Genomic DNA, 1,153,433 nt, shown 5'->3' with positions numbered 1-1,153,433 from the left:
CTTTAGAGCAGCGGCAAGGAAGGCAAGCAAAAACCAAGATGGCGTCGGAAGGTGGCAGTTTAATATGGGGCCCTGAACAACACGAGTTTTTGAAACGCTGCGTGGAAGAACTCAAAAAGGAAATGAAGAAGGAGCTGTTGGCCCCGATATTACAGGCGATCGAAGGGCTAAAGGAGGAGCAAAAGACCCAGGAACGGGAGCTTCGGGTCGTGAAGGCAAAGGCTGCCGAGAATGAGGACGACATACAGGGCCTGGTGGTGAAGACGGAGATGCACGAGGCACACCATAAACGATGTGTGGAAAGGCTGGAGGCGCTGGAGAACAACGCGAGGAGGAACAACCTAAGGATTCTTGGCCTTCCTGAAGGTGCGGAGGGAGCGGACGTCGGGGCATATGTGAGCACGATGCTGCACTCGTTAATGGGAGCGGAGGCCCCGGCGGGTCCGCTGGAGGTGGAGGGAGCATACCGAGTGATGGCGCGAGGACCGAGAGCAGGAGAAATTCCTAGAGCCATAGTGGTGAGATTCCTCCGTTTTAAGGACAGAGAGATGGTCCTTAGATGGGCAAAGAAAACTCGGAGCAGTAAGTGGGAGAACGCGGTGATCCGCGTATACCAAGACTGGAGTGCGGAGGTGGCGAGAAGGAGGGCGAGCTTTAATCGGGCCAAGGCGGTGCTTCACAAAAAGAAGATAAAATTAGGAATGCTGCAACCGGCAAGACTGTGGGTCACATATCAAGGGAGGCACCACTACTTTGAGACGGCGGATGAGGCGTGGACTTTTATCGTGGAAGAAAAATTGGAATGAGCGGGTTATTAAAAAAAGAACGTTTGAAACAAAGTGGTGGGGCGAGTATGGGGGACGAAGAAGGGGGGAAAGAGGAGTTTTATGTTATTAATCCTGCGATGTGGTAACTTTTCTCTCTTCCACAGGAGGTGGTGGGGGGAGGAAAGGAGGTGGAAGAGATGGGGCGTTGGCCATTGGGGGCGGGGCCAAGGGGGAAGCGCGGGCTCGGTTCCCGCGCTATGATAATCATGGCGGGAATAGGGAAGCAGGAAGGAGGGGGCGTCGCACGGTGCGAGCCGAGGTCACGGGGGGAAGCCGAGGTCGGCCAGAGTTTGCTGACTTCTGGGAGCAACATGGGGGGTGTAACTACGCTAGTGGGGGATCTAGCGGGGGGGGGTGGGAGGGGGGAATTATTGGGCTGCTGCTGCTGGGGAGAGGGGGGAGCTGGTATGGGGTGGGATGGGCGGGGGGGCACCGCCTGGGGGACACACAGCTGCGTGGGAACTGGGTGAGGAGCTGGAAAAAGGGGATGGCTAATCGACAAGGGGGGGGGGGGGTAAAAAGCCCCCCAACCCGGCTGATCACGTGGAACGTGAGAGGGCTGAACGGGCCGATAAAGAGGGCACGGGTACTCGCACACCTTAAGAAACTTAAGGCAGACGTGGTTATGTTACAGGAAACGCACTTGAAACTGATAGACCAGGTGAGACTACGCAAAGGTTGGGTGGGGCAGGTGTTCCATTCGGGGCTAGATGCGAAAAACAGGGTGGTGGCTATATTAGTGGGGAAGCGGGTAATGTTTGAGGCAAAGACTATAGTGGCGGATAGCGGGGGCAGATACGTGATGGTGAGTGGCAAACTACAGGGGGAGACGGTGGTTTCGGTAAACGTATATGCCCCGAACTGGGATGATGCCAATTTTATGAGGCGTATGCTAGGACGCATCCCGGACCTAGAGGTGGGAAAGTTGGTAATGGGGAGAGATTTCAATACGGTGTTGGAACCAGGGCTGGACAGGTCGAGGTCCAGGACTGGAAGGAGGCCGGCAGCAGCCATGGTGCTTAAAGATTTTATGGAGCAGATGGGAGGAGTAGACCCGTGGAGATTTAGCAGAGTAAGGAGTAAGGAGTTTTCGTTTTTCTCCTATGTCCACAAAGTCTATTCGCGAATAGACTTTTTTGTTTTGGGAAGGGCGTTGATCCCGAAGGTGAGGGGAACGGAGTATACGGCTGTAGCCATTTCGGATCACGCTCCACATTGGGTGGACTTGGAGATAGGGGAGGAAACAGAAGGGCGCCCACCCTGGAGAATTGACATGGGACTAATGGCAGATGAGGGGGGGTGTCTAAGGGTGAGGGGGTGCATTGAAAAGTACTTGGAACTCAATGACAATGGGGAGGTCCAGGTGGGAGTGGTCTGGGAGGCGCTGAAGGTAGAAGTTAGAGGGGAGCTGATATCAATAAGGGCACATAAAGGAAAGCAGGAGAGTAGGGAACGGGAGCGGTTGCTGCAAGAACTTCTGAGGGTGGACAGGCAATATGTGGAGGCACCGGAGGAGGGACTGTACAGGGAAAGGCAAAGGCTACACGTAGAATTTGACTTGCTGACAACGGGTACTGCAGAGGCACAGTGGAGGAAGGCACAGGGTGTACAGTACGAATATGGGGAGAAGGCGAGCAGGTTGCTGGCCCACCAATTGAGGAAAAGGGGAGCAGCGAGGGAAATAGGGGGAGTGAGGGATGAGGAAGGAGAGATGGAGCGGGGAGTGGAGAGAGTGAATGGAGTGTTCAAGGCATTTTATAAAAAATTATACGAAGCTCAACCCCCGGATGGGAGGGAGAGAATGATGGGCTTTCTGGACCGGCTGGAATTTCCCAAGGTGGAGGAGCAGGAAAGGGTGGGACTGGGAGCACAGATTGAAATAGAGGAAGTAGTGAAAGGAATTAGGAGCATGCAGGCGGGGAAGGCTCCGGGACCGGATGGATTCCCAGTTGAATTTTACAGGAAATATGTGGACTTGCTCGCCCCGCTACTGATGAGGACCTTTAATGAGGCAAAGGAAAGGGGACAGCTGCCCCCGACTATGTCTGAGGCAACGATATCGCTTCTCCTAAAGAAGGAAAAGGACCCGCTGCAATGCGGGTCCTATAGACCTATTTCCCTCCTAAATGTAGACGCTAAGATTCTGGCCAAGGTAATGGCAATGAGGATAGAGGATTGTGTCCCGAGGGTGGTCCATGAGTACCAAACTGGGTTTGTGAAGGGGAGACAGCTGAATACGAATATATGGAGGCTGCTAGGGGTAATGATGATGCCCCCACCAGAGGGGGAAGCGGAGATAGTGGTGGCGATGGATGCTGAGAAAGCATTTGATAGAGTGGAGTGGGATTATTTGTGGGAGGTGCTGAGGAGATTTGGTTTTGGAGGTGAGTATGTTGGATGGGTGCAGCTGTTGTATAGGGCCCCAGTGGCGAGTGTGGTCACGAATGGACGGGGATCTGCATACTTTCGGCTCCATAGAGGGACAAGGCAGGGATGCCCTCTGTCCCCATTACTGTTTGCACTGGCGATTGAGCCCCTGGTAATAGCATTGAGGGGTTCCAAGAAGTGGAGGGGAGTACTTAGAGGAGGAGAAGAACACCGGGTATCTCTGTATGCGGATGATTTGTTGTTATATGTAGCGGACCCGGCGGAGGGGATGCCAGAGATAATGCGGACACTTCGGGAGTTTGGAGAATTCTCAGGATATAAACTGAACATGGGGAAAAGTGAGTTGTTTGTGGTGCATCCAGGGGAGCAGAGCAGAGAAATAGAGGACTTTCCGCTGAGGAAGGTAACAAGGGACTTTCGTTACTTGGGGATCCAGATAGCCAAGAATTGGGGTACATTGCATAGGTTAAATTTAACGCGATTGGTGGAACAAATGGAGGAGGACTTCAAGAGATGGGACATGGTATCCCTGTCACTGGCAGGGAGGGTGCAGGCGGTTAAAATGGTAGTCCTCCCGAGATTCCTCTTTGTGTTTCAGTGCCTCTCGGTGGTGATCACGAAGGCTTTTTTCAAAAGGATCGAAAAGAGTATCATGAGTTTTGTGTGGGCCGGGAAGACCCCGAGAGTGAGGAAGGGATTCTTACAGCGTAGTAGGGATAGGGGGGGGCTGGCACTACCGAGCCTAAGTGAGTACTACTGGGCCGCCAATATCTCAATGGTGAGTAAGTGGATGGGGGAAGAGGAGGGAGCGGCGTGGAAGAGATTGGAGAGGGCGTCCTGTAGGGGGACTAGCCTACAAGCTATGGTGATGGCCCCATTGCCATTCTCACCGAAGAAATACACCACAAGCCCGGTGGTGGTGGCGACTTTGAAAATTTGGGGACAGTGGAGACGGCATAGGGGAAAGACGGGAGCCTTGGTGGGGTCCCCGATAAGAAACAACCATAGGTTTGCCCCGGGGAGAATGGATGGGGGATTTGGAATATGGCAAAGAGCAGGAGTAACGCAACTGAAAGATCTGTTTGTGGATGGGAAGTTCGCAAGTCTGGGAGCGCTGACCGAGAAATATGGGTTGCCCCAAGGGATTGCATTCCGGTATATGCAACTGAGGGCTTTTGCGAGGCAGCAGGTGAGGGAATTCCCGCAGCTCCCGACGCATGAGGTGCAGGACAGAGCAATCTCAAAGACATGGGTGGGGGACGGTAAGGTGTCAGATATATATAGGGAAATGAGGGACGAGGGGGAGATTATGGTAGATGAGCTGAAAGGGAAATGGGAAGAAGAGCTGGGGGAGGAGATTGAGGAGGGGCTGTGGGCGGATGCCCTAAGTAGGGTAAACTCATCGTCCTCGTGTGCCAGGCTAAGCCTGATTCAATTTAAGGTGTTACACAGGGCATATGACTGGAGCACGGCTCAGTAAATTTTTTGGGGTAGAGGATAGGTGTGCGAGATGCTCGAGAAGCCCAGCGAATCACACCCACCTGTTCTGGTCATGTCCGGCACTACAGGGGTCCTGGGTGGGGGTGACAAAGGTGCTTTCGAAAGTAGTGGGGGTCCAGGTCGAACCAAGCTGGGGGTTGGCTATATTTGGGGTTGCACAAGAGCCGGGAGTGCAGGAGGCGAGAGAGGCCGATGTTTTGGCCTTTGCGTCCCTAGTAGCCCGGCGCAGGGTACTGTTGATGTGGAAGGAAGCCAAGCCCCCGGGGGTGGAGACCTGGATAAATGACATGACAGGGTTTATAAAGCTGGAACGGATTAAGTTCGTCCTAAGGGGATCGGCTCAAGGGTTCACCAGGCGGTGGCAACCGTTCGTCGAATACCTCACAGAAAGATAGAGGGAATGGAAAAGAAGAAGGCAGCAGCAGCAGCCCGGGGGGGGGGGGGGGGGGGGGGGGGGTGGTAGTGGGGGGGGGGAGGAACCAGAAGGAGTCTCAGGGTTATTAATATATATGTATAATATGTATAGGTCGTTGCTATAAATAATTGTATATTGGATTGTTAAACCATATTTTTGGAGAGTGTTTATCTGAGACAAGGCAGTTGCCATTTAGTTTTAGTTTTCGTTTTTGTTATATATTATTTATTCTTTGTTTATAAAACAGGTCATTGTTATTTATACTGTTATATTATTGTGTAAAGGATACACAATGTACTGTGATGGTTGACCAAAAACTTTCAATAAAATATATTTTTTTAAAAATAATGAATCTGGCGCAGCACCAAGCTCTGGAGACTGAGCAGAATGACAATCCTGTCCAGCTTGAGGAGGATGCCATCGATCACTGTCAGGTCGTCCTTAACATTGTAAAATTGTGGGCATTGCCCTTTCTGCCAGCCATTGGTGAGGTTGTGGATGACCCGCTGCAACAGGAGGTCTTTGGCTGTCTCATCTCGGATGAGAACGATCTTCTCATCTGACGCCAGGAGAGTGCTTGCACACAGTTGCACCTGCGATTTGATGTGCTGGATGATCTCCAGCGGCTCACTGGGCGAGGTGACGGAGCGGGACAATGCATCAGCGATGATGAGCTCCTTGCCAGGTGTGTACACCAAGTTGAAGTCATACCTCCTAAGGTTAAGCAGGATTCTCTGCAACCGAGGCGTCATGTCGTTCAGGTCCTTATGGATGATGTGGACCCGAGGCCTATGATCCGCCTCGACAGTGAATATCGGCAGGCTGTAGACATAATCATGAAATTTGAGGATGCCGGTGAGAAGACCTAAGCACTCCTTCTCAATCTGTGCGTATCTGGTTTCAGTGGGTGTCATTGCCCGTGACGCGTAAACTACTGGTGCCCAGGATGATGTGTCATCTCGTTGAAGTAACACCGCACCAATGCCATCCTGACTCGCATCTGCGGATATCTTTGTCTCCTGGTCTGGATCGAAGAATGCTAGGACAGGTGCAGTGGTGAGCTTGGCTTTCAGCTCCAGCCACTCTGTCTGGTGTTCCGTTTTCCACTCAAAGGCAGTTGATTTTTTTACCAGGTTGCGTAGGGCCGTGGTGTGTGTGGCTAAGTTCGGGATGAACTTGCCAAGGAAATTGACCATACCCAGGAAGCGCAATACCGCCTTTTTGTCCTCAGGGACTTTCATTGTCCTCGATGGCTTTGATTTTGTCTGTGTCCGGGCGCACACCATGTTGCGAGATCTGGTCGTCTAGGAACTTGAGAGTGGATGTTCCAAAACAACCCTTGGGCCTGTTTAACTTTAGGCCGTAGTCATGTACACAGCGGAATACCTTCTGGAGACGGGACACATGTTCTTCAGGGATAGTGGACCAGATAATGATATCGTCCACGTACACACAAACCCCTTCAATGCCCTCCATCATCTGTTCCATGATGCGATGAAATTTCTCCGATGCCGAGATGATGCCAAATGGCATGCGATTGTAGAAGCATCTGCCAAAAAGCGTGTTGAAGATGCAGAGCCTTCTGCTGGACCCTTCCAGTTGGATTTGCCAAAATCCCTGGGATGCGTCCAATTTTGTGAAGAAGCGCGCATGTGCCATCTCACTTGTGAGTTCCTCCCGCTTCGGGATGGGGTAATGTTCCCGCATGATGTCCTTATTGAGATCCTTGGGATCAATGCAGATGCGCAGGTCCCCCGGAGGCTTCTTTATACACACCATTGAGCTGACCCAGTCAGTCGGTGACCTTGGATATGATATCTTTTTGCTGAAGATTCTTGAGCTCACCTTCAGGCGCTCCCTCAATGGAGCAGTAACTCGTGGTGGTGCGTGGACCACTGGCTTGGAATCAGGTCGTAGCAGAATCTTGTATCGATACGGCAGCGTGCCCATCCCGTTGAACACATCTGGATACTGGGCGAGGATGTCGTCGATGCTGGCCTGAAGATCCATATGGAAGGATGTCGTGGTGTAAACCCTTTGAATGAGGTTCAGCAGCTTGCAGGCGTGCACACCTAGTCGAGATGCCCTGTCTGGCCCAACAATTTCGAAGCGTAACCGTGCTTGTGTGTGTCGGTTGGATACTTTCAGATGGCAGGACCCCAGTGCCGTGATGGCATTCCTATTGTAATCCAGGATCTTACAGGCAGCTGGAAGGACCGTGGGGGGCTTCTTGATTATTTTAAAGTCCGCCTTTGAGAGTAGGTTGGCAGTGGCACCTGTGTCCAACTTGAACTGGATGGGGCAGTGGTTGCCCTTCATCACTGCATGCCAATCGTCTTCGGAATCCACAGCTAGGATTGATTGGACTTGCGATGTGTCTGGTGTGGCATATTCACACTTTGTAATAATGCCCACATTGTAAGTGTTGTCCAGGCATTCATCATCTGGATCCGTTGCACTGCCGGGATCAGAATCCTGTAGGCGGTGTTGCACACTCCGGATGCACCGTTGTCGGAATTGGGAGCGCTGGTTCCTGACGGATGGTGCAGATCTGCACAAGGCTGCATAATGGTTTGGTTTCTCGCCGTTTAAACAGCGTCTGCCTCTTGCAGGGCAGTGTTTCTTTAAATGGGCGGTAACACAGTTCGCACATGTCATGACGTCCGCTCCGTGCATCGTTGCGCATGCGCAGTGCGGGTTTTGGCCGCTTTGTTATCCCGATCGCATCGTGCATGCGTCAGGCCCCGGGAAGAGCGTGCGAAATGGCCGCTTTCGTCAATGTTGAGGCGCTGCATCCGGGAGATGGCCTGCACGCTCTCCGCCTAGTGGGAGGCTAGTTTTTCACTTTCTGCCGTTTTGTACTGGGAATATCGATTATTAGCATGCTCATGCACAGTGCATGTTTCAATCACGACTGGCAGGGTCATATGCGCTTCTTCACAAAATTGGACGCATCCCGGGGATTTTGGCAAATCCAACTGGAAGAGTCCAGCAGAAGGCTCTGCATCTTCAACACGCTTGATCTTCAGTAACTGCTCCCGCAGAGGATCAGAGTGAACTCCAAAAACGATTTGGTCTCTGATCATGGAGTCAGCGATATCACCGAAGTTGCAGGATTGCGCTCGCAGTCTAACGTTAGTTATATAGGAGTTGAAGGATTCATCTTTACCTTGCAATCGCTGCTTGAATATGTAGCGCTCGAAGATTTTGTTGGTGTCCACTCACAGTGGCTGTTAAATTTGTCCAGGGTGGCCTGGTACTTTGTCTTGTCCTGGTCTTCGGCGAAGTGAAAGGAGTTGAATAATTCTACGGCATGATCACCCGCTGTGGTGAGAAGAAGAGCTATCTTCCGTGCATCAGACGCACCATTGAGGTCTGATGCTTCGACGTAAAGCTGAAATTTCTCCAGTTGGCACTGAGATTGCCGGTGGTCCTGAGTTGGTGAGGAGCCTAAATCTTTTCCATTGTGCCGGTATGCAGTCACTGGTCGTCACGGATCTTGCTGAGTTGAACTAACTAGATTGAATCGACTCCTGGTATCATGTTGTGATATGTAGTTTGGAATAACACAGGCTGCCACTTGGTGCAGTTTTAAGTAAAAGATGCTCCAGACTTTGAAATGAGTTTAATTTGTTTATTGAACTATGAGCACAGTTCTCACTGAGTTCGACTCTCTGCTAATCTAATTGTAGTAACTCAGTCTAACTGAACCAGCCTGCTCTAAGCCACGTGCTGGGGTGCGATGCTGAAGATACACACTGTAGATGTTGGTCTGTGGAAAGAGGTGGGGTGTGAGTGCCTCATCTCTTTTATAGTGAGATACCACCCCTGAGTGTCCTGACTGCTCATTGGTCATGTCCTATTCTAAGTGTTCATTAGCTGCACGTTTGCATATCATGGACAGTCAATGGATATTTTCTGGGCTGAAGGAAGACTTGTAGTTCCCTGGGGGCTGGTATTAAGACCCCTGCTTTTCCTGATATATTTTAATGATCTAGATTTTGGTGTGCAGGGGACGATTTCAAAGTTTGTGGATAAAACAAAATTTGGAAGCATTGTAAACTGTGAAGAGGACATTGTCGAACTTCAAAAGGACATAGGCAAGTTTGTGGAGTGCACAGATAGGTTCAATGTGGAGAAGTGCGAGATGGTGCATTTTGGTAGGAAGAACATGCAGAGACAATGGGCTGGATTCTCCACTGCCTGCTGCCGGAGTTCCCGATGTGGTGGAGAGTCCAGCGTTGGCCAAAGAATGGTGATGATCTGTTCCAATGCTCCTATCCCCCATGGCGACGGCATCTAGGTTTGCGCCCCATGCCAGATTGACAGGTTTGCAACCTATTAACGGGCTGGGCACTGGATTCTCCAAGCCTGCGTGAATGTCCAGTCCTCTGGTCTGGGATTCACGTGGGTGAGAATTGGTGCAGGTATTTCCCAATGTCTGGTGCAGTGGACCACACGGTGGGTCAAGGGGGTATGCCATTAGGGGGTTGCTCCCAAAGTCCATTGGAGGGCCACCCTCCCGCCCACAATACAAATCCTGTCCACCTCACCCCCAGCAGAGATCCCCCATAGGAGATATGCTCCATGTGAGAGACCCCCACCAGAAACCACTCCATAAGAGACACCCTCACCAGAGACCATCCCATAAGAGAGGCCCCTGCCTGGAACCTCCCCATGAGAGAGACGCCTGCCTGGAAGCCCCCATTATAGAGACCCCTGTCTGAAAGCCCCTCATTACAGAGATCCCTGCCTGGAAGCAGGCAGATACAGCAACACCTGTGAATTCTTAGAAAGCGAAAACCACACCAGCTGGGTTTAAATACCCTCATATTTTTGATCTGCAAGGCTTTCATGCATATCAATGTAAAATTTATTTTACTAGGCTGTAATTGACAGTTTGCACACACAGCCAGCTGTCTGGTTTGTTTAATCTCATTTCACATCTCACTTGAGTGAGTTTGAAGTAGCCTGCTACGAAACTAGACACAGCTAACATCAAAAACAGTTAAGTGCTTTCTGGAGCACTCAAATTAGTATTGTAATCTTGCTTTGTTTGTTCTTTAAACTTTTTGTGATCTTGTTGTTTCTCCCAGTCCCATTTTTAATGTGTTGTTTTCAATTCAGTTTGAGCCATGTCAATTATTTCCTCTCTCTGAAGTTTCATCGTTTTTCCATAATTTCTGAACTATCTCAGTCCAGTTCACTTGCCAACTATTCGATCTTGTAGTATCACCGACAAGCATTTTTAAATCAGAGTCTTTGGTCATTAACTCAGAAAGATCACGTTGCAATATCAGCAAATCTGGTTAACAATTCATGGACGGGATTCTCCGTTTCTGAGACTAAAGGCTGGATTCTCTGATTTTGAGGCTATGTCCGGAGCATTTGTCTAGTATTCCGACCAAAATGTCGGCGCCGCCCCCACACCGATGCTCCACCCGGTGGGGGGCTAGCAGCCAGCAACATAAAACCCCTGGCTTTGCCTGCACATACAGAAGGAGAATTGCCCGGTCTGTGGCCGCACATGTGCATGGCGGCGACCTGGAACGGCCGCGCCGTACAACATGGCACCAGCCGTGCGCGGACCTGGCATGTCAGATAGTGCCCCCCTATAAACCCCCTCGCCACCCCGGACCAGACCCCACCAGTTCCCCCAGCCCCCGCTGAAGCCCAACACTGAAGCCCCCCCAGGCCAGCGGAACAGTTCCCCCCGTGACTGTGGTGGCGCTGGACACAGTCCGCAGACGCCACGCGAGGTTGCCAAAACCTCAGACCACAGGTGATCCATGCCATCGGGAAGTCAGCCCATCAGGGGCGGAGCATTGCGGGAGGGCCTTCAGATGATGTCCTGAGGCCGTCCCAATGGTGTGCGGCACATTCACCGATGACGCCATTTTGGAGGGGGCGGAACATCCAAAAAATGGCGCCGTCCCCGATTTTGGTGTCAAAAGGGATTCTCCGGCCAATCGCCGAATGCAATTTTGGCGTCGCATTCAGAGAATCCAGCCCTAAGTGTTGATGCCAATGCAGAATTTATGGACTTTCACAACAGCAAAACTGGTGCCGCACCTGGACTGAATCTGCTACTGTTAAGGGGCTAACACCGGTACATGTGGAGCACAATCTATTTTAATGAGAAACGGTGGCAGATTTGTCGGTTTCGTGATTGACACTCAGGAGGCTGGCAAGCTGCAGCCGCATATTCACACTTCACTCCCCACACACCATCCTAGCCAACAAGATAGCAGCGATGAGAGCGGCACCAAGTTGTACGGACAGCGAGCTGGACACTCTCTTGGATGCTGTGGAGGAGAGGAGGATGACCCTGTACCCTGGCTCAGGATGGAGGCTGCCAGTTGCCGCCGTTCACCGTGCCTGGGCGCAGGTGGCAGAGGTGGTCAGCGCCACGGGCAACGTGGTAAGGATGGCCAAGAGTGTCGCAAAAAACTGCACAACCTACTCAGGACGGCCAGGGTGAGTAGGCAACGCTGTGACCCTGGCACTAACCCCCGTCCCACACACCCATAACCCTACCCTCTTCACCCCCACCACTCCCACCCGGAGGGCGGGCGAACCCCCACCCTGCACCACATGCCGGCCACCATGGCTGGATGCCCTGGCCACTGAGGCCACCATCTACCAACCCTCTGGGCTGCATGCTTCAGACTGTCGAACACTATCATTTTCTACCTCCCCCCCCCACCCACCCCTCCAGGAGAAGGCCACACACAAACGCCGGGAGCGGGAGAAGACACAAGGGGAGCTGCAGGACCTGGTTCTCCTCACTGTGGCTGAGCAGAGGGCATTGGATGCGGTCGGCAGCACAGAGGGAAGGGTGCTCACCCAGGTGGAGGTTCGGCCACGGGCGGAGGAATTGAGACCCCACTTTGTTGTGGTTCCCTGTGACATGTGTGTCAACCCCCCCAACACCACCTCCCCACCACCCTTACCCCCACACAACTCTCACTGCACTCCAGCCTCATCCTACACCACACCCACCCCACCGAAACCCAACCCCACGCTCTACCCCACACACCCCCGGCCCGCGGTCTAATCATGCATCTAGTCTCGTGTCTTACAGGACCTGCTGGTAATGGGGCAGATCCATCTGGTGTCCACTGCCTCCAGCCAGTGCCTCAGGCGGTGCCCCCGTGAGCTGAGCAGTGATGAGAGCAGCTCGGACACCAGCCCTCCGCCCGAGACTCAGGAGACCCCAGAGCCTGAGTAGGAGGATGACATTGATTGTCCCTCACAGCTGTTTCCAACTCCTTCCACCATCCCAGAGACACTCACCTCGGTTGTGCACTTTAGTGAGGAGGCTCCTGGGACACTATCTATTGTTCACCACACAGCTGATCTGGTACAGTAGGTGGAGGTAGGAACTCCAGGGGGAATGGATGTTCAGAGGGCGGACCAACATCAGGGACTAGCTGCCGTCCAGACGGGTTTTGGGTTTCTGGAACGGATAGTCCCATCAATCGTGGAGCTGCAATCACAGAGCCAGGGACTATTTGAGGGGTTGTCGGCAAGCATCCAGACCCTGCAGGTTCAGTTGGAGGAGTCCAACCATGTGCAGCAGCAGGAGTTGGTGCCGACAATGCGTGCCACCCAGGCCAACACTGCACGGGTGGCGTCCTTGGTGGAGGCATTGGGGGTGACAGTTTTGGCTATGGATCAGCATGTCCAAGGTCTGGGGCATTGTGTGCAGGAGCTGGCCGTTGCCCAGGGCAGGGTTACCGACTCACAGGCAACCATGTGCCAGAGCCACCTCTGGACATCACAGTGGCCCTCCTGAGCTTGACCCAATCACAGCAGGCCATGGCTTGGAACATTGGCGGCATTACCCAGGAGCTGGTCGATGTAGCGCTGACACAGAGAGAGGTGGCCCAGTCCCAGAGGGAGATGGCGCAGTCACTGGCTGGTGTGACACAGGCCCAGAAGGTGGTGGCACAGTCAGTGGGTGATGTAGCGCAGTCCCAGATAGTCCACTCCCTGTGCTCCTTGGCCGCGAGCGTGTTGTCTCTGGTCGAGATGGCAGCGGGTCTCCAGGACTGGCAGCGCCAGATGGCAGGGCAGCCTCAGGGATAGCTCCGCTCGCACCCCCGTGTCATGTGAATGTCCCTTTAAGAAAAGTGTGCTTTATCAAATGGCTGCAGTGACGTCACTGTGTGGGTGGAGCTGAAAGCTCTTTTTGGCTCTTTGTTTAGTTTCGCTTTCAGTTGGAGAGCTGCATTCAAACCAAGCAGATGTGTATTGATCTTTCTCTCTGCAATCTAAAGAATGTCTCCAGATTGCTTGATGTGTTCAAAGTAATACCTGTTTCTGTAAGGAATGCAAAACTACTGGATGGGATTCTCCGAGCCCGGGCCGGCTCAGAGAATTACCGGGGGGCGCACGAATCCCGCCGCGCTACTCTGATGCCGGGACCACGATGTTCCGGAGCGGGAAAAAGCTCGGCGACGGGGATCGCGCCGCCCAGCCCGCAGAATCGACAGACCTGGCGCGACGAGCTGGTCCCTCGGCCTGCTGCGAGTCTCCGGCCCGGATGGGCCAAAGTCCCGCCGACGTGGCCGCAGCTCACACCGGTGTAAATCAAACATGGTATTTAACGGCGTCAACCAGTCGTGCTGGCTGATGCCGGTGAAGAAGGAGGTAGTGGCTGGCATGGGGGGGCTGCCAAATGTCGAGACGGCTGGGCTGTGGCTGGGGGAGGCGGGTTTGGCAGGGGCGGAGGCCGGCCAGGGCCGGGGGTGCCGGGCGGTGTTGGGGCTGGTGTCCAGGGAGGGTGGGGGTGGGGGGAAGGGTCGGGTCGGAGGCCGACCAGGGCCGGTGGTGCCGGGCGGTGTTGGGGCTGGTGTCCAGGGAGGGTGGGGGTGGGGGGAAGGGTCGGGTCGGAGGCCGGCCAGGGCCGGTGGTGCCGGGCGGTGTCGGGGCTGGTGTCCGGTGAGGGGGGCGGGGGAATCGGGGCTTGTGTCCGGGGAGTTTGGCGGTGGGAGGGGGGGCGGGGTTTGCGTGGCGAGGTGCCACCTGTCAACAGTGGCGACCATGCAGCCCATGGCACCAGATTGCAGGGTTGAGTATGTGCAATGATGATATGTCGTCTATCCCCACCCCCTGCAGACCGTTATGTTTGACAATCACCCAGCGATGTTGGCCACCGTGGTGGGGGCCGCTGTCATGCATGTAGCCCTATGGCAGCTGGAGCAGGGGCGTTGGCAGGGAGGCGGCGGAGGCTGCTGCAGAGGAGCGTGCCGCAGAGGGCCAGGTGGCAGCCGTGCAGGTGGTGGTGCCACGGCGACGGAGGCACCCAATGAGGCCCCGTGTGTACCGGCGTTGCACGTCGTACCAGGTCCTGACGGACTGGGCATGCAGGAGGAGACTCCGGATGAGGCTGGAAACCGTCGCTCATGTCTGCCACCTGATAGCACACCTGACACCGCGTGGGACAAAGGGAGGCCACCCTCTCCCGGTGGCCGTCAAGGTGACGGTGGCCCTGAACTTTTATGACACGGGGTCGTTCCAGTCGCCAAGTGGGGACCTCTCCGGCATCTCCCAGACATCGGTGCACCGGTGCATCCGTGCAGTGACGGATGCCCTGTATGACATCTCCGACCTCTACATCCAGTTTCCTGTGGACTGGGCCCACCAGGATGCCTGGGCAGCGGGCTTCGCTCCCGTGGCCAGGATACCCATGGTCCAGGGGGTGATCGATGGGGTGCACCATGCGGCCACCAGCGGAGAACAGGGCCGTGTTCACGAACTGGAAGGGGTCCTACTCCATGAATGTGCAGGTGGTCTGTTGCTAATTGGCTCTGAAGATGGCGGCCAATATGGTCGCCCTCCTTAATTCTAATTACATTTACTCTAGAGTCGCCAGGTATCTCTCGATACCGCCACAAGGTTCAAAACCGAATAATGATCAAAGACTCGATACACCAGTTAGTAAGTTCAAACTCAATGCTCATTTATTTACACACACAGTCAGATATACTCATGCATAAAACTCTACAAACTAAACTATCGCTACTGCTAAAAGCCTATACTTAGCTTCGGGCGCCCACTCAGCCAGAGGAACAAAGGCCGTTGTTCGATTCTGAGGCTGCTGGTGTCAAATTGGTACGGAATAACAGCTAGGAGCGTCTGTCTCGTAGCGTGCGTTGACCTTGGACTTACTTGTTCTGATGTTGCTGTTGGGCAGGTCTCTCCTTGGTGAGAGCCGGAGCCAAGAGAACGATTCTCTCTTGGGGGATTCTTCTTATACCCAAAAGGGGCTTCACGCGCTTTTGGGCGGGCCTTGAACTTGGGCCGTTTCCCAATCGTTCTTATCAATTTCCTCCAATAGAGGGGTGGGTGCCCTGATTGCTGGGCGTATCCTAGGTGGCCGTTGGCCTGCTTTGTTCTGGTCTCCTCTGGCGCCGGGGTGTCTGTCGTGGTATTGTTTACTTAAATGTCACCTTTTTGTTACCGGGGATGGCTCATTAGTATGGAAATAGTTTGCAGTATCGGTCTTGTCTGGGAACTATGGCTGCAATCAACAGACAAACCTTGCATCTGCTTGTTTTCTTAGTATTGCCCATTTTCCCTGCAATCTTTGCAAAGTGTCCATTTTGTAATCGGGATGTGGCCATCCCAGATGGCTACACTCCGTCCTTGTGATCCTCAACGGGAAGCGTGAAGGATCACATTACTGTGTCGTCTTCATTCTCTGACCAAGCGGGACACCCATAAGCAGTTCATGGGCTCTACACTGCCCTATCCTATGAAACGCAATTCTTTACCTAAAATCATTTTACTTACATAACTCAGTATAAAACTCTATGGGGTGCTCTGACATTCAAGCATGCATTACAAAATTAAAAAAACTGGAACCTCTAACTATCCTCAATAAACTATCCTCACCCAAACAATCAAAAATAATTTTAAATGTACAAAATAGCAGCAACACAAGTTTTTCTGGCCTGGCAGTCTGACACTGAGGTTTACATTTCTTTATTGAACAAAACACACATAAAGAGGAATGGATGCACTTTAATTCATGTCAAGGGGTTCGGGGGTTTGGTGAAGTCTGAAAATAGGGACCTAAACGTGTATACCGGGGCTCGAGAGCCATAGGTTCTCCTTCGCAATTTTCTGATTCTAAGTGTCTGCACGACACTGCAAAGTATCGCCAGTACTAAGAGGGCTTCTACTATGTAGGATAGTGAATACCAGGTGATAAACTTATCACACCAGGTCGGTGTATCGTTAACTGTCTTAGGACTAACTATCTCGGGGTTCTGTGTATGGCATGGGTGGGAATCATTCATGGCTTGTGTGGTAGGGATCAGGGTGGTAGCATCCGTGCGCAACTGAAGGGATCCCGCTAAGATCCAGGTGAAAAAGATGGAAGTCGTCTTAATCTTTCCGTCTTTCTGTCTTCTTTTTCTTCCTCTGGGGTTCCTGAGGTTCCGGAGTTCCATGAACACAAGCATAATATCTGTTATTATCTTGCTTAAGGTCTCGTATGCCTGTCTGTCTGTCCTTTGTTGCCAATTTCCCATTATGATTGGTCACCATCTGTGACTCCCTCATTTAAAAAAAATGTTTTAACCAAATATTTGGGTCAAGACATCCGAGAAAAATACTGACAGCTGTCTCGCAGCCTGTGCGATCTACCATCCTAGTGTTTGAGGATGTAAATAGCATACGGAAGCAACGTAAGGGTTGCCAAAAACAAACAAAAGAATTTTGAACTGAAAGTGCCAAAATGGGGTGCGTATGGGCCGCGGCGGGTAAGAAATGGGTGGAATCCCCGGGTAGGACGGTGACCAGTGCCGTATGTGCTCTACCCGAGCGTAGCTGACAAGAGGGGGGTCCTCAGGCAGGGCAGGGACCAGTGCCGTTTCTCCACTGCCTGACCGACCGGCAAGGGTATGAATGTGGTCGTCTTGGGGGGCTGCCTCTCGTGTCGAATCAGGAGAGTAGCTATGAGTGTTGTCTGTCAACAAGCTAGTTCCTCTGAACGGTTGTCTGTCGACAAACTTGTTCCATTAACAGGCATTGTGAGTCAAAAGGGTGGTGGCGTAGGGCCATAAGAAACTTTCAAATTTACACACAACAAACATGTACATTAAATGAACAAACATACAACAAACATGGTGCAGGTTCCATCAGAAAGGACATCGTGTCTCTCCGTCGGTTCCTTTTTTCCATCATCTGGACACCTCATTGCTCAATAGCGAACAGGGTCGCAAAGGGATTCGTTTGGTGGGAGTCAGACTCTATGTCATCATCTTCTCCTGGCTGCCATACTCTTGACTGGAGTAGTTTGGCCAAAGCTACTTGGGGTGAATTGGGGTCCATCTCATCATTCCGGATGAGCCTGAACGAATTGTCTCGGTGCCAGAATCATGTGTCGAGGTTGGAGCTGCTAGGTTGTAATCCGTAATCGTCGGTGGTGGGTCTGGGTCAGGGGCTTTAATGTATGTGATTTCGAAGGGGTCATTGGAATCAAGCTCGGATTCGCTGGGAGTGGGGCTTGGTGCAAGTGTATAATCATAACGTGGTGTGCTGTGGCTGTCGTCATTGCTGTCGCTATCATTGTCGCTGTCGCTGCTGGTTGAAGGAAGGGAGAGGCGGAGTCGTGCCTCTGGGGGTGGAATTGAAGATGTGTCTGAGGACGGGCTGGACTGGCTGGGGGAGGGTAGGAATACGTCATCTGTGGGCGGGGCGTGCGTGTCTGCTGCTGTGAACAAGGTGTGGTGTGAATGGTTGTTCTGCGAGCCAAAGGCTTAAGCTGGTTTATGTGGAACCACGCAGACTTGCCATTGGGATATGTGATTTTGTATACCGAGGGGCTTACTTTGTCCGACATGGAGTACGGTCTGGAAAATTTGGGGGAAAGGAATGAACTGGGGTTGTATAGGGAAAGCATCACTTGCTGCCCTACAACAAACTCGGTGCGTGTACCTTTTTGTCGAAACAAGCCTTGCTTTGTTTCCTCCTGGTCCCAAGTCTCACAGCTGCTGAAAGTTGGGCTGCCTTTATGTTCTCAAGTAACTGTTGTGCAGCATTTTCATGCGTGAGGGCGGTGACTGCGGGGCTGGCTAAATCCAGTCCTAATAAATACTCTGTCCCTTTCATGGGGCGTCCGGTCATGAGAGTGTGGGGGGTTTATCCTGTGGACGTGGATACCATGTTTCTTAGGAACATTAAAGCAAATGGGAGAACTGAATCCCAGGTGCTGTTGTTCTGTTGTACCATTTTCCTGAGAGTGGCTTTTAGAGTTCTGTTCATCCTTTCTGCAATGCCGCTTGACTGGGGGTGGTATGCTATGTGGAATTTTTGCCTGATTCCGAAAATTGTGAGGACGTTTTTCATTATACGTCCTGTAAAATGGGAGCCTTGATCGGATTCTATACTGCGTGGGAGGCCCCATCTTGTAAAGATGTGCTGTGTTAGTATTTTAGCTGTTATCTTAGCTGTATTCGTTCTCGATGGAAAAGCTTCCACCCATTTTGTGAAGGTGTCGATGACCACCAACACATACTTATAACCATTTCTGCAGGGGGCTAGGGGTCCTATGTAGTCTATCTGCTAATTTGTCCAGGAGCCATTAACGGGGCGGGTGTGACTAAGCTGAGCCTTTCTTGCATATCTGTCCGGATTGTTCTGGGCACAGATCAAGCAGTTTGCAATGTAGTGAGTAAAATCGGCTTTTAAATCAGGCCACCAGCAGAGCAGTCTGAGGTGGGTTAGGGTGGGTTCAATGCCTTGGTGTCTATGATTGTCATGTAACTGACAAATAATCTGGTTCCTGTCCTGGTTGGGAACTACATAAATGCCTTCTTTTAAAATCACACCGTCGTATGTGGTGATTGCATTTTTAAACTTGTTGTACGGGGCTGGGAAGGTTCCTTTGAAAACTTCCCTGAGTTTTTCATCTTCCTTCTGTGCCTTTGCTAGATCCTGAATGTTGTGAGACCTGAACCGTGTGTACTGGGGTGCTCTCGGGGGGGTCGCAAAAGTAACCATGCTTGGAACCTGCCTTCGCTAGTGCATCTGCTTTAATGTTACCAGTGGGGGAAGAACGGTGATGACTGTGAACTTTAATTATGCCATATTTCCTATTTTTGGCTGTCTCTGGGATATGTTGGAGTAATGGGGCTGAGGGTAGGGGCTTTCCGTCTGCGGAAATGAATCCTCTAGTTTCCCACAGGGGTAGGAATTCCATCAAATTATTACAGACATACAAGTGTCCGAATAGATGTCTGCTGGGGTCGGGAACGAGTCGGGGTGGTCTACAATATAAGCGATTGCTGCCAGTTCTGCTGCCTGCAAGCTGAAGTGTCCTGGCAACTTAAGTGAAATCTCTTCTAGGACGCGTCCCTGCGCGTCCTCTATGTAAATACCGCAACCGGTAATTCTATTTCTGTTCAAAACTGTAGAGGAGCCATCCACATACATTTTCAGGGGTGCGCACGTGTCTGTGGGCTGGGGTCTCTGGGGTGTACTACCTGTTTTCCTGGGAGGTATTTTAGGTATAAATGTGCCTGTGTTGTATTTTGTGGTGATGATCTCACACTCATGAAGGGTTCCTGCATATTGCAGATTATCGGCTAGGAAGGTGTGGGTCTTGGTTCTTTTGACTGTAATATCCCGTCCTTGTAAAAGAAGGGTCCAATGGGCTGCGCGGATTTGGCTGACTGTGCCATCTTTAAGTCGGCCGTCTAACAGTAGCTGTGTTGGGGTGTGTTCAGTGCGAATGGTGATGGGGTTGAGTCCTGTAATGTAGGCGAAGTACTGTACTGCCCAAAAAACTGCGAGCAGGTGCCTTTCGCAGGCAGAAAATCCTTGCTCGACAGGATCTAACATGCGTGAGGCGTATGTTCCATGGCGTAATTGGTCATGGCGTTCCTGGAGGAGTACGGCCGAAAGGGTTCGGTCGGTGCTTGCAAATTCAATTGCGTACGGGGAAAGTGGATCTGGGACCTGGCAATGCGGGGGCTGTGCTGAGGGCTCTTTTTAAAGCATCCACGGCATCCGTGTGCTGTTGAAGCCATTCCCAAGGTGCCTTTTTCTTGAGAAGGTCGCATAGGGGTGCTGCCTTTGTGGCGAAACCATCGATATGGTTTCGGCAGTAGCCAACCAGTCCTAAAAATGACCGGAGGGCTGTGACATTGTGGGGAAGGGGCAATTTGACGATCGAGTCAATTCTCTTTTGCTCGATCTCGCATTTACCATGAGTGATTACTGTACCCAAGTAAATCACTTTTTCTTGCAAAATCTGGGCCTTCTTGGGGTTAACTTTACATCCAGTTTCTTTTAGGAGTGCTAGGAGTTTGGCGAGAAGTGAAATGTGCTCTCCCTTTGTGTCTGTCTGTAGTAGCAAGTCATCTACATACTGGACCAGACAATCGGGGCAGGAAAATTTTGCTAGTCCATTTGCCAGCTGTCGGTGGAAAATGGAGGGGGAGTTGTGGAAGCCTTGTGGAAGGCACGTCCACGTATATTGTTGTCCCTGGAATGTAAAGGCGAGTTTGTACTGGCACGCTTTATCCAATGGAATGGACTAAAAGCCGTTACTAATGTCCAAAACTGAAAATATTTTTGACTGGAGTCCTTGTTTGAGCATGGTATCGGGACTCGTGGCTACGGTGGGGGCTGCTACTGGGGTTACTTTGTTCAGTTCCTGGTAATCAATGGTCAGTCACCATGATCCATCCGGTTTCCTGACGGGCCAAATTGGTGCGTTGTTTGTGGAGGCTACTGATCTGAGTGCACCTTGATCCAACAAACTCTCTATTACCTTTGAGATTTCTCCCTCCGCACCTTGGGGAAAACCATACTGCTTTTGAGGTCTGGGGTCGGGACCTGTAATATTTACCAAGCCAGCTATTTTGCCACAGTTGTGCTTGTGCTGTGCAAATGCTGCTTTGTGTTGCTGTAGGACTTCCCTAGCCTGTTTGTCCTGACTAATGGCTCAAGGGTCGAACCAGAAGTCTCCTACTGAGCTAATCCTGTTTTCATAGTCTCCAACTGTGAGCGTGGCGGGGGCTCGTGCTGCCTTTGCAATTCTCCAAACACATTTATTAACTGTATCAAAAGAGAGGTTGTGGGAGCTCATAAAATTGATTCCTAGGATGTGTTCAGCTGTCTGGGGTAGATCGACCAAAACTACGGGGTGTTTAGTTGTAATGTTCCCTAGTTGTATCGCTACAGGGGCTGTGATGTGTCCCAGTTATAAGTAACCTGTAAAGCCGCTGAGTGTGATAGTGTTTGTTGTGGGCCACGTGTGTCGCTGGAACATCATGGAGGAATTGAGTGTGGTGCGGGACCCTCCTGTGTCCCAAGGAAATTCTATGGGGTGTCCCCGGACTTTGCCTGCTACGACCCGTCTACCGGACTTGTCCCAAAGGGTGTCGCAGACCCAAGTTGGGGAGCCCGAACACCGTTAGTCGGTGCTGTTCATGTCTGCATTCTCTGAATGGGCGCGAACGCTATGGATTGGCTTTGCCCTATTCCTGTTTAGGGTGCCTGTCTGTTGGTTTCTCTGCTGCTTTTGGGGCACGTTGCACACTTGTGCAAAGTGTCCTAATTGTCCACAGTTGTAACATTCCTGGGGTTTTGGCTGTGGTGGGCTGTTCCTGCCCTCATTTACCCATGCGGTGTTCTGGTGTGCTTTAACTGAATTCATATCTGCCTGTTCTTCCTCTGGTTTTGCAAATGCGGTTTTGCCTTGGACTGATTGCCCCCAAGCGTGGGACAATCTTTTCAAAACCCATTTCTCATTGTGGGCCTCGTCTGAGGGGTCGTAATTTGCGCAAGCTCCCTGTCCTGCGTCTGTCGCGTGAGAGACTAGGATTCAAGTCCATTTGGCCATGTTATCTGCGGACAAATGGGCACGGGCTAACTCTCCGAAAACTCCGAAATGTATCCACAAGCGTCCAGCAAATGCTGTGGGGTGCTCTGCCTTCTTTTGCCTACACTTGTTTAGGCCTTCTACTGGGTCTCCTCTGTTATAGCCGATCGCATCTCGGATCGCTGTGTGCATCTCTTGGAGTGTGCCTCCTCCTACATTCTGTGGTTCGGGAAGGGCTGCCAGGACTGAAGGGTCGAGGCTTAAAACTGTGAGCTTCACTTGCTCCTTTTTGTCCAGGCCGTACATGGTAGCCTGCTGTTTGACTTACGCGAAAAATTGGTGGGGGTCTGAAGTGGGAAGGAACGGTGTAATTTTTCCACACGTCCCGTAATTGGGTCACAGTTAACGGGATTGTATGCAGGAAATCTGCGTTTCCTTCTGCTGCGGCCCTGCGGTGTGTGGTTACAGGGTTCATGGGGGGGTGTTCTGCCTGTTCAGTCGGGGGTTGGGGTGCTTTCCTTTTTGGGGGGTTTTCTTGCATACATGTCCCATGTACATATCTGTGGGCAGTCTCATTTAACTCCTGCCAATCGGGGCCGTTTTCCTGATCTAATTGGGGTCCAAACGTATTTTGAAACCCATTCTGGACAGAAAGCAGAGATTGCAATTCTGCAATTTGCTTTCGGCACTTTGCGAGATCTACTGAGCTCTGCCTTTGTTCCGTCGTGGAAGTGTGGAGCGCTCATAGGGCTGCTTTCAAATCATTGCACTGTTTCTGCAATTTCTCTACCTGTTGCTCAGTTTCTTGTCTTACCAAGACCGCACGTTGCGTGTCCTGGTAAGCCTTATCATATTGCGTCTGAAAACTACTCAATTGGGCGAGACAAGACTGGTGTGCCATCTTGGCATCATCCACCTCTCTGTCCCTCGCTGCTAACTGTTCTCTCAAATCTTTATTCTCTTTCTCAAACTCGCTCACATCTCCCTTACTATTCTGTCTCTCTCCTCAATCTCTCTACGGAGCGTCCAAACGACCTCCTCTGTGCCTCGCAATTGTGCAAAGCAGGACACGATTGCCATCGGCTTGCGCGCTTTCCCTAAGCTCTTCTTGTGGATCCCTGACAGGTTCTCCCACCAAGTATGTCCTATACTCCCGGGACCTGTTTCGCCATTCGCTCCAAAGGGGCCATCCTTTCTCTTTGAGGTACTTTCTGATTTCCTCTTCCCATACGGGACACTGTCCTACTCTACTGGTCGCTGCGACCTCGAATTCCTGGGAGTTCATAAGGCGTTCCATTGCCTTCATTGCCATTTTCTCTATCTGGGTTCTCTACTGAATTTGGAACAGGGGGTGGTAAAGTGATGAAACACGGGTACAGCTTACGCTAATTTCCGGACTACAAAACGTCCAACAGTTTTACGCACCAAAATCTCTCAGGTTTACCTTATATCCCTGTTAGTGCGCATGCATTAACACACTTCCGAATCTCGGAGGTTTGATCAGTATTGATCTTACACTTGTGGTTTTTCTGTTTCCAATTGGATTCCAATTCAAATTTGGGTTCTCTCGGAGTGGTTAGGCCACTTCTAAGTCGAGTCCCGTCAGATGTCGCCAGTAAATGTTGCTAATTGTGTTTCTCTTAATTTGGCTCTGAAGATGGCGGCCAATATGGTTGCCCTCCTTAATTCTAAATACGTTTACTCTAGAGTCGCCAGGTATCTTTCGATACCGCCACACGGTTCAAAACCGAATACTGACCAAAGACTCGATACACCAGTTAGTAAGTTCAAACTCAATGGTCATTAATTTACACACACAGTCAACTATACTCATGCATAAAACTCTACAAACTAAACTATCACTACTGCTAAAAGCCTATACTTAGCTTCGGGTGCCCACTCAGTCAGAGGAACAATGGTCGTTGTTCGGTTCTGAGGCTGCTGGTGTCGAATTGGTACGGAATAACAGCTAGGAGCGTCTGTCTTGTAGCATGCGTTGACCTTGGACTTACTTGTTCTGATGTTGCTGTTGGGCAGGTCTCTCCTTGGTGAGAGCCGGGGCCACAAGAGGGCGATTCTCTCTTGGGGGATTCTTCTTATACCCAAAAGGGGCTTTGCGCGCTTTGCACGGGCCTTGAATTTGGCCCCAATTAATTGGGCCGTTTCCCAATCGTTCTTATCGATTTCCTCGAGGGGTGAGTGCCCTGATTGCTGGACGTGTCCTAGGTGGCCGTTGGCCTGCTTTGTTCTGGTCTCCTCTGGCGCCGGGGAGTCTGTCTTGGTATTGTTTACTTAAATGTTTCCTTTTTGTTCCTGGGGATGGCTCATTAGTATGGAAATGATTTGCAGTATCGGTCCTGTAACAGCCTCCCTGAACAGGCGCTGGAATGTGGCGACTAGGGGCTTTTCACAGTAACTTCATTTGAAGCCCACTTGTGACAATAAGCGATTTTCACTTTCACTTCACTTGTCTGGGGGCTATGGGGCGTCATTCTCCGACCCCCCGCCGGGTCGGAGAATGGCCGTTGGCCGCCGTGAATCCCGCCCCCGCCCCCGCCGAAGTCTCCGCTCCCGGAGATTGGGCGGGGGCGGGAATCCAGCCGCGCCGGTTGGCGGGACCCCCCGCTGGATTCTCCGGCCCGGATGGGCCGAAGTCCCGCCCAGAAATTGCCTGTCCCGCCGGCGTAAATCAAACCTGGTATTTACCGGCGGGACCAGGCGGCGTGGGCGGGCTCCGGGGTCCTGGGGGGGGCGCGGGGCGATCTGACCCCGGGGGGTGCCCCCACGGTGGTCTGGCCCGCGATCGGGGCCCACCGATCCGCGGGCGGGCCTGTGCCGTGGGGGCACTCTTTCCCTTCCGCCTCCGCCACGGCCTCCACCATGGCGGAGGCGGAAGAGACTCTCCCCACTGCGCATGCGCGGGAAACTGACAGCGGCCGCTGACGCTCCCGCGCATGCGCCGGGAAACTGACAGCGGCCGCTGACGCTCCTGCGCATGCGCCGCATTTCCGCGCCAGCTGGCGGGGAAACAAACGCCATTTCTGCCAGCTGGCGGGGTGGAAATCCCTCCGGCGTCGGCCTAGCCCCTCAATGTTGGGGCTAGGCCGCCAAAGATGCGGAGCATTCCGCACCTTTGGGCCGGCACGATGCCCATCTGATTGGCGCCGGCTTTGGCGCCAGTTGGCGGACATCCCGCCGTTGGGGGAGAATTTCGCCCATGGTTCCAATCAACAGACAAACCTTGCACCTGTTTGTTTTCTCAACATTGTCCATTTTCTCTGCAATCTTTGCAAAGTGTCCATTTTGTAATCGGGAAGTGGCCATCCCGGATGGCTACAGGTCTGCGGCCACCGGATCAAGATCCTGCATGTCTGCACCCGTTACCCTGGCAGTGTGCATGACTCGTTCATATTGGCACAATCGTTCATCCCCGCCATGTTCGAGGGACACCCCCCCCCCGGCTGCGGGGCTGGTTGCTGGGCGACAAGGGTTACCCGTTGCGGTCATGGCTGATGATGCCTAAACGGAGGCCACAGACTGACGTGGAGAACCGCTACAATGATGCCCATGCAGCGACCAGGGGTATGTTGAGAGGTGCTTTGGGCTGCTGAAGATGCGCTTCAGGGGACTGGACCGCTCTGGAGGGGCCCTCCAGTACCCGTCAGATAGGGTCGGCCGCATCGTTGTGGTCTGCTTCGTCCTGCACAATATAGCCCAGCAGAGGGGTGATGTACTGGAGTAGGAGGAGGCGGAGGGGGAAGACGATGATGGGCACGCCTCCCCAGATGAGGAGGATGTGGAGGGGGGTGGAAATGCATGGGACATACGGGCTGGGGAGGGACGGGAGGCTGCCCACCGATACCGGATGGGGATAAGTTGATAGCCGCACGGTTCACAGAATGGGGGGGGGGAATCGAAGAGCATGTGCACGGACAGCACAGTACCGCATCACCCGACCACCCTCACCCCACCCATCACCCACCATCCTCACCCCACCCATCATCCACCACCCTTACCACGCCCAGCAACAACCAGCACACCAGCCCTCCATTACACATCCACCTGCGGCACAACGGGCAGGGCTCACATGCTCTCCAGTGAAAGCGGGTCTATTGCGGGCATGGAGGATGATGACAACCCGCTCTGCGATGAGCTCCGAGCTCTACATCATTAGACAGTGTCTGACTCATGGCCACAGTAACACCCTCCACCTGGGAGGTCCCTGCATGCGGCCTGGACACTGCAGCGCACGGACCCGTTGTCTGTCTGGGGGCGGGGTGGCGAGTGCAACCCGGGGGGGGGGGGGGGGGGGGCACACGCCACACTCACCAGAGCTCGACCTCCTATCACCCCTCACACAACACTGCCGCAAACTTCCCCCCCACCCCCGCATGCATCGGTCAGAGCACAGAGGCACGTGTGAAAGTGATTTTATCTACAAACGGATCAGACACGTGCCGTAGCCCCTATAACTAGTCTGTGCCCTGCACCCATGCCAACTTACTCTGTGTCTAATTTTCTGCCTTATGGGCCCTATGACTATGTTTCGGTGCTACCCCAGACGGTACAACAGAACTGGAGGCGGACTCCTGCGATTCCTGCCCTGTGACTAGGGTCCCCTATGGCGGCCATTTCCTGGGGTGGCACGGCCTGGATTTGCCAGGCTGTGCCTCGGGCGACTGGGATGGCATAGTGCCAGCCTGTTCTGCCCGTTGCCCACCAGGTGCACCTGGGATGGAAGGTGTTGCGGTCCGAGGTGTTGCGGTCTTCCAGGACCTCCCGTGTAGGGGGACCTGGAACGGGCCCCAGCACCTCCTCCTCCCTCGAGGTGCCCGATGGCCCCCGGGGCTCTCCATGGGATGGGGATGCGAACGGATCCAGCAGCCGAGGCACCCCCGGCACCTGGCGCTGCCAGTCCTGGAGGCCCGCCCTGGTATTGGCAACGGTCTGCAGGTTTGCAACAATGGAGCTCAAGGAGTTGCCCATCTCTGTCTGTGTCCGTGCAACGCCGGCCAGCACCTGGGCAATGACGCCGAAGCCCTCAGTGATGGCCTGCCGAGACTGGGCCATGGCTTGCTGAGACCGTGTCACGTCGTTGAACGCCTCTGCGATCTGCAATTGGCTCTGGCTCATGGCTGCCTGTGAGAGGGCAGCCATGTCGTGGGCCACGGACGCCGCCTGCATGGAAAGCCCCAGGCCTTGCATACTGCTGCCCATGTCCGACACCGTCGCCCCCACCGCGGATGCCATCGTGAGGTGTCAGCTCGGGTGTCAGCAATGACCGGCACCACTCGCTGCTCCTGCAGGCGGGGTGGACTCCTCCACCTGCCAGCTGCTGCAAGCCGGCCGTCATCCCCTCCACTTGTCCCAGAGTCCCTGACTGCATCGGGTCTATGGGTGGGTGTGGGAACTCCAGGAACCCGGGACCCGTCTGGGCGGCAGCTGGTTGCTGGGGCCGGGCTGCCCTCCGACGTCCGGCCCCTCGCCTGCTCCTACCTCCACCTGCTCTACTGGGACGGCTGTGTGGTGTGCACCAGTTAGTGTACCATAAGCCTCATCACTAAGGTGACCAACCGAGGTGAGAGTCTCTGCGATGGTGGAGGGTGTAGGAGATAGCAGGGGAGTTCCGTGGATGTCCTCATTGGAGCGAAGTCCGGGGTCCCCTGGGGTGGTGTGTCCTGTGTCCGTGTGTCCTGGGTGTGTGTGTCCTGGGTGTGTGTGTCCTGTGTGTCCTGTGTCCGTGTGTCCTGGGTGTGTGTGTCCTGGGTGTGTGTGTCCTGGGTGTCGGTGTTATCAGTGTGGGTGCCCTGTGTCGTCGTATCTTGGGTCGACTGGGACGGGCGGCTGTTGGTGTGGCTGCACTCTCCGTCGCTGGATGAGTCCCTACGTCGTGCTGGCCCCGGCACTGGATGGGGGCCTACGCCTGATGGCCCGGGTCGATCCCTGGCGTGTGGTCGCCCTGGCACGGCCTGGGGGCGGTCTGCATCCGCAGAGATGGGTGCATCACCGTGTGGTCCTGCAATACACCAGACGGCATGCATGGTTAGATATGCAGACGAGGCTGAGGGGGAGGTGGGGGCAGGGGGGAAGGGGGGATGAGGGCAGGGGGCATAAGGGCAGGGGGACAGGGGGATGAGGGCAGGGGGGAAGGGGGGGATGAGGGCTGGGGGGAAGGGGGGATGAGGGCAGGGGGGGATTGTCATGATATCCATATGAACATATCATGGTGCAATCACACACACACACTGATGGACAGGTAGACGGACCAATCAACACACACGCAGCATCACAGCCAATCACCAGTGAGAGCACACGCACTATAGAACAGGGAACACCACAGTTCCCGCTCATTCCACCAGGAGATAACTCATAGCACAGAGCTCACAGCGTGCCACTCAGACATACACCATGTGCTGAGTGCCTCTCTAAGATAGTGCTAGTGCTGGGTCCACAGGTTAACTGGTGAAGTACGAACCACAGCCAGAAGTTAACAGTTGTTATTGTACAGAATAATAAAACAGAGTTGTACCATCTACAACCGTGATGGTTCGTTTGTATAGCGGAACACCCAACACGACATGATACCAGGATTGGAAACTCGCCAGCAACTGTGAGACCTACCTGCACCTCTTCAGAGATCCGCCATCCTGCGCCATGGACACCATCAGCCCACCGCAGCCGCTCCAAATCGCTGGAAATCATGGCGTCAATTGGAAGCTGTTTAAACAGCGCTTCCAGCTCTTCTTAGAAGCCACAGACAGGGAGAATGCATCGGACACCAGGAAGATCGCCCTCCTCCTCTCCACGGCGGGGCAACACGCCATCCACATCTACAACCCCCTGGCATTCGCAGAAGGCGAGGACAAGACGAAGTACAAGACGCTCCTTCTAAAATTTGAGCAACACTTCAGCATCAAAGTAAATGAGAGCTTCAAGAGGTACCTCTTCCAGCAGCGCCTGCAGGGTGAGGATGAGCCTTTTCAACCTTTTTTGACACACCTCCGTATCCTCGCGCAGTCCTGCGGCTATGAGGCCACCTCCGTTTCCATGATTCGGGACCAGATAGTTTTTGGGGTCACCTCGGACACCCTACGATGGCAGCTCCTCAAAATAAAGCGCCTCACCCTAGCCACCGCCATCGAAACCTGCGTCCTCCACGAAAACGCGACCAGCCGGTACTCCCAATTCCAGGCGGCTGAATCGGCACGGCAGGGGTCCTACGAGGCCGAGCGGGTCCAGTCGATCGAGTTCCTCACGGCCCGCGGCCCGGACAAGGGCGGCCATTTTGCGCGCTTTCCGAGGCCTCCCGCGCTTGTACGCGCCAAAAGAGGGGACGTTGACGCAGAGGGACGTGACGCGTAGGCACGCTCTACGCAGGACCGAACCGCGCATGCGCGGTGGCGCAATGTACGCCATGACGTCACGACGTGCGGCAACTGTGGATCCGCACACTTAAAGCGGCAATGTCCAGCCAAAACTCGACAATGCCTCCGCTGTGGCAAGATGGGCCACTACGCTGCCTGCTGTCGAGCAGCTCAACCTGCCAACGCTCTGCAATTCCGCCAGCCTCGCAGGGACGTGCGGGCCATTCAGCCTCCATACACCGAGTCATACCCTGACGACATACAGACCGGTGATACCGACGTCCGGGAACCCTTCCGCGTTGCGGTAACAGACAGAAATCGGATGTCCCCAAGTAGGACCCACTAGCCGATGCCAGTGCACAGCGTTAATCCGGGCGATGAATGGTGTGCCACCCTGATGGTCAACCGATCACCAATCACATTCCGCTTAGACACTGGTGCCTCCGCCAATCTCATTGCATGGTCAGCATTCTACACATTGAAGGTCAAACCACCAATTCGGCCTTCCCACTGTCAGTTGGTCGACTACAACGGTAATGTTATCCCGGCCATGGAGTCTTGCCAGCTCGAGGTTGCACACAATTCATACACAGCCACACTGTCTTTTGAGATAGTTGGATCCTTGAAGGACTCTCTGCTAGGCGCACAGGCGTGCAAGGTCTTCCACCTCGTTCAGCGGGTACACACTCTGTCTCCAGAAGGCACGTCCGATTTCCCGGATTCAGACTTTAGGGCACAGTTCCACTCGCTCCTCGCCCACAACCAGGAGGTTTTCGAGGGCATGGGCACACTGCCCTACACTTACAGAATACGGCTCAAACCGGACGCCACCCCGGTCATTCACGCACCTCGTAGAGTCCCAGCACCACTCAAGGACCGCCTCAAGCAGCAGTTGCAGGATCTGCAGGACCAAGGAGTGCTTTCCCGGGTCACGGAGCCTACGCCATGGGTCAGCTCCATGGTGTGCGTAAAAAAGCCCTCTGGCGAGCTCCGGATCTGCATCGACACGAAAGACCTGAACAATAACAGCATGAGGGAACACTACCCCATACCCAAACGGGAAGAAATCACGAGCTAAATGGCCCGGGCTAAAATTTTTACCAAGCTTGATGCCTCAAAGGGTCCAGGGCCCTCTCTTCATGAACAGTGAGGGGCCGGAATTCAGGTGGACCCCCTGCGGTCCTGGCACGTTCCCGGATGTTATAGGCACGCTCCTCCTGGGGGGGGGGGGGGGGGGGGGGGGGGGGGTTGAGGTGAGAGGGTCATTGTTAGGTGGACATATACCCAGCGATTGGGTATATGTTGGCATAGGCTCAGAGGCCATCCTGCCAATGCAGCTTGCATGGGTGGGTGCATCCCTGTGGATCCCTGTGCCACCCATCATGCGGGGGGGGGGGCAGTGCCACAGGTGGGGGGGGTTGAGGGCTTGGTGCCATGGGCACAGTGGGGGGTTACTCACCCTGGCTGCCCTGACTAGGTCATTGACCTTCTTGTGGCACTGGCTGCCAGTCCTGGGGGTTACCCCCACGGCGCTGACGGCCCACCTCCCTCCACAGGCGCCGGCTGGTGTTGGCAGCGACCCTGTGGCAATGTCCGGGGTACAGGGTTTCCCTCCTCTGCTCCACGGCGTCCAGGGGCACTTCGATGTCCCTGTCCTGGAACCTTGGCGCTGCGCGGCTGGCGGCCATCTTCCCTCGTAGCCGTTTCTCCACTGATGGCATCAATTTAACAGCGATGCCGCGCAGCGTCGATGGTGCTGTTCCAGGTCGCACTGTCGCTCTTCCCGTGACGCCCGTGCTGGCCCCTACCGTAGCGCAGAATTCACACATGTTTGCTGGGTCCGACGCCAGAGTCGTCAGCGCCGATTTTGATGCCGGCGTTGGAACTCGGACGCGGTAAGGGAGAATCCAGGCCCAGATGCCCACCAACAGAGACCCAGGTCGCAGGGCAGGAATCACAGCAGGCTGCCTCCACTCCTGCTGTACTGTCTGGGGAACCGCCTAGACATAGCATTAGGGCCCGTAAGGCCAGAAAGTTAGACATCAGTTCAGTTGGCATGGGTGCAGGGCACAGTTTAGCTATATGGGCTAGGGCACAAATCTGTAAATATTTGTTCACATTAAACACCTGTTACCACTGTTACAACCTGCCTTGGTGCTCTGTCAGATGGGTGTGAGGGGTGGGTTGGTCTGGGCTGGCCACAGTGTGGGGGAGGAATGGGGGATTTTGTGGATGGCTTGGGCTCCCACCCCCGACCGTCCCCACCTCGATTACCTCAGGGATTCGATGGAATGGCCAGCTCGCATGCAGGGATCACCCAGGTGGACGGTGGAAAGTGCTGCCGTGGTCAGGTGTCAGACGTTGTCATATGTAGTGGAGCACCAGAGTTCATCGTAGAGCGGATTGTCAACATCTTTCATCCCATGGACCAGACCTGCTGTTACTGCCAAACCAGCCCCCCCCCCCCCCCGGTAGGGCGGCAGGTATGTATTGAGGTGGCACAATGGCACAGTGGTTAGCACTGCTGCCTATGGTGCTGAGGACCCGGGTTCAATCCCAGTCCTGGATCACTGCCCGTGTGGAGTTTGCACATTCTCCACGTGTCTACGTGGGTTTCATCCATGGCCATGCTAAATTGCCCCTTAATTGGAAAAAAATAATTGGGTACTCTAAATTTATTTTAAAAAGGAGTATGTATCATGGAGGGATTTGTGGAGGGGTTAGCCGGGGAGGGGGGGGAATGCGGTGTCCCTGCCACCGGCCAGTCCCCCCCCAGTTGGCGAACATGGAGGCAATAAGAGCGTTCCGTGCCTGTTGACCCGAAAGACGTGCTGTTAGGTAATTTGGACATTCTGAATTCTCCCTCTGTGTACCCAAACAGGCGCCAGAATGTGACGTTAGACATTTTGTTAGACATTTAGCTGCTGTTGTATAAAGAGTAAAAAGTTCTTCTCTTTTTCACAAACACCTTTATTTCACTTTAACAGACTCCGCACAAAACTCTATCTTCACATCACTTCACCCAAAGGCCACCTGAAGCCTCTTTACATATAAGTGTCAATTATTGGATACTTAACATAAATGAGACAACTAATTGGAATGTCTCTTAACCCATTACTTAACAGTCTCCCCTTCCTTGGAGAAAAAAAAAATTAGTTGAAGCCAAAATTACAAGAAACTCAAAAACACACAGGCAATTTCCCCCCTTCTCTTTTTTTTGGAAGAAAAAGAAACAATCACAGAAACAGGCTTCAAAAACAATATCCAAAAGTTTCTGTGAACTAGCCCCTCTTTTTGTAAAACAGTCTGACAATTGATAGCTACTGTTGACCCATTTAATGTTTGCTATTTCCCCTCTGTCCAACATCTGCTTCAAACTTGCGATGTCTATCCTTAACCTTTTTTCATTGACACCTTTTGTAGAGTGCACATTTTCCCACAGGGATTTATTGTCAATGTGACATTCAATAGGGAAATTACCCAAATGCCCTAATCCCAAAATTTCAGTCAGTATCTGAGATATATAAAAGGCCATATCCACCGCCTCTACAAGGCTTAACGTCTCAGCAGCCAAGGTACTTTTTACCACTCTCCTTATTTTCTTTGTTTCCCACACACGAGGGCAACATTTACCATTGTTCCCCAAAAGGAAAATTATAAAATCTCCTGCGCTTGAAACCCCATCACATAAATTTGCATAGGACGCATCACTATAAACTATGAGTTTCAAGTGCCTACGGTCACCTAAACCGGGAACCTCAAAACACACTCCTGATTTTTAGTTTGACCAACGCTTTATTTGCTCTTATTATGTCTTTGGGATCATTCATTTTTGTACTCAACTCCAAGACATCAAAATTCACGTCTGGTCTAGTCTGTCTACCTAACCAATTCAGATGCCCAATTAAACTTCGCAATTGCTCCTTTTCCATCTTTGAAACCATTGCATCTTTTTGTGCAACGCGGCCACGACTAATTGCTACTAATGTGGAGAGATGCAAAGCCCCCGAGCGTGGAAGCTTGGATCAATGACATGGCAGGGTTCATTAAGTTGGAGAGGATAAAGTTTGCCTTGCAAGGGTCTGTGCAGGGGTTCTCCAGGCGGTGGCAACCGTTTCTAGACTTTCTCGCGGAACGCTAGGTGGAGGTCGAAACAGCAGCAGCCGGGGGGGGGGGGGCGCTAAAGGGGGCATTCTCCCCACTTTTGTAGTTATTGGTTAAATGGGGTTAATGTATTCCATTTTGATTTCTTATGTACAACTTTGTTTTCCTTTCTTTCTTTCTGGAGTGTTTGGTTGAAAATTGTTGAAAATTTTGAATAAACATTTTTTTTAAAAAGATGGCTTTCTTGTCGTGTGGTTTTGGCTTGTTGAGAATTGCTTGGATATTGTCCTTGTCAGGTTCAATACCGTGAAATGAGAGCTTGTCACCTCAGAATGTGACCTCAGTTACTCCAAATTGGCACTTTTGCTTGTCGCGTTTCAGCCCATTTCTCCTGACGCTTGTTGGAACTTTAAGCAATCTCGTATTGTGCTCTTCTATGGTTGAGCCCCAAACTATGATATCACCCACGAACACCTTCGATGCCTTCGATTATGTGCTCCATTTCACGGTGAAAAATTTCTGATGCTGAAATTATGCCAAACGGCATTCTCAGAAATCAGTACCGCCCAAATGGTATTAAAAGTGCAGTACTTTGTTCCTCTCGCTTTAGTTGCCAGAAACCTTGAGATGCATCAGGTTTCGTAAAGAATTGTGCACCAGCCATCTCAGATGTGGGGTGCGATTCTCCGACCCGGTCGCCGGGGGCTGGCGTGAATCCCGCTCCCGCCGTGTCCCGAATTCTCCGCCACCAGAGATTCGGCGGGGGCGAGAATCGCGCCGCGCTGGTCGGCGGGGGCGGGAATCATGCCACGCCGGTCGGCGGGCCCACCCCCGGCGATTCACCGGCCTGCGATGGGCCAAAGACCTGCGCTGTCAACCCTCTCCCTCCGGCGTGGATTAAATCACCTTTTGAACGGAGGGACAAGGCGGCGAGGGCGGGCTCCAGGGTCCTGGGGGGGGGGGGCGCGGGGCGATCTGACCCCCGCCTGGCCTGCGATCGGGGCCCACCGATCCACGGGCGGGCCTGTGCTATGATGGCACTCTTTTTCTTCCGCCTTCACCATGGTCTTCACTATGGCGGAGGCGGAAGAGACCCCCTCCCCTGCGCATGCGCGGGGATGACATCAGCAGCCGCTGACGCTCCCGCGCATGCGTTGCCCGGCGAAGACCTTTCGGCCCCGGCTGGCATGGTGCCAAAGGCCTTTCCCGCCAGCCGGCGGAGCGGAAACCACTCCGGTGCGGGCCTAGCTCAAGGGCGGCCCAACGCCGGAGTGGTTCCCGGCACCCCATTACGCTGGAATCCCCCGCCCCGCTGGGTAGGGGAGAATCCCGCCCGTGATGCCTCACGCTTTGGTATTTGGTAACGTTCTCTTTTGATATTCTCGTTAAGATCATTAGGAACCATGCATATGTGAATATCGCCATTCTTTTTCTTTACACAATGGAGTTTATCCAATGGGTAGGTTCTTCTATCTTTCTGATGACTTTTAATTTTGTCTTTCTGTCTAGCTCCTTTTTGAGGCGATCCCGAAGAGGTGCCTGTACCATAGGTTTTGTATCCTTTTTGGAAATAGGGCGAAAAACGGAGTGCTTTCCTCCAAGAAGATGCTGCCATTACTGAGAAACATTTTAGAATGCTGTGCTGTGTGGTAAACCACTGTTGCACCTCTATTAGGTGATGTATGGTAGGACCTGTACTACAGGTACGTTGGTGGTCCCTGCCTGCTGGTTCCGCCCAGTAGGCGGAGTATAAATATGTGTGTCCTCCATGCTGCAGCCATTTTGCCAGCTGCTGTGGGAGGCCACACATCTTAGAGCAATAAAGCCTCAGTTGTACCCAACTCAAGTTTTTGTGCAATTTATCGTGCATCAATTTATTGCTCTAAGATTTCCAAAAGATGGACCTCCGTATCAAACCAGATCGCCTGCAGCTGGATCCGCATTCAAGCGACTCCAAAAAGGACTTTCAACACTGGCTAGCTTGCTTCGAGGCGTACATCAACTCGGCGTCCACCCCTGTCTCGGAGGCTCAGAAGAGACAGATCCTGTACTCACGGTTGAGCTCTAGCGTCTTTCCGCTAATCCAGGACCCGCCTAACTACGCCAAAGCCATGACGCTTCTCAAGGAGAATTATGCTCAGAAGATGAACACGCTCTTCGCCAGGCACGTACTCACCACTCGCTCTCAACTCCCTGGTGAGTCCATAGAAGACATCTGGCAGCCCTAGTCCCACTCATCCAGGACTGTGACTGTCAGGCCGTTATGGCCACTGAACATTCAAACCTCCTTATGCGGGACGCGTTTGTTACGGGGATTGGGTCGGACCTCATACGCCAGCGACTGTTAGAGGGGGCCATGCTCGACCTAGCAGAGACAAAAAAACTAGCGCTCTCCATGACGGTCGCCTCGCGCAACGTTCAGGCCTACACCCCAGCCGCGTGGCCCACCCCTCCTACGCATCATGGATCCCACAGACGGCCGCCCCAGCGGGGGCCTTACCCAGCCAATACGCCTGTGCCACGCGCCAGACAGCAAACCCTGGAAGTCCCCGATGTTATTTCTGCGGCCAGCAGAAACACCCCCTCCACGCTGCCCGGCCCGCTCTGCCCTTTTTAAGGCTTGCGGCAAGAACGGGCACTTCGCCGCGGTGTGCCAGGCCCGGGCAGTCGTCGCTATCGCCCCCACCCCCCTCGTTTACGGACAATGGGCGCCGCCATCTTCACCTCCCTGGACCACAGCCAGTGGGCGCCGCCATCTTGTTCAACCCCCGCCACGTGTGGCCCATGGTCGCCGCCATTTTTTACTCCTCTAGATCTTCAGCCGCCGCCATCTTGTCTCCCCCACGGCACATGGGCACCACCAGCGTTCCAGGACCAGGGCCCCCCGGGTTCCCCGCCATCCTACACCAGCGATGACCGACCACGACTCGCCTTAGTGACCATCGACCAGTCTTGTCCGCAGAACCTGGCCACCGCATCTGTGGAAGTCAACGGACACATAACCTCTTGCCTGATGGACTCTGGGAGCACAGAGAGCTTCATCCACCTGGATACGGTAAGGCGCTGCCCCCTCACGGTACACCCCGCCAATCAAAGAATCTCACTGGCCTCTGGATCCCATTCCGTGGCCATCCGGTGGTACTGTACGGTCACACTCACGGTCCAGGGCGCAGAATTCAGCGGCTTCCGCCTCTACGTTCTCCCTAACCTCTGCGCTGCCCTACTGCTAGGCCAGTGCAACCTCCAGAGCCTAACCCTGAAATTTGGCGGGCCCCTACCACTCCTCACTGTGTGCGGCCTCGCGACCCTAAAGGTCGATCCGCCTTCCCTCTTTGCAAATCTAACCTCGGATTGTAAACCCGTCGCCCCCAGGAGCAGACGGTACAGCACCCAGGACAGGACCTTCATCAGGTTCGAGGTCCAGCGGCTGCTTCGGGAAGGCATCATTGAGGCCAGCAACAGCCCCTGGAGAGCCCAAGTGGTATTAGTTAAAACTGGGGAGAAACACAGAATGGTCGTGGACTACAGCAAGACCATCAATTGGTACACGCAGCTCGCCGCGTACTCCCATGCATATCTGATATGGTCAATCAGATTGCACAGTACTGGGTCTTCTCAACTGTAGACCTCAAATCCGTCTACCACCAGCTCCCCATTCGTAAATCGGACTGTCCATACACTGCCTTCGAGGCAGACGGCCGCCTCAGGGTTCCCTTCAGCGTCACCAATGGGGTCTCGGTCTTCCAAAGGGAGATGGACCGAATGGTCGACCGGTACGGTTTACAGGCTACCTTTCCGGACCTAGTCAACGTCACCATCTGCGGCCATGATCAGCAGGACCACGACGCCAACCTTGCCAAATTTCTCCACACTGCCACTCTCCTACAACAAGGGGAAGTGCGTGTTTAGCACGACCCGCTTAGCCATACTTGGCTATGTGGTCCAGAATGGAGTTCTGGGGCCCGATGCCGAATGCTTGCGCCCCTCATGGAGCTCCCCCTCCTCCACTGCCCCAAGGCCCTCAAACGCTGCCTGGGGTTCTTTTCGTACTACGCTCAGTGGGTCCCAAACTATGCGGACAAGGCCCGCCCACTCATAGAGTCCACCCATTTTCCCCTGACGGCCGAGGCACAACAGGCCTTCGCCCGTATCAGAGCCGATATCGCCAAGGCCGGCATGCACGCAGTAAATGAGACACTGCCCTTTCAAGTAGAGAGCGACGCATCAGACGTCACCCTAGCCGCCACCCTCAATCAGGCAGGCAGACCCGTGCACCCTTCATGCCTCAGACATTCGGCACTCATCCGTCGAAAAAGAGGCCCAAGCTATCGTTGAAGCTGTGCGGCATTGGAGGCATTACCTGGTCGGCAGGAGAGTCACTCTCCTCACTGACCAACGGTCAGTAGCCCTCATGTACAATAACACACAGCGGGGCAAGATCAAGAATGATAAGATCTTGAGGTGGAGGATCGAGCTCTCCACCTACAATTGCAAGATTTTGTATCACCCCGGTATGCTCAACGAGGCCCCAGGCGCCCTATCCCGAGGTACATGTGCCAGCGCACAGGTAGACCGACTCCGGACCCTGCACGACAGTCTTTGTCACCCGGGAGTCACACGGTTGTACCATTTCATAAAGGCCCGCAATCTGCCTTACTCCGTCGAGGAAGTAAGGACAGTCACCAGGGACTGCCAGGTCTGTGCGGAGTGCAAGCCGCACTTCTACCGGCCAGATCGTGCGTGCCAGGTGAAGGCTTCCCGTCCCTATGAACGCCTCAGTGTGGATTTCAAAGGGCCCCTACCCTCCACCGACCGTAACACGTATTTTCTCAGTGTGGTCGATGAGTACTCCAGATTCCCCTTCGCCATCCTATGCCCCGACATGGCGTCGGCCTGTTGCTGATTTTGCCTTAGTTCAATTGCTCTGTTTTATTACCTTTGCTCTTGAGTCGCCAGGTATCTTTATGATACCGCCACGAGGTTCAAGTCCGAGTAATGATCAATAATCCAATACACCGATTAGTAAGATTTAAATCAAAGCACATTTATTATACACAGTAATCGCTACTCATGCACAAATTCTACGTTTAAGCTACTTCTATAACTAATAGGCCTATACTTAACTTGGAACTGGCCCACCAGGTCAGGGAAACAAATGGCCTTTCGTTCGGGTCCTGAGCCTGCGGGATTCGAAGTTGGTACCGATTGGGAGCTAGTAGCGCCTATCTCGTAGCGAGCGTTGAATTAAGACTTACGAGTTCGATGATCACTGGAGTCACTGCACCGGTCACGGTCAATGTTGGTTCGTTGTTGCTGGGTGACCCGGGCAGGACGAAGAGCGCGAAGAGGTGGAGAAGAAGAGAGCGATTTGAACTTGGGGCTCAATTCTTACAGTCCCCTTTCGGGGCAGACCCTGTACCTGGTCCCAAGTGATTGAACTTTGTCCCAATCGCTTGGTTCGATTTTCTCCAATGCTGGAGCGGTTCCCTGATCGATGGGCGGTCTTGAGGTGCTCGTTCACCTCCTTTTGTGTAGGCTCCTGCTAGCGCCGAAGAGTCTGGTTTTGCTTTGTGTGTCTAAATGTTGCTTATTGTTCCTGGCAATTGCTCATTAGTATGCAGATGGCTGTTGTTTTGTTGTGCTGATGGTTGCTGGTATCGATATTGTCTGGCCTTTCCAGAGGTAAATACACAGCCAACCTGCAGCTGCTGGTTTTTGTCTTGTTGGCTGACTTTCCCATCAGCCTTTGCCGTTCGCCATTTTGAATCGGGAGTTGGCCATTTTAAGTGGCTACACACCCTCCTTGTGATCCTAACGCGAAGCGTGAAGGATCACATAACTATGTTGCTTTCCATTCGCTGACCTGGGGGGTGCACTTTCTTTATGGCCTCTGCACTGACCATAACTAGGCAAACATTTTAACTGACAATTCTAAGGGCGCAATGTCAAACAGGGACATGCATTACAAAACAATAAACTGGGAACCTCTAACTATTCTGAATACACTACACTCACTTAAACATTTCATTATCCTGACTTCCTCAACCATACAACAAAATCATAGCAGTTTATACACCGTTTTCCTGGCTTGGCAGTCAAGCTCAGGATTGTACAATTTGCTCATGAACAGTTCTTTACATTTCTTTATTTACAATAAAACGCAAGTGAATGCTCTTTATTATAGGTCGCGGGGGTTGGGGGTCTGGTCATATCCGAAAATAGGGGATCTGATCCTATATACCGGGGTTTGAGCACGGTAGGCTCTCCTTTTCCATTTTCTTAGACGCATAGTCTGCACAATGCAGCAGAGTATCGCTAATACTAGTAAGGTTTCTATTACATATGATAGAGAGTACCTGGCACACCAAGATGATGTGGTGTCGCTGGTGACTGGGCTCTGGGTACTGTGGGGAAGTGAAACATTAACGGCTGGGGGGCTTGAAGTCATGGGGTTCGCGTTCACTCGCAACCAAATGTCCATTATCATGAGGGTGATCCATGTTGAGGAAGTCCTCATGGCTGTTTTCTTTTCTTTCCTTTTCTTCTCCGGTCCTGGAGCTTCTGGAGTTCTGTGGAAACAAGCATAGTGTCTGTAACTATCTTGGTTTAACATCTCGTACGATAGCCTGTCTGTCCTTTAGTGCCAATTACTCCCTTTATAATTGGTCACTATGTGTGACTCCCTCATTTTCTTTTTAAAAAAACGAATTTTAGGACAAGACACACTTCCCAATAATGAACCAGTGCGAGGCATCTCGCAGACTGCGCAATTTACCATCCAAATGTTTCAGGATGTAAATAGCATGTGGTTGGCAACCTAAGGGTTACCTGAAACAAAACAAAACTTTTTGAACTTAAAGTGCCAAAATGTGGTGCGTATGGGCCGCGACGGGGAAGAGTGGGATGGAATCCCCGGGCAGGACGGCTACCAATGCCGTGTCTCTCCTACCCAAGCGTAGTTGACCAGTGGGGGGTTCCCAGGCAGGGCGGGTCCCAAGCCGTTGCTCCACTGCCTGAGCAACCGACAAGAACGGGCAAGAAATGTAGTCATCGTGGTGGGGCTGCCGTAGTGGTTCTACCTTTGAACCAGAAGAGCAGTTACGAACGGGCATCTGGTACCTGAACAAGTCTCTATAGACAAGCTAGTTCCGCTGAACTAGTGTCTGGCAATAGTGAGTCTCTGTGGGCAAGACCTCAGAGGTTTCGGCCGAAAAGGCGTGGGGCCGTGAAAATGTTTTTCCTGTCGGACATACAACATTTAATAAACTTACAAACAACATAAAACATGCTGCAGGTTCCATCAGAAAGGACACCACTTCTCCCAAGCAGTTCCTTTTAAAACATCATCTGGACACCTCAGTTCTCGGTTGCGAACAGGGTCGCAAAGGGGTTCTCGGTTTGGGAGTCAGACCCAAGGTCGTCATCTTCTCCCGGGTGCCAAACTCTTGAGTGTATCAGGGCTGAAAGGGCTGCATGGTGTGAGGTGGGGTCGCTCTCGTTGTTGCGGACGAGTCGGAACGAGTTAAATCGGTGCCAATGGTTGGTGTCTAGCTGTGTGGGGACAAAATTGGGGTCGTCAGTGTAGTTCGGTGGTCGGTGGTGGTGTTTATTTAGGAAAGTGATCATGAAGGGATCATTCGGATCGTAATCGGAATCGCTGGGTGTGGGTCCTGTTGCATGGGGATAGTAGGGAGGCGTGCTGTGGCTGTCATCCGAGTCACAGTCGCTGTCTCTGCTGCTGCAGTCTGTGGGCGTTCCGGGGTGGAGTGTACATCTCTGGGGTGGAGTTGAGGTCGAGTCCGTGGCTGGGCTGGACGTGTTGGGGATGGTAGGGTTACGTTGGCTGTGGGCGGGGCGTGGTGTGCTGCTTCGAGCGTGACGTGGTGTGCGTGGTTCGACTGTGTTCCATATGCCTTCAGCTGGTTGATATGGAACCACGCAGTCTTACCGTTGGGGTACTTTATTTTATACACGGAAGGGCTTACTTTGTCTGCAATGGAGTACGGACCCGAGTATTTTGGGGACAGGAATGTGCTGGGGTTATATACAGAGAGCATAACTTGCTGTCCTATACTGTACTCAGTCGCATGCACTGTCGTGTCGAAACAAGCCTTGCTCTGATTCTTTCTGATGCCCAATTTTACTGCGGCTGCTAGCTGAGCCGTTTTAACATTTTCAACTAATTGCTCTACTGCTTTCTCGTGTGTGAGGGCCGTCCATTCGGGGCTGGTCAAGTCGAAACCTAATAAATATTCTGTGCCTTTCATGGGGCGTCCGGTCATGAGAGTGTGTGGGGTGTAACCTGCGGAAGTAGAAATTGTGTTACGCAAAAACATCAGCGCAAAAGGGAGGACTGAGTCCCAAGTGGTGTTGTTCTGCTGGACCATTTTTCTGAGGGTGGATTTTAGGGTCCGATTCATGCGCTCCACGATACCACTCGACTGTGGGTGGTATGCGATGTGGAATTTTTGGGTGATGCCAAATACCGTGAGGACGTTCTGCATGACGCGTCGCGTAAAATGGGAGCCTTGGTCGGATTCAATGCTGCGGGGGAGTCCCCATCTTGTAAAGATGTGGTGGGTCAAAATCTTGGCTGTGGTTTTTGCAGTGTTTGTGCGGGCTGGGAATGCTTCCACCCATTTTGTAAATGTGTCAATTACCACAAGTACATATTTATAGCCATTCCTGCAAGGGGGTAATGGTCCTATAAAATCAATCTGGAGGTTAGTCCAGGGGCCATTAACGGGTCGGGTGTGGCTGTGTTGAGCCTTTTTGGCATATCTGTCCGGATTATTCTGCTGCACAGATAAGACAATTCTTGATGTAGTGCTTTACATCTTCCTTTAAATTCGGCCACCAACAAAGCTGCTTGAGATGGGCTGTAGTGGGATCGATTCCCTGATGTTCATGACCGTCATGGAACAAACAAATCAGTTGATTCTTGTCCTGTTCAGGAACCACATAAAGGGTCTCTTTTAACACCACACTGTCATGTGTGGTCAGTGCATTTTTGAACCTCTCATAGGATGTTCGATATTTTCCTTTTACAATCTCCTTGAGATTGCTGTCCTGCTTCTGGGCCTCCACTAGATCCTCGATCTTTGTCTGTGAGACCTGAACTGCACTTACTGGTGCGCTTTCGGGGGGTGTCCATCAATATCCATGCCTGGAACCTGCTTTAGCCAGTGCGTCGGCTTTTACATTTCCAGGGGGAGAGGAACGATGGTGACTGTGAACTTTGATTATCCCAAAAGTCCGGTTCTGGGCTTTCTGTAAAATATGACGGAGCAATGGGGCTGAGGGGAGGGGTTTCCCGTCTGCGGAAACAAATCCTCTTGTTTTCCACAGGGGCAGGAATTCCGTGAGGCTGTTGCAGACATAGAGGCTGTCCGAGTATATGTCTGCTGGGCTGGGGAAGGAATCTGGGTGTTCCACTATATATGCGATGGCCGCGAGCTCTGCTGCCTGTGCGCCTAAGTGGCCTGGTAGTTTGAACGATAGTCCCTCAAGGGCGCGTCCCTGCGCGTCCTCAACATAGATACCGCAACCTGTTATGCGCTTCCCATCCAAGACTTGGAAGATCCATCCACATAGATCTTTATGGGCTCACACGTGTCCGTGTGCTGAGGGCTCTGGGTTGAACTACCTATCTTTCTGGGGGGTGTTTTAGCGATAAAGGGGCCTGTGTTGTGGTGTGGAGAGATAATTTCGCATTCATGGGGGGTTCCGGGGTACTGTAAGTTGTCGGCTAAATAGGTGTGCGTCTTTGTCCTTTTAACAGTGATGTCCCGTCCCTGCAAGAGAAGGGTCCATCTCGCTGCTCTAATCTGGCTTACTGTACCGTCCTTGAGTCAACCGTCCAGTAAATGTTGGGTAGGGGTGTGTTCGGTGAGAATTGGAATGGGGTTCAGTCTGGTAATATATGAAAAATACTGCACTGCCCAAAATACTGCGAGCAGGTGCCTCTCACAGGCTGAAAATCCCTGCTCCACAGTATCTAAAATTCTGGAGGCGTAAGCTACGGGCCTTAACTGGTCGTGCCGTTCCTGGAGGAGCACAGCCGAAAGGGTGCGGTCTGTGGTCGCTACCTCTATGGCGTCAGGGGAAAGCGGGTCTGGAACTTGTAGTGCGGGGGCTGCTATGAGTGCCTGTTTTAAAGAGTCCACAGCATCCGTATGCTGCGGAAGCCATTCCCAGGGGGCTCCTTTCTTTAGGAGGTCTGAGAGGGGTGCTGCCTTGTTGGCGAAACCGTCAATGTGGTTTCGGCAGTATCCAACCAGTCCTAAAAACGACCGGAGGGCTGAAACGTTCTGGGGAAGGGGCAATTTAGCAATCGAGTCAATCCTTTTATGCTCGATCTCGCGTTTACCATGTGTGATAATTGTTCCCAAATATATCACCTTTTCTTTCAAAATCTGGGCCTTTTTGGGGTTGACTTTACAATCGATTGAGTGTAAGAGTTTCTGGAGTTTGGACAGAAGCTCAATGTGCTCTTCCTTGGTGTCTGTCTGCAGTAGTAGGTCGTCTAAATACTGAACCAGACATTCGGGGCGAGAGAATTTGGCTGAACCATTTGCCAGCTGTCGGTGGAAAATGGAGGGGGAGTTGTGGAAGCCTTGTGGCAGGCATGTCCACGTGTACTGCTGTGCTTTAAAGATGAAGGCAAATTTGTACTGGCACGCCTTTGCCAATGGAATGGACCAGAATCCATTACTGACATCCAAAACCGTAAAGAATTGGGAATTGAGTCCCTGCTTGAGCATGGTCTCGGGACTTGTTGCTACTGTGGGGGCTGCTGCGGGGGTGAATTTGTTGAGTTCCCGGTAATCGATGGTCAGTCGACATGATCCATCGGGCTTTCTCACTGGCCAAATCGGGGCATTATTAGTGCAGGCTACTGATCTAAGTACGCCCTGCTCTAATAAGCTTTCTATTACCTTGGAGATTTCCCCCTCTGCCTCTTGGGGAAATCCAATCTGTTTTTGGGGTCTAGGGTCAGGTCCTGTTATTTGTACTGAGCCAGTCATCCGTCCACAGTCGTGCTTGTGGGTCGCGAATGCTGCCCTGTTCTTTTGCAGAACTGCCCTAACCTGCTTGTCCGTACTAAGCGTGGTCGGGTTGAACCAAAATTCGCCTACGGCGCTAATTTTGTTTGTGTACTCTCCTATGTTGAGTGTTGCGGGGGCTCTTGCAGATTTTGCCATCTTCCAGACACACTGGTTGACTGGATCGAATGAAAGATTATGGGAAATCATGAAATCGATTTCCAGAATGTGTTCTGTTGTGTGGGGCAGGTCAACTAAAACTACGGGGTGCTTGGTGGTGATGTTACCGATTTGAATTGGTACAGGGGCTGTGATGTGTCCCTGCTGTGAGTGGCCTGTAAAGCCGCTGAGGGTGATAGTGGCTGTAGTGGGCCACGTGTCCTTTTGGAACGTGGTGGAGGATTTTATTGTGGTGCGGGACCCTCCTGTGTCCCAGAGAAATTCGATGGGCTGTCCCCGAATTTTTGCTGCAACTACCGGTCGTCCGGACCTATCCCAAAGGGTGTCGCAGACCCAACTTGGGGAGCCCGTACACCGTCAGTCCTTTCCGGTCAAGTCCGTCTGATCTGAACGGGCGCTAACGCTATGAATGGGCTCTGTCCTTTTCTTACTCAGAGTGCCCGTCTGCTGGGCTCTCAGTGGCTTTTTAGGGGCATTGCACTCTCTTGCGAAGTGTCCCAACTGTCCACAGTTGTAACACTCCTGTGACTTGGGTGGGGGGGCTGTTCTTTCCTTCATTCACCCATGCGGGGTTCTGGTGTGTTTTTACTGCCTGCATATCTGCTCCGGCCTGCTTTTCCTCGGGATTCTTGACTGCGGGCTTACTTTGTATAGATTGCTCTCAAGCGCGGGACAATCTTTTCACTACCCACTTCTCGTTATGGGCCTCCTCTGAGGGATCATAACTCGCGCAGGCTTTCTGTCCCGCTTCTGTGGCATGGGAGATAAGGGTGCGGGTCCATTTGGCCATGTTGTCTGGGGACAAATGGGCACGGTCTAAGTCTCCAAAGACTGCTGCAAAGTGGATCCACAGGCATCCAGCAAACGCTGTGGGGTGCACGGATTTCTTTTGCCTACATTTGTTGAGGCCATCTACGGGGTCACCCCGGTTATACCCGATCGCATCCAGGATCGCGCTATGCATTTCTGCAAGGGTGCCTCCTCCTACATTCTGTGTGTCGGGAAGGGCTGCTGCTACTGAAGGGTCTAAACTTAAAACTGTGAGCTTTACATGCTCTCGCTCATCCAGGCCGTACATGGTCGCCTGATGCTTAACTGTGGCAAAGAAATGGTGGGGGTCTGAGGTGGGGAGGAACGGTGTGATCTTATCGCACGCGTCCCGTAATTGGGTCACTGTTAAGGGGGTGGAGTATAGAAATTCCGCATCGTCCGATGTGGCTGTGCGGTGGGTGGTTACTAGGTTCATTGGAGCTTGAACGATCTGCTGTGTGGGGGGTTGGGGCGCTTTCCTCTTTTGTGGCTTTCCCTGCACACATGTTCCCTGAACATATCTCTGCGCTGTTTTGTTCAATTCTTCCCAATCAGGGCCGTCTTCCTGATCTAATTTTTCTCCAAAGGTTTCCTGGAAACCTTTCTGAACTGAAAGCAGCGATTGCAGCTCTGCAATCTGCTTCTGGCACTTTGCGTGATCTAGCGTGCTTTGTCTTTGTTCTGTGGTGGCAGCATGGAGTGCTCTTAATGCTGCCTTGAGATCACTACACTGTTTCTGTAACGCTTCTACCTGCTTTTCCATTTCTTCACGTGCCAGGACTGAACGTTGTGTGTCCTGATAGGCCTTTTCGTATTGAGACTGGAAGCTGCTTAAGTGCGCCAGACAAGACTGGTGTGCCCTTTTGGCATCCTCCACCTCTCCATCTTTTGCTGCCAACTTCCTTCTCAATTCCAAATTTTCTACCTCGCTTACATCGACCTTACTCATTCGATGTATGCCCTCAAACTTCTTTCCGGAGTGTCCTAATGACCTCCTCTGTGCCTCGCAATTGTGCCAAGCAGGACACGATTGCCATCGGCTTGCGAGCTTTCCCTCAGCTCTTTTTGTGGATCTCGCTCAGGTTCTCCCACCAAGTATGTCCTATACTCCCGGGGCCTGATTCGTCGTTGTCACAGAATTCATTCCAAAGGGGCCATCCTTTCCCTTTGAGATATTTCCTGATCTCTTCCTCCCAAATGGGACATTGTCCCACTCTGTTGCTGCTGGTCGCTGCGACCGCAAATTCCTCTGGGTTCATTAGGCGCTGCATTGCCATCTTTCCTATCCGAATGCTGCTCTTCAAATTTGGGACAGGGGTTTTAATCCGAATGCTGCTCTTCAAATTTGGGACAGGGGTATTAAGGCGGTGCTGTAAATACGGGTACGGCTTTCGCTACTTTCCGATATACAAATTTCCGACAGTTTTGTCGCAACAAAAAAATCTATCAGTTTTACCTTATAACCCTGTTAGTTACGCATGCATACACACACTTCCGAATTATGAGTATTGATCAGAACTGCTTGAACACTTGTGGTTTTCTGTTTCCAATTGGATCTCTAATTCAAATTCTGGGTTCTCCCGGAGTGGTTTCTCACTTCTAGATCGGGTCCCGTCAGGATGTCGCCAAATAATGCTGCTGATTTTGCCTTAGTTCAATTGCTCTGTTTTATTACCTTTGCTATTGAGTCGCCAGGTATCTTTATGATACCGCCACGTGGTTCAAGTCCGAGTAATGATCAATACACCGATTAGTAAGATTTAAATCAAAGCACATTTATTATACACAGTAATCACTACTCATGCACAAATTCTACGTTTAAGCTACTTCTACAACTAACAGGCCTATACTTAACTTGGAACTGGCCCACCAGGTCAGGGAAACAAATGGCCTTTCGTTCGGGTTCTGAGCCTGCGGGATTCAAAGTTGGTACCGATTGGTAGCTAGGAGCGCCTATCTCGTAGCGAGCGTTGAATTAAGACTTATGAGTTCGATGATCACTGGAGTCACTGCACCGGTCACGGTCAATGTTGGTTCATTGTTGCTGGGTGACCCGGGCAGGACGAAGAGCGCGAAGAGGTGGAGAAGAAGAGAGCGATTTGAACTTGGGGCTCAATTCTTATAGTCCCCAGGGGCTTCCCGTCTTTCGGGGCGGACCCTGTACCTGGTCCCAAGTGATTGGACTTTGTCCCAATCGCTTGGTTCGATTTTCTCCAATGCTGGAGCAGTTCCCTGATCGATGGGTGGTCTTGAGGTGCTCGTTTACCTCCTTTTGTGTAGGATCCTGCTGGCGCCGAAGAGTCTGGTTTTGCTTTGTGTGTCTAAATGTTGCTTATTGTTCCCGGGGATTGCTCATTAGTATGCAGATGGCTGTTGTTTTGTTATGCTGATGGTTGCTGGTATCGATATTGTCTGGCCTTTCCAGAGGTAAATACACAGCCAACCTGCAGCAGCTGGTTTTTGCCTTGTTGGCTGACTTTCCCATCAGCCTTTGCCGTTCGCCATTTTGAATCGGGAGTTGGCCATTTTAAGTGGCTACATACCACCGTCATCAAAGCCCTTAATACAATCTTCGCTCTGTTCTGTTTCCCCGCCTACACCCACAGTGACAGGGGATCTCTCCTTCATGAGAGATGAGCTGCGTCAGTTCCTGCTCAGCAGGGGTATCGCCTCCAGCAGAACGACAAGCTACAACGCCCGGGGAAACAGACAGGTAGAGAGGGAGAATGGGACGGTATGGAGGGCCGTCCAACTGGCCCTACGGTCCAGGAACCTCCTGGCCTCCCGCTGGCTGGAGGTCCTCCCTGATGCACTACACTCCATTCGGTCACTACTGTGCACCGCCACTAACAACACACCCCATGAAGTCCACATCCGGGGTGTCGCTCCCGACTTGGCTTGTAGCTCCAGGACCCGTGCTGCTCCGTAGGCATGTCCAACTCCACAAGGCGGACCCGTTGGTGGAAAGGGTGCAATTGCTCCATGCAAACTCCCAGTATGCCTACGTGGCGTTCCCCGATGGCCACCAGGATACTGTCTCCCTCAGGGACCTGGCACCAGCAGGTCACACACACACACAGCCCTCCGGCCCGGCACCACCCTCCCCTTCCCCGGCGCTCCCAGCAGCAACTCCCCCGGGACCATCCGTCCTTCCCCTGCCCACGCTCGAGGATGAAGAGGATTTCAGCATGCTCCCGGAGGCTCCGGACATCAGACCAGCATCGGCATCTCCGCCACCACTACGTCTCTCCCAGCGGCACATCAAGGCCCCGGACCGGTTAAACCTCTAACTGGTCCACTGGACTTCAAAAGACATTTTTGTTTTCCTCTCTATCAAAAATTGTAATTGTAAATATAAAAAAGAAAACCATTTGTTGTGTATAGTTCTCCACCACCCCCGCCGGACTCAATTTTAACAGGGGTGAATGTGGTAAACCACAGTTGTACCTCTATTAGGTGATGTATGGTAGGACCTGTACTACAGGTACGTTGGTAGTCCCTGCCTGCTGGCTCCGCCCAGTAGGCGGAGTATAAATATGTGTGTCCTCCATGCTGCAGCCATTTCGCCAGCTGCTGTGGGAGACCACACATCTTAGAGCAATAAAGCCTCAGTTGTACCCAACTCAAGTCTTTGTGCAATTGATCGTGCATCATGCTGCTAGCTCGTGAGACTGACAAATCTTAACTGTTTGTTCCAAAGACAGCTCCAATTTCCTCAGCAACTGATCCTTCAGCTTATTTTCAACTACACCAAACACAATCTGGTCCAAATCATAGAAGATTCCACCGCAGAAAAATTACAGGTTTTAGCTTTTAACTTTAAAACAGTGATGAAATGATCTATGGACTCTTCTGTCTTCTGTAAATCTGATTTGAACACAAAACACTCATAAATGTCATTCATTTTGGTGGTGTAATGTGCATCTATTCTTTGAATTACTTTGTTAAAATCTTTACTATTTTCATTGTTTGCAAATTTAAACATATTAAACACAGCAATTGGTTCGGGCCCTTCTGCTGTTAGGAACATCGCCACCTTACTCAAATCTGATTGATCTAAATTTACTGCAGAAAGTGAAAGATTAAATTGTTGTTTAAACACACGCCAGTTCCTGTCCACATTACCATGAAATCTGAGACTCATTGATGGCTTCAACAATTCCATGTTGTTAATTCCAGCAGTCTGCAAAATCTTCAAATCCCTGTGGACCTTGTGGCAGGTTTTTTCAGTGTTTAATGCCATCCAGCCCTGGTACTACGTAATGTTCTTGTTGGGTGGCTTGATTTATATTACAAGAACACTGGCAGCTAGATTTATTAACATTAACTATGGGTCAACTATATACAAAACAACAAACGAATAACAGTATGATCATGCACAAGCAACCTCTCTCTTCCACTCTCCAGGCAGTCTGAGGTCACCTGACTCTAACATTCACATAAATACTAATGAGACTCCCAGTGGTCAGTCGGTGAATTACAACACAATCATGATATCATTTCAGTAGTGGTGCCGATGGACACAGAGAAGGTGCGTAGAGTGGGAGTATCTGCTGGAGGTGTTGGGGCAGTTCTGGTTCAGACAGGGGTTTGTGGACTGGGTCCAGTTGTTGTACAAGGCACCAGTTGCAAATGTGCAGACAAACCAAGTGAATTTGGGTATTTTGGGCTGCATCGGGGGATGAGGCAGGGGTGCCCAGTCTCCCCGTTGCTTTTCGCCTTGGCTATAGAGCCGCTGGCAATGGCGCTTAGGGTGTCGACGGACTGGAGAGGGATTAAGCGGGGCGGGTGTCTAGCACAGGGTATCATTGTATGAGAACGACCTATTATTACACATTTCAGACCCGTTGGGCAGTATCGGGATTTTGGAGGAATTTGGCAGGTTGTCGGGATACAAGTTGAATATGGGAAAGAAGGAGGTATTCCTGATTGAGACTAGAGAGCCGGAGAGGAGGTTAAGGGAACTGCTGTTCAGGGTGATGGAGGTGAGATTTAGATGCTTGGGTATCCAGGTGACTCGGGATTGGGCGCAGCTGCGCAAGTTGAACCTGACTCGGCTGGTGGAGGCAGATGGAAGGGGATTTCAAGAGGTGGGATGCGTTACCGCTGGCAGGACGGGTGCAGACGGTAAAAAGGATGGTGCTGCCAAGGTTCCTGTTCGTGTTTCAGAGCCTTCCAATTTTCATCCTGAAGTAGTTTTTTAGGAAGGTTAATGCGTTGATCTCTGGGTCTGTCTGGGGTAGGAAAGACCCCGCGGGATAGGAGGGTCTTTCTGGATCAGGGAAAAGGGGGGGGGGGTGTGGCTGGCTCTGCCAAACATGCCGAACTACTACTGGGCGGCGAATATTGCCATGGTTAGGAAATGGGTCGTGGGGAGGGGTCAGCGTGGGGTCGGATGGAGGCGGTATCGTGTCGGGGAACACATTTGAAGGCTATGTTGGCAGTGCCTCTGCCGTTCTCATCGGCCATGTACTCCATGAGCCCAGTGGTAGTGTCGGCCCTGAGAGGCAGTGGAGGCAGCATCTGGGACTGGAGGGTGCCTCCGTGTGGGCGCTGATCTGCGACCACCACAGGGGGTTGGATGTGAGGTTTCGGGGGTGGCGGCAAGCAGGGATTGAGCGATTTGGAGATCTGTTTAAAGGGGTCAAATGTGTGAGGTTGGAGGACCTGGAAGAAGAGTATGAGCTGTCCAAGGGGAACGGTTTTAAGTACCTGCAGGTCCGGGATTTCGTAAGGAGCGATGTGCTGTCCCTTGCTGGACTGCCGCCCCTGGGGTTGCAAGACAAAGTGCTGTTGAGGGACAAGGTTGGGGGAGGAATGTGTCCGATATCTACTAGGTGTTGATGGACTGGGAGGGGGCCCTGGTGGGGGACTTAGAATGCAAGTGGGAGAAGGAGTTGGAAGGGGAGGTGGGGGCTGTTATGTTATGCTGTTTGATTAACATAAGTTGCTACTGACCATAGACGACATTGAAAGACACTCCAGTCCTTGAAGTAAGTTGAAAGGATTTATTCAATAACAACAACTAGATAAATGAGTTTGACACTCTGCTGATCTAACTCTAGTAACTCAGTGATAATGACTAACTGTACAACTGGGATCTAGGCCACATGGGGTGACCCAGCCTGAGATCTAAACTATTCTGGTGCTAATCCTACAGTCCCTGCCAGGAGTGAGAGGGAGGGTCTAGTGTGTGTCTGGTTTTATAATGAGTTGTGTAGTGCCCTCTAGTGGTCGTGCCATAGCCGGGTATTCTGATTAATCCCTTAGTTTCATGACGGTCTACATATCATTACAGGGGCCAAGATGTGGGCAGAGACCCTGCGGAGGATGAATACGTCCTCATCGTGTGCAAGGTTAAGCTTCATCCAGTTTAAGGTAATGCATAGGGAGCATATGATGGTAGCAAGGATGAGTAGGTTCTTTGAGGGGGTAGAGGATAGGTGTGGACGGTGCACAGGGTGGGGCCCGTGACCCATGTCCACATGTTCTGGGCATATCCAAGGGTGAAAGAGGCCAATGTTCTGGCCTTTGCCTCTCTGATAGCCCGGGGACAGATTTTGCTTGGATGACGGGACTCGGAGCCAGCAAAATGCGGGGATGTGAGTAAGCGATTTGCGGAATTCCTGAGGCTGGAGAAGGTCAAGTCCGTCTCGAGGAGGTTGGTGGATGGGTTCACTTACTGGTGGACATTGACACACTCCACCCACTCCACTCCCCCCTGAGCCCATCACCTGCGAAGCACCGTGCTTAATGTGATCCTGTACCCACCCCATTTGGAGGCTGTGTGCATCATCACTAACAGCAATGCCCCCCCCCCCCCCCAACCCACCCCACCCCACAAGGAACCCCCACATCTCACATCCCCCCCTCCTTATTATGTGTTCCCTAAATACAAGCTGCAAATGCCCGCTGTGATCATCATCATCTCTGCAGCCCAATACTGACCCTGCCACAACCAGGTACAATAACCGTCGGGCAGCCCTGCACCCCAGGCTGTACATATTTGCTATGAAGCACACAGACCTTGCCTCCCCCTGTAACTGGGGTACACTATACTTCCAATGATTGATCCTGCTACATGGCTGCTGTTCTTTTATACTGTCTCCTTTCTCTGACTTCAGACTGAGGTCCACATGGCCCCTAGACTGTCTATCATCTGTGACTTCTTTCCATTTCATAGTAAAAATATCTGCACTCTGTCTCCTGTCTGCCATCTCTGAACCTAATGGGAACCTTGATATAGTTCTCATTTCCAAAGAGGACTACGGCCAACACACAATTTCACAAAGCACTGCAGCCCCGACCTGTTCAGTGTTTGTGCAAACCACCTCTAATATTTCATAATAACAAGTCACCACCCCTTAACCTGTCCTCTGCGTTCATCTCCTTCTGGTAATACATGTGTTCGTCCTTAGACACCCTTGTTTGTCTGCATGCCATGCAGTCTGACGACCCTGACCTACATAAGAAATCCAGGTACGACATACGGAAAGCCATCAGGGGCGCCAAAAGACAATACCGGATCAAACTAGAGTCCCAGGCCAATGACACAAACCCAAGACGTCTATGGCAGGGATCACAGGCTACAAAGCAAGGCCAGGCGGAATCTCTGGGGCTGGAGCATCCCTCCCCGATGAACTGAACAAGTTCGATGCCCGCTTTGAACAGTCAGCCTATAGATCAGTGCCACCCGCCGCAACAGCCTTGGACACACCCATATCCACTATTACAGCCTCGGAGGTAAGAGCTGCCTTCTTGAAAGTAAACGTGCGGAAAGTGACGGGCCCCGATGGAGTCCCTGGGCGAGCACTCAGAACCTGCGCTGACCAGCTGGCGAGTGTATTCGCAGATATCTTCAACACCTCACTTCTCCGCTCCGAGGTCCCTACCTGCTTCAAGAAAACCACCATAATACCAATACCAAAGAAGAACAAGGTAGCGTGCCTCAATGACTACCAACCGGTGGCCCTGACATCTGTTACCATGAAATGCTTTGAGCAGCTAGTCATGAGACGGATCAACGTTAGCCTCGCAGATGGTCTCGATCCATTGCAGTTCACCTACTACAGCAACCGATCCACAGCAGATGCTATCTCACTAGCCCTACAATCAACTCTCGAATAAGGACATCTACGTCAGACTGCTGTTCATAGATCACAGTTCTGCCTTCAACACCATTATCCCAACAAAACTAATAACCAAACTCTGCAACCTTGGACTTGACCCCTCCCTGTGCAACTGTATCCTTGACTTCCTCACCAACAGACCTCAATCTGTCAGGATAGATAACTACACCTCCTCCACAATAGTCCTCAACACCAGCGCCCCGCAAGGATGTGTGCTCAGTCCTCTATTGTACTCCCTGTACACACATGACTGTGTGGCGAGATTCAACTCCAATTCAATCTATAAGTTTGCAGATGATACGACTATGGTGGGTCGTATCTCAAACAACGATGAATCAGACTACAGAAGGGAGATAGATCAGTTGGTTGCATGGTGTACTGAAAACAACCTCTCTCTAAATGTTGGAAAGACCAAGGAACTGATCATCAACTTCAGGAAGCGTACTCACGACACACACGCCCGTCTACATCAATGGCTCCGAAGTAGAGATGGTCGATAGCTTTAAGTTCCTGGGGGTCACCATCACAGACAGTCTGGCCTGGTCCACTCACGTTGATGCAACAGTCAAGAAAGCCCAACAACGTCTCTCCTTCCTACTAAAGAAGCTAAAGAAATTCAGCAGGTCTGCATAACCTCTCACAAACTTCTACAGATGTGCCATAGAGAGCATCCTATCCGGCTGTATTACAGCTTGGCATGGCAACTGCTCGGCCCCAGATCGCAAGAAATTGCAGAGTGTGGTGAATTCAGCCCAACGCATCACACAAGCTTGCCATCCTCACATTGATTCTGTCTACATCTCCCGCTGCCTCAGGAAGGCAGACACCATTGTCAAAGACCCCTCACACCCAGGCTTTGCCCTCTTCCAGACCCTTTCATCAGGCAGAAGATACAGAACTCTGAAGACCCGCACATCCAGACATAGGATGGCTTCTTCCCCACAGTTACTAGACTCCTCAATGACTCTCCCTGGGACTGATCTGTTCCCTGTAAGAACACTGTTCACGATGCCCTATGCTGCTCTTGTTTGGCCTTGTTCCGCACTGTAACCAATCACTATTTGTTGATGCACCACTGTCAATGTACCCTGTCAATTATTCTTTTGTCTACTATGTACGTACTGTGTACGTTCCCTTGGCCGCAGAAAAACACTTTTCACTGTACTTCATTTTATGTGACAATAAATATCATCAATCAATCGGGCGGCATGTGGCACAGTGTATAGCACTGGGACTGCTGACTCAGAGGACACGGGTTCAAATCCCGGCCCTGGGTCACTGTCCGTGTGGAGTTTGCACATTCTCCCCATGCCTGTGGGGGTTTCACCCCCACAGCCCAAAGATGTGCAGGTTAGGTGGATTGGCCACACTAAATTGCCCCTTAATTGGAAAAAAAAAATAATTGGGTACTCTAAATTCTTTTTAAAAAATCAATTAATCTTATTGGGATCCACCTTCCCCCTTGGTTTTTCCTCTGCTTTCCATTGTTCATTCTCTTCATCTGCCTCCTAGCCCTTCTGCCTGCCCTTGTGAGCCCTTGCCCTTCCCCTTCCCCCACCCCACTGCTTGCACAGCCCTCCTTCAACATTGTCCCCCTTGACTTCAATCTGCCCACCCCCAACCCATGCTCTCGCAACCCACCCGCCTGTCGAACTTCGGACCTTTGTTGCGGTGGCTGCATGAGTGCCGCAGCACAGTGCTGTCCAGATAAACACTGGTGTGTGTAATCGGGGAGAAGGATACCCCTGTACTCCCCAACCCCAGGTACAGCATTGATCCGAGTTGGTGACATAGGAGAATCCGTGGATCCAGCAGCCCAGCGCTGTCAATGAAGACCAGCTTGGCATAGAGGTGGAGGGCAGGAACTAGCCTGCCCGGACAGACTGATCTCCAGCGCATCAGGAGCAGAGCAGCACTATGGCAGGAAGGCTTTGCATGTTGCACTTACGTCAAAGCCTCTGGTGTCTAGGAACCACCTTGTGCATGCCAGCCTTTATCTCTGGCATGATGCAAGTTTGCAAGACCTCATGGGATTCCGGCTAGCAGCTGTTTTAATGAGCATTCATAGAACCATAGAATCCCTACAAAGTAGAAAGAGGCCATTTGGCCCATTGAGTCTGCAAGGCCCTCTGAAAGAGCCTCCTACCTAGGCCCACTCCCCTGCACTATCCCTGTAACCCCACCTAACTTCCACATCCCTGGACATTAAGGGACAGTTTTAGCATGGCTAATCCACCTAACCTTCACATCTTTGGGCTATGGGAGGAAATCCACGCAGACATGATGAGAATGTGCAAACAGCACATTAAGTGCATGAATTGGACCCGGGTACCTGGCACTGAGGCAGTAGTGCTAACCACTGTGTCACCGTGCCACATTCATTAGATGGAAATTAATACAAATAGTTTTTGCACCACTTGCCAGCAGGAAGAGTAACCCACCATTAACCTGCAATTGGGAGAATTGCAATGGGATTTTATGCTGGCTTGGTTTCTGCATTTTTGACTCCTGCCAAATTCCCCGCGTCCGACTGCCATTAAACACGTCACAGGCAGGTTGGGAGAATTCCGCCCATTAACATGAACTCGATATTTGTCACAGGTGGCAGGCATCAAAAGGAATATGGCCTCGGGCAATGGAAAGATAACACACACAGGAATGTTTGAATGCCTTTGATAGTTCACGTATTTCTATAACTTACTTCATTCTAACGATTTAATTGATAGACTAATCAGGATGTGTAAAATTTAAATGATTGACAGGGGACATGAAAGGAACATTAGGTAATAATAAAACATAACAGGATTTGGAAAAATTATGTAAAAGACTAGTTATTGGGGAAAGGCCTCAGAATTTGATGAGGGCTGATCAGCCAACAATTTCACCATTCAAATGTTTGGTTTTTCTGATTTAAAATTTGCAAGGTTTTTCTATAAGCACTGCTGTTAAGTGTATATTTATTTATTGTCAGTAATAGTTATCACCATATGCTTAATCTGTGAATATCTGTCTTTCTAGGTGGTAGTGGTCGTGGGTTTGGACAGCACCTTCCACTAATATCTAGAAGGGCAAGAACCGCAGATACTGCAACTGGAGGTTCCCCTCTAAGTCACTCACCATCCTGACTTGGAAATATATCGCCGTTCCTTCACTGTCACTGGGACAAAATCCTGGAACTCCCTCCCCAACAGCACAGTGGGTGTACCTACACCTCAAGGACTGCAGCGATTCAAGAAGGCAACGCACCACCACCTTCTGAAGGGCAACTAGAGATGAGCAATAAATGGTGGCCTAACCAGTGACATCCACATCCTGTAAATGAATGAAATAAAAAACTCTGCCTGTAATGCTTGTGAACCTTTATTATTTTGAGGAGTAGCTTGCAAGCAAGAACATCCAATCTTTAATTGTAAATCTTAGATTTGACAATGCAATGATTTTTAAAAAGTTATTCTACATTTTGCACAGTTACTGTAAACTGGTATTCCCCATGTTAGAATAACGTGCAGGACCTTTCCCGATGCATGAGAATTAATTGAAATAACAAAATTATTTGTCCCTGATGACAAGGGCAAGAAGCGAAAAAGGAGCAAAATGTTAAGAGCTACAAAGATATATGTGTTGGAGTAAACATTAAAACGTATAACTGAAATTTCCAACGGTAGGGTTCCAGTATCATCTGTTTGATCTATTCTATGGTGAAATAATTCAAGTAAAAGTGCAATCACATGAAGGAAGTGATGTAACTAGCTGGTGGTTTGTATTCAGCTCTGTGGAACTGGATCGGCCCAGACCGATCAGATATGTACGAGAGTAAGTTTCTCGTTGGCAGCATGTCAGAATCCATGAGGAAAGACAACAGCACCCTCACCTACCGGCAGAAGGGGAAAAGGGAGGAAATTAGAAATTGTTGATCCATTTCACTGTTGAATGTGGACTGTAAATTTCTTTCCAATGTCATTGTCAGTTGGTGATTCATCCTAACCAGACCTGCACTGTACCAGGGAGGAAGAACTCTGGCAGCCTTACACTGCTCAGGAACACAATTGCATATGTAGAAGACAGGGGTGTCCACAGCTGCCTGGACCAGGAGAAGACTTTGACAGAGTATTGCACACCTACATGGTGGATGTGCTCTTCAAAATAGAGTTGGGAGAGAATCTGCAGTTGGATAAAACTGCTCTATAGAAGCACAGCACAGCGTCAATCAATGGGTAGGAATTAGAAAGCTTTCCAATTAAATCTGGAATCAGGCAGGGTTGTCCTCTTTCCCCAGTCCTGTTGTGCGTTGCATAAAATTTTGCTTAGTCCATCAGCAGGGATTCAGGAATAAGAGGAATGAGGACCTCAGGCAGTGCAGACACTCAGGTCTATGCCTTGCTATATACAGATGATGTTACCATTGCTCAGGTCTGCTGTTGCGGCACAGGCTGAACAACATCTGCGACCAGTTTCAACTGGGTTTGGGAGCCGGCTGCATCAAGCTGTGCGTTGACCTTTAGAACGCAAACATCAAGTGTCGCTAATGTGTTGAGGTTCTATCTGCCCCCAGTGTTCCAAAGGATTGTCATGGAAAACTCCAGGTAGTTGGACTGTGCTGCACCACCTATCCCTAATGGAAATATTTATGTGGAGAAGCACCCTTGACCACAAGTTCATCAAGCAGTGGTTTGCATAGAGGCCTTGTGGGAAAAGGAGATGGTGGACCATGTCAGATGCTTCCCTGAGCAGTCTGTCAAAGTCATTTTGCAGAATGCCTCATTGCCAGAACTTTCAAACATGCACCATGACATGGTTTGGCTGGTTGAGAGAAAGGCCATCACTGTCAGATCCTTCCTACATGCCTGAACTGTCATCCGGTCCACACATTGCCCTTGAGGCAGCTGTGGTGGGAAGAGACTATTTTTAAAATTCATTTACGGGATGTGGGTGTCACTGGTTAGGCCAGCATTTATTGCCCATCCCTAGTTGCCCTTCAAAAGGTGGTGGTGAGCTGCCTTCTTGAATTGCTGCAGTCCATGTCCATGCCTTTGTATAATGTGCTGCAAAGGTGTGGAGAGAAATGCAGTAGTTTTTGTTAAGGTTCAGCCTAAGCAGTTCTGTGACGCAGGACACTGCTTCACAGCCTGTTCCCAGGGAACCACACCAAAACAAATATCAACTTCAGCTGGAGAAATATCAACTCAGTAAAAGATGCTCTTTGGTCTGCCGATACTTGCTGGCCTTCACGTGCAGAGTTGTTCCAGACCGAGCGTTACAAAGTGGCACATTCCAAAGTCCAGGACCACGTGCTGAGTGATGCACTAAAGCTGGGGGCAGCTGCCGCGGATGCGCAATGGGGAACGGTTGCTGTCTAAGACCTTCCAGCCATAGCGCACCAAGGGGCTGGGAATTGTACAGACCCCCCTCAGGGCTGTATGACTCACATTGAATGTATGTAGTGAATATTACATGTATCACAACTGTATTAAAGCACCTAAGAGTGTAACATGATCTATGTATACAACTTGAATATCATTGGACTTTCTTTCAAGGTCATTTTGAAAAGTCTGTGCAACATGATCCATGTGGAAAACTGTTACTGCACTTTCTGTGATGGCCATTTAGAAATATTTGGCAATGTTCTTTCAGATATTTTAAGAATAAAGTATATTCTATGCAAAGAAAACCTATCAAGTGGCTTGTTACAAGATGTAAATGTTTAGTCCTTGTAATGAAATCCAAGAAAACTATAACATTTTAAAGAAAAATGCAGCCAAAGAATAAAGACTGATTATAAAAAAAATTCTAGTTAACATTTTTGAATATTCTAAAATAAAATGGTTCAATTTCTACTTCACCAAATGTGATATTTATGAAAACGGTTACGGATACATATTCTTTGTAATCTTGCTGATGGTGAGGAGTACTTTGCATTCAGCAATGTCATGTAGTGCTGTTCACTAATTAGCACAAGACTAAATGTTCCACTGAGTTTTATTCAGATCCCATAGGGATAACTTCAGTTGTTTACACGAACCAGGCTGGGGCATATGTTACCATATCTGATGAGCTGTTTTTCATTTTTACTGCATGTGATTAAGTCATCTGCTTTTTTAATCACATGGTTAACTCGGCTAACTCAACAATTTCAAACACCTGTTCAAGTATTAAATGAAGGGAGATGTTTTGTAATGAAATTGAAGAAGAGTGGGTTTAACAGCTCAATCATTTTAGTTTGAAAGGTGAAAGGTTCCCTCCATGTTAAAAAATCATTAGCATTGTTTATCCCATATGGTGTGCAGTGTTGAAAATTGTTCTGGATTGAGGAAAATGTTTCATATTCACAATGTCATCTATCGGTGCATTAGTTCCAGTATTTTCTAGGAGTAACTGGCAAGTGCACATGTTGTTATCTTGTAAATTTCAATAACCTCAAAAGGACACTGTCTTCACCATATAGTGCAAAGCTCTTTTTTGGTTGAGAGATAAATTCTGGCTCGGACAATGAGGAGAATACCCCTGCTCTTCAAATAAGAGTCAGGGGACAGAATTGTCCATTCCCCTGCTGGCAGGTTGGGGGGTGGGCGGGGTTGGCTGTAAAATTCTTCAGATGGCCTTCCCACTGGGCTCTCACCCGCCCCGACCTCCATCAACGGCCTCATTTTACCATTGAGCATCCCCCAAAAAGTATGGCCCACTGAGGGTGCTTCTGAGGGTAGCACAAGTGGCTAGCACTGTGGCTTCACAGCACCAGGGTCCCAGGTTCAATTCCCCGCTGGGTCACTGTCTGTGCGGAGTCTGCACGTTCTCCCCGTGTCTGCGTGGGTTTCCTCCGGGTGCTCCGGTTTCCTCCCACAGTCCAAAGACGTGCAGGTTAGGTGGATTGGGCATGCTAAAAAACTTCCCTTAGTGTCCAAAAAAGGGTAGGAGGGGTTTTTGGGTTACGGGGATAGGGCGGAAGTGAGGGCTTAAGTGGGTTGGTGCAGACTCAATGGGTCGAATGGCCTTCTTCCGCACTGTATGTTCTATATGTTCCCCACCTTGGCCTCTTCACTAACACCTCACTCCACTCTGCCTCAGCCCCAAAGTTTCGCTTCACCCCTCAACCTTGCAAGCCCAAAACCGACCTGGTCCTGGATTCCCAGCATTTAGACCAGAGGACTTATAGATCCAGTCCTGTCCACTGCACCTTCTGGTTCCTCAGATTGGCCGCCGGTTCCCTGAGGTGGAACTTCCTCCTGAGTGAGAGGCTGAAGTCCCAACTCCAGTCAATCAAGTGGTTGTGGGGCAGCGAGTGTCAGCGGCGATGTGTTGGCCACCAACTCCTTGGATGACAAGAAGGGAAACTTCTTGGCCATGGGATCTTTTACACCTGCCTGAGAGACCCTGGCCATGGGATCTTTTATACCTGCCTGAGAGACCTGATGGGACACTGTTTAACAACTCATTTGAAAGACATCATCTCCAACAGTGCAGCGCACCCTCAGTAATCTTCCTTCCTCGGGATTGAGGATGACTTGTTTCTGCTCCAGTTTGATGGTTTATGAGCTGCATGATCCATAGACTCTACCACATACAGAGAAGGTGGTGCTTGAAGGGTCGGGCAGAAATGTTGTTTGGAGGTTTATGCGCTCTCTCTGCTGCCTCAACTTCACTTTGGTGTATTTCTGATGAAGTCCCTCAATGTGTTCAGTGACTTTCTGAATAGCACTTCTTCATTTCCTTCAGTCATAAGCCCAGGACCCTAGGAGTTAACAGATCTCTTCAGGGATGCTTTGAGAACATCCCTAAGACATGTCCATTGTCCTCCTGGGATTCTCCAGCCATGACCAAGTTCCGAGATGAACAATTGCTTAGGTAGTCTGGTGTCAGGCATACAGACACATCTCTTTCTCAGCGGATCTGATTTTGAGTGATTAGTGTCTTGATGCTAGGCATGTTGTTCTGGGAGAGAATGCTGCTGTTGGAACGTTTTTCTTATCACCATATTTAGATGATCTTGCGAAGACACCACTGATGGTACTTCTCCAGTGGTTTGAGTTGCCTGCTATAGGTTGTCAAAATCTCCAAAGCACGTAGGAGTTCAAGGGTCACTGTTGTTTGATAAACCGTGATCCTCGTCTAGGGTTTGAGATCTTGGTCCTCAGATACTCTTTCCGTCAGTCGGCTGAAGGCTGAGCTGGCATAGTGCAGGCAATGATGAATTTTGTTCTATATCTGTGGATTTCACCATTGACCTTAATTGAAGGGGTTGCTGTTGTGCTGTGGCAGCTGGTTGCAAGAGGACCTTTGTTTTCCAGGTGGCTAATGAAAGGGCCTTTTTATATATCCCTCAGTACTGCACTGGGAATGTTAGCCTGGATTATGTACTCAAATCTCCAGAGTGTGACTTAATTGCGCCCTAAATCTTCTGACGGAGAGATGAGATTGCTGCCCTCTGAGAGATGGTTGACAATTAATGAGCCACTTTTCCATTATTTATGAGGAGGAGTTATTGTTGTTAGAGGTAAAGCCACATAAAAGCATCTACTTAATATTTTATACAGTTAATAACCATTAGAAGAGTTTCACAGCAAGGGAATGTGTCAGTTCACATTTACACGTGATGATACAACATCGAAGAAAGAGAGAACACAAAATCCTCTCGCTCAACAGATGGCAGTTTTAATGATAATTAGCTCAGTACATTAACATGGGTAACAGTACGCATTTATTACCTATTTCTTCCTTCAATGCAAGTTTCCTTGTGAACTCTAGTAAAGATCAGGAAAGGGCCTGGTTGGGATTTTCCGCTCCCACTTTTGGTGGGTGAGTTCGACGGCAAGAGCATAAAATCTCGTGAGAAGGTTAAAGTTGTATTTTATATTGGCGGGAAAGCTTGCCACGATTGTCCCCTTAATCCTTCAGTGGCAGGCCATGTTTCCCGCCATGCAATGTTGGGAACCTCATTTCCATTCATTTCAATCTCATTATTAGGTCTCTACGCAGGAAACACTCCCCCCCCCATCAGAAAATCCACTCATGCGGTATTATGTCACAACGACATAAAGGGAGTGCAGAGGGGAGCGCAGAGGTGAGCACTGTGCTTTCAGAATAGCTCCGCATATTCAGAGGAGAGAGGGGGCACTGGGAAAAGACTCGGGTGAGGAGGCATGATTCAGGGTACTGGGGTCAGGATCGGGGATATCGGGGTCTGAGTCAGGGGTAGCAGGGTCTGAATCGGGGGTACTGAAGTATGAGTTCCAGGTACCAGTGTAAAAGGGTGAGCAGCGTTGAACTCAAAGGAGGTTGGAATAAACCTGGAAGGCTGGGCAGGGGGGAGACTTCAGGTGAGTGGGGGAAGACTCCAGGCTAGTGGGGGGAAGACTCCAGGCTAGCGGTGGGCAGACTACCAAGTGTGAAAATCCTGAGTCTTCTTGAAAGGGAAGCTTGGGCCAGTGCATGGATTGCCAGTCATCACAGACTGACCAATCTACCCAAATCTGGAGGGGCATTATTGACAAGGGCGAGCCTAAGGGAAAGATGTGTCAGTAATAGTCATCCCACTTCCGGTGGTGGCCATGGAGTGAGTGGTCACACATTTGGCAGCTCCCACTCGAAGCAGGTTTTTCGGTCCTTTTGCCCGGTTGCCTCGTGATGTTTTGAAGGAAAAGGGTGCTGGGGTGGCGGAGGAAGTCTTTACTCCACTGGTGAATGGATTCGTGGACCAGAAGTGGGTTTAGAAGAAAGGAGTTGCAAGAGCCAGAAACTCTTTGTGTGACACAAGAAAAGTTAGGGGAGAGCATGGGGTCGACCCTACCAGCCCAATAGTCGCTAGAGCAGTTAGTTCAGTCAGCAGAGGAGCGAGGCTCTGGAAGACCTGGCGAAGATGGTGGACCCAATGAGAGCAGGGATCGACCATGTGGAGCTGAGGCTGGAGACCCAGAGCCAGGCGATCCAGAAGACGGAGAAGGTGGTGGGAGAGTACGAGGAGCAGTTTATCCCGTTGGTGGCCGAGATCGGGATGATGCAAGAAATTCAAACACGGCTTAAGGAGAAGGTGGAGGAAAAAAGCAAATTACTGCAGATGCTGGAATCTGAAACGAAAGAGAAAATGCTGGAAAATCTCAGCAAGTCTGGCAGCATCTGTAGGGAGAGAAAAGAGCTAACGTTTCGAGTCCGATGACTCTTCGTCAAAGCTAACAGACAGAGAAAGTGGGAAATATTTATACTGTGGAGTGAGAATGAAAGATGAGTCATAGCCACAGAAACCCAGGGAAACTGGGTGCTAATGGCCACAGAAACCAAGGGGAAAGAGTGCTAATGGCAGTCCCCAGAGAGGACAAAAGATGTGAAAGGTCAAACAGCAGGGAAACTAACATCAGAGGATGAACTGTAGATGTGGGGCGAGGGGAAGGGGGAAGCAAAGAGGAAAAAGGTGAAGGAAAGGTGGATAAGATGGGGAGGGGGGGGGGGAATAAATGTATATTAAGAAAGGAAGAAATGGTAAAAGACAGTTAAAATGAAATGAAAACAAATAGGTCGAGGTGGGGTAGAGCTGATCATCTGAAGTGGTTGAATTCGATGTTGAGGCCTGAAGGCTGTAGCGTGCCTAACCAGAAGATGAGATGCTGTTCCTCAAGTTTGCGTTGAGCTTCACTGGAACATTGCAGCAGGCCAAGAACAGACATGTGGGCATGGGAGCAGGGTCTTTAGTTAAAATGGCAAGCAACAGGAAGGTCAGGGTCCTGAATGCAGAGGATTTGGAGAACTGCTCCCAAAGGCAAAATTTGAGAATTGTGGGGATTCCAGAGGGCATTGAGGGAGCGGACGCAGGCTCTTATGTAGCCTAAATGCTGGAGACGCTGATGGGGGAGGGGGCCTTTGACCAGCCCCTGGAGGTTGATCGGGTGCACAGGGCACTGATGACGAGCCACCGAGGGCGATAGTGGTGAGGTTACATAGATTCCTGGATAAGGAGAAGATCTTGAGGGTGGCCAGGCAGATGAGGAGATGTACCTGGAAGATAATGAGCTCCGGGTATACCAGGACCTAGGTGCGGAACTGACCAAGAAGAGAGCGGGATTCAATCGAGTCAAGGCTACCCTCTAAAACAAGGGAGTGAAGTTCCGGATGCTGTAACCAGCCCGCCTCTGGGTGATCCACAATGGTCATGAGGATTATTTTATGGGCACCAGAGGAGGCGATAGAGTTTGTGAGAGACAATGGACTGGCAGGAGAGGAAAGACATTGAACTTTGGAGGAGGTGTGAGGGGATGTTGGTTCTCTCTGCCCCTTTTTGGTTTCTTGTTTTTTTAATGCATTATTTGTTTGGGGTGTTGGGCAGGGAAGAACCTCGTTTCCCTCAGGGATCGTTTCTCTTTCTTGTGGGGTTCTTTGGTGGGAGGCTGAAGGATCATGTTGTGTTAGTGCACCTTTTTTTTTCTTATTGTTATTGTTGTTTGCACCATGGAAGTGTGCAAGTGGGGGAGAGGGGGATCAGTGGGGGTAGTTTAGCTGGTGCCATGGGTGGGAGCTGCCAGGCTAGCTGGGCGAGCTAATTCACAGAAGCGCAGTGGGGGGTGAGCAGGTGGTTGGAGTGCTAGGATGGGTTGGGATTGTTGTGTTGTTCAGGGTGTGGGGGGATAACTGCTGATGGGGACGGGGCTGTTGAAGTGTGATAAGGAGGGGGTGGACATTAGAGAGCGGGCCTGGAGGTTGCGTGATGCAGGCCAGGTGCTGGCCCAAGAGGGACCATGGCTGATCGGCAGCGGTGTGGGGGCTGAATGGGCCGATCAAACAGTCGTGTGTCTTCATGCACTTGAGGAGCGTAAAGGAGGATGCGGCATTTTTATAGGAAACGCATTTGAAGATCGGGGACCAGACAAGGTTATGGGTCAGGTCTTTCACTCAGGGTTAGATATGAAGACGTGTGGTGTGGTGGTGCTGATAAATAAGCGGGCAGCGTTTGAGATGGGGAATATAGTAGCAGCCTCGGCGGGGGGGGGTGATGATGAGTGGGAAATGCCAGTAGTCTTGGTGAACGTTTATGTTCCAAATTGGGATGATGTCGAATTCATGATGCGGGTACTGGGAAGATCCCGGACCTGGACTCGCACTGGTTTATCATGGTGGGGGGGGGGGGATTTTAATACGGTTATCGAGCCGAGATTGGACTGGTCGAGTCCGCGGTTGGTGAGGGTGTTGGTGATGGCGAAGAAGCTGAAGGGATACATGGAGTGATGGGGGTGGTGGATCTGTGGAGGTTTGGGAGGCCGAGGGTGTAGGAATTTTCGTACTTCTTCCATGTGCACAGGGTGTACTCGCGGATCGATTACTTCGTGATGGATAAGACTATGCTGGCAGGAGTGATCGACTTGGAATATTCGGTGATTGTGGCCTCAGACCATGCGCCACATTGGGTGGACTTGTAAGTGGATCGGGGGGGGCCCCAGCGCCCACAGTGGAGATTATATGTGGGGTTGCTAACGGATGAGGTGTGTGAGCGGGTGAGGGCTGCCATTTGGGGATTTGTGCAGCTGAATGATACGGGTGAGGTTTCGGCAACCACTCTATGGGAGACACATAAGGCAGTGGTCAGGGGGGAATTTATGGAGATGGTCATTGCCGGGGCGCCAGGTCCAAAAGAGGACGAACACATGGTGGACTCTCTTCTTCTGCTTGGGGGTTTTCCCGCTCTTTTGGGCGGTCCTTCAGTTTGGACCCCACTAATTGGGTGATCCCTGATCACTATGTTCGATTCGAACCAATAAATGGGTGGGTGCCTGGGTGGCTGGGTGTGTCCCAAGTGGTCACTGACCCTGTGTTTACGCTTCCCTAGTACAGGGAGTGACGCCGAAATGTCTGGGACTGTACCGGTCGCTCAAGTACCAGTCCTTTGTCTTGGTGGAGATGGGCCATCAAATGCTAATCGGTCCATCAAATGCTAATCGGTCGGGGTTTCGATACCGTCTGGATTCCACACTCGCAAATATACATTTTCAGGCTCTGAGCCTGCCTGAATCTCGCATTGTCCATTTTACCCGCTATGCTTTGTGAGCTTCTCTGTTACAAGTAGCCATCCCTATGGCTACAGTCCGTCCTTTTGATCCTCAACACGAAGGGTGAAGGATCACCCTACTGGGTCTTCTCCTGTTTTCTGACATGCCGGGTGCTTTCAATCAAGGACAGGTTCTACCCTACTTTGTCCTATGGGTCAAAATATTTACCTAAGTTTCCCTAATACAACACATCTCTAAAAATTCCTAAGGGGGCATTTCACATTCATACCTGCATTTCAGTCTCTTTGCAGAAAAAAGGGGGGGACCCTCTAACTGTCTCTAACTAGACTACACTCATGCTGCTATCTAATAATCAAATAACTTATCTTACAATACAAAAAATATAACCAATAGCAGCATCACATTCCTACTTATCACTAATATCCATGAACAAAGAAAGTAACTTTATTAACAAAAAACAATGACCGCGGAATATATTAGGGAGGAAGGGTTCAGAAAGAGTGTCGGGTTTGCTGGAGTCAGAGGAAAGGGGCTCTAAGTGTGTATACTGGAGGGCGGGAGGCTCTCCTTTTCCATTTCCGCAGTCTGATTGTCTGGATGACATTGCAAAGTATAGCTATCACCAGTAGAGCTTCTACTGTGCATGACAGAGAGTACCATTTTATGAGATTCTCATACCATGTGGGGGTATCAGTGGCTGTGTCTATGTGTGGTGTAGTGTCCGGGCTAGGGGTGTTGTGTTGGGTAGTAATGTTTAGGGTCTGGGTGGTGAGGGGTGTAGGGGTGGGCAACGCTCGCAACTGTATTGATCCAACGATGATCATGATGCAGATCATCAGGTTCGTCTTCATCTCGTCTGTCTGTATCCAGATATCTCCGCATCTTCCTGGGGGTACAAGTATAATATCTGTTATTATCTTGCTGCTTAATATCTCGTCTGTCTGTCTGTTTTTCCTTAACGTCAATTTCCCATTTAGAATCGTTACCATATGTGACGCCCTCATTTTTTTTTTTTAAACAACCATTTGGGAGACACGACATCCGAAATAAAATTCTGTCACTGTACAGTGCAAGCACTCTCGCAGCCTGTGTTTGATGGACTGAGTGGGAGGACAATTTCTCCGTCCTCTGCAAACTCGTTTCAACCAGGTGATTTGAACATGTAAATAGCAGGTGGGGGATAGCAACCGAAGTGCGCCAGAAAGGGGGCATAAGTTGTGGCAAAGGTGTATTGTTTAAAGCACAGATGTAAAAAGAACAGCAAAAGAGTTTCAAAAACAATTCTCCGAATGGGGTGCGTATGATCCGTGGCAGGGCGAGAATGGGTGGAATCGCCGGGTAGGGCGGTGACCAGTGCCGTTGCTCCACTACCCGAGCTTGGCTGAAATGTATAGGGGGTTCTCAGGCAGGGCGGAGATAAGTGCCGGTACTCCACTGTCTGAGTGACCTTCCAAGAGCGGTAAGAATTTGAGGATATAAGGTCTCCAACAAACTTGTTGCTTTAACTGCCATGTGGCGTCAGAAGAGTAGTCATTACTGTATCAAGAAATTATTCTTGGGGCCGACACACAAAATCATACAAGAGAGAACGTACAACATTAAAACTAAAGAAGAGCGGACAGATTCCATCAGAGAATAGGACACTGTAAATCTCAATCGGTTCCTGACTCTCATCATCTGGACATCTCAAGGTTCCATTCCAAAAAGGGTCTCAAAGGGGTTACCATGGTGGGAGTCAGACTCAGAGTCATCATCATCTCCCGGGTGCCAAACTCGTGCCTGGAGTTTGAGTGCCAATGCGGTGTGTGCCGATGTGTGGTCTATCTCGTCATTCCATGTCAGATGACAGGAATTATCGCGGTGCCAATGTTTCATGTTCCGTAGGTCGGTCAGGGCAAGGGGGGTGTCGCTATCATCAGGTGGTGGGTCAGGTTCCAGTAACGGCAAATAAATTGTCTCTAAGGGGCTGAACATATCGTGGTCGGTGTCACTGGGGCTATAGTGACTGGGGCCTGGTCTGTGTTTCCATTGTTCGGGTCGCTCAAGGGTGTCAGTTGTGCTGTCGCTGTCGCTGTCGCTAGCAGCCGAATCAAGCGTTAGGGTGAAATTTGATCCTGGGGGCGGGGTCAAGGTCGTGTCTGTGGACGTGCTGTTTCTGCTGGGGGAGGGGGGGATTGGGTTGTCAGTGGGCGGGTCCTCATTGTCTGCCATCGCCAATGAGAGATGATGCGAGTGGCTGCACTGCGTTCCATAAACCTTAAGCTGATTTACATGGACCCATCCTGACTTTCCATTCAGATATGTGATTTTATAAACTCAGGGGCTTACTTTGTCTGAGATTGAATAGGGTCCTGCAAATTTAGGGGAGAGGAATGAGCTGGGGTTGTAGAGGGAGATCATGACTTGCTGTCCGACTGTATACTCTGTCGGGTGTACTGTCTTATCAAAGCAGGCCTTACTCTGCTTTCGTTTAGCACCTAGTCGAACAGCTGCAGCGAGCTGTGCTGCTTGAATATTCTCTAACATGTTTTGGACCACTTTCTCATGGGTGACTGCGGGGCTGGCCAAATCAAGTCCGAATAAATACTCGGTACCCTTCATGGGTCGTCCGGTCATGAGGGTATGTGGGGTGTAACCTGTCGAACTCGACACCGTGTTTCTAATAAACATCAGTGCGAATGGGAGCACTGTCATATTGTTCTGCTGCACCATTTTTCTAAGTGTGGCCTTTAGTGTCCGATTCATGCGTTCCATAATGCCGCTGGACTGCGGGTGATAGGCAATGTGGAACTTCTGTTTTATGCCCAAAATCGTCATCACATTTTTCATGATCCTGCCTGTGAAGTGCGAACCTTGGTCCGACTCAATACTATGGGGGAGTCCCCATCTGGTGAAAATCTGCTCAGTTAGAATTTTTGCCATGGCTTTGGCCGTATTTGGTCGTGAAGGGAAAGCTTCTACCCATTTCGTGAATGTGTCGATGACAACCAACACATATTTGTATCTATTTCTGCAGTGGGGGGGAGGGAATCAATATAATCTAACTGCAAGTTTGTCGATGGGCCATTTACAGGGCGGGTGTGACTTAGCTGGGCTTTCTTTGCATATCTGTCCGGGTTGTTCTCTGCGCAAATCAAACAATTCTCAATGTGATGGGTTACGTTGGTTTTTAAATCAGGCCACCAGCAGAGAGGTCTGAGGTGGGCAAGGGTGGATTCTATCCCTTGGTGTCCATGTCCGTCATGGAATTTACAAATGATCTTGTTCCTATCCTGGGTGGGTACTACATTAATACCGTCTTTTAAAACGATTCCCTCATGGATCGCTAAAGAATTAAAAAACTTTTCGTAGGGAGCTGGGAAGTTTCCTTTTAAAATTTCCTTTAATGTCTCGTCTTCTTTTTGTGCGTGGACTAAGTCTTGAATGTTGGTCTGTGAGACCTGAACTGCGTGTACTGGGGCACTCTCGGGGGGTTGCCAAAAGTGGCCATGTCGTGAGCCTGCCTTCGCTAGGGTGTCAGCTTTCACGTTACTGGGTGGGGAGGAACGGTGGTGACCTCTTACTTTGACTATTCCGTATTTTCTACCTTTCGCTGTCTGGAGGATGAGTTTGAGTAATGGCGCTGAGGGTCGAGGTTTTCCATCGGCGGATATAAATCCTCTAGATTCCCACAGGGGTAGGAATTCTGTCAAGCTGTTGCAGACGTACAAACTGTCTGAATATATGTCTGCTGAGGTCGGGAACAAATCTGGGTGCTGGACAATGTAAGCAATGGCTGCTAACTCGGCTGCCTGCGAACCTAAATGTCCAGGCAATTTTAATGCGATCTCTTCCAAAGCGCGTCCCTGCGCGTCCTCTACATAAATCTCACGTCCTGTGATTCTTTTTCCATCAAGAACTGTGGAGGAGCCATCTACATAACTTTTCAAAGCTTCGTCTGTGGGCTGGGTCGTCTGTGGTCAGATGCCTGTCTTTTTCGGTACCGACTTGGGAACAAAGGGGCCTGTGCTGTGCTTGGGTGCAATGATCTCTCACTCATGTGGGGTTCCTGCATAGTGTAAATTGTCGGCCAGAAACGTGTGCATTTTTGTCCGTTTTATGGTAATGTCGCGTCCCTGTAGGAGTAGGGTCCATCGCGCTGCTCGAATTTGGCTTACTGTGCCGTCCAGTTATGTACGAGAAGTACTGTACCACCCAGAAAACTGCTAACAGGTGCCTCCTTTTGCAGGCTGAAAATCCCTGCTCTACTGGATCGAAAACTCGTGAGGCATAGGCTACGGGTCCTAAACGATTGTGCCTTTCCTGCAGGAGTACGGCCGAAAGGGTTCTGTCGGTGGTCGCTACCTCTATCACATATGGGGAGTGTGGATCTGGGGCTTGCAAAGCGGGGGCTGTGCTTAGGGCGCGTTTCAATGCATCCATGGCATCCGTGTGCTGTGGAAGCCATTTCCATGGGGCCTGTTTCTTAAGGAGCTCGGAAAGTGGGGCTGCTTTTGTGGCAAAACTGTCTATGTGGTTCCTGCAATAACCAACCAGTCCTAAAAATGACCGGAGCACTGTAGAACTTTGGGGCAAGGGCAATTTTATAATCGGGTCTAACTGTTTGTGTTCTATTTCACGCTTACCATGCGTGGTGACCGTACCTAAATAAGTGACTTTTTCCTGGTGAATTTGGGCCTTCTTGGGGTTAATTTTGCATCCAATTTCTGTGAGTAGTCCTAATAATTCCGAAAGAAGCGAAATGTGCTCTTCCTTGGTGTCAGTCTGTCGGAGCAAGTCGTCCACATACTGAACAAGGCATTCAGGGCGGGAAATTTTTGATAAGCCGTTCGCCAATTGTCTGTGAAAAATGGAGGGGGAGTTGTGGAAGCCTTGTGGAAGGCACGTCCATGTGTACTGCTGTCCCTGGAAAGTGAATGCAAACTTGTGCTGGCACATTTTGTCCAGTGGAATGGACCAAAAGCCATTGCTAATATCCAATACCGTGAAAGTTTTTGACTGGAGTCCCTGTTTTAACATAGTCTCGGGGCTTGTGGCAATGGTGGGGGCTGCTAACGGAGTCTCTTTGTTTAATTCCCTACAATCGATGGTCAGTCGCCATGAACCATTTGATTTCCGTACGGGCCACATCGGGGCATTGTTCGTTGATGCTGCGGGTCAAATCACTCCTTGGTTTAATAAATTCTGGATTACTTTGGCTATCTCTCCCTCAGCTTGCTGGGGGAAGCCGTATTGTTTCTGGGGCTTAGGATTGGGACTTGTAATGTTAACCACTCCTGGGATTTTGCCGCAGTCGTGCTTGTGCTGGGCAAACGATGCTTTATGTCTTTTCAAGACTTCTCTAACCATTTTGTCTGTGGTAATGGTTTGTGGATCAAAGCAGTACTCTCCTACTGAGCTAATCCTGTGTGCGTAGTCTCCTACTGTGAGCGTGCAGGAGGCTGGTGCTGCTCTGGCCATTTTTCACCCACATTTATTTACGGGGTAGAACAAAGTGTTGTGTGCATTCATGAAATCTATTCCCAAGATGTGTTCTGCTGCCTGGGGTAAATCTACCAAAATGACCGAGTGTTTCGTTTTAATGTTGCCAATCTGTACATCCACAGGGGCTGTAATGTGTCCCTGCTGGAGGTGACCTGTAAAGCTTAACACCTTTGGCTCCTTCTCTTGGTACGAATTGAACTTAGGCAAAGTGAAAGATTCCTGGTTAACCCCCCTGGGAGGGGAGCCCAACTGGGGATGTTACCTTTTTGCCTTGCTAAGATAAGTTTTTGCTATCTGGGGGTCCAGGTGGCCCACAAATGCGCCTCACTTCAGAAGTTAATTTACACCAGTCTGACTAACAGTATCAAAGCAGATTTGCAGAGGGAATAACTTCCCCCTAGCCTTGGCAGGCATGGTTCAAACTATTAAAATGAATGTGCTCCCGAGGATTTAATTTTCCTTTCAGTGATCTTATGGTCGTATGGCTACTAGGGATGAGGTATTTAACTGATGAGGAAACAGAGATGGTTAAGTGGTGACTTTGGAGATTTTTAGGATTATGGCAGATTTTGATACAGAGCAGATCGAGACAATGTATTATTTTTGATGGGTGAATCAAAACCAGATATTATAGATTTATAACTAATGATAAAAAAATCTATTCTTCTGGTGAGTAGGTCAATAACTGGAGATTATTGATTTTAAATTATTGGTAACAGATCTAGAGTGGAAATTAGTTTTTGTTTTCACTCAGCATTTGAAATGCTCAAAAAGAATAAAGGGAGACTTCCGGGTGCGGCTATGCAGAGCTAGGTCACATATTCGGTAGCTCCCGCTTGGAACGGACTTTTGGGCTCTTTACAGGGCCCCCACGGCATTTGTTTGACATTTCCTGGTGTGGGAAGACGACTGCAACATTCCCCTGACAGTGTCCCCCAGGAATGGTATGTCTTTTGGTTACCAGACCCGGCAGAAAGAGTAAAAGATTTGGCTGTAACTGCAGGGGAGAGAGGGGCCTCTTCCAGCATGCAGCCGGGGGAAGGGCAAGCTTAAAGCTGCAAGCTGACTTGAGGGCCTCTATTAAAGGTGAATTCTAGCAGCAGAGGGAACAACTGTGAAAAGATCTACCAGCCATTGAAGAAGCGGGGACGAGGCTTCCGGTGGCGGCATGGAGGAGTAGGTCGCGCATTCGGCAGCTCCCATCTGGAACGGACTCTCAGACCTTTTTCAGGAGTTTCCACAGACTTTTTGGGGCAGATTGGTGAAGCGAACACTGCCAAAAGGATTCCCTCTTGAGACTTCCGGTTGCGGCTATGCGGAGCTAAGTCGCACATTTGGCGGCTCCCGCAAAAACGGACTTTTGGGCTCTTTTCAGGGCCCCCAAGGGCACTTTTTCGACGTTTCCCGGTGTGGGAAGGAGTTAATAATAGCTCCCCGTCTGTAAAAAAGGTGGTGGTGGACCAGAAGAAGGGAGGGAAGAAGGACAAAATGGCGGCGGGCGGAGACCAGGCAGTGTGGATGCAGTGAGCGGAGGAGCAACAGGAGGGTATCCAGCGCTGCCTCAGAGAGATTAAAACGGACCTGCTAGAGCCGATGAAGGCTTCTATTGATAAGCTGCTGGAGACACAGACGGCCCAGGGGGTGGCGATCCGAGAGGCTCGACAAAAGATCTCTGACAATGAGGACGAGATCTTAGGCCTGGCGGTAAAGGTGGAGGTGCACGAGGCGCTCCATAAGAAATGGCAGGAGCGGTTCGAGGAGATGGAGAATCGGTCGAGGCGGAAGAATCTGCGGATTCTGGGCCTCCCGGAGGGGCTGGAGGGGCAGGACGTGGGGGCCTATGTGGTCACCATGTTGAACTCGCTGATGGGAGCAGGGTCCTTCCAGGAGCCCCTGGAGCTTGAAGGGGCCCATAGAGTGTTGGCGTAGGAGGCCCAAGGCTAACGAGCCTCCGCGGGCGGTGCTGGTGCGGTTCCATCGGTTCGTCGATCGGGAGTGTGTGCTCAGGTGGGCCAAGAAGGAGAGGAGCAGCAGGTGGGAGAACGTGGAGGTTCGGATATATCAGGACTGGAGTGCGGAGGTGGCGAAGAGGAGGGCCGGGTACAATCGAGCGAAGGCGGTGCCGCACAGGAAGGGGGTGAAGTTTGGCATGTTGCAGCCGGCGTGACTGTGGGTTACCTACAAGGACCGGCACCATTATTTTGAGTCTCCGGAGGAGGCGTGGGCCTTTGTTCAGGCCGATAAGCTGGACACAGACTGAGGGTCGGGATGGTCGATTGGGGACTGTGGTGGATATGTTTTGCCTATCTTTGGTTTGGGGTGGGGGGGGGGGGGCTTTGCATTGTTTTGGAATTCTTTTTCTCTGTGTTTTTCTCTTTTGGGTTGGGGAGGGTGGATGGGGCGGGTTGGGCACGGTTTTGGTTGGTGGCGGGGCCTGGTAGGTGGAGAGCGTGGGCTTTTTTCCCGTGCCGAAGACTGGGGGGGCGGGACCGGGGCGGGGAAGCGAGGATTGTTTCCCGCGCTTAGAACGGAGGGTGGAGGGGGAGAGCCTGTGGATGGGGAGCGGGAGAGGAGGGTATGCCACACAATGGGAGGAGTCGAAGGGGAGGCGGGAATGGCCAGAGTCAGCAGACTTGCGGAAGTGCAATGGGGGGAGTAAACCAGCTAGGATGGGTCTTAGCCAGGGGTGGAGGGCGGGAATCGAGTTGCTGCTGCTAAGATCAAGGAGGAGCTGGAGCGAGTGAGGGTGGGCCAAGACGGGGGTATGCCGCTGTGGGGAACGGGCCGGGTATGGGGTGCGGGCGCGTGGCTGGCCGAGGAGGGGTCATGGCTAGTCGGCGGGGGAGGGGGGGCGGGTAGCCCCCTGATCCAGCTGATAACCTGGAATGTAAGGGGACTGAATGGGCCGGTTAAGCGGGCCCACGTGTTCGCGCACCTGAAGGGGCTCAAGGCGGATGTGGTTATGCTCCAGGAGACACACCTGAACGTGGCAGACCAGGTAAGACTGAGGAAAGGGTGGGTAGGTCAGGTGTTTCACTCGGGGCTAGATGCCAAAAATCGAGGGGTGGCGATCTTGGTGGGAAAGAAGGTGTCAGTCGAGGCGTCGAGCATTGTGGCAGATAATGGCGGTAGGTACATAATGGTAAGTAGTAAGTTGCAGGGAGAGAGGGTGGCACTGGTCAATGTGTATACTCCGAACTGGGACGATGCGGGTTTTATGCGGCGTATGTTGGGTCGGATCCCAGACTTGGAAGTGGGGGGCCTGATAATGGGGGGAGACTTCAACACGGTGTTGGATCCGGCACTGGATCGCTCCAGGTCTAGGACGGGTAGGAAGCCGGCGGCGGCGAGAGTGTTGAGGGGGATTTATGGACCAAATGGGAGGGGTGGACCCTTGGAGATTTGCAAGGCCGGGGGCTAGGGAATTTTCATTCTTCTCACATGTCCATAAGGCTTATTCTCGAATCGACTTTTTCATTTTGAGTAGGGCACTGATAGCGAGAGTAGAGGATACCAAGTATTCGGCAATAGCCATTTCGGACCACGCCCCGCATTGGGTGGACTTGGAGATGGGGGAGAAGAGGGACCAGCGCCCGCTGTGGCGCTTGGAGGTGGGGCTGTTGGCGGACGAGGAGGTGAGCTAGCAGGTCCGAGGAAGTATAGAGAGGTACTTGGAGACCATCGACAACAGGGAGGTCCGAGTGGGGATGGTATGGGAGGCACTGAAGGCGGTGGTGAGGGGAGAGCTGATCTCCATTAGGGCCCACATAGAGCGGAGGGAGCGGGGGGAGAGGGCGAGGCTGGTGGGGGAGATGGTGAGGGTAGACAGGAGGTATGCGGAAGAGCCTGAGGAAGGATTGTTGAGGAAGAGGCGCAGCCTCCAGGCCGAATTCAACCTGGTGACCACCAGGAAGGCGGAGGTGCAGTGGAGGAAGGCCCAGGGGGCGGTCTACGAGTATGGGGAAAAGGCAAGCTGGATGCTGGCGCATCAGCTTCGGAAGCGGGATGCAGCTAGGGAGATCGGGGGAGTTAAGGACAGGGGAGGGGGCGTGGTGCGGAGTGGGGTTGGCATCAATGGGGTCTTTAGGGACTTCTACGAGGAATTGTACCGATCCGAGCCCCCACGGGAGGAGGGAGGGATGGGCCGTTTCCTGGACCAATTGAGGTTTCCAAAGGTGGAAGAGGGACTGGTCGCGGGACTGGGGGCCCCGATTGAGCTGGAGGAGCTGATCAAAGGGATAGGAAGCATGCAGGCGGGGAAGGCACCGGGGCCGGTCGGTTTCCCGGTCGAATTCTATAACAAAAATTTATGGACCTGTTGGGCCCGCTGTTAGTTAGAACCTTTAATGAGGCAAAGGAGGGGGGGGGGGCTTTACCCCCGACGATGTCCCGGGCACTGATCTCCTTGATCCTGAAGCGGGACAAGGATCCCCTGCAATGTGGGTTTTTACAGACCGATTTCCTTGCTAAATGTAGATGCCAAGGTGCTGGCGAAGGTCTTAGCCACGAGGATTGAGGATTGTGTGCCACAGATCATTCATGAAGACCAGACGGGGTTTGTGAAGGGGAGACAGTTGAACGCGAATGTGCGGAGGCTTTTGAACGTTATCCTGATGCCGGCGAGGGAGGGGGAGGCGGAGGTAGTGGTGGCGATGGACGCTGAGAAGGCCTTCGATAGGGTAGAGTGGGGGTACCTGTGGGAGGTGCTGAAGGGGTTTGGGTTTGGGGAGGGGTTTGTCAGGTGGGTTAGGCTGTTGTATGAGGTCCCGATGGCGAGTGTGGCCGCAAATAGGAGGAGGTCCGAGTACTTTCGGTTGCACCGAGGGACGAGACAGGGGTGTCCCCTGTCCCCCCTGCTCTTCGCACTGGCGATTGAACCCCTGGCTATGGCACTGAGAGAGTCGAGGAGCTGGATGGGGTTGGTGCGGGGTGGGGAGGAGCATAGGGTGTCACTTTATGCGGACGACCTGCTGCTGTATGTGGCGGACCCGGTGGGAGGAATGCCAGAGGTAATGAGGATCCTTAGGGAATTCGGGGACTTTTCGGGGTACAAGCTCAATATGGGGAAGAGCGAGCTGTTCGTAGTTCAGCTAGGGGACCAGGAGAGGGGGATTGGCGAGCTCCCACTAAAAAGGGCGGAGAGGAGCTTCAGATATTTGGGTGTCCAGGTGGCCAGGAGCTGGGGGGCCCTGCATAGGCTTAACTTTACGGGGCTGGTGGAGCAAATGGAGGAGGAGTTCAAGAGGTGGGACGCATTGCCGCTGTCCTTGGCGGGTAGGGTGCAGTCAGTCAAAATGACGGTGCTCCCAAGGTTTTTGTTCCTGTTCCAGTGCCTCCCCGTGTTTATCCCGAAGGCTTTTTTCAGGCGTGTTAACAGGAGTAAAATGGGGTTTGTGTGGGCGTGAGGGACTCCGAGGGTGAGAAGGGTGTTCCTGGAGCGGAGTAGAGATGGTGGAGGGCTGGCGCTGGCCAACCTCTGTGGGTACTACTGGGCCGCCAATGCGACGATGGTGCGCAAGTGGGTGATGGAGGGGGAGGGGGCTGCATGGAAGAGGCTGGAGACGGCGTCCTGTGTGGGTACGTATCTGGGGGCATGGCAACGGCGCCGCTGCCGCTCCCTCCAAGGAGGTACACCACGAGCCCAGTGGTGGTGGCGGCCCTCAAAATCTGGGGGCAGTGGAGGCGGCATAGGGTGGAAGTTGGGGCCTCGGCGTGGACCCCATTACGGGGGAACCACTGGTTCGCCCCAGGAAGAACAGGTGGAGGGTTTTTGGGGTGGCACAGGGCAGGGATACGAAAGTTGGGGGACCTGTTTGTGGACGGGAAGTTCGCGAGCTTGGGTGAGCTGGAGGAGAAGTACGAGCTCCCCCCGGGGAACACCTTCAGGTAGTTACAGGTAAGGGCGTTTGCCAGACGGCAGGTGGTAGCATTCCCGTGGCTACTGCCACACACAGTACAGGACAGGGTGCTCTCGGGGGGGGGGTGGGTGGGAGTGGGGAAGATCTCGGAAACTTACCAGGTGATGCAGGAGGAGGAGGAGGCCTTGGTGGTGGAGTTGAAAGGTAAGTGGGAGGAGGAGTTGGAAGAGGAGATCGAAGAGGGGACGTGGGCAGATGCCCTCCGGAGGGTGAATTCTTCCTCTTCGTGCGCGAGGCTCAGCCTCATACAGTTTAAGGTGCTGCACAGGGCACACATGACCGGGACAATGATGAGCCGGTTCTTTGGGGGTGAGGACAGGTGTGTTAGGTGCTCAGGGAGCCTAGCAAATCACACCCATAAATTCTGGGCATGCCCAGCGCTGGAGGCATTTTGGAAGGGCGTAGCGAGGACTGTGTCGAGGGTGATAGGATCCAGGGTCAGACCGGGCTGGGGGCTCGCAATATTTGGGGTGGCAGACGAGCCGGGAGTGCAGGAGGCGAAAGAGGCCGGAATTCTGGCCTTTGCGTCCCTGGTAGCCCGGCGAAGGATTCTCCTTCAGTGGAAAGATACAAGGCTCCCAAGCGTGGAATCCTGGATCAGCGATATTGCAGGGTTCATTAAATTGGAGAGGGTGAAATTCGCCTTGAGAGGGTCGGTACAAGGGTTCTTTAGGCGGCGGCAACCGTTCTTAGACTTCCTGGCAGAACGATAGACATTGGTCAATGGCAGCAGCAGCTCGGCGGGTGGGGGGGGGGGGTTACTTTATTTTTGTTTATGTTGTTTACACTGGAGGGTCTGAGGGGGTGTATACACCTGTTGTGTTAAGTCGGGGTGTTAATGTTAATTTATTATTTAGGTACGGGGGGGGGGGGCGGTTTGGGGGGTTGCTTTTTTAGATTGTGTTTTGTACTTAACCCTGTTGGGTTCTTTTTTCTTTCTCATTTTGTTATTGATGTTTTATGAAAACCTTTAATAAAAATTATTTTTTAAAAAAAGAATAAAGGAGGCTAATTCCATAAATAATTTTAAAATGGTGCTGGACAGGTACATGACAATGAGAGACTTACATGTCTACAGATAACAAGTAAGGATACAGGACTAAACACAATTGCTCTTCCAAAGAGCCAACACAGGCTCTTGTCAAGTCAAATGAACTCCTTCTGTACTGGAATTCGGTAAACTAGTAATCCAGAGGCCCAGACTAATGCTGTGGAGACATGGGCTCAAATCCTAACATAGCAGAAGATGGAATTTAAATCTAATTAATAAAATGTGGAATGGAATGTTAGTCTATGTGATAGTGACTATGGGTCAGCATCAATTGTAGTAAAATCCCAACTGGTTCACTAATGCCCTTCAGGGAAGAAAATCTGCGATAGTTACCTGACTCCAGACACGCAGTAATGTGGTTGTCTCTTAACTGCTCTCTGAAATGGCCTATCAAGCCACAAATGGGGACCAGATGGAATGGCACTGATGGGGGTCTCCCAAGGGATCGGAGGCCCCCCCAGTTGCATGCCCTTCGGTCCCAGGCAATGCTGGTGCCACCTGAGCACCCTGGTAGTGCTACCTGGGTGCCAGCCTGGCACTGCCAAAGTGTCCATGTGGCATTGCCAGCTGGCATGGGCACTACCAGGGTGCCACTGCCAAGCTGGCAGTTTTTGTGCATGTGTGATCAGTCTAACTTAAAAAAATTTTTTACAGTACCCAATTTTTTTTCCAATTAAGGGGCACTTTAGTGTGGTCAGTCCACCTATCCATCTTTGGGTTGTGGGCGTGAGACCCATGCAGCCACGGGGAGAATGTGCAAACTCCACACGGACAGTGACCCGGGGCCGGGATTGAACCCAGGTCCTTGGCACCGTGAGGCAGCAGTGCTAACCACTGCACCACCCCTAGGTGCCTTACTAACTTAAGTCAAATTTTTTGAGGGAGCAACAAGGAGGATTGATGAGGGTAATGCAGTGCATGTTGTCAATATAGATTTCAGTAAGGCATTGACATGGTCTCACATGGCATCTGGGCAGAAAAGTGAGACCTCGTGGGATACAGTGGAAGGTGGCAGGTTGGATCCAATATTGTCACAGTGACAGGAAACAAAGGGTAATGATCGTTGGATGTCTTTCTGTATGGAAAACTGTTTCCTGTGTGTTCCACAGAGCACATCTCGGAGGTTTGATCAGTATCGTTCTCACACTTGTGGGTTTTTTTTTCTGTTTCCAATTGGATTCCAATTCAAGTTTGGGTTCTCTCGGAGTGACTAGGCCACTTCTAGGTCGAGTCCCGTCAGAGGTCGCGAGTAAATGTTGCTAATTCTGTTGGCTCTGAATATGGCGGTCAATATGGTCGCCTTCCTTAATTCTAATTACGTTTTGCTCAAGAGTCGCCAGGTATCTTTCTATACCGCCACAAGGTTCAAAACCGAATACTGATCAAAGACTCGATACACCAGTTAGTAAGTTCAAAGTCGATGCTTATTTATTTACACACACAGTTAAATATACTCATGCACGAAACTCTACAGACTAAACTATCACTACTGCTAAAGCCTATACTTAGCTTCGGGCGCCCACTCAGTCAGAGGAACAATGGCCGTTGTTCGGTTCTGAGGCTGCTGGGGTGGAACGGGTACGGGATAACAGCTAAGGACATCTGTCTGGTAGCATGCGTGACCTTGGACTGACTTGCTTCTGGTGCAGCTGGTGGACAGGTCTCTCCTCGGTGAGAGCCGGGTCCAAGAGAGCGATTCTCTCTTGGGAAATCCCTCTTATACCAAAAGGGGCTTTGCGTGCTTTTGGGCGGGCCTTGAATTTGGCCCTAATCAATTGGGCCGTTTCTCAATCGTTCCTATTGATTTCCTCCAATAAAGGGGTGGGTGCCCTGATGGCTGGGCGTGTCCTAGGTGGCCATTGGCCTGCTTTGTTCTAGTCTCATCTGGTGCCGGGGTGTCTGCCTTAGTATCGTTTACTCAAATGCTACTCTTTTGTCCCCAAAAATGGCTCATTAGTATGTTAATGGGTTTGCAGTTTTGGTCTTGTCTGGGAGCTGCAGCTCCAATATACAGACAAGCTCTGAACCTGCTTGTTTTCTCAGCATTGTCCATTTTCCCTGCATTCTTTGCAAAGTGACCATTTTGTAATCGGGAAGTGGCCATCCCAGATGGCTACAGATGGGGGTCAGTGCCTGGGCACTCCCCCAGTCCCATGGGGGGAGGAGGGGCACCCCGGCTGCTCGGCCTGTCCCCCCTCCCCCTCCCTTCCCCCAGCCCTGGCTGGGGCCCCCCGCCGCAGCCAGCAAGGCTCGTGCCCAGGCCAGCAGCCTGCAGTGACTCCACGCCATTTGCTTCTGCCGCTGTCTCGCTCAGCAGCCAGGACGCCAGGTTCACGATTTGTGAGAGCAGAAGTGAACCACGGCATCAGGAACTCTGCCCATCGGAGGCGGTGACTCGCGGAGGCCCCGGAGAATTGGGTGTAAGGCCCGATAATGATATGCCTACTGTACTTTCAGCTCGCTCGCCGAGCGCCGCATTTATGCCGCTTTCGGAGTGCCAGAGCATCCCGATTTGGGGTCAAACTGGCATCTACTGCGATTTCAGCATCGGAAGCTATTCTCCGCCCAATCACTTTTCACGATTTTGGCATCAGCCAATGGGGAATCCAGCCCAGTGACTCATTCAGTACCATTCTGCCTCCCTTCGTGTCTAAACCCCCTTTCAGATCCATTATCCACTCCAGCCTCCTTTTACCACCCTGTCACTTTTCATAAACCAATTGAAGTGTTTTGTATTCATTGATCTGCTAACTGGCAGTCTCCACCCACAGTATTTTGCTTCTCTTATTTCTTTTCTTGCTTCTGCTCCGAACCTCCAATATTCAGGCTAAATCTTAATTGTGTGGTCCACCTGATCTCTGTCCTACACACTGATGTACCATCAATGACCACGAGACGATATGGTAAACTATTGAGGCTTTATTGAGCAAGATGTTAAGCCTCCTGCAGCTGGAACCAGAATGGAGGCAGCGCAGGTGAGTGTATATATACTTTTATACAGAGCAAGCTGGGTGGGGCCAGCAGGCCTGGATTTACTGTATTGACTGTAGGACAGTGGCTGTACCGAAATAAACGTAGTGTATGACCATTGGTGTTTACCACATTCACCCCCTGTTTAAAAAAAGAGTCCAGTGGGGATCAAGCAACATTACAGGTCGAGTGTGTTGGGGGCTTTGACCCTCGGCAGCAATCGCCTCAGTCCCGGTTGTGGTGTGGGCGCCGATGTGGGCACCTGCGACTCCCGGAGCGTGCTGTCTTCTCTTTCTTCACGCAGTATTGGATCCGGTGGGGGGACGGGTGCTGCTGGGGTGGGGGTTTCGGTGAGGGTCGCTGTTGGGGGTGAATGGTGCAGGTGCGGGGGTGGCAATTGGAGGGAAAGGCACCAGGTTGGGGTGGTGGTGATTGTGGATGGGGAACCAGTGTGACAGTTGAGGAGTATTCTATCCAAGACCTTCCCGATTAGTCGAGGTTGTAAGCTACCAGACAAGGCCTTGTGAATATCTAAAGTAAGACTCGCTATTTGGGAGGTATAATTATAGTATCCACAATGTGCCTTGCGTTCACTACCTTTAGTGTACAGGATAGACTATGACTTAGATGCTATCTTTTCCTTAACGTCGACTAAATATTTCTAATTCTTGAGAGCCAGGCAAGGGCAAGTAACCCTTCAGATAGCCTCAAATGGTGAGAATATGATGAGTCTTAGTTAAATGTCCCTCTTATTTATTGAAATAGACATGGATCCATATGGTAAAATATATATGTAAATTACTTAAAGAAAAAAAGGTAATACAAGTGTTTTGATAAATGATACAGTTTGACAAATACAGGATATGTGATGAGTTAGTCTGTGAACTCCCAAACTACATAATTGCTTAAGCTATGAATATTTCATACTTACAACGACTAGTAGTCTCGGAGTTCGATACTCAATCAAGAGCAGAACTCTACGGGTCAGGATAGCAGCTTACTCAAATAAACACCCTTATAATCTCCTAAACAGCTCTCCAAGCGAAACTCTAACTTTTGCAGCTTTTGCTTAATCATTTATATCCTTTTCTTACTTAGAGAGCTTGACTCCCCAGTTATTTTGAGACAAAGAACAGTCTCTCTCTTGGTCGGCATGACCTTGGTTTCTAGCGAGATCCAGCAAGACACTTGTCCCTAAAGATACGAGGTTGATACCTCCGGCAGCTATCTCCAGAAAAACACCAGCCTCCCTTCTTGGCAGGGTCTCTTGCCAAGCAGTAGCCCCCCATAGTGGCAAGGCCACTATACAAGTGATATCCTCCCTTAGTTGGCAGAGCTTATTTCCAGACAAGGCCACAAGACTTAATGAGTTCACTGCATCTGGACTCTTACAAAGATAATGTCTGTAATACATATTAAAAAACATTATTCTGATAAGTAATGGTTTACCTTGACTTCATCAGTCATCAGTTTTTAATATCGGGTTAAATATATGATTTAATATGACATCAGCTCTGATCAGCTTTTAATATAGAGTGAATATATGATTTAATATAAAATCAGTTCTGGTCAGCCTTTAATATAGGTGGATACCGCCACACCAGCGGGTGCCAGGTCCTGGAGGGAGACTGTGTCCTGCCGCCCATCATGGTGTGCCACGTAGGCGTATGTGGGTTCGCATGGAGGAGGAGGACTTTTTCGACGAGCGGATCCGATTTCTGGCTCCTCGCATGCTGCCGGAGGGGGACAGGCCCAGGAACTGTCAGCCAGGTTGGGAGCAAGACCCCGGAGGTGGACTTCCTAGGGAAGGCAAACACACGTTCGTGAGGTGTCTCATTGGTAGCAGTGCACAGGAGTGACTGGATGGAGTGGAGCGCATCGGGGAGGACCTCCTGCCAGCGGGAGACCGGGAGACTCCTAAACCGAAGGGCCAGCAGGACGGCCTTCCAGACCGTTGCGTTCTCCCTCTCCACCTGTCTGTCTCCCAGGGAGTTGGAGCTAGTCGTCCTGCTCGAGGCGATGCCTTTGCTGAGCAGGAACTGACGCAGCTCATCGCTCATGAAGGAGGATCCCCGGTTGCTGTGGATGTAGGTGGGGAAACCAAACAAGGTGAAGATACCGTGTAGGACCTTGATGACCTTGGCAGAAGTCATGTCAGGGCATGGGATGGCGAAAGGGAAATGTGAGTACTCATCAATGGTATTGAGAAAGTACACATTGCGGTCAGTGGAGGGGAGGGGCCCTTTGAAGTCCATGCTGAGGCGCTCAAAGGGGAAGGGGGCCTTCACCAGATGCGCTCTGTCTGGCCGGTAGAAGTGCGGTTTGCACTCCGCGCTGACTTGGCAGTCCCTGGTCACAGTCCTGTCCTCCACGATGGAGTAAGGCAGGTTGCGGGCCTTGACAAAATGAAAAAAACGAGTGACCCCCGGGTGACAGAGGTCATTGTGGAGAGCCCGAAGTCGGTCTACTTGTGCGCTGGCACATGTACCGCAGGATAGGGCATCTGGCGGCACATTGAGCTTCCCTGGGCGATACAAGATCTCGTAGTTATAGGTGGAGAGTTTGATCCTCCACCTCAAGATCTTGTCGTTCTTAATCTTGCCCCACTGTGTATTACTAAACATGAAGGCAACCGACAGTTGGTCAGTGAGGAGAGTGAATCTCCTGCCGGCCAGGTAATGCCGCCAGTGTCGCACAGCTGCCACAATGGCTTGTGCCTCCTTTTCGACAGAGGAGTGCCGAATTTCAGAGGCATGGAGGGTGCGGGAGAAGAAGGCCACGGGTCTGCCCGCATGGTTGAGGGTGGCGGCCAGAGCCACGTCCGATGCGTCACTCTCCACCTGAAAGGGGAGGGACTCGTCGACTGCATGCGTCGTGGCCTTGGTGATGTCTGCCTTGATGTGGTTGATGGCCCGGCGGGCCTCAGCCATCAGGGGGAAAACAGTGGACTTGATGAGTGGGCAGGCCTTGTCCGCATAATTAGGGACTCACTGGGTGCAATATGAGAAGAACCTCAGGCATCGTTTCAGGGCCTTGGGGCAGTGGGGGAGAGGGAGTTTCAGGAGGGGGCACATGCGGTCGGGGTCGGGTGCTCGGACTCCATTTTCCACAACGTAGCCAAGAATGGCTAAGCGGGAAGTGCGGAAAACGCATTTCTCCTCATTATAGGTAAGGTTAAGCAGCTTAGCGGTGTGGAGGAATTTCTGGAGGTTCGCGTCGTAGTCCTGCTGGTCGTGGCCACAGATGGTGACGTTATCCAGATACGGGAACCTGGCCCGCAATCCGTACTGGTCAACCATTCGGTCCATCTCTCGCTGGAAGACCGAGACCCCATTGGTGACGCCGAAGCTAACCCAAAGAAAATGGTAGAGGCGGCCGTCTGCTTCGAATGCAGGGTATTGACCGTCCTCCGGGCGGATTGGGAGCTGGTGGTATGAAGACTTCAAGTCAACTGTGGAGAAGACTTGATACTGCGCAATCTGGTTGACCATGTCAGATATGCGTGGGAGGGGGTACGTGTTGTCCTGCATATACTGGTTGATCGTCTGACTGTAGTCGATGACCATACAATGTTTCTCCCCAGTCTTAACTACCACCACTTGAGCTCTCCAGGGGCTGTTACTGGCCTCAATGACCCCCTCCTGCAGAAGCCGTTGGACTTCCGACCTGATAAAGGTCCTGTCCTGTGCACTATACCGTCTGCTCCTCGTGGCGACGGGCTTACAGTCCGGGGTGAGGTTCGCTAAGAGTTAGGGCAGGTCGACCTTAAGGGTCGTGAGGCCACAAACGGTGAGGGGGGGCAAGGGTCCGCCGAACTTCAGGGTAAGGCTCTGGAGGTGGCACTGAAAATCGAGACCTAGTATCAGGGCAGCGCAGAGATGGAGGAGGACGTAGAGTCTGAAGTTACTGTACTCTACGTCCTGTACGGAGAGGGTCACGACGCAGTACCCCCGGATCTGTATGGAATGGGATCCGGAGGCCAGGGAGATTTTTAGGGTGACGGGGAGGACCGGGAGGGAGCAGCGCCTTACCGTAGCAGGGTGGATGGAACTCTCCGTGCTCCCGGAGTCAAAGAGGCAGATCGTCTCGTGCCCTTTGATCCGTACAGTCATTGTAGCGGTGGCGAGGTTGGGGGGTCGAGACTGATCGAGGGTGATGGAGGTGAGCTGCGGAAGTTGGTGGAAGGGCTGATCGGCGGTGGTGGAGGTATCGGTGGCCCGCGAATGGCCAGGCAAGCAGAGGTCCTGGGGTGCGTTCCAAGATGACGGTGCTGAAGATGGCGGGCGCACATGGCGGACGACATCCAAGATGGTGGCACCCACGGGCCGTACGTGGTGGGCGGCGGTGAAGATGGCGGCGCCTCTGAATCGCACATAGGGGGTGCAGTGATGTTGGGCCTGGAAATGGCAGCGACAGAACGGGCCTGGGAAACGTATACAAAGTGGCCCTTCTTGCCACACCCGTTGCAGGTCGCGCTCCGTGCTGGGCAGCGTTGTCCGGGGTGCTTGTTCCGGCCACAAAAATAGCATTTGGGGCCTCCGGAATTTGCTGGCTGCCGCGCAGCGCAGGCTTGCGGTGTATCTTGGTCGGACGATGGTGGGGCCCATGATGCCCACGAGGGTGCCGCGCGGTCGGAGGTGTAGGAATCTAGATTGAGGGAGGCCACTTCCAGGGAGTTAGCGAGCGGTACAGTCTCACTAAGGTCGAGTGTACACCTTTCCAGTAATCACTGGCGGACGTAATTGGATTTAATGCCCGTGACATAGGCACGGTTTCTGATCAGCAGTTCCGTACGTTGGACTGCCGACACTGCCTGGCAATTACAGTTTCTGCCAAGTATCCGCAAGGCACGCAGGAAATCGTCCTGGGACTCCCCCGGGAGCTGCCATCTCGTGGCCAGGAGGTGCCTGGCAAACAACTGATTAACAGTCTTGATGTACTGTCCTTTTAGTAGTGCCAGCGCTTCTGTGTAAGTGGGAGCATCCCGAATGAGGAGGAAAACATGTGGGCTCACCCATGCGTAGTGGACCTGGAGCTTCTGCGGGTCTGAGAGGGCTTCTGTGGATGCTCCGAGATATCCTTCAAAGCTGGCTAGCCAGTGCTCGAAAGTGGCTGTGGCATCGGCTTCATGAGGGTTCAGCTCCAGGTGATCCAAGCCTCTTGCAGCTGGAACCAGAATGGAGGCAGCGCAGGAGAGTGTACACTTTTATACAGAGCCTGTTGGGTGGAGCCAGCAGGCAGGGATTTACTGTAATGACTGTCGTACAGTGGCAGTACCATAATGCACATAGTGTATGACCATTGGTGTTTACCACACACACCCTATATTGTGTTCCTCTATATTCAACCCATTTGGCCTCAGAGAAGGCAGTGCTGAGAGCAGAATGTTCTCTGAGACCAAGGCTGAGAGTGATACAGTCACAGAGGCTAAGGCCCCAAACAGTGGAGTGACAGAGGCCGAGGCTGGGAGTGGCTCTGTAATGGGATGGGGGAATGGGAGCAGTGGAGCCACAGAGGCCGTGGCCCTGAGCCGAGTGGTGACAGAGACTGAGGCAGTGAGCGGAGCATTCACAAAGTCTGAGTCTGTGAACGGAGTAGTGACAGTGGGTGAGACTTTGAGCAGAGCGGCACTGAAACAGAGGCCATAAGGGAGCGGACACTGTGATTCAGGCTGTGAGCAGAGTGTTCTGTTCACAGGGCCTGAGGCCTTGAGTCTTGCTCCCTTGCTCTCACTCTCTCCCTCTCTTACTCACTCTCTCATTTTTCTTTCTCTGTGAGTCTGTGATTGGAGCTGGAAGAAACATTCACATCAATCATCACAACACAACGAGGCGTGTCAGGTTAAATCTGTAAACGTTAAATTTAATATTAAACACCTCGAATACAAGCTAGATCAATTAATTAATCAAAAACTAACAAGTAAACCTAATTAAAAAGTAAACTTAATTAAGTATAACATTAAGATTTCTTATTTTACACTGCATATTCATCGATGAACAGAGAGGCATATTATGTCAGTAAACATTTAAAATTAGTCTATATACAACTACATCTCGATGAAGAAATTCGATTAAACACTGCAGTTGAATTTGAGTTTCCAATAGTGAGGGAGAGTGTAGACACACAGCAAACAGTCCGTTTAGCTGGAGCATCGTCACTCGGTGATTGTGGTGGGTGGGCTCTGAAGCATCGCACCGGGGCGGGATTCTTCGGAAACCGGCGGGGCGGGCAACTCCAGCGGGAAGGAGTGGCGAGAACCACTCCGGCGTCGGGCCGCCCCGAAGGTGAGGAATCCTCCGCACCTTCAGGGGCTAGGCCGACACCGGAGTGGTTTGCACCGCACTGGCCGGCGCGGAAGGGGCTTGGCGCCACGCCAACCGGCGCCGAAGGGCCTCCGCCGGCTGCCGCGAGTTGGCGCATGCACGGGAGCGCAGCGTGTGCTGGTGTCATCCCAGTACATGCGCAGGGGAGGTTCATCTCCACGCCGGCCATCACGGACCGGTACACCTGCCGGCACGGAGGAATAGAGTGCTTCCACGGCACAGGCCCGCCCGCGGATCGGTGGGCTCCGATCGCGGGCCAGTCCACCATGGGGGCACCCCCCAGGGCCAGATGCCCCCACGCCCGCCCGAGGACCCCAGAGGCCGCCCGCGGAGCCAGATCCCGCCGGTAAGTACCTGTCGTAACATGCGGCGGCAGAACCCGCCGGAAACGGGCTGCCACTCGGCCCATCACGGGCAGGAGAATCGCCAGTGGGCGCCGCTATCAGCGGCCGCCGACCGGAGATGAACCCCCCTTGCGCATGTGCTAGGGTGAATCCAGCACACGCTGGCGCTCCCGCGCATGCGCCAACTCGCGGCAGCCGGCAGAGGCCCTTCGGCGCCGGTTGGCGTGGCACCAAGCCCCTTCCGCGCCGGCCAGCTCGGTGCAAACCACTCCGGTGTCGGCCTAGCCCCTGAAGGTGCGGAGGATTCTTTACCTTCGGGGCGGTCCGACGCCAGAGTGGTTCTCGCCACTCCTTCCCGCCGGAGATGCCCGCCCCGCCCGTTTCCGAGGAATCCCGCCCCTGGTGCGATGCTTCAGAGCCCACCCACCACAATCCCCGGTGCCGGAGAATTCGGCAGCCGGAGGGGGCGGGATACACGCCGCCCCCCCCCCCGGTGATTCTCCGGCACGGCGGGGGATTGGTGAATCCCGCCCCAGGTCTCTGATGATCTTAGTATCCATCTCGCTGCCGTCACCACCCGTTTATCCGAGCTGCTGGTCTCACGCTCGCTGCTACCGCTCCGTTATCCATCCCCGCTGATCCAGCGATCGCTGCTCTCGCCGCTCTTTATGCTTCCTGCTGGTCTCCGCAACATTCAGGGAACAATAAAAACAAGAACATATAAGAATTAGATAAACTCTGGAAAAGAGCAAGAACAATCTTTAATAAAAAAGAATAAATTCACCTGAGGAAGGAGCAGTGCTCCGAAAGCTAGTGTTTGAAACAAACCTGTTGGACTTTAACCTGGAGTTGTTGGGCTTCTTACTAGAATAAAAACACTTGGGGTCAATTTCAGGGGATTGAGAATAAATCTATGCCGCATGAATTTGAAACAATTATTGGCAGCAAAGCTGTAACAGCACAGTGGTCCCCTTCTAGAGATTGAATACTTCAGGTACCGACAGTGATTATTTGTACAAGAAGGAAAAGCAGGACAACTCGTTGGGCTCCCAGGATGATAAAGGAACTGAAGTGTAAGATGAAGCAGAAATAGGGTGACTAACGTCAGCTAAATAATCAGCTGAGAAACAAGCTGAATGAAGAAAATTCAGAGAGGAATTGACAAAAGAAATAAGAAGGGTAAAGCGAACCTCTGAGAAGAAACTGGCAGCCAAATTCCCATTGAATTGAAAGACCGTCTATGGGCATGTGAATAGGAAGAGGTAGAGTGGAGCTGATTTGTATCAAATAGGGGATTAATGCACGAGAAAGGACATGGCTGAGGTACTAAATGGGTGCTTTGCATCGGTCTTGAACAAGGAAGAAGATGCTGTCGAAGCCACAGTAGAAGAGGAGGCTCTTAAGACACTAGATGAGCTTAAAATTGTTAGAGTAAATATTAGACAGGCTGGTTGTACAAAAGTTGATAAATTACCAGGATGCACAAGCTATGATTTTCCAAATTTCCTTGGATTTGGGAACCGTCCTATCAGGTTGGAAGTTTGCAAATGGTAGACTGTTATTCAGGGTGAGTAAACAGTGCTCCAGGAGGCCAGGCAGCCTCACATCATCCAGACATATGGACACATGAATTAGGAGCAGCAGGAGGGCATTCAGCTTGTTCCGCCATTCAACAAGATCATGGCGGATCCGTTTGAAACCTTAACCCCACATTCCCAGTTACACCAAATAACCATTCATGTTTCTATTTGTCAAGAGTCTATCTAGTTAGCCGTAAGTATATTCAACGACTCATCTTTCACTACCTTTTGAGGAAGAGTGTTCCAATGACACATCACGCTCTGAGAGAAAATACTAATCATCAAATCTGCCTTAAATGGGCAACCCCTAATGCTACTTATATCCCTTCTAATGAACAATGATACAAAACTTCTGTTCAATTCATCAGCCAGCTCCTTATTTTCCATTTTTAATTCTTCAGACTCATTTTCTGGAGGAATAAAGCTCACTTTGTTCACACTTTTCTTCTTTAAATATCTGCAAAAGCTGACGTTTGAAGTGAAAATATTCACACGAAGGCCTGAGTATAAATAAAGAGAGCAGTTTATTATGTCAGAATTCTGGGAGAGAAGGCCTGAGACTCCGCAGCCTATCCCGATCCCCCCCAAATGGCAAATCAGCCCCGATCCCCCCCAAATGGCAAATCAGCCCCGATCCCCGAAATACGGCAAATCAGCCCCGATCCCCGAAATACAGAAAATCAGCCCCGACCACCCCCCCCCCCCCCCCCCCCCCCCCGCCTCCGGCAAATCAGCCTCAGAACCTCCCGCACCGCAAATCGGCCCACCTTCCCCACCCTACGGCAACGCCTCGCCCCCAGATTACGTGGGTACAACCCCACCTCCAAGGAAGGGGGTGACCAACCGGCCCTCCCACAGGACCCATGTGGTAGTGGGCAATGCCATACGGATCTCTGTAATAGTCGTCTCCCTATCACAGGGGTCCCTAGGTGGTCTTCCTATCACAGGGGGCCCTGGGTGGTCTCCCTATCACAGGGGGCCCTGGGTGGTCTCCCTATCACAGGGGGCCCTGGGTGGTCTCCCTATCACAGGAGTCCCTAGGTGGTCTCCCTTTCACAGGGGGCCCTAGGTGGTCTCCCTTTCACAGGGGTCCCTGAAGGGGTCTCCCTATTACAGGGATCCCTGGAGACGGTCTCTCTATCACAGGGGTCCCCGTGGGTGGGTCTCTCTATCACAGGGATCCCTGTGGGGGAGGGGTTCTCTCTATCACAGGGGTCCCCGTGGGTGGGTCTCTCTATCACAGGGATCCCTGTGGGGGAGGGGTTCTCTGTATCACAGGGGTCCCCGTGGGTGGGTCTCCCTCTCACATGGGTCCCTGGAAGTGGTCACTCTCTCAGGGGTCCCTGGAGGGGTCTTCCTATCACAGGGATCCCTGTGGGTGGGTCTCCCTATCACATGGGTCCATAGAAGTGGTCTCTCTCTCAGGTGTCCCTGGAGGGGTCTCTCTCTCAGGTGTCCCTGGAGGGGTCTCCCTATCACAGGGGTCTCTGGGGGGGGGTCTCCCTATCACAAGGGTCCCTGGGTGGGTCTACCTATCACATGGGTCCATAGAAGTGGTCTCTCTCTCAGGGGTCCCAGGGGGGGTCTCCCTATCACAGGGGACCCTGGGGGGGGGTCTCCCTATCACAGGGGACCCTGGGGGGGGGGGGTCTCCCTATCACAGGGCTCCCTGGAGGTGGTCTCCCTATCATCGGGGTCTGTGGGGGCCACCGTGAGGCCACGATTGTGGGGATCACAAGTAAACCGTGCCAACATGATTCTCAGCCTGGGGGACTGGAGAATCCCGGGAGGGAGGAACATAGAGCGCCGTGTATGCTAATGAGATGCAAATTAGTCATTTCAAAACATATGCATTTATTTACATGCTTCCGCTGACATGCGGCTTGGAACTCATCCCTGTCGCCAGCGGGTGGTTGGAGCAACACGTTCTGGTTGGCAGCTGACCAATCGACCCAGCGGGCGCCCCCAAGAACCAACAGCCACCCAGATGGGTCCCGGGCTCCTGGAACATCCAGTCCCACCCACGGTGCAGATGCAGGCAGGGACCCAGGCACTAGAGGAGGAGATTACAGCCGGCGTCCAGCACCTGTGGACGCAGGTGGAGGAGTCCAGCCGCGTGCAGGAGCAAAGGGTGGTGCCGGTCATGCGTGCCACCCAGGCCGAAACCGCACAGGTGGCATCCACGGTGGAGGCAATGGGTGCGACAGTGTCGGTTGTGGGTCAGAGTGTGCAAGATCTGGGGCATTCTGTGCAGGCGATGGCTGAGGCTCAGGACAGGGCTGCCTTCTCACAGGCAGCTATGTGCCAGCCCACTCACTGGCTGATGTGGCACAGACCCTGAGGGACGTGGCCACTCACCGGCTGATGTGGCACAGACCCTCAGGGTGGTGGTACAGTCGCAGCGTGATGTGGTGCGGTCCCAGACGGAGATGGGCCACTCCCTGTGCTCCATGGACGCGAGCATGTAGACCCTTGTCGAGACCAGAGCGGGCCTCCAGGACTGGCAGTGCCAGGTGGCGGGCGGGGCTCAGGGGCTGGTTCCACTCACACACCTGTCCCATGGAGTAGCCCGAGGGCCACCGGGCACACTGAGGGAGGAGGAGGTGCTGGGGCCCGTACCAGTGACCCCCACAGAGGAGGTGTCATAACACTGCAGCAACTCGCCCCCCCCCCCCCCCCCCCGATGCCCCTGCCTGTCTCTGGTGCATTTGGTGGGCAGCGGGCAGAACAGGTTGGCACCACGCTACACGGGATGCCCAAGCAGCAGTCGGGCCCCTGAAGGCCGTGCTGCCCCAGAAGACGTGTGCCAACGGGACCCTTGTCGCAGGGCAGGAGTTACAGCAGTCTGCCTCCACTCCTGCTGTACCATCTGGGGAACCACCGAGGCGTAGTGTTAGGGCCCGTAAGGGCAGAAAGTTAGAAATCAGTTAAGTTGGCACAGGTGCAGGGCACAGTTTAGTTATCGGGACTAGGGCACAGACTGCATATATTTGTTCACAATAAACACATGTTCACACCGTTCACACTTGTCTCTGTGCTCTGTCTGATGGGTGTGGGGGTGGGGAGGTCAGTGCTGGCCAGTGGGAGTGGGGGGTGGAATGGGGGTTGGGGGATGAATGAAGGTCCTGTGGGTGGACTGTGCTTCCCCTGCACCCCCCCCCCCCCCCCCCGCTCCCCCGGGGCATGCAGGGCGTCAGTGATGGCACGGATGCACCTGTGCGCCGATGCCTGTGAAATCCCGGATAGGTCCCCACTCGACGACTGGAACGACCCAGAGTAGACGTTGAGGGCGACCATCACCTTGACGGTCCCCGGTGCTGGTGTCCTCCCCCATACCCCTTCGGTGCCAGGTGTGCCATCATCTGGCAGACATGTCGCACTATCTCTGCTCATCCGCAGTCTCTGTCTGCAGGCCCGATCCGGAAGGTCCTCAAATGACATGTGGAAGCGGTACACACGGGGCCTCATCCGGCGCCTCATTGGCACCTGTCCCTCGTCCTTGGCCTGTTGGGCGGCCAGCCCTCCAGACTGAGCGGTTGCCAACTGCCCCTCTGCAGCCCGTTCCCCTGCTGCAGCTTCCGCCTCCTCTCTGAGCAGCGGCGCTCATGCTGCCACAGAACTTCATGCAGGGCTGCGGCCATCGCCATGGCGGCCAGCATCACAGGTTGATGTCCAAAAGCCATTATTGTCTGCAGGGGGTGAAAGGCACACATGTTAGCATGGCACATGCTTCCATACCCATCCAGGTGTCATGGGCTACACGGTGGCCCCCGGTTGGCACTGCAGGCCCCAGCCACGCATGCCCCCCCACCCCACCCCCTCACCCGTCCCTGTCAGTGCCCCAGCTCCTGCCGGCTGTCCCTGCTGCCAGTGGCACCGTCGGCTGCCACTGCCCTCACTGGGGACTGCCGTTGGTGTAACCCTGTGTGGTCCCCCGGTGGGTGGCTGCCGGTTGGGTGGTTTGTTCGGGGGCTGGCGGGGGGCGGGGGGGGGGGGGGGGGGGGGGGGGGGGGGGGGGGGATATCCAAACGGCCGTTGTGACTGTGTAGAACCAGGGGCTGGGGTGGGTGGTTGTGGTAGTAGAGGTATTACGGTACCTGGTATGCTGGAGCACCATTGGTGGAAACTGTATGCTTTCTATTGGTTAGGATATATGGTAGCTCCACGCTGCTAGGCGGGGTGTAAGAGCCCGTGCCACCCTAGCAGCCCTCATTCTGTACCTGAGCTGCTGGGGGAAACATCTAGCTTATTAAAGCCTTCAGTTGGACTACAACCTCGCTTTAGTGGTCATTGATCGTGCATCAATTTAATAAGCTAGTTTTTTTTAAAAAAGGATGGAGCTCCAAATCCAGCCGGAGTGTCTGCAACTCAGCCCCCACACGGCGAACTCAGCGACAATCTTCAAGCACTGGCTGGCGTGCTTTAAAGGGTATCTCGGGACGGCCGAAAACGCACCCACGGGAGAGCAGAAACTGCAAGTCCTGCACTCAAGGGTGAGCCCGGAGATTTACACCCTCATCGAGGAAGCGGAAGACTTCGATGCAGCAATAGAGCTGCTAAAAGGACATAATATTCGCCCGTTAAAGCAGGTCTATGCCCGGCACCTGCTAGCAACGAGGCGACAAACCCCTGGGGAATCGCTGGAAGAATTCTACCGTACACTCCTGGTGTTGGGGAGAAACTGCAGCTGCTCGCAAGTTTCGGCGAGCGACCACACGGAACTCTTAGTCCGGGACGCTTTCATGACAGGTATGCTATCCTCACAAATCCGCCAGCGACTGCCAGAAAAAGACACTCAAGGTCTCAGGGAGGCACGGGCCCTTGCAGGCTCCCTGGATGTGGCTTCCAGAAACGCCCGCGTTTACGTTCCCGACCACGCGGCAGCCCCCTGGGCAGCGTGGAACCCCTACGCAGCCGACCCCGAGACATCCCCCATCCCGCCACAAGCCTGTGCTGCAAGGCGGCCTGGCAACCCCGGGGGGCCCCGCTGCTACTTTTGCGGGCAGGCCAAGCACCCCCGCCAGCGCTGCCCGGCCCGCGCATCCACCTGCAAGAGATGCGGTAAAAAGGGCCATTTCGTGGGTGTATGCCAGGCCCTTGCGGTTGCCGCGGTCTCCGGCGGCGAATGCGGACCGCCAACACAAACCTCTCCACGGTCCCCGTGCGGCCAGCGGTCGCCGCCATCTTCCTACTCCAGGGCCACGTGCAGCACCCAGGCGCCGCCATCTTGTCCCGTGGACGCGGGATGGGTGCCGCCATTTTGTGCACCCCCAGCCATGTGCGACCAATGGGAGCCGCCATCTTGGATGAACCCCAGGACCCCAGCTCCGCTGACCACACACTGCCCGAAGAGAACACACAACTGCTGCAATTAGCCTCGGTGACTCTGGATCAGTCCCGGCCTCGAACACTCTCAACCGCTACAACGACTGTATTTATCAACGGGCACGAGACATCCTGCCTAATCGACTCTGGGAGCACGGAGAGCTTCATACACCCCGACACGGTAAGGCGCTGTTCTCTCCTCGTCCACCCCGTTAATCAAACAATCTCCCTGGCCTCCGGTTCCCACTCAGTGGCGATAAAGGGGTTTTGTGTAGCAAACCTCACAGTCCAGGGAAGGGAGTTCAAAAATCTCTACGTCTTTCCCCACCTCTGCGCAGCCACACTCCTGGGTTTAGACTTCCAGTGTAACCTCCAAAGTCTAACCTTCAAATTCGGTGGCCCTATACCCCCCCTCACTGTCTGCGGCCTCGCGACCCTTATGGTCGACCCGCTTTCCCTGTTTGCGAACCTCACCCCGGATTGCAAACCTGTCGCCACCAGGAGCAGACGCTACAGTGCCCATGACAGGATCTTTATTAGGTCAGAGGTCCAAAGGCTACTGAGGGAAGGAGTCATTGAAGCCAGCAATAGTTCCTGGAGAGCTCAGGTAGTGGTGGTAAAGACCGGGGAGAAGCATAGGATGGTCATCGACTACAGTCAGACCATCAACAGGTTTACGCAGCTGGACGCGTACCCTCTCCCCCATATATCCGACCTGGTAACAGGGTCGCGCATTACAAGGTCTTCTCCACGGTGGATCTTAAGTCTGCCTACCACCAGCTCCCCATCTGCACTAGTGACCGCAAATACACTGCCTTCGAGACAGATGGGCGGCTCTACCACTTCTTAAGGGTTCCCTCCGGTGTCACCAACGGGGTCTCGGTCTTTCAGCACGAGATGGACCGAATGGTTGACCGGTACGGTTTACGGGCAACATTCCCGTATCTCGATAATGTCACCATCTGCGGCCACGACCAGCAGGACCACAACACCAACCTCCGAAAATTCCTCCAGACCGCAAAAGTCCTTAACCTTACATACAACAAGGATAAATGCGTGTTTAGCACCGACCGTCTAGCCATTCTCGGCTATGTAGTGCGAAATGGAGTTATAGGCCCCGACCCTGAACGCATGCGCCCCCTTATGGAGTTCCCCCTCCCTCACTGCTCCAAGGCCCTGAAGCGCTGCCTAGGGTTTTTTAGTTACTACGCCCAGTGGGTCGCCAACTATGCGGACAAGATCCAATCCACAGCTTTTTCCCTGTTGATAGAGGCCCGCCAGGCCTTCAGCCGCAACAAAGCAGACATTGCAAAGGCCACGATGCACGCCATCGACGAGTCCCTCCTCTTCCAGGTCGAGAGCGACGCATCTGACGTAGCTCTGGCGGCCACCCTCAACCAAGCAGGCAGACCCGTGGCCTTCTCCTCACGTACCCTCCACGCTTCCGAAATCCGCCACTCCTCAGTCGAAAAGGAGGCCCAGGCCATAGTAGAAGCTGTGTGACACTGGAGGCATTACCTGGCCGGCAGGAGATTCACTCTCCTCACTGACCAACGGTCAGTTGCTTTCATGTGCAATAATGCACAGCGGGGCAAAATAAAAAACGACACGATCTTGCGGTGGAGGATCGAACTCTCCACCTGCAACTACGAGATCTTGTATCGTCCCGGGAAGCTAAACGAGCCTCCTGACGCCCTGTCCGGCGGCACATGTGCCACCGCACACGTGGACTGTGTCCGAGCCCTCCACGAGGACCTCTGCCACCCGGGGGTCACTTGCTTTTTCCATTTTATCAAGACCCGCAACCTGCCCTACTCCATCGAGGAGGTCAGGACAGCCACCAGGGACTGCCAAATCTGCACGGAGTGCAAACCGCACTTCTACCGGCCAGAGAAAGCGCATCTGATAAAGGCTTCCCGTCCCTTTGAACGCCTCAGCATGGACTTCAAAGGCCCCCTCCCCTCCACCGACCGCAACACGTACTTCCTGAACGTGATTGACGAGTACTCCCGGTTCCCATTCACCATCCCCTGCCCCGACATGACCACAACTACCGTCATCAAGGCCCTCCATAGCATGTTTGCATTGTTCGGGTTCCCCACTTACATACATAGTGATAGGGGGTCCTCCTTTATGAGCAACGAACTGCGTCAATTCCTGCTCAGCAAGGGCATCGCCTTGAGCAGGACGACCAGTTACAACCCCCGGGGTAACGGACAAGTAGGGAGGGAGAATGGAACGGTCTGGAAGACCGTCCTACTGGCCCTATGGTCCAGGAATCTCCCAGTCTCCCGCTGGCAGGAAGTCCTCCCGGATGCCCTCCACTCCATCCGGTCACTGCTTTGTACCACCACCAACCAGACACCTCACGAATGTCTCCTTGTCTTCCCCATGAAGTCCTCCTCTGGGACCTCGCTCGCGACCTGGCTGGCAGCACCCGGACCCATCCTGCTCCGAAAACACGTGCGGGCGCACAAGTCAGACCCGTTGGTCGAGGGGGTCCATCTTCTCCACGCTAACCTCCAGTACGCATACGTGGCAAACCCCGACGGCCGACAAGATACGGTCTCCCCACGACACCTGGCACCCGCCAGAGCCCCACGCACACCCCAGCCACCAGTCCCACCCTCCCTCCACCAGGGCACCTTACAGGAGGATCAGTCCTTCCGCCGGCCCCGTCTAGGCCCCCCCACCCACCGCGCACCCCGCAGGCACTCCCTTCCCAGGTCAACCGGTTTCCCCACCAGTGCCGTCTAGGGGTGTCGAAGCCGCCATAGAGATCGAAGTCACGCTCCCGGAGTCACAGATGCCCGAGCCTCCACCGGAGTCACCACCGAAGCTCCGACGATCACAGAGGATGGCCAGGGCCCCCGATCGACTGATTGCTTCATTTTAAATTGTAAACTGTAAGTTTAAATCATAATAGTAGATTATAATAGTAAATAGTTATTAGAATTGTAAATAGTTACAAAACGCTGTACGGAGGTATTACGGTACCTCCATAACTAATTCTACCACGTTGCCATGTTTGTAGTATCAGGCCACCACCCACGCCGGACACTTTTTTAACAGGGGGTGAATGTGGTAGTAGAGGTATTATGGAATCTGGTATGCTGGAGCACCATTGGTGGGGTATAAGAGCCCGTGCCGCCCCAGCAGCCTTCATTCTGTACCTGAGCTGCTGGGGGAAACATCTAGCTTATTAAAGCCTTCAGTTGGACTACAACCTCGCTTTAGTACGAAGTCTTACAACACCAGGTTAAAGTCCAACAGGTTTGTTTCGATGTCACTAGCTTTCGGAGCGCTGCTCCTTCCTCAGGTGAATGAAGAGGTATGTTCCAGAAACACATATATAGACAAATTCAAAGATGCCAAACAATGCTTGGAATGCGACCATTAGCAGGTGATTAAATCTTTACAGATCCAGAGATGGGGTAACCCCAGGTTAAGGAGGTGTGAATTACATCAAGCCAGGACAGTTGGTAGGATTTCGCAGGCCAGATGGTGGGGGATGAATGTAATGCGACATGAATCCCAGGTCCCGGTTGAGGCCGCACTCATGTGTGCGGAACTTGGTTATAAGTTTCTGCTCGGCGATTCTGCGTTGTCGCGCGTCCTGAAGGCCGCCTTGGAGAAGGCTTACCCGGAGATCAGAGGCTGAATGCCCTTGACTGCTGAAGTGTTCTCCGACTGGAAGGGAACATTCCTGCCTGGTGATTGTTGCGCGATGTCCGTTCATTCGTTGTCGCAGCGTCTGCATGGTCTCGCCAATGTACCACGCTTCGGGACATCCTTTCCTGCAGCGTATGAGGTAGACAACGTTGGCCGAGTCGCACGAGTACGTACCGCGTGCCTGGTGGGTGGTGTTCTCACGTGTAATGGTGGTATCCATGTCGATGATCTGGCACGTCTTGCAGAGATTGCCATGGCAGGGTTGTGTGGTGTCGTGGTCACTGTTCTGAAGACTGGGTAGTTTGCTGCAAACAATGGTTCGTTTGAGGTTGCGCGGTTGTTTGAAGGCAAGTAGTGGGGGTGTGGGGATGACCTTGGCAAGATGTTCATCGTCATCAATGACGTGTTGAAGGCTGTGAAGAAGATGTCGTAGTTTCTCCGCTCCGGGGAAGTACTGGACGACGAAGGGTATTCTGTCGGTTGTGTCCAATGTTTGTCTTCTGAGGAGGTCGGTGCGGTTTTTCGCTGTGGCGCGTTGGAACTGTCGATCGATGAGTCGAGTGCCATATCCCGTTCGTACGAGGGCATCTTTCAACGTCTGTAGATGTCTGTTACGCTCCTCCTCGGCTGAGCAGATCCTCGCTTTAGTGGTCATTGATCGTGCATCAGTGGTCAGCAAAATGGCCGCTGTTGTTGTGGTCGGTGCCTAGGCACCGCCCCAGATCCATGGGGTAGGCTCCCTGGCTGCTCGGCCCGCGTGGCGAGGGCCAGAGAATCCCGATTTTGCTTCAAACCGGCATCTACCGTGATTTCGGTGTCGGAAGCTATTCTCCGCCCGATCGCGTTTCCCGATTTCGGTATCAGCTGACGGAGAATCCAGCCAAGTGGTATTTTACGACAGGAAAAATGGAGCATCAGCTGCACAGATTCAGCAACTCGAAATGGGCTCGCACCATCGCCACGTGGAACACAACTGGTTCCATGCGAAACAGCGCCGGATTTGCCGGGTCTCTGGTTGACGCAGAGAGGCTTACACGCCGCAGCCGCACTTAAACGATCCAATCCCCACACACACCGTCCCAGTTACCAAGATGGCTGCAACGAGAGCAGCGCCACGGTTCAGGGACGCTGAGCTGGACACCCTCCTGGACGTCGTGGAGGAGAGGTGGGTGACCCTTTACCCTGGGCAGGGAGGACGGCCGCCAGGCGTGCCGTTAGCCCGTGCCTGGGCGCAGATGGGAGAGGCGGTCAGCGCCGTGGGCCATGTCGCTCAGACTGTCATCCAGTGCAGGAAGAACTCCACAACCTCCTCAGGGCGGCCAGGGTGAGTCAGCAGCGCTGTTGTAACCCCGCCCCCTCCATATACCTGTAGTCCGACTCCTCCACCCCCCCAAGCAGACGGCCAAACCCCCACCTGCCCCAGATACCAGTACCCATGCCAGCCGCAACGGCCAGGTTTCCTGGCCACTGATGACATCATCTACCCAATCGCTGGGCTGCATGCGTCGGAACGTTTAACCGTGTCGTTGCTTGTGTGTCCCCCCCCGGAGAGAGGGATAGGTGCGTGCAACAGAGCAAGGTTTACAATTGGGTGAAGGGTAAATACGATGTTGTCAGACAAGAATTGAAGTGCATAAGTTGGGAACATAGGCTGTCATAAGAACATAAGAACTAGGAGCAGGAGTAGGCCATCTGGCCCCTCGAGCCTGCTCCACCATTCAATGAGATCATGGCTGATCTTTTGTGGACTCAGCTCCACTTTCCGGCCCGAACACCATAACCCTTAATCCCTTTATTCTTCAAAAAACTATCTATCTTTATCTTAAAAACATTTAATGAAGGAGTCTCTACTGCTTCACTGGGCAAGGAATTCCATAGATTCACAACCCTTTGGGTGAAGAAGTTCCTCCTAAACTCAGTCCTAAATCTACTTCCCCTTATTTTGAGGCTATGCCCCCTAGTTCTGCTTTCACCCGCCAGTGGAAACAACCTGCCCGCATCTATCCTATCTATTCCCTTCATAATCTTATATGTTTCTATAAGATCCCCCCCTCATCCTTCTAAATTCCAACGAGTACAGTCCCAGTCTACTCAACCTCTCCTCGTAATCCAACCCCTTCAGCTCTGGGATTAACCTAGTGAATCTCCTCTGCACACCCTCCAGTGCCAGTATGTCCTTTCTCAAGTAAGGAGACCAAAACTGAACACAATACTCCAGGTGTGGCCTCACTAACACCTTATACAATTGCAGCATAACCTCCCTAGTCTTAAACTCCATCCCTCTAGCAATGAAGGACAAAATTCCATTTGCCTTCTTAATCACCTGTTGCACCTGAAAACCAACTTTCTGCGACTCATGCACTAGCACACCCAGGTCTCTCTGCACAGCAGCATGTTTTAATATTTTATCATTTAAATAATAATCCCTTTTGTTGTTATTCCTACCAAAATGGATAACCTCACATTTGTCAACATTGTATTCCATCTGCCAGACCCTAGCCCATTCACTTAGCCTATCCAAATCCCTCTGCAGACTTCCAGTATCCTCTGCACTTTTTGCTTTACCACTTATCTTAGTGTCGTCTGCAAACTTGGACACATTGCCCTTGGTCCCCAACTCCAAATCATCTATGTAAATTGTGAACAGTTGTGGGCCCAACACTGATCCCTGAGGGACACCACTAGCTACTGATTGCCAACCAGAGAAACACCCATTAATCCCCACTCTTTGCTTTCTATTAATTAACCAATCCTCTATCCATGCTACTACTTTCCCCTTAATGCCATGCATCTTTATCTTATGCAACAACCTTTTGTGTGGCACCTTGTCAAAGGCTTTCTGGAAATCCAGATATACCACATCCATTGGCTCCCCGTTATCTACCGCACTGTTAATGTCCTCAAAAAATTCCACTAAATTAGTTAGGCACGACCTGCCCTTTATGAACCCATGCTGCGTTTGTCCAATGGGACAATTTCCATCCAGATGCCTCGCTATTTCTTCCTTCATGATAGATTCCGGCATCTTCCCTACTACCGAAGTTAAGCTCACTGGCCTATAATTACCCGCTTTCTGCCTACCTCCTTTTTTAAACAGTGGTGTCACGTTTGCTAATTTCCAATCCGTCGGGACCACCCCAGAGTCTAGTGAATTTTGGTAAATTATCACTAGTGCATTTGCAATTTCCCTAGCCATCTCTTTTAGCACTCTGGGATGCATTCCATCCGGTCCAGGAGACTTGTCTACCTTTAGCCCCATTAGCTTGCCCATCACTACCTCCTTGGTGATATCAATCCTCTCAAGGTCCTCACCTGTCATAGCCTCATTTCCATCAGTCAATGGCATGTTATTTGTGTCTTCCACTGTGAAGACCGACCCAAAAAACCTGTTCAGTTCCTCAGCCATTTCCTCATCTCCCATTATTAAATCTCCCTTCTCATCCTCTAAAGGACCAATATTTACCTTAGCCACTCTTTTGTGTTTTATGTATTTGTAGAAACTTTTACGATCTGTTTTTATATTCTGTGCAAGTTTACTCTCATAATCTATCTTAGTCTTCTTTATAGCTTTTTTAGTAGCTTTCTGTTGCCCCCTAAAGATTTCCCAGTCCTCTAGTCTTCCACTGATCTTTGCTACTTTGTATGTTTTTTCCTTCAATTTGATACTCTCCCTTATTTCCTTAGATATCCACGGTCGATTTTTCCTCTTTTTACCGTCCTTCCTTTTTGTTGGTATAAACCTTTGCTGGGCACTGTGAAAAATCACTTGGAAGGTTCTCCACTGTTCCTCAACTGTTTCACCATAAAGTCTTTGCTCCCAGTCTACCTTAGCTAGTTCTTCTCTCATCCCATTGTAATCTCCTTTGTTTAAGCACAAAATACTAGTGCTTGATTTTACCTTCTCACCCTCCATCTGTATTTTAAATTCCACCACATGGAAGGATATATGGATGGACACAAGTGAAATGTTGAACTTGTTCAAGGAACAGGTACTACGTGTCCTTGATATGTATGTCCCTGTCAGGCAGGGAAGAGATGGCCGAGTGAGGGAACCATGGTTGATAAGAGAGGTTGAATGTCTTGTTAAGAGGAAAAAGGAGACTTATGTAAGGCTGAGGAAACAAGGTTCAGACAGGGCGTTGGAGGGATACAAGATAGCCAGGAGAGAACTGAAGAAAGGGATTAGGAGAGCTAAGAGTGGGCATGAACAATCTTTGGCGGGTAGGATCAAGGAAAACCCCAAGGCCTTTTACACATATGTGAGAAATATGAGAATGACTAGAGCGAGGGTAGGTCCGATCAAGGACAGTAGCGGGAGATTGTGTATTGAGTCTGAAGAGATAGGAGAGGTCTTGAAAGAGAATTTTATTCTTATGTATTTACAAATGAGAGGGATGCCATATTGTTGGAGAGGACAGTGTGAAACAGACTGGTAAGCTCGAGGAAATACTTGTTAGGAAGGAAGATGTGTTGGGCATTTTGAAAAACGTGAGGATAGACAAGTTCCCCGGGCCTGACGGGATATATCCAAGGATTCTATGGGAAGCAAGAGATGAAATTGCGGAGCCGTTGGCAATGATCTTTTCATCCTCACTGTCAACAGGGGTGGTACCAGGGGATTGGAGAGTGGCGAACGTCGTGCCCCTGTTCAAAAAAGGGACAAGGGATAACCCTGGGAATTACAGGCCAGTTAGTCTTACTTCAGTGGTAGGCAAAGTCATGGAAAGGGTACTGAAGGATAGGATTTCTGAGCATCTGGAAAGACTCTGCTTGATTAGGGATAATCAGCACGGATTTGTGAGGGGTAGGTCTTGCCTTACAAGTCTTATTGAATTCTTTGAGGAGGTGACCAAGCATGTGGATGAAGGTAAAGCAGTGGATGTAGTGTACATGGATTTTAGTAAAGCATTTGATAAGGTTCCCCATGGTAGGCTTCTGCAGAAAGTAAGGAGGCATGGGATAGTGGGAAATTTGGCCAGCTGGATAACAAACTGGCTAACCGATAGAAGTCAGAGAGTGGTGGTGGATGGCAAATATTCAGCCTGGATCCCAGTTACCAGTGGCATACCGCAGGGATCAGTTCTGGGTCCTCTGCTGTTTGTGATTTTCATTAATGATTTGGATGAGGGAATTGAAGGGTGGGTCAGTAAATTTGCAGACGATACGAAGATTGGTGGAGTTGTGGATAGTGAGGCGGGCTGTTGTCGGCTGCAAAGAGACATAGATAGGATGCAGAGCTGGGCTGAGAAGTGGCAGATGGAGTTTAACCCTGAAAAGTGTGAGGTTGTCCATTTTGGAAGGACAAATATGAATGCGGAATACAGAGTTAACGGTAGAGTTCTTGGCAATGTGGAGGAGCAGAGAGATCTTGGGGTCTATGTTCATACATCTTTGAAAGTTGCCACTCAAGTGGATAGAGCTGTGAAGAAGGCCTATGGTGTGCTAGCGTTCATTAACAGAGGGATTGAATTTAAGAGCCGGGAGGTGATGATGCAGCTGTACAAAACTTTGGTAAGGCCACATTTGGAGTACTGTGTACAGTTCTGGTCGCCTCATTTTAGGAAGGATGTGGAAGCTTTGGAAAAGGTGCAAAGGAGATTTACCAGGATGTTGCCTGGAATGGAGAGTAGGTCTTACGAGGAAAGGTTAAGGGTGCTAGGCCTTTTCTCATTAGAACGGAGAAGGATGAGGGGGGACTTGATAGCGGTTTATAAGATGATCAGGGGAATAGATAGAGTAGGCAGTCAGAGACTTTTTCCCCGGGTGGAACAAACCATTACAAGGGGACATAAATTTAAGGTGAAAGGTGGAAGATATAGGGGGGATGTCAGAGGTAGGTTCTTTACCCAGAGAGTAGTGGGGGCATGGAATGCACTGCCTGTGGAAGTAGTTGAGTCGGAAACATTAGGGACCTTCAAGCAGCTATTGGATAGGTACATGGATTACGGTAAAATGATATAGTTTAGATTTATTTGTTCTTAAGGGCAGCACGGTAGCATTGTGGATAGCACAATTGCTTCACAGCTCCAGGGTGCCAGGTTCGATTCCGGCTTGGGTCACTGTCTGTGCGGAGTCTGCACATCCTCCCCGTGTCATCGTGGGGTTCCTACGAGTGCTCCAGTTTCCTCCCACAGTCCAAAGATGTGCAGGTTAGGTGGATTGGCCATGATAAATTGCCCTTAGTGTCCAAAATTGCCCTTAGTGTTGGGTGGCGGTGTTGACTTTGGGTAGGGTGCTCTTTCCAAGAGCCGGTGCAGACTCAATGGGCCGAATGACCTCCTTCTGCACTGTAAATTCAATGATAATCTATGATTAATCTAGGACAAAGGTTCGGCACAACATCGTGGCCCGAAGGGCCTGTTCTGTGCTGTATTTTTCTATGTTCTATGTTCTATGTTCAATAGGTCAGTAAGATAGGACACGACCAATGGGCATTCAAGACACTCCCAGAGGTGACACTACCACAAGGGGGCTCCCCATATAAAAGGCCAGGGCACACATGCTCTTTCTCATTCCATAGGCGACACTCAGAGATACAGGGGCAGATCAGGGAAGCATCACACCCACCGTATGGATTAGAGCAGACTGGTTCGTTAGATCGAGTTAGTAGGAGATTAGTAGGAGAGTCAAACCCAAGTAGGAGAATTGTTAACTGTTCAATAAATGTGTTAAACCTATCTCCAAGTCTGAACCTTCCTTTGTCAGAGTATACATCAAGGAAGCAGCTTATGCTACGTGAAGAAGCATAACACAACACACACCACACATCGCATCCTGTACAGCAGGTGGAGGTCGGAGCAGCTGAGGGGCCGGGCGGTCGGAGGGCAGGGCGGCCCAAGGAACCAGCTCTATCCAGATGGGTCCCGGGCTTCTGGAACATCCAGTCCCAACCACAGTGCAGGTGCAGGCAGGGCCCCAGGGACCACAAGAGGGGATGACGGCCGGCTTCCAGCATCTACAGGCACAGGTGGAGAAGTCCAGCCGCGTGCAGGAGCAGGGGGTGGTGCCGGGCATGTGTGCCACCCAGGCTGACACCGCACGGGTGGCGTCTGCGGTGGAGGCAATGGGGGCGACGGTGTCGGATAGTGTGCTCGGCCTGTCCCCCCCGCCCCCCCCCCCCTCCCCCCCCCCCCCCGCCACCGCGGCCAGCACAGTGTCCAGGCCGGCAGCCCGCAGTCACTCCACGCCATTTCCTACGTTCTTTCTCTCACTCAGCAGCCAGGACGCCACGTTCACAATTTTTATAACCACAAGTGAACGATGCCAGCGGGAACTCGGCCCATCAGAGGCGGTGAATCACGGAGATTCCGGAGCATCGGGTATCAGGCCCGCTAATGATATCCCTACTGTACTTTCAGCCTGCCCGGCAAGCACTACATTTACGCCATTTTCGGCGTCGGAAGCTATCAGGTTTCACAATTTTTGCGTCCAGAAACGGAGAATCCAGCCCATAGCCCCTTTAAGGGGGAAGTCTTCATGGGTCACATGACCAGCCTGGCGCTTACAGGGACGGATAACGTGAACGTCAGCCAATCAGGGGTTTAGGCGTGGTTGGGGTTTATTCAAAGTAAACTTTGGAGTCAAGTGGACTGGAGCTGTGGAGTAATTTTACTGTTCATAGAATTTACAGTGCAGAATGTAGAGGGTGCCATCTCTGCTACTCCACTACTGGGCCGATATCTGGGGTTTGAGTATCTGTGTGTGTCTCTCTCCAGCTGGCACTGAAACTTCAGAGGCCAGGGGATGCCGCACTGGGACACCTCCACGGGAGAGAGCACTGAATCAAGCCTGCCGTTTATCCCTAACCGGAAGCCTGAGGCTTATATCACACAGATATCCAGACCCCCACCAATGCCCAGGTGATTCTCTCTCTTGCCGGTGGGGCAACACCCACCCGGTTCCTACTTCGCTGGAGTAGCTTTCCCAAGAGAGAGAATAGGACACTGCTGTTTATTACCTAACCAGCAGCCTGTCCTGAGTGAATCGTTCAAGATGACCCTAGATTCTCGAACCCGGAATTAAAGTGAGGAATATCTTAACAATGACTTGGTCAGAGATCGCTGGTGAGAGATTGAAGAATTTAAACGACTCCAATTATCAGCAAATCAAGGTTTATTGCAAAACCCAGGTCAAAATCATCAAACAGAAGAAATTATAATAAAATCTTAAACTCTAACACAAACTAAGTCTATTCAGAAAGTACTATAACGGACACAACGTAAAATCTTATTGTTACACAGTTTTAGCAATGACACAGAACACAAATCAAGTCCCCTTCCCCAAAGCCTCAACCACTATCAAGGTCAAGGGAGTTTCGCAAGCTGCTGCAGGGTACTTACAGTCACAGGCTGCAGGAGGTCAAGTCAAAGGTGGAGAGGTCAAGCCAAGAGACCCTCAATCGAAACACAGCCCCTTTTATATCCGTTTTACCTGGCTTTTTCCTGTGTTCGGCCAGCCCCTTTTGCATTGAATTGGTAAGGTTTAAAGTTCCCGCTGGTCCCGCCCCCTTTGAGCCAGTCAGAGCTGTCGACTTCCGGGTTTTCCTCCCCCTTTGCGTTGTATCGGTCCAAGTTTAAAGTTCCCGCTGGTCCCGCCCCCTTTGAGCCGGTCAGAGCTGTCGACTTCCGGGTTTTCCTCCCCCTTTGCGTTGTATCGGTCCAAGTTTAAAGTTCCCGCTGGTCCCGCCCCCTTTGAGCCGGTCAGAGCTGTCGACTTCCGGGTTTTCCTCCCCCTTTGCGTTGTATCGGTCCAAGTTTAAAGTTCCCGCTGGTCCCGCCCCCTTTGAGCCGGTCAGAGCTGTTCGCTTCCGGGTTCTCCTCGCAGGTCCGCTCCTTCCAGCCAGGCAGACCTGCCGCGATTTGAATTTGGCGCCGACTCCGCCCCCTCCACCCAGTGAGTTCCTGCCGGTGGCTTCTGTCAGGATTGGAGTACCTCCCCCAGGTCCGCCTCCAACTTGGTTTTTTTCTACCGTTTATCTTCAAGGGGCTTTTCCAGTGCAATATACTGAGCCCAGACAGTCTGCTTTTTGGGATAACAAGGTTAAGCTCTCTTGTGAAGATTTTCAAAGTCTTCCAGCTGCTCCGGAGATGGCTGCTATTCTCACCTTGCTATGTTGATGGGGTGTTAATTGGATTCTGCTCTGGTGGAGGCCAAGTCATTTACATCTGCATGGGGCTATGACCATCCCATTGTCCTGCTTGCAGGCAGGCCCCTTACAGCATTACCATGCCCCTTTGTCTGTGTTTTAATCTTATCTAGTTGTCTGGCTCCTTCTTCCTTGTAGCTCCTGGGGGGGTTTGTAAATACCTATGCCCCTACTCAGCTCAGCGGACCAAGCCTGCTGGGAAATTTGGTTACGTTCCCTTGGCTGAAAAGTGTCCAGTTTACAGTCTCTGGGTTTTATCCTTGGGCAGTCCAAAAAGGCCGAATTGCCCGAAAACCTTACAAGAAGGAGGCCATTCGGCCCATCGACTCTGCACCGGCTCTTGGAAAGAGGAGCCTACCCAAGCCCACACCTTCATCCTGTCCCCGCAACCCCACCTTTTTTTGGACTCTAAGGGCAATTTAGCAAGGCCAATCCACCTAACCTGCACATCTTTGGACTTGGGAGGAAACCGGAGCACCCGGCGAAACTGCAGACACTTGGAGAACATGCAGACTCTGCACAGATAGTGACCCAAGCCGGGAATCGAACCTTGGACCCTGGAGCTGTGAAGCAACAGTGCTTTCCACTGTGCTACCATGCTGAGCTGTTCTATGTATCAAGTTCTTCTTGGTCAAATAAATCACTGTTGCGATTTAACACTGCCTCTTCGCTTGCCCCACAATGCAACAGTTTGTACTGTGATTTTTCAAATGCACACACATGTGACACCTCGCCCCCCCCACCCGCCCCCCCCTCCCCCACCCGTCCCCGTGTGAAGTGTTGGGTGCTCTGAGATACAGACGAACCAACACGGTTGCAATTGGTGCAACTCAGATTTATTCTGTTAAACTATTTATACAACAAACTTGGTACTCAGCACATGGTGACTGTGTGAGTGTCTTGCTTTGAGGTCCTGGCCCTGTGCCGTCTCCTGATGGACTGCCCAGGAAGTGTCGTGTTTCTTGTTTTGTACTGTGTCTGTTCTTGTCTGTGATTGGCTGTCGTGTTATGTGTGCTAATTGGTCCATTGCTCTGTCTATCATTATGTATGTGTTGTGATGTTCACTTGAATATCATGACATCCCCCCTTTTTTACAAGATTATGTGCCTACGTGGTTATAAATAGAAATGTGTCCTGAGTGCAGCTAAATGTGTGTGTGTGCGTAATATTTCCAGCATGTACATGGGGCATAACTATATACAAGGGGCGATGTCGGGTGTGACATGCTAACGAGGTTGTACCATAACAAAAAGAAAAACAACGTGGAAATTTGGAACAATAAAACGAATGCCTGTAACGAGAAAAACATAGACATGTTAAAACAGTGGTTGCAAGAGTTCAACGTGGAAACAGTCTCATAAGTCCAGTCTAGTAGGTGGGCGACGAATTTGGGTTGACCGCCTCAAGGGTGGGTCGGGAACCACCGGCTGAGGTGCGGGCCTGGCCACGGGCGGCGACGGAAGGGGCATGGTAGAAGGCAGCTCCACGAAGTCGCTATCAGGAGCCAGTGGAGGACACGGCATCAGTGTACGGTCCCGTTGCGAGCGTGGAAGTAGGTGAAGAGCCCGGCGATTGCGCCTACGCACGATCCATCAGGCATGCGTACCAGGAACGAGCGGGGAGCCACGAGTCGGAGAACTTCGGCAGGTGCTGACCAGCCACCTTCTGGTAGGTGGATGCGGACGTCGTCTCCAGGGGCCAGGGCGGGAAGATCAGTTGCCCGTGTGTCATGCGATCTCTTCTGGCGACCGCGCTGCAGTTGCATCCTATGCAGTACCGGAGCATGGTCTATTGTTGGTGCCAGGATGGAAGGCACAGTGGTTCAGAGGGCGTGACCCATCAACAGCTGTGCTGGTGAGAGACCAGTGGCTAGTGGGGCCGAGCGATAGGCCAGCAGGGCGAGGCAGAAGTCCGACCCGGCAGCAGCAGCCTTGCAGAGGAGCCGCTTTGCAATGTGAACGCCCTTCTCCGCCTTTCCATTTGACTGGGGGTGCAGAGGGCTGGACGTCACGTGTGTGAAGCCATACGAGGCAGCAAACCATGACCATTCCTGGCTGGCGAAACAGGGCCCATTGTCCGACATGACAGTCATCGGAATGCCGTGGCGAACAAAGGTGTCTTTGCAGGCCCTGATGACAGCAGACGACGTCAAATCGTGCAGGCGTATGACTTCAGGGTAGTTTGAGAAGTAGTCAACTATGATGACATAGTCCCTGCCGAGCGTGTGAAACAGGTCTACACCCACCTTCGCCCAGGGGGACGTCACCAGCTCATGGGGCAGAAGCGTTTCAGGAGGTTGCGCCGTCCTGAAACCTTTGGCAGGTTGTACTGTTGAGCACCATGTTGGCAATATCGTCACTGATGCCCGGCCAGTATATCGCCCCTCGAGCCCTCCGTCTGCACTTCTCGACCCTCAGTTGGCCTTTGTGTAGTTGGTCGAGAACCAGCTGGCGCATGCTGTGCGGAATCACAATCCGGTCCAGATTCAGAAGGACACTATCAATGACGGCCAGGTCGTCTCGGACATTGTAGAACTGCGGGCACTGCCCTTTGAGCCACCCTTCCGTCATGTGGCACATCACACGCTGCAGAAGGGGGTCGGCCGCAGTCTCTCGGCGAATACGGTCTAGACTGGAGTCGTCAGCCGGCAGATTTGCCGATGTGAAAGCCACCTGTGCCGCGACCTGACATACGAACCCCTCCGCATCTGGCGGCGCGCTCACTGCTCTGGATAGGGCATCCACCACGATGAGGTCCTTCCCTGGAGTGTAGACCAGTTGGAAGTCGTATCTCCTGAGTTTAAGTAGGATGAGCTGGAGGCGAGGGGTCACCTCGTTCAGGTCCTTGTTTATTATGCTGACCAGGGGGCGGTGGTCAGTTTCGACAGTGAACCGGGGAAGACCATATACATAATCATGGAACTTGTCTAAACTCGTTAGCAAGCCCAGGCACTCCTTTTTGATCTGCGCGTAGCGCTGCTCTGTGGGGGTCATGGCTCGCGATGCATAGGCAACTGGGGCCCATGACGACGTGTCATCCCTCTGCAGGAGCACTGCTCCAATGCCGGATTGGCTGGCATCAGTTGAGATTTTGGTGGCACGAGACGTGTCAAAAAACGGCAACACCGGTGTAGTGGTGAGTTTGCGTTTGAGCTCCTCCCATTCCAGCTTGTGTGTGTGTTGCCACTGGAACTCTGTGCACTTTTTGACGAGGTGGCGGAGAGCCGTTGTGTGGGAGGCAAGGTTGGGAATGAACTTCCCCAGGAAGTTGACCATGCCAAGGAAGCGTAGCACTGCTTTCTTGTCGGCCGGCTGCGGCATGGCTGTGATGGCGCTCACCTTGTCTGCATCCGGACGGACCCCTGACTGGGAGATATGGTCCCCCCAGGGACTTCAACTCGGTCTGGCCAAAGGTGCACTTGGCTCGGTTGAGGCACAGGCCGTTTTCCCGTATGCGGGCAAAAACGCATTGGAGACGATATATGTGCTCCTGCGGTGTGGTGGACCAGATGATGACATCGTCCACATATACGCGCACCCCTTCGATGCCTTCCATCATCTGCTCCATGATCCTATGAAAGACCTCGGATGCCGAGATGATGCCAAATGGCATCCGGTTGTAGCAGAACCTGCCGAAAGGGGTGTTGAAGGTGCATAGCTTTCGGCTGGAGGGATCGAGTTGGATCTGCCAAAAGCCCTTAGAAGCATCCAGTTTCGTGAATATCTTCGCCTGGGCCATTTCACTGGTGATCTCCTCCCTTTTGGGTATGGGATAATGTTCCCTCATGATATTATTATTGAGGTCTTTGGGGTCAATACAGATACGGAGCTCGCCGGAGCGCTTCTTGACACACACCATGGAGCTGACCCACGGCGTGGGCTCCGTGACCCTGGATAGGACCCCTTGGTCCTGGAGATCCTGCAGCTGCTGCTTGAGGCGGTCTTTAAGTGGCGCAGGAACCCTGCGATGTGTGTGAACGACCGGGATGGCGTCCGGTTTGAGGCGAATTCGGTAGGTGTATGGCAGTGTTCCCATGCCCTCGAATGCCTCCTGGTTGTGGGCGAGGAGCGATTGGAGCTGTGCGTGGAACTCTGCATCCGGGAAGTCAGATGTGCCGTCTGGAGAGAGAGAGTGGACTCGTTGCACGAGGTGGAGAGCCTTGCATGCCTGTGCGCCCAGCAGGGAGTCCTTCGATGAGCCGACTATCTCGAACGAGAGTGTGGCCATGTGTGTTTTGTGTGTCACCTGGAGCTGGCAGGATCCCATAGCCGGGATAACGTTCCCGTTGTAGTCGACCATCCTGCACCGGGACGGCCGGATTGGTGGTCTGACCTTCATGGCGTAGAAGGCTGACCATGCTATGAGGTTGGCAGAGGCGCCAGTGTCCAGGCGGAAAGTGATCGGCGATCGGTTGACCGTCAGGGTGGCACACCATTCATCGCCCGGATTGATGGTGTTGACCCGGTTCCCATCAATGCCCGCAACCCGGAAGGCGTCTTGGTCATCTGTGTCATCGGTTTGGATGTCGTGATGTGGAGGCTGAATGGTCCGCACATTCCTGCGAGGTTGTCAGAGATGCGGAAGATCAACAGGTTGAGCCGCTCGACAGTAAGCAGCGTAGTGGCCCACCTTGCCACAGCGTAGGCATTGTCGGGTTTATGCAGGACATTGCCCTTTTAAATGTGCAGCTCCACAGTTGCCGCACGTCGTGGCGTCATGGCGTTCGTTACGCCACTGCGCATGCGCAGTTCGGCCTTGCGTTGGGCGCGCCTGTGCATCATGTCCCTCAGTGTTGCCGTAGGTTTTGGCGCGCACAGGCGCGGGAGGCCTCGAAAAGCGCGCGAAATGGCCGCCCTCGTCCGGGCCGCGGGTCGGGAGAAACTCGATCGCCTGGATCCGTTCGGCCTCGTGGGTCGCCTGGCTCGCCGACCCGGTCGCGTAGGACCCCCTCCGCGCCGATTCGGTCGCCTGAAATTGGGCATAGCGGCTAGTCGCGTTCTCATGCAGGGCACAGGCTTCAACTGCAGATGCTAAGGTCAGGCCTTTTATTTTTAGATGCTGCTGGCGTAGGCTGCTGGAGGCAACCCCACAAACGATTTGGTCCCGGATCATGGACTCTGAGGTGGTGTCGTAACCGCAGGACTGCGCGACTGTGGGAGGAAATCGGAGCACCCGGAGGAAACCCACGCAGACATGGGGAGAACATGCAGACTCCACACAGACAGTGACCCAAGCCAGGAATCGAACCTGCGACCCTGGAGCTGTGAAGCAACTGTGCTACCCACTGTGCTACCGTGCCGCCCCCGTATAGGGCCCCCGTGACGCCGTGGATGCACCTGTGCACCCGGATAGGTCCCCACTTGGCGCCTGGAAGGGCCCCGTGGTGTAAACGTTCAGGGCAACCATCACCTTAATGTTCACCGGGAGCGGGTGCCCTCCCCAATTCCCCCGCTGTGTCCGGCGCACCATGATCTGGAAGATGTGTCACAAGGTTCCCTGCTCAGCTTGAGTCTTAGACGGCACGCCCGGTCCGGTAGGTACTTGAATGACAGGCGCTGCTGGTACACACGAGGCCTCATGCGGTGCCTCCTTCCCACCTCCTCCATGGCCTTTTGGGAAGCCGCTCTCCATCCTCACCAGCTGCCTCCTGTTCCTCAGGTGCAGGTTCCGCTGTTGCATGGTCCTCCTCCTCAAACAGCTCCAGCTCGTACAGCCTCAGTGCATCCCCCAGGGCTGCAGCTGCAGGGTGGAGGGAGGATGGGGCACCCATACGGCCGGTATCACCTTGCAGGGGACACATACGACCGGTATCACCCTGCAGAACCATGGGCCACGCTGGGTGTTCAGTGGGGTGTGCAGCAAGATGGCTGTCTTGCAGGGTGTGGCTATGATGGTCCATGCCTGCACATCGCCTCGATCCCGTGGGATGTCCCTCCAGCCCCACGGCCTGGCCCCTGCTCACCCCCCATGGCACCCCCAACCCCTCAGACCTGGCAGAACCCCCCCCCCCCCAGCCAGCCTGGCGAATGTCAGGACCGGTAGTCCACGATCGCGCCTGTCCATCTCCTAACTCCTCTCTCTCCCAATCATCACCATGGCGCCTGTTTCCCAATTTGCGGTTCTGGTAACGAACCAATTTCAAGTAAAGTCAGCCTATCAAATACATCACTGCCAATTTTTAACCCATCGGTGTCTCAACTAGCTCCTATTTCACTGTGACCTGGATGTTCTGTGGTAAAGACAGATACTCATTCAGTACCATTCTGCCTCCCTTCTTGTCTAAACCCACTTTCAGTTCCATAATCAGCCCCATCCTCCTTTTACCATCTTGTCACTTTTTATATTCCAATTGAAGTGTTTTGTATTCATTTATCTGCTAACTGGCAGTCTCCACCCACAGTATTTTTATCTTCTCTTATTTCTGTTCCCGCTTCTGCTCTGAACCTCCCATATTCAGGCTAAATCGCAATTGTGTGGTCCATCTGATATATGCCATACACACACGTTTCTGTTCCTCTATATTCAACCCATATGGCCTCAGAGAAGGCAGTGCTGAAAGAAGAATGTTCTCTGAGACCAAGGCTGAGAGTGGTGAAGTCCCAGAGGTAAAGGCCCCTAACAGTGTACTGACAGAGGCCGACGCCGTGAGTTAGACCATAAGACCATAAGATCAGAAAACATAGGAGTGGAAGTAAGGCCATTCGGCCCATCGAGTCCACTCCACCATTCAATCATGGCTGATTTCAACTGCATTTCCCCGCTCTCGCTCCATAGCCCTTAATTCCTCGGGAAATCAAGAATTTATCAACTTCTGTCTTAAAGACACTCAACGTCCCGGCCTCCACCGCCCTCTGTGGCAATGAATTCCACAGACCCACCACTCTCTGGCTGAAGAAATTTCTCCTCATCTCTGTTCTAAAGTGACTCCCTTTTATTCTAAGGCTGTGCCCCCAGGTCCTAGTCTCCCCTGCTAATGGAAACAACTTCCCTACGTCCACCCTATCTAAGCCATTCATTATCTTGTAAGTTTCTATTAGATCTCCCCTCAACCTCCTAAACTCCAATGAATATAATCCCAGGATCCTCAGACGTTCATCGTATGTTAGGCCTACCATTCCTGGGATCATCCGTGTGAATCTCCGCTGGCCCTTATTTTACTCAGCAGTCTCCCGTGAGGCACCTTATCAAAGGCCTTTTGGATGTCAAGGTAGATAACATCCATTGGCTCTCCTTGGTCTAACCTATTTGTTATCTCTTCAAAGAACTCTAACAGGTTTGTCAGGCATGACCTCCCCTTACTAAATCCATGCTGACTTGTCCTAATCCGACCCTGCACTTCCAAGAATTTAGAAATCACATCCTTAACGATGGATTCTAGAATCTTGCCAACAACCGAGGTTAGGCTAGTTGGCCTATAATTTTCCATCTTTTTTCTTGTTCCCTTCTTGAACAGGGGGGTTACAACAGCGGTTCTCCGGTCCTCTGGGACTTTCCCTGACTCCAGTGACTTTTGAAAGATCATAACTAACGCCTCCACTATTTCTTCAGCTATCTCCTTTAGAACTCTAGGATGTAGCCCATCTGGGCCCTGAGATTTATCAATTTTTAGACCTCTTAGTTTCTCGAGCACTTTCTCCTTTGTGATGGCTACCATATTCAACTCTGCCCCCTGACTCTCCGGAATTGGTGGGATATTACTCATGTCTTCCACTGTGAAGACTGACGCAAAGTACTTATTTAGTTCCTCAGCTATTTCCTTGTCTCCCATCATTACGAGGAGAGGTTGAGTAGACTGGGACTGTACTCTTTGGAATTTAGAAGGATGAGGGGGGATCTTATAGAAACATATAAAATTATGAAGGGAATAGATAGGATAGATGCGGGCAGGTTGTTTCCACTGGCGGGTGAAAGCAGAACTAGGGGGCATAGCCTCAAAATAAGGGGAAGTAGATTTAGGACTGAGTTTAGGAGCAACTTCTTCACCCAAAGGGTTGTGAATCTATGGAATTCCTTGCCCAGTGATGCAGTAGAGGCTCCTTCATTAAATGTTTTTCAGATAAAGGTAGATCGTTTTTTGAAGAATAAAGGGATTAAGGGTTATGGTGTTCGGGCCGGAAAGTGGAGCTGAGTCCACAAAAGATCAGCCATGATCTCATTGAATGGTGGAGCAGGCTCGAGGGACCAGATGGCCTACTCCTGCTCCTAGTTCTTATGTTCTTATCACTAGATTACCAGCGTCATTTTGGAGTGGCCCAATGTCTACTTTTGCCTCCCGTTTGTTTTTAATGTATTTAAAGAAACTTTTACTCTCATTCCTAATGTTATTGGCTAGCCTACCTTCATATTTGATCCTCTCCTTCCTTATTTCTCTCTTTGTTATCCTCTGTTTGTTTTTGTAGCCTTCCCAATCTTCTGACTTCCCACTACTCTTTGCCACATGATAGGCTTTCTCTTTTGCTTTGATGCATTCCCTGACTTCCTTTGTCAGCCATGGCTGCCTTATCCCCCCTCTGATAACCTTTCTTTTCTTTGGGATGAACCTCTGTACTGTGTCCTCAATTACTCCCAGAAACTCCTGCCATTGCTGTTCTACTGTCTTTCCCACTAGGCTCTGCTCCCAGTCGATTTTCCCCCCTCATGCCCCTGTAGTTACCTTTATTTAACTGTAACACCTTTACATCTGATTCTACCTTCTTTCTTTCAAATTGCAGACTGATTTCTACCACATTATGATCACTGCCTCCTAAGTGTTCCCTTACTTTAAGATCTTTTATCAAGTCTGGCACATTACATAACACTAAGTCCAGAATGGCCTGTTCCCTTGTGGGCTCGATCACAAGCTGTTCCAAAAAGCCCTCCTGTAAACATTCAATGAATTCCCTTTCTTTGGGTCCACTGGCAGCATTATTTACCCAGTCCACCTGCATATTGAAGTCCCCCATGATCACTGTGACCTTGCCTTTCTGACATGCCCTTTCTATTTCGTGGTGCATTTTGTGCCCCTGGTCCTGACCACTGTTAGGAGGCCTGTACATAACTCCCATTATGGTTTTGTTGCCTTTGTGGTTCCTCACCTCTACCCACACAGACTCCACACCATCTGACCCTATGTCGTTTAGTGCTATTGATTTAATTTCATTCCTAATTAACAAGGCAACCCCGCTCCCTCTGCCCACCTCACTGTCTTTTCGATAGGTTGTGAATCCCTGGATGTTTAAATGCCAGTCCTGAACCCCCTGCAACCACATCTGTGTGATGGCTACCACATCATACCTGCCAGTCACAATCTGGGCCACAAGCTCATCTACCTTACCGAACACTGCGCGCATTTAAATACAGCACCTTTAATTCTCTATTGACCGTCCCTTTTTGTTTTCTTAGTGTGGTGGACCTTGGTTTACTGAGCCTTTCCATACACTGTGTCATATTTTGTGATATGGGGACTATCGTAACCTCTCCTGAGTTCTGGCTTTTCGTGCTTTTTTGTATTCCTAAGCAGCTACGCTTCCCACTGATTACTTCACCTCTTGGTTCCCTGACTTTCCCTTCCCCCCCAATCTCTAGTTTAAAGTCCTGTTGACCACCCTATTTACTCTTTTCGCCAGAACACTTGTCCCAGCTCGGTTCAGGTGGAGACCATCCCAACGGTATAGGTCCCCCCTGTCCCAAAACTGATGCCAGTGTCCCATGAAAAGGAACCCCTCTTTCCCACACCACTCTTTCAGCCACGTGTTAACTTCCCTTATTCTTGCCTCCCTATGCCAATTTGCACGTGGCTCGGGCAGTAATCCGGAGATTATGACCCTTGAGGACCTGTTTTTTAATTTGAATCCTAGCTCTTTTAATTTCTAAACAGGTCCTCTTCCCTAGACTTGCCTACGTTGTTGGTACCGACATGGACCACAACAACTGGATCCTCACCCTCCCTCTCCAGTATCCTTTCAAGCCGGTTAGGGATGTCCTGCTCCCTAGCACCGGGCAGGCAACATACCATGCGGGACTCTTTATCCTGCTCACAAAGGATACTATCTAGCCCTCTGATAATAGAATCCCCTACAACTACAACTTGCCTATTTACTCCCACCCCTTGAATGGCCTGCTGAACCATGGTGCCTTGGTCAGCTGACTCATCTTTCCTGCAGCCCTGTTCGCCATCCACACAGGGAGCAAGTGCCTCGCACCTGTTGGACAGGGTCAAGGGCTGAGGCTCCTGAGTTCCTGACTGTTGGTTCCCTTTACCTGCCTGACTTGCAGTCACACCCTGCTGTCCCTGGCCACTGGCAGGATTTAAACTACTTACTCTGACAGGTGTGACTGCCTCCTGAAACACAGTGTCCAGGTAAGTCTCTCCCTCCCGGATGTGCCTCAGTGTTTGAAGCTCAGACTCCAGCTCATCAACTCTGAGCCGGAGCTCTTCGAGCAGCCAACACTGACTGCAGATGTGGTCGCTGCAGCTCGCAATGGGATCTGCCAGCTCCCACATCAAGCAGCTCAAGCACATCACCTGACCAGCCATCTCTAATTAATTAATTTGTTTAATTTAAGTTCACGAGTTTAGTTGTGTTTTTTATAATTTGGGGCAGATTTGCTATCAACCAATCAGATCACAACATCCCTCTGACGTCACTTTTGAAAAAAAAAGTGGAAAACAGGAAGTTACCGTTAGGTTTTTATACGCACACAGAGACTGGTCCTCCTCCTCCGAACGGCTCCCGAAACTAGGCCGCGATCTTTTTAAATCTCTGCTCCGACTCGCAGCTCCTGCGCTTTTTAAATCTCTGCTCCGACTCGCAGCTCCTGCGCTTTTCAAATCTCTGCCCTGACTCGCAGCTCCTGCGCTTTTTAAATCTCAGCTCCGACTCGCAGCTCCCGCGCATTTCAAATCTCAGCTCCGACTCGCAGCTCCCGCGCTTTCCAAAGTTGCTCTGTAATGGGATGGAGGGATGGGAGCAGTGCAGCCACAGAGGCCGTGGCCCTGAACCGAGTGGTGACAGAGGCTGAGGCAGTGAGCGGAGCATTCACAAAGTCTGTGAGCGGAGTAGTGACATTGGGCCAGACTTTGAGCAGAGCGGCACTGAAACAGAGGCCATGAGGGAGCGGACACTGTGATTCAGGCTGTGAGCAGAGTGTTCTGTTCACAAGGCCTGAGACCTTGAGTCTTGCTCCCTCGCTCTCACACTCTCTCTCCCTCTCTTTCTCACTCTCTCATTTTTCTCTCTCTGTGAGTCTGTGATTGGAGCTGGAAGAAACATTCACATCAATCATCACAACACAACGAGGCGTGTCGGGTTAAATCTGTGAACATTAAATTTAATATCAACACGGCGAATAAAAGTTCGATCAATTAAATAATTAATTAAAAACAAAAAATGTAAACCTAATTACAAAGTAAACTTAATTAAATACATAAAATTAAGATTTCTATTTTACACATTGAAATCTATGAACAAAGGCATATTATATCATTAAACATTTTAAATTAGTCTATATACAACTATATCGAGACTAATAAATTGGATGGAACACAAGTTGAATTTGAGTAAACAGTCAGTTTAGGTGGGGCGTCTTCATTCGGTGATTGTGGTGGGTGGGCTCTGAAGCATCGGACCAGGTCTCTGATGATCTTAGTATCCATCTCGCTGCCGTCACCACCCATTTATCCGCGCTGCTGGTCTCACGCTCGCTGCTACCGCTCCGTCATCCATCCCTGCTGATCCAGCGATCGCTGCTCTCGCCGCTCTTTATGCTTCCAGCTGGTCTCCGCAACATTCAGGGAACAATAAAAACAAGAACATATAAGAATTAGATAAACTCTGAAAAAGAATAATAAACAACCTAGAATAGAAAAACGCTTGCGGCCAATTTCAGCGGATTGAGAATAAATATATGCCGGATTAATTTGAACCTATTATTGGCAACAAAACTGTAACAGAACTGCAGTCCTAATTGGAAATGAAATATTCAGGTACAGACAGTGATTATTTGTACAAGAAAGAAAAGCAGGACAACTCGTTGGGCTCCCGGGATGATAAAGGAACTGAAGTGTAAGATGAAGCAGAAATAGGGTGACTAACGTCAGCTAAATAATCAGGTGAGAAACAAGCTGAATGAAGAAAATTCAGAGAGGAATTGACAAAAGAAATAAGAAGGGTAAAGCGAACCCCTGAGAAGAAACTGGCAGCCAAATTCCCATTGGATTAAAATACCGCCTATAGCATGTGAATAGGAAGAGGTAGAGTGGAGCTGATTTGTATCAAATAGGGGATTAATGCACGAGAAAGGACATGGCTGAGGTACTAAATGGGTGCTTTGCATTGGTCTTGAACAAGGAAGAAGATGCTGTCGAAGCCACAGTGGAAGAGGAGGCTCTTAAGTCACTAGATGAGCTCAGAATTGTTGGAGGAGATATTTGACAGACTGGTTGCACAAAAGTTGATGAATTACCAGGATGCACAAGCTATGATTTTCCAAAGTTCCTTGGATTTGGGAACCGTCCTATCAGATTGGAAGTTTGCAAATGGTAGACTGCTATTCAGGGTGAGTAAACAGTGCTCTAGGAGGCCAGGCAGCCTCACATCATCCAGACATATGGACACATGAATTAGGAGCAGCAGGAGGGCATTGAGCCCCTCCAGCTTGTTCCATCATTCAATAAGATCCTGGCTGATCGGATTGTAACCATTTTCTGGAGGACAAAAGCTCACTTTGTTCATGTTCTACTTTTCAAATATCTGTAGAAGCTGATTCTAAAGTTTTTTAGATTTCTAGCTAACTTTCTCTTTCTTCTAATCTTTTCCTCCTTATTTGCACCTTTGAAGTGAGCGACCTAATGGAATTCGATCTAAATGTGGGAGTTAGCTGGAATTGGCGGGTGTTTCATGATGGACGACCCAGTGGGACCCTCAACGGTATCTAACATTAATTAGGCCAATTAATGATGCCCCACGGGCTTCACGTTGCAACTGACTATCCACCAGCTGATTTTGCCAGAAATATTGGCACCCAGTGCCGCAAGATGCTCAATAAACTCCATGGTCGCAGGGGTGATTTGGCATCTGCCCCTGGCACTCCTCCCCGGCTGACCCCCTACCCCCACAGCCCTGCGGTTGGCACCGCAAACCCCCCAGCACAAAACCACACCTGTGCCCCAACACACCCTAGCATCAACCTGTGCACCCTACCCATCATCAGCAGTGGTGCCGATGCCTGTCCGCACCCAGGCCCCGCATACACCGCGGCCGGTGATGCATGAAGGGTGCAGCTCACTATGCCCTCTCTCTGTGCCCACAGGAAAAGTTGGCCTATAACAGGTGGGAAAAGGCCCAGATGTACAATGATCTTGATTTGAGGGCAGCATGGTAGCACAGTGGATAGCACAGTTGCTTCACAGCTCCAAGGTCCCAGGTTCGATTCCCGGCTTGGGTCGCTGTCTGTGCTGAGTCTGCACATTCCCCCTGTGTCTGCGTGGGTTTCCTCCGGGTGCTCCGGTTTCCACTCACTGTCCAAAGATGTGCAGGTTAGGTGGATTGGCTAGGCCAAATTGCCCTTAGTGTCCAAAATGGTCCGGTAGTGTGACTGGGTTAAGGGGATAGGGTGTGGGCTTAAGTAGGGTGCTTTTTCCTAGGCCCGGCGCAGACTCGATGGGCCGAATGGCCCCCTTCTGCCCTGTATATTCTATGATCTATCATGTTGTGATTCAGTAAAGAAACATTATGATTCTAAGTTGTCCATAATCCTCATAACAAATAGTCCAGCATTACTGATTCAACACAGCTGGGAGGAAACCTGGGAAATCCAGGACAGAATTCCTGCCTAGATGAAGGAAACTGGCCAAATATTGCAAGTTTGCCCCACCCCTGACCAAGATGCTACATGATTCATGTGGGATCTATAATGTCACCATACAAAAAACATTGTTGGAAGATCCCACCCTAAACCTCAAAACGGCGAGAGAATTAGCACTATCCCTGGAGAACTACAAGAAAGAGGCCAAGAACAGCAAGGCATGATGGACACTAACATTCTCAGCTCGTGGGGGTAACAACCATCATAGAGAAAAGCCAGAATTCCCAGTGAAAGGTCTCATGTGCCTCACCCACCATCAACTCAACATTCAGCAAGGACATTCTGGCATCTCAAAAGACAGACGCAAATCCCTAGGGACTGGATTCTCCGAGTTTGAGACTAAGTGCAGACGCCAGCGTGGAAACAGTGATGTTTCACAACAGGAAATACGGCACAACAGCTGCACCGATTCAGCAACTCAAAATGGGCTGGCACCATCGGCACGTGGAACTCAACCAGTTCCATGCAAAACGGCGCCATATTTGCCGGGTCCGTGATTGGTGCTCATGAGGCTCACACTCCACAGCCGCAGTAAAACGATCCATTCGCCACGCACACCGTCCCAGCCAACAAGAATGCTGTAAGGAGAGCAGCGTCACAGTTCACGGACGCTTAGCTGGACATCCTCCTGGACGCCGTGGAGGAGAGGCGGATGACCCTGTACCCTGGCCCGGGAGGATGGCAGCCAGGCACCGCCGTTCATCATGCCTGGGCGCAGGTGGCAGAGGCTGTCAGAACCATGGGCTGGGACTGGGCAGCAGTGCCAGAAGAAACTCCACGACCTCCTCAGGGTGCCCAGGGTGGGTAAACAGCATTGTGCCCCTGTGGGGGAGGGGGGGGGGGGTGCGATGTTAGTGCCAGGGGCACAACACTGCCTACTCACCCTGGGCACCTAAGGAGGTCGTGGAGTTTCTTCTGGCACTGCTGCCCAGTCTGGGCACCGTTGCCCATGGCGCTGACAGCCTCTGCCACCGGCGCCTAGGCACGGTGAACGGCGGCGCCTGGCTTCCTTCCTCCCGGGCCGGGGTACAGGGTCATCTGCCTCTCCTGCACGGCGTCCAGGAGGATGTCCAACTCAGCGTCCCTGAACCGTGACGCTGCTCTCCTTACAGCATTCCTGTTGGCTGGAACGGTGTGTGTCGGGGAAGAATCGCTTAAGTGTAGCTGCGGCGAGTGAGCCTCATGGGCGCCAATCATGGACCCGCCCAATACGGCGCCGTTTTACATGGAACCGGTTGAGTTCCACGTGGCGATGGTGCCAGCCCATTTAGAATTGCTGAATTTGTGCAGTTGTTGTGCCGTTTTTCCTGTTGTAAAACACCACTGATTCCACGCTGGCGTCTGCATTTAGTCTCAAAATCGGAGAATCCAGTCCCTTGGGATTTGAGTCTGTCTTTTGAGATGCCAGAATGACCTTGCTGAATGTTGAGTTGATGGTGGGTGAGGCACATGAGACCTTTCACTGGGACTGCCGGCTTTTCTCGATGAGAGTCGTTACCTCTCCCCCCCCCCCGCCACCCCCCCCCCCCCCCTCCCAGCTGAGAATATTAGTGTCCATCATGCCTTGCTGTTCTTGGACTTTTTCCTATGGTTCTCCAGGGATAGCATTAATTCTCTCACCATTTTGTGGTCTAGGGTGGGATCTGTCAGCAATTTGTTTTGTATGGTGAAATTATAGATCCCACATGAATCATCTTGGTCAGGGGTGGGGCACAATTGCAATATTTGGCCAGTTTCCTTCATCTAGACAGGAATTCTGTCCTGGATTTCCCAGGGTTCCTCCCAGCTGTGTTGAATCAGTAATGCTGCAGGACTATGGACAGCCTAGGGTCGTAATGGTTCTTTACTAAATCCACAAGACTATTGAACATCTGGGCCCTTTCCCGCCTGTTATGGACCAACGTTTCCTATGGGGACAGAGAGAGGGCATTGTGAGCTGCACGCCTCATGCATCGCCGGCTGCAGGGTATGCGGGGTCTGGGGCGCGGACAGGTACGGGCACCACTGCTGATGATGGGCAGGGTGCACAGGTGGGTACGAGGGTGTGTTGGGGCACAGGTACGGTAATGCTTTGGGGGATGTACGGGGAAAACCGCAGGGCTGTGGGAGGGAAGGGGGGTCAGCCGGGGTGGCAGGTGGGACCAGTGCCAGGGGGCGAATGCGAAATCACCCCTGTGACCATGGAGTTTATTGAGCATCTTGTGGCACTGGGTGCCACTCTTTCTGGCGAATCAGCTGGCGGACAGCCAGTTGCTACGTGAAGCCCGTCGGGTATCATTAATTGGCCTAATTAATGTTAGGTACCGTTGAGGGTCCCGCTGGGTTGTCCGTCACGAAACACCTGCCAATTCCCGCTCACTCACACATTTAGAACAAATTCCATTAGATCGCGCCCTTCAAGGGTGAAAATAAGGAGGAAAAGATTAGAAGAAAAGAGAAAGTTAGCCAGAAATCTAAAAACCTTTAGTATCAGCTTCGACAGATATTTGAAAACTAAAAGCATGAACAAAGTGAGCTTTTGACCTCCAGAAAATGTTTACAATCAGATGAGCCAGGATCTTATTGAATGGTGGAGCAAACTGGAGTCAATGGCCTCCTGCTGCTCCTAATTCATGTGTCCATATGTCTGGATGATGTTAGGCTGCCTGGCCTCCTGGAGCACGGTTTACTCATCCTGAATAGCAGTCTACCATTTGCAAACTTCCAATCTGATAGGACGGTGCCCAAATCCAAGGCTCTTTGGAAAATCATAGCTTGTGCATCCTGGTAATTTATCAACTTTTGTGCAACCAGTCTGTCAGATATCTCCTCCAACAAATTTAATCTCATCTAGTGACTTAAGAGCCTCCTCTTCCACTGTGGCTACGACAGCATCTTCTTCTTTGTTCAAAACCAATGCAAAGCACCCATTTAGTACCTCAGCCATGTCCTTTCTCGTGCATTAATCCCCTATTTGATACAAATCAGCTCCACTCTACTTCTTCCTATTCACATGCCAATTGACGGTGTTTGGATTCCATGGGAATTTGGAGGCCAGTTTCTTCTTTACCCTTCTTATTTCTTTTATCAATTCCTCTGAATTTTCTTCATTCACCTGATTATTTAGCTGGCGTTAGTCACCCTATTTCTGCTTCATCTTACACTTCAGTTCCTTTATCATCCTGCGAGCTCAACATCGTTTTTTGTGCTCACCCCTCCCCCTGCCGCCCCACGCAGGAGAAGGCACCTGGACAGATTCCGCTACAGTTGAGGGGCTAGCACCGTCGCGACATGGTGCACAATCGATTCTAATGAGAAACGGTGCCGGACTCGCCGGATTCACAATTGACACTTAGGAGGCTGACAAGTTGCAGCTGCACATACACACTTCACTCCTCACACACACCACCTTGACGCCGCACTCCAGGGAGAAACTCGCTAAGGCCCCAAAAAAATGATTAAGTCTGGGTGAATACCAATCTGGGTCTCACACAAAAAGCCAACGGGAAAAACCCCACCAAACTTGCCAAGATTCCATACTCAGGCAACATTCCGCAAATAGAATAAATTTACAATAGTTATACAAGTACTTTAAAAGAAGAGAGATAAATTCACGATAACTTCCCTGTTTGTCTTTTCGCCGTCCCAGTCTGAGCTTCTGATGAGTCTAATTCGACGGTCCTCTTCCCAGCCGCCTGCGGATCTTCTCTTGAACTTCTGCCTTCCAGCTTCTCATGCGCACTGCCGAGCGTTCAACAATGTTCCTGGTGTCTGAAGCGACTTGACGTTTTTCGAGGCCCTTCTTCACTTGAGCTGTCTTGTCAGCCAGCCACGACTGCATTCTCTCAACAGATTGTTTCAGAGATGGTTTTCTAGCTGAGAGGACTGGCTTGTACTCAGTATGTCCCATGGTCAGGTACGGCAGCCATGAAGCTCTGAATGAGTCAATGCTCCCGGAGTCCGATGAGGATTCTACGTCGATGTTTTCCATTTCTTCATCAGCTGTTAAATTTGCAAATGCTCCAGCTGGGGTATTGTCCACAGCGGCTCCCTCAGTGTTGCTGAGCAGTGAGGTTTGGTCCTCTGGGTGATGTTCGATGGCAGCAGAGGAGACCTCACCGGCAGATTCGTCTTCCGCGTCACTATTGCCATTGACGCTATTTTCCTGTTCAATTTGGCATTCAATGTCATCAAGACTAACAGCTGGAGTAAGAGATTGATTCATTGGTTCAGGTGAGCTGCTTGTCCACTCAATCATGTTACAGTCTCTCACACCTTCACTGATCTCCAGGGAAACTGCCAGCTCCTGCTGGTCATTCTGTACGCTGGTTACCAGGATCGCCCTCCTCCACAGCAGCTGACCTTCGATCTCTGACACGAGGGCCTGGAGGTTCAGCTCCTCTTCATCCTCAGCATCTGACTGTTCGGTTCCAACTTCAGGCTCCAGGACAGACACAACGGCAACTGAAGTATTTTGACAGTTGACACGTTGTGCCTGATCTCCACCGGGGGTAATTTCTTCACTTCCGACAGTTTTCACTTCGTCAATCTTTTCGATGGAAACGGAACAACCTGCTCCGTGTATTTTTCCAGTCGCCCAGCAATATACAATCCACGTAGTCACGATCATTGTTCAGAGTGCCTGGATATAATGTTCACTCTTAGCAATCGTTTTCCGTCTGAGCAGTTGGCAGGTAGAACACCAAATCAATGGTAAACATTCTGTCAACAGCGAGTTAAACGGAACTCTGTCAAAACAGCATCATACCCGACAGTGTGATGTCACAGGGACCCACAATTCCTCAATTTAGAGAATCAAGTCAGGAAGCAAGAACAAGGGGCAGAATTCTCTGTTTGAGAGGCTAAGTGTAGACACCAGGACTGAATGGGGGATATTCCACGGTGTTGATGGGGCCGTGACTGCCGGAGTCACTCAGGACATGCTAATGTGGCAGCACTCACACTACGTGGTGTTAGTGCAATTCCAATGCATGTTGCTGTGTGACTCACTGGAGTCGGAACTGCATTCGAGAGCCTTGCTAGCTGCTGCTGCTTATAATTGCTCTGCTCCCCACACACTGTCATTGCTGCCAAGGTGATGGCCCATGGATAGAGGCCCCGAGCTCCACAGACACAGAGTTCGAGCTATTGCTGCATGCCATGGAAGAGAGGTGGGACACCCACGTCCATCCAGACCTGGTTGACTTCAATGGGTGGGAAGGAGGCTGCCACCCACTGAAGTCAACCAGGTCTGGATGGACGTGGCAGATGCCGTGGGCCCTATTGGGAAGACAGGACAGCAGTGCCGTTATAAGCTGCATGAACTCCTCAGAGCAGCCCAGATGAATAACTAGTTCTGGCACCACCCTTGTCCCACACACCCCATCCCACACTCAGCACCGCCTCACTCAACCCCCACCCCCATTTGCAGACCCCACCAGGCGGACAAGTAGGCAGTGCTGGGTGAGGGTAGGCAAATCCCCATGCCAGCCAGGGTGAGTCACCAGCTCCGTGCCCCAGGCACAGCCCTCGCTCCACCCTCCCGAGCCCCACCTGTCAGCAGGCCGTGCGTACGCCACCCTGCACGACATGGCAACATTGTCCAAACTGCCCGCCGTGGCTGGGTACACACAGGCCACTAGCTGCGGAACTCTTGTGCTGCCAAAACCGGCAGAAGGAGGGGAAGGCCGGAGGGGGCCTGCCGGGGCTCAGGCCATCACTGTTGCTGAGCAGAGGACGATATATCTGGTCGGCGGGGTGGGAAGGCGGGCAGTCGCAGAAGCAGAGGTCAGCATGGGACAACAAAGTAAGCCCCCAATGCGTTGCCGCAATGATTGGGCGCCCCGGACATACTCTCTTCCACTTTCTTCCGTCAGGAAAAAGATACTAAAGTTTGAGGTCACAAACCATCCGACTCAAGAACAACATCTTCCCGCTGCCATTAGACTTTTGAATGGACCTACCTCGTATTAAAAGTTGATCTTTTCTCTCCACCCTCGCTATGACTGTAACATTACATTCTGCAATCTCTCCTTTCTTCCCTCTGTACTGTATGTGTTGTCTGTATAGCAAGAAACAATACTTTTCACTGTATACTAATACATGGGACAATAATAAATCAACTCGAATCAAATCAAATCACTTTATTGAAGAGGCCGCTGGAGCATTATCTGGTGTGCATTACACACATGCTGCGGTATATCAGGTGGTGATGGGCACCCCCGAGCGGGAGCGGAAGGCTGCAGGACGGCCCGACCCCAGGGACTAGCTGCCATCCACACAGGTCTCGCGCTTCTGGAAGGAGTGTTCCCATCAATGTTGGAGATGCAGGGAGATAGTCAGAGAGTAAATGAGGGGGTGTCAGCAGCCATCCAGCACCTGCAGGAGCAGGTGGCAGTGCCGACAATGCGTGCCACCCATGTCAACACTGAACGGGTGGCGCCCGCAGTGGAGGCCTTGGGAGCGAGAATCTTGGCCATGGGTCAGAATGTCCAATGCCTGGTGCACGGTGGTGGCTGAGGTGCAGGACAGAGCAGCCATATAACAGGCTGCCATATACCAGAGCCACATGGACATTGCTGCAGTGCTCCAGAGCTTGGCCCAGTCACAAATGTCAGGGTTGCAGGCGTCAAGAACATTGGCCTGGCACTGGCTGACCTGAGCCAGTCACAGCAGGACCTGGCACGGTCATCGAGTGATGTGGCACAGCCCTAGAGGGACATGGCGCAGTCCAAAGGAACGTGGCACAGTCCAAAGGGACGTGGCACAGTCCTTGTGCTCCATGGCCGTGAGAATCGAGACCTGGTCAAGAGGAGAGCGGGTCTCCAGGACTGGCAGCGAAAGATGATGGCGAATCCCCCGGAGCTCATTACATCCATGTCTCCATCACAACGAGTAACCCGTGGGTGGAGGAGGTGATGGGGCCGTTGCCCCCACGGTGGGTAGGCAGGACTGTGCCCTTGGCACCAACTCCCGTCCCACACACACACGGTCCCCCCCCCCCCGCCCCCCCTCCACTCCCACCACCAGGAAGGTGACCGAACCTCCACCCTGCACCATATGCCGACACCCATATACCGGCCGCCTTGGGTGGGTGCCTTGGTCACTGAAGCCACGAGCTACCCTCCCCTGGGTTGCCTGCGTCGGACTGTCTGATATTGTATATTTTCTGTTACCACCACACCCCCCCCAGGAGAAGGTCCTTGGACGGGGACCACCGGGCCTGCAGCCCCGCACCGCGACAGAGCAGCAGGCCCTGGACGTGGTTGGTGGGCCTGAGGAAAGCGAAGGCACCAGGCTGGAGATTGGCCACGTGTGAGGAAGTGAGACCCCGCTGAGTTGTGGTTGTCGTGTCACGTGTGTCAATCCACTCCCAACGTCACCCCGAACACCCCAACCACACCCACCATCCTCACCCCCCCACCCTCACCCCCCACCCTCACCCCTACACCACCCTCACCCCCCCACCCTCACCCCTACACCACCCTCACCCCCCACCCTCACCCCTACACCACCCTCACCACCCACCCTCACCCCTACACCACCCTCACTCCCCACCCTCACCCCTACACCACCCTCACCCCCCCACCCTCACCCCTACATCACCCTCACTCCCCAGCCTCACCCCTACACCACCCTCAACCCCCACCGTCACCCCTACACCACCCTCACCCCTACACCACACTCACCCCCCACCCTCACCCCTACACCACCCTCACCACCCACCCTCACTCCTACACCACCCTCACCCCCCACCCTCACCCCTACACCACCCTCACCCCCCCACCCTCACCCCTACACCACCCTCACCCCCCACCGTCACCCCTACACCACCCTCATGCCCATCACACCCACTCCAATCCGGCCCACGGTCTAATCACGTGTTTTGTCTTGTGTCTTGCAGGGTCTACCGTTGATGGAGCGGTCCATCTGGTGTGCCCCGCCCCCGCCCGTGCCAGTGCCACAATCAGAAACCCCCATGTGCCGAGCATCGACGGCGACACTGAAATTGAGTTCACGCATTGGCCTGAAATCCAGGATGCCCCGGAGTTCGATTCCGATGTGACACTGGATTCTCGTCACAGCTGTTTCCAAACACCCTCCGCCATCCCAGAGACACTCATCTCGGTCGGGCACTTTAGTGGAGAGCCTCCTGAGACACTCTCCGCTGCGCACCACACAGCTGCTCAGGTACATCAGGGGGAGGTAGGAACTCCTGAGGGGGCGGATGGTGGGCGGGCAGGCCGGCCCCAGAGATGAGCTGCTGTCCTGACGGGTTTCGAGCTTCGGGAATGAACCTCCCATTATTAGAGGAGATGTAGTCATAGAACCAGGGCCTACATGAGGGGTTGTCAGCGAGCATCCAGCACTTGCAGGCGTAGTTGGAGGAGTCCAACCGCGTGCAGGAGCAGAAGGTGGTGCTGGCCATGCGTGCCACCCAGGCTAACACCGGACTGGTGGCATCCGCGGGGAGGCCTTGGGAGTGAGGGTTTTGGCTATGGATCAGCATGTCCAAGGCCTGGGGCATTCTGTGCAGATTGTGGCCGAAACCCAGGACAGAGCTGCCCTCTCAAAGGCAACCATGTCCCACAGCCACTGGACATTGCAGAGGCATTCCTGAGCGTGGAACAGTCACAGCGGGTCATCAGCTTCCTGTAATTTATGGCCGCGATAATGCAGACCCTGGCCAAGACAACAGCTGGCCTCCAGGATTGGCGAAGCCAGGTGGCGGGGTTGCCTCAGTGAATAGTTACTCTCTCACCCCTATCGATAGAGTAGTAGGGAACCATCGGACCCCCCGAGGGAGGAGGGGGTGATGGGGCCCGTGCCGGTGACTCCCGCAGGGGTGGTGTACAGCACCTTTGACCCCCTCCCTTCTGTTCCTGGTGGGTCTGGTATGCAGAGGACGGAACAGGGCGGCAGAACGCCATCTGGGACATCCGAACAGCAGCCGGGCCCATACAGGTCCCGTCTACAGGGGACCCAGGTCACGGGGCGGGAATTGCAAAAGGCCTCCTCCACTCCTGTTTTACCATCTGTGAATTCACCGAGACGTAGTGTCAGGGCCCATAAGGCCCAAAAGTTCGACACCAGTTACGTTGGCACAAGCGCAGGGCACAGTTTAGTTCGGGCACATATCTCTACACATCTTTTCACAAAAACAGCTGTTCACACTGTTACAACCTGCCTCAGTGCTCTGTCAGGTGGGTGAGAGGGGTTGCTTGCTTTGGGCTGGCCAGCAAGGGGGTGTGGGGGCGAGGAGGGAATGGGTGGCCGTTGTGTGTAGGCTGGGCTCCCCACCCTCCCCCCGGACCGTCTCCACCTCTGCCACCCCAGGGATTAGATGGGAACGACGAGCTCCAATGCAGGGATAACCCAGGTGGACGGTGGAAAGTGCTCCCATGGGCAGGACTCAGTGGTTGACAAACGATGGAAAGCACCAGAGTTCATCGCAGGGCGGGTCATCATCATCCTCCATCCCCTGGACCAGGCCCGCCAACCCAGGGCCCAGACTACCGTAACGCCGCAGGTATGTCTTACATATCATGGAGGGGTTTGCAGGAGGGGTGGAGGGGAGGGGGGCTGGTAGCCAGGAGATCACCCCTTTGACCGGGGTCATATCAGCGAAGGCAACGAACCCCGCTGCTCGGGCAGCCTGGTGAGCTCAGTCCACATTGCAATGGATGCTGACCGTACCTATAGGACATCCATGATGGTACGGATGCACCTTTGCACCGGGCTCTCTGAGATCCTGGACAGGTCCCCACTCGGTGCCTGGAAGGACCAGGTGGTGTAAAAATTCAGGGAGACCGACACCTTGACGGCCTCCGGGAATGGCTGTCCTCCCCCAATCCCCCCGGTGCCACGTGCGCCATAATCTGGCAGATAGGTCGCATGGTCCCCCTGCTCAGCCAGAGTCTTCGACGGCACGCCCGGTCCGGCAGGTCCTCGAATGACAGGTGCAGCCAGTACACATGAGGCCTCATGCGGCACCTCCTTTACATCTCCTCCTCCTCGGCCTGCTGGACAGAAAGCTCTCCATCCTAGGCGGCTGCCTCCTGTTCCGCTGCTGCAGCTTCCTCCTCCTCCTCGAGCAGCTCCAGCTCATACAGCTGCTGGGCATCCCCAGGGCTGCAGCGACTGGGAGCAAGGCCACCATTGCTGTTTGTATCCCAATACACATTGGGAAGGATTCATCGGCTGCATCCACCCGGACACCGGAGAATCCCGCCCGAGGTGAATGGAGTTCTCCATTGTACGCGGCTTGCCCATGGCGTTCTTGCGGCGGGTGGGAGAATCCAGCCCATTGTCTGCAGGGGATGAAAGGCCGACATGTTAGCATGGTGAATACCCCCGTGCCTAACCAGGTCCAAAGGGCTACATGGTGCCCCCGGTTGGCATTGCGCACTTTGCTCCCGCAAGTCGCTCCTCCCATCCCCGCACCCTGGCCCTATCGGTAACGGACACCAAGGGGGCTTCTGTCCATGGTGCCCGTCCCTGCTGCCAGGAGTACCATTGGCTGGCACTGCCCTTGCTAGTCATACACTCCGCAGCATCCATCCAGTGTCCCTCTAGGGACTACAGTGGGCGTTGCCCTGGGTGAGTCGCATGTGGTGCCCGGTATGGCTGGGGGTGGGGTTGATGCGAGGGTGATGGGGCCCAGGGTGCAGTACAACAGGTGGAGGTAGGAATGTCCGAGGGGGCAGACAGTCAGAGGACGGGCCAACCCAGGGGCTAGCTGCTGTCAGGGTTTCAGGCTTCTGGAACGGATGGCCCCATCGTTACTCAAGATGCAGACACAGAGTTGGGGACTCTTCTGTGGCAGCGAAAGAGACTCACGGATGGTATGTTGCCTCTCGGGTGCCAGGGTCCGTGACGTCTCGGACCATGTTTTCAGAATCCTTAAGGGGGAGGGGAAACAGTCACAAGTCGTGGTACACATCGGTACCAACGACATAGGTAAGAGGAGGGACGGGGATTTAAAACAGGAATTTAGGGAGCTAGGGTGGAAGCTGAGAGCCAGGACAAACCATGTTGTTATCTCTGGTTTGTTGCCGGTGCCACGTACTAGTGTGGTGAGGAACAGGGAGAGAGTGATAAACACGTGGCTGCAGGGATGGTGTAGGAGGTAAGGGTTCAGATACATGGATAATTGGAGCACATTCTGGGGAAGGTGGGACCTGTACAGACAGGACGGTTTGCACCTGAACCAGAGGGGCACCAATATCCTGGGAGGGAAATTTGCTCTGGCTCTTCGGGGGGGGTTTAAACTAATTTGTCAGGGGGCTGGGGAAACGAGCTGCAGTCCAGAAGCCAGTGTTGAGAGTAGTGAGGTACTGAGGAGGGTATCAAGGTCGCAGGAGTGTACCGGCAGACAGAAAGGTGGGTTGAAGTGTGTCTACTTCAATGTAAGGAGCATCCGGAATAAGGTAGGTGAACTTGGAGCGAGGATTGGTACTTGGGGCTACGGTGTTGTGGCCATTACAGAGACATGGTTAGAACAGAGACAGGAATGGTTGTTGGAGGTTCCGGGGTACAGATGTTTCAGTAAGAGTAGGGAAGGTGGTAATAGAGGTGGAGGAGTAGCATTGTTAATCAAGGATAGGTTAACGGCTGCAGAAAGGCAGTTCAAAGGGGATCTGCCTACTGAGGTTATATGGGCCGAAGTTAGAAATAGGAAAGCAGTCACATTATTAGGACTTTTCTATAGGCCCTCAAATAGTAATAGAGATGTGGAGGAAGAAATTACAAAACAGATTATGGATAGGTGTGGAGGTCTCAGGGTAGTTGTCATGGGTGACTTTAACTTTCCAAATATTGATTGGAACCTCTATAGGTTGAACAGTTCGGATGGGGCAGTTTTTGTAGTGTGTGCAGGAGGGTTTCCTGATACAATATGTGGATAGGCCGACAAGAGGGGATTTGGTACTGGGTAATGAACCGGGCCAAGTGTTAGATTTGTTTGTGAGAGAGCACTTTGGTGATAGTGACCACAATTCGGTGTCTTTCACTATTGCAATGGAGAGGGATAGGGCCATATAGCAGGGCAAGGTTTATAATTGGGGGAGGAGTTATTATGATGCGATTAGGCAAGAATTAGGGAGCATAAGATGAGAACAGAAACTGTCAGGGAAAGGTACAAATGAAAAGTGGAGCTTGTTCAAGGAACAAATACTGTGTGTCCTTGATAGGTATGTCCCTGTCAGGCAGGGAGGAAATGGCCATGTGAGGGAACCATGGTTCACAAAAGAGGTTGAATGTCTTGTCAAGAGGAAAAAGGAAGAGCATGTAAGGGTGAGAAAACAAGGTTCAGTTGGGTCGCTTGAGGGTTACAAGGTAGCAAGGAATGAGCTGAAAAAAAGGGCTTAAGAGAGCTAGGCGGGGGCATGAGAAGTCGTTGGCGGGTCGGATCAAGGAAAACCCCAAGGCTTTTTACTCTGATCTGAGAAATAAAAGAATGACCAGGGTGAGGGTAGGGCCGGTCAAGGACAATAGTGGGAACTTGTGCATGGAGTCAGAAGAAATAGGAGAGGCGTTGAATGAATACTTTTCTTCAGTGTTCACCAAGGAGAGGGGCCATGTTTTTGAGGATGAGAGTGTGATACAGGTGGGTAGGCTGGAGGGGGTAGATATTCTGAGGAATTAGCAATTTTGAAAAACCTGAGGGTCGACAAGTCCCCTGGGCCAGATGGGATATATCTAAGCATTCTTTGGGAGGCAAGGGATGAGAATGCAGAGCCTTTGGCTTTGATCTTTGGGTCCTCACTGTCCACGGGGATAGTGCCAGAGGACTGGAGAGTGGTGAATGTTGTTCCTCTGTTCAAGAAAGGGAATAGGAATGACCCTGGTCATTATAGGCCAGTTAGTCTTACTTTGGTGGTCGGTAAGTTAATGGAAAAGGTCATAAAGGGTAGGATTTATGAGCATTTGGAAAGATGCAGCTTAATCGGAGATAGTCAACACGGATTTGTGAAGGGTAAGTCTTGCCCCACAAATTTGATTGAATTCTTTGAGGAGGTAACTAAGTGTGTCGATGAAGGTAGAGCAGTTGATGTCATATACATAGATTTTAGTAAGGCATTTGATAAGGATCCCCATGGTTGGTTCATGAAGAAAGTAAGGAGGTGTGGGATAGAGGGAAATTTGGCCAATTGGATAAGTAACTGCTTATCACATAGAGGGTGGTGGTGGATGGAAAATTTTCAGACTGGAGACCAGTTATTTGAATGCGGATTACAGGGTCAACGGCAGGGTTCTGAGGAATGTGGAGGAACAGAGAGATCTTGGGGTTCATGTCCACAGATCTCTGAAGGTTGCCATTCAAGTGGATAGAGCCGTGAAGAAGGCTTATAGTGTGTTCGCATTTATTAACAGGGGGCTTGAGATTAAGAGCCGCAGGGTTATGCTGCAACTATACATGACCCTGGTGCGACCACATTTGGAGTATTGTGTGCATTTCTGGTCACCTCACTATAGGAGGGATGTGGAAGCATTGGAAAGGGTGCAAAGGAGATTTACCAGGATGTTGCCTGGTTTGCAGGATAGGTCTTATGAGGAAAGGTTGAGGGAGCTAGTGCTTTTCTCTTTGGAGATGAGGATGAGAGGCGACTTAATAGAGGTTTATAAGATGATGAGGGGGATAGATAGAGTGGACGTTCAGAGACTATTTCCTCGGGTGGATGTCGCTGTTACAAGGGGGCATAATATAAGATTCAGGGTGGGAGATATAAGAGGGATATCCGAGGTAGGTTCTTTACTCAGAGAGTGGTTAGGGTGTGGCATGGACTGCCTGCTGTGATAGTGGAGTTGGACACTTTCGGAGCTTTCAAGTGGTTATTGGATAGGCACATGGAGCACATCAGAATGACAGGGAGTGGGATAGCTTGATCTTGGTTTCGGACAATGCTCGGCACAACATCGAGGGCCGAAGGGCCTATTCTGTGCTGAACTGTTCTATGTTCTATGTTCTACTACTTGAGGGGTTATCAGCAACTATCCAGCGCCTACAGGTGCAGTTGGAGGAGTCCGACCATCTGCTGGGGCAGGGGGTGGTGACGGCCATATATGCTACCCAAGCCAACACGGCACAGGTGGTGTCTGCAGTTGAGGCCTTGGGGTCGAAGTTTTCGGCCATGGATCAAGATGTCCAATGCCTGGGGCAACCTATGCAGGTAGTGGCCGAGGCCCAGGACACGACTGCCCTGTCACAGGCAACCAGGCCCCAGAGCCGCCTGGACATTGCAGCGGCACTGCAGAGCCTAGTTGCAGCAGACCAAGGCTGAGGGTGACGGGGGCAATGCCCGGGGGCTGGCCGATGTGGCACTGACACAGCGGGAGTTGGCCCAGTCCCAGAGGGAGATGGTGCAGTCACTGGCTGATGTGGCACAGATCCAGAAGGTGTTGGCACAGTCACAGTGTGATGTGGTGCAGTCCCAGAGGAACGTGGTCCACTCCCTCTGCACCATAGCTGCGAGCATCGAGATCCAAGTCACGACCAGTGCGGGCCTCCAGGACTGGCAGTGTCAGGTGGCGAGAGAGCCTCAGGTGATAGCTCTGCTCGCATCCCCGTCCCATGGAGTAGCCCGGAGGCCATCGGGCACTCCGAGGGAGGAGGAGGTGATGGGGCCTGAGCCGGTGACTCCCTCAGGGGAGATGCCGGAACACCTGGGACAATGAAGCAGCAGCCAGGCCCATCCAGGTTCCGTTGCCCCAGAAGACAACCGCCATAGGAGACCCAGGTCACAGGATGGGAATCAAATCAGGCTGCCTCCATTCCTGCTGTACTGCCTGGGGAGCCACCTAGACATAGCGTTGGAGCCCGTAAGGCCAGAAAGGCAGACACCAGTTAGGTTGGCACAGGTGCAGCACATAAGATAGCGATAGAGGCTCTGGCACTAACTTGTATATATATATGTTGACAATGAACACATATTCACTACGTTACAACCTGCCTCGGTACTGTTATGGGCGAGGCTTTTCAGAACCCCAAAATGTATTATGGAGTTCAACCAACCTCTCCCTTTAATGGATTTGTTGCTTTTCCGAGCACATGGCTTTTTCCCCAGGTGTGGGATTACAATTATGGACACGTGGGTTTTTAAACACAAAACACTGTTTATTCCATGAACTCAACTTAACATCAAAAATAAACATTGGGTCTCTTAACACCCCTTACTTCAAAGATAACTCAGAAAATATTGCAACAGTAAATAATTCCATAAACTGTTCCTTCAAACTTCCAAGAGACTTAACACCTTTAAACAGTATCACATCAGGTTAAAGGATACATATATTTTCTGCAGAATGGCAGAGACTGTCGCAAACTGGCTTTCTACTTTTAAACTGCTCTCAGCAAAACCAGCCAGGCACTTTATAGCTGCTCTCAGCAAAACCAAACTGCAAAACCTGCAGCTCTCTGGAAACACACAGACACTGCTTTTTAGACTGAAACTAAAAACCTGCAAAATGGCTGACCTGAGCTGAGGTCCACACACTCTATGACATCACTGTTTTCTTAAAGGTACATTGCTTAAACATCCAGTTCTTAAAGGCACTCTCGCATGACCCCTCCCCCCAAGAAAAAACAATAAACCATCAACTTCAAGATGGTTTCATTTTTCACTTTTGCACTGTCCACTAAGAAAGGTACACAGTAAATATACTTTTTCAATGTTTAAAAAAAAACACATGCAAACAGGTATAATAATATAGTCCATTTTTCTTTGTTCTTCTTCCTCCAACCGAAATCCTTCTCGATTGATAGTCTCTTTGAACAAAGTCTCTGCACGATCCATCCATTCCTCTACTCCTCGGCATTTCTCTTCAGAATCAGATACTTTAGTTCAATCTGACCACAGAGCCCCTTGCAATTCTCCAATACAGGAACATTGGTGATCACAGCTTTCAGGCAGTCAAATGCATGTTAAAAGTCCGCTGTCCATTGAAATTTTTTAGGTTTCTTTAGCAAGTCCATCAGTGGAGTAATAACGCAACAAAACGTTTGCACAAATGTTCGATCAAATACATTCATGCTAAGAAATTGCATTATTTCCCTTCATCTTGAAGGTATCGAAAACTCCTCAAGGAAAGTGATTCAGGCTTCTCCAAATTCACATTCGGCTGGGTTCATCACCAAACCCGCCACCTGAAGTCGATCGAAGAACTGCTTATGATGGTTTAAAGGTTCATTCCATGTCGGGAAGTTGGAAATGAAAGCAGATTGTCCCACTTTCTCAATGCAATACTTCAATGGTGGGACAGGATAAGAGTACGGTCTTGTCACTGCATTCACCTTTCTATAGTCCACACACAACCGTTGGGTACCATCTGGTCTAGGTACCATTACTATGAGTGAGCTCCATTGGCTGCAACACACTTCAATTATGCCATTTTTAAGCATACTCTCAATCTCTCTGTTAACCTGTGCCAATTTTAAAGGATTAAGTCTATATGGATGTTGTTTGATAGGAACAGCATTTCCCACATCTACATCATGTATAGCCATTTTAGTACTTCCCAATTTATCTCTACAAACTTGCCCATGTGATATCAATAACTCTTTCAGGTCAGTTCGTTTTTCCTCTGGAAGGTAATTTAACAATTCATCCCAATTTTTAAGAACATCCTCATTTTCCAATTTAATTTGAGGCATGTCATCTGAATTTGGTTTGTTACTTTGTGTTAGAATCATTAAAACCTCCTTTTTCTCTCCTTCCCTTTCAAAGTTTTAAGCATATTCACATGACACACTCAGTGAGTCTTCCTTCTATCTGGTGTTTTTACCACATAGTTAACCTCACTTAATTTCCTTTCAATCTGATACGGTCCACAAAACCTAGCTTTTAAAGGCCCCCTACCACTGGTAACAACACTAAACCTTTATCCCCACTGGCAAAAATACGAACTTTGGATTTCTTGTCCACTACCCGTTTCATCTCATTTTGTGCAACTTTCAAATGTTGTCTAGCCAATTCACCTGCTTTATTTAATCGTTCCCTAAAATTTGACACGTAAACCAATAGTGTAATTTCCGATTTCTCAGCCACCAATTTCTCCTTAATCAATTTAAGTGGTCCTTTTGAATGATCCGATTGAATTTCTGTGGGTAGTCCATATCTAGTAAAGAATTTAAGTAACCCTCCACAATCCTTTTAGCAGTAATATTACGTACTGGAATGGCCTGTGGAACTCTAGTAGCCACATCCATTACAGTCAGAAGATATTGATTCCCACTTTTTGTTTTAGGAAGCGGTCCTACACAATCGATTAGGACCCTTGTAAAAGGTTCCTCAAATGCTGGAATGGGTATTAAGGGCGCTGGTTTTATCACTGCTTGAGGTTTCCCTATCACTTGACATGTGTGACATGATTGACAACATTAACTACATCTTTATGTAGTCCAGGCCAATAAAAATATTTCTGGATTTTAGCTTGAGTTTTCCTTATTCCCAAATGACCTCCCACTGGTACCTCATGTGCAACTCCCAACACCTCCTTTCTATGCCCGACCGGCAATACTACTTGATGAACTTCTGCCCACTTTTCATCCGTCTGCATGTGTACAGGTCTCCATTTTCTCATCAAGACATCATTTTTACGGTAATAACACTTTGGGATACTCTCAGATTCCTCCTCCGTATATGCTTTCTGATATATCCATTTTATTTCTCCATCTTTCTGTTGTAACTCCGCCAATTTTCCTGAACTAAAAATATCCACCTCATCCTCCACCTGTTCTTGTTCTTTTTCAACCATCTGATCAAAAATCGTTTCTGATAATTGCACTTTAACTTCATCTTCACTCTTTGATTTCTCCTCTTGGCTTAACCTGTGACTTTGCGATCTTGTTACTACATAATCTGGAAAAATCCCAGGATATTTGTCCTTCAACACTTCAGTTGGCTGATTTTCCACTGGCTTATCAACCACAGTAGGCATCACTCCCACCTGCGATCCAGCTATATCATTACCCAAGATAAACTGTATTCCTGGACAAGATAGTTTATCTATTACTCCTACTACCACTTCACCACTCTTCACTCGACTTTCCAACCTTACCTTATATAATGGAACGCTACTCCTCTCACCCTGAATTCCACATATCACCACCTTTTCTGGCAACATTCTTCCCAAACTACATAATACCTCATCTCGTACCATTAAAGATTGACTAGCCCTTGTATCTCTTAAAATTGTGACTTCTTTACCTGCTCCTCCTGATACACATGAGTAAACTTTCCCCACACAAGTAAATTCTTTAAAGACATCTGGCACCTTCTTAACAATTACTTCTTGAACAGGCTGTACAATCGTTTGCACGTCCTTCGCTTCCCTTGGGCTTTCCTTTACCACTCTAACAAACCCCACTGTCTTATCCTGTTTTACCACATCAGCCTTCCCAGTGCTTTTTTTCAACCACCAACACTGTGACTTCACATGGTCTAGTTTATTAGAGTGAAAACATCTGAAACTTTTCATTTCTTTTCCACCCGCCTGGATTTCTTTTTTAATCTGAGGTACACTCTCTTTATTGTCTCCCATCAGATCACCATTACCTTTACCACTTGAGTATTTCTCATGTCCCCAGTTTCTGTCCCTCACCGGCTGAAACTGATGTTGGAAACCAATCTTTGATTCATGAACTAATTCATAATCATCTGCAATTTCCGCTGCTAATCTCGCAGTTTTAACCCTCTGTTCTTCCACATGAGTTCTCACTACATCCGGAATTGAATTTTTAAACTCCTCCAAAAGTATAATTTCTCTGAGAGCTTCATACGTTTGTCTATTTTCAAAGCCCTTATCCACCTATCAAAATTACTCTGTTTGAGCCTTTCAAACTCCATGTATGTTTGACCAAATTCTTTCCTTAAATTTCTAAACCTTTGTCTGTAAGCTTCAGGCACTAGCTCATATGCTCTTAAGATGGATTTCTTCACCTCCTCATACGTTACAGATACCTCCTCCGGTAGTGATGCAAACACTTCACTAGCTCTACCTACCAGCTTTGTTTGAATCAGTCACACCCACATGTCCTGTGGCCATTTCATTTGTATAGCTACCTTCTAAAATGAAATGAAAAAGGCTTCCACTTCCTTCTCGTCAAACCTTGGCAATGCTTGGACATATTTAAATAGATTCCCACCAAGCCTTTGACTATGACGCTCTTTCTCACTATCCTCATCACTATCATCCAACTGTACGTTTCCCTTTACGTCTGCCAATTTTAACTGATTGTCATGTATCATGGCCATTTTCTGAAGTTCAAACTCCCTCTCTTTATCTTTTAGTTCTGCTGGGGCTATTCTTTCTTTTCTCCTTTCTTCTCTCTTTTTTTCTTTTTCCTCTCTCTCTCTTTCTCTTTCTCTTTTTTTTCCCTCTCTCTCTCTTTCTTTTTCCTCTCTCTCACTCTCGTAATCCAGCCGCTTTAATTCTTTCTGATGTTCCATTTGTTCAATTTGCAACTGAATTTTTGCCATTTCCAATTAGTCAAACTCTATCTCAGACAACTTTAAATGCTTAAACACCGCCATAATTCCCTCAACGTTTCACATTTTATCAGGTAAGGTTAACTGCAATGTTTTTGCCAAATCTAACAGTCTGTGTTTCGTTTCTGCCCGTGAAGTACTACGTGTGACATTCTCCACCCCAAAAACTTCGGAGCCTCTGAAAGAGCCGTTGTTCACAACACTCTCCCCACTTAAACTAAACTACCACACCGGAAAAGCAACAATCCTTCACTGTCTTTAAGTTCACAAAAGCTAATCCAATAGATAGACTTTTATCCCCCTGGAGCCCCCAATTGTTATGGGCGAGGCTTTCCAGAACCCCAAAATGTATCATAGAGTTCAACCAACCTCTCCCTTTAATGGATGTGTTGCTTTTCCGAGCACACGGCTTTTCCCCGAGGTGTGGGATTACAATAATGGACACGTGGGTTTTTAAACACAAAACACTGTTTATTCCATGAACTCAACTTAACAATTTAAATAAACATTGGATCTCTTAACAGCCCTTACTTCAAAGATAACTCAGAAAATATTGCAACAGTAAATAATTCCTTAAAATGTTCCTTCAAACTTCCAAGAGACTTAACACCTTTAAACAGTATCGCATCAGGTTAAAGGATATATATTTTTTCTGTAGACTGGCAGAGACTGTCGCAAACTGGCTTTCTACTTTTAAACTGCTCTCAGCAAAACCAGCCAGGCACTTTTTAGCTGCTCTCAGCAAAAGCAAACTGCAAAACTTGCAGCTCTCTGGAAACACACAGACACTGCTTTTTAAACTGAAACTAAAAACCTGCAAAATGGCTGACCTGAGCTGAGCTCCACCCACTCGATGACATCACTGTTTTCTTAAAGGTACATTGCTTAAACATCCAGTTCTTAAAGCACTCTCGCATGACAGTACTCTGTCAGAAATTTGTGAGTGATGGGCTGGTCTGGCTGCAGAAGGGGTGCTGGGGGTGAGGGGGGTGCGGGGCAGAGTGTGTGGGGGGGGGGGGTTGAGCCATGGTCCCCAGTACATCCAGCAGTCACCGGTCCTGTGCACCAACCCCATCTCGACCCACTACACCCCTGTGGTAGTAGGTATTAGGGGTATTACGGTACCCAGGTTGATGCTGTAAGACCATTGGTGTGGGAGGTACCTGAGACAGCAAGATCATTGGTGAAGCCTGCCTGCTGGTTCCGCCCAGTAAGGCGGAGTATAAGAGTCTGTGTCTCCCCAGTTGCTGTATTTTCAACCTGCACTGCTGGGGGAAACATCTAGTCCAATAAAGCCTTCAATTGTCCTCCAATCTTGCTTCTGGAGTCATTGATCGAGCATCAATTTATTGGACTACATTTTAAAGAATGGAGCTCCGAATCAAGCCGGAGTGTCTGCAACTCAGCCCCCACGCGGCAAACCCAGCGGCAACCTTCAAACACTGGCTGGCGTGCTTCAACGGGTACCTGAAGACAGCCACGATCGCACCCACGGAGGACCAGAAGATGCAAGTTCTCCACTCGAGGGTGAGCCCAGAGATCTACACCCTCATCGAGGATGCAGACGGATTCCGGGTGCGGCGATGACCAGCTAAGTCGCACGTTCCGGCAGCTCCCATTGGAACGGACTTTTGGGCTCTTAATAGGAGCCCCAACGGCAATTTAAACGGCCAAAAACACTGTGCGGTAAACCAGAAGGGAATCCCCCCCGGACACGCATGGATAAGGGAGAGGATAGCGGCCGGATTGCGGAGGATCCTCTGGAACAGCGGCAAGGAAGGCAAGCTCAAAGCAAGATGGCGTCGGAAGGTGGCCGTTTGTTCTGGGGCCCGGACCAACAAGAGTTCCTGCGGCGCTGTGTGGAAGAGCTGAAAAAGGAGTTGAAGAAGGAGCTGTTGGCCCCGATATTACAGGCAATTGAAGGGCTAAAGGAGGAGCAGAAGACCCAGGAGCTGGAGCTTCGGGTCGTGAAGGCAAAGGCTGCTGAAAATGAAGACGAAATACAGGGCCTGGTGGTGAAGACAGAGACGCACGAGGCACAGCACAAAAGGTGTGTGGAAAGGCTGGAAGTACTGGAGAATAATTCGAGGAGGAAGAATTTAAGAGTTCTGGGTCTTCCCGAAGGCTCAGAAGGGGCGGACGTCGGGGCATATGTGAGCACGATGCTTCATTCACTAATGGGATCGGAGGCCCCGACGGTCCCTTTGGAGGTGGAGGGAGCTTATCGAGTTTTGGCGCGAAGACCGAGGGCTGGAGAAATACCTCGAGCTATAGTGGTGAGGTTTCTCTGCTATAATGACAGAGAGACGGTCCTCAGATGGGCGAAGAAAACTCGGAGCTGTAGGTGGGAGAACGCGGTGATCCGCGTATACAAGGATTGGAGTGCGGAGGTGGCAAGCAGGAGGGCAAGTTTTAATCGGGCTAAGGCGGTGCTTCACAAAAAGAAGATCCAGTTTGGAATGTTGCAACCGGCGAGATTGTGGGTCACACACCAAGGGAAGCACCACTACTTTGAGACGGCAGAAGAGGCGCGGACATTCATTGTGGACGCGAAGCTGGAATAGTCTGGCGAGAGAAAGAACATTTGGGACAAAGTGGTGGGGTGATTATGTGGGGCGAGAGAAAAAGTGGGGGGGGGGGGATGATTTTCCAATTTGTTAATCTTGCGATCCTGTAACTTTTCTCTCTCCCCCATGTTGGAGGGGGGGGGGAGTATGAGGAAATGTGGGCACCGGCCATTAGGGGCGGGGCTGAGTGGGAAACGCGGGCTTTGTTCCCGCGCTATGGTAATTATGGCGGGAACAGGGACGCAGGAAGGAGGGGGCCTCGCACAGTGGGGGCCGAGGATATGGGGGGAAGCCGAGGTCAGCCAGAGTTCGCTGACTTCTGGGAGCAACATGGGGGGTGCAACTACGCTAGAGGGGGATCTAGCGGAGTGGGGGGGGGAGGGGGGGTTAACTGGGTTGCTGCTGCTAAGGAGAAGGGGGAGCTGTTATGGGACGGGGTGGTCGAGGCGGGAGGGTGCCGTCGGGGGGATACACGGGTACGTGGGAACCGGGTGAGGAGCTGGGTTAAAAAAGGGGATGGCTAGTCGACAAGGGGGGGGTTAAAGAGCCCCCCAACCCGGCTGATCACGTGGAATGTGAGAGGGCTGAACGGGCCGATTAAAAGGGCACGGGTACTCGCACACCTAAAGAAATTAAAGGCAGATGTGGTTATGTTACAGGAGACGCATCTGAAACTGATAGACCAGGTCAGACTCCGTAAAGGATGAGTGGGGCAGGTGTTTCATTCGGGTTTAGATGCGAAGAACAGGGGGGTGGCTATCTTAGTGGGGAAACGGGTACTGTTTGAGGCAAAGACCATAGTGGCAGATAGTGGGGGTAGATATGTGATGGTGAGTGGCAGATTGCAAGGGGAGGCGGTGGTTCTGGTGAACGTATACGCCCCGAACTGGGATGATGCAAATTTTATGAGGCGTATGTTGGGACGTATCCCGGACCTGGAGGCGGGAAAGTTGGTAATGGGGGGAGACTTCAATATGGTGCTTGATCCAGGGCTGGACCGGTCGAGGTCCAGGACCGGGAGGAGGCCGGCAGCGGCCAGGATGCTCAAGGACTTCATGGAGTAGATGGGAGGGGTAGATCCCTGGAGATTTTGTAGGCCTAGAAGTAAGGAGTTCTCATTTTTCTCCCACGTTCACAAAGTATACTCACGGATAGACTTTTTTGTCTTGGGAAGGGCACTGATTCCGAAGGTGACAGGGACGGAATATACGGCCATAGCCATTTCGGACCACGCTCCACATTGGGTAGACCTGGAGGTCGGAGAGGAAAAAGAACAGCACCCACTCTGGAGAATGGATATGGGCTTATTGGCGGATGAGGGGGTATGTTTAAGGGTGAGGGGGTGCATCAAAAGGTACTTGGAGCTTAATGACAATGGAGAGGTTCAGGTGTGAGTGGTCTGGGAGGCGTTGAAGGTGGTGGTTAGAGGGGAACTGATATCCATAAGGGCACATAAAGGGAAGCAAGAGGGTAAAGAAAGGGAGCGATTGTTGAAAGAACTTTTGAGGGTGGACAGACAATATGCGGAGGCACCGGAGGAGGGACTGTACAGGGAAAGACAAAGGCTACATGTGGAATTTGACCTGCTGACCACGGGTAAGGCAGAGGCACAGTGGAGGAGGGCACAGGGTGTGCAGTATGAGTATGGAGAGAAGGCGAGTCGGCTACTGGCCCACCAATTGAGGAAGAGGGGAGCAGCGAGGGAGATAGGTGGGGTGAGAGGTGAGGAGGGAGAGATGAAACGGGGAGCGGAGAGAGTGAACGGGGTGTTTAAGGCATTTTATGAGAGGTTATATAAGGCTCAGCCCCCAGAAGGGAAGGAGGGAATGATGTGTTTCTTGGATCAGCTGGAATTCCCAAAGGTGGAGGAGCAGGAGAGAGCGGGACTGGGACCACAGATTGAGATGGAGGAGGTGGTAAAAGGGATTGGGAGCATGCAGACGGGGAAGGCCCCGGGACTGGACGGATTCCCGGTGGAATTTTATAGGAAGTATATGGACTTACTGGCCTCGCTTTTGACGAGAACCTTTAATGAGGCCAGGGAAAGGGGGCAGCTGCCCCCGACTATGTCGGAGGCAACGATATCACTCCTTTTGAAGAAGGAAAAAGACCCGCAGCAGTGTGGGTCCTACAGGCCCATTATCCTTTTAAATGTAGATGCTAAGCTCCTGGCCAAGGTGATGGCGACGAGGATAGAGGACTGTGTCCCGGGGGTGGTCCACGAGGATCAAACTGGGTTCGTTAAGGGGAGACAGCTGAACACGAACATACAGAGGTTGCTAGGGGTAATGATGATGCCCCCACCAGAGGGGGAGGCGGAGATAGTGGTGGCGATGGACGCCGAGAAAGCATTCGACAGAGTGGAGTGGGATTATCTGTGGGAGGTGCTGAGGAGATTTGGTTTTGGAGAAGGGTATATTGGATGGGTACAGCTGCTGTATAGGGCCCCGGTGGCGAGCGTGGTCACGAACAGTCAGAGGTCTGATTACTTCCGTCTTCATAGAGGGACGAGGCAGGGGTGTCCCCTGTCTCCGTTACTGTTTGCATTGGCGATTGAGCCCCTAGCCATAGCACTGAGGGGCTCCAGGAAGTGGAGGGGAGTACTCAGGGGAGGAGAAGAACACCGGGTATCCTTATATGCAGATGATTTATTGCTGTATGTTGCGGACCCAGTGGAGGGGATGCCTGAGATAATGCAGACACTCAGGGAGTTTGGGGAATTTTCGGGGTACAAATTGAATATGGGTAAGAGTGAGTTGTTTGTGGTGCATCCGGAGGAGCAGAGCAGGGGAATAGATGACTTACCGCTGAGGAAGGTAACAAGAGATTTCCGGTACTTAGGGATTCAGATAGCCAGGAGTTGGGGAACCTTACATAGGCTTAATTTAACAAGATTGGTGGAACAGATGGTGGAGGATTTTAAGAGATGGGACATGGTGCCCCTGTCACTGGTGGGTAGGGTGCAGGCGGTCAAAATGGTAGTCTTCCCGAGATTCCTCTTTGTGTTTCAGTGCCTTCCGGTGATGGTCACAAAGTCTTTTTTCAAGAGAATTGAGAAAAGTGTCATGAGTTTTGTGTGGGCCGGGAAGACCCCGAGAGTGAGGAGGGTGTTCTTGCAGCGTAGCAGGGATAGGGGGGGGCTGGCACTACCGAGCCTAAGTGAATACTACTGGGCCGCCAATATCTCAATGGTGTGTAAGTGGATGGGAGAAGGGGAGGGAGCGGCATGGAAGAGATTGGAGATGGCGTCCTGCAAGGGAACCAGCCTACAAGCAATGGTGACGGCGCCGTTGCCGTTCTCCCCGAAGAAATACACCACAAGTCCAGTGGTGGTGGCAACACTAAAAATTTTGGGGCAGTGGAGACGACATAGGGGAAGGACGGGAGCCTCGGTGCGGTCCCCGATAAGAAATAACCATAGGTTTGTCCCGGGGAGAACGGATGGGGGATTTGGAGCATGGCAGAGAGCTGGGGTTGTGCAACTGAGAGATCAGTTCGTAGACGGGGCGTTTGCGAGTCTGGGAGCGCTGACGGAACAATATGGGTTGCCCCAAGGGAATGAATTTCGATACATGCAACTGAGGGCTTTTGCGAGGCAGCAGGTGAGGGAATTCCCACAGCTCCCGATGCAGAAGATTCAAGATAGAGTGATCTCAGGGACATGGGTGGGGGATGGTAGGGTGTCGGATATATACAGGGAAATGAGGGGCGAGGGGGAGATCATGGTGGATGAGCTGAAGGGGAAATGGGAAGAAGAGCTGGGGGAAGAGATTGAGGAGGGGCTGTGGGCTGATGTCCTACGTAGGGTAAATTTGTCGTCCTCGTGCGCCAGGCTAAGCCTGATACAATTCAAGGTTTTACACAGGGTGCATATGACCGGAGCAAGGCTCAGTAAATTTTTCGGGGTAGAGGATAGGTGTGGGAGATGCTCGAGAAGCCCAGCAAACCACACCCACATGTTTTGGTCATGCCCGGCACTGCAGGGGTTCTGGGTGGGGGTGGCAAAGGTGCTTTCGAAGGTGGTGGGGGTCCGGGTCGAGCCAGGCTGGGGGTTGGCTATATTTGGGGTTGCAGAAGAGCCGGGAGTGCAGGAAGCGAAAGAGGCTGATGTCTTGGCCTTTGCGTCACTAGTAGCCCGGCGAAGGATATTGCTTATGTGGAAGGAAGCCAAACCCCCGGGCGTGGAGACCTGGATAAATGACATGGCAGGGTTTATAAAACTAGAACGGATAAAGTTCGCACTAAGGGGTTCGGCTCAAGGGTTCACCAGGCGGTGGTAACCGTTCATTGACTACCTCGCAGAACGATAAAGGAAATAGGAAGGTGGCAGCAGCAACCCAGGGGGGGGGGCGGTTGGAGGGGGGGAGGGCCCGAGCGGGTCCTCAGGGATGTTTGTGTATAGATATTTGCACCAGGTTATGTATATTGGATTGCTTGATTTTATTTTTGGAGAGTTATTATTTTTGATATGGCAGTTGCCATTTAGTTTATATATTATTTATTTATTTGTTAAAACGGCCACTGTTATTTATACTGTTTTATTGTTGTAAAAAGGAAAACCTTTGTATTGCTTTGTTTGGCCAAAAAATTTTGAATAAAATATATTTTTTTAAAAAGAGGATGCGGACAATTTTGGGGCCGTGACGACCCTGTTGAAAGGACACTACATTTTCCCAGGAAACCAGGTCTACGCCCGACATCTGCTAGCGAAACGGCGACAAATCCCGGCGAAATCACTGGATGAATTCTACCGTGCGCTCCTGGTATTAGATAGGAACTGTGACTGCCCGCAAGTTTCAGCCAGCGACCACACAGAACTTTTAATCCGGGACGCATTCGTTGCAGGTATGCTGTCCTCCCAAATCTGTCAGCGGCTGCAAGAGAAAGAGACACTCAGCCTCAAGGAGGATCCGGCCCTTGCTAGCTCCCTGGGTGTGGCTTCCCGAAACGCCCGTCCGCGCGGCAGCCCCTTGGTCAGCGTGGAAACCGCCCGCGGCCGACCCCGAAGCATCCCCCATCCCCCCACAAGCCTGTGCTGCGTGGCTACCAGGCAACCCCTGGGGGTCCCGCTGTTATTTTTGCGTCCAAGCCAAGCACCCCCGGCAGTGCTGCCCGGCCCGCTCCTCCACCTGCAAAGGTTGCGGCAAAAAGGGCCGTTTCGTGGAGGTATGCCAGGCCCGGGCGGCTGTCTCCGGGGGCGAACGAGGACTGCCACCACAACTCTCTCCTCGAGCCACGTGCGGGCAGCGGGCGCCGCCATCTTCTTTTTCCCGTGCCACGTGCGGGGACCGGGCAGTGCCACCTTGTTCCCCAGGGACCACGTGCGACGTGTGAGCACCGTCATCTTGCCCACCTCCAGCCATGTGCGACCCGTGGCTGCCGCCATCTTGGCTGGAGTCTCAGGACCCCTATTCGGATGACCACACACCCGAGGAAAATCTTCAACTTTTACCACGACTCGCCTCGGTGACCCTGGACCAGTCTCGGCCCTGAACTCTCTCGACCGCGACAACGAATGTGCTCATCAACGGGCGCAAAACATCCTGCCTCATCGACTCCGGGAGCACAGAGAGATTCATACCCCCCAACACGGTAAGGCGCTGTTCTCTTCCCATACACCCAGTTAACCAAAGAATATCCCTGGCCTCCGGGTCTCACTCTGTAGAGATCAATGGTTTCTGCATAGCTAACCTCACGATCCAGGGAAGGATTGAATTGCCCACGTTGAATCTCATCAGCCATTTCTTGGACCACTCTCCTAAACTGTCTAGATCTTTCTGCAGCCTCCCCACCTCCTCAATACTACCTGCCCCTCCACATATCTTTGTATCATCGGCAAACTTAGCCAGAATGCCCCCAGTCCCGTCATCTAGATCGTTAATATATAAAGAGAACACCTGTGGCCCCAACACTGAACCCTGCGGACACCACTCGTCACCAGTTGCCATTCCGAAAAAGAACCTTTTATCCCAACTCTCTGCCTTCTGCCTGACAACCAATCGTCAATCCATGTTAGTACCTTGCCTTGAATACCATGGGCCCTTACTTTACTCAGCAGTCTCCCGTGAGGCACCTTATCAAAGGCCTTTTGGAAGTCAAGATAGATAACATCCATTGGCTCTCCTTGGTATAACCTATTTGTTATCTCTTCAAAGAACTCTAACAGGTTTGTCAGGCATGACCTTCCCTTACTAAATCCATGCTGACTTGTCCTAATCCGACCCTGCACTTCCAAGAATTTAGAAAGCTCATCCTTAACAATGGATTCTAGAATCTTGCCAACAACCGAGGTTAGGCTAGTTGGCCTATAATTTTCCATCTTTTTTCTTGTTCCCTTCTTGAACACGGGGGTTGCAACAGCGATTTTCCAGTCCTCTGGGACTTTCCCTGACTCCAGTGACTTTTGAAAGATCATAACTAATGCCTCCACTATTTCTTCAGTGATCTCCTTTAGACCTCTAGGATGTAGCCCATCTGGGCCCTGAGATTTATCAATTTTTAGACCTCTTAGTTTCTCTAGCACTTTCTCCTTTGTGATGGCTACCATATTCAACTCTGCCCCCTGACTCTCCTGAATTGTTGGGATATTACTCATGTCTTCCACTGTGAAGACTGACGCAAAGTACTTATTTAGTTCCTCAGCTATTTCCTTGTCTCCCATCATTATGAGGAGAGGTTGAGTAGACTGGGACTGTACTCGTTGGAATTTAGAAGGATGAGGGGGGATTTTATAGAAACATATAAAATTATGAAGGGAATACACAGGATAGATGCGGGCAGGTTGTTTCCACTGGCGGGTGAAAGCAGAACTAGGGGGCATAGCCTCAAAATAAGGGGAAGTAGATTTCGGACTGAGTTTAGGAGGAACTTCTTCACCCAAAGGGTTGTGAATCTATGGAATTCCTTGCCCAGTGAAGCAGTAGAGGCTCCTTCATGAAATGTTTTTCAGATAAAGATAGATCGTTTTTTGAAGAATAAAGGGATTAAGGGTTATGATTTTCGGGCCGGAAAGTGGAGCTGAGTCCACAAAAGATCAGCCATGATCTCATTGAATGGTGGAGCAGGCTCGAGGGACCAGAAGGCCTACTCCTGCTCCTAGTTCTCGTGTTCTTATCACTAGATTACCAGCGTCGTTTTGGAGTGGCCCAATGTCTACTTTTGCCTCCCGTTTGTTTTTAATGTATTTAAAGAAACTTTTACTATCATTCCTAATGTTACTGGCTAGCCTACCTTCATATTTGATCCTCTCCTTCCTTATTTCTCTCTTTGTTATCCTCTGTTTGTTTTTGTAGCCTGCCCAATCTTCTGACTTCCCACTACTCTTTGCCACATTATAGACTTTCTCTTTTGTTTTGATGCATTCCCTGACTTCCTTTGTCAGCCATGGCTGCCTAATCCCCCCTCTGATAACCTTTCTTTTCTTTGGGATGAACCTCTGTACTGTGTCCTCAATTACTCCCAGAAACTCCTGCCATCGCTGTTCTACTGTCTTTCCCACTAGGCTCTGCTCCCAGTCGATTTTCGTCAGTTCCTCCCTCATGCCCCTGTAGTTACCTTTATTTAACTGTAACACCTTTACATCTGATTCTACCTTCTTTCTTTCAAATTGCCGACTGAATTCTACCATATTATGATCACTGCCTCCTAAGTGTTCCCTTACTTTAAGATCTTTTATCAAGTCTGGCACATTACATAACACTAAGTCCAGAATGGCCTGTTCCCTTGTGGGTTAGATCACAAGCTGTTCCAAAAAGCCCTCCTGTAAACATTCAATGAATTCCCTTTCTTTGGGTCCACTGACAACATTATTTACCCAGTCCACCTGCATATTGAAGTCCCCCATGATCACTGTGACCTTGCCTTTCTGACATGCCCTTTCTATTTCGTGGTGCATTTTGTGCCCCTGGTCCTGACCACTGTTAGGAGGCCTGTACATAACTCCCATTATGGTTTTTTTGCCTTTGTGGTTCCTCAACTCTACCCACACAGACTCCACACTATCTGACCCTATGTCGTTTAGTGCTATTGATTTAATTTCATTCCTAATTAACAAGGCAACCCACTCCCTCTGCCCACCTCTCTGTCTTTTCGATAGGTTGTGAATCCCTGGATGTTTAAATGCCAGTCCTGAACCCCCTGCAACCACATCTCTGTGATGGCTACCACATCATACCTGCCAGTCACAATCTGGGCCACAAGATCATCTACCTTGTTCCGTACACTGCGCGCATTTAAATATAGCACCTTTACTTCTCTATTGACCGTCCCTTTTTGTTTTCTTAGTGTGGTGGACCTTGGTTTACTGAGCCTTTCCATACTCTGTGTCATATTTTGTGAGATGGGGACTATCGTAACCTCTCCTGAGTTCTGTCTTCTCGTGCTTTTTTGTATTCCTAAGCAGCTACGCTTCCCACTGATTACTTCACCTCTTGGTTCTCTGACTTTCCCTTCCCCCCCAATCTCTAGTTTAAAGTCCTATTGACCACCCTATTTACTCTTTTCACCAGAACACTGGTCCCAGCTCAGTTCAGGTGGAGACCATCCCAACGGTATAGGTCCCCCCTGTCCCAAAACTGATGCCAGTGTCCCATGAAAAGGAACCCCTCTTTCCCACACCACTCTTTCAGCCACGTGTTAACTTCCCTTATGCTTGCCTCCCTATGCCAATTTGCACGTGGCTCGGGCAGTAATCCGGAGATTATGACCCTTGAGGACCTGTTTTTTAATTTGAATCCTAGCTCTTTATAATCTCTAAACGGGTCCTCTTTCCTAGACTTGCCTGTGTTGTTGGTACCAACATGGACCACAACAACTGGATCCTCCCCCTCCCTCTCCAGTATCCTTTCAAGCCGGTTAGAGATGTCCCGCACCCTAGCACCGGGCAGGCAACATACCATGCGGGACTCTTTATCCTGCTCACAAAGGATACTATCTATCCCTCTGATAATAGAATCCCCTACAACTACACTTGCCTATTTACTCCCACCCCTTGAATGGCCTGCTGAACCATGGTGCCTTGGTCAGCTGACTCATCTTTCCTGCAGCCCTGTTCACCATCCACACAGGGAGCAAGTGCCTCGTACCTGTTGGACAGGGTCAAGTGCTGAGGCTCCTGAGTTCCTGACTGCTGGTTCCCTTTACCTGCCTGACTTGCAGTGACACCCTGCTGTCCCTGGCCACTGGCAGGATTTAAACTACTTACTCTGACAGGTGTGACTGCCTCCTGAAACACAGTGTCCAGGTAAGTCTCCCCCTCCCGGATGTGCCTCAGTGTTTGAAGCTCAGACTCCAGCTCACCAACCCTGAGCTCTTCGAGCAGCCAACACTGACTGCAGATGTGGTCGCTGCAGCTCGCAATGGGATCTGCCAGCTCCCACATCAAGCAGCTCAAGCACATCACCTGACCAGCCATCTCTAATTAATTAATTTGTTTAATTTAAGTTCACGAGTTTAGTTGTGTTTTTTTAAATTTGGGGCAGATTTGCTATCAACCAATCAGATCACAGCTTCCCTCTGATGTCACTTTTGAAGAAAAAAAGTGGAAAACAGGAAGTTACCGTTAGGTTTTTATACGCACACAGAGACTGGTCCTCCTCCTCCGAACGGCTCCCGAAACTAGGCCGCGATCTTTTTAAATCTCTGCTCCGACTCGCAGCTCCTGCGCTTTTTAAATCTCTGCTCCGACTCGCAGCTCCCGCGCTTTTCAAATCTCTGCCCTGACTCGCAGCTCCTGCGCTTTTTAAATCTCAGCTCCGACTCGCAGCTCCCGTGTTTTTCAAATCTCTGCCCTGACTCACAGCTCCCACGCTTTTTAAATCTCAGCTCCGACTCGCAGCTCCCGCGCTTTTCAAATCTCAGCTCCGACGCGCAGCTCCCGTGCTTTTCAAAGTTGCTCTGTAATGGGATGCGGGGATGGGAGCAACGCAGCCACAGAGGCAGTGGCCCTGAACCGAGTGGTGACAGAGACTGAGGCAGTGAGCGGAGCATTCACAAAGTCTGTGAGCGGAGTAGTGACATTGGGCCAGACTTTGTGCAGAGCGGCACTGAAACAGAGGCCATGAGGGAGCGCACACTGTGATTCAGGCTGTGAGCAGAGTGTTCTGTTCACAGGGCCTGAGACCTTGAGTCTTGCTCCCTCGCTCTCATTCTCTCACTCCCTCTCTTTCTCACTCTCTCATTTTTCTCTCTCTGTGAGTCTGTGGTTGGAGCTGGAAGAAACATTCACATCAATCATCACAACACAACGAGGCGTGTCGGGTTAAATTTGTAAACATTAAATTTAATATCAACACGGCGAATAAAAGTTCGATCAATTAAATAATTAATTAAAAACAAAAAAATGTAAACCTAATTACAAAGTAAACTTAATTAAATACATACAATTAAGATTTCTATTTTACACATTGTAATCTATGAACAAAGGCATATTATATCATTAAACATTTTAAATTAGTCTATATACAACTATATCTAGACTAAGAAATTGGATGAAACACAAGTTGAATTTGAGTAAACAGTCCGTTTAGGTGGGGCGTCTTCATTCGGAGATTGTGTTGGGTGGGCTCTGAAGCATCGGACCAGGTCTCCGATGATCTTAGTATCCATCTCGCTGCTGTCACCACCCATTTATCCGCGCTGCTGGTCTCACGCTCGCTGCTACCGCTCCGTCATCCATCCCTGCCGATCTAGCGATCGCTGCTCTCGCCGCTCTTTATGCTTCCAGCTGGTCTCCGCAACATTCAGGGAACAATAAAAACAAGAACAGATAAGAATTAGATAAACTCTGAAAAGGAATAATAAACAACCTAGAATAAAAAAACACTTGGGGCCAATTTCAGCGGATTGAGAATAAATCTATGCCGGATTAATTTGAACCAATTATTGGCAACAAAACTGTATCAGAACTGCAATCCCAATTGGAAATTAAATATTCAGGTATCGACAGAGATTATTTGTACAAGAAAGAAAAGCAGGACAACTCGTTGGGCTCCCAGGATGATAAAGGAACTGAAGTGTAAGATGAAGCAGAAATAGGGTGACTAACGTCAGCTAAATAATCAGGTGAGAAACAAGATGAATGAAGAAAATTCAGAGAGCAATTGACAAAAGAAATAAGAAGGGTAAAGCGAACGTCTGAGAAGAAACTGGCAGCCAAATTCCCATTGAATTCAAAGGCTGTCAATGGGCATGTGAATAGGAAGAGGTAGAGTGGAGCTGATTTGTATCAAATAGGGGTTTAATGCACGAGAAAGGACATGGCTGAGGTACTAAATGGGTGCTTTGCATCGGTCTTGAACAAGGAAGAAGATGCTGTCGAAGCCACAGTGGAAGAGGAGGCTCTTAAGTCACTAGATGAGATTAAAATTGTTGGAGGAGATATTTGACGGACTGGTTGTACAAAAGTTGATGAATTACCAGGATGCACAAGCTATGATTTTCCAAAGTTCCTTGGATTTGGGAACCGTCCTATCAGGTTGGAAGTTTGCAAATGGTAGACTGCTATTCAGGATGAGTAAACAGTGCTCTAGGAGGCCAGGCAGCCTCACATCATCCAGACATATGGACACATGAATTAGGAGCAGCAGGAGGGCATTGAGCCCCTCCAGCTTGTTCCATCATTCAATAAGATCCTGGCTGATCGGATTGTAACCATTTTCAGGAGGACAAAAGCTCACTTTGTTCATGTTCTACTTTTCAAATATCTGGAGAAGCTGATTCTAAAGTTTTTTAGATTTCTAGCTAACTTTCTCTTTTCTTCTAATCTTTTCCTCCTTATTTGCACCTTTGAAGTGAGCGATCTAATGGAATTCGATCTAAATGTGGGAGTGAGCGGGAATTGGCGGGTGTTTCATGATGGACGACCCAGTGGGACCCTCAACGGTATCTAACATTAATTAGGCCAATTACTGATGCCCCACGGGTTTCCCGTCGCAACTGACTGACCACCAGCTGATTTTGCCAGAAATATTGGCACCCAGTGCCGCAAGATGCTCAATAAACTCCATGGTCGCAGGGGTGATTTAGCATCTGCCCCTGGCACTCCTCCCCGGCTGACCCCCTACCCCCCACAGCCCTGCGGTTGGCATCGCAAACCCCCCAGCACAAAACCACACCAGTGCCCCAACACACCCTAGCATCCACCTGTGCACCCTACCCATCATCAGCAGTGGTGCCGATGCCTGTCCGTGCCCAGCCCCCGCATAACCCGCAGCCGGCGATGCATGAAGGGTGCAGCTCACTATGCCCTCTCTCTGTGCCCACAGGAAAAGTTGGCCTATAACAGGTGGGAAAAGGCCCAGATATACAATGATCTTGATTTGAGGGCAGCATGGTAGCACAGTGGATAGCACAGTTGCTTCACAGCTCCAAGGTCCCAGGTTCGATTCCCGGCTTGGGTCGCTGTCTGTGCTGAGTCTGCACATTCCCCCTGTGTCTGCGTGGGTTTCCTCCGGGTGCTCCGGTTTCCACTCACTGTCCAAAGATGTGCAGGTTAGGTAGATTGGCCATGCTAAATTGCCCTTAGTGTCCAAAAAGGTCCGGTGGCATGACTGGGTTATGGGGATAGGGTGTGGGCTTAAGTAGGGTGCCTTTTCCAAGGCCTGGCGCAGACTCGATGGGCCGAATGGCCCCCTTCTGCACTGTAAATTCTATGATCTATCACGTTGTGATTCAGTAAAGAAACATTACGATTCTAAGTTGTCCATAATCTCCAGAATAAATAGTCCAGCATTACTGATTCAACACAGCTGGGAGGAACCCTGGGAAATCCAGGACAGAATTCCTGCCTAGATGAAGGAAACTGGCCAAATATTGGAAGTTTGCCCCACCCCTGACCAAGATGCTACATGATTCATGTGGGATCTATAATGTCACCATACAAAACAAATTGTTGGAAGATCCCACCCTAAACTTCAAAACGGTGAGAGAATTAGCACTATCCCTGGAGAACTACAAGAAAGAGGCCAAGAACTCCAAGGCATGATGGACACTAACATTCTCAGCTCGTGGGGGTAACAACCCTCATAGAGAAAAGCCAGAATTCCCAGTGAAAGGTCTCATGTGCCTCACCCACCATCAACTCAACATTCAGCAAGGACATTCTGGCATCTCAAAAGACAGACACAAAACCCTAGGGGCTGGATTCTCCGAGTTTGAGACTAAGTGCAGACGCCAGCGTGGAAACAGTGATGTTTCACAACAGGAAATACGGCACAACAGCTGCACCGATTCAGCAACTCGAAATGGGCTGGCACCATCGCCACGTGGAACTCAACCAGTTCCATGCAAAACGGCGCCAGATTCGCCGGGTCCGTATTTGGTGCACATGAGGCTCGCACGCCACAGCCGCACTTAAACGATCCATTCGCCACGCACACCGTCCCAGCCAACAAGAATGCTGTAAGGAGAGCAGCGTCACAGTTCACGGACGCTGAGCTGGACATCCTCCTGGACACCGTGGAGGAGAGGCGGATGACCCTGTACCCTGGCCCGGGAGGATGGCAGCCAGGCACCGCCGTTCACCATGCCTGGGCGCAGGTGGCAGAGGCTGTTAGAACCATGGGCTGGGGCTGGGCAGCAGAGCCAGAAGAAACTCCACGACCTCCTCAGGGTGCCCAGGGTGAGTAGAGAGCACTGTGCCCCTGTGGGGGGTGGGGGGGGGTGCGATGTTAGTGCCAGGGGCACAACACTGCCTACTCACCCTGGGCACCTGAGGAGGTCGTGGAGTTTCTTCTGGCACTGCTGCCCAGTCCGGGCGCCGTTGCCCATGGCGCTGACAGCCTCTGGCACCTGTGCCTAGGCACGGTGAACAGTGGCGCATGGCTTCCTTCCTCCCGGGCCGGGGTACAGGGTCATCTGCCTCTCCTGCACGGCGTCCAGGAGGGTGTCCAGCTCAGCGTCCCTGAACCGTGACGCTGCTCTCCTTACAGCATTCCTGTTGGCTGGGACGGTGTGTGTCGGGGAAGAATCGCTTAAGTGTAGCTGCGGCGAGTGAGCCTCAAGTGCGCCAATCATGGACCCGCCCAATACGGCGCCGTTTTATATGGAACCGGTTGAGTTCCACGTGGCGATGGTGCCAGCCCATTTAGAGTTGCTGAATTTGTGCAGATGTTGCACCGTTTCTCCTGTTGTAAAACACCACTGATTCCACGCTGGCGTCTGCATTTAGTCTCAAACTCGGAGAATCCAATTCCTAGGAATTTGACTCCGTCTTTTGAGATGCCAGAATGACCTTGCTGAATGTTTAGTTGATGGTGGGTGAGGCACATGAGACCTTTCACTGGGACTGCCGGCTTTTCTCTATGAGGGTGGTTACCTCCCCCACCCCCCCCTCCCAGCTGAGAATGTTAGTGTCCATCATGCCTTGCTGTTCTTGGCCTTTTTCCTATGGTTCTCCAGGGATAGCGTTAATTCTCTCACCATTTTGTGGTCTAGGGTGGGATCTGTCAGCAATTTGTTTTGTATGGTGACATTATAGATCCCACATGAATCATCTTGGTCAGGGGTGGGGCATACTTGCAATATTTGGCCAGTTTCCTTCATCTAGACAGGAATTCTGTCCTGGATTTCCCAGGGTTCCTCCCAGCTGTGTTGAATCAGTAATGCTGCAGGACTATGGACAGCCTAGGGTCGTAATGGTTCTTTACTAAATCCACAAGATCATTGAACATCTGGGCCCTTTCCCGCCTGTTATGGACCAACGTTTCCTGCAGAGACAGAGAGAGGGCATTGTGAGCTGCACACTTCATGCATCGCCGGCTGCAGGGTATGCGGGGTCTGGGGCGCGGACAGGTACGGGCACCGCTGCTGATGATGGGCAGGGTGCACAGGTGGGTACGAGGGTGTGTTGGGGCACAGGTACGGTAATGCTTTGGGGGATGTACAGTGCGAACCGCAGGGCTGTGGGAGGAAAGGGGGTCAGCCGGGGTGGCAGGTGGGACCAGTGCCAGGGGGCGGATGCGAAATCACCCCTGTGACCATGGAGTTTATTGAGCATCTTGCGGCACTGGGTGCCACTCTTTCTGGCGAATCAGCTGGCGGACAGCCAGTTGCGACGTGAAGCCCGTGGGGTATCATTGATTGGCCTAATTAATGTTAGGTACCGTTGAGGGTCCCGCTGGGTTGTCCGTCACGAAACACCTGCCAATTCCCGCTCACTCACACATTTAGAACAAATTCCATTAGATCACGCCCTTCAAGGGATAAGGAGGAAAAGATTAGAAGAAAAGAGAAAGTTAGCCAGAAATCTAAAAACCTTTAGAATCAGCTTCGACAGATATTTGAAAACTAAAAGCATGAACAAAGTGAGCTTTTGACCTCCAGAAAATGTTTACAATCAGATGAGCCGGGATCTTATTGAATGATGGAGCAAACTGGAGGCAATGGCCTCCTGCTGCTCCTAATTCATGTGTCCATATGTCTGGATGATGTTAGGCTGCCTGGCCTCCTAGAACACTGCTTACTCATCCTGAATAGCAGTCTACCATTTGCAAACTTCCAATCTGATAGGGCGGTTCCCAAATCCAAGGCACTTTGGAAAATCATAGCTTGTGCATCCTGGTAATTTATCAACTTTTGTACAACCAGTCTGTCAAATATCTCCTCCAACAAATTTAAGCTTATCTAGTGACTTAAGAGCCTCCTCTTCCACTGTGGCTTCGACAGCATCTTCTTCCTTGTTCAAGACCGATGCAAAGCACCTATTTAGTACCTCAGCCATGTCCTTTCTCGTGCATTAATCCCCTATTTGATACAAATCAGCTCCACTCTACCTTTTCCTAGTCACATGCCCATTGACGGTGTTTGGATTCCATGGGAATTTGGAGGCCAGTTTCTTCTTTACCCTTCTTATTTCTTTTATCAATTCCTCTGAATTTTCTTCATTCACCTGATTATTTAGCTGACGTTAGTCACCCTATTTCTGCTTCATCTTACACTTCAGTTCCTTTATCATCCTGGGAGCTTGTTTTTATGCTCACCCCTCCCCCTGCCGCCCCACGCAGGAGAAGGCACCTGGACAGATTCCGCTACAGTTGAGGGTCTAGCACCGTCGCGACATGGTGCACAATCGATTCTAATGAGAAACGGTGCCGGACTCGCCGGATTCACAATTGACACTTAGGAGGCTGACAAGTTGCAGCTGCACATACACACTTCACTCCTCACACACACCACCTTGACGCCGCACTCCAGGGAGAAACTCGCTAAGGCCCAAAAAAAATGATTAAGTCTGGGTGAATACCAATCTGGGTCTCACACAAAAAGCCAACGGGAAAAACCCCACCAAACTTGCCAAGATTCCATACTCAGGTAACATTCCGCAAATAGAATAAATTTACAATAGTTATACAAGTACTTTAAAAGAAGAGAGAAAAATTCACGATAACTTCCCTGTTTGTCTTTTCGCCGTCCCAGTCTGAGCCTCTGATGAGTCTAATTCGACGGTCCTCTTCCCAGCCGCCTGCGGATCTTCTCTTGAACTTCTGCCTTCCAGCTTCTTATGCGCACTGCCGAGCGTTCAACGATGTTCCTGGTGTCTGAAGCGACTTGACGTTTTTCCAGCCCCTTCTTCACTTGAGCTGACTTGTCAGCCAGCCACGACTGCATTCTCTCAACAGATTGTTTCAGAGATGGTTTTCTAGCTGAGAGAACTGGCTTGTACTCAGTATGTCCCATGGTCAGGTACGGCAGCCATGAAGCTCTGAATGAGTCAATGCTCCCGGAGTCCGATGAGGATTCTTCGTCGATGTTTTCCATTTCTTCATCAGCTGTTAAATTTGCAAATGCTCCAGCTGGGGTATTGTCCACAGCGGCTCCCTCAGTGTTGCTGAGCAGTGAGGTTTGGTCCTCTGGGTGATGACCGATGGCAACAGAGGAGACCTCACCGGCAGATTTGTCTTCCGCGTCACTATTGCCATTGACGCTATTTTCCTGTTCAATTTGGCATTCAATGTCATCAAGACTAACAGCTGGAGTAAGAGGTTGATTCATTGGTTCAGGTGAGCTGCTTGTCCACTCAATCATGTTACAGTCTCTCACACCTTCACTGATCTCCAGGGAAACTGCCAGCTCCTGCTGGTCATTCTGTACGCTGGTTACCAGGATCGCCCTCCTCCACAGCAGCTGACCTTCGATCTCTGACACGAGGGCCTGGAGGTTCAGCTCCTCTTCATCCTCAGCATCTGACTGTTCGGTTCCAACTTCAGGCTCCAGGACAGACACAACGGCAACTGAAGTATTTTGACAGTTGACACGTTGTGCCTGATCTCCACCGGGGGTAATTTCTTCACTTCCGACAGTTTTCACTTCGTCAATCTTTTCGATGGAAACGGAACAACCTGCTCCGTGTATTTTTCCACTTGCCCAGCAATATACAATCCACGTAGTCACGATCATTGTTCAGAGTGCCTGGATATAATGTTCACTCTTTGCAATCGTTTTCCGTCTGAGCAGTTGGCAGGTAGAACACCAAATCAATGGTAAACATTCTGTCAACAGCGAGTTAAACGGAACTCTGTCAAAACAGCATCATACCCGACAGTGTGATGTCACAGGGACCCACAATTCCTCAATTTAGAGAATCAAGTCAGGAAGCAAGAACAAGGGGCAGAATTCTCTGTTTGAGAGGCTAAGTGTAGACACCAGGACTGAATGGGGGATGTTCCACGGTGCTGATGGGGCCGTGACTGCCGGAGTCACTCAGGACATGCTAATGTGGCAGCACTCACACTACGTGGTGTGAGTGCAATTCCAATGCATGTTGCTGTGTGACTCACTGGAGTCGGAACTGCATTCGAGAGCCTCGCAAGCTGCTGCTGCATATAATTGCTCTGCTCCCCACACACTGTCATTGCTGCCAAGGTGATGACCCATGGATAGAGGCCCCGAGCTCCACAGACACAGAGTTCGAGCTATTGCTGGATGCCATGGAAGAGAGGTGGGACACCCACGTCCATCCAAACCTGGTTGACTTCAATGGGTGGGAAGGAGGCTGCCACCCACTGACGTCAACCAGGTCTGGGTGGACGTGGCAGATGCCGTGGGCCCTATTGGGAAGACAGGACAGCAGTGCCGTTATAAGCTGCATGACCTCCTCAGAGCAGCCCAGATGAATAACTAATTCTGGCAACACCTTTGTCCCACACACACCACCCCACACTCAGCACCGCCTCACTCAACCCCCACCCCCATTTGCAGACCCCACCAGGCGGACAAGTAGGCAGTGCTGGGTGAGGATGGGCAACTCCCCAGGCCAGCCAGGGTGAGTCACCAGCTCCGTGCCCCAGGCACAGCCCTCGCTCCACCCTCCCGAGCCCCACCTGTCAGCAGGCCGTGCGTACCCCACCCTGCACCACATGGCAACACTGTCCAAACTGCCCGCCGTGGCTGCGTACACACAGGCCACTCGCTGCGGAACTCTTGTGCTGCCACAACCGGCAGAGGGAGGGGAAGGCCGGAGGGGGCCTGCCGGGGCTCAGGCCATCACTGTTGCTGAGCAGAGGACGATATATCTGGTCGGCGGGGTGGGAAGGCGGGCAGTCGCAGAAGCAGAGGTCAGCATGGGACAACAAAGTAAGCCCCCAATGCGTTGCCGCAATGATTGGGCTCCTCGGACATACTCTCTTCCACTTTCTTCCGTCAGGAAAAAGACACTAAAGTTTGAGGTCACAAACCATCCGACTCAAGAACAACTTCTTCCCGGCTGCCATCAGACTTTTGAATGGACCTACCTCGTATTAAAAATTGATCTTTTCTCTCCACCCTCGCTATGACTGTAACATTACATTCTGCAATCTCTCCTTTCTTCCCTCTGTACTGTATGTGTTGTCTGTATAGCAAGAAACAATACTTTTCACTGTATACTAATACATGGGACAATAATCAATCAACTCGAATCAAATCAAATCACTTTATTGAAGAGGCCGCTGGAGCATTATCTGGTGTGCATTACACACATGCTGCGGTATATCAGGTGGTGATGGGCACCCCCGAGCGGGAGCGGAAGGCTGCAGGACGGCCCGACCCCAGGGACTAGCTGCCATCCACACAGGTCTCGCGCTTCTGGAAGGAGTGTTCCCATCAAATTTGGAGATGCAGGGAGAGAGTCAGAGAGTAAATGAGGGGGTGTCAGCAGCCATCCAGCGCCTGCAGGAGCAGGTGGCAGTGCCGACAATGTGTGCCACCCATGTCAACACTGAACGGGTGGCGCCCGCAGTGGAGGCCTTGGGAGCGAGAATCTTGGCCAGGGTCAGAATGTCCAATGCCTGGTGCACGGTGGTGGCTGAGGTGCAGGACAGAGCAGCCATATAACAGGCTGCCATATACCAGAACCACATGGACATTGCTGCAGTGCTCCAGAGCTTGGCCCAGTCACAAATGCCAGGGTTGCAGGCGTCAAGAACATTGGCCTGGCACTGGCTGACCTGAGCCAATCACAGCAGGACCTAGCACGGTCATCGAGTGACGTGACACACCCCTAGAGGGACATGGCGCTGTCCAAAGGAACGTGGCACAGTCCAAAGGGGCGTGGCACAGTCCTTGTGCTCCATGGCCGTGAGAATCGAGACCTGGTCAAGAGGAGAGCGGGTCTCCAGGACTGGCAGCGAAAGATGATGGCGAATCCCCCGGAGCTCATTACATCCATGTCTCCATCACAACGAGTAACCCGTGGGTGGAGGAGGTGATGGGGCCGTTGCCCCCACGGTGGGTAGGCAGGACTGTGCCCTTGGCACCAACTCCCGTCCCACACACACACGTTCCCCCCCCCCCCCCACCCCACCACCACCACCACCACCAGGAAGGTGGCCGAATCTCCACCCTGCACCATATGCCGACACCCATATACCGGCCGCCATGGGTGGGTGCCTTGGTCACTGAAGCCACTAACTACCCACCCCTGGGTTGCATGCGTCGGACTGTCTGATATTGTACATTTTCTGTTACCACCACACACACCCCCAGGAGAAGGTCCTTGGAGGGGGCAGCAGGCCCTGAACGTGGTTGGTGGGCCTGAGGAAAGCGAAGGCACCAGGCTGGAGATTGGCCACGTGTGAGGAAGTGAGACCCCGCTGAGTTGTGGTTGTTGTGTCACGTGTGTCAATCCACTCCCAACGTCACCCCGAACACCCCAACCACACCCACCATCCTCACCCCCCACCCTCACCCCCACACCACCCTCACCCCCCACCCTCACCCCTACACCACCCTCACCCCCCACCCTCACCCCTACACCACCCTCACCCCCCACCCTCACCCCTACACCACCCTCACCCCCCACCCTCACCCCTACACCACCCTCACCGCCCCCACCCTCACCCCTACACCACCCTCACTCCCCACCCTCACCCCTACACCACCCTCACCCCCCACCCTCACCCCTACACCACCCTCACTCCCCAGCCTCACCCCTACACCACCCTCACCCCCCACCCTCACCCCTACACCACCCTCATCCCCATCACACCCACTCCAATCCGGCCCACGGTCTAATCACGTGTTTCGTCTTGTGTCTTGCAGGGCCTCCCGTTGATGGAGCGGTCCATCTGGTGTGCCCCGCCCCCGCCCGTGCCAGTGCCACAATCAGAAACCCCCATGTGCCGAGCATCGACGGCGACACTGAAATTGAGTTCACGCATTGGCCTGAAATCCAGGATGCCCCGGAGTTCGATTCCGATGTGACACTGGATTCTCGTCACAGCTGTTTCCAAACACCCTCCGCCATCGCAGAGACACTCATCTCGGTCGGGCACTTTAGTGGAGAGCCTCCTGAGACACTCTCCGCTGCGCACCACACAGCTGCTCAGGTACATCAGGGGGAGGTAGGAACTCCTGAGGGGGCGGATGGTGGGCGGACAGGCCGGCCCCAGAGACGAGCTGCTGTCCTGACGGGTTTTGAGCTTCGGGAATGAACCTCCCATTATTAGAGGAGATGTAGTCATAGAACCAGGGCCTACATGAGGGGTTGTCAGCGAGCATCCAGCACTTGCAGGCGTAGTTGGAGGAGTCCAACCGCGTGCAGGAGCAGAAGGTGGTGCTGGCCATGCGTGCCACCCAGGCTAACACCGGACTGGTGGCGTCCGCGGGGAGGCCTTGGGAGTGAGGGTATTGGCGATGGATCAGCGTGTCCAAGGCCTGGGGCATTCTGTGCATGTTGTGGCCGAAACCCAGGACAGAGCTGCCCTCTCAAAGGCAACCATGTCCCACAGCCACTGGACATTGCAGAGGCATTCCTGAGCGTGGAACAGTCACAGCGGGTCATCAGCTTCCTGTAATTTATGGCCGCGATAATGCAGACCCTGGCCAAGACAACAGCTGGCCTCCAGGACTGGCGAATCCAGGTGGCGGGGTTGCCTCAGTGGATAGCTACTCTCTCACCCCTGTCGATAGGGTAGTAGGGAACCATCGGACCCCCCGAGGGAGGAGGGGGTGATGGGGCCCGTGCTGGTGACTCCCGCATGGGGTGGTGTACAGCACCTTTGGCCCCCTCCCTTCTGTTCCTGGTGGATCTGGTATGCAGCGGACAGAACAGGGCGGCAGAACGCCATCTGGGACATCCGAACAGCAGCCGGGCCCATGCAGGTCCCGTCTACAAGGGACCCAGGTCACGGGGCGGGAATTGCAAAAGGCCTCCTCCACTCCTGCTTTACCATCTGTGAATTCACCGAGACGTAGTGTCAGGGCCCATAAGGCCCAAAAGTTCGACACCAGTTATGTTGGCACAAGCGCAGGGCACAGTTTAGTTCGGGCACATATCTCTACACATCTTTTCACATTAAACAGCTGTTCACACTGTTACAACCTGCCTCAGTGCTCTGTCAGGTGGGTGAGAGGGGTTGGTTGCTTTGGGCTGGCCAGCAAGGGGGTGTGGGGGCGAGGAGGGAATGGGCGGCCGTTGTGTGTAGGCTGGGCTCCCCCCCTCCCCCCGGAGCGTCTCCACCTCTGCCACCCCAGGGATTAGATGGGAATGGCGAGCTCCAATGCAGGGATAACCCAGGTGGACGGTGGAAAGTGCTCCCATGGGCAGGACTCAGTGGTTGACAAACGATGGAAAGCACCAGAGTTCATCGCAGGGCGGGTCGTCATCATCCTCCATCCCATGGACCAGGCCCGCCAGCCCAGGGCCCAGACTACCGTAACGCCGCAGGTATGTATTACATATCATGGAGGGGTGTGCAGAAGGGCGGGGTGGAGGGGCGGGGGGGGGAGTGGGGGGGGGGGCTGGGGAGGGGGGGGGTGTAGCCAGGAGAGAGGAGGGTTGGTGAATGCGGTGTTCGTGCTCCTAGTGAATCCCCACCCCGCCCCTGGTCGGTGAACGTGGAAGTGATCAGAGCGTCATGTGCACGTTGGCCCTGGCGCACATGTTGTACGGCCTCCTGTGATTGCCTGGACCCCATGTCCTGCCCACCCACGCCCTCCCCCGCATCTTCCTCGAACGAGGACTGCCGATCGTCCTCCTTTAGCACGTCACCCCTCTGCCGCGCTTGTGGAGGCTGCAGCAGGCCGCAATGATGTGGGCGAACCTCTCAGCCCCTCCAGAGTGGTCCAGGCACCTGAACTGCATCTTCAGGAGGCCGAAGCACCGCCCGATCACTCTCTGGTTTGCAGTCAGGACCCACTTGTAGTGGGTCTCCGCGTTGGTCTGTGGCCTTCGGAGAGGCGTCATCAGCCATGACCGCAGAGGATAACCCCTATCGCCCAGAAGCCGACCCCCCACCAGCCAATGGGGCATCACCTCGACGCTGTAAATTGTCGAGTGTGCCAGGATGAAGGCGTCGTACACACTGCCCGGGTATCAGGCGCAGACACACAGCTGATGGTCACATATCAGCTGCACGTTCATGAAGTTTGTGTAGAGCGGCCTGTCATCGCAGGTGCTCATCGGGTGACATGCGTCGCGTAGAGCACCCCCTTGACCGGGTTCATGTCGGCGATGGCAACGAACCCCGCTGCTCGGGCAGCCTGGTGAGCTCAGTCCACATTGCAATGGATGCTGACCGGGCATATAGGACATCCATGATGGTACGGATGCACCTTTGCACCGGGCTCTCTGAGATCCTGGACAGGTCCCCACTCGGTGCCTGGAAGGACCAGGTGGTATAAAAATTCAGGGAGACCGACACCTTGACGGCCTCCGGGAATGGGTGTCCTCACCCAATCCCCCCGGTGCCACGCACGCCATAATCTGGCAGATAGGTCGCATGGTCCCCCTGCTCAGCCAGAGTCTTCGACGGCACGCCCGGCCCGGCAGGTCCTCGAATGACAGGTGCAGCCAGTACACATGAGGCCTCATGCGGCACCTCCTTTACATCTCCTCCTCCTCGGCCTGCTGGACAGAAAGCTCTCTATCCTAGGCGGCTGCCTCCTGTTCCGCTGCTGCAGCTTCCTCCTCCTCCTCAAGCAGCTCCAGCTCGTACAGCTGCTGGGCATCCCCAGGGCTGCAGCGACTGGGAGCAAGGCCACCATTGCTGTTTGTATCCCAATACACATTGGGAAGGATTCATCGGCTGCATCCACCCGGTGACCGGAGAATCCCGCCCGAGGTGAATGGAGTTCTCCATTGTACGCGGCTTGCCCATGGCGTTCTTGCGGCGGGCGGGAGAACCCAGCCTATTGTCTGCAGGGGATGAAAGGCCGACATGTTAGCATGGTGAATACCCCCGTGCCTAACCAGGTCCAAAGGGCTACATGGTGCCCCCGGTTGGCACTGCGCACTCTGCTCCCGCAAGTCCCTCCTCCCATCCCCGCACCCTGGCCCTATCGGTACCCGACACCAACGGGCCTCTGTCCATGGTGCCCATCCCTGCTGCCAGGAGTACCATCGGCTGGCATTGCCCTTGCTAGCCATACACTCTGCAGTACCCATGCCGTGTCCCTATAGGGGCTACAGTGGGTGTTGCCCTGGGTGAGTCGCATGTGGTGCCCGGTATGGCTGGGGGTGGGGTTGATGCGAGGGTGATGGGGCCCAGGGTGCAGTACAACAGGTGGAGGTAGGAATGTCCGAGGGGGCAGACAGTCGGAGGACGGGCCAACCCAGGGGCTAGCTGCTGTCCAAATGGGTTTCAAGCTTTGGGAACGGATGGCCCCATCGTTACTCGAGATGCAGACACAGAGTTGGGGACTCTTCTGTGGCAGCGAAAGAGACTCACGGATGGTATGTTGCCTCTCGGGTGCCAGGGTCTTGGACCGTGTTTTCAGAATCCTTAAGTGGGAGGGGGAACAGTCACAAGTCGTGGTGCACATCGGTACCAACAACATAGGTAAGAGAAGGGACGGGGATTTAAAACAGGAATTTAGTGAGTTAGGGTGGAAGCTGAGAGCCAGGACAAACCATGTTGTTATCTCTGGTTTGTTGCCGGTGCCACGTGCTAGTGTGGTGAGGAACAGGGAGAGAGTGCAGATAAACACGTGGCTGCAGGGATGGTGTAGGAGGGAGGGTTTCAGTTACGTGGATAATTGGAGCACATTCTGGGGAAGGTGGGACCTGTACAGACAGGGCGGTTTGCACCTGAACCAGAGGGGCACCAATATCCTGGGAGGGAAATTTGCTCTGGCTCTTCGGGGGGGGTTTAAACTAATTTGTCAGGGGGCTGGGGGAACGAGCTGTAGTCCAGAAGCCAGTGTCGAGAGTAGTGAGGTACTGAGGAGGGTATCAAGGTCGCAGGAGTGTACCGGCAGACAGAAAGGTGGGTTGAAGTGTGTCTACTTCAATGCAAGGAGCATCTGGAATAAGGTAGGTGAACTTGGAGCGAGGATTGGTACTTGGGACTACGATGTTGTGGCCATTACGGAGACATGGTTAGAACAGAGACAGGAATGGTTGTTGGAAGTTCCAGGGTATAGATGTTTCAGTAAGAGTAGGGAAGGTGGTTATAGAGGTGGAGGAGTAGCATTGTTAATCAAGGATAGGTTAACAGCTGCAGAAAGGCAGTTCGAAGGGGATCTGCCTACTGAGGTAATATGGGCCGAAGTTAGAAATAGGAAAGGAGCAGTCACATTATTAGGACTTTTCTATAGGCCCTCAAATAGTAATAGAGATGTGGAGGAAGAAATTGCAAAACAGATTATGGATAGGTGTAGAGGTCTCAGGGTAGTTGTCATGGGTGACTTTAACTTTCCAAATATTGATTGGAACCTCTATAGGTTGAACAGTTTGGATGGGGCAGTTTTTGTACAGTGTGTGCAGGAGGGTTTCCTGATACAATATGTGAATAGGCCGACAAGAGGGGATTTGGTACTGGGTAATGGATTTGGTACTGGGTAATGAACCGGGCCAAGTGTTAGATTTGTTTGTGAGAGAGCACTTTGGTGATAGTGACCACAATTCGGTGTCTTTCACTATTGCAATGGAGAGGGATAGGGCCATATGGCAGGGCAAGGTTTATAATTGGGGGAGGAGTTATTATGATGCGATTAGGCAAGAATTAGGGAGCATAAGATGGGAACAGAAACTGTCAGGGAAAGGTACAAATGAAAAGTGGAGCTTGTTCAAGGAACAAGTACTGTGTGTCCTTGATAGGTATGTCCCTGTCAGGCAGGGAGGAAATGGCCGTGTGAGGGAACCATGGTTCACAAAAGAGGTTGAATGTCTTGTCAAGAGGAAAAAGGAAGAGTATGTAAGGATGAGAAAACAAGGTTCAGTTGGGTCGCTTGAGGGTTACAAGGTAGCAAGGAATGAGCTGAAAAAAAGGGCTTAGGAGAGCTAGGAGGGGGCATGAAAAGTCATTGGCGGGTCGGATCAAGGAAAACCCCAAGGCTTTTTACTCTTATCTGAGAAATAAAAGAATGACCAAGGTGAGGGTAGGCCCGGTCAAGGACAATAGTGGGAGATTGTGCATGGAGTCAGAAGAAATAGGAGAGGCGTTGAATGAATACTTTTCTTCGGTGTTCACCAAGGAGAGGGGCCATGTTTTTGAGGATGAGAGTGTGATACAGGTGGGTAGGCAGGAGGGGGTAGATATTCTGAGGAATTAGCAATTTTGAAAAACCTGAGGGTCGACAAGTGACCTGGGCCAGATGGGATATATCTAAGCATTCTTTGGGAGGCAAGGGATGAGAATGCAGAGCCTTTGGCTTTGATCTTTGGGTCCTCACTGTCCACGGGGATAGTGCCAGAGGACTGGAGAGTGGTGAATGTTGTTCCTCTGTTCAAGAAAGGGAATAGGAATGACCCTGGTAATTATAGGCCAGTTAGCCTTACTTCGGTGGTCGGTAAGTTAATGGAGAAGGTCATAAAGGGTAGGATTTATGAGCATTTGGAAAGATGCAGCTTAATCGGAGATAGTCAACACAGATTTGTGAAGGGTAAGTCTTGTCCCACAAATTTGATTGAATACTTTGAGGAGGTAACTAAGTGTGTCGATGAAGGTAGAGCAGTTGATGTCATATACATGGATTTTAGTAAGGCGTTTGATAAGGATCCCCATGGTCGGCTCATGAAGAAAGTAAGGAGGTGTGGGATAGAGGGAAATTTGGCCAATTGGATAAGTAACTGGCTATCACATAGAAGACAGAGGGTGGTGGTGGATGGAAAATTTTCAGACTGGAGACCAGTTACCAGGGGTGTACCACAGAGATCAGTGCTGGGTCCTCTGCTATTTGTGACTTTTACCAATGACTTGGAGGAGGGGGCTGAAGGGTGGGTCACCAAGATTGGTGGAGTAGTGGATGAGATGGAGGGCTGTTGTAGGCTGCAAAGAGACATTGATAGGATGCAGAGCTGGGCCAAAAAATGGCAGATGGAGTTTAACCCTGATAAGTGCAAGATGATTCATTTTGGTAGAAAAAATGTGAATGCGGATGACAGGGTCAACGACAGGGTTCTGAGGAATGTGGAGGAACAGAGAGATCTTGGGGTTCATGTCCACAGATCTCTGAAGGTTGCCATTCAAGTGGATAGAGCCGTGAAGAAGGCTTAGAATGTTTTAGCATTTATTAACAGGGGGCTTGAGTTTAAAAGCCGCAGGGTTATGCTGCAACTATACATGACCCTGGTGAGACCACATTTGGAGTATTGTGTGCAGTTCTGGTCACCTCATTAGAGGAGGGATGTGGAAGCATTGGAAAGGGTGCAAAGGAGATTTACCAGGATGTTGCCTGGTTTGCAGGATAGGTCTTATGAGGAACGGTTGAGGGAGCTAGTGCTTTTCTCTTTGGGGATGAGGATGAGAGGCGACTTAATAGAGGTTTATAAGATGATGAGGGGGATAGATAGAGTGGGCGTTCAGAGACTATTTCCTCGGGTGGATGTCGCTGTTACAAGGGGGCATAATATAAGATTCAGGGTGGGAGATATAGGAGGGATATCCGAGGTAGGTTCTTTACTCAGAGAGTGGTTAGGGTGTGGAATGGACTGCCTGCTGTGATAGTTGAGTTGGACACTTTCGGAACTTTCAAGTGGTTATTGGATAGGCACATGGAGCACACCAGAATGACAGGGAGTGGGATAGCTTGATCTTGGTTTCGGACAATGCTCGGCACAACATCGAGGGCCGAAGGGCCTGTTCTGTGCTAAACTGTTCTATGTTCTATGTTCTACTACTTGAGGGGTTATCAGCAACTATCCAGCGCCTACAGGTGCAGTTGGAGGAGTCCGACCGTCTGCAGGGGCAGGGGGTGGTGACGGCCATATATGCTACCCAGGCCAACACGGCACAGGTGGTGTCTGCAGTTCAGGTCTTGGGTCGAAGGTTTCGGTCATGGATCAAGATGTCCAATGCCTGGGGCAATCTATGCAGGTAGTGGCCGAGGCCCAGGACACGACTGCCCTGTCACAGGCAACCAGGCCCCAGAGCCGCCTGGACATTGCAGCGGCACTGCAGAGCCTAGTTGCAGCAGACCAAGGCTGAGGGTGACGGTGGAAATGCCCGGGAGCTGGCCAATGTGGCACTGACACAGAGGGAGTTGGCCCAGTCCCAGAGGGAGATGGTGCAGTCACTGGCTGATGTGGCACAGATCCAGAAGGTGTTGGCACAGTCACAGTGTGATGTGGTGCAGTCCCAGAGGAACGTGGTCCACTCCCTATGCACCATAGCCACGAGCATCGAGATCCAAGTCAAGACCAGTGCGGGCCTCCAGGACTGGCAGTGTCAGGTGGCGGGGGAGCCTCAGGGGATAGCTCTGCTTGCATCCCCATCCCATGGAGTAGCCCGGAGGCCATCGGGCACTCCGAGGGAGGAGGAGGTGATGGGGCCTGAGCCGGTGACTCCCTCAGGGGAGATGCCGGAACACCTGGGACAATGAAGCAGCAGCCAGGCCCATCCAGGTTCCGTTGCCCCAGAAGACAACCGCCATAGGAGACCCAGGTCACAGGGTGGGAATCAAATCAGGCTGCCTCCATTCCTGCTGTACTGCCTGGGGAGCCACCTAGACATAGCGTTAGAGCCCGTAAGGCCAGAAAGGCAGACACCAGTTAGGTTGGCACAGGTGCAGCACATAAGATAGCGAAAGAGGCTCTGGCATTAACTTGTGTATATATATGTTCACAATAAACACATATTCACTACATTACAACCTGCCTCGGTACTATTATGGGCGAGGCTTTTCAGAACCCCAAAATGTATCATGGAGTTCAACCAACCTCTCCCTTTAATGGATTTGTTGCTTTTCCGAGCACACGGCTTTTCCCTTGGTGTGGGATTACAATTATGGACACGTGGGTTTTTAAACACAAAACACTGTATATTCCATGAACTCAACTTAACATCAAAAATAAACATTGGGTCTCTTAACACCCCTTACTTCAAAGATAACTCAGAAAATATTGCAACAGTAAATAATTCCATAAACTGTTCCTTCAAACTTCCAAGAGACTTAACACCTTTAAACAGTATCGCATCAGGTTAAAGGATATATATATTTTCTGTAGACTGGCAGAGACTCTCGCAAACTGGCTTTCTACTTTTAAACTGCTCTCAGCAAAACCAGCCAGGCACTTTTTAGCTGCTCTCAGCAAAACCAAACTGCAAAACCTGCAGCTCTCTGGAAACACACAGACACTGCTTTTTAAACTGAAACAAAAAACCTGCAAAATGGCTGACCTGAGCTGAGGTCCACACACTCTATGACATCACTGTTTTCTTAAAGGTACATTGCTTAAACATCCAGTTCTTAAAGGCACTCTCGCATGACACCTCCCCCAAGAAAAAAAAAACCATCAACTTCAAGATGGTTTCATTTTTCACTTTTGCACTATCCACTAAGAAAGGTACACAGTAAATATACTTTTTCGATGTTTAAAAAAAAAATCACATGCAAACAGGTATAATAATATAGTCCATTTTTCTTTGTTCTTCCTCCTCCAACCGAAATCCTTCTCGATTGATAGTCTCTTTGAACAAAGTCTCTGCACGATCCATCCATTCCTCTACTCCTCGGCATTTCTCTTCAGAATCAGATGCTTTAGTTCAATCTGACCACAGAGTCCCTTGCAATTCTCCAATACAGGAACATTGGTGATCACAGCTTTCAGGCAGTCAAATGCATGTTAAAAGTCCGCTGTCCATTGAAATTTTTTAGGTTTCTTTAGCAAGTCCATCAGTGGAGTAATCACGCCACAAAACGTTTGCACAAATGTTCGATCAAATTCATTCATGCTAAGAAATTGCATTATTTCCCTTCATCTTGAAGGTATCGAAAATTCCTCAAGGAAAGTGATTCAGGCTTCTCCAAATTCACTTTCGGTTAGGTTCATCACCAAACCCGCCACCTGAAGTCGATCGAAGAACTGCTTATGATGTTTTAAAGGTTCTTTCCATGTCTGGAAGTTGGAAATGAAAGCAGATTGTCCCACTTTCTCAATGCAATCCTTCAATGGTGGGACAGGATAAGAGTCCACTCTTGTAACTGCATTCACCTTTCAATAGTCCACACACAACCGTTGGGTACCATCTGGTCTAGGTACCATTGCTATGAGTGAGCTCCATTGGCTGCAACCCACTTCAATTATGCCATTTTTAAGCATACTCTCAATCTCTCTGTTAACCTGTGCCAATTTTAAAGGATCAAGTCTATATGGATGTTGTTTGATAGGAACAGCATTTCCCACATCTACATCATGTATAGCCATTTTAGTACTTCCCAATTTATCTCTACAAACTTGCCCATGTGATATCAATAACTCTTTCAGGTCAGTTCGTTTTTCCTCTGGAAGGTAATTTAACAATTCATCCCAATTTTTAAGAACATCCTCATTTTCCAATTTAATTTGAGGTATGTCATCTGGATTTGGTTCGTTACTTTGAGTTAGAATCATTAAAACCTCCTTTTTCTCTCCTTCCCTTTCAAAGTTTTAAGCATATTCACATGACACACTCGGTGAGTCTTCCTTCTATCTGGTGTTTTTACCACATAGTTAACCTCACTTAATTTCCTTTCAATCTGATACGGTCCACAAAACCTAGCTTTTAAAGGCCCCCTACCACTGGTAACAACACGAAAACTTTATCACCACTGGCAAAAATACGAAATTTGGATTTCTTGTCCGCTACCCGTTTCATCACATTTTGTGCAACTTTCAAATGTCGTCTAGCCAATTCACCTGCTCTATTTAATCGTTCCCTAAAATTTGACACGTAATCCAATAGTGTAATTTCTGATTTCTCAGCCACCAATTTCTCCTTAATCAATTTAAGTAGTCCTCTTACCTCATGACCAAAACTTAGTTCAAAATGACTAAATTTGGGAGACTCATTAGGTGCATCCCTAATTGCAAACAATACGAATGGAATTCCTTTATCACAATCCTCTGGATAATCTTGACAATACGCCCTCAAAATTGTCTTTAATGTCTGATGCCACCTTTCTAATGCTCCCTGCGATTCTGGATGGTACGCAGTTGATTTAAATTGTTTTATTCCTAACCTATCCATAGCTTCTTTGAATAACTTTGAAGTAAAATTTGATCCTTGATCCGATTGAATTTCTGTGGGTAGTCCATATCTAGTAAAGAATTTAAGTAACCCTCCACAATCCTTTTAGCAGTAATATTACGTACTGGAATGGCCTGTGGAACCCTAGTAGCCACATCCTTAACAGTCATCTAATTCCCACTTTTTGTTTTAGGAAGCGGTACTACACAATCGATTAGGATCCTTGTAAAAGATTCCTCAAATGCTGGAATGGGTATTAAGGGCACTGGTTTTATCACTGCTTGAGGTTTCCCTATCACTTGACATGTGTGACATGATTGACAAAATTTAACTACATCTTTATGTAGTCCAGGCCAATAAAAATGTTTCTAGATTTTAGCTTGAGTTTTCCTTATTCCCAAATGAACTCCCACTGGTACCTCATGTGCAACTCCCAACACCTCCTTTCTATACCCGACCGGCAATACTACTTGATGAACTTCTGCCCACTTTTCATCCGTCTGCATGTGTACAGGTCTCCATTTTCTCATCAAGACATCATTTTTACGGTAATAACACTTTGGTATACTCTCAGATTCCTCCTCCGTATGCTTTCTGATATATCTGTTTTATTTCTCCATCTTTCTGTTGTAACTCCGCCAATTTTCCTGAACTAAAAATATCCGCCTCATCCTCCACCTGTTCTTGTTCTTTTTCAACCATCTGATCAAAAATCGTTTCTGATAATTGCACTTCAACTTCATCTTCACTCTTTGATTTCTCCTCTTGTCTTAACCTGTGACTTTGCGACCTTGTTACTACATAATCTGGAAAAATCCCAGGATATTTGTCCTTCAACACTTCAGTTGTCTGATTTTCCACTGGCTTATCAACCACAGTAGGCATCACTCCCACCTGCGATCCAGCTATATCATTACCCAAGATAAACTGTATTCCTGGACAAGATAGTTTATCTATTACTCCTACTACCACTTCACCACTCTTCACTGGACTTTCCAACCTTACCTTATATAATGGAACGCTATTCCTCTCACCCTGAATTCCACATATCACCACCTTTTCTGGCAACATTCTTCCCAAACTACATAATTCCTCATCTCGTACCATTAAAGATTGACTAGCCCTTGGATCTCTTAAAATTGTGACTTCTTTACCTGCTCCTCCTGATACACATGAGTAAACTTTCCCCACACAAGTAAATTCTTTACAGACATCTGGCACCTTCTTAACAATTTCTTCTTGAACAGGCTGTACAATCGTTTGCACCTCCTTCGCTTCCCTTGGGCTTTCCTTTACCACTCTAACAAACCCCACTGTCTTATCCTGTTTTACCACATCAGCCTTCCCAGTGCTTTTTTTCAACCACCAACACTGTGACTTCACATGGCCTAGTTTATTACAGTGAAAACATCTGAAACTTTTCATTTCTTTTCCACCCTCCTGGATTTCTTTTTTAATCTGAGGTACACTCTCTTTATTGTCTTCCATCAGATCACCTTTACCTTTATCACTTGAGTATTTCTCATGTCCCCAGTTTCTGTCCCTCACCGGCTGAAACTGATGTTGGAAACCAATCTTTGATTTATGAACTAATTCATTTCTTAAAAAACATATATTTATTAAAGTTTTTTAACACAATTTTTCTCCCTTACAAACAGTATCCCCCCCCCCCCCTCGTAACAAAAGAAAACGAGAAATCGCGCAGAGCAAGATATATACATGGCAAAATGATATATTTACACAGCTTTGTACACTGGCCCTCACCCGTACGTGCCAATTTCCCCAACCCTTCATGTTATCTCTTGCTCATCCACCTTCCCAGGCAGTCCCTCCTTTCCCCGCCCCCTACCCCCCCTCTCAAGACGTCCTCCGCCGCCCCCCCAAGGTTGCTGCTGCTGCTGACCGACCTTCCTCTAATGCTCCGCGAGATAGTCTAGGAACGGTTGCCACCGCCTGTAGAACCCCTGCGCAGACCCTCTCAAGGCGATCTTAATCCTCTCCAACTTTATGAACTCAGCCATATCATTTATCCAGGCCTCCAGGCTGGAGGGCTTCGCCTCCTTCCACATTAGCAAGATACTTCGCCGGGCTACTAGGGACGCAAAGGCCAGAATGCCGGCCTCTTTCGCTTCCTGCACTCCCGGTTCGTCCACTACTCCGAATATTGCTAGCCCCCAGCTTGGCTTGACCCGGACTTTCACCACCTGAGATATTGCTCCCGCCACTCCTCTCCAGAACCCCTCCAGTGCCGGGCATGACCAAAACATATGGACATGGTTTGCCGGGCTCCCTGAGCACCTTCCACATCTGTCCTCTACCCCAAAGAACCTACTCAACCTCGCCCCCGTCAAGTGCGCTCTGTGGACCACCTTAAATTGTATCAGGCTGAGCCTGGCACACGAGGAGGAGGAATTAACCCTACCTAGGGCATCAGCCCACAGACCTTCCTCGATCTCCTCCCCCAGCTCCCCCTCCCATTTACCCTTCAACTCTTCTACCAGCGCTTCCCCCTCTTCTTTCAACTCCTGGTGTATTTCCGACACCTTGCCCTCCCCGACCCATACACACGAGATCACCCTATCTTGAACTTCTTGTGCCAGGAGCAATGGGAATTCCCTCACCTGTCGCCTCACAAAAGCTCTCACCTGCATATATCTAAAGGCATTTCCCGGGGGTAACTTGAACTTCTCCTGCAGTGTCCCTAGGCTCGCAAACGTCCCGTCGATGAACAGGTCCCCCATTCTTCCAATCCCCGCCCGATGCCAGCTCTGGAACCCCCCGTCCATCTTCCCCGGGACAAACCGGTGGTTACCCCTGATCGGGGACCACACCGATGCTCCCATTGCACCCCAGTGCCGTCTCCACTGGCCCCAGATCCTTAGCGTTGCCGCCACCACCGGGCTCGTGGTATACTTTGTCGGCGAGAGCGGCAGCGGTGCCGTCACCAACGCCCCCAGGCTCGTTCCTTTACAGGACGCCATCTCCATCCTCTTCCATGCTGCCCCCTCTCCCTCCATAACCCACTTGCGGATCATCGCCACATTTGCTGCCCAGTAGTAGCTCCCCAGGTTTGGCAGCGCCAACCCTCCTCGGTCCCTGCTGCGTTCCAGGAACCCTCTCCTTACTCTCGGGGTCTTATTCGCCCACACAAACCCCATAATACTCCTGCCTACTCTCTTAAAAAAGGCCTTCGCGATCACGATGGGAATGCACTGAAACACAAACAGAAACCTCGGAAGGACCACCATTTTGACCGACTGCACTCTACCCGCCAGCGAGAGCGGTAACATGTCCCATCTTTTGAAATCCTCCTCCATTTGCTTCACCAACCTCGTCAGATTCAGTTTATGTAGGGTCCCCCAACTCCTGGCTATCTGGATCCCCAGATACCGAAAGCTCCCCTCCGCCCTCCTCAGCGGTAGGTCCCCTATCCCTCTTTCTTGGTCCCCTGCCTGTAATACAAAGAGTTCACTCTTCCCTACATTGAGCTTATAGCCCGAAAACTCCCCAAACTCCCTTAGAGTCTGCATGACCTCCACCATCCCCTCCATTGGATCCGCCACGTACAGCAACAGGTCATCTGCATATAGCGACAGCCGATGCTCTTCTCCCCCTCGGATCACCCCCCTCCATTTATTAGGCTCCCTCAATGACATGGCCAATGGTTCGATCGCCAATGCGAACAACAGGGGGGACAGGGGGCACCCCTGCCTCGTCCCTCGGTACAGTCGAAAGTACTCCGACCTCCGCCGGTTCGTCACTACACTCGCTATCGGGGCTCTGTAAAGGAGCTTAACCTAATTGATAAACCCTACCCCGAACCCGAACCTACCCAGCACCTCCCAGAGGTACTCCCACTCTATTCGGTCAAAGGCCTTCTCCGCGTCCATAGCTGCCACGATCTCTGCCTCTCCCTCCTCCGATGGCATCATTATCACGTTTAAGAGCTGCCGCACATTGGTGTTTAGTTGCCTGCCCTTTACAAATCCCGTCTGGTCCTCGTGGATTACCCCCGGGACACAGTTCTCGATCCTTGTGGACAGCACTTTTGCCAGCAACTTTGCATCCACATTGAGGAGCGAGATCGGCCTGTACGATCCACATTGCAGTGAGTCCTTGTCCCGCTTTAGGATCAAAGAAATTGTCGCTTCCGACATTGTCGGGGGCAGGGTCCCCTCCTCTCTTGCCTCATTAAGGGTCCTCACCAGTAGCGGGGCCAACAGGTCTACGTACTTCCTGTAGAACTCCACCGGGAATCCGTCCGGTCCCGGGGCCTTCCCTGCCTGCATGGTCCCCAAACCCTTGCTCAGCTCCTCCAACCCAATTGGTGCCCCCAAACCAGCCACCTCTTGCTCCTCCACCCTCGGGAATCTCAGCTGATCTAGGAATCGTCTCATCCCCTCTTCCCCCGCTGGGGGCTGGGATCTGTACAGCTCTTCATAAAAGGCCTTGAATACCTCGTTTATTTTCGTCGCACTCCGAACCTTGGCTCCCCTTCTATCTTTGACTCCCCCTATTTCCCTCGCTGCCATCCTCTTATGGAGCTGGTGTGCCAGCATCCGACTAGCCTTTTCCCCATACTCGTAGGTCGCCCCCTGCGCTTTCCTCCACTGTGCCTCCGCCTTCCCTGTGGTCAACAGGTCAAACTCCGTCTGGAGCCATTGTCTTTCCCCAAGTAATCTTTCCTCCGGGGCCTCTGCGTATCTCCTGTCCACTCTCAAAATCTCCCCCACTAACTTTTCCATACCCTCTGTCTTCTCCCTATGAGCCCTAATGGAAATTAGCTCTCCGCTGATCACTGCCTTCAACGCCTCCCATACCACCCCCACCAGCACCTCCCCGTTGTCGTTGGCCTCCAAGTACCTTTCGATACACCCCTACCTTCCCACACACCACGTCGTCCGCCAGCAGTCCCACATCCAGCCGCCACAACGGGCATTGGTCTCTCTCCTCTCCCAGCTCCAGTTCCACCCAGTGCGGGGCATGGTCCGAAATGGCTATAGCCGAATACTCCATCCCTTCCACCGTCGGGATGAGCGCCCTACCCAGAACAAAGAAATCTATCCGGGAGTAGGCTTTGTGTACATGGGAGACGAAAGAAAATTCCCTGGCCTGCGACCTTGCAAACCGCCATGGGTCCACTCCCCCCATCTGATCCATAAACCCCCTAAGTACCTTGGCCGCCGCCGGCCTCTTTCCAGTCCTTGATTTGGAGCGGTACAGTGCTGGATCCAACACTGTATTGAATTCCCCTCCCATTATCAGGCCTCCTATCTCCAGGTCCGGAATGCACCCCAACATGCGCTTCATGAATTCTGCATCATCCCAGTTCGGGGCGTATACGTTTACCAACACCACCCACGTCCCTTGCAGCCTACCGCTCACCATTACATATCGCCCTCCATTGTCCGCTACAATAGTCTTGGCCTCAAATGACACCCGCTTGCCCACCAATATTGCCACCCCTCTATTCTTCGCGTCCAGTCCCGAGTGGAATACCTGTCCTACCCATCCCTTTCTTAGTCTGACCTGCTCCAACACCTTCAGGTGTGTCTCTTGGAGCATGGCCACGTCCGCCTTCAGTCACTTTAAGTGCGCGAACACTCGAGCCCTCTTCACCGGCCCATTCAGGCCCCTCACATTCCACGTTATCAGCCGGATTGGAGGGGCTCTCACCCCCCCCACACCCCGCCGACTAGCCATCTCCTTTTCTGGGCCAGTCCCGTGTCCACGCCTCCATCACCCTCCAGTCCCCCAGAGGAGGGTCCCCCGTCCCGGCTACCTCTTCTGTGTCCCATTCCCTTTCGGCCAGTGCAGCAGCAACCCTTTCCCCCCCCCCCCCTTCCTCCCATGCCCTCCCCCCCGCTAGACCGCTGTCTAGCTTTTTTGCTCTCCCCATGTCACTCCCGTAAGTCAGCTGACGCCTGCTGACCCCGGCTTCCCCCGCCGTCCCATTGACGTCCCCGTGTGGGAGTCTCCCAATCCATATGCATTCCTTCGTTCCCCTTCCCGCCTTTCTTCCCGTGCGCGGGAAAACACCCGCGCTTTCCAAAGCCCGCTCCGCCCCCTCTGGCGCTGCTCCTGTCGCGTATGAACTAATTCATAATCATCTGCCATTTCCGCTGCTAATCTCGCAGTTTTAACCCTCTGTTCTTCCACATGAGTTCTCACTACATCCGGAATTGAATTTTTAAACTCCTCCAAAAGTATAATTTCGCTGGAAGCTTCATACGTTTGGTCTATTTTCAAAGCCCTTATCCACCTATCAAAATTACTCTGTTTGAGCCTTTCAAACTCCATGTATGTTTGACCAAATTCTTTCCTTAAATTTCTAAACCTTTATCTGTAAGCTTCAGGCACTAGCTCATATGCTCTTAAGATGGATTTCTTCACCTCCTCGTACGTTCCAGAGACCTCCGCCGATAGTGATGCAAACACTTCACTAGCTCTACCTACCAGCTTTGTTTGAATCAGTCACACCCACATGTCCTGTGGCCATTTCATTTGTATAGCTACCTTCTAAAATGAAATGAAAAAGGCTTCCACTTCCTTCTCGTCGAACCTTGGCAAATGCTTGGACATATTTTAATAGATTCCCACCAAGCCTTTGACTATGACGCTCTTTCTCACTATCCTCATCACTATCATCCAACTGTATGTTTCCCTTTACGTCTGCCAATTTTAACTGATTGTCATGTATCATGGCCATTTTCTGAAGTTCAAACTCCCTCTCTTTATCTTTTAGTTCTGCTGGGGCTATTCTTTCTTTTCTCCTTTCTTCTCTCTTTTTTTCTTTTTCCTCTCTCTCTCTTTCTCTTTTTTTTCCCTCTCTCTCTCTTTCTTTTTCCTCTCTCTCTCTTTCTCTTTTTTTTCCTCTCTCTCTCTTTCTTTTTCCTCTCTCTCACTCTCGTATTCCAGCCGCTTTAATTCTTTCTGATGTCCCATTTATTCAATTTGCAACTGAATTTTTGCCATTTCCAATTAGTCAAACTCTATCTCAGACAACTTTAAATGCTTAACCACCGCCATAATTCCCTCAACGTTTCGCATTTTATCAGGTAAGGTTAACTGCAATGTTTTTGCCAAATCTAACAGTCTGTGTTTCGTTTCTGCCCGTGAAGTACTACGTGTGACATTCTCCACCCCAAAAACTTCGGAGCCTCTGAAAGAGCCGTTGTTCACAACACTCTCCCCACTTAAACTAAACTACCACACCGGAAAAGCAACAATCCTTCACTGTCTTTAAGTTCACAAAAGCTAATCCAATAGATAGACTTTTATCCCCCTCAAGCCCCCAATTGTTATGGGCGAGGCTTTTCAGAATCCCAAAATGTATCATGGAGTTCAACCAACCTCTCCCTTTAATGGATTTGTTGCTTTTCCCCGAGGTGTGGGGTAACAATTATGGACACGTGGGTTTTTAAACACAAAACACTGTTTATTCCATGAACTCAACTAAACAATTTAAATAAACATTGGATCTCTTAACAGCCCTTACTTCAAAGATAACTCAGAAAATATTGCAACAGTAAATAATTCCTTAAAATGTTCCTTCAAACTTCCAAGAGACTTAACACCTTTAAACAGTATCGCATCAGGTTAAAGGATATACATATTTTCTGTAGACTGGCAGAGACTGTCGCAAACTGGCTTTCTACTTTTAAACTGCTCTCAGCAAAACCAGCCAGGCACTTTTTAGCTGCTCTCAGCAAAACCAAACTGCAAAACTTGCAGCTCTCTGGAAACACACAGACGCTGCTTTTTAAACTGAAACTAAAAACCTGCTAAATGGCTGACCTGAGCTGAGCTCCACCCACTCTATGACATCACTGTTTTCTTAAAGGTACATTGCTTAAACATCCAGTTCTTAAAGCACTCTCGCATGACAGTACTCTGTCAGAAGTTTGTGAGTGATGGGCTGAACTGGCTGCAGAAGGGGTGCTGGGGGTGAGGGGGGTGCGGGGCAGAGTGTTGGGGGGGAGTTGAGCCATGGTCCCCAGTACATCCAGCAGTCACCGTTCCTGTGCACCAACCCCATCTCGACCCGCCACACCCCTGTGGTAGTAGGTATTAGGCGTATTACGGTACCCAGGTTGATGCTGTAAGACCATTGGTGTGGGAGGTACCCGAGACAGCAAGATCATTGGTGAAGCCTGCCTGCTGGTTCCGCCCAGTAAGGCGGAGGAGTATAAGAGTCTGTGTCTCCCCAGTTGCTGTATTTTGAACCTGCACTGCTGGGGGAAACATCTAGTCCAATAAAGCCTTCAATTGTCCTCCAATCTCGCTTCTGGAGTCATTGATCGAGCATCAATTTATTGGACTACATTTTAAAGAATGGAGCTCCGAATCAAGCCAGAGTGTCTGCAACTCAGCCCCCACGCGGCAAACCCAGCGGCAACCTTCAAACACTGGCTGGCGTGCTTCAACGGGTACCTGAGGACAGCCACGATTGCACCCACGGAGGTCCAGAAGATGCAAGTTCTCCACTCGAGGGTGAGCCCAGAGATCTACACCCTCATCGAGGACGCGGACGATTTTGGGGCCGTGACGACCCTGTTGAAAGGACACTACATTTTCCCAGTAAACCAGGTCTACGCCCAACATCTGCTAGCGAAAAGGCGACAAGTCCCGGGGAAATCACTGGATGAATTCTACCGTGTGCTCCTGGTATTAGATAGGAACTGTGACTGCCCGCAAGTTTCAGCCAGCGACCACACAGAACTTTTAATCTGGGACGCATTCGTTGCAGGTATGCTGTCCTCCCAAATCCGTCAGCGGCTGCAAGAGAAAGAGACACTCAGCCTCAAGGAGGATCCGGCCCTTGCTAGCTCCCTGGGTGTGGCCTCCCGAAACGCCCGTCCGCGCGGCAGCCCCTTGGTCAGCGTGGAAACCGCCTGCGGCCGACCCCGATGCATCCCCCATCCCCCCACAAGCTTGGGCTGCGTAGCTACCAGGCAACCCCTGGGGGCCCGGGCAGTGACCTTGTTCCCCAGGGACCATGTGCGATGTGTGAGCACCATCATCTTGCCCACCTCCAGCCATGTGCGACCCGTGGCTGCCACCATCTTGGCTGGAGTCTCAGGACCCCTATTCGGATGACCACACACTCGAGGAAAATCTTCAACTTTTACCACGACTCGCCTCGGTGACCCTGGACCAGTCTCGGCCCTGAACTCTCTCGACCGCGACAACGAATGTGCTCATCAACGGGCGCAAAACATCCTGCCTGATCGACTCCGGGAGCACAGAGAGCTTCATACACCCCAACACGGTAAGGCGCTGTTCTCTTCCCATGCACCCAGTTAACCAAAGAATATCCCTGGCCTCCGGGTCTCACTCTGTAGAGATCAACGGTTTCTGCATAGCTAACCTCACGGTCCAGGGAAGGGAATTAAAAAATTTCCGACTCTACATCCTTCCGCACCTCTGCGCTGCCAACCTCCTAGGGTTAGACTTCCAATGCAACATCCAGAGTTTAACCTTTAAATTCGGCGGCCCTATACCCCCCTCACTGTCTGCAGCCTCGCGACCCTCAAGGTCGACCCGCCTTCCCTTTTTGCGAACCATACCCCGGATTGTTTCACCGTCGCCACCAGGAGCAGACGGTACAATGCCCAGGCGACCTTCATTAGGTCGGAAGTCCACCCAATCGCTTTTCCCAATTTTGGCACGAACTGTCTGAGATTCCCGTCCTGGATCCTTAAATCCGTTTCATCCGGTTCCGGTAACTTACCAATTTTCATTGAAGTCAGTCTATCAACCACCTCACTGCCAATTTTCAACCCATAGGTGTCTTGACTACCTCCTTTTTCACTGTGACTTGGACACCAATTTCTGTGGTAAGGCAGTGGGCTGGATAACGTCGGCGTGGAAACAGTGGTGTTTTATGACAGCAAAAACGCACAACAGCTGCACCGATTCAGCAACTCGAAATGGGCTCGCACCATCGCCACGTGGAACACAACTGGTTCCATGCGAAACAGCGCCGGATTTGCCGGGTCTGTGGTTGACGCAGAGAGGCTCACACGCCGCAGCCGCACTTAAACGATCCAATCCCCACACACACCGTCCCAGTTACCAAGATGGCTGCAAGGAGAGCAGCGCCACGGTTCAGGGACGCTGAGCTGGACACCCTCCTGGACGTCGTGGAGGAGAGGTGGGTGACCCTTTACCCTGGGCAGGGAGGACGGCCGCCAGGCGTGCCGTTAGCCCGTGCCTGGGCGCAGATGGGAGAGGCGGTCAGCGCCGTGGGCAATGTCGTCCAGACTGTCATCCAGTGCAGGAAGAACTCCACAACCTCCTCAGGGCGGCCAGGGTGAGTCAGCAGCGCTGTTGTAACCCCGCCCCCTCCATATACCTGTAGCCCGGCTTCTCCACCCCCCCAAGCAGACGGCCAAACCCCCACCTGCCCCAGATGCCAGTACCCATGCCAGCCGCAACGGCCAGGTGCCCTGGCCACTGATGACATCATCTACCCAATCGCTGGGCTGCATGCGTCGGAACGTCTAACCGTGTCGTTGCTTGTGTGTCCCCCCCCACCCCCCCCCACCCCCCCCCCCACCCCACCCCCCACAGGAGAAGGCCGTGCATAACCGCCGGGAGCAGGAGAAGACTGGAGGGGAACCACCAGACCTGCCACCCCTCACCGTGCCAGAGCAGAGGACACTGGTCGTGGTCACGGAGGTCGGCGGCAGGCGAGCAAGTGAGACCCTGCTAGGTTGTTGGTCCCCATGACACATGTGTGGGCAACTTCCTCCCCACACCCCACCTCCCCCTCACCTGCCTTAACCTCCACCCCCTTCACCACCACCCTCCCACCCCCACCTGCCACGCCCACCCGTCCCTGTCTCTAACCATGCATGTTGTGTTGTGTCTTTCAAGACCTGCCGGAGATGGGGCCGGTCCTTCCGGAGCCCCTCGCGCCCCCAGCCAGTGCCAGAGCCGGTGACCCCGAGGCGGCCGAGCACTGGCGGGGAGAGCAGCCTGAACACCAGCCCTCTGCCCGAGACTCAGGACACCCCGGAGTTCGGGTCGGAGGAGGACACGGACTTTCCATCACTGCTGTCTCCTACACCCTCCACCATCTCAGAGACTGTCACCTCGGTTGGGCAGATTAATGAAGAAGCTCCTGGGACATTATCTGGTGCGCACTGTGGTGATATGCATCACTGAAAATACACAAGGGGTTAATGTAAATACACTAGAACTAAATAAACACTAGAGGGAGCACCAGAGACATCATGACACACCGACATTCAACCAAGTGATAGATTTGTTAGTGGGGGAGCACTTTGGAGATAGTGACCACAATTCTGTGACTTTCACTTTAGTAACGGAGAGGGATAGGTGCGTGCAACAGGGCAAGGTTTACAATTGGGTGAAGGGTAAATACGATGTTGTCAGACAAGAATTGAAGTGCATAAGTTGGGAACAAAGGCTGTCAGGAAAGGACACAAGTGAAATGTGGAACTTGCTCATGGAACAGGTACTACGTGTCCTTGATATGTATGTCCCTGTCAGGCAGGGAAGAGATGGTCGAGTGAGGGAACCATGGTTGATAAGAGAGGCTGAATGTCTTGTTAAGAGGAAAAAGGAGACTTATGTAAGGCTGAGGAAACAAGGTTCAGACAGGGCGTTGGAGGGATACAAGATAGCCAGGAGGGAACTGAAGAAAGGGATTAGGAGAGCGAAGAGTGGGCATGAACAATCTTTGGCAGGCAGGATCAAGGAAAACCCCAAGGCCTTTTACACATATGTGAGAAATATGAGAATGACTAGAGCGAGGGTAGGTCCGATCAAGGACAGTAGCGGGAGATTGTGTATTGAGTCTGAAGAGATAGGAGAGGTCTTGAACGAGTACTTTTCTTCTGTATTTACAAATGAGAGGGGCCATATTGTTGGAGAGGACAGTGTGAAACAGACTGGTAAGCTCGAGGAAATACTTGTTAGGAAGGAAGATGTGTTGGGCATTTTGAAAAACGTGAGGATAGCCAAGTCCCCCGGGCCTGACGGGATATATCCAAGGATTCTATGGGAAGCAAGAGATAAAATTGCAGAGCCGTTGGCAATGATCTTTTCATCCTCACTGTCAACAGGGGTGGTACCAGGGGATTGGAGAGTGGCGAATGTCATGCCCCTGTTCAAAAAAGGGACAAGGGATAACCCTGGGAATTACAGGCCAGTTAGTCTTACTTCAGTGGTAGGCAAAGTCATGGAAAGGGTACTGAAGGATAGGATTTCTGAGCATCTGGAAAGACACTGCTTGATTAGGGATAGTGAGCACGGATTTGTGAGGGGTAGGTCTTGCCTTACAAGTCTTATTGAATTCTTTGAGGAGGTGACCAAGCATGTGGATGAAGGTAAAGCAGTGGATGTAGTGTACATGGATTTTAGTAAGGCATTTGATAACGTTCCCCATGGTAGGCTTCTGCAGAAAGTAAGGAGGCATGGGATAGTGGGAAATTTGGCCAGCTTAATAACGAACTGGCTAACCGATAGAAGTCAGAGAGTGGTGGTGGATGGCAAATATTCAGCCTGGATCCCAGTTACCAGTGGCATACCGCAGGGATCAGTTCTGGGTCCTCTGCTGTTTGTGATTTTCATTAATGACTTGGATGAGGGAGTTGAAGGGTGGGTCAGTAAATTTGCAGACGATACGAAGATTGGTGGAGTTGTGGGTAGTGAGGCGGGCTGTTGTCGGCTGCAACGAGACATAGATAGGATGCAGAGCTGGGCTGAGAAGTGGCAGATGGAGTTTAACCCTGAAAAGTGTGAGGTTGTCCATTTTGGAAGGACAAATATGAATGCAGAATACAGGGTTAACGGTAGACTTCTTGACAATGTGGATGAGCAGAGAGATCTTGGGGTCTATGTTCATACATCTTTGAAAGTTGCCACTCAAGTGGATAGAACTGTGAAGAAGGCCTAAGGTGTGCTAGAGTTCATTAACAGAGGGATTGAATTTAAGGTGATGGTGATGATGCAGCTGTACAAAACTTTGGTAATGCCACATTTGGAGTACTGTGTACAGTTCTGGTCACCTCATTTTAGGAAGGATGTGGAAGCTTTGGAAAAGGTGCAAAGGAGATTTACCAGGATGTTGCCTGGAATGGAGAGTAGGTCTTACGAGGAAAGGTTGAGGGTGCTAGGCCTTTTCTCATTAGAACGGAGAAGGATGAGGGGTGACTTGATAGAGGTTTCTCAGATGATCAGGGGAATAGATAGAGTAGACAGTCAGAGACTTTTTCCCCGGGTGGAACAAACCATTACAAGGGGACATAAATTTAAGGTGAATAGTGGAAGATATAGGGGGGATGTCAGAGGTAGGTTCTTTACCAGAGAGTAGTGGGGGCATGGAATGCACTGCCTGTGGAAGTAGTTGAGTCGGAAACATTAGGGACCTTCAAGCAGCTATTGGATAGGTACATGGATTACAGTAAAATGATATAGTGTAGATTTATTTGTTCTTAAGGGCAGCACGGTAGCATTGTGGATAGCACAATTGCTTCACAGCTCCAGGGTCCCAGGTTCGATTCCGGCTTGGGTCACTGTCTGTGCGGAGTCTGCACATCCTCCCCGTGTCTGCGTGGGTTTCCTCCGGGTGCTCCGGTTTCCTCCCACAGTCCAAAGATGTGCAGGTTAGGTGGATTGGCCATGCTAAATTGCCCTTAGTGTCCAAAATTGCCCTTAGTGTTGGGTGGAGGTGTTGACTTTGGGTAGGGTGCTCTTTTCAAGAGCCGGTGCAGACTCAATGGGCCGAATGACCTCCTTCTGCACTGTAAATTCAATGATAATCTATGATTAATCTAGGACAAAGGTTCGGCACAACATCGTGGCCCGAAGGGCCTGTTCTGTGCTGTATTTTTCTATGTTCTATGTTCTATGTTCAATAGGTCAGTAAGATAGGACACGACCAATGGGCATTCAAGACACTCCCAGAGGTGACACTACAACAAGGGGGCTCCCCATATAAAAGGCCAGGGCACACATGCTCTTTCTCATTCCATAGGCGACACTCAGAGATACAGGGGCAGATCAGGGAAGCATCACACCCACCGCATGGATTAGAGCAGACTGGTTCGTTAGATCGAGTTACTATCGTAATATTAGTAGGAGAGTCGAACCCAAGTAGGAGAATCGTTAACAGTTAAATAAATGTGTTAAACCTATCTCCAAGTCTGAACCTTCCTTTGTCAGAGTATACATCAAGGAAGCAGCTTATGCTACGTGAAGAAGCATAACACAACACACACCACACATCGCATCCTGTACAGCAGGTGGAGGTCGGAGCAGCTGAGGGGCCGGGCGGTCGGAGGGCAGGGCGGCCCAAGGAACCAGCTCGATCCAGATGGGTCCCGGGCTTCTGGAACATCCAGTCCCAACCACAGTGCAGGTGCAGGCAGGGCCCCAGGGACCACAAGAGGGGATGACGGCCGGCTTCCAGCACCTGCAGGCACAGGTGTAGGAGTCCATCCGCGTGCAGGAACAGGGGGTGGTGCCGGGCATGTGTGCCACCCAGGCTGACACCGCACGGGTGGCGTCTGCGGTGGAGGCAATGGGGGCGACGGTGTCGGATAGTGTGCTCGGCCTGTTCCGTCGGAGGCGGTGAATCACGGAGATTCCGGAGCATCGGGTATCAGGCCCGCTAATGATATCCCTACTGTACTTTCAGCCTGCCCGGCAAGCACTACATTTACGCCATTTTCGGCGTCGGAAGCTATCACGTTTCACGATTTTTGCGTCCAGAAACGGAGAATCCAGCCCATAGCCCCTTTAAGGGGGAAGTCTTCATGGGTCACATGACCAGCCTGGCGCTTACAGGGACGGATAACGTGAACGTCAGCCAATCAGGGGTTTAGGCGTGGTTGGGGTTTATTCAAAGTAAACTTTGGAGTCAAGTGGACTGGAGCTGTGGAGTAATTTTACTGTTCATAGAATTTACAGTGCAGAAGGAGGCCATTCGGCCCACCGACTCTGCACCGGCTCTTGGTAAGAGTAGCCTACCCAAGCCCACACCTTCATCCTGTCCCCGCAACCCCACCTTTTTTTGGACTCTAAGGGCAATTTAGCAAGGCCAATCCACCTAACCTGCACATCTTTGGACTTGGGAGGAAACCGGAGCACCCGGCGAAACCGCAGACACTTGGAGAACATGCAGACTCTGCACAGATAGTGACCCGAGCTGGGAATCGAACCTTGGACCCTGGAGCTGTGAAGCAACAGTGCTTTCCACTGTGCTACCGTGCTGAGCTGTTCTGTGTATCAAGTTCTTCTTGGTCAAATAAATCACTGTTGCGATTTAACACTGCCTCTTCGCTTGCCCCACAATGCAACAGTTTGTACTGTGATTTTTCAAATGCACACACATGTGACACCTCGCCCCCCCCCCCCACCCCCGCCACCCGTTCCCGTGTGAAGTGTTGGGTGCTCTGAGATACAGACAAACCAACACGGTTGCGATTGGTACAACTCAGTTTTATTCTGTTAAACTATTTATACAACAAACTTGGTACTCAGCACATGGTGACTGTGTGAGTGTCTTGCTTTGAGATCCTGGCCCTGTGCCGTCTCCTGATGGACTGCCCAGGAAGTGTTGTGTTTCTTGTTTTGTACTGTGTCTGCTCTTGTCTGTGATTGGCTGTCGTGTTATGTGTGCTAATTGGTCCACTGCTCTGTCTATCATTATGTATGTGTTGTGATGTTCACTTGAATATCATGACATCCCCCCTTTTTTTACAAGATTATGTGCCTACGTCGTTATAAATAGAAATGTGTCCTGAGTGCAGCTAAATGTGTGTGTGTGTGCGTAATATTTACAGTATGCTAACGAGGTTGTACCATAACAAAAAGAAAAACAACGTGGAAATTTGGAACAATAAAACGAATGCCTGTAACGAGAAAAACATAGACATGTTAAAACAGTGGTTGCAAGAGTTCAACGTGTAAACAGTCTCATAAGTCCAGTCTAGTAGGTGGGCGACGAATTCGGGTTGACCGCCTCAAGGGTGGGTCGGGAACCACCGGCTGAGGTGCGGGCCTGGCCACGGGCGGCGACGGAAGGGGCATGGTAGAAGGCAGCTCCACGAAGTCGTTATCAGGAGCCAGTGGAGGACACAACGTCAGTGTAAGGTCCCGGTGTGAGCGTGGAAGTAGGCGAAGAGCCCGGCGATTGCGCCTACGCATGGATCCATGAGGCATGCGTACCAGGAACGAGCGGGGAGCCACGAGTCGGAGAACTTCGGCAGGTGCTGACCAGCCACCTTCTGGTAGGTGGATGTGGACGTCGTCTCCAGGGGCCAAGGCGGGAAGATCAGTTGCCCGTGTGTCATGCGATCTCTTCTGGCGACCGCGCTGCAGTTGCATCCTATGCAGTACCGGAGCATGGTCTATTGTTGGTGCCAGGATGGAAGGCACAGTGGTTCAGAGGGCGTGACCCATCAACAGCTGTGCTGGTGAGAGACCAGTGGCTAGTGGGGCCGAGCGATAGGCCAGCAGGGCGAGGCAGAAGTCCGACCCGGCAGCAGCAGCCTTGCAGAGGAGCCGCTTTGCAATGTGAACGCCCTTCTCCGCCTTTCCATTTGACTGGGGGTGCAGAGGGCTGGACGTCACGTGTGTGAAGCCATACGAGGCAGCAAACCATGACCATTCCTGGCTGGCGAAACAGAGCCCATTGTCCGACAAGACAGTCATCGGAATGCCGTGGCGAGCAAAGGTGTCTTTGCAGGCCCTGATGACAGCAGACGACATCAAATCGTGCAGGCGTATGACTTCAGGGTAGTTTGAGAAGTAGTCAACTATGATGACATAGTCCCTGCCGAGCGTGTGAAACAGGTCTACACCCACCTTCGCCCAGGGGGACGTCACCAGCTCATGGGGCAGAAGCGTTTCAGGAGGTTGCGCCGGCTGAAACCTTTGGCAGGTTGTACTGTTGAGCACCATGTTGGCAATATCGTCACTGATGCCCGGCCAGTATATCGCCCCTCGAGCCCTCCATCTGCACTTCTCGACCCTCAGTTGGCCTTTGTGTAGTTGGTCGAGAACCAGCTGGCGCATGCTGTGCGGAATCACAATCCGGTCCAGCTTTAGAAGGACACCATCAATGACGGCCAGGTCGTCTCGGACATTGTAGAACTGCGGGCACTGCCCTTTGAGCCACCCTTCCGTCATGTGGCACATCACACGCTGCAGAAGGGGGTCGGCCGCAGTCTCTCGGCGAATACGGGTTAGACTGGAGTCGTCAGCCGGCAGATTTGCCGATGTGAAAGCCACCTGTGCCGCGAACTGACATACGAACCCCCCGCATCTGGCGGCGCGCTCACTGCTCTGGATAGGGCATCCGCAACGATGAGGTCCTTCCCTGGAGTGTAGACCAGTTGGAAGTCGTATCTCCTGAGTTTAAGTAGGATGCGCTGGAGGCGAGGGGTCACCTCGTTCAGGTCCTTGTTTATTATGCTGACCAGGGGGCGGTGGTCAGTTTCGACAGTGAACCGGGGAAGACCATATACATAATCATGGAACTTGTCTAAACTCGTTAGCAAGCCCAGGCACTCCTTTTTGATCTGCACATAGCGCTGCTCTGTGGGGGTCATGGCCCGCGATGCATAGGCAACTGGGGCCCATGACGACGTGTCATCCCTCTGCAGGAGCACTGCTCCAATGCCGGATTGGCTGGCATCAGTTGAGATTTTGCTGGCACGAGACGTGCCAAAAAACGGCAACACTGGTGCAGTGGTGAGTTTACGTTTGAGCTCCTCCCATTCCAGCTTGTGTGTGTGTTGCCACTGGAACTCTGTGCACTTTTTGACGAGGTGGCGTAGAGCCGTTGTGTGGGAGGCAAGGTTGGGAATGAACTTCCCCAGGAAGTTGACCATGCCAAGGAAGCGTAGCACTGCTTTCTTGTCGGCCGGCTGCGGCATGGCTGTGATGGCGCTCACCTTATCTGCATCCGGACGGACCCCTGACTGGGAGATATGGTCCCCCAGGAACTTCAACTCGGTCTGGCCAAAGGAACATTTGGCTCGGTTGAGGCACAGGCCGTTTTCCCATATGCGGGCAAAAACGCGTTGCAGACGATATATGTGCTCCTGTGGTGTGGTGGACCAGATGATGACGTCGTCCACGTAGACGCGCACCCCTTCAATGCCTTCCATCATCTGCTCCATGATCCTATGAAAGACCTCGGATGCCGGGATGATGCCAAATGGCATCCGGTTGTAGCAGAACCTGCCGAAAGGGGTGTTGAAGGTTCATAGCTTTCGGCTGGAGGGATCGAGTTGGATCTGCCAAAAGCCCTTAGAAGCATCCAGTTTCGTGAATATCTTCGCCTGGGCCATTTCACTGGTGATCTCCTCCCGTTTGGGTATGGGATAATGTTCCCTCATGATATTATTATTGAGGTCTTTGGGGTCAATACAGATACGGAGCTCGCCGGAGCGCTTCTTGACACACACCATGGAGCTGACCCATGGCGTGGGCTCCGTGACCCTGGATAGGACCCCTTGGTCCTGGAGATCCTGCAGCTGCTGCTTGAGGCGGTCTTTAAGTGGCGCAGGAACCCTGCGATGTGTGTGAACGACCGGGATGGCGTCCGGTTTGAGGCGAATTCGGTAGGTGTATGGCAGTGTTCCCATGACCTCGAATGCCTCCTGGTTGTGGGCGAGGAGCGATTGGAGCTGTGCGTGGAACTCTGCATCCGGGAAGTCAGATGTGCCGTCTGGAGAGAGAGAGTGGACTCGTTGCACGAGGTGGAGAGCCTTGCATGCCTGTGCGCCCAGCAGGGAGTCCTTCGATGAGCCGACTATCTCGAACGAGAGTGTGGCCATGTGTGTTTTGTGTGTCACCTGGAGCTGGCAGGATCCCATAGCCGGGATAACGTTCCCGTTGTAGTCGACCATCCTGCACCGGGACGGCCGGATTGGTGGTCTGACCTTCATGGCGTAGAAGGCTGACCATGCTATGAGGTTGGCAGAGGCGCCAGTGTCCAGGCGGAAAGTGATCGGCGATCGGTTGACCGTCAGGGTGGCACACCATTCATCGCCCGGATTGATGGCGTTGACCCGGTTCCCATCAATGCCCGCAACCCGGAAGGCGTCTTGGTCATCTGTGTCATCGGTTTGGATGTCGTGATGTGGAGGCTGAATGGTCCGCACATTCCTGCGAGGTTGTCAGAGATGCGGAAGATCAACAGGTTGAGCCGCTCGACAGTAAGCAGCGTAGTGGCCCACCTTGCCACAGCGTAGGCATTGTCGGGTTTATGCAGGACATTGCCCTTTTAAATGTGCAGCTCCACAGTTGCCGCACGTCGTGGCGTCATGGCGTTCGTTACGCCACTGCGCATGCGCAGTTCGGCCTTGCGTTGGGCGCGCCTGTGCATCATGTCCCTCAGTGTTGCCGTAGGTTTTGGCGCGCACAGGCGCGGGAGGCCTCGAAAAGCGCGCGAAATGGCCGCCCTCGTCCGGGCCGCGGGTCGGGAGAAACTCGATCGCCTGGATCCGTTCGGCCTCGTGGGTCGCCTAGCTCGCCGACCCGGTCGCGTAGGACCCCCTCCGCGCCGATTCGGTCGCCTGAAATTGGGCATAGCGGCTAGTCGCGTTCTCATGCAGGGCACAGGCTTCAACTGCAGATGCTAAGGTCAGGCCTTTTATTTTTAGATGCTGCTGGCGTAGGCTGCTGGAGGCAACCCCACAAACGATTTGGTCCCGGATCATGGACTCTGAGGTGGTGTCGTAACCGCAGGACTGCGCGACTGTGGGAGGAAACCGGAGCACCCGGAGGAAACCCACGCAGACATGGGGAGAACATGCAGACTCCACACAGACAGTGACCCAAGCCAGGAATCGAACCTGCGACCCTGGAGCTGTGAAGCAACTGTGCTACCCACTGTGCTACCGTGCTGCCCCCGTATAGGGCCTCTGTGACGCCATAGATGCACCTGTGCACCTGGATAGGTCCCCACTTGGCGCCTGGAAGGGCCCCGTGGTGTAAACGTTCAGGGCAACCATCGCCTTAATGTTCACCGGGAGCGGGTGCCCTCCCCAATTCCCCCACGGTGTCCGGCGCACCATGATCTGGAAGATGTGTCACAAGGTTCCCTGCTCAGCTTGAGTCTTAGACGGCACGCCCGGTCCGGTAGGTACTTGAATGACAGGCGCTGCTGGTACACACGGGGCCTCATGCGGTGCCTCCTTCCCACATCCTCCATGGCCTTTTGGGAAGCCACTCTCCATCCTCACCAGCTGCCTCCTGTTCCTCAGGTGCAGGCTCCGCTGTTGCATGGTCCTCCTCCTCAAACAGCTCCAGCTCATACAGCCTCAGTGCATCCCCCAGGGCTGCAGCTGCAGGGTGGAGGGAGGATGGGGAGACCCATACGGCCGGTATCACCCTGCAGAACCATGGGCCACGCTGGGTGTTCAGTGGAGTGTGCAGCAAGATGGCTGTCTTGCAGGCTGTGGCTATGATGGTCCATGCCTGCACATCGCCTCGATCCCGTGGGATGTCCCTCCAGCCCCACGGCCTGGCCCCTGCTCACCCCCCATGGCACCCCCAACCCCTCAGACCTGGCAGAACCCCCCCCCCCCCAGCCAGCCTGGCGAATGTCAGGACCGGTAGTCCACGATCGCGCCTGTCCATCTCCTAACTCCTCTCTCTCCCAATCATCACCATGGCGCCTGTTTCCCAATTTGCGGTTCTGGTAACGAACCAATTTCAAGTAAAGTCAGCCTATCAAATACATCACTGCCAATTTTTAACCCATCGGTGTCTCAACGAGCTCCTATTTCACTGTGACCTGGATGTTCTGTGGTAAAGACAGATACTCATTCAGTACCATTCTGCCTCCCTTCATGTCTAAACCCACTTTCAGTTCCATAATCAGCCCCATCCTCCTTTTACCATCTTGTCACTTTTTATATTCCAATTGAAGTGTTTTGTATTCATTTATCTGCTAACTGGCAGTCTCCACCCACAGTATTTTTATCTTCTCTTATTTCTGTTCCCGCTTCTGCTCTGAACCTCCCATATTCAGGCTAAATCGCAATTGTGTGGTCCATCTGATATATGCCATACACACACGTTTCTGTTCCTCTATATTCAACCCATATGGCCTCAGAGAAGGCAGTGCTGAAAGAAGAATGTTCTCTGAGACCAAGGCTGAGAGTGGTGAAGTCCCAGAGGTGAAGGCCCCTAACAGTGTACTGACAGAGGCCGACGCCGTGAGTTAGACCATAAGACCATAAGATCAGAAAATATAGGAGTGGAAGTAAGGCCATTCGGCCCATCGAGTCCACTCCACCATTCAATCATGGCTGATTTCAACTGCATTTCCCCGCTCTCGCTCCATAGCCCTTAATTCCTCGGGAAATCAAGAATTTATCAACTTCTGTCTTAAAGACACTCAACGTCCCGGCCTCCACCGCCCTCTGTGGCAATGAATTCCACAGACCCACCACTCTCTGGCTGAAGAAATTTCTCCTCATCTCTGTTCTAAAGTGACTCCCTTTTATTCTAAGGCTGTGCCCCCAGGTCCTAGTCTCCCCTGCTAATGGAAACAACTTCCCTACGTCCACCCTATCTAAGCCATTCATTATCTTGTAAGTTTCTATTAGATCTCCCCTAAACCTCCTAAACTCCAATGAATATAATCCCAGGATCCACAGACGTTCATCGTATGTTAGGCCTACCATTCCTGGGATCATCCGTGTGAATCTCCGCTGGCCCTTATTTTACTCAGCAGTCTCCCGTGAGGCACCTTATCAAAGGCCTTTTGGATGTCAAGGTAGATAACATCCATTGGCTCTCCTTGGTCTAACCTATTTGTTATCTCTTCAAAGAACTCTAACAGGTTTGTCAGGCATGACCTCCCCTTACTAAATCCATGCTGACTTGTCCTAATCCGACCCTGCACTTCCAAGAATTTAGAAATCACATCCTTAACGATGGATTCTAGAATCTTGCCAACAACCGAGGTTAGGCTAGTTGGCCTATAATTTTCCATCTTTTTTCTTGTTCCCTTCTTGAACAGGGGGGTTACAACAGCGGTTCTCCGGTCCTCTGGGACTTTCCCTGACTCCAGTGACTTTTGAAAGATCATAACTAACGCCTCCACTATTTCTTCAGCTATCTCCTTTAGAACTCTAGGATGTAGCCCATCTGGGCCCTGAGATTTATCAATTTTTAGACCTCTTAGTTTCTCGAGCACTTTCTCCTTTGTGATGGCTACCATATTCAACTCTGCCCCCTGACTCTCCGGAATTGGTGGGATATTACTCATGTCTTCCACTGTGAAGACTGACGCAAAGTACTTATTTAGTTCCTCAGCTATGTCCTTGTCTCCCATCATTACGAGGAGAGGTTGAGTAGACTGGGACTGTACTCTTTGGAATTTAGAAGGATGAGGGGGGATCTTATAGAAACATATAAAATTATGAAGGGAATAGATAGGATAGATGCGGGCAGGTTGTTTCCACTGGCGGGTGAAAGCAGAACTAGGGGGCATAGCCTCAAAATAATGGGAAGTAGATTTAGGACTGAGTTTAGGAGGAACTTCTTCACCCAAAGGGTTGTGAATCTATGGAATTCCTTGCCCAGTGATGCAGTAGAGGCTCCTTCATTAAATGTTTTTCAGATAAAGGTAGATCGTTTTTTGAAGAATAAAGGGATTAAGGGTTATGGTGTTCGGGCCGGAAAGTGGAGCTGAGTCCACAAAAGATCAGCCATGATCTCATTGAATGGTGGAGCAGGCTCGAGGGACCAGATGGCCTACTCCTGCTCCTAGTTCTTATGTTCTTATCACTAGATTACCAGCGTCATTTTGGAGTGGCCCAATGTCTACTTTTGCCTCCCGTTTGTTTTTAATGTATTTAAAGAAACTTTTACTATCATTCCTAATGTTATTGGCTAGCCTACCTTCATATTTGATCCTCTCCTTCCTTATTTCTCTCTTTGTTATCCTCTGTTTGTTTTTGTAGCCTTCCCAATCTTCTGACTTCCCACTACTCTTTGCCACATGATAGGCTTTCTCTTTTGCTTTGATGCATTCCCTGACTTCCTTTGTCAGCCATGGCTGCCTTATCCCCCCTCTGATAACCTTTCTTTTCTTTGGGATGAACCTCTGTACTGTGTCCTCAATTACTCCCAGAAACTCCTGCCATTGCTGTTCTACTGTCTTTCCCACTAGGCTCTGCTCCCAGTCGATTTTCCCCCCTCATGCCCCTGTAGTTACCTTTATTTAACTGTAACACCTTTACATCTGATTCTACCTTCTTTCTTTCAAATTGCAGACTGATTTCTACCACATTATGATCACTGCCTCCTAAGTGTTCCCTTACTTTAAGATCTTTTATCAAGTCTGGCACATTACATAACACTAAGTCCAGAATGGCCTGTTCCCTTGTGGGCTCGATCACAAGCTGTTCCAAAAAGCCCTCCTGTAAACATTCAATGAATTCCCTTTCTTTGGGTCCACTGGCAACATTGTTTACCCAGTCCACCTGCATATTGAAGTCCCCCATGATCACTGTGACCTTGCCTTTCTGACATGCCCTTTCTATTTTGTGGTGCATTTTGTGCCCCTGGTCCTGACCACTGTTAGGAGGCCTGTACATAACTCCCATTATGGTTTTGTTGCCTTTGTGGTTCCTCACCTCTACCCACACAGACTCCACACCATCTGACCCTATGTCGTTTAGTGCTATTGATTTAATTTCATTCCTAATTAACAAGGCAACCCCGCTCCCTCTGCCCACCTCTCTGTCTTTTCGATAGGTTGTGAATCCCTGGATGTTTAAATGCCAGTCCTGAACCCCCTGCAACCACATCTGTGTGATGGCTACCACATCATACCTGCCAGTCACAATCTGGGCCACAAGCTCATCTACCTTACCGAACACTGCGCGCATTTAAATACAGCACCTTTAATTCTCTATTGACCGTCCCTTTTTGTTTTCTTAGTGTGGTGGACCTTGGTTTACTGAGCCTTTCCATACACTGTGTCATATTTTGTGAGATGGGGACTATCGTAACCTCTCCTGAGTTCTGGCTTTTCGTGCTTTTTTGTATTCCTAAGCAGCTACGCTTCCCACTGATTACTTCACCTCTTGGTTCCCTGACTTTCCCTTCCCCCCCAATCTCTAGTTTAAAGTCCTGTTGACCACCCTATTTACTCTTTTCGCCAGAACACTTGTCCCAGCTCGGTTCAGGTGGAGACCATCCCAACGGTATAGGTCCCCCCTGTCCCAAAACTGATGCCAGTGTCCCATGAAAAGGAACCCCTCTTTCCCACACCACTCTTTCAGCCACGTGTTAACTTCCCTTATTCTTGCCTCCCTATGCCAATTTGCACGTGGCTCGGGCAGTAATCTGGAGATTATGACCCTTGAGGACCTGTTTTTTAATTTGAATCCTAGCTCTTTATAATTTCTAAACAGGTCCTCTTTCCTAGACTTGCCTACGTTGTTGGTACCGACATGGACCACAACAACTGGATCCTCACCCTCCCTCTCCAGTATCCTTTCAAGCCGGTTAGGGATGTCCTGCTCCCTAGCACCGGGCAGGCAACATACCATGCGGGACTCTTTATCCTGCTCACAAAGGATACTATCTAGCCCTCTGATAATAGAATCCCCTACAACTACAACTTGCCTATTTACTCCCACCCCTTGAATGGCCTGCTGAACCATGGTGCCTTGGTCAGCTGACTCATCTTTCCTGCAGCCCTGTTCGCCATCCACACAGGGAGCAAGTGCCTCGCACCTGTTGGACAGGGTCAAGGGCTGAGGCTCCTGAGTTCCTGACTGTTGGTTCCCTTTACCTGCCTGACTTGCAGTCACACCCTGCTGTCCCTGGCCACTGGCAGGATTTAAACTACTTACTCTGACAGGTGTGACTGCCTCCTGAAACACAGTGTCCAGGTAAGTCTCTCCCTCCCGGATGTGCCTCAGTGTTTGAAGCTCAGACTCCAGCTCATCAACTCTGAGCCGGAGCTCTTCGAGCAGCCAACACTGACTGCAGATGTGGTCGCTGCAGCTCGCAATGGGATCTGCCAGCTCCCACATCAAGCAGCTCAAGCACATCACCTGACCAGCCATCTCTAATTAATTAATTTGTTTAATTTAAGTTCACGAGTTTAGTTGTGTTTTTTTTAATTTGGGGCAGATTTGCTATCAACCAATCAGATCACAGCATCCCTCTGACGTCACTTTTGAAAAAAAAAGTGGAAAACAGGAAGTTACCGTTAGGTTTTTATACGCACACAGAGACTGGTCCTCCTCCTCCGAACGGCTCCCGAAACTAGGCCGCGATCTTTTTAAATCTCTGCTCCGACTCGCAGCTCCTGCGCTTTTTAAATCTCTGCTCCGACTCGCAGCTCCTGCGCTTTTCAAATCTCTGCCCTGACTCGCAGCTCCTGCGCTTTTTAAATCTCAGCTCCGACTCGCAGCTCCCGCGCATTTCAAATCTCAGCTCCGACTCGCAGCTCCCGCGCTTTCCAAAGTTGCTCTGTAATGGGATGGAGGGATGGGAGCAGTGCAGCCACAGAGGCCGTGGCCCTGAACCGAGTGGTGACAGAGGCTGAGGCAGTGAGCGGAGCATTCACAAAGTCTGTGAGCAGAGTAGTGACATTGGGCCAGACTTTGAGCAGAGCGGCACTGAAACAGAGGCCATGAGGGAGCGGACACTGTGATTCAGGCTGTGAGCAGAGTGTTCTGTTCACAGGGCCTGAGGCCTTGAGTCTTGCTCCCTCGCTCTCACACTCTCTCTCCCTCTCTTTCTCACTCTCTCATTTTTCTCTCTCTGTGAGTCTGTGATTGGAGCTGGAAGAAACATTCACATCAATCATCACAACACAACGAGGCGTGTCGGGTTAAATCTGTGAACATTAAATTTAATATCAACACGGCGAATAAAAGTTCGATCAATTAAATAATTAATTAAAAACAAAAAATGTAAACCTAATTACAAAGTAAACTTAATTAAATACATAAAATTAAGATTTCTATTTTACACATTGAAATCTATGAACAAAGGCATATTATATCATTAAACATTTTAAATTAGTCTATATACAACTATATCGAGACTAATAAATTGGATGGAACACAAGTTGAATTTGAGTAAACAGTCAGTTTAGGTGGGGCGTCTTCATTCGGTGATTGTGGTGGGTGGGCTCTGAAGCATCGGACCAGGTCTCTGATGATCTTAGTATCCATCTCGCTGCCGTCACCACCCATTTATCCGCGCTGCTGGTCTCACGCTCGCTGCTACCGCTCCGTCATCCATCCCTGCTGATCCAGCGATCGCTGCTCTCGCCGCTCTTTATGCTTCCAGCTGGTCTCCGCAACATTCAGGGAACAATAAAAACAAGAACATATAAGAATTAGATAAACTCTGAAAAAGAATAATAAACAACCTAGAATAGAAAAACGCTTGCGGCCAATTTCAGCGGATTGAGAATAAATCTATGCCGGATTAATTTGAACCAATTATTGGCAACAAAACTGTAACAGAACTGCAGTCCTAATTGGAAATGAAATATTCAGGTACAGACAGTGATTATTTGTACAAGAAAGAAAAGCAGGACAACTCGTTGGGCTCCCGGGATGATAAAGGAACTGAAGTGTAAGATGAAGCAGAAATAGGGTGACTAACGTCAGCTAAATAATCAGGTGAGAAACAAGCTGAATGAAGAAAATTCAGAGAGGAATTGACAAAAGCAATAAGAAGGGTAAAGCGAACCTCTGAGAAGAAACTGGCAGCCAAATTCCCATTGGATTAAAATACCGCCTATAGCATGTGAATAGGAAGAGGTAGAGTGGAGCTGATTTGTATCAAATAGGGGATTAATGCACGAGAAAGGACATGGCTGAGGTACTAAATGGGTGCTTTGCATTGGTCTTGAACAAGGAAGAAGATGCTGTCGAAGCCACAGTGGAAGAGGAGGCTCTTAAGTCACTAGATGAGCTCAGAATTGTTGAGGGAGATATTTGACAGACTGGTTGCACAAAAGTTGATAAATTACCAGGATGCACAAGCTATGATTTTCCAAAGTTCCTTGGATTTGGGAACCGTCCTATCAGATTGGAAGTTTGCAAATGGTAGACTGCTATTCAGGATGAGTAAACAGTGCTCCAGGAGGCCAGGCAGCCTAACATCATCCAGACATATGGACACATGAATTAGGAGCAGCAGGAGGGCATTGAGCCCCTCCAGCTTGTTCCATCATTCAATAAGATCCTGGCTGATCGGATTGTAACCATTTTCAGGAGGACAAAAGCTCACTTTGTTCATGTTCTACTTTTCAAATATCTGGAGAAGCTGATTCTAAAGTTTTTTAGATTTCTAGCTAACTTTCTCTTTCTTCTAATCTTTTCCTCCTTATTTGCACCTTTGAAGTGAGCGACCTAATGGAATTCGATCTAAATGTGGGAGTTAGCTGGAATTGGCGGGTGTTTCATGATGGACGACCCAGTGGGACCCTCAACGGTATCTAACATTAATTAAGCCAATTAATGATGCCCCACGGGTTTCACGTTGCAACTGACTGTCCACCGGCTGATTTTGCCAGAAATATTGGCACCCAGTGCCGCAAGATGCTCAATAAACTCCATGGTCGCAGGGGTGATTTAGCATCTGCCCCCTGGCACTCCTCCCCGGCTGACCCCCTACCCCCACAGCCCTGCGGTTGGCACCGCAAACCCCCCAGCACAAAACCACACCTGTGCCCCAACACACCCTAGCATCCACCTGTGCACCCTACCCATCATCAGCAGTGGTGCCGATGCCTGTCCGCGCCCAGGCCCCGCATACCCCGCAGCCGGCGATGCATGAAGGGTGCAGCTCACTATGCCCTCTCTCTGTGCCCACAGGAAAAGTTGGCCTACAACAGGTGGGAAAAGGCCCAGATGTACAATGATCTTGATTTGAGGGCAGCATGGTAGCACAGTGGATAGCACAGTTGCTTCACAGCTCCAAGGTCCCAGGTTCGATTCCAGGCTTGGGTCGCTGTCTGTGCTGAGTCTGCACATTCCCCCTGTGTCTGCGTGGGTTTCCTCCGGGTGCTCCGGTTTCCACTCACTGTCCAAAGATGTGCAGGTTAGGTGGATTGGCTAGGCTAAATTGCCCTCAGTGTCCAAAATGGTCCGGTAGCGTGACTGGGTTAAGGGGATAGGGTGTGGGCTTAAGTAGGGTGCTTTTTCCAAGGCCCGGCGCAGACTCGATGGGCCGAATGGCCCCCTTCTGCCCTGTAAATTCTATGATCTATCATGTTGTGATTCAGTAAAGAAACATTATGATTCTAAGTTGTCCATAATCCTCATAACAAATAGTCCAGCATTACTGATTCAACACAGCTGGGAGGAACCCTGGAAAATCCAGGACAGAATTCCTGCCTAGATGAAGGAAACTGGCCAAATATTGCAAGTTTGCCCCACCCCTGACCAAGATGCTACATGATTCATGTGGGATCTATAATGTCACCATACAAAAAACATTGTTGGAAGATCCCACCCTAAACTTCAAAACGGCGAGAGAATTAGCACTATCCCTGGAGAACTACAAGAAAGAGGCCAAGAACAGCAAGGCATGATGGACACTAACATTCTCAGCTCGTGGGGGTAACAACCCTCATAGAGAAAAGCCAGAATTCCCAGTGAAAGGTCTCATGTGCCTCACCCACCATCAACTCAACATTCAGCAAGGACATTCTGGCATCTCAAAAGACAGACGCAAATCCCTAGGGACTGGATTCTCCGAGTTTGAGACTAAGTGCAGACGCCAGCGTGGAAACAGTGATGTTTCACAACAGGAAATACGGCACAACAGCTGCACCGATTCAGCAACTCGAAATGGGCTGGCACCATCGCCACGTGGAACTCAACCAGTTCCATGCAAAACGGCGCCATATTTGCCGGGTCCGTGATTGGTGCACATGAGGCTCACACTCCACAGCCGCAGTAAAACGATCCATTCGCCACGCACACCGCCCCAGCCAACAAGAATGCTGTAAGGAGAGCAGCGTCACAGTTCACGGACGCTTAGCTGGACATCCTCCTGGACGCCGTGGAGGAGAGGCGGATGACCCTGTACCCTGGCCCGGGAGGATGGCAGCCAGGCACCGCCGTTCATCATGCCTGGGCGCAGGTGGCAGAGGCTGTCAGAACCATGGGCTGGGACTGGGCAGCAGTGCCAGAAGAAACTCCACGACCTCCTCAGGGTGCCCAGGGTGGGTAAACAGCATTGTGCCCCTGTGGGGGAGGGGGGGGGTGCGATGATAGTGCCAGGGGCACAACACTGCCTACTCACCCTGGGCACCTAAGGAGGTCGTGGAGTTTCTTCTGGCACTGCTGCCCAGTCTGGGCACCGTTGCCCATGGCGCTGACAGCCTCTGCCACCTGTGCCTAGGCACGGTGAACGGCGGCGCCTGGCTTCCTTCCTCCCGGGCCGGGGTACAGGGTCATCTGCATCTCCTCCACGGCGTCCAGGAGGGTGTCCAGATCAGCGCCCCTGAACCGTGACGCTGCTCTCCTTACAGCATTCTTGTTGGCTGGGACGGTGTGTGTCGGGGAAGAATCGCTTAAGTGCAGCTGCGGCGAGTGAGCCTCATGGGCGCCAATCATGGACCCGCCCAATACGGCGCCGTTTTACATGGAACCGGTTGAGTTCCACGTGGCGATGGTGCCAGCCCATTTAGAGTTGCTGAATTTGTGCAGTTGTTGTGCCGTTTTTCCTGTTGTAAAACACCACTGATTCCACGCTGGCGTCTGCATTTAGTCTCAAACTCGGAGAATCCAATCCCTTGGGATTTGAGTCTGTCTTTTGAGATGCCAGAATGTCCTTGCTGAATGTTGAGTTGATGGTGGGTGAGGCACATGAGACCTTTCACTGGGACTGCCGGCTTTTCTCGATGAGAGTCGTTACCTCTCTCTCTCCCCCCCCCCCCCCCCCCCCCCCGCCCGCCCCCCCTCCCAGCTGAGAATGTTAGTGTCCATCATGCCTTGCTGTTCTTGGACTTTTTCCTATGGTTCTCCAGGGATAGCATTAATTCTCTCACCATTTTGTAGTCTAGGGTGGGATCTGTCAGCAATTTGTTTTGCATGGTGACATTATAGATCCCACATGAATCATCTTGGTCAGGGGTGGGGCACAATTGCAATATTTGGCCAGTTTCCTTCATCTAGACAGGAATTCTGTCCTGGATTTCCCAGGGTTCCTCCCAGCTGTGTTGAATCAGTAATGCTGCAGGACTATGGACAGCCTAGGGTCGTAATGGTTCTTTACTAAATCCACAAGACTATTGAACATCTGGGCCCTTTCCCGTCTGTTATGGACCAACGTTTCCTATGGGGACAGAGAGAGGGCATTGTGAGCTGCACGCCTCATGCATCGCTGGCTGCAGGGTATGCGGGGTCTGGGGCGCGGACAGGTACGGGCACCACTGCTGATGATGGGCAGGGTGCACAGGTGGGTACGAGGGTGTGTTGGGGCACAGGTACGGTAATGCTTTGGGGGATGTACGGGGAAAACCGCAGGGCTGTGGGAGGGAAGGGGGTCAGGTGGGACCAGTGCCAGGGGGCGAATGCGAAATCACCCCTGTGACCATGGAGTTTATTGAGCATCTTGTGGCACTGGGTGCCACTCTTTCTGGCGAATCAGCTGGCGGACAGCCAGTTGCGACGTGAAGCCCGCGGGGTATCATTGATTGGCCTAATTAATGTTAGGTACCGTTGAGGGTCCCGCTGGGTTGTCCGTCACGAAACACCTGCCAATTCCCGCTCACTCACACATTTAGAACAAATTCCATTAGATCGCGCCCTTCAAGGGTGAAAATAAGGAGGAAAAGATTAGAAGAAAAGAGAAAGTTAGCCAGAAATCTAAAAACCTTTAGTATCAGCTTCGACAGATATTTGAAAACTAAAAGCATGAACAAAGTGAGCTTTTGACCTCCAGAAAATGTTTACAATCAGATGAGCCAGGATCTTATTGAATGGTGGAGCAAACTGGAGTCAATGGCCTCCTGCTGCTCCTAATTCATGTGTCCATATGTCTGGATGATGTTAGGCTGCCTGGCCTCCTGGAGCACGGTTTACTCATCCTGAATAGCAGTCTACCATTTGCAAACTTCCAATCTGATAGGACGGTGCCCAAATCCAAGGCTCTTTGGAAAATCATAGCTTGTGCATCCTGGTAATTTATCAACTTTTGTGCAACCAGTCTGTCAGATATCTCCTCCAACAAATTTAATCTCATCTAGTGACTTAAGAGCCTCCTCTTCCACTGTGGCTTCGACAGCATCTTCTTCCTTGTTCAAGACCGATGCAAAGCACCCATTTAGTACCTCAGCCATGTCCTTTCTCGTGCATTAATCCCCTATTTGATACAAATCAGCTCCACTCTACCTCTTCCTATTCACATGCCCATTGACGGTGTTTGGATTCCATGGGAATTTGGAGGCCAGTTTCTTCTTTACCCTTCTTATTTCTTTTATCAATTCCTCTGAATTTTCTTCATTCACCTGATTATTTAGCTGGCGTTAGTCACCCTATTTCTGCTTCATCTTACACTTCAGTTCCTTTATCATCCTGGGAGCTCAACATCGTTTTTATGCTCACCCCTCCCCCTGCCGCCCCACGCAGGAGAAGGCACCTGGACAGATTCCGCTACAGTTGAGGGGCTAGCACCGTCGCGACATGGTGCACAATCGATTCTAATGAGAAACGGTGCCGGACTCGCTGGATTCACAATTGACACTTAGGAGGCTGACAAGTTGCAGCTGCACATACACACTTCACTCCTCACACACACCACCTTGACGCCGCACTCCAGGGAGAAACTCGCTAAGGCCCAAAAAAAATGATTAAGTCTGGGTGAATACCAATCTGGGTCTCACACAAAAAGCCAACGGGAAAAACCCCACCAAACTTGCCAAGATTCCATACTCAGGCAACATTCCGCAAATAGAATAAATTTACAATAGTTATACAAGTACTTTAAAAGAAGAGAGATAAATTCACGATAACTTCCCTGTTTGTCTTTTCGCCGTCCCAGTCTGAGCCTCTGATGAGTCTAATTCGACGGTCCTCTTCCCAGCCGCCTGCGGATCTTCTCTTGAACTTCTGCCTTCCAGCTTCTCATGCGCACTGCCGAGCGTTCAACAATGTTCCTGGTGTCTGAAGCGACTTGACGTTTTTCGAGGCCCTTCTTCACTTGAGCTGTCTTGTCAGCCAGCCACGACTGCATTCTCTCAATAGATTGTTTCAGAGATGGTTTTCTAGCTGAGAGGACTGGCTTGTACTCAGTATGTCCCATGGTCAGGTACGGCAGCCATGAAGCTCTGAATGAGTCAATGCTCCCGGAGTCCGATGAGGATTCTACGTCGATGTTTTCCATTTCTTCATCAGCTGTTAAATTTGCAAATGCTCCAGCTGGGGTATTGTCCACAGCGGCTCCCTCAGTGTTGCTGAGCAGTGAGGTTTGGTCCTCTGGGTGATGTTCGATGGCAGCAGAGGAGACCTCACCGGCAGATTCGTCTTCCGCGTCACTATTGCCATTGACACTATTTTCCTGTTCAATTTGGCATTCAATGTCATCAAGACTAACAGCTGGAGAAAGAGATTGATTCTTTGGTTCAGGTGAGCTGCTTGTCCACTCAATCATGTTACAGTCTCTCACACCTTCACTGATCTCCAGGGAAACTGCCAGCTCCTGCTGGTCATTCTGTACGCTGGTTACCAGGATCGCCCTCCTCCACAGCAGCTGACCTTCGATCTCTGACACGAGGGCCTGGAGGTTCAGCTCCTCTTCATCCTCAGCATCTGACTGTTCGGTTCCAACTTCAGGCTCCAGGACAGACACAACGGCAACTGAAGTATTTTGACAGTTGACACGTTGTGCCTGATCTCCACCGGGGGTAATTTCTTCACTTCCGACAGTTTTCACTTCGTCAATCTTTTCGATGGAAACGGAACAACCTGCTCCGTGTATTTTTCCAGTCGCCCAGCAATATACAATCCACGTAGTCACGATCATTGTTCAGAGCGCCTGGATATAATCTTCACTCTTAGCAATCGTTTTCCGTCTGAGCAGTTGGCAGGTAGAACACCAAATCAATGGTAAACATTCTGTCAACAGCGAGTTAAACGGAACTCTGTCAAAACAGCATCATACCCGACAGTGTGATGTCACAGGGACCCACAATTCCTCAATTTAGAGAATCAAGTCAGGAAGCAAGAACAAGGGGCAGAATTCTCTGTTTGAGAGGCTAAGTGTAGACACCAGGACTGAATGGGGGATGTTCCACGGTGCTGATGGGGCCGTGACTGCCGGAGTCACTCAGGACATGCTAATGTGGCAGCACTCACACTACGTGGTGTTAGTGCAATTCCAATGCATGTTGCTGTGTGACTCACTGGAGTCGGAACTGCATTCGAGAGCCTTGCTAGCTGCTGCTGCTTATAATTGCTCTGCTCCCCACACACTGTCATTGCTGCCAAGGTGATGGCCCATGGATAGAGGCCCCGAGCTCCACAGACACAGAGTTCGAGCTATTGCTGCATGCCATGGAAGAGAGGTGGGACACCCACGTCCATCCAGACCTGGTTGACTTCAATGGGTGGGAAGGAGGCTGCCACCCACTGAAGTCAACCAGGTCTGGATGGACGTGGCAGATGCCGTGGGCCCTATTGGGAAGACAGGACAGCAGTGCCGTTATAAGCTGCATGAACTCCTCAGAGCAGCCCAGATGAATAACTAGTTCTGGCACCACCCTTGTCCCACACACCCCACCCCACACTCAGCACCGCCTCACTCAACCCCCACCCCCATTTGCAGACCCCACCAGGCGGACAAGTAGGCAGTGCTGGGTGAGGGTAGGCAAATCCCCATGCCAGCCAGGGTGAGTCACCAGCTCCGTGCCCCAGGCACAGCCCTCGCTCCACCCTCCCGAGCCCCACCTGTCAGCAGGCCGTGCGTACGCCACCCTGTGCCACATGTCAACATTGTCCAAACTGCCCGCCGTGGCTGGGTACACACAGGCCACTAGCTGCGGAACTCTTGTGCTGCCAAAACCGGCAGAAGGAGGGGAAGGCCGGAGGGGGCCTGCCGGGGCTCAGGCCATCACTGTTGCTGAGCAGAGGACGATATATCTGGTCGGCGGGGTGGGAAGGCGGGCAGTCGCAGAAGCAGAGGTCAGCATGGGACAACAAAGTAAGCCCCCAATGCGTTGCCGCAATGATTGGGCGCCCCGGACATACTCTCTTCCACTTTCTTCCGTCAGGAAAAAGACACTAAAGTTTGAGGTCACAAACCATCCGACTCAAGAACAACATCTTCCCGGCTGCCATCAGACTTTTGAATGGACCCACCTCGTATTAAAAGTTGATCTTTTCTCTACATCCTCGCTATGACTGTAACATTACATTCTGCAATCTCTCCTTTCTTCCCTCTGTACTGTATGTGTTGTCTGTATAGCAAGAAACAATACTTTTCACTGTATACTAATACATGGGACAATAATAAATCAACTCGAATCAAATCAAATCACTTTATTGAAGAGGCCGCTGGAGCATTATCTGGTGTGCATTACACACATGCTGCGGTATATCAGGTGGTGGTGGGCACCCCCGAGCGGGAGCGGAAGGCTGCAGGACTGCCCGACCCCAGGGACTAGCTGCCATCCACACAGGTCTCGCGCTTCTGGAAGGAGTGTTCCCATCAATGTTGGAGATGCAGGGAGATAGTCAGAGAGTAAATGAGGGGGTGTCAGCAGCCATCCAGCACCTGCAGGAGCAGGTGGCAGTGCCGACAATGCGTGCCACCCATGTCAACACTGAACGGGTGGCGCCCGCAGTGGAGGCCTTGGGAGCGAGAATCTTGGCCATGGGTCAGAATGTCCAATGCCTGGTGCACGGTGGTGGCTGAGGTGCAGGACAGAGCAGCCATATAACAGGCTGCCATATACCAGAGCCACATGGACATTGCTGCAGTGCTCCAGAGCTTGGCCCAGTCACAAATGTCAGGGTTGCAGGCGTCAAGAACATTGGCCTGGCACTGGCTGACCTGTGCCAGTCACAGCAGGACCTGGCACGGTCATCGAGTGATGTGGCACAGCCCTAGAGGGACATGGCGCAGTTCAAAGGAACGTGGCACAGTCCAAAGGGACGTGGCACAGTCCTTGTGCTCCATGGCCGTGAGAATCGAGACCTGGTCAAGAGGAGAGCGGGTCTCCAGGACTGGCAGCGAAAGATGATGGCGAATCCCCCGGAGCTCATTACATCCATGTCTCCATCACAACGAGTAACCCGTGGGTGGAGGAGGCGATGGGGCCGTTGCCCCCACGGTGGGTAGGCAGGACTGTGCCCTTGGCACCAACTCCCGTCCCACACACACACGGCCCCCCCCCCCCCCCCCCCCCCGCCCCCCCTCCACTCCCACCACCAGGATGGTGACCGAACCTCCACCCTGCACCATATGCCGACACCCATATACCGGCCGCCATGGGTGGGTGCCTTGGTCACTGAAGCCACGAGCTACTCACCCCTGGGTTGCCTGCGTCGGACTGTCTGATATTGTATATTTTCTGTTACCATCACACCCCCCCCCCCCCCCAGGAGAAGGTCCTTGGACGGGGACCACCGGGCCTGCAGCCCCGCACCGCGACAGAGCAGCAGGCCCTGGACGTGGTTGGTGGGCCTGAGGAAAGCGAAGGCACCAGGCTGGAGATTGGCCACGTGTGAGGAAGTGAGACCCCGCTTAGTTGTGGTTGTTGTGTCACGTGTGTCAATCCACTCCCAACGTCACCCCGAACACCCCAACCACACCCACCATCCTCACCCCCCACCCTCACCCCCCACCCTCACCCCTACACCACCCTCACCCCCCACCCTCACCCCTACACCACCCTCACCACCCACCCTCACCCCTACACCACCCTCACTCCCCACCCTCACCCCTACACCACCCTCACCCCCCCACCCTCACCCCTACATCACCCTCACTCCCCAGCCTCACCCCTACAGCACCCTCAGCCCCCACCGTCACCCCTACACCACCCTCACCCCTACACCACACTCACCCCCCACCCTCACCCCTACACTACCCTCACCACCCACCGTCACTCCTAAACCACCCTCACCCCCCACCCTCACCCCTACACCACCCTCACCCCCCCACCCTCACCCCTACACCACCCTCACCCCCCACCGTCACCCCTACACCACCCTCATCCCCATCACACCCACTCCAATCCGGCCCACGGTCTAATCACGTGTTTAGTCGTGTGTCTTGCAGGACCTACCGTTGATGGAGCGGTCCATCTGGTGTGCCCCGCCCCCGCCCGTGCCAGTGCCACAATCAGAAACCCCCATGTGCCGAGCATCGACGGCGACACTGAAATTGAGTTCACGCATTGGCCTGAAATCCAGGATGCCCCGGAGTTCGATTCCGATGTGACACTGGATTCTCGTCACAGCTGTTTCCAAACACCCTCCACCATCCCAGAGACACTCATCTCGGTCGGGCACTTTAGTGGAGAGCCTCCTGAGACACTCTCCGCTGCGCACCACACAGCTGCTCAGGTACATCAGGGGGAGGTAGGAACTCCTGAGGGGGCGGATGGTGGGCGGGCAGGCCGGCCCCAGAGACGAGCTGCTGTCCTGACGGGTTTCGGGCTTCGGGGATGAACCTCCCATTATTAGAGGGGATGTAGTCATAGAACCAGGGCCTACATGAGGGGTTGTCAGCGAGCATCCAGCACTTGCAGGCGTAGTTGGAGGAGTCCAACCGCGGGCAGGAGCAGAAGGTGGTGCTGGCCATGCGTGCCACCCAGGCTAACACCGGACTGGTGGCATCCGCGGGGAGGCCTTGGGAGTGAGGGTTTTGGCTATGGATCAGCATGTCCAAGGCCTGGGGCATTCTGTGCATGTTGTGGCCGAAACCCCGGACAGAGCTGCCCTCTCAAAGGCAACCATGTCCCACAGCCACTGGACATTACAGAGGCATTCCTGAGCGTGGAACAGTCACAGCGGGTCATCAGCTTCCTGTAATTTATGGCCGCGATAATGCAGACCCTGGCCAAGACAACAGCTGGCCTCCAGGATTGGCGAAGCCAGGTGGCAGGGTTGCCTCAGTGAATAGTTACTCTCTCACCCCTGTCGATAGAGTAGTAGGGAACCATCGGACCCCCCGAGGGAGGAGGGGGTGATGTTTACCCAGTCCACCTGCATATTGAAGTCCCCCATGATCACTGTGACCTTGCCTTTCTGACATGCCCTTTCTATTTCGTGGTGCATTTTGTGCCCCTGGTCCTGACCACTGTTAGGAGGCCTGTACATAACTCCCATTATGGTTTTGTTGCCTTTGTGGTTCCTCACCTCTACCCACACAGACTCCACACCATCTGATCCTATGTCGTTTAGTGCTATTGATTTAATTTCATTCCTAATTAACAAGGCAACCCCGCTCCCTCTGCCCACCTCTCTGTCTTTTCGATAGGTTGTGAATCCCTGGATGTTTAAATGCCAGTCCTGAACCCCCTGCAACCACATCTGTGTGATGGCTACCACATCATACCTGCCAGTCACAATCTGGGCCACAAGCTCATCTACCTTACCGAACACTGCGCGCATTTAAATACAGCACCTTTAATTCTCTATTGACCGTCCCTTTTTGTTTCCTTAGTGTGGTGGACCTTGGTTTACTGAGCCTTTCCATACACTGTGTCATATTTTGTGAGATGGGGACTATCGTAACCTCTCCTGAGTTCTGTCTTCTCGTGCTTTTTTGTATTCCTAAGCAGCTACGCTTCCCACTGATTACTTCACCTCTTGGTTCCCTGACTTTCCCTTCCCCCCCAATCTCTAGTTTAAAGTCCTGTTGACCACCCTATTTACTCTTTTCGCCAGAACACTTGTCCCAGCTCGGTTCAGGTGGAGACCATCCCAACGGTATAGGTCCCCCCTGTCCCAAAACTGATGCCAGTGTCCCATGAAAAGGAACCCCTCTTTCCCACACCACTCTTTCAGCCACGTGTTAACTTCCCTTATTCTTGCCTCCCTATGCCAATTTGCACGTGGCTCGGGCAGTAATCCGGAGATTATGACCCTTGAGGACCTGTTTTTTAATTTGAATCCTAGCTCTTTATAATTTCTAAACAGGTCCTCTTTCCTAGACTAGCCTACGTTGTTGGTACCGACATGGACCACAACAACTGGATCCTCACCCTCCCTTCCAGTATCCTTTCAAGCCGGTTAGGGATGTCCCGCTCCCTAGCACCGGGCAGGCAACATACCATGCGGGACTCTTTATCCTGCTCACAAAGGATACTATCTAGCCCTCTGATAATAGAATCCCCTACAACTACAACTTGCCTATTTACTCCCACCCCTTGAATGGCCTGCTGAACCATGGTGCCTTGGTCAGCTGACTCATCTTTCCTGCAGCCCTGTTCGCCATCCACACAGGGAGCAAGTGCCTCGTACCTGTTGGACAGGGTCAAGGGCTGAGGCTCCTGAGTTCCTGACTGTTGGTTCCCTTTACCTGCCTGACTTGCAGTCACACCCTGCTGTCCCTGGCCACTGGCAGGATTTAAACTACTTACTCTGACAGGTGTGACTGCCTCCTGAAACACAGTGTCCAGGTAAGTCTCTCCCTCCCGGATGTGCCTCAGTGTTTGAAGCTCAGACTCCAGCTCATCAACTCTGAGCCGGAGCTCTTCGAGCAGCCAACACTGACTGCAGATGTGGTCGCTGCAGCTCGCAATGGGATCTGCCAGCTCCCACATCAAGCAGCTCAAGCACATCACCTGACCAGCCATCTCTAATTAATTAATTTGTTTAATTTAAGTTCACGAGTTTAGTTGTGTTTTTTTTAATTTGGGGCAGATTTGCTATCAACCAATCAGATCACAGCATCCCTCTGACGTCACTTTTGAAAAAAAAAGTGGAAAACAGGAAGTTACCGTTAGGTTTTTATACGCACACAGAGACTGGTCCTCCTCCTCCGAACGGCTCCCGAAACTAGGCCGCGATCTTTTTAAATCTCTGCTCCGACTCGCAGCTCCTGCGCTTTTTAAATCTCTGCTCCGACTCGCAGCTCCTGCGCTTTTCAAATCTCTGCCCTGACTCGCAGCTCCTGCGCTTTTTAAATCTCAGCTCCGACTTGCAGCTCCCGCGCATTTCAAATCTCAGCTCCGACTTGCAGCTCCCGCGCTTTCCAAAGTTGCTCTGTAATGGGATGGAGGGATGGGAGCAGTGCAGCCACAGAGGCCGTGGCCCTGAACCGAGTGGTGACAGAGGCTGAGGCAGTGAGCGGAGCATTCACAAAGTCTGTGAGCAGAGTAGTGACATTGGGCCAGACTTTGAGCAGAGCGGCACTGAAACAGAGGCCATGAGGGAGCGGACACTGTGATTCAGGCTGTGAGCAGAGTGTTCTGTTCACAGGGCCTGAGGCCTTGAGTCTTGCTCCCTCGCTCTCACACTCTCTCTCCCTCTCTTTCTCACTCTCTCATTTTTCTCTCTCTGTGAGTCTGTGATTGGAGCTGGAAGAAACATTCACATCAATCATCACAACACAACGAGGCGTGTCGGGTTAAATCTGTGAACATTAAATTTAATATCAACACGGCGAATAAAAGTTCGATCAATTAAATAATTAATTAAAAACAAAAAATGTAAACCTAATTACAAAGTAAACTTAATTAAATACATAAAATTAAGATTTCTATTTTACACATTGAAATCTATGAACAAAGGCATATTATATCATTAAACATTTTAAATTAGTCTATATACAACTATATCGAGACTAATAAATTGGATGGAACACAAGTTGAATTTGAGTAAACAGTCAGTTTAGGTGGGGCGTCTTCATTCGGTGATTGTGGTGGGTGGGCTCTGAAGCATCGGACCAGGTCTCTGATGATCTTAGTATCCATCTCGCTGCCGTCACCACCCATTTATCCGCGCTGCTGGTCTCACGCTCGCTGCTACCGCTCCGTCATCCATCCCTGCTGATCCAGCGATCGCTGCTCTCGCCGCTCTTTATGCTTCCAGCTGGTCTCCGCAACATTCAGGGAACAATAAAAACAAGAACATATAAGAATTAGATAAACTCTGAAAAAGAATAATAAACAACCTAGAATAGAAAAACGCTTGCGGCCAATTTCAGCGGATTGAGAATAAATCTATGCCGGATTAATTTGAACCAATTATTGGCAACAAAACTGTAACAGAACTGCAGTCCTAATTGGAAATGAAATATTCAGGTACAGACAGTGATTATTTGTACAAGAAAGAAAAGCAGGACAACTCGTTGGGCTCCCGGGATGATAAAGGAACTGAAGTGTAAGATGAAGCAGAAATAGGGTGACTAACGTCAGCTAAATAATCAGGTGAGAAACAAGCTGAATGAAGAAAATTCAGAGAGGAATTGACAAAAGCAATAAGAAGGGTAAAGCGAACCTCTGAGAAGAAACTGGCAGCCAAATTCCCATTGGATTAAAATACCGCCTATAGCATGTGAATAGGAAGAGGTAGAGTGGAGCTGATTTGTATCAAATAGGGGATTAATGCACGAGAAAGGACATGGCTGAGGTACTAAATGGGTGCTTTGCATTGGTCTTGAACAAGGAAGAAGATGCTGTCGAAGCCACAGTGGAAGAGGAGGCTCTTAAGTCACTAGATGAGCTCAGAATTGTTGAGGGAGATATTTGACAGACTGGTTGCACAAAAGTTGATAAATTACCAGGATGCACAAGCTATGATTTTCCAAAGTTCCTTGGATTTGGGAACCGTCCTATCAGATTGGAAGTTTGCAAATGGTAGACTGCTATTCAGGATGAGTAAACAGTGCTCCAGGAGGCCAGGCAGCCTAACATCATCCAGACATATGGACACATGAATTAGGAGCAGCAGGAGGGCATTGAGCCCCTCCAGCTTGTTCCATCATTCAATAAGATCCTGGCTGATCGGATTGTAACCATTTTCAGGAGGACAAAAGCTCACTTTGTTCATCTTTTACTTTTCAAATATCTGGAGAAGCTGATTCTAAAGTTTTTTAGATTTCTAGCTAACTTTCTCTTTCTTCTAATCTTTTCCTCCTTATTTGCACCTTTGAACTGAGCGACCTAATGGAATTCGATCTAAATGTGGGAGTTAGCTGGAATTGGCGGGTGTTTCATGATGGACGACCCAGTGGGACCCTCAACGGTATCTAACATTAATTAAGCCAATTAATGATGCCCCACGGGCTTCACGTTGCAACTGACTGTCCACCGGCTGATTTTGCCAGAAATATTGGCACCTAGTGCCGCAAGATGCTCAATAAACTCCATGGTCGCAGGGGTGATTTAGCATCTGCCCCCTGGCACTCCTCCCCGGCTGACCCCCTACCCCCACAGCCCTGCGGTTGGCACCGCAAACCCCCCAGCACAAAACCACACCTGTGCCCCAACACACCCTAGCATCCACCTGTGCACCCTACCCATCATCAGCAGTGGTGCCGATGCCTGTCCGCGCCCAGGCCCCGCATACCCCGCAGCCGGCGATGCATGAAGGGTGCAGCTCACTATGCCCTCTCTCTGTGCCCACAGGAAAAGTTGGCCTACAACAGGTGGGAAAAGGCCCAGATGTACAATGATCTTGATTTGAGGGCAGCATGGTAGCACAGTGGATAGCACAGTTGCTTCACAGCTCCAAGGTCCCAGGTTCGATTCCAGGCTTGGGTCGCTGTCTGTGCTGAGTCTGCACATTCCCCCTGTGTCTGCGTGGGTTTCCTCCGGGTGCTCCGGTTTCCACTCACTGTCCAAAGATGTGCAGGTTAGGTGGATTGGCTAGGCTAAATTGCCCTCAGTGTCCAAAATGGTCCGGTAGCGTGACTGGGTTAAGGGGATAGGGTGTGGGCTTAAGTAGGGTGCTTTTTCCAAGGCCCGGCGCAGACTCGATGGGCCGAATGGCCCCCTTCTGCCCTGTAAATTCTATGATCTATCATGTTGTGATTCAGTAAAGAAACATTATGATTCTAAGTTGTCCATAATCCTCATAACAAATAGTCCAGCATTACTGATTCAACACAGCTGGGAGGAACCCTGGAAAATCCAGGACAGAATTCCTGCCTAGATGAAGGAAACTGGCCAAATATTGCAAGTTTGCCCCACCCCTGACCAAGATGCTACATGATTCATGTGGGATCTATAATGTCACCATACAAAAAACATTGTTTGGAGATCCCACCCTAAACTTCAAAACGGCGAGAGAATTAGCACTATCCCTGGAGAACTACAAGAAAGAGGCCAAGAACTCCAAGGCATGATGGACACTAACATTCACAGCTCGTGGGGGTAACAACCCTCATAGAGAAAAGCCAGAATTCCCAGTGAAAGGTCTCATGTGCCTCACCCACCATCAACTCAACATTCAGCAAGGACATTCTGGCATCTCAAAAGACAGACGCAAATCCCTAGGGACTGGATTCTCCGAGTTTGAGACTAAGTGCAGACGCCAGCGTGGAAACAGTGATGTTTCACAACAGGAAATACGGCACAACAGCTGCACCGATTCAGCAACTCGAAATGGGCTGGCACCATCGCCACGTGGAACTCAACCAGTTCCATGCAAAACGGCGCCATATTTGCCGGGTCCGTGATTGGTGCTCATGAGGCTCACGCGCCACAGCCGCAGTAAAACGATCCATTCGCCACGCACACCGTCCCAGCCAACAAGAATGCTGTAAGGAGAGCAGCGTCACAGTTCACGGACGCTTAGCTGGACATCCTCCTGGACGCCGTGGAGGAGAGGCGGATGACCCTGTACCCTGGCCCGGGAGGATGGCAGCCAGGCACCGCCGTTCATCATGCCTGGGCGCAGGTGGCAGAGGCTGTCAGAACCATGGGCTGGGACTGGGCAGCAGTGCCAGAAGAAACTCCACGACCTCCTCAGGGTGCCCAGGGTGGGTAAACAGCATTGTGCCCCTGTGGGGGAGGGGGGGGGTGCGATGTTAGTGCCAGGGGCACAACACTGCCTACTCACCCTGGGCACCTAAGGAGGTCGTGGAGTTTCTTCTGGCACTGCTGCCCAGTCTGGGCACCGTTGCCCATGGCGCTGACAGCCTCTGCCACCTGTGCCTAGGCACGGTGAACGGCGGCGCCTGGCTTCCTTCCTCCCGGGCCGGGGTACAGGGTCATCTGCCTCTCCTCCACGGCGTCCAGGAGGGTGTCCAGATCAGCGCCCCTGAACCGTGACGCTGCTCTCCTTACAGCATTCTTGTTGGCTGGGACGGTGTGTGTCAGGGAAGAATCGCTTAAGTGCAGCTGCGGCGAGTGAGCCTCATGGGCGCCAATCATGGACCCGCCCAATACGGCGCCGTTTTACATGGAACCGGTTGAGTTCCACATGGCGATGGTGCCAGCCCATTTAGAGTTGCTGAATTTGTGCAGTTGTTGTGCCGTTTTTCCTATTGTAAAACACCACTGATTCCACGCTGGCGTCTGCATTTAGTCTCAAACTCGGAGAATCCAATCCCTTGGGATTTGAGTCTGTCTTTTGAGATGCCAGAATGACCTTGCTGAATGTTGAGTTGATGGTGGGTGAGGCACATGAGACCTTTCACTGGGACTGCCGGCTTTTCTCGATGAGAGTCGTTACCTCTCTCTCCCCCCCCCCCCCCCCCCCCCCCCCCCCCGCCCGCCCGCCCCCCCTCCCAGCTGAGAATGTTAGTGTCCATCATGCCTTGCTGTTCTTGGACTTTTTCCTATGGTTCTCCAGGGATAGCATTAATTCTCTCACCATTTTGTAGTCTAGGGTGGGATCTGTCAGCAATTTGTTTTGTATGGTGACATTATAGATCCCACATGAATCATCTTGGTCAGGGGTGGGGCACAATTGCAATATTTGGCCAGTTTCCTTCATCTAGACAGGAATTCTGTCCTGGATTTCCAGGGTTCCTCCCAGCTGTGTTGAATCAGTAATGCTGCAGGACTATGGACAGCCTAGGGTCGTAATGGTTCTTTACTAAATCCACAAGACTATTGAACATCTGGGCCCTTTCCCGTCTGTTATGGACCAACGTTTCCTATGGGGACAGAGAGAGGGCATTGTGAGCTGCACGCCTCATGCATCGCTGGCTGCAGGGTATGCGGGGTCTGGGGCGCGGACAGGTACGGGCACCACTGCTGATGATGGGCAGGGTGCACAGGTGGGTACGAGGGTGTGTTGGGGCACAGGTACGGTAATGCTTTGGGGGATGTACGGGGAAAACCGCAGGGCTGTGGGAGGGAAGGGGGTCAGGTGGGACCAGTGCCAGGGGGCGAATGCGAAATCACCCCTGTGACCATGGAGTTTATTGAGCATCTTGTGGCACTGGGTGCCACTCTTTCTGGCGAATCAGCTGGCGGACAGCCAGTTGCGACGTGAAGCCCGCGGGGTATCATTGATTGGCCTAATTAATGTTAGGTACTGTTGAGGGTCCCGCTGGGTTGTCCGTCACGAAACACCTGCCAATTCCCGCTCACTCACACATTTAGAACAAATTCCATTAGATCGCGCCCTTCAAGGGTGAAAATAAGGAGGAAAAGATTAGAAGAAAAGAGAAAGTTAGCCAGAAATCTAAATCGACAGATATTTGAAAACTAAAAGCATGAACAAAGTGAGCTTTTGACCTCCAGAAAATGTTTACAATCAGATGAGCCAGGATCTTATTGAATGGTGGAGCAAACTGGAGTCAATGGCCTCCTGCTGCTCCTAATTCATGTGTCCATATGTCTGGATGATGTTAGGCTGCCTGGCCTCCTGGAGCACGGTTTACTCATCCTGAATAGCAGTCTACCATTTGCAAACTTCCAATCTGATAGGACGGTGCCCAAATCCAAGGCTCTTTGGAAAATCATAGCTTGTGCATCCTGGTAATTTATCAACTTTTGTGCAACCAGTCTGTCAGATATCTCCTCCAACAAATTTAATCTCATCTAGTGACTTAAGAGCCTCCTCTTCCACTGTGGCTACGACAGCATCTTCTTCTTTGTTCAAGACCAATGCAAAGCACCCATTTAGTACCTCAGCCATGTCCTTTCTCGTGCATTAATCCCCTATTTGATACAAATCAGCTCCACTCTACCTCTTCCTATTCACATGCCCATTGACGGTGTTTGGATTCCATGGGAATTTGGAGGCCAGTTTCTTCTTTACCCTTCTTATTTCTTTTATCAATTCCTCTGAATTTTCTTCATTCACCTGATTATTTAGCTGGCGTTAGTCACCCTATTTCTGCTTCATCTTACACTTCAGTTCCTTTATCATCCTGGGAGCTCAACATCGTTTTTATGCTCACCCCTCCCCCTGCCGCCCCACGCAGGAGAAGGCACCTGGACAGATTCCGCTACAGTTGAGGGGCTAGCACCGTCGCGACATGGTGCACAATCGATTCTAATGAGAAACGGTGCCGGACTCGCCGGATTCACAATTGACACTTAGGAGGCTGACAAGTTGCAGCTGCACATACACACTTCACTCCTCACACACACCACCTTGACGCCGCACTCCAGGGAGAAACTCGCTAAGGCCCCAAAAAAATGATTAAGTCTGGGTGAATACCAATCTGGGTCTCACACAAAAAGCCAACGGGAAAAACCCCACCAAACTTGCCAAGATTCCATACTCAGGCAACATTCCGCAAATAGAATAAATTTACAATAGTTATACAAGTACTTTAAAAGAAGAGAGATAAATTCACGATAACTTCCCTGTTTGTCTTTTCGCCGTCCCAGTCTGAGCCTCTGATGAGTCTAATTCGACGGTCCTCTTCCCAGCCGCCTGCGGATCTTCTCTTGAACTTCTGCCTTCCAGCTTCTCATGCGCACTGCCGAGCGTTCAACAATGTTCCTGGTGTCTGAAGCGACTTGACGTTTTTCGAGGCCCTTCTTCACTTGAGCTGTCTTGTCAGCCAGCCACGACTGCATTCTCTCAATAGATTGTTTCAGAGATGGTTTTCTAGCTGAGAGGACTGGCTTGTACTCAGTATGTCCCATGGTCAGGTACGGCAGCCATGAAGCTCTGAATGAGTCAATGCTCCCGGAGTCCGATGAGGATTCTACGTCGATGTTTTCCATTTCTTCATCAGCTGTTAAATTTGCAAATGCTCCAGCTGGGGTATTGTCCACAGCGGCTCCCTCAGTGTTGCTGAGCAGTGAGGTTTGGTCCTCTGGGTGATGTTCGATGGCAGCAGAGGAGACCTCACCGGCAGATTCGTCTTCCGCGTCACTATTGCCATTGACACTATTTTCCTGTTCAATTTGGCATTCAATGTCATCAAGACTAACAGCTGGAGTCAGAGATTGATTCATTGGTTCAGGTGAGCTGCTTGTCCACTCAATCATGTTACAGTCTCTCACACCTTCACTGATCTCCAGGGAAACTGCCAGCTCCTGCTGGTCATTCTGTACGCTGGTTACCAGGATCGCCCTCCTCCACAGCAGCTGACCTTCGATCTCTGACACGAGGGCCTGGAGGTTCAGCTCCTCTTCATCCTCAGCATCTGACTGTTCGGTTCCAACTTCAGGCTCCAGGACAGACACAACGGCAACTGAAGTATTTTGACAGTTGACACGTTGTGCCTGATCTCCACCGGGGGTAATTTCTTCACTTCCGACAGTTTTCACTTCGTCAATCTTTTCGATGGAAACGGAACAACCTGCTCCGTGTATTTTTCCAGTCGCCCAGCAATATACAATCCACGTAGTCACGATCATTGTTCAGAGCGCCTGGATATAATCTTCACTCTTAGCAATCGTTTTCCGTCTGAGCAGTTGGCAGGTAGAACACCAAATCAATGGTAAACATTCTGTCAACAGCGAGTTAAACGGAACTCTGTCAAAACAGCATCATACCCGACAGTGTGATGTCACAGGGACCCACAATTCCTCAATTTAGAGAATCAAGTCAGGAAGCAAGAACAAGGGGCAGAATTCTCTGTTTGAGAGGCTAAGTGTAGACACCAGGACTGAATGGGGGATGTTCCACGGTGCTGATGGGGCCGTGACTGCCGGAGTCACTCAGGACATGCTAATGTGGCAGCACTCACACTACGTGGTGTTAGTGCAATTCCAATGCATGTTGCTGTGTGACTCACTGGAGTCGGAACTGCATTCGAGAGCCTTGCTAGCTGCTGCTGCTTATAATTGCTCTGCTCCCCACACACTGTCATTGCTGCCAAGGTGATGGCCCATGGATAGAGGCCCCGAGCTCCACAGACACAGAGTTCGAGCTATTGCTGCATGCCATGGAAGAGAGGTGGGACACCCACGTCCATCCAGACCTGGTTGACTTCAATGGGTGGGAAGGAGGCTGCCACCCACTGAAGTCAACCAGGTCTGGATGGACGTGGCAGATGCCGTGGGCCCTATTGGGAAGACAGGACAGCAGTGCCGTTATAAGCTGCATGAACTCCTCAGAGCAGCCCAGATGAATAACTAGTTCTGGCACCACCCTTGTCCCACACACCCCACCCCACACTCAGCACCGCCTCACTCAACCCCCACCCCCATTTGCAGACCCCACCAGGCGGACAAGTAGGCAGTGCTGGGTGAGGGTAGGCAAATCCCCATGCCAGCCAGGGTGAGTCACCAGCTCCGTGCCCCAGGCACAGCCCTCGCTCCACCCTCCCGAGCCCCACCTGTCAGCAGGCCGTGCGTACGCCACCCTGTGCCACATGTCAACACTGTCCAAACTGCCCACCGTGGCTGGGTACACACAGGCCACTAGCTGCGGAACTCTTGTGCTGCCAAAACCGGCAGAAGGAGGGGAAGGCCGGAGGGGGCCTGCCGGTGCTCAGGCCATCACTGTTGCTGAGCAGAGGACGATATATCTGGTCGGCGGGGTGGGAAGGCGGGCAGTCGCAGAAGCAGAGGTCAGCATGGGACAACAAAGTAAGCCCCCAATGCGTTGCCGCAATGATTGGGCGCCCCGGACATACTCTCTTCCACTTTCTTCCGTCAGGAAAAAGACACTAAAGTTTGAGGTCACAAACCATCCGACTCAAGAACAACATCTTCCCGGCTGCCATCAGACTTTTGAATGGACCCACCTCGTATTAAAAGTTGATCTTTTCTCTACACCCTCGCTATGACTGTAACATTACATTCTGCAATCTCTCCTTTCTTCCCTCTGTACTGTATGTGTTGTCTGTATAGCAAGAAACAATACTTTTCACTGTATACTAATACATGGGACAATAATAAATCAACTCGAATCAAATCAAATCACTTTATTGAAGAGGCCGCTGGAGCATTATCTGGTGTGTATTACACACATGCTGCGGTATATCAGGTGGTGGTGGGCACCCCCGAGCGGGAGCGGAAGGCTGCAGGACTGCCCGACCCCAGGGACTAGCTGCCATCCACACAGGTCTCGCGCTTCTGGAAGGAGTGTTCCCATCAATGTTGGAGATGCAGGGAGATAGTCAGAGAGTAAATGAGGGGGTGTCAGCAGCCATCCAGCACCTGCAGGAGCAGGTGGCAGTGCCGACAATGCGTGCCACCCATGTCAACACTGAATGGGTGGCGCCCGCAGTGGAGGCCTTGGTAGCGAGAATCTTGGCCATGGGTCAGAATGTCCAATGCCTGGTGCACGGTGGTGGCTGAGGTGCAGAACAGAGCAGCCATATAACAGGCTGCCATATACCAGAGCCACATGGACATTGCTGCAGCGCTCCAGAGCTTGGCCCAGTCACAAATGTCAGGGTTGCAGGCGTCAAGAACATAGGCCTGGCACTGGCTGACCTGAGCCAGTCACAGCAGGACCTGGCACGGTCATCGAGTGATGTGGCACAGCCCTAGAGGGACATGGCGCAGTCCAAAGGGACGTGGCACAGTCCAAAGGAACGTGGCACAGTCCTTGTGCTCCATGGCCGTGAGAATCGAGACCTGGTCAAGAGGAGAGCGGGTCTCCAGGAATGGCAGCGAAAGATGATGGCGAATCCCCCGGAGCTCATTACATCCATGTCTCCATCACAACGAGTAACCCGTGGGTGGAGGAGGTGATGGGGCCGTTGCCCGACCCTAATGCTGGGGAGGTGCTGGAACACAGCAGCACCTCTGAATCCACCCACCTGTCCTTGGCCCATCCAATGGGCAGCAATCACAAGAGGGTGGCACCATACCACCTGTGACTGCCAGAAGTTGGCCTGGCCCATCCTGGCCCAGTTGCTCAAGAGAACAGCTGTCAAAGGGGGCCCAGTTCACAGGGTAGGATGCACAGCAGGCCGCCTCCACATCTGATACAATGCCTGAATACCCACCTAGACACTCAGGAGGCTGACAAGCTGCAGTCACATATACGCACTTTGAACCCCAGACCCACCATCCCAGACAACAAGATGGCAGCAAGGAGAGCGGGCCCACATTTTTCCCAGCGTCGAGCCTGAGACCCTCCTGGATGTCGTGGAGGAGAGGCAGGTCACCCTGTACTCCGGGCCGGGAAGGAGGCTGCCAGCCGCCGCCGTTCACCATCCAGGACGCAGGTTGCAGAGGCGGGAAGCGCCGTCAGCAACAACGTCGAGACAACAACGCCTCAGGGCAACAACGCCTCAGGGCGGCCACGGTGGGTAGGCAGGACTGTGCCCTTGGCGCCAACTCCCGTCCCACACACACACACGGTCAGCCCCCCCCCCCCCCACTCCCACCACCAGGAAGGTGACCGAACCTCCACCCTGCACCATATGCCGACACCCATACCGGCCGCCATGGGTGGGAGCCTTGGTCACTGAAGCCACGAGCTACCCACCCCTGGGTTGCATGCGTCGGACTGTCTGATATTGTACATTTTCTGTTACCACCACACCCCCCCCCAGGAGAAGGTCCTTGGAGGGGGACCACCGGGCCTGCAGCCCCGCACCGCGGCAGAGCAGCAGGCCCTGGACGTGGTTGGTGGGCCTAAGGAAAGCGAAGGCACCAGGCTGGAGATTGGCCACGTGTGAGGAAGTGAGACCCCGCTGAGTTGTGGTTGTCGTGTCACGTGTGTCAATCCACTCCCAACGTCACCCCAAACACCCCAACCACACCCACCACCCTCACCGCCCCCACCCTCACCCCTACACCACCCTCATGCCCATCACACCCACTCCAATCCGGCCCACGGTCTAATCACGTGTTTTGTCGTGTGTCTTGCAGGGTCTACCGTTGATGGAGCGGTCCATCTGGTGTGCCCCGCCCCCGCCCGTGCCAGTGCCACAATCAGAAACCCCCATGTGCCGAGCATCGACGGCGACACTGAAATTGAGTTCACGCATTGGCCTGAAATCCAGGATGCCCCGGAGTTCGATTCCGATGTGACACTGGATTCTCGTCACAGCTGTCTCCAAACACCCTCCACCATCCCAGAGACACTCATCTCGGTCGGGCACTTTAGTGGAGAGCCTCCTGAGACACTCTCCGCTGCGCACCACACAGCTGCTCAGGTACATCAGGGGGAGGTAGGAACTCCTGAGGGGGCGGATGGTGGGCGGGCAGGCCGGCCCCAGAGACGAGCTGCTGTCCTGACGGGTTTCGAGCTTCGGGAATGAACCTCCCATTATTAGAGGAGATGTAGTCATAGAACCAGGGCCTACATGAGGGGTTGTCAGCGAGCATCCAGCACTTGCAGGCGTAGTTGGAGGAGTCCAACCGCGTGCAGGAGCAGAAGGTGGTGCTGGCCATGCGTGCCACCCAGGCTAACACCGGACACTGGTGGTGTCCGCGGGGAGGCCTTGGGAGTGAGGGTTTTGGCTATGGATCAGCATGTCCAAGGCCTGGGGCATTCTGTGCAGGTTGTGGCCGAAACCCAGGACAGAGCTGCCCTCTCAAAGGCAACCATGTCCCACAGCCACTGGACATTGCAGAGGCATTCCTGAGCGTGGAACAGTCACAGCGGGTCATCAGCTTCCTGTAATTTATGGCCGCGATAATGCAGACCCTGGCCAAGACAACAGCTGGCCTCCAGGACTGGCGAAGCCAGGAGGCGGGGTTGCCTCAGTGAATAGTTACTCTCTCACCCCTGTCGATAGGGTAGTAGGGAACCATCGGACCCCCCGAGGGAGGAGGGGGTGATGGGGCCCGTGCCGGTGACTCCCGCAGGGGTGGTGTACAGCACCTTTGACCCCCTCCCTTCTGTTCCTGGTGGATCTGGTATGCAGAGGACAGAACAGGGCGGCAGAACGCCATCTGGGACATCCGAACAGCAGCCGGGCCCATGCAGGTCCCGTCTACAGGGGACCCAGGTCACGGGGCGGGAATTGCAAAAGGCCTCCTCCACTCCTGCTTTACCATCTGTGAATTCACCGAGACGTAGTGTTAGGGCCCATAAGGCCCAAAAGTTCGACACCAGGAGGAGGGGGGGGGGGGGCGGGAGGGGTGGTAGCCAGGAGATCACCCCCTTGACCGGGGTCATGTCAGCGAAGGCAACGAACCCCGCTGCTCGGGCAGCCTGGTGAGCTCAATCCACATTGCAATGGATGCTGACCGGGCATATAGGACATCCATGATGGTACGGATGCACCTTTGCACCGGGCTCTCTGAGATCCTGGACAGGTCCCCACTCGGTGTCTGGAAGGACCAGGTGGTGTAAAAATTCAGGGAGAGCGACACCTTGACGGCCTCCGGGAATGAATGTCCTCGCCCAATCCCCCCAGTGCCACGTGCGCCATAATCTGGCAGATAGGTCGCATGGTCCCCCTGCTCAGCCAGAGTCTTCGGCGGCACGCCCGGTCCGGCAGGTCCTCGAATGACAGGTGCAGCCAGTACACATGAGGCCTCATGCGGCACCTCCTTTACATCTCCTCCTCCTCGGCCTGCTGGACAGAAAGCTCTCCATCCTAGGCGGCTGCCTCCTGTTCCGCTGCTGCAGCTTCCTCCTCCTCCTCGAGCAGCTCCAGCTCATACAGCTGCTGGGCATCCCCAGGGCTGCAGCGACTGGGAGCAAGGCCACCATTGCTGTTTGTAAATACACATTGGGAAGGATTCATCGGCTGCATCCACCCGGTGACCGGAGTATCCCGCCCGAGGTCAATGGAGTTCTCCATTGTACGCGGCTTGCCCATGGCGTTCTTGCGGCGGGCGGGAGAACCCAGCCTATTGTCTGCAGGGGATGAAAGGCCGACATGTTAGCATGGTGAATACCCCCGTGCCTAACCAGGTCAAAAGGGCTACATGGTGCCCCCGTTTGGCACTGCGCACTCTGCTCCCGCAAGTCCCTCCTCCCATCCCCGCACCCTGGCCCTATCGGTACCCGACACCAAGGGGGCTTCTGTCCATGGTGCCCGTCCCTGCTGCCAGAAGTACCATTGGCTGGCACTGCCCTTGCTAGCCATACACTCCGCAGCACCCATGCCGTGTCCCTATAGGGGCTACAGTGGGTGTTGCCCTGGGTGAGTCGCATGTGGTGGCTGGTATGGCTGGGGGTGGGGTTGATGCAGGGGTGATGGGGCCCAGGGTGCAGTACAACAGGTGGAGGTAGGAATGTCCGAGGGGGCAGACAGTCGGAGGACGGGCCAACCCAGGGGCTAGCTGCTGTCTAAATGGGTTTCAGGCTTCTGGAACGGATGGCCCCATCGTTACTCGAGATGCAGACACTGAGTTGGGGACTCTTCTGTGGCAGCGAAAGAGACTCACGGATGGTATGTTGCCTCTCGGGTGCCAGGGTCCGTGACGTCTCGGACCATGTTTTCAGAATCCTTAAGGGGGAGGGGGAACAGTCACAGGTCGTGGTACACATCGGTACCAACGACATAGGTAAGAGAAGGGACAGGGATTTAAAACAGGAATTTAGGGAGCTAGGGTGGAAGCTGGAGCCAGGACAAACCATGTTGTTATCTCTGGTTTGTTGCCGGTGCCACGTGCTAGTGAGGTGAGGAACAGGGAGAGAGTGATAAACACGTGGTTGCAGGGATGGTGTAGGAGGCAAGGTTTCAGATATGTGGATAATTGGAGCACATTCTGGGGAAGGTGGGACCTGTACAGACAGGACGGTTTGCACCTGAACCAGAGGGGCACCAATATCCTGGGAGGGAAATTTGCTCTGGCTCTTCGGGGGGGGTTTAAACTAATTTGTCAGGGGGCTGCGGAAATTAGCTGTAGCCCAGAAGCCAGTGTTGAGAGTAGTGAGGTACTGAGGAGGGTATCAAGGTCGCAGGAGTGTACCGGCAGACAGAAAAGTGGGTTGAAGTGTGTCTACTTCAATGCAAGGAGCATCCGGAATAAGGTAGGTGAACTTGGAGCGAGGATTGGTACTTGGGACTACGATGTTGTGGCCATTACGGCGACATGGTTAGAACAGAGACAGGAATGGTTGTTGGAAGTTCCGGGGTATAGATGTTTCAGTAAGAGTAGGGAAGGTGGTAATAGAGGTGGAGGAGTAGCATTGTTAATCAAGGATAGGTTAACGGCTGCAGAAAGGCAGTTCAAAGGGGATCTGCCTACTGAGGTTATATGGGCTGAAGTTAGAAATAGGAAAGGAGCAGTCACATTATTGGGACTTTTCTATAGGCCCTCAAATAGTAATAGAGTGTGGAGGAAGAAATTACAAAACAGATTATGGATAGGTGTGGAGGTCTCAGGGTAGTTGTCATGGGTGACTTTAACTTTCCAAATATTGATTGGAACCTCTATAGGTTGAACAGTTCGGATGGGGCAGTTTTTGTACAGTGTGTGCAGGAGGGTTTCCTGATACAATATGTGGATAGGCCGACAAGAGGGGATTTGGTACTGGGTAATGAACCGGGCCAAGTGTTAGGTTTGTTTGTGAGAGAGCACTTTGGTGATAGTGACCACAATTCGGTGTCATTCACTATTGCAATGGAGAGGGATAGGGCCATATGGCAGGGCAAGGTTTATAATTGGGGGAGGAGTTATTATGATGCGATTAGGCAAGAATTAGGGAGCATAAGATGGGAACAGAAACTGTCAGGGAAAGGTAAAAATGAAAAGTGCAGCTTGTTCAAGGAACAAATACTGTGTGTCCTTGATAGGTATGTCCCTGTCAGACAGGGAGGAAATGGCCATGTGAGGGAACCATGGTTCACAAAAGAGGTTGAATGTCTTGTCAAGAGGAAAAAGGAAGAGTATGTAAGGATGAGAAAACAAGGTTCAGTTGGGTCGCTTGAGGGTTACAAGATAGCAAGGAATGAGTTGAAAAAAAAGGCTTAAGAGAGCTAGGAGGGGGCATGAGAAGTCGTTGGCGGGTCGGATCAAGGAAAACCCCAAGGCTTTTTACTCTGATCTGAGAAATAAAAGAATGACCAGGGTGAGGGTAGGGCCGGTCAAGGACAATAGTGGGAACTTGTGCATGGAGTCAGAAGAAATAGGAGAGGCGTTGAATGAATACTTTTCTTCAGTGTTCACCAAGGAGAGGGGCCATGTTGTTGAGGATGAGAGTGTGATACACGTGGGTAGGCTGGAGGGGGTAAATATTCTGAGGAATTAGCAATTTTGAAAAATCTGAGGGTCGACAAGTCCCCTGGGCCAGATGGGATATATCTAAGCATTCTTTGGGAGGCAAGGGATGAGAATGCAGAGCCTTTGGCTTTGATCTTTGGGTCCTCACTGTCCACGGGGATAGTGCCAGAGGACTGGAGAGTGGTGAATGTTGTTCCTCTGTTCAAGAAAGGGAATAGGAATGACCCTGGTAATTATAGGCCAGTTAGTCTTACTTTGGTGGTCGGTAAGTTAATGGAAAAGGTCATGAAGGGTAGGATTTATGAGCATTTGGAAAGATGCAGCTTAATCGGAGATAGTCAACACGGATTTGTGGAGGGTAAGTCTTGCCCCACAAATTTGATTGAATTCTTTGAGGAGGTAACTAAGTGTGTCGATGAAGGTAGAGCAGTTGATGTCATATACATGGATTTTAGTAAGGCGTTTGATAAGGATCCCCATGGTCGGCTCATGAAGAAAGTAAGGAGGTGTGGGATAGAGGGAAATTTGGCCAATTGGATAAGTAACTGGCTATCACATAGAAGACAGAGGGTGGTGGTGGATGGAAAATTTTCAGACTGGAGACCAGTTACCAGCGGTGTACCACAGAGATCAGTGCTGGGTCCTCTGCTATTTGTGACTTTTACCAATGACTTGGAGGAGGGGGCTGCAGGGTGGGTCAGTAAGTTTGCTGATGACACCAAGATTGGTGGAGTAGTGGATGAGATGGAGGGCTGTTGTAAGCTGCAAAGAGACATTGATAAGATGCAGAGCTGGGCCAAAAAATGGCAGATGGAGTTTAACCCTGATAAGTGCGAGATGATTCATTTTGGTAGAAAAAATGTGAATGCGGATTACAGGGTCAACGGCAGGTTTCTGAGGAATGTGGAGGAACAGAGAGATCTTGGGGTTCATGTCCACAGATCTCTGAAGGTTGCCATTCAAGTGGATAGAGCCGGGAAGAAGGCTTATAGTGTGTTAGCGTTTATTAACAGGGGGCTTGAGTTTAAGAGCCGCAGGGTTATGCTGCAACTATACATGACCCTGGTGAGACCACATTTGGAGTATTGTGTGCAGTTCTGGTCACCTCATTAAAGGAGGGATGTGGAAGCATTGGAAAGGGTGCAAAGGAGATTTACCAGGATGTTGCCTGGTTTGCAGGATAGGTCTTATGAGGAAAGGTTGAAGGAGCTAGTGCTTTTCTCTTTGGAGATGAGGATAAGAGGCGACTTAATAGAGGTTTATAAGATGATGAGAGGGATAGATAGAGTGGACGTTCAGAGACTATTTCCTCGGGTGGATGTCGCTGTTACAAGGGGGCATAATATAAGATTCAGGGTGGGAGATAGAGGAGGGATATCCGAGGTAGGTTCTTTACTCAGAGTGGTTAGGGTGTGGAATGGACTGCCTGCTGTGACAGTGGAGTTGGACACTTTCGGAACTTTCAAGTGGTTATTGGATAGGCACATGGAGCACACCAGAATGACAGGGAGTGGGATAGCTTGATCTTGGTTTCGGACAATGCTCGGCACAACATCGAGGGCCGAAGGGCCTGTTCTGTGCTGAACTGTTCTATGTTCTACTACTTGAGGGGTTATCAGCAACTATCCAGCGCCTACAGGTGCAGTTGGAGGAGTCCGACCATCTGCAGGGGCAGTGGGTGGTGATGGCCATAGATGCTACCCAGGCCAACACGGCACAGGTGGTGTCTGCAGTTGAGGCCTTGGGGTCGAAGGTTTCGGCCATGGATCAAGATGTCCAATGCCTGGAGCAATCTATGCAGGTAGTGGCCGAGGCCCAGGACACGACTGCCCTGTCACAGGCAACCAGGCCCCAGAGCCGCCTGGACATTGCAGCGGCACTGCAGAACCTAGTTGCAGCAGACCAAGGCTGAGGGTGACGGGGGCAATGCCCGGGGGCTGGCCGATGTGGCACTGACACAGCGGGAGTTCGCCCAGTCCCAGAGGGAGATGGTGCAGTCACTGGCTGATGTGCCACAGATCCAGAAGGTGTTGGCACAGTCACAGTGTGATGTGGTGCAGTCCCAGAGGAACGTGGTCCACTCCCTCTGCACCATAGCCGCGAGCATCGAGATCCAAGTCACGACCAGTGCGGGCCTCCAGGACTGGCAGTGTCAGGTGGCGGGAGAGCCTCAGGTGATAGCTCTGCTCGCATCCCCGTCCCATGGAGTAGCCCAGAGGCCATCGGGCACTCCGAGGGAGGAGGAGGTGATGGGGCCTGAGCCAGTGACTCCCTCAGGGGAGATGCCGGAACACCTGGGAAAATGAAGCAGCAGCCAGGCCCATCCAGGTTCCATTGCCCCAGAAGACAACCGCCATAGGAGACCCAGGTCACAGGGTGGGAATCAAATCAGGCTGCCTCCATTCCTGCTGTACTGCCTGGGGAGCCACCTAGACATAGCGTTGGAGCCCGTAAGGCCAGAAAGGCAGACACCAGTTAGGTTGGCACAGGTGCAGCACATAAGATAGCGAAAGAGGCCCTGGCACTAACTTGTATATATATATGTTGACAATAAACACATATTCACTACGTTACAACCTGCCTCGGTACTGTTATGGGCGAGGCTTTTCAGAACCCCAAAATGTATCATGGAGTTCAACCAACCTCTCCCTTTAATGGATTTGTTGCTTTTCCGAGCACACGGCTTTTCCCCGAGGTGTGGGATTACAATTATGGACACGTGGGTTTTTAAGCACAAAACACTGTTTATTCCATGAACTCAACTTAACATCAAAAATAAACATTGGGTCTCTTAACACCCCTTACTTCAAAGATAACTCAGAAAATATTGCAACGGTAAATAATTCCATAAACTGTTCCTTCAAACTTCCAAGAGACTTAACACCTTTAAACAGTATCGCATCAGGTTAAAAGATATATATATTTTCTGTAGAATGGCAGAGACTGTCGCAAACTGGCTTTCTACTTTTAAACTGCTCTCAGCAAAACCAGCCAATCTGACCACAGAGCCCCTTGCAATTCTCCAATACAGGAACATTGGTGATCACAGCTTTCAGGCAGTCAAATGCATGTTAAAAGTCCGCTGTCCATTGACATTTTTTAGGTTTCTTTAGCAAGTCCATCAGTGGAGTAATAACGCCACAAAACGTTTGCACAAATGTTCGATCAAATTCATTCATGCTAAGAAATTGCATTATTTCCCTTCATCCTGAAGGTATCGAAAACTCCTCAAGGAAAGTGATTCGGGCTTCTCCAAATTCACTTTTGGCTGGGTTCATCACCAAACCCGACACCTGAAGTCGATCGAAGAACTGCTTATGATGTTTTAAAGGTTCTTTCCATGTCTGGAAGTTGGAAATGAAAGCTGATTGTCCCACTTTCTCAATGCAATACTTCAATGGTGGGACAGGATAAGAGTCCGTTCTTGTAACTGCATTCACCTTTCTATAGTCCACACACAACCGTTGGGTACCATCTGGTCTAGGTACCATTACTATGAGTGAGCTCCATTGGCTGCAACCCACTTCAATTATGCATACTCTCAATCTCTCTGTTAACCTGTGCCAATTTTAAAGGATTAAGTCTATATGGATGTTGTTTGATAGGAACAGCATTTCCCACATCTACATCATGTATAGCCATTTTAGTACTTCCCCATTTATCTCTACAAACCTGCCCATGTGATATCAATAACTCTTTCAGGTCAGTTCGTTTTTCCTCTGGAAGGTAATTTAACAATTCATCCCAATTTTTAAGAACATCCTCATTTTCCAATTTAATTTGAGGTATGTCATCTGGATTTGGTTTGTTACTTTGAGTTAAAACCATTAAAACCTCCTTTTTCTCTCCTTCTCTTTCAAAGTTTTAAGCATATTCACATGACACACTCAGTGAGTCTTCCTTCTATCTGGTGTTTTTACCACATAGTTAACCTCACTTAATTTCCTTTCAATCTGATACGGTCCACAAAACCTAGCTTTTAAAGGCCCCCTACCACTGGTAACAACACTAAAACTTTATCCCCACTGGCAAAAATACGAACTTTGGATTTCTTGTCCGCTACCCATTTCATCACATTTTGTGCAACTTTCAAATGTTGTCTAGCCAATTCACCTGCTGTATTTAATCGTTCCCTAAAATTTGACACATAAACCAATAGTGTAATTTCCGATTTCTCAGCCACCAATTTCTCCTTAATCAATTTAAGTGGTCCTCTTACCTCATGACCAAAACTTAGTTCAAAAGGACTAAATTTGGTAGACTCATTAGGTGCATCCCTAATTGCAAACAATACGAATGGAATTTCTTTATCACAATCCTCTGGATAATCTTGACAATACGCCCTCAAAATTGTCTTTAATGTCTGATGCCACCTTTCTAACGCTCCCTGCGATTCTGGATGGTACGCAGTTGATTTAAATTGTTTTATTCCTAAGCTATCCATAACTTCTTTGAATAACTTTGAAGTAAAATTCGATCCTTGATCCGATTGAATTTCTGTGGGTAGTCCATATCTAGTAAAGAATTTAAGTAACCCTCCACAATCCTTTAGCAGTAATATTACGTACTGGAATGGCCTGTGGAACTCTAGTAGCCACATCCATTACAGTCAGAAGATATTGATTCCCATTTTTTGTTTTAGGAAGCGGTCCTACACAATCGATTAGGACCCTTGTAAAAGGTTCCTCAAATGCTGGAATGGGTATTAAGGGCGCTGGTTTTATCACTGCTTGAGGTTTCCCTATCACTTGATATGTGTGACATGATTGACAAAATTTAACTACATCTTTATGTAGTCCAGGCCAATAAAAATGTTTCTGGATTTTAGCTTGAGTTTTCCTTATTCCCAAATGACCTCCCACTGGTACCTCATGTGCAACTTCAACACCTCCTTTCTATACCCAACCGGCAATACTACTTGATGAACTCCTGCCCACTTTTCATCCGTCTGCATGTGTACAGGTCTCCATTTTCTCATCAAGACATCATTTTCACGGTAATAACACTTTGGTATACTCTCAGATTCCTCCTCCGTATATGCTTTCTGATATATCCGTTTTATTTCTCCATCTTTCTGTTGTAACTCCGCCAATTTTCCTGAACTAAAAATATCCACCTCATCCTCCACCTGTTCTTGTTCTTTTTCAACCATCTGATCAAAAATCGTTTCTGATAATTGCACTTCAACTTCATCTTCACTCTTTGATTTCTCCTCTTGTCTTAACCTGTGACTTTGCGACCTTGTTACTACATAATCTGGAAAAATCCCAGGATATTTGTCCTTCAACACTTCAGTTGTCTGATTTTCCACTGGCTTATCAACCACAGTAGGCATCACTCCCACCTGCGATCCAGCTATATCATTACCCAAGATAAACTGTATTCCTGGACAAGATAGTTTATCTATTACTCCTACTACCACTTCACCACTCTTCACTCGACTTTCCAACCTTACCTTATATAATGGAACGCTACTCCTCTCACCCTGAATTCCACATATCACCACCTTTTCTGGCAACATTCTTCCCAAACTACATAATTCCTCATCTCGTACCATTAAAGGTTGACTAGCCCTTGTATCTCTTAAAATTGTGACTTCTTTACCTGCTCCTCCTGATACACATGAGTAAACTTTCCCCACACAAGTAAATTCTTTAAAGACATCTGGCACCTTCTTAACAATTACTTCTTGAACAGGCTGTACAATCGTTTGCACCTCCTTCGCTTCCCTTGGGCTTTCCTTTACCACTCTAACAAACCCCACTGTCTTATCCTGTTTTACCACATCAGCCGTCCCAGTGCTTTTTTTCAACCACCAACACTGTGACTTCACATGGCCTAGTTCATTACAGTGAAAACATCTGAAACTTTTCATTTCTTTTCCACCCGCCTGGATTTCTTTTTTAATCTGAGGTACACTCTCTTTATTGTCTCCCATCAGATCACCTTTACCTTTACCACTTGAGTATTTCTCATGTCCCCAGTTTCTGTCCCTCACCGGCTGAAACTGATGTTGGAAACCAATCTTTGATTTATGAACTAATTCATCTGAGACCTGCCCAAGTGTTTGGTATTGTAAGTAGCCATTCCAGATAGTGGGGGTCGGAGGGAAGAAGAGGTTAGTGATGAGAGAGGTGCGTATGATCCGGGGCGGGTGAAGAATGTGTGGGAAATGCCGTTACTCCACTACCCGAGTGTGTTGAACAACAGGATGAGTGTGTATTCCGGGGAAGGGGCTACTCCCTAGGTCTGGATAGACTGGTGGGTTAGAACCAGCAACAACAGATATGGCAATATGTTGGGTGTCCAACGGCTGATGACAGGACGAGGATGTGTGGTTGGTGAGGGACCACCCCCTATTCTGTGGAAGGTGGGCTGATCTTCACGCACAGCGACGGTGAAGATCGGACTCTGGTCGAGTGGGGGGGGGGAGAGAAGATGGTCAGGGGGTGAATATAACAATTGCTCTGAGTACTGGGGGTCAATCGTGGAGTTGTGTGGCGGGCACACAATGTAGTATCGGTTGGTAGTCTGTTATTTATGGGCGGAGGGATGGCTCAGCGTGAGCCCTGATGATGAAGGTGCTCTCAGAGTCTGATCAGTGAGAGGCGAGGGACAGTTCGAATTGTAAATAACATTCAGGGAGGAGAAGAAGGGATGGGGAGATGAGGATGAAACAACGCACAAACAAAGAAGACTAGCGTGCGTGGAGCACACATGACGGTGCAGGTTCCATCAGAAACCGTGTGCCATGCTTATTGGGAGGCGTCCGATTGTCATCATCTGGGCACCTCAGAATGTTTGTGCTCCACACACCTCAGAACACTGCGCTCCTCAGTTGTTCTTGTAATACCCCCATGGGAGGTTCATCCATGGAATCATCTACCTCCCCTGGTCGCCAGACCCGTGTCTGCCCGTTGCTTGCTTTCATTGGGTTCAGGGATATCGTGACCTGGTCCTCAAATCGTTCGGCTACTCTGGCCAACCGTCCAGTGTGGCCCCACGTCCAATAGGTGGACTGGGGAGTTTGAGTGGTTGTGGGGCGGTTGCATTGCGGGTGGGAACTGCTTTGTGAAGGTGTCAAAGAAGAACCAGGCATTGGGCCTCAATGACAACTGTCCGGTGGCCCTGACATCAGTCGTAATGAAGTGCTTCGAGAGGTTGAACACGAAGCGCATCACCTCCATATTCCCAGAACGCCTTGATCCACTGCAATTTGCATACCGCCGCAACCGGTCCACAGCAGACGCCATCTCCCTGGCCTACACTCATCGCTAGAGCATCTCGACAACAAGGACCCCTACATCAGACACATATTTATTGACTACAGCTCCGTCTTCAACACCATAATCCCAGCCAAGCTCATATCAAAGCTCCAAAACCTAGGACTTGGCTCCTCACTCTGCAACTGGCCCACAGACCATAATCAGTAAGACTAAGCAACAACACCTCCTCCACAATAGTCCTCAGTACAGGGGCCCCGCAAGGCTGCTATGAGTTATGAGGCGAGGCTGCATTAGCTGTGAGGAGAGGTTGAATAAACTTGGTTTGTTCTCACTGGAACGAAGGAGGTTGAGGGGCAACCTGATAGAGGTCTACAAAATTATGACGGGCACAGACAGAGTGGACAGTCAGACTTTTTCCCAGGGTAGAGGGGTCAATTACTAGGGGGCATAGGTTTAAGGTGCGAGGGGCAAGGTTTAGAGGAGATGTATGAGGCAAGTTTCTTACATAGCGGGTAGTGGGTGCCTGGAACTCGCTGCCGGAGGAGCTGGCAGAAGCAGGGACGATAGTGACGTTTAAGGAAACGTTGACAAATACATGAATAGGATGGGAATAGAGGGATCTGGACCCCGGAAGTGTAGAAGATTTTAGTTTAGACGGGCAGCATGGTCGGCGCAGGCTTGGAGTGCCGAAGGGCCTATTCCTGTGTTGTACATTTCTTTGTTCTTTATTCTTTGTTCTTAGCCCACTACTATACACCCAATACACACATGACTGCGTGGCAAAATTTGATTCCAACTCCATCTACACGTTTGCTGATGATACGACCGTAGTGGGCCGGATCTCGAATAACGACGAGTCAGAATACAGGAGGGAGATAGAGAACCTAGTGGAGTGGTGCAGTGACAACAATCTATCCCTCAATGTCAACAAAACTAAAGAGCTGGTCATTGACTTCAGGAAGCAAAGTACTGTACACACCCCTGCCAGCATCAACGGGGCCAAGGTGGAGATGATCAGCAGTTTCAAATTCCTAGGGGTAGACATCTCCAAAAATCTGTCCTGTCCACCCAGGTGGACGCTACCACCAAGAAAGCGCCTTTAATCCCTCAGGAAACTAAGGAAATTTGGCATATCCACATTAACTCTTACCAACCTTTCCAGATGCACCATAGAAAGCATCCTATCTGTCTGCATCACAGCCTGGTATGGCGACTGCTCAGCCGAAGACCACAAGAAACTTCAAAGAGTTGTGAACGCAGCCCAGTCCATCACACAAACCAGCCGCCCATCCATTAACTACATCTACACCTCCCATTGCCTGGGGAAAGCGGACAGCATAATCAAAGACCCCTCCTACCCGGCTTACTCACTCTTCCAACTTCTTCCATCGGGCAGAAGATAAAAAAGTCTGAGAACACGCATGAATAGACTCAAAAACAGGTTCTTCCCCGCTGTTACCAGACTCCTAAACGTCCCTCATATGGACTGACCTCATTAACACTACACCACTGTATGCTTCACCCGATGCCAATGTTTATGTAGTTACATTGTGTACCTTGTGTTGCCCTATTATGTATTTTGTTTTATTTCCTTTTCTTTTCATGTACTTAATGATCTGTTGAGCTGCTGGCAGAAAAATACTTTACCCTGTACCTCGGTACACGTGACAATAAACAAATCCAATGCAATGATAACCAATACATCCTTAAATCCATTTCTGCATGGTGGGGTTGGGCCGATGTAATCCACATGGAGATTCATCCACGGACCCTCACAGGGCCGGCGTGTCCTATATGTCCCTTCCTGGCGTCACCGTCGGGAATATTCTGGCCGCAAATGAAGCAATCCTCAATGTAATGAGTGACATCCTCCTTTAGTTCCGGCCACCAACATAATGGTGGTCTGTAGTGGTCTCCATACCCTGGTGTCCGTGTCCATCATGGGATTGGTATATGAGCTGGTTTCAGTCCTGGGTAGGGACACACATCATTCCCATCCTTTAACCAAATCCATCCTATATGGTTAGCGTATCCTCCCATGTTTCGTAGGGGGCCGGGAATCGCCGTTCAGAATCTGTCCTCTGGAATCGTCTGTGTATTGAGACTGAGTTACGTCAGCTACGTTAGTCTAGATGTCAATCGCATTCATCGGCTCACCTCTGGGTGGCTGTCACAGATGTCCGTAACGGGCACTGGCCCTGGCTAGGGCGTCGGCCGTGCATTTGCCACCCGGTACAGGGCTGGCTCTTCACCGCAATGATGCTGTTGGTGCGGCAAGTGGCTACCTATAGTTCGGCGGATGTTTCTGTGCACTGTGCTCACGTCCTCCCACCAAGTGTGCCCTGCCGCTCCGGGGCCTGTCTTGGTGCCTGATAAAGTCTGACCACATGTGCCAACCTCTCCCTTTGATATATCCCCGTACCACCTTCTCTCATATGGGACATCTCTCTGCTTCTGTCTTCTGCGCCTCTACATCTCTCCCTGCTGTCTGAGCTGTCATATTGACTTTGGGGGGCAGAGGGCCGATTGGACAGCAGGTACGGCTTGTGGCTGTTTTCCGGCCCTAATCCCTCAGAAGCTGCGCGCAAATCTGCCGGGTTGACCCTATCGTTCCTTGTTAGGCACGCATGCAGTTAGTTACACTTCCAAAATTTGGTGATTTGCCAAATATCGAGTTCACACCTGTGGTTTATGTTTGATCTGTGAAAAATCCTCAAGAATATCTTTATATCCCGTTTTGGTGAAATTGGGATACTGACCATTAAGTGGGTTGTTTGCCTCCCTACGTCGGGCTCATGCGGAATCTCCAAGACTGTCCTGTGGGATCGTTCGGAGCAACAATTGTAACTCCCAACCGAATAGCACCAGGGTCGCCAGATTTGTTGTACCTTCTGAACCACAGTGTGTCTCCAACCCGTATACGATGGACAAATGACCACACAAGCTGCATGCGATAATACTAGATCAATACACACACAGAGTTAATATTAGTCAATCACACACTCATACAGGTTGGACTCTAAACTAACACACGTGAAAGACCAACACAACTTTCAGGTGACTGGCATGTGCAGAGCAGATATGGCCTCATCTGGAATCCATCGTCTGGCAGTGCTGGATGTCTGTTGCTGGTCGTCGCTGTCCCCGGCTCTGGCCCCTCTGTGGATGGTCCCCTCCTTGGCTGGTGCGGGTATCACCATTGTTGTCCTCGGTGGTCGAGTGAGTGAGTAGTTGGCTGTGCAACACCTTTTATCCCTTGCAGGTTTTGCATGCTTTTGGGCAGTCCCAGATAGATATCCAATAGATTGATCAGGCTCGATCACCCTGATCGATCCCAAACAATTGGTGGTAGACAACCCGATGGCGGGGTGGGTCAGTCAGCCAGGGGCGTTAGTGTCCGAGGCACGTAGGTCTTCCCAAATAAGGAACTAAGTCTGCCACATATTGTTACTTTCTACCTGGAGCCCATTGTCCCGGGATGTCCTTTCAACAGCCTTTTCCCTGCAAGGTCCGGGCTGCAGCCCTTGTATATTGCAAGCTGCAGCCTGTCTATGTCTTTGTGTTGATCAATTTCCCATCGTTCTGTGTGGGCGGCATTTTTGGATGCCCACAAACCTCATCCTCACCCCTCACCATAGCCACCGGTGCCCCCAGTCCTGGCACCTGTCCCTGCTGCCAGGGGCACCGTTGGTTGGCTGCCGTGGGTGTGGCCTTGGTGGTTCTCCAGTGGGTGGCTGCCGGTTGGCGGGGCGTTCGGTGCCAGGGGGGTCGGGATTGGGGGGAGGGGGGAGCTGAGGGGAGCGTGCGTTGACCTTGGATCTCTCTTGGGGGATCCTTCTTATACCAAAAGGGGCTTCGCGCGCTTTTGGGCGGGCCTTGAACTTGGCCCTAATCAATTGGGACGTTTCTCAATTGTTCCTATTGATTTCCTCCAATAAAGGGGTGGGTGCCCTGATGGCTGGGTGTGTCCTAGGTGGCCGTTGGCCTGCTTTGGTTTGGTCTCCTCTGGCGCCGGGGTGTCTGCCTTAGTATCGTTTACTCAAATGTTATTCTTTTGTCCCCGGAGATGGCTCATTAGTATGTTAAGGGGTTTGCAGTTTTGGTCTTGGCTGGGATCTGCGGCTCCAATAAACAGACAAGCCCTGAACCTGCTTGTTTTCTCAGCATTGTCCATTTTCCCTGCATTCTTTGCAAAGTGTCCATTTTGTAATCGGGACGTGGTCATCCCAGATTGCTACACACCCTCCTTGTGATCCTCCACGCGAAGCGTGAAGGATCACATTACCGCGTCGTCTTCGTTCTCTGACCAAGCGGGGCACCTTTAAGCACTTCACGGGCTCTACACTGGCCTATCCTATGAAATGCAATTTTACCTAAAATCATTTTACATACATACATCAGTATAAAACTCTACGGGGCGCTATGACATTCAGGCATGCATTACAAAATAAAAAAACTGGAACCTCTAACTATCCTAAATAAACTATCCTCACTCAAGCAATCAAAAATAATCTATAACATCTTAAACTGTACAAATAGCAGCAACACAAGTTCCTCTGGCTTGGCAGTCAAGCACATTTATTTATTGAACAAAACAAAACACACAAAGAAAAACAGATGCACTTTAATTCATGTCAAGGGGTTCGGGGGTTTGGTGAAGTCCAAAAATAGGGGAACTAAACGTGTATACCGGGGTGTGAGAGCGGTAGGCTCTCCTTCGCCATTTTCTGATTCTAAGTGTCTGCACAACACTGCAAAGTAGTGCCAGTACTAAGAGAGCTTCTACTATGTAGGATAGTGAATACCAGGTGATAAACTTATCACACCAGGTTGAGGTATCGTTAACTGTCTTGGGGCTAACTATCTCGGGGTTCTGTATATGGCAGAGGTGGGAATCATTCACGGCCTGCGTGGTACGGGTCAGGATGGTTGCGTACACGCGCAACTGAAGGGATCCCGCTAAGATCCAGGTGAAAAGCACGAAGGTCGTCTTCATCTTTTCTTTTGTCGGTCTCCTTCTTTCTCGTCCTCTGGGGTTCCTGAGTTTCCAGAGTTCTGTGGACACAAGCATAATATCTGTTTTTATCTTGCGTAAGATCTCGTATGTCTGTCCTTTATTTCCAGTTACCCTTTATAATTGGTCACCATCTGTGACTCCCTCATTTGTTTGTCTCGCAGCCTGTGCAATTTACCATCCCAGTGTTTGAGGGTGTAAATAGCACACGGAAGCAACCTAAGGGTCGCCATAAACAAGCAAAAAAGTTTCAAACTAAAAGTGCCAAAATGGGGTGCATGTGGGCCGCGGCGGGTAAGAATGGGTGGAATCCCCGGGTAGGACAGTGATCAGTGTCGTTTGTGCTCTACCCGAGCGAAGCTGACCGGGGGGGTCCTCAGACAGGGCGGGGACCAGTGCCGTTTCTCCACTGCCTGAGCGACCGGCAAGAACGGGTAAGAATGTGGTCGTCGTGGGGGCTGCCTTGGTATCTGCCGACAAACTAGTCCCGCTGAATTATTGTCTGTAGACAAACTGGTTCCATTAACTGCCAGTGGGCGTTAAAAGAGTGGTGGTGTGGGGCCATGACAAATTCACAAACAACACTTAACATTAACACTAACGAACAAACATACAACAAACATGGTGCAGGTTCCATCAGAAAGGACACCGTATCTCTCCATCGGTTCCTTTTTAGGTTAGGTGGATTGGCCAGGATAAATTGCCCTTAGTGTCCAAAATTGCCCTTCGTGTTAGGTGGGGTTACTGGGTTATGGGGATAGGGTGGAGGTGTTGACCTTGGGTAGGGTGCTCTTTCCAAGAGCCGGTGCAGACTCAATGGGCCGAATGGCCTCCTTATGTACTGTAAATTCTATGATAATCATGTGGACACCTCATTGCTCAGTAGCGAACAGGATCGCAAAGGGATTCGTTTGGTGGGAGTCAGACTCTATGTCATCACCTTCTCCCGGCTGCCATACACTTGACTGGAGTAGTTTGGCTAAAGCGGCTTGGGGCGAATTGGGGTCCATCTCATCATTCCGGATGAGCCTGAACGAATTGTCTCGGTGCCAGAATCGTGTGTCGAGGTTGGAGCTACTAGGTTTTAATCCGTAATCGTCGGGCGGTGGGTCTGGGTCGGGTGCTTTGATGTACGTGATCTCGAAGGGGTCACTGGAATCATGCTTGGATTCGCTGGGAGTGGTGCCTGGTGCAAGGGTATAATCATAACGTGGTGTGCTGTGGCTGTCGTCATTGCTATCGCTATCACTGTCGCTGCTGGTTGAAGGGAGAGGCGGCGTCGTGCCTCTGGGGGTGGAGTTGAAGATGAGTCTGAGGACGGGCTGGACTGGCTTGGGGAGGGTAGGAATGCGTCATCTGTGGGCGGGGCGTGCTCGTCTGCTGCTGCGAGCAAGATGTGGTGTGCATGGTTGTTCTACGAGTCATAAGCCTTGAGCTGGTTTATGTGAAACCACGCAGATTTGCTATTGGGATATGTAATCTTGTATACCAAGGGGCTTACCTTGTCCGAAATGGAGTACGATCCGGAAAATTTAGGGGAAAGGAATGAACTGGGGTTGTGTAGGGAAAGCATCACTTGCTGCCCTATTACAAACTCGGTGGCATTTACCGTTTTGTCGAAACAAGCTTTGCTCTGTTTCCTCCTGGTCCCAAGTCTCACAGCTGCTGCGAGTTGGGCTGCCTTTATATTCTCAATATGCTGCTGTACAGCATTTTCATGCATGAGGGTGGTGACTGCGGGGCTGGCCAAATCCAGTCCTAATAAATACTCTGTCCCTTTCATTGGGCGTCCCGTCATGAGAGTGTGGGGGGTGTTCCTGTGGACGTGGATACCGTGTTACGTAAAAACATTAAAGCAAATGGGAGAACTGAATCCCAGGTGCTGTTGTTCTGTTGCACCATTTTCCTCAGGGTGGCTTTTAAAGTCCTGTTCATCCTCTCTACAACACTGCTTGACTGGGGGTGGTATGCTATGTGAAACTTCTGCCTAATTCCGAAAATTGTGAGGACGTTCTTCATTAGGGTGATGTGCATCAATGTAAATGCATGTAGGCTAGTTAGACACTAGAGGGAGCACCAGAAACATCACACACACTCAACCAATAGACCAGTTAGATAGGACGCGACCAATGGACATTCACGATGCACACGGAGGTGACACGACCACGGGGGGCATTACAACAACCCATATATAAAGGACACACACACATGATCTGCCTCTTTCCAGTGGAGACAGTCAGTGAGTACAGACACAGGGTTGATTCAATATTACACCCACCACATGGATTGCAGCAACTGGTTAGTCAGTCTGGGTAGCTGTAGTAGGATTAGCAGTAGTGTCGAACCTGAGTAATAGAAGTGTAAATAGTTTAATAAACGTGTTGAAGTTATCTTAACGTCTGAACCTTCCTTTGTCAAGTGGACCACAAGGAAGCCGCTTATGTTACACCTACAACATAACAAATCATGGTACCAGCAGTGAACTGTTTCAATCCATATAGCCATACCTCAGCGTACAGTGACAACCAGTCAAGATGTTCGAGATCCGGGTTCCGCAGCGGCTCCAGTGCCACGGCGATCTCCACGAAAACTGGCGGGCATTCCGGCAAAGGTTTGAACTCTTCCTGGTAGCAGCTGAACTAGAAGACCTGGCCGATGCTGAAAAAACAGAGCTTCTCCTCACCATCGCAGGTGCCAGAGCAGAAGAAATCTTTTAAAAATTCAAGTTCTCCAAGGGGCAAAACAGGAGCGACTTCCAGGCAGTCCCGGACAAATTCGGCAAATACTGTGAGGAAAACACACTCCAACCAGCAAGAAAAGGTAAGAGAAACGCCAGTACTCACCACGAGGCTGAGATTCCGGAGCAGAGAACAATTTTGATCGGCGGCCATCTTTCTAAAGGGTCTGCACTTGCACAGTTGCGCAAGAAGCGCACAGAACGGGAAGGTCCGTTTGCGCATGCGCGAGAAGCCGCGCATGCGCGATTGCGAAAAAGACCCCAAGGAAAGGAACCGCGATCTGCGCATGCGCAATCGCTTCCTACGCGCTACGTCACATGCGTCATGATGTCAGCGGCCCCGGACCATGCCCATTTAAAGGGGAAACGTCCCAAATCAAAGAAAAAATCTTTTGAAGCTGTAAAACAACCTTCTTTCACCTGTAATGACAGCACAATGCCTCAAATTGAACCAGGAAATGAAATTAATCTCCGAAGAACCCTGCAACAAGCAGTTACCTACGCCCAAACCGATGATTCTGACCTTGAATACTTCGATACCGACCTTTACATTTTCTCTGGACCTTGCGAGCCCAATGCCAGCTCCGACGCAAACAGTGATGATATGGTCCTAGTAGACAACGACCCAGACGAACCTTTCACCTTGGGAGGCTACCCCCAGTACCAAACCCGAACCGCATCTCGACGTGTTGCACATTGGCGACCCCCGTACTGAATCCGACGCAGACGCGGATTCGTTCTTCGGATTTGAGGATCTTCAGCCCAGCAGATATGACATCCCGACTCGTGAGTGCAGGATTATGCTGCAGCCTGAAACCAAGAGACAGAGAGCGGTACAAGCCCACAGAGAGCGGCCTGCTGCCACACCGAGCGTGGTCCACGCACCGCTCAGGGTTCCCAACTCCACGCCAGAAGAAACGCAAGACTCCAGAGCGCAGTCCTTGCACACACAAGACGTGACTCCAGTGTCACAAGCCTCCGCAGCGAGCTCGTGGACAGCCTCCATGATAGAAGCAACGCAAGACTCCGACGCGCAGTCCTTGCAGGAACAAGACCATGCGGGTCCAGCAACCTCCTCTGACCAACTAGCAGCAGACGATGCAATTCTGCCATGCTCAAGCAAACAGCAAGAAGACTATGACAGTCTACCACGCTCCAGTGCAGAGCAGGACAATCATGACGGTCTATCATGCTACAGTGAAGAACAAAGCGACGATGACAGTCCAAGCCCAAATGAAGGACAACAGCAAGACAATGACAGTCCACCCACATTGTTTGCGCCACCAGATGAAGACTCTGACAATTTACCCAACCCAAGTGAACAAAAAGCAGCTACTGAGGATCTACCCACAGTATGTGAGACGAGTGACGACAGCATCCCACTTCCCATGCAAGATGTGCAAAGTGACAGACCTCAGCTAGTGTGTACAGAGGCACTCGACGATCATTGTGAGACCACTGGTGACTCCGGTGACACCATGATACTTCCGCCCTCATTCGCTCGAACCTCTCCACATTCAATGCATTCCTGCATATTCCGACTCCAGATGTGCAGTTTCAAGAAATCTCAGCTGACTCCAGTGAACCTGCTAAGACTCCGGACGGGGAGCATCAACAAACCAACACTGACTCAGTTAAAACAGACCAGACTCCAGATGGGGAGCAACCAAACGGTGACTCTGATTCATGCAAGCCGGACTTTACTCCAGACAGGGAGTGCCGCAACCTCAGTGATGGCACGCTCAGGGTGACAGCAGATGCCACAACGACAGGAGATGGATCACGTGACAATCACACTGGGTCATTGTAGCGCACAAAGACTCCCGAGAGACGAATAGAGGTGAAGTCGATGAGGCTTTATTAAGGGTGACTCGTTCCCCGCAGTTCAGCAACAGACTGGAGCTGCGGGGAGAATTCCTGGTTCTTATACTCCGCCTTCAGGGCGGAGCTAGAGATCAACAGCCAACCAGGACCCGGGATCTGTCAGCCAATGACATCACGGCTTCACAGTCCCACATGACCCCTAATGCATACTACCACATTCACCCCTTGTTAAAAATGAACCCAGCAGGGTGGTGCTTCGCATGGTGGTAGGGGTTTACAAGGCTGGTCCTGGGAGGAAAAAAACTTTTGCATGTCATTACAGTGCCCTACACTGGGCTATGTACAGGGATTTTTGTTTTGAACTATTTACAGTATTCGTAAGAGGGAAAAGGAAAAAAAAAAACATTCTCGTTACAGTCCACAACATTCTAGTGTTACACCGATGCCACGAGTCGGGCGGGCGGTCTGGTCGTCCTTGTCGATCGCCTCAGCCCCGGTGGTGGTGGTGCTTGTTCCAGTGTTGTCGCCTCCGGGAGCTTTACGGTTTCTGCTCCAGCTTCACTTCTGGTCGGACCTGGGAGGAGGACCGATCCTCCCGGGAAGGGGGCTGTCGCGGGGTGCGCCGGTGGCAGGGAGGGGGTGATTGGTGTCGAGGGTGTGTGTGTGTTGCCGGCGGGCGCCAGATCTCGCAGGGAGACCGTGTCCTGTCGGCCGTCGGGGTACTCCACGTAGGCGTACTGCGGGTTCGCGTGGAGGAGGTGAACCCTCTCGACCAATGGGTCCGACTTGTGCGCCCGCACATGTTTCCGGAGCAAGATGGGTCCTGGGGCCGCCAGCCAGGTCGGCAGCGACGTTCCAGAGGAGGACTTCCTGGGGAAGACAAGAAGGCGCTCATGAGGCGTTTGGTTAGTGGTGGTACACAGTAGCGACCGGATGGAGTGGAGGGCGTCCGGGAGGACCTCCTGCCACCGTGAAACTGGGAGATCCCTGGACCGTAGGGCCAGTAGGACGGTCTTCCAGACCGTGCCGTTCTCCCTCTCTACTTGCCCGTTCCCCCGGGGGTTGTAGCTGGTCGTCCTGCTCGAGGCTATACCCTTGCTGAGCAGGAACTGGCGCAGCTCGTCACTCATGAAGGAGGACCCCCTGTCGCTATGGACGTATGCGGGGCAACCGAACAGTGTGAATATGGTGCTAAGGGCTTTAATGACTGTGGCCGCTGTCATGTCAGGGTGGGGGATGGCGAAGGGGAAACGGGAGTACTCGTCCACCACGTTCAGGAAGTATGTGTTGCGGTCGGTGGAGGGGAGGGGCCCTTTGAAATCCAGACTTAGGCGTTCAAAGGGACGGGAAGCCTTGATCAGGTGCGCACTATCCGGCCTGAAAAAATGCGGTTTGCACTCTGCGCAGATGTGGCAGTTCCTTGTGACTGTACGGACCTCCTCCACGGAGTAGGGGAGGTTGCGGGACTTCATAAAATGGTAGAACCGAGTGACCCCCGGGTGGCAGAGGTCCTCGTGGAGGGTTTGGAGACGGTTAATTTGTGCGTTGGCACATGTGCCGCGGGATAGGGCATCGGACGGCTCGTTCAGCTTTCCGGGCGGTACAAGATCTCATAGTTGAAGGTGGCATCGGACGGCTCGTTCAGCTTTCCGGGACGGTACAAGATCTCATAGTTGAAGGTGGAGAGCTCGATCCTCCACCTTAAGATCTTGTCATTTTTAATTTTGCCCCGCTGTGCATTATCGAACATGAAAGCTACCGACCGTTGGTCAGTGAGGAGAGTGAATCTCCTGCCGGCCAGGTAATGCCTCCAATGTCGCACAGCTTCCACTATGGCTTGGGCTTCCTTTTCCACTGAGGAGTGGCGGATTTCTGAGGCGTGGAGGGTTCGGGAGAAAAAGGCCACGGGTCTGCCCGCTTGGTTAAGGGTGGCCGCTAGAGCTACATCGGAGGCGTCGCTCTCGACCTGGAAGGGGAGGGACTCGTCGATGGCGCGCATCGTGGCCTTTGCGATATCCGCTTTGATGCGGCTGAAGGCCTGGCAAGCCTCTGTCGACAGAGGGAAGGTCGTGGTCTGTATTAGGGGGCGGGCCTTGTCTGCGTACTGGGGGACCCACTGGGCGTAATATGAAAAGAACCCCAGGCAGCGTTTTAGGGCTTTTGAGCAGTGAGGGAGGGGAAATTCCATGAGGGGGCGCATACGTTCGGGGTCGGGGCCTATTATCCCATTGCGCGCTACATATCCCAAGATGGCTAGCCGGTTTGTGCTAAAAACGCACTTGTCCTCGTTGTATGTGAGGTTCAAGGCTTTAGCGGTCTGGAGGAATTTTTGGAGATTGGCATCGTGGTCCTGCTGATCGTGGCCGCAGATGGTTACGTTGTCGAAATACGGGAACGTGGCCTGCAACCCGTGTTGATCAACCATTCGGTCCATCTCCCGTTGGAAGACCGAGACCCCGTTTGTGACGCCAAATGGGACCCTTAGGAAGTGGTATAATCGCCCGTCTGCCTCGAAGGCTGTGTACTTGCGGTCACTTGGGCGGATGGGGAGCTGATGGTAGGCGGACTTGAGGTCCACGGTGGAGAAGACCTTATATTGGGCAATCCGATTGACCATGTCGGATATGCGGGGGAGAGGGTACGCATCTAGCTGTGTGTACCTGTTGATGGTCTGGCTATAGTCTATGACCATCCTTTGCTTCTCCCCTGTCTTTACTACTACCACCTGTGCTCTCCAGGGACTATTGCTGGCCTGGATTATGCCTTCCTTCAGTAGCCGCTGGACTTCGGACCGAATAAATGTCCGGTCCTGGGCGCTGTACCGTCTGCTCCTAGTGGCGACGGGTTTGCAATCCGGGGTGAGGTTTGCAAACAAGGATGGGGGCTCAACCTTGAGGGTTGCGAGGCCGCAGATAGTGAGTGGGGGTATTGGGCCGCCGAATTGGAAAGTTAGGCTCTGCAGATTGCACTGGAAGTCTAATCCCAGTAATGTGGGCGCGCAGAGTTGGGGAAGGACGTAGAGCCTGTAGTTTTTAAACTCCCTCCCTTGCACCGTTAGGGTCACTATGCAGAAGCCTTTGATCTGTACGGAGTGGGATCCTGCAGTTAGGGAAATCTTTTGCGCACTGGGACGGATGGTCAAAAAACAGCGTCTTACCGTGTCGGGGTGGATGAAGCTTTCTGTGCTCCCGGAGTCGACCAGGCATGGTGTCTCGTGTCCGTTGATCAGCACCGTTGTTGTCGTCGTCTGGAGCGTCCGGGGCCGTGCTTGGTCCAGCGTCATTGAGGCCAGACGTGGTCGTAGTGCTTCAGCGTCTTCCTCGAACCCCGTGGAGCCGTCGATGCTGGGGTCCATTGTTGCCGTCCAAGATGGCGGCGGGGGTGAACAAAATGGCCGCCCCCATGCATCACACATGGCTGGGGGGGTCACAAGATGGCGGCGGGGGTGGACAAAATGGCCGCCCCCATGCGTCGCGCAGGGCTGGGAGGTCCCAAGATGGCGGCGCCCCTCCTCCCCTCGTGGTGGCCGGGACCCAAAATGGCGGCGCCTGCGGGTCGCACATGGGGCGCTGGGGGGGTTGGGGAGCGTTTGGAACGCGCAGGACTCCTTCTTCTCCGGGGACAGCGGCGACCCCCCGGGACCGGCACACAGCCGCGAAATGGCCCTTTTTCCCGCAGCTCTTGCAAATCGCTGCGCGGGCCGGGCAGCGCTGCCGGGGGTGTTTCGCCTGGCCGCAGAAAAAGCAGCGGGCTCCCCCGGGACGACGTGCCGTCTGAACCGCGCAAGCCTGTGGGGGGGGGGGTTTGTCGCGACGGGTGTCCACGGAGCCCACTAGATGTCGCGCGGCCACATCTAGTGAGGCTGCAAGGGCCCGTGCCTCTGAGAGTCCTAAGCGACTCTTTTTCTAAAAGTCTTTGGCGGATTTGGGGAGAGTTCATACCAGCCACAAACGCATCGCGAATTAACATGTCCGTGTGTTCAATCGCGTTTACCGGCGGGCAGCTGCAGGCCCGTCCCAAAATTAGCAGCGCGGCGTAGAATTCGTCTAGCGATTCTCCGGGACTTTGCCGTCTCGTTGCGAGTTGGTAGCGTGCGTAGATCTGGTTCACTGGGCGAACATAGATGCTCTTTAGTGCTGCGAACGCTGTCTGGAAATCCTCTGCGTCTTCTATGAGAGGGTAAATTTCCGGGCTTACCCTCGAGTGCAGGACCTGTAGTTTCTGGTCTTCTGTGACCCGGCCGGGGGCCGTTCGGAGGTAGGCTTCGCAACAAGTCTGCCAGTGTTTAAAAACTGCTGCTGAGTTCACTGCGTGGGGGCTGATCCTCAGGCATTCCGGGACGATCCTGAGCTCCATAGTCCTTTAAGCACGCTTAATAAATTGTAGCGCACAAAGACTCCCGAGAGACGAATAGAGGTGAAGTCGATGAGGCTTTATTAAGCGTGACTCGTTCCCCGCAGTTCAGCAACAGACTGGAGCTGCGGGGAGAATTCCTGGTTCTTATACTCCGCCTTCAGGGCGGAGCTAGAGATCAACAGCCAACCAGGACCCGAGATCTGTCAGCCAATGACATCACGGTTTCACAGTCCCACATGACCCCTAATGCATACTACCACAGTCAGCAATAACAAGTAATGGCTACAGTCCAAGAGGAATACACCAATATTCACCACAGCTATATCCACACATTTTTTTCCACACCAGCAGTGCAGCCAATGACAGCTCATGCCGGACAAACCCAGTATTCAAGCCTGCAGCAGCCAGCAGTCTATGCAGCATATTCTCAAACAGGCCAGCACTACGGATTGCCCACTAATGGAATCAAGTCCGAAGGAGGACTACCGCAAGCGCAATCTGCACTACAGACTGGATGCCTTAGTTATAGCCCAGGATTTGCTGCACCCCAGCCAGGCCAGGCGGCATATTCCTATCAGATGCAAGGTTCCAGTTTCACACCATCACCAGGTATTTATGAGAGCAGCAATTCTGTTTCCAATTCGACAAGCTTCAACGGTTCTCAGCAGGATCACCCTACCAGCACAGCATGTGGCCAGAACCAATATGCACAGTCTCATCCGACTTCAACATATGGCACATCCATGACCTCGAATGATACTGTTGATGGTACCTCTTCAACGTCAACACCTTATCAGCTACAAGATGCCATCCAACAGCACTATCACAAACATCGGGGGAAAAAGGGACTCCATATCAGGCAGCGAAGTGATTTGACCACTTCTTGGTTCCTGTGGCACAGGGACGTTGAATGCGTTCATAACCAAGAGAGACATTTGACCATGATGATTGATGGTTTTTGGACTCACATGAATGATTTGGACTTATTGTTTAATCATTATTCCCATGACTTGTATATACCTTAACCTATCTACCTGTTCTTTGTTCAATTTTCTCAAAGTGTGCAGAAAATATGTAACATATAAAAAAAGGGGGATGTGGTGATGTGCATCAATGTAAATGCATGTAGGCTAGCTAGACACTAGAGGGAGCACCAGAAACATCACACACACACACTCAACCGATAGATCAGTTAGATAGGACGCGATCAATGGGCATTCACGATGCACACGGAGGTGACACGACCACAGGGGGGCATTACACCAACCCATATATAAAGGACACCACACACATGATCTGCCTCTTTCCAGTGGAGACAGTCAGTGAGTAGAGACACAGGGTTGATTCAATTTTACACCCACCACGTGGATTGCAGCAACTGGTTAGTCAGTCTGGGTAGCTATAGTAGGATTAGCAGTAGTGTCGAACCCGAGTAATAAAAGTGTAAATAGTTTAATAAACATGTTGAAGTTATCTCCAAGTCTGACCCTTCCTTTGCCAAGTGCACCACAAGGAAGCCGCTTATGTTACACCTACAACATAACAAATCATTACTCGTCCTGTAAAATGGGAGCCTTGATTGGACTCTCTACTGCATGGGAGGCCCCATCTTATGAAGATGTGCTACATTAGGATTTTAGCTGTTGTTTTAGCCGTGTTCGTTCGGGATGGAAAAGCTTCCACCCATTTAGTGAAGGTGTCGATGACCACCAACACATATTTAAAACCATTTCAGCAAAGGGGTTGGGGTCCTATGTAATCTATCTGCAAATTTGACCAGGGGCAACTAACGGGGCGGGTGTGACTAAGCTGAGCCTTTTTTGCATATCTGTCCGGATTGTTCTGGGCACAGATCAAGCAATTTTCAATGTAATGGGTTACATCGGCTTTTAAATCAGGCCACCAGCAGAGAGGTCTGAGGTGGGCTAGGGTGGGTTCAATGCATTGGTGTCCATGATTGTCATGGAACTGACAAATAATCTGGTTCCTGTCCTGGCTGGGAATTATATCAATACCTTCTTTCAAAATCACACCGTCATGTGTGGTTATTGTGTTCTTATATTTATCGTATGGGGCTGTGAAGGATCCCTTTCAAACGTCCTCCTTTTGGGCTTTCGCTAGATCCTGAATGTTGGTCTGTGAGCACCTGAACCGTGTGGACTGGGCTGCTTTCGGGGGGGTTCCAAAAGTAACCATGTCTGGAACCTGCCTTCGCTAGGGTGTTTGCTTTAATGTTACCAGGGGAGGGGGGGGGGGAGAACGATGATGACTGTGAACTTTAATTATACCATATTTCCTATCTTTAGCTGTCTCTAAGATATGCCAAAGTAATGGGGCTGAGGGTAGGGGTTTTCCGTCTGCGGAAACAAATCCTCTAGTTTCCCACAGGGGTAGGAATTCCGTTAAACTATTACAGACATACAAGCTGTCCGAATATATGTCTGCTGGGGCCGGAAACAAGTCGGGGTGATCTACAATATATGGTATGGCTGCCAGTTCTGCTGCCTGTGAGCCTAAGTGTCCTGGCAACTTTAATGAAATCTCATCTAGGGCACGTCCCTGCGCGTCCTAGACATAAATGCCGCAACCGGTGATTCGCTTTCCATTTAAAACTGTGGAGGAGCCGTCCACATACATTTTCAGGGGTGCGCACAAGTCTGTGGCCTGGGGTGCATTACCTGCTTTCCTGGGAGCTGACTTCGGTATAAATGGGCCTGTGTTGTGTTTTGTGGTGATGATCTCACACTCATGTGGGGTACCTGCATATTGCAAATTGTCGGCAAGGAAAGTGTGGGTCTCGGTTCGTTTAACTGTAATGTCCCGTCCCTGTAAAAGAAGGGTCCAACGGGCTGCGTGGATTTGGCTGACTGTGCCATCTTTAGAAGTCCCTAAATACCTTGTTTATTCTAACCGCACTCCGCACCGTATTCCCCCCCCCTCTATCCTTGACTCCACCAATCTCCCTCGCTGCCTCCCTCTTACGAAGCTGATGTGCCAGCATCCGACTCGCCTTCTCCCCATATTCATATGCCGCCCCCTGCGCTTTCCTCCACTGTGCCTCTGCTTTCCCCGTGGTCAACAGGTCGAATTCCGTCTGGAGGTTCCGTCGCTCCCTAAATAGCCCTCCTCGGGAGCCTCTGCATAACTCCTGTCCACCCTTTAAATCTCCCCCACCAACCTCTCCCTCTCCCTCCCCTCTCCCTCTCTCTTCTCCCTGTGGGCCCTAATGGAGATTAGCTCTCCGCTGACCACCGCCTTCAACGCCTCCCAGGCTACCCCCACCTGCACCTCCCCATTGTCGTTGGCCTCCAAGTATCTTTCAATACACCCCCGCACCCGCTCATCCGCCAACATTCCCACATCGAGGCGCCACAGCGGGCGCTGGTCCCTCTCCTCCCCCAACTCCAGCTCCACCCTATGCGGGGCGTGGTCCGAGATGGCTATGGCCGAATATTCCGTTCCCTCCACTTTTGGGATTAGCACTCTACTCAAAATGAAAAAGTCTATCCGGGAGTAGGCTCTATGGACGTGGGAAAAGAAGGAAAATTCCCTGGCCAGCGGCCTGGCAAACCTCCATGGATCCATTCCCCCCATCTGGCCCATAAACCCCCTGAGCACCTCGGCCGCAGCCGGCCTCTTACCCATCCTGGACCTAGAACAGTCCAGTGCTGGGTCCAGCACCGTGTTGAAGACCACCCCATTATCAAGTTTCCTACCTCCAGATCCGGAATCCGACCCAGCATGCGTTTCATAAATCCGGCATCATCCCAATTCGGGGCATATACGTTCACCAGTACCACCCGCACCCCCTGCAACCTACCGCTCACCATCACATATCGACCTCCATTATCCACTACAATATTCAGTGCCTCGACCGACACCCGCTTCCCCACCAGTATTGCAACCCCTCTGTTCTTCGCATCCAGCACTGAATGAAGGACCTGCCCTACCCATCCCTTTCTCAGACTAACCTGATCTGCCACCTTCAGATGTGTCTCTTGGAGCATAACCACGTCTGCCTTCAGTCCCTTTAAGTGCACGAACACCCGCGCCCTCTTGACCGGCCCGTTCAGGCCCCTCACATTCCAAGTTATCAGCCGGATTGGGGGGCTACTTGCCCCCCCCCCCCTCCCTGCCGACTAGCCATCTCCTTTTCCAGGCCAGCCACGTGCCCGCGCCTCCTGCACCCTCCAGGCCCCCAGGCGGCGGACACCCGCCCTGACTACCTCTCCTACTTCCAGCTCCCCTTTGGCCAATGCAGCAGCAACCCAGTTCCCCCCTCCCCCCGCTAGACTCATCTAGCCATTTTGCTCCCCCCATGACACTCCCGTAAGTCAGCTGACTCCTGCTGACCCCAGCCTCTCCCGCCATTCCATCGACCCCCCAGTGTGAGATTCCCCTCACCCCTTGGCAGTCAGTGTGCGCTCCTCTCCAGCACTGCCCTTCCCCCCCAGCCCCGCCACCATCCTTCCCTAACGCGGGAAAAAAGCCCACGCTTTCCTGAGCCGGCCCCGCCCCCTCTGGCGCAGCTCCTTTTTGCGGCCTTACCCCAACTCCCCATCCCCGGGCCTCCACCCCTCCTCTTCCTCCGCGGGGCCCTGCCCCTCTAACACCGACGCCCACACTCTCCCACAGCCCCCACATCAAATCCATTCACCCATCCCCACCCAGCACCAAAACAAAAAGAACATTCCCCAAACGCAGTAAACACAGTAAACATCTTCCCACGACAAACCTTCAGTTTGAGTCCAACTTTTCAGTCTGTAGAAAGCTCCGTGCCTCATCAGGCGTTTCAAAATAGTGGTGTGGATCTTGGAACGTGACCCACAATCGCGCTGGCTGCAGCATCCAGAACTTCACCCCCTTCCGATGGAGCACCGCCTTAGCCCGGTTAAAACCAGCCCTCTTCTTAGCCACCTCCGCACTCCAGTCCTGGGAAATTCGGATCTCTGTGTTCTCCCACCTGCTGCTCCGCTCTTTTTTGGCCCATCTCAGGACACACTCTCTGTCCATAAAGCGGTGGAACCTCACCACTACAACCCTTAGCGGCTCGTTGGCTTTGGGTCTCCTTGCCAGGACCCGATGAACCCCGTCCAGCTCCAGGGGCCTCAGGAAAGCTCCCACGCCCATCAGCGAACTGAGCATCGTGCTCATATATGCCCCGGCATCGGGCCTCTCCACTCCTTCAGGGAGACCCAGAATCCGAAGATTCTTCCTCCTCGACCTATTCTCCAGGTTCTCAAATTTTTCCGCCCACCTCTTGTGCAGCGCCTCGTGCGCCTCCACCTTCACCGCCAGGCCCAAGATCTCGTCCTCGTTCTCCGAGGCTTTTTGCCGCACCTCCCGGATCGCCGCCCCTTGGGCCTTCTGGGTCTCCACAAGCTTCTCAATCGTCGCCTTCATTGGCGCCAGCATTTCTGTACTCAGCTCCTCAAAGCAGCGTTTAAGAAACTCCTGCTGCTCCTGCGACCGCGCTGCTTGGTCTCCACCCGCCGCCATATTGCTTTTCCTCCCTTGCACTTTCCGCTGCACCAGGATCACTTTTTTAACCGCTCCACTCTTGGTCCAATCCATATAATGTCGGGGGGACCTTGCTGTCACCTTCCCACACTGGAAGCCGTCGAACAATTGCCGTTGGGTCCCCTCTGAAGAGCCCCAAAGTCTGCTCCCGGCGGGAGCTGCCGAACTTGCGACCTACCTAGGCATAACCGCAACCGGAAGTCGCCTTCCAGCACTTTTTAGTGCACAGTGGCGTGTCTGTTGGAATCCACCCCTATTTTTGCATTTTATCAATTAGGCTGTGATGCTTCTGAGTGAGGAAAAAGGACGGTATTCCTTCGCCTCCCAAGTTCAATGACCTTGCCTTGTCAGATTTTGACATCTTATTCATTTTGCGGTTTCTGAACCGTTTGAATGAATTCACACACGGAGGGTGTCCCCCTCGAAGAAAACTGCACCACTATGTACTTTATTTCCCTCACACTTGCTTGGGAGAAGTTTCTCAATAATGTCCTTCCCTCAAGCGAGAGGATCATAATCGGATTAGGAAATTGGTGCAACAATGTACTTTGCTCCCCTCGCTCTCTAAAGCGGAGCTTCACAATAATGTACTTCACTCCTCTCACTCACTCCTTTCATTTGGTGTATTCTGAGTTGGGATCTGCTCGCTAATCAATTACTGTACGTGCCAGCACCTCGTCAGGAATATAACCGAAGAAAATACTCACCAAACCAAGGTACTGTTATCGTGCCTGGCCAGATCAGATCCCATTCTCATTGCCATTTGTTGCAGAGAAAAATATAACTATTCGGCTAAAAGGTACTTCACTCCCTCACTTACGAATAACCATGCAGAGATTCTTGGAGTTTAAACCAAGGCCTTTATTATGGGCTATAGCAAGGGCTCAAGCCGTCCAACTGGTGGCACACTAAAGAGCACTGATTCAAGGATTATGCACAGTTATAGATATTTTGGTTGGGTTACAAGAAATTTGCATATACCAATTAAGGGTTTAGATTGGTTTCTGTTTGTAGTGTTTAAAAAAATTTAGAGTACCCAATTACTTTTTTTCAATTAAGGGGCAATTGAGCATGGCCAATCCACTGAACCTGCACATCTTTGGGTTGTGGGGGCGAAATCCACGCAGACACGGGGAGAATGTGCAAACTCCACACACACAGTGACCCAGGGCTGCGATCGAACCTGGGTCCTCAGTGCCATAGGCAGCAGAGCTAACCACTGCGCCACCATGCCACCCAAAGGTTTGCATTTGTTATTGGTTATCTACGTCCAATCATGATTATCGATTAGGTTTACATCATTCATAATAAATGAGTACAATTGACCAATGGCAATATGTGCATGTCTACTTGATTATAATATCCAATCAGTACAAAGACACGTACATGCGGTCTAGCATAATTTAGTACCAACTACAATTATCTGCCTTATGCATATCAACCAACTTCCATTTTCTGGTGCCCTTGGTTACAAAGAGTTTTTTTATTACAAAGAAAATTACAGCACAGGAACAGGTCCTTTGGCCCTCCCAGCCTGCGCCGATCCAGATCCTTTATCGAAACCTGTCTTCTATTTTCCAAGGATCTACTTCCCTCTGTTCCCCGCCCATTCATATATCTGTCTAGATGCATCTTAAATGATGCTATCGTGCCCACCTCTACCACCTCCGCTGGCAAAGCGTTCCAGGCACCCACCACCCTCTGCGTAAAAAACTTTCCACGCACATCCCCCTTAAACTTTCCTCCTCTCACCTTGAAATCGTGACCCCTTGTAATTGACACCCCACTCTTGGAAAAAGCTTGTTGCTATCCATCCTGTTCATACCTCTCGTAATTTTGTAAACCTCAACCTCCGTCTTTCCAACGAAAACAATCCTAATCTACTCAACCTTTCTTCATAGCTAGCACCCTCCATACCAGGCAACATCCTGGTAAACCTCCTCTGCACCCTCTCTAAAGCATCCACATCCTTCTGGTAATGTGCCGACCAGAACTGCACGCAGTATTCCAAATGTGACCTAACCAAAGTCCTATACAACTGTAACATGACCTGCCGACTCTTGTACTCAATACCAATGAAGGCAAGCATGCTGTATGCCTTCTTGACCACTCTATCGACCTGTGTTGCCACCTTCAGGGTACAATGGACCTGAACTCCCAGATCTCTCTGTACATCAATTTTCCCTAGGACTCTTCCATTGACCGTATAGTCCGCTCTTGAATTAGATCTTCCAAAATGCATCACCTTGCATTTGCCTGGATTGAACTCCATCTGCCATTTCTCTGCCCAACTCTCCAATCTATCTATATTTTGCTGTATTCTCTGACAGTCCTCCTCGCTATCTGCAACTCCACCAATCTTGGTATCATCTGCAAACTTGCTAATCAGACCACCTATACCTTCGTCCAGATCATTTATGTATATCACAAACAACAGTGGTCCGAGCACGGATCCCTGTGGAACACCACTAGTCACCTTTCTCCATTTTGAGACACTCCTTTCCACCACTACTCTCTGTCTCCTGTTACCCAGCCAGTTCTTTATCCATCTAGCTAGTACACCCTGAACCCCATACGACTTTACTTTTTCTATCAACCTGCCATGGGAAACTTTATCAAACGCCTTACTGAAGTCCATGTATATGCCATCTAAAGCCCTTCCCTCATCAATTCACTTTGTCACTTCCTCAAAGAATTCTATTAGGTTTGTAAGACATGACCTTCCCTGCACAAAACCATACTGTCTATCACTGATAAGTCTATTTTCTTCCAAATGTGAATAGATCCTATCCCTCAGTATCTTCTCCAACAGTCTGCCTACCACTGACGTCAAGCTCACAAGTCTATAATTCCCTGGATTATCCCTGCTACCCTTCTTAAACAAAGGGACAACATTAGCAATTCTCCAGTCCTCCAGGACCTCACCCGTGCTCAAGGATGCTGCAAAGATATCTGTCAAGGCCCCAGCTATTTCTTCCCTCGCTTCCCTCAGTAACCTGGGATAGATCCCATCCGGACCTGGGGACTTGTGATGCCATTTAGAATACCTAAAGTTTCCCCCTTCCTTATGCCGACTTGACCTAGAGTATTTAAACATCCATCCCTCGCCTCAACATCCATCATGTCTTTTTATTCCAAAGATCCTTGGTGAATACCGATGCAAAGTACTCATTAAGAATCTCACCCATTTCCTCTGACTCCACGCATAAATTCCCTCTTTTGTCTTTGAGTGGGCCAATCCTTTCTCTAGTTACCCTCTTGCTCCTTATATACGAATAAAAGGCTTTGGGATTTTCCTTAACCCTGTTAGCCAAAGATATTTCATGACCCCTTTTAGTCCTCTTTATTGCGCGTTTGAGATTTGTCCTACTTTCCCGATATTCCTCCAAAGCTTCATCAGTTTTAAGTCGCCTAGTTCTTATGTATGCTTCCTTTTTCATCTTAGCTAGTCTCACAATTCCTCCCGTCATCCATGGTTCCCTAATCTTGCCATTTCTATCCCTTATTTTCACAGGGACATGTCTGTCCTGCAGTCTAATCAACCTTTCCTTAAAAGACTCCCACATTTCAAATGTGGATTTACCCTTAAACAGCTGCTCCCAATCCACATTCCCTAGCTCCTGCTGAATTTTGTTATACTTGGCCTTTCCCCAATTTAGCACTCTTCCTTTAGGACCACTCTCGTCTTTGTCCATGAGTTTTCTAAAACTTACGGAATTGTGATCGCTATTCCCAAAGTAATCACCGACTGAAACTTCAATCACCTGGCCGGGATCATTCCCCAATACCAGGTCCAGTATGGCCCCTTCCCGAGTTGGACTATTTACATACTGCTCTAAAAAAACTCTCCTGGATGCTCCTTACAAATTCTGCTCCATCTACCCCTCCAACACTACATGAGTCCCATTCAATGTTGGGGAAGTTAAAATCTCCCATCACGACCACCCTATTGCTCCTACATTTTTCTATAATCTGTCTACATATTTGTACCTCTACTTCACGCTCGCTTTTGGGAGGCCTGCAGTAAAGTCCCAACTATGTTATTGCACCCTTCCTATTTCTTAGCTCTACCTATATTGCCTCAGTGCTCGAATCCTCCATCGTGCCCTCCTTAATCACAGCTGTGATATCATCTCTGACCAGTAATCCAACTCCTCCACCCATTTTACCTCCCTCTCTATCCCTCCTGAAGCATCTACACCCTGGGATATTTAGTTGCCAGTCTTGCCTTTCCCTCAACCAAGTCTCAGTAATACCAATAACATCATATTCCCAGGTATTAATCCAAGCCCTAGGTTCATCTGCCTTACCTGCTACACTTCTCGCATTGAAATAAATGCACCTCAGACCAGCTGTCCCTTTGCATTCATCATCTCTTCCCTGTCTACTCTTCCCCTTAGTCACATTGAGTTTATTATCTAGTACCTTACTGGCTTTAGTTGCTGCCTCTTTACTGACCTCTAACTTCCTAATCTGGTTCCCATCCCCCTGCCACATTAGTTTAAAACCTCCCCAACAGTGTTAGCAAAAGCACCCCCTCGGACATTGGTTCCAGTCCTGCTCAGGTGTAGACCATCCGATTTGTAATGGTCCCACCGCTCCCAGAACCGGTTCCAATGTCCCAAAAATCTGAACCCCTCCCTCCTGCAACAATCTCGCAAGCCACGTATTCATTCTGACTATTCTTGAATTACTACTCTGACTGTCTGGTGCCACTGGTAGCAATCCTTTTTTAAAAAAAATATGTTTATTCAGAATTATTCAACAAAAATGTTCAACCATTCAAACCTGCCCCCTCCCCCCATAACAAAAAAAAGAAAAGAAAAGTAACAGAACAAAACATAAACATGTCAATCCAACATAACACAGAACTTGTACAATGGGTTCCTCCCGCACATATTGACTTTCCCATATGTTTATGGCTTTCCTTTTTCAAGTGCCCCTAGGAAAACCCCCTTCCCCGCCCACCCATATACCCCCCCCCCCGAAAGAGAACCCCCCCCTCCCCACCCCCCCACCCTGGGCTGCTGCTGACCGACCTCCATCTAACGCTCCGCGAGATAGTCTAGGAACGGTTGCCACCGCCTGAAGAATCCCTGCGCAGACCCTCTCAAGGCAAACTTTATCCTCTCCAGCTTGATGAACTCTACCATGTCATTTATCCAGGCTTCCACACTGGGGGGCTTCGCGTCTTTCCACAATAGCAAGATCCTCCACCGGGCTACCAGGGACGCAAAGGCCAGGATACCGGCCTCTTTCGCCTCCTGCACTCCCGGCTCGTCCGTCACTCCAACGTGGCTTGACCTGGACTTTCACCACCTTAGACATAGTCCTCGCAACACCCCTCCAGAACCCATCCAGTGCCGGGCACGACCAGAACATATGGGCGTGATTCGCCGAGCTTCCTGAGCACCTCCCACATCTGTCCTCTACCCCAAAGAACCTACCCAGCCTCGCCCCTGTCATATGCGCTCTGTGAATAACCTTAAACTGTATCAGGCTAAGCCTGGCTCACGAGGAAGAGGAATTAATCCTACTCAGGGCATCAGCCCACAGACCCTCTTCAATCTCCTCCCCCAACTCCTCCTCCCATTTGCCCTTCAGCTCCTCTACCAAAGCCTTCTTTCATCTCCTGATATATCGCCGACACTTTGCCCTCTCCGATCCATACTCCCGAAATCACCTTGTCCTGAATCCCCTGTGCCGGGAGCAACGGGAATTCCCTCACCTGTCGCCTCACAAACGCCCTCACTTGCATGTACCTGAAAGCGTTTCCCGGGGGTAGCCCAAACTTCTCCTCCAGCCGCCCCTAGGCTCGCAAACGTCCCATCGATGAACAGGTCCCCCATTCTTCTAATCCCTGCCCGATACCATCTCTGAAACCCCCTGTCCATCCTTCCTGGGACCAACCGATGGTTACCTCTGATCGGGGACCACACCGAGGCTCCCATCGCACCCCTGTGTCGTCTCCACTGCCCCCAGATCTTTAGCGTTGCCGCCGCCACCACCGGGCTCGTGGTATACCTTATCGGCGAGAGCGGCAGCGGTGCCGTCACCAGCGCCCCCAGGTTCGTTCCTTTGCAGGACGCCATCTCCAACCTCTTCCATGCCGCCCCCTCTCCCTCCATCACCCACTTACGGATCATCGCCACGTTGGCTGCCCAATAGTAGCCACCCAGATTCAGCAACGCGAGCCTTCCTCTCTCCCTACTACGCTCCAGAAACCCCCTCCTTGCCCTCGGGGTCTTGTTTGCCCACACAAAACCCATGATGCTCCTGCCTACCCTCTTAAAAAAGGCCTTGGTGATCATAATAGGAAGGCACTGGAACACAAAAAGAAACCTCGGGAGGACCATCATTTTAATCGACTGTACCCTGCCCGCTAGCGAGAGCGGCAACATATCCCATTGTTGGAAGTCCTCCTCCATCTGCTCCACCAGCCGCGTCAAATTAAGTTTATGCAGGGCCCCCCAACTCCTAGCTACTTGGATCCCCAAGTACCGAAAGCTCCTTTCCGCCCTCCTCAACGGTAGGTCGTCTATCCCTCTTCCCTGGTCCCCTGGATGCACCACGAAGAGCTCACTTTTCCCTACATTGAGCTTATAGCCCGAGAAGTCCCCAAACTCCCTTAGGATCTGCATGACCTCCACCATCCCCTCCACTGGATCTGCCACATACAGCAACAGGTCGTCTGCATACAGAGACACTCGATGCTTCTCTCCCCCTCGGACCACCCCCCTCCATTTCCTGGACTCCCTTAATGCCATGGCCAAAGGTTCAATTGCTAATGCAAACAACAGGGGGGACAGGGGGCACCCCTGCCTCATTCCTCGATACAGCCGAAAATACTCCGCCCTCCGCCGATTCGTAACCACACTCGCCATCGGGGCTCTATATAGGAGCTTAACCCAACTGATAAACCCCTCCCCAAACCCAAACCTCCGCAACACTTCCCAGAGATACTCCCACTCTACTCGGTCAAAGACCTTCTCCGCATCCATAGCTGCCACTATCTCCGCCTCTCCCTCCATCGATGGCATCATAATCACTTTTAGGAGCCTCCGCACATTGGTGTTTAGCTGCCTGCCCTTTACAAATCCCGTCTGGTCCTCGTGAATCACCCCCGGGACACAGTCCTCAATCCGCGTAGCCAGCACTTTTGCCAGCAACTTAGCATCCACATTAAGAAGCGAAATCGGCCTATACGACCCATATTGCAGTGGGTCCTTATCCCGCTTCAGAATCAAAGAGATCATCGCCCCGGACATTGTCGGGGGCAGGGTCCCCCCCTCCCTTGCCTCATTGAAAGTCCTCACCAGCAACGGGGCTAACAGGTCCACGTACTTCCTGTAAAACTCAACCGGGAACCCATCTGGTCCCGGGGCCTTCCCCGCCTGCATGCTCCCCAGTCCTTTAATCAGCTCCTCCAACCCAATTGGCGCCCTCAAACCAGCCACCTCCTGCTCCTCCACCCTCGGGAACCTCAGTTGGTCCAGAAATCGTAGCATCCCCTCTTCCCCCGCTGGGGGCTGAGATCTGTACAGCTCCTCATAGAAGGCCTTAAATGCTTCATTTACTTTCACCGCACTCCGCACCATAGTTCCCCTGCCATCCTTGATTCCACCTATCTCCCTCGCTGCCATCCTCTTACGGAGCTGATGTGCCAGCATCCGGCTCACCTTCTCCCCATACTCATACGTCGCCTCCTGTGCTTTCCTCCACTGTGCCTCTGCCTTCCCTGTGGTCAACAGGTCGAATTCCGTCTGGTGACTTCGCCTCTCCCTGAGTAGTCCCTCTTCAGGGGCCTCTGCATATCTCCTGTCCACCCGTAAAATCTCCCTCACTAACCTCTCCCTTTCCCTGCCCTCTCTCTTCTCCCTGTGAGCCCTGATGGAGATTAACTCTCCCCTGACCACTGCCTTCAGCGCCTTCCATACGACCCCCACCTGCACCTCCCCGTTGTCGTTGGCCTCCAAATACCTTTCAATGCACCCGCACACCTCCTCATCTGCCAGTAATCCCACATCCAAACGCCACAGCGGGCGTTGGTCCCTCTCCTCTCCCAACTCCAGTTCCATCCAGTGCGGGGCGTGGTCTGAGATGGCTATGGCCGAATACTCCATTCCCTCCACCTTCGGGATCAGCGCCCTGCTCAGAACAAAAAAATCTATCCGGGAGTAGGCTTTGTGTACGTGGGAGAAAAAAGAAAATTCCCTGGCCAGGGGCCTGGCAAATCTCCACGGATCCACTCCCCCCATCTGCTCCATAAACCCCCTAAGCACCTTGGCCGCAGCCGGCCTCTTCCCCGTCCTAGATCTGGAACGATCTAATGCTGGGTCCAACACCATGTTAAAATCCCCCCCCCCCCCCCATTTAAAAGCTTCCTACCTCCAGGTCCGGAATGCGCCCCAACATACGCTTCATAAATCCAGCATCGTCCCAGTTGGGCCGTATACGTTTACCAATACCACCCACGCCCCCTGCAGCCTACCGCTCACCACCACGTATCGACCTCCATTGTCCACTACTATATTCTTGGCCTCAAACGACACCCGCTCCCCCACCAGTATTGCCACCCCTCTATTCTTCGCATCCAGCCCCGAATGGAATACCTGTCCTACCCATCCCTTTCTTAACCTGACCTGGTCTGCCACCTTCAAATGTGTCTCCTGAAGCATGACCACATCTGCCTTCAGTTCCTTTAAGTGCGCAAACACTCGGGCCCTCTTAACCGGCCCATTCAGGCCCCTCACATTCCACGTTATCAGACGGATTGGGGGGCTTCCCACCGCCCCCCCCGCCCCCCCCCCTGCCGACTAGCCATCTCCTGTTTTAGGCCAGGCCCGTGCCTCCAGCACCCTCCAGTCCCCCAGACGGGGGACCCCCGCCCAGACCACCTCTTCTGTTTTCAGTTCCCCCTCGGCCAATGCAGCAGCAACCCTATTTCCCCCCCTCTCCCCCCCCCCCCCCCCCCCCCCGCTAGATTTGTATCTAGCTCTTTCGCTCCCCCCATAACACTCCCGTAAGTCAGCTGACAACTGCTGACCCCGGCTTCCCCCGCCTTCCCGTTGACCCCCCCCCCCGTGTGGAAGTCCCCCCTCCTCCTCCTCCCCAGCAATCGGTGTGCGCTCCTCCATCGGCCCCCTCCGTCCTTCCCTAACGCGGGAAAAAGCCCGCGCTTTCCTGAGCCAGCCCTGCCCCCTCTGGCGCAGCTCCTGTTGCGGCCTTATCCCATTTTCCCCGTCCCCGGGCCTCCGCTCCCTACAGCACCGGCGCCCACATTCCCTAGTCTCCCCATCAGATCTCTTCCCCCATCCCCATCCATCACCCCACCCGTGGAACATTTCTTACGCCACTGGTAGCAATCCTGAGATTACTACCTTTGAGGTCCTACTTTTTAAACTTATCTCCTAACTCCCTAAATTCTGATTGTAGGACCTCATCCTGTTTTTTTACCTATATCGTTGGTGCCTATATGCACCACGACAACTGGCTGTTCACCCCCCCCCCCCCCCTTCAGAATGTCCTGCAGCCGATCTGAGACATCCCTGACCCGTGCACCCGGGAGGCAACATACCATTCGGGAGTCTCGTTTTCGACCACGGAAACGCCTGTCTACTCCCCTTACGATTGAATCCCCTATGACTATAGCCCTGCCAGTCTTTTTCCCGCCCTTCTGTGCAGCAGAGCCAGCCACGGTGCCATGAGCCTGGCTACTACTGCCTTCCCCTGGTGAGTCATCTCCCCCAGCAGTATCCAAAACGGTATACCTGTTTTGGAGGGAGATGACCGCAGGGGACACCTGCAATGCCTTCCTGCTCTTTCTCTGCCTTTTGGTCACCCATTCCCTGTCTCCCTCACCAATCCTAATCTGCGGTGTGACCAACTCACTGAACATGCTATCCACGATCTCCTCTGCATCGCGGATGCTCCAAAGTGAGTCCATCCGCAGCTCCAGAGCTGCCATGCGGTCTAACAGGAGTTGTAGCTGGACACACTTCCCGCACATGAAGGAGTCAGGGGCATCGGCCGCGTCCCTGAAGAGCATAACACGGGTCTGGGACCTCCTGCCAATTTTACACTTTACCTTAACTGACTACAAATATATCAAATAATGAATAAGTGAAAGGAATAAAGATTTTACTTACCAATCACAATACTTACCAACACACGAAGAGTTAAATTTCTCCCAGCTACTGCTAAATGGAGCACTTTCCTTACCAGCCAATCAGGTCACTGCTTTGCTGTGATGTCACTCTTTAAGGTAAGTTTTTCAAGTTTTTAAAGAGGAAACTGTCACTTGACAATAGCTCCACCACAAACCACCTTCAAGATACGGTGACCGCAAAGCACTGATGCAAATTTTCCCCTTAACAGCCAATCAGCAGCTCTGCTCTACTGCCCTCTGCTGGATGCTTACCTAGGGTGTTTTGCTCAGGTACACTTTCTGGATGCAGTGACCGCAATGCACTGAGGCATATTTTCCCCGCAACAGCCAATCAGCAGCTCTGCTCTACTGCCCTCTGCTGGTGATCAGTGGTTGTGGGGAGAAGGCAGGAGAATGGGAATGAGGAACATATCAGCCATGATCGAATGCCGGAGGAGACCATATGGGCCGAATGGCCTAATTCTGCTCCTGTATCTTATGGTCTATGGTGTTTAATGACTGCGCTCAAGGTATGGATGTTTCAATAGAAAACAACTCTGTGTGATTATTGCCTCCCTTCCAGTATCCCCAGAAAGTTTTACAGCAGAGCAAATGGTGTAAATGATAAAAGATCCCACATTGTTGTTGCTGTCTTTGAGAACGAACATCTGTGGTGTCCCGTTCTGACAACTAACCACTGGCATTTTGCAGCTAGTAGCTTGTGCTTTTCAACCAAACTGAAGGTTCTAACTCTTTCAGTAACTGGTGGAGATGTTGAAAACGTATAACTAGATCTTTAAAATGAATTCCGATATAATGTATAAAGCTGTCCCCTATCATGGCTCAAAAGCTCAACCCATTTAAAAGGTACCTAGATCTGAAGTGCTGTAACCTGCAAGACCGTGGACCAGGTGCTGGAAAGTGGGTTTGAAATGAGAGGCTACTTTCTTTTTTTGACCAGAACAGACCTGATGGGCTGAATGGTCTCTTTCTGCCCTGTAACATTTCCATGGTTCTATGGTGGAAACAATGTGAAAACTGGCAATTAATCTAAAATAAAATAACAATTTATATGCCAGGAACTATAATAATTAACTTAACTATGGACAACAGTGACATAAGATACCACGGTATCAAGGTGAATTATAGATTGACATTTAAATTATACCATAATTTCCTCATTCTTTCACAACATTAATCAGTTCCTACAATGTAGTCGCCTGACAATGGGTTATCGGATTGCTTCATCTTGCTGTGCTCTGGTTTTCCATTACAAAGGTGACCAAAGACTTCCACACACTTTGCGACATCCTGCAGTGAAGAACGTTTCACAGGTACAGCATTTATCCCAGCGCCGCGCTCACTGTCACTGCACAGCGCAGGCGCGGCCAGCGCTTCCCTATTGGATCATCTCTGTATCTCCCAGTTCTCGCGAGGTTTCCCGCACTTGGCCCCGTGACCCAGCAAACGTCTCGCGCGGCGAATTGAACTCCTCCTTTTCCTCTTCCCAGCTCCCCGAGCAACATGGCGGTCGGCAAAAACAAGAGGCTGACCAAAGGAGGCAAAAAAGGTGCCAAGAAGAAGATGTAAGTGAGGCAAAATCGGCTGGCCGGCCATCCGCTGTTTCCCTTCAACAGGGATCTTGCGCGAAATGGGGGATAATCCGGGGGATGGCGCTGATATTTAGGGGATTGTGGTGATGGTGAGTGTGGGGAGTGAGAGGAGACGAGGCCGCCGGGCCTGAGCTACGAGGCTCTGATGGACCTGCCTTATAATCACAAATGGACGCCCGTGCTGCCGCGTGTGGCGGTTAGGTATCGCGCGGAAATTAAAATACAATATCCCCTGTAACCGAGTCTGGGCTGTTTTAAAGTTCGGAATTGAGAGGGCCCGGGCTCCCGGAGCAGGATATGGAGTCCCGGTGCAAGAGTTGGTCTCTATCTTCCTGGCATCGTTTGGAGAACTCTGGCCAGGTGCGCCTGCACCTCGGGGTTTCCACGTCGCAGGACGCGCACGTTCAATTGAGAGTCAATTGTGACTGAATCCGGGAACTACCATACTGTTCTTATTTCACCGTCTCTTTATAGCGTGGACCCCTTCTCCAAGAAGGATTGGTACGATGTTAAGGCCCCAGCGATGTTTAACATCAGGAACCTGGGTAAAACCTTGGTTACCAGGACACAAGGAACTAGTAAGTATTTGACATTTAGTGGCATTGCCATCACTGAATCTCCCATTCTTAACGCCCCGAGGGTTACCATTGACCAGAAACCGAACTGGACTAGCCACGTATATACTGCTGCTGCAAGAGCAGGTCAGATCAGGAGTGTGATGGCATGCTCTCCATTTGCCTGGATGGGTGCAGCTCCCAACACTCGAGAAGCTTGACAGCATCAAGTCAAAGCAGCCTGCTTGATTGGTACCCTACCTACAGACATTTACTCCCTCCATCCACTGACGAATAGTGACAGTAATGTGTTCCATCCACAAGATGCACTGCAGGAACTCACCAAGGCAGCAGCTTCCAAACACACGACTGCTACCATCTAGAAGGCCAAGGGCAGCTGGTGTATGGGAAAACCCACCACGTTCAAGTTTCCCTCCCAAGTTACTCACATCCTTTGAAATATATCACTGGCTGAGTCAAAATCCTAGACCACCCTTCCTAACAGTGCCGTCGGTGTACTTGCACCTCATGGATTGCAGCGGTTCACGGAACCATGGATTGATGATAAATGCCGGCCTAGCCGGTGATGCCTGCATCCTGAAAATGAATTATAAAACTTAATTCCCTAAGAGTGACATAATGATTTTATTTCCTGGGCAAATTTAAGCATTCAGAAAATATTAACTCTTTGACTTGGATTTGTTAAATAATTCCTGAAGACATGAAGTTCATTAGTAGTTAGAATTTCTGCACTAGAATGAAGACCTGATAATTTTGTGGGTGGAAGTCTAAAACATCTAAATCTTAGGGTAGCACAAGTGGATAGCACTGTGGCTTCATAGCGCCAGGGTCCCAGGTTTGATTCCCTGCTGGGTCACTGTCTGTGCGGAGTCTGCACGTTCTCCCCGTGTCTGCGTGGGTTTCCTCCGGGTGCTCAGTTTTCCTCCCACAGTCCAAAGACCTGCAGGGTAGGTGGATTGGCCATGATAAATTGCCCTTAGTGGCCAAAAAGGCTAGGAGGGGATATTCAGTTACGGACGGTAATAGAAATACACTTCTCATTTAAGCCCTGGGTGACCTGACAATTATTGAGTCCGTCCTGATATTCTCATCAGTATCTGCAAAATTATTTTTGAAAAAAGTGCCGCCAGGTAGATGTTGAAGCTTTTATTCTCCAATATCCTCATTTGCCTTGTTTTCTTTGTCATGTAGAGATTGCCTCAGAAGGCTTGAAAGGCCGTGTATTTGAGGTGAGTCTTGCTGATTTGCAGAATGATGAAGTGGCCTTCCGCAAATTTAAGCTGATCGTGGAGGACGTTCAGGGCAAAAACTGCCTGACCAACTTTCATGGCATGGACCTAACACGTGATAAAATGTGCTCTATGGTTAAAAAATGGCAGGTAAGTTTATTAATTTGCATATCCAGGATTGGAGTTATGAATTTCGCTGCTTTAGATTCTTTCGTGCCAATTTAACCAAATTAATTCAGACACGTGATGTAATTAATATGATACAGCTGCAAGACCAAAGCGACTGTTCCAGTAACTAAATGACCTATATTTTTGACTCACCTGATGAAGGAGCTATGCTCGGAAAGCTACTGATTTGAAAAATCCTGTTGGACTTTAACCTTTTTATCATAGAATTTACAGTGCACAAGGAGGCCATTCGGCCCATCGAGTCTGCACTGGCTCTTGTAAAGAGCACCCTACCCAAGGTCAACACCTCCACCCTATCCCCATAACCCAGTCACCCCAACCAACACTAAGGGAAACTTTGGACACTAAGGGTAATTTATCATGGCCAATCCACCTAACCCGCACATCATTGGACTGTGGGAGGAAACCGGAGCACCCGGAGGAAACCCACGCACACACTGGGAGGAAGTGCAGACTCCGCACAGACAGTGACCCAAGCCAGAATCGAACCTGGGACCCTGGAACTGTGAAGCAATTGTGCTATCCACAATGCTACCGTGCTGCCGGTGTTGCAAGACATTTTACTATGCCCATCCCAGTCCAACACCAGCATTTCCACATTATATTTTTAATATATGTTTAGTTCCATGAAAATGCTAGATTTGAATGGGACAAATTTGGCTTGGTTTGAACTTTTCATAACTAATGTTCTTCTGAAGTGTTTTATACCTCTTTTCTGCCACTCCCCTATGGGCTTTGTGCTGCTGCAACACATAATTGCTCTCACTCAAATACTTTGTTTGCCATGGTGGTCTCTCTTTATTTGAACCTAAAGTGAACACTTGGACATTGTGTGCCCTTGGCAGCCTTCCCATCCAAATGCCACTGTTAGCTTGGGAGGGATTTGATCCAAGCAATAAGGGTCTTGCCCACCAAAGAGCCCAGCATGGCCTCTCAATGTAGTTACCATTGGACCTTCCTGGAATTAAGGACTTTGAGGGGCCTAAATCGCTGCTTTAGATTCTATTGTGCCAATTTAACCAAATTGATTCAGATATGTGATGTAATTAATATGATACAGCTGCAAGACCAAAGCGACTGTTCCAGTCTGCACCCACATCTGAGGGACCTGAGGCCAATGTGTGAGGGCAGGCTGAGGGTCACAGGGTGGAAGTTCAGTTGAAGGAGGTGAGCGGAGATCCGAGACATGGGCATAGAAGTGCCTTTCGATTCCCTGATCCCATTCTGATGTCAGGACCCTCTATCAGACACTGTTTGTATGCGGGGCAAACACTGCACCTGGTTGCCCACAGGGTTTGCTATTATGACTTCCCACGTGGCGTCTCTCTTTCTCCCCCTCCCCCCCCCCCCCCTCCGTGTCCCTTGCTTGCCACTGGTTTCATACCAGCAGCAGCAGGATGAAATCCTGAAGTCGGCAATGTCCACTTGATACCCTCATTTAGCATCCAAGTAGGAAGGATGTCCATGGGCCTCCAAATTTGCATTGTGGGCGGGTATTAAATTCCTACCATTTGCATACGTCTTCCAGCAGGATCAAAAATGAAGCCTTGTTTTTTCATGAGTACAACATTTATTCAGTGATCGCTCCCTTGTCTGATTCAATTGTGCATTAAGGCCCTGATGCAGAGATCAATCTAGGTTGACACGTGAGTGAGTACTGAGTTACTATTTGGAGGTGTCCTGTAAGTGAAGATTACGTTGCTTCCCTGTGAAGTGAAAATAAAGGATCTGAAGGCCCAATTTGAAGGGGTGGGCAGTTTTCGGGTCTTTCGGCCAATATTTAACCCTCATTTGAGGAAACCAATGACCTGGGATCTTACATATGAAGATAGATGCTGCATTTCCAATATTGTAATGGTGTCTGCACTTGTAGTGGCACTCATTAACTTTCTTACCTCTTCCCCCAACATTGGTGGCAGTGAGGATAATTCTACATCCACTATAATAATAATTGTTATTAGTGTCACAAGTAGGCTTACATTACACTGCAATGAAGTTACTGTGAAAATCCCCTAGTTGCCACACTCTGGTGCCTGTTCGGGTACACTGAGGAAGAATTCAGAATGTCCAAATCACTAACAGGCACGTCTTTTGGGACTTGTGGGAGGAAACCGGAGCATCCAGGGGAAACCCACGTAGACACGGGGAGAATGTGCAGACTCCGTACAGGCAGTGACCCAAGCCGTGAATCGACCCTGGGTCTCTGGTGCTGTGAAGCAACTGTGCTTGTGCTACCATGCCGCTATTGGTGCGTCTTGATTGCCCACAACTGAATTCAGATTCTGGTTTAGGCTTGAAGTTGATTGGAGACTTGTATATGTATACATATAAATACAAACATCCTTGATGGCTTTTTGAAGTATAGTCTCTGTTGTATTTTGTTTTGTGTAAATATTTTTATTCTTCTTTTTCACATTTTCATATTTACAACAAATAATTAACAACAACAACAAATACAATGGCAATCCCCTAGCCAACAATCCCCTCATCCCATCCCCTCAAACAGCTCCCAACATTTTGAATCCAAAATACCGGGGGAAACAATCATCATTAATTTAACCCGCTCCCTAATGTTCGATGCCATCCAATTCGTGAAAATGTATGATGAACAAGGCCCATGAGTTGTAGAACCCTTCCATTCTCCCTCTCAACTCGACTTTACTTTCTCGAGTGTTAGGAACTCCAGCAGGTCCCCCCCGCCACGCCAAGGCACAGGGCGGAGAACCCGACCTTCACCCCAACATGACCCGCCTTTGGGCAATCAGCGAGGCGAAGGCCAAGACATCTGCCTCCGCGCCCACTTCCAGCCCCGGTTGATCTGACCCCAAATATGGCTCCTAGGGGACCTGATTTGAGTCTTTCATGCACCCTTAAGATTACCCTAAAGACTTTGTTTCATTAAACCTCCAGTTTTGGGCAGGGCCAAAACATATGAATGTGATTTGCGGGGATGGTCTCTGTTGTATGTATTGGAAGTAATGTTCTAAGGTTTTGTGAATCAGACAGTGAATGTACTGATGACATTTCTTAATTTATTCTAATTGTAGACCATGATCGAAGCCCATATTGATGTCAAAACCACAGATGGATACTTGCTCCGCCTATTTTGTGTAGGTTTCACCAAGAAGCGCACCAACCAGATTCGTAAAACCTCCTACGCGCAACACCAGCAGGTCCGCACGATCCGCAAGAAGATGGTGGAGATCATGACTCGTGAAGTGCAAACCAATGATCTCAAGGAGATTGTCAACAAGTTGTGAGTAATCTAACATACCATTGTTGTACAAGTTGTGAATTTAGAATCTGGGCATTTGCAACCCTGAAGCCACTTCAGCGTGGGTTGTTAGCTGCAGAACTATTTCTGGATGTTGGACACTTGATTTTGGAAATTGAATTGAAACAACTGTTCTGACTCATGGGCTAATACAACTACCATGTTGATTACCACGGTCTAATGCGATGGAGTGTTGGTGCATGGCTGGGGTACTAAATCCCTAATCACAGAAGCCTTATAGTACAGAAGGAGGCCATTTGGCCGATTGAGTCTACACCAACCCTCTGAAAGAGCATCCTGCCTATGCCCACTCCCCCACCCTATCCTTGTAATCCCATAGCCCCATCTAAATTTTGGACACTTAAGGGACAATTAAGAATGGCCAACCCACTTAACCTCATCTTTGCACTGTGGGAAGAAACCGGAGCACCTAGAGTTAACCTTTTGAGTCCCTATGACTCTTCTGTAGAGCAGTTCTTTAGGAGCCAAATGAACTCGAGACATTAACTCTCTTTCTCTCTGCATAGATAATGAAAGACCTGCTGAGTTTATCCAGCATGTTCTGTTTTTTATTTCAGATTTCCATCCACTGTATTTTGCTTTTATTTGTACCAAATCCCCACTTTGCATATGTTTTTACCAAGAAAGAAGCTGTTGTCAAAGACAGTGAAAGACAAGATAGGATGGGGTTGTATTGAACTTTGGTGAACAGCTGGAGTACTGTGCGCTTTACTGGCTGCCACATTATAGGAAGGATATTACTGGAGGGCGTGCAGAGGCGATTCACCAGGATTCGCCTGGGATGGACAAGTAATGAATAGAGGTTGGATAGGCTTGGTTTGTTTTCGCTGGAGTAGAGAAGATTGAGGGGCGACCTAATCGAGGGGTACAAGATTGAGGTGCATGGACAGAGTGGATAGGGAGCAGCTGTTCCCCTTCGTTATGAGGTGACACAAGTTCAAGGTGAGGGTTTTTTGGGGGGTGCGGCTTGAGGAAAAACCTTTTTTTTTTAACCTGGAGTGTGGTGATAGTCTGGAATGCACTGCCTGGATGGTAGAGGCGGGTTGTGTCACATCCTTTAAAAAGTACCTGGGTGAGCACTTGGCCCGTCATAAGATTGAAGGCTATGGGCCAAGGGCTGGCAAATGGGATTACATAGACGGGGTCAGGTGTTTTTCATGTGTTGGTGCAGACCCGATGAGCCAAATGACCTCTTCTGCGCTGTATTCTGGGTAACAATAGATAAAGAGGAAGTATCAACAGGTTAGCTACGCTAAAGGTTGGTGAGTCATCCCAGGACCAGATAGGATGTATCGGACGATGCTGAAGGAAATAAGGGCACGAGCTATGGAGGTACGATCCATAATCTTCCAATCCTCCTGAAATGGGGTGTGGTGCCAGAGAACTGCAAATATTGCAAGCTTGTTTGAAAAGCTAATGGTTAACCCCAGCAACAAACTCTGTCAGTTGAACCTTAGTGGTAGGGAGGCTTTTAGAACCAATAATCCAGAACAGTAAATTATGGAGTGCCAGCGTGTATGTTAAGGACCAATCATGTTTCACTAATTTGATTGAGATTTTTGAGGTAACGAGATGGTTCAAGAGGGTGTGGTGGTTGATGTGTATGTGGACTTCCAAAAGGAGTGTGGTGAAGTGTCATTTAATGGAGTTGCCAACAAAGCTGAAGCCCATGGGAAAAAAAGGGAAAGTGGCAGCTTGGATATGAAGGTGGCTGACTGACAGGAAACAGCAGTGAATGGTTGGTTTTTGGATGAGAGTAATGATATGCAGTGGATTTCACAGTGGTCAGTACTAAAACCACTGTTTTACTCTGTCTTAATGACCTAGACTTGGATCTATAGGGCACAATTGCAAAATTTATGAATGACACAACTTGCAAAGTGTTACGTACTGGGAGGAAGGTAGTGATGGACTTGAAGAGGACATAGGCTGGTGGTATGGCTAGACAACTGGAAGATTAAATTTAATGCTGAGAAGTTTAATGCGATAGGTTTTGATAGGATGAATGAGAGGCAATATAAAACGAAAGGAAAAACAATAGGACGGTGGCACAGTGGTTAGCACTGCTGCCTCACAGCTCCAGGGTCCTGGGTTCAGTTCTGGCCTCGGGTGACTGTCTATATGGAATTTGCACTTTCTCCCCGTCCGTGCCTGCGTGGGTTTCCTCTGGGTGCTCCCATAGTCCCATGGTTAGGTGGTGTTACGGGGATGGGGTGGAGTTGTCGGCTAAAGTAAGGTGCTCTTTCCAAGGGCTGGTGTCGACTCAGTGGGCCAAATGGCCTTCTGCACTGTAAATGGTATGTCTAATTCTATGAAAATACTGCAGCTGCTGGAAGTTTGGAGCAAAACCAGGAAACATTGGAAAATCTCAAGTCTCTGTGAAGAGAGAAAGCTAACGTTTTGTGTCTGTATGGCTTCAGAAAAAAAACTAGTAAAACATACAGTTCGAGGGTCCAGGAACAAACCTGGGGGTCTATGCACAAATTGTTGTAATAACAGGGTTGATTGCAAAAATGCTTTAATAGGCATTTATAAACTTTATAAATCACGACAGAGTACAAAAGCATGGAAGTTATTTTGGACCTTTATAAAACTTTGGTTTTGCCTCAACTGGCATACTCTGTCTAATCTGGGTATTACACTTTAAGAAGGATGTGAAGGCTTTTCAAGGATGCAAAGAGATATACAAGAACCGCTCCATGGGTGAAGGTCTTCAGTTGAGAAATTCCTTCGACAATATTAGGAGATTTGATGTGTGTTCAAAATCATGAGAATTCCAGGCTGGATAGGAGATTGGGACTTGCTGCGTTGCTTTTGCAGAAGACTGGCATGGACGTGACAGGCCAAATGGCCGCCACCTGTGCTGTATGATGATGTTTTTATGGTGAGGTTGCAAAGCTGGCAGAAATTACAGGATTGGATGTTGAGTAAGCAATTTCACAAGGTGGGCCTACAACCGGTTAAGATGATTGGTGGAAGTTGATTATTAACAAACCTGTGGCAGCTAACCCATTTCAGATGATAACACCAAGAGGCACTGAAGTTCTGGGTTTGGTAACTTGACTAAAAAGCTATTTCTAGAAATCCCCTAGTTAGGATTTGATCGTTGTGTGGGGAGCTGTAGGGATGAGACATTAAAAGAAGAGATTATAATCGGATCATGTCAAAGGCTGGAGAGAGCTGAAAAAGGGCGAGATAATGTGCCATCATCATACCAGTATCTTTTTTGACTTTGGTTTCAGTTGTTTTGGACTGCCATGGGTATGGAACCTGCTTAGAGAGGTTCAAACAAGTTACTGGGTAGACAGAGTTTTAGATGACCACATTTATGAAGGGTGGAAAATGCAAGCTGGCCAGGAATGTACTGCAATAGGCAAGTCTAGAAGTATAAGCATGGTTTAGAGTTTCAGCACCAGATGATCTAAAGCAAGGGTGAAGATGGGAGATATTCCAGAGGTGGAAATACGTGGTTTCTGTGATGGCAGGTATATATAGTCAAGTTCATCTGTGAATTGAGTATGATATCGAGGTTACAAACTATTTGAGTCTCAAACAGTTGGCAGGAAGAGGTGTGAAGTCTGTCTACTGAGTAGATCTTGTGAGAAATAAAGGAATGGCTGGGTGTTCCCAGCATTGAGTAGGAAATTTCTGCTTCTCTGGTCCAATCTCTTCCAACCTATATCCACAAAGCTAGAGATCACATCACCCATTTCCTTCCTGACTTTCATTGTCTCCTTTTCGGCATGGACATTCAGTTCCTTGATGCCTCCATTCCCACCACTCTTCTTCCGCCTCCTTCGTCTCTGCGCTCACCTTTTTAGGGAGGGGTCCTCCTCCCTTCAACAGATCCTTTTACCCACCTTCAGTATTCTAACTGGACCCTCTCTTCTGGCCACTTACCTGCTCTTGATCTTTTCATTGAGAACTGTTGGTGTGACACTGACTGTCTTTAATTTCTCTGTTCTTCTCACCCATTCTAACCTGTCTCCTTCTGAAGTTGCTACACTCTGCTCTTTCAGGTCCACCCCTGACTTTGTCTTCAAACCCGCCGATAAGGTTGGGGCTATTGTTGTCTGGGGGTACTGACCTCTACCCCACATAGGCTGAGTGAAAATTCTCAGACGCTTCTGTCTACTTCCCTCTGGACCATGGCCCCATCACCAAGCAGCAAGCCATTGTTTCCTGGGCTGTTACTGATCTCATCTTCTCTGGAGATTTTCCCTCCACAGCTTCCAACCTCATAGTCTCCCAACCACGGATAGCCCGCTTCTACCACTACTGCCCAGGGAGGCCCACTGTGTCAGCCTGTTCCTGCCACTGACCTCCTTTCTTCCTATCGTGACTCTTATTCTCTCCTCTTGTCCAATCCCCTCCCACCTACATCCTTGATTCCTCTGAGATTCCTCGGCTTCCTGTTCCCCGGCACTAACCACCACCTCTTTACCATGGATGTCCAGTCCCTCTATACCTCCATTCCCCACCAGGAGGGTCTGAGAGCTCTCCACTTCTTCAAACAGAGGCCTGAACAGTCTCCATTCACCAGCACTCTCCTCCGTCTGGCTGAACTTGACCTCTCACTGAACAATCTTTCCTTTAACCTGTCTATTCGGTACATCAGCAACCGTTTCCGTGCGACCTCATGTTCCTGTCTGGACCTGGAAAAATTTATTAATTTTACTTCCAAATTCCACCCCTCTATCGCCTTCAATGGACCATCTCTGACAGTTCTCTTCTCTTGATCTCTGTTTCTGGGGATAGGCTGCACTCGTATCATCCACCGTCCCAGCCTCCACATGCAGTGCTCATTCTCCGCTATTTCCAGAGCAATGTCACCACCAAATGCATCTTCCCATCTGACGCTCCAAAGGATCTGTTCCCAATGTACTGTTTTGGCTGCCGACGATGTGATGGTCTGAGGCACTATTCAATTTGGGAAACACAGAATGGGTGATTGCTTTGCTGAGTGTCCATTCAGCCTACACTCACTTCCAGATACTCTCCCAATGCAAATATTCTTCCTTGAGCCTCCCCTTTACTGGGGTATAGTTCCATAGCACATTTCTACCACATTCTTAATGGCCGGTTGGAAATGGGCCATGGAATAGTGAGGCAAAGTACAACAATCTATTAGGTCTTTTCCATGTTTTGTGAAATATGGCATGCATTTACTCCAGCGCTTCTCTTGCTGAGCTTTGAAATACATTATTTGGAATTGTAGGAAAGTAAAAATTGAGCCTCCAGTCAAAAAGATTGTTGCTTGTTTTTGTGTCCCAAACTTGTGCCAGCTTTGATCTTGCTCATGTAAATCTCTCAGGCTCTTGTTACAAATCTAATAAATGTATTTTTTTTAGATAGCAGAAATGCCGTACAAATTTGGGGTGGGGGGTGTATTAACCTTTTCTAAATACTAAAACAAAACCCATTTCCCTACATAAATGGGTATTTTGAATAGAGATGCGAGCGTACAGTTGTGTTGTCTGGCTGTTTTGACAAAGATAAGCTTGGTGCATCACAGTTCTACCCCATTCTGTTCTAAAGCCCGCCTGCTTTCCAGCAATGTTTCTGAGACTCTGCTCAGTTTGTGCCCTGTCTGACATGACCATAGAATTCAGTGCAATTCAGATTTCAAATCATCCCTCCCGAGTGGTGCACTTGTCAATAGCCACAGACTTTGATATTTAATTTGTAATCCTGCTTTTATAAACTTACTTCCTAGTATCCTCCAAATAACCTTTATCTTGATTGAATTCTGGAATGTACAAATGTGTGGACGAGGCTAGTACTCACCAAGCTTTGTTTACTAGAGTTTCTAGTATAGAGAAATGTAAAATCTGAAAGAGACCATTTGACCTGCACGTAATGTAATTTAGGAATAAGTAGCTTTAACGTGAATGTTGATAATTCCTGTAATGTTCTTAGCAGTCTGATTGCTTGCTTTTAGGATCCCAGACAGCATTGGTAAGGACATTGAGAAAGCTTGCCAGTCCATTTACCCTCTCCATGATGTGTATGTTCGAAAAGTCAAGATGTTAAAGAAGCCCAAGTTTGAATGTAAGTATGGCTGACTTGTGTCTTTTTCTATCAGAAGTAATGTGCTTCCGACCGTACAAGCACATCAGATCATGAATAACATGAAACAAAACTAAAAGACAAATAGTTATGTCTGTGGAAATCTAGAATGGACCAATTAGATCTGGAGAATGAACATCTGCCCATTTCAGGCATATAGTATTTAAAACATTGGGTGGAAGTTTTTTCTAGATACCAATCTTCTATGAAAAAAGTAACTGGTTTGGATTTATTCAGCACCTTTTAATGCAGAGATACTTTAAGGTGGGTGTGTGAAGTGGGAAGGAGCAAAAGAACAAGTATGCAAAGAGGTGTTACTGAAAGTTGGATGGAATTGTGAATTTTCCATCTTTTTGGAGATGGAGGAGATTTGGCAACAGGACCTGGGGAGTTGAAAGTTCTGTCACTAATGGTGGAACTGCAAAAAAGTTTCCATTTATTGGATAACCTATGTGGATGAGGGTGGGAGTGACGGACAGGCAGGACAGAATACTTTGAGATGTGCACAAATGTGGGTTTACAGCAGTCGGGACAGGAAGATGAGCGATTTTGGAACAGTATCTACATTTGCTAAATTTGAATCCGCAGCTGCATGCAAGAACTTTGCTACATAACCTTAATGGGCTCCAAACTACACTCCAATTCGATTTTGACATGGAACAGTCAAGTAAACTCCCTTTCCCCGATATGTTGGTTGAGAAATTAGTCAGTGGGTTCACTACTACTGTCTACTGCAAGCCTAACTTCACATGCATTGGGATTCCTAGTTACACATACTATAAGTTTGGCCTTATGGGCCGACTTTTAAACAAGCCATTTGCTCACCGTGCAAGCATGCAGCTGAAATCAAGTGCCTCAAAAGCAATTCTGTGGGATAATGTTTACTCTGATCTGATCAGTGCACGCTGTCTATTGCTCAAGCTCATGTATGGGCTTCCGGCCGCCATCTTCAGTCCCGAAAAAGTGCTGCCTCCAAATACCCTGAAAGGCCATGATATCTCCAATTTGAGCAACAGGTGAAGATAGCTGTTTTACATTGTTTTACATTGTTGTAAACCCATACGCTGGGTTAGTGCACGGTCAATTCCAGCCCCACCGGCCCTGGAGTCCCAACACAAATGAATTAACCATTACTTTGTAGATAGCTTCTTAGAATTTTGACCCTTGATTGTTCCAATCACTTGCAGACACCAGATTTGTAAGTGAAACATCAAAAACGTTTATTTGTAACATCAATAGAGATCAGACATGCGATTATCATAGAATATCCTGCAGCTAATCTGTTACTCTTCTCTCTTTCCCCACACCACCACCCTCTGCCCAAACATGCAAGCCAGATAGACACACACTCACAGGAAAGGGGTTAATAATCTTTATTAGTGTCACAAGTAGGCTTAGGGGCAGCACGGTGACGCAGTGGGTAGCACAGGTTCGATCTTGGCTCTGGGTCACTGTCCGTGTGGAGTTGGCGCATTCTCCCTGTGTTTGCGTGGATTTCGCCCCCACAACCCAAAGGTGTGCAGGGTTGGTGAATTGGCCACGCTAGATTGCCCCTTAATTGGAAAAATTGAATTGGGTACTCATATTTAAAAAAATAAGTAGGCTTACATTAACGCTGCCATGAATTTACTGTGAAAACCCCTAGTCGCAACAGGTACACAGGGAGAATTCAGAATGTCCAATTTCCTAACAAGCATGTCTTTTGGGTCTTGTGGGAGGAAACCGGAGCATCCAGAGGAAACCCACGCAGACACTGGGAGATCGTGCAGACACTGCACAGACAATGACCCAAGCCGGGGATCGAACCCAGGTCCCCGGCACTAAAATGATTGGGGTTAAAATAGAAAAAGAGAGCTAAGTGTTCTTGTTGCTAATATTGAGGTTGTTGGTTTGGACCTTCTGGCTGGAATGTCCAGGCTGAATCTCAGACTGTGGGATCCTCTCTAGGGAGTCATTTCAACTCATGTTAACCTGGGTCTTCACACAGGCGATGCACTTCTGGTCTGTTCAATTTCTTATTTGTTCCCCACTCCAGCAGACTGATCAACAGCCTCAAGATTATCAGAGAGGCCTTAGAGTGATCTGATAACCATGCAGGGAGAGGAATCCGGAAAGTTCCCCCCCAGCTCTCTGGCTTCAGGTTTTAAACATTCACCAGCTGGATAGAGAGAAAAAAAAATTGTCTGCTCTACCTGGAGTGAGCCCCGGCCAAGGTACGAGAGGGAGAGAGTTCTGCCCTTTCTGGGAGAGACATTTAAAAGAGTTCTGTTCAGCTCTGAGTTCCAATTGAAACTGAAACAAACACAGACTCACACAGCAAGGGGATCCGCATCAAGGATCTGTTGAGTCCCAGGAATTTAATATAGCTGGTTGGCTGTCAGCTAAGTCCATCAAGATGTGGCATCACTGGACTAAACCAAGCAGCACATCTCACCGGGGGAGATTCCTGAGGTCAGTCCAAATAGCACATCAGCCGGGGGTGTCCCGTTTGTTTTTAAAATTGGATGCTGACCATCTGAAATGCATAAATCCCAGTAACTGTCCAGGCACACAAGTAGTCAAAGCAAAGAATAACAGAAAATAAAGGAAATACTCAAGGGAAACCAGGTTTAACAGGAGGATCCTTACAACTGTTACTGTACAGTAACAACAGAAGTGTATTCTCCACTAACAGGATGCTACTGTCAAGCCAAAAGGCCTACCACACAAATGAGTACTGTAGTGTATGAATTCCAATGCCAACCTGATACTAGGTATGTAGGTTTTCCCAAAGACTAGTGGATCATATCAAACAGCATGTCCCTTCGGCCGCTCACAACAGGCAAAGAACAGTACCTGACCAGCCATGCTTACAGAACTCCAAACCATAGTGTCCAGCATTAGATGTGATTCCACGATTGGCTCACATTTGCTAAGCAATCCTGAGTGTGTTCGTCATTGCATAGAAAACCAATTTAAGATAATCAGTTGTGCTTTCTATAGCTCACTTGCATATGCTGGAAACTACATATGTTCACATGGTGTTGCTAACTTTGGTTGGCTCTTAATTCGTTGCCCGTTGGGTCTTTACTGAATTTGCTCTGTTTCTATAACCTTTGCTCTAGAGTCGCCAGGTATCTTTATGATACCACCACGAGGTTCAAGTTCAAGTACTGATCAATAACTCAACACACCAATTAGTAAGATTCAAATCGAAACACATTTATTATACACAGTAAATCACTACTCATGCATAAACTCTACTTTCTAGACGATTCCCTATCGCTAAAAGACCTATACTTAGCTTCGGAACTGGCCCACCAGGTCAGGGGAACAAATGGCCTTTCGTTCGATCTGAGTCTGCAGGATTCAAAAGCTGGTATGGACTGGTAGCTAGGAGCGCCTATCTCGCAGCGTGCGTTGACTGGAGACTTATTTGGTTGATGCGGCAGCTTAGGCAGTTCACTCCCAAGGGTTGATTCGAGTTGCTGAGTGACCCTGCCAAGAAGGACGATTTGAACTTGGGGACTCTTATTTTGTAGTCCCCAGAGGCTTTGCGCCGTTCGGGGCGGACCCCGTATCTGGTTCCAAGTGATTGGACTACGTTCCGATCACTGGGATCGATTTCTCTAATACTGGAGCGGTTCCCTGATCCCTGGGCGGTCCCTAAGTGTCCGTTGGCCTTCCTTTGTCTTGGCTCCTGCTGGGGCTGAGGAGTCTGGCTTGGCCTTATTCACCTTAAATGTTTCAATTGTGCCCGGGGATCGCTCATTAATATGCAGATGGCTGCTGGTTTCAGTGCTGTCTAGGTTTCTGCAAGTTCTAATACACAGGAAACTTTGCACCTGCTTATTTCTCCTGTGTTGGCTGAATTACCCTGCATCCTTTGCGGATCTCCATTTTAAGTCAGGAAGTGTCCAACCCAGGTGGCTACACTCCCTCCTTGTGATCCCTAACGCGAAGCGTGAAGGATCACATAACTGCGTTGTCTTCACTCCCTGACCCAGCGAGCACTCTTCCATGGCCTCTACACTGACCATAACAATTCTAAGTGGCGCTATGTCACAACAGGGACATAATCAACATTAAAAAACGGTACCTCTAACTATCCTCAATAAACTACACTCACTTAAACAATCAAGAATAATCTACAACACTTTACATGTATAAATAGCAGCAACACAAGTTTCTCTGGCTTGGCAGTCAAGCACGGAGGTTTACATTCTCTCAGTTGTATTTATTCACAAAATGACGCCGAACGAATGTCCTTTATTGTAGATCAAGGGGTTCGGGGGCCTGGTGAAAACCAAAAATAGGGGATCTCAGCCTGTATACGGGGGTGCGAGAGCGTTAGGCTCTCCTTCGCCATTTCCTCATGCGGATAGTCTGCACGATGCTGCAGAATATCGCCAGTACTAGAAGGGATTCAATTACGTATGAAAGGGAGTACCATGTTATAAACCTATCACACCATGATAGTGTGTTGTTACGTGTCACTGGGCTCTGGGTGCTATGGGAAAGTGAATAATTAACGGCCGATGATTTTGGGGTCGGGGGGTTCGCGTTCGCACGGAACCGGATACAAATTACAATGATGACGAAAAACACGTATGACGTCTTCATTGTTCTCTTTCTTCCTCTGGAATTCCTGAGGTTCCGGAGTTATATGGACACAAGCATAATATCTGTTACTATCTTGTGTGATATCTTGAATGTTAGCATGTCTGTCTTTCAGTGCCAATTTCCCATTATAATTGGTCACCATGTGTGACTCCCTCATTTTTTTTCACCAAATATTTGGACTAGACATCTAAGAGAATACTGCCATACTGCAAGACGTCTCGCAGCCTGTGTGTTTTACCATCCCAGTGTTTGAGGATGTAAATAGCAGAGGGAAGCAACCATAGGTTGCCAAAACCAAACAAAAGAATTTTGAACATAATGAGCCAAAATGGGGTGCGTATGGGCCGCGGCGGGTAAGAGGTGAATGGAGTCCCCGGGTAGGATGGTGATGAATGCCGTATGTGCTCTACCTGAGCGTAGCTGACCAGAGGGGGGTCTCAGGCAGGGCGGAGACCAATGCCGTTTCTCCACTGCCTGAGCAACCGGCAAGAACGGGTAAGAATGTGGTCGTCGTGGGGGCTGCCTCTCGAATTAGGAGAGCAGCTATGAGTCTGGTTCAATCGACAGACTAGTTCCTCTGAACTATTGTCTGGGACAAACTAGATCCTCTAACAGCCATTTGCCGTCAAAAGGGGGTGGGGCCGTGAAAAAAACTTTCCGTGTTTACACACAACACTTAACGATAACACTAACGAACAAACATGGTGCAGGTTCCGTCAGAAAGGACATCGTAAATCACATTTGGACTGGGGTGTAACTAGCATATGGAGGCAGTGTAGTGTGACCAAAGGAAAGAGGAAGGAGGAGCGAAACAAAAATGAAGTGGCATTGCTGAGATATCACTGCCATGTGAAGTGGTGGGTAAGTGCTCACAGTTTGCATGGGGCAGCTGGGACCATGTAGCTGCTGTGGGTGGTGTTCTCTTTCATATCCAGGGGCTAGTCTAGCTGGTGGGGGGGGGAATCTCCTGCAATCTCGGGTGAAGTGTCCTGGCTGCCCACAGTTGTAACATGACCCCTGAGGCACGTAAGGTTGAGCAGGCTCCCTGGTGCATTGCTCCCTTGGGTATGGTTCCCTGGGTGGGGGGTCGGGGTTGTTGGTGTCGTTGCTGGTACGGGGGGGCATTTGTGGGCTGATTCCCTTGCTGCTTCAGAGGGGCTTGACATTCTCGTGTGTAATGTCCCAATTGACCACAATTGTAACATTCTTGAGGCTTTGGCTGGGGTTGGCTGTTCCTGCCCTCATTTACCCATGTGGGGTTCTGGTGCGTTTTAACTGCTTGGATATCTGCCTCTGCCTGCTGTTCTTCGGGTTTCCTAATTGCGGGTTTGTTGTGGACAGATTGCTCCCAGGTGCGGGACAACCTTTTTAAAACCAACTTTCCGTTGTGCGCTTCTTCCGAGGGTTCGTAATTAGTACAAGCTTTTTGTCCTGCCTCTGTGGCATGGGAGATAAGGGTGCGGGTCCATTTAGCCATGTTGTCTGGGGACAAATGGGCACGGTCTAAGTTGCCGAAAACTGCTGTAAAATGGATCCACAGGCGTCCAGCAAATGCTGTGGGTTTTCTTCTGCCTGCACTTATTCGGGCCTTCTACTGGTTCACCTCTGTTATAACCGATCGCATCTAGGATCGCCGTGTGCATCTCTGCAAGGGTGCCTCCTCCTACATTCTGTGGGTCGGGAAGGGCTGCTACAACCGGAGGGTCTAAGCATAAAACTGAGCTTCACTTGCTCATGCTCATCCAGGCCGTACATGGTCGCCTGCTGCTTCACTCAAGCAAAGAAGTGATGGGGGTCTGAGGTGGGGAGGAAGGTGTGATCTTTTCGCACGCGTCCCGTAATTGGGTCACGGTTAAGGGGGTGGTGTAAAGGAATTCCGCGTCTCCTTCCGATGTGTCTGTGCGGTGGGTAGTGACTGGATTAATGGGAACCTGATCTATCTGCTCTGTGGGGGGTTGGGGTGCTTTTCTCCTTTGGGGCTTTCCTTGCGCACATGTTCCCTGAACATACCTATGCGCGGTTTCATTTAATTCTTGCCAATCCGGGCCGTCTTCCTCATCTAATTGGGTTCCAAAGGTGCTCCGAAACCCATTTTGCACCGAAAGCAAAGACTGAGTTCCACAATCTGCTTCCTGCATTTCGCATGATCTAATGAGCTTGGTCTGTGCTCCGTGGTGGCAGCATGGAATGCTCTTAACGCTGCCTTTAAATCGCTGCACTGCCTTTGCAATGCCTCTACCTGTTTCTCTGTCTCTTACCAGGACTGCACGTTGCGTGTCCTGATAGGCCTTTTAATATTGGGTTTAGAAGCTGCACAGATGCGCTAGACAAGACTGGTGTGCCCCCTTGGCATCATCCACCTCTCCGTTCTTTGCTGCCAACTTCCTTCTTAATTCTATATTCTCTCTCGATCTCGCTAACATCATCCTTGCTCATTCGATGTGTCTCCTCTATCTCTTTGCGGAGCGTCCAAGCGATCTCTGTGCCTCGCAATTGTGCCAAAAAGGACACGGTTGCCATCGGCTTGCGAGCTTTTCCCAAGCTTTTCTTATGGATCTCTGACAGGTTCTCCCACCAAGTATGTCCTATACTCCTGGGTCCTGTTACCTTATTATCACAGAATTTACTCCAAAGGGGCCATCCCTTCCCTTTGAGATATTTCCTGATCTCTTCTTCCCAAACGGGACACTGACCTACTCTGCTGCTGGTCGCTGCGACCACAAATTCTTCAGCGTTCATGAGGCGTTGCATTGCCATCTTTCCTCTCTAAATACTCTCTTCAAATTTGGAACGAAGGGTACTAAGGCGGTGCTGTAATTACGGGTAAGGCTTTCACTATTTTCCGGGATACAAACTCCCGACAGTTTTTTCGCAACATAAATCTATCAGTTTTACCTTATAGCCCTGTTAGTTACGCATGCATTAATCCGCTTCCAAATTACGAGGATTGATCAGAACTGCTTGAACACTTGTGGCTTTTCTGTTCCCATTTGGATTCTAATTCAAATTTTGGAGTGGTTAGGCCACTTCTAAGTCGGGTCCCGTCAGGAATCGCCAGTAATATGTTGCTAACTTTGGTTGGCTCTTAATTCGTTGCCCGTTGGGTCTTTACTGAATTTGCTCTGTTTCTATAACCTTTGCTCTAGAGTCGCCAGGTATCTTTATGATACCGCCACGAGGTTCAAGTTCATGTACTGATCAATAACTCAACACACCAATTAGTAAGAATCAAATCAAAACACATTTATTATACACAGTAAATCGCAACTCATGCATAAACTACTTTCTAGACTATTCTCTATCGCTAAAAGGCCTATACTTAGCTTCGGACTTAGCCAGGTCAGGGGAACAAATGGGATTTTGTTCGATCTGAGTGCAGGATTCCAAAGCTGGTGTGGACTGGTAGCTACGAGCGCCTATCTCGCAGCGTGCGTTGACTGGAGACTTACTTGGTTGATGCGGCAGCTTAGGCAGTTCACTCTCAAGGGTTGATTTGAGTTGCTGAGTGACCCTGCCAAGAAGGACAATTTGAACTTGGGGACTCTAGTCCCCAGGTGCTTCGCGCCGTTCGGGGCAGACCCAATACTGGAGCGGTTCCCTGATCACTGGGCAGTCCCTAAGTGTCCGTTGGCCTTCCTTTGTCTTGGCTCCTGCTGGAGCTGAGGAGTCTGGCTTGGCCTTATTCACCTTAAATGTTTCAATTGTGCCCGGGAGCTCTCATTAATATGCAGATGGCTGCTGGTTTCAGTGCTGTCTGGGTTTCTGCAAGTTCTAATACACAGGAAACTTTGCACCTGCTTGTTTCTCCTGTGTTGGCTGAATTTCCCTGCATCCTTTGCGGATCTCCATTTTAAGTCGGGAAGTGACCAACCCAGGTGGCTACAATGGGGCCTTGCCCTCTGCAGCAAGAAACAGCATGTCCATGTACTGTGCCATTTTCAACTAAACCAAAGCATGGGGGGGGGAGCAGCTATTCCCTGGTTTGTTCCCTGTGACAGCGCCATGACTAATCAGTTTGTTGAACAAGCTTGGCAGTTAACTGTTCTCTGGTGCATTCTCCAGAGCCATACCTCTACATATCCGTTCACTGATCAACTAATCAATGGTCCTTTCTCATGCTGGATAAATTGTTCCCATTGTCAGTATTCGTGCAAGCTGCCCTGAAGAGTGCAAGATGTATTTTTTTCAACAATGCTCAAGTTCTGTACTACCAAACGATTTGTTGTATATATGTAATGCATTCTTCATCTCCTTTATTCAGTGTTCTCTTCAAAAATGTAATACTTCTCAACAGTGTTTACTTTTGTCATTTCAATCAGGCCATCCTTGATTATCCTAAGGATTTCTAAATCTCATATTGCAGATTTTGAGAGTTTGCCCACGACCAATGGCGTAAACTGGTCTTGTTTCCTTGTCGGTCCTTCTCTCCCTTGCCAATGCGAAATTGCTGGTCTGCAAATGTGCACTGGCTCGTGCATGCAGTGAGCGCCAATGATGTAATTATGCTGTGCTCAGCCTTCCAGTACACAGTGAAAAGTTTTTATATCTGTGTGGGGACACTGTCTGCAAGTAATATGGTTGGAAGTTTAAGTTTAGCCTGAAGAACAATAAAACTATTTACTAATTAGGGACACAAACCGGCAGCCTTCCAAATTCCAATGTTGAGCCAGCCAAACTCTAATAATAGAATGCCCTGGCATACTGTGCACATCAAGGCTCACCTACCAAATTGTTGCATCTGCCGGAGAAGGTAGGCTGAACCCCAATCTCACATGGTTAAAACTCACCCCAAAGGAGACTGTACTTACACAGAAGTTGCATGAACTCACAAGAACCCAAATCAAGCAATAACAATAGTTCTGTTCAAACGTAGGAGCAGTTTGATGGTGGAACTTATTTATTTATTTGCAACATCAATTTTCATTCTTGAGAATCATGCAGACCAGTGGTGACTAGGGGCTTTTTGCAGTAACTTCATTTGAAGCCTACTTGTGACAAGTGATTTTCATTTCAGTTATTGGGAAGCAGAAAATAGCTAGAATGAAATGGAAGGGATTCATGATCAATTAATGTTCAATTACTAGGTTATGTGCCTAGTGTTGTCTGTTCATAGTTTGTGGAACCTACAGTTATTTAACTAGTCTTACTAATTCTTTATATAGCTGCAATTGTATAGGGGATTGGTGAGGCCACACCTGGAGTATTGTGTGGTGCAGTTTAGGTGTCCTTATCTGAGGAAGGATGTTCTTGCTATGGAGGGAGTGCAGCAAATGAATACAAGGCTGGCACTTGGGGTGGCATGACTGCTATATGAGGAGAGAGTTGGGATTATATTCATTGGAGTTTAGAAGAGTGAGGGGGAATCTCATTGAAACGTTTAAAATTCTAACAATATTAGACAGGGTAGATGGTGGGGGGGAGTCCAGAACTGGGGATCATAGGTTGAGGATAAGGGATAAACCTTTTAGGACTGAGGTGAGGAGAAATTCTTCACCCAGAGAGTGATGAATCTGTGGAATTCACTAACACAAAGTAGTTGAGGCCAAAACATTGCGTAATTTCAAGACAGAATTAGATATAGCTCTTGAGGCTCAAGGGATTTTGGGGAGGGGGTGGTGAAGGTGGGATCAGGATATTGAATTTGATAATCAGGCTTGAAGGCTGAATGGCTTCCTGCTTCTATTTTGTATGTAAGTTAATCTATACAACACCATATGCCCTCTTTAAAGTCTTATTTTTTAGAGATGGTAAGCATTTTTAATAAATAGAAAACATAAATATGAGAAGTAGACTATTTGGCCCCTGAAATTGTGGTCTTCCAAGTGCACTTTCCTGGCTCTCTCTCTCTTCTTCTTCCCCACCCCCAATAACCTTTGACTCCTTTGTAGAGGTAGATTTTCTAATTTTAGAATAGTGGTAACCACCTGTGATTTAGTCATGAGGGATGGACAAATTTCTGACTGAAGCATTGCTTTATTACAAAATAAGCTCATTAAGAAGAGATTTGCACTTGTTCGTTGGCTGACCTGATTGCGATGTACAATTAAGATAACAAAAAAAATATTTTCTTCTAGTGGGAAAACTCATGGAACTGCACGGTGAAGGAGGAAGTGGCTCAAGCAAACCATCAGGTGAAGAGACTGGTGCTAAAGTAGATCGAGCTGATGGATATGAACCCCCTGTCCAGGAAACTGTCTAAATATGTATAATAAAACACATCTTCTATGACTATTTTGTCCTTCAATGTTATGTAATATAAAATGTTTTAAGTTTTTAACACCTGACGCAAACCAAATTCATGCAACCCTCCTTAATATCCTTTAAATCCACCTGTCATATTGTTCAACCTGGGCAATATGAACTTGATGAATTGCAGTGACCAAAACAACTCTAACTGGTCTCTAACCATTTCATGCAATGGAAACACATAGTTTCTCCTCTTGTTCATGTGCACTAGCTCTTGGTTTGTGTACCTGGACACCCAAATCTTTCCTCCTTTTATATTTCTTGTTAAGCAAATATTTTTCCTTGATCTGAAGTGGATGGCTTTGCACTTTCCACAGTGAATGATATTTGCCCATGTTGCCGATTCATTTTATCTGTAGTCCTTTTTGCAATTTCCAGGTTCCATCAATACAACGTAGTGCCTCTACTATGGATCTGCAATGCAAATAGTTTCCATCCTCCTTCAGCTGTGATGAGTGTGTAAAGATTCACTTGCTGGTTGGGATGTTGACAGTATTGTAACTGAGATCTCTCCAAAAGGTCAATAACTTCTTAGAAATTTAAAATTTAGGTACACAAGGATGATTTATAAATTAATTTTATATTTTCACTTCTGCATGAAATGCGATTAATATTCTGTGAAAAACCCTTTGATTTCTCTTCAAGTGGGACACTTAAATAAAATCAGTTGTCAGGAGTTACTGGTCATATTTAGCAGCACGGTGGCGCAGTGGGTTAGCCCTGTTGCCTCACGGCGCCGAGGTCCAAGGTTCGATCCCGGCTCTGGGTTGCTGTCCGTGTGGAGTTTGCACATTCTCCCTGTGTCTGCGTGGGTTCCGCCCCCACACCCAAAGATGTACAAGGTAGGTGGATTGGCCACGCTAAATTGCCCCTTAATTGGAAAAAATGAATTGGGCACTCTTAACTTTATTTAAATAAAATATTTAGCAGCAAGTATTTGTGCTGTAGTTTATTCTGAATCAAAACTTATCCTATGTGTATTTAAAAATGTGATTATAACTCCCTTGAAGATGCTTTTTTGACACTTCCATCAAGTTCTACAGCCCACATTTTAACCAAGGTCAATTATGACTTTAGTCATCCACTGGTAACACATTTTTAAAAGTCTAATCCAGTACTTGCAGCACAACAATAAATGTCTACATGCTTGTGACTTAAGCAATTGATTGCATTGCACAAGACACTGGTTATGGTACCCTGATACATTCCAGCTATAATCACTGCAGATGATTGTCGGACGTCGGTTTTAGGACAATATTGATCTAATAAATGGCATACCCTCAATTGACCAGCTGCAGTATTTGAACCATGACACAATCCAACATAGTGAGGTTCACTTCAGTCGGGCAGTTAACACTCAAAATACACCTCCAGCAATGGAACATTGGCTGCAGTACAGGAGATCTAAAGGTTGTACTGTAGCAACTTCTATGAGAACTACTTTCAAAAAAGACGAGCAGCAATAATCATCGGAAGACTGTCTGAACTTCTTCCAAAGTTATGCGGAAATCTGAATAGGATTTGTATTGCCATTGTTGAATGAATATCCTGGAATTCTCAACCTAGCACAGTCCTAAGGACTACAGGAATTAGAACACGTCCAAAGAGTGGATATTTTTGCTACCATGATTGAGACTATCTGAAACTGCTGTGGTGTCCTTCCACTAGCCCACCTGACCAAACTTGCTTTAGTGTTCTGACTACCCTAACTTTGAACTCGCTGCCAGACATGCTGAGAATTTCCAGCATTTCTCTTGGTTTGAACTTGTATCTCTGGTTCCTGTCCTATTTCCCTCATCCATCAATTCATGATCATAAGTGCCCTCTGTGCACTTGATCCTATTCCCAATAAACTGCCAATTGTCCATCTTACCCTCCTGTTCCCCAGGTTAGGTGATCATTTTAAATGGTTCTCTGCAAATATGGCATCCCCCTCAAGAAAAATAGCCCATCACGATCTTGTCCTTGCAAACTACCATACGACCTCCAAACTCATTCCTCCTATAGACTTTGAACGTGTTGCTGCCTCCCAGGTCATTACTGGAACTTCATGTTTGAAACCCTCCAATTGGCACAATGAACTTGTTGAGGATTTGTTGTGCTGCTTGACATTACCAACCAGCACGACAGGTGCATAGATCTTTGAAGCATTGAATAGCTATCTGGTACAGACTTGACTAGGCTAATTGCAAAGGAGTCGCAAGCAATCTGACTGGGAAAAAAGTCGAATTGTTGGAAGGGTTAAGAAGGATTGGAATCGTTTTATTCACTACGAGGCATTGGCAACAAAAGGAATTCTATCCAATCTTGAAGGGGTGTTAAAAGGAGTTGTGAAAGTGAACTTCATTAAATGTAACACTCAATACCAGGCTTTTCGAAGCTCTGTATTCTGAGATAGGAGCTGAGCTCACATTTATTGTTCCGCACAGGTGCATTGGCTGTCAAGGAGTAGGTGGTTGGCAGTGTACGAACTGGAATGAAATACATGCTTTCCTCCTTGAGAAATGGTCCCCTCGTTTAGTGATGAAAAATGGCTTTTAACTGTCTTACCTTGCAGATATCTTTTCAATTCTAAATGAACTGAACCTAAAATTGCAAGAAAAAATATTTTTTTTTTGGCACTGGGAACAATTAGATGCTTTCCAAATGACATTGAAACAGTGGCAAGTGTGACTAAAAAGCCCCAACAACTACATGTTCCCTATAATGTTACATCACATTGAAGAAAACAATGTTTGTAAGGAAACTGTCAATGAACTTACAAGCCTTATTCAGTCACGTCTGGCTGCACTGATCGATAGTTTTTCCTCACTATTTTGCAGAGAAGCTTTACATGTTGAAAGAGGAGGAGGTGGATGAAAACTCCCTTTCAGTTCAGAAACCAAGGGCTGGATTCTCCGCTGTCGGGATTCTCCATTTCGCTGGCAGCCCGGGGATTTCCAGACAGCATAGGCCTGTCCGCAATGGGAAACCCCATTGGTCGGCTAGCAAGACGGAGAATCCCGTCCATTGTGTCGGTGATTAACTTCAAGCTGATTCCTAGTGAGGAGACTGAGATGGTGCACCTGACCTGTGACAGCATGTTAAAAACACGCCTATAAGGTTATTATCCTGGATTAGCATCTCCCAGGAGAATCCAGTGCTGAGTAAAACGCATTTTGTTACTATTGCCCTTCACAATGGCCGTCATGTGTGAGGTGGAATTTTCCATTTTGACAAAGGTGAAGACAACACAAAGGAACCGGCTGGACTCTGCGCCTGATATGCACATTACTTTCTCATTCTGTCAACCTGATTGGAGTGAGATCGTGAGGACCAAGCAGGTTCACCTATCAGATTAAGTAAGTGAATGTGGCACATAGCCGTGTAATAGTGAAATAAACATGAAATATCATATTCTTATGACACAGCCTTTAACAACATGGTTTGATTGCACCTACGATGAGCTTTATACTTAGCTGGATCTTATTATTGGGTCACTTGGGTGAACCATTTGGTTAAAGTGGGTTGCCTGAAAAAACGTTTGAAAACCACTGTGCTAGGGGATCTATTAGGGAAACTAAAAGGCATTTCTGCAGCTGTAGATGTGACTCAAGGATGGTACGTTGCCTTCCCAGGGTCTGGGATGTCATGGAGTGGCTGCGGAACATTTTTCTGGGGGGGGAGTGAACAGCTAGAGATCGTGGTCGACATTGGTGCCAATGACTTGGGTAGAAAGGGATAATATGGTCCTGTGGCCAGAATTTAACAAGCAGGACCTCAAATGTAGTAATCTCCAGATTACTCTCAATGCCAAGTCCAAGTAAGTACAAGAATAGGAGGATAAGGCAGATGAATGCGTGACTGGAAAGATAGTGCAGAAGGGAAGGCTTTAGATGCCTGAGACAGGCTCTGGGGAAGATAGCAACTGCCGAAACCGGACAGGTTGCACCTAAGCAGAACCGGAAGAGAGTTCCTTTCTAGTTTTGCTAGTCTTGTTGGGACCAACTCGGCAGGGGTATTTGAACCAGCAGTTTATATTAGAGAGGAATATCAGGGTGCACAAAATACTGGGAGGGACAGATAGAACTGGAAAAGAGATTAATAGGTGGAGTCCAAGTAAGAAAGGCATGATATCTAAATCAGGGTTACTGTGTATCTCTGGTTCCTGTCCTATTTCCCTCAGCCATCAATTCATGACCATAAGAAGTGGGGGTGGGGGGGGGGGGCATTCAATATGGCCTGGCCTGCAATCGGGCCCACCAATTGGCAGGCCAACCTCTCTGGCTGACGACCTTCCGCGCCGGCCCCTGTAGTCCTGCACCATGTTGCATCAGGGCTGGCGCGTTAAAGGAAGCGACTGCATGCGCGCGTTTGCGCCGATGCCACTGCGCATGCGCGGATCCCGTGGCGCCCAGTTCACGCCAGGATAGCTGCTGCAGCGGCGTGAACCGCTCCAGTGCCTTGCTGGCCCCCTGTAGGGGCCAGAATTGCTGATCCTGAGGCCGTGTTGACTCCGTTGAGAAATGCGACTGCGTTTCCGACGGCATCAACACTAAGCCTCAGGATCATTGAATCCCGCCCAAGTGTTCAGAAAGATAGAAAAGGAAAGAGAGGTTTGTCAGTGGGGGAACATTTAGGAGACAGTGATCATTGTATTGTAAGGTTTAGGATGATGATAGAAAAGAACAATAAGCAATCCAGAATTTAAAAAACTTCAATGGGGCAAGTACAGAGCTGGGCCAGTTAGGCTGGAATGAAAGGTTGGCGGGAAAAACTGTAACTGGACATGGGCTACCTTCAAAAAGGAAATTATTTGGCACAGTCAAGGTATATTCCCTAAATAGGGAAAGGTAGGGCAAAGAATCCAAAGGTTGCTAGATGAAAAGGGATATGGAAATAAAGAAGAAAAAGTGTGTTCATGATTTGATTTATTATTTGATTTGATTTATTATTGTCACATGTATTAGTTTACAGTGGAAAGTATTGTTTCTTGCATGCTGTACAAACAATGTATACCGTACATAGGGAGGGAAGGAGAGACTGCAGAATATAATGTTACAGTTATAGCACGGTGGAGAGAAAAGATCAACTTAATACGAGGTCGGTCCATTCAAAAGTCTGATGGCAGCAGGGAAGAAGCTGTTCTTGAGTCGGTTCGTACGTGACCTCAAACTTTAATATATTTTTCCTGACGGGAGAAGGTGGTCTGGAGTGCATGTGGTCCTTAATAATGCTGGCTGCCTTTCTGAGGCAGTGGGAATTATAGATAGAGTCAATGGATGGGAGGCTGGTTTGCGTGATGGACTGGGCTACATTCACGTTCCCATTGATGTAGACAGGGGCATGTTCTCCAATTCGCTTCCTGAAGTCGATGACAATCTCTTTTGTTGACATTGAGGGAGAGATTATTGTCCTGCACCAGTTCACCAGATTCTGTATCTCATTCCTATACTCTGTCTCGTCATTGTTTGAAATCCGACCCACTACGGTGGTGTCATCAGCAAATTTTAAAATCGAGTTGGAGGGGAATTTGGCCACACAGTCATAGGTGTACAAGGAGGAGAGTCGGGGGCTGAGGACACAGCCTTGTGGGGCACCGGTATTGAGGATGATCGTGGAGGAGCTGTTGCCTATCTTTACTAATTGTGGCCTGTGGGTTAGAAAGTTCAGGATCCAGTCGCAGAGGAAGGAGCCGAGGCCAAGGCCACGGAGTTTGGAGATGAGTTTTGCAGGAATGATGGTGTTGAAGGCTGAGCTGTAGTTGATAAATAGGAGTCTGACATAGGTGTCTTTGTTATCTAGGTGTTCCAGGGTAGAGTGCAGGGCCATGGAGATGGCGTCTGCTGTGGACCTGTTGCAGCGGTAGGCGAACTGTAGTGGATCAAGGCAATCCGGGAGGCTGGAGTTGATTCATGCCATGACTAATCTTTCAAAGCACTTCATGATGATGGATGTCAGGGCCACTGGACAATAGTCATTAAGGCACGCTGCTTGACTTTTTTTTGGTACATGGGGTGATGGTTGTCTTCTTGAAGCAGATAGGGACCTCAGATATTTGTAAAGAGAGGTTGAAGATGTCCAGCGGGGTGCCAGTAGGACAGATTGGAACAGATCCAGGACAAAGGAAGCCAGACAGGAAGATTAAGAAATACATAAATGCAGGACACCACTTGAATAAAGCTGACTTCAGCCAAGGTGTACACAATGATATGCTAATACGAATGTCTTGCGCCATTTCCTGAAACAAAGGGACAATCGATACTACCTTCCTGCCGCTGCCTGTAACCTGTTAAACCTCTTTGACTGTGGCCATGTGTAAATGGCAAAATGCTTACCTGTATTGGCTGAATTTCCCTTCAGCCTTTGCTGTTCTCCATTTTACATCGGGAATTGGCCAACCCAGGTGGCTACAGTGTGCAGGAGAGTTTCCTGATACAATATGTGGATAGGCCGACAAGAGGTGGGCCCACATTGGATTTGGTACTGGGTAATGAACCGGGCCAAGTGTTAGATTTGTTTGTGGGAGAGCACTTTGGAGATCGTGACCACAATTCGTGTCTTTCACTATTGCAGTGGAGAGGGAAAAGGCCATACGGCAGGGCAAGGTTTATAATTGGGGGAGGGGTAATTATGATGCGATTAGGCAAGAATTAGGGCGCATAAGATGGGAACAGAAACTGTCAGAGAAAGGTACAAATGAAAAGTGGAGCTTGTTCAAGGAACAAATACTGCGTGTCCTTGATTGGTATGTCCCTGTCAGGCAGGGAGGAAATGGCCGTGTGAGGGAACCATGGTTCACAAAAGAGGTTGAATGTCTTGTCAAGAGGAAAAAGGAAGCGTATGTAAGGATGAGAAAACAAGATTCTGTGGGTCACTTGAGGGTTACAAGGTAGCAAGGAATGAGCTAAAGAAAGGGCTTAGGAGAGCTAGGAGGAAGCATGAGAAGTCCTTGGCGGCTCGGATCAAGGAAAACCCCAAGGCTTATTACTCTTATGTGAGAAATAAAAGAATGACCAAGGTGAGGGTAGGGCCGGTCAAGGACAATAGTGGGAACTTGTGCATGGAGTCAGAAGAGATAGGAGAGGCGTTGAATGAATACTTTTCTTCAATGTTCACCAAGGAGAGGGGTTATGTTTTTGAGGATGAGAGTGTGATACAGGCGGGTAGGCTGGAGGAGGTAGATGTTCTGAGGGAAGATGTGTTAGCAATTTTGAAAAACCTGAGGATCGACAAGTCCCCTGGGCCAGATGGGATATATCTTAGGATTCTTTGGGAGGCAAGGGATGAGATTGCAGAGCCTTTGGCTTTGATCGTTGGGTCCTCACTGTCCACGGGGATAGTGCCAGAGGACTGGAGAGTGGCAAATGTTGTTCCTCTGTTCAAGAAAGGGAATAGGAATGACCCTGGTAAGTATAGGCCGGTTAATCTTACTTCGGTGGTAGGTAAGTTAATGGAAAAGGTCCTGAGGGATAGGATTAATGACCATTTGGAAAGATGCAGCTTAATCGGAGATAGTCAACACTGATTCGTGAAGGGTTAGTCTTGCCTCACAAATGTGATTGAATTCTTTGAGGAGGTAACTAAGTGTGTAGCAGTTGATGTCGTATACATGGATTTCAGTAAGGCATTTGATAAGGTTCCCCATGGTTGACTCATGAAGAACGTAAGGAGGTGGGGGATAGAGGAAAATCTGGCCAATTGGATAAGTAACTGGCTATCACATAGAAGACAGAGGGTGGTGGTGGATGGAACATTTTCAGACTGGAGACCAGTTACCAGCAGTGTACCACAGGGATCAGCGCTGGGTCCTCTGCTATTTGTGATTTTTATAAATGACTTGGAGGGGGCTGAAGGGTGGGTCAGTAAATTTGCTGATGACACCAAGATTGGTGGAGTAGTGGATGAGGTGGAGGGCTGTTATAGGCAAAGAGACATTGATAGGATGCAGAGCTGGGCCAAAAAATGGCAGATGGAGTTTAACCCTGATAAGTGCGAGGTGATTCATTTTGGTAGGGCAAATTTGAATGCGGATTACAGGGTCAATGGCAGGGTTCTGAGGAATGTGGAAGAACAGAGAGATCTTGGGGTTCATGTCCACAGATCTCTGAAGGTTGCCATTCAGGTGGATAGAGCCGTGGAGAAGGCCTATAGTGTGTTAGTGTTTATTAACAGGGGGCTTGAGTTTAAGAGCCGTGGGGTTATGCTGCAACTGTAGAGGACCCTGGTGAGACCACATTTGGAGTATTGTGTGCAGTTCTGGTCACCTCATTATAGGAAGTATGTGGAAGCATTGGAAAGGGTGCAAAGGAGATTTACCAGGATGTAGCCTGGATTGGAGGGTAGGTCTTATGAGGAAAGGTTGAGGGAGCTAGGGCTTTTCTCATTGGAGTGAAGGAGGATGAGAGGCAACTTAATAGAGGTTTATAAGATGATGAGGGGGATAGATAGATGGATGTTCAGAGACTATTTCCTCGGATGGATGTAGATGTTACAAGGGGGCATAACTATAAGGTTCTGGGTGGGAGATATAGGAGGGATGTCCGAGGTAGGTTCTTTACTCAGAGAGTGGTTAGGGTGTAGAATGGACTGCCTGCTGTGATAGTGGAGTTGGACACTTTAGGAACTTTCAAGCGGTTATTGGATAGGCACATGGAGCACACCAGAATGACAGGGAGTTGGTTTCGGACAAAGCTTGGCACAACATCGAGGGCCGAAGGGCCTGTTCTGTGCTGTACTCTTCTATGTTCTATGTTCTAATGTCCAATCTCTAGAAAACAAGCTCGACGAACTTAAAGCCAGACTCACTTTTCAAAGAGAGCTAAGGGACTGCTGTGTGCTCTGTTTCACGGAGACATGGCTCACTCCTGCTTTACCGGACTGTGCCCTACAACCAGAGGGCTTCTCAATCCACTGAATGGACCGTACGGTGGCCTCAGGCAAGGCAAGGGGAGGTGGGGTATCAGGTAGAAAATACAATTGAGAACCAAGCTGAATACAGAAGGCTCAGAAGGGGGGTAAAAAAAAGCACATTAGAGAAGCAAAGAGGCATTAGGAGAAAAGATTGGCAGCCAACAGAAAGGGAATCCGAAAGTCTTCTATAGGCATATAAATAGTAAAGGAAGGTAGAAGGAAAAGGACCAATCAAGAACCTAAAGGGGAATTTATATATGAAGCCAAGGGCATGACTGAGGTATTAAATTAATACTTTAGATCTGTCTTTAGCAAGGAGGCAGCAACAAAGGAATAAATTCCAGTGGGACTGGACGTACCCAGGGATGGTGATGGTGATGTCTGGGACATTGTCTTTCGGGTATGAGTCCATGAGTATGACTATCAGGCTGTTGCTTGACCATTGTGTGAGACCACTCTGCCAATTTTGGCACAAACCCCAGATTTGACTTTGCAGGGTTGACAGGTCTTCCGTTGTTGTTTCAGATGCCGAGGTTGATGCCGGGTCGTCTGTCCGGTTTCATTCCTTTAAGACTTTTTAGTGATTACAACTGAGTGGCTTGCTAGGCCATTTTAGAGGGCATTTAAGAATCAACCTATGTTGTAGATCTGGAGTCATGTGTAAGGACAGCAGATTTCCTTTCCTAAAGGACATTAGCGAACCAAATGGGTTTTTACAACACTCGACAATGGTTTCATGGTCATTATTTCTGAGACTAACTTTCAATTAACTGAACTCCACCAGTTGCGGGGGGGTGATTTGAAACCTTGCCCCCAGAACATTAACCTAGGTCTCTGTATTTCTAGTCTAGTGACATTACCGCTATGCCACCATCACCACCAATAGTTTCTCCAGATGGCTGACCAGGAAACTGTCCTGCTCTTACTGCCTGCCATAGGCGTATTGGAAGGATTTACAGGTTGACAATCAACCTGTTTGGCCACGTTACAAATGCACTTTCTATTAACTCCTGGAGTGGAACTCAAACCCGGAGTTAGAAATAGGGACACCATCCATTGCTCCACAAGAACTCCTGTCTGAGCACGATTCCCATTAAATATTCATGTACTGTTAGGCTATTAATTCAATCTGGCTCATCAGTAAATCTGACATGGCCTGCCCCTTTTGGTTCTCGGACATATTGTTGAAGAAAACTATTTCAGGCACAAGAAATTCTGACATCTGCTATAATCTGCACGAAAGTTGAAATCCCTTACTGTTCTTTGTTCTTGCCTCGCCCATGCTGTCTGCAGGTCTCCTCCCAGATTGTTCAGATCAGACTTGCTTTGTGGGAGAATTTTGGATGTGAATTTGTATTTTATAACTATGATACGTGGACTGGAGTATTGAGTTAGCTGCAACTGTAGTTCTGGTTTTGAAGAAGATGCTGAACAATCAGACGAACACAATCCAACGTGAGCATTATGAGGTTAAAACTTGATGGAGGTCGAGAGGTCATTATCTCGCCAAGCTGCCATAAACCACTCTGTCTTTGCTACATGCTTGTCGTAACCTCTGGAGTTTTACTATCTATGGCTACCACCAGGGGCCCTATATTGTACACAACTCCCAATGAAATCATTTTCTATTTCTTAATTCTAGGAATAAAGTCTCCTTATCTTTCCTGTAGACCCTTTGATCTGGCATGTTTAGTTCCCATCCTGAACGTCTCACAGCCATGTCTCAATAATGGAAATCATGTCATACTCTCCTGCAACTTGCAATTAATTCTATTCTTTATACTCTGAGCTTTTGCATAAGAAATGCTCAATTGGGTCACACTGTGACCTGTCCTTCTTCCCTGACAGTTTACTCATATAGAACATAGAACATAGAACGATACAGCACAGTACAGGCCCTTCGGCCCACGATGTTGCACCGAAACACAAGCCATCTAACCTACACTATGCCATTATCATCCATATGCTTATCCAATAAACTTTTAAATGCCCTCAATGTTGGCGAGTTCACTACTGTTGCAGGTAGGGCATTCCACGGCCTCACCACTCTTTGCGTATAGAACCTACCTCTGACCTCTGTCCTATATCTATTACCCCTCAGTTTAAAGCTATGTCCCCTCGTGCCAGCCATTTCCATCCGCGGGAGAAGGCTCTCACTGTCCACCCTATCTAACCCCCTGATCATTTTGTATGCCTTTATTAAGTCTCCTCTTAACCTTCTTCTCTCCAACGAAAACAACCTCAAGTCCATCAGCCTTTCCTCATAAGATTTTCCCTCCATACCAGGCAACATCCTGGTAAATCTCCTCTGCACCCGCTCCAAAGCCTCCATGTCCTTCCTATAATGCGGTGACCAGAACTGTACGCAATACTCCAAATGCGGCCGTACCAGAGTTTTGTACAGCTGCAACATGACCTCCTGACTCCGGAACTCAATCCCTCTACCAATAAAGGCCAACACTCCATAGGCCTTCTTCACAACCCTATCAACCTGGGTGGCAACTTTCAGGGATCTATGTACATGGACACCTAGATCCCTCTGCTCATCCACACTTCCAAGAACTTTACCATTAGCCAAATATTCCGCATTCCTGTTATTCCTTCCAAAGTGAATCACCTCACACTTCTCTACATTAAACTCCATTTGCCACCTCTCAGCCCAGCTCTGCAGCTTATCTATGTCCCTCTGTAACCTGCTACATCCTTCCTCACTGTCGACAACACCACCGACTTTAGTGTCATCTGCAAATTTACTCACCCACCCTTCTGCGCCTTCCTCTAGGTCATTGATAAAAATGACAAACAGCAACGGCCCCAGAACAGATCCTTGTGGTACGCCACTTGTAACTGAACTCCATTCTGAACATTTCCCATCAACCACCACCCTCTGTCTTCTTTCAGCTAGCCAATTTCTGATCCACATCTCTAAATCTCCCTCAATCCCCAGCCTCCGTATTTTCTGCAATAGCCTACCGTGGGGAACCTTATCAAACGCTTTACTGAAATCCATATACACCACATCAACTGCTCTACCCTCGTCTACCTGTTCAGTCACCTTCTCAAAGAACTCAATATGGTTTGTGAGGCATGACCTACCCTTTACAAAGCCATGCTGACTATCCCTGATCATATTATTCCTATCTAGATGATTATAAATCTTTTCTCTTATAATCCCCTCCAAGACTTTACCCACTACAGACGTGAGGCTCACCGGTCTATAGTTGCCGGGGTTGTCTCTGCTCCCCTTTTTGAACAAAGGGACCACATTTGCTATCCTCCAGTCCTCTGGCACTATTCCTGTAGCCAATGATGACATAAAAATCAAAGCCAAAGGTCCAGCAATCTCTTCCCTGGCCTCCCAGAGAATCCTAGGATAAATCCCATCAGGCCCCGGGGACTTATCGATTTTCAGCCTGTCCAGAATTGCCAACACCTCTTCCCTACGTACCTCAATGCCATCTATTCTAATAGCCTAGGTCTCAGCATTCTCCTCCACAACATTATCTTTTTCCCGAGTGAATACTGACGAAAAATATTCATTTAGTATCTCGCCTATCTCTTCAGACTCCACACACAACTTCCCATCCCTGTCCTTGACTGGTCCTACTTTTACCCTAGTCATTCGCTTATTCCTGACATACCTATAGAAAGCTTTTGGGTTTTCCTTGATCCTACCTGCCAAATACTTCTCATGTCCCCTCCTTGCTCGTCTTAGCTCTCTCTTTAGATCCTTCCTCGCTACCTTGTAACTATCCATCGCCCCAACTGAAACTTCACACCTCATCTTCACATAGGCCTCCTTCTTCCTCTTAACAAGAGATTCCACTTCTTTGGTAAACCACGGTTCCCTCGCTCTAAGCCTTCCTCCCTGCCTGACCGGTACGTACGGTAATATGTCATTTATTTTTCTAGTTCTTCCTTTACCCGTTGTGCATGAAGCACAATTTCCGATGGTTACTCTGCTTTGTTCCCTTTCATTTGTTTTGGAGCTATTATATATACTTTACCTGAACTGCGATCCCCACGTTTTGGTTTAAAATCCTTGTGACCACCCTATCTAATCTTTCCATGAGAATCCTGGTCCCAGCCTGGTTCAGCAGCAGCCCAGCACAACCATAGAGTTTCTTTCTGCCCGCGTACTTATGTCATACACTTGTGGCCATCTAAAATGGCCGTCCGCAAAGAGTGATGGGAAATATGGTCAAGCTGAGACACAGCTTGCAAATATACAAACGGCAGCCCAGACTTTATGCAGAAACTCACACTGCCAAAAGGCATTTGGAGATCTTCCCACGACAATGAGCAATGGACAATGGTCAGGATCGATCAGAGTGATCGAGACCCTATCAATCCTTTGGACCTTCACTTGGGACCGCCCAAAAGGGTGAGAAAGATAGAAAGATAAAAGGAACTGTGCAAGCCACCACTCGCTCTCTTTCAACTGCAGTACAACAGCTGCCAACATCAGCCAAGACCAAGGGCCACGAGTGCACCGAAGGACGACAACAGAACACAGACTACCTTCAGCCTCCGCCAGACTACTAGAACTAGATAAGGCCTTATCTACTCTGTATCTGCGGGTCACCTGGAAGTTAAGTCAAGGTCATTTAAGTGTGTTAGTTATAGTCCAATGTGCAAGACGTGTGATTAATTAAGTAAACAATCTTGTGTGTATGTCAAATGAACTATTGTTGTACTAAACAAACTTGTGTGATCATTTGTCCATCGTATACGAGTTAAACACACTGTGGTTATAAAAGAGCAACACAGGAGCTGACTAAGGGGCTCGGGAGTATGCAGGCGGGGAAGGCACCGGGGCCAGATGGGTTCCCGGTGGAATTTTACAGGAAGTATATGGACCTGTTGGGCCCACTACTAGTGAGGACTTTCAATGAGGCGAGGGAGGGGGGCCCTACCCCCGACGATGTCCAGGGCGCTGATCTCGCTGATTTTGAAGCGGGACAAGGACCCTTTACAGTGTGGGTCATATAGGCCAATCTCGCTCCTCAATGTGGATGCGAAGCTGTTAGTGAAGGTGTTGGCTACCAGAATTGAGGACTGTCTCCCGGGGGTGATCCATGAGGACCAGACGGGTTTCGTGAAGGGAAGGCAGATAAACACCAATGTGCAGAGGCTCCTAAATGTAATCATGATGCCTGCAGTGGAGGGGGAAGCGGAGCTATGGATGTGGAGAAGGCCTTTGATAGGGTGGAGTGGGGGTACCTGTGGGAAGTGTTGAGGAGGTTCGGGGAGGGGTTCGTTAGTTGGGTTAGGTTACTATACGAAGCCCCGGTGGCGAGTGTGGCCACAAATCGGAGGTCGGAATACTTTTGGCTGTACCGGGGGACGAGGCAGGGGTGCCCCCTATCCCCCCTGCTATTTGCATTGAGCCTTTGGCGATGACTTTGAGGGAGTCCAGGAACTGGAGGGGGGGAGGGGGGGGGAACACCGGGTATCGCTGTATGCAGACGACCTGTTACTGTATGTGGCGGAACCGGTTGGGGGGGGGGGGGGGGGGGGGGGGGGGGTGGATGCCGGAGGTGATGCAAATCCTCAGGGAGTTTGGAGACTTTTCCGGGTATAAGCTCAACATGGGGAAGAGTGAGCTATTCATGATACACCCTGGAGACCAGGGAAGGGGGGATAGACGAGCTTTCACTGAAGAGAGCAGAAAGGAGTTTTCAGTACCTAGGGATCCAGGTGGCCAGGAGCTGGGGGGCCCTACACAAGCTCAACTTGACGAGGCTGGTGGAGCAGATGGAGGAGGAGTTTAAAAGGTGGGATATGCTGCCACTCTCCCTGGCGGGTAGGGTACAGATGATGGTGCTCCCAAGGTTCCTTTTTATATTCCAGTGCCGTCCTATCCTGATCCCTAAGGCCTTTTTTAAGCGGGTCAGCAGGAGCATCATGGGGTTTGTATGGGCGAAAAAGACCCCGAGGGTGTTTTTGGAACGGAGCAGGGACAGAGGAGGGCTAGCATTACCTAATCTGTGTGGGTACTACTGGGCTACCAATGTGGCGATGATACGCATGTGGGTAATTGAGGGGGAGGGGGCAGGGTGGAAGAGGCTGGAGATGGCGTCCTGTGTGGGCACGAGCCTGAGAGCGCTGGTGACGGCACCGCTGCCGCTCCTGCCGACAAGGTACACCACGAGTCCAGTGGTGGCGGCGACCCTCAAAATTTGGGGGCAGTGGAAACGCCATAGGGGGGAGGCAGAGGCTTCGGTGTGGTCCCCGATCTGAGAGAACCATCGGTTTGTCCCGGGGAGAATGGATGGGGGATTCCTGAGCTGGCATAGGGCAGATATTAGAAGGATGGGGGACCTGTTTATAGATGGGACGTGTGCAAGCCTTGGGGCGTTGGCGGAAAAATTTGTGCTCCCCCTGGAAATGTCTTCAGGTAGATGCAGGTAAGGGCGTTTGTAAGACGGCAGGTGAGGTAATTTCCGCTGCTGCCAGCACGTAGGATCCGCTCTCGGGGGGGTGGGTTGGAGAACAAAGAACAAACAAAGAAACAAAGAAATGTACAGCACAGGAACAGGCCCTTCGGCCCTCCAAGCCCGTGCCGACCATACTGCCCGACTAAACTACAATCTTCTACACTTCCTGGGTCCGTATCCTTCTATTCCCATCCTATTCATATATTTGTCAAGATGCCCCTTAAATGTCCCTATCGTCCCTGCCTCCACTACCTCCTCCGGTAGTGAGTTCCAGGCACCCACTACCCTCTGCGTAAAACACTTGCCTCGTACATCTACTCTAAACTTTGCCCCTCTCACCTTAAACCTATGCCCCCTAGTAATTGACCCCTCTACCCTGGGGAAAAGCCTCTGACTATCCACTCTGTCTATGCCCCTCATAATTTTGTATACCTCTATCAGGTCGCCCCTCAACCTCCTTCGTTCCAGTGAGAACAAACCGAGTTTATTCAATCGCTCCTCATAGCTTATGCCCTCCATACCAGGCAACATTCTGGTAAATCTCTTCTGCACCCTCTCTAAAGCCTCCACATCCTTCTGGTAGTGTGGCGACCAGAATTGAACACTATACTCCAAGTGTGGCCTAACTAAGGTTCTATACAGCTGCAACATGACTTGCCAATTCTTATACTCAATGCCCCGGCCAATGAAGGCAAGCATGCCGTATGCCTTCTTGACTACCTTCTCCACCTGTGTAGCCCCTTTCAGTGATCTGTGGACCTGTACTCCTAGATCTCTTTGACTTTCAATACTCTTGAGGGTTCTACCATTCACTGTATATTCCCTACCTGCATTAGCCCTTCCAAAATGCATTACCTCACATTTGTCCAGGTTAAACTCCATCTGCCATCTCTCCGCCCAAGTCTCCAGACGATCTAAATCCTGCTGTATCCTCAGACAGTCCTCATCGCTATCCGCAATTCCACCAACCTTTGTGTCGTCTGCAAACTTACTAATCAGACCAGTTACATTTTCCTCCAAATCATTTATATATACTACAAAGAGCAAAGGTCCCAGCACTGATCCCTGTGGAACACCACTGGTCACAGCCCTCCAATTAGAAAAGCATCCCTCCATTGCTACCCTCTGCCTTCTATGGCCTAGCCAGTTCTGTATCCACCTTGCCAGTTCACCCCTGATTCCGTGTGACTTCACCTTTTGTACTAGTCTACCATGAGGGACCTTGTCAAAGGCCTTACTGAAGTCCATATAGACAACATCTACTGCCCTACCTGCATCAATCATCTTAGTGACCTCCTCGAAAAACTCTATCAAGTTAGTGAGACACGACCTCCCCTTCACATAACCGTGCTGCCTCTCACTAATACGTCCATTTGCTTCCAAATGGGAGTAGATCCTGTCTCGAAGAATTCTCTCCAGTAATTTCCCTACCACTGAAGTAAGGCTCACCGGCCTGTAGTTCCCGGGATTATCCCTGCCACCCTTCTTAAACAGAGGAACAACATTGGCTATTCTCCAGTCCTCCGGGACATCCCCTGAAGACAGCGAGGATCCAAAGATCCTCGCTGTCTTCAGGGGATGTCCCGGAGGACTGGAGAATAGCCAATGTTGTTCCTCTGTTTAAGAAGGGTGGCAGGGATAATCCCGGGAACTACAGGCCGGTGTATGTGACCAGTGGAAGGCAAGGTCTCGGCGATCTACCAGGAGATGCAGGAGGAGGAGGGGGCCTATGTGGAGGAGCTGAAAGGTAAATGGAAGGAGGAGCTGGGGGAGGAGATAGACGAGGGTACGTGGGCGGACACCCTGGGTAGGGTACATTCTTCCTCCTCTTGCGCCAGGCTTAGCCTGATACAATTTAAGGTTCTGCACAGGGCGCAAGGCTGAGTCGGTTTTTTGGAGTAGAGGGCAGGTGTGTGAGATGTTCGGGGAGCCCAGCAAATCACGGCTACATGTTCTGGGCATGCCCGGCGCTGTATGGGTTCTGGAGGGGCGTTGCGAGGACGGTGTCTAAAGTGGTAAACACCCAGGTTAAGCCGAGTTGGGGGCTCGCACTATTTGGGGTATCGGACGAGCCGGGAGTGCAGGAGGCGAAAGAGGCCGGTATTCTGGCCTTTGCGTCCCTGGTAGCCCGGCGGAGGATTCTGCTACAGTGGAAGGATGCGAGGCCCCCAAGCGTGGAAGCCTGGATCAGCGACATGGCAGGGTTCATTAAATTGGAGAGGGTAAAATTTGCCTTAAGAGGATCTGTGCAAGGGTTCTTCAGGCAACCGTTCCTTGACTTTCTGGCGGAGAGTTGGGAGGTGGACAGCAGCAGCAGCAACCCATTGGGGAGGGGGGGCGGGGGGGGTCTTTACTACTGTGTTTATTATCATTTAATGGGGAGCTTGTATATTGGAGGAATACGTGACATAGTTATAAGATGTGTTTTTTGTTTTTTCTTATTTCTGTAAGGGTTTGTTGAAAATATGTAAAAATTTGAAGAAAAATATTTTAAAAAAATAAAAGAGCAACACCCTTTAACCACATGTTCACCTCCTAAATCTTATTTCTATTCCAATTTGCATGTGCTTTGGTTCATAATCCAGGAGTTACAACCCTTGATGATTGGCACTCTCCAAACAGGACATCTTACCTATTTGTCCTTCCTTATGTTGTTGACTCTGACATGGACCACAACAACTGGATTCCCCTCCCTTTCCAATATCCTTGCAAACAGGTCCAGGGTGTCCCTCGCCCTCTACCAGATGGGCACTATATCAAATTAGACTTTTGATCCTGCATATGAAGGATGCTATCGGTCCCTCATATTACTAAATATTCTACAATTACTGCATTATGCTTCTCCTCCTCCTTCCCAATTTGGACATCCTGCTGCTCCAAAATGTCATAATTCTTATTCTGATTGTCCTTCTGACAAGTAACAAGTAAATTGTACCTACTGGATAGTGGTATACAGTCTGGATGAACCCAAATTCTGATTACCATCTACTTCTGCCTTCAGCTGAAGGTTTGGTACACCGTTCCATGTTGAACACCACTTGGAAGATGCAGTGAAGATAAACAAAGGCGCAGAATGTTCTTAAATTTGGGAAATGCTATAAACTATTTTACATAACCTTGACAGCATAGAAACAAGACTTTTGGCTCACCATGTTCATTATGGTGCATATGTTCCATGTAGGCCTGCTCCCATCTTCCTTCATCTAACTCTATTAACACATCCACCTTCCTCTTAAATGCATCAATGCTAATTACTTCAACTACTCCTTGGGATAGCAAGTTCTTCGCATAAATCACTCTCTCCTTATAGTTATGCTTATTCAATTTTTTTCTGATGTGTATTACCTTATAGTTCTGGTATTATTCTATTACATTTTTTACCCTTTTATAAATGAGCCCTTATGCTTTTTTTTTTCTTTTATAAATAAATTTAGAGTGCCCAATTCATTTGTTTCCAATTAAGGGGCAATTTAGCGTGACCAATCAACCTACCCTGCACATATTTGGGTTGTGGGGGATGAAACCCACGCAAACACGAAAAGAATGTGCAAACTCCACGTGGACAGTGACCCAGAGCCGGGATCGAACCTGGGACCTCGGCGCTGTGAGGCAGCAGTGCTAACCACTGCGCCACCGTGCTGCCCTCAGTTTGCTTTTTTGATGACCTTATTAACGTGTCACTACTTTTCGTGCTTTGTGTATCTGCACTGCCTGATGCCTTTGCCCCTCTACTCCACTCAGGGCACATTAACCAAGGAATATGTGCCCCCCCCTTATTCTTCCTTCTAATACATAATGCCTCAAACTTATCTATATTGAGGTTCATTTACCAATGACATGACTGTTCATCAATGTATTGTCTTCCTGTATTTTGCCCCTGTCTTTTTCTGTATTTCTCACACCTCTCCACTTGATGTCACCTGCAAATGTTTTGAAATTTCACTTCTGATTTAGAGTCTAAATCATATTAAATGGTTAACAGCAGTGGTTCCATTAACCACCTTTTGCCTGTTTGTGCAACTAGATTTAACCCAGATTCTTTTCTGTTTCAGACAGCATGTTATTCAGTCTACTACTTGTTCCCTAACTCCACAAGTGCTCACCTTAATCATTTGTCTACTGTCAAAGAGCTTTGGAGAAGTACTTTCTTTGAAGTGAGTATTTCTAGTGTATCCCATCCACAACTGGAATTGATCGGATTTCAAGCACATGTATGTTTTATTTCTGTAGCAGTTCGGTAATGGGTAATCGAGGGTCTTGACCAGCAGGTGTCAATATAACCTGCTAAAGTCAACTTTCACTGTGCTGCCAGAATATTGTTCTTTTAGTTTTGCATTATGAGCTAAAATAATATAATACACAATAATGCCGCATTTTACATAAATTGATTTGCTAAGCTAAATCATGCAAGACAGTTTGAGCGCTGATAAGATTTAAATTGATTCTTCACGAACAAAAGAAGTTCTACATAAATTGAAATAAATACTTTTTATTGAAAAGTTTATCACAAAGCTACGATACAGAAATATTACCAGTGAGGAATCCACAATAGACTAATTTGTCACTGCGAATGTCCAGTTATGGCTGAACAATAATACCACAGCAGTATTACCAAGCTCTGGTCTGAAAAAGTTTATTTTTTTAAAAACATGTTGCCTTCAAAAGCCATGCATTCAAAAGAGAAGGTATGCTATGTAATTATGCATTATTTATTGAGATTACATTAAAGTGTTTTTACAATTTATATGCAAGTTAAAAGATGACAGCGAGAATGGGAAAACCAGCCCTTCTGATGTCAATACCAGCTCATGCAGGCATCAATGGATTTGTTTAAAATTGTAATTAGATTGCCTTGACTTTGTTCCTGATTCAATACTGGAATCTGTATTTTAACACGAACATATAAATGTCTTGCAGTGAAATTATAATCTGTAGTTCATTTCATCATCAAAGTGTGAACCCTGACCACTAACCCACCTACTGCTCTCAGGTGACGGCAGTATGTCTCAGTTCACAGGTAATGGAAATCTGATTAATTAGTTCTCCAAAAGCAACTAAATCTGTTTCAGTCTGTCATGATCTGCATAGTCCACGTATTTGATGTGCCTCGGGACATATTAATGATTGATGAAGTTCAATTCTGCTCCGTGCTCCGCACTCTTCCTCAGTATAAGGAATTTCACAATGGATCTTGAAGAATCTGGACAAAGTTGCTGGGGAATATTCCCTCCTTCCCCTGCAGTTCTCCTTTCAGCCAATCAGCATCTATTGATTCGAATATGGTTATCATATCTCCAACCTTGGGGAGGAAAAGTTGCATATTATTGTTAATATTTATGCCTTTAGGAATGCTGCTGTAAGTTAATTATGCCCAAGCTTGCATTGCTATAACAATAATGGCACGGTTAGCTGATCTTGAAAAACAAGTTATTTTTGGCACCATTTTAATTACTTAATTTTGTTTTGTAGACTGGAAATAATTTTTTTTAATTCATTCATGAGACGCAGGCATCAGTGGCAGGGCCACTGCTTATTACTCATCTCTAATTCCCTTGATGCAAAATTCAACATAAACTAGAATAAATATTTTTCTTGAAAAGTTTACCACAAAGCTTTATTACTCAGGTGGTGGTGAGTCACCGTCCTGAACCGCTGCAGTGTAGAACCCATGGTGCTGTTAGGAAGGGCATTCCAGGATCGTAACACAGAAACATAGAACTGTACATTTCCAAGTCAGAATGGTCTGTAACCTGAAGGAGAACTTGCAGGTGGTGATGTTCCCATGTGCTTGCTGCACTTGCTCTTCCAGGTGGTAGAGGTCAGAGTTGGTGGAAGCAGCCTTGGCAAGTTGCTGCACGGCCTCTTGTGTATCCAAAGTGCACCCATGAGGGATTAAATAGAAGGTGGTGGATGGCGTGCTAATTACTTGTGCTGCTTTGTCCTGGTTATGTCGAGTTTCTCAGGGTGTTGCTGGAGCTGCACTGATCCAGGTAATTGGAGAGTATTCAATCAAGGGCTTGTTTCTTGAAGATGGCAGACAGACTTTGGGGAGTCAGGAGGGAATTTACTTGCTGCAGAATTCCCACCCTCTGTCCTGCTCTTGCTTAGGTTTCTGGTCAATGATGACACTAGTATGATGATTAGAGCTTCAGTGATGGCAGAGTGCCATTGAATGCCAATGGTCGATGGTTAAATGATCTCATGTCATTGAATGTTGTTGCCTGGCCTATGTGTGGCATGAATGTAACTTGCTAATTATCAGCCCAAGCCTGGATTCTATTCAGATTTTGGTGCAGGTAGGGATGGACTGCTTCATTACCTGAAGTGTTGTGAATGGAACTGAACACTGGAACAATCAGACAACTTCCCCACTTCTGACCTTATGTTGGATGGAAGGTCATTGATGGAAGCAGCTGGGCCTAGGTCACTACCCAAAGAATTCCTGCAATGTCCTGGGGCAGAGACACTCAATCTCCACCAATCAGAACCATCTTCCTTTGTGCTAGCTATGATTTTAGACGGTTTCTGCCCCGATTCCCATTAACTTCAATTCTACTAAGGCCCCTTGCTGCCTTTCTTGGGCAAATGCTGCCTTGATGTCAAGAGCAGTCACATACCTCACCTCTGGAATTCAACTCTTTTCTCCATGTTTGGGCTTAGACTGTAATGAGTCCAAAGATGTGTAAGTTAGGTGGATATGCCATGATCAACGCGTAAGGATTACGGGGAGATGGTGGGGGAGGGGGCCTGGGTAGAGTGCTCTTTCGGAGGGTTAGTGCAGACCCATTGGGCCGAATGGCCTCCTTCTGGACTGTAGGGATTCTAAGGAGCTGAGTGTTCCTGGCAGAACCCAAACTGAGCATCAGTGAGCAGGTTATTGGTGGATAAATATCACCTGATCGCATTGCCACAGTTGTAGCTGCACTGGAATAAATTTGACTATAGGTGTAGCTAGTTCTGGAGCACAAGTCTTTCAGCATTACTGCCTGCATGGGATGCGGTCGCCACAAAGACTGTGTGACAGTCAGTCCTACCAATACTATCACAGGTAAATTAGAGAAGATGCGGTTTAGTAAGTTTTACCCTTGCACTGGTTCTCTCAGGAGCTGCTGAATGCCCAGTATGGTATTTCAGCCAGCTCAGTCAGTAGTGGTATTGAAGTCTGCCTGCCAGAGTACATTCTGTGATCTTGCTACCCTCAGTGCCTCTTCGCGGTGATGTTCAACATGGAGGAGTATTGAATCATCAGTTGCGGGAAGGCAGTAGGTGATAATCAGCAGTAGTGTCCTTGTCCAAGCTTGGCTTCATGGCATAAGACTACATAGGGTGTGGAGTCAATATTGGGGATTCTCGGGCTCACTCCCTCCCTACTGTATACCGCCTTGCCACCACCTCTGGTGGGGCAGGATACATCTAAGAATAGTAATGGATGTGTATTGAACATTGGTTGCAAGTTATGATTTGGTGAGTTTGACTACATCAGGCTGACTCTTGAATAGTTGGTGGGACAGATCCATAGTGATGAGGACTTTGCACTGGAGGACATTGACTGGACTAGATGTGCCTTTGTTGCATCCGGTGCCGAGATCAATGCTATGTGGTCCGTCTTATTAGACTTTTCTGCAGCGGTTTGATACAACTGAGTGGCTTGCTAGGCCCTTTCAGAGGTCAGTTAAAAGTCAATCACATTGCTGTGGGTCTGAAGTTTAGGGCTAAGGATAGTGCGCGCGATTCTCCGGAAAGAGTTTGAAGTGTGGTCCCCACCCCCAGCCGATTTCTCTCCCCCTCCCCCCCCCCACCCCCAATTGAGGGTCCCCCACCCACACCCCACAGAGCACTAGGGTGGCAAGCCCAGTGCCCCCGGGCTCTTTGCCTGTGTGCAAAGATGGTTACTCGCCTCATCGGCTCCCCACAGAAGCCCTTCCACCAGGTTCCTGTTTTTCAAAAGAAGCACTAATCGGCGCCAGTGTGGCCACTTGCTGGGGAGGACGTTGGATATGGGGTGGCTTGCGTTATTTGTATGGAAAAAGGGTTTAATGATGATAATTGGTTTCTCGCCATGCCACGTCAAGACCCCAATTTTGCCTATGGGAAGGGGCCGGTCGCATCGCAAACCGCTTGAAGCCTGGCGCGGTTCTCGTTTTTGGCCTCTCCCACTTTTGCGAGAGCGCAATGAGGCTGGAAAATTACACAAAATATGTTTCCTTCCCTAAAGGACATTAATAAACCAAATGAGTTTTTATGACAATCAGGTAGTTTCATGATCAATAATAAGACTAGCTTTTTGTTCCAGGTGAATTAATTGAATTTAAATTCCCCTAGTTGCTGTGGTGGGATTGAATTTGTGCCTTCAGAGCGTTGGTCCAGGCCTCTGGATTACTAATCCAGTAACACAATCACTATGCTACCATCCCCTGCAGAAAGAATGCATGTCAGGAGAAACTTTTCAAAATACATAAAATATTAGAGAAAATTGGGCAGCACGGTAGCATTGTGGATAGCACAATTGCTTCACAGCTCCAGGGTCCCAGGTTCGATTCCGGCTTGAGTCACTGTCTGTGCGGAGTCTGCACATCCTCCCAGTGTGTGCGTGGGTTTCCTCCGGGTGCTCCGGTTTCCTCCCACAGTCCAAAGATGTGCAGGTTAGGTGGATTGGCCATGATAAATTGCCCTTAGTGTCCAAAATTGCCCTTCGTGTTGTGTGGGGTTACTGGGTTATGGGGATAGGGTGGAGGTGTTGACCTTGGGTGGGGTGCTCTTTCCAAGGGCCGGTGCAGACTCGATGGGCCGAATGGCCTCCTTCTGCACTGTAAATTCTATGATAAGTCTATGATATGATAAGTATCAATAGCATAAAACAAAATGACAAACAGAAATTTGTGAAAAGTTCAATTTTGTAAAAAGTAGAATTTAAGACGGGTATCAGTGAATAAGTTTCTATTCAAATACAATTTATCAAGAAAGTAACAGAGACAAAATCATTGAAATGATTAAAAACCTAAACCAAGTTCTACAAAATCATTAGGTCTTTTCTTGTTCCCGATTCTTCGGATGCACTCTAGCGCCACTATATTTTACAGCATCAGAGCTCACATCTATTTATTTCTAAATGTTTCCTGCAATTTTATAAGAAGTCAAGGATGAGTGCACCCCACTGTTATTTTAACCCAGGTAGAACATTTCACTTGTTGCAATGACTTTGGAATGTATCAGGCAAGAAAATAAAACAAACTATTTATAACAAAGTAAAATATTTCAGATTTCCAGCATCTCCACAAAATATGTAGCAGCTCAGGCAGCAACTGTGGAGAGAAATAGAGTTAACATTTTGGGTTGATGTTGACCCTTTATCAGAACGTAAGTTCTTGAAGTTTGAGTTCTGATGAAGGGTCATTACTGATCCGAAATTTTAACTGTTTCTCCCCACAGATGCTGCCTGAATCGCCAACAATTTCTGACCCTGTAAAACAATCTTCACAACAGGGTTCAGATTTACTTCTTAATCATTTGTGTCCTTTGATCCTATTAGCCTAAACTATTTTAGAATTGATTGTTGGATTGATATAGTTTATAAATTCCTCGGGCATTTACTATTTTACTTCCTTTTTCTTCTTTTGCTTATAGGCTAAGTTTAACTCATTCTTGTTGCATTTCCATGCACCCTTTTTAATGATTGAACACATTACTTCAGTTATGATCTGATCATGACGTTGGCAGTTCTTTCCTTGGTGGACAGATGCAAAGTGATTTGTTTAGTCCCTCAACCATACCATATACTTCCATGCAAAATCCACTTTTCAATCTTTAAAGGCAGTCCATTATTATGTTACAATGTGGCCTGTAAATCTTTGGCTCCAATTTACCTGTGCCTGATCCATTCTTACTCTACTGAAAACAGCCTTGGCCCAGTTAATTATTTTTACTCTCCTTGTCCTTTTTCATAACCTAATCCTTATGACACAATGATTAAAGTCCCCCAAATGTGTCCTACTGTCACTAGATCTATTTAACCGATCTCATTCCCTAGAACCGGATTCAGTAATGTTTCCTTCTTTGTTGGGTCAGAAACATAATGATCTGGAAGTTCCTCAGGAACACATCCCTCTGTCTACCCTTTAATGAAGATTGATACATTGATACATTTTCCCGTTGTAACTTCTCGATGGTCGGAATTTTCTGGCTGTTCATGCCAATAGGATCTTCCGGTTCCACCAATGACGCAGCCCTGCCGCGAGTTTCCTGGTGGTTCGGTTAGGGGAACATTCAACGGAAAACCCCGTTAACAATGGTAGGTGCAGAAGATCCCGCCGGCAGCCATTGGCGGGCTGCCTCCACTGCCGGGTTGCGTGGAAAATCCTGCCCAATAGATTTTGCACTTCTCTGTAATTTCCTTGCAAATCTATACATCTTTTCCACTAATCAGTGACCTACAGAATACACCCAGCAGTCTAATGGTATCTGTATTGTTTCTTAACTCTAACCAAATAGATTGTGTCCTTGGCCCCTTTAGGACATCCTTTCTCTCCAGCACTGTAATATTCCCCCTAATAAATGCTGTCACTCTCTCATTTTCTTTCCTTCCTCATCTTTTATAAACACTTTATAACCAGATTCATTGGCTTGGTACAATGTGTATACTGAGTGCATAGGCATGCAAGTACCATGAGTTGGCATGGAAGGTATCAGGGGCCATTTGTGTGGGTGGAGGGGCATGCGTTGGCATGGAGAGGGAAAGGGAGCATTACCTTTCAAAGGTCCTGGATCCAGATAATTTCTCACAACTCTTCTGAGAAGTGGGAATCAAGGAATCGGCTCCGGTTTGCTATCTTTAGATTTTCCCACCTCTGTTCCGACTTGGTCGGAGGTATGAAAATCTGGGACCTGCCTTTCCTGTTCTTTCCTTTTTAAAAAAAATTAGAGTACCCAATTCATTTTTCCCAATTAAGGGGCAATTTAGCGTTGCCAATCCACCTGGCTTGTACATTTTTGGATTGTGGGGCGAAACCCACGCAAACAAGGGGAGAATGTGCAAACTCTACACGGGAAGCATTGGAAAGGGTGCAGAGGAGATTTACCAGAATGTTGCCTGGTATGGAGGGAAGATCTTATGAGGAAAGGATGAGGGACTTGAGGCTGTTTTCATTAGAGAGAAGAAGGTTAAGAGGTGACTTAATTGAGGCATTCAAGGTGATCAGAGGATTGGGTAGGGTGGACAGTGAGAGCCTTCTTTCTCGGATGGTGATGTCTAGCACGAGGGGACATAGCTTTAAATTGAGGGAGATAGATATAGGACAGGTGTCAGAGGTAGGTTCTTTACTCAGAGAGTAGTAAGGGCGTGGAATGCCCTGCCTGCAACAGTAGTGGACTCGCAAATAACAGTAGTACGTAATACAGAGATTACTACCTTTGAGATTCTGCTTGCTCATCTAATTCCAAACTTCCTAAAATCTAAAAGAAGTCCTCATCCCTCTTTATAGTTTTGTTGCTGGTACTGATATGAACCTTAACCTTTGGCTGTTCACCACCCTTCCATTTCAGAGAACCTTGCAGTTAAGCAGTGACACTCTTGTCCTTGGCACATGTTGGATTTATCTCTGCAGCTGCAAAAATGCCCTAACTATAAAATCCACCATCACTATTGCTTTCTCAATCTTCGTCCTGTACAGCTGAGCCAGCCATGGTGCCAAGGGTTTGGCGCTGGTGGAATCATCACCCTCAAGTATTCAGAACTGAATACTGATTAGAGACGGTGATGCACTCAGGGACTTGTACACTTCCTGCTTGATCATCTGGCAGTCGCTCATTCCCTCTCTGCCTTGACGCTTTTAAGCTGTGGGGTAACCACCTCTCAAAATGTGCCATCCATGAAATTCTCAGCCGGGGGGATGCATCGCAGCGATGCCAGTAGTTGCTCAAGCTCCAAAACCGGACAGTCAGATTTGGTTAACTGTAAAGATAAAACCCCCAACATAAATTCTTCCTTTTGTTGCAGCATGATGCAAACCTGGAGGCCTTATAGGCCAGCTTTGTTGTACTGATGTAGGTGTAGGAAACAAACCAAAGGCTTCATGGCTGTCTTTCCTGCATAAAAGCTTTCCTTTTCTGAATCCTGAGTTAAGAGAATTATTTATGATTCAGAATCTTTATTGTTTTGAAATATATAAGTGAAGTACTGTAATCCAGTTTACACTAATTCCAGATAGATCTGTTCATATTAATGAAATTGTGCTATGCTTACCCATCAATCACCACACTCCATCACCATGGCCATTTATTGTCACATCTGCAATATTGCTAATTTCCACTTATCCATCATTGCCATTGAAAGTCTTAACCATACATCTTGTTGATCCAATTTTCCACACCTTCCCCAACACTCCATACATTTCAACTTGCCAAATCTCAGCAGACGGTATCCTGTCCTATTATCAGCTTTGACAAAGAGTCATCGGACTCGAAACGTTAGCTCTTTTCTCTCCCTACAGATGCTGCCAGACGTGCTGAGATTTTCCAGCATTTTCTCTTTCGTTTCAGATTGCAGCATCCACAGTAATTTGCTTGTATTCTGTCCTATATTGAGTTGTGTATGTCTACTACTCTTGTCTTCACTGACCTCCATGAACTTCCTGATCCCAATGCATTGAATTTCATATTGCCATCTTTACATCCCTCAATGAGTATGTCCCACGCTATCTCCTTAACCTCTTCCAATCATAATCCTCTTCTACACCCAGTTCGTTGGTACATCTCCCTTTCATGCCAACCTTCTGTTACGTTTCTTTGTATGTGTTTCTCTCCTGCCGAGTGAGGGCTTGACAACATGAGTCAACTTTCACAATAGGCCCAGGCAAAAAGCATTGAGAAACAGTCCAAGTCACTTCCTCAGCAGGGGCTGGTTTAGCACAGGGCTAAATAGCTGGCTTTTAAAGCAGACCAAGCCAGGCCAGCAGCGTGGGTTCAATTCCCATACCAGCCTCCCCGAACAGGCACCAGAATGTGGCGACTAGGGGCTTGTCACAGTAACTTAATTTGAAGCCTGCTTGTGACAATAAGCGATTTTCATTTTTTAATTTCATTTTTCAAGGACCTTAGGTGAAGTGACTTTAATTCTTTGAGAATGTTTTTTGCTGTGTATAAAGCTGAATGAGAAGGGTAATTGAACCCAAAGCAAAATACTGAAAATGTTGGAAATCTCAAATAGAAATAGAAAATGATGTAAACATTCGGCAGTTCAGGTGGCTCTATGGAGAAAGAAATAGAGATAACGCCAATGACACACAAAAAATGTTGGAAATCTGGAAAAGTCCCAAGGCATAATTACTCACTTGTATGGAGTTGGAACATTGCCAGTCCTAATATGCGGGAGTCCTAACAAGTTAGGAGTCAGTGATCTGAATGACCAGTCTTAAGTGCACTCAACTATTCATAGAACATAAACAGTAATCTATTGGTTAGCAAGTAAAACACTTTTTCTGAACTGACAGGTCACATCCCCGACAAAGCAGAACGCCAGGTCAGCATTCACAGACAGGACTGAGTTATTACATACTGTGGAGATGGAAAATGTATTAGAAAACAAACAAACAGAATCATCTAATCTTGTGTTGCAGCCTGGATTGTACCAGAGGTCCAAATATGATCCCATTGACTAAGGTGAATTATGCTGTTAGAGTATGTGCAGCAGTGTGGTAAACACAATCAAAAAAGCACATAACCAGAGCAATTCTACCTCTCCCAACACCAGGAGAACAACTTTTGCAAATAATTTTCATTCCATCATAGTAGATGTCATAATAAAATCTCCTTTTTGTTGTGTGTGTGTGGAGAATGCCATGATTCTTTATTGGGACTGACCATGTTCAACTACCTGATCCATCAGAAATCTATGATCAATCAAAAAGATTACTGGAAACATCAAGGTTTTTTGAATGGCTTAAGAAAGGTGTCTACAATAAAGGATTGAATAGATGTGATGCCACATTACATACCTTAAAATTAAGCTCATTTTTATTCTCCCCAACAAAGTCATACAGTGCTTTGGCTTTTCCTCTTTTATTCCCTGAAACTTGCTGATTTGCTGTGCTTGCTTCTCCTGAAAAAAATGGTTTTGTGAATATAAATATTGAAGTTTGTTCAGAGATATCCTCCACAACTTCACGTCATTGTGAATATTATCTACAGTATACAACTTTTTTTTTCTGTTTTAAAAAATGTATTTTATTCCAAACTTATTCAAACAGTTACAAAACATAAACAGTCCGGGAACATGCTCCCCATTTGATGATTTTACATTTTGTATGTGTTTTTCCCCATTTTCACCCCCCCCCCCCCCCCCCCCCCCCCCCCCCGGCCACTGTGATGAACAGCTCCTCGAACATGGCCACAACCAGTCCCCACCTTGCCTCAAAGCCCTCCACTGAACCCCTCAGTTCATACTTGATTTTTTCCAAACGGAGAAAGTCATATAAGTCACCTAGCCAGGCCGCCATTCCAATAAGATCCTTCGGCAGGCAATCAGAGAGGCGAAGGCCACAATACCGGCCTTCCCCCTCTTCATCAGGTCTAGCTTCTACAATATCCCGAATATCGCCACCATAGGGTCCGGCCTGACCCCCCCCCCCGACACACAACCTTTGTTCGTGCCGCAACACTCCCGCCCAGTATCTCTCCAACTTCATGCAGCCCCAGAATATGTGTGTGTTTGTTGGTCCCCACCCACACTTCTCACACTCATCTACCACTCCTGGAAGAACCCACTCATCCTTGCCCGAGCCATTTGCAACCTGTGTACCACCTTAAACTGTATCAGGCTCATCCTCGCACACGAGGAGGTCAAGTTTATCCTGCGTAGTGCCTCGCTCCACATTCCACAATTTATCACCCCTCCCACTTCTCCTTAATCTTCACCACCTGCTCACCTTTCTTGGTCTCCCAACCATTAATATATATCTCCAATCCTGCTCCCCCTTCCACATCCAGGAGCAGCAACCGCTCCAATAGGGCATACTTCAGCAGCTTGGGGAACCCTTTCCAGACACTCCGTGCAAAGTCCCTTACCTGTAAATATCTAAACTCGCTTCTTCTCAGGAGCTCTACCCTCTCCTTCAGCTCCTCTATACTAGAAAGCCTCTCTAAAGGTACAAATCTCCCCCTTACCAGCCTCCCTTCTCCCTACTTCCTGTACATACCGTCCATTCCCCCCCACCTCAAATCCATGGTTCTCACACAACAACGTTAACACTGACATCCCCTCTGTCCTAAAGTGCCTTCTCAACTGGTTCCAGATCTTTACTGTGGACTGTACAACTGGGCTCTCCGTATATCTCCTTGGCGGCAGCACTATAGCCCTCAGGCTGGACCCCCGACAGGATTCTTCCTCCACCATAACCCATTCTGCCCCCTCTCCCTCCCACCACCGCCTCACCCTCTCCACATTCGCTATGCATAATAATGCAACATGTTTGGCAACGCCAACTACCACCTTCTGCCTCTGTAAAAGGGTCCCCCATACCCATGGCATCTTCCCCGCTCACATGAACTCTGAAATAACCGTATCCAACTTCTGGAAAAAGGCCTTTGGTACAAAAATCAAAAGGGTCTGGAATATAAAGAAGGAACCATGCCAGGACATTCATTTTCACCACTTTGACCCTCCCTGCCAGAGTCAGACGCAGCGTATCCCACCTCTTAAAATCCTCCATGATCTCCTCCACTAGCTTTGTTAAGTTCCATTCATGCAACATCATTCACTCTCCCGTTACCTGGATCCCCAGGTATCTGAACCTGTCTCTTGCTACCTTGAATAGTAGCCCCCCCTAGGTTGACTCTTAGACCCAACTCGTTTACCAGGAACACCTCACTTTTCCCTACGTTCAGCCTGTAGCCTGAGAAAATCCCAAACCTCTCTACTAGGCCCATAATCCTCCCCATGCTCTCCAGCGGGTCCGACACATACAGTAACAGGTCATCTGCATATAGCGACACCTGGTGCTCCCTGCTCCCCCTGCTAATCCCTTGCCACACTGCCGACCCCACTGCTGACCCCCTAAGGGCCATTGCCAGGTGCTCTATTGCTAGCACGAACAGCAGCGGCAACAGCGGGCACACCTGCCTCATTCCCCTGTGCAACCCAAATCTTTGTGAGTTCATCTCGTTACGTTTGCCACCGGGGCCACATACAACAGGCTCACCCACGTCACAAGCTTCGGCCCGAACCCGAACTTTCCCAGGACCTCGAACAGGTCCTGCCACTCCACCCAATCAAATGCCTTCTCCGCATCCACGAACCCCACTCTGCCTCAGATTTGGTACCAATTCTCTCAACAGGTTCATAATCACGTTCAACAATTGCCTTATATTACTGGAGAGTTGCCTGCCCTTTACAAAGCCCGTTTGGTCCTCCGCAACCACCCCAAGAAACACCCTTCCATCCTCCCCGCCACCAACTTGGCGAGCACTTTTACGTCCATGTTTATCAGTGATATGGGCCTGTACGTCCCACATTCTTTGGTATTAATATGAACGTTGCCTGCGTCATCACTCTAATTTTTAATTTCAATACACCTTAATTTATTTTTTTGGTATGAATGCCTTTATCAACTGCAGATGGACAAACATGTAAACTGATGAAATCCAAATCAATTGTTTTTGTAAGAATTGTACAGACGTCAATAATAAACTATCAATTACAAACCAATTACAAACTCCCAACAGGTTCTAAATCAAAAAGCACATGTAAGGTACATGGGTCAGCATTTTACACTCTCCCCAGCGGCTTCTGAGGCAGAGTGGGGGGGGGGTGGGGGGGGGGGGGGGGGGGGGGGGGGGGGGGGAAGCATAAAATTGCATTGACGGCATTCCCTTCGGAATCCCACCCGAACTGACACAGGCGCCATTTCTGAGTGGGGTGGGCAGGCCCTCAGTCAGGAAGCCCAGTCATGCCCCTAATAAGGCCCTTACAACCAGAGAATAGAACTGTAGAGTCCCGACAGTGCAAGAGGAGGCCATTTGGCCCATCAAGTCTGCACCCACCCTCTGAAAATGCACCCTACTAGGCCCTCTCTCCCCGTCCTATTCCTGTAATCCCACCTTGCCTGCACATCTTTGGACACTAAGGGGCAATTTAGCATGGCCAATCCACATAATCTGCAGATCTTTGGACTGAGGGAGGAAACTGGAGCACCCGGAGGAAACCCATGCAGACATAGGGAGAACATGCAAACTCCACACAGCACTGCTGCCTCACAGCGCTGAGGACCCGGGTTCGATCCTGGCCCCGGATCACTGTCTGTGTGGAGTTTGCACATTCTCCCAGTGTCTGCGTGGGTCTCACCCCCACAACCCAAAAAAATGTGCAGGGTTAAGTAGATTGGCCACGCTAAATTGCCCAATTGGCAAAAAATAATTGAGTACTCTAAATGTATAAAAAATAAAAAACTTCAGTCATCCAAGGCCAGAATTGAACCCGGGTCCCTGGTGTTGTGAGGCTGCACTGTGCCATTTATAGTGCCCAGCCTCAATTTTTTGTTGGCAGCCACTTGGGCCAGGGTGCCAAACAGAAAAAGTCTCAATGCTCAATCTCAACCGGTAAGGTGGGGGTGGGCCCTCAATTTGAAGGCCCCTTCAGATTTGCCCCCCCCCCCACCCCTCCAGCGACCTGGGAGCTCTGCCCTCCATTCCCCCCTTCCAACCCTGACCTACCCCCCTGACACAGAGATCTCCCCCAGGGCACCCCTGCCTCCCGGGACAACTGATACTTGCCTGGTGAGGCCCTGGGTTTAGGCCAAGGCACGGCACTTCAGTGCCTCTTCTGGCCACTGCAGTGCTGTGCCTGTAGGGGCTGGAGAGCTGTCAGCAAATCGGATTGGCCGACAGCTCTTCAAGGTGGGACTTCCATCCAAGGCCTGATAGAAGTCCTGTCTGCTGCCAGTCAATTCTCAATTGAACAGAAAATGGCGGCGGGTCGGTCAGAGTCAGGGGGCGTTCCGTTCCCTGCCAACTCTCAGGGCGGAAGGCGTTGAGTGCTCGCCATCCTGAAAATTCAAGCCATGTAAATTATTCCTCATCAATTTCACAAAATCTGATGGCAGTTTCACTTGGCAACAATGTGACTGGATAACTTATAACTTTGTCACTGGAGTCAACATTTACTGGACAGCTGTAATTTGTGCTTCATTTTTTTTAAAGTGGTACATTCCCATTTCTTTCATAATTTTCACATACATTACAATCTAATTTTTCTTCCCTATTTTGCCTTTCTAGGTCACCCATGTCCTATGTCAGAGGATGGGTTGGCAATGTACCCCCCAGCCTTTACGTTTACCATCAGGCTAGCAACAACTCTTCCCCTTTCACCCCTTCCTTGTTCTTTTTAGTCTCTTTCTGTCTCTATCCTTCCTGGTTCCTTCATTTCACCAATGGATAACAATTCACGGAATGTCATATAAAGTGCCTTTATTCTGATTCTCATGCATCACATTGGCTGATTTTTCTGAATTCAATGATGACGCTCCTCCAATGAATCATTTTAATTATACTATGAATGGAATAATGAGCATTCATAGAATCTAGAATCATAGAATTCAAAGGGTTACACGGAACAGGAGTTGGCCATTTCCACAATTCAACTGGGTCATGGTGGATCGACATCTTAACTCCACTTACCTGCCTTGGTTCCACATCCCTTAATACCTTTACTTAATAAAGATGTATCAACCTCGGGTTTAAAATTTTCAATTGATATAGCCTTAGTAGCTTTTTGGGGAGGGTGGGAAAAATTACCCATTTCCAATCAAATCCTTTAACCATTTTAAATACTTCAATTATATACCCCTAAGTCTCAAGGGAAATACTCAAGGGAATTTTAGTCTTTGCAACCTGTCCTCATAACTTAAGCTCTTTTAAATCTGGCATCATACTGTTAAAATCTGCCCTGCACCCCTGCCAGGGCTAGCAGAGGGTGCGGTACCCAGAACAACCTGATACATGAGATGCAGTCTAACTAGTGCTTTTCCAAACTATAGCAAAAGATCTACACACTCGAATAGCAACCTTCTTCTTGACATAACATTGAGCCTTTCACTAGCTTTGAAATTTAGTTTTTGTGTCTGTCCTCTAGCTTTTAGTGACTTACGTATGTGAAGCCTTAATTCTCCCTGCTCCTCTACAGCTCCTAACTTCTCATCATATAAGGAAATATAAGAAAGTATTTTTCTATAACAATATTTTGGTTCCAAAGTTACGAGCATATTGCATTAAAAAAAAAAACTTTAAAGTATCCAAATTCCAGGAACAACAAATAAATAAAAAGACAATTCCTTCAAATTCAGTGTGGTGGATTCTTAGCTTAGTGATGGTACCTGAGCAGATTTGAACAAACACAGTTGGGAATGTCCCTTCACGCCCATTCAGTTCCCCCTTGCACCACTCAGAGTCCAACTGCTCTGTGATAAGGATCCGATCTCCCCGTTTAAATGGCAAATCGTCAGCAGATTCGGCTTTGAAATCATAAATTGCTTCACACCACTGAGAGTTTGAGCTTCCAACCTACAGAGTTTACAGAAAACCAGTCAGCTTATTTCAGCAACAGCAGAAAATAAAAACACACATACTGAACCAATTAAAAAGACGACCAGGAGAAATGGTAAATGTCTGTCATGGAAAGTAATTTAATGAATCTAGATAGTACAGGAAGCCCTGAGCTGCTAATGATCTCGATATCCGGCCTCCCCGAACAGGCGCCGGAATGTGGCGACTAGGGGCTTTTCACAGTAACTTCATTGAAGCCTACTTGTGACAATAAGCAATTATTATTATATCCTGGTAACCACGGGTACACTATTGCTCATTTGTCACCAAATGGGAGTGGTCAATACAAATACTCCCTTGTCTAGTTTTAGTAAATTAGAAAATAAGTAAATTAAACTATCCCTTTCATCACAGGTCAGCCCTTGGGAGGACAGAGAGGCACCACTGTGACAAGCTGTTCTGTTAGCAGCTGGTTTGAGATCTGCAAGGCTGGTCCAGGCTGACTCAACATTTTGTCTTCCTGTTCTTACGGATACTGCACCCATCAGTACAGTGAACAAATAAACTGCATACATTTAATACCTAGCAATATGTAATGTAATAACACGTTCTAAATAAGACACAAGGCAAATATAAACTTTAAAAAAATAAATTTAGAGTACCCAATTCATTTTTTACAATTAAGGGGCAATTTAGCGTAGCCAATCCATCTACCCTGCACATCTTTAGGTTTTGGGGGCGAAACCCATACAAACACGGGGAGAATGTGCAAACTCCACATGGACGGTGACCCATAGCCGAGATCGAACCTGGGACCTTGGCGCCATGAGGCAGCAGTACTAACCACTGTGTCACTGTGCTTCCCTGAATATAAACTTTTAAATACAGAATTTATAAAAAGGATGCAAAAATTAGTTTTGTTAAACTAGTTGCACTTAATTGGAATACATTTACGTCCACAGCTCCAGTTTAGTGGCAAATGTAGAACCATCAATTAGTAACCACGAGGAGGTTGAGAGGGCATGACTCACTGATATGTATATGTACTTGCATGTAACTTTATGCAAGATTGCATGAATTGCAAAAAGACTCCTACCTGACTACATGAAGAGGTCTCAACTGCTTTACCACCTGCTGATATGTCAGAACCTGAGGAAAGATTCAATACATTTGTTTTTAATAAATGATTTGTATTTCCAACTTGAGTTTCCAACCATAAAATCACACCATTATCGACTATGAGTTACTCTGTTGTAAGTTGTAAGTATTATATACACTCAATGATATGATAAAAATACATTATGATTCAAATTGCCTTGGAATTTGCCTAAAGTTCTGGTTTATAGTGGAAAAGTGATAAAGTACTGAACAGTGACTCGGCAGGTATTTCACGAAGGATAGCTGGTGTCAAAACTGGCCATTTCTCAGAATGACATTTTGGCAATAATTTTGAATCAGTCGGTACTTAGTGAAGTCTGATACATGATAGGCAGCATTTCAGAGAAGAAAGCATTCAATGCATTTAACTGGCTAATGACATTATGTCTGTATTTAATGGTTCTATTTAAACTTTTAAAACTAATTGCAATTTCAACAGGGATGTACTTAAAGTTTTTAAATCTTAGTCAATCTGCTGGTGTAGCAAGAAGCTAGCAGCACTATTGTGAAAATTGGACAGCAAAGCTGGTGATTACACATGTGCAGTTAATGTGGAAATTCAGAAATTGCTGTCCAAGTTGTCCTGCTTCCCTAAATGTTTCCCAAACACAACGGACGCGATTCAGCTAAAAGGGAACAAAGTCCCACAGCAAGCACGTTTAGCTGCATGTTTCCCAGTCCTCACAGCGCTGAGAAATACATGGCTATAAAACAGCACCTGCCTTAGATAAGGGGCCTAAGCGGGGAACGCGCAGTCGAGGCCGCACATTGCCCCATTATGTGCTCTGAGGAGATCTGCTCACTGGAGTTCCTCAGTGCAGCGAGAGATCGGGACACTATTTAAAAATGGCGTCCTGATCTCCGAGGCTCCTGACGTGACCCCCCCCCCCCCCCCCGACCCCAAGCCCCAACACACTATGGGAGGGTCCCCACACAAACCCCCCCACCAACACACTATGGGAGGGTCCATAGTGATAGTGTGTTGGGGAGGGGGGGGGGGGGGGGGCGCATTGTAATTTACTCCTGAAAAGTAGAAGGAAAATAGAATTTTCTTCAAGCGATCACTAATTGTTTCCATGAGTAAACTAGCAGGGATTTATGGAATTCTAGAAACCCCACAGTGCCGAATGAGGCCATTCAGCCCATTGGGTCCACACCAACCCTCTAGACCCACGCCTCCACCCTATCCCCATAACCCCACCTAACCTTTTGGACAGTAAGAGACAATTTAGCATGGCCAATTTGCCCATTGGACTGTGATCGTAGTGCTGTGACATTTAAATGTTAAAATTGATAGTGACTGATGATACCATAGTAATAGCCTTGGTGACAGAGCCGCGCCCCCCACCCCCCTCCCAAATTCCTGAAAGAGCCTTTGTATAGAAATTTGAAGGGCAATTTATTGGAATGATTTCCACTTTAAAGAAATGTGGGTTGTGAATCTCACCACTTTGTTTAATGATAACAAATACAAATGCTTACTTCAGTTTCTGTTGGGCGAGTTTGCTTTATACCAGACAAAAGAATTTCTTCAGCCTAACCAACAGAAATCTAGTCAATCAGAATTCATTTGCAGTAACTTTGCACTTCTGTAGTGGTTTGACAACCACTTAACTATTAAAGTAATGACCAAGAATGTGAATTTAGCTGTAGATATCAGGAAACTAATTAGGCATAGCATTGAAATTTCAAAGCCTGATGAATTGACAATACTGTTGCTCTGATTAAGAAAGACAAATGTATTACCTCAGGTGCTGGACTCCGGTATTTACTCTCGTGCATAATCAACAGTTGAGTTTTGAAATCATACACACAGTTTAAACTACAATCAAGTTTTACAAATTGTATGCAAAACATAACTGCATAGCTTGCATTGCAAATGTAGGGTAATCATTCAATAACATTTGTAAACTGCAAACAGATGTCAGAGGTGTGATCTACCGGTCACGTTGTGCCTGAAAGTCAGCACGCCGCAGCGCAACATGACCGGTAGATGCTGGCAGAACCCGCTCCCGGGATCTACCCGGCTTGCCATGCCTCACGAGATCTAACAAGATCATTGTGGGTGGGATCATTTTTTGGCAAATCTGCGTATTAGAGCGAGACAGCTAATCTCACTCTAATATGCAGTTCTTCGAGGTAACCGAGGCATTGGGTATCGAATCCCTTTGGCTCGGAGACCTTGGGCAAGCGCTGTTCAGTATTGAGCCCCACAAACGGGGACCACAGAGAACAGCACTCATGGGAATCTCCCAGGGGATTGGAGACCCCAAGGTTCATGTCCTCTGGGCAGGGTGGTACCCTGGCACTGCTGGGGCCATCTGGGCATTGGCACTGCCAGCCTGACACCCTGGCAGTGCTATTTGGGTGCCAACCTGGCATTGTCAATATGCCCAGGTGGCTCTGTCAGAGGGCAGAGTCACTGCCAAGGTGCCAAGCTGGCATTTTGTTTTTACTGATGGGGATCGGGCATGGTGGTGTCATGTGCACATGAGGTGGGATGTGGAGGTCTTGAGGATCTCCTTATAGGGGAGTTGGGACTTTGGGGGGTTCGGGGGTCATGTCAGTGGGGGGTTCGAGAGATCCTGATGCCATTTCTCTCCCTGCACTGAGGAGTTCCGACGAACGGGGCTCCTTGGTGCAGGAAACGGGACTAAGTGCAGCTTTGACCGCTGGTTTCCGGCGTAGGTCCCATAATCTAACCAGAGTCATGTTAGATAGCATTGTGTTCCTCGGCGCTGCAACGCTGGGAAACACACGGCTCAACGTGCTCACTATGGGACTCTGTTCCCGTTTTGTGAGATTGGGCCCTAGATCTCAAAGAATAAGGCAAGAGTTGGCAACCCTAATTACACCATTTGGCACAGCAAGACGGTTCTAGGTTTGATTGCTTTTACTCAAATCAACCTGTTCGACTGGACAAAATTGGATAGGTAGAGTGGTGTATGGATGCAAAGATGAATTTTGTCCTACTGGCTTTGCCTTCTGCTGCTGAATCATGGTTTGACATCAATGGAAGACACAGATATAGATCTACTAGCAGTTGATTTACAATTAAAGAAACATGGGGAGACAGCAGCCTTTAATCCTCCTTTACTCAACCGTTCTCAATCAAACATGACAAACTATTTTCATTATGATTTTCAAATCAACTAGAACCAAATTAAATCAAGAAGGCGAGTTTTATTGGCGACAGGACTTCAACTCATGGTGAAATGTCACCCACTTGAGATAATGCAATTTTAAAGAAACAGAATCTCATTAAAACAAATGTCATCTCCGAATCCTTTCTCTTCTCCAATTATTTCCTACCTCTTATCTTCACAGTGCCTCTAAAGGTCTCATCATTATCTTCAACTTCAGATGGGCAGATGAGTGTAGAACCATGTACCATACCAATAAAGCTCCGTGTGAATGCAGGAAACCAACCAATCAGAAAAAAGCGATAAGTTCACTGTGAATTACACTGGAGGATTGCAAATTCAAGTTAGGCAGCCCTTCACGGGACTGATCTCATAGCATTTGCATTTTGTAGTTTTTTTTGTATGTGTCGTAACTTTACTGGCTCTGACTCGATATTTTGAGGTCAAAACGGAAGATTTATGACACTTCACAATTCTTGTCACTTAAAAAAAAAGTCTCACCTGGAGGAGGAGGTGAATTCAGTACAGCCTGCTGCTCAGAGGTTGGTAGATCCTCAACAATCTCGACAAAATTTAGAGGGAAAATTCCAGAGCGGCCTTTCAGCTGTCCTCGAGCCCACTCCTCACCCATATACTCTTTCAGTGCAACAACATCCCCTTCATAGAAAGTGAGTTCATCAGCCTGGTCTCCTTCAAAGTCAAACCGAGCCACACATCGCGGACCCCTGGATGACAAGTGATTGGTCAGTAAATATCATTATCACACCCTTGTACATTCACATTTTATGTTGTAAATCCACTGACTATATATAAACAGCAATTTGGGTTTCCTAATAACATTTCAATCAAAAACAAGAAACATTTAATAAAATACATGTTACATGCTCAAATTGCCACCAATAGTGTTAACAATTGGTATAATTGAAAATCATCTGCATGCAACAGGTTTCAGCAATATCCGCATAACAAATGTAAAAATATCCAGGTAAATTTTTTTGGTCTTAAGTTCAATTCAGTCCTGTCGCCAATGGCTAGGCACTGGTGCAGTCAGAAATGCAATGTGTTGACTGCATTAAATTCTCTCTGGTCAGTTCATTTGCACAACAATCATTCACAGCCTACAGGTGGGCATATTTTAGAGTACTAAAGCTGGAAGGAGACATGGAAAAGTAGTGCTTTCCAAAAAGAAAGAGAAAGGGACCCCATAGTGGAGGCATGAAAAGAATTTGTTGGGAGTGATAATGCAGCCCAGTATCACACTGTGTTGTATGGCTGGTAAAGTGGACATTGGGATGCAAGAAGTGGGAGAGAAGGTTGGACATATTTGGCACCATGTTTAGTGGCCGGGGATCGATTCTGATCTCGAGCGAACGGCTCAGCAATGTCCCGTCTTCCAGGAACACCTTAATTTTCCTACTGCTTCGCCTCTTCATCCCTGGAAATGGCCAGCCCGCCCCTGGGCCAGGGTTCACGCTGACTTCACTGGTTCCTCCATGGGTTCCATGTTTCTCCTGCTGGTGGATGCCTATTTGAAGTGGTTAGAGGTCCACCGGATTACAACGATCAATTCTCGTGCTACAGTTAGGGCAGCACGGTGGCAGTGGTTAGCACTGCTGCCTCACACGCCAAGGTCCCAGGTTCGATCCCGGCCCTGGGTCACATCCGTGTGGAGTTTGCACATTTTTCCCATGTTTGCGTGGGTTTCACCCCCTGTAGCCATCTAGGATGGCCACATCCCGATTACAAATAGATACTTGCAAAGAATGGAGGGAAAATTGGACAATACTGGAAAACAAGCAGGTGCAAGGTCTGTCTGTTGATTAGAGCCTTGGCTCTCAGACAGGACAGAAACTGCTAAGCCATCTACATACTAATGAGCCATCTCCGGGGACAAAAGCTAAACATTTAGATAAACAATGTTAAGGCAGACACCCGGCGCCAGAGGAGACTCAAACAAAGCAAACCAACAGCCACCTAGGACACGCCCAGCAACCAGGGAACCCATCCCTCTATTGGAGGAAGATCAATAAGAATGATTGGGAAAGTTCCAATTAATTGAGGCCAAGTTCAAGGCCCGCCCAAAAGCGCGCAATGCCCTTTTGGGTATAAAACGTATCCCCCAAGAGAGAATCTTTCTTCTTTGGCCTTGGCTCTCAGCGAAGAGAGACCAGCCTAGCAGCTACGCCAGACCAAGTAAGTTCCAAGTCAACGCACGCTACGAGATAGACGCTCCTAGTTGCTATCCTGTAAACAGCTCAACCCAGCAGCCACAGAACCGAGCAACGGCCATTGTTCCTCTGACTGAGTGGGCACCCGAAGCTAAGTATAGGCTTTAGTAATACTGATAGTTTAGTTTGTAGAGTTTATGCATGAGTAGATTTGACTGTGTGTATATAAATGAGCATTGCTTTTGAACTTACTAATTGGTGTATCGAGTCTGTGATCAGTATTCGGTTCTGAACCTTGTGGCGGTGTCGAAAGATACCTGGCGACTCTTGAGCAAACGTAATTAAACAGAGCCAAATTAAAAGTCAACACCAAAAAGGGCAACATTTACTGGCGACATCTGACGGGACTCGATTTAGAAGTGGCCTAACCACTCCGAGAGAACCCAAAATTTGAATTGAGAATCCAATTGAAAACAGAAAAACCACAAGCGTAAGAACAGTACTGATCAAGCCTCTGAGATTCGGAAGTGTGTTAATGAATGCGTACTAACAGGGATATAAGGTAAACCCGAGAGATTTTGTTGTGTAAAACTGTCTGGAGTTTTGTAGGCCGGAAATTAGCGTAAGCCGTACCCGTGTTTACATCACCACTTTATCACCCCCTGTTCCAAATTCAGTAGAGAACCGAGATAGAGAAAATGGCAATGAAGGAAGTGGAACGCCTTATGAACCCTCAGGAATTCGAGGTCGCAGCGACCAGTAGAGTAGGACAGTGTCCCGTTTGGGAAGATGAGATCAGGGAATATCTCAAAGGGAAAGGATGGCCCTTTTGGAATGAATTCTGCACTAATGAGGAAACAGGTCCCGGGAGTATCGGACATAGTTGGTGGGGGAACCTGTCAGAGATACATAAGAAGAGCTTAGGGAAAGCTCGCAAGCCGATGGCAATCGTGTCCCGTTTGGCACAATTGCGAGGCACAGAGGAGGTCGTTAGGATGCTCCATAGAGAGATAGAGGTGAGAGACAGAAGCAGTGAGGTAGACGTGAGCGAGGTAGAGAAGGAGAATCGAGATTTAAAAGAGCAGTTAACAGCAAGGGACAGAGAGGTGGATGATGCCAAGAGGGCACATCAGTCTTGTCTCGCGCATTTGAACAGTTTTCAGACGCAATACGATAAAGCCGACCAAGACACGCAACGTGCGGTCTTGGTAAGACAAGAGACAGAACAGCAAGTGGAGAAATTGCAGAAACAGTGCAATGATTTAAAAGCAGCCCTTCGAGCACGCCATACTTCGACGACGGAACAATGGCAGAGCTCCGTAGACCACACAAAGTGCCGGAAGCAAATTGCAGAATTGCAATCTCTGCTTTCCGTTCAAAATGGGTTTCAAAGCACATTTGGACCACAATTAGATCAAGAAAACGGCTCCGACTGGCAGGAATTGAACGAGACTGCCCATAGATACGTACACAGGACATGTACGCAGGAAAAACCCTAGAAAAGGAAAGCGCCCCAACCCCCAACCGAACAGGCAGAACACACCCCCATGAACTCTGTAACCACATGCCGCAGGAGAAGGAGAAGCACATTTCCTTTATGCAACCCCGTTAACCGTGACCCAATTACGGGACTCGTGTGGAAAAATTACACCGTTCCTTCCCACATCAGACCCCCACCAATTTTTCGCGAAAGTCAAACAGCAGCCAACCATGTACGGCCTGGACGAGAAGGAGCAAGTGAAGCTCCAGTTTTAAGCCTCGACCCTTCAGTCGTGGCAGCCCTTCCCGACCCACAGAATGTAGGAGGAGGCACACTCCAAGAGATGCACACAGCGATCCTTGATGCGATCGGCTTTAACAGAGGAGACCCCGTAGAAGGCCTAAATAAGTGTAGGCAAAAGAAGACAGAGCACCCCACAGCGTTTTCTGGACGCTTGTGGATACACTTCACAGCAGTTTTCGGAGAGTTAGCCCGCGCCCATTTGTCCCCAGATAATATGGCCAAATGGACCCGAATTCTAGTCTCCCACGCCACAGAAGCAGGACGAAAAGCTTGCGCAAATTATGACCCCTCAGGTGAGGCCCAAAATGAAAAATGGGTTTTGAAGAGATTGTCCCGCGCTTGGGAGCAATCAATTGCAGGCAACACCGCATTTATAACACCCGATAAAGAGCAGGCAGACATGAACCCAGTTAAAGCGCACCAGAACCCCGCGTGGGTAAATGAGGGCAGGAACAGCCCACCCCAGCCCAAAGCTCAGGAATGTTACAATTGTGGACAGCTAGGACACTTGTACGAGAGTGCAACGCACCCCAAAAGCAGCAGAGAAGCCAACAGACAGGCACCCTAAACAGGAATAGGGCAAAGCCGATCCATAGCATTAGCTATGGGGATTATGGGGATAGGGTGGAGGTGTTGACCTTGGGTAGGATGCTCTTTCCAAGAGCCGGTGCAGACTCGATGGGCCGAATGGCCTCCTTCTGTACTGTAAATTCTATGTCTATGTCTATGTCTGAGCGCCCGTTCAGAGAATGCAGACATGAACAGCACCGAATGACGGTGTTCGGGCTCCCCGACTTGAGTCTGCGACACCCTTTGGGTCAAGTCCGGTAGACCGGTAGTGGCAGGCAAAGTTCGGGGACACCCCGTAGAATTTCTTTGGGACACAGGAGGGTCCCGCACCACACTCAATTCCTCCACGATGTTTCAGCGAGACACGCGGCCCACAACAGACACCATCACAATCAGCGGTTTTACAGGCCATTTACAACAGGGACACATCACAGCCCCTGTAGCAATACAAATAGGGAACATCACAACTAAGCACCCCGTAGTTTTGGTTGATCTGCCCCAGACAGCAGAACATATCCTTGGGATTGATTTCATGAGCTCCCATAACCTTTCTTTTGACCCAGTTAACAAGTGTGTTTGGAAAATGGCAAAGGCAGCACGATCCCCCGCCACGCTCACAGTAGGAGAGTACGTAAACAGGATTAGCTCAGTAGGAGACTTCTGGTTCGACCCTCGAACCATTAGTGCAGACAAACAGGTTAGAGCAGTCCTGCAGGAACATAAAGCAGCATTTGCACAGCACAAGCATGACTGTGGCAAATTGGCTGGCTTTGTGAACATTGTAGGTCCCGACCCTAAACCCCAGAAGCAGGACGGATTTCCCCAGGAAGCAGAGGGAGAAATCTCCAAAGTAATAGAGAGTTTGTTGGATCAAGGCGTGGCCTCCAAAAACAACGCACCAATTTGGCCCGTCAGGAAACTGGATGGATCATGGCGACTGACCATTGATTACCGGGAACTGAACAAAGTAACCCCAGCAGCAGCCCCCACCGTAGCCACGAGTACCGAGGCCATGCTATAACAGGGACTCCAATCAAATTTTTTTTCGGTTTTGGACATTAGTAACGGCCTTTAGTCCATTCCATTGGCTAAAGCGTGCCAGTACAAATTTGTCTTTACATTCCAAGGGCAACAGTAGACGTGGACGTGCCTTCCACAACTCCCTCTCCATTTTCCACCGACAGCTGGCAAATGGATTAGCAAAATTTTCCCACCCCAATTGTCTGGTCCAGTACATAGACGACTTGTTACTACAGACAGACACAAAGGGAGAGCACATTTCGCTTCTCGCCGAACTCCTAAATGAAATTGGTTGTAAAGTCAACTCCAAGAAGGCCCAGATTTTGAAAGAAAAAGTGATTTACTTGGGAACAGTGATCACACATGGTAAACGCGAGATCGAGCAAAAGAGAATTGACACAATCGTCAAATTGCCCTTCCCCACAATGTCTCAGCCCTCCTGTCATTTTTAGGACTGGTTGGCTACTGCCGAAAACATATTGACGGTTTCGCCACTAAAGCAGCGCTCCTTTCCAAACTTCTCAAGAAGCAGGCACATTGGGAATGGCTTCCACAGCATACAGATGCAAAAAGAGCACTCGGCACAGCCCCCGCACTACAGGTCGAAGATCCACTTTCCCCATACGCAATCGAAGTTGCAAGCACCTACCGAACCCTTTCGGCCGTACTCCTCCAGGAACGCCATGATCAATTACGCCTCACGGGTGTTAGACCCCGTAGAGCAAGGATTTTTTTGCCCGTGAAAGGCACCTGCTCGCAGTTTTTTGGGCAGTACAATACTCCGCCTACATTACAGGGCTCAACCCCATCACCATCTTCACAGAACACCCCCCTGACACAGCTATTGTTAGACGCCAGACTTAAGGGTGGCACAGTCAGCCAAATCCGCGCAGCCCGTTGGACCCTTCTTTTACAGGGACGGGACATCACAGTAAAACGAACCAAGACCCACACATTCCTTGCCGATAATAGCAGTATGCAGGCACTCCTCATGCGTGTGAGATCATCACCACAAAACAGAACACAGGCCCAATTATTCCCAAAACACCTCCCAGGAAAATAGGTAGTACACCCCAGAGACCCCAACCCACAGACACGTGCGCACCCCTGAAGATTTATGTGGATGGCTCCACCACAGTGTTAAATGGAAAGAGAATTACCGGTTGCGGTATTTACGTAGAGGACGCGCAGGGACGCACCCTAGATTAAATTTCATTAAAGTTGCCAGGACACCAAGGCTCGCAGGCAGCAGAACTGGCAGCGATTGCATACATTGTAGACCACCCCGACTCGTTCCCGACCCGACATCTATTCAGACAGCTTGCATGTCTGTAATTGTTTGACAGAGTTCCTACCACTCTGGGAAACAAGAGGATTTGTTTCCACGGACGGTAAACGCCTACCCTCAGCCTCATTTCTCCGCCATATCTTAGAGACAGCGAAGGATAGGAAATACGGAATAATTGGTTCGCAGTCATCACCGTTCTTCCCCCCCTGGTAACGTTAAAGCAGACGCCCTAGCGAAGGCAGGCTCCAGGCATGGTTATTTTTGGAACCCCGCCGAAAGCACCCCGGTACACGCAGCTCAGGTCTCACTGACCAACATTCAGGATCTAGCAAAGGCACAGAAAGAGGACGAGAAACTCGGGGAAGTTTTAAAGGGAACCTTCCCAGCCCCGTCTGATAAATACAAAAACGCAATAACCACACAGGACGGTGTGATTTTGAAAGAAGGCATTTATATAGTTCGCAGCCAGGACAGGAACCAGATCATTTGTCAGTTACAATCATGGACACCAAGGTATTGAACCCACCCTAGCCCACCTCAGCCCGCTCTGTTGGTGGCCTGATTTAAAAACCAATGTAACGCACTACATAGAGAATTGCTTAATCTGTGCCCAGAACAATCCGGGCAGATATGCGAAAAAGGCTCAACTTAGTCATTCCCGCCCCGTTAATGGACCCTGGACAAATCTCCAGATAGATTATATACGACCCCTACCCCCATGCAGAAATGGTTACAAGTATGTGTTGGTGGTCATAGACAGCTTCACAAAATGGGTGGAAGCTTTTCCATCGCGAACTAATACGGCCAAGACAACGGCTAAAATATTAACACACCACATCTTTACAAGATGGGGACTCCCACGCAGTGTAGAGTCCGATCAAGGCTCCCATTTCACCGGACGTGTAATGAAAAACGCCCTCACGATTTTCGGCATTCGACAAAAGTTTCATATTGCATACCACCCTCAACCAAGTGGTATTGTAGAGCGGATGAATAGGACATTAAAAGCCACCCTCAGGAAAATGGTTCAGCAGAATAACAGCACCTGGGATTCAGTTCTCCCATTTACTTTAATGTTTGTAAGAAACACGGTATCCACGCCCACAGGATACACCCGCCACACCCTCATGACCGGACGCCCCATGAAAGGCACTTGATATTTATTAGGACTGGATTTGGCCAGCCCCGCAGTCACAGACTCACACATGAAAATGCGGTTCAAAAAATGCTCCAGAATATAAAGGCAGCCCAGCTCGCAGCAGCTGTGAGACTTGGAACCAGGAAGAAACAGAGCAAGGCTTGTTTCGACAAAACAATACACGCCACTGAGTTTACAGTAGGGCAACAAGTTATGCTTTCCCTTTACAACCCCAGTTCATTCCTTTCCCCAAAATTTTCCGGACTGTACTCCATTTTGGACAAAGTCAGCCCCTCAGTACACAAAATAACCTATCCCAATGGTAAGTCTGCGTGGTTTCATATAAACCAGCGCAAGGCTTATGGCTCGCAGAATAACCACACACACCACATCCTGCTCGCAGCAGCAGACGAGCATGCCCGCACACAGATGACGTTTTCCTACCCTCCCCCACCCAGTCCAGCCCATCCTCAGACACGATTTCAACTCCGTCCCCAGAGGCACAACTCCGCCTCTCCCTTCCCTCAACCAGCAGCGACAGCGATCGCGATGACGATAGCCACAGCACACCACGTTACGACTGTACCCCTGCACCAGGCCCCACTCCCAACGAATCCGAGCATGATTCTACTGACCCCTTCGAGATTACATATATCAAAGCCCCCGACCCAGACCCACCGCCCGACGATTACGGATTGAAACCTAGTAACGCCAACCTCAACACACGATTCTGGCACCGAGACAATTTGTTCAGGCTCATCCGGAATGATGAGATGGACCCAAATTCGCCCCAAGCAGCTTTAGCACGATTACTACTGTAAAGAGTTTGGCAGCCGGGAGAAGATGATGACTTAAGAGTCTGACTCCCACCAAACAAATCCCTTTGCGACCCTGTTCGCTATTGAGCAGTGAGGTGTCCAAATGATGAAAAAAAAAAGGAACCACTGGAGATATACGGTGTCCTTTCTGATGGAACCTGCACCATGTTTGTTGTATGCTTGTTCGTTAGTGTTAACGTTAAGTGTTCTTCATAAACACGAATGTTTTCACTGCCTCATGTCACCACTCCTTTGATGCCCAATGCCTGTTAATGGAACAAGTTTGTCCCCAGACAATAGTTCAGAGGAACTAGTTTGTCAACAGAAACCAGTTTAAAGGTACAAGTTTGTCGCCAGACAACCGTTCAGAGGAACTAGTTTGTCAACAGAACGCGACTCATAGCTACTCTCCTGATTCGAGAGGAAGCCCCCACGACAACCACATTCTTACCCGTTCTTGCCGGTTGCTCAGGCAGTGGAGAAACGGCATTGGTCCCTGCCCTGCCTGAGGACCCCCCTCTGGTCAGCTACGCTCAGGTAGAGCACATACGGCATTGATCACAGTCCTACCCGGGGATTCCACCCATTTCTTACCCGCCGCGGCCCATACGCACCCCATTTTGGCTCGTTACATTCAAAATTCTTTTGTTTGGTTTTGGCAATCCTTAGGTTGCTTCCGTATGCTATTTACATCCTAAAACACTAGGATGGTAGATCACACAGGCTGCGAGACAGCTCGCAGTATGTCAGTAATTTTCTCGGATGTCTTGTCCCAAATATGTGATTTAAAAAATAAAAAATAAATGAGGGAGTCACAGATGGTGACCAATTATTAGGGAAATTGGCAATAAAGGACAGACAGACAGACATACGAGATCTTAAGCAAGATAATAACAGAAATTATACTTGTATTCACAGAACTCCGGAACCTCAGGAACCCCAGAGGAAGACAAAGAAGAAGACCGACAAAGATGAAGACAGCCTTCGTGTTCACATGGATCTTAGCGGGATCCCTTCAGTTGCACGCGGACGCTACCCCCCTGACCACTACCACACAAGCCGTGAATAATTCCCACCCCTGCAATACACAGAACTCCGAGATAACTAGCCTCGCGACAGCTAGCAATACCCCGACCTGGTGTGATAAGTTTATCACCTGGTACTCACTCTCATATGTACTCAAAGCACTCTTAGTGCTGGTGATACTTTGCAGTGTCATGCAAACATTTAGAGTTAGGAATGGCGAAAGAGAGCATAATGCTCTCGAACCCCGGTATACAGGTTTAGGTCCCCCATTTTCGGATTTCACCAGACCCCCGAACCCATTGGAACGGATTAAAGTGCATCCATTTCTCTTTATGTATTCTGTGGAATAAAGAGATGTAAACCTCTGTGTCTGACTGCCAGGCCAGAGAAATTTGTGTGCTGCTATTTTGTACAGGTTAAGATGTATAGATTATTTTTGGATTGTTTGAATAAGGATAGTTTATTGAGGTTAGAGGTTCCAGTTTTTTTACTTTTCTGTAATGCATGTATTAATGTCTTAGCGCCCCATAGAGTTTTATGATAATGAATGTATTTAAAATGGTTTAGGTAAAATTGTGTTGCAGAGGATAGGACAGTGTAGAGCCTAGGTATGGGTGCCCCGTTTGGTCCGAGGATGAAGACGACGCAGTAATGTGATCCTTCATGCTTCGCGTTCAGGATCACAAGGAGGGAGTGTAGCCATCTGGGATGGCCACGTCCCGATTAAAAAATGGACACTTGCAAAGAATACAGGGAAAATTGGACAATACTGAAAAACAAGCAGGTGAAAGGTCTGTCTGTTGATTAGAGCCTTGGCTCTCAGACAGATGTTATGGGCGAGGCGTTTTCAGAACCCCAAAATGTATCATGCTGTTCGACCAACCTCACCCTTTAATGGATTTGTTGCTTTTCCGAGCACACGGCTTTTCCCTAGGTGTGGGATTACAATTATGGACACGTGTGTTTTTAAACACAAAACACTGTTTATTCCATGAACTCAACTTAACATCTTAACTAAACATTGGATCTCTTAGCACCCCTTACTTCAAAGATAACTCAAAATATTGCAACAGTAAATACTTCCTTAAAATGTTCCTTCAAACTTCCAAGAGACTTAACACCTTTAAACAGTATCACATCAGGTTAAAGGATATATATATTTTCTGTAGAATGGCAGAGATATATTAGCTTGGTTGATTTCAGCTCCAGCACCTTGCTTTTCTTCATACAGCTCTCTGGACACACACCGACACACCCAAACTGCTTTCTCCAACCTGGCTTTCTACTTTTTAATCAGCTCACAGCAAAACAGCCAGGCACTTTTAAACTGCTCTCAGCAAACCAGCCAGGTTCTTTTTTTAGATGCTCTCAGCAAAACCAGCCAGGTTCTTTTCAAAACTGAAACTAAAAACCTGCAAAACACAGACTGCAAAATGGCTGACCTGAGCTGAGCTCCACCCACTCGATGACATCACTGTTTTCTTAAAGGCACATTGCTTAAACATCCAGTTCTTAAGGCACTCTCGCATGACACAGGACAGAAACTGCTAAGCCATCTACATACTAATGAGCCATCTCCGGGGACAAAAGGGAAACATTTAGATAAACAATGTTAAGGCAGACACCCCGGCGCCAGAGGAAACTCAAACAATGCAAACCAACAGCCACCTACGACACGCCCAGCAACCAAGGAACCCACCCCTCTATTGGAGGAAGATCAATAAGAATGATTGGGAAAGTTCCAATTAATTGAGGCCAAGTTCAAGGCCCGCCCAAAAGCGCGCAATGCCCTTTTGGGTATAAAACGTATCCCCCAAGAGAGAATCTTTCTTCTTTGGCCTTGGCTCTCAGCGAAGAGAGACCAGCCTAGCAGCTACGCCAGACCAAGTAAGTTCCAAGTCAACGCACGCTACGAGATAGACGCTCCTAGTTGCTATCCTGTAAACAGCTCAACCCAGCAGCCTCAGAACCGAGCAACGGCCATTGTTCCTCTGACTGAGTGGGCACCCGAAGCTAAGTATAGGCTTTAGTAATACTGATAGTTTAGTTTGTAGAGTTTATGCATGAGTAGATTTGACTGTGTGTATATAAATGAGCATTGCTTTTGAACTTACTAATTGGTGTATCGAGTCTGTGATCAGTATTCAGTTCTGAACCTTGTGGCGGTGTCGAAAGATACCTGGCGACTCTTGAGCAAACGTAATTAAACAGAGCCAAATTAAGAGACAACACCAAAAAGGGCAACACCCCACAACCCAAAGATGTACAGGATAGGTGGAATGGCTACGCTAAATTGCCCCTTAATTGGAAAAAATGAATTGGGTACTAAGTTTATTTAAAAATAAAATTCTCATGCAACAGTCAACAAAACTGTGTCTCTCCTTTTCCACACATGGCATCCGTTGATGTCCTCATTACAGACAACCAGAGCTTCCTTCACCAGTGAGGAGTTTGCGGCATTCATTAAGGCCAAAGGAATTCGATATGTCAGGACAGCTCCTTACCACCTGCCGTCTTAACGGTTTGGCTGAGCAAGCCGTCCAGTCGTTCAAGCAGGGTCTCCGCAAGCAGACTTGGGCTCAATGGACACGAGATTGGCTCGAATTTTGTTTGCCTACTTTACCACGCTGCACGCAGTGACGGGAGTGGCCCGGCAGAGTTAATCATGGGCCAGCGGCACCTTACCTGCCTGAGTTAATTGTTCCCGGATATTGGTGCAAAAAATACACCGGGCTCAGGAACAGCAGGAATGTTGCCCTGCTCCACCTCCTCCGTTCCAAAGGTTTTCTCAAGAGGACGCCACTTTCCTTTGGAACCATGCCATTGGTGCCTGCTAGCTCTCGGGGACTGTTCTCCTCAAGGCTGCTCCGGTCTCTTACTGGGTTCAGGTCGGGAGCCAGCAACTATGGCACCATTTGGATCACCTTTGGTCGCGCTGACTCCCTCTATGCCCGCTTCTTGACCTGCACTCTGTCTAGGTGGATCCGGTCCCACAGTCTGACAGGCCCACTGATGCACTGGGTGGCGGACTTGCTATGCATCCACAGGACATACCGTCTTCTGATTCTGACATGAACACGCAGTCTTCTGCGGCGTCCAATGTGGACTCCGCCGCATAACCGCTTCCTGCCACTGTCCTACCATGGCTTTCCAGTAGAAAACGTCATTTCCTGGCGCGATATTCACCATCGGATCTAATGTCTTGAGCACATGTTCTGCCGGAGCCAAAGCAACTCCGTCGCTCCACCTATCCTTCTGTTTCTCCTCCCGTGTCTATGGCCAGTGGAGGATCCTTCAGACTTGGGAGGGAAGGATTGAAGAGGTGACATAACCTGTATTCATATTCTACTTACGGCATGGCAACTCATATTCCCAGAATCCTTGGGAACCGGGCAACTAGCATACTTCTGATTTCAAGCTGGCTGGTGAGGGATCGACCGGCACTCACTCGGTTGGGTAGCGCCAAGTGCGATGTATCTAGGGCTTTTGAATAAATCGTTATTGTTTCATTCAACTCGGTGTGGACTCCCCCTTTTTGGAGATACCAAATTATTTCCATGATCTATTCCGCCTTAATAATGGCCGAAAACGGGCCCCTTTCCCAATTGCATGTTGAAATAATTGCTGTTCAAATGAGCACAGAAATATGTATGTAGTCAACACGCTACGTTTCTCAATGCACCGTTGAAATTTGGACAGAATGACAGACATAGGCAAAATGTTGCAGTGACAGAACCCATGGCACAAAGCCTTCTCATTGACTAAGCAAATAAAAAGGACACGTAGAAACACCTTTACAAGGCTCCCTTCACAAACAATGTTTTGTCTTCCTCTGTCTCTTTAAATCACTTCCATATCCATCATTACCTAACAACTCTGGATGCAGTTTTACTTATGTTTATGAATGGACGAATTAGACCCTGATCAAGTGAGCAAATTACATCCATTCTGCCATATTATAAATTGGTAAAGAAGTTACCAGAAATGTGCATCATGGACAGAGTTTGATTGCACACGATTTCTCCTCATATTTATGTGCTTCACATCCTAATTGCACTCAGATAGCCCTATATAAAGTTCTTTTCCTTTATAACATAAACTTAATATTGATGGTAACAGGCAATTTGATTTTGCTTCCTTCTCTGAATGTGGTGTCTAATGCTGGGATAAAGTATCATCATTGCTGCCATCCTTTCCATACCTCAGCAAAATAGCTGTTCATTTATGTGAGTTTCGAAAGTTCATTAACTTCAGGGACATAATTGAGTTCACACCAGTCTCCTCACTAGAAAAAGTAACTGGACAATGCTTAGTACCAGGGCACCCTTGTTGTTTCCCGTTCCCAGCCCAAGGGTAGTAATTCTGTACAAATTAAGGATTAAACCTGGACCTTCTGGTGCGTACCACTCAGTACAAGACTACATAATTTACCCTCTGATAATATATTCTGGGACTGTAAGTAAAGATGGGTAATTTATTTAAACCTATTTTGGTTCTATCTGATCTTGGAAATGAGGGGCCTGGTACCCATTACATGGATTCAATGAGACAGAGGTTGAGTGATGGTATATATATATGGTTCTAAGTTACATAGTTGTAACTAGGAGGTAAGTTATAACTGGAACTACTCAACGGTAATACTGGTCTGCATTCACATAGCTCAGATCATTCACTCTAGTCTCAGCGATGCTGAAACTTATCCCAGAGTTGCCGCAAACTCCATGACGGAGTCGCACTGCTTGTACAAATTCAGCTTTACTTGTGCGGACCTAGAAAGTACAAATAATATTGTCCTTCTCAAAATGGATTTAAAATGTAATTAAGTGAACAAATAAACAGGCCCATTGAACACAGATAACCTAACTGATTGACATGAATGCAATTAGTTGCGCTTGGCTGAATGGAAAATAAAATCAGAATAAACTATGCATTTTCATATCAGTAAAATTTAATGAATCAGGAAATCAATCAATTCAAAGGGTAAAATATGATAAATGTTCAGCTGAGGGACTGAGTAACGAATCAGTGCTTCAAGATTCTTGAAATAGTTAGACTTACCTGGCAAGTGAAGCCGATTTAAATGTAACTTTCTTCACATTGCTCTCCTGTGAATCATCTATCGGTATATCAACCTATCAAAAATAATTCAGTCAGGTTAAAACATTGTAATTATCAGTACTCGAAGCATATCTCAAGAATAACACGCTATCAGACACATGCAATACTAACAATGGGAACTTTACAACATTTAGTAGCCCCTCCATTGTGGAGCATTCATTTCGATAATTTCCTCATATGGGGAGTTCCAATCCTCAAGCGGACTATTCCGAAGCTAGTGAGTGGAATGTTTTCCGAAAGAGAGGAAAAGAATATTGATGGGAAGTGGAGCGAGTCTTCATTGCTACTTTACACACGGAATGCCAAATCCCTCTCCAATATTTTTTTTTAAATTAATTTTTTACAGGATATGGGCGTCGATGCCGAGGGCATCATTTATTACCCATCCATAGTTGTCCTTGAGAAGGTGGTGGTCACTTGAATATTACAGGTGTATTTAAGAAGAGTAAAGAGGAAAAATCAAGCAAGACTCCCCGTTGTGAGTGCTACCTACTGGAAGGGGGAGGGCTAAGGAAAAAGAGAAGGTGACCAAGAAAGGGAGAGGGATTAAGAAAATTAGGAATATAGGGCTGCAATATTGTGCTCTCGTTGGTGGTGAGCCTGGAGGTGTGAAAGGCATTTATTCAAGCAGGATTGTGCTGTACCAGAACCTCGCTGCCTTCCCGCCTCTGCCAGAATTAGGTACTGGCTGGGAGCGTCAATGGTCGATCTTCATCACAGCCAGTTGAGGGTCATAAGTGGCCAATTAATGCCCACGCAAGGGCCTCATGTCGCTGGTATTAACCCAGCTGTAGGTTTATGAGGGGGAGGCCCTCAATCAAAGGCAATCAGTACCCGATCGATGGACTGGACATCAAGAAGTGGGTAGCCTGCAAAGAGCCATCCCTCTGCCCTTGCTGCTGACCACACCTTCTCCCCACGACCCTGAAATCCGGAGATTGTCCTTCCAGCAGCTGCCACATTCACCCAGTGGTGCTGCTGAGTGGGTGAGACCTCCATCCTTGGGGGTCCTGATTGCAGGGCAAGGCCTGCCAAAAACCTGCCTGGGGTTGAATGGAAAGGAGGGATCCTCCGGTGGCAAGTTCCTTGCTGACCACTGACAATGCATGCCCATTAGGAGGGAGGTCTTGTTTCAGTAGGCTGCAGGTATCAACAGTAACCTGCTGTGAAAGACCGAGCCTCATGAGGCATTGGGAGAGTTGATCTTCAGCATGTAACCCTTTGTTGAGAGTCTTGCCTCCTTCCAGCTGGACCTCAGTGCCATGGAATCATTACGGCACAGAAGGAGGCCATTCAGTCCATTGAGACACAGCTGGAACACTGTAGAGCAATCCATTCAGACCCATTTCCCACTCTGTCCCTGTCGTACTGAAAGTATATTTCAAGCAAGTGCCTACCCAATTTCCTTTTGAAATCACTGATTGAGTTCCATGTCTCCACTTTCACCACCCTCATGAGAAGGGAGTTCCAGGTCATTACCACTCACTGGAGAAAAAGGTTCGTCCTTACATCCACTCCCCCATCTCCTTTGCCGAAGATTTGTCCCCAAGTCCTTGTTACCATCATCTAATGGGAACAGGTTTTCTTTGTCGACTTCTGTTATAATCTTGTACGCTTCTATCGGGTCTACCTGGACCTCCTCTGCTCCCTGCACACTCTTTAGAAAGGTGCCATTAAGTCTATATTGTCTCTCCCTATCCGTTCTGCCAAAATGTAGCATCTCGCACTTCTAGAACATAGAACATACAGTGCAGAAGGAGGCCATTCGGCCTATCGAGTCTGCACCGACCCACTTAAGCCCTCACTTCCACCCTATCCCCGTTATCCAATAACCCCATCTGAACTTTTTGGTCACCAAGGGCAATTTATCATGGCCAATCCACCTAACCTGCATGTCTTTGGACTGTGGGAGGAAACCAGAGCACCCGGAGGAAACCCACGCAGACATGGGGAGAACGTGCAGACTCCGCACAGACAGTGACCCAACGGGGAATCGAACCTGGGACCCTGGCGCTGTGACGCCACAGTGCTATCCACTTGTGCTACCATGCTGCCCTGCATTAAATTCCATCTGCCACTTGTCTGCCTGTTCTGCCAGCCTATGTCCTGTTGCAGTTTATTGGTCACGATTTACCAGACCATTGGCAAATCAGAACCATTGGCAAATTTTGAAATTTATCTCTGTATTCCAATACCCCAATCTCTTTGCAAGACTATGATGTCGTCACTGATCGGCAGCGACACCCCTTCTCCCTTTTTCCTTCCCTATCTTTTCTGAACAAGTTACATCTGTTACTATAAAGTGTCCAGTTTTCACCACCTTTAAGCCACGTTTCTGTTATTACTGTAATTCCCGAAGCCGATGGGCCAGGTCTGCCATTGCACCTGCAATCTTTCCCACTGCCGACATCACTGATATGTGCCTATTAACTGGTGTCAGTACTTGCTTGTGTCTGCCCATTATGTCATCAGTCTTGCTCCCTGCAGCTTTCCGCTGCTGCCCCCCTCCCTCCCACCTGTCCCCTCTCCCAGACCCTCACTAGCCTAGCTCCCTCCACAGCTGCAGTCCCTAATTTTTCCTCCATTTGCAGACGCTCCCTGAGAGTTCACAACACTTACTGTTGCTCCTGGCATTTGCCACTACCGCTGCACTTTCCAGCCAGGGCGAACCCTGGAACTGCTTTCTCCCTTTGTTTTGGCTGAGATTGCAACTGCGAGGATGTCACCGGATTTGATGTCTCAAACACTGCAACGACATGTGTGGGTAGTATAGCATCTGCATTTGCAAAGTTTTAGCCTGTCATTATTGCCACTACAATCTATTCCCACTCGGCTATTTGTCCTTGTAACTCACCAACCTCATTCATCACATTTTGTGTGTTTGCATACGTGCATTCTAAACATGTCTTTATATTCCTGTAGTCCGCTCCATCTACCATGGGAGGTAGTATTTCCTTCTCTAATACTATCCAGCACTCTCGCTCTCAATGCACCTTATTCCTTGTATCAACGTCCTTATTCTGGTGTCCAATTCCTGCCAAATCTAGTTTAAACCCTTTGCAACCACACAAGTGAACCTCCCCACAAGGATATTGTCCAACCCCTCTGCCCTTTGGAGGGGCATGAGGCCGAGGAGAAGACAGTTAGTTGCGCTGCTGGCAATGCTGTTGCTGTTTCTGCTCTTACCATTCATGAGAGGAACAAGGTGGAGCTGCTCCCATGCCATGGTAATGGCTGGCAGCAGGATGTGTTGCTGTAGGTGAGTGAAGTGCCTTCCAAGACGTTAGTAACCACCTGTCAAGCAGTAACAGCACTTTTGGAAAATAAGTGCTTTGAACAGCAGCCTCTCACTTGTCCATGACTACAGTTCTTCAGTTTTACTGATCATAGGCTCCGCAGCCTGTCAACATTCACTGAAAAAGATCTTCCAAATGTGTCAGTGACACTGGTAAGTTGCTGACAGGCCTTGAAATAAGTGCCCTGCCTAGGAAATCAATAGCCAGGGTTAAACAAGCTCTTAATTGCCATTTTTATTGATTTAATTAGTTTCCTGACAGATCCAATTGAGTTTTCTGATGGCCTCAGAACCTGGGACATTCAGTGTAAAATTCAGGGGATTTAACTGCCCTGATGCCCCACCTCCCTGTTGGCGAGGAAAATTCCCCAGATTTTCTGTTCTCACGCATGAAAATATAATTTGGGGAGATGGTAGGAGATGTAAAGAATAACCGCTGCCTATGGAGTAGTATTTCGGTATGACTCGTCAGCTTCAGATAAGGAGATGAAAACAAGGAAGGGATCTAAACTCAAGGAAGAGAAGTCAAAGAAGGAGATTTATTTAAAACCCAAAAACTCACGCAAACATTTGGTACTAAATCATGATTAGTACTTTTAAATTGAGAAAAATGGCAACCTACAACTTACAATAACTTTGACAAAGGTGGCAGGAAAAATCCCAGTATGCCCCTTGCATTTTCCACTAAACCAATCTTTGTCCAATTTCTCCAGCAAGTACACAATATCTCCTGACTTTAGATTCAGTTCATCATTTTGATCTGGAAAAGAAATAAATAACTGGTCTGCTCATTGCTTCCTCAAGGTGCCATGTAACCATCAAACACTGTCATAATAAAAAGTATAACTGACAGTTTTGACACCCTTTATTTTTGATTATGCACTCATATGGGTACATTTAATTTACTTCACATACAAAGCTGAATTCACATTAATCCGCAATTAGCTTAAACTGAAATCAAAGTTTGAATTGGAACCTAATTGCCCTATAGTCCCCTTTTTTCTTACCTGGATTGACTGTTCCACCAACTCACCCCCACTCTTCGATGACAACACCCAGGATGTCAAGCCCTTCCTACTTGACTAAGGGAGGAGAAGATGAAGTATGAAGGATGAAGCTAGCGAGTAATATAAAGGAAGATAGGAAGAGTTTTTTTCAATATATAAAAGGTAAGAGAGAGGCAAAAATAGACATTGGACCACTGGAACATGTGGCTGGAGAAGTAATAATGGGAAACAAAAAAACGGCAGAAGAACTGAATAGTTACTTTGCATCAGTCTTCACGGTGGAAGACACCAGTGGGATAGCAGAGCTCCAGGAGAACCAGGGGGCAGAGGTGAGTTCAGTGACCATTACTAAGGAGAAGGTTCTAGGGAAACTGAAAGATCTGAAGGTGGGTAAGTCACTTGGACTGGATGGACTACACCCCAGGGTCCTAAAAGAGATAGCTGAGGAAATTGTGGAGGCATTAGTGATGATCTTGAGGAATCACTGGAGACAGGAAGGGTTCCAGAGGACTTGAAAGTGGCTAACGTAACACCACTGTTTAAGAAGGGAGGGAGGCAGAAGACGGGAAATTATAGGCCGGTTAGCCTGACTTCGGTCATTGGTAAGATTTTAGAGCCTGTTATTAAAGATGAGATCGTGAAGTGCATGGTAAAATAGGACTGAGTCAGCATGGCATTGTCAAAGGGAGGTAGTGCCTGACAAATCTGTTAGAATTCTTTGAGGAGGTAACAAGGAAGTTAGACAAAGGAGAATCAGTGGAAGTGATTTATTTAGATTTCCAGAAGGCCTTTGACAAGGTGCCGCACAGGAGACTGTTAAATAAGTTAAAAGTCCATGGTGTTAAGGTTAAGATCCTGGCATGGATAGAGGATTGGCTGACTGGTAGAAGGCAGAAAAGAGTGGGGATAAAGTGGTCTTTTTCAGGATGGCAGCCGGTGACTAGTGGTGTGCCTCAGGGGTCTGTTACAATATACATTAATAATCTGGAAGAAGGAACTGAAGGCACTGTTGCTAAGTTTGCAGATGATACAACGATCTGTAGAGGGACAGGTAGTATTGAGGAAGCAAGGGGGCTGCAGAAGGATTTGGACAAGCTAGGAGAGTGGGCAATGAAGTGGCAAATGAAATACAATGTGGAAAAGTGTGAGGTTATGCACTTTGGAAGGAGGAATTTAGGCATAGACCTTTCTAAATGGGGAAATGCTTAGGAAATCAGAAGCACAAAGGGACTTGGGAGGCCTTGTTCACGATTCTCTTAAGGTTAACGTGCAGGTTCAGTCGGCAGCTAAGAAGGCAAATGCAATGTTAGCATTCATGCCAAGAGGGCTAGAATACAAGACCAGGGATGTACTTCTGAAGCTGTATTAGGCTCTGGTCAGACCCCATTTGGAGTATTGTGAGCAGTTTTGGGCCCCGTATCTAAGGAAGGATGTGCTGGCCTTGGAAAGGGTCCAGAGGAGGTTCACAAGAATGATCCCTGAAATGAAGAAGTTGGTGTATGAGGAATTGCTGAGGCCTCTTGGTCTGTGCTCGTTGGAGTTTAGAAGGATGAGGGGGGGGGGGGGGGGGGGAGGAGAGATCTACTTGAAACCTACAGGATACTGCGAGGCCTGGATAGAGTGGATATGGAAAGGATGTTTCCACTTGGAGGAGAAAGTAGAACCAGAGGACACCATCTCAGATTAAAGGGATGATCCTTTAAAACAGAGATCAGGAGGAATTTCTTCAGCCAGAGGGTGGTGAATCTGTGGAACTCTTTGCCCCAGAAGGCTGTGGAGGCCAAATCACTGAGTGTCTTTAAGACAGAGATAGTTAGGTTCTTGACTAAGGGGACCAGGGGTTATGGGGGGAAGGCAGGAGAATGGGGATGAGAAAATATCAGCCATGATTGAATGGCGGAGCAGACTCGATGGGCTGAGTGGCCTAATTCTGCTCCTATGTCTTATGGACTATGCCATGCCCCCAACCCCACCGTCTGTTCTCTCCTCGATCCTTCCTCCACTCCTCTATGCCCCGATCCCATTCCACATGCACCCCACTCCTCACCACTGACTCACCCTTGCCGGGCCTGGGCCTTCATGCAAGCATCATTCTCCTGCTTCCCTCCCTTGTGCCATTGAGTTAAACAAAGAAAACCATTTACAACAACTGCACGCTACCTTTAAACAAATGTGAATCAGCGGCCGTAAGATTCTTGTGCACTGGTGACTTTATCTTGAAGATTGAATGTAATTTTTAATGTTTTACGCTAATGAGTTTCATGACGTGCAAATATATTCCAAGTATGAACCCTCCACGGGCTGGCGTGAGGCTCAACACGACATCGACTTTATATTCCACCTAATTAAATTACCCTGTATGCCATGTTTCCCACACTGTGGCCTCCGTCAAATTCTCCTGACTGTTATTAAACTAACCTTTGAAACTTATTCCCTCACCACACAATCACATAAACATATATTGAACTATTTATCAACATAATGAAAGCTTGCCCCCATACATTTAACAGCTCATTTTTAATGTCACAGTCAATATAATGAAAGGTGTAATATTGAGCAACGAATGATAACTCGCTGAAACATTTTGATGAAAGTAGTGGATTTTCCCATTCCCAGAGTTGCCGAGTCCCTTACCTGCAGTGAAGTCATGCAGCACTATAGCATGGGGAGCACTATTTTCTCCAAACTGCTGTTCAGAAGGGAAAGGTTTCTAAGAAAACAGAACATGGGACAAAGAAAATGGAAATTTGTGTCCTTTTCACTTTTCCAATGTGAAGGTAAAAAAAGGAGAAGCAAAAAATGCTAAACACAAAGAAAACAGAGCAAAATTGTTAAATTACAAAAATGATGTAACTCAGAAGCTTATGATCCAAGCAGCTTAAAAGGATCATAGCATTGTACAGCATAGCAGGAGGTCATCTGCCCACTGAATCTGCGTCAACACTTCTGGAAGAGTAATCTAGTTAGTCACACTCCCTCGCCCTTTCCCATATCCCTGCAATTATTTCTGCTTTAATTCCAATTTGTTTTTCAGGCTACTATTGAATTTGTAACCACCACTCTAACAGGCGGTGCATTCCAAATCCTAACCACTAGTTGTGCTTAACCTTTTCTCCTCATGCCATCTCTGGTTCTTTTGCCAATCACTTTAAACCTGTGCCCTCTCGTTAACGAGCCACTAATGCAAAATAGTTTCTATTTGCTCTATTTAAACTTTTCAGAATTTCAAACACTTCTACCAAATCTCATCTTTGTCCTCTGCTCTAAAGGAAAACAGTCTCTCCAGTCTATTAATGTAATTGTAATCTCCCATCCCTGGAGCAATTTTAGTAAATCTCTTCTATACACTTTCTAAATCTTTCACTTCTTTCCTAAAGTGTCGTGCACAGGGTTGGACACAACACATCAGATGGGGCCCAACAAATGATGTATATAGGTTCAACATAACTTCCTGGCTTTTGTACTCTTATGTCTCAAATTATAAACCCAGAATCCTATATAGTTTATTAATCTGTCCTTCAAAGATGTGTGTACAAATGCCGTCAGGTCTCTATTCTTGCACTACTTTTAAAATTATACCAAGGATATGTCCTCTCAAACTATATTGCTGGCTTCCTCACTGTTTCCTAGAGTTTCAGGTTTCATGTCATTAGCAAATTTCAAAATGCTGACTTCTACTCCCAAGTCATTAACATGTACCAAAAACATCAGTGGTCCGACTGATGAATCCTGGGGAACATCACTGTACACATCTGTCCAGCTGAAATAAACATCCACTCACCATAACTCTATTTTCTAACCCTTAACCAACTTACCATTAAGCAATTCATGTTGCTATTTCTCCTTCTATCCCAATTTTCTAACAAATCTATCATGAGCTACTTTGTCAAACACTTTTGGAAGTCCATATACACATCACCAGCTGCACTGCCCTCATCTACCCACTCAATCACCTTATCAAAATCTCAAATTAAGTTAGTCAAACAGAATTTGCCCATAATAAATCTGTGCTGGATTTTGGTTATTAGTTTATGCTTGTCTAAATGGCTGTTAATGTTCTCCTTGATTATTATTTCTAAAAGCTTCTGTATCACCAACATTAAAATGACTGGCCTGTAGGTCGATTCTCCTCTGATTAATTATGTGAATCAGAATTTTGCACCAAATTGGTAACTGTACTATCAAGATGATGTGACATGTGCGATATTAATCTTTAATTTTAACAGCTTGAACTGCTTTCAAGTGACTTTTAAAACTGCAAGCAAAGATACTGACTTAAGACGGCGGCCACAGGTCACTTGATACATCTAGTTTAACAAGTTGGCCAGCTTCTGGAATTTTCAAGTTTGCATTACAATCAAGACATGTCAAGAAAACCGCCTATGGAATTTCACACCGGCTGATGTCAAGAATTACTTGAACTGAATCTGTACAGGCTCTCATCATTTGAATTTCTATAAAACTACCTTTCGTAGTGACAAAAAGGCTACCTGGCTTTAGAGGTGTTTTTTCTCGCTCATCACAGGGAAGAATGGTCCATTCAGAAGTGATAAAGAAACAAATCAATTGGGTCATAAAAGTAGCCTTGAGTTAATCAATTACAACTGAAACAATAATAATAATCTTTATTGTCACAAGTAGGCTTATATTAACACTACAATGAAGTTATTGTGTAAAGCCCCTCAGTATGGGGAGAGGTCATGCAGCCAGAATAACCAAATTGAAATGTCTTTTACCAGAGCACATAAGCTGCTAAAATGGCAGTCTAGTAAAAACCTTTCAATGGAGCAGTAACATCATCTCTCTCAAGTTCAAGACTCTGTTACAGTTTAGAATCCATCACAGAGATAGAGAATTTCCATTGTAAGTAACAAACATTTGGTAAAGACGTGATTATGTTTTTAAAAAAAGCAACTGCAGGTCACATCAGCTTGAACCTCACCCAAATGTCAATACCATCATGGGAAAAATCTGCTTTAGTCACAAATACCAACAAACTCTATTTTTTTTTTTTTTACATTTTAGCATGCTTGTGTGTATGATGCAAAGGTCAGGATGTGGGTATGTCTTTTTAAATATCTTTATATCTTTCCCCGAGTGGATTTTTCACTCAATAAAGACTAACTTCTGTGTTTAAACTCAAGAAAGCCTGTCAGACTGAATTATTTGCCAAGAACATGTAAATGGTTAAATAGATACTGAATGAATACCTTTGTCTTGACAAATTACAACAAACCCTGTTATGATCTATCAAGGAGTGGGAAAGAAAGGCCGAGTTCTGACACACGTCCTCACTGATCTTAACACTATCAATATAAATCACCCCGAATACCCTGGTATATAGCAAATTAATCGTATTGACACAGCTGGTATGCTTCAGAAACCCACTGAATTGATGGTTTAGCAGTAAATCATTGTTTTAATTTGGAAACCTAGTTAAACAGCCAAGCACAATAGTGCAGGGCAACACCCCATAGACTCATAAACACACCCAAAACATGTGCAGCGAGGTGAAATAAGCTACACATAATTGATCTGGAGAGAGCCAAACATGACAATGAAATCTGCAGAGTTTTCTATCTATACCCTGCCCACAAACTGCAGTGACTTCCTGGTCTGCAGCAGTGTCAATATAAGTTGGCTAACAGCCTGATTAGCTGAACCCACCAAGCTATGGAATCAGATGCAGCCTTGTATCTTACTGCTACAAGGACACTTTCAGCTACCATGCTGCATTGCACTGGAATACCTACTGGGAGTAATGATCAGTTTTAGCCTGAAACCTGGCAAACGTGCTTCCAGGCATGCTGCAATCATAGGCTACTAGAGATGATGGCATGGAATGGCACAGAGGGCAACTCAACTACTTTATGCAGCGCTACTTACTGTGCATCCATCAACAAGAGGAATCGTCTGACCCTTCAGACTCATCTCTGCATCATGGGCTTCCTTTCACTACATTTTGGCTCATCACTTCTTACTCTCCTCACCAGAAATGTTGGCAAAGGCTGTTAATGTGTTGAAATACCTTTTTGAGCCTTTCCAAAGCCTATTGTGACAGTCCCATTTGATTATCTGATCCCTTTAAATTCCTACCACTCATATGCCCCTTGCACACTACCTCATCTACAACTGGGGCCAATTGGAAACAGAATAATGAATTCCTTTGGAAAATTGGGTGCAAATAGCATACTTTCTTACATACCAGTGCAAAGACCATTGCTACTCATAATATTTTAAAACAAAATTTGACATAGTTATTCCACCAGGTAAAACTGCAAATGCAGTGTCCACACTGACCTTGCCAGTCCCTTTCACTACCTCCTCATCCAGTGGAGTAATTATCTTCAAATGAGACAAAGGAACTTTGCCAGTATCAAGCCCCTTTTGGCATTGGAAAGACTGCTCCATCTGTTGCTGGAGAATTAGGACTTCACCTCGCTGTTGAGGCAGAGAGAATAAAGACAAAAATGGAACTTTAATATTAGTTACATTTAACAGAACTATTTTCCCCGTTCTTCCATTCAATTCCAGTCCATAATCCACTCTTCCACAGGTAGCCACAAGTCAAAAATGTATCAATGCAACCCATTCCTTACCACAAGACCAAAGAAAAACACACCATCAGTGATTCAAGAAAAAGCAGAGACAGAAAAAAAAAAAATCATAATTTGGAATCAGTCAATTGCTGGCCGGTTTTTTCAAACAGTTCCTCAAAAGGCTGAGCAACTCTGAATATTTTCCCTTATCAGCAACAAAAATGCTTTGTTACTTGAAGGAACATCAAATGAAGGAATCATTAGAACCCTTAAGCTTAGCAATTCCTGTTGAGAAATAGTTTTGGCAATATTAAAATTAAATGATGCGGCTCAAGTTGCCGCTACATGTGTCCACACAATTGCTTCAAACTATCAGGGTCATTGCTTCCAATACCTCTGTACAATATAGAATGTCTAAATGAGTGTACAATATAGAATGTCTAAATGGAGGTCCTTCTCACCTGGAATGACAATTCTCCTGGGATCCTGGAGTTCACATCACATTCAGCAATTCCATGCGGCACAGGCAGCTGGAAATACATTGTTTTAAAAATATAAAACTGAGATTTAGAAAAAGGAAGCAGCAACATCCACTCAGAGGAATGTAGACACAGGATCGGGAGTAGACCATTTAGCCCATCGAAACTGTTCTGCCATTAGAACATAGAACATACAGTGTTGAAGGAGGCCATTCGGCTCATCGAGTCTGCACCGGCCCACTTAAGCCCTCACTTCCACCCTATCCCCGTGACCCAATAACCCTGCCTAACCTTTTTGGACACTAAGGGCAATTTATCATGGTCAATCCACCTAACCTGCACATCTTTGGACTGTGGGAGGAAACCGGAGCAAACCCACGCAGACACGGGGAGAACGTACAAACTCCGCACAGACAGTGACCCAGCGGGGAATCAAACCTAGAACAGTGGCGCTGTGAAGCCACAGTGCTATCCACTTGTGCTACCATGCTGCCCTTAAAGTGACATTGAGTGACATCATGCCTGATCTGCTGTTAGACATTTAGCTGCTGTTGTATAAAGAGTCAAAAATTCTGCTCCTTTTCACCAACACCTTTATTTCACTTTAACAGACTCCGCTCAAAACTCTAACATCACATCACCTGACACAAAGGCCACCTGAAACCCCTTTATATATTAGTGTCAATTATTGGATACTTAACATAAATGAGACAACTAATTGGAATGTCTCTTAACCCATTACTTTTTAAAAAAAAATATATTTTATTGAAATTTTTTTCCCAAACAACAATTTTTTCCCTCTTACAAAGCAAACGTAACAGTGAAGAAATTTTAACAATACACAAATAACTAAACCCCATAATCGTTTGACATAAACTAAACTAAACCCCCCCTCCCCCCTCCCCCCTGGGTTGCTGCTGCTGGTCATCTGTCTTCCCTCTAACGTTCCCCTACGTAGTCGAGAAATGGCTGCCACCGCCTGGTGAACCCTTGAGCCGATCCTCTCAGGGCAAACTTTATCTGCTCCAGTTTAATGAACCCTGCCATATCGTTTACCCAGGCCTCCAGTCTGGGGGGTTTCGCCTCCTTCCACATGAGTAGGATCCTACGCCGGGCTACTTTTTGGTGAGAACGGTAGCGGCGCCGTCACCAGCGCCTCTAAACTCGTCCCTTTACAGGACTTTCTCTCCAGTCTTTTCCACGCCGCTCCCTCACCCTCCATCATCCATTTACGTATCATTGCCACATTGGCGGCCCAATAGTAATCGCCCAAATTCGGTAGTGCCAATCCTCCTCTGTCCCTGCTACGCTGAAGGAACCCCCTCCTCACTCTCGGAACTTTCCCTGCCCACACGAAGCTCGTGATGCTCCTGTCTATTTTATTGTAAAAGGTCTTAGTGATTAGTATAGGGAGACATTGAAATACAAATAAGAACCTCGGGAGGACCATCATCTTAATTGCCTGCACCCTGCCCGCCAGCGACAGAGGCTGCATGTCCCACCTTTTGAAGTCCTCCTCCATTTGTTCTACCAGCCGTGTCAGATTAAGTCTGTGCAAGGTTCCCCAGCTCCTAGCGATCTGAATCCCCAGGTATCAGAAGTTTCTTTCCACTTTCCTTAGAGGCAGGCCTTCTATCTCTCTACTCTGGTCCCCTGGATGTATCACAAATAATTCACTCTTCCCCATGTTTAGCCTATACCCCGAGAAATCCCCGAACTCCCTCAACATTCGCATAACCTCTATCATCCCCCCCGCTGGGTCCGACACGTATAACAATAGGTCATCTGCGTATAGCGAGACTCGGTGTTCCTCTCCCCCTCTAATCACCCCTCTCCATTTCCTGGAGTCTCTCAACGCCATGGCAAGAGGTTCAATTGCCAACGCGAACAACAATGGAGACAGCGGGCATCCCTGTCTTGTTCCCCTATATAGTCGGAAATACTCCGATCTTTGTCGACCCGTAACTACACTTGCCGTTGGGGCCCCATAAAGAAGTTTGACCCAGCTAATAAACCCGTTCCCGAACCCAAACCTCCTTAACACTTCCCATAAATACTCCCACTCCACCATATCAAATGCCTTCTCTGCATCCACTGCCGCCACTATCCCTGCCTCCACCTCCACTGGGGGCATCATCATCACCCCTAATAGTCGTCGCACGTTCACATTCAGTTGTCTCCCTTTTACGAACCCTGTCTGGTCTTCGTGCACCACCCCCGGGACACAGCCCTCTACCCTCGATGGCAGTACCTTTGCCAGCAATTTGGCGTCCACGTTCAATAATGAAATGGGTCTATAGGACCCGCACTGCAACGGAACTTTATCCCTCTTCAAAATTAGCGATATCGTCGCCTCCGACATTGTCGGAGGTAAAGTCCCTCCTTCCCTGGCCTCATTGAACGTCCTCACCATCAACGGGGCCAACAAGTCCACATATTTTCTGTAAAATTCCACAGGGAACCCGTCTGGTCCCGGAGCCTTCCCTGCTTGCATGCTCCCCAGTCCCTTAATAACCTCGTCCACCCCAATCGGTGCCCCCAGGCCTACCACCTCCTGCTCCTCCACCCTCGGGAACCTCAATTGATCCAGGAACTGCCGCATCCCCTCCTCTCCCTCTGGGGGTTGAGACCTATACAGTCCCTCATAAAAGGTCTTGAACACCTCATTTATCTTTCCTGCTCTTCGCACCGTGTCTCCCTTTTCGTCTCTAATTCCTCCTATCTCCCTCGCAGCTGTCCTCTTTCGCAATTGATGAGCCAGCAGGCGACTAGCCTTTTCCCCATATTCATACCTCCTCCCCTGTGCCTTCCTCCACAGCACCTCCGCCTTTCTGGTGGTCAGAAGGTCAAACTCCGTCTGGAGTCGTCTCCTCTCCCTGTACAGTCCCTCCTCCGGGGTCTCTGCAAATTCCCTATCCACCCTTAAAATCTCCCCCAGTAATCTTTCCCTTTCCTTGGCCTCTGTTTTCCTTTTGTGGGCCCCAATGGAGATCAGCTCTCCTCTGACCACCGCTTTTAGTGCTTCCCATACCACTCCCACAGGGACCTCGCCGTCGTCATTGACCTCCAGGTATCTCTCGATACACCCCCGCACTCTTGCACACACTCCCTCATCCGCCATTAATCCCACATCTAATCGCCAGAGTGCTCTCTGCTCCCTTTCCTCTCCTAATTCCAGGTCCACCCAATGTGGGGCTTTATGGACATGGGAGAAGAAGGAGAACTCCCTAGCCCTAGGTCTAAGAAATCGCCATGGATCCACTCCCCCCATTTGGTCCATAAACCCCTTAAGCACCTTGGCCGCTGCCGGCCTTCTTCCGGTCTTTGAGCTGGATCTATCTAGCCCCGGGTCCAGCACAGTATTAAAGTCCCCTCCTAAAATCAAGTTTCCTACCTCCAGGTCCGGTATACGCCCCAGCATCCGTCTCATAAATCCCGCATCGTCCCAGTTTGGGGCATACACATTAACCAACACGACCTCCATTCCCTCCAGCCTGCCACACCCCATTACATATCTACCTCCGCTATCTGCTACGATGTTCTTCGCTTCAAATGCTACCCGTTTCCCCACCAAAATGGCCACCCCTCTGTTCTTTGCGTCTAGTCCTGAGTGGAACACCTATCCCACCCAACCTTTCCTTAACCTAACTTGGTCCGCCACTTTTAGGTGCGTCTCTTGGAGCATAACCACGTCTGCCCTTAGTCCTTTCAAATGCGCGAGCACTCGGGCCCTTTTTATCGGTCCGTTCAGGCCTCTCACATGATCAGCCTCACTAGGGGGCTACCTGCCCCCCTCCCGTGTCGACTAGCCATGACCTTCTCTAGGCCAGTCCCATATCCCGCCTCCGCGCTCCCACTCGCTCCCCCAGCGTCGCATACCATCCCCGTCCACCCACTCTTTATCCATTTCCTTTTGGATTTCCGCAGCAGCAAACCAGTTGTGTCCCCCCCCCCCCCCACTAGATCTCTTTCTAGCATTATTGCTCCCCCATATTACTTCCGTAAGTCAGCTGACTTCAACTGACCCTGGCTACTCCTGCTCACTCCTCGACCCCCCCCGTGTGGGGAACTCCCATCCGCCTTGCGCCTGTCTTCCCGCCATATTCTTTCTGGCGCGGGAACATCCCTTTACCTGACCCGCCTCTTGTGGCGCAGCTCCCTTTCCCCTCCCCCTCCCCTTCCTCATTCTCCATCTATGTCCCGTCTTTCCCCCCTCATCAGCGCCCACATTTCCCAATGTCTCCCCCCTTCCCAATTTACTTCTCTATTAACATCAACCATAACATTAACAATAACATTTCCTGCAGTATCAGTCCCTCAATTCCGATCCAATTTCTCCTCTTTAATAAAGGTCCATGCTTCCTCCGCCGTCTCGAAATAACGGTGTCTCTCCTGATACGTGACCCGTAGTCTTGCCGGCTGCAGCATCCCGAACTTCACCTTTTTATGCAACACCTCCTTGGCTCGGTTAAAACTCGCCCTCCTCTCGCCACCTCCGCACTCCAATCCTGGTACACCCGTACCACTGCATTCTCCCATCTGCTATTCCGCACCTTTTTAGCCCATCTCAGGACCTCTTCTCTATCCTTAAGGCGGTGAAATCGCACGATTATCGCCCTTAGTGGTTCTCCCGCTTTTGGTCTTCTCGCCGGGATCCGATGTGCCCACTCCACCTCCAAGGGGCCCGTAGGGGCCTCAGCACCCATCAGTGAGCTCAGCATCGTACTTGCATAAGCTCCACAGTCCACTCCTTCCACACCCTCAGGGAGACCCAGTATCCGAAGGTTCTTCCTTCGCGCTCCGTTTTCTAGGGCCTCGATCCTTTCAGTACACTTTTTATGAAGTGCCTCGTGCGTCTGAGTTTTGACCGCCAGGCCCAGGATCTCGTCCTCATTATCCGTCACCTTCTGCTCCACCACGCAGAGCTCTGTCTCCTGGGTCTTTTGTGTCTCCTTGAGCCCCTCAATTGCCTGTAGCATCGGGGTCAGCACCTCCCTCTTTAGTAGCTCCACGCACCGTCTCAAAAGTTCGTCCTGCTCGGGCCCCCATGTCGCCTGCGCTTTCTCCGTCGCCATCTTGTGCTTCTCCCTTTCTGTCTCTTTGGTCGACGATTCCTCGCGCTGCAGCCGCCGGTATTTTCCTCCTTCGTTGGGGGAGGGGGACTCCCTTCTCACTCACCCCACACCGGGTTGCGCGCCCAAAATTTTCCCGTTGGGGCTCTTAAAAGAGCCCGAAGGTCCGTCGGAGCTGGAGCCGCCAAAACGTGCGGCTAGCAAGGCATCACCGCAACCGGAAGTCGTCTCTTAACCCATTACTTAACAGTCTCCCCTTCCTCGGAGAAAGAAATTAGGTGAAAACAAAATTAAAAGAAACTCAAAAACACAAACACAATTTCCCCCCTTCTTTTCTTTTTCCATTTTTGGAAGAAAAAAAAGTCACAGAAACAGGCGTCCTTCATTAATATCCAAAAGTTCCTGTGAACTAGCCCCTCTTTTTGTAAAACAGTCTGACAATTGATAGCTCCTGTCGACACATTTAATTTTTGCTATTTCCCCTCTGTCCAACATCTGCTTCAAACTTGCAATGTCTATCCTTAACCTTTTTTCATTGACACTTTTTGTAGAGTGCACGTTTTCCCACAGGGATTTATTGTCAATGTGACATTCAATAGGTATATTACCCAAATGCCCTAATCCCAAAATTTCTGTCAATATCTGAGATATGTAAAAGGCCATATCCACCGCCTCCACAAGGCTTAACGTCGCAGCAGCCAAATTGCTTTTGACCACTCTCCTTATTTTCTTTGTTTCCCACACAAGAGGGTAACATTTACCATTGTTCCCCAAAAAGGAAAATTATAAAACCTCCTGCGCTTGAAACCCCATCATATAAATTTGCATAGGACGCATCACTATAAACTATGAGTTTCAAGTGCCTAAGGTCACCTAAAACCAGGAACCTCAAAACAAACTCCTGCATTTTTAGTTTGACCAACGCTTTACTTGCTCTTATTATGTCTTCCACTTTGGGATCATTCATTTTTGTACTCAATTCTAAGACATCAAAACTCACGTCCGGTCTAGTCTGTCTACCTAACCAATTCAGTTGCCCAATTAAACTTCGCAGTTGCTCTTTTTCCATCTTTGAAACCATTGCATCTTTTTGTGAAAACCGGCCACGGCTAATTGTTATTGGGCTGATGCTTTCCAAATAGGATTGCTGACGTAAAGTTGCCCCTAACTTAGTCTGTCCGATTTCCAGTCCAATATATTTAAATGCACCGGAAGCCTGACTTCCAACCCTGAATTCTTTCCTCAAACCAGAGATTACAATAGCTTCGAAATCACTAGTCCCACCCCACAAAAAATCAATCATCGACATGCATCATAAAGATGCCAGAAAGATTTCCTTTATAGTGCCAGATTTGTTTTCAACTGACAACAGCCTAACTTTAACAAAACTGACCTTACCGAAAAATACCAGACTCTAGACGTATTATTTAATCCATATACACATTTATTCAACTTCCAGAGTACCCCTTCTGTGTTAGCTGATTGTGTGGATGGAGAAAAATGTCTCTCTGGAGCTGATGCCCCTGCAAAAAAGCAGCTTTTATATCTATAGATTTGCATTCCCATGCCTTTGTGGCTAATAGAGCCAAGAAGATCTTTAAAATAACCTTTCCTGCCGTAGGTGAATCTACCCTTAAATCCTGATCTTCTAAGTTTTCTTCAAATCCCCTTGCCACAAGCCTGGCCTTTGCCTTATAAGTTCCATCTGGAAGAACCTTTTCCATGCAAATCCATCGGTGGGATAGAGCTCTTTGTCCCCTATCCGGTACTTCTGTGTATACCCCACATTCACTCCACCTGTTCTTGCTGTTTGGCATCTTTGCTAACTTTTTCAGCTAATTTATTGGACGCCACCAAAATCTCACGTGAATGTGGGCTTCTACTCCTATTAGTATTCGTAGTCGTACTCATGCACCGAGAGCTTAATAAACTACGTCCCCTCTCCCGCCTGGTATCTCGTTCTGTACTTCTACTGCTTAATCTTTCCCTTCTGCTGTGGGATGTCCTTTCAATAGTTCTCGACCTTTTCCTGCAGACCTGTTCACTGTCCGATGTACTATCTGAACTGGCACTGCGTTTCTGTGCCCTCCCTTTTTGAACTTTGTTTTCCCAATCCAGTGTCTTGACTCCTTCTGCTGAATGCTGTACATTCAACCAATGGTTATACTTTCCAGTGGCGTTCCCTGCTCTACTAATAACAGTTGCATCCTTCCATTGACTAGACCCTTCAGGCAAGTATGTCACTTTTGTACCAATTTTTGGCAGTTGTCCTTTTGGCAAAATGGCCTGTTCTAATTCATCAGAAGTGTTGCGTTCCTCTACAGAAACCCTGTCTATGTCAGTTAACTGGTCCTCATAGTTCTGTACCACTTGCGTACCAGATGACCCTGGTTCCTCGTCATGTCTGTCTGCTCTGTCTAAATTTGAACATTTGTAGTCTGTACCCATTATCCTTGATGAATGTACCCTAACAGTTTGATTGCCATGTTGCAAAATAATTATTTTGCCATCTATGCCTATGATCTTCATTGGGCCTTTCCATTCATTAAAATTGTCTCTCTTATAGTATACTATGTCTCCTTGCTGAAAAACGGTATTTGATGGCTGTACATTATGTCTTAAAGCGCCACGAATTAAAAAAAAAACTTCTGCTTCCAAAAAGGCTTTTCTACTGCTATGTAATGCATGTAACTGCTCAGCAAAGGCAGAGCTAATTGTAGTCCTTTCCCAAGCTGGAGGCTGGTCATCTAAAATGGACGGAGTTTTAGGATTTCTACCAAACATTAATTGATAGAGATTATAGCCCCCAACCATCTGCAATGAATTCTTTGCATATACCGCCCATGCTAAAGTTGAAGTCAGCCTGCAATTCGATCTATCTGCCAAAATTTTCCGGAGCATGTCATCGATTACAGCATGTTTTCTTTCACAAACACCATTACTAAATGGGCTTTCCGCAGCCGTATTTATAACTGTGATGTTCACGTTTTCACACATATCCCTACACTGATCATTAGCAAATTCTCCCCCATTGTCCGTAAGGAATTTTGCCAGTGGGCCCATTCCTGTCCCTATCAATTTTTCCATGATTTGATCCAGAATTACTCTCTTTTCTTTACTTCGTACAATCGTTGATTGACTAAATCTGGTTGCTAAATCTACAAAATGCAAAATAAATATATTATTGGCTTTATCCCAGATCTTAAGGTCCATGGCCACAATGTTGTTAAAATCCCTGGCCAAAGGTAGGGTTACTATCGGTCGTGCTGGTGTCCTTCTGTACTTCCTACAAACTTCACAGCGATCACTAACCTGTTCTATCAGTTTAGTATAGTCTTCATCCCTTACCCCTGCATCCTTTAATAAATTTTTCAGCCTCCGAGGAGACGGATGCGCAAATTGCCTATGCAGTTTAATACAACAAGCTTTTTATCGGCTAAAGTCCCATTTTTAACTGCCATTAACACACCCTTAACAACTCTACTTGAAATATTATTTATTAGGAATGGAATATAATAGTGTCCCGACTGTGTAAATTGTAAGTCCACCGTCTTTCCAAAACTGTTGCCTTATCCTGGTCCATATCCAGTTTCATGTGTGCTTTCTTCTTCGACGGTCTGCTCAGAAGCAAAGGTATCTCACTTGGTACAACATCCGTGCTAATGAAGTGATTCACTCCGGCAATATTGCAAGGGAACACCACTCTTTTCAGCGACTTCAGAGTATTATCATCCCCAAACCCAAAACTTGTGTTCCTTAACCTTGTTACAATTTTCAGCATTCAAAGAGTCCAGGTAATATTTTAACCAGTCAATTCCACACACAGTAGATGTGCAGCCACTGTCCAATACAGCACAATTGAATGATTCTGCAACCAACAGCCTCATTACCAGTGTTATAGCCATGTAAAATGGCTGACTCCTGATTCGAATGGCCAAACCCCGATTTAAAACGGCAAACGGAAGAGGCTGATGGGAAAATCAGCTAACAGGACTCAAACAGACAGCTGCAGGTAAAACAGTGTATTCGCCTCTGGGGAAGCCAGACCAAACCGATACCTGCAGCCATCAACATAACAACACCCCAGCAATCTGCATACTAATCAGCAATCCCCGGGAACAATTGATACAAAATAGACACACAAAGCCAACCCAGACCTTTCGGCGCCAGCAGGAGTTGACACAAAGAGAGGTAAACGACCACCCCTCGATCAAGGAATCGCTCCAGCATTGGAGAATATCAAACCAAGTGATTGGGACCAAGTCCAATCACTTGGAACCAGGTACAAGGTCCGCCCCGAGAGGCGGGAAGCCCCTGGGGACTATAAGAATAGGGGCCAAGTTCAAATCGACCCTTCTTCTCCTCCCGGCTGCACCCTTCTTCTCCGCTCCGCATCCTTCTGCAAGAGAACGTAGGTTTTACTCCAACGATCGCTACCAAATAGGCACTCCTGACTATCGACTTGTACCAGCTTTTGAATCCCGCAGGCTCAGAACCCATTCAAAAGGCCATTTGTTTCCCTGACCTGGTGGGCCATTTCCAAAGTTAAGTATTGGCCTGTTAGTTGTAGGAAGTAGCTTAGAAGTAGAATTAATGTATAAGTATTAATTGCTGTATATAATAAATGAGCGTTGATTTAACTCTTACTAAGCGGAGTGTTGGATTATTAATCATTACTCGGACTTGAACAGCGTGGCGGTATCAGAAAGATACCTGGCGACTCAAGAACAAAGGTGACAGAATTAGAGCAAATAAACGAGCAACAGCGTAAAACTGCTTGTTAATAGGACATTGTCTTCTTTCTGGTCACTATCTACTTCCTCTTTTGACTCTTCATTGTCATGTGCCGCTTCAAACACTCTATTATAACATGTTGGACAGTTGAAAGCATAATGGTATTGAGAGTCACATCGAGAACATCGATTTATCATACCCCGGGCATTTCTGGGGTTCATCTTCCTATTGTAGGTTCTAACTGGGTTTCTGTCTTCATAATTTCTGGGTCCCGATCTTCTTCTATAGTCTTGGAACCGGTTTGTAGCCGTGCGATTTCGCCATCCTGTTAGCAGTGTATCTTCCATATTCTGCCTTATTGCAGGCTGACCTATTTGGGTCATCAGAGCCATCGGAATCGAATGTTTCCCCAGAAACTTTTTTAAAGCTTCTGTCATCTGTTCGAATAAGGTATCCTTATCAGTAAACTGAACTCCTGTCAAAACCAGGAGCCTATCCATGTTGTTCACTCCAGCACAGTCAAGTAATTTAAAAGCCAACACAGACTGTGGAAATTCCAGGTTGTGTTTCTGCAGCCGTTTATATAGTCTGCCAAATTCCATTATATAGTCTTCAATGGAGAAATCTTCCATTTTCCGGAACCTATCAAAATCCGACCATGCTTCATATGCACCTAACAAGTCATCCTCTTATAAATCTCATCCATAACACATAATAGAGTCTGCAGATCTTCTTCTGAGTCTAACTCTTCCAATTCCAGCTCAGAAAAAACACTTTGCTCCAGATTTTACTGTCATAAGGTAGAGAAAGAGCCAATGCCATACCTTGTTTTCTCTTTCCCAAGGCAGTTACCTTCGTCCACATAACGACTGCACTTCTCCATTGGTCGTACGATCCCCTTTCAGAAAATAAGGGGGGTAGTCATATCTGGCCATCTTTATCCTAGGTTCAGCCATATATCTTCCTTTTTGTTTCTTCTCACTCATTCCTTGGTTTGGTCTGGAAAAGTTGGATCTTCCAACCCTTCACATTTGCACAGCAGCCATCCTCTGCTACCATTTGTTAGACGTTTAGCTGCTGTTGTAAAAAGAGTCAAAAGTTCTGCTCCTTTTCACCAACACCTTTATTTCACTTTAACAGACTCTGTTCAAAACTCTAACATCACATCACCTGACACAAAGGCCACCTGACGCCCCTTTACATATCAGTGTCAATTAATGGATGCTTACATTAAATGAGACAACTAATTGGAATGTCTCTATTACTTAACATCTGCAACCTAATTGTAAATATCCACTTCCTACACCTTCAAAATATTCCCAAAGCCAATGATCTATTTCAAAGTGCTCAAACTATTTTGTAGGCAAGTGCAGCAGCCAATTTGCTCACAGCAATGAGATGATTGACCAGTTAAGCAGTTTTTGGTGATGTTGGTTGAAAAGTGCTACAGGATCATTTACATGCACCTGAGGTTTGATGGGGCTCTCAGTACTAAGGTGTCAGCCTGGATCAGCGCTTCCAAACCTTTTCCTGTTGCAACCTCATTTTGGGGCTTGAATGTTACCATGAGCCAGGTGAGTGCATAGAGCATTGAGAGTTCAGGAAGGGAATGAAGGGCTGAGAGAGCATAGGAACAAGAGTTAGCTATTCAGCCCATTGAGTCTGTTTCGTCATTTAATACTATCATGGCTGATCGGACACTTTAATACATTTTACACCCACTATCCCCATCATCCTTTGTTATTGTTAATCAAAAATCTATCAATCTCGAGCTTAAACAAGCTGAATGTCTGAGCTTCCACAGTTCTCTGAGGGAGAGAATTCCCAAGATTCACAATCTTCTGTGTAAAGAAATTTCTCCACTTCTCGGTCCGAAGTGGCATTCCTCTTATTTTGAAATGGTGTCCCTGGTTCTTGACTCCCCAACCAAGGGAAACATCTGCATCTACCCTGTCTATTCCTTTAAATATTTTGTACATTTCAATGAGATCACCTCTCATTCTTCGATACTCTATAAGGAATATAGGCCCAGTTTGCTCAACCTCTCTTCATAAAATAGTCCCGCCACCCCCAGAACAAGTCTGTTGAACCTTTGTTGCACTCCCTCTATGGCAATAATATCCTTCCTGAGTTAAGGGAACCAAAACTTCACACAGAACTCCAGGTACGGTCTAACCAAGCTCATATACAATTGAAGCTAGAGTTCACTACTCCTGTACTCTAGTCCTCTTTGCGATGAAGGGTAACATTGCATTAGCCTTCATAGCTAGCTGCGCCTGCATGGTAGCCTTCAGGGGTGCGGTGGTAAGAGCTGTGACAATGGGGGGGCTGTTTGAACTGCAAGGTTTCTAATAGCAAGAATCTATTTGATTTTCACTGGCTTTCACAAGTAGGCTTCAAATGAAGTTACTGTGAAAAGCCCCTAGTCGCCACATTCCGACGCCTATTCGGGGAGGCTGGTACGGGAATTGAACCGTGCTGCTGGCTTGCCTTGCTCTGCTTTCAAAGCCAGCGATTTAGCCCTGTGCTAAACCAGCCCCTGGTTTTTGGGTCTTGAGTTGTGGGAGCGAAACCCACACGAACACGGGGAGAAAGTGCAAACTCCACATGGACAGTGACCCAGAGCCAGGATTGAACCTGGGACCTCGGGCGCCGTGAGGCAGCAATGCTAACCACTGCACCACTGTGCTGCCCGTTGCTATGTTCATTATGAAACATTTATCATCCAGGGCAACGGGATGAGGACTCATGAACATTTTGTAAATTCCTGTTTGAATAAACTCACATAGATACTAGGATGTCAATTTTACAAGCACAATGCTATGAAGACAGAAGATGAAAACCGATTCCAATTAGATTCAGATTAAAAAGTGAAAGTCTGAAAGTGCAGTTCTGTCAGAATGAAAAACTAAGGGAGGATCTTATTTCAGCTGCTGAGTGTGCATTTCCAACATTTTTCTTTCTTGCTGAAAAAGACATTGGGCGGGATTCTCCGACCCCCCACCGGGTCGGAGAATCGCCAGGGCGCGGCCTGAATCCCGCCCCCACCGGCCGCCGAATTCTCCGGCACCGGAGATTTGGCAGGGGCGAGAATCGCGCCAGTCGGCAGGCCCCCCCCCCGGCGATTCTCCGGTCCGCGATGGGCCGAAGTCCCGCTGCTTCTATGCCCGTCCCGCCAGCGTAAATTGAACCAGGTCCCTTACCGGCAGGACCTGGTGGCGCGGGCGATCTGGCCCCGGGGGTGCCCCCACGGTGGCCTGGCCCGCGATCGGGGCCCACCTTTCCGTGGGCGGGCCTGTGCCGTGGGGGCACTCTTTTCCTACGCACCGACAATCAGCCTCCGCCATGGCTGACGCGTAGGTGGCCCCCCTGCACATGGGCGGGGATGACGTCAGCAGCCGCTGATGCTCCCGCGCATGCGCGGACTCATGCAGGCCGGCGGAGTTCCTCGGCCCCAGCTGGCGTGGTGCCAAAGGCCTTCCACGTCAGCCAGCGGACGCTAACCACTCCGGGGCGGGCCTAGCCCCTAAAGATGCGGGCCTTGCCCCTAAAGGTGCGGGGGATTCCCCGCCCCGCCGGGTAGGGGAGAATCCCGCACCTCTTGTCGAAGCTTTTCAACTTGCACTCATTAGGACAATCACAAGAATATCCAATATCAGGGAAATAACGACTGACAGTGTATTCTTGCAATTGTCCTACGAGAGCACAATGACAAGCTTTGACAAAATGTCTCTTTTCAGCAATTATGTTCTGTACTCCTAAATTAATTTTGTATATTAACATTTTGCAATTAGATTCAGTGTTTGTGGTTGTTCTCCATTTCTATCTGACAAGCTCTCTTGCATTCTGTTAACATGTAACAATGATTCTTGGAATTAAGTTGAGAATAACATTACAAGAATTAGAGTATTAAAAGGAAGTGGGGCAATCTTAACTGGGCGGCACGATGGCACACTGCTCCTCGCAGCTCCAGGGTCCCGGGTTTAATTCCAGCCTCGAATGACTGTCTGTGTGGAGTTTGCACTTTCTCCCTGTGTCTGCATGGGTTTCCTCCGGGTGCTCCGGTTTTCTCCCACAATCCAAAAATGTGCAGATTAGATGGATTGGCCATGCTAAATTGCCCATTCGTTTCCAACGGTTAGGTGGGGTTACTGGGTTACGGGGATAGGGTGGAAATGTGGGCTTAAGTAGGGTGCTCTTTCTAAGGGCCAGTACAGATTCAATGGGCTGAATAGCCTCCTCTGCACTGTAAATTCTATGATTCGATGAACTGACTTAGTGTGTAAAACAGGCAATATGGACTATATGTACATTTCTGCATTCTGACAGCATAATAATCTCAGGAAGGTTGGAAAGAATCTGGAACTTCACTGATTTATCACTATGTTTGTTAAGAGGGTAGGAAGTCTAACACACTGCGATGTCTGATCTCTACCACTTGCAGAGCGACCCAGGTATGACCTATTGCTCTTTGAACCAAAGAATGGCACAGACAAAATGGGGATGAACAACAAATTCAATTTAAAAAACCTCAATTAATTCTTTTTTTTTTTAAAATATTTTTATTCAAATTTTTCCAACAATTTTTATTAACAAACAACCCCCCCCCCATAACAAAAGGAAGAAAGAACACAAACCTCACATTCAAAAATAACCCCCCCCCCCCCGAGAGAGGCATTCCCCCCCCCCCCCCGAGAGAGGCATTCCCCCCACCCCCCCCCCCCCCCCGGGTTGCTGCTGCTGCTGACCTCCTCCTAACCCTCCGCGAGATCGTCTAGGAACGGTTGCCACCGCCTGAAGAACCCCTGCACAGACCCTCGTAAGGCAAACTTTATCCTCTCCAATTTAATGAACTCTGCCTTGTCATTTATCCAGGCTTCCACGCTGGGGGGGGCTTCGCATCCTTCCATAATAACAAGATCCTCCGCCGGGCTACCAGGGACACAAAGGCCAGGATACCGGCCTCTTTCGCCTCCTGCACTCCCGGCTCATCCGCTACCCCAAATAATGCCAACCCCCAGCTCGGCTTGACCTGGACTTTCAACACCTTGGACATAGCCCTCGCAAGACCCCGCCAAACCCCCTCCAGTGCCGGGCACGACCAGAACATGTGGACGTGATTTGCCGGACTCCCTGAGCACCTACCACACCTGTCCTCCACCCCAAAGAACCTACTCATCCTCGCCCGTGTCATATGCGCTCTGTGAACAACCTTGAATTGTATTAGGCTGAGCCTGGCGCAAGAGGAGGAAGAATTAACCCTACTCAGGGCATCAGCCCACAGACCCTCATCAATCTTCTCCCCAAGCTCCTCTTCCCACTTGCCATTTAGCTCCTCTACCACGGCCTCCTCCTCTTCTTTCAGCTCCTGGTAGATCGCCGAGACCCTGCCCTCTCCAACCCATACACCCAAAATCACCCTGTCCTGAATCCTCTGTGCCGGGTGCAACGGGAATTCCCTCACCTGCCGCCTCACAAACGCCCTCACTTGCATGTACCTGAATGCATTTCCCGGGGGTAACCCAAACTTCTCCTCCAGCGCCCCTAGGCTCGCAAACGTCCCGTCTATAAACAGGTCCCCCATTCTTCTGATCCCTGCCCTATGCCAGCTCCGAAACCCCCCATCCATCTTTCCCGGGACGAACCGATGGTTCTCCCTAATCGGGGACCAGACCGAGGCTCCCATCCCGCCCCTGAGCAGTCTCCACTGCCCTCAGATCTTCAACGTTGCCGCCACCACCGGGCTCGTGGTGTACCTTGTTGGCGAGAGCGGCAGCGGTGCCGTCACCAGCGCCCTCAAGCTCGTGCCCCTGCAGGACGCCATCCCCAACCTCTTCCACGCCGCCCTCTCTCCCTCTGTTACCCACTTACGGATCATCGCCACGTTGGCTGCCCAGTAGTAGCCACACAGATTCGGCAGCGCCAGCCCTTCGTGTCCCTGCTACGCTCCAGAAAGACCCTCTTTACCCTCGGGGTCTTATTTGCCCACACGAAACCCATGATGCTCCTACCTACCCGTTTGAAAAAGGCCTTGGTAATCATAATGGGAAGGCACTGGAACACAAAAAGAAACCTTGGGAGGACCATCATTTTTACCGACTGTACCCTGCCCGCTAACGAGAGTGGCAGCACATCCCATCTTTTGAAATCCTCCTCCATCTGCTCCACCAACCGCGTCAAATTGAGTTTGTGCAGTGGCCCCCAGCTCCCCGCCACCTGAATCCCTAAGTACCGAAAGTTCCTTTCCGCCCTCTTCAATGGTAGATCATCTATCCCCCTTCCCTGGTCCCCTGGGTGCACCACAAAGAGTTCGCTTTTCCCTACGTTAAGCTTATAGCCCAAAAAGTCCCCAAACTCCCTTAGGATCTGCATGACCTCCACCATCCCCTCCACTGGATCTGCCACGTACAGCAACAGGTCGTCCGCATACAGCGACATCCGATGTTCCTCACCCTCTCGAACCAACCCCCTCCATTTCCTGGACTCCCTTAGTGCCATGGCCAAAGGTTCGATTGCCAACGCGAACAACAAGGGGGACAGGGGGCACCCATGCCTCGTCCCTCGGTATAGTCGAAAGTACTCTGACCTCCGCCGATTCGTAGCCACACTCGCCACCAGGGCTCTATATAGGAGCCTGACCCACCTGATAAACCCCTCCCTGAACCCAAACCTCCACAACACTTCCCACAGATACTCCCACTCCACCCGGTCGAAGGCCTTCTCCGCGTCCATAGCTGCCACTACCTCCGCCTCTCCCTCCACCGATGGCATCATTATCACGTTGAGGAGCCTCCGCACATTGGTGTTTAGCTGCCCAAATCCTGTCTGGTCCTCATGGATCACTCCAGGGACACAGTCCTCAATTCTCGTGGCCAGCACATTTGCCAGCAACTTAGCATCCACATTGAGGAGCGAGATCGGTCTGTACGACCCACATTGCAGTGGGTCCTTCTCCCTCTTCAAAATCAGCAAGATCAGCGCCTCGGACATTGTCGGGGGCAGGGTCCCCCCCTCCCTCGCCTCATTGAAAGTCCTTATTAACAACGGGCCTAGCAGGTTCACATACTTCCTATAAAACTCAACCGGGAACCCATCAGGCCCCGGGGCCTTCCCCGCCTGCATGTTCCCCAATCCTTTAATCAGCTCCTCCAACCCAATTGGCACCCCTAAACCAGCCACCTCCTGCTCCTCCACCTTCGGGAACCTCAGTTGATCCAAACATCGTCGCATCCCCTCTTCCCCCACTGGGGGCTCAGATCTATACAGCTCCTCATAGAAGTCCTTAAATATCTCATTCACTCTCGCCGCACTCCGCACTGTATTTCCCCTGCTATCCTTAACTCCACCTATCTCCCTCGCTGCCACCCTCTTACGAAGCTGGTGTGCCAGCATCCGGCTCACCTTCTCCCCATACTCGTATGTCGCCCCCTGTGCTTTCCTCCACTGTGCCTCTGCTTTCCCTGTGGTCAGCAGATCAAACTCCGCCTGGAGGCTTCGCCGCTCCCTAAGTAGCCCCTCCTCGGGGCCTCTGCATATCTCCTGTCCACTCTTAAGATCTCCCCCATCAGCCTCTCCCTCTCCCTGCCCTCTCTCTTCTCCGTGGGCCCTAATGGAGATTAACTCTCCCCTGACCACCGCCTTAAATGCCTCCCAGACTACCCCACTTGCACCTCCCCGTTGTCGTTGGCCTCCAAGTATCTCTCAATGCACCCCCGCACCCTTCCGCACACCACCTCATCCGCCAGTAATCCCACATCAAGACGCCACAATGGGCGCTGGTCCCTCCCCCCCCCCCCCCCCCCATTATCAAGCTTCCTGCCTCCAGGTCCGGAATCCGACCCAGCATGCGCTTCATAAATCCGGCATCATCCCAGTTCGGGGCATATACATTTACCAGTACCACCCACACCCCCTGCAACCTACCGCTCACCATCACGTATCGACTTCCATTATTCCACTACAATATTCTTGGCCTCAAACGACACCTGCTTCCCCACCAGTATTGCAACCCCTCTGTTCTTCGCGTCCAGCCCCGAGTGGAATACCTGTCCTACTCATCCCTTTCTCAACCTAACCTGGTCTGCCACCTTCAAAAGTGTCTCCTGACGCATGACCACATCTGCCTTCAGTCCTTTTAAGTGCGCGAACACCCGGGCCCACTTGATCGGCCCATTCAGGCCCCTCACATTCCAAGTTATCAGCCGGATTGGGGTGCTCTTTCTTGGCCCATCGCAAAACACACTCTCTGTCCATGAAGCGGTGAAACCTCACCACTACAGCCCTTGGTGGCTCGTTGGCCTTGGGTCTCCTCGCCAGGACCCGGTGAGCCCCATCTAGCTCCAGGGGGCTCGGGAAGGCTCCCGCACCCATCAGCGAATTGAGCATCATGCTCACATATGTCCCGGTATCGGACCCCTCAACTCCTTCAGGGAGACCCAGAATCCAAAGATTCTTCCTCCTCGATCTATTCTCCAGGTCCTCAAATCTTTCCGCCCACCTCTTGTGCAGCGCCTCGTGCGCCTCCACCTTCACCGCCAGGCCCAAGATCTCATCCTCGTTCTCCGAAGCTTTTTGACGCACCTCCCGGATCACCGCCCCCTGGGCCTTCTGGGTCTCCACTAGTTTCTCAATCGCAACCTTCATTGGCGCTAGCATTTCGGTTTTCAGCTCCTCAAAGCAGCGTCTGAGAAACCCCTGCTGCTCCTGCGACCACAGCGCCCATGCTGCTTGGTCTCCACCCGCCGCCATCTTGCTTTTTCTCCCTCTCACTTTCCGCTGCTCCAAGATCACTTTTTTAACCGCTCCACTCCTGGTCCAATCCATATACTGCCGGGGGGGACCTTGCTGTCACCTTCCCACATTGGAAGCCGTCGAACAATTGCCGTTGGGGCCCCTCTAATGAGCCCAAAAGTCCGTTCTTGGCGGGAGCTGCCGAACGTGCGACCTACCTAGGCATAGCCGCAACCAGAAGTCCAAAACTCAATTAATTCAACAATACAAGAGGGCAAGTAGTGTTGGGTCTGTGGGAAAAAGGTACTTTTTCTAATTTACCATTTTTAAATTTAAAACATTTCAAACTTGTCATTTCAAAGTCTATTTTTTTTATATAAAAGAAAAGAACCAGCACCTACAACCTAAATAAAAATAGGTGCAATTGTAATTAGCTTTAAATCAGCTCTCAGTGTTTGAGTTTCTTTTCATGGTCAATGCTGAGTGGGTTGATGTCAACTGGAGACGGTAGCCTCAATGGGCCTCAACATAGTGAGGAGGGGGGAAAAAAATCATGTTCCTCATCACTATCCAGTGGCTGTATCTGGACATTGGGCAAGATGAAACTGGCCTGAAATTATCTCTTTAGTCATATAGTTTTCCAACACTCCCTTTTGAGGCTGTATCTTGGAACTGTATGTGAGCCTTCATAAGAATAAATTACATAAATGAAGGACTTCATGCTGCACTTCTATGCCATAATATACACCAGTATATTATGGTGCAGACACACACACACTGATGGACATGCAGTGGGACCAATCAGCATACACAACACCGCAGCCAATCACCAGTGAGAGCACAAGCACTATAAAGACGGGACAGGAGAGTTCCCGCTCATTCTAGTAGCAGCCAGCTCGGAGCACAGCTCGCAGCCTTCACACAGACATTCACCATGTGCTGAGTGCATCACCTGGTTAGGACTAGGCAAGGGTCAACAGTTAAAGCTGGTATTGCATTTACCCATAGTTCAAGTATGTTAATATAGTTAACATTATAATAAAATGGAGTTGCACCACTTCAAATGTTGGTGACCTGTTTGTGATCCAGAACACCCAACACATCATTTTAGACTTCTGATATTCTCAAAACATAACAATCTCTCTGCCCGTTGATTACCGTGTACTTATTGTAGAGTGGGTGCCCAGGAGCTGGTCGAGGTGGAAGTTCAGGGCGTTTTTTCTGAAACACTTGACTTTTGGGGCGAATCTTGGTGTGGGCACGTGGGCTGCTTTTTCCTGCAGTGCTGTTTATTCCCAGTTCAGATGAAGAACGGCGGAGTTGGCGTGGTGCAGCAGAACCCTTTGGGGGAGGAGGCCGAGCTGGGCCAGCTTTCACTGGGGGAGGACGTGCAGGAGGGACTTTGCCTGTAACTGTCCTGGAATATAAAGAAGCTTCAGTCACATGGTCTGAAGAGACTGCCTACAGGTTGATTGAAGTTATACCATCTAGAAGCCGACTGTAACTTATGTTAACATAAAGTTCTATACAAACTTGAAAATTCATCAGAATTAGGTTTTACATTTCAAACGAGGTGTTGCTTGAAGACCTCTCTTAAATTAACCTACACATTTTCCATTACAAACACCAATAGAAAATCCGATAAACAGTCTTGAGAACAATGACCATTAATCATAGTTGGTAATAACAGGTTTTTAAAAATATTGTACTACTATTGTACTACTAAGATCAAGGGAGTTCATTTTGACTCTGCTGGAGTATGACTTTGAAAATCAAACTCAGACCCATGAATCTGCAAAAAATTAAAATAACAAACTGGGCTAACAAATTAAAATATTAATTCATCAAAGTGATTTAGAAAAATCAAGCAAAACCCTGCAGACTGCAGTTTGTTAATTAACTTCCTGGCCTTCTTATTTAAATACTATTGCTGGGATGGTAGGTTCACATCAATGTTCGCATAGCGAATGTACCGTATAGTAAAAATTCACACGCTCGGAGAGGCTCTGGTTTAAAATTTGCATATTAAAAAATGATCTAAGTAATTTCACACAGCTGGAAGTCTCGTATCTTATTGGTACAGAGGAACAGATGCACTGGTAAACTTGAAGGGGAGAATTTTAGTCTTCAATTTGCACAACAAATACAACTGAGACTGGTGGAACACATCAGATAATTCACCTCTCCTAAAGCAGTTGATTTCTTGCTGCAGTATGCACGTACCAGACACCCTAGTGGCAGGGGTAGACGGGCTGGGGGAAAAGATGATGAGGGAAAGGAAAGAGGTGGCGATGGACAGGAAAGAGTGAGGGAGGAACACAAGATGATGGGTTTCATGGGGTGGAGGGGCAATGCGGGGAAGCGAGGGGCAGAGATCGTGGGGAGGAATGCACGCCGGGATGGGAATGCAGGATTGTGGGGCAGAGGGAGGGGTCGCAATCGGTGGAGTAGTTTGCAGGGCAGGGGCCGACCTGCTGGACCTGGCAGCTCCCATCTCCTTTCAGCTATCTGGTTGTCTGAATTTCAGGAAACCTGGGCAACAGCGGTTCAATTTAAATAGCTGCATAAGACTGAAGAAGGCAGCCTCATTAGAACATTGTCTCTCGGGTGCCTATCCATGGCAGGTTACTTATCTGACCCCAAACCCACCCCGATTAAACTGGAGGTAGGACTTATTCATGGTGGGATTGGATTAGTTTCCATGTACCCATTTAACTGGCTGGGATCAGCAAACTTAGCATTGATCACGGTTGAAGCATTTCTGTTCTGTATCTGATCTGTATATCACAGTTACATATTGGATTAAACTTACTGAACAATTGGAATCCACCATCATTACCCAAACACAATTTTAGAACTTTAATTATATGGAATGGTGAATTCAATAACTATTGACTTCAGAGTTTCATGGACAAATCCACTGTACAATACAACTTATATAAAGTACTTTTAACTTGTGATGTGGGATACAGGAAATACTTCACAATAACTTGACATGTGTGTGGGGTATCTAGGTTAGGTCACTCATTTAACATCTAACTAACCGGAGGTCAGCAGCCTGTAATGCTAACTGCACATCTTTCTCCCCACAAATGAGGCCTGTACCTGATATATTTTGGACATTTGCAACAAATGTTCGCAAACAGTAACACACTGGCCATTCCTTGAAACAGTTGTAACAAACTATTGAATCCTTCTAGGAGAGTGAACATATATTATCCCTTCTGGTAAGCCAAAAGAAAATCAGATGAGACTTTTGCTCCAATAGAGAACAATTCTCCCATTTCTGCGCACCTGACCTGGGTGCAAAGGTCTGGGCCTTGACATTTGAACACACGTGTTATTTAGTGTACGAGACCAGAATAAACAGGTTAAAAGTTTCAAGCTGGACCCTTTGTCGGAACTGAAGGGCCTGAATGGTGGTCCATGTTTCTTCTCCACATATGCTGACGGACCTGCTGTGTATTTTTTGCATTTTCTAGTTTGTTTCAAATTGAAATGAAATGAAAAGAAAATCGCTTATTGTCACGAGTAGGCTTCAATGAAGTTACTGTGAAAAGCCCCTAGTCGCCACATTCCGGCACCTGTTTGGGGAGGCTGGTACGGGAATTGAACCGTGCCGCTGGCCTGCCTTGGTCGGCTTTAAAAGCCAGCGATTTAGCCCAGTGAGCTATTTTCCCCTTTCTACTTCTTATTTTCATCAGTTATGTTCTATGCAGGCTGCCAAGGTAAACAGCTGTCCAGAATTTCCATGGAGTCTGAAGCTTCGCTTTTGGGGAGGCCGAAAGTAGTTCATTGCATTTTGTACTATAATTTGCTTCAGATCTACAAATACTTACAAAGGCTGGCCAGCAGCTGGTCGTTGCACTTCGCCAAGATCCTGAAAAAGTGAAAATAATTATTTTTAAAAACAAGGGATAAATAACCATAAATATTCAGTAATTTAACAAGCCCAACAGAAATTTGAATCTCTCATTTGGTTCTATGGCCATGGCAAAAAAAGGGATGAAAATGGGCCTTGCCATCCATGTTGAGCGGGTATGCAAAAAGACGCAGCCATTGGCATCTGTTGGGGAGGTAGGGTATTTAAAAAAAGAAAAAAAAAAATTTAGAATGACCAATTCATTTTTGCCAATTAAGGGGCAATTTAGCATGGCCAATCCACCTACCCTGTGCATCTTTGGGTTGTGGGGGTGTAGCCATCTGGGATGGCCACTTCCAGAACACAAAATGGACACTCACAGACAATGTAGGGAAATGTGGACAATACTAGACAACAAGCAGGCACAGAGCCTGAATGTATATTTGGGAAGCAGTTACCAGACGGAATCGACACTCTGGGTCGATTAACATATTGATGGCCCATCTCCGAGGAACAAAGGACTAACACTCAGGTAGTTGATACTGTCGCAGACATCCTGGCGCCAGCACCCCAGCCGAACACCACAAACAAAGCAAGGCCAATGGCCACCTAAGACACGCCCAGCCATCAGGGCACCCATCCCTTTTTATTTAAGATTGATAACAATGATCGAGAAGCTGCCCAATTCATTGGGACCAAGTTTAAGGCCCGCCTAAAAGCGCGCGAAACCCCTCCAAGTATAAGGAGGAACCCTCACGAGAGATTTGCTCTTTTGGATTTGGCTCTCAAGCAGAGAGACCCATCCACCAGCATCACCAGAAGCAAGTAAATTCAAGATCAAGGCTCGCTACCAGACGGACGACTTTAGCTGTTCTCCTGTATCTCTTCGAACCCAACAGCCTCAGATTCGAACAACGAATTGGCCATTGTTCCTCTGACTAAGTGGGCACCTGAAGTTAAGTATAGGCGTTAGCGTTAGAGATAGTTTAGTTTGTAGTACTGTTGTGCATGAGTAGATCTTACTGTCTGTGTAAATAAATAGTATTGTCTTTGAACTAACTAACTGGTGTATTGACTCTTTGATCGGTATTCGGGTTGAACCTTGTGGCGGTATCGAGAGATACCTGGCGACTCTGAAAGTAAACATAATTAGGATCAAGGAAGGCGACCATATTGACCACCATATTTATAATCAAATAAACAGAGCAACAGGGGCAAAACCCATTCAAACACGGGGAGAATGTGCAAACTCCACACGGACAGTGACCCAGAGCCGGGATCGAACCAGGGACCTCAGCGCCGTGAGGCAGCAATGCTAACCACTGCGCCACCGTCCTGCCCCAGGGAGGTAGGGTATTGACAGAGGATTCTAATCCATTTTTGAATCGTCATCAACCATGGGGACAAAAAAGTTCAATTTCCGGGATTAAATGCCTCCCTGCGCTCAGGGCGAGCGCAATCGCCGGAATTCAGTGCCATTGCAAAACGTGGAACACAAAATAGCCATTTGTCATTGTTCCTTGATTGATATCACCAAATAAAACTGGTTTAGGCTGAGTGAGCTGATCTGGGAAATGTAGAGTGCGACCGACAACATACGCGATATTAATAGATCGATGTATTCAAATTGACCGAAATATGGATGATACGGTTCATGCTCTCCAGACTGAGGTACAGCCTAAAGGTGTATCATTTCAGTCAACAAATAATGCTTTACCTAATTCAAATGCTGCACGGGAGCCAAAACCGATACGGGGAAAATGTCACCATAGTGGGAAGGAAGGGCATTGGGCTAGGTCGTGCCGGGCTAAACAACAGGGGAGTCAGGGATATGACGTCGCGTACTGAGAGCCATATAGAGAAGCGTACGGGCCCCGCCCAGTGGCTCCTTACGGGGAAACTTACAGGTCTGGCCCACTGCCACCACCCCAGAGAGATGTATTAGCAAGGGCCATATAGAGAAATGTATCTGCCTCCGCCTCCACCCATCTCTGCTCCTCCAAACATTTGTAGACTGTATAGTTGATTGCTGGGAAGTATGTTTCCCAGGGTGTTTATGGGTTGTAATGTGTTTTGATACATGTCTGTAATAAAAGATATTTTTTAAAAAAGAAAATGTCACCATAACATCAGGCTGCATTGAAGGAGTGTCAAAAAAACGAGAAAAGCCCACCCTCAATCAACCCCGTCCCTGCCTCGCTTCACGCCTTGATTGACAACAGGGGGGATGGATTACATGTATTACTCAGGGTGGGCGGTAAAGAAGTAGACTGTCTTTTTGATACAGGAGCAGAGTTAACATGCTTTCCTCTTGAGTATGCAAAATTGTTTCTTTTGGATCACAAAATAACTGTAGCCCATGGTATAGGGGGGGCGATACATTGACTATCAAAAGAATTCAGCCCACATGAATTGATTTCTCCAGTCTGGATAGGCCCAGTGGACCAGGCCATTCTGGGTCTGGATATTGTAGCCCAATTAAATTCTTCTTTAAACTTTAAAAATGGAAAAGTAATATGGTCAATTAGAACCTTCAGGAAAGATCAGCTTTATGAAAATCCAATTTGGGCCAAAGATAAGAATGATTGTGACCTATTACATATGGAACCAGCATCATTCACTGGAATTGCCCCATCATGTATCAAACAATATCCCATCAATTCCTCAATTGAAGGAATACTCCCTATAGTAAAGAAACTAGAGGAAAGGGGGGGGGGGTATTGATTAAAACCCACAGCTCACCGAATAGCCCAGTTTGGCCTGGACGAAACACAAATGGCACATGGCGCCTGACCGTCGACTACAGAAAGGTGAACCTGTATATTGATAAGAAACTCCTTTGATGGCTGACCCTTCCACCATTTTTAATGCTCTAACACCAGAAATTGAATGGGTTTCAGTTATAAACATGGGCAATGGCTTTTGGTCGGTACCAATAGCACAGAAGAGACAACCAAGGGACAACCATGCTTTGCCTTTACCATTCAACAACAACGGTAAACCTGGACAAGACTACCACATGGTTTTCATAATAGTCCTACTGTATTTCACATTTAAGGGAATTGCCCGAGTTGCTCTCCAGCATTATACAGTATGTAAATGACATTCTGTTAGCCACCATTAAAGAAGAGGATCATGAGAAAGGTGTGTGTGTTCTTCTGGATCATCTCAGCCAGAGGGGACATAAAGCCAGCGTGGCCAAAGCACAACTTGCTCAACATGAAGTTATCTATTTAGGTCCGAAGATTTCAAAAGGTAAAAGGGAACTTACCAAAGATAGAACAGAGGCAATTCGGGCTGCAAAAGAGCCCCCCACTGTCCAAGGACTGAGATCTTTTTTGGGTTTGTGTAACTTTAATATAAACTGGATTGATTCAGTTAGCACAACCATTGAATGACCTCTTAAAGGGAAATTGGAAATCAAAAGAGGAAATCATCCTTACAACAGAACAGAGAAAAGCCTTTGTGAATCTGAAACAGGCCTTGTGCTCAGCACCACCTCCAGGAATTCCAAATAACGAGAAACCATTGACCTTATTTGTTCATGAGAAAAAAGGATACATGACAGCAATGCTAGCACAGGAACATGAGACCAACAGAGACCAATTGGGTACTATTCGGGAAAACTGGACACAGCAGCCCTTGGATAGGGAAGTTGCCTAAGAGCCGTAGAGGCTGCATGTAAAGCTGTAACGTTATTGCAGGCATTGTCCTAGACCCAAAGTTGACCATTAAATGCCCTCATACAGTTCATGCGTTACTTGCAATGGATAGAGTCACACAAGTCACCTCTGCCAGGTGGACCAAATGGAAACAGCTTTGGAAGCCCCGAACCTCCATTTCCAAAAGGCAAGCCCAGTAAATCTATCAAGTCCAGAGTGACTCTCCGACCTGAAGGGAATTAGCAGGGCTCTGGAGTACTCCTCACAGCTCTGGCTGCTGATACGGGGCCCTGCACTTCTGGTCGGGATTCCACGCATGCGCACGGCGGCGGCCTTCAGCGGCCGCCCCGTGCGACATGTCAGACTCACACCGCGGACCGGACCTGAAAATATAGCGGAACCAAATCTAGGGTTTACCTGAGAAAGAGGGTTCCGTTCTTGAGGCCTGCATGTTACCTGCTGACTACCTTTTCCGGGTGGTACCAACCCAATTACGACAGAGGCCAGAATCTTCCCCATATAAACCTCCCAACCACCTTCAATCAGGAAAGAACAGTATTTTTGACATCTTATCACCCGAAGGGACTGGAAATGGGATACAGTAATTGCACTCATTATTTTAATGAGGGCTTACAAATGTACTTCATTATTAATTTTGGTCACTCTTGGTTCCTCCCTATTGTCAGGCCTACACAATTCTACCGGCAGTGGGGATTTATCAGACCGCTGGTACCCAGAAGATGTTGCTCACTTTATTTCCTATAATGGTGCTTATTTTGTTTGTAACCACAGGGCGTATCCTTGGTTCCCCGTTTTTGGTCAGGATCATGTTCTCTGGGGTATGTGATACCCTCTATTCGTCATTTCCCTTCTCTATTGGAGGTAACGGGGTAAGAGGTAAACATGCCGTCACTACACGAGATAGATTTCTTGCTCAGTTCATTCCTTTTTCTTGGGATGCCAAGGTAACCATAGAGTTTAATAAGATGACAGTCGTCATAGAAAAGGTAGTTAATGACACCTCCATAGCCCCGTTCAAGATTTCCGCTGAAATGCGAGCTATCTGTACTGTGGCCTTGCAAAATCGAATGGCTCTTGATTATATTCTCGCCGAGAAAGGAGGGTCATGTGCCCTCATTGGATCAGAATGTTGTACTTATACTCCAGATAACTCCAAAGAGATTACTGAGTTGGCAAAACACTTTTAAGAATTGCTCAGTCCAGTGTTGAAGGTTGTTCCTGAACAAAGAGACTATCAAAGACAACCGTGAATATATTTCTTTTAGCTTTTATTTCTTTTTTCATTTTTCTTTTTGCTTTGCTTTAATTCATTAATTCTATTTGGTTTAGAATAATCAAAAGGGGGGAATAATCAATTATTGATTCACTGATGTCTTTAGGTACTGATTGAGTGCATGGCTAAAGAATGTAGTTATTCAAAATGCCATGGCTGTGAAAAATTAGTCATTGGACTTTAGAATCTTGTCTAGAAATTCAGACACTGTTTCAACAAATGTTTCATATAATGAATAGAGCATTGTATATCAGTACATTTAATAATAAGAATGTACCAAATCATTAGTTACAGCAAGATTTATGGGCAGCAGTGGCGCGAGAAGCCTATTCTCATGAGGCAACGCACACAGACACGGAATCATTCCTGATGGTTACCAGTCAATCTTAAGTGATGGCCAATGTTTGATTAATAAGCTGTCCTCTAAGCAACAGACATCTATTTGAACAAATCAGGAGGTCTCAGCTGAGAATTAAAAACAAATGAGAGTAAATGAGGGATTAGACAATAGATAAAGATTCCCTTAAAAGTAAGACCTCGTGGTCAAGGACTCATTCTTAAATCCCTGCCTTCCTGAATTCTTGAATCATCCTATTTGTTTATTTTAAAAAGTGATTTCTTTATGCTTTTATGATTAATGATTTCCTTTGCCATGTATTTGACCAACTCATGCATATTTTGATAATTCATTTCTAAGTTTTGATTTAGTTCATATGCAAGTGTATTAAAGTGAATAATTATCATTAAAGTTGTATTTTGGACACCTCCAATCAACCGAACAATTGACTCTAATTAGAAGATAAAATAAGAGATCTGACATTTAGGCATAATATATAAGCGGAGCAGTATCTTAAATTGAGTCTCCCTTTTTTATTGAAAACAGACATTTTATTGTCATAATCCCACACAATACCCCATGTCGCTTCATCAATGCTAGCTCCACCCCCCCCCCCCCCCAAAGTCTTTTTCTCCCCCAAGACTCCGATGTACTAACAGAAGAGGTGGGACTTTCTGCACAACCCGCCGCATGTTTTTCGACTGTGGAGGAGGTCCGCCAGCGGGATCTTCGGGTCCGCCGTTATCAACGCGATTTCCGAATATCCCACTGGCATGAACAGCCAATAAATTCCGCCTAGGGTGTCATAGAACTTACTAATTAACGGTTTAGGATCCACAAAATTCAGGATTTCTTTACTAGGGAAATGGAGTCAAGATGTAAAGTCTTATTCAGGATAAAGTCTCTAAGCTGTAAATACTTGAAAATGGAACATCTTGGGATATCTAATTGTTGGAACAGCTGCTCAATGGATGTCAAGGAAGCATCTCTGAACATGTCTCGCAACTTACAAATGCCTCTATCCCTCCATGTGTCAAGTCCATGGTCCATAAGACATGGTGGGAAGTTTAGGCTGCCCTGGATGGAAGAGGGAGTGGAAGTTAGTTTCCATCTCCCTTCTAATAAGCAGACCAATCGTCACGCTCTAAGAGTATTGATAATAATAGGATTATCACATTTTGCAGTACCATCCTTAGTGTTTTTATTGGTATTTTCCAGTTTTTAGAGTAACGCCTGAAGTGTGTCTGATATTTACAAGTAAAGTTGTTTCTTATTTATGCAGCTTTTTACATGTGGTTTCCCCCATCTGCCTCCCTCCCCCCGTCCCCTCTCCCTTTCCTTTGTTGGTGGCTTAGTATCCCTCTGAGTGATGCCTTCTGCCTTTGGCGTCACACTACATTCAGATCTAAAGCATCACCACTACATGCCTATGATACAACACCATAATCCATTCAACAAGGTCCTCACTTGCCCAAATCTCTGCAATGTGCACCCCAAATAATTCCATTCAACCAAATCAAAGGCTTTTTTTGCATCCAAGGAGATCATCAACCATCCAGAGCCCCATTCTGAAAGACCTGAATCACATTCAACAATCTCCTAGCATCATTACTAAACCTGTCCTTAATAAACCCGGCCTGATTCTCCGAACAATCGTCGGAAGAATACCCTCCAGTCATTTCGCCATGACCTTAGACTGTAATTTAAAGTCAACATTTAAAAAGGAGATTGCCTCCAAGGGGCATCTCCCTTTGGATATTTACTCATCTTCAAAATCAGGTGATAGCGGCCCTGCCTGAAAAAAGTGACAGTACATACCCAGCAATGGTTCAATCAGCAAATCCTTAAACTCCCTGTAAAAATCACACCCAAAACCACTTCCCTTCTAGTGACGGCATGCTACTATCCCTTAGTGACAGCATGCTGCTGCCGCCTTCCCCCCCCCACCCCCTCTCCACCAACTTCAGAGTGGTGTAATTTTATAATACATGTTTATATTTAGTTACCATTACAGAAGTGTATATAACTGGTGAATCTAGGAGTCTCTTGAAGTGTAAAAGTAATCTGCTGGTACACCCAGATCTTGTAATGTTAACCTTGTGTGTAGGTTTCTTTAATTGCTCAGTGATCTGTGAGATTATCATTTTTGGGATATTGTTCCTCGTTGTATTTGGGAACTTGTCCTCGATGCAACAGAACATAGTGTGCAGAAGGAGGCCATTCGGCCCATCGGGTCTGCACCGACCCACTTAATCCCTCACTTCCACCCTATCCCCGTAACCCAATAACACTTCCAAACCTTTTTGGTCACCAAGGGCAATTTACCATGGCCAATTCACCTAACCTGCACGACTTGGGCTGTGGGAGGAAATCGGAGCACACGGAGGAAACCCACGCAGACACGGGGAGAATGTGCAGACTCCGCACAGACAGTAACCCAGCGGGGAATAGTGCTGTATGGTGGTTGAGAATGGATCGGAGACTTCCGGGTGCGGCGATGACTAGCTAAGTCGCATGTTTCGGCACCTCCCGTTTTAACGGACTTTTGGGCTCTTAACGGGAGCCCCAACGGAAATTTTCAAAGGCTAAACCCAGTGTGAGGCGACATAGGAAGGAGTCCCCCCAGGTGTGGATGAAAAGAAGTGATAGTAGTGGCCAGATTGTGGAGGATCCTCTGGAGCAGTGGCAGAGAAGGGAAGGGAGAAGCAAGATGGCGGCTGAGGGAGCCCAGTTGGTATGGGGCCTGGAACAGCAGGAGTTCCTCCGGCGATGTGTGGAGGAGCTCAAGAAGGAGGTGCTGGCGCCGATGCTGCAGGCGATTGAGGGGCTGAAGGAGACGCAAAAGACCCAAGAGTTGGAGCTCCGTGGAGTGAAGGCAAAAGCTGCCGAAAATGAGGACGAGATACAGGGCTTGGTGGTGAAGACGGAGACACACGAGGCGCTACACAAGAGGTGTATGGAGAGATTGGAAGCCCTGGAAAATAGCTCGAGGAGGAAGAACTTAAGGATTTTGGGTTCCCGAAGGGGCAGGGGGAGCGGACATTGGGGCGTACGTGAGTGTGATGCTCCATACCTTAATGGGAGCCGAGGCCCCGACGGGCCCCCTGGAAGTGGAGGGAGCGTACCGGTGGTCCTCGTGAGAAGACCAAAGGCAGGGGAAACACCGCGAGCAATAGTGGTGAGATTCCACTGCTACAAGGACAGGGAGATAGTCCTGAGATGGGCTAAGATGACACGGAGCAGCAGATGGGAGAACGCGGTGATCCGCGTCTACCAAGATTGGAGTGCAGAGGTGGCGAGAAGGAGGGCGAGTTTCAATCGGGCCAAGGTGGTGCTCCACAGGAAGAAAGTGAAATTCGGAATGTTGCAGCCGGCAAGACTGTGGGTTACACACCAGGGCAAACACCACTACTTCGAGACGGCAGAGGAGGCGTGGACATTCATTCAAGAGGAGAAGTTGGACTAGATTTGGGAAAGGATGTTTGGAATGAAGTAGCGAGGTGGTGGCAAGAAATTGTATATCAGATGGGGGAATTTTTTCCCCTCGAAGGAGGGGGACACGAAGAAATGGGGGCGCCGGTGGGGAAGGGGATGGGGAAGGAGAGAGGGAGCTGCGCCATTAGGGGCGGGGCCGAGAGGGAAGCGCGGGCTCTGTTCCCGCGATATGGAAATTGTGGCGGGAAAAGGGGTCGTAGGAACGAGGGGGCCTCACACGCAGGGAGGCTAAGGATAAACGGGGGAAGCCGAGGTCAGCCAGAGTTTGCTGACTCCGGGAAGCAATATGGGGGGTGCAATCAAGCTGGAGCGGGATCTAGCGGGGGGGGGATTAACTGGGTTGCTGCTGATAAGGGGAAGAGGGAGCTGTTACGGGATGGGATGGTCGGGACGGGAGGGTGCTGTCTGGGGGACAAGCGGTTGCGTGGGAACCGGGTGAGGAGCTGGTTTAAAAAAGGGGATGGCTAGTCGACGAGGGGGGGGGTAAAGAGCCCCCCAACCCGGTTGATCACGTGGAACGCGAGAGGGTTGAATGGGCCGATTAAGAGGGCAAGGGTACTTGCGCACCTAAAGAAGCTAAAGGCAGACGTGGTTATGCTTCAGGAGACGCACCTGAAACTGGTGGATCAGGTCAGATTAAGAAAAGGATGGGTGGGACAGGTATTCCACTCGGGCTTGGATGCAAAAAATAGAGGGGTGGCAATACTGGTGGGGAAACGGGTATCGTTTGAGGCGAAGACCATAGTGGCTGGCCTAACAACTTAGGAAGAGGGGGGCGGCGAGAGAGATCGGAGGAGTTAGAGACGAGGAGGGAAGGATGGAACAGAGAGCGGAGAGGGTGAACGGGGTATTTAAGGTATTCTACGAGAGGTTGTACAAGGCCCAACCCCCGGAAGGGAAAGAGGGAATGATGCATTTCCTAGACCAGTTGGAGTTCCCGAAGGTTGAGGAGCAGGAGAGGACAGGACTGGGAGCGCAGATTGAGGTAGAGGAGGTGGTAAAAGGAATCGGGAACATGCAGGCAGGGAAGGCCCTGGGACCAGATGGGTTCCTGGTGGAATTCTATAGGAAATATGTGGACCTGCTGGCCCCACTCTTGACGAGAACCTTCAATGAGGCTAAGGAAAGGGGATCACTACCCCCGACGATATCGCTGATCCTGAAAAGAGACAAAGACCCGCTGCAGTGCGGGTCATACAGGCCCATCTCCCTCCTGAACGTAGATGCCAAGTTATTGGCCAAAGTGATGGCGACAAGGATAGAGGACTGTGTCCCTGGGGTGGTGCATGGTGACCAAACAGGATTTGTTAAAGGGAGGCAATTGAATACCAATATACGGAGGTTGTTGGGGGTGATGATGATGCCCCCACCGGAGGGGGAGGCGGAGATAGTGGTGGCTATGGATGCAGTGAAGGCATTTGATAGAGTGGAGTGGGACTACCTGTGGGAGGCACTGAAGAGATTTGGATTTGGAGAGGGGTTCATTAGATGGGTTCGGCTCCTATACGGGGCTCCGGTGGCAAGTGTGATTACGAACAGGCAACGATCCGACTACATCCGACTATATAGGGGCACAAGACAGTGGTGCCCCCTGTCCCCGTTACTGTTTGCGTTGGCAATTGAGCCATTGGCCATAGCGCTGAGGGGCTCTAGGAAGTGGAGAGGGGTACTTAGAGGAGGAGAAGAGCATCGGGTGTCATTATACGCGGATGATCTGCTGTTATATGTCGCGGACCCAGTGGAAGGGATGCCTGAGATAATGCAGACACTCAGGGAGTTTGGAGAGTTTTCGGGATACAAACTGAATATGGGGAAGAGTGAACTGTTTGTGATGCACCCCGAGGAACAGGGCAGGGGAATAGACGAGCTGCCGCTGAGGAGGGTAACAAGAGATTTCCGGTATTTAGGGATCCAGGTGGCCAGGGACTGGGGAACCTTGCATAAGCTTAACTTGACACGACTGGTAGTGCAGATGGAGGAGGACTTTAAGAGGTGGGACATGGTGCCCCTGTCATTGGCGGGCAGGGTGCAGGCGGTTAAAATGGTGGTCCTCCCGAGGTTTCTTTTTGTGTTTCAGTGCCTCCCCATACTGATTACAAAGACCTTTTTTAAGAAGGTGGACAGGAGCATCATGAGCTTTGTGTGGGCCGGAAAGACCCCAAGGGTAAAGAGGGGGTTCCTGCAGCGCAGTAGAGATAGAGGGGGATTGGCACTGCCGAGTCTGAGTGATTATTATTGGGCCGCTAACGTGTCAATATGTAAGTGGATGAGGGAAGGGGAAGGAAGCGTCGTGGAAAAGACTGGAGATGGCGTCCTGTAGGGGAACTAGCTTAAAAGCACTGGCAACGGTGCCGCTGCCGTTCTCCCCGAAAAGGTACACCACAAACCCAGTGGTGGTGGCGACTCTGAAGATTTGGGGGCAATAGAGACGACATAGGGGAGTGACGGGGGCCTCCGTGTGGTCCCCGATAAGGAACAACCACAGGTTCGACCCGGGAAGGATAGACAGGGGATTTCAATCTTGGCAGCGAGCAGGAATTGCGCAACTGAAGGACTTGTTCTTGGACGGGACGTTCGCGAGTCTGGGAGCACTGACAGAAAAATACGGGTTGCCACCTGGGAATGCATTTCGTTATATGCAAGTGAGGGCATTTGTGAGGCAACAGATGAGGGAATTTCCGCAGCTCCCGGCGCAAGGGATCCAGGACAGAGTGATTTTGGGGGCATGGGTGGGTGATGGTAAGGTGTCCGATATATACAGGGAAATGAGAGACGAGGGGGAGACGATGATAGAGGAACTGAAGGGAAAATGGGAGGAGGAGCTGGGGGAAGAGATTGAGGAAGAGCTGTGGGCAGATGCCCTAAGTAGGGTAAATTCCTCGTCCTCGTGTGCCAGGCTCAGCCTGATCCAATTCAAGGTACTACACAGGGCGCATATGACGGGAGCAAGATTGAGCAGGTTTTTTGGGGTGGAGGATAGGTGCGGGAGGTGCGCGGGAAGCCCTGCGAACCACACCCACATGTTTTGGTCATGTCCGGTATTGCACGGGTTCTGGGTGGGTGTGGCAAAAGTAATTTCAAAGGTGGTGGGGGTCCGGGTCGAACCAAACTGGGGGTTGGCTATATTCGGGGTTGTAGATGAGCCGGGAGTGCAGGAGGCGAGAGAGGCCGATGTTTTGGCCTTTGCGTCCCTAGTAGCCCGGCGAAGGATTCTACTTGTGTGGAAAGAAGCTAAACCCCCGGGCGTGGAGGCCTGGATAAACGATATGGCAGGGTTTATAAAATTGGAGCGGATAAAGTACAATACGCACTAAGAGGTTCGGCTCAGGGGTTCACCAGGCGGTGGCAACCGTTCCTCGACTATCTCGCAGAGCGATAAGGGGCGATAAGGGAAAATAGGAAAGACAACAGCAGCAACCCTGGGGGGGTGGGGGGGGTTGCATTCGGGTCTTTGGGGTTTTTTTGTGTGTTGTTACATATTTGTTGTTCATAGTTATCTTCTCAATGTTACTATTTCTTTTCGTTTTTCTTTTTATTTGTGTTGGCACTTGCCGTTAGTTAATATATTATTTTAAAAGCGATCAATGGATATATTGTTACAAAGTTGTAAAAATGGAAAATTCTTGGTTGATCGAAAAACTTTAATAAAATATATTTTTTAAAAAAGAGAATGGATCTGATTTGTCCTCAGTTACGACTCACCATTGTGCCTCTGTGTGTAATGACCTCATAAGACCCGATTCAGAACAAATCCTGGTCAGCAAGTACTTTCTGTGGGATATGAACATGTGAAGTAGGAGCAGAAATAGGACATTTCACCCCTCGAGTCTGCTACATCATTCAATAAGATCATGGCTAATCTTTGTGTCGAGTTCCACATTCCCATCTACCCCCGATAAATTTTGATTCCCTTGCTCAATAAGCATCTATCGACCTCTGCCTTGAAAATTTTCAGTATTCCCGCTTCCAACACCTTCTGAGGCAGAAAGTTCCAAAGTCACCCAACCCTCAGAGAAAAAAAAAATCTCATCTCTGTCCTTTCAGGGCAACCCCTAATTTTTAAACAGTGCCGTAGTTCTGGGCTCGCCCACAAGAGGAAACATCCCTTCAACTTCCATGATGTCAATACAGCTCAGGAGCTTATATACTGAATACAAACTTGTCTGAACTGTAAACTTGGCAATTCGGTATCAGCATTTTTATCGTGCCATCTTCTCTTGTGGTTTTAGAAGTTGTTCTCTTGTTTCTGAGAGTAAGAATAGATAAACTGATCTGCCAAATATGAGCTCTGTCAGTGATGGACTAGTTACACTTCAAGATGTTGCTCTCAAATGTAGTATTGCAACGTCTAGACCTTGCTTGATCTGTACATATTTGAGAATTAGGGCTCACAGTGCGTGCCATTTGTTCAGCTAGAACATTAGATCTAAGGCAATGAGGAGAAGCAGTGTGATCGATATTCCGCTGTCTCACTTGTGAGTCTTCTCATTTAATTTATGCCCATGTTTGAGTGATGAAGTTGTTGAAGATATCAGGTCGTAAAGATTCCAGTATGATGATCTGCTTGCTTTCAAAATGATTTCCCAGGAGATGCCTAACTTATCCCAGTAAGGCCAAAATGATCTCAAGTGTTCATGGGCATGCGGCACGGTGGGACAGTGGTTAGCACTGTTGCCTCACTGCGCCAGAGACCCGGGTTAAATTCTGTCCTTGAGTGACTGTGTGGAATTTGCATGTATCCCCCCCCCCCCCCCCGAGAGTTTCTTCCGGGTGCTCCAGTTTCCTCCAACAATCCAAAGATGTGCAGGTTAGGTGGGTTTATGGGGATATGGCAAGGGAGTGGGCCTAGGCAGGGTGCTATTTTGGAGGGAGGAGTGGATTGGTGGAGAACGTGATGGTCGAATAGCCTCCTTCAGCACTGTAGGGATTATATGCGGAATTGAACCAGGCCATTTTTCGATTGTGGTTTTCTGTGGAATCTTTCACCGTTTCCTGTTGTAGCTGCTGGCATTTGCCTTGCGCAAAATGTGCCAGATCAATTTGGAGAATAGCGTCACGTTCAATGAAGTCAACTTGCAGATCTAAGATCTTGTATACCTTCCGTTTTCGTTGGGTTAGGCAATCTGCTAATTGTATCCGATGTGACCATCAAGTTACCTGGCTTTTACCTAATCTCACAATCATAACCTTGAATCTTTATCAAGGAGAAGTTGCAATCTTGGCACTGCACTGATTAATGGTTTTCACCCAATGATCTTCAGTGGCCTGTGGTCAGTCTCTACCACAAATCTTTTGCCAAATGAATAAGTATTAAAATGCATGATTCCAAACATTAAATCTAATGTTTCCTGCTCATGTTGAGAAGTTAGATTACAGAGATTTTGAAGCAAATGCAAGTGGTTTGCCTTTCTGCTGCATTCTCACAGACCTTTCTGTGAGGTATCTATCTCCAAGGTAGTTGTCTCCCTAGGATCGTAAAATTGCAATGTTGATGCTTCTGATAATGACTGTATCTCTGCCTCTAAGAGATATTGTTGGTCTTTGTGCCACAGGAAAGACACATCTGTTCTCAACAATTTCCTCAGCAAGGATGTTTGTGGAGCAAATAAATGTATGAAGACAGAATTATAACATCTAGATTTGAGTATATAGTCAAGATGATATTTCTTGGTACAGAAGAACTGCATTTGACGGAGGTGTTGTCATTCAGATGAGAGATTAAGCGGAAGCCTTGCTGCCTTTTCAGATGGATGTAAAAGATCTTGGGCGGCACGGTAGCACAGTGGTTAGCACTGTTGCTTCATAATGCCAGGGACCCAGGATCGATTCCTGGCTTGGGTCACTGTCTGAGCAGAGTCTGCACGTTCTCCCTGTATCTGCATGGGGTTCCTCCGGGTGCTCTGGTTTCCTCCCACAAGTCCTGAAAGATGTACTGTTAGGTAATTTGGACATTCTGAATTCTCCCTCTGTGTAGCCGAACTGGTGCCGGAATGTGGCGACTAGGGGCTTTTCACAGTAACTTCATTGCAGTGTTCATGTAAGCCTACTTGTGACAATAAAAATTATTTGTTAAAAATTATATTCGCAATCTCTCTGGCCCTTCTTTATTACAGCTTTGTTTGACTCTCCCTAACTCACTAATGATCTAACTCATACCCTGCTTACTCACCTTTTCCAACTGAGCTAACCTGGTGCTGGTCCTCTTGACGTGCTGTCTCACACACAGAACTGCAATTGCACCACTACTTACCAGCTCTTAAGCATTTGAAGGCACAGTGCTGGGATAGTGCTCAGCTATGCATTCGCCACAATGAGATTTTAACACGCTCCGATGTTATGTTTTTGTACAGAGACAATCACGGAGTCGGCGTACCATCTAGTTCTAGACTAATCAAATTTATTATTGTATAACAAACTGTGGGTTGGAAACTAATGCTAATAAACTGGAACAAATACAAACACAACTATCCACGACAAATTCTCCTTCAGACTCCCCCTAGATTACAGTGTCACGTGCTATTACTTGCCTGACACCTAGTGGTCAAGGGCTAAGCATATTTACATATACAATTGCTTATGCATTTCACTACATCCCCTTTCCTTGAGATTTTGAATAAAACATATTATACAGTATTTCAATAAATATCACATATGAAATGCATAACAAGGTATTTTGCATCATGTACAGTTACACTGTCCATTCACAGATCCAATCGTTCAGGTTTCTTTCTGTGTCTTGCTGATCTTCTCAACTTTGGTAGATCTGGTGAACCTGTTTGATAGTTCTGAACTTCTGTAGGTACAGCTGATCTGACCATATCACTGTTCGGAACTTCAGTCTGTACAATGACATTTGATTCGGCCACTATGTAAGTTTTCATATACATCTTCAGCTGGCAGTTGAGCAACAGGTTGTTTCACTTTTAGGAGTGCTCGTCTACTCTCCTTAGAACCTGTCCTTGCTCAGTTACTACAGTATAGGATCTTGGACCTATTTTCTGGAATACCGTTGTACATTTTGACCAGCCGTCAGGATCTTCCACTCTCACCACGTCATTCGGTTTCAAAGGTTTCAGAGTCCTTGTAGGCTTGTCGTAATACATCTTCTGCTTCTTTTTTTGAGATTGCAACTGATCCCTTATCTTCTCAGTTACTTGTTGTTTGGTATGGCATCACAGAATTGTTCAAAGCTTTCGACAACAGTTCTGATGAGGGCAAACCACAACTTAATGGAGATGTTCGATAACTTAGCAGTGCTAAATATGGATCATCTTGATTGTCCATAGCCTTTTTCAGTAATTGCTTGACTATCTGAACTCCTTTTTCCGCTTTGCCATTTGATTGCGGGTACAATGGACTTGATGTTACATGCCTGCAGTCATAGTACTGTGCAAATGTCTTCCATTCTTTACATTTGAAACACTGTCCATTGTCACTCATTACTACCTCAGGTATTCCATTGCTTTTGTGTGAATGATAACAGAATTTGTTGATGAGCTAGACAATTGTGCTACTTCTGGATAATTTGAATAGTAGTCCACTACCAGCAAATATTCTTTGGCATCAAGGTAGAATAAGTCTATCCCAACCTTTTGCCAAGGAACCGATACAATCTCGTCCATTTCCATCGGTTCCTTTCCTTGTCGATATTGATATTGGTGACAAGTGGTGCACTTTTCCACTATGTTCTGTATGTCTTTATTTATTCCTGGCCACTTTACAGTATCTCGCGCTCTTCTCTTGCATTTCTCGATTCCAAGATGACCCCATTGAATCTTCTGCCGTATTTCCTTGTGCAGAGACTGTGGTATTATGATTCTCTCTTGCCTTAGTAACAAAACATTTGCTACACTTAGCTCTGATCGTATGTGATGATACTTAGAACATGAACCTTTCAGTCATCCATTGTTGAGATTGTGTATCACCATTTGTAATACTTAATCTTTCTCTGTTTCTTCAATAATCAGTTTAGACTTTGCATCTGACACTGGTAGTGTTCCCATGATCATATCTACATGAACTTGCACATCTTCCCCCATGGAATTGTTATCTGGTATTGTTGTAGCTCTGGACAAAGCATTCTTTCTGCAGGAGACGCACCTCCGCATGAAGTACCAGGTTAGGCTAAGGAAGGGGTGGGTTGGTCAGGTTTTCCACTCAAAGTCGCGGGGCAATTTTGATGAGTAAGAAAACAGGGTTTGTGAGCGCAAAGGAAGTGAGGGACCCGGGTGGGAGATATGTGATTGTGAGTGGGCTATTAGAAGGAACGCTGGTGGTGTTGGTGAATGTGCATGCACCGAATTGGGACGATGTAGGTTTTATGAGGGGGTTGCTGCCAGCAATCCCGGACTTGGCCACACACCAGTTGATTATGGGTGGAGATTTTAATTGTGTCCCAGAGCCGAGAGTAGATAGATCGAGCCCCAGGTCAATGGATAGATACGTATGGCAAAGGAGCTGGGTGGGCTTATGGAAAAGATGGGTATGGTGGACCTGTGGTGCTTCAAGAAACCAGGGGGAAGGGAGTATTCCAGAATTGACTTTTTTCTGGTGAGCTGGGAGGTTTTGGTTGGGGTGGAGGGGGCAGAGTACGTGCGGATAGTAATCTTGGACCATGCGCCTTATTGGCTGGAGATTCGGCTTAGATTGGGGCATGAGCAGAGGCCGGGGTAGAGACTCGATTCGGGGTTGTTGGCAGATAGAGGTTTTCTGACAAAGTGCGGGCTATGATTAAAGATTATGTAGAATTGAACCAAAATGGGGAGGTGTTGGTGGCCACTTTTTGGGAAGCGCTAAAAGTGGTGGTCCGAGGGGAGATTATCTTGTTCAAGGCACGTGTGGATAGGGAAAGGAGGGAGGAATATGAACGGCTAATGAGCGTGACAGTGGGGGTACTTGAGGGTGCCCACCACGGAGGGATTGGCGAGGAAGAAAAAATTACAGGGGCAATTTGATAGGCTGACAACGAAGAGGGCGGTAGGACCGCTGTGTCGCAAAAGAGAGGTGCAGTACGAATACGGAGAAGGCGAGTTGAATGTTTGCGCATCACCCATGGAGGCAGGCCGCGTCCAGGGAATTATTCAAGATACGGACTGGGGCAGGGGATGTGGTGTGGGAGCCGGGGAAATATAAACGAGACGTTCAGGGATTATTATAAGGAGCTGTACAGGGCGGACCCGGAGGATGAAGAGGGAGAGATGGGTTGGTTCGAAGACGAACTGGAGTTTCCACAGTTGGAGGAAGGGAAGAGGCAGGCGCGAGAGGAACCCCTGGGGCTGAGGGAGATACTGGACAGTATAAGGGGTATGAAGTCGGGGAAGTCTCCGGGGCCCGATGGCTACCCGGCGGAATTTTATAAGGAGTTTGCGATGGACCTGGCACCACATGTCTTGGGAACGTTTAATGAGGCGTTGGCGAAGGGGGAGTGGCCGGAGACAATGACGCAGGCAGCGATCACATTAATACCGAAAAAGGGGAAGGACCCTTAGGAATGTAGGTCGTATGTTAAATATTGCTGTTAAATACAGACGTGAAAGTGCTGGCTTAGTTGGTGGCTGAAGGATGGATGGATGGTTGTGTCCCGGGGGTGGTTGCGGAGGGTCAAACAGGCTTCATGAAGGGCAGGCAGCTTTCTAGCAATATAAAGAGGCTGTTAAATGTGATGATGACCCCGTAGAGAGCTCAGGTACCGGAGGTGGTGGTGTCCATGGATGCGGAGAAGACATTCGGCCAGTGGAATGGCAGTGCCTGTTTGAGGTCCTGGGAAGGTTTGGGTTTGGGCTGAGGTTTGTCGCATGGGTGTGCCTGTTATATGTGGCACTGAGGGCGAGAGTGCAGACCAATAACATGGGTTCACGGGACTTTGATCTATTTGCACTGCCTATAGAGCCTCTGGCAATGGCTCTTAGGGGATCGGCAGAGTGAACAAAAGAACAAAGAACAAAGAAAAGTACAGCACAGGAACAGGCCCTTCGGCCCTCCAAGCCTGTGCCGACCATGCTGCCCGACTAAACTACAATCTTCTACACTTCCTGGGTCCGTATCCCTCTATTCCCATCCTATTCATATATTTGTCAAGATGCCCCGTAAATGTCACTATCGTCCCTGCTTCCACCACCACCTCCGACAGCGAGTTCCAGGCACACACTACCCTCGGTGTAAAAAAAAAAACTTGCCTCGCACATCTCCTGTAAACCTTGCCCCTCGCACCTTAAACCTATGCCCCCTAGTACAAAGAACAAAGAACAAAGAAATGTACAGCACAGGAACAGGCCCTTCGGCCCTCTAAGCCCGTGCCGACCATACTGCCCGACTAAACTACAATCTTCTACACTTCCTGGGTCCGTATCCTTCTATTCCCATCCTATTCATATATTTGTCAAGATGCCCCTTAAATGTCCCTATCGTCCCTGCTTCCACTACCTCCTCCGGCAGCGAGTTCCAGGCACCCACTACCCTCTGCGTAAAATTTGTCCCCTTTACCCTGGAGAAAAGCCTCTGACTATCCACTCTGTCTATGCCCCTCATAATTTTGTAGACCTCTATCAGGTCGACCCTCAACGAGGAAAAAGGTGACTTATGTAAGGCTGAGGAAACAAGGTTCAGACAGGGCATTGGAGGGATACAAGATAGCCAGGAGAGAACTGAAGAAAGGGATTAGGAGAGCTAAGAGAGGGCATGAACAATCTTTGGCGGGTAGGATCAAGGAAAACCTTTTACACATGTGAGAAATATGAGAATGACTAGAGCGAGGGTAGGTCCGATCAAGGACAGTAGCGGGAGATTGTGTATGGAGTCTGAAGAGATAGGAGAGGTCTTGAACGAGTACTTTTCTTCTGTATTTACAAATGAGAGGGGCGATATTGTTGGAGAGGACAGTGTGAAACAGATTGGTAAGCTCGAGGAAATACTTGTTAGGAAGGAAGATGTGTTGGGCATTTTGAAAAACTTGAGGATAGACAAGTCCCCCAGGCCTGACGGGATATATCCAAGGATTCTATGGGAAGCAAGAGATGAAATTGCAGAGCCGTTGGCAATGATCTTTTCGTCCTCACTGTCAACAGGGGTGGTACCAGGGGATTGGAGAGTGGCGAATGTTGTGCCCCTGTTCAAAAAAGGGACTAGGGATAACCCTGGGAATTACAGGCCAGTTAGTCTTACTTCGGTGGTAGGCAAAGTAATGGAAAGGGTACTGAAGGATAGGATTTCTGAGCATCTGGAAAGCCATTGCTTGATTAGGGATAGTCAGCACGGATTTGTGAGGGGTAGGTCTTGCCTTACAAGTCTTATTGAATTCTTTGAGGAGGTGACCAAAGCATGTGGATGAAGGTAAAGCAGTGGATGTAGTGTACATGGATTTTAGTAAGGCATTTGATAAAGTTCCCCATGGTAGGCTTATGCAGAAAGTAAGGAGGCATGGGATAGTGGGAAATTTGGCCAGTTGGATAACGAACTGGCTAACCGATAGAAGTCAGAGAGTGGTGGTGGGTGGCAAATATTCAGCCTGGAGCTGAGTTACCAGGGCGTACCGCAGGGATCAGTTCTGGGTCCTCTGCTGTTTGTGATTTTCATTAATGACTTGGATGAGGGAGTTGAAGGGTGGGTCAGTAAATTTGCAGATGATACGAAGATTGGTGGAGTTGTGGTTAGTAAGGAGGGCTGTTGTCGGCTGCAAAGAGACATAGATAGGATGCAGAGCTGGGCTGAGAAGTGGCAGATGGAGTTTAACCCTGAAAAGTGTGAGGTTGTCCATTTTGGAAAGACAAATATGAATGCGGAATACAGGGTTAACGGTAGAGTTCTTGGCAATGTGGAGGAGCAGAGAGATCTTGGGGTCTATGTTCATACATCTTTGAAAGTTGCCACTCAAGTGGATAGAGCTGTGAAGAAGGCCTATGGTGTGCTCGCGTTCATTAACAGAGGGATTGAATTTAAGATCCGTGAGGTGATGATGCAGCTGTACAAAACTTTGGTAAGGCCACATTTGGAGTACTGTGTACAGTTTTGGTTGCCTCATTTTAGGAAGGATGTGGAAGCTTTGGAAAAGGTGCAAAGAAGATTTACCAGGATGTTGCCTGGAATGGAGAGTAGGTCTTACGAGGAAAGGTTGAGGGTGCTAGGCCTTTTCTCATTAGAATGGAGAAGGATGAGGGGCGACTTGATAGAGGTTTATAAGATGATCAGGGGAATAGATAGAGTAGACAGTCAGAGACTTTTTCCCCGGGTGGAACAAACCATTACAAGGGGACATAAATTTAAGGTGAAAGGTGGAAGATATAGGAGGGATATCAGAGGTAGGTTCTTTACCCAGAGAGTAGTGGGGGCATGGAATGCACTGCCTGTGGAAGTAGTTGAGTCGGAAACATTAGGGACCTTCAAGCAGCTATTAGATAGGTACATGGATTACGGTAAAATGATATAATGTAGATTTATTTGTTCTCAAGGGCAGCACGGTAGCATTGTGGATAGCACAATTGCTTCACAGCTCCAGGGTCCCAGGTTCGATTCCGGCTTGGGTCACTGTCTGTGCGGAGTCTGCACGTCCTCCCCGTGTCTGCGTGGGTTTCCTCCGGGTGCTCCGGTTTCCTCCCACAGTCCAAAGATGTGCGGGTTAGGTGAATTGGCCAATGCTAAATTGCCCTTAATGTCCAAATTGCCCTTGGTGTTGGGTGGAGGTGTTGAGTTTGGGTAGGGTGCTCTTTCCAAGAGCCGGTGCAGACTCAATGGGCCGAATGGCCTCCTTCTGCACTGTAAATTCAATGATAATCTATGATTAATCTAGGACAAAGGTTCGGCACAACATCGTGGGCCGAAGGGCCTGTTCTGTGCTGTATTTTCTATGTTCTATGTTCAACCTCCGTCGTTCCAGTGGCGAGGGATTATGAAGGGACAAAGGGAGCATCGGGTGTTGCTATATGCGGATGACCTATTATCGTATGTTTCGGACCTGCTGGAGGGCATGGAGAGGATCATGGGCCTGTTGGGGAAGTTTGGGCTGTTCTCGAGATACAAGTCAAATGTAGGAAAAAGCGAAGTGTTCCCGGTGAATGAGCCAATTTAACAGTGGTTGCCATTTAAGCTGGGCAGAGACAATTTCAGATACCTGGGAACTCAGGTAGCGAGGGAATGGGCAATGGTGCACAAATGGAATTTAACAGAACTGATGGAGGAGGCTAGGGAGGATCTCAAGAGGTGGGATGCACTGCACTGGACTTTGGCAGGGAGGGTCCAAGTGATGAAGATGTACATTCTGCCGAGGTTCCTGTTCATATTCCAAACACTCCCGATCTTTATATCGAAGGCCTTCTTTCCAAAACTAGACACGATTATTTCAGACTTTGTATGGGCAGGCAAGGTGCCAAGGGTTAAGAGGACCCTGTTACAGAGGCAGCAGAGAGGGTTGGCGTTGCCGAACCTGCTACATTATTATTGAGCGGCGAACGTGGAGAAGGTGAGACGATGGTGGGAATGAGAAGGGGTAGAATGGGTTAGGGTGAAGGTGGATCCTGTAGGGAGTCCAGCTTAAGGGCTATTGTGACGGCAGCATTGCCAATGGCACCAAGCAGATAATCTTGCTGCCACTTTGATTGACCACCACTGAACAGTATGTTGTGTTATTATAAGTTTTTTAGCTTATTATTTTAGTCTGCAAATTTAATGGTTTCTCTGCAATGGGTAGCAGATTATCGAACTCCCTTCTAGCCTCGAGTCCATTCTGTATTATCTTTCTTGCTCGTTTCCAAATTCAATATTCACTGCTCAAGATCACTTTGTCAGCACAGCAGTTGTGCTTTTTGGCAGAGGTATAGGTGATTACATGACCCGTGAAAGCTGTTTTGGAGATGTTCACGGGCAGCACGGTAGCATAGTGCTTAGCACAGTTGCTTCACAGCTCCAGGGTCCCAGGTTCGATTCCTGGCTGGGTCACTGCCTGTGGGGAGTCTGCACGTTCTCCCCGTGTGTGCGTGGGTTTCCTCCGATTGCCCCGGTTTCCTCCCACAGTCCAAAGATGTGCGGGTTAGGTGGATTGGCCATCCTAAATTGCCCTTAGTGTCCAAAAAGGTTAAGTGGGGGTTACTGGGTTACGGGGATAGGGTAGATACGTGGGCTTGAGTGGGGTGCTCTTTGTAATGGCCGGTGCAGACTCAATGGGCCGAATAGCCTCCTTCTGCACTGTACATTCTATGATCCTATGTTCAACTGAAAGCACTGGGGCATTCGCTGACACATGCTGAGTATGCTGTTCTCACAGGTAAGTTAGGAATGCGGAGTCACACGGAACGACAAGGTTCAGGCACGAGTACCGAGGTCAAACTATTCAGAGTGAAAAATCTTGTTTCACAGTTTGAGTGGAGGTTTGGAAATCTATATTTGAAGCTCAGAGGTCACCGAGGACAGTGGTATGTGTCATTTTCAGCTCTTCCTGGTGGCTAAGTATTTTTCCCAATAACATTTCCAGCTCTTTCTGGCCATGTGGCTACCAATCACTCGGCTGCCTCCCTTCTAGCGACTGGAAACGGAAAGAATAAATGTACCAAATTCAGCCATCTGGGGTATAAAATACACAAGTAATTAGATGCAAGGACCCGAATGCTATAAGGGAGGAGGTGGCAGCAACCCAAGCAGAAAAAGGCTAACATTACACATAAGCAGTAAATTAGAGAAAATAGCCAAAGAGCTGTGTGGGAGCATTTTGACACAATAAATTTTGTGTACAGACTGGTTACGGATGCGTGAATGCTGAGACCCAGTTAACTAAGTCATGAACCTGACATTCCTCTGACTCTGGTGCAATGCGTATTCGCCACCATGCCTCACCCACCTCTCTTCATTTGTAATTGTGTCTTCAGGAATCTAGACCCCAAACCAACATTCAAAACAAACAGTGGCGGTGGGTGAATTTGCCCTCAAAACCTCACCAAAAAAAAACCAAAGCCAGGACTGAAAAAATTCAAAAAAGATAACCCATATTACCTCTAAATATGGCGTTTCCACAGTCGAAACCGGGCTGAACAAATGCAGGCACTGATGTCTCACTGTGGATGGGAAAATAATACAAAGGGCTGGATTCGCCACTTCGTGACGGCAGAAGTGAGAGTCACAATCGGGCGGAGAATCGCACAAAATTTTAAAAATCTGTTTTGCGCCCGGCACCAAATCTGCCGCCATGCTCCGGCCCTCACTGGTGGCAATATCGGGGTTTGCGGATCTGTGCAAAACTATAATTTGCATGGATTTTAATCTCATTAAAGGCTTGGACACTTCATGCTCTACCTCTCAGTGATGTACCACGTTTACTTAGGTGGCGGTCTCGTGGGCGTGAATTAGTGCAAGTATTTCATAGAATAGTACAGAATCTCTACATTGCAGGAGGAGGCCATTCGACCCATTGGGTCTGCACCGACCCTTGGAAACAGCACCCCACCCAGGACCACACCCCGACCCCATCCCCACCCAGCCTTTTTGTACACTAAGGGACAACCTAGCATGGCCAATCCACCCAACCTGCACATCTTTGGACTGTGGGAGGAAACCAGAGAATCCGGAGGAAACCCACGCAGATATAGGGAGAAAGTGCAAACTCCACACACAAATGCACACGAGGCCAGAATTGAACCTGGGTCCCTGGCGCTGTGAGGCAGCAGTGCTTACCACTGAGCTAGAGACGGGGCCTGGGCGCCATGGCTGTGGAAGGGAGCCTCAAACAATGTCAGGCTTGCTGGGGGCTGGTTACGGGAAATGACTTGGTGCCAGGTCCATTGACTCTGGGTGTCTCCCTCGGGGTCAGAGTAGCCTGGCTCAGACTGCCATTGCTGCAGTAGACGTACCCCTCTGCTCTTACAGGCTCCTGACTGCTCATTCTGTGTTGTGGATGCTCAGAGAGCCTCTCGTCACTTGGGAGCCTATCCAGGCCACTCCTCTAGACACCCTCATACCCCTGTTGTATCAAGGAGATGGGCGTGGCCAAGCTCAATCAATGGCTCACCAGGTGTTGGCACGCATCAGAAGCGCTGCCCCACTGCAGAGGACGCAGGGGATTAGCCAAGCTCGCCCCACCCAAAGGCCACCTGCACCATGGCCTTTGGAACCCTCCCTGGTTCTCTGTCCCTCGCAAAGCAGAGGCCTCACCAGTATTCCCACCTTTCAGGATCACGAGCTGTCTCCTTCTGGTGAGCCTGACAGCGATGACTACCTCTTCCACCACCTCCCAGGTGCTGTTCAGGAGGGTGGGCTTTAGTCTGCGGCACACCCTGGGAAAGCGACTGTTCCTCCTCTCCTCACTGACATGGAGCTGTGGGTCTACATCGCAATCCTGAACTCGGCATCAGGTCTTCTCTGAGACATCTTTGTGGCTGCATTGAGTGTGTGGAATGCTTAAGAACAGTTCCAGCTGTCAGTTTCTTTGGCGCTAATTCCAGCCCCGGCGGTTACAATGCCCACTGGGACAGGAATTTCTCTCAATTAGCGGCAGCAGAGTGTTGGCTCATTTGCATGTCCTGTCCTGACTCGTTTACGAAATAGCACCCCGAACGGAAACACGAATCACATACTATTCAGTCCCGGCAGGAACACAGGGCGGGATTCACCGACACCGAAATGGGGTTCTGCAATCGGCCGGAGAATCCCCGTTTGCGACGGAATCGGAGGCGGCGTCACTTTGGCGATGTTCCACCCCCTCCAAAGCGGCGTACTCTAGGAGTACGCCGCACGCCATATGGACGGCCTCAGGACGTTACCCGAGGTGCTCCCCCTGATGCTTCACCCCCGACCAGCCGAGTTCCCTACGGCGTTGGTCGCATGTGCTATTCATTGTCGGGAACTCAGCATGGCAGCTGCGGACTCAGTCCAGCGCTGCCACAGTCGGGGGAGAGCCAATCCACGGGCAGGGTGGACGTTGGCAGGGGCTGGGGCACTGGTGGGGGTTGGTCTGGGGGTCGTGAGCCTGGCCAAAGAGGGGGCCCTATTTGACAGGTCAGGTCCGCGCGTGGCCACGCCATGTTGCACGACGCAGCCGCTGCAGGCCGCCGCTGTGCGCATGTGGGGCCATGGACCCGGCAATTCTCCGGCCATATCGGCAGCTAGAGCAGGGTGCTCTACGCTGCCTGCATGCTAGCCCCCAGCCAAATGGAGGATCGATAGCCGTTTTGCACCAATTTTTCAGTCGTATAACGCCACCATTCCCTCGCCGGAATCAGAAAATCCAGTCCACAGTCTCCCAAATGGAAAATTCTGGCCAATATTTTACTCTAATAGGAGCAGCGGGTAGGGGAGGGATAGAATCTGCAAGGAGCTCCTCCAATCACAGATTCTGGGCTGGATTCTCCGCTGGCAGGATTCTCGTTTTTGCCAGTGCACGGGGGTTTCCCGACGGCGTGGGATTGCCCCACAATGGGAAACCCCATTGACCGGCCGACGTAACAGAGAATCCCGCCAGCGGGTCGAGGCAGAAATGGGGCATGGCGGGGGGAAGAATCCCATGCTCGCTTCTCATCTCCTCTAATCACAGATTCCCTCCCTCCAGTTCTTTGGTGTTCCCCCTGAGACAGAACCTATGATTGAGTAACAGTTAGATCAGCAGAGAGCTGGAGCTGCGAATATGGGCGAATTATATCCAAAAAAACTTTTCTGCAAGTTGAAGAGAGAGGGTACACAAGACAGAAACAATTCCCTTCAGAGCAGATCTTCAGAACTTGGGAGTCAATGCAAACACATGTTGTTACTCCCTTTTGAGTACTTTATTTTATTAAATCCTTTTAGACTTGTGTGCTTTTATTCAGGAAGTGCCTGTTTCTGGCAGCCAAAAGATAAGATTGCAGAGGTGAGATTTTTTTGTAATTATTTATAAAAATTCCCTATGTTTATTTTTATCCCATATGTCCTACAAAGTATGCCATTCCACTCCTCAAGATGAGCAAGGAGCCATCTATGACCAGATCACATGATGTTACCCTCCCAGTGTTGACTCTCTTTCATCAATTCAATTCAATGATCCAAATATGGCAGCGCTAAAATTAATTGGCACATGAGCACGATTAGCATGGCCACTGCCTTCAGTGAAAAGACATGGTTACCTCCCTCCCTTCCCTTGGTTTTTCATCCTAATTCCCTCCATGGGGTTTTTGCACATAGCCACTCCCGAAGAGAGTTGGGAGGCCAATTGAAAAGCAGGAGTCAAACCGGGTGTTGCTGAACAAGTGACACCTGTTATCGCCCACACACAAGAAGAAATGTTTCATGAAAGCAAGCTGAAAAATCACAATTCACCTAAAGAATGTTCATATTTAAACTTCAGGTTTGGGAGGGAACATGATGTTTGAAAACTTTTACCAGCATGGATACATTTTGGGACAGTTGGTCATTGGGAGCACAGTGTCCTGTGGTGACCAAAACAGGAGACTTTAAAAAGAAAAGCACCAGTATTACTAGCTATAATTTTCAACCATCAAAGGGCATCAATTTACCAAGTAATGTGCCAGTGGAAAAAACAATCTTTCACACTACATCCATCGTGTGACTTTATAGGATCTTCCTACAGTCTTTGGAAAATAGAATTTCACAAAGACTTCACCTTGTTTTCAGAATTAACAAACATAAATAACTGGAAACACACAGGCCAGCATCTGTGAATATAACAGACATGTTTCCTGTAAAGACTACAAAATATTGTGAGGATTTACATCCAGAATGTTAACTCCTCTGCTCTGTCCACAAGTACATTGTGCTTCAAATTTCCAAGCATCAACAGTATTTTGATTTTTTTAAACCATTTTGGAGCTTTCACTACCAAACTAATGTATTAACAAAATAGGTGGCTCTGTGTATGATCCAGAAATGGCTTGAACTCTGTTGCCCATTACATGAACTGATCGGCATCACGTGGTCTTGTCAGCTTGTTGACAAATTGTAGCTATAAAGTTGCTACTCTCAGGAACAGTGGGAAGGTAAGATCAGCAAAAGCATAAAATGTTTGTGCTACGGTCTTGCCTGACTGCATACAAATGATTCTCAGTCTGCTAATAGTCTGAACAGTATATAGCTAAATGAAATCCAGACTGCACAAATGGCCCTTTACCAAATGCAATGTACAAGGTTGAGGATGATGATGGGATTGGGTGGGAATTAAGTTGTCACCTCTCCCAATCCCCAACTGGAATGTAGTATAGGAAGGACTGTTGGATGCTGCAGTCCTAGAGAGATGTGGCCATGGAAGGATTTGGAATTCATTGCACGAGGGGATAGGAAACTAAATACTGTCTGATAAAGTAGAAGAATTTAGTGCGTTCAGGTTGTTGGGTTTAGAGTTTGTACTCATCAGAGTTTTTCTACGGTGAAGTTAGGGAAAGCCTGTGAAAGTGCAGATGTTAAAGGTGAAGGTGGCAGAAATGTGAATAAGGGCTTCAGTGGCAGCGGCAAGAAACAGCAAGGAGGGGAATTTCTGTGGAGTTGGAAGTGAGCAGGCATTATAATGGAAACAACGTGAATTCCAAATTTTGTTTGAGGTCAAATAGGACACTAAATTCAAGTAAGTGGTTCAGTCAAGGAACGAGCCAGACAGCGAGGTCAAGCTGGGGGCAAGGATATAGAGTCAAAGATCCACATATGGTATCTTTGATCTTCCCAACACTGAATGAATTAATCATCCAGACAGCCCCAAGAAATCTGCAGAGAGCAAATTGAAGACCTTTACTTTGTTGACCTAACAAAGGCATTTGACATTGTCGGTAGAAAAGGTCTCTGGGAAACCCACATCAGATTTGGTTGTCCAAACAAATTCACTGTGATGGTCCACCAACTCCATAATGGCACAATGACTTAGACTGGTGGAAGATGATCCTAATTACTAGTTAAGGCTGTTATAAATGATAGTAAGCAAGGATCCGCCCTCACACAATAATTCTTCAGCATTTCATTCACTGTGATGTTTCTTGTAGCTTTCAATCTCAGAGTCAAGGTTAGATTCAGCACAGATGAGCAACTCTTTAACTTCAGAAAATGACAAGCTAAAACAAAGGCATTGAAAGAAAAAAGCAAATTACTGCGGATGCTAGAATACTGGGCAATCTCAGTGGGTCTGACAGCATCTAAATATTATCATCTGTGGAGAAGGGAGCTAATGTTTTGATTCTGGGTGACTTTTGTCAAAGCTGGAGAGAACTGGAAATGGGGTCAGAATTATACTGTTGTGGAGGGGGAGTGGAGCAGTGAGGCTGGATAAAGGGCCAACGATAGGTGCAGATTGACAAAGACGCTATGGATAGAAAGACAAAGGGAATGTAAATTGCGGTGATCGAAGCTAAGAAGGTGCTGATAGTGGCACAATAAGAGATCATATTTTTTTAATGGCAGAACAAAAGCAGTGTGTGAAAGGACAACTGGGAACAGCGAACAGATGGCTCAAGTGGGGTGGGGTTGGGTGGGGAGAGGGAGGGCACAATGGTGATGGAAAGACGGATCGATGGAAGAAATGAAAATTAATTGATGGAAATAAAAATGGGGTGAAAGTGGAGAATAGAGTTCACAATATGAAGTTGTTGAACACAATATTAAGTCCAGAAGGTTGTATAATGCCAGTTTGCACTGGGCTTCACCGGAACATTGCAGCAGTCCAAGGACGGATATGTGGACATGACAGAGGGCACAAGTCAGGAGTGTGATGGAATACTCTCAATTTGCCTTGACGAGTGCAGCTCCAACAACACTCAAGAAGCTCAATACCATTTGCTTCTGTCTTCACAAAGGAGGACATAAATAATGTACCAGAAGTTCTGAGAAACACAAGTTTTGGTGAGAAAATGGTTTGGGGGAAATCGATGGATTAAAGGCTGATTAATCTCCAGGGCCTGATAATATTCACCCAAGAGTACTTAAGGAAGTGGTCCAGAAATAATAGATCCATTCCATTGGTGGTCATTTTGCAAAATTCTCTGGACTTTGAATGGTTCCGACAGATCGGATGGTAGCTCATGTAAGCCCACTATTCAAAAAGCGAGGTAGAGAGAAAACAGGGAACTAAAGACCATTGAGCCTAAGATCGGTAGTGGGGAAACTGCTAGAGTCCATTATCAAGGATTCCATAGTACAGCATTTGGAACGCAGCAGTATAACAAGACAAAGTGAGCATGGATTTACGAAAGGGATATCAATCCTTGACAACTCTACTGGAATTCTTTGAGGACGCAACTAGTAGAGTTGACCAGGGACAAACAGTTGATGTGGTTTATTTAGACTTTCAGAAGGCCTTTGACATAGTCTCACATAGCAGATTAATATGTAAAGTTAAGACTTCCGGGTGCGGCGATGACCAGCTAAGTCGCACGTTTCGGCAGCTCCCGGTGAAACGGACTTTTGGGCTCTTGATAGGAGCCCCAACAGCAATTTTGACGGCTAAAAACACTGTGCAGTAAACCAGAAGGGAATCCCCCCTGGATACGGATGGAAAAAGGAGAAAGTGGCCGGATTGCAGTGGATCCTTTAGAACAGCGGCAAGGAAGGCAAGCAAAAACCAAGATGGCGTCGGAAGGTGGCAGTTTAACATGGGGCCCTGAACAACAAGAGTTCTTGAAATGCTGTGTGGAAGAGCTCAAAAAGGAAATGAAGAAAGAGCTGTTGGCCCCGATACTACAGACGATCGAAGGGCTAAAGGAGGAACAAAAGACCCAGGAGCGGGAACTTCGGGTCGTGAAGGCAAAGGCAGCCGAGAATGAGGACGACATACAGGGCCTGGTGGTGAAGACGGAGATGCATGAGGCACATCAGAAACGATGTGTGGAAAGGTTGGAGGCACTGGAGAACAACGCAAGGAGGAACAACCTGAGGATTCTTGGTCTTCCTGAAGGTGCGGAGGGAGCGGACATCGGGGCATATGTGAGCACGATGCTGCACTCGTTAATGGGAGCGGAGGCCCCGGCGGGTCCGTTGGAGGTAGAGGGAGCATACCGAGTGATGGCGCGAGGACCGAGAGCAGGAGAAATTCCCAGAGCCATAGTGGTGAGATTCCTCCGTTTTAAGGATAGAGAAATGGTCCTTAGATGGGCAAAGAAAACTCGGAGCAGTAAATGGGAGAACGCGGTGATCCGCGTTTATCAAGACTGGAGTGCGGAGGTGGCGAGAAGGAGGACGAGCTTTAATCGGGCCAAGGCGGTGCTTCATAAAAAGATGATAAAATTTGGAATGCTGCAACCGGCAAGACTGTGGGTCACATATCGAGGGAGGCACCACTACTTTGAGACGGCGGATGAAGCGTGGACTTTTACTGTGGAAGAAAAACTGGAATGAGCGGGTTATTAAAAAGAACGTTTGAACAAAGTGGTGGGGCGAATGTGGGGGGCGAAGAGGAGGGTTAAAAAGGGGGGAAAGAGGAGTTTTATGTACTAATCCTGCGATGTGGTAACTTTTCTCTCTTCCACAGGTGGTAATGGGGGAGGAGGGGAGGTGGAGGAGATGGGGCGTTGGCCATTGGGGGCGGGGCCAAGGGAGAAGCGCGGGCTTGGTTCCCGTGCTATGATAATCATGGCGGGAATAGAGAAGCAGGAAGGAGGGGGCGTCGCACGGTGCGAGCCGAGGTCACGGGGGGAAGCCGAGGTCGGCCAGAGTTTGCTGACTTCTGGGAGCAACATGGGGGGAGTAATTACGCTAGCGGGGTATCTAGCGGGGGGGGGGGGGGGTGGGAGGGGGGAATTACTGGGTTGCTGCTGCTGGGGAGAGGGGGGAGTTGGTATGGGAGGGGATGGGCGGGGGGGCACCGCCTGGGGGAGATACAGCTGCGTGGGAACCGGGTGAGGAGCTGGAAAAAGGGGATGGCTAATCGACAAGGGGGGGGGGGGTAGGAAGCCCCCCAACCCGGCTGATCACGTGGAACGTGAGAGGGCTGAACGGGCCGATAAAGAGGGCACGGGTACTCGCACACCTTAAGAAACTTAAGGCAGATGTGGTTATGTTACAGGAAACGCACCTGAAACTGATAGACCAGGTTAGGCTACGCAAAGGATGGGTGGGGCAGGTGTTCCATTCGGGGCTAGATGCGAAAAACAGGGGGGTGGCTATATTAGTGGGGAAGCGGGTAATGTTCGAGGCAAAGACTATAGTGGCGGATAACGGGGCCAGATACGTGATGGTGAGTGGCAAACTACAGGGGGAGACGGTGGTTTTGGTAAACGTATATGCCCCGAACTGGGATGATGCCAATTTTATGAGGCGGATGCTAGGACGCATTCCGGACCTAGAGATGGGAAAGCTGATAATGGGGGGAGATTTTAATACGGTGTTGGAACCAGGGCTGGATAGGTCGAAGTCCAGGACTGGAAGGAGGCCGGCAGCAGCCAAGGTACTTAAAGATTTTATGGAGCAGATGGGAGGTGTAGACCAGTGGAGATTTAGCAGACCTAGGAGTAAGGAGTTCTCGTTTTTCTCCTATGTCCATAAAGTCTACTCGCGAATAGACTTTTTTGTGCTGGGAAGGACGTTGATCCCGAAGGTGAGGGGAACAGAGTATACGGCTATAGCCATTTCAGATCACGCTCCACACTGGGTAGACTTGGAGATAGGGGAGGAAACAGGAGGGCGCCCACCCTGGAGAATGGACATGGGACTAATGGCAGATGAGGGGGTGTGTCTAAGGGTGAGGGGGTGCATTGAAAAGTACTTGGAACTCAATGATAATGGGGAGGTCCAAGTGGGAGTGGTCTGGGAGGCGCTGAAGGCGGTGGTTAGAGGGGAGCTGATATCAATAAGGGCACATAAAGGGAAGCAGGAGAGTAAGGAACGGGAGCGGTTGCTGCAAGAACTTTTGAGGGTGGACAGACAATATGCGGAAGCACCGGAGGAGGGACTGTACAGGGAAAGGCAAAGGCTACATGTAGAATTTGACTTGCTGACTACGGGCACTGCAGAGGCACAATGGAGGAAGGCACAGGGTGTACAGTACGAATATGGGGAGAAGGCGAGCAGGTTGCTGGCACACCAATTGAGGAAAAGGGGAGCAGCGAGGGAAATAGGGGGAGTGAGGGATGAGGAAGGAGAGATGGAGCGGGGAGCGGAGAGAGTGAATGGAGTGTTCAAGACATTTTATAAAAAATTATATGAAGCTCAACCCCCGGATGGGAGGGAGAGAATGATGGGCTTTTTGGATCGGCTGGAATTTCCCAAGGTGGAAGAGCAGGAAAGGGTGGGAATGGGAGCACAGATCGAGGTAGAAGAAGTGGTGAAAGGAATTAGGAGCATGCAGGCAGGAAAGGCCCCGGGACCGGATGGATTCCCAGTCGAATTCTATAGAAAACATGTGGACTTGCTCGCCCCGGTATTGACGAGGACCTTTAATGAGGCAAAGGAAAGGGGACAACTGCCCCCGACTATGTCTGAAGCAACGATATCGCTCCTCTTAAAGAAGGAAAAGGACCCGCTACAATGCGGGTCCTATAGACCTATTTCCCTCCTAAATGTAGATGCCAAGATCCTGGCCAAGGTAATGGCAATGAGAATAGAGGAATGTGTCCCGGGGGTGGTCCACGAGGACCAAACTGGGTTTGTGTAGGGGAGACAGCTGAACACGAATATACGGAGGCTGTTAGGGGTAATGATGATGCCCCCACCAGAGGGGGAAACGGAGATAGTAGTGGCGATGGATGCCGAGAAAGCATTTGATAGAGTGGAGTGGGATTATTTGTGGGAGGTGTTGAGGAGATTTGGTTTTGGAGAGGGGTATGTTAGATGGGTGCAGCTGTTGTATAGGGCCCCGATGGCGAGCGTGGTCACGAATGGACGGGGATCTGCATACTTTCGGCTCCATAGAGGGACAAGGCAGGGATGCCCTCTGTCCCCATTATTGTTTGCACTGGCGATTGAGCCCCTGGCGATAGCGTTGAGGGGTTCCAAGAAGTGGAGGGGAGTACCTAGAGGAGGAGAAGAACACCGGGTATCTTTGTATGCGGACGATTTGTTACTATATGTGGCAGACCCGGCGGAGGGGATGCCAGAAATAATGCGGATACTTGGGGAGTTTGGGGATTTTTCAGGGTATAAATTGAACATGGGGAAAAGTGAGTTGTTTGTGGTGCATCCAGGGGAGCAGAGTAGAGAAATAGAGGACCTACCGTTGAGGAAGGTAACAAGGGACTTTCGTTACCTGGGGCTCCAGATAGCCAAGAATTGGGGCACATTGCATAGGTTAAATTTAACGCGGTTGGTGGAACAAATGGAGGAGGATTTCAAGAGATGGGATATGGTATCCCTGTCACTGGCAGGGAGGGTGCAGGCGGTTAAGATGGTGGTTCTCCCGAGATTCCTCTTTGTGTTTCAGTGCCTCCCGGTGGTGATCACGAAGGCTTTTTTTAAAAGGATTGAAAAGAGCATCATGGGTTTTGTGTGGGCCGGGAAGACCCCGAGAGTGAGGAAGGGATTCTTACAGCGTAGCAGGGATAGGGGGGGGCTGGCACTACCGAGCCTAAGTGAGTATTATTGGGCCGCTAATATTTCAATGGTGAGTAAGTGGATGGGAGAGGAGGAGGGAGCGGCGTGGAAGAGATTAGAGAGGGCGTCCTGTAGGGGGACTAGCCTACAGGCTATGGTGACAGCCCCATTGCCGTTCTCACCGAGGAACTACACCACAAGCCCGGTGGTGGTGGCTACACTGAAGATTTGGGGACAGTGGAGACGGCATAGGGGAAAGACTGGAGCCTTGGGGGGGGGTCCCCGATAAGAAAAAACCGTAGGTTTGCCCCGGGGGGAATGGATGGGGGATATGGAATGTGGCAAAGAGCAGGAATAACGCAACTGAAAGATCTGTTTGTGATGGGAAGTTCGCGAGTCTGGGAGCGCTGACCGAGAAATATGGGTTGCCCCAAGGGAATGCATTCAGGTACATGCAACTGAGGGCTTTTGCGAGGCAACAGGTGAGGGAATTCCCGCAGCTCCCGATACAAGAGGTGCAGGACAGAGTGATCTCAAAGACATGGGTGGGGGATGGTAAGGTGTCAGATATATATATAGGGAAATGAGGGACGAAGGGGAGACTATGGTAGATGAACTAAAAGGGAAATGGGAAGAAGAGCTGGGGGAGGAGATCGAGGAGGGGCGGTGGGCAGATGCCCTAAGCAGGGTAAACTCGTCGTCCTCGTGTGCCAGGCTAAGCCTGATTCAGTTTAAGGTATTACACAGGGCGCATATGACTGGAGCACGGCTCAGTAAATTTTTTGGGGTGGAGGATAGGTGTGTGAGGTGCTCGAGAAGCCCAGCGAATCATACCCATATGTTTTGGTCATGCCCGGCACTACAGGGGTTTTGGATGGGGGTGACAAAGGTGCTTTCAAAAGTAGTGGGGGTCCGGGTCGAACCAAGCTGGGGGTTGGCTATATTTGGGGTTGCACAAGAGCCGGGAGTGCAGGAGGCGAGAGAGGCCGATGTTTTGGCCTTTGCGTCCCTAGTAGCCCGGTGCAGGATATTGCTAATGTGGAAAGAAGCCAAGCCCCCGGGGGTGGAGACCTGGATAAATGACATGGCAGGGTTTATAAAGCTAGAGCGGATTAAGTTCGTTCTAAGGGGGTCGGCTCAAGGGTTCACCAGGCGGTGGCAACCGTTCGTCGAATACCTCGCAGAAAGATAGATGGAATGGAAAAAAGAAGGCAGCAGCAGCAGGCCAGGATCGGGGGGGGGGGGAAGGAACCAGAAGGACTCTCAGGGTTGTTAATATATACTGTATAATATGTATAGGTCGTTGCTACAGATAATTATATATTGGACTGTTAAATTATATTTTTGGAGAGTGTTACTTGTGATAAGGCAGTTGCCAATTAGGGTTAGTTTTCATTTTTGTTATCTATTATTTATTCACTTTCTGTTTATAAAATAGGTCATTGTTATTTGTGTTGTTATAATATTGTGTAAAGGATGCACAATGTACTGTGTTGGTTGACCAAAAATTTTCAATAAAATATTTTATTAAAAAAAAAATATGTAAAGTTAAAGCACTTGGAATTGCAGGTAGTGACTTGATATGGATAGAATGCTGGTTAGCAGACAGGATGCAAAGAGTTGGAATAAATGGGTCTTTTTCCGAATGGCAGGCTGTGACTAGTGGGGTACCACAGGGATCAGTGCTAGGACCCCAGCTGTTCACATCATATATTAATGATTTGGATGAGGGAATTAAGTGTATTATCTCCAAATTTGCAGATGATACAATACTGGGTCGGAGAATGAACTGTGAGGAGTATGCAAAGATGCTTCAGCGTGATTTGGACAGACTGAATGAGTGGGCATATGCATGGCAGATGCAGTATAATGTGGATAAATGTGAGGTTATCCACATCGGTAGCAAAAATAGGAAGGCAGGTTTTTGAATGGCTGTAAATTGAGAAAGGTGGATATTCAGCGAGACCTTGGTGTCCTAGTAGATTAGTCGCTGAAAGTAAGCGCACAGGTACAGCAGGCAGTAAAGAAGGCAGTAAAGAAGGTATGTTAGCCTTCATAGCAAGAGGATTTGAGCTGTAATTGTACGGATTTTTACTGTAATTGTACAGGGCATTGGTAAGGCCACCCTTGGAATATTGGGCTGGAATTTTCAGCTGTGCCCGCTGCAAGATCGCCACGGGCGGGACGTGGACCACGCAAAGTTCGATTGACCTCGGGCGGGAATTTCCAATTGCTGGACGAGTAAGATCTTGCCGATTGTATGCAATTCTGGTGTCTTATCTGAGAAAGGATTTTCTTGCTATAGAGGGAGTGCAAGGCTGTCGTATGAGGAGAGCCTAAATTGGTTTGGATTATATTCACTGAAGTTTAGAAGATTGAGAGGGTGGGGGGAGCAGATAAGAATATGGTTGTGATTGGAGGCAGTGTAGTCTAGGTACTGCTCTCTGCAGCTGCAACTATGAGCTCTGAACATTGTGTTGTCTGCCCGCCCAGTGCCAGGGTTAAAGACATCTTCTCGTGTGTGATGAAGGGGGGGAACGTGGAAAAAAGAGAGAGAAAGGGACATAGAGTTTAACAAGAATTGTACATCAGCGAATCGGGTCACTGCAGGGAATAGAAGTTACAAGTCCTTTACCCGAGTACACAAAACATCTGCAAATAGATGAACTAGTGGCACAAATTGAGTAAATAATTTAGATCAAATCACCATTATAAAGGTATAGATACAAGGTGATCAAGGTTGAAAAATAAATATTCCAGGGATAGCACGGTAGCACAGTGGTTAGCACTGTTGCTTCACAGCACCAGGATCCCAGGTTCGATTCCTGGCTTGGGTCACTGTACGTGCGGAGTTTGCACGTTCTCCCTGTGTCGGCTTGAGTTTCCTCCGGGCGCTATGGTTTGCTCCCACAAGTCCCGAAAGGCATGCTGTAGGTAATCTGGACATTCTGAATTCTCCCTCAGTGTCCAAAAAAGATGTGTAGGTTAGGTTAAGAGATAGGGCGGGGAAATGAGCTTGGGTGGAATACTCTTTCAGAGGGTTGGTGCAGACTCGATGGGCCTCCTTCTGCACTGTAGGGATTCTATGATTCTATAGAGATAGCAAATGTCATTCCACTATTTAAGTAGGGAAGGAGAGAGAAAACAGGGAACTACAGACCTGTTAACCATACATCAGTGGTAGGGAGATGCTAGAATAGATTATAAAGGATGCAGTAAATGGATGGAAATAATAATCTAATTTGGCATATTCAACATGGATTTACGTACGGGAAATCATGTTTGACAAATCTGTTGGAGTTTATTTGTGGATGTTACTAGCAGAAGTGATAAAAGGAAGTCGCTGGATGTAGTATACTTGGACTTTCAGAAGCTTTTGATAAAGTCCCACACATAAGATTGATCAACACAATTAAGCATATAGGATAGGAGATAATATACTGGCATGGATTATGGATTGGAAATGCAGTTTGGTCCCCTTACCTCAGGGAGAATATTATCACTATAGAGGAGTGCAATGTAAGTTCACCAGACTTATTCCTGGGATGGCAGACCGGTCCTTGAAGAGAGATTGGGTAAACTGGGCCTGTATTTTCAAAGAATGAGAGGTGATCTCACTGAAATGCACACAATACTTAAAGGGGTAGACCGGGTAGATGCAGGTAAGATGTTTCCCCAGTTGGGGACCAGGGGATATAAGGGGAAGCCACTTAGGACCAAGATGGGTTCTACCTTCAAAAAGTACTTCATTAGCTGCAAACTTCTTTTGGACTTCCTGAAGTTGAACAAGGCATTGTATAAATTCATTGGCAGCAGTACAGTGAAGTTGCACTAAATTGGTCCCTGCTATGAAGGGATTGTCCTATGATGAGAGGAGAATTTCTTTTTTACTCAAGAGTTGTGAATTTTTAAAATTCTCTACCCCAGAGGACTCTGGATGCACAGTCGTCGAGTATGTTTAAAGTAGAGATTGACAGATTTATAAATACCAATGATGTAAAGGGATATGGGAATAGTGTGGGGATAATGTGGAGAAAAGGCACTGAGATGGATGATCATCCATGATCATACTGAGTAGCTGATCAGGGTCAATGGGCTGAATGGCCTTCACCTGCTCCCTTGTTCCTATGGCTCACTCAGAAAATTAGGGATAGTATTTGATTAAAAGAGGCTTATTATATTCATAGATCATAGAATTTACAGTGCAGAAGGAGGCCATTCAGCCCGTCGAGTCTGCACCGGCTCTTGGAAAGAGCACCCTACCCAAGGTCAACACCCCCACCCTATCCCCATAACCCAGTAACCCCACCCAATACTAAGGGCAATTTTGGACACTAAGGGCAATTCAGCATGGCCAATCCACCTATTTGCAAGAAACAGTAACATATATGAGGATTGAGAGTGCTTTACAAGCCAAAGGGCAACCAAAATGTTGATGAAAAGAAAAGAATAGAGAGTAAACCAGAGAAATGCTAGAATCGATTATAAAGGATGCAGTAAATGGACGCAAATAATAACCTAATTTGGCATACGGTTGTAAGAGCTTTTTTAAGTATATAAAGAGGAAGAGAGCCGCTAGTGTTAACATTGGTCTGTTAGAACCAGAAGAACAGTAGAAGACACATGGTTCATTCCAGAAATGAACGGTTAACTAGGGGCTAAAAAATGCGAGGAAATTAATATCAACAGAGAAAAGATGGTGGAGAAACGCAAGGGATTAAAATGCAACACATCCCCGGGGCCTGATGACCGCCGCCCTCAGGTTCTAAAGGAGATAGCTGCAGAGATAGTGGCTGCACTGGCTGCGATTTTCCAGAATTCATTGGATTTAGAATGGACGCATTGGATTGGAAGTTTTAAAATATTAAGACCATTTTTCAAGGAAGGAGGAAGGGAGAAAACAGGGAACTACAGGCTAGTTAGTCTAACATCAGTTGACAGGAACATACTGGATCTTCAAAAAGCATAGTTTACTAAAGGGAACTCCCATTTCACACATTACTGGAGTTTTTCGAGGATTTAAATAGTAGGGTACATAAAGGGGAAACCAGTAGATATAGTGGGCTGGATTCTCCGATTTGCAGACTAAATTCTGATGCCGGCGTTTTACACCAGAAAAAATGGTGCAAAAGCTGTACCGATCCTCTGTTTGGTGGGGGGGGGGCAGCAGCCGCGCAGCATAAATCCCCCGGCTTTACCTGCGGATACAGCCAGAGAATTGCCAGGTCCGTGGCTGCACATGCGCACGGCTGCGCCCCCCCCCCCACTTTCAGCGCAAATGGGGATTCACCGGCCAATTGCTGAACACTATTTCGGTGTCGCCGACCGGAGAAACCCGCCCAGTATATCTGGATTTCCAAAAGGCTATTGATAAGGTGCCACACCAAAGTTTAATGGACATGATAAGTGCACATAGAGTTGGAGGTAAAATAATAGCATAGATGGAGGATTGGTTAACAAATAAGTAGAGAGTCGGCATGATTGGGACGTTTTCCAAGTTGCCAGGTAGTGAAGAGTAGAGTACCACAAGCATCAGTGCTGGAGCCTCAGCTATTTACAATCTATATTAATGACTTAGAGAATGACACATCTAAATTTGCAGATAATACCAAGATAGGTAGAAAGGTAAGCAAGGTCACCGAGAGGCTGCAATGAGGTATAGAGGTTAAGTGAGTGGGCAACAAGATGACAAGTGGATCATAATGTGGGGAAGAGTGAAGTTATCTACTTTTGTCGTAGGAATAGAAAAGCTGAATATTTTCTAAAAGGTGAGAAACTTGTAAATGTTGTTCAAACTGACTTGGGTGCGCTTGTATACAGAATGCAAAACGTTAACATGCAGGTAGAACAAACAATTAGGAAGGCAAATAGCATGTTGGCTTTTATTGCAAGGGGATTGGAGCACAGGAATAAATAATTCTTGCTGGAGTTCTGCAGGGTTTTGGTGAAACCACACCTGCAATAGTGCATGCAGTTTTGATCTCCACATTCAAGATATACTTGCATTGGGGATGGGATGGCAAAACGTCCCTAAATTGGTCCTACATCCTACGCTGCGATGAAAGATTGAACACATTAGTTTATTTTCTCTGGCGTTTAGAAAAGGCAACCTCATTGAAATGTACAACATTCTGAATGGGCTTGGTAGGGGAGAAATTAAGAGACTACTTCTGGTGGTTGGGGAAATATCAAATGCATGGGCACAGTCGCAGGATAAGGGGGGCAGTCATTTAGGGCTGAGATGAGGGCAAGTTACTTTGCTCAAAGGGCTGTGAATCTTGGAAATTCTCTGTCCCAGAGAGTTGTGGATGCTCCGTCATTTAATACATTCAACGCTGGTACAGACATACGTTTGGTCTCTCAGAGAAACACGGGATATGGAGAATGGGCAGGGAAGTGAGTTGAAGCCCGAGATCAGCCATGACCGTGTTAAATGGCTCGATGGGCCACATGGTCTACTCTTGCTCCTAGTTTTGATTTCTTGTGCCAGGACTCTTCATTACTCATGTAATAAAGGAAACTCAGCAGGTGATTTAATAGCTCAGCTGAAAGACAGCACCCATAGTAATTCAGCACTGCTTCAGTACTGCATTGTGGTGTCAGCCTAAAGTTTTGAGATATGAAGTAGATATGATTCATGACATGGGACAGTCCCAGCCGTGATCAGGTACGGATGGCCCTGGCGAACAGCTGTCTGGGGCTTTCATTGGTCTTCAATCTCTCCTTCTGCTTAGTCTTTACTGCTGGGCTCCTGAGGCTGTCACTCTCTTCTGTGTAATATTCCCCAGTTACCTGCAGCCAGTATCTTCAAGTGGTGTAATGCTATGGTTGTCTTGACCAGCTGATGAGTTACTTGTTCGTTTTGTAGACTTAACAAAACCCCCATAAACTGGAATCAATATCCCCCCCCCCCCGCCACCCCATTGTTAAACTGGAATCACAATGTGTGTCCCCCCCCCCCCCCCACTCTTTCCCCAGAACCCAGCAAATGTATCCTTTTCTTTTTTTTTTAAATTTAGAGTATCCAACTAATTTTTTCCAATTAAGGGGCAATTTAGCAAGGCCAATCCACCTACCCTGCACATCTTTTGGGTTGTGGGGCTGAATCCTTCGCAAACATGGGAAGAATGTGCAAACTCCACACGGACAGTGACCCAGAGCCCGGATCGAACCTGGGACCTCGGCGCCGTGAGCCAACCATGCTAACCACTTGCGCCACCGTGCTGCCCTAAATGCATCCTTTTCAATTATTTATTAAAATCCCCTATGAAAGCTATTATTAAATATGCTTCTCCTCTTTCGGGCAGAGTGTTCCAGATGATGAGAATGTATTGTGTAAAACAAAATTATCCCCACTTCCCTTCTGGTTCTTTCAATTATCTTAAATCTGTGCCCTTTGGTCATTGACCCACCTGCCAATAGAAACAGTTTCTCCTTATTGACTTTATTTTAAAACTCTGCAGTCTTGATATTGGCTATGAAATTTCTTGTCTAAGGAGGACACAGTTTTACTAGTCTCTCTTATAACTAATGTCCCTCATTCCATTTGTTGCAGCATCAGCCATGTGTGAGTAAGAGTACAATCCAATGCATGAAAGGTAGAGGTTGGTGTTGAGCAGGAAGAGAAGTGGTATTGAGGAAGGAATGGGGGAATGATTAGTGGAAGATTAGTAGCTACTCAAGAAATACTGGGCGCGATTTAACCAAAACGTTTCTAAGCGGGGTAGCGACCAGGAACGGCCATGAGCTTCCTGATGCTTGGCCTGGCGAGGCCACCATCGCTATAAAACGTTAGCAGGTCCATTGAAGAGGCCCATGGGCTTCACGCCACAAATCATGGTCCCGCCGGCTGATTCACCGGGACTGCACTCACCAGCCCCACCCCCCGCGAGCAAGGGAGAGCAACACTTAAACCGATCCTGCACAGTCAACCACACTCAGCTCATAGCCATGCTGCCGAAAAGACCAGCCCCACGATTAGCGGATGGCAACCTGGGCAGATTACTGGACACAATAGAGGCGTGATTTTGCAACAGGAGCGGACTGGTCAGATCGCAAACAGATTGGCGCCCGGCGCAGTTTTTGATTTTGGCCTCTCCCGCGATTTACCGGCCTTGTTGCACTCTCACTTAAGCACAGCGCAGCCATTAAATCATGGCCATTAAGTGGGGCAGCAGGAAACAGCAGTGGAATAGCAACTGGGCAGAGGTTTCCCAAGGTGAAAGACATAGAATGTATTAGTGAATTTTAGGTGGAGTTTGAGTCAGAGCGAAAAAAAACCAAAAGAAAATTTATGGCACAGAAGGAGGTAATTTGACCTGTAGCCAGAGAGCATTGGAAAATGATGGTCAGAGCCTGTGCTGTTTCTTCCCTTGCTTTTCTTAGCAATCTGTGATATATTTAATCTGGGCCTGATGATTTCTCTACGTTCAAGGACACTAAACCCCTTATTAGTTCCTCTTTCTCCAAGTTTCCTCCTTAACTGCAATGTCGGCCCCATTGTCCTATTTCTTGAAAACAAATTCAAAGTATTCATTAAGAACCATATCCATATTTTCACCTCCACCCATGGGTTTTCTCATCGGTTCTCCAGGACCACGTCCGAGCAGCTATGCTTTATGTAGGGGTATTGATAGGAAATTTGACTATGGGAGGCTTCACTACCAAGTTCAACACCGTCATCCTCAATATTGCATGCACATTTACCCACGAGGTTATAATGAATGGTCACAGGTTTTGTTTTTAATCATTATGCCATCCATCTGCACTCATGACACTGGTCTGGAAATTCATCAATGGCTGTTCAATGGAAGCCCCTAAAAATGAATCAAGTGGTTGTTTCAGCCCATTGTACCTGCTCGCCATGAATTATACTGGTCTCCGACTGAAGTTTCATGAGGAGACTGGGAGAACTCTCGTGGATTTCTAGGCCATCATCTGCAATGCAGTGACCCCTACTGGAGGTAGGCAGATGATCAGGTTAGAAAAGGACCATACTGAATATGCAATAACACCACAAACATTGTTCTATGCCTCCTTCTTGTAAAGGAGGGTGGGACATGAGTAAAACACTGGACTGGGGAGAGTTTTGATGCCCTACATGCCTGAGAAGACTGCTCACACACACTAACTGAGCTCCTGAATGAAGAGCAGCGGTTCAGAGAGGCTGCAGAACAGCAACTGATGGTCATAGAATTGTTCCAGGTACCCAAAGAGTTAGAATTTTTTTTTTTTTAAAAAGGTAAAAGCTGGCAAATCACCAACTATTCATAGTACTATTAATACTCAGATCAATTTAGATTATATCCATAATGCATATTTATAACTGCCTATAAAACCCCCTGTAGGAAATGTGTATCTTACCCCAATGGCAGTCTTGGGCACAATGCTACGCTTCTGTGCAATTAAATTGCTAACAGGAGTCTCCACAGGGAGAGGGGGTGGACTTTCAATGTCTTCAGAAGATGCTGGTGAAAGGAACGAGAAAGGACAGTCAGCATACACATCTTGCAGGCCAGGTTAAAACTTAAATGATATAGACACAGAAATGCTACAAAATTTCAGCTCATGGTTGAACGGTTGAGGACTCTGGGTCTATGCTCATTGGGAGTTTAGAAGGATGGGGGGGGGGGGGGGATCTTATTAAAACTTACAAGATACTGCGAGGCCTGGATAGAGTAGACGTGGAGAGGATGTTTCCACTTGTCGGGACAACGAGAACCAGAGGACACAATCTCAGACTGAAGGGACGATCCTTCAAAACAGAGATGAGGAGGAATTTCTTCAGCCAGGGGCTGGTGAATCTGTGGAACTCATTGCCGCAGAAGGCTGTGGAAGCCAAATCACGGAGTGTCTTTAAGACAGAGGTGGATAGGTTCTTGATTAATAAGGGGATCAGGGCTTATAGGGAGAAGGCAGGAGAATGGGGATGAGAAAAATATCAGCCATGATTGAATGGCGGAGCAGACTTGATGGGCCAAGTGGCCTAATTCTGCGCCTATGTCTTATGGTCTTATCCAGAATATCTAACAATATCTCATTTTCCCAAAGAAATTATGTAATTCTCAATTCTTTCCAACCACTTGCATTCCTGATTGTTGTTGCACGACTTGGATTTGGCAAAAAGTGCCAATCCTAAATTTCCCACATAAAACTTCTGGAGAGGAAGAGAACATAAAAAATCTTGAACACGTTAACAAACAAAGAACACTTACTTTTATCTAGTTTATTGGGTATGCGAATTACTGTTGGTTTTCGCAATAAAGGTGGCCGACTTGATGTACTATCTGTGGGTGCCTTCTGACCTCTAGGTAAAGTCTGAAAAGGATCTGTTAGGACAGAAAATAAAATTGGGATAATGTTTCAATTTATATATCGAATGTGCCCGTTACCAGTCACCCAGCGCTGATCATGCACCTTTTACTAGTAGTAAGTGTTATTGTGCTGGAGATAAACTGGAATAATTATTGGATGAATACAGCAAGCATCTTGTGGAACGGTAGCTCATTGCAGAGAGAATGAAAGAAAAGAAGAGAAAGAAAGTGAGCAGAACGAGAAATGGGAAGAAAAAACTAGAGAAAGAAAAAGTGAAAGAAAGACAAGGGAAAGTAAAAGAATAAATAATAGACTTATATGGAGCCCTTCACATTCTTGTGATGTCTCAAAGGTCTTTACTATCTGTGAATTACTTATGCAAATGTAGTTAGTATTTAACGTAGGAAAATGCAACTGCCACTTCCACCAAGCAAGGTCAATAGCAATAGCAGCATAGAACAAGAGTGGACAATTTAGCCTCTAAAGCCTGGTCCACCCTTGAATGAATCATGGCTGATCTGAGACCTGCTTCCATATACTCATCTTTGCCACCTGTACCTTAATTCTTTTGCTTAATAAAAACGTATCAATCTTAGCTTTTAAATTAACAATTGACCTCATATCAATTGCTTTGTGAGAAGAAAGTTCCAAACCACTTCCACACTTAGCAAGTAGAAATGTTTCCCAACTTCAGCCCTGAACAGCCCATCTCTAAACTTTAGACCATGCCCGCTCGTCCTGGACTCGGCAACCAGCAGAAATAGTTTCTATCAATCCTATCTGTTCTGCTCGATATCTCAAAAACTTTGATCAAATTACCCTTAATCTTCTAACACAAGGGAACACAATGTTAGTTTGTAATTGCTCTTCATTGGTTGGTTAATCTACATTGCTCTCCCTCCAAGGCCAATATATCTTTCCTAAGGTGTGGTGCCCAGAACTGCAGGTATAGTCTAAACAGGGCTTTGTGTGGCTGAGAGATAAATAATCTAATTCCTTGCGTTAGTGGTATTTACTGAAGGATAAATGTTGGCCAGGACTGTGGCAACATTTATATCCATCCTAACAGACATATGCCATTCAGTTTATGCTCTTGAAGTATCAGCCTGGTTTACGTGCTCAATTTATGGAATGGGGTTGTTTGGACATCATTACTTCTTTATTTCCAGCAAGTGCAAGTCTTTAAACACATGAATAATTTAAAAATAATTAACTGTTCAAAACTTTTGTCAGTTACTTCTCCAATACAGACCTGGACATTTGGGCGTGTGGGGTGGGGGGGCATGAGGTTTGGGGCAGTGACGTTGGGAACAATTCTTGCGCTTGTATAGTGAGACCAGAGGTGCAATATTAGACCTCAGGCCTCATCACCATCATCGATCAGATGTGCTACAAATATTAACAGGCAGCTCACTGGCAAAGTGGAATAGAAGATTGTGTTGATACAACACCAGCACCAGCTCTCAGATGGCTAAGGGGATCAGGAAGTGTGAAGACCAGGTAAAGAAAGGGAATTTCGAGGCTATTATATAATAAATGCTAAGCGATTAATGGAATTGGGTATAGCAGAGTTTAACATTCTCCATAAAGTTCTTCATGAAGTGGAAATCAAGTTGAAATCAGGTAGTTAATCTCAAGTGAGAGGGGGACGGAAATTTGAAGAAATCAGCTTGGGTCACCCTCATCTATCTTCAAGCCATGGGTCCTAAAATTGTGGGCAAAGTTATAGCTCATGGAATAAAAGGGACAGGACCAACATGGACACAAAAATAGTGGAGAGACAGGAAACAGAGATTAGTGGTTAATGAAGTTTTTCTCACTGGAGAATGGTTTGTAGTGGAGTGCCCCATGGAGTAAATGTTGGAATCCTTGCTCTTTCTGTTAGGTTGTTGCACAAGGTTAAATCTCACGGAATCCAGGGTGAGATAGCCAATTGGATACAAAATTGGCTTGGCGACCAAAGCCAAAGCGTGGTTGTGGAAGGTTGTTTTTCAAACTGGAGGCCTGTGACCAGTGGTGTGCCTCATGGATCGGTGCTGGATCCACTGTTATTTGTTGTATATATTAATGATTTGGATGAGAATGTATATATTAATGATTTGGATGAGAATGTAGGAGGCATGATTAGTAAGTTTGCAGATGACACCAAGATTGGTGGCATGGTGGATAGTGAAGAAGGTTATATAAGATTGCAACAGGATCTTGACCAATTAGGCCAGTGAGCCGATGAACGGCAGATGGAGTTTAATTTGGATAAACGTGAGGTGATGCATTTTGGTAGATCAAATCAGGGCAGGACCTACTCAGTTAATGGTAGGGAGTTGGGGAGAGTTACAGAACAAGGCGATCTAGGGGTACAGGTTCATAGCTCATTGAAGGTGGAGTCGCAGGCGGACAGGGTGGTGAAGACATTCAGCATGCTAGGTTTTATTGGTCAGAATATTGAATACGGGAGTTGGAACGTCTTGTTGAAGTTGTACAAGATATTACTAAGACCACACATGGAATACTGTGTTCAGTTCTGGTCATCCTATTATACGAACGATATTGTTAAACTAGAAAGAGTGCAGAAGAGATTTACGAGGATGCTACCAGGACTTGATGGTCTGAGCTATAAGGAGAGGCTGGGTAGGCTGGGACTTTTTTCCCTGGAGCATAGGAGGCTTAGGGGTGATCTTATAGAGGTCTATAAAATAATGAGGGGCATAGATAAGGTAGATAGTCACATCTTTTCCCAAAGGTAGCGGAGTCTAGAACTAGAGGGCATAGGTTTAAGGTGAGAGGGGAGAGATACAAAAGAGACCAGAGGGGAAATTTCTTTACACAGAGGGTGGTGAGCATCTCGAATGAACTGCCAGAGGCAGTGGTAGAGGCGGGTACAATTTTTTCCTTTAAAAAAGTTAGACAGTTACATGGGCAGGGTGGGTATAGAGGGATATGGGCCAAAATGCGGGCAAGTGGGACTAGCCTTGTGATAAAAACTGGGCGACATGGTCAAGCTGGGCCAAAGGGCCTATTTCCATGCTGTAAACATCTATGGCATCTATTAATAACCTAAGCCTGGTCATACATGAAATAATTTCACAACTTGGGGATAATAAAAAACTTGGACGTATTTTGAACTATTAAGAAGATAGAGCAGAACTTCAAAAAGACAGACAGGTTCATGGAGTGGGAAAACAAGTGGTAAATGAAATTTAATGCAGAGTAGTGTGAAGAGATTAATTTGTCAGAATAATGCAGAGAGACAATAGAAAGTAAAGAGTACAATTCTAAAGGGAGCAGTGGAATCTGGGTGTATATGTGCTTAAATCACTGAAGGTGGCAACACAGATTGAGAGAATGGTTAAGAAAGTATGCCATCCTAAGCTTTATTAAGAGGGACACAGGGCATAAAAGCAAGGGAGTTAAATGAAACCTATACAAGACACTGGTTCAGCCTCAACTACTCGGGTGGCATGGTGGCACAGTGGCTAGCACTGTTGCTTCACAATGCCAGGGACCTGGGTTTGATTCCCGGCTTGGGTCACTGTCTGTGCGGAGTCTGCATGTTCTCCCCGTGGCTGCGTGGGTTTCCTCCGGGTACTCCGGTTTCCTCCCACAAGTCCGAAAGACGTGCTGTTAGGTGAATTGGACATTCTGAATTCTCTCTGTGTACCCAAACATGCGCCGGAATGTAGCGACAAGTGGATTTTCACAGTAACTTCATTGCAGTGTAATGTAAGCCTACTTGTGACAATAAAGATTCTTATTATTATTACAGTGTTGTGCGCAGTTCTGGATGCTGCACTTTAGGAAAGATGTGATTAGAGAGAGTGCAGAAACGATTCACAAGACCGGTCTCTGGGAAGAGGAACTTCAGTTATATAGATAGATTGGAGAAGTTGGGACAGTTTTCCTTGGCGAAGAGACTTTCCAGATGAGATTTGATAGAGATATTCCAAATCATGAGGGGTCTGGATAAGCTAGATAGGGAGAAACTATTCTCCCTAGTGGAAGAATCAGGAACCAGAGGACACAGTTTTAAGCTAATAAGCAAAAAAAGCTATGATGACTAGAGGAAAATCTTTTTCACGCAGCGAGTGGTTAGGATCTGGAATACACTGTCTGAGAGTGTGGTGGAGGCAGGATCGATCGAGGCATTCCAGAGGAAATTAGATAGTTATCGGAAAAGGAGGAATGTGTAGGGCTAGGGGGAGGAGGTAGGAGAGTGAGACTAGGTAACTTGTTCCTAAGGAGAACCGGTGCAGACACAATGGGCTGAATAGCCTCCTTCTGTGCTGTAAGAATACTGTGCTTTTGTAAATTAGAAATCTCATCAATTGGAATGATGGAGAAATAAACAGTCTTTTTTTAAAACTAAATTTAGAGTATCCAATTCATTTTTTCCAATTAAGGGGCAATTTAGTGTGGCCAATCCACTAGCCTGCACAACTTTGGCTTGTGGGGGCAAAACCCACGCAAACTTGGGGAGAATGTGCAAACTCCACACGGACAGTGACCCAGAGCCAGGATCGACCCTGGGACCTCGACGCCGTGAGGCAGCAGTGCTAACCCACCGCGCCACTGTGCTGCCGAGAAATAAACAGTCTTAATAGACAGACTGTTCCACTATTTGTGACCAAGTGTAACTGTTCTCCCCTCCACCCCTCCCACCAGCGAGTGAAGGAGGTAACTGCTGACAATTGGAGGAAAAGATCAAGTCATTTATTCAAGGGAAGAATCACCTGAAAGTAATTGATACAGAAAACACCGATTCAATATAATTCTCTAGCAAATTTTTGAATTATCATCTTCAAGTCTCAGATATCGGTTCTTCCCAGGACCCTTGTAGGTACTGGCATCCACACTAGAATAACAAACTAAAACGTCCCAGGTTTCATTCTCAGCCTGTTCTGACTTAACTGTGTGCGTGTGTGTGTCGGAGTGGTTCTGTGTGTGTGAGTGTGTGAATGTGTGTGTGAATGTGTGTGTGAGTGTGTGAATGTGTGTGTGAGTGTGTGAATGTGTGTGTGAGTGTGTGAATGTGTGTGTGAGTGTGTGAGTGCGTGTGTGTGTGTGAGTGCGTGTCTGTGTGTGAGTGCGTGTCTGTGTGTGAGTGCGTGTCTGTGTGTGAGTGCGTGTCTGTGTGTGAGTGCGTGTCTGTGTGTGAGTGCGTGTCTGTGTGTGGTCTGTGTTGGGTTAGTTAGAGAAGCATTGCGGATGCTATAATTGATCGTTGAGCTCTTGGGGAGAGGGTAGAGCGTGGGAGTTGAGACAAAGTAAAGAATTTGACTGGAGTTCCTGATCCTAACTGCTGTCGGACACACCTCGACAGGTATGTGTAAATATTGATGTAGGGTGAGGACAGAACCTTCACCATAATGCTCACCATGGTCAAATAACATTCTAGTACTCATTGGCTGGCCTCGCATGATGATATGCATAAGGTGCCAGGAGGCTGCTGGTATCTGTGGATAATCAGCCATTTTAGAACAGAGGGGCAGACAATTGAAAAGAAAATAATCCTCAGGGTTCAAATATTACCTTCTTTCTGTACAGCCTTATAGTGCAGTCTAGAGAAAACTGAAGCCAACATTTCATTACCTACTGTCACTAGGGAGGTCACATTATCTCCTGTTGGAACAGCAGGTACAACATCATCATCATCAAAACTTATCAGATCTTGCAAGCTTGCAATCATATCTGGAGAAGCTGCATGTTTGTTGGTTGAAGATCCTTCGACCTTCACCAGGGAGACCTTTGCTATGGGTAACATTGAAGGCCGAGAAGCAGGAGGTTTCAGCGCTGTAGAAGATGCTTCACAGTTTTCAGAAATGGTCTTTTTTGCCACTGTCGGCCTTGGTGCTGGAACAGGAACTTGATTCCTTTTATCTGTAGGTCTTTCGCTCTGAGGGGTGACAGTAGCTGAATGCGCTTCCTCCCCAGGACCTAAACTACTGTTACTCCCATTGTTCTGTTTTGACTCTGCAGAGATACTAGGTTTTGGTTTCTTGGGTGGCTCTGGCTTGGATTTAGCAGCTGCAGACGTCTTTGGTGGTTTTGGAAGGAGGATTGGCCCATGCCTCTCTGCTGCTACAGGTTTTGTTTCTGCCACCTTATCAGATCCTCCTGAATTCCTGTCAGCCACAGGAGGTTTGGGAGCTACAGTGGGTTTCCCGTGGATCGCCGCAGGCTTTGGCCCAAAATATCGTGGAGCAACTTCTGGTCTTTTTGATGGTCTGGTGTTCCCAGCAGAATTCTCAGAATCAGTTTGTGTTTCAAATGCCTTTATTCTGGCAAGGAAGCTGTGTCCACCGTTATCTCCCATTATTTCCTGGTTGGCAAATTTATCTTCCATCAATGGATTTTGGCACAATGTTAACTCACGTAGAACACCACTTTCTTTACCTTCTCCCTCAGATGTCTCACTTTGAAGTTCTTCAAAAAATATCTTGAAGTTAGTTAAGGACCTGGGTTTTGGTATGGGTCGCTCCACAACATTAGTGTTTGTTTGGACACTTTGTTCCCGACTGGAATTACTTTCTATTGAAATCAAAGGTTCACTTTCCACAGGTCTAATAGGAATGAGACACACAGCTGGTCTGCAAGGTTTCACTGGTCTCTGAACTAGAACAAAAGAGACATAAAATAAAATAAGCTACGTAAAGAATAGACAAACATGAACATCATTTTTTTTAAAAGTCTCTTTAGGGATTTGGATGATATTGGCAAGGTTGTCATCTATTGCCCATTCCTAGTAGCCTTTCAGGTAGCGGTGGGCTTCCTTCTTAAACAACTGCAGCCTGTGCCCTGAAACCCTCCACGGTTCCATTCGGTAGCGAGTTTCAGGATTTTGAAGGTACAGTGCTATATGGTCAAGTCAGGTTGGTATGCTGCTTGGAGAGGACCTCTGAGGTGATGGTGTTCCCATGCACCTGCTGTCCTGGTCCTTTGAGCTCGTGGAGTTTACAGGTTTGGAGGGTGCTGCCAAGGAAGTTTGGATAGTTGCTACAGGTAGTACACATTGCAATCAGGTTATGCCGAAAGGTTAGATGTTCAGGCTAATAGGGGAGAAATTAAAAATCACAAAGCATATTAAAGGCAACATAAAAGCATGTAGATTACAATCCGATTGACATGTGTTATGACCTTGGCACCTAACAATGATGCTCAAGTGGTTTGCTTAAATTCACAACTCTAATCCTCTGCTAGCATGAATATTTTACAATCATTTTGATATTGCGGTACAAAAATGCTTTAGCCATTAGTGCTCATTGTTATGGGGTAGATTGGACAGCAACATCTGGAACCCACACAGTAAACACAGAAATCTAAAAGTTGTTGTCTGAAACTTTGTCCTTCCATAGGCTTTGCTACATCAGTATCTCTGATATAGATTCATCACAAAAGAGCATAATGTTGCAATACTTCCCCACCAGTTACTCATTACAAACTCAAGAAAAAGTTAGGACTGATGCATTCAGGAGTAAACACATTTTTAAGAGCATGATAAATCTTAATTACTGCCAAGTAATTCACTGGCTCTGAAAGCCAGGCTGGCCCACATGCAAGTCTCGTTCTTTCAAAATGTAAACACTGTTGGAGATTACAAAATAATTAAATATTTAGATATTTTTATCCTTTTTTTCCTGTCTCCTGCATCTTTTTCTTCATCTCATCTCTTTTTAATTCATATTCTGTACACAATTTTATATATCATGAAATATTTTAATTTACCCTTCCTGGTTTAGACTTAAATTGGACAATCCCAGAAATAGGAGCAAGGATCCGATGAGCCCATACCCAATGATTGGGCAAGATGGCAATTTTATGCTGACTGCTCATTTCCATGATTGCTGCATGCAGCCAATATGTCCTGTTTTCTTTATTGGCTACACACATTAGTAGTGGCCAAATAATTTCGTTCCAGCACTACTAAAGGTTAGACTGCACCTAATGGGTGGCACAGTGGCACAGTCGTTAGCACTGCTGCCTCACAGCTCCAGGGACCCGGGTCCAATTCCGGCTTTGCGTGACTGTTTGTCTTGAGTTTGCACGTTCTCCCCGTGCCCGTTCTCCCGTCTCTGCATGGGTTTTCTCTGGGTGCTCCGGTTTCCTCCCACAGTCAAAGATGTGCAGGTTGGGTGGATTGGCCATGCTAAATTGCCCCTTAAGTGTCCAAAAGGTTAGGTGGGGTTACTGGGTTACGGGGATAGGGTGAAGGCATGAGTTTACGTTAGCCCAGTGGTTAGCACTGCTGCCTCACGGCACTGAGGACCCGGGTTCGATCCCGACTACTCTTTCCATGGGCCGGTGCAGACCCAATGGGCCGAATGGCTGAATGGCCCTCTTTCTACACTGTAAATTCTATGATTCCTAAAGGGTATGCATTGTGACTGTTCATGGCACCGAGGTCATTCTAAGTATTAGGCTGCGGAAGACCAAATAATGGCTGCCCAGTGACAAGAGATAATGGCAGAGTTCAGTACCAGGAATCGAGTCCCAAGGAACTGGATGCAGAATAAGTTTAATGACTTTATATAAGTTTTTTTCTATTAAGAGGCAATTTAGCGGGGCCAGTCCACCTAACCTGCACATCGTTAGGTTGTAGGGGTGAGACCCATGCAGACACAGGGAGAATGTGCAGACCCCACACGGACAGTAACCCGGGGTCGGGATCGCAGTGCTAACCACTGGGTCACCGTTCCGCCCTCAATGATTTTATACAAGTTGCCATGGTCTGTGAACACATCTTCAAATGTCTATCAAAACTACCACTAACTTCATCCACATATCAATTCACTACACCCCCCATTATTCACCTACCAACAATCTTGATCAGTGAGGACTCACAAGAACACAAGATCATAAGGAACAGGAGCAGGCTATTCAGCTCATCCATATCAATATATTATTCTCAACCCATGTGCTCTAATTTTATTTACTATCCTCCTGTGCGGAATCATATCAAAAGCCTTCTGAAAATCGAAATAAACTCCATAGCCAGGTTCTCCTTTACCTATGCTACAAATGACATCCTCAAAAAACGTCAATTGGTTTATCAAACATGGGGCGCGATTGAAAGGAAACATTTCTAAAGTGTCATTTTTGGGTGTGATTGGCAGGGTGTTTCTCAACGGCCACATTGGCAAGACTGTGACCTGTATTTAATCGCATTCTGTGCCGGAAATGAGCCCCTATGAGTTTGTCGCCATTACTGGCCGTCTTGCTGTCTGATTTGCCAGACTCGCGCCTCAGCTGTCGATGAGAGACGGGACATCTCGTTACCCCTGAGGTCGGAAGACCAGCAGCAGAGCCACCAAAACTGCCTGGGAGGTGGTGGCAGCGGCTGTCAGTGCGGTCAGCATGACCAGGAGGACCATGGTCCAATGTTGGAAGAACAACAACAACCTCCACCGAGCTGCAAAGGTAAGTTACCATCTCTTTCCTGGCATCAGTTCCACCTGCCGCCCCTCAAATTTCCAAACCTCCCTGAACCACAAATCACAGGCTGACACCTTGCACCCTCCCCACATCCGATCTTCATGCTTGTTCCTCAGCAACCCCTGGCATCCACCAGCACAAACCCTTTATGTCCAGATGCGGTGCCCGCATATGCCACCTGCCATAGACCCCCCCCGACCCATCAAGTGCCTGGCTCACAGTGCCTTCTTTTTGTCCCCCCCACCCACCAGGAGAAGATAGCCCATAATGAGCAGGGAAGGGCCAAGGCAAGGTTCGGAGTACCAGAGATCTGAGTCCTCATCGCCTATGAGGAACGGGCCCTGGAGATCGTGGGGTTGTCCGAGGAGAGAACAGTCTCTGACAGCGAGGTTGGCCTGCGCCACAGAGGCGAGGTTCCACTGCCCCTTCACCCAGATGACCTGCGTCAGGTGCGTTGTTCATGTCAGACAAAATGACCCTTTCCTCTCACAGACCACATGTCCACTGTCTCGCAGGTTCTCCATCTGGTGGGGCTGGGCCATCTGGAATCATTCTCCCACCACAGACAAGAGACCACCTCAGAGAAGAGCTCTGAGGACATCATCATCAAGACGTCACAGCTATCATACCCACCTTCCACCAGCACAAAGACAAGCACCTCGGTGGGCGACATTAGTGGACAGGCTTCTGGGGCACAATCTGGTGATCACCAGACAGTTGCTGATGCACATCAGGTGGAGGCAGGAACATCCAAAGGAGACAGCAGTCTGGGGTCTGCTGGGTCCCAGGACTCAGCTGATCCCAGTCAGAGGCCAAGACTCTGGGCTATCCCAGAGCTGGTGCAGGTGATAGGACACAGCCGTGCTGGCGCAAGAGGTCAGCGTCTTGAGTGACGGTGTCCAAGGCATGGATCAGTCTGTGGCGACCATGGTTGAGGGCCTTGACATCAGGTCCCAGTCACTGAAGGACAAGTCCCAGACGCAGCTTGACATTGCCAAGGCGCTGCAGAGCATGGCCCAGCCAGTCACTGAGGACCATCGGTGAGGGTGTCGACACCATGGTGTGGACAATGGGGAGCCTCCAGGACTGGTGGAAGCAGATGTTGCAGAGGCCTCTGGAACTCACTCCAACTACCCCTCCGTCCCACAGTCTCCCCGGGTCCTATGATCACCCTCAGGGAGGAGGACTGGGAAGTCAACCCAGGGCATGCCACCAAGGAGACAATGGCTGCATCCAGTCCTTCTGAATGCCCCCTCCTGACACCGGTGCATCTCAAGGGCAGCAAGCAGAACAGGGTGGCACGGTGACGCCTGTGACACAGTCAGTTAGCCGGGGCCCTCCATCTCCAGGCACTCCAGCAGATGTCTGCCAAGGGCATCAAAGGCCACAGGGCACAGAAAGCAGCAGACTGCCTCCATCCTGTGCACACACCTAGATGTAGCAGTAACCCACATAAGAGCAAGAAGAAAGAGGATCTCTGAGTGGGCACTGGGGGACACTGGGGATGGTGGGTCACTATGTGTATCTAGAGGATATAGAAATGTTGAATATTCACTATTAAAACATGTTACACCTGATACCTATGCATCCTCTGTCACATTAATCTTCACAGCAAGCCTACCTGTACCTCCACCTCCTGTTGCCCTACGCTCATATACCTGCAGTGCAGAAGAATGCTATTCGGCCAATCGGGTCTGCTGACCGTCTGAAAGAGCACCCTACCTCGGCCCACTCCCCCCACCCTATTCCCGCAACATCTTTGGACACGAAGAGACAATTTAGCATGGCCAATCCACTTAATCTGCACATCTTTGTACTGTACTAGCACCTGGAGGAAACCCACACAGACACAGGGAGAATGCGCAGACTCCACCCAGTCACCCAAGGCTAAAATTGAACCTGGGTCCCTGGCACTGTGAGGCAGCAATGCTAACCACTGTGCCACCGTCCTGCCAATAGATACTGATTGTAGTCAGTGCAAGCAGGAGTCATATTCTGCCCTTTACTTCCATGCGGTGTTATGAACAGGGTGCTTCCCTACCTGTCACAGGAGTGATCCCTCTCAAACTTGTAAAATCAGCATCTGCGCTCCTTGTCTCTATATCCTCAATGTCCTGGTCAAATTCAGTCTGTGTTGATGTGGTAGTTGTTGAACGCTTTGGGGCAGGTTGTCTGGGCACCGGCTGCTGATTAATTTCTCTAATCACCTGTTCATAGGAAGGTGGAGGCTGCAACCAATGTTTGGAAAATGAACATCCTATCAACATAATCTCAGCAAAACGAATTCTGAAATAAGATCAAACTCTTTTTACAAACTAATTTCTTACTTCTGCTGCAACAGGTTCGTCGATTCTCCAGAGAGTCCGGGGATATGGAAGTCCCAAGCCAGCAGAAGTCACACAGTTCCCTGATGAACCCGGATACCAAGGGCTTGGTCCTATGGGTTCCGCAGCGATGACTGTAATGTCTGGGCGCCTGAGTGAAGATGGAAACATTCTTTCAGTGACCCAGGAATGTAGCACTAAAGGCACATGTCTCTCGACACACAAACTGAGGCCATATTTAGTTAAATTAAGACAAAACACCACACCACATAGTTGTGAACGATAATAATGCATCCCCTTACTTGCTCCATAGGCATTTACAAAAATGGAAAAAGCTGGACAAATCAATATGCAAATCTTAAAATGCAGTTCTGCTGTCTGTGCCCAATTCATTGATCTCACCCATGAATGCATCGGTCATAATAATTTGTATCTGTACCCTGAGACATAAGGAAAAGAACTAAAGTTCCCCCCCCTGATCCTACGCTCTGCTGTAGAGTGCAAGTCCGGTCAATGGACAAGGACAAAACTGCCTGTAGTTTGGTTGTTAGCACTTTTGTTCGAGTGACTGTTTCATTTTATATGTTGAATAAATTCTGTATTCTACATACTTGAGGTACAACTCATCACATGCTGTTATTGGCCATACATATTGGGCTGGATTCTCTGATTTTGCGGCTATGGCTGGAGGAAGGTCTGGTCTTACGACCAAAAGGTCGGCACACCACCGCACAATACTCCTCCAGGTGGGGGGCTAGCAGCCGGGCCACATAAAGCCCCTGAAGATACGGACGGAGAATGGCCGGGTCCATGGTGGCGACCTGCGGCGACTGTACCATACAACATGGCAGCGGCCGCGCGCGGACCCAGCCTGCCAGATAGTGCCCCCCGTGACCTCCGTCTCCACCCCCGGGCCAGTCCCCCACCAGTACCCCCTCTCCATCCAGCCCCTGCCGAAGCCCCCCCCTTGCCAGCGGAACGGGCTGCTCCACCCCCTCCCCCACCCCAACTGTGGCCCCCGAAAGGCGACAGGACACGCGACCGACGCCGTCGGGAAGTCGGACCATTGGGGCGGAGCATCGGGGAGGGCCTCAAGTGACGTCCCGAGGCTGTCCCAGCGGCGTGCGGCGTACTCAGCGATTCTGCTGTTTTTGAGGGGGCGGAGCGACTGAAACACAGCACCGCCCCTGATTTCAGCGTTAAAACGGATTCTCCAGCCAATCGCCAAACGTGATTTTGTGTCGGCAATTGGAGAATCCAGCCCATTGTATCGAAGTATAAAATACATATATTTTAAATCAAGTCACTTTTCAATATTGATTGGATGTTTGAATGATCAAGGCTGGAAAAACAGGCATCCAATGAAGATCTGACCATCACTGAACAAAGGAAACAGATCCACCAATTCAATACTTTGCTCACCATTTAGTGAAGTGCACCACATGTCTGCAAAACAAAACTGTGCAACCGTGAACCATCCCTTGAAACAGTAAAGGGCGTTTGGTAGGTAGTAGATTTGGTCCTACCTGAATACCCAATATTAGCCAGAAAGCTTTGGAGAAGCACTTGGCTTCTGCTCATGGAATAGAAAATTGGAAGGAATGCTACCCATTCCACTATTCCTGGCTTGCAGTATCGCTGCCAGAATATGGGGACACATACAACCACCTGCCCAAGCCACAGTAAGTGTGTGAGCAGGATTAGAGGGAGAAAAGATTAAAGAAAATAAGGGCAATATCAATTTTAAACAGACAAAAATGAGCTTCCATACCTTCTTTCTCTCCGCGGTTCACTCTGCGACGATGTGCGAACTGATGCTAAATAACAGAATCAGGAGAAAACAAAGAATCTGAACAGGACTGATAAAGCACTAATTTGCTGCTACAGCAGGGAAGTGTTAATGGGAACATTCATTCAATCAACAGAATCTGTTTAGCAGGAACAAATGGACCCAGTGATTTGTTTTCTGGCAGGACAGTGATATACTCACGAATTAGCATCTTGGGCATAGATTTACATCAGATTTCCAGAGTTACTGTGGCCTCGCAAGTAATTCCGATTAGTGAGTCAGTGAAAATGAGTTAACCCTCAGTCCTGGAATTGCTCACTGATACTCGCTGCATCTTTACGACACTTGCACACCACTGTTTTCTCAGATTCAAACTATTTAGCTTGTTGGGAGATTGCAGTAACATTGATGCACTTAAATAGCAACAGTGCAAATTGTGACTGGATGGTGCAATGATTGACACACTACCCTTTTGTCTCTGAGATTTAGCCATATTCATTTGGAGTGAAAGATTGCAAGGGTCTATTATGAAATAGGTTGAAGTAATATCAGCCAGTTCTCAGGGATACAAAACTGCAACAAACTTCCAACGTTTGAAGGCCACATTCAGAGGCTAGAAAGTTGATATATGAAATTGGAAACATCACCTTAGTGTAGTTTTGGGTACCTTTTTAAGATTCGGATTAAACTACATTGCTAAATAGAGGAATCTGAGTTGGCTATGTTAGATGTGGATATTAGATGACAGAAGTTTAAAGATAAATGTTGTGCCTCAACAGGGATATTCCTCACCTTAATAAGCAGCAAACAACACTTCACTAATTCAACATTTACACTCAGGAAGATTGGGAGGGGATTTTACTGAGGTATTCAAGGTGGGTATGTGCATCAGTAGGTTGAGCTCCGAAACATGTTTACTATGGCGCACAGAACATAATCCATGGATACAGAATGAGACAAAGCTGAATGGATTGATCAGACATAATCGCTTCATACAGTAAGTGGTGAATGTTTGGAATGAACTGCTGAGGCAGATAACATCAGAAGCTTTAAAGAGAGTTGAACAGGCATTTAGTGAAAATAAAATCTCCTGAGTGATATTGGTAGTGAGCTCTGCATTTTATTTTTGAATTCTGGGACTGACCAGATGGACCAAAATAGTTTCTTTCCCCCAATTCCATACATTCTTATGCTTCAGCCTCAGAAAATTACAAATATAAATTTCAAGAAGGGATACATAAAACAAGGCTTAAAGGGTTAAACTAAACGATGTTCTAATTATTTCAACATGACAAAGACAAAACTCCATAGTTGCGTTAGGAACTTGAGAGTTTCTTGCACTGTGACTGTTCACACCGGCAGCATATTCCGGTCGCACACCAGTGCACGGGTTTCCCGGCAACGAGGGGTGCAGTCAACAGGAAATCCCGTTGACAATGGCCAGACCGGTAAATCCCGTTGGCGGGCCGCCTCCGGGTTGGTCGGTAAATCAGCATTCCATCTCAGTCTGTCATGGAACATCCATATAGAAGCCTCTCCTATTTTTGAATCTCACCCGGACACAGTAGGTGAAATTTTTCCCCCAAGTTGTTGCCCTCAGTGGGAAAAGCAGAGGGCAGCCCGCCAGCTGCCTTGGAACCCCTGCCCCCATTGGGGGGGGGGGGGGGGGGAGGGGGGGGATTGATATAGCAGGGATGCCCGCTAAGTGTCTGGGAATGTTTGCTAAAGGAGTTCTCGGGCATTTATGGTAGGAAACCCATTACTTCATTGGCAGGGGCTTGGGGACAATGTCAACGGGAACTCACGCCAATGTAAATGCTGTTTTGAGACTCCCAATGGATTCTCCACCCCCTCCACCATTCCCGCCTGCCAAAACCTGGGGGCGGTAACTCCCTCCCTCGGAGAATTTGCCCAAAAGTGAAAGCACAGAATTCGTCCCTTGCTACGCGAGAGATTGTCAAATCATTTGCGTGGCTGTTGAAAGAGTCTGGGCTCTCCTCCTTGGCATCACAGTGTTCTGCAAACTGTTTAGAACTGCCAAGAATCACCAGTGTAATGAGAAGTCTGACCTCACTGCAGTCCCCTCCAGTTGCACCTGCTGTTATGCAAGCTAGAATACATTAAAAGGTGCTGTTTACTTACTTCTCTTGATAGCTGCCCTTAATGTAGATAATGGTCCGTGGCTGTTTAAAAAAAAATCACAAATGTTCAGTCATTTGGACATACATTTGCATCACATTATTAATTTTACGTAAATTACTCCTATAAAACTAATTTCCATTTCCTATCTCAATTTAAGGTAATGAAAAAACAAAATACAACCGCACATTTATTAATGAATGAAAGACAAATAGCACGAGCTACCCATCCGCGACCCACTAAAATGAGGGTAGGACACGGCCAGTAGATCCCAGGAGAAGCCTCTCCTGGGATTCCCGACAGTCCTTACACCTTGCAAGATCTAACCAGATCTGGCGGGACGTTGCGATCTGGCGGGACCCGGACTCACATAATTAATTATGGGCAGCACGGTGGCACAGTGGTTAGCACTGTTGCTTCACAGTGCTAACATCCGAGGTTTGATTCCCGGCTGAGTCACTGTCTGTGCGGAGTCTGCACTTCTCCCCGTGGGTTTCCTCCGGGCGCACCGGTTTTCTCCCACAAGTCCCAAAGACGTGCTTGTTAGGCGAGTTGGACATTCTGAATTCTCCCTCTGTGTACCCGAACAGGTGCCGGAATGTAGTGACTACGGGCTTTTCACAGTAACTTCATTGCAGTGTTAATGTAAGCCTACATGTGACACTAATAAAGATTATTAAAAAAAGAGCTTTAAAGCACTTTTAACTATGCTCGCGCCAGATGGAACAACCACCCGGGATCCATCGGCCTCGCTGAGCGCCGTTTAGCACTGGTCCCCACAAAGTGGGGATGGGGGGGTGCAATCCGCATTGGGGCCCTAAATGGCAACAAAGTGTCGTTACATAGCAGCACCGGGAACGACCCTGCTAATCCCACCCAGAATGGACTCTGATTATTTTTGGTTACATCACGCCTAGAGTAAAAGAAAATAGGACAATACAGAATTTCACTGGCCCAGTTGTGATTAATCGAGTTTACTAAAGTCCTGTAAAATGCAATCAGTTGGACAGGGCTTCATAATACACCACTCCCTCTTGGTGCTTCACACCCAAGTAGAATTCTTCTCTGTGCCTCTTGCAATAATTATGGGGCATGGAGGGAAAAATAAACTTAAAAGGAAGTGAATTAATCACTTAAAAGAAACTGGGGTTTAGCATAATTTGCCCAATGATTCAATAATATAGTAGTGTGGGACACTATAACTTAAGGGTCCCAGTTTGACCCCTACACTGACCTAACTGATTGCTGCCAAAGGAGGGTGGATCGTGGATCACTAAAATTTGCTTCGGTGTTCCCTTATCCATTTAGTGATCCCTGATGGAAAGTCAGCATGTTGATGTTGGAGAGCATTTACCCGTGAGTCACGAACACATTTAACTATGCCTTCCCCAGATGAGGAGCTCAGTACAAAAATGCAAGCGTTCCCACTGCATGACACAAGGTGTAAACAACCCCCCCCCTCCCCCACACGCCCCTCCCCCCCCAGGTTCCCTGATCACTAATTTTGACGAAAGGGTCAGGAAAGTGACGGCTCGGGCCGCGCGGTGGCACAGTGGATTAGCCCCGTTGCCTCACGGCACTGAGGTCCCAGATTCGATCCCGACTCTGGGTCACTGTCCGTGTGGAGTTTGCACATTCTCCCCGTGTTTGCGTGGGTTTTGCCCCCACAACCCAAAGATCTGCAGGCTAGGTGGATTGGCCACGCTAAATTGCACCTTAATTGGAAAAAATGAATTGGGTACTCTAAATTTATTTTTTGTAAAAAGGAAAGTGGCGGCTTACACCGCTTTCCTGCACCTTTCACTAATCCTCTGCCGAATTTCCCCCTACTGAGGAGAGCGTACCCATAATGCCAGTACAATGTACTTGCTTCCCAATCTGTGTGCGAGTACGTGAAAAGACGGAAACATTCAATATGGTGTAATATTTCACTTGGGTTCAGCATGTGTCTATAAAAAGGGTTAACACTTTGAATAATGCAGAGAAACCAACAGCAATAAGAAGAAACCAAGGAGCATTTAAGGATGAACTGGTTTATTATTTTTTTTTAAATCAACATGTCACAGGCGGTTTGGATGAACTCTACTGCTCAACTGGGAATTAATACTGTCCCACATTAACCCATTAACCGTTGATTATTTTATTGCAAAAGTTGTAAGCCTTCTGCACTAGTATCTAAACGGAATACCATTTCACACTTTGACATTGCAGCTTGTTTTGGGTTAGTATATTAAGGTTGCCTTATCCAGAGCAGTGTTATTGCTGTCCTGATTCCAACTTACTGATCAGAATGTCATTATTACATATATATTTTCTAATTGCCTTCTAATCTTACTCATTCTTCCTGCCAAAGAACAAATTCCATTTGAATAACCAAACTAAATGGCTCAGTTTTTCATCACCACACACTTCTCTTGGCACACGGTTAGTTCTGAATCCTGGAACAGAATGACGCTCATGAAACAGCAAAACAGCTGCGGAAGGCTACAAATGTTTGCACCAACTCAGGACAGGGAGAATGCTGTTCTGCCATCTGGGATTCCGACCAACTATGAAGGCAGCACTCGCTGCGACACCAGTGTGGAATTTCCCTACAGCCTGCCACAGTGTGTAAACACAGGTATTAATCGTGAGGCAATAGCCCTTCTCGAAATGTCAATTCAGCAAAGAAAATTTGGAACTCTTTCTCTCACACACACAGTTTACTGCTTGATACATCATATAAAACACAAAAGGAAGAGAACTGTTCATGACTGGAACTTAACATTTAAGGTTACAGCATTTACTTCAAGGGTTCATTAAATTATCTGTTTAAGTGTCAGGCATTTAGACGATACGCATGGTAATAAGTCAATTGGTCATCCATCTTTGTGCACAATTTTCACTCAGAATAAATATGGCGTTGCTGCAGAACAAGTCATACTTTCACCACATTTCAAAACACATCTCACCCAAGTATCAACCCAGCTATCTTCATCTCATCGTTCTACTTTCCAGTTTTACCAACTTGTTACTTTCTGCAGCATTCCAACCAGTCAACTGACCTCTGTCTTGGTTTGCCAGCTGAGCAGCCGGCTGCTTGCTCTCCTTACCATTCTCCTCCTTAGTTTGACCTCTTCCCTCTGCGAGCCTGGCCTATAGTCTCCATCTCTGATCTGCACAAGCGCTCTCAACTGTCAGATGTGGCAGCCTTGTTCCAAAATATATACACCTCCCAGTTCCAGCAGAGCAGAATTAAATTCTCCGTGTCCCACCAAACTTTTGTTTCTCATCTTTGCCAAGCTCCAAACACACATCCTCTTACAATGCTCTTGCTCCTCCCCACATCCTGCCTATTGGATTCATCCCACAATCTCCTGTTCTAATTAACTTTCAGAGCACTGGAATTTCTTACTTCCTTTAGTCTTTCCTTCCTCTTAATTTTTTCAAGCTTTTAAAACCACATAATCGTCACTCCTTCCTAATTCACCTCATATGGCTCTCATTTTTTTCAACCTTGGTCATGTTTCACACTCTGAACCTTTCCAAACCCAAGTAACCACTGGTGAACACTTAAGAAATGATTCCTCGCCTCACATGTGATTTACTCCAGGTTAGCTACCTTGTGCAAGCAGAGGATCCAAATCAAAACCATTTTAGGCACTGCACAGTAATACACCATCCAACTCAGGCCGTGTAATGGTGATCCAGTGTTAGTGATTTAGAAGGTGAGGTAGAATGAAATATATGGGTCCCAATTGAATGAAAAAGTTTTGTATTGTGGGAGCGAGCGGGAACTGCCGCGAGCCGGCGAGGCCGTCACCGCAATTCAATCTTGTCGATGAGGTATATTTGGACTTTCAGAAGGTGTTTGACAAAGTCCCGCATAAGAGATTATTGTGCAAAGTTAAAGCGCATGGGATTGGGGAAATGTATTGAGGCGGATAGAAAACTGGTTGGCTGAGAGGAAGCAAAGAGTAGGAATTAATGGGTCCTTTGTAAATTGGCAGGCAGTAACTAGTGGGGTACCACAGGAATCAGTGCTGGGACCCCAGCTATTCACAATATATATTAATGATTTAGATGAGGGAGCAAAATGTAACATCTCAAAGTTTGCAGATGATACCAAGTTAGCTGGGAGGGCGAAATGTGACGAGGGTGCAGGGTTCCTACAGCATGATCTGGACAGGTTGTGCGAGTGGGCAAATCAATGGCAGATGCAGTATAATTTGGATAAATGTGAGGTTATTCACTTTGGAAGCAAAAACAGGAAGGCAGATTACTACCTGAATGGTTATAAATTGGGAGAGGGGAGTGTGCAGCGGGACCTTGGTGTCTTTGTGCACCAGTCGCTGAAGGTAAGCATGCAGGTACAGCAGGCGGTAAAGAAGGCGAATGGTATGTTGGCCTTCATTGTGAGAGGTTTCGAGTATAGAAGCAAGGATGTGTTGCTGCAATTATACAGCACTACACCTGGAGTAGTGTGTGCAGTTTTGGTCTCCTTCTCTGAGGAAGGATGTTCTTGCTCTCGAGGGAGTGCAGCGAAGGTATACCAGACTGATGACAGGGCTGTCATATGAGGAGAGATTGACTAGGTAGGGATGTTCTCGCTGGAGTTCAGAAGAATGAGGGGGGATCTCAGAGAGACTTATAAAATTTTAACAGGTCTGGACAAGGTAGATGCAGGGAAGGTGTTGCCAATGATGGATGTGTCCAGAACCAGGGGTCACAGCCTGAGGATTCAGGGTAAACCATTTCGGACAGATATAAGGAGACATTTCTTCACACAAAGAGTGGTGAGCCTGTGAAATTCATTGCCACAGGAAGGAGTTGATGCTAAAACTTTGAATATATTCAAGAGGCGGCCAGATATAGTACTTGGGGAGAATGGGACCAAAGGCTATGGGGAGAAAGCAGGATTAGGCTTTTGAGTTGGATGATCAGCAATGATCGTGATGAATGGCAGAGCAGGCTCGAAGGGCCAAAAGGCCTCCTCCTGCTCATATCTTCTCTGTATGTATCTATGTAATCTTAAGAAGGCTCCATAGGCTTCATGCCACAAATCATGGCTCGCCAGCCGATTCGCCGGCACTGCACCCGCCAGCCCCGCGCTAACAAGTTAGAGCAGCACTTAAACAGCACATGCACAGCCAACCCCATTCAGCTCGCAGCCATGGTGCCAAGACAACCGGCCCCACGATTTGGGGTTGCAGACCTGGGGGAGGCTCCTTAAGGCAGCTGAGGCCAGAAAGGATGTCAAGTTTCCCCTGTTGGTCCCCAAGGGTCAGCCAGTGCCACCTAGGAGGAAGTGGCAGCGGCCGTCAGCTCGGACAAGATGACCAGGAGGACCGGCACTCAGTGCTGCAAGGAGGTCAACGACCTACACCGGGTTGCACGGATAAGTTATCACCGGACCCCTCCACCCCATCAAGGGCACTACCCCCACCCAATACCATGCCGTGACCTGGCCCACCAATGCCTCCCCCTCAAAATCTTCCTCACACCAACCAACCCCCGCCTGCTGTGAACCACATGTGCAGCTAGCGATGCCCTCTCTGTGTCCCCACAGAAGTTGTTGTCCCACAATCGTCGAGAGAGGGCCCAGACAGATGACTGGGTGGCGGACATATGAAACTTCACCACGTTTGAGGAACGGGCCCTGGAGGTGACATGGGTAGCCGAGGTCAGAGCGGTCACCAACGTTGAGATTGACACATGGCGCAGAGGTGAATATCCACCAGAAGAACTGTGAAACGTGAGTTGGTAATGCCATACAGAATGACCCATCCCTCTCACTGACCACATGTCCAGTCTCCCGCAGGACCTCCAGCCCATGGCACCAGCCCTGGCCCATCTGGGATGACCCCCCCCCGGCTACCCAGGAGAACACCTTGGAGGAGAACTCCTAGGATGCCACCGAAGACGCAGCACTGCTGTCATCGCCACTCTCCACCAGCGCAGAGACACACACATCGGTGGGCACCGGTAATGGGCAGGGTTCTGAGGCACATTCTGGTGAGCACCACACAGTTGCTGATGTATATCCGGTGGAGGCAAGAACGCCCATGCGAGACAGCAGTCAGAGGGATGCTGGACCCCTGGACCCAGCTGGCTCCCAGATAGATGCTGAGCCTCTGGAACAGGTTCACCCGGAGCTGATGCAGACGATAGGGTGCAGCCGTGATATTTAGAGGGGGATGTCAGTGACCCTCCAGCAAGTCCATAACCAATTGGAGGGGTTCTCAAGGCTATGGGTGCTGGAGTTGGCGCCGGCAATGCATGGCATCGAGGCCATCACTGCTAGGGTGGCAACAACAGTGGAGAACCTGGTGCACAACGTCAGCAGCTTGAGTGGATGTGTCCAAGGCGTGGCTCAGTCAGTGACAGCCATGGCTGAGGACTTCAGCAGAATGTCCGACTCGCTGAGGGACGTGACCCAGTACCAGGCGGACCTTGATGAGGTGCTGTGGGATATGTCCCAGTCTCAGATAGGCATAGCCGAGGTGCTGCGGGGCATGTCCAAGTCAGGTATAGCCAAGACACTGCGGAGCTTGTCCCAGTCATAGGTGGACATTGTCGCTGCGATCCAGAGCATGTCCCAGTCCCAGAGGTGCGTCACCAAGGACATTGACACTGTGCTGCAGACATTAGGGAGCCACCAGGCTGGTAGAGCCAGATGCTGCAGGGGCAGCTGGGCTCGAACCAGCTGGCCGTCTGTCCCAAGGTGAACCCTAAGGCCCTATGGGCACCGACCGGGATGAGGGGGCGCTGAATGCAAACCCGGACCTGTCCGATGGAGTGGTGATGGTGGCCACCAGCTTTCCAATTTCCACCCCTCTGATGACGCCCTGTCGCACAGTCAGCACCCACAGCAGGGCGGCATGGCTGTGCATGTGCCCCGGCAAATGTGCTGGGACCCCCCCGGGCCCAGAGCCCCCAGAGAACGCCCACCAGGGGCATCAAAGACCATGGGACTTAATATAGCAGCTGCCTGCCTCCACCTCTGATGTGCATCCTGCGGATACACCTATACGCAGCGGTAGAACACGGAAGAGGATCATTGAGAGGGCGGAGGGGAGAGGGGGGATGGGTGGAGGAGGGTTGGGGGGGGGGGCGGGGGGGGAAGAAAGAGTGGGACAGCACCATTGGGAGAGTGGGCAGTGGTGGACAATATTGTGAGAGACATTAAAAAACCTTCACCACAGCCAGTAGAACACCACTGCCACTTTCTTCCACAATGCGGGCTGACCACCAATCCCATGCCCCATCTCCCCAAACACATAGGGGTCCCTGTACCCGGCACCGCCCCCCCCCCCCCCCCCCGGCCCCTGCCCAACCCGCGCAGGTTATGGGTCTGAGCAAGCACTCAACCGATAGGCATAGATTGAGGAAAACCAGCACTCTGCTCTCTGTAGGTTATCAACCCCCCTGCCCTCTACAGTGACCGCTGACGGTGCCAACATAGTCTCACCACCCAGGATTGATATAACACAGACCCTGGGAGGGTGGAAAATGGGGGGAGTGGATGGTGCAGAGGGATGAGGGGAGGATGGGGAAAGAGTGTGCGATGACGGAAGAGATCACTTCCTATGTGAAGCGGGCGATGATGAGGCCCCCCTGGACCTCCGGGTATGATAGACCTTCACCGTTGCTGCCCGTCCTCCAGCTGGCCTTCCGGTTCCTCCCCAGGATCGTCCTGCAGCCACTCCTAGACCGGTGTTTCCTCGTCTTCCTCCTCGGAGGTGGCCACATATTCCTTCCAGACATGTGCATGCAAGGCGACATGCGTGTCATCTATGAGCCCCTGGACCTTGGGCAACCCATCAATGATGGCAAATCCAGCTGCCCAGGCATCCTGTTGGGCAGGTGGTGTCAAAAAACAGGGTTGGAGAGGGGAGAGTTTCGGAGATATACAAGGAGTTGATGGAGTGGGAAGGGCCCCCTATCAGGGAGGTGAAGAGGAAGTGGGAAGAGGAGCTGGGAGGAGAGCTGGAAATGGAACTGTGGGAAAAAGCCTTGAAGTGAGTCACTTCATCCTCGTCGTGTGCCAGACTTAGTTTGCTCCAGTTCAAGGTGGTCCACTGGGCCCACATGATGGTTGCCCGGATGAGCAGGTTCTTTGAGGAAGTGGAGGACAGATGTGGGCGGTGTGGGGGTAGCCCGGCGAACCATGTACAAAGGTTTTGAGCATGTCCGAAATTGAGGGGATTCTGGCAGGGATTTGCAGACGTTATGTCAGAAGTCCTGGAAGGGAGGGATCTCCGAGTCCAGAACTGGCAATATTTGGAGTATCGGAAGATCCGGGGCCAAGGGTGTGAGGGGGGGGGGGCAATATCCTGTCCTTCTCCTCCCTGGTGGCCCGGAGATGGATTTTGCTGGGATGGAGGGACTCGGAGCCCCCAAAATCAGGAGTGTGGGTCAACGATATGGCAGGATTTCTCAGTCTGGAAAAAACAAGTTCGCCTCGTGAGGATCAATTCAGGGGTTTGCCCGGAGATCATCAATTTCTTCAAGGAAAATTGAACGTCAGCAGCGGGGGGGGGGGGGGGGGGGGGGGGGGGGGGGGAAGGTAAACAGGAGGCAGGGAACTTAGTATAGGGGTAATTAGGGGATAGGGCGGGGATAGTAGGGGACGTTGTTTGCTTTTTTTTTTTTTTAAGGTGTTTTGTGTGTGTCGGCCCGCGCAGTTGTTTAAGAAATGTTAATGTGTTAAACTGTGAAAATTACAAATGCTTCAATAAAATATTTTGTTAAAAAAAAGCAATAGCCTTCAGCCACATGGCTGCCCCCGGAATGGGTATACACGATCCAAGGGGTTAGTATGGCAGACCCACGCGCGGTTGCTCCACCCCAGCCGAGACCCTCTGCTTCGATAGCCCACCCCAACCAACGCTGAATCCCCCGTTAGCCACAGTTGACCCCCTCACCTACCTCCGAGCAAAGGGCAGCAAACCCCGTTCCCCCAGGCTCGTTGCTCGGGAGCGAAGATGGCTACTCACCTCCTCATGTCCCCTCAACAGCCCCTCCACCAGCTTCACGCTTGTAAAAAAAAAAGCGTACTAATAGGAGCCCGCATGACTACTTGCTGGGGCAATTGGATCACGGGAGGCTGTTGAATGGGGATAGCTCCCGTTAATTGTATGGAGATTGGGCTTCAGTGGTGATTATTGGTTTCTCGCCCTGCTACAGCGGGATCCCAATTTTGCCTACGGGAGGTGGCCATTTGGATCTCAAACGGATTGGCCCCTGATGTGGTTCTCGTTTTTGGCCTCTCCTACTATTTTTTTTTGATAAATTTAAAGTGCCCAATTATTTCTTTTCCAATTAAGGGGCAATTTAGCATGGCCAATCCACCTACCCTGCACATCTTTGGGTTGTGGGGGTGAAACCCATGCAGACATGGGGAGAATGTGCAAACGCCACACGGACAGTGACTCAGGGCCGGGATTCGAACCCACGTCCTCAATGCCGCAGTCCCAGTGCAATCCACTGTGCCACATGCCGCCCTTCTCTCCTGCTATTCAACAGCCTCGTCACACTCTTGCTTGAGCGCAATGCGGCCACTGAACCGTACAGGGCAGGCGAGACACGTGATGGAATAAGCAATGCAATAATGCAGTGTTCTTCAAACTTCTTTTCCAGGGACTCATTTTTACCAACCGGCCAACCTTCGGGACCCACGCCATCCGACCTTCGCGACCCACCCGACCGACCTTCGCGGCCCACTCCGGCCGACCTTCGCGACCCACCATTTTCTCTTACCTTGTTTGTTGCTGACAAAAATGGAGGAAATGGTTTTGGGTCCCTTTGGCCCCAATGATCCCTTTGGCCCCCCGAACTTGGGGAAAAAAAAGGCGGCGACCATATTAAAAGAATAGAGGCAGTGACCTGAATTCTTAAAACTGAGACTGGCTACTACTAACAACAGCTTTCATTTATGTAGCACATTTAATGCAGTTAAATGTCACAAGGCACATTTACAGGTGCATTATCAAACTAAATTTGACCAGTGGGAGGAAGAGCTGGGAGGGGAGTTGGAAGTCGGGTTATGGGAGAAGGCCCCGAGGAGAGTCATTGCATCCTCGTTGTGTGCCAGGCTCAGCCTGATCCAGTTCAAGGTGATCCACAGGGCTCATATGACAGTGGCCCAGATGAGTAGGTTTTTTGGGGGAGATGGAGGAAAGGTGTGGGCAGTGTGGTGGAAGCCCTGCGAACCATGTACATATGTTTTGGGCATGTCCGAGGCTGGGGGAGTTGGGTATGTTATTGTGGGGTTTTTGCATGTGTTGGATCTCTCAGTAGTTTAAAATGTTAAGTTGTTAAAATTATAAATGCCTCAATGAAATATTTTCTAAAAAAAAAAATTTGACCGAGTGATTCTATGGTTTGTCTTAATAGATAAGAATGGAACCAGGTTCGTGCAGTCCCATCCAGAAAAACAATGGAGGAGAGGCATTCGAGGACTTAACTATATTGAAGACTGCAGATGGTTGAGAAGCATAAGGAAAGATAGTTAACTGTGGTTACAGTCACAAAGGATGTCATCTGTAAGTTTGATAAAGGCCATGAGAATAGGGATGGAAACCTGATTGTTACTGAAACCTCAACTGAACTCATCCACTGCACTCCTGACTGGCTTCCTATCTTTCACTCTCCATGACCTGGTTCAAACAAGTTAGTTTCAGAGAAAGATGGGCACAGGTTTGGAAGGTGACAACACTCTCAAGGACATGAGAGGAAACAAAAGGCTGGAGATGGGGTGGCAGTTTTTAAGGATGAAGGGGGTCACAGGTTTTTTTTTTTGAAGGGTGATGAAGCCAGATTTGAAGGGGAGGAGGACAGTACCTGACGAGGGGCCAGGGAGAGAAATGGGATTGGGTGATCAGCAATTTAGTGTAAATAGAGTTAAGGGAGGAGGAGATGGGACTCATCAACAAAACAAATGGGGAAGTGGCATCACTGGAAATAGGATATGGGAGTTCAAGCCTAGAACGGAGGAAGCTTTCAAGTAAGTTTAGTCTAGTGGGCCACGGAAGGGAGGAAGTGGTAGAGCCAGCTGAACAGATGGCCATATCTTAGTGATAAAGAAGTCCATGGGGTCCTCATGCCTGTGTCTGAAGGGGAGTGTGGTGGAAGAGGGGGGTGGGGGGTGTATGAATACAGTTTACATCAAGAAAATAAGCTGCGGGTTACCTTTGCATTCCAGGATAATCCTGCAACAGTGAGGATTGTTTGCAGACCAGAGTGGCACCCATTCGCGTTTTATGTGGCCCAGCCAGATCTGGCAATGATTGGCTAAACCAGTTGTCCACCATATCCATTCAAGTCTGCATCCTTTGGACTTAAGGGAGTGCAGGTGAGCATCCTACTAGGGGAAATGACCAGGATAAGATGTTTTTATGACGATTAGTCATCAAAGCAGGTGGCGAGGGTGTAGTTTTGCAGATTGATAACTGCAATGGAGGGCTAGGCCATGGAATCTTATACATTTATTTGTTAGTCAGTTGGAAGAGTTTTTTTCCCCCCAAGAATCGGACACAGAGGATGGTCAGGTTAGGAGGGGCGAGGTTAATGAGTGGAGACTGACACAAGGAAATGATCCGAGACGGTCTTATCCGTGACTGCTACAATTGAAATAATGAGATCACATGAGACGGCACGGTGGAAGGGATGGCTGAGTATATTATATATGAGTGGGAAGCACGGTAGCACTGTTGCTTCACAGCTCCAGGGTCCCAGGTTGCTTGCATCACTAGCAGAGCATAACTCATATAATGGAATATCTGAGGCATTGGTATTGGAGGAGATAAAGTCATCGGGTGGAATTCTCCCATGCTCCCACCGGTGGGTTCAATGGCAGGCAAGGGGGAGGAGAGTTTGGTGGGAGTCTAAAATTCAGTTTTACGCCGGGGTGAATTTCCCACGGGATCTTTGGCTGATACCCACCATCGCAGATCAGGAAACCCACTGGAGGCCAGTGTGAAACTGATTTGCATCTCACTAATAGGATGCAGATGAAGGTCCAACTGAAATCTTCCATCCACGTCCGATTCTCCGAGACACCAGCGGGAAAACATCTGGAACAACATGGTGCGCAGAAGTTGGGACTTACCTGAACAATGCCGGAGGCTGCTTCTGGAGTTCAGGATGGAGGTCGCCAGCAACCCTGGACCCACGACAGCAGTAGATGGAGAGAGCATGTACAGGTGGATGTTGCAGATTCAGTGTCATTGAGGAGGTCCATCTCCAGCCTCAAGGGTGTTCCTGGACATCCATCCTCATTTTCAGGATGTCCATCTTCTTTCTTCAACAGGGAATCAGTGATGTTGGGCATCTTTTAAATAAGGCACACAGGTATGATGGTGGCATGCACACCATCATGCCCACCCTGCCACAGAATACGGTGGTAAACCCCTGCGCACATTATGAGGTCGGGGCTGGAAGATATGGCAGGGTTTCCCCCAGCCTCCGCAACACGTTCCCCGTTCCCGCTCCAGCTACGGGAGACTTAGTCCCAGCTGGGAGAATTCTGTCTATTGTCAATAGTTATACTTGCATATCAAACAGTAGAAAACACACATATACACACTAGAATATAGTTAGACTTATGTTGATTCCCCACAAAATAAGCCTTTTGCTTCAACAGAGTATAAAGAGCAAGGTTAGTGAAACCTCAAAAAGGACTTTGTTGTTAGCATGATTCATGGTGTGCTCTGAAACTAACAGGATGATAATCATATTCACCTTTTACTTTCAATGCAATAATTATATATTTAAACCATCTCTGGAATCTCAGATGCAAATCAAAATTTGATAAGTTTTTTAATCAACAATCCAGAATCAAACTAGTTTTTTAAAAATTGGAAAACAAAAAAGCAGCAACTCAAAACAGTGTGTTCCAAAAGGTCAGTTGAAATTCATTAACACTGTGATTCTATACAACCAGATATCCTGCTCTATTGTTGCAACAACAGTTGTTCCAATCCCACAGAGAAAACAAATGCTAGTTTTGCAGTACATTTAAAAAGAGAAAACTGATTGAACAAATACTTCATCCAGGGAACAGAATGCAAAACTACAGGACTTTCATGGCTAGATAAATTAAACAGTCTCTTATACAGATCAAACTTCAGCCTTTCCTCCATATTCCTGTGATAAATTTGGGTCTGCTGTTGTTACCTTCTTGGGTTCAATATCGTCAGTTGCTCCTGTGAGCAGACTCTATGTCATTTTGGAGTCAAGTGTCACGGCCTGAAATCTGTTTGGACAATAGCATAACCAAGGGTTGTAAAAGGGATACACACCTCCTTGTGATATAAACTCAATGGCAAAGTCTACTGCATGCCTCCCCATCTTTCTCCAATTTTTTGAAGGCGGACTGAGAATACCCTTGCTATGGTAAAGCTTAATACCAATCTTTAAGCTGCTTTATTCCATAGCACACGAACATAGTGAGCAACCGATATTATCAAACTCACTTAATCCAAATTGGCACAATTGTGCTGTAATGTAAAATATTGAACACACTACATTTCCCCACATTGGTGTTTTGCCTTGCTTGGCGTAAACAAATAACTAACCTCCTGCATTCTCCAGTGGGCAGCACGGTAGCATAGTGGTTAGCACAGTTGCTTCACAGCTCCAGGGTCCCAGGTTCAATTCCCAGCTTGGGTCACTGTCTGTGCGGAGCCTGCACGTTCTCCCAGTGTCTGCGTGGGTTTCCTCCGGGTGCTCCGGTTTCCTCCCACAGTCCAAAGATGTGCGGGTTAGGTGGATTGGCCATGCTAAATTGCCCATAGTGTCCAAAAAGGTTAATAGGGGGTTGCTGGGTTACAGGGATATGGTAGAGATGTGGGCTTGAGTAGGGTGCTCTTTGTAAGGGCCGGTGCAGACTCGATGGGCCGAATGGCTTCCTTCTGCACTGTAAATTCTATGAATTCTATGATTCTTAAGAACGTGACCAACGTTTCCCACAAACGTTCAGGCTAAAAGTGTCCATTTCATCCTTGTTAATATGTTAGCGTTGCAAATGTTGTGGCAATTGGGTGCATGTTCTAGTTGTGATTAAGAGCAGTTGATTCTAATTGGGGAAAGGTTAGGGCACATCTACAACATCCACCTATGTGGGAGGGAGCAGTAGTCTGCACTTACACTACACTGAGTTTTGTGAGCAAACCTATGTTGAAAACAGACCGACTCCAGCTTCTTCCTTTGCCTGACGACTGTTCACTGCCTTAACACTTTGCACAGACAAAAGGGAAGGCCTGCCAGACAAACCACTGCTGAGTCCCTGGGATCAAACACATCATAGTACAGTGGGAAAGAGGTGTTTCATAATTACAAGAGATCAGCTAACAAACTGTAATCTTTTACAGCCTTTGGGGAAACATCTTCAATCTCAGCCTAATAGCATATTAAATATATATTGTCTCTTTTTTCTAAACTTGGGTAAATAAATTTTGCTCCTGGCACTCAATATTTTAAAACTCCTCCTCCCCGTACCCCAATCTTCTGTGGAAATTGTCTTGAATTCTGGCTATAAATATCAAACCTGTTGCACATTAAATACATAGTCATAGAGTCACACAGTACGGAAGAGGCTCTTCAGCCCATCAAGTCTGCACCGACAAAACTACGCTAAATCTACACTAATCCCACTTTTCAGCGCTTGGCCCATAGCCACGGATGTTATGACATTTCAAGTGCTCATCGACATACCATTTAAAGGTTGTGAGATTTCCCAGGCAGTGCATTCCAGACCATTAGCACCTCTGGTGAAAAACATTTTCCTCAAATCCCCTCTAAACCACCTGCCCTCACCTTCAAATGATGCCCCCTTCTTACTGACCCTTCAACGAAGGGGAACAGCTGCTTTCTATCTACCCTGTCCATGCACCTCATAATTTTATACACCTCAATCACGTCCCCCTTAGCCTTCTTTGCTCTAAAGAAAACAATCTGAGCCTATTCAGCCTCTCTTCACAGCTAAAATGCTCCATCCCAGGCAACATCCTGGTGAATCTCCTCTGCATATTCTCCAGTGCAATCACATCCTTCCTATAGTGCGGTGACCAGAACTGCACACAGTACTGCAGCTGTAGCCTTCTCCACACCCCTGTGAAGATGTGGCTTTCCATACAGGTTACTGCATGTGTAACTTGTAGTAGCTCCTAATAGCTATAATGCCTTATATTCCAGCAGGTACTTCTCTTTACTACATTCAAATTCTTTTATGTCCAGTCTGGGTCAAACACAAACGTTTGTCCCCTGTCCCAAGCCAAGTTGTTTGAGATGACATTGTGTAATTGTCCAACAGATGAAATTTCGTCGATTCGATCTTGCATTTGGTTAAGTTCCTTGCTGAGGAGTAAAAGCTCAACGAGTTGAAACTTGTGCTGCTTCAAACAGAAATCTGAACAAAGACATTTACAGTGCTTTATTTAATTGGAGCGGTTTTACCTCAATTTATTGAAACGTAGTTTCACAAAGACAAAACTGGCTGCCACAGGGAGATTTCAAATGATGCACAAAATAACCAAGAAAACTTCCAGATGTTGAACAATAGCTCTCAGAAAGCTGGCAACTAAAAGAAAAGGCCCCGAGTATAGGTATCTGACATAGTGAAGTGGGGGACAGGCTTGCCACAACTTAAGCTTCAGGCATACTCAAAAATACCAATTCTTGAATACACAGAAGATTGCAACAAAAATTACATCGAGTTGCTCTTATTTTCACCTGAAAGCACCACTGCTCCAGGAACCCTGTTGCATGTTGTGGATGGGAATTCCTGATCTTGCGAGGCTTATCTCAAGTATTTCCATCCAGCCTGCAGCAGTCCCATATTTCAGAGTAGTAGTAGCAGCAGTGGTGGAAGCTACAACGAGGTATGGGGCGAGGAGACTACATGAGGAGCTTGATTTTCAGCTGGAAATGCACAGACACACCGACTATCACTGACTGTCCATGGGCAATTGACATATAACACAAATACAAGCAACTTGGCATATCCACAATAACATGTTAGCCAGGATGTGGACACAAGTGCAACCTAATTTTACCATAATATTTCAATAGTGCTGGAGAGCAATTTGACAACTTAATCTCACAAGGGTAGAGGCAACATGGTGCAGCTGTCTGTTCACCCTCCGGAGGTCTTATTAGTTTTACCACAGGCTTCCACTGCACAAATCTGCACCTTGCCAGAACATATTCCTTTGGTGCTTTCACATCATTTGTGTGGACTGGGATCCAGGGACACACACCTAGGGACCCACCCATTCGCACAGTCCATCTCCACCCAAAACTTGCATTTTGCAACAATCCAAGACAAACTGGTCTTTCCAGTTGAAGTATGGAATGCCGCTCCCTGACAGTGAACACTGCATGAGCCTGTAAATTAAAATTAAAAATCCTGGTTCACTTCACCACACAGCCACTTTGCAAAAGGATTAAAATGGAAACATTTAGGAGTTCATTTACGACAGCATAAATTTAGTTACATACAGATGACCATTTATCCGCTAATTTATTTATTCCTATTTTTGACTCTTTGATCGGCACTTTCAGCAAAAGTGGTAAATCGCACATGTACATGTTCAGAGAAAGGTAATTCATGGCATTAACTGCGCTGTGTGACAGTTCTGTGGATCCAATATTGGGGAGTATCAGTTCAGACTAATAAAGCAAAAAGTCTTAAAATTAAAAAAAAAATTTTTTTTAAAGAGTATCCCAAGTATATATTTTCCAATTATGGGGCACTTTAGCATGGCCAATCCACCTAGCCTGCACATCTTTGGGTTCTGGGGTTGAGATCCCCGCAACACAGAGAGAATGAGCAAACTCCACATGGACAGTGACCCGAGGCCAGGATGAAACCCGGGTTGTCGGCGCCATGAGGCAGCAGTGCTAACCACTGCGCCATCGTGCCACCCTGTAGAGTGGCAAACCAATACCAAATGATACCAGCAGCACTACTGGTCACCGTCTGTGCAGATGAACTGATAGTAGGAACAAGCTATCTTTAATGGTATTGACTTTTAGGTCACATTGTCCTGTATTTGAGTCCCATGTTGTATGATGTCAGGAAGGTGTTTGTCTTGTAATTCAAACTATTAAGCTTTGTACCTGGTCTCCCCATTTCTGTGTTCTCACAGCTGTGGCTGGACCCCCCCCCCCCCCCCCCCCCCAACCACAGCTCTGGCTGCCATCTGCTCTCAAAGTGCTGGCGCAAACCCCTTACCTCTGCCAGCTTTCTTCGCTCTGGCAGAACACCTCCCACCCTGCACCTAGTCATTCTGCTCTCATAGCTCTGGCCCTCGCTTGCTGAATTCCGCTAGCGCCCATCTTGTCACTGCTCTGGCAGAATCCTCCCTTCCCATAACTCTGACAACACCTCCATCAACCATATGGGCCCCCGTGACAGATGGTCCCTTAATCTTCTCTGCAACTGTTGGCCACCCTGTTACAGATGTGAAAATATGGAAAAGCAGTGAAGCCCAGATGACAGACGAGCGACAAAAACAAAATATTAAGGACACTGGAAATCTGCAATGAAAACAAAAATGCTGGAAATACTCAGCAGGTCAGGTAGCATCAGTGGGCACAGAATCAAGAATTAACTTTCCAGACCTATGACCTTATGACAGAATAGGTGAGTGTAAAAGAGTCTGCTTTTTTAAAACCCCACTCTTCGAGAGGGGAAGGGAAATCCTGCCATCCCACAACCAACACGTCACATTTATTTAAGACTCCAAGGAGATTAATTGGCTGGAGATGGGAGTTTTGCCCCTCAGTCCAGAGGACGTCCTGCCGTAGAGTGCTCAGGCCAATCTGACTGACCTGGACATCCCTAGTCCCAGCAGTGCCAGAATTTGGACTGCAAGGGAGTCCAGGACCAGGTAAATGTGGGGGTCTCAGAGCAGGGAGGGGTGGTAAGGCCCAGGGGCTGGACATATTGGTCAAGAAGCCATGGGAGAGGAGGTAGTGGGAAAAGAGTGCCTACAGAGGACAGACCTTGGTGGGGGTAGGTGTGTGGGGTGCATGGAGGTGAAGGGAGGCTGTTCAGGGAGGTGCATCTCCTTTCCCATCTGAGGCTTGTGCGGGTCACATTCTGGGCATACCCGCACACCTGAACTTCTCTCACCAGCCTGAAAATTGAGGCTGGACTTCCGGTTGCGGCAGGGATGAGCTAGCCGCACGTTTCGGCGGCTCCAGCTCCGACGGAACTTCGGGCTCTTTTAAGAGCCCCAACGGGGACTTTGACGGCCGGAAAACCCGGTGCGAGGTGCGAGGGAAGGGAGTCCCCCCCGAACGACGGAGGGAAAAACCGGCGGCGGCGGCTGCAGCCCGAAGAATCTGCAACCAGAAGGTCAGAGGGAGTGGAACAAAATGGCGGCGGAGAAACCACAGGTGACATGGGGGCCTGAGCAGGACGAGGTGGTGAGACGGTGCGTGGACCTGCTGAAGAAGGAGGTAATGACCCCGTTGTTACAGGCAATTGAGGGGCTTAAGGAGACTTTAAAGACCCAGGAGACGGAACTTCGCGTGGTGGAGCAGAAGGTGTCAGGTATTGAGGACGAGGTCCTGGGCCTGGCGGTCAAGACTCAGACGCACAAGGCACTTCATAAAAAGTGTGCTGACAGGATTGAGGCCCTTGAAAATGGAGCGCGAAGGAAGAACCTTAGGATACTAGGTCTCCCGGAGGGTGTGGAAGGAGTGGACTGTGGAGCGTACGCAAGTAAGATGCTGAGCTCACTGATGGGTGCTGAGGCCCCTGCGGGCTTCATGGAGGTGGAGTGGGCAAATCGGATCCCGGCGAGAAGACCAAAAGCGGGAGAACCACCGAGGGTGATAATCGTGCGATTCTACCGCCTTAAGGACAGAGAAGAGGTCCTGGGATGGGCTAAAAGGGTGCGGAGTAGCAGATGGGAGAATGCGGTGGTAAGGATCTATCAGGATTGGAGTGCGGAGGTGGCGAGAAGGAGGGCGAGCTTCAACCGAGCCAAAGAGGTTTTGCACAAAAGGAAGGTGAAGTTTGGGATGCTGCAGCCGACAAGACTATGGGTCACGCATCAGGAGAGACACTATTATTTCGAGACGGCGGAGGAAGCATGGTCCTTCATCAATGAAGAGAAACTGGACCGGAACTGAGGGACTGATGCTGCAGGGAACTGTTATTGTTGTTATTATTGTTTTTGTTAATGGGATGGTGAAAGTTAATCGAGAAGTAAACAGGGAAGGGGGGGGACACTGGGGAAATGTGGGCGCCGGTGAGGGGGGAGAGGTGGGACATAGTCGGAGAATGGGGAAGGAGAGGGGGAGGGGAAGGGAGCTGCGCCATAAGAGGCGGGTCAGGTAAAGGGATGTTCCCGCGCCAGAAAGAATAAGGCGGGAAAACAGGCGCAAGGCGGATGGGAGTTCCCTCACACCGGGGGGGGTCGAGGAGCGAGCAGGAGTAGCCGGGGTCAGTTGAAGTCAGCTGACTTACGGAAGTGATATGGGGGGAGCAATCAAGCTAGATAGGGATCTGGGGGTGGGGGGGGGGGGGGGGGGGGGGGGTGGACGACAACAACTGGGTTGCTGCTGCGGAAATCCAAAAGGAAATGGCTAAAGAGAGGGTGGTCGGGGGCGGAATGCGACGCCGGGGGAGCGAGCGGGAGCGCGGAGGCGGGATATGGGACTGGCCTAGAGAAGGTAATGGCTAGTCGACACGGGAGGGGGGCAGGTAGCCCCCCAGTGAGGCTGATCACGTGGAACGTGAGAAGCCTAAATGGACCGATAAAAAGGGCCTGAGCGCTCGCGCATTTGAAAGGACTAAGGGCTGACGTGGTTATGCTCCAAGAGACGCACCTAAAGGTGGCGGACCAAGTTAGGCTAAGGAAAGGATGGGTGGGACAGGTGTTCCACTCAGGACTGGACACAAAGAACAGAGGGGTGGCCATTTTGGTGGGGAAACGGGTAGCATTTGAAGCAAAGAACATCGTAGCAGATAGTGGAGGTAGATATGTAATGGTGAGTGGTAGGCTGGAGGGAATGGAGGTCGTGTTGGTTAATGTGTATGCCCCAAATTGGGACGATGCGGGGTTCATGAGACGGATGCTGGGGCGTATTCCGGACCTGGAGGCAGGAAATTTGATTTTAGGAGGGGACTTCAATACGGTGCTGGACCCGGGGCTAGATAGATCCAGCTCAAGGACTGGAAGAAGGCCGGCAGCGGCCAAGGTACTTAAGGGGTTTATGGACCAAATGTGGGGAGTGGATCCATGGCGATTTCTTAGACCCAGGGCTAGGGAGTATTCCTTCTTCTCCCACGTCCATAAAGTGTACTCCCGGATAGATTTTTTTGTTTTAGGAAGGTTGTTGATCTCTAGGGTGGAAGAAGCTGAATACTCAGCCATAGCGGTTTCGGATCATGCCCCACATTGGGTGGACCTGGAAGTAGGAGAGGACAGGGGGCAGAGAACACTCTGGCGATTAGATGTGGGACTGATGGCGGATGAGGGAGTGTGTGCAAGAGTGAGGGGGTGTATCGAGAGATACCTGGAGGTCAATGACGACGGCGAGGTCCCTGTGGGAGTGGTCTGGGAAGCACTAAAAGCGGTGGTCAGAGGAGAGCTGATTTCTATTGGGGCCCACAAAAGGAAAACAGAGGCCAAGGAAAGGGATAGATTACGTGGGGAGATTTTAAGGGTGGACAGGGAATTTGCAGAGACCCCGGAGGAGGAGCTGTACAGGGAGAGGAGACGACTCCAGGCCGAGTTTGACCTTCTGACCACCAGAAAGGCGGAGGTACTGTGGAGGAAGGCACAGGGGAGGAGGTATGAATATGGGGAAAAGGCTAGTCGTCTGTTGGCGCACCAACTGCGAAAGAGGGCAGCAGCGAGGGAGATAGGAGGAATTAGGGATGAAAGGGGAGACACTGTGCGAAGGGCAGGAAAGATAAATGAGGTGTTTAAGACCTTTTATGAAGAACTGTATAGGTCTCAGCCCCCAGAGGGAGAGGAGGGGATGCGGCAGTTCCTGGACCAGTTGAGGTTCCCGAAAGTGAAGGAGCAGGCGGTGGCAGGCCTGGGGGCGCCGATTGAGGTGGACGAGGTTATTAAGGGACTGGGAAGCATGCAAGCAGGGAAGGCCCCGGGGCCGGACGGGTTCCCGGTGGAATTCTACAGAAAATATGTGGATTTGTTGGCCCCGTTGTTGGCGAGGACGTTCAATGAGGCCAGGGAAGGGGGGACACTACCCCCGACAATGTCGGAGGCGACGATATCGCTAATTCTGAAGAGGGACAAAGATCCGATGCAGTGTGGGTCCTATAGACCTATTTCACTATTGAACGTGGACGCCAAACTGCTAGCAAAGGTGCTGGCATCGAGGATAGAGGACTGTGTCCCAGGGGTGGTGCACGAAGACCAGACAGGGTTCGTAAAAGGGAGACAATTGAATGTTAACGTGCGACGGCTATTAGGGGTGATAATGATGCCCTCAGTGGAGGGGGATGCAGAGATAGTGGCGGCAATGGATGCAGAGAAGGCATTTGATAGGGTGGAGTGGGAGTATTTATGGGAAGTGTTAAGGAGGTTTGGGTTTGGGAACGGATTTATTCGCTGGGTTAGACTACTTTATGGGGCACCAACGGCCATCGTAGTTACAGGTCGACATAGATCGGAGTATTTCCGATTATATAGGGGAACAAGACAGGGATGCCCGCTGTCTCCATTGTTGTTTGCGCTGGCAATTGAACCTCTGGCCATGGCGCTGAGAGACTCCAGGAAATGGAGAGGGGTGACTAGAGGGGGAGAAGAACACCGAGTCTCGTTATACGCGGATGACCTATTGCTATACGTGTCGGACCCAGCGGGGGGGATGATAGAGGTTATGCGAATTTTGAGGAGGTTCGGGGAATTCTCGGGGAATAGGCTAAACATGGGGAAGAGTGAATTATTTGTGATACATCCAGGGGACCAGAGTAGAGAGATAGAAGGCTTACCTCTAAGGAAAGTGGAAAGAAACTTCCGATACTTGGGGATTCAGATCGCTAGGAGCTGGGGAACCTTGCACAGACTTAATCTGACACGGCTGGTAGAACAAATGGAGGAGGACTTTAAGAGGTGGGACATGCAGCCTTTATCGCTGGCGGGCAGGGTGCAAGCAATTAAGATGATGGTCCTCCCGAGGTTCTTATTTGTATTTCAATGTCTCCCTATTTTAATCACCAGGACCTTTTTGAATAAAATAGATAGGAGCATTACGAGCTTTGTGTGGGCAGGGAAAGTTCCGAGAGTAAGGAGGGGGTTCCTTCAGCGCAGTAGGGACAGAGGAGGACTGGCACTACCGAACTTGGGAGATTATTATTGGGCCGCCAATGTGGCAATGATACGCAGATGGATGATGGAGGGTGAGGGAGCGGGGTGGAAAAGGCTGGAGAGAAGGTCCTGTAAAGGGACGAGTCTAGAGGCGCTGGTGACGGCGCCGCTACCGTTCTCACCGAAAAAGTACACCACGAACCCGGTGGTGGCGGCAACACTGAACATATGGGGACAGTGGAGGCGACAGAGAGGGGTGCGGGGAGCCCTGGTGGGGTCCCCTATCAGGAACAACCATAGGTTCGCCCCAGGAAGAATGGATGGAGGATTTCAGAGCTGGTACCAGTTGGGAATTAGGAAGGTGGGAGATTTATTCATAGATGGGACTTTTGCGAGCTTGGGAGCACTGGAGGAAAAGTATAAGTTACCCCGGGGGAATTTCTTGAGATATATGCAGGTGAGGGCGTTTACTAGACACCAGGTGAGGGAATTTCCGCGGCTCCCGACACAGGGGATACAGGACAGGGTGCTTTCAGGGGTGTGGGTCGGAGAGGGCAAGGTGTCAGAGATTTATAGAGAGATGAGGGAAGAGGGGGAGGAGTCGGTGGGCGAACTAAAAAGAAAGTGGGAAGAAGAATTAGGGGAGGAGATAGAGGAGGGTATGTGGGCGGATGTCCTAAGCAGGGTAAATTCCTCTTCCTCATGCGCCAGGCTTAGCCTGATTCAATTTAAGGTGCTACATAGAGCACACATAACGGGGGCAAGATTGAGCAGGTTCTTTGGAGCGGAGGACAAATGTGGGAGGTGTGGCGGGAGCCCGGCAAACCACGCACATATGTTTTGGGCGTGCCCGGCACTGGAAGGGTATTGGAAGGGAGTGACGGGAGTGATTTTGCAGGTGGTGAAGGCCCGGGTCAAACCAGGCTGGGGGTTAGCTCTATTTGGAGTTGCGGAAGAGCCGGGAGTGCAGGAGGCGAAAGCGGCCGATGTTGTGGCCTTTGCGTCCCTCGTAGCCCGGCGCAGGTGGCGACAAGTCACACGAGTGGCACCCACCAGGGTATTTTATTTGTGGCCCTTTTTGTCCAGATTCTGGGGATAGTTTTGCATGAAATCCCATCTGATTGATGGTATAAGGTGTCCACATAAGGAATGCCAAGAAGGACCAGGTGGGCAAAGAAAATTGTAGATAGTCTTCTCGAGGCTACTCAGGGGAGAAAATGATGGAACTGCAACTCCGGCCACTCCAAAAACGGCCAAGATACCTGCAGATGTCTCAGTGGTGGAATTTGAGAAGCAATGGAGGGTTGTGTCCGGGGATTTCCGTAAGTCGATAGATAATGCCCTGGCTCTCATTCGATCGAAGTTAGAAAAACGGTTAATGCCCATGGTGTGGCGATTAAGAGCTTGGAGACGGCGCTCTTGAAACACAGCAACCAAATTGCCTCACTGGAGGCGGAGATCTTTCTGATGGCCGGTGAAAACAAAGCACTGAGAGCCAAGGTAGATGAACTGGAGAACCGCTCCAGGTGGCAGAGTGTCAGAATCGTCGGGTTGCCAGAGAGTATGGAAGGCCCAACTCCCACTGAATTCTTTTCTAAGATGTTTGAAATGAAGTTGGGGGAGGGTGGATTCACATCCACTCCCGAGTTGTAGCGAGGCAATCGGATACTCCAGCAGAAGCTCCGACCCAACGAACCACCACGGGCTGTTGTTGTAAAGTTCCGCAGCTTCCTGAAGGAACCGGTCTTGAAATGGGCTGAGGAGCATCGGGACTATAAATGGGAAGGCCACGCCATCAGGCTTCAGAGGCATTTGAGAGGAGCTGGAAAGGAAGCAGGTGGCATTTAACAAGCCCAAAGCCACCCTGTATAAGAGTGGAGTTTGGTTTGGGGTGGTGTACGTGGTGAGGCTCAGAGTGACTATTGAGGCAAAATACTTTTTTTGATGCACAGGAGGGTGCGGACGCCTTGGTAAAAAAGCATGGGCTTGATTCGATTGTGTTTTTTGCAAGGTTTTTGGGGTGGGCAAGTGGGTGTGGAGAATTGTTGGGGCTCGTTATACATGTTTGTATTTCTTTGTTCTTGAGTGGGATGATTGTTTCATATGTGGGTGGGGGGCTTAATGTTATAGGGGTGTTGCTCTTTGTACTATGGCTGTTATGGGGAATATATAGCTCCTAGTTAGAATATGATATTTGAAGGGGTTTTGTTCTACTTTGTGTCATTAGTCTGGGCAGTAGTTTTTTTTCTTCACCTGGGTGGATGTTGCCCTGCTAGCTGACAGTTAACTAGCTAACGGGAATGAAGTGATGGAGGTAGCTGTAGCTCATTATTCTAGTTTGGCTTTGGATAATGAGCTTAGCGTTTGCATTATGTTTGGGGTTAGGGTTGGTAGAAAGGTGGTTTTGTTTGCTTGGTTGTTATTGGTACGTACATTTGGATGTGGTATTGTTTGGGAGCGGGGAGGGGGTTGGGAGGCTCCCAATTCAGATGGTCACCTGGGATATATGGGGGTTGGGTTTTGATGAATAAACAGGTTTTATTTTTGGCTGTTAAGATCGTGGCAGATCCTAATGGTAGATATGTGATTGTCAGTGGGTCTTTGGCGGGCACTTTGGTGGTCCCGGGCAATGTCTACACGTCAAATTGGGGTGAGACGGGTTTGTTAGGAGGTTGCTGGCCTCCAATCTTGACTTGGACTCTCATCAACTAATCCTGGGATGGGGGTCTTAAACCTTGTTCTAGGTCTGAAGTTGGACTGACCTCAGCCCAAGTCATCAGGGATGGCAAAGGCCTTGTTGGCTTTTATGAAGCAGATGTAAGGGAGTAGATTCATTTTGCACCCGAGGGATAAGGATTGTTTTGTTTTTACCCCCATGTCCATCAGGTGTATTCACGGATTGACTTTTTTTCCGGTGGGTAGGTCTCTTCACCCCTGGGTGAAGTGGGCGGGATATCAGCGATTGTGGTTTTGGACCATGCCCCACACTTTTGTGGACTTGGTCCTAGAGTCAGGTCCCTCTCAGCACCGCTATGGAGGTCGAGTACAGGGTTGTTAGCAGACAAAAGATTTTGCGAACGTATATCCTCCGCCATTGAAGAATATATCAAGTTTAACAAGAGCGAGTCTATCTCATCCTTTATGACATGGGAAGCCCTTAAGGTGGTCATTAGGGGGGAGATAATTTCCTACAAAGCTAACGCGGCAAGGACTGCGTGGGTGGAGCAGCAGAGGCTGGTGGACTCCATCCTTGAAATGGACTATCAGTACTTGCTTGACCCTACCCCGGAAGGGTTGCTTGCAAGCAGGAAAAACCTGCAATTTGAATTGTTATCAAGGCATTGAGCCAGCTGCGGAGTTCAAAGGGGAATATAGGGAGAAGGCGCCTTCCCTTTTAGCTCTGCTGAGGCAGAGGCGGCCTCCCAGGAGATTATACAGATTAGGGACTCGGATACCAGTTTGGTTTCCGCCCCATCTAAAATCACTTCGGCTTTCAAAACATTGTATAGGGATCTTTATAGATCGGAGCCCCCGGGGGACAGTTCAGTCATGGCGGAGTTTTTAGATGGTTTCTCCTTTCTATTGATGGAGAGGAAGGCAGGAGGAGTTGGAATCGCCGTTGAGCCCCGAGGAGATTTTAATGCAGACAGGTAAAGCATCCAGCCTTGATGGATTCCCCATAGAGTTCTTTTTTTCATAAATTTAAAGCGCCCAGTTCTTTTTTTTCCAATTAAGGGGCAATTTAGTGTGGCCAATCCATCTACCTGAACATCTTTGGGTTGTGGGGGTGAAACACACGCAGACATGGGAAAAATGTGCAAACTCCACAGACAGTGACCCAGGGCCGGGATAGGGTCCTCTGCGCCATGAGGCAGCAGTGCTAACCACTGTGCCACCGTCCCCCCCCCCCCCCACTCCCCACTCCCCCCCCCCCCCCCCCCACTCCCCACTCTCCTCCCCCCGCCCCCCCACTCCCCCCCCATTGAGTTCTACAAGTAGTTTGTGGGTTAATTGATGCAGTTTATATTGGACATGTTCAATGATTTCTTGTCCCGAGGTTCGCTGCCTGTTACACTTACACAGGATTCGATTTCTCTGATCCTAAAAATGGACAAGGACCCTATGGAATGGGTGTCATTTTGACTCATATTGCTTTTGAATGCAGACGCTAAATTACTTGCAACGGTGTTGGCGCTGCGATTAGAGCCCTGCCTCCCAGAGGTGATCATAGAAGACCAGACAGGCTTCGTTAAGGGTCAACAATTGTCGGCCACGAATCGTCTGCTGTTAAATATTGTTCTTTCTCCTTCTCCTGTGCCTGAACCAGAGGTGGTTGTGTCCATGGATGGCAGAAAGGCATTTGATAGGGTGGAGTGAGGATATCTCTCTGAGATCCTTGGGAGGTTTGATTTGGGAAAGAAGTTCATATTGGATTCGGCTCCTGAATAAGAGCCCCCCATGGCTAGCGTCCGCACTAATGCCCTGAATTCGGAGTATTTTTTGTTGAACAGGGGTAGGAGACAGGGATGTCCACCGTCTCTGCTTCTATTTACTTTAGCGATTGAACCACTGGCCGTAGCGTTGAAATCGTCCGATAGGTGGAAAGGGATAATTGGGGAGGGAGGGAACATAGGGTGCCCTTGAACGCAGATGATCTGCTTTATATTCCCGACTCAGGTTCTCTATGGATGAGATAATTAAGCTACTTAGGAGTTTTGGCTCCTCCTCTGGGTATAAATTGAATCTGGATAAGAGCAAATACTTCCCGGTTAATCCCCTGGGGATTGGCGCCAATCTGGGGATTGAAGAGAGCTATTTGGGCAGCAATAGATGACAGATATTACACTGAAGCCAGTTTAAAAACCTTTAGTTCCATTATACTGGGAGAAGGTACAAAGTTACACAGTTAAAAACAGACTGCTAAGTGTAATAATACAAGGACACAATTTGTCTCTGAAGAGGCCAGTTCCAGGGGTGGAATTTGCAGGTGTTAGTTCTCAAGGTTTGTTGTTCAATGTGGGGCACTGTACCATTTGCTGCGGCTCCAATCTGTCTGCTGATAACAGCAGGGAGGATAGATGGATGGCATCCATGCCTTGACAGGAGCCAGTAAAACGGCAGGGGGGAGGTGATCGACGGATACACCCTAAATGTCAGACCACCAATATCACTAATTGCAAACCAACATATGTGCCTTTGTAATGATTGGATAGTTTAATTAAGCATGCGGACCTTAATGTGATTGCTTAATTATTCTCATGTACTATGCATCACGTAACCTTAATCAATAATCCTAATTGGACTTCGATACCTAGTAACAAATGATTAGTATATGCTAATTTCTTGTAATCGAATCTTGAAGTCTGTCTGTTTTATCATTAAATCTGGGCTTATCTGGGGGGTAGCACGGTGGCGCAGTGTGTTAGCCCTGCAGCCTCACAGCGCCACGGTCCCAGGTTCAATCCTGGCTCTGGTCACTGTCTGTGTGGAGTTTGCACATTCTCCCCGTGTTTGCGTGGATTTTGCCCCCACAATCCAAAGATGTGCAGGTTAAGTGGATTGGCCATGCTAAATTGCCCCTTAATTGGGAAAAATTAATTGGGTACACTAAATAAAAAAATAATAAATAAATAAAAATCTGGGCTTCTCTGGTGTCCCACTTGGAATGCCAGAGGCCCCAGCTATAGCTTGAAAAAACTGGGTCCTTTACTCCAAGAGTCTTTTGTCTGGTTTCCCATGAGTGGATGAGTCAGATTAGTGGATGACTAAGGTCGAATAGCTGTACCTTTCTCCGCAACAGGATATTATTAACATTTTGCCTGGCCAGATCTAGCTTTTATTATCTGGGTATCAGAGTGGCCCACGATTGGGCCTCACTCCATATATTAAATTATACTAGTCTGGTGAATGGGGTCAAATCTGGCATAGACATAAGAGGTTTACAGCATGGAAACAGGCCCTTCAGCCCAACTTGTCCATGTCGCCCAGTTTTTACCACGAAGCCCAATTGCCCGCATTTGGTCCATAACCCTCTATACCCAGCTTTCCCATGTAACTGTCTAAATGCTTTTTAAAAGACAAAATTGTACCCGCCTCTGCTACTGCCTCTGGCAGCTCGTTCCAGACACTCACCACCCTCTGTATGAAATAATTGCCTCTCTGGACCCTTTTGTATCTCCCCTCTCTCTCACCTTAAACCTATGCCCTCTAGTTTTAGTCTCCCCTTTGGGAAAAGATGTTAAATTTCCAATTTATCTATGCCCCTCATTATTTTATAGACCTCTATAAGATCACCCGTAAGCTTCCTATCCTCCAGGGAAAAAAGTTCCAGGTCTTTCCAGCCTCCCCTTATAACTCAAATCATCAAGTCCTGGTAGCATCCTTGTAAATCTTTTCTGCACTCTTTCTTGTTTAATAATATCCTTTCTATAATAGGGTGACCAGAACTGTACACAGTATTCCCAGTGTGGCCTTACTAATGTTTTTTTACAACTTCAGCAAGATGTCCCAACTCCTGCAGTCAATGTTCTGACCAATGAAACCAAGCATGCCGAATGCCTTCTTCACCACCCTGTCCACCTGTGATTCCACTTTCAAGGAGCTATGAACCTGTACTCCTAGATCTCTTTGTTCTATAACTCTCCCCAACTCCATACCATTAATTGAGCTGACTTGCAGAAGTGGGATAACCTCCGTGTGTCCTTGGCGGGCAGGGTTCAGACTATTAAAATGAATGTTCTCGGAGGTTTTTATTTATTTTTCAGTGTCTCCCCACTGTTCTCCCTAAATCCTTTTTTGTTAGAGTTAACAAATTTGTGTCCTCTTTTATTTGGGCAGGCAAGACCCCAAAGATTCGTACGACGTTTCCCCAGAGGGATATACAATAGAGGGTTTATTATTTGTTACTTTATTTTTGGGTTGCCTTTATTGAGAAAGTGCTGGGGTGGCTTCGTGATCAGAGTTCTACAGGGGGGCAATTGGAGGCGAGTTCTTGTAGGGCGAGGCTCTAGTTTGGTGCCTTAATAACTGCCTTGCTTCAGTTTTCTCATGGGAGATTTTCTTCAAATCCGATGGTGGTGTCCACCCTGCGGATCTGGAAGCAATTCAGACTTTTAAATTTAGCTCCATTGCTGCCTCACGCCACTGAGGACCCGGATTCGATCCCGGTCCCGGATCACTGTCCGCGTGGAGTTTGCGCATTCTCGCTGAGCCTGCGTGGGTCTCACCCCCACAACCCAAAAAGATGTTCCGGGTAGGTGGATTGGCCCCTCTAAATTGCCCCTTAACTGGGAAAAAAATAACTGTACTCTAAACACATACAAACAAATAAGGTAATGGGAGGGGAAGGTTTGGGGACTTGTTTGTGGAGGGAAGGTTTGCCAATTTTGAGGAGCTGTCGAAAATATTTCAACTTCCTAGGACCAATTTGTTCAGCTTCTTCCAGATTCATGATTTTTTGCAGAAGACGATCCTTTCTTTTCCCCTGGCACCACTGTCCTCCCTGTTGAAGAGGATTTTATCTTTGGCCGTGTCTGGTGAGGGGAGTATTTATGGTCAGATCATAACGGCAGAGTCGGCCCCATTGGATGATGTGAAGTTATAATGGGAGGGTGAATTGGATCCTGTTTTGGATGAGGTGGTGTGGAGCGAGGCTCTTCATAGGGTCAGCTCCACGTCCTCCTGTGCTCGGCTCAGTTTGATCCAGTACAAGGTCGTGCGCAGGGCTCACCTGATCAAGGCGAGGAGGAGTGGGGGGTTTTCGGGGGTGGATGACAGATGTGAGCGGTGTTCTCAGGGGCCAGCCAATCATACGCATATGTCCTGGTCGTGTCCTAACTTGTTAAGCTTTTGGGTCTCCTTCTTTAACACGTCAGAGATTCTTAACGTCAAACTGGAGCTTTGACCTCTAGTGGGCATTTTTGGGGTATTGGACTTGCCGCTTCTGCAGACAGATGTCTCATTAACAGCCCGAAGGGGAGTTCTGCTTGGGTGGAGGTCTCCTACTCTGTCCAGTGCCTCGGCAAGGTTGGGTGACCTAATGGAAAAAGTTTCATTTGGAGACGGTCAGATACACCATTAGAGGCTTGGTAGAGGGGTTATACCCGAGATAGCAGCCATTCATTTCCTTTTTCAAAAAGCTAGTCACTTCCAGTTGTTACGGGGGTTTTTCAGTTTATTGTTGGGGGAGGGTTAGGTTTGTATGTGTTCTTAACTGTTGATTGTGTCCTTTTTAAATTGCAACCTGAAGCATCCATTCTATATTATATTGTTATGTTCTTTTGTCGAAATTCAAAAGTTTTCAATAAAAATATATTTTTGAAAAAGATTCCAAAGTTGTGACCCAAAATGTAATCGACAGCACAATGCAAATTTTACAGTCCATACAGAGCAGGTTCCTTGCTCTCTGCTGCCCACCATCAACAACAGAGCTGGAGGAGCCAACTGATCAGAAGCAACCCAGGTAAGTTTTAAAGCACTGCCTGTCTGAACACCCTGCAGGCCAACTCGGATAATAATAATAGCTTATTGTCACAAGTAAGCTTCAATGAAGTTACTGTGAAAAGTCCCTAGTTGCCACATTCTGGGGAGTTGCCTGTTCAGGGAGGCCGGTGTGGGAATTGAACCCGCGCTGCTGGCACGCTTCTGCATTACAAGCCAGCTGTTTAGCCCAGTGCTAAACCAGCCCCCAAGATCAAGGGGCCTCTCTCATCCCTAAGCACCATGCCCTCAGAATCTTCATCATTGTCAGATAAACCCCAATACTGGAATCCCCATAAGCTTTGGGGAAATTACCCAGTCGCAGCATTCCCCCGAAGCTTAGTTTAAAGAAGTCTCAGGCCGCCCCTCTCAGTACGGTGAGGAAAACCTCACCAGGCACTAACTGCTGTGGCCTGTCCGCAGGCTCCCTGATTGTGGCCCCATGGTGTCAAGTTCCCACCCTCCTCCGATAGGTAGTCGATTTGGCCAGGTGGTGGGCAGAACTCTAGAAATATCCATTTAATCAAGGCCCTGCCCCACTACCAGGCTCTTGCACACCCTTCCTACCTCGCCTAAAAATCGAGGCTAACATAAATACACTGCTGAGGGTGTGCTGCATTGTCGGAGGTACTGTTAAAAAGAGGCCCCATCTAGCTGCTCCGTTGACTGTAAAAAGTCCCATGGCACTATTTGGAAGAGCAAGGAGTTATCCCTGGTGCCCTGGCCAATATTTAGCCCTTAATTAACATCACAAAAACAGATTTTCAGATCATTATCACATTACTGTTGTGGGAGTTTGCTGTGCACAAATTAACTGCCCTGTTTTCTACATTAATACAGTGAGTAAGTGAAATGCTTTGAGACATGGTAGTGATATTTATGCAAGTCTTTTGGGTTTTTTCTTTATAGTCAGCTCATGGACACCCGTCTGTCTGAATCTAACCCAAAGCAGCACCTGCACAAAGTAACTTACACAAAAAAGGCTTAAAGGGAAGTTGAATGTCAAGGCATTTTAATTCTCCCCCATAGCCTTTCGGTGGCTAAAAATGACAGTTCACCTACATTCATTGTAGAAGTGTTATGTGATGTTGAAGAACAGATCAAGTTGATTCTTTTACATCAGGAAGTCACTTGGGCTTAGTTACCTTCACACACACAGTAGCACTGTCAAAATCAAAGCACAAAAATTGTTTGTATTCCTTGGAATCGCAGAGTTACATGTTGACGCCACCATACCACATGGAAATCCAAATTGAGGCACAGCAAGAAAACTAGGCTTTGAGTCACCTTTAAGACCATCCCTGTTGGCTTGGTGTCAATTTTTTGTCTGATTATGGAAATACCAGTTGTTGTTGTTGAAGGTTTTACCTTTGCTTTTGTTTTTTTGTTAATGGTATAAAACAAGAATTTGAGAGCGCTCTATTGGAAAACCTCATATGGGTGTGTCTCTTCACCCAGCAGGATTTTAGATATGTTGTCTGAATTCCAAAGAAAGTGGTGTCACAGCAATCCAGTGTTGCTGATACACTGTTAACTGAAACCACCAAAATACAAATAAGTTGCAAAATATTTTGTGGTTTGTAGTTTCTTCTCGTCTGAAAATGACTCATTCAAGGTGTCACAGTGGCTTAACTAGAGCAGATTAGGAGTGCATTCATATATTCCTGCAAATGATCTCACAAATATCAGGTTATCAGCGATAACTCAAAAGACTGACAGCAAATTGCCGACCTTTTTACACCACACCTTTTTTTCTTTTCTATCCAAGTGTAAAATGGACTATCAGCTTATTGACACCTGTTTCTCCCACTGCTGAAAATTAAATCGCCCCAGGAATATCCATTTTACAGCTTACTACAGCCTACTTTCCCATCCTTTTTTTTCCATTGCAAACTTTCTGGCTATGGTCTTTATCTTATTACACCCGTGGAGTTTGTCCAGCTCATTTGAAAGACATAATATCACACAGAACCTGTTGCATTTGCCCAGTATCTTAAAGGCTTTAGAAATGCACCTTAGCTCAGTCGCCAAATCTTGCTCCTGTGCTGCAGATTGGGACCTTCCAATTTTTGTTCAGGGAAAGCTGGTTGAGAGTGATACCTACCGTCTTATCATTAAATTGACTAAAACCAAAAATATCAGCACAGATGCTCATGGCAAATAATAGCATATTGTTTTGTTAATCCACCTCTCTAGGTGAGAAGACTGTGAGGAAGGTAAACAGGAATTACAGCAAAAAGAGAGAGGATGATGACAAGCAGCATTTAAAATATGTTTAGGGGAGAAGTTTTAAACCAAATGGAATGAGACAGGGTGGCCTTTAAAATGGGAGCATTAAACCCCAACACTCTGTTCCAAAGGGAACCCCACTGGTTACCATTTTAATTTCTCATTGCAGTTCAATGGCTGAGACACTGGTTAGAAGCATGCAGAAACCGTATGCTTCACCCAATGTCTGTGTCTATGTATTTACATTGTGTATCTATCGTATGTTTCTCATGTATAGAACGATCTGCCTGGACTGTACGCAGAACAATACCTTTCACTGTACCTCGGTACACATGACAATAAACCCAAATCCAATCCAAACCTCACATTTATACTAACTTATAACTCAGACCTGAGTGGATAAGCCACCATGACTTTCCTACCAAGCTAAATTAGCTGAGCATATATTGGGAGGACGTAGTTATACCAATTCCTTCATACATAGAAAATAGAAGCAGGAGGCAATTCAGCCCTTTGAGCCTGCTCCGCCATTCATTATGATCATGGCTGATCATCAAATTAATACTCTGATTCTGCACCCTGCCCACCCCCAAATCGCTTGATCCCTTTAGCCCCAAGAGCTATATCTATTTCCTTCTTGAAATCAAACATTTTGGCCTCAACTACATTTTGTGTTACTGCATTCCACAGATTCATCACTTTTTGGGTGAAGAAATTTCTCCTCACCTCAGTCCTAAAATGTTTACCTCTTATTCTCAAACTATGACCCCTAGTTATGGAGTCCCCCACCATCGGGAACATTTTTTCTGAATCTACTCTGTCTAATCCTGTTAGAATTTTATAAGTTTCTATGAGATCCCCTCTCAATCCAAACCAACTTAATCCCTCTTCAGATCACAGTTCTGCCATCCAAGGAATCAGCCTGGTAAACCTTTGCTGCATGCCCTCCATAGCAAGAACATCATTCCTGAGAAAAGGGCACCAAAATTGCACATAATGGGCGAAATTCTCCGTTATCGGCGGAAAGTCCGCCGATTGGCGCAAAAAACGGCGCAAATCCAACTTGCGTCACGTCGGAAAAATGGGTCGATAGTCTTCGGCCCGAAATGGGTTAGCAGCGACGTAACGGGATCCGCGCTTGCGCAGTGGTTCACGCCGTGCAGCGTCATACGCGCCGCACGGCGTGACGGCTCATAAGGCCGCGCTGCTCCCCCCCACCCGACCGCAACACCCGACTGGATGGCTGGCCGCCGCTCAGCCCCGAGGTTCGAGTCACGCGATGTGGAGGCGCTCCTGGACGCGGTGGAGCAGAGGAGGGACGCCCTGTATCCCGGGCACGGCCGCAGAGTTGCCCCACGCCACAGCCGGCGTCTGTGGAGGGAAGTGGCAGAGGCTGTCACCGCTGTGGCCCTGACACCACGGACAGGCACCCAGTGCCACAAGAAGGTGAACGACCTCGTCAGAGCAGGCAGGGTGAGCCTCCCCCATATCCCCCCCTCCCCCATATCCCCCCCTCCCCCATATCCCCCCCTCCCCCATATCCCCCCTCCCCCATATGCCCCCCCTCCCCCATATCCCCAAGTGAATCCAGCCCTAACCTTAACCTCTGCAATGCACACGCAACCGATGGCGTGCATTCATATACCTGCCTAACAGTGTTGCCTTTTACCCCTGCCACCCCGCCCCCCCCCTCCCCCCCCACAGGAGAAGCGCGCACACAACAATAGGGAGCATGTGAGGACTAGAGGAGGCCCCGCTGATGAGAGGCCACTGACCGAACACCAGGAAAGGGCCCTGGAACTGGCTGGTGGACCTGAGGACCGGGAGGTTGCTGATGCAGAGGTCGGGGGCGTAGTAGCAAGTGAGCCACCGACAGCCCGTCCCCATATCCCCCCTCCCCTATATCCCCCTCCCCCATATCACCTGATCACTCCCTGATGTCTAACCATGCATGCTTCATTGTGTATCGCAGGACCAAACGTCCAGGCACCCATCCCCGCAGATGCAGACCGCCCGCAGGATGCCCCTCGGAGGCCACGGGAGACGGAGAGACCCGGACCCTCCGGCATGCGACGCCCGCAGGATGCCCCTCGGAGGCCACGGGAGAAGGAGACACCCGGACCCTCCGGCATGCGACGCCCGCAGGATGCCCCTCGCGCACCACGGGAGACGGAGAGACCTGGAGCAACAGGGAGACGACACCCCCGTCACGTGCGGGAGCGACCACCCAGCGATGAGGGGGGCAGCCACAGGCCCCCGTCACATCCGAGCCGGGACACCACTACCCGGGACACCACTACCCGGGAAGACGAAATACCGGACAGTGACTCAGAGTGGATGGGTGGAGACGAACCCCCACCCCAAAGTGCCATGGACTCAGAGTGGGACGAAGAGCACGACACAACGCCACTGCTGTCACCAACACCCTCCACCATCGCAGAAACACTCACCTCGGTTGGGCACTTTAGTGATGAGGCGTCTGGTACACTCACTGGTGCGCACAACACAGCCGTCTCGGTACAGCAGGTGGAGGAAGCAGCAGCAGAGGGGCCGGGCGGTCGGAGGGCAGCCCAGCCCAAGCGAACATCTGCCGCCCAGATGGATCCCGGGTTCCTGGAGTTACCACACCCACACATAGATCCGATGCAACCACCGACCCGGAGACGAGCAAAGAGGGTGACGGGCGGCTTGCGGCGGCTGCGGTCGCAGGTGGAGGAGTCCACCCGCGTCCAGGAGCTGGGAGTGGTGCCGGTCATGCGTGCCACCCAGGCCGACACCGCACAGGTGGCGTCCGCGGTGGAGGCAATGGGTGCGACGGTGTCAGACATGGGGAACGGTTTGCGAGGCCTGGGGCTTTCCGTGCAGGCGGCATCTGTGGCCCAGGAAATGGCTGCCCTCTCACAGGAGGCCATGAGCCAGTGCCAGCGCCAGATGGCAGAGGCGCTCAACGCCATAGCCCAGTCTCTGCAGGCCATGGCCCAGTCACTGCAGGCCATGGCCCAGTCTCTGCAGGCCATGGCCCAGTCTCTGCAGGCCATGGCCCAGTCTCTGCAGGCCATGGCCCAGTCTCTGCAGGCCATGGCCCAGTCTCTGCAGGCCATGGCCCAGTCTCTGCAGGCCATGGCCCAGTCTCAGCAGGCCATAGCCCAGTCTCTGCAGGCCATGGCCCAGTCTCTGCAGGCCATCGCTGAGGGCATCGGCGCCAGTGGCCATGTGCGAGCCGGCGTCGCACTGTCACAGACAGGGTTTGCCAACCCCCTGGGCTCCATGGCTGCAAACCTGCAGACCCCTGTCGATACCAGCACGGACCTCCAGGACTGGCAGCGCCAGATGTCGGGGGGGCGTCGGATGGCCAGTCCGTTCGCATCCCCCACCCATGTAGAGGCCTGGGGGCCATCGGGCACCCCGAGGGAGGAGGAGGTGGTGTGGTCCGTCCCGGCTCCCTCTGTAGGGGAGGTCCCGGTACACCGCGACACCTCGGACTCCCCCCTTCCATCCCAGGTGCATCGGGTGGGCAACGGGCAGGACAGGCTGGCAGCTCGCCATCCCAGTCGCCCGGGCCGCAGCCTGGCCCATCTAGGCCAGGACGCCCCAGGAAACGGCCGCCAAAGGGATCCAGTGTCAGAGGGCAGGAATCACAGGAGTCCACCTCCAGTTCTGCTGTACCGTCTGGGGAACCACGTAGACGTAGTCAAAGGGCCCGTAAGGCCAAACAATTAGACACTGAGTAAGTTGGCACGGTTGCAGGGCACAGATGAGTTTTAGGGGCTAGGGCACGTGCATGAACTCCTTTGGTTATTAAAGTCAATGTTACACCTACAGAAGCTGCCTTTGTGCTCTGTCCAAAGTGTGCGGGGGTGTCATGTACGTTGAGCGCAAGTGTGTGTGTGAGGGGTGGTCTTACTTCAGCCCCAGGTGAGTCTGCCCCCTTCCCCCTGGGCCGCCATCAACATCCCCCGGGCAGAGGACGGGACCGTGCGCTGCAGTGTCACAGCCGCATGCAGGGATGGTCCGGGTGGATGGTGGTACTGTGGCCATGGGTCAGACATAGTCCAACGATGTAGAGCCAGGAGCTCACCGCAGGGTGGGTTGTCATCCTCCTCCATGGCCTGCGATAGACACGCGTCCACCCGCAACTGTGTGAGCCCGGCCCGTTGTGCCGCAGGTGGATCGGCAATGGGGGGGTTGGGGAGGGGGTGAGGATGCTGGGTGGGTGGATGGGTGGGGGGTGTGGGTGGTCGGCTGTTGCCATGGTGTGCGGTCTGTGGCCATACTACCCGATTCCCATGCCCACCTAGTCAGTGAAGCGGGCGTCTATCAGTCTGTCCCATGCCCGCTGGGGCCAGCCGGTAACGGTGGACAGCCACCCGCCTGTGTCTACCCCCGTCTGCCCTGACCATTACCCCCATCCCCCCTCATCTGGGGAGGACTGCGCCTCTTCCTGCTGCTCCTCCACTCCGCCCTCCTCTGCCTGCGGCACATCGCCTCTCTGTTGGGCTATGTTGTGCAGGACGCAGCACACCACAATGATGCGGCCGACCCTATCTGACCGATACTGGAGGGCGCCCCCAGAGAGGTCCAGGCACCTGAAACGCATCTTCAGCACGCCAAAGCACCTCTCTATCACTCCCCTTGTCGCTACATGGGCATCATTGTAGCGGTTCTCCGCCTCATTGCGTGGCCTCCGTATAGGCGTCATCAGCCACGATCGCTATGGGTAGCCCCTGTCGCCCAGCAACCAGCCCTTCAGCCGGGGATGGCGTCCCTCGTACATGCCGGGGATGGATGACCGCGACAACACGAATGAGTCGTGTACACTGCCTGGGTGACGGGCGCAGACGTGCAGGATCATCATGCGGTGGTCGCAGACCACCTGTACGTTCATCGAATAGGTCCCCTTCCTATTAGTGAACACGGCCCTGTTATCTGCAGGTGGCCGCACGGCGACATGCATCCCATCGATCGCGCCCTGGACCATGGGGAACCCGGCCATGGCAGAGAAGCCCACGGCCCGGTCCACGGGGAAGCAGATGTAGCGGTGCGCCATGGCATATAGGGCATCGGTCACTGCCCGGATGCACCGGTGCACCGATGTCGGCGATATGCCGGACAGGTCCCCACTCGGTGCCTGGAATGACCCCATTGCATAAAAGTTCAGGGCCACCGTAACCTTGACGGACACGGGGAGAGGGTGTCCCCCGCCAGTGCCACGCGGTGAAAGGTGTGCCAGCAGGTGGCAGATGTGTGCCACGGTTTCCCGGCTCATCCGGAGTCTCCTCCTGCATTCCCGGTCCGTGAGGTCCTGGTATGACTGCCTGGGCCGGTACACACGGGGCGCCCTCGGGTGCCTCCGTTGCCGTGGGGCCGCGACGTCCTCCTCCCCCTCCTCGTCCTGTCGGTCGGGTGTCCCTCCAGCCTGGGCGGCTGCCGCCTGCCCCTCTGCAGCAGCCTGCGCCGCCTCTCTGGCACGCTCCTCCTCCTCATCCAAGGCAACATAGACATGAGCGGCTGCCGCCACGGCGGCCAACATCGCTGGATGATCTGAAAACATGACGGCCTGGTGGGGGGAGGGTAACGACAACATGTCATCATTGCCCATATACCCTCCTCCCCCCAGCCAGGTGGCATGGACCCGCATGGGTCCAACTGTTGAGGCTGGCACCTGGCCAGGTGGACCAACTCACTTGCCCTCCCATCCCTCTCCTCGGCACGGACCCCCCCCCCCAACCTCCACACCGGCACGGACCCCCCAACCCCCTCCTCCACCCCGGCACGGACCCCCCCCCCCAACCTCCACCCCGGCACGGACCCCCCACCCCCCTCCTCCACCCCGGCACGGACCCCCCCCCCAACCTCCACCCCGGCACGGACCCCCCAACCTCCACCCCGGCACGGACCCCCCATCCCCCCCCCCCCCGGCACGGACCCCCCCCCCAACCTCCACCCCCGCACGGACCCCCCCCCCCAACCTCCACCCCGCACGGACCCCCCATCCCCCTCCTCCACCCCGGCCTGGACCCCCCCAACCTCCACCCCGGCACGGACCCCCCAACCTCCACCCCGGCACGGACCCCCCCATCCCCCTCCCCGGCACGGACCCCCCCATCCCCCTCCCCGGCACGGACCCCCCCGCCAACCTCCACCCCGGCACGGACCCCCCCCCCAACCTCCACCCCGGCACGGACCCCCCCCATCCCCCTCCCCGGCTCGGACCCCCCCATCCCCCTCCCCGGCACGGACCCCCCAACCGCCACCCCCGGCACGGACCCCCCCCATCCCCCTCCTCCACCCCGGCACGGACCCCCCCCACCCCCCTCCCCGGCACGGACCCCCCCATCCCCTTCCCCGGCACGGACCCCCCATCCCCCCCCCCCCCCCTCCTCCACCCCGGCACGGACCCCCCCCCAACCTCCACCCCGGCACGGACCCCCCAACCTCCACCCCGACACAGACCCCCCATCCCCCTCCCCAGCACGGACCCCCCCATCCCCCTCCCCGGCACGGACACCCCCCCCCCCCATCCCCCTCCCCGGCACGGACCCCCTCCCGGCACTCCCCCGGAGCCCAGCCTACTCTAACCACCCCTCCCCCCCCCCCACCGCACACACACACACACACACACAACCCGAGACACACCTCTCCTCACGCATTCAGACTGCGGCCACGCCATCGCCTGCCCAGAGCCAATCCCCCAGGCCGTCACTCACCTCCACGCTGGTCGGCGTGAACCTGGAGCACAGGGTCACGCTGATGAAAAGGAGGTTTAATTTACGTCGACGTGAACGGTCATCACGTCGACGGGACTTCGGCCCATCCGGAAGGGAGAATATCGGCAGGCCGAAAATCGGCTGCCTTGCGCAGACCCGTGACATCCTCCGCGGCAGCGGCGACATTAATGCCCCGCCGACTTTTCTCCCTTCGGAGACTTCGGCAACGGCGGGGGCGGGATTCACGGCGGCCAACGGCCATTCTCCGACCCTCTGGGGGGTCGGAGAATGACGCCCAATATTTCAGGCCTCACTTCAGGCCTTATCAACACCCTGAACAATTGCAGTAAAACATCCTTATTCCTGCACTCAAATCCTCTCGCTATGAAGGCCAACATACCATTTGCCTTCTTTACTGCCTGCTGTACCTTCGCACTTACTTTCAGTGACTGATGCATGAGGACACCAAGAGTATCCACCTCTCTCAATTTACACCATTCAAGTACTAATGTGCCTTCCTATTTTTGCTACCGAAGTGGATAACCTCACATTTATCCACATTATACTGCATCTATCATGGATATGCCTACTCACTCAGCCTGTCCAAACCATGCTGAAGCATCTTTGCATCCTCCTCACAGTTCACCCTCCCACCCAGTTTTGTAACATCTGCAAAGTTGGAAATAATACTTTGTTCCCTCGTCCAAATCATTAATATATAATGAGAACAGCTGGGGTTCGGGCACTGATCCCTGTGGTGCCCCACTAGTTACTGTCTGCCAATTGGAAAAAGACTCATTTATTCCAACTCTTTGCTTCCTGTCTGCTAACCAGCTTTCTATCCATCTCATGACACTACCCTCAATTCCATGTGCTTTTAACTTTACATAGTAATTTGCTATGTGAGACCATGTCGAAGGCCTTCTGCAAGTCTAAATAAACCACATAGACCATAGGACCATAAGACATAGGAGCAGAATTAGGCCACTCGGCCCATCGAGTCTGGTTGTCCCTGGTCAACTGTATTAGATACATCCTCAAAGATTTCCAGTAGAATTATCAAGCATGATTTCCCTTTCGTAAATCTATGATGACTTTGTCTTATTATATCGCTGCTTTCCAAATGTTGTGTTATGGGATCTTTGATAATGGACTCCAGCAACTCCCCACTGCTGATGTTAGGCTCACTGGTCTATTGTTCCTTATTTTCTCTCTACCTCCCTTTTTGAATAGCGGGCTTACAATAGCTACCCTCCGATCTGTAGGAATCATTCTAGAGTCCAAATAATTTGGAAAATGACCACAATGGATGTAATATTTCTAGGGCCACTTCATTAACCACTCTCAGATGAAGATCATCAGGCTCTGGAGATTTATCTGCCTTTAATCCTGTCAATTTCCCAAAAAACAGTTGGGTAAGGTGGGGGAATGTTGGTGGGGAATTGCGATTGGGGAGTTGTTTATGTAAGCCATGTTGGCCGGGTTTTGTTGTTGTTTGATGTGTGGTTGTTTATTTTGTTAAAATTTATATTACAAATGTCTTAATAAAATATTTTTCAAAACATAAATTGAAGACAAAAGAAAAGTACGGACTTAGCTCCTCAGCCATTTCTTTGTTCCCAGTTTCTGACTAGAAGGGGCCTACATTCGTTCTTATTTATCTTTTTCTTTTGACATACTTATAGATACTTTTACAGTCGGTTTCCATGTTCCTTGCTAACTTACTTTCATACTTTATTTCCCCCTTCTTTTTCTATGCCTTGGCCACCTTTGCGGAATTTTAAGCTGTTTTCAGTTTATTGCTTTTTCTTGCCAATGTGTATGCTTCTACTTTGACTCGGCTATTATCTCTAATTTCCTTTGTAAGCCATGGTTTGGTCAAAGTTCCTTTTCCACTCTTGCGCCAAATAGGAATAAACATCTTTTGGAGTTCCCCTATTCACTCCTTGAATGCCAACCATTGCTAGTCCACTGACCTGCCTTTCAATAGTGTTTCTCAGTCCATCAGAGCAACTCATGCCATTACAGTTACCTTTATCGAATTCAGGACCTTGGTCTCAGAATCAACGACCTCACAATCCACCTTGATAAAGAATTTGATCATATTATGGTCACTCATCCCCAAGGATTCCCTCACAACTAGATTGCCAACTAATTATTTCTCATTGCACAATACCCATTTCGATGGTCTGTTTCCTTGTTGGTTCCTCAATGCATTGGTCCAGAAAACCATTCCGTATGCACTCCAGAAATTCATCCTTATTGTACTGTGTCATCCAATCTATATGCAGATTAAAATCACCCATAATCACAGATGTTCCTTTATCACATGCATCTCTGATTTCCTGTCTAATGCTATTCCCAACATTACTACTGCAGTTTGGTGGTCTGTATACCACCGCCACAAATGTTTTTGCCCCTTGGTGTTTCTTAACTCGACTGTACAGATTGCACATCATCTGTGCTAATATCTTTTCTCAATAATGTATCAACATCTTCTTTAATCAACAATGCAACTCCATCACCTTTTCTTTTCTGTCGGTCCTTCCTGAATACTGAATAGAAATGTTTATTTCCCATCCTTGGTCACCTTGGAGCCATGTCTCTGTAATCCCAACCATAACACACCCGCATACATATATCTGTGCAGTTAATTCATCCATTTTATTTTGAATGTTCCGATCGTTCAGGTACAAAACCATTTTTGTACCTGAACAAAACCTTTCAACATTCCTTCTCCCTTTTCTAGTATTTTTGAAACTGTCCTTAACGTATTCTGGCCATTTATCACTCTGTCTATCTCTTGTGGGATTTGGAAAAGCAGGAGTGTTTCTGGAAGTAGCGCAAGGTAAGACCCCGTCTCTCCTGCCTCAGACTTTCACTTTTTCTCCTACAGCATATTTCCGAAGCTCCTCCCCCACAACAATCAGCACTCCCCGATAGCCCAAACTTCTGTTCGTGTCGATTGCCCAGCTGCTGCTTTTCTCACCTTTCGGACTGTAGCCATCTGGGATGGCCACTTCCCGATTACAAAATGGACACCTTGCAAAGATTGCAGGGAAAATGGACAATGCTGAGAAAACAAGCAGATTCAGAGCTTGTTTGTATATTGGAGCTGCAGCTCACAGACAAGACCAAAACTGTAGGCCCATTAGCATACTAATGGCCCATCTCCGGGAACAAAAGAGTAACATTTGAGTAACCGATACTAAGGCAGACACCCCGGCACCAGAGGAGACCGAAACAAAGCAGACCAACGGCCACCTAGGACACGCCCAGCCATCAGGGCACCCACGCCCTTATTGGATGAAATCAATAGGAATGATCGAGAAACGGCCCAATTGATTGGGGCCAAGTTCAAGGCCTGCGCAAAAGAGTGCGAAGCTCCTTTGGGTATAAGAAGGAGCCCCCAAGAGAGAATAGTTCTCTTGGACCCACCTCTCACCGAGGAGAGACCTGTCCACCAGCTGCACCAGAAGCAAGTCAGTCCAAGGTCAATGAACGCTACCAGACAGACGACCTTAGCTGTTCCCCTTTACCAGTTCGACGCCAGCAGCCTCAGAACCGAACAACGGCCATTGTTCCTCTGACTGAGTGGGTGCCTGAAGCTCAGTATAGGCTTTAGCAGTAGTGATAGTTTAGTCTGTAGAGTTTCGTGCATGAGTATATTTAACTGTGTGTGTAAATAAATAAGCATTGACTTTGAACTAACTAACTGGTGTATCGAGTCTTTGATTAGTATTCGGGTTTGAACCTTGTGGCGATATCGAAAGATACCTGGCGACTCTAGAGCAAACGTAATTAGACTTAAGGAAGGTGACCATATTGACCGCCATATTCAGAGCCAACCAAAGAGAGCAACATTTACTGGCGACTCCGCCGGGACGCGACATAGAAGTGGCCGAGTCACTCCGAGAGAACCCAAATTTGAATTGGAATCCAATTGGAAACAGAAAAAAGACAAGTGTGAGAATGATACTGATCAAACCTCCGATATTCGGAAGTGTGTTAATGCATGCGTACTAACAGGGATATAAGGTAAACCTGAGATATTTTGTTACATAAAACTGTTGGGAGTTTTGTAGGCCGGAAATTAGCGTAAGCCGTACCCGTGTTTACATCACCACTTTATCACCCCCTGTTCCAAATTCAGTAGAGAACCCAGAGATAGAGAGAAAATGGCAATGAAGGCAATGGAACGCCTTATGAACCCCCAAGAATTTGAGGTCGCAGTGACCAGTAGAGTAGGACAGTGTCCCGTTTGGGAAGAAGAGATCAGAAAATATCTCAAAGTGAAAGGATGGCCCCTTTGGAGTGAATTCTGCGCCAATGATGAAACAGGTCCTGGGGGTATAGGACATACTTGGTGGGAGAGCCTGTCAGAGATTCATAAGAGCTTGGGAAAAGCTCGCAAGCCGATGGCAATCGTGTCCTGCTTGGCACAATTGCGAGGCACAGAGGAGGTCGTTAGGACACTCCGTAGAGAAACTGAGGAGAGAGACAGAAATAGTGAGAGAGATGTGAGCGAATTTGAGATGGAGAATAAGGAGTTAAGAGAACAGTTAGCAGCGAGGGACAGAGAGATGGATGATGCCAAGAGGGCACACCAGTCTTGTCTCGCCCATTTGAGTAGTTTTCAGACCCCAGTACGATAAGGCCTACCAGGACACGTAACGCGCGGTCTTGGTAAGACAAGAAACCGAGCAACAGGTAGAGCAATTACAGAAACAGTGCAATGATTTAAAAGCAGCCCTACGAGCGCTCCACACTTCCACGACGGAACAAAGGCAGAGCTCCGTAGACCACGCAAAGTGCCGGAAGCAAATTGCAGAATTGCAATCTCTGCTTTCTGTCCAGAATGAGTTTGGACCCCAGTTAGACCAGGAAAACGGCCCCGATTGGCAGGAGTTAAATGAAACTGCCCACAGATACGTACATGGGACATGTATGCAAGAAAAACCCCAGAAAAGGAAAGCACCCCAACCTCTGACTGAACAGGCAGAACACACCCCCACGAACCCTGTAACCACACACTGCAGGGCCGCAGCAGAAGGAAACGTAGATTTCCTACACACAACCCCGTTAACCGTGACCCAATTACGGGACGCGTGTGGAAAAATTACACCGTTCCTTCCCACATCAGACCCCCACCAGATTTTCGCTAGAGTTAAACAGCAGGCTATCATGTACGGCCTGGACAAAAGGGAGCAAGTGAAGCTCACAGTTTTAAGCCTCAACCCTTCAGTCGTGGCAGCCCTTCCCGACCCACAGAATGTAGGAGGAGGCACACTCCAAGAAATGCACACAGCGATCCTGGATGTGATCGGCTTTAACAGAGGAGACCCCGTAAAAGGCATAAACAAGTGTAGGCAAAAGAAAACAGAGCACCCCACAGCATTTGCTGGACGCTTGTGGATACATTTCACAGCAGTATTTGGAGAGTTAGCCCGCGCCCATTTGTCCACGGATAATATGGTCAAATGGACTTGAATCCTAGTCTCTCACGTGACAAAGGCAGGACAGAGAGCTTGCGCAAATTACAACCCCTCAGACGAGGCCCACAATGAGAAATGGGTTTTGAAAAGATTGTCCCGCACTTGGGAACAATCCGTCCAAGGCAAAACTGCATTTGCAAAACCAGGTGAAGAGCAGGCAGACATGAATCCAGATAAGATGCACCAGAACCCCGCATGGGTAAATGAGGGCAGGAACAGCCCACCGCAGCCTAAATGCCAGGAATGCTACAATTGTGGACATGAAGGTCACTATGCACGAGAGTGCAACGCGCCCCAAAAGCAGCAGAAAAACCAACAGACAAGCACCCTAAATAAGAATAGGGCAAAGCCAATCCATAGCGTTAGCGCCCATTCAGAGAACACAGACATGAACGCCACCGACTGGCGGTGTTCGGGCTCCCCAACCTGGGTCTGCGACACCCTTTGGGACAAGTCCGGTAGACCGGTAGTAACAGGCAAAGTCTGGGGACACCTCGTAGAATTTCTTTGGGACGCAGGAGGGTCCTGCACCACGCTCAATTCCTCCATGATGTTTCAACGAGACACGTGGCCCACAACAGACATCATCACACTCAGCGGCTTTAAAGGTCATTTACAACAAGGACACATCACAGCCCCTGTAGTGATACAAATAGGGAACATTACGACTAAACACCCCGTAGTTTTGGTCGATCTACCCCAGACAGCTGAACACATTCTAGGAATCGACTTTATGAGCTCCCACAATCTCTCACTTGATCTGGTTAATAAATGTGTTTGGAGAATGGCAAAGGCAGCACGAGCCCCCGCCACGCGCACAGTTGGAGAGTATGCAAACAGAATCAGCGCAGTAGGAGACTTCTGGTTCGACCCTTGAGCCATTAGTCAGGACAAACATGATGGACTTGAGGTTGTTTTCGTTGGAGAGAAGAAGGTTAAGAGGAGACTTAATAGAGGCATACAAAATGATCAGGGGGTTGGATAGGGTGGACAGTGAGAGCCTTCTCCCGCGGATGGATATGGCTGGCACGAGGGGACATAACTTTAAACTGAGGGGTAATAGATATAGGACAGAGGTCAGAGGTAGGTTCTTTACGCAAAGAGTAGTGAGGCCGTGGAATGCCCTACCTGCTACAGTAGTGAACTCGCCAACATTGAGGGCATTTAAAAGTTTATTGGATAAACATATGGATGATAATGGCATAGTGTAGGTTAGATGGCTTTTGTTTCGGTGCAACATCGTGGGCCGAAGGGCCTGTACTGCGCTGTATTGTTCTATGTTCTATGTTCTATGTTAAACAGGTTAGGGAAGTCCTACAGCAACACAAAGCAGCATTTGCACAGCCCAAGCACGACTGTGGCAAGATAGCTGGCTTAGTGAACATTACAGGTCCCAACCCCAGACCCCAAAAGCAGTTTTCCCCAAGAAGCAGATGGAGAAATCTCAAACGTAATACAGAGTCTGCTTGGTCAAGGCGTACTCCAATCAGTAGCCTCCACAAACAACACACCAATTTGGCCCGTCAGGAAACCCGATGGATCATGGTGACTGACCATTGATTACCGGGAACTGAACAAAGTAACCCCAGTAGCAGCCCCCACCGTAGCCACAAGTACCGAGACCATGCTCAAACAGGGACTCCAGTCAAATTTTTTTTCGGTTTTGCAGATTAGCAACGGCTTTTGGTCCATTCCATTGGATAAAGCGTGCCAATACAAATTCGCCTTTACGTTCCAGGGACAACAATACACGTGGACGTGCCTTCCACAAGGCTTCCACAACTCCCCCTCCATTTTCCACCGACACCTGGCAAATGGACTAGCAAAATTTTCCCGCCCTGATTGGCTGGTCCGGTATGTAGATGACTTGCTGCTACAGACAGACACAAAGGGAGAGCACATTTCGCTTCTCGCCGAACTGCTAGGACTCCTAAAACAGATTGGATGTAAAGTCAACCCCAAGAAGGCCCAGATTTTGCAGGAAAAAGTGATTTACTTGGGTACAGTAATCACTCATGGTAAACGCGAGATAGAGCAAAAGAGAATTGACTCGATCGTCAAATTGCCCCTTCCCCATAACGTAACAGCCCTCCGGTCATTTTTAGGACTGGTTGGTTACTGCAGAACCATATAGACGGTTTTGCCACAAAAGCAGCGCCCCTATCCAACCTTCTCAAGAAACAGGCACCTTGGGAATAGCTTCCACAGCACACGGATGCCGTGGATGCTTTAAAGAGAGCCCTCAGCACAGTCCCCGCATTACAGGTCCCAGATCCACTTTCCCCGTACGCAATCGAAGTACCAAGCACCGATCGAACCCTTTCGCCCGTGGCTCCTCCAGGAACGCCATGACCGATTAGGCCCCATGGCATACGCCTCACGCGTGTTAGATCCTGTCGAGCAAGGATTTTCTGCCTACGAAAGGCACCTGCTCGCAGTTTTTTGGGGCAGTACAGTACTTCGCCTACATTACAGGACTCAACCCCATCACCATTCTCACTGAACACACCCCAACACAGCTATTATTAGACGGCAGACTTAAAGATGGCTCAGTCAGCCAAATCCACGCAGCCCGTTGGACCCTTCTTTTACAGGGACAGGACATTACAGTTAAAAGAACCAAGACCCACACTTCCCTAGCCGACAATTTGCAATATGCAGGTATCCAACACGAGTATGAGATCATCACCACAAACCATAATTCAGGCCCGTTTATACCCAAGTCAGCTCCTAGGAAAGCAGGAAATACACCCCAGAGACCCCAGCCCACAGACACATGCGCACCCCTGAAAATTTATGTGGATGGCTCCTCCACAGTTTTGAATGGAAAGAAAATCACCGGTTGCGGCATTTATGTAGAGGATGCGCAGGGACGCGCCCTTGAAGAGATTTCATTAAAGTTGCCAGGACATCTAGGCTCGCAGGCAGCAGAACTGGCAGCCATCGTGTATATTGTAGACCACCCCTACTTGTTTCCGACCCCAGCGGACATATATTCGTACAGTTTATAGGTCTGCAATAGTTTAACAGAATTCCTTCCCCTGTGGGAAACTGGAGGATTTGTTTCCACAGACGGAAAGCCCCTACCCTCAGCCCCATTACTCCGCCATATCTTAGAGACAGCAAAGGATAGGCAATACGGAATAATTAAGGTTCGCAGTCATCACCGTTCTCCCCCCCCCCCCCCCCCCCCGGTAACGTTAAAGCAGACGCCCTAGCGAAGGCAGATTCCAGACATGGTTACTTTTGGAACCCTCCCACCCCCATCGAGGGCACCCCAGTACACGCGGTTCACGTCTCAGAGACCAACATTCAGGATCTAGCGAAACCCCAAAAGGAAGATGAAAAGCTCAGGGAAGTTTTAAAAGGAACCTTCCCAGCCCCGTACGATAGGTTTAAGAACGCAATAACCACACATGACGGTGTGATTTTGAAAGACAGCATTTATGTAGATCCCAGCCAGGACAGGAACCAGATTATTTGTCAGTTACATGACGATCATGGATACCAAGGCATTGAATCCACCCTAACCCACCTCAGACCTCTCTGCTGGTGGCCTGATTTAAAAGCCGATGGAACCCATTACATTGAAAATTGCATGATCTGTGCCCAGAACAATCCGGACTGATATGCAAGAAAGGCTCAGCTTAGTCACACATGCCCCGTTAATGGCCCCTGGATGAATTTGCAGAAAAATTATAGGACCCCTACCCCCTGCAGAAATGGTTTTCCCTACCCCCTGCAGAAATGGTTTTAAGTATGTGTTGGTGGTCATCAACACCTTCACAAAATGGGTGGAAGCTTTTCCATCCAGAACGAATACGGCCAAAACAACGGCTAAAATCCTAACACAGCATATCTTCACAAGTTGGGGCCTCCCACGCAGAATAGAGTCCGATCAAGGCTCCCATTTTACAGGACGAGTAATGAGGAACGTCCTCACAATTTTCGGAATTAGACAGAAGTTTCACATTGCATACCACCCCCGTCAAGCGGCATTGTAGAGAGGATGAACAGAACTCTAAAAGCCACTCTCAGGAAAATGGTGCAACAGAACAACAGCACCTGGGATTCAGTTCTCCCATTTGCTTTGATGTTCCTATGAAACACAGTATCCACGTCCACAGGATACACCCCCCACACACTCATGACCGGTCACCCCATGAAAGGGACAGAGTATTTATTAGGACTGGATTTGGCCAGTCCCGCAGTCACCACCCTCATGCATGAAAACGCTGTACAGCAGCTTATTGAGAATATAAAGGCAGCCCAGCTCGCAGCAACTGTGAGACTTGGGACCAGGAGGAAACAAAGCAAAGCTTGTTTCGATAAAATGGCACACGCCAGAGTTTGTTGTAGGGCAGCAAGTGACGCTTTCCCTATACAACCTCAGTTCATTCTTTTCCCCAAAATTTTCCAGACCGTACTCCATCTCGGACAAAGTCAGCCCCTCTGTGTCCAAGATCACATATCTCAATGGCAAGTCTGTGTGGTTTCACGTAAACCAGCTTAAGGCTTATGGCTCGCAGAACAACCATGCACACCACATCTCGCTCGCAGCAGCAGATGAGCACGCCCCGCCCACAGGTGACGCATTCCTACCCTCCCCCCAGCTAGTCCAGCCCGTCCTCAGACACATCTTCAACTCCACCCCCAGAGGCATGACTCCACCTCTCCTTCCTTCAACCAGCAGCGACAGCGACAGTGATAGCGATAGCAATGACGACAGCCACAGCACACCACGTTATGATTACACCCCTGCACCAGGCCCCACTCCCAGCGAATCCGAGCACGATTCCAGTGACCCCTTCGAAATCACGTACATCAAAGCCCCTGACCAAGACCCACCGACGATTACGGATTAAAACCTAATAGCTCCAACCTCGACACATGATTCTGGCACCGAGACAATTCGTTCAGGCTCATCCGGAATGATGAGCTGGACCCCAATTCGCCCCAAACAGCTTTAGCCAAACTACTCCAGTCAAGAGTCTGGCAGGCGGGAGAAGATGATGACTTAAGAGTCTGACTCCCACCAAACGAATCCCTTTGCGACCCTGTTCGCTACTGAGCAATGAGGTGTCCACATGATGGTAAAACGAAACCGATGGAGAGATACGGTGTCCTTTCTGATGGAACCTGCACCATGTTTGTCGTATGTTTGTTCGTTTAACGTACATGATAAATGTTGTTTGTGAATTTAAAAGTTTTCATGGCCCCACGCCACCACTCTTTTAACGCCCACTGGCAGTTAATGGAACAAGTTTGTCGACAGACAACCGTTCAGAGGAACTAATTTGTCGGCAGCCACCACTCACAGCTGCTCTTCTGATTCAATCATAAGAGACAGTCCCCACGGCGACCACATTCTTACCCGTTCTTGCCGGTCGCTCAGGCAGTGGAGAAATGGCACTGGTCCCCGCCCTGCCTGAGGACCCCTCTGTGGTCAGCTACGCTCAGGTAGAGCACAAACGGCACTGACCACCGTCCTACCCGGGGATTCCACCCAATCTTACCCGCCGCGGTCCATACGCACCCCATTTTGGCACTTTTAGTTCGAAACTTTTTTGTTTGTTTCTGGTGACTCGTAGGTTGCTTCCGTATGCTATTTACATCCTCAAACACTAGGATGGTAGATCACACAGGCTGCGACACGCTCGCACTGTGTCAGTATTTTTCTCGGATATCTTGTCCAAATATTCGGTTTTGAAAAAAAATGGAGTCACAGGTGGTGACCAATTATAATGGGTAATTGGCAACAAAGGACAGACAGACAGCCACACGAGATCTTAAGCAAGATAATAACAGATATTATGATTGTGTCCATAGAACTTCGGAACCTCAAGGACCCCAGAGGAAGAAAAAGACAGTAAAAAGGAAAGATGAAGACAACCTTCATGTTTCTCACCTGGATCTTAGCGGGATCCCTTCAGTTGCGTGCGGACGCTACCCCCCTGACCCCTACCACACAGGCTGCGAATGATTCCCACCCTTGCCATACACTGTACCCCGAGATAGTTAGCCCCGAGACAGTTACCGACACCCCGACCTGGTGTGACAAGTTTATCACCTGGTATTCACTATCTTACATTGTAGAAAAACTCTTAGTACTGACGATACTCTGCAGTGTCGTGCAGACACTTGGACTCAGAAAATGGCCTCCCGCAGCCGCACTCCGGTATACACATTTTTGTGTGTGTTTTGTTCATTTAATAAAGAAATGTAAAACTCTGTGCTTGACTGCCAAGCCAGAGAGACCCGTGTTGCTGCTATTTGTACAGTTTTATAATGTTGCAGATTATTTTTGATTGTTTGAGTAAGAATAGTTAATTGAGAGTTAGAGGTTCCAGTTTTTTAAATTTTGTAATGCATGCCTGAATGTCATAGCGCCCCGTAGAGTTCTATAATGATGTATGTATGTAAAATGATTTTAGGTAAAGTTGCAATTCATAGGACAGAGCAGTGTAGAGCCTATGAAGTGCTTATGGGTTCCCAGCTTGGTCAGAGAACGAAGATGACGCGGTAATGTGATCCTTCACACTTCGCATTGACGATCACAAGGAGGGAGTGTAGCCATCTGGGATGGCCACTTCCCGATTACAAAATGGACACTTTGCAAAGATTGCAGGGAAAATGGACAAGGCTGAGAAAACAAGCAGGTTCAGAGCTTGTCTGTATATTGGAGCTGCAGCTCCCAGACAAGACCAAAACTGTAGGCTCATTAGCATACTAATGGCCCATCTCCGGGAACAAAAGAGTAACATTTGAGTAACCGATACCAAGGCAGACACCCCGGCACCAGAGGAGACCGAAACAAAGCAGGCCAACAGCCACCTAGGACACGCCCAGCCATCAGGGCACCCACCCCTTTATTGGATGAAATCAATAGGAATGATCGAGAAACGGCCCAATTGATTGGGGCCAAGTTCAAGGCCTGCCCAAAAGAGTGCGAAGCTCCTTTGGGTATAAGAAGGAGCCCCCAAGAGAGAATAGTTCTCTTGGACCCACCTCTCACCGAGGAGAGACCTGTCCACCAGCTGCACCAGAAGCAAGTCAGTCCAAGGTCAATGAACGCTACCAGACAGACAACCTTAGCTGTTCCCCTTTACCAGTTCGACCCCAGCAGCCTCAGAACCGAACAACGGCCATTGTTCCTCTGACTGAGTGGGTGCCTGAAGCTCAGTATAGGCTTTAGCAGTAGTGATAGTTTAGTCTGTAGAGTTTTGTGCATGAGTATATTTAACTGTGTGTGTAAATAAATAAGCATTGAGACTTCCGGTTGCGGCGATGACCAGCTAAGCCGCACGTTTCGGCGGCTCCAGCTCGAACGGACCTTCGGTCTCTATTAAGAGCCCCAACGGGGAATTTTTTCGGGACGAAACCCGGTGTGGGGTGAGACAACAGGGAGTCCCCCCCAACGAAAAATAAAAATATCGGCAGCGGCGGCAAGATCGCGAAGAATCCTAGAGGACAGGGGCAGAAAGAAAAAGGCGCAAGATGGCGGCGGAGGGAGCCCAGGCGACATGGGGGCTGGACCAAGACGAATTTTTGAGACGGTGTGTGGAGCTGCTTAAGAAGGAGGTGCTGGCCCCGGTGCTACAAGCAATTGAGGGGTTAAGGAGGCACAAAAGACCCAGGAGATGGAGCTCCGCGTGGTGGAGCAGAAGGTGACGGACAATGAAGACGAGATCCTGGGCCTGGAGGTCAAAACGCAGACGCACGAGGCGCTCCACAAAAAGTGCATTGAAAGGATTGAAGTCCTAGAAAACAGATCACGGAAAAAGAACCTTCGGATCCTGGGTCTCCCCGAGGGAGTGGAAGGAGCGGACGGCGGGGCTTACGTGAGCACGATGCTACGCTCTCTAATGGGAGCTGAGGCCCCCTCGGGCCCCTTGGAAGTGGAAGGGGCTCATCGGGTCCCTGCTAGGAGACCAAAGGCGGGAGAACAACCTAGGGCGACGATCGTGCGAATTCATCGCTTCAATGACAGAGAGGTGGTTCTGAGATGGGCCAAAAAGGTACAAAGTAGTAGATGGGAGAATGCGGTGGTACGGGTGTACCAGGATTGGAGTGCGGAGGTGGCGAGAAGGAGGGCGAGTTTTAATCGAACCAAGGAGGTGCTACACAAGAAGGTGAAGTTCGGGATGTTGCAGCCGGCGCGACTGTGGGTCACACACCAGGAGAGGCATCACTACTTCGAAACGGCGGAAGAAGCATGGACCTTCATTAAAAACGAGAAACTGGATCAGAACTGAGGGACTGATGTTAGAGGGGAAATGACAATGCCGATGTATATAGAGATGTAAATTGGGGAGGGGGGGGCACTAAGAAATGTGGGCGCCGGTGGGGGGGAAGAAGAGACATAGGCGGGGGATGGGGAATGGGAGTGGGGCGGCAGAGGGAGCTGCGCCACAAGGGGCGGGACAGCTATACAGAACACGGGGCTTACTGTTCTTGTTCCCGCGCCAGAAGGATGATGGCGGGAAGATAGGCGCAAGGTAGATGGGAGTTCCCCACACGGGGGGGGTCAAGGAGAGAGCGGGAAAAGCCGGGGTCAGTTGAAGTCAGCTGACTTTCGGAAGCAATATGGGGGGAGCAATCATGCTAGATGGGGATCTAGCGGGGGGGGGGGGGGGGGGGGGGGAGGATAACTGGGTTGCTGCTGCAGGGATCGAAGAGGAACTGGTAAAAGAAAGGGTGGTCGGGGCGGGAATGCGCCGCCTGGGGAACGGGTGGGTGCGCGGAATCGGGACATGGGACTGGCCTAGAGAGGGTGATGGCTAGCCGACAGGGGAGGGGGGCAGGCAGCCCCCCCCAGTTTGGCTGATCACATGGAACGCGAGAGGCCTAAATGGGCCGATTAAAAGGGCCCGAGTGTTCGCGCACTTGAAAGGACTGAGGGGAGACGTGGCCATGCTTCAGGAGACGCACCTGAAGGTGGATGGCGGGGTCCATAAAACTGGAGCAGATGAAGTTTGCGCTGAGAAGATCGGCTCAAGGGTTCACCAGGCGGTGGCAACCGTTCCTCGACTACCTAGCGGAACGTTAGAGGGAAGATAGATGACCAGCAGCAGCAACCCAGGGGGAGGGGGGGTAAATTGTTTGGGTTTTTGGAGGGGGAGAGGGGGCGGGGGGGGAGTATTACTTTGTGTTATTTGGTTAATTTACTATGTCAGTTACAAAATGTTATATTGCAGTTATCATGTTACTTTTATTTCTTTGAATTGTAAGGGAAAAAATTGTGTTTGAAAACTTTAATAAAATATATATTTAAAAATAAATAAATAAATAAGCATTGACTTTGAACTAACTAACTGGTGTATCGAGTCTTTGATCAGTATTCGGGTTTGAACCTTGTGGCGGTATTGAAAGATACCTGGTGATTCGAGAGCAAACGTAATTAGACTTAAGGAAGGTGACCATATTGACTGCCATATTCAGAGCCAACCAAAGAGAGCACCAGGACATGGAGCACATTGTTATGGGTCAGGATTTAGAGAATCCCAAAGTGTATCATGGAGTTCACCTGACCCACAACTTTTAATAGATTGTGGTATGGGGAGCACACGGCGTACTCTCCAGGTATGGTACAGCAGACATGGACCAGTGGTTTTTTAAAAGAAAACAATGTTTATTCTATGAACTCAAGTTAACCTTTTTAAAACAAACAGTGAATATCTTAGCAACCAGTAAATCAAATACACCCCCCAAAGAATACAACACTAAGTAATCTGTATGCTGTCCTTTTAACATCCAAAAGGCTTAACACACCTTCAAACAGGAGCACATTAGGGTTTACATTCAAGACTGAAAACATGTAAAATTCTTCTGAATTCACCAAATGATCCATAGATAGTCTTTGGATGGCAGAGATCACAGCAGTGCAGCTCACTTTTAACTTCAGATTCAGCTCACTGAAAAAACAGACACACCCAAGCTCTTTCTCAAACTGAAACTAAAAAAGCAGAAGTAGAGCTGAGCTCCACCCACACCCTGACATCACTCCAGTAACATAAGCAGCTCCATTTCCTAAAGGTACATTTCTTAAACACCCATTTCGTAAAGGGTACTCTCATGTGACACACATGTAGATAAGGCCCCAGAATTAAAATACCTCAGGCCTGCAGTCTCAGTAGTCTGTATTATACACCCATCCTGTCACTTGCAACACTCCGTGGGAGCTAAAAAATCAACCCCACAGACAGACAGACACATACACACTCTCACATACCGACACACATTCAAACTGTAGCACCTCTGAGAACAGTTAATATGGCACAAGTCAAGCACCAAATACCAGATCTTTCTAGTCTGTATGGTTCAGCTACTCACAGAACCATTGAGGCAGCTGCACAATTCACTGTCCCTTGATACACGTGACAATAAAACAAATTCAATGTTATAGTTCAATGGAAAAGGGGAGTTACAGCTTACAATTTCAAACTAATGAACTAAATACCTCTCTCCCACCACCACTGCTTCCGTTTTGACACAATGGGCATAACTTCCTAGCACCAGGGTGACGCATCATGTGCCGGGGGGTTGTTACTCCAAAGATATGCTTTGAACTGCCACCAAGATGTGGGCGTCGCTGGTTAGGCCAACATTTATTGCCCATCCCTAGTTGCCCTTCAGAAGGCGGTGATGAGTTGCCTCTTGAACCACTGCAGTCCTTCAGGTGTAGGTAGACCCACTCTGCTGTTTGGGAGGGAGTTCCAGGATTATGCCCCAGCGACAGTGAAGGAACGGCGATATATTTACGAGTTGGGGTGGTGAGTGACTTGGAGGGGAACCCCCAGGTGGTGGGGTTCCCAGGTATCTGCTGCTCCTGTCCTTCTAGATGGTAGTGATCATGGGTTTGGAAGGTGCTGTCTAAGGAACCTTGGTGAATTCCTGCAGTGTATCTTGTAGATGGTACACATGGGTGCCACTGTTCGTCAGTGGTGGAGGGTTTGAATGTTTGTGGAAGGAGAAACAATCAAGCTGCTTTGACCTGGATAGTGTCAAGCTTTTTGAGTCTTGTTGGAGCTGCACTCATCCAGGCAAGTGAAGAGTATTCCATTACACTCCTGACTTGTGCCTTGTAGATGGTGGGACAGGCTTTTTTTTTTGGGGGGGGGGGGGGGGGGGGGTCAGGAGGTGAGTTACTTGCTGTAGGATTCCTAAACTTTGACCTGCCCTGGTATCCACATTATTAATGTGGCTAGTCCAGTTCAGTTTCTGATCAATGATAACACCCATCAGCACGGTGGCGCGTTGGTTAGCCTGCTGCCTCACGGCGTCAAGGTCCCAGGTTCGATCCCGGCTCTGGGTCACTGTCCGTGTGGAGTTTACACATTCACCCCGCGCTTGCGTGGGTTTCGCCCCCACAACTCAAAGATGTGCAGGGTAGGTGGATTGGCCACGCTAAATTGCCCCTTGATTGGAAAAATGAATTGGGTACTCTAAATTTTTTATTTTTTAAATGATAACCCCCAGGATGTTGATAGTGGGAGATTCAGCGATGGTAATGCCATTGAATATCAAGGGGCGATGGTTAGGTCCTCTCTTGTAGGAGATGGCCATGCCCGGCACTTGTGTAGCGTGTATGTAACTTGCCACTTGTCAGCCCAAGCTTGAATATTGTCCATGTCTAGGTCTTGCTGCATTTGGACATGGACTACTTCATGTCGTGTTTTGGGTACGAATGTGAGTATTTCTCAATGGCTGCAACGCTGGAAACGTCCCCACCATCAAACGGGACTCTGTTTTGTTTTGCCCACGGTCAGGATCGCCCCTCTGAGACGGGTTCGATCCCGACCCTGGGTCACTGCACATGTGAAGTGTGCACATTCTCCCAGTGTCTGCATGGGCCTCACCCCCACAATCTAAAAGACGTGCAGGGTAGGTGAATTGGCCACACTAAATTGCCCCTTAATTGGAAAAAAAGAATTGGGTACTCTAAAGTTTATATAACAAAAAGGTCATCCGGGGCATGGGCGTTCGTTCCTGGGCGTCGGGAGAGTTGGGTGCAGGCATATTTAAATGACCCTAAAGGCTCACTTAAGTATGTTAATCTGGATCTCGCCCAGCGAGGGGGAGGTCTCGATCGCACGAGTAGTTCCGAGCGTCGCAAATCTTCAAACAGCAATGTTTGTTCTTGCAGCACATCCTTGCTGCCTGTGCGATGTTCAATTGACCAGACTTGAAAAGCATGTGGTGCTGCTGCATTAGTACAGGGTGAGGTTGTTTTAGAAAAAAACCTAACCACCGACAACTGAAATATGCCCTGACCCTGTCAAACAAAAAGGAAACTGTCTTCAATTTCAGCACAGTCATCCTGACTGTTCGAAGCATGCCTTAAAATAATTTGTGTTCCCTATTAAGTACCTAAACAACAACATCTTTAAACAAAAACACAGTGCTTTTTTTCAGGAGAGCAGAGAAAGATGCATTTTCTTCATTTCTCTCCAATAATTTTCCTCCCTCCTTTACAAAATGTATTGACTGCTTGCTAGGCAATGGTTCAATGAGCAACAGGCATCTCCAAAATCTTAGCCAAGTGGCTATAATTAATGCATGATATTTGACCTAGTAGACTATGTGACCTTGGAGAGCATTTCACCAACCTGGGTCTGTCCTGGCTTTCTTGCGCATATAGCAGAGATCTGAGATCAGTTGTAGAAACCCAAGATGAATTGCCGCCTAAATTTAAAAGCAGAAAATGCTGGAAACCCTGATTGAAGTGATGAATGGATTGATAATCAAGTGGGATGTTTTGTCCTGGGAGGTATCCAGTTTCTTGAGTTGCTGGAGCTATATTCATCCAGGAGTATATTCCATTGCAAGTAACATTTGCGCCACACCAAGCGCCAGGCAATGATCATCTCCTACAAGGGAGGATCTAACCATCGCCCCTTGACATTCAATGGCAGTACCATCACGGAATCCCCCACACAACATCCTATGGGTTACCATTGACCAGAAACAGAACTGGACTAGCCATATAAATACTGTGGCTACAAGAGCAGGTCCAAGGGTGAGGAATCCTGCGGCGAGTAACTCACCTCCTGACTCCCCAAAGCCTGTCCACCATCTACAGTAATAATTATTAACATTGTAATAATCTTTATTAGTGTCCCAAGTAGGCTTTCATTAACACTGCAATGAAGTTACTGTGAAAAGCCCCTAGTCGCCTCACTACAGCACCTGTTCGGATACACAGAGGGAGAATTCAGAATGTCCAATTCACCTAACAGTACGTCTTTTGGGATTTATGGGAGGAAACCGGAGCACCCAGACGAAACCCACGCAGATACGGGGAGAACATGTAGACTCCACACAGACAGTGACCCAAGCCGGGAATCAAACCTGGGTCCCTGGTGCTGTGAAGTAACAGTGCTAACCACTGTGCTACCATGCCACCCATCCAAGACACAAGTCAGGTGTGTGGTGGAATACTCTCCACTTGCCTGGATGAGTGCAGCTCCAACAACACTCAAGGAGCTCAAAACCATCCAGGGTAAAGCAGCCCACTTGATTGTTCCCCTTCCAGAAACATTCAATCCCTCCACTGACCGACCCACAGTAGCAGTCGTGTGTACCATCTACAAGGAACTCACCAAGGCTCCATCGGTAGCACCTTTCAATCCCATGAGCACTAACATCTAGAAGGACAAGGCCAGTAGATACTTGCAAACACCACCACCTGAACGTTTCCCTCCAAGCCACTCACCAGCCTGACTTGGAATTACATCGTTGTTACTCGGTCAAAATCCTGGAACTCCCTCCCTAACAGCACACAGCGAGTGGATGTACCTACATCACATGGACTTCAGCGGTTCAAGAAGGCATCTCATCACCAATGGCAATTAAGGATGGGCAACAAATACCACCTTACCAGCAAAGCTCACATCCTGTAACAATGAAAAGTAAATTATTGACATATGCCTTGTAGATGGTGGACAGGCTTAGAAGAACCACGAGGTGAGTTATCCTCTGCAGAATTCCCAGGCTTTGACCCACTATTGCAGCCACAGTGGCAGGTCTAGTTCAGTTTCTGGTCAATGGTAACTCCCAGGATGCTGATGGTGGTGGTTGGGGGGGGTCGGGGGGTGTTGCTGGTTCAGCAATTGCAATGCTATTGAATAGTAAGGTGGATTGGCTGAATTCTCTCTTGTTGGAGATGATGATATTCCAGCACAAATTTTACTTGGCAATTATCAGTCCAGTCCTGAATATTGTCAGGTTTTACTTGATATCGGAATGGTATCTGACAAGAGCAACAGGAAATACACAGGGATAACGATGGAGGAGTTTGCGACAACGAATGATAGTCTTATGCACCATATCATATCTATGTCAGGCTGGGTTAGTGAAAGACCGCTTTACAAACTTCGGAATAATCACAAGGTGACTGTCTCCAACACAAAACAAAGATCAGTTGACTTAACCAGAATGAAACGTGCAGCTTTACTGGCTAAATCAGTCAAGAAATGTTACCAAAACATTTGTTTGCAGCACTTGTACTGTTGAAAACCAACGATGTAACCACACGTTCACTGCTTCCAACCAGAAATATTGCACAACATTAAATGGACTGTTTACTCATGGCACTGGCTCAGACATCAACAGATCAGAAAGTAACAAAATAAAGTGCACAATGATGAGGGAGCACTGCTGATGACCTCAGGACAATCCCTCCTTATCCATTTTGCCCATCTCTTTGAACATCAAGTATATCCTGCAATATTTAATTCCAAACCTTGAACACTCAGCAACCATATTTTTGTAATGGCAATTAAAGATCAAATTTATTACATTTGATATGTGCTATTAATTATGCTCCCTCAAAAATATGGGTTGCCCCAAGGGAATGCATTCAGGTATATGCAACTGAGGGCTTTTGCGAGGCAACAGGTGAGGGAATTCCCGCAGCTCCCGACACAAGAGGTGCAGGACAGAGTGATCTCAAAGACATGGGTGGGGGATGGTAAGGTGTCAGATATATATAGGGAAATGAGGGACGAAGGGGAGACTATGGTAGATGAACTAAAAGGGAAATGGGAAGAAGAGCTGGGGGAGGAGATCGAGGAGGGGCTGTAGGCAGATGCCCTAAGCAGGGTAAACTCGTCGTCCTCGTGTGCAAGGCTAAGCCTGATTCAGTTTAAGGTATTACACAGGGCGCATATGACTGGAGCACGGCTCAGTAAATTTTTTGGGGTGGAGGATAGGTGTGCGAGGTGCTCGAGAAGCCCAGCGAATCATACCCATATGTTTTGGTCATGCCCAGCACTACAGGGGTTTTGGATGGGGGTGACAAAGGTGCTTTCAAAAGTAGTGGGGGTCCGGGTCGAACCAAGCTGGGGGTTGGCTATATTTGGGGTTGCACAAGAGCCGGGAGTGCAGGAGGCGAGAGAGGCCGATGTTTTGGCCTTTGCGTCCCTAGTAGCCCGGCGCAGGATATTGCTAATGTGGAAAGAAGCCAAGCCCCCGGGGTGGAGACCTGGATAAATGACATGGCAGGGTTTATAAAGCTAGAGCGGATTAAGTTCGTTCTAAGGGGGTCGGCTCAAGGGTTCACCAGTCGGTGGCAACCGTTCGTCGAATACCTCGCAGAAAGACAGATGGAATGGAAAAAAGAAGGCAGCAGCAGCAGCCCAGGATCAGAGCGGGGGGGGGACCAGAAGGACTCTCAGGGTTGTTAATATATACTGTATAATATGTATAGGTCGTTGCTACAGATAATTATATATTGGACTGTTAAATTATATTTTGAGAGTGTTACTTGTGATAAGGCAGTTGCCAATTAGGGTTAGTTTTCATTTTTGTTATTTATTACTCATTCATTTTCTGTTTATAAAATAGGTCATTGTTATTTGTGTTGTTATAATATTGTGTAAAGGATGCACAATGTACTGTGTTGGTTGACCAAAAATGTTCAATAAAATATTTTTTAAAAAAATAAAAAAAATTATGCTCCCTCATTGTGAATACTTCATACATTGAAATCGTGTTGTTAGCTATAATATTTGTCTTTTTTCCCCATGTTACTCTAATCACTAACTAATGCCCAATTACATCTGTCAAGCTTCCTGACCCAATGTGTTGATTTATTCCCAAAATATTGCTTTGTCGTACAACCTCAACATTCCTCATTGTTTCTGAATTTATTGTTTTCTGAATTCTCCCAGCCTTACTGCATTAATTTAAAGCATCCTTTATTGCCCTCGTTATTCAATTAGTCAGGACATTAGACCCAGTCTGGTTTTAAGTTAGAGGGAATGGTACAGGCCAAGAGAGAATGTAGAAAGGAGCTCAAACAGGGCGTTAGGAGGCCAAAATGAGGTCACGAAATGTCCTTGGCAGACAGGATTAAGGAGAATCCCACTGCATTTTATGCGTATATTAGGAACAAGAGGGTAGCTAGAGAAAGAGTTGGTCCACTCATGGACAAAGGGGGGAAATTATGCATAGAACCAAAGGAAGTAAGTGAGATCCTAAATGAGTATTTTGCATCGGTATTCACAAAAGAGAAGGACACGTTGATTGGTGGTCAGAGGGATGTGTAAACACTTTAAAACAAGTCATTATTATGAGGGAGGAAGTGTTAGGTGTGTTAAAAAGCATTAAAGTAGACAAATCCCCAAGTAGATGGCATCTATCCCAGATTACGGAGGGAGACGAGAGATGAAATTGCTGGGCCTCTGACAGAAATCTATGTTTCCTCGTTGGTCACAGGTGAGGTCCCAGAGGATTGGAGGATAGCCAATGTTACTCTGTTATTTAGGAAAGGTAGCAAGGATAACCCGGGTAATTATAGGCCAATGAGTTTGACATCAGTGACAGCAAAATTATTGGAAAAGATTCGCAGATATAGGATCTATGCACATTTGGAAGTGAATGGTCTTATTAGCGGCAGAGAGCATGGTTTTGTACGAGGGAGGTCATGTCTCACAAATTTAATTGAGTTTTTTGAGGTGATGACAAAAATGATTGATAGCGAAGGGCTGTGGATGTTGTCTACATGGATTTTAGTAAAGCATGTGACAAGGTCTCTCATAGCATGGCTGGTGCAAACGATTAAATCACACGGGGTCAGGGGTAAACTAGCTAGATGGAATGAGAACTGGCTTGGCCACAGAAGATAGAGGGTAGCAGTAGAAGGGTGTTTTTCCAAATGGAGACCTGTAACTAGTGGTGTTCCGCAGGGATCGGTACTTGGACCTCTGCTGTTTGCAATATATATATATATATAAATGACTTGGAAGAAAATGTAGCGGGTCTGATTCGCAAGTTTGCGGATGATACCAAGATTGCTGCAGTTGCGGATAGTGATGAAGATGGTCAGAGAATACAACAGGATATAGATTGGCTGCAAATGTGGGTGGAATTTAACCCGGACAAATGCAAAGTGATGCATTTTGGTAGATCCAATTCAGGTGGGAGCTATAAAATAAATGGCAGAACCATTAGGAGCATAGAGACACAGGCAGATATGGGTGTGCAGGTCCACAGATCCTTAAAAGTGGCAGCGCAGGTGGAAATTGTTGTAAAGAAAGCGTATGACATGCTTCCCTTCATCGGACGGGGCATCGAGTGTAAAAGTTCTCAAATTATGTTACAGTTATATAGAACATTGGTTAGGCCACATTTAGAATGCTGTGTCCAATTCTGGTCACCGCACTACCAGAAGGACGTGGAGTTTTGGAGAGAGTACAGAAAAGATTTACCAGGATGTTGCCTGGTATGGAGGGTATTAGCTATGAGAGATTCAATAAACTGGGATTGTTCTCCCTAGAAAGACGGAGGCTGAGGTGCGACCTGATAGAAGTTTATAAAATTATATGGGGTATAGATAGGGTGAACAGTTGGAGGCTTTTTCCCAGGACGGAAATGACAATTACAAGGGGGCACAAGTTCAAGGTGAGGGGGGATATGTTCACTGGAGATGTGCGGGGGAAGCTTTTTACACAGAGGGGGGTGGTGGCCTGGAATGCACTGCCAAGTGAGGTGGTTGAGGCAGATACGTTAGCGACCTTTAAGACTTATCTAGATAGACACATGAACAGACGGGTATAGAAGGATGCAGGCGGTTGGCCTAGATAGGGCTCATGATCGGCGCAGGCTTGGAGGGCCGAAGGGCCTGTTCCTGTGCTGTTCTTTGTAATTGGGGAAATGGGATATGCAGATATGCTGATGTTGGACTTGCATATCAAACAACCTCGTTCTACCCCAAATTACAATTGTTAGAACCTTGCTAGAGTCCAAATTTTTTGGGACATCCGAAAACCCACATATTCACTAAAAGAATGAAAGCATGAAGTTCACTGTTTGCAATAAAATTATTACCACTGCATAAATGGGAAGTTTCCTCTAGCCAGATTGTTTTAAAATAAACAGCTCGAAAATAGAACCACACGGGAGGAATCTACTCCAGCAATTAACTTCTTTTTAACCACTCTGCCTTACCATTGTTTATCTCCCAGGCTGCTTGATCACATGACCAGTTACTGAAAGCGACCTACCTTTGTTTACAAGAAATCACCTTCCAGAGAAACAGAGTACTTAAAGGGACCATCACCCCAACATAAAATAGTGGGGTGATTTTGAAGGTGGGAGGGCTTGGAATGCCAGTGAGGATTTGGGGGGAGTGGGGGAAACACACGCTGACAAGGATTGTTGGGGAGTTGCGGGGGGGGGGGGGGGGGAAGAGAGAGGGGAGGTTGATTCCCTGATAGCTCTGTGATGGGGGCTGTTAGGCTGCATTGCTGAATTGGGTACCCTTTAAAGGTGGCGCCCCGATTTCTGTGGAGTTGGTTACTGGCTCTATGATGCCCTGTCCTGTCGGACTGACACCGTAAACCATGCCCACTCATTTTCTTTCTCTCAGTAGCTCAATATTTGGAGAGAAAACTGGTCTGTGGAACAGAGAGTTTCAGACCAGTTTTCAGTCTGAGCCTGACATTTTGTAAAATTCTAGTAAGGTATCACCCATAGATTTTCCCCCCCAAAAGCACATGGGCCATCGCACTGCTATAAGCCCTCAATTGACCTTGTTCAATTGATATGGGTGATAGGCTGCACCTGATAAACTAATAACCCCTCAGAAGATGTTAGGTTCAAATTTAAATTTGAACACCATCAACTGATTGACGTGGTGATAGGAATGAGTGTACTGTAATTCATAGAATCCCTACAGTGCAGAAGGTAGCCATTCTGCCCATCATGTCTGCACCAACCCTTCAAAAGGGCACTCTACCCATGTCCACATCCCATTGTGATGACAGGGTGATATGAGGATATTGGATCAAAGATGTAGTGGGCAATTTAGGGGGTAAGCTGGAGGGTAAAACTGCTAGTACGGAATCAGAGTTTATATGCCCACACCTGGCCTAAGTTACATTGTCCATTGAAAGCTAAACTCGTTAATGGGAATAAACAGGATACCTCTGTTCAGCCGGGGTGATTCACCCAAGATCCATTGTCCTCCGGGACAATCTTGTCTGACCAGCCATCATTATTTATTTTATTTATTCGTTCATGGGATGTGGGCGTTACTGGCCAGGCCAGCATTTGTTGCCATCGCTGAGGGAACTTTAAGAGTCAACCACATTGCTGTGGGTCTGGAGTCACATGTAGGCCAGACCAGGTAAGGATGACAGATTTCCTTCCCTAAAGGACATTAGTGAACCAGATGGGTTTTTTCACCAAACAACAATGGTTTCATGGCCGTCAATAGACTTTAAATACCAGATTTTTTTTATTATTTGAATTCAAATTCCAACATCGGCCCTGTTGGGATTCGAACCGATGTCCCCAGAGCATTACCCCCTGGGTCTCTGGATTACAAGTCCAGTGACAATACCACTACCCACTGTCTCCACAAAAAAAAGCCCATTACGGAGTCTGATGGCCTCTTTTGTCTGTAAATTGGAGGTTAGTTGCTTATTCATAGCATGGCCCTGTTCTTTTGTGCAAATGGGAGTGGGTAATCAAAAGTCCAGATAGTGATGATGAATTCAAGTCTGGACATGTCTGCACAGAACCATTTTTGAGGGGCTGGGCGGAACGGAGAGAGATAAAAGTATCCTGTTTCGAACAGGTGGGGGCAGAAGGATTTGGAGAATGATCGGGAGAGGCCATAAAAGACTGCTACAGTGGCAGGTATTCGGACAGGATCTGAAAGAGCTTCACTACCAGCAGCAATATGTTCTATAATGCCAAGAATAATTTTTGCCTTCATGTCTAAGTGGATTTGAAAGCTGGATGTTAAATTTACGTGCTGTTTAATGGTAAATTGTGTGTTAGGCTTAAGGCATACATGTAAGCTGTTCTTGTTAGGTTTGAAGTTTAAAAGTTTAAGTACTGTTATTATTTTGTTATAATAAAGTTTTGTTTTGTTTGCAAAAATAACCAAGCCCTATTTCTCATACAATCACTCCTGGAAGGAATTGGTCTTTTCGCATAGTCTTTTAAAAAAATGTTGCGGTTCTGGTCTAGATTCTTAGCCACTGTTGGCATCTAGTCTGGCATCCGTAACACCGTCTAACCCACCCTATCAGCTAACTTGCACATCACTCAACATTAAAGGACAATTTATCATGGCCAAACCACCTAACCCGCACATCTTTTGACTGTGTGAGGAAACCGGAGGAACTAAAGGAAACCCATGCAGACATGGGGGAAACGTACAAACTCTACACAGACAGCGACCCACGGCTGGAATTGAACTCGGCGCCCTGGCACTGTAAGCCAGCAAAGCCAACAGTGCCCCCATGCTGCCCATTAGCTTAGAGTCCTGGAATGGAGCTAGGGGAAAGCAAAGGGAAAATGTGTCAGGATTTTCAATTTTATGTACTGACTGGAAAATACAAGATTGGACTTGACTGTGATAGTGTTCATTACTGAACAGCCTTGGATGCAGTACGAAAGAGCTGCCGGCACCCATGGGACTAAATAAAACTCAGCATTTTCAGGTGGCAAATAAAATAATTAAACAAAAGCTTATAAATATAGCCTGCATCGTCCCAGTTCTGTAATTGTTATAGTGTTTGCATGTGCAAGTTGCTCAGTAGTCCAGACAAGTTGTCATATCGTTTTCCTATTACTCATTTTATTTTGACGTTTTAACCGTAGATGGCAATTCACATGTCTAGAGTTTGATGCCCACCCAAAATGAGTATTCAAACATAACTGCCTACTTTACAAATGACTCTTAACCATTTTCAATTACTATATGTCACCAGCATACACCTTGTTTCAACTAATAGTTGGTTGAACATTGACAACAGCTGTAACAAAAAACATTCCACTTCCCCCATCTCAAAAGAAGGAACAAAGAACCCACAACATGAGTAAACAATAGAGTTGAATAACTCAAATAAATGTGGTTATTCTTGCGTTTTCTCTTTCATGGAATTTCATTCTAATGTAGGTTTTTTCAGCTGGTGGCGTTGGTGGGGAGGAGAGGGGGCAAAATTATGGGACTCTGATACTTTTGGCATTCATCAGGCTTGACCAGGGAGAACACCCCCCCCCCCCCCCCCCCCCCCCCCCCCCCCCCAGCCTGGTGTTAGGGAAAAGACAAATGTGGACTAGTGCTAAAATTTCTAATCTTTCCATCTATCCATGCAAGTGATACACAAACAAAATTGCCAAGGTTAAGTTTTGTTGTAAACTTAAATTAAGTGATTCTGAAATCTGCAAAAAAATCTCATTTTAAGTGGTACATCTGTTTTTTGGCTTTATGCTTCATGAATCATTGTTTGCATGCTTCAAACATCTGTAACACATAGAATGTCTGACTGGACTATAAATTCATGATTTGTCTATTGTTCACTAGCCAAGAACTATTAACTCTTAATTTTCCACATAAATATTTTTAATGCGCATTTAAACAGCTAAAGGAAATAAAGAAAAGATTTGGAGTGTAGAGGAGGTAGCTCTCAAATAGTTCAACATATAAATGTGTTGAGCAATGAGTCACTGCATCATACAGGTCAGCAAAGTCCAGGTTCAACCTTTGATCTGTTAATGTTCAGTATAGAGGCCTAAGGGGGCGGCACTGTGGCACAGTGGTTAACACTGCTGTCTCACAGTTCCAGGAGCCCAGGTTCAATTCCGGCCTTGGGTCACTGTCTGTGTGGAGTTTTCAATTTGTCCCTGTGTCTGCGTGGGTTTCTTTTGGGTGCTTCAATTTCCTCCCACAATCCAAAGATGTGAGGGTTAGGTGGATTGGCCATGCTAAATTGACCCTTCGTGTCCAGTGATGTGTAGATTAGGTTATGGGGTTACAGGGATAGGGTGGGGTGAACGGGAGAGTAGACATGGGTAGAGTACTCATTCAAAGGGTCGGTGCAGACTCGATGGGCTGATTGGCCTCCTTTTGAACTGAAGCAATTCTATGATTCTAAGCATTCACAAAGATTCCTGCAAGCTGGTGTGACATTGATGACAATTGAAGACTTTGACATTAGAGACACAGTTAGACTGTCAAATCTCATTTTATGGCTACTATAACTTTATTTTCACTGTTGTCACGACTGAACATAGTGCAAGTGAACATCATGTCATAGATTTAGATTTCTATTGTTAAGCTTTAGAAACAGTACAGTTTTTTTTTTAAGAAAGTGATGCATGGGCAAACAGGAGCAGTGTTGCATTAATTCAAATTTTATTTGTGCCATAGCTACCAGGGAGGTAGCTCCATGAGGTCACCCGGTGAACCATGTGCAGAAAATATTTCCTTTGCTTGGCAGTATTGCAAGTTCATTTGAATACTGGCCCTTCAGCAGAAACAATAAAATATAAAGCATCTTCTAGATTCATAGCACCAAGATGGTGGATATTCAAGTTTCTTTGTGTTGAAATTTATTACAAAAAAATAATATTTTTCCCTTTTGCATATATAATATCAATCAAAAAAGAGAGAAGCTAGAAGATAAAAAGCAGTGCTTAATATTGACCCTTAAGGCATCTGAAATGAACAGATTGAAAGTGCAACAGGACTCCGGCTGATCATCACTTAAGTTACAGTTATAGTAAACATTTTGTCACTGTTATTTCAGGGGCACAAAAAAAGGCTCGAGACCACAAAAGTGCAGTTTGTAGTGATGGTGGATTTCAAAATTAATGTGAATGTGCATTTCATTTTATTGTGAAACTTGGGATTTTCCTCCAGTTGAGCAATCCCGCCCCCCACACACACACAAACAGATTTTTGGCATCATTTGGTCCATTTTCTGGCATTTTGGAACCAACTTTAATTCAGGAATAGGCACACGTTTTAAGATGATTTTTTGTTGGAAGAACTAATTTTGCTTTAAAAGCCAAAAATATTTTCCTAGGATTATTACAAATATTTTAAATACCGAAATGAGAGTAATTTTAGGACTTTGGTAAAATTTTATACGGGTCATTTTCATTTATTGCAGCTGTAATTTGAGATATGTCATGCTAACTTAAGAGCTGAACCTCTGCAAGCTTACACCAACCATAGCAAAGGGTGCATTCAGAGGACAAAACCAGCTGACTATCCAAATTGTTCCAATCTTCTGGCAGCCCAATGTCAGAAGGGAGATTACCCTAACTGAGGGCATATTGAATTAACTGTTTAAAGAATTAAGAAATGTAGTGACTTACAAAACTCAAGATGTCTCCAAGTACGTTACAGTCAATTATAACTGCTTTTTTGGTAAAAACGTAGATTGAGATTTTACATTTCATAAAATAATGCAACAAAGTTACAAAATAATACATCACCAAAAGCGGGGGGGGGTAACGACGTCACAACTGGCTTAATACCATATGACCTCAAGCAGCCCTATCTTTCCTAATTCTAGACCACCTGCACCCACATAGGAGTCAGGATCATATTCCTCACTCCCATCCTTGCAAAAACAAAAGAAAATACATGAAAACCCAAATCTACGGGGAGTTATAAACATACTACACAACACAACCAAACCCCCAGAACGGGCCCCAGGCAGAACTACAATTATAAAGAAAGGAGGGGACTGGCAATAATAACATGTTCGGACGATGGTCAAGCCCGTAAGGCCTCCCAGGGTAGAAAAGAAGGAAAAGAAGAACGAGAGAAAATAAACAACCTACCCATCTATCTCCACCAGATGTCAATACCCATCAGTGAAGAGGAGAATAGGCCACTCAATCAACAAGAGGGCGGCCCACAACCCCCAGGGTGAAACGGCAGGATATCCACCAAGGCACAGAACCTGCCCCTGTGCATTAGAGAGACAACAAAACAAAACCCAGTCTCCTAATAAGCCCCACTCCACACCCTTGGAGAGGGACATTCCGATACCCAGGGCCAACAGAATAACAGGCAGAGGATTGGGCATGGCTTAGCCCAGCACCCCACCAACACATAAGAAACTATTCCCCCGAGCCTCCAGCACACCCCAACAACCTACACCAGCCTTAAGCCTGTACTTTGTAGCCATCTAAGATGGCCACCTGCAAAGGGCCATGGGAATTATGGCCAACCCAGGACTGAGACAGATGCACAGCCTATGTGTATCTAAAACACAGGTAATCAGACCTGATCGAAACCCCCGCTCGTTTGCATTGTAATGGCCCATTTCCCCAGGACAATAGAACTCCAATCAAGCAACCGGTATAGCCACAGACTGATCGGCACAACTCCCTTACTCAGAAAGCACAACTGCTAAGGTCAATGACCGCTAAGGACCCGCCCCTTTATGGCCAAAATCGAAGAGAGTGATCAGAGCCCTGTCGAACTATTGGGTCCAAGGTTTAGGACCGACCCAAAGAGTGCGAAATCCCAGAGGGATAAAAGAGAGCACAGCCATGTGTTCTGTCTCTTTTGGATCCGGCCTGTGCCAACCCAATTGCAGCAGGAACAGCCAGCTAAGTTCAAGACCAACGATTGCTACCTGACGGATGAGCTCAGCAGAGACAGAGCCACTTTCTTCAAACCAGCCAAGTGAAATCCAGATAAAGGCCTTATCCATTTGCACAGTGCCAGTCGCCCTGAAGTTAACTCTAGGTTATTGTAGCTGCTAGGTGTAGTTTAACTCGTAGTAGATATTGTGTTTGCATGTTGAGATAACTCTAGTGTATGTAAATAAACCATCTTTTGAACTAACTAATTGGTTGTGTGGTCATTTGATCAATAGGAGGGAAGTCACCGAGTCAAATAGAAATACCCACAGTATTGGCGACACTGCTGGGACCGAAACAGAGCAACAACTTTTCCAACCCCATCCAGGGCAACACACCACAACAGGATGTTTATTTAAGCCCCAACCGAGCTCCTGCCCGAGAAGAAAGGAAACCATCAAGACACCCAATAATTAGGCACCCTGGGAGGGAGGGCCGATTTTCTTCTTCCAATGGCACAAACATAGAAACCCACCCCCCTCAACCCACTGGGCCAGATCAGGATAAGAACCAACAGAAAGCTCACACAGAAGAGAAGAGAAAAGGAAGAAAGAACCCCCAGAGATGAGACACCCAGCTTAGATCAAGGCGACCATGGGTGCTGAAAGAATATCCAGAGTAACCTCCCTCCTCAACAACCCAACCACCACAATAGCCCAGGAGAGGAACATGAAGAGAGATCCAAACAGAGGAAAGGAAAAACTCAACCTCAAGGAGGAGACAGAAAGAACCCAGTCCTCCCCAGGATAAACTCTGCCCAGGCCAAAGAAGGATGAGGCACGGATTCTTAGTTCAAAGATAGTGTGATGAATGTAGAAATTGTTATATGTTTTATTTTATATCTTATATCTGCTGCAGGAATGTTTTTAAAAGCCTGGGTTAAGGTATATATTTGTTGCAGTAATATTATTAAAGAATCTAGGTGAGGGTATCCAGACTGTCATTGAGAGCTATAATTAAGGAGCCGTAAAAGAGTGAGGTAATTATGGATTATAACCACTAACAGATAAAGGGCTAATGGAATGGTGTTTTGATTGCTGGAGATTCCCTGGAGTGTAGATAATTTATGAGGAAGTGGTGTTTAGACCTAGCTAAGCAGGTCATGGAACCTAGTGGGATACAGATTATGTAATTAATGGGAGGAGCCAGGTCTGTATGTAGTTTTGCAGTCTGTTTATACCAAATGCTGTTAAGGTTGAGCAGAAATGAACTGAATCTGCTCTTGAAAGTAACTCTCTCCAAAAGTCTCTAAATAGTTAATCAAGTAAACCTGAGATGTTAACTTTATTTATAAATGGCATTTGAACTGTATTGGGTCGCTTAATTGGAGTTAGTGGCAGGTACAGATAGTAAGTTCAAGCTTTTCCTTTGGCTAAGAACTGTTTAACTGATAATCATAAAGCTATTTCTTTGATTTTAATTTGGTTAATTCTGTGTTTAAAGTAAAGTTTGTTCAAACTTTGTCAGAGTCATCACTCCTGGAGTGAAGTATCTTTTCCTCACAAAAATAGAAACATTGTTTGGAGTTCTCATCTGGTATCCTAACAAACTTTGGGGCCTTAAGGATCATAAGACACAATAGCCAAAAGGGGTAAAACAGTGCACAAATCACACTTCCCATAAGTGACTCAAAATGATCTTACTAACACAGGATACCACGATAAGGATAATAAACAACACAGGCAATCAGGCTCACATTTCAAACTCTCCCAACTGTCAAACGACAGCAATAATAAAAAGTCAACAATATGATCAACAGGGATTAACGATTAGGATTCTCAAAGAGTTGCAGGGGAAGTTGCAGGATAAGGACGTCTTCCATGTTGCACAAGGCGGCAAAGGGTAATGTACGATCAACGAGCACTCTCTAGGATTCCATTTATCGACACCTGAGACACCATCATTTACATCATGCTATTTCGCCGATCCCCAGGCGGTCCACATCCTAGGCCCTGCTGAGGAGAATGACTGCTTGGCCATTTCAATCGCTCATGACGAGCATCGAGAACAGGAAAAAATAGGACCAATGATTGGTGGACCCTACCAACCCCTGGCTTTTGTAGGCAAAATACGTTGTGCTCCATCGAATCTGATGCATCCAGCTTCCAAATCAAGATTACCGAAGCATGGCACCCAATTTGCGAACTCAATTGGGAATTTATCTCCCATCCCTCACCATGAACCGGCTTAGCGGGGCATCTGCCCGGCCCCATCTCCCAAGCACAGCAGGACAAATGATACACCATGTAGCAGGATTCCGACGACACAAAGACAGCCTCTAACCATGGAGTGCTCTTTGAGTGCAGGAACCCTTTCATGCTCCTCCACCGCTCTTCTGTTGGTACCCCACAATCCTCAAAACGAGCACCATTACCTGTACCGCAGAGCCAAAATTCTCAGGTCAAGGTAACATCTTCGATGGCAGCCATCGTCCATTGCACTCAGTGCCACCAAGGCAAGAGCCCATACAGCAGCAACTGCACCACTACCCAGCCGGGCCCCACCCCAGGCCACTCTGATGGCCCCCAAAAAATAAGCTATTTTATCTTTGCTCTGTCTTGCCGAATTGGGAACTTTCAAGGACATGGCACTAGCCACTTAGCACAAGAAGAAAAAAGTATAAAATGAGCATCAGGATGAAATGAAGGATTAAAAGACCAGCAGAGCCAGAGCTCATAAAAACACACATTAAGTGAACCCTCTTATTTTTCATTTTATGTAGCTTCAGGAGAGGCAACATGAGTCACCATCATTGAAACAGTTTCAGACTTTAGCACTAAGCTTTGATAAGACAAGAATAATTTGTATTCATACTGCACCTTCAATGTAGTAAAATGCCCCAAAGCACTACGCACGAGCATTACAAAAGCAACATTTGATGCCCACATCATGCAAGGAGATAGCAGGGCAGTCAGCCAAAATCTTGGTGAAAGGGGTGGGCTCTAAAGGACGTCTTAAAAGAGAATAATGATGGATTAATTGAAATCTGGGAAGACAGAATTAGTGGAGTGCTGATATCTCAGGGGAATGTGGGACTGAAAGCAATTACGGAGAGAGGAAGTGGTGTGGTCCCCTCTGCCTATGCGAGGTCATCACAAGGTCCAAGCTCCCACCCAAGGCCTGCCAGCTTGGTCAAGATGAGATCCTCGACTTGCCTTCATCCAGGCTTCATCGCAGCTTGCTTTCCATCCGGGATTCACTGCAGTCCCGCAGTGGCCATCGCTCCCGGTGAGGCTGCTGGGAAAAGGGGAGGTTCTGGCCATTTGGTTGGCTGGCAGCTCTGCGGTGGGGCTTCAGTGGACAGATGCCCCACCCTCATTGTAAAATTCAGTCTGAAGAGTGAGTTTTTTTTTTTTTTATAAATCGAGGCATGGCTCAACTAGAAACCAAGGTAGATGAGTAAGTAGGTGTGAAAAGTTATGAGTTAGGACTCCAGCAGCAGAGTTTGGATGAACTCAAGTTTATGGAGGATAGAGAGCAGATCATCAGCCCGCATTGGATTGGAATAGTAAAATTTAGTGGTAACAGAGGTATGACGTGGAACTGGTACCAAACAAGCTGAGGCAGTGATGGAATCATGAAATGCTGCAGAGATGAAAATGGACAATCTTCGGAATGGTGCAGACAGGATCAAACATAATACCAAGGTTGTGAACTGTCTGGCTCAGCCTCAGAGATGGAGTCGTGGCTAGGGACAGAAGTTTGTTCTTCGTACTGAAATCAATGACTTTGGTCTTCCCAATATTTAATTGGAGAAAATTGCAGCTCATCCAATATGCAATGTCAGACAAATAGCCTGACAATGTAAAGAGAGCGAGATGTTGAGAGAGGTAATGTGAAGTTGACCTGTTGCCAGCGTTCATGTGGAAATTGATGCTGTAGTTTTGGGTGATGCCGTCTCGGAGTAGATGGAGAATTATACAGTAGGCGTTTGGAGGACACCAGAGATAACAGTGTGGGAGTGAGCAGAGAAACCATTGCATGTGACTCAATGGCTACAACTAGTTAGATATTAGATTGAATGGAACCAGGCAAGTGCAGTTCCACTCAGCGGGATGATGGTGGAGAGGTGTTGGGAGGAAGATGGTGTGGTCAACCCGGTCAAAGGCAGCAGGCAGGTCTAGAAGGGATTATTTACCTTTGTCATGGTCACATAGGATATCATTTATGTCTTTGATATGAACTGTTGTGAAAACTTGATCAAGAACTTTCAAACATGGGAAAAATGGCATGGAATTAGAAGGTTAACAACATGTTCAAGGACTTTGAGAGGAAAGGGGGTAGTTTACATGACCAAATAGGTCAAGGGTTGCTTTTTGCGACAGGGGTGAGGACTGCAGATTTGAAAGAGAGGACAGAACTGGAGAGAAAGAACCATTAACAATAGCAGCTAGCATAGGAACCAGGAAGAGAAGTTGGATGGTCAGCTGTTTAGTGGGAATTGGATGAGGGAACTGGAGTTGGGTCTCAGAAACGATGAGCTCAGAGAAGGCATGAGGGAGATAGGCAAGATACCAGAAAACAATAAGAGTTCAGGATTAGGGCAGGGGGGAATACTAGAGGAAGATTGGCCTCGTGGGCTAGATAAAGGAATGGGAGTGGCAGAGGCAACTGATGGGATAGTCCCAATCTTAGCGACAAAGAGATCCATAAGCTCCTCTAAGCCGGAATCCTCCAGTCTTCGGGATTCTCTTTTCCTGCCGGCTGCGTACCCCCGCCCAGTGGGTTTCCCAGCGCTATGGTGTTGCTTCAATGGGAAGTCCCATTGACAAGTGGAGGGAAGAGAGAATCCCCCCACCAGCGAACAGCGTGCCGCTGAGAGACATGCAGCTGGAGGAAATGAAATGAAAATCGCTTATTGTCACAAAGAAGCTTCAAATGAAGGTGCTGTGAAAAGCCCCTAGTTGCCACATTCCGGCACCTGTTCGGGGAGGCTGGTACGGGAATTGAACAGTGCTGCTGGCCTGCCTTGGTCTGCTTTAAAAGCCAGCTTTTTAGCCCTGTGCTAAACCAGACCCAAACGGCGAATCCAACCCCTAATTCTTGTTCGAGGTGAGAGTGGAGCATCACGCCAACAGAGTATTCTATTGTCTCATTTCAGATGCTGATCAGTTTGCTGTACAGTTCAAAATTTTCTGTTCGGAATAGCTTAACATACTTGACTAGAACATGATGACCTGGTGTGTGCTAGGTTCTTCCTCTATATATGCCTGCTATCCATTGCTTTTAACACATTCTGTGTTTCACATAGGTCTTTTAGTTCTATGATTTCTCTCATTAGTCCTCCCAGTGAAACTCGCTGATATTACTTCTGCTTTTTAACCATTTCCTACTCTTCATCTAACACTTTACAGGTTACACATTTTATTTTCTGCTATGTGTTGGTCTGTTGTTGTATTTCTTCTCCCTTCCCCTTCTTTTTTTTTCCCATAAGCTGTTCACCTGTCCTAACTTCCAATTCTTAGGAATGAGGAATAACTGAAATATCTCATCTGCCCTCTCCACAGATGCTGCCAAACCTTTCCAATAACCTCTGTTTTTGCAACACTGAAAGAAGTAATGTCAGACAGATTTCAGAGCACCAGCTCGGATTGATTGATACTGACGTCTTCTAACCCCAGTAAAAAATATATAATCATGAAATTAGTTTAAACATTTGTCAACTTAGAACGCAGGCAATTGGCGTGCATCGTGGGCCGAAGGGCCTGTTCTGTATTTTTCTATGTTCTATGTGTTTGCATGTTGTCGCGATTGCAATTTTCCCCTGGAATAAAGGCTCCCAGCGGCATGAAAATAAAGAAAAACTTACATTTATATGATGTCTTTCACAAACACCGGACATCTTAACCAGCAATACTTTGGAAGTGTAATCACTGTAGTAATTTAGAAATTGCTGCAGCCAAATTGTGCGCAGCAAACTCCCACAACAATGTGATATTGTGCAGATAATCTGTTTGTGTGATGTTGTTTGAGAGATAAATATTGGCACTATCGTGCAAACAAATCAAATTTCCATGGGAGACAAACGAGAACAGAATTGGCATCCATTAAAATTATAAAGATTAACTTAACATTTAATACATGCACAATAATATTGAGCAGAAACGTCATTACCAGCCCACCCCCACACAGAGGTTAAAGTTTAGTGAAATGCAGTTACCCAGTAGCATAATACAACAGCATGTTTCACTAAGTGACCACAACTAATGGAACTGAGTTTCCAACTGGCAATAAATTTATAACAAGGTCTATGTGAGAATATCTAACTTGAGGTGTAATCGATCAGAACCCCAATGATTGGAAGAATCTACACCATCAATAATCCCTCTTCCAGTTCAGTCATAACCCTGATCTGCTCCCTTGTTCTATTTTTAAAGTAGGAAGTCTTACAACACCAGGTTAAAGTCCAACAGGTTTGTTTGGAATCACTAGCTTTCGGAGCATAGCTCCTTCATCAGGCTACGCTCCGAAAGCTAGTGATTCCAAACAAACCTGTTGGACTTTAACCTGGTGTTGTAAGACTTCTTACTGTGCCCACCCCAGTCCAATGCTGGCATCTCCATATCATGGCCATGGTCACCCAGGTCTAGATTCAGTTTGGGTTGGTTTAACAGAGTCACTTCTAGCAAAGTTCAAAAGCTGGCGAGGGCAAAAGGTGAGATTGATGTCCAAGGTGTCTACTACTGAAGAGAATTTATTGAAGACCAATGCCTCTGCATTATAATAAACAAGTGAAAAATAAATAGCTTATGTTTAAAGTATTGTATCTGGCTTACAGTTTAGAAAATTCCCGGCTGCCTGTTTAAACCAAATTATCTGGCCAAAAACAAGGCTGTCTGGTCCAAAACTGAATTTGTAACAAACATAGTTTGATTCCATTTAGCCCATTATATACATCTTTGGGATAATTCCAACTCAAATAATCTTCACTGCACATCTTCATGTTTTACTTTGCAAAAATAAATATACAATAAATACTGTAAACACATCAAGAAACAAATTGTTCAAATTGACCTTCATTGTACTGTAACAAATAATAATTTAAAACAGAGCCCAATTCAGCAGATTTTTTCTTTACTTAAAACTAGTTCCTGTGTGAAGGTATGGTACCAAACAATGCTACCAGTTACCACATTGCTTTCTCTGCTAACACGCTCTAAGGGATTAGTGGAAACCAGGAGAATAACAACATATTCCATACATCCACCTAATGCTTTCCAAATAGTCACTTTTTCCTTACCTAGAGCTGCGAGATGACTGGTCTGGTTTATTTCTATTGGAACGACCTGTAAACCACAAAAAAATAGAAATGGGTCATTTTGGATCATGTAATTTACACTTTTCAATTCAAACAGATTATTTTGTATGATGAACTGCGGGATACAGTATGCACACAAGTGGTTTAAAACCAAGAAATATCTTGTTAACTAGCCCATTCTTGTAGACGGTGTACCGTGAAAACCTATTACTGTCAGACTCAAGCATGACCGCTGGTTTACAACTTTACAAGAAATATCTGCAAATATTAAAATTTGATGATTTGCCCATTAGTATCTGGAAAATGGGTGAAATAGTTTTATCTCTCCCTTACCCGGCAGTTCACTCACTCACTGCCTCATGCAATGATGGGTCTTGTTTATATTTTCAATTATCAGCATAATGTAGATGATAATTATGACACTTCTATTTGTATCTTATTTGGGGTTTAAAAAAAAACTTTACTCAAATTAAGATGTGGAAATATACCGCATTTCGTTCTTTCCAGTTTATAGAGTATCCATAATACAAACATCAACTAACGCTGCAATAAGTTTGTGCTCAGTATATTCTTTTTTTTCTTTCTTCCTGTCCGCCTCACTCATGTATGTGCACACACAATGCTTTAAATAACAATCAGTAAAACATTTGGAAATTTGTCCTCCAGCTTCTCTACAAATAATTTTGAAACACAGTCACATAAGAGTTTATCATACAAAAGCATTCCACCATTTACAGCTTACAAGTTACAGATGCACCATGGGAAATAGTGCAAATGTGGACTCTACCTTCAACTAGTCACTGTTCTGAGCTTTAGGAGAGGCCTTCAACTGAAACCTTTGATGAAGGTTACGAAAGACAGAAACATTTCAATTGATAAACAATCAGGTTAATGCAAAACTGTATAATTGTTCAATTCTTTTGTTTGTGAAACTTTGATACTCAGAACATTGTACCGTATGACTTGTCCGATTCATCAACAGCTATGGTGAAATGTTTACCGATAGTTCTTCCATTATAAAATGCATACAGTATAAGTATATACTCAGAAAATTTCCAGCACAAAAATCCTCACAGGAACTGCACGTGACACCCAAAACATTTCTACAATATAGATCACTATGTTGACGCATCGATTGTGGAATATTATAGTGGCATTGTAGTGAATTCCAACCCTTTTCATTCATGATCTTCAGGTAATACAAAAACTAGTTATTGGAACAATGCCATTATGTATGGTTTATAACATGTATCATGTGCTGACTAGTTTAGTTTCAACTCAGAATATAAATTAATTAATTAAAGAAGAAATAACTTCCGCAATGACAATTTTTATGTAGAGACATAAATAAAATTAATAGTGAACAAACTGAAAAATCTCAGTAATTCCCACTGTCAATATACCAGTGATGTGATATAAAAAGCCAGTAATTAGGCTGGGAATCAGATTCCAGATGCAACTTAACCACCACATTGCGCCCGATGCGGATTTGGGAATGCCGGTTAAATAGCGGCAAAGGCCGAAATCGAGATGCGTGCTGGGTGCGAAGTGGTTTGCTGTCTAGCCAGCACGTCCAGATGGCGAGTTCCAGATCATGCCCAAAAATGCTGAGCATATCAATAACCCCAATTTGCATTAATTTTCATCTCATTAGGGAGATTGAAGTCGAATGGAATGGCCTCCCAGAACTAACCAGCACCGCAGCGAAAAATCACACAGCCGTCCTTTAGTACTCCTTTTTAAAAGCATGAAGCTGCACAATGGCTGCTGAGGGGAACTGAGGTGGTAAGAAGCCATTTCCATTTTCCGGAATGCAGCTCAACCCCCTCATTGGGGTTGGGCTTGAAAGGTGGCTGAAGCGTTCCAGGTCGGAGGTAGCCTCTGGGCCCGGTTTGGGGGGGGGGGGGGGGGGGGGGGGGCTTTTTTGTCCTCGAGGCCTTCAAGCAATATTTAAATGTTGTGGATACCCAGAACAGGGGCAACTATAACTGCTGCCTGACATCCTACCAATTCCAGGACAGAGTCCTGTTCTTGGTTATATGCTGACGGCCACTTTAACTCCCTTTGACTGTGAGCAGCCTCAAGCTTCATAGCTGAAGGCTATTGCTGATAAGGAATAGGCCTTGCTAGCTGTGAGAGCACTTCTGTGAGAGGGTGCGTTTGCTGCTTGCTCCTACTAGTAGCTGCAAATGCCTGGAGGCTGCTGTTGCTGTTTCCTTCCTTTCCTGTAGCCAGAAAGAAGAACAATTATTTATCAGTTGCCTGGGTCCTGGAACACCGGGCTCAGGGGGATGTAAGAGTTCAATAGGCAATCCAGTTTGAAGCAACCAGTGGGACCTGGTGCACGACATTGATCCAACTGGGCCACCTGGTGACATCATTGAAGAAATGCTTTCACAGATTGCTGATGCTTTTGTTGATGGCATGGTGAATGCTGCATTCAACTGGCACGCCACTGCGGGTTAAACACGCCGGAAGTCAAAGATATGCAACTGCACCTTGAGCGTCAGTGGACTATGTGGATATCAGGATTTAATTCGGGTGAGATTAGGCAGTGTAGGAGGGCATGCACAACTGCGGCTCCTGGACGGAGAATAGCACTGATACGTAGAACAAGTAACACATTGATGAACAGATCATTTCTGGACAGGATAACACATTCTCAGGCTTATCCTCCATTTCTGTTAGAAGAACTTGCGAGGTGTAATACCCTGTGTTTGGTTTTCTTGTGAAAATGAACTGCTATAGCTTTGTATTAGTACCAATATGGAACTGTGACATTTCTTGTTGTTTAATGGTTAGTTGATTTTCAAATCTTTGTTCTGTTGACTGCTTAATAAACTGCTTAAGATGTGCTGCAGGTCGAGCTTGCGGATTGCTCCTGCTGGTAGCTGCAAATGCCTGAAGTCCGTGAGTTTGTTTGTTTCTGCCTCAGTGGCCTGGCGCAAGGAAAGGGAGGATGTAAAATGACCAGCTGCCAGCACTGGAGAAGGGGTGCCTATTCTCTCTTCTGGTGTGCTCTGCATCAGTGTGACTTTCCACTGTAGAGAGTCTACTGCTAGGAGGTGCGGGAGGGGAAGAGAGAGGCGGATTGATCCGAATGCAACTGCAACTGCCTGGAGCCTATGTGTTTGTGATCCTGGAATGGTCCTCGAAGATGTCAGGGATTTCAGAGTGTCCCAGGATGTAGCGGTCATGTACACTCCCTGTGAAAGGTGCTTCCCATAGGACGAAGCCTAGCCTGTCAGCTCATCGCTTCCCCACCCCCATACGCCTCTTTCCTCACCCCCATTCCTCAAACCGCCTCTCCTTCTCCCCCCCCCCCCTATCTACCCTGTTCCATCCTTGTCAGCGGGACAATGTACAAGGCAGGAGAGTGATGTTAACTCACTGTGAGATCAGCTCTGGTGCTCCTCAGTTTCTGTCAAAGCCAGTCTCCTGTATTTCTGCTGACAGCGCACTCACACCCTCTGAATAGGGTCTACACATCGGGGGCATTTAATCTTGGAGCATTGTGCCGGGGGGGGGGGGGGGGGGGGGGGGGGCAATATTTGGGGCCTTTGTCTCTACAGATGATTTACCTCCTTCTGACCAGCCTAGTTATTATATGTCGATGACCTTTGTATAGCTGTCTTTGGAGTTGGGCTGTAGAATCCTCAGGGGGTTGTTAGTGGCTCCTCACAGATAATGTGGTGAGAGTTTTCAAAAAAATTGCCCAAGTATTATCTTTTGTTCAGGGGTCACAGGCAGACATAGGTTCAGCCATTTTAAAGGTCTTTGTTCACAGTTTTTAATTTTTAGAAATAGCAATGCACATATTTTATAAAAATATACAGTGTGAGGTCTTAGTGCCTCACCTATTATTGGTGAGATACTGGGGAGATATATACCATTAGAAGCACCATAATCTGCTTCAGTGTTCCTTGGCTGCAGAGATCAAACTTACTCAAGTCCTAAACTCAAACATTGTAGTTACTGAGCCTACAATAACTTTTTGGTCCAGAATCATTAGAGCTTTAAGTAATTCATAAGAGGCTGCCTGTCAGAAGTTAATCTGATGAGACAATTTGAAACCATGGTGATCTTTGATCTGGAAGCAGTATAGAATGGAAATGTTTAAAGTTCTTTAAAATGTCTGTGGAATCTGTTTTAAATAATATTTGAAAAGGATTTTTAAGTGTTTGCATCAAGTCTAAAGAAATCAATTATAAATTTCTTGGATTATCAGAAATACTGGTCCATATGACCTGGTGACCCTTGATTGGAGTCAGGACCAACAGAAAGGAAATTAATTCCAAACTCCATGCAGCCAGACACAAAGGAGAGCTACAGACAAAGGAGAGCTACAGCAAAGGGGGGAAGCAGAGAAGGTGTTTTTACAAGGAGCTGTATGCATGTAAAACAATTAACTAGGTCAAGAAGCTGAAGGCAGGGTTAGAGCAGGGATTGTGAATTGGAAACCGTTTGTGCTACTGAGTTTTATCGGAGCTGATCAGGCTGTTTAATAGAGTTATTAAAGGAGTCAGATAAAGGAGTCTCTGGATAATCTGTGTCATCAGGCCTGTCATGAACCTAGCTAAGGTGGTTCAACAGGTTTGCTGATCTTCTAACAACTGTCTCTGGGGCCCTCAGATAGAATACAGCTGCCAGTCAATGTGACTCAAGGGTCAAGTCGATTGAGTGGGAAAGTAAGAGATCTTGCGTGCCAGAGACAGATGTCTGCGGAGCCAATTTTTGCGGGGAGTGATGTGAGATGCACCTCGTATTTTCCCTGTATTGTCTATTTAAAGTTAAATGTACCCTTTTATTTGAAATATTATTTGCTCGTTATTTCATGTTTATGTTGTGTTGTGTTAAAAAATTACCAAATGTTGTGTTAAAAATGACCAAAAATGCAACCTTGCTGGTAATTTCTTCATGGGATGGGGGATAATTTGGTAAATCGGGTTATTTTGGTTTGCAGTAAAAGAGGCCAACGTACATTTTTATCTTTTTTTTTTGCAATTCTCATCTCTTCCAACAGTCCAATTATTAACAGATTTTGTAATCTGACGTTGTCCTTTATGGCAAGAAACGCTACCTTATCTGTATTCTCCGCTTGCTTAGGTCAAGAAGGGCTAATGCAAACTGGCTTGCAATCTTTTTGCTGGACTAAACACGGTTTTAAATTATGCTACCAAACCTTTTGAACTGGTAGGTATTTCATAGATTAAGGTTTTGGAGACTGAGGTAATAAGTGAAGTTATTGAAGGTTCAATGTGTACATCAAACAATGAGAACAGGTTACTTAACCTTCGAAATTTGGGGCTTGATCTTCTGCGCTCTCTGGTATGGAGCTCGGAGGTGGGAAGAGGATAAATAATGGAGGAGGATAGTGGCATACTGGAACCCCACCACCTTCCCAATGCTGCTAGCATCAGTTCTGGGTGGAAAAGCATGAGCCACTCAGCTGTCCTTGTTGTGAAGCCCACTACATCCTTCTCCACACGATTCTCACTCCGTAAAACTCCCCGATCCACATTGCTTACCTGGGTCGCTCAACGATCTTGGGAATCCAGTAGATGTTATATCCTACTGCAGGCACCTGCTCTCCTATGGTGCTGCTGAGCACAAGCTGCCAGCCTCTGAATGGCTGTAGCTTGAGGTAGACAAAACCTCTGCCCCAGTGTTATCAGGGGAAGGCCCGCTGCTGGCCTTGCCAATGTCTGTTTGGCTTACGGTTTGGCAGACATGCCCGAGAAGAGGCAGTCTGTGCCGCTCCCGGATCTCCAGCTGGCAGACAAGACCCCGACACCTCAACATGATTCCACTCTATGGGAGAAATTGTCCATTTGGGAGGCTAAGTGTTGAACTGTGTGCGGTTCGTATTCCCATTGGGGGTGCTAATTGCGGAGCAATTCAGGGCATGCTAATGGGCCAGCACTCTGTTGGCATGAATCCCGAGCAATTCCCAACCCAACGGGTGTTCTAACTGCTGGAGCCAGATTTAGCGCTAAAGAGCCTGGCAGGTGGAGCTGTTTTTCAGTGCTCCATTTATCACACACTCACTGCATCTATCAAAATGTCTCAGAGTAAAGATGACCCCCTCCCCCCCCCACACACGTCAGGAGTCCAAGGTGGATCCACATCTCCATGCCAGTGAGGAACGGATGGACATCCTCTTCCCCAGAATGAGCTGCAGATTCAAAGCCTGCCCTCCTGAACACTGCCAGGGAGGTGGTGGCAGAGGCAATCAGCGCTGTCTGCCTCACCAGCATGAGACAGCTGGTAATCTGGAGGATGGGGGTGACTAGTGAGCCCTCTGCCCGGAGAGGGGCAGAGAACCAGGGAGGGTTCCAAAGGCTACGGTGCAGGTGTCCCCTGGTTAGGGTGAGCTCTGCTGATCCCCTGCTTCCTCTGCAATGGGGCAGCTCTTATGAGGAGTGCCAACACCTGGTGGGCTCCTGATTGAGCTTGACCCTTGTTGATACAACTGGGGTATGGGGGGGTCCAGAGGGGTGGCCTGGGTGAGCTCCCAGATGACCAGGGGCCTTCTGACCATTTAAAGGAGACAGGCAGCACTCAGCAGTGTGAGCAGCCAGGAGCCTGTAAGGAGCACCAAAGGGGTGCGTTTAAAGGACAGACTGCAACAATGGCGGTCTGAGCCAGGCCACCGCGATCCAGAGGAGGACACCCCAAGTCCATGGACCTGGCACCAAGTCACTCCCGCTACTGCCCCCAGCCAGCACAGCCATCACCCAGCAAGCCTCGTAGTTTGCAATGGTGTTTTAGTAGCCTCTTGCTCCCCCTCCACAGCATTGGCGCCCAGTCCATGTTTGTCAAAACTTGGAATAATTCACACCCACAAGACTTTTGCCTGAGAGGGGCAGAGAGTCACGGAGGCCCAGAGCATACTGGGAGAATTTTAATTGCATACAAATGTTTGCATGCCGGCGCGGGACGTGAACCTTGTTATCGCTACCAACAAGGGAGCGGAGAGCATGCCGTCTGATTCGGCACCAGGCGCAGATCTTGATTTTGGCCGGAGGCTGGATTCTCTGTCGCAGTTTGCGTTTGCGGCGTCGCGAGCTGGAGAATTTCGCCATATATTTTTTTGATGTTGTTTGAATGTTACAATTAAATTTATGAACAGCTAATTAGATAGAAGCCTGGTCTCTTTTCAACCATTCGGTCCCAACACCGAGCCAGTCAGACAGACAGCTGGGAATTCTGAGGTAGATTGTTTCAATTCTCCCAAGAATCCCTCACTTGTACACTTTCCAATTCACAAATCAATAGTTTTCAGATCAAATCAAACAATTTGCATTCATATTTCCAAATAAAGATATCATACAAAATGTTAAAATGTCAAGTAAAAACAGGGCACTCTAGAAATAGATATCATATTGCATGGCATAGATAGATCAAGAACGCAGGTGGGTTTCTTGCAAAAGGAAACCAAGTGAGCCCCTTCAAAGGTTGACCAAACTAAAGGATGAAAAGTTGTGTAAAATATATCAACTACAACGCCAAATTCTTCATCATACAGAAGGTCCTTGGTTATGCAACCCTCTGCCTCCTGCAGACATGCTCAATATATGGAAGCTGACTATTTTTGATTTATGCTAACACACTTGCTGGAGCTCTGTCTTTTAGAGGACTGTTACATTTAGGATTTGGTCCTACCAGGTGGCATGCCAAATAAAGGCATGTCATATTTTTACAACTTTTAAAATATGAACTTTGCCCAGTATGGAATCTTTTGAAACGGACATTTCTTTTGCAGCACATGGTATCCATTTGAAAAGATGGCCACTGAAAGTCATCTGATCTGATGTGCAAACTTGAAAACGGCCATCCTCTCCCACAAGGACAAAAGGATGCATTCCAGACTAAGAGATGTCAATTCTTGTCAGTCCAAAGATGTGCAGGTTAGGTCGATTTGCCATGATAAATTGCCCTTTAGTGTCCAGGGATATGCCGGTTAGGTTATGGGGTTAAGGGGATAGGGTGGGCTGCGGAGTTACCTGGGTATGGTGCTCTTTCGGGGGTGCAGACTCAAATGGGCTGAAGGGCCTCTGTTTGCACTGTAGAGATTCTATGAACTACCCATATCCTGAGACCATCCAAAAGACATTCCTGAGTTGAATGCGTCTTTCTGAAACAAAGACAGCGATTTTTCTCAATCTTTCTCGGGATGAACATCTTCTAATAATAAACCAGATTGTGTGGCTAATGAACCTAGGACCAACACCATATTTGAAGAAGTAACTGAGAAACCACATGGTATGGCAGCTATGTTGGTCTCCCTTTTAATCTTTTAGCATTGCTGCAGAAAGACACAGCAGCAGCAAAAAGGATACTAATATCTCGGCTTTAGGAATTAGAGACTGTAACACCGCAAGGTCGCCAAAGCTGGTTACTTTTTGGCTCCACCAATACAACAAACTGACATCCTGCTAACAAGACTACAAGCAACTAACTTTGTGTTCTGCAAAGGGTCCAGCTTTTCGAGAGAATCTAGAAAGCCACTTTGGCATGTGGCCAGTGGCTACAGCAGCTTGGCAACAGGTGCCAACGTCAAAAACAGCAACCTGCAACTACACTGTTGTGTTGGGTGTTCTGATGCACAAATGATCCAACACGGCTGTAGATGGTACAACTGTTTTATTGTCTAATCAACGGTAACAACTAACTACTGGCTTGGGTACATGCTTCACCAGCTAACCTGTGGACTCAGCCCTATCACTATCTTAGTGAGGCACTCAGCACATGATCTACGTCTGAGTGGCGCGCTGTGAGCTCTGTGCTCTGAGCTATCTCCTGGTAGAATGAGCGGGAACTGTGGTGTTCCCTGTTTTATAGTGCGTGTGCTCCCACTGGTGATTGGCTGCGATGTTGTGTGTGTGCTGGTTGGTCCAACGGCCTGTCCATCAGTGTGTGTGTGATTGCACCATGATATGCTGATGTGGATATCATGACATACACTTGATAGCTTCACATGCAGCACTTGTGGTAGAACCTCTATCTCAAGGATTGGTCTTCACAGCATAAGTGCAACAAAGGAAAACACCCCAACTAAATGGATTGCTTGTTGTGCATCCATCTTTCACAGATGGAAGGATACCAACAGCCACAACAATGTCAAACAATAATGGGTTTGATGCTGACATGTCTATTATGTATTTCCATTTCTTGTTTTTTTTAAACTCTGAAATTCAGCATTTGTAGCTCTTACTTCATTTTGTTAGAATATGCAATTCTGAATAAAAGACAGTCAATTTGCAAACACTCTATAAATCAAATGAGTGTGTCAGTAAATCCGACTCAATGTTAATTGATAATGAAATCTAGCTTGGTGTCACAGGAGGCCCCTATTAATTGAAATTCAATGAGGCCAGCTACTAGTAACTTACATTTGAACTGTCGAGGTTAGATAGAATCTTTCTTAAACCCACTTCTCTCTATAATGTAACAGGAGTGGCTGAATTCAGAATTACTTCTATTGTCTAGCTATTGTGAAGGACATTGAGACACACTGGAATAGATTTCGAAACCAATGGATTTAAAAGTTGGGGGAGATTTTGAAAAGCAGCAGATTCATTATCAACTGGTCTAGATTACTGCCCAAAATCAAAGTCTATCCCTGTCATTCCACAATATAAACACGAAAGGCATATTCGGAATAGAAAATTAAAATCAATATTATAACTGGGTGGAAATTACAATGCTTGGAGGCTTAACTGATCATCACTTTTCCCCTGCTGTCACAGAATCATGTTGCTCAGGCCTTTTAACCATTATTCAGAAATTAATTACTATTTCATTTTAAACGTATTTAGTTAGCACTTGTTCAATTATCAAACAACCTAAATGTAAAAGCCATGGACAGACTGTGAAGACATTCCTCTATCTTGTTAATTCCTCCCACTGCAATTGGGACCCACTAAAAGAGCAGATTTCAATTATGTTATAAAAGTTCTGTTCATTTAAGGATCTTAATCACAAGCAATTTAAAATGATTTCTGAATGCAATTCACAATTTGTGACAAATAAACCAGTTTCCAGTAAATATTCCAATAATTTTACTAAGTAGGTGAACCAGACATGAAAGACCTTTGGTTTGATCCTCCACCTGATCAGATTGTGAACAAGGGACACCGTAATCGGTCTCAGCTTTCTGGGTTAGGCTCTCATTCCAATCACTGAAAAATGGCCCCTGCGGAAATGTATCTGGATGGAGACTGGGTGCACAGAATCAGCTGGTTAGCACTGCTGTCTCACGGCACTGAGGACCTGGGTTCAATCCCGGCCCCGGGTCATTGTCTGTGGAGCTTGCATTCTCCCTGTGTTTGCGTGGGTTTCACCCTCACAACCCAAAGGTGTGCAGGGTAGGTGGATTGGCCACGCTAAATTGCCCCTTAATTGGAAAAAAAGAATTGGAAATTCCAACTTTATTTTTAAAAAACGTATGTTCTCCCTGTAGAAATATCTTACTAACACTCAGTATCAGATAGATCACACAATTAACTGAGTTCATAGGCTCAAGCGCCCTGATATTTCAGGAGAGAAACCAGGAAGTAAAAGATTTCTGGCTATCCTGCTGAAATTAGGATGTCCTAAACATTTTCTGCAGGTCTTCTGCCTGACAGTCAGGTGAAAATTAGCCCCAACAGTAATAGTAATTCAGGAAGTTTCAACAAAGCTTAACAAAAAAATACATAGCACATAAATCATACTGGCCAGAATTCTTCGGGGCCTCAATCTCAAAGTTAAATTTAAGGCCGCCCACCCCACAGACATCGAGATTCCCATTCCCACCCCCCCTCCAGCGGACAATGGGCAAACACCCGACATACTATACACACAGCAAAATTATAAACTGATTTGCATGAACGAAAATGTGCAATTAGGTTTTAAGCTATTTTTTAGAACCGCAAATATTCCGAGGCATCTTCAGGTTGATAGGGACGAAGAGCACAGTTCTGTCTACACTTACACTCATCTTGGAATGCTCGGAATTGTTCCAAATTCTTCTTAACACATATTCTAGAACACAGCAACTGTTTAATTTTCTGTCCCACTCCTCTCCTGTAAGCAATGACTTCATACTGGGGTGTGGTTCCATAGTCCGCAATGCTCCTGGTGCTCCATCCAAGTGCTCAATATTCCTGTGCGAGTGATTGTGCCAGTGGAAGATTCGACAATGGAGAAGAGCAAACTAAAATCAAGTCTTGTTACTGGCCAACAATTTTTCATGCACATTCTCATTTTACACCACGAGTCATTATAGAATATTGCATTCCCACCATCAGTCCCTCACCCTGCCTCCAAAAAGGTTTGAAAAGTACCTGCCATGTGTACAGAGGCTGCATAGGGAGAACTTCCACACATAAATGCACATCAGAAAATGATATCAGAAAGGTGATATCCCACCCACTCTCGTCCCCCCCCCCACAGGATAAGAAGTCCCATAACAGCCAGGACGGAAGCGTGGCAGTAACCAGCCCCCAAAGAGATAGATATCATACAACAGGAGGAAGATGTTGCTAGCTGGAAGGTCAGGATAGATGAGATCACAGGACTGCATTTTGTCAAAGAAAATGTTGCCTCTGGGGTGTTAGTGAAGGTTTTGTATCAAGTAATGAGATGTTTGCTTTAGAATATCGTGGATGTCTCAGCTGATGTGGTGGAATTTGTCTCAGCTGAGTGCCCTCTTTGGAAACAGGATGCAAGCCGGTTGATGATGTCAAAACCAAGACAGTTTTTAAAAAAGATTTTCATGGGATATATGGGGTCACTGGCAAGGCCAGCATTTGTTGCCATCTCTAATTGCCCTTGAACAAAGTAACTTGTCACACTATTTTAGAGGACAGTGAAGAGTCAACAACATTGCAGTGGGTCTGGAGTCACATGTCGGACAGGCAAGGCAAGGATGGCAGATTTCCTTCCCTGAAGGATATTAGTGAACCAGATGGGTTTTTACAACAATAGTTTCATGGTCCCCATGACTGAAACTAGCTTTTCCATTCCACATTATTAATTGCCATGGTGGGAACTGAATCCTTGTTCCCAGAGCATTAGCCTGGATTACAAGTCCTGCGACAATACCACTAAACCATCGTGTGCCCAATTTTACTCAGTCTTATAGCTCACCTCATGCACAATGTCCCGGCTCTCCTCGCGCACCACCAATGTCCCAGCTCTCGTCCCGCACCACCAATGTCCCAGCCCTCCTCACGTACCACCAATGTCCCAGCTCTCGTCCCGCACCACCAATGTCCCAGCTCTCCTCACGCACCACCAATGTCCCAGCTCTCCTCACGTACCACCAATGTCCCAGCTCTCCTCACGCACCACCAATGTCCCAGCTCTCCTCACGTACCACCAATGTCCCAGCTCTCGTCCCGCACCACCAATGTCCCAGCTCTCGTCCCGCACCACCAATGTCCCAGCTCTCGTCACGCACCACCAATGTCCCAGCCCTCCTCACGTACCACCAATGTCCCAGCCCTCCTCACGCACCACCAATGTCCCAGCTCTCCTCACGTACCACCAATGTCCCAGCTCTCGTCCCGCACCACCAATGTCCCAGCTCTCGTCCCGCACCACCAATGTCCCAGCTCTCGTCACGCACCACCAATGTCCCAGCCCTCCTCACGTACCACCAATGTCCCAGCCCTCCTCACGCACCACCAATGTCCCAGCTCTCGTCACGCACCACCAACGTCCCAGCCCTCCTCACGTACCACCAATGTCCCAGCCCTCCTCACGCACCACCAATGTCCCAGCTCTCCTCACGTACCACCAATGTCCCAGCTCTCGTCCCGCAGCACCAATGTCCCAGCTCTCGTCCCGCACCACCAATGTCCCAGCTCTCGTCCCGCACCACCAATGTCCCAGCTCTCGTCCCGCACCACCAATGTCCCAGCGCTCCTCACGCACCACCAATGTCCCAGCTCTCGTCCCGCACCACCAATGTCCCAGCCCTCCTCACGTACCACCAATGTCCCAGCGCTCCTCACGTACCACCAATGTCCCAGCTCTCGTCCCGCACCACCAATGTCCCAGCTCTCGTCCCGCACCACCAATGTCCCAGCTCTCGTCCCGCACCACCAATGTCCCAGCTCTCCTCACGTGCCACCAATGTCCCAGCTCTCCTCACGCACCACCAATGTCCCGGCTCTCGTCCCGCACCACCAATGTCCCGGCTCTCGTCCCGCACCACCAATGTCCCAGCTCTCCTCACGTACCACCAATGTCCCAGCTCTCGTCCCGCACCACCAATGTCCCAGCTCTCGTCCCGCACCACCAATGTCCCAGCTCTCCTCACGGACCACCAATGTCCCAGCTCTCCTCACGCACCACCAATGTCCCAGCGCTCCTCACGCACCACCAATGTCCCAGCGCTCCTCACGCACCACCAATGTCCCAGCTCTCCTCACGTACCACCAATGTCCCAGCTCTCCTCACGTACCACCAATGTCCCAGCTCTCCTCACGTACCACCAATGTCCCAGCTCTCCTCACGCACCACCAATGTCCCAGCTCTCCTCACGTACCACCAATGTCCCAGCTCTCGTCCCGCACCACCAATGTCCCAGCTCTCCTCACGCACCACCAATGTCCCAGCTCTCGTCCCGCACCACCAATGTCCCAGCTCTCCTCACGTACCACCAATGTCCCAGCTCTCCTCACGGACCACCAATGTCCCAGCTCTCGTCCCGCACCACCAATGTCCCAGCTCTCCTCACGCACCACCAATGTCCCAGCTCTCGTCCCGCACCACCAATGTCCCAGCTCTCCTCACGTACCACCAATGTCCCAGCTCTCGCCCGCACCACCAATGTCCCAGCTCTCGTCCCGCACCACCAATGTCCCAGCTCTCCACACGCACCACCAATGTCCCAGCTCTCGTCCCGCACCACCAATGTCCCAGCCCTCCTCACGCACCACCAATGCCCCAGCTCTCGTCCCGCACCACCAATGTCCCAGCCCTCCTCACGCACCACCAATGTCCCAGCGCTCCTCACGTACCACCAATGTCCCAGCTCTCGTCCCGCACCACCAATGTCCCAGCTCTCGTCCCGCACCACCAATGTCCCAGCTCTCCTCACGTACCACCAATGTCCCAGCTCTCGTCCCGCACCACCAATGTCCCAGCCCTCCTCACGCACCACCAATGTCCCAGCGCTCCTCACGTACCACCAATGTCCCAGCTCTCGTCCCGCACCACCAATGTCCCAGCTCTCGTCCCGCACCACCAATGTCCCAGCTCTCCTCACGCACCACCAATGTCCCAGCGCTCCTCACGTACCACCAATGTCCCAGCTCTCGTCCCGCACCACCAATGTCCCAGCTCTCGTCCCACACCACCAATGTCCCAGCTCTCCTCACGCACCACCAATGTCCCAGCGCTCCTCACGTACCACCAATGTCCCAGCTCTCGTCCCGCACCACCAATGTCCCAGCCCTCCTCACGCACCACCAATGTCCCAGCTCTCGTCCCGCACCACCAATGTCCCAGCTCTCCTCACGTACCACCAATGTCCCAGCTCTCGTCCCGCACCACCAATGTCCCAGCTCTCGTCCCGCACCACCAATGTCCCAGCTCTCGTCCCGCACCACCAATGTCCCAGCCCTCCTCACGCACCACCAATGTCCCAGCGCTCCTCACGTACCACCAATGTCCCAGCTCTCCTCACGTACCACCAATGTCCCAGCTCTCGTCCCGCACCACCAATGTCCCAGCTCTCGTCCCGCACCACCAATGTCCCAGCTCTCCTCACGCACCACCAATGTCCCAGCTCTCCTCACGCACAATGTCCCAGCTATCCCCTATTTCTGCTCTTTTGAAAAGAACAATAACTAAACTAAGTAATTGACAGCCGTTTAAAGGGGCACTGCAACAAAAAGACAAAACTCAAAAGGAAACTTTGTTGTTTATGGGGGTGATGATGCATTCCAGCTCCTGTGGCACCCACCGATTATGGTCGGTGTAATGTAATGGTGGAATCCCCTATTTATACTTTATTTTAAAGTAACAAATTAACAAGTAAACAGATCAAATTAACTAAACAGATCAAATTAACTAAACAGATGAGATCAAATTCAAGTGATATCACTTAAAGGGGCACTGTAACAAATGATAGAAATCTTAGAGAATATATCAAATCAATACAAAATGTGGTTTTGGGGGCTGATGGAGAACGCCAGCCCCCACACAGTGCCCATCAATCATGGAAGTCCTCAACTATTTTGATTAACATTGTTGTGACCCTCTCGACGAGCGCGGTCAGTTCCAGCCTCACTTGACCCGGAGTTGCGACACAATTGAAATTAACAAATAATTCTTACAAACTCCCAACATCTTTGGCCCGACACGGCACAATAACTACAGTCACCAGGTTTGTAAAGTTAAACACAATTAATTTTATTAATAACAATAACGATAAATAGGTAGCAAATACAGCTATTACCTAATTCCTAACCCCCTCTTTTTTTTTAAATAAATATTTTATTGAGGTATTTTTTGTATTGTAACAGCAACAAAATAAACAATGTAAATGAAACTATAAACTTAGTGCAAAAGCCGTCTCCCTCCCTTACAGGTCCCACCTTTATTAACCCCCTACTCCAAGCTAAGCAAACCCCCCCCCCCTTCTGTTGACGATTAATTGTCCGCTAAGAAGTCGACGAACGGCGAACCCCAACAGTGACCCTCTCAAGGCAAACTTGATCTTCTCCAAACAGAGAAAGCTAGCCATGTCCGATAGCCAGGTCTCCGACTTCGGGGGCTTTGAGTCCGTCCAAGCTAATAGTATCCAGGGAAGCAAATGCCAGAATGTCTGCCTCTTCCTGCTCCTGCATTCCCGGGTCTTCCGACACCCCGAAAATTGCCACCTCTGGACTCGGTGCCACCCTTGTTTTTAACACCGTGGACATGACATCCGCAAACCCCAGCCAAAATTCCCTAAGCTTCGGACATGCCCAGAACATGTGGACATGGTCCGCTGGTCCTCCTGCACATTTTGCACACCCGTCTTCCACCCCAAAGAATCTACTCATCCGGGCCGCTGTCATACGAGCCCAATGAACGTCCTTGAACTGTATCAGGCTGAGCCTGGCACATGTTGCGGATGCGTTGACTCTACCCAACACGTCCGCCCATAGACCACCCTCTATCTCTCCTCCCAGCTCCTCCTCCCACTTGCGCTTCAGCTCCTCGGTCTGCGTCTCCTCTGACCCCATAAGTTCCTTGTAAATGTCAGAGACGCTCCCTTCTCCGACCCACCCTCTGGAAACTACCCTGCCCTGAATCCCTCTTAGCGGTAGGAGCGGGAAGGTTGACACCTGTTTACGTAGGAAGTCCCGCACCTGCAGATACCTGAATTTGTTTCCCCTCGCCAACGCAAACTTCTCCTGCAGTGCCCTCATACTCGGAAAGCTCCCCTCTATAAACATATCCCCGTCCTCTCAATCCCTGCTCTCCGCCATATCCGGAACCCCCGTCCATACTTCCCAGGGCAAACCGGTGATTATTACAGATTGGGGACCAGACCGATGCTCCCTCTGCTCCCACATCTCCTCCATTGCCCCAGACTCTCAGGGCCGCCACCACCACGGAGCTGGTGGAGTACCATGCCGGCGGGAATGGCAGAGGCTCAGTTACCAACGCTCCCAGACTGGTGCCCTTGCATGAAGCCCCCTCCATACGCTCCCATGCCGACCGCTCCTCCACCACCCACTTCCTGCTCATGGCTATATTCACCGCCCAGTAATAGTTGCTAAAATTTGCCAGTACCAGCCCGCCCTTTCCCCGACTCCGCTCAACATTGAAACACGAACAGAAATCTCGGGAGGACCGTCATCTTCACCGTCTGCACCCTCCCAGCTAATGACCACAAACATCTCATTTTTCCCCATATTTAGCTTATACCCCAAAAACCAGCCAAATTCAACTAGCATCCTCATGATTTCTTCCATCCCCTCTATTGGGTCTAATACATACAGAAGCAGGTAGTCTGCATAGAGCGAGACTCCGTGCTCCACCGCCCACCCCCCCCCCCCCACCCCCCGCCCCCCCCCCCCACCCCCCGCCCCCCCCCCCCACCCACCCCCCGCCCCCCCCCCCACCCACCCCCCGCCCCCCCCCACCCACCCCCCCCGCCCACCCACCCCCCTCCTCCAGACCAGCCCCTTGCGGCTCTCAGAGCAATTGCCAACGGCTCTATAGCTAGCGCGAACAGCAGTGGGGAGAGGGGGCATCCCTGTCTCGTCCCCTGGTGCAGTCAAAAATAGTCCGATGTTGTCCTATTCGTCTGTACGCTTGCCACAGGAGCCTGATACAGCAACCTGACCCAGTCAATAAAGCCCTGCCCAAATCCGAACCGTCCCAGTACCTCCCACGGATAATCCCATTCTACCCGATCAAAAGCCTTTTCTGCATCCATTGCGATCACTACCTCCACCTGCCTACCTTCCGGGGGCATGATGATCACGTTAAACAACCTTCTTACACTGGCCACCAACTGCCTGCCCTAAACAAACCCCGTCTGGTCCTCCCCAATAACGTCTGGATCACAATCCTCAATCCTGCAGGACAAAATTTTGGCCAGCAGTTTGGCATCCACATTCAACAGGGATATCGGCCTGTAGGACCCACACAGCTCCGGGTTCTTGGCGCGCTTCAGAATCAGCCAAATCGTGGCCTGTGATATCGCGGGGGCAGCACCCCTCTTTCCCTTGCCTCATTGAACATCCTCATCAACACCGGCCCCAATATCCCAGAGAAGCTTTTATAAAATTCCACTGGGTACCCGTCCGGCCCCGGGGCTTTACCCGACTGCATGGCCTTCAGACCCTCCACTATCTCTTCCAATCCGATCGGGGCCCCCAGCTCTTCTACCAGCTCCCCGTCCACCTTTGGGAAATTCAGCCCCCCCAAAAGAAGTGCCTCATCCCCTCCGGCCCCGTAGGGGGCTCCTACCTATACAGCCTACTGTAGAAATCCCTAAACGCCTTAATCACCCCTGCTGAATCTCCAACCAGGTTCCCATCTCCATCATTTACTTTTCCTATCTCCCTGGCTGCCTCCCCCTTTCTCAGCTGCTGTGCAAGCATTCTGCTGGCCTTCTCTCCATACTCATAGATCACACCCGTCGCCTTTCTCAGCTGCTCCACCGCCAAACTCCGCCTGTAGCCTCCGCCGTTCCCTTAAAAGCCCTGCCTCTGGGGTTGCCGCATACCTCCTATCGACCTGTAGTATCTCCTTTACCAGTCGGTCTGTCTCTGCCCTGTCCACCGTCGCCCTATGGGCCTGTATCGAGGTCAGCTCCCCTCTGACCACCGTCTTCAGGGCTTCCCAGACCACCGCTGCTGAAATTTCCCCCGTGTCCTTGACCTGCAGGTAGTTCTGAATACATTTCCTCAGCCGCTCGCACACCCCTTCGTCAGCCAAAAGTCCCACATCTAACCTCCAGTGAGGGTGCTGGTTACTGTCCTTACTAACCTGCAGGTCAACCCAGTGCGGAGCTTAGTCTGAGATTATGATCGCCGAGTACCCCGTGTCCACCACCCCTGTCAGTAAGGCCCTGCTCAAAATACAGAATTCAATCCGGGAGTACACTTTATGCACGAGTAGAAGGAGAACTCCTTCACCCTCATCTGCCAACCCCCCCCCATCTGCTCCACAAACCCTTTTAGTTCCTTTGCCATTGCTGGCACCCTGCCCGTTTTCAAGCTTGACCGGTCCAAGCCAGGGTCAATAACTGGGTTGAAGTCCCCTCCCATGACCAACCTGTGCGAGTCCAGGTCCGATACCTTCCCCAGCATCCTCTTGATAAACTCCACATCATCCCAATTTGACCTCCCCCAGCATCCTCTTGATAAAAGGGCAGCACGGTAGCATAGTGGTTAGCACAAATGCTTCACAGCTCCAGGGTCCCAGGTTCGATTCCGGCTTGGGTCACTGTCTGTGCGGAGTCTGCACATCCTCCCCGTGTGTGCGTGGGTTTCCTCCGGGTGCTCCGGTTTCCTCCCACAGTCCAAAGATGTGCGGGTTAGGTGGATTGGCCATGCTAAACTGCCCATAGTGTCCAAAATTGCCCTTAGTGTAGGGTGGGGTTACTGGGTTATGGGGATAGGGTGGAGGTGTGGACCTTGGGTAGGGTGCTCTTTCCAAGAGCCGGTGCAGACTCGATGGGCCGAATGGCCTCCTTCTGCACTGTAAATTCTGTAAAAAAATAAATAAATAAAAACTCCACATCATCCCAATTTGACACATACACGTTTATTAATACCCCCTCCCCCAAGTTTCCCACTGACCATAATGTACCGACCTCCCACATCCGAGACTATTCTACCCGCCTCAAACACCACCCGCTTACTGATCAGGATCGTGACCCCTCTAGTCTTTGAATCTAGTCCCGAGTGAAAGACCTGACTTACCCAGCCTTTCCTCAATCTAATCTGGTCAGTTACTCTATGGTGGGTCTCCTGCAACATTACCATGTCCGCCTTCAGTCCCCGAAGATGCGCGAACACACGTGCCCTCTTGACCGGCCCATTTAACCCTCGTACATTTCGGTGATCAGCCTAGTTGGGGGGCTCATTGCGCCCCCCCCCCCCTTTCGCACATCAACCATCCCCTTTTTTGGGCCCGCCTCCAGCCCATGCTCCGCGCCACCACCGGCCCGCCGCCAGGCAGCCTCCGCCCCCAACCTCCTCTCTGTCCCGTATCTGCTTGGCCCACTGCAGAACGCGCTCCTTATCCAAGTACCTGTGGAATCTCACCACCATTGCCCTCGGGGGGTCTCTCATTCGCGGCTTCCACGCAAGTGCTCTGTGAGCCCTGTCCGCCTCCAAGGGTCGAGAGAATGCCCCATCCCCCAGCAGCTTCTCAAACATGTCTGCGATGTATGCCCCAGTGTCTGCTCCTTCGGACCCTTCTGGGAGCCCAACGATTCTCATGTTCTGCCTGCGGGACCTATTCTCTAGGTCCTCCACCTTCTCCAGGAGCCTTTTCTGCTGGTCTCTCCGCATCCCCACCTCCAGCTCCACCGCAGTTTGATGTTCCTCCTGCTCAGCCAGCGCCTTCTCGACCTTCTGGATCGCCTGAGCTTGGGCATCCAATCTAAGCTCCAGCCGCTCAATTGACTCTTTTATAGGGTCCAAGCAGTCCCGTTCCTGCTTAGCAAAGCCTTCCTGAATAACTTGCATCAGCTGCTCCGTTGACCGCTGGGTCGACAAACCAGAGGTCCGGTCCTCCGCCATGCTGTCTCCCACTGCAGCTTCAGCCCAAGCCTTCTCGGTCTTTCTGTTTCTGCCTTTACGAACACTTCTAGTCCTTCTCTCCATGTACCGATGTGGGAATTCAGTACACAATTGCCTCTGTCATCAGTTTTACAATTCAAGTTCGGTAGAAAATCGGGGGAAAAGGTCCAAAAGTCCGACCCGAGCGGGAGCCACCAAATGTGCGACTTACTCCATCATTGCCGCCACCGGAAGTGCGTAAAAATATATTTTAATATTGTGTTTGTGTTTGTAATAAAGTTTACTTTAATATACCATATCCTTATTTCATCATGAAATCTCTCCTGGAGAGAGGTATCCTTTCCTCACAGTCTTACAAAATTAAAATCAGATATTGGGGTTGTTGTGTTATGTACTCTGGGATAACACAGGCTGCAACTCGATGCAGCTTTGACCAAAAGATACTCCAGACTTTGAAGTAAGTTCAATGTGATTTATTGAACCATTAGCACAGTTCTCTACGAGTTCGACTCTGCTGCTAATCTTGCTATAGTAACTCAGTCTAACTAACCAGTCTGCTCTAAGTCACGTGGTGGGTGTGATGCTTCTGATCTGTCCCTGTCCTACTCTCCAAGTGTCGCCTGTGGAAAGGGACAGAGCATGTGTGCCCTGTCCTTGTATATGGTTTGTGTAATGCCCCCTTGTGGTAGTGTCACCTCTGGGTGTCTTGACTGCCCATTGGTCGTGTCCTATTCTATGTGTTCAATAGCTGTATGTCTGCATGTCATGACGTCTCTGGTGCTCCCTCTAGTGTTTACTTAGTTGTAGTGTGTTTACAGTAACCCCTTGTGTATTTACAGTGATGCATATCACCAAAGGGGTTCCAGTCCAGTAACTCAGCCACTATTGGGGTCTGGTCTGGTATTGTAATAGCCTTGTTATGGACAGGAGGGGGTCTGTTTAAACAGCACTAATTTCTCATCTCACTAACCCTTTGTAAACCAAAAGGTGTTTTGATTTGTTTCCCTTTTTAATAAGCGGTGGTGTATTTCCCAACCCTTCAATTTTTGTGTAATCCAATTTCTACTAATAGTCTCACAGCATTCACGTGGTAGGATGAAGTCAGAAAAAGGTTAATTTATTTCACACACACAAAAAACGCAAAAAAAGTTCAAATGAACTCCTCCACAACATCCAGTAAAGAGAGAAATAGAGAACAGGTTCTATCGTCCAGAGGCCACAGGGAAAATAAATATTGGTTCACCTGAGGTCCAGAGTCCAGAGACCAGAATCATAATCCAATGAGGAATTCCTTCATGAGGAGCGATGGGCTGAAATCCAGGAACTGTAAAGGTCACTTTTCTGGTGGTGTTGATTTCACAAGTTGAAATAGGCACACAAAGATGAATCAGTTTTGTAGACAATGGGGCCGAGATGATTAACCTTCAACAACCACAACCATCTTCCAATGTGCCAGCTATGATTCCAACCAGTAGAGAGTTTTCCCCCGACTCCAGTTATGCTAGCGCTCCTTGATGCCACACTTGGACACACGCTGCCTTGATGTCAAGGGCAGTCACTCTCACCTCGGAATTCAACGCTTTTATCCACGTGACTATGTGGAGTCCCAGTGTCAATGTCGAGGTGCATTCTGCTGTGTATATCCCAACTTACTGCCAAGCCTATTGTCCTACATTGGCTTCTAGTTGAGCAATGCCACTATTTTAAAATCCACACTCTTCTTTTCAAATCCCTGTCTGGCTTTCCTCCATATGTGGCTCGGGTGTCAAATTTTGATTGATAATGCTCTTGTGAAGCACCTTGAATGTTTTACTATATTAGAGCTATACAAATACAAGTTGTTGCTTATACATCTGACCAACAGATTTAAAATAGTCACAAGTTTGACTAAGAGATAAATGTTGCTCACCTTGAGGTTGCCAGCTTCATTGTGAAAGGGAAACGTTTTGAGCTTGGAGGACTGTCAAAGTTTTGACAAAAAGTCATCCAGACTCAAAACGTTAGCTCCCTTTTTCTCTCCACAGATGCCGTCAGATCTGCTGATATTGTCCAGTATATTCTGTTTTATTTTCAGATTCCAGCATCCGCCATAATTTGCTTTTATCATTGTGAAAGGGAACAATTTTTCCTCACCTTTTACACTACCTCATTCCTTGCTGCTTGAGTTAGAGCCTTATTCCAGTCGCAAACTGATTACTCGGTCTGATCGAGCTGCTTCATGGGAGATTTCTTATTTGGGCTTGTGCGGTGCAGAAACCTGGGTGCAATCTCAGCTCGGCCAAACAGGCGCATTTTAAGCACAATTTGCCAGTTGTGCAGAAACTCCATGCCAAGTACTTTCACACAGACACAGAGCACAAGCGCTCACAAAGATAAGCCACATCACATCCTTCCTTTATGTCAATTTGTCAAAGGAGGGTCACTGCAGCATTTCTGCATTAAAAAAATTCTGTATTCACTCCCCTTCCCAAATTAACAGTCTTACAGCTAAAATAAACATCAAGATTCCAGTTGTCAGTACCATAGATTAACATTAGAGAGGCAATGGTTTATTATTAATGGCCGGAAAATCATCCACAACATGGTGCTGAATTTCCATTACGCACTCCTGGTAGCCAAGCTCCCTCCTTGAAGTGTAACATTAGATATTTACAATGTAAAAGTTCACATGAACATTGTGGCCTTCGCATGTTTGCAAATACAACTCATACATGTGAACAAGAATATTTTTAATACAGTTGGTGGCACCTTGTGCAACTTTCAGCTGCTAACTTATCCACTGTCAAATACCAGCAAAAATAGACTGGAACAATGTGGTCTTTCCTCATTCTTTTAACATCGCCCAGAGCCGGAAGCAAATCTACCTACGTATTTGGAAAACACCATTACAAGTTTTTAAGACAGTGACAGAAAACCTTGGTTCCTACCTGAGTAAACATGGAGTCTGTGGCACCCCCAAGCCCCTGTTTCTTCAGTGTGATACTGCACAAAGTAAAAACAAAATATACAAACTAGCCAATAACAATAGTCCTAACACAGCTTCCTTTTCGACAACAGCTATTGTGTCTAACAGGAATGCTGTGTTGCAGGAAGTGAAGTGAATGCCTTTCACAGTTTCTTGCCCATGTCCATGCAGGACGTTTGTCTCTGTTCAAAGCCAGATAGAAGTTGGGCCAGTTTATAGCAAATAGGCAGACGATGGAAAACAAAAGGGGAGGAGGGGCAAGCAACTAATACTTAAACGCAGTTTGCTCTGTTCAATCCAAACAAGGATTAAAGTGTCATTTGCCGAATATGCTGATGGCAGCAACTGGATTCTGAACAATTCATTACATCTGTCATACGCTGTAGAAAAACAAGTCAGCTTCATTTCCCTAGGATAAGAGATTTCCTAAACTTTCTACCTCTGAACATTAACGATGTTTTCCCCATGTTAAAAAGGAATCACTTATGAAGTGCTTCTTCTGAACCTTTTGGCAGTTTTTAAATCGATCGTAGAGGAAACATCAAAATTCAATTATAAGCAGACAAATTGTCTCAAAATACCACTATCCCAGTTAATTTTTCCCTTCTGTTCCCAATGATTTTCTCCTTTCCCCTCTCTCCTTCTGACAACATGGGCTCCAACATGCTACAAGGCAGATCTGTTGGGCTCCTGAGCTCCTGACTCATGGTCGACTTTGCACAGAATATCCTACTCTTACATTTTGAACAACTTCTGGATTCAATCCTTTCCTACCAACCTCTCCAAATTTGAACCCCGGTCCTTCAATGCTCCAAGTTGACTCAATCTAGTCTCCAAAGTCAATTTCATTCCAGCATAGAAACTCTGACTTTAACTCTGGACTTGTCTCCTTCCTGTTTTCTGTTTGTAATCAAGACATCCCTCGTCTCACCTCTGCCACACCCGCATAAACTGAATTCCCTCCCTGTCAATTTTCAAACAATTGTGGCTGCTACTCTGAACACAAGTCAGTGACTGGTGAGATATCGCAGGAAGTAAAAACAAAATATACAAACCAGCCAGTGGCAGGACTTTCATCCCCGAGTCGGAAAGTGATGTACTCAAGCCCCACTCCAAAGACTTCACATAATCGAGGCAGACACTTCAGTATTATATGGGGGGTGATGCACTAACAGAGGTACCATCGATTGAATGAGATATTAAACCGAAGCCCTGTCTGCCTTCTCAGGTGGACTCAGAAGATCAAAGGAAAGCAGGGACGATCTCTTGATGGCCCGACTCATATTTATCCTCCAGTCAACATGTAAAATGGACGATCTGGCTATTTATTTCATTGCTGTTTGTGGTACCTTTCTACAAAAAACGAACTACCACATTTCCACCATTACAACAGTAACAACGTCAAAAATACTTCATTGGTGTAAAATGCTTTGGGTTGTGTGGTAGTATGTATTGGGGGTCATGTGGGACTGGAAGCCCTAATGTCATTGGCTGACAGATCCCGGGTCCTGGTTGGCCGTTGACCTCTAGCTCCGCCGTGAAGGCGGAGTATAAGAAGCCGGAGTCTTCCCCCGCAGGCCAGTTTACTATCGAGCTGCGGGGGAACAGACACGCTTAATAAAGCCTCATCGACTTCACTCTATTCGTCTCACGGAGTCTTTGTGCGCTACAATTTATTAAGCGTGCCTAAAAAGGACTATGGAGCTCAGGATCATTCCGGAATGCCTGAGGATCAGACCCCACGCAGTGAACGCGGCAGCAGCCTTCAAGCACTGGCAGACTTGCTTCAAGACCTACCTCAGAACGACCACCGGCCGGGTCACAGAAGACCAAAAACTGCAGGTCCTGCACTCGAGGGTGAGCACGGAGATTTTCTCCCTCATCGAAGACTCGGAGGATTTCCAGACGGCGTTCGCAGCACTGAAAAGTCTCTATGTCCGCCCAGTTAACCAAATCTACTTCGCTACCAGCTCACGACGAGACGGCAAGCTCCCGGAGAATCGATGGACGAATTCTACGCCGCGCTGCTGATTTTGGGACGAGCCTGCAGCTGCCCGTCGGTGAACGCAAACGAACACACGGACATGTTAATGCGCGATGCTTTTGTGGCAGGTATGCAATCCTCCCAAATCCGCCAAAGACTTCTAGAAAAAGAGTCGCTAGGACTCTGAGGCACGGGCCCTAGCAGCCTCCCTAGAGGTGGCCGCGCGTAATACCCGCGCCTACGGCCCCGACTGCGCGGCAACCCATTGGGCCCCGTACGTACCCGTCGCGGCAAACCCCCTACCCCCCCCCCCCCGGACACCCCACAGGCTTGCGCGGTCCAAACGCCGAGTCGCACCGGGGGCGCCCGCTGTTATTTCTGCGGCCAGGCGAAACACCCCCGACAGCGCTGCCCGGCCCGCGCAGCTGTCTGCAAAAGCTGCGGGAAAAAGGGCCATTATGCGGTTGTGTGCCGGTCCCGCGAGGTCGCCGCTGTCCCGGGAGCACAGGGAGCCCTGCAAGCAGTTTACGCGCCCCAACCCTCCCAGCACGCCATGTACGACCCGCAGGCGCAGCCGCTCTGGGTCCCGACCACCGCGGTCCTGGGAGAACTGGGAGCTCTGCACGCCGCTTATGCTCCCCAACCCCCCTCCCAGCAGCCCATGTATGACCCGCCGCCGGCGCTACCGCTTTGGGTCCCGGCCAACACTCTCCACGGAGAGGAGGGAGTTTTGCGCGTCCCTAACGCCACCCTAACCCCCACCCCGCGCCCCATGCCTGACCCGCCGGCGCCACCTACTTGGGCCCCGACCATCGCTGTCCCCGGTGAGGGAGCTCCGCGCGGTCCTAGCGCTCGCGGTCCTAGCGCTCGCGGTCCTAGCGCTCCCCAGCCCCCCCAGCACACCATGTGCGACCCGCAGACGCCGCCATTTTGGGTCCCGGCCACCACGAGGGGAGGAGGGGCGCCGATGTGCGACCCGCAGACGCCGCCATTTTGGGTCCCAGCCACCACGAGGGGAGGAGGGGCGCCGCCATCTTGGACCGCCCCAGACCTGTACGACGCGTGGGGGCGGCCATTTTGTCCACCCCCGCCGCCATCTTGTGACCCCCCAGCCACGTGCGATGTATGGGGCGGTCATTCTGTCCATCCCCGACGCCATCTTGGACGGCAACAACGGACCCCACGCCACTACTACAACCACGGCTCGCTTCAATTACGCTCGATCAAGCTCGGCCCCGGACACTCCAGACGACGACGACAACGGTGCTAATAAACAGCCACGAGACGCCATGCCTAGTCGACTCCGGGAGCACAGAGAGCTTTATACACCCCGACACGGTAAGATGCTGTTCCTTGACCACCTATCCCAGCGCACAAAATTCTCTAGCTGCAGGATCCCACTCCGTACAGATCCAGGGATTCTGCATAGTTACCCTAACGGTGCAGGGGAGGGAGTTCAAAAACTACAAACTAAACGTCCTTCCCCAACTCTGTGCCCCCACCTTGCTGGGATTAGATTTCCAATGCAATCTACAGAGCCTTACGTTCAAATTCGGCGGCCCCATACCCCCACTCACTATCTGCGGCCTCGCAATTCTCAAGGTGCAACCCCCGTCCTTGTTTGCGAACCTCACCCCGGATTGCAAACCCGTCGCCACTAGCAGCAGACGGTACAGCGCCCAGGACCGGACCTTCATTCGGTCCGAAGTCCAGCGGCTACTAAAGGAGGGCATAATCCAGGCCAGCAATAGTCCCTGGAGAGCGCAGGTGGTAGTAGTGAAGACAGGGGAGAAACAAAGGATGGTCATTGACTATAGCCAGACCATCAACAGGACGCGTACACACAACTAGACGCGTACCCTCTCCCCCGCATATCCGACATGGTCAACCGGATTGCCCAATATAAAGTCTTCTCCACCGTGGACCTCAAGTCCGCCTCCCATCAGATCCCCATCCGCCCAAGTGACCGCAAGTATCACAAATGGGGTCTCGGTCTTCCAACGGGAGATGGACCGAATGGTTGTTCAACATGGGTTGCGGGCCACATTCCCTTATCTCGACAATATAACCATCTGCGGCCACAATCAGCAGGACCACGACGCCAACCTCCAAAAATTCCTCCAGACCGCCAAAGCCTTGAACCTCACGTACAACGAGGACAAGTGCGTTTTTAGCACCAATCGGCTAGCCATTCTGGGCTACGTAGTGCACAATGGGATAATAGGCCCCGACCCCGAACGTATGCGCGCACTCATGGAATTCCCCCTCCCGCACTGCCCAAAAGCCCTGAAACGCTGCTTGGGGTTCTTTTCATACTACGCCCAGTGGGTCCCCCAGTACGCAGACAAGGCCTGCCCCCTAATACAGACCACGACCTTCCCTCTGTCGACAGAGGCTTGCATGGCCTTCAGCCGCATCAAAGCGGATATCGCAAAGGCCACGATGCGCGCCATCAACGAGTCCCTCCCCTTCCAGGTCGAGAGCGACGCCTCCGACGTAGCTCTAGCGGCCACCCTTAACCAAGCGGGCAGACCCGTGGCCTTTTTCCCCCGGACCCTCCACGCCTCAGAAATCCGCCACTCTTCAGTAGAAAAGGAAGCCCAAGCCATAGTGGAAGCTGTGCGACATTGGAGGCATTACCTGGCCGGCAGGAGATTCACTCCCCTCACGGACCAACGGTCGGTAGCCTTCATGTTCGATAATGCACAGCGGGGCAAAATCAAAAACGACAAGATCTTAAGGTGGAGGATCGAGCTCTCCACCTTCAACTATGAGATTTTGTATCGTCCCGGAAAGCTGAACGAGCCGTCCGATGCCCTATCCCGCGGCACATGTGCAACGAACAAATTAACCGCCTCCAAACCCTCCACGGGGACCTCTGCCACCCGGGGGTCACTCGGTTTTACTACTTCATCAAGTCCCGCAATCTTCCATACTCTTTAGAGGAGGTCCGTACAGTCACAAGGGACTGCCACATCTGCGCGGAATGCAAGCCGCATTTTTTCAGGCCAGATGGAGCGCACCTGATTAAGGCTTCCCGCCCCTTTGAACGCCTCAGTCTGGATTTCAAAGGGCCCCTCCCCTCCACCGACCGCAACGCACATTTTCTTAATGTGGTGGACGAATACTCCCGCTTCCCTTTTGCCATTCCCTGTTCTGACATGACCGCGGCCACAGTCATTAAAGCCCTGAACAGCATCTTCACACTGTTCGGTTACCCCGCTTACGTCCACAGCGACAGGGGGTCCTCTTTCATGAGTGACGAGCTGCGCCAGTTCCTGCTCAGCAAGGGCATAGCCTCAAGCAGGACAACCAGCTACAACCCCCAGGGGAACGGGCAAGTAGAGAGGGAGAACGGCACGGCCTGGAAGGCCGTCCTACTGGCCCTACGGTCCAGGGACCTCCCAGTTTCACGATGGCAGGAGGTCCTCCCGGACGCTCTCCACTCCATCCGGTCGTTATTATGTACGAGCACTAATCAAACGCCTCATGAGCGTCTCCTTGTTTTCCCTAGGAGGTCCTCCTCTGGAACGTCGCTGCCGACCTGGCTGGCGGCCCCAGGACCCATCCTGCTCCGAAAGCATGTGCGGGCACATAAGGCGGACCCGTTGGTCGAAAGGGTTCACCTCCTCCACGCGAACCCCCAGTACGCCTCCGTGGAGTACCCCGACAGCCGACAGGACACGGTCTCCCTGCGGGATCTGGCGCCCGCCGGCAACACGCACACCCCCCCCGACACCATCAACCCAACCGCCCCCCTTCCTGCCACCACCGCACCCCGCGACCGCCCCCTTCCCAGGAGGATCGGTTCCCCTCCCCTCAGCACCGACCAAGAATAAAGCCCAAGCTGAAACCGTGAGGCTCCTGGAGGCAACAACACCGGTACAAGCACCACCACCACCGGGGCCGAGGCGATCGACACGGACGGCCAGACCACCCGACCGACTCGTGGCGTCGATCTAAAACTAAATATGGACTTTTCACAAGAACATTTTGCTTTTCTTCCCATACCCTCTGTAAATAGTTGCAACAGGACAAAATTGTACAATACTGTATTGCCTTGTGAATGTTTTTTTTCCTCCCAGGACCAGCCCTGTAAACCCTTATCACCATACGAAGCATCACCCCGCCGGGTTCATTTTTGACAAGGGGTGAATGTGAATTGGGGGTCATGTGGGACTGGAAGCCCTAATGTCATTGGCTGACAGATCCCGGGTCCTGGTTGGCCGTTGACCTCTAGCTCCGCCGTGAAGGCGGAGTATAAGAAGCCGGAGTCTTCCCCCGCAGGCCAGTTTACTATCGAGCTGCGGGGGAACAGACACGCTTAATAAAGCCTCATCGACTTCACTCTATTCGTCTCACGGAGTCTTTGTGCGCTACAGGTTGTTCTACGGTTGTGAAAGGGGATATATAAATTAAAGTTCCTGCTTTCCCTTATCTACCTACAGTATTATGGCCAATTGCCGCATCCATAGCACAGTCTGGTCAAAAACAAATGACAGTTCAGACTCGGGACTCAGTTCGGTCCTCTCTTCAGAGGTGAAGAGATGGTGGCTTTTCCTCAGCTATTAAAGGAAATTTGTAAATGAGTGATAAAATGTATGAACTAAAAAGCAACATAACTTGCATTCAGATAGAATATTCCAACACCCTCAGAATGCCCCAAAACATTTTGCAATGAATTACCTTTAGAAGTTTAGTCATTGTTGTACATAATGTAACGAGACAGTCAATTTAACCACTGCACCGATTAATTTATGGCAAATTAGATTAACTATTTTAGGACTCCCTTTCTTCCCTTAAATATAGCCAGATCTTTTGCATCCATCTGAAAAGGCAACAAGGCTTCCTCTTAATCTCTCATCTGAATGACAACGTCTCCGTCAAATGCAGTTCTTCTATACCAAGAAATATCATCTTGACTACATACTCAAATCCAGATGTTATAATTCTTTACCTGAGGGAGGGATTTAAATCCTTTGTTCCAGCAGCCAAAAATACAGGGAGCCATCCTATTTCAAGCCACCTTCCCGGAAGACCATGAAGCACTCTCTAGTTCTCACATGATAGCAGCCCAACAAAAGCTACTCCTCTCAATTTTTGTTCAGTACATAGCGGAGCCTGGGAACACAGCAGAGTGGGGAAATCGTACCTACATTGCATCATTCCACAGCACTATGCAAGTTACAGCTCTTAATAATTCACAAGTTTTTCAGCCCTTTTTACTGTGCATAAACAATAGGTTATTAAATAATTCATCTCTTTTCCCATTAGGTAGTTTCTCAGGTTTACCCAGTGCACACACAAAGTAATTTTAATATTAATTTTTATTGAGTTGAGCATTGGTCAAGTGTTGCCAAGTGAGTTGATACGAAAACTCATTTTGGGTACTAGCTGTGTGAGGTGCACACATTAAATGCTTGTGAGCCAAAGACAATGCTCAATAGTGTAATCAAACATGAAGCACCGGTGCACGTTTCACTAGATGAGTTTTAACCTTCTGCTTTTATGTTACATTTATTTATCCTGCAGCACTTCAACCACGGCAAAGCTAAAACCCTGCAGTCTTTTCTTCTCCAGGGAAAGATTTCCAGCCTGTTCAGTCTTTCCTGATAGAACCTCTCATTTCTGACACCAACCTCGTACATGGAAAATTGTAATGGGTTGCAGTGTGGTGCTTTCTCCACACTCTCCAACAACTCCTGGAAAATTAGAAGCCAAAGAGCATTGGCATTTGGTGAAAGGGCACCCACCAGAAATTAAAGTGGTAAATTGCACCTTCAAACAGGTCCAGATTCACAAGCTTGTGCACACGGGCTTGATTTGTGCTGCCATCAGCCCTAAAAGTCCATTCATAGTGTCAATAGAATGAGACCAGTCAACTGGAAGTCACGATGAACTGAACTGCGTCCATTTGAAGAGTTTCCTTTAATTAAAGTTGAATATGAATATTATACTTCATTTTTCTCTCCTGCGTATGCCATGCAAGTGGTGATATGGAACAGAATCCTCTGTGGATTGGTAATCACCTTGGACTAGAGCTCCATATTTCTCACCCAGACCTCCAATCTGGCCTGCGGAGAAATGTGAAATGTAGCTGCTCTTGGAGGCCTTTGGTGTAGTGTAGGAGCATCGGAACCCACACCCCTTTTTTACAGCACTAGCTGCTGTATTTGGGCGGCATGGCGGCACAGTGGTTAGCATTACTGCCTCACAGTTACAGGGACGTGGGTTCAATTCCAGCCTCGGGTGACAGTCTGTGTGGAGTTTGGACTTTCTCCCCCGTGTCTGCGTGGGTTTCATCTGGGTGTTCCGGTTTCCTCCCACAGTCCAAAGATGTGCGGGTTAGGTGGATTGGCCATGCTAAATTGCCCCTGAAGGTCCACAAGGTTAGGTGGGGTTACTGGGCTATGGGGATAGGGTGGATGTTTAAATGTCCTTTTGCTTAAATGTCACTGACAAGTTAGGAGAGGCGATCAGTATGAAAGATGAATGAGTAAACGGTTTGGATGGGTCGGGGAGGTAGGGTGGTACAGTAGCTGCAGGGGATATGGTGGGTAGTCAGTAGGATGGTCAGGTGGAATGGATGGTGGGGATAGTCGATTGCGGGGGGGGGGGGGGGGGGGGGGGGGGCGCATTACTCTAGTTACCCAATTTAAATCAGAGATTTGGAGGACTCCGCACACAGGGTGATTGCCCATCAGTAGCTGAAACGTCGCTGGCAATTCCAGAATAGTCCTTACGTGGGAACCTCCAAGTGGTCACCCAGTGCATCTTCTGGATACCTCCAGCATACAACCCTCTGGGAAACAGAAGGGCTGGGTTACACTACGACATGGCTCTTTTGGTAGAAGTTACTCTTTGGCGTCTTGCCTAACTGGCTATTTTTCATATGTAAATTCAAAACAGAATGCCAACGGGCATTTTGGCCATAATAACCAAATCGGATTAATGTCTGCATACATGAGGAATTTCACCAAGGACCACTGGAGAACAATCAAGAGCTAGATCCTTTATAATTTCTCCTTTCACGGCTTGGGGATGTTAACAATAACTCAGCGATTGCTGAGATTGGCTAAGTGAACCCTCAGACTTTAGCCACACGGGCCAGGAATTAGACTTGGGACTTTGCTTATCTGTACAATTCAATACGACATCAAGTGGCACATTTATTCACTTAGCAATTAAACAGGCTTCTGCAGGTATTCAATCTCTCTGTTGGAGACTAGCATACTAATCTTGGACTTTGGCTGAAAAGATCAACAATAACCCTTGCTACTTTGCATTAATCTCACTTTGTGCTTTCTATCCAATATTGGTGTTGCAGTATTACTGGACTAGGAACTCAAAATGACTTTCTCTAATCCCCTTCCTATTAATAAATCACTTTAGCTCTGCACTCGATCCAAATACTCAATTGGGGTTAGGGGAGTGCAATTTACAATTGGTGGATGCACTGGACCTTGTGCCTCCATGATTGTTTTTCCACATCAACATACCACTCAAATGTCATTCCTTTAAATAAACATAAATGTATTTCACACTTCATAATCCCTACCATTTCTCATCTACATGCTTTCCCTCGGCAACATCATCCAAAGGTACAGAGTCAGTTTTCACATGTACACTGACAGCACCCAGCTCTACATCACTACTTCTCGCCACTCCTCCAATGTTGCTAAATTATCCGACTTCTTATCAGACATCCAATACTGGATGAGCAAGATTTTCCAAACTCTGTTTTTCCAAGGCTCCAGTATCCCTCAGCATCCCTCATTTAATGAATGACTGGAGCTGCATACAAGTCCAACTCCTAGTCAATTGTATGTACACATTTAACACCACTTCTTTGCATTTCAGGATAGTGTCCTAGGCCCATCCATTATCAGCTGCTTCATCAATGACCTTCCTTCCATCATCAGGTCTGAAGAGGGCTTGGTTGCTGATGATTACACAATGTTCAGCACCATTTGTGACTCCTCAGATAGGAAGCCGTCCATGTCTACATCCAGCAAGACGTGAACAAGATCCAAACTTGGGGTGATAAGCAGATCAGATCCAGCACCGCATCCTTCCTAGTTGGACATGTAGCATACTGATTGAAGAAACTGTTCTGGTTGCATTTGAGAAACCCTCCCCGTTTTGAGCACAGTTTTTAATTTACCCGAGAACCTTAGGATGCCTTGGTTTGGCTCATCAGCTATTATTCCATCTGGAGATAGGATCATAGAATCCTTACAGTGCTGAAGGAGGCCATTTGGCCCATCGAGTCTGCACCGACCCTCCGAATGACCAACTGATCTAGGTCCACTACCCCGCTTTTCTTGTGTGCCTGTATTAGGTCAAGTGGAGAACATTCCAGTTGGAGAGCCGGAAGTGGCGTATCCTGGGAACCGGATGTGATGTAATGTGGGAATTGTACATTGGACCGGATATGATGTCTAGTCAACACCGGGTATGACGCTTAGTCACGCCTTCCTCAATAATTGACAGGGTGGTGGTGGTGAGAGATAGGTCCTGGTCTTCCCCAAGTCCAAAAATGAAATTTTTAGTATTTAAAGCTTTTTATTGTTTCATTTTGGCAGTATGACACTTTTAATGACATTACAATTACAATTAAACTAGCTGGTTTCTTTTTTCATCTGAGGATACACTTTAGGTTCTCCTGAAGTACTTGGACATGCACGGACTAATAATGGAGAGTCAGCACAGGTTTAAGGGAAAATCTTTTTATTTAATGAATTTAGAGTATCCAATTTTTTTCCCAATTAAGGTGCAATTTAGCAGGGCCGATCCACCTACCCTGCACATCTTTTTGGTTGAGGGGGTGAGACCCACGCAGACATGAGGAGAATGTGCAAACTCAACACTAACAGTGACCCAGGGCCGGGATCGAACCTGGGACCTCGACACCAAGTTGCAGTAGTGCTAACCACTGTGCCACCGTCCCACCTCGGGAAAATCTTGTTTGACTCACTTGATTGAATTTTTTGACAAGGTATTAGAAGGTGGATGAGGTCAATGCAGTCGATGTTGTGTATGCGGATTTGAAAAGGTGCACGATAAAGTGCACAAATTAGGCTCTATGGCAAAATTGAAGCCTGTGGGATAAAAGGAGCAATTGCAGAGTGGATACACAATTAGCTAAAGAAAAGAAATCAGAGTTGTGGCGAATGGTTGTTTCTTGAACTAGAACGATGTGTACAATAGAGTACCCTAAGGTTCAGTACTGGGACCGTTGCCCCAAGGTTTCCCCAACCTCCCCAGTGCCTAGTTTATTTATTTGGACTGATTTGAAGAATCACAGTAATCATTCATCAGTGTAGTACAGAGGGGCAGCTGCACTGTTGAAGGTGCCGTCTTTGGAGTGAGACATTAAACCAGCACTCCATCTGCCTGGACAGGTAGTGTAAAAGATCCCAGCTTGAATCTCCAATCTTCTACAGCTCTTCTTTTCGGGCAGAATACCATTATATGACAAAACATGAAGTCCTTGTATTGGCCAATGCTATTGGATTCAATTCCTTAACAGTGCGCGGTACTTTATTCTATTGTTCTCATTCATAGGTCAGATTTACAATGTATTAAAAATAAATATTTACTTCCCTAAACAAAGTCACCCTTGTGACTTTGATTGCGAACAGGTATGTGTGGGGGAAACCTGATAAAGGCCCAGTTTGTCAGTGACGTCTTTCAGGATTCAGCTTGGCAAGTGGTGGTACTAACAAGCCACACATTTGATGGTGGATATGGAGGTTACCTACCTTCTGTGCCCTGGATTCCTTCAAGAGCTCCATCAAAATGATGTCCACATGTTAGAGGTGGGGGGGAGCTGTAAGCATTGATCAGCAGGAAGTTTTTTTAACGAAGCCACAAGTTATCATGGTACATGGAAACCCAGGGCCACCCAGTTGGTGGCACAAGATATATATACCCAGTGATGGTGATAGATGAGGCTGGGATGCTGCTTTGTCAAAGTGTTGCCAACGTGAACACCAGTTCCCAAATGTTGGTGAAAGTGATCTCTGCATGACTAGCTTGGCTGAGAGTGCTCAACTCTTGCCCAATTGGGTTACTTAGGTCATTGTTTATAAGTTAAAAAAAGAAGAGAAAAAAAAAATCAGATGGACCCAAGTAATTGCCTACAACAGAGTAATTTCAAAGGAAATTAAGAGTCAACCACATCTCATGGCACTGGAATCATTATAGAGTAGGGTGGCAGGCTCCCTCGCCTGAAAGAAGTTAGTGGTCCAGTTGGATTGCAGCTTTCATAATTATCTTCTGGTCCTAACCCATAATAACCTCTAAACGAGTGAGCAACTGAGGAGCCATCCCACACTCCCCCAAAAGATTCACTAAATAAAGGTCTATTACCTGTTCCACTGCCAGGCAAGAGAAAGGCCAGACGGTTGTATGCTCAATTTAGCTGCAATCAGCAGTAACAATGGCCGAGTTAATCATTCATTTGAAGCTCTATACCTGTAGACCACATCATTATCCGGTTTACTCCAGTGTGGTGGTATGTATTAGGGGTAATACGGTACACCATGTGTCGACAGGCTATTGGTGGAGGGATGCCAGGTCCTGATAGGATCTGCCACCTACTGGACTCCACCCAGAAATGCCGGTATAAGAACCCAGCTTTTCCCTCCATTTCCCTCAGCAGCTGCATTCTGTAACCACGCTGCTGGGGATAAAGTTCTGCTTAATAAAGACTTCAATTGACATTACCTCAACCTGCCTCCCGTCATATTGACAGTGCTACATCCAGTAAAGCCTTAATTCCAAGGTTCTCACCCATGATCATTATCCTGCTGTAATATTGGAAAATTGGGTGAGACCAGGAATGGGCTCAACCGTGAAGGCCACAATCTGTGCTGACTGTCTATATTGTACGTTGAAGCTCACACAAAGATAGCAGCGGGCTACTGCTTCACATGAAGCTGTATACCAGGATGAACAGGAGAGGAAGAGGAAAACAAAATGGACCCACTTACTATCGTGCAATGTAGTTGCAATGCAGATAAAGGATGGTGGCGCTTCACTGAAGTAAACAAGAGCACAGCTGTTTCCAATCTAGTCTATGGTACAGGCCTCAGCTTGATCATTAAGCCCCTACTGCCTTCACACACTGTGCTGGATTGACAGCGTGCAATGTGAGCAGAAATAATGTTTATGTTGGTGTGCTGCAAACAAGCTAATCTGAAATAAAAAGGTCAACATTTCCTTGGTAAACTTTTGGGATTGGTCTAAGTTCATGCACCATAGAGTTTCATGACAGTTGTGGCTTCATGCACAAATACCTTCATTCCAATCTTCTGACTAGATTAACAGCAGGAACTTGTAAACCCATTCCTAGTGTATAAGATGTTTCGATGAGAACATCCACTGCAAGGAATTGCAGTATCATATGTTTTTTAAAAGTGCATGTTGATTGAAATTATAACAATCAGGAATTCATAGCTTCCCAAATAGAACGCCTGCTGTAAACAATCTTTCCACTCAGCACTTTCCAGTGTAGTGGGGCCTGTCAGTCTGCCACAAAGTTTGTAACCAGTCTGTGAGGAGAATTCAAACACTGCAACTTCATACTGGTTTTGTGTTTCTGTTTAACCAAATACTTACAATCCCTGTGGGGAAACCATAAAGATAAATAACTACATTTATCCAAATGAAGAAATTACCAACAAGATTTCACTTTTTGTAGCTATTGGGTACGATCTACTGGCCGTGTTTGCCCGAAAGGTGGAGAACCTCTTCCAGGACCTAGCCAGCTTGCCAGCCTCGTGAGATCTAACACGATCTCGCAAGACACCGTGATCTGAATCCCGCACATTGTGGGTGGGATCACTACTTTGCAAATCTGCATATTAGAGTGAAGCAGCTCGTCTCTCTCTAATATGTGGTCCCCTGATCTACACGAGACGTTGGGATCTAACCCCCTCGCCTCAGAGATCTTGGGTGAGTGCCATTCAATGCTGGTCGCCACAAATGGGGATCAGATGGAACACCACTTGTGAGGATCTCCCTGGTATGTAATCGGGAGGCCCAGAGACGGTTGCCCTCTGGGCAGGGTGGCACTGCTGGTGCCACCTTGGCACTGGCTGCCTGGGTGCCAGCCTGGCACTGCCAAGGTGTCCAGGAGGCACTGGCACTGCCAGGGTGCCAGGCTGGCAGTGTCAAGCTGCCAGGCAAGCATTTTCCCGTGCCGAGGATCGGGCTCAGGGGTGCCCTGCATGGGTGAGGTGGGGTGTGGGGGGAGCTCGAGAACCGCCTTATAGGTGAGTTGGGGCTTTGGGGGGTTCGAGAGATAGGGATGACATTTAAAAATGGTGCCAATCTCTTCCTGCACTGAGTTCCAGCGACTGGAGCTCCTCGGTGCAGGAAACAGTTAACAGGACTAAGTGCAGCCTCGGTGGGCTGTTTCCCGCTGAGGCCCCGATTTGCAACAGAGTTCTGATAGACAGCATGGTGTTTCATAATAATCATAATCTTTATTAGTCTATATTACTGTCACAAATAGGCTTACATTAACACTGCAAAGAATTTACTGTGAAAACCCCTAGTCACCACATTCCGGCGTCTGTTCGCGTACACGAGGGAGAATTCAGAATGTCCAAATTACCTAACAAGCACGTCTTTTAGGACTTATGGGAGCACCCGGGAGGAAACCACACAGACACGGGGAGAACATGCAGACTCCGCACAGTCAGTGATCCAAGTCAGGGATTAAACCCAGGTCCCTGGCGCTGTGAAGCAACAGCGCTACCCACGATGCTACCATGCCGCACAGTACTGCGAGCACCGGGAAGCACACGGCTAAACTCACTCGTCACAGGCCTCTGTTCCAATTTGGTTAGATCTTGCTCTTGACATTAATATAAATTAGAACCAACGCAAATTAAATCTGAATTAACAAGCAAATTACACTCCAAATGAAACGGTAAATTTCACTCCAAAGAGTGAATACAACAAAGGGTATTAGTGAACCAGGTGGATTTTTACAACAATTGACATGGTTTCACATTCACTATTGAGACAAGTTGTTTTTAAATTCCAGATTTATTAATTCAATTTAAATTCCACCATGGTGGGATTTGAACCTGCAACCCAACAACACCAACCTGAGCCTCTGGATGACCAGCTCCAATGACATTACCACAACTCCACCATATCACCAGTAACATTCCCCTTCAACATGTGTGGCATTATGTAGCTACACAATTTCACAATATTTTGTTCTTCATTCATGCAGCATAGGAGTCTTATTGAGCAACAACTTCTCACCACGGAGTTTTATGGGTATGATTATCATCAGAAAGGTACACTTCTACCACCCACTCTCCCTCGGGTTATGACAGTCCTGGTGGTGTGGTATTCCAGAGTTGTTTTTCAACCCACCTCAGTTCGTGGTTTGGCCATTTATGGCAAAACACTTGGCTGCGAGTTATTTACACAACTTTCGGGTTTTAAAACTTCGAACTAGCTTGCACAGTGCCTCCAGAGTTCCTGTCTTGTCTGCCAAGCAGAAAAAACGGCATCTGCCAAAGAGAAATTAGCTTCTTCTACTCTCAGGAATTCTGGGGGCGATTCTCCGATATTGAGGCCAAGTGTTCGCGTCGTCGTCAACGCGACGGCGCAAACAGGGCCCGGACACAACCTATTCTGGCCCCCACAGGGGTCCAGCACGGTGCTGGAGCGGTTCACACTGCCCCATCGTCCTTACACGGCGCCAAATGGGCCCCGCTACCAACCCGTGCATGCGCAGTTGGGCCGCGCCATCCTGCGCATGCGCGGGGAACGTCTTACACACGCCGGCGCCTCACCAACATGGAGCCGGTGTTCTGGGGCTGCGCGGGGAAGGAGGTAGGTCCGGGTGTGGAGAGGCCGGCCAGCCGATCGGTGGGCCCCGATCACGGGCCAGACCCCATCAGAGACCACCCCGGTGAAGGAGCCCCCCCCCCCCCCCCCCACAGGCCGCCCCCCCGCCAGCGTTCCCGCAGAGTTCCCGCCGGCAGCGACCAGGGGTGGACGGGGCCGGCGGGAACTTTTCGTGTCGTAGCGGCCGCTCGGCTCATCCGGCCGGAGAATCGCCGCTCGCCGGTTCTCCGAGCGGCCGGTGCGAATCGCACGCCGCTGGTTTCTGGGGGCGTGGGAGAATCCCGTGCGTAGGTCGGGTTGGCATGGCACGATTCACGCGGCGCCCCGGCGATTCTCCCACCCGGCAGGGGGGTGGGGGGGGAGAATAGCGCCTCTGTGTTCCTCTTTCTGTCTCGGTCTGCTTTCTCTTTTGTGACTACATCGGTGCCTTCACCCTGGAGCTCCTCTACTTATAGTTCTCCTTTGTGTTTGGTTGCACAGTTTCTGCTCAACTTCCTTCCAAGTGGTGGTACTGCTTCCAGGTCAAGGGTTGCTAGGCCACATGGACCAGTATTGCTCCAGAAAATTACAATCGATTCCTTTATGATTGATGCAAACTATCAAACATTCTTGGAAGCAATTATAGATTCCACTGACAAACTTTCATACTGTACTGCTTCTGGGCCAAAGGTTGTGACAAAATAGCAATGATTAATTTTACCAGAGACCCTGGTGAGGCTCAAAATAAAAGATACATGAGTGAAACAAGTACAGAGAACATAGAACAGTACAAACAATTAGAATTTTTCAAAATTGAACTGAATGTACATATGGAGAAATAGCAAGATAGATTGAAGCATTAAAAATAGTGATTAAAAGTAGAATATACTTGGGGAAAAACCAATAGGGTCATCAGCACCATGGATTCAGTGGCTAGTTATAACTTCTATCCCACAGCAATGCCCATAAGCAATTATCTTGACACCGACCAGGCACTGAACTTGGAATCTCCTGAGTCTGCATAACACACTCACTGGGCTATTATGGAATCTTTTGCTATGTCTGGAGCCATAGAGTCAGAGTTTTACAGCAAAAAACAGAGGTCCTTCTGCCCATCATGTCCGTGCCAGCCATCAAGCACCTATCTATTCTAATATATTTAAAAGTATTTTTTCTCATGGTTTATTGGATTGTCAGTCGTTGTAAACGTAGACCATGCCAAGTTAATTTTCATACAAAATCTGCAAATACTAAACAGATTCCTGGCTTGGAACAAATGGCATACACTGGGATCTGCAAGTTATGGGTTAATACTATCCGAGATACAGTGGAATATTTGCACCTTAGTGCTACTCTCGTCAGTCATGTTACAGACAAATACTGCTGTTTGCCTTCCCATAATACTCTTTCCTTTTATTGCCTCATTTTGAACATAGTTATTGAATGAAGAATTTATCATTTCAGTCATCTTTGGCTTCAATTATCCATGAAATGGAAAACAGCATTCCTCGGCACTATGCTGTCTGAACAACTCTTTCAAGTTCTGATCTCGCTATATTCTGCAACGGAGTAACACTTACACCACACATACAGAAATAAACAACCAAAGAAAAAGCTGAAAGCAACTATCATTAATTCGACAGTTGTTATAATGTTAATGAACCACAACAATATGAAACGGGACAAATGAGGAAAAGCCATTCACACAATAAGGAAAGTCGTAGCCCTGCCCCGTCCGATAATAGAACCATAAAACTCTAACAGCAAACTCATTTTGATCCTTTATTTGTAGTTTAATTCAAACACCAGGCCAACCAGACCGTTCCCTTATGTTTAAAATGCAGGCACTTAAAATATATCACAAGTTAAAACTGTTAAAAAGTACTGTCTTATAAAAGGAGTAAGCACCTACCAGTATTCAAACTGAAACATGCCCCCTCCACAGAATCCTGGATATTTGGCAAACAGGCCGAGCTTTGAAGTATTGCATCATACATTGCGCCAGTTTTGATGGCAAACTAACAGTGGATTAAGATTGCACACCATTATTTGTGTGTAAAATAAAATCCATAAATGGATGGGGAGGAAGGGATATGTTAGGAGTTTTGAATCATTACAAATTGCTAAATGAGTTACACTGCTTCCCCATCAGGTTCATAACACAAGATCTCACAGCCAGTCTCCCCATGAATGTCAAGAAATAGCTCCATTTTCAATGTAAATGTGAATTAAACTCACCAAAAAAAGTTATGTCTGGTATTTCACAATGCAAGGACTCTTTCAATTATATGATTTAAATCCCTACACAGCCACTCAAATTTGGAAATCTAGAAAAAGACCAAAACTATGGACTCATTCATACATGTAGTAAATTGCTTCTAGTTTTAAAAAAAAGTAACGGGCAGATTCTCCATCCTGCCAGACCCATTTTTTGGTGCAGCACCGCCCCCCCCCCCCCCCTGGCAGCAGGATCCTCCGTCCCAGCAGCCGACCACTGGGTTTCCCATTGTGGTCACCCCCAAGCCATCGGGAAATCCGTAGGCATGAGTGCTCTGCTGGCAAAGTGGAGAATCCCCCCCAACATTTTTTTTTTAAAATTTACTTTCCCTTTCTGCCTCTTTTACTCTCTCTCTTAATTCAATCTTCCTCTATCTATCTTTTCCGTAACTTATTGACTTTAATTCATCCTATTTCATCAGTGTTGTTTCTTACTCTATCCTTTAAATTCATTGATTAACGAGATAGATTATTGAGCCGTTGTTCCCCAACGTTCCAGGTGCCCCGTTGACCTCTCTGCACCACACCATTGTCAACTCTCACTTCCAGCAATTTTCAGCCTAAACTTAATGTTTGTTACACAGCAAGAGGAAGAAAAATCCAACTCACAGCACTCACCAAAACATGCCCCACTCTTTACTTCTCAAAAGAAAAGTTTGCATTTACTGTTTCCCATATCGTTTTACCTCCCTTGTGCACACAATACTACCTTCACCTACCCAGGACAGATTAGGACACTTCACTGCCACCGTGGAAAAAACATTTTCAATCTGAAGTGAACTTTAAATTATACAACCTTTTGTTTCAAAAAAGGCAGAAAGTTTCAACGGTTTTAAGGGAAGACAATGATTTGTCAATCACAGCAGTAAATTGCTCTCTTGCACCACTATTTTGGCCAATTAATGAAAGAACTTCAATTGCAAGACCAAAACTATTTGCAGTTAGGCACCATCTCATTTGATACGATGCCCGTAGCCTCCATGGGGCAGCCACCATTCTCTCTAACAATATTTTCATTGTAGTCGCTCTGACACTAAAGCTAATTCAAACTATTGCCAGGAACATACACAAGTTTATGCAATAGTTTTTTATTTTTTTTAAAAAATAAATTTAGAATGCCCAATTCATTTTTTCCAATTAAGGGGCAATTTAGCGTGACCAATTCACCTACCCTGCCCATCTTTTGGGCTGTGGGGGGGAAACCCACGCAAACACGGGGAGAATGTGCAAACTCCACACAGACAGTGACCCAGAGCCGGGATTGAACCTGGGACCTCGGCGCCGTGAGGCAGCAATGCTAACCACTGCGCCACCGTGCTGCCCCAAGTTTATGCAATACTGCTGGAAAATATTGCTGTATGGAGAGGCAGTGACATAGAGGTAATGTCACCGGACTACTAATCCAAAGGTCCAGGCTAATGCTCTTGGGACATGGGATCTTTAATGAAGTCACAGGGAGTCTACACCGAGTTATAACAAAATAAATAAAGGTGTATTTACAAGGTTTAAGATACACTGCTCCTGATTAGTACCCAACCAGGACTGAGCAGGTCGAGGCTGACCTTATATACAATGTTAATTGAACTTCCCCGCGCCCTTAGTGGGGAAGCCTGTATTCCGCAAGGGAATACAATTGTTCCCACCTCGTAAGGCCCGTGTGGGTACAGGTTATAACAGGACCAAATCCCATCATGGCAGCTGGTGAAATTTAAATTTAATTAATACATTTAGAATTAAAAGCTAGTGTCAGTAATGGTGATCATGAAACCATTGTAAGAAGCTCTCCTTACATACTCTGGCCTAAATGTGACTCCAGACCCACAGAAAGGTGGTTGATTCTAAAATGCCCTCCGAATTGGACCAGCAAGCCGCTCAGGCCGTTGTATCACAATCGGTACACCGTTGAATAAAAGGAAGGAAACCACGTAGACCATCAAGCATCAACCAAGGCTCCAGAAATGACAACGGCACACCCAGCCCCATCGACATAGGACATAGCTGCTAGCTGGGTCTGTGGCAGATGGTGAAGGAACCAGCAAGAAGAATAAACCTACTGGATCTCATCGTCACCAATTTATCTGTTGCAGATGCATCTGTCCATGGCAGTATCTGTAGGAGTGCCCACGATACAGTCCCTGTGGAGATGAAGTCCCATCGTCTCATTCAGGATACCGGCCATCGTGTTATGTGGCACTACCGCCATGTAAAATGGGATAGATTTCTAACAGATCAAGCAACTCAAAACTGGCATCCAGGAGGTGCTGTGGACCATTTGCAGCAGCAGAACTGTACTCAACCACAATCTGTAACCTCATGGCCCGGCATATCCCCCACTCACCACCAAGCCAAGGGTTAAACCCTGGTCCAATGAAGCGTGCAGGAGGGCATGTCAAGGATAACACCAGGCATACCAAAACATGATGTGTTAACCTGGTGAAGTTACAACACATGGGGCTGGATTCGCCATTATTGGGACTGTGTCCCCACGCCAGCATCAAAACGGTGGTGTTTCACACCATAAAAACTGGCATAAAAGGACCACAAATTCCTAACCCTACAGAGGACTATCAGGGACCCAGCGTAGATCTAGCAGCTTTTCCGACCCTGCACTTGCGGGTCGGAAGTCGCGCATGCACACGGCGGTGGCCTCCAGCAGACACGCCATGCTCCATGGCGGACACGCAACGCGGAGCTGGACCCGAAAAAGAAACGCCCCGATCGGCCGCGCGCCCGATCTGTCCACCTGCACAAACATTTACTGGCCGCCTAGACGGCTCCCCCTGCCCTCCGATCGGCCCCCCCCGACCAGGGCAGAAGAGGCCCTTTGACCCATTGAGTCTGCACCAACGCATAAAAAGAACAAAGAAAAGTACAGCACAGAAACAGGCCCTTCGGCCCTCCAAGCCTGCGCCGACCATGCTGCCCGTCTAAACTAAAATCTTCTACATTGCCAGGGTCCGTATCCCTCTATTCCCATCCCATTCATGAACTTGTCAAGATGCACTATCATCCCTGCTTCCACCACCTCCTCCGGCAGAGAGTTCCAGGCACCCACTACCCTCTGTGTAAAAAACTTGCCTCGTACATCCCCTCTAAACCTTGCCCCTCGCACCTTAAAGCTATGCCCCGAGTAATTGACCCCTCTACCCTGGGAAAAAGCCTCTGACTATCCACTCTGTCTCTGCCCCTCATAATTTTGTAGACCTCTATCAGATCACCCCTCAACCTCCGTCGTTCCAGTGAGAACAAACCGAGTTTATTCAGCCTCTCCTCATAGCTAATGCCCTCCATACTAGGCAACATCCTGGTAAATCTCTTCTGCACCCTCTCTAAAGCCTCCACATCCTTCTGGTAGTGTGGGACCAGAAATGAACACTATACTCCAAGTGTGGCCTAACTAAGGTTCTATACAGCTGCAACATGACTTGCCAATTCTTATACTCAATGCCCCGGCCAATGAAGGCAAGCATGCCGTATGCCTTCTTGACTAGCTTCTCCAGCTGTGTTGCCCTTTCAGTGACCTGTGGACCTGATCACCTAGGTCTCTCTGACTGTCAATACTCGAGGGTTCTACCATTCACTATATATTCCCGACCTGCATTAGACCTTCCAAAATGCATTACCTCACATTTGTCCGGATTAAACTCCATCTGCCATCTCTCCGCCCAAGTCTCCAAACAATCTAAATCCTGCTGTATCCTCTGACAGTCCTCATCGCTACCCGAAATTCCACCAACCTTTGTGTCGTCTTCAAACTTACCAATCAGACCAGTTATATTTTCCTCCAAATTATTTTCCTCCAAATCATTTATATATACTACGAACAGCAAAGGTCGCTGCGGAACACCACTAGTCACAGCCCTCCAATTAGAAAAGCACCCTTCCATTGCTACTCTCCGCCTTCTATGACCTAGCCAGTTCTATTTTCACCTTGCCAGCTCACCCCTGATCCCGTGTGACTTCACCTTTTGTACCAGTCTGCCATGAGGGACCTTGTCAAAGGCCTTACTGAAGTCCATATAGACAACATCCACTGCCCTACTTGCATCAATCATCTTTGTGACCTCCTCGAAAAAACACCTGACCTGCTTACCTAATCCCATTTGCCAGCACTTGACCCACAACCTTGAATATTATGATGTGCCAAGTGCTCATCCAGGTCCTTTTTAAAGGATATGAGACAACCCGCCTATACTATTCTTCCAGGCATCACCACCTCTGCGTAAAAAGGTTTTCCTCAAACCCCCCCCCCTCCCCCCAAACCTCCTGCCCATCACTTTGAACTTGTGACCCCCCTCGTAACTGACCCTTCAACTAAGGAGAACAACGGATCGCTTTCCACCCTGTCCATGCCCCTCATAATCTTGTGCACCTCGATCAGTTCACTCCTCAGTCTTCTCTGCTCTAGCAAAAACAACGCAAACCTATCCAACCTCTCTTCATAACTTAAAAAGAGCTGAATTCCAGAGGTGAGTGAGAGTGACTGCCCTTCACATCAACGCAACATTGTCCGTGTGTGGCATCAAGGAAAACTGGAATCAGGGAAAAAAAACTCACCAATGGTAGCAGTCAAATATAGAACAAAGGTAGCCGTTTGTGGTTACTGGAAGACAATCATGTCAGTCCGGACATGGCTGCAGGTGTTTCTCAGGGTTGTATCCTATGTCTGAACATTTTCAGCTGCTTCATCAGTGACATTCCCTCCACCATAAGATCAGAAGTGGGGATGATTGCTGATGATTTCTCAATATTCAACACAATTTGTAACTCCTCAGGTACTGGAGCAAAAAATAGGAGGACAACATTCGGCCCTTTGATCCTGCTCTGCCATTCATTATAATCATGGCTGCTCATCAAGTTCAATACCCTGATCCCATTTTCTCCTCATATCCCTTTAGCCCCAAGAGCTATCTAATTCCATCTTGAAATTACACAACGTTTTGGCCTCAAATACTTTCTATGGTAGCAAATTCCACAGATTCACCACTCGCTGGGTAAAGAAATGTCTTCTCACCTCAGTCCTAAAAGCTTTACCATGTATCCTCAAACTAGGGGCCCCTAGTTCTGGACTCCCCATTGGGAACATTCTTTCTGAATCTACCCTGTCTAATCCTGTTCGAATTTTGTAAGTTTCTATGAGATCCCCTTTCACTCTTCTAAACTCCAATGAATATAATCCTAACCGACATAGTCTCTCCTCATATGACAGACCTGCCCATCCCAGGAATCAGCCTGGTAAACCTTCGCTGCAGTCCCTCCATAGCAAGAACATCCTTCCTCGCGTAAGGACACCAAAACTGCACACAGGTGAGGCCTCACCAATACCATATAAAATTGCAGTAAAACAAGACCTGGATAATATTCAGGCTTGGGCTGACAAATGGCAAATAACATTCACGTCACACAAGTGCCACACAATGACCATCTCCAACAAGAGAGAATCCAATCATCGCCTTGACATTCAATGGCATTACCATCATTGAATCTCTACTATCAATATCCTGGGGATTACCATTGATCAGAAGCTGAACTGGATGAGCCACATAAATACTGCGACTACTAGAGAAGGTCAGAGGCTGGGAATTCTGAGGAGAGTAACTCAACTCCTGGTGCCCCAAAGAATGTCCACCATCTACAAGGCACAAGTCAGGGGTTTGATGCACTACTCTGCACTTGCCTTGTTGAGTGCAGCTATAACAATAGTCAAGAAGCTCGACATCATCCATAACAAAATAGCCCAATGCATTGGCACCCCAGGCACCACCAGCAAATAGTGGCAGCACGTGTACCATCTACAAGGTGCACCACAGCAGCTCACCCAAGGCTCTTTCAAGAGCACATTCCAAATGAGTGACCTCTATCTATCACCTAGAAGGACAAGCGTAGCGGATGCATGCATCTTCTGCAAATTCTCCTTCGTGCCACACAACATCCTGTCTTGGAATTATATCATCATTCTTTTACTGTTGCTGGGTCAATAGTCTGGAACTCCCTTCATTTTAAAAAAAAATATGTTTATTAAGAATTTTTCAACAAAATTTTCAACCATACAAATCCCCCCCCCGCCCGCCCCCCACTCCGTAACAAAAAGAAAAGAAAAGTCGCAAAGCAAGACATAAACATATCAAATCGACAAATAACTTTGTACATTGGATTCCTCCCGCACATATCAACTTTCCTGAACATTTATGTATTTTCTTGCTCAAGTGCCCCCAGGAAAACCCCCCTTCCCCGTCCACCCCCAAAAGAGATGTTGGAACTCCCTTCCGAACCGTACTGGGGGTGTACCTACACCAGATGGACTTCAGCAATTCAAGAAGGCAACTCATCCCCAACCCCTCAATTGCAATTAGGGGTGGGCAATAAATGCTAGCCTATCCAGCGACACCCACACCATGGAAGAATAAATAAAAATAAGATGAAATTTTAACAAATTGATAACGGATCTTTTCCTTGGTGTTAATATTTTTTACTTTATACACACCCTTTTACCCAGAAACTTCCTCATAATTTTCAGTTTAATTATATTAGAAGTGTAATCAGAAAAGGAACTCAGAGCTATTGGGTATACAGTCACCTTTAGTGAAATAATCTCAAATCTCATTTATGTTGTAAATGTGTTTCAACAGCTGGAGGGAAAATACCTCCAATACTGCCTTAACACTGGTTCTATCTGGCACTGAGAGAGTCGAGGAACTGGAGGGGGTTGGTGTGGGGTGGGGAGGAGCATAGGGTGTCGCTTTATGCGGACGACCTGCTGCTGTATGTGGCGGACACGGTGGGAGGAATGCCAGAGGTAATGAGGATCCTTAGGGAATTCGGGGACTTTTCGGGGTACAAGCTCAATATGGGGAAGAGCGAGCTGTTCGTGGTTCAGCTAGGGGACCAAGAGAGGGGGATTGGCGAGCTCCCATTAAAAAGGGCGGAGAGGAACTTCAGATATTTGGGGGTCCAGGTGGCCAGGAGCTGGGGGGCCCTGCATAGGCTTAACTTTACAAGGCTGGTGGAGCAAATGGAGGAGGAGTTCAAGAGGTGGGACACGTTGCCGCTGTCCCTGGCGGGTAGGGTGCAGTCAATCAAATGACGGTGCTCCCAAGGTTTTTGTTCCTGTTCCAGTGCCTCCCCGTGTTTATCCCGAAGGCTTTTTTCAGGCGGGTTAACAGGAGTATAATGGGGTTTGTGTGGGCGCGAGGGACTCCGAGGGGTGAGAAGGGTGTTCCTGGAGTGGAGTAGAGATAGGGGGGGGCTGGCGCTGCCCAACCTCTGTGGGTACTACTGGGCCGCCAATGCGACACTGGTGCGCAAGTGGGTGATGAGGGGGAGGGGGCTGCATGGAAGAGGCTGGAGACGGCGTCCTGTGTGGGTACGAGTTCTGGGGGCGCTGGCAACGGCGCCGCTCCCTCCAAGGAGGTATACCACGAGCCCGGTGGTGGTGGCGGCCCTCAAAATTTGGGGGCAGTGGAGGCGGGCATAGGGGTGAAGTTAGGGCCTCGGCGTGGACCCCATTACGGGGGAACCACCGGTTCGCCCCAGGAAAGACAGGTGGAGGGTTTTCGGGGTGGCACAGGGCAGGGATACAAAAGTTAGGGGACCTGTTTGTGGACGGGAAGTTCGCGAGCTTGGGTGAGCTGGAGGAGAAGTACGGGCTCCCCCCGGGGAACACCTTCAGGTATTTACAGGTAAGGGCGTTTGCCAGACGGCAGGTGGTGGAATTCCCACGGCTACTGCCACACACAGTACAGGACAAGGTGCTCTCAGGGGGGTGGGTGGGAGTGGGGAAGATCTCGGAACTTACCAGGTGATGCAGGAGGAGGAGGAGGCCTCGGTGGTGGAGTTGAAAGGTAAGTGGGAGGAGGAGTTGGGAGAGGAGATCGCAAGAGGGGACATGGGCAGATGCCCTAGGGAGGGTGAACTCTTCCTCTTCATGCGCGAGGCTCAGCCTCATACAGTTAAGGTCTGCACAGGGCACACATGACCGGGACAAGGATGAGCAGGTTCTTTGGGGGTGAGGACAGCTGTGTTAGGTGCTCAGGGAGCCCAGCAAATCACACCCATATGTTCTGGGCCATGCCCAGTGCTGGAGGAATTTTGGAAGGGCGGTAGCGAGGACAGTGTCGAGGGTGGTAGGATCCAGGGTCAAACCGGGCTGGGGGCTCGCAATATTTGGGTTGGCAGAGGAGCCGGGAGTGCAGGAGGCGAAAGAGGCTGGAATTCTGGCCTTTGCGTCCCTGGTAGCCCGGCGAAGGATTCTCCTTCAGTGGAAAGATGCGAGGCCCCAAGCGTGGAATCCTGGGATCAGCGATATTGCAGGGTTCATTAAATTGGAGAGGGTGAAATTCGCCTTGAAAGGGTCGGTACAAGGGTTCTTTAGGCGGTGGCAACCGTTCTTAGACTTTCTGGCAGAACGATAGACATTGGTCAATGGCAGCAGCAGCTCGCGGGATGGTTGGGGGGGGGGAGGGGGGGGGGTTTACTTTATTTTTGTTTATGTTATTTACACTGGAAGGGTCTGAGGGGGTGTATACACCTGTTGTCTTAAGTTGGGGTGTTAATGTGATTTATTATTTAGGTACGGGGGGGTTTGGGGGGTTGCTTTTTAGATTGTGTTTTGTACTTAACCTGTTGGGTTCTTTTTTCTTTCTCATTTTGTTATTGATATTTTATGACAACCTTTAATAAAAAAATTTTTTTTTTTTTTTTAAAAAACACTGGTTCTATCCTCCACCCTGAACTACTCACACCAGAATTTTAACCTCCTCTTGGGGGCTCCACAAGTCAGACTGTTAGTAAAGGAAACTTGAATTTTGAACCTGAAGCTGCAGTTTGTTACCAGTGAAACTCACCTTTTTCACACATTCCCCATGTCACATCCACAAGGACATTATAACAAAACCCGATCACCTGACATTCATGTGCATACTTCTCCACCAGGAATGAATGAATAACAATTATGAGCAGGAACCTGATTTGCTTCTTAACCACCGTAGGTCAAGAACGTACACAAGTGTTCATCGAACACAACCCCCCATAATGGAAGCGATCTTAGCATAAAAGTCATAGCAGTCCACTTATCATTAGGGCCATTAGTCATTCAGGAACGTAGGGAACTCAGCGAATTGTGTTAAGGTGTGGTTTGTTCTGAACTTTTATTTTTTTTAGTAATACTCTGCCAACAAAATTGTATCTATCTCCTCCATGATACATAATGAAACGTATCTCCAAAATAATTATCAATACTGCTTAAAGAAAAATAACTTTATTCGTAAGATATGTTTCGAAGTGAGTCACCAAGTATAAAGATGCAGTGTGTACTCCTCCCAATATGCTTTGTTAATAAAAAGCAATCAATAGGGAGGATCCTGCTGACCTCGGAACCACCCGAGTTTCACTCCTACTCTTTATCTCACTGGATTTCTCGTGGCCAATTTTGAAGCATTAAATCTTTGATGCAGTGTCGCTTCACAGGCACTAGTTACCATCGGCACCTCACTTACATGGTCATTATTGATGTACTAGTGCTAGCAAACTCACAGGTGGTACCACAGCAAAGCTAGATCCTGTTCTTGCCTATCATTCATGGATTCACATTGCCAGCAGAAATCAGTGGATAGCTAACACAAATGGTTACCACAGTTGATTTTGCCACTCATGTCCCAAGCCCATGTTTAGTGAAATGAATTGAGACAATACTACCCTAGCCTGGATCAAGGAATTCAGCACAATAGAAAATGCTGGAAAAACTCAGCAGGTCCGGCAGAATCTGTGGAGAAAGAAAGTGTTAACATTTTGGGTTGAAAATGATCCTTCATCAAAACTAGTGAGTGATAGAATTGTAATGTGTTTTAGGCTGTTGAAAAAGGAGGGGGGGGGGGGGGAAGAGAGAGACAGGGGGAGCAAAATAGAAGGTCAAGGACAGGTTGGAGGTCAGGAGAGATTGAATTATAAAAACTGAACACAAGACAAAGGGAGTGTAATGATACTATTAAAGACAAATCAGGTATTAATAAAGGAATAAAAGTCTGAAAGCAAATCAGCAGAATATTATATGATCATGACAGCAAAGCTGGATCAACTTAAAACATCAGTTCATCTGACATTATGGCCTGAATCTTCGCTCCTGGGGCAGGACTTCCATTCGCGATCGCTTCCATTATTGGGGTTTTTTGGCAGCCAAGCTGGCCGACACCAGTAGGTGTGCAGAGGTTGTAGGGCACAGAGACTGGCACCAGCACTTCGAAGATGTTTTTAAAAGCATTTAAACAAAAAACAGCCCTTCAGCCCTCCCCCTTCACCCAGCCCCCATAACCCATCCATGCCACCGTATGCCTTCTACCCACCCCCATGGCCACTCATAATCAATGCCAACTTATGCCCCGCTACCCACCCCCCATGGGCTCTCATAACCTACATCCCAAAATACCCCTCCACCGATCTCCATGGGCTTCATAGCCCCAATCTCAACTTAGTGCCAACTCATGCTCACTCACCTAATTTGCTCTAACACCTATTATGCCAACTCACCGAGTATCCACCATGGACAGATTTCAGGAGCCACACTGAGATTACATCAAATGAAGTCTGAATATCTAACATACCGGTGGCGCAGTGGTTAGCACTGCTGCCTCACAGTGCCGAGGTCCTAGGTTCCTTCCCGGCCCTGGGTCAATGTCCGTGTGGAGTTTGCACATTCTCCCGGTGTTTGCATGGCTTTCGCCCCCACAACCCACAGATGTGCAGGCTAGGTGGATTGGCCATGCTAAAATTGCCCCTTAATTGGAAAAATGAATTGGGTACTCTACATTTAGCAAAAAAATTCTCATTCATAAACCCATTACATTAACATTCCTTCAACTACATAATCCTTTATAAGCACGTATTTCATTGAAGTGGTTAATCCCTTATAAACACAAGCACTGGAATTCCTAGTCCCATTTCAAAGAGTCTATAACCAATTGGAGCTGTCACTCAAACGGTGAAATGGAAGGCACTACATTTTGATGATGGAAAGATGTGAAATCAATTATGCAACAAAAACCCATTAATAATAACATTTAGGCTTATGTCAAAAGACAGATTGAAATGGCAACTTTCCTTTAAACACTGTTTTGTCAAGCATTTAAAGGGCAAACGTTTTAGATGCAGCAGAAGTCCCACATCTCTACAGTCCCCTACAGTCAAGTTTCAGCGATATTGTCAAGGGGAACAGCTTCAGTTTTCCTTAATAATTTGTAGAGAGTCTGGATTAGAAGATTCAATGAAGGTTCCATGTTTATGTGGAGGAATTGTGGGGTAATCATGTTTATTTTGTTACAAATATGAAGTTTGGGATTGTCTCTTTAATTTAGATAAAAATGGAGGAATGATGACCTGCTCTGAACCCTGCCCTGAATCTTGCCCTACAAGTTTAAGTGACTTGGCAGTTAAAGGGGAGCCCCAGGGTGTTCTACTGGCAAAATGGTGCAGGATATTCACATTATAGACAAAGGCAAAAGTATCTGCGCTGATGTTGGGTAGACTGTTCATCTCCAAGTCTCACAGGGAGGCGTTAGGAATTTCAGGTTTTACGTATGGTTATATATTAAACTGTCAATTTAATTTCAAGATAGAGGGTGTGAATTAACCACCGCTTTGCGCCCTGCGCAGATCTGGGCACGGCGGTTAAATAGCGGGAAAGGCCAAAGTCGAGATCCGCGCCAGGCGCCAATCAGTTTGCTATCTAACCGACCCACTCCCCGTGGCAAGTTCCGGATCATGGCCAAATATGGCAAGCATATCATTAATCCCGATTAGCATTCATTTCTATCTCATTAGCGAGATTGAAGTCGAATGCACCAGCCTCCCAAGAATTAACCGGCTCCCCAGCAAGAAATCACGCTGACATAATTTAGTATTCCTTTTAAAAATGTGAAGCTGGCACAATGGCTGCTGAGAGGAACTGAGGAAGTAGTAGTAATTTCCATTTCAGCCATGCAGCACAAGGGCACCGGATCTGCTGCCCCAGTGCTTGGGTGGAGAGGGAGGATCTGTTTTACTTGGAGTGCAGAGAGGGGAGGATTTTGGTGGGACTACTAGTGGATGCAGGAAGGATTGTTCGAGAATTCTGTGGCTGTTTCTAAAGACCTGTTGTGTGTGTTGACGGTGTATTCTGTTCAGGACCTGTGGGTCGCATGTTAATGCCCCGTGTTCCTGTGGCACAATCCTCGGACAGGCTGGTGACGGAAGATCAGGCTGCAAAAGAGGGAGAGACAGCCTGGCTCCAGGGCGCAGCCCGGAGGTTGCATCGGGACACTTTCATTGACTTTTTATGTTCAGTAGCCACCTGCTGTTCACGTAATGGGAGATGTGCAGGTTTCTGGTGTTCTCTGTTTTCCTTTTGTAGTGCGTTTGGTCTATGTTTGGCTAGGGGGTGGGGTGAATTGTATGATGTAAACCTTGTAACTGCGGTTTATTTTTTTGCCAGTTGCAGCCCCTTCTGCCTGTGGCCTGGCAGTGTCTAGAGGAGCTACCAGTACTGGAGAGGGGGAGGTGGTGTTCGCTCTCCCACCCTCCTCCATGTCGGTGAGACCTTCCAGTGGTTGGTTTAACCAAGCAGCTTTCCACTGACGCAGATCGGGTGCTCGGACTCCTTCTTCCACTGTGCCTCATGTCAGTGTGACCTTTTCCAGCGGTCTATGCTGCTCGTTTTCACGCACGCGTACTTTGACTGGCACGCACGCCATATGTCTCGACTTTGGTGTGCAGTTGGTGTCATTAGATTCCTGCCCGTTTTGTGTTTCTTTTCGGTGCACGCTCCTGGTGGCGAGGGGGTGGGATGTTCTCTCTCCTTCCGCTGGGCCCATGTCAATGTCCTTTTCCGGTGGTTCCGAGTTGCTTCTTAACACCTCCTGCAAATCTAGGTCTGGTGGCATTGTTCCCTTGTTAATTCTTTTGATTTCGGTCCTGGTGTACTTGTTGTCTTCCTGCCGGTTTTGTGTCCCCCTTCAGTGGTGGCTCTGCATTTGGCTTGGTTTATAATGCGTCAGACCTGTTCTGAACTGAACTGTGCCTCTCTGGGAAGGGGTGGAATGCTTTTCTCTCTCCCCTCCGCCATGCTCTGTGCTGGACTGGCCGTTTCCGGTGCACTGGTGTGCCTTTCCGCTGATGTCGCGGGGGGGGGGGGGGGGCTGGGTACCAATTGATTGGTGTCCTCATTTGTATTGTCTTTTCTATTTTGATACTGTCAATAAACTAAAATATTGCAGATTGTGTTTGCTGTTGCTTGTGGCTAGAATGCCTGGAGGCTGTTGTTGTGGCTGCTTTCTTTCTTTTCTGTAGCCAGAAAGAAGGACAATTTTTTTCTAAGATATCCCTGGGTCCTGGACAACCAGGCTCAGGCGATGAATGAGTCCAGAAGGCAATCCGGTTTGAAGCAAGAAGGCGCTGTGAGACCTGGTGCACGAGATTGATCCAAATGGGCCACTTATGACGCCGTTGAAGAAATGCTTTTGCAGATTGCAGATGCTTTTGTTGTTGGTGTGGAGAGGGCTGCATGCACCTGGGTTAAACATGCTGGAAAACCAGGATGTTCAACTGCACCTCGAAGGCCAGAGAAATGTACGGATGTCAGGATTTGGTTCCAGTGAGATTGGGTCGTTTGCAAGCACAACTGCAGCTCCTGGACAGAGAACGGCACTGATACGTGAACAAGTCACACATTTTATGTTCCCAGCAGGGGTTTGGGGTCTAGGGGCTCCTGCTGTGGCCGGGGGGGGGTTTGTATAGAGTGAGATTTTCCAGCACAACTGGCTCGGTGGATGGCACTCTGAGAGAAGGCGGGACACATAAGGGTGGCGGAGGCTTGGGGGATTTGAGGGCCCAGGCTGGAAGCCTCAACTATTTGTTGGTCTCTCTCCTTCTCCAATTCCTTACAGATATAACAATATGGCTGGTTCTGTCAGTCCCGTAGAGGCTGCCCTCATGGAGCTGATGACAGTCGAGACAGGCAGGCGTCAGCAGTGTCGATGCAGGGTGGAGGCGGCACCCCACGTGCAGGGGGGTGCTGCACACCCTGACGACCCGGCCACCCATCAGGCCGAGGAGGAACGCAGAGGGGGATGCCAGTGACGGCCCAAGATCTTTCGAGGAGATGCTAGACAGCATGCGCCGCAGGAGACTCCGTCTCAACAAAGAGACAGTGCAGCACCTGTGCAATGTGCTCATGGACTTGGCACCATGTGGAGGAGGAGGACACTCGCTCCCGGTGGCCATGAATGTCGCCACAACCCTGAACTTCTAAGCAACCAGTTCGTTCCAGGGCTCGAGCAAGGATTGTGCAGCATTTCCCAAGCTACAGACTACAAGTCCATCCGTGAGATCAGGGATGCACTGTATGCCTGGGGAACAGGCTGAATCAACTTTGAGCTGGACCAGGTCCACCAAGATGCCTGGGCTGCAGGATTCTATGCCATTGCCGGGATACCCCAGGGTCTAGGCAGTAACTGATGGCACACATGTTGCCTTGTGCGCACTGGTCATTAGCATGTGCTCTTCATTAACAGGAAGGAGTTCCACTTCATGAATGTTCAATTCGCGTCTGACCACCACTTCCGGATCATGCACAGGGAGCATGCAGGTCAGCTACATCCTGGGACACTCGGAGATCCCCAGTATCTTAAAAGACCACCCTAGGATGATGGGTTGGCTTTTGGAGATAAGGGGTACCCGCTGAGGTCCTGGCTGGTGATGCAGCACAGAGACCGAGTTGGAGGCAAGATAAAAGAGACCAGTGTTGTCAGCCAGGGTTCATCGGACTGCTCAAAATGCTGTACACCCCCCCCCCCCCCCCCCCAAGAGGGTCTCCCACTTTGTGGTGGTCTGCTGTGCCCTCCACAACCTGGCACAGCAGCAGGGCAACAGGCTGGAGGAGGGACATGTGGCCTCCTCTGAGGAGGAGGCACGCCAGGAGGCATTGGAAAACGAGCCCGGGGAGGACACACAGGAGAAGCCGGAGGAAGGAAGATAGCCATTGGTGAGGGGCCAGCATGTCCGGAGGACCAGGGAGGCCCTTAACCTCACCCAATTCTCATAGGATAAGGCTTTATCCGCCAGCTCACTCCCCCCGGCCAACCCCCCCCTGCACTACCCTGTTCTATCCTCTAGGGATCTGTTCCCAGGGTGATGGGCCAGTGTCGGCACTTTCAGCAGGTCACTACACAATGCAGGAGAGTGGTCTCGCTGTGAGGAAAGCTCCTCAGTTTCAGCTCAAGTCTGCTGACAGCACGCTCAAACCCAACCTCTGAATGGGGTCTGCATCGGGGGCGATTGGTCTTGGACCACTGTGCCTGGGGGGGCAATGGGTGGGACAAGCAGAGGGAAACAGTGGGTGCATGTAGGTCTGCTGTGAAGATTAAAGTGACAGACACTTCACATGCATCAGATGTAATATGTTTTAATTGTGAATGTTTGACATTTCCATTCTCCCTAGCTACAGATAGTGAAACCCCCAGCGCCCAATCAGTGATCCTCTCTCTCCTTGATCCTCCATGGTCTAAGGATACGTCTAGGTTTGTCCCCAAGATGCACATTGGAGGTGGAGGCAGAACTACTCTGGATGGCCCAGCCTCATCAAGGACGAAGATTGGATGTGGGGTATAGTAATGACCAGCGGGTTCACAGGGAGATGTTTATTCAGCTTTCCAGCTGCCCATACACAGCACCTGGTTACACATTACTGGGTCCGTAATCCTTTCTCTCGGCTACTACAGAGGCCGACATATTACACAAATACTGGTTAATTCCCGGTCCAATCAGGACAAGGGAACAATCATCCCCAGCTGGATGAACCATATGCGGGTTATTACACGGGGAGGGTGCGAGGTGTCAGCCAGTGGATTGAGGGGGAGGGGGGTTGGGAATTTGAAGGGTGGCAAGCAGAACTGATGCCAGGAGAGAGGTGGTAACTTCCCCTTGCAGCTCGGCGGAAGTCGTTGGTCTTTTTTTAAATATAAATTTAGAGTTCCCAATTCATTTTTTCCAATTAAGGGGCAACTTAGCGTGGCCAATCCACCTACCCTGCACATTTTTGGGTTGTGGGGGCATCTTTACAACATCTTTCAAATCCAAGTCAGCTGTATCACGGGCCAGCATGGTCGGCCGGATAAAGAGGAGTCACTGGCCTTATTCCAGCCCATAGGCTAGCTGCCTGTTGCACCAGCCTGGAATAGAGATAAGAATCTCCAAGGTAATCTTCAATATGGAAGTCAATTTGGGGATCAGAAGTTACCCGTCTGGAAAAAGAGGAAAGGAAAAAAAGAAGCAAGACATTGGGATTTACGACTGGTTTTTGACAGGTTCCTGGAGAATTAAGTCTCCATATAACCATTGGGGTGGCATGGTTTTGCAGTGGTTAGAGCTGCTGCGTCACAGCACCAAGGACTCGGGCTCGATCCTGGCCCCAGGTCACTGTCTGTGTGGAGTATGCACATTCTCCCTTGTCTGTGTGGGTCTCACCCCCACAACCCAAAAAGATGTGCAGGGTAGGTAAATTGGCCATGTTAAATTGACCCTTAATTGGAAAAGAAGAATTGGGTACTCTAAATTTATTTTTAAAAATAACCATTGTGGGGGATTTTCAGTCATTTTAAAAGTTAAATGGAGGATCTTTTCTCTAGTTCAGCGCGTAAGTTGCCCCCTGAATAGTTGTTCAGACAATGTTATTTTTACTTTGTTTGTTAGAGTAAAAGTCTTAAAACGTGAAATCTCATGTCATCCGCTCCAATTTCTCTGGCTGTCTACTGCATAAATACGTTCCGTATGTCTAGACTTAGGCAAACACAGGAAAACATTTACACTGCAACCATATTTGGTATCATAGTCACATATTCTTACAAGTGGACCAAAGGAAGGAAAACATAACCTCCCGAACTTGCATTTCTACAGCACTTGTCTACTGTAGAAAGTGTTGCAAGGGACAATTGAAATTGAGGAATGCAAACAGAGGAAGCTGATAAGGTGAGAAAAGGGAGGTAGGGAGGGTGACAATATGTTGGGACTAAAGAGACAGTGGAAGATGAGGATTTTGAGAAACTTTTTGAAAGCAGTGTTTGATCTATGGAAGAGTTCCAGAGAACAAAAGTGTAATAATTGAATGAGCAACCACCAGTACGGAGTGGAGATGAGGAGTAGCTCGATGTTACAGAAACAATGGAGGGAATGTACAAGGTTGTAAGCCCTCAAGGACTCTGCTTACTTCCACACTCCCAAATAGCATAAATTGTCAGTTGGCCATTAGACTGAGGTGGGTAGAAGGTACCAGGTTGTTTTCAAGCATCACAGTAGCACACAACCCATCATGAAAGCTGCAAACATCGCCTCATTCCTCTGGACCACATTCGGTACACACCATACCCCAATGAACCACAATTACACCAGTTGTTGGTTGAGAACTTTGATAGCATTTGTTTGCCTTTCTGAAATTCAGTCATACTACCAGACATCTGCTGCACAGCTGATGAGCTGCCCTTCGTAGGTTTTTCCACAGCATTGAATTCAAAATCCTTGATCTTGTTCCCAAATCCATCCAAGATCCTTCCTTTGCAACGTCTTCCAGCTCTTTGTCCTCGGTCCTTGTCCTTCAGTCTTCTGACACTGGTCCTATTGGGCATTGCTCCCCTTATTCCCAACACAGCAAGTGTATATTCAACCATCTCTGCCCTATTCTTTGGGACTTCCTTCTTAAACCCCTCTACATTGCTAACTGCTGCTGCCTTCAAAAGCCTCTGCAAAATCTGTCTCTTTCACCATGTTTTTGGTCATTTCAGCTATCTAATTTTTCTCCATTGCTCCCCCGTGTAATGCTCAGCACACTTACTACATTCTAGAAGCCATAGAAATACAAGTTGTTTTGATCAAGAAAATGGTCTATTATAGAATCTATGCTTTCAGTAAGCCAGGAACATATAAAAGGTGAAGAGGAGAAATTAAAAATGGAGCCTATTTCAGGGTGTATGAAGGGTGCAGGAGGGTGTGCCAAGAGCAGCACAGGGTATACCGAAAAATGAGATGTCAACCTGATGAAGCTACAACACAGGACTTGCATGCCAAACAGCATAAACAGGTAATGATCCCACAACCAGCGGATCAGAACTTAGCTCTACCGTTCTGCCACATGCAGTCGTGAATGGTGGTGGAAATTGAACAATTCACTGGAGGAGGCTCCACAAATATCCCCAACCTCAATAATGGGGGAGCCCAGGACATCAGTGCAAAAGAAAAAGCTGAAGCATTTGCAACAATCTTCAGCTAGATAATCCATCTCAGCCTCCTCCTGCGATACCCAGCATCACACATGCCAGTCTTCAGCCAATTCCATTTACTCCATGTAATATCAAAAAACGCCTGAAGATATTGGATACTGCAAAGGCTATGGGCCCTGACAACATTCCAGCTTGTGCTCCAGAATTAGCTGTGTCCCGAGCCAAGCAGGTCCAGTGCAGTTACCATACTGGCACCTAGCTGGCAATGTGGAAAATTGCCTCGGTATATCCCATTGATAAAAAGCAGGACAAATTAAACCCATCCAATTACAGTCCCATCTGTCACACTCAATCATAAGCAAAGTGATGGGCAACCATGCGTTTCTCAGCCCAAACATGTTCAACCATTTCATCAATGACCTTCCCTTCATCATAGGTCAGACTTGGGCAGGGGGGGGGGAGAGAGAGAGAGAGAGAGAGAGAGAGAGAGAGAGAGAGAGAGAGAGAGAGAGAGAGAGATGTTCACTGATGATTGCACAATGTTCAGCACCATTCGTGACTCCTCAGATCCTGAAGAAGTCCATGTCCATATGCAGGAAGACCTGGGCAACACTCAGGCTTGGGCTGATAAGCGGCAAGTAACATTTACACCCAACAAGTGTCAGGCAATGACCACTTCCAAAGAGAAATAATCTAACCATCACCTCTTCACATTCAATAGTATTACCTTTGTTGAAATCACAACAATCAACATCCTGGAGGCTGGCATTTACCAGAAACTGAACTGGGCTGGCCACATAAATACGGTGGCTAGACGAGCAGGTCAGAGCCTGGGAATTCTGTGGCGAGTAACTCACCTCCAGATTCCCCAAAGCCTGTCCACCATCTACAAGACACAAGTCAGTAGTGTGATGGAATACTCTCCACTTGCCTGGATGAGTGCAGCTCCAACAACACTCAAGAAGCTCAACACCATCCAGGACAAAGCAGCCTGCTTGACTAGTTCATCTTCCCCCACCTTAAACATTCGCTCGCTCCACCGCCAACTCAGTGGCAGCTGTACATACCATCTACAAGATGCAGTGCAGCAACACACCAAGGTCCCTTTGAAAGCACCTAGAAGGGCAAAGGCTGCAGACACATGCCACCACATAAAAGTTCTCCTCTAAGCTACAAACCATAGTGACTTTAAAATATATCATTGTTCATTTATTGTCGCTGGGTCAAAATCCTGGAATCCCTACCTAACAGCACTATGGGTGTACATATACCACATGGACTGCAGCAGTTCTAGAAGGCAGCTCACCACTACATCCTCAAGGGCAATTAGCGATGCTGAATAAATGCGGATCTCGGCAGCAATGCGCACATTGTGAATGAATGAAAAAATGTGATGGCATAGGCAGGGAAATAATAATTAATGGAGGTAATACGCTGTATAATGTTTACGTTGCAAAAGGTATGAGCTGAACTAAGAAAAGCAAGTTGCAATAAATGCCTGGCTCAAGAGGGGAATTTGAAAAGTTGAAGAATGGTGCTCCATACCTTATGAACCAGGGACTTCTATAAACTGCTTAGCTGCTAAGTGAAGCAAAGGCAGTACATCACAGGTAAAGGGCAATAGAGTCGACTTAAGCATGTTGAAACATGTGGTTGATATGACCCATGTTTCACTTGGGAGAGTGGATAACTAGGATGTAGAACATACTGTATAACATATAGGAGTACTAAATATGAAAAGGGGCACATTTAATTTCAAAGTAAAATCCTCATTTCCTATTACACCCTTCTTATTAATGTAAAATATTTCATTCTGCTGCCATGTGATATATAGCAAAACTTGTCACCCTTATCACTGTGGGTGATATGGCAAACACACTGCAATGGCAAACTTTCAAGGGAGGGAATAAGAAATGGAGATAAATTATTTGGAATAAGCATGACAATATAAAATACTCATGTTTCACGCTCCTGACTTAATGTACTTCAGACATCATTTATCCTCAATCCAAAATAAATATATCTGGATGCATATCAAAGCTGAGTAATTTACACAAAATAATCTCACTGATGCCAGCTTCCTTATAACTCAATTGATAAATGCACTGTGAATCAAAGCGGCCAGAACAAAGTGGCCAGAACAATCAAAAGCAAGATACTGCCACTACCATAAAAACAGAAAATGCTGACCTATTCTGATGGAAGGTAACTGACCTAAAACATTAACTTGGTTTCTCGCCCCACAGATGCTATCAGATCTGCTGAATATTTTCCGTTTTTTCATTTTAGACCAGGAAAATCCCCTGTTTAATTACAAGTTTCTGTCAATTTCAGTTTTGCATTTGGTCTCTTCTGTGCTCAGGTTATGCACGGATTCCAGAAGGAAAGTGATTATATTGACCTGGGGGAGGTTAGAATTGGGATTAGCCTTGATGCTTCTTATGACTAATCAGCCTGCTGATATTTGTTTTGGGATGGTGCTTGTGAAACTATCCCAACACAAACTAATACTCCCAAGTAGAGAAACAAAACAGTAAAGCTGAAAGGCGGAAAACAATCTAAACATAAACAAGATCCAGAGGTGTAATTACATTATAACACAAAATGTCCCAATTTTAACTAAGTGCTACTCCGGTTTATTCTGTTAATACAGAACACTAGGATATAAACAAATGCAACATGGTGGCACAGTGGTTAGCACTGCTGCCTCACAGTTTCAAGGACCCGGGTTCAATTCCAACCTTGGGTGACTGTCTGTGTGGAGTTTGCACTATCTCCCGTGTCTGCGTGGGTTTCCACCAGATGCTCCGGTTTTCTCCCACAGTCCAAAGATGTGCAGGTTAGGTGGATTGGCCGTGCTAAATTGCCCCTTAGTGTCCAAAAGATTAGGTGGGGTTACTGGGTTATGGGGAGGCGTGGTCTTAAGTAGGATGCTCTTTCCAAGGGCCGGTGCAGACTTGATGGGCCGAATGGTCTCCTTCTGCATTGTAAATTCTATGTTTCTAACATCTTTCAACTTATTTTTGTCCATTTTGGTAGCCATTGTTCGGGAGACATAACTAGGTAGAGATTATGGAGAAATAATTATCTGTGGCATCATCTGGTTTAAACATATGAATATCAATTGGATGATTAAACTGGAGGAGCTGGACTGCAAAAAGATTCATAAATTCTGTCAATATTGATTCTCTTTTATTCTCTGTATGGGAAGACATGAGCATAAATTTGATAACAAAATAAAGGGACTGGAGTATAGGAGTGAAGAAGTTATACCAGCTATGATCTTATTGGATGCTGCAACAGGCTTGAGGGGCCAAATAGAATCTTTTGGGGAGCTCGCCTGATGATCTGAAAGTATTGAAAGTATTGAAAAAGACTAAGATGTTGGGTTTGCTTTCCTGTCTGTGTTAGAGTGCCACACTTCATGTGGCCAGCTGTTGAAGTGCTACAACTGGACAATGTTGTGGATTACAGAAGGACAGAAATCAGCCAAGATTGCTGTTCCTAATCTTTAAAACAGCCCACATAAGAGATGATCGAGTTATGATTCTTGCCCTCTCTGACCTAATAGGTGCTGTCCCGAACTGTCCAGATTTACACTTGAAGAGTGGCCAGTTGGAAGATGCACCTGAGGAAGGCAGGTGACCAAAGAATCATATTCCAGTCACATTCCGGAGAATTGGGAGAGAGCAAATTACATTCAAAGATTAATTGTGGGCACTGGAGATTAAAATTGCAACAGAAAATGCTGGAAAAACTTTGCAAGCCTGGCAGCTTCTGTGGAAATCTGAAATAAAAACAGAAAGTCTGTTGAAAGGCGTGACCCCAGCCTTCAGCAGAAGGGTAAACCACCCATTTAAACTCCGTGTGCATGAAGTAATGTACAGGCTGGCCAAGTTTTTTTGATCAGCTAACGAATAGATTCCCATACCAGCCTCCCCGAACAGGCGCCGGAATGTGGTGACTAGGGGCTTTTCACAGTAACTTCATTGAAGCCTACTCGTGACAATAAGCAATTTTCATTTTCATTTTTTCATTTCACTTCCTCATGCCGTACAGAAACTAAAATTCCAGTCCAAGGCAAGTTTATGAGGGTGAAGGCAATTGCTGCAGAGTGAGGTGCTGTCAAATTTGCTGGGGTTCAGGTACTGTTTTTGGTCCCTTCATGTTTTTCTGTTCAATTAGTAATAATTAATTAGTAATAATAGTAATAATGTTCTAGCTTAGTAATTATTTTTTGCAATGAGGTAAATGCAAGTTTCTGACAATCTGTTGAGTTCAGTAATGAAGATGAATTGGAATAATGTCCCAATGAAATTATTGTGCTGACAGCTATCCAACAATTCTGAATGAAACACCTACATAGAATCCCAATAGTGCAGAAGGAGGCTATTCGATCCATCAAGTTTGCACAAATTCGAAAGAAGTCTACCCAAGCCCATTCCCCCTGTAACCCCGCTCATTGATTATGGCCAATCCACCTAACCTGCATATCTTTGGACAGTGGAGGAAACCGAAGCACCCGCAGGAAACTCACCCAGATGCAGGGAGAATGCGTAAACTCCACACAGACACAGTCACCCAAGGCCGGAATCGAACCCGGGTCCCTGGTGCTGTGAGGCAGCTGTGCTAACCCCATGCCACCTTCATGAATGGACAATATTGTGCTCAACATTATTTTAATCGCCCCTTCTGTTGGCATTCACTGTCCAGACCAAAGAATAGTAACTTAGACAAACGAGTGGAAGACCTGCAAATAAGATTGAGAAATACTGAGTAACTGTGGTGGAGAGGTAGGGAGATACATGCACTGGCTCTATATTTTCTGGAATTAATTTTACATCACCACTGGATAAACCTACAATGAATCTCTCACAATTGTTAATTCTACTCCTATTATCATCACGTTGAACAATGACAGAAACTAATTGTGGCTACTATACAGCCTAATTTCTGTTAAAAACTCTCAATCGCCCTCAGCCAACGCACTGTTACAGAGAATATAAATCCAGCAGGCACGCACAACGTGTGCAATGAGGAGGAGTCTGGACCCGGGTTTCAAAGGCGAGTTGCAAACTATTGAAGCGTCACCTTTGATCTTCGTGCTGTTTTTCCAATGCCTCAATTAGTTTTACTGCCTTGTATTCCCACCCTGACACTTTCCCTCTTCATTGCCTGAGCCATAAGCTGCCCGCCGCCCGTCAATTGGGCGTGGAGAACTGCACCCAGAGACAAGTTAGTCAAAGATCTCCTGAAAAATAAATTACATCTATTGGGGGATTTGGCGCATTAAAAACACTCACACGCACATTGTGAAATACGCGTTCCCGTTTAGTTAAAAAGATCAACGTTATTCCTATTAACCGAACCCTAAATTTGCCCAGGATTTAAATGGAATGATCATTCCTGAAGAAAAGTGACAGGAGTTTTAACCAGCCAACAAAAAGAAAACTCAACCCTTGACGCCTCGCGCCTGCTGAAAGTATTCTCTCCCAATGAGCTGGAGGGAGTGAGGGATAGTAGACACCCCGGGGGGAAGTCGCCACCTTTTACCTGCTGAGGAGACGCTGCGCCGCCCGGCAGCCGGAGAGTTGTGTCTGGAGCTGGGGTCCCTGTCGATCGCCCCTCGTACCTCCTCCTCTTCCTCCTGAAGCCAGGCTTCCGCCATCATCATACGGAATATATTAGTGAGCAGAGGCAGCAGCTGCCAGCACAGCCCAATGAGAGGAACAGCGGCGAGCTGGCCAAGAGCACAGTGCGCGGCTGCAGTCAGTCAGTCCCCCACCCCCAGGCAGGCTAACATCCACCTCCTTTATTCCTACCTCAGCACTACACCGGAGGAAGTGGCTACCTTTCACCGACTTCCGAAATAGTCCTCTGCCAACAGGAAACTCGGAAGCTGAACTAAGACAAAAGGTGGCGGTAGCGACTTTGGCGACCGGGACTTCCATCCAGTCCAAACCGTGGCAGTCAGCTGAGTAGCTTTTTCTAAATAATTGGCCGAGATTTATCTTTGATTGTGACTTTAGCACAACGAAAGAAAAAAAAATCACAATGTGCTGTTCTCTGTGTGAAGTAACACATTTATGGTTACAATGACTCACAGAACAAGTTGTCTTGTGTGGGGAAACAAACCTTTGGAGGGACAGGCAGTTTTTCGTGCAGTCGGTAAATGGTCTCAACGTTTTCAGCAAGCACGCCTGCTGCCCACCAGAGTTTGTGGGGTCAGTGTGCTGGCAGGCACGCTGCATACACTGTGATGGGTGCAGCTGGCATCCAGCTGGCTTCAACCATGTAAGCGGGAAAGCTGGTGGGAGAGATATTTCCCTGGCCACTCTAATCCTGGCCACAATAAGTGTCATCTCCCGCCTTCCATGATGTGGACTACCAGTAGTGAGCACAGAGATATGTGAGGTCCTGACTGAGCCACACAAGTAGGAGCACCTGGCATTCAGTTCTCCTGCCCTTAGCTTTGCCTGACAATTGGGCAGTACATAGTTAGCACTGCTGCCTCATGGCGCCCAGGTCCCAGGTTCGATCCTGGCTCTGGGTCACCGTCCGTGTGGAGTTTGCACATTCTCCCCATGTTTGCGTGGGTTTTGCCCCCACAACCCAAAGATGTGCAGGGTAGGTGGATTGGCCACGCTAAATTGCTCCTTAATTGGAAAAAATTAATTGGACACTAAATTTTTTGAAAAATGATACTGAGCTTTAGAAACACTTGAAAATAGTTGATGCCCCAGGTAACCCTGGTCTTCAACATTAGCAGAATTGCTTGGATTTTCAAGGCCGTTGTACTTTTAACAACTATGTTGTTGAATAATTACGATTTTTTATAAACTGCTGCATCATTCACTTTTAAAAGTGTTTTGTTTCCAGCTCCCTTCCTTCACCAAACTGCACAGAAATTATAACAGTGAAACGGGCCATTCAGCCCAACCTGTCTGTGCTGGTCTCTGATGTCTGTTGACCTCCACACAGGACTCCAAATCACATACGCCTGTTTTTTTCCATATCTCTTTTATCTCCCTTACCTTCAACCACCTATTTAACCTTAAACATTGACATGATCTTTGTTTCAATCTTGTGCATTCAGCATCAACAATTTGCATTTATATAGCATCTTTAATGTAGTAACATGTCACAAGGTGTTTCGCAAAAGAGTTATCAAACTAAATTTGACACTGAACCATAAAGAAATATCAGGGCAGCTGACCAAAAAGCTTGGTGAAAGGAGTAAGCTTTAAGGAACTTGTTAAAGTAGAAGGGGAAGGTAGAGAGACAAGGAGGCTTAGGAAGGAATTCTGGACGGTCCAAAGGAAATTGAAAGCATGGGCAGCAAGGTGGTGCAGTAGTTAGCACTGCACCTCATGGCACTGAGGACCTTGGTTCGATCCCAGTACTGGGTCACTGTCTGTGTGGAGTTTGCACATTCTCCCTGTGTCTGCATGGGTCTCACACCCATAACCCAAAGATGTGCAGGATAGGTGGATTGGCCACGCTAAGTTGCCCCTTAATTGGAAAACTTTTTTAAAACAGAAATTGAAAACATAACTGTCAATGGCGGAGCAATGAAAATTGGGTGTGCAAGAGGTGAGAATTGGAAGGTGACAGGAACATTGGTGATCAGTCATAATTACTTATAAACATGAAAACTTAATTTTCTAAGTGTGAAATCTCATTTCTTTTGAATTTAATTAATGTTGGAGATGTAAACATTTTTTTTTTCACTTTTTCAGTCTCTCTTTTTTCCTATCTTTCTTTCCAACTCTTTATTTTGCTCTCTGTACAGGTTGTAAATCTAATTTATATTACCCAGTTTAGTCCCTGCATGGTTCATTGATAGATTGAAGAGCCTCCCTGTTTGTTGCCCTGCTCACACATGTCAGACCTATGGTAGACGGCTGGTGCAGATACCTAAAGACAGCAAGTCTATGCTTTAAAACACACAAAAACACCGTGGACAACTGTCGGTGTAGCGAACAGTGAGTACTGTTCCTTCACTGCTGACTGCAAAACCCAGGCTAATATTTTGTTCTCTAAAGAAAAACTACATAAACATTTTGTTACAGCGATGTTAGTGATGGTGGTGTTATTGCAATTCACTGTGTTAGCTTGGAAACAAAAACAGTTTTGCTACTTTCAATGAACACTGTGGGTGTATAAACAAACTTCTAATATGTTCGTAGCAAAATCATGGACTTGCAATATAATAAAGTATCCAACAAGTTGCACGCAACGGAAATAAGCATTGTGGGAGAAAGATAAATGGTGATGAATCATTCAAGTAATAGGTTTTAAAGGAGAGGGATCCGGGAGAATACTTCAGATTGTGAGGCAAAGTTGATTGAAGACCTAGCACGCAAGGCAGGATGAGAAGGCTGTATGGTGGTGACCTGCAAGTGAAGCCAGAACTGGCAGAGCAAATGGCTTATGCAGGACCATAGTGTTGAAAGAGATTGGATTGGATTTGGATTTGTTTATTGTCACATGTACCGAGGTACAGCGAAAAGTATTTTTCTGCAAGCAGCTCAGACAGATCATTAAGTACATGAAAATAAAATAAAATGAAAAGATAAATACGTGATTGTAGAGACGGTGGGGGGGGGGGGGGGGGCAAGACCCTAGATCAATTCTCAGGACCAAACAAAATGACGTGTTCAGGAGCAAAATAGTGCAGATGATGAAAATATGTAATAAAAACAAAATAATGCTGGGAATATTCAATTGTCTCACAGCATCTGTGGAAAGAGAAACGTGTTCAGGTCAATGACCTTCTCACCAGAATGTATAAACTGTCATCAACCTGAAATTTAAAACTGTGTGTTAGTTTACATGTACTCAACCCAATGGTCAAGACAGTCATCAATGAGACAGTGGCCAGCAATTCCTACCTAATCTATCCTTGCAGGTTCCCTTCATCCTCCTCCTGTAATCCGTTATGATTTACAATCTACAGATTATATAACCATGCACTTGCTTTTCATCCATTGCCCTCACCCACAAAACCTTCCCCCGTGCCTTTATAATTTCAAATACTTAAAAATTTAAGTTTGCCCTGTCGTGCGAGAGAAGACATTGATGACGAAGAAACACAATCCCTCTACCTGACACATACAGCTACCAGCTCAAATACAGCTATTGCATGTAGTTTAGAAGATCGCAAAGAGTGGAATCTGAGCATGATAAGTCACTGAACACAAGTGGGCTCCAGCTAGGTTAGGGGGAAAGAATCGAGTGGGTGTCAGGTACCAGGAGTGTGGCAATGCACTGTTCTGCTGCAGAGATTTCAGACGAGAGCTTTGATGGGGTAGAGTTCTGCTGATGGTTGCATATCGAGATATGTGATGCATTGACTGGCCAACCAGAAAGTCTGCTGCCACTGCCAAAGAGCGTGAAACCTGGCTCCAACTTGGCACGAGGGCTTTGCGAAGACCTTTGAGATGGATAAAAATTGTTTCACTGTGTCTCTATTGGAACATTTCATGCTTGTTTATGAGAAAGATGTTTATAACAACAAGAATGACTTGTGTTAACATAGTGTTAACATAGCACCTTTAACATTGAGTAATGTCCCAAGGCATATCCCAAAAGTATAATCAAGACAATTCGTTCAGAACCAAAGGAGATATTGGGAGAGATGACCACAAACTAGGTCAAGGTTTAAGGACAGCTATAAGGATAGATAGGGAGATGGAGAGGCCAAGCGGTTTGCAGATGGAATTCCAAGTTGTGACACAGAATCATTATGGTGCAGCAGGCCATTCGGCCCATCGTGTCTGCACCGGCTATCCAAGTCAGCATTATGACTTTGTGCATATCCCGGCACATTTTTTTATTCAAATAACCATCTAATGCCATTTTGAATGATGCCTTGATTGAACCTTCCAGGCAGGGTATTCCAGACCCAAAGGCACATAAGCAATTGAAGGCAATTGGCTGTCCAAGGTGGGTGATGGGAGGGGAGGATGTACAAGAAGCCGAAGCAGAGTAATGATGTGTTTAGGAGGACATTGTAGGTCGGAGAAGGTTACATTGGAAGAGACAAGAACAGGAAGGAATTTAAATGCATAGATGATGATTTAAAATTTGAGGCAGAGGAAGACTAACAGCCAATGTAGGTTAAGTGGCGACAAGGGCAATATGGAAGCAAGATTCTGAGTGGATTAGAATACAGGAAAAAAATCTTTGCATGAGTTGAGGTGAAAGAAGGTGGTGGATGATAGATCAGCCAGGAGGGCATTGGAGATGTTACGAGATGGAAATAACTGATCTCTGTAATGGAGAAGCAAGGGTCAGATGCTTGGTTTTGGGCTGACTAGGACACTGAGGTTACATTTTGGTTGAGCCTCAGACAGGGGAAGCGTTGCACAGGTCAAAGAGACACAGCCTGAGTGAGACACATCCAGAGTGGCAATTTGGAACTTGGTAATTTGGTGCAGTGAGGTAATTCGGTGCAGAGTGGGAGAAGGTGCTTTGTCCCTACTGTTTTGTTCTCTCTCTTTCTTCTGTCCTGTAACTTTTAATCAGCAGGGAGAGAACCTGAGAGCATCTGAGACCCTCAGAAGGTAAGTCAGTGATTTTTACTTTTATTACCTTTTCAAATTGTGTGTGTGGGGGGGGGGGGGGCTGAAGTGACATCACAGAAAAGCTGTGACCTGATTGGCTGGTTGGGAATCTACACTAAATTTAAAAAATTAAGCATTGGTAAACTAATTAAACATAATTACTTAAATATAATTTAGAGGGGTATCAAAGCCAGAGATCGGAGAGTACTGTATTTAGCTTTCACATTTGTAGTAGAAATCTAGTGCTGGGAAACATATAGTTAACAGTAACTTTTTGAAAAAACTTTTAAATTTAATTTACTAATTAATTGCCACAATGTCAGTTAGAGGGGTGCAGTGCTCTGACTGTGAGATGTGGCAGGTCCGGGAGGCTTCCAGCGTCCCGGATGGCTTCATCTGCAGAAAGTGCACCCAACTGGAGCTCCTCACAGACCGCATGGATCGGTTTGAGCGGCAGTTGGATCCACTTAGGAGCATGCAGGTGGCGGAAAGCGTCATAGATAGCAGTTATATAAATGTGGTCACACCCAAGGTGTAGGCAGAGAAATGGGTGGCCATCAGAAAGGGCAAGCAGTCAGTGCAGGAATCCCCTGTGGTTGTCCCCCTCTCGAACAGGTAAACCCCTTTGGATACTGTCGGGGGGGATAGCCTATCAGGGGAAAACAGCAGCAGCCAGAGCAGTGGCACCACGGCGGGCTCTGATGTTCAGAAGGGGGGTTCAAAGCGCAGAAGAGCAATAGTCATAGGGGACTCTATAGTCAGCGGCACAGATAGGCGCTTCTGTGGACGTGAAAGAGACTCCAGGATGGTATGTTGCCTCCCTGGTGCCAGGGTCCAGGATGTCTCCGAACAGGTAGCGGGCATCCTGAAGAGGGAGGGCAAACAGCTGAGGTCATTGTGCATATTGGTACTAACAACATAGGCAGGAAGGGGCATGAGGTCCTGCAGCAGGAGTTCAGGGAGCTAGGCAGAAAGTTAAAAGACAGGACCTCTAGGGTTGTAATCTCGGGATTACTCCATGTGCCAGTGAGGCTAGAAATAGGAATTCATCAGGCGAATGAGGCTCCGGGAATTCTTCCACAGACCCCAAGAGGCCAACAGCGAACCCAAGCAGACTACCAATGAACCGGAACAGCAGACCGAGAGATCTGCGGTGCGGCAACCGAAGAGGAAAGAGTCGAATTGGACCCCTCCGGAAGGCCGCTGCCTTAGACTCGACATGTATGCTCAAGCCGTCAGGAGTCGCGTCAATGCCAGATTCATCAGTCGCATTCACAAGACAACCCCGAACGTCACCCAAGCACAACGCAATGCCATCCGCGCTCTCAAGACCAACCACAGCATCGTCATCAAACCAGCAGACAAAGCGGGGGCCACTGTCGTACTGAACAGAACGGACTACTGCAAAGAAGAATACCGACAACTGAACAAACAAGAACACTACAGACAGTTACCCGCAGATCCGACCAAGGAACACATCCGCCAACTTAACAGACTGATCAAGACCTTGGATCCAGATCTTCAGAGCACCCTACGTGCTCTCATCCCACGTACTCCCCGCATTGGAGATCTCTACTGCCTCCCAAAAATACATAGGGCGGCCTGGTGTGTTGGCCTTATCGTTTCAGGCAATGGGACCCTGTGTGAGAACCTCTCTGGCTACATCGAGGGCATCTTGAAACCCATCGTACAAGGTACACCCAGCTTCTGTCGCGACACGACGGACTTCCTACAGAAACTCAGCACCCATGGACCAGTTGAACCAGGAACATTCCTCGTCACAATGGACGTCTCGGCACTCTACACCAGCATCCCCCATGACGACGGCATTGCTGCAACAGCCTCAGTACTCAACACCGACAACTGCCAATCTCCAGACGCAATTCTGCAACTCATCCGCTTCATTCTGGATCACAACGTCTTCACCTTCGACAACAAGTTCTTCATCCCGACGCACGGAACAGCCATGGGGACCAAATTCGCACCCCAATACGCCAACATCTTCATGCACAAGTTTGAACAGGACCTACTCACCGCACAGGACCTTCAACCGATGTTATACACCAGATACATCGATGACATTTTTTTCCTTTGGACCCACGGCGAAGAATCACTGAAACGACTACACGATGACATTAATAAGTTCCATCCAACCATCAGACTCACCATGGACTACTCTCCAAAATCAGTTGCATTCTTGGACACACTCGTCTCCATCAAGGACGGTCACCTCAGCACTTCGCTTTACCACAAACCCACGGATAACCTCATAATGCTCCACTTCTCCAGCTTCCACCCTAAACACATTAAAGAAGCCATCCCCTATGGACAAGCGCTCCGTATACACAGGATCTGCTCAGACGAGGAGGAGCGTAACAGACATCTACAGACGTTGAAAGATGCCCTCGTACGAACGGGATATGGCACTCGACTCATCGATCGACAGTTCCAACGCGCCACAGCGAAAAACCGGACCGACCTCCTCAGAAGACAAACATGGGACACAACCGACAGAATACCCTTCGTCGTCCAGTACTTCCCCGGAGCGGAGAAACTACGTCATCTTCTTCACAGCCTTCAACACGTCATTGATGACGATGAACATCTTGCCAAGGTCATCCCCACACCCCCACTACTTGCCTTCAAACAACCGCGCAACCTCAAACGAACCATTGTTTGCAGCAAACTACCCAATCTTCAGAACAGTGACCACGACACCACACAACCCTGTCATGGCAATCTCTGCAAGACGTGCCAGATCATCGACATGGATACCACTATTACACGTGAGAACACCACCCACCAGGTACGCGGTACATACTCGTGCGACTCGGCCAACGTTGTCTACCTCATACGCTGCAGGAAAGGATGTCCCGAAGCGTGGTACATTGGCGAGACCATGCAGACGCTGCGACAACGAATGAACGGACATCGCGCAACAATCACCAGGCAGGAATGTTCCCTTCCAGTCGGGGAACACTTCAGCAGTCAAGGGCATTCAGCCTCTGATCTCCGGGTAAGCGTTCTCCAAGGCGGCCTTCAGGACCCGCGACAACGCAGAATCGCCGAGCAGAAACTTATAGCCAAGTTCCGCACACATGAGTGCGGCCTCAACCGGGACCTGGGATTCATGTCACATTACATTCATCCCCCACCATCTGGCCTGCGAAATCCAACCAACTGTCCTGGCTTGAGACAATTCACACCTCTTTAACCTAGGGTTACCCCATCTCTGGATCTGTAAAGATTTAATCACCTGCTCATGCTCGCATTCCTAGCATTGTTTGGCATCTTTGAATTTGTCTATATATGTGTTTCTGGAACAGACCTCTTCATTCACCTGAGGAAGGAGCAGCGCTCCGAAAGCTAGTGACATCGAAACAAACCTGTTGGACTTTAACCTGGTGTTGTAAGACTTCGTACTGTGCTCACCCCAGTCCAACGCCGGCATCTCCACATCATAGAAATAGGAAGATAGAGCAGCTAGCCACGTGGCTAAACAGCTGGAGGGAGGGTTTCCGTTATCTGGACCACTGGGAGCTCTTCCGGGGCAGGTGTAACCTATATAAGGACGGGTTGCATCTAAACTGGAGAGACATAAATATCCTGGCCGCGAGGTTTGCTAGCGTCACACGGGAGGGTTTAAACTAGTATGGCAGGGGGTGGGCATGGGAGCAATAGGTCAGAAGGTGAGAACTTTGAGGGAGAACTAGGGAATAGGGACAGTATGGCTCTGAGGCAGAGCAGACTAGGTGAAGTTGCTGAACACAGCGGGTCTGGTGGCCTGAAGTGCATATGTTTTAATGCAAGTAGTATTACGGGTAAGGCAGATGAACTTAGAGCTTGGATTAGTACTTGGAACTATGATGTTGTTGCCATTACAGAGACCTGGTTGAGGGAAGTGCAGGATTGGCAGCTAAACGTTCCAGGATTTAGATGTTTCAGGCGGGATAGAGGGGGATGTAAAAGGTGTGGCGGAGTTGCGCTACTGGTTAGGGAGAATATCATAGCTGTACTACGGGAGGACACTTCAGAGGGCAGTGAGGCTATATGGGTAGAGATCAGGAATAAGAAGGGTGCAGTCACAATGTTGGGGGTTTACTACAGGCCTCCCAACAGCCAGCGGGAGATAGAGGAGCAGATAGGTAGACAGATTTTGGAAAAGAGTAAAAACAACAGGGTTGTTGTGATGGGAGACTTCAACTTGCCCAATATTGACTGGGACTCACTTAGTGCCAGGGGCTTAGACGAGGCAGAGTTTGTAAGGAGCATCCAGGAGGGCTTCTTAAAACAATATGTAGACAGTCCAACTAGGGAAGGGGCTGTACTGGACCTGGTATTGGGGAATGAGCCCGGCCAAGTGGTGGAAGTTTCAGTAGGAGAGCCTTTCGGGAACAGTGACCACAATTCAGTAAGTTTTAAAGTGCTGGTGGATAAGGATAAGAGTGGTCCTAGGGTGAATGTGCTAAATTGGGGGAAGGCTAATTATAACAATATTAGGTGGGAACTGAAGAACCTAGATTGGGGGCGGATGTTTGAAGGTAAATCAGCATCTGACATGTGGGAGGCTTTCAAGTGTCAGTTGAAAGGAATTCAGGACCGGCATGTTCCTGTGAGGAAGAAAGATAAATACGGCAATTTTCAGGAACCTTGGATAACGAGAGATATTGTAGGCCTAGTCAAAAAGAAAAAGGAGGCATTTGTCAGGGCTAAAACGCTGGGAACAGACAAAGCCTGTGTGGAATACAAGGAAAGTAGGAAGGAACTTAAGCAAGGAGTCAGGAGGGCTAGAAGGGGCCACGAAAAGTCATTGGCAAATAGGGTTAAGGAAAATCCCAAGGCTTTTTACACGTACATAAAACGCAAGAGGGTAGCCAGGTAAAGGGTTGGCCCACTGAAGGATGGGCAAAGGAATCTATGTGTGGAGCCAGAGGAAATGGGCGAGGTACTAAATGAATACTTTGCATCAGTATTCACCAAAGAGAAGGAATTGGTAGATGTTGAGTCTGGAGAAGGGTGTGTAGGTAGCCAAAAGGACGAGGTGTTGGGCGTCTTAAAAAATATTAAGGTAGATAAGTCCCCAGGGCCTGATGGGATCTACCCCAGAATACTGAAGGAGGCTAGAGAGGAAATTGCTGAAGCCTTGACCAAAATCTTTGGATCCTCACTGTCTTCAGGTGATGTCCCGGAGGAATAGCCAATGTTGTTCCTCTGTTTAAGAAGGGTCGCAAGGATAATCCAGGGAACTACAGGCCAGTGAGCCTTACGTCAGTTTTAGGGAAATTACTGGAGAGAATTCTTCGAGACAGGATCTACTCCCATTTGGAAGCAAATGGACGTATTAGTGAGGGGCAGCATGGTTTTGTGAAGGGGAGGTCGTGTCTCACTAACTTGATAGAGTTTTTCGAGGAGGTCACCAAGATGATTGATGCAGGTAGGGCAGTGGATGTTGTCTATATGGACTTCAGTAAGGCCTTTGACAAGGTCCCTCATGGTAGACTAGTACAAAAGGTAAAGTCACACGGGATCAGGGGTGAGCTGGCAAGGTGGATACAGAACTGGCTAGGTCATAGAAGGCAGAGAGTAGCAATGGAAGGATGCTTTTCTAATTGGAGGGCTGTGACCAGTGGTGTTCCACAGGGACCAGTGCTGGGACCTTTTCTGTTTGTAGTATATATAAATGATTTGGAGGAAAATGTAACTGGTCTGATCAGTAAGTTTGCAGACGACACAAAGGTTGGTGGAATTGCGGATAGCGATGAGGACTGTCAGAGGATACAGCAGGATGTAGGTTGTTTGGAGACTTGGGCGGAGAGATGGCAGATGGAGTTTAATCCGGACAAATGTGAGGTAATGCATTTTGGAAGGTCTAATGCAGGTAGGGAATATACAGTGAATGGTAGAACCCTCAAGAGTATTGAAAGTCAGAGAGATCTAGGTGTACAGGTCCACAGGACACTGAAAGGGGCAACACAGGTGGAAAAGGTAGTCAAGAAGGCATAAGGCATGCTTGCCTTCATTGGCCGGGGCATTGAGTATAAGAATTGGCAAGTCATGTTGCAGCTGTATAGAACCTTAGTTAGGCCACACTTGGAGTATAGTGTTCAATTCTGGTCGCCACACTATCAGAAGGATGTGGAGGCTTTAGAGAGGGTGCAGAAGAGATTTACCAGAATGTTGGCTGGTATGGAGGGCATTAGCTATGAGGAGCGGTTGAATAAACTCGGTTTGTTCTCACTGGAACGACGGAGGTTGAGGGGCGACCTGGTAGAGGTCTACAAAATTATGAGGGGCATAGACAGAGTGGATAGTCAGAGGCTTTTCCCAGGGTAGAGGGATCAAATACTAGGGGGCATAGGTTTAAGGTGCGAGGGGCAAAGTTTAGAGTAGATGTACGAGGCAAGTTTTTTCGCAGAGGGTAGTGGAACTCCCTCCCGGAGGAGGTGGTGGAAGCAGGGACGATAGTGACATTTAAGGGGCATCTTGACAAATACATGAATAGGATGGGAATAGAGGGATACGGACCCAGGAAGTGTAGAAGATTGTAGTTTAGTCGGGCAGCATGGTCGGCACGGGCTTGGAGGGCTGAAGGGCCTGTTCCTGTGCTGTACGAGACGGCTCGCACTGTTTCAGTATTTTTAAGTGTGTCTTGTCCTGAATATTCGGTTTAAAAAAAAAAGAGGGAGTCACACATGGTGACAAATTGTAAAGGGAGAATTGGCACTGAAGGACAGACATACTAACAGACGAGATATTAAACCAAGATAGTAACAGACACTGTGCTTGATCCATAGAACCCCAGAAGCTCCAGGAAAAGAGACGAAACGGAAAGGAAGAGACAAAAAGAGAAAGAACAATGAGGACATCCCCTGTGTTGATCACCACCATTATGATGTGTATTCAGTTGCGCGCGAACCCCCTGACCCCAACCCCCCCCCCCCCCCCGGCTGTTAATGATTCACTTCCCCATAGCACCCAGAGCCCGGTAACAGGCAACACCACACCATCATGGTGTGATAAGCTCATAACATGGTACTCCCTTCCCTACGTAGTCGAATCCCTATTAGTGTTGGCGATACTCTGCAGCATCGTGCAGACTATCCGCATGAGGAAATGGCGAAGGAGAGCCTTCCGCGCTAGCACCCCGGTATACAGAATGAGATCCCCTATTTTCGGTTTTCACCAGGCCCCCGAACCCTTTGATCTACAATAAAGACCATTTGTGTTGCATCTTTTGTAAATAAAGACATGGAAATATTGTACTGCCATGCCAGGAAAAATGTAAATGCTGCTTTTATTTTGTATTGTTTAGGAAGTTAATATGACAGAATGTTTAGGGGGTATAGTTTATTGAGGACAGTTAGAGGTACCGTTTTTTAAAATTTTGTAATGCATGTCCCTGTTTTGACATAGCGCCACTTAGAATGTTCGTTAAAACTTTTCATTGCATAGTTATGGTCAGTGTAGACGCCATGGGAGAGTGCTCGCTGGGTCAGGGAATGAAGACAACGCAGTTATGTGATCCTTCACGCTTCGCGTAGGGATCACAAGGAGGGGGTATAGCCACCTATGTTGGCCACTTCCCGACTTAAAATGGAGAACCACAAAGACTGAAGGGAAATTCAGCCAACACAGGCAAAGACTAGCAAGTGCAGAAATCATGTGTATTGAAACTTGCAAAAACCAGACAGCACTGAAACCAGCAGCCATCTGCATAGTAATGAGCAATTACAAGACACAATTGCAACACTCAATGTAAATAAAGCCAAGCCAGACTCCTCGGCGCCAGCAGGAGCCAAGACAAAGGAAGGCCAACGGACATTTCGGGACCGCCCAGCGATCAGGGAACAACTCCAGTATTGGAGAAATCGATCCAAATGATCGGAACGCAGTCCAATCATTTGGAACCAGGTACGGTGTCCACCCCGAAGGGCGGGAAGCCCCTGGGGACTATAAAGTAAAGCCCCCAAGTTCAAATCGACCTTCTTTGGCAGGGTCACTCAGCAACTTGAACCAACCCTTGACAGTGACCTGCCTCGCTGCCTCCAACCAAGTAAGTCTTAAGTCAACGCTCGCTACGAGATAGGCGCTCCTAGCTACCAGTCCATACCAGCTTTGAATCCTGCAGACTCAGGACCTGAACGAAAGGCCATTTGTTCCCCTGACCTGGTGGGCCAGTCCCGAAGCTAAGTATTGGCCTTTTAGTGATAGGAATAGCCTAGAAAGTAGAGTTTATGCATGAGTAGTGATTTACTGTGAATAATAAATGTGCTTTGATTTGAATCTTACTAATTGTTGTGTTGAGTTATTGATCATTACTTGAACTTGAACCTCGTGGCGGTATCATAAAGATACCTGGCGACTCTAGAGCAAAGGTTAAACAAACAGAACAAATTACGATTTAAGCGCCAACCAAAAGTTAGCAACAACATGCAGTGGCTCACACTGGGGTATAGTTACACAGACAGTGGTTCACGCTGGGTATAGTTGCACAGACAGGTTCACGCTGGGGTATATTTGCACAGGCTGTGGTTTACACTAGGGATAGTGGCACAGACTGTGATGACCATTCTATGTATAAAAGTCAATGAGAAATTCTATCTTGTGTGAACGTTATATCGCGGCTCAATCCCATCCCTATTTGTTACCCATACAATGCATTTTAATTTTTAGTTGGAGTTGTAGGAAAATGAGCTGATTCTTTTCCCTCATTAGCCAAAGTCATTGAGCTGACTGGAGTGTCGCTCAGGTTGTTTCAGTTTCAGTGAGCTAAATTACCACATGATGAGGGCTTTCCTGGTACATACAGTTCAGCTGAGAGTATTTTGTGCATTTGAGATTATTCAGAATAGTAGGAGGAAAATGATATGGCGCCAAACAGACCTTTGGCAATTTAGCAGGGCAGGCAGCCCTGAGCATCAAGGGAACGACACGGTGGCACAGTGGTGAGCCTCACAGTGCCAACGACCTGGGTTCGATTCTGGCCTAAGTGACTTGTGGAACTTGCACGTTCCCCCTCCTGTGTGGCTTTCTTCTGGGTGCTCAGGTTTCCTCCCACAGTCCAAATATATGCAGGTTAGGTGGATTGGCCATGCTAAATTGCCCCTTTGTGTCCAAAGATGTGCAGGTTAGGTGATGTTATGGGGATGGGTGGGGGAGTGAGACTAGGTTGGGTGCTCGTTTGGAGGGCTGTTACAGGTTCGATGGGCCGATTGGCCTCCTTCTGCATGGTAGAGATTTTATGGACATGCGAGCCATGGAATAAACAGTTTGTGGCACTGTCTGTCTCAGGGGAAGCTATGTAGTCAGCATAGAGCCACTAAAAGTGGTGATTCATGAACTTTTCACCCATGGCTAATAATCATGCACAGTCAGCTGTGGAGCAAATGACAAAAACTCCAATGACTTGAGCACATAATTCAGGCTAATAGTTCTCAAACTTTTTGGTTGAAGGACTCTTTTCAAAATGGGTTAATAAACACGAACCACCCCCATTTAAATTATAATATATACTATATTATATAATAGCCTTGCTGAAAAAAGAGACATATTATCGAAGCTTCTCAGCTTGGACTCATCAGGATAACAACGCAAGATGAACCAACAGACAAGGGAACAACAATTAGTGCTGCATGAGATGACAGTGCTGATTGGTTGGAAAGGGGACTCGTGCAGTTGGGTTCAATTTTAATGACACCATGTTTGCCCAAATATATTGTGTTGCCATGGGATTCCCTCTCTGCCCGGCTCTTGCATTAGGGAAGGTGGTAGCATAGTTGTATTGTCACTGGACTAGTAAACCAGAGACCCGGAGTAATGTTCTGGGGACCCAGGTTCAAACTGCACATGGTGAAATTTAAATTCCATGGATGTGTGAAATTTAAAAAGTCTAATTTTGACCATGAAACCATTGTCGATTGTCGTAAAACAGCATCTGGTTCACTAATGTCTTTTAGGGAAGGAAACCTACCGTCCTTACCCGGTCTGGCCTACATGTGACTCCAGATCCACAGCAATGTAGTTGACTCTAACTGCCCCCTCAAGGGCAATTAGGGATGGGCAATAAATACTGGCACAGCCTGTCACACACATGTCCCTTGAACAAAAAAAAACATATTTGTTGGTTTCCACAGCAAATATATCTTTGATGGGATGACACCTGACCTCCCTATGTTCTATCCCTTGTAAATTTCCCATAAGTAGATGATGAGCTCACTATATTTATATCTGCAGCTGCATGTAAGAACTTCCTTTCACACCTTAATGGGCTCCATCCTGTGCTCCAATTTACCATTGAAATGGTGCAGTCAAATGAGCTCTCTCTCCTTGACGTACGCGTTGAGAAATCTGCCAACTGGTTTTCTACTATTGTCTACGCAAACCTACCCTCGCTAACCAACATACAGATTTCTACAGTTCCACGCACCATAAGATTATCCTGATCAGAAGTCTTGTAAATAGGGCCCGAGCCATTTGCTCAACCATACAAGCTTGTTGCTAGGACGCATCAAGGCTATCCAGCGGGATAATGGCTAGCCTGATCAGATCATTGCTCGCTGCGCATCATGAAAACTTTTGATTGAGTTGAAGGCCCACTTTTGGCCTTGGAAAATGGCCAGTCTACCTCAGATTTCACTGGAAGGGCAAGGTGTTTCAAAAAATTTTTATTAAAAAAAAATAATAATTTTTATTAAATGTTTTCATAAAATATCAATAACGAAATGAAAAAGAAACCCAACAGGGTTAAGTAAAAAACACAGTCCAGAAAAACAACCCTCCATACCCCCTTCCCCCCTGTACATAAATAATAAATTAACATTAACCCCCCGACTTAATGCAACAAGTATATACACCACCTCAGACCCTCCAGTGTAAATAACAAAAACAAAAAAAAATAAAGTGACCCTTCCCCCCCCCCCCCCCGCCCCCCGAGTTGCTGCTACCATTGACCAATGTCTACCGCTCTGCCAGGAAGTCTAAGAACGGTTGCCACCGCCTAAGGAACCCTTGAATCGACCCTCTCAAGGCGAATTTCACCCTCTCCAACTTAATAAACCCCGCCATATCATTGATCCAGGATTCCACTCTTGGGGGCCTCGCATCCTTCCACTGAAGAAGAATCCTTCGCCGGGCTACCAGGGATGCAAAGGCCAGAATTCCGGCCTCTTTTGCCTCCTGCGCTCCCGGCTCCTCTGCCACCCCAAATATTGCGAGCCCCCAGCCTGGCTTGATGCTGGATCCTATCACCCTCGACACGGTCCTCGCTACGCCCAGAACATATGGGTGTGGTTTGCTGGGCACCCTGAGCACCTAACACACCTGTCCTCACCCCCAAAAAACCGACTCATCCTTGTCCCGGTCATGTGTGCCCTGTGCATCACCTTAAATTGTATGAGGCTGAGCCTCGCGCACGTTGAGGAAGGGTTCACCCTGCCCACGTCCCTTCCTCAATTTCCTCTCCCAACTCCTCCTCCCACTTACCTTTTACCTCCACCACCGAGGCCTCCTCCTCCTCCTGCATCACCTGGTAAGTTTCTGAGATCTTCCCCACTCCCACCCACCCCCCCCCGAGAGCACCCTGTCCTGTACTGTGTGTGGCAGTAGCCGTGGGAATTCCACCACCTGCCGTCTGGCGAACGCCCTTATCTGTAAGTACCTGAAGGTGTTCCCCGGGGGGGAGCCCGTACTTCTCCTCCAGCTCACACAGGCTCGCGAACTTCCCGTCCACAAACAGGTCCCCCAGCTTTCGTATCCCTGCCTTGTGCCACCCCGCAAACCCTCCACCTGTTCTTCCTGGGGCGAACCGGTGGTTCCCCTGTAATGGGGTCCACGCTGAGGCCCCAACTTCCCCCTATGCCGCCTCCACTGCCCCCAAATTTTGAGGGCAGCCACCACCACCGGGCTTGTGGTATACCTCGTTGGAGGGAGCGGCAGCGGCGCCGTTGCCAGCGCCCCCAGACTCGTACCCACACAAGACACCGTCTCCAGCCTCTTCCATGCAGCCCCCTCCCCCTCCATCATCCACTTGCGCACCATCGTCGCATTGGCGGCCCAGTAGTACCCACAGAGGTTGGGCAGCGCCAGCCCCCCCCCTATCTCTACTCCGCTCCAGGAACACCCTTCTCACCCTTGGAGTCTCTCGCGCCCACACAAACCCCATTATACTCCTGTTAACCCGCCTGAAAAAAGCCTTCGGGATAAACACGGGGAGGCACTGGAACAGGAACAAAAACCTTGGGAGCACCGTCATTTTGATTGACTGCACCCTACCCGCCAGGGACAGCGGCAACGCGTTCCACCTCTTGAACTCCTCCTCCATTTGCTCCACCAGTCTTGTAAAGTTAAGCCTATCAGGGCCCCCCAGCTCCTGGCCACCTGGACCCCCAAATATCTGAAGCTCCTCTCCGCCTTTTTTAGTGGGAGCTCGCCAATCCCCCTCTCCTGGTCCCCTGGATGAACTACGAACAGCGTGCTCTTCCCCATGTTGAGCTTGTACCCCGAAAAGTCCCCGAATTCCCTAAGAATCCTCATTACCTCCGGCATTCCTCCCACCGGGTCCGCCACATACAGCAGCAGGTCGTCCGCATAAAGTGACACCATATGCTCCTCCCCACCATGCACCAACCCCCTCCAGTTCCTCGACTCTCTCAGTGCCATAGCCAGGGGTTCAATCGCCAGTGCGAAGTGCAGGGGGGACAGGGGACACCCCTGTCTCGTCCCTCGGTGCAACTGAAAGTACTCGGACCTCCTCCTGTTTGTGGCCACACTCGCCATCGGGACCTCATCCAACAGCCTAACCCACCTGACAAACCCCTCCCCAAGCCCGAACCTCTTCAGCACCTCCCACAGGTACCCCCACTCTACCCTATCGAAGGCTTTCTCAGCGTCCATCGCCACCACTATCTCCGCCTCCCCTTCCCTCGCCGGCATCATGATAACGTTCAAAAGCCTCCGCACATTCGCGTTCAACTGCCTCCCCTTCACAAACCCCGTCTGGTATTCATGGATGATCTGCGGCACTCAATCCTCGTGGCTAAGACCTTCGCCAGAACCTTGGCATCTACATTTAGCAAGGAAATCGGTCTGTAAGACCCAGACTGCAGGGGATCCTTGTCCCGCTTCAGGATCAAGGAGATCAGTGCCTGGGACATCGTCGAGGGTAAAGTCCCCCCCCTCCCTTGCCTCATTGAAGGTCCTAACTAACAGCGGGCCCAACAGGTCCATATATTTTTTATAGAATTCGACCGGGAAACCGTCCGGCCCCGGTGCCTTCCCCGCCTGCTTGCTTCCTATCCCTTTGATCAGCTCCTCCAGCCCAATCGGGGCCCCCACTCCCGCCACCAGACCCTCTTCCACCTTTGGAAACCTCAATTGGTCCAGGAAACGGCCCATCCCTCCCTCCTCCCGTGGGGGCTCGGCTCAGTACAATTCCTCGTAGAAGTCCCTGAATACCTCATTGATGCCAACCCCACACCGCACCACGCTCCCTCCCCTGTCCTTAACTCCCCCGATCTCCCTAGCTGCGTCCCGCTTCCGAAGCTGATGCGCCAGCTTCTGGCTTGCCTTTTCCCCATACTCGTAGACCGCCCCCTGGGCCTTCCTCCACTGCACCTCCGCCTTCCTGGTGGTCACCAGGTCGAATTCGGCCTGGAGGATACGCCTCTTCCTCAACAATCCTTCCTCAGGCTCCTCCGCATACCTCCTGTCTACCCTCACCATCTCCCCCACCAGCCTCTCCCTCTCCCTCCGCTCCTGGTGGGCCCTAATGGAGATCAGCTCTCCCCTCACCACTGCCTTCAGTGCCTCCCATACCATCCCCACTCGGACCTCCCCGTTGTCATTGGTCTCCAGGTATCTCTCTATACTTCCTCGGACCCACTCGCTTACCTCCTCGTCCGCCAACAGCCCCACCTCCAAGCACCACAGCGGGCGCTGGTCCCTCTCCTCCCCATCTCCAAGCCCACCCAATGCAAGGCGTGGTCCGAAATGGCTATTGCCAAATACTCAGTATACTCTACTCTCGCTATCAACGCCCTACTCAAGATGAAAAAGTCGATTCGGGAATAAGCCTTATGGACATGTGAGAAGAATGAAAATTCCCGAGCCCCCGGCTTTGCAAATCTCCAAGGATCCACCCCTCCCATCTGGTCCATAAACCCCCTCAGCACTCTAGCCGCCACCGGCTTCCTACCCGTCCTAGACCTGGAGCGATCCAGTGCCGGATCCAGCACCGTGTTAAAGTCTCCCCCCCATTATCAGGCCGCCCACTTCCAAGTCTGGGATCCGACCCAACATACGCCGCATAAAACCCGCATCGTCCCAGTTCGGGACATACACATTGACCAGTACCACCCTCTCTCCCTACAACTTACCACTTACCATTATGTACCTGCCGCCATTATCTGCCACAATGCTTGACGCATCAAACGATACCTTCTTTCCCACCAAGATTGCCACCCCTCGATTTTTGGCATCCAACCCAGAGTGAAACACCTGACCTACCCACCCTTTCCTCAGTCTTACCAGGTCTGCCATCTTCAAGTGTGTCTCCTGGAGCATAACCACATCTGCCTTGAGCCCTTTCAGGTGCGCGAACACGCGGGCCCGCTTAACCGGCCCATTCAGTCCCCTTACATTCCAGGTTATCAGCCGGATCAGGGGGCTACCCGCCGACTAGCCATGGCCCCTCCTCGGCCAGCCACGCGCCCGCACCCCACACCCGGCCCGTTCCCCACAGCAGCATACCCCCGTCTCGACCCCCCTCACTCGCTCCAGCTCCTCCTTGACCATAGCAGCAGCAACTCGATTACCCCTCCCCCACCCCCAAAACCCGGCTAGGACCCATCCAGCTGATTTACTCCCCCATTGCACTTCCGCACGTCAGCTGACTCCTGCTGACCCCGGCCACTCCAGTCTCTCCTTCGACTCCTCCCGTTGTGTGGCACACCCTCCTCTCCCGTCCCCATCCATAGGCTCTCCCCCTCCTCCTTCTGTTCTAAGCAGGGGAAACAACCCTCGCTTCCCCGCCCCAGCCCGGCCCCCTCCAGTCTTCAGCGCGGGAAAAAGCCCGCGCTTTCCACCTACCAAGCCTCGCCACCTCTGACGCAGCTCCTTTTACAGGCCCGGTCCCCTCACCCGGGCCTCTCCCTCCCCCGCGGGGCCCTATCTCACCTCCAAGAGCCCCCCCGACCAACCCAACCAAAACAGTGCCCAGCCCGCCACAGCCACCCTCACCGACCCAAAAGAGAAAAAACACAAAGAAAAAGAAACCCGGAGCAATACAAAGGCCCCCCCCCTCGAAACAAAAATAAACATAGCCTATCAACCGAAGTCCCCAATCACACGTCCCGACCCTCAATCTGTGTCCAACTTCTCGGCCTGAACAAAGGCCCACGCCTCCTCCGGAGACTCAAAATAATGGTGCCGGTCCTTGTAGGTAACCCACAGTCGCGCCGGCTGCAACATGCCAAACTTCACCCCCTTCCTCTGCAGCACCGCCTTCGCTCGATTGTACCCGGCCCTCCTCTTCGCTACCTCCGCACTCCAGTCCTGATATATCCGAACCTCCGCGTTCTCCCACCTGCTGCTCCTCTCCTTCTTGGCCCACCTGAGCACACACTCCCGATCGACGAACCGATGGAACCTCACCAGCGCCGCCCGCGAAGGCTCGTTAGCCTTGGGCCTCCTCACCAGCACTCGATGGGCCCCTTCCAGCTCCAGCGGCCCCTGGAAGGACCCCGCTCCCATCAGCGAGTTCAGCATGGTGACCACATAGGCCCCCACGTCCGGCCCCTCCAGCCCCTCCGGGAGGCCCAGAATCCGCAGATTCTTCCGCCTCGACCGATTCTCCATCTCTTCGAACCGCTCCTGCCATTTCTTGTGGAGCGCCTCGTGCGCCTCCACCTTTACCGCCAGGCCTAAGATCTCGTCCTCATTGTCAGAGATCTTTTGTCGAGCCTCTCGGATCGCCACCCCCTGGGCCGTCTGTGTCTCCAGCAGCTTATCAATAGACAACTTCATCGGCTCTACCAGGTCTGTTTTCGTCTCTCTGAAGCAGCGCTGGATACCCTCCTGCTGCTCTTCCGCCCACTGCATCCACACTGCCTGGTCTCCGCCCGCCACCATTTTGTCCTTCTTCCCTTGCACCTTCTTCGGGTGCACCACCACCTTTTTTGTCGCCCCGCTCCTAGTTGAAGCCATATACTGATGGGGAGCTGTTGTAGACTCCTTCCCATACCGGGAAACGTCAAAAAAGTGCCGTTGGGGGCCCTGAAAAAAGCCCAAAAGTCCGTTTTTGGGGAGCCGCCGAATGTGCGACTTAGCTCCGCATAGCCGCAACCGGATGTCCGTGTTTCAAAAATTTGAGCAACAGGTGAAGCTAGCCGTTTCATGCTGTTACAATGCAATAGTCCGTTAACCGGATGCTACCATCAAGACAAAAAGACATTCTGCCTATCATACAAATGGATAATGAGGTATATGAATTTTAGTTTAGGTGTGATGCCAGATATGTCTTTTGTTCATCCCAAAGACTGGAGAATTGTATCAAACATCATGTCGCTTCGGCCGCTCACATCAGGCAAAGTACTTACCCAGCCTGTGCTTTCAAAACTCAAAACATTGGCCGGGATTCTCCAATCCGAGTTCGCCCCGTTACCGCTTCCAGCGAGAATGGAGAATTTGGCACTCAGCCAAATCTCCATTCACTGCAGCAGGACCGGAGATTCCCGTCATAGTGTTCAACATTGGATATGATTCCGTAATTGGACAACACTTGCTAAACAATCCTGATTGTGCTAAGAGTTGCACTCCTAGCCAATTTAAGATTATTAGCTGGACTCATAGTATAATTCGCTTACGCATTCTACAAACCATTTATTTCACACAAAGGACCTCGTCCTTTGCAGACAGTTCCATGCATTGTGTCTTTTCCAACTAAATAAAAACTTGGAGGACCACCATTCCCTTGTTCAGTCCCCACAGAAATACTGTAACCAATAAGTGTCGACCTGCCTGGTTTGAATTTGAAACAAAAGCTCAGCAGTTCACTGTTCTCTGCTGCATTTGCCAGGACAATGAGCCCACTTGCCAACACATCAGATCTTCTCATGCAGTCTAAATTGTTGTTCGCTTTGCTGTTGATGCTTGAGCTAGGACAATGTGTGTAATATTTGCTTTTGGACGAGACTTAAAACAGGCAATATCGGATTGGCCTCCTATTGTACACCTGACCACAACTTTCCCATTCCATTAACTTAGTGCAAAGGGAAAATCAGGCAGGGTGTATCAGAAGCAGTCAATCATAGTTTGCTTGTTTTACCCCATCCCGAAAGTTCAAATTACTGCTGGTGACTGGAGGAAGACTATTCAATTGCAGGGGAAAACTCTGCTGATCTTCCCCATTTCAGGCTACTAGACTAGAAGGGCTTAAGGTTCATAAGGAGGAGGTGTTAACAATTCTGGAAAGGGTGAAAATAGATAAGTCCCCTGGGCTGGATGGGATTTATCCTAGGATTCTCTGGGAAGCTAGGGAGGAGATTGCTGAGCCTATGGCTTTGATCGTTAAGTCATCTTTGTCAACAGGAATAGTGCCAGAAGACTGGAGGATAGCAAATGTTGTCCCCTTGTTCAAGAAGGGGAGTAGAGACAGCCCCGGTAACTATAGACCAGTGAGCCTTACTTCTGTTGTGGGCAAAATCTTGGAAAGGTTTATCAGAGATAGGATGTATAATCATCTGGAAAGGAATAATTTGATTAGACATAGTCAACAAGGTTTCGTGAAGGGTAGGTCGTGCCTCACAAACCTTATTGAGTTCTTTGAGAAGGTGACCAAACAGGTGGATGAGGGTAAAGCAGTTGATGTGGTGTATATGGATTTCAGTAAAGTGTTTGATAAGGTTCCCCACGGTAGGCTACTGCAGAAAATACGGAAGCATGGGATTCAGGGAGATTTAGCAGTTTGGATCAGAAATTGGCTAGCTGGAAGAAGACAAAGGGTGGTGGTTGATGGGAAGGGTTCAGACTGGAGTCCAGTTACTAGTGGTGTACCACAAGGATCTGTTTGGGGCCACTGCTGTTTGTCATTTTTATAAATGACCTGGAGGAGGGCGTAGAAGGATGGGTGAGTAAATTTGCAGATGACACTAAAGTCGGTGGCGTTGTGGACAGTGCGGAAGGATGTTACAAGTTACAGAGGGACATAGATAAGCTGCAGCACTGGGCTGAGAGGTAGCAAATGGAGTTTAATGCAGAAAAGTGTGAGGTGATTCATTTTGGAAGGAATAACAGGAAAACAGAGTACTGGGCTATGGTAAGATTCTTGGCAGTGTGGATGAGCAGAGAGATCTCGGTGTCCATGTACATAGATCCCTGAAAGTTGCCACTCAGGTTGAGAGGGTTGTTAAGAAGGCGTACAGTGTGTTAGCTTTTATTGGTAGAGGGATTGAGTTTCGGAGCCATGAGGTCATGTTGCAGCTGTATAAAACTCTGGTGCGGCCGCATTTGGAATATTGCGTGCAATTCTGGTCGCCGCATTATAGGAAGGATGTGGAAGCATTGGAAAGGGTGCAGAGGAGATTTACCAGAATGTTGCCTGGTATGGAGGGAAGATCTTATGAGGAAAGGCTGAGGGACTTGAGGCTGTTTTCGTTAGAGAGAAGAAGGTTAAGAGGTGACTTAATTGAGGCATACAAGATGATCAGAGGATTGGATAGGGTGGACAGTGAGAGCCTTTTTCCTCGGATGGTGATGTCTAGCACGAGGGGACATAGCTTTAAATTGAGGGGAGATAGATATAAGACAGATGTCAGAGGTAGGTTCTTTACTCAGAGAGTAGTAAGGGCGTGGAATGCCCTGCCTGCAACAGTAGTGGACTCGCCAACACGAAGGGCATTCAAATGGTCATTGGATAGACATATGAACAATAAGGGAATAGTGTAGATGGGCTTTAGAGTGGTTTCACAGGTCAGCGCAACATCGAGGGCCGAAGGGCCTGTACTGCGCTGTGATGTTCTATGTTCTATGACAATGCACATAATAATAATCTTTATTGTCACAAGTAGGCTTACATTAACACTCCAATGAAGTTACTGTGAAAATCCCCTAGTTGCCAAATTATGGCACCTGTTCGGGTACACTGAGGGAGAATTCAGAATGTCCAATTCACCTAACAAGCATGTCTTTCGGGACTTGTGGGAGGAAACCGGAGCATCCAGAGGAAACCCACGCAGACACAGAGAGAGCGTGCAGACTCCGCGCAGAGAGTGACTCAAGCCGGGAATCGAACCTGGGACCCTGGTGCTGTGAAGCAACAGTGCTAACCACTGTGTTACCGTGCCGCGGAGCAGGAACATTGGGCGATTCTTCCCTCCAATACCAGGAAGATAATTACAACTGTGGCATTCCTAACAGTTCAATTCAGATGCCCAAATTGTGGGAATGAAATTCGAAAATCAAACCAGTTGAAGCATTGAATTTATCTTGGAAACCATTTCTGTCAAAAGATCAATGTAGATTTTCTTTCTATATAATGTATAGGATGTCCATTCCAAAGGCTCACATGAGAATCAATTTTCCTGTATCTTTCAGGCCAATGTTATGTTTGAAGTAACATCCAAACAACAGAAGATGGTGAAAAATTCCATGTGACTCTTATATTGTTAGAGCTCCCCCCTGTGACTCTAATGATTATTACTACCCTAGGAGGCAGCTCTCCCAATCAGTATGGGGAAAGGGAGAAAATGTGCTCCTGCTGGCCAGGCCCACAAAGAGGCATTTCAGAAATCAATATCTCACCTTCATTATGGCCTAACCTTATATGCCAAACTTTGTTGCCTGAGCTGAGTTACCAAATCTCCTTTAGATTATAATAAATGTGTTATGCATTGTGGCACACTTCTGGCATTGTCAAGAGACTTCAGACTCTGTCAGGGACAAGAAGGTGTTTCTTAATAAAGACTAACTTGGTACAGGAGGTTTTGCAACCCGAGGCTGCCCTGGAGCAGAGCTCCAGTACTTTACATGGCTTCCAGATGCAATAGTGTGTGAGAGAGGGGCTGGTTTAGCACACTGGGCTAAATAGCTGGCTTGTAATGCAGGACAAGGCAGCAGCGCAGGTTCAATTCCCGTACCAGCCTCCCCAAACAGGCGCCGGAATGTGGCGACTAGGGGATTTTCATAGTACCTTCATTGAAGCCTGCTCGTGGCAATAAGTGATTATTATTATTATTAGAGGACTCCGTTCCCTGGGGTGATCATTCATTCTTGGTTCCCATTGGTCCCACAAGTCAGGAGTGCTTAAGTGGGGTGCTCTTTCCAAGGGCCGGTGCAGACTCGATGGGCCGAATGGCCTCCTTCTGAACTGTAAATTCAATGATTCTATGAGGTAACCCTCTAATGCTATACTCTCTTAAAGAGACAGATGTTACAAATGCTACACTCCTCCCCCTTTACATTTTTTTAATACAATCTTCAAAATCGATTTACTCAAACCCACATTCTAAATAAACATTATACACACAAGTTAAATATTTGTAAATCGATGTGACAGTTGTTCACTGTTGAGGCCTTGAGGCTTACGTTTAACATAACACTTCTACTAGTAGGTTTCAACTATACACAGTTCCAAAACTGGTCTTGTATGGGATTCTTCCATATAGGCTTGCTGCTTTCCGAAGTCTGTCCTCGACTCTGCGCTGAGCAAGGGCTACATTCTTCTCTCTGCAGACGATATCACTCCCCAATTCTCTGCTGATCCTTTTCTCTGTCACACACCTTACTCTGCAATGTATGCAGGTACCATTATCACAATACAACACAGTCTTATGGCTTGGCAGCTCATTCGCAAATTTGGCCTATTCTTGTGAAGGAAGGGTCATGTTGCTCTGTTTCTGGTATTTAAGTTTTGTAATAAATTTCCTTCACTTTCTATTCAGCATCTTTTCCATCGACCATGTTATCATATTGGTTCTTTTTAAAAATAACTTTAGAGTACCCAATTATTTTTTCCAATTAAGGGGCAATTTAGTGTGGCCAATCCACCTAATCTGCTTATCTTTGGGTTGTGGGGGTGAAACCCACGCAGACACGGGGAGAATGTGCAAACTCCACACAGCCCGGGGCCGGGATGGAGCCCGGGGCCGGGATGGAACCCGGGTCCTCAGCGCCATTGGCAGCAGTGCCGGCCTATCATATTGGTTCTTGTACATTTCTATTAGTGTGACCATTCCACTATCTTGTTCTGGGATGTATAATTTCAGTTTCCTTCATTGCCCGAATTGCTGCTTTGTCCCGTTCTCTCCGGCATAACTTCCTTCAACAGGGTGGCCCCCTTATTCCAATTTCTTTCTTTCGTCTTCGGCATCAACTAATCTTCTGCTTGGACCTGAGCAGTTCTTTTATTTAATGCATCTGCTTTCTCCTCCGCCTGCATTTTGCATTCAGCCTCCACCAGTTACAGTTTGGTCAGAGCCAGTTCCAGCTCCATCTCGTTTATCTTGATTTTCATCTGAAGCACCCTTCAATGAACTTACAATTTTAAATGGCCCATCTTTGTTAAAAGAGTTCTCTGCATGGATCACAATCTTCAACCTGTTTCCAAATTTGTTGCAACTCAGTTTTCTTTCCCAACTGTTGCTTTCACTCAATTGAGGGTTGATTTGTTCGTATCCGATAATTAAGCTGTTCTTCTTGGTTTCTGACTCACATTCTCAATATGCGCAAGTTTTACTCTCGAGTACATTTGACTCCTGTCAACATTGCTCCTTCAGCATTCCTACCTTGATTTCCAGCTCTTTGTGAGAAATTTCCAGTCGACTGACATTTTTTGCCAGCTTAACACCGAACACATGGAGTTCTTCCTTAAAACACTGCAGCTTTTTTTTCTGTCAGGATAACTTTCTCTTGTCGAAGAGAATAACAATCATTTTTTAGTCCATTGCTGCTTTTGCAATCCATTCAGTTTATCCGTTTCTGAGTTTCCTCCAAGGTGAATCCATCAAACCCTTTGAATAACATTTGATAATGATCTCTCCCTTCTCATGCTTTGCATGCTTTCAGCGAACTGACACATTCCTTTTGTTGTAGTTGCAACAAGATCTACGTCTACGTTCATCATTTCTGCCTTCTTCTGATTATATTTATTCAGCAGTCCTTGTGAATTGCTAACTTGTTCCAACAATTGTGTTCTCTCTTTGGGTTTGTCCATTGCTAAGTTCTCAGCACCCTCAAATACCAGACAGTTTCTGCCTCTCCGAAGGTTGCCAATTTCTCCGGTTTATTTGTGTTTCCAACACAACTGATAGTTCAATCGTTCAGTTGGGCTTCTAGAGAATTTCCAATAATGGCTGTGGTAAATGATAGCTATGCTTTGATTACTGCCTCAACAGAATAGTGACTCTTGCAGTAGATGATACAGACTGTCCTACATGAGCGCCATGGATCAAATGTTTGCTGTGTTTCGCTCTGAGACTAGTAGTTTTCTCACTGTGGTAGTCGGTATTAGGGGTATTACGGTACCCAGGTTGATGCTGTAAGACCATTGGTGTGGGAGGTACCGGAGACAGCAATATCATTGGTGAAGCCTGCCTGCTGGTTGCGCCCAGTAAGGCGGAGTATAAGAGCCTGTGTCTCCCAAGCAGCTGCATTCTGTACCTGCACTGCGGGGGGAAACATCTAATCCAATAAAGCCTTCAATTGTCTTCCAACCTCGCTTCTGGAGTTATTGATCGAGCATCTCTCACCCATCACAAAACTGATAGCATCCATTACATGGGATTTCCTTGGCTCTTCAAGTTCCATGCTTTGACCACTGTTGTTGAGCTCTGCTTGTGCTTTTTCTCTCAACTCTTTTTACCTTCTATTCACATCTTCATGCTCTAACTCCAGTTACTTCACCGCTTGCTGGTAAATTTTGTTCTGTTTCTTACTGGCCTTAATAGATTTCCTAGCTATTTCCACCTTTTTCATAGAGCTTGTTGTTTTTCTTTGAGCTTTAATATAGCTGGGCCACTTCTCATTTAGATTGGGGTCACAAACTATTACCTCAGTTTCTATTTCCTGTAGTTCTAGGTGAAGTTTATTCAACTATTTTTTTCTTCATTCTTATTACTTCTGCTGAGATTTCTCTTACTTTCTGGCTAATGACAGCTTTATCATTTGCTTGTAATTTATTGATAAAACTCTCAAAGAACTTCTCTTTACAGTACATCAGGATGGGAATGCAACCAAGTCTTGCTTTCAGCTCTTCATTTAATGATGTCTTTCGGTGCCCTCCACCTGGGTCCCATTGGTGCCCTCCACCTGGGTCCCATCGGTGCCCTCCACCTGGGTCCCATCGGTGCCCTCCACATGGGTCCCATCGGTGCCCTCCACATGGGTCCCATCGGTGCTCTCCTTATGGGGCCCATCGGTGCCCTCCTCCTGGGGCCCATCGGTGCCCTCCACCTGGGGCCCATCGGTGCTCTCCACATGGGTCCCATCGGTGCCCTCCACATGGGTCCCATCGGTGCTCTCCTTATGGGGCCCATCGGTGCCCTCCACCTGGGGCCCATCGGTGCCCTCCACCTGTAGAGTCTTTCACTGCTCACTCTGAGTCTGGTGTTGCCTCTTCCCTGAGGGCTTATTACCTCGTCTGAGCTCCAGTGCTGCCTACTCTTTGAGGCCTTCATTGCCTCCTTTGAGGGCTTGTGTTGCTTATAGACCCCCTTTTTAGAGTTGCCCTCTCTCTGGGGGTCTTCTCTGATTCTTCTGTCCCTTTTGCTTTCTTCCTTCTTGTGGTTGTTGCATTAAATGTTGTATAACATTAAATATATTACAGCTTTAAGACTGTCAACATTTTTTTTTAAACTGATATAGCTGCTGTTTCTCCCTCTCTGTTTTTCCTGCGCATTGGGGGTTTTGGTAGGAAACTACAGCTCCTCCTTTTTGGACCCTTTTTAACTGTTTAACTTTGGGGGTTTTTGCTTGTGGAAGATTTCTCCATCAATTTCTACAGCTTTCGCATTTTTTCCAGCTGGCTGGAAAGTCTATTTTTCTCTCCTTGTTCTAATACCAATCTTTTTCTTAATTTCATGAGTGGCTCCCCTGCTGTCCAGTCGGGACCAATATTTTCTTTGAAAAACATCCTAAATTGACTTCTGGTGGCAGGAATATTCTGAACGGACGCACAAAAGGTGGCACTCCTCTTGGAAACCTGAAATTAGGCATTTTTGTCCAAAGGATTGACCGCGAAACCCGGGAATAAATACCCCCACGCTCATCAAACATCACCACAACGAACAGAGCATGCCAGGTCAACAACGCAAGAAGCCAAAAAGATAGCAGAGCCAGTAAAAGTCTGGAGAGGAAAATTGAGGTGATGGCGTGGGGCGACAAGGATCTGACCACACCTGAACAGGATGGGCCACCAGAACACATGCCGGGCATACCTCTGATAAATAAATAGAGATACTTTAGCACAGGAGCTCTAAGCGCTCAAGGCCATTAAACTTGAAATGATGGCGACGCTGAAAGTGGCGGTAGCGGAGGCACTAATTCCCCTTTGAACAGCTTTGGAAAAGACAGAGCGGCGTCTGGAGACACAGGAGGTGATGAGCAGGGAGCTGGATAAGACCATGACCGACCAGAGTGACCGGATCGCCTCACTGGATATCGAGACGGCAAGGAGGTTGGTGGGGACGCAAGGGACACTAAGGGGAAAGGTCAAGGACCAAGAGAATCGCTTGTGCCGCCAAAACCTTTGCATTATGGGCCTCCCGGTGGGCACAGAGGGCAGGAACTCTAAGGAGTACATGGCACAGATACTGGGCAAGCTGGTTGAAGGGGAAAGCTTCCGCAAGCCCTCAGAAGTAGACAGAGCCGATAGGTCACTCCGGCCAAAACCCAAGGGTGGATAGCAGCCAAGAGCCATCATCGCGAAACTGCACTGCTACCAAGACCGGGAAAAGATCCTGAACTGGACAAGGCGCACCCGGTCCTGTAAATGGGAGGGACACTCGATCCGGGTGTACCAGGCCAAGCACCGGGTGTAATTTAACACATCCAAGGTGACCCTTTACAAGAAGAATGCACAGTTCAGAATGTTGTACCTCGCCAAACTCTGGGTGACTTTCCAGGGTAAGCAGTACTACTTCACTGCACAAATTTGTGCACAAGCATGGGTTGGGAAGGCAACGGCACCAGCAGTGAACTAGATCTCCAGTCAACTCGGTCAAAAACAGGAGCGGCTATTTGCATGAGACGGATCTGCTTCGTCTTCGATCTGACGAGGAGTCTCAGAAGGGAGGGGGTGAGAGCAGTAGGATGCAGAAGAGAGTGAGGAGGGGGAGAGCGGGGTAGAGAAACGCAATGGTTGGGGGATGATGTGAAGCAATCCTGGGGGTGGGAGGGGTGGCCATCATACTAGCAGCTAAGCTGGCACAGGGATGTATGAGCGAGGGAAGGTCTCGGTACAACTCCCGACAGGGAGAGAGTGCCTGGCAGCAAGGGGGGGGGGGGGAGAAAACGCTATATGGGGGGAAAATAGGTGGGAAAACAGAAGGGGGGTGGGGGGGGAAGCCCAGGAGGATAGCTGAGGCATAGGAGGCAGGGGCAAAAGGCTGGCTACAACTGTTCACACATGGCGACAATGGGAAGAAGGGCACCGAAAACAGCCATTTTGGAGTTCCTCATACAAAGGGAAACCCCAAGTGCAGGGGTCCATCCTGTGGTTAGTACAGTGACCACAGCTATCTTGGATGGCCTCCAAACAAAGGGGAACCCCAGAGTGAGGAGCATATCCACAAGGTAAGTATGGCTGACCCCCCATCAGGATAGTCACCTTGAATGTCAGGGGACTCAACGGCCCGGTGAAAAGATACAGAGTCTTCGCCCATCTGAAAAGTCTGAGAGAAGACATAGTCTTCCTCCAGGAGACCCACCTGAGGGACAAGGACCGACTATTGATAAGAAAGAGCTGGGTGGGACAGACTTACCATTTGTGCTATGGGATGAGGGCTAGTGGGCTGGTCATGTTGCTCAATAAGAAGACAGCATTTACAGCGACCAAGACTGTTACGGACCAAGGGGGATGGTTCATCATGGTTAGTGGTGTCCTGGAAGGGGCACCAATGGTCCTTGTAAATGTTTACACTCCCAACTGGGACAACACGGAATTCATGAAGAAAACCATGGCAGAAATCCCCGACATACACACACCAACTCATCACGAGGGAGGGGACCTTAACTATGATCAGGACCCAAGGACAGACAGATCAAACCCCAAGTCGGGGAAATAAAATCAAACATGGCAAAGGAATTGAATGTTTTCATGGACCAGATGGAGGCAGTGGACCCATGGAGGTTCACCCACCCAGGGGAGAAGGAGTTTTCCTTCTCCCTGGTACACAGGGTATATACTAGGATTGACATTTTTGTAGTGGGGAAAGCGGTGCTTCCAGGGGTAGTAGAAGTGTAATCGTAATCTCCAACCGCTACGCGGATCTGAGGTTGGAGACAGGCCGGTCACAATGACCCCCAGGGAGGCTGGACACGGCCCTCCTGGCCAATGAGGCATTCTGTAAACGGATAACACAGGCCATAGACGGGTATGTTACCATCAACCAGAATGGGGAGCTCTCACCCTCCACATTCTGGGAGGCACTGAAGGCGGTGTTAAGAGGGAAAATTATTGCTTACAAGTCGCTCAGAGATCGGAAGGAGTGGGCAGCCAGGTAACAGCTGGTCGACTACATACTGGAGGTAGATTGGCGGTACTCCTCGACCCCAGCCCTGGAACTACTGATGGAAAGAAAAAAGCTACAGTTGGACTTTGACCAGCTTTCCACTGGGAAAGCTCTGCACCAACTCCGCCAGACATGGGGACCTTTTATGAACATGGAGACAAAGCCAGCCACCTGCTGGCTCACCAGCTGAGAATGCAGGCAGCCATGAGGGAAATAACCCAGGTTGAGGATGGTAGCGGTAGGCTAGTTGCAATGCCAGAAAGGGTCAACAAAGCCTTCGCAACATTCAACTGAGGGCTGTACACTTCCGAGTCTCCCTCTTGGACTGGACATGCCGATTGAAATGAAAATGAAAATGAAAATCACTTATTGTCACAAGTAGGCTTCAAATGAAGTTACTGTGAAAAGCCCCTAGTCGCCCCATTCCGGTGCCTGTTCGGGGAGGCTGGTGCGGGAACTGAACCGTGCTGCTAGCCTGCCTTGGTCTGCTTTCAAAGACAGCGATTTAGCCCTATGCTAAACCAGCCCCTATTGTGCAGGAAGAAAAGAAATGGGGCCTAGTAGCACGATTAGAACTGGGGAAGTCATGGAGAATATCAACTCCTTGCAGGCGGGGAAGGCACCGTGGCCAGACCTATTCCTGGCGGATGTCCACAAAGAATTTGCACCAGAACTGGATCTGCACCTGCGGAAGATGTTCGCAGACACGCTCGTAAGGGGCACCCTGCCACCAACACTGGCACAAGCCTCAATATCACTGATACCCAAAAAGGTCAAAGACCCGACTGAGTGCATGTCCTACAGGCCCATCTCGTTACTCAACACAGATGCAAAGATCCTGGCAAAGTCCTTGACAAGGCGGCTGTAGAGCCCATGCCAGAGGTAGTCGCAGAGGACCAATCGGGCTTTGTCAAGGGATAGCAGCTAACAGTGAACATCAGGCGCCTGCTGAACATGATAATGACCCCATCCGGGGAGAGAAGTGATCATCTCCCTGGATGCAGAAAAGGTGTTCGACAGAGTCGAATGGAAGTATATCATAGAGGTACAGGAACGGATTGGTTCGTACCAGGGTTCACCTCCTGGGTGAAACTACTATACAGCGCTCCCATGGCGAGCATGTGGATAAACACCATCATCTCGAAATACCTCCAGCTGCACAGAGTCACGAGTCTGGTGGAGGAAGTTAAAAGGGACCGACAGAGATGGGGCCCACTCCCACTCTCCCTCGTAGTGAGAAAACAGACGATCAAAATGAACATACTGCCCAGGTTCCTCTTCCTGCTTAGATCCCTCCTGAAGTACATCCACAAGGCCTTTTTCAAAACCGTGTACAAACTAATCTTGGGGTTTGTGTGGGGCAAGGGAAGAACCCGAGGATCCAAAAGAAGGTCCTACAAAGCAAAAGAAACGTGGGAGGCCTGGCCCTCCCAAACATACAGTTCTACCATTGGGCGGCCCCACGGAAAGAGTCAGGGGACGGGTGAAGGAACCGCGTGCAGAGTGAGTGAAGATGGAGGAGAGTTTCTGCATAGGGACGTCCCTCCGAGCCCTAGCCACAGCTGCTCTCCCATCCCCCCCCCCCCCCCCCCCCCCCGGCCAAATACTCGGAGCCCATTGGATCAAACCTGGGACCTCAGCGCCGTGACGATGCAGTACTACCCACTGCGCCACTGTGCTGCCCTGCCGTTCACTAACCTTCTCCAAGACCTGTTCTTAGCCGGCAACCAGTAGAATAAGGGAGGTGGGGGAGTGGGGGGGGGAAGATACACAAACGGGGCACGGGACAAAGAGGAAAAGAAGAGAGAGGGGAAGAGTTAGCCACAATACCCAAGTAAGGAAATCCTGAAGGGGACCATCGAAATGGAAAATTAGCAAAGAGGATTTCATCTCACTCTAGGTCCACCCACTGGCATAACCTCAGACTTTGTAAAATTGATTTTGTAACCCTTTTCACCACTTCAATATTAGCAAGAACAGAAACGTCCGGCTTAGATACAAACAGTAACACATCACCTGCAAATAATGTGATCATCTGCTGTTTCCCTCTACTGTGTAGCCGAAAGGTCGAAGAATCCTATGTTATTGCCTCCGCCACAGGTTCTGCAGCTAAAGCAGACAATAATGTCCCAAAAAAGTGAGGTGGGGTTACGGGGATTGGGTGGAGGCATAGGGATAGGGTGGAGGTGTGGGCTTAGGTAGGGTGCTCTTTCCAAGGGCCGGTGCAGACTCGATGGGCCGAATGGCCTCCTTCTGCACTGTAAATTCTATGAACAGGGTTAATGGGTATCGCTATCCAGTCCCTCACCAGAGGAAAACATTCTCAGACCTGTAACCATTCATAAGCACTGTGGCAAGAGGACTTTGATAACGCACCTCTACCCACTTAACATTGTTATGGACGAGGCTTTTCAGAACCCCAAAATGTATCATGGAGTTCAACCAACCTCTCCCTTTAATGGATTTGTTGCTTTTCCGAGCACACGGCTTTTTCCCCAGGTGTGGGATTACAATTATGGACACCTGGGTTTTTAAACACAAAACACTGTTTATTCCATGAACTCAACTTAACATCTTAAATAAACCAACAGCAAATAATTCCTTAAAATGTTCCTTCAAACTTCCAAGAGACTTAACACCTTTAAACAGTATCACGTCAGGTTAAATGATATATATATTTTCTGTAGAATGGTAGAGACTGTCGCAAACTGGCTTTCTACTTTTAAACTGCTCTCAGCAAAACCAGCCAGGTACTTTTTAGCTGCTCTCAGCAAAACCAAACTGCAAAACTTGCAGCTCTCTGGAAACACACAGACACTGCTTTTTAAACTGAAACTAAAAACCTGCAAAATGGCTGACCTGAGCTGAGCTCCACCCACTCTATGACATCACTGTTTTCTTAAAGGTACATTGCTTAAACATCCAGTTCTTAAAGGCACTCTCGCATGACAACATACTCTCGTCCCAAGTCAAATTTCTGTTGCATATAAAATAAATTATTTCATCCTATCCAGTCAAAATCTTTCTCTACGTCTAAGGAAATCACTAACCCATCTAAGGCTCGTTTTTGAAAGACCTGAATAACATTCAATTATCTCCTGACATTGTTACACAAATTCTGGCCTTTAAGGAACCCAGTCTGAGTGCCCTGGGTGATTGGCGGGAGAATTTTTTCCAAGCACTGCACCAACACTTGTTTCAATTTCAAATCTACATTCAGGAGCGAAATTGACCAGTAGGATGCGCCCACCTTCAAAATCAAGGAAATGAACTTCTTGAAGCATCTGCTTCAAATGCGTGACATTGCATATTAATCTGCAGATCCATTAAAGGTCTTTAAATTCCTTGTAAAATTCACATCGAAAACCGTCAGGCCCAGGGACCTTCCCAGATTGAAACTCCATCATGACCACTTAGAAACAGCAGCATTCAGGACCAACCTTTGGTCTTTTTGAGATCGCTGGGAGCTTAAGAGAAAAGAAGAAGTGCTCCATTAGTGACAGTGTATCCCCAGACTGGCCTGGTTTATATAAATGGATATAAAAACCCTCAAATGTTTTGGTGATGTCCTCTGTTTTAATCAGTCTATTACCTTTGGAATCCAGCACAGAGGGAATAGCCCTAGTGTCTGCCCTCTTCTGAGGCAGAAAGACCAGCTTTCTTCTCGGTTTCATTCATTTAACTTTCATTCAAAGTTAAATTCATTTAACTTTTGTTTCGCAAACGTTGAAACTCCTCTCAGACTGCCGAGTCAGCAAAATTTCCAGGGCTGCATGAATTGCACTACTATCCATCAGTGACATGTGGTTAGGATGCCAACTATACTCCCTCTCTGCCTCGGCTAATTTTATTTCCAACTGGCTCTGCCGCTCCAACATTTTGCACCTTTTGTTTTTAATGCAGAGTTATACAAATTAGACCAATCTGGAGATGCACTGACACTTAATGGAGTTTGACCCTTGCCTCTGGGGGGGGGGGGGGGGGGGGGGGGGGGGGAGTTCTGGTTACTGGGTGTTTTTGTCCACCAAGGGATTGAGGTGGCAACATAACCACCCACCCCCCTCCCACACCCCATAAAGGAATTAGCCAATGCCAAATCAGCAAAGTGCATGAAGACTTTACGAACAAAATCAGGGGAATAATTTGGTGGACCGTACACATTCATTATCGAGACAGATTTTCAACCAAAAGTCCCGTGACAATCACATATCTACCCCTATTCCCCTCACACAGTTCTCTACTTTGAAAGGTACATTTTTATTTACTAATCCTGCTATGCCACTTCAACTTTGAGTGCTCCTTGTCATCAAAATATGTTTCCTGCAACAAAGCTATGTCAACTTTCTCTTTTTTTTCCAGCAGAGACTTTTCTCTGAATAGGATGAAATTTTCCCGGCGCATTCCAGGAGAAAATGTTGAGAAGCGCAACCGGCATTGCTCAATCAGCCAGAGAAAATAAAGGATAGGATTTTCATGCCACATTCGGGCATGTACCGAAACATATCACCAGGTGCACCAAAGGCACCATAGATACCAGCCGCGATTTAACAAAATAAAAGAGGATCCTGTTTTGGGCAGGTTTAGTGGGGTGTTTCTCAGCGCCTGCAGTACTGAGAACGAACCCGCTATTAAACGGGACTCGGTTTCTTTTTCGGGTCTCGGTGAGGAAAGCCCTGCAATCAGGGTGCCATTTTTAAATGGCTCCCCGCAATCTCACCACCCCCACCACAGCCTCCAGACCCCCCCCCCCCCCCTTCCCCAATGCTCCAAATGACCTGCTAGGGGGTCCTCGAGCCACATTGCCCCACCTCATAAGCGCAGGGCACCTCTGGGCCCGATGACTAGCACAGGCAAACCGACACCCAGGCACTTTGGCATTGCCTGCCTGGCACCACCAGGGTGGCACTGCCAGAGTGCCAGTCTAGCAGTACCAAAGTGCCCGGGTAGCATAAGGGGTGCCAGGGTACCACCCTGCCCAGAGCCCGACCACCCAGGGGCCTCCAATCATCTGGGAGAGCCCCCCCCCCCCCCCAAGTGCCGCTACTCTGGTCCAAAACAAAAAATATACAAAAAATTCACAACATTAGTTCTAAGGGGCCATTCCTCAGCACATGTGGACCTGTAGGGCTCTCCCTATAAACTTTCCTTCATTACACTTAGGAGAAAATCTCCTCAGAAAAGAGGAGAAAAGATAATCCAAAATGGCAATGGGAGCCAAATACCCCTCCCACATTTTGATCCTACCCATGAAGACCTAAACCACTCACCCACCTCCCGGCAGTGGTGCTACTCATATTTATCATGATTAAAGTAAGGAGACTTTAAATCATAGATTATCATCAGAAATGTACGGATAAGAAGAAAAGATGGATATCTCTCATGCAGCCCTACTACCAAACCACAGCGCACCCCTTAGCTGGAAGGAGCACGCTGAAGGGTGTTTTCTATTCAAGATAAGTGAAAGTCCCGGAGACTCTTAAGGATAAAACATTCATTATAGTGCTCAATTTCTACACCTCCCTGCTAATATGACAAATCGCAAGACAGGCAGGAAGCATTATAGCAGGGATAGAGTCCGGATTTTTCAGTGAGCTGTAGATTGTTATTCCAAATTATTGCCTTCCATAGAGTTCACAAAAGCCGAGGCACTAGCTGGATTATCGAATGTCTTTATGGAATTGTCAGATACCACGCTCAGTCTCGCAGGATAAAGCTGGGCGTAATTCACTCCAGCAGCCTGGAGTTGTTTTCCAACTTCACCGAAGCCTCTGAGCCTCTGTTGCGTGGCCACCTGGATGTTTTTGAAGAAAGAAACCCTCGCTCCCCCGTGGAGCCAGGTCCTGTTATATTACTTGAAGTAATATGTGTTACTCATTTGTTTATGCTGAGAAGTTCTTAACTTTGTTGATGATGAATACCTGAAGTCGTCCAGTGATAACAAATAATTTATTGAGTAACTAATCAATTAACTTGTGAGTTTGATTCTTTAATAATTTTACCAGCAGTTAAATTAAACAAAGGGGCAACACGGTGGCACAGTGTTTAGCACTGCTGCCTCACGATGCCGAGGTCCAGGTTCGAACCCAGCCCTGGGTCATTGTTCGTGTGGAGTTTGCACATTCTCCCTGTGTTTGTATGGGTTTCGCCCCCACAACCCAAAGATGTGCAGGGTAGGTGGATTGGCCACGCCTCACCGCTTCCAATACTCTTTGGCGATCCATCAAGTCATAAAAACGAATAATTATAGTCTGGGGCATTGATTGTCACTTGGCCACAAAGGCAAGATACAATGTGCCCTTTCCAACATAATACACCCAGCTTTTGTATCCAGCTTAAGAAACCATGGCCGTCAGTTCTCAAAGAATTTAATTGGGATCTCGCCCTCTACTCCTTCTGGCAAAGCAACGACTCGCACATTTTTCTCCCGCCCTTGGATCTACAGATTCTCCAGGATTTCTGACACACCAAGTAGCTATTTCACCAAGGATTCCAAGAGGGCTTCAGCTAAAGAGGTTACATTTTTGACAGTCAGGCTTCTCTCCTCTGTATCATTGAATTGGAAACAACCACCAACACAACAGTCACCAACACACCTTCCTCTCGCTAGAAGACAACATGATGCACAACTGGAGATAGCAGAAACTAACCGGAGGGGAATAGGCAAGTCCTGCCTCCCATAAAGGAGTCAGTGCTGGTCAATATTGGGACAGCCATTGCTGAGGCCATGACAAGGATCAGGACTGAAACCATCGAAAGATGACGGTATTCTCATATTTAATCCTCCTTGCAGCACGGTAACATTGTGGATAGCACAATTGCTTCACAGCTCCAGGGTCCCAGGTTCGATTCCGGCTTGGGTCACTGTCTGTGCGGAGTCTGCACATCCTCCCCGTGTGTGCGTGGGTTTCCTCCGGGTGCTCCGGTTTCCTCCCACAGTCCAAAGATGTGCAGGTTAGGTGGATTGGCCATGATAAATTGCCCTTAGTGTCCAAAATTGCCCTTGGTGTTGGGTGGGGTTACTGGGTTATGGGGATGGGGTGGAGGTGTTGACCTTGGGTAGGGTGCTCTTTCCAAGAGCCGGTACAGACTCGATGGGCCGAATGGCCTCCTTCTGCACTGTAAATTCTATGATAATCTCACTTCCCTCTCATCTTGCAATTTCTTCCTACAAGCTGAAAATGGTTTAAGCATGCACATCTTACTTTCCTTCCTTCCTTGAACCGCAGTTTTACTTTTGTGCCTCTCTCCTTTTCAGATACACAAAGACTGAAATCTGATCAGAGGAGGAAGAGTAAGAAGACATCACTCAATTTCATATTTTCAGCCATCAACTGAGATACTGACACAATGTTTAGTTTACACATAAGAGGTGGGATCTTGCATATGATGAGACACTGGGCATGAATGGCCTGCAGCCAGGGTGCAGGCAGGAATAGTCCAGGTGCCAACCTGAAAGCCTGTGGTCAACAGTGAGCAGCATGATCTAAGTCAGGCACCAATTTGATGCAGGGCTTTGTGAAGATTCTGGAGCCCCATCATTTCCGGAATGGAAATGGTTACCAACACTTGTGGACTTAACCATGATGCATTATCGGATGGCTGATGTCACAATTTTCATTGGAGCATGGGCAGCAACCTCCTCATGGCTGAGTACTGCAGTGAAAGCTCATATGTTGCTTTGCAAAGTTACCTTAAACTGTTGCCATGTTGGCTATGGATTACAGTGTTCAAAAGACCTGCAGTGTATCATTCCAATCCATCCTCTAACTGATTACTCAGATTGCTGTGGCAATACCCCTAGAGGATGGCAGTGGCTTCATGGAGCTCTCTCCGTATTCATGTTTCCACCCTGCCACTCCATCTGTCACCTGTCAGCCTGCCAGCCCAAACTACTGCTGCCAATGCTGAGACGGAACAGCCTGTAGTCAGGCCTTCCAGACCCAGAGCTGCTCAGTGTTGTCCTCCAAGGTCACTTGCAGTCTCCTCCATTGAACATCAGCAGCTTTCCAGCAGTCATGCTGGAGTCACAATAAGTGGGGTCAGTTGGACAGGCAAAGGTGCACCGAGACAGATACTAAAGGAATATCAGTATTGACTTTTATATACAGAATAGCATGACTGCATTTATAAACTTGGTTTGCAATGTTTAATTTTTGTTGGCTTTTTATTTTACATTGTGGTTGCTGTGATGGTCAGAGACAGAGGGAAGGTAAGATATGGGATAGTTAATAAATGGGGAATTGGGGTTTCAATTACTGGTATTACTCTGGGCTGAGTTTCTCACAGCCAGCCATAGATTATCTTATCACGAGTTCACAAGATATAGGAGCAGATTTAGGCCATTTGGCCCATCGAGTCTGCTCCGTCGCCTGCCGGCGGAGAATCCAGTCCCTTAAATTTACTCACCAGCATCCACCGCACTCTGGGGTAGCGAATTCCTTAGATTCACAACCCTTTGGAAAAAGTAGTTTCTCCTCAACTCCGTTTTAAATTTGCTACCTCTTAGCCTAAGACTATGACCTCTCGTTCTAGATTGCCCCACAAGTTACCCCACCCTTCCTCTTCTGCTTCCTCATGCTCCTGTTCCTCAGCTGCTCACTGTTTGGCTGATGACAAGTCTCCTCATGATGATATTGTGCAGCATACCATCCTTCATCTTGATACCCATTCTACCAAGTACTGCAGGCCTCCTCCAGAGCAGTCCAGGCAGCAGAAATATTGTTTTGAACACCCCAATGATCTGCTGTATTACATTCCATGTGCCAGCATGGATTCCATTTTACACATGTGCATGGGTCATCAGCCAAGTAGTCAGGAAGTAACCTTTGTCACTCATTAGCCATTCTTTAGTTTGCCATGATGGCTCAAATGCAGTTGGCACAGAATGAAGGCAAAATGCTTCCTGCTGCCAGGATACAGGGCATTGACCTGCATGAGTCACAATCTATGATCACACAACAGCTCGATATTGAGGGAGTGGAATTCCTTTTGGTTCCTGCATAGCATAGAGATGATATGCGGTGTCTATAAATCAGTGTGTGCACGGTGTATGGCAGCATGGTGAAATGTGCAATCCTAGAGAAGCCACATGTTTCCTCTTCCTCCTCTCTGTGAATAAGAATGAAATGTAGTTGTCTCTCTTTAAGAAGGGAATTGCAGTGACCTCCCTTATGAAACTGTGAATGGCAAATTGTGAGATGTTCCAACGATCATCAGCTCCAGTTTGGATGGAGCCAGGTGCATTGAGGTTCATTGCCCCGTCACTGTCACAGCCACCAGTAATGTGGTCTTTGCCCTGCTGTGGTTGCAATTGTGGCTGCAGCAGATGACATATTTCAGTGAGGACATTCTTACTGAAGTACAAATATCTTGGTATCTTGGACGGCCCAGTGGCACAGTAGTTAACACTGCTGTCTCACAGCGCCAGGGACCTGGGTTCAATTTGGGCCTTGGTTACTGTCTGGATGGAGTTTGCACGTTCTCCCCGTGTCTGCATGGGTTTCCTCTGGTGCTCAGGTTTCCTCCCAAAGTCCAGAGAAGTGCAGGTTAAGTGGATTGGTCATGCTAAATTGCCCCTTAGTGTCCAACGATATGCATTAGGTGGGGTTGTGGGATGATGGGAATAGGGTAGAGAAGTGGGCCTAAGTAGGGTGCTCTTTCAGAGGGTTGGTGCAGGCACGATGGGAGGAATGGCCTCCTTCTACACTGTAGGAATTCAATGATTCTATCCCACATATTGGGCAGGTTTCTCCGTCTCCGTCTCCGACGCCGAAATCGCGTTCGGCAATCAGCCTGAAAATCCCCGTTTGTGAGGAAATTGGGGGTGGCGCCGCTTTCGCGATGAAGCCCCCCCCCCCCCCCCCCAATGTTCCACCCCAGACCGGCCAGGTTCCCGACAGTATCGATCGTGTGTGCTTTTTTTGTCGGGAACTCGACGTGGCGGCTGCGGACTCAGTCCAGCGTCGCCACAGTCGGGGGAGAGCCGATCCGTGGGCAGGGGGGACTTTGGCAGGGGCTGAAGGCACTGTTGGGGGGCAGTCCGGGGGGCACTATTTGGCCGGGTCTGCCATCGGCTGGCGCCATGTTGCACGGCGCTGCCGCTGCAGGCCGCCGGCATGCGCATGCGCGGCCACGGATTCGGCAATTCTCCAGCCATATCGGCAGCTGGAGCCGGGTGTTCTACGCTGCCTATCTGCTAACCCTCCACCAAATGGAAGATCGGTGGCCATTTTGCGCCAATATTTCCCATCCCGGTGTCAGGACATAGCCTGCAAATCGGAGAATCCAGCCCATTGTTCCTTCATGAGGAAGAATTGCTTCATGAATATCCTGGTGGGAATGAGCACTGCAAGGGCAATTAGAGATGGGCAATGAATACTGGTCTAGAATGTGATATCCACATCCCATGAATGAATTAAAAAAAACTTGCTGAGGGTCACTCCTCTGTCTCCCTCTTCCAGCAGCTCGTCCTGCTGCACTGCGCATGTCCACTGCTCATTCTCCAACTCGAGCCAAATTTCAAGGGCAATCTTTACATGTGCACGATGTCTGGGAGTAACTTGTTTGTGCAGAAGCCTTAAAGTCCCATGGCCATTCTCTGGCTATGCCCTAACACTTTTACCAACATGGCATCTGGTGCAATTTACCACAAAATGTATGCACGCACCACAGACACTACTTTGGAGGTTCAGAGACTCTTGTAGCACTCCAATAAAATGGGCTGAAATTATGCCAATTTCTTGTCCATGGAGTTTAACCAGCTGAATACATAAAGTATGAGGAAAGCTGAAAAGATACTGCGTGAGACTAGATCAACGGGTAACATAGGAGGGATCCCAAAACAGTAGTTTATAAACATGTAAATTCTGAAAGAATAGTCGAAGGGAGGGTGAGACTAATTTGGAACCAAAAAGAGATCTTTTTATGGAGGCAGAGGGCACAGCTGAGGTAAGAATTAAGTGCTTGAAATCTGTTTTCACTAATGAAGGGGATGCTGCTAATCTCACAGCAAGGGAGGAGGCAGTAGAGAAATGTGACAGGATAAAAACGAGATAAAGGTACTTTAGTTGGCAGTGTTCGAAGCAGCAAAGTGACAGTCCAGATGGGATGCTAAGTCCTAAATTGCTAAAAATCAGGGTGAAATTGCAGAGCCTCTGGGCATAATCTTCCAATCATCCTCGCTGAAGCACAGTAGGATTACAAATGTTACACCCCTGTTCCAAAAGGCAAAAATGAGAAACCTGGCAACTATAGGCTAATTAGCTTATGGCTGGTATTGAGAAAACTTTTAGAGATATTAATCCAGAACATAATTAACAGTTACCTGTATAAATGTGGGTTAATAAATAAAATCCAGCATGGATTCAAAATTGTGCTTAACTAGGTTGATTGAGTTGATGGATGAAGTCACCGAGAAAGTCATGTGGTTAATGTTATGTACATCGGCTTTTACAAAGGAATTTGATAAAGTACCATAGAATAGACATTTTTGTCAAATTAAAGTCCATAGGATTAACATTCCGTTAATCCCATGGACTTCAATTTTGCAAAAATGCTGTCTGCATGTGGAATTGGCTAAGAGACACAAAGCTTAAGGGAGTACTGATGAATGGTAGTTTTTCAGACTGGATGAAGTGCATCCCAGGGGTCAATATTGGGGCCACTGCTTTATCATTTTATCTATTGGGTGACTGTCTGTGTGGAGTTTGTATGTTCTCCCTGTGTCTGTGTGGATTTGCACCGGGTGCTCCGGTTTCCTCCCATTGTCCAGAGATGTGCAGGTTAGGTAAATTGATCATGCTAAATTGTCCCTTAGTGTCCAGGGATGTACAGGTTAGGTTACGGGGATAAGGCGGAGTGGATGGGGAGTGGACTTGGGTAGAGTGCTCCTATAGAGGGCTGGTGCAGATTCATTGGACCGAATGGCCTCCTTTTGCACCGTACAGAATCTATGAAGGATGCGGGATTTTGGTTACATTAAGAGACTCAAGAAGGTCGGGTTATTCTTCATTAGAACAGGGAAGGTCGAGAGGAGCTATATTTCAGGTGTTGCAGAAATATCCAGAGTCAGAGGACAAAGGTTTATAATAATAGGGAACAAAAACGGGAGTCAACATAAGGGAATTGGATCAAATTCTTGCAGGGAGAAATTTTGCAAGGTTATGAGGAAAGGGCAGGGAAAGGGACTAATTGGATAGTTCTTTCAAAAAGCTACCACAAACACGGTGGACTGAATGGTCTACAATTCTGCTCTACGTTCTGCTCGAGAATTTGGATTTTGTGTGTTTCTTGGGATTGTAACCAATTCCTCAGGTCCTTGTTTGTGCCTGAATTGTTGCCACTAGCTGGTAAGCTTTAATATATGTGCTGGTTAAATGATAAGCAAAGGATGCTTTTTAGTCTGTGGAGGGACTTACCATTAAGGAAGGAGCAGGATCAGTTACTACTAGCTGTGGGCAGCCTGTTAAATACTTTGAATTCCTATTTCAGTGATAGGATTTGAATTTTGGAAGAATTCCAAAAACGAAACTGGGATGAAAAGTCTGTGTATAGGTGGCTGGGGAGATGTTTGCAGAATTTCCACAGATTTCTTTTTAAATGAATAACAGCTGCATCAATATCCCACATTATAAGCAAGAGACACACCATGTGGCATCACAACTGTCAAGACAACGAGAAGCAGAAAGCTAAATTGCTCCATGCTGCTCGGCTCATATTTCTCACAGTCCTAAACTTAATTATTTTTCCTTCAAAGGAAAGAGTGCGTTTCAACATCTTTAGTGCTGATCCTTTAATTTGTATATAAAGCAACCATCCAATCTAGGCGTCCACAGAAGTCTTTCAATATCCAGAGTGAGGAAAAAGAACACCACTATTAACTACAATATTCCAAAATTAGACATCCCTCCTGAATAAAATACTTCTTTTACTTTCTGAGGCATAGACCATTGAATCCTTACAGTGGAGAAGGAGGCCATTTGACCATCAAATCTACACCAAACCTCTGAAAGAGACCCTAACTAGGCCCACACCCCACCCTATCCCCATAACCCCACCTAACCTGCACATCTTTGTGATGTGCTGGGCGCTCTGGATCCGTGGAACATACAGGCCACCAACACTTAAAATAGTGCAACACTATTTTATTAAGTCAGAAACTGTTTAACATACTTTCACTGTGGGTTAACACGATATTAGATTGAACTAAAGACCTATGCCTTGTCCTAACCAGTCTATGCACTCAGCACATGGTGAAGATCTGTGCTGCAGGCTGTGAGCTCTGTCCTACTAGGAGGCTGCAGCTCGAATGAGCGGGAACTCTGATGCCCCCTGTCTTTATAGTGCGTGTGCTCTAATTAGTGATTGGCTGCGGTGTTGTGTGTGTTGATTGGTCCCGCTGTGTGTCCATCAGTGTGTGTCTGCACCAGGATATACTGGTGTATATTATGACACTTTGGACACTAAGGGGCGATTTTAGTATGGCCAACCCACCTAGCCTTGAACAGTGGGAGGAAACCCACGCAGACACGGGAAGAAAGTGCAAACTCCACACAGGCAATCACCCAAGGCCGGAATTGAACCCGGGTCCCTGGCGCTGTGAGGCAGCAATGCTAACCACTGTGCCACCATGACAAATGCAGAAAGAAAAACAGCCTGATTCCCATTGAGTGGAGTTCCTAGCTTTATACTTCAATGTGGAATGATGCAGACTACAAATTACTAGTGTAATTCAAAAGAAGTTTGAGAATATACTGAAGACAGCTTAACTTAACCTTTGTGACTTGTGTTCGGGTCAGTTCTCACAAAAGATCTTTTCTGCAATATCAAACGGCCTATTTCTTTCCATTTAGTACCTGAAATTTGGTGTGGGTTCCACCGGCATCTTTATAACACGAGCAGTCACCGCTTATAAATGCAGGAAATGGCCATTTCATAGTGTGTTGCACCAGTCTGCTGCTGGAGTTAACATTGACATACCAATGAAACCTCATCATTCCCACCCAATCAGACCTTTTGTCTTTTAGATGACCGTTTATAGGATTCTGTTTAACTAATTAACACAAACATTCATCAGTACACTGTAAACTATAAACTGAGGTTCTGTAACACACATGGACCCAGATCTTCAGGCATCCAGATGATCATACCCTGGCGGTATTTGGGAAGATATGCTGGGGGACCTCTTGGAAATCCCTTTGCAAGGACTCCATGGGAATTACCCAGTAAGTTTCAATTTCCGGTGGGCAATTCCCCGGTGTCCAGAACCCTCCAAAAACACGTCTAACTTTGAGCTCGAGTTGAAGACTTTGGATGGTTCCAATTCAATTACCAGAATATCTACCGAGGAAATATTAGACAGGAACAAACCGCATCTAACACCTGGGCAACTATACAACTGATACCCCCACCTCCCATTGTCACCCCATGACCATAAACACGCCCTCACACCCCCACAATGCCCCCAACACTCCTGACCCACCAAGCCCATGACCATCTGACTCCACTTCCTACTCTCGAATCTCCCCAGCCGGACCTCCCAATCTCACCAACCTACTACTCTGCTACCCACCTAGTTCGCACCCCACCTGCTGTACCACTCTGTCACCCTACCCAGTTGCTGCCCCACCCTCCATGCCACCTGAAACCATGCCACCCTATCTACACTGCCACATACTATCCTACCACACTGCCACCTACTAATCTGCCACACTGCCACCCTACCCACCCTGCCACCTACTACCCTAACAGACTGCCACCCTACCCACCCACCAATCTGCCACACTGCCACCTTGCCCACTTGGCATCCTACCACCCTACCGCCCACCCTATCCACTTACCTCACTCACATTCATTCATTAACACAATGTCCCAACGACTTTAACTGTGTTAGTGCCTTGTTCAGATTGGTGGGCCTGAGTCCAACCCCACCCTGGGGAAGAGGGTGTTCCTCCTCACCTCAATGCTTCCAGCATTCGGTCGATCTCCGACTCCGGGAACCTTGGAGCAGGTCTTTTAGTAGCCATCTTCTTGGCTGAAGCACTGCCCAGATGAGTGCCCTGCAGCACAGCATCAAGGACACACAGACAAAGCGGAACCACCCTCTTCAAAATTCAACTGTCCTTGCAGCACATGGGCACCAGCTGACATCGAACAGCACAACGGTGAACCCTGGTATAGCAAGGAAATGCCTGAAGCCAAATAAAACGGAACCACTTCCTTCAAAACTTAATCAGGAAGTTGGGCTGGCAGCAAAAGCTGGTAAGCCATTTAAACACCACAAGCTCAAGACAAAACACCCTACACATCGAAGACGGTGAAACAGCAGAATCAGCCAAGAGACTGTTACAGACTTTTTAAAATACTGGACACTTTAAAAAGAAATTTTGCATGTGTCCAATGTGACCCATTTTAAAAATTCAAGTATTTGTAAATAGTTCATCTGTGCATGTAAATGATTTAACAATCATCTTGCAAAAGAGAAGGATGTAATGATATGTAGAATATCATTTGTGTATAATTTAATAACTGAACTGAAAGAAAGGTGCCATATGCATAGACTAAGATTCAAGCATCTGACCACTAGGTGGCGAGACAACAGGAGAACATTACTGGAACACACGAGGTGTGCAGCCTAACGTGGATAGCAGGCCTAGAGACCAGTCGCATATCGAGTGGCTCCTTCGTCAATAATAATTAATACTAGTTAATCATAATTATTTGTATTTAGCCCCAGTATCCAACTGTACTTATCGTTCACATCGTAGAAATCTTTATAGTATTTAGTTAGTTAAAAAATAGTTTTGTTCTTTAACAAAGCCGTATGTTCTCTAATTGATTCAACCACAAAGACATCGCCGTCCGTGAACATTGAGAACATCACACTTGCCACCTTTGGTTTGCCAATCATTTTAAAATAGTATCATCTGGTTCACAGCTTGCACCAATGGGAACAGTTTCTCCTTATCTATTCCATCCAGACCCCTCATGATTTTGAACACGTCTGTTAAATCTCCTCTCAATCTTCTCTTCTCAAAGGAGAAAAACCCCAGTCTAACTTCATAACTGAAATCTCTCATCCGGGAACCATTTCTGCACTCTCCCCAATGCCTTCATGATCGTCAATATTCAACACAATACTCTGGCTGAGGCCAAACATGTGTTTTCTAAAGATTCACTATATCTTCCTTGCTTTTGTATTCTTTGACTATACTTATAAAGCCCAGGTCCCTATGTGCTTTAATAACCACTTTTTCAACCTTCCCTGCTACTTTCAACAATTTTTGCAAATATAACTCTGGGAACCACACCGTGAGCGCGATTCTCCACTCCCGCGCCGGTTGGGAGAATCGCCTGGGCCGCCAAAATTTCCCGCGACGCCGGTCCGACACCCTCCCGCGATTCTCCCAAGCGGCGGGAACGGCCCCGTCGAGTTCCACGGGCCGCAGGCCGGAGAATCGCCCGAGACACCCAAAACGGCGATTCTCCGGCACCCCTGCTATTCTCAGGCCCGGATGGGCCGAGCGGCCAGCCCAAAACGGCGGGTTCCCCCCGGCACCATCCACACCTGGTCGCTGCCGTCGGGAACAGCGCGGGAATGCTGGGGGGGAGGGGGGATCCTGCACCGGGGGGGTACCTCAAATGTGGGGTGGCCCGCGATCGGTGCCCACCGATCATCGGCCCGTCCTCTCTGAAGGAGGTCCTCCTTCCTTCCGCAGCCCCGCAAGATCTGTCCGGCATCTTCTTGCGGGGCGGACTCGGAGAGGTGACGGCAGTTATGCGGCGCCGGCCGCGTTATGTATGCGGCGCCGGCCCGTCATGTATGCGGCGCCGCCTTTACGCGGCGACAAGGCCTGGCACGTGTAGATGACGCGGCCCCGATCCTAGCCCATTATCAGGCCCTGAATCGGTCGGGATCGGGGCCGTTTTGCGCCGTCGTGAACCTCGACGGCGTTCACGACGGCGTGGGCACTTCGGCGCGGGAGTGGAGGAACCCACCCCCTAAGTCTACTCTCGATTATCAACAAAGTGATAGGATTTATCATCGATAACGCTATTGAGTGACACTTACTTAGCAATAACCTACTCACTAATGCTCAGGGCCAGTCAGCTCCTGACCTCATTGCACCCTTTAGTCCAAGTGTGGACAAACGAGCTGAACTCTTTTGAGGTGGGGTGAGAGTGATTGCCCTTGACATCAAGGTAGCATTTGAATGAGTATGGCAACAAGGAGCCCTAACAAAACTGAAGCCATGGAAATCAATGGGAACACTCTCCACTGGTTGGAGTTATACCTAGCACAAAGGAAGATGATCGTGGTTGTTGGACATTAAGCCTCTCAGTCCCAGGACATTGCTACATGAGTTCCTCAGGGTAGTGTCCTGGGCCCAACCATCTTCAGTTGTTTCAATGACCTTTCTTCCATCATAAGGTTAGAAGTGGAGATGTGTTCAGCACAATTCTGCAGAGATGAACTCATATCCTGACTCCCCAAAGTCTGTCCACCATCGACAAGGCACAAGTCAGGAGCATGATGGAATACTCTCTACTTTCCTGGATGAGGGCAGCTCCAACAACACCCAAGAGACTTGACAGTGTCCAGGACAAAGTAGCCTGCTTGATTGGTACCTCTTTCACCACCTTTAATATTCACTCTCTCCACCATCAATGCACAGCTGCAGCAGTGATTACCATCTATATGATGCACTGCAGCAACCAAGGCTCCTTTGACAGCACCCTTTAAACCCTCAAACTCTACCACCTAGAAGGACTAGGGCAGCACAATGCTTGGGGAACAGCAAGTTCTCCAAGCACACACCATCCTGACTATATTGTTGTTCCTTCACTGTTAAGTTTCCTCCCTACACCACATGGACTACAGCCATTCAAGAGAGCACCTGTTCCCATTAGTTGATTGTACAAGAACAAAGGTTTTGGACAAAAGTAACAAGAGAGTAAAGAGGAAAAACTTTATTTATTTTTTTAAAATATATTTTATTGAAATTTTTTTCCCAAACAACAATTTTTCCCTCTTACAAAGCAAACGAAACGATAACAAAACAGAGATTTTTAACGATACACAAGTAACAAAACCCCATTATCTATTGACCTAAACTAAACTAAAGCCCCCCCCCCCCACCCCCCTCCCCCTGGGTTGCTGCTGCTGGTCATCTGTCTTCCCTCTAACGTTCCCCTAGGTAGTCGAGAAATGGCTGCCACCGCCTGGTGAACCCTTGAGCCGATCCTCTCAGGGCAAACTTTATCTGCTCCAGTTTAATGAACCCCGCCATATCGTTTACCCAGGCCTCCAGTCCGGGGGGTTTCGCCTCCTTCCACATGAGTAGGATCCTGCGCCGGGCTACTAGGGACGCAAAGGCCACAACGTCGGCCTCTTTCGCCTCCTGCACTCCCGGCTCTTCCGCAACTCCAAATAGAGCTAACTCCCAGCCTGGTTTGACCCGGGCCTTCACCACCCGCGAAATCACTCCCGTCACTCCCTTCCAATACCCTTCCAGTGCCGGGCACGCCCAAAACATATGTGCGTGGTTTGCCGGGCTCCCGCCACACCTCCCACATTTGTCCTCCACTCCAAAGAACCTGCTCAATCTTGCTCCCGTTATGTGTGCTCTATGTAGCACCTTAAATTGAATCAGGCTAAGCCTGGTGCATGAGGAAGAGGAATTTACCCTGCTTAGGGCATCAGCCCACATACCCTCCTCTATCTCCTCCCCTAGTTCTTCTTCCCACTTTCCTTTTAGTTCGCCCACCGACTCCTCCCTCTCTTCCCTCATCTCTCGGTATATCTCTGACACCTTGCCCTCTCCGACCCACACCCCTGAAAGCACTCTGTCCTGAATCCCCTGTGTCGGGAGCAACGGAAATTCCCTCACCTGTTGTCTAGTAAACGTCCTCACCTGCATATATCTCAAGAAGTTTCCCCGGGGCAACTTATACTTTTCCTCCAATGCTCCCAAGCTCGCAAATGTCCCATCTAGAAATAAATCTCCCACCCTCCTAATTCCCAACTGGTGCCAGCTCTGAAATCCTCCATCCATTCTTCCTGGGGCGAACCTATGGTTGTTCCTAATTGGGGACCCCACCAGGGCACCCCGCACCCCTCTCTGTCGCCTCCATTGTCCCCAGATATTCAATGTTGCCGCCACCACCGGGTTCGTGGTAAACTTTTTTGGCGAGAACGGTAGCGGCGCCGTCACCAGCGCCTCTAAACTCGTCCCTTTACAGGACTTTCTCTCCAGTCTTTTCCATGCCGCTCCCTCACCCTCCATCATCCATTTACGTATCATTCCCACATTGGCGGCCCAATAGTAATTGCCCAAGTTCGGTAGTGCCAATCCTCCTCTGTCCCTACTATGCTGAAGGAACCCCCTCCTTACTCTCGGAACTTTCCCTGCCCACACGAAGCTCGTGATGCTCCTGTCTATTTTATTAAAAAAGGTCTTCGTGATTAGTATAGGGAGACATTGAAATACAAATAAGAACCTCGGGAGGACCATCATCTTAATTGCTTGCACCCTGCCCGCTAGCGACAGAGGCTGCATGTCCCACCTCTTGAAGTCCTCCTCCATTTGTTCTACCAGCCGTGTCAGATTAAGTCTGTGCAAGGTTCCCCAGCTCCTAGCGATCTGAATCCCCAGGTATCGGAAGTTTCTTTCCACTTTCCTGAGAGGCAGGCCTTCTATCTCTCTATTCTGGTCCCCTGGATGTATCACAAATAATTCACTCTTCCCCATGTTTAGCCTATACCCCGAGAAATCCCTGAACTCCCTCAACATTCGCATAACCTCGATCATCCCCCCCGCTGGGTCCGACACGTATAACAATAGGTCATTTGCGTATAACGAGACTCGGTGTTCTTCTCCCCCTCTAATCACCCCTCTCCATTTCCTGGAGTCTCTCAACGCCATGGCCAGAGGTTCAATTGCCAACGCGAACAACAATGGAGACAGCGGGCATCCCTGTCTTGTTCCCCTATATAGTCGGAAATACTCCGATCTTTGTCGACCCGTAACTACATTTGCCGTTGGAGCCCCATAAAGAAAATTAACCCAGCTAATAAACCCGTTCCCGAACCCAAACCTCCTTAACACTTCCCATAAATACTCCCACTCCGCCCTTTCAAATGCCTTCTCTGCATCCATTGCCGCCACTATCTCTGCCTCCCCCTCCACTGGGGGCATCATTATCACCCCTAATAGTCGTCGCATGTTAACATTCAGTTGTCTCCCTTTTACGAACCCTGTCTGGTCTTCGCGCACCACCCCCAGGACACAGTCCTCTATCCTCGATGCCAGTACCTTTGCCAACAATTTGGCGTCCATGTTCAATAATGAAATAGGTCTATAACAAAGAACAAAGAAATGTACAGCACAGGAACAGGCCCTTCGGCCCTCCAAGCCCGTGCCGACCATGCTGCCCGACTAAACTACAATCTTCTACACTTCCTGGGTCCGTATCCTTCTATTCCCATCCTATTCATATATTTGTCAAGATGCCCCTTAAATGTCCCTATCGTCCCTGCTTCCACTACCTCCTCCGGTAGCGAGTTCCAGGCACCCACTACCCTCTGCGTAAAAAACTTGCCTCGTACATCTACTCTAAACCTTGCCCCTCTCACCTTAAACCTATGCCCCCTAGTAATTGACCCCTCTACCCTGGGGAAAAGCCTCTGACTATCCACTCTGTCTATGCCCCTCATAATTTTGTATACCTCTATCAGGTCTCCCCTCAACCTCCTTCGTTCCAGTGAGAACAAACCGAGTTTATTCAACCGCTCCTCATAGCTAATGCCCTCCATACCAGGCAACATTCTGGTAAATCTCTTCTGCACCCTCTCTAAAGCCTCCACATCCTTCTGGTAGTGTGGCGACCAGAATTGAACACTATACTCCAAGTGTGGCCTAACTAAGGTTCTATACAGCTGCAACATGACTTGCCAATTCTTATACTCAATGCCCCGGCCAATGAAGGCAAGCATGCCGTATGCCTTCTTGACTATCTTCTCCACCTGTGTTGCCCCTCTCAATGACGTGTGGACCTGTACTCCTAGATCTCTCTGACTTTCAATACTCTTGAGGGTTCTACCATTCACTGTATATTCCCTACCTGCATTAGACCTTCCAAAATGCATTACCTCACATTTGTCCGGATTAAACTCCATCTACCATCTCTCCGCCCAAGTCTCCAGACAATCTAAATTCTGCTGTATCCTCCGACAGTCCTCATCGCTATCCGCAATTCCACCAACCTTTGTGTCGTCTGCAAACTTACTAATCAGACCAGTTACATTTTCCTCCAAATCATTTATATATACTACAAAGAGCAAAGGTCCCAGCACTGATCCCTGTGGAACACCACTGGTCACAGCCCTCCAATTAGAAAAGCATCCCTCCATTGCTACTCTCTGCCTTCTATGGCCTAGCCAGTTCTGTATCCACCTTGCCAGCTCACCCCTGATCCCGTGTGACTTCACCTTTTGTACTAGTCTACCATGAGGGACCTTGTCAAAGGCCTTACTGAAGTGCATATAGACAACATCTACTGCCCTACCTGCATCAATCATCTTAGTGACCTCCTCGAAAAACTCTATCAAGTTAGTGAGACACGACCTCCCCTTCACAAAACCGTGCTGCCTCTCACTAATACATCCATTTGCCTCCAAATGGGAGTAGATCCTGTCTCGAAGAATTCTCTCCAGTAATTTCCCTACCACTGAAGTAAGGCTCACTGGCCTGTAGTTCCCAGGATTATCCTTGCTACCCTTCTTAAACAGAGGAACAACATTGGCTATTCTCCAGTCCTCCGGGACATCCCCTGAAGACAGCGAGGATCCAAAGATTCCTGTCAAGGCCTCAGCAATTTCCTCTCCAGCCTCCTTCAGTATTCTTGGGTAGATCCCATCAGGCCCTGGGGACTGATCTACCTTAATATTTTTTAAGACACCCAACACCTCGTCTTTTTGGATCACAATGTGACCCAGGCTATCTACACCCCCTTCTCCAGACTCAACATCTACCAATTCCTTCTCTTTGGTGAATACTGATGCAAAGTATTCATTTAGTACCTCGCCCATTTCCTCTGGCTCCACACATAGATTCCCTTGCCTATCCTTCAGTGGGCCAACCCTTTCCCTGGCTACCCTCTTGCTTTTTATGTGCGTGTAAAAAGCCTTGGGATTTTCCTTAACCCTATTTGCCAATGACTTTTCGTGACCCCTTCTAGCCCTCCTGACTCCTTGCTTAAGTTCCTTCCTACTTTCCTTATATTCCACGCAGGCTTCGTCTGTTCCCAGCCTTTTAGCCCTGACAAATGCCTCCTTTTTCTTTTTGACGAGGCCTACAATATCACTCGTCATCCAAGGTTCCCGAAAATTGTCGTATTTATCTTTCTTCCTCACAGGAACATGCCGGTCCTGTATTCCTTTCAACTGCCACTTGAAAGCCTCCCACATGTCAGATGTTGATTTGCCCTCAAACATCCGCCCCCAATCTATGTTCTTCAGTTCCCGCCTAATATTGTTATAATTAGCCTTCCCCCAATTTAGCACATTTATCCTCGGACCACTCTTATCCTTGTCCACCAGTACTTTAAAACTTACTGAATTGTGGTCACTGTTACCAAAACGCTCCCCTACTGAAACATCTACCACCTGGCCGGGCTCATTCCCCAATACCAGGTCCAGTACCGCCCCTTCCCTAGTTGGACTGCCTACATATTGTTTTAAGAAGCCCTCCTGGATGCTCCTTACAAACTCCACCCCGTCTAAGCCCCTGGCACTAAGTGAGTCCCAGTCAATATTGGGGAAGTTGAAGTCTCCCATCACCACAACCCTGTTGTTTTTACTCTTTTCCAAAATCTGTCTACCTATCTGCTCCTCTATCTCCCGCTGGCTGTTGGGAGGCCTGTAGTATACCCCCAACATTGTGACTGCACCCTTCTTATTCCTGATCTCTACCCATATAGCCTCACTGCCCTCTGAGGTGTCCTCTCGCAGTACAGCTGTGATATTCTCCCGAACAAGTAGCGCAACTCCGCCTCCCCTTTTACATCCCCCTCTATCCCGCCTGAAACATCTAAATCCTGGAACGTTTAGCTGCCAATCCTGCCCTTCCCTCAACCAGGTCTCTGTAATGGCAACAACATCATAGTTCCAAGTACTAATCCAAGCTCTAAGTTCATCTACCTTACCCGTAATGCTCCTTGCATTAAAACATATGCACTTCAGGCCACCAGACCCGCTGTGTTCAGCAACTTCTGCCTGTCTGCTCTGCCTCAGAGCCACACTGTCCCTATTCCCTAGTTCTCCCTCAATGCTCTCACCTTCTGACCTATTGCTCCCGTGCCCACCCCCCTGCCATACTAGTTTAAACCCTCCCGTGTGACACTAGCAAACCTCGCGGCCAGGATATTTATGCCTCTCCGGTTTAGATGCAACCCGTCCTTCTTATACAGGTCACACCTGCCCCGGAAGAGCTCCCAGTGGTCCAGATAATGGAAACCCTCCCTCCTACACCAGCTGTTTAGCCACGTGTTTAGCTGCTCTATCTTCCTATTTCTAGCCTCACTGGCACGTGGCACAGGGAGTAATCCCGAGATTACAACCCTCGAGGTCCTGTCTTTTAACTTTCTGCCTAGCTCCCTGAACTCCTGCTGCAGGACCTCATGCCCCTTCCTGCCTATGTCGTTAGTACCAATATGTACAACGACCTCTGCCTGTTTGCCCTCCCCCTTCAGGATGCCCTCTACCCGTTCGGAGACATCCTGGACCCTGGCACCAGGGAGGCAACATACCATCCTGGAGTCTCTTTCACATCCACAGAAGCGCCTATCTGTGCCCCTGACTATAGAGTCCCCTATTACTATTACTCTTCTGCGCTTTGACCCTCCCTTCCGAACATCAGAGCCAGCCGTGGTGCCACTGCTCTGGCTGCTGCTGTTTTCCCCTGATAGGCTATCCCCCCCGACAGTATCCAAAGGGGTATATCTGTTCGAGAGGGGGACAACCACAGGGGATTCCTGCACTGACTGCCTGCCCTTTCTGGTGGTCACCCATTTCTCTACCTGCACCTTGGGTGTGACCACATTTACATAACTGCGATCTATGACGCTTTCCGCCACCTGCATGCTCCTAAGCGCATCCAATTGCTGCTCCAACCGAACCATGCGGTCTGTGTGGAGCTCCAGTTGGGTGCACTTTCTGCAGATGAAGCCATCTGGGACGCTGGAAGCCTCCCGGACCTGCCACATCTCACAGTCAGAGCACAGCACCCCTCTAACTGACACTGCGTCAATTAATTAAAATTAAAATTAGTCTTTTTTTTTTTTAATTTTTTTTTTTTTAATTTCAAAGTTACTGTCAACTATCTGTTTCCTAGCACTAGATTTCTAATAGAAATGCGATAGCTAACTATAGTACTCTCCGATCTCTGGCTTAGATATCCCTCTAAATTATAATTAAGTTATTATGTTTAATTAGTTACCAAATACTCAATTTTTTTTAAATTTAGTGTAGAATCCCAACCAGCCACTCTGGCCACAGCTTTTCTGTGATGTCACTTCAGTTTCCCCCCGACACACACAATTTGAAAAAAGTTATAAAAGTAAAAATGAGTAAAAATCACTTACTTACCTTCTTACCTTCTGAGTGTCTTAGATGTTCTCAGGTTCTCTCGCTGACAGAGACTGCTCCTCCACCTCCGAACCTTGACCTGCACAATGCTAATAATATAATAATAATATAATATGGCACTTACCTCACACCAATGGGTCTTATTATTAGGTTAGAGGAGGAGGGCGGGTTGGAGGCACTACACGTGTAGTGTCTCGGGTTTCCTCTCCACCAGAATTTATTGGTTGGGGGTGGGGTGGTGGGGGGGGGGGGGGGGGACTTCCCAGAGGTCCGCGGGTCGAACGTCTGGTTCCCGCCTTATATAAAAACAAATAAAACAGAAAAGAAGAACAGACACGGGACCAGGTAAGGGTTTTTAAATTCACTACTCACCTCCCAGAAGGCCCCTGCGCACCGCTGCCGCTGAAATCCAAAGGGCTGCTCCTGTAAAGGTAAGGCTTTTTAAAGTAAGTACTCACCTCCCAGAAGGCCCCTGCGCACCGCTGCCGCCGAAATCCAAAGGGCTGCTCCTGTAAAGGTAAGGCTTTTTAAAGTAAGTACTCACCTCCCAGAAGGCCCCTGCGCACCGCTGCCGCCGAAATCCAAAGGGCTGCTCCTGTAAAGGTAAGGCTTTTTAAAGTAAGTACTCACCTCCCAGAAGGCCCCTGCGCACTGCTGCCGCCGAAATCCAAAGGGCTGCTCCTGTAAAGGTAAGGCTTTTTAAAGTAAGTACTCACCTCCCAGAAGGCCCCTGCGCACCGCTGCCACCGAAATCCAAAGGGCACTGCAGCGGATCTTTATCCCTCTTCAAAATTAGCGATATCGTCGCCTCCGACATCGTCGGGGGTAAAGTCCCTCCTTCCCTGGCCTCATTGAACGTCCTCACCATCAACGAGGCCAACAAGTCCACATATTTTCTGTAATATTCCACCGGGAACCCGTCTGGTCCCGGAGCCTTCCCTGCTTGCATGCTTCCCAGTCCCTTAATAACCTCGTCCACCCCAATCGGTGCCCCCAGGCCTACCACCTCCTGCTCCTCCACTTTCGGGAACCTCAATTGGTCCAGGAACTGCCACATCCCCTCCTCTCCCTCTGGGGGTTGAGACCTATACAGTCCCTCATAGAAGGTCTTGAACACCTCATTTATCTTTCCTGCTCTTCGCACCGTGTCTCCATTTTCGTCTCTAATTCCTCCTATCTCCCTCGCTGCTGTCCTCTTTCGTAATTGATGAGCCAACAGGCGACTAGCCTTTTCCCCATATTCATACCTCCTCCCCTGTGCCTTCCTCCACAGTACCTCCGCCTTTCTGTTGGTCAGAAGGTCAAACTCCGTCTGGAGTCGTCTCCTCTCCCTGTACAGTCCCTCCTCCGGGGTCTCTGCAAATTCCCTATCCACCCTTAAAATCTCCCCCAGTAATCTTTCCCTTTCCTTGGCCTCTGTTTTCCTTTTGTGGGCCCCAATGGAGATCAGCTCTCCTCTGACCACCGCTTTTAGTGCTTCCCATACCACTCCCACAGGGACCTCGCCGTCGTCATTGACCTCCAGGTATCTCTCAATACACCCCCGCACTCTTGCACACACTCCCTCATCCGCCATCAATCCCACATCTAATCACCAGAGTGCTCTCTGCTCCCTTTCCTCTCCTAATTCCAGGTCCACCCAATGTGGGGCATGGTCCGAAACCGCTATGGCTGAATACTCAGCTTCTTCCACCCTAGAGATCAACGACCTTCCCAAAACAAAAAAATCTATCCGGGAGTACACTTTATGGACATGGGAGAAGAAGGAGAACTCCCTAGCCCTAGGTCTAAGAAATCGCCATGGATCCACTCCCCCCATTTGGTCCATAAACCCCTTAAGTACCTTGGCCGCTGCCGGCCTTCTTCCGGTCCTTGAGCTGGATCTATCTAGCCCCGGGTCCAGCACAGTATTAAAGTCCCCTCCTAAAATCGAGTTTCCTACCTCCAGGTCCGGTATACGCCCCAGCATCCGTCTCATAAATCCCGCATCGTCCCAGTTTGGGGCATACACATTAACCAACACGACCTCCATTCCGTCCAGCCTGCCACTCACCATTAGATATCTACCTCCGCTATCTGCTACGATGTTCTTTGCTTCAAATGCTACCCGTTTCCCCACCAAAATGGCCACCCCTCTGTTCTTTGCGTCTCGTCCTGAGTGGAACACCTGTCCCACCCATCCTTTCCTTAACCTAACTTGGTCCGCCACCTTTAGGTGCGTCTCTTGGAGCATAACCACATCTGCCCTTAGTCCTTTCAAATGCGCGAGCACTCGGGCCCTTTTTATCGGTCCGTTCAGGCCTCTCACGTGATCAGCCTCACTAGGGGGCTACCTGCCCCCCTCCCGTGTCGACTAGCCATTACCTTCTCTAGGCCAGTCCCATATCCCGCCTCCGCGCTCCCACTCGCTCCCCCAGCGTCGTATACCATCCCCGTCCACCCACTCTTTAGCCATTTCCTTTTGGATTTCCGCAGCAGCAACCCAGTTGTCCCCCCCCCTCCCCCGCTAGATCTCTTTCTAGCGTGATTGCTCCCCCCCATATTACTTCCGTAAGTCAGCTGACTTCAACTGACCCCGGCTACTCCTGTTCACTCCTCGCCCCCCCCCCCCCCCTTGTGGGGAACTCCCATCCGCCTTGCACCTGTCTTCCCGCCATATTCTTTCTGGCACGGGAACATCCCTTTACCTGACCCGCCTCTTATGGCGCAGCTCCCTTTCCCCTCCCCCTCCCCTTCCCCATTCTCCAACTATGTCCCGTCTTTCCCCCCTCACCGGCGCCCACATTTCCCAATGTCTCCCCCTTCCCAGTTTACTTCTCAATTAACTTCAACCATAACATTAACAATAACATTTCCTGCAGCATCAGTCCCTCAGTTCCGATCCAATTTCTCCTCTTTGATAAAGGTCCATGCTTCCTCCGCCGTCTCGAAATAATGGTGTCTCTCCTGATACGTGACCCATAGTCTTGCCGGCTGCAGCATCCCGAACTTCACCTTCCTTTTATGCAACACCTCTTTGGCTCTGTTAAAGCTCGCCCTCCTTCTCGCCACCTCCGCACTCCAATCCTGGTACACCCGTACCACTGCATTCTCCCATCTGCTATTCCGCACCTTTTTAGCCCATCTCAGGACCTCTTCTCTATCCTTAAGGCGGTGAAATCGCACGATTATCGCCCTGGGTGGTTCTCCCGCTTTTGGTCTTCTCGCCGGGATCCGATGTGCCCACTCCACCTCCAAGGGGCCCGTAGGGGCCTCAGCACCCATCAGTGAGCTCAGCATCGTACTTGCATAAGCTCCACAGTCCACTCCTTCCACACCCTCAGGGAGACCCAGTATCCAAAGGTTCTTCCTTCGCGCTCCGTTTTCTAGGGCCTCGATTCTTTCAGTACACTTTTTATGAAGTGCCTCGTGCGTCTGTGTCTTAACCGCCAGGCCCAGGATCTCATCCTCATTATCTGTCACCTTCTGCTCCACCACGCGGAGCTCTGTCTCCTGGGTCTTTTGTGTCTCCTTGAGCCCCTCAATTGCCTGTAGCATCGGGGTCAGCACCTCCCTCTTCAGCAGCTCCACGCACCATCTCAAAAATTCATCCTGCTCAGGCCCCCACGTCGCCTGCGCTTTCTCCGCCGCCATCTTGTACTTCTCTCTTTCTGACCCTTTGGTCGACGATTCCTCGCGCTGCAGCCGCCGCCGCCGGTTTTTTCCTCCTTCGTTGGGGGGGGGGGACGACTCCCTTCTCACTCACCCCACACCGGGTTGCGTCGTCAAATATTTTTCCCGTTGGGGCTCTTAAAAGAGCCCGAAGGTCCATCGGAGCTGGAGCCGCCGAAACGTGCGGCTAGCAAGGCATCACCGCAACCGGAAGTCCCAAGAGAAAGAACTTAATAAGCAGCAAGTGGTAATGCCCTGAATCTCACTGCCCATGAGGGTAATGGAAGCAGTAACAATCCAAAGTAAATTGGATAGGCACTTGAGTAAAATCAACTTGCAGGGCTAAGGGGATACAAGGGGGGGGGGGGGGGGGGTAGAGGGAATGGGACTGACAGGATTGTCCTACAGAGTGCCGACATAGACTTATCAACGACAATAACTTTATAAATTGACTGACACCAATTGGTGGACCAGCAGATGGATAGTTACAGAATGGTCTGTCTAATGATTTTAGTTCAGTGTGAGTGACTAACTGAACCTTTGAGCTATTGGGGCGTCACTTGCATCTTGAGTAGCAATGTGGCCAGCCGGTCTTTCTCCTTGCTATTGGAATCCCAATCAGGTGAGGGGATCTGAAGCGCTTGTTCGGCCCACATCGCTATTTCTCGCTGCTGTTCAATGCAGTGCATCACAATTATCTTGGAGACCGTCATCTGCGAGTACTGAAGCACACTTCCAGACTTGTCCAGGTACCTGATGCACAACTTGAGTATGCTGATGACTTGCTCGATGGTAGATTGTCATATGGTTCCTTGTAGTACTCCTAATTCTCACTGATGAAGTTTTTTTTGAGGTGTCATCAGTCCAGCTTTGAAGGAGTTGTCCCTTTTCACCTGGCAGCCAATCCTTTCCGGATTGTTCCAGTTTGTAACGTGGGGGCTGTCACAATATGAAAGCACCATGGCAACTCCCAGGGAACTGGCTCCCAATTGCACAAACCTTTTCTTATGAGTGCACACCAATTGCGTATTGATGTAATGCAATCCCTTGCGGCTGCCAAGTACACCTGACTGATCGGGGAGTGCTCGGATTGCCATCTTTGTGCAGTCAATGACTTGTCGTACCTGTGGAAAGCCAGCCAGAGAGACAATCCCCAGTGTACGCTTATTTTGGCTGTTGTAATCACAGGGGAGGGGTTTATCCCTCCCAGCCTTATTTGTCCATCACCTACCAACATCGGAACTCTTGCTATGTCTCCAGTGGTGGCTTGCAAGGAACTGAATGTAAATAAATTAAGGATGGTGCTGACTACACAACCACTGGTAATGAATAGCCACCCGATCCAGCAGATCTTCTTCTAGGTGGCTACAGATCTTTGCAATCAGCTTGACATCACATCACAATCTCAACATTCAGAAGCACTGTTGCTCAGATCTAAGAAACGGAGCCTTTGTGCACCTTTAGATTGAGCAGGGCCTTCAGTGAGCTTGTTTCCCGTGCTATTTCCTTCTCTGCTGGCTATCTGCAGCTCCCTCTGCAGCATGGCCTGGCTGCTGCAGGTCTCATTCTCGTCTCTTTCCTCAGTCCAATCGAAAGCAGGCATGATGTCACTATTGTGATGTTAAATGTTTGAACAGCTCCAAATTCCCCAAATCACTCTCTCACAACAAGCACTCTCGCCCTGGAGGGAACTGAGAAAGCAACTCGGAGGATGGAACTTTTAGTCAGATCAGGCTTCCATTCTGATAAAATGCCACACAATCTCATCTCCTTGCCTGGCAACTTTCCTGAGACCCCCCTCCCCCCCGGAAACTCCATGCTGTAGCAGTTAATTTCAATTCCAGCTCCCAAATGCATGGTAGGAATCTAATTTAAATGTGCTATTAAACACCCTACCTCTCCGCAACAGGACCCTTAGAAGACCCAAATTCACTGCCATAAAAACGCCTGTGGGTGTGTGTGTGCAGTGGGTTAGGATTGCACTCTAGAAATGTTACATTTTGCCGCAACCCTCTCTCACCTCATTGTGGGCAGGCGAGTATCAAGGACCTTTAGTCTGGTCTCTATTTAACACACGCTGTGAGAATTGGGAGTGCTACAAGGAACCATATTACTATTGAGCACACTGTTCCTGGGAATAAAAGAACAGCAATATTCCTGTGTCATCACTTTCTAGTGCCTCTTGTTGGAAAACATGCTTCTGTGGAAATGGGTGAAGATAACATTGATCAAAATTAAGGTATTCTCATTCTTAATCTGTCCCTGGAACTAAGCCTCTTCTCATCATTGTAAGAACAGAAAAGTGAAAATTAGAGGAGGGAAATAAGAAGAACTGGCGACTGGCCGGCCTAAATAATGCAATACCCAAACACTAATTATTAATTGAAGCTAAATGTAGACTTAATTTTTTGCCAGTTATCCCCAAGCTCCGCACATTTGTTTGAATGTTCCCTGCAGTATTCCTTTAACAACTGGGATTTGAATCCTTCTCACTTACTAAACGGCAAAGGAACTGATATGTGTGAAACAAGCCAAACTCAGGTACAAAGGGAATGTGGAAATTGTTTTGCTTATCCAATACCGAAACTGTAAAACACAAATGAGATTTGAATATAAACAAATCATGCCGTAACATCACTAAATTCTGTACGATTAATGCAAAACAAAGTCAAAGGTGCTCAACAGATAAATCCTGGATAAAAGCAAATTACTGCAGATGCTGGAATCTGAAACCAAAGAGAAAATGCTGGAAAATCTCAGCAGGCCTGACAGCATCTGTTGGGAGAGAAAAGAGCTAACGTTTTGATTCCAGATGACCCTTTGTCAAAGCTCAACAGATAAATCCTCCAGTTATGGGAATTATTGTATTTGAGCTTTTGCTCCACTTTAATAGAAGTGACTCAAATTAAATGACTTTGTACTCCTGGCAGTGATTCCCTTCTTTCAATTGGATATGTCAACGTTGATTATTCTATTTTGTTAAGCAAACTGAAAGTGGCTGTCCTCTAAAGTCAAACAATGACTTTCTAAATCAGCAGATGGAGAAAGTTTTGGAACACCAAAATCCTGAGAGTTACCATTGGGCAGATCCTGAAATGGACCAGCTGTATAAATACTGTGGCTACAGGAGTAGGTCAGAGGCTGGGAATCCTGATTATCTTCATGGTTCACTATGTCCACATGTGCACGGACTGCAAAAGTGATGTCTCTTTACACACAGTCTGATCCATGGCTGCTTCTGCACAGCATCAATTGGCTAAATGGTTGCTACAATCAGTTCTCAGCAAGTTTTCCACATACCTCTGCGAAAACCATACAGGTCTTGCATATTGATAGCAATGCCGTGTCTATGTGATCAGCCAACATTGCCTACTCACCCATGTACTGCTCAAGGAAGCCACAGACTTTTGCAACGTGTCACTATATTTGGGTGATCTAGACATGCTGCCATTGTCCAAAACTGTATTCAGTGAACTTATGAAATCAGCAACTCATGCAGATAAGTTCAGTTTTAATGATGCCATGGATGCCCAAATAGATGGTGTTGCCATGGGATCCCCACGAGGCCCAGCTCTTGCAAACAGCTTTGTTGGTTTCCACGGGTTATGCACCTTCAATAGAATGACCCCCTAACCTCCTACGCACTACATATTTCTGATAAGTAGATGACCGGTTTGTTATTTTTGAATCTGAAGCTGCATGTAAGAATTTCCTTATGTACTTGTGTACTTTAATGGGCTCCATCCTGCATTCAAATTCGCCTTTGAAATTGAGGTGTCAAATGAGCAGCCTCTCCCCAACGTGCCAATTGAGAAATCTGCCAATGGGTTTTTAAATCTGTCTACCTCAAACCTACCTTCATTGGTCAACATACACGTTGGGTTTCCTACAGTTCCACGCACTATAAGGCCTTAATGGCAAATCTTGTAAATAGGGCCTGAGCCATTTGTCATTGTGCAAGCTTAATGCTGGAATAGGGCATATATAATCATCCTGTTGGGATAACAGCTGCCACAATCAGATTATTGTTCGCTAGATATTGCACAAACTCATGAGTGGGCTTCAGGTCACCAATTGTAGCCCTGAAAATTGCCCAGTCTACAAGAGATTAATGAATGTAAGGTGTCTGAAAACTTTGAGCAATAGGTGAAGTTAGCCGTTTCACATTTCTAAAATGTGATAGCAACATGAGTGGTATTTTTCATTAACAGGATGCTGCCCACAAGCCAAAAAGATGTTCTGCCAACCATACAACCGCACTGTGTTTAGGAATTTTTGAACATAGAACATAGAACATGCAATGCAGAAGGAGGCCATTCGGCCCATCAAGCCTGCACCGACCCATTTAAGCCCTCCCACCCTATCCCAATAACCCCTCCTAACCTTTTTGGACACGGAGGGCAATTTTAGCATGGCCAATCCACTTAACCTGCACGTCTTTGGACTGTGAGAGGAAACCGGAACACCCAGAGGAAACCCATGCAGACAAGGGGAGAACGTGCAGACTCCACACAGACAGTGACCCAGCAGGGAATCAAACCTGGGACCCTCGTGCTATGAAGCCACAGTGCTAACCACTGTGCTACCATGCTGCCCAAGTGTCTGTGTGATGCCAGGTATGTAGGCCGTACATCCCAACAACTTCTGGACAGCGTCAAACAGCATGTTCCTTCAGCTGTCCACAACAGGCAAAGTACTGACCATACTCAATCAGCCCGTGCTTGCAAAACTCAAAACACAGTATCCGACATTAAATGTGATTCCGCAATAGAACAACACTTATTAAACAATCCTCATTGTGCAAAGCATTATACTAACAACCAATTTAAGATTATCAGGCAGGCTTACAGTGTGCACGTGCTAGAAGCTACATATATTCACACATCCTGCCATTTGAAAACATAAAGAGCATGTCCATGCATTGCACTTTTTTTTCAACTAAGCAAAAGCTTGGCAACAGCTATTTCCTGGTTCATTCCTCATGACCTATCAATTGACTTGACTGGTTTGAATTTAAACATTAGCTTGGCACTGTTGCCTGGTGAATTCTCCATGGCAATACTTCTACCAATCAGAGTTAATTTGCCAACCAATCATCACTTTTTTCTCATGCAGTATTTTTTTTTAAATTACTTTATCAGAGTTACAAAGCTAAAGTTCAGAGTGTGGACAGGGACAAACCCCTAATCCAGCTCCTTGCCTGCCCCAAAAAACAATTCAAATTGAATCTAATTCATGGTCCCCACAAGAGAGACATGCCAGAGCCAGGCATTGCACCTGACCTCACGCTCATCTTAGCCAAAAGGCCGAGAAGCGATCTCATGCAGTATTCATTGTTTCCTTTGAGATTTGGTATTCTTGCAAATCTGTTCTGATGAATGCTAGATGAAAAGCTTTGACAGCATGACTCTTTTGTCAGCAATACTCACGTTCTGTACTACCAAATGACTATTTATATCAAGCAGTTTTAGTTACACTATAAAATTAGTACAGCACTTTTATCTCCCTTATACAAACATCACTGTGTAATCTCATCCTTGCCCTCTTTGATTGGTCCCCCTCACCCTCCACAGTAGCACCAAAATGATAAAATTCTGAAAGGGTGTGCCGGGGGGGGGGGGGGGGGGGAAGAGACACGTGTGTGTGTGGGGGGGGGGGGGTTAATCATGGTTGTATTACTGTCAGATAGCTTTTGGTGCATTCTTGGATTGGACAGTGCCCGCATGATTTTAATGAAATGTAAATCATGCTTGACAAATCTACTGGAGTTTTTTGAGGATGTAACTGGTAAAATAGATAAAGGACAATGAGTGACATGGTATATTTGGACTTTCAGAGCGCTTTTCATAAGGTCCCCCGTAAGAGGTTAATGGATGAAATTAAAGCACATGCTAATGTATTGGTTGACAGACAGGAAACAGAGACTGGGAACAAATGGGTCTTTTTCTGAGTGGCAGGTGGTAACTAGTGGGGTACCGCAGAGAGCAGTGCTTGGGCCCCAGCTATTCATGATATATATTCTATGTATATATCAATAAATGACCCGAATGAGGGAACCAAATATAACATTTCCAAGTTTGCTTTTGACACAAAAGTGGTGGAGTTGTGAGGAGGATGCAAGGTGATTTAGACAATTGAGTGAGTGGGGAAACACATGGCAGATGCAGTACAACCTGCCTAAATGTGAAGTTATACACTTCTGTGAATTATCTCAATGGGAAGTACGGATGTACAAAGTGACCTGGGTGTCCTTTTACACCAGTCAATGAAGGTGATGAGGCAGGTGCAGCAAGCAATTAGGAAGGCAAATGATATGTTGGCATTCTTTGCAAGAGAATGTGAGTTCTGATGTGTAGATGTCTTATTGCAGTTATACAGGGCCTTGGTGAGACCACATTTGGATTATTGCATGCAGTTTTGGTGTCCCGACCAAAGAAAGGATATACTTTCCATAGAGTGCAGCAGAGCTTCACTAGGCTGATACCAGAACTGGCGGGACTGTCCCCTGAGGAGAGATTGGTTCAACTCGGCCTGTATTCACTGGAGTTTAGAAGGATGAGAGGAGATCAGATTGAAACATATACAATTCTAACAGGGTTGGACAGACTAGATGCAGGGAGGATAGTTTCCCTGGTTGGGAAAACTAGAACCAGGGCACACAGCCTCAGGATACGGGATAAACCATTTAGGACCGAGATGAGGAAAAATGTCTTCACTCAAATGGTAGTGAACCTGTGGAATTCTCTACCACAGAAGGCTGTGGGGGACAAGTCACGGAATGTATTCGAGAAAGAGATAGATAATTGTTTAGATTTTAGTGGCATCAAGGGGTATGGGGAAGAACCACTGACATTGAGGATCAGCCAAGCTCGAAGGGCCGAATGGCCTACTCCTACTGCTAGTTTCTATGGTGGGAGAACATGGAATGGGAGAGGAATGGGCAGCAATGACGAGTTAAGGTGATAATATATCAGGAGATGAGCTCTCGTGCTAACTTGAATATTGTTTCAAATTCTGGACATGCATGTCAGGAAGGATAGAATCATAGAATTCCCACAGTGCAGAAGGAGACGATTCAGTCCATCGAGTCTGCACCGACCCTCAGAAAGAGCACCCTACCTTGGTCCACTCCCCCGTCACGCCACATAAACTGCAGATTTTTTGACACTAAGAGGCAATTTAGCATGGCCAATCCACTTAACCTGCACATCTTTAGACCATGGAAGGAAACCGGAGCACCCAGAGGAAACCCACGTTGACATGGGGAGAAAGTGCAAATTCCACAGTCACCCAAGGCTGGAATCAAACCCAGGAGCTATGGAGCTGTGAGGCAACAGTGCTAACCACTGTGCCACTCATAGGCCCATACAGGATGTCACAGCCCTGTAGCAGATGCAGAGGAGATTCACCCATATGGTATCAGAGATGCGGGACTTTGGTTATGTGAATAGATCAGAGAAAGTGGAGTGGTTGTTCTTAGAGCAAAGAAGGTTAAAATGTGATTTCATAAAGTTGTCCAAAATGATGAAGAATTTTCAGAGTGTAAATAGGAAGATAATGATTTCATTAGCAGATGGGTTCGTATCCAGAGGGCACAGATTTAAGATAAAATGAACTAATGAACTAGGATAGAGATGGTTCAGGTTTTTTTCATGCAATCAGTTGTTGAAAGTAATGCATTGCCTGAAGGGGTGGTGGAAACAGATTAAATAATATCATTCAAAAGGGAATTGGAAAGGGGGAAATATGCAGGATATAGGGAAAGAACAGGCGAATGAGGCTAAATGGATAGCTCTCAACAATCCAGCACAGGCAAGAATGGGGCATATGGGAATCATCTCCTTCTGTGCTGTATGAATCTATGTACCCACAACTCCACTTACTGATGATGATAATCTTTATTGTCACAAGTAGGCTTACATTAACACTGCAACGAAGTTACTGTGAAAATCCCCTCGTCGCCACATTCCGGCGCCTGTTTGGGTACATAGAGGGAGAATTCCGAATGTCCAATTCACCTAACAATCACGTCTTTCGGGACTTGTGGGAGGAAACCGGAGCACCCGGAGGAAACCGGAGCAGACACGGGGAGAACGTGCAGACTCCACACAGACAGTGACCCAAGCCGGGAATCGAACCTGGGACCTGGAGTTGTGAAGCAACAGTGCTAACCACTGTGCTACGCACTATTTATCCATCTGAAGCATATTAGTGATGCTTCCTGACATGGGTTCAGCATGGACTGAGTGTTGGTTTCCTAATACTGCATGCTAATGTGGAGACTGGACGGGGATAAATGGCCTTCCTCTATGCTTTGAGAATCCACATACAGCACCCAACACCCCAACTGGACATTTGTTTACCTATTATTAGTACAGGTTGGGGGTTGGTTAGCTCAGTTATCTGGATCGGTGGTTTGTGACGCAGAATGACGCCAACAGCGCAGGTTCAATTCCGGTACCGGCTTAAGTTATCCACAAAGCCTTCTCAACATACCGGGTAGAATGGGGGTACTTGATGGCAGTTCTAGAGCAGTTTGCAATTGGACCCAGATTTGTGGACTGGGTAAAGCTACTATATAAGGAGCTGAGGGCGAGTGTCCGCACAAACAACATCAGCTCGAGATACTTTTCTCTCCACCGTGGGACTAGGCAGGGATGTCCTGTGTCCCCCCTGCTGTTTGCACTCGCAATTGAGCTATTGGCCATCGCGTTAAGAGGTTTAGGGGTATGGAAAGGGATAGTGCAGGGGGGATAGAGCATAGGGTGTCCTTATATGCAGATGACTTATTATACGTGTCGGAACAGAGTGTGTCAATAGGAAGAATACTGGAGCTGCTTTGGGTGCTTGAGTCTTTCTCGGGGTACAAATTAAATCTAGACAAGAGTGAATATTTGGTGGTGATTCGGCCGGGGGTGGTGGCAAGGGTGGGAGGGACTGCCATTCTGTAGGGCAGAGACTCACTTTAGGTACCTGGGGGTGCAGGTTGCTGGAGATTGGGAGGGGGCTCCATAGGTACAACATTTCTAGTTTGGTGGGGAGGGTGAAAGCTGATCTGGCAAGGTGGGATTGTCTCCCTCTGTCACTGGCGGGTCGGGTACAGGCGGTTAAAGTGAAAGTGCTGCCGCGATTCCTGTTTATTTTCAAGTGCATGCCGATTTTCCTGCCAAAGGCTTTTTTTTAAAGAGAGGTTGAATGGGGAGGGAAGGTGGCCAGAAATAAAAAGTTGCTACTACAGAGAGGAAGGCAGGCAGGGGGTCTGATCTTCTGAACCTGATGTATTATTACTGGGCGGCGAATGTGGAGAAGGTACGGAACTGGGTCAGAGGGGTTGACTCCCAATGGGTCAGAATGGAGGAGAGTTTGTGTAGGGGGTCGGGATTGAAGGTGCAAGCGACAGTGCTACTCCCGACGACCCCAGGGAGATACTCAGTGAGTCCGGTAATAATAGCTTCATTGAGAATTTGGAGGCACTTTCAACAGCACTTTGGGTTGGGGGCAGTGTCAGGGGAAATGCCGTTTCAAGGGAACCACAGATCTGAGCCAGGGAAGTGGGATGGAAATTTTCGGAGATGAGAGGGAGTCGTTTTGTGGGATTGAAGGAGCTGGAAGCCAAGTATGGGCTGGAGCAGGGGGAAATATTTAGATACAAGCAGGTTTGAGACTTTGCCAGAAAGGAGATACAGAGCTTCCCGTTAGAGCCGGCTTCCACATTGCTGGAGGAGGTGCTGACGGCATGGGGACTGGAGAAGGGGGTAGGATCGGCGGTTTACGGGGCTATTTTGGAGGAGAAGGTGCCGCTAGAAGGGATCAAGGCAAAGTGGGAGGAAGAGTTGGGAGAGGGTATGGAGGAGTGGCTCTGGTGTGAGGTGCTCCGAAGGGTAAACACCTCCACCTCATGGGCGAGGTTGGGGTTGATACAGCTGAAGGTGGTGTATAGAGCACACCTTACAAGGGCGAGGATGAGCCGGCTCTTTGAGTGGGTAGAAGATGTGTGTGAACGTGCGGGGGGAGGCCCCGCAAACTACGTTTTGTCCTGTCCAAAGCTGGAGGATTACTGGAAGAAGGTTTGTGGGATAATCTCTAAAGTGGTGCACGTGAAACTGGACCCAGGCCCTCGGGAGGCCATATTCGGGGTATCGGGGTTGGAAACAGGCGTGGAGACATGTTGTAGCCTTCGCCTCGTTGATCGCCCGAAGGTGGATCCTGTTAGGATGTAAATCAACCTCTCCACGCTGCGCCCTGGCGTGGCGGGGGAACCTGCTGGAATTCTTGACGCTTGAAAAGGTCAAATTTGAACTGAGGGGAAGGATGGAGGGGTCCTACAATTCATGGGCGTTATTCATTGTGCACTTTCGAGAATTGGATCACATCGAACATTAGGGGGGTGGGGCTGGGAGGGTTGGGGGGAGGGGGACTGTATGTGTTAATGGTGACTATGAGTGATTCCTGAATCCTTTTTGTCATTTGTTTATGTTAACATGCGGGCTAATGTTTGGGGTTTGGTGGGAGGATGGGATCGTTGTTATTGATATGGGGATTGACATTACATTTGTTACTGATTATTGTTTATTGTTGGGTGTAAATATGGGAGAAAATGTGAAAAAGGAGAATAAAAATATTTTTTATTTAAAAAAGCCATCTCAACCTTGCCCCTCGCCTGAGGTGCGGTGACCCTCAGGTTAAATCACCACCAGTCAGCCCTCCCTCTCAAAGGGGGAAAGCAGCCTGTGGTATTGTGATTTTCATCAGTACTGGTGCCCTATGCTGAGCCCAGTGACAGGACACTGGCACTCAGTCCTGACTAAACCCAGTGTCTCAGCATTAGCACCCAGTCCATGCTGAGCCCAGTGTCCGGAGGAGCGGCTCCCTCTGGCGGTGGCGATCTGGGGGAAGGCTGGGCTCCGCTCCTCGCTGAACACAGGTTAACTTTCACAGCTCCACCTACCCCCGGACTTTGCACATCACTCACCGCAACCTGGACACTCCCCGGCATCATTCCCACTTTACCTTTTACACCGCCAGTCCCCGAGAATCGATGTCACTAAGATGCCTTTGAGAGAAGCTGGTGAACTTGTGTGTGTGTGTTCTGAGGCGGGAGGAAGTGACTGCCTGATCCAGGGGATTAGAAACTGCAGAAAGCTCTCCCTCCCTCCCCCACCCACCTGCCTTTCTGATCCCAGGGAACGGCAAACAGAAGAAACAAGACTCCGGGAACTAGAGTAAGGGAAGGTGGAGACAGTCATTTTGCAGAGCGTGTGCTGCCTTAACCGGGTAAGTTTAAATGTCCCACTGAGGTACACTGGCCAGGCCGGAGCTGGGGATTTGAGAGGTTTAAACTCCTTTTACTATTTGTATGTTTGTCCCTCCCTCAGCTGCTAATCCAGAAGCGGAATCGGTTATTGTGTACGCGGATTTGCCCACCGGGGTAATTCGATCCCTTTTCTATAAACTCTGCATCGAGCTGCTCCCCCACCCATTAGAAAGGGGTGTTGTACACAAGAGTTTTCACCGCCTCTGCCTGGCAAACCAGGTCATTCGACAATGTGCAGCTGAACAAGTTTATACTTGTGAACGGGAGAAGCCCCAGTTTAAGGTATTGTGCCTACTCGCGGCGACACCTGTTTTTTTAAATTTTATGTGTATGTTTTATTGGTTGTGAAGTATATTTGGTCTGCTTATCCGGCCCATGGTAAAAGGTGTTTGCAAAAGGAAGAGAGGGACATTAGCAGAATGTTGCAGCGGGGTGATATTTTCACAGCACTTACCTGGATTGTTCGGACAGTCGATCATTACCATTAAGAGCCTTCAGATAACCAACTCGGTCACCCTGAATGTTGCTTGGGGAGGGAAACCACTTGGAAATGGACATAACTTGATGTCGATCGCTCTGAGACCGTTCATTCCTTTTAACTAAAGCCTTGGGTGGGGTGGGTGGGGGTCCTGTTTGGTTGGAATGTAATGGGACCTTGGTTTATGTACAATAAGCTTAGGTCTTCACTACTCCCGTGTTAAGTCACACCCAGGACTGGGAGCAACATGCAGTCAGGGACATGTTCGGAAATCTAAGAGTGCACTGTTTCCTGGGGTAGACAGGTTGATTTGCGAATTATCATGTGATGTGTCCCTTGGAACTGAGCTGGAACGGTTGTTAAGGAGATGTGCTTTGGGACGTTACATCATCATTGTTAACCCTTTCAGAGCTGTGACAGAATCCAGAGTAAAGCAGTTTAGGCTTTTTTCAAATGCATGGTCAGAATGCATTTTAGTTTAACCATCTAAAATTCTGGAATTTTAAAAAATGGAAATGAGTAAAAACCTGTGTTTTGAAAACTTTTTGGTGTTGAAAGAATTACACCTGTTGGTGGTAGAGCTGTTTTGGTGCAATTGATTTGCAATGTTTTATCTTCTCTTGTCGTTTCCCATTATTCCCAGTGTAAGGGCAGTGTAAGTAGCACAGTGGTTAGCACTGTTGCTTCACAGTGCCAGGGTTCCAGGTTTGAATCCCGGCTTGGGTCACTGTCTGTGCAGAGTCTGCACATTCTCCCCGTGTCTGCGTGGGTTTCCTCCGGGTGCTCCGGTTTCCTCTACAAGTCCCGAAAGATGTGCTATTAGGTCATTTGGACATTCTGAATTCTCCCTCGGTGTACCCAAACAGGTGCCGGAGTGTGGTGACTAGGGGATTTTCACAGTAACTTCATTGCAGTGTTAATGTAAGCCTACTTGTGACAATAATAACGATTATTATTCTAAGTGAGTGCATGTGGTGACCAGAACATGATGGGATCATATAGTTTGATCCCTCGTTTGCTGGTTAAAAATTCTGAATTCCACGTGCAATAAACAAGATGCTGGAAAGTTCATGTGGGGGAGGTGTTCTCGGGCTCGGGATGCACTGCTGTATTCACTCCAATGTTCGGTGGCCTTTGTTTCCACTGCCAAATCTTTATAGGTTACTTGGTTTCATGAGGGCATTCTCTTTGTGGTGCTCAAGCTATGCATTGGCTATTCTTGAAACCCCAGCCAGTGCTTAGCAACAGGACATCAAAGAAGATGCAAAAGTACTCTTCAGTAAATACATGATTGTTGTAGGAAATCCTGATACAATGAATGTATTGATCTGTGCTCCTGGAAGAAATGAAGGATGTATTGGAAAACAATTATAAACAATCTCTAGCAAGTAGGGGATCTCACTTATGTTCCAAATGTGTGTTTTAAATCTGGGGTTGTAAAGCGTGACTTAACTGCTCGGTAAATGGTACTTTGGTTTCCAATGAGCTTAACACCGGTGAGGTGTTTTTGAACATCTTCCCCCACCCCTCAGTTGATTTTTGTTCTTCTATTTAGTTGATTGGTCCTAAAATACAGTATCCATGTGAGAAGCTAGTATTAGAAATCTTTAAAGAAAGCTCACTCAGGAAGGGGAAACATTATTTTTCAATCAAGTTGAAGTTTTACATTGAGTATTACAGATGTTTAGCTTTTAATATGCTCATCCCTGGACCAGGGGTGTGTGACAGCTCAGGCCTCTGGTTATTAATGTATAAAAGTGCTTTGGGAATAGGTTGCTTGTTCACCTTTTTTGGTGGAACAACACAGACTGGAGGACCAAAGACTGTAATGGAGAGATTTTGCTTTCCCTTCATTGCTGCTTTTGTTAATTAGTCAATATCGTTCAAGCCACTATTAATGACCTGAGGCTTCTGTCTTCCCTGTTGAGCATTACTCTTATGCAGAGAGTAAAATACTGCACAGATGCTTAGAAAATCGAAACAGGAAATGTTGGAAATACTCATCAGGTCAGGCAGCATCTATGGAGATAAACTGTTAATGTTTCAGTTATGTGACCTTTTATCAAAATTGGAAAATAAAACGCACAAAACTAGCTTTTAAACAAACAGTAAGGCAGAGAAAGGATGGGGAGGGGTAGAAACAGTCTATATAGGGTAGGAGGCAGGCGAGATCAACCTGACAAAAGGGATGGTATTGGAACAAATCAGCAATGGGAATGAGGGGGAAACTCTCCAGTGGTTGGAGTCATGCCTAGCACAAAAGAAGATGGTTGTGGTTGGACTCCAACAATTATCTGAGCCCCAGGACATCACTTCAGGAGTTACTCAGGGCAGTGCAGCAACCTAATCCACCCATCTTCAGCAGCTTCATCAACCCCTGCAACATTAGGTCAGGATGTTCGCTGATAATTGCATGGTGTTCAGTTCCATTCCAAAATGGTCAAGCAATGAAACAATCCGTGGTTCCACCTAGTATGACCAGAACAACATTTAGGATGGAATTTACCCCCCCCCCCCCGCCTCATATATCCACTTAATGACCTTTTCCCACCCAGCATTGCCATTGCTAAATTCCTCATGATTAACATCCCGAGGACCACATTTAACCAGAGACGTAACTAGATGAGCCACATAAATACTGTAGCTGCAAGAGCAGGTTGGAGGCTAGAAATTCTGCGGTGAATAACTTGCCTCCTGATTACCCAAAGCCTTTCCACCATCTACTAGGCTCAAGTCAGTTATGTTATGGACTATTTGACTGGCTGAGTACAGCTCAAGAAACACAATGCCATCCAGCACAAAGTGGTCTGCTTGATCAATACTCCAAGCACCACTTTAACCATTCACACGCTGCACCACCGGTACACTATGGCAGTAGCGGTGTACCATATAAATTATGCACTGCCATAACTTGCCTTCTTCAAAACAAGGCTTCTTCAAAAGGACCTTCCAATTCCATATGATCGCTACCACCTAGATGAACCAGGGCAGCAGATGTCAAATGAAATCTTAATCCATTTCCTATCGTGTGATATCTTCCATTCAGCATCTCATCTTAAATCTCCTCTCTTGTTCATTTAAAACTTTTGTTTACTGCCCACCAAATACCAGAAAAAATGTAAAATCTTCACTGCTTTCCTTCCTCATCCTCTGCCCCTGACCTTCTCCTCAGAAATTTTGAGCTCCAGACGAGACTATGCATCGCAGCGGCCAATCATTTTCTGTTGTCTGTAAATTTTGCTGCCTGTGCTCTATCTGTCACCAAGTCCTGTTCAACCACCACCCCTGTACTTGCTGCCCTGCATTATTGTTTTTAAGTCCTTTAGTAGCCCCACAACCTTCCGAAATGTTTTTGCTCCTCCGATTTTGGCCTCGTTCACATCCAGGTTTTAATTATTCACCCAGTGGTGGCTGTGTCTTCAGTTACCAAGACTCTAAGCACTGGTTGATTGACTTGTCCTCTTTGTTGCTTGAGAAACATAAGGCTGCTGTGAGCTTACTCCACATTTCTCTGCCTTTAGCCATATTTTGTGCTTTGCCCCATAAGAGCCCTGTTTCCCTCAGCTTGGCCCTCACAGTGCTAAGCCAGGTTTGTCTTGCCTGGTTTTCTCTTCCCTGGTGTTGTCCGTCTAATGGCCGCTTTAGCTATACACTCCAATGGCATTCTGAATAAGTGGCCAACAAGCCAATGGAGTCAGTGGTACTTGATTTCGCTTATAATCCTGCGACAGCCAGTTTTTTCATGCAAGTTTAAGTTGGAGATCTAGTTTGGCCAGGAGATGCGGCAGGTTTTCCTTCGACATCTTTCTGTCTCTCTATCTCTTTTCTTTTCCCTCTTTTAGGGCACTCCTTACAACCTACCACTTTGACTGAGAATATTGTCATCTCTGTCTGTGGCTTGATTTCAAATTTTGTTTGACACTGCAGGTTGTTGTTTTTATCTTTCCTTGCCGAGTCTACAGCCATGATTCTTCTGATGCCCTCTGCCACTTTAACAGCTTTCGGCCTCTAACCATCTACTTTTTACCACAGGCATTCAATCCTCTTAACACAGCCATGCCACTCCAGGACAATGTGGAGGACCTAGGCTTCTCCATTGAATGGAGACCACACCATTCCCCATCTACCAGCAGCCTCCTTCCTCTGGCTGAACTTATTCTTACATTGAACTACTTATTTAACTCCTCTTGTTTCCTCTAAATAAAATATGCTGCTGTAACTTGTATCACGTTGGAAACTGATATGGGGCCTAGTTATGCCTGCCCTTTCATATGAGAACATGGAACATTTTTGGTCCAGTCTCCAAGTCCCTCTCTCACATATCTTTTGCAGTACATTTATGACTCTAATGGTGCCACTTCCAGCTGCTATTCTGAACTGGAAACTTTCACCAATTTTGCTTTCACCCAAACTCTCTGATTCCACAGTGCCCTTTCTTGACTCCTTTATTTTGGGACAACAAGGTAGCATAGTGGTTAACACTGTGGCTTCACAGCACCAGGGTCCCAGGATCGATTCCCTGCTGGGTCACTGTCTGTGCGGAGTCTGCACGTTCTCCCTGTGTCTGTGTGGGTTTCCTCCGGGTGCTCCGGTTTCCTCCCACAGTCCAAAGACATAGAACATAGAAAAATACAGCACAGAACAGGCTCTTCGGCCCACGATGTTGTGCCGAACCTTTTTCTTAGATTAATCATAGATTATCATTGAATTTACAGTGCAGAAGGAGACCATTCGACCAATTGAGTCTGCACCGGCTCTTGGAAAGAGCACCCTACCCAAAGTCAACACCTCCACCCAACACTAAGGGCAATTTTGGACACTAAGGGCAACTTATCATGGCCAATCCACCTAACCTGCACATCTTTGGACTGTGGGAGGAAACCGGAGCACCCGGAGGAAACCCACGCAGACACTGGGAGGATGTGCAGACTCCGCACAGACAGTGACCCAAGCCGGAATCGAACCTGGGACCCTGGAGCTGTGAAGCAATTGTGCTATCCACAATGCTACCATGCTGCCCTTAAGAACAAATATATCTACACTATATCATTTTACCGTAATCCATGTACCTATCCAATAGCTGCTTGAAGGTCCCTAATGTTTCCGACTCAACTACTCCCACAGGCAGTGCATTCCATGCCCCCATTACTCTCTGGGTAAAGAACCTACCTCTGACATCCCCCCTATATCTTCCACCATTCACCTTAAATTTATGTCACCTTGTAATGGTTTGTTCCACCCGGGGAAAAGTCTCTGACTGTCGACTCTATGTATTCCCCTGATCATCTTATAAACCTCTATCAAGTCGCCCCTCATCCTTCTCCGTTCTAATGAGAAAAGGCCTAGCACCCTCAACCTTTCCTCGTAAGACCTACTCTCCATTCCAGGCAACATCCTGGTAAATCTCCTTTGCACCTTTTCCAAAGCTTCCACATCCTTCCTAACATGAGGCGACCAGAACTGTACACAGTACTCCAAATGTGGCCTTACCAAAGTTTTGTACAGCTGCATCATCACCTCACGGCTCTTAAATTCAATCCCTCTGTTAATGAACGCTAGCACACCATAGGCCTTCTTCACAGCTCTATCCACTTGAGTGGCAACTTTCAAAGATGTATGAACATAGACCCCAAGATCTCTCTGCTCCTCCACATTGCCAAGAACTCTACCGTTAACCCTGTATTCCGCATTCACATTTGTCCTTCCAAAATGGACAACCTCACACTTTTCAGGGTTAAACTCCATCTGCCACTTCTCAGCCCAGCTCTGCATCCTATCTATGTCTCTTTGCAGCCGACAACAGCCCTCCTCACTATCCACAACTCCACCAATCTTCGTATCGTCTGCAAATTTACTGACCCACCCTTCAACTCCCTCATCAAAGTAATTAACGAAAATCACAAACAGCAGAGGACCCAGAACTGATCCCTGCGGTACGCCACTGGTAACTGGGATCCAGGCTGAATATTTGCCATCCACCACCACTCTCTGACTTCTATCGGTTAGCCAGTTCGTTATCCAACTGGCCAAATTTCCCACTATCCCATGCCTCCTTACTTTCTGCAGAAGCCTACCATGGAGAACCTTATCTAATGCCTTACTAAAATCCATGTACACTACATCCACTGCTTTACCTTCATCCACATGCGTGGTCACCTCCTCAAAGAATTCAATAAGACTTGTAAGGCAAGACCTACCCCTCACAAATCCGTGCAGACTATCCCTAATCAAGCAGTGTCTTTCCAGATGCTCAGAATTCCTATCCCTCAGCACCCTTTCCATGACTTTGCCTACCACCGAAGTAAGACTAACTGGCCTGTAATTCCCAGGGTTATCCCTAGTCCCTTTTTTGAACAAGGGCACGACATTCGCCACTCTCCAATCCCCTGGTACCACCCCTGTTGACAGTGAGGACGAAAAGATCATTGCCAACGGCTGTGCAATTTCATCTCTTCCCATAGAATCCTTGGATATATCCCGTCAGGCCCGGGGGACTTGTCTATCCTCAAGTTTTTCAAAATGCCCAACACATCTTCCTTCCTAACAAGTATTACCTCGAGCTTACCAGTCTGTTTCACACTGTCCTCTCCAACAATATGGCCCCTCTCATTTGTAAATACAGAAGAAAAGTACTTGTTCAAGACCTCTCCTATCTCTTCAGACTCAATACACAATCTCCCGCTACTGTCCTTGATCGGACCTACCCTCGCTCTAGTCATTCTCATATTTCTCACATATGTGTAAAAGGCCTTGGGGTTTTCCTTGATCCTACCCGCCAAAGATTGTTCATGCCCTCTCTTAGCTCTCCTAATCTCTTTCTTCAGTTCCCTCCTGGCTATCTTGTATCCCTCCAACGCCCTGTCTGAACCTTGTTTCCTCAGCCTTACATAACTCTCCTTTTTCCTCTTAACAAGACATTCAACCTCTCTTGTCAACCATGGTTCCCTCACTCGACCATCTCTTCCCTGCCTGACAGGGACATACATATCAAGGACACGTAGTACCTGTTCCTTGAACAAGTTCCACATTTCACTTGTGTCCTTCCCTGACAGCCTTTGTTCCCAACTTATGCACTTCAATTCTTGTCTGCCAACATCGTATTTACCCTTCACCCAATTGTAAACCTTGCCCTGTTGCACGCACCTATCCCTCTCCATTACTAAAGTGAAAGTCACAGAATTGTGGTCACTATCTCCAAAATGCTCCCCCACTAACAAATCTATCACTTGGTTGAATGTCGGTGTGTCATGATGTCTCTGGTGCTCCCTCTAGTGTTTATTTAGTTCTAGTGTATTTACATTAACCAGGATATTGGTGCCCCTCTGGTTCAGATGCAACCCGTCCTGCTTGTACAGATCCCACCTTCCCCAGAATGCGCTCCAATTATCCAAATACCTGAAGCCCTCCCTCCTACACCATTCCTGCAGCCACGTGTTCAGCTGCACTCTCTCCCTATTCCTAGCCTCGCTATCACGTGGCACCGGCTACAAACCAGAGATGACAACTCTGTCTGTCCTGGCTTTTAACTTCCAGCCTAACTCCCTAAACTCGTTTATTGCCTCCACACCCCTTTTCCTACCTACGTCGTTGGTACCAATGTGCACCATGACTTCTGGCTGCTCCCCCTCCCCCTTAAGGATCCTGAAGACACGATCCAAGACATCCCTGGCCCTGGCACCCGGGAGGCAACATACCTTCCGGGAGTCTCGCTCGCGACCACAGAATCTCCTATCTATTCCCCTAACCATTGAACATTGAATCTCCTACAACTATTGCTTTTCTATTCTCCCCCCTTCCCTTCTGAGCCTCAGTGCCAGAGACCTGGCCGTTAGGGCCTTCCCCCGGTAGGTCCTCTTCTCCCCCCGCCCCCCCCCCCCCAAACAGCATCCAAAAAGGTATACTTGTTTTGAAGGGGAACGGCCACGAGGGTTCCTTGCACTTGCACTGTCTGCCTGTTTGTTTGTTTTTCCCCTGACTGTAACCCAGCTATTCTTGTCCTGTACCTTGGGTGTGGTTACCTCCCTGTAACTCTTCTCTATCACCCCCTCTGCCTCCCAGATGATCCGAAGTTCATCCAGCTTCAGCTCCAGTTCCCTAACACTGTCTTTGAGGAGCTGGAGTTGTGCACTTCCCGCAGGTATAGTCAGCGGGGACACCGGTGGTATCCCTCACCACCCACATCCTACAGGAGGAGCATGCAACTGGCCTAGCCTCCAACCCCTCTTACCTTACAGAATATAGCTGCCCTGTGGACCAACTGGATCTCCGCCCTCCGACTCTGTTCCCAGTCAGCTGCACTCTCTGTAAACTCCTGGCTCTCTTCTCACTCTTTGCGGAAATGTAGGAAACAAAATGAAAGGAGCACCTTACTCCCTCCTCACCTAACTCCCTCAGTTACCAAACTCTCACTATAGCACTCAAATGCACCAAATTCAGCACTCCCTCAGTCACCAAACTCTCACTATAGCACTCAAATGCACCAAATTCAGCACTCCCTCAGTCACCAAACTCTCACTATAGCACTCAAATGCACCAAATTCAGCACTCAGTGCAAAAGGCGTGCAGGTTAGGTGGATTGGCCATGATAAATTGCGCATAGTGCCCAAAAAGGTTAGGAGGGGTTATTGGGTTAAGGGGATAGGTTTGGATAGGGTTGCACTGAGGGCTTAAGTGGGTCGGTGCAGACTCGATGGGCCGAATGGCCTCCTTCTGCACTATATGTTCTATGATCTCGACTTCTTGGGATAGCTGTCAACCAATATCTTCTCTAAGCCCACCAACTTCCACAGCTACCCTGATTATACTTTCCCCAACCCATTTCCTGTTTAGGACTCTTCTGAGGGGTGACCTGATAGAGGCCTACAAGATGATGAGGGGTATTGATAGAGTGGATGGGCAGACACTCTTCTCAGGGTGGAGATACGGGGCATAGGTTTAAGGTCCATGAGGCAAAGTTTAGGATGTGCGAGGCAGGTTTTTTTTATGCAGAGGGTGGTGAGTGCCAGGAGCGCGCTGCCAGGGGAGGTTGTGGAAGCAGATACATTAACGGCGTTCAAAAGGCATCTTGACAAAAACATGGATAGGAAGTGTTTCAAGGGATACGGCACTAGGGAGTGCTGAGGGTTTTGGCAAAAGTTGGTATCATGACCGTTGGTGCAGGCTTGGAGGGCCGAAGGGCCTGTTCCTGTGCTGTATTGTTCTTTGTTCTTTCAATGTGGTGTACCATCACTGCTAATGAGACCGTCATCTCTACACTGAGGAGACCAAATGCAAATTCATCCTTTTGCTGAGCAATTTTGCATAATGCGCAAGCATGAGTCTGCCTTTCATTCCTCGTCATTTTAATTCTCTGTTCTATTCTCACCCTGAGCCCTCTGTCCTTTACTACCAACATTGTTGCAATGAAGCTCAAAAGAAGATTGAGGAACAGCACCATTGGATATTTTTAGAGGTTTCAGGCTTGGGCAGCACGGTGGCGCAGTGGTTAGCACTGTTGCCTCATGCCATTGAGGATCCGGGTTCGATCCCGGCCCCGGGTCACTGTCCGTATGGAATTTGCACGTTCTCCCCGTGTCTGCGTGGGTTTCACCCCCACACTCCAAAGATGTGCAGGGTAGGCTAAATTTGCCCCTGAATTGGAAAAAAAGAATTGGGTACTCTAATTAAAAATAAAAAAGAGGTTTCAGGCTTAATATTTTGTCAGGTAATAATGGTGATAATGATTGTCACTGGGAATAAGGTTGAGGGGGCAGAGTCTTGGGAAATCCCAGAATTTAGGGGTAAGCCAACTGTCCGCTCGTGGAAAACAAACTGTATCTCTGACTCTCCGTTTTAAACCTTGCATCGCTGCTTTTGAAGTATATCTCTTCCAGGTAATGGATCCCCTGTGGTGTTCATCACCGGCTACTGTCTCTAGCGACTTGAGCCAATTGGAGGATTAAATCAAGGTTATGGTGAAAGGTGCTCAATTAAGGTTTGGATGGAGCTGCATGTTCGGGAGGCACGTTGAGTTACACAAGAAAGTAAATTGAACTAAGGGGTAGTTCTTTCCAGCAGGGATGCAAAGGAGGAGACAAGTGCTACTGTGGAATGCAGTGTGACCTCCTTTATATTGAGTGCAAGCTTGGTGGAGACTTAAGTAGAAACGCATCTAACTATCGTACATGGAATTGCGGTTTCGCACAGGTAATTTCTTTGTCACTTTATCGGAACAATAACCTCAGAATTCACAATATTTAAAGCAACAGCCATCGTCAAGAGCTGTCCTAGTAATCTGACTCTCGGTGGGGAAGTATTTTGGTGGCTATATGTTGGAGAATTATTTGCGTCAGTGGAAATATTTTTGTCTTGAAAAATACTTAGAAATAAAACTTAAACTGAGTGAAATTTGTTTGGAAATATGATAACCAATTAAAAAAGGGGAAACACAAACTTCACCAGTGGGTGGGGGAAGAAAATTAACACACAATAAATTGTCACAAGACAGTGTGCACAAGGAATAATATTAAAATAAGTTCTCTGTCTTCAACTTGTATTCCAACCCATCTGTTCTCTGGACCCTGGCCAAGGATGCAGGCAGGTACCCTGTTCTGGTGATGCTTCTTCTGAACTACTGCTCATTGACGTCCAGCAGCAGTCCAGATAGCGTAATGGTAATGCAGGGGCCTGGACTAATAACCCAGATAGCATGGGTTCAAATTCCACCATGGACCTTAAGAATACAATTTCAGATTTTCATTTTTTTTTTAAATCTGGAAATAAATAGCTGACATCTGCATAAGTGACAGTGAAGTTGCCTGACTGTCATGAAAAAAAAAAAAAACTGAAACTCTTGCATCTTCTTTTGTACACCTGCTGATCTGGGATGGATTCAGTGCTTCGTGTTGTCGTTATACTTTCTGGTTTATCAGTAAATCCAAATTATATCAAAAACCATTTGAAAATAAAAACCCTCTACAAACTTCTTAGAGCAAGCAAAATTAATATCTAGGAGAGAGGGTGTTTGCCACTCTCGAGTAATAATAATCTTTATTATTGTCACAAGTAGGCTTACATTAACACTGCAATAAAGTTACTGTGAAAATCCCCGAGTCGCTACACTCCTGCCCCTGTTCGGGTACACTTGAGGGAGAATTCAGAATGTCCAATTCACCTAACAGCACGTCTTAAGAACAAAGAACAAAGAAATGTACAGCACAGGAACAGGCCCTTTGGCCCTCCAAGCCTGCGCAGACCATGCTGCCCATCTAAACTAAAATCTTCTCTACTTCCGTATCCCTCTATTCCCATCCTATTCATGTATTTGTCAAGATGCCCCTTCACTATCGTCCCGGCTTCCACTACCTCCTCCGGCAGCGAGTTCCAAGCACCCACTACCCTCTGTGTAAAAAAAACTTGCCTCGTACATCTCCTCTAAACCTTGCCCCTCGCACCTTATATCTATATCCCCTAGTAATTGACCCTTCTACCCTGGGAAATGTCTCTGACTATCCACTCTGTCTATGCCCCTCATAATTTTGTAGACCTCTATCAGGTCGCCCCTCAACCTCCGTCGTTCCAGTGAGAACAAACCGAGTTTATTCAACCGCTCCTCATAGCTAATGCCCTCCATACCAGGCAACATCCTGGTAAATCTCTTCTGCACCCTCTCTAAAGCCTCCACATCCTTCTGGAAGTGTGGCAACTAGAATTGAACACTATACTCCAAATGTGGCCTAACTAAGGTTCTACACAGCTGCAACATGACTTGCCAATTTTTATACTCCAATGCACCGCCCAATGAAGGCAAGCATGCCGTATGCCTTCTTGACTACCTTGTCCACCTGTGTTGCCCCTTTCAGTGACCTGTGGTCCTGTACACCTAGATCTCTCTGACTGTCAATACTCTTGAGGATTCTACCATTCATGTATCTTCCCTACCTGTATTAGACCTTCCAAAATGCATTATCTCACATTTGTCCGGATTAAACTCCATCTGCCATCTCTCCGCCCAAGTCACCAAACAATCTAAATCCTGCTGTATCCTCTGACAGTCCTCATCGCTATCCGCAATTCCACCAACCTTTGTGTCGTCCGCAAACTTACTAATCAGACCAGTTACATTTTCCTCCATCATTTATATATACTGCGAACAGCAAATGTCCCAGCACTGATCCCTGTGGAACACCACTAGTCACAGCCCTTCAATCAGAAAAGCACCCTTCCATTGCTACTCTCTGCCTTCTATGACCTAGCCAGCTCTGTATCCATCTTGCCAGCTCACCTCTGATCCTGTGTGACTTCACCTTTTGTACTAGTCTGCCATGAGGGACCTTGTCAAAGGCCTTACTGAAGTCCATATCGCAACATCCACTGCCCCACCTGCATCAACCATCTTTGTGACCTCCTCGAAAACTCTATCAAGTTAGTGAGACACGACCTCCCCTTCACAAAACCGTGCTGCCTCTCGCTAATACGTCCACTTGCTTCCAGATGGGAGTAGATCTTTTGGGACTTGTGGGAGGAAATCGGAGCACCCTGAGGAAACCCACGCAGACACGGGGAGAACGTGCAGACTCCGCACAGACGGTGACGCAAGCCGGGAATCGGCCCTGGGATCCTGATGCTGTGAAGCAACCGTGCTAGCCACTGTGCAACGGTACTGCTACAGTGCTCGATATGCTATGCCCCAGAGTTGTTCCCAGCTTTGATTTTACTTTATCTAGCTCCAAGTAACAGTTGTAGTGCTTCTTTGTGACCATGTGCTTACTGTGAAAGGACGAGACGTTTCCCTCTGCTACTAGCTGTTAATAGCATTATGTGAAGTTGAGAGTAGTTTTGATTGAGTCTTTAAATAAGTTGCTTGACTACTTTTTGGCTGTATTTGTTGTGTGACTCAGAAATGAAAACACTGACCTCAGCTTAGGAAACAAAAGCAGTTCAGTTTTCCTCCTCGCTGTTCAATGACAATCAGCCATTTGTTATAAACCAACGTTCTTGGTCACACAGTCACTAAGTTGTTATTTGCATAAATGAGACCTTGCTTTACATTAAATTTTACTTCTGCTACCCAACAGTCTGCACTGACTCATTTTAGTGTTGTTCCCTTTCACACTTCCCTTTGTTCCCATGACATATCCAAGATGTTTGTCTTTCCTTTTTATCCTGATAAATTTATACACTTGCAATGCAGGGACAGGTTAGACCTTTTTTAAAAAACATTTTTATTAACCTATAATTAAACTTCTGTTGGAAACCATGCATACTAGAACAACACCAGTAAATAACCCAGCCCTTGGTTTTTTTGTGCGTGCTTTAAAGCTGGTGTGGCTAAAATGCAAGATCAGAATGACAACACCCTGCCTTTTAAAATCACCTTTATTACTCTAGATAACTGGGAATGCAAGTATGAGAAGATCAACATACAGTTCCCTCTTTACCTGCCAGATGTGTATGTGTCAAGAGTAGGTCATAACTGGAGTCATTCCAGGCACTTTGTTGTAAGAGCTATTAATTCTGTTTTGTTTTGAATGCTCACTTTTGCTCCCTCTCTTACGCGCGCATTAACTCTCTCTCTCACTCTCATCCATGTTGCCTGTGCCTCAGTCAAGGTGTAATGCACCAAGTGGGTGGGCAATGAGGCTTCATGAACAGCTGGTTTCAGCTGCAAACCACAAATAATAACCTAAAGGTTTGATCTGGGGATAATGACAGCTCAACCTCCTCAAACAATTGCAGACTGAGAGCGCAGCAATTTTGCTGTTCTGATGAAAGGTCATCGACCTTAACTGTGGACAGTTTCTCTCGTCACAGATGCTCCCTGACCTGCTGAGTATGTCCATCATTTTCTGGTTTTAATTCTGATTTCCAACAACTGCAGTATTTTGTTTTTGTATTAATAAAAAAGCTGATAGTTTGTCTGAGCTTTGACATGTTTAGAAACATAGAAAATAGATGCAGGAATAGGCCATTCGGCCCTTCGAGCCTGCACCACCATTCATTATGATCATGGCTGATCATGCAAATTCAGTATCCCACTCCCGCTTTCTCTCCATACCCTTGATCCCTTTAGCCGCAAGGGCCACGTCCAGCTCCCTCTTGAATACATCCAACAAACTGGCCTCAACAGCTTTCTGTGGTAAAGAATTCCACAAGTTCACAATTCCCTGAGAAGAAGTTCTTCCTCATCTCAGTCCTGAATGGCTTACCCCTTATTCTCAGGCTGTGACCCCTAGTTCCAGACGTCCCCAACATGGGGAACATTCTTCCCGCATCAAGCCTGTCCAGTCCCACCAGGATTTTATATGAGATCCCACCTCGTCCTTCTAAACTCCAGTGAGTACAAGCCCAGTCGATCCTGTCTTTCTTCATATGTCAGTCCTGCCATCCCAGGTATTAGTCTGGTGAACTTCACTGGACACCCTCAATAGCAAGAAACACAATTAAATAAGATGTGTGTTTGGGTCACATATATTCATGAATTCTACATGGCAAACAATAGAACACTTTGTCCAACTTATTAACAAAACTACATGATACAACTCCTGACTTAACAGACTTTAATGAGGCAAGGTTCCTTGAGAGGTCCTGAGAAGTTATGCGTCTGTTTTCTTTACTGGATGACTGTTCTCACAAAATAGTTCACTGTTCACAAAATAGATGGTTTCTTTAAAATGTCACTTTTCCACAACAGGGAGTTTAGTTCTCAGCATCCAGGGACTTGAACTAAAAATCATGTCTGCTTTTTTATCATGGGTCAGAGAAAAATGAAATCTTCACTTGTGAGTCCACGAATTACTGTGACACAACTCAGTAAATACTCATGGTTTGTGTCATCAGCCTCTTTGGCTTGCTTTATCAATGGAAATAAATGTTGTGCTCATTGAAATATTAAATTAAAATTAAGTAAAAATATTTCTTAAAAGGTCAAACCTTCTGTTACATTCATTGTTGGTCGGTGGGGAAGGGGTGCAGATATCTGGTCTGCTCACGTTTCTTTGTTAAAACATCTTTTGTTTTGATTTATTTATTGTCATGTGTACTGAGGTACAGTGAAAAGTATTGTTCTGCGTACAGTCCAGGCAGATCGCTCCATACAACATTGAGTCAGAGTACAGGAGGGAAATAGAGAACCTAGTGGCATGGTGCCATGACAACATTCTCTCCCTCAATGTCAGCAAAACTAAGGAGCTGGTCATGGACCTCAGGAAGTGAAATGTCGTACACGCCCTGTCTGTATCAATGGTGCTGAGATGGAGATGGTTGACCGCTTCAAGTTCCTAGGTATAAACATCGGCAACAATCTGTCCTGATCCACCCATGTCGACGCTACGACAAAGAAAGCACAGCAGAGCCTTTTTTCCCTCAGAAAATTAAGGAAATTCTGCATGTCTACATTGACTCTTACCAATTTTTACAGATGTACCATAGAAAGCATCCTACCTGGCTGCAAAACAGCCTGGTATGGCAACTGCTCGGCCCGAGACCGTAAGAAACTACAGAGAGTTGTGAACATAGCCCAGTCCTTCATGCAAGCCCACCTCCCATCCATTGACTCCGTCTACACCTCCCGCTGCCTTGGGAAAGCGGGCAGAATAATCAAAGATCCCCTCCCACCCGGGTTATTCTCTCTTCCAACTATCGGGAAGAAGATACAAAAGTCTGAGAACACGCACCAATAGATTCAAAAACAGCTCCTTCCCCGCTGTTACCAGACTCCTGAATGACCCTCTTATGGACTGAACTGATGTCTCCACACATCCTCTCTACAGCTGTAGCACTATATTTCGTATACTGCACTCAATGTCTTATGTTTATGTATTTGCATTTTGTATTCATAGTATGTTCTATGTTCATGTTTTTAAAATTAATTGATGTGGGCGTTGTTGGTTGGGCCAGCATTTATTGCCCATCCCTAGTTGCCCTTCAGGAGGTGGTGGTGAGCTGCCTTCTTGAACCGCTGCAGTCCCTGAGGTGTAGGTACAGCCACAGTGCTATTGGGGAGGGATCTGAACCCAGGTCCCCAGATCATTATCATGGATCTCTGGATTACTAGTCCAGCGACAATGCCACTACACCATTGCCTCCCCATACTGACGATGGATGACATAAGGACAGTAGAAAAAGGTACATGACATTTAAATAATATAATGGATTGTGCTGATGCATAAGAAGGGGCATTCACACTAATAGGGATATTCTACAGATCACCTGATAAAGATGGATTATGGCAGAAGAAATATGTAATATGTAAGCAAGTTATAGAGTGAGTGAAAATAAATAAAATAATGTTAAATGAACCAGAGCAGATAAGAGAAACAAGCATATGGGAATGCCTCGGCAATAGTGATCACAACAAAAGTACGATTTAGATTTAAGATGATTGAGAAAGGCTTATGTGAGCCAAATGCCAAAGTAACATTGAGGTGATGAACATGGAACTAGGGAAAATAATCTGTAAATACAATGTTGACAGAGCTAGAACAGCAATGTGAAATATTTTTTAATGGAATTCAGGATCAATGTCTTCTAACAAAAAAACTAGTAAACGATGAAACACCATGAAAAAATTGCCATTCACTGTCTAGGTAATCGAGTGAAGCACTAGGTAATCAAGTGAAGTATTTTTGAAGTGTTGTCACTGTTGTCATGTAGGAAATGTGACAGTTAATTTGCTCAACTCTTTTTGTTCCTTTATTGTATTCCTGGTTTGTTGATATTTTCTGCTGCATCTTTGAGTGAAGATGCCATTATCTTTCCTTTCACCAATGATGAGGTCTATAGTTCGCTGGACTTGGTCTATCTTTTAATGAATAATGACAGATGAGTTGAGGCAAATAACCTAACTTCATTTGAGTGGAAGTTAAGTAAGTAGATAAGGGAGAAATAATTGAAGGATGTGCTGATGGGTTAGATGAAGAAGAAGGTGGGAGAAAGCTTGTATGTAACTTAAATGCCTGCATAGACCAGTTGGGCTGAATGGCCTGTTCTTGTACTTCAAACTCTGTGTAACTTTGAAAAATGAATATGAAGCTGTTAATCTATTCACCAAGTACTGACGCAGGATACAACTGTCCCAAAATATGTGGCTGTTGTAATTCTTCTCTTTGTCTCTTAATTTAAATTTTCTCCCTTGCCTTCCTCTCCTAAAATCATGGAAAAGAGTTTTTTTTTTTAGTAAGGGGCAATTTAGCGTGGCCAATTCACCTAGCCTTCACATTTTGGGCTGTGGGAGCGAAACCCACGCAAACATGGGGAGAATGTGCAAACTTCACACAGACAGTGACCCAGAGCCGGGATCGAACCTGGGACCTCGGTGCTGTGAGGCTGCAGGGCTAACCCACTGCGCCACCGTGCTGCCCGGAAAAGAGTTAACGTCCACTTGCACGTCTGTATGACCTGAAACAGAAGGCGTTGCAGAAAGTTATTCAACCATGTAGGACACCACAGTTGAACCCACTTCTGACCTCAGAATGAACATACCTGTACTTTCCAAATGGAATGACTGAGTGTTGAACCAGAGCAGAATCCCTGGCAGAAATATCCCTCCTCCTAACTCGAGGTGAATGACCACAGTCTCTGTCCAGCTAATTCAGCTCAGATGGGGACTGAAGCTGGGAATCTCTGCTGTGTTGCTGATATGACATTGGGTGGTGGCTTTACTTCTTTTTAATTTATGAATTATTTTATAACTGTCCGGCTCTGTCTTGTTCAGAAATATCCCACTAGTTCAGTCACTGAGCTGTTTTAATCCATCCTTCAAGTAGCCAACTGGCTACTGTCTAAGTGAAGAATGGTCATGTGTGGTAGCAAAATGGCTGCCAAAACACTGAGAATTGTGCTTCAACTTGAGCCATCAGCTTCCGAAGATGAGAGAGAAAATAAGTGTTCTTTTAACGTTCAGTTAATTCCTAGAATATCTTGAGGCGGTGTTACTTTGTTGTCCCTAATGTTTTGTGCCCCGCAAAGTTTAAGATGGGCTTTATTTTTGAAGTGTTGTCACTGTTGTATTGTAGGAAATGTGACAGTTAATTTGCACGACTCTTTTTGTTCCTTTATTATATTCTTGATTTGTTGATATTTTCTGCTGCATCTTTGAGTGAAGATGCCATTATCTTTCCTATCACCAATGATAAGGTTTATAATTCACTGGACTTGGTCTATCTTTTAATGAATAATGATAGACCATTATTGGGGGGCAGCACGGTAGCACAGGGGCAGCACGGTAGCACAAGTGGATAGCACTGTGGCTTCACAGCGCCAGGGACCCAGGTTCGATTCCCCCTGGGTCACTGTCTGTGTGGAGTCTCCCCGTGTCTGCGTGGGTTTACTCTGGGTGCTCCGGTTTCCTCCCACAGTCCAAAGACGTGCAGGTTAGGTGGATTGGCCATGATAAATTGCCCTTAGTGACCAAAAAGGTTAGGAGGGGTTATTGGGTTTCGGGGATAAGGTGGAAGTGAGGGCTTAAGTGGGTCGGTGCAGACTCGATGGACCGAATGACCTCCTTCTGTATGTTCTATGTTCTATTCCATGCTCAGCACTTTTGATGGAAGTGCCATCCCAAGAGCATCGGAGACACATTTTCCCACGAGGAGATGGAGAAAATCCCAAGCAACTATGGACTATTGAGAAAGTGGGTTAAGCAGTATTATCAGCGATGATGTGAAAGATTTATTTTCATCCTTTCTTGGCCATGGGATTGGGTGTCAAGAGGCAGGGTGGGGCGGCAGGGCATGAGGAGAGGGAAATAAATTTAGTAAATGGGGCAAACGTCACACAGATTTGGTGCTTATATTTGAAAAGAAACGGAACTTGCATTCAGATGCTTCCTTATCGCATTGTCAAATTATCTCTCACACTGCAAAACGTTCTGGAGTGTAATAATAGTTGTTACATAAAACTGGCAGTCTGGACTGAAATCTAGGTTCAGGTCATTTTCCCAAGCTCCAATACATATCAGTATTTACTGTAATGTTGAAAGATAAAGTAACTCCTGCAAGTAACGAGGCAACAATCGTGTGCATTATTACAAACCCCAATGAGATAGTGGACATGCTGTGTTGTTTCAGAACTGAATGTGATTTTTCTCCTTTTCAATTATTTTTTATCCATTTGAGTTCCTGATTTCAGCCAGGCTGCAGAAAGAGGATTGAGAAAGCGAATCAGTTCTTGTGGACTCGTAGTAGCTGGCTCGAAGTATTTACAGGAGTTGGAGAACAATTCAATGCTATCTACCTCGGTTGAATGGGGAGCCCTACTGAAGTTGAAACAAGATTTTAAAAATGGTTTGAAGGGAGTAAATAACCACCTATGAGTTGATTTGCTGTATGTGTGTTACAGATAGTGTGAGAGAGAACTACTGAAATTCCTGTTTATTTCCTTACTGTCCTTCATGAGTAATGTTTGTGAAAGAAAGATTGTGGGCGCTATTCCCCCCCCCCCCCCCCCCCCAACACGCCGGGCGGGAGAATCGCGCCACGCCGCCCGGACCCCCACATGCGATTCTCTTTCCCCCCCCCTGGAAACCAGCGGCGCGCGATTCGCACCGGGCCGCTTGGAGAACCGGCGAGCGGCGATTCTCCAAGCGGCCCAAATGGGCCGAGCGGCCGCTACGACCCGACAGGTTCCCAACGCGCCATCCACCCCTGGTCGCTGCCGGCGGGAACTCTGCGGGAACGCTGTGGGGGCAGCCTGTGGGGGAGGGAGGGGAGCTCCTTCACCGGGGTGGCCTCCGATGGGGTCTGGCCCGCGATCGGGGACCACTGATCGGCGGGTCGGCCTCTTCTCCCCCCCCCCCGGGCTTACCTCCTTCCGCGCGCGGCCCCAGAACACCGCCGCCATGTTGGTGAGGGGCCGGCATGCGTAAGACGTTCCCCGCACATGCGCAGGATGGCGCGGCCCAACTGGCATGCGCAGGATTGGGCTGCCCCGTCTGCGCATGCGCGGGTTGGCGCGGCGCCCATTTGGCACCGCGTAAGGACGCTGGAGCGGCGTGAACCGCTCCAGCGCCGTGCTGGCCCCCTGTGGGGGCCAGAATAGGTCGTGCCCGGGCCCTGTTCGCACCGTCGTGAAATGCAACGGCGTTCACGACGGCGCGAACACTTGGCCTCCATATCGGGGAATCGCCCCCTGTGTGTTTCTTAATCCCCAAGCGTGTGGACAATTTGAAGAACCAGCAAGCTTTTTTGTGGGTTTAAAGGAAGAGGATTGTTTATTTATACATTCACCCCAAAATCTAACGCTACAGTACTCACTTGTACAGTCATGTACATAAACATACTATAGAAAAGTACAGTTGGAGAGAATAATGCATATTTATAAGTTATAAACAAAAGGAGTAGTTGATAATTCAGGTGATTGTCCTGTTGTGGAAAACATGCGTGACTGGCTAGATGGAAGAAACATCTTCACCCCTCAAGTGCAATTTAGTAATGTTTGACATCTGGAGTCACATGCCAAAGTGGTTTTCAGTATCCTCTTAAAGAGATGGACTTTCTGCAGGTCACAAAAGTTGTTTATGGTCTGATTACCATTGGTGGACCTGAAAAGGAACAGGTTTGGAGTCCCTATGATGTTGCAATCTATTCTACTTACCAATCTGAACGTCTGAGGATCCTGGGATTATATTCATTGGAGTTTAGGAGGTTGAGGGGAGATCTAATAGAAACTTACAAGATAATGAATGGCTTGGATAGGGTGGACGTAGGGAAGTTGTTTCCATTAGCAGGGGAGACTAGGACCCGGGGGCACAGCCTTAGAATAAAAGGGAGTCACTTTAGAACAGAGATGAGGAGAAATTTCTTCAGCCAGAGAGTGGTGGGTCTGTGGAATTCATTGTCACAGAGGGCGGTGGAGGCCGGGACGTTGAGTGTCTTTAAGATAGAAGTTGATAAATTCTTGATTTCTCGAGGAATTAAGGGCTATGGAGAGAGCGCGGGTAAATGGAGTTGAAATCAGCCATGATTGAATGGTGGAGTGGACTCGATGGGCCGAATGGCTTTACTTCCGCTCCTATGTCTTATGGTCTTTCAGCTGCTGCTGTGTAATTCTGTAGACAGTGCTTAAAGATCCAACAGCAGACATGTCTGCCTTACCATGTGATTTCTCACCATTCCCTTTTCCAAATATGTTGCTGGTCTTGGGTTGATCAACCCCAACTTGGTTTATTGTTTAAAGACATTCATCCTGACTGGGTGAGACATTCACTGTCTTTGTTTCAGAAAGACCCATTCAACTCCGGAATGTCTTTTGGATGATCTCTGGATATGGCTAGTTGACATCTCTTAGTCTGGAATGTATCCTTTTGTCCGTGTGAGCCAGGGTGGCAGATTGAATTCACAGATTAGGTCAGATGATCTTTGGTGGCCATCTTTTCGAGCACATGTTGTCCATTTTAAAAGAGAAGGCAGTTCCAAAAGATAGAAGCAAGTTTAATGCTATTTACCTTTGCTATTGTACACACAATTACCAAGTGGGGTAGTGTCATTGTGACCTTACTCTCTGTGATCAACATACACTTGAGCAATTGCAAAATATTTGCAAAATATAGTTCATTCATACAAACGCAAAAGAAAAAAGGCTCTATTAGAGGTATTTCTCTCAAATGTTATGTTCACCAGGCAGAAAATGAATGACCTACCACAGTTGTAGAATGACTGGAAATAAATTTTACTTAACATCATGTTGTTTCTACACATAGTACATTGAAGAAAATTCTCTTTTTTTCATTGTGTAAATGTGATATAAAATGTACAGCTGCTGGACTTTAATTACTTATTTTATTAATGTGGCTCAGAGATCCAGTTGCTGCTGAAGAATATGATTGCTTGTACATTAAAGTAAGGTGCCATCCCTGATCCACAGTGTTTTGTACTTTAATTCATTCATGTTTCAAAATTCTGGGCTCTTGGGTTTTAATGAGCCCAAACCTACTGAGTTTATTTTTCTGCTTAATATAGGAGGGAAAATGACAGAGGGGCTGTTTAGCACAGGGCTAAATCGCTGGCTTTGAAAGCAGACCAAGGCAGGCCAGCAGCACGGTTCGATTCACGTAACAGCCTCCCTGAACAGGTGCCGGAATGTGGTGACTAGGGGCTTTTCACAGTAACTTCATTTGAAGCCTACTTGTGACAATAAACAATTTTCTTTTCATTTCATTTCATGACACCTGGGGCGTCATTCTCCGACCCCCCGCCGGGTCGGAGAATGGCCGTTGGCCGCCGTGAATCCCGCCCCCGCCGAAGTCTCCGGTACCGGAGATTGGGCGGGGGCGGGAATCGGGCCGTGCCGGTTGGCGGGACCCCCCGTTCAATTCTCCGGCCCGGATGGGCCGAAGTCCCGCCCAGAAATTGTCTGTACCGCCGGCGTAAATCAAACCCGGTATTTACCGGCGGGACCAGACGGCGTGGGCGGGCTCCGGGGTCCTGGGGGGGGGGGCGTGGGGCGATCTGACCCCGGGGGGTGCCCCCACGTTGGCCTGGCCCGCGAGCGGGGCCCACCGATCCACGGGCGAGCCTGTGCCGTGGGGGCACTCTTTCCCTTCCGCCTCCGCTACGGCCTCCACCATGGCGGAGGCGGAAGAGACTCTCCCCACTGCGCATGCGCGGGAAACTTTCAGCGGCCGCTGACGCTCCCGCGCATGCACCGGGAAACTGTCAGCGGCCGCTGACGCTACTGCGCATGCGCGCATTTCCGCGCCAGCTGGCGGGGCAACAAACCTTTGGGCCGGCGCGATGCCCGTCTGATTGGCGCCGTTTATGGCGCCAGTCGGCGGACATCGCGCCGTTGGGGGAGAATTTTGCCCCTGGTTAGAATTGAGTTATGCAAGTGTTGAAATGTCACTGGAGGGAAAACTCACTTTATATCACATTCTTCATGAACCAGGAAAGGTTTCAGGCAATTGTTAATGTGACCCTGAAACACTGCTTAACATTGTTACTGGGTTGAAAAAAAAATCCTTCAACTTGGCTGCAGTTCAGGCATTAGGATCTGAATCCAGCATACCAGATGGTATTCCAGCCGATCAGAGAAGGAACATATTTGACCTTAGAATAGAGTTGATATATCTCTCTGCCAAGGCAATTCTCCTGTGTTTTCTGATTCTTGCATCAGAAGGGCTGCACAGTTGGAGAGGAGAATAATGTGTGTGCGTGTGTAGTGTGTGCATGTCTGTACATGTATATGCGCATATGTACATGTGTGCATGTACGCACATGTGGCATGTCGGTTGCGGATACACAGCCATGTATGAAAAGAACACCGTGACTTGAGGAAACATACACATATCATTGAAAAGAAACTCACAACGTTTGTATATTTTGACCTGGACAGTGATTGTCAGTAGCAATTTGATCACGGAGGACATTCAGATCAGATGGGAGGAGTGATTTTATAATTCTATGAGAAGCTCAGTTTGATGGTAACACGTATCAGAAATTTGAGTGAGCACCTTATATAGTTGTCCGAAGAATTAAAATTTTGTGTACAACCCGGATCCAACTTTCAAAAATGCACACCTGACACGAGCAACTGTCGCAATGTAAAGTCAGAAAATGACCCCTCTGCTATCTGCTTTAATTTTCAGTAAAGGTTATTTGGATAATAATCAGGGTCAAGAAGCTTGTCTGGTTTTTTTTGTATCTCCGTGTCTCTCTTAAGCCAGGGACTATAATACTCATTTTCGTGCCTCTCCAGGGTCACCAGGGAAAGTGCCCGCCTGTATCTTCAAAGAAAAATTTCTTCCTCCACTCAATAAATGAATTCTAAAATAACCTAACTGTTGTTTGAAATGAGTGACTTGAAAATGCATCACTTGTGAATCTTTCCTGAATGGCTTGTTCAAAGTTTCTATTTTCAATACTTTCTGCTGTTTGAAAGATGGGAGCAGTTGATTCCGTTCCTTGAAAGAATGTAGATACCCTGCCAGTTTACTTTCTGAAAATATTATTCCAGTCATAATGGTAGTTTGGAGACTTGGAGAATATTGCTGACTATCCTTGGCTTTCAAAGACCTTCATTTAGCCCAAGTGCATTTTGTGCACCAGTGAGGTACGTTGGCTGCTGAATTCATGGGGTGGATTTATGTTCTTATCCGCCTGAGTGAAACGCAGAAAGGTGAACCTCCAGAAAGCATCATATGTCAACAAAATAAATTGCCTTTTTCTCCTTCAATTGAAATTAATGCAGGGAAATCCAGTGTGCTCTACAAAGGGCGTATGACCTTTCTCACCCAAATTTTCCTCTCCTGTTATCTGCCAAAAATGCTGATTACTATCCGGCAGTAAAGACGAAAATTTAATCCTTCAGCTACAAAACTAGTGACTCATTTCTTGTGGATTTCTATTTTGTATCTACAGAATTAAAAAAATAAAGAATTGATAAATCAAAAAATGAAGGCAACTTTTTATCTAACGTTAACTTATTTATATTTTGAGGTTTGCAGTAATGTTTGTCACATAAGATAGCTTCTCGGAGAATTTGGGGATAATTTTGATGTTTTATTGAAGTATACCATGTGAGTGAGGTGGTGGCTTAGTGGTTTTGTCACTGGACTAGTAATAAAGATTATTTTTATTAATCTAGAGATTACTGAGGACTCAGGTTCGAATCCCACCATGACAGATGGTGAAATTTGAATTCCATAAAAATTTGGGATTAAAAGATAACCGTGAAACTATTGTTGATTGTTGTGAAAACACATCTGGTTTACTGATGTCTTTTAGGGAAAGAAATCTGTCATCCTTACCTGGTCTGGCCTACATGTGACTTCAGATCCACAGCCATGAAATGACCTTGCAAAGCACTCCGTTCAATGGCAAATGCTGGGATTACTCTACCGGGTTAGAACTTTTCACTTCTCAGACACTGATGGAAGTATGGGAATGATTCGGTGCTCTTTCTGGCTACCTTGAGGAAAGGAATTTGTTTTTGAAGGGATATTTGGTGAAATGGGGAATATCCAAGTTGGGCTTCGGTGACTTGGGGACTTTCTTGCATTGTTGAAGTGTGTGTCCTGCCAACAAAGCTGGAGCCAATGAAATGAATGGAAAAATGGCAGCATAGATGCATAATGGGCTGGCTGACAGGAAACAGAACGGTGGTGAACAGCTCTTTTTCAGACTGGAGGAAGGTATACCTTAAGCTCCGACATGGGTTGTCACTAGAACCAATGCTTGTTATACATTAACAATTGTATCGGGCACCACTTCAAAATTTGTAGATGATGCAAAAGGTCCTACAAGCTGAGTTCAGGGAGTTAGGAGTTAAACTAAAAAGTAGGACCTCAAAGGTAGTAATCTCAGGATTGCTACCAGTGCCACGAGCTAGTCAGGATAGATAGGATGAATGTGTGGCTCGAGAGATGGTGCAAGAGGGAGGGATTCAAATTCCTGGGGCATTGGAACCGGTTCTGGGGAGGTGTGACCAGTACAAACCGGACGGTCTGCACCTGGACAGGACTGGAACCGATGTCCTGGGGGGGGGTTTGCTAGAGCTGTTGGGGAGGGTTTAAACTAATGTGGCAGGGGGATGGGAACCGATGCAGGAAGTCAGAAAGTAGTAAAACAGGGACAGAAACAAAAGGCAGTAAGGGGGAAAGCGTAAGGCAGAGAAGCCATAGTCAGAAATCAAAAAGGGCAACAGTACAAGGTACAGTGACTGAGGGGAGCTCAGTGAATAGGCCCAGTAATACTAAAAGGAATAAAACGGGAAGTAAAAACATAAATGGAAAGCGATGCTGCAGGTTGTTACATCAAGATATGGGTTCAACGACAAGGAAAATTAGGAGAAAAGTTAAGAGGAAAAATAACTTGGGAGAGGTTACTGATCAAGGTGTTGAGATTCTAAACAGAGGTAAAAAAGCCAACATAAGTGTACTTTACCTGAATGCTCGTGGTATTCGGAATAAGGTAAATGAGTTGATGGTGCAAATCATCGTGAATGACTATGATTTAGTGGCCATTACTGAAACATGGTTAAAGGATGGTCACAACTGGGAGTTAAATATCCGAGGGTATCAAACTATTCGGAAGGACAGAGTGGATGATAAGGGAGGTGGTGTAGCTCTGATATTTAAGGATGACATCGGTGCAATAGTAAGGGATGACATCGGTGCTATGGAGGATAAGGTTGAATCCATTTGGGTGGAAATCAGGAATAGTAAGGCGAAAAAGTCACAGATAGGAGTAGTCTATAGGCCACCAAATAGTACCATTATGGTGGGGCAGGCAATAAACAAAGAAATAACTGATGCATGTAGAAATGGTACAGCAGTTATCATGGGGGATTTAAAATTTTTTTTAAAAATATATTTTATTGAAATTTTTCAAAATGAAATTTTCCGTTTTTACAACTTAATAAAGGAATATACATTAAACGTTATTTAAATAATATATTAAACTAACAACAAATGAAAAAAGAGATATACCAAAAAGCAAATATCAACAACTGGCAAAAAAACATAAACATGGGATAATACCCGCCCCCCGCTAGGGCTACTAGGGACGCAAAGGCCAAGACGTCGGCCTCTTTCGCCTCCTGCACTCCCGGTTCTTCTGCAACCCCAAATATAGCTAACCCCCAGCCTGGTTTGACCCGGAACCCCACCACCTTTGAAGTCACTCTTGCCACACCCTCCCAGAACTCATGCAGTGTCGGACACGACCAGAACATGTGAGTGTGGTTCACCGGGCTTCCTGAGCACATTCCACATCTATCCTCCACCCCGAAAAACCTGCTCAGTCTTGCTCCCGTCATATGCGCTCTGAGTAGAACCTTAAATTGAATCAGGCTAAGCCTGGCAAACGAGGACGAAGAATTTACCCTACTTAGGGCATCTGCCCACAGCCCCTCCTCGATCTCTTCCCCCAGCTCCTCTTCCCATTTTCCCTTCAGCTCCTCTACCATCGCCTCCCCCTCGTCTCTCATCTCCCTCTATATTTCGGACACTTTACCTTCTCCAACCCATGCCCCCAAAATCACTCTATCCTGGATCCCTTGCGTCGGGAGCTGCGGAAATTCCCTCACCTGTTGCCTCGTAAATGCCCTCACTTGCATGTATCGGAAAGCATTCCCTGGTGGCAACTTATATTTTTCTTCCAATGCTCCCAGACTCGCAAACATCCCGTCTACAAACAGGTCCTTCAACTTCCTAATTCCTGCTCGCTGCCAACATTGAAACCCCCCATCTATCCTCCCTGGGACGAACCTGTGGTTATTCCTTATCGGGGACCACACCGAGGCACCCATTACTCCCCTGTGTCGTATCCACTGCCCCCAGATCTTCAAGGTCGCCACCACCACTGGGTTTGTGGTGTACCTTTTCGGGGAGAACGGTAGCGGCGCCGTCACCAGCGCTTTTAGACTCGTTCCCTTACAGGACGCCATCTCCAACTTTTTCCATGCCGCCCCTTCTTCTTCCCTCATCCACTTACAGACCATCGACACATTAGTGGCCCAATAGTAGTCACTCAGACTCGGTAGTGCCAATCCCCCTCTGTTCCTACTGCGCTGCAGGAACCCCCTCTTTACCCTCGGGGTCTTTCCCGCCCCCACAAAGCCCATAATACTCCTGTCTATTTTTTTGAAAAAGGCCTTTGTATCAGGATGGGGAGGCACTGAAACACGAAAAGAAACCTCGGGAGGACCACCATTTTAACCGCCTGTACTCTGCCCGCCAATGACAGGGGCACCATATCCCACCTCTTAAAGTCCTACTCCATCTGCTCTACTAGTCGCGTCAGGTTAAGTTTATGTAGGGTTCCCCAGTTCCTGGCCACCTGAATCCCCAGGTATCGAAAGTTCCTTGCCACTCTCCTCAGCGGCAGAGCATCTATCCCCCTGCCCTGTTCCCTGGGGTGCATCACAAAAAGCTCATTCTTTCCCATATTTAATTTGTATCCCGAGAACTCTCCAAACTCCCTGAGTATCTGCATTACCTCTGGCATCCCCTCTACCGGGTCCGCCACATATAGCAGTAAATCATCTGCATATAGTGACACTCGATGTTCCTCTCCCCCTCTAAGCACCCCCCTCCACCTCTTAGAGTCCCTCAGCGCTATGGCCAATGGTTCAATTGCCAACGCGAACAGTAACGGGGACAGGGGGCACCCTTGTCTTGTACCCCTATGTAATCGAAAGTATCCCGATCTTTGCCTGTTTGTAACGACGCTTGCCACCGGGGCCCCGTACAAGAGTCTAACCCATCTAATGAACCCCTCCCCGAACCCAAATCTCTTCAGCACCTCCCACAGATAGTCCCACTCCACCCTATCGAATGCCTTCTCTGCATCCATCGCCACCACTATCTCTGCCTCCCCCTCCGGTGGGGGCTTCATCATCACCCCCAGCAGCCTTCGTACATTGGCATTCAATTGTCTCCCCTTTACAAACCCTGTCTGGTCATCATGTACCACCCCTGGGACACAATCCTCTATCCTTGTCGCCATTACTTTGGCCAGCAGTTTGGCGTCTACGTTTAGGAGGGAGATGGGCCTGTATGACCCGCACTGCAGCGGGTCTTTGTCTCGTTTCAGAATTAGCGATATCGTCGCCTCCGACATTGACGGGGGTAATATCCCCCTTTCCTTAGCCTCATTAAAGGTTCTCGCCAAGAGCGGGGCCAGCAGGTCCATATACCTCCTATAAAATTCCACCGGGAACCCGTCTGGTCCCGGGGCCTTCCCTACTTGCATGTTCCCTATTCCTTTGATCACCTCATCCACCTCAATCTGCGCCCCCAGACCTGCCACCTCCTGCCCCTCCACCCTCGGGAACTCTAGCTGATCTAAAAAGTGTATCATTCCTTCTTTCCCCTCCGGGGGTTGGGACTTGTACAGCCTCTCATAAAATGTCTTGAACTCCTTGTTCACTTTCCCTACTCTCTGCTCCATCTTTCCCGTTTCGTCCCTAACTCCTCCAATCTCTCTCGCCGCTCCCCTCTTCCGAAGTTGTTGGGCCAGCAGCCGGCTCGCCATTTCCCCATATTCATACTCTATCCCCTGTGCCTTCTTCCACTGTGTCTCTGCCTTTCCCGTGGTCAGCAGGTCAAACTCCGTCTGTAATCTTCGTCTCTCCCTGTATAGCCCTTCGTCTGGGGCCTCCGCATACTTCTTATCCACCCTCAGAATTTCCCCCACTAATCTCTCCCTTTCTTTACCCTATTGTTTCCCCTTGTGGGCTCTGATGGAAATCAGTTCTCCTCTAACCACCACCTTCAGCGCTTCCCATACTACCCCCACCTGGACCTCCCCATCGTCATTGACCTCCAGGTATCTTTCGATACATCCCCTCACCCTTCCGCATACCCCCTCGTCCGCCAGTAGTCCCATGTCTAATCATCAGAGTGGGCGCTGCTCTCTTTCCTCTCCCAGTTCCAAATCCACCCAATGCGGGGCGTGATCTGACACGGCTATAGCCGAGTACTCCTTTCCTGCCACCCTCGGGATCAGTGCCCTTCCCAAAACAAAAAAGTCTATCCGGGAGTATACCTTATGGACATGGGAGAAAAAGGAAAACTCTTTACCCATCGGTCTGGCGAATCTCCACGGACCTACTCTCCCCATTTGTTCCATAAATCCCTTAAGCACCTTGGCCGCTGCCGGCCTTCTCCCGGTCCTGGATCTGGACTGGTCCAGCCCTGGGTCCAGCACTGTGTTGAAGTCCCCCCCCATTAACAGGTTTCCCACTTCCAGGTCCGGGATACGTCCCAGCATTCGCTTCATGAATCCCGCATCATCCCAGTTCGGGGCATATACGTTCACCAGCACAACCGCCTCACCCTGCAATCTGCCACTCACCATCACATATCTGCCCCCACTATCCACCACTATGGTCTTAGCCTCGAACGATACACGTTTCCCCACCAGTATTGCCACCCCTCTGTTTTTTGCGTCCAACCCTGAGTGGAATACCTGTCCCACCCATCCTTTCCTTAGTCTAACCTGATCCGCCAACTTCAGGTGCATCTCCTGGAGCATAACTACGTCCCCCTTCAGTCTCTTTAAGTGCGCAAACACCCTTGCCCTCTTAATCGGCCCATTTAAACCTCTCACATTCCACGTGATCAGCCGAATTGGGGGGCCCTCCCCCTCGTCAACTAGCCATCCCCTTTTTTAAGCCATCTCCTCACCCAGGTCTCATGCACCCGTCTGTCCCCCAGACGGCGCCCTCCCGTCCCGACCACCTCGTCTCGTATCAGCTCCCCCTTACCCTCAGCAGCAGCGACCCAGTTAATCACCCCCCCCCCCCCCCCCCCGCCGCTAGATCCCCCTCTGGCTTGATTACTCCCCCCATATTGCTTCCGGAAGTCAGCTATCTCTGGCTGACCTCGGCTTCCCCCATTCATTCTTTGACCTCCCTGCGTGTGAGGCTCCCTTCCTTCCTGCACCCCTTTTCCCGCTATAATTTCCATAGCGCGGGAAAATACCCGTGCTTTCCTCTCGGCCCCGCCCCTAATGGCGCAGTTCCCTCATTTCCCTTCCCTGCCCCCTTTTCTACCGGCGCCCACATTTCTTCGTGTCCCCCCCATCGGGGGGAGAAAAATTCCCCGTCCAACATTATTATACAGTAGCCCTCCCCTTTGCCCACTTTACATTCCTGTGCCACCACCTCGTTACCTCCCTCCGGACATCAATTTCTCAAGTCTAGTCCAATTTCTCATCCTGAATAAATGTCCATGCCTCCTCCGCCGTCTCGAAGTAGTGGTGTTTGCCCTGATGCGTGACCCACAGTCTCGCCAGCTGCAGCATCCCAAATTAGACTTTCTTCCTATGGAGCACCGCCTTGGCCCGGTTGAAACTCGCCCTCCTTCTCGCCACCTCCGCACTCCAGTCTTGATACACGCGTATCACCGCGTTCTCCCATTTGCTACTCCGTCTCTTCTTGGCCCAGCTCAGGACCATCTCTCTGTCCCTGTAGCGGTGGAATCTCACCACCATTGCTCTTGGTGTTTCCCCTGCCTTTGGTCTTCTCACGAGGACCCGGTACGCTCCCTCCACTGCAAGGGGGCCCGTTGGGGCCTCAGCTCCCATTAGCGTGTGGAGCATCGTGCTCACATACGCCCCAGCATCAGCCCCCTCTGTTCCTTCGGGGAGACCTAAAATACGTAGGTTCTTCCTCCTCGAGCTGTTCTCCAGGGCTTCCAGCCTTTCTATGCACCTCTTATGTAGTGCCTCGTGCGTCTCCATTTTTACCACCAGGCCCTGTATCTCATCTTCGTTCTTGGCTGCCTTTGCCTTCACTCCACGGAGCTCCATCGCCTGGACCTTTTGTGTTTCCTTTAGTCCTTCGATTGCCAGTAACATCGGCGCCAGCACCTCTTTCTTGAGCTCCTCCACACATCGTCGGAGGAACTCCTGCTGTTCCGGGCCCCATACCATCTGGGCTCCCTCGGCCGCCATCTTGCTTCTCCCTTCTCTTCTCTGCCGTTGCTCCAAAGGATCCTCCGTAATCTGGCCGCTACTGCCGCTCCTTTCCATCCACCCCCGGGGGGACTCCTTCCTTTGTCACCTCACAGTGGGTTTGGCCGAAAAAAGTTCCCGTTGGGGCTCCCGATAAGAGCCCAAAAGTCCGTTGAAACAGGAGGTGCCGAAACGTGCGGCTTAGTGATGCATCGCCGCAACCGGAAGTCGTCATCATTGGGGATTTTAATCTACATGTCGATTGATTTAACCAGGTCGGTCAAGGCAGCCTTGAGGAGGAGTTTATAGAATGTATCCATGATAGTTTCCTAGAACAGTATGTAATGGAACCTACGAGGGAACAAGCGGTCCTAGATCTGGTCCTGTGTAATGAGACAGGATTGATTAATGATCTCATAGTTAGGGATCTTCTCGGAAGGAGCGATCACAATATGGTGGAATTTAAAATATAGATGGAGGGTGAGAAGGTAAAATCAAACACTAGTGTTTTGTGCTCAAACAAAGGAGATTACAATGGGATGAGAGAAGAACTAGCTAAGGTAGACTGGGAGCAAAGACTTTATGGTGAAACAGTTGAGGAACAGTGGAGAACCTTCCAAGCGATTTTTCACAGTGCTCGGCAAAGGTTTATACCAACAAAAAGGAAGGATGGTAGAAAGAGGGAAAATCGACCATGAATAGCTAAGGAAATAAGGGAGAGTATCAAATTGAAGGAAAAAGCATACAAGGTGGCAAATATTAGTGGGAGACTAGAGGACTGGGAAATCTTTAGGGGGCAACAGAAAGCTACTAAAAAAGCTATAAAGAAGAGTAAAATAGATTATGAGAGTAAACTTGCTCAGAATATAAAAACAGATAGTAAAAGTTTCTACAAATATATAAAACAAAAAAGAGTGGCTCAGGTAAATATTGGTCCTTTAGAGGATGAGAAGGGAGATTTAATTTTTTTAAAAATGTTGTTATTCTCCAATTTCACATTTTCTTCAAAATTTACACCCCACCCACAAACAGTAAACGGTAACAAACACAAAACTAATCCCCCCAACAATACCAACGATCCCATCCTCCCACCACCCCAAACAATGGCCGACCTGTCAATATATGCATCCAATAAAACAAACCCTCCCACGGTGGCAAAAAAAAACAAAGAAGAAAAAGGAAAAGGAGTCCGGGACCGCCCATGGTCACCATTGACCTTTAGAGTCCACTCACCCCCCCCCCCTACACTCAACGCCCTCCAGCCTCTGAAAGAGTACCGTACATGATACCCAAGAGTTGTCCCCTCTCAATTTCTCAGTTCTGCCACAGTCCTTCTGCCTTCGCAAACTCCTCCGCTGCTTCCGCCGTTCCAAAATAAAAGTCCTCTTCTTCTCCTCTTCTTCCTTCAGCGCCTCCCCTTGCTCTCGCACCTCCGCCACTGCGCTCGCCACCGCCTTTGTCACCAGGGAAATCGCCTCCTCGACCAGCATACTCAAAACCTCTCTCATCTCCTTCCTCATTGTCTCCATGTATTTTGTAAACTGCCTTTTGAATTCCGCAGCCATCACCTTAGTTATTTCTTCAGCCGTAAGCAATTCGGCCTCCCCTGGTGCTCCAGCCTCCATTTTCCTTGGTGACCCCGCGGTGACCTTTCCACTCCCCGACGGACCTTCAGCTGTTTCCTTACGGACGTTCTTTTGCTCACCCTCGACATTTTTCTTCACTGTGCCTTCACTCTGCCGCCTCTGTGCCTTCTCCCAGCTTTTGCCACCTCCGTGGACCCTGGGACCGGGCTTAAAGCCCCGAAAATGCCGTTCCTGTACGGGAGCCCTCCATTGTGCGGCCGCCTCCCGCCCGCCGTCACCGGAAGTCTGAGAAGGGAGATTTAATAATGGGAGATGAGGAAATGGCTGAGGAACTGAACAGCTTTTTTGGGTCGGTCTTCACAGTGGAAGACACAAATAACATGCCAGTGACTGATAGAAATGAGGCTATGACAGGAGAGGACCTTGAGATGATTGTTATCACTAAGGAGGTAGTGATGGGCAAGCTAATGGCAGTGGCCCGTTCACGCCAGCGTAAAATGCGACGGCGTTTACGATGGCGTGGACACTCTGCCGCGGGATGAGAGAATCCCGCCCGGTATACATTTTAATTACTGATGGCAATGGAGGAATGGGTCCATCCTAATCAATGAATATTTTGGAAAGTTATTACAGAAAATCCAGGGCTGGGGATTAACGGTAAAATATTTAATTGAAAATGATACTAAATTTGTTGCTCCTGAAGAAAATAGTATCAAGAGAAATAATTACTACAACCCCACCACATGTAGGCCGCATCAAGCAAGCATCTGACAAAGAATCATAGAAATGTACAGTCAGAATGAAGGCCATTCAGCCCATCAAGTGCATGCTGAGTGACAATGTGTCAATCAGTCTAATCCTACTTTATAGCTTGTGGTCTATAGACTTATTTCAGGGACATATCTGAGTACTTTTTAAATCTTAGGATGGTAAAGGCAGAAACCCTTGTTTCAGGCAATGAGTTCCAGATGCCACCACCCTCTAGATGAAATGGAAATCCCCCAGAATCCCTTCTACGCCGCTTAACATAAATCTCTATCCCCTGTGGCCATCTCAACCAAAGCACATAGGGCCTTCCTATCCACTCTATCTAGATACCTCATAATTCTATATGCTTTAGTTATGTCTGCCCTATACCTCCTCTACAGTTCCAAAGAAAATAACTCAGTCTATCCAATCTTTCCTCATAACTAAGTCCTGTGAACTCCTCCTCTGTACCCTCTCGAGTGCTTCCACATCTTTCTGATAGAATTGCATGCAATACTTCAGCTCTGGCCCAAACAGTGTTTTGTACATTTCTGCATGAAGAGTACCTGTTGCAAGCAATGGTCCACAAAGGCACAGTGAAGATTTGTTTATAGAGTTTCAAATGTTTGAAATCCAGGAGATTTTGCAGGTTGGCAGTTTTGCGTGCTGGTACTGTTCAGATGATTTTTTTTGTCTGAATTCAAGCTATGCACGATTCCCAGCTAAAGGAATGGATATGCAGACTCCTCTTGGGCTTTGAGAAATGTGCAACAGCAGTTCAAGATATATTACCAGCTGATTTTTAACTCCCATCTCTGTGAGGAAGTGCCTTAGAACCTTAGTTAGGCCACACAGGCTCATGCCTGTGGGCCACCACTTTTAAGTCTTCAATACGTTTCAGTGCAGCCCAAGGTGTGCATAACAGCCCTTATATGACACAAGGCCCTTCCCCCACATTCTGATAGTTCTAACCACCAATCTTCAGATTTACAGAGTCCTGATTTGATGGACCAGGTCATCAGCAGGTCAGCACGGTAGCACAGTGGCTAGCACAGGTCCCCAGGTCACTGAAAGGGGCAACACAGGTGGAGAAGGTAGTCAAGAAGGCATACGGCATGCTTGCCTTCATTGGCCAGGGAATTGAGTATAAGAATTGGCAAGTCATGTGCAGCTGTATAGAACCTGAGTTAGGCCACACTTGGAGTATAGTGTTCAATTCTGGTCGCCACACTACCAGAAGGATGTGGAGGCTTTAGAGAGGGTGCAGAAGAAATTTACCAGAATGTTGCCTGGTACGGTGGGCATTAGCTATGAGGAGCGGTTGAATAAACTCGGTTTGTTCTCACTGGAACGGCGGAGGTTGAGGGGCGACCTGATAGAGGTCTACAAAATTATGAGGGGCATAGACAGAGTGGATAGTCCGAGACTTTTCCCCAGGGTAGAGGGGGCAATTACTAGGGGGTATAGGTTTAAGGTGCGAGGGGCAAGGTTTAGAGGAGATGTACGAGGCAAGTTTTTTTTACACAGAGGGTAGTGAGTGCCTGGAACTCGCTGCCGGAGGAGGTGGTGGAAGCAGGGACGATTGTGACGTTTATGGGGCATCTTGACAAATACATGAATAGGATGGGAATAGAAGGATACGGACCCCGGAAGTGTAGAAGATTTTAGTTTAGACGGGCAGCATGGTCGGCGCAGGCTTGGAGGACCGAAGGGCCTGTTCCTGTGCTGTACTTTTCTTTGTTCTTTGTTCTTGCCTCGCCCCTGCTGACTGCAGGTCTCCTCCCAGATTGTTCGGATCAGTCTTGCTTTGTGGGAGAATTTTGGATGTGAATTTGTATTTTATGACTAAGGTACGTGGACTGGAGTATTGAGTTAGCTGCAACTGTAGTTCTGGTTTTGAAGAAGATGCTGAACAATCAGACGAACACAATCCAACATGAGCATTATGAGGTTAAAACTTGATGGAGGACTTCCGGTTGCGGTGAGGATGAGCTAGCCGCACGTTTCGGCGGCTCCAGCTCCGACGGAACTTCGGGCTCTTTTAAGAGCCCCAACGGGGATTTTTTCGGCCGAGTAACCCGGTGTGGGGTGTGTGGGAAGGGAGTCGCCCCCGAACGACGGAAGAAAAAACCGGCGGCGGCGGCTGCAGCCTCAAGAATCTTCGACTATAAGGTCAGAGGGAGAGGAAAACAAAATGGCGGCGGAGAAATCGCAGGCGACATGGGGGCCTGAGCAGGACGATGTCGTGAGACGGTGCGTGGACCTGCTGAAGAAGGAGGTACTGACCCCGATGCTACAGGCAATTGAGGGGCTTAAGGAGACTTTAAAGACCCAGGAGACTGAGCTCCGCGTGGTGGAGCAGAAGGTGTCAGGTATTGAGGACGAGGTCCTGGGCCTGGCGGTTCAGACTCAGACGCACGAGGCACTTCATAAAAAGTGTGCTGAAAGGATCGAGGCCCTTGAAAACGGAGTGCGAAGGAAGAACCTTGGGATACTAGGTCTCCCTGAGGGTGTGGAAGGAGTGGACTGTGGAGCGTACGCAAGTAAGATGCTGAGCTCACTGATGGGTGCTGAGGCCCCTGCGGGCCCCATGGAGGTGGAGTGGGCAGGTCGGATCCCGGCGAGAAGACCAAAAGCGGGAGAACCACCGAGGGCGATAATCGTGCGATTCTACCGCCTTAAGGACAGAGAAGAGGTCCTGAGATGGGCTAAAAAGGTGCGGAGTAGCAGATGGGAGAATGCGGTGGTACGGATATACCAGGATTGGAGTGCGGAGGTGGCGAGAAGGAGGGCGAGCTTCAACCGAGCCAAAGAGGTTTTGCACAAAAAGAAGGTGAAGTTTGGGATGCTGCAGCCGGCAAGACTATGGGTCACGTATCAGGAGAGACACTATTACTTCGAGACGGCGGAGGAAGCATGGACCTTTATTAATGAAGAGAAACTGGACCGGAACTGAGGGACTGATGCTGCAGGGAATTGTTATTGTTATTGTTTTTGTTAATGTTATGGTGAAAGTTAATTGAGAAGTAAACAGGGAAGGGGGGAGACACTGGGGAAATGTGGGCGCCGGTGAGGGGGGAAAGACGGGACATAGTCGGAGAACGGAGAATGGGGAAGGGGAGGGGGAGGGGAAAGGGAGCTGCGCCATAAGAGGCGGGTCAGGTAAAGGGATGTTCCCGCGCCAGAAAGAATAAGGCGGGAAAACAGGCGCAAGGCGGATGGGAGTTCCCTCACACCGGGGGGGTCGAGGAGTGAGCAGGAGTAGCCGGGGTCAGTTGAAGTCAGCTGACTTACGGATGTGATATGGGGGGAGCAATCAAGCTAGATAGGGGGGGGGGGGGACAACTGGGTTGCTGCTGCGGAAATCCAAAAGGGAATGGCTAAAGAGTGGGTGGTCGGGGACGGTGTGCGAGCGGGAGCGCGGAGGCGGGATATGGGACTGGCCTAGAGAAGGTAATGGCTAGTCGACACGGGAGGGGGGCAGGTAGCCCCCTAGTGAGGCTGATCACGTGGAACGTGAGAGGCCTAAATGGACCGATAAAAAGGGCCCGAGCGCTCGTGCATTTGAAAGGACTAAGGGCAGACGTGGCTATGCTCCAAGAGACGCACCTAAAGGTGGCGGACCAAGTTAGGCTAAGGAAAGGATGGGTGGGACAGGTGTTCCACTCCGGACTGGACGCAAAGAACAGAGGGGTGGCCATTTTGGTGGGGAAACGGGTAGTATTTGAAGCAAAGAACATCGTAGCAGATAGCGGAGGTAGATATGTAATGATGAGTGGTAGGCTGGAGGGAATGGAGGTTGTGTTGGTTAATGTGTATGCCCCAAATTGGGACGATGCGGGATTCATGAGACGGATGCTGGGGCGTATACCGGACCTGGAGGCAGGAAATTTGATTTTAGGAGGGGACTTCAATACAGTGCTGGACCCGGGGCTAGATAGATCCAGTTCAAGGACCGGAAGAAGGCCGGCAGCGGCCAAGGTACTTAAGGGGTTTATGGACCAAATGGGGGGAGTGGATCCATGGCGATATCTTAGACCTAGGGCTAGGGAGTATTCCTTCTTCTCCCATGTCCATAAAGTGTACTCCCGGATAGATTTTTTTGTTTTAGGAAGGTCGTTGATCTCTAGGGTGGAAGAAGCTGAATACTCAGCCATAGCGGTTTCGGATCATGCCCCACATTGGGTGGACCTGGAAGTAGGAGAGGACAGGGAGCAGAGAACACTCTGGCGATTAGATGTGGGACTGATGGCGGATGAGGGAGTGTGTGCAAGAGTGAGGGGGTGTATTGAGAGATACCTGGAGGTCAATGACGACGGCAAGGTCCCTGTGGGAGTGGTCTGGGAAGCACTAAAAGCGGTGGTCAGGGGAGAGCTGATCTCTATTGGGGCCCACAAAAGGAAAACAGAGGCCAAGGAAAGTGATAGATTACTGGGGGAAATTTTAAGGGTGGACAGGGAATTTGCAGAGACCCCGGAGGAGGAGCTGTACAGGGAGAGGAGACGACTCCAGACCGAGTTTGACCTTCTGACCACCAGAAAGGCGGAGGTACTGTGGAGGAAGGCACAGGGGAGGAGGTACGAATATGGGGAAAAGGCTAGTCGCCTGTTGGCGCACCAACTGCGAAAAAGGGCAGCAGCAAGGGAGAGAGGAGGAATTAGGGATGAAAGGGGAGACACTGTGCGAAGGCCAGGAAAGATAAATGAGGTGTTTAAGACCTTTTATGAGGAACTGTATAGGTCTCAACCCCCAGAGGGAGAGGAGGGGATGCGGCAGTTCCTGGACCAATTGAGGTTCCCGAAAGTGGAGGAGCAGGAGGTGGCAGGCCTGGGGGCGCCGATTGAGGTGGACGAGGTTATTAAGGGACTGGGAAGCAGGGAAGGCTCCGGGGCCGGACGGGTTCCCGGTGGAATACTACAGAAAATATGTGGACTTGTTGGCCCCGTTGATGGCGAGGACGTCCAATGAGGCCAGGGAATGTCGGAGGCGACGATATCGCTAATTTTGAAGAGAGACCAAGATCCGTTGCAGTGCGGGTCCTATAGACCTATTTCACTATTGAACGTGGACGCCAAGTTGCTGGCAAAGGTACTGGCATCGAGGATAGAGGACTGTGTCCCGGGGTGGTGCACGAAGACCAGACAGGGTTCGTAAAAGGGAGACAACTGAATGTTAACGTGCGACGACTATTAGGGGTGATAATGATGCCCCCAGTGGAGGGGGAGGCAGAGATAATGGCGGCAATGGACGCAGAGAAGGCATTTGATAGGGTGGAGTGGGAGTATTTATGGGAAGTGTTAAGGAGGTTTGGGTTTGGGAACGGGTTTATTCGCTGGGTTAGACTTCTTTATGGGGCACCAACGGCAAGCGTAGTTACAGGTCGACATAGATCGGAGTATTTCCGATTATAGACAGGGATGCCCGCTGTCTCCATTGTTGTTTGCGTTGGCAATTGAACCTCTGGCCATGGCGTTGAGAGACTCCAGGAAATGGAGAGGGGTGATTAGAGGGGGAGAAGAACATCGAGTCTCGTTATACGCGGATGACCTATTGTTATACGTGTCGGACCCAGCGGGGGGGATGATAGAGGTTATGCGAATTTTGAGGAGGTTCGGGGAATTCTCGGGGTATAGGCTAAACATGGGGAAGAGTGAATTATTTGTGATACATCCAGGGGACCAGAGTAGAGCGATAGAAGGCTTACCGCTAAGGAAAGTGGAAGAAACTTCCGATACCTGGGGATTCAGATCGCTAGGAGCTGGGGAACCTTGCACAGACTTAATCTGACACGGCTGGTAGAACAAATGGAGGAGGACTTCAAGAGGTGGGACATGCAGCCTTTATCGCTGGCGGGCAGGGTGCAAGCAATTAAGATGATGGTCCTCCCGAGGTTCTTATTTGTATTTCAATGTCTCCCTATATTAATCACCAGGACCTTTTTTAATAAAATAGATAGGAGCATCACGAGCTTTGTGTGGGCAGGGAAAGTTCCGAGAGTTAAGAGGGGGTTCCTTCAGCGTAGTAGGGATAGAGGAGGACTGGCACTACCGAACTTGGGAGATTATTATTGGGCCACCAATGTGGCAATGATACGTAGATGGATGATGGAGGGTGAGGAAGCGGCATGGAAAAGACTGGAGAGAAAGTCCTGTAAAGGGACGAGTTTAGAGGCGCTGGTGACGGCACCGCTACCGCTCTCACCTAAAAAGTATACCACAAACCTGGTGGTGGCGGCAACACTGAACATATGGGGACAATGGAGGCGACAGAGAGGGGTGCGGGGAGCCCTGGTGGGGTCCCCTATCAGGAACAACCATAGGTTCGCCCCAGGAAGAATGGATGGAGGATTTCAGAGCTGGCACCAGTTGGGAATTAGGAAGGTGGGAGATTCATTTATAGATGGGACTTTTGCGAGCTTGGGAGCATTGGAGGAAAAGTATAAGTTACCCCGGGGAAATTTCTTGAGATATATGCAGGTGAGGGCGTTTACTAGACAACAGGTGAGGGAATTTCCGTTGCTCCCGACACAGGGGATACAGGACAGGGTGCTTTCAGGGGTGTGGGTCGGAGAGGGCAAGGTGTCGGAGATTTACAGCGAGATGAGGGAAGAGGGGGAGGAGTCGGTGGGAGAACTTAAGGGAAAGTGGGAAGAAGAATTAGGGGAGGAGATAGAAGAGGGTATGTGGGCTGATGCCCTAAGCAGGGTAAACTCCTCTTCCTCATGCGCCAGGCTTAGCCTGATTCAATTTAAGGTGCTACATAGAGCACACATAACGGGGGCAAGATTGAGCAGGTTCTTTGGAGTGGAGAACAGATGTGGGAGGTGTGGCGGGAGCCCGGCAAACCACGCACATATGTTTTGGGCGTGCCCGGCACTGGAAGGATATTGGAAGGGAGTGACGGGAGTGATCTCGCAGGTGGTGAATGCCCAGGTCAAACCAAGCTGGGGGTTAGCTCTATTTGGAGTTGCGGAAGAGCCGGGAGTGCAGGAGGCGAAAGAGGCCGATGTCATGGCCTTTGCGTCCCTAGTAGCCCGGCGCAGGATCCTACTTATGTGGAAGGAGGCGAAACCCCCCGGACTGGAGGCCTGGGTAAACGATATGGCGGGGTTTATTAAACTGGAGCAGATAAAGTTTGCCCTGAGAGGATCGGCTCAAGGGTTCACCAGGCGGTGGCAGCCATTTCTCGACTACCTAAGGGAACGTTAGAGGGAAGACAGATGACCAGCAGCAGCAACCCAGGGGGAAGGGGGGGGGAGGGGGGAGGGGGGGGGGGGGTTTAGTTTAATATAGGTCAATAGATAATGGGGTTTTGTTACTTGTGTATTGTTAAAAATTTCTATTTTGTTATCGTTCCATTTGTTTTGTTCCGTTTGTTTTGTAAGAGGGAAAAATGTTGTTTGGAAAAAATTTGCAATAAAATTTATTTTTTAAAAAAAAAACTTGATGGAGGTCAAGAGGTCATTATCTCGCCAAGCTGCCAAAACTTAATGTCATTTTTCTTGGTATAGCAGGTAAGGAATGTCTAAGGATGGTCTTTGACCTACCTCTCTCTCTGCCTTATTCAGCTGCTAAAGGAAATTCGCTTTTCAAGCGCACACCAGCGTTTGAAAATCTTTTTAGCGCTTCTTCCAAGTTGGCTAAGTGTTCCTCTCCCGAGGAACCGTTAATAGGGCATCATCTAAACAAATGGCAACTTTGGGCAGTCCCTGCAACACGTTTTCCATTGTGTGTTGGAAAATTGCACATGCCAATGATACCCCAAATGATAACCGAGAATACTCTTATTCACATACAAGCCTTTGTGTTGTTGATGGTAATGTATCCTCGGGAAGCCTCAACCAACTCCAGTTGCAAGTAAACATGGTTCATGTCCAGTTTGGTGAAGGTCAAATCCCCATCAGGTTTATCATACAGGTCCTCAATCTTAGGTAAGGGCTGGCTGCTCGATTGACTGTTAGTTTATAATCCCACAAATTCAGACCACCTTATCTGGCTTGAGGACGGGTACAGTGGGTACGGCCCATACTGCAGACTGTACCGGTCTAATGATGGCTAGGTCTTTAAGGCGCTGAAACTCTGCTTCCACTTTTTCTAACATGGAACAAGGGACTGGTCTGGCCCTATATAACCTTGGTGTGGCCTCAGGGTCTTCATATATTTTGGCTTGGAACCTCAATCTTCTCCAGTTCGACCCAGAAGACCTCAGGATACCTTTGGATAACTTTGTATAGGCCCCCCTCGCCCAGTTTGAATATTTCTGCCCAATTCAATTTTGTGTGTTGGAGCCAGTCATGCCCCCATTAAGCTTTAGACCCTGTCCACTTACAACGACAAGTGAGAGCTGGGCTGACTGCTGCCCGGAAACTACCGGGCCACAGTGGTCCCCATGATTTTTAGTGCTATCTGGTTAGCACTGTTGCTTCACAGCGTCAGGGTCACAGGTTCGATTCCCGGCTTGGGTCAGTGTCTGTGCGGAGTCTGCACATTCTCCCCGTGTCTGTGTGGGTTTCCTCCGGGTTCTCTGGTTTCCTCTCGAAAGACGTGCTTGTTGGGTGAATTCGACATTCTGAGTGCTCCCTCAGTGTATCTGAACAGGCACCGGAGTGTGGCGACTAGGGGATTTTCATGTAACTTCATGCTCTGTAATGTAAGCCTACTTGTGACACTAATAAACATTATTATTATAAGTGGCTAACTGGGTCACAGTGTTCTTCAACCTCAACGGTTTGACCCTGTCTTCTAAGTAATGATAAACGTGTTCCCCGAAAAGGGTTGCTGAAGCCCCGGTGTGTACTTCCATCTTCAAAGGGTGTCCGTTGACAAGTAGTCACTGTGGTTACTGGAGCCACTCTGCCCATGTCAGTGTGGTTCAGCATCATCATGTTCCGCACAGTTGTCTAGTATTCCCCCATACCTTTAAACACACATATTCTGTTTGTCTAATGAAGGTGTTGATTAATTGGAATAAGCATTCACTTGATATTTCAGTTTCTCCCTCTGAAATTGCCAACTTGAAAAGTAATTGTTGCACAAAGTATGTTAGTTGGCCATCAGCAACGTGATGGAATATTCTCTCCTTGCCTGGATGAGTGCAACGACACAAGAAGATCGATACCATCCAGGACAAAGCAACCTCCCTGATTGGCATCCCTTCCACAAACATTCACTTCCTCCACCACCAACATCCAGTGGCAGCCGTGTGTACCATCTACAAGATGCACTGCAGTAACTCACCAAGGCTCCTTCGACAGCACCTTCCAATCCCACTACCATCTAGTAGGGCAAGGGCAGCAGACTATTGGGAACACCATCACCTGGAAAATTGCCATCCAAGTCACTCACCACCCTGGCTTGGAAATATACTGTTGTCCTTCACTGTCACTGGGTCAAAGTCCTGGAATTCCCTCCGTAAGAGCACTGTGGGCACACCTACACCATGGGACTGCAGTGAAAGGCAACTCACCACCACCTTCTCGAGGACAATTAGGGATGGGCAATAAATGCAGGCCTGGCCATGACACCCATATCCCACAAGTGAATAGAAACAAACCAGTTTCTGCCACATTTCAGGCGACGTCACGGTGGTGGTGCAATTCTGAGGAAATTTCCAACCAATGGAGTGATTTTAGGAATTGTGTGTTTGTGTGTCAGACTGAATTGCTGATGTGCATGTCTGGCAGGCATAGCTCCACACCTGGAATGCACATACATTAGATTGGAGTGGATTGGATTTATTTATTGTCACGTGTACTACAGTGAAAAGTATTTTTCTGCGAGCAGCTCAACAGATCATCAAGTACATGGGAAGAAAAGGGAATAAAAGAAAATACATAATGTTCTCAGACTTCTGTATCTCCTGCCCGATGGAAGAAGTTGGAAGAGTGAGTAAGCCGGGTGGGAGGGATCTTTGATTATGCTGCCCGCTTTCGCCAGGCAGCGGGAGGTGTAGATGGAGTCAATGGATGGTAGGCAGGTTTGTGTGATGGACTAGGCTGTGTTCACGACTTTCTGAAGTTTCTTGCGGTCCTGGGCCGAGCAGTTGCCATACCAGGCTGTGATGCAGCCCGATAGGATGCTTTCTATGGTGCATCTGTAAAAGTTGGTAAGGGTTAATGTGGACATGCCAAATTTCCTTAGTCTCCTGAGGAAGTATAGGCGCTGTTGTGCTTTCTTGGTGGTAGCGTCGACGTGGGTGGACCAGGACAGATTTTTGGAGATGTGCACCCCTCGGAATTTGAAACTGCTAACCACCTCCACCTCGGCCCCATTGATGCTGACAGGGGTGTGTACAGTACTTTGCTTCCTGAAGTCAATGACCAGCTCTTTAGTTTTGCTGGCATTGAGGGAGAGATTGTTGTCGCTACACCACATGTAATGTTGCCCCCTGTGTTCAAATGACAGTCACAAATCTGATAAACTTTATAGAATCATAACTTCATAAAAGCACAGTTTCTGTGATTGATTGAAAAGATAACAAAATGATCATGACTTTGAACCTTATCAGGTTGATACAAAGAATAATTGATGCACGAGAGTGGTTAGTGGGCAGAAATGTTACTGTGGGCTTTTGAGCGTACAACATTGACAGAAAGACCAGCTGCTCCATCAATCATGCCCCTCAGTCCCGATGCCTCGGGCATTATGACAAGGCACTTCCTTAACACCCTGAAAGTGGAAAATGGATGGGGAAAAATGGCAAGATTGAAGCACTCTCTTGGGATGGGAATCCTTCCAACAAATCACTCTGCTGTTGTACGTCAGCATTTCTCTTACAGTAACGAATCATGTAGTTGGCAGTTATTTTACTTCGTTTTTTTTGTATGCTGGCAATTGTGATATTACAAAGAACAAAGAAACGTACAGCACAGGAACAGGCCCTTCGGTCCTCCAAGCCCATGCCGACCATGCTGCCCGACTAAACTACAATCTTCTACACTACCTGGGTCCGTATCCCTCTATTCCCATCCTATTCATGTATTTGTCAAGATGCCCCTTAAATGTCACTATCGTCCCTGCTTCCACCACCACCTCCGGTAGCGAGTTCCAGGCACCCACTACCCTCTGTGTAAAAAAACTTGCCTCGTACATCTACTCTAAACCTTGCCCCTCGCACCTTAAAGCTATGCCCCCTAGTAATTGACCCCTCTACCCTGGGGAAAAGCCTCTGACTATCCACTCTGTCTATGCCCCTCATAATTTTGCAGACCTCTATCAGGTGCCCCTCAACCTCCGTCGTTCCAGTGAGAACAAACCGAGTTTATTCAACCGCTCCTCATAGCTAATGCCCTCCATACCAGGCAACATTCTGGTAACTCTCTTCTGCACCCTCTCTAAAGCCTCCACATCCTTCTGGTAGTGTGGCGACCAGAATTGAACACTATACTCCAAGTGTGGCCGAACTAAGGTTCTATACAGCTGCAACATGACTTGCCAATTCTTATACTCAATGCCCCGGCCAATGAAGGCAAGCATGCCGTATGCCTTCTTGACTACCTTCTCCATCTGTGTTGCCCCTTTCAGTGACCTGTGGACCTGTACACCTAGATCTCTCTGACATTCAATACTCTTGAGGGTTCTACCATTCACTGTATATTCCCTACATGCATTAGACCTTCCAAAATGCATTACCTCACATTTGTCCGGATTAAACTCCATCTGCCATCTCTCTGCCCAAGTCTCCAAACAATCTAAATCGTGCTGTATCCTCTGACAGTCCTCATCGCTATCCGCAATTCCACCAACCATTGTGTCGACTGCAAACTTACTAATCAGACCAGTTACATTTTCCTCCAAATCATTTATATATACTACGAACAGCAAACGTCCCAGCACTGATCCCTACGGAACACCACTAGTCACAGCCCTTCAATTAAAAAAGCATCCTTCCATTGCTACTCTCTGCCTTCTATGACCTAGCCAGTTCTGTATCCACCTTGCCAGCTCACCCCTGATCCCGTGTGACTTCACCTTTTGTACTAGTCTACCATGAGGGACCTTGTCAAAGGCCTTACTGAAGTCCATATAGACAACATCCACTGCCCTACCTGCATCAATCATCTTTGTGACCTCCTCGAAAAACACTTATCAAGTTAGTGAGACACGACCTCCCCTTCACAAAACCATGCTGCCTCTCACTAATACATCCATTTGCTTCCAAATGGGAGACATCCCCTGAAGACAGCGAGGATCCAAAGATTTCTGTCAAGGCCTCAGCAATTTCCTCTCCAGCCTCCTTCAGTATTCTGGGGTAGATCCCATCAGGCCCTGGGGACTTATCTACCTTAATATTTTTTAAGACGCCCAACACCTTGTCTTTTTGGACCTCAATGTGACCCAGGCTATCTACACACCCTTCTCCAGACTCAACATCTACCAATTCCTTCTCTTTGGTGAATACTGATGCAAAGTATTCATTTAATACCTCGCCCATTTCCTCTGGCTCCACACATAGATTCCCTTGCCTATCCTTCAGTGGGCCGACCCTTTCCCTGGCTACCTTCTTGCTTTTTATGTACGTAATTAGTTGTGTTGTGTTACTTGATGACTGATACCTTTCATCAAAAAATAAATAGCAAATATGGTGTGTCCAAATAACAACAATGTCTGTTGCCAGCAAATGGAAGTCAGACAATTTTGTACGGTTCCTTTCGCTTGTGAATGAACCAGTAGTCGCCACATCCAGGATAGAAATGCATTTTACTATAATCCAGTGAGCTCCCTTACAATCGGAATGGTTCTAAATGTTCTAATTATTTCAGAAGAACAAATGAGACCGTAAGACATAGCAGCAGCCAAATTAGACCATTTGGCCAATCGAGTCTACTCTGCCATTCAATCATGGCTGATATTTTTCTCATCCCCATTCTCCTGCCTTCTCCCCATAACTCTATATCCCCTTATTAATCCAGAACCTAACTACCTCTTTCTTAAAGACACCCAGTGACTTGGCCTCCACGGCCTTCTGCGGAAATCAGTTCCACAGATTCACCACCCTCTGGCAGAGAAATTCCTCCTCATCAGCATTTTAAAGTATTGTCCCTTCAGTCTGGGGCTGTACCCTCAGGTTCTAGATTCTCCTCATAGTGGAAACATCCTCTCCACGTCCATTCTATCCAGGCCTCTTTTCGCCGCCCCCCCCCCCCCCCGCATGATGAATATCAACACCTATTTATTTTCGCTTCTCGAATTTCCGAGAACTTGGGAGAACAGGGCTGGGCAGAAGCTAAAAGAGAAAATGTTTCCTGGATTTTTATTCCATTTGGACTTTTATTTACAACCCACAGCACCTGTAATTCCAGCGGAAGATTTTCAGGCATTGTATGGAAAATAAAACGCAACAATAAACATTCAAACTTCATTGTAGTGTCATGATCTAAAAATATCTCTCACCACCCTTTCACATCATACTGCTGCCTTTCTGAGCTCCTTGCCTCAATACTGGTCAGACCAGTTTTATAATCTGCTCTTTCTTAACATATACCTGGTTCCAAATTCTTTTTTTTAAAAAACTTAATCTTTTTGTTTTGGGAGCTGATGTAATTTATAAATTATGTACTACTAGACATTAGTAGTCTATGAATTTATCTCTTGGGCATTTTTTTCTCATTTTAAATCAGATGAGTTTAATTAAGTAAAATTAAGGTGAGTCATGTTGGCGAAGCTTTTCAACTTACATTCATCAGGACCAACGTGAGAATGGCAAATTTCATAAGATCACAACAATTTATAGTACAGGAGAAAAAGGTGCTGATTAGTTGGCAAGTCAACTTTGGCCGAAGATTTGCCAGGGAGAAAGCAATGGGGAAGTATGGAATCATAGAATTTACAGTGTAGAAGGAGGCCATTCGGCCCATCGAGTCTGCACTGGCCCTTACAAAGAGCACCCTACTGAAGTCCACAAATCTATCCTTTCCCCATAACCTAGTTCCCAAACTCCTGGGTAATTCAAAAAAAGGTACATGACCCGATCGTTTTTCTTTTGCTTGGAGAGAATGAGTCCTGCATGTCAATGTATATCACTTTGAGCAAGCAGAAATTAGCCACATTACCAGCTTGACTGATTATCTAAAATTGGTTGTTAGTGTAGCTATTAGTGAACTCTGGATTGTTCAGCCAGTGCTGCCCAATCGCGGAATCACAGAACAAATAGGTTCTCTAGTCTATGATTTATCTAAATTAAATTGCTAATTTACTTTGAGATTTGTTAATTTTGTGTTGTGCATACACTAACAATCGATAAACATGTAATCCATATAGCCAGAAATTAATTTTTATCCCTTTGATTTGGAATTGACTGGTATTCAGAACCCAGAAGTAAGAAGTAATGTCAAACCCAATGCACCCTCCGATGCTCTATTGCAACTTCAGCAGCTTTGTATTTACAAGCTACTTTGGGATTCTCTTATTCAAAGAGAATGTTTCACTTCCTTCGAATTATTTTTGTGTTTAGGATTTTCAGAGGGAACTGATTCGTGTCTCTGTTTAAATAAACTCGTGCTATAGTTTAAAATTGTTGTGTTATAAAATTTTGAGTTGTACAACATGCTAACTCTCCAGTACTTTAACTCTAGATCTCTTTCCATTTATAAGTGAGAGGCAAGCTTTTTTGTAGTTTACGAGAGAACTACAAACTGATTCTTGTGACAATTGGTCAATTGCACTTGGGAGTTTGGCAGTAAAAGGGCGAGGGCAAAGTAAAAATGTGGAGCTATACAACTTTAGACTGTCAAATTTTGGAGCTATGAGGCAAACTCAAGTATTGGGTGGAATTCTCCCACTTATGGAGAATCAGGCGTGAAGGGAAGATTCCGGTCGGGCCTTCATCTACACGCCCCATCCATGGGATGCAAATCAGTTTCCCTCCAGCAAGATTCCTGATCTGTCCTGCTGGGCAGCATCGGAAGATCCCACCTTAGTTTCATGCCTTCATGAAAATTACTTTTGGACCTCTCAGTGATTCTCCCCCCTCATGACTATCATTGATCCCGCTGTTGGGGCATTGGAGAATTCTGCCCTCTAAGTGGAAAAATAATCAGAGCAACAGTTGCATTTTTAAAGATTATTTATAGAGTATAGTCAGGAGCATTCCCTATACAGTAAAGAGAACCGTACCAATGTCTAGATGGCATGGTGGCACAGTGGCTGGGCGGCACAGTAACACAGTGGTTAGCACTGCTGCATTACAACGTCAGGGACCCGGATTCAATTCCAGCCTCGGGTGACTGTGGAGTTTGCACGTTCTCCCTTGTCTGGGTGGGTTTCCTCCCAAAGTCCAAAGATGTGCAGGTTAGGTGGATTGGCCATGCAAAATTGCCCCTTAGTGTCCAAAAGATTAGGTGGGGTTACTGGGTTATGAGGATAGGGTGGAGGAGTGGGCCTAGGTAGGATGCTCTTTCCAAGGGTCGGTGCAGACTCGCTAGGCCGAATGGCCTCCTTCTGCACTGTAGGGATTCTATGATTCAGTAGACCATAATAACTAAATATGATTAACAAAAAGTCTAACAAAATATATGTAGAAAAAAGGCTGGCAAGATTGGGAATCTTTGCAAGGGTTAGTTCAGACTACCTTAGAGTCTTAGTGTAGTAAACCTCACGAGACCCATGGGGACATCTCAATTGATCTCCCCGTGGGTCTCGTGGAATACGGGCAGCACGGTAGCATTGTGGATAGCACAATTGCTTCACAGCTCCAGGGTCCCAGGTTCGATTCCGGCTTGGGTCACTGTCTGTGCGGAGTCTGCGCATCGTCCCCGTGTGTGCGTGGGTTTACTCCGGATGCTCCGGTTTCCTCCCACAGTCCAAAGATGTGCAGGTTAGATGGATTGGCCATGATAAATTGCCCTTCGTGTCCAAAATTGTCCTTAGTGTTGGGTGAGGTTGCTGGGTTATGGGGATGGAGTGGAGGTGTTGACCTTTGGTAGGGTGCTCTTTCCAAGAGCCGGTGCAGACCCGATGGGCCGAATGGCCTCCTTTTGCACTGTAAATTCTATGAATACGAGCTCCCCTGCTAGTGGGCAGAGGCCCGCACAGCTGGGTCCCGTAAATCCACCTTATGAAAGCCAGCCCGGACTGGTGACCAGCGTGATCGGTAGCCCCAGTTGGGAGTTTGGTCTGTAAGTGGCGTTGTGTCCTTTACTTTGTGTTTGTTTACTCAATCCTGTTTAACTTATCTTCTCAGGCCTCCTGAGCTTTTATAGTTAGAAAGGCAGCAGGAAGAGTGTTCCGGGAAATGCGAGGACATTTTTATTGCTCTGGTTGACAGTTTTAGGAGCCCTATAAATGCAGGAGAGTAGCAATGTTTAACCTGATATTCAAAGAAAGTGACAGAACAAAGAAAACTACAGCACAGGAACAGGCCCTTTGGTCCCCAATTCTGCACCGACAATGCTGCCCATCTAACCTAAAACCTTTTACGCTTCTGGGGCCCGAATCCCTCTATTCCCATCCTATTCATGCATTTGTCAAGATGTCCCTTAAACATCACTATCGTACCTACTCCCACCACCTCCTCTGGCAGCGAGTTCCAGCTATTCTTCCACCCTGGGGAAAAAGCATTTGACTGTCCAAAAGATGAGGTTGAAGCCCACAGAATATTTGTTTCCAAACCTATAGTGAAACATTTTGGTGAGTGTTATCAATATTTAGCAAAGAACACAAGGGGGATAAAAAGTATTCATGCTCGAGTAGAGGTCAGATCTTACAGACATGATGGAATTCTTTGAGGAGGTAGATAGATGAGCTGATGAAATCTCAGGCGGCAATTTCTTTTTGTTCTTTTCTAGGTGCTGACTCAGGCGAGAAAAACAACGTGCAGCTGGCCGGCGGCACAGCTGGCCTTTCTCGCCATATTGTCCAGCACCTACTCGGAGGCCGGTCCCACGCTTTCACACTGGTGGTGGGCCTGAAAAAGCTGGCAACATCAGGTTTCAAGAAATTAGGATACCCTTTAAAAAGGGGACTCCCACCCCCCCAAAGGTATAGTGGAAACCCTCTTTTGTGGCCCCGATGTGGTCTCTTCACTTGGTTCATCTTATTCCAGACCTGTTGTAAACCTCTTTGACATGATGGGGCAAATCCCACTATGGGGTGGGGAGGGGGCGCAATACAACGGGGAAGCTCTACAATTATATGTTAAAGCATTTTACTGAGTTTCCTGATCTTTCTAACAGTAACCTGTACATCAATGACTGTGGGCGGGGACAATTGTGCCACAAGATCTCGCCGGAAAGATTCCTGTTTCTTCACTCTCGTTTTGCACCCGCATCGCCATTTGCGCTCGCCACAAACACTGGTGCAAAATCCATGCCCTCATGAGCAGATCTAATTTACTTTTGCTATTCAGGAAGTTGTTGATGGGGATCCACGTGTCAGTCATGGAATCATAGAATTTACAGTGCAGAAGGAGGCCATTCAGCCCATCGAGTCTGCACTGGCCCTTGGAAAGAGCACCCTACCCAAGCCCACACCTCCACCACCTCCCAGCAACCCCACCTAACCTTTTTGGACACTCAGGGCAATTTAGCATGGCCAATCCACCTAACCTGCACATCTTTGGACTGTGGGAGGAAACCGGAGCACCCGGAGGAAACCCACGCAGACACGGGGAGAACGTGCAAACTCCGCACAGACAGCGACCCGAGCCGGGAATCGAACCTGGGACCCTGGAGCTGTGAAGCAACTGTGCTAACCATTGTGCTACCATGCCCCCATGTGAAGCTCTTGAAGAAATGAAGGTTCAAAGTATTAATGGCCAATTAGCTAATTTGATTGAAATCTCTGACTTGCATGCAATAATTAATGTTCTAAATATATATCTCTTATCGCTATCCTTAAGTAATGCAGGAGATTGTATTCCCTGTGAAATATAGCCATTGTAGTTTATAGTAAATACACGGCATAAACACAGAACAATTGCAGGCTTTCAAAAGTTTCTTGTCCTGTTTGTTTGTTTCAGTGGTGACACTTTCCTTTCGGAGTCAGAAGGTTGTGGGTTCAAACCTCCGTTCAGAATGGGGAGGGAGTGGCATAGTGGTATTATCGCCGGACTAGTAATCCAGAGACCCAGGGTCATGCTCTGGGGATCTGGGTTTGGATCCCACCTGGCAGATGTTGAAATTTGAATTCAATAAAAATTTGGAATTAAAAGTCAAATTATGACATTTGTCGTAAAAACCCATCTGGTTTGCTAATGTCCTTTAGGCAAGGAAATCTGCCATCCTTACCTGGTCTGGCTTACATGTGACTCCAGATCCATAGCAATGAGGTTGACTACTTACATGCCCTCGGCGATGGGCAAAAAGTGCTGGCCCAGCCAGTGATGCCCACATCCCATAAACAAATTTTTAAAAACTGAATTTCTAATCTAGGCTGATCCTTTACTGAAGATCCTCACCATTTTCTTTTTTGATTTCCTGTTGGTAGGATCTTGGTGTACACCAGTTGGTTTCTTCCTTTCCCCTCAAAACACCAGTCACTGCATGTCAGCGGTATTTCATTGGCTGTGAAGCACTTTTTGCCCACCCCCGAGGGCATGTGAAGCACTTTGAGACGTTTTGAAGATGTTACGGAAAGGTAAGTTTGTTCTTTCTGTTTTCTATCTATCAAAAGTGATCTAAACTCGTCTAAATGGATCATTTCAAGAATAAAATCTGAATTATGAGGTGAATAAGTGTTTTGAACATTAGAACAAGAATTGACATATTGAAGAAACACTCATGAGCAACGGTGGAGAAAGGTGAGAGCAGTTACTTATTCACTGGAAAAACAAGGTTAATCAGGCACTTGGATATATCTCGTGGGAATTCAGTTGTGATTCAAAACAAGTTGCATGGATCATGGGGTAAGGTGACTTTGTAATATTGGGGGTAATTTAGATCATCAGCTGTGGTGTATTGTACATCACTCTGAAGCTTACAGAGCACCATTTATCTAATTGGAGAACCTGAACAGTCCTCCAGGCATTGGCCCGAACTTTGAAGGAGCGACAATTATCGTTGGATTGTCATTGCACTCAAAACCCCCTGATTTCACACTGGTCTTCATTTCTTCTGAGACCTTCTGATTCTGGATTTTCCAGAAATGCAGAGTGCTCCATCGAGTAGAGTAGCGTCTGGTAGTGGGGGTGAGGAGGGAGATGGACACAGCCCCTTTCTACAGCACCAGCTACTGCATAGTAAGTTTAAATGTCCAGTTTGAATGGAATGGGGTAGTGGATGAGTGGGTGGGTAAGTGGGTAGGGTGGCTGAGGTGATAATCAGGTCAGGGATGTTGTTGGGTTGGATTGGTGAGGGCAGGCGGGTCAAGTTATTGGAGTTTCAGTTGTGTAGTTGCCCTGATGTTCAGCTGGGACTTTCCTTGAAACACACTAAGTGCATTAATGAGTGTGAAAAAATGGTGTTCCATCCATTGGCTGCAATGGTGGGTTTTTGCACCATATTGTCTGCTTCAATCTGCATTAATTGTTCATCCTCAGTGAACATGCGGTTTCGTGAGGTCAGCGCTCCATACCTCTGGCCACCATATTTAAATGATGCCCCTGCACAGTGTTCACGCACTCTGCAGCCTAAGACAGTTCCAGTGAAGATATGGCTTCCAAAGGCAGAAAGCATGCTGCAGAAATCTCATGACGCCTCACTGGTGCACCCGTTGGATGCAGGCAAAGCCCATCACAGTGGTCTCTACCCTGCTCTGGCTGCAGGACTTCCACTGAGGTAACTAATCCAGCTTGGAGATGGTCTCAGAGGTGGTCAGTGCAAACACCCTGCAGACGAGGTTAGCCATCCAGTGCGGGAAGAGCTTGAAGGATTTCCTCCATTCCGCCAGGATACATCACCTATCTCATCGCTCTTGACTCACACTCGCAAGCCAACCATTTAGTCACAATGATCTCATTCGCTGCCTCCTCAAGGGACATCACCACTCATTCTCACACACCCTCACATCCCCATCTGGCTTCTTCTTCTCTGGCGTTTGCATCCTAATCAAGTCCATAGCTTTACTTTCCACCCAGGCATTCTTATGATTTGCCCTCCGGTGTCTTGCTCACCCTCTCTCTATCTGTTTTCGTGCAAGATAAGCTGGCTCACAGGAAGAAGCTGAGTTCCCAGACTGGGAGTGGAGTGTCCAATATCAAGGTTCTCCGAAACTTTGAGAACAGAGACATTGAGCTGCCCATGGAGGACGTAGACTGTGCCTGCAATAACGGTGAGGTTGGCAGCGCACATCCACTTGAGGATCCTTTGCTACAACATCCATCAGACAACCATATTGTGAGCGGTTTCTCCTGTTTTACAGCCCCAGCATGCACTAATTGTCTCTCCTTTCTTTCGTAGGCGAGCTGCAGAGGGCACCCATGAGCCAAGCCCTCAACTCCAGCCCCACGACAACACCTCAGACGTGGAACATGAGGACAGCATCTTATTGAAGATCCCTCACAGTGCTCACCCACACCCTTCACCAACGCAGAGACGCACACCTAGAGTAACCTCAGGGTCGCAATCTGGTGAGCACAATGCACCATCTGGTCCACACCAGGCAACGGGAGAGTCATCTGACGTCGACGGCACTCTGAGGACTGCTGGAGACCACAATTCTGCTGAGTCCATGGATGAGCCTCAACTTGTCCTAAATCAGTTGCTGGAGCTGCAGTGACCATCAAAAGAACATCAGGAAGCGATATCAGCTACATTCTTCAGATTGCAACACATGATGGAGGAGTCTGTCTGCCTTCAGTTTGAGGTGATAGCACTGGCATGCTAAAGTACCGAGGTCAACACAAGTAAGATGGCGGCTGCCATTGGGACCTTGGTCCAGGACATCAGTCCTGCACTGTTGCAGGAGCTGTGCTCCATCACTATAGCCATTGCTGGCCCCCATCAGTGACAATGTAAGAGGGCTGCGGGCACCTCTATCTCACTCCAGTGGTACCTTCCCCTCGAGGAGTAAGCCAGGAGCCCTCGGGCACCCATAGGGAGGAGGGCCAGCAGCTGGACACCCCAGGACTACCCACCCAGGTGACTCCAGGAGTGTCCAGCCGATGCCAATCCCCTCTTCATGTGATCTCAGCATCTCCAGCTCCACAGCAGGACACTCAAAGCTGACCTGCCCGGTCTCAGCCCTCCAGAGGATGTCTACCGCAGTCATCACAGTCAACAGGGCTTAGCAGTCAGCAGGCTGCCTCCACCTCTGCTGTGGATGTTGGAAGAAGTAGCGGCAGGGTAGGGAAAATGAAAAAGATGTAGTTGCACAAGGTTTGCATAGGTGTTAACCATATAATGTTCGCAAATGTAAATAGACCCTCAATCATTTCATATCTCTGCTTGTCTATGCCTACTCCTTATGATGAGCTGTGTTAATGTCAATCACATGTGATACATTAGTTTCTGCACCCACCTGTGTCAATTGTCTGTACCTTGGGTCTCTCTGTGAAGTGTACTACATCTGACCACAGTGAATGCCCCTTTTCAACATGATTTCCCCATATCAGAGGGGCCTACACCTTCATGTTAAGTGTCCTTGAGGAACAAAGCTCGTGTGAGTGGCCCCGTTTCAACATGATTCCCCAAATAGAGAAACCTACAGCTTCATGCTAAGTGTCCTTGTGGAACAAAGCTCGTTCCAATGGCTGAGCCTGTCACGTTTATCCTTGCCTCTGTATGATTGAGGCAATTGTCTGTATTCTTGCAAGGTGAAGGTGTGTTGTTTAAGGAGAAATGTGATCATGCAGTGAGAAGGCTCGTGTGCTGTCCAGCTCCATCTGCCCACTGTCCCTCAGCAGGGTTTTGACGCTAAGAGCCTATACTCGGAGCTTGTGTGCGCTGCCCGCAGCCAAACAGGTTTCCGACATTCCCAGTGTCAATCTGCTGAATTCAGCAGAAAGTGGGAGCATCTTGTCACCTCAAGGTGAGGAGGCAATGCCACATTTGTGTGCAGGTGCTGAGACACCGAACCTTAAGCGTCTCTCACCCTGTAGTTGTGACTATTGTGGGAGAAGGTTCTTATCACTAAGTTGATAAACTGCACTGTGCGTCCCATCGCTGTGACACTCCAAGAGATTTCTGATCCTAATTCCAAATGGTGATTCTGGAGGCCAAAACATAGCATTGAATCATGATCTGGAGTCACGCCATTGCTTCAGACAATGTGGAGGGAAGCAATGGAATTGGAGTGATTGTGATGTAGAAGAACAGGTAATGGCGCCTGACCTTGAGGACTTCATTTTGTCTGGTCATCTTGGACTTTGCAAGGTACCAGGGCTGGCCTTGAGGAAACATTGGTTGTGTGTGAGAGGAGATGCATCTCCAGATCAGGCAGCCAAGTGCCTGCCCTCGTCAGGAGCTCCGCCTTCATTGTAGGATTAGGATAAATGCAGCTCAGGATCCCAAACTTAGACTGCTGGATGTCAGTGTTTCAAGGCATGTCCCGCAGCCAACTGAGTCACCTCTAAGCACAGCCACTGAAGTGGTATTTCACCAGTTTACTTGTCCCAAATGTCATGTTTCTTTTTCACCATTGATGTAACACGTTGTGCAATACTGCTTTGGTTCCGATGGATCTCCTTGAGCTTTGCTAGATTGAAGACGAGCAGCCACTAAATCACTGGGGATGAGAACGTGCCCCGTGTCTTATAAGCTGCTGTTGTGACTGGGATGCTGGATGCACGTGTGAAAAGGCTACACTTTCTGATGCCTTATGCCAGGACGTCTTCCTCCTGATAGCACCTCTTCTCCGGACAGACACGTTCTCCTGAAACTTATTCTTCCCTCATAGCATCAGGGCAATGTGAGCAAACTGTGCAATGATGCGGTGCCATCTGGAAGCTCCTGGGTGAGGTTAGATAAGTAGCAATGTCGGTGGTCATACTGACCCATGACGGAGGAGAGTTGCTCAGGAGCACCCTCGGTGCCTCTCCTCATACAGGAATATGCTGGAAATGAGGGCCCCACAAGCATGCTTGCCTCTTCTGGCCCATGCAGTGGCCTCTTTGCTTGCAGCCTTGGCTTCCACCCCTATCTCACCATTTGCCAAGTCCTCCCCGCTTTGCCAAGCTATGTAGTGCACGGTGATGTAAGGGATCTGAGACCTACCTGGGCTCTTGCTTACTTGATCTCTGTCAACGTTGACAAAATTGTGAGCCTCTGCAAAAATGGCTTCAGTGACGTTCTGGATGAATTTGTGGGAGTGGATACTGGGAGGATCCAGGAGGTGTCCACACTGGAGCCCTGGAAGGAGTCACTACTGTGGAGGTTGAGTGCGGCGGTTACTTTCAAGTCCCCGTGGACCAAATCCTGCAGAATGTGGCAAACGTGAGTGACCAGATCCCTTGAAATGTGGAGGCATCTGTGACGTTGGTTTGCACTCATCTGCAGATATCATGAGCAACGTCTATGCATCCTGGGCCTAGCGAGGCACCTACGAATGATGGTTCTCTGAGGATCATACTTTGTGTCCGAAGAAGGGCCTTCTGCCCTTTGGTCTCGAGGATTCTGCGCACTTTAGCGAGCCAGGTGCCTCCTTTGCATTCTTCTCATTCTTCTCTCACGCAGGCAGCAACCATACCTGACGCCACCTCCCTGATGGTCTCCTCACTGCATTGTCAATGAGAAAGAGACAAGAGGCAAAAGAGACAAGAGGCAACATTTTGTTTCCGAAGGTCCATTTTCTGTCAAGGAATCATCGGTGATTTTGAGCTCAAGATTTTTTTATGCATGTTGGAGAGTACTGGTCACAGTGCAGGGTGTGCATGAGCATTCACCACGACCCAGAACCCTACTCCCCTACACACGTACAACCACCACACCCCGTTTCTCTCTTCTCAACGCCCCCCCCCCCCCCCCCCCCCCCACCCACACACACACACACACACACACACACACACACACAGCCCACATGACTGACTGCCGACAGCTTCGATCATGTGACTGGATGTTCCCCTGTCAGCCAAGGTGCTAGGATCATCATTACCTGCACTCCAAGACCATGCCAATTGGACTAAACATGAGGATGAGTGTTCAGTGATTACATGAGATTAATTTAGGGGGACCGGAAACTTCCCTTCTGCGAGTGGTGCAGGATCACATTGCTCCACCCCCTACCCCAGTCATGTGTCTCAGTGTAAACTTTTCTGCTCGTTGCCCTGCAGCCCCTTCCCTCTGTCCTGTCTGGCCCCTTCCCCAGTGGAGCCCTTGCTCTGTAGCACAGTAAAAGCCAACCCCACCTGAACCCAGGTATGGCAGCCAGGTTAAACCTGCCTGTGAGACTCTCCTGAAATCGATGCAGTGCAGTTTGCGAAGCTTGGCCCCGATCCCTGTACACAATGCGAGGTATGTGAACTAACCTCGGAGTCAGGGGTGAAGTGCAGGCCAACAGTTGAGTGTTGATTAAATCCTGTTGTGAAACACGCCATCTAATTTCAATCCGATGTGGGCTCTCAATCCATCGTGGAGGGATGATTCCAGTGAGCAGGTATCATAATGCTGATTTATGCGAATGACATGTGTAATGTTCGGCAACGGGAAACGCAGCCCATCATTGACCGTTGCAGTGCACAATCTCTTCCTCATTTTACATTGTTTTGGGCCTTTCCACAAAATTTGATCCTTGTGCCCATCATACCACCTGTTGTGGTCGGGAGCAGAAAATCCCGGCCCAGGTTTTGAGCTGTCTAACATTTCCTCGTAGTGATCCAGATAAGTACATCAGAACTCCCCAAAGTCTCCAGCTCTAATTCCAAAATGGAGACGTTCCCAAAGGGTCCCAGAAGCAAGGAAATTGCCCACCGGAACTTGAAACCTCCCGGGTAATTCCCACGAGAGGTCTGCGCACCAGGACTTCCACAGTATCCTTTTTTAAAAAAATATATTTTATTCAAGATTTTTTGGCGAAACATAACAGTACACCGTTTTTCTTTTTAACACCAATAAAGCAATATAAATAACAGTGGCCAGTTTTAAACAAATAAATAAAAAATAATGTATAAACAAAAACTAAATGGTAACTGCCTTATCAAAAATAATTACTCTCCAAATATACAATCCAACAGTCCAATATACATTGCCTAAAACAAATGCCTATACAAATACAATGACATCCCTGAGAGCCCGCCCGGGTCCTCCCCCCCGGTTGCTGCTGTTGTCTTTCTTTCTCTTCCATTCCCTCTATCGTTCTGTGAGGTAGTTGACGAACGGTTGCCACTGCCTGGTGAACCCTTGAGCCGAACCCCTTAATACGAACTTGATCCGATCTAGCTTTATAAACCCTGCCATGTCATTTATCCAGGTCTCCACGCCCGGGGGTTTGGCTTCCTTCCACATAAGCAATATCCTTCGCCGGGCTACTATGGACGCAAAGGCCAAAACATCAGCCTCTCTCGCCTTCTGCACTCCCGGCTCTTCTGCGACCCCGAATATAGCCAACCCCCAGCCTGGCTCGACCCGGACCCCCACCACCTTCGACAGCACCTTCGCCACCCCCACCCAGAACCCCTGTAGTGCCGGACATGACCAGAACATGTGGGTGTGATTCGCTGGGCTTCTTGAGCATCTCCCACACCTATCCTCTACCCCGAAAAATTTACTGAGCCGTGCTCCAGTCATATGCGCCCTGTGTAACACCTTAAATTGAATCAGGCTTAGCCTGGCACACGAGGATGACAAATTTACCCTACGTAGGGCATCAGCCCATAGCCCCTCTTCGATCTCTTCCCCCAACTCTTCCTCCCATTTCCCTTTCAGCTCATCTATCATGATCTCCCCCTTGTCCCTCATTTCCCTATATATATCCAACACCCTACCATCCCCCACCCATGTCTCTGAGATCACTCTATCTTGCACCTCCTGCGTTGGAAGCTGCGAGAATTCCCTCACCTGTTGCCTCGCAAACGCCCTCAGTTGCATATACCTAAACGCATTCCCTTGGGGCAACCCATACTTTTCCGTCAGTGCTCCCATACTTGCAAACGTCCCATCTACGAACAGATCTCTCAGTTGTACTACCCCAGCTCTTTGCCATACTCCAAATCCCCCATCCATTCTCCCCGGAACAAACCTATGGTTATTTCTTATCGGGGACCGCACCGAGGCTCCCGTCCTTCCCCTATGCCGTCTCCACTGCCCCCAAATTTTTAGTGTTGCCACCACCACTGGGCTTGTGGTGTATTTCTTCGGTGAGAACGGCAACGGTGCCGTCACCATTGCTTGTAGGCTGGTCCTCTTGCAGGACGCCCTCTCCAATCTCTTCCACGCCGCTCCCTCCCCTTCTCCCATCCACTTACACACCATTGAGATATTGGCGGCCCAGTAATAATAGTTTAGGCTCGGTAGTGCCAGCCCCCCCCCCCTATCTCTACTACGCTGCAAGAACCCCCTCCTCACACTCCGGGTCTTCCCGGCCCACACAAAACTCATAATACTTTTCTCAATTCTCTTAAAAAAAGCCTTCGTGACCATCACCGAGAGGCACTGAAACACAAAGAGGAATCTCGGGAGAACCACCATTTTAACCATCTGCACCCTACCTGCCAGTGACAGGGACACCATGTCCCATCTCTTGAAATCCTCCTCCATCTGTTCCACCAATCGTGTTAAATTAAGCCGGTGTAAGGTTCCCCAATTCTTGGCTATCTGAATCCCTAGGTACCGGAAATCTCTTGTTACCTTCCTCAGCGGTAAATCCTCTATTTCCCTGCTCTGCTCCCCCGGATGCACCACAAACAACTCACTTTTCCCCATATTCAATTTGTACCCCGAAAAATCCCCAAACTCCCCAAGTATCCGCATTGTCTCTGGCATCCCCTCCACCGGGTCCGCAACATACAACAGCAAATCATCCGCATACAAAGATACCCGGTGTTCTTCTCCTCCCCTAAACACTCCCCTCTACTTCCTGGAACCCCTCAGTGCTATGGCCAGGGGCTCAATCGCCAATGCAAACAGTAACGGAGACAGGGGACACCCCTGCCTCGTCCCTCTGTGAAGCCGGAAATAATCAGACCTCCGTCCATTCGTAACCACACTCGCCATCGGGACCCTATACAGCAACTGTACCCATCCGATATACCCATCTCCAAAGCCAAATCTCCTCAGCACCTCCCACAGATAATCCCACTCCACTCTGTCGAATGCTTTCTCGGCATCCATCGCCACCACTACCTCCGCTTCCCCCTCTGGCGGGGGCATCATCATTACCCCTAGCAACCTCCGTATGTTCGTGTTCAGTTGTCTCCCCTTCACAAACCCAGTTTGGTCCTCATGAACCACCCCCGGGACACAGTCCTCTATCCTCGTCGCCATCACCTTGGCCAGAATCTTAGCATCCACGTCTAAAAGGGAAATGGGCCTATAGGACCCGCATTGCAGCGGGTCTTTTTCCTTCTTTAAAATGAGCGATATCGTTGCCTCTGACATAGTCGGGGGCAGCTGCCCCCTTTCCCTAGCCTCATTAAAGGTTCTCATCAAAAGCAGGGCCAGCAAGTCCATATACTTCCTATAAAATTCCACCGGGAATCCATCTGGTCCCGGGCCTTCCCCGCCTGCATGCTCCCAATCCCTTTCACTACCTCCTCCATCTCAATCTGTGCTCCCAGTCCAGCCCTTTCCTGTTCCTCCACCTTAGGGAATTCCAGCTGATCCAGAAAGCACATCATTCTCTCCTTCCCTTCCGGGGGCTGAGCTTTATATAATCTTTCGTAGAATGCCTTGAACACCCCATTCACTCTCTCCGCTCCCCACTCCATCTCTCCCTCCTCATCTCTCACTCCCCCTATCTCCCTCGCTGCTCCCCTCTTCCTCAGTTGGTGGGCCAACAACCGGCTTGCCTTCTCTCCGTGTTCGTACTGTACACCCTGTGCCCTCCTCCATTGTGCCTCTGCATTATCCGTAGTCATCAGGTCAAATTCTGCATGTAGCCTTTGTCTTTCCCTGTACAGTCCCTCCTCTGGTGCCTCCGCATATTGTCTGTCCACCCTCAAAAGTTCTTTGAGCAACCGCTCCCTTTCCCTACCCTCCTGCTTTCCTTTATGTGCCCTGATAGATATCAGCTCCCCTCTAACCACTGCCTTCAACGCCTCCCAGACCACTCCCACCTGAACCTCCCCATTGTCATTAAGCTCCAAGTACCTTTCAATACACCCCCTCACCCTTAAACATACCCCCTCATCCGCCAATAATCCCATGTCCATTCTCCAGGGTGGGTGCTGTTCTTTTTCCTCTCCTATCTCCATGTCCACCCAATATGGAGCGTGGTCCGAGATAGCTATGGCCGTGTACTCCGTCCCCGTCACCTTCGGGATCAATGCCCTTCCCAAAACAAAAAAGTCTATCCGTGAATATACTTTATGAACATAGGAGAAAAACGAGAACTCCTTACTCCTAGGCCTGCTAAATCTCCAGGGATCTACTTCTCCCATCTGCTCCATAAAGTCCTTGAGCACCCTAGCTGCAGCCGGCCTCCTCCCGCTCCTAGACCTCGACCTGTCCAGCCCTGGGTCCAGCACCGTATTAAAGTCTCCCCCATTACCAACTTTCCCGCCTCTAGGTCCGGGATACGTCCCAACATACGCCTCATAAAATTTGCATCATCCCAGTTCGGGGCATATACGTTCACTAGAACCACCGCCTCCCCTTGCAATCTACCACTCACCATCACGTATCTACCCCCACTATCCGCCACTATGGTCTTTGCCTCAAACAGTACCCGTTTCCCCACTAATATAGCCACCCCCCTGTTCTTTGCATCTAAACCCGAATGAAACACCTGCCCCACCCATCCTTTGCGTAGTCTGACCTGGTCTATCAGTTTCAAATGCGTCTCCTGCAACATAACCACATCTGCCTTTAATTTCTTTAGGTATGTGAGTACCCGTGCCCTTTTCATCGGCCCATTCAGCCCTCTCACATTCCACGTGATCAGCCGGGTTGGGGGGCTCTTTACCCCCCTCCCTTGTCGACTAGTCATCCCCTTTTTTAGTCCAGCTCCTCACCCGGTTCCCACGTACCCGCATATCCCCCCGACGGCGCCCTCCCGCCTCGACCACCCCACCCCGTACCAGCTCCCCCTTCTCCCCAGCAGCAGCAACCCAGTTAAACCCCCCCCCCCCCCCGCTAGATCCCTTTCTAGCGTAGTTGCACCCCCCATGTTGCTCCCAGAAGTCAGCAAACTCTGGCTGACCTCGGCTTCCCCCCGTGACCTCGGCCCCCACTGTGCAAGGCCCCCTCCTTCCTGCTTCCCTGTTCCCGCCATGATTACCATAGCGCGGGAACAAAGCCCGTGTTTCCCACTTGGCCCCGCCCCAAATGACCGGCGCCCACAGTTCCTCATCCTCCCTCCCCCCTCCCCCCAACATGGGGAAGAGAGAAAAGTTACAGGGTCGCAAGATTAACAACTTGAAAAATCATCCCCTCCCCCTTTTTCCCCCTTCACCCCACGTAATCACCCCACCACTTTGTCCCAAACGTTCTTTTTCTTGCCCGCCTATTCCAGCTTCTCGTCCACAATAAATGTCCACTCCTCTTCTGCCGTCTCAAAGTAGTGGTGCTTCCCTAGGTGTGTGACCCACAATCTTGCCGGCTGCAACATTCCGAATTTGACCTTCCTTTTGTGAAGCACCGCCTTAGCCCGATTAAAACTTGCCCTCCTTCTCGCCACCTCCGCACTCCAATCTTGATATACGCGGATCACCGCGTTCTCCCACCTACTGCTCCGAGTTTTCTTCGCCCATCTAAGGACCATCTCTCTGTCATTATAGCGGAGAAATCTCACCACTATGGCTCGAGGTATTTCTCCAGCCCTCGGTCTTCGCACCATAACTCGATAAGCCCCCTCCACCTCCAACGGGGCCTCCAATCCCATTAACGAGTGCAGCATCGTGCTCACATATGCCCCGACGTCCGCCCCTTCTGCGCCTTCGGGAAGACCAAGAATCCTTAAATTCTTCCTCCTCGCATTATTCTCCAGCACCTCCAGCCTTTCCACACACCTTCTGTGTTGTGCCTCGTGCATCTCTGTCTTCACCACCAGGCCCTGTATTTCGTCTTCATTTTCAGCGGCCTTTGCCTTCACGACCCGCTCTTGGGTCTTTTGCTCCTCCTTTAGCCCTTCAATCGCCTGTAATATCGGGGCCAGCAGCTCCTTCTTCATCTCCTTTTTCAGTTCTTCCACACAGCGCCGCAGGAACTCTTGTTGGTCAGGGCCCCATACTAAGCGGCCACCTTCTGACGCTATCTTGCTTTGTGCTTGCCTTCCTTGCCGCTGCTCTAGAGGATCCTCCGCAATCCGGCCGCTTTCCTCTCCTTTTTCCATCCGTATCCTGGGGGGATTCCCTTCTGGTTTACCGCACAGTGTTTTTAGCCGTTAAAATTGCCGTTGGGGCTCCTATTAAGAGCCCAAAAGTCCGTTCCACCGGGAGCTGCCGAAACGTGCGACTTAGCTGGTCATCGCCGCACCCGGAAGTCCGACTTCCACAGTATCCCGATGTGCATCTTCAGTCATATGTCCGGTCTCTGATTATCTGGAGACCAGGAGAATTGTATTTGCATGAAATACTGCAAGGGAGTCCCCATCACTTGTGTTGCTCTTAAGAATTGTTCAGATTTGCGGAGAGAACTGTTGTGTATTTGAGTGCTTTTGTGCTATTGGCACTTGACCTTCCACAAAGAAGTTTGAAGGCTGCTCCACAAAGCTAACCTTAAGGTCTGCATGTTTCTTGAGGGATATTTCACGTGTACGGCTTATTTATTGCCACCTCTCCAGGAATCCATCTGTATTTGCAAGTTTTCACAAAGGAGCATCTGAGGGGGTCATAATAAATAGGTGGGTGTGCAATTCAGAGGCTGAGAGCCCACCCATATACATTGGGTCAGACAATTATACAGAGCACCCACATACCCAGGCCTGGCTGCTAGAATTTGTATTGAGAGATGTTAAACTCCTTCAGGAATTCATCTCCCGAAGGATCATCTATCAATACAAATTCCTGCAGCCAGGCCTGGAAACCACTTCCACAAAATGGCTGTCTTAGTCAATAGTTTTTAAAAATAAATAAATTTACAGTACCCAATGCTTTTTTTTCCAATTAAGGGGCAATTTGGTGTGGCCAATCAACCTACCCTGCACATAATAATTGTTTATTGTCACAAATAGGCTTCAATGAAGTTACTGTGAAAAGCCCATAGTCGCCACATTCCGGTGCCTGTTCGGTGAGGCCGGTACCGGAATTGAACACACGCTGCTGGCATTGTTCTGCATTACATGCCAGCTGTTTAGCCCGCTGTGCTCAACCAGCCCCTAGATGATAGACATCTTTGGGCTGTGGGGGCTGGTAGAATGTGCAAACCCCACATGGATGACCCGGGGGTTGGGATTGAACCCAGGTCCTCAGTGCTGTGAAGCATCAGTGCTAACCACTGTGCCACCGAACTGTCCTGTCTTAGTCATTAGTAATGGTAGTAATAATTCTGTTGACTATTTCTGCTATACAGCAGAATATATCTGCACAATCTTACTTATAGTGTGCAACTACAACGTGCCAGTAGCCTTACTTGCTCAGGTAGTTGGTCCATCGATTTTCCAATGGAAACCACACCGCATAAAACAGAGCCCTGCATGCTTACCATCTGGCTGGATTCCCCATCGTGTAAGGGGCATTATTGCTAGCACACAGAAGACACATGGGAGGCTACCTCGGTCACCAATACCACTCTCTACAGGAACAGACAAGGATTTTACTCCCAAGACTGTGCAGCTGGTCTGTAACCACTTATACGGAATTAGGGACTGGGTACCTGCTGATTCATTCAAAGGGTAGAAAAGGTTCTTTACTTTTATAGCTCTGCAGGGATTGATTACCTTTGGGTGGCAACTGTTCCTCTAACTGTAGTTTTTTCTAAGCCTCCCTCTTTGTTCTCAAGTGCTTCCTAGAAAGTGAAGGGACAACCCCTTTGAAACTGTCTTGACCTGTCTATCAAAGGGGTTTCAGCAAACATTGGAGTGTGAAATTGAATGTGAGCAATCCAGTTCAAAGCATTCAGGCTCCTAGGCATACACACAGACCTCTATACTTCAAAAGGCAATGGAATTGACTGCGAAAACCACTTCAAAGAAATTATTTTCACCTTCATTCACAGATTTTTATCATAGAATTTACAGTGCAGAAGGAGGCCATTCGGCCCATCGAGTCTGCACCGGCTCTTGGAAAGAGCACCCTACCCAAGGTCAACACCTCCAACCTATCCCCATAACCCAGTAACCCCACCCAACACTAAGGGCAATTTTGGACACTAAGGGCAATTTATCATGGCCAATCCATCTAACCTGCACATCTTTGGACTGTGGGAGGAAACCGGAGCACCCGGAGGAAACCCACGCACACACCATAAGACCATAAGACATAGGAGTGGAAGTAAGGCCATTTGGCCCATCGAGTCCACTCCACTATTCAATCATGGCTGCTTTCAACTCCATTTACCCGCTCTCTCTCCATAGCCCTTAATTCCTCGAGAAATCAAGAATTTATCAACTTCTGTCTTAAAGACACTCAACGTCCCGGCCTCCACCGCCCTCTGTGGCAATGAATTCCACAGACCCACCACTCTCTGGCTGAAGAATTTCTCCTCATCTCTGTTCTAAAGTGACTCCCTTTTATTCTAAGGCTGTGCCCCCGGGTCCTAGTCTCCCCTGCTAATGGAAACAACTTCCCTACATCCACCCTATCTAAGCCATTCATTACATTAAGTAAGTTTCTATTAGATCTCACACGGGGAGGATGTGCAGACTCCGCACAGACAGTGACCCAAGCCGGAATCGAACCTGGGACCCTGGAGCTGTGAAGCAATTGTGCTATCCACAAGGCTACCGTGCTGCATATTGACAGACATTGACAGAGTTTAGGGATACTAAGGGGATCACTACACTTTATTATGAAAAAAAATGTATTTTTACATACTGACTTACTGTTTAAATGGCATGGGGTGCAGAAAAGAACACTTTCACTTTATTACTGCCAAACATTTTTCACATACTGACAAGGGGGCACGGTGACACAGTGGTTAGCACAGTTGCTTCACAGATCCAGGGTACCAGGTTCGATTCCAGGCTTGGGTCACTGTCTGTGCGGAGTCTGCACATCCTCCCCGTGTGTGCGTTGGTTTCCTCCGGGTGCTCCAGTTTCCTCCCACAGTCCAAAGATGTGTGGGTTAGGTGGATTGGCCATGCTAAATTGCCCATAGTGTCGAAAAAAGGTTGGATGGGGTTATGAGGATAGGGTAGAGGTGTGGGCTTAGGTAGGATGCTCTTTCCAAGGGCTGGTGCAGACTCGATGGGCCAAATGGCCTCCTTCTGCACTGTACATTCTATGATTGTTTAATGGGTTCAATAGCTGCAAATGGGGAGAGCAGCCAAATGAGCCCCACCTCAGGAAGGACACATGACCTGAGCTCCTCCTGCTAGTACAAACTCCCCTGACACCAACTCCCATGAAGGACACCCTCGGCACACTGGCGGCAATTGTTGAGAGGGTACTTACCACCTTGTCACCTCTCGGACTACAAGCCGCCAGATTGGCATTGCCAAGGAGCGGGGCCTGAAATGGCTGGGCGGGGGTGGGGGGTGGGGGGTGGAATTGAGGGAGAGTTGCTGAAGGGGGATTCTGAGTGTGGGGCGGGTTGAAGGGGAGAAATGGGGGTCTGTGGGGGGGGGGGAACGGACGGAGTTGAAGGGGTATTCTGAAGGAGATATTAGGTCGCGCCCTTGTCAGTTGCAACACAGACACTGGTGTGCCATAGACTGGCACGGAAATGCCGATTTGGGGAAAATCTTTTCCAAGTGCCATAGCATGATACATCGGGGTGGGTCCTAGCGCTAGCAGGAATCACTCTTGCCTCTCCTGCTAGCGGGAGCCCTTCATCATGGTTTGGGAGAATTTCGACCTTTGTATTTAACAATTCTTTTGGTTATCATAAATTTATAATCTTTTTTTAATGTTTCTTTTTAGAGTATCCAATTCATTTTTTCCAATTTAGGAACAATTTAGCGTGGCCAATCCACCTACTCTGCACATCTTTGGGTTGTGGGGGCGAAACCCAGGCAAACACGGGGAGAATGTGCAAACTCCACACGGACAGTGACCCAGAGGCGGGATCGAACCTGGGACTTCGGTGCCATTAGGCAGCAGTGCTAGCCACTGCACCACCGTGCTGCCCTAAAATTTATAATCTTAATTAACTCACTAACTATTGGAGATCATTTTTCTAACATTGTCAAAGTCCCTCTTCTTTTCAGCAGCTGTCTGATTTCCGAATAACATCTGTCCCAGTGAAATGAGCTGGGGGGCTGGATTCTCCACCGGCGGGATGCTCCGTTTTGCCGGCAGCCAAGGGGTATCCCGACGGCGTGGCGCTGCCCCACAATGGGAACCCCATTGACCAGCCGGCGTAACGGAGCATCCCGCCGGCGGGGTGAAACAGAAATATGGCGCGATTGGGACGGAGAATTCAGCCCCTGGTTTCCATTGTCTCTTCTCAATATAAATTAGAATTTAAGTAAATCAATTTTGTCTCTCCATGGCTCTGACATTCTTCCTAAAGTAATGCCCAAACCTGGACACGATTATCTATGTTTATGATATATACAGTTAACCCATGATTCCAAATGGTTTTAAATTTACCAACTTGTCCTCCCACGTTTAAAGATTTGTGCACCAGAACTTCTGATATTCCTTGCATTTTGAAGTTTAAATGTATGTTTCCTCTCTTGTTTTCTTCCTGAGATTTATTGCCATATAGTTCTCCGCATTAAATTTCATCACACAACTATTTTACCCATGAACTTATTTCCTTCAGTACTCTTCATATGCTTCCTATTTCATGTCACTTACAAAGGTTGTGCTACCTATACCTGAATCCATAAAATTTCTGCATTAGAGAGCGACAAGAGTTGAATTGGAGTCCAAATTCTGCCGTCAGGATGAAGTGTGGGTTGGGAACCCAGAGGACAATTTTGAAGGAGACAGCCAACTCAATGGTGGCATCCTACAGAAGCCCCATCCAATTCGAGATGGAGAGCAGGAAGGGGCGGGGTGAATCAATAGGAGGCCTTACAGCAGTCAAAGCTTGACAGCCCCACTGTGGGAAGGGCTGAAGTATGTCGTGAGGTGGGAGGCTCATCAATTCCTAGTTGTTGGCCATAACTCGAGTAAATAAGGGGACCAAAAGGTTTAGGACCTACGGCGATTGGGGGGAAAGCCCCCACAGTAACGGGCACTGCTGCAGTTGCAGCTGAACTTTGGAGCAGAAGCTTCAGTGGGTTGAATTTGTTACCTGCCATGGTCGAGGGGTAACAATTCCCACCATTAATCCAAGTGCTACATAGTCCCATGAAGACAGGAAGGTATTGTGGAGCCAGCCTAATGAGATTTCTCACAGCAATTGGTTAGCACTGCTGCCTCTCAGCATCAGGGACCTTCCAGCCTTGGGTGATTGGAATTTGCACTCTCTCTCCCCTTGCCTCCGGGTGCTCCGGTTTCCTCCCACAGTCCAAAGAAGTGCAGGTTAGGTGGGTTATGGAGATAGGGCGGGGAGTGGACCTAGATGGTTGGCTGAATGGTCTCCTTTTGCACTGTAGGAATTCTGTGGTCAAGAAGGTTCATCATCATCACCTTCTCAAAGGCACCTAAGGATGGGGAATAAATGCTGGCCTTGCCAATGAGGCCCACATCCTGAGACTAAATATATTAAAAAACATTTCATATCTTTACATCTGCTTTTGTAAGCAGACAAACAATGGGCATACGATGAAATATGGATGTGAGTGATGTGCATGCGTGATCCAACTACCCAAAGCAGCAGGCATTTGATATGTGACGACTTAATATTTGTTGCTTGTAGCTACATGTTGACTATGGAACAAGGTGGGTATGCCAATGTTTTGACAGTAATGCTTAGCCATTGCTGAATATGTCTTCTACAATACTGCACTGTGATTATAGTGAAGTCTTAGTAAGGACCATTATAAGTCAACATTAGTAAGTTATATAAGGTATGACCTTATTAATTGGCAAATTTGAATAATCGACCAATTTCCACCCCTTTGATGTCAGGTTTGGCCCACTGCTGGAAAAATTGAGGTTTTACTCTAATCACTAAACTTGACCTATTGGCAATGTGCCTTCCAAGTGATTCCTAGAATGGGACGGTTTTGCCTCTGCACTTTGCAATGAATTGACCTTATTTTATTTTTGAGTGAGAGGAAAATGCAGCACAGGTGTGTGAAAATCCCAGCAAGCAGCAATGACAATGTCCTTGTGCTAAGGCTGAATTAATGACTCTGGGTGCAGCTTTGGTTATCTAAATTCAAATTGAGGGGAATTAGTTAGAGTGTGATGAGAATTATTCTGGGACCTTTGAGCTTACCGATATAAGACTACAGTCACAGCATTCTATCAATTTTTGTGTCTTCCCTTGGCTGCAGTGCTCAAAGGTTTTTTTTATTAAGGGACAATTTAGCACGGCCAATCCACCTACCCTGCACACCTTTGGGTTTTGAGGGTGAAACCCACGCAGACAAGGGGAGAATGTGCAAACTCCACACAGATAGTGGCCCAGTGCCGGGATTCGAACCCGGGTCCTCGGCGCCGCAGGCAGCAGTGCTAACCACTGCGTCACCATGCCACCCCTTGCAGTGCTCAAAGCTGATTGGCTTCATGTTCTGCTCGCTCAACATTTGAAGCTTGCTTGAAAATGATTCAGATATGTGCACCTGGGTGTACATTGATGACATTTGAGACCTATTCAATCTGTAATATCATCATCAGACAAGTACTGAGTTCAGTTTTATGGTCAGCAGTTCTCTGATGATCAAAAGATGAATTGCTGAACTCCTAGTAAATGCTGTGTTCAGAACCTGCTTTTCATTACAGATCCCAGTCTACTCTGACCTTCAAACAGTCTTAAGTGTGACAAATACTTCAAATTTCTGTTAATTATTGTTCATCCATGCCCAGCGACATAGATGGTTCCACATAAAAACAGCCCTTCCCTGGATGGGGAGTTGTCGAATGCGAATGTGTCTAGAAAGAACTGTGTAATGACCGGCATTTTTGTTCCTGTGATCAGTTAGATTTTTGAATACCATAGCAACTTTATTTGCCAATTAAATTAGTTATTTACTGGAGTAAAAAATAATTAAGAGCACTGTTATAGTTATTCAGGGTGTGTTAGAAATCCATGGGTGTTTTCATAGATCTTTATGTTGATAGTCCCAAGGCTGTTTAAAGGAGAGAAGAAAATAATTTGCATTTATATGGAGCCGTTAAACATCTGAGCACATCCCAAAGTGTTCACAGCCCAACAATTACTTTGAGCAGTAGTAATTATTAATGTGGAGAAATTGGCAGCCAGTTTGCACACCACAGAGTCACACTAACCATGGCTAGATTATGACCAGATCATTTGTTTTAATGATGTTGGTTGAGGGATAAATATTGGTCTAATCACTGGGAGAATTCTCCTGCTCTTCCTTAATTAATACTATGAGATCATTATCAACCTGAGAGGACAAATGGCCTCGATTCAGTGTCTCAATCATAACATTGCATCTCTGACAATGCAGCATTCTTGTAATACTTGGGCCTCTGGAGTAGGGCTTGAATCTGCAAAGTTTATTCAAAAGATACTCTGCAGGTGGATTGAAATGGACCAAGGTATTTTACAAAGAGGATTGAAGAACGCAAGTACAAAGTTGGAGAAAAGGCAATGGAGGTGACTGAAGGTATCAAGATGTAATCTTTGGGACAGCCTTTGAAGGCTGGAAGCAAAAGCAAAGTGGAGGGATTAAGAATGACTCAATGTAGAATATCTCCATTTCTTAGATAGTCCCTCTGGATCACGAATGACTTGCTTCCACTCCAGTTCGATGGGTTCTGAGATGACTGATAAGTTCAATCCTTGATCTGGCGAGGTTGCCACATGCAGGGCAGATGGTGCTTGGGAGGGTTGGATAGATGAGGGGAACGGTCAAATGGCCTCGTCGAGTCTGACCCGATGATGTGATGAGACCGGTAAACCTTGTGAGAGGCTTCTTGCGAGATTTGCGACGCTCTGAACACCTCGTGAGACCTAACGAGATCCCGCAAAATGTCATAATCTGGGCGAGATCCAGATGAACATATTTAAATAAACCACTCGGTTCATTTAAACCACTCGGTTCATTTAAATATGTCATACCCAATTCTTCCGAGGCCCGGGAATGAACGCTGGCCATGGTGCTGTTTAGCACTGATCAACACCAATGTGGACATGCGTAACGGCAGCTGGGGAGGCCTTCCAGGCCATAGGAGGCCCCCGGGTGGTCGGGCTCTGGACAGGGTGGTACCCTGGCACTTCCACAGCCAACCTGGCAGTGAGCCTGGCACGGTGAGGAAAAGGGGGGGGGGGGCTCGAGGACTCACTAAGAGGAATTTTGGGGGATCCAGAGGCCGTGGAGGGGAGTCTGAAGGGGTCGAAGGATTGGGGGCATTAAAAAATGGTGTGCTGGTCTCTTCCTGTGCTGATGTGCTCAGCTCGTCGGTGGAGGAAGTGAGGTAAGTGCAGTTTCGGTGGGACGTTCCTCGCCGAGGCCAAAACAAAACAGTCCCATTTGATAGCGGGGTCGTTCTCAGCACTGCAGGTGCTGAAAAACATCCCACTATTCATGCCCTAAACGAGACACTGGGTACGATTCACTGGCCTTGTTACGCTCTTGCTCAAGCAAGATGAGGCCGGTGAATACTGGGAGAGATGGAAAACGAGAACCGCGTTCTCAACGCACACTGCACTCCTTACCTCCCACTCACCCTTCCCCCCCCCCCCCCCAACCCCCACCCCCCACCCCAGTGCCCTCAGTGATCCTCAATGTGCTTTGCCTTACTAGCTCTACCGCCACGTTAGGTGTCCCCCCAGTATGTACTTCAAAGGAGCAGGCAACCAGTTGCTTACCGCATCCCGTGCCTTTGATGGCCCTGGCAGACGTCCTCTAGGGGCAGAGGGCCCTGACACACTTGATGACGTACATGCACAGCTGTGCTGGCTGGCTGCGAGACGCAGTCTCATCAGAGGGGTGGATCTCGGGGAGCTGATGGCCATCATGGCATCTCCATAGGATGGATCCAGGTTGCCACCCTGCACCCCCTCTCAGGTCCGCGCCCATAGGGTCCTGGCGTTTACCTCGGGACAGAGGGACAGTTGGCTTGATCCCTGGTTGCCCCTGCATCATCTGGCTCTGCCAGCCCTGGCGTCTCCCAATATTTTTCACCATGGTGTCAACGCCCTCGGCGATGCTCCTCAGTGATTGCGACATGCTCTGCAGTAACTCGGCAATGCGCACCTACGACTGGGACAAGCTCCACAGCGCCTCAGCCATTCCCATCTGACAGCAGGACATGTCCTGCAGATCCTCATCAAGGTCAGCCTCATCAGACCACGTCCCAAGTGAGTCAGACAGTCTGCCGAGGCCCTCAGCTATGGCCGTTACTGACTGTGCCACGTCTTGGCCACCTTCACTCATGCTGCCGACGTTGTGCACCAGCTGCTCTTGTCCACTGCTTTTGTCACCCTAGCAGTGTTGGCCTTGGTGCCATGCATTGCCGGCAACAACAACTACGCCGTAGCCTCTGGGACTCCCCAGACTGCTGGAGTGTCGCTGACATCTCCCTGTGAACGTCCCAGCCACACCCTAATGTCTCGATCCGCTCTGGATAAACCTGTACCAAAGGCTCAGCATCTGGCTGGGGCCCAGCTGGCTTCCGTGATCCAGCAGACCTCTGACACCTCCAAGCTGTCTCGCTTGGTTCCTGCTCCACCTGATGTATAGCAGCAACTGTGCTCTCCGGATTGTGCCCCAGAGGCCTGACGACTAACATTTCCCACCGAGGTGCGTGCCTGTGTGCTGGTGGGGGGTGGGGATGACAGCTGTGACTCATCGACTGTGGGATCCTCAGAGCTCTCTCCCGAGGTGGTCTCATGGGTGGCTGTGGGGGGGGGGGGGGGGGGGGGTGCGCACCCTGATGGCCTGGTGCCGTCGGCTGGAGGACCTGCGGGCGAATGAACATGTGGTCAGTGGGAGGGATGGGTCAGTCCGTATGGCATTAACAACTCACGTGTGCCAGTCTATCTGGGTGGGGCCCAGTAGATCCTCATCTCTGCGACATGCGCCAGCTTCTCCATTGATGACCGCTCTTTCCTCAGCCACCTCCAGGGTCCATGCCTCAAATGTCATTTAGATTCTTATGGCAGCCCTCCGCCAGTTTGGGCCCGTTCCTGGCGATTGTGGGAGAGTTTCTCTTGCGGAGACACAGAGAGGGCATCATTAGCCACATGCGTGGTTCACAGTGCTGGGAGGGGGTGAAGGGAGAGTTGAGGTGTGAAGGGAAGGTTGGGGAGGTCAGATGGAGGGTTGGGGGGGACTGCTGATTGTGTTGGGGGTTGCGAAGGTTTTGGGGTGGGGATGTCGACTCACCCGGGCTGCCCTGTGTAGGCCGTAGACCTTGCGGTACTGGAGGCCGGTCCTTCTGGTCACGCTGCCTGAGCTTAAAGCCACTGCCACTTCATCCCAGGCGACACTGGCTGCCCTGTGGCTCACCCTGCGAGACCCTGGTTTTTGGGGGGGGGGGGGAGGAAAGAGATGGGGAGAAAGGGGGGGGGCGAAGAGAGAGAGACCGAGAGAGAGAGAGAGACCGAGAGAGAGAGAGAGACCGAGAGAGAGAGAGGGACCGAGAGAGAGAGAGGGACCGAGAGAAAGAGAGGGACCGAGAGAGAGAGAGGGACTGAGAGAGAGAGAGAGACCGAGAGAGAGAGACACTGTGGTAAACCACTGTAGTGTATAATATGTGTATTGTGGTAAACGGCTACTGTATTATATGTAATGTGGTAAGCCACTGCCCGATGGCTCCGCCACCCCTTGGGCCCGGTATAAAGGTGGCTGGTCTCCGCCTCTGACCCAGTTCGGGATCAGAGGCCAGGAGGCTTTCTGTTTAGTTTATTAAAGCCTCAGTTACATTCACTACTTGTCTTGTGTTCATTGATGGTACATCAGAGACCGAGAGAAACAGAGACAGGATATCCCTCCTGGCCTCTACCGCATCTCGGAGCCTCCCCAGGCCCCGCGCTTCCACATCGTGGGGCTGGTCTGCTTGGCACATGGCTGCAAACGGAGTGGGGTTGGCTGTGCAAGTGCTGCTTGTTAACCGGGAGGGGGCTGGCGAGTGCGGTCCTGGAGAACCAGTTGGCGAACCTTCATTTCTGGTGTGAAGCCCGTGGGGCCTCGTTAGGTGGACCAATTAATTGTGAATAGCGTTCCCGGCCTCGCTGGACTGAGCGCAGGGAAGCTCAGGGCAGTTCCTGCTCGCTACCACACTTGGAAATCTTTTCGGAGAATCACACCCACTGTTTACGTACGCGTTAAATCACGCCCGAGGTGTTTGGACGTTTGTGCGCTCTATCAAATGTGTTGGCTTTGTCTCTGCACCTTCTTAATGAAGCCTCTCGACGTGTTCAGTGCCTTTATGAAAGAACCATTTCCATTATGGTTGGTTAAAAGCCAGGGAATCCCATGAGTCTGCAGGGATGTTAGATTTCTTCCGAAATGCTTTTAGAATGCCCCTAAAATGTTTCCGCTGTCCTGCCATAACTGAGTTCCAAACCGAGCAGTTGTTTCAGGAGTCAGGAGTTAGGTATACGAAGACATGTCCCACCCAGAGGAGCTGGTTTTGAGTGATTAACACTTCAATGCTGGGCAAGTTGGCTTGGGAGAGAATACTGCTGTTGACTAACTTTCCTGCCATCGGATGTGGAGGACCCTGCAATGACCCCACTGCTGCTACTTCTCCAGTGCCTGTTGCAGGCTGACCAAAAGTCCAAAATATGTAGGAGCTGTTGCCCAGTAAACCATAACCTTTGTCGTAGGTTTGAAATCCTGGGCCTCAATTACTCATTTTCCTCAGCTGAAGGCTGAGCTGCCACATTGGAGGTGATGACCAATTTCATCATCTACAACTGCTTTTGTCAAGAGGTCGACTCCGAAGATATGGGAAATAATCCACATTTTCCAGGATCTTTCTGTTGATTTTAGCAAAGGGAGGAGGTACTTTGCTGTGGGAGCTGACTGGTAGAGGACCTTAATTTTCCACGTTTTTAGTGAAAGACCCATTTTACTTAGTGATAGACCCATTTTCTCATGCTGCAGGGAAGGAGTCAGCAATGATCTCGAGCTCAGTTTCTGAGTGAAAGTGCAACAAGCGTCATCTGCATGTTGAAGCTCTATGACTGAGGTTGGAGTGGTTTTGGTTTTAAGACCATAAGACATAGGAGCGGAAGTAAGGCCATTCGGCCCATTGAGTCCACTCCACCATTCAATCATGGCTGATTTCAACTCCATTTACCCGCTCTCTCTCCATAGCCCTTAATTCCTCGAGAAATCAAGAATTTATCAACTTCTGTCTTAAAGACATTCAACGTCCCGGCCTCCACCGCCCTCTGTGGCAATGAATTCCACAGACCCACCACTCTCTGGCTGAAGAAATTTCTCCTCATCTCTGTTCTAAAGTGACTCCCTTTTATTCTAAGGCTGTGCCCCCGGGTCCTAGTCTCCCCTGCTAATGGAAACAACTTCCCTACGTCCACCCTATCCAAGCCATTCATTATCTTGTAAGTTTCTATTAGATCTTCCCTCAACCTCCTGAACTCCAATGATTATAATCCCAGGATCCTCAGACGTTCATCGTATGTTAGGCCTACCATTCCTGGGATCATCCGTGTGAATCTCCGCTGGACCCACTCCAGTGCCAGTATGTCCTTCCTGAGGTGTGGGGCCCAAAATTGCTCACAGTATTCTAAATGGAGCCTAACTAATGCTTTATAAAGCTTCAGAAGTACTTCCCTGCTTTTATATTCCAAGCCTCTTGAGATAAATGACAACATTGCATTTGCTTTCTTAATTACGGACTCAACCTGCAAGTTGACCTTTAGAGAATCCTGGACTAGGACTCCCAAGTCCCTTTGCACTTCAGCATTATGAATTTTGTCACCGTATAGAAAATAGTCCATGCCTCTATTCTTTTTTCCAAAGTGCAAGACCTCGCACTTGCCCACGTTGAATTTCATCAGCCATTTCTTGGACCACTCTCCTAAACTGTCTAAATCTTTCTGCAGCCTCCCCACCTCCTGTATTGAAGGAACATGGATTAAAAAGTCTCCCACCTGTTCTGGAAACGTTTTCCATGCCTGTGGGTCAGTGGCAGACCTACATTTTTGGGGCCCTGAAGCTTGAACTGTTATGGGGGCCCCTTCGCAACCAGCAACGAAGTCTGGGTAACCACTGTTATCTTCTTCAATGGGGTTGTTCCACGATAGATCACCACACATTTTTAAAAAATGTAACCACTACATCTCAGATTTTGATTAAAATAGCTGTACTGGATTATTTCACATGTCAAAGTCACTGGTGTGAATAAAAATGTCCTCTACCTTATAGTTTTCGAGTTATGGGGGGTGTAAATTAGGGAAATGTTATATACATGCATGATGCATCGTAGAATGATGAAATAAAACATAGAAAAGACCACAGTCAATATAATCTTTTATTTTAAACACCTATGAGAATACCTACTACATGAAGCACATTTTACAAAATACTCATTTTTCTGTTTTTTTCTAGCAACATATTCACGTACAGTTTTGTCATATGAGAGCTTCCTTGCAATGTCATTTTCTAGAGACAATATGCATAAATAATTTAAGCGCTCTTCAGTCATGGTAGACCAAAATTTGTTCTTTATAAAGGATAGCTTTGAAAAATTCCTTTCTGCTTCACAGCTCGTGATAGGCATTGTCAAGTACAGCTTAAGTGCAGTAGTAAAATTGGGGAACACTTCAATTAGGTGTTGCTCACAAATAAGCTGAAGAACTTCTGTGCATTGCATTTTAGATGCCGTGTTTTCTTCTGTGTTCTGAGATTTCCTAAGGTGCAAATATTCTTTGAACTGATGACACTCGTTTACTAATTTGTGGTCAATATCATCTTTGTAATACGATATTATAAGTTTAATACTGTCCTCATCAATTTCAGAATTGTTCGCCAATTCTGAGAGGACTTGAATCTTTTTGCAATCTGCTCATATGGGGCAATCCTCTTGCGTAACTGGATTATCAAGCAGTCATAGAGTTGATATAGAACTTCTATCCTAAATTTGTCAGCTCCTCTCAAAGAAGCAATACCACTTGTTCCATCTGAAAATGCCCTTGTAACAATGCGTTTAGAAGCATCAGAATAACTTGAGGTGATATCTTCACACAAACCTTTTGCTTCTGATTCATAGTGCACAATCCTATCGGCTGAATTTTCTCTGAGTTCTTTAACAAACGAAAGTAAAGATGATAGCAGAAGATAACCTTCAAATACATCAAAACCAGGGGTTTGGAGTTTCTTATTTGTTTTGTTGAAACGCTCCAGCACTTCTTCCCAAACGACTGTTAAAATAGCATATTCCAGCTTTACCAACTTGTGGTATAAATTCTTTGCATCTCGTTTACATCCAGACTTCTCTTCTGAGTCTTCAAAAATATGTGAGAGAGTTTGTAAAATACCCATATATCCATTTTTTATTGCCCGTACTGCTTCATAGTGTGCAGACCATCTAGTTACACTTAAGCTCTTTAGAGAAAAATGTAGATTGCCCTGTGTGTTTAAAATCCCCCATCTTCATGGAGATCCAGAAAAGAAAACATATAGCTCCTGCAAAATGCCAAAATAGTCAACAACTTCAGGTACAGTAGACACTGCCTTTTCTCCAACAAGGTTAAGCGAATGGGCTGCACATGGTACATAATCTGTGTACCTGTTAATGTTTTTAAAGAGTGTTTGCAGCCCTTTCTCCGAGCCCTTCATGCTAGATGCATTATCGCAGGACTGACCACGGGTATTTTCAAGTGAAAGCTTATGTTCACCCAGGACTTGTTGTATTTTGTTGAACAAGGTTGTGGATGAATGGTTTTCTATCAGTAAAAATTTTAATCTCTCACAGGGTTTTCCATTATAGCAGTATCGAACCACAATTACCAGCTGGTCAACATGTGTCAGGTCAGGCGTAGAGTCAACAATAATAGAGTAGTATTTGGTGTCTAGGTTGTTGATTTGATTCACAATTTCATCTTGCATATACTTTCCCATGATTTTAGGCCACCAAAACTCATAGGCTAAGGTAATGTAACACAATTTTACCATTATGTGAACACTTTTCATAATAAACACCTGTAATATTACACAAATTCACCCTTTTATTACGTTTTCATAAATACTTGTAATATAGTATTAGCCTAGGCTATGCGGTCGTAGCCTACCTTCCGTTCACCTCTTCATAAAAACAATAGGCTTAGGCTGATCTAACTCTATTTCACCTTTATTACTTACCTTACTTTTCTAAATATATTATTTATTTTTGAGTAGGGGTAATTAAAATATTGTATCCTTCTGAACACTTTATTGAAAAAAATTCTTGTCTAGATCGCTATCACGAGTGTTATCACGTTGAAAATTCACGTTAGCATTGTGATTGCCTTTTCAATATCTCCCCTTTTTTGTTACTACACGTCGTCTACTGTTTGTATTTCTGTCATAAATGTTAATAGTGTTTTAAATTATTTATAATTATTTTATATTAAATATATTTAGAATGAAACATCCTTAATTTGAACGTTTTTTAGTTTACGGCTAGCCAACATGATACTTTAATAACCTTTTATTTTTATTTTAACTATTATTTTGTATTGAATTACACTATATTATTATTTTTTAAAAACCCCTTATACAGTAGACCCAAAATTTTTAAGCAATGTGGACTCAAGTCGCTTTTGGGGCCACTCGGGGATTAGGGGCCCTGAAGATTAAACTTCATTAGTTTCATCGTAGATCTGCCCCTGCTGTGGGTAGTTTGCTTGAGGTGAGATGCAGTATGGCAAAGAGAGTTGGTACGATGACTCAATGTCATCTAGAGTATAGGAGCACAGTTGCCTGAAGTTTCTACATTCGATGGAGTGCTAAGGACAGGAGTGTAGTTTAAGTGTGTTTCACATTGCAAGGCTTCATGTAGGACTGTAGAACTCTACTGCCCGCAGTGTAATGTAAAGGGTTACAAGATGAGGGGCTTGTGTCAGTCCAAGAGTAAGCACGGAGTTGGTTCATAGTTTGGGCTATAGTTTGTACATGTGTAAATAGTTGTGTTACCAGTGAACACTACTGTTCAACCTTACAACTCTCTAAACCTCTTGGTGAAACCTGCTGAACAAACCCTGAAAAGCAAGAAATGGTCAAATGGGGGGGGGGGGGTTTAAAGATGGAAGAGCGTATGGAACTGGGGCAGAGTATGAAACATTGTAGAGATTTTAAAGCAAGGATGAAGATTTTGATGACTAATTAATAATTTTCACAAGTTTTCATCATTTTTGAAATAAATACTGTTGGTTCTGCCTTGAGAGGGGGCTGAAGTACAGAGACAACTATTTTAAAGGATGTTGTAATTTTATGCATATTCTGTAAATTGAGCAAAAATATCCAAGGTCACTGGACATGCCCTAAAATCTGTGTTCAGATAATTTAGAGAATCCAGAAATTGCTTTAAAGTGGTAATTAGACCAAGGGATTGGATTCAATATTTGAAAGCACTATTATCTGAATTAAATGTCATTTGAACATCTAATAATGTTTGTGCATGTATGCAATTGTGTTGTTATAAATGTTACAAACATAACAATGTTTCTCCCTGGGCTTTCAATATAGTTGCCAATGGCGAGAAACTGAAACGTTTGGTTTTCCAGACCTAAATGACAGCTAATAAAGGAACTGGTGATTGTTTCCCTGGTAAACCATTATTCCTGTCTGCAGTAATATTTCAGAGTAGAGAATATCTTGGTTGAAAACATATTGTAGCTGGCCTGTTCGCACAGCTGCTTTTTGCTGACTCCAGTGTATTCTTAACTGTAAAATGTCATCGAGAAAATGACAGGGGCGGTTGCAAACCGGTTCCCTGCACAGTCAGCAATCTTCCTGCAGACGCGCGATTGCTCATCCATTACTGCTCCACTTTTCATTTGTTCAGGGTGTGGGACTTGCATTGGAAAGCGTTGTGATTGACAGAATGCTTTTTTTGAGCAATAATAATCTTTATTATTGTCACAAGTCGGCTTACATTAACACTGCAATGAGGTTACTGTGACAATCCCCTTGTCGCTACACTCCGGCGCCTGTACGGGTACACTGAGGGAGAATTCAGAATGTCCAATTCACCTAACAGCACGTCTTTTGGGACTTGTGGGACTTTTGGGACCACGCAGATGGGGGGAGAATGTACAGACTCCACACAGACAGTGCCCAAAGCCGGGAATTGAACCTGGGACCCTGGTGCTGTGAAGCAACTGTGCTAACCACTGTGCTACCGTACTGCCCACAATTAACTCTGTTCGCTGCTGATTGTTCGCTGCTGGATTCTCCACTATGTTTTCAACTTTGATTTTAAACTGACGAGAAGAGCCAGCAGCTACTTCTGCTAGCTCCTAAATGTGAGCATTGTGATTGTGGAACTGAGCGGGAGCATATCCAAGAGGCAGTGGAGAATTGTGCATTTCGGTAAGGGTGGGGAAACTTGGTCAGTCCCTGGCAATGGATTTAGCAGAACAAAACAAAATTGGAAAGTTTCCTCCTGTTTTTTTCCAAATTACACCCTGGCCATCAGCAACAGCACTTTCTTTTTATAAATTTAGAGTACCCAATTCATTTTTTCCAATTAAGGGCCAATTTAGCAAAGCCAATCCACCTACCCTGCACATAGAACCAAGAACAGTAGAGCACAGTACAGGCCCTTCGGCCCACGATGTTGTGCCGACCATTTATCCTAATCTAAGATCAACATATCCTACACCCCTTCAATTTACTGCTGTCCATGTGCCTGTCTAAGAGTCGCTTAAATGTCCCTAATGACTCAGACTCCACCACCTCCGCTGGCAGTGCATTCCACACACCCACCACTCTCTGTGTAAAGAACCGACCTCTGACATCTCCCCTATACCTTCCTCCAATCACCTTAAAATTATGTCCCCTCGTGACAGCCATTTCCACCCCAGGGAAAAATCTCTGGCTATCCACTCTATTCATGCGCTCTCTCTCTCTCTCTCTCTCTCTCTCTCTCATTCTCCAACCTGACTCCCAGCCTTCCCAAAGAATGCACTGGATCTACCGCCATCTTGACTTCTCTTCTTTTCTCCAGATCTATCGATAGCAATGCCAACATTCCAATTCCTCTATTTTGAAATGTTGTTGAGAAGGCTGGGAGACTCACCTCAGTGCATCCTCGCTGATGGCAGCCAGAGACAGTCCATTCCCTCAATTAAAAACACGCAAAGATTTCAAATGTGTGAATTGTTTCTTGCTCTCTCTCTCTCCTCAATCATGGAAAAGTGTTTTTTTTTTTTTTTTGGACGTAATTCTCCCATGCTCACTGCTCCAGCTCCTCCAATCGCAGGCTCCCTCCCTCCCGCCCATGCTGCTCCTCCAATCATAGATTCTGGCTGGGATTTTTCAGGTCAGCCCACTAGAAGAGGAATTCAGGATTGGCCACAGTATAGCGTGTTAGGCCAAAATTGGGATTCCTACCAGATGTCAGATCTGTCGCAAGTCTGCGGGCCCACTCTACTGCCGATAATGGGATTCCCACCCTGCGCCAGCAGGAACATCCAAATCACTAATAAGCATTCATTTGAATGCGATTAATGGTCTGGAAGCCCGATTCACGTCCCGCCCGCGATGTCCCCCAACCCAGGTGGGAGTCATACGGGCGTGATTTGGTGCAAGTATTGAGGAGCGTGGATATGGCGGCTTGCAGTCCAAGGGGTGTCAAGGGGGTAATGTCTCCCATCAATTGCCTCTACGATGCTAAAGCATTTAAACAGTCACTCAGTATCAGAGATACACATCCCTCATAATAAAGTAAAGTGATACCATCTGTAACGCCAAACCCTTTAAAAGTCTTGTCTGTATGCCAAGTTTAAAGGTCTATGAGATGAAGGTAAAAGTAATCTCTTTAAAGTGATGGAAATCTTTGAAGTGGTTTTCAGACATTCAATTCCATTGCCTTTAAAGTATAAATATATAAATAGAAGGCTGAAAGCTTTCATCTGCTTTGTTTACATTCAATTTCATGTCCCATTGGCTGCTAAAAGCTTCTGATTGACAGGTCAAGGCAGTTTAAAAGTGGGCATTCAGATTGCAGAGTTATATAAATTAAACATGATCCATTCACTCAGGGGAGCAGATGTTTTCCTAACCGCAGTTTTTTCCTAACCGTAGTTTATTTATGAGTCTGCCTTTTTGTTCTCAAGTGCTTCCTAGAGAATGCAGCGGCAACCCCTGCAGCTGCACTTTGTGAGGGAGGGAGCCCTTGCCAGTGATTAGGGTGAGGGAGGTGCCCTGCCAGTGATGCGGGGGGAGGCTGCAGCAGCTTTTTGAGATAAGACTGTTATTTTTAAATGGTGCCCGCTCTCGGGAGGGCAGCGATTCTCTGGTCTGGCTCCAGAGTGCCAGCGCCAAAACGGGAGTACTTTACTCCGGCACCGTTTCCGAGACCCGATTCTCGGGTCCTGGGGGGGGGGGCCGTCGACTCGGCACCGCAGGGTCCACACATGCGCAGTTGGGCCAGCGCCAACTAGCGCATGCGCAATGGCCGTCATCCCCGCGCCAGCCCCAATGCCAAATGGCGCAGGGATCCAGGAGTCGGCGCGGAAGAAAAGTGGTCCGCAGCCAGAAAGGCCGGCCCGCCGATCGGTGGCCCTCCCCGGTTACCCCCCCCCCCCCCCCACTCCCCCACACAGGCCATCCCTGGATCCTTCAACACCAAGGTCCCTCCGGCCCAGAGCATGTTAGAACGGCACCGGCAGGACTCGGATTTGTTCGGACGGCCGCTCGGCCCATCCGGGCCGGAGAATCGCTGCTACGGCTGTTTGCGGCAATTCTCCATGTGGCCTGGTGCCATGCGCGCCCGCCTGTTTTTTCACGGGCGGGAGAATGGCATCCCAGCAGCGTGGCATGATTCGCGCGGCCCCCCGCCGATTCTCCAGCCCGGCCGGGGGGGTGGGGGTCGGAGAATCACGCCCAACATCTGTCAGGGAGATTAGGTCCTGTCCCTCAGTTGCTGTGCGAACCCTCGTGTGCCATGGGATGGCACGGACAAGCTGATTCAGCTAAAAAGAAATTCCAAGTGCCATAGCAAAATCAGGGTTGTTCCTAATGCCAGCGGGAATAACTCTAGTCTTCCCGCTGGTGGAAGCACTTAATCACAGTTCGGAGAATCATGTCCTCGCTTCTGGGTGAACAGCAAGAGTAGGTGGAAGGGGATCTATGATTGGAGGAGCTGGAGCAGCGAGCATGGGAGAGACAGAATCTGTGATAGGAGGATCTCCTCACAGATCCGCTGGTCCTCCAATGAAACTGCATTATTTTCCTGTTCCCAATGAGATAATTGCATCTGCCATGATGCAAGGTGATTTTTATGGGGGTGCGCAATCGTTCTTGAATTTTTCATACCCATCTTGTTGCAGGGTCTTTGTGATGTCTCAAGGGTGAGATTTTCCACCGCTGTATGACTAGTCCGATCCTGCCCTCACATAAAGGCACATAAAGGCCAACCACATAAAGGCACATAACAACCAAGAACGGGAATCCTGGCTGATTTTCCTAGCTTCCGGTTTAGACATGCAAACAGTAATAACTTATATTTATATGGCACCTTTTAAAAAAACATCTATAGATGCACGGAACCTATCAAGCTAAATGTGGCACGAGGCCGCAGAAGGAGATGTTGAGAATAAATGACTAAATGCTTGCTCAAAGAGGTAGTTTTCATAGAGTGCCTAACAAAGGAAGGAGCGGTGGATGGTTTAGAGAGGGAATTCCCAAGCTTGGAGCATAGGAAGTTGAAAGTATGGCTTTTTAAAATTAATTTACAGGATGTGAGCGTTGCTGGCTGGGCCTGCATTTACTGCCCATTGCTGCTGATGGTGGAAGACAGCAGAATTTGAGCAACTCCGAGATCTCCAATCGGAGCATCTCCACTGTTGGCTCAGCTGACATCTGCAGCTTCGGACGGATGGAGAGTCAATTTGGGGCCTTTCTGGTAAGGGTCAGTTCCCAGTAATTTGATTCATCTGGGAAGTTTCTCTAACTTGAATTTGGTGTTTAGAAGAATCCTTCACAAAACTGCATATCTTGCTACTTTCAGAAGGATGTAGGTTGCTGGGATCTCTCCAGTGTTTGGTGACAATTATGAAAATTGAAGATGTAAAGAAGCAAATTTTAAGTGCATATTGCCTGTCGTGGAATCGTAGAGTGCAGAAGGAGGCCTTTCGGCCCATCGAGTCTACACCGACTATCCGAAAGAGCTCTGTACCCATGTCCACTGCCCTGCCCACCCTATCCCCGTAACCTAACCTGGACATCCTTGGACACTAAGGGACAATTTTAGCAAGGCCAATCCACTTAACCTGCATATCTTTGGACTGTGGGAGGAAATCAGAGCACCCTGAGGAAACCCAAACACAAGGGGGCAGAATGTGCAGACTCCACACACCAAGGTCAGAATTGAACCCGAGTCCCTGGAGCTGCACTGTGTCACCTCCTTCATCGCTGTAACCTCCTCTACAAATGTCTTTTAAGAATCCTTCAAGATGCTTCTTTGAGCATATCTCATTGATCAAGTTTCAAATTATTTATACTAATATCTCCTAATGTGGCTTGGTGTCAGATTTTGCTAACACTCCTGTAAAACGCCTGAGGAAGTTTCAGTAAATTAAGAATGCTAGATAAACACAAGTTGTGATGGTGTTGCATCGGTTTATCAGAGTGTCAAGCATTATACTTTGCAGTGAGTTCAACATGGTTCTGTACTTTTGCCTATTCTGTTCTGCAATAACATAGGATTTATGAGAGTGAGTGGAGTGACTGATGATTTAACTTTGACCGGTGAAGGTAATGGTAGCTATGGGTTTGTGCCTTCCTTCAATATACCGAAGATCATGGCGTATGTCAATCTGGCCCAAATATGTTTTTACATGTACTTGACCCCCTTTTCAGCCACAACATTACTTGCATTAGCGATCAGCCTCAATTTTTCACCTCACAAATGCATATCTTTCTTATATGTGGAGATATGGGATCAAATCAAGCAATACGGGCTGTGTTGTGAAAATGCCTGGGAATTTTGAGACACACCTATATGGCAAACGATGAAGAGGAATGAAGTGCGAAGCTGGCTTCAAGCTAAAAGTCGTAACATTTGCTAACTTGTCAATTAACTGTGCTGCAGCGAGGGACTTCAGTCTTAGTGAAACTGGTGCGAGAATGGAAGAAAGAATCTGCTTGGAAGACCAAGTGTACCATCAGAACAGGGACCAGTCGCTGGCCTGACCTTAAAAATCGTAGATCAGAAAGGTCCTCGAAGGTCATCGGAATAGTTCTGTCGTCACTAGAGATCCAATGAGCATTATGCATAGCTAAGTGGGAAAAATCAAGCCCTGAGTCCAGTGAAGATTTCAGAGCAACAGTTAAGTTAGTGTCGCCACTCAATGGAGCGAAAATGTCTTGTGTTACGGCAAAAGACCAGGATCACTCAGACGCTACCAAAAGATCTCTGCCAAGATTACTTTCCAGTGATGCGCCATTGGACAGCTGCAAAAGTACCAATTATGCCATATCGGGGATGGAATTCCCATGGGTTTCAACATGTCCAGCAACAGAACTGTGGAGTAGAAAAGTTTGAAAACACTTCTAACCACAGGATATGAGAAGACAATTTGCTGTGGTTGCACTAGAAAGGCAGCAGAGGACATTCACCAGGATGTTGTCTGCGCGTGAGCGTTTCAGCTATGAAGAGAGGCAAGGGTTGTATTGGGCTTGGAGCAGAGAGGGCTGAGGGGGGAATATGAGGTGTACAAAATTATGAAGGACATGGGTTAGATAGGAAGAAACCTTTCCCTTTAGTAGAACATAGAACATTACAGCGCAGTACAGGCCCTTCGGCCCTCGATGTTGCGCCGACCTGTGAAACCACTCTAAAGCTCATCTACATTATTCCCTTATTGTTCATATGTCTATCCAATGACCATTTGAATGTCCTGAGTGTTGGCGAGTCCACTACTGTTGCAGGCAAGGCATTCCACGCCCTTACTACTCTCTGAGTAAAGAACCTACCTTTGACACCTGTCTTATATCTATCTCCCCTCAATTTAAAGGTATGTCCCCTCGTGCTAGACATCACCATCCGAGGAAAAAGGCTCTCACTGTCCACCCTATCCAATCCTCTGATCATCTTGTATGCCTCAATTAAGTCACCTCTTAACCTTCTTCTCTCTAACGAAAACAGCCTCAAGTCCCTCAGCCTTTCCTCATAAGATCTTCCCTCCACACCAGGCAACATTCTGGTAAATCTCCTTTGCACCCTTTCCAATGCTTCCACATCCTTCCTATAATGCGGCGACCAGAATTGCACGCAATACTCCAAATGCGGCCGCACCAGAGTGTTGTATAGCTGCAACATGACCTCATGGCTCCTAAACTCAATCTGTCTACCAATAAAAGCTAACACACCGTACGCCTTCTTAACAACCCTCTCAACCTGGGTGGCAACTTTCAGGGATCTATGTACATGGACCCCGAGATCTCTCTGCTCATCCACACTGCCAAGAATCTTACCATTAGCCCAGTATCTTACCATTAGCCCAGTACTCAGTCTTCCTGTTATTCCTTCCAAAATGAATCACCTCACACTTTTCTGCATTAAACTCCATTTGCCACCTCTCAGCCCAGCGCTGCAGCTTATCTATGTCCCTCTGTAACTTGTAACATCCTTCCACACTGTCCACAACTCCACCGACTTTAGTGTCATCTGCAAATTTACTCACCCATCCTTCTACGCCCTCCTCCAGGTCATTTATAAAAATGACAAACAGCAGTGGCCCCAAAACAGATCCTTGTGGTACACCACTAGTAACTGGACTCCAGTCTGAACATTTCCCATCAACCACCACCCTTTGTCTTCTTCCAGCTAGCCAATTTCTGATCCAAACTGCTAAATCACCCTGAATCCCACGCCTCCATATTTTCTGCAGTAGCCTACTGTGGGGAACCTTATCAAACGCTTTAATGAAATCCATATACACCACATCAACTGCTTTACCCTCATCCACCTGTTTGGTCACCTTCTCAAAGAACTCAATAAGGTTTGTGAGGCACGACCTACCCTTCACAAAACCGTGTTGACTATCTCTAATCAAATTATTCCTTTCCAGATGATTATACATCCTATCTCTTATAAACCTTTCCAAGATTTTTCCCACAACAGGAGTAAGGCTCACTGGTCTATAGGCTCAGCAATCTCCTCCCGAGCTTCCCAGAGAATCCTAGGATAAATCCCATCCGGCCCAGGTGACTTATCTATTTTCACACTTTCCAGAATTGCTAACACCTCCTCCTTATGAACCTCTAGTCTAGTAGCCTGAATCTCAGCATTCTCCTCGACAACATTGTCTTTTTCCTGTGTGAATACTGACAAAAAATATTCATTTAGCACCTCTCCTATCTCCTCGGACTCCAAGCACAACTTCCCACTACTGTCCTTGACTGGCCCTACTCTTACCCTAGTCATTCTTTTATTCCTGACATATCTATAGAAAGCTTTAGGGTTATCCTTGATCCTACCTGCCAAAGACTTCTCCTGGCTCTTCTTAACTCTCTCTTTAGGTCCTTCCTAGCTAACTTGTAACTCTCGAGCGCCCTAACTGAACTTTCATGTCTCATCTTTACACAAGTCTCCTTCTTCCTCTTGACAAATGTTTCGACTGCTTTAGTAAACCACGGTTCCCTCACTCGACCACTTCCTCCCTGCCTGACAGGTACATACTTATCAAGGACCCGCAGTAGCTGTTCCTTGAACAAGCTCCACATTTCCATTGTGCCCATCCCCTGCAGTTTTCCTCTCCATCCGATGTATCCTAAGTCTTGCCTCATCGCATCATAATTGCCTTTCCCCCAGATATAACTCTTGCCCTGCGGTATATACCTATCCCTTTCCATCACTAAAGTAAACGTAATCGAATTGTGGTCACTATCACCAAAGTGCTCACCTACCTCCAAATCTAACACCTGTCCTGGTTCATTATCCAGTACCAAATCCAATATGGCCTCGCCTCTCGTTGGCCTATCTACATACTGTGTCAGGAAACCCTCCTGCACACATTGGACAAAAACGGACCCTTCTAAAGTACTCGAACTATAGTGTTTCCAGTCAATGTTTGGAAAGTTAAAGTCCCCCATAACAACTACCCTGTTGCTTTCGCTCCTATCCAGAATCATCTTTGCAATCCTTTCCTCTACATCTCTGGAACTTTTCGGAGGCCTATAGAAAACCCCTAACAGGGTGACTTCTCTTTTCCTGTTTCTAACCTCAGCCATACTACCTCAGTAGACGAGTCCTCATCAAAGGTCCTTTCTGCCACCGTAATACTGTCCTAGACTAACAATACCACCCCTCCCCCTCTTTTACCACCTTCCCTGAGCTTCCTGAAATATCTAAATCCCGGCACCTGCAACAACCATTCCTGTCCCTGCTCTATCCATGTCTCCGAAATGGCCACAACATCGAAGTCCCAGGTACCAACCCATGCCGCAAGTTCACCCACCTTATTCCGGATGCTCCTGACATTGAAGAAGACACACTTTAAACCACCTTCCTGCCTGCCGGTACACTCCTGCAACTTTGAAACCCTACTCATGACCTCACTACTCTCAACCTCCTGTATACTGGAGCTGCAATTCAGGTTCCCAAGCCCCTGCTGAACTAGTTTAAACCCTCCCGAAGAGCATTAGCAAGGGTCACTAACCCAGAGGAATAGATTTATGGTAAGGGGCAGGGGAGGGGATTTTCAGAAAAACATTTTCACCCAGAGGGTGGTGGGAATCTGGAACTCACTGACTGCAAGAGTGGTAGAGGTGGGAACCCTCACATTTAGAGGAGTACTCGAAACACCATCGCAAACACGGCTATTGGCCAAGTGCTGGAAGATGGGATCAGATAGGTGTTTGATGGCAGGCGCAGACCCAATGGGCCGAAGGTCCTCTTTCTGTGCTGTATCACTCTAATCGCCTCTATGGCTGACAGAACTTATGGTAATTTTGAAATGTAAATCCATGCTGAAAATCTAGTTTGCTGCAGGAGTCATTGTGCATGTTCTTGGCAACCATTGGATGGATGAGGATTGAGAACATCTATGCATCAATGGTGTGGGACTTGTTCAGATGCCAAATAACTAATGATGATGAAGAGGTGCCAAGGAAATGCACCTAAATTGCAGTTACACCAGGCGGGTCTAGTCAGGTGTGTCAGCAAGCCATGTTTGTGCTGGAAGCCATGTTTGTGCTGGATGGAATAGCTGGATGGCTGATAAAGAAAAAAACTTTCATGAAGTTGAATGCTGCCCTGCTTAAAGTTTTGTGCGGTCGTGCCATCAAATTGAGGGATGTTATTCGTGCACAAAGTGCGCATTTTGTTTTTGAACGATCTGAATATCCAATTCAGTGAAAAGAGAGGAAGAAGATTTGTTGTGGAGGGATGGTTGGGAAAGAAAGTGCCAAAACTGACCCAGAGTGGGATTCTTTTAACGATGCCATAGCTAAAATGGCCCAGAATGAATTTGGTGAACACTTTGCATCAGATGCTGAAGTCGAGGGGTTTTTACATGCTTTGATTGTGGTTACTGGTATCTTTGTCAAATTAATTCAATCACTAAACCCTGCCATGTTAATTTAATATGAATTACCAGTGTTGCTTATTTCATATTTCAAAATGGCAACCAGGGAGTTCACATTTTTATTGCACGCACGTCGATCCCTGCTTTTGGAAGGATATTTGGAGGCTTCAAAGGTTGATTTATAAGCTGCAATCTACGTAATCTGTTCTGTTGAACCTTAATTATGTTGTTTCCATTTTTAATACTGTGGTTTCCAGAACAAGCAATGTTTACAAATTGACCAGACTCATTAGTTCCAAATGAGGCCTTAATTTGGAATTGGTTATTTGTGGCTTGGGAATATTTCATCACGGGAACACCCTTCCAACTTCTCATCCCGGGGGGCCTGACAAGTTTCAACCAAACTAAATGACTAATTATGTCCTTGGTAAGGATTCAGCTGATACTTTAGGGATCAGGCAAGTTGCTTCATGCATTCCTTTTATTTGATTCTACCTCTGTGAGAGGTGTGTAGGCTGAATTGGTGCTCCAATATTTGAGCTATTGTTTTAACTAATGTTGTGAAAGCTTTAGTAGTTTCTCACACACACACAACTCTGTCTTTGTATTCGAATGATTTTTATGAACACTACCATTTAGAAGGACGAGGGCAGCAGATACATGGAAACACCATTATCTGAAATGTCCCTTTCAAGTCTCTCACAATCCTTACTTGGAAATATATCGCCGCTCCTTCACTGTCACTGGGTCAAAATCCTGGAATTCCCTCCTTACACCACAGGGACTGCAGCAGTTCAAGAAGGCAGCTTATCACCACGTTCTCGAGTGAAACTAGGAATGAGCAATAAATGCTGACATAATGAGTGCTCACGTCTTGTAAATGAATTTAATAGCCAGGTAGTTATAGAACATTTATAAACTAAGAAAAATGCATTTTTGATTCCAGATATGCTTGGGAACTGGCAGAGAGGTGACAAGACAGTGTTGAGAAATAAAATTCAACATATAGAATTGCAAAGTGCTTCACACAGGAACAAAAGAATCCAGGAAGAGACTATTACTTAAAATAGAAAGCAAAGAATAACTCCTATTTTGCAGTCCGTGGTGAAACAAATGCACTCACTGTTCCTTAGAGGTACCTTTAGTGGATATTTTAAACAGCAAGTGCCCTCTACAGGGGATCTCAGATATGTGTGGACAATGCAAGCAACAGCATGTCTCTTCACCAATCCGATTGAAGAATCTGTCCCAAAACATGCAGAATGTAAGCCAGGAAGTGTAAGTTGTAATATGTTAATTCGATGAAGAATCAAGTACAGAAAGTGAAACAAAGAGAGGGAGTGTGTTAAGAATTGGGGGGAATTAAGATTTTACAAATGAAATTGAGATAAAATAAAAATGAGAATTTATAAGGGTAGCTGTCTGAAGGGGGTTCTGATATGTGAATTAGGATACCAGTGAGAAAAACAAGTGTTTACCCTTTGTGACTAGGAGAAAACAATGGTATAGAAGAGGTAACTTAAAAATGGAGAGGTAAGAGAATTGGCACTTTTATGCTAAAAAGCTGGGTTCACAATGTGGGTAACCCCAAAGGGTGGGTCCACACGGTGGGTAACATCAAAGGGAAAGGATTCCATACCCGTTGCAAAATAATTGGAGAAAGGGACACAGTAGAGGCAGCTACCATCACAGACATACCCAGCCGCAGGAAAAAGTCTCCCCTGAAAACAGATTATTGCAAAAAGGATAGCCAGTTAAAATCAAAAACTCAAACCGAGAAGATTACGTCTTTGCTGAAACGAAAGACGGTTTTCTCAAATAAGGACAAATAACCTGTGCATGGTAACTATCTGCTGGATTTAGCTCATAGAGTTATATAATATTGGATGTTGTTTGGGAACAAGGAGCATTTGAGAGTTCAGGAAACGTAGATGGTTGGGAACAAAGGGATAACTTCATGCAATACTGTATGTGTGTAGCCATCCGTGTAGTTAACTGTACTGTTGTGTATGATAGTCCTTGTCTTGTGTTTTTCTTTAGTTAATAAATATTCTTTGATCATAAAACGCCTGGACAATTCCTCCTGGGTTTGCATACCTTTTCTCGCATTATACCAAATTTGTTGAAGCTTTCATCTTGCACTCATCAGGATAATCACAAGATTAAGAAGTAAGGGAATTTGAACGATACGGGGGAGGTTTCAGCAGCGACCCTATGGGAGGCGCTGAAGGTAGTAGTGAGGGGGGAGCTGATCTCAAATCGGGCTCACAGGGTCAGGGCGGACAGAACAGATTGGTTAGGGAAATTCACCGGATAGATGAGGGTCATGCGGGGTCCCCGGGGGAGGACCTACTCAGGGAGAGACGGAGATTGCAGGCGGAACTGGGGGTGCTATCCACGAGTAGCGCCGTGCGACAATTTAGGAAGGCGAGGGGAGTGGTGTATGAGCATGGGGAAAAGGACAGCAGATTGCTAGTGCAGCAACTCAGGAAGAGGGAGGCGGCCAGGGAAATAAGTAGAGTGGTTGATGGGGAGGGGAGCAGAGTGGAGGACCCGGCAGGACTGAATAAGGTATTTCGGGACTTTTACACTTCAGAACCCCCGGAGGAGATGAAAAGGTTCCTGGATGGACTAACCTTCCCGAAAGTAGGCAGGAGACTAGTGGACGGGCTGGGGGCCCCGGTTAGAGCGGAGGAGGTATTGGGGGGGCTAAAGGCCATGCAGTCGGGGAAAGCCCCGGGGCCGGATGGATACCCAGTAGAGTTTTACAAGAAGTTCTCGGAGATAGTGGGACCGGTCCTGACAAGGGTTTTTAATGAGGCAAGGGACAAAGGGACCCTGCCACCGACGATGTCGCAAGCCACCATCTCGCTGATACTGAAGCGGGACAAGGACCCGGAATCCTGCGGGTCATACAGGCCAATCTCCCTGGTCAATGTGGATGCCAAGGTCCTGGCGATTAGAATTGAGGACTGTGTACCGGAGGTGATTGGGGACGATCAGACCGGGTTTGTGAAAGGCAGGCAGCTGACAGCTAACGTGAGAAGATTGCTTAATGTGATCATGATGCCCCTGACGGGCAAGGAGGTGGAGGTAGTGGTGGCAATGGACGCTGAGAAGGCCTTCGACTGGGTGGAGTGGGGCTATTTGTGGGAGGTGCTTGGACGGTTTAGGTTCGGGGAAGGACTGGTTAATTGGGTCAGACTATTGTACCTTGCTCCAAAAGCTAGCGTTAGGATGAACAGGATAATGTCAGATTATATCAGACTACATCGCCGGACCAGACAGGGCGCCCACTCTCCCAGTTGCTGTTCGCGCTGGCCATAGAGCCGTTGGCGATGGCATTGAGAGCTGCGAAGGGGTGGAAGAGAATGACTTGGGCGGGGGGGGGGGGGGGTGGAACATAGGGTCTCTCTCTCACGTTCACATGTTTTGGCATGTCCTAAGCTTCGGGGGTACAGGGAGGGATTTGCGGGGGTCATGTCCCGGGTGCTGAAAACAAGGGTGGTGATGAGTCCAGGGGTGGCAATTTTCTGGGTTTTGGAAGACCCGGGAGTCCAGGGGGAGAAAGAGGCAGATGTTCTGGCCTTTGCTTCCTAATAGCCCGGCGGCAAATACTGCTGGCATGGAGGGACTCAAAACCCCCGAAGACCGAACTATGGCTTTTAGACATGTCAAGTTTTCTGGGTATGGAAAAAATTAAGTTCGCCTTGAGGGGATCTGTAGTGGGGTTTGCCCGAAGGTGGCAACCATTCATCAACTTTTTTGTGGGAGAGTGAACGTCAGCGGAGGGGGGGGGAGATTAGAGTAGAGGAGGAGGGATAAATAGGGGGGGGGGGGAGATTAGAGTAGAGGAGGAGGGATAAATAGGTGGGGAGTGTCTAGGGGAGAGGAGCGGATATGTGCAGTGTGGTTTGAATGAAGTATTGGTTTTATATTGATGTTTGCACATTTCTGTTATCTGTAACTGTTTACAATGCCAAAAAATACCTCATTAAAATTGTTTGTGAAAAAAAAAAGAAGTAAGGGAATTCAACAAATCTATACTGTATGAGGAGAGAGTGCTGATTGGTTTGCAATTGGACTCTGGTAGAGGTGTTGCCAAGGAGAATGCACCAGTAGTGGTAAATGAAAGTTAACTGCTAAGCATTGTTTGAATTTAAACCAGGCAGCTTGGCTCTGATTGGTTAAGGCGTTGCGTTGTGGAATGAACCAACGAAGGGCTATCACTTACTTTGCTCGGGTGAAACACTTATTTTGCTTCGGTGAGACAGGTGCAATGTGTGCACATATTCTTTGTGCCTGTAAAGAGCAGGGCCCTATGCATTAATATGCATAGCAGAAGTGAGATGCTGTTTGGTCATATCAACCTTTTGCTGTTGGCAACAGGGAAGATACAGACCCTATCCAACCAGCCCATGCTTACAAAACTCAAACCGCAGTGTTTGTTTCCGCTTTTGAACAGTATTTGCTAAATAATCCTCAGTGTGCTCCACAGTATGCTGATAACCAATTCAAGACTCAGTCGTGCTCACAGTGTGGCACATTAGTGTGTACTGGAAGCTACATATATTACTGCACAGGGTCCTGTTCTTTGCAGACAAAGAACATGTACACACATTGCGCCTGTTTCACCTCAGCAAAATAAGTGATAGCCATTTGCTGGTTCATTCCTCAAGGCAATGCTTGACCAATCAGAGTCAAATTGCCTGGTTGAAATTCAAAAAATGCTTTGTAGTTAATATCAGTCACCATCACTGATGCATTCTCCATGGCAGCACCTCTACCAATCAGAGTCCACTTGCTAACCAATCAGCACTCCTCTCATCCAAATTCCCTTTCTTTTTATTCTTGAAATTGTCCTTTCGAGTGCAAGATGAAACGTGTCTTTTTTTCCCAGTAATATTCAAGTGGCAGAGCAGTTGTTGGTTCATAATTAAGACTTGTGCTGTTAAAATTATGCTTATTCTGGAATGGACCAGCCCTAATTATTTGTATAGCGTGGTTAGTGCATAATTAGAATGTTGGATTGATCAATAAAATACCAATACAGCAAAGCTTAAGCAGGTGCAGGGCAAATTAGAAAGCAATTTCCTGATTTCAGTGTTTAGTTTATACATGTACAGATGCTAGAAGTTGCTGTCCAAATTGTTCCTAAATAACATGAGTGCTGATAACGTCACCACCCTATGTAACTGTGACATAGAGAAATGTCTTTCCTTGTCCTCCTTGGCTGACCTGTAGCTGGTGCCTTTCTGCCCCAATGCCGCCTCCAACTCTTACTGTCATCCAGCTGGGTGGGACTGCTCACACCTGCTTCCATTTTTATCTGTCTAATTGTAGCCCGAGAATCACTTGCAGTGATTTTTCTTCCTGCTCCCGCACCTTTGCCCCTGGTGTCCCTCAAGGATCTGAACTTGGCCCCCCTTCTACTTCATATCTACACGTTGCCTCTCAGTGACATCAGTGACATCATCTGAAAGCACAACATTAATTGTCACATGTTTGCTGATCACACGCAGCTCTATTCCACCCTCATCTATCTCCACTCATCTACTACTGTTGCTGAATTATCTGTTCATCTGGCACTCAGTACTTGATGAGCAGAAATTTCTGTCAAATAAATATTAGAAAGAGTAAAGACATTGGCCATGATTCTACTACTGCGTTACACGGCAAGTCACCCGATCCGCCTTGCCCAGCGTGATCCGGATCACATCCTCATTAGCCATGATCCAGTTGTTTGAATGAGCACCGGCGAGGCCTCACCCAGTCTTTGTTAGTATTGGTCTCCACATGTGGAGACAGGCGTGATGCCCACTCCAGGGGTCTCTGAGGCCATTGGAGCCCCTGGGTGATCAGAAACATGCAGTGCAGTACCCTTGCATGCACCTGGGCACTCTGGTAGTGCAAGCCTACCACCCTGGCAGTACCACTATCCAGGAACTGCCAGGGGTATTCTCGGGTGCCAGGGTGGCAGAGAAAGGGTGCCAGGTTGCCACTGCTAAGGTGGGGGCCTGAGGAGGGCCATATCCATGGAACTGGAGTTGAGGGGAGATATGAAGAGGCTTCATAAAGGTTGGGTGGGTAAAGGGGGGCCCCAGCAACCCGGTGATGGGGTGTCCTCACCTGGGGGGGGGGTCACTTGGAGATCAGGGCATCCTTTCAAAATGGCTCCCCATTCTCTTGAGGAGTTGGTCTTGCGGTGAGTTCAGCTCCCCACTGCTGAAAAGATTTCTAAGTGTGGGCTGGGCCAGGGAGAAACTCCCCAAGGCCCCAAAAAATGACTAAGTGTGGGTGAATCGGGGGGGCGGCGCGGTGGCGCAGTGGTTAGCGCAGCTGTCTCACGGCACCGACGACCTGTGTTCAATCCCGGCCCGGGGTCACTGTCCGTGTGGAGTTTGCACATTCTCCCTGTGTCTGTGTAGGTCTCACCTCCGCAACCCAAAGAGACATGCAGGGCAGACCAATTGGCCAGGCTAAATTACCCGTTAATTGGAAAAAAAGAATTGGGTACTCTAAATTTTTAAAACAGTGTGGCCAAACTCACCCAAAATGACACATCAAAATGTTTTTAGGTGAATTGTGCCCATTGTGTTTGGTCCCTGCTCCAAACTCCATTTATTAGACTGTATCTCACTCCTCCATAACAGTCTGAGGTTAATCATCCTATTTGGCCGCAGATGAGTTTCTGATCTCATATTCACACCATCACCACGAGCAGCGTCTCATTTCACTGCAACATTGCTCCACTTTGCCCTGTCTCAACTCATCTGCTGCTGAAACTCTTACTTGTGCTTTTGTTACCTCTCGACTTGACTATTGCAGTCCACTCACACCTGGCTAGTATCCCAGTAGGGGCAGCACAGTGGTTCGCACAGTTGCTTCACAGCTCCAGGGTCCTAGGTTCGATTCCCGGCTTGGGTCACTGTCTGTGTGGAGTGTGCACGTTTTGCCCGTGTCTGCGTGGGTTTCCTCCCGGATGCTCCGGTTTCCTCCCACAGTCCAAAGATGTGCAGGTTAGATGGTTTGCCATTCTAAATTACCCTTAAGTGTCAAAAAAGGTTTGGTGTGGTTACTGGGTTATGGGGATATTATAGGGTAGAGGCGTGGGGCTTAAGTAGGGTGCTCTTTCCAAGGGCCGGTGCAGACTCGATGGGCTGAATGGCCTCCTTCTGCACTGTAAATCCGATGATTCTATGATCCCACATTCTTTTGCACTTGGGGGCATTCAAAACTCTGCCTGTGTCTCAATGTACACCAGTCCTGTTCTCCCATCGCTGTCATGTGAGAGTACCTTTAAGAAATGGGTGTTTATAAATGGGTATGTATATAAATATCTGTGGTGAGAGTACCTTTACGAAAAGGGTGTTTATTACTGCAGTGATGTCAGAGAGTGGGTGGAGCTGGGTTGGTTGTCAGCTTTTTACTTTTGTTTTAGGCTGTTTGCTGCAGGGTGTGTTTTAGTTTCATTTTCAGAGCTGGATAGCTGCAGTCACAGACAGATGGTGTATGAGTCCCTCTCTCTGTAATCTAAAAACTGTAAATCGATCCTTTGGTGATTTAAAACTAATAACTGCTCTCAGTAGTGACTTTAACCTGATGTGCTTCTGTTAAAAGTTATTTTTTAAGTCTTATGGATGTGAAAAGGACAGCTTAAGGATTACTTAGTGTTGTATTTTTGGGGGTTGTATTTGTATTAATGGTTGCTAAGATGTTCACTGTCTGTTTTAAAAAGGTTAATTTGAGTTCATAGAATAAACATTGTTATGCTTTAAAAAAATACTTTTCCATTTAGACCATAAGACCATAAAACATAGGAGCGGAAGTAAGGCCATTCGGCCCATCGAGTCCACGCCACCATTCAATCATGGCTGATTTCAACTCCATTTACCCGCTCTCTCTCCATAGCCCTTAATTCCTCGAGAAATCAAGAATTTATCAACTTCTGTCTTAAAGACACTCAACGTCCCGGCCTCCACCGCCCTCTGTGGCAATGAATTCCACAGACCCACCACTCTCTGGCTGAAGAAATTTCTCCTCATCTCTGTTCTAAAGTGACTACCTTTTATTCTAAGGCTGTGCCCCCGAGTCCTAGTCTCCCCTGCTAATGGAAACAATTTCTGCTGTACCACACCTGTAGAGTTGGCCGTGTGCTCCCCATACCACAATCTATTAAAAGTTGTGGGTCAGGTGAACTCCATGACACACTTTTGGGGTTCTCTAAACCCTGGCCCATTACATCGCCCTTGTGCTCGCTGACCTATATTGGCTCCCGATCAAGCAAAATTTAGAATTTCAAGTCTCTAGCTGGTTTTCAAATCCCTCCAGGATCTTGTCCCTCCTTACCTCTGTAATTTCATCCAGCACCACAAACTCCTAGATATCTGTACGCTAATTATGGCCCATGTTGCAAACCAGAGTTTCCTGCACCCTGGCTCATTCTGAGTAAGTGGATTTGGAGGCGAATGGATTCAATGGTAGGACAGTGGAGTTTGTGACAGGGTCTGAAAAGGTAGGCCTTGGTCTTTCTGATCTTGTCTGACAGTATAGTGGTGAGTTAATGGAGCTGCTGTGGGGGAAAGGCTGGATGTTGTCAATGGATACATGGAAGCTGACTCTGGGTCCATGCCTGTCAGTGATGTGACCTAGTGGTGGCAGACAGATGAAGGAAAAAGAGGGATTAACAGGAGACCCTTGGGAATATCGGTAGGTAAAGGTGTCCAGGCCGAGAGAGGAACCATTGTTGAAGATGCTGTGGCATGAGATGAAGTCATGGAAACCACGCAAGTGAAGTCCCACTCACCTGAACAAAGAGGAAAGAGTTAGAGAGGGTATCATTGAAAAATAAACTAAAGGGAATTGAAGGACAACAAGGAGGAGTGGTGCACATGGTCGTCACAACTTTGGCCAAGGTAGTTTCATGCTGTGGGAAGCTAGAATGTAGATTGTGGGGTTGCAGTGTAGTTTTAGAGAGACAATTGCATATTTGATGAAAACAGGGAAATTAGAGGTGGCATAATAGTTGCAGAGGATGATTGAGTTTTCTTTTAAGGAGGAAGGCGGTGACAATGGATTTAGAATAAAAGGAAGGAAAAAGGACCAGGAGGGATCGGTAAATTGCTTTTCATGTGTTGGGGAGGGATAATGAAAGTATTATACTAAGGGCAGCACGGTAGCATAGTGGTTAGCACTGTGGCTTCACAGCTTAAGGGTCCTAGGTTCAATTCCCTGCTGGGTCACTGTCTGTGCGGAGTCTGCACGTTCTCCCCGTGTCTGCGTGGGTTTACTCTGGGTGCTCCGGTTTCCTCCCACAGTCCAAAGATGTGCAGGTTAGGTGGATTGGTCATGCTAAATTGCCCTTGGTGTCCAAAAAGGTTAGGAGGGGTTATTGGGTTAGGGGGATAGGGTGGAAGTGAGGGCTTAAGTGGGTCGGTCAGATTCAATGGGCTGAATGACCTCCTTCTGCACTGTTTGCAACATGTATTCTGCCTGAGAAGGCTTATTTATGTCCTTTATACAGGATTCCACATTATGCCCCAGGTCACTTGTCATATTCTATCAGAAGGGAATATTTATGCTAGAATAAGTCCTGTAAGATACCTGGTAGTGGCTGTAATTAGCAATGATTTACAGTATCAAATCAGATTATAACATTGTATTGACTATTAAATTGTTACCAAAGTGAAAACAAGATACCAGTTTTAAAAATAATCGTGCCTTGTGCCTTCATTGTGAAAGGAAGTCTAACATTGATTCAGGAAATTGATTCCAGTTGATCTGTAGGATTTGCTAAATTTGTTTGTCAGAGCTTACCAATGTATATTAACCGTGGGCAAATAGGGAGATGAAATGTATTTTGAAAGACTGTTTATAAATCATTTCCCTTGAAAGATCGCCATGGAAACCTTTTGTTTCTAAACTCTGAACATAGTACAAGGCAATGACTTATGCAACAATGGGGCTGTGTACATTACAGCTGCTCCATTGAAGAAAATCAACACACATTTTGACCATTACTAGCAGTTTTGGCCAGAAAAACTGTATGGTGAAGCACCCGATGATGGAATGAAACAATCGAAAAAGGTAAAGCAGATTTTGAGCATCAGTAGCAGTTTTGGCCAGAAAAACTGCATGGTGAAGCACCCGATGGCTCCAGAGTTCAAGTGTGCATTCTAGTCTGTGCCTTCAAGAAACAGTGACCATCAATCTAAATATTCAGAGCGCAGCTCCTTCCTCAGGTGAATGTTTCCTCATTCACCTGAGGAAGGAGCTGCTCTCCGAAAGCTAGTGATTCTAAACAAACCTGTTGGTCTTTAACCTGGTGCTATAAGACTTCTTACTGTGCCCACCCATCCAATGCCGGCATCTCCACATCATAAATATTCAGAGTCTAGAAAGTTCTAGCATGTGTAAGTTAGACAATGGCTGAAATTGGAATGTCACATGCCTGCCTACTTATCATAAATGATGACAGTGGTCTCTGCTTGCGGTAGCAATGTCAGCACACACTTGTATTTCTCTGGGATGAATATGAGAGTAAATGTCCCATTGGGATAATGGCCGAGGATCTTATTTTCCTCATCAAAAAATGGGCTAATAATCTTGATGAAACCAATTTGTTGCTGTTGGTGGTGAATGCTAATGTTCATATTGATGGATTTGTTCTGATCCAGCATAGAAAAGTGACCGCGTGAGGGACATTTACTCTCACTGCCACAAGTGATCAATACAGTGGGTGATAAATTGACCCTGGAGGTCTTTTACAAACAAATATCCTCCCACAATTACGGTTCAGACTCTGCAAGGGGACCATTCATGAATTGTCAATGAAGCCCTATGTTGTATTTATTTTCCATCCTTGTGATGTGGATGTCACCGGTGAGGGCAACATTTATTGCCCATCCCTAATTTCCCTGATGATGGCGATAAGCCAACATCGTGAACAGTCTGTCTGATTAGGGGTGCACCCACACATTTCCAGATTTTGACGCAGCGCCGATGCAGGAACGGCAGTTTATTTCCAAGTTAGGGCAGTGTGTGACTGACTGAAACATTTGCACCTCTGTATTTCCAGTTTTCCTTCTCCTTCCCCTGTAGATAAACAATAGCGCCAGCATTTCCATACTCTGGGAAGGAAAAGCCCTCTATTTTATTTGATTAATTTCTGTTACTGTTGTGGTTATACTTCAAGTGTATCAAGGAATCATACTGTACAGAAGGCCTTTCGGCCTGTTACTCTTTAAAAGTGCTATCCGATTCATCCCACTCACTTCCCCACACCACAATCATTTTTTCTTTTTCTTTAACTGTCTTTTCAATTATTTCATGACCTTGTAATTCTATAACATTTTTCACAATTGATCTTTAACAAAGCGTTAGCATGTTATAAAAACCTGTTCACACTTTTCATTAATACGCATGGAGCCACGTTGAGGTAGGAGGAATCTTTAGAGAGCTGTTTGACAGCTTTTACTACTCTTTACGACCGTCTGCTTTCCTCATAATAGAACAAAATAAATGAAGTGTGTTAGAATCCCTACAGTACAGAAGGAGGCCATTTGGCATGTCAAGTCTGCATCGACCCTCCAAAAGAGCACCCTATCTAGGCCCAATCCCTCACCCACCCTAGCCCGGTAACCTTTGGACACCAAGGGGCAGTTTAGCATGGCCAATCCATGTAACCCTGGACATCTTTGGACTGTGGGAGGAAACCGGACTGTTGGAGGAAACCCATGCAGACACGGGGTGAAAGTGCAAACTCCACACAGACAGCCACCCGAGGTTGGGATTGAACCTGTGCCCCTTGGCACTGAGGCAGCAGTGCTAACCACTGTGCCATCTCCTGGGTGATACCACAATGACATTCAATTTGAATACAATACTTGGTACTTTCCATAACATTTAATATTTCTGGGAATCACCAAGTATCATGTTTCGAGAAGTGGGTGAAGTTGGCAGTGTCAGTTTTGAGAAAATGCAGCAATCCAACAAGCCCACTGAACTGCTCACTGGTATGCATTGTCCTGAGGCAATGAGAAAGTAAAAACAAAATGGGGGGCATGCGAGGAGTAGGGTGGGGAATAAAATGTATTGATGTCTGTCAAGCAAAGAGAATTGATAAAAAGATACTTGCAGATTAGAGTTGATCTGAATTGGTCCCATTTAATATGTTTTCTAAATGTAGCTTTATTGTTTTCTGTTTTGCTCAATTCAGATTTAAAATGTCGTCTCTACCTTGATTGTACCGATCGACAGCCAATGCAAGTGTACTCTTTAGAAATCTGAATGGAGACAGAAGTTTTAACCTTAAGCTGGAAACTGGGCAGCTGTTTAAAGTTGCAAGAGATTTGACCGCTACCATCCCCCTCCTTTCTTTTATCCAACATGACCATCTGAGCAAATAGCAACCTGAAACCGGTGGGGGTGATTCTTTCAATGTAAATCTGGGCCCAATAAAATTAGACATCGTGCACTGTTCTAACTGGTAGACTGAGTGAGGAGGCCATTGTGACCTTCCTGCTAGGAAAAGAAAGAGGAACTGTGGCCATCGGAGGCCCACACAATAGTTTTTTTTGCTGCCTTGCCATCTGGTGTCAGGAGGGGTATGGATGGCAGTAACCTGTTGAGTTGAGCATGGCACTGACCGTATCGGTCATTCTAAAGAGGTAGTTCAGGACAACTGATCTGTTGGGATCTTTCCCATCATCAGTAAAATCAGGGGTGGTAATGCAGAGGCCACCTTGACCCTGGGCCCCAGGAGGAAAGGGCAGCTAAGCTTTACCCTGCCGTGGCTTGCTTCCACCTGGGGCTCCTCCTCCCAGAGACTTACCTGAGTTCTGGGAACGTTAGCTGTTGCGTATTGTCTTCTGTTGCCTGACAATGTGCTCCTACCCACCAGCGGAGAGTGCATGTTGATGAGACCCAGACGTCACTCTCTCAGGCCTCAGGTTGCAGGGGTGGTGTACTGGGCTTTGTGCCCACATTGGCCCCACCCAGCTCCAGTTCTGAGTTAATAGCCAGGCTTCCACTAAATTTAATGTTTCGCACATGTGAGCAAAGCCAGGAAGTTCAGAATCTGATACAATCTTGACTGTAATATTGAATGGCGCTCACTAACTTTTGAAATTGGTGTGCATTGTGGGTGTTTTCATATCTGCGCTGACAGCATGGCATCTGTTACATTGCTTCTTTCTGGTGTTTCTGGCACCCACCTGAAAATACTGTGCCAATTTCAGGACCCTTCTGCAAAACTGGTGAAACTGACGTGCTCTGTTTCTTCCCGTTCTACAATGATCTAGTAAATGGTTATGAAAGAGCGTGCTGGAGGCTGTCAAAAATGAGAACTTTTTTTACCACTACCACAATGGAACCACATGGGTGGCACGGTAGCACAGTGGTTAGCACTGTTGGTTCACAGCGCCAGGGTCCCAGGTTTGATTCCTGCTTGGGTCACTGTCTGTGCGGAACTTGCATGTTCTCCCCGTATCTGCATGGGTTTTCTCCGGATGCTCTGATTTCCTCCCACAAGTGCCGAAAGACGTGCTGTTGGGTGAACTAGACATTCTTAATTCTTGCTCTGAGTACCCAAACAGCCACTGGAATGTGTCGACTAGGGGATTTTCACAGTAACTTTATTGCAGTGTTAATGTAAGCCTACTTGTGACAATAATAAAGATTATTATTATTATTATGGAACCACGAGGCCCAGTCACTGCCTCACTGCACAATGTCACTGCAGTCCACTACCAACCTGTGTTTTCCCCTTTCTAATGCCCCCCTTCCCACCTGCTTTCCTCTGTGCCTTCTCCTAATCAGTGGGCTGCTATGAGTGAGGAGCCAGACCCAAATTTGCTAACTGCCATCTGTGAGCTGCAACTGGAGGTATGGTAGGCGTTGGTGGCAGCTTGCCCGTGTTATTTCTGTAAGACCTGAATTCAGGTGAACCTCATGGGCATTTTAGGGGTGGGGTGGAAGTACATCATTAGTTATGAAAATATGACAATTAATTATAAACTTTAGCAATTTTCTTTCCTTCTCCTACTCTTTTTATGATGAGTGACTACAGATTACTTCCCAAATTTAGATCTCAAATCAGTGGAGACAAGGGAGGGGGGGGGGGAGGGGGGTAGAGAAAAAACATGTAGTTTTATTTTTAATATGAATCTGTGTGAGGATTTTTTACCTCCTATAGAAATTTGAGGGACTAACTGGGCCAGTCTGCTGTTTCATCGCATGAGCTAATGGCTATTTGCTGTCAAACTCAGTTACTCAGGATGTGAGCAGCTCTCTGCGGATAAAGGTGACCTAGTTCCAGCAAACTTAAGGTTCTATATATAGGTTCAAAATTTACTCTTCTGTGGCAATGTGGATGGAAAATAAGCTCCTAATTTCTCCTCTACCTGTCGACATTTGATGAGTATAATTGCATCACCTACCTCACTGTCTTATTCCTATGCCACATTGCAAAATTCATGAGGAATACACGTATCTATTTCTCTAGTGTCAGGCATGGTTCATTTTGAAGCTCACTGTAGTGTTAAACTGTTTGGCTTGGTATAACTTGATTATTTCAGTACCTCCATGTATTACATTCGAGGTTAAAGCTTGACACTCCCAGCATCACCATGAATACATTGCTTTACTAGCTTTTAGTCTGCTCTGGGACTAAGGTTAATTTAATGTGATCTAATGGGATCTTATTTTCTGAGCTGCAGGAATATAATTGGTCTGGACATCAGCAGAGATTTCCCCAGTCACTCTGTCCATCCGCCTCCTGGCTCAGCACGGTGAAATATGGAAAGAAAGTAGATAATGATCCTTCACACATTGAACTTCACTATTGTGATTTTTAAGTTGTTGTGTCTCAAAATTATGTCACATCCCACAGGAGGGAAGGTGAAAAAAGATAAGGTTTCCTTGCTTTTTCATCTGCAGCGATTGCTTTATTTAATCAACAGACTTTCTCTTTCTTTTGCTCTGTTTGTTGAGGGTCACAGCCCAATTATTGTGACGCTAGAGTGGCAGTATCCTATACTGGATGTAAGATTGTGATTCCCACACTGGCGCCAAGTTTAGACTTTGTGTGATGGTCTAAAATATTCAGCCATTTTGTATACTTTCCATTGTCATTTTCTTTGCTGATTGAGAACGAGGTTTAATTAGCTATGGATTCTGCTACCCCTTTGTACAATGAGGTCAGATCCTATTCCAAGGTAAGATAGTGCAAAACTAACTTTAATCAGATTTAATTAGATATATTTTTAAGCAGACATTTGGGGTATTTTCAAAAATCCTCCATGGAATTGGCCATTCAGTGAAGTTATATTCCTTCAATATAATCCATAGAATCCCTACAGGAGGCCATTCAGCCCATCGGGTCTGCACCGACCCACTTCTGCCCTATCCCCGTAACCCAGCCAATCCACCTAACTTTACATTGTGTACCTTGTGTTGCCCTGTTATGTATTTTCTTTTCATGTACTAAATGATTTGTTTGAGCTGCACACAGAAAAATACTTCTCACTGTACCTCAGTACACGTGACAATAAACAAATCCAAATCCACTTGCACAGCTTTGGACTGTGGGAGGAAACCCACACAGACACGGGGAGAATGTGCAAACTCCACACAGTCACCCAAGGCCAGAATCAAACCCGGGTCCCTGGTGCTGTGAGGCAGCAGTGCTAACCACTGTACCATCCTCTACCCTTCTTCCAGTTAAATGACTGAAACAATATTCATTGTGTGGCAAATAGATAATGTCACAATAACAAATAAAAAGCTTGTGTTTATGTAATGCACACAACATCAGGTGCATTCATCACTGAAGTCCTCCAGGTGTAGTACACTATTTCCAAATGTTCAGGAATGGAAGTCACTCTTCCTGTAAGTGTCTGTATTAGAAACCTGAAATAGAATTTTTTAACAAACCCCAAAAAGTTTTATTGCCAATTAGAGACTACACTTCAAAAAGTATTTATTGTAATGTAGGAACCATGGCAGCCAATTCCTCACACAGCAAAGCATCACAAAAATTGACCAGATAATTTGATTTTAATGATGTTGATTGAGGGATAAATAGGCCAGAACACCAGGGATAAACTCCCCTGCTCTTCTTTCAAATAGTTACATGGGTTCTATCATAATCGTAGAATCCCTACTGTGGTGTTGGGTGTTCTGACACACAGAAGAGCCAACACAGTTGCATATGGTACAACACTTCTTTATTTAAACTCACTATTTACAACTTGGTCTTTGCACTCTGCACGTGGGGGGCTCCCTGCTTGTGGTGTTTCATCAGCTCTTTCTGTTCCCTTCTCCCCAGACCTCCTGACCTCCAGGTGTCGTGCTCGTGCTTTTTATGTGGTTGGTGTTCTTGTCTGTGATTGGTTGTGGTGTTGTGTACTCTGATTTGCCTGTTAGTGTGTCCATCATGATGTGTGTGTTTGAATATCATGACATCCCCCCTTTTTACAAAGATATGTGCCTACGTGGTAATAAATATGATCGTGACGTGAGTGCATCTAAGAGTGTGTGTGTGTCGTGTGCAGCATGTGTCTATGACGGAACTATGTACATGGGGCGATGTCGAGTGCGTCACATGAATCCAGTTGTACCATAACATAACAGAAATGCGAACGAGAGAAGAAGAAAAAAAATTTGATCAGTTGTCCAGTCAGACGACATCTGGAACGATAAACAACAACAGGTTATCATGTAAAATTGTCCAACTTATTAAACATATGAACTGTATTATAAGTCCATTCTAATGGGTTTGCGACGAATTCGGGTTGACCGCCTTAAGGGTGGATCAAGAACCACCGGCTGCTGTGCAGGCATGGCCATGGGTGGCGATGGAAAGGGCGTGATGTGCGGCAGCTCCACAAAGTCATCCTCGGAAGCCTGTTGAGGATCTGGCGTGTTGTGTGGCTGTGAGCGTGGAAGTCGGCGAAGGGCGCGCCGATTGCGGCGACGCACGGAACCATCCGGCATGCGAACCAGGAACGAGCGGGGAGCCACTTGTCGGAGGACTTCGGCCGGTGCTGACCAGCCACCATACGGTTGATGGACGCGTACTTTGTCTCCGGAGGACAGGGGGGGCAGGTCCGTCGCTCGTGTGTCGTACCGACCTTTCTGGCGATCACGCTGCAGTTGCATGTTCCGAAGAACCGCCTCATGGTCTGTTGTCGGTGCCAGGACGGAAGGTACCGTCGTCCTGAGGGAGCGACCCATTAGTAGCTGCGCTGGCGAGAGGCCCGTGGATAACGGGGCCGATCGATAGGCCAGCAAGGCAAGGTTAAAGTCCGATCCGGCATCAGCCGCCTTGCACAGGAGCCGCTTTGCGATGTGGACACCCTTTTCAGCCTTCCCGTTCGATTGTGGATGCAGAGGGCTGGATGTCACATGAGTGAAACCATATGCTGCGGCAAAGGACGACCATTCACGGCTGGCAAAACAAGGTCCATTGTCTGACATGACAGTCCTTGGAATGCCATGGCGAGCAAACGTTTCCTTGCAGGCCCCAATGACTGCGGACGACGTCAGATCATGGAGAGGCATGACTTCCGGGTAGTTTGAGAAGTAGTCTATAATAACAATGTAATCTCTGCCGAGCGCGTGAAATAGGTCAACACCCACCTTCGCCCAGGGGGACGTCACCATCTCGTGTGGTAGAAGTGTTTCCGGAGGTTGCGCTGGCTGAAACCTCTGACAGGTTGTGCAGTTGAGCACCATGTTGGCTATGTCTTCATTAATACCCGGCCAATATACCGCCTCCCGGGCCCTTCGTCTGCATTTTTCGACGCCCAAGTGGCCTTCGTGTAGTTGACGAAGAATCATCTGGCGCACACTGTGTGGAATGACGATCCTATGCGATTTCATAAGGACCCCGTCTATATTGGTGAGATCATCTCGCACATTATAAAACTGGGGGCACTGCCCTTTTAGCCACCCTTCCGTCATGTGGCGCATCACTCGCTGCAGCAGAGGGTCAGTCGCCGTCTCTGCGCGTATGTGGGCCAGACTAGGATCATCAGCTGGCATATTTGCTGCTGTCAGAGTCACGTGTGCCTCAATTTGACGCACGAACCCCTCTGCATCTGGTGGTGTGCTCACTGCTCGGGAAAGAGTGTCCGCCACGATGAGTTCCTTCCCCGGAGTGTAGATCAGTTCAAAATCGTACCTCCTGAGTTTGAGTAAGATGCGCTGGAGGCGAGGAGTCATGTCGTTCAGGTCTTTGTTAATGATGTTGACATGGGGGCGGTGGTCAGTTTCGACCGTGAATCGTGGCAGGCCATACACATAGTCGTGGAACTTGTCCAGTCCAGTTAACAAGCCCAGGCATTCTTTTTCGATTTGCGCGTAGCGCTGTTCGGTAGGGGTCATGGCTCGTGAGGCATACGCAACCGGGGCCCATGATGACGTGCTGTCTTTTTGGAGGAGTACCGCTCCAATACCAGATTGGCTGGCGTCTGTTGAGATCTTTGTGGGGCGAGTCGTGTCAAAGAAGGCCAGCACTGGTGCCGTGACCAGTTTGTGCTTGAGCTCCTCCCATTCCCGCTGATGCGACTGGTGCCAGTTGAATTCCGTCGATTTTTTTACGAGATGGCGCATGTTTGTTGTATGAGAAGCCAGGTTGGGAATGAACTTCCCAAGGAAGTTGACCATGCCGAGGAATCTTAAGACAGCCTTCTTGTCAGCCGGTCGTGGCATGGCTGTGATGGCGCTAACCTTGTCTGCATCGGGACGGACCCCGGACCTTGAGATGTGGTCCCCGAGGAATTTCAGCTCCGTCTGGCCGAAAGCACACTTCGCACGGTTGAGACGCAGGCCATTTTGCCGTATGCGGGTGAAGACACGTCGAAGACGATGCATGTGTTCCTGCGGAGTGGTGGACCAAATGATGATATCGTCCACATATACACGTACCCCTTCGATGCCTTCCATCATCTGTTCCATAATGCGGTGGAATACTTCAGATGCCGAAATGATGCCGAATGGCATCCGGTTGTAGCAGAATCTGCCAAAAGGGGTGTTGAATGTGCATAGTCTTCGGCTGGCCGGGTCCAGTTGGATCTGCCAGAATCCTTTGGACGCATCCAATTTAGTGAATATGTTGGCTCGCGCCATCTCGCTGGTGAGGTCTTCTCGTTTCGGGATGGGATAGTGTTCCCGCATGATGTTGTTGTTCAGATCTTTTGGATCTATACATATACGGAGCTCGCCAGAGGGCTTCTTTACACAGACCATGGAGCTGACCCATGGCGTGGGCTCCGTGACCTTGGATAGGACCCCTTGGTCCTGAAGAATCTGCAGTTGTGCCTTGAGGCGGTCTTTGAGAGGCGCAGGAACCCTGCGAGGTGCGTGAACGACAGGGATGGCGTCCGGTCTGAGTCGAATCTTGTACGTGTGTGGCAATGTCCCCATGCCTTCAAAAACCTCCTGGTTGTGAGCGAGGAGGGAATGGAGATTCGCGTGGAACTCAGCATCCGGGAAGTCGGATATCTCATCTGGAGAGAGAGACATGATGCGCTGTACCAGGTGAAGGACCTTACACGCTTGTGCGCCCAGTAACGAGTCCTTTGATGAGCCCACAACTTCGAAGGGGAGTGTGGCCGTGTACCTCTTGTGAGTCACCTGTAGCTGGCAAGATCCTATGGACGGGATAACGTTCCCGTTATAGTCAACCATCTTAAGCCGGGATGGTGTGATGGGTGGTTTGACCTTCATGGCCTGGACTGCAGAGTAAGCAATCAGGTTGGCGGATGCGCCGGTGTCCAGACGGAAGGCGACGCGCGATCGGTTGACCGTCAGGGTGGCACACCACTCATCGTCTGGATTGATGGCATTGACCTTGTTGACATCAATGACGGCAACTCGGAAGTCATCCTGGTCATCTGCATCACTTAATTGGAAGTCTTGATGCGTGGGCTGGACGGTCCTGACTCGTGTGCGAGGTTGTCGAGGATGCGCCGGATCCATGGGTTGAGCCGCACGACAGCGGGCTGCGTAGTGGCCTATCATGGCACATCTGTTGCACTGTCGGTATTTTGCAGGACATTGCCCTTTTAAGTGTAGACCTCCACAATTTCTGCACGTCATGACGTCACGGCGTTCGTTGCGCCACTGCGCATGCGCAGTGCGATCTTGCGGTGGGCGCGCCTGCGCAGTGCGTCCCTCGTTGTGGCCGTTATTTTTGGCGCGCACCTGCGCGGGAGACCGCGAAAAGCGCGGGAAGCGGCCGCTGTCGTCCGGGCCGTGGGGCGGGAAGAAATCGACGGCCTGGATGCGTTCAACGTCGTGGGCGGCCTGGCTTGCCGATTCGACGGCTGGGGACCCCCTCCGTGCCAACTCGGACGCCTGAAATCGGGCAAAACGGCAGGTAGCATTTTCATGGAGGACACAGGCTTCCACAGCAGACGCTAAGGTGAGGCTCTTTATTTTAAGAAGCTGCTGGCGTAGGCCACTAGAGGCAACGCCAAAAACAATCTGGTCCCTGATCATGGACTCTGTAGTGGTGCCGTAACCGCAGGACTGCGCTAGAATCCGGAGGTGCGTCAAAAAGGGTTGAAAAAGCTCCTCCTTACCTTGCAGGCGTTGCTGAAAGATGTATCTTTCAAAAGTTTTGTTTACTTCAGTTTGAAAGTGCTGGTCCAGTTTGAGGATGACCGTGTCATATTTGGCCTGGTTTTCGCCTTCTTCGAACACCAGTGAATTAAAGACATCGTTCGGGTGGGGGCCTGCGTAGAAGAGGAGCATTGCAATCTTCGAATCATCCGAGGCATTCTGTTTTTCGGTGGCACGGATGTACAGGTCAAATCGCTGCCTGTAGAGCTTCCAGTTGGTGCCTAGGTTCCCCGTGACTTGCATCGGCTGCGGTTTGCCGGTGTGGTCCATGTCCAGAATGGCAGGTTAGTAGGCAGGTATCGATCCACTCCTGTACCATGTGGTGTTGGGTGTTCTGACACACAGAAGAGCCAACACAGTTGCATATGGTACAACACTTCTTTATTTAAACTCACTATTTACAACTTGGTCTTTGCACTCTGCACGTGGGGGGCTCCCTGCTTGTGGTGTTTCATCAGCTCTTTCTGTTCCCTTCTCCCCAGACCTCCTGACCTCCAGGTGTCGTGCTCGTGCTTTTTATGTGGTTGGTGTTCTTGTCTGTGATTGGTTGTGGTGTTGTGTACTCTGATTTGCCTGTTAGTGTGTCCATCATGATGTGTGTGTTTGAATATCATGACACCTACAGTGCAAAAGGAGGCCATTCATTCGGCCCATCATCTATCTGAGAGAAAAGGCAGAATCTGGGTTTAACCGGCGCCGAATGATTTGGAATGGTTCAGCTCATCCAACCTGCGGCTAATTGGAGACCAGATGTGTACCCCTGTAAGATGTACTGTAGCACCCGTTGGAGGTCCCAACACTGACTTTGTGGGACTTTCCAGGCAGCTTGAACTTCCGATGGGTAATTAATCTGTTCCTCAAGCCCCAGCACATATGTCCCTATCTCTGACACCTCGGTAACGATACAACTGAACCTCCACCTGCCCCCAATCCGACCTGACCTCACCACCTGATGACCCACTGACACCCCCCAACTCCCTCCGACCCAACCTCCTCTTGATTCCCAACCCAGCCTCCCCTCCTGATCCACTACCCCGGACCTGCACACAGCCCAACTGTTGTACTACTCCCCACCTACCTCGTTCCTCCGCCTGCCCCCATCCTCCGCATGCCATCTTCCCCCTGCCTAGCAGCCCCCCTCTTACCAAGCTTCTTGACCCATCCTTTTATTTAAAAAAAAAACAGTTTTTATTCTCCTCCTTTTTCACATTTTCTCCCAAATTTACACCCAACAAGAAACAATAATCAGTAGCAAATGTAATGTCAATCCCCATATCAACAACAAAGATCCCATCCTCACCAAACCCCAGACATTAGCCCGCATGGTAACATAAACAAATGACAAAAAGGAATCAGGGATCACCCATAGTCACCATTAACACATACGGTCCCCTTCCCCCCAACCCTCCCAGCCCCCAACCCACCTAATGTTCGATGTGATCCAATTCTCGAAAGTGCATAATGAATAACGCCATGAATTGTAGAACCCCTCCATCCTTCCCCTCAGTTCAAATTTGACCTTTTCAAGCGTCAAGAATTCCAGCAGGTCTCCCCGCCACGCCAGGGCACAGGGTGGAGAGATTGATCTCCACCCTAAAAGGATTCGCCTTCGGGCGGACCCATCCTTTTATAATAATCTTATAATAATCTTTATTGTAACAAGTAGGCTTACATTAACACTGCAATGAAGTTACTGTGAAAAGCGCCTAGTCGCCACATTCCAGCGCCTGTCTGGGTACACAGAGGGAGAATTCAGAATGTCCAAATTACCTAACAGCAAGTTTTTTGGGACTTGTGGGAGGAAACCGGAGCACCTGGAGGAAATCCACGCAGGCACGGGGAGAACGTGCAGACTCTACACAGACATAGACATTGACCAAAACCGGGAATTGAACCCGGGACCCTGGAGCTGTGAAGCAACAGTGCTACCCACTGTGCTATCTGCTGCCCTCAAGTTAATATCCTGAGGTATTGATACTGTGGATGTGGAGAATCTTGTCGGAGAATCTAGAACTGTGGGTCCCTGTTTAAAAATAAGGGGTCTCAACTAAGTGCGAGATGCGGAGAACTTTTTCTCAGTGTCATGAGTCTCTGGAAATTACTTCCTCAAAAGACAGTGGAAGCAGACTTTGAATATTTTTAAGGCAAAGCTAGGTAGATTCTAGATAAGCCAGGTGATGACTTGGTGGAAGGGAGAATGTGGGGTTGAGGTTACAATCCGATTAGCCATGATCTTATTGAATAATGGAGCAGGCTCGATGGGTGTAGCCCCGGTTGGGGGTGGGCTGCCATCGGGGGCTAGGGGTGTTGGGGCCCGGCTGCCCCAGCGTCATCTGGTGCTGCCATGTTGGCGGCTCCCAAATGTCTGCACCATCATGTTGATGCCCTAGGCGATGCTCCTCAGTGACTGGGGCATGTTCTGCAGTGCCTTGGCAATGCCCACCTGCGACTGGGACAAACTCCGCAGAGCCCCGACCATTTCCATCCATGTGGGACATGTCCTGCAGCATCTCATCAAGATCAGCCTGATACTGGGTCACGTCCGCCATCGAGTTGAGCAATCTGCCGAGACCCTCAGCCATGACCGGCACCGATTGCATGATGCCTTGGACACCTTCACAAATGCTGCCGACATTATGCACCAGGCTCTCCACTGCGGTCGCCACCCTAGCAGTGTTGGCCACAATGCCACGCATTGCCGGTGACATCAACAACGCCCGCAGTCTCTGGGACACCTCCAAGCGGCTATGGACCTGCTGGAGTGTCGCTGACATTTCCCTCTGAATGTCCCGACAGCACCTTAACATTTCCATCATCTCCAGGTAAACCTGTTCCAGGGGCTCAGCATCTGCTGGGACCCAGCTGGGTCCTGGGATCCAGCAGCCCTCTAATTGCTGTCTCGCCTGGGGGTTCCTGCCTCCACCTGATGTGCATCATCAGCGGTGTGGTGCTCACCAGATTGTGCCCCAGAAGCCTGACTACTAGTACGGTAGCATAGTGATTAGCACAATTGCTTCACAGCTCCAGGGTCCCAGGTTCGATTCCCGGCTTGGGTCACTGTCTGTGCGGAGTCTGCACGTTCTCCCCGTGTCTGCGTGGGTTTCCTCCGGGTGCTCCGGTTTCCTCCCACAGCCCAAAGATGTGCGGGTTAGGTGGATTGGCCATGCTAAATTGCCCTTCGTGTCCTAAACTGCCCTTAGTGTTGGGTGGGGTTACTGGGTTATGGGGATAGGGTGGAGGTGTGCGGTTGGGTAAGGTGCTCTTTCCAAGAGCCAGTGCAGACTCGATGGACCGAATGGCCTCCTTCTGCACTGTAAATTCTATGAAAAAAAAAACATTTCCCACTGAGGTGCGTGTCTGTGTGCTGGTGGAGTGTGGAGCTGACAGCTGTGACGCATCAACTATGGCAACCTCTGAGCACTCCTGAGGTGGTCTTATGGGAGGCAGGGTGGTGGGGCCACCCTGGATGGGCCAGTGCTGTCAGCTAGAGCAGTGTGATTCAAATGTTTTTACCGGGGACCCATTTTTACCAACCAGCCAACCTTTGTGACCCATGCCGGCCGACCTTCGCGAACCACCATTTTCTCTTATCTTTAGTGCGAGAGGTGAGCCTGTTTGGTCCTCATGATCTCACTCCAATCAGGTTCACAGGAGGAGAGGGCTATGCGCATATCAGTTGCAGGATTCAACCCGGTCCTTTGTACCATCTTCATTTTCCTGAGAACCGAAAATCCAACCTCGTACATGTAGGTCGTTGTGAAAGGCAAAAGCAACAAAATGCTTCTTTTACTCAGCTCTGGATACTCCTAGAGACCCTACTCCAGAATGCTGACAGCCTCATTGATGTGTGCCGTGCTTTTAATGTGCTGTCACAGCTGAGGCGCAGAAGCTCCGTTTCTTCATTTGGAGTCAGCTGCAAGTTAAGAACTGATTCTGGAGTCTCAAACTCAAAGGGATTTTTCACCCACCTCTTCTCTCTCAAAACCTTAAACTTCTCTGGAAAGTAGCGACCAAAATTGTTGAGCAGTGCAGTCAGATGTACTGAATAAGGCTTGCTAGTCAATTTACAGTTTCCTTACAAATGCTGTTTTCTTCGATGTGTCGAAGTAGTATGGGAAACATGTAGTGGTGGCTTTGCACTCGCAATTGCCAAACTTTCAATGTTTTTTGGAAAGCTTCGACTTATTCACAGTGCTGAAAGCAATCATCATCCTTCCTTTGCAATTTGAGGTTCAGTTCATTTGGAATTGAAAAGGTGTCTGCAAGGTAAGACATTGCTAGCCTCCATGGTTCATCAGCAAACGAATCAGCCAGCGAGGACAATTTCTTGAGGTGGAAAGCGTGGATTTCGTACCTTAGTTTGTAAACTCTGAGTAGCACCCGACCCTTTGACAGCCAACGTACTTCTGTGTGGAACAATAAATGTGTGTGCTCAGCCCGCATATCGGAACACTAGAGCGTTAAAAAGTCTGGCATTGAGTGGGCTGTGTTTAATAAAATTCACAACTTTCACAATTCCTTTCAACACCACTTCAAGATTGGATGGAATCCCTTTCGATGCCCATGCCTCACGGTGAATACAACAATGATTCCAAACAATGTCCTGACCAGCTGCCTCCTTAATCCTTCCTATAATTCCGCTGTTTTTCCCAGTCACGTTGGCTACTCCATCACTTGTGATTCCTCTGCAACGAACCCAGTCGAACCCGCACTTTACAACCACGATTCTATTCAAAGATTCAATAATTTCTTCACCCATCGTGTGGGTTGGTAAAGTCAGGGAGCACAGCAAATCTTCAACAAATTCATTGTGCCAAAAATACCTCCCGTAAACTAGCTAGGTTGAACAATCTGAAACGTCTGTACTTGCATGCAGTGGTATTGAGAACGCCTGCCCTGATTTTAAACGAGAAATAAACTGACTTCTGAATTCTCAGCAGTATCACAAATTCGGCCACATTTTTTTTCTTTTGGTCGCGGCCGTCATTATGAAGGCTGCTCGCAGCCAGCATTGTTAAAAGCCGGTTGTTGCGCTAGAATTTGCGCAAATGGGAGCGCCACGACTGATGGCTCCGTGACCCTCCCGACACATGTCTGCGACCCACCTGTAGGTCGCGACCCCGACTTTGAAAATGCCTGGGCTAGAGGCCCTGTGGTTGAATGAACATGTGATCAGTGATAGGCATGGATCTGTCTGTATGGCATTAACAACTCACATGTGACAGTCCATCCGGGTGAGATTCGGTGGATCCTCACCTCTGCGGCATGCGGCGATCGCTCTGTCCACGGCCACCCCTGTCACCTCCAGGACCCATTCCTCGAAGGTGATGAGGATTCTAATGTCCGGCACCCCTCCGCCAATCTGGGCCCTCTCCTGCTGATTGTGGGGGAGCTTCTCCTGCGGAGACACAGAGAACATCATTAGCCACACGCGTGGTACACGTGCTGTGGGGGAGGGGGCTGTGAAGGGGGGTTTGGAGTGAAGGGAGGGAGGTTAGGGGGGACGGGTGGGTGGGTTGGAGGTGGGGGGTGCAGTGGTTTCAACTCACCCGTGGTGTAGGCTGTTGACCTTCTCGCGGAGCTGGAGGCCAGGCCTCCTAATCACGCTGCTTGAGCTTAAAGCCACTGCCACTCCGTCCCAGGCGGCATTGGCTGCTCTGTGGTTCACCCTCAGGGATGCTCGGGGGAACAGACATCCCTCCTGGCCTCCATCGCATTAAGTGCCTCCCCAGGTCTGCATCGCCAAATCGTGAGGCCGGTCGTCTTGTCGCCATGGCTGTGAGCTGAGTGAGGTTGGCTGTGCAATGCTGTTTAAGTGCTGCTCAACCTTGTTAGCAGGGGGGCTGGCGGGCACGGTCCCGACGAATCAGCTGGCGAGCTTTCATTAGCAGCGTGAAGCCTGTGGGGCCTCGTTAATTGGACCAATTAACTTTGCCGGCCTCGCTGGGCCAAGCCCCGGGAAGCTCGCGGCAGTTCCCGCTCGCTTCTACACTTGGGAATCTTTCCGGAAGATCACGCCCTCTCTGTACACTTGTGTTAAGTAACTGGACACAATAGTTGGAATCTTCCAAGCAGCAGCAATGATGATCCGGAAATCGGAAGATTAGGCCGGGTTTGTTGACTTACAGCAATGTTGCATCACTACCAGACACCCAATAATCCGTAACTGAGCACAAGCGTGCCTCCTGTCCTTGTGTGCATACTTCGAAGCACTGGAGTACGTCAATGTTAAATAAACCTGAGCATGCCTGTAAATATTACAACATGCAGTTGGGCACAGTAAAGGTTTAATGGAACAGGAAACCTTGTAAAAAGGAATTGCTTTGACAAATTTATTTGTAAATTAGTGGAAGGCAATACTTTATTGATGTGCTTTTTAAATGAGCCAGCCCTATTACATGCCACTGAGCAGTAGTAGAATAACAAACTATTGGACTGTAAACTTCCTTTGCAATAAAATGCCTGATAATTTATCACGCACTGCAACATGAGGCTGTTAAAGATTTGTGTTCAGGAGGAAGCAATGAGCTATCATAGAATTTACAGTGCAGAAGGAGGCCATTCGGCCCATCAAGTCTGCACCGGCTCTTTTTGAAAGAGCACCCTACCCAAACCCACACCTCCACCCTATCCCCATAACCCAGTAACCCCACCCAACCCAACACTAAGGGCAATTTTGGACACTAAGGGCAATTTAGCATGGCCAATCCACCTAACCTGCACATCTTTGGACTGTGGGAGGAAACCGGAGCACCCGGAGGAAACCCACGCACACACTGGGAGAACGTGCAAGCTCCGCACACAATGACCAGCTATGTGTCTAGGTAAATAAACTGCGTTGGATTTTACAAATAAAATTTACTTTCAAATATGTAATTAGGTCATACATGTGGCAAGTTATTTATTATGTATTTCTCCTACTGATGGCTGTGCATTGTCAGAAAGGAATGTTAACCATTGCTTTGCATTAGTAACAACACAGTAATGCTCTAAACAAATTAAATATTATTAATTAGCGTTCTTTGTGGTAGAGTTGTCAACACTTATTGTAAATGTTGTGCAATGTAGGTGGAGGAGGAAGCAGTTTTAAATTATAATCTTTATTATCGCAGAATTCTCTTCATTCATCATCTTGGATCTATAACACTGAAGATATTAGTATAAAAATCACATGTTCCTGGTAATAAATATTACATTTGTACTATCAGCTACTATTGGAAGAATGCCATTTATTGCTATGAAATGTCTCTTGGCATTCTACTCTGGTTTGTTGTGGTTGACTGAACACTTAGTAAAAAAGCTAGTAAAATGATGACTCTTTATATTTGATGGCCATATGGAACACAAGCTGCAGACACAGTTTGGATCATCATGAATTGTGACTTGGGCCTACTACATTAGAACTCCACAGAGTGCAAGTGGTTCCCTCTCGCAAAGCTTTTCTTTTAATATCCAAAGGATACACAAGAAACCGATGAAGCAAGCCTATTCATCAGTTTGTTTTCCTTTTACTGCCGCATTGGTTGGCTTTATTTCTCATGTGCCTAGTCTTTCTCTTTAGCAGTTTAAAGAAAAATCCTTTGGAACTCGAGCAGCAGCCAGTGTCATTGAGGTGCCTCTAATGCTGAAAGCTATATAATAATCTTTATTGTCACAAGTAGGCTTACATTAACACTGCAATTAAGTTACTGTGAAAAGCCCTCAGTCGCCACATTCCGGCGCCTGTTCGGATACACAGGGAGAATTCAGAATGTCCCAATTACCTAACAGCACATTTTTCGGGACTTGTGGGAGGAAACCGGAGCACCTGGAGGAAACCCACGCAGACACGGAGAACGTGTAGACTCCGCACAGACAGTGACCAAAGCCGGGAACCGAACCCGAGACCCTGGAGCTGTGAAGTAACAGTGCTACCCACTGTGCTACCGTGCCGCCCAGTAGATAGCATGTTTTGTGAGGTGGTCACCCCACAGCACAGAGATTGGGTGACTGCCAGGCAATAAAGCAGGGCCAGGCAAATCAGGAGTTCCAGAGTCTCCTGACTGCATCTCGCTTTCCAACTGATGTGCAGTTCGCAATACAGCTGAGAGTGATGGTTCCTCTGGCCAGTGCAATTGGGGACAGCATCATGCGTGGCTCATCAGTACAGGGGGCGGGTAGGAGGAAGAGAGAAAGCAATAGTGATAGGAGATTCTATGGTCGTGGTGCCTCACTGGTGTTGGAGTCAAAGATGTCACTGGCTGTAGAGCACTGTGAGGGAGGAGGGTGAAAAGCCAGAGGTTGCTCTCAGCCAGTACTAACGAGGTAAGTAGAAAGAGAAATTAGATCCTGCTGGCAAATTTTGCCAGTGCCATGTGCCAGCGAGTATAGAAATAGGAGGATAAAGCAAATGAATGTGCAGCTGGAGAGAGGGCTGTACATTCCTGGAATATCGGGATCAGTTCTAGGGGAGATGGGACTTGCACATGCTGGAGCAATAGCACCTCAATAGAGCTTGGACCAATGCCCTCACAAGAGGCGGATCAATTTCAGTGGGGTGAGAATGGACCTGGCCTAACTAAATTGGAATCAAAGATTGGAAAGTAAAACCTCAATGGAACAATAGGCTTCATTTGCAGAGCAGATGGCCGAGGTACAGTGGAGGTACATTGCTACAAGGAGGAAGGTAGGACAAACAAAACCAAATCTAACTTGTAACAAAAGTGATAAAAAGTAAGATAAAGCAGAAAAAAAGTGAGAATGACAGAAGTCAAGTTGATAACACAAGTAAGAACCAGACTGAATGTGGAGAGCTCAGGGGAAGTGACAAAGGCAATGAGAGGTAAAGAGAAAGTATGAGAAGAGACTGGCAGTGAAGATAAAAGCGAATCGAAAAGTCTTCTGTATACATATAAATAGCAACAATGACATAAGAAGAGAGAGGTGGAGATTATTAATCAAAAAGAGGCTTACACATGGAAACAGGGACTGACTGAGATTTTAAAAAAGTACTTTTTATTTGCCTTTACCAAAGAAGAAGATTCTACCAGAGTCACAGCAAAAGTGGAGGTAGTTGAAATACCTGCTGGGTGAAAAATCCATAAAGGAGGAAGTATTAGATAAGCTACCTGTACTTCAAGTTGATACCACCAGGACTGGATGGAAGGCATCCGAGCATATGAAGAGAAGTAAGGGTGGAAACTTTGGAGGCACGGGCCATGATATACAATCTTCCTTATACAGTGTGGTGCCAGAGGACTGGAGAATTACAAATGTTAAACCCCCGTTCAAAAAGGATAAACCCAACAACTGCAGATGAGTCAAGTTTAGGCTCTGGTGTGAAAGCTTGTAGAAATGATAATCCATGACAAAATGAACAGTCACTGGAGAAGGGTGGATTAATTCAGAAACTGAATAATTGAGTTCAATTTGAGGCAACAGAGGGAGGTGATGAGGGTAATGTGGTGTACACAGACTTCCAAAAGGTATTTGATAAAGTGCCGCATAGGGGACTTCCGGTGACGGCGGGCGGGAGGCGGCCGCACAATGGAGGGCTCCCGTTCGGGAACAGCATTTTCGGGGCTTTAAGCCCGGTCCCAGGGTCCACGGAGGCGGCAAAAGCAGGGAGAAGGCACAGAGGCGGCAGAGTGAAGGCAGAGTGAAGAAAAATGTTGAGGGTGAGCAAAAGAACGTCCATAAGGAAAACAGCTGGAGGTCTGTCGGGGAGTGGAAAGGTCATCGCGGGGTCACCAGGAAAAATGGAGGCTGGAGCACCAGGGGTGACCGCATTGCTTACGGCTGAAGAAATAACTACGGTGATGGCTGCGGAATTCAAAAGGCAGTTTGAAAAATACATGGAGACAATGAAGAAGGAGATGAGAGAGGTTTTGAGTGTGCTGGTGGAGGAGGCGATTTCCCCGGTGACGAAGGCGGTGGCTAGCGCAGGGGCGGAGGTGCGAGAGCAAGGGGAGGCGCTGAAGGAAGTGGAGGAGACGTTATTGCAGCACGGTGATCAACTTGCCTCGATGGGGAAGGAGATGCGGAAGGTGATGGACATTAACAAGGATCTGCGAGGAAAAATGGAAGACCTGGAAAACAGATCCAGGCGACAGAATTTGAGGATTGTGGGGCTGCCCGAAGGAGTTGAAGGACCGAGGCCGACTGAGTATTTTGCCGCGATGCTGGTGAAACTATTGGGGGAGGGGTGAGTATCCCTCCCGATATGAACTGGATCGGGCTCATCGGTCGTGGAGGCCTGTACCAAAGGCGAGTGAGCCGCCAAGGGTAGTGACTCTGTGCTTCCGTAGGTACAGGGTGAAGGAGAAGGTCCTGAGCTGGGCCAAGCAGAAGCGGGTGGTGCAGTGGGCTGGAGCTGGTATACGTGTGTACCAGGACTTTACGGTGGAGCTGGCGAGGAGGCGGGCTGCCTTCAACCTGGTGAAGAGGGCACTGTACATTAGCAAGGTGCAGTGCGGCATTGTATATCCAGCGAAGCTGAGGGTGACTTATAAGCTCAGGGACTTTTATTTTGGAACGGCGGAAGCAGCGGAGGAGTTTGTGAAGACAGAAGGACTGTGGCAGAACTGAGAAATTGAGAAATGGCCATGTGCCGATGTAACCTCATAACTGTATTTTCTTCTTTTTTGTTTCACTGCGTGCGGGTGTATGGGCTAAAGGAGCCAATGTCGTATATATTTGGACAAGGGAAGTGATGGGACTTTCACTCGAAATGAGGGCTCTTTGGGGTGTAGGTGGATATGCGGGGTTTGTGTGCTAAAAGGGGATTTCTGGGCTTTCCTCGGGCCGGGCAAGGGGGAAAGGGACCCGGATAGGGGGCCTCCACGCTGGCCGGTTTAAGCCGGCCAGTGAACGGGAGTGAGGTGGGGGGAGGGGCTGCGGCCATCGGAGCCTGGCAGAACAGGGCCCGAGTGGTCTAGCCGGGGTGGCAAGTTGGGGGGAAGGAACCGAGGTTGGGAGGGGGAGTTTTACAAGAGGCAGTGGACGGGAGGAGTTGGAGACTTTGGGGGGGGGGTCCCGGGGGTCCCGGACTCCTTTTTCTTTTTCTCCTTTGTTTTTTTTGTTGCCACCGTGGGAGGGTTTGTTTTATTCGATGCATATATTGACAGGTGGGCCGTTGTTTGGGGTGGTGGGAGGATGGGATCGTTGGTATGGTTAAGGGGATTGATTTTGTATTTGTTACCGTTTACTTTTTGTGGGTGGGGTGTAAATTTTGAAGGAAAATGTGAAAATGGAGAATAAAAACATTTAAAAAAAGATAAAGTGCCGCATAATACGTTAGTCAGTAAAGAACCCCCATGGAATAAAAGGACCAGTGGAAGCTTAGGTACAAAATTGGCTGAGTGACAGGAAACCGAGTGTGGATGGTGAGTGGTTGTTTTCCACTCAGAGGGAATAGTGGTGAATGGTCTCTTTACAGTCTGGAGGAAGGTGTTTCCCGGGATCATTACTGGGTCCACTGCTTTTCTTGACAGTATGTTAATAATTTATTTGGGCGTTTGGAGCACAATTTCCAAATCTGGAGATGACATAAAATTGCCAAGTTTTGTGAATTGTGAAGAGGATCGTGATAGACACTGCAAGAGGACATTGACCATCCACTGGAATGTGACAAATGAAATGTAATGCAGAGAAGTGTGAAGTGATGCATTTTGAGAGGAAGAAAATAAAGGGTACAATTTTAAATGGGGTCGAGGAACACAGAGACCTGGGAGTATACTTGTGCAAATTGTTGAAGGTGGCAGGACAGTTTGAGAAAGTAGTTACAAGGCATATGACACCCTGGGGTTTGTAAATAGAGGCATAGAGTTCAAAAACAAGGACATTATGGTAACTCTTTACAAAACACTAGTTCAGCCTCAACTGGAGTACTGTGCCTAATTCTGGGCATTGCACTTTAGGAAAGATGTGCAGCCTTTAGTTAGGTTGCAGAAAATAGGTATGGGCATGGTACCAGGAATGAAGAGCTTCATTCGTTAGATAGATTGGAGAAGCTGGGATTGCTTTCCTTAGAGAAGAGTGAGAGGAGATTTAACTGGGGTATTCAAAATCATGAGAAGTCTGGGGAGAGTAGATAAGGAGAGAAACAGTTCCCATTGGTAGAAGGGTCCAAAACAAGGAGATGCCAATTCAAGAGAAGAGATACATCAATGGTGACTTGAGAAAAAAATGCAGCAAATTATTAGGATCAGGAACACACTGCCTGAGAGTATAGTGGAGGCAGAGTCAATTGTGGCTTTTAAAAGGGAATTGGATAAGCACATTTGAGGGGTTACGTGGAACGGAAGAGGGAGTATTAAATTCCCATTCATACTCTTGGAGAGAACTGGCAATGATCTGATGGTTTGAATGCACTGGAATCTCAGATTCTGAGCTTCTTTTTGAACTTTGTACTCTCACAATTTAACTGTGAAACACACAAGTTTACTTAGGTAATTTGCAGTGTAAATGCTGACATGGGAATTTATGGTCATTTAGCTGTTGCTCCTTGAAGTTTGTAAAATGACAAATAAAATGGATTGTGGAATCACAAAATCATTTTTTCCTCCCTTTTGCTTACACACACAAATCACCTTTCCCTTTTCGAAGAAAAAACTCAAAATAAGTTTTAGCTTCAGAAATTGTCCTTTTTTTCCCGGAATTATTTGGAGAAAAGCTAATGAGCCAGAATGTGCCAGAACCTAAAGGAAGATATCTGAGAAGTATATGCACATCCTGGGAAATGAAATGCATTTCAATTTAGCTCCAAATCATAATCCTGAATAAAGTCCAAGTTCAGGTTTCTGTTAGAGTATTGGACTCTTCACCTAAAAACTTTAATGAAAGCATTAAAATGCACAAGCAATTGAATTGTTATTGCGATGTATGTATCTTTTTGAAATTGGCATTTTATTCAAGCCTTATTTTGCATGTACAGGGGAAATTTTAGTGGCCGAAGGGAGAGGAAATTGACATGGGAATAAAATTATTGGAGCACTTTGTGTGACCAGATGGTCAGATTGTGAGATTGCCATTTTGATCCTTTACTGGGGCTGGGTCAGAATCCTGGATCTTGCTTCTTAAAAGCACTGGGATGTACCTTCACCAACTGGATTATATATTCCATATATACCCACCTCAGCATTTTTCAAAAACTTCAATAAACTATAGTTTAGACAATTAATCAAATAAATTCAATTCCAAAAATAGATTAAATACTGTACGCATTGAGTAGCAGCAGGAGGTTTTGAAGGAAAATAAATAACTTGCATTTATGTAGCACCTTTCACATTCTCTGAATTTACCAAAGTGCTTCAAAGTCAATTTTTTAAAAAATGTAAGTACCCAATTATTTTCCCCCCCAATTAAGTGGCTATTTAACGTGGCCAATCCACCTAACCTGCACATCTTTGGGTTGTGGGGGTGAAACCCATGCTGACACGGGGAGAATGTGCAAACTCCACACGGACAGTGACCCGGGGCCGGGATTGAACCCGGGCCCTCAGCGCCGTAGGTAGTGGTAGCTAACCACTGTGCCACCGTGCTGCTCTTGCTTCAATGTCGGTTAATGATTTTTTTGCAGTGTCATGTTTTATACTGAAACTTGGCAGCTGCTCTTTGCACAGCTACTCCCCACCTCAGGTCCCCTGAGGCATGTGTTGGTAAAGGACATCTGTTGGCTAAGGCTCTTTAAAAGTGTATTTGTTTCCCCTGGTTGGGATTAACTAACTCACTATACACAAAGATGAACAGGTTCTACCTCCAGCTTTTGTGCGTCAACTACTTGCTGGCAAAAATCATGGGAGCCGCCAGGGGCATTTGAAAAGCTAACTCATCTGGCAAGAATTTCTTGAGTTGAATTTTGTAACCCTGAGTATTAGATTGAATTTGGCATTAAGCCTTCCTCTGAGGTACTGTTAAGCAGCAGTGAAGACAACAGAAGGTAAAGTTAACACCGCAAATGTTTGTGATTCTTGCCCGCTGTGTCTTGGATGGCTTCAAGCAGTTGAGGTTGAAAGTGCTGCTTAGATCCACACAGGGGGTTGTGTCCTGACCTCCACTTTTTATTTCTATTTTCCTTTTGAGTTATTTAGCCAGTGACAAAGGATTGTGCTTCCATCCCTGAGAACAGAAACGGCTAGGTAGACTGAATAATCTAAACACAAAGAAACACGATGACAGAACAAAGTATGTAATAGTCAGCTGTGGAAATTAAAGTAATGGGCCATCTTACAATGTCCGATTTTGAGGTGGAGGCAATGCAATTTGTTGATTGTCTCATGGCAGACCAAGCAGCTTTGATGCCTACTTTTATTTGCTAATCAATGATGCCTGTTTGAATATGTGTATTGACATGAAGTGAAGATTCATGAAGGATAGGATTGAGCTATATGATGCCCCACACAATCAAATAGCCTGCTGATACGCGCTCTAACCCACTTATCTCTTCCATCCAGCAAATCTGTCCACCCCACCTTTCCTGAGATTGAGGAAAAGCGTCCTGTTGCTCTTTTTAGCCTTAGTTTATTAGCTCTGATTATGTCACCTTTGCTCACGAGTCGCCAGGTATCTTTCTGATACCGCCACGTGGTTCAAGCTCGAGTTATGATTAATAAGTCAGCACACCGCTTAGTAAGATTGAAATCAATGGTCATTTATTATATACAACAAGTAATGCTTACACAATAATCCTACTATCTATATAGAAACCTATCATTACTGGCCAATACTTAACTTTAGGAAGGGCCCACCAGGTCAGGGAAACGAATGGCTTATCGAATCGGATCTGGCCCGCGGGATTCAAAAAGGCTGATACAGGTCGATGGCTAGGAGTCTTTATCGGGTAGCGATCGCTGGAGTCAAACTTACTGTTTCTGGTTGATGTTCTTGCGAAGGTCTCGAGCAGGAGAAGAAGGGAGAGAGAGAGAGATCTGAACTTGGCCCCTCACTTTATAGGGCCCAGGGGCTTCCCGCCTCTCGGGGCGGCCCTTGACCCTGAGTCCCAAGTGATTGGACTTTTTCCCTGATCACTGGGTTCAATATATCCAATAACGGGGCGATTCCCCGATCGGGGGGTGGTCGTTCACCTGTCTTTGTTTCGGCCACTGCAGGCGCCGACAGGTCTGGCCCAGCATTCAATTGCTAATATGTTGCAATTGTTCCCGGGGATAGCCGATTAAACTGCAGATGTCTGGGTTGATGTGCTGCTAATGATCTTGAGTATCAATCTGGGCCGACTTCCCCAGAGCCGAATATGCTATTCTGTCTGCAGCTGTCCGTTTGTGTCCTGTTGGCTGCTTTTCCCATCAGCCTTTTCGGTTAGCCATTTTAAATCGGGTTTTGGCCAAATTAATAGGGAATCAGCCATTTTAGGTGGCTACAGTCCCCCCCACCTTGCTCTCATCTTCTCTCTATCTCTTTGCCCATTTTTTCCACTCCACCATCTCTTTCTCTCTCTCTCTTGCCCCCTTTTTCCCCCTCCCCAACCTTATCTTACCACCATTCTGGCTTTTGTACCGTGCTACCTAATTATTTTTAGACCTCCTTTTTATATATCCGAGTATTACAAGATCTTGGCTGTTCATTAGCTCGGTAGGTGGAATCTGAAAATTGTGTCAAATGTGCCCATCTGACCAATGTGAAATTGTGCCCAAGTTTCCACATAAACTAATGAACATAAAACTGAATGTAAAATCGCCCATAAAACAGCCCAATTAACCTGCATAATCAATTTGTGGCTGGAAGGGAGCCTCGAGGTGCTGGGTGTGGTAGTATTAAAGATGAAGAATAAATTCCTTTCAGTGTAAGGTTGGAGCCGACGAGGTAAATACCACTTTACTCGGCAAACTTTTACAATAATTAAGTCACTTTCTACAGAGTTTAAAGCTTTCTTTTAATTTCCCTCCCTTACTGTGAATCAACAGTTTTGAAAAACAAGTTACAAAGTCACGAGAATAGTAACTATGGGCCACAATCTAAAATAATCAGCTACATTTCTCTTCAATAAATGGATTTGACAGTGTTCTTACATTGTTTTAATCTTTTCTAGGTTAATGCAAGTCACAAATGAGACAACCTTTGGTCAGCATGGTGGTTGGAACTGTGAGATTGCGGAAAAGGATTGAATATAATCTGCCGGCCTCCATCTGATATGGTCTAAAAGAGCTCTGGTCAGTGACATGGCTTCAGCTGCCATTAACAAAGGGAATCAACAGGTCCCGAGTCTCTCTGGTGTGGACTCGGAAACCTGCACCATTGTGTTTAAAAACCACTGGGCCCAGGTAAGTCTGTCTGTACATCAACAAAATTATATAACATATATAAATGGGAAGAAGTAAGTTCCATGAGACAAGAACAGATTGAAATGACGGCCAGGCTGTTAACAGGGGCGGGCTCTGTAGGTAGGCTACCTGGGTTTCCACACATGTTGCAAAGTTTCCACTGTGTCATTTGACCTTGGCAGGTTCTCCGCTGCAAGTCAGCCTCATTGGTAAAATCATAGAATTTACAGTGCAGAAGGAGGCCATTCGGCCCATCGAGTCTGCACCGGTCCTTTGGAAATTGGAAAGAGCACCCCACTTAAGCCCATGCCTCCACCCTATCCCTGCAACCCCACCTAACCTTTTCGACACTAAGAGACAATTTAGCATGGTTAATCCACCTAACCTGCACATCTTTGGACTGTGGGAGGAAACCGGAGCACCCGGAGAAATCCACGCAGACACGGGGAGAAAGTGCAAACTTCACACAGACAGTCACCTGAGGCCGGAATTGAACCCGGGACCCTTGAGCTGTGAGGCAGCAGTGCTAACCACTATTCCACCATGCTGCCGGAGGCTTGGGTTGCAGTTGAAGCACTGCAGAACAAGCCTTATGACAAGGTGGTCTGATCCATGATCCTGGCAGCATTGTATCTGGACACTGATTCAAGGTGGGGTGTAGGGTGATATTCTGATCCCCGATTTTGGGTGGACCGATTCCCAACCCTGGGAGTTTGGGGGGGGAGGAATACTGGGGAGGAATTCTTGCCTGCTCACAAGGGGTGCTGTAAAGGCAGTTAGTTGCCTTCTCCCCCATTGCTGCCTGTCTCGCTTCAGCTGCCAGATTTCCCAAGACCTACAGAACAGGAAGTTGCCAGTTTCATTAGCATACTTAAATTGTTCACCCTTTGTCTTGCCTCTGTTAAATCTGGTATTGGCCGCCTTGAGGTTGGGGTCAAAAGTTTTAAATGTTCACTTCCTACCTGCTCCCAAGTTACACATTTTATGTTCTAGAATTCCCTTTGCTATATCTACAAGGGCAGTTCTAGGTCTTTGGAAGGGGACTGGCTGTGTACAACTGGGGTACTATGAGAATCTATGATGTCTTACCTCAACTCATTTCTCCCCTTGTCTAATCTCTCTCGATCTACATCTGCAACTCTTCTAACTCCCTCTGCCACTCATTTTCAGTTACTTGCCTGAACAGATTCCTCTTCACCATGGACTTCCAATCCCTCTTCCCCCCCCATTCCCTACCTGCAAAGTCTGAGAGCTCTCTGCTCTTCGTTGAACTGAGGCCCAACCAATCCCCAACCATCATTCCCTGCCTGGTTAAACTTTTTCTCACAACCAACAGCTTTGTTTATTTCATACATTTTAAATTTAGAGTACCTATTTTTTTCCAATTAAGGGGCAATTTAGTGTGGCCAATCCACCTACCCTGCACATCTTTGGGTTGTGGGGGTGAGACCCACGCAAACACGGGGATAATGTGCAAACTCCACATGGACAGTGAAGATCAGCTTTGACTGCAGCTGCTTCCTTCAAATAAGTGGTGCCACTATGGTAGCCTATATGGATTCTGCCTGTACCTGCCTTTGCATGAGAAATGTTGAACATTCTTTGTTCTGGTCCTACTCCGATCCGTTCCCACATTTATTTTTCTGGCACATTTGGTTCACCAGACTGTTCAGGACCTCAATGCCAAATTTGACCCGAGATGACTTTCCAACATGTACCCGTACCATCACTGAGATGGCATATCTCCAGTTCCGCACCTTCGGCTCATCTGTTGTTTAAACTCTTTCATGCCATGCCTTCGTTATATTCCTGGCTGGTCTCCCACATTCTACCATCCGTACACTTAAGGTCATCCAAAACCTGTGTCCTTGGACCCAAATCCTGTTAACCTGTCACCCCAGTGCTTCCTGACCGACACTCGTCAAGCACCGCCCAGGTTAAAAGATTTTCATCCTTGTTGTAAATCTCTCCATGGCCTCACTCTCCCTATCTCTTTAAATTGCTCAGAGACCGATTTACAATGCCTACGCACGGGGCCCCAACCATGGGTGACACGGTAGCACAGTGGTTAGCACTGTTGCTTCACAGCACCAGGGACCCAGGTTCGATTCTCGGCTTGGGTCACTGTCAGTGTGGGGTCTGCACCTTCTCTCTGTGTCTTCGTGGGTTTCCTCCGGTTGCTCCGGTTTCTTCCCACAAGTCCCGAAAGACTTGCTTGTTAGGTGAATTGGACATTCTGAATTCTCCCTCAGTGTACCCGAACATGGCTACTCAGAGATTTTCACAGTATATTCATTGCAGTGTTAATGTAAGCTTACTTCTGACACTAATAAAGTTTATTGTTATTATTAAGACAGGGGAGCGGGCCAAGGCAGGGTTCTCTTCAGAGGTTGGTACAGACTCGATGGGCCAAATGGCCTCCTTCTACACTGTAGGGATTCCAGTGGGGGCATACCTGCCAGTGTCTGTGGGCACCAATCAGAGCCTGGTAACTTTGCATTTGCTATCAGCAGGCAATGCAGAGAAACCTCAGACTCTGATTGGTCAAGTCCCCTTCGAGCGGGGAAAATAGACTGGTTGAATCGTTGAGGGACATGCGAGAGGAATGAGAGGCAACCAGGCAGGAGGGAGAGAGGCAGAGGCAGAATATCCTGTGGTTTACCTTTGTGAAAAAGGATCAGTGGGTTTCTCAATCCAGGGTTGAGGACAGGTCAGCCAGCAACAGCAAGACGAGGCGAAAGCCACAAGCCAAGGCGAGCCAGCTGGTCAGCAGCTGTTGAGCAACAAAGTGAGCAGCGAGGAGGGGTTTCACGATCAGGGCTGAGGAGGGCAGGCCAGCCAGCAAAAGCGTGGCGAGGTGCCGGGTCGGGCACAAACCACGATGTGGTGAGCCAGCTGGTCATGCAGCTGTCGAGCAGGCAAGGGAGGACTTGACCCCCAGGGCTGAGGGCAGGCCAGCCGGCAACAATGAGGCACTAGACGAAAGCCATCAGGTGAGCCAGCAGGTCGGGATCAGCAGCTGTCATGGAGGGAGGGGAGCAGAAGTGAAGGTGAGCGCAGGATCCCACAAAGTGTAAATCCGTCTCTGAAACTGCTCCAGCCCCACAACCTTCAGAGATATCTGATTTCCTAATTCTGGCCTCTTACAGACCCCTGACTTTAATTACTTTAATTGCTCCAGTATTAATGGTTATGCCTTCAAAGGCCAAGACCCCAAGCTCTGACGTTCCCTCCCTAACTCATTGGCTCTCTACCTCTCCTCCTTTAAGACACTCCTTCTCCCCTATCTGTTCGACCAAGCTTTCGACACTCTAGCCGAAAATCCCCTTTTGTATCAATTTTTGTTTCTTGAAGCTCCTGTGGGATGCAATATAAATGCACGTTGTTGTAGAAATTAATTGCAGCAAAATTATTTTAACTTTTACCATATCCTCACTGTCATCTTCCCCATTCCACAAATGTTAAGATGTTGTCTGTCAAAATTGCTGCTTTATTCTATTATTTCTGCCATTAAACCTGTGGTAAACCTGTGCACGATTCTTCCAAAAGGGAACAAAGTCCCCAAGCGAATGCATTTAGCCACGTGTTTCATGGTGTTCGCAGTGCCGAGAAACACACAGCTATTCAACGTGACTCTCGTTGTATTCGCCTGAATGGAGAACTCCTTTGAAGTAATGACATTTCACTGTGTTTAAGTGACCATTTTACTTTTTGCAAGTATTTCATTTGGCACTATTGCCATGTAAAATGTTTTTGTCTTTAACTGTTGCTTTCAAATCATTTCTTTACTGCTTTTTCACCATTGACAGATTTGTCGTAGTAACTAAGCTTGCCACAAGAAGTCTGAATAGAAACTTGTTGGATCAGCTGAACATGTCTGGGGTGTTCTTCTAGTTCTTGTTTCGAGTTATAAATATGGCAAAAAAGAAAACTACTGCAGTTGTTAAGAATCGGAAAGAAGAACAGAAAATGCTGGAAGCCCTCAGCAAGTTAGGCAGAATTGGTGGGGAGAATAGACAAATTCTGTTCAATTGCTTTTACAGTTGGGGATAGCTTCCGGTGCTGATGATGGGTCCAAGGCCAGATTTGAACTATGAACCCATATGCTCTCTCCCATTTGGTGCCTAACCTGCAGAGTCTTTCCAGCATTTTCTACTTTTGATATAAATACGCCACTTAGTATAAAATTATCTGGAAATGCCTCAGGTTTCATTTGGGGAGATGTATATCTTTAACCCGTAAAGAGTGGCATTGATGAAATTTTAGACCAAATGGTCATTATTTTCCAACGATTCCCTGGATTCTAGAACAGTCCCAGCTGATTGAAAGTCAGAAGAACATAACGTTGCTCTTCAACAAAGAAAGTAACAGACATCTACAGACGCTGAAAGATGCCCTCATACGAACGGGATATGGCGCTCGACTCATCGATCATCAGTTCCAACCCGCCACAGCAAAAAACCACACCAACCTCCTCAGAAGACAAACACGGGACACAATCAACAGAGTACCCTTCATCGTCCAGTACTTCCCCAGAGCGGAGAAACTATGACATCTTCTTTGCAGCCTTCAACACATCATCGATGAAGACGACCATCTTGCCAAGGTCATCCCCACACTCCCACTACTTGCCTTCAAACAAACACGCAACCTCAAACAAACCATTGTTTGCAGCAAACTACCCAGCCTTCAGACCAGTGACCACGACATCACACAACCCTGCCATGGCAATCTCTGCAAGATGTGCCAGATCATTGACATGGGTACCACCATTACACGTGAGAACACCACCCACCAGGTACATGGTACATACCCGTGCGACTCGGCCAACGTTGTCTACCTCATATGCTGCAGGAAAGGATGTCCTGAAGCGTGGTACATTGGCAAGACCATGCAGACGATGGGACAACTGATGAACGGACATCGCGCAACAATCGTCTGGCAGGAATGTTCCCTTCCAGTCGGGGAACACTTCAGCAGTCAAGGGTGTTCAGCCTCTGATCTTCAGGTAAGCATTCTCCAAGGAGGCCTTCAGGACGAGCGACAATGCAGAATCACCAAGCAGAAACTTATAGCTAAGTTCCACACACATGAGTACGGCCTCAACTGGGACATTGGATTCATGTCGCATTACATTCAACCCCCACCATCTGGCCTGGGCTTGCGAAATCCTACCAACTGTCCTGGTTTGAGGCAATTCACACCTTTTTAACCTGTGATTATCCCTCTCTCCAGTTGCTTCGTCTGGACCTGTAAAGACTTAATTACCTGCAAAGACTCGCATGCAAAGTATTGTATTGCATCTTTGACTTTGTCTATCTATATATATATATATATAGATATATATATGTTTCTGGAACCCATCTCTTCATTCACCTGATGAAGCAGCACTGCTCCGAAAGCTAGTGATTCGAAACAAACCTGTAGGACTTTAACCTGGTATTGTCAGACTTCTTACCAAGAAAGAAAGGAGAGAGAAAACAGGGAACAAAAGGCTAGTTAACCTGACATCATCATCAGAAAAATGCTGGAATCGTAATGATGCACTTAGAAAATAGTAGCATGATCAGACAGAGTTAACAAGGTTTTTACAAGGGAAAATATGTTTTGACAAGTTTATTGAAGATTTAACCTGAAGGGTAGATAAAGGGGAGCCAGGTAGGTGTAGAATACTTGAATTTCCAAAGTACATTTGATAAGGTGCCAGTAAAAGTTCAGTACATAAAATGGGGTTGGTAATATTTTAGCATGCACAAAGGATTGCTTAATGGGCATTGCTTAACATAGCAGAGAATAGCAATAAGTGGAGCATTTTCAAGTCGTTAAGCTGTAACGAGTGGAGTACTGGATCTTCAGCTGTTTACAATCCATATTGACGCACTTCGAGGAAGAGACTGAGAGTAATGTATCCAGGTTTGCTGGTGATACAAAGCTAACTCGTATTGGGAGATGTAAGGAGGACGCAGAGACTGTGAAGAGATACCGATAAGTAAGTAGGAAATAAGTGGCAGATGGGAGTATAATGCAGGGGAAATGTAAGGTTAGAATCATAGAATCCCTACAGTGCAAAAGGAGACCATTTGGCCCATCGAGTCTGCACTGGCCCTTGTAAAGAGCACCGTACTTAAGCCCACGCTTCAGCCTATCTCCATAACCCTACATAATGTTTTGGACACAAAGGGGCAATTTAGCATGGCCAATCCACCTAACCGGCACATCTTTGGACTGTGGAAGGAAACCAGAGCACCCGGAGGAAACCCACGCAGACACGGGGAGAAAGTGCAAACTCCACACAGTCACCGATGCCGGAATTGAACCCGGGTCCCTGGAGCTGTGAGACAGCAGTGCTAGCCACTGTGCCGCCGTGCTGCCCTAAGGTGTTTCACTTTGTTAACAGAATTTAAAATCTACATATTTTTTAAAACATGAAAATTTGACACGTACATAGAACAAAGAAGAACAAAGAAAAGTACAGCTTAGGAACAGGCCCTTCAGCCCTCCAAGCCTGTGCCGACCATGCTGCCCATCTAAACTAAAATCTTCTGCACTTCCAGGGTACGTATCCCTCTATTCCCATCCTATACATGTATTTGTCAAGATGCCCCTTAAATGCCACTATCGTCCCTGCTTCCACCACCTCCTCCGGCAGCGAGTTCCAGGCACACACTACCCTCTGTGTAAAAAGAAGAAAACGAAAAGTACGTGTTCAGAGAAACTTGTGTACAAGGACCATAGAAAGTAAAAATGCAGCTACAACAAGGAATTGGGAAAACAAATTGCATGCTAACCTTTTGTTGCAAGGTGTCTTGAGTACAAGACAAAATATGTCTTGCTTATTGGGCTTTGGTGAGACCACATCTGGAGTTATGTGCAATTCTGATGTCCATATCTAAGGCAGGATATACTTGCCTTGGAGGAGGGTCAGCAATAGTTCACTAGATTGGTTCCTGGGATGAGAAGATTGTTCTATGATGAGAAGGTGATGAAATTGGACCTATATTCTCTGGGGTTTAGAAGTGTGAGAGGTGACCTCATTGAAATATACACAATTCTGACTGGGCTTGACAGGGTAGACTGAGCGAGATTGTTCCCCTGGTTTCAGAGTCTAAAATATGGGGTCACAGTCTCGGGATAAGGGGTCGATCATTTAAGACTGAGATAAGGAGAAGTTTCTTCACTCGAGGTTTGTGAATCTTTGGAATTCCCGGCCCCAGGGGTTTGCGGAAGCTCCATTGTTGAGTATATTCAAGATGTGGAGATGCCGGCGTTGGACTGGGGTGAGCACAGTACGAAGTCTTACAACACCAGGTTAAAGTCCAACAGGTTTGTTTCGATGTCACTAGCTTTCGGAGCGCTGCTCCTTCCTCAGGTGAATGAAGAGGTCTGTTCCAGAAACACATATATAAACAAATTCAAAGATGCCAAACAATGCTAGGAATGCGAGCATTAGCGTCTCTGGATCTGTAAAGATTTAATCACCCGCTAATGCTCGCATTCCAAGCATTGTTTGGCATCTTTGAATTTGTCTATATATGTGTTTCTGGAACAGACCTCTTCATTCACCTGAGGAAGGAGCAGCGCTCCGAAAGCTAGTGACATCGAAACAAACCTGTTGGACTTTAACCAAGTATATTCAAGACTGAGAGATTTTTGATATCTCAGGGAATCAAGGAATACGAGGACCAGGAAGCAAATTGGAGTTGAGGCAGATGATCAGCTACGGAATGGCAGAGTAGGTATGAAGGGCAATATGGTGAACTCGTTCTTCAATTTCTGATGTTCTTGTGGTGGATTTACTTGGCTCCAATGGGTTTGTTAAATAGCACAAAAACCAGGCCTGGATTCTCCAATTTTGAGGTGACATGCAGACACCAGCGTGGGCCCTGTGGCGTATTACGATGGCAAATTCGGCTGCGAACCCTCACCGGTCCCAGGATCGGTGAGGGGCTAGCAGCTGAGCCGGGTAAAACTCCCGGCTCCCAAGACAAAAACAGCTGGATAATGGCCTGGTCCATGGCCTCGCATGTGCACGGCGACGCCTGCAGTGGTCATGCCGTAAAACAAGGTGCCAGCCGTTTGCGGTCCCAGCCTGCCAAATAGGGCCCCCTGGCCACACCCCACCCATTCAGTCCTCACGGAAGCCCCCTGACCAGCAACACGGCACCCGGCCAACTGTGGCGGTGCTGGACACAGTCCGCAGCCGCCAAGCCGGGTTCCCGACCGCTGAGACCACACGTTCCTCGCGTGGTCTGGAATTCGACCCATTGGGGGCGGAGCATTGGGGGGGGGGCCTTCAGGTGACGCATCAACGCAGTTCCAACGGTGTGCGCTGCACAATGCGATGACACCGTTTCAGAGGGGGTGGTGAATAGAAAACGTGTCAAACCGGCGCCGAACCCAATTTGGGCATCAGAACGGATTCTCTGCCCGATCACCGATAACGATATTGGTGTCAGGCAACGGAGAATCCCGCTCCAGGTTCCTGTATTAAATGACAAAGAAATCTGTTATCTTTTAAAAAAAAATCTATCTCAAATTGATTATTTTTATCTGGATTAGGAGTGGTTCAAATTTCCTTGGAGTTTATTTTCCCTTGGTAATGCATTTGTTAATGCCCAAAATGAATTTGCATGATTTGTTGATACAAGTTTTGACTTGCTTACTAAGGAATTGTACCACAACCTGTTAAGCTGTTCCATTGTGTAGAAGGGAGGAATCCTCCATTTCTTGTTTCATCAAAATGTGAATAGTTTTATTATTAATTTGCGAGATGAGTGTCACTGGCGAGTCAAATGTTCTTCTTAGTTCTGATGAGCAAAACAATGGGCGCGATCTACCAGTTGCGTCCCGCCAGAATCTAGGATGCATCTGGTAGATCCCGGGAGTTGCCTCTCCCAGGATTTCCGATGGTCAGCATGCCTCGAGAGATTGAACGGGATCTTGCGAGATGTCGCGAAAACAAAGAGAAAATGCTGGAAAATCTCAGCAGGTCTGGCAGCATCTGTAGGGAGAGAAAAAAGCCTTTGTCAAAGCTAAAAGACAGAGAAAGTGGGCAATATTTATACTGTGGAGTGAGAGAATGAAAGATAAGTCATAGCCACAGAAACTAAGGGAACAGGGTGCTAATAGCCACAGAAATCAAGTGAAAGAGTGCTAAGGCAGTCCCCAGAGAGAACAAAAGGTGTGAAAGGCCAAACAGCAGAGAAGCTAACATCAGAGGGTAAACTATGACAGATCATAGAATCATAGAATCTACAGTGCAGAAGGAGGCCATTCAGCCCATCCAGTCTGCACCAGCTCTTTGAAAGAGCACCCTACCCAAGCCCACACCTCCACCCAATCCCCATAACCCAGTAACCCCACCCAACACTATGGGCAATTTTGGACACTAAGGGCAATTTAGCATGGCCAATCTACCTAAACTACACATCTTTGGACTGTGGGAGGAAGCCCACGCACACACGGGGAGAATGTGCAAACTCCGCACAGACAGTGATGAAAGCCGGGAATCGAACCTGGGACCCTGGTGCTGTGAAGCAATTGTGCTAACCACTATGCTACCGTGCTGCCCACGTAGATGTGGGTGGAGGGAAGGGGGAAGCAAAGGGGAAAAAACATTAAGGAAAGGGTGATAAGATGGGGGGAGACAAGAAAGAAATAAATGGTAAAAGACAGATAAAATTAAATGGGATGAAAACGGATTGAGATGGGGTAGAGCTAATCATCTAAAGTAGTTGAATTCAATGTTGAGACCGGAAGGCTATAACCTGCCTAACCGGAAGATGAGATACTGTTCCTCCAGTTTGCTTTGAGCTTCACTGGAACATTGCAGCAGGCCAAGAACAGGCATGTGGGCATGGGAGCAGGGTCTTGTGTTAAAATGGCAAGCAACAGGAAGGTCAGGGTCCTGAATGCGCACAGACCGAAGATGCTCGGCAAAGTGATCACCCAGTCTGTGTTTGATCTCTCCGTTATGGAGGAGACCACATTGGGAGCAGCGAATGCAATAGACCAAATTGAAAGAGGTGCAAGTGAAACGCTGCTTAACCTGCAACGAGTGTTTTGGGCCTAGGATGTTAAGCATGGAAAAGGTAAGGGGCAGGTGTTACACCTTCAACGATTGCAGATGTCACCATTTGGATCCCGCCCACAATGGTGCCGTCGGATCGAAAACCCACCCAGCATCCAAAGGCCTCGTCGAGGAGAACCTAGCCGGGCTCCATTTAGCATTGGTCCCCACAAACAGGGACCAGGCGAAACAGCACTTTGAGTGGGGGGGAGGGGAGGGGGGCGGTGTCTCGGGTGTTCGGAAGCCGCTTTCAATTCATTTGCTTTTTGAAGGTTGCTTTCTGAAGAGAGGTGGAAGTGTGAAGAAGGCAGTGCCTCCACCAGCAACAATGGAAGTTATTCCCAATTCACATTACCAGCCAACTGATAAGGGTCTTTGTTTACTCTGTCTTTTGTAATAAGTGTTTTGTGACCCAGCTTTTCTCTCCTATGCCAACCTGTATTTCAAAACAAACATGTTAGACTGAATGGTTTTCCTTGACACTTGTGCTGTTTATCCAGTAGGCTGAACTACAGGATCTGGGTGGTGTCAGATTTGACTCCCATTTCTGCTCTTAAGTTTGTTTATATCATCTGGTTTATTGTCACTGTGCTACTCTTAGCTTCAGTGCCCCTGGAAATAAGAGGAGAAAATGAGTCAATATCCAATGATTTTGAGGCCTTGAGATGAAGGAGCGATTGGCCATTATGCTGTATCTTCTGGTGTAGAAAGCTGTCTTTGACACACAGCATGGCGGTGTCATCTGCATTACACAATCATTAATTTAACCTGTCATACCCTCACCCAGTGGTATATTACATGCACTTTCCAAAACAGAACTCACTGGACAGCAATCAGAAATAAACGCGCTCCGAAAGCTAGTGATTGCAAATAAACCCGTTGGACTTTAAGCTGGTGTTGTAAGACTTCTTACAGAATTAAACACATCCATTGATTTTTATTTTCCCTCCGCTCCTCCCTATCCCTGGCGTACAGAACTCTTGAGTTGCTACCCTAATTGAGATTTAAAACTGCAGGTTAATCTGTTGCGATGTAACTAATTTCAGCAAACCTTAATTCCTGCACAGGTGGTAAAGATTTTGGAAAGGCATGACCCGCTGAAGAACTCCAGTGCAAAACACGGGGCTATCCCTCCGGATGAAGCGAGTGCTGTCCAGAATTATGTTGAGCACATGATTTTTCTGTTGATTGAGGAACGAGCTGACGATGCTGCCATGGGTCCCATTCTGGAGTTTGTGGTGACAGAAAACGTCATGGAGAAACTCTTCCTGTGGAGCCTCCGAAGGCAGTTCACAGATGAAATGAAGATCGAGCAGATAAAAATGTACGAAATGTTGGTCACCCAATGCCACCAGCCCTTGCTGCACCACAAGCCGATCCTGAAGCCTTTAATGATGATGTTGAGCGTGTGCTCCGGGGCTGCTACTCCCTCTGTGGAAACTGAACTGGTTTTGCTGCTTAATCAGCTCTGTTCCATCCTGGCCAAGGACCCTTCCATCCTGGAACTCTTTTTTCACACGAGTGAAGACCAGGGAGCAACAAACTTCCTCATCTTCTCCCTGCTGATTCCATTCATTCACCGTGAGGGAGGAGTGGGACAACAGGCTCGAGATGCATTGCTCTTTATCATGTCCATGTCAGGTGAACGTGATGTGGCAAAACATATTGTGGAAAATACATACTTTTGTCCGGTAAGTGTTCAAACATATTTAGTGCCAGTAGTTATGGCTCCTTAGAATTAGAGGAACCGACTGCAAATGAATTATAATAAAATGTTGTGAATAATTGCTGTTGGTAGAAATTTCATTCTTAATTCTGTAAACTTGCACTCGACCTGCTTATCGGGCTTGGTGAGGACCATCTCTCTTGACCCCACTGTAGCCTCTGTGTGGTCAGGTTGCTTGTCTGACAACCAGTACTGGATGAGTAGGAATTTCCTCTAAATACAGATTTGTGAAACTTTTGGGCACCTGTCCTAATGTTTTCTCTATTGGCACGGTGCCAAAGTTTGTCCAAATCCACTCGTGGGAAGCCGCTCAAGCCATTTTACTATATTACAATCACTCTCTAAATGCAAACAATTGTTTTAAAGTAGCTGTGGGGTCTGTCGCTACCAGGATGTGTCATCTGATTAGCTTCACGGCTCGATTGTATTTGAGGTTAATTCCACCCATGAACTGGCTTTTATCCATGAAAGTAAACCTATCCTGGTTGACACAGTAACCCTGGCGTGCGTCGAAGTGCGAGGCAAATTATTAAGAAGTTTGTGGATTTACAGTTCGGCTCTAAACACTGAGGGATTCTAATTGTGTACCTCGAGATGTCGGATTGGCACAAAATATCGAGAAAAGATTGCTGGAAATGTTAAAGCAGATCTATAAATCCTTTGATGTTACCCTCACAACCAAAGTGCCCTTATGTTTCAGACATTTGCTCTTGAATTACGTCAGTACAGCAAATAGCCTGAGCAAATATTGTTTAGATTAGAACTACAATTGGTAATAAATCTTACAATGTATTTATGTATTAACATTGTTGTGGGTAAATGTCTATAATGAACGGACAAATTTCTCCTCTGAGGATGCTTAGTCTTTAGAATTCTCTGCCTCGCAGAGCAGTGGAGGCTGAGTCAGGCAGATTTTCAATTGACAAGGGCATCCAAGGTTATGAGGGGCAGACAGGAAAATTAAGGCCACAGTCAAGATCTCATTGAATGGCTGAGCAGGCTCAAAGGGCTGAATGGCCGACTCTTTCAATTTCCTATATGGCCTTTCTATTAACTCTGCCTAATAGATGGGAGTAGGCTGGGCGGGGGATAAAAATTAAACAGTGAATGCTCCCTAATTTGCCATATATGTGCCCATTGTTGTTTTAACAGTGGTCTTTTAATAAGTCTGCCACAGTGTTCAAATTTCTATTAACCCCACACTAAACTCATGATAGGATGAACTCTGAAGACATTTTATTTGCGCACATACCCAAATGTGAGAGGAGGATAGCAACATTGCCTCCTTTCCACTCATACGATAAAGGAAGAGGATAGAGAAAGAAAGATTTACAGGGCAAAGGCCTCAGAGAGAAAAGATTTATTGTTTTGCGTGAGTCCAGCATCAAAGTCAGCAGGAGGAAAATTGGTGCTGGAGAATACACTTTTCCACAATGGGATGGGTTAGTCTTGGCAATGGTACAGAAATTCCAGTAGAAAGAGTGTAGATGGGGACCAGCATTCAAACCTGGATAAAGTCCCTTTTTCTGTGCTACTGCATGGTAAATAGTAAGATGGTAGACCGAGCTTATCAGCTCCACAAGGCAGTATTACAGGTATTACCAGCTAGAGGTGGGGGGGGGGGGGGGGGGGGGGGGGGGGGGGGGAGTTCATGTCAAATGACCCCCATCTCCTTACTTTGTCTTTTTTTTGGAAAATATTTTTATTGGCTTTTCTCATATTTATAAACAGTTGTGTATATACATTACATTTTTCTTGCTTGCGCTAATTTACTTTATTTTAGAGAGAGGTTTATTTTGTCCTTTAAACTAACTCTGTGTACAGTTCATTGCCCTCTGGATCGGTCTACGTTTCCACCCCCACCCCCCCCCCACCCCCATTCGCTTCAGTCCCCACCTTGTCGGTTGAAAAGCAAGCCGTTTGTTGATTAAAATTGTTGCCCCAGAAGGCCCAGTGAAAGACCTGGCGCACCTATCCCTTCCGCAGTCTGGTCTGGTCCCTCACCCATAGACGCCTCTCCTGCAAAAACACCACATAAACCCTCAGATTCTTTACATGAAAGAAAACTCTCAACCTTTTTACTGCCCCCCCCCCCCACCCCCCAATCCCCTTGCGTTCCAGGTGACCAAACAAATTGGGTTCTCCCACTCCCCTTAACCCTGATTCAGACATTTCCACTGTAAAGGATTATCAAGCACCTGCCCAGAGTATGTAGGCCCAAGGCCCATCCAAGGTGACCGCCAAACCAACCCAAAATATTAAACAAAGAAAATCCCATGGTCACCATCAGAAAACTAACCCTCCTCCCTGAATCAGACCCCACCTAAACATCCATATTGATCATATTCCAAAGAACAATACCCCCTCCTAACTAACCCGAACCCCCCAACCAAATCAAAATGCTAGGCTCATTGAACCATAAAAACAGGTCCAACAGGCTGCAGCCCCTCCCCCTTCCTCACTCCCGTTTACTAGCTGAAGATTTACTGTTGGCGAGGTAGCCCCTCCTCAGGGCCGACAAAAGGGAAAGTAATATCCCTACCTGTCCTGCCATGAAATACAACAAAATTCAACACCCCTACCAAGAGTAAGATTCAACCGAGAGCCATTTTTTCCAATGAAAAGAGAAATACTGCTTTGAATAATATCCCACAAAACAGTTAGCCTTCCATCCCTCACCATACAACTTATGCAAAACAACCTCAATCCAACCCAGAAACAAAGAAATAACAACAAATATATACAAAATACCACAAACCCCCTTCACATAAACAACCATAACAAGTCCACACAGAGCCCGTTTAACTCGACCCCTGTCCATGCTCTATAACAAAAGCTTCTGCCTCCTCCGAAGAATCAAATTAATGGTCCCTCGATCGAAAATAACAGGGTACACCATTCCAAACCTCACTCCACTCTTGAACAAAGACGCATTGGCCTTATTGAAGGCCATCCACAGCGACATCATGGTAGATTCTAATGTGGCTTCCTTCCCATCTCCGGTTACTTCAGGACCTGTTCCTTCTCCTGGAAGCTGCAAAATCTGACTATAACTGCTCATGGTGGCTCATTCGCCCAAGGTTTCTGCCAGAGTGTTAGATGGGCCCTATCCAACTCTGGGGGGGATGGCAGTACACCTTCCCCCACCATCTTACCAAACATCAAAAAGTACGCAGTTGGATTCAGACCCTCCACACCCTCCAGCAACCCCATGACCCTGAGGTTTTGTCTCCACGACCAATTCTCCAGCTCATCCACCTTCAGCCTCAGATTCTTATTCTTCTCCGCCACTACTGAGATCTCAGCCTCTGGCGAGGTGATTTGGTCGCTGTCCCTCGACAAAACCGCCTCCACCCCCCTTCAACACCTCATCATGCTACTTCATAGCTTCCAAAATTCTCTCCCAACTTTTCACGGAGAGGACCCAGCACCCCTCTCAATCGACTTACGGAGAGTATGGATCATCAGACTTCATTGCCTCTCAAAATGTTTTTCAAACTGCTTTTCAATCTCAGTAGCCAGCACCCTGGTTAGCATATTTGCTGTGATTGGGGCGGCCACAACTGTTGGAGCCACCCCTGCCATCTTCCCTGCTGAGGCTCAATGCGAGGCCTCCAAGTTGGTTCAAGAATTTCTACCCACAGACTTCTTAGTTGTTGTCTTTTTTCATAGAATTTACAGTACAGAAGGAAGCCATTTGGCCCATTGCGTCTGCACCGGCCCCTGGAAAGAGTACCCTACCTAAGCCAACACCCCCACCCTGTCCCCATAACCCAGTAACCCCATTTAAACTTTTTTTTTGGACACTAAGGGCAATTTAGCATGGCCAATCCACCTAACCTGCACATCTTTGGACTGTGGGAGGAAACCGGAGCACCCAGAGGAAACCCATGCAGACACGGCGGGGAGGGGGGGGGGAGGGGGGGGGGGGGGGAATGCCCCTCAACCTCCTTTGTTCCAGTGAGAACAAACCGAGTTTATTCAACCGCTCCTCATAGCTAATGCCCTCCATACCAGGCAACATTCTGGTAAATCTCTTCTGCACCCTCTCTAAAGCCTCCACATCCTTCTGGTAGTGTGGCGACCAGAATTGAACACTATACTCCAAGTGTGGCCTAACTAAGGTTCTATACAGCTGCAACATGACTTGCCAATTCTTATACTCAATGCCCCGGTCAATGAAGGCAAGCATGCCGTATGCCTTCTTGACTACCTTCTCTACCTGTGTAGCCCCTTTCAGTGACCTGTGGACCTGTGCTAGCCACTGTGCTACCGTGCTGACCTGCTGATGACCTGGTCCACCAAATCAGGACTCTGTAAATCTGAAGATTGGTGGTTAGAACTATCAGAATGAGGGGGAAGGGCCTTGTGTCATATAAGGGCTGTTATGCACGCCTTGGGCTGCACTGAAACGTATTGAAGACTTAAAAGTGGTGGCCCACAGGCATGAGCTTACTTATGAAATAAGAGTTTTAATTGTGTTTTCAGAATATGAATAAAACCATATTATTAAAAAGCATCAGGTCATGATTCATTCTAATCTTGTGAATACTTCCTCGAATGGGACAGGAACACGAGAATCTATCTCATCTGTTTCTGTCTGCCATTTTTTATACTAAGTGCAGGGTCTGATTATCTGTGTGATCTCTATGGTGTGCTTTCCCAGTCCGTGCAAATGCACAGAATGTAAATTGCAGGACCAATGGAAACATGAATCTGCAATGCTGTTCGGTCTCGGAAGGTTGATGCCAGACGAAGCAACACCACACTCTGTGTAACACAGCTTCCCTCTCCTCATTCGTTCACTTCTCTCATTTCCATCTGCCTTTCTCCTCTTCTATCTGCTGAATGTCTCAATGATTGTTGTATAGTGATTTGGAAGGTGAGAAAGAAGGCGGCAACATGAGTTCATTGTGCTGCTTGGAGGGCTTGACGTGATTCATGCAGCCATTTCAGTGGAAATACTGAATTGCAGTTGCCTCTAATTGTTGATCAAAGCTTTAACACGAGGGATCTGATGCTGTTATAGGCTTGGTGCTAAAATACACTTCTGAGATTTGGAATGAAAGATTTTCTGTATTTGCTGCCTGCAGGCTTCAATATCCATCAATCCAGTATTCATTGGACAAAACTGTCTCTAATTGGTGTGAGAAATGGTGAGAATGTCCCACTTGTGCATTGGGGAGTGCTCCTCTGAGGTTTGGGGAAAGGCAACATTGATGAGCAATTGGGGGAATGATTTACACCACATCTGAAAGTGATTTGAAAGTGCTTAATCCTGGCCCCCGGTCCCTGAAACAGGAAGAGTTCCATTTCCAAGCACAACATTCCTCAACTTTATAAACAACAAAAAAATCCATTCCAATCCATGTCCATAGTAAAGTTACAGGTTTAATAATGGTTCTAAAACTACTTGATGTTCTATAGAGACATTCCAGTTTCCCCACATTAAGCAAAAGTTGTTTTTGTTTCCTTCCCAACTTTTCCAACAGGAATTACAAGTCCCCACGTGATTAGACAGATTAAAAAGTGGTGCAGAAATCAACTGGTAGTTTTTTGTATTACTGTTAAACGATTTATTTTGAACATATGAACATGCAAATTAGGAGCAGGGGTAGACTATTTGGCACCTCGAGCCTCCATCACGACTCAATAGCTGATCTGATTGTGGCCTCAACTCCACATTCCGCCAACCCCCAATAACCTTGTCAATCAAGAATCTATCTACCTCTGCCTTTAAAATATTCAATGACCCTGACTCCACTCCCCTCTGTGGAAAACATTTCCAAAGATTCACAACCCTCTCGGAGAAAAACATTCTTTTCATCTCCAACCTAAATGGGAGACTGCTTATTTTTAAACTCTGTCCCTTAATTCTATTCTCTCCCATATGGGAGCCATCTTCTTAGCATCCACCCTGTCAAGTGCCCTCAGGATCTTAAAAGTTTCAATAAGATCTCCTCTCTATTTTCTTTCTTTTTAAAAAAAAATATATTTATTAAAGTTTTTAACACAATTTTTCACCCTTACAAACAAACCCCCCCCCCCCTCGTAACAAATAGAAAGAAAACGCACATAGCAAGACATATATATGATAAAACGATATGTTACAGAACTTTGAACAGTGGATTCCTCCCGTACATGCCAGTTTTCCAGATCCTTCATGTATTATCTTGCTCAAATACCCCCCAGACAGACCCCCCTTCCCCCTCCCTCCCCTCCCCTTCACAAGACATCCCCCCCCCCCCCCCCCCCCGGTTGCTGCTGCTGACCGACCTTCATTTAACGCTCCATGAGATAGTCTAGGAACGGTTGCCACCGCCTGTAGAACCCCTGCGCAGAACTTCTCAAGGCAAACTTTATCCTCCTCTAGCTTGATAAACCCTGCCATATCATTTATCCAGGCCTCCAGGCTGGGGGGGGCTTCGCCTCCTTCCACATTAGCAAGATCCTTCGCCGGGCTACTAGGGACACAAAGGCCAGAATGCCGGCCTCTTTCGCCTCCTGCGCTCCCGGTTCGTCCACTGCTCCAAATAGTGCTAACCCCCAGCTTGGCTTGACCCGGACTTTCACCACCTTAGATATTGTTCCCGCCACTCCCCTCCAGAACCCCTCCAGTGCCGGGCATGACCAAAACATATGGACATGGTTCGCCGGACTTCCTGAGCACCTCCCACATCTGTCCTTTACCCCAAAAAACCTATTCAGCCTCGCCTCCGTCATGTGCGCTCTGTGAACCACCTTAAATTGTATCAGGCTAAGCCTGGCACACGAGGAAGAGGAATTAACCCTACCTAGGGCATCAGCCCATAGCCCCTCCTCAATCTCCTCCCCCAGCTCCTCCTCCCATTTACCCTTCAGCTCCTCCACCAACGTCTCCCCCTCTTCTTTCATCTCCTGGTATATTGCCGACACCTTGCCCTCTCCAACCCATACGCCCGAGATCACCCTGTCTTGAATTTCCTGTGCCGGGAGCAACGGGAATTCCCTCACCTGCCGCCTCACAAACGCCCTCACCTGCATGTATATGAAAGCATTTCCCGGGGGTAGCCCAAACTTCTCCTCTAGTGCCCCTAGGCTCGCAAACGTCCCATCGATGAACAGGTCCCCCATTCTTCTAATCCCCGCCCGACGCCAGCTCTGAAACCCCCCGTCCATCCTCCCCGGGACAAACCGATGGTTGACTCTGATCGGGGACCACACCGAGGCTCCCATCGCACCCCTGTACCGTCTCCACTGCCCCCAGATCTTTAGCGTTGCCGCCACCAGCGGATCGTGGTGTACCTTGTCGGCGAGAGCGGCAGCGGTGCCGTCACCAGCGCCCCCAGGCTCGTTCCTTTGCAGGACGCCATCTCCAACCTCTTCCATGCCGCCCCCTCTCCCTCCATCACCCACTTACGGATCATCGCCACATTTGCTGCCCAGTAGTAGCTCCCCAGATTCGGCAGCGCCAACCCTCCTCGGTCCCTACTGCGCTCCAAAAACCCTCTCCTTACCCTCGGGGTCTTATTCGCCCACACAAACCCCATAATGCTCCTGCCTACCCTCTTAAAAAAGGCCTTGGTGATCACGATGGGAAGGCACTGAAACACAGAAAGAAACCTCGGAAGGACCACCATTTTAACCGACTGCACTTTACCCGCTAGCGAGAGCGGCAACATGTCCCATCTTTTGAAGTCCTCCTCCATCTGCTCCACCAGCCTCGTCAGATTCAGTTTATGTAGGGCCCCCCAACTCCTAGCTATTTGGATCCCCAGGTACCGAAAGCTCCTTTCCGCCCTCCTCAGCGGTAGATCGTCTATCCCCCTTTCTTGGTCTCCTGTCTGTACTACAAAGAGCTCACTCTTCCCTACAGTAAGCTTATAGCCCGAAGAATCCCCAAACTCCCTTAAAGTCTGCATGACCTCCACCATCCCCTCCACTGGATCCGCCACATACAGCAACAGGTCATCTGCATAAAGCGACACTCGATGCTCCTCTCCCCCTCGGACCACCCCCCTCCATTTCCTAGACTCCCTTAATGACATGGCCAAGGGTTCAATTGCTAATGCAAACAACAGGGGGGACAGGGGGAACCCCTGCCTCGTCCCACGGTACAGACGAAAATACTCCGACCTCTGCCGATTCGTAACCACAGTCGCCACCGGGGCTCTGTAGAGGAGCTTAACCCAACTAATAAACCCTCCCCCGAACCCAAACCTACGCAGCACTTCCCAGAGGTACTCCCACTCTACTCGGTCAAAGGCCTTCTCCGCGTCCATAGCTGCCACTATCTCCGCCTCTCCCTCCACCGATGGCATCATTATCACGTTTAAGAGCAACCGCACATTGGTGTTTAGTTGCCTGCCGTTTACAAATCCCGTCTGGTCCTCGTGGATCCCCCCCCCCTTCCCATGCCGACTAGCCATCTCCTTGTCTAGGCCAGTCCCGTGCCCGCGCCGCCCTCACCTTCCAGTCCCCCAGACGGGAGACCCCCGCCCCGACCATCTCTTCTGTGTCCAATTCCCCTTCGGCCAGTGCAGCAGCAACCCTTTCCCCCCGCACCCCCCCCCCACCCCCCGCTAGACCCGTGTCTAGCTTTTTTGCTCTCTCCCCCCCCCATAACACTCCCGTAAGTCAGCTGACACCTGCTGACCCCGGCTTCTCCCGCCGTCCCATTGACCCCCCCGTGTGGGAATCTCCCAATCAGTGTGCGTTCCTCCATTCCCCCAACTCCTTTCTTCCCGAGCGCGGGGAAAAACCCGCGCTTTCCTAAGCCTGCCCCGCCCCCTCTGGCGCAGCTCCTGTCGCGGCCTTGTCTCATTTCCCCCATCCCCGAGCCTCCCCTCTCTCCAGCACCAGCGCCCACTGTCTCGTGCAGTCTTCTCACCCGGTCCCTTTCCCCATCCCCATCCCTCCCCCAGTCCGTGGAACATTTCCTGCGCGTGATTAACACCCTTTGTACAACAAACATCCCCCCCACCCTCACAAACCCTCAGTTTGAGTCCAACGTTTCAGTTTGAATAAAGGTCCAAGCCTCTTCAGGCGTTTCAAAATAGTAGTGAGAAACTAAACCAAGGCTGTAAATATTGGGAGTAGACATTTTAAAGCATTGAATAAATCTCCTCCCAGACATAAAACCTGGTGTGTGTTCTCTCTGAGGCATAAAACACAACAACTGGGCAACTGTCACTCTGCGTTGGGTATGTCTTTCAAAGTGAAGGCACCTGAATCAATTGTGGGATCACATGCACACACTCCTGAGCGACAACAGCCCATGGGAGGCTCAAAAACTTAGCTAGTTGCTCCCAACTTTATTCAAATCATTTGAAATAAAATGGATGAATTTATTGTGCAGATACATGTAAAGGGATATGATTTTAGGATTACAGAGGTCTGGCTCCAAGGTGACCAAGGATGGGAACTAAACATTGAGGGCTATTCAGTTTTTAGGAAGGACAGACAGAAAAGAAAAGGTGGTGGAGTTGCATTGCTGATTAAAGAAGATATTGATACAATATTAAGGAAATATATTAGCACAGACGATGTGGAATCTGTTTGGGTTGATTTAAGCAATACCACAGGGCAAAAAGCATTCATAAGGGTGGTATACAGACCACCAAACTGCAGTGGTAATGTTGGGAATAACATTAGACAGAAAATCAGAGATGCATGTGTTAAAGGAAGATCAGTGATTATGGGTGACTTTAATCTGCATATAGATTGGATGAGTCAAATTAGTCATAATACAAAGAGGAGGAATTTCTGGAGTGTGTAAGGGATGGTTTTCTGGACCAATAAATTGAGGAGCCAACAAGGGAACAGACCATTTTTGACTGGGTGTTGTGCAATGAGAAAGGATTAGTTGGCAATCTAGTTGTGAGAAAACCATTGGGGATGAGTGACCATAATATGATAGAATTCTTTATCATGGTGATAGTGAGGTAGTTGATTCTAAGACTAGGGTCCTGAATCTCCATAAAGGTAACTATGATGGTATGACGCATGAGTTGTCTATGATGTACTGAGAAACATTACTGAAAGGAAAGACCGTGGACAGGCAATGGCAAACATTCAAGGAACAAATAGGTGAACTCCAAATGTTGTTTATTCCTAATTGGTGCAAGAGCAGAAAGGGAACCATGGCTTACAAGGAAAATTAGAGATAGTGTTAGATTCAAAAAAGAGGCATACAAGTTAGCGAGAAAAAGCAATAGACCTGAGGATTGGGAACAGTTTAAAATTCAACAAAGGCAGACCAAGGGATTGATTTTCACAGTAACTTCATTGAAGCCTATTATTATTATTATTGAGGGGAAAATACAATATGAAAATAAGCTAGCGGGGAACATAACTGACTGTAAATGTTTCAATAGGTATGTAAAGAGAAAAACATTGATAAAAACTAATGTAGGCCCCTTACAGTCAGTAACGGAGGAATTCATAACTGGGAACAAAGAAGTAGCTGAGGAACTAAATCCGTACTTTGCTTCCGTCTTCACAAGGTACAACAATAAATAATGTACCGGAGTTCTGAGAAACACAAGTTTTAGTTTGGAGCTGACGGAAATTAGTATTAGTAGAGAAATGGTTTTAGGGAAATTAATGAGATTGAAGGCAGATAAATCTCCAGGGCCTGATAAAACTTCAGTCCAGAGTACTTAAGGAAGTAGCCCTAGAAATAGCAGATCTATTGGCGGTTATTTTCCAAAATTCTTTGGACTCTGGAATGGTTCCTACAGATTGGAGGGTAGCCAATGTAACCCCCCTATTCAATAAGGGAAGTAGCGAAAACAGTGAACTATAGACCGCTGAGCCATTATCAAGGATTTCATAGCACAGCATTTGGAAAGCAGTGGAATAATATGACAAAGTCAGCATGGATTTACAAAAAGGAAATCATGCTAGACAAATTTATTGGAATTCTTTGAAGATGTAACTAGTAGAGTTGACCAGAGAGACCTGGTAGATGTGGTTTATTTAGACTTTCAGAAGACTTTCGACAAGATATCCCATAGCAGATTACTATGCAAAGTTAAAGTGTATGGGATTGCAGGTAGTGTCTTGAGGTGGCTAGAAAGCGAAGCAGACAGGAAGCAAGAAGTTGGAATAAATAGGTCTTTTTCTGATTGACAGGGCAGTGACTAGTGGGGTACTGCAGGGATCTGTGCTAGGACCACAACTCTTCACATTATGTATTAATGATTTGGATGAAGGAACTAAATGTAGTATCTCCAAATTAGCAGATGAAACAAAGTTGGGAGGTAGGGTGAACTGTGAGGTGGATGCAGAGATGCTTCAGCGGGATTTGGACAGGTTGAGTGAGTGGGCATATGCATGCAGATGCAGTATAACGTGGGTAAATGTGAGGTTATTCACTTTGGGAGCAAAAATAGGAAGGCAGATTATTATTTGAATAGGTGTAAATTGAAAGAGGTGGGTACTCGGCGAGACCTTTGTGTCCTTGTGCATCAATTGCTGAAAGTAAGCACAAAAGTAAGTCAGTAAAGAAGGCCAATGATATGTTGGCATTCAAAGTGTTATAACCTGCCTGCTTACCACTGGCTGGGGACTAATGGCAATCCCATAATCCTTAGGGAGTATGAGCTTCCCCAATGAGGAGGGGGGGGGAGAAATCATTAGCAGATTCCCTGCATAAATAGAGCTGGCCAGTATGGAACCAGCTAGAGAGGAGTGAGCAGCAAGGGAGTTACTGCTGCTGTTGTGTGTGTGTGTGTGTGTGTGTGTGTGTGTGTGTGTGTGTGTGTGTGTGTGTGTGTGTATTGTAAATAAATGTTATTTCTTTCTATTCTACAACTCATGCTGGATTCTTCGTGGCCCTCACAAAACAAAGCGAGGGGATTTGAGTGCAGGAATAGGAATGTTTTACTACAATTGTATAGGACATTGGTGAGGCCACACCTGGAATATTGTGTGCAATTTTGGTGTTCTTATCTGAGGAAGGATGTTCTTGCTATGGAGGGAGTACAGCGAAGGTTTACCAGGCTGATTCCTGGGATGGCGGGACTGTGAGATGAGGAGAGACTAAGTCGGTTAGGATTATATTTATTGAAGTTTAGAAGAGTGAGAGTGGATTTCAGAGAAGCTTCCAAAATTCTAACAGGATTAGGCAGGGTAGATTCAGAAAGAATGTTCCCGATGGTGGGGGAGTCCAGAACTAGGGTTTGAGGATAAGGGGTAAACCTTTTAGGACTGAGGTGAGGAGAAATTTCTGCACGCAGAGAGTGGTGAATCTGTGGAATTCACTACTACAGAAAGTCGTTGAGGCGAAAACATTGTGTAATTTCAAGAAGGAATTGAATATCGCTCTTTGGGCTAAAGGGATCAAGGAATATGAGGGGGGGAGGGGGGGGGGGTGGGCGGCAGGTAAGGCAGGACCAGGGTATTGATGATCAGCCGTGATCATAATGAATGGCAGAGCAGGCTCGAAGGGCCGAATGGCCTCCTCCATCTTCTATTTTCTATGACACCAGACCCTGAAATGTCCAACTGACTCTGGTAAGACGAGCAGACCATGGTATGTCCAGCAAACCAAAGGAAAAAACAGGCAAGAGGAAATGAATTGAATTGCTGATCAGCTCTGACTGAAGAAACAAGGGCCTCTGAGAACATTTCCAAACAAGGCCCAATCAACAGGCCCAATCAACAGAAGTGATCAGTTTTGGAAATATTCAAAATAAATCAGGTCACCAAACAACATCTGTTTGCAACACCACAAATAACACTCTTGCAGTTCAATTCATGAGGGAATTTTATGAGGTTAATCAACAAATCCTTGTACGTCAATAATGTTATCAACTTGAAACATGTGGTTCTGGCTTCAACAAAAGTTAATACAGCTTTTGTGTACAAAACCACCATAACAGTTAGGCATTAATCATGTCTTAAAAGGAACATCAATAATTTACATGCTTAAATATTAAACTGAAGTCAGGCTTTGGAAATGTATTTCATTCAAATACTGATGCTGCAGGGCATTACAGATAAGAGATGCAGCCACCCGAGGAGTGGTGACATGAGTAATGGATGTTGCTTTCTCACCTCCCGAGATACAGCTGCTCCGTGAGATTCCTTTGACCTTACACAGGAAGTACTGTAGCAAAGGGTGACCCACAAGGAAATACCTCATTCAGCTTACATGTACTGGAACGCAAGTGGCAGAAAAACAAAGTCTTTGGAAAGGGAAAAAATAACAAAAGAACAGAGACCGAGTGACACAGAAATGGCAAATTAGAGACTTAATGTGTCCTTTGAAACTGACAGTGAAGTAATCGATGACAGGAAGGTGTAAATAATGAGGGCTATGAGAGTGAACATAGAGTTTTCTTAAATTTAGAGTGCCAATTCTTTTTTTCCAATTAAGGGGCAATTTAGTGTGGCCAATTTACGTACCCTGCACATCTTTGGGTTGTGGGGGTGAGGGCGAAACCCATGCAGACACTGGGAGAACGTGCAAATTCCACAAGGACAGTGACCCGGAGCCGGGTCCTCGGCGCCACCATGCTGCCCCCTGAGTGAACAGTTTAGAGAGAGAGAGAGATGAATAATACTCTAATGTCTTTGTTTCCACTTTCAAAAATTGAGCTAATTTTGAGAAATGATATTTTTCCTTAAGATTCGGCCCAAGCTTTTATGCACATCAACCAGTGTAAAATCTGCCATGCAGCAGCACAATCCACATCATTACAAAACATCATTTTCCTCAGAGTTTGCTTGCCTTGAAAAATATTCCTTTGTATATTTGAGCAGTGAGACTAATAAAACAACATTTTTCATTTGTGTCTACACCTGTGGGCAGCCAAAATTTAAATACCTGAAAATGACTTTTTAAAAAAGCTCGGCAGAATCATTTGAGAGTTACGGTAGTGAACAGTAATCAATTTTACTTAATGAACATACAGTGCAGAAGGAGGCCATTCGGCCCATCGAGTCTGCACCGACCCACTTAAGCCCTCACTTCCACCCCATCCCCGTAACCCAATAACCCTTCCTCACATTTTTGGTCACTAAGGGCAATTTATCATGGCCAATCCACCTAATCTGCACGTATTTGGACTGTGGGAGGAAACCGGAGCACCCGGAGGAAACCCACGCAGACATGGGGAGAACATGCAGACTCCGCACAGACAGTGACCCAGCGGGGAATCGAACCTGGGACCCTGGCGCTGTGAAGCCACAGTGCTGTCCACTTGTGCTACCGTGCCGCCCTTAATGAAAACAAATTCAAAATCTTTTAAAAGTTGTAAGCGCCCTCATGCCTAAAAGCAAAATCTAATTTTAAGAGGTCACACATGGATACAATGAATGGAAACTCCCAATGGCGATTAAATAGATTGGGGTCATGGCCAGTTTTGTGGGTATTTTACACATTCATGGGCTATCAGCATCGTGGGAAAGGCCAGTATTTATTGCCCATTCCTATTTGCCGTGACCATTTGGTGGTGAGCTACCATTTTGAACCACTGCAGCCTATTGGTCCAGGTACACCCTCTGTCCTGTTGTTAAGGGAGGTCCAGGAATTCAACAGTGACAGTGAAGGAACAGCAATAAAGTTCAAAGACAGAATTGTGCGATTTGGAGGGGAACTGGCAGGTGGTGGTTTTGCCATGTATCTGCTACCCTGGTTCTTTTGGGTGGTAGAGGAAGGTGCTGTTGGATGACCTAAGCGATTTGCCGTGGTTTATTTTGCTGCCACAGTGTGCCGATGATGGAGGGAGTGGATGTTGGGGGTCCTAAATGGCTTATGTTCTGAATGATGTTGAGCATCATGAAATGCGCTCGTCCAGGCAAGTGGAGAGTATTCCATTGCACATTTGAATTCCACCTTGTAAATAGTAGAAAGGCTTTGGGAAGCCAGGAGATGAGTAATTTGCTTCAGAATACCCAGTCTCTGACCTCTTGTAGCCACAGTATTTATGTAGCTGCTCCAGTTACTTTTCTGGTAATGGCCGCCCCCCCAGGACGTTGATGGTTAGGGTTTCAGTGATGGTAATGCCATTGAATGTCAGTTGTTTAGACTCTCTCTTGTTGGGTCCTTGTGTGGTGCAAATGTAACGTACCACCTGTCAAAGAAAGAAAGAATTGTTTGCATTTACTTATTTTTCTTTTTAAAAAAAATAAATGAATTTAGAGTACCCAATTCATTTTTTCCAATTAAGGGATAATTTAGCATGGCCAATCCACCTAGCTTGCACGTTTTTGAGTTGTGGGTGAAAAACCCACGCAAACACTGGGAGAATGTGCAAACTCCACACGGACAGTGACCCGGAGCCGGGAATATAGTTTGCATTTATATAGTGCTTTTCACAATCACTGGACATCTCAAAGCACTTTACATCAATTTAAATTCTTTTGAAATGTTGTCAGTATTGTGATTTGGGAAAGGAAACGCGGCATCCAGATTGTGCACAGCGAACAGCCCAAGCCTGAAAGTTGTACAGGTCTTGCTGCAGACGGGCATGAACAGCTTCATTATTTGAGGAGTTGTGAATAGATTTAAACATTTTGCAATCATCAACCAACTTCTAACCTTAGATTGGAAGAAAGAAAATTGATTATGCAGTTGTAGGTAGTTGGGCCGAGGACACTACCCCGAGGAAGTCCTACAACAACGTCCTGGGGCTGAGCTTATTGGCCCTCAATAACCTCAACCATCATTCATTGTGCAAGTCTGATTCCAGCCAGTGCAGGACTTTCCTCCCAATTCCCATTTATTTCAAATTTTTTGGAGCTCCTTGATGAGGATCACTCCGTCAAATGCAGATTTGATGTCAAGGGAAGTCGTGCTCACCTCACCTCTGCATTTCAGCTCTTTTCTCCATGTTGGGGGGGTCAAGGCTGTAATGAGACCTGGAGCCCAGTTTCTTTGGTGGACCCAAACTGAGCATTAGTCAGCAGGTTATTCCTGAGTAATTGCTGCTTGATAGAACTGTTGAAGAAACCTTCCTTCATTTTGTTGATGATTGAGAGGAGACTGATGAGGCAGTAATTGATCAGATAGGATTTGCCATATTTTTTGTGGAACATACCTGGGCACTTTTCCAATTTGTCAGGTAAATGTAGCATACTGGAACAGCTGTGGCTTGTTCTGGAGCACACGTCTCCAGTATTACAATTGGAATGATGCGGAGGTCCATGGCCTTTTCTGTATCCAGTGCACTCCGCAATCTCTTAATATCATGTGGTGTGAATCGAATTGGTTGAAGACTAGCATCTGTGAAGGCAGGAACCTGAGGAGGAGGGTGAGATGGATCATTCACGCGGCACTTCTGGCTGAAGATTAGTGCAAACACGTATTAAGCCCTTGAGCAGAATTTTATGCCCCCCCTAAGGCTGGTTCTGAGGTGTGTGGGGTGGCGGGGAAACTAAAATTGAGTGGATGGGTTTCCCTGTGGGAATCCACTCACCCAAAGTCAGATGCAATTTCATGTTTGGGCAGGCAGGGCCTCAGGTGGGAAACCCACCCATTAACCCATTAAGGTCCTTTAAGGAGCCATTTAATGACCACTTAAGAGCTGGTGGATGCGGGAAACAGAGAAAAAACATTTCCCATCTCGGGAGAAAGGAGGGGGGGGACACACCTCAATCTGAAAGCCCCTCAGAGGTAGGGTACCCTCCACTCAGGGCTCGGGGGCTTCCCCCCCAGCAGCCTGAGCGCCTGGAACCTCAAAACTTACCTTTTCAACAATCCCAGGACCTAGTCCCAGGCAAAGTCTGCAGTACCATTTCTGGACATTGCAGTGCTGTTCCTGGCTAGGCTTCCAGAGAATTTGTACAGTGCAGGAGGAGGTCATTCGGTCCATTGGGTCTGCACCTAGAATCATAGAATTTACAGTGCAGAAGGAGGCCATTCGGCCCATCGAGTCTGCACTGGCTCTTGGAAAGAGCACCCTACCCAAGGTTAACAGCTCCACCCTATCCCCATAACCCAGTAACCCCACCCAACACTAAGGGCAATTTTGGACACTAAGGGCAATTTATCATGGCCAATCCACCAAACCTGCACATCTTTGGACTGTGGGAGGAAACCGGAGCACCCGGAGGAAACCCACGCACACGGGGAGGATGTGCAGACTCCGCACAGACAATGACCCAAGCCGGAATCGAACCTGGGACCCTGGAGCTGTGAAGCAATTATGCTATCCACAATGCTACCGTGCTGCCCCGGTACCCAGGCCTCCACCTCTACCCAGGCCCACTCACCTGCCCTAATCCAGTAACCCCACGCATTGATCATGCCCGCTCCACCTAAACTGCACATCTTTGGACACTTGGGAGGCATTTTAGCCTGGCCAATCTACCTAACCTAACCGGCACATCTTTGGACAATTGGGGGGCACTTTAGCCTGGCCAATCTACCTAACCTAACCGGCACATCTTTGGACTGTGGGAGGAAACCGGAGACCCCAGACAAAACTCTCACAGACAGAGGGAGAACGGGTTGGAGAGCTGCTGGCCAATCAGATTGGCCAATAGCTCTCATGGACGGGATTTCCTTCCGAGGGAGGATGGAAAGTCCACCCACTGCCAATCAATGTTCAAGTTGAGCGTTAAATGGCAGTGGGCTTCTGAGATGCTGATTCTTGGCATGGCGGGCGCTGATCACTCATTATCCTTAAAATTCCACCCCTTATCTTTTGTAATGTAGCTGGGCTCTGCCACATTGAGAATGGGGATATTTGTAGAGCTGCCTCTTCTGATTTAGTTGTTTGGTTGTCTACCATCAGTTCACGACTGGATCTGGCTGGACTCCAGAGCTTGAATCTATTTCACTGGCTGTGGGATCTCTGTCTATAACATGCTGCTTCCACTGTTAAGCATGCATGGTGGATTTGTTGTGCACACCAGGTTGACATTCTCATTTTCCAGGCTAGTGCTGCTCCTGGCGTACTCTCCTGCAATCTTCAGTGAGCCAGGGTTGATCCCCTGGCAAAATGGTAATGATAGAGTGAGGGGTATGTCAAATCGTGAGGTTACAGATTGTGGTGGATTCCAATTTGCTGCTGATGGCCCACAATGCCTCATGGATGCCCAGTTTTGACCTGCCACATCTGCCTGAATCCAACCTATTCAGGACAGTGGCAATGCACACAGTGGACATTATCCTCAGTGTGAAGCTGGGACTTTATCTTCATAAGGACTGTGTGGCGGTTACTCTTGCCAGTACTGTCTTAGCTGAACTAATTTGCAACAGGTTGATTGGTGAGGATGAGCTGAACATTTTAAAATGTTTCTGTGATGTTATTTCTTTGCGTGCACATGCAAAGCTAGCTCAAAATAAGTGATGTAACTACAAGAAAATTACGAAAATTATGCTGCTTTTTGTACATTTCCTGTTTTTACCAATTACAAACAAAGGTTCTGGATATTGCATTTCTGTATTTTCTAGAAATTTATTTCAAAATTAAATTGTGGTATTTTGAGTTTCTGCAATCATTGACCTATTTTAAAAAAAAATGTTAACTCATAATGGGAGATAAATTTGTTTGTGCTGTTTTGTTGCTCTGAACGAGAAGGTACCAACAGGGCTTGCACTGGAGTCTATACTGGTAACCACATGAAATCCTAGGCGGGATTCTCCAACCCCGCGCCGGGTCGGAGAATCCCGGGGGGGCGCGAATCACGCGACGCAGATTCTCCGGTGACCTGGCAAATGCGGCCCCTCCAGCGATCTACCCCACGTGATGGGCCGAGTGCTCACCGAGTCCCGCTGGTGCCGTTCGCACGTGGTCCTACCCGGCGGGACCTCGGCGTTCTGGCTGCGAGGGGCGGCCTGGTGGGGAGGAGGGGGGGATCCGAGTCTGGGGGGGGGGCCTCCACGGTGGCCTGGCCCACGATCGGGGCCTACCGATCGGCGGGCAGGCTTATCCCAGTTGGGGCCTATGTTACTCCGCGCCGGGCCCCTGTAGGTCTCCGCCATGTTGCGTCGGGGCATGCGCGGAGACGGCAACACACGTGCATGCGTGACCTCGCACCGGCCATGACGCGCATGCGCGAACTCACGCTGGCCGGGCTGATGACCGTATCGGCAGCTGGAGCAGGGTGAGGCTCTCCAGTGCCGTGCTGGCTCCCTGTGCGGCACACGATCGCTGATCCAAGGGGCCAGATGACGCCGTTGTAAAATGCTCCGCCGTTTACAACGGCGTCAACACATAGCCCCAGGATCGGAGAATCCCGCCCCAGTTGCTGGCTCTCATTTTAACATTTCAGGGAACCAACCACTGCTCATGTTTGGGACCCTGGTTTAACCGTGTGCTTGGAGTGAATAAAACGGGAATGGATAAGGCACCATTGTGTGTCTGAGGGGAATGGGGCAGCACCATTGTGTGTCTGAAGGGAATGGGGCAGCACCATTGTGTGCCTGAGGGGAATGGGGCAGCACCATTGTGTGCCTGAGGGGAATGGGGCAGCACCATTGTGTGCCTGAAGGGAATGGGGCAGCACCATTGTGTGCCTGAGGGGAATGGGGCAGCACCATCGTGTGTCTGAGGGGAATGGGACAGCACCATCGGGTGTCTGAGGGGAATGGGACAGCACCATCGGGTGTCTGAGGGGAATGAGGCAGCACCATTGCGTGTCTGAGGGGAATGGGGCAGCACCATTGGGTGTCTGAGGGGAATGAGGCAGCACCATTGTGTGGGAGAGGGGAATGGGGCAGCACCATTGCGTGTCTGAGGGGAATGGGGCAGCACCATCGGGTGTCTGAGGGGAATGGGGCAGCACCATCGGGTGTCTGAGGGGAATGAGGCAGCACCATTGCGTGTCTGAGGGAAATGGGGCAGCACCATTGTGTGTCTGAGGGGAATGGGGTGGGGCAGCACCATTGTGTGCCTGAGGGGAATGGGGCAGCACCATCGGGTGTCTGAGGGGAATGGGGCAGCACCATTGTGTGTCTGAGGGGAATGGGGCAGCACCATTGTGTGTCTGAGGGGAATGGGGCAGCACCATTGTGTGTCTGAGGGGAATGGGGCAGCACCATTGTGTGTCTGAGGGGAATGGGCAGCACCATTGTGTGTCTGAGGGGAATGGGGCAGCACCATCGGGTGTCTGAGGGGAATGGGGCAGCACCATCGGGTGTCTGAGGGGAATGAGGCAGCACCATTGCGTGTCTGAGGGGAATGGGGCAGCACCATCGGGTGTCTGAGGGGAATGGGGCAGCACCATCGGGTGTCTGAGGGGAATGAGGCAGCACCATTGCGTGTCTGAGGGAAATGGGGCAGCACCATTGTGTGTCTGAGGGGAATGGGGTGGGGCAGCACCATTGTGTGCCTGAGGGGAATGGGGCAGCACCATCGGGTGTCTGAGGGGAATGGGGCAGCACCATTGTGTGTCTGAGGGGAATGGGGCAGCACCATTGTGTGTCTGAGGGGAATGGGGCAGCACCATTGTGTGTCTGAGGGGAATGGGACAGCACCATCGGGTGTCTGAGGGGAATGGGGCAGCACCATTGTGTGTCTGAGGGGAATGGGGCAGCACCATTGTGTGTCTGAGGGGAATGGGCAGCACCATTGTGTGTCTGAGGGGAATGGGGCAGCACCATCGGGTGTCTGAGGGGAATGGGGCAGCACCATTGTGTGTCTGAGGGGAATGGGGCAGCACCATCGGGTGTCTGAGGGGAATGGGGCAGCACCATTGTGTGTCTGAGGGGAATGGGGCAGCACCATTGTGTGTCTGAGGGGAATGGGCAGCACCATTGTGTGTCTGAGGGGAATGGGCAGCACCATTGTGTGTCTGAGGGGAATGGGCAGCACCATTGTGTGTCTAAGGGGAATGGGCAGCACCATTGTGTGTCTGAGGGGAATGGGCAGCACCATTGTGTGTCTGAGCGGAATTGGGTGGCCAGCAGCATTGTGTGTCTGAGGGGAATGGGGCAGCACCATTGTGTGAGGGGAATGGGGTGGGCAGCAGCATTGTGTGTCTGAGGGGAATGGGGCAGCACCATTGTGTGGGAGAGGGGAATGGGGCAGCACCATTGCGTGTCTGAGGGGAATGGGGCAGCACCATCGGGTGTCTGAGGGGAATGGGGCAGCACCATCGGGTGTCTGAGGGGAATGAGGCAGCACCATTGCGTGTCTGAGGGAAATGGGGCAGCACCATTGTGTGTCTGAGGGGAATGGGGTGGGGCAGCACCATTGTGTGCCTGAGGGGAATGGGGCAGCACCATCGGGTGTCTGAGGGGAATGGGGCAGCACCATTGTGTGTCTGAGGGGAATGGGGCAGCACCATTGTGTGTCTGAGGGGAATGGGGCAGCACCATTGTGTGTCTGAGGGGAATGGGGCAGCACCATTGTGTGTCTGAGGGGAATGGGCAGCACCATTGTGTGTCTGAGGGGAATGGGGCAGCACCATCGGGTGTCTGAGGGGAATGGGGCAGCACCATCGGGTGTCTGAGGGGAATGAGGCAGCACCATTGCGTGTCTGAGGGGAATGGGGCAGCACCATCGGGTGTCTGAGGGGAATGGGGCAGCACCATCGGGTGTCTGAGGGGAATGAGGCAGCACCATTGCGTGTCTGAGGGAAATGGGGCAGCACCATTGTGTGTCTGAGGGGAATGGGGTGGGGCAGCACCATTGTGTGCCTGAGGGGAATGGGGCAGCACCATCGGGTGTCTGAGGGGAATGGGGCAGCACCATTGTGTGTCTGAGGGGAATGGGGCAGCACCATTGTGTGTCTGAGGGGAATGGGGCAGCACCATTGTGTGTCTGAGGGGAATGGGACAGCACCATCGGGTGTCTGAGGGGAATGGGGCAGCACCATTGTGTGTCTGAGGGGAATGGGGCAGCACCATTGTGTGTCTGAGGGGAATGGGCAGCACCATTGTGTGTCTGAGGGGAATGGGGCAGCACCATCGGGTGTCTGAGGGGAATGGGGCAGCACCATTGTGTGTCTGAGGGGAATGGGGCAGCACCATCGGGTGTCTGAGGGGAATGGGGCAGCACCATTGTGTGTCTGAGGGGAATGGGGCAGCACCATTGTGTGTCTGAGGGGAATGGGCAGCACCATTGTGTGTCTGAGGGGAATGGGCAGCACCATTGTGTGTCTGAGGGGAATGGGCAGCACCATTGTGTGTCTAAGGGGAATGGGCAGCACCATTGTGTGTCTGAGGGGAATGGGCAGCACCATTGTGTGTCTGAGCGGAATTGGGTGGCCAGCAGCATTGTGTGTCTGAGGGGAATGGGGCAGCACCATTGTGTGAGGGGAATGGGGTGGGCAGCAGCATTGTGTGTCTGAGGGGAATGGGGCAGCACCATTGTGTGTCAGAGGGGAATGGGGCAGCACCATTGTGTGTCTGAGGGGAATGGGGCAGCACCATTGTGTGTCTGAGGAGAATGGGGTGGCACCATTGTGTGGGAGAGGGGAATGGGGCAGCACCATTGTGTGTCTGAGGGGAATGGGGCAGCACCATCGGGTGTCTGAGGGGAATGGGCAGCACTATTGTGTGTCTGAGGGGAATGGGGCAGCACCATTGTGTGGGAGAGGGGAATGGGGCAGCACCATTGTGTGCCTGAGGGGAATGGGACAGCACCATCGGGTGTCTGAGGGGAATGGGATGGGGCAGCACCATTGTGTGTCTGTGGGGAATGGGGCAGCACCATTGTGTGCCTGAGGGGAATGGGGCAGCACCATTGTGTGTCTGAGGGGAATGGGGCAGCACCATTGTGTGAGGGGAATGTTGTGGGGCAGCACCATCGGGTGACTGAGGGGAATGGGACAGCACCATCGGGTGTCTGAGGGGAATGAGGCAGCACCATTGTGTGTTTGAGAGGAATGGGGCAGCACCATTGTGTGTTTGAGGGGAATGGGGCAGCACCATTGTGTGTCTGAGGGGAATGGGACGGGGCAGCACCATTGTGTGTCTCAGGGGAATGGGGCAGCACCATTGTGTGAGGGGAATGGGGTGGGGCAGCACCATTGTGTGTCTGAGGGGAATGGGACAGCACCATCGGGTGTCTGAGGGGAATGAGGCAGCACCATTGTGTGTCTGAGGGGAATGGGGCAGCACCATTGTGTGTCTGAGGGGAATGGGGCAGCACCATTGTGTGCCTGAGGGGAATGGGGTGGGGCAGCTCCATTGTGTGTCTGAGGGGAATGGGGTGGGGTAGCACCATTGTGTGTCTGAGGGGAATGGGGCGGGGCAGCTCCATTGTGTGTCTGTAGCAGCCCTCAGGATGCTGTAGAGCAGGGAGGAGCACTCCTACTCCTGACTACTTTTAAAAAACATCAGCTTTTTGTTGGCCATCAACTCCTAAAACTTCAGCTTGCCAGCGACACCCACTTTCCATGAAACAATTTTTAAAAATTTAGCTGGAAATTGGAAGATCTTGGATACATGTGCCATGTGTAATGTGATGATCCAAGAAAGTGTCAACTTTTCGCATTTTAATAAAACTTGAGGAAAAAAGTTGACTGATTTAATATTTAGTTCACTTTTTCCGATGAAAGGTTATTGATTTTAACTCTATTTCTCTCTCCACAGAAGCTGCCTGAGCTGCTGAGCATTTCCCGCCTTTTGTGTTTTGGTTTCAGATTTCCGCAATATTTTTATCTTGATCCAATACCTGCGTTGTCTCATGTTAAGAATCGCATTTTAGTGGGTTTTGTTTTTAATTTCAATGTTTTGGTCTCTTCCTCTCGCACATTCTGTAACCCGCAGGTGCTAGCCACAGGACTAAGTGGCCTCTACTCCTCGTTGCCCACTAAACTGGAAGTGAAATCTGATGAATGGCACTATCTGCAGCGAGAAGACTGGATACGTATTCCTGCACTGGTACAGTTCATGAACTCCCTGGAGTTCTGTAATGCAGTAATACAGGTAAAGACATGTTCAACAACATGTACGCATACTTGTAAACATGAAGGGCACATGTTTCTTTAATATTCAGGCTGGATAAAGTCCTCTGCAACGATTGTATGAATCTTAAGGGAGATGGGTTCTTGAGCTCAGCTGCTATTACAGGACAAGACTATTGAGAATTTATCACTCTCTTTGGGGAAAGTATTAGAAGCATGAATTGTAATCAGTGTTGACCCAGTCTCAGAGTGGGGACTAAAGCAAAGTTGCCCAAAATTCCTCTCTCCCCTATTGTAACATAGTTAATATTAAAAACATTAAATTCCAAGCCTAGATTGAACAATTTGTCATTAAAGTATATGAAAGGTCATACATATGGTGCATGCTTCCTGTTGTATTTTTGTTGTTATACTCCAGGCATACTCCAGCTATACTTTTCAGGATGGCAGCCGGTGACTAGTGGTGTGCCTCAGGGGTCTGTGCTGGGACCACAACTTTTCACAATATACATTAATGATCTGGAAGAAGGTACTGAAGGCACTGTTGCTAAGTTTGCAGATGATACAAAGATCTGTAGAGGGACAGGTAGTATTGAGGAAGCAAGGGGGCTGCAGAAGGACTTGGACAAGCTAAGAGAGTGAGCAATGAAGTGGCAAATGAAATACAATTTGAAAAAGTGTGAGGTTATGCACTTTGGAAGGAGGAATTTAGGCATAGACTATTTTCTATATGAAAATGAAATGAAATGAAAATCGCTTATTGTCACAAGTAGGCTTCAAATGAAGTTACTGTGAAAAGCTCCTAGTCGCCACATTCCGGCGCCTGTTCGGGGAGGCTGGTTTGGGAATTGAACCCTGCTGCTGGCCTGCCTTTGTCTGCTTTCAAAGCTTTTTAGCCCTGTGCTAAACCAGCCCCTATGGGGAAATGCTTCAGAAAGCAGAAGCACAAAGGGACTTGGGAGTGCTTGTTCATGATTCTTTTAAGGTTAATGTGCAGGTTCTGTCGGCAGTGCAGGTTCTGTCGGCAGTTAAGGCAAATGCAATTCATATCCAGAGGGCTAGAATACAGGACCAGGGATGTACTTCTGAGGCTGTAAAAGGCTCTGGTCAGACCCTTTTGGAGTATTGTGAGCAGTTTTGGGCCCCGTATCTAAGGAAGGATGTGCTGGCCTTGGAAAGGGTCCAGAGGAAGTTCACAAGAATGATCCCTGGAATGAAGAATTTGTTGTATGAGGAACGTTTGAGGGCTCTGGGTCTGTACTCGTTGGAGTTTAGAAGGATGAGGGGGTATCTTATTGAAACTTACAAGATACTGCGAGGCCTGGATAGAGTGGACGTGGAGAAGATGTTTCCACTTGAAGGAAAAGCTAGAACCAGGGGACACCATCTCAGACTGAAGGGACGATCCTTTAAAACAGAGATGAGGAGGAATTTCTTCAGCCAGAGGGTGGTGAATCTGTGGAACTCTTTGCCGCAGAAGGCTGTGGAGGCCAATTCACTGAGTGTCTTTAAGTCAGAGATAGTTAGGTTATTGATTAATAAGGGGATCAGGGGTTATGGGGAGAAGGCAGGAGAATGGGGATGAGAAAATATCAGCCATGATTGATTGGCAGAGCAGACTCGATGGGAAGAGTGGACTAATTCTGTTCCTATGTCCCTATGTCTTATGGTCTTATCACATCACACTTTAGTCACGGTGCTTTCTGTTTCACATCTAGGGACTTCGATTGGCTTGTACTCTGATTTCTTCCACCAAATGCGGGAAATTGGGACTAGTTTAGTGGTTAAAAACTGGGCGGCATGGACAAGTTGGGCCGAAGGGCCTGTTTCCATGCTGTAAATCTCTATGACTCTATGATTTGTTGACTATGCAAATTTATTAATTGTGATTTACTCAGGTACCAATTTCTCAGCAAGAAGTTTCAAATCATTCAAACCAGATGAATGCAAGACACTTTTTGTTTCAGTAACGATTCACATCAAAACTATTTTGAATTTCAGAGAGTCCAACTCTGGGGGACGGTGAAGGAAATCATTCCAGAATTTGCCCTTGCTTCTGTTGTGCTGAGAATTTCAAAGCGATTATTTTTGCATAAAAATTAACTTAAAACAGTTCCTTTCAGTCGCTTCATCTGTCATTAATGTAGATTGCAAATAGCTGAGGTGCTTATGTTTTTAAAATCCAAGAATGCCATCAGCCAAGTCCATTTCTGAATGTATCTCATCTTCTCTCGTGCTCTTATTGATCTTTGTGGTGTCCTGTGCTGTGGGGCTTGGGTCGATCATTTGGTTTTTTTTTTAGCTTAAAGAAAACCTGTTATATATGGGCGAATTTAACCTTTTGTCTAATTTTGAAACCTGTGTTTCTGGTTTAGGTGGCTCACCCCATGATACGCAATCAACTTGTGAATTATATCTACAATGGATTCCTTGTGCCGGTCATGGCACCTGCACTTCATAAAGTTAGTAGGTTTTTTACTGCAAGTTCCGAGACAGACTTTGTAATGATTAATTGTGTTAGAGTTTTGTATACTTGGTGTTTTATCTACAGCCTGAGGATGGTATATATGCATAAATACTTGGGGGGAAATTATCACTTTGTCCATAGGTATTTTAACCTCGGTTAGGAATAGGACTGAATTAATACTGTGTACAGTATTGATCTCCTTAATTAAGTAAATACACTGGAAGCAGTTCAGCAAAGGTTTACTAGACCAATAACCAGATTGAGAGGGTTGCCTTATGAGGAAAGGTTGGACAGACTAGGCTTGTATCTGCTGGAATTTGGAAGACTAAGAGGTGACTTAATTGAAACATGGAAGACCCTGAGCGGTCTTGACAGGGTGGATGTGGAGAGGATGTTTTCTCTTGTGGGAGAATCTAGAACTAGGGGGTCAATGTTTAAAATTAAGGGAGTTGCTCACTTTTTTGTAATACATTTAGAGTGCCCAATTAATTTTTTCCAATTAAGGGGCAATTTAGCGTGGCCAATCCACCTACCCTGCACATCTCTGGGTTGTGGGGTGAAACCCACGCAAACACTGGGAGAATGTGCAAACTCCACACGGACAGTGGCCCAGAGCCGGGATCGAACCTGGGACCTCGGCGCCGTGAGGCAGCAGGGCTAACCCACTGCGCCACCGTGCTGCCATGGGAGTTGCTCACTTAAGACAAAGATGAGGAGAAATTATCTCTGAGAATTCTCTTCCTCAAAAGGTGGTGGATGCAGAGTCCTTGAGTATTCAAGGCAGAGCTAGATACGTTCTTGATAAGCAAGGGGATGGTAGGTAATCAGGGTTGGTGAGAATGTGGAATTGAGGTTACAATTAGATCATCCATGATCTTGTTGAATGGCGGAGCAGGCTCGAGGGGCTGAGTGGCCTAGTCCTGCTAATTTGTATGTTCGTGCCCTTCCCCACTCCCACCACTCCCCCATCCAAACAAATAATGCAGGAATATGTACAGCCTAGCTTCAGTAGTACAGAGGAAATTCAACCCCCACAGAATTGGACTGCAACAAGAATCGGCTGCTTCCTCAGTAAGTAATTAATCATAGATTGTAAAAAATAAAATCCTTCCTGATGTCTAAGGAGCAGATGTAAAGCTATACTGACCTAGAGATGCCTAGATTCTATCTCTGGTTTGTGTTGATTTAGCAGATCTCAAGAAACAACAACAACTTTAATGTAAAAAAAGCATTCATTATTAGGATATATCAGGACAGGTCTAAAGCTTGATAAAACATGTTTGAAGGTGCATCTGGCACAAAGCAAGAGAGAGAGAACAGAGGGTTAGGGAGAGAATTCCAGAGCTTTTATAGCCTTCGCAACTGAAGGCACAGCCAGCAGTGCTGGTAGGTAGTGGCATAGTGGTCATGTCACTGGACTCGTAACTCAAAAGCCCAGCCCAATGTTCTGGAGACACTGGTTCAAACCCACCACGGTAGCTGAGGAATTCAATTCATCAGTCTGTAATTAAATGAATGAAAATGAAGCTCTTGTCAGTTTTGATGACCATGAAATCATTGTCAATTGTTATAAAAGCCCATCTGGTTCACAAATGTTCTTTAGGGAAGGAAATCTGCTGTCCTTCTTTGGTCTGGACTAATGTTACTCCAGACAGCAAAGTATTTGATTCTTAAATGCCCACTGAAATGGACTCGCAAGCCACTTTAGTTGTATTAAACTGCTATGAAGTCTTAAAAAAGGAATGAAACTGGATGGACCACCCTGCATCGACCCAGGCACTGGAGACAACAATGGCAAACCCAGCCCAGTTGACCCTGCAAAGTTCTCCTTACTAACATCTGGGGGCTTGTGCCAAAGCTGGGAGAGTGGTTTCACAGGATGGTTAAACTACAGCCTGGCATTGTCATTTCAACTCCATCCAATTGGAAGAAACTGAGAGCGGGTTCTCCCATGCCCTGGCCAGTAGGTTCAATGGTGGACTGGGGGGGTGGAATTTGGCAGGAGGCCAAAAAATTGGCTTTATGACGGCATGAATGTTGAGTGGGATCTTTTTTAAAAATTCATTTATGGGATGTGGGCATCGCTGGTTGTTAGGCCAGCATTTATTGTCCGTCCCTAGTTACCCTTCAGAAGGTGATGGTGAGTTGCTTTCTTCAACCGCTGCAGTCCTTGAGGACTGATCTTGAGTACACCCATAGTGCTGTCAGTTTAAGGATGTTGCCCCAGCGACAGTAAAGGAACGGCGATATATTTCCAAGTCAGGGTGGTGAGTGACTTGGAGGGGAACCTCCAGGTGGTGGGATTCCCAGGTATCTCGTGGGTTTGGAAGGTGCTGTCTAAGGAATTTTGCTAAGTTACTGCAGTGCATCTTGTATATGGTACACACGGCTGCCACTGGTGCCTGCCATGGCGGTGCAGGAAACCCATTGAAGGCTGGCATGAAACTCATTTGCATCCCCCTAATGGGTGACAGATGAAGGCCAAGCCACCCATGTCCAACTCTCTGCAGCGCCAGTGGAAAAATGTGCCGGTGCAAAACACATCTGGAACAATGTGGCATGCAGATGTTTGGACTCACCTGAACAATGCCTGGAGTTGCCTGTGATGTTGAGGAATGAGGATACTGGCAAACATGGATTATAGACATCGTAGCAGTCGGTGGGGGGGGGGGGGGGGGGGGGGGGGGGGGGGCGGGGAGCTTCCAGATTTGTTGTCCTGGAGGCGGTTCACCTTCCAACCTCAATGCTCCTGGGTGTCCATCTTTTCTCTCACGAGGTTCATCTTCTTTCTTCAACAGTAGGTCAATGATGCTGGGCACCTTTTTAATATGGCGTCCTGATAGGATGACAACCATCAGGCCTGTCCTGCCACTGAATATGGCACAAAACTCTTGGGTGCATAATTAAAGGTCGGCGCCAGAAGAATCAACGTGTTTTCCTGCCAGCCTCTACAGCGGGGAAACATTCTCTTTTGTTGCCCCGCCACAGAATTTAGTCCCGGGATGGGAGAATTCCACACTGAGTTAGGGAATAGTTAAAATTATGGCAGTCACTTGCTGCTGTGTTCCGATGTTAACTTAGTCCTCATGCAGGCAAGTGGGGTCCCACAGGTGGGCAGAGGGTTCCTCTTCAAACTTACAGGTAAGGCCATTGGGGCCCAACTTTAAAATTAGTCAGGGGCCTGAGCAGAGGCCAGAGGACTACTGGCTGCCTTATCAGACCAGACTTGCTGGGAGGTGGATCTTCGTGCACGACCAAGGCCACACCTGTACACCTCTGTAACATCACCTGGTTCCACTCCACTCACTAGCTGCTGGAACACTTCTCTCTGCCTTTGTATTGTCCAGACTTGACTATTCCAATTCACTTCCAGTTGTCTTCTTGTCTTCTGCCCGCTACCATCACCACCCCCATAAACTTGAGCTCATCCAAAACTCTACTGCCAACGGCACGGGGTCCCATTCACCTCTCAAGCCTGTGCCTGCTGGCCTACACTGATCCTGGTCAGCAACACCTCAGTTTTCAAATTCCTTCAGTTTCACCCCTCCCTATCTTTTGTAATCTCCTCTGACCCTCGAAGCCTCTGCGATCTCTGTGCTCCTCCAATTCTGAACAATTGTTTATTGCACCACTGGTGTTGTGCCTTAGCTGGTCAGACTCTCAGGCCTGTAATTCCTTCCATAAGCCATAAGACATGGGAGCAGAAGTAGGCCATTCTGCCCATCGGGTCTGCCCCGCCATTCAATGAGATCACGGTTGATCCAATATGCTAATCCTCAACTCCACTTTCCAGCCTTATCCTCATAAACCTCGATTCCCTTGCTGATTAAAATTATGTCCATCTTGGCCTTGAACAAATTTGACGACCCAGCCTCCACAGCTCTCTGCGGTAAATAATTCCACAGATTCTGAGAGAAGAAATTCCTCCTCATCTCGGTCTTAAATGTGTGACCCCTTACTCTGAGATTATGTCCTCTGATCCCAGCCTCCCCCACAGAAGAAAACATCCGCTCAGCATCTAACCCTGTCAAGCAAGCCCCCTGAGAATCCTACAAGTCTTAATAAGGTTGCCTCTCGTTCTTCTAAACTCCAGTGAGTGGAGGCCCACCCTACTTAACCTTTCTTCAAGAAAATGACTCCATACCCTGGATCAACCTAATGAACCTTCTCTGGACTGCCTCCAATGCCAGCATCTCTTTCCTTAGATAAGGAGATCAAAACTGTTCACAGTATTCCAGTTGTGCTCTAGGTAATGTCATGTATAGTTTTAAGCAAGACTTCCCTATTTGTATACTCCATTCCCTTTGAAATAAAGGCCAACTTTACATTTGCCTGCCCAATTACCTTCTGAACTTGCATGCTAGCTTTTTGTGATTTATGCATGAGGACCCCCAAATCCCTCTGTGCTGCAGCTTTCTGCAGCCTTTCTCCACTTAAATAATATTCCGCTCCTTTGTTCTTCCTACCAAGGTACATAACTTCACATTTACCTACATTATATTCCATCTGCCAAGTTTTTGCCCTCTGACCTAGCTTGTCTATGTCCCCCCTTTCAAGGCTCCTCTTTAACCAAGCTGTTCTAATCGCTATCGCTAACAAAAACAGAGAAAGCTTGAAAAAAAACTCCGCAGATCTTGCAGCACCTGAAGGGAGAGAATGTTTCGAGTCCGCATGACCCTTTGCAGAACTGAAGAGAGGTGAAATTGCGATTATGTATAAGAGGGAGTGAAAGAGCTGTAACAGTGATTAGTGGGAGCTGGGAGAGATTGCAATGAAGGTGTAGTACAATTTAAGAACAAGTGACAAATGGCCCGGTGGGGGAGGGGGAAACACAATGCAAGCTGGAGGAGCAGCACCTCCTTTTACACTTAGGCATGTTACAGCCCTCAGGACTCAACACTGAGTTCAACAGCTTTAGACTGTGACCTTCTCCATCTTTACTTTTTTTTTTGGTCCTATGCAACAAAAAAAAACCTCTCCCCTCCCCTGCCATGTTTTTGATTCAGATTCCAGCATTTGTAATATTTTGGGGTTTTATTTTGTTCCAATGTCTGTGGTTGAGTGTCACATTTTGTGTGACAATATTGCTGTGAAGAATCTTGGGACATTATAGGGATTATATAATATAAATTGGACTTGAGGCTGCAGGGTGGGATTGAGGAGAGAGAGAGAGTGAATTAGAGGACAGGAGTGAGAACAGGACTAATGATTGGAGGATTAGGATGCCAATGAGTCAAGGAGGGAATGAGATGGGAGTGGGTGTAATCATTAGCATTTCCCACTGAGTTGGGAGCTGCAGTGCTCTGCTAAGTGGGAGTGATGCTGAACAAGGAACAGCCAGTAGAGGAGTGAGTGAAACCTGGGTAAATAGTGAAAGACCATTTCCATTGGTTAGCAAATAGGGAACTAGGAATTGGAGGATTCTCATTAGAACAACTTGGAGGCAAAAGAGGAGGAAGGTCTTGAACTGAGAGCTCTTATACCATGGAATCCTTCATTACGTTTTTATTGTGATAGAAATCAAAAGGGAAGAGATAAATATTCAAAAAGAAGGAATGTAAAAGATTTTTGCAGGGTGGAATGGGAATATAGGACAGAGTGCCGACACGATGGACGAATAGTCTGCTTTTGCACTATCATTTCTGTAATCCTATGATGATCCTTTTTCAGGGAGTGACCTAGTTAGTGCTGGATTAAGATGGAGTATCCCAAACACCAAGTACACTGCCCGATGTGAGAATGCTCAGTTTGGTTCAGGCTGGTCGCTACATCAAGGTTTCGATGTGAGATTCAAACACAGCTCAGCTCTGACTGAGTTTCCCAGCTCAAATTTGTCATCTTCACTGAAAACCTGAGATCAAGGAGATGGGAGAGAGAGGTGGACCACTTAAAAGTGACCACGCTTGTGGTTTCAGGGTGAATTTTGGCTCGTTATAGAATTATGATCAGCTACAGATTGGTTGTCACGGCTTTACACCTATTAATACCAGTTGCATACAAACCATCAGTGTATTATTGTTGGCTTTGAGAGGAATCTGAGGTTACCACTCTACTCTTAGTTTCCAATGCAATCTCGGGGAGTTACCATCAATTAAGAGCCATGATGTGGAGATGCCGGCGTTGGACTGGGGTGAGCACAGTACAAAGTCTTACAACACCAGGTTAAAGTCCAACAGGTTTGTTTCGATGTCACTAGCTTTCGGAGCGCTGCTCCTTCCTCAGGTGAATGAAGAGGTCTGTTCCAGAAACACATATATAGACAGATTCAAAGCTGCCAGACAATGCTTGGAATGCACACATGAGTGCGGCCTCAACCGGGACCTGGGATTCATGTCGCATTACATTCATCCCCCACCATCTGGCCTGCAAAATCCTACCAACTGTCCTGGCTTGACACAATTCACACCTCTTTAACCTGAGGTTACCCCATCTCTGGATCTGTAAAGATTTAATCACCTGCTAATGCTCGCATTCCAAGCATTGTCTGGCAGCTTTGAATTTGTCTATATATGTGTTTCTGGAACAGACCTCTTCATTCACCTGAGGAAGGAGCAGTGCTCCGAAAGCTAGTGACATCGAAACAAACCTGTTGGACTTTAACCTGGTGTTGTAAGACTTCGTACTGTGCATCAATTAAGAGGTGGATTGAAAGTCCCCTTCCCGTTCTGTTTCCTTCTGTAAATCACTTCCCTGCACACTCTTTCCCCACTTGGCTGCCCCCTACCTTGGCCAGCCTCACAGTCCTTTGTTGGATGCTTGGAAAGTTGAGAATGATACCCAAGTCCCCACCTAATGTAGGAATGAGTAAATTGGCATGTATCTTGCAGCTAGATTTTAACATTTTTTGTAAGCTCATCTTTACACTTGCTAAATGCAACAATAGTTCTAGTTTTGTAGTCATTTGGTCGTACAGAACAAGAGTATCACTGTAAAAAGAGACATGTTGAAGCTTTTCATCTTGGACTCACCAGGACAGATGCAAGAATACCAATTTGTAATGGGAACAACAATTTATACTTCATGAGTAGAGAACGATGTTTGCTTGGCAAATGGACTCTGATTGGTAGAGACGTTGCCATGCGAAATGCACCAGTTAATTGAAAACTGACAGTTAACTGCCAAGCTTTGTTTAAATTGAAACCTGGCAGGTTGATTGGTCAAGACATTGCCCTGGGGAATGAACCAAAGCATTGCTGTCACCTATTTTGATCAGTTGAAGCAGGCGCAATGTGTGTTCTTGCAAATGTCCTGATGAATGAAAGATGTGGATGTTTGTCACCACCTAAACCTTCTGTCTGACTCCGTCCACGCAGTCCCGATATCTCTTTTTGTGGGAAATTGCCTTTCTAACAAACAGACAATTTTTCTCTGGTCCACTTTGTTAGCAGAACCTACTTAGAAAATATATCCGTACTTTTTTGCGATCGTGAATGTTGTACAATAAATTGTTCTTGGTAATCCATATATTTTGCATTCTCCATTTGTATCACTTGTTGAACTTGACGGAAGAATATTTCCCTGATTTTTGCATCGCAAATCCTGTCTCAGCTGTGCGAGCTACAAATGACAACTCGTTGTCTGATGGTTGGATGCACATTGGAGTTTTGCTTTGGCTTTGCATATGATAAAAATGTGTGTGATAGTGAATCAGCGGCCCATCTTGCATCTTGACTCATTTTTATTCCCAATGGTTTTTATGCAAAGATAAATTGGGAGATGTGGGAAATGGGCTCCCAATTTACCGTTGCCTGTTTTATACCATTGCAAAAAGTCAAAGTCTTATGCCATTGAGTTGAATGGATTTCAGACCGATACGTGGTACACTGCGAGCACTGTACTTCCCCTTCTCAATGCTGTTGATTTAACATTTCCATTCCTTTCAGATGACCGTGGAAGAGGTTATGACTACGACAGCGTACCTGGAACTGTTCCTCCGCAGCCTCTCTGAGCCCGCGTTACTGCAGACCTTCCTCAGCTTTATTCTGCTGCATGAGCATGACAAAGTGCCGATCCTAGATACGCTTGTCAGCCGAATTAACACCCCCTTTCGGGTAAGGCTACGTTTTCACTTTGACCTGAACTGTGCTGTTGATTTATAATCTGTCTTCTTATAGCCAGTTGTTTCCCCTCTTCCAATGCAATTTATTTGAGAACACGCACACAAAAATGCAGTCAAAATGCCGCTTGAGCAACAATGATCTAAATGAATGAAGAGAACTTCAAAATTCACACGCAGCAAGGTCACAAGTTCTCTCAGTGATCTGTTAGTTTTTTCTTTGGTGCTGGGGTGAGAGTGAGGACTGCGCCTTTGGCTTGAGTGTTCCTGGAGGTAGGTAAGGAAAACGTCAGGACCTTTGTCCCTGACTGTGCAGTGACCCATCCAGGAGTAAGAGTGTGTGTATCCTGTGCAAGACAGAGTGGGAGGATATTTCCTGAAGTTGTTACATTTTTCAAAATAAATAATGATCATAAGTGTTCTTTCTAGTATGTTTAGAGTATTAGTAGGCCAACAGGTCCCAGAAATTGCGCAAAACTCTCAACACGTCAGGCTACGTCAGTGGGGAGCAAATCCGAAGTTTCAGGTTGATGCCGTTTCTTTAGAAGATGTTGGAAATAAACAATTTTAAGAAAGTGTAGAGCATGGAAAATGGAGGGGCAGGTGGCATTCATTATTTTACTTTCCATTTTGGCAGTGGACCTCTAGTATTATGTATGAAACGTTTATGACTCACGTGAGTTATCAGGCACAGGGCATAAATATTTGTGGTTAGCCTGAAATGCTCTCAGTTTTCTCTGCTGGTCTCCACACAACCATATATCAATTGTCTTTATGGAGCCAGGTGTGCTGGGCCTCTGCCAGGGATTGGTGAGCAGCCTGCTAGCAGGCCCACAAGAAGCTAGCTTAGGAAACAGGGTGAAACTATTTTATTGTGTGCTCTCTTCTAGAAGAAAATTACTGGGTTTAGATTTGTAAAAGATTTAAGGACTCTTGTGCTGTTTCCTTCATGGGTTCAATCAAGTGGAAAACAATTTTATAAAAAGAGATGTTAAAATGTGTAAGATATTTAACGCATTATTTGGAGGCTTTTATTAAATTGATTTAATCACTTGGGAGTTTAGAAATGCAGCTGCTTTTCAAGTGGCAAAACATTGAGCATTTTCCATATAAGAAAAATCACCAGGCAAGAAGGCCATTCAGTTCATCATGGTTGTGCCAGCTCATAATAAGAACCATGCAATTAGTCGAACTCCTCCGTCCTTTCTCCATCACCGTGCAAATCTTTTCAAGGAAATATCCAATTCAATTCTCAACTTTTTTTGTTCAAGGTGTTTTATTTTATTCCTTTTCCTTTTGTCACCAGCAGGAAGCGGGCAGGCAAGTGGTTGAAATAGTGATCAAGTAGTTATTGCTACATTCTCGGTATGTTCCCGTCCATCACTGTATTAACCACACTGGGAGGCAGTCTGCTTTGCAGCTCTATTTAAATTGGGATCCTGTGATGCAGTTAGGACCTTAATGTCTTTTTAATAGAAAATTGTCAGCCAGGGCTTGTGAAGTTGGTGGGTTTGGTGCCGTGGAGTCACGAAAGCTGTGTTTAAAGGCCACATTCTGTTACAGGCAAATGGATCATTCCTCAATATTTGACACTCCCGGTAACATGGCAAAGTAGCTTCCAGGAGTTGAGGGAATGTACCCCATCCTTCAGCTATGGCTCATGTCATCCCACAACACCTATCAAATTCAGGTAATGTTAAAGGCAGAAGACCACCAGGATCACGCTCGTACACGCCCCGTCATACTGAGAGACTTGCATTTGAAGAAGTATGAGCAGCAGGAGTCTTTTTCGTTTGAGGGAGATCAGGGAATGGCGAGGAAAGCATGTGAGAAAAAGATGTCCACCAGGTGATGTAAGAGATCATCTTATTGTTCAATAATTCTGATGATCTGATCACAGCCCTGTCCTGAAAATTTCCACAGAGCTCCTCGTAACATTCTCCACCACCCGCTTCATCCTGTTTTAAAGAAGGTGCCAATCATTCAGACAGCTTCTAAATTAATGACATACTAACAGTACAGGCACAAGAAGCTGTCAGGAAACCACACTTCAGACCAAAGTGCCAGCTAGGATGATATATGCATTCTGTTGATTTTCTTAGTTTTTTTTAAATAAATGTTTGTTATTGGGTTTTTGAACGTAGTATATTTACAGTTATGTACACAGATTGAAATATATGTATAAAAAAAAGTAGGATATTGTGCATCAGCTCAAAAACAGCAACTCTGTACAGTTAGCACTATTCCGTTTAACAAATAAGTAGGCACCTGTTTGTGGGGGGGTAGGGAAACTGGGGAGGTACATATACATTTGGGTGCCGGAAAAACAATTACAGTAGTTATGTCAAATGCAGAGAGGGCAATACGAGAATGGATCTGGTGTTGGTGTTTTACTTGCTTCTCCTGGACGGTTTTCGCTGCGGTTGTTGTTGCGCGTTTACCTCCACTTCGGCCGTTCGTCCCGTATTTTCTTGCTCTCTGTTACTGTATTTGCCGAGTTTGTTGTCGTTTCCCATGCTCTCCTTCCGGCTTTCATTCCCTCGCTTCCTTGATTTTCTTAGTTGATCAGTCCATAGTGCTTTACTAAAATATAGAGATTCCTAACCCTGCTACCCCAAAAGATGCTCTGCTGGTGACTGGAGGGCTGCTGTTCATCATGACTAGTGACTTATGGGTGTTCGAGGCTGAAGGCCTAGTTTCAGGTTGCTGCACCACAGCAATGGCTGGGGCAGTGTACTGGGTTGTACCATGCAGGTATTGTTTGAAAGGGTAGTACAAAAGCAAATGTGCCATCATCCTAGGGGAGGACAGCATGTACAGCTCCCTTGATAACGCTATCAATCCCCCAACTGCGCAAGGTGAGTAACTGTTTGAAAGCTCCTATCTATTTGCTCTCGCAGCTTCTAGACAAGGTCATTCTAAAATAATTCACAGACTGATTTCAGTAAAGAGAAAGGAGCACAGGTTTCAGTGCAGAGTTGCTTCTGTTTAAATGCCTGGAGCTGGAAATGATGTGGAGATGCCGGCGTGGACTGGGATGAGCATAGTGAGAAGTCTTACAACACCAGGTTAAAGTCCAACAGGTTTGTTTAGAATCATTAGCTTTCGGACTTTGTCTATAAATATGTTTCTGGAACCCACCTCTTCATTCACCTAGGAAGGAGCTGTGCTCCGAAAGCTAGTGATTCGAAACAAACCTGTTGGACTTTAACCTGGTGTTGTAAGACTTCTCACTGGAGCTGGAAAGGCTGTGAATATCGACTCCCTTTGTGAGCACTGCAGAATTCTTGGTCAAGTGAGATTTCACTACACTGACTGGACTCCTGCATACTCTTAGTCACGCTGCTGCAACAGGCCTATGATTACTGCTAGAGCCTGAGGCCTCCAGTTTCCTTTTCAAGGTGGGGCTCCTGAAGTCCTCCTCCCTGTCCTGCTTGGCTGGGAGAGGGCCCTGCCTTCCAGTGAGCAGTCTCCTGGGCTATCCTTACCACAAGGGTTTGCTGCTGATCACTAGTGCTGAGTGGTCCACCATGTACTGACCCAACTGTCTCAGGATCTAACCCATGGGCATCACCAATCTCTGAGCAGGTGCCTGGGAGGGAAAGAGCACCGTACAGCCTCAAAGAGCATCTTCCTCTGTGGTATATTCTTCTGTTGTACCTTTTGCTGTTGAGAAGCACCTCAAAGAAGGAGAAAGGGGTAAGAATTAGGATGGTACATCAAAGCTGGACATCAGCAGGTTATGGTCCTGAGCATGCAGCTTGAAGATCTGAAGGTTGCTGTGTATTTTTGTGGTGAGTGAAGGGTCACAAGTAATAGACAAACAGGTTGTTCTGGTAAGCTACTAGTGAAAGCAAATTGGTGATGGATTGGGCTTGTGCATCCAGTACTTGTGGTGAGAACCAAAAAAGAAATGACGTGTAATAGGATGGGGAGATGATGGATGCAAAGCCAAGTGAAGGGAGAGACAGGGATATAGGGAGGAGTCGGTTGCCTGAATGCTAACATGTGACGGGAAACCTGTGACCAGGAAGAGGCGAGCATGTTTGCAATGAGTAAGAGTGTACGTTAGTTAGTTTGTCCTTGTGAAGGGATGTAATAGAGAGGAGGGAATTGCTAAGTGTAGTGGGGTACGGGGTGAAAAGAGTGTTGTCAGCTCTTTCATTTTCTATTGAGAGTTGGGGACAGATACAGAGGCATTAATTGCTGCTATTTTCATTGTTCTCATTGGGGGGGGGGGGGGGGGGGGGGGGCATAAACAGAAAATTGCTTCATATTGATGCAGCTCAATTTGTGCCTATAGTTAAGATTGGGATTTATGTGTACGATTGGAAATAAAACAGACAGGAAGCCTGGCCCTGCTCCAATTGAGCCCCTTAAGTGGCTAATTATGGTCACCTTAATGACTGTTTGCCAACCAGCAACAATTTTTAGGCTGGGCAGAAAGGGGAGGTGAAACCAAAAGAGAAAATGCTGGAAAATCTCAGCAGGTCTGGCAGCATCTGTAGGGAGAGAAAAGAGCTAACGTTTCGAGTCCAGGTAACCCTTTGTCAAAGTTGGTTTCAGATTCCAGCATCCGCAGGAATTTGCTTTTAACCAGAAAGGGGAGGTGTGGGACCCTCCATCAGAAACCTCCTCCTGACTGGGGGCTTTGTCCCCTTGAGGCCCAGTGACCTCCAGACCTGCCTCTACCCTGAGACCCCTCCCCTTCCCCCTCCCCCAGGTGTTCCCCACCCTGGGACCCCTGCCATTTGCCTTGTCTTCTGGTTCCCAGGACTTGGTATCAGGCATCTCCATGCAGTACCTCATCTGGCCACTGCCACGCTGTTGCTGAAGAGGCTGGAGAGCTGCTGGTCAATCTCCAAGGCCGGATATGCACCCAAGTGATGGCTGGAAATCTTGCCTTATGCCAATCAACATTTCTTGGAGCGTAATATGGCAATGTGGCTACTGGAGTCAGCGAGGATGTGTTCCCTGCCGACTCTTCAATTCCCTCCCACCATCCTAAAAATTCAGGCCGATAGAATTTTTTGAACTGCATTCAAATGGGTTAGGATAATTTATTGATCGATAGTGGTCAAACCATTTATTTCAAAGATGTATTTTGGGAATCTTTAAAAGTGTAGACGAACATAAGCAATAGGAATAAGAGAAGACCACCAAGTCTGCTGTTCCACTCAGTACAATCATGGCTGATTTTCAGCTTCAACTCCAATTTCCTGTCTGCTCACTATATTCCTTGATTCTCTAAAGACCGAAAATCTGTTTGTATCATCCTTAAAAAGGGGCTGTTTAGCACAGGGCTAAATTGCTGGCTTTGAAAGCAGACCAAGGCAGGCCAGCAGCACGGTTCAATTCCCGTAACAGCCTCCCCGAACAGGCGCCGGAATGAGGCGACTAGGGGCTTTTCACAGTAACTTCATTGAAGCCTACTTGTGACAATAAGCGATTTTCATTTCATTTTCATTTAAATATACTCAACAAAGGAGAGTCCAAAACCCCCTGGGGTATGTATGATTGTCACCTTTACTTCCTGAGGGAAACAATCGAATGGATCTCTGACTAATTAATTTAGTTATGAGAGATGTGTTTAAAAAATGTTTTATTCTGACCTGTATTTGAAGATTTTAAGGCTGTATCGCTAGCGAACTTGCACCAAGGTTGCAGTCATCCTGAAGCCATCAAAAGTGGAGACAGGGCAGGGAAACCATGCATGAGTCTGTTGCAAACCACCACATAAACTGGTCAGAGATTGTACTTCTGGTCGCAAATGTATTGCGAGTTAGCGCAGGAGAAGATCTATTATTGCTTTTGATGTTCTTAGGAGGATTAGTAAATACTATGTATTTACTGTAAATCTGTTGTTTGTATTTAATGCAGTTTACCTATCTGCTTACTATTAAATAAATCTGTCTAGCGATTTATAACTTAAGCCATTATTCAATAGGATATTTATTCTCTGCATTTCCTGGGGGTCACCATCACCAACAGTCTGTCCTGGTCTACTCACGTTGATGCAACAGTGAAGAAAGCTCAACAACATCTCTACTTCCTACTGAAGCTAAAGAAATTTGGCATGTCTGCATCGACTCTCTCAAACTTCTACAGATGTGCGATAGAGAGCATCCTATCCGGCTGCATCAGAGCCTGGTATGGCAACTGCTCGATCCAAGATCGCAAGAAACTGCAGACTGTGGTGAACTCAGCCCAACGCATCACACAAACTTGCCACCCCCACATTGATTCTGTATAGACCTCTCGCTGCCTCAGGAAGGCAGTCAGCATTATCAGAGACCCCTCCCACCCAGGCATTGCCTTCCAGACCCTTCCATCGGGCAGAAGGTACAGAAGTCTGAAGACTCGTACATCCAGACATAGGAACAGCTTCTTCCGCACAGCTACAAGACTCCTCAACGACTCCCCCTCGGACTGATCTGTTCCTTGAAAGAACACTATTCACGACGCCCTATGCTGCTCTTGCTCACGTATTTGCTTTGTTTGACCCCTTGTTCTGCACTGTAACCAATCACTGTTTTTTCGATGTACCATTTGTCAATGTTCTCTGTTGGTTATTCTTGTGTCTACTATGTACGTACTGTGTACGTTCCTCGGCCACAGAAAAATACTTTTCACTGTACTTCGGTACATGTGACAATAAATCAAATCAAAAATCAAGTAAAATCAAAGACGAGGGGTGTGAGCTACTGGCCGCGAATGACCCGAGCGGGGCGCAACGTGGCCGGTAGATGCCAGCAGAGGCCTCTTCCGGGATTCACCCAGCTCGCCACGCCTTGCAAGATCTAACGAGCTTGCGAGATATCAGGATCTGGATGCCACCAGAGTCATTTTGATCTATTCTCGTCGCCTTGGAGACCTTAGGTGAGCACCATTCAGTATTGGTCCCCACAAACGGGGACCAGGCGGAAAGGCGTTTGGGCAGGTGGGCTCCCAGGGGATGGGAGACCCCCAGGTGGATGGTCCCTGGGCCAGGTGGCACCCTGGCACTGTTGGTGCCAGCCTGGCACCCTGGCAGTGCCACCTGGGTGCCAGCCTGGCTCTGCCATGGTGTCCAGGTGGCACTGCCAGGATGGCAGCGGTACTTCCAGGATGCCAGGCTGGGAGTGCCAAGGTGTCAGGCTGGCATTGTGACCAGGACAGGGATCGGGCACAAGATGCCCTGCCCGTGTGAGGTGGGGCGGGGGGGCTTGATGACTCCCCCCCCCCCCCCCCCCCCCCCGCTTATAGGTGTGTTGGGATTGTGGGGGGGTCCAGGAGTGGGGGTTGAGAAATCGGGGCACCTTTAAAAATGGCGTCACAATCTCCTCCTGCAGTAGCGAGTTCTGGCGAGTGGAGCTCCTTAGTGCAGGAAATGGGACTAAGCGTAGCCTCGGCAGGGCGTTCCCCGATAGTGTGGTCTTTCTCGGTGCTGCGAGTGCCGAGAAACACCCAGCTAAACGGGCCTGACAAGGGAACCCGTTGCAATTTGGTTAGATTGCACCCAAGGAAGCCATTTGGCAATGTGAAAATTGAGATACAGTGATTGTTCTCTGGGTTTTAAGTTAAAGGAATGATTTGTGATGTTAAATGCAAAGAAAATAACTTACGTAAAATAGTTGGCCCAATGTATTCAAAAATCTAAAAGATGAACCATTCTTTAAATTAGCAAGCTATGTGGTCATTAATGACCAGATATTTTTTTGAAGCTACATTAGTGTTGTCAACTACAGTTAGATGTATTGCTGGAGATTTCATCACCTGGTCACCTGCCTCCAACTATCCTGCTACAATTCTCCCACCACAATTCTCACCACTGGACACCAACACATCCATCCTCATAATATACTGCCTTCCCATACCAACTGGAAAGCAAAAAGACTCATTACCCAGATGAACATCCAAACATATGAATTTGGAGTAGGAGTGTAGACCATTTAGCTACTCGTGCCGCTCCATCATGCAGTAAGATCATGCCTGATCTGATTGAGGCCTCAACTCCATTTACCTTCCTATCTCCTATACCCTTCGACGCCCATAAAGATTCTGCGTAATTCAGCCTTAAGAATATTTATTTACCCATGGACTCTCAACCCTCTGAGAGAGAGAATTTCTCCTCATCTCCATCTTAAATGGGAGACCCCCTATTTTTGAACTGTATCCCCTCGTTCTAGTCTCTTCCATAAGAGAAAACACTTCAGCATCCAACCTGTCAAGTCTCCTCAGGATCTTATATTTCATTAAATCACTTCTCATTCTTCTAAAGTCCAATGGATTCAGGCCCCACTTGACCAACTTTTTCTCATAGGATTACCTTCCTTACTCCAGGAATCAATTGAGTGAACCTTCACTGAACTGTTTTGAATGCAATTATGCCCGTCATTAATTAAGGGGACCAAAACCCATTTGGATGATTCTTGATTCTCAAACAGCCTTTTTCCCATTTCCCATATTTTTATCACGAATAAACAGAAGTATTCAAAGAAAACAAAAAAGCATTTGTAAGGTTCCTGTTATTTTTCTCCAGGACCGTTTGCAGAGGTGCTTTGGAGATTAATTTACAATTCCTGTAACTCCAGTCCAATCCTGTAGGGCCGGCCACCCTAAGCTCATTGCATCTAGTATTAGGGAATTGGAACTTAACAAACTCTTCCATTTATCTGTATCGATGTTCGGTTGGGCTGAAATTTCAATAACCTGCCCAAAGGCACTTTGTCTGGTTCGGCAATGCTTTAGTTTGTGTATGAAAGTTGATGCCGTTGTGGCCAACAGCTTGAATCCTGGGTGAGCAGATGGATTGAGTAAAAGGGCAGCAAGATAAATGGGGGAGCCGGGTCAGAGCAGGTCCTTGGGGGTGAGAGAGGGTCATAGATTCATGACTGTACAGAAGGAGGGAGGCCATTTATCCCATTGAGTCCATGCGGACTGTCAAGAACAATCCAGTCTGTCCTGCTCTCTACCTGTGGCCTTCCAAGTTTCTCTCCTTGTCCAATTTCCTTTTTAAACCATTGATTGTCTTTGTTTCTCCAGCGCGTAATTCCAGGTCATTATCACTCAGCATGTAAAAAAAATCCTTTCTCACATCACCATTCCCTCCTCCCCTGCCCATTCTTAAATCCGTGGCCCTTAGTCATTGCAGCATCAGCTAATGAGAACAGCTTTTCTTTGTCTACCCTATCTAAATCTTTTATAATCTTCTGCACCTCAGTCAAATCTCCCTCAATCTCAAACACTCTAGCTCCCCAGCCTAATTTTGGAGCCAAAATCCCTCATCCCTGGAACCTTTCTGGTAAATCTCCTCTGCACCCTCTCAAGGACTCTCACAGGAAAGTGTGGTGAAATTAGGTTGTGAGATTAAAAGAAGGGAGAGGTGAAGATTTACAATGTGCATCAGCAAGAACGTTTGCAAGAAAAAGATTGGATTTACTATAGTTACTATTGCATTCTGGTCCCACTGCTGTCATTGGGATTTCCCTTTGAATCCACCCCATTCCGGCAGGAAACACGAGGTGGAGGTGCGCCATCAGGGGACCAGAAGATCCCGCCGCTGTGAACAACCGGAAGATCACACTCACTGTCCTGATTAGAAATATGTAGCCGTGCCTCACCTGCCTAAAAGCCACCAGCCACTACTGCATGGAAACTGGGCACATTGGCTTGGGAGAGTTTCCACTTTGTAGCAGTGGTAGTCGGACATTAAACAGCTGTGAGAAATGAAGTCGAAACCCTGCTCATTGGAGCTAAAGGGCATTTCAAAATATCGTGGAGTAACATTAATGGGCATTTGTATCATTGATCTACCTTTGGATTTAAAAGAAAGATTTGCTTTCTGTCCATGAAGTTCAAGAAGGTCCTTCAATGCCAGTCCTCGATAAACCAGGATCCAGTCAAATAGGAAGACCAAAGGAAAAATCTGCATAATATTCCATGGATCTGTGAAGTAACATAACTTTGACACTTGTATGCATTAAAGTCACTGTGTATATTTCACTCGTATTGGTCTGAGTGACCTAAATGTCTGCTTTGGTGTAAATTCCTTGTAAAGTTGATTGGCTGTCTTTTGTAACTACCTGATCTAGCCAACAATATTGGCTAGCTATTAGGGTGGGAGAGAGGGCAGAAGGATTTAGAATTAAGGAACAGTGACGTTGGACTTTCTTGGGCTGCTCTCACTCCCTCAAGAACTTTGGAAGTGTCGGAGTAGAGTTTCCACTGGACTTCGGAGAAATTAACTGACAGAGTGGGAAATTCCAGGCTGTAATCTTAAAAAAAAACCCTCAATCAAATAAATTTTTAAAAAAAGAAATAAATTACCCAATTATTTTTTTCCAATTAAGGGGCAATTTAGAATGGCCAATCCTCCTATATCTTTGGGTTGTGGGGGCAAAACCCACACAAACAAGGGGAGAATGTGCAAACTCCACACAGACAGTGACCCAGAGCCGGGACCGAACCTGGGACCTCGGCGCTGTGAGGCCGCAAGGCTAACCCACTGCCCCACTGTGCTGCCCTCAATCAAATAAAAATGAAACCGTAGAAAATAATCTCTTCCCTTAAAGGGATATGAGAAAGTGTCTATTGTTTCAGAATGACATTGATAGCAAACAAATTAGGTTTTTAAAAGAGAGGTGCGCTTACTTGGGAAGTAGGAGCATTTATGACCCGGAGAAACTGAAGAAAATTGCGACTAAAAATGACAGAACCTCTGTGGCTAGTAAATACCATGGACCAGGCCCCATGCCCCAGATTTCTATGTTCCTAACTCAAGGACAATGTTAGTAAGTACATTACTTTCTCACATTAAATAAGGGAATGTTTTGGACATAGAGCATTCACAGTATTATTTCTCCCTTTCCATAATCTAATAATGATATACTCCATGAGGGACAATATTATGCCCTGCTTCACAGTTGGAAAGAATGAGAAACAAGCATGTTGGACATAAGACCGGTTAAATGCCTTTTAAATTACATAAATTACCTTTTTATATTGCATATCCATTATACCTGTTCACAAAATCTCTCTGGTCAGTCAGGTATGTTTTGTTCTGAGAGTTTTGAATTAATTTGTTAATCGAGATGATGCGTTAAAGTCACTGGGGTGAGGACTGAAAATGTGACCAAGGCGGGATGCAACAGCTGCGCCAAGATTGACACCTGGGTAATGGGTTGTGATCTTTTGCTGTGTTATACCATAGAGGTAAAGAATTGAGGCTCCAAAATTCTTAAGTGTGGGGTTCTCAAAGGGTTGATCCTGCCCAGGTGCAAACAATGTGCTGAAATTTACAGTATTGCGTACAATAAGAACTAATGGGCGTTTTTGTCAAATCTTCTGCATTTCGATTTAAAACAAGGCTGGAAAGGCAGAAAGAATAGTAACTATAATAACATATGCAGCTGAAATGTCATGATGAATACGTTTATACCTCCTTTAAAAAAAACAGGATGAACTAATATTTGTCACAAACAAACCACTTTTGTTTATGAAAGTGTCAAGTCGTGTGAATCACAACCTGATTATTTTTTAAATTCTTCTGACAGTTGTGTGTCGTATCTCTGGCCCTGTTCAGAACCCTTATCAATCTGAATTGTGAGGATGTTATGTTGCAGCTTGTCTTGAGGTAAGAAAATGCTGAATACAGTAGCGGTCCATTTGTTTAAGAAGAATTAAATAGTAACTAGCAAAATGGTCATGGCTTGAAACTGCTGTGTGATATTCAAACTAATGCATTGCCATGTTTCCATACAAATTCCTTTCAATGCTACTTTAATGAGAGAGGTAAACCACCATAACTAAACTAAAAGATGAGGAATTTCATATAAACATGCTAATACATTTGTTGAGAGTCACACTGTGCAACCCTGTGTAGGCATTTGTACTTGTATGGAAAATAAAGGGCTTCGCACACTAAGAGGGTTAAAGACAGACGTTTGCCCCCCTATATGCATTACTTTATATTTTGTGGTTATGTTTGTCATGGAAACATTTTATTCTTTTGAGTTCTGCTTGTAATGTTTAGTGTTTTTTTTAAAACAATCTAGTACTGTAGGTCAGGGATGTAATAAACAATAGTGATGTGTTTTAAAAAAAAATGTAAGTCGACAACGTTGCATATTCTCATCCATTTGCAACTGATGTTTTGATATGGCCCTAGCTTAGTTGGATGATTTACCTCTGGGCCCCACCCCATTCCAGTCAGAGCGATGGATACAACAGTAAACTGCTTTGCCACAACCCGTGAGGAGCTTGATAATTGACTTTGAGGAAAACCATATTCTGAGCATGCCTATAAAAGATCTCATTCTGACACCATGCTGGGTGATGACAGATGCAATCTCCTTCTGACAAATGCCAATACCTGCATCATAGAGACTAGCTCAGCTTTCCTCCAGCTTCGAAGGTTTATATCATTACAGGTTCCTGACCTATCGGGCCAGGCACGGCACCTTCTAAGGAAGGGCAAATAAAGTTTTAATTCCTTTCGCTGAATTCTGTTGGCTGTTTCAATCGTTTGCCTATGCTGTTCTAAACTTTTGGCATTCAAATTTTCCTCTTTCATGGCCATAAAATTACTTCACTCTAAAGCCTTAATTTTGTGATGTCAGCAGAATCGGCGCCAGACATTTTCGACTGCCAGAATATAGCTAAGCAGGTGGTGCAATGAAGTGTGTACAATTTGCAAGACCCAAATAACTAGCTGGAGCTGACAACCTTAGTCTTGCACTAACAGTTAGGATAATGAGAGGCGCACTAAAGTTGGTTGGTAGCTCAAATTTAAAGGAATGTTGCTATTTAAAGATTAAATAGGTGAGTACGAAGGGAAATATTGTTTCTGACTCCCCGAAGAGTCGCCGGAATGTGGTGACTAGGGGCTTTTCACAGTAACTTCATTGAAGCCTACTCGTGACAATAAGCGATTTTCATTTCATTAAAGGTTCAATTTAAAATACCTTGTCAGCCTTGCAAAGGCAGCAGTGAGGGTGGGAGAGTTGGAGGGAGGGGGGGCGGCTGGCGGTGAAGAAACACCAGCCACAAATATTATCATCCACAAGTTGTGCTGCAACAACTCAACCAAGCCACCTTTGACAACATCTTCCAAACCCGTGACCTTGACCACCGAGAAGGTAAAGTCGCCTTGGTCCCAGATGACCAACGGCTGTTTTCCCCTGAGGGGGAGAGCTGACTGGTGGCGATTTAACCTGAGGATCACCACACCTCGGGTGAGGGGCAAGGTTGAGAAGGTGGGGCTTCATGAATAACCTCAGAAGGAGGTAATCAACCCAAAAGGAGAAGAACAGCAGATGAATGGTAACGCCACCGTTTGCAAGTTCCCCTCCAAGCCAGTGGTCATCCTCACCTGAAACTCACTGAGCCAAAGTCCTAGAACTCCCTTTCTAACAGGACTATGGGTGTACCTACATCAAACAGACTGAAGCGGTTCAAGAAGTTGGCTCACCACCACCCTCTCAAGGGCAATTAGGGAAGGGTAATAAATGTTGGCCTAACTAGTGATGTCCATATTCCGTGAACGAATATATTTTTTTTAAAAAAGAAATCCAGATGAGCACATGTGTATCAGCAGATGACAGAGAAGTATAGTGCCTCAGCCCCCTGTCTTATGGCCTGCAAAGTGACCACACTGCTGTATTAGCTGGGCATAACATTATTTGTTCAATTTGACACACCAGGACACACAGTGGTGCAGTATGTCTTTCAGGAGGTGGGTACCAGTCTCTGTGCTCTTTGCATGGCTGCCCTCTACAGGGTTCTATACTCCTAGAAACCATGTGAACACTCCTGTACCTTATAAAGTTTAACCTTCTCTTCATTGGAACATTGATATGTGGGCTTCCCAATGCAAAAGGGCCTTTTGTCATCTTTGTTGTATCTGTGGACAGTTAACGAACTGCTTTGGCATATGTGGAGTCTTAAGAACCGGGTAAGAAAATAGTTTAATGCCAAAGTGACCTTCCCATTTGCAGGAAGAGCTGTCCTAATGGTGAACTTTATTTGCAGGTTGGGGTACAGTAGGTGGAAAGGTTCTGTAACATATTTCCTCTGAGATGCTGAGGCAGGAAAGACTGGACTGGTAGACTCTGGTCCTGTAGTAAGCATATGTGCTTCTCTCATATGTAAGGTAGCACCTGATTTTCTCATCTACATAATGCTTCTCGCTGATTATCATCTGAAAACACATCATCAGATTTCACACATACACTGATGACGTCCATCAACCATCATCTCTCTCGACCGCTCTCCTACCACTGGCTTGCAATGCTGCTTATCCGACTTCCAGTATTGGAGAAGAAATCTGCTCCAGTTAAATAGTGGGAAGACTAAAACCATGTTTTACTGCTCTCACTATAAATGTTGCTCCACAGCCCCATATTCCCTACCTCCCTGGCCTCTTTGACGTTGAACCCTTGTGTATGTCATCTTGATGTCTTATTCCACTTGCAAGATGACCTGCAACCAACTCTATTGTAGGTCGGTAAAGCCACCATTGTCCCAGATGACCTTCGGCTGCTTTCCTCTTTGAAGGGGAGAGCTGACTGGTGGTGATTTAACCTGAGGATCACCACACCTCAGACGAGGGGCACCACACCTCAGGCGAGGGGCAAGGTTGAGAAGGCAATGAATAACCTCAGCCGATATGGGAATTGAACCCACACTACTGCCCTTGCTCTGCATCATGAACCAGCTGTCTAGCCAAGTGAGCTAAACCGGCCCCCAACACTATAATATTGCCCCATTCTCAGCCTGTCTGCTGCCGAAACCTTCACTCCTGCTTTTGTAACCTACAAACTTCACCGGCAATATACTCGTGACTGGCTTCCCATCTCCCACTGTCTGGAAACTTCAACTCATCTAAACCTCTGATTCATACTCATTTCCCCCTTCAGCCACTTGGCTCACTGACCTGCATTGACACTCAGTCTATTCACTGCCAATTTTAACATTCTCATCTGTGTTCAAATTCCTCCATAGCGTTGTCTCTCCTTATTTCTGTAGCCTCCTCTGACCCTACAGTCCTCAAGAGCTCTGCATTCCTCCACTTTTGATCTCTTGTGTATTACCATTTTCAACTCCTTTAGGCCTTAAGCTTTGGAATTCCTTATTCTCTGGCTCCATCTCACTCCCTTTAAAATGCCCTTTAAAACTTTAGGTCATGTGCCCTGATATCTCTTTATGAGGTTTGGTGTCACATTTTGTCAGATGACACCCCTGTGAAACACCTTAACATGTTTTACGATGTTAAAGGCACTGTATGTATGCAAGTTATTGTTGATGGCTGCTTCTCTTGGGGCACTCCCAGGATGAATTTGTAACTACCATCAACATTTTCCCAGCTCTATTTTCAAGGAACGGGCTATGGCTACAGGAACCATCCACAACCCCCTCATCCTTTCATCTATCAGAATTCCCAGTATTCTCAAAGAACTGGTGGTAGCTACACTATTTTTGTTTGCAGCATCTCCATACGCATCCATGTTTAGGTGATCAGCCAGTTGGTATTCTTAGTTATAACTGGTCTGTTGTATGGTATTACAGTTGGTAGTCCCTGGGGACTGAGTTGACCGCTTAACGCCTCTGCTTGGGCCTGTTCAAAATCTTTCATTTCAGCTTGTAGGGCCTGAAAGTATAAATTCGTTGGGCAGATTCAAATTTGAGGATCTTGCGTTTTCTCCAAAGGAAGAATAATGTATTGTGGTTAAAGCTCATCCTCAGGTACTTCAGCTAATCACAGCAACTTTCCTCATGATGCCGAATGACCAAATGTAATTCAATAATGCATCAATTATATCTGTGCTGACGCTGGTCAGCCCTGCAATATTCTCTTTGGCTTATCCAGTTCAGATGGTCCGTGAGGCAACTCAGAAATAAATAAGGTTACTGCTTTTGTGATTGAATGATTCATATTCCTTTCTTCTTGCATACGGCTTTGAAATTATTACAGTATTTTGGGGATTATGTCTTGTGATTTGATCATCTTTGCTGGTTACAAATCAATAGCCTTACCCATAGACATTTCACTTCAGCTGTTTGGACCAGGACGAAGGAGTTATAACATTTACTGTGTATTTGAACACACTCTAGTAGCCTGTGGCATCAACAAACAATGTGGGGGGGCCTTGTTCTCATATGCTCTAAGATGCAGAACAGCTAATAAGCAAGTGTTAGCCATGGAGTGCCCTCTTGATTTTCCATATAATTTGAATCATAGCATAGTACTGCACAAAGGACTCCATTTGGCCCATCAAGTCTGTGCCGGCTCTTTCGGAAAACAATCCAGTTACCCTCACTCTCCCACTCTTCCCCTTATTCTGCAACTTTTTCTCTCTTGAGTATTAATTCAATTCCCTTTTCAAAGCTCCTCTTGAATATGTACCTTCTACCTGATCAGGCAATGCATTACAAACTCTTAACCATTCTTTGAAAAAACATCTTGTCACCCCTGATTCTTCTGTTAATTAGCTTAAATCTGTGTCCCCTTTAGCCATTGGAAACAGATTCTCTTCATTTACTTCAAACACTTCAGGATTTTAATTATTTATATTAAATTTCCTCTTTGCCTTCTCTTCCCCAAGAAGAACAGCCCCAGCTTTTCCAGTCTGGTTCTGTATCTGTAACTCTTCATTCCTTGGACCAGTCCAGTAAATCTTTTCTGCATTCTCTCCAAAGTCGTCAAATCTTTCCTAAACTGATGGCTGGAATTGGGCATCATACTCCAGCTTGTGCCAGACTATTGTTTCATATAGGTTGGGCATAACTTCCTGGCTTTTGCACTCTTCTGCTTCTGTTTATACAGCACAGGATCTCATATCCCACAGAAGCTGCCAGTCCTGCTGAGTTTATCCAGAATTTCCTGTTCTTCTTCCAGGACAACCGCTTTGTTACTCTGTCCTGCCTCCATCAAAGGTTTGATCGCCAACATTCCTAGGTCTCTCTGTTTTTACAGACCCTGTAAATTTGACCATGTTTTGTGTTCCTCCTCCTCCCTGCCAAAATTAATCACTTCACACTTTCTGTGTTGAATTCCATCTGCCATATAAGTCCATTATTTACCAACCTACACCTTGAAATCTATGACTACTTTACTTACTGTTTATTATACTTAGAAAGGATTTTTAAAAATTCTAAACTGTTACCAATAATCCCAGGCGCAAGGTCTCACAACGCCAGGACCCGAGTTCAATTCCGGCCTTGGGTGACTGCCTGTGTAGAGTTTGCACATTCTCCCCGTATCTGCGTGGGTTTCCTCCGGGTGCTCCGGTTACCTCCCACAGTCCAAAGATGTGCCGGTTAGGTGGATTGACCATGCTAAATTGCCCTTAGTATCCAAAGGTTAGTTAGGGTTACAGGTTTGAGGGGGAGTGGGCCTCGATGAGGTTCTTTCAGAGGGCCGGTGCAGACTTGATGGGCCGACTGGCCTCTTTCTGCACTGTAGAGATTCTATGATTAATGGGTGCTTGGGTGGGCATTAGAAGATTGGAGCTCACATAAAGGTAGTTCAAAAGACCATTGAACTATGGGCTGGATCAGCTTCTTGTTTCTGATTGGGGCTGGAAGGCATCTGCCTGGAAGAGAAAAACTTGTTTCTTTTTCCGACAGACAGTAATTTGTGTTTATCCCTTCTCTGTTCCTAATATCCAAGTTACTGCAAAATTCGCAGACGTGATTATGATCAATCAGTACTGACCCCATCAGTAACGATTCTGAGTAGTCCTTTTAAAAAAAATTTAAAGTACCTAATTCATTTTTTACCCAATTGAAGGACAATTTAGCATGGCCAATCCACCTACCCAGCACATCTTTGGGTTGTGGGGGTGAGACCCATGCAGACACAGGGAGAATGTGCAAACTCCACGCGGACTGTGACCCGGGGCCGGGATTGAACCTGGGTCCTCGGTGCCGTGAGGCAGCAGTGCTAACCACTGCACCACCGTGCCGCCCTGATTCTGAATTATCCTGACCATGAACATAGTCAGCATGGCCTACAGGTTAAATACTGCATCCTGATCAAGAACCTTGTTATTGATTCTAGATTTGTTAGATTCTAGATCCAAGCCTTCCCCTTTTGAGGGTTGAAACTGCTCAATTTCTGGAAACTGTTCATTAAGCAGATTTATAATAATATTAGGTGGTAGAGGTTTTCAGAAGGTTTGCAGTTCGTTCCATTCTCCCCTTCCATTATTATTATGTAGTATCTCCAGCAACTGTGTGCAATTAAAGCTCAGTTCTGTGTGAGTATGAGTGGCTTTAATTGCAGCTTTTCAAAAAAGCAGTTTTATGTCTGCTAGATTTATCAGCTCACTTTCTGATGGATGCAACCAAATAGGTTTCCTCTAGTTCCTAACTGCATTCTTAATTAGTCCTCACGAGGCTGATGGAACCATTGTTTGAGCTACTTTGAGGCATGATTTGGAACGCAACATTACTAATAGAGTCTAATTCCGCCTATAAGATTAGAGGGTACAGGTTTCAATTCCAAGTCAGTCCTATTTAATATAGCCTGAGGTGAGAGTTGTTCTTGGACTAACCCAGAGGTTCTCTCCAATGTGATCTCACAGTTTCATTTGGACTATGAGTTTTCTTTAAATACATCTTCCTAATCGACTGGATGATGGTCCTCAGTAGATATTTAGAAGTTCTAAGCAGTTTTTTTTAATGTAATGTGGTAATAGGGCCTATGTAACACAGCATCCAGCAACATGGCTGTTGAAATGTATTCTCCCTTGTTACCATTTAATTGAAAAGCATCCCAGAGGTCTAAGTAAGGTCTGTTCCATTTATTTTACAGCTGGGGGTTTCCATTTCACAAAGTCTGAGAGACAGATCTGTGGAGAAACCATCTCACTCTTCACAGGCATTGCTGGGTAGATTTGGCCAATGTTTTCATTTGTTCCAGCGATGGCCCTCATTCTCCTAAATTGATATTACTTTGGCATAGTTCCTCCTGTGAGACATTTGGAATGAAGAAGGTAGTAACGTTACCTATCTTGCAGCATTTGCCTCAGTCTTCATGTGATGCCATCCTTTAGACACTGTCGGTGTGATGGGTTCCATTGACTGGCGACCAACGCTTGGAACAAGAATTTATTATAACACTGAGCAGCTCTTGCATCCCCGCACTCCGGGGAGAACTGCCACATTGCTGATCTGTGACCTCTTATGTAGTCGCGTGATCACAGAATCCACACGACACACCCGGTCTGCATACACCATGGGTGCAATCTAGCCAAATTGGAACAGAGTCCTGTGATGAAAGCGTTTACCACCCAGAGGGCAACCACCTGGGGGCCTCCAATTCCCTTGGAAACTCTCACAAGTGCCGTTCCGTCTGGTCCCTGTTTGTGGGGACCGGCACTGAACGGTGCTCGCCTCAGGTCTTCTCAGTCAAGGGGTTAGATATCAACTCTAATATGCAGATTTGTAAAATAGTGACACAATGGGCGGGATTCTGATTGCAACATTCCGCGAAGCATGGCGAGCCGGGTAGATCCCGGAAGAGGGAGCTCCTGGCATCTACTGACCTGCCTTTTGGGCGCAATGCGGCCGGTAGACCGCGCCCATGTTTCTTCTAAACTGTCACTGTAAGCCTGTGTAGAATCTCTTTAGGGTCATAGATCATAGAATTTACAGTGCAGAAGGAGGCCATTCGGCCCATCGAGTCTGCACCGGCTCTTGGAAAGAGCACCCTACCCAAGGTCCACACCTCCACCCTATCCCCATAACCCAGCAACCCCACCCAACACTAAGGGCAATTTTGGACACTAAGGGCAATGTATCATGGCCAATCCACCTAACCTGCACATCTTTGGACTGTGGGAGGAAACCGGAGCACCCGGAGAAAACCCACGCACACACTGGGAGGATGTGCAGACTCCGCACAGACAGTGACCCAAGCCGGAATCGAACCTGGGACCCTGGAGCTGTGAAGCAATTGTGCTATCCACAATGCTACCGTGCTGCCCTCAAGGGTGGCAGAGAGATCAGCTTCAATCTTCTATTGTGTGTGACTTGGCACTTGGAGTAGCAAGTCCGATGTCGTACCACTAGTGATAAGTTACCAAAATTCACGAGACTCTGGGGTGGTCCTGGCGGATTGGAAATTGGCAAACATGACACCACTGTTTAAAAAAGGAGGTAGGCAGAAAGCAGGTAATTATAGGCCAGTTAGCTTAACTTCGGTAGTAGGGAAGATGTTGGAATCTATCATCAAGGAAGAAGTAGCGAGGCATCTGGATGGAAATTGTCCCATTGGGCAGATGAAGCATGGGTCCATAAAGGGCAAGTCGTGCCTAACTAATTTAGTGGAATTTTTTGAGGACATTACCAGTGCGGTAGATAACGGGAAGCCAATCGATGTGGTATATCTGGATTTCCAGAAAGCTTTTGACAAGGTGCCACACAAAGGATCGCTGCATAAGATAAAGATGCATGGCATGAAGGGTAAAGTAGTAGCATGGATAGAGGATTGGTTAATTAACAGAAAACAAAGAGTGGGGATTAATGGGTGTTTCTCTGGTTGGCAATCAGTAGCTAGTGGTGTCCCTCAGGGATCAGTGTTGGGCCCACAATTGTTCACAATTTACATAGATGATTTGGAGTTGGGGACCAAGTGCAATGTGTCCCAAGTTTCCAGACGACACTAAGATGAGTGGTAAAGCAAAAAGTGCAGAGGATACCGGAAGTCGGCAGAGGGATTTGGATAGGTTAAGTGAATGGGCTAGGGTCTGGCAGATGGAATACAATGTTGACAAATGTGCGGTTATCCATTTTGGTAGGAATAATAGCAAAAGGGATTATTATTTAAATGATAAAATATTAAAACGTTCCTCTGTGCAGAGAGACCTGGGTGTGCTAGTGCATGAGTCGCAAAAAGTTGGTTTACAGGTGCAACAGGTGATTAGGAAGGCAAATGGAGTTATGTCCTTCATTGCTAGAGGGATGGAGTTTAAGACTAGAGAGGTTATGCTGCAATTGTATAAGGTGTTAGTGAGGCCACACCTGGAATATTGTGTTCAGTTTTGGTCTCCTTACCTGAGAAAGGATATACTGGTTTTGGAGGGTGTGCAGAGGAGATTCACTAGGTTAATTCCAGAGCTGAAGGGGTTGGATTACGAGGAGAGGTTGAGTAGACTGGGACTGTACTCGTTGGAATTTAGAAAGGTGTGGGGGGATCTTACAGAAACATATAAAATTATGAAGGGTAGATGCGGGCAGGTTGTTTCCACTGGTGGGTGAAAGCAGAACGAGGGGGCATAGCCTTAAAATAAGGGGAAGTAGATTTAGGACAGAACTTAGGAGAAACTTCTTCACCCAAAGGGTTGTGAATCTATGGAATTCCTTGCCCAGTGAAGCAGTTGAGGCTCCTTCATTAAATGTAAAAGATAAAGATAGATAGTTTTTTGAAGAATTAAGGGATTAAGGGTTATGGTATTCGGGCCGGAAAGTGGAGCTGAGTCCAAAAAAGATCAGCCATGATCTCATTGAATGGCGGAGCAGGCTCGAGGGACCAGATAGCCTACTGCTGCTCCTAGTTCTTATGTTCTTATGTCAGCATAAAAATAAAATAATGTACATATTTCTGCATCGGTTTTCCCCAAAACCAACCAAAGTTTAAAAAAAAAAAAATATTTGATTGAAAATTTTTGGTCAACCATCACAGTACATTGTGTATCCTTTACACAATAATATAACAGTATAAATAACAATTACCTGTTTTATAAACAAAGAATAAATAATATATAACAAAAACTAAAACTAAATGGCAACTGATAGTCTCAGATAAACACTCTCCAAAAATATGATTTAACAGTCCAATATACAATTATTTATAGCAACGACCTATACATATTATACATATATATTAACAACCCTGAGAGTCCTTCTGGTTCCTCCCCCCCCACCCCCCCTTGGCTGCTGCTGCTGCCTTATTCTTTTCCATTCCCTCTATCTTTCTGTGAGGTATTCGACGAACGGTTGCCACCGCCTGGTGAACCTTTGAGCCGATCCCCTTAGGACGAACTTAATCCGTTCCAGCTTTATAAACCCTGCCATGTCATTTATCCAGGTCTCCACCCCCGGGGGCTTAGCTTCCTTCCACATCAACAGTATCCTGCGCCGGGCTACTAGGGACGCAAAGGCCAAAACATCGGCCTCTCTCGCCTCCTGCACTCCCGGCTCTTGTGCAACCCCAAATTAGCCAACCCCCAGCTTGGTTCGACCTGGACCCCCACCACCTTCAAAAGCACCTTTGCCACCCCCACCCAGAACCCCTGTAGTGCCGGGCATGACCAGAACATGTGGGTGTGATTCGCTGGGCTTCTCGAGCATCTCGCACACCTATCCTCTACCCCAAAAAATTTACTGAGCCGTGCTCCAGTCATATGCGCCCTGTGTAACACCTTAAATTGAATCAGGCTTAGCCTGGCACACGAGGACGATGAGTTTACCCTACTTAGGGCATCCGCCCACAGCCCCTCCTCAATCTTCTCCCCCAGCTCTTCTTCCCATTTCCCTTTCAGCTCATCTACCATAATCTCCCCCTCGTCCCTCATTTCCCTATATATATCTGACACCTTACCGTCCCCCACCCATGTCTTTGAGATCACTCTGTCCTGCACCTCATGCGTCGGGAGCTGCAGGAATTCCCTCACCTGTTGCCTCGCAAAAGCCCTTAGTTGCATATACCGGAATACATTCCCTTGGGGCAACCCATATTTCTCGGTCAGCACTCCCAGACTTGCGAACTTCCCATCCACAAACAGATCTTTCAGTTGCGTTACTCCTGCTCTTTGCCATATTCCAAATCCCCCATCCATTCTCCCCGGGGCAAACCTATGGTTATTTCTTATCGGGGACCCCACCAAGGCTCCCGTCTTTCCCCTATGCCGTCTCCACTGTCCCCAAATTTTCAAAGTCGCCACCACCACCGAGCTTGTGGTGTATTTCTTCGGTGAGAACGGCAATGGGGTCGTCACCATAGCTTGTAGGCTAGTCCCCCTACAGGACGCCCTCTCCAATCTCTTCCACGCCGCTCCCTCCTCTTCTCCCATCCACTTACTCACCATTGAGATATTGGCGGCCCAGTAGTACTCACTTAGGCTCGGTAGTGCCAGCCCCCCCCCTATCCCTACTACGCTGTAAGAATCCCTTCCTCACTCTCGGGGTCTTCCTGGCCCACACAAAACTCATGATACTCTTTTCAATCCTTTTGAAAAAAGCCTTCGTGATCACCACCGGGTGGCACTGAAACACAAAGAGGAATCTCGGGAGGACTACCATTTTAACCGCCTGCACCCTCCCTGCCAGTGACAGGGATACCATGTCCCATCTCTTGAAGTCCTCCTCCATTTGTTCCACCAATCGCGTTAAATTTAACCTATGTAATGTACCCCAATTCTTGGCTATCTGGATCCCCAAGTAACGAAAGTCCCTTGTTACCTTCCTCAGCGGAAAGTCCTCTATTTCTCTGCTCTGCTCCCCTGGATGCACCACAAACAACTCACTTTTCCCATGTTCAGTTTATATCCTGAGAATTCTCCAAACTCCCGAAGTGTCCGCATTATCGCTGGCATCCCCTCCGCTGGGTCCGCTACATATAACAACAAATCATCCGCATACAGAGATACCCGGTGTTCTTCTCCTCCTCTAAGTACTCCCCTCCACTTCTTGGAACCCCTCAATGCTATTGCCAGGGGCTCAATCGCCAGTGCAAACAATAATGGGGACAGAGGGCATCCCTGCCTTGTCCCTCTATGGAGCCAAAAGTATGCAGATGCCCGTCCATTCGTGACCACACTCGCCACTGGGGCCCTATACAACAACTGCACCCATCCAACATACTCATCTCCAAAACCAAATCTCCTCAGCACCTCCCACAGATAGTCCCACTCCACTCTATCAAATGCTTTCTCGGCATCCATCGCCACCACTATCTCCGCTTCCCCCTCTGGTGGGGGCATCATCATTACCCCTAGCAGCCTCCGTATATTCGTATTCAGCTGTCTCCCCTTCACAAACCCAGTTTGGTCCTCATGGACCACCCTCGGGACACAATCCTCTATCCTCATTGCCATTACCTTGGCCAGAATCTTAGCGTCTACATTTAGGAGGGAAATAGGTCTATAGGACCCGCATTGCAGCGGGTCCTTTTCCTTCTTTAGGAGAAGCAATATCGTTGCCTCAGACATAGTCGGGGGCAGCTGTCCCCTTTCCTTTGCCTCATTAAAGGTCCTCATCAGTAGCGGGGCGAGCAAGTCCACATATTTCCTGTAAAATTCAACTGGGAATCCATCCGGTCCCGGAGCCTTCCCCGCCTGCATGCTCCTAATTCCTTTCACTACTTCCTCTATTTCAATCTGTGCTCCCAGTCCCACCCTTTCCTGCTCCTCCACCTTGGGGAATTCCAGCCGGTCCAGAAAGCCCATCATTCTCTCCCTCCCATCCGGGGGTTGAGCTTCGTATAATTTTTTATAAAATGCCTTGAACACTCCCTTCACTCTCTCCGCTCCCCGCTCCATCTCTCCTTCCTCATCCCTCACTCCCCCTATTTCCCTCGCTGCTCCCCTTTTCCTCAATTGGTGGGCCAGCAACCTGCTCGCCTTCTCCCCATATTCGTACTGTACACCCTGTGCCTTCCTCCACTGTGCCTCTGCGGTACCCGTTGTCAGCAAGTCAAATTCTACGTGTAGCCTTTGCCTTTCCCTGTACAGTCCCTCCTCCGGTGCCTCCGCATATTGCCTATCCACCCTCAGAAGTTCTTGCAGCAACCGCTCCCGTTCCCTACTCTCCTGCTTTCCTTTATGTGCCCTTATTGATATCAGCTCCCCTCTAACCACTGCCTTCAGTGCCTCCCAGACCACTCCCACCTGGACCTCCCCATTATCATTGAGTTCCAAGTACTTTTCAATGCACCCCCTCACCCTTAGACACACGCCCTCATCTGCCATTAGTCCCATGTCCATTCTCCAGGGTGGGCGCCCTTCTGTTTCCTCCCCTATCTCCAAGTCCACCCAATGTGGAGCGTGATCCGAAATGGCTATAGCCGTATACTCCGTTCCCCTCACCTTCGGGATCAACGCCCTTCCCAAAACAAAAAAGTCTATTCGCGAACAGACTTTGTGGACATAGGAGAAAAACGAAAACTCCTTACTCCTAGGTCTGCTAAATCTCCACGGGTCTACTCCTCCCATCTGCTCCATAAAATCTTTAAGCACCTTGGCTGCTGCCGGCCTCCTTCCAGTCCTGGACCTCGACCTGTCCAGCCCTGGTTCCAACACCGTATTGAAATCTCCCCCCATTACCAACTTTCCCACCTCTAGGTCCGGAATGCGTCCGAGCATACGCCTCATAAAATTGGCATCATCCCAGTTCGGGGCATATACGTTTACCAAAACCACCGTCTCCCCCTGTAGTTTGCCACTCACCATCACGTATCTGCCCCCGCTATCCGCCACTATAGTCTTTGCCTCAAACATTACCCGCTTCCCCACTAATATAGCCACCCCCCTGTTTTTCGCATCTAGCCCCGAATGGAACACCTGCCCCACCCAACCTTTGCGTAGTCTCACCTGGTCTATCAGTTTCAAGTGCGTTTCCTGTAACATAACCACGTCTGCCTTAAGTTTCTTAAGGTGTGCGAGTACCCGTGCCCTCTTTATCGGCCCGTTCAGCCCTCTCACGTTCCATGTGATCAGCCGGGTTGGGGGGCTTTTTATCCCCCCCCCCCCCGTCGATTAGCCATCCCCTTTTTCCAGCTCCTCACCCGGTTCCCACGCAGCTGTGTCCACCCCCAGGCGGTGCCCCCCCGCCCATCCCACCCCATGCCAGCTCCCCCCTCTCCCCAGCAGCAGCAGCCCAATAATTCCCCCCTCCCACCCTCCCCCGCTAGATCCCCCACTAGCGTAGTTACACCCCCCATGTTGCTCCCAGAAGTCAGCAAACTCTGGCCGACCTCGGCTTCCCCCCGTGACCTCGGCTCGCACCGTGCGACGCCCCCTCCTTCCTGCTTCCCTATTCCCGCCATGATTATCATAGCGCGGGAACCAAGCCCGCGCTTCCCCCTTGGCCCCGCCCCCAATGGCCAACGCCCCATCTCCTCCACCTCCTTTCCTCCCCCCACCACCTCCTGTGGAAGAGAGAAAAGTTACCACATCGCAGGATTAATAACATAAAACTCCTCTTTCCCCCCTTTTTACCCCCCTCTTCGCCCCCCATACTCGCCCCACCACTTTGTTTCAAACGTTCTTTTTTTTAAATAACCCGCTCATTCCAATTTTTCTTCCACGATAAAAGTCCACGCCTCATCCGCCGTCTCAAAGTAGTGGTGCCTCCCTTGATATGTGACCCACAGTCTTGCCGGCTGCAGCATTCCGAATTTTATCTTCTTTTTGTGATCACCGCCTTGGCCCGATTAAAGCTCGCCCTCCTTCTCGCCACCTCCGCACTCCAGTCTTGGTATACGCGGATCACATCGTTCTCCCACTTACTGCTCCGAGTTTTCTTTGCCCATCTAAGGACCATCTCTCTATCCTTAAAACGGAGGAATCTCACCACTATGGCTCTAGGAATTTCTCCTGCTCTCGGTCCTCGCGCCATCACTCGATATGCTCCCTCCACCTCCAGCGGACCCGCCGGGGCCTCCGCTCCCATTAACGAGTGCAGCATCGTGCTCACATATGCCCCGACGTCCGCTCCCTCCGCACCTTCAGGAAGACCAAGAATCTTTAGGTTGTTCCTCCTCGCGTTGTTCTCCAGCGCCTCCAGCCTTTCTACACATCGTTTATGGTGTGCCTCGTGCATCTCCGTCTTCACCACCAGGCCCTGTATGTCGTCCTCATTCTCGGCAGCCTTTGCCTTCACGACCCGAAGCTCCCGCTCCTGGGTCTTTTGCTCCTCCTTTAGCCCTTCGATCGCCTGTAATATCGGGGCCAACAGCTCCTTCTTCATTTCCTTTTTAAGCTCTTCCACGCAGCGTTTCAAAAACTCGTGTTGTTCAGGGCCCCATATTAAACTGCCACCTTCCGACGCCATCTTGGTTTTTGCTTGCCTTCCTTGCCGCTGCTCTAAAGGATCCACCGCAATCCGGCCACCTTCCTCTCCTTTTTCCATCCGTATCCAGGGGGGATTCCCTTCTGGTTTACCGCACAGTATCTTTAGCCGCTAAAATTGCCGTTGGGGCTCTTATTAAGAGCCCAAAAGTCCGTTCCACCGGGAGCTGCCGAAACGTGCGACTCAGCTGGTCATCGCCGCACCCGGAAGTCCAACCAACCAAAGTTAATTGTGTTCCGATGGTGTGTTCTAGCATTCAAAACATTACATATAGATAATCTCCTTTTCTTGTGTCCATCAGTTTACCTGGATAAGACTGTTGGTTGTAGATGGGTGAGAATGAGTGATTGCTGCCTGCCTGGGCTCTGTTTCAACAACATGCTAATCTGCTTTTTAATTTACAAATGTTAATACAATGTTAACGATTAACTTAATATTAAAAACTAGCTACTAATGCCAGTTAGTGCATAGCATTTCTTTAACTCTTTAGATAATATTTACTGACTAAGTGCTGGTGACCTTGGGCTGGAATTTGCCTGGAATTCCTCCCAATCTCCTGCTGCAGCTTTTACAGAAATTACAGGAAGATCGACAGAAACCCGGTTGAACTGGTATAAACCGTGGTGAAATTTCCCTGTGGAAATTCTAGCCACTTGTGGCTGAATTATTTGAAGGAGCATTTTCTCCGGGGACAGGAAAGGACTACGGTACTAGGAAGGCTTGATGGGTTGGAGATTAACTACACGTAGTTATTTCAGATTCTTTTTAAAGCTAATTTTATTCTGAAGGTGTAGATGGGGGAGAAAATTGGACTCCACTGTGCACGTTTCCTGCGCCAAAAGGGGGACAAAAAGCACCAATTTCCTGAGAGTGCCTTCAATAGGTTCAATGCTATATTGGGTCAGGTGAAGTTCAGTGCTCCCTGACAATGACTAAAACAGCTATTGGCCCCTTAGATAAATTAATACGGAGCCTAGTGTGTTTTTTCAGGACCTCTCCTGGACATTTGTGAATGTGAGTAGATTGCACCAGGTCTACTCAGCTGAGACATCTTGGGTTTCTTTTGTGGTTTAATCTGCAATTTTGCAAGGGACTGATGGGAGCTGCCAACAAAATCAACTTTGGCGCGATTTAACAAAAAAAAGTACCGTTTTGGGTGTGAATATCGGGGTGTTTCTCGGAGCCTGCAGCACTGAGAACAACCCCGCTATCAAACGGGACTTTGTTTTTTAGCGCCCTCTGCGGGGAACGCTTTGCAGATGGCCTACTTACCTCACTTCCTGCACAGACGAGTTCAGTGTAGTCAGTGCAGGAAGAGATTGGGCACCATATTTAAATGCCACCCTGATCTCTCGACCCCTCCCCCGCCCAGCGCTGCCTCCGGACCCGCCCCAACTTACCGATTAGGGAGTCCTCGAGTCCCCCTCACCCCACCTCATAAGGCACCCCGGGCCCAATCCCCGGCATGGGCAACCTAGCACCCGGGCACCTTGGCACCCAGTTGGCACTGGGGTGCCAGGGTACCACCCTGCTCAGAACCTGACCACCTTAGGGCCTCCAATCGCCTGGGAGACCCCCATCCCCCAAACTACCGTTGCACCTGTTCCACGTTTGAGTGGACCAGTGCTAAACGGTGCCACAACGAGATCTCCCAGGTGCGGGCATTCGATCCCAGGCCTTGGGATACTCCAGCATAGACATATTTAAGTGAAGATAATTGCTCACTTAAATGTGCAAATGTGGATCCCGCCCAGTGAGAGCGAAATCCAGATCGCAACGTCCAGATCGTGACGTCTCGCAAGGTCCCGTTAAATCTCACGAGGTGTCGTAAACCTTGCAAGGCCTTTTGCAAGGTTTTACAGCCTCATCGCGTCACTCAGTTGGGTGCAACAAGGCTGTATCACCCCTTGTATTTATGTAGCCCTTTGATTAATAAAATGTCCCAAAGTACTTCACAGGAACTTTATAAAACAAGATGTTATACCGAGCCACATAAAGAGATATTAGAGCAGATGGCCAAAAGCTGATCAAAGTGGAAGGTTTTAAGCAGTGTCTTAAAGGAGGAGAACAAAGTAAAGAGGCAGGAGAGGTTTCATAGAATCATAGAATTTACAGTGCAGAAGGAGGCCATTCAGCCCATCGAGTCTGCACCGACCCTTGGAAAGATCACCGTACCTCAGCCCACGCCTCCACCCTATCTCCGTAACACAGTAACCCACCTAACCTTTTGGACACTAAGGAGCAATTTATCATGGCCAATTGACCTAACCTGCACATCTTTGGATTGTGGGAGGAAACTGGAGCACCCGGAGTAAACCCACGCTGACACGGGGAGAAAGTGCAAACTCCACACAGACAGTCACCCGAGGCCAGAATTGAACCCGGGTCCCTGGCGCTGTGAAGCAGCAGTGATAACGTTTAAGGAGGGAATTCCAGAGCCTAGACTGAGACTAGGCAGCTGCAAGCAAGGCCACTATGGTAGAACAATTAAACTTGGTGGTGCTCAAGAGGTCAGTATTAGAGGTGAGCAGTTAAATTGGAGGGTTGCAGGGCTGGAGAAGATTAAAGATGGGGAGGGGCTGGGTGATGGAGGGATTTGAAAACAAAAATGAGAATCTATCATGGGTATTGTTTAACTGGAAACCAGTGTTGGTCAGCAAACACAGGCGTGATGGGCAAACGTCATTTGATGTAAGTTAGGTCATGGATACTATTGGTGTGGATTATTTCATGTTTATGGAGGCTGTCTGTTGGAGGCAGGCCAGTAGTCACTGCAATAGCCAAGTCTAGAGATAACAAAGGCATGGATGAAGGTTTCAGCAGCAGAAGACCTGAGGCATGGGTGGTATTGGAAAATGTTGCAGATACAGAAATAGGCAGTCTCATCGTGGATATCTGGTTGAAACGACACCAAGGTTGCAAACCGTCTGGTTCAACCTTGGAGACAGTTTCTGGGCCGAGGCATGGAGTTGGTAGCAGAACCAAAAATGATAGATTCTGTCTTCCCAATAGTTACTTGGACAAAATTTCTACTCATCCAGTACTGGAGGTCGGATAAACAGCTTGGCAACTTAGCAACAGAAGCGGAGTGAAAAGAGGTGGCAGTGAGGTAGAGGTGGGTATTGCCAGCTTACATGTGCAAACTGATTTTGTGGATGATGTAGCTATGGAACAATTTGTAGGTGAGAACCAAGGGAACATCCTGCTAAAACAGCGGGAAGAGAAGCCCTTGATGGTCAATGTCTGGCTCCAATTAGATAGTTAAGAAGAGAATCCGGCAGGTGGAGTCCCAACCAGCCGGACGATGGCTTTGCTCACAAGTGAACAAACATTCTGAAGGGAGATATGGAAGGGGGCAGTGATTGCTGGACTACTGGGTGGTTCACAGCACTGGGAAGGGTGGGTTGGGACAGCGAGGAGATTGGTGAAATAAGCCCCCAGTCAGCACGCTGGGCAGTTTAGATGGTGAGAAAGCAGGATGGAGCAGTTGCAGTTGCTGCTCACGAGGAAACATTGACGTGTGCCTCAATGGGCTTAAAAGAGGAAGCCAAGTGAGGCACAGAGTAAACTTTTCCAGGAGAGGGTCCAGCCCGAGATGGCAACAGGAGAATAGGAAGGTCAAGGGGGACTGAATGATTAGGGTATGGATTCGGGAAAATGGAGTACCTGAGAGACGAGAAATGAAAGAAAGCCTAACGACAGGGAATAGTGATCTAGGAGGGCTGGCAGGCAAAGAAGTAGAAAGGGGGAGGGCAATAATAAATTGGAGATGGATGTGATGTGCCCAGGTCTGAAACATTAGTCAAAGTGTGCACTTGAATGGACATGTGAAAAACCTAAGTAACCTAGACTGGTTCCATACCATTAATTAGAATACATATATCCCTAGTAGTAAAAGGGGAATAGAGAGTAGGTAATAGGAGTGAATACAGAGTTAAAGTTCTAATTCCTGTAGTTGGTCAAAGTTGTAGATGGGTGGAATCATTAAGGAGCACCTAGGTACAATTGTTCAAGTTGAGAAACAGGTGCGGTGAAGGAGTGAAGTCCAGAAGCCAGCCGAAGGCGAGGGGATTCAATGATGGAATAATTCTCTTTGGAATGTCCAGGAGGGGTACATAATAGGTTGCAGAGCAAAAGATGATGGCAAAGTTGGAAGTCCATGCATGTTCCAAAAGTGACCTTGATGCTAACCAGGAGGAGAGGCAGCTCTGTAGGCTGCCTGCTGCTTGTTCACCTCCCAGGACCTGTAATAGGGTTTCTGGCGCTGTGACCGCTCTTCGGTAAACCAGTGAGCTGCCTCTGGGGGTCTGCAGCTTGTGAAAATTATTCCAACGGAGCCCCAAGACTCAATTCAGGCGGAGGCTTGGTCCCTGGATTACTAATTTCAGGCCCGAAAACAGGCTTAAACAAATCAGTGCATTAATATTAATAATTAACATTAATAATTCCACATCTCCACCTAAAGCGGTATTAGTCCCCTTTATTGTGTATTTGCTACCAAAGAATTTGACGATCACACAATTACTGTACACCCATTTGCTTGCTGTCTTCATTTTGCATCAGTGGCCATTTGCATAGAACTTCTACGTACAATCTGCAAGTCCGGTGTAATATCAGTAGGGATCAGTAGTAATTTATTCAGCTACATTGTGTATTAATTCTAAAATTGACCTTCCTTTATAAAAGATTAAGTTGCATGCGTTGACTCTAAAATATTAGCAGCAGAATAGCTAATACTTGGGTTGATAAAGAAAAACAGTTTTCTCATTTTGGGTAAGAGGCAGATTTGTTAGCAGGAAGTTAAATCTTCCATACAATCCATTCTAATGGTAATTTTTGTTTTAAACTGTTGTGTACTATTGCTTATGATTGTTGCAGAAACATTCCATTCAAGCCCATTTTATGTCACAAATTTGCTTCTTAAAACCAGCATCGTCCATAACGGCACCAAATCTCTCCTTGGCTGATAGATTCACTGAATGTTTCCATTGGAAAGTGCTGCTTGTGACAAAGCTAAACAGCTCCCACCAGTGGATCATAATATCAGGCCTGCCATTTTACAATTGGCCACATGGGTGGACTGAAAAATCAACCTAGCTAAAAGCTATTAATGCAACATTTGCTGGCGTATTGTTCCTACATGGACCTTTAGCCCAGGCAGATGAATAGACTCATAAGGCATACATAAGAATTGTGAATGGGACATTGCTTTAAAATTACATCCACAACTTTTGTGCAGTCAGTCCCTTGTTTTTTTTGAATAAACATTTTATTGAGGTATTTTTTTGGCATTGTAACAGCAGCAATATAAACAGTGTACATAAAAATATAAACATAGTGCAAATACCGCCTCCCTCCCCCACCGGTCCCACCATTACTTAACCGTGTCATGGTGGTATCCATGTCAATGATCTGAGATTGCCATGGCAGGGTTGTGTGGTGTCGTGGTCGCTGTTCTGAAGACTGGGTAGTTTGCTGAAAACAATGGTTTGTTTGAGGTTGCGCGGTTATTTGAAGGCCTCCGTATACACAGGATCTGCTAAGACGAGGAGGAGCGTAACAGACATCTACAGACGCTGAAAGATGCCCTCGTACGAACGGGATATGGCGCTCAACTCATCGATCGACAGTTCCAACGTGCCACAGCAAAAAACCTTACCGGCCTCCTCAGAAGACAAACATGGGACACAACCGACAGAATACCCTTCGTCGTCCAGTACTTCCCCGGAGCAGAGAAACTACGGCATTTTCTTCGCAGCCTTCAACACGTCATTGATGAAGATGAACATCTTGCCAAGGTCATCCCCACACCCCCACTACTTGCCTTCAAACAACCATGCAACCTCAAACAAACCATTGTTTTCAGCAAACTACCCAGCCTTCAGAACAGTGACCACGACACCACACAACCCTGCCATGGCAATCTCTGCAAAACGTGCCAGATCATCGACATGGATACCACCATTACACGTGAGAATACCACCCACCAGGTACGCGGTACATACTCGTGCGACTCGGCCAACGTTGTCTACCTCATACGCTGCAGGAAAGGATGTCTCGAAGCATGGTACATTGGCGAGACCATGCCGACGCTGCAACAATGAATGAACGGACATCGCGCGACAATCACCAGGCAGGAATGTTCCCTTCCAGTCGGAGAACACTTCAGCAGTCAAGGGCTTTCAGCCATGATCTCCGGGTAAGGGTTCTCCAAGGCGGCCTTCAGGACGCGCGACAACGCAAAATCGCCGAGCAGAAGCTTATAGCCAGGTTCCGCACACATGAGTGCGGCCTCAACCGGGACCTGGGATTCATGTTGCATTACATTCATCCCCCACCACCTGGCCTGGGCTTGCGAAATCCTACCATATGTCCTGGCTTGACACAATTCACACCTTTTTAACCTGGGGTTACCCCTATCTCTTGATCTGTAAAGTCTTAATTACCTGCAAATGCTCGTATTCTCAGCATTGTGTGGCATCTTTGAATTTGTCTATATATATGTTTCTGGAACCGACCTCTTCATTCACCTGAGGAAGGAGCAGTGCTCCGAAAGCTAGTGTTTGAAACAAACCTGTTGGACTTTAACCTGGTGTTGTAAGACATCTTACTGTGCTCACCCCAGTCCAACGCCGGCATCTCCACATCATAATTTTCTCCAGACAGAGAAAGCCAGCCATGTCCGATAGCCAGGTCTCCGACTTCGGGGGCCTTGAGTCCATCCATTCTAGTAATATCTGCCCCCGGGCTACCAGGGAAGCAAAGGCCAGAACGTCTGCCTCTTTCTCCTCCTGGATTCCCGGATCCTGCGACACCCCGAAAATCGCCACCTCTGGACTCATTGCCACCCTTGTTTTTAATACCTTGGACATGATGTCAGCAAACCCCTGCCAAAATCCCCTAAGCTTTGGACATGCCCAGAACATGGGGACATGGTTCACCGGCCCCCCTCCGCACGTTTTGCACACCTGTCCTCCACCTCAAAGAATCTGCTCATCCGGGCCACTGTCATGTGAGCCCGATGAACGACCTTGAATTGAATCAGGCTGAGCCTGGCACACGTCGTGTTGACCCTACTCAACGCGTTCGCCCAAAGGCCATCCTCTATCTCTTCCCCCCCAGCTCCTCCTCCCATTTTCACTTCAGCTCCTCGGTCTGTGTCTCCTCTGATCCCATAAGCTCCTTATATATGTCAGAAACACTCCCCTCCCCTATCAATCCTCTAGAAACCACCCTATCCTGAATCCCCCATAGCGGCAGGAGTGGGAAGGTTGATACCTGCCTCCGCAGAAAGTCCCACACCTGCAGATTTCAAAATTTGTTTCCCCCCGCCAATGCAAACTTCTCCTCCAGAGCCCTCATACTCAGAAAGCTCCCCTCTATAAACAAGTCCCCCCCATCCTCTCAATCCCCGCTCTCCGCCAAATTCGGAACCCCCCGTCCATCCTCCCCGGGGCAAACGGGTGATTATTGCAGATTGAGACTAGACCGATGCTCCCACATGTCTCCTCCACGGCCCCCAGACTCTCAAGGCCGCTGGTGAAGTACCGCGCCAGCAGGAATGGCAGTGGCGCAGTTACTCAGCACCCCCAGAATTGTGCCCCTGCAAGAAGCCGCCTCCATACGCACCCATTCCGGGACACCCCCCCCCCCACCCTGCCATTTCCTCATCATGGCTATATTAGCCGCCCAGTAATAATTGCTAAAGTTCGGCAGCGCCAGCCCGCCCTCTTTCCCCCCCCCCCCCCCTGACTCCGCTAAAGCATTGCTAATGTCACTCGCGGGGACTTGCCCCCCCCCCATACAAAGCCCGCTATAACTTTATTGATCCGCTTAAAAAAGGACCGCGGTATGAAGATGGGGAGACATTGAAAAACAAACAGGAATCTCAGGAGGACCGTCATTTTCACCGTTTGAACTCTGCCCGCCAGAGATAATGGGAGCGCATCCCATCTCCGGAAATCCTCCTTCATCTGATCCACCAACCGGGCCAAGTTCAATTTATGTAGCTGGTCCCAATCCCGCGCCACTTGGCTACCCAGGTACCTGAAACTGTCCCCTACCACTCTGAACGGCAGTTCCCCCAGTCGCCTCTCCTGACCCCTCGCCTGGACCACAAACATCTCGCTCTGCCCCATATTGAGCTTATACCCCGAAAACCGGCCAAAATCTCCTAAAATTGCCATAAATTCTTCCATCCCCTCAAATGGATTCGAAATATACAAAAGCAGACCATCCGCATACGGCGAGACTGTGTGCTCCAACTCCCCCCCCCCACCCCGGACCAGCCCCTTGAGGCCCTCAGAGCAATTGCCAGCGGCTCTATAGCCAGCGCAAACAGCAGTGGGGAGAGGGGACATCCCTGTCTTGTCCCCTGGTGCAGTCTAAAAAAAGTCCGAAGTCATCCAGTTCGTCTGTACACTTGCCACAGGAGCCTGGTACAGCAACCTGACCCAGTCAATAAAGCCCCTCCCAAATCCGAACCGCTCCAGAACCTCCCATAAATAATCCCATTCAACCCGGTCAAAAGCTTTCTCCGCATCCATCGTGACCACTACCTCCACCTCCCTTCTCTCCGGGGGCATCATGATCACGTTTAACAGACTTCTTGCATTGGCCACCAGCTGCCTGCCCTTAACGAACCCAGTCAATCCATTGTTGCCAGTTCTGTTCCACAGTATAACTGAGACAGACTTGCACCTTAGAAGCTGGTCAGTGTTAAGGACGGGAGGGCATTTAATCTAAACGGCATTAATTTCTCCTCTCACCACACGTAAGGGGCGGGATTCTCCGTCCCCCGCCGGGTCGGAGAATCGCCGGGGCGGGGGGGGGGGGGGCGGCGTGAATCCCGTCCCGACGCCGGCTGCCGAAATCTCCGGCGCCGGGGACGGTAATCGTGTTGCGCCGGTCGGGGACCATTGGCAGTGCGCCCCCCCCCCCCCCCCCCCGGGGCGATTCTCCACTCCGTGATGGGCCGAGCGGCGGCCAGTTTCCAGCCGGCCCTGCCTGCATAAATCAAACCACGTCCGTACCGGCGGGGTGGGGGGGGGGGGCGCGGAGGGATCTGGCCCAGGGATGTGTCCCCACGGTGGCCTGGCCCGCGATCGGAGCCCGCCGATCCACAGGCGGGCCAGTGTCATGGGGGCACTCTTTCCCTCCGTGCCGGCTACTGTCAACCTCCGCCATGGCCGGCGCGGAGAATAACCCCCCTGTGCATGCGCTGGAATGACGGCAGCACATGCTGGCGCTCCTGCGCATGTGCCAACTCGCGCCGGCCGGCGGAGGCCCTTCTGCGCCGGTTGGCGCGGCGCCAAGTCCTTCCGTGCCGGCTGCCGTGGCGCTAACCCCGCCGGCGCCGGCCTTGCCCCTGAAGGTGCGGGGGATTCCGCACCTTCTGGGCGGCCTGATGCCGGAGTGGTTCACTCCACTCCTCGGCGCCGGTACGGCCCGCCCTGCCAGGTAGGGGGAATCACGCCCAAGGTGTTTTTGCTTATTAATTTTGTCCCTTTGTAAGCGATGGAGTATTTCCCAACTCCTCAGTTTTAGTGTGATCCAATTTTCTGTTAGCCCCACAGCAAACTTGAAATAAGATGAACTAAAAGGGTTAGTTGATTTACACACACTCAAAAATGAGGAGGGTAGCAATGTGGCCTTCTTTTCATTCATACAATAAAAGTGGGATAGAAAAAAGAGAGGTACAAGGCAAAGACCACAGACAAAATAATTACTGTTTCTCGTGAATCCAGAATCTAGTCCAATAATGTATTCTTTCACAGAGTCAGCAGGTTGAAGACTGATGCTGCATAATTCATTTTTCCAGTAGAGATGATTTCCATGATGAGGTAGGCACATAGAGTTGGATTAGTCATGCAGGTGCTGATACAGAAATTCTAGTAGAAACAGTGTAGGTAGGGAGCCAGTTATTCAAACCTGGACAGAGTCATTTTCTGCTTGCTCAATGAAAAATAGCAGTCTGACTTCCGATTGCGGCTATGCAGAGCTAAGTCGCATGTTCGGCAGCTCTCGCTTGGAACGGACTTTTGGGCTCTTTTCAGGGCCCCCAACGGCTTTTGTTCGACTTTTCCCGGTGTGGGAAGAAGATTGCAACATTCCCCCGACAGTGTATGGCTTGGACCAGGAGCGGGGCGACTAAAAACGTGGTGGTGAAGCCAAAGAAAGTGCGAGGGAAGAAGAGCAAGATGGCGGCGGGCGGGGACCAGGCAGCATGGATGCAGTGGGCGCAGGAGCAGGAGGAGGTTATCCAGCGCTGCTTCAGTGAGCTCAAAGTGGACCTGCTGGAGCCGATGAAGGCTTCTATTGATAAGCTGCTGGAGACCCAGACAGCCCAGGGGTGGCGATCCGCGAGGTCCGACAAAAGATCTCAGACAACGAGGACGAGATCTTGGGCCTAGCGGTAAAGGTGGAGGCGCATGAGGTGCTCCACAAGAAATGGCAGGAACGGTTTGAGGAGATGGAGAATCGGTCGAGGCAGAAGAATCTGCGTATCCAGGGCCTCCTGGAGGGGTCGGATGTGGGGGCCTATGTGGTCACCATGTTAAACTCGCTGATGGGAGCGGGTTCCTTCCAGGGACCCCTGGAGCTGGAAGGGGCCCATAGAGTGCTGGCGAGGAGGCCCAAGGCTAACGAGCTGCCGCGGGCGGTGTTGGTGCGGCTTCATCGGTTCACTGATCAGGAGTGCGTACTCAGGTGGGCCAAGAAGGAGAGGAGTAGCAGGTGGGAGAATGCGGAGGTTCAAGTATATCAGGACTGGAGCGCGGAGGTGGCGAAGAGGAGGGCCGGGTACAACCGGGCGAAGGCGGTGCTGCACAGGAAGGGGGTGAAGTTTGGCATGTTGCAGCCGGCGCGACTGTGGGTCACTGACAAGGACTGGCACCATTATTTTGTGTCTCCGGAGGAGGCGTGGGCCTTTGTTCAGGCCGAGAAGCTGGACACAAACTGAGGGTCAGGGTGGGGGGTCGGGCGTGGGGATGGTCGGGGATTGCTGTTATGTTACATTTTGAGGGGGGCTTCTTTGTTCATGTTCAGTTTTGATTCGATTAGAGTGAGTTGGGCACTGTTTTGGTTGGGTCTTTCGGGTGGGCTCTTGGAGGGGGGCAAGTAAACGGAGTAGGGGGTGGATGGCTGGTAGGGGACATGGGGCCCCGCGGGGGAGGGTGAGGCCCGAGTTGGGGGTGAGGGGACTGGGCCTGTAAAAGAAGCTGCGACAGACGAGGCGGGGTCGTGCAGGTGGAAAGCGCGGGCTTTTTCCCGCGCTGAAGGCTGGAGCTGGCGGGGCTGGGAAGCACGGGTTTTTTCCCGCGCTTGGGATGGAAGGGGAGGCGGAGAGCTTGCTGGTGGGTAATGGAGGAGGAGGGGAAGTCCCACAATGGGAGGAGTCGAAGGAGAGGCGGGAGCGGCCGGGGTCAGCAGGAGTCAGCTGACTTGCGGGAGTGCAATGGGGGGAGCGATGCAGCTAGGAGGGGTCCTAGCTGGGGGGGGGCGGGGCCGGGTTGCTGCTGGAATGGTCAAGGGGGAGCTGGAGCGAGTAGAGGGTGTTGGGTCGGGGGTCTGCCGCCGTGGGGAACGGGCCGGGCGTGGGGTGCGGGCGCGTGGCTGGCCGAGGAGAGGTTATGGCTAGTCGGCGGGGGAGAGGGGCGAGTAGCCCCCTGATCCGGCTGATAACCTGGAACGCAAGGGGGCTAAACGGGTCGGTTAAGCGGGCCCGCGTGTTCGCACACCTGGAGGGGCTGAAGGCGGATGTGGTTATGCTCCAGGAGACACACCTGAAGGTGGCAGACCAGGTAAGATTGAGGAAGGGGTTGGTAGGCCAGGTGTTTCGTTCGGGGCTGGATGCCAAAAATTGGGGGGTGGCGATCTTGGTGGGAAAGAGGGTGTCGTTTGAGGCGTCGAGCATTGTGACAGAAAATGGCGGCAGGTACGTAATGGTAAGTGGTAAGCTGCAAGTGGAAAGGGTGCTGCTGGTCAATGTGTACGCCCCGTACTGGGACGATGCGGGTTTTATGCGGCGCATGTTGGGTCGGATCCCAGACTTGGAAGTTGGGGGGGTCTGATAATGGGAGGGGGGGGGGGGGGACTTTAACACGGTGTTGGATCCGGCACTGGATCGCCCCAGGTCTAGGACAGGTAGGAGGCCGGCGGCGGCTAAAGTGCTGAGGGGGTTTATGGACCAGATGGGAGGGGTGGACCCTTGGAGATTTGCAAGGCCGGGGGCTAGGGAATTTTCATTCTTCTCACACGTTCATAAGGCCTATTCCCGGATCGACTTTTTTGTTATGAGCAGGGCGCTGATTGCGAGAGTAGAGGATACTGAGTACTCGGCGATAGCCATTTCGGATCACGCCCTACATTGGGTGGACCTAGAGCTGGAGGAGGAGAGGGACCAGCGCCCGCTGTGGCGCTTGGAGGTGGGGCTGTTGGCGGACAAGGTGGTGAGCAAGCGGGTCCGAAGAAGCATAGAGAGATACCTGGAGGCCAACGATAACGGGGAGGTCCGAGTGGGGATGGTCTGGGGGGCACTGAAGGCGGTGGTTAGGGGAGAGCTGATCTCCATTAGGACCCACAAGGACAGGAGAGAGCAGAGGGAGAGGCTGGTGGGGGAGATGGTGAGGATAGACTGGAGGTATGCGGAGGAGCCCGAGGAAGGATTGTTGAGGGAGAGGCGTAGCCTCCAGGCCGAATTCAACCTGTTGACCACCAGGAAGGCGGAGGCACAGTGGAGGAAGGCCGAGGGGGGCGATTTATGAATATGGGGAAAAGGCAAGTCGGATGCTGGCGCATCAGCTTCGGAAGCGGGACGCAGCTAGGGAGTTTGGGGGAGTTAAGGATAGGGGGGGGAAGTGTGGTGCGGACTGGGGTTGGCATCAATGGGGTCTTCAGGGACTTATATGAGGAACTGTATCGGTCCGAGCCCCCACTGGAGGAGGGAGGGATGGGCCGCTTTCTGGACCAACTGAAGTTCCCGAAGGTGGAGGAGGGACTGGTGGCGGGATTAGGGGCCCCGATTGGGTTGGAGGAGCTGGCCAAAGGGACAGGGAGCATGCAGGCGGGGAAGGCACCGGGGCCGGACGGTTTCCCGGTCGAATTTTACAAAAAATATGTGGACCTGTTGGGCCCGTTGCTGGTTAGGACCTTCAATGAGGCAAGGGGGGGGGGGGGGGGGGGGCATTGACCCCGACGATGTCCCAGGTACTGATCTCCTTGATCCTGAAGCGGGACAAGGATCCCCTGCAGTGTGGGTCTTACAGGCCGATTTCATTGTTAAATGTAGATGCCAAGGTGCTGGCGAAGGTCTTAGCCACGAGAATTGAGGATTGAGTGCCGCAGGTCATCCATGAAGACCAGACTTGGTTCGTGAAGGGGAGGCAGTTGAACGCGAATGTGCGGAGGCTCCTGAACGTTATTATGATGCCGGCGAGGGAGGGGGAGGCAGAGATAGTGGCGGTGAAGGACACTGAGAAAGCCTTCGATAGGGTAGAGTGGGGGTACCTGTGGGAGGTGCTGAACAGGTTCTGGTTTGGGGAGGGGTTCGTCAGGTGGGTTAGGCTGTTGTACGAGGTCCCGATGGCGAGTGTGGCCACGAACGAGAGGAGGTCTGAGTACTTTTGGTTGCATCGAGGGACGAGGCAGGGCTGTCCCTTGTCCCCGCAGCTCTTCGCGCTGGCGATTGAACCCTAACAAGAGCCTGTCGTATGAGAAACGTACCTATTTCACGCAAGCAAAACAAAACTGTACTGTTCTATGTTCTATAGCTTGATCTTGGTTTCGGACAAGGCTTGGCGCAACATCGAGGGCCGAATGGCCTGTTCTGTGCTGTACTGTTCTATGTTCTATGTTCTTGGCCATGGCACTGAGGGAGTCGAGGAACTGGAGGGGGCTGGTGCGGAGTGGGGAGGAGCATAGGGAGTTGCTCTATGCGGACGACTTGCTGCTATATGTGGCGGACCCGGTGGGGGGAATGCCGGAGGTAATGAGGATCCTCAGGGAGTTCGGGGATTTCTCAGGGTACAAGCTCAACATGGGGAAGAGCGAGTTGTTTGTGGTTCACCCAGGGGACCAGGAGAGGGGGATTGGCGAGCTCCCACTAAAAATAGCGGAGAGGAGCTTCAGGTATTTGGGGGTCCAGGTGGCCAGGAGCTGGGGGGCCCTGCATAGACTTAATTTCACGAGGCTGGTGGAGCAAATGGAGGAGGAGTTTAAGAGTTGGGACGCGTTGCCACTGTCCCTGGTGGGTAGGGTGCAGTCAGTCAAGATGACGGTGCTCCCAAGGATTTTGTTCCTGTTCCAGTACCTCCCCATTCTTATCCCGAAGGCCTTCTTTAGGCAGGTCAACAGGGGCATAACGGGATTTGTGTGGGCGCGAGGGACTCTGAGGGTGAGAAGGGTGTTCCTGGAGCGGAGTAGGGATGGGGAGGGGACTGGCGCTGCCCATCCTCTGTGGGTACTACTGGGCCGCCAATGCGGCGATGGTGCGCATGTGGGTGATGGAGGGGGAGGGGGCGGCATGGAAGAGGCTGGAGACGGTGTCTTGTGAGGGTATGAGTGGAGGCGCTGGCAACAGCGCTGCTGCCGCTCCCTCCAATGAGGTATACCAAGAGCCCGGTGGTGGCGGCTGCCCTCAAAATTCAGGGGCAATGGAGGTGGCACAGAGGGGAAGTGGGGGCCTCGGTGTGAAGCCCGATACGGGGGAACCACCAGTTTTTCCCAGGGAGAATAGATGGAGCGTTTTCGGGGTGGCACAGGGCAGGGATAAGAAGGTTGGGAGACCTGTTTGTGGATGGGAAGTTCGCGAGCTTGGGTGAGCTGGAGGAGAAGTACGGGCTCCCCCCGGGGAACACCTTCAGGTACTTACAGGTAAGGGCGATTGCCAGGTGGTGGAATTCCCGCTGCTTCCGCCATGCACGGTACAGGACAGGGTGCTCTCGGGGGCGTGGGTTGGAGAGGGGAAGATCTCGGCAACATACCAGGTGACGCAGGAGGAGGAGGAGGCCTCGGTGGAGGTACTGAAAGGTAAGTGGGAGGAGGAGTTGGGGGAGGAAATCGAGGAGGGGACGTGGGCAGATGCCTTAGGGAGGGTGAACTCTTCCTCTTCGTGCGCGAGGCTCAGCCTCATACAGTTTAAGGTGCTGCACAGGGCACACATGACTGGGACAAGGATGAGCTGTTTTTTGCAGGGAGAGGACAGGTGTGTTAGGTGCTCAGGGAGCCCAGCAAATCACACCCATATGTTCTGCCCAGCCCAGCGCTGGAGGAATTTTGGAAGGGCGTAGCGAGGACGGTGTCGAGGGTGGTAGGATCCAGGGTCAAACCGGGCTGGGGGCTCGCAATATTTGGGGTTGCAGAGGAGCCGGGAGTGCAGGAGGCGAAAGAGGCCGGTATTCTGGCCTTTGCGTCCCTGGTACCCCGGCGAAGGATTCTTCTTCAGTGGAACGATGCGAGGCCCCCAAGCGTGGAATCCTGGATCAATGATATGGCAGGGCTTATTAAATTGGAGAGGGTGAAATTTGCCTTAAGGGGATCGGTGCAAGGGTTTTTCAGGCGGTGGCAACCGTTCTTGGACTTCCTGGCAGAACGGTAGACAATGGTCAGCAGCATCCCGGGGGGGAGGGGGGGTTCTATTTTATTTTTGTTCGTCTATACTGGGGGATCTGAGGGGGTGTATATGTTTGCTATGTGTTTCGGCGGGTGTTAATATATTATTTATGTATAGGGAGGAGGGGGGCACTGGGTTGTTTTGTTTTGTATTTAATTTTATTGGGTTCCTTTTACATTTTGTTGTTGATATTTTGTGAAAACTTAAAAATTATTTAAAAAAAAGTAAAATAGCAGTCCAAGCTTGCCAGCCACACAAGGCAATGCTAGATGTTCCATTAGCTTGTGGCGGGGGGGAAGATAGTCATGTGACTCCCACCACTCCACTTTGGCTTGGAAAAAGATGTATATTCCTTGGTCTTAATTCTTGAGATTGGTAATGTTTCAACCATAAAGAATTTGAAGAGGTTTCCAGGTTCTTTGTACTAGCAGAGACTGGTCATCTCCATTGGCCAGAACTAACCTAAGAAATGTAAGTGACCATTGAACAATTCCCTTGGATTTTGGTCTCTGCAATAATAAGGGTAATTGGTTCTCTTTGAAGACGGTGAGGTGTCAGTTTCTCTGAATGCTAGACCGTTTGTTTTGTTTAGGTCATGGCCAGCTATGGCTCCAGTCATTTTAAAGCCTTTGTCCAGTTTTTCAAAACAATTATAAATTAGCCATGCTGATATATATATTAAAAAGAGTTTGAGGTCTTAGCCCCCTAACAGGGGGGCAATGACAGGGGTTTCCATTTTGTCAGTATATAAATATAAATGCAGATTTTTCTTTCAGTTGAAACGCCATGGGATTTACGGTTCCTCATTATTGTTGATACGGAGTCTGCTGTAAGTTTCAGGGTGCATTTGAACAATTAAAAGGATCTGTATCTTTGAAACATTTAGAAATGTAATTATTCTGAAAGTGCAGGTGTTGTACCTGTGAGCCAGTTCTGACAAGTTTCAGTCTCGGGGTGATGATGCATCCTTTAAATTAAATAAATTTACAATTGGTAGGAGAAAAAAAGAGGAGAAAAAAAATCCCTGAAGAGGAAGAAGGGTACTTTTACCTTCTTTCCCTTCCTACCTTACTCAGTAATTGTGCTGGTTTTGGAGGGACTGAGTCACCTTGTTTACGTTAGAAGTGCCTTGTGGCCTTATATTCTTAAGTCATGAGGGATCCTCCTGCTTGCAGATCCAAGTGGGAAACTGAAACCAAACATTGCAGCAAATATAAGTAGCTTGCAGTTGAATTAGTACTTTAGGTTACAGACAGGGAGTGACATTTCATTTCAAGAGTGTTGTGTTGCCTCTAATGGACGTATTCTACATTTATTCTTCGCCCCATGACATTCAATGGCATTACAATCGCAGAATCCCCCACTACCAACATCCTGGGGGTTACCATTGACGAGAAACTGAACTGGACTAACCACATAAATGCTGCGGCTACCAGAGCAGGTCAGAGGTGAGGAATCCTGCTCACCAATGTTCTTTTGGCAGCACCTTCCAAACCTATGACCATTACCATCTAGAAGGACAAGATCAACAAATACCTGGGAACACCACCCCACCTGGAGGTTCCCCTCCAAGATTCTCACCATTCTTACTTGGAAATATGTCACCATTCCTTCAGTGTCACTGGGTCCAAATCCTGGAACTCTCTCCCTAACTGTGGGTGTACCTGCACCTCAGGGATTGTAGCGGTCCAAGGAGGCAGCTCACCACCACCTTCTCGAGGGTAACTAGGGATGGGCAATAAATGCTGGTCTAGCCAGCGATGCCCACATATAAAAAAACCAAGGTTACCTCTGCTAGGACCTTTGGCCATTAGGGGCAAAGATGCCCAGTGGTGGGCAACCTAGGGGCTGGGGGCGACATGCAGCCTATCAGGCATGACCCACAAGACATTTTGTTGACCATTGCCTACACGAGAGTTGCCACATTCCGTCCAGTTTTTTCCTACCAGTATAACTAAAGTGACACACACGTAAAGCAAGTGCATGTGAAGTGAGGTGTGCGCTGAGTGCACACATTGTCTCTGTGCCCTACCTCTGCGTCCAATCGAAGTGTAAATATTTATTTTTTACCATTTGAAGTTGATATTTCTATTAATATAGGAATGATTAAGCATTTTCTATAACTTGTTATAAAATATTCAGCGGGTATTAAATGTATCCAGTCTTATTCATGCGGTCATGGCCAGTGAACATGCCCGATCTCAATCTTGCAGTCCACTGAAACGAAGGAGGGCCACTCATGTGGCCCATTCACTAGCCTAGGTCGCCCATCACTGCTGTAGCCTGGAGGGCAGTGTATAAATAGAACATTATCGCCATATTTCACAGCTAATTTGGAATTATCCCAACATCACTAATTAAAGGGCTTGGCTGTTACAGATACTTGATACCATGTAATCACATGATGTTGAGCCAGCGTGGGGCCGTGAGGGAAAGAGACTGCTACTCCGCGTCTGCTGCCAAGTTGCTTGCCTTAACTCCAGCCTGCTGTAATTCTGGTATCCGGATGATCCGTGGAGAACATGAGGGTGAATACTTCCTGGGATCAAAGATCACTGTTCCATCCCATACTGCCAGTGCAGGTAGAAGTTAATTTTTTCTTGGCATGTTGTTTTGTTCAATCTTGTGTTGTGTAAAAATTTGCACCCATTTGCGAAATTGGCATTGCGTTCTCTACAGAGATTATGTACCTTACAATGAAAACAACCTAAATGGCCACAAGGAGGTGGTGACAGCTGATATTTCTTTCTAAACAAGCTGAATTTATCCTTTGAGTTCGAGGTGACTCAGACAGTATTGAATTGGTGGGTTAATGAATGTAGAATCACATTCAGGAGACTCCAATTTTGTAGAAGCATATACCTTTTTTGTTTCTGACTCCAACCAATTATGTTAGCGACAGTCCCAGCATGTATTACTGTGAGATGCCAATTCTCCCTTGTTAGTCCTTTTAAACTTCCTGAAACCCTGTTTTTGTTTATTTTACAATCAATTCTGTTATTCTGACTTTTTTAAAGTGTAGAAATATTCCACATTGTGAAAAAGGGTCACAACGCACTTTATTTTTCTAAAGTATGTAGTTATAGTAACGAACCCAATAAGCTTGATTATATAATAATCTTTAATAATAATCTAACACTGCAATGAAGTTACTGTGAAAAGCCCCTAGTCGGCACATTCCGGAGCCTGTTCAGGTACACGGAAGGAGAATTCAGAATGTCCAAATTACCTAACAGCAGGCCTTTCGGGACTTGTGGGAGGAAACCGGAGCACCCGGAGGAAACCCACGCAGACACGGGGAGAACGTGCAGACTCCGCGCAGACAGTGACCCAAGCGGGAATTGAACCTGGGACCCTGGCACTGTGAATCAACAGTGCTAACCACTGTGCTACCATGCCACCCATATGTCAGTTACTGGTCAATTTAGTGCTCAAAGCATATGCCACAGAAGGTTGAAGCTAGCCAGTTCATTACACACTAAGTTTTAGATTTCTATTGAAGGAGCGGCAGAATTGGAAGCCAGGCACTCCATGCACTAAAACAGGCATCAGGAAGCCTATTTCCTGGGGCTGCTCTGCCACGCCTTCTAGTGGTCAGTTCAACAAAACGTCCTTTTTAAGAGGAGTCCTGGCAGGTTCTGAGAAGAGGTTACTTGACCTCCTCTTGGTTTTTGGTACACATGTCTAATGCTGGAAACAATCTAGACTTGTACATGATTGAGGTAGCCGAGGATGCCTGGTGTCGATCATAGATCATAGAATTTACAGTGCAGAAGGAGGCCATTCTGCCCATCGAGTCTGCACCGGCTCTTGGAAAGCGCACCCTACCCAAGGTCAACACCTCCACCCTATCCCCATAACCCAGTAACCCCACACAACACTAAGGGTAATTTTGGACACTAAAGGCAATTTATCATGGCCAATCCACCTAACCTGCACACCTTTGGACTGTGGGAGGAAACCGGAGCACCCGCAGGAAACCCACGCACACACGGGGAGGATGTGCAGACTCCGCACAGACAGTTACCCAAGCCGGAATCGAACCCAGGACCCTGGAGCTGTGAAGCAATTGTGCTATCCACAATGCTACCGTGCTGCCCATGGAAGTGTCGCCCACTTGAGGAAGCATTTTCAGAAAAGTGGAAAGAAAATTTTGGGGAGAATCAAATAAGGTTTTTTTTTAAATGTACACCGTACAGATTCTTTATCACTTGATGTTTTCCATAGTATTGACTTCAGTCCCATTTTCTTTCAGGTTCTGAGGGAATTATGGAATGTGTACAAATTCCAGGTGATTGGACCAGACTGCGAAAGCCACTAGATATCAGTTACCTGCAGTACCTGTGGGAGGCTCGGGTGAACATCACCACCTGTATGAAAAACTGTAGAGTGTGGTCTGCACCTTACGATGGGGAAAATCCAGATACTGAAGTTGTTTCCTTGGTATTGTCAGAGGACACCAGCAAACTCAATAGCAAAACATCAACTAAAGGCCATCACAACTCTGTCCTCAGGAGGACTAGGTTGAAGTCCAGTTCCACCAGGGAAAGGATGCAACTGGACCTGGAATGGGATAACAGCTACGACACTGGAATGTCCCCAGGGTCCGATGAAGACTCTGCGCAGCCTTACTTACCTTTTTCAGTTAAGCAAGACACTGGGAACAGTACACAACCAGTAGGTCCTCCCAAGCACATTCAGGAGATGAAGAAAAGTGCATTAATGCTCATTAGAGGCTCTTACATTGAGGAATCAGATTTTCATGATGATGTTATGGTTTATCGACTCTGTGCAGAAAAAGATACTCAGGATAATGTTGAAAGTGATTCCAAAAATGTTAAAAGATCAGCTTCTGTGAAAAGCACAGATCAGAAAACACTGACGAATGATGGGCCTGCCAATAGGACATTGCAGAGCATATCAAGGAACATTGTTTCAGAGAAACAGACCACTGAGAGTGTAGAATCTGAGCAGGGCACAGAAATGGAGCATTCAGGTCAGGGACCTGCACAAATGGAAAAGAAACAGGAAGACCATGTACATGTATCAAACACTGAGTCCAAGTGCTCCAACCAGCATACCTTGAATGTTGAAACTGATGATTTCCTTTCGCAGTATCAGGATCTTCTTGCAAAGCTAAACTCTAATCCTGGTGACTCAGTGATACTGAAGCAGAACCCATCTGAACCCAGCACTCCTACAGAAGAGGAAGATGATTTTGAGAAGTTTTCTGATCCCTCTCTTTCTGACAATATAACTTTTCCATTTGGTCCAAAGGTTCACCTGATGTATCCCAATAATCCTGCTAGAATACATGGAGCTCCATTCACAGGTAATTTTTTTGATTTCATTTAACGCAGAGCAAGCCCGCAGGGCCAAGTGGTCTACTCCTGCTCCTAATATGCATGTTTGTATCGGAATTGTAGAAATAGGGGAACAGAACATGGTGCAATTTGTCTACATCCAAGCTTCATGCATGTGGCAACCATCATTGGCCATTCCAATGGTTCAGTGAGTTTATTTAGGCATCTCCTGTAGCACTCTTGCTTTGGTGTCAGAACAATTATGGGTTCAAGTCCAACTGCAGAGCTGAGATCACAAAATCTAAGCTGACACTCCATTGCAGCGCTGAAGGAGTGTTGCATTGTTGGATAAGATGATAAACTGAAGGCTCATCTGCCCTCTCGAGTGGATGTAACAGATCTCTTGGCACTATTTGGAGATGGACAGGGCACCCTTCCCAATGTCCTGGCCAATATTTATTCCTCAATAAACTCAGATTATCGGTGCTGTTTATGGAACATTGCTTAATGCAGATTTGCTGTCAGATTTCCTATTATACCACAGTAAATGCACTTTTTTAAAAAAAGTACTTGATCAATTGTAAACTGCTTTTGAACATTCTGAGATGTTCAAGAAAGTTGCGACATGAATCCAGAGCTTTTTAATTTCTTTCAATTCATTGAGTTTCAAAGTCATACAAACCGGGTACATCTCCAGTTTGAATCTTGATCTGAATGAAAATGAGCTTACAACACTCCAACAGTCATGGTTGATGTAGTTTCTAACTGTTTAGATTAAAGTGTTCAAACAGAAGTATAAGGTAAAGGATTGAATCAAGCAAATAATCAATAAGACAATGTCAAAGTGAATATCTTGGAAAGGCATATTCTCATAAAGTTTATTTTGAATTTAAACTTGAAATGAACCCCACCACTGCAGATGGTGAAATTTGAATTCAACAAAAAAAAAATCTGGAATTTCAAGTCTTAATGGTGACCATGAAACCATTGTTGATCGCCTTACAAAATCCATCTAGTTCGCTAATGTCCTTTAGGGAAAGAAATCTACCATCCTTACCTGGTCTGGTCTACACGTGACTCCAGACCCACAGCAAAATGGTTGACTCTTAACTGCCTCTGAAATGGCCAAGCAAGGCATTCCGTTGAGGGGCACTTAGCGATGTGCAACAAGTGCTGGCCTAGCCAGCGACACCCATGTCCCATGAATGGATTTTTTGAAAATCAGGAGAACGCAACCAGCTGTACGACGTAGAGGGCAAGGATTTATATAGCACCTCGGGAAATCGCAAAGAATGGTATACTTTCAAAGTAACTGTTTTGTAGGCAAACAGCGAGGTCCTACACACCACAAAGACCACATCATTTATTTAATTATTATTATTTAAAAAATAATTTAGAGTACCCAATTCATTTTTTTTCCCATTAGGGGGCAATTTAGCGTGGCCAATCCACCTACCCTGCACATCATTGAGTTGTGGGAGCGAAACCCACGCAAACACGGGAAGAATGTGCAAACTCCACACGTACAGTGACCCAGAGCCGGGATCAAACCTGGGTCCTCGGGCCGTGAGGCAGCAGTGCTAACCACTGCGCCACCATGCTGCCCCCCCCCCCCTGGCTGCCCTAATTTATTTAATTATTAACCTGGTTATGGAATTGGCTGAGCTGAGGGAGACAGAGTCGAAATAATGGGCAGGTACTCTAACTGGCATGGTGTGACCACCGGTGTCTGCAAGAATCTGTGTTGGGGCCTCAAATATCCACCATATTCATTAACCACTCCGGTAGTATTGCGAAACATCGTGCAGTCAGGAAATCCTTCAGAGATGAGAAGGGGTACAATTTTTTTTTCTGTAAGCTTTGGAAATTCTACATATAAATTTGGAAGCAAGAATATACTGTAGCCCAACTCCTTAATATTGGACCACTAACTTCAAATAAAACTGAATTAACATTGCAAAGGAAGCATTGAAAACATCCACATTCAAAGTCCGTTCTGAATGCATTTTTTCAGTTCCGTTGACAGGGTTCACTCTTGCTTTACAATGCTCTTTAAAATCTATGTATATTGTAAAGAGACTGTAATTTACTTAATTGAAGCATTGTTTTCAGTTCCACCATCTCTCACCCTTGCGTTCTGTGTTGCTGCATTGCATTTAAATAGTCCAGTTGCTAGACCTGAGGGGCACATTGGTGCTTATAGATATTATTTATGATTGCCGTTTCCCACTGTTATAGTTCCAGAAATCCTGGCTATGGAATTGTCCAGATGCTTCCCCAATTGCAGGGGGGGGGGGGGGTACAGAATATCTGTGGTTCAGACAATTCGAGCCACTAATATCTGTTACTCTGGAACCAGTTTGGGACTAACTGTGCTTTTAAAAAAGCGAATTTCATCTGGGCCTTATTTCCACAATTTTTAAATGTTCGTAAAATTTTGAAAAGGTACGTTAAATGTTTCTGTGGTAAGAAATTAGATGCTGCTGCTTGCTTTTATAAAAATATTACTAGATCAGAGGTGGTGATTTTTGGGGTGTCGGAAGACCCGGGAATCCAGGAGGAGAAAGAGGCAGATGTTCTGGCCTTTGCTTCCCTGGTAGCCCAGCGACTGATATTATTAGCTTGGAGGGACTCAAAGCCCCCGAAGTCGGAGGCCTGGTTAACTGACATGGCGAGCTTTCTCGGCCAAGAGAAGATTAAGTTCGCCTTGAGAGGGTCAGTGTTAGGGTTCGCACGGGGTGGCAACCATCCATCGACTTTTTCGCGGATAATTAATCGTCAGCAGGGGGTGGGGTGGGTGGGAGGGGGGGTGGACGGGGAGGGTTAGGGTAATGTAGAATAGGGGGTCAATTAGGCGGGTCTTGGCGGGATGGGAGCCGGTGTTTGCACTATGTTTATTGTTCTTTGTACATTGTTTTATACTGTTGTTGTTTGTAATGCCAAAAATACCTCATTAAAATTGTTTGTTTAAAAAAATATATATTACTAGACCTCCTATAATTGGTCATTTTCCATGTGAGTCGAGACATGGACTGTCAGCTGGGTGTTTATATTATTCTGACCTCTCCCAATGTCCAACACATGAAAGTGATCGAAGATTCAGTAGGGGACCATTTCAGGAATAGTGACCATAATTCCGTAAGTTTTAAGGTACTCAGAGATAAAGATAAGAGTAGTCCTCAGATGAAGGTGCTAAATTGGGCGATTGCTAATTTCAACAATATTAGACAGGAACTGAGGAATGTAGATTTAGGTAAATCAACATCTGACATGTGGGGGTCTTACCATGTGATTGGTATTTAGGACCCAGCACGTTTCTGGATGGCGAGTTTCAGGAACCTTGGATAACGAGGGATATTGTGTGCCGAGTCAAAAAGGAAGCATTCGTAAGGTCTAGAAGGCTGAGAACAGACACTTGAAGAATATAAAGAAAGTAGGAAGGAACGTATACCAGGCGTTAGAAGGGCTAAAGGGGGTCATGAAAAGGGTCAAAAAATCCTTGGCAAACCGGATTAAGGAGAATCCCAAGGCATTTTATATTTTGTAAGGGCCCCGAAGAATCCAGCACGAGTTTTAAGGATACAAAATAATAAAGTTTATTTACTATAACAATATATACATAGCAGTAGCAGTAACTTCCCTTGCTACCTTCTCCTTCCTCTTGGTTCCTGGACTGGCCAGCTTATTTATAGTAGGAGTTTCTCCGCCCCCCTCATTGGGGAAGTTCATACTCCCATAGGATTGTGGGATAATCATTAGTCCCCAGCCAATCGTCAGTAGGCAGGTTATAACATCCCTCCCCCCCAAAGTCCAAGGAATCCACCGTAGGCCCTGGCGAAGGGAGGCGTCGAACTCGTTTGGCCGCAGGCCGGACGCCATTTGCACGCGGCGCTGGATCAGGCGGCGTATAACGAGACGGAGACCAGCGCTTCCGTGATGAACGGCGCGGTTGTACATCCACGGCCTGTGGACCCGAGGATTCCCCCTCTGATTCATCCTGTGTCTCCATCTCTGAGTCAGAGTCTGCTGCCTCCGTCATGTCAGCGTCTCTGTCCCCATTCGGTCCCGTCATGACCTGCGCAGGCTTTGAGTGAGGCACCAGTGGAAGATTTGGAGGACTACCTTCCCTTGTTTCTGGTCTTTGCCGCTGTTGAACTGAGCTCCGGGGGCGGGGAATCTTTTGCGGGGATGATCTTCTGGACCGGACGTGGTCTACATGTTTTCGCTGGATACGACCCTGGGCTTGCACTTGGTACGATATAGGGCCCGTTTGGCGAAAGATTACCCCAGGAACCCATTGGGCACCACCAGCAAAATTCCGCACGAATACTGGGTCACCGGGCGCAAACTGCCGAATCGGACGATGCTGAGACAATCCCGGTCCCTGCCGTTCTTGTGTGCGGCGTACTTTTGCGCCAATGTCCGGGAAGACCATACTAAGGCGGGTGCGAAGTCTCCGGCCCATTAGGAGTTCTGCGGGAGCTACCCCAGTCACTGTATGGGGGGTGGTCCTGTACGTAAACAAAAACCGAGCCAGTCTCGTGTCCATTGATCCGGAAGACTGCTTCTTTAGGCCTCTTTTGAATGTTTGCACTGCACGCTCTGCCAACCCATTTGAAGCCGGGTGGTAAGGGGCAGTGCGGATATGGCGGATGCCGTTCATCTTTGTAAACCTAGCAAACTCTTCACTCGTGAATGGAGTGCCATTATCCGTGACCAGCACCTCGGGGAGGCCATGCGTGCTAAATGATAAACGCATTTTTTCAATTGTTGCGCAGGACGTTGTCCCCTGCATCTTATGCACCTCCAGCCATTTGGACTGGGCGTCAATTAGTAGAAGGAACATGGATCCCTGAAAAGGGCCTGCGAAATCTGCATGTAAGCGTGCCCAAGGCCGCCCTGGCCATTCCCAGTGATGTAGGGGCGCGGCCGGCGGAAGCTTCTGATGCTCCTGGCAAATGGAGCAGTTTTGGGCCACCTTCTCAATGTCGGTGTCGAGGCCTGGCCACCAGACATAACTCCGGGCCAACATTTTCATCTTGGTCACGCCCGGATGCCCATTGTGCAAGTCTGATAATATCAGCTCCTGGCCTTTTTCCGGGACAACCACACGCGTCCCCCACAAGAGGATGCCGTCTTCCACGCTGAACTCTGACAGCTTGGAGGAAAATGCCCGTAACTCGCCTGGGAGCTGTCTATGCTGCCCACCATACAGGACTATGTGCCGAACCTTTGACAGGACTGGCTCCGTCTGGGTCCACTCACGGATCTGTGATGCCGTGACAGGCAAGGTGTCCATAAAATTTAGGGTTGCGACCACCTCACCGGTCGTGGGGGTCGACATGGGGCCGGTCGATAAAGGCAATCGGCTCAGTGCGTCGGCATTTGCTATCTGCGTACCTGGTTTGTGCTCCAGAGAATACTCATATGCAGCAAGCAACAAAGCCCAGCGCTGGATCCGTGCAGAAGCAATGGGCGGTATCGGCTTATCCTCTCTGAAGAGTCCCAGCAGGGGCTTATGATCAGTCACGATAGTGAAATGGCGGCCGTACACATACTGGTGGAAGCGTTTCACCGCGAAAACCACTGCCAGGCCCTCCTTCTCGATCTGCGCGTACTTCTTCTCCGCTGCATTCAATGTGCGGGAGGCGAAAGCTATCGGTCGCTCGGCCCCGTTCTCCATCTTGTGGGACAGGACAGCCCCAATACCATACGGGGATGTATCACATGTGACGAGCAAAGGCTTTCCCGGATCACAGTGGGTTAGTAACCCAGATGACGACAATTGTTGCTTTACCCGCCGGAAAGCGGTTTCTTGCGGCTGACCCCAAACCCAGGTGTGATTTTTCTTTAGCAGCAGGTGTAAGGGGGCCAGCGTAGTTGCCAGATTGGGGAGGAACTTCCCGTAATAGTTTACGAGACCGAGAAAAGAACGAAGATGCGAAGTGTCAGTCGGGGTGGGGGCATGTTGAATTGCACGCACCTTCTCTGCGACGGGGTGCAGACCCTCGCGGTCCACCCGATAACCTAGGTAGACTACTTCTTTTGCCTGAAATACGCACTTTGTGTGACGTAAACAGACTCCAGCCTCCGAAAGGCGTTTAAGGACAGCCTCCAGATTTTCCAAATGCTCTTGCTCCGACGTCCCTGTAATCAACACGTCATCTAGGTAGACAGCCACACGTGGTAAACCTCTCAAAATGCCCTCCATAACACGTTGAAAAATTGCGCAGGCAGAGGATACTCCAAAGGGCAACCGTGTATATTCATACAGGCCCCGGTGTGTGTTAATTGTTACATATGGTCGGGAGGCAGGGTCCAGCTCCAACTGCAGGTAGGCGTGACTCATATCTAATTTTGTGAATGAGAGTCCGCCTGCAAGTTTCGCGTAGAGATCCTCTATGCGAGGCATTGGGTATCGGTCGAGTCGGGAAACAGTATTCACTGTAAGTTTATAATCGCCACACAAGCGAACTGTGGCATCTGGCTTCATTACTGGCACAATTGGTGCTGCCCAGTCAGCAAAACGGACAGGCCTGATAATACCTAAACTCTCCAAACGAGTGAGCTCCCCTTCTACCTTCTCGAGCAAAGCGTAAGGCACTGGGCGCGCCCGGAAATAGCGCGGTGTGGCTCCTGGTTCAACTTGGATACGGGCTACGGCCCCTTTTATTTTCCCCAGACCAGGCTGGAATACCTCTGGGTATCGTCCTAGCACCTCAGTCAACCCTCCAGAAACTGTTTGGAGGATGTGCTGCCATTGCAACCGCAAATGGCGCAACCAGTCCCGACCCAGCAGGCTGGGCCCATGGCCACGCACTACGATAAGTGGGAAACGCCCCTCCTGGCGTCCATAGACAACAGGGGTCATTGTAGTTCCTGCAATGTCCAGTGGTTCCCCCGTGTAGGTGGCCAACCTGGCCTGTGAGTCAGTTAGTGTAAGGGTCTGTATACCCTGCTTGATGCGGTCGAATGTCCTCTGGGCGATCACGGAGACCGCTGCGCCAGTATCCAACTCCATCTCCAGCGGGTGACCATTGACCCGTACTGTCACCTTAATGGGGGCCACACGGGGAGCTGCCACACAATGCAGCTGCAGGCAGTCGTCCTCCGTCTCCACGTCCTCAGGAGTGGTCGCCGCAGGTTCATCCACATGGAAGGTACGGCCTCTGGGCTGGTCCCAGTTACGGCCCCTGGGCTGGTCCCAGTTTCGGTCGGAACGACGGCGCCTCTGGCGTCCCCAGGACCGCCGTCCGCGACGGGGTCGGCGCCTACAAGTCTGACACGGACATGGCTCCTCATCCATTGGCTCTGGAGAAGGCTCCCTTCGGGGAGGAATGTCCGATGGCCACTGGCGTCGGTCTGGTCGTTGCCTCGCCCAAGGTACCGCAGGAGTGCGGGGGGACGTTTTTGGGCGGAAAGGGTTTCGCCCCAAGGCATGCACTTCCATTCCCTGTAGCTCCTGTACTCCTCGCTCTGCGCTCTCTCGGGACAAGACTATTTGTATTGCCTGTTGAAAAGTCAATGTTGGCTCTGCTAACAACTTTCTCTGGGTGGCCGCATTGTTAATACCGCAAACCAAACGGTCGCGTAACATTTCTGACAAGGTCTCACCATAGTCACAGTATTCCGCAATCCCGCGTAGCCTGGATAAAAAATCGGCAAGGGATTCTCCAGGGGTCCTCTCAGCGGTATTAAACCGGTAACGCTGGACTATCGTGGACGGGGTTGGGTTAAAGTGTTGCCCCACTATATTCACAAGTTCGTCAAACGTTTTGGTGTCCGGCGCAGCTGGGTACGTAAGGCTCCTAATCACCCCAAACGTATGCGGTCCGCAGGCGGTGAGCAATATGACCACCTGGCGCTCGTTTTCAGTGATATTGTTTGCCCGGAAATAGTAACGCATCCGTTGCGTGTACTGGTTCCAGCTTTCCAGCGCAGCATCAAAAACATCCAAACGTCCGTACAGAGGCATGGTATAATAGAAAACAACTTCCAACCTGTATCCAACAAAAATCCAGGGAGGTGGCTTCAGCAGTGTAGACAGCTATTCACTTTTACCTTCGTCGCCAGTTTTGTAAGGGCCCCGAAGAATCCAGCACGAGTTTTAAGGATACAAAATAATAAAGTTTATTTACTATAACAATATATACATAGCAGTAACTTCCCTTGCTACCTTCTCCTTCCTCCTGGTTCCTGGACTGGCCAGCTTATTTATAGTAGGAGTTTCTCCGCCCCCCTCATTGGGGAAGTTCATACTCCCATAGGATTGTGGGATAATCATTAGTCCCCAGCCAATCGTCAGTAGGCAGGTTATAACATTATACATATATAAAGAGCAAAAGGGTAGAACCATAGAATTCCTACAGCGCAGAAAGAGACCATTCGGCGGCCCATCATGTCTGCGCAGACCATTCGAAAGAGCACTCCACCCACTCCCCCTTCCACCTCGCCCTATCCCTGTAATCTAACCTGCACATCCCTGGACACTAAAGGGCAATTTAGCATGGCCAATCCACCTAACCCGCACATCTTTGGACTGTGGGAGGAAACTGGAGCAATCGGAGGAAACCCACGCAAACATGGGGAGAACGTGCAGACTCCGCACAGACAATGGGTCCCTGGCGCTGTGAGGCAGCAGTGCTAATCACTGTGCCACCGCACCGCCCACTTGAGAGAAAATAATACTCCTCATCTTCACCTTAGATGGGAGACCCATTACTTTTAAACTCCCACAAGGGGAAACATCTTTTCAACATCCACCTTGTCAAGTCCCCTCAGGATCTTTATATGTTTCAATCAGATCATCTCTTAATCTTCTAAACTCCAATGGATAAAGGACCAGCCTGTCCAACTGTTCCTCATAACTCCTACATCCCAGGTATCGGTCACGTGAACCTTCACTGAACTTCTTCTAATGCCTTTCTTAAATAAGGAGACAAAAACTATACACAATATGGTTGTATCTCACCAACACCCTGCACAATTGTAGTAAAACATCCCTACTTTTAAATTCCATCCCCCTTCCAACAACAACATTCCATTTGACTTCCTGAATCACTTGCAGTTCTTGCATATTAACTTTTCCGAGCCAGAGGACTGAGGAGGGAATCTGTGTGTGAAGCCAGAGGAATTGGCGAGGTAATAAATGAGTACTTTGCATCAGTATTCACAAAGAGGAGGACTTGGTGGATGATGAGTCTAGGGAAGGGTAGGTAGATATTCTGGATCATGTCAATATCAAAAAGGAGGAGGTGTTGGGCGTCTTAAAAAGCAATATGGTAGATAAGTCCCCAGGGCCTGATGGGATCTACCCAGAATACTGAGGGAGGCAATTGCTTGGGCCTTGACAGAAGTCTCTGTATCCTCATTGGGAGGCCCCAGAGGACTGGGTATTAGTCAACTTTGTTCCTTTGTTTAAGAAGGGCAGCAGTGATAATCCAGGAAATTATCGGCTGGTGAGCTTTATGTCAGTGGTAGAGAAATTATTGGGAAAGATTCTTCGGGACAGGATTTACTCACATTTGGAAATAAATTGACTTATTAGCGATAGGCAATGTGGTTTTGTGAAGGGGAAGTTGTGTCTCACTAGCTTGATCCCATTTTTTGAGGACATGACGAAGATGATTGATGAAGGAAGGACAATGGATGTTGTCTACATGGACTTCAGTAAGGCCTTTGACAAGGTTCCTCATGGTAGACTGTTACAAAAGGTGAAGTCACACAGGATGGGAGGTGAGCTGGCAAGATGGATACAGAACTGGCTCGGATACAGAACTGGCTCTGTCACAAGACAGAGGGTAGTGGTGGAAGAGTGCTTTTCTGAATGGAAAGCTGTGACTAATAGTGTTCCGCAGGGATCGGTGCTGGGACCTTTGCTGTTCACAGTATATATAAATGATTTGGAGGAAAATGTAGCTGGTCTGATTGGTAAGTTTGTGGACGACACAAAGATTGGCGGAGTTACGGATAGCGAAGAGGATACAGCAGGATATACGTTGGCTGGAGACTTGGGCAGAGAAATGGTGTTTAATCTGGACAAATATGAGGTTTATCGAGGGGCTGGTTTAGCACACTGGGCTAAATCGCTCTCTTTTAAAGCAGACCAAGGCAGGCCAGCAGCACGGTTCAATTCCCGTACCAGCCTTCCCGAACAGGCGCCGGAATGTGGCGACTAGGGGCTTTTCACAGTAACTTCATTTGAAGCCTACTTGTGACAATAAGCGATTTTCATTTTAATTTCATTCATTTTCAGGTAATGCATTTTGAAAGGTCTAATACAGGTGGAAATTATGTCGTAAGTGGCAAAGCCCTAAGGAGTAATGACTGGCAGAGAGATCTGGGCAGACAGGTCCACAGATCACTGAAAATTGCAATGCAGGTGGATAAGGTAGTCAAGGAGGCACATAGCATGCTTGCTTTTCGATCGGGGCATTGAGTATAAAAATTGACAAGTCTTGCTGCAGCTGTACAGATTCTTAGTTAGGCCTCATTTGGGATATTCTGTACAATTCTAGTCACCACACTACCAGAAGGATGTGGATGCTTTGGAGAGGGTACAGAAGAGGTTTTCCAGGATATCGCCTGTTCTCGAGTGTATCAGCTATGAGTAGAGGCTGGATAAGCTTGGATTGTTTTCACTGGAACAAAGGAGGTTGAGGAGCGACCTGAAAGAGGTTTACAAAATTGAGGGGCATGGGCAGAGTGGATAGTCAGACGCTTTTTCCCAAGGTGGTAAAGTCAAGTACTAGGGGACATAGGTTTAAGGTATGAAGGGAAAAGTTTAGAGGAGATGTGCGAGGCTAGGCTTTTTTACACAGAGGGTGGTGAGTGCCTGGAACTCGCTGCCGGGGAAGTGGTGGAAGCAGGTATAATAGCGACGTTTAAGAGGCATCTTGATGAATGCATGAATAGGATGGGAATAGAGGGATACACACCCCGGAAGTGCAGAAGGTTTTAGTTTAGACAGGAATCATGATCGGCGAAGGCTTGGAGGGCCGAAGGGCCTGTTCCTATGCTGTACTGTTCTTTGTTCAGTCTGTTCTGCCATTCAACATGTTCCATCAGACATGGCAGAAATGGGAACATTGCTTAAATTTTAATTTCTCCTCCCCATAGACCGAGAACCATTGAAACCGATTGTAAATGCTGGTTGAGATAAATCAATTCAGTATTAAAAACATTAGGGCGGCGCAGTGGTTAGCACTGGGACTGTGGCGCTGAGGACCCAGGTTCAAATCCTGGCCGTGGGTTACTGACTGTGTGGAGTTTGCACATTCTCCCCGTTTCTGCGCGGGTTTCACCCCCACAACCCAAAAGATGTGCAAGTTAGGTGGATTGGCCACGATAAATTGCCCCTTAATTGAAAAATAAATACATAATTGGGTACTCTAAATCTATTTTTTTAAAAATTGTTGAACAATAATCATTCCTTATTGATCTATATGCAGAAAATTTAATAAACCCCCCCCTCCCACTCCCCCCCCCCCCACTGCTCTACGTTTGTCACCTCTTTCCTTGTATGTGTTGATTTCTGCTAGGGTAAGGTTCCAAAGCCACAGAGTTCCGTTGGTGCCATGCTCAACTATCCCATTTTCCATATTCTAGCCAGGTGGGATGATGTGAATTCTTTGTTAAGGAAGGATTTTTGAACAGTACAGTCAGGCAACCTGTTAAAGGTGCTTTGTGTCGCTGGCAGTCAAGGTGGTAATTGACCGATTGCTATAAGTATCTTCCCTTGACTCACTTGACCTTTCTGTTTACAGGACCATTCATCAGCGTTTTATTGTCCAAGCTGGAGAATATGCCGGAAAATGAATTGCACGTAAACTTGCTGCTCACAGGGATTGTCTCTCAACTGGCTTGTTATCCACAGCCCCTCCTCCGTTCTTTCTTGCTCAACACAAACATGGTCTTTCAGCCCAGTGTACGCTCACTCTATCAGGTACAGCTGTGGTGAACAGAGCTTCACCAAGGTTTATAATCTAGCTTTAAATAACAGCATTTAAAAGCAAACAAATTGGATGATTTGACCTTGTACTAAAAGTTCCCTTTCACTAGTTCCAGTTGAGGGAAGGGGATTGTTCCTTAGAACCATAGAATTCCTTTTTTTTTTTTTTAAATGTTTATTCAAAATGTTTCAATAAATTTTTACAAAACATTCCAGAAAGGAAAGAAAATATGCAAAAGAGAAATAAAAAGGGCATTACACCAGCACACAAAGCAACTTAAACCTCGACCCATTAAACTATCTAACCAACTAAGAACAAAGATGGGGCAACGCCCCCTACAATAATCAAAACAAGACACCCCCCCCCCCCCCCCCCCCCCGGGTTGCTGCTGCGATTGACCTCCACCTAACGTTCTGCGAGAAAGTCTAGGAACGGTTGCCACCGCCTGGAGAACCCCTGTACAGACCCTCGCAAGGCAAACTTTATCTTCAACCTGAGAAACCCCGCCATGTCATTGATCCAAGCCTCCACGTTTGGGGGCTTCGCGTCCCTCCACATTAGCAAGATCCATCTCCGGGCTACCAAAGAGGCAAAGGCCAGAACTCCGGCCTCCTTCGGCTTCTGCACTCCCGGCTCGTCTGATACCCCAAATATTGCTATCCCCCAGCTCGCTTTTACCCGCGTACCCAAGACTCTGGACATAACCCTTGCGAAGCCCCTCCAGAACCCCTCAAGCGCCGGACATGCCCAGAACATATGGGCGTGATTTGCTGGGCTCCCCGAACACCTCACACACCTGTCCCCTACCCCAAAGAACTTACACATCCTCGCCCCAGTCATATGCGCCCTGTGCACCACTTTAAACTGGATCAGGCTGAGTCTGGCGCAAGACGAAGAGGAGTTAACCCTGCCCAGGGCATCCGTCCACAGGCCCTCACCCAGCTCCTCCTCCCACTTGCCCTTCAGCTCCTCCGCCGAGGCTTCCTCCGCCTCCTGCAGCTCCTGGTAAATCGCCGAGACCTTGCCCTCTCCGACCCACACACCCGAAATCACCCTGTCCTGAATCCTCCGTGCAGGCAGCAGCGGAAATTCCCCTACCTGCCTCCTCACAAACGCCCACACCTGCATATACCTGAAAGCATTTCCCGGGGTAACCCAAATTTCTCCTCCAGCGCCCTCAGACTGGCAAAAGTCCCGTCAATAAATAGGTCCCCCATCCTTTTAATTCCCACCCGATGCCAGCTTAGGAATCCGCCATCCATCCTGCCCGGTGCAAACCTATGGTTATTCCGTATCGGAGACCAGATTGAGGCCCCCACTTCCTCCCTATGCTGTCTCCACTGCCCCCAGATCCTCAGTGTCGCCGCCACCACCTGGCTCGTGGTGTACCGCGTCGGCGGTAGCGGCAACGGTGCTGTCACCAGCACCCTCAGGGTAGTACCCACACATGACGCCGCTTCTAGCCTTTTCCACGCCGCCCCCTCTCCCTCCATTATCCATTTCCGGATCATTGCCACATTAGCTGCCCAGTAGTAACTACACAGATTCGGTAGCGCCAGCCCACCCCCGCCCCGACTGCGCTCCAAAAACAGTCTCTTGACCCTCGGGGTCTTACTTGCCCAGACGAATCCCATAATGCTCTTGCTCACTCGCTTAAAAAAGGCCTTGCGGATGAGAATGGGCAGGCACTGGATCACGAACAAGAACCTAGGGAGGACCGTCATCTTAACGGACTGCACTCTACCCGCCAGGGAGAGTGGCAACACGTCCTATCTCCTAAAGTCCTCCTCCATCTGGTCTACCAACCGCGCCAAATTGAGCTTGTGCAGGACCCACCAACACCCGGCCACCTGGATACCCAAATACCGAAAACTCCTCTCCACCCTCTTGAGCGGCAGCTCCTCCAGCCTCCTCTCCTGACCCCTCGCATGCACCACAAAGAGCTCACTCTTCCCAACATTAAGCTTATATCCTGAGAAGTCTCCAAACTCCCTGAGGGTCTGCATGACCTCTGCCATCCACTCCACTGCATTTGCAATATACAAAAGCAGGTTATCTGCATATAACGAGACCCAATGCTCCTCCCCTCCCCGGACCAGCCCCCTCCAGTTTCTGAGACTCCCTTAGTGCCATGGCCAGCGGCTCAATTGCCAGGGCAAACAGCACCCCTGTCTCGTCCCACGGTACAGCCAAAGTACTCTGACCTCCGCCGATTCGTCGATACGCTCGCCACCGGGGCCTGGTATAACAATTTGACCCACCCTATGAACCCCTCCCCGAACCCAAACCTGCCCAGCACTTCCCACAGGTACTCCCACTCCACCCGATCAAAGGCCTTCTCCGCGTCCATTGCCACCACCACTTCCACCTCTCCCCCCCACCCCCCACCCCCCTCCCCCATCCGAGGGCATCATGATCACAATCAGGAGCCTCCGCACATTTGCATTCAGCTGCCTGCCCTTCACAAACCCCATCTGATCCTCATGTATCACTCCCGGGATACAATCCTCAATCCTAGTGGCCAGGACCTTCGCCAACTTGGCATCCACATTAAGGAGCGAAATCGGCCTATACGAGCCACACTGCAGCGGGTCCTTGTCCCGCTTGAGGATCAGCGCGATCAGCGCCTGAGACATCGTCGGGGGGACAATCCCTTCCTCCTTCGCCACGTTAAAAGTTCTCACCAACAACGGACCCAACAGTTCCACAAACTTCCTGTAGAATTCGACCGGGAACCCATCCGGCCCCGGGGCCTTGCCCGCCTGCATACTCCCCAACCCCTTAACCAGCTCCTCCAAGAACCATAGAATTCCTACAATGCAGAAGGAGGCCTTTCGGCCCATCGAGTCTGCACCTCTGAATAAGCACCCTACCGAGGCCTACCCCCCTCCACACTATCCCTATAATCCCACCTAACCTGCACATCTTTGGATACTAAGGGGCAATTTATCATGGCCAATCCACTTAACCTGTACATCTTTGGACTGTGGGAGGAAACCAGAGCACCCGGAGGAAAGCCGTGCAGTCACGGGGAGAATGTGCAGACTCTGCACAGTTAACCAAGGTCGGAATTGAACTTGGGTCCCTGGCGCTGTGAGGCAACGGTGCTAATCACTGTGCCACTGTGCTGCCCTTAAAGGAGTTTAATGTGTGTGGTAAACCACTGTTAGTATTATATGTATTGTGGTAAACTGTTACTGTACTACATGTGTTGTGGTAAACCACTGCTTGATGGCTCCGCCTCCACTCGGTATAAAGGTGGCTGACCTCCGGCCCTACCCCAGTTCAGGATCAGTGGCCCGGAGGCTTTCTGTTTAGTTTATTAAAGCCACAGTTTTGTTCACTACTCGTCTTGTGTTCATTGATGGCACATCAATTTAATAAGCTAAACTTTTAAGATGAATTCATCACTCAAGCCTGATCGCCTGGAGCTGGACCCACAAGCAGCCGACGCCACTGCGACATTCGCGCACTGGCTAAGCTGCTTCGAAGCTTATCTCAGATCCTCCACCGACGACGTCACCGACCTCCAAAGCTTCAAATACTCAACGCATGGGTGAGCCCGCAAGTTTTCCTTCTTATCAGAGACGCCCCCTTGTATACGGAGGCGATAATGCTGCTGAAGGGACAGTACGTAAAGGCAGTAAACGAGGTGTACGCCATGCACCTTTTTGCCACGAGGCGACAACGCCCCGGAGAATTACAAGCCGAATTCCTGCGTGCCTTGCGGGTACTCGGCCGGAACTGTGCTTGCCAGGCGGTATCGGCTGTCCAACACACAGAGCTGCTGATCAGGGACGCCTATGTCGCGGGCATCAAATCCAATTGCATCCGCCAGCGCTTGCTAGAAGGGGGTACACTCGGCCTCCCAGAGACAGTGCAGCTCTCAAACTCGCTGGAAGTGGCTTCCCAGAACCGACCACGAGGCACCCTCGTGGACGTCGTGGGCGCCGCCATCACCCGATTCGAGTGCGGGCCGCCAACGCCAGAAGCCCAAAATGCTACTTGTACGGCCAGGGTAAGCACCCCAGACAACGCTGCCCTGCACAGAACGCGATTTGCAACGGGTGTGGAAGCAAGGGCCACTTCGCCAAAGTTTGCCAGGCCCGACCTGTCCCTAAAGTTCCTAGACCCAGCAGCACTGCCTGTTGTCTGTCAGGACCGCCCCCATCTGCCGTGCCACCTGCCATGTGCGACCCGTGGGCGCCGCCATCTTCGCTGCCACCCGCCATGTGCGACCCATGGGGGCCACCATCTTCGCCGCCATCTTCGATGCCACCCGCCACGTGTGACCCATGGGGGCCGCCATTTTGGAACCACTCTGCCGCCTCCATGCTCACCCGGTCGTACACTGGCCACCGCTACCTCCGACCGGCCCACCCACCACCTTCCGAAGCTCGCCTCCATCACACTCGACCAGTCTCGACCTCATCATCTCACTAAATCTACGATGACCGTCCGGATCAACGGGCATGAGACGGCCTGCCTCTTCGACTCCGGGAGCACAGACAGCTTTATCCACCCAGATACGGTAAGGCGCTGCGCCCTCCCAATTTTACCCGCGACCCAGAAAATCTCCCTGGCTTCCGGATCACGTTCCGTAGAAATCCGGGGGTACTGTGTCGCGACCCTTTCGGTACAAGGCGTAGAGTACACTAACTTTAAGCTCTACGTCCTCCCCATCTCTGCACTGCCCTATTACTGGGGCTCCACTTTCAGTGCCACCTCCAAAGCCTTAACTTAAAGTTCGGGGGACCCCTGACCCCGCCCCTCACTGTCTGTAGCCTTGCGACCCTTAAGGTCACCCCGCCCTCACTCTTCGCTAACCTCACCCCGGACTGTAAGCCCATCGCCACTGGGAGCAGACGATACAGTGCCCGGGACAGGGCCTTTATCAGGTCGGAGGTCCAGAGACTCCTACGAGACGGGATCATTGAGGCTAGTACCAGCCCCTGGAGAGCCCAAGTGGTGGTCGTCAAGACTGGGGAGAAGCACTGGATGGTCATCGATCACAGTCAGACGATCAACCGGTACACGCAGCTCGATGTGTAGCCCCTCCCCCACATATCTGACATGGTCAATCAGATTGCGCAGTATCGAGTCATCTCCACAGTTGACTTGAAGTCCGCATACCACCAGCTCCCTATCCACCCGGAGGACTGCCAATACACTGCCTTCGAAGCAGATGGCCGCCTCTACCACTTCCTCAGGGTTCCCTTCGGCGTCACCAATGGGGTCTCGGTCTTCCAGCGAGAAATGGACCGAATGGTTGACCAGTACGGGCTGCGGGCCATGTTCCCGTACCTAGATAATGTCACCATCTGCGGCCATGACCAGCAGGACCATGACGCAAACCTCCGGCATTTCCTCCACACCGCTCAGCTCCTTAACCTCACATACTCGAAGGAGAAATGCGTTTTCCGCACAACCCACCTAGCCATCCTTGGCTACGTTGTGGAAAGTGGAGTCCTAGGGCCCGACCCCGACCGCATGCGCCCCCTCCTGGAACTTCCCCTCCCCCACTGCCCCAAGGACCTGAAGAGATGCCTGGGGTTCTTCTCTTATTATGCCCACTGGGTCCCCAATTATGCGGACAAGCATAATTCCCCTGACGGCTGAAGCCCGCCTGGCCTTCAGTCGCATCAAGACAGATATTGCCAAAGCCGTGATGCACGCTGTGGATGAGTCCATTCCGTTCCAGGTGGAGAGCGATGCGTCGGACTTTGCCCTGGCCGCTACCCTCAACCAGGTGGGCAGGCCCGTGGCTTTCTTCTCCCGTTCTCTCCATGCCTCCGAAATTCGACACTCCTCCGTCAAAAAGGAAGCCCAAGCCATTGTAGAAGCTGTGCGACATTGGAGGCATTACCTGGCCGGCAGGCGATTCACTCTCCTCACTGACCAATGGTTGGTTGCCTTCATGTTTAATAATACACAGCGGGGCAAAATCAGGAACGACAAGATTCTGAGGTGGAGGATCGAACTCTTCATCTACAACTACAATATCTTGTACCGACCTGGAAAGCTCAATGAGCCCCCAGATGCCCTATCTCGCGGTACATGTGCCAGCGCACAAGTAGACTGACTTCGGGCCCTCCACAATGATCTCTGTCACCCGGCGGTCACTCGTTTTTTTCATTTTATCAAGGCTCGCAACCTGCCTTACTCCATCGAGGTCAGGACCAAAACCAGGGACTGCCAGGTCTGCGCAGAGTGCAAACTGCACTTCTATCAGCCAGACAGAGCGCATCTGGTAAAGGCCTCCCGCCCCTTTGAGCGCCTCAGCATTGACTTCAAAGGGCCCCTCCCCTCCACTGACCGTAACGTGTACTTCCTCAACGTTGTTGACGAGTACGCACAATTCCCCTTTGCCAGCCCATGCCATGATATGACCTCTGCCACCGTCATCAAGGCCCTGCACAGTCTCTTCACCTTGTTCGGTTTTCCCACCTACATCCATAGCGATCGGGGTTCCTCCTTCATGAGCGATGAGTTGCGTCGGTTCCTGCTTAGCAAGGGTATCGCCTCAAGCAGGACGACCAGCTACAACCTCCGGGGAAACGGACAGGTGGAGAGGGAGAATGCGACGGTCTGGAAGGCCGTCCTTCTGGCCCTATGGTCCAGAAGACTCCCAGTTTCCCGCTGGCAGGAAGTCCTTCCCGATGCGCTCCACTCCATCCGGTCGCTCCTGTGCACTGCCACCAATGTGACCCCTCACGAACGTATGTTTGCCTTCCCTAGGAAGTCCACCTCAGGGGTCTGTCTCACGTCCTGGCTGATAGTTCCAGGGCCCGTACTCCTCCGGAAGCATGCGAGGAGTCATCAAGCAGATCCCCTCGTCGAGAAGGTCCTGCTCCTCCATGACAACCCACAATATGCCTACGTGGCACATCATGACGGGTGGCAGGACAGTCTCCCTCCAGGATTTGGCACCTGCAGGTTCCCCAGCGACCATCACCACCACCCCCGACCCTACACCGTCTCCCTCCACCACTACCTGGCTACTTCGAGATTTGGCACCCGCAGGCCCACCGGCGACCATCACCACCACCGCCACCCCCACACCGCCCCCCCCCCCCCCTTCCGCCGACTCTACTACTGGGCGAAGAAGAAGACAACACGCTCCCGGACGCACAGTTCTCGACACCAGTGCACACACCACAGCCGGGACTGAGGCGATCACGGCGGAAGGTTAAAGCCCCCGACAGACTCTACCTTTATGTTCACTTCACCCCCGCTGGACTTTTTTTTTTAAACAGGGGGTGAATGTGGTAAACCACTGTTGGTGTATTATATGTATTGTGGTAAACTGTTACTGTACTACATGTATTGTGGTAAACCACTGCCTGATGGCTCCGCCTCCCCTCGGGCTCGGTATAAAGGTGGCTGACCTCCGGCCCTGCCCCAGTTCGGGATCAATGGCCAGGAGGCTTTCTGTTTAGCTTATTAAAGCCACAGTTTTGTTCACTACTCGTCTTGTGTTAATTGATGTCACATCAGTGAGGACAGACCTGGCATTTTTCTTCCGGTATTTTAATAGGAGGGTTTTTTTTTTGTGATTTCAATTCTGGTAATTTATCCAATTTTCATTTAAATTATCTTCATTTAAATGATCTTACCAACTTTTTTTTCTTGCTGCTCCTGTACGAGTCCTGTACAGGTTTTCCTGCCCTCGACCATTTAAATTTACCTGGTCCAAGAGCACCCACTCCCGCCTCATTTAAGTGGTTCACACACAACTGTGTCCACTGTAAGTGTAGACTAAATATCCGCTAAAAAAAGCCCAGGAAATTCCAGGGTAATAGCAAAGTGGTGGAAACCCAGAAGTAGAGCCTCTGCAACTTTTTCCTGACAAATGTGGTCAGAGATCTGTGTGTGCTTATTGAGGAAAGGGTCAGGAATATTAACATGACAGATTTTGCGATTGTTGATTTTTTTTTTTCCATGGAAAGAATCTGGGAATGGGAGATGTTTAATGTGGCTTGAGACAAAGTGAGCGTATGCAGATATAAAACACCACTAAGACAGAAGAGAATTTGATGCACTGTAATGAGATAATTATCCTTACAATGTAACTAAGAGATATGAAACACCTTCATTAGTTTATCTCTGGTGACTTTAAAAAAAAAAAAAATTGAGTGCCCAATTATTTTTTTCCAATTAAGGGGCAATTTAGCGTGGCTAATCCACCTACCCTGCACATCTTTGGGTTGTGGGGGCTAAACCCACGCAAACACGGGGAGAATGTGCAAACTCCACACAGATAGTGACCCAGAGCCGGGATCAAACCTGGCACTTCGGCGCCGTGAGACAGCAATGCTAACCACTGTGCCGCCGTGCTGTCCCGCATCTCTGGTGACTTAACCAAACATCCATACTCATAATGGGGGGGGATTCTACACATTACATGTGCCTCCCACATGAAGTGGGACGAGGGGACATAACTTTAAACTGAGGGGTAATAGATATAGGACAGAGGTCAGAGGTAGGTTCTTTACGCAAAGAGTAGTGAGGCCGTGGAATGCCCTACCTGCTACAGTAGTGAACTCGCCAACATTGAGGGTATTTAAAAGTTTATTGGATAAACATATGGATGATAATGGCATAGTGTAGGTTAGATGGCTTTTGTTTCGGTGCAACATCGTGGGCCGAAGGGCCTGTACTGCGCTGTATTGTTCTATGTTCTATGAAGTGTCTGCTGAGATACATTCTTAGGAGATGGATGGTTGGTTTGGTTTGGTTGACAGGTCTCTGGGCTACATTCTTGGGAAGCACTTTGAATGTGGGAAAAGGAGAAAAACAGACACAGGCAGGGGATGCGCTTTGCCTGGAAGAGAAGATGCAAAAGTTCAGTTTTCCCTCAAAAGAAAAGTAATGTCGAAAAGGAGCACCAGCTGGCATCTCTTTTTGTTTTTAAAAAAAAAAGGGTCCAGGCATTATTATTTCCTCATTTATTACAAGTAAAATTGAGAAAATATGTTTGTTTACAACTGCTCCTTTGTATGTTCACTTGCTCTTTGTAAAGAAAAACATCTTAACAATATGCATCAGGCCTTATCGCGTAAGTATTTTGCCATCTGCCAATAAGAACACCAAAGAATTATATTTGAAGACCCTATAAAAGGCACAATGTCCAGCTGAGATCATAAAGGCGAAGGTTGTCTTATTGTGCCCCATGTTATTATATTTTAATTAGAGGTTGGGCAGTATGGGCTCACTCCTGGACATGTTTGGATAAATTACGTGAGAAACTGGCTCTCCTGAACTCAAGGGAATGTCTACAGGCGAACGGTAGCACAGTGGGTAGCATTGTTACTTCACAGCTCCAGGGTCCCAGGTTCAATTCCCGTTTGGGTCGCTGTCTGTGCGGAGTCTGCACATTCTCCCCGTGTCTGCGTGGGTTTCCTCTGGGTGCTCCGGTTTCCTCCCACAAGTCCCGAAAGACATACTGTTAGGTAATTTGGACATTCTGAATTCTCCCTCGGTGTACCCAAACAGGTGCCGGAATGTGGTGACTAGGGGCGTTTCACAGTAACTTCATTGCATTGTTACTGTAAGCCTACTTGTGACAATAAAAGATTATTATTTTTATAAGGTAGACCTGAAACTCTCAACTTATTTAATGTGTCAACAAACTGCTTTGAAGATTAACCTAACCATATTTAAGCCAGCTGTGATTTGGCACAAGAACACTGCACAAATTTCTCAATATTCCATTTCCTTCAGGAACATCAATATGCATCAGGCCTTATCACGAATGTTTTTTGCCATCTGCCAATAAGAACACCAAAGAATTATATTTGAAGACCCTGTAAAAGGCATAATGTCCAGCTGAGATCATAAAGGTGAAGGTTGTCTTGTTGTGCCCCATGTTATTATATTTTAATTAGAGATTGGGCAGTATGGGCTCACTCCTGGACATGTTTGGATAAATTACGTGAGAAACTGGCTCTCTCATATTCCCAACTGGTATCAACCAACTTTAAAAAAAAATTAATTTAGTGTACCCAATTCATTTTTCCAATTAAGGGGCAATTTAGCGTGGCCAATCCACCTAGCCTGCACATCTTTGGGTTGTGGGGGTGAAACCCACGCAAACACAGGGAGAATGTGCAAACTCCACACGGACAGTGACCCAGAGCCGGGATTGAACCTGGGACCTTGGCGCTGTGAGGCAAGAGTGCTAACCACTGTGCCACCGTGCTGCCCTTGGTATCATCCAATTTAGGAATTGAACCCTGTGATAATCTTACTGTTCTGAATAGCACAGAGCCACAAGAGTGAATCATTGAGAAATGTACACGGGGATCATGATATGTGATTAATCCAGCAGGAAGTGTTCAAAGCTCATGCTGCCTGATAATTTAAATGATTTTGTGCAGCCAGCATTAAGTATGCAGTTGAGTGGCTGCATGCCTAAGCAGGGAACATACAAAAAGGGACAAAAGGCCATTCAGCCCCTTGAACCTGCTCGCCATTTAATAAGATCACAGCTGATCTGATAGTAACCTCAAATCTGCCTCTCGCTTACCTTCGTTAACCTATCACCTCCTTGCTTACCGAGAATCTATCCACCTCTGCCTTAAAAATATTGAAACTCTTCTTCCAGCGTCTTTTCAGGAAGAGAGTTTTAAAGACTCAAAACGCTCTGAGTGGAAAAATAAATTCCTCATCACCAATTTAAATGGGTAACCCCTTATTTTTAAACGGGGAAAACTAGGGCAGCCCTTTGGCACAGTGGTTAACACTGCTGCCTCAGAGCCAGGGTTCTGCGTTCAATTCTGATCTTGGGTACCTGTCTGTGTGAAGTTTTCACATTGCCGTGTGGAGTTTTCACATTGCCTACGTGGGTTTCCTCCAGGTGTTCTCGTTTCCTCCCACAGTCCAAAACTGTGCAACTTAGGTGGGATTACGGGATAGGCCGACCGGCACGTCTCTGAGCCCACTGGCATGTCTCTGAGCCCGCTGATGCCACCCTGAGCCCACCGCCACATCTCTGAACCCACTGATGCGACTCTGAGCTGAAGCAGAATATCATTCCATAACTGACTCTGACCTGGGAAAAGCACCAGAATGATATAAAATGACAGATGAGAGACTCCAAAATTTACCAACACTGCTTTGGGAATCTTGGTGTGGAGGTATGAGGAGGAGAGATGTCATTTATCCACAGGCAGCCAAGCTGTCTTCTAAGCTTTCTAAGCCACAAGGCCAGCAGCAGGCCTGAACTTTTGAAGGTGACTGTATGTTACTGCCTAATCCACCTTCTCACATCCCACTTCTTCTTCCCACAATTGCTTCTGATTTAGAAGCTAAAAATGGTGTAATCATGCACTGGTGCCTCACAGTGCCAGAGACCCGGGTTCAATTCCCCCTTTGGGTAACTGACTGGATGGAGGAATGTAATTGTCAATGGAGTAGTGTAGATCTCTAATATGTGGCACATAAATGGTGCTCTTTCATAACCACAGTTAAAAGGAAACAGCTTCTTTTGACCTGTGTACATTTGCCAAGTTTGCTATTTTCAAGGCTAGACTTTCAACTTTTGACCTGACCATTGAGATTGACATCTGTCCATCTCAGGAGTTGATGGACTGCACCCAGGGAGTATATGACTTCTGGATTGAACATCATGTTGTAGAGGCTGATTGATGAATGGATGTCACTTCTGCAGCTGCCACAGTTAAATAGCATTGGCCTGAGATTGACTGATGTTTTTCCCCTCTGGCGGGCTCCCTTTTCCGCCATCTAGTCATTTCTTTTGTCTTCTGCTTTTTCCACATCTTTCTTGGCTACTCGCCTCCAGGTACTCTGTCAGCAGTGAGAATTTCCTGTGCATCGACTCCGACTCAGTCAGCTTGAAGTCTCACCCGCAGACATCCTTGTATTGTAGACATGGGCAACCTGTTTATCTCATGCTGATCACGAACCCCCAATAGATCATCTCTTTGTTGAGGTGGCCATCATCCATTTGGCTCTCATGACCCAGCCAAGTGATTTCCCTCTGACTGAAGAGAGCAAACATGCTGGGAATCCCTGAAACCCATTGTACTTCCGTATACAGCACTCTGTCTTTCCCAGGAGATGGCCAATATTCATCTGAGGCAGTGGGGGTGGAAGCTAGTCAGTCTCTCCAGGCTTGTGAAAATTGTCCATGTCTCGTTATGATAAAGGAGGAAAGAGATCACAAGCCAGGTACACGTGGAGATTTGTATTTTTGATCAGTTTGCTGTTGGTCCACACTCGACTTCTGAACTTTGACATGACAGCTTCGGCCTTGGCAATCCCTGATGATCTCAGCATTAAGGGACAGATTGCTGGTAGTTGTTGATCCAAGCTTTGTGAAGCTTTTGGCAACCTCTTGAGTGAGATAAATGTTGATAGAAGCTGCATTCCTTGCATCCTGGCCTTCCCGATGCTGATTAGCAGTTGCACCTCTTTGTAGATGTGGGGAAACTGATCTACAAGATGTTGCAAGTTAGCTTCAGTATGGGATGCCAGTTTGGCATCATCAGCAAAGAGTAATTCACGGACTAGGAATTTAGGTACTTGCGCAGTCTTGTCAAGTTGAACAGCTTGCCATCGGTTCTGGCATGCAGGTAGAAACCTTAACATGAGTCGCCGAAAGGATACAAATAGCAGCGTTGAGAAAATTGCCGACGAGAATTGGCACCAGGACGCAGCACTGCTGATCTCGAAGGCCTCCAATGATTCTCCTTTGTAACTGACAAAACTGTGAATGTTCTCGTGGACAAAAGAAATTACACCCAAGAGTCCAGGCGGGTAGCCTATTTTCTGCAGCAGTTTAAAAAGTGTCCGTTTCTGCTGACAAGGCCTTGGTGAGGTCTATGAAAAGAATGTAGAGAGGTTTGTGCTGCCCACGGCACTTCTCCTGTAACTGAAGTGAGAAAATCATGTCAACTGTTGATCTGCCAGCTCTGAAACGACATGGAGGCTCAGGGTAGATGTGGGATGCCTGAGTCTGCAATCTGGTCAGGGCAAACCAAAAAAATCTTCCCCATAATAATTAACAAGGAGAAGCCTTGGTAATTATTGTAGTCACTGCAATTCCCCCTTGTTTTTATACAAGGTGACTATTTGTGCATCCTGAATGCCTTGAGGCACAAATCTTTCCTTGTAGCAGAGACACAGGTTCATAGAGATACTGTAGCAGTGCCAGTTTCCCACTAATGATGATTTCAGGTGGAATGCCATGGATTCCTGAGGCTTTACTACTGGCAAAACAGTCAATGGACAAATTGAGCTCTACTGCGGTGGGCTTGCTGACCAGTTCTTCAATGACAGGAAAGTCTGGAATGGCGCTGAGTTTCTTCAATGACAAAGGTTTCTGTTGCATTAGGTTTGAGATGGTGCTCCATCTACCTTTTCATCTGCTTGCTAGGTTCAGTGATGATCATCCCTCTCTTGGCTTCAAGGGGGCAATTTGGTTCCTGCTGCGCCTGTTGCTTTCTTCATTCCTTCAAAGAGCACTCTAGCATCGCTGGTTTCAGCAGCAGATAGTTTGCTGTTGCAGAATTTCGACAAGTATTGATTGGTGCAATGCGGAGCAGTCTGCTGAGACATGATTCTGGCAGCTATGACAGCATCTGGATGTTGTTTGCTGGGGACTTGCTGGCAGCTCACGAGGGCTCTCCAATTGGTTGCAGTAACTGGCCTCATTTCAGTCCAATCCCTCAAACCAGTCAGCCTTCCTCTGATCTCTTTCCTTTATACTGAGTGTAGAGTTATGGATGATGTTGCACAGGTGATCCCACTGCACTCTGTCTGAAAGAGTCTGATCGAGGATGCTGAGGAACTCCTGGTCTTTTCTGGGTCAGTGGTACAGCAAATGTTGATCTGAGGATGACCATTGTTCTTGAAGTGGCATAGTTTCCTTGGCTGAAGCCTGACCTTGCTACGCATTAGAGAGAGGTTAGTCTTGCAGTCGACACTGTGATAGCTAAACTTGATGTGGACATTGTTTGGGGGAGTGGGGGGGACATCTGGTGAGATTCAGCTGGTGCCAGTGGCATGATCTTGAATGTCTTCAGGACACCTTGCGGCTTAATTTGGAAGTAGTTGTTCGTCACACACAGTCAATGGTGGCAGCTTAGCTCCAGAAACCTCTGTCCATTTCCGTTCATCTCGTCTATTCTCCGATGCCCTATGCACATTGGCCAAGCAGTGTAGTTGCTACCCACCCTTGTGCTGAAATCCCCTAGAAGGTACAATCCCTCAGTGTTGGGAGTTCTGCTGATGGCAGTGTCAAGTTCCTCATTGAATTGACCCCTGACATCTGAAGTGCAGATGAATGTTGGGGCATAGATGCACAAGGTTAACTGGGCCCGCACTTGTTGATAAGCAAGGTGTTAGAAGTCTCTGAGTCTTCTGTGGGGGTGTTCAATCATTACAAGTAGTTTTTTTTTTACTGTGAAACACACACCATGCTCACATGTTGCCTCTTGAGTTTTCCCCTGGCAGAGGAAAGTAGTGATTCTCTTTAAGGGATTAACTTTGAACGTGCCTTTTTGTTCCGCAGAGAATGCCCACATTAAGGCTCGTCTTTTGTCGATCTGTCTTACATCATATCCCTGCAGAAGGTTGTCAGTAAGAGCAGAGTGCATGGTCCTTAAGTTCCAGCTTGTGATACAAAAGATCGTGAATTTGTCTTGCCTAGTTTATCAACCTGCCTGTCGAGAGATGACTCTCTAAGCTCCAAGCGCCCATTGAAGAAGGCAGGTTGTGGTGACGCATTACTGAACAGACTTGGGCTGGCCAACTTCAGGCAGGTGGTAGCTATCCAATGAGATGCAATGATCTCTCCCATCATCAAAAATAACCCCTGGTGCGCATGCTGTACACCAATCAAGTAAAAGCCTGTACCTGTTGCATCCTGTGTTATGTCAACATAAACCACAAGTCTGGAATGTCCTCTCCAGGGCGCAGGCCTAGGCAAATAAAATGGAGACCTTGCGTTTCCCAAGCACCAGGGCCCCGTCTCGGCATTGCTAATATTGTCCAAAGGAAAGGATTCAACAGTAATGTTTGGTGTCAGCTCTGCTGCAGGAGTTGCCAGAAAGCTGCCTGATAGCTAACAGATTAACACCCACAGGACTCCACTCTGGATTTTCTGTCAAGGCTTACTCCCTTAGCTACCTTCTCTCCCAAGACACCAACAAGGTTATTTACCCATAGCTGGTGTGTGGGCACCAGGGGCTAACCATATGCACGGTGGGCTTGTATGCCATCCGTCTGGGCCAGATCTCCTCCGAGCCCCCTGTAGTTTTGCCTGGGTCCGTGAGGTAACTAGTTGATGGATGCCACCATTATGATGCATTTCTATTGATGCGATGCGTTGTGGCTGGTGCATTGTGGTCATCTGCTTGTCACCTCTTGGCTTTCAGGTCTAACAGCTAACTAGCAGTACCACAATGGTGACAAGAAGGCAGAGTGCTTAAGCCTCACTTGCCAGTATGTAGCCTCTCGAGCAGCAAACTATAGGTGATCTTCACAGCTTTCAAAATATTTGTGAGCAAATTTTTACCTATCTCAGTGCTTAATAAACATGGTATTCTGCAAACTTCTAATATTTTTAGTTGAGAGAGAGAAAGATAATGACAGTTTCACAGTGTTCAGTATTGTGAAGTCATTGAATAGTAAGATGTGGAATATCCATGATCCTACTTTCACGAGCTCCCAATCTTGGCATACATCTCCACATGTAGTATTTCGTCCTCCAATACCTAACTCTTTGAGTGAGTTTGGATAGTGATTGTTGGCACTGTTTGCTCACAGCATCGCAGCTAAACCCAATCATGCAATCTCCACTACATATATGTTTCACAGCCCAGGTCCCTGGATGGCTGTCTGGAGAGGGAACACTGGCTGATTTTTAATTTTCCAAGCTGGGGACCCTGAGGCCAACTTTAATTCCAACATTGCTGCCCCTGCTGAGCTCAGCTAACCCAGCACCGATTAATCAGCCTTGTGAACTTCCTGATCAGTCTGGCACAGTGCCACAATGATTTGTGCTGTTTGGTTGCTTTGATCGTTTTTGTTGGGGAAATCAATAACTGAGAAAAGAAAGTCTGTTTGAAACAATTGGAGGTAAGATATAGGCAGATGATCACTTGTCAATTTTGCAAGTTATGTTAAGATGTCTGACCTTAAAGGATTGAAATTTTGAATTGATATTTATTCTAAAATGAAAATGAATTCAAAGCTTGTTACTATAAGACGGTGAGTAAAATGCAAAAAAAAATAATTCTGGTTGCTCAAATCAAACTATTTCTCTTTTTAATCAAACAAACTTGAGAAGCGGCTTTTGATAATTTTGATAATTTGTTTACACAGGTGCTGGCATCTGTAAAAAATGCAATTGAGCAGTTTGCTGCTGCAAGGGAAAACTTCTCATCATTCCTGAATGAAACTCGGGAATATCTGCTCTCTCGGGTGGAAACCTCCATTTCACGCAAGGTCACAGCTCAAGGTAACTTTATTTTTTTAATTAAATGTTTTTTATTGGGTTTTTGAACAAAGTATATTTACCATTATGTTTATGTACACAGAATAATATATAATATATATATATATATATATATATAGAGAGAGAGAGAGAGACAAGAGCACACACAAACATACCAAAAAAGAACATAAAATAAAATAAAATAGCTGGTAGGGTATTATGCACCAGCTCAACAGCAGTAACTCTGTACAATTGGCAATATTATTTTTAACACATATATGCATCTGTTTGAGGGAGGGAGCTGTGGAGATAGATATACATTTGGGTGCCGGAGAAACGATTACAGGGGGCAATACGCGAGTGAGTCTGGTGCTGGTGTTGTCACTTGCTTCTCCCGGACGGATTTCACTGCCGTTGTCGTCTCGCGCTCACCTCCGCTTCAGCCGTTTGTCCCGTCTTTCGCCCGGATTTTCCTTGTTCTCTGTCCCTGTAGATGCCAAGTTTGTTATTGTTTCCCGTGCCCTCCTTCCGGCTGTCATTCCCCTGCCTCCCCCCCCCCTCTCCCGGTCTATCTCTCTCTCATGCCTTGTCTACTTTCCCCTGATTCTTGGCTACCTGGCTATTCTTCTGCTTGTTTGTTGGCCACAAACAGGACCCCGAACAATTGGGTGAGTGGCTCCCACGTTCTGTGGAAGCCGTCTTTTGACCCTCGGATGGCGAATTTGATTTTCTCCAATTGGAGAGATTCCGAGAGGTCGGACAGCCAGTCTGCAGCTTTGGGTGGACTGCTGACCGCCAGCCGAACAGGATTCTACGGCGGGCGATCAGGGAGGCAAGGGCGTCCGCCCTCCTCCCCAGGAATAGATCTGGCTGGTCTGATACCCCGAAGACTGCCACTTTCGGGCATGGCTCCACCCTAATCCCCACCACTTTGGACATTGCCTCGAAGAAAGCTGTCCAGTACCCCGCAAGTCTGGGGCAAGGCCAGAACATGTGGGCGCGGTTGGCCAGGCCTCCTTGGCACCGTTCACATCTATCCTCCACCTCCGGGAAGAACCTACTCATACGGGTTCTTGTTAAGTGGGCTCTATGGACCACTTTTAATTGCGTCACGCTGAGCTTTGCGCACGTGGAGGTGGAGTTGAGCCGATGCAGTGCTTCGCTGCAGAGTCCCCACCCTACCACAATCCCCAGGTCTTCCTATTTCTTTCTTGATGCATCCAGTACGGTGTCGGCTCTGTCTACCAGTCGGTCATACATGTCGCGTTTATCTAGGATGCTTGCGTCCAGTAACTCTCCAGTAATGTCTGTCATGGCGGTTGTGGGTACGTCCTTGCCTCCTTTCGTAGGAAGTTTTTGAGCTGCAGGTACCTTAGCTCATTCCCCCAAGTTAGCTGTAACTTCTCTGTCAGTTCGTCCAGTGTTGCAATCCTGCCGTCAGTGTATAGATCTCTGTCAGTATCCCTCCGTCCTGTCCCCACTTTTTAAAGGTGGTGTCAGTCAGCACTGGTGTGAACCTATGGTTGATGCAGACGGGAGCTTTGTCTGACATTCTGGTCAGGCCAAGCTCCTGCCGTAGTTGGTTCCAGGACTGGAGGGTAGCTATCACCACTGTGCTGCTGGAGTGTTTTTTGCGTGGGAATGGGAGTGCCGCCGTGGCGAGGGCCTGGAGGGAGGTCCCCATGCAGGAGGCCTCTTCCGCGCGCATCCACTCGCTTTCTGGCTCCTTGATCCATCCCCTTATTCGCTCAGCTGTCGCCACCCAGTGGTAGAATTGTAGGTTTGGGAAGGCTAGCCCCCCCCGGATTTTGTATTTTGTGGGACCTTCTTTGGGATCCTAGCATTCTTTCCCCCCCCCCCCCACCAAATACGAACGTCATGATTAGTTTGTCTAGTGCTTTGAAAAAGGCCTTGGGGGTGTAGATCGGGATGGATCTAAGTAGGAAGAGGTACCTGGGCAGCATGTTCATTTTGATCGTCCGGACTCTCCCCGCGAGGGAGAGTGGGAGTGTGTTCCATCTTTGCAGGTCCTTTTTTACTTCCTCCATCAGACTGGTGAGGTTCCATTTGTGGACCCTTTCCAGTCATGGGCTGTTTGGATCCCCAGGTAGCGGAATTTGTGTTGGGCTTGTTTAAACAGCAGTCTCGTTAGTGCTGCCCCCCCTCCTTGTGGGTGTACCGGGAAGATCTCGCTTTTGCTCATGTTGAGATTGTAGCCTGAGAAGGCGGCAAACTCTTTCAGGAGCGCGATGATTCTGTCCATGCTGCTTTGTGTGTGCGAAATGTAGAGGAGCAGGTTATCTGCATAGAGTGAGACTCTGTGCTCTCTGCCTCCCTTTCGGACCCCCCTCCAGCTTTTTGCTGCTCTGAGCGCGATTGCTAATGACTCGATCGCGAGAGCGAACAGCAGCGGGGACAGTGGACATCCTTGTCTGGTGCCCCTGTGCAGCTGGAAGTATCGTGAGTTGGTATTATTGGTCCGTACACTCGCCATGGGAGCGTTGTATAGGAGCTTTACCCAGGAGGTGAACCCTGTTCCAAGCCCGAACCGCTCCAGTACCTCTGAGGTATTTCTATTCGACCCTGTCGAAGGCCTTTTCTGCGTCTAGGGAGACGATCACCTCTGGTATTCTCTCCCTGGATGGGGTCATTATCACATTCAACAGGCGTCTGATGATCATGGTTAGCTGCCTACCTTTGACAAAGCCCGTCTGGTCCTCTGTGACCACCTCTGGTACGCAGTCTTATAGCCTTTTGGCTAGGATTTTGGCATCCGCGTTCAGCAGTGAGATGGGTCTGTATGACCCACATTCCGTTGGGTCTTTCTTAGGTATCAGCGCGATTGAGGCCTGTGCTAGCGTGGGTGGCAGTGTGCCCCTAGCTAGTGAGTCTGTGAACATGTCCCGCAGCTGCAGGGCCAGTGCTGTCGCAAATATTTTGTAGAAGTCTGCCGGGAACCCGTCTGGTCCCAGTGCCATCCCCGCCTGCATGGAGCTAATGCTGTCCATGATCTCTCCCAGTGCTAGTGGTGCTTCCAAGCCCCGTTTTCTGCCCTCCCCCACGACTGGAATGTCCAGTCCATCAAGGAACCGTTTCATCCTGGACTCCCCCATTGGGGGCTCTGAGGTGTACAGGCCTTGATAGAAGGCCTTGAAGGTTTTGTTGATCTTTTCTGGTTCTGTTTCTAACGTGCCTCTGGTATCCCTGATTTGTGCAATTTCTCTGGTGGCTGCCTGCTTTCACAGCTTGTGTGCCAACAGGCGGCTGGCTTTGTCTCCGTGTTCGTATAGGGTCCCACGTGCCTGGCGGAATTGGTGCACTGCTTTCCTGGTGGAGAGATCAAATCAAAGTTCCTTTGTAGCTCTTTCCTCTCCGCCAGGAGCTGTACGGTTGGGGCCTCGGAGTATTTACGGTCTACCTCCAGGGTGGAGTCGACCAGCTGCTGCCGAGCCACCCTTTCCTCCCTATCTCTTCGCGCTTTGAAAGCGATGATTTCCCCTCTTACTACGGCCTTTAGCGCTGCCCAGAACGTGGAGGGTGAGAAACCTCCCCGTTCTATTTTTTCTCCGTGTACTTTGCTATGGGCTGCGATATCTTTTCGTTGAAGGCCTTGTCCGCTAGTAGGGCGACGTCCAACCTCCACGTCGGATATCACAATTGCGGAGTGTTCCACTTTGTCTATCCCCGGAAGCATCGTTTTCCCCACCACAAAGAAGTCAATTCTGGTGTATACGTTGTGTACTGGGGAGAAGAAGAATTCCTTCTCCCCCGGGTGGTTGAACCTCCAGGGGTCCACCGCTCCCATCTGTTCCATAAAGTGACCATGTTCCCTTGCCTTGCTTGAGGTTTTCCCCGTTTTGGAGCTTGATCTGTCAGTCGTTGGAGCCTGTACACAGTTGAAGTCCCCCCCCCCCCCCCCCCAAAGATTAGTCAGTGCGTCGCTATGTCGGGGATTTCTGACATGGTCTTTTTGATGAAGCTCGTGTCGTCCCAGTTGGGTGCGTACACGTTAACTAGTACTACCGGTGCCCCATCCAGTGCCCCACTAACCATGATGTACCGTCCCCCTGGGTCTGTAACCATATTTGTCGCCCTAAACATCGTCCTCTTGCTGATCAGTATTGCCACCCCCTTGGCCCTCGTCCCATAGCAGGAATGGTAGGTTTGTCCCACCCAGCCCTTTCTTACCCGCAGTCGGTCCTGCTCTCTCAGGTGTGTTTTTTTGTCGGCCTTCATATTTCTTAGGTGGGTGAGGACTCTGGATCTTTTCACTGGCCCGTTGAATCCCCTTACGTTCCAGGTGACTATCCTGGTGGGGGGCTTCTGTCCCCTCGCTCCTGTGGGATTAACCATACTTACCTGGTGGACGTGCCCCTGCCCTTTGGGGTTTCCCTTTGTTAGGGGGCCATCCAGGATGTTCGCTGTCACTGCTCTCTCCATGCGGTCGGGCTTCTGCGCTCCAAGGTTTCCCTTTGCCCGGGGGCACCTGACATGGCCGCCCACTGTGCGTCCACCACGTGGGTAGTCCCCTGCACTCTGGAGACTCCCTTCACCCAGAGACCGTAACGGGTGGATGATTGCAGCAATTCCTTGGTTGTGGCACTTTGTAGCCCTAATGTTATTCCCTTTCTAGCCTTGTTTGTCCCTCCTTCCCTGTCCCCCCCCCCCCACCCCCCCTGGTCCCTCTCTTTCCCCCTTCTCCCGTACATCCCTCTTTCCCCTGTTCCAATCCCCATTTGCTCGCCTGCCTGTTGAGTGCCCCCCCTCCTGCCTGGCGGCGTACCCTCTGTTGCGGGCGTGCTGCGGCCCTGCTTTGTTGCATGTCCCCGGCGCTAGCTTTCTTGCTAGTTCGGTGGCCCCCCTCTCGGGAGTTACTGTCTCGCTTCTCCCTTGCCCGACCTCTGCGGTTTTCTGCCCGCCCTTCCCCCATCCTACACCGCACTCCTCTTGCTTGCTCTCCCTTCTCCGCTACTCTTGTTCCCTCGAATGGGGCCTGGTCTCCCACCTGAAGCGGTCCCTCGGGTAGTGGTTTGCTTTTTGTTCAGGGTGCGCTCGCCGTGGCGGGGTGGGGGTGGGAGGGCCTGGCATTGCCTCACTCTCCCCCCCCCCCGGTCCCATCAGTATACTGTTGTCCCTTGCCAGAGGCCCCTTATTTCTACCCTTGCTGTTGATTTTCCAGCCCGTGTTCCTCGGCAAAGGTGTTTGCTTCGGCGGGGGCTGTAAAGAAGTATTCTCTTTTGTGGTAATACCAGGGATTGCGGTACCGGAGAGGTGGATGACCATTGGCTAGACCCAGGAGTCTACCATTGGCTGATGTACATAGCTCCGCCCTGAGAGGCGGAGTATAAGAACAGATGCCGTCCCAGCAGCCTTCACTTTCTGTATCGAAGCTGCTGGGGATCAGTTCTAGCAGATTAAAGCCTATTAGTTATGACTCACCTTGTCTCGAGAGTAATTAATTGTGCATCAATTTAATCTGCTACAACTTCAGTTGAAAGAATCGATCTCCGTATCAAACCGGAGTGCCTTCAGCTCAGCCCCCACGTGGGGAACTCTGCTGCTATCTTCAAACATTGGCTGGCGTGTTTTAAGGGCTACCTCGACACGGCCGCAGACACCCCCACGGAAAGACAAAAGATGCACCTTCTACGCTCGCGGGCCAGCCCTGGGATCTACCCTCTGATCGAGGAGGCGGAGAATTATGCTGCAGCTATCGAGCTGCTAGAAGGACATTATATCTGCCCTGTGAACCAGGTCTACGCCCGTCACCTGCTGGCGACTAGGAGGCAAAGCCCCGAAGAAACGCTGGAAGACTTCTATCGGGCGCTGCTGGTGCTGGGCCGAAACTGTGGCTGCCCGCCAGTTTCGGGGAACAAGCACACGGAACATTTGATCAGGGATGCTTTCGTGGCAGGTATGACTTCCCCCGATATCCGCCGAAGGCTCCTAGAAATGGACACATTGGGACTGACTGAGGCACGGGCCCTGGCGGGGTCCATGGACGTTGCGTATAACACGCTGGCTTTTGCTCCCGGATGCGCGGCGGCCCCCTGGGCTGCGTGGCACCCCGTTGCGGCAGCCCCCCAGACCTTCCCTCTAACCCCGCAAGCCTGCGGCGTGACGGCCCGCTACCGCCGCCAGACAACACTGTTTTTTTTGCGGGCAGGTGAATCATCCCCGCCCGTGCCGCCCGGACCGCACCGCCACCTGCAAAGGGTGCGGCAAGAAGGGCCACTATGTCGGGGTCTACCAGGCCCGCGCCGTGGCCGCGGTCTCCAGCGACTATCGGCAGCCCCTTTCTCAGGCCCCAGCCGTCCAGCGCCCACCGCCACCCCCCTATCCTCAGGCCGCGTGCGACCCACGGGCGTGGCCATTTTGCCCCCCCGGCCACCACGCTGGACGGGTGGCCGCTGCCATTTTGTCCCTCGCCGCCGCCATCTTCTGCATCCCCGGACTCCATGTGCGACCCATGGCCGGCGCCATCTTGGATGGGGCCCAGGCCCCCAGCACAGCCGACTACATGCTGCCCGACCAGAACTCTCCTTTACTGCAGCTGGCCTCGGTGACTCTGGACCAGAGTCGGCCCCGGACGCTTGCGAAAGCTATAATGACGATCTCCATCAACGGCCACGTGACGACGTGCTTGATCGACTCTAATGCATTCATAAAACATCTTTTGGTTCTCCTTGATTTTGCTTGCCAATATTCTTTCATGTCTTTTTGCTTTCCTAATATCCCTTTTGATTTCACCCCTCCACTTTCTATACTCTTCTCAACTTTCTGTAGTATTGAGTTCTCTTGTGTCCGAAACAAGCTTTCCTTTTCTGCCTATTACTCTGTAAGCTACTTGACTTCCAGGGGGCTCTAGATGTGGCTGACCCACCTTTTTTCTTTGTGGGGACATGTTTATTCTGAATGCCCCCACTGCTCTGATACATTTACCTGTTTCCAGTCCACTTTCACTAAATCACTCCTCAGCTTAGTAAAACTGTCTGTGCCCCCCCAATTTAGAACTGTAACTCCTGTTTTATCTTCGCCTTTTTTCATAATTATGTTAAAACTAATTGAATTATGATCACTACCACCAAATCGCTCTCCCACTGTCACTCTTTTCACCTGCCCAGCTTCATTTCCCAAAACAAAATCTATCGTTGGACTTACTACATGGCCGAAAAACAAACTCCCGAGTACACTTTAAGAATTCTGTTCCCTCCATTCCTTTACACTAAAGCTATCCCAGGTAATCTTGAGGTAGTTAAAACCCCCTACTATTACTGCCCTATTGTTTTTGGATTTCTCAGAGATTTGCCTACATATTTGCTCCTCTATGCCCCTCTGACTGTTTGGGGGTCTAGAGTACATTCCCAGTAATGTGGCTGTCCCTTTTTTTGTTCCTAGGTTCAATCCAAATGGCCTCAATTGATGATCTGTCTAACATATCATCCCTCCTCACAGCTGTAATTGCTTCGCTAACCAGAATTGCCAACGCTTTTCATCTTCCTTTCTATCTCGTCCTAAAACTATGTAACCAAGAATGTGGAGCTGCGATTCCAGTCCCTCTCTAAGCCGTTTCTGTAACAGCTGTGATATCATACGCATCTCTCTCTCTGCCCTCAACACCTCTGTTTTATTTGCTATACTCATTGAATTGAAGTGCATACTCATGGCACACTCTATTTCCTAGCTTTTGTTTTTTCTATCTTCCAGGCTCTCTCTCTAATTTTCTGCATTCCAGTATCATTTCGGATTCTGCCCAAGCTGAATCTACCCTCTGGTATCCGCTCCCCCCCCCCCCCCTCCTCGCTCTAAACTAGTTTAAACCCTCCCCAACAGAGCTCGCAAGCCTTCTAGCATGGATATTAGTCTGAGGTGCAAACCATCTGGCTGTTTCAGGTTCCATTCAGGCCCCAATACCCCACCAATTTGAATCCCTCCCTCCTACACCATCTCTCCAGCCACACATTCATCATCTCTAACCTCTGCCCATAAAAGCAGGAGGCCATTCAGGCCATCAAGTCTACACCAACCCTCTGAAAGAGCACCCTATCTAGATCCACGCCCTCACCCTATCCCAGTAACCCCACCTAACCTTTTGGACATAAAGCTGAAATTTAACTTGGCCAATCAACCTAACCTGCAGATCTTTGGACTGTGGGAGGAAAGCGGAGCACTCAGAGGAAACTCACGTAGATAGGGGGAGAATGTGCAAACTCCCCACAGTCACCCAAGGTTGGAATCGAACCAGGTCACTGGTGCTGTGAGGCAGCAGCTAAACAGTGCCACTGTGCCCCCCACCCAGGCAGTAGTAATCTGGAGATTACTACCTCTGAGGTCCTACTTTTTAATGTCTTACCTAGGTCCCTAAAATCTATTCTTAGGATCTCATCCCTCTTTACCTATGTCATTCGTACCAATGTAAACCATGACCTCTGGCTATTCACCTTCCCCCTTAAGAACTCCTTGCGCTTTGTGATATTCTTGACCCTAGCACCAGGAGGGTAGCATCCCATCCTGCAGTCATGTCTACGGCCACAAAAATGCCTATCTTTTCTCCTAACTATAAAATCCCCTACCTTTGTTCCTCGTCCACTCTTTTTCCTTCCTGCCCATGCAGCTGAGCTACATGTGATGCCCCAAGCTTGGCTCTCGCTGCACCCCGAGGAACCACCGGTGTCCAAAATGACAAACCAGTTTGTGAGCAAGATGGACTCAGAAGACTTCTGCACTACCTGCCTGGTCGTCCTCAACTTTCTGGTGGTCAACCAATCCCTCTCGGTCTGCACACTCCTTCCTAGCCTGTGATGTGACCACTTTAATAATTGTGCTATCCATGTAGTCCTCAGCATCGTGGAGACCCAGAGCTCCAGTTTCTGCAGCTGGTGACACCTCCTGCACATGTATTCCCATAGGCCATGTGAAGTATCCACAGCTCCCCAGGTGCTACAGGATGGGCATTCCATGTGGCTAAGCTGCCCTGCCATACCTTAAGGTTACTTATTGACTTACTTGTAGATGATTTTGCTTTTGCTAGTTTGGGGCAAAAAAACTCGAATATACAGATGTTTGAAAAAAAAGTTACACTAGCTCACATTGAGCCTGGGAATTTTATGAAACTGGCAAGCTGCCTAAGGCCTCACTACTGGTGCTGCTCTCCTGGCCTCCCTATGTTGACTCCTGGAGCCCTTGAATGGGCTGGCGCCTCTGTGGGTGGGTGAGTGTGTGGCCAAGGGCAGACTACACCACCCAGAATGCACGCTAGCCGTCTGTGCTAGGCTGCACAGACCTGGGCTCTTGTTCCAGGAAAATTGGATCTCTAGCGCAAGAACTTTGTCCCAGAGTGGAGCACCCATCATGCACTTGTGGAAGAGAATATTGAGGTGTGAGGCGGCCACTTGAGGGGTGGTGCTACTGGTAAAGGCAAAGGGTGCCCCAAAGGCACAAACCCAGGTGATTTGCATCTTGTGCACCCAATTCTCCTGGGCCTTGCCCTAGATTTCTAGAGACTGAAGCATGATCACCACCCTGTTTAATCTAGGAACCCTCATATACAGCCAGCACCTCAAGACTGCAGAAATTAAAACCCGCAATAACCTCTTCAATAAATTGCCTGGTACTCCACAGGGATTACAGGCCCCGCCCTAAGAATCCTTGCTCTTGCTCTCATGTACTCAACTTCAGAATATTGCTAACCAGTATGGAACCAAACTTATCGATGTGCAACTCAGTTCAACAATCGCAGCATCACAGGTACTCTTCAGCCAACTCACTTCCCCTTGCTCCCAGGTGTGAGCAACATTACAACACCCATTAGCCCCACATCAGGAAGGTAATTGCAACAGGCAAGCAAGGTCTGCTCGAATCCCAGCCCGCCCTTATTCAAGGAACCCTTCAACCCACCAGCAGTGCACCTTCCCTCATGCCACCCCATATGATTAAACCCATTATGCTGAGGAGTACTAGCTGAGGACCTATGGCAGGATAAAACATCCATTAGAAACCACTCTCATTGCAGACCTCACTGCTCCTCCATTCAACTTCAATCTCCCTTGGCGACGGTGGGCCCTTTTAATCCGGTTCCGGACTGGCCAAGGCCTCTGTGCAACCATCCAATGTCAGTGGGGAGGCCACGACCACCCAAATGTGTAGTCCAAACAATAATTTGCATTGTAGAGGAGTGTCCACTGACAAGACTCGACTCTGTGACTTTCCACATGCTAAATTAATAAAGGAATGCTTTCCTGATTATGCATACCCATTCATTTCTAGTTTTCGCTTTTGATATATATTTTGTTTCTAGATATTCTTCTATTCTCTGTTTTTATGGATTCGATTTTTTAAAAAACCATCAATGTTAGGCTGACCAGTTAATAATTCCATGGGAATGTCCGGTCCCTTTGAATATTGGAACTACATATAAACTATCCTCCAGTCCTTTGGAATTACACCTATCTAACTAATTATTACATTTATGTAGTAATGCCTCTTCTGTAGGTCTTTTAAAATGTGTGGATGCAACCATCCGGACTGGAAGTTTATCCTCGAGTTTGATTAATTTATTCATTTTATCCCTTCTTATTGTAAATGCATTTATGTCATTGCTCATTTCATCATTCAATGTAGTGTCTACTTGTTCCATCTCAGTGACAAAAATCAAAGCAAAATAATCATTGACTAATGTCACAGGTAATAAAATAAATGAGAAATATTAAGTCTATTCCTTAATGGTGCTACTCACATCACCATCTTTTTTTTACTTGATGTGCCTGTAAAATATTTTACTGTTGTTTTCTGGTCCTTGGCAATTTAACTTCATTTGTCTTTATATCATCCATGCAGTATCACTAGTATTTAGTTTGTTCTTTTGGGGTGGGTGGGAGGGTAGATGGAGAGATCTCTGAAGGATCTACATCTGAAACTTGGATGTAATTTACACTTTTAGCAGTGGCAGAAAACTAGCAGTAGTGGATAGACTAACTTCAATGGAAAGGAGAATTGCCCAGTCACGTGAAAATCACATTAACCTCCATAAATGTTGACTAACTCAGTGTTTCCAGCATTTTGTTTGAAAGAAATATTTGCCCTATTAAACGATTTGATCCTTCTTTATTCCTTGTTCAGCAAGTAAATCAACCGTTAGCAATACCAAACTGTGTATACCAATTAAGTTCCATTTTTGATTGTGAGGGATATTACCATTAAGGTTCAGTAGAGAAAGAAATCAGCCAGCTCGTGGAGGTTGGTAGAAGATAGTACTGGCTCAATAACGGCCTTCTGGCACCTACAATGGAACTTGCATATACAGAAGTCACATGGGCAAGATAGGTGTTAGTGACGCCTTTGAAACTACTGCACCATCCAGAGCTTTCAGCAGAGATAAGAAAAGCAAAGAATACTGAATACAAAATTTAAATACCTTTTCATGGAATGGACCTTGGGCAAAAGATCTGAATTATAATTGCAGAAGAATTACTGTACAAGATGAAGTAGGGTTTAAAAGGCTCTATATTTACTTGTGCATAAGGACTGAATGAATTAAGATAAGAATTAGTTAATTAATTAAGACTATGAAATGTCTTATAAAAAATGCATATACATTATTCATAACTGATTTTTCTTTTCCTTTCCTGGAAAACCTCTTGCAGAAATGAAGCACAGTCAAAGTGTTGCAGAAAATGGATACAGACCCCCAGGTATTGCCCCAAATGCACAACAGCTGCTTTTAAGTAAGCCAGTGGCTCCTCCTCGAGTTTCCTCGCATGCAAAAAATTCCATCAATGCAGCTGTCATCTTCACAGAATTTCTCAAGGAACTTGCAGCCATTGCACAGGAACATTCCATTTTATCTCATACTCCGCTGGAGGAATGTGAAGAATAATTCTGCAATTCTACTTTTTAAACCTTTTCCAAAGTAATAATGTATTTCTATCTGGCCTTAACTACAGTAAGATTGGATTGGGGTGAAGAGAGAAAGAGTGGACCTATTTTGCCTCAATGAAATGAGACTGGGAATTTATACGAAACTTTGGTTTTTAAATGCAGTGGCCTTATTGTCATAGAAAATGCACCAATGAAATTGTCTCTCTATGCAATCTGCAATGTATGAGAATTTTTATGTGGACAAAAACATTTAAATTTAATGTTAAGGGGTGTGAGTATATATAAATATTATAAATGTACAAACGCATACTTCTGGTAGCTGGTGGATTTGAAACGTGAACATGAGTATTCTTTAAATGTCTGATCATGTTTATCCTGCAATAATTCTCTGTGAATAGTACCAAAGATCAAATGAATGAGGACAATGAGGAATGAGACCCTGCCACTCAGATGCTAATCAAAAAGAATGACATTTTTCTGCTTTTTTTTGATGAACCTTTTTAATAATGTTATGAAATCGCAAATGTGTCAGTGTAGTATCCAAGAGGTGAACATGACAGCTACAGAAGAGTAGCAAGGGGTAAAATGAAGTTTACTTTATTCAGATGTCCTTCAGCACACTTTTTATATACTGTAAAATCTGTTCATGTGTGTACAGTTGGTGGCTGAGTATAGGGGACGAATCAAGGCCTCGGTGACTTTAACCCTTGTGTTGAATGTTTTGGGAACATTGCCAGATATTTGCTAGAAATTAGAACGTCAGATTTTGAGTTACAGAATTTTGGTGTAAAGACTATATAGATCTGAGGGTTAATGGTATTTATAAATAAGTTGTTAAATTCTTTTTGAAAAGTAAAATAACTTATTAAAACTCCGTATATTCAATAGAATATAGTGCATGGTCTCTGTGCAAGTTGCTATTTTAAGGGCTTTTATTGAAGAATTGTTTATTTTGTCTATTGCAATAGTTTAATTTCCAGCATTAAAATTTTCTGTAAATGGGTGCTGAATGGTATTTATTTGAGGGATGTATAAAAAGCAAGTGCAGTACAGGAATGAGTTTAATTATCACTTTTGATGAACATATATTTCCTAACCAGAAATGCATTGCAGGTACAAATCATTTGTTGTTACCCAAATACTTGAATAATTTATTTTCCGAGAGTGAAACACATCTGTACAATCCATCTATATACAGAAGAGTTACAAGTCCCAATAATAATGAAATGAAATGAAATTTGCTTATTGGCACAAGTAGGCTTCAAATGAAGTTACTGTGAAAAGCCCCTAGTCGCCACATTCCAGCACCTGTTTGGGGAGGCTGATACGGGAATTGAACCCGCTGCTGGCCTTGTTCAGCTTTACAAGCCAGCTGTTTAGTCCAGTGTGCTAAACGAGCCCCTGAGTCAGTGTTTCAGGCTTAGTGGATATTGAACAGCAGTATTACAAAAGGATTTCTAATTCCTTGTCAAATGTCAATCCAAGTTCACCAACAAATACAGAAATTGCTGGAAATACTGAGCAAGTCAAGTGGTATTCTGGAGGGAGAAACAATGGTCTGGATTCTCCATTTGTGAGCCTAAGATCCAGCGTGAACGGAGCACGTATGGACTTTCATGACAGGAAAATTGGCGCAAAACCCTCACCGATTCCAGTACTGGTGAAGGGCTGGTACTGGCACTGAGATAAACTCCCACGGATCGCACAGAGAATGGCCGGGTCCCAGGCCGCTCATGCACACGGCTGTCAACCTGAGCCAGCCATGCATGAACCCTAACCCGCCAACCGCGACGACTGGCCACTCCCCACAAATCCCCCCAGCCCTAGCAGAGGCCCCGCCGGCCAGCAGCATGGATCCCGGCCGAATGTGGCGGCACTGGACACTGTCTGGAGCAGGCACACCGGGTTCCTGACCGCTGCGATCAAAAGTGGTCTACACCCTCGGGAACTCGGCCCATCAGGGGTGCAGCATCCTGGGTGGGCCTGCCGATGATTTAACTCTTTTTCTCTCCACAGATGCGGAGTATTTCCAGCAACTGAAATTATTTGATGAAGATGGGGTTTTAAAAATAAAAATCTCAGATTGAATCAGCCATCCAAACATTCCAGCTACTGTCCAAATCTGAACAACAGCAGTCATCTCAATACACTGCACATAAATTTGATCAATAAAGAACAGAAAATCAGTCATTGCACAAAATTACAGAACTATCTCAGTTTGTTGGTTATTTGTGGTTTTCAAAGTCAATTACACATTTGTACTTTATGATTATTACACAATTCAAGTTGTTATCTCATACAATTGTGATTGTAATAAAGGACACAATTGTGCAAATACTGTAGGTAACCTATAGGTGTTTCATCATTAATATATATTATATATCAAAATTAAGGGGTATTCCACCATCCTTATGTGACAGAACCCTGAAGAATAAACAAATATCTCTACCGCTTCTGTCAATTATCCACCAAAGTTATGGCAATAAATTAAGACAACACTCGGACAAATTCAATCTTATTCTGATTGATTCCATGTAACTACTGAATTAGACCATTTCTACTTTGTCTTGATTTCCCACTGTTGCAGCTTTTAAGACAGTTTCTTTTCCAAAATGGCTTTCACCAGAGTAGGGGCAGCCCGGCCACGTGTTACCCTCTGTACTTGGCCAATCAGTTTATTTAACACTCTCCAGTTTCCAAGCTGTATTTCAGACACCTACAAAATAAGTTAAAGAATATCTGAAACACAATCTATCTATAGTACCATAACCAGTCTTTTACTGTTGCAGAGGTTTTTACCTCGCGTTACAAAGACAAATTCAGCCTTCACAATGTGGCAAGGTGACTATATACACAACCCCAGTCCAACTATACCTTCAGTCACCACTACTTCCGAGTAACTCTCAGTCTGACTGAGATTAATCATCTGTTTTCTGGATACAACATAAACTACCAAATGTTTAGCACATTTATGCAGTAGGCGTGGTCAGCATCAACATGAAGTATCTCTCTTTGAATTTCACACACATTTTGCCAGGGTAAAGTCAGCAATGTCTAATTGATGAAATTCTCCTTGCACCTCATCAATACTTCAGTAAGCCAGACCATAAGATAGCTGAGATAGAAGTTTGATGTCACAATTTCTAAAGATTCAACTCTTGATCTCAAAATTTGCTGTAATATGAAGTTTACTGAGTGGCGGTCAAGCACTTTCCAGAAAAAGATGACTGGTATCTTCGATCAGCTTATATATTGCCAGGTAGCTAACTACGCTGTCATTCGGACCAGGATTCCAACTCAAGACCAAAATGTTATCATTAGGAATAAGGAAATACGAGAAGGTGTTTGCAAGGTGTTGATAGCAGTTGCATATTAGAGTTCTGTTGTAAGTTTAGTGTTAGACATTTATTTCCAACTGTATTCATCTTAGACATTTTAGTTATTCATTAGTGTAGTGTTAGTAATAAATAACTTTGTTTATAAAACAAATTCGAGAGGACTTCCGGTGACGGCGGGCGGGAGGCGGCCGCACAATGGAGAGCTCCCGCTCTGGAACAGCATTTTCGGGGCTTTAAGCCCGGTCCCAGCGTCCACGGAGGCGGCAGAAGCAGGGAGAAGGCACGGAGAAGGCACTGTGAAGACACAGGAGGGAAAAAACCCCAAAGAAAGATGTCGAGGGTGAGCAAAAAAACGGCCGAAAAAAAAACAGCTGGAGGTCCGTCGGGGAGTGGAAAGGTCACCGTGGGGTCACCAGGAAAAATGGAGGCTGGAGCACCAGGGAAGGCCGCACTGCTTACGGCTGAAGAAATAACCAAGGTGATGGCTGCGGAATTTGAAAAGCAGTTGGCGCAGATTGCGAAATGCATGGAGACGGTGAGGAAGGAGATGAGGGAGGTTTTGAGTGTGCTGGTGGAGGAGGCAGTTTCCCCGGTGAGGACGGAGGTGGCGAGCGCAGTGGCGGAGGTGCGAGAGCAAGGGGAGGTGCTGAAGGAAGTGAAGGAGATGTTATTGCAGCACGGTGATCAACTTGCCTCGATGGGGAAAGAGATGCGGAAGGTGATGGATACTAACAAGGATCTGCGAGGAAAAATGGAAGACCTGGAAAATAGATCCAGCGACAGAACTTGAGGATTGTGGGGCTGCCCGAAGGAGTTGAAGGACCGAAGCCGACTGAGTATTTTGCCGCGATGCTGGCAAAACTATTGGGGGAGGATCCCTCCCGATATGAACTGGATCGGGCTCATTGGTCGTGGAGGCCTGTACCAAAGGCGAGTGAGCCGCCAAGAGCAGTGACTCTGTGCTTCCGTAGGTACAGGGTGAAGGAGAAGGTCCTGAGCTGGGCCAAGCAGAAGCGGGTGGTGAAGTGGGCTGGAGCTGGTATACGTGTATACCAGGACTTTACGGTGGAGCTGGCAAGGAGGCGGGCTGCCGTCAACCGGGTGAAGAGGGCACTGTACATTAGCAAGGTGTGGTGCGGCATTGTATATTCAGCGAAGCTGAGGGTGACTTACAAGCTCAGGGACTTTTATTTTGGAACGGCGGAAGCAGCGGAGGAGTTTGCGAAAGCAGAAGGACTGTGGCAGAACTGACAAATTGAGGAATGGCCATGTGCCGATGTAACCTCATGACTGTATTTTCTTCTTTTTTGTATCACTGCGCGCGGGTGTAGAGATTAAAGGATCCAAGGTGGTATATATTTGGACAAGGGAAGGGACGGGACTTTCACTCAAAATGAGAGTTCTTTGGGGTGTAGGTGGATATGCGGGGTTTGTGTGCTAAAAGGGGATCTTTGGGCTTTCCTGGGGCCGGGCAAGTGGGAAAGGGACCCGGGCGGGGGCCTCCACGCTGGCCGGTTTGTGCCGGCCAGTGAATGGGAGTGAGGTGGGGGGAGGGGCTGCGGCCATCGGAGCCTGGCAGAACAGGGTCTGAGTGGTCTAGCCGGGGTGGAAAGTTGGGGGGGGGGGGGGGGGGGAAGGAACCGAGGTTGGGGGGAGGAGTTTTACAAGAGGCAGTGGACGGGAGGAGCTGGAGACCTGGGTGGGGTGGCAAAACTATTGGGGGAGGATCCCTCCCGATATGAACTGGATCGGGCTCAGATTAAGATTAAGGGTGACTACGGGTAATCCCTGATTCCGTTTTGTCATTTGTTTATGTAAACATGCGGGTTGCGGTTTGGGGGTTGGTGGGTAGATGGGATCGTTGTTATTATGGGGACTGACATATCTTGCTGATTATTATTTATTGTTGATGGATGTAAATGTGGGAGAAAATGTGAAAATGGAGGAGAATAAATTTTTTTTTTAAAAAAGGAATAAGGAAATACGAACATAAAGGGAGTTTTAGGGGGAGGAAATGAATTGTATGCGTAGATCATTCTTGCCTCATTTTAGAACTTTTCCTTTTATTATATACTCTGATTAGTGATGTCCAAGCTATGCAATGCTCATGATGGTGGAATTCAGATACTAATCTTAATTTTTCTTCTCAAAGTCCAGCAAGAGAATACTACGTTAGTGGCACCATATAAATGCAAGTTTCTGCTGCTTCCTGGTTAAGTATGAACACAATCTAAAGTGAGATAACACTGGAAAAAACAATTTAACTCAGGCAGGTCCAAAGTCTCAACTCCGTTACAGTGAATGAAGCTGCACTTGGATACATGGATCTCCTACTATGAATTAATTCAAGGATCACCAAGATGTAAATGGACCGGAAATGGTAAAATAAAGGAACAGTAGGCCTTTCAAGCATAGTCCACCAATTTGTTAGCCATGGCAACTCTGTTTTTAATCCAACTCCCCACCTTTTCATATCCCTTTAATGTCCTTGCTTCCCAGTAAGTGTTTCCTTTCAAACATCTCCATGTGTACATTAGGAGGGAGAAATCATAGTAATAAATGATCTATTTAACATTGCTATTAAAAATCTCTAAATATTTCATTACCATCTACTCACAAAAATACATTATTCAAGCAGCTAAAATGGCAAAGAAATGGTCATAATAACATTAATATGTATCTTGCAGCAATTATTTGCCACAGTCGTAGCTTTTCCTTAGACACTCAGGTAAACGTCTTAAAAGGCAGCAGTATTTGTTGAAATAGCTTACCTCTGCAGGGTGACCTTCAATAACAGACTGACAGATCTGTTCTAGTTTCTTATGATCTTGGATCAGTCCCAATTCTTTTTGTTCAACTATCTGGATTGCAGTTTTTCCTTCTCCCTTCCATAGTTCAGCAAATACCTACCAAACCAATTCAAAATCCGAAGATACATTACTGCTGAAATCACTTATGAAAGTGTATTTACATATTCTGTAAATGGATAGTCTACTGAATTAGCTAATCATGTGATTTAATAAATTATACAATTCTTTATCTTATGATTTTTAGAATTGGTGTATAAATTCCTCAGTACTATGCTAGCCCTTTTCACTACCACTATCCCAGTCTACATGCGGGTAATGAAAGTCCCCTATTATAACTACTCTTATAATGTTTGCATCTCTCTGTAATTTCCCGGTAGATTTGTCCTTTGACATCCTTCTCACTAGTTGGCAGTCCATAGACCAAGCATTGTAATTGCATTCTTTTTTTGCTCGTTAGCACTAGCCAAATTGACTCTGTCCTCTGGGACATCCTTTCTCCATCACTGCAATGCTCTCCTTGACCAATACCGCCAAGCCCCCTCCCCTATCTTTTCTGCACACCTTGTACCCAAGAATATTTAACACCCTGCCCTTCATCGAGCCCGCTCTCTATTATCGGCACAACATCACCGGCGGAAGCTTAAGTAGTGTGAGTCACCCTGGTTAGCTGAGGTATGTATAAAAGACAGACAGAAAGCGCACTCAGTAAGCTTTGCGCAGGTGACGGAGACACATTCTGAGTGAGTGAGACACATCCAGAGTGGGAATTGGAACTTGGTAATTTGGTGCAGTGAGGTAATTTGGTGCAGAGTGGGAGAAGGTGCTTTCCCCCTACTATTTTGTTCTCTTTCTTCTGGCCTGTAACTGTTAATCTGCAGGGAGAGAACCAGAGAGCATCCTGGGAAGGTAAGTGATTTTTATTTTTATTTTTATTACCTTTTCATATTGTGTGGGGGAGAAAACTGAAGTAACATCACAGTAAAGCTGACCTGATTGGCTGGTTGGGAATCTGTTAAATTTGAAAAAAAAAAAATATTGCTAAACAAATCTAATTGATTAACTAGATAGTGGAGTAACTAAACCTGAGGGCAGTGATCGGTATTTAGCATTTAATTTTACAGTAAAAATCATCTAGCGTCAGGGCCATATTGTTAATTGTAACTCAATCTAACAATAATTCAAGTGTTTATTTAAATTAATTAATTAGTGCTTAAATGTCACTCAGCGGGGTGCAGTGCTCCAACTGTGAGATGTGGCAGACCTGTGACACTTCCAGCGTTCCGGTCGACTACATCTGTAGCACGTGTAACCAATGGCAGTTCCACACAGACCGCATGGTTCGGTTGGAGCAGCAATTAGATGCACTTAGGAGCACGCAGGTGGTGGAAAGTGTCATAGATAGGAGTTATAGAGACGTGGTCACACCCAAGGTGCAGGCAGAGAGATGGGTGACCACCAGAAGGGGCAAGCAGTCAGTGCAGGAATCCCCTGTGGTTGTCCCCCTCTCGAACAGGTATACCGCTTTGAATACAGTTGGGGGAATAGCCTATCAGGGGAAAACAGCAGCAGCCAGAGCAGTGGCACCACGGCTGGCTCTGATGTTCAGCAGGGAGGGTCAAAGCACAGAAGAGCAATAGTCATAGGGGACTCTATAGTCAAGTGCACAGATAGGCGCTTCTGTGGACGTGAAAGAGACTCCAGGATGGTATGTTGCCTCCCTGATGCCAGGGTCCAGGATGTCTCAGAACGGGTAGCGGGCATCCTGAAGGGGGAGGGCAAACAGGTAGAGGTCGTTGTACATATTGGTACTAACGACATAGGAAGTAAGGGGCATGAGGTCCTGCAGCAGGAGTTCAGGGAGCTAGGCAGAAAGTTAAAAGACAGGAGCTCCAGGGTTGTAATCTCGGGATTATTCCCTGTGCCGCGTGCCAGTGAGGCGAGAAATAGGAAGATAGAGCAGCTAAACACGTGGCTAAACTGCTGATGTAGGAGGGAGGGTTTCCGTTATCTGGACCACTGGGAGCTCTTCCGGGGCAGGTGTGACCTGTATAAGGACGGGTTGCATCTAAACTGGAGAGGCATAAATATCCTGGCCGCGAGGTTTGCTAGTGTCACACGGGTGGGTTTAAACTAGTATGGCAGGGGGGTGGGTACCGGAGCAATAGGTCAGAACGTGAAAGCATTGAGGGAGAACTAGGGAACAGGGCCAGTATGGCTCTGAGGAAGAGGAGACAGGGAGATGTTGCTGAAAACAGGGGTCTGGTGGCCTGAAGTGCATATGTTTTAATGCAAGAAGTATAACGGGTAGGCAGATGAACTTAGAGCTTGGATTAGGACTTGGAACTATGATGTTGTTGCCATTACAGAGATTTGGTTGAGGGAAGGACAGGATTGGCAGCTAAACGTTCCAGGATTTAGATGTGTCAGGCGGGATAGAAGGAGATGTAAAAGGAGTGGCGGAGATGCGCTACTGGTTAGGGAGAATATCACAGCTATACTACAGGAGGACACCTCAGAGGGCAGCGAGGCTATATGGGTAGAGATCAGGGATATGAAGGGTGCAGTCACAATGTTGGAGGTTTACTACAGGCCTCCAAACAGCCAGCGTGAGATAGAGGAGCAGATAGGTAGACAGATTTTGGAAAGGGGTAAAAACAACAGGGTTGTTGTGATGAGAGACTTCAACTTCCCCAATATTGACTGGGACTCACTTAGTGCCAGGGGCTTAGACGGGGCAGAGTTTGTAGGGAGCATCCAGGAAGGCTTCTTAAAACAATAGGTAGATAATCCAACTAAGGAAGGGGCTGTACTGGACCTGGTATTGGGGAATGAGCCCGGCCAGATGGTAGAAGTTTCAGTAGGGGAGCATTTCGCGAACAGTGACCACAATTCAGTAAGTTTTAAAGCACTGGTGGACAAGGATAAGAGTGGTCCTAGGGTGAATGTGCTAAATTGGGGGAAGGCTAATTATAACAATATTAGGCATGAACTGAAGAACCTAGATTGGGGGTGGATGTTTGAGGGTAAATCAACATTTGACATGTGGGAGGCTTTCAAATGTCAGTTGAAAGGAATTCAGGACCGGCATGTTCCTGTGCGGAAGGATAAATACGGCAAATTTCGGCAACCTTGGATAACAAGAGATATTGTAGGCCTCGTCAAAAAGAAAAAGGAGGCATTTGTCAGGGCTAGAAGGCTGGGAACAGACGAAGCCTGTGTGGAATATAAGGAAAGTAGGAAGGAGCTTAAGCAAGGAGTCAGGAGGGCGAAAAGGGGTCATGAAAAGCCATTGGCAAATAGGGTTAAGGAAAATCCCAAGGCTTTTTACACGTACATAAAAAGCAAAAGGGTTGGCAGGGAAATAGTTGGCCCACTGAAGGATAGGCAAGGGAATCTATGTGTGGAGCCCAGAGGATATGGGCGAGGTACTAAATGAATACTTTGCATCAGTATTCATCAAAGAGAAGGAATTGGTGGATGTTGAGTCTGGAGAAGGGTGACTTCCGGTAGCGGCCATGACCTGCTAGGTCACGCGAACGGCAGCTCCCGCCGGGATCGGTGTTTCGGGCCGCTAAAAGGAGCGGCGGCGGCAAGTAACAAGAGGGACCGGCGTGGGAACAGATGTGGGAACGGATGTGGGAGATCCCCCCCCCGGTGCATGGAGAGGACCAGGAGCAGAGCCGGCAGACGCGCGAACCCGGGGAAGAAGGTCGAGAAGGTCCGGGAGGACAAAATGGCGGCCGGAGAAGATCAGGAGATGTGGGCCCAGTGGGCCAGAGAACAGCAGGAGCTCCTTAAAAACTGCTTCATGGAGCTGAAAATGGAGATGCTGGCCTCCATGGAAAGAATTGTGGTGACCCAGAAGGCGCAGGAGAAGGACATCAAGGAGGTGAGGAGAAAGGTGGCGGAGAACGAGGACGGGATCCTGGGCCGGAGGCGCTCAATAAGAGATGGCAAGTGAGGCTGGATGACCTTGAGTGCACGTCTCGGAGCCACAATCTACGGATTCTGGGCCTTCCTGAAGGAGCGGAGGGGGCGGACGCGAGAACGTATGTGGCCACAATGCTGGGGACGCTGATGGGCGCGGGGGCCTTCCCGCGGCCCTTGGGAGCTGGATGGGGCGCACAGGGTTCTCGCCAGAAAACCGAGGGTAAACGAGCCACTGAGGGCGATCGTGATATGGTTTCAGCGCTTGGCAGACCGGGAGCGAGTCCTGTGGTGGGCGAAGAAAGAGCGGAGCAGTAAGTGGCAGAATGGCAAGATCCGAATTTACCAGGACCTGGGAGCTGAGCTGGCGAGGAGGCGTGCAGGTTTTAACCGGGCGAAGGCGGTCCTCCACGGTAAAGGGGTGAAGTTTGGGCTCCTGTACCCGGCGAGACTGTGGGTAACATACCAGGACAGGCACCACTATTTTGATACCCCAGACAAGGCATGTTCATCAGGCAGGAGAAGCTGGACCTGAACTAAGGGACTGTTGTATGGGGGTGAAATGTGTGGGTGGGGAGGGACCGAGGGGAGGACGGCGGGTAAAGCATACGTTTATGGGCATGTCTGCCCTAGTTTGGTTGGGGGTTTTGTTGTTTGTTTTGCTTGTTTTCCAGGTGTTTTGTTTTCCAGGTGTTCGGTGCTAGGGGGCAGGAAACGCCTGGGCCGGACTGTCCGGCGCACGGGGAGGTGCCAGATGGCGTTTGCCCCTCTACACTGCAGTGGAGGGAGGTAGGGTGGCCCGAAGGAGGCAACAAGTTAAGGGTTGGTATATAGAGGCGGGAGCGGCCTGGGTCAGCATGGGTGAGCTTACTCACGGAAGCACAATGGGGGGGAAACCAGAGCTAAGCGGATGCTTGGCGGAGTGGGGGGGGGGGGGGGGGGGGGGGGGGGGAGAAAGAGAAGGGGTGCTGCTTTGCTGACTGAAGGGGAGCCAGGTGAGGGGTATGGATGGAGAGTCAGGCAGGGGGGGCCGCCGGGGGGAGAGCTGGAGGAGGGAGGCAGGGGCACGCGGTTGGCCGAAAAAGGGAGATGGCTAGTCGGCGGGATGGGGGGGTGGTTAACCCCCCGACCAGGCTGATCACGTGGAACGTGAGGGGCCTGAATGGGCTGGTCAAGCGGTCCCGCGTGTTCTCGCATTTGAAGAGGTTGAAGGCGGACGTGGCCATGTTGCAAGAGACGCACTTAAAGTTCGCGGACCAGACGAGGCTAAGGAAAGGATGGGTGGGACAGGTGGTTCACTCGGGGTTAGACTCAAAGACCAGAGGAGTGGCCATTTTGGTCAGTAAACAAGTGGCGTTTGAGACGGGGAGCATCGTGGCGGACAATGTGGGGCAGGTATATAATGGTGAGTGGCAAGCTGCAGGGGGTCCGGGTGGTGTTAGTGAATGTATATGCCCCGAACTGGGACGATGCGGACTTTATGAGGCGCGTGTTGGGTAGGATCCCGGACCTGGAGATAAGTCACCTGATTATGGGAGGGGGCTTTAATACGGTCTTGGATCCGAGCTTGGATCGTTCCAAGTCCAGAACGGGAAAGAGGCCGGCGGCGGCCAGGGCCTTGTGGGAGTTCATGGGCCAGATGGGGGGGGGGGGGGGGGGAGTGTACCCCTGGAGGTTTACGCGGCCAAGGTCGAAGGAGTTTTCCTTTTTCTCCCATGTCCATAAAGTCTATTCGCGAATAGACTTCTTTGTGTTGAGTAGGGCGTTAATCCCGAGGGTGGAGGGGGTAGAATACTCGGCCATTGCGGTCTCGGACCATGCCCCGCACTGGGTGGACCTGCGACTGGGGGCGGAATGGGGTCAGCGTCCTCTCTGGCGACTAGATGTGGGGCTGCTGGTGGACGAAGAGGTGTGCGGGCGGATAAGGAGGAGTATTGAGAATTATGTGGGAGCGAATGACACAGGTGGCAGTGCTTTGGGAGGCTCTGAAGGCGGTCATTAGGGGAGAGTTAATCTCCATTAGGTCCCATAGAGAGAAGGAGAGGGCGGAAAGGGAGAGACTGGTGGGAGAGATACTCAGGGTAGATAGGAGGTATGCGGAGGCCCCAGAGGGGGGGGCTGTTGAACGAGCGCCGGTAATTACAGGCGGAGTTTAACTTGCTGTCCACGGGGAAGGCGGAGGCGCAGCTAAGGAAAGCGAAGGGGGCAGTTTATGAGTATGGGGAGAAGGCGAGTAGGATGCTGGCGCACCAGCTGCGCAGGAGGGAGGCGGCCAGAGAGATTGGGGGAGTGCAGGATAGTGAAGGCAACATGGTGCTGAGCCCAGAGAGGGTTAATGAAGTCTTCAGGGAGTTCTACGGAAGGTTATACGAGTCGGAACCCCCGCAGGGAGGGGGAAGGGATGAGGCGGTTCATGGACCGGTTGAGGTTCCCAAGGCTGGAAGCAGAGCGGGTGGAGGGACTGGGGGCCCCGGTTGGGTTGGAGGAGGTAGTCAGGGGGCTGGCAGGCATGCAGACGGGCAAGGCCCCGGGCCCGGATGGCTTCCCCGAAGAACTTTATAAGAAGTTCTCGGAGCTGCTGAGCCCGCTCCTGCTGAGAACCTTCAATGAGGCAAAGGAGAAAGGGATTTTCCCTCCGACAATGTTGCAGGCATTGATCTCGCTTAACCTGAAGAAGAAGAAGGATCCGCTTCAGTGTGGGTCCTACAGGCCGATATCGCTCCTGAACGTGGATACCAAGCTGTTGGCAAAAATTCTGGCCACCAGAATAGAGGACTGTGTCCCGGGAGTGATTGGGGAGGAGCAGACGGGTTTTGTTAAGGGCAGGCATCTGAACACGAACGTGAGGAGGCTCCTGAATATTATCATGATGCCCTTGGAGGGGTACACGGGTGTCCCCGTTGCTGTTTGCCCTGGCAATTGAGCCGTTGGCCATTACGCTCAGGGCTTCGGGGGATTGGAGGGGGCTGGTGCGCGGAGGGGAGGAGCACCGGGACTCCCTCTACGCGGATGACCTGCTGTTGTATATTTCGGACCCGTTAGAGGGGATGGGGGAGGTCATGCGGATCCTGGGGGATTTCGGGAGGTTCTCGGGGTATGAGTTGAACGTGGGGAAGAGTGAGCTGTTCGTGGTCTACGGTAGGGGCCAGGAGGAGAGACTGAGGGAGATGCCGCTCTCAGGATAGTGGAGAGGAGCTTTCGGTACTTGGGGATACAAGTGGCCAGGAACTGGGATGCCCTGCACAGGCTCAACTTAACCCGGCTAGTGGAGCAGATGGAGGGAGAGTTTAAAAGGTGGGATATGCTCCCGCTTTCCTTGGCGGGACGGGTGCAGACTGTGAAGATGACGGTTCTCCCCAGGTTCCTCTTCGTATTTCAGTGCGTCCCCATTTTCGTCCCCAAGTCCTTCTTTAAGCGGGTATTTAAGGGGGTAGGATTGTTACAGGATTTGCGTGGGCAAATAAAACCCCACGAGTCAAAAGGGTATTTTTTGAGTGTAGCCGGGGGGGGGGGTGCTGGCTCTGACGAACTTCTGCAGTTATTACTGGGCGGCCAATGTGGCCATGGTCAGGAAATGGATGATGGAGGAGGGGGCGGCGTGGGGGCGGCTGGAGGCGGCGTCGTGTAGAGGCACCAATCTAGGGGCACTTGTTACAGCTCCACTGCCGTTCTCCCCGGCGCGATACACCACTAGTCCGGTGGTGACGGCGGCACTGAGGATCTGGGGGCAGTGGAGGAAACACAGGGGAGAGGGGGGGGGCCTCGGTGTGGACCCCGATACGGAATAACCACAGATTTGCTCCGGGTAGGTTGGATGGGGGATACCAAGGCTGGTATAGGGCAGGTATTAGGAGGATGGGGGACCTGCTTATAGACGGGGTTTCCCCCAGCATGCAGGCGCTGGAGGAGAGGTTTGGTCTGCCCCCGGGGAATGCGTTCAGGTACCTTCAGGTTCGGGACTTCCTTAGAAAACAGGTGGGGACATTCCCGCGGCTGCCCCCACGTAGGATCCAGGATAGGGTGGTGTCTGGCGTCTGGGTAGGGGAGGGGAAGGTGACGGACATATATCAGGAGCTGCAGGAGGTAGAGGAAGCCTCAGTGGCGGACTTGAAGGATAAGTGGGAGGAGGAGCTGGGCGAGGAGCTGGATGAGGGCCTGTGGGCCGATGGCCTGGGCAGGGTGAACTCCTCCTCATCATGTGCCAGGCTCGGATTAATCCAGTTTAAGGTGGTGCATCGGGCGCATATAACGGCGGCCAGAATGAGTAGGTTTTTTGGGGTGGAGGACAGGTGCCCGAGGTGCGCAGGGAGTCCGGCGAATCATGCCCATATGTTTTGGGCATGCTCGGCTCTTAAAGAATTCTGGCAGGGGTTTGCAAGGGTGATGTCTAGGGTTTTGGACGCTCGGGTGAAGGCGAGTCCAGCGATAGCGATATTTGGGGTGTCGGAGGATCCGGGAGTGCAGGAAGCGAAAGAGGCCGAGGTACTGGCCTTTGCCACCCTGGTAGCCCGGAGACGGATTCTGTTAATGAGGAGGGACTCGAATCCCCCGAGTGTGGAGACCTGGGTTAGCGATATGGCGGGGTTCCTCAGCCTGGAGCGAATAAAGTTTGCCTTAAGAGGGTCCTTGATGGGGTTCTCCCGGCGGTGGCAACCTTTCCTAGACTTTCTAGGGGAGCAGTGAGTGTCAGCAGCAGCAGCATCCTGGGGGGGGGGTTCAGGTGGGGGGGGGTACTGTTGATATAATGTGAGTTGGGCATGGAGCCAAAACCCACCTTGTTCTGTTTTTTAAAAATTAAAAAAATTCTGTTGTGTAAGTAGTTTCATTGTAAGCTTTGGGTTATGTTTATTGTTATTTTTTATTACTATTTGTATTTCTATTTTTGTTATGTAAAAACACTCATTGGAAAAACTTTAATAAAACATTTATTTTTTAAAAAAAGAGTCTGGAGAAGGGTGTGTAGATAGCCTGGGTCACATTGAGATCCAAAAAGACGAGGTGTTGGGCTGAAAGAGTGGGGTGGGAAAGAGGGGTTCCTTTTCATGGGACACTGGCATCAGTTTTGGGACAGAGGGGACCTATACCGTTGGGATGGTCTCCACCTGAACCGAGCTGGGACCAGTGTTCTGGCGAAAACAGTAAATAGGGTGGTCAATAGGACTTTAAACTAAAGATTGGGGGGGGAAGGGAAAGTCAGGGAACCAAGAGGTGAAGTAATCAGTGGGAAGCGTAGCTGCTTAGGAATACAAAAAAGCACGAAAAGACAAAACTCAGAAGAGGTTACGATAGTCCCCATCCCACAAAATATGACAGTGTATGGAAAGGCTCAGTAAACCAAGGTTCACCACACTAAGAAAACAAAAAGGGACGGTCAATAGAGAATTAAAGGTGCTATATTTAAATGCGCGCAGTGTACGGAACAAGGTAGATGAGCTTGTGGCCCAGATTGTGACTGGCAGGTATGATGTGGTAGGCATCACAGAGACATGGTTGCAGGGGGTTCAGGACTGGCATTTAAACATCCAGGGATTCACAACCTATCGAAAAGGCAGAGAGGTGGGCAGAGGGGGCAGGGTTGCCTTGTTAATTAGGAATGAAATTAAATCAATAGCACTAAACAACATAGGGTCAGATGATGTGGAGTCTGTGTGGGTAGAGTTGAGGAACCACAAAGGCAAAAAAACCATAATGGGAGTTATGTATAGGCCTCCTAACAGTGGTCAGGACCGGGGGCACAAAATGCACCACAAAATAGAAAGTGCATGTCAGAAAGGCAAGGTCACAGTGATCATAGGGGACTTCAATATGCAGGTGGACTGGGTAAATAATGCTGCCAGTGGACCCAAGGAAAGGGAATTCATTGAATGTTTACAGGAGGGCTTTTTGGAACAGCTTGTGATGGAGCCCACGAGAGAACAGGCCATTCTGGACTGAGTGTTATGTAATGAGCCAGACTTGATTAAAGATCTTAAAGTAAGGGAGCACTTAGGAGGCAGTGATCATAATATGGTAGAATTCAATCTCCAATTTGAAAGAAAGACGGTAGAATCAGATGTAAAGGTGTTACAGTTAAATAAAGGTAACTACAGAGGCATGAGGGAGGAACTAATGGGAAAGATAGTAGAACAGCAATGGCAGGAGTTTCTGGGAGCCTATAATGTGGCAAAGAGTAGTGGGAAGTCAGAAGATTGGGACGGCTACAAAAACAAACAGAGGATAACAAAGAAAGAAATAAGGAAAGAGAGGATCAAATATGAAGGTAGGCTAGCCAGTAACATTAGGAATGATAGTAAAAGTTTCTTTAAATACATTAAAAACAAACGGGAGGCAAAAGTTGACATTGGGCCGCTCCAAAATGACGCTGGTAATTTTGTGATGGGAGACAAGGAAATAGCTGAGGAACTAAAGAAGTACTTTGCGTCAGTCTTCGCAGTAGAAGACATGAGTAATATCCCAACAATTCCGGAGAGTCAGGGGGCAGAGTTGAATATGGTAGCCATCACAAAGGAGAAAGTGCTAGAGAAACTAAGAGGTCTAAAAATTGATAAATCTCAGGGCCCAGATGGGCTACATCCTAGAGTTCTAAAGGAGATAGCTGAAGAAATAGTGGAGGCGTTAGTTATGATCTTTCAAAAGTCACTGGAGTCAGGGAAAGTCCCAGAGGATTGGAAAATCGCTGTTGTAACCCCCCTGTTCAAGAAAGGAACAAGGATAAAGATGGAAAATTATAGGCCAATTAGCCTAACCTCGGTTGTTGGCAAGATTCTAGAATCCATTGTTAAGGATGAGATTTCTAGGGACTTCCGGTGACGGTGGGTGGGCGGGAGGCAGCCGCACAATGGAGAGCTCCCGCTCAGGAACGGCATTTTCGGGGCTTTAAGCCCGGTCCCAGGGTCCACGGAGGCGGCAGAAGCAGGGAGAAGGCACGGAGAAGGCACTGTGAAGACACAGGAGGGAAAAAAAAACAAAGAAAAATGTCGAGGGTGAGCAAAAAAATGGCCGAAAAAAAAACAGCTGGAGGTCCGTCGGGGAGTGGAAAGGTCACCGCGGGGTCACCAGGAAAAATGGAGGCTGGAGCACCAGGGAAGGCCGCACTGCTTACGGCTGAAGAAATAACCAAGGTGATGGCTGTGGAATTTGAAAAGCAGTTGGCGCAAATTGCGAAATGCATGGAGACGGTGAGGAAGGAGATGAGGGAGGTTTTGAGTGTGCTGGTGGAGGAGGCGGTTTCCCCGGTGAGGACGGAGGTGGCGAGGGCAGTGGCGGAGGTGCGAGAGCAAGGGGAGGCGCTGAACGAAGTGAAGGAGACGTTATTGCAGCACGGTGATCAACTTGCCTCGATGGGGAAAGAGATGCGGAAGGTGATGGATACTAACAAGGATCTGCGAGGAAAAATGGAAGACCTGGAAAATAGATCCAAGCGACAGAACTTGAGGATTGTGGGGCTGCCCGAAGGAGTTGAAGGACCGAAGCCGACTGAGTATTTTGCCGCGATGCTGGCAAAACTATTGGGGGAGGACCCCTCCCGATATGAACTGGATCGGGCTCATCGGTCGTGGAGGACTGTACCAAAGGCGAGTGAGCCGCCAAGGGCAGTGACTCTGTGCTTCCGTAGGTACAGGGTGAAGGAGAAGGTCCTGAGCTGGGCCAAGCAGAGTGGTGCAGTGGGCTGGAGCTGGTATACGTGTATACCAGGACTTTACGGTGGAGCTGGCAAGGAGGCGGGCTGCCTTCAACCGGGTGAAGAGGGCACTGTACATTAGCAAGGTGCGGTGCAGCATTGTATATCCAGCGAAGCTGATGGTGACTTACAAGCTCGGGGACTTTTATTTTGGAACGGCGGAAGCAGCGGAGGAGTTTGCGAAAGCAGAAGGACTGTGGCAGAACTGACAAATTGAGGAATGGCCATGTGCCGATGTAACCTCATGACTGTATTTTCTTCTTTTTTGTATCACTGCGCGCGGGTGTAGAGATTAAAGGATCCAAGGTGGTATATATTTGGACAAGGGAAGGGACGGGACTTTCACTCGAAATGAGAGTTCTTTGGGGTGTAGGTGGATATGCGGGGTTTGTGTGCTAAAAGGGGATCTTTGGGCTTTTCTGGGGCCGGGCAAGTGGGAAAGGGACCCGGGCGGGACCTCCACGCTGGCCGGTTTGTGCCAGCCAGTGAACGGGAGTGAGGTGGGGGGAGGGGCTGCAGCCATCGGAGCCTGGCAGAACAGGGTCCGAGTGGTCTAGCCGGGGTGGAAAGTTGGGGGGGGGAGGAACCGAGGGTGGGGGGAGGAGTTTTACAAGAGGCAGTGGACGGGAGAAGCTGGAGACCTGGGGTGGGGGGGGGAGAGCTGTGTAAGATTAAGGGTGACTACGGGTAATCCCTGATTCCCTTTTGTCATTTGTTTATGTAAAGAGATAACAAATAGGTTAGACCAAGGAGAGCCAATGGATGTTATCTATCTTGACTTCCAAAAGGCCTTTGATAAGGTGCCTCACGGGAGCTGCTGAGTAAAATAAGGGCCCATGGTATTCGAGGCAAGGTACTAACATGGATTGACGATTGGCTGCCAGGCAGAAGGCAGAGAGTTGGGATAAAAGGTTATTTTTCGGAATGGCAACCGGTGACGAGTGGTGTCCCGCAGGGTTCAGTGTTGGGGCCACAGCTGTTCTCTTTATATATTAACGATCTAGATGACGGGACTGGGGGCATTCTGGCTAAGTTTGCCGATGATACAAAGATAGGTGGAGGGGCAGGTAGTATGGAGGAGGTGGGGAGGCTGCAGAAAGATTTAGACAGTTTAGGAGAGTGGTCCAAGAAATGGCTGATGAAATTCAAAGTGGGCAAGTGCGAGGTCTTGCACTTTGGAAAAAAGAATAGAGGCATGGACTATTTTCTAAACTGTGACAAAATTCATAATGCTGAAGTGCAAAGGGACTTGGGAGTCCTAGTCCAGGTTTCTCTGAAGGTAAACTTGCAGGTTGAGCCCGTAATTAAGAAAGCCAATGCAATGTTGTCATTTATCTCAAGAGGCTTGGAATATAAAAGCAGGGATGTACTTCTGAAGCTTTATAAAGCATTAGTTAGGCCCCATTTAGAATACTGTGAGCAACTTTGGGCCCCACACCTCAGGAAGGACATACTGGCACTGGAGCGGGTCCAGCAGAGATTCACACGGATGATCCCAGGAATGGTAGGCCTAACATACGATGAACGTCTGAGGATCCTGGGATTATATTCATTGGAGTTTAGGAGGTTGAGGGGAGATCTAATAGAAACTTACAAGATAATGAATGGCTTAGATAGGGTGGATGTAGGGAAGTTGTTTCTATTAGCAGGGGAGACTAGGACCCGGGGGCACAGCCTTAGAATAAAAGGGAGTCACTTTAGAACAGAGATGAGGAGAAATTTCTTCAGCCAGAGAGTGGTGGGTCTGTGGAATTCATTGCCACAGAGGGCGGTGGAGGCCGGGACGTTGAGTGTCTTTAAGACAGAAGTTGATAAATTCTTGATTTCTCGAGGAATTAAGGGCTATGGAGAGAGGGCGGGTAAATGGACTTGAAATCAGCCATGATTGAATGGTGGAGTGGACTCGATGGGCCGAATGGCCTTACTTCCTCTCCTATGTCTTATGGTCTTGAAAAATATTAAGGTAGATTAGTCCCCAGGGCCTGATGGGATCTACCCCAGAATACTGAAGGAGGCTAGAGAGGAAATTGCTGAGGCCTTGACAGAAATCTTTGGATCATCACTGTCTTCAGGTGATGTCCCGGTGGACTGGAGAGTAGCCAATGTTGTTCCTTTGTTTAAGAAGGGTAGCAAGGATAATCCAGGGAACTACAGGCCGGTGAGCCTTACGTCAGTGGTAGGGAAATATATAAATGATTTGGAGGAAAATGTAACTGGTCTGATTAGTAAGTTTGCAGACGACACGAAGGTTGGTGGAATTGCGGATAACCATGAGGACTGTCAGAGGATACAGCAGGATTTAGATCGTTTGGAGACTTGGGCGGAGAGATGGCAGATGGAGTTTAATCCGGACAAATGTGAGGTAATACATTTTGGAAGGTCTAATGCAGGTAGGGAATATACAGTGAATGGTAGAACCCTCAAGAGTATTGACAGTCAGAGAGATCTAGGTGTACAGGTCCACAGGTCACTGAAAGGGGCACGCAGCTGGCCAAGAAAGGGAGATGGCTAATCGCCGGGGGGGGGGGAGGGGGGGCAGCCCCCTGATCCGGCTGATAACTTGGAATGTGAGAGGCCTGAACGGGCCGGTCAAGTGGGCCCGTGTGTTCGCGCACCTGAAGGGACATGTGGTCATGCTCCAGGTGACGCATTTGAGGGTAGCAGACCAGGTTAGGCTGAGAAAGGGGTGGGTAGGGCAGGTTTTCCACTTGGGGTTGGACGCAAAGAATCGAGGGGTGCCGATTTTGGTGGGGAAGCGGGTGTCGTTTGAGGTGCTGCGCATCGTGGCAGACAATGAAGGTAGGTACGTGATGGTGAGCGGTAAGCTGCAGGGGGTGCAGGTGGTCTTGGTGAATGTGTATGCCCCGAATTGGGACGATGCTGGATTTATGCCACGATGCTGGATTTATGCGGCGCATGTTGGGCCGGATTCCGGACCTGGAGGCAGGGAGCTTGATAATGGGGGGGGGGGGGGGGGGGGGGGGAAGAGAGACTTTAATACGGTATTGGATCCAGCAGGGCTGCTCTAGATCCAGGTCGGGTAAGAGGCCGGTGGCGGCCAAAGTGTTGAGGGAGTTCATGGACCAGATGGGAGGAGTGGACCCATGGAGGTTTGTCAGACCGGGGGCCAGGGAATTCTCTTTCTTTTCCCACGTCCATAAAGCCTACTCCCGGATTGACTTCTTCGTTTTGAGCAGGGCGCTGATCCTGAGGGTGGAGGACATGGAGTATTCGGCCATAGCCATCTCAGACCATGCCCCGCACTGGGTGGAGCTCGAGCTAGGGGAGGAGAGGGACCAGCGCCCGCTGTCGCGCCTGGAGGTGGGTTTGCTGGCGGATGAGGTGGTGAGCGGGCGGATCCAGGGGTGCATTGAAAGATACCTAGAGGTGAACGATAATGGGGAGGTGCAGGTAGGGGTGGTCTGGGAGGCACTGATTAGCGGAGAGCTAATCTCCACTAGGGCCCACGAGGGGGGGGGGGGGGAAGGAGAGGAGAGAGAGGGAGAGGTTGGTGGGGGAGATTTTTTTTTTTTTTATAAATGTTTTATTGAAAATTTTTTCCCAAACAACAATTTTTCCCCTCTTACAAAGCAAACGCAACAATAACAATACAGAAATTTTAAACAATACACAAGTACCAAGGTGGGGGAGATTTTAAGGGTAGATAGGAGGTATGCAAAGGTCCCCGAAGAGGGACTACTCAAGGAGCGACGAAGCCTCCAGGCCGAGTTCGACCTGTTGACTACCAAGGCGGCGGAGGTGCAGTGGAGGAAGGCACAAAGGGCGGTGTATGAATACGGGGTGAAGGCTAGCCGGATGCTGGCACACCAGCTTTGGAGGCGGGAGGCGGCAAGGGAGATTGGGGGAGTTAGGGATAAAGGGGGGAATATGGTGCGGAGTGCGGAGGGGATAAATGGGGTATTTAGAGACCTCTATGAGGGGCTTTATAGGTCTGAGCCCCCGACGGAGGAGGGGGGGTGCGTCGTTTTCTGGACTGGCTGAGGTTCCCGAGGGTAGAGGAGGGGCAGGTGGCAGGGTTTGGGGCACCGGTAAGGCTGGAGGAGCTGACTAAGGGGCTTGGGAGTATGCAGGCGGGGAAGGCACCGGAGCCAGATGGGTTCCCGGTGGAATTTTACAGGAAGTATATGGACCTGTTGGGCCCACTACTAGTGTGTACTTTCAATGAGGCGAGGGAGGGGGGGGGGGGGCCTACCCCCGACGATGTCCAGGGCGCTGATCTCGCTGATCTTGAAGCGGGACAAGGACCCTTTACAGTGTGGGTCGTATAGGCCAATCTCGCTCCTCAACGGGGATGCAAAGCTGTTAGCGAATGTGTTGGCTACCAGAACTGAGGGGGTGATCCACGAGGACCAGACGGGTTTCGTGAAGGGAAGGCAGCTAAACACCAATGTGCGGAGGCTCCTAAATGTAATCATGATGCCTGCAGTGGAGGGGGAAGCGGAGATAGTGGCGGCTATGGATGTGGAGAAGGCCTTTGATAGGGTGGAGTGGGGGTACCTGTGGGAAGTGTTGAGGAGGTTCGGGGAGGGTTTCGTTAGCTGGGTTAGGTTACTGTACGAAGCCCCTGTGGCGAGTGTGGCCACAAATCGGAGGTCGGAATACTTTTGGCTATTTGCGTTGGCAATTGAACCTTTGCCGATGGCTTTGAGGGAGTGCAGGAACTGGAGGGGGCTGGTGCAGGGGGGGGGGGCGGGAGGAAGAAATCGCTGTATGCAGACGACCTGTTACTGTATGTGGCGGACCCAGTGGGGGAGGGGGGGGGGGGGAATGCCGGAGGTGATGCGGATCCTCAGGGAGTTTGGAGACTTTTCCGGGTATAAGCTCAACATGGGGAAGTGTGACCTATTCGTGATACACCCAGGGGACCAGGGGAGGGGGATAGACGTGCTTCCACTGAAGAGGGCGGAAGGGAGTTTTCGGTACCTAGGGATCCAGGTGGCCAGGAGCTGGGGGGCCCTACACAAGCTCAACTTGACGAGGCTGGTGGAGCAGATGGAGAAGGAGTTTAAAAGGTTGGATATGCTGCCACTCTCCCTGGCGGGTAGGGTACAGTCAGAGAAGGTGACGGTGCTCCCGAGGTTCCTTTTTATATTCCAGTGCCTCCCCATCCTGATCCCTAAGGCCTTTTTTAAGCGGGTCAGCAGGAGCATCATAGGGTTTGTATGGGCAAAAAAGACCCCGAGGGTGAGAAGGGTGTTTCTGGAACGGAGCAGGGACAGAGGAGTGCTAGCGTTGCCTAATCTGTGTGGGTACTACTGGGCTGCCAATGTGGCAATGAACGCAAGTGGGTAATGGAGGGGGAGGGGGCGGCGTGGAAGAGGCTGGAGATGGCGTCCTGTGTGGGCACGAGCCTGAGAGCGCTGGTGACCGCGCCGCTGCCGCTGACAAGGTGCACCATGAGTCCAGTGGTGGCGGCGACCCTCAAAATTTGGGGCAGTGGAGACAGCACAAGGGGAGGCAGAGGCCACAGAGGCAGTGGTCCCCGATCTGAGAGAACCATCGGTTTGTCCCGGGGAGAATGGATGGGGGGGTTCCTAAGCTGGCACCGGGCAGGTATTAGAAGGATGGGGGACCTGTTTATAGATGGGACGTTTGCGAGCCTTGGGATGTTGGAGGAAAAATTCGGGCTCCCCCCTGGAAATGCCTTCAGGTACATGCAGGTAAGGGCGTTTGTAAGACGGCAGGTGAGGGAATTTCCGCTGCTGCCAGCACGTAGGATCCAGGATAGGGTGCTCTCGGGGGTGTGGGTTGGAGAAGGCAAGGTCTCGGCGATCTACCAGGAGATGCAGGAGGAGGAGGAGGCCTCGGTGGAGGAGCTGAAAGGTAAATGGGAGGAGGAGCTGGGGGAGGAGATAGACGAGAGTACGTGGGCGGACGCCCTGGGTAGGGTAAATTCTTCCTCCTCTTGCGCCAGGCTTAGCCTGATACAATTTAAGGTTCTGCACAGGGCGCACATGACTGGGGCAAGGCTGAGTCGGATTTTTGGAGTGGAGGACAGGTGTGTGAGGTGTTCGGGGAGCCCAGCAAATCATGCCCACATGTTCTGGGCGTGCCCAGCGCTGGATGGGTTCTGGAGGGGCGTTGCGAGGACAGTGTCTAGGGTGGTAAACACCCGGGTTAAGTCGAGTTGTGGGCTCACACTATCGGACGAGCCGGGAGTGCAGGAGGCGAAAGAGGCCGGTATTCTGGCCTTTGCGTCCCTGGTAGCCCGGCGGAGGATTCTGCTACAGTGGAAGGATGCGAGGCCCCCAAGCGTGGAAGCCTGGATCAGCGACATGGCAGGGTTCATTAAATTGGATGGAGTAAAATTTGCCTTAAGAGGATCTGTGCAAGGGTCCTTCAGGCGGTGGCAACCGTTCCTAGACTTTCTAGTGGAGCGTTAGGAGGTGGTCAGCAGCAGCAGCAACCCGGGGGGGGGGGGGGGTACTTTGTGTTTACTACTGTGTTTATTAGCGTTTAATGGGGGGCTTGTATATTGGGGGAATACGTGACATAGCTATAAAATGTTTATTTATGTAAGAAAATATGTTAAAAATTTGAATAAAAATATTTTTTTTTAAAAAATAGACCAGCCCTAAAAATACTGTGGCTACATAGGCAGGTCAGAGGTTGGGAATTCTGCAGTAACTCACTCCTGTTTCCCCAAAGTCTACAAGTCTCCAGCTGCAAGGCACAAATCCGGAATCTAATGGAATATTCTCCACTTCCTGGAGGAGTACTGCTTGAACAACACTTAAGAAACTTCGCATCATCCAGAACAAAGCTTGTTCATATTCCGGAAAATAGATGCACACATGTAAACAACAAAATTGACTTCTGGTGTTGTAAAAACAAATTGGCAATATTGAAAAATCAGCAATAGATTTGATTTTATTTACAAATAGTGCTATAAACCTCTGTGCATGGTTACTTAATGCAAAAATAAACCTTTAAAATATAAATTGGTGTTTACCCACCTGCTTTGCTGCAGACGAAGATATAAATCCTGTTTCCAAGAGGTTCAGCAGCTCTGACAAAGCAGAGGGACTAATAGAACTGAAAAGAGGATGAACATAAATTAAACGCGAAAGTCAACTGCATATAAAATAAATCCATTAATAGCATTTAAGAAAACAAACTTTGACTAATTCGACACAATCAAAATAGCAACAAAAAGTGCAAAAAGGAGTGATACTGAAACCTTCTACAGAATTCCAAACACAGACAAGTTTTACTGAGATGAGGATTTTAACTACACTGAATTTCAGTTGAGGCAGGAAGAATGCGAGTTGGGAAACCTTCCCTTGTTGATTATTCCTAAAACTGAGTCTAAAACACAAGTTCAAAACAGAAACTCAGCTCAGTCAGGTGGTTTCCAGAAAATCACCAGTGTAGCCTCTGAAAGCAGTAGTTTTTTTCTCCAGCAATTAAAATTCAAGTAAACAAATAGTTCTCATCTCTTTAGGTGCCTTGCTAGTTATTAAGCTAAAAGCATACGACTTCTTGAAAAAGGGAGTTTGCTCGCAGTCCAAAGAGAATTTTGATTTAAAAAAAGAGTACCCAATTAATTTTTTCCAATTAAGGGGCAATTTAGCGTGGCCAATCCACCTAGCCTGCACACCTTTGGGTTGTGGCAGCTAAACCCACGCAAACACGGGGATAATGTGCAAACTCCACACGGCCAGTGATCCAGAGCTGGGATCGAACCTGGGACCTCGGCGCCGTGAGGCTACAGGGCTAACCATTGCGCCACTGTGCTGCCCTGGAGATTTGTAATCATAACATATCTTCCTCAGTCCAAAAGATCTCTAAATCTTTTGCACAGGCCCTTTCAGTTTTACACTACTTCTCCCTCTACTTAGTGATCAAAGTTATTTAATTGCACATGTAGAGTGTATAATTACACATGTAACTATGAAATACTTTTTGGAATTCCTTTGGAATTAACAATTTTATTTGTTAATATCTGTTAATCATCAGGAACAGCAGTGCAGGGTTATGTAACAGAGTTACTAATCCAGAGGTCTGGACTAATGTTCTGGAGGTGGAGATGGAAATCCCACCACGGCAGCTGGAATTTAGCTGCAACTTAAATTCAATGAACTGGAATAAAAAGCTAGTCTCAGTAATGTTGACCATGAAAGTACCCGATTATCATTAAAACACATCTGGTTCATTAAAGTCCTTACCTTGTCTGGCCTATATGTGACTGCAGACCTGCAATGGAGATGGAGCATCATTCCCACATGCCCAGTTTTTGTTTCATTATAGCTACTCGCTCCTCCCAGTTTCTAACACATGCACTGGTCCCTCTGAACCACATCCCCAGCACCTTCAGGCAGTCTTACCTGACGGTGAAGGGGACAAGGGACCGATCAGACCAGTTCCCAAAGAACATGACCTCACTCTTGCCACAATTTACCTTGGCACCAGAGGCCAGTTCGAACTGGTTGCAGATGTTGATCAGCTTGTGCACCTCCAGCAGATCTGAGCAAAAGGCAGTGACGTCGTCCATGGACAAGGAGGCTTTGAACAAAGTGCCTCCATTGCCTGGGATCATCACTCCACTTGTGCCCGAATCCTTCTTGATGGTCTCAGCCAAGAGTTCTATGCAACACATAGACAAGAGAGAGAGAGAGAGAGAGAGGGCAACCCTGCCTGACTCAAGATTTGATTGAAAAGTTTTCTGATTCCCACCCGTTGATTGAAACAAAATTGGTCATCAGTTCTGCAGAGATCCTCAGTACGCAAACATCAAGTGTCTCTACGTGCCGGGGGATTCTACCTGTTCCCAGTGTTGCAAAGGATTAATCTGGCCAGACTGCCGGAGAACATTCCAAGTAGTTTTTTAAAAATTCGATCTTGGGATGTGGGCATCGCTGGCGGGGCCAGCATTTGTTGCCCATCCTTAATTGCGCTTGAACTGAGTGGCTTGCTAGGCCATTTCAGTGGAGGGCAGTTAAGAGTCAACCACATCACTGTGTGAGTTTGGAGTCACATGTAGGCCAGATCAGGCAAGGACGGCGAATTTCCTCCCCTAAAGGACAGTAGTGAACCAGATGGGTTTTTACGACAATCGGCAATGTTCTTTCATGGTCATCATTAGACTTTTAATTCCATGTCTTTACTGATTTCAAATTTCATCAACTGCATGGTGGGATTCGACCCTGGTACACCAAACCATAACCTGGGTCTCTGGATTATTAGTCCAGCGACAATACCACTACGCCACCGCCTCCCACCACCACGCTGCCACCTCCCACCATCACGCCACCGCTCCCACCACTATGCCACCAGGTGCCGGACCACCTGTCCTTTGTGAAAAAATATATGCAGAGACATCTTTGACCACTAGTCTATCAGACAGTGGTCTGTACGTAATGTCCTAGAGGTTCTGCAGGAAAAGGAGATAGTGGATCCTTTCGGATGGTTCTCTGAACAGCCTGTCAAAGTTATTTGGTAGAGTGTATCATCAGTTTCAAACAAGCACCAAGACCTAGCTTGGTTAGTGGTGAGAAAGGCCCTCCCCATCAGATCCTTCCTACACACCCAGAGTCTCACCCCATCCATATATTGAACCCGAGTCGGCTGTGGTGGGGAAGAGACCTTTGTTTAACTCCTTGTGGAATATGCCTTTGCAGAGAACGTCCGAGACATGAGGTGGTTTTATCGAGGTTCATCCCGAGCAGCTCTGTGACACAGGACTCTGCTCTACAGCCTGTTCCTAGGGGCTCACACAGAGATAAACATCAGCTGTTGCTGGAGGATCATCAACTTGGAAAAAACACTCTTTGGTTTGCCCAAAATTTATTGGTCTTCCATTGCAATCCCTGTCAAGTATTGCAGACTGACTCATTCCAAAGCCCAGAACAACATGCTGACGGATGCACTAAAGTTTGGGGCAGCCGCTGCAGAGGCGCAATGGGTAAGGTCTATAACCTTAGTGCAGTGAGGGGAGGGTAATTGTATAGAACTCCCTCGGGCTATCGACTCACATTGAATGTATATGATGAATATTATTTGTATCACAACTGTGATGAAACACCTCGGATTGCAATATGATCGATGTAGAAAACCTGAATATCATTGCATTTTGTGTGATGGCCATTTTGAAATGTTTGTAATGTTCCTTCAGATATTTGACGAATAAAGTATATTTTTGCAACAAAAAAAATGACTATAGGCCAACAGCAATGCGTTTGACTCTTAATTGCCCTTTGAAATGGCTTTGCAAATCATCCAGCTGCATAAAACGGCTACAGAAAAGTTTGATGAGAATAAATCTGGACGTACCACCCAGCATTGACCTAATTGCTGGATATATCAATGCCACACACTTCCAAATTGGCAAAGTCTTCCCTACTAACATCTGTGGACTTGTGCCAAAATTGGGACAGCCTAGTCAAACAACAACATGATATAGTCATAATCATAGAATCATAACAAACAGACATTTCATCACCATCCCTGGGTATGTCCTGGCAAGGCAGCTGCACTGGAAGTGACAACACAGTAATGTACACGCGTGAAGGAGCCTTTCTGCTGATTATCACCTACCACTTTCCTTCATCTAATGGATCTGCACTACTCCGTAAAACACTTGGAAGAAGCACCGTCAGCAAGGGCACAGAATGTAATTTAGGTGAGAACTTGTCCATCACCAAAGGTAACATAATTACCGACTAAGCTTGCCAAGTCCTTAAAGACATATCTGACTGGGCCTATAACAGATGGTAAGTAAACCAAGAGGAAAAATTGACTTGACCGTGTCCTTATCAATCTGCCAGTAGCTGATGTCCATACAGTATTACCAGGAGTGACCACCACAGAGCCATTGTAGAGACAAAGTCCCATCTTCACAGCAATGCCACACTCCCATCATGTTGTGATGCATTACCTCTGTGCTAAATAGGATACATTCAAAGCAAGTGCAGCAGCTCAAAACTGGGCACCGAGGAGTCACGGTTAGTCATCAGCAACAGAAGAATTCTATTCCACCACAATCTGTAACCTTGCATCAATTGTGACTCAGTTAGTTGCACACTCACTTCGGAAATGCTCCGGGTTCTGAACATTGTAAATCATCGGCGAACATCCCACTTTCTTAGCGTATGGAGAGTAGGTCATCGATGTAGCAGCTGAATATAGTTGGGTCCAGGACACTACCTGCAATGTTCTGGGGCTAAGATGGCCTCCAACTGTTACAGCCATCTTCTATTTTTCTAGGTATGGCTCCAACCAGTGGATAATTTCCCCAAGATTCCTATTTAGTTTGATTTTGCTAGGGTCTCTTGATATCACTTGCAGTCTTATTGTCAAGGGCAGTCGCTCTCAACTCACCTCGAGTTCAGCTCTTTTGACTATGTTTGGACCAAGGCTGTAATGAGGTCAGGAGGGGAGTAGCCCTGATGGTACCCAAACTGAATATTGGTGCGCAATCACATTTTCCATCACTACATAAACAGGAGAAACCACCAGCACTGCAGAAGATGGCCATTAAACAATGAGTTTTTAATTTGTTCAACATGCAAAATATATTCTTTTAAAAAAATAATTTAGAGTACTCAATTCATTTTTTCCAATTAAGGGACAATTTAGTGTGGCCAATCCACCTCCCCTGTTCATCTTTGGGTTGTGGGGGCGGAAATAACACGGGGAGAATGTGCAAACTCCACACGGACAGTGACCCAGAGCCCGGATTGAACCTGGGACCTTGGGGCCGTGAGGCAGCAGTGCTAATCACTGCACCACCGTGCTGCCCTTTGCAAAATGTATTCTGAGAATTCACCCAGCCTTTCCATATCATGATGAAAACGATATCCAACTCAGTAAATGATCACTTTCTGCGAATCAGCCATTCGTCTTCACTTTCAAAAAATTCAAACCTTTTCTTCCTATGTAAAACCTCAAGACAGAATAGAATCAGGGATGCAGCCGCCTTCATCGAGGAGGATACAGCTTCCCCATCACCAATTCTACCCTCAGATTAACTGACAGGAAGCATATTTTCCAAAAGAAAATTATTCATGCTGGGTCTATTTTTTATTCAAAAGGTTGCTACATTTTGCCCTGTCAAGGACAGTATGCAGGACACAAGGAAATTATCCATGCTGGGGCTCTGGATTTTATTTAAAAGGTTGCTACATTTTGCCAAGTCAAGAGCAGGGTGTATGACACAGTCTGAGCAAGATTGTGGTTCATGGTCTGACCTTTTTACTCTTCCTGAAAATTCACCTAACAATATTGCCCAATTTACAAATTTGCTCCTCAAATTCCAATCTCTTCAATCCCTCAATTATTCGGTCAATCACTTTTGCATCTTTTCAATACCCCTTTGAATAGCCCTAAATTCCATTTTGTACTGTGACTATCAGTCAAAATACACTTAGTGCAGTCACACCAATGATTTATTTTGACTCAATATTGACCTTCACATCACAACATCTTATTTGCTTTACTCACTGTCACCAATCATTGGAATTGGAACTGCTTGGTATCTTTTATTTTCTATGCCGATTATTTCCTTTACATTCAAGCGAGATCCATCCTGAATGTTTTGTCTCCATGTGAACATATGTTGTATTTTGTTACTACAACATCTTCACACAATTCACAGGTATATATCATATCTTCCCACAACTTATTCTGATCAGTTTTGAAATTAATCATCGTTGGGAGCTTTGTTTCATCTGTAAATGTAGCCACTGAGTTTGTGATTCCTAGTCCAGGTCATTTATAAAGATTAGGTTCCAAAACAGCTTTGTTGGTGTGCACTGGTATCATTCTCTGAAGCAGATGACAATCCCTGTATCACTACATTGGATTCCATTAGTCAACCAATTAGATATCCGTTGCAAAATATTCCCACTGATTTCTGCTTTCTTTACTTTCAGTACCAGGTTTTCCAGATTAACTATATTGAAGGCTTTCCTGAATTTCGAAGTGCACCACAAGCAATACCAATGCCGTACCCCATCAAGTTCCTCTGTAAGAAACAGAAAATACTGGACAATCTCAGCAGGTCTGACAGCATCTGAGGAAAGAGAAAGGAGTTGGCTCTTTGACAAAGAGTCATCCAGACTCAAAACGTTAGCTCTCTCCTCTCTCCACAGATGGTCAGATCTGCCGAGATTTTCCAGTATTTTCTGCTTTTGTTTCAGATTCCAGCATCTGCAATCATTTGCTTTTATCCTCTGTAAGACCCCCAAAGAAAACAGGTTAGATTTGGAATTACACAATGTATTTAAAGTGATTCCTGCAATTTTACCAAAAATTAAACCTCCTTTGTGACACTAAAATTTCAGGTCCATCTGTTTCTAACCCGATTTGCTGGGTATTTCTCCTAATTCTAATCCTAACCATCTCCCACATTACAAATTGTATTGTTAGTATCCCTTAAATAAGTTATGTACAAAGAATTAGGATTAACTTTTAAAATGTTTTTAAAATCCTATCTTCTTGGTATTGAAGGGAATATTTTTATTTAAGAACACAATGCAGAAGAATAAAACAAGGAAACTTGTTTTGTCCAAGTATTTTTGGAACAGTGGAGGCTGAAAGGAGATTTAATTGAGGTATACAAAATTATGAGGAGCCGAAATAGAATGGATAGCAAGGACAGATTTCCCTTAGGAGAGAGGTCAATACAGATTTGAAATAATTAGCAGAGGGATAATTTAAAAGGGAGCTGAGGATAACTATTTCACCCAGAGTGTGGTGAGGTCTGTAACACATTGCCTGAAAGGGGCAGAAACTTTCATAATTTTTTTTTAATGCTTTAAAGTGCTGAAACAATAAACATGATCAGGAGCTGGAAAGTGGGATTAGGCTGGATCAGACTCTTTGAACTAGCAGACATGATGAGCTGCATGGCCATCTTCTCTGCCAATAAAATTCGAAGCTTCTTTATGATTAATATTGCTCAAATATATAAAAACCCTAAGTGGTAACACCCCAAAAACTTTTTATTTGAAAATTCACAATTTAGATACTGGTAGAACCCTTTGCCAAACTCTGGGTTGTGGGGAAAATCCGGGTAAGGACCAATAATGGTCTGTGTAAAGTAGACAAAATTTGAGATTCAAGATGCTTACCAAGTGAATAAAGCCATAAGATTCCATGTGTTTTGAACAAGAATAAACTTTACTATATAAGTTACAAGTGAAATAATTTATAATATCTATCTTATACTCTAACATTCAAGGTAAGTATGAAGTACATCTGAGTTAGCAGGCAAACTGTGATCAAACACACCCCACAGTCCAATAAATGCCAAATGCAACAAAAACAATTCTACAGATTTCTCAACAACTCACCCAGACAGCTAGCACATTGTGAGCCAACCAATCTCACTGAAAGTTTGTTTTTCTCACAAGGGTTTTCAAACTTCATCTTCAAAGATCTTGCTTTGGGGAGGCAGTGGCGTAGTGGTATTATCCCTGGGCCAGAAATCCAGAGACCCAGGGTAATGATCTGGGGACTCAGGTTCGAATCCCACCAGGGCAGTTGGTGGAATTTGAATTCAATAAAAATCTGGAATTAAAAGTCTAATGATGACCATGAAACCATTGTTAATTGTCGTAAAAACCCATCTGGTTCACAAATGTCCTTTAGGGAAGGAAATCTGTCGTCTTTACCTGGTCTGGCCTACATGTGACTCCAGATCCGCAGAAATGTGGTTGACTCTTAAATGCCCTCAGGGATGGGCAATAAATGCTGCCCAACCAGCAAAGCCCACATGCTATCCCACGAACAAAGAAAAAAAATATTCTCTCCAAATGTTACTCCAGCTATGATGGCTTCAAAGGCAGCTCACCTTGCAGGATTTCAATCTCACCTTCCGAGATTACATTTGCCTGGATTTCCGAATATACTTGAACTCTAGCTCACAAACACAATTTCAGTTCTTTGGCCGTGCCAAGTAGAACACCGTCGCGCCAAACGGGTACCTTAAATGCCCCCAGTAGCTCGCAACACTGAGTCACCAACCTTCAGCTGCCTTCTTGGATCTCTGGACTTCTCTCGATTCTACTTCACTTAAAGTTTACTAATTGCAGCCCTTTTCACTTAATTGGGACCTCTTCTGCATGCCCCACTTCCTTGTCCCTAACCTGGGACACCTGCTGGTTGGCTGACTGAGTAAAGCTGACTGTTGAAGAAGCGCCATTCAATGATTCTTAAACTGATCTGGTGATCTATCACAGCACTCCAAGAGGGTCTTGCCATTGTTATATTTGTTCTAGTCAGTTGCAAGCAGTGGAATATCCTGTACCTTAAATGTTACAATCTCCACAGACTACAAGCTTACATAGCACAGAGCAACAAAGAATGAATGGATTTCAGAACAGTACCATCAAGACCTCTCAAAAACCTGAATATGCTATTCGAAAGCATCGAAACAATATCAGACTCTGCAAAAAAGGCAAACTTCCACCATCATTCATTATGTAGACGTTGAACTAGACAAACAATACTTTCTTAACTCTTGTAGGTCAAAGACTCAAATCCAAATCGATAACCATCTAGATGACAGATTCCATTACCCCCACTACTAGACAGTATCTACAAATACTTGCATTGAAATATTAAAAGTACTTGTGCAAGTGTACAGAAATAAATAATTCCAATCACATCAGCCATAATCAGTGGAAAATAAATGTTCTCTTTAGTTATAAAATAACTAATATAAACTTCTCAATTGGAGCTGTACCAAAACTTCTTTACCTGAAACTATTGACTAAACTTTGATTCAGTATCAGCTGAATTACAGGAGTTTCCCCAATGTGTGCCACTGATTCTGATTTCCAGTGTACAAAGCCCACATCTGGTTTCCTCTACATGTAATCCAGAATAGGATATAAACAATTATGAAAATCAAATCAACACACAATACATATTAACACAACATAATTTGCAACATCATTTGCAAAGGTAGATAAAGTAAGCAAAGGCTCAGAAAAATGCAGCTATTAAGGTGGGATTGTTGGTTTCTAAAGTTGTAAAGTAAAAGTATACATTGTGAAGTAATGCATGACTATGAAAGCGTTCTGTATTATTTGTAAATTCGCAATACGATGTGTTGATATAGTGCAAATAAACTAATTTAAATTAGTAAGGAGATAATAGCAAGTAGGTTCATGTGCTAGTCTGCTTATCCCAATTTATATGAAAGTTAAAATGCCTTATTAAAGCCACATCGCCTTTGTTGCATGCATGCCTAAACTCAGCATTTAAAGAGCTACCACTTTGTCGCAGTTACCAGGGGGACTATACACAACCCCTTCTACAGTCTTGTGTCATTTTCTTAATGTTAATTGTAAAAATCTTGTGTTGATTTTGATATCTGGGCTTCTTTTCATTTCCCCCTTTTTTCGCTCTATTTGCTTTAGCACCTTTTGTTGCTTTGTGTAGTTATAAGAGATAAAACGAGGTAACTAAAAGAAAAAGTATACAAAAATGTAAAAAATAATTGCACAGGTCCGAGAGAATGGGAAAGATACCAAGAGCAGCAAAGTGTGACAAAGCCTTTTGTATGAGCTACAAAAATGAAGCATGAAAAGAATCTTGCAAAGGATATCAAAATCAACACAAAATGTTTGTGATTAGCATTACAAGCCCCATGAAAATTGATAGTGGTGATGTTGTTAATAAAAATAAATAAATTGTGGAAATGTTCAATAATTACATTGCATCAATACAGAGAGTAGAGGAAGAGGTCAGCATGCCAAATATCCTAAGGAAGCTATTATAGAATCAGGAATGCAACAAAATTAATGTAAGCAATATAACAGTAATGGAGAAATTAATGGCACTAAAGAGCAACAAATCCCCCGGAAAGATTATAGTTGGGGTATCTATAAAGTGTTCTCACTCTGCTATTTAAGAAAGATAGGAGAACTAAGGAAATTATAGATCAGTTAGCCGAACATCTTTTATCAGGAAATTGCTAGATTCTGTAATTAATGGTAGTGTGACCGAACACCTTGATAACTAGCAGCTGATCAGAGAGCCATCATGAATTTGTAAGGATAGGTCATACCTGGCGAATCAGTGAATTTCCAAATATGTGACTGAAGTAGTGAATATGGGAATGTTATTTATAGGAACTCCCAGAAGGCATTTGATGAAACTGCATATCAGAGGTTGATTGCTTAAGTTGAAGCTCATCAAATGAAGGTAGAACATAGAACATTACAGCGCAGTACAGGCCCTTCGGCCCTCGATGTTGCGCCGACCTGTGAAACCACTCTAAAGCCAATCTACACCATTCCCTTATCGTCCATATGTCTATCCAATGACCATTTGAATGCCCTTAGTGTTGGCGAGTCCACTACTGTTGCAGGCAGGGCATTCCACACCCTTACTACTCTCTGAGTAAAGAAACCTCTGACATCTGTCCTATATCCATCTCCCCTCAATTTAAAGTTATGTCCCCTTGTGCTAGACATCACCATCCGAGGAAAAAGGCTCTCACTGCCCACCCTATCTAATCCTCTGATCATCTTGTATGCCTCAATTAAGTCATCTCTTAACCTTCTTTTCTCTAAGGAAAACAGCCTCAAGTCCCTCAGCCTTCCCTTATAAGATCTTTCCTCCATACCAGGCAACATTCTGGTAAATCTCCTCTGCACCCTTTCCAATGCTTCCACATCCTTCCTATAATGCAGCGACCAGAATTGCACGCAATACTCCAAATGCGGCCACACCAGAGATTTGTACAGCTGCAACATGACCTCATGGCTCCAAAACTCAATCCCTCTACCAATAAAAGCTAACACACCGTACGCCTTCTTAACAACCCTCTCAACCTGGGTGGCAACTTTCAGGGATCTATGTCCATGGACACAGATCTCTCTGCTCATCCACACTACCAAGAATCTTTCCATTCGCCCAGTACTCTGTCTTCCTGTTATTCCTTCCAAATTGAATCACCTCACACTTTTCTGCATTAAACTCCATTTGCCACCTCTCAGCCCAGCGCTGCAGCTTATCTATATCCCTCTGTAACTTGTAACATCCTTCCGCACTGTCCACAACTCCACCGACTTTTGTGTCATCTGCAAATTTACTCACCCATCCTTCTACGCCCTCCTCCAGGTCATTTATAAAAATGACAAACAGCAGTGGCCCCAAAACAGATCCTTGTGGTACACCACTAGTAACTGGACTCCAGTCTGAACATTTCCCATCAACCACCACCCTTTGTCTTCTTCCAGCTAGCCAATTTCTGATCCAAACTGCTAAATCACCCTGAATCCCATGCCTCCATATTTTCTGCAGTAGCCTACCGTGGGGAACATTATCAAACGCTTTAATGAAATCCATATACACGACATCAACTGCTTTACCCTCATCCACCTGTTTGGTCACCTTCTCAAAGAACTCAATAAGGTTTGTGAGGCACGACCTACCCTTCACAAAACCGTGTTGACTATCTCTAATCAAATTATTCCTTTCCAGATGATTATACATCCTATCTCTTATAAACCTTTCCAAGATTTTGCCCACAACAGAAGTAAGGCTCACTGGTCTATAGTTATCGGGGTTGTCTCTACTCCCCTTCTTGAATAAGGGGACAACATTTACTATTCTCCAGTCTTCTGGCACTATTCCTGTAGACAAAGGTGACTTAAAGATCAAAGCCAAAGGCTCAGCAATCTCCTCCCTAACTTCCCAGAGAATCCTAGGATAAATCCCATCCGGCCCAGGGGACTTATCTATTTTCACACTTTCCAGAATTGCTAACACCTCCTCCTGATGAACCTCAAGCCCTTCTAGTCTAGTAGCCTGAATCTCAGTATTCTCAACAACATTGTCTTTTTTGTGTGAATACTGACAAAAAATGTTCATTTAGCACCTCTCTTATCTCCTCCGACTCCACGCACAACTTCCCACTACTGTCCTTGACTGGCCCTACTCTTACCCTAATCATTCTTTTATTCCTGACATATCTATAGAAAGCTTTAGGGTTATCCTTGATCCTACCTGCCAAAGACTTCTCATGTCTCCTCCTGGCTCTTCTTAGCTCTCTCTTTAGGTCCTTCGTAGCTAACTTGTAACTCTCGAGCGCCCTAACTGAACCTTCATGTCTCATCTTTACATAAGTCTCCTTCTTCCTCTTGTCAAGTGTTTCAACTGCTTTAGTAAACCACGGTTCCCTTGCTCGACCACTTCCTCCTTGCCTGACAGGTACATACTTATCAAGGACACACAGTAGCTGTTCCTTGAACAAGCTCCACATTTCCATTGTGCCCTTCCCCTACAGTTTTCCTCTCCATCCGATGCATCCTACGTCTTGCCTCATCGCATCATAATTGCCTTTCCCCCAGATATAACTCTTGCCCTGCGTAATCGAATTGTGGTCACTATCACCAAAGTGCTCACCTACCTCCAAATCTAACACCTGCCCTGGTTCATTACCCAGTCCCAAATCTAATATGGCCTCGCCTCTTGTTGGCCTATCTACATACTGTGTCAGGAAACCGTCCTGCACACATTGGACAAAAATTGACCCATCTAAAGTACTCGAACTATAGCGTTTCCAGCCAATATTTGGAAAGTTAAAGTCCCCCATAACAACTACCCTGTTGCTTTCACTCCTATCCAGAATCATCTTTGCAATCCTTTCCTCTACATCTCTGGAACTTTTCAGAGGCCAGTAGAAATTTTTGACCTGCTTGGGTAATTGGCTGGGCTGCTAGAATCAGAGGATAGGGAATATAGGCAGGTTCACTAATTGGCAGGTACATTAATAGGGTCTGTGTTGGAGCCTCAATTATTCACCATATTCATTCATGACTTATAACGGAATAGGAAGATGAATATCCAACTTTGCTGATGACACAAACATAAACATCACTGTAGCAGGTGTGGATGGAAGAGGATTTTAACAGTAACTTCATTGCAGTGTTAATGTAAGCCTATTTGTGACACTAATATAGATTATTTAAAAAAATATTGATAGATTAAGTGAATGGGCAAAATTGCGGCAATTTTCAATTCGGTAAATGAGAGATCATTCACTGTGGACCAAAAAAGGACAGAACAGGGTACTTTCTAAATTATGAAAAACTAGAAACAGTGGCAGTCCAAAGAGACTTGGGGGGGCCCCAGGTACATCGATGATTGAAATGAACAGGCACAGAAAATAATTAAGGTGATTATGGAATGCCAGTCTTTATACCTGGAGATCTAGAATACAAGGAAGAAAGAAATTGTCCTTCAACTGTTTAAATCTTTGGTTGGACCACATCTGTGCAGTTCTTTACTCTGTACAATGAGCAGTTCTTAGCTCTATTACTTAGGAAGGATATATAGGGGGTGATACCCGGGCAAGTTTTGCCTGCTGCACACCCTGCTGTGCTGGGAGAGCCCCTAAATGGGATTTGCGCAGGCCACCAATCAAAGCACTATGCTCCCAGCCCGATGCACCTGGTGAATCTGGTTCACACCGTCACTGGGCCTAACCAGGTTAGCATATTTAAGTAAACAGATACATTTAAAAAAGTATTTAAATATTCTTGGTGCGTTGCAAGCTGGAATCTCCCAGCTTCCAGTATGCTCCCTCCCTGGCGGGATTCACTATTAGTCACCACCACCACCGGAGACCAGGCGTGATGACTACTACGTCTGGGGGAGGGGCAGGAGCTCAGAGGCCACGGGTGGTCGGGGACATGGTCGGCACCCTGGCAGTACCAACCTGGGGGCATCTTTGCTGGTGAGAATGGGGCAGGGAGAGGCCCCCGTCATCGGCGATCCTTTTTTTTTTGGGGGGGGGGGGGGGGGGGGGGGGGGGGTTGATGCCAGTGTGGATGGTGGTGGGCGGCACTGAACCCCAGATGCCTGCACTGTCACTTTGAGATTGCAGCGGCCTTTAAAAAGGGTGTCCTCATCTTGGTGAAGCCGGACTTGCTGGCATCCTCGGGTCCCACACATCACTTTCTCGGCGCATTTCACCACAGCTCCAAGAAAAATTACTAATGTGGGGAATGATCACAATGGGGATCATGCCAGGACAACTGGCATGATTTGCATTGGATTTCACTCCCATAAAAGGTACTTAGGACGCGCTTCTCCGAAAAGATTTCAAGTGTGGTTGCGAGTGGAAATTGTCACGAGCTGCCCGGTGCTCCAGCGAGGCTGGTAATGCTATTTAACGTTAATTGGTCCACTTAACGAGACCTCACAGGCTTCCCGACGCAAATGAATGCTCGCCAGCTGTTTCGCCGGGACCGCACTCGCCAGCCCCCGCTAACAAGGTTGAGCAGCCAGCCAGCTTGCAACAATGGCGCTAAGGAGACCAGCCCCAAGATTTGGGAAGGCTGCGAGACACACTGGAGGCCGGAAGGGATGTCCTGTTTCCCCGAGGGTCCAGGAGGGTTAGCCATAGGGCAGCCAGTGCTGCCTGGGATGGGGTGGCGGCAGCTGTGAGACCCAACAGTATGACCAGGAGGAATGCCCTCTAGTGGGGGAAGAACATCAATGACCTACACCAGACAGCACAAGTGAGTAGGCACCATAGCATGCCACCCCCCATCCCAACGAAGTGTTTAGCCTTCAACCCCCCCCCAATCCTTCCTCCACTTCTTCTCCCGTCAACATCCCCCAAACCCTCCTTCACAGTTCTCCTCCTCCTCTCCCCCCACACCCAACCACCACTGTGAACCACGAGTATGGCAAATGATGCCCTCTCTGTGCTCTCTGGAAAATGAGTGTTGTTATTGCCTTACACTGACCCATCTCTCCCACTGACCACATGTCCAGTCTCCTATAGGTCCTCCCGACGATGGCATGGCCCATCCTAGGCGGCACCCTCTACAGCCTCCCAAGGGACCACCTCGGAAAAGAGCTCCGAGGATGCCACTATAATAGTCGCGGCACAGCTGTCATCCCCGCCCTCTACAAGACACGTGCACCTCGGTGGGAAATGTTAGTGGTCAGGCTTCTGAGGCACAATCTGGTGAGTACCACACTGCTGCTGATGTACATCAGGTGGAGGCAAGAACCCCCAGATGAGACAGCAGTCAAAGAGGGCTGCTGGATCCCAGGACCCAGCTGGGTCCTAGCTTGTGGAACGGAGTTACCTGGAGCGGATGGAGACTTTAGGGGGCGCCCGGGACATTCAGAGGGAGATGTTAGTGACACTCCAGCAGGTCCATAGTTGCTTGGAGGAGTCTCAGAGGCACTGGCCAGAGGAGATATTGCCGGCAATGTGTGGCACCAAGGCCAACACTGCTAGGTTGGCCACCACAGTGGAGAGCCTGGTGCACGACATTGATACCATTAGTGAAGGCGTCTAAGGCGTCGTGCAGTCGGTGATGGCTACGGCTGAGGGTCTCGCAGAATGTCCGCCTCGCTGGGGATGTGACCCAGTACCAGGCTGACCTTGATGAGGTTCTGCGGGATGTGTCCCGCTCTCAGGTGGGTATGGTCGAGGCACTGCAGAGCTTGTCCCAGTCACTGAGGAGCATTGCCAAGGGTGTTAAACCAACAGTACAGACCACAGGGAACCGCCAGGGCTGGCTTAGCCTGATCGTGCAGGGGCAGCCAGGGCTCGAACCAGCTGCCCCTCCGTCCCAAGGTGAACCCCAGGGCCCTATGGGCACCGAGTAGGAAGAGGGGGCGCTGAGTGCCAACCGGGACCCATCCCATGGAGTGGCGATGGTGGCCACCAGTTCCCTCAGGATCCATCCCTCTGATGATGCCGTGTCTCGCAGCCAGCACATGGGATAGAGCGGCACCGCTATGCATGTGCTGCTGACAAGTGAGCCGGGGCACTTCGGCCTCAGAGATCCCACAGGACCCCCGCTAGGAGCATCGAAGGCCACGGGATGAGGTAAGCAGCTGGCTGCACCCACCTCTGATGTGCATCCTGGGGACACACCTAGATGTAGTGGTAGAGCTAGGAAGACCAAGCACATAGGGGATCACAGAGGCACCGGGGGAGGGGGGGAACACCATAGGGAGGGTGGGGATTTGTCAGACACAATAAACACTTCCCTGCACAACCAATATAATGCCTCTGTCACTTTATTCTGCAATGCGGGCTGACCTCTGAACCCTTGGCCCATCTCTCCAGGCATCTTCCCCTCCCCGTGGCACCCACCCACCCTCCAGCCATGAACATGTACCCGGACCTGCGTCCCATCCCCTGGGTGTACGGATGTTTGTTGTGTGTGTGGTGTTGCCTCCCGCAGTGTTCAAGCACAGTGTCCAGGCATCAAGGCGTGATTGGGATGCTAGGCAATGACTCCCACAAACCACACGCACGTCGTCACCTCCCCCCCCCCCCCCCCCCCCCCCACCGGAAGCCACTTGGGTTGTGTGAAGTGCTCACTTAACCGCGATTGCCAATTCCCTATTAGCAATAGCCTTCAGACGCGTGGCCAGAGGCCTCGGCATTCGGTGAGGGTTATGGGTGGTCGGTGCGGCAGACGTACAGGGACAAGGGTTGCCTCCGGATTGGGTAAACACGATCCAGGGGTTGGCATGGTGATGCCACGATTTGTTGCCACCCCCCAGCACCCCGCCCCCACCCTCCAATGGTGGCTCACCCCTGCGCGAGTCCCTCACCCCCAGTTAAGGGACCCCCACCGCCAAGCCCAGCACCCCCGGGCTCTTTTTCTGTGATCAAAGATGGCTACTCCCCTCCTCGGCTCCCCACAGAAGCCCTTACGCCAGGTTCATGTTTTTCATAAGGAGTACTAATCGGCACCAGCATGACCACTTGCTGAGGAGGCCGCTGAATGACAGGAAGCCGTTGGATGTGGGGGGACTCTCGTTAATTGTATGGAAATGGGGCTTAAGTGGTGATAATTGATTTTTCTCCACGCTACGGCGAGATCCCGATTTCGCCTACAAAAGCGGGCTGGTTGCATCGCAAGCTGTTTGACGCCTGTCCTGGTTCTCGTTTTTGGCCTCTCCCACGCTTCACCATCCTCCCACTATTCACCATCCTCATTTTGCTTGAGTGAGAGCATAACGAGGCCAGAGAATCGCACCCTTAGTCACTTTGAGGGGAATTCCGTCCACTGTCTAAGGAAGGAGTGCAGCATCGATTTGTGAGAATGATATCAATCAGAACTCCAAAGTTTAAGCTATGAGGAACAATTAAACAAACTAGGATTGCACTTCCTGGAATTTAGAGATTTGATCAAAGTTCTCAAGATGTTATGGGGAACAGTTAGGGTTGGCTGGGAGAAATATGAGTAAATTATTACTGCGATGGCCGGGAATCAAACCAGGATCAACTGCTTGGAAGGCAGCTATGCTCACCACTATACCACCATTGCTCACTCGTTGGCTGGGAGAAATATTGCCACTGGTTGGGAACTGGGGTTATAGTCTAACATAATTGGAACCAGACCTTTCAGAATTGAAATTAGGAAACAATTCTTCATGCAAGGAGTGATACAAGTCTGGAAATTCTTTTTGCAAACAACAATTGATGCTAGATCAATTGCTAAATTCAAAACAAAGGTTGAGATTATTAACCACTGATCTTAATTATATGGGGCAAAGATGGGTATATAGTGAGGAATTATGTTGTGGTTAGCCAGGATATCATTGAATAGCAGAACAAGCTCAGGGGCTAAAAGGCCTACCCCTGTTCCTATTTTTTTTAAAATATAGATTGTCTAAGGATTTGTTCTGTGTTTACACAGAAGTCGGTTTGTAACAGGTCTCTTACATTAGCTACATAGGTTGAAACATTTTTGATATTTTATTTCACTTCAGATAATGCCTTCTCCCAGCCAGGTTATACTATAATTCTTTACACTGGGGGAGACCAAATGCAGACTGGATGAATGCTTTGCAGAACACCTGCAGTCCACAACTGTGACCCCAAGTTGCCAATCACCGTTCTTATAATTCTCTACTCTCATCTATCTGTCCTCAGCGTCCTGCAATATTTCAATGAAGCTCAAGGAACAGCACCTCATCTTTCGATTGGGCACTTTGCAGCCCTTGGGACTGAACACCAGCCCTTGGGACTGAACACCAAGTTCAACAACTTCAGCTTGCATTCTCTGTCCACACTTTGCTTCCTTTTCCTTTGTTGGATTTTCATAGAATCATAGAATTTACAGTGCAGAAGGAAGCCATGCAGCCATCGAGTCTGCACTGGTCCTTGGAAAGAGCGCGCAGTTTAAGCCCATGCCTCCACCCTATCCCCATAACCCAGTAACCCCACCTAAGCTTATGGACACTAAGGGGCAATTTAGCATGGCCAATCCTGCACATTTTTGGACTGTGGGAGGAAACCGAGCACTCGGGAGAAAACCCACGGACACATGGAGAAAGTGTAAACTCCACACAGACAGTTACCAGTGGCTGGAATTGCACCCAGGTCCCTGGAGCTGTGAGGCAGCAGTGCTTACCACTGTGATACTATCCTGTTTCTTGTGTACAGGCCATATCTGGGCAATTTTCCACATTGCCGGGTAGATGTCAGTGTTGTAGCTGTACTAGAACAGTTGGTTCGGGGTGCAGCAAGCTCTGCAGCACAAGTCTTCAGGACTATTGCTGGAACATTGTCAGGGCCTATGGCTTTTGCAGTATCCAACGCCTTCAGCCATTTCTTGATATCACATGGAATTAATCAAATTGGCTAAAGACTGGCATCTGTGATGCTGGGGATTTCTGGAGAAGGCAGAGAAAAATCATCCACTCAGCACTTGTGGCTGAAGACTTTTGCGAATGCTTCAGCTTTATCTTTTGCACAGATGTGCTGGACTCCTCCAACGTTGAGGATGGGGATGTTTGTGGAGCCTTCTCCTCCAGTGAGTTGTTTAATTGCCCCGCACCTTTCATGGCTGGATATGGCAGGACTACAGAGTTTAAATCTGATCCGTTGGTTGTGGAATTGCTTAGCACTGTCTATTGCTTTCTGCTTATGCTGTTTGGCATATAAGTAGTCCTGTGTTGTAGTTTCATCAGGTTGTCGCCCCATTTTTAGGTATGCCTGGTGCTGCTCCTGGCATGCCCTCCTGCACCCTTCGTTGAACCATGGTTGATCTCCTGGCTTGGTGATAATGGTCGAGTGGGGGATATACCAAGCCACGCGATTACAGGTAATAATAATAATCTTTATTAGTGTCATAAGCAGGCTTACATTAACACTGCAATGAAGTTACTGTGAAAACCCCCTAGTCACCACAGTCCAGCGCCTGTTCGGGTACACTGAGGAAGAATTCAGAATGTCCAATTCACCTAACAAGCAGGTCTTTCGGGACTTGAGAGGGGAAACCGGAGCACACGGAGGAAACCCACGCAGACACGGGGAGAATGTGCAGACTCCGCACAGACAGTGACCCAAGCGGAAATCGAACCCGGGTCCCTGGCGCATTGAAGCAACAATGCTAACCACTGTGCTGCTGTTGTGCTAAAGTACCATTCTGCTGCTGATAGCCCACAGTACCTCATCGATGCCCAGTCTTGAGTTGTTAGATCTGTTCAAAGTCTATCCCATTACCAATACAGGCTTTACCGTACTGGCTAAGGTTATTCATGAAGGCCCGCCCTCTCAACCTTGCCCCTCACCAGAGGTGTGGTAATCCTCAGGTTAAATTGCTACCAGTCAGCTCTCCCCCTCAAAGGGGAAATCAGCCTATCGTCAACTGGGACTATGGCGACATTACCTTACTGGCTTTACAGAGTTTTAACACTTCTATTTAAAAAAATTCAGAATACATGTCCATTTAACATCTTCTAGTTTTAATGCATCATTTAACCTATTTTTCCAAATTCTAAATTACCTTTGCAACAAGTTAACTAAGGATACAGTTGTTCGTAAATATACTGCTGGTTAGAAACAACTTTTCACTTTGCCTGCACTTGTTTACTGTACTTTTTGTCGAATGAAATGTAGAAATAAATATCAAAAGTTCCATCAGTATCTTAGCTAGATCCTTTACTATTTCCAAGCTCTATTAGTTCACTGGGGCAGCACGGTAGCATTGTGGATAGCACAATTGCTTCACAGCTCCAGGGTCCCAGGTTCGATTCCGGCTTGGGTCACTGTCTGTGCGGAGTCTGCACATCCTCCCAGTGTGTGCGTGGGTTTCCTCCGGGTGCTCCGCTTTCCTCCCATAGTCCAAAGATGTGCAGGTTAGGTGGATTGGCCATGATAAATTGCCCTTAGTGTCCAAAATTGACCTTAGTGTTGGGTGGGGTTACTGGGTTATGGGAATAGGGTGGAGGTGTTGACCTTGGGTGGGGCGCTCTTTCCAAGAGCCGGTGCAGACTCGATGGGCTGAATGGCCTCCTTCTGCACTGTAAATTCTAAATTCTATGTTCCAGTTTGACAATTTCAAGATTTGCATAGCGACTTACTCATCCCCAATGGCATCATCCACCATACCATAATAATCTCTTCCAACTTTTTTTAAAATTTAGAGCTCCCAATTCATTTTTCCAATTAAGGGGCAATTTAGCGTGGCCAATCCACCTACCCTGCACATCTTTGGGTTGTAGGGGCAAAACCCACGCAAACATGGGGAGAATGTGCAAACTCCACACGGACAGTGACCCAGAGCCGGGATCGAACCTGGGACCTCAGCGCCATGAGGCTGCAGGGCTACCCATTGCGCCACCGTGCTGCCCTTAATCCCTTCCAACTTTTGTACACCCTCTGCTTCTTTACTACTGAATCCTCACTCCTGTGCAACCATTAATACCCCCTTGTTGAACCATCCTACTCATGCTCGGATTCCATCCAATTTACACCCTTCCTGCTTTCAAAAACCTTCTCAAGACTCTCCTTATTCAGCCTACATTTGATTCACATTCTAGCCTCTCAATTTTCATCATTCCCCCTGTTTTTGCATCCACTGTATCTTTTTATATTGCAACGGGTCTTAAACAGCTTCCTCATCATACACTTGTTCTTAATACAATATTATTAAACTACATTGTTTTGGGAATTGTTCACAGTTACTTACATGTATTGCAACCAATAAATGTAAAAGTAAGTAAAGTCGCTATAGTCCCAGATGATCATAGGCTACTTTCCCCTTCGAGGGGGAGAGCTGATTGGTGATAATTTAACCTGAGGACCACACCTCAGTGAGGGGCAAGGTTAAGAAGGTGGGCTTTCATGAATAACCTCAGACAGTACGGGGATTGAACCCACGCTGTTCGCCTCACTCTGCATCACAAACCAGATGTCCAGCCAACTGAGCTAAATCGCCCCCAACCAATAAATGATCACATAATTTAACCACTGCTGTGGAATTCATAGCACAGTAGGGTATAGACAATATTTTCAGCCCAGCCAGAGCACAAATGTCAGAATTAAAGGCTATGTTTTTACACATTCAGAGTTACATTGGCTATTCAAGATGGTGCTTCGGAGCGAGGCGACTTCTTGCAAGCTGTGCCCAGCATACCCTCTAATTCTATCTTTTACTCTCGTTCTATGCGTCTAAAACTTCATTCTAACTCTTTTAAACTCTCTAACAATGTTCTAATTATTAAGTTGATCTTTTCTCTACACCTTGCTATAACTGTAACATTATATTCTGCAGTCTCTCCTCCCTTCCCTATGTACTGTATGCATTGTTTGTACAGCATGCAAGAAACAATACTTTCCACTGTATACTAATACATGTGACAATAAATCAAATCAAATCAGTGTTCAATGCCAGCTTCCTAAAAGAGCAATATGATAAGTATTAAAAACGGCGCTGCCAATTTGCCTTAAATTGTTTATAGAAAATGTTATGTAGTGGCTCTTCAGGCATCATCAAGAGACTTCACGCTTGTTAGGAACTAAATGTATTTATTGATAAAGAAAAACTATTTAGAGGGGTTTGCAGCCCTAGGCTGCCTTGGAGCAGTAGCTCCAAGCTGCTCCAGCCCTTACATGCTTACTACATAGCTTCCAGATGTACTCTGCCTCGGAGAGGACTCCACACTCTGGGGTGATCATCTGCTCTCAGTCCCCATTGGTCCCTCAGCAAGGTGACCCTCTTCTGTTGTGCTGTCTTACAGAGTCAGATACCACAATCACTTCAGGAAATTAGAACGTCTCACCTTTGATTTACTCTGAGGTTATTCTGCTTCAGGAGTGCCAGTAAATCATTAATTATCCAACCAATCACCTTTGTCGGATTGACCTGGGTTTGTTCGATAACAGTTTCAAAAAATTGCACAAGTCCATCTTCATTCTGTGTAACAAAGTCAAAAAACTAGAAGGCTTCACAAAATATTCTTTCATTTTTATTTTTTCCTTCAAAATTCTTCCCTAACCTTTCTGCATCAAAGATCACAAGTAAAACACATGCAGAAAACCTAGTGAAGAAAATATTGGCAGTTTGCTCTATTATTGCGAGGTACTTCAACTAGGTTCAATGCCAGGATGTCTGTCTAGGCCAGTCATATGCTTTCTTGCCATTCTAGTCAGAATCATCCAATTCACCACCGACCAAGAATTAAGTCTGTATGATTAATTTCTAGTAACTGAAACACTCAGAAGCTTCTCATTTGTGTTTTTTAAGACACATCTTTCATAATTAGCAACAAAATCAGATTCACTTAAAAATCTCAAAGCTAAAAGTATTTGATAGTATTGTAACAAAAATGCAGAAGCTCGAATTGATGGAAACACAATTTTATTGAATGCAACAGAGACAGATTTCCAGACTCTAGAGAAAATAGCACATCAATTCAACACTTTTACATTACAATACTACTTTAATGGGATCTTTACATCCAGTTAATATTTGTACTGAAACCTTGAAGCTTTACACCATTCTCACTTCTTTGGGGAGGTAGTGTCATAGTGGTATCGTCACTGGACAAGTAATCCAGAGACCCATGGTAGTTCTCTGGGGAAACGGGTTCAAATCACCCATGGAAGAGGGTGAAATTTGAGTTCAATAAAAATCTGGAATTATAAGTCTAATGATGACCATGAAACAATTGTCGATTGTCATAAAGGCCCATCTGTAGGGAAGGAAATCTGCCCACTCTGGCCTACATGTGACTCCAGACCTACAGCAATGTGGTTCACTCTTAAATGCTCTCTGAAATGGCCTCAGTTCAAGGGCAATTAGGGATGGGCAATAAATGCTGGCCCAGCCAGAGACACCCACCTCTCCTGAAAAAAATAAAACAGAATGGATAAAATCTAATTGCAACTTTTAAGTGTAAGGTAATTAGAAGATATTCTATCAAAATATTTATTTTTTCCTTTTGATATCAGCCTGGTCTATCATTTCCTCTCGTCTATTTATAACTGATATGTATAATGGAGTACTGGCCAGCACAGAAAATGGCTTTCTCCAAAATGTTTACAAATTCTGACAAAAGTTATTGCAGAGAATGACAGGTAAGGTAGTGTTTCTACTGTTAATGTCAGTACATTATCTCAATTTTGGGGGGCAAAAGAAGTGTTAAACATTCTGTAAATATATCAAAAGAAAGGAATTATTTCTTCACAGCTTTACTAACAAGCTGTACACTTGTAATCGCAGGTGTTTCTAATGCTAATATCGTACAGACTTTCACTGGCAGAAAATAAAAGCTCATGGTGGAGAGGGAAACATTTTAGCATAGATGTAAGATTGGCTAGCTTACAGGAAACAGCAAGTTGGTATAAATGGGTAATTTTCTGGTTGGCAAGATCTAACCAATGGTATGCCACAGGCATCATACACAATTTATATAAATGACTTGGATGAAGTGATCAAAGGGATGATTGCTAACTTTGACAATGATACAAAGATAGGTAGGAAAGAAAGTTGTGAAGAGGACATAAAGAGGCTACAAAGGGTATAGAGATAGATTAAGTGAGTGGACAAAGATTTGACAAATGGAGCATAACATGGAAAATGTGAAATTGTCCATTTTGGCAAGAAAAATGTAAAAAAGCACATTATCTAAATGGAGATAGATTGCAGAGCTCAGATGCACAGGGATCTGGATGCCTTTGCATGAATTGCACAAGGTTAGTATGCATGTACAGCAAGTAATTAGGAAAGCTAATAGAATGTTGTTGTTTATAAATGATAATTTTTATTAGTGTCACAAGTAGGCTTACTATAACACTGCAGTGAAGTTGCTATGAAAATCCCCTAGTCGCCACACTTTGGCACCTGTTCGGGTTCACTGCGGGAGAATTTAGAATGTCCAATTCACCTAATAAGCACGTCTTTCGGGACTTGTGGGAGGAAACCAGAGCACCCAGAGGAAACCCACACAGACACGGAGAGAACGTGCAGACTCCGCACATGCAGTGACCCAAGCCGGGAATCAAACCTGGGACCCTGGCGCTGTGAAGAAACAGTGCTAACCACTGTGCTATTACAAGGAATTGAATACAAAAATAGGTTCAGTTACACAGAGCACTGCTGAGACCACATCTGGAGTACTGTCTACAGTAATGGTCACATTATTTAAGGAATGATGTTAAATGCATTATAAGCAGTTCAGAGAAGGTTTATTAGACCAATACCTGGAATTGGTGGGTTGTCTTATGAGGAAAGGTTGGACAGACTAAGCTTCTATTTGTTGGGGTTTAGATTAGTAAGAGCTGACTTGGTTGAAAGATACAAGATCCTGAGGAAGGTTCATGAGGGAGTGTGGAAAGGATGTTTCCTATTCTAGAATAATCATAATAATCTTTATTAGACACTAGAATAGGGTGTCACTGTTTAAAATTGAAGGGTCACCCTTACAAAGACAAGGAGATTTTTTTTCTCTGAGAATCATGAGTCTTTGGAACTCTCTTCCTCAAAAGGTGGTAGAAGCAGAATCTTTGGATATTTTTAAAAAATCTTTGGGCATTTTTAAAGCAGAGGAGATAGATTCTTATTAAGCAAATGGGTATAAGGTTATCAGGGTAGACGGAATGTGAAGTACAGGTTACAACCAGATCAGCCATCATCTTATTGATTGTCAGAGCAGGTTTGAGGGGTCAAGTGGCCTGTTCATGCTCTTAGTTCATGTGTTTACTCAGGAAGAGGACTCTTTCAACATTGATAGAAGCATAAATAGTGGAGGCAGCGGATGGTGTGAAAATTGAAAAGGAATAGGTATTGGAAAGGCTAGCTATACTTGAGGTAGATAAGTTATCTGGTCTGGATGGTTAATACCCCAGGTTGCTAAAGGAAATGGGGGTGGAGGTAGCAGAAGGGTTTGCTTTAATCCTTCAATCTTCTTCAGATAGGAAAGAGGATCCAGAGGATTGGTGGCAATTTTTAAAAAATATATTTGTTCCTGGGACGTGGGTGTCGCAGGCTGTGCCAGCATTTATTGCCCATCCTAATTGCCCTTGAGGGGGCAGTTAAGAGTTACATGTAGGCCAGACCAGGTTAAGGATGACAGATTTCCTTCTCTTACGATATCAACAGTCATCATTAGACTTTTAATTCCAGATTTTTTCGTGAATTCACATTTCACCATCTGCAGTGGCGGGATTTGAACCTGGATTCCTGGTTTACTAGTCCAGTGATAATACCACTACGCCATCACCTCCCAATGTGACATCTTTATTCAATTAAGTGTGTGTGGACAGTCCTAGCAACTGGAGGCAGGTTAGCATAATATCAGTGGTGGGTAAGGTTTTGCAATCCATAATCAGAGAAAACATCAATAAGCCCTTGAGAGGGCTGATGAGATAATTAAGGAGAGTCTGCACAGATTTGTAAAAGGCAGGTCATGCCTGACTAATCAAACTGAATCTTTTGCTGAAGTAACAGAGAAAGTTGATGAAGGGAATGCTGTATCTGTTATCTCTATGGATTTTAAGAAAACATTTGACAAGGTACCGCCTAAAAGACTCATTAACAATTGGCCCTCCTATACCATAAGCCTCAGTTTCTAATTGGATTTTAAAAACTGGCTTAACGACAGAAAGCAATGTCTATGGTCATTTTTTGGACTAGATAAGCAGTGGTGTTCATCAAGGATCAGTACTAGGACCACAGCTTTTTTGCTATACATAAATGACCTGGATCTTGCAATATGAAATAAACTAAAGAATGATACAATTTGCCTGCAACAGGACATAGATAAGAGTAGCAGAATGGACAGAAAAATAGCAGATGGAATTTAATACAGAGAAATGTAAGATGATGCACTATGGCAGAAGGGGGAAGGAGAGGCATATAGTCTTAATGGTACAATTCTAAAGAGTGTGCAGGAATAATAGAACCTGGGAGTGTATGTGTGCATTGATCTTTAAAGGTGGCAGGATATATTGATCCACATCAAGGATATATTGAGAGAGTGATTAACAAAGCATATGGGATCTTGGGTTTCAATAATAGAGACACGGGACACAGATTTAAGAATTTGGGCAAGAGATGCAGGGGAAATGTGAAGAAGACGTTTTTACACAGCGAGTGGTAGTGTCCTGAAACTCACTGACCACGAGGGTGATGGAAGTGGAAACAATCAAAGATTTTAAAAGGAAACTAGATGGGCACTTTAAAAAAATCTGCAGGGCAATGGGGATCAGGTAGGACTGACTGGATGACTCCATGGGGAGCCAGCGTAGACTTGATGCGCCAAATGGTCTCCTTTTGTGTCATAAATCCATCTGATACCAGTTTTCCCAAACAATCTCCTGGCCAGCATCCCACCTTGCAATCTTTGTGAACACAACATCTATCAAATTTCTGTTGCCAATTTCTTAACTTGCATCAAGCACTGTACAACCAATATCATTGTGTCCACTGAAATACATTGGTTCCGTTTCTGGCAATACCATTTCACAATTCTCATTGTTTTCAAATCTCTCCCAAGACTTCACCCCTCCCTAACTCCAGGCCTCAAGCCCTCAAAGATCTCAAGAGGTCCTCCAATTCTGTCCTCTTGTGCACCCTCGATACTTATTGCTCACTACTGAAGGATGTGCCATTACCTGTCTAGACTTGAAGTTCTGCAATTCTGTTTGTATTGTGTTCAGTTTTGGTCTCCTTACCTGAGAAAGGACATATTGGCACTGGAGGGAGTGCAGAGGAGATTCACTAGGTTGATCCCAGAGTTGAGGGGATTAGATTATGACGAGAGGTTGAGTAGACTGGGACTGTACTCATTGGAGTTTAGAAGGATGCGGGGGGATCTTATTGAGACATAAAATTATGAAGGGAATAGATAGGATAGATGCGGGCAGGTTGTTTCCACTGGTCGGGGAAAGCAGAACTAGGGGGCATAGCCTCAAAATAAGGGGAGGTAGATTTAGGACGGAGTGTAGGAGGAACTTCTTCACCCAAAGGGTTGTGAATCTCTGGAATTCCTTGCCCAGTGAAGCAGTTGAGGCTCCTTCTTTAAACGTTTTTAAGAAAAAGATAGATGCCTTTCTAAAGAATAATGGGATTCGGGGATACGGTGTACGGGCTGGAGAGTGGAGCTGAGTCCACAAAGATCAGCCATGATCTCATTAAATGGCGGAGCAGGCTCGAGGGGCCAGATGGCCTACTCCTGGTCCTAGTTCTTATGTTCTTTCTTTAAACCTCTCCACCACATTATTCTCTTTTAAGATGCTCCTTAAAACCTACTCTCATTAAAACCTGTATAATACATCCTTATGTGGCATGTTGTCAAATGTTGTTAATAATGGTTGTGAAGCACCATAGGACATTTTACTACATTAAAGGCACTAGTTAATGCTAGTTGGTGTTGTTTTTAAGATTCACAGTTTAAAAATGCTTTTCGTAGGACACTATAATTGGCCTGAAATTCTCTGACAAAAGATAACAAGTATTTTTTTATTTTTTATTTTTTTTATTCTCCTCCATTTTCACATTTTCTCCCACATTTACATCCATCAACAATAAACAATAATCAGCAAGATATGTCAGTCCCCATAATAACAACGATCCCATCTACCCACCAACACCCAAACCTCAACCCGCATGTTTACATAAACAAATGACAAAAAGGAATCAGGGATTACCCGTCGTCACCCTTAATCTTACACAGCCCCCCCCCCCCCCAAGGTCTCCAGCTCCTCCCGTCCACTGCCTCTTGTAAAACTCCTCCCCCCACCCTCGGATCCTTTCCCCCCCAACTTTCCACCCCGGCTAGACCACTCGGACCCTGTTCTGCCAGGCTCCGATGGCTGCAGCCCCTCCCCCCACCTCACTTCCGTTCACTGGCCGGCACAAACCGGCCAGCGTGGAGGCCCCCGCCCGGGTCCCTTTCCCACTTGCCCGGCCCCAGGAAAGCCCAAAGATCCCCTTTTAGCACACAAACCCCGCATATCCACCTACACCCCAAAGAACTCTCATTTCGAGTGAAAGTCCCATCCCTTCCCTTGTCCAAATATATACCACCTTGGCTCCTTTAATCTCTACACCCGCGCGCAGTGATACAAAAAAGAAGAAAATACAGTCATGAGGTTACATCGGCACATGGCCATTCCTCAATGTCAGTTCTGCCACAGTCCTTCCGCTTTCGCAAACTCCTCCGCTGCTTCCGCCGTTCCAAAATAAAAGTCCCTGAGCTTGTAAGTCACCCTCAGCTTCGCTGGATATACAATGCCGCACCACACCTTGCTAATGTACAGTGCCCTCTTCACCCGGTTGAAGGCAGCCCGCCTCCTTGCCAGCTCCACCGTAAAGTCCTGGTATACACACATACCAGCTCCAGCCCACTGCACCACCCGCTTCTGCTTGGCCCAGCTCAGGACCTTCTCCTTCACCCTGTACCTACGGAAGCACAGAGTCACTGCCCTTGGCGGCTCACTCGCCTTTGGTACAGGCCTCCACGACCGATGAGCCCGATCCAGTTCATATCGGGAGGGGTCCTCCCCCTCCCCCAATAGTTTTGCCAGCATCGCGGCAAAATACTCAGTCGGCTTCGGTCCTTCAACTCCTTCGGGCAGCCCCACAATCCTCAAGTTCTGTCGCCTGGATCTATTTTCCAGGTCTTCCATTTTTCCTCGCAGATCCTTGTTAGTATCCATCACCTTCCGCATCTCTTTCCCCATCGAGGCAAGTTGATCACCGTGCTGCAATAACGTCTCCTTCACTTCCTTCAGCGCCTCCCCTTGCTCTCGCACCTCCGCCACTGCGCTCGCCACCTCCGTCTTCACCGGGGAAACCACCTCCTCCACCAGCACACTCAAAACCTCCCTCATCTCCTTCCTCACCGTCTCCATGCATTTCGCAATCTGCGCCAACTGCTTTTCAAATTCCGCAGCCATAACCTTGGTTATTTCTTCAGCCGTAAGCAGTGCGGCCTTCCCTGGTGCTCCAGCCTCCATTTTTCCTGGTGACCCTTCCACTCCCCGACGGACCTCCAGCTGGTTTTTTTTCGGCCGTTTTTTTGCTCACCCTCAACATTTTTCTTTGGGTTTTTTTCCCTCCTGTGTCTTCACAGTGCCTCCTCCGTGCCTTCTCCCTGCTTCTGCCTCCTCCGTGGACCCTGGGACCGGGCTTAAAGCCCCGAAAATGCCGTTCCCGAGCGGGAGCTCTCCATTGTGCGGCCGCCTCCTGCCCACCGTCACCGGAAGCCCCAAAGATAACAAGTATTTACATGTACACTGGATAACGATAGAATATCCCTCAGCTGTGGTATGCCTGGTAGTTGAGGAGTATGCCAATGCTCATTCAAACTGATAACTTAAACCTGAACAACTTAAAAGCATGAATTGTTATTGTTCTGAATCAATAGGAATGACAAATTATTTAATGGGTTGATATGTAAATCAAAAGCACAACTTCTCACATTTTGACTGATGAAAACAAATGTTGTGTAAACAAATTGCTTACTTCTTATCCTCAGATATAAAGAACTTATGCATAAAACAGAACAGGTTGCACCTGCAAAATGAAGGCTGCCTTGTTCTTGTTTAACAGGGTAAATATTTGGCTGAAAATGTTCTACCTGTCATTAATAACCTACCCAGTGAATATGATTTTAAAAAGCATTTTCTTGGTTATTTATTGAGTTTAGAATTTCAATTAAGCTACATTCCAACGGTAAGCCAAATCTTGTTGATGTCCTAGTCAATGTCAGCTGATCAAGGTACCAATGGAATTTGGAGATAATAGTAATTTCAAGGTTTTACAAACAAGAGATGGAATTGCTAGTGTGACTGCCAACTGATATAACAATTAATCTGAAATGAAAGCAATAACTGAACAAAATTCATTGTGCAGAATTATTAATGCTTCATATGATACATGCAACTGTAGAAGTAATCATACTTTGAAACTCAACATCAAACTCAGGTACTCACCACTAATGTGAAGCTGTGTTCAGAAAGAATACCATATTTTTCCACTAGTCTTTTTCTCTTATCATTAGGTAGCTCAGGCAGCAGCTCACGAATGTGGTCAATATTCACCACTTGTTGAGGATTCATATTAGAAGGGATGGTTTCATTGTCATAAATAACCAGTGGAGGCAAATTTGGTTCTGGCATAAACCTTAAACATTTCAAAGACGTTCGCAAGTTTAAAACTGTAGATTAATTGCAAGTCTCCTAATTTCAAATAAAACTTTCAAGGGAGGCTTACAAGATCATAGTCAGTTTTCACTACCATGTTTGTCAACACATATTATCAATTATTAAATGTATCTTTATCTATACATGCTGTTAATTCTTTACTGCTCCAAATATTATTAAGATGAGTGCAACTTTTTATTTAAACTGAGAAATGTTATAGCATCTAAACAAAATATGTTGGATGTTGCAGACAGATGTGCTGGATGGCAAGTTCAACATTTCTAACTTCAAAGCTGACTGCAAATAATTATATATTTCATTCTATTTTATGAATGAAATGTACGGACATCCGGGTGCGGCGATGACCAGCTAAGTCGCACGTTTCGGCAGCTCCCGGTGGAACGGACTTTTGGGCTCTTGATAGGAGCCCCATCGGCAATTTTAACGGCAAATAACACTGTGCGGTAATCCAGAAGGGAATCCCCCCCGGACACGGATGGAAAAAAGAGAGGAAAGTAGCCGGATTGCGGTGGATCCTCAAGAGCAGTGGCCAGGAAGGCAGGCACAAAGCAAGATGGCGTCGGAAGAAGGCAGTTTAATATGGGGCCCTGACCAACAAGAGTTCCTGCGGCGTTGCGTAGATGAACTCAAAAAGGAGATGAAGAAGGAGCTGTTGGCCCCGATATTACAAGCGAATGAGGGGCTAAAGGAGGAGCAAAAGACCCAGGAACAGGAGCTTCGGGTCGTGAAGGCAAAGGCTGCTGAGAATGAGGACGACATACAGGGCCTGGTGGTGAAAACGGAGATCCACAAGGCACAACACAAAAGATGTGTGGAAAGGCTGGAGGTGCTGGAGAACAATGCGAGGAGGAAGAACTTAAGGATTCTTGGTCTTCCCGAAGGTGCAGAGGGGGCGGACGTCGGGGCATATGTGAGCACGATGCTGCATTCGTTAATGGGTTCGGAGGCCCCGACGGGTCCGCTGGAGGGAGCCTATCGAGTTATGGCGCGAAGACCGAGGGCTGGAGAAACTCCTCGAGCAATAGTTGTGAGATTTCTCCGATACAAGGACAGGGAGATGGTCCTCAGATGGGCCAAGAAAACTCGGAACAGTAGGTGGGAGAATGCGGTGATCCGCGTGTATCAAGATTGGGGTGCGGAGGTGGCGAAAAGGAGGGCAAGCTTTAATCGGGCCAAGGCGGTGTTGCATAAAAGGAAGGTCAAATTCGGAATGTTGCAGCCGGCGAGACTGTGGGTCACACATCTAGGGAAACACCACTATTTCGAAACGGCAGACGAAGCGTGGACATTTATTGTCAAGGAGAAGCTGGAGTGAGCGGGCCAGAAGAAAAAGAACGTTTGGGACAAAAGGGGGGGGGGGGGGGGGGAGTGAATTTGTGGGATGAAGGGGGGAAAAGGGGGAAGAGAAGACGTCCCAGATTGTTAAACCTGCGACCCTGTAACTTCTCTCTCTTCCCCATGTCGTGGGGGAGGGGGTGAGGGAGGATGAGGAGCTGTGGGCGCCGGTTATTGGGGGCGGGGCCAAAAGGGGAAGCGCAGGTTTTGTTCCCGCGCTATGGTAATCATGGCGGGAACAGGGAAGCAGGAAGGAGGAGGCCTCGCACAGTGTGAGCCGAGGTCACGGGGGGAAGCCGAGGTCGGCCAGAGTTTGCTGACTTCTGGGAGCAACATGGGGGGTGCAATTACGCTAGCTTGGGATCTAGCGGGGGGGGGGGGGCTAACTGGGTTGCTGCTGCTGGGGAGAAGGGGGAGCTGGTACGGGAGGGGGGGGGGGGGGGCGAAGCCTGGGGGGGGGGATACAGCTACGTGGGAACTGGGTGAGGAGCTGGATTGAAAAAGGAAATGGCTAGTCGTCAAGGCGGGGGGGGGGGGGGGGGGGGGGGGAGAACCCGGTTGATCACGTGGAATGTGAGAGGGCTGAACGGGCCGATTAAGAGGGCACGGGTACACGCACACCTAAAGAAACTTAAGGCAGATGTGGTTATGCTTCAGGAGACGCATCTGAAGCTGACAGATCAGGTTAGACTTCGCAAAGGATGGGTGGGGCAGGTGTTTCATTAGGGGCTGGATGCAAAAAACAAGGGGGTGGCCATACTAGTGGGGAAGCGGGTAATGTTTGAGGCAAAGACTATAGTGGCAGATAGTGGGGGCAGATACGTGATGGTGAGTGGCAAACTGCAAGGGGAGGCGGTGGTATTGGTGAACGTGTATGCCCCGAACTGGGATGATGCCAATTTTATGAGGCGTATGTTAGGACGCATCCCAGACCTAGAGGCGGGAAAGTTGGTAATGGGTGGAGACTTTAATACGGTGCTGGACCCAGGGCTGGACATATCGAGGTCCAGGACCGGAAGGAGGCCGGCTGCAGTTAGGGTGCTTAAGGATTTTATGGTACAGATGGGAGGAGTAAATCCCTGGAGATTTAGTAGACCTAGGAGTAAGGAGTTTTTGTTTTTCTCCTATGTACATAAAGTATTTTCACGAACAGATTTTTTTGTTTTGGGAAGGGCACTGATCCCAAAGGTGACGGGGATGGAGTACACGGCTATAGCCATCTCGGATCATGCTCCACACTGGGTGGACCTGGAGATAGGGGAAGAAAAACAACAGCTTCCACCCTGGAGAATGGACATGGGATTATTGGCAGATGAGGGGTGTGTTTAAGGGTGAGGTGGTGTATTGAAAGGTACTTGGAAATTAATGATAATGGGGAGGTACAGGTGGGAGTGGTCTGGGAGGCACTGAAGGCAGTGGTTAGAGGGGAGCTGATATCTATTAGGGCACATAAAGGAAAGCAGGAGGGTAGGGAAAGGGAGCGGTTGTTGAAAGAACTGCTGAGGGTGGACAGACAATACGCGGAGGCACCGGAGGAGGGACTATACAGGGAAAGGCAAAGGCTACATATAGAGTTTGACTTGTTGACTACGGGTAAAGCAGAGGCACAATGGAGGAAGGCACAGGGTGTACAGTACGAATATGGGGAGAAGGCGAGTAGGTTGTTGGCCCACCAACTGAGGAAAAGGGGAGCAGCGAGGGAGATAGGGGGGGTGAGAGATGAGGAGGGGGAGATGGAGCGGGGAGCGGAGAGAGTGAATGGAGTGTTCAAGGCATTTTATGAAAGATTATATGAAGCGCAGCCCCCGGACGGGAAGGAGAGAATGATGTGCTTTCTGGATCAGCTGGAATTTCCTAAGGTGAAGGAACAGGAGAGGGTGGGGCTGGGAGCACAGATTGAGACGGAGGAAGTAGTGAAAGGGATTGGAAGCATGCAGGCGGGGAAGGGCCCGGGACCAGACGGATTCCCAGTTGAATTCTATAAGAAATATTTGGACTTGCTGGCTCCGCTACTGATGAGAACCTTTAATGAGGCGAGGGAAAGGGGGCAGCTGCCCCCGACTATGTCAGAGGCAATGATATCGCTCCTCCTAAAGAAGGAAAAAGACTCGCTGCAATGCGGGTCATACAGGCCCATTTCCCTCCTGAATGTGGATGCTAAGATCCTGGCCAAGGTAATGGCAATGAGGATAGAGGATTGTGTCCCGGGGGTGGTCCATGAGGGCCAAACTGGGTTTGTGAAGGGGAGACAGCTAAATACAAATATACGGAGGCTGCTAGGGGTAATGATGATGCCCCCACCAGAGGGGGAAGCGGAGATAGTGGTGGCGATGGATGCCGAGAAAGCATTTGATAGAGTGGAGTGGAATTATTTGTGGGAGGTGTTGAGGAGATTTGGCTTTGGGGACGGATATATCAGGTTGGTACAGTTGCTGTATAGGGCCCCGATGGCGAGCGTGGTCACGAATGGACGGGGGTCTGACTATTTTCGGCTCCATAGAGGGACGAGGCAGGGATGTCCTCTGTCCCCGTTATTGTTTGCACTGGCGATGGAACCCCTGGCCATGGCACTGAGGGGTTCCAGGAAGTGTAGGGGAGTACTTAGGGGGGGGGAGAAGAATACCGGGTATCTCTATATGCGGACGATTTGTTGCTATATGTGGCGGACCCGGCGGAGGGGATGCCAGAGATAATGCGGATACTTGGGGAGTTTGGGGATTTTTCAGGGTATAAACTGAACATGGGGAAAAGTGAGTTATTTGTGGTGCACCCGGGGGAGCAGAGCAGAGAGATAGAGGATTTACCGTTGAGGAAGGTAACAAGGGACTTCCGGTACCTGGGGATCCAGATAGCCAAGAATTGGGGTACATTACATAAGCTTAATTTAACACGGTTGGTGGAACAGATGGAGGAGGATTTCAAGAGATGGGACATGGTGTCCTTGTCATTGGCAGGTAGGGTGCAGGCGGTTAAAATGGTGGTCCTCCCGAGATTCCTTTTTGTGTTCCAGTGCCTCCCGGTGGTGATCACGAAGGCTTTTTTCAAAAGAATTGAGAAGAGCATTATGAGTTTTGTGTGGGCTGGGAAGACCCCGAGAGTGAGGCGGGGATTCTTGCAGCGTAGTAGGGACAGGGGGGGGGCTGGCACTACCGAGCCTAAGTGAGTACTACTGGGCCGCCAATGTTTCAATGGTGTGTAAGTAGATGGGAGAAGGGGAGGGAGCGGCGTGGAAGAGAATGGAGAGGGCGTCCTGCAAGGGGACTAGCCTGCAAGCAATGGTGACGGCGCCGCTGCTGTTCTCACCAAAGAAATACACCACAAGCCCGGTGGTGGTGGCTACATTGAGAATTTGGGGGCAGTGGAGACGGCATAGGGGAGGGACGGGAGCTTCGGTGCGGTCCCCGATAAGAAACAATCATAGGTTCGTTCCGGGGAGAATGGATGGGGGATTTGGAGCATGGCAAAGAGCTGGGGTAGTACAATTAAGAGATCTATTTGTAGATGGGACGTTTGCGAGCGCTGACGGAGAAATATGGGTTGCCCCAAGGGAATGCATTTCGGTATATGCAATTGAGGGCTTTTGTGAGGCAACAGGTGAGGGAATTCCCGCAGCTCCCGACGCAGGAAGTGCAGGATAGAGTGATCTCAGAGACATGGGTGGGGGACGGTAAGGTAGCGGACATATACAGGGAGATGAGGGACGAGGGGGAGATCATGGTAGATGAGCTGAAAGGGAAATGGGAAGAAGAACTGGGGGAGGAGATTGAGGAGGGGCTGTGGGCGGATGCCCTACGTAGGGTAAACTCATCGTCCTCGTGTGCCAGGCTAAGCCTGATACAATTTAAGGTGCTACACAGGGCACATATGACTGGAGCACGGCTTAGTAAATTTTTGGGGGTAGAGGATAGGTGTGCGAGATGCTCGAGAGGCCCAGTGAATCACACCCACATGTTCTGGTCATGCCCGGTACTACAGAGGTTCTGGGTGGGGGTGGCAAAGGTGCTTTCGAAGGTGGTGGGGGTCCGGGTCGAACTAAGCTGCGGGTTGGCTATATTTGGGGTTGCAGAAGAGCCGGGAGTGCAGGAGGCGAGAGAGGCTGACGTGTTGGCCTTTGCGTCCCTTGTAGCCCGGCGCAGGATATTGTTAATGTGGAAGGAAGCTAAGCCCCCGGGGGTGGAGACCTGGATAAACGATATGGCAGGGTTCATAAAGTTAGAACAGATTAAGTTCGTGTTAAGGGGTTCGGCTCAGGGGTTCACCAGGCGGTGGCAACCGTTCGTCGACTACCTCACAGAAAGATAGAGGGAATGGAAAAGAAGTAGATAACAGCAGCAACCCGGGGGGGGGGGGGGGGGGGGGGGGGGGAGGAGAGGGAGGAATCGGACGGACTCTCAGGGATGTTATTGTACATGTATAGGTATTTGGTATATGTAATTCATCATAGAATCATCAGTGCAGAAGGAGGCCATTCGGCCCATCGAGTCTGCACCGGCTCTTGGAAAGAGCACCCCACCCAAGGTCAACACCGCCACCCCATCCCCATAACCCAGCAACCCCACCCAACACTAAGGACAATTTTGGATACTAAGGGCAATTTATCATGGCCAATCCACCTAACCTGCACATCTTTGGACTGTGGGAGGAAACCGGAGCACCCGGAGGAAACCCACGCACACACGGGGAGGATGTGCAGACTCCGCACAGACAGTGACCCAAGCTGGAATCGAACCTGGGACCCTGGAGCTGTGAAGCAATTGTGCTATCCACAAGGCTACCGTGCTGCCCCTATTGTATATTGGACTGTTGGGCTGTAATTTTGGACAAGGCAGTTGCCATTTAGTTTTGTTTTTCTTTTGTTTTTGTTTATATATATTATTTACTTATTTGTTTAAAACTGGCCACGGCTATTTATATTGCTTTATTGTTGTGTAAAAGAAACACTACGTATTGTTATGTTTGACCAAAAAACTCGAATAAAATATATTTTTTTTAAAAAATGAATGAAATGTACATGAAGGGAAGCAACATTGGCTCAGTATTCGATTATGTGCCCTATACTTCTCGCTGATCCACACTCTAATTGTCATGTGTCAAGAGTATTCCAAGAATGCACATAAGAAGCAAATTAATCCCTCCATCACCAGTTCTTTTGGTTTCTAGTTTTCTCTTTTCTGCAATATCGGATTATTCAGAATTTGCTATGAAATTTCTCCATCTCAATGACTTACTTTAGTTGCTAGTTGCTTAGCTAATAACTTACAATATTTTTCCAATATTACAATCCGAGTAGACTAATAGCAGCTCTGAAACAGTCAATATTCAAACGGTTCCCCTTCCCAACTAAAAGAAACATGAGAATAGAAGAAAATCTTGAAGATGAAAATTTAAAGTTTTAAGTTGATCATTTTTGGCTTAGAACTGGTGTTATTATTTATCATAAGATAAGAAATTTGATTTAAAAAAGAGCTGGAATACATCAAATCCATTTCAATAATAGGCTATACTATTTGAAATATATTAGCAATTCCCTCTTTTTCATGTGTGTAAAATATCATATGGTTGGCCGAAAAAAAACATTCTCACTAAAATACATGTGAATTCTAAAATTTGCAAATATCAACTCATATTGAACTAATTCGTGAGGATAGCAGGTGGGAATATTTTTCTTTAGATTACCATCACGTGTTCGTAACGATCAAGAAAGACTGGCAGTGAACTCAGTATTAATTACCTACATTCTCTATAATTCATTCTAATTACCTGTAGTCTTGCTTCCCTTCTTTGTCTCTCATTGATATGGTCTGCCTGAAAATAAACATAACATACTTTCATAAAATTGTCTTAGGCAAAAGTGTATATCTTTTTTCTAGAATCTATTGCATTCATGTATACAGAGTAATGGCCCATCTCTTAATTCTCCAAAACTAAAGTACATAGATAGCCCTTTGGTTTACGCAATTCCTAAAATAAATCCATTTGGTAGGACGCAAGAGCTTTCTGGTTCTACAAACATTGGATATGATGGAATTTGCCACTCTGAATTCAGTCATCTTTTCCCAATGGCTTAGTGGCTAAGTGCACTGTATGGTGCGGTGCTGAACCAGAAATCTCTCAGGCTTCATCATTAGTCCATGCAGAGCTAGCAGTTGGCCCCAATTTCACTGGACTAATGTGGCAATAGGTTGAAGGACAAGCAAAATGCAGCTCCTGATCATTATTAGGGCTAATTGCTCAGAATTGGTCCTAGACATCTTCAAATAATCATGATAGAAGAATTGGCAGAGGAAGAGATGAAAATTAGTTTTAAGGAGTGAATCAACACAGTTATTTGCAAATGAGAACATATTTAAAATCAGCCTTATCCTAGGACTAGCTTCTTGAATGACAGTAACAAATTGTGATATTACTATAGTTTCTCAGCATGATCAGGCTAAAAATGGAGTCTACTTAATGCTGAGACATGGGGACAAAATTGAATAGTTCTTGAAAATGGGCATGAGGACCATGATGCATGATTGACTTTGTGTTGCCTACTCATTACCATGGTTGTAGAGTGCAACCAGCACTAAACACACTGTTCAATTGCTGCACACCTCTGAGAGAGGGGCCCAAGTTTGTGCAGAACTGGCAACATTTAAAGCTAGTCCACTCCTCTTAAAGAGGAAGTGCATTCTGGCTGGGAAAGAGTGTCCAGCAGGGAGAACACTGAGTAACGATGTAAACAGGGCACAGAACATGCTCTAAGGCAGTCATTTTCAAAGTCAGGGTCGCAACCGGTGGGTGGGTCGCGGGCGGATGTCAGGAGGGTTGCGGAGCCATCAATCGCGGCAGTCTCGATTGCAGGAATTAATGCGTAACAGCCTCAGCAGCCTGCTTTTAAAAATGCCAGTTGCGACAGGCTTTCAAAATGTGGGCACGCTGCGCATGCTTGCCCGCTTATCAGTGCGCATGCCCGGAGCCCAGGAAGAAACACCGTCTCCTGATGTTAGCGCGCTGACCCAGGAGAAGATTTCTTTTTAATACAATGCAGTCTTCCAGCCTGAAGCGACGGCAGAGAACAGGTCACGTGCCCCGAACACTGGCGTCACGTGCTCTGGGCACAATGGCGATTCCTCCATTTTGTCAGCAGCAAATCAGGATGGTGATGTCTAGCACGAGGGGACATAGCTTTAAATTGAGGGGAGATAGATATAAGACAGATGTCAGAGGTAGGTTCTTTACTCAGAGAGTAGTAAGGGTGTGGAATGCCCCGCCTGCAACAGTAGTGGACTCGCCAACACTAAGGGCATTCAAATGGTCATTGGATAGACATATGGACAATAAGGGAATAGTGTAGATGGGCTTTAGAGTGGTTTCACAGGTCGGCGCAACATCAAGGGCCGAAGGGCCTGTACTGCGCTGTAATGTTCTATGTTCTAAACAAGCAACAAGTAACACGACTGCAACAAAATGGATTGTTTTGTAATAAGGAAGAGAGGGCCAGAGACACAAACAGGCCAGGATCTCACAACTAAACCTGTTGGAGGAGAATCCACATCAGGACAAAGGAGTGATGGTGTGAGCTGTTCAGGAGAGTCCACAATAGGACAAATCAGTGGTGGTGTGAGCTCCAGGACCTCTGATGAACACCCCATACAGAAATGTAACGTTGAATGACAAAGCAAGTGAAATCATGAGGACCAAGCAGGCTCACCTTTCAGATTAAAGGTAAGCAAAAACGGTGGGTCGCGGAAGCCGGCTGGCGTGGGTCGCGGCGGTCGGTAAAAATGGGTCCCCGGGAATGAAGTTTGAAAAACACTGCTTTAAGGATCTCTGACACAGCACTGATGGTCACTCCATCAAAATCCTCATCTGAGTCCTCAGCAATAGTAGTCAAGTGCTCCTCTATCTCCACCACCAAGAGTTGCACCAAACCTTACCTTCACATTACTGCATGTTTCACACCCACATCTAATAGTTTGCACACACTGCCAGCTATTCGACCATGGCAGACATATCACCGAAACAGGTTAAACCATACTCATTGACACACTGCCCTCTCTCTTGGAGGATAAGGTGGAGCAAAATTACAATCAGCTACACCTAACCAGCGGGAGGCAGGCACGGTTGCATACCCTGACCACATGGAGGAGGAGATGGTGTTCACCGTCATCACAGCAGCTGTCACTGAAGTTGTGGCTAGCAGCAGATCTGAAATCACATAGATGACAGCATGCCCATATCTAATTCTCCTTCTGACATTCCGTTTCCCCCTCATCTCACAATCTCTTTGGATTTACACGGTACAGGTGACCAAAGCATTGATCCAATGATTATCCCTTCCTTGCACTACAACTCTACCCTAAATGCCTTTCTCCTTTCAAATACCAAGAACTGCAACTTGGCCTGGCAGGGGAACAGGAGAAAGAAGTAGAAGAAAAAGAGACTGATGGTAAAAAACAGGTCTCTCACACTTGTTAGTTCAAATGTCACAATGCATACTTCAGAAACTAACTTAAAGGATCAACACATGGGCTAGAAATGAGCGGTCTTCAGGCAGGGTAGGAGGGAAGGGTAACATGAGTGCTTGCTCATTGGAGGATGGGATCACAAATGAATACTGCTGCAGAGGTCTCTAATGAAGATTTTAATGGACTGGCTTTTGTTCCATAGAATAGTCATATCAGACTTGAAATCTTAACTTGGTTTATCCACCCATAGATGCTGCCAGACCTGTTGAGTTTTTTCAGCACTTTATTTCTGTTTCAAATCTCTTGCATCTGCAGTATTTCACTTTTATTACAGAAAAGGGCTGATGGGTATGCACATAGAAATGTTTGGTGCATTGACAGGTCTGGCAAAAATCCTGTGGTCACTGTCAAGAAGCATGGAGGTGTCCAACATTAGCCTCACATAGTGTTTTGTACAGAGATTGGAGCTCATCCTTTCCAGAATGGGAAATGTTGGCCACCTCCGTTATTACACTTGTGGACCCAGTCTCTGATGGCGATGACTCAGCTTATTGTCATGCAATCTTTGACTGCTGCCACCATGGCTGCAGACTTTTGTGCAAAGGGGCTTGAAGGGTGTCACAGCATTCAAGCAATCTGTCCTCTAACACATTGCTAGGATTACTGAGGTGCGATCTTGGGTGTCTGGTAGCGACTCTGTGGAGAATGAACCCTCTCGCTCTCTTTCAGGGTGATGGTGGTCATCCTCCCACCACTACCACTTAGCCAGTGCCTTTGTTTATGCCAGTCAGCCAGAAACCCAGACTGCTGTCACCCATGCAGAGGTGGTGCAGTCTAAAGCCATGGCTGTTAAGAGGCTGGGCTGCCTCAAGTTGACCGACAAAACCCATCTGCTGTTACCCCATCCCCCCGCCGCCGCAATAATCAGTTTTCCATCAGCAATTCTGCATTGGGGTAGCACTATGTATGAACAGTCAGACAGGCAAAAGCACACAAAACAGAGGCACTTAAAGTGTGATCAGTTAAATTTTGTGTGGAATATTAGATAGTTTGAATGATAAAGTTGATATGGAATGTTTGTTTTGTGCTAACTTTTATTCCAACATTGTGACCAAGATGACCCAGTGCTGGTTAGTAAGAGAGGGACAGCAAGATGTGAGACTTCAGTAAAACAGGTTAGTGAAGCATATGTTGAACTTCCAGTGACGGTGATGTGCTGAGCGGACGCACATCAGGTGGCTCTCCTCCCAACCAGAATCAAATAGGCATATTGAGGCAAACTTTTCCCAAAACATCAAAAGCAAAGTAACCACAACGGAGGAACGAAAACGACCGCAAAAGAAATGCCAGCAAACAGGAGCTCGAGGGGCCTAAGGGGCAGCAGAAGTGGCGGAAAGGGCCACAAACAGCAAGCAGACGAACTGGCGGACCCACGAGGTGAGGGGGCCCCAGCCATCCAAGAGAGAGGGAGACAATCGACCAGAGCATCAGCCTCCCCCTCGCCACCTGGAGACAGTTGGAAGACCTTCCTCAAGAAGGAGCTGGCCGCCATGAATGAGGCAGAATTAAAATCCAGGTAGGTGGTGATGGAGGCGATGGTCACCTTACAAAAAACAATCGCCAGGTTGGGGAAGAAAGTGGAGGTGCAGGAGAGGACAATCCATGACCTGAAGAGAGCCTCAACGGAACAGAGCGGCCCAAGGGAACTTAAAGGGAAAAGTTAAGGACCAGGACAACAGGTCCCGACGTTAGAATGTTCAGATTGAGGGCCTGCCAGAAGACATCGAGATTAGAGACCCGATGGTAGAGACATTGCCCAAATGCTGGGCAACCTAGTTGGGAGAGACAGCTTCCCCAACCCCCAGAACTCGACAGGGCACACAGGTCGCTCAAACCGAAGCCCAAGGCGGGGGAGAAGCCGAGGGCAATCATCGCGAAGCTGCATTGGCATCAGGACCGGGAGAGCATCCTGTGGTGGGCAAAACAGACTAGAGCGAGCACATGGGAAGGACACAGAATCCGTATTTACCAGGACATTGGGGTAGATCTGGCAAAACAAAGGGCCGAGTTCAACCAGGCAAAGTCAGCGCCATACAAAAATAGGGTGCGATTTGGAATGCTATTCCCAGCCAGACTCTGAGTCACATACCAGAGCAAAGAGCATGACTTCAATACCCTGGCAGAGGCAAACGATTTCATGCAGGTCAATGGCCTCAACAAGGGGCAGGTGAGGCAGCGTTGAAGGCGGATCGGAGGAAGATCGCTAAAGAAACAGAAACTTATTGAACAGTTGCCATGTTTGCGTGGGACTGTACTGCCTCGTTCTGATAAAAAAGACCGGGTCACAGGAAAGAACAAGTACAGGGAAATGCAGGTGAGGGTACAGGCAGAAAAAGCAGACAGTCAGCGGGCATAAGCAAGGGGTTAGACCAGCCCAGGGAGTAGAGCCACTGTACTAGCAAGACAGGCAGTAAGGGGGGCCGTGGTGCAGCTCTCGTCATGGAGGGAGCACCGGGCAGTGGGGGGGTCACAGCGACAGGGCGGGGAACTCCTGGGGGAGGGGGTAAAGGAACACATAGGGAAACAGGACGGCTCTCGAATTTGCATCAGCTGGTAGGGAGCAGGCCGAGGAAACAAGATGGCGCCGCAAGCAGCCACTTTGGAGGGTCCATAAATAGAGAAACCCCAGAGTGCAGGGACGCATCCATGTGGCGTACACACAGTTGCCGGCCATGTTGGGTGCTTCCTGGACAAAGGGAAACCTCGGAGCGCAGGGGCCTGGCCTCATGGTGAGAGCGGTGACCGTGGCCATTTTGAATGGCCCCAAACAAAGAGAAACCCCGGAGTCAGGGGCGCATTCATCAGGTAAGTATGGTTGATCCCGCAAGAACGGGAGGACAGAAACACCCCCACCAGAATTACCACCTGGAATGTCAGGGGACTAAACGGCCCAGTGAAAAGGTCCAGAGTTTTCGCCCACTTCAGAAGTCTGAAAGCCGACATAATCTTCATGCAGGAGACACACCTGAGGCAGCAGGACTGACTGTGGGTAAGAAAGGGCTGGGTGGGACAGACATACCATTCATGCTGCAGGACGAGGGCTAGGGCAGTAGCCATACTAATTAGCAAGTGGACGAGATTCAGAGACAAGGACGGTTACGGACCAAGGGGGATGGTACGTCATGGTCAGCGGTGTCCTGGATGGGGCCCAGGTGGTTGTGGTAAATGTGTATGCGCCCAAATGGGACGATACAGACTTTATAAAGAAGTAAAAGGCGGAAATCCCCAACATTGATACACACCAATGATCATTGGGGGGGGGGGGGGGGGGGGGGGGGGGGGAAAGACTTCAACTGCGTACTGGACCCTCTGACAGACCGATCAAACCCCAGAACGGGGAAAAAGACAGGCATGGCTAGGGAACTGGAAGCATTCATGGAACAGATGGGCACGGTGGACCCATGGCAGTTTCTCCACCCCGGTGAGAGGAATGCTCGTTCTTTACGCCATGCACCCGGATTGACTTCTTTGCAGTGGGGAAATCGGTGCTTCCAGCAATAACAAGGGAGGAATATTCAGCACTAGACATCTCTGACCACGCTCCACATGACATGGAGGCGCTGGCTTGCAATGCAGAACAATGCCAGCAGCGCGGGTTCAATTCCTGTACCGGCCTCCCCGAACAGGCGCCGGAATGTGGCGACCAGGGGCTTTTCACCGTAACTTCATTGAAGCCTACTTGTGACAATAAGCGATTATTATTATTATTTGAGGTTGGAGATGGGCCGTGCCCAGCGCCCCACATGCAGGCTGGACATGGACCTCTTGACCAACAAGGCAATCAACAAAACACATCACAGGCCATCGGCGAGTACATTACTAATAACCAGAACGGGGAAAACGGGGAAGTCTCACCTTCCATGTTCTGGGAGGCAGTGATTAGGGGAGAAATTATAGCCTAAAAGGCACGTACAGACAAGGAAGAGAGGGCGGCCAGGCAACAACTGATCGACTCCATCCTGGAGGTCGACAGAAAGTACTCCGAGGCCCCGACCGCAGAGCCTCTGGTGAAGAGGAAAAAGCTGCAAATGGACTTTAACCTACTATCCACCAGGAAAGCAGTGCACTAACTCCGCCATGCACAGGAAACGTCTACAAGCACGGAGATAAGGCTGGCCGCTTACTGGCTGACCAGCTGCGAAAGCAGGCAGCCACGAGGGAGAAAGCGCAAGTAAAGAATAGCAGAGGCAGACTGGCAAACGACAAAAGAGGTCAACCGAGCGTTAGAGACCTTCTACCGAGGGATGAAACGGTTCCTCGATGGACTGGACGTGCCAGTTGTGGGGGACGTTAGGCGGGGGGGAACTGGAAGCAACAATAGGTCTGGGAGAGATCATGGAGAGCATCAGCAGCTCCATGCAGGTGGGAAGGGTTCCTGGTGAACCTCTATAAACAATTCACGCCAGCCCTGACCTCACACCTCAGGGATATGTTCGCAGACTCGCTAGTGAGGGGCATTCTGCGCGCCCCCCCCCCCCCCCCCCACAAGAGGTGATCATACTTGGACGCAGAAAAGGCCTTCGACAGAGTCAAGTGGAAGCACCTCTTTGAAGTACTGGAGCAGTTTGGACTAGGAGCAGGGTTCACCTCCTGGGTGAAACTCCTGTACAACGCCCCCAAGGCGAGCGTTCGGACCAACACCAGCAGCTCCGACTACTTCCAGCTGCACAGAGGCACACAGCAAGGATGCCCACTGTCCCTGCTCCTGTTCACCCTAGCAATTGAACCCCTGGCAGTCGCCCTGCAAGACGCGAAAAGCTGGAAGGGCATCCAAAGAGGAGGCAGAGCACACAGAGTTTCACTCTATACAGATGACATGCTCCTCCATGTCTCGGACTCACAGAATGGCCTGAAAGCATTCATGCAGTTCCTGGAAGAGTTCGGAGCCTTCTCGGGTCACAAACTCAACCTGGGCAAGAGCGAAGTTTTCCTGGTGAACCCGAACGGGGGAGGGACAGAGCTGGAGGGACTCCCATTTAAACTAGCCCAAAAACAAATTCCGTTACCTGGGGATCCAGAAAGCCCTTGACTGGACACGGATTCACAAATGGAATCTGACCAGTCTGGCAGAGGAAGCTAAAAAAAACTACAGAGATGGGAGCACTCCTGCTCTCCCTGGCGGGGAGAGTGCAGACAATCAAAATTAACGTACCGCTGAGGCTCCTCTTCCTGTTCAGATCCATACCAATCTTCATCCCCAAGGCTTTCTTCCACAGCATAAACAAAATTACCATGCCGTTTGTGTGGAGGGTAAGAACCCAAGGATCCCCAAATCTACCACTGGGCAGCTACGGCAGGGAGGGGGTGGGATGGATACGTGAACCCAACATGGAATGGGTGAGGATGGAGGAGGCTTCCTGCAAGGGAACGACCTTCCGGGCCCTAGCCACGACAGCGCTCCCATCCCCTTCCCCTGACAAAACACACATCCTGCCCAGTGGTGGCAGCCACACTAAAGACATGGAACCAGATGATGCAGCATTTCGGTCTAACCAAGAAGTCCCCCAAGGCCCCATCTGTAGAAACCACAAATTCCCACCAGTCATGCTCAACACCACCTTTAAAAGATGGAGACAGGACAGGGGGGACGCTAACAGTTAGGGACTTCTACATAGCAGACAGACTAGCGACCCTGAGTGAACTGACGGAAGACCTGGAACTACTGACAGAACAGGAACTCAAACTTCTTCATATCAAACACTTTCTCCGCAAAGAGTCGGCAAGATACCCCAGGGTCCTGAGACACACTAATAGAGGAACTGAATAAACACTGACAGCAAGGGGGAGGGGAGAAACTGTGGGAAGGAACATCTATGGACGATTACTGGATAGGGCAAGACTGCCACTGGACAAAGCCAGACAAAAATGGGAGGACGAACTGGGGACGGAAGTGGGTTGGGGACTCTGGAGCGAAGCACTGAGCAGGGCCAACTCCACCTCCTCCTGCGCAAGGCTTAGCCCCATGCGGTTTAAAGTGGTGCACAGAGCGCACCGAACCAGAACCCGAATGAATAGGTTCTTCCCGGAGGTGGAGGATAAATGCGAACGGTGCCAGGGAGTCCTGGTCAACCACGCGCACATGTTCTGGGCTTGTCCCAGACTTGGCAGGCACTGGACAGCCTTCTTCGAGGCGATGTCCAAGGTTGTGGGGATGAGGGTGGAGCTGTGCCTGAGAGTGGCAGTCTTCGGGGTATTGGAACAGCCAGAGCTACAAATGGGGAAGGGGGCCAATGCCCTTGTTTTTGATTCCTTAATTGCATGCCAGAGAATCCTGCTCGGCTGGCGATCAGCAGCACCACCCATAGCTGCAGGCTGGCTAGCAGACCTGGCGGAATTTCTCCACCTGGAGAAGATTAAGTACACCATCTGAGGGTTGGACGAGGGCTCCCACAAAGTGTGGGGCCATTCGTCGGCCTGTTCCAAGACCTAGAGGCCAACAGCGACTAGGGAAGAGGGGGAGCGCAGACAAGAACACATACGAGGAGATACAAAGGAGGAAGGAGATGAGGAGGGAACCCAAGGGAGCCACAGGGAGAAACATAAGGGGAAAGGGGGGAGCAAGAAGGTCCCCCCCCCCCCCCCCCCCCCCCCCCCCCCCACCCCCACCCCCGGAGGAGCGGTAGGACACCCAGCTTGGAAGAGGGGGCTACCAACGAGGGGACGGGGAAAATGTACATTAAGAAATATGTATGTTAATAAGAAACTGTACAACATGTAAATACCAGGTACACCATTCGTTATAAGTATCATTCTGTAAAATTGAAAAACACCAATAAAAACATTTTTTTAAAAAAGGTGAAGCATATATTGTTCCTTGCCGGGAACGAGATAGGTTAAGATTCTTGTTTGGGTATGGGCTCCTGATAGCCCTTCTCTACTTCCTTCCTCTTCAAGTAAGTGTTTTCCTCTTATGTTGCCTCTGCTTCATTGCCCTTTCATGCTACAGGCCAAAGTGGATTAAGAGGAGGTGGTGGGGTAGTCATATTGTCACTGGACTAGTAATCCAGAAACATGGGGTAATGCTTTTGTGATCAGAGTTCGACCCCCACCACAGCAGATGGTGAAATTTGAATTCAATGGAATTGAAAGCCTAACGAAGACCATGAAACCATCATCAATTGTTTTAAAAACCTATCTGTTCGCTAATGTCCTTTTGGGAAGGAAATCTGCCATCCTTACCCAGTCTGGCCTACACGTGACTCCATACCCACAGCAATGTGGTTGATTCTTTACTGCTCTTGGAAATAGCCTAGCAAGCCGCTCAGCCCAAGGGCAATCAGGGATGGGCAATAAATGCTGGCCCATCCAGTGACATCATGACTGGAAGCAAGTGATCAGAGTGGAATGCTTGAAGTCTACAAAGGCCTTCACTGCATACCACACCACTGGCTTCAGCAACTTTAATAACAGCATCAACTAATTATTAACTCAGCAACAACTGGTACAAATCAATCATTAACTTAAAAGTAGTTGATGAACCCTTTACATTCTGCTACGGTACACATGTGTGGGGTTGAGATCACGTTAGTTGGAGCATACAGGTGAAAATGCCACCACTTGATCAAATCAACCTTAGATGGTGATTGATCTGCAACCTCTGTGTACTTTCAGAATGCACACTAGCAATCTACCCAAACCGGCATCCAGTGGGGCCATGGCAGAATTGTGTATACACAGCGTGAACACAATCTGGAAACTAAAATGGCACCCACAGCACCAAAAACATGGGTGCTATGCAACCAAGTGTTGCGACAAGAGTGTCCTGGGTGCAAGTAAGATCAAGTTAGTGAGGCACGACCTCCCCTTCACAATACCATGCTGTCTATCTCTTATGAGTCCGTTTGTTTCCAAATGGGTATAAATCCTGTCCCTGAGAATTCTCTCCAATAATTTACCTACTACCGACGTAAGGCTCACCAGCCTATCGTTTCCAGGATTATCCCTGCTACCTTTCTTAAACAGCGGTACCACATTAGCTATTCTCCAGTCCTCTGGAATCTACCTGTAGCCAATAAAGATACAAAGATGTCAGTCAAGGCCCCAGCAATTTCCTCCCTTGCTTCCCTCAGTATTCTGGGGTAAATCCCATCCGTCCCAAGAGACTTATCTACCTTAATATATTTTAAAAGACCCAATACCTCCTCCTTTTCGATGTTAGCATGACCCAGACTGTCCACATACCCTACCCAAGAATTATCTTCCACAAAGTCCCTTTCTTTGGTGAACATTGATGCAAAGTACTCATTTAGTACCTCACCCATTTCCTCTGGCTCAACACAAAGATTCCCCCCACTGTCCTTAAGTGGTCCAATCCTTTCCCTGGCTACCCTCTTGCTTTTTACATATGAATAAAAAGCTCTGGGATTCACCTTAATCCTAAAAGGTAAAAGGACAACAATAAATAATGCCAACATGGAGGATTTGCTCATCTCCTCTAATGAGGAGGACATCTGCTGAGACTGCAGAGGAAGAGGTCGAAGCATAGGCCAGGCTAGGTAGGTGTGCTTTTGAGGACCTCATGGCCAACAGATTTCACAGGGAGGATAACGAGTTGCAGTTAATACCTTCCTTGGACAAATGCCCTCCATCATGGGCTAACATTAACACCAATGCTTCTATTCCTCTCAGTTCGACATGCATTTCAATATAAGATAGTAAATAGTTAAAACATCAGGCTCACATCCTGCTGATTTTCTGAAGGATGATGAAGCCTCTGGTGCATGAGTCTTTGCTGAGATGAGGTGCTAATTAGAGGAGGAAGTCTCAGCAGCAGCCATCAGAAGGTGTTGCCTCTTCAAGCATTCCCCCAGTATTCCAGTCACAACATCCCAATCCCAGTCTTTACAAGAGTCAGGAGATGTTCCACTATCCTCAGTGGGCTCGTAGCTGGATGCCTTCAATCTGATAAACCTTGTCAAAGAGATCCACCTCCAGCAATGAGACAACACATTGTATAACATCGATGGTGAAACTGATAAATGATACCTGGGCTAAGACAGCCAAGGACATTCCGCAGGTGTGCACCTAATCAGAGATGACTCAATCCAATGTGTCACTTTATTCTCTATCACATTCAAATCCGCACTCTCAGTAAGGAATGCTGATCTGCTTTTATCATCTCCTCACTATGCATGTGGAGCACCGGAAGTTGACGAGATTCAACTACCTGTGCGACTGACATTAAAATGCTTCTTCTTGAAGACAAACGCTATGCCCTCCTGGCCAACCTGGCCCTTCCGAATTCCAAAATGCTCAGACACCATGAGGCCCTCAAGGTGATGAGTCTTTGCTAATAAAGAGCAGACTTCAGCTTCATCCTTGCTCCTATCCTACTGCTCCCCTCAACATTGTCTAAAGCAATGATGTACAGTTGCAGAGCGTGCTAAAAGGCTCTATTGAGCACCAAATATCACCATTTGCAATTAGCAAATGCTGCATCCCAACATTGTGACGAGAATCTTGTAGCCGCAGTACATATAACTACAGATTGAAAAACGACCAAGGTTGTAGGTTTGAGGGCCAAGACAATAATCATAGAATCACAGTATCCCTACAGTACAGGAGGCTGTCAACCAGCCCATCGAGTCTGCACCTACCCTCCAAAAGAGCATCCTACCGAGGTCCACTCCGCACTCACCGCACCCTATCCCCATAACCTAACTTGTACATCCCTAGACACAAAGGGACAAATTAGCATGCCCAATCTACCTTAACCTGCACATCTCTGGACTGTGGGAGGAAACCGGAACACCCGGAGGAAACCCACACAGACACGGGGAGAACCCGGAGGGTCCCTGGGTGTCTCTTTGAGGAGGGGGAATCTGCAGTGAGAGTGAGATGCCTCTTCCCCCTCTTGCATTGCCATTGGCTACACCAATATGTCCTGGACCAAGGTCTCGATGGCAACCACCGCACAAACTCCACACACAGTCAACCAAGGCCAGAATTGAACCCGGGTCCCTGGCGCTATGAGTCAGCAGTGCTAACCAGTGCCACCCTGTGGCTGACAGGGATAGAGCTTACTGAAGTTGTATGATATGACTCTTCTAAATGTGTAACCACATCTCCCCTTGCACCCTACACTTTCACCGTTCAATACAGACAAGATAGATCACCTCTGCCTCAGTCTTACACAATCAAGAATAAACATGAATAAACAATTTGAAAGCATGTGAACAAGATTCCTTCCACAACCACATTAGTGGAAGTATCATTGTTGTTGAGAATGATCTGAAAGAGGTGCACCCTTGTGGTGATATGGACGCTAATTACGTAGATAATAGATCCATGACAGCAACATCTGCGGTGAATGGGGGAGGCACCATGGGATCACACCTCATTGGCAACTCATATAACGGAGGCATACAGCTGATATCTCTTCCTGATGTTCCTGTGATTGTTGCTGCAACTCCAGAAACTGAGTTAGAAGGATGGAGTCTAGAGGCTTGCCATCTGACTCGGACTCAGCAAAATGTTGGCCCCCAAAACAGTCAAGAGTGTCGGCGACCTCAAATGTCCCCGGCTCCGCCTGCAATGGGCTATATAGTGACTCAAGCCTGCTCTTGAACTAGATCCCATTGAGTTGCGAGTCTCTGCACTGACGGACGGTGTGGGTGAGCTCAGTGGTTCGGCTTTCAAACTCAGAGAACATTGCATTCCTGCACCCCAGACATCCTGGGCTGCAGACACCGAGAACATTGTGCGTGCCTACACTTTAAATATGGTGCCCTTGAGTGAAGAAGCGGTGAGCTCACAGCAAAGACATGGGTGAAGATTTCAACAGCAGATGGGCTACGGCTGGCGTAGGTGAGGAATATTGTGGAATTGGAACATGGTAATCATAATGGAGATGGTATGGGGTTGGAAGCTCAGCTCGCAGTAAAATAGGATAGCAAAATTGTAAACCACCTGAATCAAGCTGACAGTAGCCAGGGAGAATAGGTGCCAAGTATTTAGTTTGTGATGGACGTCAAAGGCAAGGTTTTTATCTTCTGGAGGGAACTGTGGTCTATCCATGAGATTATGAGCCAATGTTACAAAGGTGAAAGGAATTGGCCTTGGAGACGAATAAGATGTGGGATTTGAAGCCTGGGCCTTGTGCAACTTGTTTCAGCCAGAGCAAGTAACTGGGAGAGGGGCTGAGGTGGGATAAGGGAGCAGAGCATATAGCAAGGGTGATAAACAATGGCTTTTGTTTTCCCAATGTTCAGTTGCAAAATAATTTGACTTAATATTGCTATGCTGACAGACATCTGGCTGGACTCTGGTTGTACTGGAGTTGAGGGAAGTGATGGCAAGCTGCATTTGAGTGTCATCAGCAGGTATGGAAGCGGACTTATCAGAAGCATAAGAAATAAGAGGCAGCAGGATACCGTACTGTCCCTTGGCCATTTAATAAGATTATGGCTGAATCTTGACCTTAACTACATTTTCCACCTATTTTCCTTAATCCCTCAATTCCCTTGAGCCCAAAGATCTATCAATCTCAGCCTTAAATATGACTATGCCCCCTAGTCTAGGCTCAGCGCCAGAGGAAGCAGCCTCTCAGTACTTGTACCATCAGCCCTCTCAATAGTTTTATACATTCCAATTGTTCATGCCTTCAGATGATATCATCTTACAGAGGCATAAAGGAAAAAGAGGAATTAGTTAAGGAAAGACCAGGTGGAGATGTTAAGAGTTGATTATTCAGCAGCAGGAAGATAAGCCATTGGTAAAGAAGCGCTGGCTGGATTCAGACAATATGTGCAAAGACAGTTCCATGGAGCTCAATATTGGAAGAATGGCCATCATTAGCGTGGCATGATGAGTCATATAAAATGCCGTGGAAGGACAAAAAGAGATACACCCAAGGATATTAGTGACATTAGGCTGGAGAGCTTTGTTTTGATGAATAGAGCTAGGTTGAAATTATTTACATGAGAAATTCTGAAAGAAAGACTGACTAGGTATTGGATTCCAACAAATTTGAGGGCCCAAGAGGAGAGGTTAGATATGAAGTGGTTGTAGCCCTCTAAGAAGAGGTTAGCTTGTTTTAAAAAAAATATTTTCATTCATTTCCCTTTGACAGAATAGGGTCAATTAGTGGAAACATTTGCAGGTTGATCAACTGTTTGACACTGCGACGTAAACATTTCTTCCATGGCTGTAATCATCTTTACATCAGACAATTTGGTAGTTAGTCCTATACAGAAGGAGCTTTATGAGCTCCTAAAACCTACACCTAACGAATAATAAAGAATTTGAAGGCTGCACACTGGGATCAAGTCTAGAAAGGTTCAAACCTGCAAATTTTGACTCAAAGGTAAATACAGTACCACCAAACTGAAAGGCCTGCTCCTGGTTAATGAATATCCAAACGCGACTTCTGGTGGAGGCCATGGAGGAGTAGGTCGCACATTCGATAGCTCCCGCCTGTAACGGACTTTCGGACCTTTTTCCCCTGACTTTTCTTTGATTTTATGTGATAAATCGGCGAACTGTGCTACAGTAAGGATTCCCTCTCTGGTGTATGGAGAATTGGACCAGAAGTGGCCGTGTGAAACGACTCAGTCCTGGTAGTGAGAAGCAAGTGGAGCTGCTACCGCGGGACAGCATGGCGGAGGGCAAGGGCCGAGGAGAGATGGCTCAGTGGTCGACGGAGCAGCTGGTTTTTAGAGGATTGCTTCACCACGCTGAAAAAGGATACGGTGGACCCGATCAAGGCTTCGATCGATCAAGTAGTCTTGAATCAGGAGACCCAGGGGAAAGCGATACGGGAAATCGAACAAATGTTATCTGACCAGGAGGACTATATAACCGTGCTGGAGAACAAGATTGGGGTGCGGGACGACCGCCAGAAGAGGATGCAGGAGAAGTTGGAGGACCTGGAGAATAGGTCAAGGAGGCAGAACCTCAGAATCTTTGGCCTCCCTGAAGGCAGTGAGTGATCGGATGCGAGGGCATACGCGACGGACATGCTGGAGAGGTTTATGGGGGCTGGGGCGTTCCCTCGGCCCCTGGAGGTGGATAGAGCGCACAGCGCCCTCGCGAGGAAGCCCAAGGCGAATGACCCGCCGAGGGCCATGGTGGTACGCTTTCACCGGTTTACGGATAAGAAACACCCCCTGCGGTGGGCCAAGAAAGAACGGAGCAGCAAATGGGAGAACTGTGAGTTGCGTATTTATCAGGACCCGGGAGCGGAGTTGGCCAAGAGACGGGCTGGGTTCAATCGGGAAAAGGCCACCCTCTTCAAGAAGGAGGTGAAGTTCGGGATGCTGTACCCAGCGCAGCTGTGGGTTACGCACGAGGAACGGGACATTTATTTTGTGACGCCGGACGATGTATGGGCATTCATTAAAGAAAAGAAGCTGGAGACTTCCGGTTGCGGCTATGCGGAGCTAAGTCGCACATTCGGCGGCTCCCGCAAAAACAGACGTTTGGACCCTTTTCAGGGACCCCAACGGCACTTTTTCGACGTTTCCCAGTATGGGAAGGAGATTATAACAGCTCCCCAATAGTACATGGCTTGTACTAGGAGCGGGGCGACTAAAAAGGTGGTGGTGGACCTGAAGAAGGTGTGAGGGAAGAAGAACAAAATGGCGGCGGGCGCAGACCAGGCAGCGTGGATGCAGTGGGAGGAGGAGCAGCAGGAGGGTATCCAGCGCTACTTCAGAGAGATTAAAGCGGACCTGCTAGAGCCGATGAAGGCTTCTATTGATAAGCTGCTGGAGACACAGACGGCCCAGGGGGTGGCGATCCATGAGGCTCGACAAAAGATCTCCGACAACGAGGATGAGATCTTAGGCCTGGCGGTAAAGGTGGAGGCGCACGAGGTGCTCCACAAGAAATGGCAGGAACGGTTCGAGGCGGAAGAATCTGCGGATTCTGGGCCTCCCGGAGGGGCTGGATGTGGGGGCCTATGTGGTCACCATGTTGAACTCGCTGATGGGAGTTCCCCATCCCCTTCCCCTTCCATGGGCCCCTGGAGCTGGAAGGGGCCCACAGAGTGCTGGCGAGGAGGCCCAAGGCTAACGAGCCTCCGCGGGCGGTGCTGGTGAGGTTCCATCGGTTCGTCGATCGGGAGTGTGTGCTCAGGTGGGCCAAGAAGGAGAGGAGCAGCAGGTGGGAGAACGCGGAGGTTCGAATATACCAGGACTGGAGTGCGGAGGTGGCGAAGAGGAGGACCGGGGACAATTGAGCGAAGGCGGTGCTGCACAGGAAGGGGGTGAAGTTTGGCATGTTCCAGCCGGCGCGACTGTGGGTCACCTACAAGGACCGGCACCATTATTTTGAGTCTCCGGAGGAGGCGTGGGCCTTTGTTCAGGCTGAGAAGTTGGACACAGATTTGAGGGTCGGGATGGGCGATTGGGGACTGCGGTTGATATGTTATTTTTAATTTTTTTTTTTAGGGGGTGGGGGGCCTTCGCTTTGTTCCTGGTTTATTTCTCTGTGTTTTTCTCTTTTGGGTTGGTGAGGGTGGTTGGGGCGGGTTGGGCACTGTTTTGGTTGGGTTGGTCGGGGGGCTTTGGAGGGGGGTAGGTAAACGGAACAGGGGGGGTGGACGGCGGTGAGTTAGGGCCCCGCGGGGGAGGGGGAGGCCCGAGTCGGGGGTGAGGGGACCGGGCCTGTAAAAGGAGCTGCGTCAGAGGTGGCGGGGCTGGGTACGTGGAAAGCGCGGGCTTTTTCCCGCGCTGAAGACTGGAGGGGGCGGGGGCGGGGAAACGAGGGTTGTTTCTCGCGCTTAGAATGGAAGGGGGAGGGGCCGAGCCGATGGATGGGGAAGGGGAGAGGAGGGTGTGCCACACAATGGGAGGAGTCGAAGGGGAGGCGGGAGTGGCCGGGGTCAGCAGGAGTCAGCTGACTTGCGGAAGTGCAATGGGGGGAGTAAATCAGCTAGGATGGGTCCTAGCCGGGGGGGTTGGGGGGTGGGTGTGGGGGGGGGAATCGAGTTGCTGCTGCTATGGTCAAGGGGGAACTGGAGCTTGTGGGGAGGTTCGAGACGGGGGTATGCCGCTGTGTGGAACGGGCCGGGTGTGGGGTGCGGGCGCGTGGCTGGCCGAGGAGGCGTAATGGTTAGTCGGCGGGGGAGGGGGGCGGGTAGCCCCCTGATCCGGCTGATAACCTGGAATGTAAGGGGACTGAATGGGCCGGTTAAGCGGGCCCGCGTGTTCGCGCACCTGAAGGGGCTCAAGGCGGATGTGGTTATGCTCCAGGAGACACACCTGGAGGTGGCAGACCAGGTAAGATTGAGGAAAGGGTGGGTAGGTCAGGTGTTTCACTCGGGGCTGGATGTCAAAAATCGAGGGGTGGCAATTTTGGTGGGAAAGAAGGGTGTCATTCGAGGCGTCGAGCATTGTGGCAGATAATGGCGGTAGGTAGTAATGGTAAGTGGTAAGTTGCAGGGAGCGAGGGTGGTACTGGTTAATGTGTATGCCCGAATTAGGACGATTGGGGTTTTATGCGCCGTATGTTGGGTCGGATCCCAGACTTGGAAGTGGGGGGCCTGATAATGGGGGGAGACTTTAACACGGTGCTGGATCGGCACTGGTTCGCTCCAGGTCTAGGACAGGTAGAAAGCCGGCGGCGGCGAGAGTGCTGAGGGGGTTTATGGACCAGATGGGAGGGGTGGACCCTTGGAGATTTGCAAAGCCGGGGGCTAGGGAATTTTCATTCTTCTCACATGTCCATAAGGCTTATTCACGAATCGACATTTTCATTTTGAGTAGGGCGTTGATAGCGAGAGTAGAAGATACTGAGTATTCGGCAATAGCCATTTCATTGCACCCCGCATTGGGTGGACTTGGAGATGGGGGAGGAGAGGGACCAGCGCCCGCTGTGGCGCTTGGAGGTGGGACTGTTGGCGGACGAGGAGATGAGCGAGCAGGTCCGAGGAAGTATAGAGAGGTACTTGGAGACCAACGACAACGGGGAGGTCTGAGTGGGGATGGTATGGGAGGCGCTGAAGGCGGTGGTGAGGGGAGAGCTGATCTCCATTAGGTCCCACAAAGAGCGGAGGGTGCAGGGGGAGAGGGAGAGGCTGGTGGGGGAGATGGTGAGGGTAGACAGGAGGTATACGGAGGTGTCCGAGGAAGGATTGTTGAGGAAGAGGCGCAGCCTCCAGGCTGAATTCGACCTGGTGACCACTAGGAAGGCAGAGGTGCAGTGGAGGAAGGCCCAGGGGACGATTTACGAGTATGTGGAAAAGGCAAGCCGGATGCTGGCGCATCAGCTTCGGAAGGGGGACGCAGCTAGGGAGATCGGGGGAGTTAAGGATAGGGGAGGGAGTGTGGTGCGGAGTGGAGTTGGCATCAATGGGGTCTTCAGGGACTTTTGTACCGATCCGAGCCCCCACGGGAGGAGGGAGGGATGGGCCGCTTCCTGGACCAATTGAGGTTTCCAAAGGTGGAAGAGGGACTGGTGGCGGGATTGGGGGCCCCCATTGGGCTGGAGGAGCTGACCAAAGGGCTAGGAAGCATGCAGGCGGGGAAGGCACCGGGGCCGGATGGTTTCCCGGTCAAATTTTATAAAAAATATATGGATCTGTTGGGCCCGTTGCTAGTCAGGACCTTCAATGAGGCAAGGGAGGGGGGGGCTTTGCCCCCGACAATGTCCCGGGCACTGATCTCCTTGATCCTGAAGCGGGACAAGGATCCCCTACAATGTGGGTCTCACAGACCAATTTCCTTGCTAAATGTAGATGCCAAGGTGCTGGCGAAGGTCTTAGCCACGAGGATTGAGGATTCTGTGCCGCAGATCATCCATGAAGACCAGACGGGGGTTTGTGAAGGGGAGGCAGTTGAACGCGAATGTGCGGAGGCTTTTGAACGTTATCATGATGCCGGCGAGGGAGGGGGAGGCGGAGATAGTGGTGGCGATGGACGCTGAGAAAGCCTTCGATAGGGTAGAGTGGGGGTACCTGTGGGAGGTGCTGAAGAGGTTCGGGTTTGGGGAGGGGTTTGTCAGGTGGGTTAGGCTGTTGTATGAGGTCCCGATGGCGAGTGTGGCCACAAACAGGAGGAGGTCCGAGTATTTTCGGTTGCACCGAGGGACGAGGCAGGGGTGTCCCCTGTCCCCCCTGCTCTTCGCACTGGCGATTGAACCCCTGGCTATGGCACTGAGGGAGACAAGGAACTGGAGGGGGTTGGTGCGGGTTGGGGAGCAGCATAGGATGTCGCTCTATGCGGACAAACTGCTGCTGTATGTGGCGGACCCGGTGGGGGGAATGGAGGAGGTAATGAGGATTCTTAGGGAATTCAGGGACTTTTCGGGGTACAAGCTCAACATGGGGAAGAGCGAGCTGTTCGTGGTTCACCCAGGGGACCAGGAGAGGGGGATTGGCGAGCTCCCACTAAAAAGGACGGAGAGGAGCTTCAGGTATTTGGGGGTCCAGGTGGCCAGGAGCTGGGGGGCCCTGCATAGGCTTAATTTTACAAGGCTGGTGGAGCAAATGGAGGAGGAGTTCAAGAGGTGGGACGCGTTGCCGCTGTCCTTGGCGGGTAGGGTGCAGTCAATCAAAATGACGGTGCTCCCAAGGTTTTTGTTCCTGTTCCAGTGCCTCCCCGTGTTTATCCAGAAGGTTTTTTTCAGGCGTGTTAACAGGGGTATAATGGGGTTTGTGTGGTCGCGAGGGACTCCGAGGTTGAGAAGGGTGTTCCAGGAGCGGAGTAGAGATAGGAGGGACTGGTGCTGCCCAACCTCTGTGGGTACTACTTGGCCGCTAATGCGACAATGGTGCGTAAGTGGGTGATGGAGGGGGAGGGGGCTGCATGGAAGAGGCTGGAGACGGCGTCTTGTGTGGGTACGTGTCTGGGGCGCTGGCAACGGCGCTGCTGCCGCTCCCTCCAAGGAGGTATACCACGAACCCGGTGGCGGCGGCTGCTCTCAAAATTTGGGGGCAGTGAAGGCGGCATAGGGGGGAAGTTGGGGCCTCGGCGTGGACCCCAATACGGGGGAACAACCGGTTCGCCCCAGGGAGAGCAGGTGGAGGGTTTTCAGGGTGGCACAGTGCAGGGATAAGAAAGTTGGGGGACCTGTTTGTGGACGGGAAGTTCGCGAGCTTGGGTGAGCTGGAGGAGAAGTACGGGCTCCCCCTGGGGAACACCTTCAGGTACTTACAGGTAAGGGCGTTTGCCAGACGGCAGGTGGTGGAATTCCCACGGCTACTGCCACACACAGTACAGGACAGGGTGCTCTCGGGGGGGGGGGGGGGGGGGGGGGGGGGGGGGGTTGGGAGTGGGGAAGATCTCGGAAACTTACCAAACTTACCAGGTGATGCAGGAGGAGGAGGAGGCCTCAGTGGTGGAGGTGAAAGTTAAGTTGGGAGAGGAGATTGAGGAAGGGACGTGGGCAGATGCCCTGGGGAGGGTGAACTCTTCCTTATCGTGCACGAGGCTCAGCCTCATACAGTTTAAGGTGCTGCACAGGGCACACATGACCGGGACAAGGATGAGCCGGTTCTTTGGGGGTGAGGGCAGGTGTGTTAGGTGCTCAGGGAGCCCAGCAAATCACACCCATATGTTCTGGGCATGCCCAGCGCTGGAGGAATTTTGGAAGGGGAATGTTAATTTATTACTTATGTACAGGGGGGAGGGGGGTATGGAGGGTTGCTTTTCTAGACTGTGTTTTGTACTTAACCTGGTTGGGTTCTTTTTTCATTTTGTTATTGATATTTTATGAAAACCTTAATAAAAATTTTTTTTTTTTTTAAAAAAGAAAAGCTGAAGACGATTTAAAGGACACTTAAGCTGCAGAGAAGTTTTGTAGCGGTGGCTTGTAATACTGTTCTGAATTTTCATAAGAAGAGATTTTATGTCATTCTGGGTGAAATTATGGGCTGCGGTGGTGGTTGTAGGGTGCTTTGTCTTGCAGGGATTTGATGTGGGGGAGGAGGGGGCCTTGAAGTTAGAGCTACTCTTTGATAGACTGGATTTTGCCTGGGGGGAGGGGCTGCTTTGCTGACAAGGGAGGAACTGTTGTCGGGGAATAAATGGGAGGTTGGGAACGGCTGCTGCTCATGGGGGTACTCGGGGAAGCGGAGGGCGCGGGCCCGGGGCTGGCCTAAAAAGGGTGCTGGCTAGTCGGCGGCAGCGGGGGGGGGTTGTGTGGAAGCACCTCCCCGTCCAGGCTGATCACATGGAACGTGAGAGGACTGAATGGGCCGGTCAAGAGGGCTCACGTGTTCGCGCATCTCAGGGAACTGAAGGCAGACACGGCTATGCTACAAGAGACACATCTTAAGATCATAGATCAGACGAGATTGAGGAAGGGGTGGGTTAACCAGGTGTTCCACTCACGGCTGGACTCAAAGGCCAGGGGGGTAGCAATTTTGATTAGTAAGCAAGTGGCATACGAGGCTGGGAGAATAGTGTCAGATAAGGGGGGTAGGTACATAATGGTGAGTGGAAGGTCAGAGGGTGTACGAGTGGTGCTCGTGAACATATATGCTCCAAATTGGGTTTACTCTCGTATTGACTTTTTTGTTCTGAGTAGGGCGCTAATACCGAGGGTGGTGGGGACAGAATACTCGGCAATTGTAGTGTTGGATCATGCCCTGCATTGGGTGGATTTGCAGGTGGGCGAGGAGAGAGGGCAACGTCCGTTATGGAGACTGGATCTGGGGTTGTTAGCAGATGAAGCGGTCTGCGGGTGGGTGAATAAGTCCATCCAGAACTACTTGGAAACAAATGACACGGGAGAGGTATCTGCATCAACGGTGTTGGAAGCTCTGAAGGCGGTTCATAGAATTTACAGTGCAGAAGGAGGCCATTCGAGTCTGCACCGCCTCTTGGAAAGAGCACCCTACCCAAGCCCACACTTCCACCCTATCCCCATAACTCAGTAAACCCACCCAACACTGAGGCAATTTTGTATACTAAGGGCAATTTAGCATGGCCAATCCACCTAACCTGCACATCTTTGGACTGTGGGAGGAAACCGGAGCGCCCAGAGGAAACCCACGCACACACGGGGAGAACGTGCAGACTCCGCACAGATAGTGACCCAAGCCAGGATTCGAACCTGGGACCCTGGAGCTGTGAAGCAATTGTGCTAACCACTATGCTACCGTGCTGCCCAACGGTTGTTAGAGGAGAGCTAATTTCGATCCGGTCCCACAGGGCAAAGGGGGAACGGGCGGAGAGGGAGAAATTAGTGGAGGAGATACTCCGGATGGACAGGAGATACGCTGAGGCCCCAGACGCGGGGCTCCCGAGGGAGCGGCGGAAGTTGCAGGCGGAGTTTTAGTTGTTGACCACAGGGAAAGCAGTGGGGAAGGTAAAGGGGGCGGTTTATGGGTACGGGGAAAAGGCGAGTAGAATGTTGGCGCAACAGCTTAGGAAGAGAGAGGAGGCCAGGGTGAAGAATAGGGATGGGTAACATGGTCTTGGGCCCAGGGGTGGGTGAACAAAGTTTTTAAAGAATTTTACAGTAAATTATATGAGTCGGAACCCTTGGCTGGCGTGGAAGGGATGAGGCCATTTCTGGATCGGTTGGAGTTTCCAAGGGTGGAGGAGGACTTGGTGGAGGGGCTGGGTGCCCCAATTGAGAAAGTTATCAAAGGGCTTGAGGGCATGCAGTCGGGCAAAGCTCCGGGACCGGACGGCTACCCGGTGGAATTTTATAAGCCTTCTCAGGGATATTGAGCCCACTGCTGGTGAGGACGTTTAACGAGGCTAGAGAGAAGGGAATCCTCCGCCCGACAATGTCGCAGGCCTCGATCTCACTTATTCTTAAACGGGAGAAGGATCCGGAGAAGTGTGGGTCATATAGGCCGATCTCGCTTTTGAATGTGGATGCCAAGTTGTTGGCTAAGATATTGGCCACAAGGATAGAAGACTGCGTTCCGGGGGTGATAGGGGAAGACCAGACGGGATTCGTTAAGGGCAGGCAGCGCAAGGCCAATGTTCGGAGGCTTTTAAATGTTATTATGATGCCCTCAGAGAGAGGAGAGGCGGAGGTAGCGATGGACGTGGAGAAGGCTTTTGATCGGGTGGAGTGGGAGTACCTGTGGGAGGTGCTGGGTGTGGGGCGGGTTTTACTGGCTGGGTGCGATTGCTCTACTAGGCGCCTGTAGCGAGCGTGTACACGAACCGGCTGGGTTCGGGGTATTTTAAATTACATCGAGGGACGAGGCAAGGGTGCCGCCTCTCCTCGTCATTGTTTGCTCTAGCTATAGAGCCACTGGCCATGGCGCTAAGAGCTTCGAGGAACTGGCAGGGGCTGGTTCGGGGGGGGGGGGGGGGGGGGGGGGGGGGGTGGAGCGCCGGGTCTCGTTCTATGCGGACGATTTGCTGTTGTACATTTCAGACCCGCTGGAGGGGATGGGAGAGGTTTGCGCATCTTGGGGGAATTTGGCAGCTTCTCGGGGTATAAATTGAACATGGGGAAGAGCAAAATGTTTGTGATTCAAGCTGGAGGGCAGGAGGCGAGACTGGGAGGGCTGCCGCTTAGAATGGTAGGGTAGTGCTTTCGCTATCTGGGAATCCAAATGGCTCGGAAATGGGAGACACTGCATAAGCTTAATCTATCCCGGTTGGCGGAGCAAATGGAAGGGGACTTTAAGAGATGGGACATGCTCCCATCGTCACTGGCGGGGAGGGTACAGACCGTGAAAATGGAGCAAATGGAAGGGGACTTTAAGAGATGGGACATGCTCCCATCGTCACTGGCGGGGAGGGTACAGACCGTGAAAATGAAGGTCCTCCCCAGATTTCAGTTTGTCTTTTACTGCCTCCCCATCTTCATCCCCAAGGCCTTTTTCAAGCGGGTGAACAATATCTTGGGCTTTGTATGGGCGAACAAAACCCTGCGGGTGAAGAAAATGTGGTTGGCGCTGCCGAACCTCTGCAACTACTACTGGGCAGCTAACATCGCCATGATTTGGAAGTGGGTAATGGGGGAGGGGTCGGCATGGGAGCGGTTGGAGGCAGCGTCTTGTAAAGGCACCAGTCTGGGGGCATTGGTAAACGCACCTCTACCGTTCTCGCCGGCCCGGTACTCCACAAGTCCGGTGGTAGTGGCGGCTCTGAGGATCTGGGGGCAATGGAGGAGGCATAAGAAGGTGGAGGGTGCGTCGGTCTGGACCCCGATTTGTAACAACCACAGGTTTGCACCAGGCAGGCTGGATGGCGGGTTCCAGAGCTGGCAGAGGGCAGGAATTAGAAGGATGGGGGATCCATTTATAGACGGGAGCTTTCCCAGCTTTAAGGCGCTGGAGGATAAATTTAAACTACCGTCAGGGAATGGTTTTAGATAGTTGTAAGTGTGAGACTTCCTGAGAAAGCAGGTGCCGGCTTCTCCGCTGCTACCGCCACGGGGGATACAGGGTAGGGTAGTGTCCGGTACCTGGGTGGGGGAGGGGAAAATGTTGGATATCTACCAGGAGCTGTTGGAGGTGGAGGAAACCCCGGTGGAGGAGTTAAAGGGCCAGTGGGAGGACGAGCTAGGTGGAGAGTTAGAGGCAGTTTATGGGCGGATGCCCTAAGCAGGGTCAATTCCTCCTCTTCATGTGCCAGGCTTAGCCTAATACAATTTAAGGTGGTCTACCGGGCACATATGACGGCAGCGAGGATGAGCAAGTTTTTCGGGGTAGAAGATAAATGTGTGAGGTGTGCGGGGACCCCAGCACACCATGTCCACATGTCTGGGCATGCCCGAAGCTCAGAGGGTTTTGGCAGGGGTTTGCGAAGGCAATGTCCACGGTGCTAGGAACTCGGGTGGTGCCGAGTCCAGAGGTAGCGATCTTTGGAGTGTCAGATAGGTGTTAGATGGTTGCGGTGTGTGAAGATTGGGTCGGGTGGAGAAATGTTTATTTTACCATGTCAATGTTACTGTTTTTGTTACTGTTATAAAAATTTGCAAATACTTTAATAAAAATTTAAAAATGAATATCCAAAAGCTACTGTCCCATGGAGACCATTGCAAACTGAGCTCAATACTGCCCTACTTCATATCCACAGAGGTGCATTTTGAATAAAATTATCAGAGATAAGGGGCGAAATTCTCCTACCCGCCCCGCCATATTTCTGCTCCGACCGGCCGGCGGGAGTCTCCGTAACACCGGCCGGTCAATGGGGTTTCCCATTGTGGTGCAGCCCCACGCCGTCGGGAAACCCCCAGGCGCCGGCAAAACGGAGACTCCCGCCGGCGGAGAATGACGCCCCAGGTGTGGGATTCTCCGGTCGCCGACACCAAAGTCGTGTTCGCCGATCGGATGGAGAATACCAGATTCCGACCAAATTGGAGGTGGCGCCGATTTCGCGATGCTCTGCCCCCTCCGAAGCAGAGTACTCGGAGAGTATGCCACGCCACGTATCGGCGGCCTCAGAACATTGCCTGGGGGGCAACCCCCAATGCTCCGCTCCCAACCGACCTAGTCCCCGATGGCGTGGTGGCTGTGGACTCAGTCCAGCACCGCCACAATCGGAGGAGGGCCGATCCGCGGGTAGAGGGGGGACATTATTCGGGGCAGGGGGCACTGTGGAGGAGTGGTGCGGGGCGCGCAAGCCAGCTGAAGGGGAGGTGGACTATTTTGCGGGCCAGGTCCACGAACGGACGCCGCCATGTAGCACGGCACGGGTGCTGTAGGCCGCCGCCATGTGCGGCTACGGACCGGCAATTCTTCGGGGCATTTCGGCAGCTAGAGCCAGGTGCTCTACGCTGCCGTCCTGCTACCCCCCAGCAAAACGGGGAATCGGTGGCCGTTTTGCACCATTTATTCTGGCGTAAAGCGCCACCGTTCCCACACCGGCGTGGGAACATAGCCCCAGAATCGGGGAATCCAGTCCCAGGATCGGGATCATTCCTATGCTCAAGGATGCTAAAGCCTTCTGTAGCGTCTACACTACATTGCTGGTGAGATTGCTTTTAATTTATATCTTTGCTGAACTGGCTGAGTTCTTACAGTTCTGTATGGCTTAGCAATATACCACGGATGCTAAAGCCTTCTGTAGCGTCTACACTACATTGCTGGTGAGATTGCTTGTAATTTATATCTTTGCTGAACTGGCTGAGTTCTTACAGTTCTGTATGGCTTAGCAATATACCACAAAACTTTATCCACAATACTACAGTTTAATATTTTAGATTCTCTTTTTCCCCAGAGGGTAAATTCTTACCCTGTTTTATAATCAAATGCTCTGGTCTCATTTACTATTTCCCCTCCATTCTCCAGTACACCAATCTGTCTCAGAATTTCATAATCTGTTGTAAAGAAAACATTTTATTATATTCTGGATGATCATAGCAACTATTTCTGCAAAACAGAAAAAAATTAACTTCTATGTCAAATACATATTTTCAAAGCAATGTTTTCACTTTGCATTTTAAATAATAGCCACAAAAACAAACTCAGCAAAAATTTTGACTTATTTTGATGGAGTTTTAGGAATTAACTTCAATTGGAAGCACTGTAAAAGAGGACAAAATTAAGCTTCACAATGGTATGCAGTTAAAAATACAGATTAGAACAGATGGAGGATGCTGACAGACCAATTGCTCTTGCCAAAAATCGGGCACTGTTAATATTCTTCACTTCAGCTCTCACACCATATGGCTCCCCAGGTCGATGTACAGATATGTTGGCATCCACTCTTAACTGTCCCTCTACATAAATAAAAGCAAGATATTCCTTTAGAATGCATAGAATCGGTTTACTGTTGTGAGATTGTTTTGTAATGTAAACATACATTAAAATTGAAATTCACTGAACCGTAGTTCTTTGAAATCTGTATCTTGGCAGAGTATAATAACAAGGAAGAACATTAACAAAATATGATGCATGAAATTCAGATTGCATTAAATTTCCAAGACAGAAAAACCTTCCATAACAAAAAAAATGAAAATCGCTTGTCACAAGTAGGCTTCAATGGAGTTACTGTGAAAAGCCCCTAGTCGCCACATTCCGGTGCCTGTTCGGGGAGGCTGGTACGGGAATTGAACCATGCTGCTGGCCTGCCTTGGTCTGCTTTAAAAGCCAGCTCTTTAGCCCTGTGCTAAGCCAGCCCTAACCTGCAGAATACTGATTTTTCCATTAAACCGTATACTGGTATCATGATGAAAAATAAATTAGAATGCTCTCTAAACTAGGAGAATAAAGCTACTCTAGTCCTATTTATTTATTAAATATCTGAAATGAAGAATCCATAGTTGAAAAGAGTAAAATCATGAGACTTAATCTCTTAATAGACACTTAGAAATAATTTTCTGTATTATTTTCAATTTATTGAACAAAATATAATTGACATAGCCAAATAAATTCAGTGGACATGAGCTATCTAAATATAATTTTGCTTAACTTTCACAAGATAGGCATTGTTTCCACTATATAAAATGTGCAAAATTGCTATAAATTTTTGAATAAGAATTTAATTTTTTTTTCAGTATGTGACCTTTTAAATTTTTGGTATACAAACTCAGGAAAGAGCATGCTGAAAATGCATGATGCACACCAATTGTCACTCTGGCTAACTCACCAGCAATGCAGTGCAGACAGAAGCTACAAATAATTTAACCATTTATCATGGTCACTCTTAGGTAATTTCTGCTAATTTCCCTAACTTATACTGCAAACTGGAAATTGACAGTATTTCCTGCTTTGGGATAAAAAAAAGAAACCTTTCCACCTTAACACCCACTCATATTCATCCACAATCCATCTATTTTTTGCATAGAAATGTAAACTTTTGTCATTTCTGATGAAGTCACATGCTCCCATCATCCAGTGTACTGATTTCCAAATCCTTGTCCTCGTTTAAATTTCCTCCACAGCATTCCTCTACCGAGCATTTGGAATCTTCGAAAAAACCTAACAATTTTGCCCTGATATTGATGTGCCCACTCCTCCTGGTTTAGCACAGGGCTAAAGAGCTGGCTTTGAAAGCAGACCAAGGCAGGCCAGCAGCACGGTTCAATTCCCGTACCAGCCTTCCCGAACAGGCGCCGGAATGTGGCGACTAGGGGCTTTTCACAGTAACTTCATTTGAAGCCTACTTGTGACAATAAGCGATTTTCCTTTTTTTTTTTTTTCATTTCCACTATCAGAAATGTGGTCTAAAAAATATGCCTCTGCACTCTGGAATTCTTGCACAAATATATCTGCCCAATTTCAAAAACTCCTTTAAACCATTTTCTTGTATTTGTTCACGGCAAGTGATCATCGTTGGCACGGCCATCATTTATTGTTGATTCCTAAATGCCTTAGAGAAGGTGGTGATGAGAGACACCTACTTGAATTGTTGCAGCCCAGGAGGCATAGATGTCTAACTGTTAGGGAAGGAGCTTCAGGACTTGACACAGCGACAGTGAAGCAAAGGCAATCTAGTTCCAAATCGCGTGAGATTTGGAGGAACATTACACGTGAAGGTGCTTCTTGCGGACATTACACAATGCTGCCACTATGCGGCAGTAGCGCTGGGAATGAATATTTAAGGGAGATAGAATGCCGATCAAGTAGGATGCTTTTACTTGGACGGTGGCGATCTTGAGTTTGTTGCTGGAGCTGCACTCGTCCAGGTGAAGGGAGAGTATTCCATCACAGTCCTGATTTGTGCCTGGCAGATTGTGGACAGGCTTTTGGGAGTTGGTGGCGAGTTACCCACCACAGAATTCCCAGTTTCTGTCCTGCTCTTATGTCACTATATTTGACATGACTGAACCAGGACCAAAGCTTTTGTGAAAAGATCGTGAGGGTAATCAAGGATTACGTGGGTTTTCACTGCACTGGGGAGGTATCGCAGGCGGTGGTATGGGAGGCTCTGCAGGCGGTGGTGAGGTGATATCTTTTAAGGCAAAGATGGATAAAGAGGAGAGGGTAGAACATCAAAGGTTGATAGACGTGATGTTGGAGGTGGACACGAGGTATGCAGGGGATGCAGATCCAGCTCTTTCAGATAGGAGGGAGGGAGCTACAGACTAATTTTAATCAGTTGTCCACGAGGAAGGCGGTGTGCCAATTGAGGCGGGCGAGGGGAGCATGCTGGCAGACCAACTTCGGAGGGAGGTGACAGTGAGGAAATTGTCCAGGTGCGGGATAGGACAGGGAAACTGGTGGTGGCCCTGGGCCAGGTCAACAGGGTGTTTGAGGAGTTCTATGAAAATTTGTATAGGGCGGAGCCACTGGGGGAGGACCGGGGGATGCAGGAATTCCTGGACGGTCTGGAGTACCTGAGGTTGGGGGAGGAGAATAGGGCCACATTGGAGGGGTTGGTATGGAAACAGGAGATAAAGTAAGCAATTGGGAGGACGCAGTCAGGGACGGTGGCAGGACCAGATGGGTTCCCAAGAGGAGTATTATAAGAAATTTAACAAGTTGGCGCCGCTGAAGGTGGGGATGTTTGAGGAGGTGATAAGGAAAGGGGTGATGCCACAGACTTTGGGGCAGGCCTCAATCTCCTTGCTACTGAAGAAGGAGAAGGACCCGACAGAGTGTGAGTCATACAGGCCTATTTCGCGACTGACTGTGGATGTGATGATATTGGCGAAGGTTCTGGCGGCTAGGTTGGAGGGGTGCCTCCTGAAAGTGATAGGGAAGGACCAGACAGGATTCATGAAAGGGAGGCAGCTATTCTCGAATATTAGGAGGGTGCTAAATGTAGTTATGACACTGGCTGGGGGAAGGGAGACAGAGGTTGTTGGTGCGCTGGATGCAGAAAAGATATTTGATCGGATAGTGTGGGGGTATTTGATTGCGGTGCTAGAGAGGTTTGTGATCAGGCAGAGGTTTGTTGAGTGGGTACAGTTATTATAAGGAACCAAGGGTGAGCGCCACACAAATAATATGAGCTTGGGGTACTTTGTTCTGTACCTGGGGACCAGGCAAGGGTGTTCTATGTCCCCTCTGTTATTTGCGCTGGCGATTGAGCTTTTGGCCATCAAAAGAACAAAGAACAAAGAAATGTACAGCACAGGAACAGGCCCTTCGGCCCTCCAAGCCCGTGCCAACCATGCTGCCCGACTAAACTACAATCTTCTACACTTCCTGGGTCCGTATCCCTCTATTCATGTATTTGTCAAGATGCCCCAAGGAGCTTGAGGGTGTGGAGGGGAATAGTGCGGGTGGGGGAGGGGGGGTGGAACACAGGGTGTCTCTATACGCGGATGATTTATTACTATATGTGTCAAGAGCCGAGTGTGTCGATGGGGGTATATTGGAGACTCTCCGAAGGTTTGGGTCCTTTTCGGAGTATAAATGAAACCTGGAAATGAGTGAATACTTTGTGGTGTCCCGGCCGGGGGTGGGGGCCGGGCTCTGCCATTCCGCAGGGCGGCAACCCACTTTGGATATCTGGGGGTGCAGGTGGCGTGGGACTGGGGGGGGGGGGGGGGGGGGGGGGGGGCTCCGTAGGTTTAATCTTACTAGCTTGGTGGGGAGGGTGAAGGTAGATTTGGCGAGGTGGGATAGTCTCCCTTTGTCACAGGCAGGTCGGGTGCTGGCAATTAAAATGAATGTGCTGCCGTGTTTTTTGTTTGTATCTCAGTGCCTGCCAATTTTTTTGCCAAAGGCATTTTTCAAGGAGGTGGTTAAGTTGATCATCTTGTTTATTTAGGGGGAGGAGGAAGGTAGCCAGGGGGAGGAAGGTAGTTGTTCAAAGGACAGCAGGCAGGGGGGGGGGTTTGGGCCGCCCAAATTTATTGTACTAGTTATTGGGCGGCGAATGCCGAAAAGGTGGGTGGGGGGGGCGAAGAGTCTGTGCACGGGGTCAGGGCTGAGGGCGTTGGCAACAGCGCCGCTCTCGATGGCCCCGGTAAAATGTTCTGGGAGTCCTTTGATGGTGGCACGCTGAAGATTTGGAGGCAGTTGAAGCAGCATTTTAAGTTGTGGGCGGGGCCAGGAGAGATGCCGATTAGGGGGAACCATAGGTTTGAGCCAGGGAAGTTGGATGGGAGGTTTTGGAGAGGGGAGCCAGTTATTAGAAGACCTGTTCCTGAGAGGTTGTTTTGCAAGGCTTGAGGAGTTGGGGAAGAAATGTGGATGAACAGAGGGAAGTATTTAGGTACCTGCAGCTCCAAATTTGACAGGAAGGAGGTTCAGAGCTTCCCGGAGGTGCCAGCCCCCGCATTGTTGGAAGAGGTATTGACGGCACGGGCAATGGAGAAGGGGGTGGTGTCGGCGATCTTTGAGAGGTTTTTGGGAGAGGATAAGGTATCCTTGGAGGCGATTAAAGCCAAGTGAGAAGAAGAGTTGAGGGAGGTTGTGGAGGACAGTCTGTGGTGTGAGGTGCTCCGGAGGGTAAACGCCTCAACCTCGTGTGCGAGATTGGGGCTGATACAGCTGAAGATCGTGTATAGGGTGCACCTCGCAAGGGTGAGCCAACTCTTTGAGAGTGGTGGAGAATGTATCTGAGCACTGTGGGAGGAGCCCAACAAACCATGTTCACATGTTTTGGTCCTGCCTGAAGCTGAAGGTGTATTGGAGGGAGGTTTTTAAGGTTATCTCGGGGTGGTACATGTGAGTTTGGAACCAGGACTCCTAGAAACCATTTTCGGGGTGTTGGACCAGCCCTGGCTGCAGGCGGGTGCGGGGGTTGATGTTTTAGCCTTCGCCTCGCTGTTTGCCTGGAGGCGGGTCCTGCTGGGGTGGAGGACAGCTTCTCCACCCTGTGCCTCAGCATGGCGGGGGGGACCTGCTGGAATTTTTGACACGCGAGAAGGTGACGTTTGAGCTGAGGGGGAGGATGGAAGGGTTCTACAATTCATGGGCATTGTTTATCATGCACTTTCAGGAATTGGATGCCATTGAACATTGAGGGGGGTTACTATTGGGGGGGTTGAACACATTGTTTGTGTGATTACCATATGACCAATGATTCTCTTTTGGTCTTTTTGTTTTCTTGTTTTTGGAATGTATGGGTGACGTTGGGTTTGTATGATGAAGGGGATGCTGGTTGGCAGATTGATACTGTATTTGTTATTGTTGGTTATCTTTTTTGGGGTATTTGATGACAATGTGGAAAATGAGAAGAATAAAAATCGGCTGGTCCAGATAAGTTTCTGATCAATTTTTTCATGAAATTCATACACCTGGTTGTTAGGAATGGAGGTCTAGAACAGCAAGTCCCAACAGCCTTTGGAGTTCTTGCACATGCACAGGCCAGCTAAGGCTGCACATGCACAGTTTGGCATTGTTGCATTGTTCAGGCCCAGGACAGGCACTGCACCTGGTGGGAAAAAGGGCACAAAAGCTACGACCAGGTGACCTGGTGCAGAGCGCCAAAGAGTAGAAGTGACATGGACAGACACACAGACAGAAGCAGATCGCAGTTAAGAAAAGAGAGGATCAGAGAAACAGCTTCCAATTAGAAAAAAGGGCGGTAAGCAGCAGACTTTAAGTGAAGCGAGCTCAGGGGAATCCGTAACAGTCAAAGGGGGTTCAGAAGCAGCCCAGAAGATCCAAGAAGGCACCCAAAGTTTGGTGACTCTGTGCTGCAGCTGTTGGGGCAAAAGTACTCCTTTGGAGCAGTGCTGTTATGTTTGGCGTGGTCAAAGAGCTGGAAATGCACTTGTGAATTTGTTCTTCAGTGTACTTGGGAATTCAGCGGAATGTAACCTTGGAAGGCAAGATCGACACCCTGCAAAATGGGCCATTGTTGAATCAGTCAAGAGTTGGAGTGACTTTGAGAGAAGTCTGAGGCAAGATCTTCAAAGGTGAAGGTTGGGAACCCGTGACAGAAATGTAGGGCGCAATTCTCCAGCCTCATTATGCTCGCCTTAAGCGAAGCGAGGCCGGTGATTAGGAGAGTTCAAAAATGAGAACCGCATCAAGCAGTTTGTGATGCAACCGGCCCGCTGCCGTAGGTGAATTTGGGGTCTTGCCGTAGCGTGGTGAGAAACCAATTATCACTTCAGCCCAATTTTCATACAACTAACGGGAGCGACCCATATCCAACGGCCTCCTGTCATTCAGCAACCTCCCAGCAAGTGCTCACGTTGGCGCCGATTAGTACTCCTTTTGAAAAATGTGAACCTAGCAGAAGGGCTTCTGTGGGGAGCGGAGGGCATGAGTAGCCATCTTTGCTAATAGGCAAAGAGCCTGGGGATGCTGGCTACCCAGTGCTCGGTGGGGGGTGAGGGACCCTTGGCTGTAGGTTGGGACTCTCCGCAGGGATGGGCCACCATGGGAGGGGCCGATGGGGAGATGGCCCTGCCCGTCTGCCCCAAGGACGACCCGTAACCAACACTAACTGCTGAGGAATCTAGCTGTGCACTGAAGGTTATTGCTAATAGGGAATTGGCAATCGTGGTTACATGAGCATTCCAAGTGGATTCCATGGGTGGGCGGCCATGTAGCATGTGGGAGTCATTGCCTCGCATCCCAATCACACCAGGGATGCCTGGAGAGATGGGAAAAGGGTCCGGAGGTCAGCCCACATTGCAGAAGAAAGTGACAGAGGCATAATGGTTGTGCAAAAAGGTATTTAGTGTATTGTACAATACCCCACCACCAATGGTACTTCCCTCCCAGTGCCCTCAGTAATCCTCAACATGCTTGCCCCTCCTAGCCTTACCACGATACCTAGGTGTTTCCTCTGGTTGCACATCTGAGATGGAGGCAGCCAGCTGCAAACATTGTCCCGTGGCCGTGGCAGATGTCCTTTGGGGGTTCTGGGGCCAGAGGGCCCCGGCTCACTTGTCAGCGGTACATGCACAGCCGTGACACCCTGTCCTGTGTGATGACCTCGAGATGCAGCCTCATCAGAAGGGTGGAACTCGGGGGAGCTGGTGGCCACTCCATGGGACAGTCCGGGTTGGCACTCAGCGCCTCCTCCTCACGGTCGGTGGCCAGAGGGCCCTGGGGTTCACTCTGGGACGGAGGAGCAGCTGGTTCGAGTTCCGGCTGCCCCTGAATCATCTAGCTCTGCCAGATCTTGCGATTCCCCATAGTCCGCACCATTGTGTCGACACTCTCAGCAATGCTCCTCAGTGACTGGGACATGCTCTGCAGAGCCTCAGCAAAGCCCACCTGCGACAGGGACTAGCTCCGCAGCGTATTGGCCATGCCCATCTGAGAGCGGGACATGTCCCACAGAGCCTCATCAAGGTCGACCTGGTACTGGGTGACATTCCCCAGTGAGTCAGACATTCTGCCGAGACCCTCAGCCATGGCCATCTTTGACTGCGCACGCCTTGGACACCTGCACTCATGGTGCCGATGTCGTGCACCAGGCTTCCATTGCGGTCCTCACTCTAAAAGTGTTGGCCTCGGTGCCACGCATTGCCGGCGCCATCTCCTGCACCTGCAGCCTCTGGGATTCCTCCAATCGGCTATGGATCTGCTGGAGTGACACTGACATCTCCCCCTGAATATCCTGGCTGCATCCTATGTCTTGATCAGTTCCGAGTACCTCTGTACCACAGGCTCAGCAACAGGCTGGGACCCAGCTGGGTCCTGGGATCAAGAAGCCCTTCGACTGCTGTCTTGCTTGGGGGTTCCTGCATCCACCTGATGTGTATCATCAGCAATGGGTGCTCACCAGATTGCGCCCCCGAGGCCTGTCCACTAACACATCCCACCAAGGTGAGTGTAACTGCACTGGTGAATGGTGGGCAGCCTTGCCGCAACTATATTGGTTGTATCCTCAGAGCTCTCTTCCAAGGTGTTCTCCTCAGTGTCAGGAGAGGGTGCCGCCCGGGATGGGCCTGTACCATCGGCTGGAGGACCTGCGGGAGAATGAACATGTGGTCAGTGGGAGGAATGGGGCAGTCAGTAAGGCAACAACAACTCCCATTTGACAGGTCCCCCGGGTGGAGCCCGGTGGTTCTTCACCTCTGCGGCGTCCGCCAGCCTCCGTGTGGGTGACTGATCTGTCCTTGGCCACCCCAGTCACTTCCAGGGCACGCTCCTCACAATAGATGAGAATTCTATTCACCCTCCGCCGCCTGGGCCCTATCCTGACGATTAAGGGCGAGTTTTCCCTGAGGAGACAGAGAGAGAGCATCGTTAGCCACAAGCATGGTTCACGGTGGGAGGGGGGATGCGTTGGTGTCTCCTCACTTTTGCCGCCCGGTGTATTCGTTGACCTTTTCACAGCACTGAAGGTCAATCCTCCTGGCCACACTCCCCAAGCTGGCAGCTGCCACCACCTCACCCAGGCAGCACTGGCTGCCTTATGGCTGGCTCTCCGGGACCCTCGGGGAACAGGACATCCCTCCTGGCCTCCACAGGGTCTAGCAGCCTCTCCAGGTCAGCACCCCCGAATCTTGGTGCCGGTCTCCTCGTCACCATTACTGCGAGCTGGCTGGGATTGGTTGAACATGTGCAGCTTAAGAGCTGCTCGACCTTGTTAGTGGGGGGCTGGCGAGCGAGGTGCCAGCGAATCAGCTGGCAAGCCTTAATTTGCGATGAGGAGCACTTCAGGCCTCGTTAAGTGGACCAAACAACGTTGAATTGTGTTGCCGGCCTTGCTGGGTCGAGTGCCGGGAAGCTTGCGGAAATTCCCGCCCGCTACTACTTAGAAATATTTCCGGACAATTGCGGCCATAGTTTCAGTGAGGTTGATTGCTACTCAATATTAATGACGACTGGGTAGGATGTTACGAAATCCATGGAATCTGTTTTGGTCACACTTGGCATTTATGCTGTGTGTTCGGCCACAGCTGGCTTGTTAATTCACATGCACCTCATATTTGCCCTGCATACGATGGAAATTGTAATCGTTTTATCTTTCTTACGTTGTAAAGTTTCTTTTTGTTTGTTCAAAACCCATGGAATCTTGTGGCTTTCTTCAATTAGCAAGAGTCTTGGATCTCAAACTTTGTCTACTTTAAACAAAATGCTATTGGTCCCTAACCAGATCTCGCCAACAACTTACGATCTTGACATTATGAGAAAATGGTGAGATTCTCTCTTGTTGGAATTAGTCATTGCCAGGCACTTGTGTGGTGTAAATGTTATTTTGGCACATATAAGCCCAAGCCTGATTGTTGTCTAGATCTTACCGCTTGCAGCACAAACAGCTTCAGCATCTGATGAGTTCGAAGTGGTACTGAACACTGTGCAATCATTAGTGCGCTTTCCCACTTCTGATCTTACGATGGAGAGGTTGTCATTGAAAATGAAAAAAGAAAATTGCTTATTGTCACAAGTAGGCTTCAAATGAAGTTACTGTGAAAAGCCCCTAGTCGCCACATTCCGGCGCCTGTTCGGAGAGGCTGGTACGGGAATTGAACCCGCGCTGTTGGCCTGCCTTGGTCTGCTTTAAAAGCCAGCTATTTAGCCCTGTGCTAAACCATCCCCAGGGATGAACATGGCTGGGCATAGGACACTGCCCTGTTAGAGAGGGATATGCTGGGCAATGATGTTACAGATCATGGTTGAATAAAATTCACCTGAAGTCCACAGCATTTCATGGATGCCCAGTTTTAAACTAGCATGCTGGTAGTACTATAGAACGTGGAGTGCTAACTGCAGTGAGACTCTGGAGTTGAGAAGTGTGGGAAGGAGATACTATTGTGTCTTGTTTCCTTTACAACATCCACAGGTCAATGGGGCAGGGGCAGATCAATGCTGGAGGGCTGGGAGATAAGTTGCAGCAGTCCTACACCATCGAGGGAAGACGTCCATATAATATCACAGGTAAGTGTTTGGTAAATGAGCATTTCTCTCTTCTACCATTTCGGACTTCCAACTTTTCGGACTTGCTTTGAAATTTAAGGCAAGGTTGAAAAAGTTGATGTGAAAATTAAATATCGGTAGTAAAATCAAAAACAAATTGAAAATCTAATTAAATAAAATAAGGACGAAAGCCAGGCGGTGTTGTAGCTGCAACATGTGGGAAATGGTGGACCCCATTGTGCTTCACAGCAACCACATCTGCAGCAAATGTTGGTTACTCAATGAACTTCGGCACAGAGTTAATGAGCTGGAATCCGAGCTTTAGATAATGCAACACATCTGGAAGGAAGAAAGTTACCTGGACACTATTTCAGGAGGCACTATCACCCCTTAGATTAACTACCTTGAATTTGTTCAGCAGCCGGGGACAGGAGAGTGCGACTACGAGCGAGGCAGTTAGAGGGATCCAAGAACATAGAACATACAGTGCAGAAGGAGGCCATTTGGCCCATCGAGTCTGCATATTTCCTTTGTTTACTCAATCAATGTTTAGCATGATTTTAAATTCCATAAAACGTCCCCTTAGCCTCATCTCTCCAAAAGCAACCCCAGTTTTTCCAATGCCCCCTGTAACTGAAGTCTTTCATCCCTGGCACCATCTTAATAAATCCTCTCTTCATCTTCAAAGGTCTTGAAATCTTCTAGGTGGATTGACCATGATAAATTGCCCTTAGTGACCAAAAAGGTTGGGAAGGGTTATTGGGTTACGGGATAGGGTGGAAGTGAGGGCTTAAGTGGGTCGGTGCAGACTCGATGGACCGGGTGGCCTCCTTCTGCACTGTATGTTCTATGTTCATGTTCTCAAAGTTGTGGTAACCAGAATTGGACACAATGGGCAGAATCTTACTGAAACGGTTCCACTCACAGCAGAAAGAGGGTTGGCTGGGAGACAGGAATTCAATTGTTCCTGAAGCAGGCTTTGCTGTGGTCTTTAACTCAGCCACAGCATTAGTCTCTTGTTTCTGTTTTTCCTGACCAAGGTCCTGTTGCATTTTGACATGGGCTGCTTCATTATTTGAGCAGTCGCGAATGGTGCTGAAAATGTTACATCCCTACTTCTGACCTTATGATGAAAGGGAGGTCATTGGTGAAGCAGCTGAAGATGGTTGGGCGTAGGACACTACCCCGAGGAACACATGCAGTGAAGTCCTGGAGTGGCGATGATTGACCTCCAACCACCACAACCATCTTCCTTTGTGCCAGGTATGACTCCACCCAGCAGAGTTTTCCCGATTCCCATTGACTCCAGTTTTGCTAGGGCTCCTTGATGCTATACTCGATCAAATGCTGCCTTGATGACAAAGTCATTCTTACCTCACCTCTGGCATTCAGCTCTTTTGTCCATGTTTGAACCAACGCTGTAATGAGGTCAGGAGCTGAGTGACCCTGGCAGAACCCAAACTAAGCGTCTGTGAGCAGGTTGTTGCTGAGTAAGTGCTGCTTGATAGCACTGTTGCTGACTCCTTCCATCACTTTGTCAATGATGGAGAGTAGACTGATAGGGCAGTAATTGGGTTGGATTTGTCCTGTTTCATGTGTACAGGACATACCTGGGCAATTTTCCACATTGCCGGGCAAATGCCAGTGTTGTAGCTGTACTGGAACAGCTTGGCTAGGGGTGCAGCAAATTCTGCAGCAGAATAGTCTTCAGTACTATTGCTGGGATATTGTCAGGGTCCATAGTCTTTACAGTACCCAGAGCCTTCAGCCGTTTCTTGATATCACATGGAGTGAATCGTATTGGCTGAAGACTGACATCTGTGATGCTGGGGACCGCCGGAGAAGACTGAGATGGACCATCCATTCGGCATTTCTGGCTGAAGATTGTTGTGAATGTCCCAGCGTTGTCTTTTGCACATATATTCTGGGCTCCCCCATCACTGAGGATGGGATATTTGTGGAGCCTCTTCCTCCAGTGAGTTGTTTAATTGTCCACCACCATTCATGGCTGGATCTGGTAGGACTACAGAGCTTAGATCGGATGCGTTTGTTGTGGAATCGCTTAGCTCTGTCTATTGCTTGCTGCTTATGCTGTTTGGCACACAAGTAGTCCTGTGTTGTAGTTTCACCAGGCTTGATGACTGGACAATATTCAGTGTCGTGTTAGGTACACTGGTCTAACACTGGCTGCAACTGGATGCAGCTTAGATCGGAAAGATACTCCAGACCTTGAAGTTAGTTCAATCAGGTTTATTGAACTAATAGCACAGTTCTCTGTGAGTTTGACTCTCTGCTTACTTAAGTGTGGTTACTCTGTCTGACTGAACCAGACTAGCTCTTAGCCATGTGGTGGGGGTGTGAGATTGTAACAACACCCCTGACTGACTCTCTTGATGTTCATCAGTGGAAAGAGGCGGAGTGTGAGTGCCTCGTGTCTTTTATAGTCAGATCCCACCCCTGAGTGTCCTGCCTGCTTATTGGTCATGTCCTGTTCTCTGTGTCCATTAGCTGCTTGTCTGTATATCATTATGTGTGTGCCTGCACATCATGACATTCAGGTTTGGTCTGACAAGTGGCAAGTTACATTCACGCCACACAAGTGCCAGGCAATGACCATCTCCTACAAAAGAGGACTAACCACCCCCCCATGACATCCAATGGCATTACCTTCGCTGAATCCCCTATAATCGACATCCTGGTGGTTATCATTTATCAGAAACTGAACTAGGCTAGCCAAATTGATACTGTGCCTACCAGGGTAGGTCAAAGGCTAGGAATCCTATGGCGAAGTAACTCACCTCCTGAGTCCTCAAAGCCTGTCCACCATCTACACGGTTAAAGTCAGGAGTGTAATGGAATATTCTCCACTTGCCCGGATGAGTGCAGCTCCAACAAAACGCCAGAAGCTCGACACCATCCAAGACAAAGCTTGATTGTTTGCTACCCCTCCCACAAACATTCAAACCCTCCACCACTGATGAACAGTGGCAGCTGTGTGTACCATCTACAAGATGCACTACAGTAACTCACCGAGGTTCCTTAGACAACACCTTCCAAACCCACGACCACTACCATCTAGAAGGACAAGAGCAGCAGCTACCTGGAGGTTCCCCTCCAAGTCACTTACCACCCCGATTCGGAAATATATCACCGCTCCTTCACTGTCGCTGGGGCAACATCCTGGAACTCCCTCCCTAACAGCACAGTGGTTGCACCTACACCTCAAGGACTGCAGCAGTTCAAGAAGGCAACTCACCACCACCTTCTGAAGGGCACGAGGGATGGGCAAAAATGCTGGCCTAGCCAGCGACGCCCACATCCAGGAAATTGTTTTTTAAAAATGTTAAATCACAGAATGCATACTTGAGGATGACTCACACCCGTTAGGGACCTCAACAGGGGTCAAATGGCTCCACTGCAGACTAATTCTTCATACGCCTGGAGAACGAAATTGCAAAGTGGGAAGGCTGCCCTATGGTATTCTGATGCTTCCCTGGAGGTTATGCTGAGCCATAAGGGCCCATAGAGAAATATTGTTTCTTATTAGAAGAGATAGCAAGTGAGTAGGAAGGCACATGAGTTCTAGACCAGTTACGTCCAAGGGAGCTTGGCAAGATTGGATGGTATTTATTTTAATGCAAGGAACCTGACAAATACGAGTTGAGGGCACAATTTAAAACATGGGGGTATGATGCCATTGCTGTCACTGAGACATGGTTGAAAGGGGGCAGGTTTGGCAGCTCAATATTCAAGGATATAGGATCTTCAGGCAAGACAGGGAAGGAGGTAAAGAGGAGGGTGTATCGCAATTTTGATCAGGGAATCAATTACAGGAGTAAGGAGTGACATATCTTTTCAGCCTTACTGTTAGAACTTAAAAAACAAAAAGGAGTAATTACATTGCTGGGAGTGTTCTATAGGCCCACTAACAGTACCAGAGAAATAAAAGAGCAGATGTATAGGTAAATTTCAGAGAATTGTAAAAGTAATAGGGTAGGGATAGTGGAAGATTTCAGCTTCCCCAACATTAACTGGGGTAGTCAGGGTGTGAAAAGTTTAGAGGGAGTGGAATTCTTAAAATGCATTCAAGAGAACCTTTCAAGCCAGTACACAGAAGGTCCAAGAGAGAGAGTGTCCTGGTTTTAATTTTAGGTGACAAAGCAGTGCAAGTGGTTGGAGTATCAGTGGAGGAGCGTTTTGCTTACAACGATCATAGCTTTGTTAGATTCAAGGTTGTTATGGAAAACGACACGGATGGGTCTGAAGTCAATGTTCTAAATTGGGGGAAGGCCGATTTTAATCAGATCAGGTATGCTTTGGTCCGAGTGGACTGGGAGCAGACACTTTTAGGTAAATGTGTGACAGATCATTGGGACTCATTCAAGAAGGATATTGGGAGAGTACAGGGCCAACATATTCCAATAAAGAAAAAACATGGAGCCAGCAAATCCAGTGAACCCTGGATATAGAGGGATATACAGCAATGGATTTTTAAAAATGGAGGTATATGGCAGATAAAACAGCAAAGGCGCTTGAGGTATATAGAATGTGCAAGAGGGAACTTAAAAATAAATTAGGAGAGCAGAAAGGGGATATGAAAGGATACTGGCAGGTAAAATAAAGGAAAATCCCAAGTTGTTTTACAAGTACATTAAGGGTAAAAGGATAACTAGGAACAGAGTAGGGCCCATTAAGAACCACTATGTGTGTGGAGCCAGAGAATACAGGTAAGGTTCTAAATGAAGACTATGCGTTGGTGTGTTGGTGTTCACTAGTGAGAGGGACGGTGTGGGTTTAGAAATCAGAGAGAAGGACTGTGATAAAGAAATCAACGTAAACAAACAGAGAGGAGGTTCTGACTGACCTGGCAGGCTTAAAAGTAGACAATCTCCAGGGCCACATGAATTGTATCCCAGGCTATTGAGTGAGGCAAGGGAGGAATTTGCAGGGGCACTGGCAATAATTTCCAATTCCTCTCTGGCCACAGGAGAGGTGCCGGTGGACTGGACGATAGCCAATGTAGTAGCATTATTCAAGAAGGGAGGAATGGATAAACCAGGAAACTACAGGCCAGTCAGTCTAACCTCAGCGGTGGGGAAAACTATTGGAAGCAATTCTGAGAGACAGAATTAATCTGCATTTGGAGAGGCAGGGATTAATCAAGCATGGTTTTGTTAAGGTGAGGTCATGTCCAAAAAGAGGTGACTGGGTGTATAGATAATGCCAATGCATTTGACGTACACTACTTGGACTTCAGCAAGGCTTTTGATAAAGGTCCCACATGGGAGACGGATAGTGAGGTTAAGAGATCATGGGATTGAAGGAATTTCAGCAAATTGGATCAAGAATTGGCTGAGTGGCAGGAAGCAGGGGGCGATGGTCGAGGGTTTTTTTCTGACTGGAAGCCTGTATCCAGTGGGGTCCCGCAGGGATCAGTGTTGGGGCCAATGTTGTTTGTGGTTTATGTAAATAATTTAGACATAAATGTAGGAAGGTGGATTAGTAAGTTTGTGGAATTTATGAAAATTAGTGGGGTGGTAAATAGTGAGGAGGATAGCCTTAGCTTACAGGAAAATATAGATGGGTTGGTCAAGTGGGCCAATCAGTGACAAATGGAATTCAATCTGGATAAGTGGGAGGTAATGCACTTGGGCTGTACAAACAAGGCAAGGGAATACATGGACGGCAGGACCCTGGGAAGCACCAATGATCAGAGGGACCTTGGTGTGCATATACACTGATCTCTTAAGGTAACAGGGCAGGTGGACACTCTGGTTAAGAAGGCACATGGTGCACTTGCCTTTATTAACCGAGGCACATGGCTTAAGAGTAGGGAGGCTATGCTGGAACTGTATAAAACATTGCTTTGGCCACAACTAGAGTATTGTGTGCAGTTCTGGAATCCACATTATAGTGTACTCTGCACACTGGAAAGGGTGCAGAGAAGAATTATCAGGATGTTGCCTGGACTAGAGAGTTTTAGCTATGAAGAGAGAATGGATAGATTGGGGTTGTATTCCTTGGAGCAGAGGTGACAGAGTGGGGGGACATGATTCAGATGTATAAAATTAGGAGGGCTATAGACAGAGTTCACAGGAAGAAATTTTTCAATGACCAGGGCATAGATTTAAGTTAAGGGCAGGAGGTTTGGAGGGGATGTGAGAAAAAGCTTTTTCGCCCAGGTGGTGGGAGTCTAGAACTCACTGCCTGAAAAGCTGGTGGAGGCAGAGACCCTCCTAACATTTAAGAAGTATTTAGATGTGCACTTGCAATCCCATGGCATACAAGGCTACAGGCCAGGTGCTGGAAAATGGGATTAGAATAGTTAGGTGGTTGTTTTTGAGTGGCACATTCACGATGGGCCAAAGGGACATTTATGTGCTGTAAACCTCTATGATTCTATGGACAGCAATTAGAGGTGAACCTCACAAGCCCAACAGGCATGGCTGGCGGTGACAGACAAAGTGAGCAGTGGAAGTGTGGTCCTTCACAACTGAATCCAATTACCTTAGGAAGGCAGCAAAGAAGAGTGGCAAACCAACCTCAGGTGCAAACTCCGACGCCAACTTCCACGGCATTCTCCTGTGCAACATTCTCAAGACACATTTTGCAGCTTCACTCATTCCTCCCTCTCAGGGCACTTCCACACATTCCCAATATACGCCCTCCTCTTACTGCTATCTCTCAAATCCATCTCTCAGTCAATCTCCCCCCGCCCCCCCCCCACCCACCCACCACCACCACCACCCACCCACAGGTGTTGCCAGTCCCTCCTCTCCTTACATTCCATTTCTCACACACATAACTCTCTGCTTTCTCTGCTTGCAGAAAATAGCGCAGAACTCCAGTAACTGGGAGTGGTCCTCCAGTGATAGAAACCCTGACCAACCACAGCAGTGTTGGTAGTCATGGGGATTGCAGGGTGACAAAATGCATGGCCATGGCAGTGGAGAGATGAGCGTCTTCCAGATATCTCTGACAGAATTACATATCAGACTGCCACAAGTCACATTGCGACACAGAGAAGAGATGGGGGATAATTTCTCCCCTTTCCCACCTCTCGCATGCCACAAAAAGATGTATTTTTGAGGAGTGTCTTAACCCCTTGAGTATTGACTTTAAAGAACTGGCACAAAACAGACTTTCTTATAAGTTTAAATCAAAAGGATAAACATTTATATTTCGCTATGCCCAAAATGTAAATGCAACAAACACCCACTCCTGAAATACACAGACACACAAGAGAAGATGATTTCTAAGGAAGTAAATTGGACTTGGATCACTAAATGGGTAAAAATGAAACAGCTCATTTCTTTAAACAGTCCGTAAAATAGTGGCTGAAAGCATTGCAGGCCTAAAGGGTTCTTTCTTGGTTCACTCAAAGGAGGTTAGAAGTTTCTTGCTTTTTCAATCAAACATGTAGTTGAACTTCTGTAGTAAAGGTTAGAATCATAGGGTGAAATAAATTAGCCCTACTTTACTGATTGAGATAGCTTTCTTTTTGAGGCAAGCTTTTTTCCTTTTTCTGGACGAGTTGTTGGCTGCAGCCTGCCTACCCTGCCCTGTACTTATGGACTAAGAAGGTATTTCCAGGCATTTTCTATCACAAGCCAGTTTCGAACATGTGACAACAGTGTCGGTGTTTTCCATTGGTCACACAATGGGTTGATGGTAGCTGTAATTTGCCATACAATGGAGGGTGATTACCATCTTGTCAACATTCCAGCCATGATCGGCTTCTGAAATGGTTTCATCTGAAATTCCATCTTCCTGGGGCAAGTCTGGCAACCAGTTATTTTAAATCTCTTCAACTGAAATGGTGTGAGGTAGTCAATCAGTACCTGGGAAGGCTATTTGCATTTTCAGTAACTTCCTAGAGAAATGTTCAGACATGTCGGTTTCTGATAGTATAGAAACCACAAAATAAGTCGCCTGACTCCTCTGGAGTCCACATGTTGAGGTAACATTGTCAATTCCATGGTGATTTTTACAGTAAAGTGTCCATTTTTAATACGTTTTATGAGCATATGACATAACCGTGACAATTTAGCAATCACTCAGTCAATTTACTGCTCATCGCTAATTCAAATGGAACCACTGCACAACAATGACTTTGAACCCTTTCCCATGTCAATTCTAATTCATGTCTTTCATCTCGCACAGATATTTCAAGTGCAATACTTCAGGAGTTGGAGAAGGCAGGGGCTGAGAATTCCTCAGGGGTCATACACTCAAGAGAAAGCACCATCACAGGACTAATGCACACCTCCCACCAGTATGGATACACATTGCTTAATAGGTTTCCCAAGGGAAACAGCTAGAGGAAAATCACAAGCAGCTGATGGAGACAAGGACAGCAGTGGAGCATCTCTGATGGAGGTGCACTTCCAGCCTTGTTCAGCTGCACGCAGGCTGGGCCTTGGGTTTTAACTATGAAGAGGACAATCTGCAGTAGCAACAGGAAACATGTGATTTTGTCAGCATTTCCAGAGGCTCTGTGCACCCTTTGAAACAAGAGAAGTCTATCTCACACAGGAATGCCATGAAACCTCAAGCCTTCGCACGGTCTACCTCCACGATAAGAGTGGCCACTTGCATGGATCAGGCTCAGCAGCCTAATAAGTACATGCTTTCCCACAGCAAGAGCCTGGAGAAATTCGTCATTCAGCACTTCAATTAAGTACAGCAAAAGTGCTCTCCAACTCTTGGCTAGCAGGGAACTGTGGGTGGGCCCAACACCCACAGAGTACTTTGCAGAGATGCTCGGGAAGATGGTGGGGAAGGGTGGATTCACGTCCGGGAAGGTGGTGGTGGATTCAGGTCCCCACCCGAGTTGGATCAAATCCACCGTACACTCAGGCAGAGGCTTCATCCTGAGGATCCACCACGTGCAGCAATAATGAAGTTCCGTAGCTTCAAAGAAAGAGCAGATTTTGAGATGGGTGAGGGAGGATCGTGACTTCAAATGGGAAAGCCATGCCATTATGTTTTACCAAGATGTGGGAGCGGAGCTGGCAAAGAGGGTTGCGTTCAACAAAGCCACGGCTGTTGTCTACAAAAGTGGAGTCCGATTCGGTGTGGTGTATACGGCGTAGCTAAAAGTGACTAGAGGGAAAGGACTATTTATTTGATGCGCCATGAGAGGCAGACTCCTTTCAATACTTAGAAGTCTAGGTAGCTGGGGATTGGCCGCGGCTCCGGAAGTTGAATTATACAAGCCTGGTGAGTAGAGTTAAGGCAGACTTGCAGAGGTAGGATAGTCTCCTGTTATTGTTGGCGGGCTGGGATCAATCTGTTGAGATGAACATCTTGCAGAGATTTTTATTTTCATTTCAGTGTCTTCCAGTGTTCCTGCCCAAGTCATTTTTCTGAAGGGTCGAGCGGCTTATTTTCGGCTTTATTTGGGCGGGTAAGGCCCCAAGGATTTGGAGGGGGGGTCCTCCAGAGGGGGAGACATGCAGGGGGTCTAGCTCTGCCATATTTGGATGGCCAATGCGGTGGTGTTGGTGGTGCGGGGGCCCGGGGCTCTCTGGGTTCAGATCGAGTCAGGGTCGTGCAGGGGAACAGGTTTGGGGTCATTGGGAACAACGGCAACAATACTCAGCGAACCCAGTGGTGGTGCCCACGCTAAAAATATGGAGACCACTCTACCAGCATTTCAAATATGGGGACCACTCCACCAGCATTTCAAGTTGGGGGCACTTCAAAGCTGGCTCCCATTTGTGCTAACCACCCGTTTTGATCCAGGAAGGTATGGCTGGATGCCACATTTGGTGTATGGAAAGAAACTGGGGAGGGGAGAATGGGTGATTTATGCTTGGAAGGCAGTTTGCCAGCCTGAAGGAGAAATTTGGGCTACCAGGCTCAGACATGCTTAGGTACCTCCAGGTACAGAGCTTGGTTAAGAGGGTTTTTTCGGATTACCCAGTGGTGCCACCAACATCCTTATTGGAGAGGATTCTCTCTTGTTTAGGTCGGAGGAGGACACTATATCCGACGTGTATGAACGGATCATAGGGAAGAATTGAGTTAGGCGAAAGGGGTAAAGGCTAAATAGGTAGAGGAATTGGGAACAATACTGGAGGAGGAGACATGAAGTGTGGTGCTGCGGAGGGTGAATGCCACGTGGTTGTGTGCGAGACAGAGCCTTATCCAGCTAAAGGTAGTGTTTCGAGCGCACCTCACAGGCTAGGATGAGTCATTTTTCGAGGGAATGGAGGATAGGTGCGAGCACTGCTCGAGGTGGCCTGCATACCACATACACATGTTCTGGTTCTGTTCCGAGCTGGTGGGTTTTTGGAGGTCCTTTTTCAGCACCATGTTGCCAATTCTAAAGTTTGATATAGAGCCCTGTCCTTTGGTGGCTATCTTTGGGGTTTCAGATGTGCCGTAGCTGTGGATGGGTGCGGGGACAGATGTCCTTACCTTATTTTTTTTCTTGGAAGCAGGTGTAATGTGAATGTCCCTTTAAGAAAAGTATGCTTTAACAATTGGCTACACTGATGCCATTGTGGGGGTGGTGCTGGGCTCTGCTCTGCTTTTATTTTCACTTTGAGCTGGGAGCTGTTTTGGCTTTGGTTTAAGTTTCGTTTTCAGTTGGAGAGCTGTATCCAAAGCAAGCAGATGTGTATTGATCTCTCTCTCTACAATCTAAAGAATGTCTCCAGATCACTTGATGATTTCAATGTGATACCTGTTTCTGTAAGGAACACAAATCTTGGTTAAAAAGGGTTTTTTGACTTATGAATGTTGTTTGGAAAGTTATTAAGGGTTATCTATAGAGTACTGTATCTTTTGGGGGGGAGGTTTATAAGGGTTGGTAGTTGATAAGATGTTTACTGTGTATTTATAAAATGTTAACTGGATTCATAGAATTAACATTGTGTTTGTTTAAAAATACATTTAGTTCTCTGTTGCATCACACCTGTAAAGTGGGACCTTGTGCTCCCCATAACATTATCTATTAAAAGTTGTGGGTCAGGTGAACTCCATAATATTCTTTGGTGTTCTCTAAACCCTGGCCCATAATAGGGGGTTGATTGAAGGGTTCTACCGGAGATGGCAGCCATTTATATTGTATCGCAGAAAATTGGTCACTGTCAGCTGTTGGGTGGGGGGTGAGAAAGCAGGGGATTTTGTTTCACAGGGTGGAAGGTCATTTTGGGATTTGTTTGGGGTTTGCGTTTGGTTACGGGTTACTGTTTGTATGTTTTGCAATTTTGTATAAAATGCTAAAAATTTAATAAAAACAGTTCCAAATTAAAAAAAGAGCTTAAATTCCGACGTGGTGTTTTTGTAAGAGGTTCATTTGCGAGTCACAGACCAATCATGGCTGTGGAAAGTGTGGGTGGGACATGTCTTTCACTCGGGCTTCGTTGGTAGGGCCCGGAATGCGGCAATATTAATTAATAAAAGCGTTCAGTTTTCTGCTGCCAAGATCTTGGACGACCCCAATGGCAGACATGTTATTGTCTGTGGCTCCTTGGTGGGCACTCCGGTGGTTCTGGTTAATATCTATGCTCAAAACTGGGCAGCAGGGTGGCGCAGCGAGTAGCACTGCTACCTCACGGCGCCGAGGTCCCAGGTTCGATCCCGGCTCTGGATCACTGCCCGTGTGGAGTTTGCACATTCTCCCCATGTTTGCGTGGGTTTCGCCCCCACAACCCAAAGATGTGCAGGCTAAGTGGAGTGACGATGCTAAATTGCCCCTTAATTGGAAAAAATGAATTGGGTACACTAAATTTATATTTTTAAAAAATCTATGCTCCAAACTGGGACAATACAAATTTTATTAATAATCTGCTGGCCTCACTCCATGATTTGGATTCGCATCAGCTTATTTTGGTTGGGGATTTAAATTGTGTTCTGAACCCTAGTCTGGATCAGTCCAAGCCCAAATCCCTGACTCCATCAGGGGTGGCCAGAGAGCTTTGTTGTTTTTCATGGAACAGATTGTCTGTGTGTGTGTACTCGCAGATTGATTTTTTTTTGTGTGTGTGTGGTGAATAGGTCTTTCCTCCCTTTTGTGGTGGCGGCTGGTTACTCAGTAATTGGGATTTTGGACCATGCCCTTCCATGGACCATTGCCACCAGAGTCAGGTCCCTCCCGGCATCCACCATGGAAATTGGACACAACATTATTAGCAGACAAGAAATTCTGTGAAATTCCAATTAAGGGGCAATTCTGTTAGGGTGGAAGTGAGGGCTTAAGATGTCCATCGCCAATGGACAATCTTGCCTTCTATGGTGTGGGAAGCCTTTAAGGTGGTCTTCATGGGGGAGATTATCTCCAACAAAGTGTACATGGTGAAGACAGCAAGGCAGAGCAGAAGGGGCTGGTGACCTCCATTCTCGAAGTGAACCACCAGTACTCACTTGTCCCAACCCAGAGTTGTTGGCATTTAGGAAAAAGCTCCAGACACAATTTGTGCTATTGTCAACAGAGCGGTGTGCCAGCTGCAACTCTCTGAGGGGTATGTGAGCATGTTTTCTGATTACGGAAAGATGACCAGTTGCCTCTTAGCTCACTGGCTGAAAGGACAGTCAGCTTCCTCGGGCAGCACGGTAGCACAAGTGGATAGCACTGTGGCTTCACAGCGCCAGGGTCCCAGTTTCGATTCCCCGCTGGGTCACTGTCTGTGCGGAGTCTGCACGTTCTCCCCGTGTCTGCATGGGTTTCCTCCGGGTGCTCCGGTTTCCTCCCACAGTCCAAAAATGTGCGGGTTAGGTGGATTGGCCATGATAAATTGCCCTTAGTGACCAAAAAAGGTTAGGAGGGGTCATTGGGTTAGGGGGTTAGGGTGGAAGTGAGGGCTTAAGTGGGTCGGTGCAGACTCGATGGGCCGAATGGCCTCCTTCTGCACAGTATGTTCTATGTTCCCAGAGATCGCACAGGTATGTAACCAGGAATGTATGTGCGGAGTCTGCACGTTCTCCCCATGACTGCATGGGTTTCCTCCGGGTGCTCCGGTTTCCTCCCACAAGTCCTGAAAGACGTGCTGTTAGGTGAATTGGATATTCTAAATTGTCCCTCTGTGTACCCGAGTAGGCTCCGGAGTGTGGCGACTAGGGGCTTTTCACAGTAACCTCATTGCAGTGTTAATGTAAGCCTACTTGTGACAATAATAAAGATTATTATTATTATTAGAGTGGCAGCCTGCTTTCTGCCCCTCTTCAGGTTGATTCAGTTTTCGAATTGTTCTATTCGGGTCTCTATAGATCGGAGTCTCCACCTGAGGGATCGCTCATGACCGACGTTTTGGACAGCTTATCCATCCCAGCTGTAGAGTGAGAAGAGGAGCGATGAGTTGGAATCCCCAAAGGAAATCGTGAAATGCATTGGCTTGATGCAAATTGTTAAAGCAGCTGGCCCGAATGGCTTCCCCCTTGAATTTTATGAGGCGTTTGCCTTTAATTCTGGATATGTTTAATGATTCCTTATCCCAGGGTTGATTGCCCTCTACCTTCACACGGGCCTCTATCTCCTTGATTCTCAAGAAAGATAGACTCCACAGAATGTGGGTCATATCGACCTATATCACTCTACTTGCTAAAATGCTGGCACTGTGGCTGGAGTCCTGCCTCCCAGAGGTGATTTCGGATGATCCAATAGGCTTTGTTAAGGTTGGCAATTGTCACCAATATATCTCGCCTGCTAAATATTGTTCTTTACCCCTACTTGGTGCCAGAACCAGAGGGGATTGTTTCCCTAGATACCGAAAAAGCATTTGATAAGAGTTGAGTATCTGTCTGAGATTCAGATTTGGACACAAGTTTATCGCCTGGATCTGATTACTGTATAGCCCCCACTGTTAGTGTTCATATGAATGCTCTGAACTCTGGCTACTTCCCATTGAATCGGGGCGACACGAGGCACTGTCTCTGCTCGTTTGCTTTGGCAATAGAACTGCTTGCTATAGTGCTGAGATACTCTGTTAAGGGGAGGGGGATAAGTGGGGGAGTGGTGGAGCATCAGGGGTCCCTTTATGCAGATGACCTACTCCTCTATATTGCGGACCCAGTACCCTCTATGGACGAGACAATGAAGCTGCTTTGTAGTTTTGGCTCCTTCTCAGAATACCAGGTCAACCCCCCCCCCAAAACCAGGATGAGGGGCCTCGCTTCATAAATTAAATTACATCAGTCTGGTTCATGGTGTCAAGTCAGAGGTGGGATAACCTCCCCCTGTCAGGCAGGGTTCAGACTATTAAAATGAACGTACACCCGAGATTTTTATTTCTATTTTAAGTCATCTCATTTTTCTCCCCAAATTCTTTTTCGTCAAAGTCAATAAATTAAAGTCCTCCTTTATTTGGGCGGGTTAAGACTTCAAGGATCCGTGGGGTTTTGCTCCAAAAAGATAGGCTTGGTTCTACCCAATTTATTGTTTTACTATTGGGCAGCCAATAGTCAGAAGATATTGTTGTGGCTCAGTGATCCTGGTTCCACATGGGGACAAATGGAAACGGGCTCCTGCAGGGTTTCTAGCCTTGGTGCAATAGTAACCGCATCGTTGCCTTTCTCTCTGGTAAGATTTTCCCTGAATCGAGTGGTGGTGTCCACCCAGAGAATCTGGAAGTAGTTCAGGCAGCATTTTAAGCTCTGTTCCCGGGTCTCTGCTGGCCCCCATTTGCAATAACCACCTTTTTCTGTCAGCGAGTTTGGACTCAACGTTCAAGTCATGTGAGTGGAAGGGTTTGGAGACCTGTTTGTGGAGGGGAGGTTAGCCAGTTTTAGGGACTGGCAGAGAAATTCCAACTGCCTGGCTCTAGTCTTGTCAGATAAGTGATTTTTCCCGCAGAGGGCTTTTCCCTCCTGTCAATTGGTACCACCCACTTCCCTGTTGAAGAGGATTTTGTGTTTGGCCGGATCTGATTGTTTTGGGGGGGGGGGCATATATGACCATACCCTCTCAGCAGAGTCAACTCCGTTGAGTGAGGGCGAAATGGGGAGGTGAGTTGGGTCCCATTCTGGATTTTGAGATATGGGCATTTGGAGAAGGTTAAGTACACCATTAGAGGATCAGTAGAAGTGTTCTACCCAAGATGGCAGCCATTCATTTCCTTTAAGGAGCTAGTTACCGTCAGCTGTTAAAAGATTTAGTTTAGTTTTTTGGGGTTAAGTTAACGTGTGCTTTTGCTTGTTAGTCTCATTCTCTTATTGTGTAACTTTGGTTAATTGTTTTGTATGATTTTGCTTATGAAAACATTAATAAACATTTTTTTTTTTTAAATACGAAAAGTTAAAGGATAAAAGTCTCTGCTTCAGATAGACATCTTCCAGTTAGATCCTCGGTCCAGGCCTCCAGTTGGATGTCTTTGCTTTCATTCTGTAATGGTTTTCATTGTAGATTCATCAGGATCTCGGAGACTGCAGTCTCAGAAACAGCAAGCAGGTAACCTTTTTTGGAGAAAGACGGGAAGAGAGAGCAACTCACAGCTTCTTCTTTCACGTTCCAAGACCTTCTCTCTGGGTTCTCTGAAAACCTCCATCTGGCTGAACCCAATCACTGTCTGTCGCTGGGCAAGATACGGTCCTTAGCCAATCCATTGGCTATCAGCCAATCAATCAATCAAAATCCCTCCGGTCTCTCAGGTGCCATAAAGTCTAAATTCTTCTGTTCAAAATCTAAATCTTCATAGCACACAATGTACTATTTTGCAACTTTTGAGTTCCTCACTTCCCTGCTCGACTTAAAGGCACATGTCCATTAAATATCCTTGGATCAAAAATGATAACGACAAAAGTAAAAAAAACAGGTTATAAGGGAATCAACAGAAATTGCCCTTACTTTCTGCAGTAATGGGCTCTTCATATGTCGCATTAACCATGTCCTCAGAGGGTAGCTCCCAACTCCAAGGAGTCATGTACTGAATTTGCTTTGAAGTGCAAGACCTGTGGGAGATATGCCTGGAGCAGAATGAATGCATCATAGCAGCTTCCAGGATATTTTGCATAAACATGAATGAAAATCTTCCAGTGGTTACAAGTGCAATTCTTCCAGATGACAAAAAACACTTGCTGCTCTGAGGGTGCCTGGACTGCCATATGCATGCAGTCTATGATCCTTATACAAATGAGAATCTAGCCACTATAGCAAATGTGAGAGCCCTCTGGCTCTGACTGGCCTCATTAATAGCAAAGTAGATGTAATTGGTAATCCTGGCAAATAGTAACCTGGGAGATACATTTACGATAACAGCTTATAATGACTACTGGTAACGCAAACCCGCTGGGCTCACCGTGAAAGGGCTCTTATTCCAACTGGCTGCAGATGTCAGCAAAAATCTGCCATGAAAGCCCGAGTCTTCTGAGATGCTGCTACTTAAGTCACGTTGAATAAGCTGATCCTCTTCCTGGAACTTGTATAAAGTTATCGGCTCCTTCAAGTTGGAACCCTGTCCTTTAGAGCAGCCTTTGGCCGAGGAGAAGCCGGCTGATGTTGAAGTTGTTTCTACTCCAGGTGCTGCTCTGCTGTTTCATCATCAGAGGTCCATGGCAAAGCTGTATATGTTATTCTTAAGGTGCAGACACAACACTCAGGCGGTTAAAACACACCTTCTCAACAATTTGTCATAAGTCTCCTTTTACTGTTTCATTTTAATTCCTGTTTCTATAGTCATCCAAGGAGCTTTGGATGCCCTTCCTTTGTCTTTCATGTCAATGTGCCTAGCACATACCTGAATAATCTCCTCTGTGAAGGCCTCCCATTGCTCATTTACAGTTTTAACTGCGAATCCTGATTCCAATCCATGTAGGCCAGATTCCTTTTCAACTCCGTGAAATTGACCCTCCTCCAGTTCACCATTTTTACATTTAATTTTTCCTTGTCCTTTTCCCCCTACATGACTCTAAACTCAGTGTTACTGTGATCAGTTCCCAAATGCTATCCCACTGAAAAATGCTCCACTTGTCCCACTTTATTTCCCAGAGTTACATCCAGCACTGCTTCCTTCCTCATTAGGCTGGAAACATACTGGTCAAGTAAACCTCTTGTAAAATTTCTGGAATTCCTCTCCCTTTTTGCCTTTTGCATCATTATATTCCCAGTATATATAACTGAATTCCCTTATTATCGGTAAACTTGTACGTTTCTTTAAATTGTCTGCAAATTTGCTATTTCCTGCCCACTAGTTAATGGTCTGCGATACACAGAAGCAGCATAACCACTCTATCGTTCCTTAATTCTAATGAAACAAATTTTTCTTTGAACCCTCAAGTACATCATCACTTTGGGGGCAGCACGGTGACACAGTGGTTGGCACTGCTGCCTCACGGTGCTGAGGTCCCAGGTTCGATCCCAGCTCTGGGTCACTGTCCGTGTGGAGTTTGCACATTCTCCCAATGTCTGCGTGGGTTTTGCCCCCATAGCCCAAAGATGTGCACGGTAGGTGGAATTGGGTACTCTAAATTTTTTTAAAAGTACATCATCACTTTGTAGTGCTCTACTATCTTTGATCATACTACCAGCTCCCCTCCTTATTTTCTTCCCTACATCTACAAGTTTGCGGTCGACACGGCCATAGCGGGTCGGATCTCGAACAACAAGTCAGAATACAGGAGGGAGATAGCGAACCTAGTGGAGTGGTGCAACGACAACAATCTATCCTTCAATGCCAACAAAACTAAAGAGCTGGTCATTGACTTCAGGAAGCAAAGTATTGTACACACCCCTGTCTGCATCAACAGGGCCGAGGTGGAGATGGTTGACAGCTTCAAATTCCTAGGTGTGCACATCACCTAAAACCCACGTCGACGCTACTACCAAGCAAGCACAATGCCTAACTTCCTCAGGAAACTAAGGAAATTCGGCATGTCCACACTGACTCTTACCGACTTTTACCGATGCACCGTAGAAAGCACCCGAACTGGCTGTCACACAGCCTGGTGTGGCAACTGCCCAAGAGACTTCAGAGAGTCGTGAACACAGCCCAGTCCATCACACGAACCTGCCTCCCATCCATTGACTCAAAGACCCCTCCCACCTGGCTTACTCGTTTTTCCAACTTCTTCCATCGGGCAGAAGATACAAAAGTCTGAGAACACGCACAAACAGATTCAAAAACAGCTTCTTCCTCGCTGATACCAGACTCCTAACTACCCTCTTATGGACTGACCCGATTAATACTACACTCCTGTATGCTTCACCCGATGCCGGTGACTATGTATTTACATTTTGTACCTCATGTTGCCCTATTATGTATTTTATTTTTCTTTCATGTACTGAATGATCTGGTTTGAGCTGCTCGCAGAAAAATACTTGTCACTGCACCTCAGTACACATGACAATAAACAAATCCAAATATTCCTGTGTATGTTAGAGCCAGAAATATGAAGTTCCCATTCCTTCCCTTATTTAGCCAGGTTTCATTAATAGCACAACGTAGGGTAGGATTTAACATCCCTCCCCAGCAGCAGATGTAGTTTGTCTGCCTGTGGGACAATTAAGTGTCAATTAGTGTGCATTGGTCATTAAATGATTGCAGATCAGGACATCCCTCGACATTTTAGTGGCAGGGATGAAGGGGGGCTATCCTCCTGCATAATTTATTGATCCATGTATTAACCTGTTGTAGCTTATTGTCCCTCCACTTACTAGAATGCAGCACCAAGAGCAATTGAGTGGAATCAAACAAGGTCACTGCACCCGATTGCTATCAAGTGCACCTGCTGGAACTATGTGCATGCATTTGTGCACATCATGCAAAGGCACAATTGCTGTAATAAGTCCACTCTTGATGACCAAATGAATTACCGACACTTACTTTCAAGATTCACATATGAATAAGAGGCACATAGGTGAGGTACCAAAGGATGGCTGAAAGGAGAACCATATTCCAGAGCAGGCACAAGCAGAAAGTTAATTGATTTGAGGGAAGGAATACTAAACAAGCTGGTAAAAAGTTTATAATTAAGATCAAGCTTGGTTGTGATGTGTCTTGCAGTCAAATAGCTTAGTGACATTCACTGTCTGGTAACTAAGGATGATATTTGGATGATGTACCTTTGGACAACTATCTGAATACTAGTCTGCATTTTTGACAACGTCCATGTTATAAAACATAAGTTTTCTTAACTACACTATTTCTTCCTGTTAAACCAACAAAATTCCCAATTCCTATCACTTTTTTTTTTAATTCCCTCTCCATACAAACACTGTTAAGTCAGTATACTTTCCAAATTTCTGCACATTTTGTTTGATAAGCAATCCTCAAAAAAGTGTTTTTTTTCATCAAATTGGTTTCATAACAATGAGTATTACATTTAAATAAGTGCAATTTTTAAGCTTTCTATCTCGGAATTAAAAAACAGCTTCTTTACCTGCCATATTTCCATGGCTTGTACCAAGTGTCTGTAAGATAAGTTGAAGTTCTCGAACGGCTGCTGCCGCTTCATCTCCACAACACATATCAGGTTCCATAACAATCTCCATCAAACCAACCCCTGCAATCAACAATATTTAGCAAATAAAATTACAATTTTTTGTCAAAATGCAAGAGTAGCATTGGGAACGTTGGGTTGGGAAAAGAGAGACGGGGAAGTAATTTTCATGGAGAAAGGCAATTACCAGACAGTGAATGTCACTAAGCTATTTGACTGCAAGACACATCACAACCAAGCTTGATCTTAATTATAAACTTTTTACCAGCTGCCTCATCACACCACATCACAGGGCAACCCAACGTACTTTACAATCAAAGAACTATGGACCTTGCTCAGTAGGTCTCACAGCTTGAGCCCTTTTTGTCCCCATGGCAACAAACCACCCAGGCTTGTCGTCAGGCAGAAATCAGTCACATGTCCCTCTTCATTCCAACATTTTATCTTAGACAGCTCCAAAACATAATCTTATCTGTAACTTAAAAAGGGATAAAATGCCAATATTATATTGTGAATTTTACTAGTTATACGTACCAGCCCTATTTAAATCAATTAACGTTTGGGTTCTTGCATCATCATGGAGACTTTTGCCGCTATCCTGTTCCAGTTGGATTTGTTTGATTCGCGCCAATTTAGGTATATGATTTCTGTTTTTCCCAACACAAAGGCTATATGCAAGGCTTCCACTGATGGCAATTGGACATCTCTGCTGTGTTATCTGATAGCCAACCTACATGTATAACAAAAAAGAAATTCTCAAAATGTCTGCCGAGGAACCTTGACATCAACCAGATTAAATTCAGAGATTTAACTGCCACAAATCTTTAATATAAAGTGTTTAAATATCCTTCAGGGTGTGCTGATAATTAGAATAAAAATAAATCCCAATAGTACTTTTTCTTAAACCAAATATCTATTTAAACTTATCTGCTCTCAGAAAATTGTCATTATTAAATTCTCATCAACCTTGTTGCTGGAGGTAACATGGCAAAATAAACAAGATGACCCATTTGCCTTTGCAATGCTGTGTCCTGATAGTAACATAACAGGAACTAAAAACAAATGAAACTAAAGCAAATAAAGCAGCGCAAATATCAAGTAAAATATAGCACAGCTAAAGGAACAGAGTTGGATAACATTTAAAGTAAATGGGGAGTTGGAAGAGCGGGGAGGGCACAACAATAGAACCAGTAAAGCATAAACAAAGTTATAAACTTGCACGCCGTTTATTTTTCAATTGCAGTTTCGCAGTTGGACAGAACTGCTGGTTGGCAGTGAGAGTCCATCCTGCCTACTCCTGTTTGCCTTCTGCTAACTGAACAAAGGCCACACACAGCAGGTGGTGTGTATATGCACGCAACCCATGGGTTCCTGAGGGAGGGAGGTAGAAAGAGTGTAGGTTGGTGAATCCTTTGGGATACTATTGCCATCTCAACAATACATGCTTCCAGTAGCCAGTCAGAAAGGGATTGGTGGATTCTCATATCATTCAGAAGGTTCAAATACTTAGTAATGGAGCCATATGCAAGCCTTCAAAAAGGTTAGGTAGGAAAAAGATCAGCTGCTCTATCAAGTCTATGCCATGATAGCACAACTAGTTAAATATTCCTTCCATCTGTACACCATCCCTCCTCTCACCTCAAAAGAAAAAATACTCCAAAATTCCTCTTTGACCCCCTCAGGTAATCAAAACCAGCCCAGATCTCTCAGATTAAAATAATTACAAGTTTGATTCCTGAAATGTGTTGCATTAATTGATCTTGGTCAGGAAGGCAGCAGGAGACCAACAATTGACTTCAATACCATTACGTTTGTGAGAGGGAGAAAACTGGGCCCGAGATGATAGATATGGGGAAGCAATTAGTAGAAAATGGAAGACGAACTGAAGATCAAGGTCACAGCATGAACATTTCATGAGCAACAATACTTTATTTAAGATTTTGTATTCAACGTCATAATTTAAGATATTAAATGGCACCAGAAGTTCTGATTTTCAATATTTTGAACATGTCTTAAATACAAGTGAAGAGGGCACTCTGCAGGGAAGTTATTTGAAACTATGCACAAGCTTACTGGCAAGTCAGCGTAGAAGTAGTGTTTTCTGTCAAACTTGGATTTCTTGTTAATGGTACAGTTTAGGGCCAAGCCAGTCATCACAGCTGCTTCAACACTGCGTTTGTTGAGAACCTTTTGAGGATGAAGAAATACAATGATTACATTGCAAACATACAGGCATCCCTCATGTAAGACATTCAATTCAAAAACATATCCTGCAGCAACTAAAGATGCTGTTTTAAGAATAAAGTCACAAACAAATTACAGAAATTCATTCTACTATCTGATGAGCCAACATTCCCAAATCAGACACTAAATTCTAATTCTGTTGAGTCAGAATGATGAATTATACAAATCTTCACACAGACTCTTCTTCACAGCTCAATATTGCATTGTTGATTAAAATGAAATGAATGTGGGTGCATATAAAATCATAATGACACTTAAGTCAGTGAAGGTCATGTACAACTGATTGAACTGCAGAACTTGGAACAAATTTAGAAAACCAAAATCAATTTGATGTCAATTTGCCTCCTACTGAAATCATTAAAAAAAACAAAATAAGTAAACCAGTGAAAATTATAAGTAATTTGTTTAAAATAAATTTCTCAACTTCAATGCATGGGCTTTGCAAGGCTAGTGTTTAGCTCAGCATGATGCACTGAACCAACAAGCATAAGTTGACCACACTGTCAAAGTAAAATAATAATTCATACAAAAAAACAGCTACAGTATACTAAATTCACTCAAAGCAGGGTGCGGTGAGGGGAATGGAGACTTGGTTCAAATATTTTATCAAAATATTAATGTTTTTCTCATTAACTATTTAAATCAATCTCATAATATGTAAAGATCGTTTTGAAGACCTTTTTTTATTTTTCAAGCTACCCAAGCCAGCATGCATTACCCATCCCTAATTGCCCTGGAGAGTGAGCTACCTTCTTGAACTGCTGCAGCCCATGTGGTGTAGATACACCCACGGTGCTGTTAGGGAGGGAGTTCCAGGATTTTGACCCAGTGACTGTAAAGGAACAGCAATGTATTTTCATTTCAGGATGACGAATGGCTTGGAGGACAGCTTCCAGGTGGTGGTGTTCCCATGTATCTGCTACCCTCGTTTTTCAAGATGCTGGTGGTTGTGGGTTTGGAAGGTGCTGTCAAAGGAGTCTTGGTTGAGTTCCTGTAATGCATCTTATAGATGATACATACTGCTGCCACTGTAGCCAAGAGATGCTCCACATAAATGAGCATTTGGACAGACACGACAACCTGACAAACACATCAGGTCTGGTTATTTCAAACTTCCCTGAAATTATAAATAGCATTTTAATCTACCAAAAATGTTCACAAAATATTCCTTCTGAATGAGAAGGTGGTGACGCATGTTAGATGAGGTTCTGGTTTATTGGCAACCAAAACTTGTAGATCTTCCTCTTTTAAGCTGGACTATTCCATTGGGCATTATTGCTTTAATGTTAGGGGCCGCACGGTAGCACAGTGGTTAGCACTGTTGCTTCACAGTGGCAGGGTCCCAGGTTCGATTCCCGGCTTGGGTCACTGTCTGTGCGGAGTCTGCACATTCTTCCCGTGTCTGCGTGGGTTTCCTCCAGGTGCTCCAGTTTCCTCCCACAAGTCCTGAAAGATGTCTTGTTAGGTGAATTGGGCATTCTGAATTCTCCCTCAGTGTACCCAAACAGGCGCCGGAATGTGGCGACTAGGGAATTTTCACAGTAACTTCATTGCCGGGTTAATGTAAGCCTACTTGTGACAATAATAAAGATTATTATTTCTAACTGCAAAGTAATTTTGAGGAATTCACAGGATATAGATATGCTTAAGACCTCCCCTAAATAGGCAAAAAGGTAAAGTCGCCATAGTCCAGATGACCATAGGATGCTTTCTTCTTTGCGGGGAGAGCTGAATGGTGGCAATTTAACCTGAGGGTCACCACACCTCAGGCGAGGGGCAAGGTTGTGACGGCGTGCTTTCATGAATAACCTCACCTCAATAACACTCCATCCTATAACATTTCTAAATGTGCTGCGTTTTGAGGTTTATTTTTAAGAGCATTCTTTTAAATTCTTCCTTTGATCTGATGTACACAAGGACGCACCAATGGCAGCCAAAAATGCAATTTGTTCCCAAGACTCCAAAACTGCTGTTCAAGAATAAGAGGATTTTGGCAGTCTCCTAGGGATAACCCAATGATTTTTCTGCTACTTGTTGGAAGACACCAATCTTCTGTTTGTTGCCTCTCAATCAGATGTGCAAGGTTGGGAGCTCAATAGACTGTGGTAAGAGGGTATCAAGTACATGCCCCTCCAACTTGTACAAATTTTAGTTATAGGTAAAACCAAATAAATTAGATCCAAGTTGATAACTTAATGGTTAAATGTTGGACAAATTAAAATTCAAACATTGCAATGGTAACCAACATAATTTGTTCTACATTTTCTAACAAATTATTTCAACTTCAAAACATTCAAGTTATTTTACTACACAATATTTGTGTATTGTAAAACTTGCTGCATCATAATTCACTTAGCTCCTAGAAATCAATTTTCTTTCAAATTATTTACCTTCTATAAATTGATTAGCGCATAAATGGTGGTAAAAATGAATTCATGTCTAGCAGCCTTTACACAACTATTATTTTGCTGCAAAGCTCTCAGTTTTATTGTCTAACAACTTGCACGAGTGGAACTCTGGTTTTACAATTGTGACTTTTGGTTTTTTTAACAAGTCTAAGTAATAACCCTCAAATTTGAGAACAGGAAAACATGCAAGATGTACTAAATGTTACATAATCTATAATATTAGAAATTTAAATTAAACTGGTTAATGGTAAACACAGAAAATACTGGAAATACACAGCAGATAATGCACCACTTATGGAGAGAACTGAATTAGCATTTCAGGTAGGTGACCTTTCATCACAATTGGAAAACGTAGCAATATATTTTAAAAGGTGGGAAGATGGAAAAAGAATAAAAGGCAATATCTGTGGTAGGATGGAAGATGGGAGACATTAAACAACAAGGATTGGTAGAGCAGGGCTAAAGGAAGTGATTAATACGGGATAAATAAAGAAAACATGTCTCGAGGAGGTATGAATGGCAGAGTAATGAACAACTGCCATCCGAAAGCAAAAGCAGGGGAAAAATAAGTGCAAAACGTGCAAAGGAAAGGAAACAGAATAGACATAGAGATGTTAATGTAGAGACCATATTGTGCACAAACTCATGCACCACACTCACTCTTGGATCTAAAACTGGATGGCGAAACACCAGTTGTTTCCTTAGTGAGGAGAAAAGGGTTAATCTGGCTCCTTGGCATGTATTTGACAGGATACAAATTGTGTGGGTATGAAGAGTTGGTAGCTATTCCAATATTGCATTTCAAAGTTTTTAAAAATAAATTTAAAGTACCCAATTATTTTCTTTTCCAATTAAGGGGCAATTTAATGTGGCCAATCCACCTTGCCTGCACATCTTTGGGGAGAATGTGCAAACTCCACACGGACAGTTACCCAGGGCTGGGATTTGAACCCAGATCCTCAGCGCCGCAGTCCCAGTGCTATCCACTGCGCCACATGCCACCCAGCATTTCAAAGTTGACTGGAGCACCATAACCACCAAGTCGCACAGTAATTCCCTTTAATTTTGGAGTTACATAGACCTCTTGCTCATTATACTTCTTTACTTCTCTCTGCTGCAGTTTTCTCATTCAGGTAACAGCAGCAGACAAGGTGCCTAACAATTCACATCAATTGAAAAATGGTTTACATAGATATAATGCCCAGTGTATGACAAAAAATTAACTTTAGCAAGAGGCATCTTTAGGAATCCTATCCAAACTCGGTTATATAAAACACTATTATTTCTATTACAAGTCCAATGTAGAAACATTGAAAAATACTCACTGGTAATGTGCCCGGAAGTGATGCATCTAAAAATGATACCAATGAATTTGGAGGTGCTGAAAATTGCACCCAGGACCCAGAGAATAGTTTGGAGTTGGAACATAATTGAGCATGGATTTCCAAACCAACAACTCCCAGCCATTTTCTGGAAGACAAAAATGATTTATATAGGACGATAAATTAATATGACCATGACCAATAAACAAAATTACAACTGCCTTACAGAACTATAACTATCAACCCAATTGCCTAAAAGGAATCTCAAAATCATGCAAGACCTTGTCTTTTGGATGAGACATGAAACCAAGGCTCCATCTGTCCTCTCAGATGGGCATCAAAGATCCAATGGTACTACTATGTGGAGCAGCAGGGGAGTTATTCGCAATGTCCTAACTAATACTCATCCTTCAGTCAATATCGCTAAAAAGATAAACTGGTCAAGCTGCTCGGTAATTCACTGCCATATTTCCTACTTAAAAGTACGTCATCGGCTGTGAAGTCGATGGAGACATCCTGAGAATGTGAAAAAATAATCTATAAAAGCAAGTCTTTATTCCCAAGTATCAATAAAGTTCATACCAGCATTTATATGTAACATAATTTTTTTCATGAAAGAGGCATGTGCCATAATTTATGTTTACTGTCAGCAATCGGTCATGCATACATAAAAGTTAAATAATTTTACGAATTGAAAATGTCACACTACTTGTGTGTACGACACTCATCTTCCTTTTCTTATGGAAGAGCTGAGCAAAGCTATTTGCAATATTCCACTTATCTATTCCAGGAGAGATTGGGCAGACAGTTCCTTTAATAAGATACAAAGCGGAGAGGAAAATATTATATACTGCTTTTACACCGATCAACACTGGAATTTACTGGCAGCAAGCAATTTTCCTGGGGTTACCTCTGCCTCAGCAAATAACAGGACTAAATGTGCCCAATGTTTGGTGAGCTGGGTGATCTGAATGTCCTAGATACACTAGGAAAACCCCTATTACAGTTATGTTTATGGTGATGTTAATTGCCCTTAAACGAAGACTGCTGGCATTGCACTCAATAGCCAAATCATTAAAGTCAATAAATAAAAGTCATCTTATAGAAATATACTTTAATTACATTACAACATGCAAGCTATAAAATAATAGCAATTTCTTGTTCATAAAAGCTATCTATATAAAAAGACAACGGCCTGGGTGGGCAGTATGGTAGGACAGTGGTTAGCACAGTTGCTTCACAGCTCCAGGGTCCCATGTTCCATTCCCGGCTTGGGTCACTGTCTGTGCGGAGTGTGCACCTTCTCTCCGTGTCTGCATGGGTTTTCTCCGGGTGCTCCGGTTTCGTACCACAGTCCAAAGATGTGCAGGTTAGGTGGATTGGCCATGCTAAATTATCCTTAGTATCCAAAATGGTTAGATGGGGTTACTGGGTTATGGGGATAGGTGGATGTGTGGCTTAGGTAGGGTGTTCTTTCCAAGGGCCGGTGCAGACTCGATGGGCCGAATGGCCTCCTTCTGCACTGTAAATTCTATGATGATTCTGTCTTTTGAGTTCATTAAGATTAATTGCAGGTTAGGTGGATTGGCCATGTTAAATTGCCCCTTATATGTCCAAAGGTTAGGTGGAGTATGAGGTTACAGGGATACGGTGTGGGAGTGGGCCTCAAACATAAGAACTAGGAACAGGAGTAGGCCATCTGGCCCCTCGAGCCTGCTCCGCCATTTAATGAGATTGTGGCTGATCTTTGTGGACTCAGCTCCACTCTCCGGCCCGTACACCATATCCCCAAATTCCTTTATTCTTTAGAAAGGCATCTATCTTTTTCTTAAAACCGTTTAAAGAAGGAGCCTCAACTGCTTCACTGGGCAAGGAATTCCAGAGATTCACAACCCTTTGGGTGAAGAAGTTCCTCCTAAACTCAGTCCTAAATCTACTTCCCATTATTTTGAGGCTATGCCCCCTAGTTTTGCTTTCCCCGACCAGTGGAAACAACCTGCCCGCATCTATCCTATCTATTCCCTTCATAATTTTATATGTTTCAATAAGATCTCCCCCGCATCCTTCTAAACTCCAATGAGTACAGTCCCAGTCTACTCAACCTCTCGTCATAATCTAATCCCCTCAACTCTGGGATCAACCCAGTGAATCTCCTCTGCACTCCCTCCAGTGCCAATATGTCCTTCTCAGGTAAGGAGACCAAAACTGAACACAATACTCCAGATGTGGCCTCACCAACACCTTATACAATTGCAGCATAACCTCCCTAGTCTTGAACTCCATCCCTCTAGCAATGAAAGACAAAACTCGATTAGCCTTCTTTTTAAAAAAATATATTTTATTAAAGTTTTAAAACACAATTTTTCCACCTTACAAAACAAAAACAATAACACAATAACTAATAGATAACATTCTTTAAATAAAGTAATGAACTAACAACATAACAAAAAATAGTGCTCCCCCCCCCCCCTCAACTAGAACAAAACAAGTTCAAGTCGCCCCCTTTTTTCTGGGTTGCTGCTGATCTATTTTCCCCTAACGTTCCGCTAGATAGCCAAGGAACGGTTGCCACCGCCTGGAGATCCCCTGAGCCGAGTCTCTCAGCGCTATGGTCAGTGGTTAAATTGCCAGCGCCAACAGTAACGGGGACAGAGGGCACCCCTGCCTTGTTCGCCTATGTAATCGAAAATACCCCGATCTTTGCCGATTTGTGACTACACTTGCCACTGGGGCCCCATAGAAGAGTTTGACCCAACAGACAAACCCCTCCCCGAACCCAAACCTCTTCAGCACCTCCCATAGGTACTCCCACTCTACCCTATCAAATGCTTTCTCTGCATCCATCGCTGCCACTATCTCTGCCTCCCCCTCTGCTGGGGGCATCATTATCACCCCCAATAGCCGTCGCACGTTAACGTTCAACTGTCTCCCCTTTACAAACCCTGTCTGGTCTTCATGCACCACCACCGGGACACAATCCTCTATCCTCATTGTCAGCACCTTTGCCAGCAGCTTGGCGTCCACATTCAGGAGCGAGATAGGCCTATAGGACCCGCATTGCAGCGGATCTTTATCTCGCTTCAGGATTAATGATATCATCGCCTCCGACATTGTCGGGGGTAAAGTCCCCCCTTCTCTGGCCTCGTTAAAGGTTCTTGCCAGCAGCGGGGCCAGCAAATCCGCATATTTCCTATAAAATTCCACCGGAAACCCATCTGGTCCCGGGGCCTTCCCTGCCTGCATGCTCCCCAGTCCTTTAACCACCTCATCCACCCCGATTGGCGCTCCCAGGCCTGCCACCTCCTGCTCCTCCACCTTCGGGAACTTTAGTTGGTCCAGAAACTGCTGCATCCCCTCTTTTCCCTCCGGGGGTTGGGACCTATATAACCTCTCATAGAAGGTTACCTCGTTTACCTTCCCTACACTCCGCACCGTAGTTCCCGTTTCGTCCCTAACTCCCCCTATTTCCCTCGCCGCTATCCTCTTGCGAAGCTGGTGGGCCAGCAGCCGACTTGCCTTTTCCCCATATTCGTATCTCATCCCCTGTGCCTTCCTCCACTGTGCCTCTGCCTTCCCAGTGGACAGCAGGTCAAACTCCGTCTGGAGTCTTCGCCTCTCCCTATATAGTCCTTCGTCCGGGGCCTCCACATATCTTTTATCCACACTCAAAATCTCCCCCAGTAATCTCTCCCTCTCTTTAGCCTCTTTTTTCCCCTTGTAGGTCCTAATGGAGATCAGCTCTCCCCTAACCACTGCCTTCAGCGCTTCCCATACTACCCCCACCTGGACCTCACCATCATCATTGGCCTCCAGGTACCTTTCGATACATCCCCACACCCTTCCACAGACTCCCTCATCCGCCAATAATCCCACATCCAGTCGCCAGAGTGGGCGCTGTTCCCTCTCCTCTCCTATTTCCAGATCCACCCAGTGCGGGGCATGGTCTGAGACGGCTATGGCCGAGTACTCCGGTCCTTCCACCCTTGAAATCAGTGACCTATTCAACACAAAGAAATCTATCCGGGAGTATACCTTGTGGACATGAGAGAAAAAGGAGAACTCCTTGGCCAGCGGTTTAGCAAATCTCCACGGATCCACTCCCCCCATTTGGTCCATAAACCCCCTAAGCGCCTTGGCCGCTGCCGGCCTTCTTCCGGTCCTGGATCTGGGCCGATCTAACCCTGGATCCAGCACGGTATTGAAATCCCCCCCCCCATTACCAGGCTTCCTACCTCCAGGTCCGGGATACGTCCCAGCATCCACTTCATAAATCCCGCATCATCCCAGTTCGGGGCATATACATTTACCAGCACGACCTCCATTCCCTGCAGTCTGCCACTCACCATCACATATCTGCCACCGTTATCCACTACTATATCCCTAGCCTCGAACGACACCCGTTTCCCTACCAGTATAGCCACCCCTCTGTTTTTTGCGTCCAGCCAACTAGCCATCCCCCACTCTGGGCCAATCCCCCATCCAGGTCCCGCGACCCGCCAGTCCCCCAGGCGGCGCACTCCCGCCCCGACCACCTCTTCTCTTACCAGCTCCCTCTCGATCTCAGCAGCAGCAACCCAGTTATCCCCCCCGCTAGATCCCCATCTAGCATGGTTACTCCCCCCATTTTGCTTCCGAAAGTCAGCTGACTCCAACTGACCCCGGCTTCCCCCGCTCTCTCCTTGACAAACCCCCCCCCCCCCCCCCGCGTGTGGAACTCCCATCCTCCTTGCGCCTAATTTCCCGCCATCATCTCTCTTGCGCGGGAAAAAACCCGCGCTTTCCTAGAACCGTCCCGCCTCCTATGGCGCAGCTCCCCCTACAGCCCCATTCCCATTCCCCAGCCCCCACCTATGTCCCTTTTTCCCCAACGGCGGCCACATTTCTCAGTGTCATCCCCCCGTCAAAGATCGTCCCGATACCGTGAACCTCCCCTTCCCCAATTTCCATTTCCATACATCAGCATTGTCATTTCCCCCCCCCCCAACATCAGTCCCTCAGTTCTCGTCCAGTTTCTCTTTTTGGATTAAGGTCCATGCTTCTTCCGACGTTTCAAAGTAATACTGTCTATCACGGTACATGACCCATAGTCGCGCCAGCTGTAGCATCCTGAACTTTACTTTTTTCTTACGAAGCACCTTGTTGGCTCGATTGAAACTCGCTTTCCTTCTCGCCACCTCCACGCTCCAGTCCTGATACACTCGAATCACCGCATTCTCCCACCTACTGCTCCGTACCTTCTTGGCCCAGCTCAAAACAGCCTCTCTGTCATTGAAGCGGTGAAATCTCACAACCATTGCCCTTGGTGGTTCTCCCGCCTTTGGTCTCCTCACAGGTACCCGATGAGCCCCTTCCACATCCAGGGGGCCTCAGCTCCCATTAACGAATGGAGCATCGTGTTCACATAGGCCCCACCGTCGGCTCCCTCCACTCCCTCGGGGAGACCCAGAATCCGGAGGTTGGTCCTCCTTGATCTATTTTCCAGGACTTCGAATCTCTCAATACACCTCTTGTGTAGCGCCTCGTACGTCTCCGTTTTGACCGCTAGGCCCAGAATCTCATCCACGTTCTCAGTTACCTTCCCCTTCACCACACTGAGCTCTATCTCCTGGGCCTTTTGCGTTTCTTTGAGCCCATCGATTGCCAGCAACAACGGCGCCAGCACCTCCTTCTTTAGTTCTTCCACACACCTTCTGAGGAATTCCTCCTGATCTGGCCCCCATATCATCGGGCCTCTCTCCGCCGCCATCTTGTTTCTTCCTTCTTTTTTTCCTCTGCCGCTGCCCTCGAGGATCCTCCGAAATCTGGCCACCGCCACCGATCTTTTTCCTGCACACTGGGGGGGGTGGGGGGGGGGGGGGGGGGCTCCTTATTTCTTCACCCCACACCGGGTTTGATCAGACAAAAGTTCCGTTGGGGCTCTTAAAAAGAGCCCGAAAGTCCATTTTCGCGGGAGCTGCCGAAACGTGCGGCCGCCGGAAGTCTCGATTAGCCTTCTTAATCACCTGTTGCACACCAACTTTTTGCGACTCATGCACCAGCACACCCAGGTCCCTCTGCACAGCAGCATGTTTTAACATCTTACCGTTTAAATAATAATCCATTCTGCTGTTATTCCCACCAAAATGGATAGCCTCACACTTGGCAACATTGAATTCCATCTGCCAGACCCTAGCCCATTCACCTAACCTATCCAAATCCTTCTTCAGACTTCCGGTATCCTCTGCACTTTTTGCTTTACCACTCTTCTTAGTGTCGTCTGCAAACTTTGACACATTGCACTTGGTCCCCAACTCCAAATCATCTATGTAGATTGTGAACAACTGCGGGCCCAACACTGATCCTTGAGGGACCCCACTAGTTACAGGTTGCCAACCAGAGAAACACCCATTTATCCCCACTCTCTGCTTTCTGTTAGTTAACCTCCCATGCTACCACTTTACCCTCAATGCCATGCATCTTTAGCTTATGCAGCAACCTTTTGTGTGGCACCTTGTCAAAAGCTTTCTGGGACTTCCGGTTGCGGCTATGCGGAGCTAAGCCTCACAATTCGGCAGCTCCCGCGATCACGGATTTTCGGGCTCGCTAGAGGAGCCCCAACGGAATTTTTTTCACAGACAACCCGTGGGGAAAAGAGAGAGGTCCCCTACCACCTTTTATGGACCGGACCCGAAGTGAAACGGCCAAAAAAGCGGCATTGGAGCAGCGAGGGAAAAAAAGCAAAATGGCGGCGGCCGGGGACAAAGAGGAGATGCAGGAATTCATCAAGCGCTGCTTCGAGGAGCTGCGTAAGGAGATGCTGGCGCCTATGCTGGCGGTAATTGAAGGACTAGGGATAACCCAGAAGGCCCACGAGGTGAAGATCCAGGAGGTCCAGAAAAAAATGAGTGAGAATGAGGACGAGCTCTTGGGCCTGGCGGTGAGAGTGGAGCGGCACGAGGCGCTACACAAGAACTGGGCGGGAAGACTCGAAGACCTGGAGAACAGGTCGAGGAGAAATAATCTGAGGATCTTGGGTCTCCCAGAAGGAGTGGAGGGGGCCGATGCCGTGGCATACGCGGGCACGATGATCGGGGCGCTGATGGGCACGGAGGCCCCTTCGAGGTTGCTGGAGCTGGACGGGGCGCACCGGGTGCTGGCGAGGAAGCCCAAGGCAAATGAGCCGCCAAGGGCGATGGTGGAGAGATTTCACCGGTTTATGGACAGAGAGAGGGTCCTGAAATGGGCCAAGAAGGAGCGGAGCAGCAAGTGGGACAACGCAGAGATCAGAATATACCCGGACTGGAGCACGGAGGTTGCTAAGCGGAGAGTGAGTTTCAACCGGGCCAAAGCAGTGCTGCATCGGAAAGTAGTGAAATTTGGAATGCTGCAGCCAACGCGACTGTGAATTACATATAAGGGCCAACACTACTACTTCGAAACGCCTGAAGAGGTGTGGACCTTTATACAAACTGAAACGTTGGACTCTAATTGAGGATTTGTGAGGGTGGGGGGGGTGTTTGAGGGTTGAAGTACGATGGTTGTTGTATATAGGGGGTCAATCACGCGCAGGAAATGTTATATGGGCTGGGGGAGAGAGACAAGGCCGCGACAGGAGCTGCGCCAGAGGGGGCGGGGCAGGCTTTGGAAAGCGCGGGGTTCTTTTCCCACGCGCGGGAAGAAAGGCGGGAAGGGGAACGAAGGAACATATATTGATTGGGGGGGGGGGGGGGGCGTGAGTGAGAGAGCCCCTCCAATCCGGCTGATAACGTGGAACGTGAGGGGCCTGAATGGGCCGGCGGCGGCCAAGGTGCTCAGGGGGTTTATGGATCAGATGGGGGGAGTGGACCCATGGAGGTTTGCAAGACCGCAGGCCAGGGAATTTTCTTTCTCCCACGTGCACAAAGCCTATTCCCGGATAGATTTCTTTGTTCTGGGCAGGGCGCTCATCCCGTGGGTGGAGGGGATGGAGTATTCGGCCATAGCCGTTTCGGACCACGCCCCGCACTGGGTGGAAATGGGGCTGGGGGAGGAGAGGGACCAACGCCCGCTGTGGCGGCTGGATGTGGGACTGCTGGCAGATGAGGTGGTGTGTGGGAAGATGAGGGGGTGTATCGAAAGGTACTTGGAGGCCAACGACAACGGGGAGGTGCGAGTGGGGGTGGTATGGGAGGCGTTGAAGGCAGTGATCAGAGGAGAGCTAATCTCCATCAGGGCTCATAGGGAGAAGACAGAGGGCATGGAAAGGGAGAGGTTAGTGGGGGAGATTTTGAGAGTGGACAGGAGATATGCAGGGGCCCCGGAGGAAAGATTACTTGGGGAAAGACGACGGCTCCAGACGAAGTTTGACCTGTTGACCACGGGGAAGGTGGAGGCACAGTGGAGGAAGGCGCAGGGGGTGACCTACGAGTACGGGGAAAAGGCTAGTCAGATGCTGGCACACCAGCTCCGTAAGAGGACGGCAGCGAGGGAAATAGGGGGAAATCAAAGATGGAAGGGGAGCCACAGTTCGGAGTGTAACGAAAATAAACACGGTATTCAAGGCCTTCTATGAAGAGCTGTACAGATCCCAGCCCCCAGGGGGGGATGAGACGATTCTTAGACCAACTGAGATTCCCGAGGGTGGAGGAGCAAGAGGCGGCTGGTTTGGGGGCACCAATCGGGTTGGAGGAGCTGAGCAAGGGTTTGGGGAGTATGCAGGCGGGGAAGGCCCCGGGGCCGGACGGGTTCCCGGTGGAGTTCTACAGAAAGTATGTAGACCTGTTGGCCCCGCTACTAGTGAGGACCTTTAACGAGGCAAGAGAGGAGGGTACCCTGCCTCCGACAATGTCGGAGGCGACAATTTCCTTGATTCTAAAGCGAGACAAGGACCCACTGCAATGTGGATCGTACAGGCCGATTTCGCTCCTCAACGTGGACGCTAAGTTATTGGCAAAAGTGCTGGCCACGAGGATTGAGGACTGTGTCCCGGGGGTGATTCAGGAGGACCAGACGGGATTCGTAAAAGGGCAGGCAATTAAACACTAATGTGCGGCGGCTCTTGAACGTGATAATGATGCCATCGGAGGAGGGTGAGGCGGAGATAGTGGCAGCTATGGACGCGGAAAAGGCCTTTGACCGAGTAGAGTGGGAGTACCTCTGGGAGGTGTTGCGTAGGTTTGGGTTCGGGGGAGGGTTTATCAGCTGGGTTAAGCTCCTTTACAGAGCCCCGGTGGCAAGTGTAGTGACGAACTGGCGGAGGTCGGAGTACTTTCGACTGTACCGAGGAACGAGGAAGGGGTGCCCCCTGTCCCCCCTGTTGTTTGCATTGGCGATCAAACCCTTGGCCATATCACTGAGGGAGTCCAATAAATGGAGGGGGGTGGTCCGAGGGGGAGAAGAGCATCGGGTGTCGCTATACGCGGATGACCTGTTGCTGTACGTGGCGGACCCAATGGAGGGGGTGGTGGAGGTTATGCAGACTCTGAGGGAGTTTGGGGAGTTCTCGGGCTATAAGCTCAATGTAGGGAAGAGTGAGCTTTTTGTATTACAGGCAGGGGACCAAGAAAGAGGGATAGGGGACCTACCGCTGAGGAGGGCGGTGGGGGTTTTTCGGTATCTGGGGATCCAGATAGCCAGGAGTTGGGGGGCCCTACATAAACTGAATCTGACGAGGTTGGTGGACCAAATGGAGGAGGACTTCAAAAGATGGGATGTGTTGCCGCTCTCGCTGGCGGGTAGAGTGCAGTCGGTCAAAATGGTGGTCCTTCCGAGGTTTTTGTTTGTGTTTCAGTGCCTTCCCATCGTGATCACCAAGGGCTTTTTCAAGAGAGTAGGTAGGAGTATTATGGGGTTTGTGTGGGCGAATAAGACCCCGAGGGTAAGGAGAGGGTTCCTGAAACGCAGTAGGGACCGAGGAGGGTTGGCCCTGCCAAACCTAGGGAGCTACTACTGGGCAGCAAATGTGGCGATGATCCGCAAGTGGGTTATGGAGGGAGAGGGGGCGGCATGGAAGAGGATGGAGATGGCGTCCTGTAAAGGAACGAGCTTGGGGGCGTTGGTGACGGCACCGCTGCCGTTCTCGCCATCAAAGTATACCACGAGCCCGGTGGTGGCGGCAACGTTAAGGATCTGGGGCCAGTGGAGACGGTACAGGGGTGCAGTGGGAGCCTCGGTGTGGTCCCCGATCAGGGGTAACCACCTGTTTGTCCCGGGGAAGATGGACGGGGGTTCCAGGGCTGGCATCGGGCGGGGATTAGAAGAATGGGGGACCTGTTCATTGACGGGACATTTGCAAGCCTCGGGGCACTGGAGGAGAAGTTTGAGTTACCCCCGGGAAATGCATTTAGATATATGCAGGTGAGGGCTTTTGTGAGGCGACAGGTCAGGGAATTCCCGTTGCTCCCGGCACAAGAAGTTCAAGATAGGGTGATCTCGGGTGTATGGGTCGGGGAGGGCAAGGTTTCGGCAATACACCAAGAGATGAAAGAAGAGGGGGAAGCGCTAGCAGAAGAGTTGAAGGGTAAATGGGAGGAGGAGCTGGGGGAGGAGGTCGAGGAAGGTTTGTGGGCTGATGCCCTGGGTAGGGTTAATTCCTCCTCCTCATATGCCAGGCTCAGCCTGATGCAATTTAAGGTGGTTCACAGAGCGCACTTGACGGGGGCGAGGTTGAGTAGGTTCTTTAGGGTAGAGGACAGATGTGGAAGGTGTTCAGGGAGTCCGGCGAACCATGTCCATATGTTTTTGTCATGCCCGGCACTGGAGGGGTTCTGGAGAGGAGTGGCGGGAGCAATATCTCAGGTGGTGAAAGTCCGGGTCAAGCCAAGCTGGGGGCTGGCAATATTTGGAGTAGTGGACGAGCCGGGAGTGGAGGCGAAAGAGGCCGGCATTCTGGCCTTTGCGTCCCTAGTAGCCCGGCGAAGGATCTTGCTAATGTGGAAGGAGGCGAAGCCCCCTAGCCTGGAGGCCTGGATAAACGACATGGCTGGGTTCATAAAGCTGGAGAGGATTAAGTTTGCCTTGAGAGGGTCTGCGCAGGGGTTCTACAGGCGGTGGCAACCGTTCCTAGACTATCTCGCGGAGCATTAGAGGAAGGTCGGTCAGCAGCAACCCTGGGGGGGGGGGGGGAGGGGTATAAAGCTATGTAAATATACCATTTTGCCATGTATATATCTTGCTCAGTGCGATTTCGTGTTATTTTGTTACGGGGGAGGGGGGGGTATTGTTTGTAAGGGGAAAAAATTGTGTTAAAAAACTTTAATATATATATATTTTTTAAGCTTTCTGGAAATCCAGATATACCACATCCATTGGCTCCCCGTTATCTACTGCACTGGTAACGTCCTCACAAAATTCTACCAAATTAGTCAGACACGACCTCCCCTTTATAAACCCACGCTGCGTCTGCCCAATGGGACAATTTCCCTCCAGGTGCCCCGCTATTTCCTCCTTAATGATAGATTTCAGCATTTTCCCTACAACCGAAGTTAAGCTTACCGGCCTATAATTATCCGCTTTCTGCCAACCTCCTTTTTTAAACAGTGGTGTCACGTTTGCTACTTTCCAATCCTCTGGGACCACCCCAGAGTCTAATGAATTTTGATAAATTATCACTAGTGCGTTTACAATTTCCCTAGCCATCTCTTTTAACACTCTGGGATGCATCCCATCAGGGCCAGGAGACTTGTCTACCTTTAGCCCCATTAGCTTGCCCAATACTGCCTCCTTAGTGATTACAATCATCTCAAGATCCTCACCTATCATATCTTTATTTCCATCAGCCACTGGCATGTTATTTGTGTCTTCCACTGTGAATACTGACCCAAAAAACCTGTTCAGCTCCTCAGCCATTTCCCCGTCTCCTATTATTAAATCTCCCTTCTCATCTTCCAAAGGACCAATATTTACCTTAGCCACTCTTTTTTGTCTTATATATTTGTAGAAGCTTTTACTATCTGCTTTTATATTCTGAGCCAGTTTACTTTCATAGTCTACCTTACTCTTCTTTATAGCTTTTTTAGTAGCTTTCTGTTGTCCCCTAAAGACTTCCCAGTCCTCTAGTCTCCCACTAATTTTTGCCACTTTGTATGTTTTTTCCTTCAATTTGATACTCTCCCTCACCTCCTTAGATATCCACGGTCGATTTTTCCCTTTTCTACCGTCTTTTCTGTCGGTATGAACCTTTTCTGAACACTGAAAGATTGCTCGGAAGGTTCTCCACTGTTCCTCAACTGCTTCACCATGAAGTCTTTGCTCCCAGTCTACCTTAGCTAGTTCTTCTCTCATCCCATTGTAATCGCCTTTGTTTAAGCACAAAACACTAGTGTTTGATTATACCTTGTCATCCTCCAACTGTATTTTAAATTCCACCATATTGTTGTCGCTCCTTCCAAGAGGATCCCGAACTATGAGATCATTAATCAATCCTGCCTCATTACACAGGACCAGATCTAGGACTGCTTGTTCCCTTGTAGGTTCCATTACATACTGTTCCAGGAAATTATCCCGGACACATTCTATAAACTCCTCCTCAAGGCTGCCTTTACCAACCTGGTTAAACCAATCGACATGCAGATTAAAATCTCCCATGATAACCGCTGTACCATTTCTACATGCATCCATTATTTCTTTGCTTATTGCCTGCCCTACCATCCTGTTACTATTTGGTGGCCTATAGACTACTCCTATCAGTGACCTTTTCGCCTTACTATTCCTGATTTCCACCCAAATTGATTCAACCTTGTCCTCCATAGCACCAATATCATCCCTTACTATTGCCCGGATGCCATCCTTAAACAACAAAGCTACACCACCGCCCTTACCGTCCTCAAACACACTCACTAACATCCCCCACCTTTTCTCAAACGCCCCTGCCGAGCCCCTTAACTCATACTTTAACTTCTCTAATCACAGAAAGCCGTACAGGTCACCTAAACCAGCAGCAACCCCCGGTGGCGATGCCGACCGCCACTCCAGCAAAATTCGCCGCCGTGCAATCAGGAGAGGTGAAGGCCACGACATCGGCCTTCCTCCTCTCCATGAGCTCTGGCTTCTCTGAAACCCCAAATATCGCCACCAAATGGTCCGGGTCCACCTCCTCCTCCACTATCCTGGCGAAGACCATGAACACTCCCGTCCAGAATCTTCTCAATTTTTCACAACCTGTGCACCACCTTAAACTGTATCAGGCTCATCCTTGCACAAGAGGAGGACCCGTTTACTCTACTCAGTGCCTCACTCCATACTCCCCAATTGATCCTCCCCTCCCAACTCCGCTTCCCATGTCCCATGTCCCTATTAATGTGCCTTATCAGACTCTTCGTATTCTCCTCATAACTTGCTCTCCTACCTTTACATCATCAACAAATTTGGCTTCAATTCAAATCATTAAAATAGATTTTAAATAGTTGAAGAGACAGCACTGGTCCCTGTAGCACTCCACTCATTAACAACTTGCCAGCCTGAAAAATAAATACATTTATACTGACCCTTACGATCTTCCCAAAATGGAACAGTTCCCAAGCGAGTGTACGAAAATAGCTGCGTGCCAAGAAGCACATGGCTATTCAACGCAACTCGTGTGGAATAAGAGGCCTAGTGCGTATGGTTGCGCAGTGGTTAGCACTGCTGCCTCACGGCACCAAGAACCCAGGTTCGATCCCAGCCCCGGGTCACTGTCCATGTGGAGCGTGTACACTCTCCCCATGTCTGTATGGATCTCACTCCCACAAACCCAAAGATGTGCAGAATAGGTAATTGGCCCTGAATTGGAAAAACAAATTGGGCACTCTATATTTTAAAAAAAAAAGGGGCTGAACGGGGAACGCGTGGCCAAGGCCGCACATAGTCCCATTTTGTACAGCTGGTAACTCCGCTCACCGGAATTCCCCGTTGTAGCGAGAGATCGGGACGCCATTTTTAAATAGCGTCCCGATCTCCGAGGCCCCCAAAAGAATCGGCAACCTCTCCTTCCGCCCGCACCCCTCCCCCAGCCTAAACACACTATGGAAGGGTCCACCAGCCCGATCGTGCATGCGCCCAAACAATGCCAGGCTGGCACTGCCAGGATACCACCCTGCCCAAAGGGCATGCAGCTGGGGGCCTCCGATTTCCTTGCAGACCCCCATGAGTGCCGTTCCGTCTGATCCCCGTTTGTGAGGACCCGTGCCAAATGGCGCTTGCCCGAGGTCCGCGAATTGCCTTGAATCTCGCGAGGCGTTGCGAGCCAGGTAGATCCCAGGAAAATGGTCACCCGGCTTTCAATGGCCACGCTGAGCCGCTTTTCCGGAGAAGCATGGCCGGAAGATCACGCCCTTAGTTAGCCAAACCTCTGTCCACGCTAATATATCAACCTCCAACATCATGATGCTTACCTTGTGTAGCAACCATTTTTGTGGCTCCTTGTCAAATGTCTTTTGGAAATCTGAATATGCCACATGTACTGGCTTCCTTTTATCCCCTCTGCTTGTTACATCCTCAAAGAACCCTAATAAATTTAAATCTTTCACAAAACCATTTTGACTCTGCCCTACCATAATGATTTTCTAAACGTAGTACTACTACTTCCTTAAGAATGGGTTCTAACATTTTCCCAAGCATGCAACCACTCCTAGGACTGCAGTATGTTCCCCAGAACAGCAACAGAAGCCAGGTAAGCAGGTAAGTGGAACAGCTTCTCAGGGGCCAGTCAGGCAGACCTCAGAGGACTTCCAGTGGCGGCCATGAGGTGAGTGGTCGCACACAGGGCGGCTCCTGCTTGAAGGTATTGGTTTTGGCCCTTTTAAAACATGCTTTGGGTAGACTCGGCAGAAATGTGCAGCGGAGAGCGTTTGGGAAGAAGTTCTCCCCTGGATGAACATGTTTGCAGGGTATCAAACCCGGCTGAAGATATTGAAAGACCTCGCAAATGAGTTGGAGGAGACTCGTGGCACAGTACCAATTCAGAAAATGGCGGAGGGGGGAGCGGCACCATTGACGGGAAAGCTGCTGATGGAGCAAATGATGGGCTTCATTAAAGAGGGGTTTTGGCAGCAAAGGAAGGAAATGTAGAATGACTGGTCAAAGGCGATTGAGGGGTAATGGCACCGTTTCGCGGGTCCCTGAAACAGAAACGGTCTTGAAACACTGGGGGCGACAATTCAGGAGATGGAGAATGTGGTGTCCGACCAAAGTGACCGTATTGTGTCTTGAAAAAAAATGAAAATCACTTATTGTCACAAATAGGCTTCAAATGAAGTTACTGTGAAAAGCCCCTAGTCGCCACATTCCGGCGCCTGTTCGGGGAGGCTGGTACGGGAATTGAACCGTGCTGCTGGCCTGCTTTCAAAGCCAGCGATTTAGCCCTGTGCTAAACCAACTCTTGGAGGTGGCAATCCTGAGGCATCTGTGCTAGTTGTTGCAGTCGAAGGTGGAGGCCCATGGGAAGAGGTCCAGGCAACAAAACCTGTGGATTGTGGGTCTGCCAGAGGAAGTGGAGGGAATGAGTGCTACGAACAGCATCGTGAGGATGTTGGCCAGGCTGATGAAGTTATTGGACAAGGCCGAAGAGGTGTAACAGGCCCATAGGTCCATGAGGCAGAATCCAAGAGCAGGGTACCACTGCAGGCAGTGATTGTGCGGATGCACAGGTTTCTGAACAAAGAAAAGATCCTGAGATGGGCCGGGGCGAAATGGGTCTATGAATGGGAGGAAAATCGAATCCGCATTTATCAGGACATTGGAGCAGAGTTGGCCAGGATGCGTGTGGGGTTCAACAAGGCCAAGGTAGTGATGTACCGGCGACAGATTCTAATTGGGGTGTTGTATTTGGCCGAACTTTGGGTAACCTGCGATGGCTGGTAATATTATTTTGGGACGCCGGAGGAGGTAAATTACTTTTTCAGGGATCATAAGCTGGGGGAGAGCTGAATGGTGGCTTTGGATGGAGGATTTATGTCCACAAAAGTTGGGTTTTGTTATTGTTCCTGTATGTTGATGTGGGGTTGGGGGGGGGGGAGAAAGAGAGAAGAGTTAAGATGTTGTAAAGGGCGCAATTGCTGACCCCGTCGAGGTCTTTTGTGTCTTTATTTTGGTAATGATTGTACTTTTGGGATGCGTTGATGTCTTTAATACTTTTATGGTAATCGTGTGCCTGGTGCCCAAGTTAAGGTGGATTGCGGGGGGGCCGCGGAGGGAGCCTTTGGACAGAAGTCGCCACTCTAGTGAGCAATGCAAGTGAACTGGAGTGCAATCGGGTGGGAGGGGGGCTGCAATGTGGCAGGCATGAAGGATGAGTGTGGTGATGGGCAGGAGGTCATCTTGGATGGGCCCGGTTTAGAGTCGGAATGGGTGAGGTGGAGCCCAAGGGTGGTGATGGCAGACACTACAGGAGGGTGAAGGCGTAAGCCTCTGGTGAGAATCGTGACATGGAATTTCCGTGGGCTGAATTGGCCGGTCAAGAGGTCTTGGGTGTTTGCATGCCTGAAGGACTTGACACCGGAGGTGATGTTCTTGCTGGAGACGCATCTCTGGGTGAAAGATCAGATGAGGCTGAGGAAGGGATGAGTGGGACAAGTGTTTCACTTGGGGTTTGATTCAAAGTCAAAGGGGGGATGGCCATTTCGTTGAGCAAAGAAAAACGGGGTTAATGGGGGGGGGGGGGGGGATGTATGTGACAGTGAGTGTGGTGTTAGAGGGGACGCCGGTGGGTGTTGGTAAACGTATATGAACCTAATTGGGATGAGGCTGGTTTTGTAAAGAGGTTACCGGGAGTGATTCTGGACCTGGAGTATCACCAGTTGATCATGGGGGAATTTTAATTGTGTAATGGAGCGGAGCTTGCGTAGGTCGAGCCCCAGGTCGATGGGAAGGTCGAGAATGGCGAAGATGATGGGCGGGTTCATGGAAAAAATGGGGATGGTGGATCCGTGGAGGTTCGGGAACCCAGAAGGGAGTATTCCTTCTTCTCTCATGTGTATAGGGTGTGTAGGAGTCTACCGTGCGGTGTAAGTGTAGTCTCGTATACACTTCAAAACTCAGTAGAATTTAAGTTACACTTCTCGGATGAGAAATAAAAATCTTTTATTGCATCTATTGATTATAATTGAGAGACTAAGATCTTCTAGTGGTTACAAATCAAGTGTTCTCAAAAGTCCTTGCCAGCAAAAAACTTTGAGAAATAATTGGCTTAATGGTTTACAACAAATTAAACTTTCAAAAATACAGTAACGGTTCTTTGTTCAAAGCAAAACAGCTTGCACGAACTTCAAGAGTTAGAGTGGAAATATGAAAATACAAAATAAGGATAGCGAGTAGTTAGGTGAAAGGTATAGAGTGATCCTGGATGGAAAATGGCTGCCCGGACTTTAAAGAGAATGTTATCAGTCGGACTCCACCTGTCCCTACCCCTGCAATGTGCTGACTGGCTTAGATGGGTCTCAAATGCATTTGGTTGGATGGTTAGTTGTCAATCATAAATGTGCTACATTATCTTGTTGAACTTTTAAAATTAATATAAATGCTGCATGTGGAATTCTCAAATGTTTGTTGGAATGCAAACTCTGCTCTTATCATTAAACTGGTATGTGCTGAACTCTGCGATTCTGTTCATTTGAACAACGGCAGAGCTCATATGAACTATAATGTCAATTTGACCTTCAGTATAATGTTGCATAAGCTTTAGCTAGCTTTTTTTAGATGTTTCAAATTCTGTGCTTCGCCACTGCAAATTCTGCAAGCTGTGTGTATTTGTAATCTAAGTTATGCTTGACGTTATATGATGAAATCCATTTTAAAATGGATTTTAAACTGGGCTTTAGTATTTCCATTAAAATGGCTAAATCAATTACCCTTTTACCTATCAGAAATAGCCAGTTCCCTTCAGGGTGTATTCCAGATTTAGCGTGGTGAGCTGGGCGGTGTTGATGGGGGCGGTAGGGGTGGAATATGCAGAAATTGTGCTGTCAGGCCATGCGCCACACTGGTTAGATATGAGGCTTTGTTTTGGACAGGTGCAGAGGCTGGGGTGGAGGTTGGATTTGGGACTTTTGGCTGATAGGTGTTTTGTGGAAAGATAAGAACAATGTGGAGCTCAACCAAAATGGTGAGGGGTCAGCAGCAACATTTTGAGAGGTCTTCAAAGCGGTCCAAGGGGATAGATATTATTTCATTCAAGGCCCATCAGGGTAGGATGAGGAGGGAGGAGCACCAGCAGTTTTTGGAAGAGATAGTTGAGGTGGACAGATGATACTCGGCCGCCCTCATGAGGTAGCTGTTGGCAGAGAGGAAGTTGTTGCAGGGCAGTTTGACAGGTTCAGAAGAGGCAAGGTAGTGGGGCAGCTATTGAGAGTGCAGTATGAGTATGGGGAGAAGGCGTATGTTGGTGCACCAGTTGCAGCGTCAGCAGCGTCCAGGGAAATTTTGCAGGTGAGGGTGGAGAAGGGCGAAGTGGCGTCACGAGCCAGAGAGGATAAATGAGGTGTTAAAGGCTTTCTTCGATGGGTTGTATAGGGCTGAGCCGGTGAGGGAGGCAGAGGATGTGGGGCGGTTTTGAGATGGATTGAAGTGTCCAGAGTTGGAGGAGGGGGATGAGGCAGGCATTGGAGGGGCCGTTGGGGTTACGGGAGGTGATGGGAGTGTATTAGTAGGATAATAATAATCTTTATTATTGTCACAAGTAGGTTTACATTAACACTGCAATGAAGTTACTGTGAAAAGCCCCTAGTCACCACACTCTGGCGGCGCCTGTCAGTTACACGGAGGGAAAATTCAGAATGCCCAATTCACCTAACAAGCACGTCTTTCGGGACTTCTGGGAAGAAACCGGAGCACCCGAAGGAAACCCACGCAGAGACGGGGAGAATGTGCAAACTCCGCACAGACAGTGACCCCAAGCCAGGAATCAAACCTGGGACCCTGGTGCTGTGAAGGGGGTGGTAGGGAGCATTGTATATCACTGTTTGTGGGTGACCTGTTGCCATTTGTGTCGGACCGTTGGGAGAGTATGGGCATAATTATGGGCGTGTTGAGAGAAATTTGGGGGGTTTTCCAGCTATAAATGGAACGTAGAGCAGAGCAAGGTGTTCCTGGTGAATGCAGTCGGGCGGGGGCAAACCTGGAGGAGTCTGGTGGTGGAGTCAGCTATTAAGATTTGGAATCAACGGAGGAGGTACTTTAAATTGGACCAAAAGTCAGTGTTGACACCACTGGACGGGAACCACAGGTTTATGCTGGGAGGGTGGGGTTTGTGGTGGTGTGTATATAGGCGGTGGAGGGAGGAGGGGTTGAAGCAGGACAGGGATATGGTCTTGGAGTGGAACTTCTGTCATGTGAGGGTACCTTTAAGACATGGATGTTTAAGCAATGTATAAGAAAGCAGTGATGTCATAGAGTGGGTGGAGCTCAGCTCAGGTCAGCCATTTTGCATTTTAGTTTGGTTTTGCAGTTTGAGAAGTGCCTGGCTGGTTTTGCTGAGAGCAGTTTAAAAGTGCCTGGCTGTTTTGCTGTGAGCTCATTAAAAGGAGAAAGCCAGTTTGAGACAGCAGTTTGAGAAGTTCTGGTTTGCTGTGAGTTGCTTGGAGGGAGAAAGCCAGTTTAAAAAGCAGTGGGTGGGTGTCTGTGTGTCCAGAGAGCTGCAAGAAGAAAGCAAGGTGCTGGAGCTGAAATCAACCAAGCTAATATATCTCTGCCATTCTACAGAAAAAATATATATATCCTTTAACCTGATGTGATACCGTTTAAAGGTGTTAAGTCTCTTGGAACTTTGAAGTAACATTTTAAGGAATTATTTACTGTTGCAATATTTTCTGAGTTATCTTTGAAGTAAGGGGTGTTAAGAGATCCAATGTTTATTTAAGATGTTAAGTTGAGTTCATGGAATAAACAGTGTTTTGTGTTTAAAAACTCACGTGTCCATAATTGTAATTCCACACCTAGGGAAAAAGTTGTGTGTTAGGAAAAGCTACAAATACATTAAAGGGAGAGGTTGGATGAACTCCATGATACATTTTGGGGTTCTGAAAACGCCTCGCCCATAACACTTCTCAGGGTTGGAGCTGTGGGAGAGGTTAGAGTTACCGAGGGGGAGAGAGTTTAGGTACTGGCAGGTGCGGGATTTGGCACGAAAGCTGTTCCCCCAGCTATCGGAGTACACGCTGCTGGAGAAATTGCTGCTCCCAATATGGATTTTCTGATTCTAACTGGCTCGGTCCAATCATTGGGCGAAACTGAATATTCCCACGACATCGCCAAAGGAAGAGCCAGATAAAGTTATAAAAATGTGACAGAGGACAGTGCACATCCTCTCATGCAGCACTACTCGCAGCTAGATCGGATGAACGCAAATACAAAAAAAAACCTCAGCTCCAGGGGCACCACAGGCATCAGCAACCCAGCATAGCCATCTCTCTTGCATCCATGGAGAAGCCAAGAACGGATACGTCATACCTAGTCCCACAAAAGAAAGCCCACGAGAACCCCAGTCCCAAGGGGAAGTTACATACGTACCCACAACCCCCACCCAGGTCCAGAAAAAAAAACCAATATCACATAGCCAGAAAATTATGAAGCGACGACCAACAAGCACAAGTCGTTCTCAGACCCAAGGTCTCCCAGAGAAGAGGAGACAAAAGGCCAGAGCTACAAGAACTGACCCTCCGGATAATAAGATCTCAGGACCAAGCCCAGATCCTGACTCATCCCGGGACTCGTGAAGGCACCATCAACCGAAGGGGAATAGACCACTCAACCGACAAGCCATCAACATGCCTCCAAGGGCATGATACCCATGAGGCCCAAAACGTAGGATTATCACTCCTGACCCAGTCAAAGTGGGGGTGCCCTGCCCAGGGGAGGAGGAAGGCAGTCAAGACACCCTCAAAGGCCTGATAGAGAGGGCTGATCCCCCTCCCCCAGAACCAGGAAACCCACCAACCTGGACCGTCCAGGAGAAAAGCCAACACCTCCGTAAATAAAACACTGAAAGCAGACCCACTCCTAAACAGCCCAAAACCCAGCCAGCCTCAACATGGCCAGGATTAAACTTCACTTCCAAGTAGCTCAGGGGAAAGGCAACGGCAAAGTGAAAGACGCAGCGGAGGACTCTGCCTCCGAGGTATCCCAGAGGAGAAGAAATAAACTGCAGAAACCATCAAAACTAATCATTCAGATAACAGGGAAACAGCATTCCACCCAAACCTTACACTTCTCGGGCAACTGCCCACACAAGCCAGCAAGGAAGAGAGCCAAACGCCCAGTCAACAAGGGGACATCTCACCTACCCCAGGGAAAAAACAGGATATCTATTCAGTACAGCACTCAGCCTACCCAAAGTCCCCACACACCAGTGGGGTCAAACCCAATCCTACCAGACGGAGCCCCGCAAAGGTGCACCCAGAGATGTGTCCCCAATCCCCGGAGACAACAGAATATCGACCACAGCGAGCACCGTCCTAAAATAAAGCACAGGAAATTATGTCCCCAGCACTTCACACACATTCCCAAACGCACATTCTGCCGAGCCTGCACCTATCCAACCCCACGCAAGGCGAGGCACTACTATCACAACGGGTGGAAGGATAACACCCAAGCCCAGTCGGAGCAGAAGAACGGGCAAGACACCCACTCCAACCAGGTCAGACCAGAATCAAGACCAACACCACGCTCACCCAAACAAGACCTCCAGGGAGGGCACACCTAAACCAATTGGCAGAAACCACTGCCAAAGAATACCCAAGGCCCCCCTCAACCCCTATCCACAACCATGGATACTGACTCCACTTCAGTCTGCTCTAACAGACAAGAAAATCTAATCGCTCCAATAGTACAAAAAACAGCTAAAGAGAGACCATGTTAGGAGAAAAGAAGGAAATCTAAAGATTTAGAGTCCTCTCCTCTTAAAACATCAAGGAGTATGGGGAGAGAGTAGGAGTATGGTGTTGTGCATGAGGTTCAGCCACGATCATATTGAATGGCAGAGCAAGTTCGAAGGGCAGAATAGCCTACTCCTATTTCCTATGTTTCTGAAACGAGGTGGGAAGATTGCCAGATCCCAATGACAGGTCTATCTGTCAAGAACCCATTCAGAGTAGGGGAAAGAGTATCAGCTACTATCTGGTAATGCAGTGTTTTTCAAACCTTTTTTTCCTGGGACCCACTTTTACTAACTGGCTGACCTTCGCGACACACCATTAAAGTGACAGATGAGCCTGCTTGGTCCTCATGAACCCACTTGTCTTTTAATGTTACATTTCTGCTAAGGACTTCAGCTGACGATTTATGGGTTCGCTGCATCCTTTGAAAAAAATCATGAGGTTGTGTTTGAACATGCCATGTTTAGTCTTCAAATGCCTTTGAAGTCTTTCAACTTTCCTTTGCCAGAACTTCACTGTAAATAACACACATGGGCTTTGCATCCTGATTTGCATTGGCACAATTAAAGCTATACCTCAAGAAATCATCTTTATACTGATTTGTTCTTGATTTCAGTTTCTTCTCAACGGGTTGTTCACCACAGACCCTGGAGCTCTGTATACAGCTAACACCGGCAATGCTTTGTCCTGCCATGGACTCTCCTGATCAGCTCTCTCCAGCAGATTCAGTTGTGCGGTGCTGGCCCGTTTGTGTTTCTGGCCCTCTCTTTCTATTACAAAATAATCCATCTTCAGTTCTTCACACAGTCCTGTTGCTTGCTTGCTGGCAGCTACAAAATGGAGGGATCGCTCCTCCATAAGTTCCCACCCAAAGCACGGACGTACCATCAGTGTATGTGCTGGCCGTGGGGCCTTCTTTCCGCCATCTCTTCTGGCAGGAAGACTCTGTAATTTGTATACTAAATGCTGGCACTCTCAACTTAAAAGCTGGTTGCGGACAGTATTCTTTATTTTTACTTTGAAACTTTATTTCCGATACCTGGGCTGGATTTTCCGCACCCCAACGGTGAAATCGGGACGGGGCAGAGAATCCGCTTTCCCGCACAAAATCGGGACCAGCGCCGGTTCCGTGACTCTCCGCCCCCAAAAAGCGGCATGCTCGGGGAGTACGCCAGCGCTGAGTATCCACCGCCTCAGGCCATTGCCTGAGGCCCACCCCGCTATTTTCCGTCCCCGACTGGCTGAATTACCGACGGCGTATTTCTTATGTGGTCCTGCCGTTCAGGAAACTTGCGAGGCGGCTGCGGACTCAGACTGCAGCCGCCACAGTTGGGGGCAGGTTGATCGGAGGGCAGGGGGACCTCATTCGGGACTGGGGGCTATGTGTGCCGGTGGTCCGGAGCGGGCAAGCAGCTGTTCGGGGGCACTATTTTCAGCGGTCAAGGTCTGAGTCCGCCACGGAGCACGGCGCGGCGGCTGGGGCCGCCGCTGTGTGCATGTACGGCCTGTCACCTGGACGTGCGGGGGGCCGTATCAGCAGCTGGAGCTGTGAGCTCCATGACAGCTGCCTGCTAGCCCCTGCAAGGCTGTGAATCTGTGGCCTTTTGACGCTAGTTTTCCTGCCGTAAAAGACCACAGTTTTCACGACGGCGTGGGGACATAGTCCCAAAAACAGAGAATCCAGCCTCTGATTTTTCCAAGTTTATGATTTTTTACTACTGAAAATTAAAGCAATTTCAGTTGAACATGTGCATCCTTACATGTACGCACAAACTTTGTTTTAAACATATTCCCATTTCTTTAAAAATTTAAACAAGTATAGAAAATAGTACAAACTATGCCTTTAGATGAGATGAAGTAACTTGTCAAACACACACAATGTCACAATATTTCTTACTGATTCCACTGTATTGCACTATGCAAACATTCAAGTCATCTCCTCCTTCCCGTGTCTGCGTGGGTCTCACCCCCACAATCCAAAACATGTGCAGGGTAGGTGGATTGGCCACACTAAATTGCCCCTTAATGGGGAAAAAAATAATTGGATACTCTAAATTTAAAAAGACAGTCATCTCCTCCATTCTCACCAAAGCACTTACTTCCTGGTTTCAAGTGAGTGGTGACACAAAGCGATGACTGTGTAGGTTTCTTCCAGTGTTGACATATGTCAGCCGTACTGACTGGCCTCGTTTGATTCCCGACTGAAAAACCTGGACTGGCTTCCCTCTCACTGTCCAGTAGCTGTTACTGTTGTCAGATGCATCCACCTCAGTCTCAGACTGACCTGTACTTCACGTTGTGGAGTGCAAGCGGACGTTGTGCCTGCCGTTGAGCAGCTTGACCACGGAGCCGCAGGTCACATACTGCCGATCGGGGGCAGGGGATGGGCCAAGCATCGCACCAAGAATGAAAACCAGAGTGGAGCTTCGAGCTGGGGCTACCACTGTTAACATCGCACGCCCACCCGGCCACCTATCAGCCCGTCCTCCCTCACCCCCTTTAAAGCTGGTCAAGGGTGTTGGGCACTTCCCGCGATCTGGAATGTGTAGGTGGGTTGATTTTGTCACAAGTTATCTTGGATCCTTGCAATCATAAATCCCCGTGAGACGTTCCGGTGGTGGCCATGGAGTGAGTGGCCGCACATTTGGTGGCTCCCGCTCAAGGAGGTATTTGTGGTCTTTTCCCCATCCGAAGAGCGACGGTTTTGATGGAAAGAGGTGTAGGGATGCCTGTAGAAGGTGTAACTCCTCTAGTGTGGCTGGTGGAAGGATCCACAAACTAGGAGCAGGGTGAGAAGAAAAGAGCTGCTGGAACAGGAGAGTCTTCGTGGTGCGCCGCAGGATAAGATGGCGGAGGGCAAGGGGGTTGTTCTGCCTGCCCAGTGGTCAACGGAGCAGCTAGTGGAGTTTTTTGAACGCTATGTTCAGCTAGCAGAGGAAGGAGGCCCCGGAAGACCTGATCAAAGTGGTGAAGCCAATCAAAGCAGGGATCGAGGGCATTGAACAGAGGCTGGAGTCCCATGGTTGGGTGATCCGGAAAGTGGAGGAGGTGGTAGTCGAGCGCAAAGAGCAGCTGGCCTCATTGGTGGCCAAGGTGAAGGTGAAGCCTGAAATCCAAAGAGGCTGAAGGCGAAGGTGGAGGATCTGGAGAACCACTTCCGAAGAAAAAATTTGAGGATCGTTTGGATGCTGAAGGCATCAAAGTTGCGGAGGCTGGCACGTATATGGTTAAAATGTTGGAGCAGTTGATGGGGGAGGGAGCCTTTGACCAGCCCCTGGATGTCGACCGAGTGCACAAGGCGCTGAAGAGCTTGCCGCAAGCGGGTGAGCCGCCAAGGGGGATGGTGGTGCAGTTGCACCGTTTTCTGGATAAGAAGATCCTTCGGTGGGCGAGGCAAATGAGGAAGTGTACCTGGGAAGGTAATGAGCTGCGGGTGTACCAGGACAAAGGCAGCCCTCTTTAAGAAGGGGGTGAAATTTAGGTTGCTGTAACCGGCTTGCCTCTGGGTGACTTTCCAGAAGTATGAGTATTATTTTGGCAAACCAGAGGAGGCAATGGGGTTCATGAGGGTCAATGGATTGGCAGGAGGAGGAAGACACCGAACTTTGGAGGAGGTTGTGCGAGTGTTTCTTTGTTTGTTCTCGGAAAACTTTTCCCTTTGAAGTGTTTCTTTTGATGGCAGGGGTTTTCACGAGGGAACATCAAGAGTGCATCTTTTGCTTTTTGGGAGTGTGTGTACAGGGGTGGGGGGGGAATTCGGCAGGCTAGGGGGGTTGGAGGCCTTGGACGGGGGCCACCATGCTAACCGGGCGACCTATTTAACGGGAGTGCAGTGGGGGGTGGTCAGGAGGTACATGTAGGGGAGGGGGATGAGGCTGTTGTTTTCTTTAGGAAAGGGGGGGGGGGGGGGAGTGAGAGGAGAGAGGGTTGCTGACAAGGTTGATGTGGTGCAGTTGGAAAAGGATCGATGAGAGTGGACATCCGGGAGTGGGCCCGGAGGGTCACGTCACACGGGCTGTCCCAAAAAGGGATATGGTTGATCAGCAGGGGAGGCTGGTCACGTGGAAATTAGGGGATTGAATGGGTCGATCAAACGGTCATGTGGTTCGTGCACCCGAGGACTCTGAAGGCAGACGTGGACTTTTTGCAGGAGACGCACTTAAAGATAGGGGACCAAACAAGATTAAGAAAAGGATGGGTGCGGCAGGTGTTCCACTCAGGACTGGATATGAAAACGAGGGGGGTGGCGGTGCTGGTGAATAAGCGAGTGTTTTTTGAGGTGGGGAACATTGTGGCAGATTCGGGCGTGGGGGGTGGTTCGTCATGGTGAGTGGGAAGCTGGAGGGGATGCCAGTGGTCCTGGTAAATGTTTATGCCCCAAACTGGGACGATGTAGATTTCATGAGGCGGGTGCTAGGGAAGATTCCTGACCTGGACTTGCACCGGTTGATCATGGTCGGGAGTTTTAATACGGTTATGGAGCCGAGTTTGGACCAGTCGAGCCTGAACATAGAACATACAGTGCAGAAGGAGGCCATTCAGCCCATCGAGTCTGCACTGACCCACTTGAGCCCTCACTTCCACCCTAACCCTGAAACCCAATAACCCCTCCGAACCTTTTTGGACACTAAGGACAATTTAGCATGGCCAGTCCACCTAACCTGCACGTCTTTGGACTGTGGGAGGAAACCGGAACACCCGGACGAAACCCACATAGACACAGGGAGAACGTGCAGACTCCGCACAGACAGTGACCCAGCAGAGAATCGAGCCTGGGACCCTGGCGCTGTGAAGCCACAGTGCTATCCACTTGTGCTACCGTGCTGCCCCTTCCTGAGGTCGAGGAAGGTGTCAGTAGTGGTGAAGAACAAAGAACAAAGAAAATTACAGCACAGGAACAGGCCCTTCGGCCCTCCCAGCCTGCGTCGATCCAGATCCTTTATCTAAACCTGTCACCTATTTTCCAAGGATCTACTTCCCTCTGTTCCCCACCCGTTCATATATCTGTCTAGATGCATCTTAAATGATGCTATTGTGCCCGCCTCGACACCTCCGCTGGTAAAAGCGTTCCAGGCACCCACCACCCTCTGTGTAAAAAACTTTCCACGCACATCTCCCTTAAACTTTCCCCCTCTCACCTTGAAATCGTGACCCCTTGTAATTGACACCCCCACTCTTGGAAAAAGCTTGTTGCTATCCACCCTGTGCAGGACAGCACAGTAGCATAGTGGATAGCACAATTGCTTCACAGCTCCAGGGTCTCAGGTTCGATTCCCGGCTTGGGTCACTGTCTGTGCGGAGTCTGCACGTCCTCCCCGTGTGTGCGTGGGTTTCCTCCGGGTGCTCCGGTTTCCTCCCACAGTCCAAGATGTGCAGGTTAGGTGGATTGGCCATGCTAAATTGCCCTTAGTGTCTAAAATTGCCCTTAGTGTTGGTTGGGGTTACTGGGTTATGGGGATGGTGTGGGTTTGGTTAGGGTGCTCTTTCAAAGAGCCGGTGCAGACTCGATGGGCCGAATGGCCTCCTTCTGCACTGTACATTCTATGATTCTATGATTCAGAACCTCTCAATTCTGTAGACCTCAATCAGGTCCCCCCTCAACCTCCGTCTTTCCAACGAAAACAATCCTAATCTATCAACCTTTCTTCATAGCTAGTACCCTCCATACCAGGCAACATCCTGGTGAACCTCCTCTGCACCCTCTCCAAAGCATCCACATCCTTCTGGTAATGTGGCGACCAGAACTGCACGCAGTATTCCAAATGTGGCCTAACCAAAGTCCTATACAACTGTAACATGACCTGCTGACTCTTGTACTCAATACCCCGTCCGATGAAGGCAAGCATGCTGTATGCCTTCTTGACCACTCTATCGACCTGCGTTGCCACCTTCAGGGTACAATGGACCGGAACTCCCAGATCTCTCTGTACATCAATTTTCCCCAGGACTCTTCCATTGACCGTATAGTCCGCTCTTGAATTAGATCTTCCAAAATGCATCACCTCGCATTTGCCTGGATTGAACTCCATCTGCCATTTCTCTGCCCAATTCTCTAATCTATTTATATTTTGCTGTATTCTCTGACAGTCCTCCTCGCTATCTGCACTCCACCAATCATAGTATCATCTGCAAACTTGCTAATCAGACCACCTATACCTTCGTCCAGATCATTTATGTATATCACAAACAGTAGTGGTCCGAGCACGGATCCCTGTGGAACACCACTAGTCACCTTTCTCCATTTTGAGACACTCCCTTCCACCACTACTCTGTCTCCTGTTGCCCAGCCAGTTCTTTATCCATCTAGCTAGTACACCCTGAACCCCATACGACTTTACTTTTTCCATCAACCTGCCATGGGAAACTTTATCAAACGCCTTACTGAAGTCCATGTATATGACATCTGCAGCCCTTCCCTCATCAATTAACGTTGCCACTTCCTCAAAGAATTCTATTAGGTTTGTAAGACATGACCTTCCCTGCACAAAACCATGCTGCCTATCACTGATAAGTCTATTTTTTTCCAAATGTGAATAGATCCCATCCCTCAGTATCTTCTCCAACAGTTTGCCTACCACTGACGTCAAGCTCACAGGTCTATAATTCCCTGGATTATCCCTGCTACCCTTCTTAAACAAAGGGACAACATTAGCAATTCTCCAGTCCTCCAGGACCTCACCCGTGCTCAAGGATGCTGCAAAGATATCTGTTAAGGCCCCAGCTATTTCTTCCCTCGCTTCCCTCAGTAACCTGGGATAGATCCCAGTCGGACCTGGGGACATGTCCACCTTAATGCCTTTTAGAATACCCAAAACATCCCCCTTCCTTATGCCGACTTGACCTAGAGTATTTAAACATCCATCCTTAGCCTCAACATCCGTCATGTCCCTCCTTGGTGAATACCGATGCAAAGTACTCATTAAGAATCTCACCCATTTCCTCTGACTCCACGCATAAATTCCCTCTTTTGTCTTTGAGTGGGCCAATCCTTTCTCTAGTTATCCTCTTGCTCCTTATATATGAATAAAAGGCTTTGGGATTTTCCTTAACCCTGTTAGCCAAAGATATTTCATGACCACTTTTAGCCCTCTTTATTGCGCATTTGAGATTTGTCCTACTTTCCCGATATTCCTCCAAAGTTACATCAGATTTAAGTCGCCGAGATCTTATGTATGCTTCCTTTTTCATCTTCGCTGGTCTCACAATTCCACCCGTCATCCATGGTTCCCTAATCTTGCCATTTCTATCCCTCATTTTCACAGGGACATGTCTGTCCTGCACTCTAATCAACCTTTCCTTAAAAGACTCCCACATTTCAAATGTGGATTTACCCTTAAACAGCTGCTCCCAATCCACATTCCCTAGGTCCTGCTGAATTTTGTTATACTTGGCCTTTCCCCAATTTAGCACTGTTTCTTTAGGACCACTCTCGTCTTTGTCCATGAGTATTCTAAAACTTACGGAATTGTGATCGCTATTCCCAAAGTAATCACCGACTGAAACTTTAACCACCTGGCCGGGATCATTCCCCAATACCAGGTCCAGTATGGCCCCTTCCCGAGTTGGACTATTTACATACTGCTCTAAAAAGCTCTCCTGGATGGCCTTACAAATTCTGCTCCATCAACGCCTCCAACACTACATGAGTCCCATTCAATGTTGGGGAAGTTAAAATCTCCCATCACGACCACCCTATTGCTCCTACATTTTTCTATAATCTGTCTACATATTTGTACCTCTACTTCACGCTCGCTTTTGGGAGGCCTGTAGTAAAGTCACAACAATGTTAGTGCACCCTTCCTATTTCTTAGCTCTACCCATATTGCCTCAGTGCTCAAATCCTGCATCGTGCCCTCCTTAATCATAGCTGTGATATCATCTCTGACCAGTAATGCAACTCCTCCACCCCTTTTACCTCCCTCTCTATCCCTCCTGAAGCATCTATACCCTGGGACATTTAGTTGTCAGTCTTGCCCTTCCCTCAACCAAGTCTCTGTAATACCAATAACATCAGATTCCCAGGTACTAATCCAAGCCCTAATTTCACCTGCCTTACCTGCTACACTTCTCGCATTGAAACAAATGCACCTCAGACCACCTGTCCCTTTGCGTTCATCATCTCTTCCCTGTCTACTCTTCCCCTTAGTCACATTGAGTTTATTATCTAGTACCTTACTGGCTTTAGTTGCTGCCTCTTTACTGGCCTCTAACTTCCTAATCTGGTTCTCATCCCCCTGCCACATCAGTTTAAAACCTCCCCAACAGTGTTAGCAAAAGCACCCCCTAGGACATTGGTTCCAGTCCTGCCCAGGTGTAGACCATCCGATTCGTAATGGTCCCACCACCCCCAGAACCGGTTCCAATGTCCCAAAAATCTGAACCCTCCGTCCTGCACCATCTCTCAAGCCATGTATTCATTCTGACTATTCTTGAATTTCTACTCTGACTGTCTCGTGGCACTGGTAGCAATCCTGAGATTACTACCTTTGAGGTCCTACTTTTTAACTTATCACCTAACTCCCTAAATTCTGATTGTAGGACCTCATCCCGTTTTTTACCTATATCGTTGGTGCCAATATGCACCACGACAACTGGCTGTTCACCCTCCCCCTTCAGTATGTCCTGCAGCCGATCTGAGACATCCCTGACCCGTGCACCCGGGAGGCAACATACCATTCGGGAGTCTCGTTTTTGACCACAGAAACGCCTGTCTACTCCCCTTACGATTGAATACCCTATAACTATAGCCCTGCCAGATTTTTTCCCGCCCTTCTGTGCAGCAGAGCCAGCCACGGTGCCATGAGCCTGGCTACTACTGCCTTCCCCTGGTGAGTCATCTCCCCCAACAGTATCCAAAACAGTATACCTGTTTTGGAGGGAGATGACCGCAGGGGACACCTGCACTGCCTTCCTTCTCTTTCTCTGCCTTTTGGTCACCCATTCCCTGTCTCCCTCACCAATCCTATTCTACGGTGTGACCAACTCACTGAACGTGCTATCCACGACCTCCTCAGCATCACGGATGCTCCAAAGTGAGTCCATCCGCAGCTCCAGAGCCGTCATGCGGTCTAACAGGAGCTGCAGCTGGACACACTTCCCGCACATGAAGGAGTCAGGGGCATCGGCCGCGTCCCTGAACTCCCACATTGAGCACGAGGAGCAAGACTTCCGGGTGCAGCTATGCAGAGCTAGGTCGCATATTCGGTAGCTCCCGCTTGGAATGGACTTTTGGGCTCTTTTACAGGGCCCCCACGGCATTTGTTTGACATTTCCCGGTGTGGGAAGAAGAATGCAGCATTCCCCTGACAGTGTCCCCCAGGAATGTTATGTCTTTTGGCTACCAGACCCGGCAGAAACAGTAAAAGATTTGGCTTGAGCTGCAGGAATAGACAAAGGCCTCTTCCAGCATGCAGGCGGGGGAAGGGCAAGCTTAAAGCTGCAATCTGACTTGACTCCAAAAGGTGAATTCTAGCAGCAGAGGGTACAACTGTGAAAAGAACTACCAAGGCCATTGAAGAAGCAGGGACGAAGCTTCCGGTGGCGGCCATGGAGGAGTAGGTCGCGCATTCGGCAGCTCCCGTCTGGAACGGACTCTCAGGCCTTTTTCAGGAGTTTCCATAGACATTTTGGGGCAGACTGGTGAAGCGAACGCTGCCAAAAGGATTCCCTCTCGACTTCCGGTTGCGGCTATGCAGAGCTAAGCCGCACGATTCGGCAGCTCCCGCTACCACGGACTTTCGGGCTCGTTAGAGGAGCCCCAACGGAACTTTTTATTTTTGACGCAACGTGTGGGGAAGGGAAGAGAGGTCCTCCTCCAACTTCTATGAAACGGACCAGAAGTGTAACGGCCAAAGGAGCGGCACTGGAGCAACGGGAGAAGCGAGGGAAAGAAAACAAAATGGCGGCGGCCAGGGACAAAGGGGAGCTGCAGGAGTTCATCAAGCGCTGCTTCGAGGAGCAGCGCGAGGAGATGCGCAAGGAGATGTTGGCGCCTATGCTTTCGGCAATTGAAGGACTCGGGATCACCCAGAAGGCCCACGAAGCTAAGATCCAGGAGGTACAGAAAAGAGTCAGTCAGAACGAGGACGAGCTCGTGGGCCTGGCGGTGAGAGTGGAGCAGAACGAAGCGCTACACAAGAGGTGCGAGGGAAGACTCGAAGACCTGGAGAACAGGCTGAGGAGAAAGAATCTGCGAATCCTGGGTCTCCCTGAGGGAGTGGAGGGGGCTGATGCCGGGGCATACGTGAGCACGATGCTCGAGGCGATGATGGGCACGAAGGCCCCTTCGAGGCCGCTGGAGTTGGACGGGGCACATCGGGTGCTGGCGAAGAAGCCCCAGGCAAATGAGCCGCCAAGGGCGATGGTGTTGAGGTTTCACCGGTTCACGGACAGAGAGTGGGTCCTGAGATGGGCCAAGAAGGAGCAGAGCAGTAAGTGGGACAATGCAGAGATCCGAATATACCCGGACTGGAGCACGGAGGTTGCAAAGTGGAGAGCGGGTTTCAACCGGGCCAAAGCGGCGTTGTACCGGAAGGAAGTGAAATTCGGAATGCTGCAGCCAGCACGACTGTGGGTCACATACAAGGGCCAACACTATTACTTTGAAACGCCTGAAGAGGCGTGGACCTTTGTACAAGCCAAAAAGTTGGACTCTAACTGAGGGTTTGTGAGGGTGGGGGGGATGTTTTGGGGTTTGATGTGTGATGGTTGTTGTATATCGGGGGTCAATCACACGCAGGAAATGTTACATGGGCTGGGGGAGAGAGACAAGGCCGCGACAGGAGCTGCGCCAGAGGGGGCGGAGCGGGCTTTGGAAAGCGCGGGGTGTTTTACCGCGCGCGGGAAGAAAGGCGGGAAGGGGAACGAAGGAATGCATATGGATTGGGAGACTCCCACGCGGGGAGGTCAATGGGACGGCGGGGGAAGCCGGGGTCAGCAGGCGTCAGCTGACTTACGGGAGTGACATTGGGGGAGCAAAAAAGCTAGACAGGGGTCTAGTGGGGGGGGGGGGGGGGGGGGGTTGCTGCTGCACTGGCCGAAAGGGAATGGGACACAGAAGAGGTGGTCGGGACGGGGGTCCCCCCTCTGGGGGACTGGAGGGTGAGGGAGGCGTGGACACGGGACTGGCCCAGAAAAGGAGATGGCTAGTCAGCGGGGCATGGGGGGGGGTGGGGGGTGAACCCCTCCAATCCGGCTGATAACGTGGAATGTGAGGGGCATGAATGGGCCGGTGAAGAGGGCTCGAGTGTTTGCGCACTTAAAGGGACTGAAGGCGGACGTGGCCATGCTCCAAGAGACACACCTGAAGGTGGCGGACCAGGTCAGGCTAAGAAAGGGAAGGACAGGTATTCCACTCAGGACTGGACGCGAAGAATAGAGGGGTGGCAATATTGGTGGGAAAGCGGGTGTCATTTGAGGCCAAGACTACTGTAGCGGACAATGGAGGACGATATGTAATGGTGAGCGGTAGGCTGCAAGGGACGTGGGTGGTGTTGGTAAACGTATACGCCCCGAACTGGGATGATGCAGAATTCATGAAGCGCATGTTGGGGCGCATTCCGGACCTGGAGATAGGAGGCCTGATAATGGGAGGGGACTTCAATACAGTGTTGGATCCAGCACTGGACCGCTCCAAATCAAGGACTGGTAAGAGGCCGGCGGCGGCCAAGGTACTTAGGGGGTTTATGGATCAGATGGGGGGAGTGGACCCATGGCGGTCCACTCCGCAGGCCAGGGAATTTTCTTTCTTCTCCCATGTACACAAAGCCTACTCCCGGATAGATTTCTTTGTTCTGGGTAGGGCGCTCATCCCGAGGGTGGAGGGGACGGAGTATTCGGCCATAGCCGTTTCGGACCATGCCCCGCACTGGGTGGAACTGGAGCTGGGAGAGGAGAGGGACAAACGCCCGTTGTGGCGGCTGGATGTGGGACTGCTGGCGGACGAGGTGGAGTGTGGGAAGGTGAGGGGGTGTATCGAAAGGTACTTGGAGGCCAACGATAACGGGGAGGTGCGGGTGGGGGTGGTATGGGAGGCGTTGAAGGCGGTGATCAGAGGAGAGCTAATTTCCATTAGGGCTCATAGGGAGAAGACAGAGGGTATGGAAAGGGAGAGGTTAGTGGGGGAGATTTTGAGAGTGGACAGGAGATACGCAGAGGCCCCGGAGGAAAGATTACTTGGGGAAAGACGACGGCTCCAGACGGAGTTTGACCAGTTGACCACAGGGAAGGCGGAGGCACAGTGGAGGAAAGCGCAGGGGGCGATCTACGAGTATGGGGAAAAGGCTAGTCGGATGCTGGCACACCAGCTCCGTAAGAGGATGGCAGCGAGGGAAATAGGGGGAGTCAAAGAGCACGAGGAGCATAACACGGGTCTGGGATCTCCTGCCATTTTTATACTTTATCTTAACTGATTACAAATATAATATCAAATAATAAGTGAAAGGAATAAGGATTTTACTTACCAATCACAATACTTACCAACCCACGAAGAGTTAAATTTCTCCCAGCTCCTTACCTTCCCGATAGACCCCTGGCCACTGCTCCCGCCGAAAAACTGAAGACCACTTCTCCTGCAAGTTAAGTTTTTAAAGGGTAAACTTACCTTCCCGACAGACCCCTGGCCACTGCGCCCGCCGAACATCTGAAGCTATAACTTGCGGATAAAAGAAAAAGAGAGAACTTACCTGATAGTCACTCACCCCCTTAGGTTAGAGGAGGTGGAAGAGTGGGAGACACTACAAGTGTAGTGTCTCGGGTTTAGCAACCGCCCAACTTAAATAGAGGTAAAAATCAAACACTTAAGCACCTACCTGATTCCCAAGCTGCATTCCGGCTCCCTCTCTCTCTCCCGCTCCCGGAAATGAAGGCCGCTGGAACCTGGCGGCAAGTTTAAACACCGACCTGAATCCCAAGCTGCACTCGCTGCACTCCGGCTCTCTCTCTCTCTCTCCCTCTCCTGAAAATGAAGGCCACTGGAACCTGGGGGCAAGTTTAAACACCTACCTGAATCCCAAAAGGCACTCTCTGCGCTCCGGCTCCCTCTCTCTCTCCCGCAAATGAAGGCCACTGGAACCTGGGGGCAAGTTTAAACACCTACCTGAATCCCAAGCTGCACTCGCTGTGCTCCGGCTCCCTCTCTCTCTCTCCCGCGCCCAAAAATGAAGGCCGCTGAAACCTGGGGACAAGTTTAAACACCTATCTGAATCCCAAGCTGCACTCGCTGCACTCCGGCTCCCTCTCTCTCTCCCGGGCCCAAAATTGAAGGTCGCTGGAACCTGGGGGCAAGTTTAAACACCTACCTGAATCCCAAGCTGCACTTGCTGCACTCCGGCTCCCTCTCTCTCTCCCGCTCCCGAAAATGAAGGCCGTTGGAACCTGGGGGCAAGTTTAAACACCTACCTGAATCCCAAGCTGCACTCGCTGCGCTCCGGCTCCCTCTCTCTCTCCCGCTCCCGTGAAGGAGCTAAAGGGGTTCATGTTGTACCTGGTTGGGGGGGTGGGGGTGGACCCATGGAGGTTTGGGAGGCCAAGGGTGAAGGAATTTTCATACTTCTCTCACGTGCACCAGGTGTACCCCATGATTTACTTTTTCATGGTGGACAAGGCATTGCTGGTGGGAGTGGTCAACTTGGGAGTATTCGCCGATTGTGGTCTCTGACCACGTGCCGGGGGGGGCAGCACCCACAGTGGAGGTTGGATGTGGGGTTGTTGCCGAATGAGGTGGCATGCAAACGGGTGAGGGCTGCCATCCGGGGTGTGTGGAGCTCAATGATATGGGGGAGGTCACAGTCGCCACGCAATTCAGGTGTCCTGGGAGAAGGTGAAATGGGCAGAGATAGCAAGGCTGGTACACAAGATCCGGAGGGTGGACAGAAGGTATTCGGAGACCCCGAAGGCAGGGCTGAACAGCTCCAGATGGAGTTCAGGGAAGGCAATGGGGCAGCTATGGAGGGCCAGAGAGGCGGTACATGAATACGTGAGGAGGCAGGCAGGGTGCTGGCCCACCTTCTGAGGAAACAAGAGGCAGGGAGGGAGATTGGTAGAGTAAAGGAAGAGATGGGAAGGGCGGTGTTGGACCCGTAGGGGTGACTGGTGTGTTTGAGATTATATGAGTCTGAGCCTCCACCTGGGGGTGGGGAGGGAATCTGGCGGTTGTTGGACGGGTTGTAGTTTCCTAGGTGGACGAGGGGTTGGTGCAGGGATTGGGGGTCCCAATCGGACCGAGGGAGGTGATGGAGAGTATGGGGGCAATGCCGGCAGGGAAGGCCCTGGACCCGGATGGTTTCCTGGTGGAGTTCTATAAAAGGCTTGGGGTGACCTGGGGCAACTGCTGGTGAGGCCATACAACAAGGCTAGGGGGAGCGGGGAATACCCCCACTACACTATCGCAGGAATCCACCTCTCGGATATTGAAAAAGGACAAGGATCCGGAGCAGTGCGGGTCGTACCGCCCGATATCGCTATTGAATGTAGAAGCCAAGTTGCTGCTGAGGATACTGGCTTTGCAAATTGAGGACTGCGTCCTGGGGGTGACAGGCAAGGACCAAACTGGGTTCATGAAAGCGGAGGAGAAATATCAGTGGGAGGTGCTGGGGTGGTTTGGGTTCGGACAGGGGTTTGTGGACTGGGTCCGGCTGCTGTACAGGGCAAGCGTGTGAACGAACTGAGTGAGTCGGGATATTTTGGGCGGCATCAGGGGACGAGGCAGGGGTGCCCGTTCTCCCCGTTGCTCTTTGCCTTGGCAATAGAGCCACTGGCAATAGCGCTTAGAGCGCCGAGAGAGTGGAGGGATTGTGCGGGGGCGGGGGTGTCGCCGAGCACAGGATTTCGCTGTATGCAGACGACCTGTAATATATTTCAGACCCATTGGGTGGCATTGGAGTCATTATGGGGATTTTGGAGGGTTATAGCCGGTTCTCCAAGTACATGTTAAGCATGAGAAAGCGCAAGGTGTTCCCGATTGAGGCCAGGGGACAGGAGAGGAGATTAGGGGAGCTACCATTTAGCGTAGTGGGGGCGAGCTTTAGATTCATGGACATTCAGGTGACGCGGGGCTTGGGCACAGTTGCACAAGTTGAATTTAACTTGGTTGGTTGGTGGAACAGATGAAGGGGACTTTAAGAGGCGGGACTTTAAGAGGTGGTATTTGCTGCCATTGTCACTGGCAGGACAGGTACAGACACTAGAAATGACGGTGCTGCCAAGGTTCCTATTCGTATTTCAGAATCTCCCAATCTCTGTCCTGAAATTGTTCTTTAAAAAGGCCAATGCGCTTGTGGTACCCTCAATAATGACGCTTAGAGTGTAAACAGTAAAGAAGGCTTTAATAAACTAAGAACTAGACTAGTGCCAAGACGTGTGCTAACAGCTGCACTGCCCACAAGGCGGCCCCTTATATACGGCTCCCAGATGGGCGGAGCCAGAGGCAGAGTTGCCCAAGGTTCCAAGCCCGGTCTTAAAGGGGACATCACCTTATATGATGACAAGGGTACAGTGTTACAGTAACCGTTCATCACATTCACCCCCAGTTTAAAAAAAGACTCCGGCGGGGGTGAAGTGCCATCATAAGTCCATCCGTCTCAGTGGCCGGATCGTCCTCATCGACCTCCTCAGTTCGGGCGGCGGACACGGACGTCCTGGTTGAAGGTACGTCCGGGAGCACGGCGGTCGGAGCTTCGGTCCGGGGCAGGGGAACAGGGCGCAGGGAGAATAGGCGGGGCCAGGGATAGCTGTGCCGGCGGGGTGTGTAAAGGGGGGGGTGCTAGGGGGGGGCGCGCGGTAGGTGCTCACCAACGGGGGGTGGGGCCGGGAGGGGTTGTGTTGCAGGGGGTGCCGGGTCCTGCAGGGGAGCGGCGCGGGAAGGAGCGTCTGTAGTGGGGGAATCCAGCGGGTGCCAGATCCCGGACGGAAAACCTATCTTGCCTGCCGTCGGGGTATTCGACGTAGGCGTAACTGGGATTGGCGTGGAGTAATCGGACCTTTTCGACCAGGGGGTCCGTTTTATGGCTCCTCGTGTGCCTCCGGAGAAGAACGGTCCCGGAGCCGTCAGCCAAGGTGGATGCGAGACCCCGGAGGTAGACTTCCTGGGGAAGAGAAACAATCAGTCATGAGGGGTCTCATTCGTGGCCGTGCAAAGGAGCGACCTAATGGAGTGTAGGGCGTCGGGCAGGGCCTCCTGCCAGCGGGTAGTTGGGAGACTTATCGACCGTAGGGCCAGAAGGACAGCCTTCCACACTGTCGCGTTCTCCCTCTCCACTTGCCCGTTTCCCCGCGGGTTATAACTGGTCGTTCTGCTAGAGGTGATGCCTTTGCTGAGCAGATACTGACGCAGTTCATCGCTCATGAACGATGTACCCCGGTCGCTGTGGATATAAGCGGGGAAACTGAACAGAGTAAAAATGCTGTGCAGTGCCTTAATCACGGTGGCTGAGGTCATGTCGGGGCAGGGAATGGCGAATGGGAAACGGGAAAACTCATCAATAACGGTGAGGAAATAGGCATTACGATTGGTGGATGGGAGGGGCCCCTTGAAGTCCACGCTCAGTCGCTCAAAGGGCCCCCGAGGCCTTCACGAGCCGAACCTTGTCTGACCGCTAGAAGTGTGGTTTGCACTCCGCACAGATCTGGCAGGCCCTGATCATGGCCTTGACCTCTTGGTTGAGTAAGGTAGGTTGCGGGACTTGATAAAATGGACGAGCCGGGTAACCCCCAGGTGGCAGAGGTCATTGTGGATGGCTTGCAGGCGGTCGTCCGGCGCGTTGGCGCATGTGCCGCGGGACAGGGCATCTGGGGGCTCGTTGAGCTCCCCTGGACGATACCTGATATCGTACGTGTAGGTGGAGAGTTCGATCCTCCACCTCAAACTTTTATCGTTTTTTTATTTTGCCCCATTGCGTGTTATCGAACATATAGGCGACTGACCGTTGGTCAGTGACGAGGGTGAACCTCCTACCATCTAGGTAGTGCCTCCAGCGCCGCACAGCCTCCACAATGGCTTGTGCCTCCTTCTCGACTGCAGAGTGTTGAACCTCGGAGGCGGTGAGGGTCCGGTAGAAGAACGCTACTGGTCTGCCTGCCTGATTGAGGGTAGCAGCCAGGGCGATGTCTGATACATCGCTCTCTACCTGGAAGGGGATGGTTTCGTCCACCGCGCGCATAGCGGCCTTGACGATATCGGCCTTGATGCAGTTGAAGGCCAATTGAGCCTCAGCCGAGAGGGGAAAAGTGGTGGTCTTTATGAGTGGGCGGGCTTTGTCCGCATACTTGGGGACCCACTGGGCGTAGTAGAAGAGCCCCAAGCACCGTTTGAGGGCCTTGAGGCTGCGGGGGAGGGGGAGTTCCTTAAGGGGGCGCATGCGGTCGGGGTCGGGACCTAAGACCCCGTTTTCCACGACATAGCCGAGGATGGCTAGACGGGTTGTGTGGAAAACGCATTTTTCCTCATTATAGGTCAGGTTAAGGGCTCGGGCGGTCTGGAGGAACTTGGAGGTTAGCTTCATGGTCTTGCTGGTCATGGCCGCAGATGGTGACATTGTCCAAGTACGGGTATGTAGCCCGCAAACCGTACTGGTCCACCATTTGATCCAGCGCCCTTTGAAAGGCGGAGACCCCATTTGTGACACCGAAGGGGACCCTGAGGAAGTGGAAGAGCCGGTCGGCTGCTTCGAAGGCTGTATGGGGGCGGTCTTTTGGTCAGATGGGGAGCTGGTGGTAGGCGGATTTGAGGTCGACCGTGGCAAATACTCGGTATTGGGCGATCCGATTTACCATTCCCACAATGCGAGGAAGGGGGTATGCATCAAGCTGCGTGAATCGATTTATGGTCTGGCTATAATCCACGACCATCCGTTTCTTATCCCCGGACCGGACTACCACCACTTGTGCTCTCCAAGGGCTGTTGCTAGCCTCGATGACCCCCTCTCCCAGTAAACGCTGGACCTCTGACTAGATAAAAGTCATATCTTGGGCACTGTACCGCCGGCTCCTGGTGGCGACTGGCTTACAGTCGGGAGTGAGGTTCGCGAATAGCGAGGGGGGTGCAACTTTTAGTGTCGCAAGGCAGCATACCATGAGAGGGGGCAAGGGTCCGCCGAACTTCAGTGTCAGGCTTCGGTGGCTGCACTGGAAATCCAGTCCGAGCAGCAGGGGGACACAGAGGTGGGGAAGGATATAAAATTTGAAACGGGTGTACTTGGAGCCCTGGATCGAGAGATCCGCGATACAGTACCCCTTGATCTCTACCGAGTGGGACCCGGATGCAAGGGCTATGGGACGCTGGATGAGTTTGCAGGGAGCAGCGCCTTACCGTTTCAGGGTGGATAAAGCTCTCCGTGCTCCCGGAGTCGAAGAGGCATGCAGTGTCGTGCCCGTTGACCTGGACCTGCATCATGGAGTTCTGCAGGTGTTTTGGCCGAGTTTGATCGAGGGTGATCGCACCCAGTCGCGGGTAGTCGGAGTTGTCAGCCGAGTCGGACTCGTAAAATGGCCGCTGCCGTTGGGCGCACGTGTCGGGTCGAGAAGATGGCCGCCGACCAGATGGCCGCTCCCATGATTCGCACGAGGCTGATGACGCGTCAGAAGAGGGCGTGTCGGGTCGGTGCGCAGCAGCATTGCGAGGCCTGCGGGCCTGAGAGCCTGATTTTCGGGCCGGCTGTTCTTTGTTTTTCTGGCCCCTGGGTCTGGCCAGGCAGACCCTCGCAAAGTGCCCTTTCTTCCCGCAGTCGCTGCAGTTTGCGGAGCGGGCTGGGCAGCGTGGGCGTGGGTGCTGGCCCTGCCCGCAGAAGTAGCACGGTGTGCCCCCATGAGCGGGTCGCCGCGTGGCGCAGGCCTGTAATATGGCTGAGTCTGAGGAAGTCCGGGGGGCTCGGAGAGTCCGCGGGGTACGTGCCCAAGTTATGTTGGGCCACCTCCAGCGAGGAAGCAAGCGTTAGCGTGTCCTGGAAGTCTTTTGCCCCATTTTCGATGGGCCGCTGCCAGATGTAGGTCGAGCGGATGCCGGACACGAAAGCGTCTCCGATGTGCAGGTTCATATGGACTTCCACATCCTGGTGCTCACAATCCCTGGCAAGCGCGGTGAATTTCTCGACGAATTCGTCTAGCGATTCCCCCGAGCGCTGCCGGCAGGTAGAGAGCAGATGCCTGGTGTGCACCTCGTTGATAGGCTTGACGAACCGCTTGCGGAGTAGTTTGACCGCCTCTTCATAAGTCGTCGCCTTTTCGAGCGTGGCAGAGATTCTGTGACTCACCCGGGCGTGGAGTAGGCACAGCTTGCGTGGCCCCTGGATGGGAGTCTGAGGAGTCCAGATAAGACTCGAAGCATCGGAGCCAGAATTAAAAAATTTCCTTTGCCTCCCGTGTCCGTACTTCCAGGTTGAGCTTCTCTGGATTTAGGCCTGCGTCCATCCTGATGTAGTTTAGTTTATTAAATTGTGGTACCCTCAATAATGACGCTTAGAGTGTAAACAGTAAAGAAGGCTTTAATAAACTAAGAACTAGACTAGTGCCGAGACGTGTGCTAACAGCTGCACTGCCCACAAAGCGGCCCCTTATATACGGCTCCCAGATGGGCGGAGGCGGAGTTCCCCAGGGTTCCAAGCCTGGTCTTAAAGGGGACATCGCCTTACATGATGACACGGGTACAGTGTTACAGTAACCGTTCATCACAGCACTGATCTCTGGTTTGCGTGGGCAGGGAAGATCCCACGGGTCAGGTGGGCAGTTTTGGAGCAGGGGTGAGGGGGGTTGGCATTCACCAATATAACGAACTACTACTGGGCGGTGAACATTGCCATGGTCAGGAAATGAATGGTGGGAGCAGGGGGGGGGGGGGGGGGGGGGGGGAGGGGTATTTATAATGTTGTACGATTTTGCTTCTGCTTTGGTTTGTTTTTATGAAAATGCCTGAATAAAATATTTTTTAAATTATAATTCCCTAGTGAGGATAAATTTACTTTGTTTATTATGGTGTTGATATTTATTGGGCATTGTTCAGCATTTCATACCCAGAATATATGCTTCCCACCATCTGTACAATAGTACAATAAATGCCAGTGAAAAGTTGAAACATTCTAAAAATTAAAATTCATGTGCAAACAGCTGTGAACATTGATCTAATTACACGCACTAATCGAATTACTTAACTCAACAACAAAACTCCATAAACCTTGTAAATTGGTCTGCTTGACACTTTTAAAGGGGCATCATTTTGCTTGAAGGTGTTTGTAAACAGCTGCAAATTGGTTTGCCCAGCAGGCAGTGATGCGAATCAAACACAGACTAAACGTGTTCATTACCAATGCAGCCCGTCAGGCATTGCAGATGATTCGAAACATTCAAAACGCAAATTTGTTAGCTAATTAGTAATGTCGTGTCTTTGTTGTTATGCAACACGAGATCACATTGTCGGTATTAATGTGATGACAGGAGGTCAATCTGAGATGCGACACCGCCTCATGAACCCGACTCTTGACCTTGCTAATAGGAGTGGATCAGGACAAAACCCAGTCAGGTGGTCGCTTTTAATGCATCCACACCACCATTTTTACTCATACCCTGTAAACATGTATCACCTTTTGCTGCCGCCGTCCCTTCCTGCTGCCAATCGCGAGCTCCCCCTGAGGAAAGTTAAACGGTTAAGTGTTCCATTCCCCGGCGCACTCCCACACCACGCGCACACAGCCCTTAGTGGCGGCGCCATGATGCCTCACAGAGGCTGTGGGCGGCCGGGCGCAGGGGGAGGAGGATGATGGGAACTGTAGTTCTCATCCCTCTCGAATTGTCCTCCGCACGGAACTACATCTCCCAAGCTCGCTTCCGGTTTGTTTGTGACCGACCCACCCTCAAAGTGTTCTTTCCAAACGAAACAAGGAAGTAATCGGTTTCAACATTAAATCACAAAGTGGCGGGCCAACTCCCCCCCATAATCGGAGCGGCAACTCCCCCCCCCCCAATATTCATCGCCGGCAATTCACCCCCCCCCCAAAAAAAATGTTCATCGCCGGCAACTCCCCCCCCCCCCCCGGTCAATGCCGGCAACACCCGGAATATTCATCGTCGGCAATCTCCTCCCCCACCCCCCAATAAGCATCACCGTCACCCCCCCCAAAGAAAATTAATCATCGCTGGCAACCACCCCCCAAAATAATCATTGCTGGAAATTCCTCCCCATCTCCCTCATCACATTGAGAAAGCACAAAAGGTTACAATTGAGGGGAGTGTCAAGGCAGAAGTGAACCATTGGGAGTGACAGAGGGAGGGAGAGGGTATGGGTTGAGGAGGCAGATTGCTGTGATGTGCCTAGTTTTATTGCATGATGTTAATTATCCCTAGAAGCTCTGCTTGATGCTTATTATTGTTAACACCCTCTGCAACTGCAATTAAAAAGGTTACAAATCCCTCTGGAAGTATATGGTGTCATATGCCTGGAATTGAATCAACTACCAGCTTCCCGATTCCCTACAAATCCCAGTGCTTGGGGATTGGGGGAGATGACAGAGGGAGGGAGACAAGGATGAAAATTCTAAACTCAAGACATTGCTTGACTTGAAGCCAGTAAAGGCCAAGAGAGTTTGGAGTGATCGGGCAATTAGTTGCTATTAGTTCAGACAAGGGCAGCAGAGTTTTGGATAAACTCCAGTTTACAGAGGGTAGTATGTGGGAGACCAGCCGGGATACATTGTAATAGTCCAGAGGTTACAGATACATGGCTGACCCACTTGCTGGAAACTTCATGATTATGAATTACCTCACTCTTATTCTTTCTCAACAACTCAAACTATGAAATTTCTCAACTTCCTCAGCCCCACATAGTCATAGAAGTTACAGTGCAGAAGGAGGCCATTTGGCCCATCGAGTTTGCACCGGCCCTTGGAAAGAGCACCCTACCTAAGCCCACACCTCCACCCTAGCCCCATAACCCAGTAACCCCACCTAACCTTTTTGGACACTTAAGGGCAATTCAGTGTGGCCAATCAACCTAACCTGCACATCTTTGGACTGGGAGGAAACCGGAGCACCCAGAGGAACCCCACGCAGACACACTAAGAATGTGCAGACTCTGCACAGACAGTGACCCAAGCCGGGAATCGAACCTGGGACCTGGAGCTGTGAAGCAACTGTGCTAACCATTGTGCTACCGTGCCACCTTCTCTCCTATATCGTCTAATCATTTCTCCCCGAGTTACTTTGTTAACTTTCTTTCTGAAAAACAAGGTTGTTGGCCTTTAATGTTTTTTTGGTTCTAAAAAGAAAACCAGAATCTCCACCACAGCTTCACCAGCATCCACTAATCTGTGACTCTCCTGAAGCTCTTTAATTTTACATTTATGTTGTCAGTCCTTCATTCAAAATTTACAGGGCATATTTAAGTGCTTAAAAGAAGTAGATAGATAAAAGCAGAAGATACTGGACAATCGCAGCAGGTCTGACAGCATCTGTGGAGAGAGAGATTCTAATCTCTTTATGTGCCACTACCAACAACCTAAGGAACCCTGCCATTGTCACTGACCCAAACCCCGACTTTGCAGGCTCCAAGTCCCTCCATCCCAACAGAATCCGTCTCCGGGCCACCAGGGAGGCAAAGGCCAAAACATCAGCCTCACTCCCCCACTGGGTTCCCGGATCTTCTGACACTCCAAATATTGCCACCTCTGGACTCGGAGTCACCCTCCCCTCCAGAACCTCTGACATGACATCCGCGAATCCCCCCCACCGCAGGTCTCCAGCTCCTCCCGTCCACTGCCTCTTGTAAAACTCCTCCTCCCAACCTCGGTTCCTTCCCCCCAACTTTCCACCCCGGATAGACCACTCGGACCCTGTTCTACCAGGCTCCGATGGCCGCAGCCCCTCCCCCCACCTCACTCCCGTTCACTGGCCGGCTTAAACTGGCCAGCGTGGAGGCCACCGCCGGGTCCCTTTCCCACTTGCATGGCCCTAGGAAAGCCCAAAGATCCCCTTTTAGCACACAAACCCCGCATATCCACCTACACCCCAAAGAACTCTCATTTCGAGTGAAAGTCCCGTCCCTTCCCTTGTCCAAATATATACCACATTGGCTCCTTTAATCTCTACACCCGCACGCAGTGATACAAAAAAGAAGAAAATACAGTCATGAGGTTACATCGGCACATGGCCATTCCTCAATTTGTCAGTTCTGTCACAGTCCTTCTGCTTTCGCAAACACCTCCGCTGCTTCCACGGTTCCAAAATAAAAGTCCCTGAGCTTGTAAGTCACACTCAGCTTTGCTGGATATACAATGCCGCACCGCACCTTGCTAATGTACAGTGCCCTCTTCACCCGGTCGAAGGCAGCCTGCCTCCTTGCCAGCTCCACCGTAAAGACCTGGTATACACGTATACCAGCTCCAGCCCACTGCACCACCCGCTTCTGCTTGGCCCAGCTCAGGACCTTCTCCTTCACCCTGTACCTACGGAAGCACAGAGTCACTGCCCTTGGCGGCTCACTCGCCTTTGGTACAGGCCTCCACGACCTATGAGCCCGATCCAGTTCATATAGGGAGGGATCCTCCCCCTCCCCCAATAGTTTTGCCAACATCGCGGCAAAATACTCAGTCGGCTTCGGTCCTTCAACTCCTTCGGGCAGCCCCACAATCCTCAAATTCTGTCGCCTGGATCTGTTTTCCAGGTCTTCCAATTTTCCTCGCAGATCCTTGTTAGTATCCATCACCTTCCGCATCTCTTTCCCCATCGAGGCAAGTTGATCACCGTGCTGCAATAACGTCTCCTCCACTTCCTTCAGTGCCTCACCTTGCTCTCGCACCTCCGCCACGGCGCTCGCCACCTCCGTCCTCACTGGGGAAACCGCCTCCTCCACCAGCACACTCAAAACCTCCCTCATCTCCTTCCTCACCGTCTCCATACATTTCGCAATCTGCGCCAACTGCTTTTCAAATTCCGCAGCCATCACCTTAGTTATTTCTTCAGCCGTAAGCAGTGCGGCCTTCCCTGGTGCTCCAGCCTCCATTTTTCCTGGTGACCCCGCGGTGACCTTTCCACTCCCGGACGGACCTCCAGCTGTTTTTTTTCCGGCCGTTTTCTTGCTCACCCTCGACATTTTTCTTTGTTCTTTTTTTCCTCCTGTGTCTTCACTGTGCCTCCTCTGTGCCTTCTCCCTGCTTCTGCCGCCTCCTCGGTCCCTGGGACCGGGCTTAAAGCCCCGAAAATGCCGTTGCCGAATGGGAGCCCTCCATTGTGCGGCCGCCTCCCGCCCGCCGTCACCGGAAGTCTCGGATCAGGCTAAATCTGGCACACGATGAGAATGCATTGACTCTCCTCAGGGCCTCCTCCCATAACCCAACTTCCAGCTCTTCCAGCTCCACTCCCAACTCTTCCTCCCACTTCCTCTTCACTTGAGCTCCATATCCTGATGCTCAGATACACAGTTGCTTTGAAAAAGGTTTGATAATATAACTTGCTTGTTTTCTCAGGCACAGTTGGTGAGTTACACAGGAAGCTGGACAGAAGGGGGGATATAACAACCACTTATATTTATGTAGCCCCTTTAATGTAATTAAACATCCTGAGTACTTCACAGGGGTACTATGAAACAAAGTACAACCCCAAACTACATCAGGAGATTAGGTCAGATGACTGGTAGCTTGGTCAGAGCGTTAGCTATTAAGAGGTGTGTCAAAGGAGAAAAGAAAAGTAGAGAGCCACAGGGAGGGAGGGAGGCAATTCAAGCACAGCCACCAATGGTAAGAAATTATGATTAGGAATGCACAACATAATTAGAGGCAGGTATCTTGGAGGGTTGTGGGGTTGAAAGAGATTAGAGATGTGATTGGGCCAGGCCATGGAGGAATATGAAAACTTAAAGCCCTGCCTTCGGATGATGTTGCCAAGAAGCAGCATGTAGATGAGAAATAGGTGGGTGCCAAGGATTGATCCTTGGGGGCCACCAGAGGTAACAGTGTGGGAGTAGGAGAAATACAGCACATTTTAAAAATATTGTAAGCAAGCTCTATCTACAGTTAATAATATGGCTGGTTAACCAGTATATCCAAGAAATAAATAAATAATACAGTGCAGAAGGAGGCCGTTCAGCCCATCGAGTCTGCACCAACCCTCCGAAGGAGCACCCCACTCAGGCCCACTCCCCCACCATATCCCGCAACCTTTTTGGACACAAAGGGGCGATTTAGCATGGCCAATCCACCTAACCTGCACTCTTTGGACTGTGAGAGGAAACCAGAGCACCCGGAGGAAACCCACACAGACACGGGGAGAACGTACAAACTCCACACAGTCGCCCATGGTCAGAATCAAACCCAGGTCCCTAGCGCTGTGAGGCAGCAGTGCTAACCACTGTGACACCGTGCTGTGCCATGACTTTAATAAAGAGTCAATAAATAACGGACTTTAAATATGAATTGTATATTCTGTGTGAATTCATTAAACAATAGAATGCTCAATATCCACAGCTCTCAGCAACGAAACATATTTTTAATGTTAGGGGTAAAGGTAAAAGCCAAAGTCACCATAGTCCCAGATGACCTTAGGCTGCTTTCCCCTTTGATGGGGAGAGCTGGCTGGTGGTGGTTTAACCTGAGGATCACAGGACCTTAGGAGAGGGGGTGGGCCTTCATGAACAACCTTAATCGGTACGGGAATTGAACCCGCACTGCTGGCCTTGTTTGGCATCACAGACCAGCTGTTTAGCCGCTGAGCTAAACCGCCCCCCGGTTATAAATGTTATAACCATACCTGAGCCTACAAGATTTATAATACTTGCCTACATTTCACTCGGTGTTCACAGAGAGGCAACTTCCGTGCACTTTGGAAGTGAATTGGTAATTATCCAACAAACCTCTTAACATTGTTTTCTAGATCTAGAGAGAATGCACACCCATTTGTGTATGAATTATTCTAATATCCTGACAGCATCTTAAACTAGTCATCCTCTGATAGCCCATTTTTTAATTAGGTGCAACTTTTGTAAGCTCTCACAACACATCTACTCCAAATCCCAAAAACTCTGTAAAAACATCTCCCTCTAGATCTTTTGCCAATGATTTTGAATCTACGATTTCTGGTTATTGACTTGTTCATCAAAGAGAATAATTTTTCTCGATTGATTCCATCAAAACCTCTCTTCTTGAGTCCTCTCTATTCGGCCACCTCGTAACCGTCTCAATTTCAAGGAGTACATTTTTCCAACCTCTCATTGTATCTGAAATCCCTCATCACTGATAACATCCTGGTAAACCTCCTCTGTACCCTTTCTAAGGCCTTTACATGAAATATGTTTCCAGGATTGTCTACAGCACTCCATCTGAGGCCTAATTAGTGATTTATAAATTTCCAATATCTACTATTGTTTACTACTATACTATTTAATAATAATCTTTATTAGTGTCACAAGTAGGCTTACATTAACACTGCAATGAAGTTACTGCGAAAAACCCCTAGTCGCCACACTACGACGCTTGCTCAGGTACACTGAGGGGGAATTCAAAATGTCCAATTCACCTAACAAGCACATCTTTCAGGACTTGTGGAAGGAAACCGGAGCACCTAGAGGAAACCCACGCAGACAGGCGGAGAATGTGCAGACTCCAGACAGGCAGTGACCCAAGCCGGGAATCGAACCCGGGTCCCTGGCGCTGTGAAGCAACAGTCCTAACCACTATGCTACCGTGCCGTACTATAGAATATGTACTATTATATGTTCTACTCCTCTATTCATAAATTCAAATCATTCATGCTGTTTTAACTTTCTCATCCACTTGTTATACCACCTTTAAGGATTTGTGCACATAGACACCCAGATTATTGCTCATCTATACTTTCCAAAATCATGCCATTTATAATATACTGTCCAATATTAATCCTCCCAAAGTGCATCTTTTCACATTTCTCCTCACTTAACTCCATCTGTCAGGCTTCTGCCAATTTCACAATCCTTTCTGTCATCCTTAAGACTATACCTATTCTCATCGCCATCTTCTACTTTGCCAAATTTTTGTCATCTGCAAACGTTATGGGCATGATTTAACAGCCGCATTGCGCTTAAGCAAGAGAGCAACAAGTCCGTTAAATGGAGAGAGAAGCCAAACTCTGTACCCTTTCTACGCCGGGCGCCAATCTGTTTGTTATCTAACCGGCCCGTTCCCTTTGGTGAAATCTGGATCTCACCTTAGCATGGCAAGAAACCAATAATCATTTCTTTAGCCCAATCTCCATACAGTCAACGGGAGCGATCGAAAGGCCTCCTGTGATCTAACGGCCTCCCCATCAAGTGGTCACGTGGGCGCAATTAGCACTCCTTTTTGTAAAACGTGAAACTGGCAAAGGAGCTGTAGCAGGCACCCGAAGAGATGAGTAGCCATCTTCACTCACAGGCAAAGAGACCGGGGGCACTGGGGTTGCTGCCATGAAGATTGTCATAATATACACCAGTATATCATGATGCAGACACACACTGATGGACACACAGTGGGACCAATCAACATACACAACACCGCAGCCAATCACCAGTAAGAGCACACGCACTATAAAGACAGGGGACATCAGAGTTCCCGCTCATTCGAGTTGCAGCTAGCTAGGAGGACGGAGCTCACAGGTTGTAACACAGACATTCACCATGTGCTGAGTGCATCGACTGGTTAGGACAAGGCAGAGGTCTTTAGTTAAAGCTAGTATCGTGTTAACCCACAGTCAGAGTGTGTTAAACAGTTAATGATTCAATAAAATAGTGTTGCACTATTTCAAGTGTTGGTGACCTGTATGTGATCCAGAATACCCAACACATCAGAGATCAGAGGGGCTGGGGGAGCAACCGTGGCGCCAGGGGGCACGGACCACGGGGGGGAGGCATCCCATGATCTCGGATCGGGGGGTCTGATTGCCCGTGGGTCCACCATACCAACCCCTGTGTACCAGTTTCAGGGGAAACCCTACCCCCTGTCTGCCCAACCGACCACCCATAACTCCCACTGACTGCAGAGGCCCTTGGCTACACGGCTGAAGGCTATTGCTAATAAGGAATTGGCAATCGTAGTTAAATGAGCACCTCACATTCCCAAGTGGATCCCCTGTGGTTAGGTGGGACATGTAGCATACAGGGGTTATCGCCTAGCATCCCAATCAGACCGTGATGCCTGGACACTGTTAGAACACTGTAGGAATCAACACCATGGACATAGTGTCCAACATCCAAACCCCAGGGGCTGAGCCCTGCAATGGGTACATTATCGCGGGCAGAGGGTGGGTGAGTGCACCGGGGAGGGGACTGCGCCCGTTCCAGGTAACGTTACTTGCGGGTGTCTGGGGTGCAGTTTGTGGGCTCCGGTGAGCAGGGTTTACTAGGGGGAGGGGATCAATGGGGGACTGGAGGTTGGAAGACATTGCTGGGTGTCAGTCTAACACCCTCTCTCAGTTCCGTACAGATATTGAACAGTATGGACAATATTTTGGACCTCGCGGAACTTGCCCTTGTGGTGCAACTGGCAGGCAGTCAGCCAGACGATGGCGAAGGAGGCGGCAGCAGCGTCGATAGAGACTCGAGTTGGCAGCGCATGTGCTGGGCCCAACCCACACCCTGAGGAGCCGGCTGCCCATCAGGCCAGAGTGAGACCCAGAGGGGGAGGCCGGCAGCGGCCCAAGGTGTACAGGCGCTGCTGATCTTTCGAACAAATGACGGATAGCATGTGCCACAGGAGGCTCCGCCTCAACAAGGGTCGGTGCGGCACCTGTGAAGGAGGAGGATATCTGCTCCCGGTGGCCATCAAGGTTACTGCAACCCTGTGGCATTTGTGAAGTCATGGATGCCCTGTTTGCCTGGGCAGCAAACTATATAAACTTTGACATGGACCGGGCTCAACATAATAGCTGGGCAACAGGATTCCCCACCATCAACAGGATGCCCCAGGTCCAGGAGCCAATAGATAGCACGCATGTTGCCTTGCACGCACCAGGGCATCTGGGAGTGCCTTACATCAACAGGAAGGGGTTTCACTCCCTGAACGTCCAGTTTGTGTGTGACCACCAGATGAGGATAATGCTCGTGTGTGGACACTTCCCAGGGAGTGTGCATGACAGCTACATCCTGGGGCGTCAGACATCCCCGGCCTCTTTGAGGACCACCCTTGGACAGCCATTTGGCTCTTGGGTGATAAGGGGTACCCGCTGAGGACCTGGCTAATGACGCCAGCATGGAGACCGATGACTGATGCGGAGACCCGATACAAGGAGGCCCATGCGACCACCCGGTCTGTCACTGAGCGATTCAGCGGACTCCTCAAAATACAGTTCCGATGCCTCGACCGCTCTGTGGTGCTCTGCAGTACATCGCCCGGAGGGTTTTGTGGTGATCTGCAGTGCCCTCCACAACCTGACACAGCAGCGGGGTGATGTGCTGGAGCTGGAGGGGTAGGAATATGTGGCCACCTCCAAGGAGCAGGATGAGGAGGTGCCGGACCAGAAGGAGCCCGGGATGAACCCGCAGGACCAGCAGGAGGAAGGAGGACAGGCGGCAGCAGCGAGGGCCCGGCAAGCCCAGAGAGTCAAGGAGGCCCTCATCCTCGCCAGCTTCACATAGGATGTGCCTCGTCCGTCATTCCCCCTTCACCTTCCTCCTCTTCTCTCTCCAGCCCCCACCCCCCCCCAACCCTCCCAGGGTCTGTGTAAAATCACTCCAGGGTGATGGGACTGTCTCGGCACTGTCAGCGGGTCACTGTCGAGGGCAGCGGGATGGTGATAACCTACAGAGAGCTGAGCGCTTGTGCTCCTCAATCTATGCCATAGTCTGAACCCTGTCTGTCAGCTGAGTGCTTGTTCACACCCATCACCTGCATGCGGTGTGCCAGGGGGGAGCGGCAGGAGTCCAGGACCCCCATGTCCGGGGTGATGGGCATGGTACCGGTGCTCGGCCCGCATTGCAGAAGAAAGTGCCAGAGGTGTCATACTGGTGGAAGTGGAGATATGTTAATGGGTTTCACAGAGTGTCCACCACTACCCAACTCTTCCAACAATGCCACCCCCTTCCCCACCATTCCCACACCCTCCCCCCACCTCTCCCTGCCAATGCACACTCTCCCCTTACCCCCCACCTACCCCCTTTTCCCCCTCCCCCTCATTGCCCCTTCAGTGATCCACAAGCTGCTTAGCCTCCCGTACTCTATCGCTGCCTCGAGGTGTATCCCCAGGATGCACATCAGAGGTGGAGGCAGCCAGTTGCTTTCCATGTCCTATGCCCCTGACAGCCATCCCCTGGGGCCGGAGGGCCCCTGTGCATTTGCCGGTGGCACATGCCCCGACGTGCCGCACTGTACCAGGTGCTGACTGCGTGACATGGCCTTGTCAGAGGGGTGGAACTCGGGGAAGCTGGTGGCCGCTGTAGCCACTCCGTGGGACGGGTCCGGGTGGGAATCCAGTGCCCTCTCTTCCCGGTCGGTGCCTATAGGGCCCTGGGGTTCACCTTGGGAGGGAGGTGCAGCTGGTTCAAGCCCCTGCTGCCCCTGCATCCTTGGCTCTGCCAGCCCTGGCGGCTCCCCAATGTCTTCCGCATGGTGTCGACACCCTCGGCGATGCTCCTCAGTGACTGGTACATGCTCTGCAGTGCCTTGGCAATGCCCACCTGCAACTGCGACATGTCCCACAATGCCTCATCAAGGTCCACTTGGTACTAGGTTACATTTCCCAGCGGATCAGACTTTCTACCGAGGCCCTCAGCCATGCCCGTCACCGACTGAGCTACGCCTGTGAGACTCCTCCAATTGTCTATGGACCTGCTGGAGGGTCGCTGACATCCCACTCTGAATATCACGGCTGCACCCGATGGTCTGCATCAGCTCCGGGTAAACCTGGTCCAGAGGCTCAGCTTCTGACTGGGACCCAGCTGGGATCCAGCAGACCTACTGTCTCGCCTGGTCGTTCCTGCCTCCACCTGATGTGCAACTGCAACCGTGTGGTGCTCACCACAATGTGCCACACACGTTTGTCCACTGCCGTAGCCCACAGAGATGTGTGTCTCTGCGCTGGTGGAGGGTGGGGATGACAGCTGTGCTGTGACTATTAATGTTGCGTCCTTGGAGCTATCCTCCGAGGTGTTCCCATGGGAGATGGGAGAGGGCCACCACGGATGGGTCGTCGCCGTCGGCTGGAGGTCTTGTGGGAGAATGGACATGTGGACAGTGTGAGGGATGGGTCAGTCTCTGTGGCATTAACAACTCACATTTGACAGTTCTTGTGCTCATAGGAGAATAAGTCTGTGGGTGTCTAGGATAGGGATTTTAATAATAATAATCTTTATTATCATATTAACACTGCAATGAAGCGACTGTGAAAAGCCCCTAGTCGCCACATTCCGGCACCTGTTCGGGTACACCGAGGGAGAATTCAGAATGTCCAAATTACCTAACAGCATGTCTTTCGGGACTTGTGGGAGGAAACCGGAGCACCCGGAGGAAACCCACGCAGACATGGGGAGAACATGCAGACTCCGCACAGACAGTGACCAAAGCCGGGAATCAAACCTGGGACCCTGGAGCTGTGAAGCAACAGTGCTACCTATTGTGCTACCATGCTTTCTTGATGAACTCTGCATCATCCCAGTTTGGGGCGTATATATTTCCAGTACTACTGGGGCCCCTTCCAGGGTCCCGCTGACCAGGACGAATCAGCCCCCAGGGTCTGTCACTGTATTCGTCACCGTGAACGCTACTGTCCTGCTAACTAATATGGCCAGCCCCCCTGTCCTGGTGTCAAAACACACGTGAAATGTTTGTCCCATCCAGCCCTTCCTTATCCACAGTTGGTCCCTCTCTCTTAGATGTGTTTCCTGTAGGAAGGCTACGTCCACCCTCAGGCTTTTGAGATGGGTGAGGACCCATCTCACCGGCCCGTTGAGGCCTCTCACGTTCCATGTAGTTGTTCCGAGCGGGGCACTGAGCACGCTCCTGCGGGGTCAGCCATATTCACCCTGTGGGCCTGGGCCTTTTCACTCGAACCTGCCCTCGCTCTTGGACCATTCAAGATGGCCGCTGTCTGCTTCCTCTTTTTCATCGTCGCCATGTGTGACCAGTTGTAGCCAGCCTTCTCCACTCTCCCCACTCCCCTCCCCCCACCTACACTGCAGCCTCCTCCTTCACTATACCTCTGTACACCAGCCTATTCGCTAGTGTACTGGTTCCACTCAACAGTCAGAGTACCCAAATAACCCCGTATGCTTCTCTCTCCTTCCCTCACCCCTCCCCCCTGCCGCGTGTGTTCGTCCCTGCCCGTCTTGGATCCCTGAAGTCCATGCTGCATTAATTGCCCTCTACTGCTATTTCCAAGGTTGTGTTTCTTCACAAACCTATTGGCTTCCTCCGGGGTGTTAAAGTAATACTCTGAAAGGTGATCCAAAGCTTGCAGAGTAGAGCATGCCAACTCGCATCTTGCTTTTGTACAATGCGGGTTTGGCCCTGTGTGGTATTATCAGGTATTGCAGTACCCGAGAGGCTGAAGTTCCATTGGTTAAACCTGGAGGTTTACCATTGGCTGTATAGTATGTAGCTCCGCCCTGATAGGCGGGGTATAAGAAGCAGTGCCATCCCAGCAGCCCTCATTCTGTACCTGAGCTGCTGGGGAACAGTCCTAGTCTATTAAAGCCTTCAGTTGTGCTACAACCTCGTTCTAGTAGTTATTGATCGTGCATCAATTTAATAGACTACACTTAAGTAGAAAGGATGGATCTCCAAATCAAGCTGCAACTCAGCCCCCACGCGGCGAACTCAGCGGCGATTTTCAAGCACTGGCTGGCGTGTTTCAAAGGCTACCTTGAGACGGCTGGAGGCACACCCTCGGGGGAGCAGAAACTGCATCTCCTGCACTCAAGGGTAAGCCCTGGGATCTACTCCCTCATCGAGGAGGCGGAAGACTTTGATGCAGCAATCAAACTTTTAAAAGGACATTTTATATCCGCCCAGCAAATCAGGTCTACGCACGTCACCTGCTTGCAACGAGACGACAATGCCCCGGGGAATCGTTGGAGGAGTTCTACCGCGCGCTACTGTGCTGGGCAGAAGCTGTGGTTGCCCGCAAGCTTCGGCGAGTGACCACACGGAACTCCTAGTCCGGGATGCCTTCGTAGCAGGTGTGAGCTCCTCAGAGATCCGCCAGCGTCTTTTAGAGAAAGACACCCTGGGACTTAGGGAGGCACGGGCCCTGGCAGGGTCCATGGACGTTGCCTCCAGGAACGCACAATCCTACGTGCCCGACCGCGCGGCGGCCCCCTGGGCATCGTGGAATCCCGCAGCAGCAGCCCCACAGATCTTCCCCGTGTCCTCGCAGGCCTGCGCTGTAAGCCGGCCCGCCACCTCCGATGGGCCCCGCTGTTTCTTCTGAGGGCAGGAAAAGCACCCCTGCCAGTGCTGCCCAGCCCGCACATCCACCTACAAAGGGTGCGGCAAAAAGGGCCATTTTGTGGGGGTCTGCCAGGCACGAGTGGTGGCCGCGGTCTCCTGCGGCGACTCCGGACTGCCACAGCGAACTTCTCCTCGGGCCCCAGGCGGCCATCAGTCACCGCCACCCCTGTATCCTAGGGCCACGTGCGGCCCACGGGCGCCGCCATTTTGTTCCCCGGACACCGTGCTGGACGGATGGGCGCCGCCATTTTGTCCATATCTGACCACCATGTGCGACCCATGGGAGACGCCATCTTGGATAGGGCCCCAGGACCCCAGCCCGGCCGACTACACACTGCCCGATCAAAATTCACAACTACTGCGTCTGGCCTCTGACCAAACTCGACATCGAACACTCTCAACAGCAACGACGACGGTCTTCATCAACGGCCATGCGACGTCCTGCCTGATCGACTCTGGGAGCACGGAGAGCTTTATACACCCCGACATGGTAAGGCGCTGTTCACTTTTTACCCACCCTGTAAATCAAAGAATCTCCCTGGCCTCCGGTTCCCACTCAATGGAGATAAAGGGGTTCTGTCTAGCAAACCTCACAGTCCAGGGAAGGAAATTCACCAATTTCCGCCTTTATGTCCTTCCGCACCTCTGCGCGGCTACACTCCTGGGGTTGGACTTCCAATGTAACCTGAAAAGTCTGACCTTCCAATTCGGCGGCCCTATACCCCCCCTTACTGTCTGCCTCGCCGCCTTCCACGTTTGCGGACCTCACCCCGGATTGCAAACCCGTCGCCACCCGGAGCAGACGGTACAGTGCCAAGGACCAGACCTTCATTAGGTCAGAGGTCCAAAGGCTACTGAGGGAAGGGGTCATTGAAGCCAGCAATAGTCCTTGGAGAGCCCAAGTAGTGGTGGTAAAGACCGGGGAGATACATAGGATGGTCATTGACAACAGTCAGACCATCAACAGGTTTACGCAGTTGGACGTGTACCCTCTCCCCCGCATATCCGACCTGGTAAACAGGATCGCGCATTATAAGGTCTTCTCCGGACTTCCGGGTTGCGGCGATGCGGAGCTAAGCCGCGCGATTCGTCAGCTCCCACGAAAACGGACTTTTGGGCCCGCTAACGGAGCCCCAACGGCACTTTAAAAAAAAAAACCCGTGGGGAAGGAAGGAGAAAGGTCCCCTACAAACCTACATGGATCGGACCCGCAGCGAAACGGAAAAAGGAAAATGGTGGCGCCCACGGACAGAGAGGAGATGAAAGAGTTCATCAAGTGCTGCTTCGAGGAGCTGCGTAAGGAGATGGTGGCGCCTCTACTGGCAATGATTGAAAGACTTGGAGCAACCCAGAAAACCCAAGAGGTGAAGATCCAGGAGATCCAGGAAAAAGTGAGTGAGAACGACGACGAGCTCGTGGGCCTGGCGGAGAGAGTGGAGCGGCACGAGGCGCTGCACAAGACGTGGGCGGGAAGACTCGAAGACCTGGAGAACAGATCAAGGAGAAACAACTTGAGGATCCTGGGTCTCCCAGAAGGAGTGGAGGGGGCCAATGCCGCGGCATATGTGGGCACAATGATCGGGACGCTGATGGGTGCGGAGGCCCCCCCCGGGATTGCTGGAGCTGGATGGGGCGCACCGAGTGCTAGCGAGGAAGCCCAAGGCAAAAGAGCCGCCAAGGGCGATGGTGGTGAGATTTCACCGGTTTACGGACAGAGAGAGGGTCCTGAAATGGGCCAAGAAGGAACGGAGCAGCAAGTGGGACAATGCGGAGATCAGAATATACCCGGACTGGAGCGCGGAGGTCGCTAAGCGGAGAGCGGGTTTCAACCGGGCCAAAGCGGTGCTGCATCGGAAAGGAGTGAAATTTGTAATGTTGCAGCCAGCGCGACTGTGGGTTACACATAATGGCCAACACCACTACTTCGAAACGCCCGAAGAGGCGTGGACCTTTATACTAGCTGAAAAATTGGACTCTAATTGAGGGTTTGTGTGGGAGGGGGGTGTTTGAGGGTTGAAGTATGATGGTTGTTGTACATAGCGGGTCAACCACAGGCAGGAAATGCTATATGGGCTGGGGGAGAGGGACAAGGCCACGACAGGAGCTGCGCCATGGGGGGCGGGGCAGGCTTTGGAAAGCGCGGGGTTGTCTTTCCTGCGCGCGGCAAGAAAGGCGGGAAGGGGAACAAAGGAATGTACATTGATTGGGAGATTCCCACACGGGGGGGTCAAAGGGATGGCGGGGGAAGCCGGGGTCAGCAGGTGTCTGCTGACTTATGTGAGGGATATGGGGCAGCAAAAAAGCTAGTCGGGGATCTAGCGGGGGGGGGGGGGGGGGGGGAGGGGGGGGCGGGGGGGGGGGGGGGGAGAGTCCCTCCAATCCGGCTGATAACGTGGAACATGATAGGCCTGAATGGGCCGGTGAAGCGGGCTCGAGTGTTCGCGCACTTGAAGGGACTGAAGGCAGACGTGGCAATGCTCCAAGAGACACATCTGAAGGTGGCGGACCAGGTCAGGTTAAGAAAGGGATGGGTAGTACAGGTATTTCACTCGGGATTGGACGCAAAAAATAGAGGGTGGCAATTCTGGTGGGAAAGCATGTGTCATTTGAGGCCAAGACTATCGTAGCGGATAATGGAGGGAGATATGTGATGGTGAGTGGTAGGTTGCAAGGGACGTGGGTGGTGTTGGTAAATGTATACGCCCGAACTGGGATGATGCGGTATTTATGAAGCGCATGTTAGGGCGCATTCCGGACCTGGAGGTAGGAGGACTGATGATGGGAGGGGACTTCAATACGGTGCTGGACCCAGCACTGGACTGCTCCAGATCAAGGACGTGAAGGAGGCCGGCGGCGGCCAAGGTACTTAGGGGGTTTATGGATCAGATGGGGGGAGTGGACCCATGGAGGTTTGCAAGACCGCAGGCCAGGGAATTTTCTTTCTCCCACGTGCATAAGGCTTACTCCCGGATAGATTTCTTTGTTCTGCGCAGGGCGCTCATCCCGAGAGTGGAGGGGACGGAGTATTCGGCCATAGCCGTTTCGGACCATGCCCCGCACTGGGTGGAACTGGAGCTGGGAGAGGAGACGGACCAACACCCGCTGTGGCGGCTGGATGTGGGACTGCTGGCTGATGAGGTGGTGTGTGGGAAGGTGAGGGGGTGTATTGAAAGGTACTTGGAGGCCAACGACAATGGGGAGGTGCGGGTGGGGGTGGTATGGGAGGCGTTGAAGGCGGTGATCAGGGGAGAGCTGATCTCCATCAGGGCTCATAGGGAGAAGACAGAAGGAATGGAAAGGGAGAGGTTAGTGGGGGAGATCTTGCGAGTGGACAGGAGATACGCAGAGGCCCCGGAGGAAAGATTACTTGGGGAAAGGCGACGGCTCCAGATGGAGTTTGACCTGCTGGCCACGGGCAAGACGGAGGCACAGTGGAGGAAGGCGCAAGGGGCGACTTACGAGTACGGGGAAAAGGCTAGTCGGATGCTGGCGCACCAGCTCCGTAAGAGGGTGGCAGCGAGGGAAATAGGGGGAATCAAAGATGGAAGGGGAGCCATGGTTCGAAGTGCAACGAAAATAAATAAGGTATTCAAGGACTTCTATGAAGCGCTGTACAGATCCCAGCCCCCAGGGAGGGAAGGGGGGATGAGGCGATTCCTGGACCAGCTGGGGTTCCCGAGGGTGGAGGAGCACGAGGCGGTTGGTTTGGGGGCACCAATTGGGTTGGAGGAGTTGAGTAAGGGTTTGGGAAGGCCCCGGGGCCGGACGGGTTCCCGGTGGAGTTCTATAGAAAATATGTGGACCTGCTGGCCCCGCTACTAGTGAGGACCTTCAATGAGGCAAGAGAGGAGGGAACCCTGCCCCAGACAATGTCGGAGGTGACAATCTCCTTGATTCTAAAGCGAGACAAGGATCCACTGCAATGTGGATCGTACAGGCCGATTTCGCTCCTCAATGTGGATGCTAAGCTATTGGCGAAGGTACTGGCCACTAGGATTGAGGACTGTGTCCTGGGGGTGATTCACAAGGACCAAACGGGATTCGTAAAGGGCAGGCAGTTAAATACCAATGTGCGGCGGCTCTTAAACGTGATAATGATGACATCGGAGGAGGGAGAGGCGGAGACAGTGGCAGCTATGGACGCGGAAAAAGCCTTTGACCGAGTAGAGTGGGAGTACCTCTGGGAGGTATTGCGCAGGTTTGGGTTCGGGGGAGGGTTTATTAGATGGGTTAAGCTCCTTTACAGCGCCCCGGTGGCGAGTGTAGTGACGAAACGGCGGAGGTCGGAGTAGTTTCGTCTGTACCGAGGGACGAGACAGGGGTGCTCCCTGTCCCGCCTGTTGTTTGCATTGGCGATCGAACCCATGGCCATATCACTTAGGGAGTCTCAGAAATGGAGGGGGATAGTCCGCGGGGGAGAGGAGCATCGGGTATCGCTATATGCGGATGACCTGCTGCTATTCGTGGCGGACCCAATGGAGGGGATGGTGGAGGTCATGCAGACTCTGAAGGAGTTCGGAGAGTTCTCGGGCTACAAGCTTAATGTAGAGAAGAGTGAGCATTTTGTATTACAGGCAGGGGACCAAGAAAGAGGGATAGGGGACCTACCGCTGAGGAGGGCGGAGAGGAGTTTTCGGTATCTGGGATCCAGATAGCCAGAAGTTGGGGGGCCCTACATAAACTGAATTTGACGAGGGTGGTGGAGCAAATGGAGGAGGATTTTAAAAGGTGGGACATGCTCCCGCTCTCGTTGGCAGGTAAGGTGCAGTCGGTCAAAATGGTGGTCCTTCCGAGGTTTTTGTTCGTGTTTCAGTGCCTCCCATCGTGATCACCAAGGGCTGTTTCAAGAGAGTTGGTCGGAGTATTATGGGGTATGTGTGGGCAAATAAGACCCCGAGGGTTAGGAGAGGGTTCTTGGAACGCAACAGGGACCGAGGAGGGTTGGCTTTGCCAAATCTAGGGAGTTACTACTGGGCAGCAAACGTGGCGATGATCCGCAACTGGGTCATGGAGGGAGAGGGGGCGGCATGGAAGAGGATGGAGATGGCATCCTGTAAAGGAACGAGCCTGGGGGCGTTGGTAACGGCACCGCTGCCGCTCTCGCCGACAAAATACACCACAAGCCCGGTGGTGGCGGCAACACTAAGGATCTGGGGCCAGTGGAGAAGGCACAGGGGTGCAATGGGAGCATCGGTGTGGTCCCCGATCAGGGGTAACCACCGGTTTGTCCCGGGGAAGATGGATGGGGGGTTCCAAGGCTGGCATCGGGCGGGGATAAGAAGAATGGGGGACCTGTTCATTGACGGGACATTTGCGAGCCTAGGGGCACTGGAGGAGAAATTTGAGTTACCCCCGGGAAATGCATTTAGATATATGCAGGTGAGGGCTTTTGTGAGGCGACAGGTGAGGGAATTTCCATTGCTCCCGGCACAAGAAGTTCAAGATAGGGTGATCTCGGGGGTATGGGTCGGGGAGGGCAAGGTGTCAGAAATATACCAAGAGATGAAAGAAGAGGGGGAAGTGCTAGTAGAAGAATTGAAAGGTAAATGGGAGGAGGAGCAGGGGGAGGAGATTGAGGAAGGGCTATGGGCTGATGCCCTGGGTCGGGTTAATTCCTCCTCTTCGTGTGCCAGGCTCAGTCTGATACAATTTAAGGTGGTTCACAGAGCGCATTTGACGAGGGCGAGGCTGAGTAGGTTCTTTGGGGTAGAGGATAGATGTGAAAGATGTTCAGGGAGCCCGGCGAACCATGTCCATATGTTTTGGTCATGCCCGGCATTGGAGGGGTTCTGGAGAGGAGTGGCAGGAGTAATATCCCAGGTGGTGAAAGTCCGGGTCAAGCCAAGCTGGGAACTAGCAATATTTGGAGTAGTGGATGAGCCGGGAGTGCAGGAGGCGAAAGAGGCCGGAACTCTGGCCTTTGCGTCCCTAGTAGCCCGGCGAAGGGTCTTGCTACTGTGGAAGGAGGCGAAGCCCCCTAGCCTGGAGGCCTGGATTAACGACATGGCGGGGTTCATAAAATTGGAGAGAATTAAGTTTGCTTTGAGAGGGTCTGCACAGGGGTTTTACAGGCGGTGGCAACCGTTCCTAGAATATCTCGCGGAGCGTTAGAAGAAGGTCGGTCAGCAGCAGCAGCAACCCTGGGGGGGAGGGGCGGGGGGGGGGGGGGACGAGAGATTGTTTGAGGGGATGGACGAGCGGGAGATGGCATGGAGGGTGGGGGGAAACGGTACGTGCGGCCAAGAGCCAGTGTATAAAGCTATGTAAATATACCATCTTGCCATGTATATATCTTGCTCAGGGAGATTTTGCGTTATTTTGTTACTGGGGCGGGGGGGGGGGGGGGGGGGGGGGGGGGGGGGGGGTTTACTGTTTGTAAGGGGAAAAATTGTGTTGTTAAAAAACCTTAAGAAAATTTAAAAAAAAAGGTCTTCTCCATGGTGGATCTCAAATCCGCCTCCCACCAGCTACCCCTCCACACTGGTGACCACAAATACACTGCCTTCGAAGCAGATGGGCGGCTCTATCATTTTTTAAGGGTTCCCTTCGGTGTCACTAACGGGGTCTCGGTCTTCCAACGCAAGATGGACCGAATGGTTGACCGGTACGGCTTGCGCGCAACGTTTCCGTATCTCGATAACGTCACCATCTGCGGCCATGACCAGCTGGACCACGACACCAATCTCCGAAAATTTCTCCAGACCGCTAAAATCCTTAACTTAACGTACAATGAGGATAAATGTGTGTTTAGCACCGACCGTCTAGCCATTCTCGGCTACGTAGTGCAAATGGAGTTATAGGCCCCGACCCTGAATGCATGCGCCCCCTCATGGAGTTCCCTCTCCCTCACTGCCCCAAGGCCCTGAAGCGTTGCCTCGGGTTTTTTAGCTACTACGCCCAGTGGGTCCCTAACTACGCAAACAAAGCCCGTCCCCTGATCCAGTCCACAACCTTCCCCCTGTCGATGGAGGCCCTCCAGGCCTTCAGCCGCATCAAAGCAGACATTGCAAAGGTCACGATGCGCGCCATCGACGAGTCCCTCCCCTTCCAGGTCGAGAGCGATGCGTCTGACGTAGCTCTGGCGGCCACCCTCAACCAAACGGGCCAACCCGTGGCCTTCTTCTCCCGCACCCTCCATGCTTCCGAAATCCGCCACTCCTCAGTCGAAAAGGAGGCCCAGGCCATAGTAGAAGCTGTGCGACACTGGAGGCATTACCTGGCCGGCAGGAGATTCACTCTCCTCACTGACCAACGGTCGGTTGCTTTCATGTTCGATAATGCACAGCGGGGCAAGATAAAAAACGACAAGATCTTGCGATGGAGGATAGAATTCTCCACCTACAACTTTGAGATCTTGTATCGTCCCGGGAAGCGAAACGAGCCTCCTGATGCCCTGTCCCGCGGCACATGTGCCACCGCACAAGTAGACCGCCTCCGAGCCTTCCATGAGGACCTCTGCCACCCCGGGGTCACTCGCTTTTTCCACTTTGTTAAGACTCGCAACCTGCCCTACTCCATCGAGGAGGTCAGGACAGCCACCAGGGACTGCCGAATCTGCACGGAGTGCAAACCGCACTTCTACCGGCCAGAGAGGGCGCATCTGATAAAGGCTTCCCGTCCCTTTGAACCCCTCAGCATGGACTTCAAAGGCACCCTCCCCTCCACCGACCGCAACACGTATTTCCTGAACGTGTTTGATGAGTACCCCCGGTTCCCATTCGCCATCCCCTGCCCAGACATGACCGCAACCACCATCATCAAGGCTCTCCATAGTATCTTTGCACTGTTCGGTTTCCCCGCTTACATACGCAGTGATAGGGGCCTCCTTTATGAGCGACGAATTGCCTCAATTCCTGCTCAGCAAGGGCATCGCCTCAAGCATGACGACCAGTTACAACTCCTGGGGAAACGGGCAGGAAGTCCGTTCTACTGGCCCTACGGTCCAGGAACCTCCCAGTCTCCCGCTGGCAAGAAGTCCTCCAGGAGGCCCTCCACTCCATCCGGTCACTGCTCTGTACGATTACCAATCAGACACCCCACGAACGTCTCCTTGTCTTCCCCAGGAAGTCCTCCTCCGGGACCTCACTCCCGACCTGGCAAGCAACACCCGGACCCATCATGCTCCGAAAACACGTGCGGGCGTACAAGTCGTACCCGTTGGTCGAGAGGGTCCATCGGCTGCACGCTAACCCCCAGTACGCCTACGTGACGTTCCCTGACGGCCGACAAGATACGGTCTCCCTACGGGACCTGGCGCCCGCCGGAACCCCACGCGCACCCCAACCACCACCCCCACCCCCCCCTCCACAGCACCTCACAGGAGGGTCAGTCCTCCCGCCACCCCTGCCTGGGCCCTCCCACCCACCGATGCCCCCTACAGGCACCTCCCTCCCAGGTCAATCGCTTTCCCCACCAGCGCCGTCTAGGGGTGATGAAGCTGCCATGGAGGCCGAAGCCACGCTCCCCGAGTCGCAGACGCCTGGATCCCCACCGGAATCACCACCGAGGCTCAGACGAACCAGGAGGACGACCAGGGCACCCGACCGACTGATTTATTCATTTTACCCGATCTGTAACTGTAAATAATGAACACTGACTGTATATATCTGCCATGACTGTAAATATCCTTTAAACACTGTAAGGAGGTATCACGGTACCTCCATATCTGATCATACCATGTTGAATACAGTTGTAGCTGCTGGCCACCACCCCCGCCGGACTCCTTTTTAACAGGGGGTGAATGTGGTATTATCAGGTATTGCAGTACCCGAGAGGCTGAAGTTCCATTGGTTAAACCTGGGGGTTTACCATTGGCTGTATAGTATGTAGCTCCGCCCTGATAGGTGGGGTATAAGAAGCAGTGCCGTCCCAGCAGCCCTCATTCTGTACCTGAGCTGCTGGGGAACAGTTCTAGTTTATTAAAGCCTTCAGTTGTGCTACAACCTTGTTTTAGTAGTTATTGATCGTGCATCATCCTGTTGAATTCTGTCCGGCGTTCGGCCCGGTCTGCTACACTGTCTTGGTACAAGCGGATGGAATGTCCTTCCCACCTGCATGCCTTTACGCTTTTCGCCCACCACATGATGCGCTCTTTATCCTGGTATCTGTGGAGCCTCACAATCATTATTCAATCTTGGGTCGGTGCTGGAAAGTCTGTGGGAGCATCCGTCCCTGGTTCCTTGCCACCATGCAGGTTACTCTGCTCCGAGGCTGAATTTTCCCTCTTCTTCTCTTTGGAAGTTTTCCAGCTTGGTTTCTGGTTCTTCAGCACTTTGGATGGCATTGCAGTCGATGGGGGGTTGATTTGTGGGATTTTTTGTTCGTTTGGTGCTCTTTTGTTGGGGTTAAAGGGCCTTAACTAAGGTTTCTAGGTGAAAGCAACTGCTCAGCTCATGGCTGCCCCTGCAGTCGGAATACTCCCATTTTTAGATTAAATGCGGTGGAGCACGGTTCCGGTGGTGCCTGTCCCGCCAATCAGAACCTTATTAATTATGTACATGCAGTTTATGCTCTTGGTGTCCGGTATCTGATTTGTCCGCCAGCCCTCAGTTGATAGGTTCAAAGGTCGCAATGCCTTATTTAAACACCAGTCCAGCACACGGATATCACTCTCTCCAGCCCACCTGTCTTCAACAGACCATGTAGGATGTCAGCACCCCAGAGCCAAAAGGCAAGTAGCCTCAAGAAGAAGTCTGTTCCTCGATTCAACCACCTTCCCCCACAAGCCCATCACCTGCAAGGTGCCCATGCCCAACTTGCACCTCTGTCTACCACCTCTGGTATCATCAACCATCCCTTTCCAATAAACAATGTGGTCTCCCTTAGACCTCCTTATTTGTCATGCGGCCTTGACGGGCTCCAGTTCTTTTCCCTTCGGTTTCTCTCTGTCTTCCATTGCTCATTTTCTTCATCCACCTCCTTGCCCACTGTGTGCTATTGTGACCCCCCCCCCCCCCCCCCCCACCCACCCTTGCACCACCCTTGCACCGCCCTCCTTTCACATTGCTTTTCCTCCTGGTCTTCGCCAGATCACCACCACCACCACCCCCATACCCCCAAAATCGCACTTCACCCCCGATCAGACTTCAGACCTTTGTTGCGGTGGCTGCACAGTGCTGTCCAGATAGACATCAGTGTGTGGCACCACGGAGACCCCTGTAAACCCCATGCCCAGGTGCAGTACTGACCAAGGAAGGTCCATGGGTCCAACAGCATAGCGGTGCTGTCCATAAAGACCAGGTCAGCTTAGAGATGGAGGACAGGAACCGGTCTGCCCCAGCAGAGTGGTGAACAGCGCATTAGGAGTACCACAGCACTATGGTAGAAAGGCTATGTTGTACTCATCTTGAATTTTCTGCCTGTGCACAATCAGGTTTGACACCAACATGATTTCGCACTGGCGTGACGGAAGATGGGAAAGCCTGATTGAACACCAGTGGGCAGCAGTTATAATGAGCATTCATGAGATGCAAATGAATGAAAATTGAATTCTCACCACTTGCCAACGGGATGACTGATGCACCAGTAACCCGCCACTGGGCGAATTGCAATGTGATTTTATACCAGTGAGTTTCTGACTTTTTGGCTCCCGCCAGATTCTCTGCACCCGCCTGTCACCAAACCAGCCATGGGCAGGTTGGGAGAATTCCGCCTCTGCCCATGACGTCATTGACAGTGATGTTCCCAGGCAGGTGCCTGCATTAAAAATGGTGCAATGTACTCATTGAATACTTTAAGCCATGTCTTCTGATTCTATATAAAGATTTTGCTTTGGGTCCTAAACAGGCCCAACTTTTTCCTTAGCTAACCTCTTATTTATATGAATATAAAATGTTTTGGGTTTCAATTTAAGGAGACCTGCTAATCCTTTCTTGTAAACCCTATTTACCTCATATATTAACTTTTACAATTTCCTCCTGTACTCCCCACAATCTTTTTGGTTATTAACTGAATCTCGTTCCTGACATTCGTCTTCAGCTTCCTTTTTCTGTTTTATTTTAACTTTTATTCCTTGTGTCATCCACAGCCAATTAGTTGTGGATACTCTACCTTTTCCCTTCAGAGAAACATGGCTTGTTGAAGTATGTTACCCAAATGCTCTCCTTCACTTTGTCACTCGTTTACCCAATTGCCTTTTCCAAACTACCGGTGCTACCTATGCTTCTTTAATCACTGAAATGAGCTCTTACCCAATTAAGCATTTTAAAATTGTTATTTTCTGGTCTTTATTTATACATTACTTTAACCAAAATTATGATGTGATTGCTGTGAGCTGAATGACCTCCCTATTGGAACATATTCCCCTTGCCCTACTTAATTTCTCAGCATTGGATTGCGAGATAGGCCAGTTACAAGTTTGCCATGGAGTGATAGGGCAGGATTTCCTTCCTGTAATCTTTCCTACTTGGTGCATTGTCAGTATTGGTTTGGTAACAAGCTGGAGGCAATGCTTTGAATCATGGTAACTGGGCTACTCATGCTGTGTTTAATTTCCCTCCACTCTCTGCCAGCCAGAATTAAATATTTCCAGTGTAAAAATTCCTGAATACGGCCAGCAGATAGTTTGTATATTTTAATCAGGCCTAAGGATTATTTTAGCAGAAATTAGTTTTGATTGACAGTAGATCTCATTGGTACCTGAAGTAAACTAACCTAGAACATTAATCTCTGATGTGCTGAAGTTGATTCATTCCACCAGTAAATGGCGACTAACACTTTGGACCCCAGATGGTGCTCTATCTCCTGCTCTCCTAACTGATGCAAAAACATTCTTAAGAAACTTGGCGGACTGGAGTGTCATGATATTTAGATCAGCATATCATGGTGCAATCAAACACACACTGATGGACATGCAGTAGGACCAACCAACACACACATCACATCGCAGCCAATCACCAGTGAGAGCACACGCACTATAAAAACAGGGGACACGACAGTTCCCGCTCATTCCAGCAGCAGCCAGCTCAGAGCACCGAGCTCACGGCCTGCCACTCAGACATTCACCATGTGCTGAGTGCCTCACCCAGATAGTAATAGGACAGGGTCCACAGATTAGCTGGTAATGTACGTACCCAAGTTAGCAATGTGTTGTTACAGTGGAGTAGTTAATAAAATTGAGTTACACCATCTCCAGCCGTGTTGGATCGTTTGTACATCAGAACAGCCAACACGACATGATACCAGAAGTGGACGCAAGCCAGCGCCTGGGAGACCTACCTGCAACGCATCAGCAATCCGCCGTCCTGCACCATGGAGAACATCAACCCGCCGCCACCGCTCCGAATCGCTGGCAATCTCGGGGTCAATTGGAAACTGTTCAAGCAACGCTTCCAGCTCTTCCTCGAGGCCACAGACAGGGAGAATGCGTCAGACACCAGGAAGATTGCCCTTCTTCTCTCCACGGCAGGGCAACACGCCATCCACATCTTTAACTCCCTTGCACTTACGGACGGACGGCGAGGACGATGCTCCTGAAGTTCGCCGAACACTTCAGCGTTGAAGTAAACGAGAGCTTTGAGAGGTACCTGTTCCAGCAGTGCCTGCAAGGTAAGGACGAACCTTTCCAGTCTTACTTTAAAAAAAAATTTTTTTTTAAATTCTCCTCCTTTTTCACGTTTTCTCCCACATTTACACCCATCAACAATAAACAATAATCAGCAAGATATGTCAGTCCCCATAATAATAACAACAATCCCATCCACCCACCAACCCCCAAACCTCAACCCGCATGTTTACATAAACAAATGACAAAAAGGAATCAGGGATTACCCGTAGTCACCCTTAATCTACACAGCTCCCCACCCACCCACCCCCTCCCCCAGTAGTTTTGCCAGCATCGCGGCAAAATACTCAGTCGGCTTCGGTGTTTCAACTCCTTCGGGCAGCCCCACGACCCTCAAATTCTGTCGCCTGGATCTGTTTTCCAGATCTTCCATTTTTCCTCGCAGATCTTTGTTAGTGTCCATCACCTTCCGCATCTCCTTCCCATCGAGGCAAGTTGATCACCATGCTGCAATAACGTCTCCTCCACTTCCTTCAGCGCCTCCCCTTGCTCTCGCCACTGCGCCACTGCGCTCGCCACCGCCGTCTTCACCGGGGAAACCGCCTCCTCCACCAGCACATTCAAAACCTCCCTCATCCCCTTCCTCACCATCTCCATACATTTCTCAATCTGCGCCAACTGCTTTTGGAATTCCGCAGCCATCACCTTAGTTAGTTCTTCAGCCGTAAGCACTGCGGCCTCCCCTGGTGCTCCAGCCTCCATTTTCTTTGTTGACCCTGCGGTGATTTTTCCCCTCTCCAACGGACTTTCAGCCGCTTTTTTCCCGGCTGTTTGTTTGGTGATTTTCGACATCCTTCTTCTCCTTGCGCTATCTCCCGACTTTTACTGCCGTCGCTGGCCCTAGGACCGGGCGTTACTCCGCGAAAATGCCATTCCCGAACGGGAGCCCTCCAATGTGCGGCTGCCTCCCGCCCGCCGTCACCGGAAGTCCTCCTTTCCAGTCTTACTTAATACATCTCCGCATCCTCGCGCAGTCCTGAGGCTATGGGACCACCTCTGACTCCATGATACGCGACCAGATAGTTTTCGGAGTCATGTCGGACACCCTGCACCAGCAGCTCCTTCGGGTCAAGCAACTCACCCTGGCGACTGCCGTCGAGACCTGCGTCCTGCATGAGAACGCCACCAGCCGGTACTCACACATCCAGGTGGCCGAAACGGCACACAGCACGGGCCCCACGAGGCGGAGCGGGTCCAGACGATCGAGTACTTACCGGGCCGCGGCCTGGAGGAGGCCGGCCATTTTGCGCGCTTTCCGAGGCCTCCCGCGCTTGTACGCGGCAAAAGAGGGGACGCTGACGCAGAGGAACGCGATGCGCAGGCGTGCACTACGCAAGACCGCACCGCGCATGCGCGGTAGCGCAACAAATGTACTGACGTCACGACGTGCGGCATCTGTGGCTCCGCCCATTTAAAGCAGCAATATCCTGCCAAAGCGCGACAATGCCTACGCTGTGCCAGGTTGGGCCACTATGCTGCCTGCTGTCGAGCAGCTCACCCTGCCAACTCGTACCCGTTTTACCAGCCTCGCTGAAACGCTCGGGAAATTCAACCCACGTTCACCGAGTCCGATCCCGACGTCACTGAGGACAGGGAGCCCTTCCGCGTTGCTGTCATCAACAAGAACAAGCTGTCCCCGAGTCGAATGCACCAGCCGCTGTCAGTGCACAGCATTGATCCGGACGACGAGTGGTGTGCCACCCTGACGGTCAACCGATCCCAGATCAGATTCCGCCTGGACACTGGTGCCTCTGCCAATCTCCTCGCATGGTCAGCATTCCAGACCCTGAAGGTTAAACCACCTATTCTGCCATCCAACTGTCAAATCGTTGACTATAATGGCAACGTCATCCCCGCCATGGGGTCGTGCCAGCTCGAAGTGGGGCTGGTTTAGCACACTGGGCTAAATCGCTGGCTTTTAAAGCAGACCAAGGCAGGCCAGCAGCACGGTTCAATTCCAATACAAGCCTCCCCGAACAGGCGCCGGAATGTGGCGACTAGGGGCTTTTCACAGTAACTTCATTGAAGCCTACTTGTGACAATAAGCGATTTTCATTCATTTTCAAGTGACACACAACTCACGTAAAGCCACACTACCATTCGAAATCGTGGGCTCCTCAAAGGACTCTGCTAGGCGCACAGGCATGCAAAATCCTCCACCTCGTTCGGTGTGTACACTCTCTCTCTCCAGAAGGCACGTCCGATTTCCCAGATGCAGACTTTAGGGCGCAGCTCAACTCAATCCTCACGCACAACCAGGATGTTTTCGAGGGCATGGGCACACTGCCCTACACGTACAAAATCCGACTTAAACAGGATGCCACCCCGGTAGTTCACGCACCTCGCAGGGTCCCAGCACCCCTCAAGGACCGCCTCAAGCAGCAGCTGCAGGACCTTCAGCACCAAGGAGTGCTTTCCCGGGTAACTGAGCCGACTCCATGGGTCAGCTCCATGGTGTGCGTCAAGAAGCCTTCCGGCGAGATCCGGATCTGTATAGACCCGAAAGACTTAAATCGCAACATAATGAGGGAACACTACCCCATACCCAAACGTGAGGAGATTACGTGCGAGATGGCTCGGGCAAAAATATTCACCAAGCTTGATGCCTCAAAGGGCTTCTGGCAGATTCAATTGGATCAGTCCGGCAGGAAGCTGTGCACTTTCAACACTCCATTTGGCAGATACTGCTACAATAGGCATCATATCGGCCTCTGAAGTGTTCCATCGCATCATGGAACAGATGATGGAGGGCATCGAAGGGGTGCGCGTCTATGTAGACGACATCGTTATTTGGTCCGCAGTAGCACATCAGTCACCTTCAGCACGTTTTTAAACGGATACGGGACCAGGGCCTGCGTCTTAACCGAGCCAAATGCTCTTTTGGACAAACCGAGCTGACGTTCCTGGGGGACCACATCTCCCAGTTGGGGGTGAGGCCGGATGCCGACAAGGTGGCAGCCATCACGGCCATGCAGAAGCCAACAGACAGGAAGGCGGTGCTACGCTTTCTCGGAATGGTCAACTTCCTGGGGAAGTTCATCCCCAACCTTGCTTCCCACACTACAGCTCTCCGGCACCTTGTCAGGAAGACAACTGAATACCAGTGGCTTCCCACTCACCAGCGTGAATGGGAGGAGCTCAAGGTCAAGCTCACCACCGCCCCGGTACTGGCGTTTTTCGATCCTGCAATGCCAGTCCGGCATTGGTGCGGTCCTCCTGCAACGGGATGACACCTCATCATGGGCCCCAGTCGCCTATGCGTCACGGGCCATGACTCCCACAGAGCAGCGCTATGCGCAGATTGAAAAGGAGTGCCTAGGCCTGTTCACTGGCGTTGACAAATTCCACGACTATGTGTATGGCCTTCCCCAGTTCACCGTGGAGACTGACCATCGGCCGCTGGTTGGCATCATTCAAAAGGACCTCAATGATATGACCCCTCACCTCCAGCGCGTTCTGCTCAAACTCCGGAGGTACGACTTTCAACTTGTCTACACCCCGGGTAAGGACCTCATCATAGCAGACGCTCTGTCCAGGGCAGTCAACACGCCGTCCGACCTTGAGGGGTTCGTTTGCCAAGTCGACGCACATGTAGCCTTCACTTCTGCCAATCTGCCGGCCACTGATGCACACCTGGCCCACGTGAGACTGCGGCCGGCCCCCTTCTGCAACGTGTGATGCGCCACATGACGGACATGGCTCAAGGTACAATGCCCACAGTTTTACAACATTCGGGACGACTTGGCAGTCGTTGATGGTGTCCTCCTGAAGCTGGACCGCATCGTGATCCCACACAGCATGCACCGGCTTGTTTTAGAACAACAGCACAAAGGCCATCTCGGCGTTGAGAAGTGCCGGCGGAGGGCCCGAGAGGCTGTGTACTGGCCGGGAATAAGTGAGGACATTGCTAACACTGTGCTCAATTGCCCCACCTGTCAGCGGTTTCAGCCGGCACAACCTCGTGAGACCCTCCGCCCCGTGAGTTGGTCACGTCCCCCTGGTCGAAGGTGGGCGTGAACCTGTTCCATGCGCTCGGCAGGGACTACATCATCATCATTGACTACTTTTCCAGCTATCCAGAGGTCATACGCCTGCACGACACCACATCATCGGCTGTCATCCGGGCCTGCAAAGAGACCTTTGCTCGCCACGGCATTCCGCTCACCGTGATGTCAGACAATGGCCCCTGCTTTGCGAGTCAGGAATGGCCTTCCTTCGCCAGCTCATACAACTTCACACACGTGACGTCCAGTCCTCTGCATCCTCAGTTGAATGGCAAAGCAGAAAAGGGCGTCCATATCGTTAAAAGGCTCCTGCAAGGCTGCTGATGCAGGATCTGACTTCTGCCTCGCCTTGCTGGCCTATCGCTCGGCCCCACTGTCCACGGGCCTATCGCCGGCCCAGCTGCTTATGGGTCGCACCCTCAGGACCACTGTGCCATCCATTCACGTCCCAAACCTCGACCATGCTCCGGTACTTCGGCAGATGCAGCAACAGCATGAGCAACAAAAGGCGACACATGATGCTCGGGCGACTGATCTTCCTGCCCTGGCGCCTGGAGATAATGCCCGCATACACCTTCCGGAGGGCCGCTGGTCGGCAACCGCTGAGGTTCTCCAACAGATAGCTCCCGCTCGTTCCTGGTTCGTCTGCTTGATGGCTCTATTCGCCGCTGCAATCGGCGTGCCCTTCGTCTGGTTCCGCGCTCGCTACGTGATCCTGCACCGGTGCCACGCCCTCCTGTTGTCCCTGCAATGGACTTTGTTGACCTTCCGGACACCCTGCATCCTCCTCACTCGACCGTGGCCCGGCCCATTCCTCAGCCGGTGGATCCTGACCCACCCTTGAGGCGGTCAACCCAAATTCGTCGCCCACCTGAGAGACTTAATTTATGAACCTTTTCATATTGGACTCACTGACTTGCTCTGACATACTGTTTAAGACTTTTTGCCATACTGTTTAAGATTTTGTTATTGTTTGTTAATAACATTGGTTTCGTTCTTGGTGTAACATAGTTAGTTTCTGCACCTGGCACCTTCCTGTGTATATAGTGTAGCCACACGTACATATTGTTGTAAATATTGCACACACATGATTAGATGCACTCACCACACTTCTTTATTTATTATCATGTAGGCACATATTCTTTGCGAAAAGGGGGGATGTTGTGATATTTAGATCAGCATATCATGGTGCAATCAAACACACACTGATGGACATGCAGTAGGACCAACCAACACACACATCACATCGCAGCCAATCACCAGTGAGAGCACACGCACTATAAAAACAGGGGACTCTACAGTTCCCGCTCATTCCAGCAGCAGCCAGCTCAGAGCACCGAGCTCACGGCCTGCCACTCAGACATTCACCATGTGCTGAGTGCCTCACCCAGATAGTAATAGGACAGGGTCCACAGATTAGCTGGTAATGCACGTACCCAAGTTAACAGTGTGCTGTTACAGTTAAGTAGTTAATAAAATTGAGTTACACCATCTCCAGCCGTGTTGGATCGTTTGTACATCAGAACACCCAACACGACATGGAGCTTGCACATTCTCCCTGTTTCTGCGTGGGTGTCACCCCGACAACCCAAAGATGTGCAGGGTAAGTGGATTGGACACGCTAAATTGCCCCTTAAAAAAAAAACTCGGTGGAATTCTCCATTCCTGAGACTAAGGGCTGGATTCTCCGATTTTGAGACAAAGTGCCGACGCCGACTTGGGAACAGTGGTGTTTAACGACAGAAAAAATGGTGCAACAGCTGCACCGATTCAGCTACTTTAAATGGGCGAGCACCATCGCCACGTGGAACGCAATCAATTCAATGGAAAACGGTGCCGGATTCACGGGTCTTGGATTGGTGCACATGAGGGTCACATGCCGCAGCCACACTTAAACGATCCATCTCCCCACACACGCCGTCCCAGTCAACAAGATGGCTGGAAGGAGAGCAGTGTCACGGTTCAGGGACGCTGAGCTGGACACCCTCCTGGACGCCGTGTATCATGATATGCAGACATGCAACCAATGAACACTCAGAATAGGATACAACCAATGGGCAGTCAGGACACTCAAAGGTGGCATCACCACAAGAGGGCATGACATAAACACTATAAAAGGCATGAGGCACTCACACCCTGCCTCTTTCCACAGACAGACATCTAGAGAGTTAGACAGGGTTGATCAGCAGCATCACACCCCAGCACGGGGCTTAGAGCAAGCTGGTACAGTTAGACTGAGTTACTACAGTTAGATTAGCAGAGAGTCAAACTCATTTGAGAACTGTGTTAATAGTTCAATAAACACGTTGAACTCATTTCAGAGTCTGGAGCATCCTTTAGTTAAAACTGCATCAAGTAGCAGCCTGTGTTATCCGAAGCAGCATAACACAACACCGTGGAGGAGAGACGGATGACCCTGTACCCCGGCCCGGGAGGAAGGCCGCCAGGCGCCGCCGTTTGCCGTGCCTGGGCGCAGGTGGCGGAGGCGGTCAGCGCCGTGGGCAACACCGTCCGGACTGGCATGCTGTGCCGGAAGAAACTCCACAACCTCCTCTGGGCTGCCAGGGTGAGTTGGCAACGCCGTGCCCCTGGCACTAACCGCGCTCCCCCCCAGACACCTGTAACTAGACCCCTCCCCCCCAGGGGACGGCCGAACCCACACCCTGCCCCACATGCCCGCACCCATGCCAGCCGCCAATGGCCGGGTTCCCTGGCCATTGAGGCCACCATCTACCCAACCCCTGGGCTGCATGTGTCGGACGGCCTAACGGGTGTCATTGTATGTGTTCCCCCCCCCTCCCAGGAGAAGGCCGCGCACAACCGCCAGGAGTGGGAGAAGACCGGAGGGGGACCACCAGAACTGCAGCCCCTCACCATGCCCGAGCAGAGGGCACTGGACATGGTCGACGGCCCGAAGGAAAGGGAGGTCACCGAGATGGGGTTCGGTGGTGGGCGAGGAAGTGAGACCCTGCTTAGTTGCGGATACCCCCTCACCCCTCACCCCCCCTCACCTCCCCTCAGCCCACACCCCCCACAACCCCAAGCCCCCTCACGCCATCCCCGGCCCGCTCTCTAATCCTACATGTCATCTTGTGTCCTACAGGACCAATCCATCCAGAGCCCCCGAGCCAGTGCGAGACGCGGTGCCCCCCAGGCGGCCGAGCACTGACGGGGAGAGCAGCCTGAACGCCAGCCTCTGCCCGAGACTCAGGGCACCCCGGAGTTCGGGTCGGAGGAGGACACGGACTTTCCGTCACTGCTGTCTCCTCCACCCTCCACCATCCCAGAGACTACCACCTCGGTTGGGCACATTAGTGAAGAGGCTCCTAGGATACTATCTGGTGTGCACCACACATCGCATCTGGTACAGCAGGTGGAGGTAGGAGCAGCCAAAGGGCCGGAAGGTCGGAGGGCAGGCCAGCCCCGGGGGGGGGGGGGAGGGGGGGCGGAGGGGGCGGGGGGGGGGGGGGGCCTCAGGGGATGGCTCTGCCCGCACCCCCGCAGACAATGGAAATCAGAATCCAACCAGGAATGGTCGCCTTCATCTTAGCCTTCGCAGCCTTGGGGGATGCACTGAGGCTGCATGGGCAGGAGCTGCTTGGGGAGGACCCTGCAGCGGCGGAGCCTGCCCCAGAGGAACAGGAGGCAGCCGGTGAGTATGGAGAGCCGGCCACCCAATAGGCACAGCATCAGATCTCGTGTGTATCGGCCGTGATTGTCATTCATGGACCTGCCGGACTGGGCATGTCATGGAAGGCTCCGGCTGAGGAGGGAGACAGTGCAACATATCTGTCAGTTCATGGAAGGCTGGGTTAAGGGGGAGGACACCCGCCCCTGGTGGTCATCAGTTGCCTTGAACCTTTACGTCACGGGGTCCTTCCAGGTGCCGAGTAGGGACCTGTCAAGTATCTCGCAGACCACGCCTTAACAGAGGCCCGCTCGGCGCAAAATATCAAATTCAATGTGGACCGAGCAAATCAGGATGCCCGGGGAGTGGGATTCGGCACCATTGCCGGGATGCCCAGGTCAAGGGAGTGATTGCCGGATGTATGTCACCCTATGAGCACTGGCACATGACGGGCCGTCTTCATGAACCGAAAGGGGTTCCACTCGATGAACGTGCAGCTGGTGTGTTACCATGAGCTGCACATCATGCACATCTGCACCTGATACCCGGGCAGTGTATACGCTTCTGAAAGAGCACCAAGGCAGTTGGAACTTTTGTGAACAGGTGTTTATTTTGAACATAACAGGTGAACATCCCTATAACAGTTTGTGCCATAGCCCTAACGCTATCCTGCGTGCTGCACCCGTTGCAACTTAACTGGTGTCTACCTTTCTGGCCTTACGGGCTCTAACACTACATCTAGGTGGATACCCAGATGGTATATCAGGGGTGGAGGTGGCCTGCTGCGATTCCCGCCCTGACACCTGGAACCCCTTTAGCGTCCGTCCTCTGGAGACGACGTCTCGATGGGCCCGGCAGTCACTCGGGTGTCCCAGGTGGTGTGGTGCCACCCTGCACTGCCCATTGCCCACCAGCTGCACCAGGAACAGGAGGGGGGTGGCTGTCCGAGGCACTGCAGTGATCCGGCACCACCCCTGTGGGGGTCACTAACACGGATCCATCACCTCCTCCTCCCTCGGGGTGCCCGATAGTCCTGGCGTCTCCGTGGGACCAGGGAGACGGGAGCAAACTCCTTGGGCTTGCCCACCACCTGGCACTGCCAGTACTGGAGGCCCGCTTTCATCTCGACCAGGATCTCAATGCTCGTGGCCATGGAGCATAAGGACTGGGCCACCTCCATCTTAGACAGTGCCACATCACTCAATGACTGTGCCACCTCCCTCTGGGACTGGTTCAGGTCAGCCAGTGCCTGGGCAATGCTGTTGACGCCCTTAGCCATAACACAGTGTGACTGGACCAAGCTCTAGAGCACCGCTGCAATGTCCAGGTGGCCCTGGTACATTGGGCAGCCCTGTCCTGTGCCTTGGCTACTGCCTGCAAAGGGTGCACCAGGCCTTGGATAAGGTATCCAGACTGTGTCTGCTAAAGTTGTAATTAAGGAGTCATAAAAGGTGACTTTTATGAAACCATGTTTCATTCTAACCATTTACTTGTTTAGATATAGAGGGCTAATGGATCAGTGTTATACCTAGGCCTTGGACATCTTGACCCATGGCTGATACCTTCACCCCCAAGGCCTCCACCATGGATATCTGCCAGTTCAAGTGCACCTGGAACCGTGGGGGTAAGGGGGAGGACACCCACTCCTGGTGACCGTCGGTCATGTCTTGTGTCTTGTAGGATTGCCTGGGGTGGTGGGTGGTGTGGGGGTGATGTGGGTGAGGGGCGTCCCGTGCATGCCATAGGGACACCGCAACTCAGCGGAGGCTCACTTGGTTGCCCGATGCCGATACTGCCTTCTCTCTTGACCCACCGACCAAGTCCAGTGCCCGCTGCTCCGCGACAGTGAGGGGCCACAGGTCTGGCGGTCCCCCTTCAGTCTTCTCTCTCTCTCTCTCTGTGGTTATGCTCCACCCTCCAACCGCCTGCCCCCTTCGGGGTTCCTACCTCCACCTGATATAATGCTGCCATGTGTGGTGCGCACCAGATAGTGCCCCAGGAGCCTCTTCACTAACATGCCCAACCGAGGTAAGTGTCTCTGGTATGGTGGGGGATGTTGGAGACAGCTGTGAATTGCTCCGGGACCGGCGCCAATTTAGTTGTTGGAGACGTCCACCAATTCATCCTGACGTCAACACTTAGTTTCTGAAAAGGAGAGAGCCCCGTCCAACATTAAGCTTATTACCTCAGAGACAATATTGTGTTTGCTTCCCCAAATTCTTTTACACAGAGGATACAATCAATCATTTTTACTTGCCTTGATGGGGTTGGAGGTATAATTCGAACATTCTGGGTAGCCCAGTTAGACTCCTCCAACTGCATCTGCAGGTGCTGGATGGTTGCTGACAGCCTGTCACGTAGTCCCCTGCTCTGTGTCCACATCTCCAACATCGATGGGACCAGTCTTTCCAGAAGCCCGAGACCCATCTGGATGGCAGTAGTCCTTGGGGTCGGGCTACCCTCTGACCGTCTTCCCCCTCTGGGGTTCCTACCTCCACTTGCTGGACCGCTGCACATGTGTGGTGTGCGCAAGATAGTGCCCCAGAAGACTCTTCACTAACATGCCCAACCGAGGTGAGTGTCTCTGGGATGGTGGAGGGTGTTGGACACAGCTGTGATTGAAAGTTGGTGTTGTCGCCAGTCTGGTGCTCCAGGGGATCTCGGGCTGGCATTTGGGGGCTCTCTTTGCTCTGTTGCCGCCTCATCGCTGGAATATGGTTGGGGTCAGGGGTAGGGGACACCAGGAGGGCCAGCCATGTCCCCAGGTGATCCTGCAACACACAGCTCGTGTCGCATGATTGGATCGCGGATTGGGGTGATGGGTGGTGTGGGGGAGGTGTGTAGGAGGTGAGGGGGTGGTGTGGGGGTGGTGTGTAGGTGGTGAGGGGGTGATGTGGGGGAGGTGGGGTGGGAGCCGTGCCGTGCATACCATAGGGACACCGCAACTCAGCGGAGGCTCATTTGGTTGCCCGGTGCCGACCTTCGCCTCGGCGACTGCCCTCTCTCTGGGCCCACCGACTAGGTCCAGTGCCCGCTGCTATGTGACGGTGAGGGGCCACAGGATCAGCGGTCCCCTTCCAGTCTTCTCTCTCTCTCTGAGATGATGCTCCGCCTTCACCTGAGGGGGTTAGATAGAAAGCGCACAGTATTAGGCAGTCAGACGCGTGCAGCACAGGGGGTGGGCAGATCGGTCTTTGTGGCCAGGGCATCCGGTCATGGCGGGCAGTATGGGTGGTGCATGTGGTGTCGGGTGGGGTGCAAGCAGACTGCCAGCAGGTGGGGTTCAGTGGCCCTCTAGTTGGGGAGGGGGGTGGGGTTAGGGGTGTATGGGACAAGGGTCGGTGCCAGGGGAACGGTGTTGCCGACTCACCCCGGTCGCCCTGAATGGTTGTGGAACTTCTTCCAGCACTGCTGTCTGGTCCTGGTGGTGAGGGCCCACAGCACTCATGGCCTCTGCCACCTGCGCCCAGGCCCGGTGTACAGTGGTGGGTGGCAACCGCACTCCCACTCCAGGGAGCAGGGTGGCCTGATTCCCTTCCACGGCATCCAACGGGGTGTCCAGCTCCATGTCCGCCATCCGGGGAGCCATTCTACATGCTGCCATCTTGTTTGCTGCGATGAGTTTGTGTGGGGAGTGGTGTGCTAATTGCAGCTTGTCAGCCTCTCGAGTGGCAACTCCATCGAACCGGACACTGCTTTTCATTGGAATCGATCGAGTTCCATATGGCGCCGGTCCCATTAACGGATCATGAATTGCTCCGGGACCGGCGCCAATTTAGTTGTCGTAGACATCCACGATTCAGTCCTGACGTCAACACTTAGTTTCTGAAAAGGAGAGAGCCCCGTCCAACATTAAGCTTATTACCTCAGAGACACCATTGTGTTTGCTTCCCCAAATTCTTTTATACAGAAGGTACAATCAATCTTTTTTACTTGCCTTGTTTGGTGATGGAAGTATAATTCAAACTTTTGGCAATAGGAGCACTATTGATGGCCCACACTCAATTTACATTGAGGCTTTCGCCTCAAGGACAAGAAGAGATATTTTTGCTGTGTGATCATTAGCAGGACAGAATATTACACTTGAATGTAACGGTGTTGCTATAACAACAAGCTCAATACGTTTTCTTGGAGTGTGATGGTTAGATTATTGCTCTCATTTTAGTTTACTTTCTGTAGTTTTAGACAAAATGGGATAGAAATGTGTCTGCCCCGGTTTGGGCTATGGTGTAATTTGCCACCCGAGTGCTCCAGTTCCCTTCAAGGAAGCCAGCACGGAGATTCTGTACAATCTCCCCATCTGAATGATTATAGCACAGGGCCGATTGTCTGCCATGCCGCTAGCTGACTGGCTGCGCAGCAGGGAGCCTAATAGTGCCTGAAGCTAGCATATGGTGCAACTGGCCCCCAGTGCTTAAAGGCAACCTGTAATTCTTAAAGGGAAGCTGCTCTACTAAACAAAAGTCTGCTAATAATTAATTTTGGGCAAGTACGCACTGCAGAAATATGTAGTATGCAGGGGACAGCACAGATTTTTGACTCTTCTTGGAGGCGCTAAGTGTAATAGCACCTCTCGTGGCCATTTGTGAACGTATGTGCGTATATCAACCAAAACTGGAATAAACCCGTTCAGTTGGGTACCAGAACACCATGGTTTAATGGAGAAAGTTCGAAGCATCATTTCAGGCGTGATTGACGGTGTTTCCCGATGGCTGCGCATGTGAGATTGTGGCCGGTATTTAACGGCACTTGCTGCCAGAAATGAGTCCCCACAAGCTTCCCGCCATCACTGGCTGTCACACCATCTAATTCGCCTTCCCGCGCCTTGACATTTCGCAGCTAACTAGGGTGAGCTGCTTTTACAATCTTCCTTACCACTCACTCCCAGTCAACACACAAGCTTGGCAGCGTGCAGACCTGCTCCTTGCTTTGGGGATGCCAACCCGGTCAGGCATCTGGATACAGTGGATGCGAGATGGGACATCCTGGATGGGATTCTCCGGTATCCAGCGGGCGGGCCGTGCCGGCGCCAAAGAGTGGCATGCACCTTTGGGGGCTAGGCCGGCGCTGGAGAGATTGGCGCCGAAGGGCCTCCATCAGCCGGCGCGAGTTGGCGTATGCGCAGGAGCGGCAGCATGTTCCCAGAGCCGCTGGCGTGAATCCTGCGCATGCGCAGGGGGTTTCTTCTCCGCGCCGGCCATGGCAGAGCTTTACACAAGCCGGTGCGGAGGGAAAGAGTGTCCCCACGGCACAGGCCTGCCCGTAGATCGGTGGGCCCCGATCGCGGGCCAGGCCACCATGGGGGCCCCCCCCGGGGCTGGAGCCCCCCGCACCGCCCCGAGGACTCTGCAGGCCGCCCTCAGAGCCAGGTCCCGCCTGTACAGACCTTGTGTAATTCACGCCAGCGGGACTGGCCAGAAACGGGCGGACGCTCGGCCCATCGGAGAACGGAGAATCGTCATGGGGGGGGGGGGGTGTCACTGCCAATGGCCCCCGACCGGCGCGGTGCGATTCCCACCCCGCCAAAAAAACGGTGGCGGAGAATTCGGCAGCCGGCGTTGGAGTGGCAGGGCGGGATTCTCCGACCCGGCGAAGGGGGTTGGAGAATCCCGCCCCCTGTTCCCCATAGGGGGTCGGAGGGTCAGCAGCAGGGTCACTAAAACTGCCTGGAAGGCAGTGGCAGTAGCTGTCAGTTCAGGAAGCATGACCAGGAAGGCTTCCATTCAATGTTGGAAGACCAATGACCTCCACTCAGCTGCAAATGTAAGTTACCACCTTTTTCCTGGCATCAGTGCCGCCTGTCACCCCTCAAATCCCCCCCACCCCACCCCCCGCCCAGCAAATCACTAGCTGACACCACCTCGCACCCTCTCCACATCTGGGGCAAAATTCTCCGTTATTGGCGCAAAGTCCGCCGATCGGCGCCAAAAACGGCGCAAATCCGACCTTCATCGCGCCACCCCAAACCTCGCAAAGTCTCCGGCCCGAAATGGGCTAGCAGCGACGTGGCGGGATCCGCGCTTGCTCACGTGGTTCACGCCGTGCGGCGTCATACACGCTGCACGGCGTGACGGCTCATAAGGACGCGCTGCTCCCCCCCACCCGACCGGAACACCCGACCGGAACACCCGACTGGATGGCCGGCCGCCGCTCAGCCCCGAGGTTCCAGTCACGGGATGTGGAGGCGCTCCTGGACGCGGTGGAGCAGAGGAGGGAGGCCCTGTATCCCGGACACGGCCGCAGAGTTGCCCCACGCCACAGCCGGCGTCTGTGGAGGGAGGTGGCAGAGGCCGTCACCGCTGTGGCCCTGACACCACGGACAGGCACCCAGTGCCACAAGAAGGTGAACGACCTCGTCAGAGCAGCCAGGGTGAGCCTCCCCCTGCCCGATATCCATATCTCCCAAATCCCCCCTCCCCATATCCCCCCTCCCCCATATCCCCCCTCCCCATATCCCCCATATCCCCCCTTCCCCATATCCCCCCTCCCCATATCCCCCATATTCCCCCTCCCCCATATCCCCCCTCCCCATATCCCCCTCCCCCATATCCCCCCTCCCCCATATCCCCCCTCCCCCATATCCCCCATATCCCCCCTCCCCCATATCCCCCATATCCCCCCTCCCCCATATCCCCCATATCCCCCTCCCCCATATCCCCCATATCCCCCCTCCCCCATATCCCCCATATCCCCCCTCCCCATATCCCCCTCCCATATCCCCCATATCCCCCCTCCCCCATATCCCCCCTCCCCATATCCCCCATATCCCCCCTCCCCCATATCCGCCTTCCCCCATTTCCCCAAGTGAATCCAGCCCTAACCTTAACCTCTGTAATACACGCGCAACCGATGGCGTGCATTCATATACCTGTCTAACACTGTTGCCTTTTACTCCTGCCACCCACCCCCCCCCCCACACAGGAGAAGCGCGCACACAACAATAGGGAGCATGTGAGGACTGGAGGAGGCCCCGCTGATGAGAGGCCACTGACCGAACACGAGGAAAGGGCCCTGGAACTGGCTGGCGGACCTGAGGACCGGGAGGTTGCTGATGCAGAGGTCGGGGCGTACTAGCAAGTGAGCCACCGACAGCCCGTCCCCATATCCCCCCTCCCCTATATCCCCCTCCCCCATATCACCTGATCACTGCCTGCGTGTCTAACCATGCATGCTTCATTGTGTATCGCAGGACCAAACGTCCAGGCACCCATCCCCGCAGATGCAGACCGCCCGCATGATGCCCCTCGGAGGCCACGGGAGACGGAGAGACCCAGACCCTCCGGCATGCGACGCCCGCAGGATGCCCCTCGCACACCATGGGAGACGGAGAGACCCGGACCCTCCGGCATGCGACCCCCGCAGGATGCCCCTCGCACACCACGGGAGATGGAGAGACCCGGACCCTCCGGCATGCGACGCCCGCAGGATGCCCCTCGCACACCACGGGAGACGGAGAGACCCGGACCCTCCGGCATGCGACGCCCGCAGGATGTCCCTTGGAGACACCCAGCGACGTGAGGGGCAGCCACAGGCCCCCGTCACAGCCGAGCCAGGACACCACTCCCCAGGACACCACTACCCAGGACACCACTACCCAGGACACCACTACCCAGGACATCACTACCCAGGAAAACGAAATACCGGACAATGACACAGAGTGGATGGGTGGAGACGAACCCCCACCCCAAAGTGCCATGGACTCAGAGTGGGACGAAGAGCACGACACAACGCCACTGCTGTCACCAACACCCTCCACCATCGCAGAAACACTCACCTCGGTTGGGCACTTTAGTGATGAGGCGTCTGGTACACTCACTGGTGCGCACAACACAGCCGTCCCGGTACAGCAGGTGGAGGTAGGAGCAGCAGAGGGGCCGGGCGGTCGGAGGGCAGCCCAGCCCAAGCGAACATCTGCCGCCCAGATGGATCCCGGGTTCCTGGAGTTACCACACCCACCCATAGATCCGATGCAACCACCGAACCAGAGATGAGCGAAGAGGGTGACGGCCGGCTTGCGGCGGCTGCAGTCGCAGGTGGAGGAGTCCACCTGCGTCCAGGAGCTGGGAGTGGTGCCGGTCATACGTGCCATCCGCGGTGGAGGCAATGGGTGCGACGGTGTCAGACATGGGGAACGGTTTGCGAGGCCTGGGGCTTTCCGTGCAGGCGGCGTCTGTGGCCCAGGACATGGCTGCCCTCTCACAGGAGGCCATGAGCCAGTGCCAGCGCCAGATGGCAGAGGCGCTCAACGCCATGGCCCAGTCTCAGCAGTCCATAGCCCAGTTTCTGCAGGCCATGGCCCAGTCTCTGCAGGCCATGGCTCAGTCTCAGCAGGCTATCGCTGAGGGCATCGGCGCCATTGGCCATGTGCGAGACGGCGTCGCACAGTCACAGACAGGGTTTGCCAATCCCCTGAGCTCCATGGCTGCAAACCTGCAGACCCCTGTCGATACCAGCACGGGCCTCCAGGACTGGCAGCGCCAGATGTCGGGGGGCGTCGGATGGCCAGTCCGTTCGCATCCCCCACCCATGTAGAGGCCTGGGTGCCATCGGGCACCCCGAGGGAGGAGGAGGTGGTGTGGTCCATCCCGGGTCCCCCTGTAGGGGAGGTCCGGGAACACCGCGACACCTCGGACTCCCCCCTTCCGTCCCAGGTGCATCGGGTGGGCAACGGGCAGGACAGGCGCCCGGGCCGCAGCCTGGCCCATCTAGGCCAGGACTCCCCAGGAAACGGCCGCCAAAGGGATCCCGTGTCAGAGGGCAGGAATCACAGGAGTCCACCTCCAGTTCTGCTGTACCGTCTGAGGAACCACGTAGATGTAGTCATATGGTCCGTAAGGCCAAACAACTAGACACTGAGTAAGTTGGCACGGGTGCAGGGCACAGATGAGTTTTAGGGGCTAGGGCACGTGCATGAACTCCGTTCGTTATTAAAGTCAATGTTACACCTACAGAAGCTGCCTTTGTGCTCTGTCCAAAGCGTGCGGGGGTGTCATGTATGTTGAGCGCAAGTGTGTGTGTGAGGGGTGGTCTTACCTCAGCCCCAGGTGAGTCTGCCCCCTTCCCCCTCGTCCGCCATCAACACCCCCCCGGGCAGAGGACGGGACCGTGCGCTGCAGTGTCACAGCCGCATGCAGGGATGGTCCGGGTGGATGGTGGTACTGTGGCCACGGGTCAGACATAGTCCAACGATGTGGAGCCAGGAGCTCATCGCAGGGCGGGTTGTCATCATCCTCCATGGCCTGCAATAGACACGCGTCCACCGGCAACTGTGAGCCTGGCCGTTGTGCCGCAGGTGGATCGGCAATGGGGGTGTGGTGTGCATACGGGTGGGGTGGGTGGGGTTGGGGAGGGGGGTGAGGGTGCTGGGTGGGTGGATGGGTGGGGGGTGTGGGTGGTCGGCTGTTGCCATGGTGTGCGGTCTGTGGCCATACTACCCGATTCCCACGCCCATCTAGTCAGTGAAGCGGGCGGCTATCAGCCTGTCCCGTGCCCACTGGCCCAGCCGGTAACGGTGGACAGCCACCCGCCCGTGTCTAGCCCGTCTGCCCTGACCATTTCCCCCATCCCCCTCAGCTGGGAGGACTGCGCCTCTTCCTGCTGCTCCTCCACTCCGCCTTCCTCTGCCTGCGGCACATCGCCCCTCTGCTGGGCTACGTTGTGCAGGACGCAGCACACCACAATGATGCGGCCGACCCTATCTGACCGATACTGGAGGGCGCCCCCAGAAAGGTCCAGGCATCTGAAACGCATCTTCAGTATGCCAAAGCACCTCTCTATCACTCCCCCTGTCGCTACATGGGCATCATTGTAGCGGTTCTCCGCCTCATTGCGTGGCCTCCGTACAGGCGTCATTAGCCACGATCGCAATGGGTAGCCCCTGTTGCCCAGCAACCAGCCCCTCAGCCGGGGATGGCGTCCCTCGTACATGCCGGTGATGGATGACCGCGACAACACGTATGAGTCGCGTACACTGCCCGGGTAATGGGCGCAGACGTGCAGGATCATCATGCGGTGGTCGCAGACCACGTGTATGTTCATCGAATAGGTCCCCTTCCTATTGGTGAACACGGCCCTGTTATCTGCAGGTGGCCGCACGGCGACGTGCATCCCATCAATCGCGCCCTGGACCATGGGGAACCCGGCCACGGCAGAGAAGCCCACGGCCCGGGCATCTTGGCTGGCCCGGTCCACAGGGAAGCGGATGTAGCGGTGCGCCATGTCATATAGGGCGTCTGTCACTGCCCGGATGCACCGGTGCATCGATGTCTGCGATATGTCGGACAGGTCCCTACACGGTGCCTGGAATGACCCCGTTGCATAAATGTTCAGGGCCACCGTAACCTTGACGGACACGGGGAGAGGGTGGCCCCCGCCAGTGCCACGCGGTGGCAGGTGTGCCAGCAGGTGGCAGATGTGTCCCACGGTTTCCCGCCTCATCCGGAGTCTCCTCCTGCATTCCCGGTCCGTGAGGTCCTGGTATGACTGCCGGGGCCGGTACACACGGGGCGCCCTCGGGTGCCTCCGTTGCCGTGGGGCCGCGACGTCCTCCTCCCCCTCCTCCCCCCTCCCCGGCACGGACCACCCCATTCTCCTCCCCAGCACGGACCCCCCCATCCCCCCTCCCCGGCACGGACACCCCATCCTCCTCCCCGGCACGGAACCTCCATCCTCCTCCCCGGCACGGACCCCCCCATCCCCCCTCCCCGGCCCTCACCGGCACGGACCCCCCCCATCCTCCTCCCCGGCACGGACCCCCACTTCCCCGCTCCCCGGCACGGACCCCCCCATCCTCCACCCCGGCACGGGCCCCCCCATCCCCCTCCCCGGCATGGACCCCCCATCCTCATCCCCGGCACGGACCCCCCCATCCCCCCTCCCCGGCCCTCACCGGCACGGACCACCCCATCCTCCTCCCCGGCACGGACCCCCCCTCCCCGGCACGGGCCCCCCCATCCCCCTCCCCAGCACGGAACCCCCTCCATCCTCCTCCCCGGCACGGACCCCCCCATCCTCCTCCCCGGCACGGACCCCCCCCATCCCCCCTCCCCAGCACAGACCCCCCCATCCTCCTCCCCGGCACGGACCCCCCATCCCCCCTCCCCGGCCTTCCTCGGCACGGACCCCCCCATCCTCCTCCCCGGCACGGACCCCCCCATCCCCCCTCCCCGGCACGGACCCCCCCATCCTCCTCCCCGGCACGGACCCCCCCATCACCCCTCCCCGGCACGGACCCCCCCATCCTCCTCCCCGGCACGGACCCCCCCATCCCCCCTCCCCGGCACGGACCCCCCCATCCTCCTCCCCGGCACGGACCCCCCCATCCCCCCTCCCCGGCACGGACCCCCCCATCCCCCCTCCCCGGCCCTCCCCGGCACGGACCCCCCCATCCTCCTCCCCGGCACGGAACCCACCCATCCCCCCTCCCCGGCACGGACCCCCCCCATCCTCCTCCCCGGCACGGACCCCCCCATCCCCCCTCCCCGGCACGGACCCCCCCCCCATCCTCCTCCCCGGCACGGACTCCCCCATCCCCCCTCCCCGGCACGGACCCCCCCATCCTCCTCCCCGGCACGGACCCCCCCATCCTCCTCCTCGGCACTCACCCCCCCTCCCGGCACTCCCCCGGAGCCCAGCCCACTCTAAACCCCCCCCCCCCCCCCCCGCCGCACACACAAACACAAAACCCTAGACACACCCTTCCCCACACATTCAGACTGCGGCCACGCCATCGCCTGCCCAGCGGCCAACCCCCCAGGCTGTCACCACCTCCACGTTGGTCAGCGTGAACCTGGAGCACAGGTTGACGCCGATTAAAAGGAGGTTTGATTTACGCCGGCGTGACCCGTCATCACGTCGACAGGACTTCGGCCCATCCGGACGGGAGAATATCGGCAGGCCCAAAATCGACTGCCTTGCGCCCACCCGTGCCATTCTCCGAGGTCTGTGGCGCCATTGACGCCCCGCCGACTTTTCTCCCTTCGGAGACTTCAGCGGGCGGAGGGGGCGGAATTCACGGCGGCCAACGGCCATTCTCCGACCCGCTGGGGGGTCGGAGAATGACGCCCCTGGTCTTCATGCTTGTTCCTCAGCATCCCCTAGCACCCACCAGCAAATCCCCTCTGGCGCCCACATATGCCACCTGCTATAGATTCTCCTGATCCATCAAGTGTGCGGCTCACTATGCCCTCTCTTGGTTCCCATAGGATAAATTAGCCCATAATAGGCATGAGAGGGCCAAGACATGTGGCGAAGCACCAGAGATCAGACCCCTCACCCCCTATGAAGATGAGCCCTGGAAATTGCTGGGTTGACCAGGAAGAGAGCAGTCAATGACAGCGAGGTTGGTCTGCGCGACATAGGTGAGGATCCATTGCCCCTTCACCCAGATAACTTGTATCAAGTGAGTTGTTCATGTCAGACAAAATGATCCTTCTCTCTCACTGACCACATGTCCATTCTCTCGCAGGATCTCCATCTGATGGGACCGGGCCATCCAGAGGCGTTTCCCCGCCATCCCCCCGCCACTCAAGAGATCACCTCGAAGGAGAGCTCCGAGAAGACTTCCATAGATGCATCACAGCTATCGCCAGCATTACCCTTTCACCAGCGCAGAGACACACACCTCAATGAGCGACATTAGTGGACAGGCTTCTGGGGCACAGTCTACTGATGCACATCGGGTGGAAGGAACATGCAAGGGAGTCAGCTGAGTCCAGTCAGATGCCGTGCCGTGGACAAGGTTATCCCAGAGCTGATGCAAATGCTAGGACACTGCCGTGAGATTCAGGAGGGGGCGTCAGCGACACTCCAGCGAGTGCAGAGCCGATTGGGGGAGTCATACAATCATAGAATAGAACCATAGAATCCCCACAGTGCAGGTGGGGGCCATTCGGCCCATTGAGTCTGCACTCACCCTCTGGAAGAGCACCCTACCTAGGCCAACTCCCTCACTTTATCCCCATAACCCAGTAACCCCACCTAACCTATTGGACACTAATTTTAGCATGGCCAATCCACCTAACCTGCACATCTTTGGACCGTGGGAGAAAACCGGAGGACCTGGAGGAAACCCACACAGACACAGGGAGAAAGTGCAGACTCCACACAGTCACCCAAGGCTGGAATTGAACCTGGGTCCCTGGCGCTGGGAGGCAGCAGTGCTAACCACTGTGCTGCCGTGTCCCCAAAGGCTACAGGTGCAGGAGATGGCGGCAGCAATGCATGGCACTTAGACCAACACTGCTAGGGTAGTGACCACAGTACAAAGTTTAGAGCACAATCAGAATCTTGAGTGGTGCTGTCCAAGGTGTGGTTCAGTTTGTGACGACTATGGTCGATGAGAAACATGCCCCAGGTGTAGATGGACTTTGCCGAGGCACCACAGAGTGTGTCCTAGTCACTGAGGGACATGTCTCAGACGCTGAGGGGTATGTTCCAGATGCAGATAGATGTTGCTGAGGCACTGCAAAGCGTCGCCTAGTCACAGAGGAACATTTCCGAGGGCGTCGACACCATGGTGCGGTCAATGGGGAGGAGCAGGACTGGTGGAACTGGAGAGCGCAGAGGCCCCTGGAGTTCACTCCAGTTACCTCCCCATCCCATGGAGACCCCCATCGCCCCACGGACACCGTCAGGGAGGAGGATGAGCTGGAGACCAACCTGAGACCTGTCACCAAGGAGACGACAGTGGTCTCCAGTTTCTCTGATCTCCCCCCCCTCCTGATATCGGCACATCTCAAGGGCAGCAGGCATAACAGGGTGGCATGGCGGCACCTGTGACACCGATAGGCCAACCAGGGCCCACCAGCTCCAGGCTCCCCAGAGGACGTACGCCAAGGGCTTCAAAGACCACAGGGTGCAAAAAGCAGCAGGCTGCCTCCACCTCTGATGTGCATCCTGGGGACGCACCTAGATGCAGAACTAGACCATGTAACATCAAGAAGATTGAGGATCACTAAGTGGGCACTAGTTAGGGGGGGGGAGGCATCTGGTGCCCCATTTGTATCAATGTCTTGCACCAGGCCCCGCAGCATCTTCTTGCTTCAAACCGTATTGCCTTCTGGACTCATCCATCCCCTGAGCCCGGTGTTTCAGGACCCAGGCATCTGAGAAAAAATTGTCCTTCTTTCCAGCTACAGAAAAGGAAGGAAACAGCAACAGCAACCTCCAGACAATTGCAGCCACCAGCAGGAACAAGCAGCAAACACAACCTGCAGCTGTGAGGTGCTCTCATAACTAACAAGGCCAATACCTTGGTAGCAACAGCCTTCAGCTGTGATGATGGAGGTTGCTCACAGTCAAAGGGAGTAAAGTGATCTTCAACATATAATTTAATCAGGGCTCTGTCCTGGAAGTGTTTGGTACGATAGACAGCCAGCAGCTGTAGTTGCCACTGTTACGGGTACCCACAGTATTACAATATTTAGAGATGGTGTGAATGCTTCACGGACGGAAAGACTGCCCCCACCCCTGCCCCCGCCTCAGGGGCGACTCCCGACATGGAATGCTGCAGCACCACGATTAAGCCCAACATCCCTGAGGGGTGCCCCCCCCCCCTCCCCCCAAGCACTGGGGCACCAGCTCCAGCACCCTTGAGCTACATGCCCCAAAATGGAAAGGGCTACTTACCTCCTCAAATCCCCTCAGCTGCCCTTGTGTCAGCTTTACGTTTTTAAAAAACTAAACGACGCCTGCATAATTTCCTGCTGGGGAGCCGGTTAATTCCCAGAAGGCCATTCCATTTGACTTAAATCTCGCAAATGAGATGGAAATTGGTGCGAATTGGGGTTAATGATATGCTCGCCATATTTGGCCGTGATCCGGAACCCACCATCGGGAACGGGCTGGTTAGATAGCAAACTGATTCACGCCTGGGACGAATCTCGATTTTGGCCTTTCCCATTATTTAACCGGCGTGCCCAGATTTCGGCCAGGTGCCCAAATCGCACCCCATGTGTGCGCACTAGTATATTTATCCAACCAAGTTATGACAGTCTGGTGACAAGGGTGGGATTATGGCATTTCCTAGCTGAATACATTTGGTTGGAGAAGCTACCAGAAAACCAGCAGAGGAACTGTGAGTTTTTTATTTGATGAGAAATACGCTTAAAAATACAGCCTTAGAGAAAGGTTGTTTGCACATGGCGGTGGACTGACATTTGAAGATGGCTGCGTCAACATGTATTTTTGACCACCTGGGTGAATCATAGAATCCCGACAGTGCAGAAGGAGGCCATTCAGCCCATTGAGTCTGTACTGACTCTCCGAAAGAGCACCCCACTTAGGCCCAATTCCCTGCCCTATCCTCATAGCCCCACCTAACTTTTGAACACTTAGGGGCAATTAGGCATGGCCAATCAACCTAACCCGCAGGTCTTTGGACTGAAGTATAGCTATGACCAAGATTATTTTGGTGCAAATGTGTGGCTCAAGGTGTGGCTTGAGATGTGTATTTCTAATGATATCCTCAATAATCGTGATAACCCAGCTGTTAATCAGGCAGTCGGAGAATGGAAAATGGTGCTATTTTTAAATAAAAACTCAAGAATTTTCTCTCTGCTGCTAAGCCAAAAGACATGTCACTGTCGGACATTTTGTGTGAGCTCGGGCAGCATTACAATGCCAAACCAATGAATATTGCTGAAAGCTATCGGTTTGGAGCAAGTTGTCAGTTGTCCAGTGAGGACATTGGAGAGTTTACCTGGCTTTGATAAAAAGCTATCCATTCATTGTCATTTTGGAGAATTTCAAGTGGGAACATTGTGGGACAGATTTATGTATGGTTTAAAAAGTGAGGACGTTCAAAATTGTTTTCTAACATTGCCTTCGACACACCTTGCCAAGCAGCATTGTCCATGTATATGGCAGAACATGACTGGAGAGAAGTTAGAGTTAACAACTGCCAGACATCTGCTGAAGTAATTAAGCTACAGTTGAGTACGCAGAACGTCCCAATGACAGTAGTTGGTAGTAGCAGTGGTGCGGCAAAGTCCTGTTACCAGTGCTGAGGCCAACATGGGACACAGAATTTTCCATTTGTGAAGACATGGGACGGGATTCTTCGGGCTCCCACGGCGAAATCGCGTTCGGCGATCGGCTGGAGGATCCCAGTTTGCGATGAAATCGGGGGCGGTGCCGCTTTCGTGATGCTCCACCCCGTCCAAATCAGTGTACTCTAGGAGTATGCCGCACGCCGTATGGACGGCCTCAGGACGTTACCTGAGGCCCTCCCCCCGATGTTCCGCCCGCGACCGGTCGAGATCCCGACGGCGTGGGTCTCTTATGCTATTTCCTTCGGGAACTCGGTGTGGCGGCTGCGGACTCAATCCACCGGCGCTAGTCGGGGGAGATTTGGCAGGCCGGGGCCACGCGTGGCCGCCGCCCTGTTGCACGGCACGGCTGTTGCAGGCCGCCGGCCATGGACCCGCCAATTCTCTGGCCATATCCGCAGCTGGAGCCGGCTGCTCTACTCTGCATGCCTGCTAGCCCCCAACCAAACGGAGGATCAATGGCCGTTTTGGGATGATTTTTTGGTCGTAAATCACCACCATTCCTACGCAGCCGTCTGGATACAGTCTCCAAATTGGAGAATCCAGCCCAGTGTGTTATAGCTGCAAGGTCAGCTTGCCAAGGCATGTCAGAAAATGATAAATGAAGGAAACTTGGCCTAGAGGAAACAGCAGTCACTGCAGTCAAACAGTACCAGATCAGTGAAGGGTCAACTTGAAATCCAATCAATCCAAAACACAAGGATTGCCAGTGAAAATTTGCAAGGCATTGTGATCCAAGTAGCCTTGAATGGAGCTCTGGTAACATGGAGGACAACACAGGAGCATCAGTTAGCATGACTCCAGAATTGCTATCTTGAAACGTTAATCCACATCAACTGGAGAAATCATGGACAGGGTTCCAAAGTTATTGAAGGAAAAAAATTCCCATAATGGGAAGTGTGCCAGTTCCGGTCACAGACAAAGAGCAATGTGTTAAATTGCCCATTATTGAGGTGAAGGATGAAAAAACAGTCTTGTTAGGAAGAAACTGTTCGGCTGCACTTAAATTAATTTGGAATGAGCTTCTTTGTGTCAAAGTAAATTCACATTGAAGGGCAATGTGATTGACAAGTATCCTCAGGGTTTAGTGAAACCGACAGACTGATTCAAGGATGTAAGGCTCCTTTACGGAGTTATTGTCGGCCCATCCAATGTTCTATGCTCTAAGGGAGAAAGTCGAGCAACAACTCTGAGACTGAGAACATTTTCTTTAAAGTAGAACTGAGTAATTGGCCTACTCCCATCGTGATAGTACCAAAGTCAGATGGTAGCGTAAGAATATGTAGGGATTAAAAGGCAACCATAAATCAGGTACTGGAATGTAATCCACCCAATACTTCGCCAAAAATAGAAGATCTATTCACAATATTGTCAGGTGGCCATATTTTTTCAAAGTCAGATCTGAAAAATGCCCACCCTGGGGATCTCAGAGTTTTGATGAGGGTAATGTGGTATACATGGACTTCCAAAAGACATTCAATACAGTGCCAGACAACAGACTTGTGAGAAAAATGATAGATCATGGAATAAAAGGGATAGTAGCAATGATAATACAAAATTGTCTGAGTGTCAGGAAACAGAGTAGTGGTTAATGGATGTTTTTCGGGCTGGAGGAAGATTTGTAGTGGGATCCCCAGGGGTCGATATTGGGACCCTTGTTCTTCCTGATGTGCAGGGGGGACTTTCAAAGTTTGCAGATGACACAAAACTTGGAAGCATTGTAAATTGTGAGGAGGACAGTGTAGAATTTCAAAAGGACATAGGCAAGTTGGTGGAGTGGGCAGATAGATGGCAGATAAAGTTAAATGCAGGGAGGTATGAGGTGGTTCATTTTGGTAGGAAGAACTTGCAGAGACAATAAAAATAAGAGGTACAATCTAAAGAATGTGAAGGAGCAGAGGGACCTGGGTATATTATATGTGCATAAGTCATTGAAGGTGGAAGGACAGGTGGAGAGCAGTTAATAAAACATAGAATATCCTAGGCCTTATTAATAGGGACATAGAGTACAAGAGTAAGGAGATAATGCTGAACTTATAGAAGACATTAGTTAGGCCTCAACTGGAGTATTGTGTACAGTTCTGGACTATACACTTTCGGAAAGATGTGAACACATGGTGAGAAAGCAGAAGAGATCCCACAGGGGGAAGACTGAACTGGCGGAGCTGGACAGATTGGTAGGAGAAATCTTACAGGTGGACAGGAGATATGAGGAGTCTCCAGATGAGGAGCTCCTAAAGGAGCGTCAGAGACTCCAAATGGAATTTGGCCTCCTTTCCACAGGTAAGGCGGAGGAGGGTAAAAGGGGCAGTATATCAATATGGGAAGAAGGCTAGCAAGATGATGGCACATCAGCTGAGGAAGCAGGAGGCGGCGAGAGAAATAGGGAAAATAAAGGATATGAGGGGGAAGGTAGTGATGGACCCGGGGGGCGATTAACAACGTATTCTGTGAATTCTATAGTCAACTATATGAGTCGGAACATCCGGTCGGGGAAGAGGGTATGAATCAATTCTTGGAGAGGCTAGAGTTCCCGAAGGTAGATGAGGAGCTGGTGGAAGTCCTGGGGGCCCAATTGGACTCGGGGAGGTGATAGACAGATTGGGGGCAATGCAATCGGGTAAGGCCCCGGGACCTGATGGATTCCGAGTGGAATTTTATAAAACATTTTCTGGGCTACTGAGGCCGCTTCTGGTCAAGGTTTTTAATGAGTCCAAGGAGCTGGGAGTGCTTCCCCCAATGCTATCACAGGCATCAATCTCTCTCATCCTGAAGCGAGACAAGGACCTGGAGAGCTGTGGATCGTACAGGCCAATTTCCCGTTTGAATGTGGATGCTAAATTGCTGGCAAAGATCTTGGCCACCCGAATAGAGGATTGTGTCTGTGGTAGTCACCACTGTTGTATTAGATTGTATATACTGCACTGCATACGAGGGTTTTACAGCAAGGCCCCTGTACGACAGGTACGGGGGTAGATCCATGCCTGCTGGCTCCGCCCAGTGGGCGGTGTATAAATGTGTGTGCTCTCCGAACTGCAGCCATTTCGGCAGCAGCTGTAGGCGGCCACACATCTCTGTGTAATAAAGCCTCAATTACTCTCTACTCTCGTCTCGTCGTAATTGATAGTGCATCAATTTATTACACAGAAATTTTACAAAGATGGATCTCCGCATCAAGCCAGATCGCCTGCAGCTGCATCCTCAAGCAGACAACGCCAAAAAGGACTTTGCATATTGGCTAGCTTGCTTTGAAGCATACATCGGATCTGTGACAGACCCAATCCCAGAAGCACAGAAGCTCCAGATTCTGTACACGCGGCTGAGCTCCGATGTCTTTCCCCTCATCCAGGACGCGCCTACATACGCAGAGGCCATGGCGCTACTGAAGGAGAACTACGCTCAGCAGACCAATAAGATCTATGCCAGGCACCTCCTGTCCACGCGGAACCAACTTCCCCGTGAGTCTGTGGAAAATTTCTGGCGTGCCCTGCACGTCCTGGTGAGAGACTGTGATTGCCAGGCCGTTTCGGCCGCTGAACATTATAACCTGCTAATGAGAGACGCGTTCATTATGGGCATAGGGTCGGCCTACATGCGCCAGCGCCTCTTAGAAGGGGCTACACTTGACCTCGCGCCGACCAAGAAACTAGCGCTCTCGCTCAGAGTCGCCTCACGCAACGTACAGGCATATGCCCTCGCCCGCACGGCCCACCCCTCCTGGGCATCGTGGACCATGCCAGCGGCCACCCCATCGTGGACCCCATCAGCGACTGCCCCCAGCCAACCCCACGCCTGCACCGCGCGGCAGCCAACCAACCCCGGGGGACCCAAGTGCTACTTCTGCGGACAGACAAAACACCTCAGGCTGTGCTGCACGGCGCGGAGCGCGCTCTGCAAGGCCTGCGGCAAGAAAGGACATTTCGCTGCAGTGTGCCTGGCCCGCACAATCCCCGCTATTGTCCCTGCACCCCCCGCGTGCAGCCCGTGGGCGCCGCTATCGTCCCCGCCTTGGGACCCCTGCCCGTCGGGCACCTCATCGGGCCGCTCATCGCCTGCAACCGCCGACGACCTGCCGCGTTTCGCCTCCGTCACGATCGACCAGTCTCGACCGCAGAACCTCGCGACCGCATCGATAAAGGTGAAGGTCGACGGGCATGAGATATCCTGCCTTCTGGACTCTGGGAGCACTGACAGCTTCATCCACCCCGATACGGTAAGGCGTTGTTCCCTTGCGGTACAACCCATTAACCAAAGAATCTCCCTGGCCTCCGGATCCCACCATGGCGACGCCACCCTCACCATCCAGGGTGTAGAGTTCAGCGGCTTCCGGCTCCACGTCCTCCCCAACCTCTGCGCTGCCTTACTACTCGGCCTGGACTTCCAGTGCAACCTCCAGAGCCTAACCCTGAAATTTAGCAGGCCCCTACCACCCCTTACTGTATGTGGCCTCACGACCCTTAAGGTCGACCCACCTTCTCTGTTTGCAAACCTCACCCTGGATTGCAAACCCGTCGCCACCAGGAGCAGACGGTACAGCACCCAGGACAGGACCTTCATCAGGTCTGAGGTCCAGCAGCTGCTGCGGGAAGGTATCATCGAGGCCAGCAACAGCCCCTGGAGAGCTCAAGTGGTAGCGGTGAAAACGGGGGAGAAAAACAGGATGGTCGTTGACTACAGTCAGACCATCAAACGATACACGCAGCTCGACGCGTACCCCCTCCCACGCATATCTGACATGGTCAATCAGATTGCACAGTACCAGGTCTTCTCGACAGTGGATCTGAAATCTGCCTACCACCAGCTCCCAATTCGCAAGGCTGGCCGCCCGTACACCGCGTTTGAAGTGGACGGCCGCCTTTACCATTTCCTTAGGGTTCCTTTCGGCGTCACTAACGGGGTCTTGGCCTTCCAACGGGAGATGGACTGAATGGTTGACCGGTACGGACTGCGGGCCACTTTCCCGTACCTGGATAACGTCACTGTCACCTACAAAGATCTCAACAGACGCCAGCCAATCTGGTATTGGAGTGGTACTCCTGCAAAAAGACAGCACGTCATCATGGGCCCCGGTTGCGTATGCCTCACGAGCCATGACCCCTACCGAACAGCGCTACGCGCAAATCGAAAAAGAATGCCTGGGCTTGTTAACTGGACTGGACAAGTTCCACGACTATGTGTATGGCCTGCCACGATTCACGGTCGAAACTGACCACCGCCCCCTGGTCAACATCATTAACAAAGACCTGAACGACATGACTCCTCGCCTCCAGCGCACCTTACTTAAACTCAGGAGGTACGATTTTGAACTGATCTACACTCCGGGGAAGGAACTCATCGTGGCGGACACTCTTTCCCGAGCAGTGAGCACACCACCAGATGCAGAGGGGTTCGTGCGTCAAATTGAGGCACACGTGACTCTGACAGCAGCAAATCTGCCAGCTGATGATCCTAGTCTGGCCCACATACGCGCAGAGACGGCGACTGACCCCCTTCTGCAGCGAGTGATGCGCCACATGACGGAAGGGTGGCTAAAAGGGCAGTGCCCCCAGTTTTATAATGTGCGAGATGATCTCACCAATATAGACGGGGTCCTTATGAAATCGCACAGGATCGTTATTCCGCACAGCGTGCGCCAGATGATTCTTCATCAACTACACGAAGGCCACTTGGGCGTCGAAAAATGCAGACGAAGGGCCCAGGAGGCGGTATATTGGCCGGGTATTAATGAAGACATAGCCAACATGGTGCTCAACTGCACAACCTGTCAGAGGTTTCAGCCGGCGCAACCTCCGGAAATACTTCTACCACACGAGATGGTGACGTCCCCCTGGGCGAAGGTGGGTGTTGGGTGTTGACCTATTTCACGCGCTCGGCAGAGATTACATTGTCATTATAGACTACTTCTCAAACTACCCGGAAGTCATGCCTCTCCATGATCTGACGTCGTCCGCAGTCATTGGGGCCTGCAAGGAAACGTTTGCTCGCCATGGCATTCCAAGGACTGTCATGTCAGACAATGGACCTTGTTTTGCCAGCCGTGAATGGTCGTCCTTTGCCGCAGCATATGGTTTCACTCATGTGACATCCAGCCCTCTGCATCCACAATCGAACGGGAAGGCTGAAAAGGGTGTCCACATCGCCAAGCGGCTCCTGTGCAAGGCGGCTGATGCTGGATCGGATTTTAACCTTGCCTTGCTGGCCTATCGATCGGCCCCGTTATCCACGGGCCTCTCGCCAGCGCAGCTACTAATGGGTCGCTCCCTCAGGACGACGGTACCTTCCGTCCTGGCACCGACAACAGACCATGAGGCGGTTCTTCGGAACATGCAACTGCAGCGTGATCGCCAGAAAGGTCGGTACGACACACGAGCGACGGACCTGCCCCCCCTGTCCTCCGGAGACAAAGTACGCGTCCATCAACCGTATGGTGGCTGGTCAGCACCGGCCGAAGTCCTCCGACAAGTGGCTCCCCGCTCGTTCCTGGTTCGCATGCCGGATGGTTCCGTGCGTCGCCGCAATCGGCGCGCCCTTCGCCGACTTCCACGCTCACAGCCACACAGCACGCCAGATCCTCAACAGGCTTCCGAGGATGACTTTGTGGAGCTGCCGCACATCACGCCCTTTCCATCGCCACCCATGGCCATGCCTGCACAGCAGCCGGTGGTTCTTGATCCACCCTTGAGGCAGTCAACCCGAATTCGTCGCAAGCCCATTAGACTGGACTTATAATACAGTTCATATGTTTAACAAGTTGCACAATTTTACATGATAACCTGTTGTTGTTTATCGTTCCAGATGTCGTCTGACTGGACAACTGTTCAAGTTTTTTTTTTCTTCTTCTCTCGTTCGCATTTCTGTTATGTTATGGTACAACTTGATTCATGTGACGCACCCGACATCGCCCCATGTACATAGTTCCGTCATATGCACATGCTGCACACACACACACACACACTCTTAGATGCACTCACGTCACGATCATATTTATTACCACGTAGGCACATATCTTTGTAAAAAGGGGGGATGTCATGATATTCAAACACACACATCATGATGGACACACTAACAGGCAAATCAGAGTACACAACACCACAACCAATCACAGACAAGAACACCAACCACATAAAAAGCACGAGCACGACACCTAGTGGTCAGTAGGTCTGGGGAGAAGGGAACAAGAAAGAGCTGTTAAAACACCACAAGCAGGGAGCCCCCCACGTGCAGAGTGCAAAGACCAAACTGTAAATAGTAAGTTTAAATAAAGAAGCGTTGTACCATATGCAACTGTGTTGGCTCATCTGTGTGTCAGAACACCCAACACCACAGTCACCATCTGCGGCCATGACCAGCAGAACCACGACGCTAACCGTTCCAAATTTCTCCACACCGCCAAACTCCTCAACCTAACCTACAACAAGGAGAAGTGTGTGTTCAGCGCGAACCGAATAGCCATCCTCGGCTATGTGGTTCTGGGGCCCGATCCCGATCGCATGCGCCTCCTCATGGATCTCCCCCTTCCCCACTGCCTCAAGGCCCTCAAACGATGCCTGAGGTTCTCTTCGTACTACGCCTAGTGGGTCCCTAACTATGCGGACAAGGCCCGTCCACTCATCCACTCCACCGGTTTCCCATTGACGGCCGAGGCTCACCAGGCCTTCAACCATATCAAGGCCGACATCGCCAAGGCCGCGATGCACGCGGTCGACGAGACGCTCCCCTTCCAAGCCGAGAGCGATGCATCAGACGTCACTCTGGCCGCCACCCTCAACCAGGCAGGCAGGCCCGTGGTATTCTTTTCCCGCACCCTCCATGCTTCCGAAATACGGCACTCCTCCGTCGAAAAGGAGGCACAAGCTATCGTTGAAGCTGCGCGGCACTGGAGGCATTACCTGGCCGGCAGGAGATTCACTCTCCTCACAGACTAACGGTCGGTTGCCGTCATGTTTAACAACACACAGCGGGGTAAGATCAAAAATGGTAAGATCTTGCGGTGGAGGATCGAGCTCTCCACCTTTAATTACAAAATTTTGTGTCGCCCCGGTAAGCTCAACGAGCCCCCCGATGCCCTTTCCCGAGGTTCATGTGCCATTGCACAAGTATACCGACTCCGGACCCTGCACAACGATCTCTATCACCCGGGAGTCACCCGCCTTTATCACTGCATTAAGGCCCGCAATCTGCCCTACTCCATCGAGGAAGTCAGGGCTGTCACCAGAGACTGCCAGGTCTGCGTGGAGTGTAAACCACACTTCTACCGGCCAGACCGTACGTGCCTAGTGAAGGCCTCTCGCCCCTTTGAACGCCTCAACGTGGACTTCAAAGGGCCCCTCCTCTGCACCGATATGAACATGTATTTTCTCAATGTGATCGACGAATATTCCAGATTCCCCTTCGCCATCCCATGCCCCGATATGACGTCTGCCACCATCAACAAAGCCCTCAACACCATCTTCGCTCTGTTCGGTTTCCCCGCCTACGTCCACAGCGACCGGGGATCCTCATTTATAAGCGATGAGCTGCGCCAGTTCCTGCTCAACAGGGGCATTGCCTCGAGCAGGACGACCAGCTACAACCCCCGGGGAAACGGGCAGGTGGAGCGGGAGAATGGGACAGTCAGGAGGGCCATCCAGCTGGCCCTACAGTCCAGAATTCTCCCAGCCTCCCGCTAGCAGGAGGTCCTCCCCGACGCACTTCACTCCATTCGGTCACTCCTGTGCACCGTGACCAACGATACCCCCCATGAACGTCTCTTTGCCTTCGCCAGGAAGTCCACCTCCAGGGTTTCGCTCCCAACGTGTCTGGCAGCTCCAGGACCCGTTCTCCTCCGCAAGCACGTGCGGCTCCACAAGGCGGACCCATTGGTTCAGAGGGTACAGCTACTCCACGCAAACCCGCGGTACGCCTACATAGCGTACCCCGACGGCCGCCAAGACACAGTCTCCCTCAGGGACCTGACACCAGCTGGGCCCCCCCCCCCCCCCTCCTGCCCTGGCACCACCCTCCCTCCCCCAGCACACCCCACCACAGCCCCCGCTCCAGGACAATTCGTCCTCCCCTTGGTCCCACCCGGGGATGAAGAGGATGTCGACACGCTCCCGGAGTCACCGAAGACCGAGCCGACGCCTGACTCGCCACCTGCACTGCGGCGCTCTCAACGAAGGATCAAGGCGCCCGACCGTCTAAATTTGTAACCTTCTCTGAAATTTTAATGACAACCTGTATGTAAATAGTTTTCCACCACCCCCGCTGGACTCATTTTTAACAGGGGGTGAATGTGGTAGTCACCACTGTTGTATTATATTGTATATACAGCACTGCATACAAGGGTATTACGGTAAGGCTCCTGTATTACAGGTACGGGGGTAGATCCCTGCCTGCTGGCTCCGCCCAGTAGGCGGAGTATAAATGTGTGTGCTGTCCGAACTGCAGCCATTTCGGCAGCAGCTGTAGGACGCCACACATCTCTGTGTAATAAAGCCTCGATTACTCTCTACTCTCGTCTCTTCGTAATTGATAGTGCATCAGTGTCCCAGAGGTAATTGGGGGAATCAGATGGGATTTGTGAAGGGCAGGCACCTGACGCCCAATATTAGACGGCTTCTTAATATTATAATGATACCAGCAGAGGGGCACGATGCTGAGGTGGCAGTAGCCATGGACGTTGAGAAGGCTTTCAACCGGGTGGAGTGGAAGTACCTATGGGATATTCTCGGCAGGTTTGGGTTCGGGCAGGGATTTGTGGATTGGGTCCGGCACAGGGTCTCTCTCTACGCGGACGACTTGCTGCTCTATGTCACAGACCCGGTGGAGGGGATAGCCAAAATCATGGAGATACTAGGTGAATTTGGGCGATTTTCAGGTTCCAAGTTAAATATGGGAAAGAGCGAGACGTTCATGATCCAGGCACGGGGGCAGGAAAGGAGACTGAAGGAGTTACCTTTTAAAGTGGCTGACAGGAGTTTCAGATACCTGAGGATTCAAGTGAATAAGGATTGGGGGCAGCTTCATAAGTTAAATCTGGGCAAAGCAGCCGATCAAACGCAAAGGGATTTCCGCAGATGGGACATGCTCCCACTGACACTGCCGGGCAGGATCCAGACGGTAAAGGTGACAGTCCTTCCAAGACTGCTCTTCTTTTTTCAATGTCTACCAATTTTTGTCCCAAAGGCTTTTCTCAGGAAAATGAATGCGGCGATCTCGGGCTTTTTTTGGGCGGGTAAAATCCCGAGGGTAAAGAAGGCACTCCTGGAACGGGGTTGCGGGGAGGGGGGGCTTGGCCTTCCCGAGTTTTATTAACTATTACTGGGCGGCCAACATATCGATGGTCAGGAAGTGGGTAGTGGGGGAGGGGTCCGTTTGGGAGCGAGTGAAGCAGCATCCTGCAAGGATACGAGTTTGGAGGCTTTACTAACGGCGCCTCTGCCGTTCTCGCCAGCTCGGTACTCTACAAGCCCTGTGGTGGTGGCAGCTCTGAGGGTGTGGGGGCAATGGAGGCAGCACATGAGATTGGAGGGGGTGTCAGTGTGGCCACTGATTTGTGACAACCACCGATTTGCTCCGGGGGGACTGGATGAGGGCTTTAAGAGATGGCAGTGGGCAGGAATTGGGAGATTTGGGGACCTATTCATCCAGGAGGGCTTTCCGACCTTGGAAGCACTAGAGGAGGAGTTTGAGTTGCCGGGTGGGAATGGGTTCCGGTACCTTCAGGTGCGGGACTTTGTACAGAGGCAGTTTCCAAGTTTTCCTCGCCTCCCCTGAGGGGAATACAGGACAAGGTGATGTCAAAAACAGGGGTTGGAGAGGGGAGGGTTTCGGAGATATACAAAGAGTTGATGGAGCGGGAAGGGGCCCCTATCAGAGAGGTGAAGAGGAAGTGGGAAGAGGAGCTGGGTGGAAAGCTGGAAATTGAACTGTGGGAAAAGCCTTGAAGAGAGTCAATTCATCCTTGTCGTGTGCCAGACTTAGCTTGCTCCAGTTCAAGGTGGTCCACAGGGCCCACATGAAGGCAGCCTGGATGAGCAGGTTCTTTGAGGAGGTGCAGGACAGATGTGGGCGGTGTGGGGGTAGCCCGGTGAACCATATGTTTTGGGCATGTCCGAAATTGAGGGGATTCTGGCAGGGATTTGCGGACGTTATGTCAGAAGTCCTGGAAGGGAGGGATCTCCGAGTCCAGAACTGGCAATATTTGAACTGGCAAGATCCGGGGGTCAAGGGGGGGAGGGAGGCCGATATCCTGGCCTTCTCCTTCCTGGTGGCCCGGAGACAGATTTTGCTGGGATGGAGGGACTCGGAGCCCCCGATGGCAGGAGTGCGGGTCAACGATATGGCAAGGTTTCTCAGTCTGGAAAAAAAAATCAAGTTCGGCTTGAGAGGATCAATTCAGGGTTTGCCCGGAGATGGCAACCATTCATCAATTTGTTCAAGGAAAATTGAATATCAGCAGTAAGGGAGGGAGGGGAAAAGCAGGGGGGGGGGGAAACAGGAGGCATGGCAATGTTAGATAAGGAGGCATGGCAATGTTAGATAAGGACAGGGAACTTAGTATACGGGTTATTAGGGAATAAGGCGGTGATAGTAGGGGACGTTGTTTTCTGTTTTTTGTTCGTTTAAGTGTTTTGCGTGTGTGGCCCACGCAGATGTTTAAGAAATGTTAATGTGTTAAACTGTGAAAATTACAAATGCTTCAATAAAATATTTTCTTTAATAAAAAGAGAATGGAGAAAAGGTTTACATGAATGGTTCTAGGGATGAGTGACTTCATTTATGGAGATAGATTAGAGAATCATAGAATCATAGAATTTACAGTGCAGAAGGAGGCCATTTGGCCCATCGAGTCTGCACTGGCCCTTGGAAGTTGGGACTATTTTATCTGGAGAGGAGAGGCTAAGAGGAGATTTGATAGAGATTTTCAAAATCATGAGGGGGCTGGACAGGTTATAGCGAGAAACTGTTCCTGCTCGTAAAAGGATCAAGAACGGAAGTTGCACAGATATAAAAGAAACAAATGCCATATGAGAATAAACCTTTTCACACAGCGTGTCATTCAGGGATGGAATACATTGCCTGGAAGTGTGGTGGAGACAGGTTCGATTGAGGCATTCAAGAGGGAATGAGGTGATTATTTAAATAGAAACAATGTGGAGGGTTACGGGGGAAAGTCATAATGCTCATTCAGAGACAGATGCTGACACGATGGTCTGAATGGCCTCCTTCTACATTGTAACAACTTTGTGATTCTAGGAAGACCTATTTGATTATTAAAACACATATGGGTATTTCAGTTTCATTGGCTGCCATTTGGCGTTACTTCAGCTCCCAGAATGTTTCAAGGGATAATGAATCAAATTTTGCAAGGAATTCAGGGAGTCCTGCACTATTTGGATGGCAGCTATTTCATCTCCAAACAGGAAGACCCATGATGACAATGTGAAATGTTTCAAAACTCTGTATAGTATTGGGTCATCGGGTAGCCAAAGATGGGTTAAAAAGTAGTCACCATGGTCCCAGGTGACCAGAGGCTGCTTTCCTCTTTGAGAGGAAGAGCTGACCTGTGGTGATTGAACCCGAAGATCACCACACCTCAGGCAAGGGACAAGATTGAGAAGGCAGGACCTTCATAAATAGCCTCAGCTGGCACGGGAATGGAACCCACAGCGTTAGCCTCTGTATCATAAACCAGCCATGCAGCCAACTGAGCTAAATATGGGTCACATCCTACCAAAAATACGATTCAAATAGTAAGAATTGCATCACACCTTCAGAATAGCTCTGAATTCAGATCTCTTTTTGGGCCAAGAGAATTACGATGGTAAATTCACCCCAAATTTGTTGACCTGATTGTATCTGTTATGAAAACCTGGGAAATAAGGGAGTGTGCACCTTCCAATTCCCATCAACTCACAACGAGTATGAACTCCCCCGGGTAAATGGGGGTAAGGATTCCCCCTGAACAGGGAAGGCTCCACAATATAAAACCCCGGCCTGGGTGCAGGTCGGGAGGGTGATTCTTCAGGGCATGGGAGTTTAGGAGTGTAACTTAATAAATCTTTATCTTTTGTTATGGGCCAGGGTTTAGCGAACTCCAAAGTGTATCATGGAGTTCACCTGACCCACAACTTTTACTAGATTGTGGTATGGGGAGCACACGGCCCACTCTACAGGTGTGGTGCAGCAGAAATGGAAACTTATTTTTTAAAGCAAAAGAATGTTTATTCTATGAACTCAAGTTAACCTTTTTAAAACATACAGTGAACATCTTAGCAACCATTAATTCAAATACAGCCCCCAAAGAATACAACACTAAGTAATTCTTACTTTCCTTTTAACATCCATAAGACTTAAAACAAAACCTTTCAACAGAAGCACATCAGGTTAAAGTCACTACTGTTATTAGCTTTAAAGCACCAATATCGATTGACAGTCTTTAGATTACAGAGAGAAACTCTAATACACCTTCTGGCTGTGACTGCAGATATCCAGCTCTGAAAACGAAACTACAACACACCCTGCAGCAAACAGCCTAAAACAAAAGTAAAAAGCTGACAGACAGTCCAGCTACACCCACTCTCTGACATCACTGCAGTAATAAACACCCATTTCTTAAAGGTACTCTCACTACAGATACTTATATACACACCCATTTAGAAACACACATTTCTTAAAGGTACTCTCACATGACACCTCCCCCCAAGAAAAAGAAAACCCCATCAACTTCAAGATGGTTTCATTTTTCACCTTTTCACTATCCTTTAAGAAATGCACACAGTAAATATACTTTTTTGTTTCAAAAAACAACACACGCAAACAGGTATAATAATATATGGTCCATTTTTTTTTCATTTTTCTTCCTCCAACTGAAATCCTTGTCGATTGATAGTCTCTTTGAACAAGAAGGTCTCTGCACAATCCATCCATTTCTCTACGTCTCAGCATTTCTCTTTAAAGTCAGATACTTCAGTTCAATCTGATCACAGAGTCCCTTGTAATTCTCTAACACAGGAGCATTGGTTATCACAGCTTTCAGGCAGTCAAATGCCTGTTGACACTCCGCTGTCCACTGGAATTTGTTACGCTTCTTCAGCAAGTCCATCAGTGGAGCAATCACGCTACAAAACATTTGCACAAATGTTCGATCAAATCACTCATGCCAAGAACTCACATTATTTCCCTTCGTCTTGAGGGTATTGGAAATTCCTCAATAACTGTTGGTTTCACATCCCGTGTGACCATTCTGCCCTGTCTGATTGTATGGCCAAGGAAAGTGACCTGGGCTTTTCCAAATTCACTTTTGGCTAGGTTTACCACCAAACCCGGCTCCTGAAGGCGATCAAATAACTCCATCAGATGTTTTTTCTTTCCATGTCTGGCTGAAAATTCCCAGACCACACAATTGGGTAATCCTGAAACAACTTTGTTAGTTAACCGTTGAAATGTGTCTGGGACGTTTTTCATGCCAAATGGCATAACTTTGAATTGGTATATACCACCTGGAGTCACAAAAGCTGAAATCTCCTTCACCCTTTCGGATAAAGGTACCTGCCAGTAACCTTTAAGTAAATCCAGTTTGGAAATAAAATTCGATTGTCCCACTTTCTCAATGCAATTCTCCAAACGTGGGATAGGATAAGAGTCCATTCTTGTAACTGCATTAACCTTTCTATAGTCCACACACAACCGTTGTGTACCATCTGGTTTAGGTACCATCACTATGAGTGAGCTCCATTCGCTGCAACCCACTTCAATTGTGCCATTTTTAAGCATACTCGCAATCTCTTTGTTAACCTGTGCCAATTTTAAAGGGTTAAGTCTATATGGATGTTGTTTGATTGGAACAGCATTTCCCACATCTACATCATGTATAGCCATTTTAATACTTCCCAATTTATCTCTACAAACTTGCACATGTGATATCAATAACTCTTTCAGGTCAGTTTGTTTTATAACTCAACAATTTATCCCAATTTTTAAGAACATCCTCGTTTTCCAATTTAATTTGAAGTATGTCAAATTCACAGTCATCTGGATTTGGTTCGTCACTTTGAGTTAGAATCATTAAAACCTCCTCCTTTTTCTCTCCTTCCCTTTCAAAGAACCTTTTGAGCATATTCACATGACACACTCGGTGAGTCTTCCTTCTATCAGGTGTTTTTACTACATAATTCACCTCACTTAATTTCCTTTCAATCTGATAAGGTCCACAAAACCTAGCTTTTAAAGGTTCACCTACCACTGGTAACAATACTAAAACGTTATCTCCACAGGCAAAACTATGAACTTTGGATTTCTTGTCCGCGACACGTTTCATCACATTTTGTGCACCTTTTAAATGTTCTCTAGCCAATTCACCTGCTCTAGTTAATCATTCTCTAAAATTTGACACGTAATCCAATAATGTAATTTCCGATTTCTCACTCACCAATTTTTCCTTAATCAATTTAAGTGGTCCTCTTACCTCATGACCAAAACTTCAAAAGGACTAAATTTGGTTGATTCATTAGGTGCATCCCTAATTGCAAACAGTACGAATGGAATTCCTTTATCCCAATCCTCTGGATAATCTTGACAATAAGCCCTCAACATTGTCTTTAATGTCTGATGCCACCTTTCTAACGGCTATTCTGGATGGAACGCAGTTGATTTAAATTGTTTTATTCCTAAGCTATCCATAACTTCTTTGAATAACCTTGAGGTAAAATTCGATCCTTGATCCGATTGTATTTCTGTGGGTAGTCCATATCTAGTAAAGAATTTAAGTAACTCCTCCACAATCTTTTTAGCTGTAATATTACGTACTGGAATTGCCTCTGGAAACCTAGTAGACACATCCATTATAGTCAAAAGATATTGATTCCCACTTTTTGTTTTAGGAAGCGGTCCTACGTAATCAATTAGGACCGTTGTAAAAGGTTCCTCAAATGCTGGAATGGATATTAAGGTCGCTGGTTTTATCACTGCTTGAGGTTTCCCTATCACTTGACATGTGTGACATGATTGACAAAATTTATCTACATCTTTATGTAGTCCAGGCCAATAAAAATGTTTTTGGATTTTAGCTTGAGTTTTCCTTATTCCCAAATGACCTCCCACTGGTACCTCATATGCAACTCGCAACACCTCCTTTCTATACCCTATCGGAAATACTACTTGATGAACTTCTGCCCACTTTTCATCCGCCTGCATATGTAAAGGTCTCCATTTTCATAACTTTTACGGTAATAACACTCTGGTATACACTCAGATTCCTCTTCCGTGTCTGCTTTCTGATACATCCGTTTTTTCTATATCTTTTTGTTGTAACTCTGCCAATTTTCCTGAACTAAAAATATCTGCCTCATCCTCCACCTGTTCTTGTTCTTTTTCAAAAATCGTTTTTGATAATTGCACTTCAACGTCATCTTCAATCTTTGATTTCTCCTCTTGTCTTAACCTGTGACTTTGTGACCTTGTTACTGCACAATCCGGAAGAATCCCAGGATATTCGTCATTCAACACTTCAGTTGTCTGATTTTCCACTGGCTTATCAACCACAGTAGGCATCACTCCCACCTGCGATCCTGCTGTATCTTTATCCAAGATAAACCGTATTCCTGGACAAGATAGTTTCTCTATTACTCCTACTACCACTTCACCACTCTTCACTGGACTTTCCAACCTTCCCTTATATAATTGAACACAACTCCTCTCACCCTGAATTCCACATATTACCACCTTTTCTGGCAACTTTCTTCCCAAACTACATAACTCTTCATCTCTTGCCATTAAAGATTGACTAGCTCCCGTATCTCTTAAAATTGTGACTTCTTTACCTGCTCCCTCTGATACACATGAGTAAACTTTACCTACACAAGCAAATTCTTTAAAGAGATCTGGCACCTCTTGATCAGGCTGTACAATCTTTTGCACGTCCTTCGCTTCGCTTGGGCTTTCCTTTACCACTCTAACAAATCCCACTGTCTTATCCTGTTTTACCACATCAGCCTTTCCAGTCCTTTTCTTCAACCACCAACACTGTGACTTTACATGGCCTAGTTTATTACAGTGAAAACATTTGAAACTTTTCATCTCTTTTCCACCCTCCTGGATTTCTTTTTTAATCTGAGGTACACTCTCTTTATTGTCTCCCATCAGATCACCTTTACCTTTACCACTTGAGTATTTCTCATGTCCCCAGTTTCCATCCCTCACCGGCTGAAACTGATGTCAGAAACCAATCTTTGATTTATGAACTAATTCATAATCATCTGCCATTTCTGCTGCTAATCTCACAGTTTTAACCTTCTGCTCTTCCACATGAGTTCTCACTACATCAGGAATTGAATTTTTAAACTCCTCCGAAAGTATAATTTCTCTGAGAGCTTCATACGTTTGGTCTATTTTCAAAGCCCTTATCCACCTATCAAAATTACTCTGTTTGAGCCTTTCAAACTCCATGTTTGTTTGACCAAATTCTTTCCTTAAATTTCTAAACCTTTGTCTGTAGGCTTCAGGCACTAGTTCACATGCACCCAAGATGGATTTTTTCACCTCCTCATATGTCTCAGATACCTCCTCTGGTAGTGATGAAAACACTTCACCAGCCCTACCTACCAGCTTTGTTTGAATCAGTGATACCCAGATGTCCTGTGGCCATTTCATTTGTTTAGCCACCTTTTCAAATGAAATGAAAAAGGCTTCTACTTCCTTCTCGTCAAACCTAGGCAATGCTTGGACATATTTAAATAGATTCCCACCAAGCCTTTGACTATGGCACTCTTTCTCACTATCCTCATCACTATCAACCAATTGTACGTTTCCCTTTACGTCTGCCAATTTTAACTGATTGTCATGTTTCATGGCCATTTTCTGAAGTTCAAACTCTCGCGTTGTCTTTTTCCCTGATCTGTATCTCCCTTCTCTTTCTTTTTGTTCTGCCAGTGCTATTCTTTTTGTTTTCCTTTCTTCTCTCTCTTTTTCCACTCTCTCTTTCTCTTTACTTTCTCTCTCTTTCGTATTCAAGCTGCTTTAATTCTTTCTCATGTTCCATTTGTTTAATTTGTAACTGAATTTTTGCCATTTCCAATGAGTCAAACTGTATCTCAGGCAACTTTAAATGCTTAGCCACTGCCATAATTACCTCATCTTTTCACATTTTGTCAGGTAATGTTAACTGCATGTTTTTGCCAAATATAACAGTCTGTTTTTAGTCTCTGTCCGTAAGGTACTGCGTGTGACCGTCTCCACCCCCAAAAACTTCTGAGCCTCTGAAAGAGCCATTATCCACAACACACTCCATACGTAAACTAAAATACCACACCTGAAAAGCACCCACAATATGCTCATCCCTCACTGTCTTTAAGTTCACAAAGCCAATCCAATAGATAGACTTTTATCCCCGACGATCCCCCAATTTGTTATGGGCCATGGTTTAGAGAACCCCAAAGCAAGGTGCAAAGAAGATTTACCAGGATGTTGCCTGGAATGGAGAGTAGGTCTTACGAGGAAAGGTTGAGGGTGCTAGGCCTTTTCTCATTAGAACGGAGAAGGATGAGGGGCGACTTGATAGAGGTTTATAAGATGATCAGGGGAATAGATCGAGTAGACAGTCAGAGACTTTTTCCCCGGGTGAAACAAACCATTACAAGGGGGCATAAATTTAAGGTGAAAGGTGGAAGATATAGGAGGGATATCAGAGGTAGGTTCTTTACCCAGAGAGTAGTGGGGGCATGGAATGCACTGCCTGTGGAAGTAGTTGAGTCGGAAACATTAAGGACCTTCAAGCAGCTATTGGATCGGTACATGGATTACGGTAAAATGATATAGTGTAGATTTATTTGTTCTCAAGGGCAGCACGGTAGCATTGTGGATAGCACAATTGCTTCACAGCTCCAGGGTCCCAGGTTCGATTCCGGCTTGGGTCACTGTCTGTGCGGAGTCTGCACGTCCTCCCCGTGTCTGCGTGGGTTTCCTCCGGGTGCTCCGGTTTCCTCCCACAGTCCAAAGATGTGCGGGTTAGGTGAATTGGCCAATGATAAATTGCCCTTAATGTCCAAATTGCCCTTGGTGTTGGGTGGTGGTATTGAGTTTGGGTGGGGTGCTCTTTCCAAGAGCCGGTGCAGACTCAAAGGGCCGAATGGCCTCCCTCTGCACTGTAAATTCAATGATAATCTATGATTAATCTAGGACAAAGGTTTGGCACAACATCGTGGGCCGAAGGGCCTGTTCTGTGATGTATTTTCTATGTTCTATGTATGTTCTATGTATCATGGAGTTCAGCTGACCCACGACTTTTACTAGATTGTGGTATGGGGAGCACACAGCCCACTCTACAGGTGTGGTACAGCAGAAATGGAAAAGTATTTTTTTAAAGCAAAACAATGGTTATTCTATGAACTCAAGTTAACCTTTTTAAAACATACAGTGAACATGTTAGCCACCATTAATTCAAATAAGCCCCAAAGAATACAACACTAAGTAATTCTTACTTTCCTTTTAACATCCATAAGACTTAAAACAAAACCTTTCAACAGAAGCACATCAGGTTAAAGTCACTACTGTTATTAGCTTTAAAGCACAAGGATCGATTGACAGTCTTTAGATTACAGAGAGAGACTCTAATACACCTTCTGGCTGTTCCTGCAGATATCCAGCTCTGAAAAAGAAACTAAAGCACACCCTGCAGCAAACAGCCTAAAACAAAAGTAAAAAGCTGACAGACAGCCCAGCTACACCCATTCTCTGACATCACTGCAGTAATAAACACCCATTTCTTAAAGGTACTCTCACTACAGATACTTATATACACACCCATTTATAAACACCCATTTCTTAAAGGTACTCTCACATGACACTTTGTCTTCTACCGTGCACCTTATGAGTGTTTCTCGCCGGTTGGATTCTACACTGGCGATGACGCTGTGCCAGCACTACCGCCAACACTGCATGTTCCATACCCGAACCACTTCGTCTAGGTCACAAGTGGCCTTACCTCAACCTATCGAGATGCCTGATATAGGAAAGCTCATATAGGAAAGCCTTTGAGGTGAGTAATGATGATTGGTCTGAATACTTAGAGTGTACGCAATATTTCTTTCAGACCAACACCATAGTTGCAGATAAACGGCAGACTAATGGCAGTAGGTGGGCCAATGTATGCACTTATCAAAAGCTTGACACACCCGGACGCGCCTGACTCCCAGTCTTTTGCAGTTCTGGTAGCCTCAGTAGAAAACCACCTGAATCCAAAACCGCCACTCAACGTTCACCGATTCCACTTCCACCGGCCACCCAAGCCCAAGGTGAATCAAACAGTAATCTTTGCATGTTTACGGAAGCTAGCTGAGACTTGCGAGTTTGCGAGCGAGCCCCTTCATGACCATTTTGTCTGAAGGATCTGGGACGCTGTCATACAGAGAAAGTTGCTGACCGAAATCCAGCTGACTTTGCAACGGGCAATTGAGATTGCCATCTCCTGCGATAGCACAGAGCTGGGAGTCCACGAACTTCAAGGGATGGTGGTATTGAATCTGGGGCACTCTGAAAGATGTTACCAAAATCTGTCCGAGCTGGAGGACTGGGAGACCTGGCGGTGGCCACCGCAGTGCAACCGCGTAGCACGGATACCCAGACAGGTATCCTGGCCGAATATCCAGTGAGCCATGCGCTGACCAGCCCGCCCATCACCGCCCCTCCAGATGTTTCTGCGCCCCTTGTGACAGGGCGTACTATGGCGACGACCGCGAAGAGGACCCCTTCCAACAACTCCACTCTGTCACGGTACCCCGAGACACCCAATTTGAGCATCTCTTTTGGTCAATGGACACTCCATTGACATGAAGCTGGATACTGGAGCAGCTGTGTCTGAGATCAGCCGCCGCACATTTGAGGGCATCCGCATCGGCCTCCACACATTGACTCTCCGTTGGCCACCTACACCAAAGAGCCATTGGCCATTGAGGGTACCGGTAATTTATGGGTACCAATCCGCTAACCTAGTCCATGGTGGGGGGACCAACTTTGCTGAGTTGGGACTGGCGGCACCATTTGAAACTCGACTGGCAGAGGGTATGTCGCATGAACCCACACGACCCCGAAGGGGTCCTGGCCAAATTCCCCGAGATCTTCACAGATGTACTGGGGACAATCGAAGGGCCCGAATCAACAAAGACAGAAAGTGACTGGCTTTTATTACCAGAACAACTTAGGTGGATTCTTCATCGGCTGACGCTGGAATTGGGAAACATGATTGGGCGGAGTTTTGGTTCTGACGCTAAAATCAGGGTGGACGCCGATGTCAAATTGCAATTCTCCGGCGCCTCGACAGCGGAGTCAATGCATTCCACTCCGCATGTACAGACATTGGCATATCATTCGCGGGCCTGACCCGGTATTCTCCGGCGCCTCCCCAATTCTCCACCTCAACTGGGGGGAACTCCTGATGGAGAGGTTCACTTGTGCTTTTACAAATCGGGAAACAGACGCCATGGGTGATGATGGAGAGAGGGGAGGTAGGACACAGAGAGGCATGACTGTGGGCTGCCGGTCCTGACACTGGCCCGGTTGGGTGGAGGTCAGGGCAGTGATGGGGGGGAAGAGCCATGGGGCCATGGTAACCACCCACGGGACCGGGGCGTCCAGGCACGGAACGTCATTGCCGTGGCCATCTTACTTCACACCCCACTGACCACCCACCTTGGCTTGTGGTTCTGCAGAGTGCCACCGGCCGTATCGGTACCGCATTCCCCACACCCCACTCTCCCATCCCACCACCACCACTCTCAATCCCAGCCTCTGTCATGCAACGCACCCCCACCCCCAAACTGGCCACCAGCCATCATCCACTGGTGGGCATCACATGGTCTGCCCAAGGGAATCGGCCACAGTAGCCCCTACAGGGGGGGCACCAGATTGGGGGTGTGGAGCATACCGCTTGTATGGGCTGCGCTAGCCAACAGGATCCCTGGCAGCAGGGATGGGCGCTAGGACCATAGGCCCCCAAAGTGCTGGGCACTGACTGGGCCAGGGGTGTGGGAATGGGGGATGGGAGGGGACATGCGGGGGCAGGGTCCACGGTACCAACCAGGGCCGCTGTGTAGGCTGGTGGACCTGGTTAGTCACGGGGGTACGCACCATGCTAACATGTCAGCTTTTCACCCCCTTCAGAAATGGATAGTGGAATATAACCAACAATGGTGGCCTTCCTCCTAGCCGCTGCAGTCCTGGTGGATGCATTGCGGCTGTGCAGTCTGGCGCTGCTCGAGGAGGAGGAAGCTGCTGCAAAGGAGCCTACCCCAGAGGAACAGGGGCAGCCGCTGAGGACGGAGAGCCAGCTGCCCAACAGGCCGAGGAGGAGGTGCAAAGGAGCCATGAGGCCTCGTTTGTACTACATCCCCTGTCATTCTATGACCTGCCAGACTGGACATGCCGTCGAAGACTCCGGCTGAGCAGGTGGACAGCGCGACATATCTGCCAGATAATGGCGGAACTGGCACCGCGGGGGAATGTGGGGGGGAGGAACACCAGCTCACGGTGGCCGTCAAGGTGATGGTCGCCCTGAAACGTTATGCCACTGGCTCCTTCCAGGCGTTGAGTGGGACCTGTCCAGGATCTCACAGAGCTCAGTGCACAGGTGCATCCGCCCCGATATTGCGACCCTATGTGCCAGTCAGCACAATACATCCATTTCAATGTGGACCAAGCCCACCAGAATGCCTGGGCAGCAGGGTTCCCCACCATCGCTGAGAAGCCCTGAGTCTAGCAGGTGATTGATGGGATGCATGTCGCCCTACGAGCACCTGCTGATGACAGACCTCTCTGCACGAAATGAAAGGGGATCCACTCACTGAACGTGCAGCTGGTGTGTGGCCATCAGGTGTGCATCATGCACGTCTGCGCCCGATACCCGGACAGTGTGAACTTTATC

The 1,153,433-nt window shown here is 48.7% G+C and overlaps 4 protein-coding genes and 2 long non-coding RNA genes across 13 annotated transcripts in view; 3 read left to right on the top strand and 3 right to left on the bottom strand.

Moving 5' to 3' along the window:
- Positions 1–59,369, top strand: part of LOC140408623 (uncharacterized) — a 184,193-nt gene extending 124,824 nt beyond the window's left edge. The window contains exons 2-3 of the long non-coding RNA XR_011940155.1: positions 51,775–51,854; positions 56,624–59,369. This is a non-coding gene — a long non-coding RNA (uncharacterized lncRNA). The remainder of the gene's footprint in view (positions 1–51,774; positions 51,855–56,623) is intronic.
- Positions 59,370–241,354: 181,985 nt separating this feature from the next.
- LOC140409514 (uncharacterized) lies at positions 241,355–267,672 on the bottom strand. Its single transcript, XR_011940368.1, has 4 exons — positions 267,529–267,672; positions 266,378–266,470; positions 244,055–244,121; positions 241,355–241,817 (listed from the first exon to the last, which is right to left on the bottom strand). It is a non-coding gene; the product is annotated as an uncharacterized lncRNA (long non-coding RNA).
- A 103-nt stretch (positions 267,673–267,775) lies between these two features.
- rps3a (ribosomal protein S3A) lies at positions 267,776–290,160 on the top strand. The gene is made up of 6 exons (XM_072496074.1): positions 267,776–267,946; positions 268,448–268,551; positions 269,740–269,927; positions 273,014–273,222; positions 279,203–279,312; positions 290,007–290,160. Exons 1-6 carry the CDS (start codon positions 267,885–267,887, stop codon positions 290,129–290,131), a joined length of 798 nt encoding a protein of 265 aa, XP_072352175.1. The 5' UTR covers positions 267,776–267,884; the 3' UTR covers positions 290,132–290,160.
- A 19,823-nt stretch (positions 290,161–309,983) lies between these two features.
- Positions 309,984–652,690, bottom strand: sh3d19 (SH3 domain containing 19). 2 transcript variants are annotated; one of them, XM_072496064.1, is made up of 21 exons: positions 652,441–652,690; positions 515,502–515,547; positions 438,173–438,213; positions 436,013–436,058; positions 434,245–434,392; positions 433,959–434,145; positions 428,078–429,100; positions 422,392–422,505; positions 421,541–421,644; positions 377,963–378,003; positions 375,282–375,540; positions 355,570–355,638; positions 354,870–355,010; positions 351,204–351,279; positions 348,192–348,322; positions 344,208–344,281; positions 329,840–330,063; positions 326,134–326,186; positions 324,869–325,055; positions 319,499–319,602; positions 309,984–310,809 (listed from the first exon to the last, which is right to left on the bottom strand). In XM_072496064.1, the coding sequence occupies exons 1-21, from the start codon at positions 652,469–652,471 to the stop codon at positions 310,690–310,692; spliced, it is 3,219 nt and encodes a 1,072-aa protein (XP_072352165.1). In that variant the 5' UTR covers positions 652,472–652,690; the 3' UTR covers positions 309,984–310,689. The 2 variants fall into 2 exon arrangements, with proteins under 2 accessions (XP_072352165.1, XP_072352164.1); XM_072496063.1 differs by lacking the exon at positions 652,441–652,690 and adding an exon at positions 580,644–580,962.
- Positions 651,598–915,226, top strand: fhip1aa (FHF complex subunit HOOK interacting protein 1Aa). 7 transcript variants are annotated; one of them, XM_072496065.1, is made up of 15 exons: positions 651,598–651,946; positions 652,048–652,268; positions 702,954–703,146; positions 704,593–704,742; positions 779,626–779,857; positions 790,994–791,617; positions 815,306–815,464; positions 817,818–817,904; positions 825,793–825,960; positions 837,500–837,579; positions 871,009–871,211; positions 872,885–873,961; positions 885,698–885,876; positions 902,234–902,369; positions 913,988–915,226. In XM_072496065.1, exons 5-15 carry the CDS (start codon positions 779,756–779,758, stop codon positions 914,218–914,220), a joined length of 3,048 nt encoding a protein of 1,015 aa, XP_072352166.1. In that variant the 5' UTR covers positions 651,598–651,946; positions 652,048–652,268; positions 702,954–703,146; positions 704,593–704,742; positions 779,626–779,755; the 3' UTR covers positions 914,221–915,226. The 7 variants fall into 7 exon arrangements, with proteins under 7 accessions (XP_072352166.1, XP_072352169.1, XP_072352167.1 ...); XM_072496068.1 differs by lacking the exon at positions 652,048–652,268; XM_072496066.1 differs by lacking the exon at positions 702,954–703,146.
- Positions 915,227–915,345: 119 nt separating this feature from the next.
- On the bottom strand, positions 915,346–1,081,639 carry gatb (glutamyl-tRNA(Gln) amidotransferase, subunit B). Its single transcript, XM_072496073.1, has 13 exons — positions 1,081,496–1,081,639; positions 1,039,132–1,039,276; positions 1,035,228–1,035,341; positions 1,033,689–1,033,884; positions 1,033,095–1,033,217; positions 1,003,715–1,003,828; positions 1,003,342–1,003,426; positions 976,497–976,541; positions 969,171–969,360; positions 961,013–961,146; positions 938,956–939,034; positions 920,332–920,466; positions 915,346–916,938 (listed from the first exon to the last, which is right to left on the bottom strand). Exons 1-13 carry the CDS (start codon positions 1,081,621–1,081,623, stop codon positions 916,813–916,815), a joined length of 1,614 nt encoding a protein of 537 aa, XP_072352174.1. The 5' UTR covers positions 1,081,624–1,081,639; the 3' UTR covers positions 915,346–916,812.
- Positions 1,081,640–1,153,433: the final 71,794 nt, after the last annotated feature.

This window comes from Scyliorhinus torazame, chromosome 3 (genome assembly GCF_047496885.1).
Source record: "Scyliorhinus torazame isolate Kashiwa2021f chromosome 3, sScyTor2.1, whole genome shotgun sequence".
Taxonomy (NCBI): Eukaryota; Metazoa; Chordata; class Chondrichthyes; order Carcharhiniformes; family Scyliorhinidae; genus Scyliorhinus; species Scyliorhinus torazame.
Note: the sequence above shows the minus strand (reverse complement) of the source record. Positions and strands in the feature narration are given on the sequence as shown.

Excerpts from the sequence above, each read along its gene's own strand:
- sh3d19 (XM_072496063.1), bottom strand. The coding sequence starts at position 580,764 with ATGATGATGGCGGAAGCCTGGCTTCAGGAGGAAGAGGAGGAGGTACGA. Across the intron at positions 438,214-515,501 it reads CAGTCATCTCGCAGCTCTAG|CCACGGACCATTATCTACAT; the intron begins GTAAGGAAAAAG and ends TTTTTTAAACAG. Across the intron at positions 351,280-354,869 it reads TAGTGAAAGGGACTGGCAAG|AAACCTTTCCCTTCTGAACA; the intron begins GTCAGTGTGGAC and ends CTGTTTTCTTAG.
- fhip1aa (XM_072496072.1), top strand. The coding sequence starts at position 779,756 with ATGGCTTCAGCTGCCATTAACAAAGGGAATCAACAGGTCCCGAGTCTC. Across the intron at positions 837,580-871,008 it reads ATGTTGCAGCTTGTCTTGAG|ATACTTGATACCATGTAATC; the intron begins GTAAGAAAATGC and ends TGGCTGTTACAG. Across the intron at positions 871,212-872,884 it reads ATCCCATACTGCCAGTGCAG|GTTCTGAGGGAATTATGGAA; the intron begins GTAGAAGTTAAT and ends ATTTTCTTTCAG.
- rps3a (XM_072496074.1), top strand. The coding sequence starts at position 267,885 with ATGGCGGTCGGCAAAAACAAGAGGCTGACCAAAGGAGGCAAAAAAGGT. Across the intron at positions 267,947-268,447 it reads AAAGGTGCCAAGAAGAAGAT|CGTGGACCCCTTCTCCAAGA; the intron begins GTAAGTGAGGCA and ends GTCTCTTTATAG. Across the intron at positions 269,928-273,013 it reads CTATGGTTAAAAAATGGCAG|ACCATGATCGAAGCCCATAT; the intron begins GTAAGTTTATTA and ends TTCTAATTGTAG.
- gatb (XM_072496073.1), bottom strand. The coding sequence starts at position 1,081,623 with ATGGCGCCGCCACTAAGGGCTGTGTGCGCGTGGTGTGGGAGTGCGCCG. Across the intron at positions 969,361-976,496 it reads GAAGGGAAGCAAGACTACAG|GTTTATGCCAGAACCAAATT; the intron begins GTAATTAGAATG and ends GAAATGTTTAAG. Across the intron at positions 961,147-969,170 it reads AACACAGCTTCACATTAGTG|AATGAAGATGGACTTGTGCA; the intron begins GTGAGTACCTGA and ends TTTGTTACACAG.